Genomic DNA, 1,084,745 nt, shown 5'->3' on the forward strand with positions numbered 1-1,084,745 from the left:
ATACATATTTTAGCTAAAATTGGTCTCAAGATCCTGTGGTAGAGGCTGCTACAAGAGGTCACATTAGATGACCTTTTAATAAATCATAAAGAGATTCTAAACCAATTATAATCATCGAGGTACCAACTATAACAAACCTATAACTTGTTACCAGTTCAAATTAACCACGAAAAGCAGATTGTTTGTGTTTCTTTCACAAGAATCCCGGAAAAACCATCTAAACCCCTGCACACCCTGACGTCACTCACTAGATGGCACGACTACCGTGGCACACCCCCCGAAACCCTAGATGTCACTCAACGTGATCTGAAGAACCTGATACACAAATTCCAAGGACAGAACTTTCTTCATGCCTGGTTACCGTTCCTGCTTCTGACCTGCTTGTTACGTGTTGGCAGTTCCAGCTAGCTATCTACAAAAGAGCAACATTCCAGCGGCTGACCTCCCTCATGCAGCGTTGCATCCCCTGCCAATTCCTCCCCTAGCCATCTACTTCAGACTGAGACTTGTATCGGACTTTCTGACATACCCTATATACATTTTACACAATTTTGAAGCAGCTTATTTCCCTTCACGCTGCTGGTTTTTCATAGACTAATCCTGAGTAATTCATAGACTTTACAGACTGTTGCCTTGAAGACTATACAATGCCAAATAGCCCCTCTGTTTGGTGGGTCATGCCTCCTGCCGCCCCCTCATTATGTACCCTTGCCCTTTTCCCCACTCAAACAGGGAATGTTCCTTTACACACCAATCCTTCCCTTCACACCCCACTGACTTTTACTTCTCCCCTTCGTGTCCCTTCCTATTTTGTTATGTCATTTAGGCTTATGTCCAAAAGGTTTCTGCCCCATGATAGTCTTTTATAGACTTTGTACATCTTATGCAATTACTAGATAAAAAGATAAAAAAGATGTAGAGATACTGTGAAGAGATGGTTGAGCAGGCTGCGCTTAAACCTATGAGATGAGTCTCTCCAGGTAAGTCTCTCTCTCTGAAGAGGGGTTGAGCACAGGAAGACATTTAAATCTCACAAGGTTGGCAGCCATTTAAGCCTTCCCTCCTCCACAGAAAGTCCTACATCTTCCCACCTGAACATGGCATTCCTCTAAAACATTTAAACATGCTCCATTTTTCTTTACTGTGTCCATTTAGATATAAAGAGATAAGAGGAGATGTTGCTGAGGACTTATTCTGATGCAGTCTCCGCCCCCAGGTTTTTCTATGCCCCGCTAAATCCTAGAGTGCCCCCTTTCAACCAATCCTGGCTCCGCCCCCAGGTTTTCCTATGCCTCGCTAAATCCTAGAGTGCCCCCTTTCAACCAATCCTGGCCCTACACGTCACCCCTGGTTGTCGCCCAATAAAAAGCCCCCTCACCCCTCCCCTCGCTCTCTCTGGGCTCTCGGCTCTCCCTCTCTGAGGTCTCGCTCCCTGCTCTCCCCCCGTGGTCGGCCATTGCTGGCTGGCTCCACGTGGTCTGAACCAAACCTCCCCCCCATCCTATAATAAAGATCTGTGTACCCCTTTGCTCTGGACATCCGCTCTCTTCTCCGCGGTGCAGCCCGACACCAGACCACCTCAACAACAGGAAGGGAATGAAGAGACAGCATAACGGTTATGCAAAAGGCTTTCATGCCTGAGGCTCTGAGGTCCCAGGTTCAGGTTCAGTCTCCAGCACCACCATAAGCCTGAGCTGAGCAGTGCTCTGGTTGTTTCTCTCTGCATCTCTGTCATTAAAATAAAATAAAATATATACACAAAAATTCCTATAAAAAATAAAGGAAGCAGAGGGGGACTGGATGGTGGTGCACCTGGTTGAGTGCACACATTACCATGCACAAGGACCCAGATTCAATCCCCTGCCCCACCATAAGCCAGAACTGAACAATGCTCTGGTCCCCCCCCCCCTTTCTCTTCCTCGTTCTCTTTTGTTCCTTTTTCCATTCTTTCTTTCTTTTTCTCTTTCCTTCTTTCCTCCTTCCTCATTTTTTTCCTTCTTTTTTTTACCCTCATTTTTTTCCTTTTTTTCTTTCTTTCTCCCCCTTTTTCTCTCCCTTTCCCTCTCCCTCTCTCTCTCTCTATAGGTCTCATTAAAATAAATAAATATAGTGGTCAGATGGTAGCGCATTTGGTGCAAAGCACAAGGACCAGTGTAAGAATCCCAGTTCAAGCCCCCCACTCCCCACCTATAGGAGGTTCACTTCACAAGCGGTGAAGCAGGTCTGCAGGTGTCTGTCTTTCTCTTCCCCTGTCTTCCCCTCCACTCTCGATTTCTTTCTGTCCTATCCAACAAGACAGAAAAAAAAAAATGGCCACCAGAAGCAGTGAATTACTGCAGGCACCAAGCCCCAGAGATAATCCTGAGGAAAAATAAATAAAATAGGGTAGGGGAGATAGCATAATGGTTATGCAAAGAAATGCTCAAGCCTGAGGTTCCAAAACGCAGGTTCAATCCCCTGCACCACTATAAGCCAGAGCTGAGCAGTGCTGTAGTAAAATATTAATAATAATAAATATTTTTAAAATAATTCATTAATTATGTAAGGGTCTGCAGGTGTCTTTCCCCCTCTCTGTCTTCCCCTCCCCTCCATTTGTCTCTGTCCTATCCAACAATGAGGACAGACAACAATAATAACTACAACAATAAAACAACAAGGGCAACAAAAAGGGGATAAATATTTTTTTAAAGAATTTAAATTTAAAAATAAAAAGGAGCAGAAAATCATCAGCAAGCCACTTCCAGGTCCCCAATCACAGGGTAACAGGAAACTGAGAGCCTTCACACTTGGCCCAGGTCTCACCAAACAATGACAATTTCCAACTGACAAATATTTTATTCCCCAAAAACTGTCTTTCTCTGACTCAGTATTCATAGGACCAATGGTGTTTATATTATACCAGTTATACAATGACCCATTTTTATTTCCCTCCCTTGCCTTCAGATAAGAAGAAATATGTTGGGAGCCGGGTGGTAGTGCAGCAGGTTAAGTGCATGTAGTGCAAAGTGCAAGGACTGGTGTAAGGATCCCGGTTTGAGCCCCTGGTTCCCCACCTGCAGGGGAGTCGCTTCACAGGCAATGAAGCAGGTCTGTAGGTATCTATCTTTCTCTCCCCCTTTCTGTCTTCCCCTCCTCTCTCTATTTCTCTCTGTTCTATCCAACAACGACTACATCAACAACAATAATAATAACTACAACAGCAATTAAAAAAAGAGCAACAAAAGGGAAAATAAATAATAAACAAAATTTAAAAAAAAAACAAGAAATATGTTCTTGGGACCAGCAAAATAGCTCACCTGGATAGTGCTCTTGGGTGCTGTTTGAGCCCAGCCTCCACTACCTTGAAGGAAACTTTGGTGCTGAGGTCTCTCTCTTTTTGCATCTGAAAATGATCAGAGTGGTGAAGTTCCAGTGATAACAAAAAGAAAGAAGGAAGGAAGGGAGAGGGGAATGGATGGAGGGAAAGAAGGGAAAGAGGAAAAATTTAAAAAATTTTTTAAATTTATTTTTGAGAGAGATGCAGACACACACACAGAGAGAGAGAGAAACACCAGAGCACTGCTCAGCTCTGATTTATGGTGGTTGGGGGGGATTAAACCTGGGATTTAGGAGCCTCAGGCATGAAAGTCTGTTTGCATAACCATTATATGCCCCCCAAAAAAATATTTAATGGTTTCATGAGGCAGAGGGAGACAGCTGACCAGCATTTTAAAAAGAACTTCCTTTCCCCCCCCCCTTTCCTTTTTGCCAACTTCTGGCCTCATCACCTTCCCCCAGGACAGCAGTCAAGGCGCTCTAGACCTCCACCCCTCCCCCATCTCAGTCTCTACACAATAGCCCAAGGGAAGCTTTTACAACAGGCACTCCAGTTCCAATACATTCCTGCCCCAGGATTCCCAATGAGCAGGATTCCCTGCCTCTGCCCACCCTCTCACCCCCTCACCCACTTCAAGTTCTCTCCTCCTCTCTCTCCAGCCTCTGGCTTGGCTTCTCTCAGTTCCTCTGGGGCCTTTCCCACTTCCTCTCCTGCCTTCTACCCTCCCCAACCTGGCTGAGTGCCTGAACACTGAGGGCTGAGGGGAAACAATTCAGTTGGACAAGCAGAAGAAAAGATTTGACAGAGGAAAGGCCCTGAGGCCTAAGCCTTCGCTTTGAGTGGGAGAGAGCTGTGTGACGGAGGCTGACTGGGGCACTATGGACTCCAGGTGTGGCTAGAAGGCGCCTGGGACTGAGAGTAGAGTGCTGTGGCCTGGAATGTTCCAGTGCTTCTGGTGAATTTAGGTCCCATTTGTGCCTGAAAAGACTTTCCACTTTCAATTTTACTTTTGCAGAAAGAGGAACCTCCCCTGACCCTCCAGCCCCACTTCTCAAGTCAGTGTGTCACTGAACTCAAGTCCTGTGCCAAGGACCCCAAGTCCTTGTTTAGGTCTTCCTAAATCTGAATGAACACAATGAGAGATTTACACATGGATCAAGTCCCAGTTCCAACATGATGCCTTCCTGTGGCTTTCTTTAGAAAACAAAAGACTGGGGTGGGGGTATAGCATAATGGTTATGCAAAGAGACCTTCATGCCTGAGGCTCTCAAGTCCCAGGTTCAATCCTCCACATCGCCATAAGCCTGAGTTGAGCAGTGAGTGCTCTGGTTCTTCTTCTAGCGTTTGCCCTTCTTCCGTAGCCAGTCAACAGCGTCAGGTTGAGCCTGATGTAAAGTTTCAAGACCTCCTTTGAATCTGGAGAGGTGGCAGTCGTTGACTATGTGGGTCATAGTCTGTCTGTAGCCGCAGGGGCAATTCGGGTCGTCTCTGGCTCCCCAGCGATGGAACATAGCGGCGCACCGGCCATGGCCTGTTCCATAGCGATTGAGGAGGGCCCAATCATAACGTGCTAGGTCAAAGCCGGGTTGACGCTTGCAGGGGTCTGTGATGAGGTGTTTGTTCTTTACCTCAGCTGACTGACAACTCTGTTTCCAAGAGACTGGAACAGAGAAGTTCAGTGTAGGCATAGGGGACCAGATTGGGTGACGAGACGTCAAGCGTTGGACAGGGTGGGCGAAGATATCCGCGTATATTGGCAGGTCCGGTCGAGCGTAGACGTGGGAAATGAACTTAGATGATGCCGCATCCCGACGACTATCTGGCGGGGCGATGTTGCTAAGAACTGGCAGCCATGGAACCGGGGTGGAATGGATGGTTCCAGAAATTATCCTCATGGAGGAATTTAATTTGGAATCGACCAAGTGGACATGGGGGCTACGGAACCATACTGGGGCACAGTATTCTGCAGTGGAATAGCATAATGCCAGAGATGATGATCGTAGTGTGGAAGCGCTCGCGCCCCATGAGGAGTTGGCCAGTCTTGCAATGATGTTATTCCTCACGCCCACCTTTGCTGCAGTTTTTATGAGATGTTTGTGAAATGACAGAGTGCGATCGAGAGTAACGCCAAGATAGACTGGCTGGGCTTCATGCCGGATTCTCGTATCGCCAAGCTGCACATTAAGCTCACGCGAGGCCGAGGCATGGTGTAGATGGAAAACAGATGATACCGTTTTTGCAGTGCTAGGGATTAGTCACCATTTTTTTAACCAGTGCTCTGGTTAAAAAAAAAAAAACGACTGGGGGTCTGGTGGTAGTGCAGCAGGTTAAGTGCACATGATGTGAAGCGCAAGGATCGTGTAAGGATCCTGGTTCCAGAGCCCGGCTCCCTGCAGGGACGTTGCTTCACAAGCGGTGAAGCAGGTTTGCAGGTGTCTTATCTTTCTCTCCTCCTCTCTCCATTTCTCTCTGTCCTATACAACAATGACCACAACAATGATAAAACAACAAGGGCAACAAAAGGGAAAAATAGCTTCCGGGAGCAGTGGATTCCCAGTGCAGGCACCGAGCCCCAGCAACAACCCTGTAGGCAAAAAAGAAAAGACAAGACTAAAATTCACAAGAAAAAAGTTTACCAAACCAAAAGAAAATAAGAGGACAGAGGAGGATCTAGTGGGGGGTTGTATTGTTATGTGGAAAACTGGGAGGGGCCGGATGGTGGCGCACTTGGTTGAGCACACATGTTGCAATGTGCATGGACCCAGGTTCGAAACCTGGTTCCCCCTTCAGGGGGAAAGCTTTGTGAGTGGTGGAGCAGGACTGTAGGTGTCTTTCTGTCTCTTTCCCTCTCTGTCTCCCTCTTCCTCTCAATTTCTGACTGTCTCTACCCAATAAATAAAGATAATAAAAAAATTTAAAGAAAAAGAAAACTGGGAAATGTTATGCATGTACAAACTATTGTATTTTACTGTTGACTACAAACCATTATTCCCCTAATAAAGAAATTTAAAAAAAGAAAAGAAAAGAGGAAATACTCAACCTGTACTTGTGTAAAGTTCATGAGACTTTTCCCAGGTCTCTAATTCCTCCAGGCTGAAATATCTCTTTGTTCACATTGCCCTTACATCCAAGAGAATGGCGTATAAGCTTGGAGTCCGGTCAGGATTTCCACGGTCACTCACTTGCTCACGCACTGCCCTGGAGATAGAAAATTCAGATATTTGGTGGTGAAAACTATCTTTTTCCACCACTTGGCTGTTTTACCATCCACTATCTGTGTTCTTGTCTTCTCTCTCTGTCATTATAAACATAAAATAGGAGAAGATAGGGAATAAAGCAGAATTACTTTTAAAAAATATTTATTTATTTATTTATTTATGCAAAAGGCAGTAGCATTGAAATTCCCTTTTTATGCAGTTGTTTGTTAAGTGCTTTTAGTATGAGTTGCTTGTAGTATGAGGTGTAAAATTCCTTGCCTCTTCCCCCTTGAATAAGCAGGACCTAATCAGTTAAGGCCACCCATTGTTCAAAGGACCCTGCCTGAGGACAAGCCTTATCAGGATCTTATCAGTAAAGGCCACCCATTGTTCGAAGGACCCTACATGGGGATAAGCCTTATCAGGACCTTTGAACTGACTTTGTGGTATGCAGCCCACCGGATGGGTGGTCATAGCAGATGGCAGGGGGATGTGGCGACCCTGCCTGGTTGAATTCTATTGGTTGTGTGATCTTACTATATTTGAAACTAGCCCGCGCTTTGCTTTGAATGGATCATGCTTTTGCTAAGTTTGAAATGATTGGATCTTGTGTTTGCTATAGCCTGTTATTGGATGTAGGTTGATAAGGTGATGTGCTCCCCCTCCCTGAGTGTAGTCTGAATTCCTATAAATTGTATTGTTTGAGCCCTGTTCGGGGTCGAGTTTGGTAGACTAACACCAGTCACCATCTCGGCCCGGATTGCAATTCGTTAATAAACATCTTTGCTTCCTTACAGTGGATGGTGGTTTGATTTATGCTCGCTAACATTTGGAGGCCCCAGCGAGATCCCTCAGACGGGTATTCCTGAGGACACCCCATCCTGGGTCCGGACCCTCGGAGGCCTTGGAAGTCCTGCCCGGCGCCGGTAAGTCAGGCCTGAATTTTGTATGGTACCATTTCTTTTCTAGCGCTGTGTCTCCGGAGAACCAGTGAGTCAAGCTTGATTTTTGTGTGAGTCCCCGCGGGGCCTGGGGGTCTGTGGATTGCGGGACGCCGCGTTAGAATCCCAGACCGCAGCACTGGGGAGTGACGACTCCCAGGCTGCTGGGGTAAGGACCTGAAACAGGGTTCACCCGGGACCTGAAACAGGGTCCACGTAAGGATCTGGAAAAGGGTCCTCTTCCGAACTGTCTCTCGTGGCCACTCTGTGTTTGTCTCTTTTACTCTCCTCTCTTTGGCAATTCGCGAAAAGGCTGAGCCTATTAGTGCAATTGAGGGGGTCTGGCCGGAGCTACTCTCCGGTGACTCCTGAAGGCCTAACTAGCAACATTCCTTAGTAGCGGCGGCCGGAATGGTAATTGCCCAATCTTGACTGAGTGAGTGATCTGCTGCATGCGTTGTGTGTGTGTGTGTGTGTGTGTGAATGCCGCATGCCTCACGGCCTTAAGGCTACGGGGCCTGAGTGGGCCCTAACCTGCGTGTCCGTGGAGTCGTTTCAGCTAAACGGGGATTCTCAACTTAGTTGAGACCAGGGCCGGGGATTATACGGCTACCCTTAAAGCTAAGACTCCTTAAGGTCCCGCGAGGGGCCCGGCCAGGCGGGCACAGTTGAGTGTCTGATGTCCTTCGGATGTCAGTTCCATTTTCCCCACTAACTATCCGTCTTGTCGGCCTTGTAGTCTTAGCTGGTTGTCTCTTCGTTTGTCTCCTTCCCTTATTTTGTGTTATGGTACCACAGGAGGTTAAAGGTTAAAATTTTTTTTAGAAAAACTGGAGTCTCCATTAATAAAAACTTCTTGCAACCTAAAAAGGGAAGAAGGTCCCAAGTGGACACCCTTTGGGTTGATAGGGAAAAACTGTGAGAATGAGAAAACGGTGTGCCAGCTGGCTGTAAGAAAAGTATAAAAAGAACCCGTGAAATCTGGGGTGTTAGGTATTGTCTGGACATTTGTTAAGCGCGCTTGTCTGTCTGTGTGTGTCTTGTCTGTTTGTCAGTCTGTGTTTCGTGTTCACTTACTTCCACTTTGCAGGAATGGGCCAGGCGGCATCTGCCCCACTGGACCTGGTTACTCATAGCTTGGGGGTAGGAGTGCATAAATATAAACTCATGACTTTTTGTTCCTCAGAGAGGCTCACCTTCGATGTAAGATGTGTTTCTGTGCTTTTTTGTGTCCCTGTGTCTTTTTGGTCAACATTAAGAAATCATCTCAGAGCGACGGGACCAGATTTGGTTCCGGCCTGAAGTTGCCAGCTGAATTTTGCCTTGTCTTTGTCTCTCTTTTAAGCCTGAGTAGCAGAATCATGTCCTCAGGCTAGTCCAGGCAGGACCCTGAGGGTGCCACCCTGCCCTCACAGGAGTCAGGAGGGCTGGTCACAGCAGGGGCCTGGAGCCGGGCCAGGCAGCAGCTCTAGTGCAGGGGCGACACCCTGCCCTGCCTCGGTGTGGCTGTGACCTGGGACGGGTCCATGGGTGCAGATGGGTGATAGTGCTAGCATGTGTGTGGCTTTACCCATGCCCCCGGAGCTGACTGGAACTGTCTAAAAACTGTCCTTGGTCCTCTTGGGCTCCTCGTGGAGAGAAGCTGAAAGAATTTGTTTCTTCCTCTTTGTTTATTTAGGGCTAGTTAAGGTTGTCCTAGGAGCTATTGGATAAAAGAAAAATCTTAGTATATAAATGTGAGATGTTTCATCTTGAAAAATTGTGTGAGTGCAGATCTAAATTTGTGTTTGACCAGGTATAGTGCTAAGATGTGTCTGTACTGGTTAAAAGCTGCTCTTTTCCCCTAAGCAATCAGCCCAGATATATAAATGATAAAAAGGTGGCTATGAGATGTCTTACATGTTTATATGTGTGTTTTAGGTTTGTTTTTGTGGCCTAAAAATGTTAATCTTAAGGCTAAAAGTGTAAGTAACTTTAAAGCTGCATTCTTATCAAAGTTCTTTAGAGTTTTCAATACAGTTCTTATGTGGTAATATAAGGGTAAAAATTCATTTGCTAAGACAGCTAAAGATTTAAAGTCTTGAGTATTTAATGTGACAATTCATCTTCTCCAAATTGATATGCAAATGATCTATTTTATAGATATTGGTCCACAGCAAATTTGGCATTTGTCTGACATTGAAAATGCTTTGAGAAGTCACTAGTATGTGTTAACTCTCTTAAGTAATTAGAGTTTGTTTAAAGTTTAAAGAAAAATTTAGTTAAACTGAATTTGGTTTAGAGATCCTGGTTATGGAAATTGCTACAGGAGGTTAAAAAAATAACTTTTAAATGTATGCTCTTTAAAATTCAAACAGAGTCTCTCAAGTTAGGTATCACACACTGAAGATGTGTCTCTATCTCTTGTGTGAAAAATGGCAGGAAGGTTATTGACATGTAAACGTTTTAAAATACCTTCTCAACTAAAGAAGTAGAACTGGCTTAGGTGAGTGAAAAATAACACAGTGGTTATATTAATGATTTTCTAGCCTGAAGCTTTTGCTCTGGTTTTCCTCTTTATATCTTTCTGCTTTTAAAAATTATCTGGTTTGTTTTAAGACACTGTCAGAGATTTATTCTTGACAAATGGTATTTTTGGTCTGATAGAAGATTTGTTTTGGCAAATCCTGATTTAACAAAATTATTATTTTGAATATTTAAGTTATGAGGTTTATTTTAGCCTTTTAAGTTGCCATATTAGAGTTCTAAGGGGTAAAATCTATTAAGAGTTTTATATCTACACTTATTCATGATAGCTTTGTGATGAGTAAAGATCTTAACAAAAACTGTTTTGATATTGTGCTTAAATTGTCCAAGCAGTTTAAAATAATGCTAAAAAATGGTGATCATTTTATTATGTCAACACATTAGATATTGACTTTATATACTATACTGGTATATCTGTTTGTTAAAAAGACCTTCTAAAATTACATAGAGATGTATAGGCAAATTCTGGTCATTAGATTGTCAGTTTTGGTAAGCTCTTAATCTGGTTTTGTGTATGTCTTACTGGTTACAAATGTAAGAGTACAGCAGTAATACCCCTTCAATCATACTGCCAGGTTCTCTTAGGGGGTCTCCAAGAGGCAGTAAAATGGCCCACAAATTTCTCTAAGGTAAATAGAATGACACTAAATTTGGCCTTTTGTTGCTCAAATCTGCCCCAGGTGTTAAAAAAAAAGTTACAGAAGACAGAAAGATTTTAAAGAAAAGCTGAGAGATTGCTCAGAGGGTTTTTAAGAAGTTGGTAAATGTTTTGACATTAGACTTTGGAAAGAAAGGAAGGAAGGAAGGAAGGAAGAAAGAAAGAAAGAGAAAGTTGGGGCAGTGCCCAGAGGGAAAAGGAAAGTCAGAAAATTGGGGCTAAGGGAAGAGAAAGATCAGTGATGTTGCTGCAAAGAGAAAGGACACTGGAAGAAAGGCTGTTTTATCAACAAGCCATTTAGACTGCTGGTGGATGAACTTAAAGGCATAAGCCGGGGAGTGCTGACCCAAAAACCTTGGGCCATGGCACAGACCCGTTGCCTATTTGTCAAATATTGGACCCTGTAGCTGCTGGATGGACAAAATGCCTGAGGACAATAGCACCTGTGGCACAGCTGGTAAGGAAAGCAGACAAGCCATCACTGGGGCAAGTCCAATGCCCACCTAACCTGCTACCAAGTTCTGTTCCTAGACCAGCCATGAGTGAAATTCAGTGCTGCCACCGGCCTGAACCCTGCCACCCTGATGTTGGAGACGGATCCTGAGGCTCCCTACAAAAGCATGACTGCCAAGAGGTATGCCTTTGCTACATGGCGTGTGCATGGAGCATGTGGGGAGAGAAGATTCCTGACTCCCACCGGGAAGATGATCCAGCAAAAAGAACCTACTGGAGGCCGCATGGACCCTGCAAGAAGCAGCCGTGACCCATTGTTCCGGACATCAGAAAAGAAACTATAGGGCAGATGAAACCACTTGTGCAGCTACACAACAAGCAGAGCCAGCCTTGACATTGATTCTACTAGGCTCCCTGCTTCCAAAGGACCCTGGATACAGTAAGGAGAAATAAGATGGGCAAGAGATTAGGACTAGAGACTAAATAGATTTTACAGAAGTAAAATCAGAGACTTTGGGGTATAAGTACTTGCTGATATTTATAGACACATTTTCAAGTTGGGTAGAGATTTAACCAATAAAGTCTGAGGGGGCATAGATGGTGAGCAAGAAAATTTTAGATAAAACAGTGCCCAGGTGGAGAGTTCCCTCTCACCATTGGTTCTGGTAAGCAGACATTCACTGTTTTTGTGACTCGGTTAGTGGCCAGAGAAATGGGAACAAATTGGAAATTTCATTATGCTAACGAGTCCCATATCCCTGGGCAGGTAGAGAGATAAATTAGACCTTAAAGGAGACTTTAACTAAATTAACCCTTGAAACTGGCAGGGGATGGGTATCGCTCCTGGCTCAGGCCCTTCTGAGAGTACACTGTCTCCCATTGTAAACAAACTGTCTCCCTTTGAAATGGTTTTTGGCAGACTGCTGCTGTCATGATCTGTGATGCTCTTGTCTCTGATCTATCCCACAACTGTTACCAAGTTCTTACAGATCTCCAGCCTATATTGCAGGACAATTAGAATGCAGTGCTACAAGCCTTTGGGAAGGACCCTGTCACCTGCTGCCTGCTCCACAAGGCACACCCAGTGAGAAAGACCTTATATTGTGATCCTGAGTACACCAACTGCTGCAAAGGTTGCCGGAAAGTGGCACTAGATTCATCACATTCCTTTGAAGAGGACAGTTGCTGATCCCACTGACCCAAAAGAAAAAAAGATGAAGATGAATCAAAGATTTGATTCTCGGCTAAGACAAGTGGGGAATGTAAAAGGCAGTAGCATTGAAATTCCCTTTTTATGCAGTTGTTTGTTAAGTGCTTTTAGTATGAGTTGCTTGTAGTATGAGGTGTAAAATTCCTTGCCTCTTCCCCCTTGAATAAGCAGGACCTAATCAGTTAAGGCCACCCATTGTTCAAAGGACCCTGCCTGAGGACAAGCCTTATCAGGATCTTATCAGTAAAGGCCACCCATTGTTCGAAGGACCCTACATGGGGATAAGCCTTATCAGGACCTTTGAACTGACTTTGTGGTATGCAGCCCACCGGATGGGTGGTCATAGCAGATGGCAGGGGGATGTGGCGACCCTGCCTGGTTGAATTCTATTGGTTGTGTGATCTTACTATATTTGAAACTAGCCCGCGCTTTGCTTTGAATGGATCATGCTTTTGCTAAGTTTGAAATGATTGGATCTTGTGTTTGCTATAGCCTGTTATTGGATGTAGGTTGATAAGGTGATGTGCTCCCCCTCCCTGAGTGTAGTCTGAATTCCTATAAATTGTATTGTTTGAGCCCTGTTCGGGGTCGAGTTTGGTAGACTAATACCAGTCACCATCTCGGCCCGGATTGCAATTCGTTAATAAACATCTTTGCTTCCTTACAGTGGATGGTGGTTTGATTTATGCTCGCTAACATTTTATTATTGGATAGAGTGAGAAAAATTGAGAGAGGAGTGGGAAAATAGAGAGGGAAAGGATCAGAGAGACACCTCCAACCCTACTTCATCACTCATGAAGATTGCCCCCTGCAGGTGGGGACTAGAGGCTTGAATCTGGATCCCTGAGCATTGCAACCTGTGCACTCAACCAGGTGTGCCATTGCCTGGCCCCCAAGCAGAATTACCTTTAATATTTTTTAATATTTTATTTATAAGGGAGAGAACATCAGAGAATCATTCTCTGATGGCACATGAGATATTGGGGGTTGAATTTGTGATCTTATGCTTGAAAATTCAATACTTTATCCACTAGTTTAGATATTTTTAAATATTTATTTTATTTATTTATTCCCTTTTGTTATCCTCGTTGTTTTATTGTTGTAGTTACTATTGTTGTCGTTGTTGAATAAGACAGAGAAATGGAGAGAGGAGGGGAAGACAGAGAGGGGGAGAGAAAGACACCTGTAGACCTACTTCACCGCTTGTGAAGCGATTCCCCTGCAGGTGGGGAGCTGGGGGCTCGAACCGGGATCCTTACGAGGGTCCTTGTGTTTTGCGCCATCTGCACTTAACCCACTGCGCTATAGCCCAACTCCCTAGTTTAGATATTTTAACAAGATATTGCTAACAAATAACAAATAAGATGGCGCTGATATTATTATTATTATTATTACTTTTAAAAAATATTTACTTTCCCTTTTGTTGCCCTTGTTGTTTTTATTGTTGTTGTAGTTATTATTGCTGTTGTTATTGATGTCATTGTTAGAACAGAGAGAAATGGAGAGAGGAGGGGAAGACAGAGAGGGGGAGAGAAAGATAGACACCTGCAGACCTGCTTCATCTCCTGTCAAGCAACTCCCCTGCAGGTGGGGAGTCCTTACACTGGACCTTGCACTTTGTGCCATGTGCGCTTAACCCGCTGTGCTACCACCGCCCAACTCCCATTATTATTACTTTTAATCAAAGGCTGTACATATGCACACTTTCACTGCTGTTTTTCATTCAGATAAAGAGACAAGGCTTGTGTACCTAACTTTGTGAGCTATCTCTCTTGCCATTAACAGTGTTTTGTTTTGTTTTTCTCAGAAAGACAGGCCAGGGTATCTGGTTTTTTATTTTTATTTATTTATTATTGAATACAGACAGAGAGAAATTGAGAGAGGTAGGGGAGGTAAAGAGGGAAAGAGACAGACACCTGCTGTCCTGCTTCATCACTTGTGAAACTTTCTTTTTGCTGGTGGGGACCAGGGGCTTGGACACTATAATGTGAATGCTTAACCAGGTGTGCCACTGCCTGGCCCCTCCACTCTGTACATCTGTACATGCAGAGCTGGGGATCAGACTGGGAGCCCTAAGCATGTAAGTCCTGCATTCCACTAGCTGAGCTCTTTCCCTATCTATAATTAAGTAATTTAAAAATTGTATTTATTTATTCCCTTTTGTTGCCCCCCTTTGTTTTTTAACTTCTAGGGTTATTGCTGGGGCTCAGTGCCTACACTACGAATCCACTGCTCCTGGAGGATATTTTTTTTCCCTTTGTTGCCCTTGTTTATCGTTGTTGTTGTTATTGCTGCTGTTGTTAGATAGGACAGAGAGAAATCGAGAGAGGAGAAGACAAAGGGGGAGAGAAAGATAGACACCTGCAGACTTGCTTCACCACTCATGAAGTGACCCCCCCTTCAGGTGTGGAGCCGGGGGTTCAAACCAGGATCTTTAAGCCAGTCCTTGTGCTTAGCCCACTGCACTACCACCCAGCCCCGCCCTTGTTGTTTTATTGTTGTAGTTATTGATGTCGTTGTTGTTGGATAGGACAGAGAGAAATGGAGAGAGAAGGGGAAGACAGAGAGGGGGAGAGAAAGAGAGTCACCTGCAGACCTGCTTCGCCACCTGTGAAGCGACTCCCCTGCAGGTGGGGATCCGGGGGTCTCAAACCAGGATCCTTACACAGGTCCTTACGGTTTGCGCCACGTGTGCTTAACCTGCTGCACCACCGGTGGACTCTCAGTAATTTTTAATTTTCATATTCTATAGGTTTACTTAGGAAATGGCTGTTTGGAGAGTTTGGGAGTAATCTCTCCCTCCCTCTGTATTTTTCCTTTCATATGGCAATTGTATTCATGACTTTATTTTATGGTGATTTATTCTAGACTGCAAAGTCTTTAAAACTTAGGGAATTTTCTTTTCTCTTTTTCTTTTCTCTCCTTTTTGTTTTTCTTTTATTTTTCACCAGAACACAGCACAACAATAACTTATGGTGGTGGAGGGAATTAAACCTGGGACTTTGAAACCTCAGGCATAAAAGTCTCTTTGTGGAAGTCACGAGGTAGTGCAGCAGGTTAAGCGCAGGTGGCACAAAGTGCAGGGACCAGCATAAGGATCCTGGTTGGAGCCCCTGGATCCCCACCTGCAGGGGAGTCACTTCACAAGTGGTGAAGCAGTTCTGCAGGTGTCTACCTTTCTCTCCCCCACCCATTTCTCTCTGTCCTATCCAACAACGACAACAATAACTACAACAATAAAACAACAAGGACAACAAAAGGGAGTAAATAAATTAATATTTTTGTTATCTTTATTTATTGGATAGAGACAGCCAGAAATTGAGAAGAGGGAAGCAGAGAAAGAGTGAAAGAGAGGGAGACAGAAAGAGATATATATACAGAGGGAGACAGAGAGACACCACTCGTGAAGCTTTTCCCCTACAAGTGGGGACTGGAAGCTTGAACCCTGGTCCTTGGACATTGTGACATGCGCTTAACCAGGTGCGCCACCACCCAGTCCCCAATAAATAATTTTTTAAAATTTATTTCTTTATTGGGGAATTAATGTTTTACATTCAACAGTAAATACAATAGTTTGTACATGCATAACATTCCCCAGTTTCCCATTTAATGATACAACCCCCACTATGTCATTTATCATCCTTCATGGACCTGTATTCTCCCCACCCACCCACCCCAGAGTCTTTTACTTTGGTGCGATATAATAAATATTTTTTTAAAGTCTCTTTGCATAACCATTATGCCATCTTCTCTGCCTAACCTGGGGAATTTTCTGGACCATTGCTATTTCCCCACACAGTCAAGCACAGTGTTTTGTAGAGAGTGGGTAACACCTGAATGACTATTCAACCAAATGTGTAACTCAGAGATGAGTAGCAAGATTACTGGTCTGATTTTAATCTATTCAGTTTCATTATGACATTGAGAAAGTTCTGTGCATTGAGGCATTATTGCAAGTGATTTCCTGCCCTCCTTCATAAATCTACACAGAAATAACTCTCCTGCATCTACATATCAGCAGTGATATTTTAAGTGAAAAATTGTTATTATATACATATATATTTTTTGCCAGAGCACTGCTCAGCTCAGGCTTATGGTGGTGTGGGGTATTAAGCGTGGGACCGTGATCCGCAATGGATAAAGCACTGAACTCTTAAGCATGAGGTCCCAAGTTCAACCCTGGCAGCATATGTACCAGTGTGATGTCTGGTTCTTTCTCTCTCCTCCTAGCATTCTCATTAATAAATAAATAAAATATTTTTTAAAAAGCCTGGGACCTTGGAACCTCAGGCAGTAGAGCTTTCTTGCATATCCATATGCCATCTCCCCAATTCATATTTTTGACTTATTTTTAATATATTTTTTCAGAGATGTATTTATAAGGATGGAAAGAGAATAAGAGAAGTAGGGTGGGGATGAGGAAAGATAAATCTCTGCTTAGCTATGATGTGAGCTGGTGCCAGATACTGAACCTGTGGCTTTTGGATATAACCTTGGATATATAAGTTGGTGTACTAACAAGTTGAGCACCCTGGCTCAAGACATTTACTTTATGAGAGCAGGGAGCCAAAAAACCAGAACATCACTCACTTGTGGTGCTAATAAAGCCTGAGGCCCCACATGTGTATAACATATTCTTTCTGCTGAGCCAACTTGTCTCACCCCAGCAACCATTTTCATAAAGGAATTGTCACCTGAGTGGCCTCTAGACGTCACTGGCCTCCCTTTGCCATTACAAAGAACAGATCACTGTTCACAGGTCACAGATCACACAGGTCCTGTGTGACAGGACCAGTTGCCCTTGAAATCACTGTTTCCAGGGTTCTTTGGTCCTCTGAGGAGATCATATTGCCACCTCAAATAATTGTCCTTCTCCCTGAAAGGCTTCCTTCAGCATTTTCTCTAAGCACAGGAATTGTATTACTTTGCCTTTGAATGTCTGAATAACTATGACATCCTTGCTTTGGAAACTCGATATTGTTGGGGCCGGGTGGTGGCACACCTGGTTGAGTGCACATGCTACAGTGCACAAGGATCCAGGTTCAAGTCCCTGGACCCCACCTACAGGGGGAAAGCTTCACAAGTAGTGAAGCAGTGTGGCAGGTGTCTCTCTCCCTGTCTATCATCCCCTTCCCTCTCAATTTCTGGTTGTATCTATCCAATAAATAAATAAAGATTTAAAAACAAAGGGAGTCAGGCGGTAGCACAGCAGGTTAAGCACACATGGCGCAAAGCGCAAGGACCAGCGTAAGGATCCCAGTTTGAGCCCCCAGCTTCCCACCTGGAGGAGAGTCACTTCACTAGCAGTGGTGAAGAAGGTCTGCAGGTGTCTTATCTTTCTCTCCCCCTCTTCTGTCTCCCCCTCCTCTTTCCATTTCTCTCTGTCCTATCCAACAACAACGACATCAACAACAACAACAAAAATAGCCACCTGGGACTGAAACAAGACAGGACTAGAATGACCACAGGAACCCACTAAATCACTGGTGAGTACAACACGTGTAGTTGGTGACAGAGAGGAGAGAAGAGCCTAAGGAGAGATTAAGTGACTGCTAACAGTTTATCAGTTGAGACACCACCTCCAGTCTGCTCCACCAACAAGGGGACAGCTTAAGGGAGGAGAGGACTCCCCAGAGACTCACCAAGTGCAACTCTGAATCTCCATTGCTACTATCTAGAGTAGCAACAGGGAGGGACACCAGGGGACAGAGATCTAACCAGGAAACTCAGGAGAAGACCTATACCTCGGAGGCATAGCTGAGGGGCTGTGAAAGTCTCTTTGCATAACCACTGGATTATCTCTGCCACACCCTGCTTTATCTCTTGGTCCGCAGTCAGTGATTAAGCTAAGAAGCCTATTTATAGTTTAAAAGCCCTCAGGCTCCCATAGCCTACAGGGAAAAAAAAAAAAAAGGCTTTTAAACCACTGAGCTCCAACTCAGGGATTGAAACAACTGTTAACTTCTACCACTGTGAACCCTTTAATTAATTTACTTAGACACAAGTCAATCCAGGAAATAGTAATCAGTAATTTGAAAAGTACTGATAAAGGGAACACATAACATAATATATAAAATGGTTAAAACAACAAGAAAAAATATTGGAGAATCGAACCAGGACAAGAGTCCAGCTAAAAGTCCTCTAGAGGACTTTTAACTACAACAATAAAACTTTTAACTACAACAATAAAACAACAAGGGCAACAAAAGGGAATAAATAAATAAAATAAATATTAAAAAAAACACTAAGGGCAACAAAAGGGAATAAATAAATATTAAAAAACAGTTTAGGGTTGTATTGTTAAATGGGAATCTGGGGAATGTTATGCATGTACAAACTATTGTATTTACTGTTGAATGTAAAACATTAATTCCCCAATAAAGAAATAAATTATTTAAAAAAAAAACAGTTCAAAAAAAAAGAGAAACACATATTGTTGATCGCAGAATTCTGGGTTAACTGTCAGCATTTTAAATATTTTCCCCATTGTCTCCTTATCTTCATTGTTTCCAAAAAGAAATCTGTTGTCTTTATTTTTCTATTCTGCCCATAGCACAACATTTTCTTTGTCTTAAAGACTTTCTTTTTAATACCAGTTCCTGGCAATTTAATCACAATGTATTTTGGTGAAATTTTCCTTTTGTCTGCTGTGATTACAGTTCATTGAGCTTCTTGGATCCCTGCGTATGTAGTTTGTTTGTTGGTTTGTTTTTCCAGAGCACTGCTCAGCTCTGGCTTCTAGTGGTGCTGGAAGCCAAACCCAGTATCTCAGAGTCTCAGGCATGAAAGCCTTTTGTATAATCATGATATCCCCCCACCCTTATATTTTCTAATTTGGAAAATCCTCTGCCATTATCTCTTCTAGTAATTTTCCCTGTACTATTATCTTGTCTTTCTGTAGAAACTTCCACTTACAAATACACCAGAGTGCTTGAAATTACAGCACAACTTTTGTTTTCCTGGGTTTTATTCTGGATAATTTCCATTGCTATAATTTCAAGCCTACTAATCTTTTTAAATCTGCAGGGTCTACTCTACTGCTAATTTCATTCTACATTGCTTTTCTATCTCAGACATGATATATTTTATCTGTTGATCTCTTTTGCTATTTTCCATGTCTCCACCCAAAGGCGTGGCTCTAGGACACAGGCCTCCTTGGGCACTCGACACAGTGAACTTAAAAGTAAGGTTTCCAGCCTGGCTGCTGGAATGGACATAGTTCCCAACCCTGTGTGAGCACTGAGAAGTAGTCCTTGTAACCCCTTCAGGTGGCCCCTCACATACCTCAGCTTCTCTTTCCTTACCAGCTACACTGTGAATTCCAGTCACCCTGGTTCTGTCTTCTCAACGAGAAGTCTTCCAGGCCCTCTGTGAAATTTCCTTCCTGTGCCTCTGTCTGGACACTACTTCCAGGCAGCAAATCCTTCCTGATAGTCCCAGGGCTCATCTCCCTGGTTTCTCACCACAGAGAACACTATTTTGTGGTCAAGCATCCTGAGAACTATTACATCATCAGTTTCCCAGATTTGGTTGGTTTTTCTAGACAGAAAGGTAAATACAGACCACTGTTCTCTTTCTTGGCTGAAAACAGGATTTCACACAGTTTATTGGAATGAATGAATTGTGATGTGCTTGCATGACAGAGTATCATGCAGTCACAAAAAGGGATGCCTTAACTAGTCACAAAAAACCATAAGTGTATACACTGGGTATATTGTATGGCTCTGTTCATTTGTGGGTTTGTTTGGTTTGGTTTATTTGTTTGACTTTGTTCATTTGAAATGTCCCAAGTGGATCTGTTAAATCCCACTGAGTTTAAATCTCATTTTAAATAGTGAACTGTCAACCTGAGGCCCCAGGTTTGATCCCAATACCATATACAGCCAGTGCTCTGATGTTGCTCTTTATAGTTCCATTAAATACATACAGATTGATAATACTGAATGGGGGGTCGGGCAGCAGTGCAGCGGGTTAAGCACACATTGCGCAAAGAGCAAGGACTGGCTTAAGGATCCCGGTTCCAGCCCCCAGCTCCCCACCTGCAGGGGGGTCGCTTCACAAGTGGTGAAGCAGGTCTGCAGGTGTCTCTCTTTCTCTTCCCATCTCTGTCTCCTCTCTTCCCTCAATTTCTCTCTGTCTTATCCAACAACAACAATATAAATGGCAACAATAACAACAACAAAGGAAACAAAAAATGGGGTAAAATGGCCTCCAGGAGCAGAGGATTCATAGTGCAGGCACCAAGCCCCAGCAATAACCCTGGAAAGAAGAAAGAAAGAAAGAAAGAAAGAAAGAAAGAAAGAGAGAGAGAGAGAGAGAGAGAGAGAGAAAGGAAGGAAGGAAGGAAGGAAGGAAGAAAGAAAGAAAGAAAGAAAGAAAGAAAGAAAGAAAGAAAGAAAGAAAGAAAGAAAGAAAGAAGGAAAGAAGGAAAGAAAAAGAAAATATTGAATGGTGGGGCTGGCAAAACAGGTCACTTGGATAAGGTTCCTTCTTAGCCATGTCCTATCCCCAGGTTCAAGCCTAACCCTCACAGCATTTAGAGAAAGTTTCAGGGTTGTAGTGTGACATCCCACTTCCACCCTCATTTTTAAGACAGAAAAAAAGAGGCAGAGAGAGAGAAACCACAGCACCAAAGCTTCCTTCAGTGAACAAAACAGTGCTATCCAGTGAGCTATTTTGTCATTTCCCCCACCCCCGTACCCATACCCATCTGAAAAGTCAGCTCTAAGCAGTGAAGTCTCAGTGATAACAACAACAAAAAGGGGGAGCTGGGAGACAGCATAATAGTTATGCAAAAAACTTTTTCTTCTAAGGCTCCAAGGTCCCAGGTTCAATCCCCAGTAGCCATAGCCAGATCTGAGCAGTGCTCTTGTCTTTCTCTCTGGATCTTTCTCTGGTGATTCATATGGTAGAAGCTTACCAAAAAGAAACAAAGGACTGCATTTGGGATGCTGGGCTTGGCACAGAGGAATTTCAAAAGTAGGCCAGGGGGGAAAGGAGAAGCAGATGGATCCTTGGAACACAGGCACTGCTTATATGAGGCTTAAAAACAGGGGAAACAGGCTGGGTTTCCATGCCATTGAGCACACACATTATCATGCACAAGGACCCAGGTTCAAGCCCTCGGCCTCTACCTACAAGGAGGGAAGCTTCACCAGCAATGAAGTAATGCTATAGGCATTTATTTCTCTCTTCCTCTCTGTTTTTCCTTCTCCTTTCAATTTCTCTCTGTCACATAAATAAATGAACAAATACATAAACAAACAAAGGAAACTGTTCTATAGATGAGCTTCCCAGAAGCCCCTGGGGCAGGGAAAGGCACCCACACTAAAAGCAGATGCTGCTTCTCTCTGGAAGGGGGTGGGTGAGTGGTGTACAGGAGTTTCTTTTCTTCCTTCCTTCCTTCCTTCCTTCCTTCCTTTTTTTTTTTTTTTTTTGCCACCAAGGTTATTGCTGAGACTTGGTGCCTGTGTTACTCCGGTATACTCAGCAACTATATATTTTTAAAAGATATTTATTTTTCCTTTTGTTGCCCTTGTTTTTTTATTGTTGTAGTTGTTATTGTTGTTTTTGATGTCATTGTTGTTGGATAGGACAGAGAGAAATGGAGAGAGGAGGGGAAGAGAAAGACAGACACCTGCAGACCTGCTTCACCACTTGTGAAGCGACTCTCCTGCAGGTGGAGAGCCAGGGGCTCGAACCAGCATCCTTCTGCAAGTCCTTGTGCTTTCCACCATGTGCACTTAACCCGCTGCACTACCACCCGACTCCTAGCAACCATTTTTCCCCCCTTTTGTTGCCCTTGTTGTAGCCTCGTTGTGGTTATTATTATTTCCATTGTTGATGTTGTTCGTTGTTGGATAGGACAGAGAGAAATGGAGAGAGGAGGGGAAGACAGAGAGGGGGAGAGAAAGATAGACACTTGCAGACCTGCTTCACCGCCTGTGAAGCGACTCCCCTGCAGGTGGGGAGCCGGGGGCTCGAACCGGGATCCTTACACCGGTCCCTGCGCTTTGCGCCACATGCGCTTAACCCACTGCACCATATTTTTTTAAGAGAGAGAGAAGTAGAGACAGCTGCAGTACTATTCCACCACTCATGAAGCTTCCCCTCTACAGGTGGGGACTGGGGGTTTGAACCCAGGTTCTGAAAAATGGTAATATGTATGTGCTTTCCTGGGTGCACCATCACCCAGCCCCTCCTCTCTGGTGTTTGATTTCCTGGATAACCCCCTTCATCCCCAATCTTTATTAGCTGGAGCAGTGAAAGTGGATGGACCAGTATCAGACTTTACTTACAGTTCTCAAGCTAGTCTCCCTCTGAGAACAACTTGACAGTGACTGTCCTCGCCCCGACTTTTTTTTTTTTAATATTTATTTATTTATTCCCTGTTGTTTCCCTTGTTTTGTTTTATTTTTTAATTATGTGTTGGCTAAATTCTCATTGAGTCCTAGTCTCTAATTCTTTTTTTTTTAAAGTATTTTATTTATTTTATTTTTGAGAGAGATGCAGAGAGAGAAAGACACAGAGAAACACAGAGCACACTGTTCAGCTTTGGCTTATGGTGGTGCGGGGGATTGAACCTGGGACTTCGGAGCCTCAGGCATGACAGTCTCTTTGCATAACCACTATGCTATCTACCCCCACCCACCTTTTTTTTTATTGTTGTAGTTATTATTGTTGTCATTGATGTCATTGTTGGATAGGACAGAGAGAAATGGAGAGGAGGGGAAGACACAGAGGGGGAGAGATAGACACTTGCAGACCTAATCACGGCTTGTGAAGTGACTCCCCTGCATGTGGGGAGCAGGGGGCTCAAACCGGGATCCTTATGCCAGTCCTTGTGCTTTGCGCCACCCTTTGTGCTACCGCCTGACCACCTCGCTCTGACTCTAACTCCAGCATGGAGACTTTCTTCTGCCTGGAAAACAAAGCTTTCGGTTTACTGCACCCACCTAGGTGCCGGATTACCCCACCCCGGCCACATGCCCAAAAAGGGACTCTGTGTGTTTGCACCCCTGGGCAGTGGGTGCCCCCACATGCTCAGTACCCTAGATGTCTGCTTACACAGGTCTAGAGGTGGCCTCTGCATCAGCTTCCACCAGCCTGAAGATTCCTCAAATGCAGACTATGCTCCCTAGCCCACAAGGAGTGTAAACAAGCTCCACTTCTGGGAGGGGCGTGACCATCAGTGTACTGGAAAAAGCGTAGAGCCAGAATCAGACCCTAGAAGCTGCTCAAAAAAGCATCAGTGTGGGAGTGTTGGGAGACAGCTTGTCTGGTGGAGCACACACTTCACCATGCACACAGACTCAGGTTCAAACCCCCAGCCATTGCATGGCAGCACCATGCAAATGGGATATCTCACAATAGTGGAGCAGTGCTGTGGAATCTCTCCTTCCCTTTATCCTTCTTTCCCTCTCTTTCACTTTCTATCTGGAATCAAATAATATAAAAATAAAATAAAATAAAATAAAAACACTCTCTGGGAATGGTGAAACAGGGTCAGATTAGCTCACATGAACAGTTCACCTGCTTTGCCATGCACATGACCCAGGTCTGAGCCCAGACCCTCACTACAATGAAGGATCTGGTGCTGAAGTGTCTTTCCCTCTTTCCCTATCTCCTTCTGTCTCTCTTTCTTTCCTCTCTCTCTGCCAGTCTTTTTTATTTTTAATTATCTTTATTTATTGGATAGAGACAGCCAGAAATCAAGAGGGAAGGGGGTAAGAGAGTGAGAGAGAAACAGAGAGCCACCTGCAGCCCTGCTCCACCACTCACAAAGCTTTCCCCTGGAGGTAGGGACCAGGGGCTCAAACCCAGGTCCTTACGCACTGTATATGTGCGTTCAACCAGGTGTGCCACCGCCTGGTCCCACCAGTCTTCTTTTTATATACCTAAGGATCGGAAGTCAATATACAACACTAAGAAACATTTATAATGCACATAACAATAATTAAGTTGATTCATGGTTTGTTTTCTTTTTTTCAGATGTTTACTTGCATGATTCTAGAAACTCCATGGTGTTCTCTCTCTAATTCCCCCTCCTTTTTTTTTTTTTGCCTCTAGGGCTTGGTGCCTGCACTATGAATCCCTGCTCCTGGTGGCCATTTTTCCATTTCATTGGATAGGACTGAGAGAAATTGAGTGGGGAGGGCGAGATAGAGAGGGAGAGAAAGACAGACACTTGCAGACCTGCTTCACCACTTATGAAACAGACTCCCTGCAGGTGGGGAGCAGGGGTTTGAACACAGATCCCTATGCGTCCTACTATGTGTGTTTAGCCAGTATGCCACCACCCAGCCCCCCTCCAACTCTGTCTCCCCCCCAATAAAAAAGAGCCATAGGTTTGACTTCAACCCCCAGCACCATATCATTCCAGAGTGATGGTTCCTTTTTCTCTCTCACTTGTTAACAAATTAATTGGGGAGGGAGGAAGAAGAAACAAAGCCTCCTCTTCTCTATCACCCTCCTCCCCAAATCCCAAGTTCATGTTCACTCCCTAGCACCACGTCAGAGTGATGGTCGTTGTTCTTGATTTTTTTTTCTCACATACCTTTTAATAAAGGTGGGGGTTGGGGGAGAAAGAAATGAAAAATGGGGTTTGAGCCCCAGGGCCCCACCTGCAGGGGGAAAGCTTCTCGAGTGGTGCAGTGCTGCAGGTGTCTATCTGTCTTCCCCATCCCTCTCAATTTCTGACTGTATCTAATAAATATACTAAATTTTTTTTAAAAGAAGTGAAAAAAAAAGAAGAAAAACCCTTCAAAGGTTCTGATTTTTTTTTTTTTTTTTAGTATTTCATGGCCTTTATTTTATTTATTTATTTATTTATTTAAAAAAGGATTAATTAACAAAGGTTCTGATTTTTGGACTCCGGCCCAGGCAGCAAATTTTGGGTCTTCCAAAGTCACTTTGACAGCCTGCTTGGAGATTACTCAACACATTTGTTTGCAAAAGCTTAAAGCATTGAGTCTACTGGTGGAGAAGGCTGGATTAGAACACCAGAGACTTAGGGTGGGTCCAGCAACCAGCCTGCTTTGGGCTGACCTCCACCCTCAGAAACTTTGTGACCTGCTTTTAATTCTCCAGTACCAGGTGCTGTCCTTATAGCAAGTGCTGCTTCTTCCCAGCCTCACTTTATAGGGTGTCAGCTCTCTAGCCTCCAGCCTGAGCTCACCTTCTAGGCATTGGCAGTCAGAAGAGGGGGGCTACAAGCCCTGGAGCCCCCTGGCAGCCCTCTCTCCCTTCCCCTCTGAATACTTCCTTCAACCGTGGGAAACCAGCTCTCCTGGATGGCTCCCAGCAAGTCACACCTTGTAAAGGGACACTTGGGAAGACACAACTGCCATTTCACAATGGATGCAAAGGATAGCATGGTGGTGCCTGCCTACATATATGACTCCCCAATCTCTGGGTCTCTTGCAAAAAGTTGCCCTGGGGTGGGGACAGAAAGCAGGTTAAGAACAAAACTCTGCTCACAGGTCTGAGTAGAACCCATTAACTAGCAGAGGACACTGCAGCATGACACAGACTTGTCAATTTCTCTGGGATCCCATCTGGGCAGGGTCCTGGGGGAGCAGGAGTAGGGAGTAGGTGCTGTGCAGATGTCCCCTCAGGCTAGTGCCAGTTCCTGCGAGAGTTGGGACATTCTCGGAGTGCCTCTTCCACCATGTTGTCCCCTCAGGCTAGTGCCAGTTCCTGCGAGAGTTAATACGATATTCTCGAAGTGCCCTTCCCAACCAAACCTGTCCCTTCTTGTCACTCCCGGTTTTTGCCCTATAAATCCCTTCTTCTTTCCGCCCCTCTCTCTTTTGCCCGCTTTTCACTTTGGTGATCTTCTTCTTCTAGCGTTTGCCCTTCTTCCGTAGCCAGTCAACAGCGTCAGGTTGAGCCTGATGTAAAGTTTCAAGACCTCCTTTGAATCTGGAGAGGTGGTGATTAGATGCAGGGAAGGTTACCGCGCGAGGCGGCCTTTTGGCTAGCTCCAAACTGAACTGCTGCACTCTCACCCAACTCTGAGGTGCCCGGGCGAATAAAGAATTGTGTTCCCTCTCCACTCCGGATCTCCTCTCTCCTCCGCAGCACAGCATGACAAGTAGGGATACCCTCTACACTGGCATCCCAGGGAGTTGCATTTCCTGGTGTCTGCCCAGATAACTGGGCACAAGGACTGATTCCTGAACAACCCCTCCCCCAAACAGCTTCCGGATCTTGGTGGACAATGGACAGCAGACTCCATTGTCCTCTGGCAGTGTGGGCATGGACCCCAGTGTATGGCAACTTGGAACATGCATAGTGGATGTGTCTTCTGGGGGAGGTGCAAAGGACATCCCTTACTAGCATGTGGGGCACATGGAACTTGAAAGCAGCTGATTTTAGAGACTGTTGTTTGGGAAGTCCCTTCCTTTCTTTGTCATCTTCTTTAGATCTATTTATTAACATGAGAAAGAAAGAGAATCTGTGTGTGGTCTGGGAGGTGGCACAGTGGATAAAGCATTGAATTCTCAACCATAAAGTCCCGAGTTCAAGCCCCGGCAGCACATGTACCAGAGTAATGTCTGGTTCTTTCTCTCCTCCTATCTTTCTCATGAATAAATACATTCTTTAAAAAAAAAGAAAGAAAGAAAGAGAAGCTGTGCATCACTCCAGCACATGCAATGCCAAGAATCGAATGCAGGACCTCATGCTTGAGAGTCCAAAGCTCTACCACTATACCACTTCCCAGACTGCTCTCCCTTCTTCCCAATTTTTAAAATTTTATTTATTATTGAATAGAGACAGAGAGAAGTTGAGAGAGGAGAAGATAGAAAGGGAGAGAGACAGAGAGACACCTGAAGACCTGCTTTACCACTTATGAAGCTTTCCCTCTGCAGGTGGGGACCAGGGGCTTGAACCTGGATCCTTGAGCACTGTAATGTGTGTGTTTAACCAGGTGCACCACCACGTGGCCCCTTTTCAATTTATTTATCAACAACAAACTCAGGACCTCCGGCTTGCTTGTTCAGTGCACTAGCCACAGTGCCACCTCCCAGGCTGCCCTGCACCATGTCTCATACGAGGAAACCAGTAGCCAGCAGCTAGGCAGTACGCTCACCTCTGCAGCAGTGGGTGCAGGCCAGCCTCCTGCAGCCTGCAGTGAGCTCCTTCCCTGCTGCTTGCCTGCTTGGCAGAGGTGTGTGTGTACGTGTGTGTAGGGGGTGTCCCTGTGAAAGTGTGGCCTGAGAGAAGGGTACTGGAGACCACCATGTGGTACTCCTGTGGTCCAGCCAGCAGGCCTTGAATTCCAATGGGCAGGTGGGTGAGGATGAAGCTACTGTGGCTGTGGTTTGAGCACTGTGTCCTGAGTCCACAGGCCACACTGGCAAGCACCATCCTCACCTACATCATAAGCACACTGTACTCCACACCTCAGTAAGACACACCACTAGGGACATGCAGGATTTGAATCTGGAAAAGCAAAACCCCCAGGAGTCCCTGCCTACATGTGAAAGAGGCCTGGCACACATTCTGGTGGCTCCATCCTACATCCCATTTCTGCATGAGTGATAGGCTCCTTCCCTGCTGCTTGCCTGCTTGGTAGAGGTGTGTGTGTACGTGTGTGTAGGGGGTGTCCCTGTGAAAGTGTGGCTCCAGGACCAGTCATGAGAGGCATTTCCTGAGGCCGATGATTCAGCCCTGGCGCCTCCCCAACTCTGTGGACAGGCCTGGAGCTGCAGCTGCCCAGACACTTGGGCAACAGTCCCAGGCTGCTCAAGGGGGCAGGGGACCTTGCCTTATACTTGCTGGGGCTCTGCTGGTGCCATAGCATACCCAGCATATCCTCATCCTCCCATGAGGCCCACTGCTGCAGCTGGCCCACACAGAGACAGTGGGGGAAATGCTTTCTGCTCTAGATCCAGGGCCCCAGGGCCAGTGAGCCCATAAATACAAACACATTTGCATGATGGTATTGGGCTTTGTGTTTGTACCCAACCACTCAGCTGCCACAGGGGGCAGGCAGCCACTTGCTTGGAGGAGGGGACACAAATGTCCCTAGACCCCTGAAGAGGTCAAGGAGGTTAGAGGGTATCAATTCTCCCAGACTGGGTGACTGAGTCCCAGCAGGAAACATGGAGGATAAGGTGTGTGGGTGGGAGAGTGGAGCTCAAACCTGGACTGCCTATCTCAGGTGTTCTCCCACTGCCCTACCCTCCACCACCTCAAGCCCAGGTACAGCTTATCCCCTCCTCGAACAGGGGCACTGAAGCTCCAGGTGCAAGCCCTTGCCCTAGAGTTATGGAGGATGGACCACCTTTTTTTTTTTAAACCAGAATACTGCTCAGCTTTGGTTTACCGTGGTGCTGGGGATGGAGCCTGGGATCTCAGAGCCTCCAGCAGAAAAGTCATTTGCGTAACTATGGGACTTTCTAGAATGTTCGCTGCTTGGCTGGGGACAGCCACTCAGGAACTAGGGGCACCATGCTTACCTCAAGGTTAAGGGTTGGGGACTGAACTAGAGGTGCTATGGGGGGTGGGGGAAGCAGGAAGGGGGTGGAGGGAAGATAGGAAAAGTGAGGAGGCAGGGAATGTGTTCCTGTTCCCCTTGGCTTCTTGGGACCACAAGGGGGTGCTCAGGAGCATGGCGACCTCTCCTCTCTCCTCCCCTCCCTCCAGTAGGCAAGGGCTCCTGAGAAGCTGCTGCTAGAATGGGGCTTTCCTTGTGTCCATACCACAGATAAGGAAACTGAAGCTTCAATGCCCAAGTGACAAGCCTACATCCTATGGCTGCTCTGGAGCTTGAATCCACACCTGCTTGGAGTCTAAGCTGCCTCTCTGCAGCCCAGTGTGGCCCCTTACCCTCCCACGAGGTCCACTGCTGTAGCTGGCCCCCAAAGAGACAGTGGGGAAAATGCTTTCTGCTCTAGACCCGAGGCCCCAGGGCCAGAGGAGTCCATAAATACAAATACATTTGCATGATAGTACAAGGCTTTGTGTCTGTACCCAACTACCCAGCTGCTACTTGCTTGGAGGAGGGGACACCAGGTCCGTACCATTTGGTGTTTATTCAGACACACAAATAAAAGAACCAAGTGGTTCAAACAGTTTGTGTGTGTGTATGTTTTTCTGTCTCTTGACCACACACACACACACAAATATATGTATATATACACACACACACAAATATATTTTTAAAAGATCAACATGTGACCTCCTGTCCCTGTTTTCTCTCTTCTGAACAGTATATATAGGCTGCTGTAAATATGCATGTATACAGGTGTCTACATGCATATATATGTTTTCAATAGATAACTACATTCAAGTAATGAAACACAGGATTTACAATTTCCCTCTGAGGCAGAGGAAAGCAGATTCACACACAGTTCACAGAGGAAGTACCGTGAGAGTCTGGCCGGGCGGGAGCCGGGCAAGTGGAGGGCAGCAGCAATGGGGAGCAACCCCTGGTGCTTCTCTGGGGTGTGGTGGGTGCTATGGAGGGGGTGCCCTGCACACTGTGCCCGAGGCAGGTGGGCAGGCCATGCGAGCTGACCCGAGGGCTCTGGCTGGGGTGGCTTGGAGGGTATATCTGCCTGCCTCACTTTTCTAAAAGTCTCTCGAATTTGGGGTTCACAAAGGAGAAGCCGGCGAAGGCACTCTGGTCCATGGAGTCAATGAGGTTCTTGTCACTGTAGGAGAGGCGGGGCTTCTCATTTAGGAACTCCTGGTCAAAGTTGCTGTAGTCTCCAGGAGACCTCTGTGGACACAGCAGGGGCAGGGTCAGAGGCACTCCAAGGCCAGATACTCACCAGCAGGAACAGAGGTACCCCGGAACTGTTCTTAAGAGTAGAAAGGGGTAGAGGTATAGCATAATGGTTATGCAGAGACTTTCATGCCTGAGGCTCTCAAGTCCCAGGTTCAATTCCCCCACACTGCCATAAGCCAGAGCTGAGCAGTGCTCTGGTAAAAAAAAAAAAAAAAAAAAAAAAAAAAAAATTTACAACAATAAAATAAATATTTTGTTATCAAAAAAAAAAAAGAGTAGAAAGGAGAGGCCTAGGAGATGACACAGAGGATAAAGCATTGGATCCTCAAGCATGAGGTTCTGAGTTTAAGCTCAGGCATCTCATATGCTAGAGTGATGCTCTAGTTTTTCTTTCTCATTAATGAACAAATATATAAATCTTTATATTTAAAAAAAAATTAGAAGGGGCCAGGCGGTGGCACACCTGGCTGAGCACACACAAGATAGTGCACAAGGACCCAGATTGAAGTCCCCAGACTTTGAAGCCTCAGGCATGAGAGTCTGTTTGCATAACCATTATCCTATTTACCCCTTCCCAGAAAAAGATCTTCTGGTTTTTTAAATTTCATTTATTTATTTATTTATTTTCCTTTTTGTTGCCCTTGTTGTTTTATTATTCTAGTTATTATTGATGTCGTTGTTGTTGGATAGGACAGAGAGAGGAGAGAACAGGGGAAGACAGACGGAGAGAAAGACACCTGCAGATCTGCTCGACCATCTGTGAAGTGACTCCCCTGCAGGTGGGGAACTGGGTGCTCGAACCAGGATCCTTATGCCAGTCATTGGGCTTTATGCCACGTGCACCTAACCCAGTGCGCTACTGCCCAACTCCCTCTTTTTTTTTTTAATATTTACTTCTTTTTTGTTGCCCTTGTTTTTAATTATTGTTATTGATGTCGTCATTGTTCGATAAGACAGAGAGAAATGGAAAGAGGAGGGGAAGACAGAGGGGGTGAGAAAGATATACACCTGCGCCATGTGCACTTAACCCGCTGCACTACCACCTAACTCCCAATAAATAAATATATTTTGTTTAAAAAAAGAGAAAGAGAGGGCAGGGGCGGATAGCATAATGGTTATGCAAACAGACTCTCATGCCTGAGGCTCCGAAATCCTAGGTTCAATCCCCTGCACCACCATAAGCCAGAGCTGAGTAGTGCTCTGGTGTTTCTCTCTGTGTCTTTCTCTCTCTGCATCTCTCTAAAAAATAAAATAAATAAAATAATTTAAAAAAAAAAGACAAGGGCAACAAAAGGAAAAATAAATAAATAAATAAATAAATAAATAAATAAAAAGAGAAAGGGGACTGGGTGGTACAGCACCCAATTGAGTGCACATGTTACCATGTGCAAGGATGCCGGTTCAAGCTCCCAGTGCTCACCTGTAAGGAGGAAGTTTCATAAGTAGTAAAGTAGGTCTGCAGTTGTCTTTCTTTCTCTTTCTCTCTCAACCTCCCCCTTAACTTTCAATTTCTGTCTCCATCCAATAAATGAATAAATAAATAAACTGCTTTTCTAAAAAAGAAAAAGTTGTCAGGGAAATGACCAAGTAGATTAAAGTACTAATCTTTCAAGCATGAGGACCTGAGTTCAATCCCCAGCAGTGCATACACTGGAGTGATGTCTAGTTCTTTTTCTGCCTCCTCTCTCTCCTTCTCTCTCTCTCAATAAACAAAATCTGTTCACAAAAAAAAAAAAAAAAGACAGTGAACTTAAAATATAAATGTTAAAGAATGGCTGGGCTCATAGTTCCCAAGGTTTGCTGAATGACTGAGTGAGGACACAAAGGCTGAGAAGACCAGAGGCAGTGACTGAACAGGCCAGAGGAGGGAGGAAGCCAGAAAGGAGGGGAAGCAAGCAGCTGACAGGCAAGCTGAGGAGGAAGGAGGAGGAGGCACTCAGAAGGCAGCAGGGAGGCCCAGGGTGGGGGGTTCCTAGAGTGGGGCCACCTACCACTTTGGGTTTGAAGGGCGGCTCCATCTCACACTTCTCTAGCAGAGTCCAGTTGATGGTCTTGAAGAAGGGGTGGCTTCGGATCCGCCCTGTTACCCCCAGCCTCTTGGTTGGTTCCCTTTCCAACAGCTGGACCCAGCAAAGCCCCAGTTAGTACCCAAGGGCAGTTTTGCAATGGGAGCCACCAGGGGCACCCCAGCAGGCCTAACCACCCAGTGCTGAGGTTTCTGAGGCAGAGGCCTCCTGTACCCAAGCTTATAATCACCATGCCAAGTAGACTCAGAACAGAGCACTCAGGCATAAGTCGGAGTACCAGTCTGAGAGTCACATCCTGTTCCACAACCCTCCTCCCCCCACCAGCCCCCATGCCCTATGCTCTCGACCTTTTCCAGGATGTCCTTGGACTCCTTGGTGATCCAACGGGGGTAATGGGGTGTGTCTACACGGATGGACTCAAAGAGCTCGTCTTCATCATCACCATGGAAGGGGGACTGGCCGATGAGCATCTCATAGAGCAAGACCCCAAAGGACCACCAGTCCACAGAGTATGAGTACTTGAGGCCTTGCAGGATCTGAATGGGAGGAGGGACAAGGGGCTGAGTACAGGCTTGTCCTCCTGGGATCTCCCTCGGGGATAGGAGGGCAGCTCACCTCGGGGGCAATGTAGTCAGGGGTACCGCAGAAGGTGCTGGCCTGCTTTTCACCCACAATGTCTTCCTTGCACATCCCAAAGTCAGCGATTTTGATATGGCCGTTCTGGTTCAGCATCACGTTGTCCAGCTTGAGGTCCCTGAAGAAGGGGTAGGAGACAGCAGAGGGAATCAGGGGGTGGCCTGGGGAGACCAGTTCCCTCATGTTCCCAATTTAGGCCTTGTGGCCCTGGGACCCTCTACAGGGGATAAATGGATAGGGACTACCTGCTGTGCACATAATGTGGTGGACACTCACACCAGGTGATCCCTCAAACCAGGCTGGGGTGGGGGAGTGCTGCCTACCCAGCAGAGAACATTGCCCAGGAATTCAGATCTCACTAAACAGTGAATTATCTGATGAGATACTTCCGGTACATGGGAACCAGCACCAGCATGAGGACAGAGTGTGTCTTCCACTACCCTCAACTGTAGGCTCCTCCCCAGAATGCTTCTAGGAGTGGATAAGCACATTGCATCTCACCCTTCACCTCTACCCTGGAAAGCCTGAATCCTGATATTTATAGCACATGGTCCTATGCTTTGGACTTCCATGTGACCACATGTCCCACCCTTCCTCCTACCTCAGTACCCCACAGTGTTTTCTTGAGTTTTTCATGAGTGCATAGTAATCCACCACAGGAGAAGTTCCCCCCCCCCATTTATGGAGCCAGCTCCTGTGGTTCCTGAGCACCTGTAGTTCTGCCAGTGTCCCCAGGCATGGGCATTGGGTTCCCAGGCCCTGGAGCTGTGGAAGCTTCAGCTGAGGGGTCATTTGGTATCCCAGCAATGGTGTGACAGGTCTATGCACACATCTACTCCAGACAACTCCTTAGGAGCCAGGAGAAGAGCCAGGCTCCACCCAGAGATTGGAGAAAACCCTAGGAAATTGTTATCACCCTCCTCAGGAGAGCTCCCCAAAGCCCCCGCACCTGTAGATGATGCCCTTGCTGTGTAGAAATTGCAGTCCACAGATGATCTCAGCAGCATAGAACCTGTATGAGAAAAAGACAGGCAGGGTGTTCTGGGCCCCACTCCTCCTGGGGCCCTCACTCTTACACCCCCAAGGGCAGAAAGCATTGCAAACAACTTCCTGGGAAGCCTGGACCTGATGGGGTACATTTTGTGTCAGTCATGTGGGGGCTGGCAGCCAAGGCAGCAGAGGGACATGTGGAGAAAAAGAGCCAGACAAGACAACACCCAGGAACAAAAGTGTGTGCTTGCTTTTACAGAGAGAGTCAGAGAGGCAGAGAGAGAAGGAAAGAGACCACAGCATCAAATCTTCCTTCAATGTGGTAGGGGCAGGGCTTGAACCTGGGTCATGCACATAGCAAAGCAGTGCACTATCCAAGTGAGCTATTTTGCTGGTCCAAGAATGTGCATTGGCATGATCTTACAGATGCATGTGTATATCCACACACACGTACACATACTGTAGGGGGACACAGGCTAGTCTGTAAGCTCATTGTCTGCAAGGCAGCCCTGGCTGAGCCCCAAGAAGGGACAGGACTTGGCAAGTCTGTGCTAGGCTACCAGTCAGAGCTCCTCAAGTGGCTTCCAATTTGACAGGGACAGTCCCAGCCCCCCATCTTTCTGAGCTCCACTGTAGCCAGAAGGGCTCCTCCAGTGGGCTCCCTCCCAAGGGGCCCTCACATACGTGGCTCGGTACAGCTCAAAGCGGCCTTTGTCTTGGATGTGATACATCAGGTCCCCGCCATTGAGGAACTCCATCACAAAGAACAGGTGCTCCTGGGAGGGGTGGGGAGGACAGGGTGTGATCAGTCAGGGGAGATTCAGTCTGGGAGGGACATGCAGCCCTGCCCTGGGGGCTGTGTGGCCCTAGGGAGCATGTGACTGAGCACCTTGGTCTGGAATGTGCAGTAGAGGTGGGTGAGGAAGGGGTTCTCCCAGGCGAGTGCCAGCACCCGCTTCTCCACCATTGTGCACTCCACGTCATCGTCAATGAGCACCACGTCCTTCTTGAGGGCCTTGATGGCAAAGAACTCCTTCCTGCCCTTGAGCTCTGCCAGCAGTACCTGATGGGTAGGTGGCAGGGCGGTCATCTTGGGCATGAAGAAAAGAGGTCCACCCCACAGGCCAGGCCACCAAAGCCCCAGGAAACAGCCACATGGGCCCTCACCTTGCCAAAACTACCTTTGCCTAGCACCTTGTGGAAGGTGAAGTTTTCGATGGTGCACTTGGTGCTCCCCTCCCAGATCTTGCCATAGGTCCCACTGTCTGCCAGAGAGAAGGGGGCTTCAGACTCCTAGCGACCAGTCTGCTGACCCCCTAGTGCCAGGGGTGGGCTAGGGGAGGGCCCTCCTTCCAGGTCCCACTCAGCTGTGGAGGGAGGCCAGGAGCTGCTGTGGGTCCTTGAGGAAGCACAGGCTTGGCTTTACCTGGGCCATCATCCCCGGAGATTCCCAACTTCTTCTCAAAATTCTGGTAAATTCCAACAGGCTCTGGCTCCGAGTCCTTTCTCAAGGATCTCTAGAGGGGTGGTAGAGGTAGGGGTGCAGGTGGTCAGTTACACCCAGACCAGACAGAGGACCCCAAACCTCTACAGCTACACACACACACACACACACACACACACACACACATATGCAGTGGAGACACCCTGATATTTTGGAAGACACTAACTACAAACCAGAGTTGAATACCATCATCTTCACTCCTTCATCAGTAGACTTTCCTTTGTACTGTTGAATTTCCTTTGTTTCACTGAACGCATTTATTATTCATTTGAAAAGTTGACCTTATAGCTGGGTAGCATACCTCTAGCCCTAAGTGCACACACACACAGGCATATATGTACAAACATATTTTTACTTCCAAGTACTCTAAGCTTTCACTTTCCAGGTTCATTCTCAACTAAAGAGCTGCTAAAATCAAAGGACAAAACTGGGTGAATCCTCAGTGGACTACAACCTACCATAGCAGAAATGGGGACTCAGAAGGGGGAAGGGAGGAGCACTAAGGGGAGGCTGGGAACCTAAGTCCCTGTGGTGGGGGAGGGTGATGGTTTGGTTGAGGGTGAAATGTACCCATGGGGCTACAAAAATTCTGTAAATAAACATTTCCTCAATAAAATGATAGTTGAATTGAAAACAGTGAATAATAATACTAATAAAGAACTGCCAAGGGGTTAGGCAGTGGTGAACCAGGTTAAGCACACATAGTACGAAGCGCAAGGACTGGTACAAGGATCCCGGTTCAAGCCCCCAGCTCCCCACCTGCGAGGGGGGGGGTCACTTCACAAGTGGTGAAGCATGTCTGCATATGTCTGTCTTCCCCTCTCCTCTCAATTTTCCTCCTATCAAAAAAATTTTAAAAATGGCCACAGGAGCAGATTTGTAGTGTGGGCACCAAGCCCCAGCAATAACCCTGGAGGCAAAATTAATTAATTAATTAATTACATTTTTAAAAACTGCTGAACTACCTCACTACTTGCAACTTACAAGATTAAGCCCACAGCCCTCTGGTACCTGATTTACTTTTTTTTTTTTTTGCCTCCAGGGTTATCGCTGGGGCTCAGTGCCTGTTTCTGTGGCCATCTTTTTCAGTTTTTTTTTTTTTTTTGGATAGTAGAGAAATTGAGAGAGGAAGGGAAGAGAGAGAGAGATAGAGATAGAGAGAGAGAGGGAGGGAAGGAGGGAGGGAGAGGGAGAGAGAGAGGGAGAGGGAGAGAGATATACCTTCACTGCCTGTGAAGAGACCCTCTGCAGGTAGGGGGCCGGGCTTGAATGGGGACCCTTCCGCGGGTCCTTACGCTTTGTACTGTGTGCACTTTAACCTGGTGTGCCACTGCCCAGACCCACTGATTTCTTTATTTTATTTTAAATATTTTTATTTGCTGATTTATGAGAAATGATAGGAGAGAGAGAAGAACCAGACATCACTCTGGTACATGTGCTGCCAGAGACTGAATTTAGGACCTCATGCTTGAGAGTTCAATGCCTTATCCACTGCACCAACTCCTGGACCACCTGATTTCTTTATTTTACAAGAGCCCTGCTCATCTCTGGCTTATGGTGATGTTGGGGAATTGAACTTGGGACTTTGGAGCATCAAGCAAGAAAATCTTTTTGCATAACCATTATGCTGTCTTCCTAGGTCTACCTGATTTTTCTAGAAGTAGATTCCTGGGTGTGAATGCTCCCCTACCCCCAACACCTGACTGTGGTTCCCCAGGAGTGGATGTGAGCCCTGATTGACCCTCAACCCCCGAACCTCTAGCCCTGATTCCCACATGGCTACTCACTTGGCTGACTTGGTTCAAGGCCTCGGCCAAAAGCTTCTGATTGATGCCGCAGAGGTTGGCTACCTTCTTCTGGCACTTGTGGTGCACGTTCATGCCACAGTCTGGGGGAGAGAAGGGGGCTATTAGGGCCACAGGCCTAGGGAGGGGAGGAGGGGCAAACAAGAGAAAAGGGGCCCATGGTGGGTCTTCTGGGTTTCCTGTCTTTACTAATTCCAAGGAGAGAGAGAGAGTTAGTTTCATGTGAGAGCAAGAAATGCCAGAGCAACCCTCAGTGTACGCAGCACCAAAGACTGAACCTGGAGCCTGAGATGTACAAGTACTGCACTTTACCAGCTGAGCTATTCCCCTGGTTAGGTTTCTTGTCTTCAGGAAAAAAAAAAAAGGGGGGGGTATGCGGTGAACATGCAGAAGACACTAGGTTCTTGAAGGCTTGTCTGGGAGAATCCAGGTAAGTGACTTTTCCTTCAAAGATGCTCATGCCCCACCTGTCAGTGGAGTAGGGGCCCAGGGCTATAGGGAGCACTGCTGAGCATCTGCTGGCATAGGGCAAGCCTTGGCCAAGCACCCTTACCAGGTCCTGTTCTATGCTGCTCCCACTATTTATCAAGAACAAGGAGCCCAGAGGGTGGAACCAGGAGATGGTAGAGACAATGCTAAGTCAGCTGATATCTTCCAGGGCTGGGAGGCAAGACACCCCTCCCCACACACACACCTGTCCTCCCCATTCCCCTTAGAGGCTGGGTGCACCCACCTTCACACTTCAAGCCCTGCTTCACCAGCCCCCAGAGTAGGCTGCCACAGTGGTCGCAGAAGGTGGGGCTCATGTAGTTGTTCACTTTGAAGCGGTGTGGCATGTCGATGTTGAAGCGTTCTTTCTGGAACTGGGGTGGGGGTCCACAGGTCAAAAGGCACAGGAAAGTCCCAGCCCCTTTTCAACCCCCAGCTCTCCCCAGGCCCAAGACCAGAGGATTCCCCTTCTTGAGGAGCCAAGGAAGAGTAAGCACCAAGGGAAGGGGTGAGAACAGCCTCAATGCTTCCCACTTGGCTGAGCACCACCCCCCATCAGCCCCAGGCCCTGCCCCTTGGTCTCACTATGGTGTCCCGGCTGTTGGCAGCAGTTCCAGTGCAGCGGCCGATGATCTTGTCGATGCATTTCTTGTGGATGGCAGCGTTGCATTCTTGGGGAGGCACCAGGAGGCAGAAGCCATAAGCAGGCATGCGCCAGGCCCAGGCCAGTCTTTCATACAAAGCCACCCTTCTCCCAGGCCGCCCACAGAGGTAGCCTGACTCTTGTCTCCCTAGCCCAGCCCTCCCAGGAGGAGCCAGAAAGGCTGGGCAGGAAGGCAGGCCAATCTGGAAGTCCTAGGCACCAGGGGAGGTTCTAGAGAACTGGGGGTGGGGTATGAGGAGGGGAGGGTAGCATATGCAACATGTGTGGGGTAGTATAATGGGAGAACTGGGTGCATGGAGTCCCCTTTCTCTCTGCCCCAGGACAGAGACAGCAATCCGCCTTCTGTCACATCAACATAAGACACCCCTAGCACCGAGATACCCGCCACACACATAGCAAATGACAGTGACAACAGACCAGAGTCTGCCAGCTTTATGCCTGTCACACTGCACATACTTCTTCCTTTCTCTTTTCTTCTTTCTCTTTCTTATCTACTTTAATGAAAGAGAGATGCAGAAAGATACAGAAAGGGAGTTGGGCAGTAGCACAGCAAGTTAAGCACATGTGGCATGAAGTACAAGGACCAGAGTAAGGATCCTGGTTCGAGCCCCTAGCTCCCCACCTGCAGAGGAGTTGCTTCACAGGTGGTGAAGCAGGTTTGCAAGTGTCTATCTCTCTCCCTATCTGTCTTCCCCTCCTCTCTCCATTTCTCTTTGTCCTATCCAACAATGACATCAATAACAACAACAATAATAACTACAACAACAGTAAAAAACAAGGGCAACAAAAGGGAAAATAAATAAATAAATAAATAAATATAAAAAATTAAAAAAGAAAAGAAAGATACAGAGAAAGAGAGAGAAATCAGAGCACTACTCAGCTCTGATTTATGGTGGTGCTGGGGATTGAACCTAGACTTTAGAGCCTCAGGCATGAAAGTCTTGCAGAACCACTATGCTATCTCCCCAGCCCACACATGGACCTTTCCATGTCTCCTTCCACCTGAACTTCATGACCACTCTCCTGTTCTGATTTTTATAAAGGAAGAAACAGGCCTGAGCATGTAAGGGCACCATAGCTAGGAAGCAGGAGACAGGAGATAGGGAATTCACACATAGAGGGGATACTTACGTCTGCACTTGTATCCTTGCTTGTTGAGACCCCTGGAAGGTGAATGTGGGGGAGAATGAGCACAGGGAAGCACTGGGGACCCCAGGAGTGATGACTCCTGCCACAAAGGCTCACCAGACAAACTCTTTGCACACGGAGCAGAAGGTGGGCTGCCCAAAGAAGGTGGCAATGAACTCGTGGTTCTTGATGTAGTGAATCTTGGCCTGCTTGATGGCACCCCGGCGAAACATGGTGGGAAACTTGACCTCGTCTTCACTCCGAATGGACTGCTTGCAATCTGGGGATGTGTGTGTGTGAGAAGGTGGGTGGATAAGTCAAGTCAGCCCCTGCAGACCCTCCCTCCTGGAATGACTAACAACAGACTGCCCACAGACTGTGTCCAGGCAGAAGGAGCCTTACCCACGTCTTCCAGGAAATACTGCACAGACATCAACACTTTGGCCTGGGGTTGCAGGTCCAGCTGCAGGAATGGGTGTGTGTGTGGGGGGGATCAATGAGGGCGGGTCCAAGTTCAGGCCCACTCAGAACCCGCCCCCATGGTGGGCCCCCCAAGGAGGAGGGTGTCCCAACCACCAGCCAGGCACCTGCCTGCCCAGTGTGAGAAGGGCCCCGCCCCTGGGCCCCGCCCCCGCCCGGGGGTATTATTACATTTGGGGAAGTGAAAGGCCTCCCTTGCTCACACCCACCAGGGCTCCTAGCCTGGGAACAGAGTGGTGGGGGAACTACTTGCCCCTGGGTCTGGCATTCCCTTCCCAACAAATGATCCTGGCACTGAGGTTATCCATCATTTCACATGGGAGAGTCCACTGCCTCTATTCAGTAACACCCCCAGGCTGGTTCCCTAGGTCTCTGTAGGGAGTGCTGCACTTCCAGCCCCATGGGTGTGTGTGTGTGTGTGTGTGTGTGTGTGTGTGTGTGAGAGAGAGAGAGAGAGAGAGAGAGAGAGAGAGAAGAGAGGGAGATGGATTCTGAAGGCTGGATCCTACCTAGGACCCCAGCCTCTTGGTGGCACTGTCCCTGTGTAGAGTGGACAGCAGGCAGCCCCATCTGGCCAGCCAAGGCCAGCACAGCCCTGGAAAACAGTCTCCTCTGGCCTGGCCCCTGCACTGCCCAGTAGAGGCTCCCAGAGTGCCTGAGAGTCACAGGGACTTTCCATTGGGGACATCTCAGATGTAGGAGCCCACGAGTAATGCTCTGGGTGGGAACATGCCCTGCCAGTACTGGCATTTGGTGACTCTGAGGGGCACAGAGCCATGTGAGGATGCAGGGCTTACAGATAAGTGGGGGCCACCCCCTCTAGGTAGGTCACACCTAACTGGGCCTGGATTAGAGAATGGCGGGTCCCATGCCTTGTGTTGTGGTCCTAGCACTCCTTCCCACACAGATTTATTTAATTTATTTAATTCACTAGAACACTGCTCAGTCCTGTCTTATGATGGTGCCAGGGATTGACTTTTGGTACCTCAGGTATGAGAGTCTATTTGCATTACCATTATGCTCTTTCCCCGGCCCTTTAGCAATTTAATTTTTACTATACCCAGGTGGAAACAGTTAAGAGCCTCATTTATGAGTAACATTTATTTATTTAAATTTAACCAGAACACTGCTCAGCTCTGGCATATGGTGGTAGTAGGAATTGAACCAGGACCTTAGAGTCTCAGGCATGAAAGTCTCTGCATGGTCACTATTCTGTCTTCTGGCCCTCAGTTTTAAGCATATGTCCACAGCCCATCTCTCCAAAACCAGACAGGAAAAGGGCAGGTAGTATAACCAGAGTGGCTCAAGCCCCACTGACCTACCAAGCTCTGCCCGGAACTCAGCTCAAGGGCTCAAGGGAACAATATACCCTGAGTTAGGGCCCCTGAGTAGCTTCTCCATAGAGAAGCCAAGGATGGGACTAGAACCCAGAGCCGGGGTGGAAACATAGGGTGGCTCCCGCCAAGCCCCACAGCCATGACCACTCATGGTGCACATGAGCTCACACACACACACACACACACACACACACACACACACACACACACACACACACACGGCCCTCACCCAGAACTCAGCCTTGCCACTGTTCTTCTTGCATCGTTCAGCCAGCACTGAGACGCCCACCGTGACTTCGGACATGGGCTCCTCGGCCGCCCGCATCAGCACGATCTGGATGACTCGGCCCTCATAAATATGGGCATCAAACGTGGACTTCCACTCGGGGTACATGGTGGGCTTTTTCTGCACTAGTGTCTTGCCACGTTCTGTAGCGGGTAGGCAGCAGGAAGGGTTAGCCTGGGGCTCTCTGGCCATCCCTCTTAGGACAGACAGAACCTGCCTGCTTTCTCCTCTCCACCTAGAGCCCAGTATGGCTCTCCAGTGCCCTGAGGACTAAATGCCCATAGTTCAGCCATCACCACTGTGTGTAGCCTGTGTCCCGACCATCTCCAGGGCACAGAACTGCCACTCCCCACATCAAGGGCTTTGTTCCTACCATTCCTTCTCCTGCTGGTCCTCTCTTGTCCCTGGTTTCATGTGGAAGTATAGCCACTTCAGCCCTGAAAGCCCAGAGGGCAGGGTTGGGGAAGTTTGAGATGCCATCATGGTCAGGTGACCTGCCCCAATAAGAGGTTTGGAGAAGGACTTCCAGGAGGGAGGAAGATGGTTCAGTTGAGACCAGGAGTCTCTCGTGGCCTGGGTTTCAGCAGGTGAAGCAGAAGCAAGGGCGAATGGCGGTGCTTGTTCTGGGCATCCCTACCAGGGTCTCCCTATCTGGTTCTTCCTCATTTTTAAAAAATTTATTTTACATTTGACAGAGAGAAATTGAGAGGGGAGGGGGAGATAGACACCTGTAACACTGCTCCACCACTTATGAAGCCCCATCTCTGTTAAGTGGGGGCTAGGTCTTGAACCCTGGTCCCTGCACACTATAATATGTGAGCTCTATTGGGTGGGGTACCACCACCAGCCCCCTGGATTATATTCTTTTAAAAAATATTTTATGTTGCTTATTTATTTTGGAGACAGAAAAATCAAGAGAAACAGATAACCTACAGCACCGTTTCACCACTCCTGAAGCTTCCCCCCTGCAAGTGAGAACCAGGTGCTTGAACTCAGGTCCTATACATAGTAACATGTGTTCTCTACTGGGTGTACCACCTTCTGGTCCCTGGCTCTTGACTATGGTCCCCAAGAGGGCAGGGTGTGGTTAGCACTGGAGGATACAGTGTCCTCAGTGCTAATGTAAGACCTGGCACAGATGGACCCTAGGGACCACCAGAGGGCACCCCAAATGGGAAGAGCTAGAGAGCACATCCAGTGCTGGGTGGCACCTGTTGTCCTGTACCCACAACTGGGGAAAGAGGCCCGTCTCAGGGCAGGAGAGAAGACGCAATGGAAGGCCCCTGCACCTCTCCCTGGGCCCAGTCCCAGCCTACCTGTGCTGAGTGCCTCCTTCATCTTCACAGCACAGAAGGGTGGATTGGCCTCATCCACCAGCTCCAGGGAGCCCAGCTCGTAGGAGTTGAAGGCAATGCGCAGGAATGGTGCCATGCTGGGCAGCTGCAAGGCTGTGTGGACAGGAGAAGGGAGACTGCTCAGCAGGTGAGTCTGCACAGGAAGGGCCTGTGGTATGTGCATATGGGGGCGCATGCACCCCAGGGGCCCACTGCCAGGACTCCTACACTACACAGACCCTAAATGGCAACATTAAAACAGATATATAGGGTCCAGGTGGTGGTGCACCTAGCTAAGTGCACACATTACAGTGCACAAGGACCCAGATTTAAGCCCCTGGTTCCCACCTGCAATGGGAAAGCTTCCTAAGTAATGAAGCAGGGCTGAAGGTGTCTATCTCCCTCTCTATGTCCCACTCCCCTCTCAATTTCTCTGTCTCTACCCAATAATAAGTAAATACTTGAAAAACAGATATACATTTATTATTTATTTATTTACTTTTAATGAGAGAGAAAGATACAGAAAAATATAGAGAGAAAGAGATATGCCAGAACACTGATCACTCTTCTCTCAAACCTGGGCTCTAGAGGCATTTGAGTTCGTGAGGCCTCTCCCAGATCTTGCTGTGTGGAAGTGAACCTCCATGCCTCCTTTAACCCTCAAGTGCTGTGGATCTACTATTCATGTGTTGGAGACTAGTGCATGAGTATGGGGTCCAGAACATCGATGCTGGTCCAGACAGGCCCCAGCCCATGCCCTGACTCATGGAGCCCTCCTGTTTTTGCTGCATGGCTTGGGGGCCTCACTACCCAAGCAGGTAAGTAGGGCCGAGCTGAGATTCTCAGATGGGGAAATAGAAGCCCTGCATATAACTGGGGCAATGGGGGGGTGTCAGGCAGTAGCGCAGTGGGTTAAGCGAACATGGCGCAAAGCACAAAGATTGGCGTAAGGATCCCAGTTCAAGCCCCCGGCTCCTCACCTGTAGGCGGGGGGTCACTTCACAGGAGATGAAGTAGGTCTGCAGATGTCTATCTTTCTCTCCCCCTCTCTTGTCTTCCCCTCCTCTCTCCATTTCTCTCTGTCCTATCCAACAACAATGACATCAATAACAACAATAATAACCACAACAATGGTAAAACAATAATGGCAGTAAAAGGGAGAAAAACAGCCTCCAGGAGCAGTGGATTTGACCAAGCCCCAGCAATAACCCTGGAGGCAAAATAAATAAATAAATAAATAAATGAACTGGGGCGATGCTAATGGGATGCAGACCATGTATATTGTGACCTGAAAGACCCGTCCTTACCCCGTACTCCTCCCACCTTTCCTATGAACCCTAGTCCTTTGGGGGTTTCAGACCTGGAAGACAGACTGCATCTTCATGATGCTTTTTCTTTTTTTCTTCCCCCCCCCCCATTATAAGCATGAAATGATTATGGGCAGCTCACTGGGTAGGGTGCCTGCCTTACATGCCAGTATTTCAGATGTGAATCCCAGCATCATGTGGCAACGCTCCAGGGCTGTGGTGTCTCTCCCTCTCTGTCTCTTTCTTTTTCTACCTTTGTCTATCTGAATGAGAGAACAGCCCAGGAGCAGTAAAATCCTACGTGCAAAAGCCTTGGCTCATCAAAAAGAGAGACAGAGAGAATGAGAGGGAGAGAGAGAGAGAGAGAGAGAGAGAGAGATGACTTTAATTCTAAACGTGCTTTTTTAAAATTAATTTATTTACTTTCCCTTTTGTTGCCCTTGTTGTTTTTTTTATTGTTGTTGTAGTCATTTTTGTTGTTGTTACTGATGTCACTGTTATATAGGACAGAGAGAAATGGAGAGATATGGGGAAGACAGAGAGGGGGAGAGAAAGATAGACACCTGCAGACCTGCTTCCCCACCTGTGAAGCGACTCCCCTGCAGGTGGGAAACTGGGGGCTTGAACCGGGATCCTTACTTGTCCTTGCGCTTCATGCCACGTGCACTTAACCCACTGTGCTACCGTCCAACTCCCTCTGAATGTGCTTTTTTAGAACTTTTCCTACCACAGCCTTGGGCCCCACCAACCAGCCTCTCTCATAGTTCCTCAAATTGGGGGTCACTCTCAGTAATGCAGATAGTCACCTGGGTTGCTATTTGTAGGACATCCACACATACAGGGGCTCCAGAGCCCGAGGATCGGGGGCAAGTGCTCAATCCAGGGTGCAGGTGTACACTTTCCACACTGAGCCCCGAGCTACAAGGGGACACTCAGGCCACTGTGTGTGCACATGTCCGGCCCCAGCTCCCCCCCCCCCCCCCACATGCAGTTGCCAGCTCGGGCCCAGATGAGCTCACAGGAAACACTGACCTCAGCCTGCAGCCTGGCTCCAGGGAGGCCAGTCCCCCCAGGCCCCAAAGCCCAAAGACTGATTGATACTAGTCAGGGCCCCTCCTAAAGTCTCTCTGCAGTGGTGCTGGCTGCCTCGGACTGGAGCCCTGTGGATGCAGAGGCGTGATAATGTGTGCCCTGGAGGGCCTGTGTAGGGGTGGCTTGGGGCCAGTACTCACTAGGTTAATAGTGAAACAAAGAATGAGCCTCCTGGCCCCGCTGAGGGTGTGGGAGATGGGCAGGGGTTATGGTCAGTGTTCCAAAAACTCTGGCAAACAAACAAAAAAACCCAGTGTCTCTTTCATCATCCTGCCTGGCCTGGAGCTCCCAGCTAAGTGCTCCTTGGGGAAATTTAGATTGCTGACAAAGTCCCTGCATAGCACAGGTCAGGGCAGCTCCCCTGGCCCTGCCCTTCATCATATGTGCCAATGATATGCTCTACTTCTCTTTCTAATTAATAAAAAATGAATTAAATGCAATAAAAAAGGTACTCAGAGACCCTGCTACTACTCTCACCCTGCTACTACTGCTTTCAGTACCCATTTCTAACCTGTGCACCCCCCTTCATAGTTTATAAAGCACACTGCATCGTCTCCACCCTGCTCCCCACCCTGGGGGAGAGATAGTCTTGCTCACTGATCCCACTCCTCTAGTAAGGAAAGCAGACCCCAGGAACACAACCTGCTTAGGCTGGAGTCACAGGTGCACCTCATGCCTGCTGACATGCCTCCTTCCCACAGTGACACACACACACATACATACACACACACCCATGGCCTCCCAGGCCTCAGAACTAATGAAGTGAAGGAAGCCCTAGGAAGGTGGTGGTGGGGGAAGGGGGAACCCAGCCACCCCATAGGCCTGCCCTGTGGCCCTCCAAGCCCACAAGAGCAGCTCTACTCACTGAAGACACTGAAGGGAAAACCACAACCTCGGGGAGCCCTGAGCCCAAACAGCACAGCCAGGTGGCAGCCTCACAAAAGGAAGGACCCATGAATGCCCTGGAGCTACTCAGGCTCACTCTAGAGTCAGCCCATGGGCTCCAAGCTCCTAGAACTGAACCAGAGCAGGGAATCTGGCCAGGCCCTACCATCTCTTCCACCACCAGATGCTCTGTGGGACCCCAGGAGGGAGATACTACAGAACCTAGTCTTCTACCATTAGCAGAGTGAGGTCCTTCATGGCAACAAGCCAAAGAGTACTGGCTATTTATACCCCCCATGCAAATAGGGGCAGGTCCCAAAGCCCCAGAGGAAGGCCAGCAGCTCAGCCAGCAGGGGCTGGACTCCATGCAGGGGTCTGTCCTGCTCCTCCAGCCCACAAGGGAGGCAGCCTGCTACAGCAGTGACTCAGCTTCCCCACCAATGAGGATTAGCTCTTCAGCCTAGGAAGGGGCGCAGGGGATAAAGCACTGGACTCTCAAGCACAGGCTTTTGAGTTCCATTCCCAGCATCACATGTACAGAGCTTGAGAGATGGGATGCATTGGATCGACCTTCTCGTGGTGCATCCCGTGAGTACCCATTCATTGGGGAAACTGACGATCCTTCCTAGCCGACTGAATCCACATGGATCCCAGTCACTTTCAAAGCCAGCAACAAGCAGCTCCTGACAGCTTTCAACCTGACGCTGTTGACTGGCTACGGAAGAAGGGCAAACGCTAGAAGAAGAAGAAGCTTGAGAGAGATGTTCTATTCCTCTTTCCTTAATAAATACATTTAAAAAAATTAATTTTTCTTAGGGGCTGGGTGGTGGCACACCTGGCTGAGCACACAGGCTATAGTCTGCAAGGAGCCAGGTTCAAGCTCCCAGTCCCCACCTGCAGGGGGAAAGCTTCACAAGTGGTAAAGCAGGGCTGCAGGTGTCTCTCTGTCTCTCTCCTCTTCTGTCATCCCCTTCCCTCTCCATTTCTGGCTTCTCTAATAAATAAAGATTTTTTTAAAAAATTAAAAAATAATTTTTCTTTCTAGAAATGAGCCACACACCAACTGGAACCTTGCAGTAGCACCAACTTGCTTTGCCACTTAAGTTCATCCAGGAGGTCAGAACCAAACAGGCTCACAGAGACTCAGCAATTTGCCAATCTCACACAGTAGGTGAGCAGCACAAAAGGATCTGGGGCCAGCCCCTTCTTTCTTTCACCACCCAGATTGTTACTGGGGTTTGAGTGCCTGCATGATGAATCCACTGCTCCTGGTGCCCACTTTCCCCCTTTGTTAAAAAGACAGAGAAAAACAGAAGGGGAGATAGAGATGAAGAGAGAAAGCAAGATACCTGCTCTGCTACTCATGAAACTTCCTGCCACAGGTGGGGGCTGGGGGCTTGAACCAAGGTCTTTGCACACTAAAATGTGTGCGCTCAACCAGGTGCACAACTACCCAGCTCCAAGACCCGATACAGTGTGTCAGGTCAGGAAGAAGTGCAGAGAAGTGTGGGGACAGAGAAAGAGACAGAACTATCAGGAGCAGACACAAAGAAACATATTCTCTCTCTCTCTCTCTGGGTAGGACAGAGCAGACAGGGAAGAACAAAGAAAGTAAGCAGATGGGCTACCCCCATCCCTTTTGAGCTCATGCAGACCCTTGAACCCTTGCCTCCAGCTCTGCTGCTTCTTAGCACTTGGGGAGCCTGGTGGCACTGGATGAAGGGCCAAGGAGTGCTGGCCCTGCTCCCCAGCCTGGCACAGTGAGAAAGAAAGGCAGTGCCATGCCAGGCAGGGAGGTGAGCCATCTTCTCCAGGGCCCTAGACCCCTGCCTCACTATCCCAGCCAGAGCAGAGGGCAGGGCCAACCCCAGAGTGATGGGTTGGAGTCCCTCTGGGGTGTGAGTGCTCTAGCAGAGGAGGCGGGTGGGGGTGTGGCCCACAGGTGTGAACAGGGATGGCCTTCAGTAATCACATCTGACTCGTTGGATGACAATTTTGATAAAGGCACAAATGAGCCAAACTATCTGGAAGAGGTGGACCTGGAGCAGCTGGGGAGATGGCTCAGCTGGGAGAGCACTGGACTTGTACACCTGAAGTTCCAGAGTGATGCTAGACCTCTCTTTATATGCCTCTCTCTCTCTCTCCTTACCTCTCTCTCTCTCATCTCATGCAAAACTCTTCCTTGCTCCCCTCCACATGGAATAAATTAAATAAACCTTTAAAAAGAGATACATGAGGGGCTGGGTCGTAGAGCACCCAGTAGCACACAAGCTACAGTACAAGAGGCCCTCAGTTCAAGCCCCTGGTCCCCACCTGCAGGAAGGAAGTTTCACAAGTGGTGGAACAGTGCTGTAGGTGTCTCTGTCTCTCTTTCCCTTTCTATTGCCCTTTTCTCTCTCAATTTCTCTCTGTCCCTATCTAATATATATACATATATATGATGGATGTGCTCACTGTTCTCTGGTGCAGAGTAGAAACTGAGGTCCTCCCTGAGGGTCCCCAGATCCTCAGACCCAGCCAGGCTGGCTGCCTCCACAGGGCCCTTTCCAGGTGAAGTTCCCGTGAAAAACAAGAGAGGCCTGGACAGCCTCTTGGGGAACTTGCATCAAGGTAGATGGGGGCCTCTCACAAAGAGGGGAGTGACCCCTGAGCCTGCAGTCTGGGGTCAGGCCCTGAGGGTATAGGATACACCCCTCCTGTACATATGCCCAGTTTGGGGGCTGGATCCTGCCACCTAAACCAGGAAGGCCAAGACTGAGTGGACTGGGCCTAAGCATTCCCAGAGGTGCAGGCCCTGCCTGGGGTCCCCAGGGTCTGGCTCAAACGCACCTTGAGGGGTGATGGGAAGGGAAGAGAGAGGAGGCACAGGAAGGGGGGCAGGCCCTGGCACAGGTGCTACAGGGAGGGTGCCAGGTGTGGCACAGGCTGCTGGGTGGGTGGGTAGGTGAGTGTTAACAGACCGGCAGAGTCTCAGGGTGGACACTTCCCACAAGGGGGGCCAGGAGGCAGCAGAGGTTTCACAAATCAGGAAACTGGCCAATGGGCTGAGCAGGAAGATAGGTCAGGAGTGATTGAGAACTTTCATTGTGCCCAGTCCCCCAACCCCCACGTTCCTTTTACCCTGGGACGGAAGCAGGGGTGGTGACATGTGCTGGCTGTGTCATTTCCCCCAACAGCTTCTTCATGGGGATAGCCTTCACTCCTTGAGCTAAACATCCCAACTTCTTCAGTGCCACCCCCCCCCCCCCCATCACCACTCCTGGCTACACTCTCAGTCAGAAAGTTCTTTGGAATTCTGTCACCTTCCAGTTGGTTCCAAAGTGCTGGGGTCCTTACTAATTCCCAGCAAGCCTGCTGCTCCCCCCTCATGTGACCTAGCAGTGAGCCTGGGAGACTGAGGTATTATGATGCTGAGGATCTGCTCTAAGGTTTGGGGGTGCACTAGCCCAATGTCCTCAGCCCTCATATCCTAGAGGCCTTCCAGAAAAACACATCTGTGTCGGAAGTTGGGCGGTAGCACAGTGGGTTAAGAGCTTGTGGTGCAAAGCACAAGGACAAGCAGTAAAGATCCCAGTTCAAGCCCCCGGCTCCCCACCTGCAGGGGCATCACTTCACAGGCGGTGAAGCAGGTCTGCAGGTGTCTGTCTTTCTCTCCCCTTGTCTTCCCCACCTCTCTTCATTTCTCTCTGTCGTATCCAACAACGACAACATCAACAACAGCAGCAATAATAAAACAAGAGCAACAAAAGGGGATAAATAAAAATTTAAAAAACACATCTGTGTAATGACACGACTCTGCACACAATGGAGAAAGGGCAGCCTGACCCCAGGTCACTCCCAGCTCTATAGGAGGTCCAGGCAGTGGCTACTGGAGTGACCAAACACATCACTGGTGAAACTCATGGGCTAGGGGCAGAGAGAGTTCAATACATTGAGTACGTGCCTTGATATATACATGATTTAAATTTGAGCCCCAGCACTACATGGTAGGTACTGTGGTCCCAGAAGAAGCTCCAGGCTATGTTTGGTGTCTTGCTCTCACTCTGTCTCTGAATGAAAAGCAGCCCAGAGAAGTGAAATTGCACATGCACGAGGCCCTGGCTTTGCAAAAAATAAAACCATCAGTCTGGTGAGGAGTAGCCACATAAACATGCAATTTCTTTTTTTTTTTATTTTTCTATTTATTATTTATTCCCTTTTGTTTCCCTTGTTTTATTGTTGTAGTTATGATTGATGTCATTGTTGTTGGACAAGACAGAGAGAAATGGAGAGAGGCAGGGAAGACAGAGAGGGGGAGAGAAACACAGACACCCGCAGACCTGCTTCACCGCTTGTGAAGCGACTCCCCTGCAGGTGGGGAGCCGGGGGCTTGAACTGGGAACCTTATGCCGGTCCCTGCGCTTTGCGCCACCTGCATAAACATGCAATTTCAAAGGAGGTAAGGCCACATGGCATTCAGGCAGTGAGAGGGGCTGAGTCTAGAAGGGCCTATGGTAGGGGCTGGGAAGTGGCACATCGGGTTAAACACACATAGTACAAAGTGCAAGGATCCCCACCTGCAGAGTGGTTACTCCACAAGCAGTAAAACAGGTCTGCAGGTGTCTATATTTCTCTTCCCCTCTCTATCTTCCCCTCCCCTCTCAATTTCTTTGTCCTATTAAAAAAAAAAAATCGAAAAGTGGCCACAGGAGCAGTGGATTCATAACGCAGGCACTGAAGCCCAGTGATAACCCCAGATGGGAAAAAAAAAGGTGGGGGGGGCCTATCCTATGGCTGGGGTGATAAGGGAGGCTTCAAGTGGAAGGATGAGTTGGGCAGCCAGAGTCCATGGGCCCGAGGAACAGAATGTGGGGCCTGGCAGTACTAAGCACACACCTGTCCCTGTCAGCACAGGGCAGGGCAGGATCTTGTGCACAGCTAACTGGGGGCTAGGAAGCCTAGAGCTCAGTCAGAGGGTTCCAGGCATCCCTGAAAGAAATAAAAGGTCCCTCCATGGCAGGGCTGAGGATAAGGGGGCCTCTGTTCAAGCCAGGGTGAGGCCTCTCCTGGAATAGTCACACGGAGGCACACACAGGCACACTTGCCAAAACACACACACACACACACACACACACACACACACACACACACACACACACATCCCTACACATGAGAGCCCTGCTTTCAGCTGGTTATCTCTCTCTCTTTCTCTCTCTCTTGCAGGATGACTCAGTGCCACACACACCTTGAAACACACGCCCACACACACACTTCGTTCTCATGTGAGACAAAGGGGGCTAACAGCCTGTGTGTTCACCAGCACAGAGCTCCAATGAAGTCTAGGAGACAGCTCACCCGGGAGAGCATACCTTGTCATGCTTGTCTTCCTAGGTTCAAACCCTTACACTGTACAGGAGGACCATAGCACCAGGGGAAGCTCCACAGTGATGGAGAGGTACCATGGTGTTTCTTCCTCTGTGTGACTCTAAAAGGAATGAAAAAAACTGACCTGGGAGCATAGGGATTATACCTGCTCAAGGCCTCTGTGCAGAGAGAGAGAATGAAAGAGAAAGAGAAGATCCTGGCGTGAACACACACGCCCAGAGACTCCAGACAGGCTCAGAGATAACTCATAGCCTGGAAGGACCCACACAGACCTGGGCAGGGCCTGGTATGAGCAAAGGCCAAAGGTGGCCCCCAGGGTACAATGGAAGGGAAAGGCCTCTTCAATGAGGGTGAAAGAATACCCTCAGCCCCACGAGAATGCCAGAGTGGCTGGGGGCAGGATAGGACTGGAGAGCATGTTCTGGGCAGGCTCCCCCACCCATCCATCTGAGCAGGAGGCCGGGGTCCCAGGTGGCAGTCACAGGCCTGGCTCACACCTGTGCAGGTGGGGGTGGCCCTGCAGGCACCCCACACATGACCTCCACCCAGCACTAGACTTAAGTGCAGAAACTGACTATAAAGCAGAAACCACAGAGCCAATGGGGCAGCCCCAGGCAGGGAGGTGGAGGGGCCCTTCGTAAAGCCAGGCTGTGCCTGGGGATAAGAATGGCTGTTCCCCCCAGCCTCATGGTGCTGGCTCCCAAGTTCACTCCTGTCAGCACCTACAAGGCATCCTTCCAGTCCTGGGATTTCCTGATTGCTGATATCCATTTGACATTTGGGAGCAAGCAGGAAGGCCACCTAAGACTTGTTATCCATCCCAAGGTAGCAGGGCCGAGGCAGAGCCTCTCCCCACTGCGGGCTTTCAGGAAGAAATCTAGAGAGAGGAGATGGCCTGTGAAATAGCTCACTTGGACAGTGGCTGCTTTGCCATGTGCATGACCCAGGTTTGAACCCAGCCCCCACCCCCCCCACACACACACGGAAGAAAGCTTCAGTGCTGTAGTCTCCTCACTCTATCTCTGCTTCTCTGTCGCTAATTAAGAAAAGTTATTTGGGGGAGTCGGGCGGTAGTATAGTGGGTTAAGCTCAAGGACTGGCATGAGGATCCCCAGTTTGAGCCCCTGGCTCCCCACTTGCAGGTGAGTTGCTTCACAAGTGGTGAAACAGGTCTGCAGGTGTCTATCTTTCTCTCCCCCTCTCTGTCTTCCCCACCTCTCTCCATTTCTCTCTGTCCTATCCAACAATGATGACATCAATAACTACAACAATAAAACAAGGGCAAAAAAAGGGAAATAAATACATACATACATACATATATACATAAAAAGAAAAGTTTATGGAGGGCCAGGCAGTGGCACACCCATTGAGTGCACATGATACCATGAGCAAGGGCCCAAATTAAAGCCCCAAGTCCTCACCTGGGGGGGGGGGGGAGCTTCATGAGTGGTGAAGCAGGGCTGCAGTTGTCTCTCTCTACCCCTCTCAATGTGTGTGTGTATATATTTTTTAATGTATCGGACAACTACAGAAATGTGGGACAGGGGGCCAGGTGGTGGCACACCTGCTTAAGCACACACATTACAGTGTGAAAGGACCCGGGTTTGAGCCCCTGTCACCAACTGTAGGGGAAAGCTTTACTAGTGGTTAAGTAGGGCTGCAGGTATCCCTCTCTTTTTCTTTCTCCCCCTACCCTCTCAATTTCTCTGTCTATCCAATAATAAATAAACAAACAAATAAATAGAGAAAAGTGGGACAGTAGGGTGTCAGCCACAGGGGCAGCAAACAGAAAATGATAGGGTGGGGATGGGGGAACCTGGGTATGGAGGTCCATCTCAGACCTGTCCCCCAGGGGCACTTGTGATCTGGGTCATAGCACCCTGGCATCCTCTGCTGCTATACCTGGGAGGTATGCCAAGAGTAGTGTCAACACTATGACCTCCACAGCTGGCCAACCACCATAGCCCTCAACCTTGCAGTGCCCCCATGCAGCCTTCCCTGCTCTCTTCACTCTTATTATCCATCTCAGGCCCCATTAAAATGCCCCCTGATGGACCCTGGGCCCTGGCTGCCTGCCAAGTCTATTTACCCAACACAGCCACAGACATGCTTCAAAGCTCCAGGCTGTTGTGGAAACAGAAGTTCAGCCACCACAAGCCCGTTCTCCTGGGCACCTTGGCGGGAACCTTCGAGGGATAGCCATCCCTGCCTTATAAGGAGCTTTGGAAAGCCCCTAACATAGGCCTGCTGCCCCCTCTCCTCAACGGTCTGGGGTGCATGTCTCCACCTCCTGAACCACAGTCTCTTGGGTCCCCTTCTCCCTCCACACCATAGGTGTCTAGACATGGCCATACAGGCCTCCCCAGGGTCTCCAGTCTGGTGGCCTCATCTCCTAGCAGTGTCACTGCTGCCAGGCATGGGGCTGGATGCAGCTACACCATGGCACTTTTGCCCCGGCAGCTGGTCCTCAAGGGTTCCCCCTCTCTTCACCTGTCACCCATCCTTGCTGCATTACACATCACATACATATAAGAGATCACAGGTTCAACTCCCAGAGCCACCACCAGTCAGAGCTGTACAGGCTCAGGTCAAAGCACAAGGACAAAGTAGACCTTCAGTCCCACCTGCTCAGGCATCCTTTGCAAGCACTCTACTTCCTACTCAATGCCTGTGTGAACCACCCCCCGCCCCATGACCTCCTGGTCACTGCCCACCCTTTGCCCTCTGCCCCAGCCATGGGATGCCTTTCAGTTCCCCCCAAAATCAAGTTCCTTCCCACTTCGGAGCTCAGCACTCATGCTCAGCCTTCCTGCACTGGCCCAACACACACACAGTTCCTGCTGTTACTCAGACCCTGGTGGAGGCTCTCTGATTTGTCCATTTCACAAATGGGGCCACTGAGGCCAGCATGGCACAGAGCACACAGCTGGGAAACAGCCAGCAGGGATCTGAACCCAGACCTGTGTGACACGTGCACAGAGCCTGTCCCCACTCACACTCTTATGCTTGAGAGTCCAGCACCCCATTAAATGTGCCACCTCCCAGGCCACCACCCTCACACTCCTAGCCTGACCCTTGTCTCCAGACTCTTGGCCTCTGCCTACCATACCATAATCACTGTTCTTCAACAGCCAAGATGCCCAGCCTTCTTCCCTAGGTATAAAGGGCAAAGTTCAGTCCCAGCCTCACTGGGCAAAATTCCCGACTGTCCTTAAGACGGGCCAGTCCTTGCCACCAGCTGCTACCAGTCAAGAATGGATGGTTGTGTGGATTTCTAGCTCCCCCAAACCCCCCAAGGCCTCTATTAGCCCCAGATATCTACCCCCTCACCCAGACCCATGGCTGACTCCTGGGGTCTGAAGGGAGGCAGGCTGGCAGGAGGTCTCACTGCCCATGCCCTCATCACCACCCTACTCCAAGCCCATCATCCTAGGGTGAGAGGGCAGTGCAGAGGCGGGGGCCTCAGGACATCCTGAAGGATAGCAGGTGGCAGCAGCCTGCCTCTTCTCTCCCACACCCACCAAGTCATGAGCTCTATTGTCCTCTCTTTGAAAAGGAGTGAGGGGGAGACAGACTCAGGAGTGAGAGAGAGGGCCAGGCACCGAGTGGGCATGGCTGCTCCACCCAGGAGCTCCTCCAAGGACAGGAATCAAGTGCACCACTGCTGGAAACTTCCGTCCCTGCTACAAAGGAGGGGGTGAGGGAGCCACGGTCCTGCAGGGCCCTTACCTCAATGGGCCAGTGCCAGGTGTCAGTCAGACAATAATATCCCATCAGAGAGCCCACCTGCCGTGGTATGAACAGTTTCCACCACCCCGGTGCTAAGTGCTTTATATAACTACAGTTTCCACTCATTAAACACTGACAATGCTACAGGCAGGGTGCTAGCTGCTTTGCATGCATTATCTGTTGTTTTCTGGCACAGCCCCCACAAAGGTGGATGCTATTACTGTCTTATTTGTCCAGAGGGAAATTAAGGAACTGGGGGTCCACACCACTGGCTCAGGATCATTCCTGGGGCTCCCTAGAACTGCAGGATGATGCCTGTGGCCTTCGGACCTGACATTTGGAGTCTGGAGGCCTGGCCAACAGGCTGGGAAGGAGGGAGGAATCAGAATCAGAGATAGGAGGCTGTGGAAACTTTATGACCTCGGCCTCGAACCCTGACCTCCATCAAGGCCTGGCCATTGCCGGCTAGGGCAGAACCTGGCCAGTTGGCTGCATCTACTGGCCAGACAAGGCCAGGGTGGGGCAGGCCACAGGCGGAGGGCTGGTCAGTCCCACTCTGCAACCACTTCCTGGGCAGCCCAGAGGAAGTGAGGCTCCGGAAATGCCTGGGCTGGATGGCCCTTTCCCTTGGGCACAGGCCCTGGAAAGTGCTCAGCTGCCCCAGGAGAAGCACCAGCTGGCCTGCCCAGCCCTGAGCCCAGTTTCCCCATTGCCAGCAGGCAAGGACATGGTGAGTGGGAGACAGGGTGCCCATCCACCTGGCAGCACCTTGGCCCATGACCAAAGGCAGCCCACTTCCTCCTCTGTGGCAGCCACCACAAACTGTACCAGCACAGCTGACTTGGCTCCTCCTGACACACAGCCCGAGCCCTATGCCCAGCCCTGCTCAGGCTGCAGGTCTGGCCAGGGCGGACAGAAAGGCAAAGCCCAACTCCAAGAGGGACCTGCTTCCCGGGGACACCTGAGGTCATAGCCAGGCCTCCAACCAACCAGGAGTAGGACCCCTTGTCTGACCTGGAATGGGCATAGATAGCATGCTGTGTGTAGGCAGGTACCTAAGACAATTGATAAGAGTCTACATGCATGTTAGAGCATGCCTGCAGCGCAATATGTGTGTCTGTGTGTGCATGTGTGCACTTGTGGGTCTGTCATCGGGCTCATATTCCCAGTGGACACCTGTGTATTGGTACCAGCTAGGTAGGTAATATTAAAGGGCTGAATGGGGGCTGCTTCCAAGGCAAATGCATAGAACTTCTTAGGCAAATGCATAGAACTTTGAGGCTCAGTCCTCTTGGATTCAGGTAGCAGAGGCCCCAAGCTGGCCAAGGGTATGACACCTCCTTCTAGTAGGGCTAGGGACAGGATAAATAAAAGGTAACCCAGTGGAAGCCCCCATCCCCACACCACAGAATGAGTACTCTAACCTCCTGCCCCTTCTTCCCCAGAGTCAGGATCAGGGAGCTCAACCCCCACTGATCTATTCTATTCTATTCTATTATTTATTTATGAGGGGAGGGGGAGGGTAAGAGAGAGAGAGAGAGAGAGAGAGACAGAAGCAGAGCATCAGCTCTGGCACATACAATGACAGGGATGGAACTCAGGACCTCATACTTGAAGATCCAATGCTTTACCCACTGTGCCACCTCCTGGGCCACTTCTTTGTCATTCCTGAGTTTTCCCAGTCCACTCTGAACCTGAGAGCTCGAGAAGAGAAATTAGAGACCTTCTTCTGTCCCCAGTGAAGATGGGAAACAGAAGAATTAAGAGTGGTCAGTTGTGTTGACAGATGGAAGACTTCAGTCCATTCCCAGCTTTGTGTCCAGCCAACAGAGGGGCTCGGGGCAAACCTGTCTCCCCATGTGGCACAAGGGGAAGATTGATCTCTGTACTCCCTCAAAGCTTGGCACATGAACTTCTCTGTAGGTGATTAACAAAGTGTCATCACACCTTGCTCCAGAACACCAGTGGGCTCCAGGTCTCTTTTATGGTCCAGAAGCCAGCTCTGGGCCAGATGTCCACCACCCATCTCACAAAAGAGAATGCCAGTGTGGCCAAGGAGACAGTATAGTGGTTAGAGCTTTGGACCTAAAAGCATGAGGTCTCAAGTTCAAGCCTCACCATTACATGTGCCAGAGTAATACTTTGGTTCTCCCCACCCCTTTGTCTGCATTTTAACAAATAAATAAATCTTTTTTTTAATATTTATTTATTTTCCATTTTTGTTGCCCTTGTTTTTTATTGCTGTTATAGTTGTTATTGTTGTTGTTATTGATGTCGTCATTGTTTGATAGTACAGAGATAGAGAGGGGAGGGGAAGACAAAGAGGGGGAGAGAAAGTGACTCCCCTGCAGGTGGGGAGCTGGGGGCTCAAACTAGGATCCTTGAGCCGGTCCTTGTGCTTCGCGCCACGTGCACTTAACCTACTGCACTATCGCCTGACTCCCAACAGATAAAAAATCTTAAAGAGAGAGACAGAGAGGGAGAGGGAGAGAGAGAAAGGTGGCTGGGTGGTGATGCACCTGGTTAAGTACACATATTACCATGTGCATGGACCTGGGTTTGAGCCTACACTCCTCACCTGCAGGGGGGAAGCTTCACAAGCAATGAAGCAGGTCTGCAGGTATCTGTCTCTCTCCCTCTCTACTCTCCCCTCTCCAATTCTTTCTATACTATCAAATAAAGGAAAACAAACGAGAGAGAGAGAGAGAGAGAATATGCCAAGTCCAGAGAGACTAAGGCTTTCTAGGGCCTCCAGCCAAAAGAGACAGACCTGTCTCCCCCCCAAAGAGACAAGCTCACATAGCTGTACCTTCTGGGTGCCTAGACCCCTCCTCCAGACCAAGAACTCTGGGTGCTCATCCCCCAACACAGGCCCAAGGCATAAGGGGAGCCAGGGGCTCCACAGAGGAAGAATCCCCCACACAATTTCCCTCTGCCCAAGTGTCTTACCTGGGCTGCTGGCTCCCCTCAGCCCTCAGTGCTGCTCCAGCTGTGGCGACAGCCAGGCAATAGCCACCAAGAACAGCAGGCCCGCCGCCCTCAGCTGGGCCACTTCCCAGGCCAGTTCCCGGCAGACCTGCAGGAACAAGAGAAAACAGCTGAGCTGGAAGCCGCCAAACAGGCTCTCCCCATCAACCAGCTCGGGCATGGCCCACTATGCCAGCTCTGCCTCACCTAGTTCTGACACCATAGCCCCTGCGTACCTACTTGGCTTTTTATTTTGTTAAATAAAGTGTAGGGGCACCCAATCTTCCATGGGCACTGGCTCTATGCCTACTCTGTGCTAGGGCTGAGACTGTTGTATCTTAGCCCTTCCAGATGATGTCTAGTATCTAGATATGCTGAGAGGCCTAGAGGCAGCAAGAAAGAGGTCCCTAATCTCCAGGCTGGGGTGCAATCAGATATGGTCAATATGTCATCTGGGGTGATGCCTCTGAGCCTCAGTTTGTCTTATCTGTAAAACAAGAAGACTATATCCCCCAGATGGTTCCAAGGCTCTATGTGCACACCAACTTCTGGACCACTCACTCTTGGAGTGCCACATAAATAGGGACATTCTTCCTTACTTTGCACCTTTTCATTCAGGTGAATCTCACACTTTTCTGAGGCACCCCTCACATGCTTAAAAAAAAAGAGCCCTCAACAGGACTGGGTGGTGATGGATGTATCTGGTAGACAACATATGCTACAATACTCAAGGACCTGGTTTCAAGTTCCCAGGCTGTGCAAGGATCCCAGTTTGAGCCTACAGCTCCCCACCTGCAGAGGCGATGCATCATGAGTGGTGAAGCAGATCTGCAAGTGTCTATCTTTCTCCCCCTTCTCTCCCAACTTCTCTCTGTCCTATCCAATAGAAAAAGAAAAGAAGCCAAGTGGTGGCACACTTGGTTGAGCGCACATGTTACAATGTGCAAGGACTGGGGTTCGAGTCCTGGTCCCCACTTGCTGGGGGAAATCTTTGCAATTGGTGAAGCAGAGTTTCAGGTGTCTCTCTCCCTCTCCATCACCCCCTTCCCTCTTGATTTCTGGCTCTCTATCCAGTACATAAATAAAGATAATAAAAAGAAAGGAAGGGAGGAAGGAAGCAAGCAAGCAAGCAAGAGAAAGGCTTCAAGATGAGAGACTCTGGGAGAGAAGGCAAAGGTCACTTTACATCTGAAAGAAAAAGATCCACAGGAGTCGGACAGTAGCACAGCGGGTTAAGCGCAGGTGCAAGGAACAGCTCAAGGGGCGTAAGGATCCCAGTTCGAGCCACGAGCTCCCCACCTGCAGGGGAGTCACTTCACAAACGTTGAAGCAGGTCTGCAGGTGTCTATCTTTCTCTCCCCCTCTCTGTCTTCCCCTCCTCTCTCCATTTCTCTCTGTCCTATCCAACAATGATGACATCAATAACAACAATAATAACTACAACAATAAAACAATAAGGGCAACAAAAGGGAATAAATAAATATATATATATATATATATCTTAAAAAAAAAAAAAAGAAAAAGATCCACCTCCCCAGAAGGGTGTCCCTTCCTCCTGCTAAAGACCCTGCATCCCCACTCCCTAGGGGCTGAGCTCCATGTCTATTTTTCAATTACTTCTCATTTTAATTTAAACTTCAATTAGCTGTGTCAGCTAAATGGTGTCAGTGTCCTACAGTCACAACTCCAAACCCCACCCCATCTCTCTTCCCCATCACCAGTGCTGACACAGGCTGAGCAGGGCTGGATGCTAGAAGAGGGGGAGGGGTCTCTGTCAACTATCTTCCCTCCCATGTCCCTCCCTGGTCAAGTGGCAGTGGCCACAAGACAGCAGGAACTTGGCTTAGAGGCCAGCTGGGATTTTGTTAGTCCCAGCTCACTGAGAGTGGGGTCCACACAGTTGAGTGGGATGAGTGGTCACCAATGAAGACTTTGGCATATGCTAAGCTCTCATCACAGGGTCTAAACTGAGTGATAGGACCTTTGACACAGGACCTGTGATCCTCCCACCAACTCTCTTCACTCTGTAGACAAGAAAACAGCTCAGAGAGCTGGCTCTAGGTTCTCTCTTTTTAAAATTTCATTATCATCATCATTTCAGACCCATTTTTTCAGGGGGGGAACAGACAGACACAGCATTGACATTTCCTCAAATTTGGTGATGGCCAGGCTGAAGCTTGGGTCACACACAGGATGCACTATCCAGGTAAGCTATTTGCAGGCACTATTATTACCACCATTTTGAGGAAGATTGGGACGGAGACCACAATACAACTCCATCATGTGATGTGGCACCAGGGATCTAGTCTAGGGTCTCTCTCACACAAGACAGATGATCTACCGCAATACCACCCTGGTCTCTTGGTCTTAATAGGTACAGCAAATATTTGAGCCCAAGTCTTTCCTGAATCTAGAGCCTGGGGTCTTGATCACAACACTCCACACCCACAATTTTGCCTTTCCATCTCTCCAATCTAGGGAGCACAGTAAGTGAGAGATGGAGGCCCAGAAGCTGGATGCCAGCACATCGCATGCACACCTACACCCTCACTGTCTCCCACAAGCTCAGGCACACATACTGGGGTTCTCACCTTCCCTCCCACCACTGTTGCCCCTGGGCATAAACCTTTTCACCCTCCCCCCACTGCTGACTGACACCCATGCCCATGCACTCTCAGTTCCCCACAATCCGTTACCGCCACCCTCCCCAGACACACACTAAACGCGGAGTTTGATACAGTCATAAAGGGAGTGTCCCATTGAACTCACACCAGCCACTGAGCTCACTCCCACCACAGCCAGGTACAACTGCCCCCCTTCTCTCTCTCTCTCTCTCTCTCTCTCTCTCTCTCTCTCTCACCACCACCACTACCCTCTGCAGGCTGTCCACCACGCCCAGCTCCATCCACAGCAAGAATGAGGAAACCCAAGGGGTTGTTCCCCTGCTTTGGTGACTGGGCCAGCCTGGTCACACAATGAAAGTGAGTGCCCAGACACACATGCTCACAGAGATATTCCACTCCCCTCCCTGAGCCCTTCAGGCTAGCACCCCAACACCTCCCACAATAAGTAGCATAAATATGCTCACAGACTCGAGGTCACTCAACACACAAACGTGTATTGACACAGGAGAGGCTGTTGACAGGGACACAGCATGTAGCATGTACCACACACTACACAGTTGCAAAGGCACACAGAGAGCTTCAGTACACACAGGCAAGTTAAACATGTGAAAACGTCACACAGAAAAAGTCCTGGGCATAGTGAACCTCCCAGGGGAACACACCAGGCCCTCCAAACGTAGGCGACAAAGGGATACAGTCCACATGCAGACAGAGTAGGGGCCAGAGGTCACCTCCCACCCCACACCACACACACTCGCACCAAGTCCCCCTGACTGTTTGTGTTGGGGGGGAGGGGCTCGAGGGAGCACCAGGGCGGGATGGTGGAGACCCGAGCCACGCCCAGCCCCGAGAGAGAGACACGGAGAGACACAGAGACTGAAAGAAGAGACAGGGCAGAGGAAGCGCAGCGGGGCGGGGCGGGCAGGAGCCCGGGGCGGGACGAGGCCACCGCGCGGGTCTGGGGGTCCAGGGGCTGCGGGCTGCGGAAGGTGGGGCCGGACCCCAGGGAACTAAGGACCGACAGATAGGACGGCGGGTGGGGGAGGATTGGAGTGTGGACAGTGGGACCGAGAAGGAAGACAGATGGGCGGACAGAGAGTCCGGAGAGACGCGTGGGCGCCTGGAGGAGCTGGAGAGGCACAGGCGGGTAGAGGGGACAGCGAGGGGATAGGCGGCGGGACGGCAAGACAGCCGCAGGAGCAGGATCCCGGCTGGTAGCGGCTGGGTTTCGGGGACGCGAACGCGAACCGGTCGGGGGGCCAGCTCGGCCGCCCTGTGGGAATCGCGACCGCACGTCGGGGCCGGGGCCCCGGGCTCCACTCACCTCTGCGGCCGGGGCCCAGGGTCCGGTCCGGCCGGCGGGGTTCGGTGCGGGCCGGAGAGGGCCGGGCCGGGTGGCGGAGAAGGACCGCCCCGGCCTCAACGCGGCCGTCGGGATGCCTGGGGGTCGCCCAGAGGATCGGGGTGCAGCCGCCTGCTCCCGCGCCGCTGCACACGGAAGTGCGGGGGGGCGGGGCGGCGCGACCTCACCCAGGTGCCGGCCGTCCCCGCCCCCTCGAGGCCCGCCCCTAAAGGGCCACCCCCACACAAGCCCTCCCGTGAAGGCCCCGCCCCCGACACAGCCCGCCCACCCAAGACACGCCCCCGAGAGGCCCCGCCCCTAGGAGAGCGCCCCCTCGGGTTCCGTCCCGCCCCGAAGGCCCTCTTCTGCCAGCAGGGAGCTGGGGTGCTGCAGCCCTCCCCTCTAGGGTCCAGGGTCTGCGTCCCTCTGCAGCACGGGGTGCATGCCCCCGCCCGCCCTCAGCTTACGCACTAGACTTAGAAGAGGGAGGTCCCATTGGACGGAGCTGGGTGCTGAGGCCTTTAATGGGGGCGCCCCCCGCCGTTCGCCCCTCCCCTCAACTCGCCGCCCAGGCGGGGGTTCCCCAGCTCCGGCGGCCCACACCCGGGAGTCCCCACCAGCCAGCTGGCCCGCTCTGCCCGCCCCGCTCGGTCGCTTCCTGTTGGCCCGAGTAGCCACGGCTGGGCTAGCAGCCTGCCGTCTGGCCCCAGCCCTACCCTGGCTGCGGGGCGGAGACTGGCTGCCCGCCGGCATCTGCCTCCACCCACCCCCTCCCCCCACCCTCTCCCCCCACTCGATCTTTCGCTTTCCTGCCCTAACTTTGCAAAGCCCCCGCCGTCACTCCTGGAAAGTGCCTGAGCGTCCTTTGCAGGCTAGAACTTTGACCGTCAAGCATCTCATTCATTACGGATGATCCCCTGAGCCTTAAATCTGGGGACGTAGTGTGTCCCAGGAAGTTCGTCTCCTTGGCCCTAAAGCGCAGAGAATCAAGCCAAAGCTTCCAAACGCCAAAGAAATGTCACTTTCCTGAGAGAAGAGCGTTCTGAGTGCACATAGGGGGAGTGGGGAGAATCTGAGCCCCCTTTTCCCCTGTGAGGCTTAGGGGGAGGAAACTCCGAAGATCCATACCCGAGGAATCATGAGTTAATTGAAAGCTGCAATGACAATTGCTAGGACTTTGGTCTTCTTAGGAAGCAGGTAGTGGCAGCTGTTATAGCAAAGTGGGCTCCTGGGGGGATGGGTGGGGCAGAAAGGTGAGAAGAGGGGGGCAGGTCCAGTAAGCTGTGAACCTGCCATTGTGATGTCCAAGGTTCTTGAAATTCTGTTTTAGGATGGAAATTCCAATGAGTCTCCACACCAGTGTGGACCCTGGTAGCTGATACCCAGGAAGGAGGACCCAACTTGAAAGACTGTTAATGTTCAGGTCCCCAGCCCTGGTACTTAGCCCCCAGCCCCACTGAGGTCTGCTCTCCACCAAGCTGGACCCCTCCCCCCTCACACTGAGCTGTTATTTGGGAAACAGGCCTTTACTTCTCACACCCAGACCTTTGCTTTCTCTGCCTCTCTCTCTCTTTCTCTGTGCCCCAGTACTTCTGCCCCCACCCTGCAACTTCCTTGGGCTGGGCTGGACTGAGCTGGGCTGCAGAAGAGAGCGAGCAAAGTCAGTTTCCAGTGACCTTTGTCCACCTGGACTCAGCCTCCTTCTCAACCCCTCCTTCCAGGCCCACTGGCCCTCTCAGCCTCTCCCTCAACATCAACAATATGCCTGCCCTGTGCCAGGGACCGCTGGAGGGAGGGTGAGGGGAGGCTGGTATGGGGGTGGAGTGGGGGGGAAATACCCAGGCCTTTCCAGGGCTCCCAAATTAAAAAAAGGGAGATGAATGATGGCTGCATTAGGTAGTGTGTGTATGCTGTCGCTGGGTCCTTAAGGGTCCCTAAGGGTCCCTAGGAGGGCCACTGCTGATGTGGGCAGACTGAGCCCAAGAAGGTGACACTACTTTTCGGAGCATGACATAAATGGCTGGGACTGATTCTCACTGAGGCCAGTCTCCAAAGACAGGTGTGCTCAGTCACAACACTACTGACATTTGACCTTTAGACCAGCAAATAATCTGTTGTGGGGGGGGCATCTTGGGCATTATGAGCATCCCTTGCCTCTACTCAAGAGATGCCAGTGACACCCCTATTCCCTTCACATTGTGCTTAATGGTACTTTCTATGCCTGCTGAGCCACCTCCTGGTGGCCTCCCTGTCATACACAGAGCAGTGGCCTGGCCCAGGGAGAAGGGATTTGTACAGCTTCTGGAGAAGGGGCAGTAGGCCTGGGCAACTGCTGGGGGTGTCAGAGCCTGTGGGGAACCACTCGGGGGTACTGCAGGACTTGGGACATGGTTTACCTTCTGGCTGGTGTCAGACCACAGAAATAGTCATGAGTGGGCAAGGATGACAACCAGGTGCTGGGAAGGGGGCAAACCAGGGTGGTGACTTGGCACAGTACCGCTATATATAGGACCTTGGTAAGTACCAGACCCAGGGCCTGCAGAGGCCAAGTTCACATCCTGGCTCCACCCTGGGCCTATGACTTAACTGTGCCTCAGCTTCCTCTGTGCCTCCTCTGGGAAAAGAGAGGGTGACAGAAATGCTGGCCTGGGGAAGGACCCAGAGCACCAGTCAAAGTGGGTGTCACCCACAAAACAGAGTTGAAGAGGCCAGCTCCAATCCCCCTCTCCCAAGTTCTGTCCTCAATGCATGGTGGGGGGATGACTTGGGAAACATTTAGGGCATATAGGAAGGGTGCTTCCTGGGAGTTCAGGAAGTTCTCACTGGGGTACCTGGCCCATAGAAGGGCCCCCCAACAATGTCCACAGCCCAGCCCTGCCTTCCTGAGCTCCAATACCTCCTTATTCCAAAGGGGTGTAGAAGGTGTGCATTTAGCATTTGGGATTGTCTGGATAGTCACAGAGATCCAAAGGGACCCCCCCCCCCAGTTCCCCAGCACCACCCCCATCTCTATAGGTTCAGTCTGACATCTGCCGGGATCAGGCAGACCTGGTGGGGGGGTGCTCAGTCACCCCTGGAGATAGAGGTTGTGGGGGTGCTGCTTGGGCATGGAAAACAGGCATGGGAGAGGACCCCAACACCAGTGGGCTTTCTCCCATTCTCACTCTGACAACTCTGGACAGATATGGGGGGCTCACCCCACCCCCAACACAGACTCCTAGGAACCCAGGCCAGGCAGCCTCACCTCACTCCAGAGGTGTGTTCCAGTGGGGAGGTGGGGTGGGGCAGAGCCGTGCCCAGTGTCTGACAACCAGACTATAAATGCCCCAGCTCTATTCCTGGCTCTTTCTCCGTGTCTCCTTCCAGAGAAACCCATTTGTTGGAAGGCACCTCCAGGTCTTAGGTATAAGGATTGTGCTAGCCCAGCCTACCCCCACCCCACCCCACCCCTGACCATGAACCTTTAAGATTTGGACAAAAGCTGGGTGAAGAGCAAGTTAAGTTTGTTGTCATGAAAATAGTAGTATCCTGTGGTCCCGGAGGTGGTGAAGTGGTAAAGCTTTGGACTCTCAAGCATGAGGTTCCGAGTTCGATCCCCTGTAGCACATGTGCCAGAGTGATGTCTGGTTCTTTCTCTCTCCTCCTATCTTTCTCATAAATAAATAAAATGTTTAAAAAAAGAAAGTTATTTTAAAAAAAAGTAATATCCCCAAAATAACAAAGACAGGTTTATAGAAGAAAGTAGACATAACCACAGTGATAGTTTTATTTACCCCCACAGACCTCCCCTCCATCCCGCTGCTGGATCTTAGAAATAATTCTGTTGCAGGTCACAATCAGGGCAGGCTTTCTGGGGGTGGCAGAGCAGACTGTGACTCAAGGCCCCTCAATCCTTTAGCCCTGAGATTGACCTGGTGGGGGGGACTGCTAAGCTCCTGACCCAGACTTCACCCCAATTTTTCCAATAACTTTGGATACTGAATCCTGGCCCAGAGAGAAGTGGTTGGGCTAGTTGGACCAGTATGGCCAAAGCAAGGTTCCTGCTCAGTCAGCAGCCTCTGTCCCAGCACCATTAGGGATGAGAGAGGCCCTAGGATAATAGTAACCCCCCAAACCCACCCATTGTCCTCCCTGCTCACCAAAGCCCCTGCTTCTGCTCTGGCTGATTTTTGTTCCTGGAAAGCTTTTCCACTGGGCCTTAGCCATCCAACAAAGTTCCCATACAAGTGGTCCTCCTACAGGAAGTCTCCCATATGCCTACCTACTAAGAACCTCCACTCTACCTCATCCAGGTCCAGGGTGTCTCCTGATACATCTCCCATGGTGCAAAGGCTCCTTAGTGGGGAGGAGGAGCAGGCAGCCTCCATTCTGACAGGCTATATGATCTTAAGCAAATGCCATCCCTCTCTGAGCCTCAGTTGCCTCATTGTAACATCCCTGACCTTTGGAGCTGCTCTGAAGGGGGATTGAGATGCTTGGGCCCAGCCCTGCCATTGGGCTGCTCATTTGCATTTTTCCCAGGCTGTGTTCCCTTTTTTTTAAAAAAAATAATATTTAATTAATTTATTTATTCCCTTTTGTTGCTCTTGTTTTATTATTGTCATCATTGTTGGATAAGACAGAGAAATGTGTGTGGAGTTGTACCCCTCCTACCTTATGTTTTGGTTCATTAATCCTTTCTTAAATAAAAAATTTAAAAAAAAAAAAAGACAGAGAGAAATGGAGAGAGGAAGGGAAGACAGAGAGGGGGAGAGAAAGACATCTGCAGACCTGCTTCACCACCTGTGAAGCGACTTCTCTGCAGGTGGGGAGCTGGGGGCTTGAACCAGAAGCTTTACTCTGGTCCTTGCACTTTGTACCACCTGCACTTAACCCACTGCGCTACCGCCTGACTCCCTGTGCTCCCTTTTAAGACAGCCTCCCAACCTCCAACCCCTAGAGCCCAGAAGCCTGTGGTGAGCAGAGACTGAGGACAGGAGGGGCAGAAACCTCCCCAAAGGATGGAGTCTCACCCTCAGGCCAGGGCCCAGACCACCACCTTCACATGCCTGGGCCTTGCTGCTGCCCACAGGCTTCTTGTGGGCACAGGCTGTGGCCATCTTGGCCACAGTGGCTAGGCACAGGGCCAGGCTAATGGGCAGGCCTAGTCAACAAGAGTGGGGAGCCCTCAAAGCCAGAAGCAGCCAGTTCCTAGGGATTGTAGGTGTGGGGCAGTTATTGGTATGGGGGAGGCTGGAGCTTCTAAATAAGAGTTAGCATTGGGGTGGACAGATAGGATACAAAATCCAAGTCTTTGGGTGACCCCCATAAGACTATGTGGAACCCACTTCAAGTCAGTGGAATAAGGACCTAGGACAACTGGATCCAGCTATATCAGGCGTACCCCTGGTTGAGCCGAATGCTGGAAACAAGGCTTCAGCTTTGGGCATCAAACCCTGGAGGTTGGGACCCTGCTTGAGAAACTAGCAAAAATGAACTAGATTTTTACCTTGTTCCAAGATTCCACAAACTGGAAGCTGGGGAAATTCACACTGGTGTCTACTCTGGCTCATTGGTGTTGGAGCACAGCCCTGCTGGTCTGTCATTGGGAGTGGGAGAGGCCGGCTGCCTGGATTGGGAAAAGGCATCACTCCCAATTTGGGGGAGCTCTCTAGAGGGAAAATTAGAAGGTTGAGGTGGGAACCTAGGGTGTGTGTGAGTTTGGGTGCAGTAGGAGTGTATTTTAGAACATGAGCATGTGTGTGTATGTGTGTGTGAAAGTATTTGTATGTGTGTGAGAGTATCTTTGAGGATGTGTGGGAGGGGCCAGGTGGTGATGTACCTGATTGAGTACACATGGTACAATGCACAAGGACTTAGGTTTGAACCCCTGGTCCCCAACTACAGAGGGGAAGCTTCACGAGAGGTAAAGCAGGGTTTCAGGTGTTTGTCTCTCTTTCCCTCTCTATCACCTCCTCCCCTCTTGATTTCTGCCTGTCTCTATCCAATAAATATAATAAAATTAAAAAGAATGTGTGGGAGTGTGTGAGAGTGTGTTGTGAGTGTATGTATGATTATGCATGTGTGTATGAGTATGTGTGACAGTGTGTCAGTGTGTGGAAGTGTGTGTGTGTTTGTGTTTGTGTGTATGTGTGTGAGTGGGGGGGCCAGGGTAGTCACAGGAGAAGAGGCTGTGGAAATGCCCAAGCCACCTGCTACAGGAAGTCTGCCATTTCACTCCTCTGGGCCATGTCCATACTTTTCTCTTAAATGGAACTACCAGGCCTAACTCACGCCTTCTCATTCTTCTGGTAGATCCCAGCTTCAGCTGCCACCTCATCCAGGAAGACTTCTCTCAATATCCATACTCCCCCTGAGGGAGATCATCAGGACAAGGTGTGCCAGGAAAACAGCGTCACCCAGGACATGGGGGACAGTCCATTCATCTTCTCACTCCCCCCACCCCTGGCCAGCTGCCAAGATCCAACCCAATGTCCTACCTCAGCTGGCATCACCAGATTCTCTCAGGATGCGACTAGCAGTTGATCCCACCTGTCTTGCAAGGCCTCACCTCAAAGCCAGCAACACTGGATGTTCCAAAATCTGCCCCCCCTGGAACTCCAGGGCTTCGGGGTGCCTGCCCCAGAGACAACAAGGGAGGTGACAGAATGGTGAATCCTGTTTTTTTAAAAAATATATTATTATTATTGTTATTTTATTTATAAAAAAAGTATTTAACAATCCCCTTTCTTACATATCCCGTTTCCTAGACTTTCCAGAGTCACCCTGTGATGGGATTTAATTGCTGCATATAAAACGCCACTTACCTTCTTTTCTTTTTTATTTTATTTTAATTTATTTATGAAAAGGAAACACTCAACAAAAGCGAATAAATAAATAAATATTTTTTAAAAAAAGAAAACTTCAAAAAAAAAGGAAACACTGGGAGTCAGGCGGTGGCGCAGCGGGTTAAGCGCATGTGGCACAAAGCGCAAGGACCAGCATAAGGATCCCGGTTCAAGCCCCCGGCTCCCCACCTGCATGAGAGTCACTTCACAAGTGGTGAAGCAGGTCTGCAGGTGTCTATCTTTCTCACCCCTTCACTGTCTTCCCCTCTTCTCTCCATTTCTCTCAGTCTTATCCAACGACAATAACATCAATAACAACAATAATAAAAATTACAACAATAAAACAACAAGGGCAACAAAAGGGAATAAATAAATATTTTTTAAAAAAGGAAACACTGACAAAGCCATAGGATAAGAGGGGTACAACTCCACACAGTTCCACCACCAGAACTCCGTATCCCATCCCCTCTCCTGATAGCTTTCCTATTCTTTAACCCTCTGGGAGTATGAACCTGAGGTCATTGTGGGATGCAGAAGGTTGAAGATCTGGCTTCTGTAATTGCTTCCCTGCTGAACATGGGCATTGACAGGCCCATCCATACTCCCAGCCTGGCTCTCTCTTTCCCTAGTGGGGTAGGGTTCTGGGGAATCAGAGCTCCAGGACGCATTGGTGAGGTTGTCTGTCCAGGGAAGTCTGGTTGGCATCATGCTAGCTGGGCTAGCTTCACGGGCGGGTAACAGAGACAACCAGAGACACGCGGCTGGGCCAGGAAGCTGTATTTCTTTATTCACGAACAATGATTCATAAACTAACCCAAACTAATACCAAACAGAACTCTCCTGCATTCTTCTCACATGGCAGCGCCAAGAAGTCTCGAACTCTGTCGGGGTTCTTTGGGGCGAGGACAAGCAGGCCCGCGAAACTAGCAGGACTAAACCAATTTTCCTGGCAGGGGGAGAGCTAGACCAAACCAATGTAAAGCATAAAACAGAGGGGTACAACTCCACACAATTCCACCACCAGAACTCCGTATCCCATCCCCTCTCCTGATAGCTTTCCTATTCTTTATCCCTCTGGGAGTATGAACCCGAGGTCATTGTGGGATGCAGAAGGTGGAAGGTCTGACTTCTGTAATTGCTTCCGTGCTGAACATGGGCATTGATAGGCCCATCCATACTTCCAGCCTGGCTCTCTCTTCCCCTAGTGGGGCAGGGTTCTGGGGAATCAGAGCTCCAGGACGCATCGGTGGGGTTGTCTGTCCAGGGAAGTCTGGTTGGCATCATGCTAGCATCTGGAACCTGGTGGCTGAAAAGAGAATTAACATACAGAACTAAACAATTTGACTAATCATGAACCTAAAGGCTGGAGTAGTGCAGATGAAGAGTTGGGGGGGGGGGTTGTCTCCGTTTGTAGCTAGCTAGTAGGCATATTTTAGTTATATTCAAAAGAGCTTATGACTATACTAGTTTTTTGTTGTTGTTGTTTTCCCCTGAGCCTGACCTCTGATATGCAGGTGGATCCAAGTTATTGTCTGGGGAAATGATGTCATGGCTGGAAAAAAGACCAGAAAGCTGGGTCAGGGAAAAGAGTAGCTCCCAAATATAGGAAAGGTGTATAAATATTGTTGACTGTAAACAACCCCATTGATTTGGAGTGATCTGGGGCCCATATTCAGCTTAGGAGCCTATGTGACCTCTGCATCCCTATAGATACAAGCTCACATTAAATTCTGCTTTCTTTACAGTGTCCCTACCCCTGCCAGGGGCAAGCTGAGCAGTTAAAAGCAGCCTCTCAGAGGTCTGCAGTGGCACACATATTATCATGCACAAAGACCTAGGCTTGAGCCCCAGCTCCTCACATGCAGAGGGGATTATTCATAAGTGGTGAAGCAGATTTGCAGATATTTTTCTTTCACTTTGCCTCTCTAGCTTCCCCTCCCCTCTCAGTTTTCACCTGTTCTATCAAATAAATAAACAAGTAAATAAAAGACAACAATGAGATATCACTTCACTCCTGTGAGAATGTCATACATCAGAAAAGGTAACAGCAGCAAATGCTGGAGAGGCTGTGGGGTCAAAGGAACCCTCCTGCACTGCTGGTGGGAATGTCAATTGGTCCAACCTCTGTGGAGAACAGTCTGGAGAACTCTCAGAAGGCTAGAAATGGACCTACCCTATGACCCTGCAATTCCTCTCCTGGGGATATATCCTAAGGAACCCAACACATCCATCCAAAAAGATCTGTGTACACATATGTTCTTGGCAGCACAATTTGTAATAGCCAAAACCTGGAAACAACCCAGGTGTCCAACAACAGATGAGTGGCTGAGCAAGTTGTGGTATATATACACAATGGAATACTACTCAGCTGTAAAAAATGGTGACTTCACCGTTTTCAGCCGATCTTGGATGGACCTTGAAAAAATCATGTTGAGTGAAATAAGTCAGAAACAGAAGGATGAATATGGGATGATCTCACTCTCAGGCAGAAGCTGAAAAACAAGATCAGAAAAGAAAACACAAGTCGAACCTGAAATGGAATTGGCGTATTGAATCCAAGTAAAAGACTCTGGGGTGGGTGGGTGGGGAGAATACAGGTCCATGAAGGATGATAAATGACATAGTGGGGGTTGTATTGCTAAATGGGAATCTGGGGAATTGCTGGGAAATTGTGCCAATGCAGTCACATCTGCCATGTTGTCCCCTCAGGCTACTGCTAGTTCCCTGGAGAGTTGGGACATTCTTGGAGTGCCTGTTCAGCCATGTTGTGCCCTCAGGACATTGTCTATATCCCCGCCATATCTGGAGTGCTCTGGTTACTCCTCACCCCTCCCATTCTCACGAGAGTTATCATCCTATCCTAGAGTGCTATGGTTACTCCTCCCCCTTCCCATTCTTGCGAAAGCTACTCCTATAAAAACCCTTCGTTTTCCGCACCTTGCTTCTCTGCGGCTGCGCACTACAACATCTATCTCTACAACAGGGAATGTTATGCATGTACAAACTATTGTACTTACTGTTGAATGTAAAACATTAATTCCCCAATAAAGAAAAAAAAGGGAGCTACGAGCAGCAGATCGCTTTCTCTCCTCTCCTCTCCTCTCCTGGATCAACTAGGAATACCAAAGGAGACCACCCGGACCGAAACAAGACAGGACTAGAATGACCACAGAAACCCAGTAAATCACCCGTGAGTACAAACACGCGTGGCTGGTGACAGAGAGGAGAGAGGGGCCTAAGGAGAGATTAAGTGACTGCTAACAGTTCAACAGTTTGTCAGTGGAGACACCACCTCCAGTCTGCTCCACCAACAAGGGGACAGCTGAAGGGAGGAAAGAACTCCCCAGAGACTCACCAAGTACAACTCTGAGTCTCCATTGCTACTACCCTCAGAATCTGGAGCAGCAACAGGGAGGGACACCAGGGCACAGAGATCTAACCGAGAAACTCAGGAGAAGACCTATACCTCGGTGGCATAGCTGAAGGGCTGTGAAAGTCTCTTTGCATAACCACTGGATTATCTCTGCCACACCCTGCTTTATCTCTTGGTCAGGAGTCATTGATTAAGCCAAGAAGCCTATTGATAGTTTAAAAGCCCTCAGGCTACCATAGCCTACAGGGGAAAAAAAAAGGCTTTAACACCACTGAACTCCAACTCAGGGATTGAAAAAACTGTTAACTTATATAAAATGGTTAAAACAACAAGAAAAAATAATGGAGACTCGAACCAGGACAAGAGTCCAGCTAAAAGTCCTCCAGAGGGCGAAGCACAAAACAACGAGTTCAACATCCAAACATTAGCTAAGGAAATAATAACAGGAGTGAGTAAAGAATTTGAAAAAATTGTAATCAGAACTGCAGGAACAACAAATGAGAATATGGAAGAAAATTCTAATAATCTCATGGTTATTAGAGAGCTGAAAGCTGAAATTGCTGAGCTAAGAAGGCAACTAGCTGAACAAGCTAAAACAGTATCAGAGCAGGGCAACAAAATAGATGAACTCCAGAAAGCAGTAGAGGGCAGAGAGAATAGAATCAATGAGGCTGAAGACAGAATTAACAAGATTGAGGATGAATTAGAGACAACTAAAAAAGAAGTAAGAGATCTCAAAAAGAGATTAAGAGATGCTGAAAACAACAACAGAGTCCTATGGGATGACTTCAAAAGAAACAATATACGCATTATTGGCTTACCAGAGGAAGAAAGAGAAGGGGAGGAAGAAAGCATTCTCCAGGCCATAATAGCTGAAAATTTCTCTAGTCTAGACAACACCAAAGACATAAAGATTCAAGAAGCCCAGAGGGTCCCAAACAGAATTAACCCAGACCTAAAGACACCAAGACATGTCATACTTAGATTGGAAAGGAATAAGGATAAAGAAAGGATCCTCAAGGCTGCAAGAGAAAAACAAAGAGTCACCTACAAAGGAAAACCCATAAGATTAGCAGCAGACTTCTCCATACAAACACTACAGGCCAGAAGAGAATGGCAAGATATCTATCGAGTGCTCAATGAGAAAGGCTTTCAGCCAAGAATCCTGCTAGATTGTCATTCAGACTAGATGGAAGCATCAAAACCTTCTCAGACAAGCAACAGTTGAAGGAAGCAACCATCACCAAGCCTGCCTTGAAAGAAATTCTGAAAGGTTTCCTATAAACAACCAGACCACCACAAATAGAACATATATCAAAACACTCTAAAACTCTACAAGAATGGCATTAAAATATCGTCAATCTTTGATATCAATAAATGTGAATGGCCTGAATTCACCTATTAAAAGACACAGAGTAGGAAGATGGATCAGAAAACACAACCCAACAATATGTTGTCTACAGGAAACTCACCTAACTCAACAAGACAAACACAGACTTAAAGTGAAAGGATGGAAAACTATCATTCAAGCCAATGGCCCACAAAAAAGGGCAGGAACAGCTATTCTCATATCTGACATGATAGACTTTAAAATAGATAAGATTAAAAAAGATAGGAATGGACACTACTTAATGCTCAGAGGATCAGTCAATCAAGAGGACTTCACAATTATTAATATCTATGCACCCAATGAGAAGCCATCTAAATACATCAAACTTCTACTGAAAGAGCTACAGCAATATATTAACAGTAACACAATCATAGTAGGGGACTTCAACACCCCACTCTCTCAACTTGACAGATCATCCAGGAAGAAAATCAGTAAAGACATAAGGGAGCTAAATGAAGAGATAGATAAACTAGAACTATTGGACATTTTCAGAGTCATTCATCCCAAGAAACTGGAATACACATTTTACTCAAATCCACATGGATCATTCTCAAGGATAGACCATATGTTAGGCCACAAAGACAGCATCAGCCTATTCAAGAGCACTGAAATCATCCCAAGCATCTTCTCAGACCACAGTGGAATTCAACTAACACTTAACAATCAACAAAAGATTAGTAACAGTACCAAAATGTGGAAGCTCAACAGTACACTTCTTAACAACTTCTGGGTTAAAGAGGAAATCAAGGAAGAAATCAAAATGTTTCGAGAGTTCAATGAAAATGAAGACACAAGCTATCAAAATATTTGGGACACAGCTAAAGCAGTCCTAAGAGGGAAGTTCATAGCTATACAAGCACACATTAGGAAACAAGAAAAGGCACAAATAAACAGCCTGATTGCACATCTTAAAGACCTAGAAGAAGAACAACAAAGGAACCCTAAAGCAACCAGAAGGACAGAAATTACTAAAGTTAGGGCAGAAATAAATAACATTGAGAATAGGAAAACCATACAAAAAATCAATGAAAGTAAATGTTGGTTCTTCGAAAGAGTAAACAAAATCGACAAACCTTTAGCCAGACTCACAAAACAAAAAAGAGAGAAGACCCAAATAAATCGGATAGTAAATGAAAGAGGAGATATCACAACAGACACTGCAGAAATTCAACATATCATGTGAGGCTTCTATGAACAACTATATGCCACCAAGTTAGAGAACCTGGAAGAAATGAATGATTTCCTAGATACCTACCAACTTCCAAAACTAAGTAAAGAGGAAGTGGATAACATGAACAGGCCCATCACAGCTAATGAAATTGAAACAGTTATCAAAAATCTTCCCAAAAATAAAAGTCCTGGACCAGATGGTTTTACAAATGAATTCTACAAAACTTTCAAAGAAGAACTAATACCTCTACTTTTAAAAGTCTTCCAGAAGATTGAAGACACTGGAATACTCCCTGCCAGCTTCTATGAAGCCAACATCACCCTGATACCAAAAGCAGACAGGGACACAACCAAAAAAGAAAACTACAGACCAATATCTCTGATGAACATAGATGCGAAAATATTGAACAAAATTCTAGCCAACCGGATACAGCAGTATATCAAAAAGATTGTTCATCATGACCAAGTGGGGTTTATCCCAGGCATGCAAGGTTGGTTTAATATACGTAAATCAATCAATGTGATCCACCACATCAACAAAAGCAAGACCAGAAACCACATGGTCATATCAATAGATGCAGAGAAAGCCTTTGACAAAATACAACATCCCTTTATGATCAAAACACTACAAAAAATAGGAATAGATGGAAAATTCCTGAAGATAGTGGAGCCTATATATAGCAAACCTACAGCCAACATCATACTCAATGGTGAAAAACTGGAAGCATTTCCCCTCAGATCAGGTACTAGACAGGGCTGCCCACTATCACCATTACTATTCAACATAGTGTTGGAAGTTCTTGCCATAGCAATCAGGCAGGAGCAAGGAATTAAAGGCATACAGATTGGAAGAGAAGAAGTCAAACTCTCCTTATTTGCAGATGACATGATAGTATACATGGAAAAACCTAAGGAATCTAGCAAGAAGCTTTTGGAAATCATCAGGCAATACAGTAATGTGTCAGGCTATAAAATTAACATTCAAAAGTCAGTGGCATTCCTCTATGCAAACACTAAGTTAGAAGAAATTGACAGAGGGATAGAAAATGGGAAAGCTATCGGGGGAGGGGGTGGGATATGGAGATTGGGCGGTGGGAATTGTATGGAGTTGTACCCCTCCTACCCTATGGTTTTGTTAATTAATCCTTTCTTAAATAAAAAATAAAAAATTAAAAAAAAATTAAAAAAAAAGAAGAAATTGAAATTCAGAAATCAGTTCCTTTTTCTATAGCAACAAAAACAATAAAATATCTAGGAATAAACCTAACCAAAGAAGTGAAAGACTTGTATACTGAAAATTATGAGTCACTACTCAAAGAAATTGAAAAAGACACAAAAAAGTGGAAAGATATTCCATGCTCATGGGTTGGAAGAATTAACATCATCAAAATGAATATATTACCCAGAGCCATCTACAAATTTAATGCTATCCCCATCAAGATCCCAAGCACATTTTTTAGGAGAATAGAACAAATGCTACAAACTTTTATCTGGAACCAGAAAAGACCTAGAATTGCCAAAACAATCTTGAGAAAAAAGAACAGAACCGGAGGCATCACACTGCCAGATCTCAAAATATATTATAGGGCCATTGTCATCAAAACTGCTTGGTACTGGAACATGAACAGACACACTGACCAGTGGAATAGAATTGAGAGCCCAGAAATGAGGCCCCACACCTATGGACATCTAATCTTTGACAAAGGGGCCCAGACTATTACATGGGGAAAGCAGAGTCTCTTCAACAAATGGTGTTGGAAACAATGGGTTGAAACATGCAGAAGAATGAAGCTGAATCACTGTATTTCACCAAATACAAAAGTAAATTCCAAGTGGATCAAGGACTTGGATGTTAGACCAGAAACTATCAGATACTTAGAGGAAAATATTGGAAGAACTTTTTTCCGCATAAATTTTAAAGACATTTTCAATGAAATGAATCCAATTACAAGGAAGACTAAGGCAAGTATAAACCTATGGGACTACATCAAATTAAAAAGCTTCTTCACAGCAAAAGAAACCACTACCCAAATCAAGAGACCCCTCACGAATGGGAGAAGATCTTTACATGCCATACATCAGATAAGAGTTTAATAACCAACATATATAAAGAGCTTACCAGACTCAACAACAAGACAACAAATAACCCCATCCAAAAATGGGGGCAGGAATTGGACAGAATATTCACCACAGAAGAGATCCAAAAGGCCGAGAAACACATGAAAAAATGCTCCAAGTCTCTGATTGTCAGAGAAATGCAAATCAAGACAACAATGAGATATCACTTCACTCCTGTGAGAATGTCACACATCAGAAAAGGTAACAGCAGCAAATGCTGGAGAGGCTGTGGGGTCAAAGGAACCCTCCTGCACTGCTGGTGGGAATGTCAATTGGTCTAACCTCTGTGGAGAACAGTCTGGAGAACTCTCAGAAGGCTAGAAATGGACCTACCCTATGACCCTGCAATTCCCCTCCTGGGGATATATCCTAAGGAACCCAACACATCCATCCAAAAAGATCTGTGTACACATATGTTCTTGGCAGCACAATTTGTAATAGCCAAAACCTGGAAACAACCCAGGTGTCCAACAACAGATGAGTGGCTGAGCAAGTTGTGGTATATATACACAATGGAATACTACTCAGCTGTAAAAAATGGTGACTTCACCGTTTTCAGCCGATCTTGGATGGACCTTGAAAAAATCATGTTGAGTGAAATAAGTCAGAAACAGAAGGATGAATATGGGATGATCTCACTCTCAGGCCGAAGTTGAAAAACAAGATTAGAAAAGAAAACACAAGTCGAACCTGAAATGGAATTGGAGTATTACACCAAAGTAAAAGACTCTGGGGTGGGTGGGTGGGTGGGTGGGGAGAATACAGGTCCATGAAAAATGATGAATGAAATAGTGGGGGTTGTATTGCTAAATGGGAATCTGGGGAATGTTATGCATGTAAAAAAAAAAAAAAAAGAAGTAGAAACGCAAAGCAGAAATTGACTGAGTTTGGAGTATGGCACCAAAGTAAGAAAGCAGAAGTATACCAGAGTTTGCAGTGAGTACCTCCCTAATACTTCCTCTCCACTTTTCCAAGCTTTGGGTCCATGATTTCTCAACAATTTGTTTGGCTTTGTATGTTAACTCTCTTTTCAGTCACCAGGTTCCAGGTGTCATCAGGATGCCGGCCAGACTTCCCTGGATTGAAGACACCACCAATGTGTCCTGGAGCTCAGCTTCTCCAGAGACCCATCCTACTAGGGAAAGAGAGAGGCAGACTGGGAGTATGGACCGACCAGTCAACGCCCATGTTCAGCGAGGAAGCAATTACAGAAGCCAGACCTTCTACCTTCTGCAACCCTCAATGACCCGGGGTCCATGCTCCCAGAGAGATAGAGAATGGGAAAGCTATCAGGGGAGAGGGTGGGTTATGGAGATTGGGTGGTGGGAATTGTGTGGAGTTGTACCCCTCCTACCCTATGGTTTTGTTAATTAATCCTTTCTTTAAAAAAATAAATAAATAAAATAAAATAAATTTAAAAAAAAAAAGAAAATAGATGGACAGGGGCCAGGTGGTAGCGCACCTGGAAAAAAAACAAGTAAGGGGAGTCGGGCTGTAGTGCAGTGGGCTAAGCGCAGGTGGCGCAAAGCACAAGGACTGGCATAAGGATCCCGGTTCGAACCCCGGCTCCCCACCTGCAGGGGAGTCGCTTCACAGGCGGTGAAGCAGGTCTGCAGGTGTCTATCTTTCTCTCCTCCTCTCTGTCTTCCCCTCCCTCTCTCCATTTCTCTCTGTCCTGTCCAACAATGACAAAAACAATAATAACTACAACAATAAAACAACAAGGGCAACAAAAGGGAATAAATAAATAAAATAAATATTAAAAAAAAACAAGTAAATAAAAGGAAAAAATGGCCACCAGGAGCAGTGGATTTTTAGTGCCAGCACTGAATCCCAAGGATAATTTTGGTAATAATAATAATAATGATAATAATAATAATAAGGCGGCCTCCCATGTAATACTCAGGACAGCCTGCAAAGTAAGGGCAGCCTCATCTTACAGGTGAGAAAACCAAGGCTCAGAGCCAGGCAGTCACTGCCCAAAGCCAGTTCTTCTTCTAGTGTTTGCCCTTCTTCCGTAGCCAGTCAACAGCGTCAGGTTGAAAGCTGTCAGGAGCTGCTTGTTGCTGGCTTTGAAAGTGACTTGGATCCATGTGGATTTAGTCGGCTAGGAAGGATCGTCAGTTTCCCCAATGAATGGGTACTCACGGGATGAATCACGAGAAGGTCGATCCAATGAATCCCCCCAAAGCCACTTGGTATATAGGTCACGTGTCAGGGCCAGGCCCCCAGACCTATCAGTGATGTTGGGCAGGTAGCACAATGTCCTTGTAACAGGAGGAAAGTGTGGTGAGAGAGTCAGCTTTCTCTTTCACTTCCATGATTGCAGGTATCATCTAATGAGTGACGGTAGACAGCAGCAGCAGCATCAGGAGGATGAGAAGGCGGCTGGTGAAATAGCTCTTTGGGTAAGATACCTGCACTGCCATGCATGTGACCTTGGTTTGAATGAGGTACAGGAGAGAAGGGGAAAACTTTGTAACACTGCCTTCAAACACTGTAACAAAGTTTGCAAAGCTTCCCTCATGTAAGTAGAAACTGGGGACTTGAACCTGGCTTCATGCAAAGCCCCACTCAGCTCCTATTTAACTTGTGTTAAAGGAGGTACTATGGCAATAGGGGAAGAAGCTTCAGTGATGTGGTGCCTCCCTCTTTCTTGCTCTCCCTTTCTCTGTGTCTATTTTACTGAAAAAAATAACCTAGAGTGTGGGATTGTGAATACACAAGGCTCCAGCAGCAAAAAAGAAAAGAAAAAAAAAGAGAATGAAGAAGAGTACTGCTTTTTTCCCCTAATATTTATGTATTTATTCCCTTTTGTTGCCCTTGTTTTATTGTTGTAGTTATTATTGATATTGTTGTTGTTGGATAGGACAGAGAAAAATGGAGGGGGGAACAGAGAGGAGGAGAGAGAGAGGTAGACACCTGCAGACCTGCTTCACTGCCTGTGAAGTGACTCCTCTGCAGGTGGGGAGCCAGGGGCTCGAACTGGGATCCTTACGCCAGCCCTTGCACTTTTTGCCACCTCCATGTAACCCGCTGCACTACCACCAGACTCCCTAGTACTGCTTCTTCTATCCCAACACCCAAAGCTGGGAAGCAGTGGTGTCACCCTGCCCCTTCTCTCTCCATCACTCTGTTTCTCATCCACTATCTAGTTGGGCTACTGGAAACTTGAGTGTGTAGGCACCAAGTCCCAGTAATAACCCTGGTGACAAAAGAGAAAGAAAGAAGAAAGAAAGGAAGGAAGGAAGGAAGGAAGGAAGGAAGGAAGGAAGGAAAGGAGGGAAGGGGAGGGGAGAGAGGGGAAGGGAATGGAGGGGAGGGGAAGGGAGGAGAGGGGAAGGGGAGAGGAGGGGAAGGGAGGGGAGGGGAAGGGGAGGGGATGAGTGGGGAGGGGGAGGGAGGGAAGGGGAGGGGAGGGAAGGGAAGGGAAGGGAAGGGAAGGGAAGGGAAGGGAAGGGAAGGGAAGGGAAGGGAAGGAAAGGAAAGGAAAGGAAAGGAAAGGAAAGGAAAGGAAAGGAAAGGAAAGGAAAGGAAAGGAAAGGAAAGGAAAGGAAAGAAAGAAATCCAATAGAATCTGTTCCTCTTTCTCCCTTGGTCAGTCCACATGCACTTAACTACATGCAGAGCTGAGCACACAGGCCAGACTCCCTCCCCTGCAGTGACATGGGCCAGACCAGGAAGGCAAAGGAGGACTCCTTCCTTGGACAGCAGGAGGAGGCAGAGAGGAACCACCCTGGGCAGAAGGAGCAGCAAGTACAAAGCCATGTACTTGCCAGGGCCATATAGGCCAACTGGTGGGCTCCACTGCCATTCTCACCCTTAGTGGATGGGGAGGTCATGCAAAGTTCTGGGCCTGTATTTGGGAAACGAAAGCTAGTGGTGGGGAGTGGTGTTTCAGTAGGCAGAGCCTGGAGGGAGAAGGTTCTGGCCCTGCAGGCATAGAGACCTCAGCTTGATCTTAGAGCATGGCCACTCCCATGGCTGATCCTAGCAAGTACTCAAAGACCAGGGCACACTGGGTGTGAGCCCCAGATACTTCATTAGGCTATGCCTTTCTGAGTTTTGCTCAATGACTTAGTTGAGACTCTGACCAGCAGGCTCAGGGGTAAGGGTGTGGAAGGGTTTTGCTGAGCCCTTCCTGTTCTTCTAGAACCTCTATGGGGCTCTAGAGTGTCAGCCTTTGACCCTGTGCTCTTCTCCAGCTGCAAGCATGAGAGCCATTGCCCCTGCTCCTGGACACTCCATGTAACCCTGACCCCCACCTCATTAGTGAAGGCTGGTTTTCTCAGGGTGGCACCCCTGTACCCAGGAACAATGCTTTTGGCATTATGAGCTGCAGGCTGGCTCCCTTACTGCCCTGAGATTCCAAGTGGCAGACTTGGGCACACTGTGCCTACTCAAGTCCAACTCCTCAACTGCTTCAGGATGTGGGTTTGGGTGGAGAGTCACCATCATGTCTCTCCTCAGCAGCCTGGCCATTTGCCAGGATGTCATGTGAATGAGTTCTCTTAGCAAAGGGCCTGCTGAGCATGAGGAAGGCAAGGGGATGCAGGAGAGTAAGGAGGACCAGGTTTTGAACATGGCTGAGGCTGAGGTTCTACCCTGAGGGCACCCCCAACTCAAACACCCCTGATGGGAACTATATCAACAGCCTCCTGCATCAGACCCAGGCCTTAGAGGGCCAAGGGGAAGTGGGAAGGACAGAGGGAAGAAAATCAAGAGAAAAAGCCCATTGTGGGTGCCCAGTTCCTCTTTCCCAAGCCACACTCCATTTTCAAGCTATGTCCAGGGGAGTGTAGAAGGTTCCCCAACAGGTGTTCTGAGCTGCCCCAGGATTCCCAGAACAGGATCTGCCCATCAGGCCTGCCACCAGGTTTCCTGGATTCCTGAACCCCAGGGCCCTGCACTTTTGAAAGGGCCTTTTCCCAAAATCCTCAGCCTTAGCCTATGGCTGGCAATGGCCAGCTAGCACAGTGCTGCTCAAGGGCACTGTCTGGGCATCAAAATAAAACCTGACAATTGCTCTCTCCACCCAAATCCCTGCTGGAAGGTAATTATAGGGGCCTGGGATGGCAGACTCTGTGGGCAGCTGAGAAATCATGGGCCCAGGGGCACAGGGATTTAAGGAGCCCCTGATCTCACCAGACTTTCAGGATGAAAGCATCCTAAGTTCCCATTTCTGGAAACTTCCACCAGCCTATGTTAATAGCAGTCTTGGAAGATGGACCCTAGGAATCTGCAGGAAGTCTGGATGTGGAGGGCATGAACATGGTCAAGGACTGGAATCATAAAGAGAATAAATAGCGAGTTCAGCCCCTGTTCTGTAACACTTGACATTCTTTAATTTTTTTTTCCACCAGGGTTATCACTGGGGCTCAGTACCTGCATAGTCCCACCATTCCTTGAAGCTTTTTCTTTCTTCTTGATAGAGGGTGAGAGACAGAAAGAGATACGGAGAGAGAGGGAGAAAAGGGGAGAGATAGAGAGGAGAGACACTTGCAGGTAGAGACTGGGAGCTTGAACCCAGGAAACACATGTGCTCTACCAAGTGAGCTACCATCTAGCCACAATACTCATTTATCTTAAAAAAAAAAAAAAGGGAGTCGGGCTGTAGCACAACGGGTTAAGCGCAGGTGGCGCTAAGCTCAAGGACCGGCGTCAGGATCCCAGTTCGAGCCCCCGGCTCCCCACCTGCAGGGAGGTCCCTTCACGGGCTGTGAAGCAGGTCTGCAGGTGTCTGTCTTTCTCTCCCCCTCTCTGTCTTCCCCTCCTCTCTCCATTTCTCTCTGTCCTATCCAACAACAATGATATCAATAACTACAACAATAAAACAACAAGGGCAACAAAAGGGAATAAATAAATAAAATTAAAATATATATATATATATATATATATATATATATATATATATATATATATATATATTGGAGTAGGGCACCAAAGTAAAAAATCTCTGGGTTGAGGGTGAGGGTGGATGTTTGGCTTCACTGGGGAGTGGGGGGGAGGGAAAATGGGATGGGACACAGTCTTTTGGTGGTGGGAATGGTGTTTATGTACAATCCTATTAACTTGTAGTCATATAAATCACTATTTAATTAATATGAGGGGAAAAACTGATTGAATGTCTCAAACTTTTTAATGCACAGACCATAGGCTGAGTATTTGAAATGTTGACTCTCTTAAAAGTTTAGACTTCTGTTCAGGAAGAACAGAAGCAACTGCTGGCATTACTTTATAAGACACAGCTATATACTAATAATGTCAAAGGACATAAATTATGGTGATGTTGTGTATGACACAGCATATCCTAATAAAGGGATTTTCAAAGTTAACCCAAATGCCAAATAATTTGATTATAGCAATAACTATCTATTGCCTTCTTAAACCCTAAGACAGCAGGAACCTCCCACTTCCTCTATAGAGCCTATTATTTCCCCCAGTTCTGGAACCTCTAGGGTGGGGCAAACTTTCCTGCATGCTTCTTTCAATTCATACCAAATGATACTGCATTTGCTGATCCCAACCTAATCAATGCAACAAGTACTACCTTGGCATGCTTCACTTCAGACTGTGTCCAGAGACATCAGGTGTGGAATGTCAACTCTTCAGCCTCATTTCTCAGGTGAGACATTCCCTTTCATAGGACTCTCTAATTCCATTTTAGGTGGTTCACTTCCTAACAAAGTCCCAAAACCTAGATATAGAACAGGTCCCATAAGATGGGGCATATGTTCACATATATCCATAAAGTAGGGCAAAATATATACCTGAAAGTAAAAGTACACAATAGTCTGTAGTGAGTCAGTATATGTAGCAAGCAAGTAGAAAGACCTAGAGAGACACCATAAAGTTCATAATGAAATAGTGTCTCCTTAGACTTAGATACCCTTCTCACCTACTTCCAATTATACTTCTCTCACTCACTTCAAAGCTAACCTTATCAAATTAAGGACTACAAAAGCTGAATAAGGTGGTTCGGGAGGTGGCACAGTGGTAAACATTTGGACTCTCAAGCATGAGGTCCCAAGTTCGATCCCTGGCATCACATGTGCCAGAGTGATGTCTGTTTCTTTCTCTCTCCTCCTATCTTTCTTACAAATAAATAAAATCTTAAAAAAAAAAAGCTGAATAAGGGCAAGAGACTGGCATACTTTAACAATGACTCTTTAGTCACTATCAGGCCACCCCATCAGCTGGGGCCCTATTTGGGGAGTCCTGAGATTCCCAAACAGACATGACAGGCCTAGACCTCAAATAGATCCCTCTCTCCATTGTTACTGGTCATCTTTATCAGGAACAATATAATAGACCCCTTTGTGGGCCCCCATAAGACCTTGCCTTCAACATGGATCAACAGTGGTAGAGAATATTCCATCCTCCAAAGGGAGGCTGGACAACGTACTCTATGTTCCACCTGAGGAAGATGGGTCCTGAAATTGGGGCAGCTTGGACCATTCCTACTTATGACCACAGAATGTGAGCTCAGATCTATAGGGATGTGCTGGGAAATTGTGTAGATGCAGTCACAACCGCCATGTTGTCCCCTCAGGTTATTGCCAGTTCCCAGAAGAATTAATACAATATTCTCGGAGTGCCTTTCCCAACCAATCCTGTCCCAACTCGTCACTCCCGGTTTTTGCCCTATAAAGCCCTCCTACTTCTGTCTCTCTCTCTCTTTCCTGCTTTTCACCTTGGTGATTAGATGCAAGGGAAGGGTGCTGCGCGAGGCGGCCATTTTTGCTAGCTCCACGTGGCCTGAACGAACGAACCACTGCGCTCTCACCCAACTCTGAGGTGCCCGGGTGAATAAAGATTTGTGTTCCCTCTTCGCTCTGAATCTCCTCTATCTCTCCTCCATGGCGCAGCCCGACACGGATGCAGAGGTCACATAGGCTCCTAAGCTAAATGTAGGCCCCAGATCACTCCAAATTGATGGGGTTTACAGTCAACAATATTTATACACCTCTCCCATATTTGGGAGCTACTCTCTTCCCTGATCCAGCTTTCTGGTCATTTTTCAGCCATGACATCATCTCCCCATACCATAACTTGGATCCACCTACATATCAGAAGTCAGGATCAGGGAAAAAAAAAACTAGTATAGTCATAGGCTCTTTTGAATATAACTAAAATATGCCTACTAGCTAGCTACAAAATGGAGGGACCCCCCCCATTGGTCATCATTTCTCCTTTGTCTAATTCTGCTTCTGTTCTCCTGCATTGCTTAACACTGTGGTCTATTTACATAATCGTTTTGTTTGAGACCCACCCTGGTTTAATCCCCATTGGTTTAATCCCCACTGGTTCACGCTCTTTTTCCACTCCACCCCCTTATCCTACGTACTTCCTTTTTCCACCCTACCACTTCCTTCCTGGACCTAGACCTCCTGTGTGCCTCTCTATAGCCTAGAGCTTAGAGGACAGGGACCTTTGAGTCTCCCAGGCATAAGACACTTGGGCCTGACTCCTGTGGCACAAGGCTCCACAGTCTGGGTGTCTGCCAAAATTTATCTTTGGAATTTGCCTTGGAAAACTGGTTCTTGACTGCCTTTGTCCCTGAGTTTAAGGTCTTAGTCCACACTGCCAGGAAGTTTTCTCAGGCACTGTACCACTCACTCGCAGGATGTCTCTCTCATTGCTAGCCCCCCACCCCACCCCCACCCATGTCCCTTTCTTGCTGTTGTAGACACTACAGTAAAGAGACTTTGTGGGGTGCTGGGCAGTAGCACACCCAGTTAAGTGCACATAGTGCGAAGTGCAAGGACCCATGCAAGGAAGCCCCTGGCTCCTCTCCTGCAGGGGGGTCACTTCACAAGCAGTGAAGTAGGTCTGCAGGTGTCTATCTTTCTTTCCTCCTCCCTGTCTTCCTCTCCTCTCTCAATTTCTCCCTGTCCTATCCAACAACAACAAAATAGAAAAAATGGCTGCCAGGAGCAGTGGATTCATAGTGCAGACACCCAGCCCCAGCAATAACCCTGGAGGCAAAAAAAAAAAAAAAGAGGCATTATGTTCATATTTTTCCTCTACACAAATGACAACTTCAAGCAATGCCTCTATCTCTTCCTCCTCTTCCTCATCCTTTTGCCACTAAGATTCTGACCAGGGTTCAGTGCCTACATGGCTCGACCATTTTTGGTGTTTGTTTTTTTTAGACAGAGGCTGAAAAACAGGGAAAGATAGGGGGAGAGAGAGAGAGAGAGAAGTAGAGATATCTGCAGCACTGCTCCTCTGCTAATGAAGTTTTTCCCTCCCCACACACAGATGGGGCCTGGGGTCTTCGAATAGGGTCCTTGAGAAGAGCAATTTGTGGTCTCTACTGAGTGAGCCACCACCCAATCCTCCAAATAACTTCTTTTTAAAAAAAATTTAAAAAATATTTATTTACTTATTCCCTTTTATTGTCCTGGTTGTTTTATTGTTGGATTTATTGTTGTTGTTGTTATTGATGTCATTGTGTTGGATAGCACAGAGAGAAATGGAAGGAGGAGGGGAAGACAGAGAGGGGGATAAAAAGATAGACACCTGTAGACCTGCTTCAACACCTGTGAAGCAACTCCCCTGCAGATGGGGAGGCAGGGGTTCGAACCGGGACCCTTACGCCAGTCCTTGAACTCTGCACGACCTGTGCTTAGCCCACTGCACTACTGCCCAACTCCCTCCAAATAACTTCTGACTGACCTTGTTAGCACCAATAAACCCACACCCTTTCTTTTTATTGTTTATTTTTAATTAGTGTTTAATATTTATTTATAAAATTGTAAGATAATAGAGGTATAATTCCATATGGTCCCCACCACCAGAGTTTGGTATCCCACCCCCTCCACTGGAAACTGCAGTGGTTCTCCCTCTATCTATCTATCTATCTATCTATCTATCTATCTATCTATCTATATCTATGTGTTTATATTTTCCCCCATTTTTTCAATAGTCCTGCCTTCACTTCCTTTCTAAGTCATCCCTACACCTACAACTACTTCCAGGTGTCTTACCTTTTTTCCTCTTCTTTCTCAAATACAAGAAACAGTGCCTGGCTTCCTCTAGTGTTTTCCAGATTCACTTCTCTTTCATTGGAATAAAAACAAGATGACAAACGCTTTGGGTCCTGGTGGGATAGTGGTACAGAGCCCTCTCGTTTATTTCCCCTGTCATTTACCCTTCTGGAGTATGGACTCAAATTCTTTTTGGGATGCAGAAGGTGGGAATTCTGGCTTCTGTAATTGCTTCTCTGCTGGACAAGGGCATTGGCAGGTCGGCCCATATCCCCAGCTTATTTTATCTTTACCTAGTGGGGTAAGGATCTTGAGGAGTGAGTTTCCAGGAAACACTGGTGAGGTCATCTGCCCAGGATGCATTACAGTAGCATCTGAAACTTGGTAGCTAAAAGACAGTAATATGGAAAGCAGGACAAAATGTTTAATATACAGGAACCATAAAATAGGAATAGAGCAGAGGAAAGTAGGGACCTTAGGGTAGAAGGAAGCTAACAAGTCTCTTTTAGGTATGTTCCTAGGAGTCTATACTTAGTAATCTTTGCTTGAGCTTGATAGACAACATGGACGTGAACTAAAAGCATTGTCTGGGAAGATACTATCAGAGTTTAGAATAGAACTATGAAGCAAGATTAGGGCACAGAGTTGCTTGCAAACTTGAAGAAAATATATAAGTGCAATTAACTGTTTACCACCTCGATCTAACCTGGGCCCATACCTATTCATATTTAGCACCAGAGCCTATAGATCTCTGTGTCCCTATCAGACTTAGATCACAGTCTATAGTCACAGCTGGAAACATTCTAGACTGCACTCACTTCAGAACCAGTCTTTCTCAAGTGGCAAAGTAAGATGACCAAGCCTCCCCTTGAAGAGTGGGGCAGTCCCTACCATCACTAGTTCATAGTGAGGGTATGGTCCTGAAGAAGCCTACAAAAGGGCTTATAATCATGTTCCTAATGGGTGTTACCAGTGATGATAGAGAGAGGGACCTATTAGAGGTCTAGGTCCATATTATCTATGGGGGAATCCAAGGATTTCCTGTCTTCTCTCTTTCTCTTTAATATTTTATTTACTTATATTTTGGATAGAGATAGGGAGAAATTGAGAGGGAAGGGAAAGATAGAGAGAAAGAGAAAGAGAGGAACAGAGACACTTGAAGCAATGCGTAACAGCTTGTAAAGCTCTCCTCCCCCACAAGTGGGGACTGGGGGTTTGAAACTGGGTCCTTGCACATTATAACATGTATGCTCTACTGGAGGTGCCACTTCTGGGCCCAGACCCACGCCTTTCTCGCCTTCTGTGCTGAGGGCTGTGGAGGGGCAACAGGAGAAGATGGCAACCACTGCTAATTGAGCACAACGTTTCTTGCTCATCCATAGGGATACAGGCTGAGGGAGTTAAAATAGAGTGACATTTCCTTTGTCCCCCCTCCACCCAGGCTGGGGGCTTGCTGTGTGAGGCTGTCCTTGTGTTGTGTCCTGATTTCTCTGCCCTGCTTCTCAGCAGAGACCCAGGACTGATGAGGAGACAGCAGGCAGGATCATCTGTCTTCCTGTCTCAGGTTCCCTCAGGCTGCGGTGGCCTGCTTAGGGACTTGGCCTCATAGTGTCCTAGGCCTTTGGTTGGAAGGCTGCTGGGCTATGGCCTCTCCTGTGGCCACCTTTTCCTGAGCCAGAGCTCAAGTCTGGCTGCTGCCTCACCTTTTGCAGACATTCAGATGTGGATTAGCACCCACTGGGTGCCAGAAGATGTTGGAGGGGGAGTTAGAGGCTTCCCTAGACAAAATCAGAAGGTCCCTGACTCAACAAGCTTGAGGGCACTGTGGGCACTGTATGTTGGGAATGCTCCCCAGGGGGTCATTGAGAAAGCAATAGAGTTGGAGCCAGCCAGGAGGTCAAGCCCAGCACTGACCCCTTGGACCTCAATCCTTTTGCTTCTAACAAAACAAGAACCTCTGTTTAATATGAAGGTCCAAACAAGTCAGTCTTGCCCATCAGTTAACATAATTTGCTGAGCATCTACTGCATGTTCAACTTCAGGGATATGATTGTAGCCTTGGAGTTGACAGGAGAAGAGCAGACAAATGACAATGGAATGACTGCACAGAAGAAGCATGGGTCCTGTGAGGGCAGAAGAAACCCTGACTGGACCCCAAGAAATCAAGAAAGGCTTCCTAGAGGATGTAACTCTTAAAGGAGAAAGATGAATCAGCCAGATTCAGGGAGGAAGGAGTTCAAGGCAAAAGCTGGAGGAGATGGTGCACTTGGAAATACTGTGCACTGGACCTCAGTGTATGCCTGAAAAGCAACAGGCTGGAGAGGGGCCCTTGCAGAAGGCTTCAGCGCTGCATATGGGGCAGATGAACCAGGTCAGGTGTGTTCGGTGAGCTGCATTATTTACTGTCCCAGCTATAAAATATTCACACAGGCTTCCTGATGATTTATGGTGTTTGCTTTCCTACCTCCAGACTCCTGACAATGAACCCAGTGGCTGGCAGCTCACCCCCTGGGGGAAGCCCTGGGGCACCAGTACCCAATACCTAACTGAGCCAGGAGGAGCAGCCTGGGACCAGGCAGGCACTAGGCTGCTCTAAGCACTTCTAAGCAGCCAGGCACTCGGCTGCTCTAAGCACTTCTGGTAAGGAAGAATCCCATAAACCTGAAGCTCTACCCTGAAGGAGGGGGGACACCCAGGAGGCCAAGGTGTGAGACGCAGACTGGGGGAGAGGCAGAGCCAGGAAGCCCAGCATTTCCTGATGTGTGGTTAAGACAGGGTTGTGAGTGTCTCTGGGTCTGCTTTCCCTATAGAGTGGGGCTCAATGCTTTGAGGAGTGGAGAGAGCCTATGAAGGATATGAGCTCAGAATCAGGATGCTTACAGCACCTTCATTTTATTAACTGTCTGCACAGTGCATAGTAGAATAGGATGACCTGGCACCTGGAGCACATCTCAGCTATATTATTATTATTCGTATTATCATTACTGACAAAGAGTGGGGGTGGAGAGAGCTAGAGCATCACTCCAGCACATATAACTTGGACCTGATGCTTGAGAGTCCAGTGCTTTATCTACTGGGCCACCACCTAGGTCGCACTACAACTCTTACAAAGTGATTTGAAAGTGTTTATATGTGGAATAGGTACATTTTGATCTACTCAGGTTCAGAGTAGAGAACCTGAAAAAAGTTTAGAAGGGCCTGTGGTTGGGAAATGGCACCCAGTAGAATGCACAATTCACTCACACACATACAAAGGCCTGAGTTTGAGCCCCTGACCACCAGTGAGAGCACCATGCAAAGAGGAAGTTTCATGAGTGATGGAGCAGTGCTGGGGTGTCTGCTCTCTTTCTCGATCTCTTTGTTTCTTACCTTTTATATGAAGGGGAAAATGAAGAAAAGAAAAACATTCTGGGGGGTCAGGTGGTGGCACACCTGGTTGATCGCACATATTACAATGTGCAAAGACCCAGGTTCAAGCCCCTGGTCCTTATCTACAGAGGGAAAGCTTTTCGAGTGGTGAAGCAGTGCTGCAGGTGTCTCTGTTTCTCTCCCTCTCTACCACTCCCTTCCCTCTTGATTTCTGTCTGTCTCTATCCAAAAGAATAACATTCTGTCAGGAGTGGTGGAATTCTGCAGGCTTGAAGCTCCCACAAAACCCTGATAAATAAATAAATAAATAAATAAATAAATAAATAAATAAAAATAACTTACAAGGGCCTGAACTCAGCCTTGATGAGGGGGAGACCAGTGTTCTCCAAGGCTCTGTGCTTCTTAGGAATCTTTCTAGAAATTCCCCTTGTAAGAAAAAAGGAAGGACACTCAGAAGTAATAATATATGTAGTTGTGACTTAACAAGGAAGTGAAGGCTGAACCATAGAGAAAACGGGCAGAACATATATAGATATAAAGTCAACATTTATCTGTGACCTTGTAAGAACTACTGCCATTTCCAATGGAGGGGATGGGAACACAGAACTCTGGTGGTATGAACAGTGTGGAATTATAATGCTAATATCTTATAATTTTGTAAATCAATGTTTAAAATAAAGAGAAAAGAAATCCCCCTTGTAATCTTTCTAGAAAAAGGAAGTGTTCCAGTAGTGGGGAACCTGGGGGGTTGGAGTAACCCTCAGCCCAGGTTAGATGGTGCCTCTTTGTCTTCTGAGAGGCTGCACTAGCCCAGGCAGAGGGTATGGCCCCAGATTACTAGATGCCCTTCAGGCCCTGCAGTGGGGGTCAAGGTCAGTGCTCGGAGCAGCAGAAGGGACAGAGCACCAGTGGGCATTGCTGATGAGGCCAGAAGGTTCCTGAGACCAGCTTCTCAAGAATCGTGGTCCAGGAGTGGATAATAACCAACCCCCAAGACCCACAATCTCTGGACCAGCTTGGCTACCCCCCACTTTGAGTGATGGGTATACTAACACAAGAGAAAGGGGAAATCAAATGGTCTGGGAAGCAGCACAGTGGGTAAGGTGTTGAACTCTCAAGCATGAGGCCCTTTGTTCAATCCCTCACAGCAGATATGCCAGAATGATGCTGATTCTTTTTCCTTCTCCTCTCTCTTATAAATAAATAAATATTTATAAAAAGAAAGGAAGGTAGAAAAGGTCAGGCATCTACACAAGATTAGAATTGGGACCAGAGCTCAGGATACTCATGTTCTTGTCCTCTTGTCCTTTAAGTCCAAGACTATGGACTTGTAGTAGGGGAATAGTACTCAGGGACCCTTGGGTACACCTCTGCTATGGGGCATGGAAACGGGTATATCTGTCCTGGGCCCCTTTGACTCAAACCATTCCCACTATTGCTCTGCTTTTAGTGTGTGTGTGTGTGTGTGTGTGTGTGTGTGTGTGTGTGTGTGTGTGTGTGTGTGTGTATGCAATAGGAGTACAATTCCACATAATTCCCACTACCAGAGTTCTGTATCCCATCCCCTCCATTAGAAGTTTCCCTATTCTTTTTCCCTCTGGGAGAATGGACCAAAGATCTCTATGGGGTGCAGAAGATAGAAAACTTATGTAATTGCTTCTTTACTGGACATGGGCATTGACAAGTCAATCCATAACCCCAGCGTGCTACCATCTTTCCCTTGTGGGGTAGGGCTCTGGGAGGGTGGGGTTCTAGGGCACATTGGTGAGGTCATCTGCCCAGGGAACTCAGGTTGGTGTTATGATAGCATCTGTAACTTGGTGGTGGAGTATTGGAGCTGGAGGGTTGACATCCCAGGCATGGTGTCTCTGGACACAGTCCGAAGTGAAACATGTCAAAGTGGCACTGATTACATCTGATCTTTCTTTCTTTCTTTTTTTTTTTTCAGTTTTTAAATAGTATTTATTTATTTATTTATTCCCTTTTGTTGCCCTTGTTTTATTGTTGTAGTTATTATTGTTGTCATCGTTGTTAGATAGGACAGAGATAAATGGAGAGAGGAGGGGTGGACAGAGAGGAGGAGGAGAGAGATAGACACCTGCAGACCTTCTTCACCACTTGTGAAGCGACTCCCCTGCAGGTGGCGAGCCGGGAGCTTGAACCAGGATCCTTAAGCCAGTCCTTGCGCTTTGCGCCATCTGTGCTTAACCCACAGTGCTACCACCCGACTCCCTGCTCTAATCTTTCTATGTATAAGAGAGTCAGCTCTCAGGCTGACTCTTAATACTTTTATGTGTCTATATTTGGCTCATGATGGCATAGGTAGGGAGGCAGAAGAAGACAAAAAGAGACAACAAGCTGTGTTTCCAGCTATGAAGACCTCAGAGTCCCCTGGACAGGTGCAATAAGGTTACAGCTTCTTCTGGAAGCTCCAGAAAAAAAAAAGTAACACTTTAGCAAGAATCTACAGATGTGGCTACTAAGGCCTTACAATCCCAGACAAGCCTACACAAAGCAGAGGGCTGCTGGCACAGAGGTGAGGTGGGGAAAGTGGGTTTCCAAAGGCAGAGAGGGTTGGGGAAACTGGACAAGTGTTCTCACCTCTCTGGACTTCAGGGCTCAACAGGAAAAAACACATTCCAGGTATTTCAAACAGAGGCTATAAAATGCAGCTGTTTGTACAGCCGATGGAAATGCAGAGACACTCCATGGGGAGTGAATGAATATGCATCCCAGATACTAGCAGGGTGAGAAGTCACCCCTGACTCCTACACTCATCACAATGCCAACAGCCTCCTCCCCAGAACCCAGAAGCCTGGTAGGTTTTCCCCCACCATGTTTCCCAACCCAGAGTTTGTGGTCCGACTTCCCCACTGAGCAGGCACTTTCCTTCTCATTGCAGGCTGAGGTGGGCAGCTGTCTAGAGGTGCTTCCCTGTCTCTGGAGAGACTTGTGTCATCCCTATGGTGCTCAGAGGTCTACTGAACCCCACCACTAATATTTGGGGTTGGGGGTGTGGGGGAGAGAGGAAGAGAGCTAAGGACTCTGAACAAGGCCTTGTTGATGATAGGGATTGAACCTGGAGCCTCCAGCATTCAAGCCTGGTGCACACACCACAATGCTATATCCAACCAACAAATGGACACACAAATCATCTTTTTTCTTTTTCTTTCTTTCTTTCTTTCTTTCTTTCTTTCTTTCTTTCTTTCTTTCTTTCTTTCTTTCTGTTCCTTCCCTTTCATTCCTTGCTTCTTTCTTCTTTCTTCCTTTGTTTCCTTCTTTCTTTCCTTCTGTTGAAATAAGAGGCAAAGAGAGAGAGAAGGAGAGCCACTTGCAGCACCGATCTACAGCTCATGAAGCTTCTCCCTGCAGGTGGGGACCAGGGGCTTGAACAGAGGTAATGAATATGCTCTACTGGGTGAGTCACTGTCTCATCTCTGGACCCACAAATACTAACAGAGCACTTACTGTACCATCATGTCACCTCAGTTTTTCCTGACTCTAAACCTGTAAGGTAGGTATTTTTAAAAATATTTATTTTCCTTTTTGTTGCTCTTGTTGTTTTTTTATTGTTGTTGTAGTTATTATTGTTGTTATTGATGTCATTGTTGTTGGATAGGACAGAGAGAAATGGAGAGAGGAGGGGAAGACAGAGTAAGAGGAGAGAGAGATACCTGCAGACCTGCTTCACTGCCTGTGAAGTGACTCCCTTCCAGGTGGGGAGCTGGGGGCTCAAACCGGGATCCTTCAGCCAGTCCTTGTGCTTCGCGCCATGTGCGCTTAACCCACTGCACTTCCACCCGACTCCCAGGTGGGTATTTTTATTTAACTCCATTTTACACATGGAAAAGTTAAGACTCTAAAGGGCTAAGGCATTTGCCTAGGGCTCCCACGTGAAGATGTGGTTGTGTGCTTTTATTTCCTCATCATCCTGAGCTCTGGGCATCAAGTAGCGTCATCATTCATCATTTCAATATGAGAGGCTTCAGTTGTCTGAAAGTGACCCCACAGGAATGAATTTGAACTCTGCAGAGGTCATGGCTGGTGGTGGGAGGGACTCTGAGGTTTAACCAAGTGAGTATCAGACTGGGCTCTTCACCAACATATATGGGAAGATATGGAGGCTATGTAGCCCTGGGGTCAGCTTATTTGGTCCGTTTCTTGTGAGCTCCTCTTCCCTGCAGTTGCCTGACCTAGAGCAGGTTCCTGTACCTTCTGGACTGTAAGATGAGATCTAAAATCCTGACCTTGAAGGGTTCTTCTTGTGAAGAACACAGTTGCTTTTTTTTTTTTTTTTTTGCCTCCAGGGTTGTTGCTCTTGGCTTGGTGCCTACACTATGAATCCATTGCTCCTAGAAGCCACTTTTCCCTTTTTTTTTTTTATTGGGTAGGATAGAGAGAAATTGAGAGAGGATGGGGAGATAGAGAGGGAGATAGGGGCCAGGTGGTGGCATACCTAGTTGAGTGCACATGTTACAATGCACAAGGACCCAGGTTTGAGCTCCAGTCCTCACCTGCAGGGGAAAAATTTTGCAAGTGGTGAAGCAGTGCTGCAGGTGTCTCTCTACCCCTCTCCCTCTCTATTACCCCCTTCCCTCTCAATATCTGGCTATCTCTATCCAATAAATAAACAAAGGATTTGTAAAAAGTTATTTTAAAGAGAGAGAAGGAGAGAGAGAGAGAGAGAGATGGAGACAGAAAGACAGATACCTGCAGACCTGCTTCACTGCTTGTGAAGCTACTCCCCTGCAAGTGGGGATCTGGGGACTCAAACCAGGATCCTTGAGCAGGTCCTTGAGCTTCATACTATGTGATCTTAACCCGATATGCCACCACCTGGCCCCTAAGACCACAGCTTTATATGCAAAGGTTCTGACTTGTTGCCCAGAAATTTGGTGCTTCACCTGCTTCACCACTTGTGAAACGAACTCCCTGCAGGTCTGCAGGTGACTCTCTGTCTCTCTTCTTCTCTATCTTCCCCCTTCTCTCTCAGTTTCTCTTTGTCCTATCCAAAAAATTTTTTAAAAAATTTAAAAAATGGGAGTCAGGCAGTAGTGCAGTGGGTTAAACACAGGTGGCCCAAAACGCAAGGACCGGCTTAAGGATCCCGCTTGGAGCCCCTAGCTCCCCACCTGCAGGGAAGTCATTTCACAAGTGGTGAAGCAGGTCTTACAGGTGTCTATCTTTCTCTCCCCCCGCCCCGTCTTCTCCTCTCTCCATTTCTCTCTGTCCTATCCAACAATGATGACATCAATAAAAGCAACAATACAACGACAAGGGCAACAAAAGGGAATAAATAAATAAATACTAAAAATAAATAAATAAAAATGGCCACAGGAGCAGTTGATTCATAGTGCTGGTACCAAGCCCCAGTGATAACCCTGGAGGCAAAAAAAAAAAAAAAAAAAGAAAGAAAGAAAGAGAAGGAAAAGTGTTCTGAAGATACAGGCATGAAATTAGGGCTATTAGGGCAACATACGGATCATGACCCTTGCATATTGGTGGTATCATTCAGTACTACATGACAGGTCATAAGAACTAAACTCTAGGACCTCCCAGGGCAGGGCAGGGGATTCCCTGGGGACCAGAACAGCAAAGAGGAGTCACATTGTGAGATGTGACACAGAACAGCAGGAGGAGCTGGGATGTCTTCACAGGCCCTCTGGACCTTATAATCACAAACGCCAGCTCTGCCTCCAGGGCCAGTGGCTGTGTGAACTGGTACAGGTAAGTAATATGTACAGGTTTCCAAGTAGAAGGTGAGAAACAAAGAGTAGGAAAGAGAAAAGAGAGAGAAGGAGTGAACTGGTACAAGTTGCTTCAGTAGGACATTGCTTTCCTCATCTGTAAAAAGGGGGCAAACAACCAAGGAGTTGGCTAAGGAGTACAAGGCAAGACTTGCGTGTATGGGGTTCCGGCTTTAATTCCTGTCATCACGTATGTTGTGGTGGTGCTCCAATCTCTCAGATAAGTAAAACTATCAAATCAAATCAAATTAAATCTAAACATTGACTTTCTTTGTAGAGTGCACACCTTTGAACATCCAGCCAACACACACCAAGCACTGTGCTAAGGGGAAGCTTCACGAGCAGTAGAGTGGTGCTGTGGTATCACTCCTTCCCTCTCTGTCTCTTTCTACTCTTTGTCTCTCACCCTCTACCTGGAAAAAAAATAAAAATCAAATAAAATATGGGATGACATCAAAGTTTATTTCCTAAGGGACACTGGGGAAAATTAAATGTAAACACATGAGCCTGAGAGATGACATAATTGTGATGTATTTTTTCAATGTAAGTTGAGAGGGCCAGGGCTTGTTCGCAGGTAGATCTTCCTGGGAGGAAACCAGCTTGGGCGGGTGATAGGAATTTCTCTGTAAGAGGAGAAATACGTGACAGAAGCAGCCTCTCAAGGAGTTTGTAACACACGGAGAGGAGAGAAATTGGTCTATAGCTGGCGGCCAGTGTTGGGTCTTTCTTTGGTTTCAAAACTGCTATTATCTTGGCACGACGCCAAATTTTGGGCATAGATTCAGATTCCAAGATGTGGGACAGGAATGAAGTGAGCCACTTCTTTGCCGCGGGACCCAAGTTAAGAATGAGTTCTGGGGTGATGTTATCATAGCCAGCAGCTGTTCCCGGTTTAACCATTGAAAATGGATTCCAGAAGAATTTAAAGACGGGTGCTGTCTTTGTTGATCTCACAGCAGCCTATGACACAGTCTGGCACCGTGGTCTCCTAGTCAAGATCTCAAGATGCCGGCCTCCATGGGTGGCCAACACTATATCGTTTCTTCTGCAAAACAGAAGATTCTGGGTGCATCTGGGTGACAAGTCTAGCAGATGGAGACTTGTCTCAAGTGGCCTCCCCCAGGGCTCTGTTCTGGCTCCTACGCTATTTAATATTTACATCAATGACCTCCCAGAAACTTCTTCAAGGAAGTTCATCTACGCCGATGACATCTGCTGTGCAACTCAGGCATCCAAGTTCGACATCCTCGAGGAAACACTCACGAAAGACATGTCTCTGATATCTGATTACTGTAAAAAATGGCTACTAATCCCTAGCACCGCAAAAACGGTATCATCTGTTTTCCATCTACACCATGCCTCGGCCTCGCATGAGCTTAATGTGCAGCTTAGTGATACGAGAATCCGGCATGAAGCCCAGCCAGTCTATCTTGGCGTTACTCTCGATCACACTCTGTCATTTCACAAACATCTCATAAAAACTGCAGCAAAGGTGGGCGCGAGGAATAACATCATTGCAAGACTGGCCAGCTCCTCATGGGGCGCGAGCGCTTCCACACTATGATCATCATCTCTGGCATTATGCTATTCCACTGCAGAATACTGTGCCCCAGTATGGTTCCGTAGCCCCCATGTCCACTTGGTCGATTCCAAATTAAATTCCTCCATGAGGATAATTTCTGGAACCATCCATTCCACCCCGGTTCCATGGCTGCCAGTTCTTAGCAACATCGCCCCGCCAGATACTCATCGGGATGCGGCATCATCTAAGTTCATTTCCCACGTCTACGCTCTACCGGACCTGCCAATATAAGTGGATATCTTCGCCCACCCTGTCCAACGCTTGACGTCTCGTCACCCAGTCTGGTCCCCTACACCTACACTGAACTTCTCTGTTCCAGACTCTTGGAAACAGAGTTGGCAGTCAGCTGAGGTAAAGAACAAACACCTCATCACAGACCCCTGCAAGCGTCAACCCGGCTTTGACCTAGCACGTTATGATTGGGCCCTCCTCAATCGCTATCCAACAGGCCATGGCCGGTGCGCCGCTATGTTCCATCGCTGGGGAGCCAGAGACGACCCGAACTGCCCCTGCGGCTACAGACAGACTATGACCCACATAGTCAACGACTGCCACCTCTCCAGATTCAAAGGAGGTCTTGAAACTTGACATCAGGCTCAACCTGACGCTGTTGACTGGCTACGGAAGAAGGGCAAACACTAGAAGAAGAATTGTGATGCAAAAAAACTTTCATTCCTGAGGCACCAAACATTCCAGGCCCAATCCCCTGTACCACCATAAACTGGAGGATCCTAGTATGCTATGGTAATAAACACACAAATAAACAAATAAATACAAACACATATTTGAAGTACCTAATACCTGCCCAGCAAGGACTAAGTGCTCATTGAGTTACAATAGTTAGTGTAACTTTTTTTTTTTTGCCTCCAAGGTTATCGCTGGGGCTTGGTGGCAGCACTGTGAATCCACTGCTCCAGGCAGCCTTTTTTTTTTTTTTCCTGATAAGACAGAGAGAAATTGAGAGGGGATGGGAGATAAAGAGGGTGAATAAAGATAATAAAAATTTAATAAAAATTTAAAAATGGAGAGAGACATAGAGGGAGAGCAAGAGAGAGAGAAGGAGAGACACCTGTAGAACTGCTTCACTGCTCAGGAAGCGTCCCCACTGCAGGTAGGGAGAGGGGCTTCGAACCCAAGTCCTCGAGTGGGTATTTGCACATGTGTGCTTAACCGGGTGTGCCACTGTGTTAGTGTAACCTTTTACAAAAAAGATTCATTTATTTAATATTAAAGAGAGTTTCACGTGAGTTAGAGAACCTAGAGTGTGACTCCGGTACATTTGGTGCCAGAGATGGGACTCGAACCTCAGGTGTGCAAGTCTGGTACTCTACCAGTTGACCTGTCTTCCCAACCACACTAGTCAATGTGACTTAACATCAGTATGTACTATTACTGTTGGATGTTTAGATGAGAAATTTAGGGTATGTGGAGAGTGAGAGTGCCTCCCTGAACCCAAAACTGACTATTTGACTCCAGCAGACTAGAGACCCAGTGCTGTCCCTGCCTTGGTCTTCTCTGAGGGAGAATTCTTCTAGTCTTGATGGGAGGAGCTTTTCCTCACCATTTCCTGTCAGAAAGAAATGAGATCTGGGGAGTCAGGCAGTAGCGCAGCAGATTAGGCACAGGTGGTGCAAAGTGCAAGGACCAGTGTAAAAATACCGGTTTTCTCCCTCCCCCCCTCTCTCTCCTAGCCCTTCATTAATAAATATGTACAATCTTAAAGAAGAAGAAAGAATGAGAGGAATATGGCATTTTTGACAGCTCTATTAGGCACTTGAGAATTGGGGCTGGACACTTAGCTGCATGGCTCTGGCATCCTGCCCTGGCCTCAGCTGGCTTTTTTTTTTCCCTCCAGGGTTATTTCTGGGGATCGGTGTCTGCACTACGAATTCACTGCTCCTGGAGCCTATTTTTCCCATTTTGTTGCCATTGTTGTTGTGCTTCTTGTAGTTGTTATTGTTGTCATAGCTGTTGTTATTGGGTAGGACAGAAAGAAATTGAGAGAAGGGACAACAGAGAGGAGGAGAGAAAGATAGACACCTGCAGACCTGTTTCACCACTTGCGAAACGAACCCCTGCAGGTGAGGAGCTGGGGCCTCGAACCAGGATCCTTACGCAGGCCCTTGCGCTTTGCACCATATGCACTTAACCTGCTGGGCTATCACTGAGTCCCCATCACCTGGCTTTTTTATTTTTAATTTTTTTTATTTAAGAAAGGATTAATTAACAAAACCATAGGGTAGGAGGGGTACAACTCCACACAATTCCCACCGCCCAATCTCCATATCCCACCCCCTCCCCCGATAGCTTTCCCATTCTCTATCCCTCTGGGAGCATGGACCCAGGGTCATTGAGGGTTGCAGAAGGTAGAAGGTCTGGCTTCTGTAATTGCTTCCTCGCTGAACATGGGCGTTGACTGGTCGGTCCATACTCCCAGTCTGCCTCTCTCTTTCCCTAGTAGGATGGGTCTCTGGGGAAGCTGAGCTCCAGGACACATTGGTGGTGTCTTCAATCCAGGGAAGTCTGGCCGGCATCCTGATGACACCTGGAACCTGGAATCACCTGGCTTTTATGTCACTCCATGAAGGCCCTCCCTGACTAGCCTGCAAAAGGAGGCCTCCAGATCAAATCACCCTGCCTTACTGACTTCAAACCACTTATCAAGGTCCTGAGTTACCTTATCACCAGGTCATTGGTTTACAGCCTGCATCTCTAAGCACTGGGAGGATTGGTCTTGAGGCAGAGGCCTTGGCTGGACCTGAGGGCCCAGACTGGTATCTAACACTTGCTCTGTGCTGGTATATCGTTTCAGAATAAATGCACTAATGGTGGTCCAGGAGGCAGAAGTGGTTTGGTTTTGTTTCACAGAAAAGATGCTGGTTTGGGGGGGGGGGGCAGGTAGCATTGCACCTAGTTAAGCACATATATTACCATGTGTAAGGACCCAGGTTTGAATGCCCACTCCCCACCTGCAGGGGGGTGCTCCATTAGTGGTAAAGCAAGTCTGTAGGCTTTCCCTCTCCTGCTCTCTCTCTCCTCCTCCTCCTCTCTCAATTTCTTTCTGTCCTATCCAATAAAATAGAAATAAATGAATACAGAAAATATGGTCGCCAGGAACAAAGGATTTGTAGTGCCAGTACCAGCCCCAGTAATAACCCTGATGACAAAAAAAGAAAGAAAGAAAGAAAGAAAGAAAGAAAGAAAGAAAGAAAGAAAGAAAGAAAGACTGCTGATTTTCAGGCCCAGGTGGTGTTGTGCCTGATTGATCACACATGCTACCATGAACAAAAACCCAGATTCAAGACCCCAGTCCCTACTTGCAGTGGGAAAGCTTCACGAATGGTGGAGTAGTGCTGCAGTTGTCTCCCTCTCTATCTCCCTATTCAGTTCCTCTTTGTTGTTATCCAAAAAGGGGAGGAGAGAAGGAAGGAAAGGAGGAAGAGAAAGAAAATAAAAATTATTGCCTAGAGTGATGGACTTATTTGTGTAGGCACTGAGCCCCAGCGATAATCCTAGAGGCAATGAAATGAAATGAAAATACTAGTTTTATGTCACAGTATTGTTCAGGAAATCCAGTACCAAGAGACCATGCCACAAAAACACGCTAAGGGGGCGGGATTATGCCACAACTCTGACGTCCAGGGTGTTGAGAGGCAGGGGATGGACTAGTCCCCATCTGGCATCAATAGGATGTCACAGTGCCCTGGTGCTTAGAACAGCAGGCTAAGACTGAAAGCAAAGTCATTCCAGCCAGGACCAGTCTTGTGGGCTGACATCTTCCATAGCTCTGCTTGGGCTTGTAGACGGGGTCCACTGAGGGGTGCTCCTGGGGGAAGGAGCTAAGCATGGGCTGTGGGGCTCCACAATGCTGCATTCCTAGTTGCCAAACCCAGAAGAGCTAAGACTGGGTTCATTGGATAGGGTACCTACAATGTTGTGCTTGTGACCCAGATTTAAGCCCAGGCACTATATGGGAGGTCCTGTGGCACTGGAAGGAAGCTTGGATGTATCTCTTTCTTTCTCTGAATGCCAAAAGTGACACAGAGTAGTATAGTAAAATTATGCATGATCAAGACCCCAGTTGCATCACAAGGTAAGACAGTGGTAGTTAAATAAAAGGCAAGAATACAGTAACTTCAGCAATTTCATTGTTTGGCTATGAACTGGCAAGACAGATCACCAAAGCAGGTGCAGTGCTGGGACAAATGTGAGGAATGAGACAATAAAAGTAGAAAGATACCATTGGGTCTGGGTGTCTTGCAATGCTCTATGATCAAAAGTTCTGGCTGCAGGCTGTCAGGCACAGGAAAAATATAAGCAATAATGCAAACTACATTTTATTCATATAAGAATCCTGGATGAGTGGTCCAGGAGGTGATGCAGTGGATATAGTATAGTTTGATCACCAGTTTCAGATGTGCTAGAATGATGCTCTGGTTCTCTCCTCCTTCTCCTCTCCCTCCTCTTTCTCTTCCTCTCTCATAAATGCATACATACATACACACAAATACATAAATATAAAAAGAATCCAGGTAATCTTTTTTTACCAGAACACTGTTCAGCTCTGGCTTATGGTGGTGTGGGGGGATCAAACCTAGGACTTTGGGGCCTCAGGTATGAAAGTCTTTCTGCATAATCATTATGTTATCTCCTCTAGCCTTACTATTTGTCAGTTTATTATAAAGGGTCTGGTAAAGGAGACAGATGAGCATCCAGATATAGGAGAAGCATAAGACAAGATATATGGGGGGAGTCGGGCTGTAGCGCAGCGGGTTAAGCGCAGGTGGCGCTAAGCACAAGGACCAGCATAAGGATCCCGGTTCGAACCCCGGCTCCCCACCTGCAGAGAAGTCGCTTCACAGGCGGTGAAGCAGGTCTGCAGGTGTCTATCTTTCTCTACCCCTCTCTGTCTTCCCCTCCTCTCTCCATTTCTCTCTGTCCTATCCAACAACGACGACAACAACAATAATAACTACAATAATAAAACAACAAGGGCAACAAAAGGGAATAAATAAATAAAATAAAAAATAAAAAGATATATGGGAAGGGACACAGAATTTCCATCCCCCCATCTCTCTCTCCATATATATTTCTCATTGCCACCAGGGTTACCTATTATTTGATAGGACAGATAGAAATTGAGAGGGGAGAAGGAGACAGAGGAAAGAAAAAGAGATAAACCTGTAACACTTATTTTACTACTTGTGAAGATTTCCTCCTTCAGGTGGGGACCAGGGGCTTGAGCCTGGGTCCTTATGCTTGTAATGTGTGCACTTAACCTGATGTAGCACCACCTGGCCCCTCTAGGTAGATTCTTAGGAACAGCACTATCTGTGTAATGCCCTTTAGTATGGAAAGCATGTTCCCTTTTAGAAACTGAGAAGTCCTAACCTGGGGTAGTAAGTCTCTGCCTGGTGGGGCTGACAATGGAGCCCCAGAGTCCCCACTCAGGGGCACAGGCATGCTGACAGAGGCAAAAGCATTGAGTTCCCAATCTGCTCTGCTCCCAGTCATTGTGAGACCCTGTGCCTCAACCCTTGTCGGCTGTGCCGCAGAGGAGAGAGAGAGAGAGAGAGAGAGAGAGAGAGAGAGAGGGGAGATCCGAAGCAGAGAGGGAACACAATTCTTTATTCCTGCAGACACCTCAGAGTTGGGTGAGAGCGCAGTGGTTTGGGCCACGTGGAGCTAGCCAAAATGGCTGCCTAGCGCAGCACCCTTTTCTGAATCTAACCTCTGAGGTGAAAACCGGGCAAGAGAACAGGCAAGAGAGCGGGCGAGAGAGAGGGGCGGAAGAAGAAGGGCTTTATAGGGCAAAAACTGGGAGTGACAAGCCGGGACAGGATAGGTTGGGAAGGGCACTTCAAGAATATTGTATTAACTCTGGCAGGAACTAGCACTAGCCTGAGGGCACATCTGCACAGCATCTCCCCTTTCTTTTTACCTAATGGCCACAGTATAGGAAATTTAGAGTGGAGCAGGCTTAAATGTTTTTAAGGAATGCTATGCTCAGGTGGGAAGATGTAGGATGTTTTTGTGGGGGAGGGAAGACTTACATGGCTGCCAACCTTGTGAGAGTTATGTGTCCCCCCTGTGCTCAGCCCCTCTGTAGAGAGAGACTTACCTGGAGGGACTCATCTCATAGGTTAAGCTCTGCCAGGCTCCACCATCTCCTCACAATATTTCTACATCTTTTCCTATCTTTCTATCTAGTCATCGCACTAAGATGGGTCAATGTCTGTAAAAGACTCCATCTGTGACAGAGGAATAGTAATGTAGTGGTGAGCAGAAACCTTTTGGGCATAAACCTGAATGATATAACAAAACAGGAAGGGACAAGTAGGGGAGCAGTAAGAGCCAGTGTGATGCCAAGGGAAGGCTGTTGGGCAAGGGGGTGTTTCCTGTATCTGGGGGTGTCCCCAGCCTCTAGGGGCAGGGCTTAGTAATGGGGGAAGGGTTTTTCCTGCCTCAAAGGACAGGACCTGCAGGTGGGAGGGCGTGGCCTACTAAGTGGAGGGGCTGTTTGGCGTTGTATAGTCCTCAAGGCAACAGTCTGCAAAGTCCATGAACTACTCTGGGTCAGTCTTTGAAAAACCAGCAGCGTGAAGGGAAGGAAGCTGCTGTAAAATTGTGTAAAGTGTCCAAAGGGTATACCATCAAGACCGATAGAAGTCTCAGTCCAAAGTAGGCAACTAGGGGGAGAAATGCCAGGGGATGAAATGCTGCATGTCTATCTCCATGGGGAAGGTCAGCCACTGGAATTCTGCTTTTCTGTAGAATGTGAGCTGGAACTGCCAAAACGTGACAGGCAAAGCAGAAGCAGGAAGGGCAGACAGGCAGTAAGAAAGTTCTGTCCTTGGGAGTCTGGCTGTAGCGCAGCGGTTTAAGCGCAAATGGCGCAAAGCACAAGGACCGGCATGAGGATCCCGGTTCAAACCCCGGCTCCCCACCTGCAGGAGAGTCACTTCACAGGCGGTGAGCAGGTCTGCAGGTGTCTATCTTTCCTCCTCTCTGTCTTCCCCTCCTCTCTCCATTTCTCTCTGTCCTATCCAACAACAACAACAATAATAATAACTGCAACAATAAAACAACAAGGGTAACAAAAGGGAATAAATAAATAAATAAATAAATAAATAAATAAATAAAATAAATATATATATAAAAAAGTTCTGTCCTTGGAGTCTGAATCAGGTTCTTCAGATCGTGTCAGGTCATATCATGGGTTTTGGGGAGTATGCCACTGTAGTCATGCCATCTAGTGAGCAATGTCAGAGTGTGCAGGGGTCCAGATGGTTTTTCTCGGGATTCCTGTGAAAGAAACACAAACAATCTGCTTCCTGTGGTTAGCAGGGCATCTGATTCAAATTTTTTTTTATAGAAAAAGAGGTTTGGTGCCTTAGCCAACTGAATATTGTGGGGATGTATCTCCCCTTATTTCTTTCTTTACTTAATTGATCCTAGGTGTTTGGTGGGCCTTCTCAACAACGATTTGTTTTTGGGGGTAGTAAGGGATGTCTGTGCCATGGGTGGTGTTGTAAAGGGAAACAACTTTAAATTGTTGGCTGACAAAGGCAGGCCTATAGTGGCAGGATGAGATACACCAGTTAAGTGTAGAAAAATATGTGAATGTTGTTAATTCACATGAGTTGTATATGGAGGAACCTTTTATAGTTTAATACCTTACCATATGAGCAGATGCTTCTTCATGTGAAGGCTTTGACATAGTTGTAGTCAATTACTTGTGAAAAAAACTTTTTTTAACAAGTTAGAAGTTTATTATAATTGATAATTCAATGATTATAATTGGTTTAAGTATCTTTATAATTTTGTTTAAAGGTCATCTAATGTGACCTCCTGTAGCAGTCTCTACAGCAGGATCTTCAGACCAATTTTAGTTAAAATATATATATTGATTTTTCAACTATTTTTACTTTGGACTATAAACAGACTCAGGTTGCTTAGAGAGTTAACACATGTTAATGACAATTGTTTTAATATTTACAGTGTCAGATTGATGTCAGATCTGTTGTGGATTAATTTCCACGATAGCTTACAGGGCACTTTTGGGGGCCCTCCAAAAGCGTCCTGTATAGAGAATTTGTATTTTAGTTTGGGGGACGTATTGTCACATTAAATATTTAACTTTTACCTTAAATAGTTAGTTACTTTTAGCAAATTAATTTTACCTTGCCTGGTAATAATGTAGCTTCAAGGTTACACTTTTAACCGTTAATGTTTACCAAACTTGAAACATACCCATAAACATTTAGTTATAACACACAGGAGGAGAAAAACTTTTGTTACAAAAACATATCATTTTAAACACAAATTTAGATCTGTACTGTCCTAGTTGAACCATTTCTACTCACATGATTTAAGACTAAAACATTTTATATTTATTTTAAGACTTAAAAAAATATCAAAAGAGGAGAAAAACAATTTTTGTACTTTTTTTTTATGTCTCTAGAAACCATTGCTGCATCTAGTATTTTTTTAAATAAAGTCAATTAAGTTTCAGAATACTCAGAGCAAAATAGGTCGTACAAAATTTTTTTCATTCAAATCATTCTCTTAAAAAACACTACTGAAAGCAGAGGGGTTAGACAGCAAGCAGGCTTAAGATATTTAGAGAGAGTGAGGGGGGAAGAGAGAAATGGTAGGGAGGTTTTGTTTTTGGGCTCTGTGAACTAATTTTTTTTAGATTTCACCATTTTGTATTATGAGTCCCAGAGGATGTCCTGCCTCTGGAAAAAGTGGCAGGGGGAGGGGCCGCAGAAGCTGTGGTGGCAGCCGAAGATGTGTCTGCCTAAATAGGAGCCTATGGGCAACAGCCTCATGTTTGGTTAGATTAGGGCTGTTTTTCAGGTTAGAGTCAGTGCTTCCTGCAGGAGACACGGGAGGGGACCCCTCGCATCTCCCAAGTGCTATGATCACGGTCAAGAGAAACCAAGGTGTGGCCCAGACCTGAAGATGGCCTTGTAAAATGGACCTGGTCCATGGAGCATGAATTCTATCGTTCATAATTGTCTGGTGAAGTACGTTAGGATCTGTGGAAGAATGTGGGTACCACCCCTGGGATTTTTGTCTATTGGGGGTAACATTTACCCAGAATGTGTGGACTTGCTCCAGAAGAAAAGATCCCTTGCGAAGCCCACAAAGGCATTCTGTGTCTGGTAGTGGTGTATCGGCAGCGGGGGTTGGGGGGGAGGAGTCATAGAAGTGGAAGCCACTGGAGGAGCAGCAGCCGGAGAAACAGCTATAGAGGTAGAGGCCGGACACGTGTCTGCCAAAATGGGGGTGGCCAAAGAAGTGGCTGTGGAGGCCAAAGGAGAATCCGGACACATGTCTGCCAAAACGAGAGCCTCAGAGCAAAATGCAGAGGGCTTAGGGTGGGTAAGCACCAAGACAATATCCCTTAACTCTTGTATCTCAGCCTCAAGGTCCCTTAACTTTTTGGCAGGGCACCCTATATATATCCCGAAAACTGCAAACATAGCCAAGGAGATCCACGTTGCGGCCCCAAGTAAAACATCTCTGAGATAGAAAACCTGTCCCATTAAAAAAGAGTAAAGGGTTTGGGAAGCCTCTTCAGAAAATGGGAAGTCTCCCATGGCGGTGAGGAACACAAGGCTGCAGAGAGTCAAGCGGCTGTATACTTACCTGCGTCTGGGTGGATCAGTCCCTGTTTGGGTGCCAGGTGTCGTACTGCGATGCGGAGGAGAGAGAGAGAGAGAGGAGATCCGAAGCAGAGAGGGAACACAATTCTTTATTCCCGCGGGCACCTCAGAGTTGGGTGAGAGCGCAGTGGTTTGGGCCACGTGGAGCTAGCCAAAATGGCTGCCTAGCGCAGCACCCTTTTCTGAATCTAACCACTGAGGTGAAAATCAGGCAAGAGAGCAGGCAAGAGAGCGGTCAAGAGAGAGAGGGGCGGAAGAAGAAGGGCTTTATAGGGCAAAAACCGGAAGTGACAAGCTGGGACAGGATAGGTTGTGAAGGGCACTTCAAGAATATTGTATTAACTCTCGCAGGAACTGGCACTAGCCTGAGGGGACAACATGGCGGAACAGGTGCTCCAAGAATGTCCCAACTCTCGCGGGAACTGGCACTAGCCTGAGGGGACATCTGCACAGCAAACCCTCCTCAAGTACCTTGAAATCTTGTGGACAACATGCCCCAACATCCCTCTGGATCCAGCACCCTCTTCCTAGGGTTCCTTTCTGCCACGCAGTAGAAAGACTTCTGTGCCACGAAGAGTAGGATGATCTCATGAAAAATGCACCCAAGTTGATTTTGAACCCATCCTGGACTGGCTGGGTCTGGGCTGCAAGGATTCTCCCTTCCCCTGTGATCACCTCCCATAAAATGAGAGTTAGGAGCACCATCACCACCACCACTCCTGCTTTGGGGACACACACACATGAAAGAGCTTATACACTCAAGCATGTGCACACACTGCTATCCATGCTGTCACCCTCAGACCCACCCATTTTTTTGACTATTTGAAAAAATGAAATGTAAGAATGGCACAGTCCCTACAGGTGGCTAGAAAAACAGAGTAAAATGCACATGAAAGAGCAACAGGACGGGGCAGTGGACACGCACACAACATACAATACAATAGCACATGGGCACAGACACAAATGGACATCCACATCTACACATTTGCAGGACATATGCAAGTATACTCATCTGTATACTGTTATATACGGACTCACTTCCCTCTTGATTTCTCTCTGTCCTTTTAAATTAAATAAATAAAAATTAAAAATATTTATTAACAGGGAGTCAGCGGTAGCACAGCAGGTTAAAAGCAAGTGGCACGAAGCGCAAGGACCAGTGGAAGGATTCCAGTTTGAGCCCCTGGCTCCCCACCTTCAGGGAAGTGATTTCACAGGCAATGAAGCAGGTCTGTAGGTGTCTATCTTTCCCTCCCCCTCTCTGTCTTCCTCTCCTCTCTCTATTTCTCTCTGTCCTGTCCAACAATGATGACATCAATAATAGCAATAATAACTACAACAATAAAACAACAAGAACAACAAAAGGGAGTAAGTAAATATTTAAAAATTTATTAACAAAAGAGAGAGAATGTGCGGGCAGGCTGATGGCACACATGGTTGAGCACACATGTTACAATACACAAAGACCCAAGTTCGAGCCCCTGGTCCCCACCTGCAGGGGGAAAGCTTTGCAAGTGGTGAAGCAGTGCTGCAGGTATATCTCTGTCACTCTCCCTCACTATTTCCCCCTTCCCTTTTGATTTATGGCTGTCTCTATCCAATAAATAAATAAAGATAAATTTTTTTAAATTTAAAAAAGAAAAATGAAAACAAAACAAAGAGAGAGAGAGGAGGGAAGAAAAAGAACCAGATTATCACTCTAACACATGTGATTCTGGGGCTTGATCTTAGGACTTGATGCTTGAGAGTCCAATGCTTTATCTGCTGCACCATCTCCAGGTATTGTACATATCTTTATGTAGTGCAGGCCTCAGCCTTGGGCAGTTTGCCCTTCCAGACCAATCAGGCTCAGCCTCCTCTGGTAGCTAACTGCTCTTTTCCCTCTTGGTGCTATTTATTTTTCTTAGCCACAATGAGCATATTTGGAGAAAATCTATTTTCACCCTATCTGGAGACATACTTCTCCTCTGCTTGGGCACTGAGTTTGGCAGTCAATGGTCAGGTTCCTGGCTGGCTAACATGATGTGTGTGTGTGTGTGTGTGTGTGTGTGTGTGTGTGTTACTGCCCAGCCGCCTTGATCTATGTCATTTGTCCTTAAAAGTTAAGCTTAAAAAGAGGCCCTGCAGGAGCCAGGTGATAGCACAGCAGGTTAAGAACACATCACGTGAAGCACAAGGACCAAAGTAAGGATCCAGTTCAAGCTCCTGGCTCCCCATCGAGTCACTTCACAAGTGGTGAAACAGGTCTACTGGTGTCTATCTTTTTCTCCCCCTCTGTCTTCCCCTCCTCCTTCATTTCTCTCTGTCCTATCCAACAAGAACAACAACAGCAATGGCAACAATAACAACAACAAGGGCAACAATAACGTGAAAAATGGCCTCCAGGAGCAGTGGGTTTGTAGTGCAGGCACTGAGCCTCAGCAATAACACTGGAGGCAGAAAAAAAAAAAAGAGGCCCTGGTTAGGGGAGACAATATAATGGATAATGGTTCTGCAGAAAGACTCTCATGCTTTAGGCTTCAAAGTCCCAGGTTCAATCCCCTGTCCCACTGTTGGGGAATTGTGAGGATATGGTTGAGCTTGGCAGGGTTTGACCTGAGGAGTGTGTCTATCCTGTCAGTCTCTCTGTCTACAGAGAGGTCGAGCAAGGAGGGACCAGATGCCGGACTAGCGTGGGGGTGCCTCTTCCCGGGCGCATATTCTCTGGGTTGGAAAGAATGCGGCCAGAGCCAGCCTAGGCTGCTACTCACTCAGAGACGCGAGGGAGATGACTCAGGAACCAAACAAATGGCGGCGAAACAATGCAATATCTTTATTGATCAGAGAGCCAAAGCTTTTAAAGGGCAGACCTAGAAGTGTCAAGTTGAAAATGGAAATGGCTAGGAAAGGGGCTGAGAAAAGCAAAAGGGGGCTGGGAAGGTAGAAACTTCCTTAGCAACTGTTGCGAGAGTTTTAACTGGTGGGATTAATAATACCCTGCAGGCAGGGAGGGTTTTGAGGATAGAAAGTAGATCAAAGGAATGGAATGGGTGGGGATCTTTCAGGCAAAACAATGATTATGTAGATAGGCCATACTATCAGGAATGCAGGATGCTTTGTGAGCCCTGCCAAGCTCAACCACATCTGCACAATTTCCTGACATCCCACCATAAGCCAGAGCTGAGTAGTGCTCTGGTAAAAAAAAAAAAAAAAAAAAAAAAAAGAGGCCCTGAAGGAAGGGGCCAGGCAGTAATGCACCCAGTAGAGCACAAACATTACCATGATCAAAGAACCAGGTTAAAGCTTACAGTCCCAGGAGTCAGACGGTAGCGCAGCGGGTTAAGCACAGGTGGTGCAAAGCACAAGGACTGCATAAGGATCCCGGTTTGAGCCCCCGGCTCCCCACCTAAAGGGGAGTCACTTCACAGACAGTGAAGTAGGTCTGCAGGTGTCTCTCTTTCTCTCCCATTCTCTGTCTTCACCTTCTCTCTCTGTCCTATCCAACACCGATGACATCAATAACAACAATAACTACAATAATAAGAGCAACAAAAGGGAAAATAAATAAATATAAAAAAATTTTTTTAAATAAAGCTTCCAGTCCCACCTGCATGGGGGAACCTTCACAAGTAGTGGAGCAGTGCTGTAGGTGTCTCCCCTTTCTCTATCTCCCTCTCGCCCTCTGTCTCTCACTCTTTATTTTTAAAAAAAGGGCCACCAGGAATGGTAGAGCTGTACAGGCACTAAGCCCCAGCAATAACCTTAGTGGCCAAAAAGCAAAAGATCCTGCAGAAAAGCTTCCCTGCCCCTGAGCTTCTCTTGCCCATCTTTTCCACCTCAGCCTGCTTGATACCAAGCTGTTCGCTCTAAGAGTCTTCCACCAAGCTCACAAGGAACAGTGATTTTTCCAGAGAAGGGCTCTGCAACTGGGGCTGCACTGGCACAAGGCAGGCAGGTGTACACTCTCTTTCTTTCTTTCTTTTTTTATTTCAAGATACTTTATTTATAAAACAGGTCACAGCACTAAGCTTTTGGCCCAATCTGCCAATGCACAAGCTACAAATGCTTGCTTGGCAGCTAAGGGACATGCTGTAGTAGCATGTTTGAAAAGTGAATAAAAATCCATATAAAACAAATATTCAAATCGTTTCCATAGGAACACAGTTAGGTGTGGTCTCTTTCTAACCTCACTGGTTATGCCCCAATTTCTGCAGAGATCAGTGTCCAAAGGGGTGAGCAGAGCCAGGGCTTTGTAGCTATTTCCCCTGAGCCTGGGTCCCCAGGGCTCCTCTGTATGCCCTTCCTGGCATACAACTTCCTCAAAGCCCTCATTTGGACACTGCCTCCAGCACCGGCCTCTCTAACCACTGGGATACCATTCAGTCAAAAGAACTGAAAGTCTTGGCAGAGAAATGCCCTCACCCCAGATGCCCCACCACCTCATGATTACTGTATTGGACAGTGCTGAACTTTTCCACCTTCACCTCAGGTCAACGGAACCTCTTGTCAGAACTACCATCCTGCCTCCCTCCCTGTCCTGCTGCCCTGGGAGCCTAATTGGGTTTGTGTCAAGCCTGGCACACCCTCTAGCTATGAAATAAAATAGCTGGCTTGGATAAGCTTTCCTTGGCAGGGAGACCAGTTTGCCCAGAGAGCGAGAGGAAATGGCCCTTTGGCTATCAACAATTATAATCTGGTGTTTTTCAGGGGCTACTTGCTTCCAAACTCTGGGGTACTCAGGAAAGACTTTCTTTATTTTGTCATCAGGATTATCACTGGGTCTCATTGCCTACACAAATCATTCCTGGTGCGCCTCCTTTTTTTGACAGAAGGTGAGAGACAGAGATAGAGAGACAAAGTAGGAGAAACACTTAAAGCACTGCTCCACCACTCCTGAAACTTTAGCTCAGCAGATGGAGATCAGAGATTTGAACCCTGGTCTTTGAGCATGGTAACATGTGCACTCTACTGGATGGACCAACACCTGGTCCCAATAAACCTCTTCTTATTTGTCTTTCTTCCCTTTGCAGTCCTCCATGATTCTTTTATTCATATACAGAGGTCAGTGGTAGACATCAGGCATCAGAAAACATTCTGTTTGTTTTTTGCTTCCAGGTTTATCACTGGGGCTCAGTGTCTGCACTACAAATCCACAGCTCCTGATAGCCATTTTCCCCCCATTTTATTGGGTAGGACAAAGAGAAATTGAGAGGGAAGAGGGAATGGATAGAGAAAGAGAAGAAAGAGAGACACCTGCAGACCTGCTTCACTGCTTGTGAAGATAGCCCCCTGCAGTTGAGGAGCCAGGGGCTTGAACTGGGATCCTTCCATAGGTCCTTGCACTTCATACTATGTGCACTTAACCCAGTGCACCACTGTCCGGCCCCTGGGAAACATTCTGTAAAAGGCTAAGTAGAATATATTTTGAGTTTTCTTCACTAAACTACTCTATTGTCCATTGTAGCAAGCCAATAGTTGTAGATGATATTCAAATATATAGGGGGCATGGCTATGAGCTGATAAAATTTTCTTCTGGGTGCTGACATTTGAATTTCACATGATTTTTAGGTGTCATAGGATAGGGTAGGATAATAATTTTTTCAAGATTTCCCTCCCTACTATTTAAAAGGGTAAAAACTATTATTGGCTGTAGGCCACCTGAACAAGCAACAGACAGCATACTATACTTGCCAGCCCCGAACTCAGCCGTCCACACACAAGGCCATGGGTGTGTCCTGCCTTGCTTGTGCCAGTACCACTGACAGAGGTATGGTCTTCAGAAAAAATCAGCTAGGGGAGGCCTAGTTCCCTTTAAGTACCATATATGTTCTCTAGACTTGATATATGGGGGGGGGGGGTCCCTGGGTCTCCATCAGGTTCAGAAACTTTCTGAGTGGCCCAAGAGGTCATACAGAAGATAAAGTGTTTAACTCTCATTATGAAATCTTAGGTTCAGTCCCCAGTGTCACATGTGTCATTTCTCTCATTAGTAAATAAATCTTCAAGAATTACAGAATGGGGGCTATGTGGTGGCACATCTGGTTAAGCACACACATTACAGTGCACAAGGACCTGGGTTAAGACCCCTGGTCCCCACCTGCAGCTGGAAAGGTTCACGAGTGGTGAAGCAAGGCTTCAGGTATCTCTCTGTCTCTTTTCTTTCTTTCTTTCTTTCTTTCTTTCTTTCTTTCTTTCTTTTTTCTTTCTTCCTTTCTTCCTTTCTTCCTTTCTTCCTTTCTTCCTTTCTTCCTTTCTTCCTTTCTTTCTTTCTTTCTGCTGGGAAATTGTGCAGATGCAGTCACATCTGCCATGTTGTCCCCTCAGGCTATTGCTAGTTCCCGTGAGAGTTGGGACATTCTCGGAGCACCTGTTCCACCATGTTGTGCCCTCAGAGCATCGTCTATTCCCCACAATAGTTGCAGTGCTCTGGTTACTCCTCCCCCTTCCCATTCTCACGAGAGTTATTATCCTACCCTGGAGTGCTATGGTTACTCCTTCCCATTCTCCCGAGAGCTACTCCCATAAAAGCCCTTCTTCCGCACCTCACTCTCTTGCTGGCTCTTCACTTCAGTGTTTAGATGCAGGAAAGATTACTGTGTGAGGTGGCCATTTTTGCTACCTCCACGTGGCCCAACCTGCTTCTCTCTCTGGCACTCTGAGGTGCCAGAGCAAATAAAGATTTGTGTTCCCTCTTCGCTCCAGATCTCCTCTCTCTTCTCCACAGTGCAGCACGACACCTGGGGCCCAACGTGCCCCACACTCACGCCTCGCTGGGTGGCCCGGCCTGAGGTCCAGAAAAGTCGCCCAGACACAGGTAAGTGGCAGCCGCCTGACTCTGCGGACCCGTGTTTCCCCCACCATGGGATTTTTTCCTCTTTACGAGGAGGCATCCCAGATATTACATCCTTTTCTCATGGGGCAGTCTCTCGATCTCAGAGACACTTTAATTGGAGCTACACCGTGGGTTCTTTTGGCTATATTTGCAATTTTCAGGATATGTATAAGGCGTCCTGCCAAAAGGTTAATAGACCTTGAGGCTGAGATACAAGAGTTAAAGGATATGTTCTCAGCGCTTAACCACACTAATTCCTCTACAGTTTGCCCCAAGAGTTCTCTTCCAGCAGCTCCAATAGCCGCCACCCCAGCAGCTTCCATTTCCATGACTTCTTCCCCCACATCATCAAACCAAGTCCACACCTTCCTGGTAAATGTGGCCCCCAATAGACAAAACCCTCAGGTGTGGCATCCATACTCCTCCAAAGAACTCAGAGAAATCAGGCAGGCAGTGAAGGAGGACAGAATTCATGCCCCATGGACCAAGTCCATTTTACGAAACTTTTTCCACCACCATAATACCCCCCAAGATTGGAAAGACTTAACTCGTGCTGTGCTCACAGACCCCCTCTACCTGCAATGGGAGGCATGTTTTTGTGAAGAATGCTCAAAACAATCCCAGAAAAATAGTCACAAACAGCTAGAATGGAATTTTGATGCATTGTTTGGAGCGGGAGAGTTTGAAACTGGAATTAGGCAGGCAGAAGACAAGTTTCCAACCAGTTATTTTGAACAGGTATGCATCTGCGCAACACACGCATGGGAAAGGTTAACCTCATCCACAGGAGAGGTCTCAGTCCCCATTAACTCCCTTCGCCAAAAAACCAATGAATCCTTAGCTGACTTCATTTCCAGAGTGCGGTCAACCTTAGAGAGAAAGATTTATAATCCTGAAGTTCATTCTCTCCTCCTGCGTTCTATTGTCTGGGATGGCATGATTCCAGAATTCCGTCAGGCATGCCTTAGTCTTAAACACCAACACCCAGATAATTGGATTTTAGTGACACAGGAATTTAAATCAGGCTCTTATGAGGCACCCATTATGACACAGGCTTATGCAGTTACCCCACGTAATCAAAACAGGGCCTGCTTTCAGTGCAGTCACCAATGTTCAGATAAGCTGCAACCACGCCTCCAGTCAGGGCAACCAAGCCTCCAGTCAGGGCAACCACACCTCCAGTTAGGGCAACCACGCCTCCAGTCAGGGCAACCATGCCTTCAGTCAAGGAGCCAGAGGCCACGAACACCTTGTCCTAGATGTCAGAAAGGTTTTCATTGGAAGAGAGATTGTTGGTCCAAATTTCATAAAGATGGCACGCCCCTGAATGGTACAAATTCAGGGCCTGAGATTTTGTGGACCACTCCTGTTTTAGAATGAGGTCACCCTACTATGACAGCAAGGATTGGCAATATTCCTTTTAAATTTTTGATTGACACGGGGGCAGAAAAGACGATTTTAAGGCAAGCAGAGGTTCCCCAAAATTGGGAACTCCTCCCAGGACCCTGTTTACATGGAGTTGGAGGGTTGACCCAAGCCTTTCTCACAAGAGATTCGCTCATGTGGGAAGACCCTGAAGGAACTACTGGACACTTCCGCCCTTTGGTAGCTGATATTAGCAGCAACCTACTGGACTGGGATCTTCTGGAATGTCTTGATGTTAGGATATCTACAGATGCCTCTGCAGAGCCTAACACCTGCTCCTTCGAGACTAGATCTGATCAGCACCCCCAATACTAACTGCCACTGTTTGTAACAAAACTCCCTGTTTAGACTGGCTTTCTAATGAGCCTGTCTGGGTGGAACAATGGCCTTTGCCTAGGGATAATCTAGAAATTTTAAAAGAGCTCGTCTGAGAGCAGTTGTCCTTGGGACACATTCGTCATTCCAGAAGCCCATGGAATACTGTCTTTGTGATTAAAAAGCGCTCAGGAAAATGGCGCCTCCTCCAAGATCTCCATGCGGTAAATAAAACCATGCAGGTCTGGGGCTCCCCCAAAGGGGTTTGCCTCTTGCTTCTGCAATTCCCACAGGAATCCCAATCATAGCCATTGATATACAAGATTGTTTTTTCTCTATTCCCTTGCATCCACAAGATTGTAAACGTTTTGCCTTCTCTGTTCCTTCTATGAATAATGCCAGCCCTGCCGATAGATTTAAATGGGTGGTGCTGCCCCAGGGTATGGTCAATAGTCCTACAATTTGTCAAGAGGCTGTTAAATCTGCCCTTTTTCCATATATTCATAAGGGCCTTAATGTTTTTCACTACATGGATGACGTCTTAATATGGGGAGAATTAGATACAGATCTCTGTGCCCTACATGATTTTCTCATTCCTGCCTTAAAGAAAAGCGGCCTTAATGTAGCTCCTGAGAAGATATAGCTAATCCCTCCAATATTTTTCTTAGGTTCAGACATTTCTCTAATGCAAATTCATCCCTTAAAACCTAGTGCTACTTTTCCTTCTAACCTCATTCTTGCTTCTTTACAAAGTTTTCTTGGAAATTTAAATTGGCTTAAGCATATCTTTATCTGCTTACTAGGTGCCTCCAACCACTGTTTGACCTATTAAAAGGAAACAAACAGCCCTCCTCAAAACGTATGTTAACTCCCGAGGCCTCCTTGGCACTGGAAAGGGTTAACAAGGCCACAGACATCCTTTACTATCCCCAAAGACAAATGGCTGTTCCCCTGGACATCACATCCACTGACTGCTTCCCTTAGACTTGAGATATGATCCCACCTCTTCATACCAATGGATAAATCCCCCCTTCCTTACCTGGCTACCCTCAGTTGTGGGACCCTTGCTTGTTTTACTTCTTCTGCTCACAGTAGATCCTATAATTCCTAACAAGCTCATGGCCTTTTTGCAACAACAGGCTGATGCCATAAAGATGCAACCTATACAAGCTCACTATCATAGGCTGGACATGGCAGAATATGGAGTTGCTGCGGAGGATTTGCCCCCCTCCATCAGAACGTCCATCATGTAGAGGGCTGGCTAGCCAATGACGGGTAAAGGGGAAACTAGCGCTATCCAGTCAACCTAAGACAGGGCACCTGGTACTACTTGGCAAAAATGACCAGATGTTCCAATGCCAGGTGAGACGGAAGGCTGATCCCCAACCTAAGACAGGCACAGTCCACCCTGCCACAAAATAAAGTCAACCAAACATCAAAACATGCACCCTTATATATATATATATATATATGAAAGGTGGACATGTGGGGACCCACATGTGCCCTCAAGGTTGCTATTGGCATGACCATAGAGTCTTTGTTAAAAGATAAGTTCCTGCTTCCCTACACCTTAGAGTCTTTGTTAAAAAATAAGTTCTTTTTCCCCGTGAATCACCCAGGACCTTCCAGATACTGGCTGATTACCATGACAAATAATATAATAATAATAATTAATAAATAGGAAAGATACATCCCCCAATACTCAGTTGGATAAGGCACCAAACCTCTTTTTCTATAAAAAAAATTCAAATCAGATGCCCTGCTAACCACGAGAAGCAGATTGTTTGTGTTCTTTCACAGGAATCCTGAAAAAAAAAATCATCTGGACCCCTGCACACTCTGACATCACCAACCAGATGGCACGACTACAGTGGCACACCCCTCGAAACCCTAGATGTCACCTGACATGATCTGAAGAACCTGATTCACAGACTCCAAGGACAGAACTTTTTACTGCCTGTCTGCCCTTTCTACTTCTGCTTTGCCTGTCACGTTTTGGAGGTTCCAGCTCACTGTCTACAAAGAAACAGAATCCCAGCGGCTGACCTTCCTCATGCAGCGTTTCACCCCCTGCCATTTTCTCCCCCTAGTTGCCTACTTTGGACTGAGACTTCTATCGGACTTGCTGGTATACCCTTTCGACACTTTAGGCAATTTTACAGCAGCTTCCTTCCCTTCACGTTGCTGTTTTTTCATAGACTGACCCTGAGTAGTTCATAGACTTTACAGACTGTTGCCTTGGCCATTAGATAAAAGGAAAGGGGGAGATGCTGGGAAATTGTGCAGATGCAGTCACATCTGCTATGTTGTCCCCTCAGGCTATTGCTAGTTCCCATGAGAGTTGGGACATTCTCGGAGCTCCTGTTCCACCATGTTGTGCCCTCAGGGCATTGTCTATTCCCCGCAATAGTTGCAGTGCTCTGGTTACTCCTCCCCCTTCCCATTCTCACGAGAGTTATTATCCTATCCTGGAGTGCTATGGTTACTCCTCCCCCTACCCATTCTCATGAGAGCTACTCCCATAAAAGCCCTTCTTCTTCCGCACCTCACTCTCTTGCTGGCTCTTCACTTCGGTGTTTAGATGCAGGAAAGGTTACTGTGTGAGGCGGCCATTTTTGCCACCTCCACGTGGCCCAACCTGCTTCTCTCTCACCCATGCTTCTCTCTCTGGCACTCTGAGGTGCCAGCACAAATAAAGATTTGTGTTCCCTCTTCGCTCCGGATCTCCTCTCTCTTCTCCACGACACAGCACGACATCTTTCTTTCTATCTTTCTTTCTTTCTTTCTTTCTTTCTTTCTTTCTTTCTTTCTTCCTTTCTTCCTTCCTTCCTTCCTTTCTCCCTTTCTTTTTCTTTCTTTCTTCCTTTCTTTTTTTGCCTCCAGGGTTATCGCTGGGGCTCAGTGCCAGCATTAGGAATCCACTGCTCCTGGTGGCCATTTTTTCCATTTTATATTAGATAGGACAGAGAGAAATTGAGAGAGGAGGGAGGAAATAGAGAGGGAGAAAGATAGACACCTGTAGACCTGCTTCATCACTTGTGAGGTGACATCCCTGTAGGTGAGGAGGCAGAGGCTCAAACTGGGATCCTTGGTGCTTTGTACTATGTGCACTTAATCTGGTGTGCCACAGCCCAGTCCCTCTCTTTTCCTCTCTATCTCCCCCTCCTTCCTCAGTTTCTCTCTGTCTCTATCTGATAATAAATAAATTAAATATTTGTTTAAAAGAATTATAATCCAGAAGTTTGCTGAGGGTAGAAACATTACTCTCAAAGCATTCAGAATAGAAAAGGACCTGGAATCAGCAAAATAACTCACTTAGATAGTGTGCTGTTTTGCCATGTTCATGACCCAGGTTTGAATCCAGCCCTGTTGCATTGAATGAAAGTTTGGTGCTGTGGCCAGTATCTTCACCTCTCCTGCCCTCCCTTCTCCTCTCTCTTGCCTTTCAACTTCTCTGTTTCTAATTTTAAAAGTCCTGTATTCAAATTCCAGCTTGGACCACTCAGTTTTTAGCTGGATAGTCTCCAGATGGTAAGTTACTTACCATCTCTGTTTCTCCCTTTCTTCAAATGTAACATCTGCCCCATAGGACACTGAGAGGGTGAGGGAATTAGCACATGTGAGAGCAGTGCACTCAGGTGCCTGGCATGCAGTCAGTGGTCAGTGCTCCTTGACTATCATGGTTTGTTCTCCCCCACTTGCCCCACTGCCTGCCACAGCTCTGGGAACTACTTCTTCTATAAGTGCTAACTTCCAGAATGAGAGAGAAAGGGCCCTGGCTCCTTGCACAGGAGCACTTGGAATCTGTACCATGGAACTCTGGCTGGCTTTTCCTTTGCCTTTGAACTCAGCTTGTAGTGTTTCTATTCTGGTTTTTTTTTTCCCCCAGCTAAGTGGTATTCCTGTTATTCCCAGATTAGCCTGCCTGGGAATGTGTGAGCATGAAGAGCTCCTGGCTAGTTCTGTTCTGTGGATAAGCAGGACAGTGCTACTACCTGGCTAAAAATAAGAGCAGTGGAGACCTACTTCACCTGCTAGCCCAAGGTCCATGTGCCTGGGCAGGCTTCCCAGAGGAAGGCCTTGGGAAGCTCAGTCACTAAGCCAAATGCCTTATCCCTCCAGCACTTTGTTCTCTTCTCCTGGCATACTCCCCCAGGTGGGACCCTGGCTTGCTCTGCCTTTCTGAACAGTAAGTATCCCAGCCTCCAAGAGCCTCTGAGACTTTAGCTGCTTTCATTCTTTTAAAGCATGTAAAGTGAGTTTTATTTGTTTATTAGGATTTGTGAAAAGTTTCCCTTCTGCTAGAAATTCAGCTCTTTAATGGCCTTCTTTTGCCTTCTTTCCTCCTTACACCTCAGAAGGCAGATGGACAGACAGATCACTATTCAATGGTTGGGCAATCTGAGGTCACTTGGTTAGTAAACAGAGAAGGGAGGCTTTGGGGCCAGTGCTGTCTGATCATCAAGCTTACTATTCTGAGTTTCAACCAGAAGACAGAACTCAGTCACAGTTGAAAGACAAGGGCTGGGTATTTCTGGTAGCAGTAACAGATGGGGACTTACGCTCTATAGGTATTCTAGGAATGGTCTTCACTACTGTTACAGTAGGCAAAGATAGGTGGGTCCTCCTCCTGCCTTTTTCGAGTTCATGGGCAGCTTAGAGACACATGCCCTAGTCTCCTCACTGCACATTGGACTGTGTGAAGGGTTAGTGCTGGGGCCAGGCAGTGGCACACCTGGTTGAGCACACATACTATAGTGTGCAAGGACCCAGGTTCAAGCCCATACTCCCTACCTGCAGGGACAAAGCTTCATGAGTGGTGAAGCAGGGCTGCAGGTGTTTCTCAGTCTATCTCCCTATCAATTTCTCCTGTATCTATCCAATAATAAATAAAAATACATTTAATGGTTAGTGCTCTAGAGGTGTTATCTTTATCTGCACAGAGCTACTGTTACAGAATGCCATAAACTAGGTAACTTAAAATGCAGACTTTTATTTCCTACACTGCTGGAGGCCAGGACATAGAAGATTCTCTTCCTCATGAGAGCTCTCAACCTAGTTTGAAGACAGCTGCCTTCTTGCTGGATCGTCACATGGTTGAGAAAGAGATGTCCTCTTTAGTTCTTGTCTCTGGTCTCTTGTTATAAGGGAAGAAATTGCATTCATGATGGTAGTACTCTCATCACCTAACTAGCTCTCAAGAGACTCAACCACCAGATGTCATCACACTATGGATTATGGCTTCAACATATGAATTTGGAGAGGATCTACATATTTTAAAAATGTTATTTATTTATTAATAAGAGAAAACCAGAGCATCACTGTGGCACATGCAATACTGGGAATCAAACTTAGGGCCTCATGCTTGAGGAGCCATTGTTTTATCCACTCTAGGGTCATGACACAGGTACCCATTGTGGTACTCTGGGAATCAGGTGGTGGCACACCTGGTTGAGCACACATGCTCATTGTGGTACTCAGGAGTCAGGACAGTGGGGACTAGGAGGATTGGGGCACTATGAATTAAGGCACTTTGGCCAGTGGGAGGAGTGTGGGAGGAACAAGCCCAAGGAGGCAGACCATGTCTGAGGAATGAGAAGAGCTCTGAATGGTTAGGGATGAGTATGTTGGGAAAGGACAATGATGGTGTAAAAAGGTTGTTGAGAAGGTACGGTGAAGATAAACTATGTCTGCCTAAGAGACTGGGGAGTCTGGTCTTCCCATGGTTGCATAGTAGGCAATCAGAAAACCACAGAACAGCTGGTTGCTGAGTGCTTTATATTTTACAACCTCTTCTCCACCATTCTTACTGGTAAACGTGGCAAACTTGGGGGGGGGGGTGCTCTCCACCCAGGTGCAAATTATGTGGATTTGATCATTCCACATCTCTAAAATTCACCTTACTCATCTCCCACAACAAGGTGGAAACCAAACATGAAATTGCCCTTGTGTTTAATTTGGCCTTCGATTCAGAGCCTGGTCATTCTTATCATTCAGGGAGCAGTACTCCAGATTTTGTGGTGAAGGTCAAATGGCCAGACTCTGCCTAAGGCCTGTGAGTCACTGGTTCCGTTCTTGGCTTTTAGGACGGAAGCGGCAATGAAGGAGCGTCGGTTTTTAACAGGGCTTCGTATTACCGGTCACAGTATTTAACTTCATAAAGGATAAGGAAAGATGGGCACAGAAAGCACACAAACCACCCAAATGAGAGCAAGTGGCGCGGGTACACTGACATAACCGAATTTAGCCTACTTAAAGGGTCAGAACGCATGGTGTCCCGCCTCCGCCGTCCAGATCCAGCAAATCAATGAGCGAGTCTTTTGTGACGCAATCTTCGCGCGACGAAGTCAACTGGCAGCGGTGTTTCTCGGTGGCCGAACCCAGGCGCTGGGGCCATGGGCAGTCAGGAGGTGCTGGGCCAGGCTGCGCGGCTGGCCTCCTCCGGTCTGCTCCTGCAGGTACTATCTGCCCGGCCTGTACTGACCCATCCCGCAGCCGGAATCCGCGGGGAGGCGGCCCTGGGCTCTGGAGGATCCACCCTAACCCCCCTCCCCCCGCCACGAAAGGGTTTCAAAGGGCTGGAGGCAGTGGCGGCAGCTATGTGTTGGGAGCTAGCTATTGCTGCTCTGATCGGGAAAACTGCAGACAAACCACTTCTTTCTGAGCATTGTATATATTCTTCCCATATGGCACTTGGGAAAGGGTTAGGTCAGCGTCTCGGATCTCATCTTTTTTAAGACAAGAGGTTCATTTTCTCCGTGGCCCACACCAGACCGTCAGGCACCTGCCTCAAACTTTGGCTTCCACTGTGTTCAGAGAGGGTGTGACAGCTAAGAACTTGGCCTCAGCTTGGCTTAGGTTGGAGTCTTGGTTCTTCTGCCCAGTATTTTTCTTTCTCTCTCTGTCTCTCTCTTTCTTTCTCTCTCTCTCTCTCTCTCTTTTTTTTCTGCCCAGTGTTTTCTGTATAGCTTAGAATAAGCGACTTCACCTGCTAAGCCTCAGTGCCTCATCAGGGGAAAAAAGGGGGGGAGGGGAGAAGTAGGGGGAGCGGTAATTACCTACTTTACAAGTTTGCCATGAGGGTATAGTAGACTCATTTATTATAGATTATTGAATTGAACGTAGTAGCTGGCTCCTAGTGTCCATTTGGTGGATTTGGAGTCCATCTTCCTTCCGACTGTGTGGTCTTAGGCCTTCTTGGTCCTATTTTTCATCGACTCTCAGATGTGGCACATGCCAGTAATTCCAAAAACTAAACATTGTTTTAACCCTAGGTCATTCTAATTGACTCAATGCCTCTGTGTCTCACTCTTGGACTGCTTGGGTCTTCTCACAAAAGACCTTTTTCTACTATCTAACTTAGAGAGGCATGGTTTTATGTGGGAGTTGGGAGAAAGACCCAGGCAGACTTGGGCTCTCACATTTGGACCTTGTTTTTTGCTAGGTACCTGCTCTTGGGAAAATTGCTTAGCTCTGGCTTATGGTGGTGCTGGAGATTGAACCTAGTTTCTTGCTCTTAAATGAGAACAATAATGCAACCTTAACATCTTTAAGAAGATTAAATAAAATTCCCATTAACTGCCTGGCACATTATAAGCACTTCATGGGGGCCAGGCAGTAGCGCAGTGCGTAAGGATTCCCAGTTCGAGCCCCCAGCTCCCCACCTGCGGGGGCCAGGGGGTGGCTTCACAAGCGGTGATGCAGGTCTACAGGTGTCTGTCTTTCTCTCCCCCTCTCTGTCTTCCCCTCCTCTCTCCATTTCTCTCTGTCCTATCCAACAATGACAGCAGTAATAATAATAACAACGATTAGCAACAAAGGCAACAAAAGGGAAAAAAATAGCTTTTAGGAGCAGTGGATTCATAGTGCAGTAACCCTAGAAGCAAAAAAAAAAAAACTTCCAAAAAAAAGCACTTCATGTGAGCTGACTTTTAAAAATTGTTGTAATGATTCTTACTGGTCACTATAGGTATGAAATGAGACATTGTGTAAAGTGCAAAGGAATACCTTGCACAAGATAGGTTCATAATAAGTATTAGCTAATTGTCTAACACTGAGTTAAGTGACCTTAATTTTCCTACATTGTATTCAGTTTCACAACATTAGTCAAATAACTGTTTGAATTCAGTAACTTACTCATAATGTCAGCTTTTGATGATACCTTAGCACTCACTGGCTTTGTAAATAGAAAACAGGTCATAGTAGAATATGAACTGGATATGGTCAACTTGGTCACTCGCTTGCCATGTGACCTTGAGTAAATCACTGCTCTGGGTCCTATGCTTTCTGTGCATCTGCCTGCTTGCCTTTCCTTTTAGTGACGTTTTTCAATGTATTCATTCTTTTATCCATTTATTCCTTATGAGAGAGAGAGAGAGTGGCTAGTGTATCACTGACTGTCATTTATGGTCAAGCGCCATTTCCTTGTGCTAGCAGAGCATGCTCTCTGCTACCTTCTTCAACCCCTACATGGTTGTGAGCCAAATAATTAGCAGTTAGAGAGTTTTTCCTAAATTGTTTATTTATTTTACCAGAAACACTGTTTAACTTTGGCTTATGATGGTGCAGAGGATGGGACCCCAGAGCCTTAGGCATGAAAGTCTGCTGCATTACCACTATGACATCTCGGCCCAAAAGAATTGTTTCTAAACTATAAAGTCCTTTACAGAATCAAACAAAGATGGTAATTACTATTAAGGGCCTCTTGTGGAGCAGATTCTGGTATACCTCATGTTATTATATTTGATTACACTTTTAAGATTTGTAGCAACCCTGCCCAATCAGGCAAGTCTGTCTCTGCTGGTTGTAAATGACAGTCAATGATACACTAGCCACTCTCTCTCTCTCTCATAAGGAATAAATGGATAAAAGAATGAATACACTGAAAAATGTCACTAAAAGGAAAGGCAAGCAGGCAGATGCACAGAAAGCATAGGACCCAGAGCAGTGATTTTCATCTATTATTGGATAGAGTCAGAGAGGAATTGAGAGGGTTTAGGGAGATAAAGAGGGAGAGAGACAGACACCTGCAGCCCTGCCTCACCACTTGTGAAGTTTAACCCCTGCAGGTGAGGGACCAGGGACTTGAACCTGAATCCTTGCGCACTGTAATGTGTGCGTTTAACCAAATGTGCCACCGCCTGACCCCCTCACTTTCCATCTTTGTAGCACATTTTGATAATTCTTACATTTTCAAGCTTTTTTTCATTCTCATATCTGTTCTGGAGAGTTATGGTTAATGATCTTTGATGTTACTGTTGTAATTTTATACCAGTAAGACTACTTGATGGTTATATTTTTTTGTTTGTTTTTAGCAATAAAGTGTTATTTGTAAAGATTTGTTTATGAGAGCAAGACAGAGACCAGAGCATTAATCTGATCTGAATTTGACATGCATGCAAAACATGTGTTCTACCTGCTAAGCCACTGAAGTTGTTTTTTTTTTTTTTTTTTGCCTCCAGGGTTATTGCTGGGGCTCAGTGTCTGCACTAGGAATCCACTGCTCCGGGAGGCTATTTTTTTTCCTTTTTGTTGCCCTTACTGTTCATTGTTGTTTTTGTTATTATTGTTATTGTTGCATAGGATAGAGAGAAATCAAGAAAGGAGGGGAAAATAGAGAGGGGGATAAAAAGACACCTGCAGACCTGCTTATGAAGTGACCCCCCCACACACACAGGTGGGGAACTGGGAGCTCGAACCAGGATCCTTACGCCAGTCCTTGTGCTACGCACCATGTGCATTTAGCCTGCTGCACTATCGCCTGCCACTACCCCCCTGAAGTATTTTTTAGTTAAGGTGTAGGCAGTGTGGGGCTGGGTGGTGGTGCACCTGGTTGAGCACACATGTTACAATACACAAGGACCCGGGTTCAAGCCCCCAGTCCCCACTTGCATGGGGAAAGCTACACAAGTGGTGAAACAGGTCTGCAGGTGTCTGTCTTTCTCCCTCTCTATCTCCCCATTCGCTCTCAATTTCTGGCTGTCTCTATCCAATAAATAAGATAATAATAAAAAAAATTTTTAAAAAGGTGTAGGCAGTGTATCTTAGATATAATGTCCTTGCAAGTTCTGACAGAATAGTATGAATGTTTATGTGTACTGAGAAGCCAAAGAATTCATGTAACTGCCTTTATTGTGATACTTGCTTTGTTTTGGTGGTCCACAGCCAAAGCCCCAGTTTCTTTTTTTAAATTTTATTTATTTTTATATTTTATTTATCGTTTATCTATTTCTGGGTAGAGACAGAAATTAAGAGAGGGGAGATGATTGAGAGAGAAAGATACCTTCAGCACTATATTACCATTTGTGGTGCTTCCCTCCCCACACGTGGCAACTAGGGGCTTAAACCTAGATCCTTGTGTATTATAACACCGAACTCTACTGCTGCACCACTGTCCAGCCCTGAAATCCCCAGTTCCAAGTAACACTTATATGTCTGCACTCAGAATCTCACTAGCTCGAACCGTTTATCAAACCTGTTAAGTAAGTGAGATGGCTATAACATATGGCATTAAGTTTCTTAGATAATGACACACTTAACAGTCAATGAAAATGTGTTTTTTAAAAAGTTGGAATCTTTAGGTTTCTTGAGTGTTTTCAGCTGGTCCTGAATGCGTATCAAAATTTGTGCTACCACACAAAGTAGCTTTGGAAATTGCATTGTATTTTGTAAGAATCTGAAGCTTATCCTCTGGCTTCTCAGACAATGAAAGGTATTAGTACCTCTCATTTGTATGCAGTTGTCAAAGTGCTTTCATTTTATTCATTTTATCAATGCTGTGAGATAGGTAGCCTCACTTGATACAAGAGGAAATGAAGGCTTAGAAAAGATAGAGGATGATGGGCCTGACAACTAAATGGTGGGTTGGGACTCTTCAGCTGAGTGCTTCATCCATTAAGGGCTCTACAGTTGTCTTCAAACCTCTAAAATTGAGTACAAATTTTGGTTTACATATCTAGTTGCTTCTAAAGAGAGTGACAGTTTTCATCAGAGTCTCAAGGGTCACTTTTGACTCCATAAAGGTTAAGTTTGAGACTTTCTGTTCTGTGACACTTTAGGAGCAATATTAAACTGCACTCTACCCTTTTGGTTACACTTTTCTTGGGGGGATTTTTGAACCAAAGAGGTCTGTTGGAGTGCTTTGATAGAATTTTCTAGGTTGCAGCTTTTCATGGGTATTTCATAATTTGGAATGCTTTAGATAGAAGTGATTTGTCACTTCTGGAGTGTATTTGAGTTGCATCTATGGTGCCCCTAGGGTGCAGAGAGGAAGTGAGGCTTGCATGCCAGCCAACATCTCTCCTTTTAGAAGACTCATTTATTTACAACCTAGCCTCAGTCTCCTAAAAAGATTCTTTGCTCAGTAACTTTGCAGGTGAAAATCTCAGAATCTAGCCCTTTGTAATGGTGATATCTTGACTCCCTTCTTTCTACGACATTTTATATTATTATTACAGTCTAGAAGGCACGTGTAGTAAATAAACAGCCTTTTCTGTCTTTCTAACTGAGGAAATTGGAAGTTCAAGAGATTGAATGGGAGTTCTGGAAGGTGGAGCAGTGGATAAAGCATTGGACTCTCAAGCATGAGGTCCTGAGTTCAATCCCCAGCAGCACATGTACCAGAATGATGTCTGGTTCTTTCTCTCTCTCCTCAAGTCTTTCTCAATAATAATAATAATAATAAAAAGATTGAGTGGTGGCCCAGCAGTAGATAAAAGATAAAGTGTTGGACTCATGAGCATGAGGCCCTGAGTTCTAGCCCCAGCATGACATGCCGAAGTGATGCTCTACTTCCTTCTCCCTCCCTTATAAAAAAAATGCATTTTTTTTAAACAAAAGAGATCAAATGTCACTTGAGGATCCCCAGATATTATTAAGCCAGAAAGAAAGAAATTAAGCCCTGTGATTCCTACTGAGTTGGTTATACCCTGCAGGTTCTCACTTGCTAAATGCATGTTATTGCTAAACAGGCTGGAGGGAGGGACAGTGTGAACCACAACTAAAGTAATACATTTTTCTTCCTCTTTTTTTTTTTTTTTTTTTTGGAGAAAGAAAGAGACCGTGGCACCAGAGCTTACTTCTCAAAAGAGAGCAGGCTCGAACATGGGTCTTCCACATGACAAAGCAGCACACTATCCAGATGAGCTACTTCACCGGGTCTTCAGTGTGCATGGCTTTGAGCCCAAAGAAATTGACCAGATCTGTTGGGACATTCTTCTTTTTGTCAGTTAAGGAGACTTCCAGGTATCTTCCAGGGTTCTTTGATGACTATACAGGAGTGCCCAGAGACCCCAAGAAATGACATTGCAGGAGATGTGTAGAATGAATGAATGGCTAAAGAGTCTTCCTCACAAAACTGCTGTGTGTCCTTCCATCAGGTGACTGACTTACTTCTTCTTCTGCAGGTACTATTTCGATTGATCACCTTTATCTTGAATGCTTTTATTCTTCGCTTCCTGTCAAAGGAAATCTTAGGCATAGTGAATGTCAGGTAAGAGGAGGTATTGTCTGTCTTTGGCCACAGCTCACACACCTTGCCAGGCTTTCTTCAACCTTTGTCCCTCTGTGTCACCTTCAGGTTTGAGAAGCACGGGTCTTAGCCAGAAATGGTATTTCAGCTGTAGGCTGAGAAGGAGTGAGACGGGTGGGGGACTGAGAGGGTGCAGCTGCTTTTAACAGACCCATGGAGTGTTTTCCATTAGCATCCTCCAGACGCCCATTTCTCTGCCAGTTGTTCTGGTTTGCTAGCTCTCAGTACCCGGGAAAGGAGTGGGAGTAATCCACTGCAAACCCTGCCTCAGATGTAAGCCCGTGTTCTTGTTCTGCTGACAGCAAGGAAGCAAGCAGTCCACAGTTTGTGAGGATGTGCTTCATAATTACAGGGCTGTAACAGCCACTTTCTCTCTCTCCTGTGAATTGTATAATTGGGAAATAGTAGCTGGGATGAAAGCATGAGTTCTTGTCATCAGTTTATTGGAGGCTCTTGGAAAGCTAACTGCCTGATTTTTTTAGATACAATTTCTTTTACTCTTGTCCTTTCTGATCAAAAACACCCACATGTATCCACAATGACACACAAATATACAGAGTGATGGCTTGCTCAGAGTATCTCAGCTTCTCAGAAGTGTCCTGATAAACAAGACAGTGTGTTCCAGAAAACATCTTATGTATGATAGTTATCAAATATATACCCTTGGCACTATTCTCAGAGTTTGGCAAAGGTTTTCAGACTTAGATGGACAAAAGGATTGCCTGTGAATTCTTACATTAGGTACTATTGAGGAAAACCCAGGAACTTGTATTTTGTCAGGCTCCTTGGGTGGTTTTGAATTAGGGACCATGCATTTAGAAGTGCCATTTTATTTTATTTTGTAACTGGGGTCTCGTACACACTCAATTTCACTGCTCCAGCTGCTTTCAGAGAGAAAGACTCCATAGCAGCAGAGTTTCTCCCCATGCCAGAGCACCTCCTTTGTGGTTCTAAGGTTCAAACTTGGGCTGTACAATAATAAGACTTGCACCCTACTTGGTGAGCTACATCTCTGGCCCTCAAAAAAAAAACAAAACTTTTTTTCTTTAATTTTTTTTAGATTTATTTATTTATGAGAGGGAGACAGAACCAGAGCATCGCTCTGGCATATATGGTAGGGATTAAACTCAGGACCTCATGCTTAAGAGTCCAACACTTTTTCACTGAGCCATCTCTAGGCTCACACAATTAGATTTATTTATATTTTCCTGTGTTCTGCTACACTCCAGCTTCTGGTGGTACTGGAGTTTGAACTTGTAAAATTTAGTCCCACAAGCATGAAGGTCTTTCTGCATAGCCATCATTTCTATCTCTCCTTGTTTTTATTTATTTATTTATTTATTTATTTTTAATATTTACTCGTGAGGGAAAGAGAGAAAGAGAATCTGAGCTTCACTCTAGCACGTTCAATCTGTCAGGGATTGAACTTGGGACCTCATGCTTGATGGCCACCCTACCCACCCCCAGGCAACTAGAAGTACTTTTTTTATTGCCACCAACATTATTTTTTTTAATATTTATTTATTCCCTTTTGTTGTTCTTGTTGTTTATTGTTGTAGTTATTATTGTCGTCATTGTTGGATAGGACAGAGAGAAATGGAGAGAGGAGGGGAAGACAGAAAGATAGATAGATACCTGCAGACCTGCTTCACCGCCTGTGAAGCGACTTCCCTGCAGGTGGGGAGCCCCGGGGGCTTGAACCGGGATCCTTATGCTGGCCCTTGGCTTTGTGCCATGTGCATTTAACCCGCTGCACTACCTCCTGACTCCCTCCACCAATGTTATTGTTGAAGCTTAATGCCATCACTCCAAATCCACTGCTCCTGGCAGCCTCCCCCCCCCCTTTTATTCTTTTTATTATACTTAATAGGGCAAGAGAAATAGGGAGAGGAGAGAGAGACAGACACCTACAAACCTGCTTCACTACTCATGAAGCGCCCCCCTGCAGGTAGGAAATGGGGACTAGAACCTAGGTCATTGTGCATGGTGATATGTATGCTTAACTGAGTGTACCACCATTCAACCCCCTAGAAATACCATTTTAAAGCCAGTGTCTATCAGAGGCAGAAGTCTCAGTAGGTACACTCACTGAGCCCTTATTTGATTCAGTGGCAGGATCCTTTTAAAACTGACTTCTAAAACAGCAATAATAACAACAACAATGATGATAAACAACAAGGGCAACAAAAGGAAAAAAAAAATTTTAATAAATTTTCTTAAAAAAACTAAAAAAAAACTGACTCCCTTCCCACACCACTGCTAGTGACTTGTGACCTTTTCTTCCTCCCCCCATTTCCAGCAAAATCTTAGAAGTTTTCTTTATGAAAACAAGCAAACAAAAACTAGTGGCTCATTGGTAGAGCTCTGGACTTATATGCATGAGCCCCCAAGTTTGTTTCCCTGCATTTCATGTGCCAGGGCAGTGCTCTGATTCCTCTGTGTCTGTCTGTCTCTTGAAATAAAGCAGGGGGTGGAGGTGGAGGGGATATTGACTGCTGCTTTCCTTTTGTTGTCTTTCCTTCTCTTGGTGCCAATATCAAACCCAGGGCCTCCTAGATGCAGAGCATGCACCCAACCAATGAATGTCACCCCTGCCTTTCTTTTACAGGTTGATACTGCTTTATTCAACCACTACCTTCCTGGCCAGAGAGGCCTTCCGCAGAGCTTGTCTGAGTGGGGCTGCCCAGCGAGACTGGAGCCAGACCCTCAACCTCCTATGGTTAACGTGAGTTATGCTTTGGCAGGAGACAGTATCACAAAGACAAAATCTGTAGTCAGTGCTACAATTTAGAAGGGAGCACTTGTCTAAAGTATAGCTATTTCCAGCTGCAGTTTTTCAGGGGGGCTCTGGGGACTTGGTGTGAGACAGGAAGGGGAGAGCTCCTGCATGGCGGGAGCTCTTTGACTTCTTTTCTCTTAGAATGACCAGGAGGGTGACCTGGGAGATGATGCAATATATAAACATTGGACTGTCAAATGTTAGGTCCTTAGTTCAGTTCCTAGGATCACATAGGCCAGCATGATGCTCTGGTTTCTACCTCTCTCTTTCTCTCATAAATAAATTGGCCAGGAGAGGGGAAGAGAATCCTAGGAGGTAAGGGTAGGGGACTACTGAGTTTCTAGTGCTATGTCTACCCTTACTGGAAATTATTTCCACTTGTTAATACGCACCCTGGACCCCACTGAACTACACCATCTTTTTTTTTTTTTTTTTTTTTGCCTCCAGTGTTATTGCTGGGGCTCGGTGCCTGCATCTCGAATCCATTGCTCCTGGAGGCTATTTTCTCATTTTGTTGCCCTCGTTTTTGCCCTTGTTGTTGTTATTATTGTTGTTCTTATTGCTGTTGTTGTTATTGGATAGGGCAGAGAGAAATCGAGAGAGAAGGGGAAAACAGAAAGGAGAGAAAGACACCTGTAGACCTGCTTCACCACTTGTGAAGCGACCTCCCTGCAGGTGGGGAGCCGGGGAGCTTGAACCTGAATCCTTATGCTGGCCCTTGCACTTGGCACCATGTGCATTTAACCTGCTGCACTACCATCCGGCTCCCTAATTTCTGTGCTTTAAAAAAAACTACTAGCGCTACTGATATAATTTGATTTTTTAAAGATTTTGATTACATGTGGGAGTTTTACATAAGGCAGAGAGGAGAGGGGAGGGGAAGAAAGGAGGGAGAAGGAAGGAGGGAGGCAAGCAGGTAAGGGGGGCCAAGGCAGCATCACTCTGGAACTTGTAGCACCACAGGTCAAAGTCTGATGTTCAGGCATGAAAGTATGATGCTCTGCCAGCTGAGCTATTTTAAAAGCACAATTTCTGTGCTTTTAACAATCACTCAGCTCAGTCTTACTATTTTTTTTAAGCCTTTGAGGGGTTTCAAATTGTATTTCTGCAATTCTGTCATGCTGATTTAAGTTCTGAGCCATTTAGAATCTCCTTGAGGACCACATCCATAAGCTGGAATTCTAATGGCTTTCCTGCAATGGGATCCCTGAGAGAGGGCTGGCAGTTGGGGCAGTTTCCCAATACCACTCTTGCACAACTCCGTGTTACTTGTGGAAGTGACTGTCATGAGGGCTGCTAGGTGCTTATTTTATTAGAGGAGTGGTGATTAACTGCCATCACATGTGAGTTTCTGTGGTGACTTGACTATGAAGGTCTACTTAGCATGCGGCTATTGGTAATTTTGGGCACAAGAGCCAGCTGTCTACTATTCTTCACTAACTCTGAGAGCTGGCAGTAGGCGCATGCTTTCTGGCAGTCATGCTATTTGATTCAGTATCACACAGCGAATTGGAGTTATGTCAGCACTATATCAACCCTTCATTAACATCTATGTCTGTGGCCAAATTACCCAATCCCAGGCCTGTCAGTCCTGGCTTCATCATCTTTTAAATGGGCTTAATAACAGAGAGTTATTGTGAGGGCTCAGCAAGATAACGGATTTGAATCATAGCACCTGACATTAGCCAGTGCCTGAATCCATGTTAGCTATTTTTATTATAGCTCTATTTCTTTTCTTTTCAATGCTAATATCTTGATAAATTTTAATATCTAGCACATTAAAACATGTGTTTCCTTTTTCTAGGGTCCCCCTGGGTGTGTTTTGGTCCTTGTTCCTGGGCTGGGTCTGGTTACACTTGCTTGAAGTGCCTGACCCTAATGCCATCCCCCATTATGGAGCTGGAGTGGTGGTGTTTGGTCTCTCAGCAGTGGTGGAAGTTGTGGGAGAACCCTTCTGGGTATTAGCCCAAGCCCATATGTTTGTCAAACTCAAGGTCAGTGTGCCTTCTGTGAATAGGATATATGAAACATAAGGGCAAGATTGTGTTTTTTAACTATGTGCACTTAACTGGGTGTGCCACCGCCTGGCCCCCTAAGATTGTTTTTCCCATCCTCTTATTGCCCTTGTTGTTTTTGTTGTTGTAGTTATCGTTGTTATTGATGTCGTCATTGTTAGGACAGAGAGAAATGGAGAGAGGAGGGGAAGACAGAGGGGAAGAGAAAGACAGACACCTGCAGACCTGCTTCACTGCCTGTGAAACGACGCCCCTGCAAGTGGGGAGCCGGGGGTTTGAACCGGGATCCTTACGCCAGTCCTTGTGCTTCACGCCATGTGTGCTTAACCCGGTGCGCTACCCCCGACTCCCTAGTTGGCTTTTTCTATTATATATATATATATATATATTCCCTTTTGTTGCCCTTGTTTTTTGTTGTTGTTGTTATTTATGTTGTCATTGTTAGATAGGACAAAGAGAAATAGAGAGAAGAGGGAAAGACAGAGGGGAGAGAAGGATAGGCACTTGCAGACCTGCTTCATCACCTGTGAAGTGACTCCCCTACAGGTGGGGAGCAGAGGGCTTGAACCAGGATCCTTATGCAGTCCATGTGCTTCACGCCACGTGCGCTTAACTTGATGCGCTACTGCCTGACTCCTGTTTGTTTTTTTTTTAATATGCACATATGAGATGCCATGTGGTGGCATACTTGGTGTTACCACACTCAAGCCTCCCCCTCAGTCCTCATTACCATGTGAAAGGACCTGAATTTGAACTCCCCACCTGCAGGGGGAATGTTTCAGGAGTAGGGAAGCAAGTAATGCAGGTCCCTCTCCTTGTGTCCCCCCTCCCCTCTCAATTTCTATCTGTCCTATCAAAATGAAGAATTTTTAAAAAAGGAAAAATGGCCACTAAGAGCAGTGGATTCACCATGAAGACAGGCACTGAGCTCCAGCCATAATCCTGGTGGCAATTAAAAATAAATAAATAAATAAATATTTGGGAAAAAGTAACATGTTAAGTTAATTTAATTTAATTATTTATTTTGTCTTCAGGGTTATCACTGGGGCTTTGGTGAACTTTAGTGATGTGTGTCATGTAGAACTATATCCCTGTGATCTTATAATCTTGTCAAAATCACTAATAAAAAATTAAAAATAAGTATCTATCATCATATTATAACATATCATTTAATGCATACAGAAGTTTAACTGTAATGTGTAAATCCTAAAGCATGGTAATATACTGAAGAATCATGGAGGCCTACCACTCAGCCCAAATTGAACTTCACCCACATTGTGTCTAGCCATGTCCCACCCCCATCAGGGTAACCCTGACTCCAGGTTTTCTGTCCATCACTCGTGTGCTTCTTAAGTTTTTACTTGTTTGCAGGTGATAGCTGAGAGCTTGGCAGTCATCCTCAAGAGCATCCTTACTGCCTTCCTCGTACTGTGGCTCCCTCACTGGGGACTGTACATTTTCTGCTTGGCCCAGGTGAGATATGTCACCGAACTTGTGTGGAAGCTGTTTCCCTGTCTTGCTTTCCTTCTTGTTCTCACTACTGTGTGGTTTATATTTGCAGTTTCCTAGCATGTGGGAAAGGCTGATGGCTCTAGGAAGATTATTATTGTTCTTATTTTTTTTTATTTATTTATTTTGCCTAATCACTTTTATTTGCCTAGTTTATTGGGGAGAAAATAATAATGATCTACAAGACAGTTGTGTAAACAAGTGTAGTTTCTTATCTATACTTTCTTATCTGTGCACAACTCTCACCACCAGCTGAAGTGCACTGGGTCCCCAATGCTCCCTCAGCATTGAGGAACAGGGATTTCTCCTTCCTGCTCCATAGAAAGATGGTCTTGACTCTGCTTCCCTTCTGCCTTGAACTTCTAGCTCTAGACACTGACACCACTAGAGTCCCTAGGGACCTGGCTGTCAAATGTAAAAAGTCCTGAAGATGTTCTGTGGGTCTATATCAAGCTTATCTTTGTCTACTGGATGTATAGTGGGAAGAGGCAAGAATAAGCCTATAAGGGGGTGGGGTAGGAAAAAAATCACATCTGGGTTATTTTTCCTGGACTTTAGTCAACCATCTGCAGAATAGGAGGAAATTTGGCCAAGCCTGTTTTAAACTTAAGATGGAAATTTCTCATAGTACAGACAATAGGAATCAAGTAATTTTCAAGTACATGAGCTTGGCTTCATTTCCATCTTATCATTTTCTTGTTCATAGTTCCAGCTCTAATAAAAGTATCACTGGAAGTGCTAATTTTAAAAAAAAAATATTTTAATGAGAGAGATATAGAGATTAAGACACAGAGGGTGGGAGAGATAGCACAATGGTTATGCAAAAGAGACTTGTGCTTGAGGCTCCAAAGTCCCAGGTTCAATCCTCCACACAACCATAAGCCAGAGTTGAGCAGTGCTCTGGTTAAAAAAAAAAAAGAAAAGAAAGCTGTTAGCTGTATTCATTAAAAATAAAAACAAACAAACAAAAAAGACACAGAAACACCAGAGCACTGCTCAGCTCTGGCTTATGGTGCTGCTGGGGATTAAACCTGGGACCTCAGAGCCTCACACATGAAAGTCTTTTGCATAACTTTAATGCTGTCTCTCAGCCCACAAGTGCCAATTTTAAAAATTTGATTTTTTTTCTTTTCCCTTTGCTTGCCACTAGAGCTGTCACTGGGGCTCTGCACCTGCACAATTCCTCTACTTCCAGCACTTTTCTTATTTTTATTTAATTTTTAAATTTTTTAAAATTTTATTTTCCCTTTTGTTGCCCTTGTTGTCTTTTTATTGTTGTTGTAGTTGTTATTGTTGTTGTTATTGATGTTGTCATTGTTAGGACAGAGAAAAATGGAGAGAGAAGGAGAAGATAGAGAGGGGGAGAGAAAGACAGACACCTGCAGACCTGCTTCACCACCTGTGAAGGGAATCCCATGCAGGTGGGGAGCCGGGGGCTCGAACTGGGATCCTTATGCCTGTCCACATGCGCTTAACCCATTGTGTTACCGCCCAACTCCAATCTTTATTTTTTAAATTAAAGGGAGAGAGAGAAAGAAACCACTACACTACTCCACCAGTCATAAAGTGCTCCCTCTCCCCCAAGCCCTGCCATTTGGGGTGGCTAGGGGCTCAAACTTGGGTCCTCTTACATGATAAAAGTGTGTACTCTACCAATGACACATCTCCTGGATCCTGTATTATTTTATGAGAGAGAGAAAGAGAGACGAAGGGAGAGAGATAGATAGTGGTCTGGGAGTTAGTGCAGTGGATAAAGCACAAGACTCTCAAGCATAAGGACCTGAGTTCAATCCCAATGAAAGTCTTGTATTATCACTATGTTGTCTCCCCAGCCCACCACTAAAGCATCTTACAGTACAAAACACTTATCATTTTTCTGTTATTATAGTTATTACTACTACTGTTTTCAGTTAGAGAATAAACCCACAACCCTCATGTTTATGCAGCACCACTGAGCTGCCTCCTTGTCCTAATTTTAATTCTGTATTTTTCGAAATAAAGTGAACAAATGCACAAGAACCCCTTCACTGTCCATGGAGTTCTTTGGTGCTTCCTTGCAGTTCTGGGGGTAAACCTGGAACCCCACTTGTCAAGTGAGCATATTGCATATTACCTGCTGAGTCATCTCCAGGATGCTTTCCAATTTTCTTAATGCATAAGCCAAGATTATGCCAACTCCCTACTTGTGATTTCTTTTTTTTTTAAGAGTTTTTTAAAATATTTATTTATTTACTTATTCACTTTTGTTGCCCTTGTTGTTTTGTTGTTGTAGTTATTATTGATGTCATCAGTCATTGTTGGATAGGACAGAGAGAAATGGGGAGAGCAGGAGAAGACAGAGAGGGAGAGAGAAAGATAGACACCTGCAGACCTGCTTCACCACCTGTGAAGCGACTTCTCTGCAGGTGGGGAGCCAGGGGGCTCGAACCGGGATCCTTACACCGGTCCTTGCGCTTTGCGCCACCTGCGCTTAACCCACTGTGCTACCGCCTGACTCCTCCTATTTGTGATTTCTATGGAAATCTTTACTGCGTCGAAGCAAAAACCATACATACTGTTGTGAAACACAGAAGAGCTAGATCTAAAATGAATAGAATAAAATGTCTTAGAAAGGTGATTTCTGTTTATTTTCTCTCTGTTGTGATCCCAGTACCTCACCCATGTACAATTCCATTGCTCCCAGGCTTAATTAATTAATTTTTAAATTTTATTTCAGATAGGGAGAGCAGTAAGCAGAGAGATAGAGAGAGAGAGAGATGGAAGAAGAGACTTTGCTTCATCAACAGTGGAGCTCTCCTGATGCTGTTGCCATGGTGCTCCTCTGTGGTAGTGGTACTTGAATCCCAGGCTTGTGCTTAGTAAGGTATGTACTCTACCGGCAAGCTATCATCTGGCCCATATACTTACTTTTCAGTTGGGTGGTTAACTTTTTTGTTGTTGAGATTCAAGAATACATATTCCAGGGTGATACCCTAAGCCATGCGGCTGATTGAAGGAGGAAGCTGGCTGGAGGCAGGCAAAGGGGAACCCCAAGTGCCTGCATGGGGCTCCCCAGCTGATAGGAGGTACTGTTGACTCTTAGATCTCTCACACGGTCAAAGAATGCACCACCATGGAGTGATCTCAAAGGTCTGATGATGATAAGGAAGCTAACCTTATGTTCTCTCTTCCAGGTGACATTTCCTGGGCGGGAGCCATAGCAGTCAGAATTATAACACAAATGTTTCTTAAGAAGAGGCCACCAGGAGTGAGATTTCTCTGAATCTCCTGTCCTGTTAGGGAGTCATTGGCATTGAAAGCCTGTCCTCTACCAGCTATTTTCCCTTCCAAAAGGCCATGCATTATATGATTTCATGAATAAAATTGCTGATGTTTAGGCAAGTCTGCAGAGACAGGAAACAGAGTAGTGGGTACCAAGGTCTAAGGGAAAAGAGAGTTTCCACTTAATGGACACATTTTCCTTTTGGAATGATGGAAAATGTTCTGGAATCAGATACTAGTGGTGGTGGTTGTATAACACTATGAAGGAACTAAAAGCCTCTGAAGTGTAAGCTTTAAAACTATTGAAGTGGTTCAAGTGATGTTACATGAACCTTTCCTCAGTGAACAAAGTGGAGGGATAAATGGGTCTTTGGATGGTCTGCATAAAGTCTACTTCTCTCTCTCTCTCTCCCTCTCTCTCTCTCTCACTCTCTTGCTCTCTTTTAACAAATATTTTATTATGAGTGAGAGAGAAATACCGAGGGAAAGATATAGAAAGAGAGACCAGAGCACTGCTCAGTTATAGTGGTGCCAGGAATTGAACCAGAAAGCCTCAAGCATGAAAGTTTTTTTGTTTTTTTTTTTGCATAACCATTATGCTCTCTCCCCAGCTCATGAAACCTACTTCTTAGCGGTTATTATCTTCACAGACCAGCCAGTGAGGAGACCCAAAGATGAGGCAGTGGGACTGTAGAGGGTCCTTGTCCCAGAGAAAACTGGCCTCAACTGTGGTTCACTTCCATGCTGAAAGGGCTCAGGGCAGGAAGGAATAAGACGCTAGAGGTGGGCCCCATCCTCAGGCACAGATGGAGTGAAGAGCACAGGGCACTCAGATCTGTTAAACCAAAACTCCTCTTTGTCTTTGATCTGTGCTTGGGATACCAAAATAATCTGTGTAGTTCTGAATTGAAAGTGGGACCGAAAGTCCATTGTCGCTGTTACTTCTTTTTTTTTTAAGATATATATCTCATGGGAGAGAGAGCAGGGTATTGCTCCTTTATAAGTAGTGATAAGGATTCAACTTGGGCCTCACTCTTGCAAAGAATGAGCTCTATCCTTTGAGCTACCTCCCTGGCTGCTCCATAACTTTTTTCTTTTAAGATAAAGACACACAGAAAGGGGGGGGGGGGGGAGAGAGAGAGAGAGAGAGAGAGAGGCAAAAAGCAAGAACAAGAGAGAGAAACAGAAATAAAGAGATGGGCGGGGATATATAGCATAATGGTTATGTAAAGAGACTCTCATGCCTGAGGCAGTCCCAGATTCAATCCCCCACACCACCATAAACCAGAGCTGAGCAGTGCTCTGGTTAGAAAAAAAAAAAGAGTTGGGCGGTAGCGCAGCAAGTTAAGCGCACATGGCACAAAGCACAAGGACTGGCGTAAGGATCCTGGTTCAAGTCCCCGGCTCCCCACCTGTAGGGGAGTCACTTCACAAGCAGTGAAGCAGGTCTGCAGGTTGTCTCTCTTTCTCTCCCCCTGTCTTCCCCTCCTCTCTCCATTTTTCTCTGTCCTATCTAACAACAACAACAATAATAATAATAATAGCTACAACAATAAAACAACAAGGGCAACAAAATGGAATAAATAAACAAATATAATAATAAAAAAAAGACTATAGCACTGAAGTTTCCTCCAACATTGTGAGGGCTGGGCTCAAACCCAAGTCACACATGTGACTACTAACATGTGGCAAGGCAGCTCACTACCCAAGTGAGCTATTTCACCAACCCTGCACAACTTCTCTTTGTTATTACTGTTATTATTGTCACTGGTACTTCACTGCTCCTGGCCAATTTTTTCAGCTAGAAAGAGAGAAATAGAGACCGAGACCTCAGTACCAAAGCTTTCCCCATGGCATAGTCCTTCCATGTTCATCAGCGGCTCAAACCCTGGTTGTATACATGGCTAAGAGCTCCCTCCCAAGTGAACTGTCTCATCAGCCTCACTCTGTCATTTCTTCTTAAACTCATGCACACTACTCTGGGGGCAGGGAGGAGTAGGGAGCTGTGAACTGGGCGGACCTTTGAATTCTCCTGAGCCTACAAACAAAACCCCAGGGCACTGCTCGAACCACCCTTTTGTCCCAGATGGGTGGAGGGGAATGTGAACCTTTTTATCATGACAATCTCTACCCCTGCCCTCCTCTTGGAGTAACTCTTTCCTTGCACATACATGAGGCAAAGGGGCCACAGGCAGCAGCTCAGATCTGCTCTATAATCAGAAGGTTGCAGGTTTCCAGGGTTGATGGCTCTGGAGGATGGTGAGTCCCTGGCTCTGAATTCAGCCAGCACACCTGGCCTTGGTGCCTTTCCAGATGGGGGCGCTGTCCCTTGGCCAAGTCAGTGTCTTTTGAGAGCAGGTCTGTCGCCACTGGTCCTTTCTGTTATAGAAGCCAGGCTATGGCTGCCCAGAAGAGTTTCTGTTATCCCAGTAGGGTGCAGTGTGGGGGGGAGCACTCTTCACAGCTCGCAGCAGCAGAGCAGGACCTCAGGAAATAGTGCTGTGCACCAGAGGGTGAGGCATTGCTCAGCAGAAGGTGCAGTTAAGACAGCACTATTTCTGGATTGACCTCCGAAGTCAAATTGATAGGCCTATCTTAATTATGCCTGTATAAAAACTGTCATTTTACCTATTTCATTTTCTTTTTCCAGCTTCTCTACACTACAGTTCTGGTGCTCTGCTATGTGATCTATTTTGCAAAGTTACTTGGGTCCCCAGAGCCAAGCAAGCAGCACAGGCTTCCTGTCTCCAGGATGGTAGATCTCTTACCCAGTGTTACCAGAGGCAGAGTAAGTGGTGCATTCTTTTGGTCTCTTTATCATTTTAATCACAGGGACAGTCTGTCTTGGAAAGGAACTATAACTTTATGGTTCATCATTACAATAGTAGAAGGAATTTGATAGAGTGCTAGATGTGTGCTCTGTGTGCTAGGCCTGGGCTCCTATGTCTGGCTTTCTGGGTGTTTGGTGGCAGTCCCTGTGCACTGTGGGATATTTAGGAGTATTGCCAGTGTCTATCCACCACATGCCAATGGCAATAACCCCTCAGTTCTAACAATCAAAAGCATCTCCAGACACTGACACTTGTCCCCTGGGGAACAAAGTCACCCCAGTGGAGAACTACTGGTCAAGGTATTTGGTAGAATATAATGCTTGCAGCATGGGAGGTGACACAGCTTCCAAGTTCAGCCCCCAGCATTGCATGTACCAGAGTTATCTGCCCCCCGCCCCCCGACAGAGAAGACAGAGTGAAAGAGACCACAGCACCAAAATTTCCTTCAATGCAGTGGAGTCCAGGTTCAAACCTGGCCCATGCACATGGCAGAGCAGTGCACTATCAAGAAAGCTATTTCACTGGCCCTAAAATATTTTCTTTATCTCATTTAGAGTGAAGCAAGTTGCAAGCAGATTGGTAGTCTCCCCCAATTACAACATCACTTTATAGAGGTTTTTTTTTTTTTTTTTTTTTTTTAGGGAAAGAATGGGCAAATATTTTATAGAGGTTTTTTTTTTCTCCCCAACAGGATTATCACTGGGGCTCAGTACAGGCACTATGAGTCTACTGTTCCCAGTGGCCATTTTTTTCTATTATTAATTATTATTTTAAATTTCTTATTTTATTTGATAGGATAGAGAGAAATTGAGAGGAAGACAGGAAAGGAGAGGGGAAAAGATACCTGCAGACGTGCTTTACCACTCATGAAGCTTCCCCCCTGCAGGTGGGGAACTGGCAGGCAAGAATTCTACCACTGAACCACTCATGCAACTGCACGTGGGGAACTGGGGCACAAACCTGGGTCCTTGCGCATGTAATAGGGATGCTCAACCAGGTGTGCCACCACCTGGCCCCTTATTGTGACTTTTTGTTGTCAAAGTAAAAAATTTAAAAAGAATTTAGAGCTTATGACAACTCTGTAGGACTGATGGTGTTACCATGTGTATTGTAAGGTTGAGTAAGTACCTACTTGGCAAGATAAGAGTCAGAGAAAAGAAGGACACAGGTCCTTTCTCTGTCCTGCCATGTCACTGGGATCTTCTGGGGACTCACCTCTGTCATAGACAGTTCAGTGTGTTGACAAAGCAGTGATGACCACAGTAGGCTTCCTTGATATGAAGACGACATTGGGAATCTTGATGCTCATTGTGGTAGGAAGGCACCATCTTTTCCTATTCAGCTCTCCAACTCTTAGTTCTTCTGGCTTTTATTTCCTGGCTCTGTGGGGTCAGAGCTGTTCTCATGGCCTTGGCATTGTGCCTCTGCTCTTGTGCTTTGTGATTTGTTCCTTCTGGGCTGCCTACTTTCCCTTCACCCCATGAGTCTACCTGCTACATGTGGCGCCCTTGGTAAGGCTTTGACGAGATTTCTTCCTATCCCGTTTCTGTGATCATTTGCAAAAGCGGCAGCATATTTGAGACCCACATCTCAGAACCACAGAATCCTGTTATACAACATTTCAAGGAAAAGCAGGCATTATGTAACAAAGCCAGATGCATTCTCATTTGTTAGATAAGTGTTCTACATCCTGACCGACTTGCTCTTACCTTTAACCTAGATCAGCATTACAGTTTTGGGATATTACTTGGGTCTCATGCAGAATGAGGGGATAAGGACTCAACGTCATTCTCTGACTTGCAGTGTCTTCCCCCTGTCCACAGAGCATGTCTGTGAGTGCTGGCTAGGCCAGCAGTCCCTATGCCTCAGTGGTGTTTTGGAAAGGACCATTCAGAGAGGCTGGGGAAGAAAGGATAAAAAGAGACTGCCCAGTGTGTATTTAACCTTGTGTTGAGTTGAGACATCTGGGCTTCAGATTTCTTACTTGTCAAATGAGAATAATAAAGCATTCTTCCTTGAAGGACTCTCAGTGACTTTTTTTTTTAAGATTTACTTATTACCACTAAGGCACATGTGATGCTAGGGATTAAACTCAGGGCATCATGCTTGAGAGTCTGTCACCCATGTCACCTCCCGGGCCACACTCCCCAAAGACTCCTAGCACTGTGGTAAGATTGTGACTTGTCAGATCATCCTGAGTTAGAAAACTAGGGAAAGTGGGGGCCTGGCAGTGGCGCACAGAGCAGAGCGTACACATTAACATTATAAAAGGGGAGTTGGGTGGTAGTGCAGCAGATTAAGCAAAAGGACCAGCGACCATCGTAAGGATCCTGGTTGGAGCTCCCGGCTCCCCACCTGCAGGGGAAGTTGCTTCACAGGTCTGCAGGTGTATATCTTTCTCTCCCCCTCTGTCTTCCCCTCCTCTATCCATTTCTCTGTCCTGTCCAACAATGGCAACATCAGTAACAACCACAATAATAACTACAACAATAAAACAAGGGCAACAAAAGGGAATAAGTATTAATTAAAAAAATTAAAACGAAATATTGCAAAAGGACCTAGATTCAAGCCCACCTGTAGGGGGAAGCTTAATGAGTGGTGAAGCAGGGCTGTAGGTATCTCTTCCTTTCTATCTCCTACCCCATCTCAATTTCTTTTTGTCCTATCAGATAAAATAAATATTTTTTTTTTTAAAAAAGGACTTGGGAGGGAGTCGGGCGGTAGTGCTGCTGGTTGAGCACATGGTGGCACAAAGCACAAGGACCGGCGTAAGGATCCTGGTTGGAGCCCCCAGCTCCTCATCTGCAGAAGGGAGTCACTTCACAAGCGGCGAGGCAGGTCTGCAGGTGTCTATCTTTCTCTCCTCCTCTCTGTCTTCCCCTCCTCTCTCCATTTCTCTCCTATCCAGCAACGACGACATCAATAATAACTACAACAATAAAACAACAAGGGCAACAAAAAGTAATAAATAAATATTTTTAAAAATAAAATAAAAAAGACTTGGGAAAGTGTGAGAGTGACTCAGGTGCAAGCACAATGAGATTCTGAGTTTAGTGCCAAACCTTGCCCAGAGGAGCTGCCCAACACATTTTGGCCTGCATGCCTCAGTTTTCCTATCTGTACCACAGGCTGGGTAAAGACCTACTGGTCAAGGGACTTTGGAGCAATTCTTAGCTGTGAGAGAGCTCATCACTACTAACTCAGGCTTTGAAAACAGGCCCCTTCTGACTATACCATGTCATGACATGACACATGTATTCTTGAGAGAAAGGTGAAAGCCCAGAGAATCTGCTGCTGTTTCCTGCCACTTAGTATATGTGTCCCAGAAGGGCCCAGCCTCTAGTCAAACTTCCTGACTTGGTGCACTTAGTGAGCATTTTAGATACAGCTAGCAGTATGGCCATGCCTTAAGACCCACAGGTCCATTTAAACCAAAGGCATTTAGGAGAAAGAACTCCTCAAGTCTGAGCTTCAGTTCATATACACTGTCCTGAATTCACTCTCCTGAAGAACTTTGTTTTTTAGAGTTCCATAGTATTTCTAAACCAGTGTCCACGGACCAGCTGTCATTGTTCATCTTCTTTGAAAGGACTCCCTCAAGTACCACCTGCTTGGAGGCATTGGAGTGGGATACAGTAATGTGAGAAAGAGCAGTATCAGCATCCACAGGCGATATGGTCCACAGTGCCCCCTGGTGGTAGGTGGTCCAGTGCCCCCATTCCTCATCTGGAAAGTGGTTTCGGGCACTATAGCTAACCCAGACATCTCAATGGCAACATAGTTTGGGAGGATCTCTGGCTGTCATTCCAGTGTCTGGAAAGTTCTGAAACCAAGGGGTTTTGCTTTCAAGAGCAACTCTAGATTTACCCTGTCCTAAATGATGGCCACCAAGCACACATGACTTATCCATACTAAGAGCAAACCACATACTAGATTTCTGTCCCTTCCCTTACCTCCCCTCCCCTCCCTTGCCCCCTTCCTTTCCCTCTCCTCACCTCCCCTTCCTTTTCCCTCCGCTCCCCTTCCCTTCCCTTCTTTCTCTTTCTCTCTCTCTCTTTTTTTTTTTTGCCTCCAGGGTTATCACTGGGGCTTGGTGCCTACACTACAAGTTCACTGCTCCTGGCAGCCTTCTTTTTTCCATTATTGTTGTTGCTGTTGTTATTGTTGTTGCTGGATAGGACAGAGTGAAATTGAAAGAGGAAGGGAAGACAGAGGGCAGGAGAGAAAGACACCTGCAGACCTGCTTTACCGCTTGTGAAGTGACCCCCTCCTCCCCCCCATGCAGGTGGGGAGTGGGGCCTTGAACTGGATTCTTTTGCCCATCCTTGCACTTTGCACTATGTGCGCTTAACCTGGTGCACTACTGCCTGGCCCTCTCCCCTTTTTTTTTTTTTTTTTGTTTGTTTTTGCACACCAGCCCATCCTGTGCCTGTGTGGGCTTTAGTGCACCTTGAAGATTTTTTTCTCTCTTAAAATAGACAGAAAAGGAAGGAAGGAGAGGGGGTTAGAGAGAAAGAGATGAAAGGGAGACACCATAGCACATGCCATGCATTGCATTCCTGTATCATGTCGGGCTCAAACCCAGGCCTTCATGTATATTCTACCAGGTGAGTTATCTCCTAGCCCCCATGCTGGATTTCAAATACTTCCTAAGAAAAAATAATATGACATGCCTCTTATAGTTTTCTTTACATTGATTACATGTTAAAACGATAGTATTTGGGGTTAAATAAAATGCATTGCAATTGGTTTTTGACTGTTTCTTTTTCCTGTTCACTGTGGTTGTCAGAATATTTTGGATTATTTGTATGGCCTGCATTCTGTTTGTCCTGAATAGTATTGTTCTACACAGATGGGCTTTGGGCCAAGAGCAGAGCCTATATGACTGAGGCCACACTTAGGTCAATTTTTGTAGTAAACATTGACCTTTCAAAGAGGTGGGGCAGGCTTGACCTTTGTGGTTCATCCTCTTTCCTCCCAAAGAGGCCTCTGGAATCCCATCTTTCAAAAGTCATCTCTGTGAGTTAGGTCAGAGATATTTCAAAATGTAGGTACCCTGAGATTAAGTACCTGATAGCTAGAATGAATATTCTGAAATCCCAGAATCTCTTCAACATAAGCGGGGGGGGGGGGGGTTTTCACAGGGAACAAGAGAGAGGTGGTGGAATCCAGCTCGCTGCCTGACCCCTCCATTGTGTGGTTAGCTCTCTTGCTGTATGTCCCTCCTCCCCCATCTTTACAGATTGGCTTCTGCCCAACCTCAGCATTAGCTGCTGTCTGATTCTTCTTCTCCTTAGGAAATGGGTGTTGTGGCCTGCCCCCTTATAAGTTGTGGAAGATCCATATGAGAATTGTTATTTTCCTTCTGTAGTACCAACTCTGCATGATGCCTCTGACCTAGGATATCAAACTTTCTATTGAAATATTTAAACAAAGCTCAACATACTAGAAGGGGGTCTGGGTGGGTAAATAGAGTCGTAAGATGTGGTACATGGAGCAGAACTTGCTCTGCAGCTTGGCATATTTCAGACATGTTTTAAAGCACAGAACTGACTCTGAGCTCTGTGTGTTAGATGTGGTCAGCTTATTGCTTGCATTCCAAGAGGATTTATTATTATCATTATCATTGACAGAGCCAGTGTCTCACATGTGTGACTCACTGCTCCTGCGCCACTTTCTCATTCAAATAGGCACCAAAGCACAAGAGCCTTTGCTAGTGCTATAGCACCTCCCATGTAATTCCAGGATTCCAACCCCAGCACATTTATTTGCAAATAGTCTTGGGCAAACCCCTTATAGGAAGGCTCTCCTATCGTGAGACTTTGTCTTCAAATTTAGAAATGTAAATTCCTTACCCCTATTTGTTGATGCATTCTGTGTGCCTCACATTAAGTGAAAATTTACTGGGGGTTATCCAAATTAGGATCAAGGGGCTGAATGACTTTGCCTCTCATGTAGCTTCATTATCTTCTTTGATTTGCAGTACATGGAGTTTTATTTGCATTGTTTTCTCTTTCAGGCTTTTGTCAATTGGAAAGAAGCTAAATTGACTTGGAGTTTTTTCAAACAGTCGTTCTTAAAACAGATTTTGACAGAAGGTAAGTTGAAGACCACTCTGTATGATGAAGAGGCCATGAGATAAGGATGGGGATATCACAGAAGCACTGACAGCTGGGATGGAGATCACTGCTGTCTAGAGCCCCCCGGGCAGAGGAACCTCAGAAATGGCGGCTGGGGGCCAGGTGGTGATGCACCTAGTAGAGCAGACATGCTACCGTGCACTAGGACTTGGTTTAAGCTGCTGCTCCCAGCTTGCAGGGGGGAAGCTTCACAAGTGGTGCAGCAGTGCTAGAGGTGTCTCTCCTTTCTCTTTCCCCCTTTGTGTCTCATTCTCTATTGGAAAAATAGAAAAAGAAGGAGAAAAGGGGCCACTGGGAACAGTGGAATCATGCAGGCACTTAATCCCAGTGATCACCCTGCTGGCAAAAGAAAAGAGGGAAGTAGGAAAAGAGAGAGACATGGTAGCTTTTTGTGCAGGGAGAGAGAAGCCAACATTTACTAAGTTTGATTCTTTGGTTAAGTTATCTAATTTAATCTCACCACAGCCCTGTGGAAAAAAGACTGAATTTATTATGTCTGAGGAAATGGTAGTGTGAAGTTGTGTAACTTCTGCAGAGGCCCACAGCAGTGAGGAACTGTTTCCTTTGAGTCTTAACTCCAAAACGCCATGTTCTGTCAGCTATAGAACTACACTATACTGCATCATACCAATTACAGAACATTGAGAAAGCTACCCACAATTACATTGTCCTATGCTCAGTTTTTATGTACTTAATTTTTTAAAATATCTTTATTTATTGGATAGAGATAGTCAGAAATGGAGAGGGGAGAGAGAGAGAGATAGAGACACCTGCAGTCCTGCTTCACCACTTGTGAAGCTTTCCCCCTGCAGGTGGGGATGGGTGCTTGAACCAGGGTCCTTGGGCACTGTAACATGTACACTCAACCAGGTGCGCCACCATCTGGCCCCCTTAATTTTTTTTTTTTTTTAAAGAACTAGGCTTTCATCACTTTATTTCCTTAGACAGTGAGTTTTATTTGTATGATAATTGGATATCCTTTTAGCTTTTTTTTTTTAATATTTATTTATTCCGTTTTGTTGCCCTTGTTTTATTGTTGTAGTTATTATTGTTGTCATCGTTGTTGGATAGGACAGAGAGAAATGGAGAGAGGAGGGGAAGATGGGGGGGGGGGGAGAAAGATAGACACCTGCAGACCTGCTTCACCGCTTGTGAAGCGACTCCCCTGAAGGTGGGGAGCCGGGGGCTCGAACCGGGATCCTTATGCCAGTCCTTGCACTTTGCACCACATGCGTTTAACCCGTTGTGCTACTGCCCGACTCCCTCCTTTCAGCTTTTTTTTCTTTCTTTCCTTCTTTTCCTTTTTTTTCTTCTTTCTTTCTTTCTCTTTAATTTATTATAATCATTCTTTATTGGATAGAGACAGCCAGAAATCTAGAGGGAGGGGGTGATAGAGAGGGAGAGAGACAGAGAGACACCTGCAGCCCTGCTTCAACCACTTGTAAAGCTTTCCCCCTACAGGTGGGGACCAGGGGCTCAAACCCGGGTCCTTGCTGATTGTAATACAGGTGCTCAACCAGATGTGCCACCACCCGGCCCCCTCTTTCTCTCTTTTTTTTTAATCACACCACTGCTAAGCTCTGATTTATAGTGGTGTAGGGAACTGAACCTGGGATTTTGAAGTAAGTCTTTTTACAGCTTCCAGCCAGCTGCCCAGCATATTTCTTCAGTGTTCATATTCCTTCATATTCCTTTCAGCTTTTTAAAGAGTACATTTTAGGATGGGGGTAGATAGCATAATGGTTATGCAAACAGACTCTCATGCCTGAGGCTCCAAAGTCCCAGGTTCAACCCCCCCCACCACCACCATAAGCCAGAGCTGAGCAGTGCTCTGGTAATAAAAAATAAATAAGTAAATAGTACATTTTGTTGAAGTAACACTGGTTTATAACATTATATAGGTATTCAATATTGTAATTCTACATCCAGGCCGTCCAACTCCTTAAAACCTCCCTGTTTAGTAGTGACAAAGCTCTCAATGCAGAGGGTCATCAAGGACATTTAATTTTTATATGTTAGTATATTGGTTTTTCATACTTATTTATTTTTTTATTTTTTTTTTAATTTTTTTTTTTTATTAAAGAAAGGATTAATTAACAAAACCATAGGGTAGGAGGGGTACAACTCCACACAATTCCCACCGCCCAATCTCCATATCCCACCCCATATTTATTTATTTTTAAATATTTTATTTATTTATTAATGAGAAACATAGGAGGAGAGAGAAAGAGCCAGACATCACTCTGGTACATGTGCCACTGGGGGAGATTGAACTCAGGACCTCACGCTTGAGAGTTTGATGCTTTATCCACTGCGCCACCTCCCAGACCACTACTAGTTTATTTTTATCACTACTACTACTACTATTTTTTTATTTTCCCTTTTGTTGCCCTTGTTTTTTATTGTTGTAGTTGTTGTTATTGATGTTGTTAAGACAGGACAGAGAGAAATGGAGAGAGGAGGGGACTACAGAGAGGGGGAGAGAAAAATAGACACCTGCAGACCTGCTTCACTGCTTGTGAAGCAACCCCCTGCATGTGGGGAGCTGGGATCCTTGCGCCGGTCAGTCCTTGTGCTTCACACCACATGCACTTTAACCCGCTGCACTACCTCCCGACTCCCACTACTACTATTATTATTTTACCAGAGAACTGCTCAGCTGTTGGTGGTAGAAATTGAACCTGGTACTTCGGAGCCTCAGGAATTGATGCTGTTTTGGCTATTTTTTTCCCTTTTGTTGCCCTTGTTTATTGTTTCTCTTGTTATTTATGATTGTTGTTATTGCTGTCACTGTTGTTGGATAGGACACAGAGAAATGGAGAGAGGAAGGGAAGATAGAGAGGGGGAGAGAAAGATAGACACCTACAGACCTGCTTCACTGCTTGTGAAGCAACTCCCATGTAGGTGGGGAGCCAGATGCTCAAACTGGGATCCTTGTGCAGGTCCTTGCACTTTGTGCCATGTGCACTTAACCTGCTGTACTACCTACTGCCCGGTTGCCCGATGTATGTACTTTTTTTTTTTTCAGTTTTTTTATATTTATTTATTTTTCCCTTTTGTTGCCCTTTTTTTTTGTTATTGTTGTTATAGTTGTTATTGATGTTGTCATTGTTGGATAGGACAAAGAGAAATGGAGAGAAGAGGGGAAGACGGGGGAGAGAAAGATAAGACATCTACAGACCTGCTTCACCGCTTGTGAAGTAACTTCCCTGCAGGTGGGGAGCTGGGAGCTCGAACTGGAATCCTTAATGCTGGTCCTTGTGCTGTATGTACTTTTTTACTTGAGCAGAATGCTTTTTCCTCCTCAAGTTTTCAGAGTAGTTTAAGTGAGCTAGGGATGAGAAGGAATGGTCACTTCAAGCAACAGCCCTGAGTCAGATGGCTGGGTTTTAGCTGTTGCACCTATGTTTAGTTGCTGAACAAGTTAGCCTTGTTCTCAGACTTTCTGAGCTCGAGCCACTGGCCTGACTGGCAGAGGTCAACCTCCATATCTATGGAGGAGCTGGCTTGACAAAAACCTCTCAGTTCTTTTCATGTTAGAATAGCAGCTCTAAAAATAAGTGGAAACCATTCATTTTGATAGCAGAAATGTATGTGCCATTACCTTCTGTCCCCACATTTCCTGAACAGCATGTGTCAGGTACTGTGAGAACACAGATAAATGGGAGATGCAGGCGTTGGTGTGCTTAGCTCCAAAGCAAGGCCAAGAGAGGGCTGCTGGGTTTGGAAGCAGTTCATAGGCCCTCTTATTTCCTGTAGTGCCAGTCAGATGGTTAACCAGGGACATGGAGATGACTGAGAAGCTTAGAGAATATGGGAAAGAGGTGTGTGTGCCAGAAGACAGGAACAGCTGTTTTAGGTGGAGAGAAGACCCAGAGTAGAGGCCAGCCCAGAGCATGGCAGATTCCCAACCCTGACCAGAGGGCGCCAGCCTCTGCTAATATTTGGCAGGTTATATTCAGAGGGTAACACTATGATGATGGGAGGTAGGGGCAAGGTTGACAGAGAAAGCTTGGGGTTAGTTTTTTTTTTTTTTTTTTCTAAGTTAGCATCTTTTATTTTACGTCCTGTAATTTTTACTATCTTTGAAAAAGCTTACATGTATCATCCCAGTGTTTCCACTTACTGTATTCTGAACATTTTCTGATATCCAAACCTTGTGATTTTTATCACCTGCTGATTATTATTGCATTCAGTACACTAAACAAAAATGTTAAGAACATGAGCTGGGGTTAGTTATTAAAGAGCATCAAATACAAAATAAGGTTGAGGACATAGCATAATTGTTACCCAAAAGATTTTCATGCATGTGGCTTCAGTGTCACAGGTTCAAACCCCAACATCTAAGAAGCCAGAGCTGAGCAGTACTCTGGTCTTTCTCTTTGTATCTCACTCTCATTAAAAAAATAAAATGGGCGAGTGAGTGGTAGCACAGCAGGTTAAGCACACATGTGGCACAAAGCACAAGGACTGGCATAAGGATCCCGGTTCAAGCCCTTGGATCCCCTGCAGGGGGGGGGTGTCACTTCACAGGCAGTGAAGCAGGTCTGCAGGTGTCTGTCTTTCTCTCCCCCTCTCTGTCTTCCCCTCCTCTCTCAATTTCTCTGTACTATCCAACAACAATAGCAACAACAATAACAACAAGGGCAACAAAATGAGAAAAGTGGCCTCCAGGAGCGGTGAATTTGTAGTGCAGGGACCAAGCCCCAGCAATAACCGTGGAGGCAAAAAAAAAATAAATTAATTAAATGTAAACAAAATAAAGAAGTTTGGACTTTGTGCAGCCCCTAGCAAATCACTTAAATGTGTGAAAATGAGTTGACTTATGATCTGTATTTGCAAAGGCTGGGACCAGAGCACTGCTCAGCTCTGGTTTATGGTGGTGGGGGTTTTGAACCTGGGACTTTGGAGCCTCAGGCATGAGAGTCTTTTTGCATATCTCTTATGCTATCTACCCTCAGCCCAAAGTCTGGGACTCTTAGCAGTGAGAATGGTTCAGAACAATGCAGAGATACAGATGGTGCACAGTCTCATGGCCAGTGATCAGGAGACTGGGAAGTCAAGACCCATAAAGAGATTTGAGACAATATCTCCCTTTTGGTAGTCTCTTTGTAATGTCCCTAAGTCTTTCCCTTTTGTGCAAGTTGCCAGCAGTTACACCTTTATCTTGTAGGGCTTTTAGCAGTTTCCAGTACTCTGTCTCCTTAGTTAATACTTTCTACTTATAGATAACAAGACATTTCCTGAAAGTTGTGGTTGGAGTTCTGGGCTGATGTCTTTGAAAGCATTATTCTGCCCAGTGGATTTGGGTTCCAGAACTTTGCCAACCTCCATAACTTTCTCTACCCACAAGAAAGAAAGTGCCTATACTTAACCATGGAGCTTTCATTACACAGGATTTACACTCAGGCTATCTGACTTTCCTTACAACTTGGGATAATCACTTGTATTTTTTTTTAATATTCTTACTTATTTATTTTACTTGATAGAACAGAGAAATTGAGAGGGGAGGAGGAGAGAAAGAAAAACAGCTGTAGACTTGGTTCACTTATGAAACTTCCACAATGCAGATGGGCTGGAGACTTGAACCTAGGCCCTAGCTTATGGTAAAAAGTGTGTGCTCAACCAAATGCACCACCACCCAGCCCCTCACTTTCATTCTTAACATACTTAAAAAAAATTATTGGGGCCAGTGAAATAGCTTACTCATGTGTGCAGTCCAGGTTCAAGCTCAGCCCCTACTGAGGGCCCTTTTACTCTGCCTTCTCTGTTTCTATCTTTTAAAAATAAATCTTGTTAGACTGGTTTCATTGCTTTTGATCTTTGTGTTCAGTTAGTTTAGTTTGAAGATTTGTTGTTAGTAAGTTCCCGGCACTATTCATATTGTTATTACCAGTATTAATTTTTCTTACTGTTTTTTTTTTTATCAGAGCACTGCTCAGTTCTGGCTTATGGTGTTGCAGGGGATTGAACCTGGGACTCAGAAGCCTCAGGCATGAGAATTTCCTTGCATAACCATTATGCTGTCTACCCCCTGCCCCCAGTATTAATTTTTCTTAATGCTTTAATAGTATATCCACATTATTATTTTGAGTTTAAAATACAAATTAGAACTAGGATTATGTGTTTATAACTAACTGATTGTCTAAATCTCCTTTAAAAGTATTTGCCAACTGGAAAAAGTTGATAAATGATAAAGAAAAAATGAAGCAAGAAAATCATGTGCAGTTGAAATGCTAATTATTATGCTTTTCTGTTTGTAGGCGAGCGATATGTGATGACATTTTTGAATGTGCTAAACTTTGGGGATCAAGGTAAGGTGAAAATTTTAGTGTTTTAATTAAAGGTGAGCACTGTTAACTGATGCTTTCTAACATTTTTCTCTACAGTTACCTTTACTGAATAGAAAATTGCAAAAATTGGGGAGAGATGGTGGCACACCTGATAGAGTGCACATGTTACAATGTTCAAGGACCTCGGTTCAAACTCCCAGTACCCCCATGACAGAGGGGAAGCTTCCCATGTGGTGAAGCAATGCTTCAAGTGTCTCTCTTTCTCTCTCCCTCTACTATCTCCCTCTCAATTTTTCTGTCTTTAATTTTATTTAAAATAAAATATTAAGAAGAAAATTGCAAAAAAATAAAAGTAATACTGAAGATTGAAAATTGTCAGTCTCATGTCTCTGTTGCTGTCCACTCCTTGCCCTTCCCCTGCTTTCTGAATAGCTCTGGTATTCGTTTTAGGGGTTCAAGACACTAAGAGAAGAAACTGTTAAAATTATCCACCTTGTGGGGCTGGTAGGTAGTGCAGCAGGTTAAGCTCACATGGTGTGAAGTGCAAGGACCCAAGTAAGGATCTTGGTTCAAGTCCCTGCCTCCCCACCTGCAGGGGGGTTGCTTCACAGGTGGTGAAGTAGGTCTGCAGGTGTCTTATCTCCCCCCTTCCCTTCCTCTCTCAGTATCTCTGTCCTATTGTCCCAACAACAATAACAGCAACAACAATAATGGGAAAAAGATGGCGGCCAGGAGTAGTAGATTTGTAGTGCAGGCACCAAGCCCCAGAGATAACCCTGGAGGCAGAAAAAAAAAAAGATCCACCTCATTCATTTTTTAAAGAGATTTATTTATTTATTTATTTATGAGAGAGACAGAACCAGCACATGAACCTGGCTTATGTGGTACCAGACAATAGACTCTTACAAGTCTAGCCCTGCGCTTTCTCCAATACACCACCTCCTAGGCTACGTACCTTATATCTGTATGACTAAATAGATCTCATTATTTGTTCATATTATCCCAAAGTAGTAGCAATAAAAGCAGAAACCATCGTATTGGAGATATAAATATTCTGTACCTTTACTGCATCAGTGTCATCAGTGTTCTGATTGGGACATTGTGCTATAAAGATATTACTGTTCAGCTGCTGGAGAAGTAGCTTAACTGGTAGAACTTTGGACTTGCATGTCCAGTCTTACTTGTTTGATCCTCAGCACTGTGCTTTAACTTCTCTGTGAAACTCATTCATAACGTTAAGTAAAATAGCTTTTTTTTTTCTTAAGTAGTATTGTTTAGGGAAACTAGGTAAATAGTCTATGAAACCTCTCATCATTTCTTACAACTACATGGAAGTCTATATTTATCCTGAAAATTTAATTTAAAAATGAAATTAGAGAAAATAGTGGGAGTTGGGCAGTAACGCAGTGGGTTAAGCGCATGTGGCATGAAGCCCAAAGACCAGTGTAAGGATCCTGGTTTGAGCCCCAGCTCCCCACCTGTCAGGTAGTCACTTCATAAGCGGTGAAGCAGGTCTGCAAGTGTCTGTCTTTCTCTTGCCCTCTGTCTTCCCCTCCTCTCTCCATTTCTCTCTCTGTCCTATCTAACAATAATGACATCAATAACAACAACAATAACTACAACAACAATAAAAAGCAACAAGGGCAACAAAAGGGAAAATAAATAAATATTTTAAAAAGTTGTTACAAGTGGTTTTTTATTTAAAAAAAAAAAAATAGGTGGTCTGGGAGGTGGCGCAGTGGCTAAGGCACTAGACTCTCAAGCATGAGGTCCTGAGTTCGATCCCCAGCAGCACATGTACCGGAGTGATGGCTGGTTCTTTCCTCCTATCTTTCTCATGAATAAATAAATTTACGAAAAATAGAAAAAAAGAATAGCAGGGTGGGGGTATAAAGCATAATGGTTATGCAAAGAGACTCATGCCTGAGGCTCCAAGGTCCCAGGTTCATTCCCCCACACCACCATAAACTAGAGCTAAGTAGTGCTCTGGTAAAATAAAATAAGATAAAATAAAGTAAAATAATAAAAATAGTGTTATGAGAATCCAGATAGAAAAACCAGTCAGACTAGTGGTTCTTCCCTTTTGTTTTGTAGGTGTATATGATATCGTGAATAATCTTGGCTCTCTTGTGGCCAGATTAATTTTCCACCCAATAGAAGAGAGTTTTTATATATTCTTTGCTAAGGTGCTGGAACGTGAGAAGACTGCCACACTGCAGAAACAGGTAGTATTTGTTCTTTTATCTTTGCATCTTGGTGAATCTGCTCTTTGACGGCAAGGTAGACAGAAGGGGTGGGTGGGAGCCTGCTTTTTCCCTTCAGTGTCTCCTGTACTTTTCTCAGTTTTCTTCTTCACATCCCCAGTGATGATGGCAAGATCCTGAGCCCCCTTCTTTCACCGTCAGCTACCTTTCCCCTGGCCTGCCCCTCCTGCTCACCTCTTCGCCCTTCTCTGTGACCTCTTCCCCAGCCCTCTCAGACCTGTGTGGTGGTTCCCACAAAGTCTGCAGTGCAGACGCCTCCCATGCTCTAGTCTTAGATGTAATAATGAGCACGCCTCCCTCATCCTCAAAGTCTCTGGAATTTGAGGGGAGCCAGAGGATACAGAGACCGGAGCAAGACCCCACCCCAGGGCAGTGGAGGGCCGGGTCACCTAGTTTTCTTCACTTCTTCTTAACAAACCGATATTCTGGGAGTCGGGCAGTAGTGCAGCAGATTAAGCGCACAGTGGCACAAAGTGCAAAGACCAACTTAAGGATCCCAGTTCGAGCCCCTGGTGCCCCACCTGTGGGGAAGTCGCTTCACAAGCTGTGAAGCAGGTTTGCAGGTGTCTATGTTTCTCTCCCCCTCTGTCTTTCCCTCCTCTCTCCATTTATCTCTGTCCTATCCAACAACGATGATATCAGTAACAACAACAACACCTATAACAATAATGAAAAACAACAGGGGCAGCAAAAGGGAAAATAAATATAAAAAATGAAAAAAAAAGAAACTGATATTCGTTTCTTTCTGTTCTACCAATGTTTGTTTGTTTGTTTGTTTTGTTTTTTAATAGCCACAATAGTGAAAAGTGACATTTATTATCTCACATAGCCTGGTATACCAACAGAATTTAGTGCCCTTGAGCCAAAAGTTAGAAATATTTTTATATATATATATATATATTTTTTTAAATATTTATTTTATTTATTTATTCCCTTTTGTTGCCCTTGTTGTTTTGTTGTTGTAGTTATTATTGTTGTTGTCGTTGTTGGATAGGACAGAGAGAAATGGAGAGAGGAGGGGAAGACAGAGAGGAGGAGAGAAAGATAGACACCTGCAGACCTGCTTCACCGCCTGTGAAGCGACTCCCCTGCATGTGGGGAGCCGGGGGTTCGAACCGGGATCCTTTGCCGGTCCTTGTGCTTTGCACCACCTGCGCTTAACCCGCTGCGCTACCGCCCGACTCCCCAAAAGTTAGAAATCTATGCTTGGAGCACTCATTTCTACAGCATTAAGTCACATACTCATCACATTTTCAGAGCTATTAATTATCACTGTGTTAAACATCAGGCAAGGTCAGAATTAATTAATTAATTTGTCTATTTATATTTTTTACAGAGCACTTCTCAGCTCTGGCTTATGGTGGTTTTGGGGGATTGAATTTCATGCCACAAGTATAAAAGTCTTTTTGCATTGCCAGTATACTATCTCCCCAGTCTGGAAATCCAAACTTTTATATATAAAACAATTTTTATAGACAAAGTAGAAAACACAGCTCAGTAAGACTTCACTATCCATTCTAAACCCAGCACACACATCCCTCATGAAGTCAGACAAGTCTTACGGTTTTCCTTCTCCTTATGGTGTCTAAATCTAGAAGTAACTGGTAAAGCTGATAAATAAGCTGGCAAATGAGAAGGGACATTTTGTTGACTCTAAAATTGGTCCTTCAAATACTGTTTCCTGCTGTGTACTTTGTGCATTTGTTACATGCAGAATTTCTTTTCACAAGATTGACATTAAACTCTAGATAAATTTACAGTATTGTAAAAAGTTACTCAGATTGGGTGGGGGTAGATAGTATAATGGTTATGCAAAGAAGATCTCATTGCTGAGGCTCCAAAGCCCCAGGTTAAATCCCCTGTACCACCATGAACTAGAGCTGAACAGTGCTCTGGTAAAAAGAAAAAAAAAGTTATTCAGATTACAAGAATTATTCAGATTCAAGGGAAAATGTGAAAAAAATATTAAATAAGTGAAAAATTCTACCTTTGGTGCTATCATTAAGGTTATAGACACCCATTGCCCCCCCCCCATTTTTTCTTTTTGGTCATCACTGGGCCTTCACCATTCCAGGCCAACCGTTTCAGATAGAACAGAGACAGAGATAGAAGGACACCACCACACTAAATCTTCTCTCAGTGCAGTGGGGGCCAGGCTTAAATCTGAATTGTGTCCATGACAAAGCAAGCACACTATACAGGTAAGCTATCTTATCAGCTAAAAGACACCATTCCCATTTTTTTCTCTTTCCTCCTTGTATTTTGTCATTATTATTATTTTACCAGAACTTTGGTTTATGTTGGTGCTGGGGATTGAACGTGGAAACTCAGTCTCAGACATGAAAGTCTGTTGCATACTATGCTGTTTCTCCAACCTTTAAACCACTTTCTGACCTTGAAGATCTACATTCTTTGGTTGGTAAAAACAAATGAGTTGTACTGTAGGTTTTTGGGGTTTATTTTTATTATCATTATTTTTTAACCAGAGCACTGCTATAGGTTAAGGTGATGCTGGGGATTGAACCTGGGTCTTCATAGCCTCAGCATGAGTCTTATTTTCTTTTTTTAACCAGAGCACTGCTCAACTCTGGTTTATGGTGGTGCAGGGGATTGAACCTGGGACTTTGGAGCCTTAGTTATGACAGTCTTTTTACATAATCATTATGCTACCTCCCTGCCCAATATAAAAGAGATTTTAATCCAGGAATTATTTTGTGCAAAACTCTACTTTTGAAAAAAAAAATCAAATAGAAAGAGCAAGATAGAGAGAGAGACTCTCAGCACTGAAGCTTCCTCAAATCTGGATAACACACATGGCAAAGCAGTACATTAAAAAAAAAATTTATTGTTTATTTATTATTGGATAGAGACAGAATTTGAGAGGGGAGTGGGGGGTAGAGAGGGAGAGAGATAGAGAGGCATCCACAACCCTGCTTCACCACTGCTGAAGCTTTCCCCCAAGCAGTACACTTTGCAGATGAGCAATTTATACAGCCCAGAATTTATATAGGCCATAGACAGAGAACAGTGCCCCTCCCTAGTTGAAAAAGAGAAGCATGCTCTGTAAGACATTAGCAAAGCTAGATGTAAAGCTTTATTTTATTTTTACTGGATGATTTAATGGTTTACACTGTAGTCATTGACACGTGAGTACAGATTTCATTATGCACCAGGACCCCAAAGCTCTCTTCTACCTTTCTCCCCCAATCCTCTCCCAGAGTCCTTTGCTTTGATGCAACATACCTTGTCTAGTCCATATTTCTCTTTGTGTTCTCCTTCCCTATCTTTTTTTTTTAATTTTTTTAATATTTATTTTCCCTTTTGTTGCCCTTGTTGTTTTTGTTATTGTCGTCGTCGTAGTTAGATAGGACCGAAAGAGAAATGAGGGGAAGACAGAGGGAGGAGAGAAAGATAGACACCTGCATATCTGCTTCACAGCTTGTGAAGCGATTCCCCTGCAGGTGGGGAGCCGGAGGCTTGAATTGGGATCCTTATGCCAGTCCTTGCACTTTGCGCCACGTGTGCTTAACCCACTGTGCTACCACCCGATTCCCTCCCTATCTTTTTTATTAACTCTCATAAGTGAGGTCATTTAGTAGTTGTTCCTTTTTTTTTTTTTTGGCTTATTTCACTTAGCATGATGTTTAATGTGAAGCTTTTCTTTCGCTGATGATTCAGTCAACTTCCTTCTCTCTCCCTCTCCCCTGGCCCAGGAGGATGTTGCTGTTGCTGCTTCAGTGTTGGAGTCCCTGCTCAAGCTGGCCCTGCTGGTCGGCCTGACCATCACTGTCTTTGGCTTTGCCTATTCTCAGCTGGCTTTGGATATCTACGGAGGGTCCCTGCTCAGCTCGGGATCAGGTATGCACATAGCTCCACTAGAGCGGCTTGGGTATCTGCAGGAAACAGAAGAATTTGAGAGGATCATAGAGTCTCTGCGGGGCTTGGGAGAACGCTTAATGGTTCTGCAGAAAGACTCTCATGCCTGAGACTCTAAAGTCTCAGGTTGAATCCCCTGTACCACTATAAGCCAGAGCTGAGCTGTGCTCTGGTAAAGCAAACAAACACCCAAGTCTGTGCAAGGACCAGTGAAATATCTCATGTGAATAGTACTCTGCTTTCCCATGTGTGACCCAGGTTTGAACCCAGCCTGCCCCATTGCATTAGAGGAAGCTCAGGTGCTACAGTCTTTTACTTTCTCTCTTTTTAAAAAAATATTTTATTTTTATTTATTGCTGGCTATAGACATAGAGAAATTGAGATGGAAGGAGAGATAAAGAGACATCTGCAACATTGCTTCACTTCTCATGAAGCTTTCCCCCTGCAGTGGGGTTCAAGAATTTGAACCTAGGTCCTTGCACATGATAACATGTATGCTTAACCAGGTGTGCCACCACCCAGTCCTTCCTTTCATCCTCTCTCTTTCTCTCTCTTTCTCTATGTCCTCCCTTTCAAATCTATTTATTTATTTATTTGATAGGACAGTGAGAAATTGAGAGAGGAAAGGGAGGTAGGGAGAGAAAGAAAAAGTGACACCTGTAACATAACCATTATGCTGCCTCCCTGCCCAGTACAAAAGCTCATGAAGCTTCCCCCCATAGGTGGGGACTGGGGCCTTGAACCTGAGCCTTTGTGCATGGTAATGTGTGCGCTCAACCAGGTATACCACCACACAACCCCTTTGTTCACTCTCACTCTCTGTGCCTCTGTTCTCCTGTCTGCACACACAGTTGTCAGTGCAGGGGGAGCTGTTGATAGTGGCTACTGCAAGGCTGCTCCCTTGATCAGGGTGTACTTGGGCTTTGGCACCAGGTTGAACAGTGTTCCAGTATCACTAAAAAAAGTTGTTATAAATATCCAACCCTCCCTCAGACCTGATGTGTGTTGCCATCAAGCACTTCCCAATGCTCCCTCCGGGTGAGGGAAGAAGGCAGGGAGCAACCAAATGTACCAGCTGCAAAGGAGTTTAGTAATGATGCATTTATTTATTTATTATTGCCACCTGGGTTATTGCTGGGGCTCAGTGCTAACACATAATCCACTGCTCCCAGTGGCCATTTTTTTCCTTTTTTCTTTTCTTTGATTTGACAGGACAGAGACAAATTGAGAGGAGAGGGGGAGAAAGAGTGGGAGGAGAAAGATAGACACCTGCAGACCTGCTTCACCAGTTGTGATGTGTCCCCCTTGTAGGTAGAGAGCAGAGGCTCAAACCCAGGTCCTTGTACATGGTAACATGTACACTTAACAAGGTGTGCCACCATCCAGCCCCAGTAGCGATGCTTTTAAACTCTCGGTCGCTACCAAGGACCCTGAAGATTTGTCTCTGTGATCCCACTTCAAAGTGAAGAGCCTTGAGAGTCGGGCTGTAGCACAGCGGGTTAAGTGTAGGTGGCGCAAGGATCCCAGTTCCAGCCCCTGGCTCCCCACCTGCAGGGGGGTCGCTTCACAAGTGGTGAAGCAAGTCTGTAGGTGTCTGTCTTCCTCTCCCTCTCTGTCTTCCCCTCCTCTCTCCATTTCTCTGTCCTGTCCAACAACGACGACATCAATAACAACAACAATAATAACTACAATAAAAACAAGGGCAACAAAAAGGGAATAAATAAATAAATAATTTTTTTAAAAAGTGAAGAGCCTTACCACTTGTCACTTTCCAAGTCCGCTAATACAATTTAGTCTCCACAATAACCAGCCCAAATTTTGGTGGTAGGGAAAGAAGGGCCAAGTTTCCACACTAGAGTGAAGATCATTAAGTTGGGAGAAATACCTGTTGTGACGCTTGTGCCTGGTCTGCTGTTATCTGGGGATCATGCTGAGAAATGTGTCTCCATTGGACCACTGGTTGTAGGGCTACAATAGTAACATCAGGCATCACTAACTAGGCCAGTGATATAGTTCACTTGGATAGTGCACTGCTTTGCCATGTATGTGACCCAAGTTCAAGCCCAGCCTCCACCACACTGAAGAAATCATGCTGTGGTCACTCCCCACCCCCTCCACTGTCTGTAGCCTCCACTGCACTGAAGAAAGCATGCTGTGGTCACTCCCCCTCCCCCCTGCCACTGTCTATATCTATAAAAAGAAAAGAGAAGTGATCACTTTGGAACAGCCTTCAGTATAACAGGATCACAGGACCCTGCCTCTTCTGTTCACCTGGGGGCATAGTTACTTACTGCAAGAGTATGAACACACTGCTGGGACTGGAGATCCCTTTTAGGTCAGATGCTAATGCCAGTTGTGCCCACTGACAGTAGATTTCTTAACTAAGGTCTATGCCAGTTGACTCCTAAGCTAATGAGTTCTTTCCCTCACAGGTCAAGCTGCAGTCAAAAAAAGCTCCCAGAACCTCTTTAGAGAGAAAAGAGACTTGAAAGTGAACTGGTTTCCTAATCAATGAATGAATGGGGTGCCACTACCTGCCCCAGGTTCCATCAGTGTTGCCAACCCTGAAGGGTCTTTTAGTCCTTACTTCCTCATTGTAGCTGTTTCCTTTTGACTATATCTGACTCCCTGTCAGTCCTTTGTGGCCTCTCAGTAAGGTCAGTGCATATCTCTAGTCTTTTGGTCTTAAGGTCAGTGCATATCTCAAGGCTTTTGCAGACTTGCACCACTGATGTCCTGGTTGCCCAAGTGGTGTATGGGCCTTTGTCCTCACCTGTGCAGTGGACTTCTCTTATGACCTGACCGGCCTCAGAGATCCTCACTGTCAGCTGGCATCTCCATTGTACTTAGACGCATTAGTGGGCTTTTATGCCCGAACTCTGCTTTCATTATGCATCATTTGGATCAGTGCCAGGTATAATTAGGGGGGTTGTAAATCCTCTAGAGACTTTTTTCTTTTTTCTCCAGGATTATTGCTGGGCTCAGTGCCTGCACCATGAATCCACCGCTCCTGGAGGCCATTTTTTCCCCCTTTTGTCGCCCTTGTTGTTGTAGCCTCATTGTGGTTATTATTATTGCCATTGTTGATGTTGTTCGTTGTTGGCTAGGACAGAGAGAAATGGAGAGGGGGGGAGAGAAAGATAGACACCTGCAGACCTGTTTCACCGCCTGTGAAGCAACTCCCCTGCAGGTGGGGAGCTGGGGGCTCGAACCGGGATCCTTATGCCAGTCCTTGCGCTTTGCGCCACGTGCACTTAACCCACTGCACCACCGCCCGACCCCCGAGACTTTTCTTAAATCGAGCTTTTGCATCCTTAAATAAAACACAAGTGGATTGGCAAAATAGCTCACCTGGATAGTCACTGCTTAGCCATGTGTGTGACCCATGTTCAAACCCATCTCCTATAGCACTGAAGGAACATTCAGTGCTATGGTGCTCTCTCTCTTTCTCTGAGGAAGTCAGCCTAGATGTGTGAAGCCCAGGCAGCAATAACCAAAAAGAAAAAAGAAAAAAAAAAGACCTGCTGAACTTACCTGAGATTTCTCACAGGTATTTCTTGAGATTTCTTGCCTAGTTTCTTTATTTTCAAAGATCTACATTGTCTTATGGTTCCAGAAGCCAGTAGTCTCAAACTCAGCTGTCAGCAGGGCCATGCTTGATTACCTCTGTAAAGTTCCTACCTCCAAATAAGATCATATTCTTTTTGTTTTGCCTCCAGGGTTATTACTGGGGCTTGGTTTCTGCACTGTAAATCCACTGCTCCCAGTGTCCATCTTTTTTCCATAGTTGTTGTTGCTGTTATTGTTGGGTAAGACAGAGAAATTGAGAGAGGAGGGGGAGAGAAAGACAGACACCTGCAGACCTTCTTTACCACTTGTGAAGCGAACCCCCTGCAGGTGGGGAGCCAGGGCCTCAAACCGGGATCCTTTTGCCCATTCTTGCACTTAACCCGTGCGCTACCACCTGGCCCCATGAGATCATATTCTAAGGTACTAGAGGTCAAGATTTCAGCCTATTTTGGTGAAATGTGATTCAAACCATAGCATCTTTCAAATCAATCTGTAGTTTTAAGCTCCATCCTTGCATTTCTAATTTCAAACTCTAAGGCGACTATAGGCAGGAAAACCTTAGCCAGATGCCAGGACCCATCTCAGAGTTGAGAGAGATTAACTTCAGATATCAATGATCTGAAAAGATCTGGAGGGATACACACAAGACATCCCAAGATGGGACAATGTCAAGTGAGCAACCCCGACTTAAACCCTGACAGAGTATTGACAAAATCATGTATAACATCAGAAAGGAACAAGATCAAAAATGTTTTTCAAGTGAACATTCATTATGAGATAAAAGTCAAGATGTATGTACCAGATAGTAATACATACAGAAAGGTCAGAATGTATTTCTCACGTGGGGGAAAGCATCAGAATGCAGGTAGGGGCATTTATAACTTAACTACAGTTGCCATTATTTAAATGTCATTATGTCAGGTATAATTCTTTGATGCCGTAGGAAATTTTGGGTTTATCCTCCAGTAATCCTGTGTACAATCTCCAGGCTTTCAGGAAAAAGTTTGGTAGTCAGAGTTCACAGATAAGTACATATGGCTCTTAACCTTGGCCTGTGGGCTGGTTATAATTGTAACCTATGACCTACTCCAAACCTCTGCCTTAGAGTTCAGGAGTTGTAATAAAGGACAGCCTGTAATCCTTCAGTAAGCAGGCCTGTGGTATTTTAGGCAAAGAAATGTACCTAGTAAAAACAACAAGCAGACATGTTCTAACAAGCATGGAGGCATACATAAAATTCAGTAGAATTTTCTAATAACAAATATCAGGAAGTCTAAGATAGAAACTCTTCAACAAAGCTCTTCCCCAAAGTTGACTCAGTCTTTCCCTTAAATCACTGTCTCATGAAGAATTTGTGTTCTCCAAGTCTCAAAGCATGTCATTGTCCATCTTCAGATAGAACCACACAAGCCATTAATTTTCACTTGCCAATTAAGTGGTATAGTTGTAACTGGAGTTCCATTCCCTTCTACCAGAGTGAGGGGGTAGAGAGAGATAGGAGTACCATGGACATGGCCTGGAACCACCCCAGTGCAAATCCTGGTCCCAGCTTCTGCTGAGTTATCCTAGCTGAGATGACTTGGAGAGTGAAATGCAAAATGGACTGTGAGAGAGAAACAGACTACAAATGTGTTTGTTTGGTTTGGGGGGAAGTGCTCAGGGCTGCTGTGTTAATATTCTTGCTAAGTAAGTTTTTGCTGCTGTGAACCTCTTTGGGCCCCCAAGGCACAAGAATCTTCCAGAAACCACAAATAAGTATGAGGTTCTAAAATTCTGCAGCTTCATTCCCCTTTACCTTTTTATTTTAATAGACAGGCTTTTTCCTTACTGTGATCTGATTTCTATAAGGTAAAATTCTGTGGGTTTTTTTTTTTTAATAAAAAGGAAACACTGGCAAAAACATAGGATAAAGAGGGGTAAATGCCCACCACCAGAACTCCGTATCCCATCCCCTCTCCCGATAGCTTTCCTATTCTTTATCCCTCTGGGAGTATGGACGCAAGGTCATTGTGGAATGCAGAAGGTGGAAGGTCTAACTTCTGTAATTGCTTCCCCACTGAACATGGGCGTTGACAGGTCAATCCTAGCCTACTTCTCTCTTCCCCTAGTGGGGTAGGGTTCTGAGGAATCAGAGTTCCAGGACACATTGGTGGGTTGTCTGTCCAGGGAGGTCTGGTTGGCATCATGCTAACATCTGGAGCCTGGTAGCTAAACAAAGACAAACAAATTATTGATTAATTATGAACCTGAAGGCTGGAGTAGTGCAGATGAAGAGTTGGGGGGGCATCTCTGTTTTGTAGATAGCTAGTAGGTATATTTTAGTTATATTCCAAAGGGCCTGTGGCTATACTGTTTTTTTTTTTTTTCCCCTGAGTCTGACCTCTGATATGCAGGTGGATCCAAGTTATTGTCTGGGGAGATGATGTCATTGCTGGAAAAAGGACCAGAAAGCTGGATCAGGGAAGAGAGTAGCTCCCAAATATGAGAAAGGTATATAAATATTATTGACTGTAAACCCCATTGATTTAATGTGATGTGGGGCCCTTATTCAGCTCAGGAGCCTATATGACCTCTGCATCCCTGTAGATCTGAGGAAGATGGGTCCTGAAATTGGGGCAGCTTGGAACATTCCTACTCATGACCATAAAATGTGAGCTCAAATTCTGTGTTCTTAAGAGATTAGGACTGTAGAAACACCTCACTTAAATAGTGAGTGCATTGCTTTGCCATGTGTATGATCCAGATTTGAGTCCAGCCCCCACTACACTGAAGGAAGCTTTGTTGCTGTGGTGTCTCCTCCTGACACCCCTCTCGCTGACAAATACACTCATCACTATGTGTAGCTAAGATATAGAATGTTTCCATCCCCACAGTGCACTCTGTCAGTACGCTTTCCAATCACCTGACTGCCACCACCTCAGAGGCAGCCATTGTTTTGACTTGTTAGCTCCACAGATTGCTTTTAGGAAAGAGATCACATAAAGGAAATCATACAGCGCACATTCATTCACATGGTTTAATAGGCTTGTTTTTCTCTTTTTAAATGTTTTGCCAAGATTTATGAGAGCAAGAGACCAGAATCCTACTGCAGTATGTGTAGTGCCAGAGATCAAACCCAAGGCCTCTCACATGTAAGTCTTGTGCTCTACCCACCGGTCCACCTCCCTAGCTGCCAGTAGTTTTTAGTTGTTGTTGTTTGTTTTGTTTTTTCTCTTTGATTACTTTTTTTTTTTGCCTCCAGGGTTATTGCTGGAGCTTGGTGCCTGCACTACGAATCCACTGATCCTGGAGACGATTTTCCCACTTTGTTGCCCTTGTTTATCGTTGTTATTAGAATTGTTGTCATTGCTGTTGGATAGGACAGAGATCAAGAGAGGAGGGGAAGACAGAGAGGGAGAGATGGACACCTGCAGACCTGCTTCACCGCTTGTGAAGCAACCCCCTTGCAGGTGGGGAGCTGGGGGCTCGAATCGGGATCCTTATGCCAGTCCTTGCGCTTTGCACCAGGTGCACTTAACCCACTGTGCTAGCCTAGCCCCCGGTTACTGAATATTTCTTTGTATGAATAGTGAATGATTTGTTTCTCTTTTCTCTTACCAATGATACATTTGGGTTAGTATGAATAAAACTGCTGTGGTGGTTTTTGTACAAGTATTTTTGCAAACAATACATTTGTTTCTATCCTATATATACATAGGGTATATGTTATTTTGTTAGAAATTTCTTAATTGTCCCTCCCCTTCTTTATATTTATTTTCCCTTTTGTTGCCCTTGTTGCTTTTTATTGTTGTAGTTATTATTGTTGTTGTAACTGATGTCATTGTTAGATAGGACAGAGAGAAATAGAGAGAGGAGAGGAAGACAGAGGGGGAGAGAAAGATCGACACCTGCAGACCTGCTTTACTGCCTGTGAAGTGACTCCCCTGCAGATGGGGAGCCAGGGGTGAACCAGGAATCCTTACGCTGGTCCTTGTACTTCGTGCCACATGTGCTTAACACACTGCGCTACGGCCTGACTCACCCCCCCCTTTTTTTTTTTATTTGTCATCACTGGGCTTCCCTGCTTTAAGCCCTTTTTTTTTTTTTTTTAAAGAGAGACAAAGGAAGAGGGAATGACACACTATAGCACCAAAACTTCCTCCAGTACAATAGAGTCCAGGCTCAAACCCATTCTCACTCATGGCAACGTGGGCTCACTATCCAAGTGAGCAATCTTGCTGACCCTTGACAGCCTCTTGAAAATAATCAGGTTTAAAGAGAAAAGCATTCTTTTTTAATTTATTTCTTTATTGGGGAATTAATGTTTTACATTCAACAGTAAATACAATAGTTTGTACATGCATAACATTCCCCAGTTTCCCATTTAACAATACAACCCCCACTATGTCATTTATCATCCTTCATGGACCTGTATTCTCCCCACCCACCCATCCCAGAGTCTTTTACTTTGGTGCAATATGCCAATTCCATTTCAGGTTCTACTTGTGTTTTCTTTTCTGATCTTGTTTTTCAACTTCTTCCTGAAAGTGAGATCATCCCATATTCATCCTTCTGTTTCTGACTTATTTCACTCAACATGATTTTTTCAAGGTCCATCCAAGATCGGCTTTCTTCTTCTAGCGTTTGCCCTTCTTCCGTAGCCAGTCAACAGCGTCAGGTTGAGCCTGATGTAAAGTTTCAAGACCTCCTTTGAATCTGGAGAGGTGGCAGTCGTTGACTATGTGGGTCATAGTCTGTCTGTAGCCACAGGGGCAGTTCGGGTCGTCTCTGGCTCCCCAGCGATGGAACATGGCGCACCGGCCATGGCCTGTTCGATAGCGATTGAGGAGGGCCCAATCATAACGTTCTAGGTCAAAGCCGGGTTGATGCTTGCAGGGGTCTGTGATGAGGTGTATGTTCTTTACCTCAGCTGACTGCCAACTCTGTTTCCAAGAGTCTGGAACAGAGAAGTTCAGTGTAGGCATAGAAGTCACCATTTTTTACAGCTGAGTAGTATTCCATTGTGTATATATACCACAACTTGCTCAGCCACTCATCTGTTGTTGGGCACCTGGGTTGTTTCCAGGTTTTGGCTATTACAAATAGTGCTGCCAAGAACATATGTGTACACAGATCTTTTTGGATGAATGTGTTGGGTTCCTTAGGATATATCCCGAGGAGAGGAATTGCAGGATCATAGGGTAGGTCCATTTCTAGCCTTCTGAGAGTTCTCCAGACTGTTCTCCACAGAGGTTGGACCAATTTGCATTCCTACCAGCAGTGCAGGAGGGTTCCTTTGACCCCACAACCGCTCCAGCATTTGCTGCTGTTACCTTTTCTGATGTATGACATTCTCACAGGAGTGAAGTGATATCTCATTGTTGTCTTGATTTGCATTTCTCTGACAATCAGAGACTTGGAGCATTTTTTCATGTGTTTCTCAGCATTGTGGATCTCTTCTGTGGTGAATATTCTGTCCAAGTCCTCCCCCCATTTTTGGATGGGGTTATTTGTTGTCTTGTTGTTGAGTCTGGCAAGCTCTTTATATATGTTGGTTATTAAACTCTTATCTGATGTATGGCATGTAAAGATCTTCTCCCATTCTGTGAGGGGTCTCTTGGTTTGGGTAGTAGTTTCTTTTGCTGTGCAGAAGCTTTTTAATTTGATGTAGTCCCATAGGTTTATACTTGCCTTAGTCTTCTTTGTAATTGGATTTGTGTCATTGAAAATGTCTTTAAAATTTATGTGGAAAAGAGTTCTGCCAATATTTTCCTCTAAGTATTTGATAGTTTGTGGTCTAACATCCAAGTCCTTGATCCACTTGGAATTTACTTTTGTATTTGGTGAAATACAGTGATTCAGTTTCATTCTTCTGCATGTTTCAACCCATTGTTTCCAACACCATTTGTTGAAGAGACTCTGCTTTCCCCATATAATAGTCTGGGCCCCTTTGTCAAAGATTAGATGTCCATAGGTGTGGGGCCTCATTTCTGGGCTCTCAATTCTATTCCACTGGTCAGTGTGTCTGTTCATGTTCCAGTACCAAGCAGTTTTGATGACAGCGGCCCTATAATATAGTTTAAGATCTGGGAGTGTGATGCCTCTGGTTCTGTTCTTTTTTCTCAAGATTGTTTTGGCAATTCTAGGTCTTTTCTGGTTCCAGATAAACATTTGTAGCATTTTTTCTATTCTCCAAAAAAATGTGCTTGGGATCTTGATGGGGATAGCATTAAATTTGTAGATGGCTCTGGGTAATATATTCATTTTGATGATGTTAATTCTTCCAACCCATGAACATGGAATATCTTCCCACTTCTTTGTGTCTTTTTCAATTTCTTTGAGTAGTGACTCATAATTTTCACTATACAAGTCTTTCACTTCCTTGGTTAGATTTACTCCTAGATATTTTATTGATTTTGTAGCTATAGTAAAAGGAATTGATTTCTGGATTTCAATTTCTTCTAACTTAGTGTTTGCATAGAGGAATGCCACTGACTTTTGAATGTTAATTTTATAGCCTGACACCTTACTGTATTGCCTGATGATTTCCAAAGCTTCTTGCTGGGTTCTTTAGTTTTTTCTATGTATACTATCATGTCATCTGCAAATAAGGAGAGTTTGATTTCTTCTCTTCCAATCTGTATGCCTTTAATTCCTTGCTCTTGCCTGATTGCTATGGCAAGAACTTCCAACACTATGTTGAATAGTAATGGTGATAGTGGGCATCCCTGTCTAGTACCTGATCTGAGGGGAAATGCTTCCAGTTTTTCACCATTGAGTATGATGTTGGCTGTAGGTTTGCTATATATAGACTCCACTATCTTCAGGAATTTTCCATCTATTCCCATTTTTTGTAGTGTTTTGATCATAAAGGGATGTATTTTGTCAAAGGCTTTTTCTGCATCTATTGATATGACCATGTGGTTTTTGGTCTTGCTTTTGTTGATGTGGTGGATCACATTGATTGATTTACATATATTAAACCAACCTTGCATGCCTGGGATAAACCCCACTTGGTCATGATGAACAATTTTTTTGATATACTGCCATATCCGGTTGGCTAGAATTTTGTTTAATAGTTTCACATCTATGTTCATCAGAGATATTGGTCTGTAGTTTTCTTTTTTGGTTGTGTCCCTGTCTGCTTTTGGTATTAGGGTGATGTTGGCTTCATAGAAGCTGGCAGGGAGTATTCCAGTGTCTTCAATCTTCTGGAAGATTTTTAAAAGTAGAGGTATTAGTTCTTCTTGGAAGGTTTTGTAGAATTCATTTGTAAAACCATCTGGTCCAGGACTTTTATTTTGGGGGAGATTTTTGATAACTGTTTCAATTTCATTAGCTGTGATGGGTCTGTTCATATTATCTAGTTCCTCTTTACTTAGTTTTGGAAGTTGGTAGGTATCTAGGAAGTCATCCATTTCTTCCAGGTTCTCTAGCTTGTTGGCATATAGTTGTTCATAGAAGCCTTGCATGATATGTTGAATTTCTGCAGTGTCTGTTATGATATCTCCTCTTTCATTTACTATCTGATTTATTTGGGTCTTCTCCCTTTTTTGTTTTGTGAGTCTGGCTAAAGGTTTGTCGATTTTGTTTACTCTTTCGAAGAACCAACACTTACTTTCTTTGATCTTTTGTATGGTTTTCCTATTCTCAGTGTTATTTATTTCTGCCCTAACTTTAGTGATTTCTGACCTTCTGGTTGCTTTAGGGTTCCTTTGTTGTTCTTCTTCTAGGTCTTTAAGATGTGCAGTCAGGGTGTTTATTTGTGCTTTTTCTTGTTTCCTAATGTGTGCTTGTATAGCTATGAACTTCCCTCTTAGGACTGCTTTAGCTGTGTCCCAAATATTTTGATAGCTTGTGTCTTCATTTTCATTAAATTTTCGAAACATTTTGATTTCTTCCTTGATTTCCTCTTTGACCCAGACGTTGTTAAGAAGTGTACTGTTGAGCTTCCACATTTTGGGACTGTTACTAATCTTTTGTTGATTGTTAAGTGTTAGTTGAATTCCACTGTGGTCTGAGAAGATGCTTGGGATGATTTTAATGCTCTTGAATTGGCTGATGCTGTCTTTGTGGCCTAACATATGGTCTATCCTTGAGAATGACCCATGTGGATTTGAGTATAATGTGTATTCCAGTTTCTTGGGATGAATGACTCTGAAAATGTCCAATAGTTCTAGTTTATCTATCTCTTCATTTAGCTCCCTTATGTCTTTATTGATTTTCTGCCTGGATGATCTGTCAAGTTGAGAGAGTGGGGTGTTGAAGTCCCCTACTATGATTGTGTTACTGTTAATATATTGCTGTAGCTCTTTCAGTAGAAGTTTGATGTATTTAGATGGCTTCTCATTGGGTGCATAGATGTTAATAATTGTTAAGTCCTTCTGACTGACTGATCCTCTGAGCATTAAGTAGTGTCCATTCCTATCTTTTTCAGTCTTATCTATTTTAAAGTATATCATGTCAGATATGAGAATAGCTGCTCTTGCCCTTTTTTGTGGGCCATTGGCCTGTATGATAGTTTTCCATCCTTTCACTTTAAGTCTGTGTTTGTCTTGTTGAGTTAGGGGGTTTCCTGTAGACAGCATATTGTTGGGTTGTGTTTTCTGATCCATCTTCCTACTCTGTGTCTTTTAATAGGTGAATTCAGGCCATTGATATTATTGATATCAAAGATTGAAGATATTTTAATGCCATTCTTGTATAGTTTTAGAGTGTTTTGATATATGTCCTATTTGTGGTGGTCTGATTGTTTATAGGAGACCTTTCAGAACTTCTTTCAGGGCAGGCTTGGTGATAGTTGATTCCTTCAACTGTTGCTTGTCTGAGAAGGTTTTGATGCCTCCATCTAGTCTGAATGACAGTCTAGCAGGATATAGTATTCTTTGCTGAAAGCCTTTCTTATTGAGCACTCGATAGATATCTTGCCATTCTCTTCTGGCCTGTAGTGTTTGTATGGAGAAGTCTACTGCTAATCTTATGGGTTTTCCTTTGTAGGTGACTCTTTGTTTTTCTCTTGGAGCCTTCAGGATCCTTTCTTTATCCTTATTCCTTTCCATTCTAAGTATGATATATCTTGGTGTCTTTTAGTCTGGGTTAATTCTGTTTAGGACCCTCTGGGCTTCTTGAATCTTTATGCCTTTGATGTTGTCTAGACTAGAGAAGTTTTCAGCTATTATGGCCCGAAGAATACTTTCTTCCTCTCCCTCTCTTTCTTCCTCTGGTAAGCTAATAATGTGTATATTGTTTCTTTTGAAGTCATCCCATAGGACTCTGATGTTGTTTTCAGCATCTGTTAATCTTTTTTTGAGATCTCTTATTTCTTTTTTAATTGTCTCTAATTCATCTTCAATCTTGCTAATTCTGTCTTCAGCCTCATAGATTCTATTCTCTCTGCCCTCTACTGTTTTCTGGAGTTCATCTATTTTGTTGCCCTGCTCTGATATTGTTCTAGCTTGTTCAGCTAGTTGCATTCTTAGCTCAGCGATTTCAGCTTTCAGCTCTCTAATAACCATGAGATAGTGTTTTCTTCCATATTCTCATTTGTTATTCCTGTATTTCTGATTATAATTTTTTCAAATTCTTTACTCACTCCTGTTATTATTTCCTTAGCTAATGTTTGGATGTTGAACTCGTTATTTTGTGCTTCACCCTCTGGAGGACTTTTAGCTGGACTCTTGTCCTGGTTCGATTCTCCAATATTTCTTCTTGTTGTTTTAACCATTTTATATATTATGTTATGAGTTCCCTTTATCAGTACTTTTCAAATTATTGATCACTATTGCCTGGATTGACTTGTGTCTAAGTAAGTTACTTAAAGGGTTCACAGTGGTGGAAGTTAACAGTTGTTTCAATAGTATTTAAATCTCTGAGTTGGAGCTCAGTGGTTTAAAAGCCTCTTTTTTTTTTCTTCCCTGTAGGCTATGGGAGCCTGAGGGCTTTTAAACTATCAATAGGCTTCAGCTTAATCACTGACTCCTGACCAAGAGATAAAGCAGGGTGTGGCAGAGATAATCCAGTGGTTATGCAAAGAGACTTTCACAGCCCCTCAGCTATGCCACTAAGGTATAGGTCTTCTCCTGAGTTTCCTGGTTAGATCTCTGTCCCCTGGTGTCCCTCCCTGTCGCTGCTCCAGATTCTGAGAGTAGTAGCAATGAAGACTCAGAGTTGCACTTGGTGAGTCTCTGGGGAGTCCTCTCCTCCCTTCATCTGTCCCCTTGTTGGTGGAGCAGACTGGAGGTGGTGTCTCAACTGATAAACTGCTGAACTGTTAGCAATCACTTAATCTCTCCTTAGGCTCCTCTCTCCTCTCTGTCACCAGCCACACGTGTTTGTTTTCACTGGTGATTTACTGGGTTCCTGTGGTCATTGTAGTCCTGTCTTGTTTTGGTCCCAGGTGGTCTCCTTTGGTATTCCTAGTTGATCCGGAAAAGGAGAGGAGAGGAGAGGAGAGGAGAGGAGAGGAGAGGAGAGGAGAGGAGAGGAGAGGAGAGGAGAGGAGAGGAGAGGAGGGGAGAGGAAGCAATCTGCTGCTCGTAGCTCCACTGAGAAAAGAATTTTTTTTTTTTTTCCTCCTCCAGAGTTATTGCTGGGCTCCGTGCCTGCACCATGAATCCACCGCTCCTGGAGGCCATTTTTTTCCCTCTTTTGTTGCCCTTGTTGTAGCTTCGTTGTGGCTATTATTATTGCCCTTGTTGACACAATTCGTTGTTGGATAGGACAGAGAGAAGGGGAGAGAAAGATAGACACCTGCAGACCTGCTTCACCGCCTGTGAAGCGACTCCCCTGCAGGTGGGGAGCTGGGGGCTCGAACCGGGATCCTTACGCCGGTCCCTGCGCTTTGCGCCACATGTGCTTAACCCACTGCGCCACCACCTGACCCCCGAGAAAAGCATTTTTTAAGGCTCCCTATCTTTTGTTGACTATTATGTAGAACCTCATCACTTCGTCTTTAGAAATAGAGAGTGGAGGGGAAGACAAGGGAAGAGAAAGATAGACACCTGCAGACCTGCTTCACTGCCTGTGAAGTGACTCCCCTGAAGGAGGGGATCTATTGCTAAACTTTTCTACTTCTCCTGGGCCCAAGACTTTTCCCAAAGTCTTTTTTTCAGTTGACTTTGTCAATTCAGGTTCTCTCCCTCTCTTTTAAAGATTTAATTTTGAGAGAGAGACTGAGAGACTCCAAAGTTCTGCTCATACTGTCATATATAGATCCAGGGATTGAACCAAGGACCTCTGGAACCTCAGGCATGCAAGTCCAGTGTGCAAAACTTTTTTTTTTTTTTTTTTTTTTTTTACCAGAGCACTGATCAGCTCTGGCTTATGGTGGTCTGGAGGATTGAACCTGTGACTTCGGAGCCTCAGGCATGACAGTCTGTTTGCATAACCATTATGCTATTTACCCCGCCCTGTGCAAAAAAAACTTTTATACCATCTCCCCAGCCCAAGTGTGATTCTCCTAACAGGCAAAGCCCATAGTATTGCTAAGAAGTCAAACCAGCAATCAACCTCTTGATGCTGATTTTAAAAGTTGGAAAGAGCTGGAAAAATAGCATAATGGTTATGCAAAAAGACTCATGCAAAGGTCCCAGGTTCAGTGCCAAATATCAACCAGAGTTAAGTAATGCCCTGGTAAAATAAACTATTTTTTTTTAAAGCTCTAGTAATTTACTCAATGTACTGTTTTGTTTTTTTTAAGATTTTATTTATTTATTAATGTGAAACATAGGAGGAAAAAGAACCAGGTATCACCCTGGTACATGTGCTGCCAGGGATTGAACTCAAGACCTCATGTTTGAGAGTCCAATGCTTTATCCACTGCACCACCTCCCGGAACACATAAGTTAATATTTTTAAAATAAAAAGTTGGAAGATATGCTTGCTGACCAGATAAGCTTGTACTTATTAAGCAAGAAATCTACACATTTATTCATAATGGTCCTAGGGCTGAGGAGGTAGATTAATGGTTATTCAAAGAATTTTTTTTATGTTGAGAATATATATTTTACTAGTGATTTAATATTGATTTACAAAATTACAAGATAATGGCTACAATTCCGTATCATTCCCACCACCAGAGTTCTGAATTCCCAATCCCTCCATTGTAAACTACAGCATTTCTCCTAAGGTTGCAGATGTTATTTCTATATTTGTATATATTTGTATATATTTGCTCATTTTTTAAAGGTCCCATCTTCTCTTCCTTTTTATTATATTTATTTGTTGGATAGAAACAGAAATTGAAGGGGGCAGGTAGAGAGGAAGAGAGAGAGAGACCTGCAGCCCTGCTCCACTGCTTGTGAAGCTTCCTCCCTAAAGGTGGGGACCAGGGGCTCAAACCTGGGTCCATGCGCACTGTAATGTGAGCACCTAACCAGCCTCCCATCTTCTCTTCCTTTCCAAGTCAAACATACACCTATTACTACATCCAAATGTCGCTCCCTTTTTCCTCTTCTCTCTCCAGGTCCTGATGGAGTTGCAGTTCAGAGCCCTCTGATCATCTTCCCCCTATCATTTTACCCCATTAAGAGTATGGGTCGGGAGCCAGGCGGTAGCACAGCACGTTAAGCGCAGGCAGCGCAAAGCACAAGGACTGGTGTAAGGATCTGGTTCGAATCACTGGCTCCCCACCTGCAGGAGAGTCACTTCACAAGCGGTGAAGCAGGTCTGCAGGTGTCTATCTTTCTCTCCCCCTCTCTGTCTTCCCCTCCTTTCTCCATGTCTCTCTGTCCTAGCCAACATCAATAACAACAACAATAATAACTACAACAATAAGACAACAAGGGCAACAAAGGGAACAAACAAATATATATTTTTAAATGTATGGGTCAAAATTCTTTTGGGGGTGCAGAAAATGGGAGTTCAGGTTTCTGTAATTGCTTCTCTGCTGGACATGGGTATTGGCAGGTCAATCCGTACCCAAGCCTGTTTCTATCTTTCCCTAGTGGAGTAGGGTTCTGGAGAGGTGAGAGTCTAGGACACATTAGAGAGGTCATCTGCCCAGGGAAGCCAGAAAACTTATTATTATTATTTATTTTATTTTATAGAACAGAGAGAAATTGAGATGGGGAATAGAGAGAGGAGCCAGGTGTTGCTACACTGGTTTAATCGCACATAGTACAAAGCACAAGGATCTGCATAAGGATCCTGGTCCACGCCCCCTGGTTCCCTACCTGCAGAGCACCCAGCTAAACTGTGGGTGGCTGTGGGTCTGCATTTTGGGCTCTGGGGTCTCATGGATTCTTTTCTTGTAGGCCCCATGCTGCTGCGTTCCTACTGCCTCTACGTCCTCCTGCTCGCCATCAATGGAGTAACCGAGTGCTTCACATTTGCTGCCATGAGCAAAGCAGAGGTTGACAGGTGGGTCCTCCTGAAGACATCATCTCACCAGGGTGAGGTGACTCACTGGTGTTCTCTTGCCTTTGCTAAAGGCACCCTGACATGTAAGACCAGAATTTCAGCTCCATGGACTGAGAGCCTTGTGTATTCTCCCTCTCCCCCCCCCCTCAGACACATACACCTGCCTCTCAATTTCTCCTATCAAATGAAAAAAGGGAAGGGGGAGGCTGCTGGGAGGGGTGAATCCATCATGCAGCCACTGAACTCCAGCAGTAAACCTGGTATGTGTGTGGGGGGAGGAGGCACTTAAACGAGTCCAATATTATCCTCAAAAACTCATTGTTGATAGTTGGCAAAATAGCTCACTTGGCTAGTGCACTGATTTGCCATGTGCACAACTCTGGTCTTTACCATATTGGAGGAAACTTTGGTGCTGTGGTTCTCTGACCCTCTCCCTCTCCTTCTCCATCTCCCTCTTCATCACCCTTTCCCTTACCCTCCTATCCCTCTTCTCCCTGTATGTCTCTTAAAAAACAAAACAAAACAAAGCAAAACAAAAATCTGTGTCTTCTTGCATTGTTTGCCAACTTACTCTTCTATCCCCAGTGAGGGGGCAGTGCCATCTCCATATTATGCACACATATTATGCATCCAGTGTTGTGAAAACTAGCTGCGTGTGGGGAGAAAACTAGCTGCATGTGGGGTGAGCTCAGGGGTACAACCTGTGAATTAACACTGTGGTGGTCCTGTCACCCTCCTTCCTCTTCCACAGGTACAATTTCATGATGCTGGTGCTCTCCTCCTCTTTCCTGGTGTTAGCTTACATCCTGACCCGCTGCTGTGGCAGCGTGGGCTTCATCTTGGCCAACTGCTTCAACATGGGCATCCGAATTGCACAGAGCCTCCGATTCATCCACCACTACTACTGCCAGAGTCCTCACAGGCCCCTGGCTGGCCTGTTCCTCTCCCCCATCCTACTTGGGGCATTTGCCTTCAGTGGCGGGGTGACTGCCATTTCTGAGGTAAGCCCCTTGCAGCCTTGAACCACATGCTTCTGTAGCTTGTCCACCACCCCTCAGCCTAGGCCCCCTTCCTGCCTGGCTTAACGAGCTCCACAAGTCACTGTCTCCTTCCCCGTAGGCCCCCCTGAGTGAGTAAGCATCTTATGATGGGTGGGACTTCTGTTTCCAGTGAGAACAATGTAGACCCTATGTACACAGTTGTCCGGCCATTTATCTGACTGTGGAATAATAGGCCTCTGGAGCCGACAAAATAGCTCACTTGGATAGTGTGCTGCTTTGCCATGTGCATAACGTAAGTTTGAGCCTGGCCGCCACATTGATAGACACTTCAGTGTTGTGGTCTCTTTCACTCTTTCTGATTCTGTCTCTATCTTAAAAAATGGGGAGTCGGGTGGTAGCACAGCAGGTTAAGCGCACATGGCGCAAAGTGCAAGGACCGGCATAAGGATCCTGGTTCAAGCCCCCAGCCCCCTACCTGCAGGGGAGTCCCTTCACAGGCAGTGAAGCAGGTCTGTCTTTCTGTCCCCCTCTGTCTTCCCCTCCTCTCTCCATGTCTCTCTGTCCTATCCAACAACGACGACATCAATAACAACAACAATAATAACTACAACAATAAAACAAGAGCAACAAAAGGGAATAAATAAATAAATATTTTAAAAATTAAAAATAAATTTCTGCTTGCCAAGCTTGCCCAGAGGAGGAAGCACTTGGGTGGGAAGAGGGGCCAGGCCCTGACTGGTTTCTCTCCACAGGTCTTCCTCTGTTGTGAGCGGGGCTGGCCAGCCAGGCTGGCTCACATCACTGTGGGAGCCTTCTGCTTGGTACTGACTCTTGGAACTGCCTTCCTCACAGAGACCCAGCTGGTTCACTTTCTCAGGACTCAGCTAGGGGTATCCAGATGCAAAGCGACCTGACCTCAGAAGTGTACCGACAGTTGTGGAGCCTAGAACAGCTGTGGGTGGAGAGCATCTTCTATGAGAAGAGCCTACTGAGGAGTTAGAGGTTCAGGGGGCCATCCACCCAGGTGAGGCATCAAAGGAAAGCATCAGATCAGGTGCACTCCTTCCACGAGAAATGTCAAAGGCAAAGGAGGGGTTCTGCTTTTCTTGAGAGATCAAGAAGTCCTTATAAACTAGAAACTTTCCCCCCCACCAGTTTGTTTTGTTCCAGTAGACATCTTTTTTATAAACATTTTTATTCCTTTTCATGGAGATTGATTTGCAAATCTACTTGTTCCAACAAATTATATCTTAGATGCTAGTAATTAATATTAAGGCTGTCAAAATAGCTCACCTAGATAGTGCACCTGCTTTGCCATGTGTATAACCCAGGTTTGAACTTGGTCCCCACCACAGTGGAGCTCTGGTACTGGGGGGTTTGTCTGTCTATCTGAAAAAGTAAGTCTGAAACAGTGAAGCCCTAGTGATGACAAAAACAAAGTTAATAATCATCTGGCTTAAAAAAAAAAAAGTTGTGTGTCGGAGAGTTCCAGAAAAAAAAAAAAAAAAGTTGTGGGAGTTGGGTGGTAGCACTGCAGATTAAGCGCAGGTGATACAAAGCGCAAGGACCGATGTAAGGATCCCAGTTTGAGCCCCCGGTTCCCCACCTGCAGGGGAGTCACTTCAGAAGCAGTGAAACGGGTCTGCAGGTGTATTATCTTTCTCTCCCCCTCTGTCTTTCCCTCCTCTCTCCATTTCTCTCTGTCCTATCCAACGACAGCATCATCAACAAAAACAACAACAATAATTAAACAACAACAATAAAAAAAAAGGGCAACAAGAGGGAATAAATAAATAAATAAAAGTTGTAGTCATTTTACCTTTAGGAATACTTAATTTGCTTTGTGGAAGAAGGAAGGAAACCTGATGTTATGTATCAAACAAGAACAGAGGAGAATCTGAAATTGTACTTTCCCCATGTCAACATTGTGGCCTGGGCCTTTAGAGAAAGAAAACTGTTACTCAATGAGAAATCCTAGAAATGCAAACATGAAGCTTTTCAGATTCCGTGTCTCAGAGCTAGCCAGAGAGTCACACCTTTGGGGTGGGGCAGGTGTGGGGGGGGTGGACACTGACTCCAGAAACAGGAAATTTTGAAGAAAACTATAGTCCATTGTGAGTGGCCCTGTTTTCAGAAAGGATCACTGAGTTGCAGCTGGCTCTGACTTATCAGGTGACAGTGTGCTGATAAGAACTGGAGTTGAATACACATATCATTTCCCTCAAGATGGGATAGAACAGGAGCCCTATGTGGTGACACACCCAGCTGAACACACACATTACCATGTGCCAGAATCTGACTTTGAGACCCTGCTTTCCACCTGCAGGGAGGGACACTTAAGAAGTGGTGAAGCGGGAGTCGGGCTGTAGCGCAGTGGATTAAGAGCAGGTGGCACAAAGCACAAGGACTGGCGTAAGGATCTCAGTTCAAGCCCCAGGTTCCCCACCTGTAGGGGAGTCGCTTCACAAGCAATGAGGCACATCTGCAGGTGTCGATCTTTCTCTCCTCTCTGTCTTCCCCCTCCTCTCTCCATTTCTTTCTGTCCTATCGAACAATGATGACATCAATAACAACAATAATAACTACAACTATAAAACAACAAAGGCAACAAAAGGGAATAAATATTTTTTTTTAAAGTGGTGAAGCAGGTCTACAGGTGTCTTTCTTCCTTGCTATCTCCCTTCCCCTCTATTCCTGTCTTATCTAATAAAATGGGGAAGTAATGGCCACTGGGTCAGTGAATTCATAGTGCCTACACTGAGCCCCAGTGATAACCCTGGTAGCAATGAAAAAAAAAAAAAAAAGATAGTACAGATCCTATATGGTGAGTAGGAATGAGGCTTCTCCAGTGACCCATTATTTTAGTACTGGTCAGTGCATTCACATTCCAGCCCCAGGACTAGATCAGCAGGACCTGGCCCTCCAAATTACAGTGGGAATCCAGGTTAAGTCTCAGCACCCAGCACTGAGCACCCAGCCAGTGAAAGCAGCCTGCATTGCTCCAAAAAAGCCAACATCTTTCTTTTGTTGACATGCCAGTTCCTTCTGGATGTGCTGACCTTTGGAGATTAGATCTTGGGTGCCAGTAGCATCACTTCTCCCCAGTGTTCCCAAGCTCCCTATGTTGGCAGCCACAGAGCAGGTTGTTCACCTGGATGAAAAGGTGGTTTGATGAAACTGCAGAAATGTTTAAGTCACTGTCCTATAGATAGGGATCTAGACCCACCAGCACCCCAAGGTAAGGGCCCTTGGCTCCTAGCCCTCCCCCACCTCCCTTTCTTTTTACTTTTTTTTTCCTCCAGGGTTATCACTGGGGCTCAGTACCTGCACTAGGAATCCACTGTTCCTGTGGCCATTTTTTCATATTTTTGGATAAAACAGAGAAATTGAGAGGGATGGGGAGATAGAGAAGGAGAGAGACAGACACCTGAAGACCTGCTTCACTGCTTGTGAAGCAAACCCCCTGCAGGTAGGGAGCCAGGGGCTTGAACTGTCCCAGATCCCTTTTTATCTTTATAACCTACTTATTTTGTCTCAGGGGTGATTGCTTTGCATTAGGCTGGGTAAGAAGTAATTAAAGGCAAGGTATGGGCAGGGATAAGAGGCATAATATTTATGCAAAGAGATTCTCATGCCTGAGACTCTGGAGTCTCAGGTTCAGACCCCCACACCACCATAAGCCAGAGCTGAACAGTGCTCTGATAAAAAAGAGTCGGGCGGTAGCGCAGGGGGTTAAGCACAGGTGGCATGAAGCGCAAGGACCAGCACAAGAACCAGTGTAAGGATCCCAGTTTGAGCCCCCCAGCTCCCCACCTACAGGGGAATCGCTTTACAAGCAGTGAAGCAAGTCTGCAGGTGTCTATCTTTCTCTCCCCCTCTCTGTCTTCCCCTCCTTTTTCCATTTCTCTCTGTCCTATCCAACAACGACAACATCAGTAACAACAATAAAACAACAAGGGCAACAAAAGGGAATAAATAAATATATTTTTTTTAAAAAAGCACTAAAGGCAGTTACTGAGCAGTTGGAGACCCTCCAAAAAAACATGATCATAAAGCAGAGTCAAGTTAGCTCAGAAATGTCCTTCTTTTGGTCTCGAGTGTGCAGAAATGGGTATTTAGCCCGAAGAAGTTCCTTCTCTGCTGCCACCAGTCACATTTGCTCGCTGAGAACCCTGGTCTCTACCTGCAGGGGGGAAGTTTCATGACCCTAGAGGCTGTCCGGTGACCTACCACCTATTTCCTAACTCTGCAATGAAGCAGTTGCAAGCCTCTCCCTCCCTCCCCCCTATTTTCCCCCTACCCTCTCAACTTCTGTCTCTCTCCAAAATAAGTAGTAAATTTAAAAAATATATTTTTAAAAATTTGTCTTCTAAAAAAAAAAAGGGGGAGTTGGGTGGTAGCGCAGCGGGTGCACGTGGTGCGGAGTACAAGGACCGGCTTAAGGATCCCAACTTCAGCCCCCAGCTCCCCACCTGCAGCAGAGTCACTTCACAGTGACTGAAGGTGTCAGTCACACCTTCAGTGAAGGTGTGACTTCACAGGTGGTGAAGCAGGTCTGCAGGTGTCTTTCTCTCCCCTTCTCTCTTCCCCTCCTCTCTCCATCTCTCTCGGTCCTATCTAACAATGACAACATCAATAGCAACAACAGTAATAACTACAATAACAATAAAAAGGGCAACAAAAGGAAAAATAAATATTAAAAAATGTTAAAAAAAAATAAAGAAGAGAGAAATGCAGAACCCTAGGACCCACATGAGAACCTAGGAATCTGTGTCTGTGGGGCAGGTTCCTAGAGGCTGTCGCATGAACTACCACCTACTTCCTAAGCAGAGTCCCATTGGGGCTGAGCACTACCCTGTTCCCCGAACCTGCCTCCTGGGTGACCAGCACCTTGGCCCTGAGGCCCCTGGCAGCTCAAGACTCTTCCTTCCTGGCCAGGCCACCTCCATTTAATGTCAGACTCTGGCTGCTGGTCTGATGCTTTCCCCTCACCTACACGTATACCGGCTATCTCACTTTACCCCAGGAGGATCTTTCGAGGAATCACATTTAGTTCCACTTCAAGTATAGTCAGGCTGCTTCTCCATGGAAACTAGTCTCGAAGGTATGTGCTAGGGTGAGACATAGAAGCCTTTGGTGGTGAGAACAGGAATATTTCTTCTTTTTGTGCTGCTCTGGCCATACATGCTAGCAGCTTCAGAGTTGGCTTGCTGCATCCCTAGGTGAGTGACTGCTGCATCAAATTCACTTTGGACTCAGTGACAAGTCCTGGCTCAGGTGCTGCCTGTACCCTGTCCCATCCCAGTAGTGCAACCCCCATTCTTGCAGAACATCTTCCCCCAAAATCATTTTATTGAGGAAATAATAGTTTCTATAGACAGTTGTTGACACATGCACACAGTTTCTTATCGCCTCATGATAGGTTTCTGTACAGCACTCCCACCACCAATATTGTCATCTCCTGGGTACCCGATACCCTCCTCCCCCTCTCATCAACTCCTAAATCCAGAGTTCTAAACTTGTACTGAGTGGGAGTTCATGTATTTGTGCTGCTGATTCTATGACAATACCGTGAGTACACAATGAATGCATTTTTTTAAAAAAATATTTTAACCAAAATATTTTGGTTAAAGTCAGCAGAACCAGAACACTGCTCATCTCTGGTTTATGGTGGTGCTGGGGATTGAACCTGGAACCACAGAGCCTCAGGCATGAAAGTCTTTTTTTTTTTAAATATTTATTTTATTTATTTATTCCCTTTTGTTGCCCTTGTTGTTTTATTGTTATAGTTATTATTGTTGTTGTTGGATAGGACAGAGAGAAATGGAGAGAGGAGGGGAAGACAGAGAGGAGGAGAGAAAGATAGACACCTGCAGACCTGCTTCACCACCTGTGAAGCGACTCCCCTGCAGGTGGGGAGCCAGGGTTCGAACCGGGATCCTTATGCCAGTCCTTGTGCCTTGCGCCACCTGCGCTTAACCCACTGCGCTACAGCCCGTCTCCCAGGCATGAAAGTCTTTTGCAGAAACATTATATGCTGTCTCCCCAGCTCACAAATTATTTTCTTTCTTTTTTAAAATCTTTTTTAAAACTTTATTTTCCCTGTTGTTGCCCTTGTTTTTTATTATTGTTGTTGTTATTGATGTCATTGTTGGATAGGACAGAGAGAAATGGAGAGAGGAGGGGAAAACAGGGGGGGAGAAAGCTAGACACCTGCAGACCTACTTTGCCGCTTGTGAAGCAACTTCCCAGCAGATGGGGAGCCCAGGGCTCAAACCAGGATCCTACGCCAGTCCTTGCACTTCGTGCCACCTGCGCTTAACCCGCTGCACTACTGCCCAACTCCCTTTTTAATCTTTTTTTTTTTAACTATTGGATAGAAACAGAGAAATTAAGAGGGGAAAAGGGAGAAAGAATAATTCTGCTCTGAGACACCACCACTTGATTTAATTATTTATTACTATTATGTTTTATTGCCAGCCAACACTATGAATCCCCACCATTCCCAGCAACTATTTTCTTCTTTTTGTTCTCCTATTTTGTTAGGGTAGAGAGAAATTGAGAGGGGAAGGAATGATAGGGAAAGAGAGAAAGATTTCTGCAGATTTGCTTCCCCACTTGAGAAGTGTCCCCCCTGCAGGTGGGGAGTGGTGGTTCAAACCTAGATCCTTGCACATAGTAATGTGTGTGCTCAACTGGGTGTACCACTACCCAGCTGCCATTACGTGCTATTTCACAAGTTTCCAGGAAAGTACTGCAACTCAGGTATTTATTTGGAAATGAGATTCCTGAGCCTATCAGATATAAAGAATGTTCCACTCTTTATTTATTGTGCATGAATGAGTGAACGCTTGATGGTATAAATTTTCATTTGCTAATTCACTTTCAAGGGTAGCAGGGAAGGTATTTTACTTTATTTTTTAATGATTGTATTATTTCATAAGAGAGAGAAAGAAGCAGAGCATCACTCTGGCATATGTAATGTCTGGGATCAAACTCAGAACCTCATACTTTACCACTGTACCATCTCCTGGACTGTCAGAACCTGGGAGAAGGAAGACTTTTTTTTTCCCCCTCCAGGGTTATCGCTGGGGCTCGGTGCCTTCACTACAAATTCATTGCTCCTGGAGGCTATTTTTCCCATTTTTGTTGCCCTTGTTACTGCTGTTGTTGCTGCTGGATAGGACAGAGAAATAGAGATAGGAGGGGAAGAGGGGTGGGGGAGAGAAAGACACCTGCAGACCTGCTTCACTACTTGTGAAGCGACCTCCCTGCAGGTGGGGTGCCGGGGACTCAAACTGGGATCCTTACTCTAGTCTTTGTGCTTCATGCCATGTGTACTTACCCCACCGCACTACCGCCCGGCCCCCGAGAAGGAAGACTTAACTGACAAGCACCATCAGTCAACCCCAAGAACTAATATAATACTTCTTATATTTACTCCAAATGGATGCCCTGTCCTAAAAGGGCAGTTGGTTCTTTGCTTATTGACTTTTCCATCCTTCTTGGGCTTTACAGCTTAAATGAAAAGTACCAAAGGTACTAGGCTTTTCCCTCCATGAAATAGGTCCTTGGCAGAGTAAACATACCCAGAACTCTGTCCCAGCCTCTCAAGCCCAAACACACCCACTTTTGGAGGCACAAAGGCACAGTTAAAGTGCATCCTTCTTGTTAACAATATGTATACAAGAGCTCTGGCTGGCTAATGGGCATGATGTTATGTGCTGTGGTCATTTAAACAGCAGTTTTGAAGCCAGGAATGTTTCCATCTCTGTCATTTCTGTAGGTTCCTGCAGAGTTGACAGGCCTGGGTTGCTGCTTCTGCAAGGCCAAATGAGCAAAGGACTTAAGAACAGATGGGCACCAGAACTGTGCCCAGCCAGCCATCTCTGCATCCCTGGATCCATGCTGGGGTGATTCTCACCTCTTCTGGGGTCCAAACAGTGTGGGTCAGGCTAGCAGGCAGAAGTCCTGGATGCTGCTGTCAGGATGGAGGCCCAGTTCTCCCACTGGTGAGCCAAGCTCTTGTAGTCGTCCAAGTCTCCTCTCAGCTTCAAACACTTTGAATGCAAAGCTTCTGAAAGGGAATTGACCAGCGAATCTATTCTACAGCTGCTGTGGCCACTCCCACAGCCCCAGTTCATTCAGCTCCCACTGTGTAGGAGCTAAGCAGAGTGTTATGTCCTGGGTCACCCCTCCTTCCCCCAAGAAGCTACAGGAGGACCTGTGATCCAACAGCTGGCTTGTGAAGGAACACTCTAGACCACTATGTCCTCCCTCTTTCCCATAAATGTGTCCCCAAATGATGACCTCATGTCTCTACTGTCACAGTGTTGCCTGTCTGGAAAGTGTGGTGGATAGTGCTCTGGTTAAAGAAATTTTTAAAAAATGGGGTTGGTAAAATAACTCACTTGGACAGTGTGCTGCGTTGCCATGTACACAGCCCAGATTCAAGCCCAGCCTCCCAGTGCACTGTAGGAAGCTTCAGTGCTGTGGTTTCTTTCACTCTCTGTCTCCCTGTCCCTATCTAACAGTAATTAAGAAAAGACCCAGGAGAATCAAGTAACTGTGGTCATAAGAAAAAAAAGTAATGTGGGGGTCAGGCAGTAGAGCAGCGAGTTAAGCGCACGTGGCGCAAAGCGCAAGGACCAGTGTAAGGATCTCGGTTCCAGCCCCTGGGTCCCCATCTGCTGGGGAGTCACTTCACAGGTGGTGAAGCAGGTCTGCTGGTGTCTATCTTTCTCTCCCCCTCTGTCTTCCCCTCCTTTCTCCATTTCCTCTCTGTCCTATCCAACAATGAATGACATCAACAACAACAATAATAACCACAACAAGGCTACAACAACAAGGGCAACAAAAGGGAAAAAGTGGCCTCCAGGAGCAGTGGATTCATGGTGCAGGCACTGAGCCCCAGCAATAACCCTGGAGGAAAAAAAAGGGGGGGAGGGGAGTCTGGTGGTAGCGCAGAGGGTTAAGCACACGTGGCGCAAAGCACAAGGACCGGCATAAGGATCCCGGTTCTAGCCCCCGGCTCCCCACCTGCAGGGAAGTCGCTTCACAAACTGTGAAGCAGGTCTGCGGGTGTCTGTCTTTCTTTCCCCCTCTGTCTTCCCCATCTCTCTACATTTCTCTCTGTCCTATCCAACAATGACGACATCAATAACAGCAACAATAACTACAGTAAAGCAGCAAGGGCAACAAAAAGAAATAATCTATTTAAAAAATCTTGTTAAAAATGTTTTGGTGCATGGGGACAGCTTAGTGATTATACAAAAGGACTTTCATGTTTGAGATCCTGCAATTTAGTTCCCTGCACCACCATAAGCCAGAGCTGAACAGTAAATAAGAAAAGAAGGAAAAAAGTATATATGGTAATGGAGGCCGGGTGGTGGCATACCTGGTTAAGCACTCACATTACAGTGAGCAATGACCCAGGTTCAAGCCCCCAGTTCCCACCTGCAGGGGGAAAGCTTCACAAGTGGTGAAGCAGGGCTGCAGGTGTCTCTCTCCCTCTCTATCTCCCCCATCCCTCTCAATTTCTGGTTGTCTCTATCCAATAAATAAAGATAATACAAAAAATTAAATAAATTTCTATTTTTTAAAAAAAGTGTGGGAGTCGGGCGGTAGCGCAGTGGGTTAAGTGCACATAGCAGGAAGCGCAAGGACCAGTTTAAGGATCCCAGTTCTAGTCCCTAGCTCCCCACCTGCAGGGGAGTCCCTTCACAGGCGGTGAAGCAGGTCTGCAGGTGTCTATCTTTCTCTCCCCCTCTCTGTCTTCCCCTCCTCTCTCCATTTCTCTCTGTCCTATCCAACAGCGACAACATCAACAACAGCAATAATAACTACAACAACAATAAAAAACAAGGGCAACAAAAGGGAAAATAAATAATAAATAAGTGTATATGGTTATGTTTTTCTCCAACAGAATCCCAGCCAACTAGGGAATGTTGCTAAAACAGCTTTCCCTTTTGTTCCCTAGGGTTTAGCACAAAAATTAAATGAACAAACCAGATTAGCACGGTGCATTCTCATAATCCCAAATTAGAGCTAAAGATTCCTTTCTGTTAATCTGGTTTGTAAGCTCCCCAAGTGGCATCTCTCCAGTGAGGAGATAACATTCTTGAAGGTGTGATTTAGTAGGTTGTAAGATAATAAGATTACAAGCTATAGTTCCACACCACACCTACCACCAAAGAAAATTCTGTGTCCCCACCCTTCCATCTCCCAAGGATAGCCACCATAGTTCTCACAAGGCCTTAGAAACCATTTTTTTTTATTATTACAAGTTTATGTGTATCAGTTCTCTAGAACCATATCTTATTTTGCTAAACATAATCACCTCCCATCCATTTTGTCCTGAAGGACACAACATCATTAAAAAATTTTTATATTTATTTATTTTCCCTTGCGTTGCCTTTTTTGTTTTATTGTTGTTATTGATGTCATTGTTGGATAGGACAGAGAGAAATGGAGAGGAGGGGAAGACAGAAAGGGGGAGAGAAAGACACCTGCAGACCTGCTTCACTGCCTGTGAAGTGACTCCCCTGTAGGTGGGGGGTCGGGGGCTTGAACCAGGACCCTTACGCTGGTCCTTGGGCTTCCCGCCACGTATGCTTAACCCGCTGCGCTACTGCCTGACTCCCAATGTCATTATTTTTTATTGCAGACCAGTATTCTATGGAGTATATATCCCATAACAACTCCTTCATCATCATCATCTTCCTTTTCTTTTCTCTTTTTTCTCAGAAGTCTTTTTTTTTTTATACCAGAGCACTACTCAGCTCTGGCTTATTGTGGTGTGGGAGACTGAACCTGGGACATCTGGAGCCTCAGGCATGAGTCTCTTTGCATAACTATTATGCTATCTACCCTCCCCCAATAGCTCCTTTTTGTTGTAATTTTTTCTTTTTTAGTATTTATTTATTTCGTTATCTTTATTTATTGGATAGAGACAGCCAGAAATCAAGAGGGAAGGGGGGAGATAGAGAGGGAGAGACACAGAGAGACACCTACAGCCCTGCTTCATCACTTGTGAAGTTTTCCCCCTGCAGGTGGGGACCAGGGGCTTGAACCCGGGTCCTTGCACACTGTAACGTGTGCTCAGCCAGGGGCACCTTTAATATTATTTATTATTAGATAGAGACAGAGAGAAATTGAGAGCAGAGGGGGAGAAGTGGGAAGAGAGACACCTGCAGTCCTGCTTCACCACTCATGAATCTTTCCTCCTGCAGGTGGGGACCAGGGGCTTGAGCCTGAGTCCTTGTGCTCTGTAATATGTGCACTTAACCAGGTGCACAACCGCCTGCCCCCTCCCATAACGTCTTTATCCAGTCTTCTGTTGATGGGCATATAGGCTGCTTCCACTCTTCAGCTACTGTGAATAATGCAGCTATGAACAGAGGCTACTCTTTCTTTTTTTTTTTTTTTAATTATTCATTAATGAGAAATATAGGAGAAGAAGAGTGCTCGCTTCAGCAGCACATATACTAATATAGGAGAAGAGAGAGAAAGAACCAGATATCACTCTGGTTCATGTGCTGCCGGGGATTGAACTCAGGACCTCATGCTTGAGAGTCCAATGCTTTATCCACTGCACCACCTCCCAGACCACACAAGGCTACTCTTATTGGTATCAATTTCATCTGTTCTATAATTTGGAATTTAGAGTACGTTTGAAAGGAAACTTTATGAAAAAAAAAAAAGAAGGGGGGAATGGAAACAGCATAATGGTTATGCAAACAGACTGTTATGCCTGAGGCCCCACGTTCAATCCCCTGAATCACCATAAACCAGAGCTGAGCAGTGCTCTGGTAAAAATAATAATAAATAATTTTTAAAATATTTTTGATAACCAGAGAGAGAGTTCGCTGGATGGGGCACGCACACTGCCATCACTACAGCCCAGGTTTGAGCCTCAGTGCCACATGAGAGATGCTCTGGTAATGGAGGAAGAGCTGGAGCTGTGGTGTTCCCCTCCTGTCTATCTGAACAATAAAGTGATCCCAACTGTAGCAAAGCTTCTTAACATCCTTGGTTCCTACCTCCCTCCTGGCCCACTTGCTCTTCTGTGCCTCTTCTATTTCCCTTGCTCTATCTCAGGCTTGGCTCTCCCTAGCCCTATGGATCTGATTCAAAGGCCTGCATATGGCTACATGAGCAAAAGAGAGGACTGAAGGCATTAAAACACCTCTGATTTGACAGTTTTTTCCTTTTTTTTTATTCTTATTTTAAGATTTGTTAATAGACAGGAAAAAGAACCAGAGCATCTCTCTGGCACATGCAATGCTGAGGGCCTCATGCTCCACACACTGTGCCATCTTCCCTTGGCCCAGTTGCCCACATGAGACACTAGACACACTGTCACAGCACTAGCAAATATACAGGTCCCCAGCCCTCTCCTGGGCTTCTGCCTGGGCTGGCCCCCGTTCCTCAGCTCTCCCAGGTCTCACTCTTCTGTTTAACTCTATCCTCCCCACCCCCTGCTCCAACTCCTCTCCCATCCTCCCAGTGGCACTGTGGTGTCCTCTCCTGAGAATCAGGAAGCATGCTGTGGTAAGGTTTTAGAGAAGGGCTTGCTGGTAGACCTCACACCCAGTCCTACTTGTACTGTTTGACTTTAATAAGGCTTTTAATTTCCTGGGTCTCAGTTTACTCATCTTTTTGTGTATTTCCAAAGATTTATTTACGAGGAAGAGGAAAGGGAAACCAGGGATGGTGAAATAGCTCACTTGAATAGTACCTTGCTTAACCATGTGCATGACCCAGCCCCTACTGCACTGAAGGAAGCTTCAGTGCTGTAGGTTCTCTCTGTCTCTCTCTCTCTCTCTGCCTCTCTAAGACAGGAAGGAAGGAAGGAAGAGAAAGAAAAAGACAAAGAAAAGGAGAAGCAGAGCATCACTTTGGCACATGGCAATGGTAGGGATCAAACTTGAGACTTCATGCTTGAGAATCCAAGGTTTTATTAACTGTGCCACTTCCTGGATCACCAGTTCATTCATCTGAACATATCACAATGGCACCTGCCTTGTAAGGGGTGGCACAGTGTGCCTAGGGGACAGGGCACTGAGCCAGAGTGTCGATACCTGGCCTAGCACTTGCTCAGTGAGTGGAATTAGAAATCTGCTGCAGAGTTAGAAAGGAGCTGTGGCCCTGCTATCCCTTGTTCACAGCTGCATCTTTTTTCTTCTGTGCAAACATTTCTTTTCCCCTTCCCATAAAGCAAAGGCCCACAGGAAATGAGGACATGAAAGCTCCTCTTCAGTCCCACTTGCTCAGGAGGAATGCGAGGGCCAGGACCCTGGTCAGGGTGGCTGAGCAGACCCAAGGCCTCTGAATCTTCCCAGCAGCCCAGCCTAGGGAAGTGGCAGGCTAGCTTCGTGGGTTTTTCTTTCTGGGCACGTGATCTCTGGGTTGGAGAGAACTCGACAGGAGCCAACCTGGACTGCTGCTTACTCAGCGACACGGGAGAGAGACCAGGAACTCGTGGAGGAGCAGGAATGAAATGCAATGCCTTTATTGATCAGAGACAACAACTTTATACCTTAGAAACCGGAAGTGGCAAATCGGAAAAGGAAATGGCTAGGAGAGGGGGTGGAGAAAAGAGCGTGAAGGTAGAAAGCTTCCATAGCAGCTGTTGTGAAGGTTCTAACCAGTGGTATTAAACAATACCCTGCAGGCAGGGCAGGTCTCAGGCAAAACAATGATTATGTAAATAGACCACAGCATCAAGCAATACAGCATGGAGGGGGGGGGGAGCTGGCATAATGCCCAACAGGGAAGCAAAAGCACAGCTTCTGGAGAGCTGGGGCTGATGGGAGATGAGATGGCTCTCTCCTGCTCAGCAAATGGGCTCCCAGAGCAAAAAGGGCTGCTCCAAATGCTTGCTAAATGGTTTCCAGCAACTCCAATCATTACCTCTTGGGTTGCTGAGATTTCCCTGCAGCCTCTTATTAAAGCGAAAAGCAACAAGACCCCTATAAGAGACTAAGACTATCCCAGGAATGTCACTGATTCTGGCAGCATCTCAAGTCACCCTGCTCAGGCTGAGACCTGGGTGTGCCCCCACATAGCCTGCCTCCCTCTTTACTCAGCCAGAGTCCTCAACCCACTTATCACAGCCAACCCAGAAATGTGTTCAGTTCCTCCTCACCACAACCCCCAAATAAAAAACAACCTTTGTTTCTACGTAGAGTTAGCCTCTCCTAGATCACCTCTGCAAATCTTTTCTTTTTTCAAAAAAGATATTTCTGATATATATGAAGATTTATTTAGTGTATCACACTTGACTTTCTTTCACATGAAATAAAAATGCATGGGGGGTGGCCCAGGAGGTGGATTAAGTGTTAGACTTTCAAACATGTGATCCTGAGTTTGATCCCTGGCATTGCATATGGGAGAGTGATGCTTTGTGTCCCCTCTCTCTCTCTCACTTCTCTCATGAATGAATGAATGGAAAGGAGGAGAGCTGGAGAGGTACATAATGTTTATGCAAAAAGCCTTTAATGCCTGAGGCACCAGAGGTCCCAAGTTCAATCCCCAGCATCACCATAAGCCAGAGCTGAGCAGGGCTCTGGCAAAAAAAAAAAAAAAAAAAAAAACATAGGGATAAAAATAATTCAGAAAAAAAAAAATCCAGAGCTTCACTCTGGTACATGAAATGCTGGGAATAAAACCAGGAACCTCAGGCATCAAACCTCTACCGGTTAAGCCATCTCCCTAGCCACTCTTCAAGTTCTTTCTATTCAACTGAAGGCTGTGGTCTTCAGTTGTTACCGAGGCGTTTTCCTAAGGAGTGTGTGACCTGCCCGTGGGTAGGACTCTTGGACCAGTAGTAAGAATCCAGACACCACTGCCTCTGGCACCCCAATCCTTGAAGAAGGAAGGCTGTTGACACAGGGTACTCAGGTTACAAAAGAGTGAATGGGAGTCTGTTGGGCCTTCATCATGCTCCCCTTCTTCCTGTTTCCCTCCACAGTGCTGTGATCAAGAGTGCCTGCCTCTGATCACACAGCCTGCAGATCCAGGACTTCCCCACTTCCATCAGCCTCAGTGGCCCATGACCCCCGGCTCTGTAAGAACCTGCTTGCCTTTGAAGTTTGGGACATGATGTGTTGGCCTGGGGGAGCCAGTCACTGATCCAGATCATCAGAGAGGAAAAGCCTAAGAACCACATCAAAAATAAATTAATTAATTTACATGAGAGGAGAGAGAGAGAGAAGACCAAAGCATCACTCTGGCAACATATGATGCTGGGGATCAAATTTGGGACCTGGTATTTGAGAGTCTATCTTTTTGAGAGTCCAAGGCTTTATCTACAGTGCTACTTTCCCAACCCTTGAGAGTCTTATCTCTTTATCAACTATACCACATCTCTGGCAGTTACTTTTAGTATTTATTTACTTTCACCAAAGTACTGCTAAATTTTGGCTTATGGAGGGTCCAAGGATTGAACCTGGGACCTCAAACCTTGGGTAAGAAAAATTTTTTGCAGCCTAGGAAGATAGCAGAGTGGTTATGCAGAAGTCTTTCATGTCTGAGGCTCTGAGGTTCCAGGTTCAATCCTCAGGCCCACAATAAGCCAGAGCTGAGCAGTGCTCTGGTAAAAATAAAAATAAAATAATAATACTTTCTGTATAACCATCATGCTATCTTCTTGCCCCAAGAACCAGGTTTGAATCTCAGCGCTGCCTTTATCTCTTCTCTGTCTAAACATGTCCAGACTACAATAGTTCTAGGACCATTGTGTGGGCCATGAGACAGTCACTGTGCACATTCCTTTGGGGCAGAAGTGGAGATTTGGGGAGCTGTGGGCCTGTACACTATGAGACTGGAGCCGGGCATGGGAGTCTTATTTTAGACTTCCTGATAACAAATCATCTTACCTCCTGAAAGCAGTGGCTATTTTGTGTATTTCTTGCAAGTCCAGCTCTCCACCATTGCACAGCCTCCCTGGCCTTTCTCTCTCTCTCTTTTTGATAGGACAGAGAGAGGTTGAGAGGGTAGGAAGAGATAAAGAGAAACAGAGACACTTAAAGATCTGCTTCACCACTTGTTAAGTTTCTCCCTTCAGGAGGGGCCCAGAGACTTGAACCTGGGTCTTTGCTCATGGCTGTGTGTGTGCTCTACCAGTTACACCACCACCCAGCCCCTCTTGTGTTTTTCTTAATATTAATTTTTCTTTAATTTTTTATTATCTTTATTTATTGGATAGAGACAACCAGAAATCGAGAGGGTAGGGGAAATAGGGAGAGAGAAAAAGAGACACCTGCAGCCCATCTTCACCACTTGCAAAGCTTTCCCTCTGCAGGTAGGGACTGGGGGCTCAAACCCGGGTCCTTGAGCACTGTAACATGTGCGCTCAACCAGGTGCGCCACCACCCGGTCCCTAATATTAATTTTTTTCTTTTAAAGAATGTATTTATTTAAGGCAGGGGTAGATAGCATAATGATTAGAAACTGTCTTGCCTCAGGCTCCCAAGTCCCTGGCTCAATCCCCTGCACCACCATAAGCCAGACCTGAGTAGTGCTCTGTTTTGTTTTGTTTTTTAATATTTATTCATGAGAAAAATAGGGGGAGAGAGCGGGGTAGATAACATAATGGTTATGCCAAGAGTCTCTCATGCCTGAGGTTCAAAAGTCCCAGGTTCAATCCCCCACACCACCATAAGCCAGAGCTGAACAGTGCTCTGGTAAAAGGAGGAAAGACAACAAGGGCAACAAAATTAATTAATTAATTAATTAATTTTAAAAAAAGAAGGAAAGAAAGAAAAAGAGAGAGAGAAAGAAAGAAAGAAAGGGAGAAAGGAAAAGAAAACTGGGGGGGGGGTGGGAGAGAAAGAACCAGACATCATTCTTGTACATGTGCTACCAGGGATTGAACTCAGGATTTCATGGTTGAGAATCCAGTGCTTTACCCACTGCATCACCTCCTGGACCACTTAAAAAAAAATTTTTTTTTCTTTGCTACGTTTCCTATGAGGCAGAGAGAAAAAGAAAGACAAGCAAGAACATCACTCCGAACATGTGATGCTGGGCATGGAACGGGCATGAATGCCCAGTGCCCTCTCAGCTGAGCTATTTCCCTCACTGCTAAGTTACAAATGATCCTGGGGCAGCAGTGCCAGCAGACACCTGTCTCCTTGACCTCTTTTCATTTTGCATGGAGTGCAGTGTATGGCCTTGTTTATACTGCCCCCTACAGTCTTTCCTTCCTTTTCCTCTCCTTTCCTCTCCTTTCTTTTTTTAAATATTTATTTATTTATTGTTGGATAGAGACAGAGAAATTGAAAGGGAAGGGGAGATAGAGGGGGACAGAGACAGAGACACCTGCAACCCTAGGGACCAGCCCCCTGCAGGTGGGGACCAGGGGCTTGAACCCAGGTCCTTGCACACCGTAATATGTGTGCTTAACCAGGTGTGCCACTGCCTGGTCCCTTTTCTTTTCTATTCTATTCTCTCTCTTCTTTCTTAAATAATTTATTATTTTAATGAAAGAGATTCGCAGAGAGACCTGGCCCCCACCTGCAGGGGGAAAGCTTTGCAAGTGGTGAAGCAGTATTGCAAGTGTCTCTCTCACCCCCTACATCACTTCCCCCCAATACCCTATTTACTCAACTAACTACACAAAAGAAAGTAAGAAAGAGGGGGCCAGGTGGTGGTGCACCTGGTTAAGTGCACACATTACAGTGAGCAAGGACCCGGGTGCAAGCCCCTGGCTCCCACCTGCAGGGGAAAGCTTCATGAGTGATGAAGCAAGGCTGCAGGTGTCTCTCTGTCTCTCCCACTCCCTCCCCCTCCCTTCTCAATTTCTCTCTGTCTCTATTGAATAATAAATAGATTCTAAAAATAAATAAATAAATAAAAATAAAAAAGAGGGAGTCGGGCTGTAGCACAGCAGGTTAAGCGCAGGTGGCACAAAGCACAAGGACCAGCATAAGGATCCTGGTTCGAGCCCTGACTCCCCACCTGCAGGGGAGTCGCTTCACAAGCGGTGAAGCAGGTCTGCAGGTGTCTCTCTTTCTCTCCCACTCTCTGTCTTCCCCACCTCTCTCCATTTCTCTCTGTCCTATCCAACAACTACGACAACAACAATAATATTAGCTACAACAGTAAAACAACAAGGGCAACTAAAGGGAATAAATAAATAAAATAAATATTTAAAAAAATAAGAAATATCTCCAAGGGGGTCAGGTGGTAGCAGAGTGGGATAAGCAAACATGGTGGGAAGCACAAGGACTGGCCTAAGGATCCCAGTTCGAGGCCCCAGCTCCCCACCTGCAGGGGAGTCGCTTCACAAGCAGTGAAGCAGGTCTGCAGGTGTCTCTTTTTCTCTCCCCCTCTCCGTCTTCCCCTCCTCTCTCCATTTCTCTCTGTCCTATCCAACAATAATAACTACAACAACAATAAAAAAAATATCTCCTAATCTCTTCTGACAGCATCAGCATTATTGTCATCCCTTGATAATCCTTAGAAGAAACGTTATTGCAGGAGGGTGGGTGGTAGCACATAGCATGAAGTGCAAGGAACCACACAAGGAATAGGGGTTTGAGCCCCCTATTCCCACCTGCAGGAGGAGGTCGCTTCACAAGCAGTGAAGCAGGTCTGCTGGTGTCTTTTTCCCCTGCTCTCTGTCTTGCCCTCTTATCTCAATTTCTGTGTCCTATCAGCAACAACTATGGGAATAAAATGGCCACCAGAAGAAATGATGCAGGCACCGAGCCCCAAGGTTTTTACTGGCAAAAAATATGTGTCAACTAAAGGCCAATTATTGTCCCTATGACAACCTTTATTAAAATTGTAAACAAGGGGGGGGCTACAATCTGCAGCAGCTGTGTTTCTCGCCTCTTCTCTCCCTGATCAACTAAGAATACCAAAGGAGACCACCTGGGAATGAAACAAGACAGGACTTGAACAACTTCAGGAACCCACCAAATCACCGGTGAGTGCAAACACATGTGGCTTGTGGACAGAGAGGAGCCTAGGGAGATATTAAGTGGATGGTAATAGTCCGGAAGTTTACCAGTTGAGATACCACCTCCAGTCTGTTTCATCAACAAGGGGACAGCTGAAGGGAGGAGAGGACTCCCTTGAGACTCACCAAATGCAACTGTGAGTCTCAATTGCTACTGCGCTCAGAATCTGAAGCAGCAGCAGGGTGGCCCTGTGCTGACACCAGGGGACAGAGAACTAACCAGGAATTTCAGGAGAAGATCTATACCTTGGTGGCCTAGCAGTGAGGCTGTGAAAGTCTCTTTGCATAACCACTGGAATATCTGCCACACCCTGCTTTATCTCTTGGTCAGGAGTCAGTGATTAAGCTAAGAAGCCTACTCATAGTTTAAAAGCCCTCAGGCTCCCATAGCCTACAGGGAAGAAAAAGAACAAAAGAGGCTTTTAAGCCACTGAGCTCCAAATCAGGGATTAAAATACTATTGAAACAACTGTTAACTTTCACAACTGTGAATCCTTTAATTACCTTACATAGACACAAGTGAATCCAGGCAATAGTGATCAGTAATTTGAAAAGTACTGAGAGAGGAACCTCATAACATAATATATAAAATGGTTAAACCAACAAGAAGAAATATTGGAGAAATGAACCAGGGCAAGAGTCCAGCTAAAAGCCCCCCAAAGGGTGAAACACAAAATAATGAGGTCAATATCCAAACACTATTTAAGGAAATAATCACAGGAGTGAGTAAAGAGTTTGAAAGAATTGTCATCAGAAATGCAGAAACAACAAATGAGACTCTGGAAGAAAACCCTAATTATCTCAAGGTTACTAGAGAGCTGAAAGCTGAAATAGCTGAGCTAAGAACACAGCTAGCTGAACAAACTAAAACAGTATCAGAACTGGGTAACAAAATAGATGAACTCCAGAAAACAGTAGAGGGCAGAGAGAATAGAATCAATGAGGCTGAAGATAGAATTGGTAAGATCAAGACAACTAAAAAAGAAGTAAGAGATCTCAAAAAGAGATTAAGAGATACTGAAAACAACAACAGAGACCTATGGGATAACTTCAAAAGAAACAATATACACATTATTGGCTTACCAGAGGAAGAAAGAGAAGGAGAAGAAGAAAGCATTCTTCAGGACATAATAGCTGAAAACTTCTCTAGACAACATCAAAGACATAAAGATTCAAGAAGCCCAGAGGGTCCCAAACAGAATTGACCCAGACTTAAAGACACCAAGACACATCATATTTAGAATGGAAAGGAATAAGGATAAAGAAAGGATCCTGAAGGCTGCAAGAGAAAAACAGTGTCACTTATAGAGGAAAACCCATAAAATTAGCAGCAGACTTCTCCATACAAACACTACAGGCCAGAAGAGAATGGCAAGATATCTACAGAGTACTCAATGAGAAAGGCTTTCAACCAAGATTACTGTATCCTGCTAGACTGTCATTCAGATTAGAGTGAGGCATAAAAACCTTCTCAAAGCAACAGTTGAAGGAATCAAGTATCACTAAGCCTGCCCTGAAAGAAGTTCTGAAAGGTCTCCTATAAACAGTCAGACCACCATAAATAGGCCATATATCAGAACACTTGCCGGGCTAGCCTGAGGGTGTTTCTTCCCGGGCATGTACTCTCTGGGTTGGAGAGAATTCGACCGAAGCTAACCTAGGCTGCTGCTTACTCAGCAATGTGGGAGAGGAACCAGGAACTCTTGTGGCTGAGTGGGAACACAATGCCATGCTGGCTTTATTCATCTGCATTTATATCTTCCGAGGTGGAATTGGTAGGTCGGAAAAGGATATACGCAGAAGAGTGGATGGAGAGAAGGAAAGCTTCCATCTAACCAGTGGGGATTAAACCAATGCTTGCAGGCAGAGTGGGTCTCAGACAAAACAATTATTATGTAAATAGACCACAGCATTAAGCAATTCAGGGGGCCTGGCATAATAACCAACATCTCCCCCTTTCTTTTTATCTAATGGCCATAGTATCAGTAATGCAGGGCATTTTTTGAGGCAGGGAGACTGATAGGAGGAGGCACACCTTTGGGGTTCTACTGTCCCTCCTTGCTCAACCTCTCGCTAGAGAGAGAGACTAACAGGACTGACACACCCCTCAGGCTCAAGCACTGCCAAGCTCAACCACATCCTCACAATTTCCCAACATCTCCTGCTTGCTTAATGGCCATATATAAATGGGTCAATGTCTGTAGAAGACTCCATTCCAGTCAGGGGACTAGCAGTGTAGGGCTGAACAGAAACCTTTTGGGAAGAAACCTCAATGATATCGTGTAGGCATCTTCAAAAAGAACTGGCACAAGACAGGGAGGGATAAGTAAGAGTAGCAAGGGACAGTGTGAGACTGTAGAGATGCCTAGTAGGTGGAGAGGGAGGCTGCCTGATGGGTGGAGGAGTGGGGGCTTGATAGGCCGAGGGGCGAGAGGGGTGATCTGGTGTTGCAAAGTCCCGAGACAGCTGGATGCAAGGTCCATGGACTGCTACAGTCAATCCTTGAGAAGTCCAGCAGTGTAAAGGGAGTGTCCAAAGGTGTATCAGCAAGTCTGATAGAAGCGTCAGTCCATTGCCAATGACCAGGGGAAGAAATGCCGCATGTCTATCTCGATGGAGGAGAACAGCCACTGGAACTTTGCTTCTCTGTAGAGAGTGAGCTGGAACCACCAAAACATGACAGGTGAAAGGCAATAGGAAAGTCCTGTCCTTGGAGTCTGTGATCCAGGTTCTTTAGACCATGTCAGGTCACATCATTGGTTTCGGGGGGGCGATGTCAGAAGACAGGGTTCCAAATGGATTTCTGGGGATTCCGTATGAGCAGATGCTTCTTCATGTGAAGGCTTGACATAGCTGTAGTCAATTACTTGTGAAGAAAAAAAACCTTAAGAAGTTAGAAGTTTACTGTAATTGATAACTCCATGATTATCATTGGTTTAAGTATCTTTATAATTTTGTTTAACGGTCATCTTATGTGACCTCATGTAGCAGTCTCTGTACAGCAGGATCTTCAGACCAAATTTAGGTAAAATATATATTGATTTTTAACTATTTTTTACTTTGGACTTTAAACAAACTCAGGTTACTTAGAGAGTTAACGCATGTTAGTGACAATGTTTTTTTTTTTTACAATGTCAGATTGATGCCAGATTTGTTGTGGATAATTTATACAAGATTAGTTTACAGGGCATTTTGGGGGGGGCCTCCAAAAATGTCCTGTATAAAGAATTTGTATTTTAATTTTGGAGATGATGAATCGTCATGTTAAATATTTAGACATTTACCTTAAATACTCAGTTACTTTAGCAAATTAATTTTACCTTTATAAGAATCATGTTGAAAACTCCTTCATTTAACTCTGCCTGGTAAGAATGTAGCTTCAAACTTATACTTTTAACCATTAAGTTAATGTTTACCAAACTTGAAACACACACATAAAATATGTAGTTTATAACACACAGGAGGAGAAAAACTTTTGTTACGAAGACATATCATTTCAAGCATGAATTTAAATCTGTACTGTCATAGTTGAACCATCGTTATTCACACAGTTTAAGACTAAATGTTTCACATAACAAGAAAAATGAAAAGAAATGAAAAGAAAAAAAATGAAAAGAGGCAAAAACAAGTTTTTTGGATTGTTTCTGGACGTCTCCAGAAACCATGGCTGTGTCCAGCATTTTTATATAAAGTCAATTAAGTTTCAGAGTATACTGAGCAAAATGGGTCATACAAAAAATTTTGGTCATTCAACTGACTTACAAAACACAACTGGCCAGTCATAGCATAAGACATTCAGAAAAGGGGGGAGAGCCCTGTGAACCAGATTTTTCAGATTCTGCCATGTTGTATTATGGATCCTGGGGTGTGTCCTGCAGCCAGTCCTCTTGCAGTGTTTCTTGTTCCTCAGGGATAGCAGTTCCATCATGCAGGTATTGCCAGACATGGTGGGCAGGAAGCCAGAAAGGTTTAGAGTAATTGTGTGGAAAAAAAATGCGATACCCCTCCCCATGGTCAATAGGGGGTCAGGCCCTTTCCAAATTTTATCTAGTGGGTCTTTCCATTTGACCTTAATAGCTGGGAGGGTGGATGGTGTTGAAGAATAATGGGAGGCTGGTCCGAGTTTTTGTAAATATTAAAGAGATTTAATGTAGTTAAGGCTTTTGCCAGATGGATATTGTGGGGGTACATTTTCCCTTTTTCTTTATTTAATTGCACCTTAAGGGTTTGATGGGCCCTCTTGACAATGCCTTGTCCCTGTGGATTATAGGAAATGAGTAATATGTAGTATGAGTAATGTTCCAGAGGGAACAAAAATCTTTAAATTGTTTGCTGGTAAAAGCATTCCCATTGTCAGTTTTAAGTTGAAGATGTATGCCCATTACAACAAAACAGGAGAGCATATGACTTACAAGCTTTTTTGAGCTTTCTCCAATCTGAGCTGTAGCCAACATAAACTTAAGAGAAGGTATCAACTGAGACAAACACATACTTTTGTTTGTGAGTGACATCAATTGCCAAAGAGCATTGGCTTTTAAGCCTCGGGGGTTAACCCCAAGAGTTTGAACAAAAGATGTCTTGATTAGACCTGCACAGGAGGAGCACATAGCAAGAATATGTTTCAACTGTGCCAGAGGAATATCAGGAAATTGAGCTCGAAGTCCTTTAAGATTCACATGGGTTAGGGGATGAAAGTCAGCAGAATTAGAGACAGTGGTTAGGAGAATTCCTGTGGAGGCAAGGCGGTCGGCTGCAGCATTCCCTTCGGACAGGGGACCAGGAAGAGGGCTGTGGGAACGAAGGTCCTGAACATACAGTGGTTGGGTTCGAGAACAGAGCATAGAGGCAATTTGAATTAAGAGAGGAGAAAAGTGGGTTGTCATCAATTCTCACATAAGATCGAGCAAGCCATGGAAATAAGTTAATAGTATACACACTGTCAGAAAAAAGGTTGAAGGATTATGGTACAGCTTTTAATGCAAGGAAAACAGCATAAAGTTCTTTATACTGAGGGGAATTATCAGGAATCTCAGTAAAGAGAGATTCAGGATATTGCTTGTCTAGATAATATATAAGGGCAGCAGCTCCCTTTTTTCCACCATCAATGAAGACTGTAGGAGAAGGGATGTGATCTCGAGAGAAAAGTTTAGGTACTAGTAGAGGCAAAAGAGGTAAAGTAGCTATCAGTTTATTAGAAGGAAAATGATTATCTCATTGTCCTGGAAAACCCATTAAACTTACAGCAAAATGAGAATGGTAGCGTATGGGCCATTCTGTATCTGTGAGAATAATTAAAGACATGGGAAACCTTCCTTCCAGTCAGAAGGATTACTGGAATTACCTATACAGTTTTTTAGCAATAATTTCTGTGATAAAGCAGTGTGCAACTCCTTCCAAGAAAGCTGCCCTAGGAGGTAGCGCTTCCTCCGTAGATTCAGTGGAGGGCGGGGCCCCTCAGCCCCCCCAACACAGATCTCCATAGAGGGAGATGGATCAGACACGGAAAGTAAACCTGGAAATAGTCTTGAAGCAGCTGTTCAAGAATTAAAAGAACAGATTGCTCTTTTAGCTCAATCTCAGAGTTATTCCCTGCCTGAAAAGGCAGAGTCTGTAAAACCTGCTCTTTCCTCCGCTCAGGCTCTTGGCCACCCAGAGCCCTCCCTCCCTAAGTAAAGGGTTAAATCAGACTCTGAAACAGCGATAACTTAAAAGGATTGAGTCATTTCAGGTCTACAGGTGTCTATCTTTCTCTCCCCCTCTCTGTCTTCCCCTCCTCTCTCCATTTCTCTTTGTCCTATCTAACAATGACAACATCAATAATAACAACAATAAAAAATAAGGGCAACAAAAGGAAATGGACCTACCCTATGATCCTGCAATTCCTCTCTTGGGGATATATCCTAAGGAACCCAACACACCCATCCAAAAAGATCTGTGTACACACATGTTCTTGGTGGCACAATTTGTAATAGCCAAAACCTGGAGGCAACCCAGGTGTCCAACAACAGAAGAATGGCTGAGCAAGTTGTGATATATATATCACAACTTGAATATCAGAACATGAATTCTTCAAGGTCCATCCAAGATCAGCTGAAAACGGTGAAATCACTATTTTTTATAGCTGAGTAGTATTCCATTATATATATATATATATAATGGAATTATATATATTCCATTATATATATATATAATGGAATATATATATATTATATATATATAATATATAATATATATAATATAATTATATATTATATAATTATATTATATATATTATTATATATATAATTATATATATATAATTAATTATATATATAATATATATATAATTATATATAATTATATTATATATAATATATAATATATATAATTATATATATTCCATTATATATATATATATATATATATATATATAAAATGGAATACTACTCAGCTATAAAAAATAGTGATTTCACCGTTTTCAGCTGATCTTGGATGGACCTTGAAGAATTCATGTTAAATGAAATAAGTCAGAAACAGAAGGATGAATATGGGATAATCTCACTCTCAGGCAGAAGTTGAAAAACAAGATCAGAAGAGAAAACACAAGTAGAACCTGAACTGGAATTGGCGTATTGCACCAAAGTAAAAGACTCTGAGGTGGATAGGTATGGGAACATATAGATGCAAGAAGGATGACAGAGGACTCACTGGGGGTTGTACTGTTATATTGAAAACTGGGGAATGTTATGCATGTACAAACTATTGTATTTACTGTCAAATGTAAAACATTAATTCCCCAATAAAGAAATAAAAAAAGAATTGTAAACAAGGGAGTCGGGCAGTAGCGCAGTGGGTTAAGTGCACGTGGTGCAAGGACTGGAGTAAGGATCCCTATTCGAGCCCCTGGCTCCCCACCTGCAGGGGAGTCGCTTCACAGGCGGTGAAGCAGGTCTGCAGGTGTCTGTCTTTCTCTCCTTCCTCTTTCTATCTGCCTTCCTCTCTCCATTTCTCTCTGTACTATCCAACAATGACATCAACAACAATAAAAATAATTACAACAACAAAACAAGGGCAACAAAATGAAATAAATAAAAATAAAATTTTTAAAAAACAGAATTGTAAACAAGTACATTCATTAAAACTCGAAGCTAACTTAGACCCCGCTAAATCCTAGGTGTGTTTCCTCCCCAGGTTGAGGCTAAACCACATAGACCTAATGCCAGTTTGGATATGTGACAACTTGGAGAGAGTCTGAGCTCATCAGATAAAGAAGGGACGAGAAAAGCTGGAAAAGGTGGGTGGGGGTAGATAGCATGATGGTTATGCAAAGAGACTATCATGCCCGAGGCTCCATAGTCCCAGGTTCAATCCTTCACAACACCGTAAACCAGAACTGAGCAGTGCAGGAAAAGAGCAAAAGACTGGTTCAGTTAATGGTGGCATTTTTGGTCACTATCAGGCCACCTGGGGCCCTAGAGAAGCTTGGGATTTCTCCATAGATATTATGGGCTTATACCTCTCATAGACCCTTCTCTCCACCATTACTGGTCACTTTCATCAGGAACATCGTATGCTCTTTTGAGGGCCTCTTTAGGACCATGTTTTCACTGTAAAGTAGCAATGGTAGGGACTGCCCCACTTTCTGAAGGGAGGCTAGATCAGCCTACTATGCCACTTGAGTAAGACTGGCCCTGAGATGAGTCCAGCCTAGAATGTTCCCATCTGTGACCATGGACTATGAGCTCAGACAGGGACTCAGGTTATATATGAACATACATGGGTTCTGGGTCAGATCGATCTGGTAAATAGTTCATTGTATTTATGTATTTTCTTCAAGTTTTGAAGCTACTTTCTGCCCAAGTCCAGCTTTCTAGTTCTATTCTCAACTCTGACATCATCTTCCCAGATAATATTTTTAGTTCACCTCCATCTTAACTATCAAGTTCAAGCAAAAATTATAAAAGTCATGGGGCCCTAGGAACATACCTAAAACAGATCTTCTAACTTCTTACCACCCTAAAAATCCCTGTCATCACCTACTATATTCATACTTTCTGGTTCCTGTTTATTAAAAAAATTGTTTTTCCTCTTATCTTACTGCCTTTCAGACACCAAGTTCCTGATGCTACTGTGATTCCATCCTGAACTCCTAGGGCAGACGACCTCATCAGTGTGTGCTGGAACCTCAGTTTTCCAGAGCCCTAACCCATTAGGGAATGATAGAAACAGGCTGGGAGTATAGGTTGACCTGCGAACATCCATGTCTAGCAAAAAAGCAATTACAGAAGCCAGAACTTCTACATTCTGCACCCCAGAAATAATTTTGGTTTATACTCCCAGAGGGGGGAAGTGTTAGAGGAAGATGACCAGATGGCTCTGAACTCTAGTTCAGGACCCAGAGAAAGAAAAGGGAAAAAAGAAAGGCATTTGGAAACAGTGGTAGGTGTAGGTGTGACTTAGAAAGGAAGAAAAAAGGTGGGAGTATAGCATAATAGTTATGCAAAGAGACTTTCATGCCTGAGACTCTCAAGTCCCAGGTTCAATTCCCCACACCACCATAAGCCAGAGCTTATTAGTGCTCTGGTTAAAAAAAATAAATAAAAAATAAAAGAAATTGTTTAAAAAGGAAGAAAAAGTAAGACCATAGAAAATGGGATATATATATAATAATGAGGGGCCAGGTGGTGGCACATCTGGTTGAGTGCACATGTTACAGCACACATGCAAGGACCCGGGTTTGAGCCCCTGGTCCCCACCTGCAGGGGGGAAGCTTCACAAGTGGTGAAGCAGGGCTGCAGGTGTCTCTCTGTCTCTCTCTATCACCCCCCTCTCTCTCAATTTCTGGCTTTCTCTATCCAATAAGATAAATAAAGATAACAAAAAAACCCTTTAAAAAACTGAAAATAATAATAATAATAACAATAATAATGAACCCATATCTGTGACCTTGGGAGAACCACTGCAGTTTCCAGTGGAGGAAATGGAGACACAGAACTCCAGTTGTGGAAAGGGTGTGGAATAGTACCCCTATCATCTTGTAATTTTGTAAACCAATATTAAATCACTAATAAATTTCAAAATGAAAAAAATAAATGTCAGTTAAGGGTCTTTACTAGACATTCAATCCCTCTCCACAAGAGGACCTGATCAGCTGGCCCAGCTGGATGGGAACTTGTGAACAAAAGCCTCCAGTAATCAGAGAGGATGTGGAGCAGCCAAGCAGGTGTTTCTTTTACTGCTGCCTGCTCCTTGTGCTGATGTGAACTCACTCCCCAAAGGCTGTGCTTCCATGTCCACAGCACTGGTGTGATCCTGTAGGTTTGAAGCCCATATCTTTTTTTTTAATTAATAAATTAATTTAAAAAAGGAGACATTAACAAAACCGTAGGATAGGAGGGGTACAACTCCACACAGTTCCCACCACCAGATCTCCATATCCCATCCCCTCCCCTGATAGCTTTCACATTCTTTTTCCCTCTGGGAGCATGGGCCCAAGGTCACTGTGGGTTGCAGAAGCCCGCTTCTTTCTTTCTTTTCTTTTTTCTTTCTCTCTCTTTTTTTTTTCACTGCTTTTCACCCATTAGAGTGCTATGTTCTGGGAGTCGGGCTGTAGCGCACGCAGCGGGTTAAGCGCAGGTGGCGCTAAGCTCAAGGACAGGCGTCAGGATCCCGGTTCGAGCCCCCGGCTCCCCACCTGCAGGCAGGTCCCTTCACAGGCGGTGAAGCAGGTCTGCAGGTGTCTGTCTTTCTCTCCCCCTCTCTGTCTTCCCCTCCTCTCTCCATTTCTCTCTGTCCTATCCGACAACAACGACATCAATAATAACTACAACAATAAAACAACAAGGGCAACAAAAGGGAATAAATAAATAAAATAAAAATAAAATAAAGAACTAAATACCAAGTATCCAGATAAAGGAAAAAAAAAAAAGCAATGAACTAGAGTGCTATGTTCTTTTTTTTTTTTTTTTTTTTTTTTAAAAGATTTTATTTATCACTCTGGTACATGTGCTGCCGGGGATTGAACTCAGGACATTATGCTTGAGAGTCTAGTTCCTTAGCCACTGCGCCACCTCCCGGACCACTCTTTTTTTTTTAACCAAAGTATTGTTCAGCTCTGGCTTGTGGTGGTGTGGGAGAGTTGAACCTGAGACTTTGGAGCTTCAGGCATGAGAGTTTCTTTGCATAACCACTATGCTATCTACCTGATCCTCGAGGCCCATTTCTGTAGACTGGATGGGTTCTTACCGGGTCCTGCCCTGCCAATGGATGGAATCTATGGTTTAGACTGGTCACTCATGGTTCAGGGACCCCAGTGTGGCTCTCCACTCCGCTGCTTTCTGAGAGGCTCTGGACAGAGAATCCCACCTCTTGAGCCTCAGGTCCCTCCATGTCCACACCTTACTTGCTTTCTCTTCAGTTTGTCCATGATAAAAATAGCACACGAACAGAGTCTTAAAAGCTGAATAGTTTGGTGTATTGCACCAAAGAAAAGACTCAGAGGTGGGTGGGGGAGAGGGTTCAGGTCCTGGAACATGATGCCAGAGGACCTAGTGGGGGTTGTATTGTTATGTGGAAAACTGGGAAATGTTATACATGCACAAATTGTTGTATTTACTGTTGACTGTAAAAAATCCTCCAATAAAGAAATTTAATTAAAAAAAAAGCTGAATAGTACAAGGCTGGGCCAGGGTGCATCTGGTTGAGTGCATTTCTTATAATGCTTAAAGATCTAGGTTAGGTTCAAACCCCCCCAGTTCACATTTGGTGAAGTAGTGCTGCAGGTGTCTTCCTATCTCCACCTCCCCTTTCAATTTCTGTTTCTATCTAACAGATAATAAAGAAAAAATTAAAAATTACTGAACAGTAAACCTCTAGGTAGCAGGTAGCTGTCTTTCATCCCAGGCTCCTGGCCCTTGGGCTGTCACGTTCTCTCAGGCACTTCTGTGTCTCTTCACATTTCTAAAGAACTTGCTTCTATTGCTATTTCTGGATTTTTTTTTCACTTTCAGAACTATAGGGTCGTGGTCCGGGAGGTGGCACAGTGATAAAGCTTTGGACTCTTAAGCATGATGTCCTGAGTTCGCTCCCTGGCAGCACATGTGCCAGAGTGATGTCTGGTTCTTTCTCTCTCCTTCTATCTTTCCCATTAATAAATAAAATATTTTTTAAAGAAAAAGAACTATAGGGTCTAAATATTAAGGTCTAGGTAGAAAACAGGAACAGGGGCTAGGTGGTGGCACACCTGGTTAAGTGCACACATTACAGTGTACAAGGACCCAGGTTTAAACCCCTGGTCCCCACCTGCAGGGGAAAGCTTCAGAGGGTGGTAAAGCAGGGCTGTAGGTATCTCTGTCTCTTTCCCTATCTATCTACCCCTCTCCTCACAATTTCTCTCTAATAAACAAATTCAAATAATAATAATAAAAAAAGGAACGTTGGCTTAAGTTGCAAAGGTGTCTGTGGTGATGGCACAGTGGTGATACAAAAAGATTTTGCATGCCTAAGGCTCCAATGTCCTAGCACCACCACAAGCCAGAGCTGGTGTGAGAAAGTTCCTAAGGTCACACAATCTTGGATGCAATTTCTCCAGGGCTATGACAGCAGGCTCCCTCTCTTCACTCAGAGACTGCATAGTCCTGATTGTAGGCAAGGAGAGAGAGGCAGCAGTGGGATATGACCTGTTGGTCTGCTTCTAAATTCTGCTTCTAAGACCCCTTCTGTTTCATTGGTTTAATCCCCCCTGCTTAACACTGTATTCTATTTACATAACCACTGTTAACTAAGCACCGCCCTGCCCCCAGGACATTGGTTTAATCCTCACTGTTTTGCACGCTTTTTCCTTCTCCCCACCCCCTATCCTACGTACATCCTCTTCAGACCTGACACTTCCGCCTCAGGATATATAAGGACAAGATTGTGATTAGAGACAGCTTAGATTGCGCTGAGTTCCACATGAATAAAGACTGACCTGCGTACCACTCAGGAGTACCCGGGCCCTTTGCACCTCTCCTGCCCGTGAAGCTAGCCCGGCAATGACCCAACTTTTCCTGGAGGTTCCTAACTCCTCATCTGTGGGGGACATGTAAAGAAAGTAGGGGCTAGGCGGTGGTTGGCACACCTGGTTAAGCACACACATTACAGTGTGCAAGGACCTAGGTTCAAGCCCCTGGTCCCCACCTGCAGGGGGAAAGCTTCAGGAGTGGTGAAGCAGGTCTGCCAGTGTCTTTCTCTTTCTCTCTCTCCCTCTCCCTCTCTAACTCCTCCTCCCCTCTCAATTTCTGTCTCTATCCGATAATAAATAAATAAATAAATAAATAAATAAAATATTTTAATAAAATAAAGTTTAGGGTACTCTAAGGTCCCAGGTTCTAAGAGAAAAAGAAAGGAAGAAGGTGTGGTCGAGAGATGGCGAAGTGAATAAGGCATTGGCCTCTCAAGAGGTCCCTAGTTTGATCCCTGGCAGCACATGTACCCGTGATGTCTGGTTCTTCCTCTCCTCATATCTTTCTAATTAAAATAAATAAAATCTAAAAAAAAAAAAAGGAAAGAAAGAAAGAAGGTAAAGACAGAAGAAAAAGAGAAAGAGGGCCAGGTGGTGAGGCACCTGGTTGAGTGCACATGTTACAATGCACAAGAACCCAGGTTCGAGCCCCTAGGCCCCACCTGCAGGGGGAAAGCTTTGCGAGTGGTGAAGCAGTGCTGTAGCAGTGCTCTCTATTTCTCCCTTCCCTCTTGATTTCTGGCTGTCTCTGTCCAATAAATAAATAAAGATAATTTTTAAAAAAGAAAAAAATTAGGGTGCCTGAGGATGCATCCTGCCTGTCACTCTTACCCAGAGCAAGAGCATGTGCCCTGTGGTCATGTGGAGGACTGCAGAGCCATCCCCCTTTCATAGGGTGGCTTTATTGAAGGGGTGGGGTGAGGGCAGGAGAAACTATTGCATCATTCTGGCACATGCGATGTCAGGAATCAAAACCAGGACCTCATGCTTGAGAGTCCAATGCTTGAGAATGCAACCTCCTGGGTTGCACTGTGGACTGATTTATCACTGTTTCCTCAGGGCAAACTTCTGCAACCCCAGCCCTCAGCCAACCCAGCAGTGCTGGTCCTGGAGTCCACTTTGAAGAAGTGAGAGGCTCAGCCTCACTGAGAGCACGCAAGCTCAGACCACAGGCCCAGGACCCATCTTCCACTCATGAGCCTCGCACGGCCTCACACATCCATTTTGTGGCCCTGTGGCCTGGCCACAGAAGGCCTAATAAATACATAGATGGATGACTAAATGATGGCTGGGTGGGCTGTGTGGAGCGTGTGGGGCTGGGGGCAGGCTGGTTGGCAAAGAAGATGCTAAGTTTGTCAGGCTCCCCACCGCCCAGCTTGTTCCAGCTCTGGGGCAGCTCCTGTATTCCAGGGGGGAGCATGTGGGACTCTGGCAGATGTGGCCCTGCTACCTGATCTTCTCCTCAGAGACGGTCTCACCTGGCCCTTTAGATCTGGCGGCTTTTGCTCCTCAGCCAGCAGGGTTTACCTACTTGTCCAATTAATGCTGATTGAAGTGTGTGTGTGTGTGTGTGTGTGTGTGTGTGTGTGTGTGTGTGTATCCTGGAGCTCTGATATCTCAGAGACTTTCTGGCCCCTTCCCAGAATCTTGGGGTCTCCTACCAGAACCAGGGGATTGCATGGATTGCCTATGTATGGTGTACACTGAGTTTAAGTGCAGTGGGGCCCCTTCCTCCAGAGGCCCTGTGTTGTTACCAGCCACCTCTAACTCCAGAACTAGATGTCACAACAGGGCATTTTGCAGAGCCTGAATGTAGGGCTCAGCACCTGGCCAGAAAGGTGCAAAGGGCCTGGGTACTCCTGGGCTGCTCTGATCTGGGTCCCGGTACCAGACCACACACAGTAATGCAAAGAAGAACATGTTGTGTATGAGTGAGTGCTCACTGGTGCCCCCTGGAGGGACAAGAGGGTACAGGGGGACGTTTCCTTGGTGATCCCCTGTACTCCCCCTTCTCTTTCCTTCACATGAGGCAGAGGCAGAGGCAGGAGGTGGCCAAAGCTCCATATGAGTCCCATTTGGTGCCAATTTCTCAACTTCTGTCAAGCTGCCACACCCACAGGCCTGGCTACAAGTGGATGAGAGGCCTGGGGTGTAGGTGGGCACTTGGGGGAGGCCTTAGCCACAATCTACAAAGAAGTTCAGGTCCCAAAGCCTGAGGGCCACCCAGAGCCTGGGCTGGTAGCAGGGAGGGGGCGGCACATCTCGGGGCTCAAAGGTGCTCTGAGGTTCAGATTCCTGTGCCTGATGGTTCAGTCCCTGTGAAACGGGCTTACTCTTGTCCAGCAGAAACTACGGAAGTTTCCCTGTGCAGCTGCCCTGGGGCTCATAGCCACAGGATTAATGTGCTCTCTACAGGGAGAACTATCTCCAAGCCCCTAGAACTTTTATTTTAAATTTTATTTTCAATTTTGCCTCCTACTCAGAGTCAACAGTCTCTGAACCAGTACACCACACCACTGAGTTTTCCTGCCTTGTGCCTTTGGTTCTGGGGGGGCTCACCATCCCCATTTGGGCATGCCAAGTTCCTTCTTGTGTTAGAGAAGCTTTAATCAAATGCCCAAGAGGATGAGAATCACTAATTGGTTAAAAGAAAATTTATGGGAATCGGGTGGTAGCGCAGGTGGCGCAAAGCACAAGGACGGGCGTAAGGATCCTGATTTGAGCCCCCTGCTCCCCACCTGCTGGGGAGTCGCTTCATAGGTGGTGAAGCAGGTCTATCGGTGTCTATCTTTCTCTCCCCCTTTCTGTCTTCCCCTCCTCTCTCCATTTCTCTCTGTCCTATCCAACAACGATGACATCAATAAGAACAACAATAAAACAACAAGGGCAACAAAAGGGAATAAATAAATAAATATTAGGAAAAAATTTATTAGAGGAGGGACCAGGGGAAAGTTTGTTAGGAGGTAGTAATCTGCTTCCCCCAACTCCTCACCCTCTAGTGGGGAGGATGTCTCTGAAAAAGTGAAAATATGGGAGTCGGGCTGTAGCGCAGCGGGTTAAGCGCAGGTGGCGCAAAGCACAAGGACCAGCATAAGGATCCCGGTTCGAACCCCGGCTCCCCACCTGCAGGGGAGTCGCTTCACAGGCGGTGAAGCAGGTCTGCAGGTGTCTATCTTTCTCTCCTCCTCTCTGTCTTCCCCTCCTCTCTCCATTTCTCTCTGTCCTATCCAACAACGACGACAACAATAATAACTACAACAATAAAACAACAAGGGCAACAAAAGGGAATAAATAAATAAATTAAATTAAATTAAATTTTAAAAAAAAGTGAAAATATATTTATTTTTTATTTATAAAATGGAAACACAGACAAGACCATAGAATAAGAGAGGGACAATTCCACACAATTCCCACCACCAAAACATTTTTAAAAGGTGCCTGAGCGTGAGGCTTCCAGTTTATAAAAGGTTTTCTTAGTCCCACCTCCCCCATTGTTTGTGATTGGCCATTTCATAACTAAAAGGGTTGACTCTGTCCTTGTGCTTTTCACAGGGAAAGGTGGGTGGTCACAACCTCTAGTCTCATGGCAGGTGGATCTCTGCCATCTTGTCTTCTGTCTCCTGGTGTCCCCACCCTATCACCCTGATACTACTCCCCTGGACCACTAGCTGGACTCCAGAAGTGGTTTCATTGTAGGACTTCCCAGAGCATTTTTTTTCTTCCCATGGTATCTATTTTTATTTATTTATTTTGTGATTAATAGTTAGAAGATTGTAAGACTACAGAGTATAGTTCCATACCATACCCGTCATCAAAGTTCTGTGTCCCCATCCTCCCATCCCAAAGATAGCCACCATAATTCTCATGAAGTCTTAGAAACAGATTGTTTGCTTCTGATTTTTTTTTCCTTTTTGCCAGTTCACGCTTATCAGTTTTCTAGATGATACATATGAATGAAACTATCTGGTAGCTGTCTTTTTTTTATTTCTTTATTTATTCTACTACACATAATCACCTCCAGTTCCATCAATTTTGTCCCAAAGGACACAAACTCTTTTTTTCTTTAGTTGCAGATTACTTTTTGATTGTAGAGTGTATATCCCCCCACCAAAAAAAAAGGGCAGGGGAGACAGCATAATGGTTATGCAGACTCTCATGCCTGAGGTTCCTAAGTCCCAGGTTTAATCCCCCCGTACCACCATAAGCCAGAGCTGAGCAGTACTCTGGTGTTTCTCTGTGTCTCTCTCTTTCTGCAGCTCTCTCAAAAATGAAATTAATAAAAAATTTAAAAAATTAATAATAATTAAAAAAACAGTATATATCCCATAATTTCTTTAAACTTTTTTGTATTATCTTTATTTATTTATTGGATAGAGACAGCCATAAATCTAAAGGGAAGGGGGTGATAGAGAGAAAGACAGAGAGACACCTGCAGCACTGCTTCACCACTTGCAAAGCTTTCCCCCTGCAAGTGGGGACCGGGGGCTTGAACCTGGGTCCTTAAGCACTGTAATATGTGCGTTCAACCAGGTGCACCACCACCCAGCCCCTCCCATAATTTCTTTAACCAACCATCTGTTGATAGGTTTTTAGGCTGCTTCTACTCTTTGTCTATGGTGAATAATACAGCTGTGAACATAGCATTGCATATGTCCCTACTAACTACTATTAAAGTGTCCTTTGGATAAATGCTTGAGTGGTATTGCTGGATCATAAGGTAATTCTATTTTTATCTGTTTAAGACCTTTCCATACAGTCTTCCAAAGCGGCTGTACCAGTACTCAGCAGTTTTATCTATAGTATAAACCTAAGTTGGCGCAGGTGCTGCCACGCGAGCTGCTTGACACAGTACCAGCCAGCTTCGAAGGAAGTTAAGCACAGCTGGACTCTCCAGGCCAAACTGAAACGATCTTACCTTCTGCCATGTATAGGGCTTGGGATTAAGCTTTGTGTGGTCTTAATAATATTTACCTATGGCCAGGCTCAAAGCCTGACCAATAACAAAAATAATGACAAAACCTGCACTGCACTCTGTAAGATTGATCATAATGGGGAGTCGGGCGGTAGCGCAGCGGGTTATATGGCACAAAGCACAAGGACTGGCCTAAGGATCCTGGTTCGAGCCCCTGGCTCCCCACCTGCAGGGGCGTAGCTTCACGGGAGGTGAAGCAGGTCTGCAGGTGTCTGTTTTTCTCTCCCCCTCTCTGTCTTCCCCTCCTCTCTCCATTTCTCTCTGTCCTGTCCAACAACGACGACATCAGTAACAACCACAATAATAACTACAACAATAAAACAAGGGCAACAAAAGGGAATAAATAAATATGAATAATTTTTTTTTAAAAATATTTTTAAAAAAAGATTGGTCATAATGGAACAAGCAATATCAGTAGTGCAGAATTTTTCAGGAGACTCCAAGAGGAAGAAATGTTCCCCCCTTTATCTACACCACTTCCTTTAGTATTCCCCCCAAAATACAGAGAAAGATTGGTGGTTCCCACAGTGGATGGGCCACCTTACATATCATAATTAATAAATGGAAAGTTATGGTGCCCACAATGGGCCTTTTAATCTACTGTCCACCACTATGCTTCCACTTCCTTATGCAGGAATAGTACATGAGAACCTAGGTCACATAGTGAGCATACACAGAAGATGGATTCCAGCTAGAGAGTTTAACTTTATGAAGAGGCTGGCCACGTCAGCACCACCTTGGTGCCTTCTCAGTAAGGAACAAAACAAAACTCCTTGATCAAACACTGGAACAGATTTTATGAAAAATGGACTGTTCAATTTGTTTAAGGCCCCTAGAAACATAACAAGCTTGAATTTTCTATGAACCATGGCTTCTGATGCATAGGGGAAAGAGGATAGCATAAATATACAGGTAAAATATTAATCTTAATCAATAGGACATCTGCCTAGCACACAGATACAGGACTAACAAAAGACATAGAAACTGTGATGTGATCTCTAGGGAGAAAAGTGCCCCTGGAATGTGAATGTTCCTCAAAGCAGGAGGTGTTCCCTACTTGTGCTGTTCTTACTTGGTGATTTTTGTTCATTTGTTTGTTTAACCTTTTTTAAATATTTATTAATTCATTTTTCCTTTTTGCTGCCCTTGATGTTTTATCATTGTTGTGGTTATTATTGTTTTTGTTGTTATTAATATCGTCGTTGTTGGACAGGACAGAGAGAAATGGAGAGAGGAGGGGAAGACAGAGGGGGAGAGAAAGATAGACGCCTGCAGACCTGCTTCACTGCTTGTGAAGCGACTTCCCTGCAGGTGGGGAGCCAGGGGCTTGAACCGGGATTCTTAAGTTGGTCCTTGCGCTTTGCACCACCTGCACTTAATCACTGCACTACTTACTGCCCTACTCCTGGTGATTTTTATTTTTTAATTTTTTATTTTATTTTTTTTCAGCATACACTACAATACAAATATACTAGATTTATGATAAATATCCGAACTATTGCTGGCCTCCAACTGTCTAAAAATAATAGTTTTTTAAATATATTTATTTTATTTATTTATTCCCTTTTGTTGCCCTTGTTGTTTTATTGTTGTAGTTATTATTGTTGTTGTCGTTGTTGGACAGGACAGAGAGAAATGGAGAGAGGAGGGGAAGACAGAGAGGAGAGAAAGATAGACACCTGCAGACCTGCTTCACCACCTGTGAAGCGACTCCCCTGCAGGTGGGGAGCCAGGGTTCGAACTGGGATCCTTATGCCGGTCCTTGTGCTTTGCGCCACCTGCGCTTAACCCGCTGCGCTACAGCCCGACTCCCAAAATAATAGTTTTAACAAAATGTTCATTGTCTTTTTCTTCTTTTTTTTTAAAAATAATTTATTTCTTTATTGGGGAATTAATGCTTTACATTCAACAGTAAATACAATAGTTTGTACATGCATAACATTCCCCAGATTGTTATTCCCAGTATTGTTAAATGGGAATCTGGGGAATTTTATTTTAATAATCAAAGCCTTGGTGATTTATGTATTAGTGACCAAAACCTTGGTGATTTTTGTTTTGATAATCAATACCTTGGCGATTTTTGTTTTAATGATCTAAGTCTTATGAGACTATAAAATAAAATTCTGCCTGAGCATGGCAGAGGTGCCTCTCTCCTGCTCTTGAAGCAGTTGATGTGTCTCTCATCTAATTCTCACCGACCCTCATCTTTCAGGATACTCTAATAACCTACTGGGGCTGGCCCCCGGGACTAAGGCATTGAGTTCTTGATTGGCTAAAGAAAAGGTCTAGATTTCTCTCCTACATCATGTTCCCCCCCAAACAAACAAACAAACAAACAAACAAACAACCAGAGAGCTGAGCTGACTATGAGCCCTTTGAGGGCAGGACCCGTGCCATAACAATGTCCGTGAGAAATGCTGCCCAGCACAGCAGTTGGCACTTGAGTGCCCCTGTCTATGGCTGTGACTTTAAACAGAGCAAGTGTTCTGTAGGCCACAGTGATAAAACCAAGGAAGTGTGGTCACACTAATTATAGACAGTTCCCGTGCATTTGGTGAGCCTATGTTGGAGACAATGTAAAAATACAGCATTGTTGCACATCTGAATTTATTTTAGACGGGGCCAAACAATGGTACAATTTGGTTAAGTGCACGCAGAACAATGCACAAGGACCTGTGCAAGGACCAGGGTTCAAGCTCCAGCTCCCCACCTGTAGCAGGGACAATTCACAAGCAGTGAAACAGGTCTGCAGGTGAAAAAAAAATTAAAAAAGTAAAAATAGGGAGTCAGGTGGTAGCGCAGCGGGTTAAGCACACATGGCGCAAAGCGCAAGGACTGGAGTAAGGATCCCAGTTCCAGCCCCCGGCTCCCCACCTGCAGGGGAGTCGCTTCACAGGCAGTGAAGCAAGTCTGCAGGTGTCTATGTTTCTCTACCCCTCTCTGTCTCCCCATCTCTCTCCATTTCTCTCTGTCCTATCCAACAATGACGACATCAGTAACAACAATAATAATAACCACAACAATGATAAAACAACAAGGGCAACAAAAAAGGAAAAAATAGCCTTCATGAGCAGTGGATCCATGATGTGGGCACCGAGCCCCAGAAATAATGCTGGAGGGAAAAACAAGAATAAATTTGGGAGTCGGGCTGTAGCGCAGCGGGTTAAGCGCAGGTGGCGCAAAGCTAAAGGACCGGCATAAGGATCCCGGTTCGAACCCCAGCTCCCCACCTGCAGGGGAGTTCCTTCACAGGTGGCGAAGCAGGTCTGCAGGTGTCTATCTTTCTCTCCTCCTCTCTGTCTCGCCCTCCTCTCTCCATTTCTCTCTGTCCTATCCAACAACAACAACAACAATAACTACAACAATAAAAAAACAAGGGCAACAAAAGGGAATAAATAAATAAAATAAATATTTTAAAAAAGAATAAATTAAAAAAAAGAAAAAATAAATTTAAAAAATGAATTTATTTTAGAGCATTTTTCCATTTATGTAAAGTAACAACAGGCTCTGTAGTAGGTGCATGACATGCATTGTGCTATTGTGTAAACTGTTTTTCACAAGAACTTGAGATGTGCACCTGGGGTCATACAGCTCAGTGTATCAGAGCACAGGATTTGCCTGCCAGAGACCCCATAGGCGAGAGCTGAGCAGTGCTCTGATCTCTCTATATACATATGAAAATAAACAAATATTTATATGACAATGCACCTGAGGAAAACAGCTCAACTGATAGAGCACAGGATTGGCAGGCCTGAGATTTACTGGGTCAATCCCTAGAGTCATGCTTTGGCTTCTCTCTCTGATGTAAAGCTCTCTCATGTGAAATAAACAAAATATATTTTTTTTCCCTCCAGGGTTATCGCTGGGGTTCAGTGCCTACACTATGAATCCACTGCTCCTGGAGGCAATTTTTTTCCCTTTTTTGTTGCCCTTGTAATTTATTGTTGTTATTGTTATTGTTGCTGGTGGTGCTGTCATTGTTGTTGGATAGGACAGAGAGAAATGGAGACAGGAGGGGAAGACAGAGAGGGGGAGAGAAAGACAGACACCTACAGACCTGCTTCACCGCTTGTGAAGTGACTCCCTTGCAGGTGGGGAACCGGGGGCTCCAACCAGGATCCTTATGCCGGTCCTTGAGCTTTGCAACACGTGTACTTAACCTGCTGCGCTACTGCCCGACTCCCTGTTATTATTATTTTTAGCAGAGCACTGCTCAGCTCTGGCTAATGGTGGTACAGGGGATTAAGCCTAGGACCTCTTGCCTCAGGTATGAGAATTTTTTTGCATAACCATTGTGCTGTCTCCCCCACCTGGCCTCCATTTTATCAGCAATATTATTGAATATTACCCATGGGTGAGCAGGGCCTGGCAGGCCACCCCTACACAGGGGTCTCCTTTGGCTCAGGGGATGAACTAGCTCCAGACCAGGCCCTGGGCTTCCTGGCCCTTTTTCTTGCACAGTTTCCAGACCCTTCAAAGGCTCAGAGGATGTGCAGCGTGTTGATCCTCATGTACCGGGAGAAGAGCACGTAGAGGCGACGGAACCATAGGAGTTGGCTGTGGTGGCAGGACATGGCTCTCTGGAGGGAGGAACAGGACAGTTATGGAGCATGTGCTCTGGAGCCAGGCCTGTCACTTTCAGTTCTGTCTCCCTCCCATGAACACAGCCCCTGCCATCCCACAGCCTCCTTTGGCTTCTGCACATCTTCCAGACCTCTCTGGACTGGTCTCTCACTACCTGCCTTACCATCTCCTACTCACTCCCCTGTAATAATGGCAGGTGGTGCTAGCAGCAGCTAGAATCATCAGTCTCCAGGCATCACCTTTATTTTTTTTTAACTTTTTTTTTTTTTTTTTTTTTTTTACCATTGTACTGCTCAGCTCTGCCTTATGGTGGTTCAGGGGATTGAACCTGGGACTTCGGAGCCTCAGGCATGGGGTCTCTTTGCATAACCATTATGCTATCTATGCCTGCCCTATTTTTTTTTATTAGTGATTTAATATTGATTTACAAAATTACAAGATAACAGGGGTACAACGCTGCACCATTCTTACCACTGGAGTTCTGGATCTCCAGTTCCTCCATTATAAACTACAGCAGTTCTCCCAAGGTTGCAGATATGGGCTAGCTATTATTTCTACAACTATCTGTCTATATTTGTATATATTTGACCATTTTTTAAAGGTTTCACATTTTTAAAATTTTTAAATATTTTTTTATTTTCCATTTTGTTGCCCTTGTTGTTTTTTATTATTGTAGTAGTTATTATTATTGTTGTTATTGATGTCATCGTTGTTAGATAGGACAGAGAGAAATGGAGAGAGGAGGGGAAGACAGAAAGGGGGAGAGAAAGATAGACACCTGCAGACCTGCTTCACTGCCTGTGAAGAGACTCCCCTGCGAGTGGGGAGCCGGGGCTCAAACCAGGAACCTTATGCCAGTCCTTGCACTTCGTGCCATGTGCGCTTAAACCACTGCACTACCGCTGGACTCCCCACATTTTATTTTTTATGTTCTGGCTGTCTCTGGGGCTTCACTGACTTTTTCCAGATAGAGCAAGATATGTCACCATGCCTAAGGATCTGGGTGCAAGCCTCTGGTCCCCATCTGCAGAGGGGAAGCTCCACTAGCAGTGAAGAAAGTATTGCAGGTCTCTCTCTCTCTCCCTTGGCCTGAGGAGAGAGTTCAATGTGTCAGAGCATATGACTTGCATTTCAGAGACCTCCCATTCCATAAGTCTGAGCTGAGCAGTGCTCTGATCTGTCTCTACTTACCCTGGTCCTCTCAATTTCACTCTATCCATCAAATAAAGGGGAGAGAGAGAGAGAGAGAGAAATAAAGAAAGAAAAGAAGGGGCCAGGTGGTGGCACATCTGATTGAGTGCACATATTACAATGCATAAGGACCCAGGTTTGAGGCCCCGGTCCTCACCTGCAGGGGGAAAGCTTCACAAATGGTGAAGCAGGGCTGAAGTTGTCTCTTTCTCTCTCCCTCTCTATCACTCCCTTCCCTCTCAATTTCTGGCTGTCTCTATCCAGTAAATAAATAAAAAAATAAAAAAGAATTTATTTAAAAAAAGAAAAAAAATCTTAAAAATATAAAAAAAGAAAAATTTAAAAAGAAGAGAACATAAAGGAAAGGAAAAGAAAAAAATGACCACTGGGAGTACAGGATTCACTGTGCCTAGCCCCAGTAATAATAATAACAATAACAACAGTAGTAGTAGTTAAAAGAGAGTGAGACAGAGAGGAAGAAGGAAAGAAACCATAGCAACAAAACTTCCTCCAGTGCAGTAGGGGCCAGGCTTGAACCTGGGTCACTCACATAGCAAAGCACTATCCAAGGGAGTTATCTTGCCAGCACTAGAGCCCACATTCTTAGCTGTTCTGCTCTACCACCTCACATGTACAACACACATGGGCATGATAAATAGGCAACAGACTAGAACACTGTGATCAAGCTCCTCTCAGCAAGCTAGGAGGAGGGATGAGAGTGCATAAGCACTGTAAGGAGAGGAAAGAATGCAATCCAGAGGTGTGAGTGCTCTTTGCTACTTAGTGGGGGAAATGCTTATTATCTTGTTACTGAGGCTTGGTGTAGCTCAGCTTATAAACAGAATAGGTCATAACAACTGATTTACCTAGATATGACATATATTAATGGTTTCTGCTTTTTTTTTAATTCTACTTTTCATAGACAGAGAGAAATTGAGAGGGAGAGGGACCAAGAAAGAAAAAAGAAGAAAGGAGAAAGAAAAGGGGAAAATGCATGCATTATTTTCATAATCAGAAAACAAAAGTTGGAAAGCTATGACTTCCAAGGTCTAGCTGCAAACTGCTGCTAAAGGTTAAGGACAAATGCCGACAGCCCGGGAGGAAGTGCAGTAGATAAATTGTTGGGCTTAGGGCCGGTGGTGGTGCACCTGGTTAAGCGCACATGTTACAATGCACAAGGACCTGGGTTCAAGCCCTTGGTCCCCACCTGCAGGAGGAAAGTTTCATGAGTGGTGGAACAGTGTTGCAGGTGTCTCTGTCTCTCTCCTTCTCTATCTCCCCCTTCCCACTCAATTTCTGGCTGTCTCTATCCAATAAATAAATAAAGATAACATTTTTTTAAAAAAATTGTTGGACTCACAGGTGTGAGATCCTGAATTGGATTGTCAGCATTGCATGTACTAGAGTGATGCTCTATTCCTCTCTCCTTCTTATCATCCCTTATTCTATTTCATAATAAATAAATCTAGAAGAGGAAGAGGAGGAGGAAGGGAAGGAGGAGGAGTAAAAGGAAGGAGAAGGAGCAAAAGGAGAAGAGGAGGAGATGCAGAGCCACCAGGAGGACCATCTTTAGGGCATCTCCATAGCGAGTCTTGAGGAGACAGAGGGCTTGGGGCAGCCCCAGAGTCATCTGTCCAGGACCTAGAAACCCTCACCTTGGCCTGTGTGGCTTCCTCGCTGCTGAGCAGGAAGAGGACGTCTTGGGCCCACAGCAGAGAAAAGGGCAGGTCCAGGAGGGAGAGGTACTTGCGCAGCAGGTTCACAGACTGAAGTGTGAGCACAGAGCACCCTGGTTGTGGGGAGGGGAGGGGAGGGGAGGGGAGAAGTGAATAAGTCTTGTCACTTCCAGGTAGGTTCTCCCCCAACCCTCACACCCTCTCACTCCCTTGGAGTGCAAGGGAGCTGTCCCTGGCTTGCGAGGTGATTCCCAGGCATCAAAGCTGCTCTTTGCCCACTATTTTCCTGGGAGACGTCAGGAACACCTGAATGGCTGCCCTCCGATGCTATGTGACCTAGGGAAGCAAAGGTTAGAGGCTGCAGGCCTAGTGCCTTAAGGTCATGGGAAAGGAGGGGGAGAGGGCATTTTCTGTTTTCACGAGGCAAAGCCCTAGTTTCTGCTGTGCCACTAAAGAACTGAGACCTGAGGAAGCCCTCACCACCCTTTTTTATTCATTAGAAAAAAGATTTATGGGAGTTGGGTGGTAGCGCAGCAGGTAAAGCGCATGTGGCTCAAAGTGCAAGGACTGATTAGGATTCCAGTTCAAGCCCCCGGCTCCCCACCTGCAGGGAAGTCGCTTCACAAGCGGTGAAGCAGGTCTGCAGGTGTCTCTCTGTCTGTCTTCCTCTCTATCTCCCTCTTCTCTCTCAATTTCTCTCTGTCTCAATAACAAATAAATAAATAAATAAAAATTTAAAAAAAGAATTAAGGGGAAAAGATATTTAAAAAAAGAAAAAAGATTTATGGGGAGATTACAGGTGGTAGCACAGCAGGTTAAGTGCACATGGCGCCAAGTGCAAGGACCTGCGTAAGGATACCGGTTCTAGTCTCCAGCGCCCCACCTGTGGGGGAGTTGCTTTACAGGTGGTAAAGTAGGTCTGCAGGTGTCTATCTTTGTCTCTCCCTCTCTGTCTTCCCCTCCTCTCTCAATTTCTCTCTGTCCTATCCAACAACAACAACAGCAATGGCAACAACAACAAAGGCAACAAAATGGGAAAAATGGCCTCCAGGAGCAGTGGATTCGTAGTGGTGGATTTGTAGTGCAGGCATTGAGCCCCAGCAAGAACCCTGGAGACAAAAAAAAAAAAGATTTATTGGGGGGCCAGGAGGTGGTGCACCCAGTTAAGCACACATAGTACTAAGCGCAAAGATCCATACAAGGATCCTGGTTCCAGCTCCTGGCTCCTCATCTGTCAGGGGGAAGCGGGAGGGGGAAGCTTCACAAGTGGTGAAGCAGGTGTGTAGGTGTCTTTCTTTCTCTCTCTCTATTTCCCCCTCCTCTCTCAATTTCTCTCTGTCCTATCCAATAAAATGGGAAGCACAAGGACTGGAGTAAGGAGCCCAGTTTAAGCCCCTGGCTCCCCACCTGCTGGGGGGTCGCTTCACAAGTGGTGAAGCAGGTCTTCAGATGTCTATCTTTCTCTGCTCCTCTCTGTCCTCTCCTCCTCTCTTGATTTCTCTCTGTTCTATCCAACAGCAATAACAACAACAATAATAATAACAACAATGGGCAACGAAAGGGAAAAAATGGCCTCCAGGAGCAGTGGATTCATAATGCAGGCACTGAGTCCCAGTGATAAACCCTAGAGGAAAAAAAAGCAAAAAAGATAAAGAAAGAGATAGGAATCAGAAGAGGGGTGGGTAAAGACCACAGCACCAAAGTTTCCTCCGGTGCAGTAGAAGCCAGGCTCAAACCTGGGTTATGCACATGGCAAAGTATGCACACTATCTAGGTGAGGTATTTTGCTTCCCTTATTTTTTAAATATATTTATTTATTTCCCTTTTGTTGCCTGTCGGGCTGAGCTTCACTGACGGGTAACAGACGACCAGGGACTCATGGTTGAACTGTAGGCAGTATCTCTTTATTCATGCAGGACGCAGCACAATCTAAGAGGAGCTAAGCTAAACTCAAGTACTGTAAATCTCACAATGCTGTCTTTATATATACTTGCCAAGTAGAGTGGAAACAGGATGTGACATAGAGAGGGTGGAGAGAAAAGTGACTGGCGAAAATCAGAGTGTGACAAGGAGGGGGTGGAGCAGGCGAGAATCTTATCACTGAACCACAAATGCCCTGGAGGGAGGGTGGTACTTGTTAACAGTGGTTATGTAAATAGAATGAAGTGGTTATGTAAATAGAATAGTGTTAAGCAGGGGGGATTTAAACCAAATGAAACAGAAGGGGTCTCATGCATACCAACAGTTGCCCTTGTTTTATTGTTGTTGTAATTATTATTGTTATTGTTATTAATGTCATCGTTGTTAGATAGGACAGAGAGAAATGGAGAGAGCAGGGGAAGACAGAGAGGGAGAGAGAAAGATAGACACCTGCACACCTGCTTCACCACCTATGAAGCGACTCCCCTGCAGGAGGGGAGCCAGGGGCTCGAACAGGGATACTTCTACCAGTCCTCGTGCTTTATACCATGTGCGTTTAACCCGCTGCACTACCGCCCAACCCCTTTTGCTACCCTTATTTATAAAACATTTTTATCAGTGACTTAATAGTGGTTTATAAGATTATGTGAGACCAGAGGGGTATAGTTCTTTACCATATACCCCACCACCAAAGTTCTGTCCCCCTATGTATTTTTTTAAAGATTTATTTATTTATTTGTCTCCAGCATTATCACTGGGGCTTGGTGCCTGCACTACAAATCCACTGCTCCTAGAGGCTTTTCCGTTTTTTTTCTATTATATGTAAATTTAGTCCTCTTTAAAGAAAAAGGAAGAGCAAAGTTTTTTTTCCCCATTTTTCTGTTTTTGTTGCCCTTGTTATTATTATTATTGCTGTTGTATAGGGCAGAGAGAAATCGAGAGAGGAGGGGGAGACAGATAGGAGGAGAGAAAGACACCTGCAGACTTGCTTCACTGCTTGCAAGGTGACCCACCTGCAAGTGGGGTGCTAGGGGCTTGAACTGAGATCCTTATGCCGGTCCTTGCACTTTGCACCACGTGAGCTTAACCCGCTGTGCTACTGCCCAGCCCCCAAGGATTTATTTTTTTAAGAGAGAGAGAGAGAACTAGAGTGTCACTCTGGTATGTTTGATGCCAGGAATCAAGCTCAGGACCTCATACTTGAAGGTCCAACGCTTTATCCACTCACCACCTCCTGGACCACTATTTATTTTTAGTAAGAGAGAAAGAGAGGGAAAGAGAGAGAGAACAGGGTAAAACCAAAGTTTAGCTCTGTTGTGACTCCAGCAGGAGTCTGGGACTATTAGCATACAAATGACATCAGCCTGAGGCTGAACATACAGAGAAGGGAATGTATAAAAGCACCCGAGCAGGTCACTCTCTTTGGCTGCTGCTTCTCCTGGTCAGAAACATCTTGGCGAATATGCTCCAGGTATCCACCATGGCTACTTCTCCTGGGAACTGAACACATGTGACTCTGCTAGCTGGTAAACTTTTAAGACCCCTCTGCAGCCATAAGCAACCTGTACCTTAGCTGATAATTGTTTATCTTATGGGACTAAACTTTTTTGTTGGGGGGGACTAAACTTTTTATAACTATACTCTGACTTTACGGACCTAGCATACTCTTAATCCCTTATGATAATTGCTTGTTTTGCCTTTTACCCGTTTCACCCTAATAAAATATTCTATTGTTTAAACCTGTTCTCAGCTCCCCGCTGTGAATCCTTAAGCACTGAAGCCCTAACCCCTTTTTTCTTTTTTTAAATTAAAAAAAAATAATTATTTATTTTCCTTTTTGTTGCCCTTGTTGTTTTATTGTTGTAGTTATTATTGTTGTTATTGGTGTCATTGTAGTTGGATAGGACAGAGAGAAATGGAGAGAGGAGGAGAAGACAGAGAGGGAGAGAGAAAGATAGACACCTGCACACCTGCTTCACCGCTTGTGAAGCAACTCCCCTGCAGGTGGGGAGCCGGGGTTCGAACCGGGATCCTTATGCCGGTCCTTGTGCTTTGCGCCACATGCGCTTAACCTTCTGCGCTACCACCCAACTCCCCCTAACCCCTTTTTAAGTTAAGTTACAACACAACTCAGCTCTACCTTGTGGTATTGGGGACTGAAAATGGGACCTCTAGGGCCTCAGGAATGAAAGTCTGGTGCCCTACTAGATGCGCTGTCTTCCCACAGCCCAGGAAAAGTCCCTTCACCTCTCTCAGCCCCAGTTTCTCATCTGTAAGATAAGTGTTGTTGGTGTAGGACCTGCTGGCCTCATAGAATGGATAATGGAGCCAGGTGACCAGTTTACAAAAGGGCCATGCCTTACCTTTAGGCAGCTTCGCTTCTGAGTGCAGGTTCCTGGGGAAGAGAAGGGTGGGCAGCAGAAAGTTAAGACTTCCTTTCTATGCAGTTCACTAACAGGCCTTCAGAGTAAGGGCCTGTCATACCCTCTGCTCCCTCCACACAGGCTTCGTTTCTCTCCCCCGCCCCTCCCTGTCTTTCTTAAATTTTATTTGTTTATTAATGAGAAAGAGAGGAGGCGAGAGAAAGAACCAGACATCACTCTGGTATATGTGCTACTGGTGACTGAACTCAGGACCTCATGCTTGAGAGTTCAATGCTTTATCTATCCACTGCACCACTTCCTGGACCACACGCACACAGGTTTCTGGGTAGTTTTTTGTTTTGTTTTTGTTTTTGTTTATGCCTCCAAGGTTATTGCTGGGTGCCTGCACTACGAATCCACTACTCCTGGAGCCTATTTTTTCCTTTTTGTTGCCTTTGTTTATCATTTTCATTATTATTATTGTTCCCATTGCTGTTGTTGTTGGATAGCACAGAGAGAAATCGAGAGAAGAGGGGAAGACAGAGAGTGCTTCACCACTTGTGAAGTGACCCCTCTGCAGGTGGGGAGCCGCAGGCTCGAACCAGGACCCTTACACCAGTCCTTGCACCTTGCGACATGTGGCTTAACCCAGTGTGCTACTGCCCAGCCCCGGTTTGTTTGTTTTTATTGCTACCAGGGTTGTTCCTGGGGCTCAGTGCTAGCACTAAGAATCCACTGCTCCCAGAGGCCATGTTTTCCGTTTTTAAAAAATATTTTATTTGATAGGACAGGAAGAGGTAGAGACAAAGAGAAATTATTACAATCCTGCTTCACCACTCATGAAACTCCCTCTGCAGGTAGGGAGAAGGGGCTTAAACCCAGGTCCTTGCACGCGATGATGTGTGTGCTCAACCAGGAGTACTTGGTCCCCTCTATTTTTTTTTTTTTTTTTTGCAAAAGTCACTATAAATGTTTTGAGATTCTGTTCCTTTGTAAAAAAAAAAATGCATTCATATATACATAGGAGAGAGAAAGAATCAGAGCATTACATTGGCACATGTGATGCCAGGGATCAAACTCAGGACCTTGTGCTTGAGAGTTCAATGTCTTATCCACTTACTTTCTAGGCTGCCACTATATATATATTTATTGCCTCCAGGGTTATCGCTAGGGCTTCCCAAGTAACACATTCATTAATTTTTTTGCCTCCAGGGTTATCACTGGGGCTCAGTGCCTGCACTACAAATCCACTGCTCCTGGAAGCCATTTTCCCCATTTTATTGCCCTTGTTGTTGCACTTGTTGTAGTTGTTATTGTTGTCATAGGTGGTGTTGGATGGGACAGAGAGAAATGGAGAGAGGAGACGAAGACAAAGAGGGGAAGAGAAAGATAGACACCTGCAGACCTGCTTCACCGCTTGCGAAGTGACCCCCTGCAGGTGGGTAGCTGGAGACTCGAACCAGGATCCTTACGCTGGTCCTTGCGCTTTGAGTCATGTGCACTCAACCCGCTGTGTTACCGCCCAGCCCCCGACACTATATATTTTTAAAGATTTATTTTATTTTTTCCGTATGAGAAAGAGTAAAACTGCATGCAAGAAAACAAGAGGGAGGAGAGGTGAGAGGAAGGGAGAGAGAGATAAGTCAGAGCATCATTTTGGCATATGCAGTCCTGGGGAAGGGACAGACAGCCTCAGGCATGCAACTCTTACACTCTTATCGTTTGAGAGAAATAAACCCATTTGAACAAATAAAGCCAGGAGAAGGCACACTCTAAGTCACAGAATTCAGCTCTTAAGGGGCCGGGTGGTGACACATTTTATAGAGAGCATTCGTTATTATGTGCAAGGACTCTGTGTTAAAGCCTCCATCCCCACCTGAAGGAGAGCTTCATAAGTTGTGAAGCAGTGCTGCAGGTGTCTCTCTCTATCTCCACCTTCCATCTCAGTTTCTCTGTTTCTATCTAAAATATGAATAAATTAACTTAAAATGGGTGAGAAAGATAGCACAATGGTTATGCAAAGAGACTCATGCCTGAGGCTTCAAAGTCCCAATTTCAATCTCCTGCACCACCAGAAGCCAGAACTGAGCATTGCTCTAGTAAAAAAAAAAAAAAAAAAAAATATATATATATATATATATATATATATATATATGAAAAGAAAGGAAAGGAAAGAAAAAGAAAAAGAAAAAAGAGAAAAGAGTTCAGCCTTTAAAAGTCTTGAATAGGGAGTCGGGCAGTAGGCACAGTTGGTTAAGCGCAGGTGGCGTGAAGCACAAGGACTGGCATGAGGATCCAGGTTCGAGCCCCTGGCTCCCCACCTGCAGGGGAGTCACTTCACAGGTGGTGATGCAGGTCTGCAGGTGTCTATCTTTCTCTCCCCCTCTCTGTCTTCCCCTCCTCTCTCCATCTCTCTCTGTCCTATCCAACAATGACGACATCAATAAAAACAACAATAAAACAACAAGGGCAAAAAAAAAGGAATAAATAAATAAATGCTTTAAAAAATTCTTTTAAAAAAATAAATAAAAGTCTTGAATATGGGAGGCTGGGCAGTTGTACAGCAGGTTAAGTGCCCATGGCACAAAGTGCAAGGACCAGCATAAGAGTGTAAGGTTCTTAGTTCCAGCCCCCAGCTCCCCACCTGCAGGGAGGTCACTTCAGAAGTAATGAAGGAGGTCTGCAGGTGTCTATCTTTCTCTCTCCCTCTCTGTCTTCCTGTCCTCTCTAAATTTCTCTCTGTCCTATACAACAACAAAAAATAATAATAATAATAACAGCAAGGGCAACAAAAATGGGAAAAAATGGCTTCCAGGAGCAGTGGATTCATAGTGCAGGCACCAAGCCTCAGCGATAACCCTGGAGACAAAAAAAAAAAAAAAGTCTTGACTATGAGACTGGCATAATGGCTTAATTGAAAGATGCACTGCTTTGCCATACATATGGAGAGAGAGAGAGAAAGAGGTAGCCAGGTTCAAGCATGGCCCCCACAACACATTGAAGGAAGCTTCAGTGTTATAATCTCTCGCTCTTCCACCCTCTGTCTCTATCTAAAAAATAAATAAATGCATGAAAATACTTGTATATGTGCTACAAAGGCTTACAAATTTGACCCTAAAGCTTCTTGTGGCTAAAATAAAGGAGAAATAAAATTGGTTATCTCATTTATTCTATCAGTGTAGATAAAAACAACAACAAAAAATTTTAGGAGAAGAAACACTGGTCATAAGAGTTGAGAGAAGGGGCTGGGGAATGGTGCACCCAGTTGAGTGTACACATTACTGTGCACAAGGATCTAGGTTCAAGCCCCCAGTCTCCATCTAGAAGGAGGAATCGTCACAAATAGCAATGTGGTGCTGCAGGTGTCTCTCTTTCTCCTCTATCCCCCCCACCCCTTTCAATTTCTCTCTGTCCTAACAAATAATAATAGTAATAGTAAGAGTTATAGTGCTGGCTCTGTAATAAGTGGACAGCAAGCCCCAGGGGGTGTGTGGAAAGTGCTTCAGAGACCTGAGTAAACACATATCTCCATGGCCCTGGGAGTTCCTACCTCACAGCCGAATACAGAGCCATGTGGTTGCTGTGTCCACTCACTCCTCCTGCATCGAAAGTCACCACCTGTGGAGAAACATGGAGTTCACTGAGGTCTGTCTTAATACTTCCTTTATTGTTCCAACTTCTTTCCCCCTTCCCCTCTACCTCTTCTTCTTGGTATCAGTGAGAGAGAGAAAGGGGAGGAGGAAGGAACAGAACATTACTCTGGCACAGTCTTCTTCTTCTAGCGTTTGCCCTTCTTCCGTAGCCAGTCAACAGCGTCAGGTTGAGCCTGATGTAAAGTTTCGAGACCTCCTTTGAATCTGGAGAGGTGACAGTCGTTGACTATGTGGGTCATAGTCTGTCTGGCACAGTGATGCTAGGAATCCAACTCATGCTTGAGAGTCCAAATGCTAGATCCACTACGCCACCTCCTGGGTCATCTTATTGCTTCATCTTGAAAGCTTGTTGAAGATTCTAGCAGGGGAGTGCAGCTACTTCTGTATCCTGTACTCCTACACCAGTCCATCTCTAGGGAAAGCCATCCTCTTTGACCAAGTACGCAACTTCAGGAGGGGCACACATAGAGCAGTGAAGGAGGAAGGGGACACCTGCCTAGCCAGTCAGATCAGCCAAATCAACCCTGGCAATCAATAGGATGACAGATGTCAAAGCCAGATTACCCCTCCCTTCCTCTATTTCTTCATCTTTTAAAAAAAATGTTTTATATTTATTTATTTATTTTCCCTTTTGTTTCCCTTGTTGTTTTATTGTTGTAGTTATTATTGTTGTCATTATAGATGTTATTGTTGTTGGATAGGACAGAGAGAAATGGAGGAGGGGAAGGCAGATGGGGGAGAGAAAGACACTTGCAGACCTGCTTCACTGTTTGTGAAGCGACTTCCCTGCTGGTGGGGAGCTGGGGGCTCAAACCGGGGTCCTTACTCCGGTCCTTGCGCTCCACGCCACCTGCACTTAATCCGCTGTGCTGCCACCCGACTCCCCTATTTCTTCATTTTTAGAGATCTGTCCTTTGCTTTGGGAAGGAAAGGAGCCTGCAGACCCCTCCCATTCCAAACTGACTTCTGAGTGGGTCAGTGGTGTGTAATCACTGATTAGGCTGAGTCTGTGGAGACCGCTTCCCTAGGATTTTCTGTATGCTCTTGTCCCTGAGTAGTGGAGCGGAGTGGAATTCAGTCATAACAAAAGCCAGGCTCAGAATATCTTTGTTTTCTGTCTGCCTGGCCATTTATTAACATATTTTGTTTCCCTGGCTGGCCGCTGTGTGAATTTTGTTCACACAGATGGTGCCTGGTTTCTTTCTTTCTTTCTCCCTCACACTATACAAAGGGCATGGAAGCTTTGAGGGGTACGCTCCACTCTGACCTGGGATTAATTTCCCAGAAGAAGTGTATTTATTCATAGACAGCTTGTTTCTATTTCCACAGGTTGAAAAGTATCTTCTGGGTAACTACAAAATTGGTCAAGGTTTTGAAATTTCATCTCTGCACATCCCCCAAATAGTATGTACAACAACAATAATAAAGGATTGCTTGTGTGATTACAAGAAAAAAAGTAAGAAAACAAAACTCAGAAAAAAGGAAAGCAGTGATTGTTTCAGGATGATGGAAAGAGGCAAAAGTTCCTAAGGATAGAGGTGACTAAGCTGCAGGGATATAGGCCCAGAGCCAGGATTACAACAGGCTAGGGAAGGAGCCACAAATGGCCTATTAGTTTTGAACTGGAGACAGGTTGGATTCACATAAGGAAAATTCTGCTACAATAATAGTACCTACCATTTACTAAGTACAGTCTGGGGCCCCGTGTTGTATGCTTTACATTGGGTTGTTCTAGCTCTCCTCCACCAAGAAAATTGGATCAGTCCTGCTAGTTTCGCGGGCCCACTTGGCCCCGCCCCAAGGAACCCCCGAGAGAATTCCAGAGTTCCAGAGTTGGAGAGTTCGAGACTGCTTGGCGCCATCGCGGGGGAAAGAGGCAACAGAGTTCTGTTTGGTGATTAGTTTGGTTTAGTTTATGAATCGTTGGTCCTGAATAAAGAAATACAGCTTCCCTGCCTAGCCGTATGTCTCTGGTCGTCTCTGTTACCTGCCCGTGAAGCTAGCCCGGCCAGCTGGAGCCACCGAATTTTAACAACAGCTCCGCAGTGTGCACACCAAGTAAAGCACACTTATTACAGTGTACAAAGACCCAGGAGTTCAAGCCTTGGTCCCTCCTACAGGGGAGAAGCTTTACCAGTAGTGAAACAGTGCTGCTCCTTCTGTCTCCCTATCTCTCCCTTCCCTCTGAATTTCTCTATATTTCTATTCAAAATTTAAAAAGAAAAGAGTAAAGGAAGTAGAATAATGGTGATGCAAACAGACTCTCATGCCTAAGGCTCTGAGGTCCCAGGTTCAATCCCCCATGCCACCATAAGCCAGACCTGAGCTGTACTCTGGGGGTTGGGGGAGGCACAGTCTGGGCAGTGGGGGCTTAACGATGGGGAAAGGGTAACAGATATCAATTAAAAGAAAATGCAATGGGGCTAGGCAGTGGCACACCTGGTTAAGTGTATACATTACAGTGCACAAGAGCAGTGTTCTAACCCCTGGTCCCCACGTGCAGGGGAAAAATTTCACAAGTGGTGAAGCAGGGCTGCAGGTGTCTCTGTCTCTCTTCCTCTCTATCTCCCCCTTCTTTCTCCATTTCTGGCTAACTCTATCCAATAAAGATAATAAAAATTAAATGAAAGAAAATGCAGGGAGTTGGGTGGTAGTGCAGGTGGCGCAAAGAGCAAGGACCAGTATAAGGATCCCCACCTGCAGGGGAATCACTTCACCCATTCACAGGCGGTGAAGCAGGTCTGCAGGTGTCTATCTTTCTCTCCCCCTCTCTGTCTTCCCCTCCTCTCTCCATTTCTCTCTGTCTTATCTAACGACAACATCAATAACAACAACAATAATAACTACAATAACAATAAAAAACAGCAAGGGTAACAAAAGGGAAAATAAATAAATATCTTTTTAAGAGGGGAGTTGGGCGGTAGTGCAGCGGGTTAAGTGCAGGTGGCATAAAGCACAAGGACCGGCGTAAGGATCTTGGTTGGAGCCCCTGGGTCCCCACCTGCTGGGGAGTCGCTTCACAAGTAGTGAAGCAGGTCTGCAGGTGTCTTATCTTTCTTTCCCTCTCTCTGTCTTCCCCATCTCTCTCCATTTCTCTCTGTCCTATCCAACAACAATGACAGTAACAGCAACAACAACAATAACTACAACAATAAAACAAGGGCAACAAAAGGGAATAAATAAATAAATATTTAAAGGAAAAAAAGGAAGGAAGGAAGGAAGAAAGTTAGAAAGAAAGAAAGAAAAGAAAGAAAGATAATGCAGGGTCAGATGGTGGCACACCTGGTTAAGCACACCTTACAATGCACAAGGACCAGGGTTTGAACCTCCAGTCCCCATCTGCAAGGGGAAAGCTCTGTGAGTGGTGAAGCAGTGTTGCAGGTGTCTCTCTGTCTCTCTCCCTCTCTGTCACCTCCTTCCCTCTTGGATTTCTGGCTGTCTCTATCCAATCAATAAATAAAGTTAGTACAAAAAATTTAAAAAGAAGGAAACAAGTGCAGGGCTGGGAGATAACATAATATTTATGTAAAAAGTCTTTCATGCCTGAGGCACTAAAGGTCCCAAGTTTAGTCCGGGCACCCCCATAGCTGAGCAGTGCTCTGGTTAAAAATTAAAAATAAAAAGAGAGAAAGAAAAAAAAAAAAGAAGAAAAAAAAAAAGACGGAAGGAAGAAAGAAAGTAGGGCACCAAAGTAAAAACCCTGGGGTGAGGGGGAGAATGGATATTTGGCTTCCTGGGGCAGCGGGGGTGGGGTGGGGTGGGTGGGATGGGACACAGTCTTTTGGTGGTGGGAATGGTGTTTATGTACACTCCTATTAATTTGTAGTCATATAAATCACTATTAATATGGGAGGGGGAAAACTGATTGTATGTCTCAAACTTTTTAAACCACTGACTGAGTCTTTTTAATACATAAGCTGAGACTTTGATATGTTGACTCTCTCAAAAGCCTAGACCAGGGAGAACAGAAGCAACCAGTGGCACAGCTATATACAAATAATGTCAAAGGACATAAATTATGGTGATGTTGGGTATTATACAGCAAATCCTAACAAAGGGATTTTCAAAGTTAACCCAATTACCAAATAATATGATTATAGCAGTAACTATCTATTGTCTTCTTGAACCCTAAGACAGCAGGAACCTCACATTTCCATTATAGAGCCTATATTTCCCCCAGTCCTGGAACCTTAGGGTGGGGCCCACTTTCCTGCATGGTTCTCTCAATTCATAGCAAATAATATTGCATCTGCCGATCCCAACCTAATGAATGCAGCGAGTACCACCTCAGCATGCTTCACTTCAGACTGTGTCCAGAGACTTCAGGTGTGGAATGACAACCCTTCAGCTTCATTACTCGGGTAAGACCTTTCCTTTCATAGTATTCTCTAATTCCATTCCAGGAGGTTCACTTCCTAGCAAAGTCCCCAAACCTAGATATAGACCAGGTCCCGTGAGATAGAGTATATGCTCACACATATCCATAAACTAGGGCAAAATATATACCTGAAAGCAAAAGTAGACAATAGTCTGCAGTGAGTCAGTATAAAGTTCCTAATGAAATAGTATCTAATTAGATACCCTCCTCACCTACTTCCTATTACAGTTCCCTCACTCACTCCAAAGCTAACCTTATCAAAGCAAGGACTGCAAAAGCTGAATAAGGGCAAGAAGACTGGCATACATTAATGATGACTCTTTAGTCACTATCAGGCCACCCCATCAGTTGGGGCCCTAATCGGGGAGTCCTGAGATTCCCAAACAGACATGATGGGCCTAGACCTCAAATAAATCCCTCTCTCCATTGTCACAGGTAATCTCTATCAGGAACAACAAAAAAGACCCCTTTGTGGGCCCCCCGTAGGACCTTGCCCTCAACTTGGATCAACAACAGTAGAGAATGTTCCATCCTTTGAAGGGAGGATGGACGACATACTTTATGCTACACCTGAGGAAGATGGGTGGATATTGGGGCAGCTTGGAATGTTCTTACTCATGACCACAGATCATGAGCTCAGATCTAGAGGGATGCAGAGGTCACATAGGCTCCTAAGCTGAATATGGGCCCCATATCAGATAAAATCGATGGGGTTTACTGTCAACAATACTTATACACCTTTCCCATATTTGGGAACTACTCTCTTCCCTGATCCAGCTTTCTGTCCCTTTTCCAGCCATGACATCACCTCCCCAGACAATAACTTGGATCTACCTGCATATCAGATTTCAGGCTCAGAGAAAAAAAAAAAAGTATAGCTACAGGCCCTTTGAAATATAACTAAAATATGCCTACTAGCTATCTACAAAACGGAGAACTCCCCCCCCCCAACACTTCATCTGCACTATTCCAGCCTTTAGGTCCATGATTGTTCAACAATTTGTTTGGCTTTGTATGTTAACTCTCTTTTTAGCCACCAGGTTTCAAGATGCTACCATGATGCCAACCAGACTTCCCTGGACAGACAACCCCACCAATGTGTCGTGGAGCTCCGCTTCCCCAGAGTCCCACCCTACTAGGTCAAGAGAGAGGCAGGCTGGGAGTATGGATCGGCCAGTCAATGCCCATGTTCAGCGGGGAAGCAATTACAGAAGCCAGACCTTCTGCATCCCACAATGACCTTGGGCCCATACTCCCAGAGGGATAAAGAATAGTAAAGCTGGGAGTCAGGCGGTAGTGCAGTGGGTTAAGCGCACATGGCACAAAGCACAAGGACCCGCATAAGTTCCAGGTTAGAGTCCCCAGGATCCCCATCTGCGGGGGTGGGGGGGGTGGCTTTGCAAGGGGTGAAGCAGGTCTTCAGGTGTCTATCTTTCTCTCGCCCTCTCTGTCTTCCCCTCCTCTCTCAATTTCTCTCTGTTCTATCCAACAACGATATCAATAACAACTACAACAATAATAACTACAACAATAAAACAACAAGGGCAACAAAAGGGAATAAATAAATATAATTTTTTTAAAAAAGAATAGTAAAGCTATCAGGGGAGGGGATGGGATATGGAGCTGTGGTGTTGGGAATTGTGTAGAGTTGTACCTCTCTTATCCTATGGTTTTCTTAATGTCTCCTTTTTTAAATAAATAAAAAAAATAAGAAAGAAAGAAAGGAAAAAGGGAGTCGGGCGGTAGCGCAGCAGGTTAAGCATAGGTGGTGCAAAGCACAAGGACCGGCGTATGGATCCCGGTTCAAGCCCCCCTGTGCACATAGTACTAAGCACAAGGAAGGATCTGGTTCAAGTCCCTGCTCTCCACCTGTAGGGAGTCAGCTTCACAATGAAGGAGATCTACAGATAGATGTCTTTCTCTCCCTTTTTATCTCCCTCTCCTCTCTCAATTTCTCTCTGTCCTACCTAATAAAAAATGGAAAAAATGGCCTCCAGAAGCAATGGATTTGTGCCCACCCTGAGCCCCAGCGATAATTCTGGAAGCAAATTAGTAATAATAATAATCAACTAATTTAAAACGCCTATAATACATTTATGACATTTGAAATATGAAACAACTGACATTAATGAATTATTAATTTTAGGTGTGATAATGGTATTAAATTTATGTCAAAAACCAAAAGTTTTAAAAATGAAGTCAGCAAGGGAGTCAGGCGGTAGGACAGTAGGTTAAGCGCAGATGGCACAAAGCGCAAGACTGGCATAAGGATCCTGGTTCCAGACCCCAGCTCCCCATCTGCTGGGGAGTCACTTCACATGTGGTGAAGCAGGTCTGCAAGGGTCTATCTTTCTCTCCCCCTCTCTGTCTTCCCCTCCTCTCTCCATTTCTCTCTGTCCTATCCAACAACAATGACATCAATAGCAACAACAATAATAACTACAACAGTAAAACAACAAGGACAACAAAAGGGAATAAATAAATATTTTTTTAAAAATGAACTCAGCAATATACTTCAAAATAACACAGGATGTAGGGAAGTAACGGTATTTAGATGGGAATAATATTGATTGTGAGTTAATAATTCTTAAGGCTATAATACAGACTTGATAGTTCATCAAACCACTCTCAGCTTTTTTATATGCTTGACACTCTCCACAATGGAACACTGAAAACAAAAAGCAAGGGAGAAAGAATAACGGTTATGCAAACAAAGTCTCATGCCTGAGGCTTCCAGGTCCCAGGTTCAATTCCCCCACACCACCATAAACCAGAGCTGGGGGAGTCGGGCTGTAGTGCAGCGGGTTAAGCACAGGTGGTGCAAAGCACAAGGACCGGCATAAGGATCCCGGTTCGAACCCGGGCTCCCCACCTGCAGGGGAGTCGCTTCACAGGCGGTGAAGCAGGTCTGCAGGTGTCTGTCTTTCTCTCCTCCTCTCTGTCTTCCCCTCCTCTCTCCATTTCTCTCTGTCCTATCCAACAATGACAACAACAATAATAACTACAACAATAAAACAACAAGGGCAACAAAAGGGAATAAATAAAATAAATATAAAAAAAAAAAAAAACAGAGCTGGGCAGTGCTCTGGTAAAAAGGAAAAAAAAAAAAAAAGGAAAGGAAAGGAAAAAAGACCAGAGGAAATAGTATAATGGCTAGCCAAAAACATTTTCATTCATAAGATATTGAAGTCCTAGATTTAATTCCCAGCACCATCATAAATCAGAGCTGAACCTTCACAGGTTCTGACTGTGAGTTAGATTTCTGACCCCTAAATCCATGGAACAAAACCTCTGGCTTTTATTCTTACCCTGTCTAGGAAGGAAAAACTACCACAGACTGTTTTCTCCAGCCAGGATAATGAAAGAAGCAAAAATACAGGTGAGAGGAGGGTCCTGGCAAGGTCAGGGGCCCACCTCCCTCTGCCTTTCTATCAATTAGTGAGCCAGATTAAGGGCCAACAAGAGAGCCCACTTGGAGTAGTACACTGGCTCTGTTATGAGCACAGCCCAGATTTGAGGCTGGTTCTCACAGCATTGAAGGAAGTTTTGGTGCTGTGGTATCTTTCTTTTTATCACTGTCTCTGTCTTTCTATATGAAAAATTCGGCCTGGTGGGCCAGGCAGTAGTAGCACAGCAGGTTAATTGCACATGGTGCAAAGTGCAAGGACATGTGTAAGGATTCCAGTTCGAGCTCCCAGCTCCCCACATGTGGGGGTGGAGGGGTCCACTTCAAAAGCAGTGAAGCAAAACACACACACACACACACAGCCAAGCAGGTCTGCAGGTATCTATCTTTCCCCCCTATATTCCCTCTCCTCTCTCGATTTCTCTCTGTCCTATCCCACAATAAAAATAATAACAATAACAGCAACAACAATAACAAGGGCAACAAAATGAAAAAAAAATGGCCTCTAGGAGTAGATTCATAGTGCAGGGACTGACCCCAAGCGATAACCCTGGAGGCAAAAAAAAAAAAAAAAAGGTTGGACTGGAGTGGCAAAGCCCCAGTGATGCAGTAATGCCTGTGTGCACTAAATTTCAGTTGCATTTCTGTCATTGAAAAATGATGACAGAGTGGAGTGGGAGATAGCATAGTGGCTATGCAAAATACTTTTCTTCTTGTTAATTTTTTTATTTTTATTTAAGTGTGGATTATTTTTTTAATATACATATATTTTTTATTAATTTTATTTTTGAGAGAGATGCAGAGAGAGACACACAGAGAGAAACACCAGAGTACTGCTAGGTTCTGGTTTCTGGTGGTATGGGGGATTGAACCTGGGATTTAGGAGCCTCAGGCATGAGAGCTGGTTTGCATAACCATTACGCTGTTTCTCCCACCCTATTTTTTAATTTCTTTTAAAGATTTCATTTATTTATAAGAAAGATAGGAGGAAAAAGAGAGAAAGAACCAGACATCACTCTGGTACATGTGCTGCCAGGAATCGAACTCAAGACCTCATGCTTGAAAGTCCAATGCCTCTTCCTGTACAGTTCCTGTGCCACTTCATGTACAACGGTTTTTTTTAATATTTATTTCCTTTTGTTGTCCTTGTTGTTTTATTGCAGTAGTTATTATTGTTGTCGTCGTTGTTGGATAGGACAGAGAGAAATGGAGAGAGGAGGAGAAGACAGAGGGGGAGAGAAAGACAGACACCTGCAGACCTGCTTCACTGCCTGTGAAGCGACTCCCCTGCAGGTAGGGAAATGGGGGCTAAAACCAGGATCCTTACCCCGGTGCTTGTGCTTTGTGCCACTTGTGCTTAACCCGCTTCACTACCACCCAACTCCCAATTTTTAAATTTTATATTTATTTATTTATTTTGGTTTCCAGGTTTATTATTTTTTTCTTTATTGGGGGATTAATGTTTTATATTCGACATTAAATACAATAGTTTGTATATGCATAACATTTATCAGTTTTCCATATAACAATACAACCCCCACTAGGTCCTCTGCCATCATTCTTGGACGTGTATTCTTCCCACCCCCAACACCCCACCCACCCCTGAGTCTTTTACTTTGGTGCAATACGCCAATTCCATTTCAGGTTCTACTTGTGTTTTCTCTTCTGATATGACCATGTGGTTTTGGTCTTGCTTTTGTTGATGTGGTGGATCACGTTGATTGATTTACGTACATTAAACCAACCTTGCATGCCTGGGATAAACCCCACTTGGTCATGATGAACAATCTTTTTAATACGCTGCTGTATCCGGTTGGCTAGAATTTTGTTCAGTATTTTAGCATCTATGTTCATCAGAGATATTGGTCTGTAGTTTTCTTTTTTGGTTGTGTCCCTGTCTGCTTTTGGCTTCGTAGAAACTGGAAGGGAGTATTCCAGTGTCTTCAGTCTTCTGGAAGACTTTTAAAAGTAGAAGTATTAGTTCTTCTTTGAAGGTTTTGTAGAATTCATTTGTAAAACCATCTGGTCCAGGACTTTTATTTTTGGGGAGATTTTTGATAACTGTTTCAATTTTATTAGTTGTGATGGGCCTGTTCATGTTATTCACTTCCTCTTTACTTAGTTTTGGAAGTTAGTAGGTATCTAGGAAATCATCCATTTCTTCCAGGTTCTCTAGCTTGGTGGCATATAGTTGTTCATAGAAGCCTTGCATGATATGTTGAATTTCTGCGGTGTCTGTTGTGATATCTCCTCTTTCATTTACTATTTGATTTATTTGGGTCTTCTCTCTTTTTTGTTTTGTGATTCTGGCTAAAGGTTTGTCAATTTTGTTTACTCTTTCGAAGAACCAACATTTACATTCGTTGATCTTTTGTATGGTTTTCTTATTCTCAATGTTATTTATTTCTGCCCTAACTTTAGTGATTTCTGTCCTTCTGGTTGCTTTAGGGTTCCTTTGTTGTTCTTCTTCAAGGTCTTTAAGATGTGCAATCAGGCTGTTTATTTGTGCTTTTTCTTGTTTCCTAATGTGAGCTTGTATAGCTATGAACTTCCCTCTAAATACTACCTTAGCTGTGTCCCAAATATTTTGATAACTTGTGTCGTCATTTTCATTGAAGTCTCAAAACATTTTGATTTCTTCCTTGATTTCTTCTTTGACCCAGAGGTTGTTAAGAAGTGCACTATTGAGCTTCTACATTTTGGGACTATTACTAATCTTTTGTTGATTGTTAAGTGTTAGTTTCATTCTACTGTGGTCTGACAAGATGCTTGGGATGATTTCAATGCTCTTGAATTTGCTCATGCTGTCTTTGTAGCCTAACATATGGTCTATCCGTGAGAATGACCCATGTGGACTTGAGTAAAATGTGTATTCCAGTTTCTTGGGATGAATGACTCTGCAAATGTCCAATAGTTCTAGTTAATCTATCTCCTCATTTAGCTCCCTCATGTCTTTATTGACTTTCTGCCTGGATGATCTGTCAAGTTGATAGAGTGGGGTGTTGAAGTCCCCTACTCTGACTACGTTGCTGTTAATATATTGCTGTAGCTCTTTCAGTAGAAGTTTGATGTATTTAGATGGCTTCTCATTGGGTGCATAGATGTTAATAATTGTTAAGTCCTCTTGATTGATCCACTGAGCATTAAGTAGTGTCCATCCCTATCTTTTTAAATTTTATCTATTTTAAAGTCTATCGTGTCAGATATGAGAATAGCTGTTCCTGCCCTTTTTTGTGGGCCATTGGCTTATATGACAGTTTTCCATCCTTTCACTCTGAGTCTGTGTTTGTCTTGTTGAGTTAGGTGGGTTTCCTATAGACAGCATATTGTTGGGTTGTGTTTTCTGATCCATCTTCCTACTCTGTGTCTTTCAATAGGTGAATTCAGGCCATTGACATTTATTGATATCAGAGATTGAAGATATTTTAATGCCATTCTTGTAGAGTTTTAGAGTGTTCTGATATATGGCCTATTTATGGTGGTCTGTTTATAGGAGAGCTTTCAGAACTTCTTTCAGGGCAGGCTTGGTGACAGTTGATTCTTTCAACACTTGCTTGTTTGAGAAGGTTTTTATGTCTCAATCTAGTCTGAATGACAGTCTAGCAGGATACAGTAGTCTTGGTTGAAAGCCTTTCTCATTGAGCACTCGATAGATATCTTGCCATTCTCTTCTGGCCTATAGTGTTTGTGTGGAGAAGTTTGCTGCTAATATTATGGGTTTCCCTCTATAGGTGACTCTTTGTTTTTCTCTTGCAGCCTTCAGGATCCTTTCTTTATCCTTATTCCTTTCCGTTTTAAATATGATGTGTCTTGGTGCCCTTAAGTCTAGGTTAATTCTGTTTGTGACCCTCTAGGATTCTTGAACCTTTATGTCTTTGATGTTGTCTAGACTAGAGAATTTCTCAGCTGTTATGTCCTGAAGAATGCTTTCTTCTTCTCCCTCACTTTCTTCCTCTGGTAAGCCCATAATGTGTATATTATTTCCTTTGAATTCACCCCATAGGTCTCTGTTTTTGTTTTCAGTATCTCTTAATCTCTTTTTGAGATCTCTTACTTCTTTTTCAGTTGTTTCAATCTTGCTAATTCTGTCTTCAGCCTCATTTATTCTATTCTCTCTCCCCACTACTGTTTTTTGGAGTTCATCTATTTTGTTTCCCTGTTCTGATACTGTTTTAGCTTGTTCAGCTAGTTGTGTTCTTAGCTCAGCTATTTCAGCTTTCAGCTCTCTAATAACCCTGAGATAATTAGTGTTTTCTTCCAGAGTCTCATTTGTTGTTTCTGCATTTCTGATGACAATTCTTTCAAATTCTTTACTCACTCCTGTGATTATTTCCTTAACTAGTGTTTGGATATTGACCTCATTATTTTGTGCTTCAACCTTTGGGGGGGGATTTTAGCTGGATTCTTGTCCTGGTTCATTTCTCCAATATTTCTTCTTGTTGGTTTAACCATTTTATATAGTATATTATGAAGTCCCTCTTTCAGCACTTTTCAAATTAGTAATCACTATTGCCTGGATTCACTTGTGTCTAAGTAAGGTACTTAAAGAGTTCACAGTTGTGGAAATTGACAGTTGTTTCAATAGTATTTTAATCCCTGATTTGGAGCTCAGTGGCTTAAAAGCCTCTTTTTTCTTTTTCTTCCCTGTAGGCTATGGGAGCCTGAGGGCTTTTAAACTATGAGTAGGCTTCTTAGCTTAATCACTGACTGCTGACCAAGAGATAAAGCAGGGTGTGGCAGAGATAATCCAGTGGTTATTCAAAGAGATTTTCACAGCCCCAATGCTAGGCCATGGAGTTATAGATCTTCTCCTGATTTTCCTGGTTAGTTTTCTTTCCCCTGGTGTCAGCACAGGGCCACCATACCGCTGCTACAGATTCTGAGGGCAGTAGCAATTGAGACTCACAGTTGCATTTGGTGAGTCTCAAGGGAGTCCTCTCTTTCCTTCAGCGGTCCCCTTGTTGGTGAAACAGATTGGATGTGGTGTCTCAACTGGTAAACTGCTGGACCATTACCAGCCACTTAATATCTCCCTAGGCTTCACTCTGTCCATGAGCCACACGTGTTTGCACTTACCAGTGATTTGGTGGGTTCCTGAAGTCATTCTAGTCCTTTCTTATTTCGGTCCCAGGTGGTCTTCTTTGGTATTCCTAGTTGACACGGGAGAGGAGAGCAGAGAAACACAGCTTCTCGTGCTCCATAGCCTTGCCTCCAGAAGCCTCTTATTTATTTATTTTTAATTTGATAAGACAGAGAGAAATTGAGAGAGGGAGGGGAGACAGAGTAGGAGAGAGAAAAAGAAACCTCTGCAGCTTCAACACATTATCACATTATGAAGCTCCCCCCACCCCACAGGTGTTTTTTTTTTTTTTTTTTTTTTTTACCATTTTACCAGAGCACTGCTCAGCTCTAGCTTATAGTGGTGCTAGGAATTGAACCTGGGACCCCAGAGCCACAGGCATGAGAATCTTTTGCATAACTATTATGCTATCTCCCACACCCTGCAAAAGACATTATTGAAAGCTGAGAGGCTTACTCCCAAACTCATCCATCTCTGCAAGTAAATGTGAAATCTGCACTATCGCTCTGTGACCACAGTATTCTTCCTTAGTGGATATAAGTTTATCTCTTCTCTCTTGTTAATGACTGAATAGATCTTGCCAGATACCAAAAACAAACAACAAAAATCAAAACACCCTAGCTCTATTCCTTGCATACCTTGGGCTAGGTTCTTTGCCTCTGGAAACCTCATTTTCCTCAATGTAAAATGAGAATTTAGACACTATTCATCTATAAAGTGAAAATGATAATCTGGGGCCAGGAGAGGGCTCATGCCATAGAGAACACACTTTCTCAATGAGAGAGAACCTGGGGTAGAGCCCCAGCTACCACATAGGAGCACCTTGTTGAGCACCTTGTTGGGAAAGCTTTCACATGGTAGAAACCTAATGGGAGAAACTTCATCAGTACTGAAGCAGTGCTGTGTTATCACTCCTCCTCCTCCTTCTCTTTTTCTCTCTTTCTGTCTTCTACCTTCTACCTGAAAACAACAGCAACAAATATCCCTCCATGAGTGATGGAATCATGCAGGCACAAAACCCAGTGCAGGCCCTGGTGTGTAGGGGGAAGATACACTAGTACTCTAGAGCCAAGGAGATAGCTCCCTTGGATAGTGTACTGCTTTGCCATGTGTTCCAACCAGGTTTCAGTCCAGCCCCCACTGCATTGAAGGAAGCTTCAGTGCTGTGATCTCTGTTACTCTCTCTGCATTCTCTGTCTCTATAATAAATAAATAAGCAAATAAACAATAAATAAATAGTCTAAGTGTGAGAATCCCGGTCAATGGTAAAAGTCTGTACAAGTGCACAGGCCCCTAGGGACTAATGCTCTTGGGTGTCAGGACATAGGTAGGACCTGGGGGAAGTTAGAGCACTCCCTATTTCAATACTGCTAAGTTTCTCAGTCTCACGAAGGGTGTGCTGGTTCCTCTGCTGGCTTAATGGATAGCACTTGTGCCTCCACCCAGAACAGCCTTTGGGAAGGGCTAGAAGTGGGAGGTGGGCAGGGGGACAGATGTGACCAAGACTCTGAGTTTCACAGTCTAGGAGAGTGTCCTCTTACCAGGTCGGTGCCATTCACTCCTATGTGTTGGAGAAGGGTGCTGGCCACACGTGTGGTGTCCCACTGCACACTGGGATCATCAGGGAAGTGCCTGGGAGGAAGAAGAACAATCTGAACACTATGTGGAATCAGATGCAAACCGCTTCCTAAACTCTAACAGGTAGGTATGTGTCACCATCACAACAGGAACTGTGGGGGGTGGGGTGGGGGAGATAGCATAATGATATCTAAAGTCCCAGGCTCAATCCTCCATACCAGACTAAACCAGGGATGCACTCAGTTGAGCACATGTATTACCGTGCTTGAGGACCAGAGTTGAGCCCCCATACCCCACCTGTGGGGGGAGGCTTCATAAGTGGTGAAGTAGGTTTACAGGTGTCTCTCTTTCTTTCTCCCTATCTCCCTCCCAATTTCTATCTGCCCTATCAAATAAATGGAAAAATGGCCATCTGCAGTGGTGAATTTGTTTTTAGGCACTGAAACCCAGTAATAGCCATGGTGGCAATTTTAAAAAAGAGAAAAGAAAAAAGGAAAACATCATTTTATATTTTCTTTCTATAGAGATCTCTACAGCACAGAAACTTCCTCCAATGTGGTGGGGGCAGAGCTTGAATTAGGGTCTCATATATGGCAAAGCAGTGCACTATCCAAGTAGTAAAATTACAGTAACGGGGCCAGGAGGTAGTGCAGTGGGTTAAGTGCACTTGACGCAAAGTGCAAGGACCAGTAAGGATCACAGTTCGAGCCCCCAGCTCCCTACCTGCAGGGGGGTCGCTTAACAAGAGGTGAAGCAGGTCTGCAGGTGTCTCTCTCCCTCTCTGTCTTCCCCTCCTCTCTCGATTTCTCTGTCCTATCCACCAACAACTACAGCAATAACAACAACAATAATAACAACAACGATAAACAATAAGGGCAAAAAAAAAAAGGAAAAAACAGCCTCTAGGAGTAGTAGATTCATAGTGCAGGCACTGAGCCCCAGCAATAACCTTGGAGGTAACTATGTTTTGGGGCACAATTTCACCTTTCTTCTCTCTTCAACGTATGTAAATCCCCTGCCCGCCTCAACCCATTGGGCCCCCTCCACTACCTCACCCCTTTTCTCTCCTTTCTTTCCCACTTTGGGAGCTCCAATTCAGCATAAGAGTAGGATTTGCTTTTGATTAACTTTGTCTCCTTATATCCAACAAATGAGTGAGATCTTCCAGTGTTTATCTTTCTCCTTTTGATTAACTTTGCTTAGCTGACCCCCTCCAGTTCCATCCATGTTATTAGCACATGCAAGATCTCATCTTCTCTTATAGTTGAATGGTATCTCATTATCTATATAGACTATTTCTCTCTTCCTTCTCTCCTCTTCCTCCCTTTCTTTCTCCCTCCCATCCTTCCTTCCTTTCTTCCTTCCTTCCTTCCTTTCTTTCTTTTTTCTTTTGTCCTTCCTTCCTTGCTTCCTTTCTCCCTCTCTTTTTACCAGTGTACTGCTTAGCTCTGGCTTATGGTGGTATCTAGAATGAATCTGGTAGGGCTGGGTGGTGGTGCACCTGGTTAAGTGCATGCATTATCATGCATTAGGATCTAGGTTCAAGTCCTCAACCCTCACCAGCAAGGGGGAAAGCTTCAGGAGTAGTGAAGGAGTGTGGCAGATCTCTCTCTCTTTCTCTCCAGTCTCCTCCCTCTTAATTTCTATCAAGTAAAATAAAGTTTAAAAATGTTTAATAAAGGGAGTTGGGCGGTAGCACAGCGGGTTAAGCACACGTGGCGCAAAGCGTAAGGACCGGCATAAGGATCCGGGTTCAAGTCCCTGGCTCCCCACCTGCAGGGGCATGGATTCACAGACAGTGAAGCAGGTCTGCAGGTGTCTATCTTTCTCTCTCCCACTCTGTGTTCCCCTCCTCTCTCCATTTCTCTCTGTCTTATCCAACAACGATGACATCAATAACAACAACAATAACTACAACAACAATAAAAAACAAGGGCAACAAAAGGGAATAAATAAATTAAATAGTTTTAAAAAAATGTTGTGATCTGGGAGGTGACACAGTGATAAAGCTTTGGACTCTTAAGCATGAGGTCCTGAGTTTGATCCACAGCAGCACATGTGCCAGAGTGATGTCTGGTTCTTTCTCTCTCTTCCTATCTTTCTCATTAATAAATAAATAAATAATCTTTTAAAAAATGTTTAATAGAGGGCGGTAGCGCAGCGGGTTAAGCGCAGGTGGCACAAAGTGCAAGGAAGGACCAGTGTAAGGATCCCAGTTCGAACCCCAGGCTCCCTACTTGCTAGGGTGTCGCTTCACAAGCGGTGAAGCAGGTCTATAGGTGTTTGTCTTTCTCTCTCCCTCTCTGTCTTTCCCTCCTCTCTCCATTTCTTTCTGTCCTATCCAACAATGACAACATCAATAACAATAATTATAATAACTACAACAATAAAACAACAAGGGCAACAAAAGGGAATAAATATTTTTAAAAAGTTTAATAAAAAGATTGAATCTGGGATCTTGAGTCCTATTGGGATATCTTGCTCCCCTCCTCAATTTACACTTTATTTTTTAGTGGTCCCTAATCTGTTTCATGAAGGAACTATCTTCTAAAGTTATTTTTTAAAATTATTTATTTATTTATTTTTGCCTCCAGGTTTATCTCTAGGCTCAGTGCCTGCACTATGAATTTGCTGCTCCTGGAGACCATTTTTTCCATTTTGTTGCCCTTGTAGTTGTTATTGTCATTGTTATCATAGCTGTTGTTGGATAGGACAGACAAAAATGGAGAGAGGAGGGGGAGACAGAGAGGAGGAGAGAAAGATAGACACCTGCAGACATGCTTCACCACTTGGGAAACGACCCCCCTGCAGGTGGGGAGCCGGGGTCTCCAACCAGGATCCTTATGCTGGTCCTTATGCTGCGCTTAACCCACTGCACTACCACCCAGCTCCCTCTTCTAAAGTTCTTACAGAAGATTTCCTCTGTTTTTTAAAACAGACAGGAAAACACCCTATAGAATGGAAAAAGTCTAGGTAAAGGACTAATAACCAAAATACATAAAAATCTCAATAGACTTAGCAACAAGAAAAACAAACAGCACCATTAAAAAATGGGCAAGGACATGGACATAAACCTCACCAAGGAAGAGAGCTAGAGGGCCAACAGACACCTGGGAAAGTGCTGAAAGCCACTGATGATTGTCAGAGAAATGCAAATAAAGACAATGAGATCAAACAGCTATTCCTTTTTAAACCTCTTAGAGTGTCTTGTACATGGTAGAGGCTCAGTTATTTACTGTTACTGTTTATTTAAGTAAATTATTCTGTGGTATATAGGATTGGGGAAACAGTATAATGGTTATGCAAAGAGACTCTCATGCCTGAGGCTTCAAAGTCCCAGGTTCAATCCCCTGAACCACCATAAGCCAGAGCTGAGCAGTGCTCTGGTAAAAATAAATAAATAAATAAATAAATAAAATCTTTAAAAAAAAAAAAGCTCAAACATAAATGTAGGGAAAATGGTTCTTCATAAACAAGCTGTCCTTTGCCTAAAGTTTAAATCTATCAACTCAAGGTTTGAGTTCAAGTAATGACCTCTGCAAAGTCTACTCTGTTAATGATAAACATGTGAACAGAATGTAAACAGATGTGTTGTGAGTCAGCCTTTGGATTCTTAAGACACAGTTGGTGAACAACAACCTTTGTCCCATTTTTCATTGAACTGTCTGTCCCTCATTGCTGGTTGCAGTTTGTACAGGATGCCTAGAACTCAAGCAGCCATAGTCCTGGAGGTTAAGTAAAGTAAACATGTGTAGGGTGCTGGGTGGTGGCACACCTGGTTGATCGGACATGTTACCATGTTAAAGGACACAGATTCAAGTCCCCAGTCCTTACCTGCAGTGGGAAAGCTTTGCAAATGGTGAAAGGTGTCTGCTTCTTTTCCTATCTCCCCACTCTCCTCTTGATTTTTCTTGTTTCTATCAAATAAATATAGGGAAAGAGAAAGGAGAAGAGACAGAGAATAAGAGAACATGTGTAAAATGCTCTCTTAAGAGGGTGGTGGTACATAGCATAATGGTTATGCAAACAGACTCTCATGCCTGAGGCTCTGAAGTTCCAGGTTCAATCCCCCGCACTACCATAAACCAGAGCTGAGCAGTGCTCTGTTAAAAAATAATAATAATAATAAGGAATGTTCTCTCTCTCCTCTCTCTCTTTTATTTATTTATTAATGAGGAAGATAGGAGGAGAGAGAAAAAACCAGACATCACTCTGGCACATGTGCTGCCAGAGATTGAACTCAGGACCTCATGCTTGAGAGTCCAAAGCTTTATCACTGCACCACCTCCCGGACCACATAGAATGTTCTCTTAAGGGGCCAGGTGGTGGCACACCTGGTTAAGCACTCACATTACAGTATGCAAGGACCTAGGTTCAAGCCCCTAGTCCCCATCTGCAGGGGGAAAGTTTCACAAGTGGTGAAGCAGGGCTGCAGATGTCTCTCTGTCTCTCTCTGACTCTATCTCCACCTCCTCTGTCAATTTCTGTCTCTATCCAATAATAAATAAATACAAATATTTTGAAGAAAATGCTCTCTTAAGGGTGGGAATTAATGGTTATGTAAAGAGACTTTCATGCCTGAGGCTCCAAGGTCCCCTGGTCACTACTGGTGGGCACAGGGGTGGGGGTGGGGAAATTTCACAAGTGGTAAAATATGTCTCTCCCCTCAACCCACCCCCATCTCTATTTGTTTCTATCATAATTAATAAGAGGAAAGAAAAAAAAAAGAAGAGTAAAAGGAAAGAAAAGTAAAAAAGAAAAAATGGCCACTAGGAGCAATAGGTTCATTGTGCAGGCACTAAGCTCCAATGATAATCCTGGTGAAAAAATAAATAAAATAAACAAGCTACATGCTGGGGAATTGTTTCATGAGCATTGAGACAGTGTTGCAGGTATCTTTCTCCCTCTCTTCCCTCTCAGTTTCTGTGTCTATCCAAAAGATAAATTAATTAAAAATAAAATAAAATAAAAGTGGGGGCTTCACCAAAGCATGCCAGGGTAAGCCATTAAAAAAAGATGTACCCATTTTCCACCTGCGGGGGGGGGGGTAGGATGTCACTTCGTAAGCAGTGAAGCAGGTCTGCAGGTGTCTATCTTTCTCTCCCCCTCTCTGTCTTCCCCTCCTCTCTCCATTTCTCTCTGTCCTATCCAGCAACAATGGAAAAAAGATGGCCTTAAGGAGCAGTGGAAGCAAAAAAAAAAAAAAAATGTACCCATGCAGATAACACAGATCTATTAACTGAAATTAAAGAAGGTGCAAAGTCTTGATGAAAGGAAGAAGCTTGGATCATCACTGAAAGCACTAAGCCCACTAGTTACTATCTCTGACCTACAACATATTACCCTGAAACCAAATTCCAAAGTCATATCAACTGGAGTTACAAATGTCTTGATTACTCTGGTAAAACCCAAATGGATCTAGGAAAACTACTTAGAAAAGCTGATGTGGGGGTTAGGCAGTAGCACAGCGTTAACCCGCACAGTTGAAGCAAAGCACAAGGACCAGCATAAGGATCCTAGTTTGAGCCCCCAACTCCTCACCTGCAGGGGGTTCGCTTCACAGGTAGTGAAGCAGGCCTGCAGGTGTCTTTCTCTCCCCATCTCTGCCTTCCCCTCCTCTCTCCATTTCTTTCTGTCCTATCCAACAACAACTGATGGGAAATTGTGCAGATGTGGTTGAACATTGGCAGGGCCCACAAACCACCATATTTCCATGCAAGTATTATTATTTACATACTAATCTTCTGCTTTGTCTTAGAAATGACCACATTATCCCCTCAGGGTATTGCTTATTCCCGCCAGTTAAAACCCTCGCAACAGTTGCTAAGGAAGCTTCTACCTTCCTAGCATTCTTTTGCCCTTCTCCACCAACTTTCCTAGCCATCTCCGTTCTGACTTGCCACTTCCGGTTTTACCCTATAAAGCCACTGCTGTTTTTGGTTTCTCTCCCTTCCCCACTCTCTTCTCTTGGAGAAGGGCTGGCATGCACAGCTGGAGGTGGCCATTGTGGTTTGGCGCCACGTGGCCTAACCCACTGTGCTCATGTTGACTCTGGGGCTCCCCATCAACCGCATCAATAAAGAATTGTATTATCACACCGCAACAAGTCCCTGGATCCTTTCTCCCACCCGCAATGCTAGCCCGGCAAACGATGACATCAATAGCAACAATAATAACCACAACAATGATAAAACAACAAGGGCAACGAAAGGGAAAAAAAAGCCTACAGGGTGGTCGGGGAGATGGCGCAGTGGATAAAGCATTGGACTCTCAAGCATGAGGTCCTGAGTTCAATGCCCGGCAGCACATGTACCAGAGTGATATCTGGTTCTTTCTCTCTCCCCCTATCATTCTCATGTATAAATAAATAAATTTTTTTTTTTTTTTAAAAAAGCCTACAGGAGCAGCAGATTCATGGTGCAGGAACTGAGCTCTGGAGGCAAAAAAAAAAGTTGATGTAAAAAAAGCCCAGGTGGAACTCCACTTACCAATAAAGAAAGTATGGGAACAGCAAATGGACTGACCCCAGTAATGCTGTGGGCCTTAAAGAGAAAGTCTTAACTTGCTCATCCCAGAAGTCCAGCTAAAACTTTCTTTTCTTTTCCTTTTTTGCCTCCAGGGTTATTGCTGGGGCTTGGTGCCTGCACAATGAATCCACTGCTCCTGGAGGCCATTTTCTCCCATTTTGTTGCCCTTTTTGCTGTCGTTATTGTTATTATTGCCATTGATGTTGTTGTAAGATAGGACAGAGAGAAATCGAGAGAGGAGGGGAGACAGGGAGGGGGAGATAAAGATAGACAACTGCAGACCCACAGGTGGGGAGCCCGGGCTTGAACCGGGATCCTAACACCATGTGCGCTTAACCTGGTGCGCTTAACCTGCTGTGCTACCGCCGGACCCCCACTTTGCCACTTTCTTGCATAACCGTTATGCTATCTCCTCAGTCCACTTTGCCAGTTTCTATAAGCATCTTTGATGAACAAAACTAACTCTGCTGGAGTCCATCTGATGATCCATTAGATATACACATAAGGGAGTTGGGTGGTAGCTCAGCGGGTTAAGCGCATGTGGCGAAAAGCTCCCAAAAAGGACCTGCATAAGGATCCCAGTTCCCCACCTTCCAAGGAGTAGCTTCGCAGGCGGTGAAGCCGGTCTGCTGATGTCTTTCTCTCCCCCCTCTCTGTCTTCCCCGCCTCTCTCCATTCCTCTCTGTCCTATCCAACAATGATGACATCAATAACAACAATAATAACTACAACAGCAATGAAAAACAAGGGCAACAAAAAGGGAAAATAAATAAATAAACATTAAAAAAGATATACACATAAAAGCTTACCAATTGATGCATATATAATTATATTAATAAATAATATGGAATATGAAAAAAGTGAAGCTTATAAGGTTGTTCAAGATGTAAGTGCAGGGGCCAGGGGTAGGTAATGGTTATGTAAACAGACTCTCATGCCTGAGGCTTTGAAGTCCCAGGTTCAATCACCTGCACCACCATATGTCAGAGCTGAGCAGTGTGCTTTGGTAAAAAAACAAATAAACAAACAAAACCACCAAAATCCAAGTGTAGGCTGCTTAATTACATAATTATTATTAAAAAAATTTTAACAGTCCAGGAGGTGGTGCAGTGGTTAAAGCATTAGACTCTCAAGCATGAGGCCCAGAGTTTGATTCCTGGCAGCACATGCACCAGTGATGTCTTGTTCTTTCTCTCTCCTCTTCTATCATTCTTTTTTTTTTTTTATCTTATTTCCCCCCTTTTGTTGTCCTTGTTATGGTCGTCATTTGTTGTTGTTATTATTGTTGTTATTGCTGCTATTGTTATTGGACAGGACAGAGAGAAATGGAGAGAGAAGGGGAAAACAGAGAGGGGGAGAGAAAGATAGACACCTGTAGACCGGCTCTTCATTGCCTGTGAAGCGAACCCCTTACAGGTGGGGAGCTAGGGGCTTGAACTGGGATCATTAAGCCAGCCTTTGCGCATCACGCCATGTGTGCTCAGCCCTCTGCGACACCGCCTGGCTCCCTTTTTTTTTTTTTTAATAATTATTTACTAATGAGAAAGATAAGAAGGGCGAGAAATAACCAGACATCACTCTGGTACATGTACTATAAGGGATTGAACTCAGGACCTCATGCTTGAGAGTAAACGCTTTATCCACTGTACCACATCCTGGACCACCCCTCGTTTTTTTCAAATAAATAAATAAATAAATCTTTATAAAATTTTTAAAAATATATTTTTAATTCCCTTTTGTTGCCCTTGTTGTTTTATTGTTGTTGTTATTGTTGTCGTTGTTGTTGGGTAGGATAGAGAGAGGAGGGGAAGACAGAGAGGGGGAGAGAAAGATAGACACCTGCAGACCTGCTTCACTGCTTGTGAAGCGACTCCCTGGCAGGTGAGGTTGGGGGGCTGGAACCGAGATCCTTATGCCAGTCCTTGTTGTGCTTTGTGTCACCTGCGCTTAACCCGCTACGCTACCTCTGGACTCCCATAATTTTTTTTTTTTTTTTTTTAAGGGACGGGATGGTGGCTCACCTAGTTAGGTGCACATGTTACAATGTGCAAGGACCTGGGTTCGAGCCTCCAGTCCCCACCTGTAGGGGGAAAAGCTTTGCAAGTGATGAAGCAGTGCCGCAGGTGTCTCTCTGTTTCTGTCTCCCTTCTCTATCTCCCCCTTTGTCTCAATTTCTGGCTGTCTCTATCCAATAAGAAAGATAAAAAGATTTTTTTTTTAAAGAGGTAGCACCATTCTATCATACTATGCAGTACTAGAAACTGAATCCACAATGCCATGTCTGTAAGGCATGTGGTTTGTAAAAAGCATATTTATTTATGTCATTTTAAAGATTTATTTTATTATATATGAGAAAGATTTTTTTTTTTTGCCTCCAGGGTTATCGCTGGAGCTCAGTGCCTGCATTATGAATCCACTGCTCCTGGAGACCATCTTTTTTCTTTTCTTTTCTTTTCTTTTCTCTTCTTTTCTTTTCTTTTTTATTGTTGTAGTTATTAGTGTTGTTATTGATGTCGTTGTTGGATAGGACAGAGAGAAATGGAGAGAGGAGGGGAAGACAGAGAGGGGGAGAGAAAGACAGACACCTGCAGACCTGCTTCACTGCTTGTGAAGCGCCTCCCCTGCAAGTGAGGAGCCAGGGGCTCAAACCAGGATCCTTACCCGGGTCCTTGCACTTTTCGCCACGTGCGCTTAACCTGCTGCGCTATCGCCAGACTCCTGCCGTCTTTTCCCCATTGTTATTGTTATTGCTGCTGCTGTTGTTGGATAGGACAGAGAGAGGAGAAGAGAAAAACAACTGCAGACCTGCTTCACTGCTTGTGAAGCGACCCCTCTGCAAGTGGGTAACCGGGATCCTTGCGCTTTGCTGTGTGTGCTTAACTGGTGAGCTACCGCCTGGGCCCTGAGAAAGAATTGCACTAGAGGGAGGGGGAGAGGGGAAGGAGAGGGAGGGGAGGGGGAAAGGGGAGGGAGATGGAGTAAAAGCATCAGTAAAAGCATTCTGGTACATGCAGTGCCAGGGATTGAATCAGGAACTACAGGCATGAAAGTCCAATGTTTTACCAGTTGAACTATTCCCTAGCTGTTCACTGAATATATTTATTCTTTTATTTCCTCTTCTTTCCTTTTTCTCTTCTTTCTCTTTCTTTTTCTCCTTCCTTCCTTCCTACCTTCATTCCTAATCAAAGCACTGCTCATCTCTGGTTTATGGTAGTTTTGAGGACTGACCCTAGGAGCCTCAAGCATACGGTATCTTTTGCATGATTACTACCCAAGGAGTATATTTAAATCATTGAAAAAGGTCTACCAAAGACTGTTAGACAAAAACAAGCAATTTACAAAGGAAGAAAGGCAACCTGCCAAACTATGTTCTGATTCTTAGAAAGAATAAAGAGAGCAAAGTGAAGGCAGGCCCTGTGTATGGAGAAGGGTACCAGAGAGAAGTTGTGTGTGGACCCTCAAGAAGAGTTTAAATTGCTACATCTCAATGAGAAGCCAATTTGGTCACATGCAATTATTGCACCCTTCTAGAGATTTACTCTAAGGAAATGATTAGAGACTTTCAAAAGGTCAAAGTCAGCTCAGGCAGAGCTATCACTGTCATTGCAATTACAGTGCAAAGAGGTCCACGGTTCTGTTGTTCTGCCACCAGGGAGCAATTTTCTAACTTCCTGAATTGTGGTTTATGAAAAATGCTAAAGATAACACAGAGTTTGGGGACATGTTCAAAGTAAAAGTAAAAAAAAAAAAAAATACCAAAACCACAGATACGCCCAAGGTAAGGAATGTTAATGTGAAACAGGGTGAGAAAAAAAAAACACAATCTAATTATAAAACCTTCACTGTGCTTCTGACTTTTCAGTCTAAAAGAATGGTAATTTATAAAAGAATAGAAATGCATCTAAGGAAAAAAATTCATTTTAAAAGTGACAAAGATAAACAGAGAAGGAAGGATGATAGAGAGGGCTAGAGGGGCGGTGGTAGATAGTATAATGGTTATGCAAAGATACACTCCTCTCATGCCTGAGGTTCAATTCCCTGTACCACCATAAGCTGGAGTTGAGCAATGCTCTGGTAAAAAAAAAAAAAAAAAAAAGAGGGTGAGATAGACTGACACCAGCAGTATTGCTTCACTGTTCATGAAGCTTACTCCTGCAGGGGGTGTGGAGACTTGAACCCAGGTCTTTGTGCATGGTAATATGTGCACTCAACTGGGTATGCTACCACCTGGCCCTGCATCTAAAGAACTAAAGAAATTCAAAGGCTACCACCTGCAGGGGGGTCAGTTCACAAGCGGTGAAAAAGGTCTGCAGGTCTGCTCTCCCCCTCTCTGTCTTCCCCTCCTCTCTTGATTTCTCTCTGCCCTATCCAATAGCAACAGCATCAATAACAACAATAATAACCACAACAATGATAAAACAACCAGGGCAATAAAAGGGAGAAAAAAAAAAAAAAACAGCCTCTAGGAGCAGTGGATTTGTAGTGCAGGCACCAAGCACCAGCAATAACCCTGGAGGCAAAAAAGAAAAAAGAAATTCAAAGGCATAGTATATTTATTTCATATGAGATAGGGAGAGAGAAGCCAGGGCACCACTCAAGGGACATGCAGTGCTAGGCATCGAACCAGACACCTAGGCATTCAAGTCATATGCTCTACCAGTTGCATTATTTCCCCCCAGCTGCAAAGGAATTTAATTTTGCAGACAAAATACATCCATGAGAAAACTTACGAATATATTTCAGTTTCCAGATATCTTAGCCTATTTCCCCATAAAGTAGAGTTTTGATCAAAGGTCTAGTGGCTATATGCTATTGGGAAGTGGCACCCCTGGGAGGTGGAGTGTAGAGGAGGGCAGTAGGAGGGGAGCAGTGAAGCAGGGATGTGGTGGCCTTGGCCCCACTAATGTACCTAGGTAGCATGATTTCATAGAACTGTTTGAAAAACCTTATGAAAAGCACTGGTAGGATGTTTTCCCACTTGTCCTGGAGAAGAAAGAGGGGATTGTTTATCTCCCTAGGATACAAATACCCTAGTACTTTGGGGTTGAGCAAGCTTGAGCCACTGAGACATAGCAATAGCAGAGCAACCCTTCGGCAGAAGCAAAAAAAAAAAAGGTACAAGGAGTGACCAGCAAAATGGCTCACTTGGATAGTGTGCTTATTTACCATGTGCTTGACTCAGTTTTGAGCCTGGCCCTGACCACACTGAAGGAAGTTTTGGTGCTGTGGTCTCTTTCTCTCACTCTCTCTGCTTCTTTGTCTCCCTGTCTATATTATTAAGAAATAAAAGGGAGTTAGGTGGTAGCACAGCGAGTTAAGCGCACATGGCGCAAAGTGCAAGGACTGGCATGAGGATCTGAGCCCCCAGCTCCCCATCTGCAGGAGGGTTGCTTCACAGGTGGTGAAGCAGGTCTGTAGGTGTCTTTCTCTCCCCCCTTTTTGTCTCCCCTTCTCCCCTCTTCTATCGATTTCTTTGTCCTATCCAGCAACAACAATAGCAATGACAACAATAATAATGACAACAACAAGGGCAACAAAATGGGAAAAATGGCCTCCAGGAGCAGTGGATTTGTAGTTGTAGGCACCGAGCCCCAGCGATAACCCTGGAGGCAAAAAAAAAAAAAAAGGTATAAGGACCTGTAGAGGTGGCAATATTCCACAGCCTGGCCTAGCAGCAGAGTTAAGACTGGGACTTGAGAGATGATGGTTCAGTGGATAGCATGAGGTTCCAACTTCAACTCTCAGTATCCCATGTGCCAGAGTGATGCTCTTGCTTTCTCTGTTTCTCTCCTTAACAAATAAATAATTTTAGTTAGGGGTAGATAGCATAATGGTTATGCAAGACTGTGATAGCTGAGGTTCCAAAGTCCAGAATCAATCCCTGTACTAATATAAACCAGATCTGAGTAGTGCTCTGATAAAAAAAAAAAAAAAAAAAAACAACCAGGAGTTGGGAGATAGCTCAGTGGGCTAAGTGCATGCGGCATAAAGTGCAAGGACTGGTATAAGGATCCCAGTTCAAGCCCCGGCTCCCCACCTGCAGGGGTGTTGCTTCACAGGCGGTGAAGCAGGTCTGCAGGTGTCTATCTTTCTCTCCCTCTCTCTGTCTTCCCCTCCTCTCTCCATCTCTCTGTCCTATCTAACAATGGCAACATCAATAACAACAATAACTACAACAACAATAAAAAACAAGGGCAACAAAAGGGAAAATAAATATAAAAAATAGATAAAAAACATTTTTACATTAAATTAACTTATTTATTTACTTTTTAATTATTATTATTATTTTACCAGAATAGTGCTCAGTTCTGGCTTATAGTGGTGCTGGGGAATGAACCTGGGACTTCAGAGCCTTAGGCATAAAAGTCTTCTGCATAATCATTATTCTGTCTCTCCAGCCTGATCAATATTTTAAAAAATTATGTGTGATATATGTTTGTGTCCAGCCTCCATCATATTGAAGAAAGCTTCAGTATTGTGGAATCTCCTATCTTAAAGAAAAAATGTTTTGAGTGGGGTTAGGTAGCATAATGGATATGCAAAGAGACTCATACCTGAGACTCCAAAGTCCCAGCTTCAATCTCCTGCACCAACATAAATTAGAGCTGAACAGTACTCTGGTTAAAAAAGAAAAAAGAGGGGGTCGGGTGGTAGCACAGCGGGTTAAGTGCATGTGGCACAAAGCCCAAGGGCCTGCGTAAGGATCCCGGTTCGAGGCCCCGGCTCCTCACCTGCAGGGGAGTCCCTCACAGTCAGTGAAGCAGGCCTGCAGGTATCTCTCTTTCTCTTCCCCTCTCTGTCTTCCCCTCCTCTCTCCATTTCTCTCTGTCCTATCCAACAATGATAACATGAATAACAATAATAATAACTACAACAAGGGCAACAAAAGGGAATAAATAAATAAATATAAAAGAAAAAAAACTTAATGTACACAAAGCTACTATCTGGCTCCAAAGACCTCTAAAAAGGAAATTACTAGGGGCCAGGAAGTGGTGCACCTAGTTAAGTGCACACACAACAGAGCGCAAGGACCTGGGTTCAATCCCCTGGTCCCCACCTGCAGGAGGAAAGCTTCACAAGTAGTGAAGCAGGGCTGCAGGTGTCTCTCTGTCTCTCTCCATCTCTACCTCCCAATTTATCTCTGTCTCTATCAAATAATAATTGACTTTTAAAAAGTCTTTAAAAAAAGGAAATTACTGTGAGCCCCCACACCTATGGACATCTAATCTTTGACAAAGGGGCTTCAACTATTAAATGGGGAAAGCAGAGTCTCTTCAACAAATGGTGTTGGAAACAACGGGTTGAAACATGCAGAAGAATCAAACTGAACCACTGTATTTCACCAAATACAAAAGTAAATTCCAAGTGGATCAAGGACTTGGATGCTAGACCACAAACTATCAAATACTTAGAGGAAAATATTGGCAGAACTCTTTTCTGCATCAATTTTAAAGACATCTTCAATGAAACGAATCCAATTACAAGGAAGACTAAGGCAAGTATAAACCTATGGGACTACATCAAATTAAAAAACTTCTGCACAGCAAAAGAAACCACTACCCAAACCAAGAGACCCCTCACAGAATGGGAGAAGATCTTTACATGCCTTACATCAGACAAGAGTTTAATAACCAACATATATAAAGAGCTTGCCAGACTCAACAACAAGACAACAAATAACCCCATCCAAAAATGGGGGGAGGACATGGACAGAATATTCACCACAGAAGAGATCCAAAAGGCCAAGAAACACATGAAAAAATGCTCCAAGTCTCTGATTGTCAGAGAAATGCAAATCAAGACAATAACAAGATACCACCTCACTCCTGTGAGAATGTCATACATCAGAAAAGGTAACAGCAGCAAATGCTGGAGAGGGTGTGGGGTCAAAGGAACCCTCCTGCACTGCTGGTGGGAATGCAAATTGGTCCAACCTCTGTGGAGAACAGTCTGGAGAACTCTCAGAAGACTAGACATGGACCTACCCTATGATCCTGCAATTCCTCTCCTGGGGATATATCCTAAGGAACCCAACACACCTATCCAAAAAGATCTGTGTACACATATGTTCTTGGCAGCACAATTTGTAATAGCCAAAACCTGGAAGCAACCCAGGTGTCCAACAACAGATGAGTGGCTGAGCAAGTTGTGGTATATATACACAATAGAATACTACTCAGCTGTAAAAAATGGTGACTTCACCGTTTTCAGCCGATCTTGGATGGACCTTGAAAAATTCATGTTGAGTAAAATAAGTCAGAAACAGAAGGATGAATATGGGATGATCTCTGTCGTTTTTGCTGGGCTGGCTTCACAGGCGGGAGACAGAGACGACCAGAGACTCATGGTTGAGCTGAGAACGCAGTTCAATCTTTATTCACGAGCGGGAATGTAGTTCAAAAAACTAATCTCTTCTAATCACAACCCAATTCTGTTCTCCATCTCTCTCCTCCGTCGGAAGAGACAGGAACAAAGGATACGATAGGGGGTGGGGAGAAGGAAGAAGTGCGAACCAGCGATGACTAAACCAAATGTCCCAGAGGTGGGGGGGGGGAGGGGGGGAATCAAACCAATATCCCGGAGGCAGGGGTTGCCCAGCCAACAGTGGACGTGCAAACAGAACACATAGCAAGCAACACAAGTGAACCCAATGTGATGATAAAAAACAGAAGGCTTCACAAGCAGAATCCAGAAGCATACCAACAGATCTCACTCTCAGGCCAAAGTTGAAAAACAAGATCAGAAAAGAAAACACAAGTAGAAACTGAAATGGAATTGGCATATCACACCAAAGTAAAAGACTCTGGGGTGGGTTGGTGGGGAGAATACAGGTCCAAGAAGGATTCAGAGGACCTAGTGGGGGTTGTATTGTTATATGGGAAACTGGGGAATGTTATGCATGTACAAACTATTGTACTTACTGTTGAATGTAAACCATTAATTCCCCAATTAAAAAAAAAAAGAAAATTATTGGGCTGTCTGAAAAGTAATGACTTTTTTTAAATTTAATTTTTTGTTTTTTTTTTCTATGCAAAAATGGGTCTTGCCTTTTCTGACAACCCAATAGTACTTTGGACGCTGTCAAACACCGCAGAAGCAGTGTGTGTGTGTGTGTGTGTGTGTGTGTGTGTGTGTGTGTGTGTGTGTGTGTGTGTGTGTGTGTGTTGGGGACTGAAGGTGAGAACAGCATGAGCTTTGTCACTGAGCTACCCCTCCTTGGCCAGAAGAAGCTCACTCTTGCCACCTTTTTGCTACAGTAATGGCAAGCCTTCTCTGAAATGTATTCAGCTAGCATAGTGCTAATCCTCCTAAAGATTGCCCAGAGATTCGTCCTGCCTTAGACCTTGATGTTCAGTAAACAAGTGCAGCCTTTCAGCCTGTGGAAGTCCATAAAAATAATGTTTGTTTTCCTACTGGCCAAACAGCCTGAAGTGCTGACCTTTTCTACACATTCGAATGACTCAAGAAGGCCTGCATTCTTTACAAATGTGTGGGGAGTGTTGTGAGACTAAATGATCTGTGCAAATGCTGCTGGTCCTGTCAGTTCCCAGGCTCTGGCAGCAGGAGGAGCCCCCTCCCAGCCACTGTCCACTTCAGGGTTGCCAATGGGTCCAACCCTACATACAGCATGCTCAGTCACCAGCATCCAGCCCAGTGTTTGGTAAATGTTTATGTACTGCCCAGGGCAAGTCAGATGGACAAGCTCCAGCTGCTCCTCCTCTTACTAGGCATTTCTCTGCAAACCTTCAAAGTTCTCACCACACTCTTTGAGACAGTCTTGGTCCTCACATCCAAGTGCTGCCTACACTACCCTCTTACCCCAAGTATCCATGGTGGGAACCTCAGACTCTCTTAGCTTTTTTCCTTTTCCACCCTCCCCTTCAACTTGCCCTTCCCTTCCTCCCACCTGCCTTCCCTAGGGCCCAGGACCTGCAGGTTCAAGCAGTAAATCAGACTCTGAGCTGCTGGAACTCCACCAGCATTGAGTAATAATTTATCTCTCAGAAAAACCGAGTCCCACTTGTGCACACTGCACTCTGAACTTTAATACAGACAGAGGCAGCTCATACACCCTTATTTGGTCTGTGGCTTCAATGCTGGGCTGAGCTGCGGGAAGGTTCAGCCAGTCCTTCCCCCACCCACCTCTGGCATATTTCTAAACTTACTTCCTCTATCATCCAACACGGGCAAAGGTCATTTGAGTTCAGAGCTAACACTGAGGCAAGTCTGGGGCAGGGAGGATTATCTTGGGCTGTGTTGTCAGTCTTAGGGGCCCTCACACTACTAACACTACCACCTTTTTTTGCCTCCAGGATTATCGATGGGGCTTGGTGCTGGCACTATCAATCCAAGGCTTCTGGCAGTCACTTTTTTCATTTTATTGGATAGGACAGAGAGAAATTGAGAAAGATGGGGTAGGTAGAGAGGGCGAGAGAAAGACAGGCACTTACAGACCTGCTTCACCACTTGTGAAGTGTCCTCCCTGCAGGAGGGGAGCTGGGGGCTCAAACCAGGATCCTTGCACGGGTCCTGTGTGCACTTAACCCAGTGCACCATTGTCTAATCCCCCAAATGCATTCTTCTCAGAGGTCTCAGCCTAGCCTAAAATATAGTAAAAAGCATCAAGCTGTGCTGAGGAGACACCATAACGGTTCTGCAAGACTTTTTTTTTTTTTTTTTTTTTTTGCTTCCAGGGTTATTGCTGGGGCTCAGTGCCTGAACTATGAATCCACTGCTCCTGGAAGCCATTTTTTCTCCCATTTTTTTGTTGCCCTTGTAGCTCTTGTTGTTGTCATTGATGTCATCATTGTTGGATAGGACAGAGAGAAATGGAAAGAGGAGGAGAAGACAGAGAGGGGGAGAGAAAGATAGACACATGCAGACCTGATTCACTACTTGTGAAGTGATCCCCCTGCAGGTGGGCCCGAACTGGGATCCTTACGCCAGTCTTTGTGCATTGTGCACTTAACCTGCTGCACTACCGCCCGATCCCTGCAAAAAGACTTTCATGCCTGAGGCTCTGAGGTCCCAGGTTCAATCCCCTGCATTACCATAAGGCAGAGCTGAGCAGTGCACTGGTAAATATAAATATAATAATAATAATAATAAATCATGAAAGTACAGAGGCAGAAGGCTAGAGATGTGACCAGACCAAGGTAGGGCCAGGCAACTTCTGGGTCTGTCCCTGGGTTACCAATGTCTAGTTGGACAGAGAAGACAAGAGAACAAAGAGAAAGGCATGCATAAGAGGAGAAAGGAAACCACTGAAAACAAAAACTGGAAAAAAGTGGTAAATAGAAACAAGTCCGTTTTTATTATTTACTTACTTATTTTTTTATATATTTTTATGTTTATTTATTTATTTTCCCTTTTGTTGTCCTTGTTGTAGTTATTATTGTTTTTTTTTTTCTTGTTGTCATCGTTGTTGGATAGGACAGAGAGAAATGGAGAGAGGAGGGGAAGACAAAGAGGGGGAGAGAAAGATAGATATGAAGTTTATAGCCCCAAGTCCTATCCATAAAATGGGTTTTTCCTTTTTCTTTTTAATTTTTTAACTTCTTTCTTTCTCTCTTTCCTTCTTTCTTTTCTCCTTTGTTGCCCTTGTGCTACTGCCAGCCAAAAGGACTGAGGAGGAGCAGCTGGAGCTTGTCCATCTGACTTGCCCTGGGCAGTACATAAACATTTACCAAACACTGCCAGCACATGAGGACTGGACTGGATGCTGGTGACTGAGCATGCTGCATTCAGGGCCTGAGTGTTTACACAGCGTTCATGAGCAATGTCCTGGTGGCCATCCAAGTCCACAATGAAGCACAGGCAGGATGTCTCCCATCCCTCTGGGGAGCTCTAAAAGCCAAGAGGAGGACAGTGCAGAGTTCAGGGTGTGTCCAATGGCTGGCTGGTCAAGAGCAAGTCAGCATCAGGGAGAACTCCAGAGCTGTGACTAGAGTAATGAGGCAATGCTGACAGGCCAGGAGGTGCACCTGATACATATAAGACTAAGTCTGAGCAATGAATGGGATTGAAGTGGACTGCTGTAAGCCAACTGTATTAACAGTAATCACTAACACTATAGCTGTTGAGTAGAAGTCTCTGTATAGTTGCTGGTGAAGTGGCTCAGAGGAGTACATGCCTTGCATGCCTAAGGCCCTGGGGGCTCAATCCCCAGTACTACATGTCATACTTAGAATGGAAAGGAATAAGGATAAAGAAAGGATCCTCAAGGCTGCAAGAGAAAAACAAAGAGTCACCTACAAAGGAAAACCCATAAGATTAGCAGCAGACTTCTCCATACAAGCACTACAGGCCAGAAGAGAATGGCAAGATATCTATCGAGTGCTCAATGAGAAAGGCTTTCAGCCAAGAATACTATATCCTGCTAGACTGTCATTCAGACTAGATGGAAGCATCAAAACCTTCTCAGACAAGCAACAGCTGAAGGAAGCAACCATCAGCAAGCCTGCCCTGAAAGAAGTTCTGAAAGGTCTCCTATAAACAACCAGACCACCACAAATAGAACATATATCAAAACACTCTAAAACTCTACAAGAATGGCGTTAAAATATCATCAATCTTTGATATCAATAAATGTCAATGGCCTGAATTCACCTATTAAAAGACACAGAGTAGGAAGATGGATCAGAAAACACAACCCAACAATATGCTGTCTACAGGAAACCCACCTAACTCAAAAAGACAAACACAGACTTAAAGTGAAAGGATGGAAAACTATCATACAGGCCAATGGCCCACAAAAAAGGGCAGGAACAGCTATTCTCATATCTGACATGATAGACTTTAAAATAGATAAGATTAAAAAAGATAGGAATGGACACTACTTAATGCTCACAGGATCAGTCAATCAAGAGGACTTAACAATGATTAATATCTATACACCCAATAAGAAGCCATCTAAATACATCAAACTTCTACTGAAAGAGCTACAGCAATATAACAATCATAGTAGGGGACTTCAACACCCCACTATCTCAACTTGACAGATCATCCAGGAAGAAAATCAGTAAAGACATAAGGGAGCTAAATGAAGAGATAGATAAACTAGAACTATTGGACATTTTCAGAGTCATTCATCCCAAGAAACTTTTACTCAAATCCACATGGATCATTCTCAAGGATAGACCATATATTAGGCCACAAAGACAGCATCAGCCAATTCAAGAGCACTGAAATCATCCCAAGCATCTTCTCAGACCACAGTGGAATTAAACTAACACTTAATAATCAACAAAAGATTAGTAACAGTCCCAAAATGTGGAAGCTCAACAGTACACTTCTTAACAACTTCTGGGTCAAAGAGGAAATCAAGGAAGAAATCAAAATGTTTCGAGAGTTCAATGAAAATGAAGACACGAGCAGTTAGACTGCGGCGACCGGCCATAAGGTTAGTCCTTGTCTACCCTTCTCTCCTCGCTAAAAAAAAAAAAGAAAATGAAGACACAAGCTATCAAAATATTTGGGACACAGCTAAAGCAGTCCTAAGAGGGAAGTTCATAGCTATACAAGCACACATTAGGAAACAAGAAAAGGCACAAATAAACAGCCTGATTGCACATCTTAAAGACCTAGAAGAAGAACAACAAAGGAATGCTAAAGCAACCAGAAGGACAGAAATCACTAAAGTTAGGGCAGAAATAAATAACACTGAGAATAGGAAAACCATACAAAAGATCAATGAAAGTAAATGTTGGTTCTTCGATAGAGTAAACAAAATCAACAAACCTTTAGCCAGACTCACAAAACAAAAAAGGGAGAAGACCCAAAGAAATCAGATAGTAAATGAAAGAGGAGATATCACAACAGACACTGCAGAAATTCAACATATCATGCGAGGCTTCTATGAACAACTATATGCCACCAAGTTAGAGAACCTGGAAGAAATGAATGATTTCCTAGATACCTACCAACTTCCAAAACTAAGTAAAGAGGAAGTGGATAACATGAACAGGCCCATCACAGCTAATGAAATTGAAACAGTTATCAAAAATCTTCCCAAAAATAAAAGTCCTGGACCAGATGGTTTTACAAATGAATTCTACAAAACTTTCAAAGAAGAACTAATACCTCTACTTTTAAAAGTCTTCCAGAAGATTGAAGACACTGGAATACTCCCTGCCAGCTTCTATGAAGCCAACATCACCCTGATACCAAAAGCAGACAGGGACACAACCAAAAAAGAAAACTACAGACCAATATCTCTGATGAACATAGATGCGAAAATATTGAACAAAATTCTAGCCAACCGGATATAGCAGTATATCAAAAAGATTGTTCATCATGACCAAGTGGGGTTTATCCCAGGCATGCATGCAAGGTTGGTTTAATATACGTAAATCAATCAATGTGATCCACCACATCAACAAAAGCAAGACCAGAAACCACATGGTCATATCAATAGATGCAGAGAAAGCCTTTGACAAAATACAACATCCCTTTATGATCAAAACACTACAAAAAATAGGAACAGATGGAAAATTCCTGAAGATAGTGGAGTCTATATATAGCAAACCTACAGCCAACATCATACTCAATGGTGAAAAACTGGAAGCATTTCCCCTCAGGTCAGGTACTAGACACGGCTGCCCACTATCACCATTACTATTCAACATAGTGTTGGAAGTTGTTGCCATAGCAATCAGGCAGGAGCAAGGAATTAAAGGCATACAGATTGGAAGAGAAGAAGTCAAACTCTCCTTATTTGCAGATGACATGATAGTATACCTGGAAAAACCTAAGGAATCCAGCAAGAAGCTTTTGGAAATCATCAGGCAATACAGTAATGTGTCAGGCTATAAAATTAACATTCAGTGGTCCAAGAGGTGGCACAGTGGCTATGGCACTAGACTCTCAAGCATGAAGTCCTGAGTTCAATCCCTGGCAGCACATGTACCAGAGTGATATCTGGTTCTTTCTCTCTCTCTCTCTCTCCCCTATCTTTCTCATTAATAAATAAATAAAATCTTTAAAAAAAATTAACATTCAAAAGTCAGTGGTATTCCTCTATGCAAACACTAAGTTAGAAGAAATTGAAATCCAGAAATCAGTTCCTTTTTCTATAGCAACAAAAACAATAAAATATCTAGGAGTAAACCTAACCAAAGAAGTGAAAGACTTATATACTGAAAATTATGAGTCACTACTCAAAGAAATTGAAAAAGACACAAAGAAGTGGAAAGATATTCCATGTTCATGGGTTGGAAGAATTAACATCATCAAAATGAATATACTACCCAGAGCCATCTACAAATTTAATGCTATCCCCATCAAGATCCCAAGCACATTTTTTAGGAGAATAGAACAAACGCTACAAATGTTTATCTGGAACCAGAAAAGACCTAGAATTGCCAAAACAATCTTGAGAAGAAAGAACAGAACCGGAGGCATCACACTCCCAGATCTCAAACTATATTATAGGGCCATTGTCATCAAAACTGCTTGGTACTGGAACATGAACAGACACACTGACCAGTGGAATAGAATTGAGAGCCCAGAAATGAGGCCCCACACCTATGGACATCTAATCTTTGACAAAGGGGCTTCAACTATTAAATGGGGAAAGCAGAGTCTCTTCAACAAATGGTGTTGGAAACAACGGGTTGAAACATGCAGAAGAATGAAAATGAATCACTGTATTTCACCAAATACAAAAGTAAATTCCAAGTGGATCAAGGACTTGGATGTTAGACCAGAAACTATCAGATACTTAGAGGAAAATATTGGCAGAACTCTTTTCCGCATAAATTTTAAAGACATTTTCAATGAAACGAATCCAATTACAAGGAAGACTAAGGCAAGTATAAACCTATGGGACTACATCAAATTAAAAAGCTTCTGCACAACAAAAGAAGCCACTACCCAAACCAAGAGACCCCTCACAGAAATGGGAGAAGATCTTTACATGCCATACATCAGACAAGAGTTTAATAACCAACATATATAAAGAGCTTGCCAGACTCAACAACAAGACAACAAATAACCCCATCCAAAAATGGGGGGAGGACTTAGACAAAATATTCACCACAGAAGAGATCCAAAAGGCTGAGAAACACATGAAAAAATGCTCCAAGTCTCTGATTGTCAGAGAAATGCAAATCAAGACAACAATGAGATATCACTTCACTCCTGTGAGAATGTCATACATCAGAAAAGGTAACAGCAGCAAATGCTGGAGAGGGTGTGGGGTCAAAGGAACCCTCCTGCACTGCTGGTGGGAATGCAAATTGGTCCAACCTCTGTGGAGAACAGTCTGGAGAACTCTCAGAAGGCTAGAAATGGACCTACCCTATGACCCTGCAATTCCCCTCCTGGGGATATATCCTAAGGAACCCAACACACCTATCCAAAAAGATCTGTGTACACATATGTTCTTGGCAGCACAATTTGTAATAGCCAAAACCTGGAAGCAACCCAGGTGTCCAACAACAGATGAGTGGCTGAGCAAGTTGTGGTATATATACACAATGGAATACTACTCAGCTGTAAAAAATGGTGACTTCACCGTTTTCAGCCGATCTTGGATGGACCTTGAAAAAATCATGTTGAGTGAAATAAGTCAGAAACTGAAGGATGAATATGGGATGATCTCACTCTCAGACCGAAGTTGAAAAACAAGATTAGAAAAGAAAACACAAGTTGAACCTGAAATGGAATTGGAGTATTACACCAAAGTAAAAGACTCTGGGGTGGGTGGGTGGATGGGGAGAATACAGGTCCATGAAAGATGATGAATGACATAGTGGGGGTTGTATTGTTAAATGGGAATCTGGGGAATGTTATGCATGTACAAACTATTGTATTTACTGTTGAATGTAAAACATTAATTCCCCAATAAAGAAATAAATTATTTAAAAAAAAAAAGAAAAAAGAAAAAGAAGGGAGTCGGTGGTAGCTCAGTGGGTTAAGCACACGTGGCGCAAAGCACAAGGACCGGTGTAAGGATCCCCGGCTTCCTACCTGCAGGGGTGTCAATTCACAGGCAGTGAAGCAGGTCTGCAGGTGTCTATCTTTCTCTCTCCCGTCTGTCTTCCCCTCCTCTCTCCATTTCTCTCTCCTATCTAACAATGACAACATCAATAACAGTAATAATAACTACAACAACAATAAAAAACAAGGGCAACAAAAGGAAAAATAAATAAATATTAAAAAAAAAGAAATTATTCCTAAGAGGGAAATGTTATTTACAATTATCTTCTATTAGTAATACCTCCTATTCATATAAGCTATATTATAAGCTCTGAATGTTTTCAAATGCACCATTTACTGTAATGCTATTGATGATTATAAGCTTTGATTATAATCTTAAGTTAATGAATTGCATTCAAATATTAAAGTACATAAAATAAAAGGAAAAAAATGAAATTATTAGAAATTAAATGTATATAGCAAATATATATACATCTACCAGGGCCAGGGGCCAATCTCATGATTTCGGCCTTTGGTCCATGCCCTGTGGACAATGCCATGGTCATTGACAGAAGCCATCACTAAGGGGGTGAGATAACAAACCTCTCACCAGATGGGAAAGTCTGAGATACTGCCCTTGCACAGAAGCTCTAGCTGTATGGTTCTGATGCTCCTGTGCCAGTGTTTCTGTCAGCTCACTGGTGGGCAGGGTGAAAGGAGGTTACGTAAATACTCTCAAGCCCTAGGCTCTGAAGTCCCAGGTTCAATCCCTAACCCTCTCACCCCCCATACCACCATGAACTAGAGCTGATCAGTGCTCTAGGGAAAAGAAAAAAAAGAGACATCTGCAACACTGCTCCACTGTTCATGAAGCTTCTCCACTGCAGGTGAGGACTGGGGGCTTGAACCCAGATCCCTGGGCACAGTAATGTCTGTACTCAGCCAGATGTGCCAATGTGCCACCATCTGGCCCCTATATATTTATTTAATACAGCACCAGGGAAAAAATATCAAGCCCATTCAATGTGTGACATCACTGGGCAACCTCCCTAGTCAATTTATTTAAGATAGAAAGAGAAGGGAGGGAGAGACACACAGAGAAGAGAGACACCACAACAACATTCCATCATCCAAGGAGTTTCCTCCTGATACTGTCCATGGTGCTGCCACATGGTGCCAGGGCTCAAACCCAGGCCCTCATGTACAGGGTGTGACCATTTAGTGAATGAGCCAACTCCCAGCCCCAGTTAATTACTGTTAACCTAAGTTTAAATTTAACCAGGACTTTATCTGGTAACCCTACTTAGGGCATCTATACCTTTATTATTATTTTTTTCCTTTCTTTTTTTTGCCTCTAGGGTTTTCACTGGGTTCAGTGCTGGCACTACGAATCCACCACTACCAGCAGTCATTTTTTTCCTTTTTTTTTTTCTTCACATTTTATTCCATAGGACTGAGAGAAATTGATAGGGAAGGGGGAGGAAGAGAGGGAGAGTAGTCCAGGAGGTGGGGCAGTAGATAAAGCATTGGACACTCTCAGGCATGAGGTCCTGAGTGTGATCCTCAGCAGCAATATACCAGAATGATGTCTGTTCCTCTCTCTCCTCCTATTTATCTCATTACTAAGTAAATAAATAAAATCAGGGCTAGGTGGTGGTGCACCTGGTTAAGTGCACACATTACAGTGCACAAGGACATGATTTCAAGCCCCTGGTCCCCACCTGCAGAGGGAAAGCTTCACGAGTGGTGAAGCAAGGCTGTAGGTGTCTCTCTGCGTCTCTCCCTTCCTAGTCACCTCTCCCCTCTTGATTTCTGGCTGTCTCTATCTAATAAATAAATAAATAAATATAATTTAAAATAAATAAAATCTTTAAAAAGAGAGAGGGAAGTCGGGCGGTAGCGCAGCAGGTTAAGCACAGGTGGCACAAAGTGCAAGGACCAGCATAAGGATCCCGGTTCAAGCCTCTGGCTCCCCACCTGCAGGGGAGATGCTTCACAGGTGGTGAAGCATGTCTACAGGTGTCTGTCTTTCTCTCCCCCCTCTGCCTTCCCCTCCTCTCTCCATTTCTCTGTCCTATCCAGCAGCAACAACAACAATAACTACAACAATAAAACAAAGGCAACAAAAGGGAATCAATAAATAAATAAATAGAGGGAGAGAGATAGACACCTGCAGACCTGCCTCATTGCTCATGAAGCATTCCTCCCCCCTGCTGGTGGGGAGCAGGGGCTTGAACCCGGGTTCTTGTGCATAGTACTATGTGCCCTTAACCAGGTGTGCCACTGCCCCCCAAAGACTTTTTATTTCTTTTCTTCTTTCTTCCTTAACTTTCTTCCTTTCTCTCTCCCTCTCTCTCTCTCTTTTTTTTTACAATTTTTTTTTTAATTTTTAAAAATTATTTTTATTTATTTATTGGATAGAGACATCCAGAAACCTACAGGAAGTGGGGCAGTGGAGAGGGAGAGAGACAGAGAGACACCTGCAACACTATTTAACCACTTTTTGTAGTTTCCCTCCACGGGTGGAGACTGAGAGCTTGAACCCAGGTCCTTGTGCATTGTCTGTAATATGTGTGCTCAACCAGGTGTGCCACTATTCAGCCCCAATTATCCTGTTTATTGAGCCACAAAATATTAGTTGTGTCTGGCCCTGCACTGGGTTTGAACCCAACTTCATGCTCTTGAAGATTGAAGTGAACCTGCTCTTTGCCTTCCTGTGCATCTAGTGACCTCCCCACTTGGCTCCTGGACAACTCTACACTGTCACCTGTCTCCTGGGACTTTGAAATTCCTTGTGGTCCCAGCCTGGAACAGCGTGCCTCTGTGCAGGTATGGCCACCACTTCTCTACCATCTACCTTCATGTATTGGGCTGGAAGTGGCTAGGGGTCCCTCCTCCCCTGCTTTTTGCAGTTACAGATCCCATAGGGAGTATGTCTCCTCCAAATGTGCATGGAGGAACAGCTGACATCCATGAAAGTCCCTCCCAATAGGTGCTATTCCTGTCTACCTTATTGTCCCCTCTCCCAGGGCAATGTTCCTCCATAAGACAGTAGCAGGTGTTGTGGCAAGGGAGCTGACGTAGTAGATGAAACATGAGACTCTCAAGCATGAGGTCCTAAATTCAATCCTTAGCACCTTATGTGCCAGAGTGATGCTCTGGTTCTCTCCCCATTAATAAAATAACAGTAATAGTAATAAGTTATTTTTAAAAATTTATTTTATTTTACCTTTTGTTGCCCTTTTTAACTGTTGTTGTAGTTATTATTGTTGTTACTGATTTTGTTATTAGATAGGACAGAGAAATGGAGAGAGGAGGGGAAGACAGAGAGGGGGAGAGAAAGATAGACACCTGTAGACCTGCTTCATTGCCTGTGCTTGAAGCGACTCTCCTACAGGTGGGAAGCCGGGGGCTCAAACTGGGATCCTTATGCTGGTCCTTGCGCTTTGTGCCACATGTGTTTAACCCGCTGCGCTAGCGCCTGACTCCCAATAATTTATTTTAAAAAGCATGGGAAATATAGAAAAATGTAGAGAATGGGAGGGGTAGATAGCATAATGGTTATGTAAAGAGACTCTCATGCCTGAGTCTCTGAAGTCCCAGGTTCAATCCTCCACACCACCATTAGACAGGGCTGCTCTGCATTGCTCTGGTAAAAAAAAAAAAAATGTAAAGAAGGCAGTGCTTTTCAAAATTCAGCATTATATTATGATCATCTCCCTGGGTTTGCATAGAGAATATGTGGTTTAATATTCTGGACCACACACAACTATATAACCTACTACTACATCAAGATTGCTACCAATTTATTACTACTATAAATATGGAAATGGGAAATAGCTCACCTCACAGAGCATACCCTTTACCAGGCATAAGGATCCAGGTTTGAGCCCCTACAACCTGGGAGCAGCATGCAAATAGAGAAGCTTCACAAGCATTGAAGTAGTGCACTGTTGTCTTTTCTTCTCTTTTTAGCTCTCCCTCTCTATTTTTCACCTCCTCCCCCCACCTCCCATGAAGGGAAGAGTTCACTGGGAGCAGTAGAATCTTGCAGGCACAAAGCCCCCCCCCCCCAGGGGGATGCTGCAATGAATAGCACAATACAGACACCTTGAATTCTATTATTGCAGTATAGGCCACCCCCTCCCCATCCCGTTTTATTTCTTTTGCACTACTAGCCCTGTCATGCTACTTAAGGTCCAGTTTCTCCTTAGCTCCCAGAACAGTCTGCCTTTGAAGTAACATCGAAGCAGTTTTCAGTTTCCACATAATCATGCCAGATCAGCTCAACCCATGTCAGTCTCCTTTCCTGACTGCTGTCATAGGAAACTCTGTCCTTTATGCTTTTGGGGAGCCTGGGGGGCCCCTGCCTTGTTCTTGCCAACTGGGACTGGAACCGTGCCCTGGAGCCTCGGCCTAGTCACTTCTTTGTGTCTCTGCTGAAAAGGACCACAAAGGACTTTCTTTTCATCTTCCACAATGAGGGGCTGCGTAGTCAGATGCATGCAGGCAGCCAATGTAGTCTTTTTTTGGAGTTTGTGAGGAAAGGACAGAGGGGTTCATTTCCAGAATGACTCCAGCTGTCTCAGACTCTGCCTCTGTGAGGCTTCCCTTTTACTGCTTGATTTGCATGCAGTTGTTGGAAAACACAAAGACTCTAGAAACTGCTAGCAGGCTGGGCTCATTTATGTTTCCTTGTAGATACCATGGAATATTACCTTGTTTAGTTAAAACTGGTGTGGAAAAGTCTTGAGCTTTTTAATGCCAAATTGATGAAATGAAATATTTATTTATTTTATGGTGCTGAAACCATAGGAGCATGGAGTCTGTATAGATTGGCAAAAGAAAAGATGTGTAGGAAAACCCTTCCAAGCCAAAGTACTCATTTAGAACTTTACAGAGGGTTAACAATAATATGCAAGTCAAGGATCCAGACTGTCTAAGGGAAGGAAAAACAACCTTACTTCAGTCTAATCAGTTGGTTTAAGGAAACAAAAGTGAGATAAGGGGCTTGGGATGCATAAGTGTACTTAAAGTTCTTCCAGACAAGCCTATTCACAGGAAAGAAACTCAGTATAAGTGGGGCTATTCATTTACTCAACAAAAATGTATGGGGTAACTATAATGTAGTAAAGAGTATGACAGAGGTTTAAAGAAATACAGCTTCCCTGCCCAGCCGTTGTCTCCGCGTCTCTGTTACCCACCCGTGAAGCTAGCCTGCCCGGCTAGAGCCGCCAAATTTTAACAACAAATGGCGCCCAACGTGGGGCTGGCCTGTGCATCTCTCAGATAAGTAAAGACAATTTGGCTACTTATGCACTATGGCCTTCTCTTCTGCTTGTGAAGAGATCTCCAAAGGGCTCTGCTCTTTCTTCACGAGACTGTTTTGCTGTTTCTGGAACATTATCTCTGGACCACTTTGTGGTTTCCACTCACTCGGGTGAACTCAGAACAGCCAGCAGGAATAGCCAGCGGGCGGAAGGCGAGGCGCAGAGCTGCTGTTTCCACCTGGTTAAACAGCCAGCCAGCCGGCTGCGCCCAGACAACCCCGTGCACCGCGCCCGCAGCCCCGCAGCCCGCAGGAGGCCGACGCCAGCACACAAGAGCCCCAAGAGCCCGACACCAGCATGCAGGAGGCTGACGCCAACACACAAGAGCCCGATGCCAGCACGCTGGAGCCCGATGCCAACACGCTGGAGCCTGATTCCACCACGCAGGAGCCCGATGCCAGCACGCAGGCCAGCCCACAGGAGCCGGCTCTCCACCGCGTGGCGCAGGGCACTAGACGCGTGATCCTTCCATGCTGCTCGGCCACTGCGAGCAGGGCAGCAGACATGGCAGGGCCATGGGGCAGGGCCGCGGCAGCCTATCATGGCCGCCACCCCTGGGCACCTAGGCCCACGCCTTCTACAAAACTGGCCCGCCTGCCCTCTTGCTATGAATTCTGGAACGATCCCAGACCTCCCGGATCCCCGGGCTCCCTGCTGAAACTGGACACACGAGATCTCCAGCTGCCGGTCCAGTCTGAAGGCAGACAAGCTGGAGTACGCAGAGATTTGTGCAGAGATCGCAACCTGCAATTTCTAGAAGTGAAGCTGCGTGAGAAGCCACCTCCAGATGGTGAACCCCCCCCCCAACAACTAAGACAGTACAGATTTAAATTCGTGTTTAAAATGACATGTCTTCGTAACAAAGGTTTTTCTCCTTGTGTATTAATGACCATGTTTATGTATATGTTTAAAGTTTGATAAACAGTAACTTTAAGGCTAAATTCTTACTAGACAAAGTTAAATGAAAAAGGTTTTCAACGTAATTCTCATAAAGATAAAATTAACTTACATTTAGAGTCTAGGTAAAAATTAGTTAACAATCAATATATTTTAACTAAGTTGGTCTAAACAAAAGGTTAAATAGACTTGTTGATATATAAAACTCTCCATTACCTTCTCTATTAGAAATGGTAGATCGCACAATGGCTATGCTAATTATTCTCATGCCTGAGGTTTTCTTTCCTGACTCCATCTTGAATGGGTGTAACAAAAGGTTAAAAAGATGTTGTTGCTATGTAAAAGTCTCAAATTCCTTCTCTATTAAAAATATGCTAATAACAAGTTTTGTTTCATAGTAAGTAAATTGCAGCCAGCTGCCTTTGGGACCCTAGGCCGTTCCCTGCCCCCATGCAAATGCCCGTCGAGACAAGTAGCCCCCCAGAGGCAAAAAATGTTTTTTTTTAAGCTGATAAAGTTTAGCCCACAGAGGCAGATATGGCCCCCTCAGGCCTTCCCTTGGCAACACGCTTGTTCTTGTTACTTGCTTACATGTTTCTCCATGTTTGTGCCAGTTTCTTTTTTAAAAATGCCTGTATGATATATGTTTCTGTTCACCCCACACCCTTGATACTATAGTCATTTAGTTAAAAAGAAAAGGGGGAATTGTTGTATGCTTTACATTGGGTTGTTCTAGATCTCCCCCGCCAAGAGAATTGGATCAGTCCAGTTAGTTTTCGCGGGCCTGCTTGGCCCCGCCCCTAGGAACCCCGCCAGAGTTCCAGGGTTCCTGAGTGCCAGAGTTTCAGAGTTGGAGAGTTAGAGAGGGTTCCTGAGTTCCTGAGTTACAGAGTAAGAGAGAGTTCCACAGTTGGAGAGTTGAAGAGTTCCAGAGTTCTGGAGTTGGAGAGGGACAGAGTGAGAGAGAGTGCTTGCGCCGCCGCAAAGAGACAGCAGAGTTCTGTTTGGTGATTAGTTTGGTTTAGTTTATGAATCGTTGTTCCTGAATAAAGAAATACAGCTTCCCTGCCCAGCCGTTGTCTCCGCGTCTCTGTTACCCGCCCGTGAAGCTAGCCCGCCTGGCTAGAGCCGCCGAATTTTAACAACAGAGGTTGGAGATATAAGAATGAAACAGGCTGGGACTCTGGCTGTAGCACAGCGGGTTAAGCGCATGTGGTGCAAAGCACAAGGACCAGTGTAAAGATCCTGGTTCGAGCCCCCAGCTCCCTACCTGCATGGGAGTCATTTCACAAGCGGTGAAGCAGGTCTGCAGGTGTCTATCTTTCTCTCCCCGTCTCTTGTCGTCCCCTCCTCTCTCCATTTCTCTCTGTGCTATCCAACAACGACAACAATAATAACTACAACAATAAAACAGCAAGGGCAACAAAAGGGAATAAATAAATAAATAAAAATTTAAAAAGAATGAAACAGGCTTATGGCCTAGAGTAAAAAAAGAAGAAAAAAAATGTGGAGAAGCTAAGAGCTTACCAGGTAGAATACAAATTTTGCTATGTGTAAGGACCTGGGTTCAAGCCCCTACTCATTACATGGGAGTATCTGCATGGAGGGAGGGGAACTTCATAAGTGGTAGAACAGTGTTGGGGTGTCTTTCTTTGTTTCAATATTTATTTATTTAACAGAGACAGATATCAACAAGGAATTGGCTGAGAGGGAGAGAGAACTTGCAACACTGCTTAACTACTTGTGAAGTGGGAATGGGAGGGTTTGAACCCAGGTCCTTATATATGTGCTCAAAGAAGTGCACTGCCACACTCCTTACCTTATCTTTCTGTCTCTCTGCTTTCTGTATCTCTGTCTCTCACCTTCTACCTAAAAAAAAAAAAGGAATAATGAGACAGGATCCAACAAAAGTGCCTCAAATCTGGAATAGTGCCAAAGTCTAAAGTAGTCTTTGAAAAAAAAAAAATAATAAAGTAGTCTTTGAGCTGAGGTTGGAAGGTTGAGTCAGAATCTGTTAGAGGGATAGAGTAAGGGTGTTGGGATGTAAAAAGCATCTAGAGAGAAAGATCTGCACAGGCAAAGGTGCAGATGCATATAATGCATTTTGTCTGAAGTCTAGCTTAAATGTGAGACCAGAGAGATAGCGGAAGAAATAGGAAGGCAGGTGCCTATTAGCATAGCACCTGGGATTGCTTCACAAGCGGTGAAGCAGGTCTGCAGGAGTCTATCTTTCTCTCCCCTACTCTGTCTACCCCTCCTCTCTCGATTTCTCTCTGTCCTAGTCCTATTCAATAAGATGGAAAAAATGACCTCCAGGAGCAGTGGATTTGTAGTGCTGGCACTGAGCCTTAGCAATAAACTTGGAGGCAAAAACAAACAAAAACTTATCTGAGGTTCCAGAGTCCCAGATTCAATCCCCACCCCCTAACACCCACCACCACAATACACCAGAGCAGACCGGTCCTTTGATAAAAATCCAACCAATTGGGAGTCGGGCAGTAGCGCAGTGGGTTAAGTGCAAGTGGCAGTGGGTTAAGTGCAAGTGGTGCAAAGCGCAAGGACTAGTGTAAGGATCCTGGTTCCAGTCCCTGGCTCCCCATCTGCAGGGCAGTCGCTTCACAAGCGGTGAAGCAGGTCTGCAGGTGTTTTTCTTTCTCCCTCTCTGTATTCCTCTCCTCTCTCCATTTCTCTCTACAATGACAACAATAATAACTACAATAATAAAACAAGTGCAACAAAAGGGAATAAATAATAAAAATTTTTAAAAATCTAACCAATCAACCAACCAACCAAGGATGGAAAAACAATTCAGGCAACCCCATGGAAAAGGCAAACAAACAAATTCAGAATGGTTAACAATCCATATGATAAGCAACCCAGTTTTTTCAGCATCAGTAATAAGGTGTGGAAGGGAAGGAAAAATAAAGCCAGACAACTATAATGTGTGGAACTTGTTTAGAATTGGATTTGGACAAACCAGATGCAAAAAATGTATATTTGAACTTCTTGAAATTTTAACATGGAGGGGCCGGGTAGTAGGTAGCGCACCTGTTTAAGCGTGCACATTACTGTGCACAAGGACCCAGTTTCAAGCCCCTGGTCCCCACCTGCAGGGGGTGAGACTACAGGTTCCTCTCTGCTTCTTTCCTTCTCTATCTCCTCCTTCTCCTCTCTCAATTTCTGTTTTTATCCAGTAATCAATCAATACATACAGACATCAAAAAAAGAAATTTTAAAATGGACTGGGTATCCGAGGATACCAAGGAGTATTTGCATTTATTTTATTTATTTTTAATTTAATTTATTTATTATTGGATAGAGACAGAGAAACTGAGAGGAGAGGGGGAGATAGAAACCTGCAGCCCTGCTTCACACTTGTGAAGCTTTTCCCCCTGCAGGTGGGGACCAGAGGCTAGAACCTAGGTCTTTGCATACTGTAATGTATGCACTTAACCAGGTATGCCACCACCCAGACCCCCTTTTATTTATTTTGTTAGGTGTGATAAACGTATGTGGTCATGTGAAACAATGTCCATATCATTAACAGATGCAGACTTAGGTATGGAGGGGTGAAATAATAGCTTGATCGGGAGTTGGGCTGTAGCCCAGCGGGTTAAGCGCAGGTGGCACAAAGCACAAGGACCGGCGTAAAGATCCCAGTTTGAGCCCTGGCTCCCCACCTGCAGGGAAGTGGTTTCACAAGCGGTGAAGCAGGTCTGCAGGTGTCTATCTTTCTCTCCTCCTCTCTGTCTTCCCCCTCCTCTCTCCATTTCTCTCTGTCCTATCCAACAATGATGACAACAATAATAACTACAACAATAAAACAACAAGGGCAACAAAAGGGAATAAATAAAATAAATATTTTAAAAAGCCTGGTCTCTGGTCTTTTTTTAAAACTATTCCACACAGGGTCCTGGTGGTGGTACAACTGCTAGAGCACACAATTTACCATGCATGAAGACCCAGGTTTGAGTCTCCAGTCCCTTTTTGCAAGGGGATGCGTCACAAGCAGTAGAGCAGGCTGCAGACTCTTTCTCTCTTCCCTACTCTTGCCAATTCTGTCTTTATCATAATTAAAAATAAAACAAGATATTCCACACAATGATTTCATAGGGACAAGTTTAGTACCATTGATTACTGTTGGAGTTTGGTAATAGGCATACTGGGATTCATGATTCAGTTCACTGTACTCTGTGTGTCTTTGGAATTTTATAACACACACACATCAGAATATTGGTCATTTCTGGCTTGTGGCGGTGGTGGTGGTACTGGTGGGGGAAGGGATTGAACCTGGGACTGTAGAGCCTCAGGCATGAACATCTTTTGCATAACCATTAAGCTGTCTCCACCCTGCATAATAAAATTTTAAAAGACTGCAAGTAGTTATGTTAACACATAAAATATGAATAGCAGTAAAACGTTTATTTTTATGGGAATCGGGTGTTAGAACATCGGGTTAAGCGCATGTGGTGACATGCGAAGCGCGAGGACCGGCGTAAGGATCCCAGTTCGAACCCCTGGCTCCCCACCTGCAGGGGAGTCGCTTCACAGGTAGTGAAACAGGTCTGCAGGTGTCTTTCTCTCCCTTCTCTGTCTTCCCCTCCTCTCTCCATTTCTCTGTCCTATCCAACAACGACATCAACAACAACTACAACAACAATAAAAAACAACAAGGGTGGGAGTCGGGTGGTAGCGCAGCAGGTTAAGCGCAAGTGGCGCAAAGCTCAAGGACCCCGTAAGGATCCCGGTTTGAGCCCCCGGCTCCCCACCTGCAGGGGAGTCGCTTCACTGGCGGTGAAGCAGGTCTGCAGGTGTCTATCTTTCTCTCCCCCTCTCTGTCTTCCCCTCCTCTCTCCATTTCTCTCTGTCCTATCCAACAACGACGACATCAATAATAACTACAACAACAAAACAACAAAGACAACAAAAGGGAATAAATAAATAAATATTTAAAAAAATAAAAAACAAGGGTAACAAAAGGGAAAATAAATAAATATAAAAAATTAAAATCTTCCTTTAAAATGTATTTTTATTACTGTCATGTAAAAACAAATGTGGGAGTCAGGTGGTAGCCCAGCGGGTTAAGCGCATGTGGCGCAAAGTGCAAGGGCTGGCTTAAGGATCCCCACCTGCAGGGGAGTCGCTTCACAAGTGGTGAAGCAGGTCTGCAGGTGTCTTTCTCTTCCCCTCTTTGTCTTTCCCTCCTCTCACCATTTCTCTGTCGTTATCCAACAATGACATCAATAACAACAACAATAACCACAACAATAAAACAACCAGGGCAACAAAAGGGAATAAACACATAAATATTAAAATAAGTAAAAACAAATGTGAAACTATTTTAAGTAGACTTCTCAAAGATGTTCTTATCCACCCACATTAGTTTTTTTGTGTCTTGAGTATAGTGTTGCACACTTAGTACTGATGAATTTCTACACTGTTAAAAAATAAATTACCTGTTGTCAATAACCATTACTCTGGAGGGTGGAATCCCCAAAACATCACAGCTCTGCAAAAGTTCTTTCTTACGATTCTCTCCTTGATTGTAGTAATTTCCTGAGGATAACAAATATACAGTGGTAGATGTCTCAAGAGTGAGCTCTAACTATTCACTTATTCTTAGTCCCTTCCTTCCTTTTTTGATGGTAGTAGGATTAAACCTGGAACCTGCCTTCAATGCTTCAGGCAAGAAAATCTTTTGCATTTTCATAGTCATTAATTAATTAACCAGAGCAGGTGTCTTGCACCGAAGTAAAGGAGGGGGAACGGGGACGGGGGGAAGGAAGCAGTCAGGTCCTGAAACATGATGGCGGAGGAGGACCTAGGTAGGTTAGTGTTATGTAGAAAACTGAGAAATGTTACACATGTACCAACTACTGTATCTTACTGTCAACTGTAAACCATTAATCTCCCAATAAAGAAAAAAATTGGGGGCCAGGCGGTAGCGCACTGGGTTAAGTGCACACAGTGTGAAGCACCAAGGACCCATGTAAAGATCCTGGTTCAAGTCTCCAGGCTCATGTGCAGGGTGTGTGTGTGTGTGTGGGGGGTTTGCTTCACAAGTAGTGAAGCACCACTGCAGGTGTCTTTCTCTCCCCCTTTCTCAATTTCTCTTTCTTTTATCCAGCAGCAGCAGCAGCAGCAACAACAACAATGAAAAAAGATGGCTACTAGGAGCAGTGGTTTCCTAGTGCAGGCGATAACCCTGGAGGCAAAAAAAAAAATTACCAGAGCAGTTTTGGTTTATGATGGTGGTGAGGATTAGACCTGGGACCTTGGAGCGTCAGGCATGAGTCTGTTTGTGTAATCATTATGCTATCTCCCCTGCCTAGTTCATCTTGTCCCCTAAATGATTTAAACCCACCACAGTTTGTAGTTATGATAAAATGTTGAAGAAGAAAAAAAATAATACTGAGATTTATTCTCTGATGTTTCTGTGACCAACACATTTTTTTTTTTTTTACTAGAGCACTGCTCAGCTCTGGTTTATGGTGGTATGGAGGATTGGACCTGGGACTTTGGGGAGCAGGGGGGTGGCACACCCAGTTAAGTGCAAATAATACCATATGCAAGGACTCCCACAAGGGTTTAAGCCCCTGCTCCCCACCTGCAGGCCAGGAAGGTGTTTCTTTTTCTCTTTCCTTCTCTATCTCCCCTACCTCTCAACTTCTCTGTCCTGTTGAATAAAAGGAAAAAAAAAAAAAAGGAAATAAAAAAAGGAAAAATGGCTGCTTGGGGCAGTGGATTTGTAGTGCCTGTACAGAGCCCCAGCAATAACCTTGGAGAAAAAAAAAAAATCAAACCTAGGACTTTTGAGCCTCAGACAAGTTTCTTTGCATAACCATTACACTATCTAACTTTGCCCTGAGCAGCACAAATCTTCAGGAGTTGTGTGTATGTATATGCCTATATACAAGTCACAGCAAAATTGGGGAAAGGTACAACCTTGCTCATTATCAACTGTCCCCACCAGAGCAGCACATTTGTCCCAAATGATGGTCTTACACAAACTCCATAGCCACTCATAGTTCAGTTTACATTGGGCTTTGCTTTTGATGTTGTACATTCCATGGGTTTGTAAAAATGATGTGTCCATGATTGTATTGCAGGGTGTTTTTGCTGATTAATAAGCTTTTGCGCTTTGTCTGTTCATTCCTCCTAATCCCATTTCATGGCAAGCACTGATTTTTTTTTTTTTTTCTTTTTGAGAGAGAAAGAGAAACACCAAAGCACTTCTCAGCTCTGGTTTATGGTGGTGCAGGGGATTGAACCTGGGACTTCAAAGCCTCAGGCATGACAGTCTCTTTGCATAACCACTATGCTATCTACCCCACCCTTTTTTTTTCTTTACAAGAGCACTGCTCAGCTCTGGCTTATAGTGGTGCAGGGAATCGAACCTGGGTCATTGGAGCCTCAGGCATGAGTCTCTCTATAACCATTATGCTATCAACCCCCGGCCAAGCACTAATTTTTAAAAAAATTGATTTAATTATGAACAAGTCTGTAGGATAGGAGGGGAGCATTAATATTTTTACATCTCCATAGTTTTGGCATTTTTTTAAAAAATATTTTATTTATTTATGAGAAAGATAGAGGGAGAGAGAAAGAACCAGACATCACTCTGGCACATGTGCTGCCAGGGATCGAACTCGGGATCTCATGCTTGAAAGTCCAAAGCTTTATCACTGTGCCACCTCCCGGACCACAGTTTTGCCATTTCTATAATGTCATTTACTTGGAATTATCATATATAACCTTTTTGATTGACTACTTTCAGTTAGTAAAATGCATTTTAGTTTCCTGCAAGTACTTTAATGATTTAATAGCTTCTTCCTTTCTTTTTACCAGAGCACACTGTTCAGTTCTGGATTAGGATCCTAGGGGTTGAACCTGGGACTTTTGCTGCCTCATGCATGAATTTTTTTTTTTTACATGATTATGCTACCTTCCCACCTCCCCAAGTAACATTACTATTTTTTTTTGCCTCCAGGGTTGTCACTGGGGCTCTGTACCAGAACTACGAAGTCACTGCTCCTGGAAGCTATTTTTCCCATTTTGTTGCCTTTGTTGTTTTTTATTGTTATTGTAATTAATGTCGTCGTTGTTGGATAGGACAGAGAGAAATGGAGAGAGGAGGGGAAGACAGAGAAGGGGAGAGATTAAGATAGATAACTGCAGACCTGCTTCACCACCTGTGAAGCGACTCCCCCTGCAGGTGGGGAGCCGGGGCTCGAACCGGGATTCTTAACGTTGGTCCTTGCGCTTCGCGCCCGCTGCGCTACCGCCCGACTGCCCCTTGTTGTGTTTCTTGTGTGTATGTGTTTCTTATTGTTGGATAGGACCCGGAGAAATAGAGAGAGGAGGGGAAGACAGAGAGGAGGAAAGAAAGATAAGACACCTGCAGACCTGCTTTGCTGCTTGCAAAGCGACTCCCCTGCAGGTGGGGAGCTGGGGTCTCAAACCCGGATCCTTAAGCAGGTCCTTGTGCTTGGAGCCATATGCGCTTAACCTGCTGTGCTACCCTCCCCCCCCCCCCCCCCCCGCTCATTTCTTTTTCATACTGGATAATACTCCCATTGTCCAGATGTACCACAGTTTATCTACAGAAAGACATCTTAGTTGCTTTCAGGTTTTGGCAATTAAGAATAAAGTAGCTTTTAACTTCTTTGGGTAAGAACTATAAACAGTGTGTTAACAATGTGTCTACTTTTTTTTTTTTTAAGATTTTATTTATATATAAGAAAGGAGGAGAAAGAAAGAACCAGACATCACTCTGGCACATGTGCTGCAGGGGACTGAACTCGGGACCTCATGCTTGAGAGTCCAAAGCTTTACCACTGCACCACCTCCTGGACCACCAGTGTGTCTACTTTTGTGGAAAAAAATTCTAGACAAATTGCCTTTCAGTAGTGGATGTGCCATGTGGTATCCCTGTCATCAATAAATGAGAGCTTGTGCTGCTCTATATTCTCCCTCGTGTTCTGAATTCTGGTCATTCTCACAAGTGTTTTGTGCACGTGCACTTTCCATAAACCTTTGCTAACAGTGTATCATGTTAATGCGAAATAAGTGTGTAATTGTGTAAACTATGACTTCTGTAAAAATTTTTATAGAGAAAACAAAAATCAAAATAAATTACAATGATATACAGCCAAATTAGGGAAAAGAAGTCATGGGCATCTTTAAGAACAGCTTTACTGAGGTGCCATATTACATATCATAAAATCCACCCTTTATATATGTACAGTTCAATTCATTCACATAATTGTGCAATTATCACCATAATCCAGTCTCACGGCCAATTTGTTTTCTCACTGGATCATTTCTGTGTTGTAAAGGAGATCCTTTCACTGAAATCTGAGAGGAGCTGAGCTCTTCCTATAACTTTCTAATCTAATGAACTTGACATAAGCACCCATCTTCTATATTATTTATTATTGTTTTTTAAGAAACAGGAAGACCCTTTGCAGGCTAGCTACAGCCCAGGTTTTGCTGGGTGTACTATAGAGCAAGCTTATTCTGCAAATAAGGTGGCTCCAAGAGTAGTTACTCATGAGCTTGGAGGTATAGAACGAAGCCCAATACGAGCTGTTCGCTTGTGCTCCTCATCCTGCCTGCCTTGTGCCCCGAGCCCCAACAGCTACCCGCTGCTGTCACCAGGCGGGGGGGGCAAGGAAGGAGAAGGAAGAGAAGGAGCAGAAGGGTGGGAGGACTGAAGCAGGTCAGCACCTAGTTCCCCAGCAAAGCAGCGGCTTCTGGTGTCCCACCCACAGCCACTTACCTGTGGAAAAGCAGAGCAGAGATACTTGGTGTCCCAGGCGGGTCAAGCCTAGCACAGTAGGAGCAAAGAACATAGCTTCATCGTCTGGGTGCGCGGTGACCAGGAGGGCCTGGCGTCCGCCTCCCAGAAGCCCCGCCAGCTCTAGACTCCTCGTTTGTGCGGAGGAGTCCCAAAGCCGGAGGAAACCCCAGGCCAGGAAGACAGCCATTGCCACACACAGCACGCCCACGATCCCCATGCCCTGCAGTGACAGCGCGCCTGCGCAGCAGGGACGGATGCTCCTGCCCTGCGACTCCGGTAGGAAATCCACCCTCGCGGAAACTGCGTTCCGTTTTAGCAGTCTGTTGTGGTTTTCACACTGACTTCTCCCCACTTTCAGGCAGCATCTTAACAAGTCTTGTACTTGTCGGCTTTCAGAGTATATGCGACCCCGGCGCCGTTTAGTCCTCTGCCCTGATCCTAACTCACAATATCATGGCGTGAAGGGCAGCGTTTTCCAGTTAACCCTCACAGGGCGCAGTGCGAGCGCTTCTCCCTTCGCCATGTCATCATTCACTCCTTCAGCTTTAGGCTTCCTCGTAGCGACCCGGCTAGCCCGCCCCGACTCGTATGCCACTCGGACGCTGCTTCCCCTTCTAACCGTGGGGCGTGGAGAGTGGCGGCTTCTGGAAAGGAGCGGCTCGTGCGGCTGGGAGGGGCGGGTAGTGCTCCCCGCAGCAGGGCCGCGGCCTGGCCTGCACCTCGCGGCCGCCGGGGACTAGCGGGCGGCTGTGTCGGCGTGAGGGGCAGGCGCGGACGCCTCGGCCTCGCTGGGCGGCTCCGCGGGGAAGCCTCGGTGTGAGAGGCGGTTGCGGCCTTGGGGACTCTGGGGTAGGTCGGCGTGAACCCTCAGGCTCCCACACGCGGGCACCGACGCCCCGCTCCGCTGTCCCAGCCTGGTCAGGGAAGGGGAGTCCGCCGCCTCCCCGCCCCGTCGCTGGGAGAAGGGCCCCGGGTGCGGGCGCTCGGCCCGAGGGCTCGATGGCCACGCGCTGGGTCTGGCTCGTCTGCGCCGGTGAGCTGAGCGGACGAGCCGGTGGGACAAGCGCCCGAAGCAGGAGCTGAGCCCGGCCGGCTAGGGAAGCCGGTCTCCCAGCTTTCCGGAAGGAGGAGGAGCCGGCGCGGAGCCGCCTCAGCCGCGGCCGCCGGCCCGGAGGGAGGAGGGAGAGGGGTTGAGTCAAGATGGCGGCCAAGGTGGCGAAGCAGCAGGAGCGGCGGCGGCGGCTGCGGCTCGAGTGAGAGCCCGGTTTACCGCGCCCAGCCGGGTCCTGGGGGAGAGCCGCGCGCGGGCGAGCGGGCGCCGCGTCCCGCTCCTCAGGCAGGGGGGCGAGCCGGCTCCCGTGCTCCGCCAGCTCCCGGTGAGTAGGCCCGGACGCCCGCAGCCCCGGCCTCCGGGCCCCCGCTGTCCCTGGGGGCTCCCTTGGGCTCCGCGGTCTGGCTGCGGGGGACGGCTTCGCGGCTGGCCGTGGGGCGTCGCGGGCCGGGCAGTCGGGACGCGCCCGGCCCCTTCTTCTCCTTCGCCGCGCTGGGGCCGCGCCGGGGTAGTGGGGCTGGTTGAGTGCCGGAGGCTCATGGAGTTCGGGGGAAGAATGGGCTGCGGCCGCGCCGGACCGACTCGGAGGTGTCCCGGGAGGCGACTGGGGCCCCGCGCAGGTGTCGGGCCGGCTCACTCCGGGGCGGAGCTGCTGGCGGTCTGCGGAATGTGGGGCTCGGGGAGGCTGACAGCCACGGGCGAGTGCGTGCAGCGCGAACTTGTTCACCTCTCTCACCCAGACACTTGGGGGGGGTGTCATGGCGAAGGGCGGGGAGCGGACGACCAGGGCAGCGTTCAGGACCCTTAGACCAGCCGTTTATCTGTCGGTGTTTTGATGTGCGGAGTTGGCGAATGCATTTCCCTCTGGGGAGAGGGATTTGAGAAACTAATTGAGAAATCAGTTTCAGTGAAGAGGAGGCTAAGTTCTTGTCGTTAACTACGCTGGGAATAGTCGTGCATTAAAGGCGTGGAACGGGAACAAGTGGGGTTTATGAACAACAGCGACTGCAAAAAGTGATCAGGAACTCTAGTTTTCTTTTCTCGAATGCTGCCCGCCACGGTGCTGCTTCCACCAGTTAAACCTCAAAAGCATTGCCGTGTGCCTGGTTCTGAGCCTGGGGATTAGTCTTCACCTGTGTTCGATTTGCCTCCCTAAAGCTCCTGATCATACTGACATTTGCATTCCTTGTGTGCGTCCTGGTGAGGAATGATGGGAGGCGGAACATGGCATGGCAGTATGTGAAGAGCAACAGGCCCAGGGTTTTAGAATGGCCACCAATGTTTATTCATTCGTTCAAGGTATCTTGACCACTGAACTTGGGTCATCTGTGTTTGTCTCTTAGATCACTGAAGAGCTGTCATTCTTTTAATACTTTAATCATCTTGTGTTCTTTAATATATTTACTGGATGAGCCAGCTTGACCGAACCTTGGACTAGACCAATTTTAGAACGTTGCTTAGACGTGGATTAAAACTACAGAATAACCATAATTGTTAGTGAAACACGGCCTCATTTTTCCATTCTAGTATAATCCAGTGGAAGTTGTCATAGTACATAGTTGCTTTAGGCACACTTGTTCCTGGAAGTCAAGGTCAACATATATATGGATACACGTATGGATACATTTGTGTGTTTACATAGATAAATAGCATGCAAATATACACACAAGGATGTGGTTACTTGCAATACTAAGATACTGTTTCCTTTTACAAAAGGCTTGCCATATGTTGAACCACTCTCCCAGAGACAATATAACACTATTTCTTCTTTAACTAAGTGGCATTATGAAATATGAACGACCTTTCTGTGCTTCAGTTTCTTCATCTGGGAAAGCAGGGAAACATTACCTCTCTCAGATTTTAATATTGTGAACCATAGACAGTTAATAAGTGTTATGGAATTGCTCTTAGACTGAAATGGTATACTGCTGTGCAGCTGTAAGAGCTCCCTCTGTACTCCTGAAATGCTTTATCTCGATATCTCTAGTGGCATTTACACTTTTCTACCTTGTGTTTAGGTATTTGTGTACCCGTTTTATCTCCTCTTGAAGGTGGGATAGGCCCTTCTCTGCTTTTTTGTTTGAGGGACCATGTTGGATTTTATTTTTTTATGTAGGATATTGGCACTGCAAATGTTTATTAAAGGAATACACATAGCATTCTGATTAGAATTATTCTGATATTCTGATTAGATTATTCTTTACAGTGTAACAGAATAAGCCTGTTAACTGCTGTGGCATATGTATAGAGCTGTGATTCTCTTCATGACCTTTAAAGGAGAATATATATACATATAATATATATATATATATATTTTTTTTTTTTCTTTTCCTCCAGGGTTATTGCTAGGGCTCGGTGCCAGCACTCCGAATCCACTGCTCCTGGAGGCCGTTTTTTTCCCATTTTGTTGCCCTTGTTGTTATTGTTGCCATTGATGTTGTTGGATAGGACAGAGAGAAATGGAGAAAGGAATGGAGATGGGGGAGAGAAAGATAAGACACCTGCGCTTAACCCGCTGCGCTACAGCCCGACTCCCTAAAAAATTTTTTAATGTTTATTTACTTACCAGCATGAGAGAAGGCAAGAACCAGAGCATCACTCTGGCACATGCAATGCCAAGGATGGAACTTGGGACTGCATGCCTGAGAGTCTAGCACAGTATCCACTGTACCACCTCTTTGGCTGCAAGGCAAACTTGTACTCAGCTAAAATAAAAAATACTAAGTTAATTTCAAGCACGTTTTACTTTATAAAAAATTACATGTGCAGGCCAAGTACTTAAGTTTTACTAATGATTAAACCCAATAAAATCTCCAATTAAAAAAAAAATAGGGGCTGGGCAGTAGCACAGAGGGTTAAGCACACATGGCATGAAGCACAAGGATGGGTTTGAGCCCCGGGCTCCCCACCTGCAGAGGGGTCACTTTACAAGTGGTGAAGCAGGTCTGCAGGTGTCTATCTTTCTCTCCTCCTCCTTGTCTTCCCCTCCTCTCTCCATTTCTCTCTGTCCTATCCAACAGCAACAACAACAATAATAACTACAACAATAAAACAAGGGCAACAAAAGGGAATAAATAAAATAAATATAAAAAAAATTAAAAAAAAAATTAAAAAAAAATTTTTTAAAGTTAATTCTAGGGAGTCGGGCTGTAGTGCAGCGGGCTAAGTGCAGGTGGCGCAAAGCACAAGGACCGGCATAAGGATCCCGGTTCGAACCCCGGCTCCCCACCTGCAGGGGAGTCACTTCACAGGCGGTGAAGCAGGTCTGCAGGTGTCTATCTTTCTCTCCCCCTCTCTGTCTTCCCCTCCCTCTCTCCATTTCTCTCTGTCCTATCCAACGACAACAACAATAATAACTACAACAATAAAACAACAAGGGCAACAAAAGGGAATAAATAAATAAAATAAATATTAAAAAAAAAGAAGAAAAAAGTTAATTCTACCAGGCTAGGTAAATTTGTATTAGTCAAGTTTTTTTTTTTTGTTTAATTTAATTTAATTATCCTTAGATGGAGACAGAGAAATTGAAGGGGGAGGAGGTATACAAGGAGAAGAGATACCTGCAGCTCTACTTCACTACTCGTGAAGCTGTCCCCCTGCAGATAGGGACCAGGGACTTGAACCTGGGTCCTTGCACACTGTAGTGTATGAGCTTAACAAGGTGCACCACTACCTGTCCCCATCATGTTTTTTTTTTTTTAATTTTTTTTTTTCTTGTGAAGTGGTGAGATTTTCTTGCTGTTGCTATCTTTAGTGGGAAGCCAAGGCCTTTGAACAGGCTATGAATTTTTGTAGGCCACATGCTATTCAGGTTTTGGTGTCTGTATTTTGTGATCTGTTTTAATTGTGGTTTCAGTCTCTTGGTGATGTCTGGGAATTATAAAAATCTTGCATATTTATTTACTTCCATCTGTTCTTTTACTTCAGATGTTGAATTTTAGTAGAATGCAGTACAAAGTAGTAAAAGTTGAGCAGAACTTATTATGTATGACTTGTTTATAGATTTATGTACTTTAGTCAATGCACTTGTTCAACTGCTATGAAGTACCTTTATGGTCAGAGCACCTTATTAAATGCTGTAATAAATCATTTACATATAAAAATAATTTGATCTCTTGACTGCCTGGTAGCTTGTCCTACTTAATAATGTGAATGTAAGCAGTACATTTCCAGAGATGGATTTAAGAAAGCATTTTGTTTCTGGGTTGGGTGATAGTTTAGTGGATAGAGCACCTATCTTACTGTAAGGACCTGGGCTTGACTCCTGGCACCACATAAAAGTACCTAGAGGAACTCAGTTGTTAGTGGAGTGTCTCTTCCTTTTTCTTCTTTCTCTGTTTCCTTATACTCCCTAAGTTATAGAATGAAAAAAATGGGGGGGGCACTAAGGAAGCCACTCTGAGCCCATGGGCTCTGTTCATACCCCCAGTGGGTTCATCTAGCCTTAGCAGTTCAGCCCCCAGCCCAGTGGTTAGGGCTTTTTTTTTTGATCAGGACTCTGGGATTATTGAAAAGTTCTGTGGCAATAGCTGTATGTAGAATATCTGTTTTTATTTTGGTATTCTTGTGGTGGTGGTAGTGGTTTTCCTTGAACACTGTTACTTTTCTACTATTTTTCTTATTCCAGAAGCTTGTATGGTCATATTTTTACTTAGATTATCTTCAGATACTTGGGGCCTGGCAGTGGCACACCCCATAGAATGCACAGATTACTATTTACAAGGACTGGTGTTCAAGCCCCTGTTCCCCACCTGCAAGGGGAAAAGCTTCACAATCAATGATGTGTGGCTGGATGGTGGGGAAAGGTGCCCTTTTTTCTGATTTTGTCAAACAATAAAAAATTAAAGAATAGGGGGCCAGGCGGTAGCAGCAGCGGTTTAAGCACACATGGCATAAATCATAAGGATCCCAGTTCAAGCCCCTAGTTTCCCACCTGTAGAGGGGTCGCTTCACGGGCTGTGAAGCAGGTTTGCAGGTGTCTATCTTTCTCTCCCCCTCTCTGTCTTCCCCTCCTCTTTCAATTTCTCTCTGTCCTATCCAGCAACAACTACAACAATAATAACAACAACGATAAGCAACAAAAGGGAAAAAATGGCCTCCAGGAGCAGTGGATTTGTAGTGCAGGCACTGAGCTCCAGCAATAACCCTGGAGGCTAAAAAATAAATAAATAAATAAATAAATAATAAATTTAAAAAGAGAATCTCCAGACACTTTAGTAGTAGTAATATGGTCTTTATTTTTCTTTTCTTTTCTTTTTTAAATTTATTTATTGGGGAATTAATGTTTTACGTTCAACAGTAGATTTTTCTTTTCTTTTTTGTCCTCTTTGCACTCTTCAAAGTGTGACCATGCAAAACTGTGTCATGTCACTGTGGAGTCAGTACTTCAGTTTGATTCATCCATATGTGCTGCTGTTACTTTTATACTTAACAACTAGCTTCACAGACAAATATAAATTAATTAAAATGCTAATAATTTACAGGATTTTAGAGCATAGTGTCAAAGATTATCTAGTCTTACTTGAGCTCGTGAGTAAACTGAGGGCCACAGAAAATGAAGCGATCTCCCTAAGTTGTAATTAGATGGTAACAGAGTCAAGTCTTATGCCTTTACTATAGTGTTCATAATTATATCTAGTCCTCAATGATTCACTGTGATGAATGAATGCTATATAAAACAAAAAGTAGGGTAGGTGGGGAATGAGTGATCACTAACTTAGCTTAGGTATTGAACTTAAGATACTTATTAGCTCTATTTTGATAGGACAGAGAAAAATTGAGAAAGGAGGGGAAGATGGAGAAAGAGATAAGAAAGAGAGACACCTGTAGCATTACTTCACTACTTGTGAAGCTTCCCCCTGCAGGTGGGGGCTGGGGTCATGAACACAGCACATTGCTCTACTAGGTGCACCATGGCCTGACTCATATTTATTTATGTTTAAAGATTTATTTATTTATTATGTGAGAGAGACATGAGAGCATCATTCTAGCACACATGATGCTAGGGACTGAACTCGGGAGCTCATACTTGAGAGTCCAGTGCTTCATCCGTTGTGTCATGCCCTATCCTATGGATTCTTTCTTCCTTTCTCTCTCTTTTTATCTTCCAAATTACTTTATTGGGGGGATATTTATTTATTTATATTTATAAAATGGAAACACTGACAAGACCATAGGATAAGAGTGGTACAGTTGCACACAATTCCCACCATCAGAGAACTCTGTATCCAATCCCCTCCCTTGAAAGTTTTCCTTTTCTTTTTTTAAAACATTTATTTATTTATTTATTTATTTATTAATAATGTATGTATTTGGAGTGAAACTAAAACTTGTACTTTCTAGGGGGCTCAAACCGGAATTCTTTTGTCGGTCCTTGCTCTTGATGCCATGGGCGCTTAACCCACTGCACTACCACCCGAGTCCCCTTTTGAATTTTTTTATGTAAAAAATGAATCTTTAAATTAGTTAAAGCCAGGAAAATAACTTAAATTGGCAGAGTATGGGACATGCATGTCTGAAGCTCGTGGTTCAATCCTTGATGTGCCAGAGTGGTGCTCTGCCTTCTCTTATGTGAATACTCTTGTACAATAAATAAAAGGAAACATTTTTATTAAAAAATTGTTAGGAACAAATGAGAATCTGGATTACCAATTTGCTTTTTTTTTTTTTTTCTCAGTGTTCACTTGAGGTATAAAATGTAGACCTTTTTTCCCCTGTTATGCATGGATGAAATGATCTCAAATCAGAATATTTAGAGCTTATACTTATCCAAGGAAATGTGACTTAGATTTTTGTATGAGTGTTGCTTTTGTGGTTACTGCTCATTGCCTCTTCCCCCACACTTTCATCTAACTGAAAAATTTTCTATCTTATACACTCAAAGTAATTTGTTCTTGACAGTTTAATTTCCTTGATGATAATCATGTAGATTTATATAATTTTGAAATGTTTGTTTTAATTAGCAATTATCATTGTCTTTGAACTGTTCAGAAATGCTTACTTTGCATCACTCTTGATCAATTTCTTTTAATTCAGCTTTGAATTTTAATAATGTATGTATTTGGAGTGAAACTAAAACTTGTACTTTCTTGGAAAATAGTCTAAAACAAAGTATAAATATACCAGATATGTATTCTATTAACTGGGGGGTGGTGGTGGTGGTGGAAGGAGTAACACAATGAAGGAGGAATAAGGGAGAGGGATGGAAGAAGTTACTCCTGCATCATCATACACTGGGTTCCCAAAGCTCTCTCAGTCACTTCCCACCTCCCTCCTTTGAAGTACTTGGCTCTGCTGCAATAGTTCACAGCTAGCCTTAAGTTTCACCCTTGATTCACCCTTCCTTCCTTCCTTCCTTCCTTCCTTCCTTCCTTCCTTCCTTCTTTCCTTCCTTCCTTCCTTTCTTCCTTTCTCTCTCTCTCTCTTTTTCTTTCTTTCTTTCATGGCAAACCACAGCTTTGAGACTTCGTCCAATGGGATGGGAGCTGAGCATGAACCTGGGATGTGTACATGGCAAAGCAGTATCCAAGCGAGCTATTTTGTTTGCCTTATTTATACCAGATCACTTATTGAAGTCTCAGGCAGGCATAGCCATAGTCTTTTTGCATAGCCATTATGCTATCTCCTCTTCCCAACCAGACCACTTTTAAGCTCTGCTTTATGGTGGGGCTGGGTATTGAGAGGAGAGTGTAGCACTGCTCTACTGTTAGTGGAGTTCTCCGATTGCTGTCCATGGTGCTCCCACGTGGTGACTGGCCTTGAACCCAAGAGCTGATACATAGTTTATGCTCTACTGGTTGAACTGTTTTCCTTACTCTTGTAGTTGTCTATTATTTTAAAAATGGTGCTGGGGACTGAACCTAGATGCTTCTGCATACTTGATACTGAGGCTTGAGTGGCCTCTAGGACCACCTTGTTGTTTTTTTGTTTGTTTGTTTGTTTTTAGTGATTTAATAATTATTGACAAGATTATAGGATAAGGGGGGGTTACAATTCCATACAATTCCCACCACCAGAGTTTCACATCCCATCCTTTCCATTAGAAGGTCCCTATTATTTATTCCTCTGAGAATATGGACCAAAATTCTTTATGGGGCGCAGAAGGTCTGGCTTCTGTAATTGCTTCTCTACTGAACATGCATGTCTATACATACCTCCCCCTCCCCTAGCCTGTTTCCATCTCCCCTGATAGACTCTGGGGAGGTGAGGTTCCAGGACATATTGATGAAGTCATCTGCCCAGGGAAGTCAGGTTGGCATTATGGTAGCATCTGCAACTTGATGACTGAAAAGCAGTAAGATATAAAGAACAAACTGTTTAATAATCAGGAGCCTAAAAGTAAGAATAGAATAGCTGAAACTGGAACTAAGGGTCTTTGTGTAAGAAGAGCTAGGAAGTCTAATTTAGGTATATTCCAAGGGGCCCATGACTTACTTTATCAAATTTTGCCTGAGCCTGACAGCTAACATGCCATGCAGGTGACCTGAAAGTATTGTCTAGGAAGATGGTGTCAGAGTTGAGAACAGGACTAGAAAGCTTAATCTGGGCAGAGAGTAGCTCCCAAATATGGGGAATGTATATAAACATTGTTAACTGTAAACCCTATTGATCTCACCTAGGGCCCATGTCTATTCATATTTAAGCATAGGAGCCTGTGTAACCTCTCCATCCCTGTTCGTTTGAGTTCACAGTCAATGGTCACAGCTGGGAACCACTCATTTCAGGACCAGTCTTCCATGAGTGGCAGAGTATGTTGACCCAGCCTCCCTTTGGAGAGTGGGGCAGTCCTTAACCTTTTTCATTTTTTAGAGAGCAAGGGAGAGAGACGACAGCACTGTGCTTCACCATAGGAGATCCCTGTTACCATCTCATCTGTGATATTCCCAAGTGGTAGGACCCAGAACCTTGAGCATGGTAAGCTGTGCACTGTATTAGGTGAACTAACTCACAGGTTCCCTTTTTGGTCTTCTAAAAATTTATTTCATGTGGGAAAACACACACACACACACACACACACACACACACACACACACACACACACACACACACACACACACACCCCACTAGTTTGCTTTGTCTTGCCCAAATTGAAGTCAGTGTCTCATGCATGCAAGTCATGCCTGCTAACTACTGAACCAACTCTCTTGCCACTATGTGTTCTTTTGAATGGACTTTCAAATCATTCTTTGAAATTCAAAGAAAAACTGCTTAGATTTTTAGTGGGCATACTGAATTTATTTTTTAATTTCAGGAACACGGATACCTTTATGTACTTATCCTTTTGTTCAAGTAGTTATGTATGTTCTGCAGTAGATTTTCAGTTTCTTCAGATAAATGATGCACATTTCTTATTTATTTTCTCCAAATATAGTAGGGAATGAAACAAGGGGTTTATATTCTAATTCAAGGTATAATTATACTCTGAAGACAAGGTATAATTAAGTAAAACATACTAATCCATTTCAGATGATGATAACTTTGTGAAGGAGGGAAAAAGAATGCTGTGATTGCGGGTGAGTGGTGGAGCCTGTCTCAGACTAGTTGATTAGGAAAGGCCCTCTGGGGAGGTGAACAGAGACTGTAAAGGAACCAGCTACATTCATGAGTCAAGAGAAGAGTAAAGGGCAGAGTCTGAGACTAGGAAGGCCTTGGTGTCTGGGTGAACTGAGGGGAAAGAAGTTCATATTGCTGGGGCCTTGTGAACAAAGCAAAGGAAAGGAAGTAGACCTCTAGGTCAGGAAGGTGAGGCCTTGCTACCTCATTCATAGCTAGTATTTAGGATTAGAAAAGAAAAAGATTGGGGAAAGGGAGATAGCATAATGGTTATGCAAAGAGACTATTGTGCCTGAGGCTCTAAAGTTCTGGGTTCAGTCCCCCTCACTCAGTAAGCCAGAGCTGAGTAGTGCTGGGGAGGAGGGAGAATTAATTAATTAATTATATAAATCAGAGAGGAAAGAGAACCCAAAGCATCACTGACACATTTTGATGTAAGGATGGAATTTGGGGAGCCTCATGCTTTAGAGTCCAAAGCTTAACCTGCTGTACCACCCTCTGGGCTACAAATACTTGGGATTTTACTGTTTAGCTCCCTCCCCTTCATCTGGTGTTCTTTCTCTAGTTTGTTTATTTATTTATTTACTTACCAGTGCAGTGCTCATCTCTGGCTTATGGTAGTATGGGGGATTGAACCTAGTATGAGAGTCTGTTTGGATAACCATTATTCTACCTCCTCTGCCCCCCTTTATCTGTTTCCTAAGTAAGATTTTACAATGTCAAAAGAGACTACAAATAAAATACCTTAGAGAAGTACTGGCCAGTGGTGCACCTGGGAGAATACCAGGTTGTGTGTGGATCCTGGTTCAAGCTCTCAGTCTCCATCTGTGAAGGGAAGCTTCATGAGCAGTGTAATAGGCTGCAGGTGTGTCTCCTCTCTGGCTCTATAGCTCCCTGTCTCTCACTCTCTATTAAAAGGAAAAGGAAAAAAAAAAGTTCTGGCTTATGGGGGTGTAGGGGATTGAACCTGGGACTTTAGAACCTCTCGCATGAGAGTCTCTTTGCATAACCATTATGCTATCTCCACCACCTGGATTTTTTTTTTTAATAGTTTTATTTGAAGTTTTGTAGCAAGGAAGAAATTTTTTGTTGAGTAATTGTGTGTGTGTGTGTCTTTGTTATATTAATATGGAAAGATTCATGAAAGAAATTAAATAGACTAATTTCATTTTGTTGTATTTTATTTTCTGTTTACAAAATATAACTTTGGACTTATGAATAAAATTCAGATAAAATGTTTAACCAGGAGAAGTGGAGCCATGCAGGCACCAAGCTCCTGCAATAACAAATAAGTAAATAAATGAATGCATTTTTTAAAAAAATGTTAGTGGTGGCTCAGTGGTAGGGCACATGCATTGCATGTATGAAGCCCTGGATTTGATCAATGACACAGCAGATGACAGAGTAGTACTTTGGTCTTTCTCATAAACAGATGAACAGACATATTAACAACCTTGTTGATGACACCCCCAGTGTAGCTCCCCCTACTCCTCCCTCTCTTTACAGTATCAATAAATACTACATGCATGCATGATCCTATTGCTCCTAGGCAGAGAGAGAGAGGGAGGGAGAGGGAGAGAGAGAGAGAGAGGAGAGAGAGAGAGAGAGAGAGGGAGGGAGAGAGAGAGAGAGAGAGAGGGAGGGAGAGAGAGAGAGAGAGGGAGGGAGAGAGAGAGAGAGAGAGATTGAGAGAGAGAGACCCACCATAACACTGTCCCACCATTTATGGGGCTTGCCCTGGTGTCTTGGTGCTCTCATGTGATACTCCATCCAGGGACTTTGCTTTTTCTAAGTGAGCTGTCTCCAGCCACCCCCTCCCCCCAATGTTTTAACTGATTTTACAAAATAAACTTTATCCCAGCTTCACATTACTCTCTTTTGTTTGTTTTTTTGGCATAGCTAGGACCTCATGTATACAAGATCTCACTTTCCCCAGGCTGACTTTTCCATTTAACTAGACATGCCTAGAGTGAGAACACAATAGCAGTGCTTTCCCCTGGTGCTGTGGTACTCTCATTTGGAGCTGGGGCATGAACCTGGGCTGCACACATGACAAGGCATGCACCCTACCCAGTGGGCAGTCCAGCATTACTCTTAGCTTCTGAGAATAGGATTCACCTATGTGCATTTTTAGTTTTCTCCCCTTCTGGAGGTTGGTTGGACTGTGAGGTAGAGAAATTTGGCTTCCTTAAAATTACCACTAGTGTGGACGATGGTTGGCATGCATGTGGGCTGATTCTTCTTAGTCTCGCCTTTCTTTCCGAACATATTTTTTAGAGTAGAGCTGGGCTTTTGTCTCAGCCTTTTAATTAATATTTCAGAATGTTATTAAACATTTATTATTATTATTAGCCTCCAGGGTTATCGATGGAGCTCAGTGCCAGCACTATGAATCCACTCCTTCTCGAGGCCATTTAATTTTTTTTTTCAATTGGATAGGACAGAGAGAAATTGAGAGGGGAGGGGAGGGAAGGAGAGGTGGCCAGGCGGTAGGCACCAAGTTAAAGTCATGTAGTAGGAAGCTCAAGGACCAGCTCAAAGATTCGGGTTCGCGAACCCCTCCCTCCCCCAAGTCGCCGCCTGAAGCGGGGTGTGGGGGTGTCGTTTGGCAAGCAGTGAAACAAGTTTGCAGTTGTGTTTCTTTCTTTCTTTCTTTCTTTCTTTCTTTCTTTCTTTCTTTCTTTCTTTCTCTCTCCCTCTCCCCCTCCCCTCCCTCCCTTTTTCTCTCTTTCCCTCCAGAGTTATTGCTTGGGTCAGTGCCTGAACTACAAATCCATTGCTCCTGGAGGCTATTTTTCCCATTTTGTTGCCCTTGTTACCCTTGTTGTCTTTATTGTTATTGTTGCCATTGTTGGATAGGGCAGAGAGAAAAACGAGAGATGACAGGAAGACAGAGAGGGGGAGAGAAAGATGCCTGCAGACCTGCTTCACCGCTTGTCAGCGACCCCCCTGCAGGTGGGGAGCGGGGGCTCCAACTGTGATCCTTACGCCAGTCCTTGCAAAGATTGCTGCGCTACTGCCCGACCCCCTGCAGGTGTTTCTTTCTGTCCCCTTCTCTACTCCTCTCAATTTCTGTCCTATCCAACAATAACAACAATGGAAAAAATGGCGGCCAGGAGCAGTGATTCCTAGTGCAGGCACTGAGCCCCAGGGATAACCCTGGAGGCAAAAATAAAATTAAATTAATTAATAAATAATAAATAAATATAAAAGACAGGGAGAGAGACACTTGCGGACCTGCTTCACTGCCGGGATAGCCTGAGGGTGCTTCTTCCCGAGCTAGCACTCTCTGGGTTGGAGAGAACTGAACTGGAGCCGATCTAGGCTGCTGCGTGGGAGAGGGATCAGGAACTCGTGCCGCACTAACTTCGTAGGAGATACACTCTAGAACTCTCAGAGCCAGTAAGCAATTTCCAAGTGTCTTTAATCAGAAGAGCAGCTGTTTTTATACTCTCCAAGTAGGGTGGAAACAGGATGTGATATAGAGAGGGTGGAGCGAAAAGTGATTGGTGGAAGATCAGGGTGTGACAAGGAGAGGATCAGGGTGTGACAAGGAGAGGGGGTGGAGCAGGTGAGAATTCTACCACTAAACCACCAATGCTCTGGAGGGAGTGTGGTGCTTTATGTAAATGTAAAAGTGATTTATGTAAATAGACCAAAGCTTTGAATGGGATTAAATATATCCCTATATAGGCATATGGTTAAGCAGAAGCCAGGGGGAGCTGGCATACTATCCAACACTTCACCACTTGTAAGGCAAACTCCCTGCAGGTAGGGAGCCTGGGGCTTGAACCAGATCCTTGAGTTGGTCCTTACTCTTAAATACTATGTGCTTAACCCGTTGCGCTACTGCCCCGCCCCCATAACTAATATTTCAGTATCTGCAGTCTCATAGAGATGCTTCCTTTAGGCTACAGTCTTGTGGTTGTTCCCCCCCCCTTCAGTCTTGTTGTTTTTTTACATTATTATTGTTTACCAAAGTACTGCTCAGCTCTGGCTTATGGTGGTATGGGGGATTGAACCTGGGACTCTAGAGCCTCATGCATGAAAGTCTCTTTGCATAACCATTATGTTATCTACTTCACCCTTAACCTACAGTTTTGAACCAAAAATTTCTATTTGATCATTTAAAAGTGAATCATGTGTTTCGTAGGGCCTTTTTTTTTTTTCTTCTCCCTCCTGCTTTGGTTAAGTGTAGGTAGGTTTCATCTCATTTGTGACCCTTGGTGGATTCATTCTTACTCATCTGCAGAACTTTCTACAGCACCACCACAGTAAAGTGTGCTTTTAGGTTTGTTTGTTTGTTTCCAAGATAGTTTAGGCCACCTTGAAGGCCAACTATATTATGGTTGTGCAAAGATTGTAGGCCAAAAGCTGGGAGTTCCTGGTAAGAAGGGGCTGGATTTTTTTTTTTTTTTTACCAGAGCACTACTTAGCTCTGTCTTGTGGTATAGGGGATTGAACCTGGGACTTTAGAACCTCTGACATGAGAGTCTCCTTGCATAACCATTATGCTATCTCTACCACCTGGATTTTTTTTTAATAGTTTTATTTGAAGTTTTGTAGCAAGGAAGAAATTTTTTTGTTTAGTAATTTTTGTGTGTGTGTGTGTCTTTGTTATATTAATATGGAAAGATTCATGAAGGAAATTAAATAGACTAATTTCATTTTGCTGTATTTTTTCTCCTGTTTACAAAATATAATTTTGGACTTATGAATAAAATTCAGATAAAATGTACTCTGCTCACAACAGTGATATCTAGTATTAGATTTTTCTCCTCATCCTAAAATGTTATTTATTGTGTATGCTTATGATAGAAGAGAGCTACGCTTAAAACTGACTGGATTTCCTAAACAGTTCATTGACTTTTACACTTCTATATCAAGCATGTAACCCAGAGTTAATGACTTGGTGTTAACAATTAATTTAAAGTTTGAAACTCCCACTTAAAGTGTCCTGTTCCCTCCGTCCTTTTCTTTGGGATTTTATTTTAGTTTGTTTTCAGTGTTTTATAGGGAGATATCATGGTGAGCCAAGACTGGAGTGAGGGTGAAGTCAAAGGTGCATTCTGGATTCTTTGTCCTCACTGAATCAGAATACTTCTCCTTTGTATGTGTTATGCATATGGTTTCTATGTAAGGTGCCTGGGGAAAGTTAAATAACATCTGAGCACTAGTTGCTGTATGGATAAGTTTTGAGGAAGGAGGGTAGTACTGGTGTCCAGGCAACAGTTTCTGTGACCAGGGAAAAGCACTGGTTTGACCTATAAAATTTGTGAGCCAGTAAGCTCTGATTTTCAGATATTGTATTGCCTCTTGTGTCATGCTGATAGCTCCTGTAAATAAATCTACTTTTGAGATACTGAACTTTGATTAAAATCCCATTACAAATCACATCATAGGATTGCTGTCAAAATGGAAAGCTAAATCATTCAATTTATATTTGAGTTATAGTGGATGCAAGAATTGAATTTGTTATTAAAAAACAAAACACTGCAATACTGTACAACATAGATTTCTCATCATGTATACCACTATTGGAAAACATTTGACTGACTCTGAGGCAAGGTCTTCCTTTCACTTCTCCTTTCCAGTTATATCTTTGTTTACTTGGGGGGTGGGTATCTGAGTTGGGAGGAGAGCTCAAGATAGGCCAGTAAGCATTTCTTAAGGATACAGATGAGAATTACTTTGGGAAACTACAAGATATTTCTATTACACATTCTAGGGAAATGTCTCTTTAAAAAAAATAAGATTTTTATCTTATGAGAAAGACACCTGGGCACCACTTCTTCATATATGATACTGGGATGGAATCTGAGGTCTCATACATGTCAGAAATTTGCTGCTGAGTTGTATTCTTGGTTGCTATGTAGTGAACTATTCCTTTTTTTTTTTTAACTTTATTTTATTTGATAGAGAGAAATTGAGAAGGCGGGGGAGGTAGAGAGAGAAAGACACAGAGAGACAGCTTCAGCATTGATTCACCATTTGTGAAGCTTCCCCCCTATAGAATGGGACCAGGGCTTGAACCCAGGTCCTTGTATATGGTAATATGCCCACTTAACCAAGTGCACCACTACTCTGCCCCATGTAATGAAATATTCTAGGAAAGAATGATGGAGCTCTTTATGAGAAAGATAAAGATCTTTTTCTCATGACAAAGATTTTTAAGATACATTATTAAAGCTTAAAAGCAAGATAACAGATTAGTATGTGTCAAGTATGCTGCCATTTATGTAAGAGGAAAAATATTATTTTTAAATTATTCTTTATTGATTTATTAATGAGAAAGGAGAGACAGAGAGAGAGGATGATAACCAGACATCACTCTGGTATGTGTGCTGCTGGGGATTGAACTTGGGACCTCATGCTTGAGAGTCCTTTTATCTATTGTGCCACCTCCTGGACCATGAGGAAAAATTATTTATTGAGCAAGAAAAAGAGAGATTGCTTAACCTCTTCCCTTAGATGTATCTGTTTTCCTAGAGTAGATGTTTATCTTACATAGCTTATGTATTTATTTTGTGTATGGATAAATAACATAGTATTGCTTTCTGGATTTCTAACATGTCAGTATCATTCTGTAACTTGTTTTACTTAGCTCTACCATTTTGAGGTTTATGTTTTGAAAAAGTAGCTCTAAAGTTACTCATTGTAACTGCTCTAGAGTAAGTACTTTATCATATGAATATATCCATTCTACTAAATAGAGTTTGTCATCTTCAATTTTGCCAACAGCATTTCTGCTTTTGTAAACCCCCCCACACACACTTTATTGAAGGATTTAATGAACTGCAGTACAATTGTTGACACATGGGTACAATTTCTTTTTTTTTCTTTTTTAATTTTTTAAAAATATTTTCTCTTGTTCTTGTTTTTATTGTTGTTGTAGTTATTATTTTCGTTGTTATTGATATCGTTGTTGGATAGGACAGAGAGAAATGGCGAGAGGAGAGAAAGACACCTCTTCACTGCTTGTGAAGCGACTCCCCTGCAGGTGGGGCTGGGATTGGGATCCTTATGCAGGTCCTTGGGCTTTGCGCCAAGTGCGCTTAACCCGCTGCACTTCCGCCCGACTCCCTACATGGGTACAATTTATCTTTTTTAAAAAAATATTTATTTATTTGTTCCCTTTTGTTGGCCTTGTTTTTTTATTGTTGTAGTTATTATTGTTATTGATGTCGTCATTGCTGGATAGAACAGAGAGAAATAGAGAGAGGAGGGGAAGTCACAGAGGGGGAGAGAAAGACAGACATCTGCAGACCTGCTCATCACCTGTGAAGCGACTCCTCTGCAGGTGGGGAGCCGGGCGCTCTAACCGGCATCCCTAGGCCGCTCCTTGGCTTTGCACCACGTGCGCTTAACCCGCTGCACTACCACCGACTCCCTACATGGGTACAATTTCTTATCTCCTTGTGATATGTGTCTACAAAACATTCTCAGCCTCCATTTAAGTTCTTTCTCACCATCATGCACTAGGACCATTATGCATTACCCCTACCCCTTCCTATTTTTTTTTTTTAATCTTAAATATGTTAGGTTTCTCTTTCTTCTTCTTCTTCTTTTTTTTTTTTTTTTTTTTTTTGCCACCAGGATTATCACTGGGGCTTGGTGCCTGCAGACTAATACACTGCTCCTGGCAACCAATTTTTTCCTTTTTGTTTGATATTTCTCCCCCTTACCCTTCAGCACTGCTCAGCTCTGGTTTATGATGGTGCAGGGGACTGAACCTGGGACCTCAGTGCCTCAGGCATGTGAGTCTGTTTGTATAACCATTATGCTAGCTCCTCAACCACTTTTTTCTTTTTAATTTTTTTTAATTCTTTATTTGATAGGTCAGATAGAAATTGAGAGGGGAGGGGGTATAGAGAGGCAGAGAGCAATTTGGTTCACCACTTGTGAAGCTCCCTGCTGCAGGTGAGGGACCTGGGTCCTTGCACATGGTAATGTGTATGCTCAATTAGGTGCACCACCACCCAGACCTTATGTGAGGTTTTCTATGTAGTGAAATCCCTAGGTTGTAATAAGAATGGCACTTCAAAGCAGTATAGACAGTCTGTGTTTAATAAAGGTTTTGTTGGCTGATTATCAATGAACAGAATATATGCAGATAGACCCCTGTCTTAACACTTTTTTTTTTTTTTTGGTTCAGGAGATCGAATACACAGCATCACTCAGGGCCTAGGAGGTAGCTCAGTGGATAAAGCATTGAACTTTCAACATGAGACCGAAAGTTCAATTCCTGGCATTGCATAGGCCTGAGTGATGCTCTGATTCTTTCTGTAATTGATATAGATAAATAAATGCAAAGCATGTGTTTTACCATTAGTCTACCCCCATTAATATTTACAAAAATGTTAGGTGATTAATGAGATAAATGTAAGAATATAAGAAATATAAAAAATATTTAAGAAATTTAGGAGGGGGCTGGGTGGTAGTGCACCAGGTTAAGCATACATAGCACGAAGTGCAAGGACCCTGCAAATATTACCTGGTTCAAGCCTCCGGCTCCCCACCTGCAGGGGAGAGGGGAGTCACTTCGCAAGCGATGAAGTAGGTCTGCAGGCAATCTTTCTCCCTCTCTGTTGCCCCCTCCCCTTCTCAATTTCTATGTCCTGTCCAATAAAATGGGGGGCGGGTGACGGCCACCAGGAACAGAGAATTTGTAGTGCTGGCACTGAGCCCCAGCAATAACCCTGGAGGCAAAATAAATAAATAAATAAATAAATTTAAAATAAATTTTAAAAAATTAGGAGAGAGAGTCAGGGGGTAGCCCAGCGGCTTAACGTGGCACAAAGTGCAAGAACCGACGGAAGGATCCCAGTTCGAGCCCCGCCACACCACCTTCTAGGGAGTTGCTTCACGGGTGATGAAGCAGGTCTGCAAGTGTCTATCTTTCTCTCCCCTCTCTGTGTTCTTTTCCCCTCCTCTCTCCATTTCTCTCTGTCCTATCCAACAACAACGACATCAGTAACAACAACAATAATAACTACAACAATAAAACAACAAGGGCAACAAAAGGGAATAAATATTTTTTAAAATTAGGAGAAGGGATATAGAATGATGAAACATGTTATGGATTCTGGAAGAAAGTAATTACAACATAAAGGTAGAAAGGGGATTGATATTCAGAGAGCACATTTTTTCTTACCATTGCATTGCTCAGCTCTGGTGCTGGGACCTTTAGTGCCTCATCATTTTTGCATAACCATTATGCTGTTTTCTCAGTTTATACACATATCACAGCAAAGTCCCACTTAGCAACTCCTGGCCCATTCTTAGACATTACCTATTGCTTTTTCCTTTATTCCTTTGCCTAGAGCTTCTGTTCTACTCCCTGGAATATGTGTCTTGTCTAGAATGCTGAATTTTTTTCAAATATATATACATATATATTTGAAATATACATACACATATAGGTATATGTTTATTTATTAAATTTGTCAGGACTGGGAGAAACTGAGAGGGCTAGGAGAGGTAGAGGGAGAAAGAGGGGGCCAAGCTCACCACCTGCAGGGAGGTCATTGTGCAAGCAGTGAAGCAGGTCTGCAGGTGTCTATCTCTCCTTCTCTCTCTTGCCCCACTCACCTTTCAATTTCTCTCTGTCCTATCAAAAAAAAAAAAAAAGGCCTCCAGGAGCAGTGGATTCATAGTGCAGATACTAAGCGCCTGTAATAACCCTGGAGAGACACCTGCAACTCTGTTTTACTACTTATGAAGCCCCCCCCCACTTGAACTCTGTTCCTTCCTCATAGTAATATGTGCATTCAGCCATGTGCACTGCCATTAGACCCCATCCAGAATCTTTTTGCCTCCTTATCTTTTGTGTATTGGATCAAAAGTCATTTTAGAATAAAATTTATTACCCAAATCGGGACCATATTTGAGAATGAAATGGAGCATAATTAATAACCGCATTGGGACAGTAGGTGTAAATTAGGTCTGTTTAAGGAAATCAGGACATCTGAGTCATCCCAGCTGAGGCTGACTTTCTGTGTTTGCTCCATCAGAAATTTCTCCTCTTTCCCATCTTGATGCCTTACTTAGAGCAAAGTGTTGTTTTCATGATTGTCTACATTTCTTCTCATAGAATGATATATCTTGGTCATCATTCTATGTGAGAACTCACAACAGTGTTGGTACATAGTGGAGTGCTACTCTGTTGAACATGTAGTATTTCTGCCTTTGGTTTTCAAATCCTGTGAAGACAGGTCAAACGAATTATTAAATAGTAATGGTAGATATAGTTTTCTTCATTTGTATAGACTTTTAACTTTAAGTAAATTTCTCACTAGGAAATATTTATGCATGTTTATATGTTATATTTATATGCATATAATAATATATCTAATGCCATAATTAAATATATTAAAATTTATCATTTAGAAGAAATCATACATATTGTATAGGATCTTAAATTTTTGCTATTGTACTTTATTTTTCTTCCTTTTTTTTTATTGGATAGAGACAGAGGAATTGAGAAGAGGAGGGAGAGATAGGGAAAGAGATAGACACTGGCAGCCCTGCTTTACCACTCTTGAAGCTTCCTCCTACAGGTGGGGGCAAGGGGCTTTAACATAAGTTTTTGCACACTGTGATGTGTACACTTAACCAGGTGTGCCGCCGCCTGGCCTCTGTTGTACTTTTTTTTTTTAAATAACCAGAGCACTGCTCAGCTCTGGCTTATGGTGATCCGGGCTATTGAACCTAGCACACTTTGGAAGCCTCAGGCATGAGAGTCTCTTTGCAGAATTATCATGCTGTCTACCCCCATTCATACTTTTCTTTTTTTTAATTTCTTTTTGTACTTTTTTTTTTTTTCCTCCTCCAGGGTTATTGCTGGGCTAGGTGCCTGCACCATGAATCCGCTGCTCCTGGAGGCCATTTTTTCCCCCTTTTTGTTGCCCTTGTTGTAGCTTCGTTGTGGTTATTATCATTGCCCTTGTTGACACAATTCGTTGTTAGATAGGACAGAGAGAAATGGAGAGAGGAGGGGAAGACAGAGAAGGGGAGAGAAAGATAGACACCTGCAGACCTGCTTCACCGCCTGTGAAGCGACTCCCCTGCAGGTGGGAAGCTCCCGGGGGCTCGAACCAGGATCCTTACGCCGGTCCCTGCGCTTTGCGCCACATGCACTTAACCCACTGTGCCACCGCCCGACCCCCTGTACTTTGTTTTTAATATATGGAAAAAAAGGGTTTTAGAAGTCCAAGAGACATCAATCATCTTTGCATTTTTAGAGTTATACTTAGGATATCATTTTTGATCTCTGGTTAGTATATGTATTTCAGTTGGGCACACTGAAAATGCTGTAAATAGTAACTGGTCTTTTTAAGGACCTCAGACTGGAAATCACTTTGAGAATATTAATGCCCTTAGTTTTCTTGACTTAGTCACAATTTAGGGGACAAATAAAAGGGAATAAAAGCAAATGATGATTATTATAATGTGAACTTTAATGGGAGGATTTAGGAAAGAAACCAATGCCTTATTGGTAGCAGTAATTCTCTAGTGCTGTATTCCAGCAAAAAGATATCATTGCCTCTTCTGGACTTTCATATGAAAAGAATCACACAATATGTGAATTTTTAGGACTGGCTTCACTTAGCATAATGTTTTCAGAGTTCATCTAAGTTGTGATATGCATCAATACTTTATTGTTTATTATTTGATAGACATGGCATTTGGGTCATTTCCAAGATTTGTATGGTTGTTTTGGGGTTTACCATGAGTTTTTATGGGCCTATGAATTAAAAATCTACTCTCCATATACAAAGGAAAGAAGGACTACTAAGTGTAAGCCTATATAGGAAGCTTAGTAAGTTCTCAAGGACAAGTGAAATACAGCAGCTTCTTATAGGACTGGCCCTGGGCCATGGTCAGGAGCCAAGGTAGCTCAGGTATGTCTTGGTGACTACTGCAGGGTCTTAAAAGTCACCTCTTGTTTGTCTCAAGCTTGGCATTTGTTCTCTCTTTCCCTATGACTTGTCACATGCTTGACACCTGCTCTGCCCACTTTGAGTTCATTTCCTGTCACTCATTTCCAGATTTGGAGAGAAGAATCTGATTAGTTCATCTCAGGTAGTTTTCAGTGTACTTGATATAAACATGATGTCAATGCATTAAGAGGCAGATTCTCTAGAAAGCAAAGTATATGTGTGCACACTAGTGCATGGACATGGTCTCTCTAGGACACACATGCTAGTTAGTCTGAAAGGATCTAACTCTAGGCCGGTGGTTATTAATTACACTTTTTGGTCTTCATTGTTTACAGTAAGTGTTTTTTAATCTTGATTTATTGCATAGAGACAGCCAGAAATTGAGAGGAGGAGGAGATAAAGAGACAGAGATACCTGTAGCCCTGCTTTACCACTCTCAAAGCCTTCCCCCTGCAGGTGGGGATTGGAGGCTTGAGCCCAGATCCTTTGCACACTGTAACATGTGTGCTTAACCAGGTGTGCTACCACCCGACCCCTACATTAAAAGTTATTGTAAATGAAACACTGGACTTGCAAACATTAGGTCCTCAGTTGAATCCCCAGAAGCATGTGTGCCAGGATTGTACTCCAGTTTTGTGTTATAAACAAATAAATATTAAAAATAATTATTTAGTACTCCAAAGAACTTTTGCTTATCTAGATAATTTATACTGATATTTACCATTTACATATTATGAGAGACACCATAGTTCCACTTGATTTTGTGATTTTTTTTCACAAGTTTTATCAAATTCTGTATTTATCTGTTTATTTATTTATCTATTTTTACGAGAGCACTGTTCAACTCTGGCTTATGGTGGTGTGGGGGGCTTGAACCTGGGACTTTGGGGTCTCAGGCAAGAGAGTCTGTTTGCATAATCATTACGCTATCTACCCTCTGATGATTTTTAAAAAATATTTATTTATTCCCTTTTTTTGCCCTTGTTTTATTGTTGTAGTTATTGTTGTTGTTGTTATTGATGTCATTGTTGTTGGATAGGACAGAGAGAAATGGAGAGAGGAGGGGAAGACGGGGAGAGAAAGACACCTGGAGACCTGCTTCACCATCTGTGAAGCGACTCCCCTGCAGGTGGGGAGCCGGGGGCTTGAACCAGGATCCTTACGCTGGTCCTTGCGCTTTGCGCCACATGCACTTAACCCACTGCGCTACCGCCTGACTCTCTGATGATTTTGTGATGTTTTACTTGCATTTCTTTCCTTTCTTCCTTTCTGCCTGCTTTCCTTTCTTCTTTTCTTCCTTTCTCTTTCTTTTTCCCTTTATTTCTTTTTCTCTTTCTTTCTTTCTCTTGATTTATTTTCATGAGAGAAAGAGCTGGAGAAACCAGAGCACTGTTCAGCTTTGGCATATGGTAGTATTAGGGATTGAACCTGGGACCTCTGGGGTCTCAGACATAGAAGTCTGGTATACTAGCACTCTTTTATCTCTCTGGTCCTACTGTGCCCCCCCCCCTTTTCCTGCAGTGTTGAAGATTAAACTCTGAGCCCCACATGCAAGGCATGTACTGTACCCCTGAGCCATCTTCCTGGCTCCCAAATGAGGAAATTCTAAAGAAATTTATTGACTTATATAAACCAAACACATTAGTAATATGCATGTATATACGTATTTTTTCTTTTGCACACTGGTACTTCATGCATATGCTGTTAACTTCTCCCCCCCATCCTCCTCCCCTTTTTATTTCAAATAGAGAGGGAGAGGGAGAGATATCATAGAATCACCCAACAGTTTATGGAGCCTCCTCTGGCTGTCATGGCACCTGCATGCATTGCTGGGGCTTGAACCTAGTCCTCCCCATATGGTAAGATACATGACTCCTAGAGCTGCTTTTGTACAAGGTTTTTTTTTTTTTTTCTTCCCTCCAGGGTTATTGCTGGGGCTCCGTGCCTGCACTAGGAATCCACTGCTCCTGGAGGCTATTTTTTCCCTTTTCCTGGAGGCTGTTTTTTCCCTTTTGTTGCCCTTGTTGTTTATTGTTGTTACTGCTGTCATTGTTGATGGATAGGACAGAGGGAAATCGAGAGAGGATAGGAAGACAGAGGGGGAGAGAAAGACACCTGCAAACCTGCTTCACCACTTGTGGGGAGCCAGGGATCGAACCAGGATTTTTAAAAAAAATATTTATTCCCTTTTTGTTGCCTTTGTTGTTTCTATTGTTGTAGTTATTATTGTTATTATTGATGTTGTCATTGTTGGATAGGACAGAGAAATGGAGAGAGATGGGGAAGACAGAGAAGGAAAAAGAAAGACACCTGCAGACCTGCTTCACTACTTTCAAAGTGAGTTCCCTGCAGGTGGGGAGCCGGGGGCTTGAACCGGGATCTTTACGCTGGTCCTTGCGCTTTGTGTCAAGTGCGCTTAACTACCGCCCCACTCCCGAACCAGGATTCTTTCCTTCTTTCTTTCTTTCTTTCTTTCTTTCTTTCTTTCTTTCTTTCTTTCTTTCTTTCTTTCTTTCTTCCTTCCTTCCTTCCTTCCTTCCTTCCTTCCTTCCTTCCTTCCTTTCCTTCTTTCTTTCTTTCTTTCTTTTTTTTAAGTATTTTATTTTATTTTGTTTATTTTTGAGAGAGATGCAGAGAGAGAAATACACACAGAGCACTGCTCAGCTCTGGCTTTTGGTGGTGGTGGGGATTGAACCTGAGATTTCAGAGCCTCAGGCAGGAGAGTCTCTTTGCATAACCATTATGCTATCTACCCCTGCCCCAACCAGGATTCTTATGCAGTTGCACTTGCGCCACGTGCACTTAACCTGCTGCACTGCAGCCCGACCCCCCTTATAGCTGTTTTTCTATACAGTCTAGCAAGATGATGTTTTTATTGAAGTTGAATTTGTGAAGAGCAGTTAAGCTCACACAGATATGTAAAACGAAGAGGCATTTTAATAATCTTTGCTATATTTTACTTTTATTGCTACCAGGGTTGTCGCTAGGACTCAATGCCTGCATGATGATTTTACCTCTTCTGGCAGCCTATTTTTCCCTCCCTCCTCCCATCCTTCCTCCCTTCCTCCCATCCTTCCTCCCTTCCTTCTTTCCTCTCTTCCTTCTTTCCTTCCTTCCTCCCTCCCTCCCTTCCTTCCTTCCTTCCTTCCTGACAGATTGAGAGGACAAGGAGGTAGAGTGGGGGTGGGGAGAAAGAGAGATAGAAAGAGAGATAGCTGCTTCACTACTTGTGAAGCTTTTCATCATGCAGCTGGGGACTGGAGGCTTAAGCCAGGGTCTTTGTGCTCTGTAACATATATGCTAAGCCCAGTGCACCACGGTGTGGTCTCAGTAGTCTTTTTTTTTTTAATTCAAAGATAATTATGCTATGTCTTTTTTTTTTAATTATGTAGTTTCTTTGATAACACATCCCACTTATTCAAGTGATAATTTTTTAGAGGTAAGTTGCTATGTAGAATCTGAAATATCAATGAACTTTTTACATTCATGTAAAGGAAACAGTTGTCTTGTCCCGTAAACATTCTTTTATATACAATTTTGCAACATTATGCTTTGGTCATTTGGGAACTAGCGATTCTTTGTGTTATGCAGCTATCAGATGTCGATATTTTCTTTTCTAATATACAATTTGCATTTTTTTTCTACCATCAGAGTTATTGCTGGAGCTGAATGCCTACACGAGGAATCCACCACTTCAGTGGCCATTTCTTTTACTTTTTTTTATTTGATAGGACAGAGAGAAATTGAGAGGGAAGGGGAGAGAGAGAGAGATGTAGACTTCCAGCACTGCTTCAATGTTACTAACCCCCCCCCACTGTGGTTCTTGCAAATGTATGCTCTACCAGGTCTGCCACCACCTCGCCCCCTAATTTTTTCACATTTTTAATATTACCAACCAGTCTTGCCAAAAAAATGTTTCTAGATGTGGGTGAGTTGTTAACAAGTATGTGGTGGCGAGGGCAGGTGGTGGTGCACCTGGTTAAGTGTACACACTGCAGTGTGCAAGGGCTGGGTTTAAGCCCTTGGTCCCCATCTGCAGGGGGAAATCTTCACTAGTGATGAAGCAGGGCTATAAGTGTCTTTCTATCTCTTTCCCTCTCTGTTGCCCCCTCTCCTCTCGATTTCTCTGAGTCTCTATCCAATAATAAGTAAAATTAAAATTATTTTTTCTAAAAAAAAGTATGTGGTGGCATATAACAGCTTTCTCATTCTGATTTTCACAGATCCGTGAGGTTTACTCTGCTCTTTCATAAATGCTTTCCCATTCTCAATTCCTTCTTAGGCCATCATTAGAGGGCAGAATTAGTTTATAAACAAACTGTTTCCTGGGAGTCAGGCATTAGTAAAGTGCAAGGACTGGCGTAAGGATCCTGGTTCGAGCCCCTGGCTCCCCACCTGAAGGGGAGTTGCTTCAGAGGCGGTGAAGCAGGTCCGCAGGTGTCTGTCTATCTTTCCTCCTCTCTTGTCTTTCCCTCCTCTCTCCATTTCTCTCTGTCCTATCCAACAACAATGACATCAATAACAACAACAATAATAACTATAACACTAAAGCAACAAGGGTAACAAAAGGGAATAAATAAAGTATTTTTTTTTAAAAAAAGAAACTATTTCCTGCTTTTCTATCTTCCTTTCTCCTCACTCAGTATGCCAGCTGCATGCTGTCCTGTTTGTCTTTAAACATGCCTTGAAAAAATGAGGCAGTCCAGGACTTTCTGCTCAGAAGTACCCTAGAGGATGCCAAATCTGTCACAGGAAAAAGTGATAAAGTGAAAGTTCAGTGCAGCAGACCCCTTTAAGCCTTGGTCATAACAAAGAGAAGGCAGAGAAAAGTGAAGTAGGGCCTATGCTCAGGTTTGGTGGAAAAGTAGCTGAAGTATTTGAACTATGTTAAATCAATATATATAATTTTTTTATTATTTTTATTTTTATTTTATTTTATTTTTTTATTTCCTTATTGGGGAATTAATGATTTACATTCAACAGTAAATACAATAGTTTGTACATGCATAACATTCCCCAGATTCCCATTTAACAATACAACCCCCACTATGTCATTCATCATCTTACATGGACCTGTATTCTCCCCACCCACCCACCCACCCCAGAGTCTTTTACTTTGGTGCAATACGCCAATTCCATTTCAGGTTCTACTTGTGTTTTCTTTTCTAATCTTGTTTTTCAACTTCTGCCTGAGAGTGAGATCATCCCATATTCATCCTTCTGTTTCTGACTTATTTCACGCAACATGATTTTTTCAAGGTCCATCCAAGATCGGCTGAAAACGGTGAAGTCACCATTTTTTACAGCTGAGTAGTATTCCATTGTGTATATATACCACAACTTGCTCAGCCACTCATCTGTTGTTGGACACCTGGGTTGCTTCCAGGTTTTGGCTATTACAAATTGTGCTGCCAAGAACATATGTGTACACAGATCTTTTTGGATGGATGTGTTGGGTTCCTTAGGATATATCCCCAGGAGGGGAATTGCAGGGTCATAGGGTAGGTCCATTTCTAGCCTTCTGAGAGTTCTCCAGACTGTTCTCCACAGAGGTTGGACCAATTGACATTCCCACCAGCAGTGCAGGAGGGTTCCTTTGACCCCACACCCTCTCCAGCATTTGCTGCTGTTACCTTTTCTGATGTATGACATTCTCACAGGAGTGAAGTGATATCTCATTGTTGTCTTGATTTGCATTTCTCTGACAATCAGAGACTTGGAGCATTTTTTCATGTGTTTCTCAGCATTGTGGATCTCTTCTGTGGTGAATATTCTGTCCAAGTCCTCCCCCCATTTTTGGATGGGGTTATTTGTTGTCTTGTTGTTGAGTCTGGCAAGCTCTTTATATATGTTGGTTATTAAACTCTTGTCTGATGTATGGCATGTAAAGATCTTCTCCCATTCTGTGAGGGGTCTCTTGGTTTGGGTAGTTGTTTCTTTTGCTGTGAAGAAGCTTTTTAATTTGATGTAGTCCCATAGGTTTATACTTGCCTTAGTCTTCCTTGTAATTGGATTCGTTTCATTGAAAATGTCTTTAAAATTTATGCGGAAAAAAGTTCTTCCAATATTTTCCTCTAAGTATCTGATAGTTTCTGGTCTAACATCCAAGTCCTTGATCCACTTGGAATTTACTTTTGTATTTGGTGAAATACAGTGATTTAGCTTCATTCTTCTGCATGTTTCAACCCATTGTTTCCAACACCATTTGTTGAAGAGACTCTGCTTTCCCCATTGAATAGTCTGGGCCCCTTTGTCAAAGATTAGATGTCCATAGGTGTGGGGCCTCATTTCTGGGCTCTCAATTCTATTCCACTGGTCAGTGTGTCTGTTCATGTTCCAGTACCAAGCAGTTTTGATGACAATGGCCCTATAATATAGTTTGAGATCTGGCAGTGTGATGCCTCCGGTTCTGTTCTTTCTTCTCAAGATTGTTTTGGCAATTCTAGGTCTTTTCTGGTTCCAGATAAACATTTGTAGCATTTGTTCTATTCTCCTAAAAAATGTGCTTGGGATCTTGATGGGGATAGCATTAAATTGGTAGATGGCTCTGGGTAATATATTCATTTTGATGATGTTAATTCTTCCAACCCATGAGCATGGAATATCTTTCCACTTCTTTGTGTCTTTTTCAATTTATTTGAGTAGTGACTCATAATTTTCAGTATACAAGTCTTTCACTTCTTTGGTTAGGTTTATTCCTAGATATTTTATTGTTTTTGTTGCTATAGAAAAAGGAACTGACTTCTGGATTTCAATTTCTTCTAACTTAGTGTTTGCATAGAGGAATGCCACTGACTTTTGAATGTTAATTTTATAGCCTGATACATTACTGTATTGCCTGATGATTTCCAAAAGCTTCTTGCTAGATTCGTTAGGTTTTTCCATGTATACTATCATGTCATCTGCAAATAAGGAGAGTTTGACTTCTTCTCTTCCAATCTGTATTCCTTTAATTCCTTGCTCCTGCCTGATTGCTATGGCAAGAACTTCCAACACTATGTTGAATAGTAATGGTGATAGTGGGCAGCCCTGTCTAGTACCTGATCTGAGGGGAAATGCTTCCAGTTTTTCACCATTGAGTATGATGTTGGCTGTAGGTTTGCTATATATAGGCTCCACTATCTTCAGGAATTTTCCATCTATTCCTATTTTTTGTAGTGTTTTGATCATAAAGGGATGTTGTATTTTGTCAAAGGCTTTCTCTGCATCTATTGATATGACCATGTGGTTTTTGGTCTTGCTTTTGTTGATGTGGTGGATCACATTGATTGATTTACGTATATTAAACCAACCTTGCATGCCTGGGATAAACCCCACTTGGTCATGATGAACAATCTTTTTGATATACTGCTGTATCCGGTTGGCTAGAATTTTGTTCAATATTTTCGCATCTATGTTCATCAGAGATATTGGTCTGTAGTTTTCTTTTTTGGTTGTGTCCCTGTCTGCTTTTGGTATCAGGGTGATGTTGGCTTCATAGAAGCTGGCAGGGAGTATTCCAGTGTCTTCAATCTTCTGGAAGACTTTTAAAAGTAGACGTATTAGTTCTTCTTTGAAAGTTTTGTAGAATTCATTTGTAAAACCATCTGGTCCAGGACTTTTATTTTTGGGAAGATTTTTGATAACTGTTTCAATTTCATTAGCTGTGATGGGCCTGTTCATGTTATCCACTTCCTCTTTACTTAGTTTTGGAAGTTGGTAGGTATCTAGGAAATCATTCATTTCTTCCAGGTTCTCTAACTTGGTGGCATATAGTTGTTCATAGAAGCCTCGCATGATATGTTGAATGATCTTAGTTATTTTTATGCATAGCCATGGCCTCACACATATGCCATTTCACTGCTGTGCCATATTTTCATTCAGAATAGAACATATATAAGTGGAGAGAGAGGATGTCCACAGGCAGAGGGAAACACAAACACACAGAGAGTGAGAGAGAGAGAGAGAGACACCAGAGCTATTTCTGCTGTCATAGTTCCTCCCATGTGGTGCTGGGGCTCAAACCTAGACTCTGTATATAGCAAAGCATGTACCCTTCCCAGTCAACTCTCTCTCTCAGCCCTTTTGATGCCTTTAACAGTTTGTGTTTTTTTTTCCCCCTCACAACCTTCAAATTTGCCATCATGGATCTTTGTTTTTGTAATATGTATTTGTTTGTCAGATGGTTAGAAGGCAGGCATTTGAAATTAAAAATTCTTTCACCCTAACACACAGACACACACACACACACCACACACACACAACCTCTTTGCCAGTTCAAGGGAGGAGTCACTCTGCTAAGGGGTATGGGTGGCAGAGTACCTAAATGCTACTCTTTTAATTTAGTTAGACCCATCAGGTCTTTCCTGAAAGCTCTGTGACTTAATGTGGGTATACTTTTTTTTTTTAATTTTCCCTTTTGTTGCCCTTGTGGTTTTTCATTGTTCTTGTAGTTATTGTTGTTGTTATTGATGTCATCATTGTTGGATAGGACAGAGAGAAATGCAGAGAGGGGGGAGAAAGATAGACGCCTGCAAACCTGCTTTACTGCCTGTGAAGGGACTCCCCTGCAGATTTGGGGAGCTGGGAGCTCCAACCAGGATCATTATTCTAGTTGTGCTTTGCACCACGTGTGCTTAACTCACTGTGTTACTGCTCGACTCCTGGGTATACTTGTTTTTACTTTATATAACTACTGGTGCTATTTATGATAAAATACAGAACCTTTTTTTTTCCCTTCAGTGTAAAGGAAAAGACCCATTAATGCTTTTCTCACTCTTAGTAACTCCTATTAAATAAGTTACATAAGAAAAAGCTTTTACTGGTAATTGTGGTTTAATTTATGCTGCTGTAGTTATAATTTATTAGAAGTACACCTGGCGCTTTAGTTCTTACCGATTCTATTTTTTCCCATCCTGTTTAGGTGGTTTCTTAGAAACATGATTGTTTGTTGGACTTGATCTCACATCCTGGTGAGGACTTCTTTACTGATAATGTCAAGTTCAGGTTACCCCCCCAACCAAGGAGCATTCAGCACAGAACAAAGTCGTTATCCTGCCCACTCCGTTCAGTATACTTTTCCCAGCACCCGTCACCAGCAGGTAAGGAATGTGTAAACTGCATATTTTGTGTTTCTCTTTGCCTTTTTCCTATTTAATTAATTCATTAGTGAAACCAAATGTAATTGACTGTAGGAGTCATTAATAGAAAAGTAACCATTATTTAGAGTCTCTTTCTAAAAACCTGTGCTCCAGGTTCTGGTTGAGTATCCATGTGGTCAAATAAGTTGGCCTCTTTCTTTTAAACAAATGTAATGAATTCATTTTCATGGGGGGAGGGCAGAACTTTGGCAAACAGTGGTGCTGACAATTGAACCTGGAACCTCAGGCCTGCCAGGCTAGTGTGTTACAGCTTCTCTGTTGCCCTGGCCTCGTGAGTAATGACCAGGGTCAGGCTTCTGCCTTCCTGCAAGATTTGTTGACAAGACAGTAAGAGTTTGTATGACTGGTTTACCATAATAATAAAGAAATGATCAATTCAGGGCAGATCAATTTCATAAGAGGTTTTTTTAAAAATTTTTTTTTAATCTTTATTTACTGGATAGAGACAGCTAGAAATCAAGTGGAAAGGGGTGATAGGGAGAGAGACAGAGAGACACCTGTAGCACTGCTTCAACACTTGCAAAGCTTTCCCCGTACAGGTGGGGACTGGGGGCTCGAACCCGGGTCCTTGTGCATTGTGATATGTGCGCTCAACCAGGTGCGCCACTACCCGGCCCCTGCACAAGAGGTTTGAAGAAAAAAAGAGATGGCATGAAATGATCATTCAGAGAGAAAGAACACAGATTTATGTGGTCGGAGAAGTGGCACAGTAGATAAATCATTGGACTCTCAAGCATGAGGTCCTGAGTTCAGTCTCTGGCAGCACATGTACCAGACTGATGTCTGGCTCTTTCTCTTCCTCCTATGTTTCTTTCTTTCTTCTTTTTTTTTTTTTTTAAAGATTTAAAAAAAAAATATTTACCCTTTTTTGTTGCCCATGTTGTTTAACATTGTTGTGGTTATTGATGTTGTTGTTGGATAGAACAGAGAGAAATGGAGAGAGGAAGAGAAGATGGGGGGGAGAGAGAAAGACAGACACCTGCAGACCTGCTTCACCGTTTGTGAAGCGACTCCCCTGCAGGTGGGGAGCTGGGGGCTTAAACTGGGATCCTTACGCTGGTCCTTGTGCTTTGGCCACCTGCGCTTGACCCGCTGCGCCACCGACTCCCTCCTCCTATGTTTCTTACTTGAGTACTTGAGCATTACTGGATGGTGCTGTGGATTCCTTTTTAGTTTTTGTTGAGTCTAATTTACAAGTTTCTGTAATTTATACTTCCTGCCTCCTGCATCACATTTTAAAACTTTTGCCAAAAAATCCTGTATTATATTTTGCCAAAAAACTTGTCATTAATATTTTCTCCAATGTTTTCCATGTAATGTCATATATATATATATATATATATATATATATATATATATATATATATGAGTTTATTTCTTGCCATGACATTTCATTGTTGAATTTTCTCTGTTATTACTTTATATACATGTGGTTTTCTATGTAAACAGTGTTTAAGACTTTAATGAACTACTTTAGGCTGCCTCAGTTATTACAGCTTTCTTTTTTTTTCCCCAAGGAGCAAAATACTTGCTTCATTTACATTTGTAATATCTGCATCTAAATATTTACATTATGAACACACTAAAATTCGTAATTTTAAACATCACTGTGAAACAAGCAGATTTACATTGGACAAATTTGTCTCTCAACTAAACCATCTTAAAGTATATCCTAGGAGGGCCAGGTCGTGGCACACCAGGTTAAGCACACATAGTACAAGATGCAAAGACCTGCTCAAGGGTCCTGGTTTGATTCCCCGGCTCCCCACCTGAAGACTCTGGGGTGGGCGGGTGGGGAGAATACAGGTCCAAGAAGGATTCAGAGGGCCTAGTGGGGGTTGTATTGTTATATGGGAAACTGGGGAATGTTATGCATGTACAAACTATTGTCTTACTGTTGAATGTGAAACATTAATTCCCCAATTAAAAAAAAAAGGAATTAAAAAAAAATTACAGAACTGGTATTCATACACAAGAATACAGTGGTGCTCCCCCCCCCATAAGTCTAGAATTAAAATGACTGTCCTAAATTCTGTAAAAAAAAAAAAAAAAAAAAGTAAATAAAAAAAGGGAGAGAGAGAGAGGCCTGCAGACCTGCTTTGCTATATAGAAGTGATACCATCTGGTCCAAACATTTCATATTTAGTAAAAAGGAAACAAGCAAACTAGCACACAGCTTTCTTTTTTTACCAGAGCACTGATCAGCTCTGGCTTATGGTGGTGCCAGATTGATGGGGATTATGGTGGGGATTGAACCTGGGTCTTTGGAGCCTTAGAGTCTCTTTGCATAACCATTATACTATCTACACCCATCCACAGCTTTCTAATATTCTAGATAGCTTTTTGTATATATTTTTTAATCACTTTGTCAACTTCTACAAAAAAACTTGCTGGGATTTTAATTGGGATTCTCTTGAATCTAGAGATTAATTTGGGAGAGAATTGATAATTTTAAGTCTTGTGCTGCATGAATCTGTTATATCTTGCCATTTATTTTGGTCTTTAACAATTTTTCTCCACTGTGTTTTTGTAGAGTTGTTTTTGTCATGGAGCTTTACTGCATCAGCTTGATTTTTTTCAGAAGGAAAGAAAGTTATTAGTTAGGGTGGTGGCACAGTGATAAAGTTGGACTCCAGAGCATGAGAGTTTGAGTCGGATACCTGGTTTTGCATGTCAGAGGGATGCTGTAGTTCTCTCTTCCTCTCTTGGCTCTTATTGACAAATAAAGAAAAAAATAATCATAAAGAAGAATAAAGGAGAAAAAAAGTAGTTTATATATGTGTATATATATATATATATATTTTTTTTTTAAGAAAAATGGGCAGGGGAAAGACATCACTGTACACTATCCAAGTGCATTCATTGCAGACATTGAAGACATTGAGTTTTTTAAATTTTTGGTTGACATATTAACATGGTGAACTTTTACAAATTTAGTGCTGATTTTTAAGATATATATGTATATTAAATATTTTTATCATCTTTATTTATTAGAGACAGCCAGAAGTCAAGAGGGGTAGAGGGAGGTAGAGAGGGAGACAGAGAGACCTGTAGCACAGCTTCACCACTCACAAAGCTTTCCCCCCTGCAGGTGGGGGCTCGAACCCAGGTTCTTGCGCACTATAATATGTGCATTCAACCAGCTGTGCCACTACCCAGCCCCTATATGGTGTATATATTTTTATCAAAGCACAGGTCAGCTCTGGTTTATGGCAGTATGGGGGAAGTGAACCTGGGACCTTTGGTGCCTCAGGTATGAAAGTTCTTTGCATAACCATTATGGTGTCTTCCCCTACCCTGATTCCCCCCCCCCCCCCTTTAGAGAGAGCTGGATTTCTTCTGGTAGGCAATTAAGTAACTTTTGAGGGTTATTTAAAATCTCTTAGAGTAGGCTCTGGGTGGTGGCGTAGCTAGTAGAGCATACATGTTACCGTGTGCAAGGACCAAGGTTCAAGCCAACATCCCCACCTGCAGGGGTGGGAGAGTGGGGAAGCTTTATGAGTGGTGAAGCTTTATGAGTGGTGAAGCAGTTCTACAGGTGTTCTCTCTGTCTCACCTCACCTTTCCCCTCTCAGTTTCTCTTTGTCTCTATGCAATAAATAAATAATATATTTTAAAATATTTCTTTTTTTTTTGCCCTTGTTTTTATCATTGTTGTGGTGATTATTATTGTTGTTATTGATGTTGTTGTTACCGGATAGGACAGAGAGAAATGGAGAAAGGAGGGGAAAACAGAGACTGGGAGAGAAAGATAGACACCTGTAGACCTGCTTCACCGTTTGTGACTCCCCTGCAGGTGGGGAGCCCGGGGCTCCAACCAGGATCCTTACACCAGTTCTTGTTTCACACCATGTGCTCTTAACTCACTGTGCTACAGCCTGACCCCCTCATTGTCTATATTCTGGTTCAAATTTATCTTTTAAAATTTTAAAAAAATTTATTTGTTATTGGATAGAGACAGAAAAATTGAAGGCAGGGAGAGCTAGAAAGGGATAGAGACACCTGCAGCCCTGATTCACCACTGATGAACCTTTCTCCCTGTAGGTGGGGACCAGGGGCTTCAACCCGGGTCTTTGCACACTGTAGTGGGTGCGCTTAACCAGGTGCACCACTGCCTGGCCTCCTAATTTATCTTCTACTATATCTAAACTTTGCTTTACTTGAGTATATTCTGAATATCTTGTGTTTTCAGTGATGGTTCTGGCTGAAGGAAATCTGAATGAGTTCTGACTGTATGTGCCCTCTTTAAATTGCTTCTTTTTATTTTTTTATTTTTTAAAGAATTTATTTATTCATGAGAAAGATAGGCAGATAGAGAAAGAACCAGACATCATTCTCATACATGTGCTGCCAGGAATTTAACTTGGGACCTGATGGTTGAGAATCCAGTGCTTTATCCACTGCACCACCTTCTGGACCACTGAATTGTTTCTTTTTACAGTTCCTCCTACATGTTCCATGACCAGAAGTTGTTTTCAGTCCAGCCTTTAATGACTGGGGATATACTCTTTGGTCTGTGAACTTATAGATTAAAATTAAGCCAGACTCAAGGGAATCTCTATTCTGATTTCAGAAAATTACTGTCTTTCTCCTCTTTGGAGTTTTTCTCTAGAAGTACTATCCATCTGGCTATTTATGGTTGCTTTTTCAGTAAATACAGTGATAGTAGCCTTCTTTGGCTTCTTTCCCTGGACTGTGATTTTTTTTTTTTTAAATATATTTTTTAAATATTTATTTCCTTTTGTTGCCCTTGTTGTTTTATTGTTGTCATTATTATTGTTATTGATGCCATTGTTGTTGGATAGGACAGAGAGAAATGGAGAGAGAAGGGGAAGACAGAGAGGAGGAGACAAAGACACCTGAGACCTGCTTCACTGCCTGTGAAGGGACTTCCTAGCAGTTGGGGAGCCAGGGCTTGAACCAGGATCCTTACGAGGGCCATTGCACTTTGCCACATGTGCTTAATCCTGCTATGTTACTGCCTACCTCCTGACTGTGGTTTTTTTTTTTTTTGTCTTTTAATTGCCTCCAGGCAGAAGGTGTGGGAGGGTAAAGAATCTCTTCATTTGTTTTATTTCTTCCAGAGATCAACTCCTGTGATGCCTATTGTCCAGTATCTGAGAATGATTCCTTGAGTTTGTCTTTTTGTTTTGAACTGGCACTGAGGGAATGTCATTCTGGCTGGTCCAGTCTACTTGTAGCTTGAGAGTGATGCACATTGTTGTCTAACTTTACTATTTTGTCTTAATTTGCCTAGCAGGGTACAGTCGTTAGCAATTCTTGCAGACTTAGTCTGTAATTATTGAATTTTTTGAGTTCATGAATTCTGGAACGTTTGTAATCCTAAAACTTGAATGATGGGGGGGGGGGTTGGGCGGTAGTGCAGTGGGTTAAGTGCACATGGCACAAAATGCAAGGATGGGCGTAGTGACCCAGGTTGGAGCTCCTGGCTCCCCACCTGAAGGGGGTCCCCTCCTCTTTTGATTTCTCTTGTATCAACAACAGTGACATCAATAATAACAATAATAATAACTACAACAATAAAACAAGGGCAATAAAGGGGGAAAAATAGCCTCCAGGAGCAGTGGATTCATGGTGCAGGCACCGAGCTCCACCAGTAACCCTGGAGGAGAAAAAACAAACAAACTTGAATGATGGTTACTGAATTTGTAGATTCAAAATTAATTTCCTCTAAATTTGGAATGTGTTATTTGTTATGTGTTTTCTCTTATTCACTATTATTGCCCTTTCTGTGATCTTCACTATACTGTAGTATATTTATTTATGTACATACATATTTTTGTCTACAGTTCCTGGGGCTTCATTACTCTGGGCTGACTTCAGACAGCCAGAGAGAGAGAGAGAGACACGCACGCACACGGGTTGGGTGTAACAAGTTGGTGGCGGAGGGAAGATACAGTACTGGAGCTTCTTCAAATGTGGTAGAGGTTGGGCCCGAGCCTGGGTTGCACGCATGGCAAAATAGATATACTAGCCAAATGTGCTATTTTTCTGGTTCTAAAAATTTCTTGTGTGTTATTTATTAACATGAAAGGGAGAACAGAAGGGAGAGGGAGAGAACCACAGCATCACTCTGGCACATTGGTCATTAGACTTGGGACATCATGCTTACAAATGCAATGCCTTGTCCTGTGCACCACTTTTGGGTTGCTCTTTTCTTGGCCTTTTAAAACTGTGATTTTTTTTCCCTTGTTTTTATTTGATAAAACAGAGAGAAAATGAAAGGGCAGAGGTTGGGAGATGGAGGGGGTAGAAAGATACCTGTAGTGCTCCATTGCTTGTGAACCTCCTCCCTGTGGGTGGGATGAATACTATATCCTTTCTTTGTTTTGAGAAATGCTGTTTTATTATTTCTTAGAATATTGCCTCGAACTTGTGGATATGGAGGTTGGAGCTTGTTTATTTTTCCACTTTTAACTTTTCTTCGATACTTTACTTGGTTAATATTGAGAGAATTCCTCAGTTCTCTTTAGCTTTCATCTGTCTTTCACTTGTGGCTATTTTACTTTTGTTTTATTTCAGTGGATTTTACCATTTTAAAGTATGTAATATCTGGCTGTTCACTGTGTTGTGAAACTATCACTGTCATCTTAAATCCAGAATCTTTCTCTTGCCCAAAACAAATCCCTTACCTAATAGCAGTGAATCTCAATTTCTCTCTTCTTTAGCAATCACTGATATATTTTGTTTTTCTTGATAGGCTCCTTGCTCTTTTTATTTATTTGCTTGTTTTTATTTTTTTTAACCAGAGCACTGCTCAGCTGTGGTTTATTGTGGTGCCAAGGATTGAACCTGGGACTTTGAAGCCTCAGGCATGAGACTGTCTTTGTATAACCATTATGCTATCACTGCCCCAAACATGTCTTATAAGTGGGATCATATAATATATGAGTTGGTCATCATTTTCTAGGGTTGCCTGTGTTGTAGTAGTATTAGTACTTTATTCATTTTTTTTTTTTTTTTTTTTTTAAGCCAGAGCACTGTTCAGCTCAGGTTCATGGTGGTGTGGGGGATTGAACCTGGGACTTTGGAACCTCAAGCATGAGAGTCTTATTTGCATAACCATTATGCTATCTACCCCCACCATTTTTTTTAACTGAATACCGTACCACACCACACCACACCACACCACACCACACCACACCACACATACAATACAGGTTTCTTTTTGTCTCTCCAGATCATTAACACAGTTCTGGTGTTACGGATTAAGCCAGAGACACCAGAACCTCAGACATAAAAGTCTTTTTGAATAATTATTGTGCTGTCCCCCCCTGCCCTGCCATACAGTTCTTTTTATCCATTCATGAGTAGGTGACCATTTGGAGTGTTTCTATACTTTGGTTGTTGTCAATAATTCTGCTTTGACAATTTGTTTATTAATTTTCTATATGAGTACCTAAATTTTATTATTATTATTATTATTTTTTTTTTTTACCAGAGCACTGCTCAGCTCTGGCTTATGTTGGTGCTGGGGATTGAACGTGGGACCTCTGGTGCCTCAGATATGAAAGACTTTTTGCATTACCATTATGCTGTCTCCCCAGCCCTTACTTTACCTTGTATATGTACCCAAGAGTGGGGTTGCTGGGTCTCTTGTTAACTGTGTCCTGTCTGTTTGTGAATGGTAAAATTAAGGAATTTCTTTTGAAAAGAAGCTTTCATCAAAGAAGCCAACCAAAGAAAAGTAGGAGTATGGCAGCTGGGCGGTGGTGCAGCGGGTTAAGTGCACATGACACGAAGTGCAAGGACCGGCATCAGGATCCCGGTTCAAGCACCCGGCTCCTCACCTGCAGGGGGTTCGCTTCTTTCACAGGCGGTGAAGCAGGTCTGCAGGTGTCTTTGTCTCTCTTTCTCTGTCTTCCCCATCTCTCTCAATTTCTCTCTGTCCTGTCCAACAACAATGACAGCAGTAACAACAACAGTAACAACAATAACTAAAACAAGGACAACAAAAGGAAAAAAGTTTTAATAAACTTAAAAAAAAAAGAAAAGTAGGAGTACAACTATAAAAACACACAGCAAGAATGATGGAAAATGTTTATTATTTTTTAAAACATTGCCTGTGGAAGACAGAGTGAGCAGAGAACCACTCCACTACTTACAGTGTTCTGTTTGTTATTATGTATATTTAGGAATGAGAGGGAACCAGAGCATCACTCAAACTCAGGACCTTATGCTTGAAAGTTCAACATTTTATTTGCTGTACCAGCTTCCAGGCTGCCTGTTTGTTACTTTTAAGCTGAAGGTTGATTCCTTAGCTTCTGTTTCATCATTTCTGAATATACATGAATTTAGTTAAATCACACCTGTGACCCTTTGAGCTTACCCATTTTGAGTTTAATATAGGCATACTTTTGGTATTTCATAATGAACACATGAATTCGCAATAATATATGAAAAATATATTTGGTTGTCAGAAAAGTAATGATGCATTTTTGCAAAGAAAAATGACTTTTCTGACAACCCAATACAATAGGGATTATTGTAATGTTTTCAGAAGAATGAATTATATATATATCTAGTAAGGGTTTAATATCCAAAGTGCAAGTCAGTAGTAAAAAATTCAGTAGTGTAGGGGGCCGGGCAGTAGTGCACCAGGTTAAGCCCACATAGTACCATGCATAAAGACCTGTGCAAGGATTCCGGTTCTAGTCCCCGGTTCTCCACCTGTGGGGTGTGTGTGTGTGTGTGTGTGTGTGTGTGTGTGTCACTTTGTAAGCGGAGAAGTAGGTCTGCAGGTGCTTGTCTTTCTCTACCCCTTTCTACCTTCCCCTCCTCTCTCAATTTCTCTTTGTCCTATCCAGTAAAATGGGGAAAATGGCCTCCGGGAGTAGTGAATTCGTAGTGCTGGCACCAAGCCTCAGTAATAACCCTGGAGGCAAAAAAAAAAAAATCAGTAGTGGAAAATCAAATAGTCCAATTTAAAAAAAGGGTAGAGAGGGGCCAGATGGTAGTGCACTGGTAGAGAGCATACATTACACTGTGCAAAGCCCTATGTTTAAGCTCTCCAGCCTCCACCTCCAGGGGGGAAGCTTCACAAGCAGTGAAACAGTGCTGCAGGTCCCTCTTCCTCATCCCCTCAACTTATTTCTGTCTTTATCATAAATAAATAAATAAATAAATAAACAAATAAAACATACATATTCATTAAGAAAAGGAAAGAGTCTGATTAGAGATTTTTCCAAAGACATACAGACAAGCATCAGGTACATGAAAAGATGTTTAACATCATTAGGGAAATGCAAATTAAAACCATAGTGAACTTTCAGCTGACACCTGTTAGAAATTAATCATTGTTAACAAAAATGTGGATAAAAGGGAACCCTTTTACACGGTTAACAGGAATGTAAGTTGGTGCAGATATGGAAAACAGTATGGAAGTTCCTGGAAAAATAGTTAAAAATAGGACTGTTATATAATCCAGCAATTCCACTTCTGATTATTTATCCAAAGAAAATAAAACACTGACTCAAAAGGATACATGCGTCTCCATGTGGATTGCAGCATTATTACTTGTCAGGATATGGGAACAGCCTAAGTGTTCATGGATCAGTGAATAAGCAAACTGTGATATGCACAGGGATATCATTCAGTCATAAAAAAACAAAACTTCACCATTTGTGACAGCATTGATGAACTCTGAGGATATTTTGCTCAGTGAAGTAAGTCATACTAAGTGACATGAGCCAGAGAAAGAAAAATACAGTTTGGTCTGTGTCTCTTTTATACAGGATCTAAAAAGACAAGGGTGGGAGAGATAGCATAATGGTTATACAAAAGACTTTCATGCCTGAGTCTCTGAAGTCCCTAGTTTCTCCACTGCCATGAACTGGGCAGTGATTTGGTTTAAAAACAAAAAACCAAAAAAAAAAAAAAAAACACACAAGGACCGACATAAGGATCTTGGTTCAAGCCTCTGGCTCCCTACCTGCAGGGGAGTTGCTTCACAAGCAGTAAAGCAGGTCTGCTTTCTCTCCCTCTCTCTGTCTTCCCCATCTCTCCATTTCTCTCTGTCCTACCCAACAATGACAACATCAACAACAGCAGTAATAACTGCAACAACAATAAAAAACAACAGGGGCAACAAAAGGAAAAATAAATAAATAAATATTAAAAAAAATAAATAAAACACATAAAAATAAGTAAGATAACAAAAGCATGCCTATGGATACAGTAGTAGTCCCCAGACGTGTGTGTGGATGAGGATGGATGTGGACAAGAGGGGGAAAATGAAAGTACCATTTTAGTCCATGATTTAAATAGCCTTCTAATTGATGACTCAACTTAAAAAATAATATGATTATTGTTCCCTTCACAAGAAAGTGGTATTTTAAGGGAATATTTGTATCATTTAGAGGCAACTAATTTAAAAATTAGATATTCTGTGTCTATTAAATCTAATTTCTTTCTTTCTCTCTTTTTTTCCCCAGAGCACTGCTCAGCTCTGGCTTATGGTTGTACGGAGTATTAACCTGGGACTTTGGACCCTCAAGCATGAGTCTCTTTGCATAACTATTATGCTATCTACCCCACCCCCAAATAGAATTTTTCTCACAGCAGTGTTATAGCATTAAGGATTTGCCTCAATTTAAGTTTAGAAACGGCCAGTTTCAGTAATAGCTAATCTGTTCAGATTGTTAATGAAAGTTGTGTTATGTGGTGAAGAAACTAAAGAAAAAACTTAGATGTAGGCTAGATACCAGTGTTGTAGAGATGGTAATGATCTTTTTATAAAAAAAAAATGTATCACATATAGGTGGGCACAGAATTTCACTTAATAGAAGGATGCATCAAGTATAGCTCCAACATAAAATTTCATTTTGAATTCTTTTGAAAAAAATGAAAATGTTGTGGTCCAGGAGTTGATGCAGTGGATGGAGCATTGGACTCTCAAGCATGAGGTCCTGAGTTCAGTCCCTGGCAGCACACCCGGAGTGATGTCTGGCTCTTTCTCTCTCCTCCTATGTTTCTCATTAATAAATAAGTAAAATCTTTAATAAAAAAATGAAAATTTTGATTGTCTTAGGTTTATGGGGAAGAATTCCATCATTGAAGGATTACAAAATTAAAAAAAAATTATTGCTGAATAGAGAGAGAAATTGAGAAAGGAGATAGGGAGAGAGAAGGGCCAGGCAGTGGTGCATCTGGTTAAGCGTACACACTACAGTGTCTCTTTCCTCCCCTATCTCCCTCACCCCTCTCAGTTTCTCTCTGTAAATAAAGGGAGAGATATAGAGAGACACTTACAAACCTACTTCAGTACTCTTGAAGCTTTCCCCCTGCAAGTGGAGACTGCAGGGTAGATACTAACGGGACTTGAACATGGGTCCTTTCACACTATAATGTGAGTGCTTAACCTCCTGCCACCCTGAAAAATTGCAATTTTCATTATTCGTTTTTTTCTCACTTCATAATCCATAACTGCCTTTGTGCTTTTAGCCTTGGTAAGTTTTCCTGATGCTTTTCACTTTTTGATTAATAATTAACTTGTATTTTTTTCTTGTTAGGAGTTTGCAGTCCCTGACTATCGATCTTCTCATTTGGAAGTCAGTCAGGCATCACAGCTTTTGCAGCAGCAACAGCAACAGCAGCAGCTTCGCAGGCGACCTTCTTTGCTTTCAGAATTTCACCCAGCCCCTGACAGGTGATGGACTGCTTTCATATTTCAAGTTAGGGCTATACTCAAGAAGTGTGTATACTTCATCTGCACATCATTATTTTCTGATTTCACTAATTTTGTGATCTTCAACTGTGACTGTTCATTTATAGTTTGCATTTCTTAATGATTCATATATTTTAATGATCTAACAAAACAGAAAAAGAAAGAGTGAGTGAGCAGGAAAGACCAGAGCACTGCTAAACTCCAGCATATCTTGGTGCCCACGATTGAACCTGGGACCTCAGTCTTGTGAGTCTCATGTGCTGCAATTGCAAATCTCCCTAGTTCTATAGTTCACATTTTAAAAATGATTTACTTATTTTCATGTGAGATACATGCATCCACTCCAACTCCTCCCACACCCATCCTAAGACCATTTTTTAAAAAAAATTCTTTATTGGGGGATTGATGGTTTACAGTCAACAGTAAACTACAATAGTTTGTACATGTATAACATTTCCACATAACAGCCTAACCCCCACTAGGTTCTCCTCTGCCTCTGTTCCAGGACCTGAACCCCGCCCCCTCAACCCCAGAGTCTTTTACTTTGGTGTAATACACCAGCTCCAGTCCATGTTCTGCTTAGAGTTTTCCCTTTTGATCTTGTTTTTCAACTTCTGCCTATAAGTGAGATCATCCCATGTTCATCCTTTTTGTTTCTGACTTATCTCACTTAACATATCTGTGGTTGAACTACAACTTGAATCCAATCTGTTGGAGACCAAACTCCTCTACTCTCTCTCTTTCTCTCTCTCTCTCTCTTTTTTTTTTTTGCTGGAGAAATGTTCAGCTCTGGCTTATGGTGGTACTGTGGATTGAATCTGGGACTTTGAAGCTTCAGGCATGAGTCATTTTGCATAACCATTATGCTATAACAAACCCATAGTATTTGTTCCTAAAGTTGGTAGTTAATGTTATATAACAGAAAGTCAGGTTGTGCTAGGTTTGAATGCCCTGCCCACCAGCTATATGACTTTGATCGCATATCAAAACCAAAACAAAACAAAACCTCAGTTGTAGGATAGATACTAATGGTATAGAATAGATAATGATGTTTATACAGAATAAAAAAAATCAGGGCCAGCTAGTTGGTGGTTCACTTGGTTGAGTGCACATGTTACAATGCACAAGGACCCAGGTTCAAGCCCCCAGTCCCCACCTGCAGGAGGAAAGCTTCACAAGTGGTGAAGTAGGGCTGCAGGTGTCTCTCTGTCTCTCACACTCTCTGTCACCTCCATCCCTCTCAATTTCTGGCTACTACTACCCAGTAAATAAATAAAGATAATAATAATAAATTTTTTAAAAAGAAAAATCAATCAAGTGTAGGTTGAACTTATGGAATTTCATTTATTAGAACAGTTGTTCTCTCTTTAGTCGGCATATTAGAACACCGAGCACATTTTAAATTTTGTTGTTCAAGTTTCATCAGAGTAATTAAATCAGTCTCTGGGATTATCCCAGGTATTTGTTCATGTCTAGAGTTTCCCAGGTTATTCTCATTTGTAGCAAAAACTGCAGAATTACTGGTTGAGACTCTTTACACCTTAGTTTTGTAGTCTATAGAAATGAGAATAATAATAGCATTGTCCTCTAAGGAAAGTAAATATTTGATGAAGTGGTGTTGGTCCTGTATGTGTTAGTCAGTTATTTCCTTCAGTATCCTTAACATTTCTCTTTCTTATTTCCTCCCTCCCTCTCCTCCTTCCTTCCATTAATTTTTAATGAGAAATATGCAGAGAGAAAGATAGTGAGGGGGGGAGAGAGAGAGGAGAGTACAGCTCAGCTATGGTTTATGGTGGTGCTGGGGTTTGAATCTAGAACTAGTCTCAGGCATGAAAATATTGTATATAACCATTATGTTATTTTCCCAGCTCAGTCTATAGCATTTCTGCTGTCTTTTTTTTTTTTGCCTCCAGGTTATCGATAGGGTTCAGGAATCCACTGCTCCTGGAGGCAATTTTTCCCTTTTGTTGCCATTGTTGTTTATTGTTGTTATTATTGTTGTTATTGCTGCCATTGTTGATAGATAGGACAGAGAAGTCAAGAGAGATGGGGAGACAAAGATAGACACCTGCAGACCTGCTTCACTGCTTGTGAAGCCCTGAATCCTTACGCTGGTCCTTTCACTTAGCACCATATGCGCCTAACCCACTGTGCTACCACCCTGCTCCCTAGCATTTCTGCTGTCTTTTATACCACTCTTAATGTACTGTAGTATTTAGTTCTCAGAATATAACTATATTGTCCTTTTGCCTTTGTTTTATCAATTTTGCAAATAACTCCATTTCCTATCATAAAATATATTTATGTTTTATATAAAGTTTTTTAATATTTATTTTCCATTTTGTTGACCTTATTTTTTTATTATTGTTGTTATTGATGTTGTTGTTGTTGGATAGGACAGAGAAATGGAGAGAGGAGGGGAAGACAAGAGAGGGGGAGAGAAAGATAGACACATGCAGACCTGCTTCACCTCCTGTGAAGCGACTTCTCTGTAAGATGGGAGCACGGGGATTGAACCGGGATCCTTATGCCGGTCCTTACCCTTCGCACCACGTGTGCTTAACCTGCTGGCTCTACCGCCCGACTCCCTAGTTATTGTTTTTTAAAAGAAATTCTATTTATTTATTTATTTATTTATTCCCTTTTGTTGTCCTTGTTGTTTTATTGTTGTAGTTATTATTGTTGTTACTGATGTCGTCATTGGATAGGACAGAAAATGGAGAGAGGAGGGGAAGACAGAGGGGGAGAGAAAGATTGACACCTGCAGACCTGCGTCAACACCTGTGAGACTTCCCTGTAGGTGGGGAGCGGGGGACTCGAACCGGGATCCTTATGCTAGTCCCTGGCCTTCACGCCACGTGCGCTTAACCTGCTGCGCTACCACCGGACTCCCATATATTTATTGCTTACATTTTAAGATTATAAAATGTTTGGAGTTATTTTTCTCTTTTAAATGTTTATTTAAAAATTTTTTAAAATTTATTTTTAAACAAAGCACTACTCAGCTCTGTGACTGAAAATGGGGTCTCAGGGGGTCTTGGAGGTTTTTTGTATTCTGCTGTTTTCCCCACCCTATTATGCCATATTTTAAATTACTATAAAATCAGATTTATTAGTGAAGTTTGTGGAGAGAATTTCAAACTACTTTCTCCCCACTATCTAGCAAATGTACAAAAATAGTTGTTTTTTTGCCTCCAAGGTTATCGCTGGGGCTTGGTGCCTGCACTACGAATCCACTGCTCCTGGAGGCCTTTTTTGTTGCCTTTGCTATTGTGGATAGGACAGAGAGAAATCGAGAGTTGAGCGGAAGGCAGAGGGGGAATATAGACACCTGCAGACTTGCTTCACTGCTCATGAAGTGACCCCCCTGCAGATGGAGAACCGGGATTTTTTTTTTTTTAAGATTTGTTGTTGGATAGGACAGAGAGAAATCGAAAGAGGAGGGGAAGACAGGTGGTGAGAAAGATAGACACCTACAGACCTGCTTCACTGCTTGCAAGGAGACCCCCACTGCAGATGGGAAGCCGAGGGCTTGAATCCAGATGCTTTTACCACTATATCCTTGCCTACCTCAAAGAAACTTTTACTGCTTAAGTCAAAAGTTTAACTGTACTTTATATAGTGAGGGGTATATTCTTCTGAGTTAGTGGAAGAGGAAGTAGGGGCTCATTTTGAAGGTAAGCATAGCCTTTCCCTTTATTTTGAAGTCCAACCAGGGATGTTAGCAGGGAGTTGTATCTCACTTGAAAAAAATCTCAAGTGTTTATTTCCTTTGTATGCTTTAGGCCTCAAGAAAGAAGAACTGGATATGAACAGTTTCACCCAGGCCCATCCTCAGTGGATCATGATTCCCTGGAATCCAAGAGACCACGTTTGGAGCAGGTTTCTGATTCCCACTTTCAGCGTGTCAGTGCTGCAGTCTTACCACTAGTGCACACACTGCCAGAAGGGTTGAGGTCTTCTGTAGATGCTAAGAAGGTAAATATTTATTCTCTAACTCTGTGGGGTTGGTCTGTAGTGTTTCGTCATATTCAGGGACAGTACTTAAAAGAAAGTTCAGGAAGTTGGGTGGTAGCGCAGCGGGCTAAGCGCATGTGGTGCAAAGAGCAAGGACCAGCATAAGGATCCCAGTTGGAGCGACCGGCTCCCCACCTGCAGGGGAGTTGCTTCACAGGTGGTGAAGCAGATCTGCAGGTCTTTCTATCTTTCTCTTCCCCTCTCTTGCTTTCTTATCTTCCCCTCCTCTCTCCATTCTCTCTGTCCTATCCAACAATGACGACATCAGTAACAACAATAATAAAATAAAAAACAAGGGCAACAAACAAATATATATATGAAAGTTTAATTATGCTAGTCTGCAAAGATTAGTACTATGGTTAAGCAAATACTTTTGTTTTTCCCCATCACTGTGATGGCTAGGGCTAGTTGCCTGTATGACTCTACTATTTCTGGCAGCCATTTAAATTTTGATAGCGGATGGAGAGACAGGGAGTGAGACAGAGAGGAGAGACACCTGCAGCACTACTCCACTGCATGAGAAGTTTGCCCTCTGCAGGTGGGAACTGTGTCTTAAACTCAGGTCCTCACACTTGCCAATGTGTGCATCCTACCTGGTAAGTGCCTAACTTCTAACCTTAGTTATATGAACTTATAAAACACACACTCAGTGCTCTAGACATTTAAGTCAATACTTTTTATGTTTTGGTAAGTGGAATGATCTGAGGACTGTTGTAATGAAAAGTTGCTATCAAATGGTCTAGGAATATAACATAATGGTTATGTAAAGAGCCTTCAGTGCTGAGTCACTAAAGGTTCCAGGCTCAATCCTCAGCACCAACATAAGCCACAGCTGAGCAGTGTTCTGGAGAAAATAAAATTGCTATCAAATAATCCCTAAGCATTTTGTACTGGCTTGGTGGGTTATTGAATGTGCTTAGATGTATGACTATCAATTTATTAATTTTAAGTTGAATTTGAAACAGGTCCTTTATATCTAGCTGTCATTGGTTAACTTACTACATTGTAAGACCTTCTTTAAAAAAGATTTTACTGTTTTTTTTAATTTCTTTATTGGGTGATTAATATTTTATATTTGATAATAAATACAATAGTTTATACATGTATCACATTTCTTATTTTTCTACATAACAATACAACCCCCACTAGGTCTTCTGCCATCCTTTTTGGACCTGTACTCCCCCCCCCCCCCCAGAGTCTTTTACTTTGGTGCAGTACACCAACTCCAGTCCAAGTTCTGCTTGTGTTTTCTCTTCTGATTTTGTTTTCCAACTTCTGCCTGAGAGTGAGATCATCCCATATTTATCCTTCTGTTTCTGACTTATTTCACTTAACATGATTTCTTATTTATTTTATTCTATTTTTTAATTTTTTATTATATTTATTTTGTTTGATAGAAACAGCCAGAAATCAAGAGAGAATGAGGTGATAGAAAAAGAGAGGCAGAGAGACACCTGCAACACTACTTCACCACTTGCAAAGCTTTCCCCCTGCAGGTGGGGACCAGGGACTTGAACCCAGGTCCTTGCCACTGCAATGTGTGAGCTCAACCAGGTGCGCCACTACCTGCCCCACTTAACATGATTTCTTCAAGCTTTTTACAGTTTCCAGATCATTTATATAATTACTGTAGGAAACATGCAAAATGCAGAGAAAAGAAATTTTATCACTTGGTAAATTTTATCACGTGGTCCAGAAAGATAGCTTCCAGGTAGGGTGCCTGCTTTCCCATGCATGCAGTTCAGGTTGAAGTCTAGGCACCACATGCAAGTGCTAGGGAATGGAGGCAACTCTAGTGCATGAACAGTGGAACAGTGCGATAATACCTCTCTTTTTCTCTCTGTCTCTCTCTGACTCTCCTGTCTCTATTTAAAATAAAAATCTGCTAGGAGGGGGTTGGGCGGTAGGACAGCGGGCTAAGCACCCATGGTGCGAAGTGCCAGGACTGGCGTAAAGATCCCAGTTCAAGCCCCTGGCTCCCCACCTGCCGGGGGCGGGGGGGGGGGTCACTTCACGGGTGGTGAAACAGGTCTGCAGGTGTCTGTCTTTCTCTTCTCTGTATCTCCCCACCTCTCTTGATTTCTCTCTGTCTTATCCAACAGCAACAAGTGCAACAAAGGGGGGAAAAATGGCCTCCAGGAGCAATGGATTAGTAGTACAGGCACCGAGCCCAAGCAATAACCCTGGAGGCAAAAAAAAAAAAAAAAAATCTGCTAGGTGTAGTGGAATCATGCAGACATAAGGGGGAAAAGTGACGTGTTGGTTCAAAGCACAACCTAGTCCCATTTATTACTACACAGGTGCTTTGACCAGGTCAGCCATAGAGCCAGTAGCTGTTCCCATTTTATAGTCAAGAAAATAGATGTACAAAAGGTAGCGTAGTGGGAGATATATGGACTTGCAAGCATTACTTCCCAAGATTGATCCCTGGCATCACATGTGCCATAGAGTTGCTCTGGCCTCTCTCCTCACTGTTTCTGTCTCATGAAATAAATATAATAAATTCATTCATTTATTTTTATTTTTATTTATTAATGAGAAAGGAGGAGAAAGAACCAGACATCACTTTGAGACATGTGCTGCCAGGGATTGAACTCAGGACCTCATGCTTCAGAGTCCAGTGGTTTATCCACTGCACCACCTCCTGGACCAAAATAGAATAAATTTACAAAGAAAAATTGAATGCTCTAGGTAGTTGGCATAAAATCTTTGACTTCTTCTCTCTAGTCGTGTTTCTCCTCTCAGTGGTAAATCACAATTTAGAATTAAAAGAGTCAACAGGGAGATAGGAGGGTGGGGATATAGAACTTTGGTGGTTGTGTGGTGTGGAACTATGCATGGTAATCATAAAAATATAGTAGCTCATGATTAATCACAGATAAAAAAATGGGAAAAAAGAATCAACATTCATTAATTTTTAAAATATTGTCAAGTCAAGGTATATTGTTATAGAAGAACTAGATAAGCTATCTACAATCTTACCAGTTAAAAATCATTGATAACTTTTTGTTGTAATTTCTGTGTATATTTTAATGTATTAGCTTTGTACATTCTGTTTAAATTTATTTTTAATTTGTTTATGTATTATGAAATTCATTTATTTTGGATAGAGGGAGAAATTGAGAGGGAAGGGAGAGAGACGAGAGAGATAGAGACACCTGCAGTACTGCTTTATACATGAAGTCAACCCCTGATCACCCCTCCCCCCAGCACATTGTAACATGTACTCTATCTGGAACATCACTGTCCAGGCCCTTAAATTTATTTTTGCAAGGAGTTGGGCTGTAGAGCAAGTGGCACGAATCGCAAGGACTGGCGTAAGGATCCTGGTTCTAGCCCCTGGCTCCCCACCTGCAGGGGAGTTGCTTCACAGGTGTTGAATCAGGTCTGCAGGTGTCTATCTTTCTCTCTCCCTCTCTGTCTTCCCCTCCTCTCTCCATTTCTCTCTATCCTATCTAACAATGACAACATCAATAATAACAACAATAACTACAACAATAAAAATTATTTTTGCTTAAATATTTTATGAGCTTTTTGTGTAAATAAGTCTATAGCTGTATTTTTAGTACTTAATATTCTTTGTAGAAATATGGTAATTTGTCATGCATTTGGGCTACCTGTTTATTTAGTACAGTGCTATGACATGTTCTTTATACCGATTTTTTTGTGTGTATGTACATTATTACTTCCTTAATATAAATTAATCATAGACCAGGGTCTTGTTGGATATTTTCAGCTTGCTCTGCACTAGGGCCAATGAGATAGTTTTCCTGGGAGGAGGTCTACTTTGTCATGTACATGAGCATAGTTGAAGTCTGACACCCCCTCCCCCACACTGGGTGACGCTCTAAAGCTATGTTATCTTTCCTTCTCTGTTTCTGTTTTTCTGTCTCTGTGTCTATATCAGCCTGAAACAGTCAGTCCAGAGTAATGATGCCTTGGCATTGACCAAGAAAAAAAATAGGGTTAATTTTTCTTACTGACAGTTATACATCTGGGAGTCCTTGTGATACCACATGTTTACTGTTTAAAAAAATTTTCCACTTGGTACTTTTAAAAAAAATAAATAACGTGTTCACAGTTTAAAAAAAAAAATTACTGTCAACTATAAAACATTAATTCTCCAATAAAGGAAATAAAAAAACATATATTTCCTTTAAATCCCATTCAGTCTTTGGTGTGTAAATGACTGTGTAAATGAACTAGAAAAAAAATTTTTTTGTCTTTATTTATTGTCTAGAGACAGCCAGAAATCAAGAGGGAAGGGGTGATAGAGGGAGAGAGACAGACACCTGCAACCCTGCTTCACTACTCGCAAAGCTTTTTTCCTTTAGGTGGGGACTGGGAGTTCGAACGTGGGTCCTTATGCATTGTAACATGTGTGCTCAACCAGGTGCACCACCATCCAGCCCCTATTTAAAACTTTAGGACCAAGCTTATTTCAGGTTTCATATACTCTAAGGAAAACTGGTAGTTTCAAATTCATCTGCTTTACATTATTGCTTGCATCTTCACTTCAGACAGCAGAATGTGCATGCATGTTGATGGGGTAGCAGATTTTTTGTAGAGGGATTTTTCATTCTACAACTCTGCTGATTTGAAGTGGAATGACATGATTTGACTTGACAAGTGCCCTTTACGAAAGTAGAGCTGGAGGTAGTAGCAAAAAGAAAAAAGGTTCCTGGGTCATTTCTTTGATATCTGTACTTGGGTATTTGATCTTGGCAAATTTGAAAACTCTTGAAAAACTAATTTACAAAAAAAAAAAAATGACTTTAGCAACTGCCATTTGCCCGTAGACCTGTATATATACCTTCCTTTTCTACTGCAGAAACTTAAGAGAGAAGCCGTAGCACCAGGTCCACACATGTGGCACTGGAGATCAAGCTGGGATCCTTAGGCATGCAAGTCTCTGAACTTGCTGCTCTAGCTATTTTCCAGGACACCTGAAGCCTTGATAGTTAGTTTTGGCTATATCATAGCCGTTATTTACCTGAGAGTTTACACTGCTTCCTAGATTACAAGTCCAGATCTTTTAATGAATTATTATAAGGACTGTTAAATTGATATATTTCTTTGTCAAGACTAGTACTTCCCCAGAAGTCCCTTTCTGTATAGCTTTTTTTAAAATTCCCTTTTTTTGTCCTTGTTGTAGTTATTAAATTGTAGTTATTGTTGTTATTGATGCCGTTGTTGTTGGATAGGACAGAGAGAAATGGAGAGAGGAGGAAAGACAGAGGGGAAGATAAAGATAGACACCTGCAGACCTGCTTCACCACTTGTGAAGCAACTCCCCTGCAGGTGGGGAGCCAGGGGCTCAAACCGGGATCCTTACACCGGTCCTTGTGCTTTGTGCCACCTGTACTTATCCCGCCACGCTACTGCCCAACTCCCTCTGTATACCTTTTAGGATCTTCAAGATAGTGATTGATATGTCAGGGCTATTAAAATAGACACATCAACATAGTGGCTTGGGAGTTGACTCAGTGAATAAAATATTACTGTTACCAAACTTGAGTTGATACGTTCATCCTCAGTATTGCATGTTTAAGAGGATGCTCTGGTTCTTTCTCTGCTTCTATTATCTCCTCTTTTCCTTTCATTAATAAGTAAATAATTCTAAAAATATATATACTTTAAATTCAGTAGAGATTGTGTGTAGAACAACTGTTACCATAGAGGAAAAGAACATATACACTCTGCTTTTTACAAATGCTTTATTTGCTTATTTTACTTTACTTTTAAAAAATTTTTTTAAACTTTTTAAAAATATTAATTTTTTTATTTATTCCCTTTTGTTGCCCTTGTTGTTTTTCATTGTTATAGTTATTATTGTTGTCGTCGTTGTTGGATAGGACAGAAAGAAATGGAGAGAGTAGGGGAAGACAAAGAAGGAGAGAGAAAGACCCCTGCAGACCTGTTTCATCGCTTGTGAAGCAACCCCCCCTGCAGCTGGGGAGCCAGGGCTCAAACCAGCATCCTTAGGCCAGTCTTTGTGCTTTGCGCCACCTGCACTTAACCTGCTGCGCTACCACCTTCCTCCCTTTATTTTACTTTTTATATAATATTTTAAGTTGTTTTTAAATTACATACATTTATTTAATAAAGAAAGCCTGAAATCGAGAGGGAATGGGGTGATAGAGAGTTATGGAGACAGAGACACCTACAGTACTACTTCACCACTTGCAAAACTTTCCCTCGCAGGTGGGGACCAGGGCTTGAACCTGGGATCTTACACATCATAATGTGTAGTCAACCAGGTGCACTGCCATGTGGCTCCTACTTGTTGTTTTCAATGGGTTATGTTGTTTTCATGGGGCTGGCTTCATGGGCGGGTATCAGAAGACCAGGGACTCATGGTTGAGCTGTAGGCAGTATCTCTTTATTCATGCAGGACGCAGCACAATCTATACCAAGCTAAGCTAAACTCAAGTACTGTAAAACTCACAATGCTGTCTTTATATATACTTGCCAAGTAGGGTGGAAACAGGATGTGACATAGAGAGGGTGGAGAGAAAAGTGACTGGTGAAAATCAGAGTGTGACAAGGAGGGGGCAGAGCAGGCGAGAATCCTATCACTGAACCACCAATGCCCTGGAGTGCTTTATGTAAATGTAAAAGTGATTTATGTAAATAGACCAAAGCTTTGAATGGGATTAAATCTATCCCTATATAGGCATATGGTTAAGCAGAAGCCAGGGGGAGCTGGCATACTATCCAACATCTCCCCCTTTCTTTTTAACTATTTGCCATAGTATCAGGATTGTGGGGTGAACAGAAACCTATATCGTACAGGCATTTTCAAAAGAACTGGCATAAAACATGGAAAACAAAATAGGCGAGCAGCAATAACCAGTGTGATGCCAAGGGGAGCTTTTCTTGCCTCAAAGGGCAAGGTATTTCCTGCCTCTGTGGGCATCTCTTGCCTCTTGGGGCGCTTCATGTCTCTGTGGGCATAACCTAATAAGGAGGGGGAGTTTTCTGCCTCTGGGACAGAGCCTGCAGGCGAGGGGACATGGTCTATAAAGTCTCAAGGCAATTGGCTGAAGTTAGTCTTTGAGAAACACAGCAGCGTGTACCAGTAAGTCTGATGGAGGTGTCAGTCCAAAGTAGCTGACCACAGAAGAAAATGCCAGAGGATGAAATGCTGCACGTCTGTCTCGATGGGGAATGTCGGCCACCAGAATTCTGCTTTTCTGTAGAGAGTGATCTTTGGAGTCTGTGAATCTGTTTCTTCAGGTCGTGCCAGGTCACCTCATTGGTTTCCTGGGGTGTGTTGTAGTCATTCCATCTTGTGGGCGATGTCAGAGAACAGGGGTCCAAATGGATTTCCGGGAATTCCATTTGAGTAGATGCTTTTTCATGTGAAGACTTGACAGCTGAAATTCACTTACTTGTCAAAAAAAAACTTGTAGCAGATTAGAAGTTTACTATAATTGATAACTCCATTATAATTGGAAGTCCTTTCTAGTAGTATGATTTTAAGGTTGTTTAAACAGTTTAAACTCAATAAAATGTGGAAAGGTAAACAGAAGAACCACGGTTAAAAGCCTCAGGCATGAGAATAATTAACATAATCATTGCACTATCTGCCCCACCCATAACTCATACAGTTTTCAGGATTAAACGTTTCAGATTCATGTCAAGACATAAAAGAGAAATCAAAGGAGGGAAAAAACAATTTTTTGGATTGTTTCTGGATGTCTCTAGAAATCATGACTGTGTCCAGCATTTTTTTTTAAGTCAATGTCAAACAAAAATTCAGTCATTCAAATCATTCTCTTATGAAACGCAACTTGAACCAGATTATCAAGATCTCACCATGTAGGATTAAGAGTCCCCGGAGGGCGTCCTAGTCCAAAAAGCTCCTCGAAATTCCATTTAGGGTGCTTCTGACTGTTCCTGCTGGATTGCTTCAGGCACCCATTTTTAAAAGTGTCTTCCCATCGAAGAAAGAATCCAATCAGGAGAGTAGAACTAACCACGTGTCTCCATACTTGGGAACTGCCAGGGTACTGGAGAATGCTCCTCAAACTAGAGTAGTCCTTCTCCATGGGAAACATTCGAAAAGAAGTCCAGAAAGTCCCAGGGGAAATCCCCATGCATATCCCAAGGTCTACGATCACGGTCATAAAGAACCAAACTGTGGCCCGGAGCAAAATGTAGTCCTTTTCCTCAGGAAACATGGGAGAGGGAATCCAGAAAGTCCAAGGAGAAATCTCCGTGCATCTCCCAAGCTCTATGATCCCGGTCATAAGAAACCAAAGTTCCCGGTCAGGGAACCGAAGTGTGGCCCAGAGTAAAATGTTCCAGAGACAGAGTAACTGTCTCATAATGAAACAGTAGAGGCTTTGGCAAACCTCTTCATAAGTAGAAGAGAAGACCATAGTGCATAGGTAGGCAAAGTCTTCACTTATCTGGGAGTTGCGCAGGTCCGGTCCCACGTTGTAGCGCCACCTACTTGCTTATTTTAATAAGAAAGAGAGAGATACATACATACATATATACATACATACAGGAAGACACAGGGAGAAAGACCAGAGCACTGCTCAGCTCTGGTTTATAATGGTGCTAGGGATTGAATTCGGGACCTCGGAGCCTCAGGGAAGTCTTTTGCATAATCACTGTGCTGTCTCCTCAGCCCCTCTCTGCATACTCTGCTATTTTCAAAAGTAACCTTTTCAGATAAGAGACTCATCGTTAACATTGACTATTAGTGATGAATTAATTGTCTTTTTTTTTTTCTCTCTCTCTCTCTACAGGATCCAGCATTTGTAGGCAAACATGAAGCTCCATCCTCTCCAATCTCTGGGCAGCCATGTGGAGATGATCAAAATGCTTCACCTTCAAAACTTTCAAAAGAAGAGTTAATACAGAGTATGGATCGTGTAGATCGAGAAATTGCTAAAGTAGAACAGCAGATCCTTAAACTGAAAAAGAAACAAGTAAGCCTAAAATATATGTTTCCCATACCTTATATATTCTGTGACTTGCCTTATTTTCTCCTTTGGTAGTTTAATTGAAGATAGCGCAACATACTTGTTGATCCAGTCTTGTCTTTCTTTTTTTTTCCCTCCATTACTTCCATGGTTATTGCTGGGGCTCAGTGCCTGCATTATGAATCCACTGCTTCTGTGGCCATTTTTTTCTTTTTTTTTTTTTGGATAGGACAGAGAAATTGAGACAGGAGGGGAAGATTGGACAGAGGGGAGGAGAGAAAGATAGACACCTGCAGAACAGCTTCACCACTTGTGAAATGACCTCCTTGCAGGTGGGGAGCCAAGGCTCGAACTGCTATCATTGAATGGGTCCTCACTGGTGAGCCATGGCCTGGCCCCCTATCCATTCTTTTTTGGATATCACTTGATAAACTCTTGGTTTGTTGTTATTCCATACAGTGGTGCTGTGTTTATGGTCTGTATGTAAAGAGATTTTCTTTTTTTTTTTTAATGTTTTTTTATTTTATTTATTTATTCCCTTTTGTTGCCCTTGTTTTATTGCTGTAGTTATTATTGTTGTTGTCGTCGTTGTTGGATAGGACAGAGAGAAATGGAGAGAGGAGGGGAAGACAGAGAGGAGGAGAGAAAGATAGACACCTGCAGACCTGCTTCACCGCTTGTGAAGCGACTCCCCTGCAGGTGGGGAGCTGGGGTTCGAACCGGGATCCTTATGCCGGTCCTTGTGCTTTGCGCCACCTGCGCTTAACCCGCTGCGCTACAGCCCGACTCCCCGTAAAGAGATTTTCTAGGGCTTGTGCTGAGGGATGACTTTTCCTGATCTGAAATATCTTTGCAAGGTAATAAAAATTTGCTAAAATGACAGTACTGTTTTATATTTCCATTGGCGGTATGTGTAAGTCCTAACCTAGTTTATTCTCTGATGCAAGAGAAGATGTGATATAATGTTAAAAGTGATGGTTCTTACAATTTTTTATTTTTATTTACTTATTTATTTTTGGTCTTCACCAGGGCTTCACTGACCCAGGCTAACTTGTTCAGATAGAGAGCAGTAGTGAGAAAGACACAAGAGAGAAAAAGGGAGAGAGAGGGGGAGAGGAAGAGGGAGGGAGGGGGGAGAGAGGGAGAGAGAGAGAGACTTCACTGTGCCACAGCTTTTTCCAATACAGTGGAATACTGACTCAAACTTGGGATGTATGTGTGCCAAATCAAACAAACTATGCAGGGGAATTATTTTGCTGGTTCACAAGTAGCCATTCTTGCTGCCTGGGGAGTGGAATAGTAGATAAAATGTTTGACTTGCAAGCATGGAGTCCTGAGTTTGATCCCTGCTGTCACATGCTAGAGTGATGCTCTAGTTTCCTCCCCCCAGATAAATAACTTAAACATTTTATTTTATTTTTATTATTGAATAGAGACAGAAATTGAGAGGGTGGGGAAGATATATAGACGGAAAGAGACAGAGCTTCACCACTCATGAAGCTTGTCCCCTGCAAGTGGGGACCAGGGGCTTGAACTGGGTCCTTGCACATTCTAATATCTGTGCTTAACTGGGCCCATAAATAACTCTTTAAAAAAAATACATTTAAAAGTGATTATTCAAGCTCTTTTCTGCTTTTAAAATATTACTTTTTACTACTGATGATAATCATGTTAGTTTTTATAGATTTCATCTGATTGGGAAATTGTATTCTCTGCTAAGAGTTTTAATCATGAAGATGCTGAATTTTATGAAATTTTTTTTCTGCATAAGTTGGCCAGTTATACAGTTTGTCTCTTTTAATATACTAATATTATGGAGTACATTAATTAATTATATCACATGTGTATTTAACCTCACTTAGTCATGATGTTCTTTATAAGCTGTTCTTTATGTCACTGAATTTACTTTTACCAATATTAATTTGAGGACTTTTTTTTTTTTTTTTTTTTTTTAATGTGAGAGCAATTAGCCTGTGACTTTCTTTTCTTGTACTGTTTTTCTCTGGCTAGTTACAGATCATGTTAATGACATAACAATTCTAACTTCTGAAGTTGTTTGAGTAGGGTTATAATTATGTGTGCCTTTTTTGTTTGTTTGTTTCTCTTCCCCCTCAGTTATTTGTGTCATGAGCAAGAGAACTTCGTAAAATCAGCTGGGCTTAGTGAGTTTTATTTTTATGATGTTTTCTTAAGTTACTGAGCCACATTAAAAGTAATATTAAGTTTTATTTCTTCTGGTGATTATTTTTCCCTCTTTGGACTTCAGTTGTGTCTTTTCTACAAGTTTCTGTATCCTCTTTATTTTAATTAACTTCTTTGTTTTTGCTTTAATGTGCTGGAGAGTGAGCCTAAGATCTTTTTTAAAATTAAAAAAAATTATTTATTTATTTATTCCCTTTTGTTGCCCTTGTTTTATTGTTGTAGTTAAGATCTTGTACATGAGCAGTATCACTAAGCCACCTCTGTGGCATAGCTTTTTATTTCTTGCAGTGCTGGGACCTCACAGATTTGTGACTCAATAGATTCTGAGCCAACTTAAAACACACGGGGTGCACGCACGCACAGACTTTCACGTACATGTGCACACACATCACATATATACAGAGAGAGCTTCCTATGGAAGCATCCATGGAGCTTCCCCCAGCCTTGCTATTTTTTCTTCTATACTTTTTTGAGAGACCAAAGCACCACTTCACCACACATGGATTTTACTTGGTTCTGCTTGTGGTGCCCCCATGTTGTGTCAGGGATCACACCCAAGGGCCTGATGCATGGTAAGGCTTGTGCCTACCTGCTGAGGCATACTTATGTAACTTCTTACCACATTAATTCTCTAACTTACCCTTTTCTGTCTTTCTGTGCACTGTTTTAACTTCATTCAAGACATGTCAATTTGTAATACTTGTTAGTATTACAAATACTATGGTTTCTTTTTTTTCTTTAATATTTCATTTATTTATTGAATAGAGACAGAAATCAAGAGGGAAGGGGAAGACAGGGAGAGAGAAAGAGAGACATGGGGGCTGGGTGATGGTGCATCCAGTTAAGTGCACATAGTACAAAGTGCAAGGACATGCTCAAGGATCTGATTTCAAGCCCCCCAGCTTCCCACATGCAAGGGGGGATTGCTTCACAAGTGGTGAAGCAGGTCTGTAGGTGTCTTATCTCTCTCCCTCCCTCCCCTCTCAACTTCTCTCTGTCTTATCCAACACAATGGAAAAATCGGCCGCTAGGAGCAGTGGATTTGTAATGTTGACACGAAGCCCCAGGGATAACCCTAGAGACCAAAAAAAAAAAAAAAAAAAAGAGAGAGAGAGAGAGAGAGAAGAAAAGAGAGACACCTGCACACCTGCTTCACTACTTGTGAAGCTCCTTGCAGGTGTGAACTGGGGGCTGGAACCTAGGGCCTTATACATCAGCACTCAACTGGGTGAGGCACCACTCAACCCCTATGATTTTATTTTTTTAGTATTTTTGGTTATTTGATTTCTAATTTCATTGTGGCCAGAGAATGTGGTCTCTAACTCCGAGCCATTTGAAACTTTTTAATTTTGAATTCTGGCCTGGTATAATATCTGTGCTCATAAAGACTCTGGTCATTCTTACAGAAAAATGAGTGTTATTTTTTGCTTTTACATGTTATCTGTGTGAAGCCTCAGTTATTTTTAATTATTTTATTTTTAACTAGAACACTGTTCAGCCATGGCTTATGATGGTGTGGGGGCTTGAACCTGGGACTTTGGAGCCTCAGGCATGAGAGTTTGTTTGCATAGCCATTATGCTATCTACCCTCGCCAAGCCTTAGTTTTATCTGCAACTGTACCATGCCATTGTGAATTTAAATTTGAACCTGGGTCCTTGTTCATGGTAATACATGCACTTACACCACTACCTGGCCTCCAGATTTGTCCATTTTTCTAAAAGTTCTTAAGTGTATGTGTATATACCAGTGCTTACGTATGCAAAGCACTCCTGCCATTGTGCTACATCCTCAGCCTCAGTTTAGATCCTTTGTATTTAAAGGTCTTATTTTAGTTGTGTGCAAGCTTATAGTTGGTGAAAATGAAGGAATAGCTCATCTGATAAGGCATGTGCTCTGCCATTTACTTGACCAGAGTTTGAGTCATGCACTAGGGGAAAATCCAGTGTTATGTTATTTCTCCCTCATCTGTCTCTATCGGAAATAAAAAGAATAAAAAAGTTGGGATTCAGGGGACAACCTTGGCTAAGCACACATATTACATTGTGTAAAGCCCTGCCCCCACCTGTAGAGGGGACACTTCAGGAGCAGTGAAGCAGGTGTCTATCTTTTTCCCTCTTTGTCTTCCTGGCCCCTCTTAATTTCTCTCTATCCTATGAAAACAAAATAGAAGGGGAAAAAAAAAAGAGGAAAAAATGGCCACCAAGAATGGTGGATTCCTAGTTCTGGCTCTGGACCCCATCAATAACTGTGGTGCCAATAACAAAAAAAAAAAAAAAAAGTCCCCCAAACCAAGTTTATAATTATTTTGTTTCCTAGACACTGGAGACACTGGAGCTTTATGGATGCACAGTACCACCATTCCAAGCCAGATTTTTCATCCTTTACAGAGGGAGGTAGATGAGAACAACATACCATAGCACTGCTCTACCATCCATGGAGCTTATCTCTGTGCCTGGATGCTCTCACAGGGTGCCAGGACTTCGATCCAAGGCCTTGTGCTCAGTCCAAGGTGCAGGCTCTTCCTGGTAAACTGTATCCCTGCCCCTTGAAATCTTCTGTTAATGATGTGATTAGATCAGCATTCTTTTGTCTAGTACTGGCTAGTTTTATCATTTTCCTCCTTTCTACTTTCTGTGCCCTTATGTTTAAGATGTATCACTTGTTTAGATCTGTAGCTGAGTTTTTTTTAACATTTTTTTAAATATTTATTTGTTCCCTTTTGTTGCCCTTGTTTTTTATTGTTGTAGTTATTATTGTTGTTATTGATGTCATTATAGTTGGATAGGACAGAGAGAAATGGAGAGAGAAAGATATACACCTGCTGACCTGCTTCACCACTTGTGAAGTGACTCTCCTGCAGGTGGGGAGGTGGTGGGGCTCGAACCAAGATCCTAACACCGTTCTTTTCTAACACCACCTGTGCTTAACCCGCTGCTCTATCGCCAGACTCCCTAAATATTTATTTATTTATTAATTCCCTTTAGTTGCCCTTGTTTTATTGTTATTGTTATTGATGTCATCGTTGTTGGATAGGACAGAGAGAAATGGAGAGCGGAGGGGAAGACAGAGACAGGGAGAGAAAGATAGACACCTGCAGACCTGCTTCACCACTTGTGGACCCCCCCCTTGCAGTTGGGGAGCTGGGGGCTTGAACCAGTATCCTTATTTCGGTCCTTGTTCTTTGCTCCACCTGCACTTAACCCACTGTGCTACCCTCAGACTGCTGCTGGGTTTGATTTTATCTGGTTTAACAGCCCATCTTTCTCCTCCTCCTTCTTCCTCTACTTTTTTTAATTAAGATTTATTTATGTGGCTAGTCTAGGAAGTGGCACAGTGGATAAAAGATTGAGATTGTTTTATCTTAATTTTTTGCTAACATTTACTTTTATTAATTATTGTATAGAGACCGAGAAACTGAGAGGGGAAGAGACAGACACCTGTGGTTCTGCTTTAACATTTGTGAAGCTTTCCCCCTGCAGGTGGGGACTAGGGGTTTGAACCTGGAACTTTTTTTTTCTTTAACCAGAATCACTGTTTAACTGTGGCTTATGGTGGTTCAGGGGATTGAACCTGGGACTTTGCAGCCTCAGGCATGAAAATTTTTTTGCATAACCAATATGCTAGCTACCCCTTGCCCCCAAAACTGGAACCATGCACATTGTAATGTGTGTGCTTAATCAGGTGCGCCATTGCCTAGCACCTCACAGCCAATCTTTCCAAAGAATAATTCAGTTCTTCTATGCAGATTCTAATAATTGGTTATATTTCAGTTATTATTCTTAAAAATTACTTTTTTTTCCTTTTGTTGCCCTTATTGTTTTATTGTTGTTGTAGTTATTATTGTTGTTGTCGTTGTTGGATAGGACAGAGAATGGAGAGAGGAGGGGAAGACAGAGGGGGAGAGGAAGACAGACACCTGTTTCACCACCTGTGAAGTGACTCCCCTGCAGGTGGGGAGCCGGGAGCTCGAACCGGGATCCTTCCACCAGTCCTTGCACTTGGCGCCACCTGTGCCCAACTCCCTTTAAAAATTATTCTTTATCTTTCTTTACAAATATTTTATTGTGTCTGGGTGGTGGTTTACCTGGTTTAATGCATATGTTATAGTGCTCAAGGATCCAGGTCTCCTGGTCACAATCTGTAGGGGAAAAGTTTCACAAATGATAAAACAGTGCTGCAGGTGTCTCTGCTCATCTTCCTCTCTACCTCCCCCTCAATTTCTGGATGTTTGTATCCAATAAATAAAAATAATAAACATTAAAAATTTTTAAATAGTAAAAACTATTTTACTTATTAAATAAATAGATATTTATTTATTCCCTTTGTTGCCCTTCTTGTTTTATTGTTGTAGTTATTGTTGTTGTTTTTATTGATGTCGTCGTTGTTGGATAGGACAGAGAGAGAGGAAGACAGAGAGGGAGAGAGAAAGATAGACACCCGCAGACCTGCTTCACTGCCTGTGAAGCGACTTCCCTGCAGGTGGGGAGCCGGGGGCTCGAACTGGGATCATTATACTGGTCCTTGTGCTTTGCGCCACCTGCGTTTAACCTGCTACACTACCGCCTGACTCCCATTATTTTATTTATTAGTAAGAGGTTGAAGGAGAGACAGAAAACCAGAACATCACTCTAGTACATACACTGCTGTAGAGCAAACTCAAGACCTCATGGTTGAGTGCCCAATGTGTTATCCACTGTATCACTTACTGTACTGCAAAATATTTTTTTTTATTTTTATGAGAGACAGACTTGGGTACTGCTCAAGTCTGGCATATAGTGTTGCTAGGTATTGAACACTGGATATCAGACGTACAAGTTCTGTGCTCTAATTCTGAAATATCTCCCCAACCCAATATTTTAATTTTATTTATTTATTTATAGTTTTTAAAAATATTTATTTATTCCCTTTTGTTGTCCTTATTGTTTTTTTGTTGTAGTTACTATTGCTGTTGTTATTGATGTCGTCCTTGTTGGATAGGATAGAGAGAGATGGAGAGAGGAGGGGAAGACAGAGGGGGAAAGACGACACCTGCAGACCTGTTTCATCGCCTGTGGAGTGACTCCCCTGCAGGTGGGGAATCAGGGGCTTGAACCAGCATCCTTACACTGGTCCTTGCACTTTGCACCACCTGCGCTTAGCCCACTGCGCTACTTCCCGACTCCCTATTTTTAGTTTTTTATTGTTACCAGGATTATTGCTGGGGCTTGGTGCCTGCATGATGAATCCACTGCTACCAGCAAGTTTTTTCTTTTGATAAGTCAGATAGGAATTGAGAGAGGAGGGGGAGATGGAGAGAGATACCAGCAGCCCCTGCTATACCGCTTGTAAAGCTTTCTCCATGCCCCATTTCAATTATGTTTAACTAATTCATTTTCTGGATTCTTTTTGTTTTGTATTTTTTAATGCTGATCTTTTAAAAAAATTTTATTTACTTATTTGCCTCCAGGGTTATTGCTTGGGCTTGGTGCCTGCACTATGAGTCCACTGCTCCTGGAGGCCATTTTTCCCGTTTTGTTGCCCTTGTTGTGGTTGTTATTAGCTGTTATTATTGGATAGGACAGAGAGAAATTGAGAGAGATGGGGAAGATAGAGAGGAAGAGAGAAAGATAGACACCTGCAGACCTGCTTACTGCTTGCGAGGCACCCCCCACTTGCAGGTGGGGAGCTGGGGGCTCGAACCTGCCCAATTCCCTTTAATGCTGAACTTAGGGGTGTATTTGTTTTATTTTTGTCTTATTCCATTTTCACCTGACTAATTTAGATTTTATGATTTCCTTCTTAATTTTTTAGTATTTCTCCAGAAATGTTAACAGTTCATTTAATTCCAAGTCTAAAACTAACAAGTCACTTACCTATCTTCTTGAATATTATGGGACACATAATTTCTTTTTTAAAAAATTTTAAATTATTTTTATTTATTTATTGGCTAGACAGCCAGAAATAGAGAGGGATTTGGGGTAGATAGAGAGGGGAGAGAGACAGGAGATACACCTGCAGACCTGCTTCAGCACTCGCAAAGTTTTCCCCCTGAAGATGGGGATCAGGGGCTTGAACCTGGGTCCTTGTGCACTGTAGCATGTGTGCTCAACCAGGTGCGCCACCTCCCGGCCCCCACATTATTTCTTTTTCAATTTTTATGCTATTGCTATCTTTTCCTTCTCTCCCTTTTTCCCCTTCTTTCCTTCCACCAGAACAGACATTGTTCATATATATAATTATTTTTTTTTAATTATCTTTATCTACTTATTGGATAGAGATAGCCAGAAATTGAGAGGAAAGGGAGTGACAGAAAGGGAGAGAGACAGAGAGACACCTGCAATACTGCTTCACCACTTGCAAAGCTTTCTCCCTGCAGGTGGGGGCTGGGGGCTTGAACCCAGGTCCTTGCGCATTGCGACATGTGCACTCAAACAGGTGCGCCACCACCTGGCCCCATATATATATATATATATATTTTTTTTTTTAGAGAAAAAGAGATGTGATTTCTTTCTAATTCTTCTTCCTCTTCCTCTTCTTCTTCTCCTTCTTCTCCTTCTCCTCCTTCTCCTTCTCCTTCTCCTCCTTCTCCTACTCCTACTCCTACTCCTTCCCCTTCCCCTTCCCCTTCCCTTCCTTCTTCTTCTTCTTCTTCTTCTTCTTCTTCTTCTTCTTCTCCTTCTCCTTCTCCTTCTCCTTCTCCTTCTCCTTCTCCTTCTCCTTCTCCTTCTCCTTCTCCTCCTTCTCCTTCTTCTCCTCCTTCTCCTCCTCCTCCTCCTCCTCCTTCTTCTTCTTCTCCTCTTTATTCTCCTTCTCCTCCTCCTCCTCCTTCTCTCTCTCTTTCTTGGTATCTTTATTTATTTGATAGAGACAGCTAGAGATTGAGAGGAAGGGGGAGATAGAGCAACAGAGAGACACCTGCAGGACTTCTTCATCTCTTGTGAAGCTTTTCCTATGCAGGTAGGGACTGAGGGCATTACAACGTGCACTCAACTAGGTGCGCCACCACCCAGCCCCTAGCCATATATTCTTCATCTTATTTGCTTATCATTTATTCTCCAACACAGATTTCTCATTTGGGAATATGTCCTTCTGCTTGAAGTGTAGCCATTGAAATTCCCTCTAGTGAAAAACTGCTGATAAATTCAGTTGTTGCTTTTCATGATTGAAGTGACTTTTTTTTCCTTCTAAAGTACTTTTTGTGAATGGTTTATAAAATTACAGTGTTGTAGTTCACTTCCCATACACCACCAGAGTCCTGTACCCCTGCCCACTTAGAAAACCATCAGTTTTCATGAAGAAACTATTTAGATGTCCCCCCCCCCCAGCAGTCTGTTTTTCAGTTATTTAGATTTCACATGTGAGTGAGGTCATCTGACAGTGATCTTTCACTCATCTCCCTCCTTGCTTCACTGGTTTAATCCATTACTCCTTAAGGACACAGTATCTTTTCTCACTGAAGTGACTTTTATTTCTGCCTGTTTTTGAAAGAAGTTTTTATCTGGTCTGTGACTATTTTTTCCTCAGTGCACCGCTGTCTCTTGACTACATTGTCAAAGTATCATCCCTTAGTCCAACATTTATTATTTTGTGAATAATCTTTTTTTATCCCCAGGTTACTTTCAGTATCTTTTTTCTTTTCATTTTGTTGTCTTTATAGTGATGCATTTGAGTTATTATTATAGACTCATGAAAATTCAAATTCATTCTCTTCTCTTTTACAAAACTCCTTCTTTTCATATCTTTTAATTGTTTTCCTCCCCGTCTTTTTTGTGTTGTTCATTGTACAGAATTTTTTTTTTTTTCGCTTTTCTTTCTTTTTTTCTTCCTTTTCTTTCTTTTTTGCCTCCAGGGTTATTGCTGGGGCTCGGTGCCTACATTATGAAATCACAGCTCCTGGAGACCATTTTCCCCATTTTGTTGCCCTCGTTGTAACCCTTATTATTCTTTCCATTTTTTTTCCTTTATTGTTGTTGTTATTGTTGCCATTGCTGTTAGTGGGTAGGACAGAGAAATCGAGAAAGGAGGGGAAGACAGAGATGGAGAGAGAAAGATAGAGACACCTGCAGACCTGCTTCACCCCCCTGAAGTAACCCCCTTACAGGTGGGGAACCAGGGGCTCCCAACTGTAATACCCACACAGGTCCTTTGTTTCATGCCATGTGCCTTTTTTTTTTAATTTCTTTATTGGGGAATTAATGTTTTACATACAACAGTAAATACAATAGTTTCTACATGCATAAAATTTCCCAGTTTTCCATATATTAATACAACCGCCACTAGGTCCTCTGTCATCCTTCTTAGATCTGTATTCTCCCCACCCACCCACCCCAGAGTCTTTTACTTTGGTGCAATATGCCAATTCCAGTTCAAGTTCTACTTGTGTTTTCTTTTCTGATCTTGTTTCTCAACATCTGCCTGAGAGTGAGATCATCTCATAATCATCCTTCTGTTTCTGACTTATTTCACTTAACATGAGTTTTTCAAGGTCCATCCAAGATTGACTGAAAATGGGAAAGTCACCATTTTTTATAGCTGAGTAGCATTCCATTGTGTATATATACCACAACTTGCTCAGCCTCTCATCTGTTGTTGGACACTTGGGTTGCTTCCAGGTTTTGGCTATTACAGATTGTGCTGCCAAGAACATGTGTGTACACAGATCTTTTTGGATGGATATGTTGGGTTCCTTAGGATATATCCCTAGGAGAAAAATTGGTTGTGTCCCTGTTTGCTTTTGGTATCAAAGTGATGTTGGCTTCATAGAAGCTGGCAGGGAGTATTCCAGTGTCTTCAATCTTCTGGAAGACTTTTTAAATTAGAGGTATTAGTTCTTCTTTGAAGTTTTTGTAGAATTCATTTGTAAAACCATCTGGTCCAGGACTTTTATTTTTGGGAAGATTTTTGAAGACAGTTTCAATTGCATTAGCTGTGATGGGCCCTCTCATGTTATCTACTTCCTCTTTACTTAGTTTTTGAAGTTGGTAGGTACCTAGGAAAACGTCCATTTCTTCCAGGTTCTTTACCTTGGTGGCATATAGTTGTTCATAGAAGCCTCACATGATATGTTGAATTTCTGCGGTGTCTGCTGTGATATCTCCTCTTTCATTTAGTATCTGATTTATTTGGGTCTTCTCCTTTTTTTGTTTTGTGAGTCTGGCTGTAGGTTTGCTGATTTTGTTCACTCTTTCGAAGAACCAACATTTCCTTTCATTGATCTTTTGTATGGTTTTCTTATTTTCAATGTTATTGACTTCTGCCCTAACTTTAGTGATTTCTGTCCTTCTGGTTGCTTTAGGGTTCCTTTGTTCTTCTTCTTCCAGGTCTTGTCTTTAAGATGTGCAATCAGGCTGTTTATTTGTGCTTTTTCTTGTTTCCTAATGTGTGCTTGTATGGCTATGAACTTCCCTCTCAGCACTGCCTTAGTTGTGTCCCAAATATTTTGATAGCTTGTGTCTTCATTTTCATTGAACTCTCAAAATATTTTGATTTCTTCCTTAATTTCCTCTTGACCCAGAAGTTGTTAAGGAGTATACTGTTGAGCTTCCACATTTTGGGACTATTACTAATCTTTTGTTGATTGTTAAGTGTTAGTTTCATTCCACTGTGGTCTGACAAGATGCTTGGGATGATTTCAATGCTCTTGAGTTTGCTGATGCTGTCTTTGTGGCCTAACATATGGTCTGTCCTTGCGAATGACCCATGTGGATTTGAGTAGAATGTGTATTCCAGTTTCTTGGGATGAATGACTCTGCAAATGTCCAATAGTTCTAGTTTATCTATCTCTTCATTTAGCTCCCTCATGTCTTTATTGATTTTCTGCCTGGATGATCTGTCAAGTTGATAGAGTGGGGTGTTGAAGTCCCCTACTATGACTGTGTTGCTGTTAATATATTGCTATAGCTCTTTCAGTAGACGTTTGATGTATTTAGATGGCTTCTCATTGGGTGCGTAGATGTTAATAATTGTTAAGTCCTCTTGATTGACTGATCCTCTGAGCATTAAGTAGTGTCCATTCCTATCTTTTCAAATTTTATCTATTTTAAAGTCTATCGTGTCAGATATGAGAATAGCTGTTCCTGCCCTTTTTTGTGGGCCATTGGCCTTTATGATAGTTTTCCATCCTTTCACTTTGAGTCTGTGTTTGTCTTGTTGAGTTAGGTGGGTTTCCTGTAGACAGCATATTGTTGGGTTGTGTTTTCTGATCCATCTTCTTACTCTGTGTCTTTTAATAGGTGAATTCAGGCCATTGGCATTTATTGCTATCAAAGATTGAAGATATTTTAGCAGAGTTTGAGAGTGTTTTGATATATGTTCTATTTGTGGTGGTCTGGTTGTTTATAGGAGACCTTTCAGAACTTCTTTCAGGGCAGGCTTGGTGATAATTGATTCCTTCAACTGTTGCTTGTCTGAGAAGGTTTTGATGCCTCCATCTAGTCTGAATGACAGTCTAGCAGGATACAGTACTCTTGGTTGAAAGCCTTTCTCATTGAGCACTCGATATATATCTTGCCATACTCTTCTGGCCTGTAGTGTTTTTGTGCTTTTTCTTGTGCTGCTAATCTTATGGGTTTTCCTCTGTAGGTGACTCTTTGTTTTTCTCTTGCAGCCTTCAGGATCCTTTCTTTATCTTTATTCCTTTCCATTCTACGTATGATGTGTCTTGGTGTCTTTAAGTCTGGGCTAATTCTGTTTGGGGCCCTCTGGGCTTCTTGACCCTTTATGTCTTTGATGTTGTCTAGACTAGAGAAGTTTCCAGCTATTGTGGCCTGAAGAACGCTTTCTTCCTCTCCCTCTCTTTCTTCCTCTTCTTTTTTTTTCCTCTTTCTTAATTTTCCTCCTCCTCCTCCTCCTTCACTTTCTCCGCCTCCTCTTCCTTTTCCTATTCTTTTAATTTTTATTCAACACTATCATGCACAAGGACTTGGGTTCAAGCCTCTGGTCCCAACCTGCAGGAGGAATGCTTCACAGCTGGTGAATCAGAGCTTTGGGTGTCTCTCTGTATCTCTCCCTTCAATTTCTCTCTGTCTATTCAATATGAATAAATAAATATCCAGAGAACTACACATGCAAGTTGTATGCTCTAACAACTGAGCTGCACCTCTACCTACTGCTTGGTTCCTTTTAAAAAGTACTCCTTTGCCTTTTTAAAAAATATTTTATTTATTCCCTTTTGTTGCCCTTGTTGTTTTATTGTTGTCGTTATTACTGTTGTTGTTATTGATGTCATCATTGTTGGATAGGACAGAGAGAAATGGAGAGAGATGGGGAAGATAGAGAAGGGAAGAGAAAGGTAGACACCTGCAGACCTGCTTCACTGTCTGTGAACTGATTGCCCTGCAGGTGCGGAGCTGGGGGCTTGAACCAGGATCCTTACTCCGGTCCTTGCGTAGCGCCACCTGCGCTTTACGCTTTATGCTACCACCCGACTCCCTGCCTTTTTTAAAATGCTCTCTATTCATTTTTTTGGAATTGAGGCCTTGCACATGTGCTGACTTATATTTTCATTCAGGTTGAGAGAAAAAGAGTGAGACAAAGGGACATTGAAAGAAGAGATAATAGTAATATCATAGCACCTGTGCCTCCTCTGGTTCACTTTCTCGAGTTCTGGGCTTCAAATCTGAGCTGTGTGCATGACAAGAACTTTCTTTCTCATTGTCTTTTAATTTATTGAATTAAATTAAATTTGTAATATGCCCATAAATTTTTAAAATTCTTTATTATTTGGAGGAGGTAGAGAACAGCACAGAGAGAGAGAGTGGGGAAAGATACTTCATTGTTGCTTCACCATTTGTGGAGGCTTCCTGGTGCTGTCAGTGGTAGATAGATGGGCTTAAGTCTAGTACCTTACACATGGCTTTTTCTTAGCCTCATTTTACTTGCATGTCTAAGAGACTGCCATTCATATATATATATATATATATATATATATATATAACCAGAACACTGCTCAGCTTTGGCTTATAGTGGTTGATAGATTGAACCTGAGACTTAAAAATCTCATGCCTCAAGAGTCTGTATAACCATTATGCTATCTTTCCCCACTCCTTGACTGTCATTCTTACATAGTACTACTGGTAATTTTTCTCGACCTTTTATATACTTAAAATTTCCCTTAATGTATTTTTATTTATGTATTTTTCAGTCTTAGTGAATTTCCACTTGATTCACCTGACAAGTTATAACATTTATCTGGGGGGAGGTGGGGTGTGAATTAAACTGACAAAGTCCCTGCTTACTTCCAAAGTAAGTATAGATCATATATATTGAGTTTTTATAGATGTAAGAAAACTTATATATATGGCAGGTGGGATTAATACTTTTGTTTTACGTATTGGTGGTTTAGAAACTGCTCAGAGTTTAAGTCAGGATCTAGAAAGTGTTGTAGGATCTCACCACTTGGAAAGGATAACACTAAGGCTCAAACCCAGTCAAAATAACAGATAACTCTCTGCTGTATTATTCACATCAGTCCATATTTTATGTTTTTTTTTGCTAGTGCTTCTTGACTAAGAAAGACAAGCATGATGGGATGGGGATGAGGACATGGTATGTTGAATTAAGGATTAATCCTTAAATTATCATTTTACTGTACTTTCCTTAACAGACACAAGTAATTTGTGTATCCATATTACATAATCATTTTTCCCAGATTGTCACATTTTGTGACAGACGTTTCATTTTTCTTTATGGAAGGGATTAATTGTTTACAATCAACAGTAAGATACAGTAGTTGGTACATGTATAATATTTCTCAGTTTTCCACATGACACTCTAATCCCTCACCTAGGTCTTCCTCTGCCATCACATTCCAGGACCTGAGCTCCACTCCCTACCCAAATCTTTTAATGTATGTATGTATGTATGTATGTATGTATGTATGTGTGTATATCATGGTGTAATTTGGTTATTAATTCAACAAACATCTGATTGGATTTGTGGAGCCTTTGAGTCTACTAGACGCTAGATTCAGCTATGGAATCAGCAAACCATTACTCAGTAGCTAGTGTTATCTCTGATGATTAATTACTGGTGGAGTAACATGTAGCAGATGCCTGACTCTCCCTTTCTGTGGGTCTCTTAGCAACAGCTTGAAGAAGAAGCAGCTAAACCTCCTGAGCCAGAGAAGCCTGTGTCCCCTCCTCCTGTGGAGCAGAAGCACCGCAGTATTGTCCAAATTATTTATGATGAGAATCGGGTAAGCTGATGCTATTCTGATTGCACAAGCCTTTACAACTACCTGACTGGCTTTTCTAGTTATCAGTGTGTCCTCTAGTAGTGTTGGTTGTGTTAAAATATGATTGCTGCTTTTTTTTTTAAGATTTATTTATTAATTATTGAGGGCAAGGAGAAGAGTTTGAGAACTAGAACATCACTCTGGCACGTGTATTGCCAGAGATTGACTCAGGACTCCATGTTTGTGCAGCACGTGACCCACTGTTCCATCTTTGGGGCTGCATAATTTTTTTCATTAATGTTTATTTATTTATTCCCTTTTGTTGCTCTTGTTGTTTTATTGTTATAGTTATTATTGATGCCATTGTTGTTGGATAGGACAGAGAGGAGGGGAAGACAGAGAGGGAGAGAGAAAGATAGAAACTTGCAGACCTGCTTCACCACTTGTGAAGCAACTCCCCTGCAGGTGGGGAGCTGGGGGCCCGAACCGGGGCTGCACGATTTTTAATGTTCTTAAACTTTGGTTGACTAAAGCTTGGCGCTTTTTCCTTTTATTTAGGAAAAAAAAGTTAATATTTGTATCCTAAGTTACTTAATATTTTAGGTTATACTCTATAAATACCACTTAGAGTGTAATTTGGCGAGTTTAATCTCTCTTCTACAAATAGTGGCAGGCAAGTATGGTTAACTTATTATTTTTTATTTTTAATATTTATTTATACTTAATATATTTTTTTAACCAGAGCACTGCTCAGGTCTGGTTCATGGTGGTGTGAGGGAATTGAACCCAGGACTTTGGAGCCTCAGGCATGAGATTCCTTTTGAATAACCATTATGCTACCTACCCTCACCTACCCTCACCCTGAGTATGGTAACTTATAATACAAAGCAACCATTCTGTAGTTTTTCATTTTATAATATGCATTTAATGACACAGTTTACATTCTAGTGGAAATATGACTTTAAATATCAAAATAATTTGCATTATCAGCTATGGCTTGAATCTTAGTTGACTTCTAGGTAGACTTTCTTCTTCTTTTAAAGATTTTTATTTTTTATTTACTAATGAGAGATAGGAGAGAAAGTCTCAAGGATCAGACTGAGAACCTTATACTTGAGAGTTCAATGCTTTGTCCACCATACCATCTCCCAGACTGCAGTTTCTTTCTATCTTTCTTCCTTTCTTTGTTTCTTTCTTTGTTTCTTTCTTTCTTTCTTTCTTTCTTTCTTTCTTTCTTTCTTTCTTTCTTTCTTTCTTGGGGCTTATAAACATTTTTCTTCTTTCATATTTGTAGTAGTAGACCTCAATTTTATTAATAACTTATTCTGTTTATATTCACCAGAAACTCAGTTAAAGTGAGAGGTGAAATTGTGTATGGGATTGTCCCTGCCTCCCACCCTTATTAAAAAAATAAAATATTAAGTTGATGGGCTTTGTGGCCAGCTTGTGAACTCAGGGATAAATTAAATGAAGATTATAGCTGATAGCAATTGAAAAGCATTTTATAAAATAAAATGTTTAATTTGTCTTTTTTTAAAATTTTATTTATTATTGGAGAGAGACAGAGAAATTGAGAGGGGAAAGAGATAGAGAGACCTCTGTAGCTCTACTTCATCACTTCTACTTCATGAATCTCCCCCCCCCCCCCAAGGTGTATGTGCTTAACCAGGTGTGCCACCACCTGGGCCCATTGAGTTTTTCTCAGAATAACTTTTATCCCTTCCCCTCCTTTTTTTTTTTTTTTTTTTTTAAACCAGAGCACTGCTCATCTCTGGCTTATGATAGTAAGGGGAACTGAACCTGGCACCTCAGAGCCTCAGGAATTAGAGTCTCTGGTTATATTATGTTATCTTCCCCATCCTGACTGTTCAAATAAATTGAACTCATTAATATTTACTGGTTGGGGAGTTGGATGGTAGCGCAGCGGTTAAGCACACATGGCGCAAAGTGCAAGGACTTGCACAAGGATCCCGGTTCCATTCTCTGGCTTCCCACTTGCAGGAGGATCGCTTCACAGGCGGTGAAACAAGTCTGCAGGTGTCTGTCTTCCTCTCCCCCTCTCTGTCTTCCCCATCTCTCTCCATTTCTCTCTGTCCTATCTAACAGTGACGACATCAGTAACAACAACAATAATAACTACAACAATAAAACCAACAAGGGCAACACAAAGGAAAATAAATAAATAAAATATAAAAACAAAATTCACTGGTTGAATTTCTCAGTTAGCCTTACCTTATAAGCCTTATAAAGAATTCCAATGTTAGTGAATTCTGTGGCTGCCTGGTTAGGATGTGCACATTAAAAACTTCAACATGAACTGGTAGAAAATTTAATTTGAGTTTCATTAATTAGTATGACAAACATTTATAAGTACTTGGAAAACACCATTTACTCATCTTCCTATTTTAGAATTTACATCCTGTACTTTGTAGAGACTTAAAATTAAGATGATTATCACCACACTAGTTGTAGAAATTATCTCTCAAAAAATGTGCTTTTGGTTTACTCTATTACTAGTTATATGCTTGCTTGTACTATGCAGCCATCACATTGCCTCAAAGGTTACTGGAAGGGAGTGATGGAAATACAATTGAGTCCAGTACACTGGCTCTCTAACCCCTTACTTCATAGTGCTTTTCCTTCCTCACCACATTGCCTTTTGTTAGGCCCTCAACACCTGTTTTGTGTCTGACCGTTTGTTGCTACACTAAGGACAAGGAGAGATGGGTGATAGTAAGAGTATATCTTCCCCTGGTTCTGTGTTTGGCAACAGTTTATATTGATTGGGAATTATGCCTGCTGACACTGAAGAGGGATTATAATTTTGTTTAATTTTACACAAGCTTTTTTTTATTTATAAAGTTAGTTGGCTAAAAAGATCCCAAAATGACTGTTAATGTTAGAGTTGACTTCGATTCCAGGAGTTGACTGCCTAGGTTCAAGCCCTACATCACAAGAGCACTAAGGATAGCATCAACTGAACTCTGTGGATGGTGAAACCACACTTTCATGTGTCTCTGTCTTTAAAAATACAGAATTTAGGGGGTTGGGCAGTGCTGTACCTGATTAAGTACACACTTTACCGTATGCAAGGACTGGGGTTTAAGCTCACAAATGGTGAAGCAAGTACTGCAGATGACTCTCTCCCTGTTTCCCACTCTGCTCTCAGTTTTTCTCTCTCCTATCAAATAGAAAAAAGAAAAGTAGGAAAAAAAAGTGCTAACCAAGAGTTGTGGATTTGTTGTGCAAGCACCAAACTCCAGCAATAACCCTGGTGGCAACTGAAAAAAAAATTGCAGAATTTAAAACATTAGGCCAAGAGGCAGCCTAGCAGAATGATATATGTATGGTTCAGGTTCTTGGTTGACTTCCTGGCACTGCAAAAATAAATAAATAAATAAATAAATAAATAAATAAATAAATAAATAAATGTCTTGAATGATACTCAGCATTAGAACAGAGGACTTATGAGTCTGAAACCTCAGGTTTGATCCCTAGTACTACTGCCATATCCCAGAGCTGAGCAGTGACTTGGTTGTTTGTTTTCATTAAAATAGCATAATGATTATGCATATACAGACTATTCTTGGGAGTCAGGTGGTAGCTCAGTGGCCTAAGGGCACATGGCACAAAGTGCAAGGACCGTTGTAAGGATCCCGGTTCGAGCCCCCAGATCCCCACCTGCAGGGGCGCTGCTTCATAGGTGGTGAAGCAGGTCTGCAGGTGTCTATCTTTCTGTCCTCCTCTCTGTCTTTCCCTCCTCTCTCCATTTCTCTCCTATCTAACAACAGTGACATCAATAACAACAACAATAAGAAAAACAAGGGCAACAAAAGGGAAAATAAATAAATAAAATATTAAAAAAAGACTATTCTTGAGGCTTCAAAGTCCCACGTTTAGTCCCCCCACACCACCATAAGCTAGAGCTGAGCAGTGCCCTGGCAAAAATCAGTCTAAAAAAGTAGCTAAATAGGTTGGCTTTTTGAGAGAAAAATTGTCTTGCATCATATTTAAATTTCCCATTAAGGGGCTGGGTAGTGGTGATTTTTTTTTTTTTTTTTTTTTTTTAGTGCACGTTATCATGTTCAAGGACCCAGAGTTGAGCCCCCACTCCCCAGCGAAGGGAGATGCTTCATAAGTAGTGAAGCAAGTCTGAGGATGTCTATCTCTTCTCCATTTGTCTCCCTCTCCCCTCTGAGCCCCAGCAATAATCATGGTGGCAAATAAATATCACTCTAAGACTCATTTAGTCTATAAACAGATTCTTCAGATTCTTGGGTTGTTTTTTTTTGAGGAGTGATTTATAAATGAAAGAGAAAGGAGAATGAGAACCAGAGTACCACTCTAGAGCTTTAAAGTTGAAATTGCTGTTACCTTTCCAAATGTAAGTTTAAAAAATATTTTTAAATAATATGTCTTCAGAATTACTATAGAAAAAGGATGATTTTTTTTTGTGTTCAACATTTTAATGTCTATTTCTCATCTCAGTAACATTGAAGTTGCTTGGAGTTTGGAAAGTGTATACCCCCATTTTGTGCCTCCTACCCTAGTTAAACATAATTTTAGTCATAGAATATATACTAAAATGTTGGATCATGGGGACCAGGCGGTGGTGTACCTGGTTAAGTGCACACATTACAGTGTATGAGGACTCAGGTTTGAGCCCCCGGGGGAAAACTTCATGAGTGTTGAAGCAGGGCTGCAAGTGTCTCTCTGTCTCTCTCGCTCTCTATCTCCCCTTTCCTTCTCAATTTCTCTCTGTGTCTATCCAGTCATAAATAAAAATGAAAAAAAATTGGACCATTATGGGTGATCAGAGAGATGAAAAGAATGTTTAAGGGATTGTCTTTACACTTGGGAGACTATGGATTGACGCTCATTTTCATTTTTGTGGTATATCAGAAGCTCTGAAGACTTTCCTAGTCACAGCTACATTGAGATGTGAGTCCTTGCAGCAGAGAACCTTGGTTTCCAATGAAAATATGTTGGATGTAAGTGACCCAGATAGTGCTGCAGTGGGCAGAACCCTCAACATGTGTGCATGAGGTCTTGAGTTTGATCCTTAGCATTACATATGCCAGAATAGCACTACAGTTATATCCCTCTCCTTAAAAAAAAAAAAAAAAGCAAAGCACCACAAACAAAACAAAAAAACCAGGAAACTGAGTAGGGAACAAAAGGACGATTTAAGAACCACTGACACATTTGCCAACCATGCAATTCTAATTTAAGCATCTTTAGTGTCCAACTTTGTTTTACTTCATTTTTATGTTAATGAAAATTCTATTAGTTAACACTTTGGTCTAGATTATCTTACATTTGAAAATGGCATGTAAAAAAATATCTAGGGGCCAGGTGGTGGAGTGAACATATTACAGTGCGCAGGGACCCAGGTTCAAGCCCCCAGTGCCCACCTGCAGGGGGAAAGCTTCACAAGTGGTGAAGCAGTGCTGTAGGTGTCTCTGTCTCCCTCCCTCTCGATCACCCCCTTCCCTTTCAATTTCTGACTGCTTCTGTCCAACAAATAAAGATTTTTTAAAATTCTGTTTTTATTTAAAAAAAAATCTACTACTAAAGACTTTTGAGTAAGCCAATCTAGCTGTTTTCTTTATCTTTTTTAAATTTTTTTATTTATTTATAAAAAGGAAACACTGACAAAACCATAGGGTAAGAGGGGTACAACTCCACACAATTCCCACCACCAGAACTCCATATCCCATCCCCTCCCCCTGATAGCTTTCCTATTCTTTAACCTTCTGGGAGTATGGACCCAAGGTCATTGTGGGATGCAGAAGGTGGAAGGTCTGGCTTCTGCTTCCTTGCTAAACATGGGTGTTCACAGGTCAATCAATACTCCCAGCCTGCCTCTCTCTTTCCCTAATGGGACGGGGTTCTGGGGAATCCGAGCTCCAGGACACATTGGTGGGGTTGTCTGAATAGAAGACTTCTTAACTAAATTTTAATGCTGTTGTTTATACTTTGAATTACTTTATGGGATGTTAAAAATGAAGCAGATCTATAAGTACTAATATGGAATGGTTATCATTCTGTAAAAAAATAGCTAGTATAAAATAAGAGAATGAATATAAGGTGGACAATTCAATGGTGGAAGAAAATGACAAGAAAAGAAGTGGCCTCTGGGAAAAGGACTGGACTGTAAAGAAGACATTTTTCTTTCTTTTTAATCAAAGTAAATTTTATTGTTACAGCAATCAGTCATTCTCAGCTATAACTGCAACATATTGAGATATATCTCAATATGTTTTCTTTCTTTCTTTCTTTCTTTCTTTCTTTCTTTCTTTCTTTCTTTCTTTCTCTTTCTTTCTTTCTTTTTATTTTAAAAAAGGAGACATTAACAAAACCGTAGGATAGGAGGGGTACAACTCCACACAATTCCCACCACCCGATCTCCATATCCCATCCCCTCCCCTCGCCTTGATAGCTTTCCTATTCTCTATCCCTCTGGGAGCATGGACCCAGGGTCTTTGTGGGTTGCAGAAGGTGGAAGGTCTGGCTTCTGTAATTGCTTCCCCACTGGACATGGGTGTTGACTGGTTGATCCATACTCCCAGTCTGCCTCTCTCTTTCCCTAGTAGGGTGGGTCTCTGGGGAAGCAAATCTCCAGGACACATTGGTGGGGTGGTCAGTCCAGGGAAGTCTGGTCGGCATCATGCTGGCATCCATAACCTGGTGCTGAAAAGAGAGTTAACATACAAAGCTAAACAAATTGTTGAACCATTATGGACCTAAAGGCTGGAATAGTGTAGATGAAGTGTTGGCGGGTACTCTCTGCAGACTCTTGTGTACTTCTGCTTTCAGATATATATTTTTCCCTGGTTTATGGATATGTGTCTCTATCTCAGGGGACCTGGTCTATATCTAGGTTTGGGGACTTTATTGGGGAGTAGACCGCCTGGAATGGAATTAGAGAATACTATGAAAGGAAAGGTCTCACCCAAGTGATGAAGCTGAAGGGTTGTCATTCCACACCTGAAGTCTCTGGACACAGTCTGAAGTGAAGCATGCTGGGGTGGCAGTCGTTGCGTTGATTAGGTTTCGATCGGCGGATGCAGTATTATTTGATATGAATTGAGAGAAGCATTCAGGAAAGTGGGCCCCACCCTAAGGTTCCAGGACTGGGGAAATATAGGCTCTATAGTGGAAATGTGAGGTTCCTGCTGTCTTAGGGTTCAAGAAGACAATGGATAGTTATTGTTATCATCACATTGTTTGGTAATTGGGTTAACTTTGCAAAGTCCCTTTGTTAGGATTTGTTGTATAATACCCAGCATCTTGTATATAGCTGTGCCACCAGTTGCTTCTGTTATGTTTTCTTTGTTTCTAAGGAGAAAACTTATAACTAGAAAATAAATTCATTCATAGATCACCTTAGCTTAATACAGTAAAAATCAGTCACTATGATATTTTCTGTTGTAAAAATTATATTAAAGAGGGCCTGGGCAGTGATGCACCTAGCTGAGTGCATATATGCTACCATGTGCAAGAACCTAGGCTTAAGCTGCAAGGGAAAAGCTTCATGAATGGTGAGTCAATGCTGCAGGTATCTCTGTATCTCCCCTCCCCTTCCCCCTTTTTTCTTCATCCTATCCAAAGGGGAAAAGGGAAGGGGAAGGGGTGGGGGGGAAAGGCTTATGGCAGTAGATTTGTCATGCAGGCACCAAGCCATAGAGATAATCCTAGTGCTGGTGGTAGGGGAATATATATATATGTATTTAAAATGTTTGAAGGGTTATTTTCTTTTTTAAAAAATATTTTTTAAATTTATTCCCTTTTGTTGCCTTTGTTGTTGTTAATGTCATCATTGTTGGATAGGACAGAGAGAAATGGAGAGAGAAGGGGAAGACAGAGAGAGGGAGAGACAGACACCTGCAGACCTGCTTCACCGCTTGTGAAGCGACTCCCCTGCAAGTGGGGAACCAGGGGCTCAAACTGGGATCCTTGTGCCAGTCCTTGCGCTTTGCGCCACATGTGCTTAGCCCTCTGCCGCTGCGCTACCGCCGGACTCCCTGAAGGTTTATTTTCTAATAGTGGGCATTTCTTTCTTTTTTATGTCTGGGGACTGTTTGTCTTTATAAAATCTCTCTCATCCAAGATACAGTGGCTCCTTTCTTCCTCAACCCAATAACTCTGTCAATGCCTTTGACTTACTAAATCTCTCATCAGTTATTTTTTTCCTTGAATATTTTTTTTTCCCTCCAGGATTATTGCTGGGCTCAGTGACTGCACTATGAATCCACGGCTCCTGGAGGCCATTCCCCCCCCCCTTTTGTTGCCCTTGTTGTTGTAGCCTCGTTATGGTTATTATTATTGCCATTGTTGATGTCGTTCATTGTTGGATAGGACAGAGAGAAATGGAGAGAGGAGGGGAAGACAGAGAGGGGGAGAGAAAGATAGACACCTGCAGACCTGCTCCACCTGTGAAGCAACTCCCCTGCAGGTGGCGAGCCGGGGGCTCGAACCAGGATCCTTACACAGGTCCCTGCGCTTTGCGCCACATGCGCTTAACCCACTGCCCCGACCCCCTCCTTTAATGTTTTTTTAAACACATTTCTTACTCATTTTATTCATGAAAAATGCTAGGGAAGAGAGAAAGAACCAAACACCATTCTGGTACATGTGCTGCCGGGGATTAAATTTAGGACCTCATGCTTGGGAATCTAATGCCTTATTCACTACACCACCTCCTGGACCACATACATTTCTATTGCAACATTGATTTGTAGTATTACGAGGCTCAAGTATTTTGTGTTATATCTGGAATGTTATATATCTATTTTCTTTTAAAAACAATATTTTTAAAAATATTTATTTTCCCTTTTGTTGCCCTTGTTTTTTATTGTTGTTGTTATTATGACATTGTTGGATAGGACAGAGAGAAATGGAGTGAGGAGGGGAAGACAGAGAGGGGAAGAGAAAGTAGACACCTGCAGACCTGCTTCACTTCCTGTGAAGCAACCCTCCTGCAGGTGGGGAGCTGGGGCCTCGAACCGGGATCCTTACGCCAGTCCTTGAACTTTGCACCACCTGCTCTTAACCTGCTGCACTACCACCCGACTCCCTTGAAACTATATTTTATTTATTGAATAGAGACAGAAAATTGAGAGGGGAGGGGAAAATAGAGGGGTATACAGACAGAGAGACTATTTCACCTAAGTGTTATTTTCTGAGAGTTGACGTAGTAGTAAATATACTTCAGTCTACCGTACAGAATGGGTTAGAAACCTTTTTTTTTTTCTACCAAAGGCCATTTGATTACTTATAATACCCTTCAATGGCCTTATAAAACTGTCAGCTTAAAAATTAGCACTCAGTGCTGCTATGAAAATAGCTTCAATTGTCTTGGGAGGACCAGACCAAATGTAAGGGAATATCTGGAAAATTAGGGTGGCTAGCTTTATATTAGTGTTCAGGTAAATGCCTTTAAATAGGTAGATTTTACACTTGAATGATAAAATTTTTAACTGTATAGTAATGTCTTTATCTCTAGAAAAAAGCAGAAGAAGCTCACAAAATATTTGAAGGTCTTGGACCAAAAGTTGAATTGGTAAGTACTAAACTACTTTTTCATTTCTTTTTTTAATATTTATTTTATTTATTTTCCCTTTTGTTGCCCTTGTTGTTTTTTATTGTTGTTATTGATGTCATCATTGTTAGATAGGTCAGAGACAAGTGGAGAGAGAAGGGGAAGAGAAAGACACCTGCAGACTTTCTTCACCACCTGTGAAGCGACTCCCCTGCAGGTGGGGAGCTCGGGTTCAAACTGGGATCCTTATGCGGGTCCTTGCGCTTAATTGTTTTAACTATCTTTTTAATTATTTATTGGATAGGGCCAGCCAGAAATTGAGAGGGAAGGGGATGATAGAGAGGGAGAGAGAGACAGAGAGACACTTGCATTCAACTACATCACCACTCGCAAAGCTTTTTCCCTGCAATTGAGGACTGGGGTTCTAACTTGGGTCCTCAAGCACTATAACATGTGTACACTCAAACAAGTGTGTCCCACCCGGCCCCCCCATTTACTTGGTTTGAATGAGATGTAACTGGTGAAAAAAAAGTGATAGTTTAAAAGCATGGGGTGTCTACCAGGGATAGATAGCATAATGGTTATGCAAAGAATCTCTCATGCCTGAGGCGCTAAAGTCCCAGGTTCAGTCCTCCATACCACCATAAAACAGAGTTGAGAAGCGCTCTGGTTAAATAATAAAAGAAGAAGACTGTAGTGAGTCAGGCAGTAGCGTAGCGGGTTAAGCACATGTGGCACAAAGCATAAGGACGAGAGTAAGGAGCCCAGTTGGAGCCCCTGCTCCCCACCTGCAGAGTAATCGCTTCACAGGCAGAGAAGCAGGGTTGTAGGTGTCTTTCTCGCCCCCTCTCTGTCTTCCCCTCTTCTCTCTACTTCTCTATCCTATGACGATGACATCAATAGTAACAACAATAATAACTACAACAACATTAAAACAAGGGCAAAAAAAAAAAAAAAGGTAAAATAAATAAATAAATAAATATTAAAAAAAAAAAAAGAGGGTGCTTCAATTGGTTACCTTTGCTCAGAAATAGCTGGTAGATAAGTAAGTTAGAACAATAATAGCCCTTTGAATCATATTCACAGGGTGATGATGATGTTTATTTTTCTTTTGTCTTTGAAATTAAGTCTGTGGGGGTTGGGAGCCAATTCATGCAGATCACATGCCTTGCAATGAGTGAGGCAGGGTCCTGGGTTCAAACCCCAACACCACATGGAAGCACCTTGATGTCATGGGATGCTGGAGCAGTGCTGTGGTATCTATTCTCTCTCTTCCTAATCCTTTCTTTTCCCCCTCCTCTAAAAAAAAAAGAAGAAAAAAAAAAGGAAAAAGAAAGGTGGGGGTCAGGCACATCCACTTAACTGAATATATTACCATGTGCCAAGGACCTGGGTTCAAGCCCCCACTCCCCATCTGCAGGAGAGTGCTTCACAAGTGGTGAAGCAGATTTGCAGGCGTCTCTCTGTCTCTCTTCATCTCTGTCTTCTCTCCCCTCTCAATTTCTTTCTGTCCTATCAAGTGTAATAGAAAGAAAAAGGAGGGAGTCGGGCTGTAGCGCAGCGGGTTAAGCGCAGGTGGCGCAAAGCACAAGGACCGGCATAAGGATCCCGGTTCGAACCCCGGCTCCCCACCTGCAGGGGAGTCGCTTCACAGGCGGTGAAGCAGGTCTGCAGGTGTCTGTCTTTGCTCTCCCTTTCTTCCCCTCCTCTCTCCGTTTCTCTCTGTCCTGTCCAACAATGACAACAACAATAATAACTACAACAATAAGACAACAAGGGCAACAAAAGGGAATAAATAAATTTAAAAAAAAAAAAAGAAAAAAAGAAAAAGGAGAAAAAAGGAAAAAAATGGTTTCTGGGAGCAGTGGATTTGTAGTGTTGGCATTGAGCCCCAGCAATAACCACGGTGGTAATAAAAATAAAATAAAAGGCAGGGAAAAAATATAATAATAGGGGGCTGGAGGAAATAGCATAGTGGTTTGCCTAATCAACTTTCATATCTGAGGCACTAGAAGTCCAAAGTTCAGTTCTCAGCCCTACCATAAGTCAGAGATGAGCAATGGTCATTCAGTGGTGTCAAATGTATTTGAAGCTCTACATTGAGTCTCCACTGCCACATTATAAAAATAGATTAAGAATCTGCTAACAAAGATATTTATTAAGGGACACCATGGGCTTACAATTTACAAGAGTGGTATAATTCGGAGATGGGGTTACTCCATTATCTTTTCATGCATATGTATAGCATTTTATATATAAATGTTTAATTTATTTTCTAGCCACTCTATAACCAGCCATCAGATACCAAGGTGTACCATGAGAACATCAAGACGTAAGTATTAGTCATCTTTAGAGTTTTCAGTTTAAAATCATATTCTGTAAAGAGATCATTTTTATGTTATCTTCAGACATTATTATAATATAGTGTGTTTTAAATTTGTGTAATTTGCAGTTGTTTTACTTTACATTATCTTCCTCTGGCTTCTTGGGGGTTGGGGTAACAGCTTTGAATTTCCGAGGCCAAAAAAAAAAAAAAGAAAGAAATTATTGCATAAAACTAGCTGGTTTTATAATCTGCTAGTAAAAAAAAAGGTGGATACTTAACATTGAAATGGCTTACCTTGAGGCTTGAATTTTTTGCCTCCTGTTTTGTCTTTTTTCCAGTGGAGTACCTGCAAGGCGCATGATGAAGTAAGATAATGAAGCTTTTTCATTTAAGACTAGTGATGACACCGTCCCCCACCAAGCCACATCTGCCATTGCAAAGTAGAAGTGCCACGGATCATTTTATCATTATTCAAAATCCTATTCTAGGGAAATCCCTTCCATGACTCTTGCTATTGACGGTATTTGGAGACCATTCTGTCATTTATGTCCTGGTGCCTTGGAAGCGCTCAGTCACCTCACATGGGTGAGGTGACAGCTCCAGAATGTAGTTTGCTTTAGCCTTGCTCATCCTAAATACCAGGCCTTTATGAATGCAGAGTTTGGAATAAGAAAACAAGTGAAAGGAAAACCTAATTTCTTGATTTGATTAAAGGGAGGAAGCTAGATAGATAAAGTTATCACACTTTAAGAGGATTTTAGATGAATTATTGCTATTTTGTAACAGAAACGTGATATTTCTCTTTATATGTTTTAGTAAGTATAACCAGAATATTATAATAATTAACTACAAGTATGACTATTAATGAGCACATTGCTATTTATTTTTTTTCTCAAAAATTTCTTACTGAGAGTATATGTGCAATAGTTGACTGCTTTGCAGAACTGGTGGCAAATATGATTTGCATGGTAGTATGCATGAAAAATTTGAAATTTGAATGATTTTACTTTTGTTAATTAAATGGTTTATAGTAAAATTCATATATTTAAATTTAATTTTTTTTCTGTGAGATGCTACTGTGGTCTTTTTTAACCTTTAGAAATAGGTTAGTTAAAATTCAGATAAAATACACCTTGTTTTTAGAACTGTTTGCTTTTTTTTTTAATTTATTTCTGTATTGGGGAATTAATGTTTTACATTCAACAGTAAATACAGTAGTTTGTACATGCATAACATTCCCCAGTTGTTTGCTGTTTTTAAAAACTGGAATAGCAGATAAGATCTAGTTGCCTACCTTTAGTGATCACCCCACTCCACAGCCCAACTTCAGTTACATTCATGTTGTCTTTCTCACCCAGTGTTAGCTGGAGAGCAATCTGTCTGATTTATTTCATGTTCTCTGTAGTCCCTACTGCACTGCTTATTAGTACCCTGTCCTGAGATGGCTGACTTCCTCATTCATATTCTTGAAAAAAAAATCTCAAATTACATGTTTTGCTGATCATTTGCTTTTTAGTAGAACACAAATGACAGTTACCCCAAAGCACATCACCTTTTGAGGTATCATATACTCAGCTGCATGCATCCACATGGATTGTTCAGTAGCTCTTCTTTCATGCTGTCATTTGCTTTGTATTAAATAGCAAATGTACCTTTTAATAACTGTTTTCATAACTTGGATACTTTTCCATATTTCTAGTTCCTAATTTTCCATGTTAATTTGAATGGAGTCAGTATTACTGTTAGCCCTGAGTGGCAGATAAAAAAAAAAAAAGTTATTTCTACTTGCCTTGGTTTTATATATATAGTTGAATAAACATTTTAAAATCCTTTCTGGAAGTAGGTGGGGGAATCTAAATATTTATGTTTCAATCTGCATGTTATTACTTTTAAAGTCTCAAAATGCTTCACATTTTAAAAAGTGAAACTGTTATAGTATGACATTAAGAAGGCTTCCTGGCTGGTAACATTGGCCTTCATTACTTCATAGAGGGAATTGTGTTGTTTTCTATGACTAAAGAAAATATCCTGTTTAAAGCAGAAGTAGTCTTTCTCTAAATGTGTTGGTCTTCATTTTCATAGAAGGGAGGTTAGCACCATACTTGCTGTGGGGAGGCAAATTAAACAGCTTTTCCTTCTTGTCTACCTTCCTTCAAGAGTATACAAAGATGGTTCTGACACCAAAATTATAAAGAACAATTAGTACTTACGTAGTTACAACTTGAAAATAAGATTTGCCTTATATTGGCTCCAGTAATTAAAATTAGCTGCAAACTTTTGCAATAGAACAAGAATTTTAGTTCTAATTATTAGAAATGTCTTACTTTGTATAAAACAATTAGAATTAACTTTGATAACATTATTTATTCATAAGTGATCTTTGCTTGTTTTCCAGTGTCTCTGAAATACAGAAAGTGAATGCATTATTGTGCATTTTCTTAATGTCATACAACCATATTTTTCTCTTCTAGAAACCAGGTGATGAGGAAAAAACTCATTTTATTTTTTAAAAGAAGAAATCATGCAAGAAAACAAAGGGTGAGGTCCTATCCTTGTTAACTGAAATTTATACAACTTTCCCATTCATACTAGTGTAGGCATTCACTTTCCCATTAGTATCAAGAATGATTCTTGATTTTATGAAAAGGTGCTAATTGACAAAGTAATTATAGACATGACTTAAATATAAATCTAATTCTAGCAACATCTTTGCATCAAAACTCACATATAATATCATTATCAAATTAATTTATTGGTCATCTGTGAATAACATTTTCATCTAGCCACACTAGAAAAAATGGTGAGTAGCTAAAAGAAAGAGAACTAGGGAAGTTGGCTCAGCATTAGAGCACTTGCCTGGGAAGTGTGAGGCTCTGGATTCAATCCCTTCCATCACGTGGGAGCAGCAAGGACAACTCTGTGGCTGGAGGAGAAATGTTTTGTGTTTATTCTCTCTTTCTCTTTCCTTTCCTTACCTCGCCCTCTTCGGTCTCTCATTCTATGAACAAGTAAGCTATATTGGAGAGGTGGCTTATTGGTAATGTTCATACTTGAGATCCTGAGTTTGATGTTTGGCACCACTAGGAGCTCCATGGGTTGGTGGAGTGGTGCTGTGGTCTCTCTACCCTACCCTACATTCTCCCTCTCTCCCTCTCTCCCTCTCCCTCTCTCTGTCCCTCTGTCCCGCTCCATCTCTCCCATCTCCCCCCACCTCTCTCTCTCTTTTTTCCTGTCTTTTTTATAAAGAATGAAAAAATTGACTGAGAGTGGCCTGTTGGTAATTGTGTGTGTGCAGATGCTGGGTTCATCTCCCAGTACTGCCAAAAAAAGCAAGAGAAATAAGATGATCTGTATTTAGTCTCTTAACCCTCAAAAAAAAAAAAGAGAGAGAGAGACATTGGGTAAGTTGTGATCCTGCTGGTTAGAAATTATTCATTCTTATTAGAAACTGGGTCAGCTGAAAATAAGCTTTTTCACATTCAAATAATATTTTCATATTTTACTGTTTGACTTGCACTCTTAAGTTTATGGTTATAATCTATGGATATTAAGTTACAAAGATATACCAATTTACATTTTTGCTATGTTCATATTGATTTTAAAACAGACTTGATTCATTTGTTTATAATATGTTATATTGATTCACTTTAAAAATGAACCCTGCACCTTACGATTAATGTTCTAAGAGTTTAATGAATTGTGAAGTTAGAATCAGCAACTTTTACTTGATGTATAATTTGTAATGCTTTGATTTCTTGTTCTGGCCCTTCAGATGCTATCTTAAATTACTGATCTTGAGCTTGTTCTTTTCTAATTTGTTTTCTTATATCACAGGGTATTTAGTTATCAAGTGTATATTCTCACTGACTTGTTTAGTAGGATTTCTTGGCTATTTACTCCTTCCTCTATATTCTACACAGATGAGCAAGATGGAGATGTAGCACTTAGGAGGCTAAGGTATTGGGTTAGGGGCAGACCAGCTATTGTTTTGATCACAGTAAGGTAAGGACATGCAGATGACTGTGAGACTTATAAGAGGCATTACTAATGCCAATATAAATTACAAAGGGGACAGTGTGATAGATAGCAAACAGGCAGAGGGAATAGCTATAGGTAGAGAGGTTTGGAGCAGAAGTTGTATGGCAAAGACTAGACTTGTTAGCCTGAGCTGGCAGTATAGAAGAAATGAGGCTATTTGGGAACACGAGGTCCAGGTCCAACATAACCCTGGAAGTCACCTAGGAGACTTTGAACTGAATCCTGAGGGTGTCTTTTAAGGATTTAAACTTGAGGAAATGAAATATCCCCTCCCCCTTCCCCTCCTAGTGTGGCTACATTTAGAATGGATAGGAGAAGAAACAGTGCTATTACTTTATTTTAGGTGAGGAATGATGGACTGAAGAGGTAGCAGTAGAGATGGAGAAAAGGTGGAGGATACAAAAGACATGACACATAGTGTTGGGAGGATAATGTTGACTTTTTTTTTTTTAATGTGGTGTTGGGGATTAAACCCAGTGTCTCAGGAATGGGTAATACCTCTGAGCCACCTTCCTGGCCATTTATTTATTTATTAATTTATTAATTAATTTATTTATTTATTTATTATTTTTGTACTACCCCCACCCCAGAGTCTTTTACTTTGGTGCACTACACCAACTCCAGTCAAGGTTCTGGTTAGTGTTTTCTCTTCTGATCTTGTTTTTCAGCTTCGGCATGTAAATGAAATCATCCCATATTCATCCTTCTGTTTCAGACTTACTTCACTTAATATGATTTCTTCAAGCTCTATCCAAGATGGGTGACCCAATTTTTATTTTATGTTTTAAGAGGTAGATAGACCAAAACATCGCTTCACCATTCATGAAGTTTGAGCTGCTTTTGTCTTTTGTGTTCTCATGTGGTTCCAGAGACTGAATTCAGTGCCTTGTACATGGAAGGCATGTGCTCTATAGATGGGGTTACCTGTTGGGCCCCTTTATGCCACTTAAAAAAAAAAAACCAATAACAGGTTTTCATGAGCCCACACCTTTTTTTTTCTTCTGTGTGTCGTCAGACCCATAATGAAAGATTCTTCTGTTTTTTTCCTTCTTGTCTTTATTTAATAAGTGGGCTTATATGCTAATTATTTCTCTAAAGGTATTAACTTCTTGTTTCATGTCGTCACTAAGTTCCTGTTTATCATAAAGTATAATGAAAATTTTCCTTTTCCATGCTATCAAAAATATTTTTTGCTATTAATAAAATGTTACTTTTTCTTTTTAAAAATATTTTATTTACTTATTTATTATATAGAGATAGAAATTTAGAGGGGAGGAGAGATAGAAAGGGAGAGAAACAGAGATGCCCTGCAGGTGGGGACCAGGGGCTTGAACCCAGGACCTTGTGTGCTATAATGTGTGTACTTAACCAGGTGTGGCACTACCTAGCCCAGTGAAATGTTATTTTATTAATAGCAGAACAAAAAGAAAGAAAAAGGAAAAACAACCTGCCAGCAACCAAAATCTCCAGCAATACAAGAGCAGTTAAAAAGTATGAGCATTTCCTCTGACACATTGGAAAAATAACAACATGTTAATTATGGTTATCTTTGGGTGACTTGGTGAATTATTTATGTGTTTTCTATTTTTAATTTTCATTTTTTTTGGACAGTGAAGACTAGAAAAACAATAAAAGCTGATCAGCTACTAATAGTAGCTCATTTAGTATTCATTTGTATAATCTTGACTTTAGTAAAAAGGCTGGCTAAAATGTGTTCTATATGTTGATATTTTATATGAAACAGATTTTCTTTCAGAGCTGGAACAACTTTTCAATTACATTTGAATCACAGGCCAAGTGTACTTCTGAACTATCTTTAACAAGTGGTATATACTTTAAAGTATTAGGTTTGTCAGAATTATAGAATTTAGTTTAAATATTAATTTGCTACGGGTATTTAATAGGAACAAAAAATCTGCCAGCGTTATGATCAGCTCATGGAAGCATGGGAGAAAAAAGTGGACAGAATAGAAAACAATCCTCGGAGGAAAGCTAAAGAAAGTAAAACAAGGGAGTACTATGAGAAACAATTTCCAGAAATTAGAAAACAAAGAGAACAGCAGGAAAGATTTCAAAGGTAAGCTCTTTGATATTTGATGGATATCTTATTGGATGGCACTTCTGCGTTTTCATAGTGTTTTTTGTTACCTGAAGATCATTAAGAAAGCTTATAAAGGGATTGGCGAGACAGCTTACCTGTTATTCTTCATGCCTACCTGCCTTTGTGTTTCTCCTTTTCTATCTGAAAAAGTTAGTCCAGAGTGAACCCCCGCAGTGAAAAAACAAACCCAAGTCTAGGCCCATCACCCCAGCACGGCGAGCGAGGCCCAGTGCAACCTAGAAGCACAAGAGCAAGGCCTCTTCTCCGTGCCCAGGGGCACTGGGCAAGCAGGGCCCACAGGGACTGTCCTGCCTCGATGCCCCCAACTTCACATTCCAGTCCTGGGTTACACTAGCACAAAGGACACGGGGAGTCCCGGTTTATTTACAAAATATTAAAAAGTCAGTTCATCATCTACATATTAACCCCCATTCTGCCATTTTATACATGCACTAGTTGGAAAAAATAAAAACTTTCTTTTAAGAAAAGAAAAAGTTACTGGGTGAGAGTGGGCAAGTCTGACCCTCTGGCAGGGAGTCCAGCCAGCTCAGGAATCTTTATCTTTTTTTTTTTTAAGTTTCAGTTACATTTATTTTATACTCAATTTATCTTCTTTTAAATTTTTATTGTCTTTGTTTATTGGATAGAGACAGCCAGATATTGAGAGAGAGAGAGAGAAAAAAAAAAAGAACAGAGAGACACCTGCAACCTTGCTTCACCACTCATGAAGCTTTCCCCTTGCTTGAACAGGGGCTTTGAACCTGAGTCCTTACACATTGTAACATATTCACTAACCAGGTGCGCCACCACACGGCCCCTGGGAATATTTATCTTTAAATATGTAACTTCATTATCAAGGTGGGAGAGATTGTTCACTGGAGGGACAGCTTCTTTGCCATGTGCACAATTCATTATTAATCCCTGGTTGCACATAGGGGTGTGATAGCCCCAGGGGAAGGTTTGGTGCTATGGTCTCCATGAAAAAGTTGGCCCTGAGTGGTAGCATCATGTGACACCAAAAGACAAACACCCAACCAACTGCATTATGAACACACATTGCTTATTAGTGCATTTAATATTACTTTTTACATTTAATTCTGTCATTAAATCTAAGTTTAAGTGAATAGTTCAAGATAATCCTTAACTCGTTGAGAGTACCCATTTCTTTGGAAATCACAGTTAAAAAGACTAGATGTAAATATCAATTAGACCATCATGACAAGCACAATCAAATAGTATTACATTGATTGCTATTCTCCCCCCAAAATTTATTTGGAAAATAATGTTTTATACTACTGTTGTTGACACATAAATATAGTTTATTATCTCTGTGGTAGGTGTCTACATGCTGTCCAAGTCTTTCTTCATCATCATGTCCTGAGTACCTGGTGGTCTCTTCCCAAAAATTTTTTGTGAGGAATGAGGGTTGTTCACTCCCCCATTTAAAAATATTTGATTTTTTTTTTTTAAAGTTGACTGTTCTGTTTTCTGAAGGGCAGAATTAAGACTGCTATTTGGAAATGGTACCAACAACCAGTTTCCTGGAAGTCTCCCATAAGTTCCCATGAAATAGCTTAAAATTTGAATTTGGAATTGTAACCTTAAAATCTTAATCTCAGTATTGATTATTATTATTTAAAGACTTTATTTATTTATTTATTTTAATTTAAGAAAGGATAAATTAACAAAACCATAGGGTAGGAGGGGTACAACTCCACACAATTCCCAACACTCAATTTCCATATCCCACCGTCTCCCCTGATAGCTTTCCCATTCTCTATCCCTCTGGGAGCATGGACCCAGGGTCATTGTGGATTGCAGAAGATAGAAGGTCTGGCTTCTGTAATTGCTTCCCCGCTGAACATGGGCGTTGACTGGTCGGTCCATACTCCCAGTCTGCCTCTCTCTTTCCCTAGTAGGATGGTTCTCTGGGGAAGCGGAGCTCCAGGACACATTGGTGGGGTCTTCAGTCCAGGGAAGCCTGGCCGGCATCCTGATGACATCTGGAACCTGGTGACATTTCCAGAGACTTTATTTATTTATGAGAGATAGGAGGAGAGAAAAAGAACCAGATATCACTCTGGCACATGTGCTGCCAGGGATTGAACTCGGAACCTCATGCTTGAGAGTCCAAAGCTTTATCACTGCGCCACCTCCCAGACCATAAGCATTGATTATTAATAAGTAATAAAAATATAGTACTTAAAAGTAGTCACTCAGGGGAGTTGGGCATAGTGCAGTGGGTTAAGTGCACGTGGCGCAAAGTGCAAGGCCCTGCCCTGCGTAAGGATCCCAGTTCGAGCCCCAGCTCTCCACCTGCAGGGGAGTCACTTCAGGAGCGGTGAAGCAGGTCTGCAGGTGTCTGTCTTTCTCTCCCCCTCTCTGTCTTCCCCTCCTCTCTCCATTTCTCTCTGACCTATTCAACAACAACGACATCAACAGAAACTACAAAAGTAAAACAACAAGGGCAACAAAAGGGAATAAATAAATACATAAATGTTTTTTTAAAAAAGTAGTCACTCAGTATATTTTTAGGTTTCTTTTCTCTAATTCCTAGTTGGTTTTAAAAAATACAGAATTCACAAAATAATCTTTTTGCAAATATTTTAATTGTTTATTCTTCATTAAAGGCTGATGTGAACATTTATGATTTCTCCTTCATATTTAGAGTTGGGCAAAGGGGAGCTGGTCTCTCAGCCACCATTGCTCGAAGTGAACATGAGATCTCTGAAATTATTGACGGTCTTTCTGAGCAGGAGGTAAGGAAATATCACTGATTTAATCCAAGTTAAATCTTTATTTAGTCCTTTTAACTGCATACCCTAGGAACTAATGGTTTATTTGAACATAAATGAGAGAACATAAGATGTCTAAAGAGCGACCAACCATCCGTTGATAAGGCAGTTTTAACATCTGATCTTACCAGTACTTTATAAATGCTTTTGTCTGCATCTTTTGTAGTGATGAAAATAAGAACCTGACTCACAGTAGTAGGGATATGTAGGAGTGAACTAATAGGAGAGAGTAATAAAACAGAGTAGACAGGCTAGATGAGGTGGGGTTGAAAAAGACAAAAATGAAACTCCTGAGATTCTAGATAAGAGAATTGAGATAGTTGGGGGGGGGGCAGGTGATGGCATACCTTTTTAAGCACTCACATTACAGTGCATAAGGACCCGGGTTCAAGCCCTATGTCCCCATCTGCTGGGGGAAAGATTCATGAGTGGTGGATCAGGGCTGCAGGTATCTGTGCCTCTCTTCCTCTCTATTTCCCCTCTCAATTTCTCTCTGACTCTATCCAATAATAAATAAATAAATAGTTGTAACATTTCTTTTTTTTAATTTTTTTTCTTTTTTTTAATATTTATTTTATTTATTCCCTTTTGTTGCCCTTGTTGTTTTATTGTTGTAGTTATTATTGTTGTTGTCGTTGTTGGATAAGACAGAGAGAAATGGAGAGAGGGAGGGGAAGACAGAGAGGAGGAGAGAAAGATAGACACCTGCAGACCTGCTTCACCGCCTGTGAAGCGACTCCCCTGCAGGTGGGGAGCCGGGGTTCGAACTGGGATCCTTATGCCGGTCCTTGTGCTTTGTGCCACCTGCGCTTAACCCGCTGCGCTACAGCCCGACTCCCAGTTGTAACATTTCTTAATAGCAAAGGGGCATGTATTTTGCAAATGTTTGTTCATTTGTGGACTTGAGGTGTTGGTGGGATTTCATTGTCCTCTCTAGCTGCCTGAGTCTGGGAGAGACATGATCTAATACTAATAAACCAATGCTTGTGCTGGGGAGATAGCATAATGGATATGCAAAAAGTCTTTCAGCTGCCAGAGGTCTCAGATTCAATCCCCAGTACCACCATAAGCCAGAGCTGAGTATTGCTTTGGCTAGCTATGACTGAATCTTTTTATTTATTTATTTTTTTATTTTTTTATTTCTTTATTGGGGAATTAATGTTTTACATTCAACAGTAAGTACAATAGTTTGTACATGCATAACATTCCCCAGTTTCCCATTTAACAATACAACCCCCACTATGTCATTTATCATTCTTCATGGACCTGTATTCTCCCCACCCACCCACTCCCACCCCAGAGTCTTTTAATTTGGTGTGATATGCCAATTCCATTTCAGGTTCTACTTGTGTTTTCGTTTCTGATCTTGTTTTTCAACTTCTGCCTGAGAGTGAGATCATCCCATATTCATCCTTCTGTTTCTGACTTATTTCACATAACATGAATTTTTCAAGGTCCATCCAAGATCGGCTGAAAACGGTGAAGTCACCATTTTTTACAGCTGAGTAGTATTCCATTGTGTATATATACCACAACTTGCTCAGCCACTCATCTGTTGTTGGACACCTGGGTTGCTTCCAGGTTTTGGCTATTACAAATTGTGCTGCCAAGAACATATGTGTACACAGATCTTTTTGGATGGATGTATTGGGTTCCTTAGGAGAGGAATTGCAGGGTCATAGGGTAGGTCCATTTCTAGCCTTCTGAGAGTTCTCCAGACTGTTCTCCACAGAGGTTGGACCAATTGACATTCCTACCAGCAGTGTAGGAGGGTTCCTTTGACCCCACACCCTCTCCAGCATTTGCTGCTGTTACCTTTTCTGATGTATGACATTCTCACAGGAGTGAAGTGATAACTCATTGTTGTCTTTATTTGCATTTCTCTGACAATCAGAGACTTGGAGCATTTTTTCATATGTTTCTCGGCCTTTTGGATCTCTTCTGTGGTGAATATTCTGTCCAAGTCCTCCCCCCATTTTTGGAAGGGGTTATTTGTTGTCTTGTTGTTGAGTATAGCAAGCTCTTTTTTTTTTTTTTTTTTTTTTTTTTATTGTTGAGCAATCCTGGACCCAAAACTTGGAAAAGTGGAGAGGAAGTATTAGGGAGGTACTCACTGCAAACTCTAGTGTACTTCTGCTTTCTTACTTTGGTGCCATACTCCAAATTCAGTCAATTTCTGCTTTGCGTTTCTACTTCTTTTTTTTTTTTTACATGCATAACATTCCCCAGATTCCCATTTAACAATACAACCCCCACTATTTAATTCATCAAGCAAGCTCTTTATATATGTTGGTTATTATCTGATGTATGGCATGTAATGATCTTCTCCCATTCTGTGAGGGGTCTCTTGGTTTGGGTAGTGGTTTCTTTTGCTCTGAAGAAGCTTTTTAATTTGATGTATTCCCATAGGTTTGTGCTTCCTGACTGGATCTTTTTTTTCTTCTTATTTTATTTTATTTTTTTTTACCAGAGCATTGCTCAGCTCTGGCTTATGGTGTAGGCAACTGAACCTAGGAATCTAGAGCCTCAAGTCTCTTTGCATAGCTATTATTTTACTTATTCCTGCCCTTACTGTACTTCTTAGTAGTCCTCAAACTGTCTCTTTAGGTTGGTCCTGACACCGTGTATTTTGAGATTCAAATGACACTAGTAGCCTTCAGAACATTTGTGTCATTTAGTGTTTTTGTTTCTTTTGTTTTTATAATAGTTATTTATTTATTTATTTTTTTGCTAGATCAGCTCTGGTTTCTGGTGGGGGGTGGGTGGGAATGAACCTGGGACTTTGGAGCCTCAGGCATGAGAGTCTCTTTGCATAGCCATTATGTTATCTACCCCCACCCATAATAGGACTTTTTAAAAAACTCTTTATCTCAAAACTTGAAGGTCTTGCTTATTTGAATATGGTGACACACACATACCCAAGTAATTATAAAATACATAATATGTTGCTATGTATTTCAAGAAGTGTAATACTCATACAGTAGTACTAAATCCCTGTTAAATTTCTTGGCTTGTTTTTTGACTAACCCCAATAGGAAACATCTGTGAGCATCATACCTTTTATCAGTTCAGGTGACTGCATGCTAATGTGCTTGTCCCAAACTGTACTTTTGTGTTCAAATAGATTGCAAGTACCCCCAAAATAGAGACTTCATGAGAACTTGAATATTAGGCATTGCCTACTAATATGAGGAAAAGTTTTAGGAAAAAGCCTTAACCTAGCGTTTGGATAAATTCTTATAATTTTGGGGCTGGGTGGTGGTGCACCCACTTGAGTGCACATGTTTTGTGCAAGGACCCAGGTTCAAGCCCCCAGCCCCTACCTGCAGGGGGAAAGCTTCACAAGTGGTGAAGCAGGGCTGCAGGTGTCTCTCTGTTTCTCTCCCTCTCTATCACCCCCTTCCCTCTCGAATTCTGGCTGTCTCTATCCAAAATAAATAAAAAGATAATTAAAAAATACTTGTAATTTTAATAAAGTTTTTAATCTTTTAATGAAAATGTGTAATTACAAACCACCTAAGTTAAACTTTGGGGAAAAATTAATTGTATACCCTCAGTAAATATTTAATATATGAGTATATTATTTAATATATTTTAGATCTTATGATATATACTACATTTTCAATTGAACTGCTTATATGACTTTCTTGAATTGGTCTATGGCCTTTAAATTTAATTTTAAATAAGTTGATTTTATTTTATTTTCCTTTTTATTCTTTCTTTTTGACACCAACAGCTATCACTAGGGCTTGGTGTCTGCATGGTGATTCCACTTATTTCTTTTTTTCTTTCTCTCCCTCTCCCTTTCCCTCGCCCTTTCCCTCTCCCTCTCTCTTTCTCCAGGGTTATCACTGGGCTCCATGCCAGCACTACGAATCCACAGCTCCTGTGGCCCATTTTTGATTTTTTTTTTTTTTATAGGACAGAGAGAAATTGAGAGGGGAGGGGTAGATAGGGAGAGAGAAAGACACCTGCAGACCTGTTTCACTGCTTGTGAAGCTCACCCCCTTCAGGGGGGGAGCCAGGGACTCGAACCAGGATCCTTCAGCTTCATACTGTGTGTGTTTACCCCAGTGCGACACTGCCTGGCCCCTATATATTTCTTATTCTAACAGAGAGAAATGGAGAGGGAAGAAAATGGAAAGAGAAAGTGAGATATATATCTCAGCATTTCCCCTTACGAGTAGGGACTGGGCACTTGGACCTGGACCTTTAAGCATATTAACATGTGCCACTGTCTAGCTGCTCCCCCCCCCCATTCCCTTCCTCTCCTCCTTCTCCTCAGGCTTCTAAGTCCAGACTTCTACCACTGTGCCACCTTCCAGGCTTCCCTCCTCCTTCTCCTTTCTTTTCTTTCATTAGATTCATTTATCAATGAGAGAGAGGGAGGAAAACAGAACCAGAGCATCACTCTGGCACATGTGATGCCAGGATCAAACTCATACTTGAGAGTCCCACACACCTCATCTACTATGATGCCTTCTTAGTCTGTAGATTTATTATTTTAAGTTGATTATGCATTGTTTTATGATGTTATGAGGTTTTAGGTGTATGTGTACTCTGACAACACACATTACTAAAGTTCCTGTGCAGTTACACAAAATAAAGTCCTCCATTTATCCTTCCCCTTCTTTCTGATACCCACCATGTTTTCAGTTGTTTGTTCTGTTCATCTTAGTTTTTGCAATTTCATTTTTTTAAGTGAAATCATCTGTTAGTTGTCTTCCAGTTGCTTACTCATTAAATTGCATTTCTTCTTCCTCCTCTCCACCCCCACAGAACAATGAGAAACAAATGCGGCAGCTCTCTGTGATCCCACCAATGATGTTTGATGCAGAACAGAGACGGGTTAAGTTCATCAATATGAATGGACTTATGGAGGATCCTATGAAGGTTTATAAAGATAGGCAGTTTATGAATGTTTGGACTGACCATGAAAAGGAGATCTTCAAGGACAAGTAATTTAAAATTTAAATTATTCTCTAAATAGAAGCTTATATACAATGGTAAAATAATATTTGATATTTACTTGTAAACCAAAATATTTTCCCAAAAGTTTGGGCACATTTTGGTTTTTGGATGAGTATTGTGAAAAGTGATAATATAGATTCGGTATGATTTTTACTAAAGTTTCTTGGTGGTAGGTAATACATGTAACAGGCAAGATTTGGGTGAAGGAGTCATGATTAGGATAGTATCCAAACTTGGGTGTCCAAGTCACCTGAGGGAGCCATTCAAAAGTGCAGATTTCTGTATTTCCCCAATGGTCATCAGTCTTTTATTTTTTTTTAATTTTTTTTCTTTTTTTTATATTTATTTTATTTATTCCCTTTTGTTGCCCTTGTTGCTTTTTTTTTTTTTTTTTTTTTTGATGGATAGTGCTGGGAGTCTGTGCCCCTCAAAGAGCCTAGTAATTCTGCAGTTGTTCATCAGGTTGGCATTCAGCGATCACTGGGAATTAGTCTGTATACATTAGTTGCCTCATTTTTTCTCCTGGAGATGTTAAAATGTTTGTGTTCTTTTTTTAATTCAGATTTATTCAGCATCCCAAAAATTTTGGATTGATTGCATCCTATTTGGAAAGGAAGGTAAGAGATTGTTTATGTTAAAAGTGTTTTTTGGGGGCCAGGGCTAAGCCCTCCAAAAAAACCGGGTTAAGCACAAATGGCGAAAAGCGCAAGGATTGGCATAGGGAAACCATTTCAAGCCCCCGGCTCCCCTCCTGTAGGGGGGTTGCTTCACAAGCGGTGAAGCAGGTCTACAGGTGTCTTTCTTCCCCCTCCCCCCATCTTCCCCTCCTCTTGATTCTGTCTGTCCTATCCAACAACAACAGCTATAACAACAACAAGGGTGACAGCTAGGGCAACAAAATGGAAAAGGTGTCCTCCAGGAGCAGTGGATTCTTAGTGCAGGCACCGAGCCCCAGTGATAACCCTGGAGGCAAAAAAAAAAATGTTTATACATTTGATTGGTTCTATTTAAACCAGTTTTTGCAAAGCACTTAATACAGAAGAGATTCACCCGTCATTAGTAATAGTGATATTTACAGTTATATGTTGATAAATACAAAGCACAGAACAGAATGATTTTCATGTTTGATGAAAAGTGGCCTGATGTCAAATGATAAATTCATTTTTTTCATAAATTAATTAGATTTCTAGATAAAACACTAAAGTTCTGTAGCCTGGCTGGACAAGCCAGGGATACACACCAAGTAGAGGGTTACTAAGTATAAGGACCAGGGTTTATTTCCCCAATTTACACCTGTAGGAGGGAAGTTTCATGAGCAGTAGAGAAGTGAAGGGGAGGGGAAGGAAGGCAGGCAGGCAGCAGGCAGGTCATTGAGAGTGGTGGATTTTATTTTTAGGGCACTAGGAGCCTTCTGCATGCACAGTTTCATAGCTCCCAGACTGACTTTTCTCCTTCCCATTTAAAAAAAAATTCCAGATACACAGAGAAAGGCAGAGGGGGAGAGACCAAAGCACTGGTTTGCCGTCTGTGTAGTTTCTCCGTGTTGTGGTAGAGCCAGTTATTGAAAGAGATATTTTGGATATTTACATGTGAACAGTAAAAAAATGTAGTTACTGACTAATAAAGAAGTGATCTATCATCTCATATAATTTAGGTCAGGATACTGTCTATTAATATGTAGATGCAACATGTGTATTCTTAGAGAATAGATATGACTTAATATGTTAAATACAGACCCTGGTGGTGGCTCAGTGGTAGAGCTGTACCTTCCATGAGTGAGGACCTAGGTTTCAGTCCAGCAGTGTGGATAGGGGTTGAGCTCCAAGTATGGTTGAGTGATGTTCTGATGTTTCTCTTCCTCATTCCAGAGTGTTTGTTTGTTTGTTTGTTTCCCTCTTCAGTCTGTCTTTCAAAATGTAGAGTGAAAAAATGAGCAGAGCAGGCAGTTCAGCAGTGTAAAAAGACTTTGGACTCACTCTCTGGCAATGCATTAAAAAATGCTAGCCATGTATGTTTTCTCTTCAGTGTTGGAAATTCTGGTATTGAGAATACCAAACATTATCTTTGACAGTCTTAACTTGAGGCCTAGGAAGTGATACAGTAAGACACTGAACTTAGAAGCCTAAGGACCCAAGTTCAGTCCCTGACATCCCATGTGCCACAGTGATGCTCTTTTTTTCTCTCATGTAAATAAATAAGTAAATAAAATAATTTTAAAAGAAAATGTTAGCTTGATTAAAAATATTTTATTTACTTCTCAAAAAGATCTTCTTCCTTACAGAGTGTTCCTGATTGTGTTTTATACTACTATTTAACTAAGAAAAATGAAAACTATAAAGCCCTTGTAAGAAGAAATTATGGAAAACGGAGAGGAAGAAACCAGGTTTGTTTTATTACTGTATTGAAAGATGTTTGAGGATTGGTGGAAATATGAAGATGTGCTAAAGTAGTACCCTTCTACTTAGTGTGTACTTGTAGGTGTTGAAATTTTTATATAGCATGATTGTTGATCCAAGTTGAGGGCAAGGTCCTATGGGGACCCACAAAGGGGTCTGTTGTATTGTTCCTGATAGCAATGACCGCTAACAATGGAGAGAGGGATTTTTTCAAGGTCTCTAGGCCCATCATGTCTGTTTGGGAATCTCAGGACCCCCGGATTAGGACCCCAGCTGATGGGGTGGCCTGATAGTGACTAAAGAGTTAAAGTATGCCAGTCTCTTGCATACTTTTGCAATCCTTGCTTTGATAAGCTTAGCTTTGGAGTGAGTGAGGGAACTATAATAGGAAGTAAGTGAGGAGGGTATCTAAGACTAAGCAGACACTATTTCATTATGAACTTTATACTGACTCACTATAGGCTATTGTGTATTTTTGCTTTCAGGTATGTATTTTGCCATAATATATGGATACATATAAACATATGCCCTATCTCATGGGACCTGGTCTATATCTAGGTTTTGGGACTTTGTTAGGAAGTGAACCTCCTGGAATGGAATTAGAGAATACTATGAAAGGAAAGGTCTCACCCGAGTAATGACTGACGTCTCTGGACACAGTCTGAAGTGAAGCATTGATTGCGTTGATTAGGTTTGGATCGGCGGATGCAATATCATTTGGTGTGAATTGAGTGAAGCATTCAGGAACATGAGCCCCACCCTAGAGGTTCCAGAACTGAGGGAAATATAGGCTCTATAGAGGAAGTGAGAGGTTCCTGCTGTCTTAGGGCTTAAGAAGGCAATAGATAGTTATTACTTGCCGGGATAGCCTGAGGGTACTTCTTCCCGAGCTAGTGCTCTCTGGCTTGGAGAGAACTCAACTGGAGCCGATCTAGGCTGCTGCGTGGGAGAGGGATCAGGAACTCGTGCTGCACTAACTTCCACAGGAGATACACTCTGGAACTCTCGGAGCCAGAAAGCAATTTCCAGGTGTCTTTAATCAGAAGAGCAGCTGTTTTTATACTCTCCAAGTAGGGTGGAAACAGGATGTGATATAGAGAGGGTGGAGAGAAAAGTGACTGGTGAAAATCAGGGTGTGACAAAGAAGGGATCAGGGTGTGACAAGGAGGGGGTGGAGCAGGTGAGAATCCTATCACTGAACCACCAATGCCCTGGAGTGCTTTATGTAAAAGTGATTTATGTAAATAGACCAATGCTTTGGATCAGTAAATCCCTATATAGGCATATGGTTAAGCAGAAGCCAGGGGGAGGTGGCATACTACCCAACAATTACTATAATCACATTATTCGGCAGTTGGGTTAACTTTGAAATATCCCTGTTAGGATTTGCCGTATCATATACAACATCACCATAATATATGTCCTTTGACATTATTTGTATATAGCTGTGCCACCATATAGCTGTTTATTCTTTAGTCATTTCATTCATTATTGCCTGCTATTCAAAACATTTTTTGTCTATTTTCTAAAGATGAGCACTTTAAGAAATGTGAGTGTTAGATATACAGTTAGACATGGTAGTAACAAAACACAAAATAAATCATGTAAGAGGACTTTGTTGACATTAATTCTGTTTGTCAACTAGTACAAATATACAGATAACTTATTTTACTCTTACCCCCCACCCATATAATGATCTCATCTCTAGTTTATGGTGCTGCGGATTGAATCTGGGACATTGGAGTCTCAGGCATGAAAGTCATTTTGTATAACAATTATGCTCTCTCTATCCTTGTAATCTCCTTTTAAAGCTATGGGGATTGACACTTCTCCCTACAGATACACCATAAAAGCAGCTTCAGCCATATCTTATTAAAACCAAAGGTTATTCCTTACTCTGTGTATGGCCAATTCAATCATTACAGTGATTTGTGCATTTTGCTGCATCCTGATGCATCTTGCTCAAAGGTTAGGCCTGTGGTTGGTGCCAACTGTCCTCCCTGGCACCTTCAGCACTCTCTTTCTGCTCACTGCTGCCTGGCTGGTATGAGTACTACTAGGAGGGGTACCAGAGGTTCTGTTCTGGAGCTGGCACACATAGATACAAATCAACCTGTGCTATTCATTTCTTCTTTCCACATCCTCTGCAGATAAGGAAGTTGTATTTCAGAAGGAATCTTTCCCTCTTCTTCCCATTGACTACTTTAGAGTAGAAACTATAGCTAATTCTCAGTTTCTAGATGTGCTGAATGTTTTTTTTTTTTAATTTCTTCATTGGGGAATTATTATTTTACATTCAACAGTAAATACAATAGTTTCTACATGCATAACACTTAACAGTTTTCCATATAACAATACAACCCCCACTAGATCTTCTGTCATCCTTTTTGGACCTGTGTTCTCCCCCGCCCACACATGCACACAAACCCCAGAGTCTTACTTTGATGCAATATGCCAATTCCAGTTCAGGTTCTGCTTGTGTTTTCTCTTCTGATCTTGTTTTTCAACTTCTGCCTGAGAGTGCGATCATCTGATAATCATCCTTCTGTTTCTGACTTATTTCACTTAACATGAATTTTTCAAGGTCCATCCAAGATCAACTGAAAATGGTGAAGCCACCATTTTTTATAGCTGAGTAGTATTCCATTGTGTATATATACCATAACTTGATCAGCCACGGATCTGTTATTGGATACCTGGGTTGCTTCAGGTTTTGGCTATTGCAAATTGTTCTGCTAAGAACATATGTGTACACAGATCTTTTTGGATGGATATGTTGGGTTCCTTAGGATATATCCCCAGAAGAGGAGTTGCAGGATCACTGGGTAGGTCCATTTCTAGCCTTCTGAGAGTTTTCCAGACTGTTCTCCACAGAGGTTGAACCAATTGACATTCCCACCAGCAGTGCAGGAGGGTTCCTTTGACCCCACAACCTCTCCAGCATTTATTGCTGTTACCTTTTCTGGTGTATGACATTCTCACAGGAGTGAAGTGGTATCTCATTGTAGTCTTTATTTGTATTTCTCTGACAATCAGAGACTTGGAGCACTTTTTCATGTGTTTCTCGGCCTTTTGGATCTCTTCTGTGATGAATATTCTGTCCATGTCCTCTTCCCATTTTTGGATGGGGTTATTTGTTTTCTTGTTGTTGAGTTTGGTGAGTTCTTTATGTATTCTGGTTATTAGCCTCTTGTCTGATATATGGCATGTAAAGATCTTCTCCCATTCTGGGAGGGCTCTCTTGGTTTGGGTATTAGTTTCTTTTACTGTGCAGAAGCATTTTAATTTGATGTAGTCCCAAAAGTTTATGCTTGTCTTAGTCTTCTTTAAAATTGGATTCATTTCATTGAAGATATCTTTAAAATTTATGCAGAAAAGAGTTCTGCCAATATTTTCCTCTAAGTATCTGATAGTTTGTGGTCTAACATCCAAGTCCTTGATCCACTTGGAATTTACTTTTGTATTTGGTGAAATATAGTGGATCAGATTCATTCTTCTGCATGTTTCAACCCATTTTTTCCAACACCATTTGTTGAAGAGACTCTGCTTTCCCCATTTGATAGTCTGGGCACCTTTGTCAAAGATTAGATGTCCATAGGTGTGGGGCCTCATTTCTGGGCTCTCAATTCTATTGCACTGGTCGGTATGTCTATTCATGTTCCAGTACCAAGCAGTTTTGATGACAATGGCCCTATAATACAATTAGAAATCTGGGAGTGTGATGCCTCTAGTTCTGTTCTTTCTTCTCAAGATTGTTTTGGCAATTCTAGGTCTTTCCTGATTCCAGATAAACATTTGTAGCATTTGTTCCATTCTCCTGAAAAATGTGGTTGGGATCTTGATGGGGATAGCATTAAATTTGTAGATGGCTCTGGGTAGTATATTTATTTTGATGATGTTAAATCTTCCAACCCATGAACACGGAATATGTTTCCACTTCTTTGTGTCTTTTTCAATTTCCTTGAGTAGTAACTCATAATTTTCAGTATACATGTCTTTCACTTCTTTGGTTAGGTTTATTCCTAGGTATTTTATTGTTTCTGTTGCTATAGTAAAAGGAATTGATTTCTGGATTTGAATTTCTTCTAATTTAGTGTTTGCATAGAGGAATGCCACTGACTTTTGAATGTTAATTTTATAGCCTGTCACCTTACTGTATTGCCTGATGATATCCAAAAGCTTCTTGCTAGATTCCTTAGGTTTTTCTATGTATACTATCATGTCATCTGCAAATAGGGAGAGTTTGACTTCTTTTCTTCCAATCTGTATGCCTTTAATTCTTTGCACCTGCCTGATTGCTATGGCACAAACTTCCAACACTATGTTGAATAGAAATGGTGATAGTGGGCAGCCCTGTCTAGTACCTGATCTGAGTGGAAGGATCTTTTCACCATTGAGTATGATGTTGGCTATAGGTTTGCTATATATAGACTCCACTATCTTGAGGAATTTTCCATCCATTCCCATTTTTTGTAGTGTTTTGATCATAAAAGGATGTTGTATTTTGTCAAAGGCTTCCTCTGCATCTATTGATATGACCATGTGGTTTTTGGTCTTGCTTTTGTTGATGTGGTGGATCACGTTGATTGATTTACGTATATTAAGCCAACCTTGCATGCCTGGGATAAACCCCACTTGGTCATGATGAACAATCTTTTTAATATATTGCTGTATGTGGTTGGCTAGAATTTTGTTCAATATTTTCACATATGTTCATCAGAGATATTGGTCTGTAGTTTTCTTTTTTGGTTGTGTTCCTGTTTGCTTTTGGTATCAAAGTGATGTTGGCTTCATAGAAGCTGGCAGGGAGTATTCCAGTGTCTTCAATCTTCTGGAAGGCTTTTTTAAGTAGAGGTATTAGTTCTTCTTTGAAGTTTTTGTAGAATTCATTTGTAAAACCATCTGGTCCAGGACTTTTATTTTTGGGAAGATTTTTGAAGACAGTTTCAATTGCATTAGCTGTGATGGGCCCTCTCATGTTATCTACTTCCTCTTTACTTAGTTTTTGAAGTTGGTAGGTACCTAGGAAAACGTCCATTTCTTCCAGGTTCTTTACCTTGGCGGCATATAGTTGTTCATAGAAGCCTCACATGATATGTTGAATTTCTGCGGTGTCTGTTGTGATATCTCCTCTTTCATTTAGTATCTGATTTATTTGGGTCTTCTCCTTTTTTTGTTTTGTGAGTCTGGCTGTAGGTTTGCTGATTTTGTTCACTCTTTCGAAGAACCAACATTTCCTTTCATTGATCTTTTGTATGGTTTTCTTATTTTCAATGTTATTGACTTCTGCCCTAACTTTAGTGATTTCTGTCCTTCTGGTTGCTTTAGGGTTCCTTTGTTCTTCTTCTTCCAGGTCTTGTCTTTAAGATGTGCAATCAGGCTGTTTATTTGTGCTTTTTCTTGTTTCCTAATGTGTGCTTGTATGGCTATGAACTTCCCTCTCAGCACTGCCTTAGTTGTGTCCCAAATATTTTGATAGCTTGTGTCTTCATTTTCATTGAACTCTCAAAATATTTTGATTTCTTCCTTAATTTCCTCTTGACCCAGAAGTTGTTAAGGAGTATACTGTTGAGCTTCCACATTTTGGGACTATTACTAATCTTTTGTTGATTGTTAAGTGTTAGTTTCATTCCACTGTGGTCTGACAAGATGCTTGGGATGATTTCAATGCTCTTGAGTTTGCTGATGCTGTCTTTGTGGCCTAACATATGGTCTATCCTTGCGAATGACCCATGTGGATTTGAGTAAAATGTGTATTCCAGTTTCTTGGGATGAATGACTCTGCAAATGTCCAATAGTTCTAGTTTATCTATCTCTTCATTTAGCTCCCTCATGTCTTTATTGATTTTCTGCCTGGATGATCTGTCAAGTTGACAGAGTGGGGTGTTGAAGTCCCCTACTGTGACTGTGTTGCTGTTAATATATTGCTATAGCTCTTTCAGTAGACTTTGATGTATTTAGATGGCTTCTCATTGGGTGCGTAGATGTTAATAATTGTTAAGTCCTCTTGATTGACTGATCCTCTGAGCATTAAGTAGTGTCCATTCCTATCTTTTCAAATTTTATCTATTTTAAAGTCTATCGTGTCAGATATGAGAATAGCTGTTCCTGCCCTTTTTTGTGGGCCATTGGCCTTTATGATAGTTTTCCATCCTTTCACTTTGAGTCTGTGTTTGTCTTGTTGAGTTAGGTGGGTTTCCTGTAGACAGCATATTGTTGGGTTGTGTTTTCTGATCCATCTTCTTACTCTGTGTCTTTTAATAGGTGAATTCAGGCCATTGGCATTTATTGCTATCAAAGATTGAAGATATTTTAGCAGAGTTTGAGAGTGTTCTGATATATGGCCTATTTATGGTGGTCTGACAGTTTATAGGAGACCTTTCAGAACTTCTTTCAGGGCAGGCTTGGTGATAATTGATTCCTTCAACTGTTGCTTGTCTGAGAAGGTTTTGATGCCTCCATCTAGTCTGAATGACAGTCTAGCAGGATACAGTACTCTTGGTTGAAAGCCTTTCGATATATATCTTGCCATACTCTTCTGGCCTGTAGTGTTTTTGTGCTTTTTCTTGTGCTGCTAATCTTATGGGTTTTCCTCTGTAGGTGACTCTTTGTTTTTCTCTTGCAGCCTTCAGGATCCTTTCTTTATCTTTATTCCTTTCCATTCTACGTATGATGTGTCTTGGTGTCTTTAAGTCTGGGCTAATTCTGTTTGGGGCCCTCTGGGCTTCTTGACCCTTTATGTCTTTGATGTTGTCTAGACTAGAGAAGTTTCCAGCTATTGTGGCCTGAAGAATGCTTTCTTCCTCTCCCTCTCTTTCTTCCTCTGGTAAGCCAATAATGCGTATATTGTTTCTTTTGAAGTCACCCATAGGACTCTGTTGTTGTTTTCAGTATTTCTTTTTTTTTTAATTTTTTTTTTATTTTTAAATTTTTTATTTAAGAAAGGATTAGTGAACAAAAGCATAAGGTAGGAGGGGTACAACTCCACACAATTCCCACCACCCAATCCCCATAACCCACCCCCTCCCATGGTAGCTTTCCCATTCTCTATCCCTCTGGGAGCATGGACCCAGGGTCGTTGAGGGTTGCAGAAGGTAGAAGGTCTGGCTTCTGTAATTGCTTCCCTGCTGAACATGGGCGTTGACTGGTCGGTCCATACCCCCAGTCTGCCTCTCTCTTTCCCTAGTAGGGTGTGTCTCTGGGGAAGCTGAGCTCCAGGACACATTGGTGGGGTCTTCAATCCAGGGAAGCCTAGCCAGCATCCTGGTGGCATCTGGAACCTGGTGATTGAAAAGAGAGTTAACATATGAAGCCAAACAATTTGTTGAGCAATCATGGATCCCAAGCTTGGAATAGTGGAGAGGAAGTGTTAGGGAGGTACTCACTGCAAACTCTAGTGTAATCCTGCTTTCAGGTATATATTTTGCAGTAGTTTATGGATACGTGTGCACATAAGCTCTGTCTCACAGAAGCTGGTGTATATCTAGGTTATGGGACTTTGTTAGAAAGTGAACTACCTGAGATGAAATTAGAGTGTACTATTAAAGGAAAGGTCTCACCCGAGTAATGAAGCTGAAGGGTTGTCATTCCACACGTGAAGTCTCTGGATACAGTCTGAGGTGAAGCATGTTGAGATGGCAATCGTTGCTTTGGTTAGGTTGTGATCGGCGGATGCAATATTATTTGGTTTGGATTGGGAGATGCATACGGGAAAGTGGGCCCTATCCAAGGGTGCCAGGACTGAGGGAAGTAGGGGCTCTATAGTGAAGATGTGAGGTTCCTGCTGCCTTAGGGTTCAAAAAGACAATCAATAGTTAATATTATTATCACATTATTTGTTAATTGGGTTAACTTTGAAAAGTCCCTTTGTTATGGTTTGCTGTACAGTACCCAGTATCTTGTATATAGCTGTGCTATTCAGTATTTCTTAATCTCTTTTTTAGATCTCCTACTTCTTTTTTAGTTGCCTCTAATTCATCCTCGATCTTGCTAACTCTGTCTTCATCCTCATCGATTCTATTCTCTCTCCCCTCTACTGTTTTCTGGAATTCATCTATTTTGTTATGCTGTTCTGATACTGTTTTGGCTTGTTCAGCTGGTTGTGTTCTTAGCTCATCTATTTCAGCTTTCATCTCTCTAATAACCTGTAGATAATTAGTGTTTTCTTCCAGAGTCTCATTTGTTGTTTCTGTATTTCTGAAGACAATTCTTTCAAACTCTTTACTCACTCCTGTGATTATTTCTTTAGCTAGTATTTGGATGTTGACCTCAATATTTTGTGCTTCACCCTTTGGGGGGCTTTTAGCTGGACTCTTGTCCTAGTTTGTTTTTGCATTATTTCTTCTTGTTGGTTTTACCATTTTATATAGTATGTTATGAGGTCCCTCTCTCAGTACTTTTCAAATTACTGATCAGTATTTCCTGGATTGACTTGTGTCTAAGTAAGGTAATTAAAGGGTTCACAATGGTGGAAGTTAACAGTTGTTTCAATAATATTTTAATCCCTGAGTTGGAGCTCAGTGGCTTAAAAGCCTCTTTTGTGCTTTTTCTTCCCTGTTGGCTATGGGAGCCTGAGGGCTTTTAAACTATAAGTAGGCTTCTTAGCTTAATCACTGACTCCTGACCAAGAGCTAAAGCAGGGTGTGGCAGAGATAATCCAGTGGTTATGCAAAGAGACTGTCACAGCCCCACCACCATGCCATGGAGTTATAGGTCTTTTCACAGTTTCCAGGTATAGGTCTTCTCCTGAGTTTCCTAGTAGATCTCTGTCCCCTGGTATCCCTCCCTGCCACTGCTCCAGATTCTAAGGGCAGTAGCCATGGAGACTCACAGTTTCACTTGGTGAGTCTCAGGGGAATCCTCTCCTCCCTTCAGCTGTCTTAACTGATAAACTGGCAGACTATTAGCCACTTAATCTCTCCCTAGGCTCCTCTGTATCCACCAGCCATATGTGTTTGCACTTACCAGTGATTTTGTGGGTTCCTGAAGTCATTCTAGTCCTGTCTTGTTTTGGTCCCAGGTGGTCTCCTTTGGTATTTGTAGTTGATCTGGGAGAGGAGAGGAGAGGAGAGGAGAGGAGAGGAGAGGAGAGGAGAGGAGAGGAGAGGAGAGGAGAGGAGAGGAGAGGAGAGGAGAGGAGAGGAGAGGAGAGGAGAGAAACAGATCTGCTGCTTCTCGTAGCCCCACCTCCAGAAGTCTTCTAACATTTGAATTTATAAATGATTGTTTATTCCTGCAGCAAATTGCCCGGCCATCACAAGAAGAAAAAGTAGAAGAAAAAGAGGAAGATAAAGTAGAAAAAACAGAAAAAAAAGAAGAAGAAAAGAAAGATGAAGATGAAAAAGATGAGAAGGATGACTCTAAGTAAGTTAATAATTTAAAGGGATTTGGGACATAGCTCACCTGGCAGAGGACACACTTTCCATGTCTGAATACCCAGGTTTAAGCTCCAGGCATCACATGGGAAGCACCTGTGTAGGGAAGCTTCACAAGTGATGGAAAGGTCCTGCAATATCTGTGTGTGTGTCCTTGTCCATGTCTGTCTTGTACCTTCTGTCTTGAAAAAAAAATAAGAGAAATTGTGCAGATGTGGAGCTCTGGCAAGAAGCCTGATGTAAATAATAATAATAGTAAATTAGAGTTGAATAATTAATTAAATATTATAATTATTTATTTTTTCTCTGGATTTTTTTTTGCCTCCAGGGTCATTGTTGGGGTTCATTACCTGCACTACAAATCCACTGCACCTGGGGGCTATTTTAAATTTTTTAATAGTTATTTATTATTGGGTAGAGACAGAGGAAAATTGAGAGGAGCAAGGGAGATAGAGAGGGAGAAAGAGATAGAGAGATACCTGCAGTCCTGCTTCACCACTCATGAAGCTTTCCCCTTGCAGGTGAGGACCAGGGGCTTGAACCTGGGTACATGTGCACTTTAATGTGTGCACTTAAGCAGGTTCGCCACCACCTAGCCTTGGCCATTTATATTTATTTATTTATTTTTTTATTGGACAAAAAAAGTTGAGGGTGGAGGAAGGTAGACACCTGCAGACCTGCTTCACTGTTTATGAAGCAATCCCCCACAGGTGGGGACCCAGGGGCTCAAACAGGGATCCTTGTACAAGTCCTTGCACTTCATACTATATGCAGTTAAACCGGTGCACCACTGCCTAGCCCCCAATGTTATATTTATTTATTTATTTATTTCCCTCCTCCAGGGTTATTGCTGGGGCTCAGTGCATGCACTATGAATCCACTGCTCTGGTGGCTATTTTTTCCCCCTTTTGTTGCCTTTGTTTATCGTTGTTGTTATTATTATTGTTGTTGTTACTGATGTCTTTGTTGACTAGGACAGAGAGAAATAGAGAGAGGAGGGGAAGACAGAGAAGGGGAGAGAAAGATTGACACCTGCAGACCTGCTTCCTGCTTATGAAGCGACCCTCCTACAGGTGGGGAAGGGAGGGGCTTGAACCAGGATCCCTACGCCAGTCCTTGCACTTTGCACCATGTGCACTTAACCTGCACTACTGCCCAACCCCCTGTTATAATTATTTGAAGATAGAAAAAAGAATCAACAAGATAGGTGATTTGACTGTCTCATTATTTGATATAATTAAGAAATTTAATATTCCAGTAAATATAACTTTTGGTTTAGCAGACTTATTCCCCAGACATAATATTTATTTTTTTATTTGGAAGTGACCTTATTATTTGTTTTTGAACCTCTGTGCACATTAGTATTAAAATGTTGAAAAGTAATTTTAATTTATATACCTTATATTCTAGTTTTTTATTTTGTATATATATAGTTATTTATATTTATGAAGAAGGCAGAAGTGGGTGAGGTGGAGACAAGAGTACTGTTCAGTTCTGGCTTATTGTGGTGTGAGGAATTGAACCTAAAACCTTGAGCTGTATGCATATGAGTACTGTGCTCTAACACATTGAACTATGGCCCTTATTTAACTTTCACATAAAATAGAGTTCTTTGTTTTTACTATTCATGGTTTCTTATTTATGAAAATAATTTTTGGGAATCGGACTGTAGCGAGCGTAGCAGGTTAAGCGCACGTGGCGGAAAGGGCAAGGACGGGCTTAACCATGCAGTTGGAGCCTGGCTCCCCGCCTGCAAAGGAGTTGTTTTCACAGGTCTGCAGGCATCTTTCTCTCGCCCTCTCTGTCTTCCCCTTCTCTCTCCATTTCTCTCTGTCTTATCCAACAACGATGACATTAATAACAATAATAACTACAACAATAAAACAAGTTCAACAAAAGGGAATAAATAAAGAAATGTTAGAAATAAAAAGAAAAAATTTTTGTTCACTGTAGAAAAGAAAGCAGTGCAGCATGGAGGGTGACTCTGCCCTTTCAGCCTGAGGTTCTCAATTCAGTCCTCTGTGCCACATATACCACAGTGATATTTTTATCTCTCTCTCCTCCCTACTGTGTTTTCATGAGATGTTTTAGGGGTGGGGTGGGATGGGGTGGGGTGGGGAAGCTAAATTAGATTGTGGTTCTCCCATTCAGAAACAACTATTTATATCTTTGTGAAATTACTAGTCGGGAATAGTTTGAGAGTTTAGTAGTTGGGTTGGTTGATTCCCATCCATGTCCCCATCCCCTCAAGGATCAGCTTTTTTGAGACATTGGCTAAAAGCTGCCAATATTAAGTGTATATGTTGATACATTTTTGATAAGTATATGCCACTTACAAGTGCATATGCCATTTAAACATTGCCACAATAGTGATATTAATGAGTTTGACCACTCCTAAAAGTACTTTCAATATTTTTTACCAGGGTTATCACTGGAACTCCATCCATACACCAGATTCTGCTATCCTTGGTGGCTTTTTTCTCCCCACCTATCCCTTTTTTTTTTTCCCTTTCCCTCTCCCTCTCCTTTTGCTTCCCTTTGCTCCCCACCCCCTTTTTTTTTCTTCTCAGCTCTGGCATATGGTAGTGTTGGGGCTTGAATCTGTGATCACTGAGACTTCAACTTCAAGTTTGTGTTTTCTCCCTAACCCTACCCCCAAAGTAAATTTTCTTTTTTTTTTTAATTGGGGGATTAATGTTCTATATTCTCCAGTAAATATAGTAATTTGTACATGCATAACATTTCCCAGTTTTCCATATAACATTACAACCCAAAGTAGATTTTCTTCTGTTAATTTGTTTCACTTTTTACAATTTCTTATGAATGAAGTCATATGACATATAGTATGTGTTTGGCTTCTTTTATATAGCATAATGTCTTTGAGTCCACACCAGCAGTTGCATATGCTAGCAGTTTGTTTCTTTTTAATATTTCTTCTCTCATTTAAAAAAAATTATTTATTTATTCCCTTGTTTTATTGTAGTCATTGTTGTTATTGATGTTGTCGTTGTTGGATAGAACAGAGAGAAATGGAGAGAGGAGGGGAAGACAGAGGGGGAGAGAAAGACAGACACCTGCAGACCTGCTTTACCGCCTGTGAAGCGACTCCCCTGCAGGTGGAGAGCTGGGGGCTCGAACCGGGATCCTTACACTGGTCCTTCCACTTTAACCTGCTGTGCTACCACCCGAGTCCCCTCTTTCTTTCTTTTTTTTTTTACCAGAGCACTATTCAGCTCTGGCTTGTGGTGGTGCAGGGGATTGAATCTGGGACTTTGGAGCCTCAGTCATGAGAGTCTTTTTGAATAACCATTATACTATCTACCTTCTGCTCTCTTTTTAATATTTCTCGTTTCTGTATTCCCATTGGAAATACTGAAATTAATCTAGTTCTGTGGCAACTGAAGAACCCTAATGACTTGCCATGGTTTTTAAAGGTTTAGTTACATAAGCTACTCTAGATAAGTACTTAAGGAAAATGCCCTTTATAAAATTTAGTTTTGGGGCCAGGAGAGAACACACAATTTACTATGCTCAAGAACCTGGGTTCAAACCCCCAGCACTTCATGGGAGACCATGCACATCACTAAAATTAGCTCCATGAGCAGTGGAACAGTGCTACATTGTCTCCCCAGCTCTCTCTGAAATTAAAAGGAAAAGGGGAGGGGAGTCTGTTTGGAACAGTGGTGTCATGCAGGTGCAGAAGCCTACTGGGAAGTTCTCTTTGCATTGGTTCCTCATTCCATGATTGTTTTACTCTTCTGAATTTGTCTAATCTTGAAGTCTCTACTTTGTTAAGAAACATTCACTTATCTCTAACTTGGGCGCTTATAGAGGAGGAAAGACACAATGGATATGTACTATCCTCAGCTAGTTTGTGATCTGGTAGGGGAAATCAAGCAATGTCCAAAGTACTGTTTAAGAAAACAGGGCAGGAGAAGCCTGGATCAAAGAAACTTAACCAGTAAAGAATATTGGGAGAATGAGAAGAGGTCAAGGTTTACTTCTGTGTGGTTACTCTGGAGAAATATGCAAGAGTTAGTAGTTGATGTAGATGAAATAGAGGGAGGAGTATGACTATATAAGCTGCTCCAAGAATGGCAGATGTTTTTCATCAGATAGTGTTGGTATGCATGAGACCCCTTCTGTTTCATTGGTTTAATACCCCCTGCTTAACACCGTATTCTATTTACATAACCACTGTATTCTATTTACATAACCACTGCAGGGCATTGGTTCAATCCCCACTGGTTCATGATATGTTTTTGCTCTGCCCCCTCTCCTTGTTACACTCTGATTTTCACCAATCACTTTTCTCTCCACCCTCTCTATGTCACATCCTGTTTCCACCCTACTTGGCAAGTACATATAAAGACAGCATTGTGAGTTTTACGGTACTTTAGTTTAGCTTAGCTTGGTATAGATTGCACTGTGGGGAATTCTGGTGGCTGACATTCCCCATCGAGACAGACATGCAGCGTTTCATCCCTTGCCATTTTCTTCTGTGGTCAGCTACTTTGGACTGACACCTCCATTGGACTTACTGGTACACGCTGCTGTGTTTCTCAAAGACTAACTTCAGCCAATTGCCTTGAGACTTTATAGACCATGTCCCCTCGCCTGCAGCCTCTGTCCCAGAGGCAGAAAACTCCCCCTCCTTATTAGGTTATGCCCACAGAGGCATGAAGCGCCCCAAGAGGCAAGAGATGCCCACAGAGGCAGGAAATGCCCTTTGAGGCAAGAGATGCCCCCAGAGGCATGAAGCGCTCCCAGAGGCAAGAAATGCCCTTTCGCCTGCTAGGCCTTACCTTTGAGACAAGAAACGTTCCCCTTGGCATCACACTGGTTATTGCTGCTCGCCTATTTTGTTTTCCATGTCTTATGCCAGTTGTTTTGAAAACGCCTGTATGATACAGGTTTCTGTTCACCCCACACTCCTAATACTATGGCCATTAGTTAAAAAGAAAGGGGGAATTGTTGGTATGCATGAGACCCCTTCTGTTTCATTGGTTTAATACCCCCTGCTTAACACTGTATTCTATTTACATAACCACTGTATTCTATTTACATAACCACTGTATTCTATTTACATAACCACTGCAGGGCATTGGTTCAATCCCCACTGGTTCATGATATGTTTTTGCTCTGCCCCCTCCTTGTTACACTCTGATTTTCACCAGTCACTTTCCTCTCCACCCTATGTCACATCCTGTTTCCACCCTACTTGGCAAGTACATATAAAGACAGCATTGTGAGTTTTACGGTACTTTACTTTAGTTTAGCTTAGCTTGGTATAGATTGCGCTGCGTCCAGCATGAATAAAGAGATACTGCGTACAACCCAGCCATGAGTCCCTGGTCGTCTGTTACCCGCCCGTGAAGCCAGCCCGGCGAAAACAACAAGATAGAATATAGGATGCCTGCAGAAATGCAGAAGGTGGATTGAAATCCAGTAATATAGACCCTTAATGAAAGCTAACATGTGTTGTTTACTTAGGATGCTGTGTTTGGGAATAGTTATTGGATAGAATAGATAGAGTGACACACTCTCAGGACTCCTGCTAGAATATCAATCCAACAGTAATATAGAATGAGTACACTGGAAATGTAAGACTTAGGGACATTGTAAATGACTGGGATTAGGGTACTAAAGCCCTGAATATGCCTAGTAGTAGGACTAGAGATGGTGTACTTAATCAGAAAAATATTACTAAGATGGAATACCCAAAAGATATTTACATCACATAAAAGTTAAAGGAAAGTTAAAGATGATGTCAGAACAAATTATAAACCTATGTGATTGTGAGCATGATATTACTTTTTTTTTTTCTTTTGGCCTCCAGGGTTATTACTGGGGTTTGGTGCTTGCACTATGAATCCACTGCTCCTAGAGGCCGTTTTTCTCATTTTGTTGCCCTTGTTGTTGCCCTTATTGTTGTTACTGTCATAGCTTTTGTTGCTGTTGGATAGGACAGAGAAATCGAGAGAGGAGTACTTCCACTCCTTCCAGGGGGACTGACGTCTACCTGTGTCACCTCTTGTCAAGCAACCCCCCTGTAGTTGGGGAGCTGGGGGCTCGAACCAGGATCCTTATTCCAGGCTATGCTCCATGTCTGCTTAACCTGTTGTGCCACCGCCCAGCCCCCATAATATTACTTTAAAAAATTATTTATAAAAAGGAAAGATTGACTAAGCCATAGGATAAGAGGGTACAACTCCACACAATTCCCACCACTAGAACTCTGTATCCCATTCCCTCCCCTGATAGCTTTCCTATTCATTCACCCTCTGGGAGTATGGACCCAGGGTCATTATGGGGTGCAGAAGGTGGAAGGTCTGGTTTCTGTAACTGCTTCCCCACCGAGCGTGGGCGTTGACAGGTCGATCCATACTCCCAGTGTGTCTCTCTCTTTCCCTATTGGGGAAGGGCTCTGGGAAAGCGGAGCTCCAAGACACATTGGTGTGGTTGTCTGTTCAGGGAAGTCTGGTCGGCATCATGCATCATGGCATCTGGAACCTGGTGTTTGAAAAGAAAGTTAACATACAAAGCCAAACAAATTGTTGACCAATTATGGACTTCAAGGCTGGAATAGTGCAGATGAAGAGTTGGGGGGGTCCTCCATTTTGTAGATAGCTAGTAGGCATATTTTAGTTATATTCCAAAGGGCCTGTGGCTATACTAGTTTTTTTGTTTGTTTGTTTCTTTTTTTACCCTGAACTTGAAATCTTATATGCCGGTGGATCCAAGTTATTGTCTGGGGAGATGATGTCATGGCTGGAAAAAGGACCACAAACCTGGATCAGAGAAGAGTGTAGCTCCCTAATATGGGGAAGGTGTATAAATATTGTTGACTGTGAACCCCATCGATTTGATGTGATCTGGGGCCCATATTCAGCTTAGGAGCCTATGTGACCTCTGCATCCCTCTAGATCTGAGCTCACATTCTGTGGTCATGAGTAGGAACATTCTAGGCTGCCCCAATATCGACCCACCTTCCTCAGGTGTAGCATAGAATATGTTGTCCAGCCTCCCTTCAGAGGATGGAACATTCTCTACCATTGTTGATCCAAGTTGAGGGCAAGGTCCTATGGGGGACCACAAAGGAGTCTATTGTGTTGTTCCATATAGAAATGGAAAAAAAAAAAAAAAAAAAAAAAAAAAGAAATGACCTGTAACAATGGAGAGAGGGATTTATTTGAGGTCTAGGCCCATCATGTCTGTTTGGGAATCTCAGGACTCCCCAATTAGGGCCCCAGCTGATGTATGCAGTCTCTTGCCCTTATTCAGCTTTTGCAGCCCTTGCTTTGATAAGGTTAGCTTTGGAGTGAGTGAGGGAACTATAATAGGAAGTAGGTGAGGAGAGTATCTTAAGTCTAAGTAGACACTATTTCATTATGAAATTTATACTGACTCACTACAGACTATTGTGTATTTTTGCTTTCAGGTACATATTTTGCCCTAATTTATGAATACATGTGAACCTATAATCTATCTCATGGGACCCCATGATATTACCTTTAACATCAAATAGAAAGTGAGGGTGGAACAAGGAAGAGGGTATGAGAATGGCTATACTTTGGGATTAGGTTGAATTAGGTTGAATTGTACTGATGGGAAACGCAGGTGGCAGTTCTACCAGGTAGTTGGAAAGACAGTTTCTTAGGAAAGACAATTTCTTATGGAATATGAATCTTAAAGGTTTCAGGCAATCCTGGTAGAGTTAACCTGATGTCAAAACCTTGGAAAGTTCCTGTATTGAAGGATGAGAGGAAAGAGAGGCAGGGTAGTAGTAGGGAGCTCAGGAAAGTATAAAGTCCTGAATAAGGAAAGTTGAAAAGATTTGTTCAGTGTTACTTGTAGCAGAAAGACTAATGTGATGAGAACTTAGAGGAGGTCATTTGATTTTGAGGTGTTTAAGTCATTGGTGACTTTTGTGGGAGCTTTTGTAGTAGGTCCCCCCCCTCCAATCTTCAAAGCTTTACCACTTTACTGACTTTTTCAGATAATAACAGAGTCAAGGGAGTCCGGCGGTGGCACAGTGGGTTAAGCACATGTGGTGCAAAGCGCAAGGACTGGCAGAAGGATCCTGGTTCAAGCCCCCGGCTCCCCACCTGTAGGGGAGTTGCTTCTCAATCTGTGAAGCAGGTCTGCGGGTGTCTCTCTTTCTCCCTCTCTGTCTTCCCCTCCTCTCTCCATTTCTCTCTGTCCTACCTAACAACAACATCAGTAACAACAAGAACTACAACAATAAAACAACAACAGCAACAAAAGGGAATAAATAAATAAATATTTTTAAAACTTAAAAAATAAAAATTATTATTAAAGAAAAAAGAGTCAAGTAAGAGGAAGAATCCAAAGCACTAAAATTTCTTTCAAGGGGCCAGGCTGTGGTGCACTAGGTTAAGTGCACCACAAACACTTGGGACAAAGCACAAGGACACGTGCAAGGATCTGGCTTCAAGCTCCTGGCTTGCCTCACCTGCAGGGGAATCACTTGGCAAATGGTGAAACAGGCCTGTAGGTATCACTCTTTCTCTCTCCCTCTCTGTCTCCCTCTCCTCTCTCAATTTCTCTCTGTCCTATCCAATAAAAGGGGGGGGGGATAACTGCCGGGAGCAAGTGGATTTATAGTGCCAGCACCAAGCACCAGTGATAAACCTGGAGGCAAAATAAATAAGTAAATACAGTTTCTTTCAAGGTGGTGGGGGCTGGGTTTGAGCCGGGGTTAGAAGTAGTCATTTGTCCACAAAAAAAGGCAGGAACAGCCATTCTCATCTCTGACACAAAAGACTTTAAATAAAGTAATAAAAGATAAGCAAGGTCATTCCATAATGATTAGAGAATCAATTAGCCAAGAAGACTTAACAATTATTAACATCTATGCACCCAATGAGGGACCATCTAAATATATCAAGCACCTACTAAAAGAACTACAAAAATACATCAATACTAATAGAATAATAGTATGAGACTTTAACACCCCACTCTCACACTTAGATCAAAAAAGCAGAGAATCAACAAAGAAACAAGAGAATTAAATGAAAAGATAGACAGACTAGACCTCCTGGACATTTTCAGAGTTTTTCACCCCAGAAGTAGCCATTCTTTTTTTTTTTTTTAATAAATTTTTTATATTTATTTTCCTTTTTGTTGTCCTTGTTTTTTTTATTATTGTTATTATTGATGTAATCATTGTTAGATAGGACACAGAGAAATGGAGAGAAGAGGGAAAGACAGAGAGGGCAAGAGAAAGGTAGACACATGCAGACCTGCTTGACGGTCTGTGAAGCGACTCCCCTACAGGTGGGGAGCTGGATCGAACCTGGATCCTTGCTCTTTGCGCTACCTGCGCTTAACCCGCTGCTACCGCCCGACTCTGGTAAGTAGCCATTCTATTTTTGATGAGAGAGATAGGAGAAAGAGAGCCACACATCACTGGTACACACACTGTTGAGGATCGAATTTAGGACCTCATGCTTAAAAGTTCAACCCTTTATTTGCTGTGTTACCATCCAGATTTTGTTAGTATTGATTCTTTTTTTATTTTTTAAACTTTTAAAACAATATTTATTATTTTTTGTTTCCCTTGTTTTATTGTTGTCGTCGTTGTTGGATAGGACAGAGAGAAACGGAGAGAGGAGAGGAAGACGGGGGGAGAGAAAGATAGTCACCTGCAGACCTGCTTCACCACTTGTGAACCAACGCCCCTGCAGGTGGGGAGCCGGGGGCTCCAACCGATCCTTACGCTGGTCCTTGTGCTTTGTGCCACGTGTGCTTAACACGCTGCGCTACTGCCTGACTCCGTAGTAGTGATTCTTAATGGAATATTGTTTTCTCACTCTTTGCTTTGTAAACACCTTGCTTTTACATTTAACAGCTCTAAGAGCGTAAGCAAGGCTTTCAGTATTATTTACTATTATAACTGTTATTTGTTACTTTAATTCTTTTTCAGAGAAAATAACAAGGAAAAGGACAAAACAGAAGGCACTGCTGAAGAAACTGAGGAACGAGAGCAGGCCACACCTCGCGGTCGTAAAACTGCCAACAGTCAGGGGCGCCGCAAGGGCCGGATCACACGGTCCATGACCAGTGAAGCTGCGGCAGCCAGTGCTGCGGCCGCTGCTGCCATGGAGGAGCCTCCGCCGCCTCTGCCCCCGCCACCAGAGCCCAGTGAGTGCACAGTGCTGGAGGGAGCAGGCAATGGCTGTTTGGGATCCTGTTTCAGTGCCTGGGCAGTATAAAAGACCTCACACATTGACAGCTGAAAAATAATTGAAAATCTGACCTTAAAAAAATTTCCCCCCTTTCGTTACCCTTGTTTATCGTCGTTATTGTTATTGCCATCGTTATTGTTGGATAAGACAGAAAGATATTGAGAGACTGGGGAGGAGTGAAGAAAGACACCTGCAGACCTGCTTCACCAATTGTGAAGCGAACCCCTTGCAGATGGGGAGCCTGGGACTTGAACCGGGATCCTTGCTCCATTCCTTGCAAAGTCCTTGCACTTAGCCATGTGTGCTTAACCCGCTGCACCACGGCTCAGCCCCCTAAATAATTTTGACGTTGTAATCAGTTCTCACAAAAAAGTATCAACCCCAGTATTACTACCCTAAAAAATAACTGCTATTATTCTTAGTTCAATTGTAACTTTAGTGTGCATACCACTTTGTTTTCTGATATTTTGACTTGGTATATAACATATCTCTTTTCTAGTTTTTAAGGTTTTTTTTTTTTTTTTTTTTTTTTTGCTTTCCCCCATTGGTACCTTACATGTGTGATTTCACTACTACTCATGGACACCCCCCCCCCCATTTTACTTTTAAATTTAGAGACATGAGTGGGAGAGAAGGGAGAGAAAGGTACAGAGAAGAAGAGGCACCACAGTACTGCTCCACTGTTAATACACCCAAGTGGACATGGTGCTCCCATGCGGTGCCACTCAAAAAGCTTTTTTTTTTTTTTAATGAAAAGGAAACACTGACAAAAACCATAGGATAAGAGGGGTTCAACTCCACACAATTCCTCCACTAGAAATCTGTATCCCATCCCATCCCCTGATAGCTTTTCTATTCTTTATCACTCTGGGAGCATGGACCCAAGGTCATTATGCAGTGCAAAGGTGGAAGGTTTGGCTTCTGTAATTGCTTCCCTGTTGAACATGGGTGTTGACAAAGCATTTTTTAAAAAGTTGTGACAGAAAGTAACCCCAGAGCCCTGCTCTACTACTAATCATATTTTACTTGTATTCTGGGAGGTAGCACACTGGATAGACTTTTTTGTCTTTTCCTTTTTATTTATTTATTTTTTGTATTTATTTATTCCTTTTTGTTGCCCTTGTTGTTTTATTGTTGTTGTTACTGATGTCGTTGTTGTTGGGTAGGACAGAGAGAAATGGAGAGAGGAGGGAAAGACAGAGAGGGGGAGAGAAAGACAGACACCTGCAGACCTGCTTCACTGACTGTGAAGGGCCTCCCCTGCAGGTGGGGAGCCAGGGGCTCGAATCCGTATCCTTCCATCGGTCCTTGCACTTTGCGTCACATGTGCTTTACCCACTGCACTACAGCCCAACTCCCTTTTTTTCTTTTTATAATGTCTTCCTTGCTTTTATTTGGTGCACAGGATCTAACATGCAAGGCATGCACGCTGCTCAGCTATCTCCCCAGTCCCACAAAGCATTTCTTCCTGTTATTTTTTTCAGAAGAGGACATTCTTAGGTCAGGAGGTTATGTGTCCACAACTTCTTTTCCCCAGTGTTAGTCTCATTATTTTGTGAGATGATTATTTTATCTTTTTACTAGCTTAAAAGTATTTTTACTTATTTATTTATTTATTGGGGAATGACTTATAGTCAACAGTGAAATACAATAATAGTTTGTACATGCATAACATTTCCACATAACAATACAACCCCCCACTAGGTTTTCCTGGAACAAGATGATTATTTTAATGATGATCAGTTACAGTATTACCAATTTTATTTTTATTATAATTTTTGTATGTGTTAAGATCATTTACTAAAGAATTAAGAGTAAGTTTATTGAAAAACTAATACTTTCTAAAGGACATTTTCCTGCAAAGAAGCCAAGGAAGAAAAAAGGGGTGGTTGGGGGTGTCGGATAAGCATGAGAGAAAATGGAAATCCTGGGAATGAATAATTAGACAAATGGATGATGACATCATAATAGGCCTTACTTGAACTTTATCCTCCTCTGCTTACAAAGTGGGTTTTTAAAAAAATATTTATTTTCCCTTTTGTTCCCCCCCTTTTTTATTGTTGTTGTAGATATTATTGATGTGTCGTTGTTAGATAGGACAGAGAGAAATGGAGAGAGATGTGGAAGACAGAGAGGTCGAGAGTAAGATAGACACCTGCAGACCTGCTTCACAGCTGGTGAAGCAACTCCCCCGCAGGTGGGGAGGCGGGGGCTCGAACCAGGATACTTACGCCAGTCCTTGCGCTTTGTACCTCATGTGCTTAACCCACTGCACTACCACTCGACTCCCACAAAGTGGGTTTTTTAAAGGAGTGCTATCCGATTGTAGACACTAGGCTAGAGAGTGAGAACTGGAGGCCAAGGGAACAACTTGAAGGGCATTATTGCAATACATGGGACCACGCAAGGAGGATTTAGGACATTAGAATGGATACATACATATCTTTAGATAAGTGGTAAATCAGAGGAAGGGTTAAACATTTTTAACCTGCGGACCCTACTAGTACTCTGAGTGAATTGACAGGTAGCTATACTACTGATTGATTGAGAAGGAAGATATAATAGGTACTCATTTCAGTCCAAATACTCTCAATTTTTCTGAAAGTAAAGGAAAAACAGGGTCAGCAAGGGAGATAGCGTAATGGTTATGCAAAGAGCCTCGTACCTGATACTCTAAAGTTCCAGGTTAATTCTCCCACACCACCTTAAGCCAGAGCTGAGAAGTGCTCTGGTAATAATAATAATAAATAACAATAAATGAGAAAGTATTCCATATTGATTCAACTGTGGTTGGACAGTAGTGAGGTTTTCTTTTTCACTGCATTGCAGGGAAGGATGGCTGAACCTACAATCAGTGGGGAGCCACTGTAGAACAGAGAGAGCTCCTGACAAAATAAGCTAAAAGGTTTCAAGTATGTAGATATGGATAGAACCTTTTTTCTTTTTTTTCCTCCAGGGTTATTGCTGGGCTCAGTGCCTGCAATCCACTGCTCCTGGAGGCCATTTTTCCCCTTTTGTTGCCCTTGTTGTTGTAGCTGCGTTGTGGTTATTATTATTGCCATTGTTGATGTTGTTCGTTGTTGGATAGGACAGAGAGAAATGGAGAGAGGAGGGGAAGACAGAGGGGGAGAGAAAGATAGACACCTGCAGACCTGCTTCACCGCCTGTGAAGCAACTCCCCCGCAGGTGGGGAGCCAGAGGCTCGAACCGGGATCCTTATGCCAGTCCCTGCGCTTTGCGCCACATGTGCTTAACTCACTGCGCCACCACCCGACCCCCAGAACCTTTTTTTTAAAAAATTTTTTTCTTTTTCTTTTTTTTTCTTTTTTACCAGAGCACTCATCAGCTCTGGCTTATGGTGGTACATGGGATTGAACCTGGGACTTTGGAGCCTCAGGCATGAGAGTCTCTTTGTGTAACCATTATGCTATCTACCCTCGTGCCTTTTAATTTTTTGTATTTATTTATTTATTTATTGGATAGAGATACAGGAATTGAGAGCAAAGAGAGAAGTAGGGAGTGAGAAGGTGAAGGAGATGGCATAATCATTATGCAAAAAACACTCTCATACCTGAGAATCTAAGATCCTATGTGCAGTCCCCTGTACCACTGTAAGCCAGAACTGAACAGTGTTCTTTAAAAAAAAAAAAGTAGTTTCACATCCCTCCCAAAAGTAGCTATGTACTAACAAATGTCTTATTTGCTTCTATGTTTTTGTTAATTTTTTATTATCTTTATTTATTGGCTAAAGACAGCCAGAAATTAAGAGGAAGAGAGACAGAGACACCTATAGACCTGCCTCACCACTCGAAAAGCTTTTCCCCCAAGGTGGGGACCAGGAGCTTGAACCTGGTCCTTGTGCATTGTAGCATGTGCACTCAACCAGGTGAACCACCACCCAACTCCCCCAACAGCCATCTTGTAAATCATTATTACCCCCAATAAAAATGATTTAAAAGGAGGTCAGGCAGTAGCACAGTGGGTTAAGTGCACATGGTGCAAAGTGCAAGGACCAACCTAAGAATCCCAGTTCGGGCGGCTCCCCACCTGCAGGGGGTTGCTTCACAAGCAGTGAAGCAGGTCTGCAGGTGTCTTTTTTTTGCCTACTCTCTGTCTTCCCCATTTCTCTCGATTTCTGTTGTTAAAATTTCTGAGGCTCTTGCCGGGCCGGCTAGCTTCACGGCGGGTAACAGAGACGCGGAGACAACGGCTGGGCAGGGAAGCTGTATTTCTTTATTCAGGAACAACGATTCATAAACTAAGACAAACTAATCACCAAACAGAACTCTGCTGTCTCTTTGCGGCGGCGCAAGCACTCTTTCTTTTACTCTGGAACTCAGGAACCCAGGAACTCTCCAACTCTCGTACTCGGGAACCCTCTGAAACTCTGGCACACTGGAACTCTCTCTTACTCTGTAACCCAGAAACTCTCGAACTCAGGAACCCAGGAACTCTGTCACTCGGGAACTCAGGAACCCAGGAACTCTGTCACTCGGGAACTCAGGAACCCAGGAACTCTGTCACTGGGGAACTCAGGAACTCTCGGACTCCGGAACCCTCTCCCAGGGTCCCTTGGGGCGGGGCCAAGCAGGCCCGCGAAATTAACAGGACTCATCCAATTCTCTTGGAGGGGGAGGGCTAGAACAAGCCAATGTAAAGCATACGACAATTCCCCCTTTTCTTTTTAACTAAATGACTATAGTATCAAGGGTGTGGGGTGAACAGAAACATATATAACCAAAACCAGCATGTTGCCAAGGGAAGGCCTGAGGGGGCCATATCTGAAAAAAAAAACGTTTCTTGCCTCTGGGGGGCTACTTGCCTCGACGGGCATTTGCATGGGGGCGGGGAACGGCCTAGAGTCCCAAAGGCAGCTGGCTGCAACTTACTTACTATGAAACAAAACTTGTTATTAGCATATCTACTGCAAGATCTAACATTTCTAATAGAGAAGGAATTTGAGACTTTTACATATCAACAACGTCTTTTAACCTTTTGTTACACCCATTCAAGATGGAGACACACCCTAGGTGTGGGCCGGAGAGGAAACCTCAGGCATGAGAATAATTAGCATAGCCATTGTGCGATCTACCATTTCTAATAGAGAAGGTAGTGTTTTACATATCAACAAGTCTATTTAACCTTTTGTTTAGACCAACTTAGTTGAAATATATTGATTGTTAACTAATTTTTACCTCAGACTTTAAATGTAAGTTAATTTTTATCTTTATGAGAATTACGTTGAAAACCTTTTTCATTTATCTTTGACTAGTAAGAATTTAGCCTTAAAGCTACTGTTTACCAAACTTTAAACATACACATAAACATAGTCATTAATACACTAGGAGAGAAACCTTTGTTACGAAGACATGTCATTTTAAACACGAATTTAAATCTATATTGTCTTAGTTGTTGGGGGGGGGTTCACCATCCGGAGGTGGCTTCCCGCGCAGCTCCACTTCTAGGAATTGCAGGTTGCGATCTCTGCACAAATCTCTGCGTACTCCAGCTTGTCTGTCTTCAGACCGGACCCGCGGCTGGAGATCTCGTGTGCCCAGTTTTGGCAGGGAGCCCGGGAGCCTCCGAAAATTTTAACAACAAATGGCGCCCACGTGGACCTGACCTGCGCATCTCTCAGATAAGTAAAGACAATTTGGCTACCTATGTACGATGGCCTTCTCTTCTGCTTGTGAAGAGATCTTCAAAGGCCTCTGCTCTTTCTTCACGAGACTGTTTTGCTGTTTCTGGAACATTTATCTCTGGACCACTCTGTGGTTTCCACTCGCTCGGGCGAACTCAGAACAGCCAGCGGGAAGAGCCAGCGGGCGGGAGGCGAGGCGCGGAGCTGCTGTTTCCACCTGGTCAAACAGCCAGCCAGCCGGCTGCGCCCAGACAACCCCGCGCACTGCGCCCGCAGCCCCGCAGCCCCGCAGCCCACAGGAGGCCTACGCCACCATGCAAGAGCCCGATGCCAGCACGCTAGAGCCCGATGCCAACATGCTGGAGCCCGATGCCAACATGCTGGAGCCTGAGGCCAACATGCTGGAGCCCGAGGCCAACATGCTGGAGCCTGAGGCCAGCCCACAGGAGCCGGCTCTCCACCGCGTGGCGCAGGGCACTGGACGCTTGATCCCTCCACGCTGCTCGGCCACTGCGAACAGGGCAGCAGACATGGCAGGGCCATGGGGCAGGGCCGCGGCGTTCTATCATGGCCGCCACCCCTGGGCACCTAGGCTCACGCCTTCTACAAAGATGGCCTGCCTGCCCTCTTTCTATGAATTCTGGAACCATCCCGGGCCTCCCGGACCCCCGGGCTCCCTGCCGAAACTGGGCACACGAGATCTCCAGCCGCCGGTCCGGTCTGAAGGCAGACAAGCTGGAGTACGCAGAGATTCGTGCAGAGATCGCAACCTGCAATTCCTAGAAGTGGAGCTGCGCGGGAAGCCACCTCCGGATGGTGAACCCCCCCCCCAACAACTAAGACAATATAGATTTAAATTCGTGTTTAAAATGACATGTCTTCGTAACAAAGGTTTCTCTCCTCGTGTATTAATGACTATGTTTATGTGTATGTTTAAAGTTTGGTAAACAGTAGCTTTAAGGCTAAATTCTTACTAGTCAAAGATAAATGAAAAAGGTTTTCAACGTAATTCTCATAAAGCTAAAAATTAACTTACATTTAAAGTCTGAGGTAAAAATTAGTTAACAATCAATATATTTCAACTAAGTTGGTCTAAACAAAAGGTTAAATAGACTTGTTGATATGTAAAACACTACCTTCTCTATTAGAAATGGTAGATCGCACAATGGCTATGCTAATTATTCTCATGCCTGAGGTTTCCTCTCCGGCCCACACCTAGGGTGTGTCTCCATCTTGAATGGGTGTAACAAAAGGTTAAAAGACGTTGTTGATATGTAAAAGTCTCAAATTCCTTCTCTATTAGAAACGTTGGATCCTGCAGTAGATATGCTAATAACAAGTTTTGTTTCATAGTAAGTAAGTTGCAGCCAGCTGCCTGTGGGACCCTAGGCCGTTCCCCGCCCCCATGCAATTGCCCGTCGAGGCAAGTAGCCCCCCAGAGGCAAGAAATTTTTTTTTTTCAGATATGGCCCCCTCAGGCCTTCCCTTGGCAACATGCTGGTTTTTGTTATATATGTTTCTGTTCACCCCACACCCTTGATACTATAGTCATTTAGTTAAAAAGAAAAGGGGGAATTGTCGTATGCGTTACATTGGTTTGTTCTAGCCCTCCCCAAACCAAGAGAATTGGATCAGTCCAATTAATTTCGCGGGCCTGCTTGGCCCCGCCCCAAGGAACCCTGAGGGAGGGTTCCTGAGTTCATGAGTCGGAGAGTTCCTGAGTTCCAGAGTAAGGGAGAGGGTTCCTGAGTTCGAGAGTGCCAGAGTTAGCCAGAGTTCCTGAGTTCCTGAGTTAGACAGAGTTCCTGAGTTCCAGAGTAAAAGAGAGAGTGCTTGCGCCGCCGCAAAGAGACAGCAGAGTTCTGTTTGGTGATTAGTTTGTCTTAGTTTGTGAATCGTTGTTCCTGAATAAAGAAATACAGCTGCCCTGTGCCCAGCCGTTGTCTCCGCGTCTCTGTTCACCACCGTGAAGCAAGCCAGCCCGGCTAGAGCCTCCGAAAATTTTAACAACAGATTTCTCTCTGTCCTATCCAACAACAACAACAGCAATAACAATAGTAATAATCACAACAATGATAAAAAATAAGCTAGGGCAACAAAAGGGAAAAAAAAAAGTCTCTAGGAGCAGTGGATTTGTGGTGCAGGCTCCGAGCCCCAGCAATAACCCTGGAGGAGAGAAAAAAAAAAGGTTAATAAGAAAGAGGGGTCAGGAGGTGGCACACTCAGTTAAGTGAACATATTGCCATGCACAAGGATCCATGTTCAAGCCCCTGCTCCCCACCTACATGTAAGACTCTTCATGAGTGGTAAAGCAGATCTCAGCACAGGTATCTCTCTCCCTCTCTGTCTCCTCTTCCCCCTCAATTTCTCTCTGTCCTGTCAAATAAAAATAAATTAAAAAGAAAAAAGGTAAAAATGCCTATGAGGAGCCATGGATTCATAGTTCTGTTACTAAGCCCCAGTGATAACCTTGGTGGCAGTGAGAGAGAGAGAGGTGCCTGAAACACTGTTTCACCACTCATGAAGTTTTTCCTGTGCAGTGGGGACCAGGGCCTTGAACCTACATCCTACGCACTGTAACATGCACTCAACTATTGTGCCACAGCTCAGCCCTGACATGAATGAATGGAACCTTAAAATACATTGAAGATGGGGTTTAGGTGGTAGCGCTGTGGATTAAGCATAGTTGGTGCAAAGCACAAGGACTGGCGTAAGCATCCCGGTTCGAGCCCCCAGCTCCCCACCTGCAGGGGAGTTGCTTCACAAGCGGTGAAGCAGGGCTGCAGGTGTCTATCTTTCTCTTCCCCTCTCTTTCTTCCCTGCCTCTCTCCATTTCTCTCTGTCCTATCCAACAACAATGACATCAGTAACAGCAACAATAATAACTACAATAAGGACAACAAAAAGGGAATAAATAGTGGTCCGGGAGGTGGCGCAGTAGATAAAGCATCAGACTCTCAAGCATGAGGTCATGAGTTCAATCCCCAACAGCACATGTACCAGAGTGATATATGGCTCTTTCTCTCTCCTCCTATGTATCTCATTAATAAATAAATAAAATCTTTTTTAAAAAAAGGGAATAAATAAATAAAATAAAAATAAACATTGAAGATGATCATGACATTGAGAAGTAATTTTACTAGTTTGGTGAAAGAGAAGATAATGCTATCATTTTTAATAGTCTTTTTCACCAAATGCTTTTCTTTTTAATTTCTTTATTAAGGAATTAATGTTTTACATTTGACAGTAAATACAGTAGTTTGTACATGCATAACATTTGCCAGTTTTCCATATACAACCCCTACTAGCCTCTGTCATCCTTTTTTGGACCTGTATTCTCCCCTCGCTTTCCTCCCCATCCCAGAGTCTTTTACTTTGGTGCAATCTGCCAATTCCAATTCAAGTTCTACCTGTGTTTTCTTTTCTAATCTTGTTTTTCAACTTCTGAGAGTGAGATCATCCCATATTCATCCTTCTGTTTCTGACTTATTTCACTTAACACCATTTTTTCAAGCTCCATCCAATATGGGCTGAAAACGGTGAAGTCACCATTTTTAATAGCTGAGTAGTATTCCATTGTGTATATATATATTCCACAGCTTGCTCAGCCACTCATGTATTATATTCTCATAGGAGTGAAGTGTTATCTCTTCGTTGTCTTTATTGCATTTCTCTGATAGCCAAAGACTTGGAGCATTTTCTCATGTATTTCTTGGCCTTTTGGAACTCTTCTGTGGTGAATATTCTGTACATGCCCTCTCCCCATTTTTGGATGGGGTTATTTGTTTTCTTGTTGTTGAGTTTGGCAAGCTCTTTATATATTCACCAAATGCTTTATTTATTTAAGATTAATAGTGGATTGTAATATTGTAAGATCATAGGGTATCATTCTATACAGCATCTACCAGCAAAGTTCTGTGATCCCATTTTCCCACTTCCACCAAATACTTTAAATATGGTTTCTATCAGACACCTAAGTTAAAGATTATATGATTGGGTTATGTGGACCCGTTAGTGAAGGATTTAACATTTTTTTTCTGCCTTTCTATTTCAGTTTCTTCAGAACCTGTAGAAACTTCTCGATGGACTGAAGAAGAAATGGAAGTTGCTAAAAAAGGTAGATGATTATGTCTCAGAGCATGTAGACTGTTTTTACTTTTCCAGAATATGTGTGACTTAATGCTGTTAATGTTGCAGGCATTTTGATATAAACATTATATCTTTATATTATTTAGAAGTTTTATTCAGTAGATGACAAGTACTATCTCAGTTTGCATTTGCTAAACTACTAAGAAGTTGTTCTACTGTTCAGGGAAGAAAGTGTAAACTTTGTATTCAGATATACAAAGGTTTGAATCCTATGATTTATAGTTTAAGAATCATAAAAGGCCAAGTTGGAGGGATAATATAATGGATTTGCAAAGACCTTCATGTTTGAGGTTCCAAGGTGACCAGTTCATTCTCCAACACCACTGTAAGCTGGGGCTCAGTACTGCTCTGGTAAAAAAACAAACAAAAAAACACCTTGGGAGTCAGGTGGCAGTGAGGCAGGTTAAGCACGCATGTCGCAGAGTGCAAGGACCGGCATAAGGATCCCAGTTCGAGTCCTCCTGTTCCCCATCTGCAGGGATTGGCTTCACAGGCAGTGAATCGTCTCTGTAGGTGTCTGTCTTTCTCTCACCTCTCTGTCTTCCCCATCTCTCTCAATTTCTCTCTGACCTATCCACAGTAGTTTATCACTTGAGTTTTTTTTTTTTTACACCTACCAGTAAGTCACCATTCTTTATTTCTTATTCATTTTTTAAAAAATATTATTGGACCGGAAGAAGTTGAGAGGGAAGAGGAAAGAGAGAAAGGGAGACATCTGCATTGGGGACCAAGAACTTGAATCTGGGTCTTTGTATGTGGTAATGTGTGTGTTCAACAAGTGCTTCTGGTCCCTTCTTTTATTTCTTGTTGTTTTTTTTTGTTGTTGTTTTGTTTTGGTCTCCAGGGTTATTGTTGGGGTTTGGTGCCTGATCTACAAATCCACTGCTCCTAGAAGCTATTTTTTTCCCCTTTTTGTTGCCCTTGTTCTTTATCGTTGTTGTTATTGCTATCATTGTTGTTGGATAGGACAGAGAGAAAAGGAGAGAGGTCGGGAAGACGGGGAAAGAGGGAGCTGGGCAGTGGCACAGCACTTAAGCACACATGGCGCAATGTGCAAGGACTGCCATAAGGATACTGGTTTGAGCCCCCTGCTCCCCACCTGCAGGGATTGGCTTCACAGGTGGTGAAGCCGGTCTGTAGGTCTCTTTCTCTCCCCTCTCTGTCTTCCCCATCTTTCTCGATTTTTTTCTGTCCTATCCAACAACAATGACAGCAATAACAATAATAACGACAATAAACAACAAAGGGAAAAGAAAAAAGAAAAAAAAAGAGGGGGAGAGAAAGACAGACACCAGCAGACCTGCTTCACTGCTTGTGAAGTGACCCCCCTACAGGTGGGGAGCCGGGGGCTCAAACTGGGATCCTTACAAATGGTCTTTGCCCATCGCACTATGTGTGCTTAACCCACTGTGCTACCTCCTGGCCCCCACCCTTCATTTCTTTCTTTCTTTCTTTCTTTCTTTCTTTCTTTCTTTCTTTCTTTCTTTCTTTCTTTTTGTTTTTAAGAAAGGAGGCATTAACAAAATCATAGGATGGGGGGGTACAACTCCACACAATTCCCGCCACCCAATCTCTGTATTCCGTCCCCTCCCCACTAGCTTTCCCATTCTCTATCCCTCTGGGAGCATGGACCCAGGGTCGTTGTGGATTGCAGAAGGTGGAAGGTCTGGCTTCTGTAATTGCTTCCCGCTGAACATGGGCATTGACTGGTCAATCCATACTCCCAGTCTGCCTCTCTCTTTCCCTAGTAGGGTGGGTCTCTGGGGAAGTGGAGCTCCAGGACTCATTGGTGGGGTCTTCAGTCCAGGGAAGCCTGGCTGGCATCCTGATGCATCTGGAACCTGGGGGCTGAAAAGAGAGTTAACATACAAAGCCAAACAAATTGTTGAAGAATCATGGACCCAAAGGATGGAATAGTGGAGATAAAGTGTTGGGGGATACTCACTGCAAACTCTAGTATACTACTGCTTTCAGGTATATTTGCCCTTGTTTATGGATACGTGTGGACATATGCTTTATCTCCTGGAACCTGGTCTATATCTAGGTTTTGGGACTTTGTTAGGAAGTGAACCACCTGGGATGGAGTTAGAGAATACTATGAAAGGAAAGGTCTCACCGAGTGATGAAGCTGAAGGGTTGTCATTCCACACCTGGAGTCTCTGGACACAGTCTGAAGTGAAGCATGCTGGGGTGGCAGTCGTTGTGTTGATTAGGTTGTGATCGGTGGATGCAATATTATTTGATAAAAATTGGGAAGAAGCATATGGGAAAGTGGGCCCTACACTAGGGTCCCAGGACTGGGGGAAGTTTAGGCTCTATAGTGGAAATGTGAGGTTCCTGCTGTCTTAGGGTTCAAGAAGACAATGGATAGTTATTGTTAACATCACATTATTTGGTAATTGGGTTAACTTTGAAAAGTCCCTTTGTTAGACATACAATCAATTTCCCCCCCTCATATTAATTAAATAGTGATTTATATGACTACAATTTAATAGGTGTGTACATAAACACCATTCCCACCACCAAAAGATTGTGTCCCATCCCCCCCACCCCCCATCCCCCCACCAGCCCAGGAAGCCGCATGTCCATCCTCCCCCTCACCACAGGGTTTTTACTTTGGTGCCCTACTTTCTTCATTTCTTATTTATCAGGAAGGATGTGGAAGTAATTTGTTAGTTTTCATTATTTCCAAAAATAATATTTCTAAAAATAGTTATTTGTTTTCATGAGTGAGATATAATTATAAATATCAGAGGATTGCTCAGATCTGGCATGTGGTCATGCAGGAGATTGAACCTTGGAACTCTGGGATATCAGTCTTACTAAGATATATATATATATTTAATTTATTTATTCATGAGAAAGGAGAAGAGAGAACCAAATACCATTCTGGTACATGTGCTGCTGGGAATTGAACTCAGGACCTCATGCTTGAGAGTCCAATTCTTTATTCACTGTGCCACTTCCGGGACCACTAAGATACTAAGATATATATATATATATATATATATATATATATATATATATATATATATATATATATGTTGAAAAACTGACTTTTTTCCCTCTAAATTGTAAAATTCTTACTGAATGATATTGGTTGGGCATACCTGCAGCCAATATATACAGCTTTTTTGGTCTGCATTACTCTTTCTATTTAAATGCCCATACCCCATGCACCTGTATATATATTTAATATGTGTATTATTTAATTAAAATCATATGATGCAACAGGTTCCTTTTAAACTCATTAAATATTTTTGTGGTACTTGCTTGATTGTAATTGAACACAACATGCTGATTTAAAATGGAGTCTGATACATGTCTTTACTTTGTTAATTGTGTATCTTCTTTTTCTTTTTTTTTTTAATTTTTATTTATAAAATGGAAATATTGAAAAGACTATAGGATAAGAGGAGTACATTTCCACACAGTTCCCACCACCAGAACTCCATATCCCATCCCATCCCCTGATAGCTTCCCTATTCTTTATCCCTCTGGGAGCATGGACCCAGGGTCATTATAGGGTACAGAAGATGGAGGGTCTGACTTCTGTAATTGCTTTTCTGCTGAACATGGGCATTAGCAAGTCAATCCATACTCCCAGCCTGTTTCTCTCTTTCCCTGCTGGGCAGGGATCTGGGGAGGCGGGGCTCTAGGACATATGGTGTGGTTATCTGCCTAGGGGAGTCCTATTGGCATCAATGTAGCATCTGGAACCTGGTGGCTGAAAAAAAGTTAAGATATAAAGCAGAGGAAATTTTTGACTAATCATGAATCTAAAGGCAAGAATATTGCAGATGAAGATTTGGGGTCTGTTTTGGAAAAAACTAGTAGGTGTGTTTTTAGGTATACTCCAGAGGGTCCATGACTTTAATAGTTTTTGCCTGAGCCTGATAGCTAATATGCTGGTGGACCCAGGTTATTGTATGGGGAGATGGTGTTATAGTTGGAAAAAGGACTACAAAGCTGAATCAGGGAATAAAGTAGCTCTCAAATACAGGGAAAGTATGTATGTACTGTTAACTGTAATCGCCATCGATTTGATTTGGGGCCCGTATTCCACAAAGGAGCCTGTACAACTTCTGCATCCCTATAGGTCTGAGCTCGTATTCTGTGGTCACGGCTAGGAACACACCAGGCTATACTAATTTCAGAACCTATCTTCCTCTGGTAGTAGGTAGAGTATGTTGTCCAAACTTCCTTCGGAGAATAAAACAGTCCCTAACATTGTTGATCCACATTGAGTGTCCTGTAGGGGCCCTGATGGAAATGACCAGTAACAGCGGAGGGATTTGTTAGAGGTCTAGGTCCATCATGTCTGTGTGGGGAACCCAGGATTCCCTGACTTGGGCCCCAGGTGATGAGGTGGCCTGGTAGTGACTAAAGAGTCATAGTTGTTGGTTGTTTTTTTGTTTTTTTTTTTAATCTTTATTTATTGGATAGAGACAGTCAGAAATTGAGAGGGAAGGGGGTGATAGAGAGGGAGAGAGACAGAGACACCTGCAGCACTGCCTCACCACTTGTGAAGCTTTCCCCCTGCAGGTGGGGACCAGGGGCTCAAACCTGGGTCCTTGAGCACTGTAACATGTGCACTCAACCAGGTACGCCACCACCTGGCCCCAAGAGCCTTTATTCAGCTTTAGTAGTCCTTTGTCTGACAAGGTTAGCTTTGGAGTGATTGAGGGACGTGTAATAAGAGGTAGGTGAGGGAGGATTTCTAGATCTAAGTAAAAACTGTTTAATTTTTTTCTTAATTGGGGAATCAATGGTTTACAATTGACAGTAAAATACAGTAGTTTGTATATGTTTAACATTTCTCAGTTTTCCACATAACATTCTAACCCCCTCTATGTCCTCCTCATAACAAACCATCATGTTGTAGAACATGAATCCTCCCCCCTACCTTAAGAGTCTTTTACTTTAGGGAGTTGGTTAGTAGTGCAGTGGGTTAATTGCTGGTGGCTCAAAGCGCAAGTACAGGTGTAAGGATCCCGGTTCAAACTCCCCACCTACGGGGGAGTCACTTCAAAGGCGGTGAAGCAGGTCTCCAGGTGTCTTTCTCTCCCCCTCTCTTTCTTCCCCTCCTTTCCATTTCTCTCTGTCCTAAAAAAAAAAAAAAAAAAAAGTCTTTTACTTTGATACAATACACCAATAATGGTGTATTTTTAATTCTCTTATTAATTTTGTTTTGATCCACTGTCTTCAATGTCTTTGATAGACATTATTGCTCAGTTTATAAGATTTTGAGTTATGTCAATGCGTTCAACATCTCTCTGGCTCTGTGGGATATTCAAAATAGGGATAGTACTGGTCCCTTCCTTTAATGGGCATGTTTAAAATTCATTTGTGAAATTCATCTGTCAGTGAGCTTGTGTCAGTAAATATTTCAAGTTTTCTGGAATATCAGTACACAACAGTATACATACTGTTGGCGTGAATGATTCTGAGATGGATTTAGTGTATTCAGAATACTGTAGTCACAGACTATGTTAATGATTATGAATGCATGATTAAGTCAATTTTTTGCTTTTTAATTTGTTTTGTCAGGTAAATGTTTAATAACTCTTTGGTTTGTTTTTAAAATATAGGTCTTGTAGAACATGGTCGTAACTGGGCAGCCATTGCCAAAATGGTGGGAACTAAAAGTGAAGCTCAATGTAAAAACTTCTATTTTAACTATAAAAGGAGACATAATCTTGACAACCTTTTGCAGCAGCACAAACAGAAAGTGAGTATATCAGAATTGACATACCTTCGGCTTACTTCCAGTACAAATTTTACAATTTAGTGGAAAACCACCAGTTTTTTCTTAAAGCTTAAAAGACTTGTTTTGAGAGATGCATTTTTGTGTTTTCATTTGTTACACTTGTTTATAAGGGATGTGATGGTTTCTTCTTATAAATAAATAAATATGTATCAACCATCATAGCCCCCCACCCAGGATGTGAAATACAATATCGTACCATTTCTAAGTAAATAAAGTCTTTCAAACTTTTCTGTTTTAATTTATAATATAATGTAGTATATATATAGCTTCTATGAGCAAAAACACTTCAGAATTTATAATACTATTTAATAATAGTGTTGTGTTTTTCAAATAATTGGAAAAAAAATAATTAGAGAATGATAGAATAGGTAAGTAACAGAATAACAGGTAGGCATACTAAGATTTGAACTTATAAATAAGAATATCTGAAGTAGTAGTCTGGGAGGTGGCACAGTGGATGAAGCATTGGACTCTTAAGCACAAGGTCCTGAGTTCAGTCCCTGGCAGCACATGTACCAGAGTGATGTCTGGTTCTTTCCTGTCTTTTTCATTAATAAATAAAAAATAATATTTTTAAAAAAGAATATCTGAAGTATTACATCGATTGACTTAAACAGTCCTATGCGGCCAGTTCAGGCAGCTTTTCATTTTCTACAGTAAAGCTAGAGTTGAGTAATGGTTAGCTGAGAGTGGGGTCAGATTTTACTGTACACATGCAGTGACTAATCATGATTCTTCATATGTTGAACATTTATTTATTTTGCAGATCTGGTAGTTACTTCCAGTAACTATCTTTCATTCAGGCAGAGAAACTCCACAGCACTAGCACTCTCCCCACCACTGTGGTGTTGGGACTCCAACCTGGGCAGTGTGCATGGCAAGGCATGTGCCCAGGAAGCTATCTCTCTAGCTCTAGGAAATGAAATTCTCTTTTTTCCCTCCCTTTCTCCCTCCCTCCCTCCTTCCCTCCCTTCCTTCCTTCCTTCCTTCCTTCCTTCCTTCCTTCCTTCCTTTCTTCCTTCCTTCCTATTGGACAGAACAGAGAGAAATTGAGAGAGGAGATGAGTTAAAGACAGAGATAGAAAGACAGACACCTGCAAACCTGCTTTATCATTCATGAAGTATCCAGTGCCCTAGAGATCAGGGACTCGAACGTGGATCCTTGCTCATGGTAACGTGCACTTAACCAGGTGTGCTAACAACCTGGCAGGAAATAAAAATCGTATCCAGTATGGTGGGAGAGTTTATTTGGAAGACAGCTTACTAGCTCATTTTAGGATAAGGCTAAGTCTCTTTTGTGCAGTGGTCAAGCTGTGGGTCTTATTCAACCCATTTCTTCCTAGAGGGAACTAGGATATCTACAGAGATGTAGCTTTTCTCAAGCTTTTGATTAATGAGCTGAAAGAATGTGTTCTAAGAATACATAGTGTTTTGCCTTATACTGAGAGCAGTCCACCCTCTCCAGCTAACTGAAGATGTATGGATATTTGAGTTCTGTATATTTAAGCAGTTAATTAAGACAGTTCTACTTTTTAAATTTTATTTATTTATTAGAAATATAGGAGGAGAGAGAGAGAGAAAAAAAAAAAACAGACATCACTCTGGTACATGTGTTGCCAGGGACTGAACTCGGGACCTCATGCTTGAGAGTCCAATGCTTTATCTATTGCATCATCTCCCAGACCACACTAGGACAGTCCTATTCTTTTAGAGTAGAAAGTGCTTAGAGATGTAGTAGATTGTTGCATGTGATATCATAAGTGTTGCTTAGTGATAGTTTAAAGTTGTCTGTTCCAACTCATGAAGTAGAGCACACATATTATCATTTGTGAGGAGGGTCTGTTTGAGCCCCTGCCACCTCAAAGGAGGAACTACAAAAGATGGGAGGAAGGGAATGACACTTCACTTATGGTGAAGTTTTGCAGTGTGTCTTTCTCTCCCTCTCTGACTCTTACCCTCCATCTAAAAGTATAGTCCACTGCAATCAAAGGGATTGTGCAGACCTAGTAATGACCCTGGTGGCAAAAAGTAAATACATAAAACAAAATTGTTCTGTCATAAGTGAAATTACCAGTCAGAATGGATTAATACAGACCAGCAAACTGATTGTGCACAAGAAAAAACAGCCTAGGGAGTTGGGCGGTAGCACAGCGGGTTAAGTGCAGGTGGCACAGAGCGCAAGGGCCGGCTTAAGGATCCCAGTTCAAGCCCCCAGCTCCCCATCTGCAGGGGAGTCGCTTCACAGGCGGTGAAGCAGGTCTATAGATGTCTATCTTTCTCTCCCCCTCTCTGTCTTCCCCTCCTCTCTCCCTATCTCTCTCTCCTATCCAACAACGATGACAACAAGAAAAAGAAGAAAAAAAGAAAAAAGCGGCCTCATAGCTATTAGATAATACTTAAAGATATAATATGCAATCTTACAAAAACTTTAAATAATAATAAGTAGAGCCATTGTTTCTCTGGGATTCTTTATCTGCATTCCTACTGGGACTTATAGGATCGATATTTTTAATATTTAGAATTTTGGGATCAGGATATAGCTGACCCAGTAGAGCTCATGCTTTTCTTTCTTTTCTTTTCCTTTTTTAAAGCATTTATATTTATTTATTATTGGGTAGAGACAGAAATTGAGAGGGGAGAGGGATCTAGAGAGGGAAAGATAGAGACAGCAAGACACGTGCAGCTTGCTTCACCACTCATGAAGTTGTCCCCCTGCAGGTGTTTGAATTTGTTGTGCCCTGTAATGTGTGTGCTTAACCAATTGCACCCCCACCTGGCCCCAAGCTCATGTTCTCTGAACCTGAACCTGGATTCACATTTACACCACTACATGGGAACACACTGGCAAAGGGAAGCTTCATTAGTGGTGTAATGGTGCTATGGTGTCTATCCTTTTCTTTCTTATCATTTGCCCTTTATCTGGTGGGAAAAAAGAAAAAATGTCTTCCAGGAGTGGTGAAATTGTGCAGGCCTCAAAGCCCCAGCAAAACCCTAGTAACAATAAAAGAAATTTCACCCATATGTGTGGCTCTGATGATGGTAGAAAAACAAATGTTTTTCTTGGCATTAACAACACTATAGGCTATATTTTAAATAGCATATTCTAACTAAGCTGAGAATAGGAATAAGATATTGGTAATTTTCACTAATTGAAGTAGTCATAATTAATTTTTCTTCCTATTAAAAATCTTCCTGAGGCTGAAGAGACAACATAATGGTTATGCAAAAGACTTTTGTGCCTGAGACTTGAAAGTCCAAGGTTCAGTCTCTAGCACCACCATAACCTAGAACTGAGCAGTGCTCTGGTCTCTTTCTCTGTATCGTTCTTATTGAAATAAATGCAATAATAAAATAAAAAATCTTCCTGGAAGTCATTGATAACTGAAGCCTTGCAACTTATGGGCTCATGTAAGTAAGCCACGGACAACTACAGGGCTAGGCCCTGCAAAGACAGAAGTCCTTAAGTGTTTTTAGCCATATACGATGATTAATATTGCCAATAGTTACTATACTCACACTCTTACTGATGGGTGACTCCAGTAGAAGGATGAGCAATTTTATATAGGAACATACTTGCTGAAGGGGAAATCTTATTTTTTAAACTTTGTCATTAATAGTTTAAAAAAAAATCACTATCAGTGATTATAATTCACCCAACCATGGTGAATTACACCATATACAAAACCAATGATGCCAGCACTATGAATCTATTCTTCCTGGATGCCATTTTTCCCTTTCCTGCCACCCTCTTCCCCCTCCCTTCCCTTTCCCTCTATTCTCCTTTCCTTTCCTTTCTATTTTATTGATAGGATAGAGAATTTGAGAGGGGAGGGGGAGGTAGAGAGAGAGACAGAGTCCTGTAGACTTGCTTTATCACTTGTGAAGCATCCCCTTGCAGGTAGAAACCAAGGGCTCAAACCATGGTCCTTGCAAATGGTATTTTATGTGCTCAACCAATGTACCAACACCTGGTCCCCTAATTTTGAAGAATAAATTTATTTATTTTCATTTATTTATTTAAGGAAGATGAGGAAGGGAGAGAGAGCCAGAACTTCACTCTGGCTTTTGTGATGCCAGTGATTGAACTTGGGATTTCATGTTTGAGACTTCACTGCACCACTTTACAGGCCACAGTTTTAACAAATGTTAATGTTTAATTCATAACTATATTTGTTTTAAGGAAGTAAATTTAACTATATAGGGCCATCCTAGTTTTGTTTACATATATACATGTAATCACGTATTAAAAGACTTAAAGGGAACATACCAGTATATGTTAAATCTCTAGATAGGTAAAATTGTAAGCAATAACTGTTTTTCTAAATCCAGTTTTGTTGTCCACAATGCACATGCTATTTATATTAGAAAATAAACATTGTTATTTTGCTTAGAAAAATATATGATTGTGGTTCAGGAGGGGGCACAAAGGATAGTGTTGGACTCTCAAGCATGAGTTCCTGAGTTCATTCTTAGCACATATACCAGCGTGATGTCTGGTTCTCTCTCTCCTCCTATCCCTCTCATTAATAAATAAAATATTTTGGAACCAGAAAGACCTAGAATTGCTAAAACAATCCTGAGAAAAAATAACAGAACCGGAGGCATCACAATCCCAGATCTCAAATTGTATTATAGGGCCATTGTCATCAAAACTGCTTGGTACTGGAACATGAATAGACATACTGACCAGTGCAATAGAATTGAGAGCCCAGAAGTGAGCCCCACACCTATGGACATCTAATCTTTGACAAAGGTGCCCAGACTATCAAATGGGGAAAGCAGAGTCTCTTCAACAAATGGTGTTGGAAACAATGGGTTGAAACATGCAGAAGAATGAATCTGATCCACTGTATTTCACCAAATACAAAAGTAAAGTGGATCAAGGACTTGGATGTTAGACCACAAACTATCAGATACTTAGAGGAAAATATTGGCAGAACTCTTTTCCGCATAAATTTTAAAGATATCTTCAATGAAACAAATCCAATTACAAAGAAGACTAAGGCAAGTATAAACCTATGGGACTACATCAAATTAAAAAGCTTCTTCACAGCAAAAGAAACCACTACCCAAACCAAGAGACCCCTCCCAGAATGGGAGAAGATCTTTACATGCCATACATCAGACAAGAGTTTAATAACCAACATATATAAAGAGCTTGCCAAACTCAACAACAAGACAACAAATAACCCCACCCAAAAATGGGGGGAGGACATGGACAGAATATTCACCACAGAAGAGATCCAAAAGGCCAAGAAACACATGAAAAAATGCTCCAAGTCTCTGATTGTCAGAGAAATGCAAATAAAGACAACAATGAGATACCATTTCACTCCTGTGAGAATGTCATACATCAGAAAAGGTAGCAGCAGCAAATGCTGGAGAGGGTGTGGGGTCAAAGGAACCCTCCTACACTGCTGGTGGGAATGTAAAATGGTCCAACCTCTGTGGAGAATAGTCTGGAGAACTCTCAGAAGGCTAGAAATAGACCTACCCTATGACCCTGCAGTTCCTCTCCTGGGGATATATCCTAAGGAACCCAACACATCCATCCAAAAAGATCTGTGTACACATATGTTCTTGGCAGCACAATTTGCAATAGCCAAAACCTGGAAGCAACCCAGGTGTCCAACAACAGATGAGTGACTGAGCAAGTTGTGGTATATATACACAATGGAATACTACTCAGCTATAAAAAATGGTGACTTCACCGTTTTCAGCTGATCTTGGATGGACCTTGAAAAATTCGTGTTAAGTGAAATAAGTTAGAAATGGAAGGATGAATATGGGATGATCTCACTCTCAGGCCAAAGTTGAAAAACAAGATCAGAAAAGAAAACACAAGTAGAACCTGAAATGGAATTGGCGTATCACACCAAAGTAAAAGACTCTGGGGTGGGTGGGTGCGTAGAATACAGGTCCAAGAAGGATGACAGAGGACCTAGTGGGGGTTGTATTGTTATATGGGAAACTGAGGGGTGTTATGCATGTACAAACTATTGTATTTACTGTTGAATGTAAAACATTAATTCCCCAATAAAGAAATTAAAAAAATAAATTAAATATATATTTTTAAAAATATAGTTTATTTGGTGTAGAAGACCAGCTCAGTGATTTAGGCTATCTGTGTATCTGTATTGGCAAGTTGTTCCAAAAATGCTTCTGATACAGTTTTTATTAGTTTGATGAAATCCCACAACAGGCCAGTTAATGTCTACTTAGAGGTAACTCTAGTTTGGCCAGAGCAATTGTCAAACACACAGCATTCTTGCTTGGTATGAAGAGTTCCACTTTTTTTTCTGGAGTTATTTTAGTCATAAATGATTACATATTTCTTACTCTTTCAGACTTCACGAAAGCCCCGTGAAGAACGAGATGTTTCTCAGTGTGAAAGTGTAGCATCTACTGTTTCTGCTCAGGAAGATGAAGATATTGAAGCCTCTAATGAAGAAGAAAATCCAGAAGACAGTGAAGGTATCTCAGAACTTTTGCTACAGTAATTTTAATTTAGTCTTTTGACTATTTAAGGACTTTTCCACTAAGGACATAGCTGTCATTGTTTTCATGGCATAGGGACTTTGAATTTGGGGACTAGGTGCTGGCACACATGGTTGAGTGCACATGTTACAATGCACAAGGACCTAGGTTCGAGCCCCCATTCCCCACCTGCAGGAGGAAAGCTTCACAAGTGTTGAAGCAGTGCTACAGGTGTCTGTCTATTCTCTGTCTCCCTCATCCTCTCCATTTATGGCTGCCTCTATCAAATAAATAAAGATAATAAATCATTTTTTTAAAGATTTTACTTATTAATGAGAAAAATAGGGGGAGAGAGAGAAAGAACCTCTGGTACATATGCTGCGGGGGATTGATCTCAGAGGACCTCATGCTTGAGAGTCTGATGCTTTATCCACTGCACCACCTCCCGGACCACAATAAATCATTTTTTTTTAAAAAGAGACTTTGAATTTGAACACTATTTATTTATATAGTCAATAAATATCCATTTACACAACACTTGAGATGATTCAGGGATCACAGCTAGAACCTGAAAATGGCAGTCCCACGTAGGATACTAATGCCAGCATCACATGTCTATAAGTACTACATTTATTTGTTCATTTTCATTTCCTTATGTTATTGAACTTACTTTGTCTTATTTCAGTTTTTTTATGTACACCATTTTTGTTATTTACATCTTCATGTAAGACGAATTAATGACTCCAGAAGCCCCCGTGAGGGGGGCAAAAAGTCTACTTTGGAAACTTTGGAAAAATGCAAGTCTTGCCATCACTTAAATAAATTAATGACACTTCCTGAAAAAGTAAATACTTAAAATTTTCTCTAAAGAAAAAAAGGCATTTGATTAATGTCAGCTTTATATCATCATTAACTTCATTAGGAACCAACCAGGTTAGCATTTTTAATTAGGATTTCCAACTTCTAGATCTATGAGAAAGTAAACTTCTGTTGTTTAAGACTGAGGGTAGTCAATCATAACAGCCAAATAAGTCTGACACACATATAACCTAGGAGATACTAACTATCAGTTAGAAATCAATTAAAATTAACTAACAGTGGTGTCCTCTTTGTAAGCAGCATAAACACACCCCTGCCACACACATCACCAAAAATCAGAGCTGATCTGTGCTCTCTGGTAAAAAACATAAAATAAAAAAGACAGTGTTAGAGCAAGCTCTCCCTGGATTGGTGTGTTTATGCTGCTTACAAAGAGGACTGACACATTTATAACCTAGGAGATACTAACTACCAGTTAGAAATCAATTAAAATTAACAAACAGTGGTGTCCTTTCTTTCTTTTTATAAGACCACTGTTCAGCTCTGGCTTATGGTGGTGCAGGGGATTGAACCTGGGGTTTTGGAACCTCAGGGATGAGAGTCTCTTTGCATAACCATTATGCTATCCACCCTCTGCCTAGGATTTCTTTTCTTTCTTTCTTTTTTTTTTGAAAAAGACATTCATTTCTCATAGTTAGTTGTTGTTTTGTGAAGCATGATACCTTGAAAATATTCTCCTTTTTGTTGCTTGGAAAAAATAATTGAAAGTGGTCCGGGAGGTGGCACAGAGAATGGAGCATTGGACTCTCAAGCATGGGGTCCTGAGTTCAGTCCCCAGCAGTACATGTACCACAGTGATGTCTGGCTCTTTCTTCCTCCTCCTATGTTTCTCATTAATAAATAAATAAAATATTAAAACAAAATAATTGACATTTGTGTCAAATGATATCATCTGTTGCATAGTCACTAACATATCTTCTAATGTTCTTCAGATAATTGACTTGTTAGTTTGCCTTTGAATTTTAGGCTTCCCATCTCAATAAGAATAGAAGTGAGGGAGTTGGGTGGTAGTGCAGTGGGATAAGCGCAGGTGGCACAAACGGAAAGGACCACCATAAGGATTCCGGTTTGAGCCCCCGGCTCCCCACCTGCAGGGGAGTCATTTCATAAGCGGTGAAGCAGGTCTGCAGGTGTCTTTCTCTCCCCTTCTTTGTCTTCCCCTCCTCTCTCCATTTCTCTCTATCCTATCCAACAACAATGACATCAGTGACTACAACAATAAAAACAACAAGGGCAACAAAAGGGAATAAATAAATAATTTTTTTTTTAAAAAAGAAAGTTTAAAAAAGAATAGATGTGAGTAGTCCAGGATGTGGTAGTCCACACTGGTGGAGCTCTGGATTCATAAGCATGTGGTACAGTCTCTTGCACTGTATAAGCCAGAGTGCTACAGTGACCTTTCTCTCATCCCCAAATAAAATAGATACCTGAAAGAAATGAATAGGTCTATGGATCCTCCTCCTAGGAATCCTTTTAGAGTTGAGTGTTAGTTGTAATATTGAAAAGATATGGATGGATTAAAAGAATAATTTTAAAGTTAAAAAATTATATCATTAACTTATTGGATATAGAGAGAGAAATTGAGAGGGGATAGAGAGACTTGCAGCACTGCAGATGGGTAGTCTAACGATATATTTAGAGAGAAAATTTATGAGACTCACTTAGGCAGTGGGGGATAAAAGAGGGAAGATCGGGAAGAGGACTCCTAGGTTTCTGTCTTATTTAATTGGGGGAAAAAAAACCTGAAGTGAGAATGCTGAGTACAAGCTCATGTAGGACATATTGAATTTGTGTTTCCTTTGAGATAGTTAGGTAAAAATGCCAAAGTATTAAAGCTTTACCTATGAATAATTGGGTACAAATGAATGAAGTGGGAGAAAATCCAATATAAGAAAATAAAATGAAAATTAATAGTTTAGAATAGACCTTTTCTGTCTGATATTTTAGCCTCTAAACATGTTACTCCTGAGCTCTTTAGGTGTGACTAATTTAAATTGAGGTGCTCTAAGATTATGATATGTAATTAGATTTTGAAGATACCATAATACCAAAACAACATCAAACATTTCATCAATAATTTTCCATAGACTACATGTCAAAATGGTTATATTTTAGACATGTTGGACTGAATTAAATATAATACTTAATCTTACTTAACCAATGGGCAAGGGTAGTAGCATAATGATTATGCAAAGAGACTCTTGTGCCTGAGGCTTCAAAGTCCCAGGTTCAATCCTCTGTACCATCATAAGCCAGAACTGAGCAGTGCTCTGGTAAAAAAGAAAAAGAAACCCAAACCAATTATACTTACAATTGTACAATTTTATATGTGGCTACCAGAAAAATTACCATTAAAGATGCTACTCTCATTTTTTTGCTATTTGAACAGCACTTTTCTTTTTGTGCATGTCAACTCTACCAGGTAAAAAGAAATACTTAGAACCAGGCTGATAGAAATAAGCCATAATGTTACCACTTATAGGAATGTTTTTTCCACCTTTCCTTGTTTTGCAAATTTCATGTTATTTTAGATAAAAGAAGCTTTTACACTTTCAGGCCAATACAATTTGATCTATCTTTTTCACACTCTACAGAAAAGTTTCAGCTTTTCCACTAGCTGTAATACTCCATTGAGATCATCAAAGGAGTATTACTCATCCTAAACAACTATTTTCAAGCATGGCTTCTCTCACCACCTAAAACATGTTCATTATCAGATTTTTATGCTGTATCATTATCTTTAAGGTGCTGACAATAGTTCTGATACAGAAAGTGCTCCTTCTCCTTCACCAGTTGAAGCTGTCAAGCCCAGTGAAGATAGCACTGATAATGCTACTTCTCGAGGAAACACTGAACCTGTGACTGAGCTTGAGTCTTCCACTGAAACCATACCCAATGCATCTCCCCCTTCAGCAGTTCCAAAATCAGCTGAAAATGAAAGTGTGGAGACCCAGGCCAATGACTCCATCAGCACTGAGCCGGCAGAGCCTATGGACATTGAACACCAGGAGTGCACTGCTGAAGTGACTTCTGTCCTTGATCTCCCCACAACAACTAAAGCAGACTCTACAGATGTTGAAATGAGGGTGCCTGAAAACAACCCATCTAAAGTCGAAGGTGATACCAAAGAAAGAGACCTGGAGAGAGGCAGTGAGAATACAGAGCTTAGAGATGAAGATTTGGTATTGACTCAGCAAATCAGTGCCCAAAGAGCTGAGCCGCAGTCGGATAATGATTCCAGTGCCACCTGCAGTGCTGATGAAGATGTGGATGGAGAGCCAGAGAGGCAGAGGTAAGACTTGCTCCTTTAGTAGACAGAGTCTCAGACATGAGAATATCTTTGCATGACCATTATGCTATCTCTCCCTCCCCAAATAATTTACTCTTAGAACAACAAAGTTTTGTTCAAAGCTCAGCTTCCATAGTGTTTCCTTCTATCACTGCATTCATTTCATATTGTATGCACTGTAGAATGAAGTGACACAGGATAAAATATTAAATTGGGGGAGTCGGGCTGTAGCACAGCGGGTTAAGTGCAGGTGGCGCAAAGCACAAGGACTGGCATAAGGATCCCGGTTCGAGCCCCGGCTCCCCACCTGCAGGGGAATCACTTCACAGGCGGTGAAGCAGGTCTGCAGGTGTCTATCTTTCTCTCCTCCTCTCTGTCTTCCCCTCCTCTCTCCATTTCTCTCTGTCCTATCCAACAATGACAACAATAATAACTACAACAATAAAACAAGGGCAACAAAGGGAATAAATAAATAAAATAAATATTAAAAAAATTTTTTTTTAAATATTAAATTGGGAGTCGAGCGGTAACATGGCGCAAAGTACAAGGACTGGTGTAAGGATTCCAGTTCGAACCCCAGGCTCCCCACCTGCAGGGGAGTCGCTTTACAAGCGGTAAAGCACGTCTGCAGGTATCTATCTTTCTCTCCCCCTCTGTCTTCCCCATCTCTCTCCATTTCTCTCTGTCCTATCCAACAACAACGATATCAATAACAACAGTAATAATTACAACAACAAAACAAGCGCAACAAAAGGAAATAAATTTTTTTTTAATTAAATAAATTATGGTGATGTTTTTCCAAAGAAATATATAGTAGGTGCTAGAACTTTAACTCAAATTGGAAGAAAATAGAGGTCTTACTTAACTACTGTCTTTCCAGATCATTCACTCATCTAGATAATTTTTTGCCCATTTCATAAAGAGATGGACTGTATTGTAATAATCCCAGGCTAAGTAGAGCAAACACAAATTCATGCTGGCTATGTAGTTCCTGTTAAGTACTCTTTATTGAAATATCTCACTTGAAATAGAAATTATCTTTGTTTTTTGCACTATTGATTTTGCTAACCTTATTGATTTTGCTAACCTTATAAATGAAATAAGGCTAGAATGGCAATAATCTTAAAGGTGGAACATTCTGAAGTTGAGCATCCCACTATATTAGTCTTTAAGTTCAGAAATTCCTTGTATAAATGTAGTAGCTTCTGATCGTTAGTATAAAGTGTATATCCCTTTGAGAATGTCAGAATAACCAGGTTTTTTGTTTGTTTGTTTGTTTGTTTGTTTTAGGGGGTGACTCATGGGTAGACTGATTGCCTCACATGTGTGATAGCCTGGGATTCTTAGTACTACATTAAGACAAGTTTTAGTTTTTCACATCTTTGTTACCAGCCTTGAATCTAAATTCCTTTCCATTATACATTTTTTGCTTCTTTCTTTCTTCCTTCCTTTCTTTCTCTCTCTCTTCCATTCTTTCTTTTAGTAAAATCTATATTCTTTTAAAAATATTTTTTGTGGGAGTTGGGCTGTAGCGCAGTAGGTTAAGCGCAGGTGGCGCAAAGCACAAGGACCGGCATAAAGATCCCGGTTCGAGCCCCGGCTCCCCACCTGCAGGGGAATCACTTCACAGGCGGTGAAGCAGGTCTGCAGGTGTCTATCTTTCTCTCCCCCTCTCTGTCTTCCCCTCCTCTCTCCATTTCTCTCTGTCCTATCCAACAACGACAACAACAATAATAGCTACAACAATAAAAAATAAAAAAAAAACAAGGGCAACAAAAGGGAATAAATAAATAAATAAATATAAAAAATATATATTTTTTGTGATTGATAGTTTATAATCAACACTAAGTACAGTTGTTGATATGTGTAAAATTTCTCAGTTTTTTGCAAAACACACTATTCTTCCCACCTAGGTTAAGAAGGTGAATTCACCATTTTTAATAATTTATATATATGTGTGTGTGTATATATATCATAACTTTCTCAGCCAATGATCTGTTGTTGGACACTTGGGTTGCTTCCAGGTTTTGGCTATTACAAATTATGCTGCTATGAACACAAGTATACACAAATCTTTTTGGATAGGTGTGTTTGGTTCTCTGTGATATATCCCCAGGAGAGGATTTTCAGGGTCATAAATTATTGCAGGCAATAAAGCCTGACTGGTATAACACAAGCATATCATTTCTACAACTCATATATAAGGTATTCTATACTCAAGCACTGGCATTGGAAATGAATAAAGCGGGTGGAGTATATGAAGATGGACTATGGCAAGTAGAGAAGCTTCTGGCCATTTGAAGGCAGCAACTGCCACAAGTTCAGAATGTTGTTGTCTATGTGGGTTGGAACTCTGTTTCTGTGGGAGTTACTCTTTCTGTTTTTTTCAGGAGACATCAGAAATCAGATTTTGGGTGAAATTTTGAATGTAAAAATGCTGATAGCTTATTCAGATGTTTTCGGAAAATGCTTCGGAGTATTACCAAAGCATCTTATAGCAATTAGTGTATATAACCTATGTTAAGTAGAAAATTAAGATCTAACATTTTATGTGACTTGTTGTCTAGATGTAGGTGACTAAATTTAGTATATTTCATATATATGAAATCTATAAATCAATAGTAGGTTTCTTTAACTGGAAAATTAATCTATTTTTTTGAAAATTAATATTATTGCTCTCCATTTCCTTGCTATTCAGATGTTTAATGTTTTATATATATTCATATTAACTTAGAAGGCATTGTGAAAAGAATGTTTCAAGTCTTAAAAAATGTTGATTTATCTTCTTGCAGAATATTTTCTATGGACACAAAGCCTTCATTGTTAAACCCCACTGGATCTATACTGGTCTCATCCCCAATAAAACCAAATCCACTGGATCTCCCACAGCTACAGCATCGAGCTGCTGTTATCCCACCCATGGTAAGTATTCACTCTGAGTTAGAAATATAAGTTTACAGAGACATATAGAAACATAGTTCTTCTTTCCTTTAATCATTACCCTGGATATTTTTTTAAATTTATTTCTTTATTGGGGAATTAATGTTTTACATTCAACAGTAAATACAATAGTTTGTACATGCATAACATTCCCCAGTTTCCCATTTAACAATACAACCCCCACTATGTCATTTATCATCCTTCATGGACCTGTATTCTCCCCACCCACCCACCCCAGAGTCTTTTACTTTGGTGCAATACACCAACTCCAGATCAGGTACTACTTGTGTTTTCTTTTCTGATCTTGTTTTTCAACTTCTGCCTGAGAGTGAGATCATCCCATATTCATCTTTCTGTTTCTGACTTATTTCAGTCAACATGATTTTTACAAGGTCCATCCAAGATTGGCTGAAAACGCGAAGTCACCATTTTTTATAGCTGAGTAGTATTCCATTGTATACCATAACTTGCTCAGCCACTCATCTGTTGTTGGATACCTGGGTTGCTTCCAGGTTTTGGCTATTACAAATTGTGCTGCCAAGAACATATGTGTACACAGATCTTTTTGGATGGATGTGTTGGGTTCCTTAGGATATATCCCCAGGAGAGGAATTGCAGGGTCATAGGGTAGGTCCATTTCTAGCCTTCTGAGAGTTCTCCAGACTGTTCTCCACAGAGGTTGGACTAATTGACATTCCCACCAGCAGTGTAGGAGGGTTCCTTTGACCCCACACCCTCTCCAGCATTTGCTGCTGTTACCTTTTCTGATGTATGACATTCTCACAGGAGTGAAATGGTATCTCATTGTTGTCTTTATTTGCATTTCTCTGACAATCAGAGACTTGGAGCATTTTTTCATGTGTTTCTTGGCCTTTTGGATCTCTTCTATAGTGAATATTCTGTCCATGTCCTCCCCCCGTTTTTGGATGGGGTTATTTGTTGTCTTGTTGTTGAGTCTGGCAAGCTCTTTATATATGTTGGTTATTAAACGCTTATCTGATGTATGGCATGTAAAGATCTCCCATTCTGTGAGGGGTTTCTTGGTTTGGGTAGTGGTTTCTTTTGCTGTGAAGAAGCTTTTTAATTTGATGTAGTCCCATAGGTTTGTACTTGCCTTAGTCTTCTTTGTAATTGGATTGGTTTCATTGAAAATGCCTTTAAAATTGATGTGGAAAAGAGTTCTGCCAATATTTTCCTCTAAGTATCTGATAGTTTGTGGTCTAACATCCAAGTCCTTGATCCACTTGGAATTTACTTTTGTATTTGGTGAAATACAGTGGATCAGATTCATTCTTCTGCATGTTTAAACCCATTGTTTCTAACACCATTTGTTGAAGAGACTCTCATTTCCCCATGTAATAGTCTGGGCCCCTTTGTCAAAGATTAGATGTCCATTGGATATTTTTTTAATTGTGATAAAAACACATTACCTAAAATTTGTCATCTTAATTATTTTGTAAGTGTACAATTTGGTAATGTTATGTATACTCGCATTATGCAAAATAAGATTTTCAGAATTTTTTCATCTTGCAAAAGTGAACTCTATACTTATTAAACTCCTCTTTTCTACCTTCCCCCAACTCATGGCACCTACCATCCTACTTTATATAATTCATGTAAATGGAATCATACAGTATTTGTGATTTTCTTTTTGACTTTTCATTCAGCATTATGTCCTCAAGGTTTATCCATGTAGAAGGACATGTTGGAATATTATTCCTTTTTTTAATTTTTCTTTATTATTGGATAGAGACAGAAGAATTGAGAGGGGAGGGGGTGGTAGAGAGGGAGAAAAGGAGAGATTCACCTGCAAACCTCCCTCCCCACTCTTGAAGCTTTTCCCCTGCAGATGGGGACCAGGGCCTTGAACCTCCATCTTTGTGCACTTTAATTTGTGTTCTTAACTAGATGTGTCACTACCTTGCCTGGAATATTATTCTATTTAAGACTGTGTGCATTTTATATAAGACCGTTGTATTTAAGACTGTATATATTGGGTTGTCAGAAAAGTCATGATGCATTTTTACAGTAGCACGTACGAAAAGTATATACACACATACTCTTAGTACATACCATATTTTTCCATCCATTCATTCATTCATCTACCTACCTATGGATGTCTTCTGACTGTTGTGAATAATGCTTTAGTGAACAGAACTTCATCTAAATACCTTGTTTTCAGGGGTCAGGCAATAGAGCAGCAAGTTAAGCACACATGGTGTGAAGTGCAAGAACCAGTGTTAAGGATCCCGGTTCCAGCCCCCGGCTGCCCACCTGCCGGGTGGTCGCTTCACAAGCAGTGAAGCAGGTTTGCAGGTGTCTGTCTCTCCCCCGTTTTTCCCTTCTTTCTTGATTTCTCTCTGTCCTATACAACAGCAACGACATCAGTAATAACAACAATAATAAAAATAACAATAATAAAGCAACAAAAGGGGGATAAATGGCCTCTGGGAATAGTGGATTCGTAGTGCAGGTACTGAGCCCCAGCAATAACCCTGGAGACAAAAGTAAAAGAAAAAAGGACCGGCGTAAGGATCCCAGTTTGAGCCCCGGCTCCCCACCTGCAGGGAGTCGCTTCACAGGCAGTGAAGTAGGTCTGCAGGTGTCTGTCTTTCTCTCCCCCTCTCTGTCTTCCCCTCCTCTCTCCATTTCTCTCTGTCCTATCCAATAATGATGACATCAACAACAACAATAAAACTACAACAACAATTAAAAAACAAGGGCAACAAAAGAGAATAAATAAATGTTTAAAATATTAATAAAGTTTCTTTTAAAAAAAGAAAAGAGGGAGTCAGGCAGTAGCACAGCGGTTTAAGCGTACGTGGCATGAGTACAACAACATCTGTAACAGCAACAATAATAACTACAACAACAATGAAAAACAACAAGGGCAACAAAAGGGAAAACAAATTAAAAAAACTTTTTTAAAAAAGAAAAAAGAAATTTAAAAAAGAAAAAAATAATAAATATCTTGTTTTCTCTTTTTGTTAAATTTGCTTAGGGAATACAGGGGTATATGGATAGGTGGCACAGGTACTTCCTGAATCTGACTTTGTGGAAAAAAATCTTAAATAACTAAAGATTGCATTCCGTGTGTGTGTGTGTGTGTGTGTGTGTGTGTGTGTGTGTGTGTGTGTGTGTGTGTGTGTATGTGTGGTTTTTTGTTTGTTTGCCTTTGCAGTGGATTCACCTCTGGGCAGATCTTTTAAGATAGATGGATAGAGAGAACGATAGCACATCACTGAGATTTACCTCAGAGCAGTAGGGCCTGGTCTTGAACATAGGTCATGCTCATGGCAGACCAAGAGTCTACCCAGATGAGCTATCTTGGTATGTGATTAGAAATATACAAGTAGAGCTGTTATTTTGGTCGGTCGGTCTGTCTATCTGTCTGTCTTACCAGAGAACTGCTCAGTTCTGACTTAGGTAGTACTGGAGACTCAACCTAGGAGCCTCACAGGCATGAAAGTCTTTTGATAACCACTGTGCTATCTCCCCAGCTTTAGATATCTTTTAAAGCAATTGGGCTAGATTACCAGATGAGAAGACATTCGGAGGAAGGATTGGATCCACAGCTGAGTCCATAGGAACTTGTCCAAGTTATGTTAGAAGCAAAGAGAATTCTTTCTACGTCTAACTTATATTTATTTCTCTTATCACCTCTTTTGTGACTTACTGTATTCAGCTCTGAAAGTAACTGTTTAGCAATTGAAGCATTATACTTGATCACTGATTGAAAAATGGAGATATGCATTAGTTGCAAAAGATGGTAACCATTAGTCTGGTGGTGGCCATGCTCAGATTTCATTCTCTTTCTGCAGGTTTCCTGCACGCCGTGCAGTATACCAATCGGAACGCCAGTGAGCGGCTATGCTCTCTACCAGCGGCACATCAAGGCAATGCATGAGTCAGCTTTGCTGGAGGAGCAGCGACAAAGGCAAGAACAGATAGATTTGGAATGTAGAAGTTCCACAAGTCCATGTGGGAGTTCTAAGAGTCCAAGCAGAGAGTGGGAAGGTAGGTAGAACTATTGCCTCAAAGACCTTTTCTCCCATCCAAATACTAACCAGGCTTGATCCTGTTTGGCTTCCTAAGATCAGACGAGATTGACAAAGACCTTTTCTAAAGGAAACAAAGCTTTGGTCAAAATCAGTGTTCCCTGTGCTTAGGATTTATGGGAATGTCAGCGAGTTTATTACACTTGTACCTAGCCAATAAAGTTCCTTTAAATTAATCAAGTAAGGAATGTTAGTATTATTTAACTACTAAGGGATGGCAGTAACACTTTCCATTGAATTACTTACATAAATTTTTTGCTTTATGTAAGTACTTCCTTTTTGCTGAAAAACTTTATAAAACGGCATGCTTTACTCTCATTCACCTGAGATTTTGGAATTTGAGTTGTATTCTGTCCTCTAAATAAATCACCTACAACAGGGTGAATTTTTGTACTGGGAGAGAATGGGAGACAGCTCTGTATAGTGCATAATGCCAGTCATACCCCTCCAAACCCAACCCTCACCCCAGCATTGAGAAGCTGTGTACTTATGGAACAGCCACTTAAGCTTTCTGAACTTTTATTTTTAAAATATTTATTTATTTATTTATTTTCCCTTTTGTTGCCCTTGTTGTTTTTTTTATCATTGTTGTAGTTATTATTGTTATTGTTAGTGATGTTGTCATTGTTGGATAGGACAGAGAGAGATAGAGGAGGAGAAGACAGAGAGGGGGAGAAAAACCTGCAGACCTGCTTCACCACCTGTGAAGTGACTCCCCTGCAGATGGGGAGCTGGGAGGGGCTCAAACCGGGATCCTTAAACCTGACCTTGTATTTCGCGCTACTTGTGCTTAACCCACTGTGCTACTGCCTGACTCCCCTTTCTGAACTTTTGATTTCAAACTGATGCGCAAATTTTTTATATGTCTAGTTATGCATATGGGAATATACATAGGTACTTATGTACCTTTTTTGGATTGTAACCCATAAAAAAGCATTCTCTCACTATTATTTTTTTAGAACAGCTCAGAATTTCTTTATATATAATATAATACATACTAATTAGTTTGTTAGAGTATGTATACATGGTAATGTTGTTGTGCTACCATTCTTTCAAGTTACAATAGAGCTGAAGTAGTCCATACCCTTTTTTAAATATTTTTTTTATTACATATGAGAGAGAGTTTCACATGAAGTAGAGAGGAGAGTGAAAGAAAGATAAGCCAAAGCACTCCAATACATGTGATTGCAGGGGCTTAAACCAAGAACCTCAGCCATGAAAATCTGATGCTCTGCCAATTGAGCCACTTCCCCAGCTGCTGCATGCTCTTTTTAGTAGGTCTTTAAAAAACAGAAAAGGAAGGGGCAGGCGGTGGTGCACTTGGTTATGTGCACACACTTCAGTGTACAAGGACCCAGGTTCAAGCCCCTGGTCCCCACCTGCAGGGGGAAAGCTTCACAAGTGGTAAAGCAGGGCTGCAGGTGTCTCTGTCTCTCTATATAGCTATCTCCCCTTCCCCTCAATTTCTATCTGTCCCTATTCAATAAAAAAAAAATTTTTTTTTTCAAAAAAGTGGCTTCTACATTTTCATAAATTCAGTCATGGTTAGAAAGTGGCATACGTGGGAGTCGGGTGGTAGCACAACGTGTTAAGTGCAGGTGGTGCAAAGCTCAAGGACCAGCATAAGGATCCCGGTTTGAGCCCCCGGCCCCCCACCTGGAAGGGAGTCACTTCACAAGTGGTGAAGCAGGTCTGCAGGTATCTTATCTTTCTCTCCCCCTCTCTGTCTTCCCCTCCTCTCTCCATTTCTCTCTGTCCTATCCAACAACAACAACATCAATCATAACTACAGCAATAAAACAACAAGGGCAACAAAAGGGAATAAATACTATTTAAAAAATAAATAAAAGAAAGTGGCATACGTTTTGCCTTAATTTAGTTTATAGATTATATTCTACTTACTCTTGAGAATATAAGAGTCATAAAGTATTCTGTGATAACAGCTTAGTTAATTTGTAATGACGCAGAAGACTCTACAGTACACCTACAGCCTGCATTTCAAGGGTTCTTGGATGGAAAACAACTGTGGCGGCTGATACTGCTAATACCATGTTCCAGTCTCACAAATTAGCTGTTTGTTACATGATACATTGAATCTCTTAACATAAGAATTTTAAAAAGTTTTGTATTTATTTACTAATGAGAGGGGTAGCAGAAGAGAGAGAGTGCCAGACATCATTGTAGTACATGTGCTGTCAGGGATTGAACTCAGGACCTCATGCTTGAGAGTCCAATGTTTTATCTACTGCATGACCACACATTAGAGCTTTTTTTTTTTTTCCCAAAAATGTTTTATTTATTTTAATGAGATACATGCATACATACACCACCCAGCACCACCCCTAGACCAGCTCTGGCATATGGTGGTGCTAGTGATTGAACCTGAGACCTAAAAGACTCTGGCATGAGAAACTTGCATAACCATTATGCTTTCTCCCCCCGACCTTAACACTAGCTTTTTTTTTTTTTTTAACTTAGCTTTTAATATGAAAAATGTTAGTATTTTTTGTTGTTGCTTTGTTGTTTGTATGTTTTGCCACCAGGGTTATCAATGGGGCTTATTGCCTACACTATTTCACTGCTTCAAGTGGTCATTTTTTTTTTTTCCTTTTGGATAGAGGGTAAGAGACAAAAGTAAGGAGAGACAGAAAGAGGAGGAAAGGCTCCATAGTACTAGTCCTCTGCTCATAAAGCTTCCCCTGTCAAGGTGCTCCCATGTGGTGACCTGGGGTTTGAACCTAGATCTTTGCATATGTTATCATGTATACTCTACTCATGAGCTGTCTCGTAAATTGTGAATTTTTTTCTTTAAATATATATACATATATTTATTTATTTGCCTTTTTTGTTTACAACCTTTGTTTTTATCATTGTTGTGGCTATTATTATTGCTGTTATTGATGTTTTTGTTACCAGATAGGACAGAGAGAAATGGAGAAAGGAGGGGAAGATAGAGAGGGGGAGAGAAAGACAGACACCTGCAGACCTGCTTCACCCCTTGGGAAGGACCCCCCTCTGTAGGTGGGGAGCCAGGGGCTCAAACTGGGATCCTTACCGGGTTTCACACCATGTGTGCTTAACTCACTGCGCTACAGCCCAACCCCCAATTGTGAATGTTTTCAAAGTAAATCTTGGGGGCTGGGCAGTAGCACAGCGGGTTAAGCGCAGGTGGCATGAAGCTCAAGGACTGGTGTAAGGATCCCTGTTGCAGCCCCCAGCTCCCCCACCTGCAGGGGAGTCGCTTCACAAGCAGTGAAGCAGGTCTGCAGGTGTCTATCTTTCTCTCCTCTTCTCTGTCTTCCCCTCCTCTCTCCATTTCTCTCTGTCCTATCTAAATACGACAATATCAGTAACAACAACAATAATAACTACAACAATAAAACAAGGGCAACAAAAGGAGAAATATATATATTAAGTAAAAAATATTAAAAATAAATCTATGCTAGTAAAATTAGAGCTAAAATTGTATCACTCACTAAGGTTTGAAGTATAATAGATGTTAAAAGAATGTTTCTTGAGTGAAGTTAGAAACACTGACAAATTTTTTTTGGGGGGTGGGCATTGATAATTTTTGAACTTTTTGTTAATGCGTCTAGAGAATCTTTAATCCCTCATTCAGTAATTGATAAAATATGTGCTATCATTTTGATGGATACTCTGCAAGCATCTGAAATTTAACACACAATATATCTGAAAGATAGTAGTGAACTGGACTTAGAGTTCCATATCAGCAAATACATTGCTTTCTTATTTATTTATTTATTTGTTTATTTAATAAGAGACACAGAGGTAGAGAAAGTATGAAAGAGAGACCACAGCATTGTAGCTTCCTCCAATATGGTAGGAGCCAAACTTGAACCTGGGTGAAGCACATAGTAAAGCAGCACACCATCAAGTGACTATTTTGCCAGGCCAGTAGTGTTGGTGTGTGTGTGTGTGTGTGTGTGTGTGTGTGTGTTGGCTTAAAGTGGTACAGGTGATTCAACCTAGGACTTGGGAGCATCAGGCATAATCATTATGCTCCCGGACCCCCCCCCCCCACAGCAGGGTTTTTTTGTTTTTTTCCCCTTTTGTTGCCCATGTTGTTTTTATTGTTGTTGTTGTTGGATAGGACAGAGAGAAATGGAGAGAGGAAGGGAAGACAAAGGGGGAGAGAAAGATAGACACCTGCAGACCTGCTTCACCACTTGTGAAGCAACTCCCCTGTAGGTGGGGCACCAGGGGCTCCAACCAGGATCCTTACGCCAGTCCTTGTGCCTTTGCGCTTTGTGCCACCTGTGCTTAACCTGCTACCCTACAGCCCAACCCCCCCCCCCTTTTTTTATAGTAGACACATTCATTGAATTATTCAGTCACTGCTTCTGCTTCCTTTATCTGACTGGAGAAAATCAGGTGGGAGGAAGAACTGTCAAAGGCTTATGCAGAGACTGGTGGATCAGCCCTAAGGAAAAGCTGAGTTGGGGGACCTTCTGACACTCCTCTGGGTCAGTCTTCAACCCCAGGGCAGTGACACTTCTGTTTCAGGGCTGCTCAGGGATGCCTGTGTTTCCCTGTCAGCTCCATAGCTGAATTAATGGTGCTGCTGTGTGGGTAGCAGAGATCTGTGTTGAAGACATTTCCTAGGCACAGAAAAATGTTTTAATTTTTTCTTTCTTTCTTTCTTTCTTTCTTTCTTTCTTTCTTTCTTTCTTTCTTTCTTTCTTTCTTTCTTTCTTGAGAATTTTTAAAATAGAAGAACACAGCAAGGAGAATCACAGCTATTGCAATCTTGGCCAGGACAATTAGGGATATTTCTCCTGGTTTCAGTTGTTCATTAGGTTTTTCCTCATTTGTTGGAAAAGTACTTGTGCTGGTGACATTGGAGGTTTTAACTGTTGTATTAGATTCACTGGAGGTTGAGGCTGATACTGTTATTAGTTCCATTGGATGGTGTGGTTGATCCAGAGGGTTTGGTTGTGGTGACATTATTTAATGGTGTCCACACACTGCATTTTTAAAAAGGAAAGATACCATGGCCATGGTTGTTCTGGTGTGATTTTTCTGAACCTCAGTTTCCTCACCTGTGAAATACTGTTAATACTCTCAGTTTTCATGAGGGATCAGTGAAATAATTCTGCACATAGTACATTCTGAATATTAGCTAATATGACTATGATTATTTCTGGCTTTTAAAGCTGTCTTATAAAGAGAACATCTGTTTATACCATGTGAAACCAATTACATAAATTGTAATGAAGTGCTGGAGACCTTCTCTTTGCATAGAAATTATAAGATTCCCGTGGTCCAGGATGTGGCACAGTGGATAAAGCATTGGACTCTCAGGCATGAGGTCCTGAGTTCAGTCCCTAGCAGCACATGTAACAGAGTGATAGCTGGTTTTCTCTCTCTGTCTCTCTCCTTCTATCCCTCTTATTAATAATAAAATATTTTAAAAAAAGGAATTATAAGGTTGCCCAATATTACTTAAGGTAATACTCATAGTAGTTACTTGCTATAAGGGAAGAGGACCCTAGGAGAGGTTTCTTTTTCAAACACCATGTAGAGCTCAAACATTCCCAAGCATTAGGTTCAGACCCCCCAGTCTGTATGAGTCATGGAACAATGCTGTAGATATCTTCCTCCCCTTCCATCTTTTTACCCATTACTCCCTTCCCTCCCTATTTTTCTCTGTCTCTATCAGTAAATGAAAGGAAAAGTAAAGCAGGAAGAGAGGAAGGGAAGGAAGGGAGGGCGGAAGGGAGGAAGGAAAGAAGGAAAATGACTACTGGGAATGGTAACCCTGGGGGCAAAAACAAAACAAACAAACAAAAACTGTTCTTTAGTTCAAGCCTAATGAGAATTCCAGGGATACTTTGTTTTGGAAGGAATTACCCAAAGTGATTTTGAATTTAGATTTATTTGGGAGAGTAAATTGATGAGTTGAAGCAAAAAAAAAAAAAAGGTAAGCGAAAAAAGTAAATTGAATGAGAATTTGTTCTAGCAGACTTTAAATCTTGTGACATGCTTTATAGATACTAAAGAGTTTTTATGCTTTTTGAGGATATAAGTTTCATAGAGCTATTCTCACTAGCCCTATTTCAGTAAAATCCATAATTTTGTATAAGCATGTTTAGGTTGTTGGGACTAGTTTGGTTTATATCCTTTGAAAGGATCTTTCACTTCCTTTTCTTAAGTACACTTGTTGCTCAAATACTAAGCAGTGGTCTTTAACAGGCTAACTATAAAAGTTGAAATCCCCAGATGGCTATTCCTGTCTTAGGGTAGACTGAAACTCACAAAATGGTTCAATTCTAGAATGCTTGCCTGTTGTGGTCTTACTGCATGTGGAAATGCTTGAAATGAGTTTTTTGTCCTTTAAAGGAAAAATAGTAATTTTTCTGAAATTTTCAGAACTTTATTAAGTCTCAGTAATGATGCATACAGAAAAGATTTAGCTTTATAGGATTTCTTAACCTCTGTGGGGAGGATCCCCCCCCAACCAAGAATTTTGGAATTTGATATTAGTATCTAGTTGGATCTGCCCCTGGATAGTGTGGGCTTGGTCCTACTACTATTTTAATTTGGGATTCTTCCCTTATTTTGATAACTTTAACTTCCATAGGAAAATCAGTCGCCTATATGCCTTATGCTGAGGTCAAACGTGCTCTAGAACAGGAAGCACAGATGCACAATACTGCAGCAAGGTCAGCCTCACCGTGTAGGCTCTCACCAAGAGAAGTCAGTAAAGCCGCTCCACAGCCTGATATGAGTGCAGCCCGCTATAGTGTCCCTCCAGGTAAATATTCCTCCTCTGTCCAGTGGCTGCTGGCCATTCACCTACAGATGTTAGACATGGGTGGTTTTGCCTCATGAATGAACTGCTCTTCCAAGACATGCTTTTCTATTTCAAAATAATGTCTTGGTTTTCTGCATCCCATCAACAGTTGGATTCAGTGGAGATTCACTGGGAGGTGTGTGTGTGTGTGTGTGTGTGTGTGTACTGTGACATTGGCTACCTATTCTTTTACGAGAATTTATATATTTTGTAAAATTCAAGATTTCCTTCCCAACTCTTGAAATCCAAGTGTCTATAAGTTATTTTCAATTTACTCAAGCTGCAAAGAGGGCATCTAACCAGTTGTCAGTCTTGCTTATGCTCTCACATTGTAATATCAGCTGTGAAACACCTTTTTTTTTCTCAGCTCCATTGTGAGATGAGAGTAATAGAAAGAAAAAAAAAACTATTCAGGATTTCCATTTGCATATGCTAAGCAGAGATTATTGAAAATTAATATCAATTGGAGTTGGGTGGTAGCACAGTGGGTTAAGTGCAGGTGCCCCTGGCTCCCCACCTACAGGGGAGTCGCTTCACAGGCGCTGAAGTAGGTATCTATCTTTCTCTCCCACCTCTCTCTCTTCCCTTCCTCTCTCCATTTCTCTCCGTCCTATCCAACAACGACACCATCAATAACAACAACAATAATAACTATAACAACAATAAAAAACAAGGGAAAATAAATAAATATAAAAAGGAAATGAATATCAGCTTGATAACTCTGGGCTGACAGGGAATGAATATTTCAACCACACAATAGTCATTTGTGATCTGAATATTCAGACAGGTTTAGTTCAAGTGAAAGAGATTTAAAATAGAAATGTTCACCCTCTGCTTCATCTTACACTTATAATTCAATTTGTGATTTAAAAATTTAGAAGTGATTGTAAACTGAGAAGTGGACTGTTTTAAACTATTGTTTCCTTCCTTTTAAAAGTCCTCCAGCCTGCTCCACATCAAGTGATAACTAATCTCCCTGAAGGGGTTCGGCTTCCAACGACTCGACCCACTAGGCCGCCTCCTCCTCTCATCCCATCATCTAAAACCGCAGTGGCTACAGAAAAACCATCTTTTATACTGGGAGGCTCCATCTCACAGGTAAAAGCTTCTCTTTCCTGTAATTTTTCTCCTCTGTATGTGTGTGTGTGTGTGTGTGTGTGTTCCAATATGGTCTGATCAGTCTGGTTTGTTTTAGCCAGTTTTCTTGTAATAACCATTGACCAAACCCCTGGAAAGTTATGGAACATTTCCATCATACCAGTGAGAGAGCTAGCAGTAGAGTTCTGGGCTTATATACATGAAGTCCATCCTAGATTAGAAGCCCATACTGCATAAACCAGAGCTGTCCCTGCACACAAAAAAAATTCCATGATGAATCCACTGTTTTCAGTGGCTCCTGCCCAGCTTTCATGAAAGCACTGCTCTTCTCTTGCTAATGGTAGTCTGGGTGATTGAACCTGGACTTTCTCTTTGCATCACCATTATGCTATCTACCTCTGACCCTCCTTTTTCCCCTTTTATTTGATAGGACAGAAAAAAAAAATTAGAGAAAAGGTTAGAAAGAGAGACATTTGGAGGAGCCAGGCAGTGGTACAGCAGGTTAAGTGCACATGGTGTGAAACACAAGGACCAGTGTAAGGAACCCGGTCACTTCACAGGTGGTGAAGCGGATCTGCAGGTGTCTGTCTTTCTCTCCCCCTCCTCTCTCCACTTCTCTCTGTCCTATCCAGCAATGATAGCAATTACAACAATGATGATAAACAACAAGGACAAGGGGGGACCATGTAAATAAACATAAAAAAGAGAGAGACATTTGGGGGCCAGGTACACCTGGTTGAGTGCACACATTACAGTGCGCAAAGACACAGGCTCAAGCCCCCTGGTCCCCACCTGTAGGGGGAAAGCTTCACAAGTGGTAAAGCAGTGCTGCAGGTGTCTTTTTCTCTGTTTCATTCTATCCCCCTTGCTCTCAATTTCTGGCTGTCTCTATCAAATAAATAAAGATAAAAAAATTATGAAAAAAAGAGATTTGCAGTACTGCCTCACTAGTCATAAGGCTTGATCCTACTTCTTTCTGCCTGGTAACGTGTGTGCTCAACTGAGTGCAATGCTGCCCAGCCCTGAAAATTCTTTGTGTAAGGCTTTGTGTAAGCATATGTTTTTGTTTTCATATGTAATTCTCTGAGAGTACAATTGCTTGCCATTTGTATATATTATACTTTTCCTTAGTGGAAACTTTTGCGCTGTCATCAGTCCTTTTAATTTTCTTTTTCATAATGTTGGGTGTATAATAACATTTCATTGAGGTTTTCTTAACTTATTAATAGGTAAGGTTGAACATTTTCTTTATTATCTTTATTTATTTATTGGATAGAGACAATCAGAAATGGAGAAAGATGAGGATGATAGAGAAGGGGACCGACAGAGAGACACCTGTAACACTGCTTCACCATTTGCAAAGCTTTTCCTCTTGTAGGTGTGGGCTGGGGCTCAAACCTGGGTGCGTCCTTGCGTTTTGTAACATGTATAACATGTATATGAAATTTTCATATTCTTATTTGCCCTTTGTACATCTGACTCTCAAGTGACTCGGTATTTATGGACTCTCTTCGTCATTAACTTGTAGAAGTTCTATATATTATGCATAAAAATTTCCTATTAAGTGTGTATATTAGAGTACTTTCTTGAGGGCTGGGCAGTGGCACAGCAGGTTAAGTGCACATGGCACGAAGTGCAAGGATGGGGTAAGGATCCTGGTTCGAGCCCCTAACTCCCCACATGGAGGGGGGTCATTTCACAGGTGGTCAAGCATGTCTGCAGGTGTCTTATCTTTCTCTCTCCATCTCTTTCTTCTCTCTCGATTTCTCTCTGTCCTATCCAATAACGACAGTAATAACAACAACAATAATAGCAACAATGATAAACAATAAGGGGGAGTCTAGTGGTAGTGCAGTGGGTTAAGTGCAGGTGGCGCAAAGTGCAAGGGCCAGCATAACGATACCGGTTCGAGCCCCCGGCTTCCCACCTGCAGGGGAGTCACTTCACAGGTGGTGAAGCAGGTCTGTAGGTGTCTATCTTACTCTCCCCCTCTCTGTCTTCCCCTTCTCTCTCCATTTCTCTCTGTCCTATCCAACAACGATGACATCAACAACAATAATAACTACAACAATAAAACAACAAGGGCAACAAAAAGGAATAAATAAATAAATATTAAAAAATAATAAAAATTTTAAAAAAAGGTAAACAATAAGGGCAACAAAAGGAAAAAAATAGCCACTGGGAGCAGTGAATTCGTCGTGCAGGCACAGAGTCCCAGCGATAACCCTGGAAGCAATAAAAATAAAAAGTATTTGGTCTCTTGGTCATATTGAGCATTTGTGAAGCCCAATTGAACCTCAGTCTTCTTCTGTACAAGTCTGTGTTCTAGCATGGCTGTGTGTGGTGGGGAAGGGGGTCACCTAAGTCTAATTCTCTAGGCTTTTGTTGTTTTTGTTGAAGGGAAGAAGGAGATGTTAGACAAACAACAAATACCACAGCACTGTTTTACCATCCATAGAGTCACCCTAATCTGTACTGTTCATAAGGCTTGATGTTGTGCTGAGACTCACACAGTAAGATTTGCGCTGGTTTCTTAGTTTATTATTGTTTCTGTTAATCTTGATTTATATGCTGTAGCATTCACTTATTGCTTCTATTTATTTAAAGACTTGTTTTCTTGTTGATCTTATTATTTATTGTACAGAGCCAGGAAATTGGTAGGGAAAGGCAGGGTTAGAGGGAGAGAGAAAGACAGACAGCTGCAACATTGCTTCACTGCTCATGAAGCTTCAGCCCTGCAGGTGGGGTTTGGGGGTTTGAACCCAGGTTCTTGTGCATGGTAATATGTATGTTTTATTGTAATGTGTATGCTCTATAATTTCTTTATCCAGTCATATGTTGAGGGACATTTAGGCTACTTCCATATTTTGGCTGTTGTGCATAATACATAGCATTTTTTAATTTTTATTTATTTTCCCTTTTATTGCCCTTGTTTTTGTTGTTGTTGTTATAGTTATTATTGTTGATGTCATCCTATTTATATAGGACAGAGAGAAATGGAAAGAGGAGGGGAAGACAGGGAGAGAAAGACACCTGCAGACCTGCTTCACCACCTGTGAAGCAACTCCCCTGCAGGTGGGGAGCCGGGGGCTTGAACCGGGATCCTTACACTGGTCATTGTGCTTTGAACCACCTGCACATAACCCGCTGTGCTATTGCCTGACTCCCCCCATAGCATTTTTAAGAGGAACAGATGTTGTTCACAACAGTAGTTATACTGTTTAACAATTTTGATTATATTGTTAAATGTTTTATTTATTTTTTAAGTTATCTTTATTTATTTATTATATAGATAGCCAGAAATTGAGAGGGGAGGGGGTGTTAGAGACAGAGACAGAGAGACACCTGCAACACTGTTTCACCACTCACAAAGCTTCCCCCCTGCAGGTGGGGACTGGGGGCTCAAACCCGGGTCTTTGCGTACTGTAACGTGCACTCAACCAGATGCATCACCACCCATCCCCTTGTTAAATGTTTTATTAATGTAATTTGCAAACAGTAAATGCTGTAGTGGCCCAGGAGAATACTGGTAGAATACTCAATTTTATGAGGTCCTGGGTTCAATCTGTGGCACTGCATTATGTTAGAATGATGCTCTGGTTCTCTCTTCCCTACCCTTTCCCTCTTATTAATAATAAATACACGAGCAAATATTTTACCTCCATGTATTTTGTGGTAATTTTAAAAGACATATCTTGTTCCCTCAAATTTTTGAACCAAATATATATTCTTAATTTGCAATGTGAAACATGTACATTTTTATAAATAGAAATGTTAACATTAACTTTATGGTTGGGGTTGTGAAAGACAATTTTATTTTAGTTTTTTAAAATTATTTTTAGGGAACACCTGGCACTTATTTGACTTCTCATAATCAGGCTTCCTACACTCCAGAAACAGCAAAGCCCTCGGTGGGATCTATATCACTTGGACTGCCACGGCAACAGGAGCCTTCCAAATCAGGTCAGTGAGTAAACAGCTCAGAATGTATCTGCCTTTCAAGCAGCATAGTCAGGAATTCAGCACTTGATGTCATCTTGTCATTTTGTTTTGATTCATAGTTTCTGTGCCCTACATCAAGCAGGAAGAATTTTCTCCTCGAAGTCAAAACTCACAGCCTGAAGGTCTATTGGTCAGGGCCCAACATGAGGGTGTGGTCAGAGGTAAAAATAAAAAGCTCTTTTACAGATAGATTAAACTTTCATCCTAAAATTTTTTATGAAGTCTACTAGTATGTTCTACTAAAGGCTCAGATTAGAGCTTTTAAATAGTAATAATAGTGGTTATCATTACTACTTTCCCCACCAGAGTTATCATTAGGGTTTTCCACCTGCATGATTCAGTTATTCCTGACAGACTTACTCTTTTTCTTTTCTCTTCTTTTTCTCTTTTCTTTCTTCTTCTTTTTTTTTTTTTTTTTTTTTTGGCTTGTTTGGTGAAGTCAGAGAAAGGGGGCAAAGAGAGAGGCTACAGCATTGCATCACCATTTGTGAAGCTTCCCCTGTACATCCCTGTACATGTGTTCCCATGTGGTGGCCTGTGAGTCCTGCTTGGTCAAATGTGTACTCTGATTAACCCCTCTCACCCTGCCTAACATTTTGTTTATGTAAAAAAAAATTTATCTAAAATTTTGAAATTCCATTTTTACCAGCCTGCATTAATAAGTGTAGTATTAAGTCAATGAAATACTGTTCTTTTCATGAAGTTTGCCCTCTCCCCAACTAGAGTTATTTTATTATTATCATTATTACTTTTATATTTTTTTCAGAGTATGGAGTTTGTTCTGATAATGATAATGTTTTTATTTAGGCACCACAGGAGCTATTCAAGAAGGTAGTATAACTCGAGGAACTCCAACCAGCAAAATTTCAGTGGAAAGTATCCCCTCACTGCGGGGTTCAATCACTCAGGTAAGTTGTAATTATCCCTATATACTGAGCAGTAGCTACTGAGAAAAATATACACTGATTATTCCAGAAATACTATTTTGTAGTGGGGTAGATAGTATAATGGTTATGCAAAGAGACTCTCATGCCTGAGGCTCTGAAGTTCCAGGTTCAATCCCCCACACCAACATAAGCCAAAGTTGAGCAGGACTCTGGTAAAAAATATTAAAAGTGGGGGTGGGCAGTAACACAGCAGGTTAAGTGCACATGGCACGAAACGCAAGCACCAGCCTAAGGATCTTGGTTCAAGCCCCCAACTCCCCATCTGTACGGGGGTCGCTTCACAAGTGGTAAAGTAGGTCTGCAGGTATATATCTCTCTCCCCATCTCTGTCTTCCTCTCCTTTCTCGATTTCTCTGTCCTATCCAACAAATATGACAGCAATAACAACAATAATAATGACATCAATGATAAACAACAAGGGAAACAAAAGGGAAAAAATAGCCTCCAGGGGCAGTGGATTCATAGTGCCGGCACCGAGCCGCAGCCATAACTCTGGATGTAAAAAATAAATAAAATGAAAAATAAAAAGTAAATAAATATTTTTTTAAATACTATTTTGTGGCTAAATTGCTACCAGTTATGGAACTGGGCCTTAGTGACAATAAACCTGAAGTCCATAAAGTGTCTGCAGAAAGACATTATTATGACCAGTTTGACTATATTATTCTATACTGTGGTTTATTTGAAATGCTCAGTTACTTGCAGAGTAGAAGAAAAAACAACTCTTTTCCTTTCCTTTTCTTTCTCTCTATTTTTTTTCTTCTTCTACTCCTTCCTTCCATCATCCCTTCCTACTTTCCTTCCTTTCAACAAAGTACCACATAGCTTCCTGACTATTGCCAGTTTTGGGAATTAAATCTGGAACCTCTTCCATGGAAGTACTGTGTGCTGTCCCTGCACCATCACCCTAGTCTGAAATGTGTGCTAAACTTAATAAAAATGAGAAAATCATTGTGCATTATATGCTTGCTTTTTCTCCTTGTGAAAAGGACAGCCTGCAATTTCAACATGTAAATATAACTGCAAACTTTACAGGTGGAGGATGGTTTTGACAAAAGCTGCAAAAAATCAAGTACTTCCAATTTTAGGCTAGATTGCCAATTTAATTACTAAAGTGTCTTGTTTCTTCAGATGTGAACTTTAGTTTGAATTTAAGATGATAGCCTTTTAATTAATGTAGATCTGGAAGAAAAAGGATTCTATTATGGGAAATCAGAATCTTTTGTTTTTGTGCTTTATGCATGTCCCAACTTTTCTGCTGTTCCTTTTCCTTGTTTTGTTTCTATTCCTTGGCTTAGTGGCTGTCAAAGTGTAGTCCCCAGACCAGCAACATCAGTGTCACCTGTAATAGTGATAGACACAGAACCAGATTTACTGAAGGTCCCACCCCAGATTTCCTGATTCTGTTCTAGTGGAGAGATGACCCTGCTAACAATGTGCAATGACCTGGGTTTGATTCCCCCAGTCCCCACCTGCAGGTGGAAAGCTTTGCAAGTAAGTGAAGCAATGTTGCAGGTCCCTCTGTGTCACTCCCTTCCCTCTTGATTTCTGGCTGTCTCTATCCAATAAATAAATAAATACAATAAAAAGTTAAAAGAAAAGAAATTGAGAGGGAAAGGGGAGAAAGAGGGAGAGAAAGCACTACTTCAATAGTCATGAAACTTCAGCACTGCAGGGGACCTATGGTTTGAACATGGTAATGTGTGTACTCTACCGGTTGTGCTATGTGATATGACCCAAACTGAATCCATATCACAAAATGGAGGAAGCTGAGTTTTTCTTGGCTCCTTTTATGGATAACTAGAGGTCAGTGTAGCAGACAGTTTCAGTTGTTGAAAGTTCTGTTTTTGATTCAGAACTCTGATGGTAGGAACAGTGTGGAGTTGTATGCCTGTTATCCTGTATTTTTTTTTTTTTTTTTGTACTGGAGCACTGTTCAGCTCTGGTTTATGGTGGTGCAGGGGATTGAACCTGGGAGTCTCAGGCATGAGAGTCACTTTGCATAGTCACTTTGCTATCTACCTCCTCCCTATCCTGTAATTTTTTAAATCAATATTAAATCACTAATGAACTTTTTTAAAAAGTTCTATTTTCTTCTTACCACAATATAGAGAGAAAGTTGTGATACTTGAGATTTAAAACTGAATTTGTTGTCTGATTTTTATTAGAAAATTTGAAAATTTTTGTTAGCACTTGTATGAATTTAAGTCTTAAGACAAACATTTTTTCCTGAAAGTTAAGTGCCTTTATAGAGATCTAACTCTAAGATGGTTAAGATGATTCAGGGCGGGGGTAGATAGCACGATAATTATATGCAAAGATACCCTCATGCCTGAGGCTCCAAAGTCCCATGTTTAATCCCCTGCACTACCATAAACCAGAGCTGAGCAACGCTCTGGTAAAAATAATAATAATAATGAAATTTTTCAAAATAATGATGATTCAGTTCATACACCTATTAGTATTTTAAGAAGTTTTATATCGCAGCATTCAAGTACAGAAGCACAGGACTTTTTTTTATGTCTATGAAAATTGAATGTTTCATGTGCTTTTCTTTCCTAGATAGGGATTTATCTGAGCCATAATCTGGTAGGTACCATTTTCTTTATATCTTGCATTTCCTCATAAACTGTAATGACTTTTCTGGTTTTTGTGTTTGGTTTGATGGCAGGGTACCCCTGCTTTGTCCCAGGCTGGTATACCAACTGAAGCATTGGTGAAGGGATCCATTTCTAGAATGCCCATTGAAGAAAGCAGTCCTGAGAAAGGCAGAGAGGAAGCTGCATCCAAAGGCCATGTTATTTATGAAGGAAAAAGTGGACACATTTTGTCATATGATAGTAAGTAGTGTGTGTGTGTGTGTTGTATTAAAGCCAATATGGTAATGTATAGTTAAAAACACTGATTCTGGGGCCTAAGAGAGAGCTCAATCACTGGGCAAGGCATGTTTCTTGCCACATACATAGTCCAGGTTCCAGCCCCAAGCTGAAAGTACTGTTGCATAGAGGAAAGTTTTAGTGCTGTGATTTATCTTACTCCCCCTCTCCTCACCCTCAGTCTCCAGTCTGAATGGAACATTGACCTGGAATGGTAAAGTCATACCTGCTGAAGCTAAGACTCCTAAGAAAGGAAGGAAGGGTGACTAACAGTCCAGATCCATGATTATTGTCTTATAAGTGTTAGTTATAACACCATCAACTGTAGCCAGTTGATTTGAACTAGGAAAATATATATTTTTGACTTTAATATAAATGGTTTTGTTTTTAAGGAATTTATTTTATAGAACTAAGAATTAAGGAGTAAATAATATAGTCTGGAAACCCTAGAAAGAATATTAAATTTAATTTCTTCTTAAAAATAAATATTTTTAATGTCTTTGTATAGACATGTTTTTTAGATTTTACATATATATATTTATATATATTTTATGTGACTATATTTATTCATTTATTTCCTTTTGTTGCCTTGTTTTTTTATTGTTCTGTTATGCCCCGAGGTTCGAGTCCCGATTTCATGCAAAGAAGACCAGAATCACATGTAATAGCAAGAGCCTTTATTAGCAAGCTTAAGCTTGGGCCACTGACACCCTTCCATGCAAGGGGAGAGTCTGAGACCCTGATCATTTTTCATCCCACCTTTTTATAGTTATCACAGGGTGGGTACAGGTGGAAATATTTACATGGAACAAGGAACAGTTGGTTTCGGGTTAACGGCTGTTCTCAATATTCGGGGCTTTTCTCTAACCTCACAGTTCTAGTTATTGATGTCGTCATTGTTGGATAGGACAGAGAGAAATGGAGAGGGGAGGGGAAGAAAGAGAGGGGGAGAGAAAGATAGACACCTGCAGACCTGCTTCACCGCTCGTGAATCGATTCCCCTGCAGGTTGGGGAGCTGGTCCTGGAACCTGAATCCTTTCACCAGTCCTTGCACTTTGCACCACCTGCGCTTAACCCACTGTGCTACTGCTCGGCTCCCTTATTTATATATGTTTTAAAGATTTTATTTATTTATGAGAAAGATAGGAGGAGACAGAGAGAAAGAATCAGACATCACTTTGGTACATGTGCTGCCGGGGATCAAACTCAGGACCTCGTGCTTGAGAGTCCAATCCTTTATCTACTGCACTACCTCCGGACCACTCTTTAGATGTTTTAAGCCATGTTTTCCATGTATTACTATTTTATACTTTATTGGGTGTGGAATAATGATTTCCAAAATAGTTGTCATGTGAATATAGTTTCGTATTCCAACATGATAAGTATTCCCCAGTACTGTAAGAATGACATAACTAGTATAAAAGCTGAGTTATGGACTGTCTTCATTTGTAACATTTTAAAAAATCAGAGTAGTCATTTGCGATGTATTGCCTTTCTTTTAAATATAAAGAAATATCACCTTTCTTTTAAATATAAAGAAATATGGCCAGGGAGATACCTCAGCCTGTCAGAGTCCCAATGTACATGTCTAAGACTCCAGATGTTGCAAGTTTTATCCCCTGTACCTCCAGTCAGAGTTGGTCAGTGCTCTGGTCTTTCTTTCCTTCTCCTTTTTCATTCTCCCTCGTAATATAATAAAAATCAATAAATCTGGGGGTGACAATATAGCTCACCTGTGACTTCTTTGCCATGGACATCAACTATGTTTGAGCCTGACCCCCACCATACTGAATGAAACTTTGGTACTCTGGCCTATATATTTATCTGAAAAAGTCAGCCTTGAGTTTGTTGAAAAATACATAACTTGGAAGTCGAACAGTAGTGCAGTGGGTTAAGCGCAGGTGGCGCAATGCATAACAACTGGCATTAAGGATCCCAGTTCAAGCCTCGCCCCCCCCCCCCCTGCAGAGGAGTTACTTCACAAGCGGTGAAGCATGTCTGCAGGCATCTGTCTTTCTCTCCCCCTCTCTGTCTTCCCCTCCTCTCTCCATTTCTCTCTGTCCTATCCAACAACAAATGGCATCAGTAACAACAATAATAACTACAGCAATAAAAAAAAAGAAAGGGCAACAAAAGGGAATAAATAAAATATAAAAAAGAAAAATATAACTTTCTTATCTTCCTTCTCTTTTTTCTCCAAGATTTATTATTATTATTACTATTATTATATTTTTTAAATGAGAGAGACACCAGAGCACTGCTGTAACATCAGTTTTTGATATTTAAAGTGGGACCTCACAGTCTCATGACGTGCTTTACCACCCACTGAGCTACCTCTCAGCTGCCTCCTTTCCTGTCTTAGTATTTCTAGTATATATTTGCCCCGACCAGCAGGGCGGTGAACAGGGGCTAGGAACCCAATGAAACCTGAAATGATAGGGACAAGAGACGCGAAGAACGAGAGCAAGTCAAGTTTCTGATCAAGCTCTAAATTTTATTGAGAATACAGGCATTATAAGGCTTTGGGGAAGGAGAGGGAATGCTGGAGGAGGGGAAGGGGGAGCAAACTTCAAAGAGGAATGTTCCTTGCAATAAATGGCAGGAACCAAACTGTGTGTTGACTCACTTGTGTTGACTCACTTGATTACTGATAAATGGTTTACCTAAGGGGAAATGGCCTGCCCAGGGGGGAATTAACATTTGTCTTGAGGGGTTCCGTTGTCTCAAAGCTTATCATCTATAAAGCAGAGAAATGGCTCCTGGCATATCCTCCCTTTGTTATAATTTTAAAATTGAGGCAGGCAATGTGGGTGAGGAGCAGAGACCCTGACAGCAGGTTTGGTGGGCTTAACCAGAGGAGGGAAGTATTGACCTGAATCCTCCCACAGGTTGGGTGCAAAACCAACCTTCCCGCATCTTATAAGGCTCTTGGTGACTTTTTGGGGAGGGGAGGCAGAGCCACAGTTTCTAGGGAAACAATTTTTGTTGCTGATACCAACCTCCATGCAAATCAGGCTTGCTTCACGGGGGACTCAGAGGCGGACAATAGGGTCCTCCCCCTGCAGTGCTTTGCCTTACACCCCTTACTGGTGTCCTTGCCCTGCCAAGGTTGGATGTCTCCATGCATAATTCTGAGTTTTATGCCATCCGAAAAGGGGGTCTGGCATCCTCAGGTTCAGCCAGGCCTCTGTCAGCCAAATCAAGTCTGTGATAATGTATTTGCAAAGGTTTTAATGCCAAGGAGTCAATCTGCTGTTTTATAAAATCAGTAATCTTATTAAAAATAAAGGGTCCTTAAGGTAATCATTAACAAAAGACTAATAAGGGTCTCATAAGGGGCTCTGTAGTGACTCAAGACTATTTGTGGTGGAGTCTATAACCTGTTGTAATTTGTCAGAAAATTTATGGGAGGAATATATAGAGTGTCCTAGCGTGCCACCAGCAAGTCTAAGGGAAGCAGTCAGTGGATGTGATGTCCAGGGGAAGAAACACAGCACGTCTGGTCTTCTGGTCAGCCCCAACTGATGAAATTTTCTTCTGGTCAGCTGTGGAACAAGCAAAACTAGGAGGCAAGGACCAGGTAGAGAAGAATTGACATGAAAATATAGGATGGTGTTTACCAAAACACAGAGGAGGTGCATACACATTAGAAGTCAAGGTGAGGTTCCTTGAACATTGAGGAATATTTTGAGAAAAGTGAGCAGTCAATAAGCATGCAAAGATGAAGTCAGCAGTGGTAGGTCAGCAGAAAGAGAAGACTTGGATAAGCTGGTGAGGTTAGCTGGAGTATGTACTGCCATGGCGTCCTTTGTGGTAAGGACTTGCCAACAGGGACTCTGTGGATTTTGCAAGAGCAATGTCATCCACCATAATAAAAGGAAAACAAACATGGACATCCAGTGTTGAAAAAGGAGAAAAAGAATATGTCTCTATGACTGGAAAAGTGTGTGGCTTTGTCAATGAGATATAATAAATGGATAATTTGAATTTTTGTAAATATTAAAAAGATTTAGTATGTTACTTCATTGACACTTTAGCTAACTGAATACTGGAGGGTGCATTACCTTTTTTATTATTATTATTAATTAAGCTTAAGGGTTTTAGTTTTTTTTTGTTTGAGCTGTAGCCCACATACATTTAGAAAAAATATCAACTGAGAGAAAAAGTTTTTTTTTTTTTTGTTTACTAAACATGGGCAGGTGAATTACATCAATCTGTCAGAGAGCATTGGCTTTCATCAATGGAGATGAATCTTAAAAGTCTGAATAGCAAGATCTTAATTAAATAATGCAGGAGCCAGTAAAGTGCTCTCACTATGGCAGGTCAAGTGTTAAAATTTTAAGAGGCTTGTTAAAAAAATGAGAAAAATTTTAGGATATGAGTGACTTTAGGAGTCATCACACACCCATACATAAAAAATTAGAAATGTTTAGTTTTAAATCTTACCATATGAGCAGTCAGTTCTTCATGTGCAGATGTACCTATAATTATTTACTTAGGGAGAGAACTTGTACCAAGTTAATTGATGATCTAATGGTTAGAATTGACTTTTTTTTAATATGATTTTAGAAGGCTCTTTATTAGAATATACCAATATGTTATAGAAAGTCAATACCTAATGTGTTGACATGATAAAATATTTACCATTTTTTAGCATTATTTTAAACTGATTAGACAGTTTAAGTACACTATTATACCTTTAGTTTACTAAGATCTTTACTCATCACAAGGCTATCATGAGTAAGTATAGATATAAAACTCTTAATAGATTTTGTTCCTTAGAACTCTAATATGGCAACTTAAAAGGCTAAAATAAAACCTCATAGTTTAAATGTTCAAAATATTAATTTTGTTAAATCAGGATTTGCCAAAACAAATCTTCTATCAGGCCAAAAACACAATGTATTACCTTAATTTATCAAGAATAAACCTCTGGCACTGTCTTAAAACAAACCAGATAATTTTTAAAAGCAGAAAGATATAAAGAGGAAAACCAGCTCAAGAGCCTCTGGCATGTAAATAATTAACATAACTATTGTGTTATCTTTTACTAACCCAAGCCAGTTTTGCCTGTTTAGTTGAGAAAGTATTTTAAAAGTTTTTTTTTTTTTTTTTTTTGAAATCACTTAAACAATTTTAAGTAAAATGTTAAACTTTGTTTGTTAAGGACCTTTGTTTATCACAAAGCTATCACACCCTTAGGGCAGTTATGAACAAGGGTGGGTACACAACTTAATTGATCTTTCACTTTGATTTAGATAGGTAACTTAAAAAGCTAACATAAACCTTATAGCTGAAATGTTAAAATAATTTTTTACTGTTAACATTTATTTCAGATGACCATTTTACACTAAATAATTTTGTTGAATCACATCTGTTGGATAATTTTTTTTTTTTATCAGGCCAGGAATAGCACGTTTAACCCTTTTTTTCCTGGCAAGGCCACTGCTCTACACTGACTGGGTTATTAGAAAGTCAGTTCAAGCATGGAATTAAATTAACAAACAGTGGCAGTTGATATTGAGGTGCTGGTAATATCTACAATTTTCACAAGAGTGAGAGAGACTACAGAGGCATTTTACCATGCCTAGATATCTCAGAAAATCTTTTTAACTAATGAATTGATGCTGATATTAGCTATCAGAAGGACGAAACTGTCCTATATTTTACTCTGGTAAAGGTGTTCCAACTCTATGAGTCTGGATCTTTAAAACCACATTTAGCTTAACTAAATCTTATTTAAAACTTAAAAAAAACTTTAGTTACTTAGGGGTTAACACACATTAATGAAAACAAGGTTAGCACAGACTTAAAACATACATTCTTGGTGAAAGGAAAATTTTCCCTTTGAAAAACCGCTTTGGATTTTTGGATTCCTAACTCACAGATTCGCTACCCCCCCCCCCCCAAGGAGGGGCCTTTGTGCCTTAGGGGAATGATTGACTGAATTTTTTGCCAATCTGTGGCGCAGGGGCTCTGTGTCATGATTGGCTGCGAGGGCGGAACAGGCAGGCTTAGTTTACAGCCTCCGCGCAGAGAAAAATTTTTGAATTTTTTTTTTTTTTTTTTTCTGGGCTAAGGTACATTTTACAGTTTTAAAGAAAGTGGTCTAATCAGTATTATTGGCCAAGTCAAGGACCGGAGCACAAAACGGAGGGGCGCTGGTGTAGGGAGGCAGTCTGGACAAGGAAGAGCATAGGGGTTAGGGCTAGCCAGTTTGAGCCTGGCTCCGAGTAACAGGGAAAGCCAAAACCGGGTTTGATTTGGATGGTTTAGTTTTAGTTTTAGTTTTAGGGATTGGGTTTAGGTTTTTTGGTGAGGCTAAAAATGTAAGCTCTTCTGTAACTGCAGCTATTTCTTTCATTAATTGAAGCTGCTCTCTCCGGTCAGCAAGGACCTTGCGGAGGGTGGAAATTCCTGGAAGGACTCCTGAGAGTGCCCACCTGACAGAGGGATTGTCAAGGAGAGGGTCAGGCTGGAGAGTGGGAGCACGGATATAGGGAGGGGAATTAAAGGGAGGAGGACACCAATCGGGATTGTAGTATCTGGCAGCCTCTTTTTCTAGCAAAGCCTCATTCTCTGCGGGAAGTGCTTCAGGAGAGGGGGGTTTTGTAAAACTGGATAGAGGCGGGGGGGGGGGGGGGGGGAAGAACGCTGGGTTTCATTCTCATGTGAATTAGCAATAGGAGGGTCAATAAAGGGAACTTTAGTAAGTGAGGAGGGACCTGTAGGGAGGGAAACAGGGCTTTTACTTTCATCTGGTGCTGGGAGGCTTTTATTTTGACTGGGTACTGGGGGATCAAGATCAATAATCACAGAAGGGAATGGGGATGGGGACTTTGTCCTGGATGGTGGACTAGAAAGTTGCCGGAGGACATTTTCACCCTCTGTAATAAGGTTTTTAATATCAGGGTGATTATTATAGATTTTTAAGATATCATTAATTAAATTCCAGTAACAAAAGGCAGAAACAGGTACACGTTCAGGACCAAAAGACTGATAGTGATCATTAAGACAGTCACCAATTCTCCTCCAACGCTTTTTATCTATAGTGCCTTCCTGGGGGAACCAGGGGCAAATATTTCCAATATAATCTAAAAACTTCTTTAATTTTTTTTTTAACCCTATTTCTTTGTGTCTTGAGTGACTCCTTGAGTCCTTTAATGAATAAATAGTTTGCTGAATTCATGTCCCATGGTATTGCTTACCTCAGCCGCTGTGAACACTCTCCTCCAGATGCGTCTCACGGGCGGGTATTTCCGTGGCGATCTCTGCGAGTATTTGCGTTACCCCCCTCGGGCTGCGGTGACTCGGTGAATTCGGGTAGGCCTACCCTCTCTATCAGCGGAGTTTCTAGGTCCAGAAGGCTTCTTCGCCCCATGTTCCGGGCGCCAGAATGCCCCGACCAGCAGGGCGGTGAACAGGGGCTAGGAACCCAATGAAACCTGAAATGATAGGGACAAGAGACGCGAAGAACGAGAGCAAGTCAAGTTTCTGATCAAGCTCTAAATTTTATTGAGAATACAGGCATTATAAGGCTTTGGGGAAGGAGAGGGAATGCTGGAGGAGGGGAAGGGGGAGCAAACTTCAAAGAGGAATGTTCCTTGCAACAAATGGCAGGAACCAAACTGTGTGTTGACTCACTTGTGTTGACTCACTTGATTACTGATAAATGGTTTACCTAAGGGGAAATGGCCTGCCCAGGGGGGAATTAACATTTGTCTTGAGGGGTTCCGTTGTCTCAAAGCTTATCATCTATAAAGCAGAGAAATGGCTCCTGGCATATATTGATTGACATTTTGTTTCTGTGGAAGAAATTAATGTACACTGCCCAAGCCAGATGTCTGTCATCTTTGACATCCATTTCTCTGTATTCCTGTCTGCCAACACTGTCTCTCACCAGTGTCCTCGCATTCAGTCCTACCTGGATTCAAAGTTACACCATATTGATTCTGCCTGATTTTTCATTGCCTTAAGTATAGACCCCTTACTTTGCCCTCCAGAATTTGCTTCCAGCTTATCTCTTCAGATTGCTCTTTCCATTCTTTTCTGTAGACCCTTGCACCCCTCTTTTCCCCACTGCTTCCCTGTAATAGGGTCTAGAGTGGCCATGTACATAGTTCCTGGTGAGAGTGCATTTATTTATTTTCAAACTTTTTGCACTTATTTTTTTTTTAATATTTATTTATTTATTTTCCCTTTTGTTGCCCTTGTTGCTTTGTTGTTGTTGTTACTGATGTCGTCGTTGTTGGATAGGACAGAGAGAAATGGAGAGAGGAGGGGAAGACAGAGAGGGGGAGAGAAAGATAGACACCTGCAGACCTGCTTCACTGCCTGTGAAGCAACGCCCCTGCAGGTGGGGAGCCGGGGCTCCAACCAGGATCCTTCCTTACGCTAGTCGTAGCGCTTTGTGCCACGTGCACTTAACCCGCTGCGCTATAGCCCGACTCCCCTTTTTGCACTTATTATTGGATAAAGATAGAGTGAAACTGAGAGGGGAGGTTGAGAGGGAGAGTGACAGACACTTGCAGCCCTACTTCACCACTCGTGAAGCTTTCCCCCTGCAGGTGGGGACCAGGGGCTTGAACTTGGGTCCTTGTGCACTGTAGTCTGTGCACATAATCAGGTGCACCACCACCTGGCCCTAAAGAGTGCATACTCTTGCCTCGGGGTCTTTGTACTCTCAGTTTCTTTTTCTTCCCTTGAGTTTACTTTTATTTATCCTTCAATTCTCAGTTTAAATATTAAGGCATAATTTTCTGAACTTCTGTGGTAAGTCTCCTGCATTTTCACAATATATGCTTTGCATTTTTCTATTTATAGTTCTAATTACAATATATAGCAATTTTTTTTTCTTTTTTGTTACTGGGGAATAAATCTGGGATCTCATGCATGAGCAGTGCCACTGCTGGGCACCTCCCCTGACCATTTTTTTCATTCTTTATTTGAGAGAGGAAGAAGGAGAGGAGAGATACTTTAGCATTGCTGCACCATTTATGGCATTTCCGTGCCATCCATGATGATACCTGGCTGCAAACCTAGGGCCTCACAAATCGTAAGGCACATACATCTGTTGAGATACTTCCTGGCTTAAGTAATTACATAGTCATTTATCTGTGCTTGTCACTGTTGAGTGAGTATTATGAAGGATGAGACTTTGTTTTTAACCCTGTGTACATGTCTACCTTATGTTTGGAACTCCATAGATATGTGTGAGGGACCTGGCTGAAGTTCCTCATCCCTGCCTACAGGGAAGAAACTTCATAAGTTGTGGTACAGTGCTATAGTTATCTCCCTTTCTTCCTCGATCAAATCCTCCTCCCCCCCCAAAAAAAAAAAAAGGCCACTGGGAGCAGTAGAGTTGTTGTGTAGGCATCAAGGACCTTTTGGCAAATACACATCCACACACGGCATCAGAAGTTATCTTACCTGATAGAGCACATGGTTTGTCCTGTTCATGACCTAGGATTTAGCTACAGCACAACGTGGGGTTAATGAGAGATTTATTGATTCTCTTGCTTCTAAAAAATTACAGTTGGTCTGTGAGTGGTAAAATCATGCATGTATGATACCTTGGCCCACAAAAAAAGTATAGTGTATTTGGATGAATGAAAATGTTTTTGTAAATGTCATCTACTGATAGCTTAAACTCATTTTTATATCGTTGCTAAATAATATGATAGTTATATTTATGTAACTACATATACTTAAAATTAATGCTAAAACTGGTTATGAAATTAAATAACTTACTATATTTTAGGCATTTGACTCTATCTAAAACTTCTTGCTTTTGCATCTGCAGATATCAAGAATGCCAGAGAAGGAACAAGGAGTCCAAGAACAGCTCATGAAATCAGTTTGAAAAGAAGCTATGAATCAGTGGAAGGAAATATAAAGCAGGGCTTGTCAATGAGGGAGTCTCCTGTCTCAGCACCACTAGAGGGTAAACATTTACAGGATATTATATTAATATATTTAATTTTTTTTTCTTTTTTACCCCACTTTTGTTGCTCTTGTTTTTTATTGTTGTAGTTAGTGTTGTTGTTATTGATGTCATTGTTGTTGGATAGGACAGAGAGAAATGGAGAGAGGGGGAGAGAAAGATAGACACCTGCAGACTTGCCTCACCACCTGTGCAGCGACTCCTCTGCAGGTGAGGAGCCTGGACTTGAACCGGGATCCTTATGCCAGTTCTTGTGCTTCCTGTCATTGCACGCTTAACCACTGCACTACTGCCCAACCCCCAATATATTTAATTTTGTTTGATGACTAATTTTTTATCTCTTCTACTTGAAATTTAATTCATATTTGCATGCAAATGTAGTGGTACATGTCAGTGGAGGAAAGTTAAAATTAGGCATGATAGGTCTTAAATTGTAACTATTAATATCATCACATAATACTTTGTAAATTATGTTTGGGTTAAGTGAGTCTAAAAATATAAAATTCACAATGAGAATGTTGTTTTTCTTATGAGTCAAATAAAGTCAAAATAGATTTAACAATGACATCCCTAGTTCTAACTTTTCCTGGTGAGTTTCTGTGCCTAAAGGACTATACCCACTATTATGTGAGGGTTAGAGACAAGTGTCCAACCTCATGCTGATCATGGTTTATAATTTATTAATTACTATATTTTTATTTTATTTTTTTGCCACCAGGGTTATTGTTGGGGCTTGGTACCTGCACTACAAATCCACCAATTTTTTTTTCCTTTCTATTTTTATTTCATGTGACAGAGAAATTGAGAGAAGACAGGGAGAGAGAGAGAGAGAGAAGGGGGCCAGGTGGTGGCACACCTTATTAAGCACACATAATCCCAAGCTCAGGGCCAGGGTTAAAGCCCCTACTCTCCACCTGCAGGGGGTTCTGCTTTATGAGCAGTGAAGCAGGTCTACATGTGTCTGTCTTTCTCTCTGTCTCCCATCCTTTTCCTTTCTCTATCTCCCTGCCCTCTATCAATTTCTCTCTGTCCTATCTGGTACCCCCCCAAAAAACAAAGGGTAGGGGGAGAGAAAAAGATAGATACTGCCGGGCGGGAGAGAGAGAAAACCATGGACTCATGGCTGAGTGGTACACAGTTCAGTCTTTATTCATGTGGAACACAGCGCAATCTAAGCTATCTCTAATCACAATCCTGTCCTTATATATCCTGAGGTGGAAGTGTCAGGTCCGAAGAGGATGTATGTAGGGTAGGGGGTGGGGAGAAGGAAAAATTGGCAAAACAGTGAGGATTAAACCAGTGCCCTGGAGGCAGGGCGGTGCTTAGTTAACAGTGGTTATGTAAATAGAATCCAGTGTTAAGCAGGGGGGATTAAACCAATGAAGTAGAAGGGGTCTTAGAAGCAGACCAACAGATACTTGCAGACCTGCTTCACCACCCATGAAGCATTCTCCCTGTAAGTGGCAGGGGCTTGAACTTGGGTCCTTATGTATAGAGTTATGTCACTTAACTGTGTGTGCTATTGCTCAGCCCCCAATTTTATATTTTAATGACTTCCTATTCAAAATTTTAGCCTGCTTCAACTATGATTTTAACCTAAATGAGATACTTAGAGTGAGGAACCCTTAGCCATAGAAATTCTGTGTAGTTTTTTAAGAGCTTGAATTTTCTATAAGACAAAATAAACAAGCAAAAAAAAAAAAAACTTCCTTTTACCTCAGAGTTAATATGTATAGTTATTTCTTTTTTATTTGTATTTTTGCTTCCAGGGTTATCGCTGGGTCTCGGTACCTGCACTACCAATCCACTGCTCCTGGAGGCTATTTTTCCCATTTTGTTGACCTTGCTGTTGTTATTATTGCCATTGCTGCTGTTGCTAGATAGGACAGAGAAATGGAGAGAGGGGGTAGAGAAAGATAGACACTTGCAGACCTACTTATGAAGTGATTACCCCCCCCTCCCCAGCAGGTAGGGAGTTGTGGGCTCGAATCAGGATCCCTGTGCTGGTCCTTGTGCTTTGCACCATGTGTGCTTAACCTGCCGTGCTACTGCCCCTGGCCCCATGTGTTATTGCTAACCCTTGATTCAAATTTATTGACAGTATAAAATTTGAGCCTTTTTAAGATTATATATATATATATATATATATATGGAGTAGGGTGGTAGCACATGTGGCTTATCCCAGCTCGAGCCCCCGGCTCCCCACCTGCAGGGGAGTCGCTTCACAAGTGATGACGCAGATCTTCAGGTGTCTCTCTTTCTCTCCCCCTTTTGTCTTCCCCTTTTCTATCCATTTCTCTCTGTCCTATCTAACAATAATGACATCAATAACAACAACAATAATAACTACAACAATAAAAACCAACAAGGGCAACAAAAAGGAAAATATATATATTCCCTTTTTACCAGAGCACTGCTCAACTCTGGTTTATGATTGTGGGAGGGATTTAACCTGGGACTTGGAACCTCAGGCATGAGTCTCTGTGCATAACCATTATGTTATCTATCCCACCCTTAAAATATTATTTATCGGGGGGTCGGGTGGTGGCTCAGTGGGTTAAGCGCAGGTGGCACAAAGCACAGGGACTGGAGTAAGGATCCCGGTTCGAGCCCCCGGCTTCCCACCTGCAGGGGAGTCGCTTCACAGGTGGTGAAGCAGGTCTGCAGGTGTCTATCTTTCTCTCCCCCTCTCTCTCTGTCTTCCCCTCCTCTCTCCATTTCTCTCTGTCCTATCCAACAACAAAGCAACGTCAACAATGGCAATAATAACCGCAACGAGGCTGCAACAACTAGGGCAACAAAAAGGGGGAAAAATGGCCTCCAGGAACGGTGGATTCATGGTGCAGGCACCGAGCCCAGCAATAACCCTGGAGGAAAAAAAAAAATATATATATATATATATAATTTATCAATCATTTTAATTCATCTGCCTTGTTTAATATATCTCCTCTATTTCTGAGACATGTCCATATTTCATGTATTTCTCACAGATTTTTATTCTTTTGTTTCTCCCAGATTTTAAAAGTTAGTGTGTATTTGTGTGTGTGTGTGTGTGTATGTGTGTGTGTGTGTGTGAGAGAGAGAGAGAGAGAGAGAGAGAGGTTGAGAGAGAAAAAGAAACAGAACACTAACCCATCACTCTGGCACATGTGATGCCAGTGGCCTCATGCTTTATCCTCTGCACTACTTCCTAGGAATTACTCACAGAATTTTAGAAAGCTAAGCAATTATTTCTGATCCCTCTGTATCTTCTCACCTTAATCAAGGATCATTGGGACTTTAAATTTAGCCTTGAAAGTATCTTTCTTGTGGCCCAGGAGGAAGCACAGTAAATAAAACAGTGGGCTCTCGAGCAGGAGGTCCTAGGTTCAATTCCTGACATTGCATGTGCCAGAGTAATGCCCTCATGTTCTCTCCTTTGTCCCTTCCTCTCTCTTTCAAGTACATAAATCTAAAAGAAAAAAAAATTATGTGTCCTTCTTTCCTTTTTTTCCACCTATATTAGATTTCTTCTACAGCCATTTCCTTCTAGGAAAATGTTTAAGAAGGAAAAATTACAAATGTTAGACACTTCCACCTTCTTATCCCATGATATACTTTTAAAATAGTTTAGAAACTTAAAATGCCACTTTTTCCATAGAGCTTTTATTAAGATATATATATTAAGGACAGTGTTAAGTATGTGTGAATTGATTTGCACAGATACTTTGATTAATCTTGAATTGCTTTCTTGTTTTAACAGGATTGATATGCCGAGCATTACCCAGAGGTAGCCCTCATTCTGAACTCAAAGAAAGGACTGTGCTGTCAGGTTCCATAATGCAGGGTAAACTTTTTTGCTCACTTTGGTTTTATATACTACTTCCTCACTGGCAGACTTGTTAGGCATTAATTTGTAGTGTGCATGAAATCATTTTCTAAGATATTTTCTCTTTTGAAATACTATGTATATATATATTTAATCCAGAGCACTGCTCAGCTCTGGCTAAAAGTATTGCCTGGAGTTGAACTTGGAATGTCTGGTGCCCTAGACATTCTGGAAGTCTTTTGTATGATCTACAGTTGATGCTATCTTCTTGCCCTAAATATCTAAGTCTTGATTTTAGCCATTTTTCTCTGAGTTTACTTTTTAAATGATTGTTGACTAATTTTTAAATATAGAGACATTTTTGTTGTAGTTATGAACAATGTATTAATTTTTTTAAAACTCCAATAAAATAATAAATGATTAATTCCTTATTTTAGTTTCTGTTATAAATAGAAACTTACTTAGAATACTGCAAGGTAGCACAAAGTTAGTTTTTTAAATGTGTGATAATGTTGTTAGATACCAAGGCGCCACTTGGTCACCATCTATTGTGTTTTGGGGTTTGTTTTCAGAGCACTGCTTAGCTTTGGCTTATGATAGTGTACTTTGTACTTTGGTGTACCTGGTAGTTTGGAGCCTCAGACATGAGAAACTGTGTAACCACTATGCCACCTCCTCTGCCCACTTTGATTTTTTTTCTTTTTTTTTTTTAAGATTCATTCGTATTTTTTAGTTTGGATAGGACAGAGAGAAATTGACACAGGAGGAGGAGATAGAGAGGGAGAAAGAGAGACACCTGCAGCACTGTTTCACTGCTAGTGAAGCTTTTCCTTTGCAGGCGGGGACCTTTGTTTTTCTTTATTTGGTAGATGATTCTAGGGGATCAAACCCAGGGCCTCATGCATACACTGCATGTAATTTAACACTTAGCTACCTATCCTGTCTCCACTTTAAAAGCTTTTAAGTCCTCAGTATAGTGGTCATTGGTATTACGTTAATATTTGATTTGGTTTTTTTTGAAGGCACACCAAGAGCAGCAACCGACAACTTTGAAGATGGCCTTAAATATCCCAAACAAATTAAAAGGGAGAGTCCTCCCATACGGGCATTTGAAGGTGCCATTACCAAAGGAAAACCTTATGATGGCATTACCACTATCAAAGAAATGGGGCGTTCCATACATGAGATTCCCCGGCAAGATATTGTAACTCAGGAAAGCCGAAAAACTCCAGAAGTGGTACAGAGCACAAGGCCGATAATCGAGGGGTCCATCTCCCAGGTGACTAGATAGATCATGAGTCTTTTGCACTCCACTTCTCTTCATATGAAAATATTTGTGGGATATTTATAAAAGTGACCTAGCAGTTGTAAGCCTAAGGATACTTGTAATGCTTGCTTATCTTTCTTTAGGGTACACCAATAAAATTTGATAGCAACTCAGGTCAATCCGCCATCAAACACAATGTCAAATCCTTAATCACGGGGCCCAGCAAACTACCCCGTGGGATGCCTCCATTGGAAATTGTACCAGAAAACATAAAAGTGGTAGAGCGGGGGAAATACGAGGATGTGAAGACAGGTGAGCCAGTTCGCTCCCGGCACACATCAGTGGTAAGCTCTGGCACCTCCGTGCTGAGGTCAACACTTCATGAAGCTCCCAAAGCACAGTTGAGCCCTGGGATTTATGATGATAACAGTGCACGGCGGACTCCTGTGAGTTACCAAAACACCATCTCCAGGGGCTCACCCATGATGAGCAGAACTTCTGATGGTATGCCACTCCTGTATGTTTGCTTCTTTTATTGAAGTTTCTATTACACTGGGTTATTATTATTATTATTATATTTTATTTACTGGATAGAGACAGCCAGAAATTGAGAGAGAGGCGGTGATAGAGAAGGAGATACAGAGACACCTGCAACACTGCTTCACCACTTGCAAAGCATTCCCCCTGCAGGTGGGGACTAGGGGCTCAAATCTGTGTCCTTGTGTGCTCAACTAGGTGAGCCACCACCCGGCCCCTATACTGGGTTCCTTTAAAAATAAAATGAGGTCAACTCCACCAATGTGTCCTGGAGCTTTGCTTCCCCAGAGCCGTTCCCCACTAGGGAAAGAGAGAGACAGGCTGGGTGGGAGTATGTATCGACCTGTCAATGCCCATGCTCAGTGGGGAAGCAATTACAGAAGCCAGACCTTCCACCTTCTGCATCCCACAATGACCTTGGGTCCATACTACCAGAGGGTTAAAGAATAGGAAAGCTACCAGAGGAGGGGATGGGATACAGAGTTCTGGTGGTCGGAATTGTGTGACGTTGTACCCCTCTTATCCTATGGTTTAGTCGTAATGTCTCCTTTTTATAAATAAAAAATTTTTTAAAAAAAAGATAAAATGAGGTAATATGTTCAAAGTACTTAGGCTAGTGCCTAATACAATTGAAAAACTCAATAAATATGAATAATGCTATTATATTATAACCTCACACCATGTTAGGATTTATGCTGCTAACAGTTAACATCATGACAGTAAGCAGCATTGATTTTTTTTCCCCCTCCAGGTGGGCCTTGAAATAATCTGGGGTCTTTATAATTTATTGACTTGTGGTGGGGAGATAGCACAATGTTTATGTAACAGATTTTCATGTCTGAAGCTCAGTAATCCCAGGTTCAGTCCTTGGAACCACCATAAACCAGAGTTGAGCATTTCTCTGTTTAAATAAATACATTAATTAAAAAAATATATATATTATTTATTTTGGATAGAGACCGAGAAAGTGAGAGTGAATGGGGAGATAAGAGAGGGAGAGAAAGAGAGAGACATGCAGTAACACTTTCACTGCTTATGAAGCTTTCCTTTGCAGGTGGGGACCAGTGATTTGAACCTGGGTCCTTGATACTGTAGTGTATACACTTAACCAGGTGTGCTACCACCTGGTCCCCCACTATATTTAAAGTATATCTACTACAGCTACTGTCGTGGTACTGTGTATAAATTGGTAGACTCACGCATGAGGTATTGTGTTTGATTTCTAGCACTACAAGAATTCTAAGGGTGAAGAATTCTTTATGTAATGAAAGAGGAATAATATGGACTAAGGGAAAAAATGGGAAGTGCTTACTTCCTTTCAGATATATATATATATATATATATTTTTTTTTTAATTAAACTTATACTGAAAACAAAACATGTTAGGGAGAGAGAGAAGACAAATTTACATGGTTGAGGTCAGGGCCCAAGAACTATAGTGTTTTTTTTTTTACCCAAAAAATTTTATTTTATTTATTTTTATTGGATAGAGACAGAGAGATACCTGCAACACTGCTTCACCACTCACAAAGCTTTCCCCCTGCAGGTGGGGACTGGGGGCTTAAACCCGAGTCCTTGCGCGTTGTTAACATGTGCACTTAACCTGGTCCCTCAGCTGTAGTTTTAAAGAACTAAAAGTGAAAATGCAGGGGTAAAGGGGCCAGTAGTGGCACACTTGGTTGAACGCGTATGTTACAATGCACAGGGACCAGGGTTCAAGCCATTTCCCACCTGCAGGGGAAAAACTTTGTGAGTGGTGAAATAATGTTACAGGTTTCTGTCTGTCTCTTTCCCTCTTTATCATCCCTATTCCCTCTCAGTTTCTGGCTATCTCTATCCAGTAAATAAAAGATAATTTTTAAAGCACACATACATATATATATATCTTTAATATTTATTCCCTTTTGTTGCCCTTTTTGTTATTGATGTCGTCGTTGTTGGATAGGACAGAGAGAAGTGGAGAAAGGAGGGGAAGACAGAGAGGGGGAGAGAAAGACACCTGCAGACCTGTTTCACCGCTTGTGAAGCGACCCCCCTGCAGGTGGGGAGCCAAGGCTCAAACCAGGATCCTTACGCTGGTCCTTGTGCTTTGCGCCACTTACGCTTAACCTGCTGCACCACTGACTCCCAATAAAGATGATTTCTTTAAAGTATTATATTTATTCATGAGAAAGATAGGAAGAGAGAAAGAACCAGATAGTACTCTGGTACATGTGTTGCCAGGGATTGAACTCAGGATTTCATGCTTGAGTCAGTGCCACGTCCACTGTGCCACCTCCTGGGCCACAAAAACGATTTTTTTTTTTAATTTCTTTATTGGGGAATTAATGTTTGACATTCAACAGTAAATAAAATACATGCATAACATTCCCCAGTTTCCCATATAACAATACAACCCCCACTCAGTCCTCTGTCATCCAAAGATGATTTTTTTAAAAAGAGAAAAGTCAGGAAAGATGGTTCCCTGTCCAACTTTGAACACTAGCACCATATGGAGTGCCAGGGTAAATTGTGGTACTGTAGTGCCTCTCTCTCTCTCTTTCTCTCTACATGAAAAAGCAGGCTTTGAAGCACTACAATTCTATGTGTATGTGAGGTTCCAACTCCACAGACTTTTAAGATTTGGAGATCATCACCTATGGGTCATTTACCATGTACAGTAAATTTAAAATGAAGCCCAAAATAATTCCTCTTTAAATCCTTTTGTAAACAGTTTACTTTCTTTGGTATGGCATTAATATCCTGCAGTGATATTTATTTATTTGGTTATTGGTTATCACTGGTGCTTTAGGCCAACTTTTTCAGACAGTAAGACAGGTGAGAGAAAGATAATCACAGCACCAAAACTTTCCTGATTGTTCTGGGGGACAGGTGTGAACCTGAGCTATGCCCATATGCCCACTATCCAAGTAATATCCTCAATTCTTTTAATCTCATGTACAGCAAATCTCAATTTCCTCTCTTTATATTATCCAGATGACTTGCTACTCATCATTTACTAAGTTACACTGTTTTTCTTTTTTTTTTTTAATTTCTTAGTTGGGGGATTAATGTTTTACAGTAAAACTCTTATTTGATAATGATAAACCTGATTAATCTTATTAAAATTAATTTGAAGGGGAGTTGGGCTGTAGCATAGCAGATTAAGTGCAGGTGTCACAAAGCACAAGGACCAGCGTAAGGATCCTGGTTTGAGCCCTGGCTCCCCACCTGCAGGGGAGTCACTTCACAAGTGGTGAAGCAGGTCTGCAGGTGTCTATCTTTCTCTCCCTCTCTCTGTCTTTCCCCTCCTCTCTCCATTTCTCTCTGTCCTATCCAACAACAATGACAACAATAATAACTACAACAATAAAACAACAAGGGCAACAAAAGGGAATAAATAAAATAAATATTAAAAAATTTAATTTGAAGAATATATTTTAAATTATTGCACTTACTTATCACTGAAACTTCATGAGAAGGAGAGAAAGTACATAGCACCAGAGCTTCTCCCTGTACCTGAGGACTCAATCATCCTTGTCCCATGCTTCAACACAATTTCATTACTTCAATATGTCTCCTCCCTGCTTCAGCCTAATCTGTTAGTTTATCTCACTAATGTCTATTATATTCAAACATTTAATTCTCATTACCTCAGTTTTTTTAAATACAAAGAAGATTACAGGGTACAGTTCAGTGGCATTAATGCACTTAAAATATGGGAAGGGGTAGATAGCATAATAGTTATGCAAAGAGATTTTCATGCCTGAGGCTCTGAGGTTTCAGGTCCATTCCCCTGCATAAGCTAGAACTAAGCAGTGCTGTGGTTAAAAAAAAAAAAATTAAATGTTGTGCAACTATCACTACCACTTAAATACTAATACTGTGGGAGTCGGGAGGTAGTGCAATGAGTTAAGCGCAGGTGGCACAAAGTGCAAGGACTGGCGTAAGGATCCTGGTTCGAGCCCCTGGCTCCCCACCTGCAGGGGAGTTGCTTCACAAGTGGTGAAGCAGGTCTGCAGGTGTCTATCTTTCTCCTTCTCTGTCATCCCTTCCTCTCTGCATTTCTCTCTATCCTATCCAACAATGATGACATCAATGACAACAACGATAAAACAACAAGGGTAACAAAAAGGGAATAAATAAATAAATAACTATAAAAAACTTAAAAAAAATAACCCAACATAATCACACTGGTTTATTACATTCTCTTTCCAGTTACATGGCAGTGAGCCTGGTAAGGCACACACTCCTCCTGGATAGCTTTTCTTTTTGTCCACATTTTCATATTCTGTAAGATTCACTGTGGAGGGGAAAGAGAAGATCAGAATATTATATGAACGTAGTCTAGGTTTGAGTGATTGAGAAATTAATGTTTAGCACACTTACTTTTTCTTAATGATCTGTTGTATTTGCCCTTTTTTGTTTTCCAGTTACAATTTCTTCTAGCAAGTCTACCAATCATGAAAGAAAATCAACACTGACCCCTACCCAAAGGGAGAGCATACCAGCCAAGTCCCCAGTCCCTGGGGTGGACCCTGTAGTAAGCCACAGCCCTTTTGACCCCCACCATAGGGGCAGCACTGCAGGAGAGGTTTATCGGAGTCATCTTCCTGCACACTTGGACCCAGCCATGCCATTTCACAGAGCTCTGGACCCTGGTAAGTGCAGTGAGTCCTGATAATTTATAGCAGAGAAGGAGAACTGCCTATATGATTGGTATACAAACACGTAAATTTTCACAATAGACCCATGTCACCAGCATCCACATCAAAAAACAAAGTACTAACACCACCACTTAAAGAATTAAAGGTAATACACACACACACACACACACACACACACACACACACAGCCCTCCTCTTTTTTTTTTTTTTCCTTAGAGAAAGTGAGAACCAGAATATCACTCTGGCACTTGGAATGTTGTGGATCAAACTCGAGACTTCATTCTTGCAAGGTAGCTCTCTAACCACTGCACCACCTCCTGGGCTGCCAAAAACTCTTATTTGATAATGATAAACCTGATTAATCTTATTAAAAATTAATTTGAAGAACATATTTTAAATTATTGCATTTACTTATCACTGAAACTTTATGAGAAGGAGAGAAAGTACATAGCACCAGAGCTTCTCCCTGTACCTGGGACTCAAATCTGTCCCTGAGTGGCAAAAGTAACCACTCTCCTAAGTGAGTTACCTCACTGACCCCTGAGGAACTATTACTCTGACATTTGCAAAGAATATGAGGGGTCCCACTTGTGACCACACTCTTCTAAGTCCAAGGCTCTAGCCATTGAGCCACCTCCTAGGCTGCCTTGAAGAATTATCCTTAAATGGCATGGGCATGTCTTGAACATTTAAATTTATACCTTAAGTAGACGTTCATTTACCAGTGATTTAAGACCCACATCCTCTGATTAAACTTCCAATTGTTCTTTTTTATCTTTTTTTAAATATCTCATTATTCTTTTTAAATTATCTTTATTTATTGGATAGAGACAGCCAGAAATCAAGATTGGAGTGTGAGATAAAGAGGGAGAGAGAAAGAGAGACACCTGCAAGTGGGGACCAGGGGTTTGGACTTGGGTCCTTGCACATTGTAATATTTTTGCTTAACCAGGTGTGCCATCACCTAGTCTCCTCCTAATGTTCTTTATAATATAAATAATACTTGTATAATGCTACCATAGTAGCATTTTACCTACAGAAAATACTTACTTTAAAGGTTATGTCAATACCATCAAATTATGTTATTCTGAAAATGTTATGTATGTTTCAGAGGTACCCACACCAAGTCCCAGAACTAAAGCAAGAGTTCTATAGAAGCTGGCTAATACACTCACCAGAATGAGTTATAGATAATAGCAAATCTTCAGAAAACTTCATTTGTTTTTCTGGAAAAACTATATTACACACACATACACACATACACACACACACACACACATCATGTGAAAGTATTTGCTCAACTTCTAAGGCAAAATTGAATATTTATACTTTCATTTAATGTTTATCCCAGTCTTTCATTTTATAAAGTCATTCATTTATCTTTTTTTTTTATTTAATTTTATTTATTTATTCCCTTTTGTTGCCCTTGTTGTTTTATTGTTGTAGTTATTATTGATGTCGTTGTTGGATAGGACAGAGAGAAATGGAGAGAGGAGGGGAAGACAGAGAGGGAGAGAAAGACAGACACCTGCAGACCTGCTTCACCGCCTGTGAAGGGACCTGCCTGCAGGTGGGGAGCCGGGGGCTCGAACCGGGATCCTGACGCCGGTCCTTGAGCTTAGCACCACCTGCGCTTAACCCGCTGTGCTACAGCCCGACTCCCCTCATTTATCATTTTTAACCTAAGCAAGATTATAAAAACTTTGAGGATGAAGCTGTCATTCCCTAATTTTTACCATGCTTTCCTCTTCCTGCCACCATATGTCGTGTTCTAGCCTTAAGTGGCCAAACAGCAGTTCAGTTCTGCTGCTAATTCTGTTAGAACATGGTTATGCCCATTCATTGATGCTTTGCCTGTAGTCATCTTTTCTTTTCAGTAACAGACCTGACTAGTAAGTAAATGCCCCATAAAACCTAAAATGTTTACCATTTGGCCCTTTACAGGGGAAGCTTGCTAATTTCTGCTGTGAATACATGCAATAAGTAAATGCTTAAATGCTTATTAACCCCAGAATAGTAATTACTTGTCTGAGCATATGTTCACATACATTTCCAATTAAATATATCTGATAATAAGTATTATAAAAATAATTTTATGTTTTAACACAGTGATCAGAGACTTCATGTACAAATATTACATAACAAAGATGTTAAGTAAAACTACTTGAACTTTTTTAGCTACTGTTCTGTTGGTAAAAGATTATTAAGAGGACTGGGAGATAGCTCACCTGATAGAACACATACTTTACTGTGTATGAAGTCCTGGATGTAAGCCCCTGGCCACCATATGGGAGTACATACATTAGGAAGCTTCAAAATAGTTATTCTCCATATCTCCATTTCTTTGTCTCTCGTTCTCTTAAAAAAAAAGAGTCTGCTTGGAGTGGTGAAGTATAGGCATAGTGTCCCCTACCCCAAAAAAGGTTACTAAACATGTTTTGTCTAGTTTCTCTTTCTCCTTTTCCATTATGCTTTATTCATACTGCTGACTTACCAAGATCTAAAGTCCTTAATTCCTGTAGCACTCCCCCACACAAAATAAAAATTGCATGTGCACATTAGGTCAACAGATAATTTTTTCCTTATTTTTTCTGTGGATAATGAATAGTAAATGAATTCCACCCAGACTAAACGATTAAACTAAAAGCTTCTCTGATTCTCTTCATCAGCAGCTGCTGCTTACCTGTTTCAGAGACAGCTTTCACCAACCCCAGGCTACCCGAGTCAGTATCAGCTTTATGCAATGGAGAACACCAGACAGACAATCCTCAATGACTATATTACCTCACAGCAGATGCAAGTGAACTTGCGCCCAGATGTGGCTAGAGGACTCTCCCCACGGGAGCAGCAGCTGGGTCTCCCATATCCAGCAACAAGGGGTATGTGTCTTTGGATTCTAAGTCATTACATGTATTAAGTGTAACCTAAGTTTCTTAGGCACTAAATAAGTATTTGTTAAATGAAAAATAGAATGAATGAAAGAAAAGGCCACTAACTTTCCATTTGTGACTTTTAACCCTTGAAGGCAAACAAATTAATGTATTAAGAAGGTGTGTCCTGGTAAACAGTTAAAGAATTAAGCCAAGACAGTGTACTGACAGATACTATTCCCAATTTGCTATCTTTCTGTAATCTGTCCATACTTTTAGGTTATTTGGATGGTCTTCAGTCTTTCATGTTCTTTTCTAGAAAGATATAAAGAAGATCTTAAACAGTAGTCATGATTGGACAAGGGAGAAAGCTTAATGGTTAATGCAAAAAGTCTTTGATGTCTGAGGCACTAAAGGTCCCACGTTCATTCTCCAAGACTACCATAAGTCAGAGCTGATCCTTGCTCTGGTAAAATAAGACAACAGAGTAGAGTGACCTTAAACATTTTTATTTAAACATTTTATTCTCTATACAAATGATCCTGAAGCCATAATGACTAAAAAAAAAAACAAACATGCATACATATGTATCTTCAGAATAACTCATAAATTCAACATTGCTTTACCTGATTTGTCTTTGAGCAGGAATCATTGACCTGACCAATATGCCTCCAGCGATTTTAGTGCCTCACCCAGGAGGAACAAGTACTCCTCCCATGGACAGAATCACTTATATTCCTGGTACCCAGATTACTTTCCCTCCAAGGCCATACAACTCTGCTTCTATGTCTCCAGGTAATAAAAACTCACACACCTCTATCTTCTATCATAGGATTAACACTCTCACATGTTTGCAGCATAACCTTGGCAGGTATTTTGGGAAGTCTTTTCCAATTCCATGTTCTGTTTTTCATGTGACACTAATAGTTCCCTTATATCACTTATGACATAAAGTTACTCTGGACATATCTTAAAAATGTGTTCTATATTCTAGTCATCATCCAAGACTTAATGAAACAAGCTTCCTACAGCTCAGATTTGGAGCTGTTGAGAAATTTTTGCAGTCACTTAAGAGGTTACAGAGTGATGTACCTGACTTTTGACTTTAAACTGCAGATTTGTGTGTTTTACAGGACACTCAACGCACCTTGCAGCAGCTGCAAGTGCTGAGAGAGAGCGTGAGAGGGAACGTGAAAGGGAGCGCGAGCGGGAGAAGGAACGGGAGCGGGAACGGATTGCTGCAACATCCTCAGACCTCTACCTTCGGCAAGGTGGGTAGCACAGACTTTCTCTATAGACCTTTCTGGGTAACGTGATGTGATCAGAGGGACATTCACACAAAAATAGCAAAGAATGGATTGGATTCCTAAAGGTGGGCACGGGTGGTGTCTGGAGGATATTAAGTCCACGTTAATAGCTACTATACTTGTTAGTGATAACCTGAGATGTGTTGAACAGAAAGGAATTGCCTGGAAGAATATTTCAAAGGTAGCATCAAAAGGGCCTAACAGCAACTAGTTCAGTGAGGTGAGAAGAAAGATAAAACATGATTTGTTAACAAGAGAGTGTGTGAGAAAGAAATATCACTCTGGCATATGTGATACAGCGGCTCAAACTTAGAAACTCAGATTTTTAAGTCCATAGCTCTAACTAGTGAGCCGCCTTTCTGGCCAGGAGAAATAAATATACAGGACTTTACTAGTTAAGTTGATGTCTTTACATTTTTTTTTTTGTATTAGTGATTTAATACTGATTACCAAAATTATAAGATTAGTAGGTGTATAATTCCATATCTTCCCTACCACCAGAGTTCTGTGTCCCTCCCTACTCCCTCCACTGGAAACTGCATTAGCTCTCCCAAGATCACACATATGGGTTACCTATTATTTCTATAACTAACTATATTGATATACATTTGCCCATTTTCCCCCTATGATCCTGCCTTCTCTTCCTTTCTTTTTTAAATATTTATTTATTTTCCCTTTTGTTGCCCTTGTTTTTTTATTATTGTTGTTGTTATTGATTTTGTCATTGTTAGGACAAAGAGAAATGGAGAGAGGAGGGGAAGAGAGAGGAGGAGAGAAAGATAGACACCTGCAGACCTGCTTCGCCACCTGTGAAGTGACTCCCCTGCAGGTGGGGAGCTGGGGGCTCGAACCAGGATCCTTATGCCGGTCCTTGTGCTTTGCGGCACCTGCGCGTAGCCCAGTGTGCTACTGTCCAACTCCCTCTTCTCTTACTAAGTCACACCCACTACTTCTGAGTGTCCCTCCCTCCCTTCTTTCTGTTCTTTTCTTTCTTCTCCTTTTCTGTCTCTGGGTCCTGATGGAATTGGAGTTCAAAGCCCTTTGGTCATCTTCCCCTAACATTTACCCTTCTGGGAGCATAGACCAAAATTTTTTAAAAATATTTTTATTTATTTATTATTAGACAGAGAGAAATTGTGCGGGGAAGAAGAGAGACAGAGAGATATCTGTAGCACTGCTTTATCACTCATGAAGCTTACCTGCAGGGGCTTGAACCTGGGTCCTTGCACACTATAATGTATGCACTTATCCAGGTGCACTACCACCTGACCCTAGACCAAAATTCTTTATGAAGTGCAGAAGGTGGAAAGTCTGGTTTCTGTAATTCTGCACCAGACATGAGTGTTGGTAGGTAGATCCAGCCTGTTTCTATCTTTCCCTTGTGGGATAGGGCTCTGGAGAGGTGAGGTCATCTGCCCAGGGAGTTCAGGATGGAATCCATAGTAGCATCTGCAACTTGGTGGCCAAAATGCAGTAAGATATAAAGGAGAAAAAAATGTTTAATGAACAGGAACTATAAAGTAGGAATAGAGCAGATGGGAATAGGGATTTTAGGGTAGATAGAAGCTAGGAAGTCTATTTTAGGTAGCAGCATCTGTTCTTATCCTGGCTATACTTGTCTTTTTAATTTAATAAAATTAATTTATTTATTCATTTATAAGAATAGGGGTAGCAACAGAAGCTCACTTAGGCACATGTGATGCTAGGGATTGAACTTGGGACATCATAATTGTGAATCCACCACTTTATCCATTGTACTGCCTTCTGGTCTCGGCACTTGATTGTAAGCGTATAAATTGTAAGAGATTTGTAATTCCATAGTTACCACCACTAAGAGTTCTGTGTCCCATCCCTCCCATTGGAAGGTTCCCTATTCTTTATCCCTCTGAGAGTGTGAATCAAAAAATTTTTTGGGGTGCAGAAAGTGAGAGTTCTGACTTCTGTAACTGCTCTCCACTGGACATGGACAGGTCAATCCATACCCCCAGCCTATTTCTATCTTTCCCTAGTAGGGTAGATAGAGATTTGGAGAGATGAGGTTCCAGGAAGCATTGGTATGGAAAGTCATGATGGAAAGTCTGGCTTCTGTAATTCTCCACTGGACATGAATGTTGGTAGGTAGATCCAGCCTGTTTCTATCTTCCCCTTGTGGGGTAGGGCTCTGGAGAGGTGAGGTCATCTGCCCAGGAAAGTCAGGATGGAATCACAGGAATAAAGCAGATGAATGTAGTGACCTTAGGGTAGAAGAAAGTTAGGAACTCTAATTTACAAATGTTCCTAGGAGCCTATCTCTTAATAATCTTTGCTTGAGTTTGATAGCTAATATGGAGGTGACCAGAAATATCATCTGGGAAGATATTGTCTAGGAAGCTGGATTAGAACAGAGAACTGCTCAGAAACTTGAAGTAGATAAATGAGTGCAATTAACTGTTTACCACAATGATCTAACTCAGGAGCCATATCCATTCATATTTAGCACAGGGGCTAGCACTACCTGTGAGTCCCTGTCAGACAGCTCACAGTCCATAGTCATAGTTGGGAACATTCTAGACTGTGATCATTTCAGAGCTAGTCTTCCTCAAGTGGCACAGTAGGATGACCCAGTCTCCCATTGGAGAGTGGGGCAGCCCCTACCATTGCTATAGGACATTCCCAGTGGGTTGCACTTGTCTTTTTATACTTCATCCCTGTCAGTGAAATTAAACCATTTATTATGGTTACATACATTTATTTGGAGATAGTGACTTTTGAATTTAAACCTAAGCTTGAGTAAAATTTCCACAGGGCATTATGTTTTCCATTACTGTCCTGAGTGAGATCCCCACATCAACAACTAGATTGTAAACCATTAGCCCCCAATAAAGTGGGGAAAATATTTCCATGGGGAAAGTATGTGAAGAGAAAATTAGGCAATTTTTTTTTATTATTGGGAGGATTGTTGTAGGTAGAGGCAAAAGAAGCCTGAGTCAGAGATAGCTACAGAACCAAAAAGAACAGTGAAAGGAAGTTGTATCATTCACATGACAGTAGAAAACCACTTTAAAATCAGTATGAAGGCAAAATAGAGAGGGGAGTCAGGAGGTAGCGCTGCAAGTTAAGCTCACATGGCACAAAGCGCAAGGACCTGGCCTAAGAATCCCAGTTTGAGCCCCTGGATCCCCACCTGCAGGGGAATCACTTCACAAGTGGTGAAGCATGTCTGCAGGTGTCTCTCTTTCTCTCCCCCCTCTGTCTTCTTTCTGTCTTATCCAACAACAATGACATCAGTAACAATAACAATAACTACAGCAATAAAACAACAAGGGCAACAGAAGGGGATAAATAAATACATAAAATAGAGAAGGAGCTCAAAAGGTAATCTTCATATTTAGCCTCTTACTATAATTTCCGAGGAAGTCCTTGAGCAGTTCAATGATTGCAGAACCTAAAGAAGTTTAGATGTGGGGGTCGGGCGGTAGCGCAACGGGTTAAGCGCATGTGGTGCAAAGTGCAAGGACTAGTGTTAAGGATCCTGGTTCAAGCCCCAGCTCCCCACCTATGGGGGGGGGGGTTGCTTCACAGGTGGTGAAGCAGGTCTGCAGGTGTCTTTCTCTTCCCCTCCTCTTTCTATTTCTCTGTCCTATCCAAGAACAATGACATCTTTAACAACAATAATAATAACAACAACCTTAAACGGCAACGGGGGGGGGGGAGGGAAGCCTCCAGGAGCAGTGGATTCATGGTGCAGGCACCGAGCCCCAGCAGTAACCCTGGAGGCAAAAAAAAAAGTTTAGATGTAATTCATTGTCTTTACGAAACAAAAATCCCTAAGTATCTAACCATTGGGAATGTGTTAAAGAATTTTAAAGTAGCACCTTAATATTTATTATCTGTTGATTTTCTTTTTTTAAAATATTTATTTATTCCCTTTTGTTGCCCTTGTTTTTATTGTTGTAGTTATTATTGTTGTTGTTATTGATGTCGTCATTGTTGGATAGGACAGAGAGAAACGGAGAGAGAAGGGGAAGACAGAGAGGGGGAGAGAAAGATAGACACCTGTAAACCTGCTTCACCTCCTGTGAAGCGACTCCCCTGCAGGTGGGGAGCCGGGGGCTTGAACTGGGATCTATATGCTGGTCCTTGAGAGCTTTGTGCCACCTGCGCTTAACTCACAGCGCTACCGCCCAACTCCCTGTTGATTTTCTAAAAGCAAGCATGATCAGTGGTTGGGAATTGGCTTTACTGATAGAGCACATGCCTGACTGTGCTTGGGTCCAGATTCTAATACCGCATGAATGTGCTATGGCATAGGTTTGGAACGAGGAAGCTCCTGTCCTGTGATATCACTCTGTGACATAAAAAGAAGGAAAACATTGACCTGGGAGTGATAAAATCACAAATGTAAGAAACCCTGGCTCTTCTTGTAAAATTGGTTTAATTAGAGTACGAGACTGTTGGCAAGAGAGCTCACTTGTTCTTGCACCTGACTTACTGTGCACTCAGATGATCTTTGAGACCCTAGCACCCTATATGTAAGTACTGAGTTGTCAGAAAAGTCATGGTGTGGTTTTCTATTCAAAAATATATTATGACTTTTCCTATAACCCAATACTATGGCACAAGGTGAAGCTTTGATCTTATGGTGTCCTTCCCTCTCTCTTGCTCTCTAAAGTGATGAAATTGTGCATTCCCAGTGCCTAAGTATGCACACAACCCAGAGTAAAAGAGACATAACTTTCTTGGGAACTAGATTTTTAAAATACTTTTGAAGGGTGGGCTTTGCCATGCATATAGCCCAGTTTCAAGCCCCACCCTCAGCACACTGGAGGAGCTTAAATGTTGCAAGGCTTTCTCCATCACCAGCCCCCCAGCCCTATGTCTGTCAGAAAGTCAGCAAGGTGTGAAGAAGACCCACTTGATAACCAAAAAAGCTTGTGATCCCACTGATGAAAACCTGTAGTTTTGTTCAGTCACCCAGACCATCATAAGCCAGAATTAAACAGTGCTCTGCCTTTCTCTATTTTTTAAATTAATGATTAGTTTTAAATATTTTTATTTATTCTTGGATAGGGACAAAGAACTTGAGAGGGAGGGGGATAGAGAGAAGCATAGACACCTACAGACCAGCTTCACCTGTATTGAAGCTTCCCCCCTACAGGTGGACACTGGGGGTTTGAACCTGGGTCCTGTGCACTGTAATGTGTGAGCTTAACCAGGTGTGTCTTTCTCTACCTCTCTCATTAAAAAATATAATGTGAGGCGCAGTGGATAAAACACTGGATTCTCAACCATGAGGTCCTGAGTACAATCCCCTGGCAGCACATGTACCAGAGTGATGTCTGGTTCTTTCTCTCCTTCTATCTCTCTCATAAATATATATATATGTATATAATGTATTTGGGAGTCAGGCACAGCAGGCTAAGCGCACGTGGCACAAAGCGCAAGGACAGGCATAAGGATCCCGGTTCGAACCCCAGCTCCCCACCTGCAGGGGAGTCGCTTCACAGGCGGTGAAGCAGGTCTGCAGGTGTCTTTCTCTCCCCCCTCTGTTGTCCCCTCCTCTGTCCTATCTAACAACAACAACATCAATAACAACAATAATAACCACAACAAACAATAAAAAATGACAAGGGCAACAAAAGGGAAAATAAATATAAAAAAATTTAAAATACATATACTTAAAAAAGAGAAAATAAAACATGCTGGAGATTGAACTTAGGACTCACACTTGAGTCCAAGATTTTTCTACCACAATACCTCCCAAACTCTATTTATTTTTGAGAGAGAAAGAGAGAGAGACAGAGAGACAGAGACCAACCAGAGTGCTGCTCAGCTCTGGCATATGGTGGCACCAGCACTCAAATTTGGACCTTAAAAGCATGCAAGTTCTGTGCTGTAGTGCACTGAACTATCTCTGTAGATGATGTTTTCTATCTGCTTACTAATGTTAGCTTATTTCATCTTTGAGAAGCTTGTAAAATATTTGTAGAGAAGCTAGAAATTGAGGTATTAAAGTTATTAATGTCTTTTTCCTTTTTTATTTTTTTGTCTGCAGGGTTATTGCTGGGGCTCAGTGCCTAAAATATAAATTCATTGCTTCTGGAGGCTATTTCTTCCTTTTTGCTGCCCTTGTTCTTTATCATTGTTGTTACCATTGTTGTTATTGCTGTCATTGTTGATGGACAGGACAGAGAAAAATGGAGAAAGGAGGGAAGACAGAGGGGAGACAAAGATAGACACCTGCAGACCTGCTTCACTGCTTGTAAAGCAACCCCCCTATATGTGGAGAGCTAAGGGCTTGAACCAAGGTCCTTATGCTGGTCCTTGTGCTTTATGCCATGTGTGCTTAACCCACTGTGCTACCACCTGGCCCCCTCTCATTTCCTTTTTTTCTGTTTAGGAATATTAGGAGGTTAACCATCCCTGTATGTTTCTGTCTCTAGCTTCTTTGTCTTTTGGCTCCTTAGGCTCAGAACAGCCTGGAAGACCTGGCAGTCATGGTTACGTTCGCTCCCCATCCCCTTCAGTAAGAACTCAGGAGCCCATATTGCAACAGAGACCCAGCATTTTCCAGGGAACCAATGGAACCAGTGTAATTACACCTTTGGATCCAAATGCTCAGCTCCGAATCATGTAAGACTCTACTTTCCATTTTTGACATAAAAACAAATACCAGGCTCCTGAATTCTATGACTACAGTATTTTAAATATGATAGTAATTTTCTACATGCTAAATTTCCTTTAAATTTTTTGAATTGTAAAAAAAAAGTATACAAGGGCACAGGTTCAAGCCCCACCTGCAGAGGGAAAGTTTCATGAAAAAAAAAAATTTTTTTTTGAATTGTGTCCTTTTGCCTCCTCTACCATATGTCCTCAGTGAAGAAGCTCTCTTTTACAGAGTTGTGGTTTGGTTTTTATTTTCAGGCCACTGCCTGCTGGGGGCCCTTCAATAAGTCAAGGTCTGCCAGCCTCCCGTTACAACACAGCTGCAGATGCCCTGGCTGCTCTTGTGGATGCTGCAGCTTCCGCCCCGCAGATGGATGTTTCCAAAACAAAAGAGAGTAAGCATGAAGCTGCCAGGGTAGAAGAAAATTTGAGAAGCAGGTCAGCAGCAGTTAGTGAACAACAGCAGCTAGAACAGAAAACCATGGAGGTGGAGAAGAGATCTGTTCAGTGTCTGTACACTTCTTCAGCTTTTCCAAGTGGCAAGCCCCAGCCTCATTCTTCAGTAGTTTATTCAGAGGCTGGGAAAGATAAAGGGCCTCCTCCAAAATCCAGATATGAGGAAGAGCTAAGGACCCGAGGGAAGACTACCATTACTGCAGCTAACTTCATAGACGTGATCATCACCCGGCAAATTGCCTCGGACAAGGATGCAAGGGAACGTGGCTCTCAAAGTTCAGACTCTTCTAGTAGCTGTATGTATCTCAATCTGAGTTTCGCAATGTGATAGATATCCAAGTAAAGAATTACTTTATTCTTTAGGTAAATCAAGGCAATATGGTATAAATCCTAATCTGTTGGGTAGTAAATGTTAATCAGAAAGGATTTGTGAGTTAGTAGCACAAATTCTCTTATGCTGTTCTATGATTATTTATATATCTGATTTAATTCTATTTGTGAATGTATTTTCCATGAGAAAACTATGCCCTATATAAAGTTGTAAAATGAATAAATACAAGGCAGAGCTAATGAACACTTCCAGATATCTAAAAACTGTTATATGTATCATTGAGTTCAGTGCCACTAAGGCCTAATTTCTCAGGAAGTGTCTTTCTAGTATGCGGCTCAACATATATTTAGGCTAATGCCCCAACATCTCTTTCTCAATTTTTAGCTTGCATCACATAAGCAAATCTTGCTCTAGGAGTATGAAAGTCAGAAAGTACTAAGTCTAGTTTCTTTTGTGAGCCTTTCTGAATGTGGGTTTCTTAAAAAAAAAAATTAAATCATCTTTATTTATTGGATAGAGAAAGTCAGAAATTAAGAGGGAAAGAAGAGATAGACAGAGACATCTGCAGCATTGCTTTACCACTCACAAAGCATTCCCCCTGTAAGTGGGGACTAGGGGCTCAAACCCTGGTCTTTGCACATTGTAACATGTGCACTGAACCAGCCATGCCACTGTCTGGCCTCTGGGTTTCTTTTTTATATCTAAGTAAATTAGTTGTATGATGCCAGTAGGCTATTTACATCTATGAGTGTAGTTTCAGTTTTTCTGAGTCATTCATCCCTTGCCCCCAAGATGAAGCACAACATCTTTGTCTTACCCTTCAGTCTTCAAGAACAGAGTGAACACATCTTAGCATCTGACATTCTCTTGAATGTATGGTTGATATTGTGAGCAGATTTAGGGTGTTGAGACTATAAGCATTGATGACACAAAAGTTGCAAAATAGAACTGTTTTGAATATAGTGATTTTTCCAGAGTTAATTTCCATCCCAATTACTAGGTTTCTGTTCTGAGTTTACTAGAATCCAGGCCACTACAATGTGCATGGAATGGCTGAGGCTAAGAGAGGGCTATTAGGTTGAATGCTAGAGGGATGGGTAGTGGTTTGCCTCTTTGGTATACCTGTGTACAGGACCATCAGCTGTTCACTCTTGCTAATCCAGCTAGTGTGACTGCCTTGCAGGCGTCAATTATGATTCCTTGGTGTAGACTGTAGATGCAAAGAGGTTCCTGAGGAGACAGGTACACTCACCTGCCTCCCCTTCTTGGCTGAGGCCGTAGTAGTGTGGAGAAAACACCACTGCACCCTCTAGAGCATAGCCGTTCCATTTTCCTCAGGAACTGGCACTTAGAGGAGGCCCATCTCTGGTGGGATTTCACTTCTGTTCACATATTCTTTCCCATTTCTGTTTATTTTCACAATGTAACAGCATACCAAAAAATATTGTCAGTAATAATATTTTGAAAAAAAAAGTGTATCTACTGTCACCTAATCTGTAGTTTGGGGATTATGTTAATTAAGCACTTTAATTGCCTCAGAGAAGCTGGTTGTCACAGAACTGAAATTGCAGAGATCTCCCATTTGCTTAATCTTTTCTAATGTTGCTTGGTGATTTTTCTTTCTTTTTTTTTTCTCCAGCTATCAAGAAAACCACATCTGTTTTCTATTCTGCCACAAAGTTTCAGATAATTCTATATTAGTACTAAGATTAGGAATACCAAGGAAACACCTTGACACTATTTTTTCTTTTTAAAATTTAATATTAACTTTTGGAAGAGAGAGAGAACAAAGAGTAGAAGTCAGAACCAGAGCTTCATTCTGGCACATAGACTACCAGGGGTTGAACATGTGTATGAGATTCCAATGCTTTGTCCACTGAGCCACCTCTCAGGCTGCTGATACCATTATATCTGTCATTAGTTTGAGAGCCAGTGAACATTTCAGAATAAAAAATGAAAATGTATAAACACATTTGAAGATGCTAGATTTTTTTTTGAAACTTTTTATAGTATTAATTTTAAAATAAGATCCTTATCTTTTCTTGAAGTATCTTCACACCGGTATGAAGCACCTGGTGATGCTATTGAGGTGATAAGTCCTGCCAGCTCACCTGCTCCCCCTCAGGAAAAGCTCCAGGCCTACCAGCCAGAGGTCGTCAAGGCCAGTCAAGCAGAAAGTGCGTCTTTATCAGCTACCAGTTTACATGTTTGCATATTTGCACTTTTCCTTTATTTCTAATTATGTTAAAAGAACGTGTTAGATTTGGTTCAGGATAATTACATTTGAGTCAGTTTAAAGCATGAAAAGTTACATTTAAGCTATTGTTTTGTTCTCATTTCTTTTTATTTTAATGTTATAGAAAAAAAAGATATTTGTGTTATGGTTAGAGCTGTGAACCATATCTCTTTCAACCACATCTCTTTCATGTGCTCCCCTGAATTATGCTTAACATTTAAAATAAATGAAAGACTGAACCGGCCCTAAAGTAAGACATCTCTCTTCCCTCTTAGGTGATGCCAGCAGACAGTATGAAGGCCCATTACATCACTACCGATCACAGCAGGAGTCCCCGTCTCCACAGCAGCTGCCCCCCTCTGCACAGGCAGAGGGGGTGGGACAAGTGCCCAGGACCCACCGACTGATCACACTTGCTGATCACATCTGTGTGAGTTTCTCACTTTTAGTAATTCCTTTTTTTAACCTATCAGAATACACATTTCACATAGAATTCCAACCAAGATGTCTAGATGTTTTATGCTTTTTTTTTTTTAAATACCAATACTAACCAATTACTTCTCTCACAGCAAATTATCACACAGGATTTTGCTAGAAATCAAGTTTCCTCACAACCACCCCAGCAGCCTCCCACTTCTACATTCCAAAGCTCATCTTCTGCTCTGGTATCTACACCTGTACCTGTAAGGACAAAATCTTCAAATCGATATAGCCCAGAATCCCAGTCTCAGTCTGTCCACCATCAAAGACCAGGATCAAGAGTCTCTCCAGAAAATATGGTGGACAAATCCAGGGGAAGGTATGCTCATTATCTCAAACTATATGTTAAAATTTCCCAGTAATAAAGCAGTTTATCTACTATTCATTTCTTACATCTAAAGCTTGTCATTCCCTAGAATGTGTATATAGGGTTTCCTTTGCCACCATATTCATGACTATCCACTGTTTGGAGAAGGAAGATGTATATTGTATATATTTTTAGATTGATTATTATTGGAAGAGAAAGAACCTGAATGTCAATCACTCTAGCACTTGCGATGCCTTGGATAGAACTCAGTAACTTATGTTTAAAGAGTCCAGCGCTTTATCTACTGTGCTACCTTCCTGGCCATGGGGACTATGTATCTTTTATTGTAATTCCCTTATTTATTTTTTACCAGAGCACTGATCAGCTCTGGCTTATGGTGGTGCAGAAGACTGAATCTGGAACTTCAGAGCCTCAGGCTTGAGAGTCTCTTTGCATAACCATTATGCTATCTGCCCCCACCCTGTAGTCCCTTTGTTTCAACTCTTGAGGTCTCACACATGCATACTTTCATAGCTTCCTGGACTTTTCTCTTTGTCCCTCCCTCCTCTTTGCCTGCCTGCCTTTCTTTCTTCCTTCCTTCCTGTTTTTCCCTCCCTCCCTCCTTCCCTTTCTTTCCTGAACAAAGGAGAGGCACCACAGCTCTGCTCTACCATCTGTGGAGTTCCCCCGTGCCATGGGGCTCCCATGTGCTCCTGGGGCAAGAACCTGGGATGCTGTGATTGGTAAAGTGTACACTCTACCAGGTTACTTATCTCCAGGCCCCTATATTTTATTTAATTTTTTTCCAGAGCACTGCTCAGCTCTGGTTTATGGTGGTGCAGGGGACTGAACCTGGGACTTGGAGCCTTAGGCATGAGTGTCTCTTTGCATAACCATTCTGCTATCTATCCCACCCCTACATCTTTTTTTTTTTGCCTCCAGGGTTATCACTGGCGGTTGGTGCCTGCACTACGTATCCACTGCTCCTGGAGGCCGTTTTTTCCCATTTTGTTGCCCTTGTTGTGGTTGTTATTGTTGTTGGATAGGAGAGAGAGAAATCAAGAGAGGAGGGGAAGATAGAGAGGGGGAGCCGGGGACTCAACCAGGATCCTTACAGTGTCCTTGTGCTTTGCGCCATGTGCACTTAGCCCACTGTACTACTGCCCAGCCCCCACACCTATTATCTTTTAATCCATGCTCAAAAGTTGACTGCATTAGTCTTGTGGGTTTCCAAAGACTGTTCTAAAGAATGTATACTTTTGGGGAGCCGAGTGGCACCACACTGGGTTAAGTGCACATAGTGCAAAGAGCAAGGTTCCCAGTTTGAGCCCCAGCTCTCCACCTGCAGGGGGATCGCTTCATAACCCGTGAAGCAGGTGTCTGTCTGTATTTCACTCCCCCTCTCTGAATTCCACTCCTCTCAGTTTCTCTCTATTCTGTCCAACAACAGCAGCAGCAATAACAATAACAGTAATAGCAACAACAACGGGAAAAAAAGATGGCCTCCAGGTACAATGGATTGATTCATAGTGTAGGCACCAAGCCCCAGCAATAACTCTGGAGGCTTCAGTTCCATAAGCACCACCAAAAGCCAGACCCGAGCAGTTTGCTGGCTTAGAAAGAAAGAGAAAGATCCATAGACCTAAAGAACAGGACATCCAGCTTGTGAGCAAGAAAGAGCCTTTGGTGACATGTGATGAACGAACAGTCTAATAATGGTTAATGTTGAGAAGGGCAGTTAGAATTTTGTCCAGAAATCTGCCCTGTGCTAGAACACAGAATATGGGGGTAAATACAAGATTGGACCAAAGCTCCATGGATCTATGAGCGAAAGACAGATCAGGCCACTGGATTCTTTTATGCTGACTGCTCACAAAGATAACACCACCACTTGGGGAGAGAAGATACTTCTTGGAGAATTCCAAGAAGTTCATCCCAGAAACAAAAATAGTCTCCATGGGGGGGGGAGGGGTGAGGTAGAGTAAGAGAAACACACCTGCAGCTGTGCTTTACCAATCATGAAGTGTCCTGTAAGTTGGGAGCAGGTCCTTGTGCATGGCAATATGTGTACTCAACCGGTTCACCACTGCTCAACCCTTAAATTTCTTTTTAAAAATTGTTTCTTTATTAATGAGAGAGTCAGCATCATTCTGGTTTATGTGGTACCATGGATCAAACTCCAGACTTCACACATACAAGTACAACATGCTACCTACCAGGTCATCTCTTGGGTCATAACACAAGTGGTTCTTAATACATATAATTGGTCTGTCAAAGCTTTATTTGGTATAAATTTTATATTTATTTCATGTTATCCTTAATGTATTTAGTCTCCAAAGGGGAAAAATTGTAAGAACTATTTAGCCCATTATCACAAACTCCTTAAGTATCAGTTTAGCATTTAAGTCCTTGATCTTAATATAAAAAACCTGCAATGTCATGACTTAGAATGAGTAGTAAAAACCTTTATAGACTCACCTGAGTAATCAGCAAATAGGAGAACAGTGGAGACCCTGATGCTTATATGCAGAGTGACTTCCTGGTGGGTCTTCAGCTGCTCCCTGGTTTGTAAAACTGTTGGTGGTTAAAGTCCTCACAATACAGGGTCTCCTCAGATGAAGCAGTGTTTGCAGGTTTTGTTTGTTTTATTATAGTAATGACCTCAGACAACTTTTTAAAGCTGCAAATTGAATGAAGTAATGTGTTAATCATTTCTGATTTGTGTAAGTTATAATGGAGCCCTTGGAGCACAGTTTAATATTTTCTGTTCCAATATTAGGCCTGGAAAATCCCCAGAGAGGAGTCATGTCTCTTCAGAGCCCTATGAGCCCATCTCCCCACCCCAAGTTCCAGTTGTGCATGAGAAACAAGACAACATGCTGCTATTGTCTCAGAGAGGAGCAGAGCCGGCAGAACAGAGGTGAAGCTAAAGTGCATCTATGTACATGTGTATGTGCATGTGTGTGTTCTCAGTGTATCTCAGTTTCCCTTAACTCTTTTTTCCTTTATGTTGGGACTGGACTCTTTGAGGATCATTTAGTCTGTTTCCTTAGTGATTGAATAGTACTAATTTTAATTTAAAAATATAGGAAACAAACTAAACATTATTCATTATTTAAGCCCTTCTACTTTCTTTTTCTCTTCCTTCCTTCCTTTTTTTCCCCTCTACTGGGGGATTAATGTTTTATAGTCAACAGTAAATAGAATAGTTTGTACATGCATAACATTTCTCAGTTTTCCACATAACAATACTAAGTCCTCTGTCATCCTTTTCTAGGACCTGTACTCTCCCCACCCCAGAGTCTTTTACTTTGCTGCAATACACCAGCTCCAGTCCAAGTTCTGCTTAGTGTTTTCTCTTCTGATCTTGGTTTTCAACTTCTGCCTGTGAATGAGATCATCCCATACCCTTCCTTCCTTTTTCTTTCTTTCTTTCTTTCCTTCTCTCTTTTTTCTTTCTGGAGAGTTGGATGGTGGTGTACTTTGTCGAGCTCACCTGTTAATCATGCCAAAGACCTAGATTCAAACCACCACCCATCCCCTCACCACCACCCCCCTACAGGTGGGGAGGCTTCACAAGCTGCTTCACCCTTTTTATCTCCCCTTTCCATCTCGGTTTCTCTTTACCTAAGTAATTAATAAGTAAATAAAATATTTTTAAAATTTTTAGTTGTCACCAGGGTTATTACTTGAGCTCAATGCCTACATGATGAATCTACTACTCCCAGTGGCCATGCTTCTCTCTTTCTCCTTTTATTTGATAGGACAGAGAGAAATAGGGAGTGGACGGGGAATTAGAGAAAGAGACACCTATAGCACTACTTTTCCATTCATGAAGCTTTCCCCCTTCAGATGGAGACCAGGGGCTTGAACTGAGTTGTAGCTCATGGTAACTTGTGTGCTCAACTGGGTATATGCCATTGCCCAGTCCTCCTGGATATTTTTAAACTTTTTATGTCTCTGTAGCCAACCATTTATTGAACCAACATTAGAGAGCATACTGTGACCAAGCATTGTTAAGAATATCTCTCTCCCTCCCCCCACCCATGTTTATCTTCATTTAGACTTTAATCTGTATCAGTTATTGCTCCCTGAATCAGTCCATATACATAATACTGTCCCTGCCTGAGAGGTAAATGCATTATTTTTCCATAGCCATGCTGGTAGCTGAAGGAAGAATCTGATTTTAAGCCAAAGTCTATATCCAAACTGAGTTTCTTTTTTCTTCTCCTTTTTTTAATATTTATTCGCTTTTGTTGCCCTTGTTTTATTATTATAGTTGTTGATGTCATCATTGTTGGATAGGACAGAGAGAAATGGAGAGAGAAGGGGAAGACGGGGTGGGGGGGAAGATAGACACCTGCAGACCTGCTTCACTGCTTGTGAAGTGACTTTCCTGCAGGTAGGGTGCCGGGGGCTCGACCGGGATCCTTATGCGGGTCCTTGCACTTTGCGCAAAGTGTGCTTAACCCGCTGCGCTACCACTTGACTCCCTTTTTTCCTTCCTTTTTTTGGCCTCCAGGGTTATTGCTGCAGCTCAGTGCCTGCACTACAAATCCACTGCTCCTGGAGACCACTCCCCCCCATTTTATTGCCCTAGTTGTTGTTGTTGGATAGGACAGAGAGAAATTGAGAGGAAGGGAAGATAGAGAGGGGGGAGAGAGATAAGACACCTGCAGACCTGCTTCATGACTTGTGAATCAACCCCCGTGCAGGTGGTGAGCCGGGTGCTCAAACCAGGATCCTTATGCTGTTCCTCGCATGTGTGCTTAACCTGCTGTGCTCCCGCCGAGCCCCCTGATAGTGTATTTCTTACAAGATTCTATGTTATTTATTATACATATTCATAGGCAATCAAATAGCTATTTGTACCTTTTTGTGAGATGAGGAACTCCACCTATGGGGAGGGAATGGTGTGAAATTTGTTTTCTGACGATTTTTAAGAGTGTTTTGGACAGCAACCAAATTCTGATTCATTTCTCTCTCACCTTCTTTTGGCATATAGCAAGCATCCTCATGTTTGACTGATGAACATCCTCATGTTTGACTGATCAAATCCCATATGCTCTTTATCTCTGGTCCTAGCTAGAATTTCAGTGGTCTTGAAGTTCTTAGGAGAAGCTTGTTCCCCCCTCCCCCGCCCTGTGTGTGTGTTTAGCATAGGAAACTGCCAATGGAATGGACCTGGTTGAATGCATTTGCATTACAATGTACAAAAACCAGGGTTCAGGCCCCCCAGTCCCCACCTGCTGGGGAAAGCGTCACAAGTGGTGAAGCAGTACTGCAGGTGTCTGTCTGTCTCTCTCCCTCTCCCCCACCCTTCCATTCAATTTCTGGCTGTCTCTATCTAATAAATAAAGATTCAAAGGGGGGGGGGCAGGGGAGATAACATGCTGGTTATGCAAAGAGACTCTCCATGCCTGAGGCTCAAAAGAGAAAAACTTCTGCCCTTGATTATCCCAGTCAAGTTTTAATTTTATGGTTTCAGTTTGAGTGCTAAAGCATTTCACTGTCTCCTCAAATGATGTACTAACTGCATATCTGACATTGCTCCTGAGGGTTATAATTGCAGGCAGATGGTGGGGCAGTGGTAGTCTCCGTGCTAATCTGAAATTGTTATCATCATTACAGGTTTGGAGTTCATAATAATAACAGGCGTAATTGTGTTCCTAACAGGAATGATTCCCGCTCACCTGGAAGTATAAGCTACTTGCCTTCATTCTTCACCAAGCTTGAAAACACATCACCCATGGTTAAATCAAAGAAGCAGGAGATTTTTCGTAAGTTGAACTCCTCTGGTGGAGGTGACTCTGATATGGGTAAGTGGGATTTCTTTCATGAACCCCCAAATATCCATTACTAATGATATCTGCTATATTACCTCTTTTATCAAGAATTTGAAGACTTCTGTAGGACTTTGCCGTATGTCTGCCAATAGATGAATTTTCTCTAGTTAGGAACCAGGAATTTGGTACCTTCTTTCTCTTTGTACAGATGCAAGATCTACAAAACTTTTCTTACTTGGGGCTGGGTTTTAGCTCTCCATAGTTGTTTGATCCACCTGTCTTAGTTTTGTGGATTTGGCCTGTCTCTATATTATCTCATTTAGATCTTTGTAAGATAAAATCATATACATCTTTCTCTAAAAATAACCTCACTTTTATTAGTTGATTGTCACACAGCCTAGGTCTAAGAACCCCTACTATTTCATTTACTTTTTTTTCCTTTTTCTTTTTACCAGAAGGGTGAAATTCATTTGCACTTGATCAAATTGCACTTGATAAGAGTGTGTACACACTACCATGTGCAAGAGGGAAGCTTCATAAGTGGTGAAGCAGTGCTTCAAGTGTCTCTCCCACTGTATCTTCCTCCTCCCTTCTCAATTCCTGTCTCTATCAAAAAGAAAAAAGGAGGGAGGGAGAGAGAAGACAGCCAGGACTGATAATAAAAAAACACTCAAAGATTATATTGAGTTTTTTTGTTTTTTGGCAGCCTGTCCATTGTTGTGCATTTCATATGCAAGATTTCATGTCTTGCTCTAGGCCCGTACCTCTTCCTTGCTATACTTTTGTATAATTTAGGGAAAGATGCTTTGTGCCCCTGAGTCTTTCCAACTACTTTCCTGCCCTACTGGTATCTTACATCTGTTTAGTCATTAAGCATTCATCTGCAAATATGATAAAACCCATCTAACTTATAATCCTGTACACTGTATATTATAATTTTGTAGATGAAGAAACAGATCCAGTGATGTTTAATTAATTACATAACTAGTAAGTGATGGAACTGAGATTGAAGCTCAAGACATTCCAACTCGAATCTATGCTTTTAATGATGTTCTAAGTGGCTTCTAACAGTTCTATACTCAGAATCACTACCCAGATCAGTGGTAAATACCCAAGAGAATAAGGGGCTAGGTGGTGACACACCCACTTGAGCACACACATGACCATGCACAAGAACCTAGGATCAAATCATGGGAGAAGCTTCACAAGTGTTGAAGCAGTGCTACAGGACTCCCTCTCTCTCCCCGTTCCTCACACCCGCTTTACTATACACACACATACACAAACCACTCTTCCTTCTCAATTTCTCTATCCAACAATATTTTACAGTAGTAACCAATAGAATCAAGCTCCATGGCACCCAAACCTTTGGGTTGATATGTATGCATTAATGGAGCCTCTGCTGAACTAAGACTATCCTAGCTTTTGTTTATCCATCTTTTTCTCAAATATATGTAGTGACATAGAAACTGTGCTAGATGAATTAACGAATCAGGACACATCTCATACTTTTAGTGATCTACTGGTCTCCTGACCTGGTCAAAAGAAATACAATTTTGGAAAATGACCCATGGACTGCTAGTTGGATGTGCTTGGATCAGTGATGCTTTGTGATTAATAAAAATTGTCCATTAAAGAGGAAAACAGATCAGCCCAGTGTCACAGTTTGTGAACCTATCTTAGATCTTAATTACTAAACCTTGTTTGGGGGTCCCCTAAATGGAAACCTGGTCTCACACAGGCAGATCATGCAAGTGTGTCCTCTACCACTGACCCACTCCCCTAGCTCTTAAAAGTCTCATGGCCAAAAGTCATCTAAATGGTAAATGTTTTGTATAGTAAAATGGCTACCTGGCCATTCCCTACTACATCACCACTAGGAAAGCTACCCCTGCAAGTGGAGACTGGGGGCTTGAAAAAGGGTCCTTGAGCTCAATGGGGTGTGCCACCACCCAGCCCCCTTAACATATCCTTTCAAAATTCTTTTTAATTTTCATTTCATTTTTCTTTTTCCAGTCTTCAGGGATTTCATCTGTTACTTAGAGCTCCTCAAATGTCAGCAACAAAAGTTTTAGATTCCCTTAGAATTCAGAAATTAATATCTAACACCTCTCCACACAAGAAATTCATTCCTTTTCCTTCCTTGCCACATTACCTTGACAGGGGCTCTACTGATCACTTTCTTGGTAGGCATTCCTTCCTCTGCCTCATTCTTCACCACTTAAATTGCTACTTCTCTGGTCAAGTCTACCTCCTTCCTAAACAGCTTCCAAAAAATTTTTTTGTTTTTGTTTTTGTGTGATTACCATGTTCTCTCAAACATTTTGTTCATCTGATTTAAACCAGGTGTCACAAACTTTAATATATATCATAGTCATTGGGAGTTCTTGTTAAATATGTGAATTACAGGACCCCAGTAATCTAGGATGTTGGCACATTCTCTAAGCCACCCAGATGGTTCTGATGTAATGGCTTCAGAAAGTACCACACTAGGGGCCAGGCAGTGTCTCACCTGGTTGAGCGCATCTATTACAATGCATAAGGACCCAAGTTTGGTCTCCACCTGCAGGAAAGCTTTGTGAGTGGTGAAGCAATGGTACAGGTGTCTGTTTCCCTCTGTATCTCCCTCTTTCCATTGATTTCTGTTCCTATCCAATAAATAAAGATAAAAAATTTAAAAAAGAAAAGTACTACACTAAATTAAAGTTCCCTAGGAAATAGGAGAAATAATTCTAAGTATATTGGTTGAACTGTATGAAATTGTATCCATTTGACCATTTTTGATCAGTAATATGATTTAATGATGAATCACACAACTAATAAATATTTACAAAATAAATGAGTTCTACTTTACAAACCCCGTATTACTTTAGGTTCAGCTTATTAATGGGCAAAAAAGACTGTCACCTGGAGTCTTATATTCTAGTTCTTCCCGGAGATTTTAATTTCTGGCCAGCTTAAAGTTCCCTTGATAAGAAAATTTCTCTGTGAATATCACATGCATTCTCTTCTTCACAGAAAGGTCATTTCCTAAGACCAGAACCAACTCTTCTGTATAGTCTCATTCAAAACTCTGTACACACTTTTGGACACAGTTTGTTTAGCCACTCACTTACTTCAGATATCCTTCTTTCTCTCTTAATTTCTTAGCATTAAGTTGGAAAGGGTGACAAAAACACTATTTGTGCATCCATCCATAGCCCATAGTCCTTTTTTTTTTTTTGTACAGTGCTGATGTAGAATGTTCCATGTTTGTCCCAGCTATTGTCACTAAGCTTTACAAGTTACAACTTGCAAAGTTAGCAGGAATAAACAGAACAAAGAGGCAGAATCTTTGTCTTATACTGGGGATATAAGAATAATTTCTCAGCAGTCGGGCAGTAGCGCAGTGGGTTAAGCGCATGTGGTACAAAGTATAAGGACCGGCGCAAGGATCCCAGTTCGAGCCTCTGGCTCCCCACCTGCAGGGGAGTCACTTCACAGGAGGTGAAGCAGGTCTGCAGGTGTCTATCTTTCTCTCCCCGTCTCTGTCTTCCCTTCCTCTCTCCATTTCTCTCTGTTCTATCCAACAGCAACATCAATAACAACTACAATAACAACAACAACAACAAAAAACCAAGGGCAACAAAAGGGAAAATAAAAAGAATAATTTTTCCCCCTTTTTTGGGAGGGTGAGTCATCTTCACTGGGCTTCATGCATGCTCTACTACACCACTCTGACTGCTTTTTCAGAGACAGAAAAAGACAGAGGGAGAGATCACATAAAACCAAAGCTTTCCCCCAACGTCATATTATTCCCATGTAGTACACCAGGGGCTCAGACTTGGACTACATACATGGAAAAGCCGAAGCTTTCCCAGTTGAGCTTTCTAGTTCCTAGTATCCATTTAGATATAGTAGAGAAACACATAGGAATTTGTATATCGTCCATTAGGCTAAGTCCCTTGAATCTAATTCCTGACTGCCTCAAACCTTGCTCCATATAAAAGTCATCTATCTTAACATTTAAGTGCTCTTCTCTAGATTGTTATTCTAAAAAATTTCTCCTATTTGTGTTTCTCTAGTGGTGCATAGTTTCTTTCCCTTTTGTCATATTACTGCTGACTTTCTACCTCATCCATTTTTTTAAATCTGTATTTCATTAAAAACAAAATTTTTTTCTTTCACTCTGTGTTCATTTTACCAGTAAACAGTTAGATTAAGATCATGGGCAAAGAGAACCCAGGGAGGCAGCTCAGCAATAAAGCACACATCTCATGGGTATAAGGCCCTGGGTTTAACCCCCACCACCATATGAAATGAGAGAGTGGTGCTCTTACCTCTCTCAGTGGATAATTAAAATTTTTTTTTAAAGATCATGAAAAATTAAATGGTTAGCTCTGTTATAGGATTTTTTTAAAAAAACATTTATCTGTTTCGATATACATGGTTGTCACATCTAATTTGAATATTTCTTTAAATACAGCTGCTGCCCAGCCAGGAACTGAGATCTTTAACCTGCCAGCAGTCACTAGTTCAGGTAAGAGCCAAAACACATGACTTACCAATAAGAAATGGGTATAATAGGGAGCCGGGTGGTGGCGCAGCGGGCTAAGCACAAGTAATGTGAAGCATAAGGGTTGGTGTAAGGATCCCGGTTTGAGTCCCGGGTCCCCACCTGCAGGGGGGTTTGCTTCACAGGTGGAGAAGAAGGTCTGCAGGTGTCTTATCTTTCTCTCCCCCTCTCTGTCTTCCCCTCCTCTCTTTGATTTCTCTCTGTCCTGTCCAACAACAACAATAATAGCAACAACAATAAACAACAAGGTGAAAAAATAAAAATAAAAAAAAAAGTCAGTCTGGCAGATAATATTGAGTACTTACTTTAGACCAAGAACCGATACTTGTATACACAAATGAAAAAAGTTCATGATTTAGTAAGAGAGGAGAAATAGTAGCAATAAAAAGTGAACTGAAAGTCAATAAATACATGTTGAGCGGGTGAAAAAAATAAAAACTGTTAAGGAACAGCAAAAACTCAGGAGCTAAGGGGCCGGGTAGTAGTATACCTAGTTGAGCGCAAATGTTACAATGTACAAGAACTTGGGTTCCAGCCTCCAGTCTCCACCTGCAGGGGAAGCTTTGTGAGTAGTGAAGTAGTGCTGCAGATCTCTCTCTCTCCTTTCCCTCTCAATTTCTGGTTGTCTCTATCCTGTTAATAAAAGCAATAAAAATTAAAAATAAATAAAATGCAGGAGCTGGAAAGAAAAGCGAATTGTTAGTATAAGATGGTAATGATTTCATTTGGAAATGAAAAGCAGATTTCATTAAGTTTTGGTCAACTTAGATGTTCTCTACATAGTGTACCTACAAAGTGTTTTAAGCCAGGTGTTCTGTGTATTCAATGGCCTAAAGGACTATATGTAGCCTATTCATTTCTCTTCCTTTATTGACCTCTCAGGAATAAGCAGAAATGTCATGGTTGTCTCTTACAGGCTCAATTAGTTCTCGAGGTCATTCTTTTGCTGATCCTGCCAGTAATCTTGGTCTAGAAGACATTATCAGAAAGGCTCTCATGGGAAGCTTTGATGACAAAGTTGAGGATCATGGAGTTGTCATGTCTCAGTCTGTGGGAGTTGTGGCTGGTGGTGCCAACACCTCAGTTGTGACCAGCACTGAGACAAGGAGAGAGGAAGGGGACCCATCACCTCATTCAGGTAAAGTTTTCATTTCAGGGGTCTGGGTGGTGGTGCACTTGGTTAAGCTCACACATTACCATGTACTAGGACCCAAGTTTGAGCCCCCACTCCTCACCTGAAGGGGGGAGAGAGGCTTAAACAGGTCTGTAGATCCTCTCTCTCTCTCTCTTTTGCCACCAGTGTTGTTGTTGGGGCTCAGTGCCTCCACTGCTCCTAGAGGCCATTTTTTCCATTTATGTTGCCCTTGTTGTTTATTGTTATTTTGTTATTACTGTAGTTGTTGGATAGAACAGAGAGAAATTGAGAGAGGAGGGGAAAGCAGAAGGGGGAGTGAAGCAACCCCCTGCCAGGGGGCTCGAACTAGGATCCCCACACCAGTCCTTGAGCTTTGCACCATGAGCACTTAACCCGCTGTGCTATCGCCCGGACCCCCTTTTTTCTTTTTTACTCGCTCTACACCTCCTACTTGCCTCTCAATTTTTCTCTGTTCTGTCAAATAAAGATGGAAAGAAAGAAAAAGTGGCTTCTGGGAGCAGTGAATTCTTGTGCTAGCAGCAAGCTCCAACAATAATGACTCTGGTCATTAAAAAATAAAAAATTTAAAAAGCTTTCATTTCAGTGTTCTTTTTTTTTTTTTTTTGCCTTTTTGAAGAAAAAGCCTATTTCCCCAATTCAATGAAAGGTATAAATTTCATTCAATGAAATTATAATTATCTTTCCCCAATTCAATGAAAGGTATAAAATTTCATTCAATGAAATTATAATTATCTTTTTAAATATTTATTTATTCCCTTTTGTTGCCCTTGTTTTTTTTTATTGTTGTAGTTATCATTGTTCTTGTTGTTGGATAGGACAGAGAGAAATGGAGAGAGGAGGGGAAGACAAGAGAGGGGGAAAGACACACCTGCAGACCTGCTTCACCACCTGTGAAGTGACTGCCCTACAGGTGGGGAGCTGGGGGCTCGAATCGGGATTCTTACGCTGGTCCTTGTGCTTTGCGCCACCTGTGCTTAACCCGCTTTGCTACTGCCCAACTCCCTGAAAGGTATAATTTATATATTAAGAGTCACATCTGAGGGGGCCATTGCTCATTAATGTGTTGCTTTACCATTTGTGCTACCCTTGTTCAAACCTAGCTCCCACCACATTGAAGGAAGCTTCATTGCTGTGGTTTCTTTCACTCATTCTTTTTCTTCCTTTCTGTTTCCATTAAAAAAAAAATGTATGTTACCTCTGAGGACTATAGTTACTTAATATTTATATCCTGCTTGGGCTAAATTCTAATAAAATGAACAGAAATTTTATCCCTAATGTTATCCCCTAGAATGTCAATGTTTGCTACACATCTGTAAGTAGACATTGTAACTATAACACAAGTATAATTTCATATTCTAATGAATAAAAGTGACTTACTATAAAAATAAGAGACACAATTTAAAAGAATTATAATCTGTAGAAAAGAGTAAACACACAAAAACCATTCTGACCATAGCATCTAGAAGGCTTTATGCTGTTTGGTAAGTATCATTCTAAGCATGCCTCTTAGACACAGACAAAAAGACTAATGGCTTTATATACCCTGTTACATTTAGCAATATACCAAAGAAACCATGATCCTAGGCTTCTTTTTCTTTCTTTTTTTTTTTTATATTTATTCCCTTTTGTTGCCCTTGGTGTTTTATTGTTGTAGTTATTGTTGTTATTGATGCTGTTGTTGTTGGATAGGACAGAAAGAAATAGAGAGGGGAAGACAGAGAAATATAAGACACCTGCAGACCTGCTTCACCACTTGTGAAGCAACTCCCCTGCAGGTGGGGAGCTGGGGGCTCCTTATGCCGGTCCTTGCACTTTGTGCCACCTGCACTTAACCCTCTGCACTACCGCCTGACTCCCTGATCCTAGGCCTCTAATGTTTATATTTAGCCTTTTTTTTTCCCTCAGATATTTTTTCTCACATCTAAGAAAAAAATCACCCAGAGGTCACAGTATTTCAACTTTAGTGACTTTTCCTCTGTGCCAAGCAAAATATGTTATAGAAAGTAATAAAGAGTGCTTTTTTCTTTTACCTGTGTATGTGACTTTTTTAGACAATATGGAGTCATCTCCTACTCTAAAGGATGAGTATTACCTTCTCCTGTCTTCTTGCTTTCAGTTTTCACTGACTTCATGTTTATGTATTTTAAGGTTATAATACTGGTAATTGTTATGCTACTATAATTATGGCTATATAAAGTCCCCTGCAGGTGGGGAGCCGGGGGGCTTGTACTGGAATCCTTACGCTGGACATTACACTTTGCACCACCTGAGCTTAACCTACTGTGCTACCGCCCGGCTCCCTATTTTGAAGGTTTTCTTCATTATAAGAAGCACCTTTTCCCCTTAGACTTCCTATTGTCTTTTTGTCCTGAATATCAAGGATTTGTCTCTTTCCAGATAGCTTGTGAATTAGAGTTGTGTTCTACCTACTTTTTGTGTGTGTTCAGAAGTATTAAGGGCAGAGTGGAATTGTTCTGCAAGGGTTAATGAAAAAGTTTCTGGTGACCTGGGTTAGGATCTCTTCTTGAGACTTTTTAAATGTCTGTGTTATTGTCCAGTCAGGGACACCCCACTCCTGTGTACTTCTACCATGGTCATCTGCTAGAAAAACAGAAGAGTCCATTATTAAGACATGTCAAATCTCAGCTGAGTTCCTGTAGTGCTATGGAGGGATTTCTAGGTGTGTGTTTGTTTTACAGAGCCCTGAACTTCGCATATCTGCGATTTCACTGTTCCCAGGCTGATATATATATATATATATATATATATTTTTTTTTTTTTTCAAATAATACTCACATGGGGAAGGGAAAAAGTACCATACTACTGGGATTTTCCTTGGTGCCATGGAACTTCCATGTGGTATCAGGACTTGAGTCTGGACCACACACACAGGAAGGCACGTGTCCTACCCAGTGAGCTGTCTTTCAGGCCCTAAAAAAAAATGTCTTTCTTTAACATTTTCTTAGGGTGGTATTGACTTCTTTGCTTGCTTCTCTCCACATTTGAAGATCTCTTTTTATTGCATGTGGACACACTCTCTTTTTTGTTTTTTTTGGTTGCTTACAGGTAAATTCTGGCTATCTTTGAAATAGCTTTTTCAAAAAACTACATTGGATCTGGGTTCTTTACATTATCATTCTGCTTTTCTTTCACTCAGCATTACAGGTTTTTAACTTAAGAACATAGTTATATATTAATATCTAGTAATTTCTTTCACTTTTAGGAGGAGTTTGCAAACCAAAGCTGATCAGCAAGTCAAACAGCAGAAAGTCTAAATCTCCTATTCCTGGGCAAGGCTACTTAGGAACAGAACGACCCTCTTCTGTCTCCTCTGTACATTCAGAAGGGGATTACCACAGGCCAGCGCAAGGGTGGGCCTGGGAAGATAGGCCATCCTCAACAGGTGAGGAAGTAACTATTGATTCTAACTGCTACAACCAGACTTAAATATAAGCTTATAATCACACCTTATTTAGTACTTCTAAAATCATAGGTCTGGGAGATAGCTCATACTGTAGAGCGTATACTTTACCACATGCTATGTAAACTTAATTTTCTCTTGTCAGGTTCCACTCAGTTTCCATATAACCCTCTGACTATGCGGATGTTAAGCAGTACCCCACCAACACCCATTGCATGTGCTCCAACTTCTATGAACCAAGCAGCTCCTCACCAACAGAACAGGATCTGGGAGCGAGAGCCTGCCCCACTGCTCTCAGCACAGTATGAGACACTGTCGGACAGTGATGACTGAACTGTTCAGAGAAGCAATCTTGGAAGGGCCAGTATGTGGGCAAGGAATGTCAAGTTTTGGGTGGCTTAATTTTATTTGCAGGTCGAAAACCTGCCCCTCCTACAATTTGTGCCCAGAGACTTTTCCCAAGAGCCTGGACCATGGATGAAGAAATGATGAAAATTTATTTGGAGAGTCAAATGGGAGGAGGGATCCAGCCTTTGACATAGGCAATTCAGTGAATAATGATAGAGCAGGGCTGGAATGTAGTTTTTTAAAAAAGTGGACAATTCTGTTCGTATATTTCTTTGTAAAGAAAACCATAATGTCTTTAAATCACTCTTCTGTAAATAGATGATCTTTTTGCAGTGTTTCCCTTCACTGTAGTAGCCGGTGTACTTATGTTCAAAGTAGCACATCAACTTTGGGGGGTAACTTTTAAATCTCTTTTCATCGGTCTTTCTAACTCTCACCTTCTAAACAACCTCACACAGCTCAGCTACATAATGTTGGCTGTAATGGGCATTGTACTTTTATCCAGTTTTGTTTTCCTCTAAACCCAGCTTTCCAGTGATGTTTAAAATCTTGTGGAAATATTTAGATTTTTAACACAGACCCTGTCATAAAAATCTGTATATTAACATAGTAGGGTTGAAAGGCAGGAGAGACAAAATCCTGCTGTACTGTAAATTTCCAGTGCAGACTTTTAATTTTTTTATATATATTAGTAACACTGAAAAAAATTGCATGGGGATATTATAGTTCAGTTTTTAAACTTTTAAATGCTTATTTGAGCATACCTCACTGTTATGCACCACTGGTAATTTTACTATGCCCCAGGTATTCCCCCCCCCCCCATTTGATGCAGCCCATCAAGGTTTTTGTTTTGAAATAAATTTGACTACCCTGTCCATAGCCACAGTAGATTATTTGTGATTTAAAGTTCTTGGTGTCTCATTTCAAAGAAAAAAAAAAAGTACTTTTCTTTAGTTTGATACGTATATTGTTAGCTGAGTTAGAAGAGAAAAATCTGCCTTCTAGATTTGCTTTGTGTTGCATCCTGAACTTAAATCTTTCTTTCTATGTGACAGCACTTAATCTTAATTTTATTCCTAGTGGCAAGTTCAGTGTTTTCATTTCTCTGAATCTCACTAATTGTAAACTAATTAAGGTACTAGAGGATCAGTTTTACTGTTCACTAATAGCAGCTTACAACATAAGTAGAACACTGAAGCATCCTTCTAGCACATAGATTTTAACAGTTTTGAGTGGGTGCCTAGAAAGGGGGAGAAGCACATCTCTCAGGATGTTAAAAATCTGCATTTTACAGACTTATTCATAGACTTAAAGTTCTTAACAAAAGTATTCAAGTGTCAAAAAAAAAAGCAGCTCTGTGATTAACTAGTGACTGAATGTCTTTTTTGTAATGAATATTTCATATGCATGATCCAGACCCCACACAAATTGCTATGCCTTTAGTGCCAAATCTCTTATTTTACAGATAAAGACACTTGTTCAGTTCTTTACCCATATACTTAATGACAAACACAGGTCGGTCACAAACCCACATCTATTTGAATTTAAAGCCTTCATTTGTATTACTGGTTCCATTCATGAATACTTAGTAAACTTAGCAGGCTTAGTGGTAAATCCCCACTACCTAGAAATCTGGTATCACATTACTATAAATACTTACATACATACAAAAACTTTAATATGAATGAAAATAGTGACTAAATGTTTTGTACTTAGCAGTTTTCTGCTTACAACTTTTCCCCCTTTTTGTTGCCCTTGTTTTTTATTGTTGTTGTGTTATTATTATTGTTGTTATTGATATCGTTGTTGGACAGGACAGAGAGAAATGGAGAGAGGAGGGAAGACAGATATGGGGAGAGAAAGATAAGACACCTGCAGACCTGCTTCACCGCTTGTGAAGCGAAACCCCCTGCAGGTGGGGAGCTGGGGGCTTGAGTTGGGATGCTTACGCCGGTCCTTGCACCATGTGTGCTTAACCCGCTGCACTACCACCTGACTCCCTAAAACTTTTTTTTTTAGTTACTGGTGGTGATTTAGAGATTGCCAACAATTTACACTATCAGTTATGCAAGGGAGATTATGGCATCTTTCTATAAATTAAACTATTCTGAGTATAAGAGTTTTCAAGAATTAACCTTCTTACTGGAGGGTCCCAAGGTGAGCAACTGTTAACCACTCACTCCCATCTTCATCACAATGCAAAGTGTGTTGAACTTCATTTACTGTCACATGGAGGAGATATTTCAGAATGGGAGATGAACTCCAATATTATTTCTTAGAACAATGAAAGAACAGCATTCTCACATGGCTTATCATGTGAGCAAACCATCTGCAAGGGGGAAAAGGGTCACCTCAGCAAGACTGACAGGGTTTGTTGCTAACTTAGCTATAAACTGAGGCATGATAGGCTGAGATCTCAGCATTCTCAACCTACATCCTTATGTGTGATATTTGGGCCTCACAACTAAATCAAGGTCTTCCTAAATAATGTATGCAGAAGTATTAAAACAGGCCAATTTCCAGTGCATGCTTATGATTGGAAGTTTCATAATGCTTTAATTTTAGTATGCTGAGTAAACTTAATTTTAAAATATTTATACCCTGGAAAATAGTGACATACTATGACTCAAATAATTTTAATGTTATTTTTAGCAACTCATTTTGAATTTAGACCTGTTAGTAAAGAGTATCAGTTCTCCTCCTGCTTTGCTAGCTTGTTTTGCAACAATGCAAATGAATTTGAATGAGGAAACCAACTAGAAGAGTCTGTCTCTCTGAAAACTCCTACAACTTCTCCAGCATTGGGATCACGAGTTAAATAATTATAGAGGAGCAAAAATTCTTAAACCTAGAATGAAAAACCTTTCAGAAACCCCACCAGTTGTGCAAAGGTGAAAACATTCTCAGTGCAGGTGAGTGGCTGACTACTATTCAATAATAATTGTTATTAATAATTATAACTTAAGCCCTTTCAACACTCCAGTGCATTAATACCATTAATTTATGGGTTATTTTAAAAAATCATGTCTATGTTAAAATGACTTATGCTACAGATTCTGGGTTAGTCTTGATTAGATAAAGTAGGTAGGTGGTAAACAATAGCTGAACTTAGAACATGGGAAGAAATTTATGTCTACAAATAAAAAAATTCTGCTTTTCAGCCCATCAAAATAGCCATCTGGATAGTGTGCTGCTTTGTCATGTGTACAATACAGGTTCAAGCCTGACCCCGACCAGACCAGAGGGAGCTTTTTATCTTTCCTTCTCTCTGTCTCTCTCTCCATATATACCTGTGAAAAAGTTGACTGACCTAGAGGAGTGAAGCCCTAGTGATGATTAAAGAGAGATTCAGTTTAACCCCAAGAGGATTTGGACATTAGGGGCATTATTATTTTTTATTGTTTTTGTTTATTGAATAGAGAGAGCCAGAAATTGAGAGGGAATGGGTTGAGAGGGAATGGGTTGAGAGGGAGAGCGACAGACATCTGCATCCCTGCTTCACCACTTGTGAAGCCTTCCCCCTGCAGGTGGGGACTTGGGGCTCGAAACTGGGTCCTTGTGCATTGTAATGTGTGCTCAACCACCTGGCTCCCTATTTATTTTTCTACAGAGCATGGCTCAGTTCTGGCTGTGATGGTGCTGAGGATTGAACCTGGGACTTTGAAGCCTTAGGCATGAGAATATCTTTGCTATCTTCCCTGCCCCAGGGTTTTTATTAACCCTTGAGTAAATTACTTTTTTTTTAAATGAGAACTGAAAAGATTACAGATACATACAAAGTTGTATAGGCTCTAGTTTACTGTGAAAGAATTCCTCTTAGTAAGTACATAAGTCCCACTTATACCCCAATAGTCAAAGGAACTCCTCCACAGGATCTAGAAAAAAAAATGCCTTTCTCCTCGTTAAGTTAAAACACACAGTATACATCTTAATAGCAGTCTATTAATTTAAGGTCATATGACCTTAAATCATGATCTTCTCTAAAAGCTAAGAGAATTTCATTTGTATCTTTACTTAGCAGATAAGGATTCTGAAACTCAAAGTCATAAACCCATAACTAGGATCCAGTTCAACAGTTCTTCTAATGCATACCAGATTTCTGGTATGCATACCCACAATGCATACCAGAAATTACTAGGGAGTGGAATTAGGAGACCACTCACCTACTAGAGCACTGGCCTTAGCATGCATGAGTTCCTGGGTTCAAGTCCTGACAACACTGGGGGAACTCCACAGACAGTGAGTGGTGTTGAGATGTCTTTCTTTCTCTGTTTCTCCCCCTCTCCACATAGAGTGAAAATGTCAGCTTGGGAAGATTGCTTACCAGTATCCCACAATGATTTCATTCCCCAACACTGTGTGTGTTTTAGGTGGGTTGAGGGTGGGGGAAGAAATTACTAGGGAGGTGTTAAACACCATGCTTGTAGAATCCTGCCCTGAAAGTTTCGTGAGAAAATTTGGGGTACAGCTCAGTCTGTACCTTTCTATGCATCTTTAAAAGCTCAGGTACCTTACATTAAGTTAAAAAAGGTGAGTGCTCAGTACAGACAAGAGATCACATGGTAACTCTCTTTTATCAACTATATGTAATCAGATAAATACAAAAACATACAATTCACTTTTATTTATAATCAAATGGTATCAGACTCAAGTGCATAATTCCTACAGTAAGGCTTCATATTGGGTGCTGACAGCAAACTAGGATATTTTTCTCCTTTATGTTAAATTCCAAACTGGCTTTGTGAAATAATTAAAAAAGTGACTCACCGTAATCCCCTTTATTCATGAGACAGGTACTCTGGTCTGCCAGATATTGAAAAAATAAGAAGGGCAGCAAATCAGTGGACAAGAAAGTATCTCACAATTGAGATGCCTGACATAGGCACCACACCATCTTAATCAATAACTACACTTAGACCAGCACAGACAGCACCTAACCATATTTTATAACTGAAAAGCATCATTTGGCACTCATTCTTACAAGTCAAAACGTTTGTTTTCTTTAAAAGAAAAGTGGCAGTGTATACAGAGTTTCCTTCACCAAAGATATATGTATGTATATAGGAAAGAGAATCAGTCCCACTTACATCCCTTTCCAAATATATATCAATAATAATAAAAATAGTGTTCCTTTGTGTTAACTAAAAAAAATTTTCTATTCCTGGGGGCAGGTGGTGTCACATCCAGTTAAGCAATGTATTACCATGCACAGGACCTGAGGTCAAGTCCCTGTTCCCCAACTGCAGGGTAGATGCTTCACGAAGAGTGAAGCACATCTGCAGGTGTATATCTCCATCTCTATCTTCACTCCTCTCAATATTTCTCTGTCCTATCAAATTAAATAGAAGAAAATAAATGGAAAAATAGCCACCAGGAGCAGTGGATTTGTAGTGCTGGCACCAAGCCTCAGCAACAGCTCTGGTGGCAAAAAAATAAATAAAAATTGCCATTCCCTTAGGCAAATGATTCTCCACAAGACTACTAAGGTAAGAACATCTATCTGCACATCTTGCATTTATATATATTGAGGCAGAATAATAAATGGAAACTTGAATATCAAGGGCACATGATATAACCATTGATTTGGATGTCATTGAGACTGGACTAATAGTGGTTACTGGAAATTCACTGATAAAAAGGGATTTATGGCTTGACAAAGTTAAATCAGAGTGCTTTTTCTTGACAGCTCAGCCAACTCTTCCCTGATGTGTTGTATAGAAACCTCATCTCTTTTCAGCTCTGCTTGCTTCAGTGCTTCCTGGTAGATCTCTTTTGCTTGTGCATATCGTTCTAAAACAGCCCGAGAAAAGGGAGAAGAAGATGTTTTTTCAAAGCAATTCTGAAAACACTAGCGATGATATACTTCTAATTCACTGTGTGCTTAAATGGCAGGCTGGTGATGCTTCATGTCACCTCCATTTGACAAGCTGGCTCAGAAGCTCAGCCTATGGAATTACTTTCCATTGAACCCTGAACTCTTACTCCATTAGCCAAGGACTTCACTGCTGGTGGTGTGGTTAAAGAGTTTTGTCTTTTCAGGCTTCTGAAAATTACAGGTGAGGCTGTAATTTTCATCAATTTCAACATTAGCAGTATGGCATAGTATGACTGATAAACTGATAGTTTTCTCAAACCTGATGTAAGCGTAATAGGCTAGCTAGTGCTTCAGAACTATAGAAGTTATGTGAATGGAGCATAATCGATTTCAACTAAATATACATCCCTTTTCTGCCTTCTCACTTCAGGAGCTTCCTCACTGCCCCCCTGTGCTCCCCAAGCATCATTTTACAGATTTACAAATCCAGTGATATCCCTCCCTAAAGCAAGTCAGGATTCATAGCTCCCTACCTCTGTGCATCAGAATTGCTGCTAGGTTGCGGAGCAGCATGTGTAGCTCAGGATGTTCTATCTGTCTTGCCAGATCTGATGCCTTTTGCACATAAACAAAGGCCTCATCAAAAAGGCCCTGTGCGTCCAGGGTGGTGGCCAGGTCACTCAGTAGAACAATTGTCTATATACATGAGAGGGAAAACAAAGTTTTTGTTCTCAAACATATACCTATACAGGTTTGACATTAATTCTTTTTTATGAACTCTGAATTTGTTTCTCTGCATAGAGAAACAAAAATGGACCATGACTTTTCTGACAACCAATAATTAAGATTTCATCATTCCACAAACTGAGGGGCAAAATTAACAATTCATGTACATTTATCATTCACACTATACAGTGAACAGCATTACTTTCGCTATGGAGGATTATATAATTCTAGAAATTAAGGATCAAAATGAGAATTTATTAATATAACTAATATTTTAAAAATATTGTTATTTATTTATTATTGAACAGAAACAGAAGTTGAGAGGGCAGGGGGAGGTAGAAAGACAAGAGAAACACTTGCAGCCCTGCTTCACCACTCATGAAGCTTTCCCCCTGCAGGTGGGGTCCAGAGGCTTGCACCCAGGTATTTGTGCACTTATAATGTGACCACTTAACCAGGTGCACCACTGCCTGGCCCCTTAATATAACTAATTATCAAACTAGAAGTACCAAATGAGAAATAACAGTTAAAAAACATTAAACTAGGGGGTTTGGCGGGAGTGCAGTGGGTTAAGCACACATGGCACGAAGTGCAAGGACTGGCAAAAGGATCCCAGTTCAAGCCCCTGGCTCCCTACTTGCAGCAGGGGGTCAATTCACAAGCGGTTAAGCTGGTCTGCAGGGTCTATCTTTCTCACCCCCTCTCTGTCTTCCCCTCCTCTCTCCATTTCTCTGTCCTATCCAACAACGACATCAATAACAGTAATAATCACAATGATAAAAAACAAAAGGGAAAAAAATGTTAAACTGTGATCTCATTCAGGTTCAGCAATCCTGAGAAGCCAGTCTATGAAGCTTTGCTGTTTTATTAACATCATTTCTACTACTGACTTTGAGGTCCATAGAGAAGAAACATCTCATTTTAGGAAGATTCCCATTATGTAACACTTATTGGTACTAACAAGGCCCATATAAATTATGCTTTAACCTTTATTTTTTAAATATTTTTATTGAAGGAGTTAATGCTTTACAGTGCAGTCAATGACACATGAGTATAATTTCATATGCACCAGGACCCCAAAGTTCTCTTCCACATTTCCTTCCCCAGAATCCTTTGCTTTGATGCAATAACCCTTACTCTAATATGTGATGACTTTAATTCCATGTCTGCCTTGCTGTTATTCCTCAATGATATTCAATTAGGGTGACTTGTACAGTCTCTTTCCAGGAAATCATTTATAGACCAAATTTCTATCTTCCACATTTTTAAAAAAGATTTTCTATATTTGTTAATGAGAAAGAAGGGAGAGAGAAAGAACCAGACATCACTCTGGTACATGTGCTGCTGGAGTTTGAACTCGGCTCATGCTTGAGGTCAACTGCGTCACCTCCTGGACCACCATAACCGTTTTGCCTTGCTCAATTACTCTAACCTTGTAAAATATTCAGACTAGTTCAAATTTTGTGTCCTATGTTGCATTCACAAACAAAGCAATATCCACTACCTCTAAGAATTTGACAGAAACACAAAGAAGTGGTTTCAAGTTGAAAGTTCATTTTTTTGGTTATCTTTATTTATTTATAGGATAGAGACATCCAGGAATTGAGAGGGACGGGAAGACAGAGAGACAAAGAAACAACTGCAGCCCTGCTTCACCACTTTCCCATTGCAGGTAAGAGAGCAAAGGGCTTAAATCTGGGTCCTTGTACACTGTAATGTGTAGGCTTAACCAGGTGTGCTACCACCCAGTCCCAAGAAGTAATTTCAATATGCTTAATATTCTTAAAAGAAAACTTTGGTCTCTTAAAGACCTAGAAGAAGAACAACAAAGGAATCCTAAAGCAACCACAAGGACAGAAATCACTAAAGTTAGGGCAGAAATAAATAACATTGAGAATAGGAAAACCATACAAAAGATCAATGAAAGTAAATGTTGGTTCTTCGAAAGAGTGAACAAAATCGACAAACCTTTAGCCAGACTCACAAAACAAAAAAGGGAGAAGACCCAAATAAATCGGATACTAAATGAAAGAGGAGATATCACAACAGACATTGCAGAAATTCAACATATCATGCAAGGCTTCTATGAACAACTATATGCCACCAAGCTAGAGAACCTGGAAGAAATGAATGATTTCCTAGATACCTACCAACTTCCAAAACTAAGTCAAGAGGAAGTGGATAACATGAACAGGCCCATCACATCTAATGAAATTGAAATAGTTATTAAAAATCTTCCCAAAAATAAAAGTCCTGGACCAGATGGTTTTACAAATGAATTCTACAAAACTTTCAAAGAAGAACTAATACCTCTACTTTTAAAAGTCTTCCAGAAGATTGAAGACACTGGAATACTCCCTGCCAGCTTCTATGAAGCCAACATCACCCTGATACCAAAAGCAGACAGGGACACAACCAAAAAAGAAAACTACAGACCAATATCTCTGATGAACATAGATGCAAAAATATTTAACAAAATTCTAGCCAACCGGATACAGCAGTATATCAAAAAGATTGTTCATCATGACCAAGTGGGGTTCATCCCAGGCATGCAAGGTTGGTTTAATATACGTAAGTCAATCAATGTGATCCACCACATCAACAAAAGCAAGACCAAAAACCACATGGTCATATAAATAGATGCAGAGAAAATACAACATCCCTTTATGATCAAAACACTACAAAAAATGGGAATAGATGGACAATTCCTCAAGATAGTGGAGTCTATATATAGCAAACCTACAGCCAACATCATACTCAATGGTGAAAAACTGGAAGCATTTCCCCTCAGATCAGGTACTAGACAGGGCTGCCCACTATCACCATTACTATTCAACATAGTGTTGGAAGTTCTTGCCATAGCAATCAGGCAGGAGCAAGGAATTAAAGACATACAGATTGGAAGAGAAGAAGTCAAACTCTCCTTATTTGCAGATGACATGATAGTATACCTGGAAAAACCTAAGGAATCCAGCAAGAAGCTTTTGGAAATCATCAGGCAATACAGTAATGTGTCAGGCTATAAAATTAACATTCAAAAGTCAGTGGCATTCCTCTATGCAAACACTAAGTTAGAAGAAATTGAAATCCAGAAATCAGTTCCTTTTTCTATAGCAACAAAAGCTATAAAATATCTGGAGTAATCCTAACCAAAGAAGTGAAAGACTTGTATACTGAAAATTATGAGTCACTACTCAAAGAAATTGAAAAAGACACAAAGAAGTGGAAAGATATTCCATGTTCATGGGTTGGTAGAATTAACATCATCAAAATGAATATATTATCCAGAGCCATCTACAAATTTAATGCTATCCCCATCAAGATCCCAAGCACATTTTTTAGGAGAATAGAACAAATGCTACAAATGTTTATCTGGAACCAGAAAAGACCTAGAATTGCCAAAACAATCTTGAGAAAAAAGAACAGAACCGGAGGCATCACACTCCCAGATCTCAAACTGCATTATAGGGCCATTGTCATCAAAACTGCTTGGTACTGGAACATGAACAGACACACTGACCAGTGGAATAGAACTGAGAGCCCAGAAAGAAGACTAAGGCAAGTATAAACCTATGGGACTACATCAAATTAAAAAGCTTCTTCACAGCAAAAGAAACCACTACCCAAACCAAGAGACCCATCACAGAATGGGAGAAGATCTTTACATGCCATACATCAGATAAGAGTTTAATAACCAACATATATAAAGAGCTTGCCAGACTCAACAACAAGACAACAAATAACCCCATCCAAAAATGGGGGGAGGACATGGACAGAAGAGATCCAAAAGGCTGAGAAACACATGAAAAAATGCTCCAAGTCTCTGATTGTCAGAGAAATGCAAATAAAGACAACAATGAGATATCACTTCACTCCTGTGAGAATGTCATACATCAGAAAAGGTAACAGCAGCAAATGCTGGAGAGGGTGTGGGGTCAAAGGAACCCTCCTGCACTGCTGGTGGGAATGTCAATTGGTCCAGCCTCTGTGGAGAACAGTCTGGAGAACTCTCAGAAGGCTAGAAATGGACCTACCCTATGACCCTGCAATTCCTCTCCTGGGGATATATCCTAAGGAACCCAACACATCCATCCAAAAAGATCTGTGTACACATATGTTCTTGGCAGCACAATTTGTAATAGCCAAAACCTGGAAGCAACCCAGGTATCCAACAACAGATGAGTGGCTGAGCAAGTTGTGGTATATATACACAATGGAATACTACTCAGCTGTAAAAAATGGTGACTTCACTGTTTTCAGCCGATCTTGGATGGACCTTGAAAAAATCATGTTGAGTGAAATAAGTCAGAAACAGAAGGATGAATATGGGATGATCTCACTCTCAGCCCGAAGTTGAAAAACAAGATTAGAAAAGAAAACACAAGTCGAACCTGAAATGAAATTGGAGTATTACACCAAAGTAAAAGACTCTGGGGTGGGTGGGTGGGTGGGGAGAATACAGGTCCATGAAAGATGATGAATGACATAGTGGGGGTTGTATTGTTAAATGGGAATCTGGGGAATGTTATCTGGGGAATGTTATGCATGTACAAACTATTGTATTTACTGTTGAATGTAAAACATTAATTCCCCAATAAAGAAATAAATTATTAAAAAAAAAAAAAATGAAATGGTAGATTACACAATGGCTATGCTAATTATTCTCATGCCTGAGGTTTTCTTTCCTGCGCACACCTAGGGTGTGTCTCCATCTTGAATGGGTGTATCAAAAGGTTAAAAAGATGTTGTTGATATGTAAAAGTCTCAAATTCCTTCTCTATTAGAAACGTTAGATTGCGCTATGGTTATGCTAATAACAAGTTTTGTTTCATAGTAAGTAAATTACAGCCAGCTGCCTTTGGGACTCTAGGCCATTCCCCGCCCCATGCAAATGCCTGTCGAGGCAAGTACACCCCCCAGAGTCAAGAAATGTTTTTTTTTAAGCTGATAAAGTTTTGCCCACAGAGGCAAAAAAAATGGCCCCCTCAGGCCTTCCCTTGGCAGCACACTGGTTCTTGTTACTTGCTTAACTGTTTCTCCATGTTTGTGCCAGTTTCTTTTTTAAAAATGCCTGTATGATAGAGGTTTCTGTTCATCCCACACCCCTGATACAAAAAAAAAAAAAAAAAAAGAAAACTTTGGTCTCAAGCCCCTGATCCCAGGGGGGAGGCTTCACAAATGGTAAAGCAGTGCTGCAGGGGAGTGTGGTGTGTATGTGTGTGTCTATCTCTCCTTTCACTCTGTATTTTTGTCTCTAACCAATAAAATAATAGAAGATTTTAAGACTCATATATTACTACTATTATTTTTTTTCCTCCATGGTCATCACTGGGGCTCTATGCCTGCACTACAAATCCACTGCTCCTGGAGGCCTTTTCCCCATTGCTGTTGCTGTTATTGTTGTTGCTGGATAGGACAGAGAGAAACTGAGAGAGGAGGAGGAGACAGAGAGGGGGAGAGAAAGACAGACACCCACAGACCTACCTCACTGCCTGTGAAGCAATGCCCTGCAGGTGAGGAGCAAGGGACTCAAACCAGAATCCTTACACCACTCCTTGCGCTTCAAGCTGTGTACTTAACCCACTGTGCTACCGCCTGCCCCCCCCATTATTTTGTTTTTTGCTTAAATTCTGTGTCCTAGTTCTTCAACTTTGCTTAGTGTCTCTTCTTCCTTTGCTGCACCAGCACTTTACTTGTGCAACAAGAGGTAAGGATCTGTTCCTCATAAGATGCAGTATTCTACAATAGGGTGCTGTGAACTGTGGTGCACCCAAATAGCACAGGTAACTGCTAAAACCTTAGGTGAAGCTGTTTTGAATGGCTACTCTGATACGTAAAGCATTGCTCTTGTAAAATGTTCCAGGCAGGGAGTCGGGTGGTAGCTCAGCGGACTAAGTACACATGGAACAAAGCGCAGGGACTAGCATAAGAATCCCAGTTCGAGCCCCTGGCTCCCCACCTACAGGGGAGTCGCTTCACAAGCGGCGAAGCAGGTCTGCGGGTGTCTATCTTTCTCCCCCCCAACCCCCGTCTTCCTCTCCTCTCTCCATTTCTCTCTGTCCTATCCAACAACAATGATATCAACAATAACTACAACAATAACTACAACAATAAAACAACAAGGGCAACAAAAGGGAATAAATAAATAAATATTTTTTAAAATGTTCTAGGCAGATCTAATTATCAGCAGTCTCATTTTTTTAACCAAACGGGAGTGGTAGCAGGAAAATAAGGATAGGACTACTTGCTGATTACCTTTTCCCAGTTCACACCCATACATTGTAGAACCTTTTGGTTTATAATCATTCATCATGTTTCTTTTTCTTACCTGTGGGTGTCTATCTCCTAGCATTTCTTCAGAAATCTGCAAAGCCTTTTCATACATTCTCTGTGCCTGTGATGGCTGCTTGGAGAACAGAAGGTATCGAGCATAGGCATCTAAGCACATACCAAGGAGGAGGTAAGTATTCACTTTCTCTTCTACTAGAAAAAACAAAGCAGTGTTAGAATATAACAAGTATGGGAGTCAGGCGTAGCTCAGCGGGTTAAGCGCAGGTGGCGCAAAGCACAAAGATCGGCATAAGGATCCCGGTTCGAGCCCCCGGCTCCCCACCTGCAGGGGAGTTGCTTCACAGGTGGTGAAGCAGGTCTGCAGGTGTCTATCTTTCTCTCCCCCTCTCTGTCTTCCCCTCCCTCTCTCCATTTCTCTCTGTCCTATCCAACAACAATGACAGCAATAACAACAACGATAAACAACAAGGGCAACAAAAGGGAAAATAAATAAATAAATGTAAAAAAATTAAAATAAATATTTTTTAAAAAAAGAATATAACAAGTAGGGGCTGGGCAGTGGTGTAGTAGGTTAAGCGCACATGACAGGAAGCACAAGGACCAGCATAAGAAGCCTTGTTTGAGCCCGGCTCCCCTTGCTCTCCTGCAAGGGGGGGAGGGGTCGCTTCACAAGTGGTGAAGCAGGTCTACAGGTGTCTTTCTCTCCCCCTCTGTCTTCCCCTCCTCTCTCTCTCTGTCCTATCCAACAATGGCAGCAATAACAATAATGATAATAGCAACAACAATAAACAATAACGGCAACAAAAGGGAAAAAAAATAGCCTCCAGGAGCAGTGGATTTGTAGTGCAGGCACGGAGCCCCAGCAATAACTGGAGGCAAAAAAAAAAAAGAAGAAGAAGAAGAAAAGAATATAACAAATATACTACTGTTACTAAGAAAAAAAGTGATATCAAATGAACAGATTTCTAATAGTATAAAACCCATGGAGTGTATTTTTACTTTTAAATAAAGGATGAGAAAGAGGAGACATACTGCTCGTTCCTTTGCTTGTGAAGCTCCCCCCTATGGACCTCCTAAAGGTGGGCATCAGAGTCTTGGTGCATGGTAGCATGTGCTCACTGAATGTTTCATATCATTTCAATACTCCTAATCTTTAGTATCAAGCAGTGACAATTTAGGTGGATTCATACCTTTAATTCAATGAGATACTCAAAAATACCTGGAATTGTGAAACTTTCCCCAAAATTTTAAATAAGTTGGAAACTAATATTTAGCAGAAACAAGTGAAGATAAACAAGTTGCTTAGAAAATTTTAGGGAGGAGGGTAGATAGTATAATGGTTATTCAAACAGACTCTCATGCCTGAGGCTCCAAAGTCCCAGGTTCAGTCCTCCGCACCACCATAAGCCAAAGCTGAACAGTGCTCTGGTTAAAAAATTAATTAATTAATTAATTAATTTAATTTAATAGAAAATTTGTTTTAGAGTTACAACAAAAACAACAAAAATTACTGGGCCACTTAAAAGATATTCATGCATGACAAAAGCAACATAGTAAGAAACTGGCGAATACTCAGAATTCTGATATGGAAAGTCATAAGCCATATTTAAAGAACATTTAAAAATACTTGAAGGATAGTGGCCCAAGAAATGACACAGGTTTGAGCCCCTAGTTCCCACTTGGAGGGAGGAAAGCTTTGTGATGTGAGTGGTGAAGCAGCATTGCAAGTGTCTCTCTGTCTCCCTCCCATTCCCTTCCCTCTCAATTTCTAGCTGTGTTTAATCCTATAAATAAAAATAAAGATTGAAAAAAAAAAAAAAAGGCAGTGGCTAGAGCTCTGGACTTAAAAGCATGCAGTCCCAAGTTCGATCCCCAGTGGTGCAGCATGTCCAAGAGTGATGCTACAATTCTCTCTTAACAAAATTTTTTTGAAGAACAATAAATGCAGCAATGATATAATACCTCAACAAATTATAGAATTTACTAGAAGAAGCAATACCACATAAAAATAGCCAGACAATACAAATCTAGAATAGTATCCAACAGCAAATTGCATAAGTAAAGATTTCAGAAAGATACAAATAATGTAGATACAGTGGTAAGTTAGGCTACAACAAAACTACAAACTGCTCAGTTGACAGTAAATGTTTATATAATGGACCCAAGGAAAATAATCCTTCGGATAACAACACATATAATGTTATTTAGACATATAACTGAAATGTTCAACTCAACTCATGCTAGAAAATCTACCATTCATTTCAAGCACATTTCCTTCCATATCTCCAAAGTTTCATGAAACTTACAAATGGCCTAACAAAGCTTAAAGATTATATTAATGAACAACAGTATATTGAAGAGATAGTTTAAGTAAAGCTGTGTGATTGTGGTAAGTGAAAACAGCTTTTGGAATATTGAGATGAATATGTGGAAAACTTTAAGTAGAAATTCAACATTACTTACTTTGGCTTACTTATAAAGAATAAGTAAAATTATCATTGGGAGTAGTTTTAAATAGATGATCAGATGTTTATTTTCAAAAAATAGAGATGAATTTGTTGTATAAATATAAAAAGCATAAAAATTATAGATAAATATAACCAATATAAAAAAGCAGAACATACCCAGGGAAGTCACTCAGTAAGAGTGCATTCCCTGCACGTGGGAGACCCTGGGGTTCTGTTGGTATGCATGAGACCCCTTTTGTTTCATTGGTTTAATACCCCCTGCTTAACACTGTATTCTATTTACATAACCACTGTATTCTATTTACATAACCACTACAGGGCATTGGTTCAATCCCCACTGGTTCATGATATGTTTTTGCTCTGCCCCCTCTCCTTGTCTCACACTGATTTTCACCAGTCACTTTTCTCTCCACCCTCTCTGCGTCGCATCCTGTTCCCACCCTTGGGCTAGTATATTTATAAGGACAAGATTGTTATTTGTAGTTGTTAGTTTAGCTTAGCTCGGCTTAGATTGTGCTGCGTCCTGCATGAATAAAGAGATACTGCCTACAGCTCAACCATGAGTCCCTGGTCGTCTGTTACCCGCCCGTGAAGCCAGCCCGGCGAAAACAACATAGCCCGGTGAAAACAACAGGGTTCAATCCTCAGCACCAGATAAAAATAAGACAAATACACTGAATGTAATGAATGACAGTGCACTAGCTCTGATTCCCTACAATTTCTAAACATCTTTCTAAATGTAAAAAAGGCATATTTTGGTTAACAACTCATACTTGTTAATTACTTAAAGATTTTGTCTTTTTCCATTAAAAGGAAGTAAAGAAAAAATACTCTAAAAAGCTGAACAAAAGTTACAAAATCAAGGAGCAGTTTAATATACCGTATTATGGCATAAATAAAATGTAATTTGTAACTGGAAAGATTTAGAATACCATACAGATACTAAAATTCAAGATCTCTGGGGGCCGGGTAGTGGCACACTAGGTTAAGCACACATTACCATGTGTAAAGACCTGAGTTTGAACCCCTACCCTGCACGTGCAGGGGAGACACTTCAAGGATAGTGAAGCAGGTCTACAGATGTTTTTCTCTCTTACTCTTTATCTCTTCTTCCCCTCTCAATTTCTCTCTGTAAGAAATAAAAGGGGGTGGGGCCTGGGTGGTGGCACAGTGGGTTAAGTGCAAATGATGCACAGCCTAAGAACCTGTGTAAGGATCTGGTTCGGGCCCCCAGCTCCCCACCTGCAGAGGGGTCACTTCACAAGTGGTGAAGCAGGTCTGCAGGTATGTCTGTCTTTCTCTCTCCCTCCTCTCTCGATTTCTATCTGTCCTACCTAATTGCAATAACAACAACAATGATTAACAGCAATAACAACGATAAACTAGAGCAACAAAAGAAAAAAAATGGCCTCCAGGAACAGTGGATTAGTAGTGCAGGCACTGAGTCCCAGTGATAACCCTGGAAGCAAAAGAAAAAGAAAAAAGAAAAGGGGAAAATGGCTGCTGGGAAGAGCAGTACAAGTGTCACAATGAGCCCCAGAGATAACCCAACCCTGGTGGCAATAAAACTAAAAAATATATAAGGAAAAAAATCATGATCTCTGAGAACATTTAAAACTAAAGTGATTACTACATGTCAAAAAAATGAAATATTTTAATTTAGGAGACTGTTACTCTAAAGATAACTGTTGGGGCTGGGTGGTGGCGCACCTGGTTGAGTGCACGTTACAGTGCACAAGGTCCCAGGTTCAAGCCCAGAGTCCCCACCTGCAGGAAGAAAACTTCATGAGTGGTGAAGCAGTGCTGCAGGTGTCTCTCTGTCCTCTATCTCCCCCTCTCAATTTCTGTCTCTAATAAATAAGAAAAATAATTTAAAAAAATAAATAAAGATAACTGTTGGGGCCAGGTGCTATCTCTCTATCTCCCTTCCCCTCTCAATTTCTCTGTCTCTATCCAATAACTGCTAAATCATTTTCACAAATTATTTCAGTATTTCACTGTGCACTGTAATGTGTGCACTTAATCAAATGTGCCACTGCCTGGCCACTCAAATCAGAGAAATGGTTGATCTAAAATCAAAATCAGTCTGTGAAGCAAATGAGATTCATTATAGAAATTTTTGAAAAAAAAAGTATTTTATTTATTCTATTTTAATTAGAGAGCGAGGAGAGAAAGAAAGACATACAAATATTAGACACTGCTCAGCTCTGGCTTATGGTGGTGCTAGGGATTGAACCTGGGCCCACAGAGGCTCAGGCATGAAAAGTCTTTTACAGCACCATTATTCTGTCTCTCCAGCCCCAACACAGAAATTTTTTTACTCCAAATATTACCAGTGGAACCACTGCATATTTCAAGAATATAACAGCTTAGTATAATTACTATATCAAATATTAAATTAGTAAAGGCAGACTACAAAGGAAATCTGTTAAAAGTATTTGAATGGTTATAGGCATTTAAAAAACAGAAGCAGGGTGCTGGAGAGATAACATAATGGTTATACAAAAGAGACTTTCATGCCTGAATAAGAGTATTTGCCCACTCAAATTACAGAAGCATCCTAGAATGTCTGCTAAGCTAATAACACCATCTGCATTCCCTATGGTCAGGAAGTGGAAGGCGTAAAGCCTAACTGAACTAAGTTTTTTGATGCTAGTAACTTGACTGATATTTTAAAAATCTCTTCTGCTTCTATACATTGGGTATATATAAGAAATATTATTTAAGGGTCAAAGGAGCCAACATAATGGTTATGCAAAAGACTTTTGTGCCTGTTTCCCATATCACAGATTCAATCCCTCACCAGAGCTTACAGATTTAGATGTGAACAATGACTCTCATCAGCAGTGATAGACCTGACATAGATCTGTGCCACATGCTAGTGTGATGCCCACATTTATTTAAAAAAAAAATTACTGTCTTTATTTATTTACTGGCTAGAGACAGCCAGAAATTAAGAGGAAAGGAGGTAATAGAAAGGGAAAGAGACAAAGAGACACCTGCAGTCCTGCTCCACTGCTTGTGAACCTTTTCCCCTACAGGTGGATACCGGAGGCTTACACCCAGGTCCTTGCACATTGTAGTGAGTGTGCTCAACCAGGTGCACCACCACTCGGCCCTTTGATGCCTACATTTCTACCAGCCATTTGGGCTTGGGCTCAAGTGCCTAGTAAGAAGCAAAAACCATTCTGGAGCTCCATGAATTCATAATCCAGACCTAGTAAACATGTAATTTTATCATAAGGGAGAATCAGTAGACGGTAAAAAGGAAGCCTCACCCTCAAGAATTTTAGATAATGGAATAATCCAGGCTATAAAAATGAAGTCAAGGTTTAGAGTAAATACTGTGCATTGCATACTCCATCTTGCACCTGTTTCCCCCTCTGCCAGTAATTATCTTCCCTCCAGGATTGCCACTTAGCTTATTCCCCTCCCATTCTACAGGTTTTTTTTTCCCCCTTCAGGGTTATTGCTGGGGCTTGGTGCCTGCACCACGAATCCACTGCTCCTGGAAGCTTTTTTTTCACCTCTTTCTGTTGCACTTGTTTTGTTTTGTTTTTTTAAATAGTTGTGCTTATTATTATTTTTCATTTTTTATTATTTATTTCTTTTCCCTTTTGTTGCCCTTGTTATTATTGTTGTTGTTATTGACATCATCGTTAGGACAGAGAGAAATGGAGAGAGGAGGGGAAGACAGAGAGGGGGAGAGAAAGATAGACACCTGCAGACCTGCTTCACCTGTGAAGGGCCTCCCCTGCAGGTGAAGAGCTGGGAGCTCAAACCCGGATCCTTATGCCGGTCCTTGCACTTTATTATTATTATTATTGCATTGCTTTATTATTATTATTGTCATTGATGTCATTGTTGGATAGGACAGACAGAAATGGAGAGGGGAGGGGAAGACAAAGAGGGGGAGAGAAAGATAGACCTACTTCACTGCCTGTGAAGCAACACCCCTGCAGGTGGGGAGCCAGGAATTCAAACTGGGATCCTTACACAGGTCCCTGTGCTTCATGCCATATGAGCTTAACCGCTGCGCTACTGACCAACCCCCGTAACAGGTTTTTTATTAGGTCTTTCCTGAGCCTTCTACAAAATAGTATACTGCCTCACCATATTCCATCTTTATTTTCTTTATCTCTGCAAATAGCGCAGCTTACTGGTGTTTACTGTATGCTTTCCCTCCAACAGAAATCTAGCTCCATGAGGCAGTCAATAAACTGATGAGGGATATGGGTATGCTATGACAACATCGAAGTGAGGTGAAACAGTATACTTAAAACATGTAAGTCAACATTAGAACAATAAAAGAGAAAATATGAAATCATTCATGACATTAAATTTAAAATTAAACTTAAAATCTAATCTATATTAAAAGAGCTAAAGTGTAAATACAATGCCACAAAGAGATAGGTAGCCTACAAAACCAAAGCTGCTCAAATACATAAAGAACTCTTATAAAACATTAAGAACACTGAAACATTTTAGTGGAGATGTGAACTGGCAAGAAACAAAAAAAATCTAACTACATGTGCTAGGTGTACTTGAATTAAATTTCACTTCAAACCTCAAGGAACATCTATCTGTTTGTCTGTTTTTTTTTTTCTTTTTGTTATTATTTTTTTTAAAACCACAGCACTGCTTAGTTCTGGTTTATGGTGATGTGGGAGATTGAACCAGGGTCTCTGGAGCCTCAGGCATGAAAATAATTTTGCATAATCATCATGCTGTCTTCCCCTGGCCCATAAAGGAATATCTTATAAGTGTGTACAGACATGGGTGGGTCCAAAGATGTGCAGGCAGTAGCGCAGCAGGTTAAGCACACATGGCACAAAGCGCAAGGACCGCGTGAAGGATACCAGTTTGAGCCCCTGGCTCCCCATCTGCAGGGGGGTTACGTAACAGATGGTAAAGCAGGTCTGCAGGTAATCTGACACTGAAGTTGCAGTGAATAAACTGATCAAACCCACATCTAACCTGGATCACTATTATAAGAACAAAAAAAGGCAAAGGGCACCAAGTCAAGGACCCGGGCTTGAATCCTTCAAATATGAGCAAAGGATATAAAAGAGACAATTTTCAGAGCAGGAAATCTGAATAAGCAATAAATATATGAAGAGATGTTCTATCACTAGCAACTAGAGATAAACATTGAAGCCACAATAAAATTCTATCTTATATTCACCAGTTTAAAAAAATGAACTCCAACAAAAACAAAGGGAATATGAAATAATCATCAGGGTAAGTCTTCATAAATTGCCAATGACAAACCTAATCCAGAGGTGCTAATCCATATACTAAAAAGGGTTAGTGAACATTTACAAAATACTTAATGAAGAACACTGTAACCCTAGAATACTTAATTCCTTTAACACTTTTAGAAAATAATTTCCTCTGGAAGAAAAGACATTATCTCAGGTTATTAGAGAGCTGAAAGCTGAAATAGCTGAACTAAGAACACAACTAGCTGAACAAGCTAAAACAGTATCAGAACAGGGTAACAAAATAGATGAACTCCAGAAAACAGTAGAGGGGAGAGAGAATAGGATCAATGAGGCTGAAGACAAAATTAGCAACATCTAGGATGAATTAGAGACAACTAAAAAAGAAGAGATCTCAAAAAGAGATTAAGAGATACTGAAAACAACAACAGAGTCCTATGGGATGACTTCAAAATAAACAATATATGCATTATTGGCATACCAAAGGAAGAAGGAGAGGGAGAGGAAGAAAGCATTCTCCAGGCCATAATAACTGAAAACTTCTCTAGTCTAGACAACATCAAAGACATAAAGATTCAAGAAGCCCAGTGGGTACCAAACAGAATTAACCCAGATTAAAGACAGCAAGACACAATCATATTTTTTTAAATTTTTTAAAAAATATTTTATTTATTTATTCATGAGAAATGATAGGAGAGAGAGAAAGAACCAGGCATCACTCCGGTACATGTGTTGCCGGGGATTGAATTTAGGACCTCATGCTTGAGAGCCCAAATCCTTATCTACTGCGCCACCTCCTGGACAACACATCATATTTAAAATGGATAGGAATAAAGATAAAGCATCCTGAAGGCTGCAAGAGAAAAACAAAGAGTCACCTACAGAGGAAAACCCATAAGATTAGCAGCAGACTTCTCCATACAAACACTCCAGGCCAGAAGAGAATGGCAAGACATCTATCAAGTGCTCAATGAGAAAGGCTTTCAACCAAGAATACTGTGTCCTGCTAGACTGTCATTCAGACTAGATGGAGGTATCAAAACCTTCTCAGACAAGCAACAGTTGAGGGAATCACCTATCACCAAGCCTGCCCTGAAAGAAGTTCTGAAAGGTCTCCTATAAATTGTCAGACCACCATAAGTAGGCCATATATCAGAACACTCTCAAACTCTACAAGAATGGCGTTAAAATATCTTCAATCTTTGATATCAATAAATGCCAATGGCCTGAATTCACCTATTAAAAGACACAGAGTAAGAAGATGGATCAGAAAACACAACCCAACAATATGCTGTCTACAGGAAACCCACCTAACTCAACAAGACAAACACAGACTCAAAGTGAAAGGATGGAAAACTATCATAAAGGCCAATGGCCCACAAAAAAGGGCAGGAATAGCTATTCTCATATCAGACACGATAGACTTTAAAAATAGGTAAAATTTAAAAAGATAGGAATGGACACTACTTAATGCTCAGAGGATCAGTCAATCAAGAGGACTTAACAATTATTAACATCTATGCACCCAATGAGAAGCCATCTAAATACATCAAACGTCTACTGAGAGAGCTACAGCAATTTATTAACAGCAACACAGTCATAGTAGGGGACTTCAACACCCCACTCTCTCAACTTGAAAGATCATCCAGGCAGAAAATAAAGACATAAGGGAGCTAAATGAAGAGATAGATAAACTAGAACTATTGGACATTTGCAGAGTCATTCATCCCAAGAAACTGGAATACACATTTTACTCAAATCCACATGGGTCATTCTCAAGGATAGACCATATGTTAGGCCACAAAGACAGCATCAGCAAACTCAATAGCATTGAAATCATCCTAAGCATCTTGTCAGACCACAGTGGAAACACTTAACAACCAACAAAAGATTAGTAATAATGCCAAAATGTGGAAGCTCAATAGTACACTCCTTAACAACTTCTGGGTCAAAGAGGAAATCAAGGAAGAAATCAAAATGTTTCGAGACTTCAATGAAAATGAAGACACAAGCTATCCAAATATTTGGGACACAGCTAAGGCAGTGCTGAGAGGGAAGTTCATAGCCATACAAGCACACATTAGGAAACAAGAAAAAGCACAAATAAACATCTTGATTGCACATCTTAAAGACCTGGAAGAAGAAGAACACAGGAACCCTAAAGCAACCAGAAGGACAGAAATCACTAAAGTCAGGGCAGAAATAAATAACATTGAAAATAAGAAAACCACACAAAAGATCAACGAAAGTAAATGTTGGTTCTTCGGAGGAATGAACAAAATCAACAAACCTACAGCCAGACTCACAAAACAAAAAAGGGAGAAGACCCAAATAAATCGGATACTAAATGAAAGAGGAGATATCACAACAGACACCGCAGAAATTCAACATATCATGCAAGGCTTCTATGAACAACTATATGCCACCAAGCTAGAGAACCTGGAATAAATGGACAATTTCCTAGATACCTACCAACTTCCAACATTAAGTAAAGAGGAAGTAGCCCATCACAGCTAATGAAATTGAAACAGTTATCAAAAATCTTCCCAAAAATAAAAGTCCTGGACCAGATGGTTTTACAAATGAATTCTACAAAACATTCAAAGAAGAACTATTACCTCTACTTTTAAAAGTCTTCCAGAAGACTGAAGACACTGGAATACTCCCTTCCAGCTTCTATGAAGCCAACATCACTCTGATACCAAAAGCAGACAGGGACACAACCAAAAAAGAAAACTATAGACCAATATCTCTGATGAATATAGATGCTAAAATATTGAACAAAATTCTATCCAACCAGATACAGCAGTATATTCAAAGAATTGTTCATCATGACCAAGTGGGGTTTACCCCAAGCATGCTAGATTGGTTTAATATGCGTAAATCAATCAACGTGATCCACCACATCAACAAAAGCAAGACCAAAAACCACATGGTCATATCAATAGATGCAGAGAAAGCCTTTGACAAAATACAACATCCCTTTATGATCAACACACTAAAAAAAATGGGAATAGATGGGAAATTCCTCAAGATAGTGGAGTCTATATATAGCAAACCTATAGCCAACATCATACTCAGTGGGGAAAAACTGGAAGCATTTGCACTCAGATCAGGTACTAGACAGGGCTGCCCACTATCACCATTACTATTCAACATAGTGTTAGAAGTTCTTGCCATAGCAATCAGGCAGGAGCAAGGAATTAAAGGCATAGAGATTGGAAGAGAAGAAGTCAAACTCTCTCTATTTGCAGATGACATGGTAGTATACATAGAAAAACCTAAGGAATCTAGCAAGAAGCTTTTAGAAATCATCAGGCAATACAGTAAGGTGTCAGGCTATAAAATTAACATTCAAAAGTCAGTGGCATTCCTCTATGCAAAAACTAAACTAGAAGAAATTGAAATCCAGAAATCAATTCCTTTTACTATAGCAACAAAAACAATAAAATATCTAGGAATAAACCTAACCAAAGAAGTGAAAGACTTATATACTCAAAATTATGAGTCACTACTCAAGGAAATTGAAAAAGACACAATGAAGTGGAAAGATATTCTGTGTTCATGGGTTGGAAGAATTAACATCATCAAAATGAATATACTACCCAGAGCCATCTACAAATTTAATGCTATCCCCATCAAGATCCCAAGCACATTTTTTAGGAGAATAGAACAAATGCTATAAATGTTTATCTGGAACCAGGAAAGACCTAGAATTGCCAAAACAATCGAGAAAAAAGAACAGAACTGGAGGCATCACACTCCCTTATCTCAAAATGTATTATAGGGCCATTGTCATCAAAACTGCTTGGTACTGGAACATGAACAGACACACTGACCAGTGGAATAGAACTGAGAGCCTGGAAGTAAGCCCCCACACCTATGGACATCTAATCTTTGACAAAGGTGCCCAGACTATTAAATGGGGAAAGCAGAGTCTCTTCAACAAATGGTATTGGAAACAGTGGGTTGAAACATGCAGAAGAATGAAACTGAACCACTATATTTCACCAAATATAAAAGTAAATTCCAAGTGGATCAAGGACTTGGATGTTAGACCAGAAACTATCAGATACTTAGAGGAAAATATTGGCAGAACTCTTTTCCGCATACATTTTAAAGACATCTTCAATGAAACCAATCCAATTACAAAGAAGACTAAGACAAGCATAAACCTATGGGACTACATCAAATTAAAAAGCTTCTGCACAGCTAAAGAAACCACTACCCAAACCAAGAGACCCCTCACAGAATGGGAGTAGATCTTTACATGCCATACATCAAACAAGAGGCTAATAACCAGAATGTATAAAGAACTTGCAAATCTCAATAATAAGACAAAAAATAACCCCATCCAAAAATGGGGGAGGACATGGACAGAATATTCACCACAGAAGAGATCCAAAAGGCCAAGAAACACATGAAAAAATGCTCCAAGTCTCTGATTGTCAGAGAAATGCAAATAAAGACAACAATGAGATACCACTTCACTCCTGTGAGAATGTCATACATCAGAAAAGGCAACAGCAGCAAATACTGGAGAGGGTGTGCGGTCAAAGGAACCCTCATACACTGCTGGTGGGAATGTAAATTGGTCCAGCCTCTGTGGAGAATAGTCTGGAGAACTCTCAAAAAGCTAGATATGGAACTACTCTATGATCCTGCAATTCCTCTCCTGGGGATATATCCTAAGGAACCCAACACATCCATCCAAAAAGATCTGTGTACATATATGTTCTTGGCAGCACAATTTGTAATAGCCAAAACCTGGAGGCAACCCAGGTGTCCAACAACAGATGAGTGGCTGAGCAAGTTGTCATATATATATACAATGGAATACTACTCAGCTATAAAAAATGGTGATTTCACCATTTTCAGCTGCTCTTGGATGGACCTTGAAAAGTTCATGTTAAGTGAAATAAGTCAGAAACAGAAGGATGAATATGGGATGATCTCACTCTCAGGCAGAAGTTGAAGAACAAAATCAGGAAAGAAAACACAAGTAGTACCTGATCTGAAGTTGGCATAAAAGACTCTGGGGTGGGTGGGTGGGGAGAATACAGATCCAAGAAGGATGACAGAGGACTTAGTGGGGGTTGTATTAATATATGGAAAACTGGGAAATGTTATGCATGTACAAACTATTGTACTTACTGTTGAATGTAAAACATTAATTCCCTAATAAAGAAATTAAAAAAAAGAAGTTCCTTTATTATAGGATGTGATAGAAACAGAGACAAAAACAAAAGTTTCACATTGGAAGTAGATAGCATAATAGTTTTGTAAAGAGACTCAATCATGAGGCTCCAACATCCCAGGTCAGTCCCCTGCACTGCCATGAACCAGAGCTGAGCTGAGCTGAGCTGAGCTGAGCTGAGCTGAGCTGAGCTGAGCTGAGCTGAGCTGGAAGGAAGGAAGGAAGGAAGGAAGGAAGGAAGGAAGGAAGGAAGAGGGAAAGGAAGAAAGTTTGCCCTCTTCTTAGAAAATACATTTTACTGTCAAGTTTGCAGATCTTATATAAAACTTTTTCTTTCTTCTCTGTCTTCTTCCCCCTCTTCTCCTTCTTCCTCCTAGCCCTCCTCTTCACTAGGGCTCAATGCCTGTACAACTCCAGCATGATTCCCAGTGGCCATTTGCCTCTTTCTTATTTTTTCTTTATTTTTGATGGAAAGTGAAACAGAGAAAACAAAATACACATAAGACAACATAAGGTCTGGGAGGTGGTGCAGTGGATAAAGCATCAGATCCTGAGTTTGACCCCAGCATCACATGTGCCACAGCAATGCTCTGATTCTCTCTCCCCTCCATCATTCTCATTAATAAGGAAATATTTTTAATTTTTTTATTTTATTATTTGGGTAGAAACAGAGGTATGGTGGGAACGAGGAGAGAGATGTCTGCAGCAGTGTTGCACTATGAAGCATCCTCACTGCAGTGGGGACTCAGGGCCTGGACGTGGGCCATTGCAGAATGTACTGTATGAGCTGATCCAAGTACCCAACCCCAATAAGGAAATCTTTTAAAAAAACATGAAAGATAATAAAGGTGTGTATAGTTCAAAAGTGACCTATTGGGCATTTCACATTGTTTGGTGTGTGTGTGTGTGTGTGTATATATATAGTATATATATATATATATATATATATATATATATATATTTTTTTTTTTTTTTTTTTTTTTTTTTTTTAACCAGAGCACTGCTCAGCTCTGGCTTATGGTGGTGCAGGGAACTGAACCTGGGACTACAAAGTCTCAGGCATGAGAGTCTGTTTGCATAACCATTATGCTATCTATCCCTGTCTTTTTTTTTTTTTTTTTAAACCAGAGCACTGCTCAATTCTGGCTTATGGTGGTGTGGTGGGATTAAACCTGGGACTCTGGAGCCTCAGGCATGAGAGTCTCTTTGCATAGCTATTATGCTATTTACCACCACTCATTTTGTAAATTTTCTCAAAGCACTTTTCACCCTGCACTTGTTTATTTACTTGTCTTTGTTAGCCAAGCCTTTTGTATTCTCATTTAACAATTATTCAGTGCCTCCAATGAATACCAGGCACTGCTCTACAAATACAAGATTTAGCAGTTAAACAAAGCAAATGAAGTTTCCATTCCTGTTTGATAAGAATGCCAAGTAATTAAAAAGACTTGCACAAAAATATACGTGTAGTGGTAACACAAAGTATGCAACAAACATACACATACATCTCAACTTGCAATTGTGATGAAGAAAAAGTAAAGGGTTAGAGGACCCTATGGTAGGAAGAGATGATTTAGTTCAGGTAGGTCTCCCTGGAAGAACAACATAGGTAAACAGAAGTAAAAAAAAAAAAAAAAAAAAGACTGGAAATGGTAATGAGTATACAATGTACAAGAACAGTAAGAACAGAAACATTGTGGCAGCCTGGATGGATAAAGCATGAGGCCCATAAGCATGAGGTCTTGAGTTTGATCCCTGGCATTACATGTGCCAGTGTGATGCTCTAGTTCTCTATCCTCCTCCTCTTTCTCATTATTAATTAAATAAGTCTAAAGAGAGAGAGGGGATGGGTCATGGCACACCCATAGAGTGAGCCCATTATCATATGCAAGAATCGGGAACTCAAGCCCCTGCTCCCCACCTGCAGGAGAGAAGTTTCCTAAGTGGCTGAGCAGTGTTTCTATAAGAAAAAGAAAGGGGAGGCTGGGTGGTGGTGCACCTGGGTGAGCGCACACATTACAATGTGTAAGGACCCAGGTTCAAGCTCCAGGTCCCCACCTGCATGGTGAAAGCTTCACAAGTGGTGAAGCAGGGCTGCAGGTGTCTCTCTCTCACCCTATCTTCCCATTCCTTCTCGATTTCTGGCTGTCTCTATCCAATAAATAAGTAGATAATAAAAAATTAAAAAACAAAAAGAAAAAGGAAGGGGAGCCTGGTGGTAGTGCACTGGGTTAAATGCAGATAGTAAGAAAAAGAAAGAAAAGAGGAGAAGAGGATAAAATGGTCACTGAGAATGGTAGAATCATCGTGCAGGCAATAACGCTGGTGGCAATGAATTACCTCAGCCTGGGAGGTGATACGATGGCTAGACCATTGGACTTGCAAGCATAAGGTCCTCTGTTTGATCCCTGGCATTACATGTGCCCAAGTAATACTCTGGTTCTAAGTAAATAAATGCATCTTTAATTAAAAAAATAAAAATAAACATAAAGGCTTCAGCAGAGTGATGAAGTAAAACTGGTAATGCTCAAGAGACATACTGAGTACAAACAGCTTTTTCATAGCTTTAAGCATTATTTTGGGAATAGAGAGCTGACTACTCTAAAGCTTCTCCCTAGTTCTTGGCTAAATAATGTGAAGTAAGAGTTACCGAATGAGAGGACCAAGTAGCAGTGTGCCTGGCTGAGTGCATATGTTACAATGCTCAAGGATACAGGGAAGGAAGGAAGGAAGGAAGGAAAGGGAAAGGGAAAGGGAAAGAAAAGGAAAGAGGGAGGGAGGGAGGGAGGAAGGAAGGGAGGAAAGAACTGGAGGAAGAAAGAAAGACAGAAAGGGGGAGTCCATCAGCAGCATAGCAGGTTAAGCGCAGGTGACGCAAAGCACAAGGACCCGCATAAGGATCCCGGTTTGAGCCCCCGGCTCCCCACCTGCAGGGGAGTCGCTTTACAGGCAGTAAAGCAGGTCTGCAGGTGTCTGTCTTTCTCTCCCCCCACCCCCGTCTTCCCCTTCTCTGTCCTATCCAACAACAGCGACATCAACAACAATAATAAAACAAGGGCAACAAAAGGGTATAAAGAAATCAATATTAAAAAAATAAAGGGAAAGCAATTACAGAAGCCAGACCTTCTACCTTCTGCAATCCACAATGACCCTGGGTCCATGCTCCCAGAGGGATAGAGAATGGGAAAGCTATTAGGGGAGGGGGTGGGATATGGAGACTGGGTGGTGGGAATTGTACCCCTCCTACCCTATGGTTTTGTTAATTAATCCTTTCTTAAATAAAAAAAATAGTAATAAATAAAAATAAAAAAGAAGATACCCAAATGTTCATGGGCCAGAGAGCTTCCTCTCTGTCCTATTCTGTCCCTAGCGTAATTTTTTATGTTATTCCCCTCAGAATGAGGAAGAATGTGTGAAATAGGAGCTTTTCTTTGTCTTTCTCAGCTTGGTGTAGCCTTGAGACCAAAAGTAATCAACTAGCATCTTTACTAGCTGCTGAACTGAGGTATTATAAAGCCTTCCTTTTCTGCTCCTCAATTTTCTATGTGAAATATAATTAAGACTGAACACATAAAGCAGGAACACATTCTCAAGAAAGTGGTCATTTAAATATCTTCTTCCAAACCTCTGCTGAGACCTTAAAAAAAGCCACTTAATTTCTAAGTCAGACATTTCATGACAATAGACAACATCCAGGAAAGTCAGGTTTCCCTACCTGTCAAAATGTCTTCTGTTAATTCCTTTTCTCTTTCAATTTTTTCCTCTAGAGTTGAAATGCAGAATTCATACCCAGCAAGAGCAAATTCATGCCTGTAAACAAAGATTAGCAATTTGCTATGTATTTTTGACAAACTCTTTATCCCCAGTTTCCTAATCTGGGTTTCAGCATTATCAAAAAGGAAGTACAAAATGGGGAAGAAGACATTAAAAAAAATTTTTTTTTTAATATTTATTCCCTTTTGTTGCCCTTGTTGTTTTACTGTTGTAGTTATTATTGTTGTTATTGGATAGGACAGAGAGAAATTGAGAGAGATGGGGAATACAGAGAGGAGGAGAGAAAGATAGACAATTGCAGACCTACTTCACCAGTTGTGAAGCGATTCCCCTGCAGGTGGGGATCTGGGGACTCGAACCTGGATCCTTATGTCGGTCCTTGGGCTTTGTGCCACGTTCACTTAACCTGCTGCGCTACCACCCGACTTCCCCCAGAAAAAGACATTTTTTTTTAAAGTTTATTTTCTTTCATAAGATCAGAACCCTTCTCATTTCTGGTATATGCAGTGCCAGGAATTGAACCTGGGGTCTCAGACTTACAGGTCCCATATTCTACCACTGAGTTATCTCTCAAATCTAGAAGAGGGAATTTTCAAGTCTCTAAAAGGTAGAAATCTGCCTTCTTTTTTTATTATCTTTATTTATTGGATATAAACAGTCAGAAATTGAGAGGGTAGGGGTGACAGGGAGAGAGACAAAGAGACATCTGCAACACTGCTTTACCACTCACAAAGCTTTCCCAATGCAGGTGGGTACCGGGGGCTTAAACCCAGATCCTTGCACATGGTAACATGTGCACTCATCTAGGCGAACCACCACATCCCCTCCCCCCTTTATTTTAATGTCATCCATTTATTGTTACTTAGGACCTCTGGCCCCTAATATCTAGGAAAAGCTAGTTTTAAACTCATTTTCAAATTCACAGAGATCTTTGCTTACATGCTGTTTCTTCTCTAAACTCCATCTATAGAGACTGAGGCACCAAGAGCACCTACTCCTTAGTGTTCCTAACCTTTGGCCCACATCTGAATTGTTTCTAAAGCTTTCCTGTATAGCTGCAGAAGCTTTCCTGTATAGCTGCAGACAGTTTCTATGTAAGGATGTGGGCTTAAAATTAGTTCTAATTTCCTGTTCTTATTCAAAGATCTCTATCTCTGCCTACATGTTCCCCCCCCCCAACCTAAGTACCTGGTCATTTCTACTTGCTTTAAGAAGCACCGCCCACTAAGCTAACCACAGAGACACTCCTATAGTAACCCCCTGACCATTTGACTTTATACCTAACTTCCTGGTCTGCTGACAATGATATCAGCAAGATGATTTCTTCATTATTCCTAACAGCTTCACACTATTTTCTCCTTTTCTAGGAAGAGTTAAACTAAAGTTCTAATTATAATATCCTGTCCCAGTTCAAGTAGGAAAAGAAAACTAGATTAATTTTGTCATGGAGCAACCAGAGGTGTGAGGACTCCATGCCCCATTCAGCAATCTAAGGGAAAAGAGGCTAAAATTGGAAAAGTTGGATGATTTCAAAAACTAGAGGTGGGACACTTTTTGAGTGTGGGACCAAGTGTTTTGGAAACCCAGGTGATAAGTAGGTAAGTGAAGATTACATAACATCCCAGGGTCAATGTGTGTTCGCACCATTTCCTGGCTGTGGGTATACCTAGACTCTCACCATACTTACCTATTCTGAGCAGCATAGATGCTGGCCAGCTTTAGAGAGATTTCAATTATTGCATTGTCTTCCTGTTGGGCAAAAATAATGAAGGAAATTCATGACAACTGATTATTTCTCATGGAATATTTCAGATCATCCTCTATACCTTTGGAAGGAATTAGGCAAGAATAAATTCCTTAGCTACCATGATTTATCACAAACAAAAGGCAATTTTTTGCCTCCAGGGTTATCGCTGGGGCTTGGTGCCTGCACTATGATTCCACTGCTCCTGGAGGCCATTTTTTCCCATTTTGTTGCCCTTGTTGTTGTTGGATCGGACAGAGAGAAATCAAGAGAGAAGAGGAAGACAGAGAGGGGGAGAGAAAGACACCTGCAGACCAGCTTCACCACTTGTGAAGCAACCCCCCTGCAGGTAGGGAGCCAGAGGCTCAAACTGGGATCCTTACGCTGGTTCTTGTGCTTCATGCCATGTGCACTTAACCCACTGCGCTACCCCCAGACCCTATAAAAGGCAATTTTTTAATTCAGGTCGTAAAGGGAAACAATTTTTGTGTTTTTTGTTTATTTATTTATTTACTTATTTTGGCAAAGCACATATTGGGAGTTGAGTAAAATTTTCAGCAAGATTTTTTTTTTAGGGGAAGGGGGATAGAGAAATTGAGAGAGGAAAGGAAGACAGGGAGAAAGACAAAGACACAGCACTTTCCGCGGATGGTGGGAACCAGGTCCTTACACACTAAGTGTGCCACCACCCAGCAGAAGCAAGACTTCTTAAAACTACTTCAGGGGAGGGAGTCGGGCTGTAGCACAGAGGGTTAAGCGCAGGTGGCGCAAAGCACAAGGACCGGCATAAGGATCCTGGTTCGAACCCCGGCTCCCCACCTGCAGGAGAGTCGCTTCACAGGCGGTGAAGCAGGTCTGCAGGTGTCTCTCTTTCTCTCCTCCTCTCTGTCTTCCCCTCCTCTCTCCATTTCTCTCTGTCCTATCCAACAACGACAACAACAATAATAACTACAACAATAAAAAACAACAAGGGCAACAAAAGAGAATAAATAAATAAAATAAATATTAAAAAAAAAATTTAAAAAAAAAAAAAAAAAAACTACTTCAGGGGAGTCAGGCGGTGGTAGCACAGCAGGTTAAGTGCACATGGCACAAAGCACAAGGACCAGCGTAAGGATCCCAGTTTGAGCCCCCAGCTCCCCACCTGCAGGGGAGTTGCTTCACAAGCAATGAAGCAGGTCTGCAGATGTCTATCTTTCTCTTCCCCTCCTCTCTCCATTTCTCTCTGTCCTATCTAACAATGATGACATCAATAACAACAACAATTACTACTACAACAAAGGCACAAAAGGGAAAATAAATATAAAAAAAATTAAAAACCTACTTCAGTTAGGGAACAATTATAGATGTCATTCCTTCTTTTTTTTAAATATTTATTTATTATTGGATAGAGACAGAGAAAAACTGAGAGGGGAGGGGAAAATAGAGAGGGAAGACACACATACTTGCAGTCCTTCTTCACTACTTGTGATGCTTTCCCCCTGTAGGTGGGGACCAGGGGCTTGAACTCAGGTCCTTGCACACTGTAATGTGCTTAACAAGGTGTGCCATCACTTGGTCCCCCTCTAGATGCTATTCCTTACCTGCTGCATGCCCCCTCCAAGCAGGTAACTCATTGTTGCTTTAAAAAGTTTTTCCGCCTAAAAGTATAAGGAAAAGATTTCTCTTTTACTTAGGCCCCACTATTATCTATATGACCCTAGATTCTAAGTATTAATCTGATGTAATTCCTTGTAAAACACAACATACACAACCACATATAGAGAAAACTAGGTTTATTATGGGAAAACTCACTAAAAATTCCAATGCACCATATTCTCTTAAACACTTTCTGTGATGAGTAGAAACAAACTTCGTAAAATAACTTATCCAAACCCCCTATGGCAGAAGCTGAAAACTTTTCTAATGGTCTCTATCTTTCTAGCTATAGAATCTCCTCAATTTTTAATAGGTTCACCTCATTTTCACCTAGATGTAGTCATATGATGGTGTTGTAGCCAAGAGATGCTGGCAGAATAGATGTGAATTTTGAAATCGTATTTTATAAAAAAGATTCTTGGCCCCATTCCTCTCTTCCTTCCTTCCTGAAGACTGGAAATGAGTCAGCTCACCTATGTAAATAAAGATTACATCTTAGAAGGAACTCGGGCTTCTGGACTACTTCACAGAGCAAAAGTATCTTTCCCAATTTTAAGTGTTTGGCTACCTCTGAACTTCTTTGATTTTTGAGTTATTATATGAGGATCTTATTATAGAAGTTTAGCCTGTACCCTTAACTGATACACTTTGGCTGAGGTTAGTCCTTCATAAACTCAAAGATATTACAAAGTGAGTTACTGGGGCTGGGTAGTGGTGCACCTAGTTGAGCACACATGCTACAATGTGCAAGGAATGGGGTTCAAGCCTAAGGTCCCTACCTGCATGGGGAAAGCTTTGTGAATGGTGACACAGTGCTGCAGGGGTCTCCCTGTCTTTCTCTATCACCCCCTTTTCAATTTCTGGCAGTCTTGATCCAAAAAATAATTTTTTTTTTTAAAAAAGTGATTTACATTACTTACATTTTCAAGCTGGCCTCGTATAAATGCTAAGTTGGCCATCTGAAAGCAAAATTACAATTTTTTTTTCATTTTAGAACACTTCCTACTTATTTCAAAACCTTTCATTTATAGCTTCCCTTTTACTATATATATATATATATATACATATGAATGAAAGTTCATAGAAAAAAGTATGTCATCTTCTAGGAACAAAAGGCAGCAATGGCAGTAAGAGTAAATTTTCATGTAACTATTGATGACAAACTTTATATCAATTCATTAAAGAAACAAATGCTAACAATTATACCTGTTTCTTTTTGGTCTATGATGGAGACTTATAAGTTACCTCAAGGGTAAAAAAATTGAAACCAGAAGAAAACTTGGTAAAAATAAAGAGCTTTAAAACAATCTGAACGTCAGGAATATAACTCAGGAAAGCTAACAACCCTTCTCATGAATCTGTCTTCATTAAGTAGCTCAAAATGGTTAAGAAAGTTACCAAATCATAAGTATAAATGATGGCCTTCTTGTTATCACTCTGATAGGCAAGATGAAGAGCATCATGCAAAATCAGCTCAGCTTCTTCTGGCTCATCTTTCATGATGCTCAACTGAAAAGAGAAAACAAGAGATAATAAGAATAAAATGTAACAAAAACAGATGTATGTTACCAGACCAAAGTAGACATGACTGTACATCCCAATACACAAAAGGAAGCTATTCATTCACTCATTTATCAAATATTTACTGAATTCCTAATCTGCACCAGACATCAGATCCACAGTGGGGACAGGGAGGTAAACCTCACTTGCAACTATATACGGCAAAATTTAGGTCAACGAAAACAGATATCAGGGATGTGCGCAATTTTTACATATTTTATAAGAACGCTGCTTGTCCCTCATCTTTCTTCCTGCAGGCTGGAGTGACATTGTGAGAAAATCTTAGTCACAAATATTGGTATGAACTAGGAAAAAAAGAAATCAATGGAAAGTAGTAATTAGAGATCTCCCAGAATGAAAATAGTGTTCCCAGGAAGTGGCAGTTAAATTCAGGCAGGACAGAGGACAAAGAGACAACCAAGTAAGAAACTGTGGATGCGAATGGCCCACAACAGAGGGTAGTGAGTGAGCAAAGGCCCTAAAGGCTAAAGAGAACAGTTCTTCAGAAAAGAAAAGGAAAAAAATATTTGTGAAGATCTGTGAATGGAAGATTGTGTGCCAGCAGATTACTGAAAAATAGGTAGCTAATGTAGGGTCTTATAGGCTATGGGAAAATGCTTTGATTTGATTTATAAACACAGTGGGAAATCATTCAGATTTTTTTTTCTTTGCACAAGAGCATATTTTCCATGTGTGACTTCTCATTCATAGAAAGAGATGGGGGGGGAAGGGGAATCACAAGCACTGAGCTTTCTTGGTGCCCTGGGACTCCCATGTGATCCTGGGGCAAAACACACAGCAACGAACTTACCCTACCTGGTAAGTCTCCAGCCCTGATCCAAAGTTTTTAGACAAAAAGATAAATTTGCATTTCTAAAAAACAAACAAAAATGGCTACTGAATGGGGGGTGAATGGGGGTGGGCAGCAAGGCAGGTAAAGATAATACAGAAAATAGGATGTGGCAGTGTGGCTAGTATGACAGGAGAAAGAGAAAAGGGGGAAGATAAGAGAAATATTTTGTATTTGATGGCAACATGATGTCTTGCTGAACTAATCATATTAAAAGGCAGTGGTGAGGTATCAGGAATTAAAAATAAAAAATTACTAGTAGGAGCCAGGGAAAGAGCATAGTGGTTATGCAAAAGATTTTTGTGTCTGAGGCCCTAATATCTCAGGTTCAGTTCCTGGCACCACCAGTGCTCTGGTCAAAAAAAGAAAGGAAAAGAGGGTGGTGGTAATATGCTTGAGTATATTTAATATTGAGAATTTAGAATTGGGGAGATAGCATAGTGGTTATGGAATAGATTTTCATGTCTGAGACTCTGAGGTCCTAGGGTCAATCCCCAGCTGGTACACAGCTAAGCAGTGGTCTGGTAAAATAAAAGATGATAGTTTTGGACACTGTACATTGAAACATAATGTACATCTTTAGTGTCATTCATACTTCAACAAAAGTTGATGAGTATTTATCAAGGCTACAGCCCCTTAGCAGCAAAAAAGCACTGCAAACCTGAAAATCTAATAGATGGGACGCTGACTTATTGAACTCATTGCAGAGTGGAAGCTAATGGCAAAGCGTTAGGTTATTCATTGGCATTGGATGTGATGCTGGCTGTCAGTGTCTGGGCCTGCTGAGTCTCAAGAGGTAGGTGGGGCCTCACAGGGGAGATGGCAGGCTGGCAGCTCACCGCAGTATACAGAGGCAGCCAGTAAGCCCAGTGGAAGAAAGGAGAAAATCTGGAGAGGAGGGGAGGGAAGGAATTTTGTTATTTTTTTAATGTGAAGAAAAAGGTTTTTTCTTAAAGGTTCAACCTGGAACCATCCTTTTGACACAGGGTCAAAACTGCTAATGTCCGTACTTCCAGCCTGTCTGGTAAAAAGAACCAGCCTGTGGTGGATGCCCGCTTCACCTGCAATCGAGACTGCAGGGTGCCGACTGCGGGCCTGGGCAACCCGGACGGGTTCTAATCCCCTCCCGCAAGCGGGGCCTGGTGCGGAGCCCTGTGCCCACCCGGGAGGCCCGCGGGCCACCAGCAAGACAGCCTCACTTTGGCACGCTTCAGCAGCTGGATGATCTGAGCCTCCGTCTCGTCCGCCGCATCCTCGGCCTGCTGCTGCTCCTCTCCAGTGTCCGCGGGTCTCGAGAACCAGGCGAGCGCTGCAAGAAGGGGCACTGAGGTCAGCGGGCCCGGCCCGCGCTCCAGTCTCCGACCGGCCGGCCCAACCCAGGCCGCGCTCCTCACCTGCTAGTAGTGGCAGCAGCCCCGGGCCACGGCCCGGCGGCGGGACTCGGATGGGCTGCGCTTTCACCTCCGACGCGCGGCTTCCTTGGGGCCCCGGAATCCAGGGCGCCGAGCTGACCCAGCAGCACCGCCCCGCAGCCCGCAGGAGGCGTCCGCCCAGGCTCGGGATAAGAAGCCGGTACATGGCCCCGCTGCGTCCTCTGCGCACTGCAGGCCCGGCTGCTCCCAGGACGTCCCGCCCCCCAGCGATGAGCGCCCGCCGCATTGGTCAAACCCCGTCGTAGAGTTTGCGTCATCATTGCCGCCCGCAGGCTCCGGTGATGCCCAGTGACGTCACTTCTCATCGTCCCGCCTCCCGTTGGTGGCGGGAATCCTGCACCGACTGTTGCTGGAGTGGTGGAGCGGGCTGGGATCTGGTACTGTGACCATGCCTGTCACCTTGTGGGCGGCCACGTTGCCAGCGGTTGTGGAGGAGCTTCTGAACGAGATGGCTGAGGCGGTCCGGGAGAGCGCGCAAAGTACTGTCAGCAGTTCTCGAAGCCGCCTGGCCGAGAGGCGCGAGGCGGTGACGTAGGGGTCTGCGGGGCGCGGGTTCCGGACGCGGGCAGCGCTTTCTTCCGTGTGGTTCTCTCCAAAGTCCCTGCTCCCAACGAAAAGGGAAGGAAGGAAGGGAAGAGCTAGCTTTGTCCGGGCAGCCGCTCAGCTGTCTCTTGCGGGTCTTGGGTCAGGAGGGTGAGGGGATCGGAGCCCAGGGGGACCTAAAAGTAAGCGACTCGGTTACTGAACTGGTCTTTGCGCCAGCTTCCTAGGTTAGCTTGTAAATCCTTTCAGACACTGTTAGGTGAAGACCGTTTTCTGCACCGGGACCAACAGGTCTGCATGGTGACGGGCCCTTTCCCCCCCCTCTGGCCAGCAGAGGACGCGCAGGGACCGAGCTGACAAAATGCGAGCCATTTTTTTCCGCCACATTTCTAGCTTAAGTGGCGATATCTAAATCAAAATACATTGCCTAGTGAGAACGACGCTACCATTGTGGAAGTAGCCGTTTCACAATAAATCGAGCCTTAAATCTATTGTTTATTCACTTGAGTGACTTTGAGTGTTGTAGACGAACACTCCTCAAAAGGGTTTATCTTAATCTATTTTGTTTGGTTTATTGGTGTTCGCGCCACAAAAGGATTTATCTTAACCTTTTTTGTTTGTTTTGTTCTTGTTTGGTTGCTTGCTTTTGGATGCGCCCCCCCCCCCCAGCCTTATACTTGAAAGACGTGTGCTTTACCACTGAATCACATCCCGGGACCCCTTAACTGTTTTTTTTTTTTTATTTTCCCTTTTGTTGCCCTTGTTTTTTTATTGTTGTAGTAGTTATTATTGTTGTCGTTGAAAAGTCTATACTCCCAGAGGGAGAGAAATGTTAGGGGAAGATGACCAGAAGGTTCTGAACCCCAATTCCATCAGGACCCTGAGAGAGAGAAAAAAAGGAAGGGCACTCAGAAGTAGTAATAGGTGTAGGTATGGCTTAGAAAGGAAGAGAAGGCAAACCATAGAAAAGTTGGGCAAAAAAAAAATTTTATACATATATTTTTTCAGGGGCCATGGGGCAGGCTCAGAGGGCCAAGGGTGAATGGTCGGAAGGGGTGAGGCCCTTAGCACTTGGAGGGAAAGCACCCTTAGGACCTGGAAAGCATACAGGCCGGCAGGAATGCTATTTTCTCCTTGCTGGCTTCCTCCTTTATTGCTGTTGCACACAGCCTTTCTACGGTATCAGGGTGAAAAAAGTTACCAGCATATCAAGCAAAACTGGAGCTTTGAGCTTAAAGCTATCATGTGCTTCGAGTAAGGGCATTACCCTATCCCTACAAATATAAACATAGTTACAAAATAATAGTCCCTATCTGTGACCTAGGGAGAACGCAGTTTCCAGTGGAGGGAATGGGGACACAGAACTCTTGTGGGAACAGTGTGGAATCATACCCCTGTTAACTTATTTTGTAAATCAATATTAAACCACTATTAAAAAAACACAAAACAGTGCTGACCTGGTGTAGTGGCTCTGCACGTGGGCTCTGAGGCAGAAGAAGAGTTGTAGGTTCAAACTCCGTTCTCACCAGAAGCCTGAGGTTCACCGTGTGTGTGTGTGTGTGTGGGGGGGGAGGGATTTGGAGGTGCTCGGCGGTAGCGCAGCGGGTTAAGGGCATGTGGCGCAAAACAAGGACTGGCATGGCGCAAAACAAGGACTGGCATAAGGATTCCGGTTCGAGCCCCCGGCTCCCCACCTGCAGGGGGGTCGCTTCAGAAGCAGTGAAGCAGGTCTGCAGGTGTCTGTCTTTCTCTCCCCCTCTGTCTTCCCCTCCTCTCTATTTCTCTCTGTCCTATCCCAACAATGACAGCAATAATAATAAAAATAAATAACAAGGGCAACAAAAGGGGAAAAAATATCCTCCAGGAGAAGTGGATTAGTAAAGCAAGGCACCGAACTCCAGCAATAACCCTAGAAGCCAAAAAAAAAAAAAAAAAGATTTGGCAGAGTGCTGACTTGGTGTAGTGGCTCTACACATGGCCTCTGAGGCAGAAGGGCTTCAGGTTCAACCCCCGTTCTCACTAGAAGCCAGAGGTTCACCACTTTGGGGTGGGGGAAACATATTTATTGATTGAACCTGAAACTCTTATCAGTGTTCTATATCACTAGTGAATATGTTTAGGTTAAAGGACTCACAGGATAACTTGCCTGGATAATGCACATGGCACAACACAGATTCAAGCTCAGTCACCACACAAAAGGAATCTGGGGTGAAAGGTTTGTTGCTGAGATATCTGTATCACTCTCTAGCTGGAAAAGTTGACTGGCTTGTGCAGTGAGCCTTCAATGAAAACAAACATGAGTGAAAGCTGATTTTCAGATGACTGAGATAATTTTCCTGAAGGAATCTTCCCAAACTTTTTTTTTTTTTAAGATTTAAAAAAATCATGGGGGAGGGGGCTAAATGGTTTACAGTATAGTTGTTGACATGTTTCTCCCTGTGACGGGTGTCTGCAAAACATTTTCACCCCCAGCTTAGTCCTTTTCCACCATCATGCACCAGGACCCCAGCACCCTCTCCATCGCCTTCTCTCCTCTCTTTGCGCAGATTCCTTTGCTCAGGTGCAATATATATAGCACACCCAGTCCAAGTTTCACCAATATTCTTTTATTTTCTTTCTTTCTTTTCTCTGGTATTTGTCCTCTTACTTGTTTATCTCACTTATTATTCCTTCAAATTCCATCCAAGATGGGGCAAAGGCGGTGGCTTCATAAATTCTTACAGCTGAGTAGTATTCCATCGTATATACCACAACTTTTTTTTTCTTTTGACTCCAGGGTTATCGCTGGGTCTCCGTTGTCTACACTATGAATCCACTGCTCCTGGTGGCCATCTTTTTTTCTGTTGTTATCGTTGCTGTTGTTACATAGGACAGAGAGAAATTGAGAGAGGAAGGAAGAAGGGAGAAAAAGATAGACATACCTACAGACCTGCTTCACCGGTCGTGAAGCAATACCCCTGCAGGTGGGGAGCTGGGGGCTTGAACTGGGATCCTTGCTCAGGTCCTTGCACTTCATACTATGTGCACATAAGCTGGTGTACCACTGCATGGATTGAATTTACCACCTTACACAAGACAATGTTTGTCTATAGTCTTTATTTAAGATTTTTTTTATATCTGTGTCACTCTTTTAACATAATTTACTTTCTGTCCATTCCTGTTTTATAGTTCCTGATGAGCATTTATTATCGTAAGTATATATTTTTCTGTTTGAATTTTATTTTCAAAATTTGTCTATTAATGAGATAAGAGGAGAGAAAAAACTGTACATGACTCTAGCACATGCACTGTTGCACTATACCATGATCTCCGGCTTGAGAGTCCAACACTTTATCCATTGCGACACCTCCTGGATTTCTTGTATTTGCATTTTTAACCATTTGGCACAACCAGTAGAGTGTATGTTATCATGCACAAAGACCCAAGTTCAAGCCCTCAATCCCCACCTGTGGGGGGGGGTAAAGCTTTATCAGCTGTGAAGCTTGCTAGAGGTGTCTCTTTTTCTGTCTCACCCATCCCTCTCAATTTTTCTGTCTCTAGAAAAAAAGAAAGAGCTACGAGGAGCAATGGATTCCTCATGCAGGCAGCAGTATCCTTGGTGGCAATTTCCAAAAGCCATGTCTTTTCAACATCAATTATTGATTTTTTTTTTTATTGTTGTAGTTATTATTGTTGTTGTCGTTGTTGGATAGGACAGAGAGAAATGGAGAGAGGGAGGGGAAGACAGAGAGGAGGAGAGAAAGATAGACACCTGCAGACCTGCTTCACCGCCTGTGAAGCGACTCCCCCGCAGGTGGGGAGCCGGGGTTCGAACCGGGATCCTTATGCCGGTCCTTGTGCTTTGCGCCACCTGCGCTTAGCCCGCTGTGCTACAGCCCGACTCCCAATTATTGATTTTTTAATATTTATTTATTTTTCCTTTTTGTTGCCCTTTTTTTTCATTGTTGTTGTAGTTATTATTGTTGTTGTTAATGATGTTGTGTTTGTTAGGTAGGACAGAAATTGAAAGAGGAGGGGAAAACAGGGAGAGAAAGATAGACACCTGTAGACCTGCTTCACTGCCTGTGAAGCAACTCCCCTGCAGGTAAGGAGCTGGAGCCTCCAACCAGGATCCTTATGCCGTTTCTTGCGCTTTGCGCCATGTACGCTTAACCCACTGTGCTACAGCCTGACTCCCAAAAGACAGTTATTATGGTTGAAAAACAAGAATATAGTTATTTTTTAAATACTAATTTTATATCATTTTCCTATGTACACAAATTTCAAATGTATTCATTCTAATAGCAGCAAAAAACGGTAGAAACTACATAGAAATAAATGATTATATATGTCCACTTTAAAAGTTTAGCTTTTATTAGTTATTGTCTTAGAGGGAAGAAAGATAGAACTGAGAGAAGGACTTTAACCATTTCTCCTTTTTTTAGGTCTTTAAAAATAAAGACTGTATGTTGTTAGAAAAGGAATAAAAGATTTTTGTGAGAGGAGAGGTCAAAGTACTGCTGAGTTATGGGACTATAAGGACCCGGAGATTGAAGCTGGCACCTCTCCTATGCAAGTCTTGTGTGCCAACACTACACTAACTTCCTGGCCCTAAAAAAAAAAATCTTGAAAAAAGATAGCAATCATAAAAATATAATTTACAATAATTCACTTTCCATTTATAAAGCTGATTAACAGGGAAAATTTAACAGGCAAATGTTAGCAAGAATTATTTCAAATGTTGACTAGAACATGGAGAATAAAATTAAATAGCTGCTTATAATGCTTCTCTCCTGCAGATGGTTGATGGGGGCTTGAACTTAGGTCCTTGTACATTATAATGCCTATGTACTTAACCAAGTGTGCCATTACCCGGCCCCTCTAATTTATTTTTCCTGTGTTAGTAGTCTAACAGCTACCACTTCTAAAACAAGGTTAAACCAAAGTGGTATATAGAACAATATGGAAATGCCTTGTATAGTCAGATAGATTGTTAGCTATCAGTGAAACTTTCCCCTTGCAGGTAGGGGTTGGGAGCTTAAACCCAGGTCCTTGCACAGTTTAACATGTGCTCTGCTGGTAGAGCTACCACCCTGTCCCCCACCACATGTAAGCTATCTTACTGATATTATGTGTGTATATATATTCATTCTTGGATCTAGAAATTTCTTTTTTATCATTTCTTTATTGGGGGATGAATGGTTTATAGTCAACAGTGAAATACAGTAGTTTGTACATGCATAACATTTCCACATAACAATAAAACCTCAGCTAGGTCCTCCTCTGCCATCACGTTCCAGGACCTGAGCCCTCGCCCCCACCCCAGAGGCTTTAGAAATTTCATTTATAAGATGGTTCACCTAGTAGAGCACACACTTTACTATCTTCAAGGACCCAGGTTTGAGCTGGGAGCACCTTCATGAGGACGCTTCCAGTGGTGGAGTGGTCCTGTGGCATTTCTCCTCCCCCCGTCTCTCTTTCTCTCTTTCTCTCTCTTTCTTTCTCTTTCCCCCTCACTATGTTAAAAGAGCCACAGTAATGGAGAGGAAGCTCCATGGATGGTGGGATAGCCCTATCATATCTTCTCTCTGTCCCTCTGTGTCTGGAATAAAACAAAACAATATAGGCTTGGTGCTGGAAAAGAGAGAGAGAAAAAAAAAACTGGATGAATATATTCACTTTAAGATCTTTTATCAGTATCCTTAATTACATAATGGTGGCTTTATTTATCACCGTGGTTATCTCTGATACTCAGACCTGCGTGATTTCTCTGCAACTAGCAGACCCTGTTTTGTGATCATGATCATATTTTAAAGTTAACTGTAATTTTAGATTGATAAACACATCTTATGTTCTTTATTTGTTGTTGTCTGTAGTCTCCATGTTAGTAGAACCCTATCCCCGAAAATAAATTCAATAGTTTATTGTATATGCTTACTGGAAAAATGAATATTTTGAAACCTCAGTAGTTTTCCTTTTTCATTTTGTGTCAAATCATACGGGCTCTTTATTTTTTTATTATCTTTTTATTTGTTGGTTAGAGATAGCAGAGATCGAAAAGGTGGAGGAGATATAGAGGAAGAGAGACAGAGAGACACCTGCAGACCTGCTTCACCTCTCATGAAGCTTTCCCCCTGCAGGTGGGGACCAGAGGCTCAAACCTGGGTCCTTAGGTACTGTAATGTGTGCGCTTAACCAAGTGCACCACTGCCTGGCCCTCATATAGGCTCTTTAAATGTTACCATTCAGTTTTATTGAACCCAGCCAAGAAAATCTATACTTATGTTTGTGGAAAATAAAGGTAAAAAAGTATCAGTAGGGGAGTGGGGCGGTAGCGCAGCGGGTTAAGCGCAGGTGGCGCAAAGTACAAGGACTGGCATAAGGGTCCCAGTTCAAGCCCCCAGCTCCCCACCTGCAGGGGAGTCGCTTCACAAGCAGTGAAGTAGGTCTGCAAGTGTCTTTCTCTCCCCCTCTCTATCTTCCCCTCCTCTCTCCATTTCTCTCTGTCCTATCCAGCAACAACGACATCAATAACAACAACAAACATAACTACAACAATAAAACAACAAGGGCAACAAAAGGGAATAAATAGGGAGTCGGGCGGTAGCGCAGCGGGTTAAGCGCAGGTGGTGCTAAACACAAGGACCAGCGGAAGGATCCTGGTTCGAGCCCCCGGCTCCCCACCTGCAGGGGAGTCACTTCACAGGCGGTGAAGCAGGTCTGCAGGTGTCTGTCTTTCTCTCCCCCTCTCTTTCTTCCCCTCCTCTCTCCATTTCTCTCTGTCCTATCCAACAACAATGACATCAATAATAACTACAACAACAAAACAACAAGGGTAACAAAAGGAATAAATAAATAAAATTAAATTAAAAAAAAAAAAGGAAAAAAAGGAAAAAAAAAAGGGAATAAATAAATATTTATAAAGAAAATCTTATTTAAAGAAAAGTATCAGTAATCTAACCACCCAAGGATAAGCATTGCTACATTTTTGGTTTATTGCCTTTTTTCTCTTTCCTTTTCTCTCTTTTTTGTCTATTTCATTTATTTTTTTGTCACCAGGACTCTACTGGGGTTTCTAGTCTATATGATCCCCCTGTTCCTGGTGGACTTCTTTTTTCCCCTACATAGAGTGATGTGGGCTGGCTGCTCCGGGTCCCCCAACCCCCTGGACAGCAGAGGCGAGGGTCAGAGCAGCCCCCTGGGAGTCCTGGGGTGGCTCCGCATGTTGAGGGCAAAGTACTCAGACAAGCAGTCAGCTTTGGGAAAGCCTCAGTGAGGCAACTCATTTATTGAAAGAGAAAGCAAGTACATATACCCATTACCCAGGTAGAAGATCAAGGTAATCATTACCCCAAACACAGAGCTGCATTTTGACCTACAAACTATTTGATCACAAGTGAAGAATTACCATACAGGGTTTGATCGTAAGCTTCACAGTGCATAGTTCCCCGGGGATAAACTACAGGCACCTCAGGGCAAGGGGGTGGTAGTTGAGCAAGAATGTATGTGGTGGCTTTCAAGTTAGGCCAAACACAATGTAAAGTGATTCATGGCCTTTGTTTTAAAGGGAGAGGAGGGGCATGTGCAGAAAGGTAGCCCCCATTCTGGAGAAGCCATACATCATTAGTTCAGGAGGTCAGGAGAACCTGCCAATGTCTCAACCCGAAGGGAGAGTTGAGGGTCAACTCGCTTGGACCTCCTGGAAACAATGGCCTGGACTTTCCAGGACAGTTGGCCCCATCCTCCAACAGAGGGTGAGAGAGAAGGAGAGAGACTGCAGTACTGCTCCTCTGCTCAAGGAGCTTCCTCTTTGCTTGATGTTTGCATGGAGTGACTGGGAGCTTGAACTAGAGTCCCTTGCATAGATGGTAAAGTGTTTCTCTGTTGAGAGAGCTAACTCCTAACCCCTTTTCCCATTTAAAAAAGTAAACATTTTATTTTGAGGTAAGTATAGATTTTCTTCTCTCTCTCTCTCTCTCTCTCTCTCTGACTTTATTTATTTATTAATGAGAAATTTAGGAAGAGAGAGAAAGAACCAGGCATCACTCTGGTATATATGCTGCTAGGGATTTAACTCAGGACCTCATGCTTGAGAGTCCAGTACCTGTCCACTGCACCACCTCCCAGACCTCTAAGTATAGATTTTCTAAAGGAAATTTTTTTCTTTCAACTTTACTAGATAGGACAGAGAGAAATTGGGGAGTGAGAGAAAAAGAGAAATAGAGCGGGAGAGAAAAAGAAACCTGCAGATCTGTTTCACTGCTCATGAAACTTCCCCTCTGTGGGCGAGGAGCCTTTGGAAGGGTTGAACCTGGGCCCTTTCGCCTGGTAACATGTGGGCTCAACCAGGTGTGCTACCACCTACCATCCATGATCTTTATTAAACCAGAGCTTTGTTCCTCTCTAAATTATAGTGATGCTAGGGATCAAAACTAGGACCTCAGAGTCTCAAGCCTCAATGCTCATTTCCCAGCACTTAGTGTTTTTTTTTTTTTTTAAATGTTAAGAATGGTAGTATATGTGTGTGTGCGTGTGCGTGTGTGTGTGTGTGTGTGTGTGTAATAACTCTGAGAGTTATTCTAATATGGAGCCTTTTTGTTTCCAGGCTGAAGTTTGTCTTTGGCTCCTCAGCCATCCAGGCATTGGACCTGGTCGATCGACAGTCCATCACCTTAATCTCATCACCCAGTGGAAGATGCATCTACCAGGTAAAAATCCAAACTTGGGGGTGATATCAATAGAAATATCTTAGAAACAGGTTTTTTTTGTGTTTTTTTTTTTTTAATCTCTGGGAGTTAATGACCAGTTTTAAGCATTTCCTAGACTGTTAGAAAGTATCTGACCCGGGAGTCAGGCAGTAGCGCAGCAGGTTAAGCGGACGTGGTGGAAAGCGCAAGGACCTACATAAGGATCCCAGTTCGAGCCACCGGCTCCCCACCTACAGGAGAGTCTCTTCACAGGCGGTGAAGCTGGTCTGCAGCTTGTCTATCTTTTTCTCCCCCTCTCTGTCTTCTCCTCCTCTCTCCATTTCTCTCTTTCCTATCCAACAATAACAACATCAGTAACAACAATAATAATAACTACAACAATAAAAACAAGGGCAACAAAAGGGAATAAATAAAGTATCTGACCCAACTTAGTAACATTAATGTTTTAGTGATTCAGATGATAATAAATACTACCCATAGGGGGCCAGGTGGTGGCGCACTTGGTTGAGTGCACGTTACAATGGGCAAGAACCCAGATTCAAGCCCCCGTTCCCCACCTGCAGGGGGAAAGCTTCACAAGTGGTGAAGCAGAGCTGTAGGTGCCTCTCTGTCTCTCTCCCTCTCTTATCTCCCCCTTCCCTCTCAGTTTCTGTCTGTCTCCATCCAATAAACAAAGATAATTTTTTAAAAATTTAATAAAAAAATAAATACTACCTACAAACCCTACTTAGTGTGAAACTAGTGATGATATAGATTCTTTTCTCACATCTAAAGGTATTTAATTATCACTTTCCCAGAGTTAGATAATAGAGGCATTTTCCCTCCCTTGCATAAATGTTTGATTGATATATAAAAGCCAAAATGCATTTTGAGGTCTTTCCAGATGTTAGATTCATGAATTGTTTTATCTTTATTTTATTGCCACCAGCATTATTGCTAGAACTTGGTGTAGGCCTGTACTATGAATTTGCTGCTCAAGGCCAACCCCCCCACACACACACTTGATAGGAAAGAGAGAAATTGAGAGGGGTGAGAGAAATAGGGAGAGAGAGAGACCTGCAGCTGTGCTTCACTGCCCATGAAGCAGGTGAGAGTTGGGGGCTTGAACCTGAATCCTTGCACATTATAACAAGTGCACTTTAATGAATGCACCACTGCCCACTCCTCTTCTTCCTCCCTCCTTCCTTCCCCACTCCAGAATACTATTCAACTCTGACTTATAGTGGTGCTAGAGATTGAACCTGGGACCTTGGAGCCTCTGACTTCAATAGTGTCTTACCAAACTCTGAATTGCTTTCATGTATCCATGTATTGATAATGCTCACTATTAAATTATAAATCTACTTATTCTGCTCTAGAGGCAAACTAAGGTCCAAGTAGACTGCATTCAGCACAGTTACCTTTTAATAAATATTTATTTTCAAATATTTTTTAAGATTTATTTTATTGGGGTGCTAGCTGGTGGCCCACCTACCTGAGAGCATGTGTTACAATGCACAAGGATCATGGTTCAAGCCCCCACTCTTCACCTGCAGGGGGAAAGCCTCATAAGTGGTGAAGCAGTGCTGCAGGTGTATCTTTCTGTCTTTCTTCCTCATTATCTTCCCCATCCCTCTTGATTTCTCTCTGTATTCAGTAAATAAATAAAATATATATATATAAATGTATTTTACCATGTCCCAGGAGGTGGCACAGTAAGTAGATAAGCCAGTAGCCTCTCAAGCACTAGGTCCAGTGTTCAGTCCCTGCATTACATGTGCCAGAGTGATGCTCTGGTTCTTTTTCTCTTCTCTTCCATAAATAAGACTGTTTTAAAATTTGTATTATTATCTTCATAGGAATTTATTTTTTAAATATTTTCATTTATTTATTTACTCTTTGATGCCCTTGTTTTATTTTTGTAGTTATTTTTGTTGTCATCATTGTTGGATAGGACAGAGAAAAATGGAGAGAGGAGGGGAAGACAGAGAGGGGGAGAGAAAGACAGACACCTGCAGAAGGTGGGAGGGTAGAATCAAAGCACCGCTCTGGCACATGTGATGTAGAGAGTGAATGTACATCCTTGTGCTTGAGAGTTCACTGTGCCACCTGCTGGCCCAAGTGTAATAAATATATCTTGACACCAGTTTAGAAAAATCATTCTTGGGCTGAAAGGGATATCACTAAAAGTACGACAGTTCTCATGCCTGAGGCACCGGAGTTCAATCTCCTGAAACACTATAGACCACATCTGAATAATGTTCTGTTAAAGAAAGACCACTTTGGGGCTAGGGAGCTTTTGCTGTGGTTATGCAAAAGACACTCAGGGGGCCAGGCAGTAGTGGCACACCTGGTTAAGCACACATATTATAGCACACAAGGACCCTGTTTCAAGCCCCTGGTCCCCACCTGCAGGAGGAAAGCTTAATGAGTGGTGAAGCAGGGCTGCAGATGTACCTCTGTCTCTCCCTCCCTCTCAATTTCTCTGTCTATCCAATAGTAAATAAATCAACAAATAAAATAATAATAAAAAAGTATTTGTTGGAAATGTTTTATTGACTTTTTATTCCTTCCAGAATCACTATAACTTGTTTAACTTTAGTCATTTACATTCTATATTACATTACATTGTTCTATTCATCTTTTTTTTTTGCCTTCAGTGTTATTGTTGGGGCTTGGTGATTGCACTACAAATCTGCTGCTCCTGGAGGCCATTTTTTCCATTTTTATTGTTGTTGTTTGATAGGACTGAGAGAAATTGAGAGGAGAGGAAGATAGAGAGGGGGAGAGAATGATAGACACCTGCAGACCTGCTTCACTGCTTGTGAAGCAACCCCCCTACAGGTGGGGAGCCAGGGGCTTGAACTGGGATTCTTATGCCGGTCCTTGCACTTCATACTATGTGCACATCTTTTTTTTTAAAGAAGTTAATTTCCTAGAATTGTGACTGTCAGCTTGAACTTTAAATTAAATGAAGCTGTGGAAACCTTATATGAACTCTTAAAATTATCCTTGATGATTCATTATATAATAATATAGTAAGAAATCGGTTTAATTCAGCAGTTTAAAGTTTTTTTAATTACCTTTATTTAATGGATAGATACAGCCAGAAATCAAGAGGGTAAGAGAGATAGAAAGAGACCTGCTTCACCACGTGGGAGGCTTCCCCCTGTGGGGGCTTGAGCCTGGGTCCTTGTGCATTGTAACGTGTGCTCAACCAGGTACACCACCATCTGACCCCTGAGTAATAATAATTTTCTTTTTCTTTTTATTGGATAGAGACAGCCAGAAACTGGGAGGGAAGGAGGAGATAGATAGATAGAGAGGGAGAGAGACAGAGAGACACCTGCAGCCCTGCTTTAACACTTGTGAAGCTTCTCCCCTGCAGGTGGGGACTGGGGACTCAAACCTGGGTCCTTGTGCACTGTAATGTGTGCGCTTAACCAGGTGCGCCACCACTTGGCCCCGTGTGTTTTGTTTTGTTTTGTTTTGTTTTGTTTTGTTTTGCCTCCACGGTTATCATTGGAGCTCTGTGCCAGCACTACAAATCCACTGCTCCTGGAGGACATTTTTTTTCCCAATTTTTTTGCCCTTGTTGTTGTTGTTTGATAGGACAGAGAGAAATCAAGAGAAGAAGGGAACACGGGGATAGAAAGATAGACACCTGCAGACCTGCTTCGCCACTTGTGAAGCAACCTCCTGTAGGTGGGGAGCCAGGGGCTCAAACCGGGATCCTTATGCTGGTCTTGTGATAATTATTCTAAAGTTATTATTGTATAAACCTGAACTGCTTTAAAAAATAAAGAATGAGAGAGGAAGAGAGGTAACAAGCTTCACAAGTGTTAAAGCAGGGCTGCAGGTGTCTCTCTGTCTCTCTCCCCCTCTCTCTATCTATCTCCTCCTTCCCTCCCAGTTTCTGGCTGTCTCTATCCAATAAACACATTCAGTACTGGGGCTTGAATTGGGGACTTCTTGCTTGAGAGTCCAACACTTTATCCACTGCATCACCTCCCAGGCTGCCTGAGTTGCTTTTTTTTTCTCAATTAATTTTTTTTTCTTTTATTGGGGAATTAATGTTTTATAGTCAACAGTAAGTACAATAGTTTATATATGCATAACATTCCCCAGTTTCCCATATAACAATACAACCCCCACTAGGTCCTCTGAATCCTTCTTTTTTTTTTTTTAATTTATTTCTTTATTGGGGAATTAATGTTTTACATTCAATAGTAAATACAATAGTTTGTACATGCATAACATTCCCCAGTTTCCCATTTAACAATACAACCCCCACTATGTCATTTATCATCCTTCATGGACCTGTATTCTCCCCACCCACCCACCCCAGAGTCTTTTACTTTGGTGCGATATGCCAATTCCATTTCAGGTTCTACTTGTGTTTTCTTTTCTAATCTTGTTTTTCAACTTCTGCCTGAGAGTGAGATCATCCCATATTCATCCTTCGGTTTCTGACTTATTTCACTCAACATGATTTTTTCAAGGTCCATCCAAGATCAGCTGAAAATGGTGAAGTCACCATTTTTTACAGCTGAGTAGTATTCCATTGTGTATATATACTACAACTTGCTCAGCCACTCATCTGTTGTTGGACACCTGGGTTGCCTCCAGGTTTTGGCTATTACAAATTGTGCTGCCAAGAACATATGTGTACACAGATCTTTTTGGATGGATGTGTTGGGTTCCTTAGGATATATCCCCAGGAGAGGAATTGCAGGATCATAGAGTAGTTCCATATCTAGCTTTTTGAGAGTTCTCCAGACTGTTCTCCACAGAGGCTGGACCAATTTACATTCCCACCAGCAGTGTATGAGGGTTCCTTTGACCCCACACCCTCTCCAGTATTTGCTGCTGTTACCTTTTCTGATGTATGGCATTCTCACAGGAGTGAAGTGGTATCTCATTGTTGTCTTTATTTGCATTTCTCTGACAATCAGAGACTTGGAGCATTTTTTCATGTGTTTCTTGGCCTTTTGGATCTCTTCTGTGGTGAATATTCTGTCCATGTCCTTCCCCCATTTTTGGATGGGGTTATTTTTTGTCTTATTATTGAGATTTGCAAGTTCTTTATACATTCTGGTTATTAGCCTCTTGTTTGATGTATGGCATGTAAAGATCTTCTCGCATTCTGTGAGGAGTCTCTTGGTTTGGGTAGTGGTTTCTCTTGCTGTACAGAAGCTTTTTAATTTGATGTAATCCCATAGGTTTGTACTTGCCTTAGTCTTCTTTGTAATTGGATTGGTTTCATTGAAGATGTTTTTAAAATGTATGCGGAAAAGAGTTCTGCCAATATTTTCTTCTAAGTATCTGATAGTTTCTGGTCTAACATCCAAGTCCTTGATCCACTTGGAATTTACTTTTGTATTTGGTGAAATACAGTGGTTCAGTTTCATTCTTCTGCATGTTTCAACCCATTGTTTCCAACACCATTTGTTGAAGAGACTCTGCTTTCCCCATTTAATAGTATGAGCCCCTTTGTCAAAGATTAGATGTTCATAGGTGTGGGGGCTCACTTCTGGGCTCTCAGTTCTATTCCACTAGTCAATGTGTCTATTCATGTTCCAGTACCAAGCAGTTTTGATGACAATGGCCCTATAATACAATTTGAGATCTGGGAGTGTGATGCCTCCGGTTCTGTTCTTTTTTCTCAAGATTGTTTTGGAAATTCTAGGTCTTTTCTGGTTCCAAATAAACATTTGTAGCATTTGTTCTATTCTCCTAAAAATATGTGCTTGGGATCTTGATGGGGATAGCATTAAATTTGTAGATGGCTCTGGGTAGTATATTCATTTTGATGATGTTAATTCTACCAACCCATGAACATGGAATATCTTTCCACTTCTTTGTATCTTTTTCAATTTCCTTGAGTAGTGACTCATAATTTTCAGTATACAAGTCTTTCACTTCTTTGGTTAGGTTTACTTTGGTTACTTTTGGTTAGGTTTACTTCTTTGGTTTGGTTTACTTCTTTGGTTAGGTTTTAGTTAGGTTTACTTCTTTGGTTAGGTTTACTTCTAGATGTTTTATTGTTTTTGTTGCTATAGTAAAAGGAATTGATTTCAGGATTTCAGTTTCTTCTAGCTTAGTGTTTGCGTAGAGGAATGCCACTGACTTTTGAATGTCAATTTTGTAGCCTGACACCTTACTGTATTTCCTGATGATTTCCAAAAGCTTCTTGCTGGATTCCTTAGGTTTTTCTGTGTATGCTATTATGTCATCTGCAAATAGGGAGAGTTTGACTTCTCTTCCAATCTGTATCCCTTTAATTCCTTGCTCCTGCCTGATTGCTATGGCAAGAACTTCCAACACTGTTGAATAGTAAGGGTGATAGTGGGCAGCCCTGTCTAGTACCTAATCTGAGGGGAAATGCTTCCAGTTTTTCACCATTGAGCATGATGTTGGCTATAGGTTTGCTATATATAGACTCCACTATCTTCAGGAATTTCCCATCTATTCCCATTTTTTGTAGTGTTTTGATCATAAAGGGATGTTGTATTTTGTCAAAGGCTTTCTCTGCGTCTGTTGATATGACCATGTGGTTTTTGGTCTTGCTTTTGTTGATGTGGTGGATCACATTGATTCATTTACGTATATTAAACCAACCTTGCATGCTTGGAGTAAATCCCACTTTGTCATGATGAACAATTGTTTTAATATACTGCTGTATCCAGTTGGCTAGAATTTTGTTAAGAATTTTAGCATCTATGTTCATCAGAGATATTGGTCTGTAGTTTTCTTTTTTGGTTGTGTCCCTTTCTGCTTTTGGTATCAGAGTGATATTAGCTTCATTGAAGCTGGTAGGGAGTATTCCAGTGTCTTAAATCTGGAAGACTTTTAAAAGTAGAGGTATTAATTCTTCTTTGAAGGTTTTGTAGAATTCATTTGTAAAACCATCTGGTCTAGGACTTTTATTTTTGGGAAGATTTTTGATAACTGTTTGAATTTCATTAGCTGTGTTGGGCCTGTTCATGTTATCCACTTCCTCTTGACTTAGTTTTGGAAGTTGGTAGGTATCTAGAAAATCATTCATTTCTTCCAGGTTCTCTAGCTTGGTGGCATATAGTTGTTCATAGAAACTTCACATGATATGTTGAATTTCTGTGGTGTCTGTTGTGATATCTCCTCTTTCATTTAGTATATGATTTATTTGGGTCTTCTCCCTTTTTTGTTTTGTGAGTCTGGCTAAAGGTTTGTCGATTTTGTTCACTCTTTCGAAGAACCAACATTTACTTTCATTGATCTTTTGTATGGTTTTCCTATTCTCAAAGTTATTTATTTCTGCTCTAACTTTAGTGATTTCTGACCTTCTGGTTGCTTTAGGGTTCCTTTGTTCTTCTTCGTCTAGGTCTTTAAGATGTGCAATCAGGCTGTTTATTTGTGCTTTTTCTTGTTTCCTAATGTGTGCTTGCATAGCTATGAACTTCCCTCTCAGTACTGCCTTAGGTGTGTCCCAGATATTTGGATAGCTTGTGTCTTCATTTTCATTGAAGTCTTGAAACATTTTGATTTCTTCCTTGATTTCCTCTTTGACCCAGAGGTTATTAAGAAGTGTACTGTTGAGCTTCCACATTTTGGGACAGTTACTAATCTTTTGTTGATTGTTAAGTGTTAGTTTAATTCCACTGTGGTCTGAGAAGATGCTTGGGATGATTTCAGTGCTCTTGAATTTGCTGATGCTGCCTTTGTGGCCTAACATATGGTCTATCCTTGAGAATGACCCATGTGGATTTGAGTAAAATGTGTATTCCAGTTTCTTGGGATGAATGGCTCTGAAAATGTCCAATAGTTCTAGTTTATCTCTCTCTTCATTTAGCTCCCTTATGTCTTTATTGATTTTCTGCCTGGATGATCTGTCAAGTTGAGAGAGTGGGGTGTTGAAGTCCTCTACTATGACTGTGTTGCTGTTAATATATTGCTGTAGCTCTTTCAGTAGACGTTTGATGTATTTAGATGGCTTCTCATTGGGTGCATAGATGTTAATAATTGTTAAGTCCTCTTGATTGACTGATCCTCTGAGCATTAAGTAGTGTCCATTCCTATCTTTTTTAATCTTATCTATTTTAAAGTCTATCATGTCAGATATAAGAATAGCTGTTCCTGCCCTTTTTTGTGGGCCATTGGCTTGTATGAGAGTTTTCCATCCTTTCACTTTAAGTCTGTGTTTGTCTTGTTGAGTTAGGTGGGTTTCCTGTAGACAGCATATTGTTGGGTTGTGTTTTCTGATCCATCTTCCTACTCTGTGTCTTTTAATAGGTGAATTCAGGCCATTGGCATTTATTGATATCAAAGATTGAAGATATTTTAACGCCATTCTTGTAGAGTTTGAGAGTGTTCTGATATATGACCTATTTTTGGTGGTCTGACTGTTTATAGAAGACCTTTCAGAACTTCTTTCAGGGCAGGCTTAGTGATAGTTTATTCCTTCAACTGTTGCTTGTCTGAGAAGGTTTTGATGCCTCCATCTAGTCTCAATGACAGTCTAGCAGGACATAGTATTCTTGGTTGAAAGCCTTTCTCATTGAGAACTCAATAGATATCTTGCCATTCTCTTCTGGCCTGGAGTGTTTGTATGGAGAAGTCTGCTGCTAATCTTATGGGTTTTCCTCTGTAGGTGACTCTTTGTTTTTCTCTTGCAGCCTTCACGATCCTTTCTTTATCCTTATTCCTTTCCATTCTAAATATGATGTGTCTTGGTGTCTTTAGGTCTGGGTTAATTCTGTTTGGGACCCTCTGGGCTTCTTGAATCTTTATGTCTTTGGTGTTGTCTAGACTAGAGAAATTTTCAGTTATTATGGCCTGGAGAATGCTTTCTTCCTCTCCTTCTCTTTCTTCCTCTGGTAAGCCAATAATGCGTATATTGTTTCTTTTGAAGTCATCCCATAGGACTCTGTTGTTGTTTTCAGCATCTCTTAATCTCTTTTTGAGATCTCTTACTTCTTTTTTAGTTGTCTCTAATTCATCCTCAATCTTGCTAATTCTGTTTTCAGCCTCATAGATTCTATTCTCTCTGCCCTCTACTGCTTTCTGGAGTTCATCTATTTTTTGCCCTGCTCTGATACTGTTTTAGCTTGTTCAGCTAGTTGCCTTCTTAGCTCAGCGATTTCAGCTTTCAGCTCTCTAATAACCATGAGATAATTAGAATTTTCTTCCATATTCTCATTTGTTTTCCTGCATTTCTGATTATAATTTTTTCAAATTCTTTACTCATTCCTGTTATTATTTCCTTAGCTAATGTTTGGATGTTGAACTCGTTGTTTTGTGCTTCACCCTCTGGAGGACTTTTAGCTGGACTCTTGTCCTGGTTCGAGTCTCCAATATTTTTTCTTGTTGTTTTAACCATTTTATATATTATGTTATGAGTTCCCTTTATCAGTACTTTTCAAATTATTGATTACTATTGCCTGGATTGACTTGTGTCTAAGTAATTTAATTAAAGGGTTTACCGTGGTGGAAGTTAACAGTTTTTTCAATCGCTGAGTTGGAGCTCAGTGGTATAAAAGCCCCCTTTTTTTTCTTCCCTGTAGGCTATGGGAGCCTGAGGGATTTTAAACTATCAATAGGCTTCTTAGCTTAATCACTGACTCCTGACCAAGAGATAAAGCAGGGTGTGGCAGAGATAATCCAGTGGTTATGCAAAGCGACTTTCACAGCCCCTCAGCTATGCCACCAAGGTATAGGTCTTCTCCTGAGTTTCCTGGTTAGATCTCTGTCCCCTGGTGTCCCTCCCTGTTGCTGCTTCAGATTCTGAGGGTAGTAGCAATGGAGACTCAGAGTTGCACTTGGTGAGTCTCTGGGGAGTCCTTTCCTCCCTTTAGCTGTCCCCTTGTTGTGGAGCAGACTGGAGGTGGTATCTCCACTGATAAACTGTTGAACTGTTAGCAGTCACTTAATCTCTCCTTAGGCCCCTCTCTCCTCTCTGTCACCAGCCACTCGTGTTTGTACTCACGGGTGATTTACTGGGTTCCTGTGGTCATTCTAGTCCTGTCTTGTTTTGGTCTGGGTGGTCTCCTTTGGTATTCCTAGTTGATCCGGGAGAGGAGAGGAGAGGAGAGGAGAGGAGAGGAGAGGAGAGGAGAGGAGAGGAGAGGAGAGGAGAGGAGAGGAGAGAGAAAGCTATCTGCTGCTTGTAGCTCCGCCTCCAGAAGTCAAATCTCATAAATCCCTGTATTTCTGATTATAATTCTTTCAAACTCTTTACTCACTCCTGTGATTATTTCCTTAGCTAATGTTTGGATGTTGAACTCGTTATTTTGTGCTTCACCCTTTGGTAGGCTTTTAGCTGGACTGTTGTCCTGGTTCATTTCTCCAATATTTCTTCTTGTTGGTTTACCCATTTTATATATTATGTTATGAGTTCCCTCTCTTAGTACTTTTCAAATTACTGATCACTATTTCCTGGATTGACTTGTGTCTAAGTAAGGTGATTAAAGGGTTCACAGTGGTGGAAGTTAAGTTCTTTCAATCGTATTTTAATCCCTGAGTTGGAGCTCAGTGATTTAAAAGCCTCTTTTTTTTTTTTTTTTCTTCTCTGTAGGCTATGGGAGCCTGAGGGCTTCTAATTGTAGGCTTCTTAACTTAATCACTGACTCCTAACCAAGAGATAAGGCAGGGTGTGGCAGAGATAGTCTGGTGGTTATGCAAAGAGACTTTCACAGCCCCACAGCTATGCCACCGAGGTATAGGTCTTCTCCTGAATTTCCTGGTTAGATCTCTGTCCCCCTGTGTCCCTCCCTGCCGCTGCTCTAGATTTTGAGGGCAGTAGCAATGGAGACTCAATTACAGTTCTGTCAAAACCTTTTTACTCTGGAATACCAGTTGGTGAAGCAGTCTCTATCTAAAACATAGTGCAACTCATAAGAGAGGAGACAGTACATGCCAATGTATTCATGTTTCTTTTTGACTACTCACATTTCACTGACTAGAGCAGGTCTCACGGTCATCCTGTATTTAATAAAGCAGGAATGCATAATCCTCTCTCAGAGAAAGGCAGTTAACATGGGGAGCAATAAATACAACTAACTGCTCTACTGCATCTTAGAGATAAAGATTAGTCATAAACTCAAACTTGATCCAAGGACCATCTAGGTAGGTCACTCTCCTTAGAACCTAGCCAAAACTGAAATAGATTTCCTCCAAGTCAGGGCCACACAAAAGAGCTGTGGGGAGGGGTGCAGTGATGTGCCTATAAATTGCACATATTACCATGCTCAAGGGCCCAGGTTCAAGTCTCTAAGTCCCCATCTGAATGGGGAAGCGAGAGCATGTGTGTGTGTGTGTGTGTGTGTGTGTGTGTGTGTGTTCTCTACCTATCCTGCTCCGCCACCCTTTTTTTTTTTTTTTTGGTCTCTGTTGAAAAGAAAAATCCACAGGTAAAAGAACCAACAGAAAACATCCCAGTATCCCGCTTAGAAACCTTGGCAGAGTGTAGCAAGCCTGCTGTCACCTTTTGGCACTGTCAGCACCATGGTAGACTCTGTAACAGAGCAGCTTGTGCTGTGCCCAGCTTGAAAAAAGATAAAAGGCTGAGTGCTGAGGTAGAAAGTTGTTCAGGCCTGGTAGGAATTGATGTGAAACTGGGTAAGTAGAAATAAACGTAACTCCCTGCCCTCCACAGAGCCTCAGTCTTGTTCTTTGTTACATGTAAGCTGTAACACAGAACTGTATTACTGACTTTTTTTCCTTAACACTGTCTCTATCATAAAAATAAATAAAGGAAAAAAGTGGCCACTGGGAGCAGCAGAGTTACTGTGTAGGCACTGAGTCCCACAAGAATCCTGGTTGGGGGGGGGTGAGGGGAAGCAACTTCTGGGGATAAATATTCCAGATTAGAGTAGGAAAATTAGGAGCAATTCCTGTAAGTTGAGGTCACTTTTAAAAATTTCTTTATTGGGGAATTAATGTGTTATGTTTGACAGTAAATACAATAGTTTGTACATGCATCACATTTCTCAGTTTTCCATATAACCCACTAGGTCCTCTGCCATCCTTTTTGGACCTGTACTCTCCCCCCCACCCACCCCAGAGTCTTTTACTTTGGTGCAATACGCCAATTCCAGTTCATGTTCTACTTGAGTTTTCTCTTCTGATCTTGTTTTCAATTTCTGCCTGAGAGTTGAAAAATTCATCTGTTTCTGACTTATTTCACTTAACATGAAGTTTTCAAGGTTCATCCAAGATCGGCTGAAAACGGTGAAGTCACCATTTTTTATAGCTGAGTAGTATTCCATTGTATATATATACCACAACTTGCTCGGCCACTCATCTGTTGTTGGACACCTGGGTTGCCTCCAGGTTTTGGCTATTACAAATGGTGCTGCCAAGAACATATGTGTACACAGATCTTTTTGGATGGGTGTGTTGGGTTTCTTAAGATATATCCCCAGGAGAGGGATTGCAGGATCATAGGGTAGGTCCGTTTCTAGCTTTCTGAGAGTTCTCCAGACTGTTCTCCACAGAGGTTGGACCAATTTACATTCCCACAAGCTGTGCAGGAGGGTTCCTTTGACCAGTGGAGGTCATTTTTTATTGAAGGATAAGGGAATTGAATTATATGATCCCTAAGGTCAGTTTCCAGTTGTAGACATTTCTAACTCAGATTTTCTCTTGATTATTGGGTTCATTAATTGTCCGCTGCTAGATAAAAAGCAAATTCAAAATTCTTTACAGTGTTTGCCTTGAGTGGGTAAATATTTACTTTTAATCTTAGCCAACTTTTGAAAGGGAACCTCTGTAGACTTTTTTCCCCCCATCCCTAAGAATGAATTTCTTCCCAAGCATTCATTTAGCATAGTGCAGAGAGTATTCTGATAGAGTGGAGCTCTACAGTAAGAGGGGGACCAGTGAGCCATTCAGGTCAATATAGAATGGTAGAAGCTTGTGCCTGCTTAATTTTAAATCTAGAAAGAAGGAATACAGGAGGTAACTAAAGAAGAAGAAATGGAGTTCTAGTCATTGTTTGTTTGTTTTTTAATATTTATTTAGTCCCTTTTGTTGCCCTTGTTGTTTTCATTGTTAAGTTTTAAGACTCAAGCAGAATAGGTCTGCTTCTCTCTCTCATCAGTGAGGGAACCAGAGCACCACCCTTGCAGATAGAGTGCTGGGGGTCAAACCTGGGACCTAAGAGTTCAGCCCTTCATCCACTATACCATCTCCCAGGCTACAAAGACAGTCTGCCTTAATGTGTTTCCTTCAGGTTTAAATAGTACAGACATGGGATATTGCTTGGCTACTACTGAGTGGTAGAGGTGATAGGTTTTTAAAACATTTCAGCATGTCCAAGATAGAGAATAGGCAAGATGGGATTTTCTATACTTTGTAACTGGATCTAGTTTTTTTTTAATTATTTTTTATTTGGGGGGGGGGCAGAGAAAAAGGAGCCAGAGCACTACTCCAGTACATGTTACATAGGGATTGAAGCAGGAACCTCAACCAGCTGAGACATCTCCCCAGCTAGGGGCTAAATTTGTTTGTTTATAGTCTTTTATCTGTATTTATTTATTGGCTAGAGACAGCCAGAAATTGAGAGGGAAGGGGGGATAGAGAGACAGAGAGACATCAGCAGCACTGCTTCACCACTCGTGAAATTTTCCCCTGAAGGTGGGAACCGGGGACTCGAACCCCTGGGTCCTTGTGCACTGTAACGTACGCTCAACTAGGTGTGCCACCACCCGGCCCTTATAGTCTTTTTCTTAAAGTTTTTTAAAATTTATTTTTATAGGACAGAGAGAAATTGAGAGAGAAGGATAGAGAGGAAGAGGCAGAGAGAAACTTGCAGCACTGCTTCACTTCTTGTGAAGCTTTCTCCCTGCAGGTTGGGGACTGGGAACTTGAACCTGGGTCCTTGTGTGTGGTAACATGTGCTCTAAAGCAGGTGTATCAGCACCTGGTCCTGGGCTAAATTTGTTCATGAACACAAGATAGAAAACCAGAGGATCAAAAAAAAAAAAGAAAGAAAGAAAACCAGAGGATCACTGTGTACATGGGATGCTGAACTCGGGACCTCATGCTCCCCAGTCCAGTGCCCTACTTAGTGTGCCACCTCCTGGACCCCAGGGGCTACATTTTTTAATAGGTATAGTAGGTATCTAATGCAATTATTAACCATTCTTAATCAGCTCCCAAGGAATTCTAGTACCTTGGTGGATTTAAAAAAAAAAAAAAAAGACAGTGATGGACTGGCAAAATAGCTCACTTGGATAGTACACTGCTTTGCCATGTGCAGGACCCAGGTTCCAGCTCAGCCCCCAGTGCACTCAAGGAAGCTTCAGGGCTGTGGTCTCTTAGACTCTTTCACTCTCTCTGTCTCTGCCTCCAACAAAAGCAAACAAAAAACTAGAATGGCACTGAGATATGATTCACTAGAAGTTTAACAACACAGAGAAGCATGAGCATTAAATCCTCCTCCCAAGACTTAACCTGTAGTTCTTTGTGGGTGAGAAAGAGATGGAGGGCTGAAATCTTTATTTTATTTTATTTTTTTTTAAGTCCTGACCTCATTTAGATTGCCATCTTAGAGCTGAAAGCTAATTTAAAAGTCCTGAGGCAAATTCCTAAGAGACAGTTCATTGTAAAGTAAATAAAACCCTGGGGATATTTCTGCTTCCCTTGGATACTAATCTTATGCTTCCAGTTTGGAAACCTCCAGGAATGAGGCGTTCAATTTCTATATTTAACGGTTGGTGGTAGAGAGACTTAAAACAAGTGATTTCTCCACTTGTCTAATCACACCCAGACCAAACTTTCCCTGTCCTGTATGTTTCCTTTTTGGTCCTGACTGCCACCATGCCTGTTTGTTCTTACACTGGGCCTCATCCCACCCTTTACTTATCTATATCCTCCTTCCATCCTGCTACATGAGTAGGCACATCTGGGCTTGCCTTGACCTCCCTCCTAGTAGCTGAGTCATCCCTTTTGCAAAATTCTTTGCTGTATTTATTCCCAATGCTGAATGCTTTTCTTCCCAGGAAGCAAATCCAGTGCATGCAGGACTTGTGCTCCACCACAGAGGCTCCTCCCCAACTCTCCAAAACGGATAAAGACCCATTATCTTTGAAGACCTTATCTGCCCCTTATCTGTTATCATGCCTTCTTTACATATGTGGCTCAAGTTTTAGAAATGTATGTGCATTCTATGAAATACCAAAGGTTAAGAATAAATACATGGGTGGTCCAGAAGGTGGCACAGTGATAGGGCCTTGGACTCTCAAGCATAAGGTCCTGAATTCGATCCCCAGCAGCACATGTGCCAGAGTGATGTCTGGTTCTTTCTCTCTCCTCCTATCTTCCTCATTAATAAATAAATAAAATGTTTTTTTAAAAAAAGAATAAACATGGGAGCAGGTGGTAGCCCAGCGGGTTAAGCACAGGTGGCACAAAGCACAAGGACTGGCTTAAGGATACCAGTTCAAGCCTCCGGCTCCCCACCTGCAGGGGAATCACTTTACAAGCGGTGAAGCAGGTCTGCAGGTGTCTGTCTTTCTCTCCCCCTCTCTGTCTTCCCCTCCTCTCTCCATCTCTCTCTGTCCTATCCAACACAACAAAATCAATAACAACAATTACAACAATAAAAAAGGCAACAAAAGGGAATAAATAATATTTTTTAAAAAGAAAGAATAAATACATTAGGTGCCACCAATTAGAGAGTGGACTGCTTTGCCATGTGCACAGCCCAGGTTTAAACCTGCCCCATCACATTGAAGGAAGCTTTGATACTGAGCTTTCTTTTTCTCTCTGCCTGCCTCTATAAAGAAAAAAGGTCAGGCTGTAGGTTTGAGTCCTCTCATGAGAACTCCATAGATGGTAAAGTGGTCTAAAATATCCTACCTTCTTTTTCTTTTTAAATTTTTATTTTTTAAATATTTATTTATTCCCTTTTTGTTGCCCTTGTTATTTTATTGTTGTAGTTGTTGTTGTTACTGATGTCGTCATTGTTGGATAGGACAGAGAGAAATGAAGAGAGGAGGGGAAGAGAAAGATAGACACCTGCAGACCTGCTTCACCGCCTGTGGAGCGACTTCCCTGTGGGTGGGGAGCCGGGGGCTTGAACTGGGATCCTTACGGTGGTCCTTGCACTTTGCGCCACCTGCGCTTAACCCGCTGCGCTACCGCCTGACTCCCCCTACCTTCTTTCTATCCACCCTCCTCTGAAATTGGGCCTGGAAGCCACTTTACAGTGCAAAGCTCTGAGTTCCTTGAGTTCACTTTAAACACACACACACACATACATAGATAGCATAATAGTTAGGCAAAAAGACTCATACTGGGGCAAGGTGGTGGTGCACACAGTTGAACACATACATTATCATGCACAAAAATGGGTTCAAGTCCCTAGTTCCCACTTCTTGAGTGGTGAAGCAATGTTACAAGTGTCTCTTTCTCTTCTTTATATCTCTCTTCCCTCTCAATTAGTTTCTGTCAAACACTCACAAAGCTTTTTATGCCTGAACCTCTGAAGCCTGAGGTTTAATCCCCTAAATGGCTATAAGCCAGAGCTGAGTAGTGCTCTGGTTAAAAAGGAAGACGAAGAAGAAGGAGGAGGGGGAGGGGGGGAGGAGGAAGGAGGAAGAGGAGGAGGAGGAGGAGAAGAAAGAGAAGAAGAGGAGGAGGAGGAATAAGAACAGGAAGAGGAGGAAAAGGAGGAGGAGAAGAAAGAGAAGAAGAAGGAGAAGGAGGAGGAGAAGAAGAAGAAGGAAGAAGAAGAAGAAAGAAGGAAGAAGAAGAAGAAGTAGAAATCTCACCACAGTACTGCTCCATCTTTGGAGCTTGCATATTCTGTACTGGAGAAGCTATCTCCTGGCTTCTCAACAATTTTATACTGTATCTCACTTTGGTCTAAATTGCATTTCCCTAGTGGCTGTATTGACCAACATTTGCTCATTTAAAAAATATATGTAATCATATACACATGATAAAGTATAGAAGAAAAGGTTGTTTTTCTTTCTTTCTTTCTTTCTTTTGCCTCCAGGGTTATTGCTGGGGCTCGGTGCCTGTACTACACATCCACTGCTCCTAGAGGCTTTTTTCCCCCTTTTATTGTCCTTGTTTTATCGTTGTGGTGATTATTATTGTTGTTGTTATTGATGTCATTGTTGTTGGATAGGACAGAAATGGAGAGAGATGGGAAAGACAGGGGGAGAGAAAGATAGACACCACAGACCTGCTTCACCACTTGTGAATCGACGCCCCCTGCAGGTGGGGAGCCAGGGGCTCAAACCAGGATCTTTACACCATTCCCTGTACTTGGCGCCATGTGCACATAACCCGCTGTGCTGCTGCCTGACCCCTCTTTCCTTTCTTTATACTCAATCCATGGAGTACACCCTCTGAATCAGTAGGCAGGGAAATAAGATGGCTTGTGTGGCTAGCCTACAATTCTTTCAGATTCATTGTATCAAGTCCTGAAAAGCAAAGCACCAAGACTGAGGTAAAAGTCTACACAGGAGTTAATTTTCCTTTTTTGTGTAAGCCACCACTGTAGTTCCTCCCAATGAAGTTTGCAAAGCAACTCAGTGTCATCAGGTAGATTAAGAAAGAAAAAAGGAAGAAAGTGGTTTTCCATTAGACCTTTTAGTCTGATCTGACCTGTCTGTCTTTTCTAGGTACTGGGAAGTTCTGGTAAGACATACATATGTTTGGCTTCTTGTCATTACTGCTCATGTCCTGCATTTGCATTCTCAGTGCTACGGAAAAGTGATAGCCTCCTGGTAAGAAGAAAGACTCCTCAGCGTGTGTCTTAAACTTGTAGAAAATGAAAAAAAAAACTTGTAGAAAATTAATTTTACTCTGGGAGACACACTACTAGGGTAATAGCATATTGAAACAAAAAGTAGCCTACTCTCCCAGACATTAATTAGTATGTCCCTTAAATTTGTCCTTTCAGAATGCAGTCATTTTTTTTAAGCCAAAATCTTAGGGAGGTGACAAGGTAATCCCAGAAATTGGCACAGAAGGATTAGGTGACCCAGTAAGTATGAACTAAGTGGGATGTTGACTTTGTACATCCTCAGCTCCAGACATGAGGTGTGTCTTTGCATTCCTCGCACCACAGTCTAGCACTGAGCCATGCTTGCCTGTCACATAGATCAGGAGGACACACTGGTGTCTGTGCCAATTTAACAGGAATCTGAAGCAAGCAGGACAAGATATACCCATAGACTCCTATTCCCCAGGGAAAAGCTCTGCCCTCCTGAGAGCAGGCAACTGTTTCTGCAGTCTTGCCAAAGAATATTTTAATATCCATCCCATTCTTCACCTCCCTTTTATACTGTTGGTTGGCCTTACAAATATCCTGGGAACTTGGTGGCACATGAGGTACTCCACTGTAAAAGAGAATGCACTCAGAACTGATGTGGCATAAGTTTATTTCACCTGTAAAATGAAAGGGGCACCTTCAAGGTCTAGATGTGTGCGTTCTGTGATCTAAGATCCAGCATCGATCACCCCACCCAGGGGTGTACACAGGCTGGTTTATGTGTGTTCTGTTTCCATCTCACCCTCCCTTGTCACCACCAGTAGTAAAAGGCAGTAGTTAAGGGAGTAGATCATAGACTGTAAACACACGGTTAAAATGGGGATAAAACTGTCCTCATGGGATAGCTGTCAGATTTAAACTTATGAGAATCACTTAGCAACATAATCTCTTTTTTTTTTTAAAGATTTTTTAATATTTATTTATTCCCTTTTATTGCCCTTGTTGTTTTATTGTTGTAGTTATTGATGTCATTGTTGTTGGATAGAACAGAGAGAAATGGAGAAAGGAGGGGAAGACAGACAGGTGGAGAGAAAGATAGACACCTGCTGACCTGCTTCACTGCTTGTGAAGCGACTCCCCTGCAGATAGGGAGCCAGGGGCTCGAACCGGGATCTTTTTTCTGGTCCTTGAGCTTTGTGCCACCTGTGCTTAACCTGCTGTGGACTCTGTAGCAACATAATCTCTTAAGGAATGTTACCCTTTTGTTCTTATGTGTTTTCTAAAGGCAAGGGGTTAAGATAATTTAGGACTAAGATGAAAGTTGTCATTATACTAGCTAGACCTCAACTATCTCTCATATAAGCAAATTAAGATGTCCTTTTTGACTTCTAGAAGGAATAAGTATGCAGTGAAGTAAATGCCCATCATATCTATGTCCCACTCTTTTCCTACTGATTGTAATTGTAATGAGAAGTCCTGGTTAGCCTGTCACCTTTTTTTCAGTGGTGGTGCTAAGGGCTTCACACACATGCAGTTCTGCCACACCTGGGCAAATCTGTTCATGCTCTTTAATCATATAAAATAAAGAGGAAGGTACAGTAACACTGATTCACCATCTATGGAGCTTCCCCCAGTGCTCCTATATGATACTAAGGCTCAAATCCAGGCTTTACCAGTGAGCTGATATCCCAGCCCCATCTTATTCTAATGAATTTGTATGTTTCATATTCTAGTGCAAACATCTCTTGGCAGTTTATCTTAGTCAAGTTATGAAGACCTGCCAACAGCTAAGTGTCTCTGACAAGCAACTGACTGATATCTTACTGATGGTGAAGAAACAAGATGTATAAAGGTAGGGATTGACCATTTTCGTTCAAGATAGATGTCCCTTCAAGAAACTCATTTAACCTGTCATGAAAGAGGGAGGAGATAGGTCTTCTAGGAAACTATTCTGCTACAGTATAAGATCAGAACAAAGATGTGGCTAAAAGCAGCAGAAATAAAAACTGAGGGACTGTGATTTTAGTAAACATCAAATATCTATGGTATCAGTACTAGATAGCTCAAGTAAGCTATATTTTTATAGTGGTATCTATAACAAGGGAAGTGTTGGTTTGCTCTGCATGTGTTTTGAGCTTTTTACCAAGCCAAAAGCAGGAAGGAACTAAAGAATCGTGTCTAGAAGGAAGCTAACAATGTGAAGGGATTCCAGTCTGAAGAAGAAAAGGCAAGTGTGAGATACCAAGAGGAGTACTAAAAGGGAGAGAAATGGGATTAAAGTGGGCCACGAGAGAACAAAGGAGGTAGATATTTTTGAAGTACAGAAATTCCCTGTTCTTAGGCTGAGAGTATGGATGGACCTGTTCCCTGTTCAGCAGGGAAGCAATTACAGAAGCCAGACCTTTCACCTTCTGCACCCCATGGTGACCATGGGTCCATACTCCCACAGGGTTAAAGAATAGGAAAGCTATCAGGGGAGGGGGTATTATACGGAGCTCTGCTAGTGAGAATTGTACCCCTCTTATCCTATGGTCTTGTCAGTGTTTCTATTTTATAAATAATAAATTAAAATATTTTTTTTAAATAAAAAAATCTCCTGAAAAAAAAGTCCCTGTTCTTGCTGGGATACTGCAGAGGAGTTAAAGCTGTAGACTGGTGAGCTACATGACTTTACAGCCTGGGGAACCCCTTAAGCATAAGGTGCTAGTGAAAAGACCACAGTTACTACAGTGTTCTTCGGCTTACTGAGCCTTATTACACTGAGGTATGGCACAACTTATCAAGACTTTTTCTACTACTTGAGCTGAGCATAAACATTTTTTTATTTTTAATTTTTTTTAATTATTTTTTTATATTTTTTATATTTTTATTTTCCCTTCTGTTGCCCTTGTCTTTTATTATTATTGTTGTTATTGATGCCGTTGCTGTTAGATAGGACAGAGAGAAATGGAGAGAGGAGGGAACACAGAGAGGGAGAGAAAGACACCTGCAGACCTGCTTCACCGCCTGTGAAGCAACAGGTAGGGAGCCGGGGGCTTGAACCGGGATCCTTATGCCAGTCCTGCTTTGCATCATGTGCGCTTAACCTGCTGTGCTACCGCCCAACTCCCAGGTGTAAACATTTTTTCTTCAGCATCCTTTGGGATAGAGAAGGTAGGTGCAGCTCTATATGACAAGTCAACACAGCACCCTAGGCATGTTGCTTTTTTTTTTTGTTTTATTTCACCTAATATAAACATAATTGTATAATTGCACTTAGTCCAATTTTCACACTTTAGTGTTCTAGCAGCTTAGCCAAATTTGAACTCTTAAGAGAAATGAAATTCACTAATTTGCAGAAGATGAGGGTAGGGTCTGACAGAAGATTTTGTTTCTTTAGTTTCTTCCTCTAGGGCAGTTGTCTGTATATGGAGAAGAATGTCATCAAAATTGTTGTCTAATATTCATCCTACTTAAGAACTTAATGAGAGTTGCCATTTTCCTGACTGAAGACATACATTTTTATTTTTTAAATTGCCTATGTTAAAAAAATATTTGTATAATATATCACAATGCTTCACAGTAAAGTAGATTCTATCATTTTCTGCCATGGTTCAGACTCTTCAGAAAATAAGTCTTTTACAGTCCATCCATATAGTAAGAAGAGGCAGTTCATGTGCTCATGGTGTATACTTTCTTTCACACTAAGAATCATCCAGTGATGTCCTGTCTCTTTGTTTCTTGTCAACTTGTGCCTTCTCAGAAAGGCCAGAGCCTGGGTCATAGGCCAACACTGAGGGCAGGCTGCACACCTGCCTACCCATTGCCACTCTTAAAGACATCTGTCTGGCAGAGGACATACCTGGAGATGATTTTGTGGAAAGTATAGCGGAAGTCTTGGTTCCTGTAGGCATACACAATGGGATTGACAACAGAGTTGGCATGTGACAGGAGAATAGCCATGTACACTGCCCACTTGGGTTTATCATCAGCCTTATCTAATTTAAAATGAGTGACACAGTTGATGGCATGTAAAGGCAGCCAACAAAGAGCAAAAATCCCAACGATCATGGCCAGGGACTTGGCTGCATGGATTTCCCGCTGCAGAACTGTCCTTGAATGATCCATTAGCTCAGTGTGCTGAAGCTGCTGGCAGGCCACCATGAAGATCTTGATGTAGATCACCAGCATGATGAGAAGTGGGGGCAGGACACACCCAAAGAAGTTGAAGTATACCATGTAGCTCATGGGAACAACATTCTCAAAAAGACAGGTCACAAGACAGCAGCTTTCGTTGGTGGTTCCATTTAAGGGCTCTGTGCAGTTTTTGACATTGCTTCTTTTGTTCCACCCCAGGAATGGAGTCAGTCCAATGCCAAAAGCAAGGACCCACAGGGCAACAATGACTCTTCTTGCTCGGGTTCCAGTGACCAAACTCTTATACCTGTGGAAGAGAGCATGATCTGTTAACATTATCAGATCACAGTACTCTGCAATCAAAGCTCAAGGACCACACGTCTAGGGTTCAGGCTTTTACCCACAGCACTAAAGACAAGCAAAGAAGGGTAAATAACTTTGCTTTAATAAACTCAGCATTATGATTTTTTATACTAACATTGGTTGACAGTATAATAAAATTTTAGAAGTATAGTGTCACACCTATATGTATGTATATGACTCCCCACACTTGCTTTTCTTGATTTTGGTGGAGCCGGGTGATTTCAACACTCCTGGGCCTGACTATATACCTTAGCTGGTGAGCTCTCTCTCCAGCTCTGATCTTCCTTAGTTTATGAACTCACTTCTTTTTTTTTTTAACTTTTTTAAAAAAATTTTTTATATTTATTTTCCTTTTTGTTGCCCTTGTTTTTTCATTGCTGTTGTAGTTATTATTGTTGTTGTTACTGATGTCATTGTTGTTGGATAGGACAGAGAGAAATGGAGAGAGGAGGGGAAGATAGGGAGAGAAAGACACCTGCAGACCTGCTTCACTGCCTGTGAAGCGACTCCATGCAGGTGAGGAGCCGGGGGCTTGAACCGTGCTGGGGCTCATGTGGAGTGGCTCCTACCGGGGGTGGGGGGGGGTGAGCCTCCAACTCTTCCTCACCAGCTCTAGTGGCTGTGTGAATTAGAAAGAGGGATCGGGAGATATTCTGGTACAAACATCTGTTTATTTGGAGATGGGTACAGGCTTTTATACTGAGTTAAACAAAGAACATTTTTCACATATGTCAAAATTACAGGTTTCTTAAAGGTCAGCTTGCCCCCATGGTAGGGGGTTGGTATGACAAGAATTGATGAGATACATAAAAGTCAAGACAACTAGTTTCCATGATGCAGGCAAGTTAATTATCCAAAGGAATTTGAGAAAAGAATAGGGGTTAAACCAGTAAGGTGAGGTAGAGAAGAAGAAAAACAAAACTTGATGTAAATCACAGATATCAAAGGGCACAAGGAAATAGAATATGGGGTCCCACTGCCGGGTACTGGCAGGGGTGTATGATAGAGTATGTTCTCCTATATGAGCAAAAGGTGAAGTTATAGTGGATGTGTGAACTTTGAATGACTATGGTGAACTTTGAGTGAATCCTCAGGCAGGCAGCCATTTGGCCTGCTTGCAGGGGGAACTAAGTATGAGAGGCTTGTAGGCTTTCTGTGAACTTGAGAGACTAACAAGGAGAAACTGAGTCTGGGAGACTTTTCCCTCTTGGCTCATCTCTATAAGGAGAGAGGTTAACAAGTGGCGTGTCTTTCCAGACCTCCATCCTAAGCTCTACCAAGCTTTCACATAGTCCCACAGAACCAGGATCGTTACACGGGTCCTTGTGCTTTGCACCACATGGATTTAAGCCGCTGCGCTACCGCCCGACTCCCTCTCACTTCTTTATAGTGACAAACCATGATCAATAAGTCGTGATTTTTACTGACACTTGTCTTTGAGTCTAAGTGTTTTCCACATAAGGCAGTGCTCTAGGTGGTTATTGTAGACTAATGGGCAAAATGCACAGGCACCCTTATAAAGGAATTACAGATAATAAAAACCAGAAGCAAGTAAATTATACAGGATGTTGGGAGATATATGTAGTGTGACAAAAAAAAGAGTAAAAGGGATGGCACACCAGGTTAAGCACACATAGTAGGAAGCACAAGGATCCCAGTTTGAGCCCCCGGCTCCCCACTTGTGGGGGGCAGGGTCACTTCACAAGTGGTGAAGCAGGTCTGCAGGTGTCTTTCTGTCTATCTTTCTCTTCCCTCTCAATTTCTCTCTGTCCTATCAAAAAAAAAAAATGGCCACAGGAGCAATGGATTCTTAGTGAAGGCACTGAGCCCCAGCAATAACCCTGGAGGAAAATAAAATAAAATAAAAACAATAAGAAAGACCAGAACTGGCAAGGACTGTAGTTTAAAAGAAGTCCATCAACAAAGGCCTCATTGATAAGGTGACACTTAACCAAAGAACCTGAGAAAGTGAAATCAGAGACCCTGGCAGCACTACTTGGTGGCTCTGGACAAGAACCCTGCTAGTCTCTACTGATATATACTAGCTGATGCTGTGCCTTGGGCATGTGGGAGAATTTAAACTATGAGGAGGTTAACTGAAATCTTGCTTCACAACTGACAGCAACTAAGGAACAGGCGGTGGCACACCTGGCTGAGTGCACACACTACCATAACTGATGGCAGTCCCTAGCCTCACTCTGCTGCTTCTTTTGGCAGCTCAATTGCAAGATCTTACTACAGATGTCCAGTTAAGTACAACAGATCTCTGAACTTTTTTTGGCCATCTATTTCCAGCCCTTTCTGCTTCCTACTTCCATCAGGACTGTAAAGTCTTTCCTTAAAAAATGTTGTTCCAAGCTGAGAAGATAGCTTAATTGGTAGATCAGTGGACTTTCATGCCTGAGGTTCCTGGTTTGATCTCATGTACTATGGTGGTGCTCTGGCTTTTCTCATATGTACTTAGTGGAAGTTTATTTTTTAAATTTTTTATTTATTTTCCCTTTTGTTGCCCTTGTTTTTTTATTGTGGTTGTAGTTATTATTGCTGTTGTTATTGATGTCATTGTGGATAGAACAGAGAGAAATGGAGAGGGGGGAAGACAGAGAGGGGGAGAGAAAGATAGACACCTGCAGACCTGCTTCACCACCTGTGAAGCGACTCCCCTGCAGGTATGGAGCTGGGGGCTCGAACCGGAATCCTTAAGCTGGTCCTTGCGCTTCACGCCATGTGCACTTAACCCGCTGTGCTACTGCCCAACTCCCAATTTTTTTTTTTCTAAGTGTTATTCCTGGCTTCACCAGAGTTTTGAAGAATGCTATCCAAAAAAGCAAGCACTTAGGATTACAGTACTTTAGACCCTTGAGCCATGCCTGGGGGTTGAATTATATTTGGTATGATTAAGATTACATTCGTGCTCTTGTTGGTAATGGTCTAGAGTGGATAAGTGAGGCACAACGACCACAAGTCTATTAGCAGACTTCCAAGAAAGACTTGGCTGTTATTATTATTGACTATTATTATTATTATTTTAATACAGCACTAGAGAGTGAACCCAGGACCTTGTTTTTAATTTATTTTAGGGTAAAAGACCAGAATGCTGCTCAGCTTGACCAGAATGCTCACTGCTCAGCTCTGTGCTTGGGCATGAAAGTTAGAACTACAATGCTATTGTACCAGCCCAAACTCAAGACCTTGTAATAAGTGGATGAGCAATCTTCTCAGCTCAGTTTTTATTTTTGGAGAGGGGTGAGAAGATAAAATACCACAGCACTGCTCCACCATCCTTAACGCTCCCCCAGTACTGTTCAAGGTACTTCGATGTGTTACCAGAACTCAAACACAGGGCCTCGTGCAGTGAGGCTGACACTCTACCATGTGAACTATTTCCTGGCCCAAGAGTTTAGTTATTGATAACAGGAAAGAGACCCACAGGGAGAGTGCTTGCCCATCCCTCGCTGCTCTTAAAGGAGGCCTTGATACTTACAACTGCTGCTGCCATCGTCTAGCCACAGGAACATCAAGACAAGTGCAGCAGCAAAACAGGAAAGAGCCCAGATCTTTTGATAGCATTTATGATCCACTACAACCCTAGAACCATCCTGGCTCCCTATGCTTGTTTTGAGAGAGAATTAAATGTGGCAGTTGCATAAACCATATTACCTGTAGCCAAAAGTACACTCATACAGACTAGAAGGATCTTTTTTTGTTTGTTTAATTGCCATCAGGTTTATCACTGGGCTCAGTGCCTGTACGTCTAATCCGATACTCAAAGTGGCCACCCCCCACCTCCCCATCCCCCAATATGGTAGGACAGAGAGAAATTGGGAAGGGGAAGCTTACCCCCTGCAGGTGGGGAGTGGGAACTTGAGCCCAGGTCCTTGCACATGATACTGTGTGTGCTCAACTAGGTGCACTTTCATTATCTTTTTTAATCCAACCTCTTATTGTATAAAGGAGAAAACAAGCATACCAAAGTCTTGAAAGACCAAAGTTAAATCTTAGGAGCCTGTGCTACTTGGTGTTTTTGAGGGCTGTGCTAAAGCATGCCCTACAGGCGGAGGTCTGACAAGGTGTGACTTCCCATGGGGGGAAAAGAAAGGAATCCACTGCACCTCAACTCTCACATCTGCTGTACCACTTTCACAAAATAACCTTAGACAAAGAAGGCTCTCCATGGAGGAAGCAGCTAGTGGCCTCTTTCCTTTTTCAGCCCCACCATACCCCATTTCTTCTCTTGTGTCATTCCTTTATGTTTTGCTCAGCCCTGGAAACATAGTCACAGCTCTGAGATTATGAACTAATGGGAGAGATGAAACAAACAATATAAAAATATTATTTGAGTTTGGACAAGCCAAAATTGGAGGAGGGTAAAGAGTCTGTGAGATCCAGGACACAACTCCTCAACTGTACAGAAGGAAGAAAAGCAATGGAGGGTAGCAAGGAAGGAACTACTGGATAGTGAGAAGATGGGCAGAAACCTCTCTGAAAACTGCTATTACCTCATTCAAGTTGCCTAAGGGGACAGGGGACGTGCTAGAAAAATACAGGACAGCCTCTGATTCTAAGAGTGGCATGGCTTTTATTGCTGACAAGATGCAGGCTGAATACAGAGTTGGAGACCCAGGGTTTTCTGTCTAATAGTAGCCTTCTAGCCACAGAACCAAATGCTAAGTATCAGATACACATCTTTTTCACCTCCAGGTTATCACTGGGGCTCAGTGCCAGCACTATGAATCCTCTACTCCTGACAGTTTTTTTTTTTAATTGGATAGGATAGATAGATGTTGAAAGGGGAGGGGGAGATAGTGGGGAGAAAGACAGTTGCAGACCTGCTTTGCCGCTCCTGAAGCGTCCCCCTACCACACACAGGTGGAGGAGCAGGGGCTTGAACCCAGATCCCTCCCATGGGGCCTTGCGCTTCATATTATGTGCACTTAACTGAGTGTGCCTCCACCAGGCCCCTGACATATGTCTTTAGAACACCCTCCTCCCCCCTCCAGCTTTATAGAACATACTAGTGACACAGAACCCCTGCTATCTTAAGTGCCTCTTCTGGGAGGCACTCAGCAACGTGGCTTACAGACCACATGTAAGCCCTGGCTCCTGAGGTGAAAGCTATTGTCTCCAGTTTACAGGTGTGGAAGCTGAGGTTCACAGAGGCTGACAAACCCAGCCGTGCCTGACTCTGCTCAGGAATGACAGCCCCTCACCACGCCAGTCCACCCCATTTATTGCTCAGCTGTGCGCCCACTATGGGTTAGCTGCTTCATTTTTTTAAGTTCTTTAATTTGTGTGTGTGTGTGTCTGTGTGTGTGTGCTATTTTATTGGGATACTAATAGTTTATTTTTTATTTGTTATTAATAATATGCTATAAGATTGTAAGATTACAATGTATAGTTCCACACTACACCCACCAAAGCTCTGTATCCCCACCATCTCACCTCTTAAAGATAGCTACCATAGTTCTCACAAGTCTTAAGTTTGCTTGCTTCTATTTTGTTTGGGTTTTTTTTTTCAAGTTCATATAAATCAGATCTCTAGATTCCATATATGAGTGAAACCATCTGGTAGTTATCTTTCATCTCTTTACTTATTTTGCTAAGCATAATCTCCTCCAGTTCCATCCATCTTGCCCCAGAGGACACAGTATCATCTTTTTTTTTTTTATCACAGAGTAATATTCCATGGAATGAATGAATAAATATATATATATTTGCCTCCAGAATTATTACTGGGGCTCAGTGCTGGCACTATGAATCCACTGCTCCTGGAGGCCATTTTTTTCCATTTTATTGGATAGGACAGAGAGAAATTTCAAGAAGAGGGGGATATAGGGAAAGAAAAAGACATCTGCAGGGGCCAGGTGGTGGCGCACGTGTTAAAATGCTCAGGGACCTGGGTTCGAGCCCCCGGTCCCCACCTGCAGGGAGAAAACTTTACGAGTGGTGAAGCAGGGCTGCAGGTGTCTCTCTGTCTCTCTCCCTCTCTATCACCCCCCCCTCCTCTTAATTTCTGGCTGTCTCTATCCAATAAAGAAAGAAATTAAAAAGAAAGAAAGTAAAAGACACCTGCAGACCTACTTCACCTCTTGTGAAGTGACCCCCCCCTACAGGTGGAGAGCCTGCATCTGTTGATGGGCATTTAGGCTGCTTCCCCCTCTTTAGCTATTGTGAATAGTGCAGTTATGAACATAGGGGTGCATATGTCCCTTCAAATTAAGTGTTTTAGTGTCCACTGGATAAATGCCTAAGAGTGATATTGCTGGATCATAAGGTAATTCCATTTTTATTTGTTTAAGGACTGCCTCGCTTTCTTACACACTTTCCAGGGGTGCCTGCCAGCACCAAGGAACCCACATGCAGAAGCTCACACCTGGAATGTGCAGGCTCACTGCTACCCTTTTGGTACAGAGTCCATACAGACAGCAAAGAGGGACAGGCAATTTCCTTATTCTGTTGCCAGAACTTGTTGGAGCAGAGAGGGCTCCCAAAACAGGACTCTCATCCCTGGAGCTCCAGCTACACAGCAGCAGAACAGTGTCCACACAGATGCTATAGGAAATAGGCAAGTGTTTCAGGCCAGAAGGTGGCACGGTGGATGAAGCTCCAGACTTAAATGCATGAGGTCTTGAGTTTAATCTCCAGTTGACTCAAGTGATGCTCTGTCCTCCCTAGCCCCCACATGTTGAAAAGGAGGGTGGGGGCAGTCCTTGTGCACATGTCCCTACACAGAGCAGGATGCTGGATGCAATGGCTTCTGGGGTCTTGGCATCTCACAAAATCTGCAGGACCCTTCTGCCATGTCCTCACACCACCCACTGCCAGCTGTGCCTGCCCCTCCCCCAGCCCCACCCCTTGTTTGCAGGCTCCAGGCTTTGTAGCTTGTGCACCATCAGCTCTCAGCACATACTCATGTGTGCCCCCAAACCATTCCTTAAATCCAGAGACCTGTCCTTTCACACAACTGACCCTGTCTCTACACTGCCCTGGACAGCGTGGAGCCAGTGGTGAGGACAAGGAAGAACATCTGACCCAAGCACAGCAGAATTAAACAGCAGGCAGTGTGAAGTGAGCAGAGGAGACACAGGCAGCCTTATTATTCCAAGTAAGTAGGAACAGCTCCAGCTTTTGCAAGCCCACACAAAAGAGGTGTTCTGGGAACTCCAAGCTCTAGGGAGTGGTTATGCCCCACTGCTGTGTGCAGAACTATGCCTTCTAAGGGAACCCAGTCGCCTTCTAAGGGACTCATTAGCTGAGAAGATTGATAGAAGGCCAATCAGATGGAGGGAATCAATTGTGTAGTGAAAGGATATTGCCAAGCACAGCACTGTATGTGCTGGCCTATTTCTGGGGCAGCATCTTTCCCTCCTCTGGCTCTGCAGCCCTCCTCTTGCATTAGTTGCCAAAGGCAGCTACCACAGGCAGGGACAGTAAGCCATCCCAGCCAGGCCCTAGATGGAGCTTGCACTCAGCTTGCACTCCCCGCAAATGAGTGGGGGTAGCACTGGCTACAGAGACTTAACACAGAATGTGTACAAAAATACTTTCTGAACACAATTGTACAGAATTCTGCCATTGCCTCCAAAAGTGGATTATTATCTAGGGTCTTCTTCTTTTTTTTTAATACTTTATTTATTGATGAAAAAGATAGGAAGAGAGAGAGAAAGAGCCAGACATCACTCTGGTACATGTGCTGCTGGGGATTGAAGTTAGGACTTCATGCTTAAGAATCCAGCGTTTTATCCACTGTGCCATCTCCCTGACCACGGGCCTTATTTCTTTTTATTCTCTCTTGCTCCTAAATTTCATCCCTCTGTAAATACAGACTGGCCTCAACTAACAGTGAGATCAACTCCCAGTAGCTTCACTGTACGTTCAGAATAGAACTGAAAGTGCTGGCAGCAGTGCTCCAAGTGCGGACTGCTCACCCTGAGGCTGTGTGACTGCTAATCCCGGAAAAGACTACAATTCACTGTCTTCAGTAAGCTCTCTATTGAAGTGAACATTGCTTTTGCTGAAAATCAGGAACCAGGGGACTAGGTGGTGGCGCACCTGGCTAAACACACACATTACCATATGCAAGGACCTGGGGTTTTAAGCCCCCCACTCCCCACTGAGGAAGCTTCATGAGTGGTGAAGCAGGTTTGCAGGTGTTTCTCATTATCTGCGTCTGTCTCTCTCAGTTTTTATTTATAAAAAGGAAGCACTGACAAAACCCTCTCTTTTTAATTGCCACCAGTATTATTGCTAGAGCTCAGTGCAGGCACTACAAATCTACTGCTCCCAGCGGCCATTTTTTTTCTTCTTTTTTTTTCCTTTCCAGTTTTATCTTAATTAGGACAGAGACTGGGAGATAGAGGCAGAGAAAGACACCTGCAGACATGCTTCACCACTTGTAAAGTGGACCCCCTGCAGGTGGGGAGCAGGGGCTTGAACCAGGGTCCTTGTACTAAGTATTATGTGTGCTTAACCAGGTATGTCACTACCTGGCCCCCTTCTCCCCCCCTCCAACTCTCAATTTTTCTTTGTCCTATACAATAAAATAGGGGAAAATGGCTGTAGGAGCAGTGGATTAATATTGCCAGCATGAAGCCTCAGTGATAGCCCTAGTGGCAGTAAAAAAAAAAAGAAAATCAGGGATTATATATACAAGCATTTCTGCTTTGTGCCACATACACAAAATCACAAAACCTCAACTTCCCTAAAACTATGAGGGTGGGGTTAGGATAGACCCTTTAAGAAGTTTTAACTAGAGCACTAGCAAAAGTAGCCTGGCCATCCCATAAAGGCTCACATTTGCAACAGTGGATATTTAAAAATGCACCCCTTGGGGGTCGGGCAGTAGCGCAGCAGGTTAAGCACACGTGGCACAGAGTAAGATCCTGGTTTGAGACCCCAGCTCCCCACCTGTGGGAGAGTTGCTTCACAGGTGGTAAAGCAGGTCTGCAGGTGTCTTTCTCTTCCCCTCCTCTCTCCATTTCTCTCTGTCCTATCAACAATGACATCAGTAACAACAACAATAAAACAAGGGCAACAAAAGGGAAAATAAATATTTTTTTAAAATGCACCCGAAAGTGTCTAATGGAAACCTTGGCAAAAATTTAACTGGTGCAGGACTGAGAGGTCTTAACACGGTGCAGAGGGAAGGGGGGTCCTGTTAAGTTGGGGTAGCGGACAGTGTGGCTTCCCACAGCCCAGACCAACAGGCTGGGTGTCGCTATCAGAAGAAGGAGGTATTAGTAAGTTTATTTACTGCCCTTAATGTTGGGAGCCCACATGGACTTCCCCCCATGGCAAGGTTTTTCCTCTCTCGCTGAGGTCTGCAGTACTGGCTCTTCCACTCCTTCACCCCCTTTCCTGGCAACAGCATAACCATGTTGTCAGGAGTTCAGCATTCTTTCCTGTCACACACTGGTTCTGGTTACAAATTTGCAGAGGAGCAAAGCAGCCTTCGAGAACCTCCCACCCAAGGTTCCCCCACATTTTTCATACAGCCACACTTTCTGTATCTTCCCTTCAAATCATGACTGCCTTAGTGGCAGAGACTGACTATCTGGTTCTTAACTGCATTCAAAACAGCAAACACTGGCTTCAAGGGAAGGGAGTAGACTCTGACTCTCAATAAATATATATTCAGCAGCCATATGAGAACTCTATACAAGGCATAGGGTGTGTGAGCATTTCCCTAGCATCACACAAGACAGTATTTATTCACCAGAGGAAGATTTGAATGCCAAGAGGTTACTTCCTACTTGAGACTCTGAACTCCTTCAGATGAAGTAAGAGCTCCTGAAAGAGCCACTGCCTAAAACCACTTGCGAGAAGGAAAGATGTCCTTGTCTTGCCTTCAAAAAGTACTCTTTCAGGCCCGTATTAAAATATGCTGCAGATACCAAAGTAAAAGACTCTGGGGTGGGTGGGTGGGGAGAATACAGATCCATGAAGGATGATAAATGACATAGTGGGGGTTGTATTGTTAAATGGGAAACTGGGGAATGTTATGCATGTACAAACTATTATATTTACTGTTGAATGTAAAACATAGAAAAAAAATTTGTTAAAATTAAAAAAAAAAGTGGACTAGAGGGGGCCAGCCAGTGGTGTACCTGGTTAACAGCACATATTGGGGGTCGGGCGGTGGCACAGTGGGTTAAGCGCATGTGGTGCAAAGCGCAGGGACCGGCATAAGGATCCCAGTTCGAGCCCCTGGCTCCCCACCTGCAGGGAAGTCGCTTCATAGGCAGTGAAACAGGTCTGCAGGTGTCTGTCTTTCTCTCCCCCTCTGTCTTCCCTGCTTTCTCCATTTCTCTCTGTCCTGTCCAAAAAAAAAAAATGCTGCAGATAGCATGGTAGCTATCAGAAGCTTTGACCTCCATTATACATCAGAAGGTCTATGATGCGCTGCCTATTTCTAATATGAGCTTGGACAGGCCTTGTTTGGCTGCTGTCTTCCAGGTTTCTTCACTGCAATTGCTTCCCCTCTGTAATTAGGAGGATCTGAGACTTTGTAAATATTTTTTGCTCTGCACACTTTCACGAAGGAGTTTAGCCTCTATTGATGTAGTCTTGCCAAAGCAAGTTATTACAGTAACAGTTGCCAAAGGATGATTTGCTTACTCAGTCACTCCTACTCTTTAATTAGGTGGCATTCCACTACAGTTCGGAGCTCTTCCAGTTCATTAAAAAAAAAAAAAAAAATCTTAACTCTGTGGGCCTGGGAAATGGCTCAATGAATAAAACAGGTGTGAGGTCGTAAGTTCAGTTCCCAGCATCCGATGTGTGAGAATGATGCTCTAGTTTTCTCTATCTTGCATATCAATACATAAGCCTTCAAAAATAAGTTCAAGAGAGTCGGGAGGTAGCACAGCGGGTTAAATGCACGTGGCGCGAAGCACAAGGACTGGGCTTAAGGGTCCCAGTTTGAGCCCCCATCTCCCCACCTGCAGGGAGGTCGCTTCATGAGCAGTCTCTCTCTCCCCCTCTCTGTCTTCCCTCTTCTCTCCATTTCTCTCTGTCCTATCCAACAACATCAACAACTACAACAACAAGGGCAACAAATGGAAAAATAAATAATAAAAAAATAATAAGTTTAAGATTTTTTTCATCTAGCTTTTTCCATTTCAGGGACCTTTTAAAAGTGATATGCCAGATATCATGAGCACTCCTGCCCAAATCCTGATTTTGCATACCGTGCTTCACTGAAATAGCTGATTCAAAGCTAGAAAGTATAATGTGAACTTGCAAAATCTGTGTCAGAAAGCAAGGGAGCACTAGTACCGATGGTAAAGCTCAAACAGAAGTTTCTCATTGGTGAAATCATCAGAATGGATATAACATAGGGATTATAAAATACTGATATTAAAAACAAGTAAACATAGCTGAGGAGGTAGCTCAGTGGTAAAGCACTCCTTGCTGCATGTAGCTGCAGCACATACACAAATAATCAAGAACAGGGAAAGGGGGAGTTCTTTATAGGAGAATGTCAACTGATAAGGTGGAGGGGGGGTCATATAGGAAAGTTTCACTAGCAATAACAGTCAGGCAAGAACCCTCCGTGGCTCAGTGCTAGGACAAGAAAGGTGGCTCAGTGGTAGGACACATGCCTCGAATGCATGAGGCTCTGGGTTCCATCTCAAGCCACATGAAAGCAGGAAGAACTCCATGGGGGTGGGGTGGTGGTGAGGCAGGCAGTAGTGCACCACGTTAAGAGCACGTAGTACAAGAACAAGGATCCCAGCTTGAGCCTCCAGTTCCCCACTTGCGGGGAGGATTGAGGGGGAAGGATCACCTCACAGGCAGTGAAGCAAGTCTGCAGGTGTTTCTCTCCCTCTCTGTCTTCCCCTACCCTCTCAATTTCTCTGTCTTACCCAATAAAATGGGGGAAAATTCAACCACTACCCCTAGCCCCTCCCCCAATCTCTTTCCCTGTCTTAGGAGAAAAAAAATGGGTTGAGGGATGGCTCAGCTGTAATACACAAGCACAAGACACTGGGTTCAGTCTTTGACATCTCATTCGAAAAGTGAGTCGCTGGGGGAAAAAAAAAAACGTGTTTACAGTGGCCAGCACTGACAGACTTCTATTTATCTGAAAAAGCTGGGCCAGAGTGGTGAAGCCCTGCCAGTGGCAAGAAAGAAAGAAAAGAAAGCGAGCTCCCATATTTGGGAGCTACTCTCTGCCCTGATCCAGCTTTCTAGTCCTAGTCTCAACTCTGACACCATCTTCCTAGACAATACTTTCAGCCTACCTGCATGTTAGCTTATCAGGGTCAGGCAAAACTAGTGAAGTTGGGAGTCAGGCAGTAGTGCAGCTGGTTAAGTGCACGTGGCACAAAGCGCAAGGACCAGGTAACGATCCCGGTTTGAGCCCCAGGCTCCCCACCTGCAGGGGAGTCGCTTCACAGATGGTGAAGCAGGTCTGCAGGTGTCTTTCTCTCCCCGTCTTCCCCTCTCTCCATTTCTCTCTGTCCTATCAAACAATGATGACAACAATAATAACTACAGCAACAATAAAAAAAACCCAAGGGCAACAAAAAGGAAAATAAATAAACAAACAAACAAAAACTAGTAAAGTCATGGGTCGTTTGGAATATACCTAAAATAGACTTCTTAGCTTCTTGGAATATGCCTAAAATAGACTTCCTAGCTTCTTCCAATAAGAAGACCTCAAATCTCATCTGCTATATTCTTACCTTTAGGTTCCTGATTATTAAACAGTTTGTTCCGCTTTATATTTTGATGCTTTTCAGCCACCAAGCTGCAGATGCTACAATGATGCCAACCTGGGAAGACCACCTCACCAATGTGTGTTGGAACACCATCTCCCCAAAGCCCTACCCCACTAGAGAAAGATAGAAACAGGCTGGGGGTATGGATTGACCTGTCAACGCCCATGTCCAGCAGAGAAGCAATTACAGAAGCCAGACCTTCCATCTTCTGCATCCCATAAGGATCTTTGATCCATACTTTTAGAGAAATAAAGAATAGGGAAGCTGGGGGCCAGGCTACCGCACCAGGTTAAGTGAACATGGCGCTAAGTGCAAGGACTGTCATACGATTCTGGTTTGAGCCCCTGGCTCTCCACCTGCAAGGGGTCTCATCACAGGTGGTGAAGCAGGTCTGCAGGTGTCTATCTTTCTCTCCCTCTGTCTTCCCCTCCTCTCTCGATTTCTCTCTGTCCTATCCAACAACAGTAATAATAATAATGACAACAATGGCAACAAAAATGGCCTCCAAGTGCAGTGGATTTGTAGTGCAGGCACTGAGCCCCAGCAGTAATCCTGGATATAAATAGATAGATAGATAGATAGACAGACAGATAGGAAGGGAGAGAGAAAGGAAGAAAGAGAGGGGATTTGGGTAGAGATGTCTATCTGTTCTGTCCTATACCAGCATTAAAATTCTTGAGAATAATTTTGAGTGTGTATATAAAAGACAAGGAGAAAAAGCAAATGTAGTCAAATATGAGCAGTTTGTGAATCTGAGTGTTGTATAAATGGAAATTCATTTTGCAACTTAGAAGCTTAAAAAAAATAGGCCAAGGAAGACAGCATAATGGTTCTACAAAAAGACTCTCATGCGAGGGTCTGGGCTTCCAGGCTCAATATCTAGCACCACCAGAAGCCAGAGATGAGCAAAGCTTATGCCTAAGGCTCCAAGTCCCAGGTCCAGTCCCCAGCATCACAATAGAGCAGAGCAGTGCTCTGTAAAAAAAAAAAAAAAGGGGGGGGGGGTGGGGAGAAAAAGGAAGGACTGGCAGTGAGGTGGAAATCTGTTGTACCCAGAAGCTGCTCTGCAGTCTGGGAGTAGTCTGGGAAACACAACAACAATGCCTGGAAAGTGGTGTAGTGAATAAAGTGTTGGACTCTCAAGCATGAGTTCCTGAGTTTGATCCCCAGCATCATATGTGCCAAAATGTCTTTCTAAAGTCTTACTGGCTTTGAAGTGGTGAGCTTTGAAATTACAGCTTCTCTGCATGTCAGGCATGTGCTCTGCTGCTGAGATACTTCCCAGGCCCTTAATCAAGCTTTAGAGTGCTTGACATTATGAAAAGGGAATAAAAGAGGGAGGGAGTGAGGGTAGGCTTGGGAGACAGCATAATGATTATGCAAGAAGACTCATGCCTAAGCCTAAGGCTCCAAGTCCCAGGTCCAATCCCCAGCATCACACTAAACCAGAGCATAGCAGTGCTAAAAAAAAAAGGGGGGGGCAGGGTTGAGGACTGGCAGTGAAGTGGAAATCTGTTGTACCCAGAAGCTGCTCTGCAGTCTGGGAGTAGAGTGGAGATGGCAGCAATCAGAGGTCACAGATTAGGGGCAGAAGAGCCAGGAACCCCCTCCCCCCTACTTCCTCAGTCTCCAGGCTCACTACAGCAGCACCCCTGAAGGGTGGTGACTGCCTCACTTAGCAAGACCCCTACCCCCCAGCCAGGCCCACAAGTGCTATTGAATCTGTTCTCTAACACCCTGTCCCCCAGCCATCCCACACTCAACACAAGCTGTCCATGGCAGGGTGGTAGCACACCCAGTTGGAGTACATGTTACCATGCACAAGAACCAGGTTCAAAACCCCGCTCTCCATCTACAGGGTGGAAGCTTCATGAGTGGTGAAGCAGTGCTGCAGGTGTCTTATCTCTTCCTCCCCTCTCAGTATCTGCCTCTATCCAAAACATTTATTTATTTATTTATTTATTTTTGCTTCCAGGGTTATTGCTGGGACTCAGTGCCTCCCTGTTCCTGGTGCTCCGGTGCACTACCCCGAAGCAAATAGTCCTATAAAAAAATTTTTTTTTACGCTGAAGTTGTCTCCTCTCTCTCTGCCCCTCTCAATTTCTGACTGTTTCTACCCAACAAATAAAGATAACTTTAAAAATTTTAAGATAAAACTTTTAAAAAGAAGTTTTTAAATATTCTTTTTTAAAGTATTTTTTAAATATTTATTCCCTTCTGTTGCCCTTGTTTTATTGTTGTAGTTATTATTGTTGTTTTTATTGATATCGTTGTGTTGGATAGGAGAGAAATGGAGAGGAGAGGGAGAGAGAAAGACACCTACAGACCTGCTTCACCACTTGTGAGGCAACCCCCCTGCAGGTGGGGAGCCAGGGGCTCAAACCACTATCCTTACGCTGGTCCTTGCGCTTTGTGCCACCTGCGCTTAACCCGCTGCACTACCCCCCCCCGACTCCTGAGAATATTTTTAAAAGCTGTCAGTGCAGTTCACTCACCAGTCCTACAACTGACAAGCAGCAGCTACAGGTGTTCTCAAGAAGGTCACACATACTCACTAGACAGCCTCACCTCCTTCTGCCCAATGTCTCCTATAAATTTTATTTTATTTACTTATTTATTTTTGGCCTCCAGAGTTATTGCTGGGGCTCAGTGCCTGCACTACAAATCCACTGCTCCTGGTGGCCATTGTTTAGTGGATAGGACAGACAGAAATCGAGAGTGGAGGGGAAAATAAGGGGAGAGAAAAATAAACACCTGCAGACCTGCTTCAGCCCTTGTGAAGCAACACTCCCCTGCCCCCCACAAATAGGGAGCCAGGGGCCCAAAACATGATCCTTGCGCTTCATACTGTATGTGTTTAACCTGGCACACCAGGTGGTGGCACACACCACCCAGCCCTCTGCCCCTAGTGCTTCCTTCACTGCTGTGGCTCAGATTTCTTTCTGTCTGGGTCTATGTGGCTCAGGCCCCTCGGCAGACACCAGACATCAACACTCCTTGGTGCACTGACACATCTCAGATCTTTCCCTGGTCATACTCTCTTCCTTCTCACTTGGATAAGAACTGGCTGCCCTGCATGATCTTGTCGCCTACATCCTCCATCCTCCCTGCTGTCCACCAGTCAGTCTCTGTCTCTCTGTCATTGCCAGGTCAACTTTTTCAGATAGAAAGAGAAGCTTCTTACAATGTGATGGGGCACAGAGTAGCTTTTAATTCACTTTTAAGTTTTTTAAATTTTAGTCAACAACTTGTTTGGCTTTAAATGTTAACTCATTTTTTTTTTTTTCAGCCACCAGGTTCCAGATGATAGCATGATGCCAACCAGACTTCCCTGGACAGACAACCCCACCAATGTGTCCTGGAGCTCCGATTCCTCAGAACCCCGCCCCACTAGGGAAAGAGAGAGGCAGGCTGGGAGTGTGGACCAACCTGTCAACGTCCATGTTCAGCAGGGAAGCAATTACAGAAGCCAGATGTTCCATCTTCTGCAGCCCACAATGACCTTGGGTCCATAATCCCAGAGGGTTAAAGAATAGGAAAGCTATCGGGGGAGGGAGTTCTGCTGGTAGGAATTGTGTGGAATACTGTACCCTCTTATCCTACGGTTTTGTCAGTTTCCTTTTTATAAATAAATAAATAATTTTTTTATCTTAGAGTCAGGAGAGAACCAGAGCTACCCACCTGCAAGGGAGTCGCTTCATAGGTGGTGAAGCAGGTCTACAGGTGTCTATCTTTTCCCCTCTCTGTCTTCCCCTCCTCTCTCCATTTCTCTCTGTCCTATATAACAACGACATCAATAACAACAATAATAACTACAACAACGATAAAAAAGGGCAACAAAAGGGAAAATAAATAAATATTAAAAAAAAATTTTAAGTAGGGAAGAATGGTCACTAAAAATGGTGGATTCATAGTGCTGACAGCAAACCTCAGCAATAATTCTGGTAGCAAAATAATAATAATAATAGAACATAATATAATAAATACAATACATATTCCAGATTCCATATTGGAATATTGTCATATTCCAGATTAACGTATTCTGGAATATTATCATATTCCAGATTAACAATTTGCCCCCCCCCAAATCCAAGGTCATACTTTAATATAGTGGAAACACACAAAGGAAATAAATTCATAACCACTATAAAAACAGAAGTAGAGAACTGTATTAGCAAGCATGAGATGGTGATGAGTTTCTAGAAGCCAGAGGCATAGAGCCATGATGTGGAAGCAGGGCTGGCCAGGAAGAGGCTGCGCTCCAGCAGGCGTAGGTTCCAGAGTGGAGTTCCAAAGAGACAGAAATAAAGATGAGGACAGCCTGGAGACCAGCCTTGTGGGCCATCTCACCCTCCAGTCACTGTCATCCTCCTCCAGCTGGAGAGAGCAAGTAAGTGATGGTAGATGGAGCCAAAGAATTTTTTTTAATTATTTATTCCCTTTTGTTGCTCTTGTTGTTTTATTGTTGTTGTCGTTGGATAGGACAGAGAAATAGAGGAGGGGGAGAGAAAGATAAGACACCTGCAGACCTGCTTCACCGCCTGTGAAACGACTTCCCTGCAGGTGGGGAGCCAGAGGCATGAACCAGAATCCGACACCGGTCCTTGTGCTTTGTACCACGTTCGCTTAACCCTCTGCGCTAACACCCAACTCCCAGAGCCAAAGAATTTTAATTAGCTTCCCAGGGCTGGGAGATAGCATAATGGTTATGCAAAAAGACTTTCATGCTCCAAGGTCTTAGGCCCAATCTGCAGCACTACCAAAAACCAGAACTGAGCAGTACTCAGAGTTGAAAAAAAAAGAGAGAGCAAGATTAAGTAAAAATAAAATGGGCTTCCTGCTGTCAGAAAGTTGGGCATTCCAGCAATACCATTCATTCATCCAGAGAATGTCTGAATGTTCTTCCCCAAAATAAATACAAACAAATAAACAAACAAAAACAGTGTCACATCACACCAAGCAGGACTGCTCTGTTTTCAGACAGTGGGGGAACTTGCATGCAGTCTGCATTATAAGGGGATTTGGACCATATAATATCAATTCCCAAGTGGATCAAGGACTTGGATGTTAGACCACAAACTATCAGATACTTAGAGGAAAATATTGGTAGAACTCTTCCACATAAATTTTAAAGACATCTTCAATGAAACGAATCCAATTACAAAGAAGACTAAGGCAAGTACAAACCTATGGGACTACATCAAATTAAAAAGCTTCTGCACAGCAAGAGAAACCACTACCCAAACCAAGAGACCCCTCACAGAATGGGAGAAGATCTTTACATGCCATACATCAGACAAGAGTTTAATAACCAACATATATAAAGAGCTTGCCAAACTCAACAAGACAACAAATAACCCCATCCAAAAATGGGGGGAGGACATGGACAGAATATTCACCACAGAAGAGATCCAAAAGGCCAAGAAACACATGAAAAAATGCTCCAAGTCTCTGACTGTCAGAGAAATGCAAATAAAGACAACAATGAGATACCACTTCACTCCTGTGAGAATAGGAGAAAAGGTAATAGCAGCAAATGCTATAGAGGGTGTGGGATTAAAGGAACCCTCCTACACTGCTGGTGGGAATGTCAACTGGTCTAACCTCTGTGGAGAACAGTCTGGAGAACTCTCAGAAGGCTAGAAATGGACCTACCCTATGATGCTGCAATTCCTCTCCTGGGGATATATCCTAAGGAACCCAACACATCCATCGAAAAAGATCTGTGTACACATATGTTCTTAGCAGCACAATTTGTAATAGCCAGAACCTGGAAGCAACCCAGGTGTCCAACAACAGATGAGTGGCTGAGCAAGTTGTGGTATATATACACAATGGAATACTACTCAGCTATAAAAAATGGTGACTTCACCGTTTTCAACGGATCTTGGATGGACCTTGAAAAATTCATGTTAAGTGAAATAAGTCAGAAACAGAAGGATGAATATGGGATGATCTCACTTACAGGCAGAAATTGAAAAACAAGATCAGAAACAAAAACACAAGTACAACCTGAAATGGAATTTGCATATCGCACCAAAGTAAAAGACTCTGGGGTGGGGGTGGGTGGGTGGGGTGAATACAGGTCCAAGAAGGATGACAGAGGACCTAGTGGGGGTTGTATCGTTATATGGGAAACTGGGGAATGTTATGCATGTACAAACTATTGTATTTACCGTTGAATATTAATTCAACATTAACTCCCCAATAAAGAAATTTTTTTTTAAATTAATTCAAAAAATGTTTTCTAAAGTCTCTTCAAATTTCATAGGGCCTTGGTAGGAAAGGGTGGGCGTGGTCCTGTAGCTGAGCCTTAAGGGTGCTGTGGAGTTGGGTATGGGGTGGTAGCAGCATACTTAAAGAGGTGTGAACCTGTCCTCATCAAACACCTCAGTTAGATATGACAAAGCAGAAAAAAATAAGACTTAACCAATATTTATCTTTACTTCTTTTACTTCTAAAATCTGTTAATCTTAAAAATAAATTAATGAGTATTAAAAATCTCAGTGGGAACTATTCTGTTCATATCCTCTCCCCATTTTTGAATGGGTTCATTTGTTGCTGCTGAGTTGGTGAGCTCTTTATATAGCTTAGTTATTAGCCCTCTTGTCTGATGTATGGCATGTAAAGATCTCCCGTTCTGTAAGGGGGTCTCTTTGTTTGGGTGGTGGTTTCTTTTGCTGTGCATAAACTTTTTAATTTCTTTTGCTGTGCATAAACTTTTTAATTTGATGTAGTTCCATTGGTTTGTTTTGTTTTAGTCTTCCTTGCAATTGGATTTGTATCACTGAAGATGCCTTTAAATTTTAGATGGAAAAGAGTTCTGCCAACATTTTCCTCTAAGTATTCAAAGAAGAGATCCAAAAGGCCAACAAATATATGAAAAAATGCTTCGAGTCATTGCTTGTCAGAGAAATGCAAATAAAGACAACAATGAGATAACACTTCACACCTATGAAAATGTCATATATCAGAAAAGGTAGCAACAAATGCTGGAGAGGTTATGGGGACAAAGGAACCCTCCTGCATTGCTGGTGGGAATGTCAATTGGTCCAACCTCTGTGGAGAGCAGTCTGGAGAACTCTCAGAAGGCTAGAAGTGGGACCTTCCCTATGGGATGATCTCACTCATTGGCAGAAGTTGAAAAAACAAGATTAGAAGGGAAAACACTAAGCAGAGCTTGGACTGGAGAAGGTGCATTGCACCAGTGTAAGACTCTGAGGGTTCAGGTCCTAGAACATGATGGCAGCGGAGGACCTAGTGGGGGTTGGACTGTTATGTGGAAAACTGGGAAATGTTATGCATGTACAAACGACTGTATTTTACTGTCAACTGTAACCCATTAATCCCCCCAATAAAGAAAACAAGTATCTTTAAAAAATGTCAGTGGAAAAAGAGTGCAGGTATGGCTGACCCTCCTGCAGACACAGAAGAGAGTTGGCAAAATAGCTCGCTCACTTGGATAGTGCACTGCTTTGCCATGTGTGCAGCCCAGGTTCGAGTCCAGCCTCCACCACATTGAAGGAAGGGTCAGTGCCGTGATCTCTTTCACTCTCTCTCTTTTCTGCCTCTATCTTAAAAAGAAAAAAGAAATATAAACATTTGGGGCATAGGGGACCAGGTGGTGGTGCACCTGGTTGAGAGCACATGTTGCAATGCTCAAGGACCCAGGTTCCAGCCCCTGGTCCCTACCTGCAAGGGGAAAGCTTTGCAAGTGGTGAAGTAGTGCTGCAGGTGTCTCTCTGTCTCTCCCTCTTTGTCTCCCCCTTCCTCTTAACTTCTGGCTATCTCTATCCAATAAACAAATAAAAAAAACATTTGGGGCATGTAAGGAATATAGGGAGTTTATCTCCACACAATGGAAAAGTTATCTGTGAGTGTGCACACAATCATGGAGATATAAGAAATGGCAGGATGACTGCTAAGAGGCACACTGGGACACCAGCAAGGGTAGTAAAGCTGGGTCACAGGAAGGAAGGGAAAGTCCTCCTCTAGCTTTCCTTTAATTGCCAGGTGGGAAATTCATGATCCAAACCAAACTACAGTCCGGCTTTAGTTTGAGCTGAGAGTAGCACCTAAATGGAATTTGGAAATTGTCCACCTGGCAGAGCATGTGCATTAAAGACCCTGAGTTTGAGCCCTGACACCACATAAGAGCACAACACCAGGGGCAGCACCATGCATGGTGGAGCAGTGCTATGGTCTCTCCCTTTCTCCCTGAAATAAAAAGAATAGAAAAGTCTGGGAGTGGTGGAATCATGCATGTACAGACCTGGTATTGCAAAAACAAGGCTCAGAGGCAGGAGTGCATTTCCTATCGAATCACACTACTGTGTTCTAGAATGAGTAAGAACCCGTGTTCTAGTTAAAAACAAACAAGCAAAAAGACACTACAGGGGCCTGCAGGTGTCTATTGCCCTTTTTGCCCCTCCCCCCGATTTCTATCTTATCAATAAAGGAAGGGGGAAAATATTTAAAAAGAGAATCATACAAGTAAAATATTATGGATACTGTTTATCAGTCTCTGACTTCCAGCAACTCCCCATGGCATCCAGGAAGCTTTGTTACAGCTGCAGAATGAGCAGTGAATGGTGCACAGCCTGGCAGCGTGGAAGTCCCCCTTCGCTGTGACATCTGAGTGGAAGGACAACAGCAAACAGTGGCAGCCTGTGTTCAGCTGCTCAGGAAACCACAGAGGAAGGATGGTGACTCACTATCCTTTACCTTTCCTTCCCCCCAGTTTTAACCTTTTCTACAGTTCCTTCACATCACCTGAGCCACCTTTCTGAAAGCAAAACCTCTGGGGGGGGGCAGTGTCTCCCCTCATTCAGCCTGCAGCTGAGGGAGGAGAAAGAGGCAGAAGGGGATCCACATAGAAAACAAGGGACAGGCAGCTGGAAGGAGAGGGGGGCAGGTGTGTGTGCTGAGCTGTGTGGTTGGCCTCAAGATTCTGTTTAGGGAGCCAGGCATGGTGCATCCAGTTGACAGTATACATTATCATGTACAGGGGCCTGGGTTCAAGTCCCTGGTCCCCACCTGTAGAGGGGAGCCTTCACAAGTGGCCAAGCAAGTGCTGCAGATCCCTCCCTCTCCCTCTTTCTCCTCTCTCTCAATCAGGGTCTCTTTCCTATCAATAAAATAAAATAAATTTTAAAAAGATTCTGTTTGGAGACAGGCTGCACCCAGAGGTGGCCACCACAGAGGCAGGAGGGAAGAAAGCTGTTCCTCCTTCCCTCCCAGCCTGGGCTTTACAGTGCTGACATTTCTAACTCTAACCCACCCTCAGGGGCTCACCTGAACTCTCCGCAAACCTCCAGGCCCACTTAGTTGGCGTGCTCAGCCCCCCACCCAAGGCTGTGTGCACCCCCACACAGACACACCTGCTCACAGGCTCCACCTGAGCTCAAATTGCTCTTTCCACCCAGTTCTCCCACATACACATAACTTGTGCATCAGCCCCCTAGAAGAAGCTCTTGCCTCTCCCTCAGTCTAGATAGGGCCAGAAGGCAATGAGGGTGCCCAAGACCTCTGATCTCAACTTTCTTAAAAATAAACAGGGAGTCGGGCAGTAGCGCAGCAGGTTAAGCACACGTGGTGCAAAGCGCAAAGACCGGTTAGCATCCCGGTTTGAGCCCCCGGCTCCCCACCTGCAGGGGAGTCGCTTCACAGGTGGTGAAGCAGGTCTGCAGGCGTCTGTCTCTCTTCCTCTCTATCTCACCTTTCTCTCTCAATTTCTCTCTGTCTCTATCCAATAACAAATTTTAAAATTTTTTTTAAATAAATAAATAAAAAACAAATGGGGGTTAAGTGGTGCACCCAGTTAAGCACACATAGTATTATGCACAAGGATCCATGCAAGGACCCGGGTTTGAGCTCCTGCTTCCCTACTGCACTGGGGAAGCTTCATGATCGATGAAACAGGTCTGCAGGTGTCTCTCTTTCTCTCTCCCTCTCTATCCCCATACCCCTCTCAATTTCTCTCTGTAATATCAAAAAAAAAAAAAAAAAAGGCCACCAGATGTGATGGATTTGTAATGCTGACACTGAGCCCCGGTGGCAAAACAAACATATATACACACACAAATACATATGAGAAAGAAAGAGAGTGTGTGTACCAGAGCATCACTCCAGCACATGCATTGCCAGGGATCCAACTCAGGACCTCAAGGTTGAGAACCTAACAGTTTATCCACTATGTCATCTCCCAGACTGCACTGCTTTCAAAGAAATTTTCCAAAGAACTTTCTGCTACTTGTCATGAAGTTCTGCTGCCAACAGTGGTGTCCCAGTCTCTCAGAGACCTCAGGGGTGAAGAAACCAACTTCAGGCCAGTTTCCAAAGGTCAACAGCAGCTGAAGCTCTGGGAGGCCTGTGGTCTGAGGAGGGGCGGGCAGGAGGGTGCTCTGCAGCTCTCGGTGCGTTTCGTACATTTCATCAGCACTGGCCAAGCAATTGCTCTTCCCTCACGCTCTTCTTCACTCAGCTAGAGTTGTCTTTGTACTGAGCAATATGTATTTTTTAAAGATGTATTTATTAATGAGGAACTGGGTTGGGAAGAGAGAACCAGAGCATCACTCTGGTATACACATGGCCAGGAACTGAGCTCAGTACCCCAAACTCAAGAATTCAATGTCTTACCCACTGTGCCACTTCTCAGGTCGTCAACAAATATATAAAAGACCCAATGTGCTGATATCCTTATTCACCCACCATTAGAATGATTCACTTAGTTGGGGGGTGAGGAAGGGGGCCTGTGAGGGGAGGAGTTGGGATGGCTGTGGAGCTTGGGGCCTTTCCTTTGTTCACATGTTGGTGAGAGGCTCCCAGTTTCTGTGTTACCCCAGGCTAATCATCACTCTCTAGGCTGACTTCCTCACCTGTGAGGTGGAGACAGTTATGGCATCTGCTCCATAAGGTGAGAAGAGCACATGAAATCAGGCTCTGACAGTACTCAGCATGCAGAAAAGGGTCAACAGAGTGACTGCTGTTTACACTACTAAAGATTCTGCCATGGGGGCTAGGCAGTAGCATACTGAGTTAAGCTCCTATAGTATGAGACCCCTTCAAAGATTCCAGTTCAAGCCCCTGTTCCCCATTTGCAGGGAGGTTTGTTGCTTCACAAGCAGTGAAGCAGGTCTCCAGGTGTCTTTCTTTCTCTCTCCCTCTCTATCTTCCCTTCCCCTCTCAATTTCTCTCTGTTCTATCTTTAAAAAATTTTTTTGAAAAAATGGCCACAGGAGCAGTGGATGAGCCCCAGTGATAACCCTGGTGGCAAAAATAAAATAAAATTCTGCCATCCAGGGCTGAGGACTATACTTTCCTGCCTGAGACTCTGAGGTCCCAGGTTCAAACCCCAGTACCACCAAAGCAGAGCAGTGCTATGGTTAAAAAAAAAAAAAGAGGGGGGTCGGGCGGTGGCGCAGTGGGTTAAGCGCATGTGGAGCAAAGCGCAGGGACTGACGTAAGGATCCCGGTTCCAACCCCGGCTCCCCACCTGCAGGGGAGTCGCTTCACAGGCGGTGAAGCAGGTCTGCAGGTGTCTATCTTTCTCTCCCCCTCTCTGTCTTCCCCTCCTCTCTCCATTTCTCTCTGTCCTATCCAACAACGAATTGCGTCAACAAGGGCAATAATAATAATAACCACAACGAAGCTACAACAAGGGCAACAAAAGGGGGAAAAAATGGCCTCCAGGAGCGGTGGATTCATGGTGCAGGCACCGAGCCCAGCAATAACCCTGGAGGAGGAAAAAAAAAATTCTGGGGAGTCGGGTGGTAGCACAGTGGCACAAAGTGCAAGGACCAGTGTAAGAATCCCGGTTCAAGCCCTCAGCTCCCCACCTGCAGGGTGTCACTTCACAAGCGGTGAAGCAGGCCTGCAGGTGTCTGTCTTTCTCTCCCCTCTCTGTCTTCCCCTCCTCTCTCCATTTCTCTCTGTCCTATCCAACAATGACGATGACATCAATAATAACAATAATAATAACTACGACAATAAAAAAATAATGGGCAACAAAAGGGAATAATAAATGAATAAATATTTTTTAAAAAAAGAAAAAAATTTTGATGTCCAGACCTCACATCTGTTCCTTCTAAGATACCCACAGTGTCATCACAAGGAGACAGGTAGGTGAGAGACAGAGACAGGGTCCTGCCAGGGCCACACAGGCAGGGAAAGGAGCACAGGTTATCTGTCACAGGAGAACGTTCACTTCTGGCCCTCATTTCTTTTTCTTTTCCTTCTCTTCTCCTCCTTTGCGGTACCAGGATCTCATACACATGCAATTCACACATGCACACACACACACTTTCCCATTTAAGATATGACGGAAAGTCATCAGCTTCCTAAATTCTGTGGTGGTACTGAGAAACAAGCCAGACACTTCCTCCTTTTCGTGCTCCCGGGCAGGCTAACCACCTCTAGGACAGATGATGACTGGTCACTGGGGGCTCTTCCTGCCATCTGGGGGCCATTCATCTGGGGGCAGTTGGGAGACCTGCATCCCTCCACCCTCTGCTCCAGTTTAGCAGCAGATTCATATGATGGTGGAGGGTTTCCTGGGGCTGCCATTAGCAGAGACCCCACAACTCAGTGGCTAGAAACACTTGCTCTCTCAGCACTGTAGGTCAGAGGGCTGCAGCCAGGTGAAGGCAGGGCAACAAGTCTTACTGGGGCTCAGGAGAAATGTTAATGCTTCCCCCAGCTCCTAGTGGCTAGCTCCTCCTAGCACTCCCTGGCTGGTGGCACCATTCCAGCCTCCACCTCCATCTCCTTTCCCTTCGACACTCAGTGGCGACAAGATTATCCAAGAAGGGAGTTGGGCAGTAGCGGGTTAAGCACACGTGGTGCAAAGCGCAAGGACTGGCTTAAGAATCCTGGTTAGAGCCCCCGGCTCCCCAACTGCAAGGGAGTCGCTTCACAGGTGGTGAAGCAGGTCTGTAGGTGTCTATCTTTCTCTCCCCGTCTTCCCCTCCTCTCTCCATTTCTCTCTGTCCTATCCAACAACAATGACAATAATAATAACTATAATAATAAAACAACAAGGGCAACAAAAGGGAATAAATAAAATTTTTTAAAAAAATTATCCAAGATAAGCCCCTTCTCTAAGAGCCACAGAAGGTTACACTCATCCTGTTGCCATATAAGGTGGTGTTCATGCTCACAGGTTCTGGGTATTAGATCCTGAACATATATGGACATCATCTTTTTTTAAAAATATGTATTTATTTCCTTTTCTTGCCCTTGTTGTTTCATTGTTGTAGTTACTAATGTCGTTGTTGTTGGATAGGACAGAGAGAGGAGGGGAAGACAGAGAGGGGGAGAGAAAGACAGACACCTGCAGGCCTGCTTCACTGCTTGTGAAGTGACTCCCCTGTAGGTGGGGAGCTGGGGGCTCGAACCGGGATCCTTACGCCGGTCCTTGCGCTTAACCTGTTGCGCTACCGCCCAACTCCCAGACACCATCGTTTTTTTGGGGAGGTACCATTCAGCCCACTACAATGGGATTGACCTGGAGGAGAAAAAGAAGAGAGAGAATAGGAAGAAGAGCAAACCCCACAACTGGAGAGCTGGGATGGGGTTGGGAGGGACAGACACACACACACACACAAACACACACACAGACCCAGAGCTGTAATCTTGTAAAACCACTTTAGGTGAAGTTCACAGTGTGGGGTTGTAGCTCAATAAACTAAACAAAGCTTTGGAAGGTGGGAAGGTGACTTAGTTAGAGTGTAGGATTTATAAGTATGAAGTCCCAAATTTCATTCCCAGCACCTTATATGCCAGTCTGAGGCTCTGGTTCTCCTCGCCACCACCACCACCCCCACACTCACTTCATCCTAATCTCCTTCAGCAAATAAATCTCTTAAAGTCAGTGGCCCAGGAGATGGCAGGGAAGGGTGGTGGATTTTAATGCGTGAGGTCCCATGTTCAAACATAGGCATTACATATGCCAGAGATGCTTCTCTCTCACGTTCATAAATTTTTAAAAAATTCAATTTTTTAATGCTTTGCTTCTTTAAGAAAAAAAATGTTTTTAGGGGCTAGGGAGATAGTATGATGGCTATGCAAAAAGACACTCTAAGGTTCCAGGTTCAATCCCCTGCATCACCATAAGCCAGAGCTGAGCTGTGCCCTGATTAAAAAAGAAAGAAAAGGGAGTCAGGCGGTAATGCAGTGGACCAGCCTAAGGATCCCAGTTCGGGCTCCCAGCTCCCCACCTGCAGGGGAGTCGCTTCACAAGCGGTGAAGCAGGTCTGCAGGTGTCTATCTTTCTCTCCCCCTCTCTGTCTTCCCCTCCTCTCTACACTTCTCTCTGTCCTATCCAACAACGATGACATCAATAAAAACTATAACAATAAAAAAACAAGGGCAAGAAAAGGAAATAAATATTAAAAAAAAAGAATGTGCTTAATAAAAAGAAGAAAGAAAGAAAGAAAAAAGGGGGCCAGGCAATAGCTCACATGATGCAACGCACAAGGACTGGAGGGGGTCACTTCACAGGCGGTGAAGCAGGCCTGCAGGTGTCTCTCTTTCTCTCCACCGTCTTCCCTCCTCTCTCAATTTCTCTCTATCTTATCCAATAACAGCAGCAATAACAATAACAACAAGGGCAACTAAATGGAAAAAGTGGCCTCCAGGAGCAGTGGATTCATAGTGCAGGCACCAAGCCCCAGTGATAACCCTAGAAGTAGAAAAAATAAATAAAAGCTTTGGAGGGAGTCGGGCTGTAGCACAGCGGGTTAAGCGCAGGTGGCGCAAAGCACAAGGACCGGCATAAGGATCCCGGTTCGAACCCCGGCTCCCCACCTGCAGGGGAGTCCCTTCACAGGCGGTGAAGCAGGTCTGCAGGTGTCTATCTTTCTCTCCTCCTCTCTGTCTTCCCCTCCTCTCTCCATTTCTCTCTGTCCTATCCAACAATGACAACAACAATAATAACTACAACAATAAAACAACAAGTGCAACAAAAGGGAATAAATAAATAAAATAAAAATTAAAAAATTTAAAAAAGCTTTGGAAATGGGAGTCAGGCGGTAGCACAGTGGGTTAAGCGCCGGCGGTGCAAAGCACAAGGACCAGCATAAGGATACCGGTTCGAGCCTCCAGCTCCCCATCCGCAGGGGAGTCGCTTCACAGGTGGTGAAGCAGGTCTGCAGGTGTCTATCTTTCTCTCCCCCTCTCTGTCTTCCCCTCCTCTCTCCATTTCTCTCTGTCCTATCCAACAACAACAACATCAATAACAACAACAATAATTACTTCAACAATAAAACAAGGGCAACAAAAGGGAATAAATATTTTTTTAAAATAAAATAAAAGCTTTGGAAAGACACTCCAAATCCCCTCACCAACTCCAGCTCAGTCTGTTAAAAGGTGTTTAGTGGAAACCTCAGAGAAGAGGCTTAGAGTTCAAAGCTATGGAATGGAGGTTTTACAAACACTGCAAATGGCTCTTTCCCTCCTTTTTCAAAGGTCATCCCTAAATGAAGCATATTCTAAATCAACCTCACACTGAGTCATACACTCCTCATACTCTTAGCTTATTCTGTGTATATGTGGGGGTGGGGGCAGGGGAGCGAGAAGAGAGTTAAGGGATGAGGAAAGAAGTCATCAGATATCCTCTGAGTTTGTAGTATTGCATCAGGGCACACAGTCTTCAACACCCCCTCACAGATCTAGCACAGCAAGACCTTGAGGGAAAGACTCCTTGTGGCAAGAGGGTTCCTGGTAGGTCAGACATATACCTCCCCTCCCCAGTCCACCTAACCAGCAACTCAGCCTGGGAAACATCCTCTGGAAGCACCTCTATGGCCTGTACAGACTCAAGTCCTCAACACAGCCAGGGAAACTGAGTCCAGGAGCAGGGGATGGGAGGCCCAGTCTGCCTGAACTCAGCTGGGGGTGGAGCACACAGGGGAGCCTCCTAGATGCAGGAGGAAAAGTGCCTGAGCTTGAAGTGAGAAGGGGGGGGCTGCTGGGGCACATGCCCACCCCCACCACCTCCAGCAGCTGGTCCTCCATCATGGCCATTCCTGGTGGCACCCAGTACTGGGCTCCGCCAGAGCCTGAAACAGAAGCCACCTAAGTTGGCCCAGTAGGTGCAGGCTTTGCTCAGCTAGGAAGCATTCCTCCCAGGGCTCAAGGTCAGCACCTGGTACTCCTTTTCCACCCTGTTAGCATCCTTTGTACCTGGCATCACCTGGGGCTCCCTGTCCTCCCAGCATGGCAGCCCTCCACACCTGAGTCAATGCCAGGGCAAGGGGACAGCGGGGTCTGCAGCCTCCAAACTTAAGAGTTGAGGGCCAACACAGACAGTGGGGCACAAGCCTGGCACTACACACCCTGGGCACAAACATGTGTCTTCCTAACCTTATTTTTCGCATGCAGCAGGCTGGGGGTAAACACCAGCCCAGGTAGGAGGCTCCCACCCTCACTACTGCTTGCCTTTAGAGGGATGACCTTTCCCTCTTCCCAGCAAGAAGCTGCCCTCCTTTACTTCCACCTGCTGTTCCAGGATCCCATGAGAAACCCCAGCCTGCGCTAGTACAGTGAAGAGGGCAGCAGGGGTAGGGGAACTGGTGACTTGCACATATTACCATGCATGAGGACCCGGCTTTGAGCCCCCCAGCCACCACCTTACAAGAGCTCATGTAAGGAGGGCAAATTTCACAAGTGGTGTGGTGTAGTGTTGCCATAGTCTCCTTCTGTGTCTCTCATCTTCTATCTAAAAAAAAAAATAGGGGACTGGGTGGTGGTGCACCTGAGTGTGCACAATGCCAAGTGCAAGGACCCAGGTTCAACCCCCCACTCCCCACCTGTAGGGGGGAAGCTTCTAGAGTGATGAAGCAGGTTTTCAGGTATATATCTTCCCCCCCTCTCTTTCTTTCTCTCTCTCCCCTCCTCTCCTCAATTTCTTTCTCTTTCTACCTCTCTCTCTTTTAAATATTAATTAATTAATTTATGTATTTATTTATTTTACCAGAGTACTGCTCAGCTCTGGCTTTTGGTGGTGTGGAGGATTGAACTTCAGACTTTGGAGCCTCAGGTATGAGAATCTCTTTGCATAATTATGTTATCTCCCTTGCCCTCAGTCTCTCTGTGTCCTATCAAATAAAATAGGGAAGAAAAAAAAAAGGCCACTAGGAGCAGTAGATTCACAGTGCTGGCACCAAACCCCAGTGATAACCCTGGTGGCAAAAAAATAAAATAAATGAAGAAGGGTTGAGCGGAGGTAAATAGCACACTGTTTATACAAAGAGACTCTCATGCCTGAGCCTCCAAAATCCCAGATTCAATCCCCAGTACCACTATAAAACAGTGTGGCGGGGGGGGGGGGGGGGGTAAGGGGGGGGGTTTCAGCTCAGGGCTTTGCAGCTCAGGAGGCAGTGCACCAAACTTTCAAGCCCGGAGGCCCTGAGTTCAATCCACAACATCACATATGCCTGAGTGATGCTCCACTTCTCCCTCTCCTTCCCTCTACAGTGTGTAGTGGATAAAAAAAATCTTTAAGAATCCCTGACTTCAGGTGAGTTCTCACAGAAGCAGAATCCATCGTAAAGGTACCCAGGCTGAAAACCTCACAGTCTCTCCCAGTAAAAGTCTCTCTGCAGAACAGGAAGTGAAGATGCCAGCCCCCTAGGGAGGCTGGGGGGGGCGGGACACTTTCCAGGGGAAAGGACATTGGCAGCCTCTTGCACACCCTCCTGATGGAGCTTGAGCTAACAGGAGCCAATCAGAAAGCAGGTGGGGGGGGCCTTTCTGTTCCCCTGCCATCAGCAAGGTCAAAGAAGAAGTCAGGAATCTGTGATTCACTTTTCTTCCCCCTTCATGTACTCACACCCAGTTTTTTTTTTTTTTCAGGACCCGCCCAGGATGGACCAGAGCAAGAAGTAACAGAAATCAACTTCTGATGATACTTTCTGCTCTAGGGTGTTGTATGCTTTACATTGGGTAGTTCTCCCCCGCCAAGAGAATTGCATCAGTCCTGTTAATTTCGCGGCCCGCTTGGCCCCGCCCCTAGGAAACCCGCCAGAGTTCCAGAGTGAGAGAGTTGCAGAGTTTCAGAGGGTTCCCCAGTACGAGAGTTCCAGAGTTCCAGAGTTGGAGGGTAAGAGGGAGTGCTGGTGCCGCCGCAAAGAGACAGCAGAGTTCTGTTTGGTGATTAGTTTGTCTTAGTTTATGAATCGTTGTTCCTGAATAAAGAAATACAGCTTCCCTGCCCAGCCGTTGTCTCCGCGTCTCTGTTACCCGCCCGTGAAGCCAACCCGCCCGGCAAGAGCCTACGAATTTTAACAACACTAGGGCATCGACTCTTCCAGTAACGCCAGGGGAGCAGGGTCTCTCTGGATCTCAGCCAGGAGACAGTCCCAGGGACCAACTCAGGCTGGGAGTGTGGGACTAGTCTCTCTGCTGGAAGCCAACAGAAAGGCCATCAAGTGACCAGGAGGACACTGAGACACGAAGAGGCCCCAGAGAAATGGAGACAGATGAAGCCCTGAGCTTCAGAAACCCTGACTCTGCTGCATATGTTACCATCCTGATCCTGGTCAGATGCCAAGGGCAGCAGCCTCAGAGAGATCCAGGCACGCAGACCCATCTCACAGCCACAGAGCCCCTTCTGGGGCCTAGGACACACTCCGAGGGGCCAGGCTCCAGGCTGTCTGTAACAGATTCCTGGAAGCTTCCTCACCACCAGAATCCACCAAGCACATGCCCCTAACAATCAGCGGTGGCAACGGCAGGATGCACCCCGGGAAATGACAGCACACCTGCTCCCCACACCTTGGGCCACACACAACCTTGTCAACTCCAAGTTCCAGTCCTGACTCTGCCGCTCACTCCAGATATGCCAGCATGAATGCTAGCCCTGGAATGACAGCAAGGGCCAAGTGACAGTCTGTGAGTGAAGTCACTCCCTCCTGCCTCAGCTTCAGCCCCTGGGAAAGCTCATGCTCATACAAGTCATAAATACCAAAGTCACAAATACCAAAGGGGCCAAGAAACACCGCTGGGTATTCTTTACTTTAAATAAGCTCCAAGCTCCTGCTCTCAGCTTTGAATCTGTCACCTACTGGGGCTCCCTTGCTGAAGCACACAGACCTGTGAGTTGTCCAGAATTGGATGGAATTTTGTTGCCACTTCCCTGCGGGCTGGGCTAGAGCTTGGCAAAGGCATGCACTCCAAGGGGCCCCACCCCACAAACAGGTGCGTACTTCCCCACTTGGGAAGAGGGCTCAGCAGTGACACAAGCCGCTGGGGAGCACACAGGGACAAAGGGAAACACGTTCCCCAAAGTTGAATGGCCCCTTCTCCCAGGGAGGCCCGGCCCTCATGCTGCACAGGCCAGCAGCTACCAGGTTCCAGCGTCCACGTTGCCGCTGACCCTCCCGGGGCCTCCAGACGCTCTGGATCCCCAACCTCCTCCGACCGGGCACGGGGTGGACAGTGGGAGACTGAGGCCGGTGTGTTTTGAGGTTTGGGGATGCAGACGGGGGGTTATCACCCGCCAAGTGGGATGCTGGCTTTCCCCAGAAGTTCCAAGAAGCCTCTCCCAGGACCGCCGGGGTTTGCTGACTTGCGAGGCCGGTGCTCAGCCCACTGCACCGTCTCTAGAGCAACGGAGCCCTGGGGTTTGCCTCTCGGAGGGTGCAGATTGGGGGGCCGCCGGCTCCTGCAGACTGGGGCGAGGCGTGGTGTGCGGGGGCGGCGCGGGTCTCACCTGAGCGGCACGCGGATGGCCAGGTACCTGTCGACGGCCACGGCCAGAAGGCTGAAGATGGAGCTCTGAGTGAGCACCAGCACGAAGCAGGCGAGGAACAGGCAGCTGTAGAAGTCGGTGCACAGGCCCAGACTGATGGCCACGGCGAAGGGGATGGCGAACAGCCCCACGGCCACGTCGGCCGCGGCCAAAGACACCAGGAAGTAGTTGGTGGGCGTCTGCAGCGCGCTCGACGAGCCTACCGCCGCGCACACCAGCACGTTGCCCGCCACCGACAGCGCGGCCAGCGCCAGCTCCAGCGCCACGTACAGCGCGTCCAGAGGCGCCAGCGGCATGGCCGGGGCGACTCGCCCACCCGGAGGGGCGCGGGGCAGCCGCTAGGGCCCCGCCGCGCTCGCCGCAGCGCCCCGACCCGAGTCAGCAGCGGTCTGCGCCGCCCGCTCGGCGAGCTCGGGCCAGGGCTCCGGGGCGGGGCCGCGGGGCAGGAGGCGGCGCTCATTGGCCAGCGCGTCCACCCGCCTGGTCCCCGGGCCCGGCTCCCAAGGCCCCCGAGCGGAGGCGGCCTGAGCAGCCCGCGGGAGATAGCCCGGGCGCCCGCCCGACGGACCATCCTGGAGGCTTCCCCTTTTATTTTACTTTATTTTTTTTCTTACAGGTCCTTATTTTAACATGGCCATTATTATATATCTTCAGTACAGAGAACTATCTCTTCATATATAGAAAATGTCGCATTCATTTTAATTAATATTTGAATAAATGGAAAATATACTTTACTTCAATGAAACACATTTTAATAGTACTTTTTAAATTTTTAAAAAGATTTTATTTATTTATTTATTAATGAGAAACATAGCAGGAGAGAGAAAGAGCCAGACATCACATGTGCTGCCGGGGATTGAATTCAGGACCTCATGCTTGAGAGTCCGATGCTTTATCCACTGCTTCACCTCCCGGGAAACTTAATAGTACATTTTAACAGTATGACTAGATCATTTTCCAATATAATATTAATTTACATTGTAACTGGCAGTACATGAATCCTAATCTTGATATTATAGTTTTTAAAGTTATTGAAATTATTTTTTCAAGTGTATCTTTTACTTACCATTTTTATGTCTCAAAAATCACTACTAGGGAGTCGGGCGGTAGCGCAGCGGGTTAAGCGCACGTGGCGCAAAGAGCAAGGACCAGAGTAAAGATCCCGGTTGGAGCCCCCAGCTCCCCACCTGCAGGGGAGTCTCTTCACAGGCGGTGAAGGAGGTCTGCAGGTGTCTGTCTTTCTCTCCCCACTCTGTCTTCCCCTCCTCCCTCCATTTCTCTCTGTCCTATCCAACAACGACAACAATAAAACAACTAGGGCAACAAAAGGGAATAAATAAATAAATAAAATCTTTTTAAAAAATCACTACTAAAACACAATACTGAAGAATATTGTGGATAATATTACTGCATCTCCTTTTTGTTTTTCTCACCATCCCCATCAACAAAGGTCTGTGTCCCCACCCCCACCCTCACAGATAACCACTATAGTTCACCCACAGTTTAGATATAGGCTGACATTTTTTCAGATTCGTATATTCAAAATTCCCTATATTCTGCATATGAGTGAAACCATTCTGTAGTTGTCCTTTACTTCTAACTTGCTTCACTTAAGCATAATTATCTCCAGTTCCACCCACTTTATCCCAAAGGACACAGTATCATCTTTTTTCTTTATTGCTGAGTATATGTCTCATAACTTTTTTATCCAGTCATCTGTCAAAGGGCATTTTCGTTGTTTTCAAGTTTTTGCTATTGTGAATGAAGCTGCTATGAACATGGGGGTGCATATATCCCTTTGAATCAGTGTTATTTTATCTTTGGGATAAATGCCTAGGCGTGGGATTGCTGGGTCATAAGTTATTTCCATTTGTATTTGTTTAAGGATTCTCCAAGTTGTTGTTTATAATGACTGCACCAGTTTACATTCCCATCCGCAGTTCAGTAGAGGCTCTCCTTTTAAAACCCTGCTTCGGGTAGAGTCATACCCCCTAGACAGACACTCCACCCTAAGGCTTAGGGGTGGAGTGTCTCAACAACAGGCCACTGGATGCAATTTGCTAGGAAAGGCCTGTAGTCCAGTGGCATGGGCAGTACTGGGGTGAGGGTGCCCTCCAAGTCTTGAAGAGGAGCCTGAAGGTGCAGCGGGTGTCTGGACCTGAGCTCTGCCCCTTCCTGCCACAAGGGGCATTCAGGGGTGCTGCTTCCCCACCTCCCATCCAGCACTTGGCTTGCACCCTTCCCCCTCACTGCCCAGGTGGTTCCAGCTCTGCCTTCCCACTGCCTGCACTCTCCTGAAACGCCCTCCCTGTTCCTTGGACCACCTTTACCCTTCATGATCATCTGGGAACAGCTGAGGGTGACTCCAGATTTCACATACGTTTTCACCCTTAACTCCTAAGTCTGCCTCCTTTGAGCCAGGTCTGACCAATTTCTGGTTTTAACACCAGACTCTCCAACCCTTACCCACACCTGATATAGTATGCTGACATTTTCCCTTCTGGATTTGTCCCCACATCCGGATTGGTAGAAGCATCAGCCCTAAGGCCGTGTCCCAAGTCAGCGCCTCCCCTGCCTTTTCTCCTCCCTCTCCCCTCACCCTCCTCATTTGTATTTGAGGTAAGTAACCTTGGTTTACAACTACAGGTGTTTTAGAAGTATAATTCCTCAACTCTTCAAAACGAGTGGCTATTTTGGTTGTCACACCCTCCACCAATGCACTGAAATCCCATCACCCTTGAACTCCCTACACCCTCCAAACTACTCCCTCCCTAATCCCCCTTGAACACCTCAGTTTTGCAGTTCAGTGCTCAAGGCTTGTCTTCATCTTTTTTTCCTCCAGGGCTATTGCTGGGGCTCGGTGCCTGCACTACAAATCCACTGTTCCTGGAGGCTTTTTCCCTTTTGTTGCTCTTGTTGATTATTGTTGTTGTGATTATTGCTGTTGTTATTGCTGTCATTGTTGTTGGATAGGACAGAGAGAAATGGAGAGAGGAGGGGAAGACAGAGAGGGGGAGAGAAAGATAGACACCTGCAGACCTGCTTCACCACCTGTGAAGCGACTCCCCTGCAGTTGGGGAGTCAGGGGCTAGAACCCGGATCCTTGCACTGGTCCTTGCACTTCGTGCCATATGCGCTTAACCCACTGCGCTACTGCCCAGCCCCCTAATATTTTCCTTTTACATAACTCCCTTTCATATTTCTTGCAGGACTGGTTGGTGTTGGTGAATTCCTTTAACTATTGCTTGTCTGACAAACTAAACTGGTAACCAAGTTGGAAAGAGTATTCTTGGATAAAGTTTTTTTTGTTTGTTTTTACTAGAGCCCAGCTCAGCTCTGGCTTATGGGGGGGGGGGCAGGCAGGGGCAGGGGACTGAACCTGGGACTTTGGAGCCTCAGGCATGAAAGTCTTTTTGCATAACTATTATTCTATTTACCCCCCCACCCCCAGGATAAAGGTCTTTTTCATTGAATATTTGGTATGTAGCTTCCAGGAGCAGTGGATTTGAAATGCAGGCACCAAATCCCAGCGATAACCCTTGAGGCAAAAAAAAAAAAATTGAATCTGGGTATCCGCTTTCCCTCTTCTCTGTCCTGTCTGTGTGGCCCCAAGACTGCAGAATTCTGGTCATTCTCCCAGGTTTAAGCCCAGCGCACACCTCCAGCCCAGTTTGCCTTTTTTTTTTTTTTGATTTGTCTACAATATTTCACATTTTGTTCACATTATATATAAATAAATATCTGTGTATATCTATATCAACATTGATAGCTTTCACATTAAACATGTCTTCTGTCGTTTATATTATATTTATTTATTTACCACCTGGGTTGTTACTGAAACTTGGTGGTTACAAAAGCAAACTGTATCATTGCAAGCAGCCATTCCCCTCCTTTTAAAATTTTTTTATTTATAAAAAGGAAACACTGACAAAACAATAGGATAAGCACAATTCCCACCACCAGACCTCTGTATTCCCATCCCCTCCCCTGATAGCTTTCCTATTCCTTAACCCTCTGGGAGCATGGACCCAAGATCATTGTGGGATGCAGAAGGTTGAAGGTCCGTCCGGCTTCCGTAATTGCTTCCCCTCTGTACATGGGCGTTGGAAGGTCGATCCATACTCCCAGCCTGTCTCCTGAGCATTGCCACCTGGATCCCAGGCCTGCAACCTTTACTCTCTCCTACCTGTGGACTCTTTTTCAGGAAGCTTCTGTTTTCCACCTACCAAATGCTTCTGCTGTACACCCAAGTGGCCCTGGCTCTGGAGAATTTCTGTGGATCATCTGTTTGACAAAAAGCACTTGTCTCTGCAGCTGATGTCAGATGCCTCAGGTGGAAAACGGCCTTTCTTACCAGTGTGGTTTGCACAAGGCCTCATCTAAGGACTGTAGGAGTCACAAGGGAATTTCAGACTCCATTAATCAGCTCTTTATCACATAGTGGAATCATTCATTCTGCATTAACAGCTGTCACTGCACTGCTCCTGGGAGAACTGTGGAGCATTACCTCAGGCCAAGTGCTCAGCCTGCTCAGTCAGGAGTGCAGGGTACCTTTCCTAACAGTAATGCCCCTTCCTGCTTGCAAAAGCACCCTAGCACTACAGTCACAAGCATACCCTGGAGGATGATGGGAATACTCTGTACTGAATTATTCCTCTCCTTCTCAAGAGTGATTGGTCTAAAGGGTGGGCATGTGAACAATTCTGGTGAATAGGGGTATAAGGAAGATGATTCCCACTGTAAGGTTTGGACTGTTCACTTTCCCTCCTGTTTTGGACATGGTTGCTCTGTGAAAAGATGGTGCCTATTAAATTGAAGGTGCAGGGAAATGACAAACCCAAGTTGATTACCGATACCTTAAAGGAGTGGGGGAAGGTGATGAAAAACGTCTGCACTCTTGATCAGATCATTCCCAATCAACAACACTTGTTTCTGAACTGTCTGCTCATAAATCTAAATGTCTCTAAGCTGTGAGTCACTTCCTTCCTGAGACTTGTAGGAAAGCTTGCAACGTGACTAAGAGACACAGATATTTAGGAAACCTCCGTTCTTGTCCAGTCCACTCAATGGAATCTCTCAGAAGAGAATGATGGCAGTGATCCTATGACCTGGTCTCCAAGGCAGGACTAGCTCTTCCTGGGCAACAGGGGCCTTTCACTCTTTTCATCTTATTAACTCTGAAATGGGAGTGGAGAGTCCAGTGTCTTCTAAAGTTGCCTCAATCTCCAGCCTCCACTGGCTGCCCAGGAAGATGTTAGCATCTGCTGTCTGCACCCACACTAGCCTCCACCCAGCCTCAGCTCTACTGTTCCTCACACCTGGGTGATAGTTTGGGTTCTGGGAAAGATGAAAAAATAATGACCACCCCCTTAAGAATGAAGGTTGCTCAGGATGAAAAAAGGACAACTGACTAGGGCTTCAGGATGAAATATGAAATTGCTGGCCACAACCAGTATGAGTATGTTAGATAGGGTTCTATTATTATTATCTTTATTATTTACAATTTCTTTCAGAAATGCAGTGTGCTAATAGTATACATTTGAACTCCTAGAAATGTTTATGACAGTAAAAGTGCTCTCCCGAGTCTTCTTCACCCTTTCTCATGGTTCACAGATTTAAGCAGTATTCTTTATTTTTCCTGCACTTATACAAATATGATGCCTTCTATTAAGGACTCAGAGGTGCCAGTCCAGTGATGACATAATGTGGGGAAAGATAGTATGTGACCTGAAGTTAGAAAAATGGAGCATTTTTTTTTTTTTTTATGCAGACTTACTGTATCAACTACGGTTATGGCTGGGGCTCCATGCCTACATGATTCCACCATTCCTGCAGGTGATTTTTGTTCTTTTTTTTCTTCTCTTCACTTTTCCTTTCTTTTCTCTTTCTTTCTTTCATCCTTTTTCTCTTTCTTTTTTAGAGCTGGAGAGATAACAGAGAGATGGGAGTGGAGTAACATCTGCAACACTGCTCCACTGTCGGGGTTCTTCTGGGGGAACAAGCCAGCACGGCTCCCACCTCTATGTCTGGCCTATTGACCACCAGGAGATACATGGGCAGGGTGGAACTCAGGCTAGCAGAGGCAGGAACAAGTTCGCTAAGGGGTCTTCCAGTGTACTGTGGCAGCGGATGATACACGAACCTCCATAGGGTACCGGAGAATGGGACGTTTTATTGATGCAGTTACCAGTTTATAAAAGGGTAGCTGTGCAGAGTAAGTGGCCAAGCTGGCCAATGAGACCAATATTTCCTTATAAGGGAAAAGAGAGCAAGGCAATGAGAAGGTATCGATGGTGATGCAGGAATGGGAAAATAGAAATATAAGGAAGGTGAAGCCTACCAGAGGGAGGAGGAGTGGGGAAATGCAGTGAGGCTGATAGGAAGGTTGGAATTCCCCATGTACTCTGGCCACATCTCACTCAACCACAAGGCTAGCATGCCAAGGGGAGTCTGATAGATGAGCTTTCGGGGGGTCAACCATCCATGCTCAAACACACATTAGACCCACACCATTTTATGAAGTTTCTCCCCTTCAGGTGGGGATTAGGTGCTTGAACCCAGGCCCTCAAGCATTATGACATGTACACTCTATTGGGGAAACCACTACACAGCCTCAAGGAACTGGTTTTTCTTTTTTTTCTTTTTTTTGCCTCCAGGGTTATTGCTGGGGCTCGGTGCCTACACTATGAATCCACTGCTCCTGGAGGCTATTTTTCCCTTTTTGTTGCCCTTATTGTTTATCACTGTTTTTGTTACTATTATTGTTGCTATTACTGCCATCGTTGTTGTATAGGACAGAAAGAAATGGAGAGAGGAGGGGAAGACAGAGGGAGGAGGAGAAAGATAGACACCTGCAGACCTGCTTCACCACTTGTGAAGCAACCCCCCTGCAGGTGGGGAGCTGGGGGCTTGAACTGAGATCCTTACGTCAGTCCTTGTGCTTATTGCTGCATACGCTTAACCTGCTGCCCAACCCGTTTTTGTTTTGTTTTAAACATCTCTAGCTTGTCTTTGTTTTCGTTTTTTTTTGTTTATTTATTTATTTTCCCTTTTGTTGCCCTTGTTAACTTTTTATTGTTGTTGTAGTTATTGTTGTCGTCATTGTTAGATAGGACAGAAAGAAATGGAGAGAAGAGGGGAAGACAGAGAAGGTGAGAGAAAGATAGACACCTGCAGACCTGCTTCACCGCCTGTGAAGCGACTCCCCTGCAGGTGGGGAGCCGGGGGCTCCAACGGGATCCTTACGATGGTCCTTGCGCTTTGTGCCACATGCGCTTAACTTGATGCACTACCACCCGACTCCCTCTAGTTTGTCTTTGTATTGGACACACACCATGATTTTTTTCTCCTATATTTATATTTTCTTTTTTAAAAATTATTTATTTATTATTGTATAGAGACAGAGAAATTGAGAGGGGCATGATAAGAGAGAGAGAGAGAGAGAGACAGAGAGAGATACACCTGCAGCCCTGCTTCATCACTCGTGAAGCTTTCCCCCTGCAGGTGGGGACTGGGGGCTCAAACCTGTGTTCTTGTGCACTGTAATGTGTGTGCTTAGCCAGGTGCACCACTGCCTGGCCTGATATATATAAAACCTTTTGTTGCCCTTGTTGCTTTATTTTTGTTGTTGATGATGATGTTGGATTGGACAGAGAGAAATGGAGAGAGGAGGGGAAGACAGAGAGGGAGAGAGAAAGATAGACACCTGCAGACCTGCTTCACTGCTTGTGAAATGACTCCCCTGCAGGTGGGGAGTCTGGGCCTTGAACCAGGATCCTGACGTCAGTCCTGTGCTTTGTGCCACATATGCTTAACCTGCTGCGCTATAGACCAACTCCCCGATTTCTTTTTTTTTCTAACCACTTTTCTGCTCACAAAAATTCCTTATTTATTGTAGGTAGTTTTGCTGTCACATAGCTCTTTCTGAACATACATGAGTCCTTCAGTGGTATAAGTTTCTGGAAATTGGAACTCTGTATCAAAAGATTTAAATATTTGATATTTTTTGTTTCATGTGCCAGATAACATTTTTAATTTTTTAATCTTTATTTATTTGATAGAGACAGCCAGAAATCAAGAAGGAAGGGGGAAAATAGAAAGGGAGACAGAGAGATACCTGCAGCACTGCTTCACCATTTGCAAAGCTTTCCCCCTGCAGGTGGGGGCTGGGGGCTTGAACCTTGTACATTGTAACATGGGCACTCAACCAGGTGCACCACCCCTGCAGGTGGGGGCTGGAGGCTTGAACCTAGGTCCTTGTACATTGTAATATGTGCACGAAACCAGGTGCGCCACCACACGGCCCCAACATTTTGTTTTATATGGTTATATATATTAATATGAACATATTAAGATTACCAAATCCCTCTTCCAGGAGATATTATTCACTTATCTTTCACCAAAAGTATATGAACATAACTGTTGCATGATTTTGCCAAAACCAATATATCAATATTTTCCCAGAATTTCTTCCAACTGTATTCTACATCTATTTACTTGCTAGTGAGGTCAAGTTTATCCTTTTTTTTTTAAACCTTTTTAAAAATTTTGTTTATTTTCCCTTTTGTTGCCCTTGTTTTTATTGTTGTGGTGGTTATTATTGTTGTCATTATTGTTGGGTAGGACAGAGAGAAATGGAGAGAGGAGGGGAAGAAAGAGAGGGTGAGAGAAAGATAGCTGTAGACTTGCTTCATTGCCTGTGAGGCGACTCCCCTGCAGGTGGGGAGCTGGGGGCTTGAACTGGGATCCTTACGCGGTCCTTGCGCTTGGCGCCACGGGGACGTAAGCCGCTGCGCTACTGCCCAACTCCCAAGTTTATCCTTATTTTACCAATATTTTGCTTTTTCTTCCTAAGAATTTCCTGTGAAATCTGTATTTTGACTGGATTGTTTGTCTTATCTATTTTAGGAGCTCTTCATAGGTCAATTATTATGTAATGAGTTTCACTACATAAAAAATTTCCATGCTACGCTTGGAAAATATTGGTTGTCTGCTTTTTCTCCCAGTGTGATGTGGAGGAGGGTCTCATGCCAGGATGGTAGTCAGGGGCTAGAACCCGGATCCTTGCGCTGGTCCTTGCACTTCGTGCCATGTGTGCTTAACCCGCTGTGCTACCTCCTGACCAACCTGGGTGATATTCTGAGCCACCCACCAGACCTAGTTTTTGTTTTATTTTTTCCAGCAAGGCTATCGCTGGGGATTCTGGGCCTGTGTCACTCTACTGCTCCTGGTGGCCATCTTTTTAAATTGCTTTCTTTCTTTTTTAAAAGAGAAGGCAGGCACAGACAGACCACAGCACTGAAGTTTCCTTCACTGTGATGGGCAGTGACTCAGTCTCAGTCTCAACACAGCAAAGCAGGAACTACCCAAAGGAGCCATTGTAACAGCCTTATTTTTCTAGATGGAGGGTGAGACAGAGACAGAGAGGGTGAGAGGAAAACAGAGACAGAAAGAGATACCTGCACTATTGGTCCACCACTTGTAAAATCTCCCCTCCTGTAGGTGGAGACCAGGTCCTTATGTGTAGTATATATTTTTGAGAGACAGACAAAAGCATTGTTCCACCACCCCTGAAGTTCTATCCCTTTATACACTTGGTGTTATCCCTGGTGATCCCATGTGGTCCTGGAGACTGAACCAGAGTCTCATGCACTCAAATTCTCTGCTCTCCCTGTTGTGTCACCTTCCAGGCCCCCACATGTCTCTTTTCAATCTTTTTACTTTATTTTTTACAGTGTCTGTTGTCACATGGAAGTTGTTCATTGTGACTAAGGATCTCCATCCATTCATTCCATTTGTGGTGTCTCGGTTTATTTATTTTTATTTTTTTATTGGGGAATTAATGTTTTACATTCAACCGTAAATATAATAGTTTGTACATGCATAACATTCCCCAGTATCCCACATAACGATACAACCCCAACTAGGTCCTCTGTCATCCTTCTTGGATCTGTATTCTCCCTACCCACCCACCCCAGAATCTTTTATTTGGTGCAATACGCCAATTCCAGTTCATGTTCTACTTGAGTTTTTTTTTTTTTTCTGATCTTGTTTTTCAACTTCTGCCTGAGAGTGAGATCATCCCATATTCATCCTTCTGTTTCTGACTTATTTCACTTAACATGAATTTTTCAAGGTCCATCCAAGATCGGCTGAAAATGGTGAAGTCACCATTTTTTACAGCTGAGTAGTATTCCATTGTGCATATATACCACAGCTTGCTCAGCCACTCAATTGTTGTGGGACATCTGGGCTGCTTGTAGGTTTTGGCTATTACAAACTGTGCTGCTATGAACATATGTGTACACAGATCTTTTTGGATGGATGTGGTGGGTTCCTTAGGATATATCCCCAGGAGAGAACTTGCAGGATCATAGGGTAGGTCCATTTCTAGCTTTCTGAGAGTTCTCCAGACTGTTCTACACAGAGGCTGGACCAATTGACATTCCCACCAGCAGTGTTGGAGGGTTCCTTTGACCCCACACTCTCTCGCTGGTTACCTTTGCTGCTGTTACCTTTTCTGATGTATGACATTCTCACAGGAGTGAAGTGGTATCTCATTGTTGTCTTTATTTGCATTTCTCTGACAGAGACTTGGAGCATTTTTTCTTGTGTTTCTTGACCTTTTGGATCTCTCCTGTGGTGAATATTCTGTCCACGTCTTCCCCCATTTTTGGATGGGGTTATTGTCTTGTTGTTGATTTTGGCAAGCTCTTTATATATGTTGGTTATTAAACTTTTTTTATTTTACTTTATTTTACTTATTTATTCCCTCTTATTGCACTTGTTTTATTGTTGTAGTTATTATTGTTGTTGTCGTCGTTGTTTGATAGGACAGAGAGAAATGGAGAGAGGAGGGGAAGACAGAAAAGGGGAGAGAAAGATAGACACCTGCAGACCTGCTTCACTGCCTGTGAAGCGACTCCCCTGCAGGTGGGGAGCCGGGATTCGAACCAGTATCCTTATGCCAGTCCTTGTGCTTTGCGCCACCTGCGCTTAACCCGCTGCGCTACAGCCCAACTCCCGGTTATTAAACTCTTGTCTGAGGTATGGCATGTAAAGATCTTCTCCCATTCTGTGAGGGGTCTCTTGGTTTGGGTAGTGGTTTCTCTTGCTGTGCAGAAGCTTTTTAATTTGATGTAGTCCCATAGATTTGTACTTGCCTTAGTCTTCTTTGTAATTGGATTCGTTTCATTGAAGATGTCTTTAAAATTTATGCAGAAAATAGCTTTGCCAATATTTTCCTCTAAGTATCTGATAGTTTGTGGTCTAACATCCAAGTCCTTGATCCACTTGGAATTTACTTTTGTATTTGGTGAAATACAGTGGTTCAGTTTCATTCTTCTGCATGTTTCAACCCATTGTTTCCAACACCATTTGTTGAAGAGACTCTGCTTTCCCCATTTAATAGTCTGGGCACCTTTGTCAAAGATTAGATGTCCATAGGTGTGGGGGATCACTTCTGGGTTCTCAATTCTATTCCACTGGTCAGTATGTCTATTTATGTTCCAGTACCAAGCAGTTTTGATGTCAATGGCCCTATAATACAGTTTGAGATCTGGGAGTGTGATGCCTCCAGTTCTGTTCTTTTTTCTCAAGATTGTTTTGGCAATTCTAGGTCTTTTCTGGTTCCAGATAAACATTTGTAGCATTTGTTCTCTTCTCCTAAAAAATGTGCTTGGGATCTTGATGGGGAAATTTGTAGATGGCTCTGGGTAGTATATTCATTTTGATGATGTTAATTCTTCCAACCCATGAACATGGAATATCTTTCCACTTCTTCGTGTCTTTTTCAATTTCCTTGAGTAGTGACTCATAATTTTCAGTATACAAGTCTTTCACTTCTTTGGTTAGATTTACTCCTAGATATTTTATTGTTTTTGTTGCTATAGTAAAAGGAATTGATTTCTGGATTTCAATTTCTTCTAACTTAGTGTTTGCATAGAGGAATGCCACTGATTCTTGAATGTTAATTTTGTAGCCTGACACCTTACTGTATTTCCTGATGATTTCCAAAAGCTTCTTGCTGGAATCCTTAGGTTTTTCTGTGTATACTAGCATGTCATCTGCAAATAAGGAGAGTTTGATTTCTTCTCTTCCAATCTCTATGCCTTTAATTCCTTGCTCCTGCCTGATTGCTATGGCAAGAACTTCCAACACTATGTTGAATAGTAATGGTGATAGTGGGCAGCCCTGTCTAGTACCTGATCTGAGTGCAAAAGCTTCCAGTTTTTCACCATTGAGTATGATGTTGGCTGTAGGTTTGCTATATATAGACTCCACTATCTTCAGGAATTTTCCATCTATTCCCATTTTTTGTAGTGTTTTGATCATAAAGGGATGTTGGATTTTTAAATTTATTTATTTATTCCATTTTGTTGTTATTGTTGTAGTTATTACTGATGTCATCATTGTTGGATAGGACAGAGAGAAATGGAGACAGGAGGGGAAGACAGAGAGGGGGAGAGAAAGACAGACCCCTACAGACCTGCCTGTGAAGCGACTCCCCTGCAGGTGGGGAGCCGGGGGCTCGAACCAGGATCCTTATGCCGGTCCTTGCACTTTGCGCCACGTGTGCTTCACCTGCTGTGCTACCGCCCGATTTCCAGGGGATGTTGGATTTTGTCAAAGGCTTTCTCTGCATCTATTGATATGACCATGTGGTTTTTGGTCTTGTTTTTGTTGATGTGGTGGATCACATTGATTCATTTACATATATTAAACCAACCTTGCATAACTGGGATAAACCCCACGTTGTCTTGATGAACAATCTTTTTAATATACTGCTGTATCCGGTTGGCTAGAATTTTGTTCAGAATTTTCGCATCTATGTTCATCAGAGATATTGGTCTGTAGTTTTCTTTTTTGGTTGTGTCCCTGTCTGCTTTTGGTATCAGAGTGATATTGGCTTCATAGAAGCTGGCAGGGAATACTCCAGTGTCTTCAATCTTCTGGAAGACTTTTTAAAGTAGAGGTATTAGTTCTTCTTTGAAGGTTTTGTAGAATTCATTTGTAAAACCATCTGGTCCAGGACTTTTATTTTTGGGAAGATTTTTGATAATTGTTTCAATTTCATTAGCTGTGATGGGCCTGTTCATGTTATCCACTTCCTCTTGATTTAGTTTTGGAAGTTGGTAGGTATCTAGAAAATCATCCATTTCTTCCAGGTTCTCTGGCTTGGTGGCATATAGTTGTTCATAGAAGCCTCGCATGATATGTTGAATTTCTGCGGTGTCTGCTGTGATATCTCCTCTTTCATTTAGTATCTGATTTATTTGGGTCTTCTCCTTTTTTTGTTTTGTGAGTCTGGCTGTAGGTTAGCTGATTTTGTTCACTCTTTCGAAGAACTAACATTTACTTTCATTGATCTTTTGTATGGTTTTCTTATTTTCAATGACTTCTGCCCTAACTTTAGTGATATCTATCCTTCTGGTTGCTGTAGGGTTCCTTTGTTCTTCTTCTTCTAGGTCTTTAAGATGTGCAATCAGGCTGTTTATTTGTGCTTTTTCTTGTTTCCTAATGTGTGCTTGTATGGCTATGAACTTCCCTCTCAGCACTGCCTTAGCTATGTCCCTAATATTTGGATAGCTTGTGTCTTCATTTTCATTGAACTCTCAAAACATTTTGATTTCTTCCTTTATTTCTTCTTTGACCTAGAAGTTGTTAAGAAGTGCACTGTTGAGCTTCCACATTTTGGGACTATTACTAATCTTTTGTTGATTGTTAAGTGTTAGTTTCATTCCACTGTGGCCTGAGAAGATGCTTGGGATGATTTCAATGCTCTTGAGTTTGCTGATGCTGTCTTTGTGGCCTAACATATGGTCTGTGCTTGAGAATGACCCATGTGGATTTGAGTAAAATGTGTATTCCAGTTTCTTGGGATAAATGACTCTGAAAATGTCCAATAGTTCTAGTTTATCTATCTCTTCATTTAGCTCCCTTATGTCTTTGTTGATTTTCTGCCTGGATGATCTTTCAAGTTGAGAGAGTGGGGTGTTGAAGTCCCCTACTATGACTGTGTTGCTGTTAATATATTGCTGTAGCTCTTTCAGTAGACATTTGATGTATTTAGATGGCTTCTCATTGGGTACATAGATGTTAATAATTGTTAAGTCCTCTTGATTGACTGATCCTTTGAGCATTAAGTAGTGTCCATTCCTAGAGATGGGCTGAAAACAGTGAAATCACCATTTTTAATAGTTGAGTAGTATTCCATTGTGTATATATACCACAACTTGCTCAGCCACTCATCTGTTATTGGACACCTGGGTTGCTTCTAGGTTTTGGCTATTACAAATTGTGCTGCTATGAACATAGGTATACACAAATCTTTTTGGATGGGTGTGTTGGGTTCCTTAGGATATATCCCCAGGAGAGAACTTGCAGGGTCATAGGGTAGGTCTACTTCTAGCCTTCTGAGAGTTCTCCAGACTGTTCTCCACAGAGGTTGGACCAATTGACATGACCAGCAGTGTAGGAGGGTTCCTTTGACCCCACACCCTCTCCAGCATTTGCTGCTGCTACCTTTTCTGATGTATGACATTCTCACAGGAGTGAAGTGGTATCTCATTGTTGTCTTAATTTGCATTTCTCTAACAATCAGAGAATTGGAGCATTTTTTCATGTGTCTCTATTATACTATTTCTCCATCCTTCTCTCTCCCTATTTCCCACTTCCCTCTTAATTTCTGTCTCTACCCAAAATAAGTGTGGTCAACTATTAAAAATGGTGATTTCACTGTTTTCAGCCCATCTTGGATGGAGCTTGAAGGAATCATGTTAAGTGAAATAAGTCAGAAAAAGAAGGATGAATATGGGATGATCTCACTTACAGGCAGAAATTGAAAAACAAGATCAGAAGAGAAAACTCAAGTAGAACCTGAACTGGAGTTGGTGTATTGCCCCAAAGTAAAAGACTCTGGGGTGGGTGGATGGGGAGAGTACAAGTCCTGGAAAAGGATGACAGAGGACCTAGTGGGGGTTGTACTGTTATGTGGAAATATTGAGCATGTACAAACTATTGTGTTTACAGTTAACTATAAAACATTAATCCCCCAGTAAATAAAGAAAGAAATAAAAAGAAAAAAAATGGTTAGAACTCAGGGGGCAGCAGGTGACGCACCCTGTATAGTACACATGTCATCTTGTGCGATGACCTGGGTTAGAGCCCCAGGCCACCACATAGGAGCATCTGCAAAGAGGAACCATCACAAGTGGTAGGGAGGTACTGTGCGGTGCAGGCACTGAGCCCCAGCAGTAATCCTGGTGGCAAAAATAAATAAGGAAATAAACAAACAAATAAATTTGCATTCCCTTCATGACACATCAGCGATAGTGTAATAGAAGCTGACCACACCAAAATAAATAATGTTGAAGTTTTAATTTTTCTACTAGAACTTTGCTGAGGCTTTATGCATGCATGATTCCACCACTCCTGGAAGATTATTTTATTTTTGCTGAAAAGGGTGAGAGAGAGAGACATCACAGCTCCGCTCTACTGCTTTGAAGCTCCCCGTCTTCAGGTGCCCCAATGTGAGGGTCTATGGCTTGAACCGTGGTCCTTGCAAATGGTAAAGTGTACACTTTACTGGGGAAACTAGTTCCCAACCCCAGGAGATATATATGTATGTGTGTATGTGAGTATGTGTATTTTTTTTTCTCCAGAGCATCACTTTGGCATATTCACATACGCTAGAGATTGGACGCACAACCTCACACATGCAAGTCTAGTGCTATATTTACTGGACTACCTCAAGGGTCATTATACATCTATATTTTTTCCCCCTTTTGTTGCCCTTGTTGTTGCAGCCTTGTTGTGGTTATCATTGTTGTTGTTGATGTCGTTCACTGTTGGATAGGACAGAGAGAAATGGAGAGAGGAGGGGAAGACAGAGAGGGGGAGAGAAAGACAGACACCTGCAGACCTGCTTCACTGCCTGTGAAGCGACTCCCCTACAGGTGGGGAGCCAGGGCTTGGACTGGGATCCTTACTCCGGTCCTTGTGCTTTGTGCCACGTGCACTTAACCTGCTGTGTTACCGCCCGACTCCCCATTATACCATATTTTAACTAATTGGTTAATTAACCGATTAATTTTTGGTAGTGGACCTTCACACGTGTGATTTCTCTGCTCCCAGTAGACTTTTTTTTTAGATAAATGGTGAGACAGAGAGAAGGAAAGACAGAAAGAAGAGAGATGACACCACAGCATTGTTTTACCATCCGTGGTGCTCTGTGGAGCTTCTCTGATGCCGTCCATCACTCCTAGGTGATACCAGGAATTGAACCCAGGGCCTCATAATCTACTTAGTGGGCTATTTCTTTGCCCCAGAGGTTTCCACTTTTGTTCATGTGTGTGATGCCCTTTATTGGGGAGGGTGGCACCTTGTCTTTCCTTCACCCCAGGACACCCGTTCCCTTTTGCCAGTGGCTATGGGTGGGATCATGTGGCATCATTTCACCAGTGGGTGGAATAGAAAGAAGTTCCAGTAAAGGCTCTGCCCTGCCTGCTCTTGATCCTATTCAGTTTGTCTCCAGAAGAGGAGACTTCTGTGCATACTCCCTTTGGACTGAGATGCATTTGAACTTGACAATGGTGCACCCGGTTGAGTAAGCACATTACCATGTACAAGGAGCTGGGTTCGAGCAGGGAGGAAGCTTCACAAGCAGTGGGGCAATGCTGTAGATATTTTTTCCTTTTCTCTTCCTATTTATTTCAGTTTCTCAATCTCTATCAAAAATAAAGAAAATAAAGAGGGGAAAATGGCTGCTGGGAACAGAGCAGGTACTGAGCTCAGAAATAGTCCTGGAGGAAACAGTAAAAAATGCATCTGAGGTCTTGATGAATGAGCTAATTTCTCACCTGTTCCAAAAGCAGCCAACTAAAGGCCTGGAACTATCTAGGGAACTAGTGCCAAGATGGGCAGGGTGGGGTGGGGTGGCATACCAATGGCAAGCCACTGAGACTTTAGCCTGGTGACTGTATGTAGGAAATACAGAAAGATTAATGAGAAGACAAAGATGACTGAGGGTCAGCAAGATAGCTCACTTGGATAGTGCACTGCTTAGCCTGGTGCTGTGCTATCTCTCCTCTTCTTTTCCCCTTCTTTTTTTGGGGGGGTGTTCATTGTTCTTTTTTTATTTTTTATTTATAGAATGGAAACATTGACAAAACCATAGGATAAGAGGGGTACAACTGCACACAATTCTCACCACCAGAACTCTGTATCCCATCCCCTCCCCTGATAGCTTTCCTGTTCTTTAACCCTCTGGGAGCATGGACCCAGGGTCACTGTGGGATGCAGAAGGTGGAAGGTCTGGCTTCTGTAATTGCTTCCCTGATGAGCATGGGCATTGACAGGTCGATCCATACTCCCAGTGTGCCTCTCTCTTTCCCTAGTGGGGAAGGGGTCTGGGGAAGTGGAGCTCCAGGACACATTGGTGGGGTTGTCTGTCCAGGGAAGTCTGGTTGGCATCATGCTAACATCTGGAACCTGGTGGTTAAAAAGAGAGTTAACATACAAAACCAAATAAATTGTTGACCAATCGTGGACCTAAAGGCTGGAATAGTGCAGATGAAAAGTTGGGGGGGGGTGGTCTCCGTTTTTTAGATAGCTAGTAGGCAAATTTTAGTTATATTCCAAAAGGCCTGTGGATATATTAGGCTTTTTTTTTTTTTTTGCCTGAGCCTGAAATCTGATATACAAGTGGATCCTAATTATTGTCTGGGGAGATGATGTCATGACTGGAAGAAGGACCAGAAAGCTGGATCAGGGAAGAGGGTAGCTCCCAAATATGGGAAAGGTGTATGAATATTGTTGATTGTAAACCCCATTGATTTGATGTGGTCTAGGGCCCATATGCAGCTTAGAAGCCTATGTGGCCTCTGCATCCCTGTAGATCTGAGCTCACATTCTGTGGTCATAAGTAGGAACGTTCCAAGCTGCCCCAATATCAGGACCCATCTTCCTCGGGTCTAGCACAGAGTATGTTGTCCATCATCCCTTTGGAGGATGGAACATTCTCTACCATTGTTGATCCAAGTTGAGGGCAAGGTCCTATGGGGGCCCACAAAGGGGTCTATTGTATTGTTCCTGATAGAAATGACTGGTAACAATGGAGAGAGGGATTTGTTCGAGGTCTAGGCCCATCATGTCTGTTTGGGAATCTCAGGACTCCCCAATTAGGGCCCCATTCCCCACCTTCTTATCCTCTTCTTCCTCTTCCTTCATCTTCTCTATCTCTCTCTTATTGGAGGACTGCTTAGCTCTGGCTTCTGGTGGTGCTGGGGATTAAACCTGGGGCATTTGGTACCTCAGGCATGAAAGTTGTTTTACAGAACCATTATGCTATCTCCCCAGCCTTCTGTTTTACTTTACCTAACCTTCCCCTCCCTCCCTTTTTCATTTCCTCCTTTCCTTTCTTTCCCTTTCTCCCTCTTTCTTCTCTCTCTTTCCTTTAAATTATTTATTTATTAGAGACAGAGAGAAATTGAGAAGGGAGGAGGAGATAGGGAGAGACAGAGAGACACCTGTAGCCCTACTTCACCACTTGTGAAGCTTTTCCCCTGCAGGTGGGGACCAGTGGCTTGAACCTGGGTCCTTGTGCACTGAAATCACTGTAATGTGCGCACTTAACCAACCAGGTGTACCACTGCCTGGACTGACTCTCTCTCTCTCTCTCTCCCCCTTCCTTCCTTTCTTTCCCTTTCTTTTCTTTTCTTTTCTTTTCTTTTCTTTTCTTTTCTTTTCTTTTCTCTTCTTTCTTCCTTCATTTCTCTTTCCTTTTTCCTTTTCCTTTTCTTGTTCACTAAAGCACTGCTGAGCCCTGGCTTTTCATGGTGCAGGAGGTTGACCCTGGGACCTTTGATGCCTTCGACACGAAAGCCTTTATGCATAACTATGATACTATCTCCCCTGCTCTTGTCTCCATTCTTCCATCTAAAAAAGTCATCCTGGAGTAGTAATGCCCTGGTGGCAACAAAATGAATGAAAAGGTTGACCCAAATTAGTTGAATAATGGCCCAAAAAGAGGACCAGAACACTACTCAGCTCTGGTTTGTGGTGGTGCAAGGGATTGAACCTTGAACACTTGATGGCTCAGGTATGAAAGGCTTGTTGCATAGCTATTATGCTGTCTCCCCTGCCCAAGGTGCAACTTTCTTCCCTGGCACATGTAAACATGAGACTTATAGGGCATGAAGACTGTGCCATGGAACCCAGAATATCAGTCTGGAACTGAAGGGAAGGGTCCAGTCTGATTTCCCATCCTAGAACCAGTGAGCATGGGCTTGCAGCTGCAGAAGAGAGGGGAAGTGCTGTTAGCTTTGGAGAGGAGCAGGGTTTCCTGAGCCAAGGAACAGGGACACCCTGGAAAATGTGAAGACAAGCAAAAAGAGGCTTCCCCAAGAGCCTCAAGAGAACTCAGTCTGCTGACATCCGACTTGAGGGGCTTTTGGACTTCTGACCTGCAGAACTCTTTAAGTCAGTGTCTGATTTATTTGTGGTGGTAGTGGTGGTTGTGGTTGTTATTTTATCATAGCATAGCCCAGTTATGGCTTATGTTGGTGATGGGGATTCAACCTGCAATCTTAGGTACCTCAAGTACCGCAAAGTCCAAAATCTCTTTGCATTGCCATTATGCTATTTCCCAGCCATTCTTATTTTGATTCATTCTTCTTCTGCTAACTAGGGCCTCTTGCCTGCAAGATTTCATTGCTCCTTGAAGACTTTTCCTTTTCCTCCCAACTTCAGAGACAGAGAGGGAAAGAGACAGAGACAGCAGCCCCGCAGACCTCCCTTGTTCATAGAGTTTGCCCTGTGCTGTGTGTGCATAGGGGTTCTATGTGGTGCTGGGGACTGAAATCCAGGTTGTCGTGCATGGTAACTTGCTCTACAGTGTGACTCTGTGAGGTTCTTCTAGGAATTTAAAAAAAAAACAAACTAGGGGGGAGTCGGGCTGTAGCGCAGCGGGTTAAGCGCAGGTGGCGCAAAGCGCAAGGACTGGCATAAGGATCCCGGTTTGAGCCCCGGCTCCCCACCTGCAGGGGAGTCGCTTCACAGGCGGTGAAGCAGGTCTGCAGGTGTCTATCTTTCTCTCCCCCTCTCTGTCTTCCCCTCCTCTCTCCGTTTCTCTCTGTCCTGTCCAACAACGACAACAATAATAACTACAACAATAAAACCACAAGGGCAACAAAAGGGAATTAAAAAAAAAAAAAAACTAGGGTCAGGAGTCGGATGGTAGCGCAGCAGGTTAAGCGCACGTGGCGCAAAGTGCAAGGACCGGCATAAGGATCCCAGTTCGAACCCCGGCTCCCCACCTGCAGGGGAGTTGCTTCACAAGTGGTGAAGCAGGTCTACAGGTGTCTATCTTTCTCTCCCCCTCTCTGTCTTCCCCTCCTCTCTCCATTTCTCTCTGTCCTATCCAACTACAATGACATCATTAACAACAATAACTACAACAATAAAACAACAAGGGCAACAAAAGGGAAAACAAATAAATATTAAAAAAAACAAACCTAGAGGCATGGGGCAGGGGTAGACAGCACAATGGTTATGTAAGGAGACTCTCATGCATGAAGCTCTCAAGTCCCAGGTAAGCCAGAGATCTGGTAAAATAAACTAAGGGGCTAATGCATACATTATTTCTCTGCTCCTTGGTTGCTTTTTCATTCAATAGAGAGACCATGATAGAGAGACAGAAGGAGGAAGAGATACTACAGCACCAGAGGTGCCCCTAGTGCCATGGCACTCCACAGGGTGCTGGGGCTCAAACTAGGGCAGCTTTGCCCAGTTAGATTTTTTTCTCTGGCCCTGCAAGACAAAAAACATTTGTGTGGTTTGGAGCCACTAAAGTTATGGCCATCCATGACACCTGTCACATGAGACTGATAAAGCAGGACAGCAAAAGCAGGCTAGGAAAAATCACTATCGAGAGGACATTTTTCACATTTTTTTAAAAAAAAATTTAAATATTTATTCCCTTTTGTTATTGCTGTTGTTATTGATGTCATCGCTGTTGGATAGGACAGAGAGAAATGGAGAGAGAAGGGGAAGACAGAGGGGGGAGAGAAAGATAGACACCTGCAAACCTGCTTCACCGCTTGTGAAACGATTTCCCTGCAGGTGGGGAGCTGGGGGCTCAAACCAGGATCCTTACTCTGGTCCTTGCACTTTGTGCCACCTGTGCTTAACCCGCTGCGCTACCGCCTGAGTCCCATTTTTCTACATTTTTAATTGGGGGAATTAATGGCTTATAGTCAACAGTAATTACAGTTATTTATACATGTGTAAAACTTCTCAGTTTTTTGCAAAACACTCTAATCTCCCGCCTAGGTCCTCCTTAACCACTGTGCCCCCTCCCAACCAGGGTCCTTTACTTTAGTACAATACTGTTCTTATTTTTCAATTTTTTTTTCTTATTGCCTCCAGGATTATTGCTGGGGCTTGGTGCCTGCACCACGAATCCTCTGCTCCTGGAGGCTATTTTTTTTCCTTTTGTTGCCCTTGTTGTTTTATCGTTTGTGGTTATTGTTGTTGTTATTGATGTCATTGTTGTTGGATAGGACAGAGAGAAATGGAGAGAGGAGGGGAAGACAGAGAGGGGGAGAGATAGACACCTGCAGACCTGCTTCACCACTTGTGAAGCCACCCCCCTACAGGTGGGGAGCTGGGGGCTCGAACTAGGATCCTTATGATTGTCCTTGTACTTTGTGCCATGTGCATTTAACCTGTAGTGCTACCACCCAACCCCCATTTCTCAACTTCTATGAGTGAGATCATCCCATATTCATCCTTCTCTTTTTGGCTTATCTGACTTAACATGATTTCTTCAAATTTCACCCAAGATGAAGTAGTGAAGGTGAATTCATAATTTTTAATAGCTGAGTAGTATTCCATTGTGTATATATATCACACTTTCTTAGCCACTCATCTGTTGTTGGACACCTGGGTTGCTTCCAGATTTTGGCTATTACAAACTGTGCTGCTGTGAACATAGGTGTGCAAAGATCTTTTTGGATGGGTGTGCTTGACTCCTTAGGATATATCCCTAGAAGAATTACTGCATCGTAAGGAAGGTCCACTTCTAGCCTTGTAAGGGTTTTTCTACACTGTTCTCCACAGGGGTTGGACCAATTTACATTCCTACCAGTAGTGCAGGAGGGTTCCTTTACCCCGACAACCTAGAGAGAGGTATGTGACATTACTTTGGGCTCCAAGAGACCTGGGCTTTGAGCATCAAATCATGTATTAGCTTGCTGATTAGGGCTGTGCCTTCTAGAAGATTCTGCGAAGGGCAGGCCAGCTGTCTGAGTCATGGGCAGCCACAGAGAAAAACTGTGCTCAACTTTTTCCATGTCCCAGCTTCTGTTTTTGCTTAATTTCTCCTGATATGAGAGTGAATGATAGGGTTTCTAGAGCTATATAAATAGTATCCCAGATGGGCAATGGGGAGGAGGGATGGGTACTCTGGCCAAGCCTGTGAGATGTTCAGGTCAAACACATGCCCCCCCCACACACACATAATCTAGAAACATCTCAGTCTTTATTAGGGTAGGTGAGTTAAGTTAGAGTCTGGGTGGCTGAGGCTCTCCTAGGAAGTGTGTTGCTTTATATTCCTGGTCAAAGCATCAGCATGGGTCCTTTGAGGGAGGGAACAAGGCAAGAGCTTTGCGGCCATAGAATTTCAAGTTTCTCCCCAGGGGCCTTTCCATTTGCAGTTCTGGGACTTTTGCCATCAAGCTGGACACGCCTGTTCACAGTGAGAACACTTAAGCTGAGTGGGGTTCAGAGTCTTCTGGCCCCCAGAGATTGATGAAGGGTTTCAAGCTGGAGTGAGAATGCCTGGCAGCTGCATGTTTCCATCAGTCCATCAAAGGCCATTTATGGAGCAGCAGTTACACACCAGGTTGAGGCATCAGGGAAAATCAAACCTGGACTTTGATTTTGGGATTTCAAAGTGAAGAGTGACACTCAGGAGCAGCAGAAACACATGAAGCATTTGGAGGAGGGGTTGAGCTGACATGGTGTGCCATGGCCTAGAGACGCATCCTCTGTGGCAGCAGACAGCCTCCAACCAGTGACAAGAAAGAGCCTTTGGCTTCACACTTGATTGCACACACAGGACAAGAATGTTGATGGGTATTGTGTGTGCTTGTTTCATAGAAGCTTCCAGATCCACAGAGAAGGACCCCCCCATGAATGGGCCCCCAACACTGGCCAAATATAGACGAGGGCAGTTGACGAGGGTTAGGAAACTCCCCCCACCCCCACAGGTTCCTGTGTGTATGTGTGTGTGTGCGTGCACATGTGTGTGCATGCATAGTGGGTGGAGACAGCTACAGATGCTAAACCTGGCATTCTACCCCCCCCCCCCATTTTCTCTCTTCCCTGCTCCCTGGCAGTGAATGGTAGTTTCCTTGTGAAGTGTGACGTGTCTTGTGTGATCTGATGCACTGGCATGGTCTTCCCCATGGAGGCATGCTGCTTCCTTGCTCCTGCACTAACTTCCCCTGGTTCAGACCACCATGTGGCATGTGGGGACCCACATCTGCAGAGCCCTGCAGTATCCAGGCTGGACCCTGGACAGCGACTTTTACAAGAGACTGGCAGCCATGGTGGGAAGGACATGCACAGGAGGAGCTTGTTATAACCTGGCCCTTCCTAAGTAACTTCTGGCCACACCAGCAAGACCATGGCCTGACAAGAAAGGGATATGGAGGTGCTGAACTGAAAGGGTGGGGGTGGCTCAGTGGATAAAGCACTGGATTCTCAAGCATGAGCTCTTGAGTTTGATCCCCACTCTCCCCAATCCTACCCCAATACCGCATGTGCCAGAGTGATACTCTGGTTCTTTCTAAATAAATAAATCTTAATTTTTTTTTTAAAAAGAAAACAGATGGAAGGGGTCAGGTGGAAGTGCACACAATTGAGCATATATGATACAATGTGATAGGGTCCAGGTTCAAGTCCCTGGTCCCTGCCTGCAGAGAGGGAAGTTTCACAAGTGGTGAAGAAGGGCTGCAGGTGTTCTTTGTCTCTCCCCCTCTCTATGTCCCCTTCCCCTCTCAATTTCTCTTTATCCTATCAAATAAATAATATATATATGCAAATGGACACTTTTGAGAAAATATCCATGATGAACATCACTGGACAATTCACAGTTGGACAGAAACAAAATATATTTATTAGAAACATTACACAGTCATATATCACATGCTTTTCATGTTAATAGTTAAATATCTATGCTGGCTTGTCACAGTGTGACAATGCTTGGCACAATCTGGGGTGCTCTTGGCAGAAGTGAGGCCCCAGCAGACTATCAAGTGCATTCAACTAATGTAGTTCATAGTTGCTAGCTACTCAGAATGTTTAAAGGTTTAGCCCAATGTGAATCGGGGTCAGAGGCATGAAGCATCTAGTGAACTGGATCAAAGGAGAGATTAGAAAGGTTTTGGAAGAAGGCTGCTGGGGTGTCTCTGTTGCCGTGGGTCACTGTTACTTCAGCTCAAAAATGGTGCTCTGGCTCAGAAGAGGAAAGAACTATGGCTGGGTTTGGCAAATGGTTTGTATAGGACTCTATACACACCAGCAAACACCTGCCCTCCTCCCCAGGGGACAGTGGGAGGGGGGTCAGGATGGGGAGGAGCACACCCTTGGCACCTACTCTGGGTGGTCTCAAACAAAACTCTGAGACAATAATGGAGTCAGGAATGGAAAAAACAAGGACAGATATAAGAACATGGTTTTTAAAATGAGAGGGGACAGGGTGGGGGAAGTGTGACACTGTGGTGTGGTTCTCCAGAATGCTGACTTAGTGGGGGCAGGGTTCATGGCACTGTCATTGGTCAACTGAAGTTCAAGACCAAGGGAAAAAAAATCTGCCCAGCAGTGAATCTTAAAGTTCTCTTCTGGAAGCCACCCCTCCACTCTTCCACCTCTTGTAGCTGTCTTTTTATATAAGGACCATGGGCCAGACCTTTAGAACAGTCTGATAATTTTAAATCACGAAGTAGTGGCTTCAGGAAGTGGGAATAGCACAGTTCCTGTCACCTCTAAAAGCCTCAGGACAGAAAACTGGAAGTGACACCATTTGTGAATGCTACTTCCCACCCCCTCCCCCGAAGTTTTCTCCCTCTCCTACTTTTATTGTGCTCTGAGCTCTGATGAACCACCTGCCCTCACCCCCATGTCCTGTGGAGCTGGAAGGACAGACCCTGCTCCAGGTGGCCTTCAGTTAGGAGGGTGAGCAGAACTCCCCACCATACCACCTGCTGCACCAGGGGTGTTTCTGAGTGCAGGTCCCAGCCCATCTCCCTGTGCCCACTCATTGGCAAAGAACGGGTACCACTCTGCTTCCTTGTGTTTTAAAAATAAACTGCATGTGGCCTTTCTGTCACATGACTTTGCTTTCCTTCTTTTTAACCCAAAGGGGGACACAGGCTCCAGGCTGCAGGGAGGGGCGGGGCAGGGCCAGGGCTGCCTCAATGCCCAACACCCACTTCAGCTACCCCCTGCAGTAACTCTGGATTAAACATCACAACCAAGTGCTTAGCCCCACTGCTGGGAGTGACTTTTCCCCACAGCCAGGGTAGACGGAGCTATTACCTCAATCCCAAGTAAGAGCTTCCATCTGGGTAAGTGCATCAGGAAGCAGTTAGATATGTTCAGGCTGTGCCTATAGCTTCTGATCTGAACAGAAGGCAGGTAGGTAGCTAGTCAACCTGGGAAGGGCTCCCTGCTCTCTGTGACACTGGATAGGGTGCCAGGAGTGGGTGTTTGTCCAAGTTTCTCAGGAGAGTGGGATGGAGAGCCACACCGGGAATATAGTGATGTATGTGCCAGGACAGGGTGAGTCTCATTGCCTGGGCTCTGAGATGGGCGAGCTCCTGCTGGTATGAAGATGCTGCATCAGCTGGACACACACAGGGCTCTGGCCATACCAGCTCACCATCTCCCTGCAGGAATCCCACCCTTATTTGCTGGTAGTATTGTCAATGCTGAGAACATGGAAGCAGTGCTGGGTGGATGCCTCCACCACACTGCCCTGGGCACGGCCACACCTTGGGGACCCACTGTATGGGGGGGTCATCTCTGCCTACCTCAAGGACTTCCTTTTGTCATGTGCATATGCAAAGCCTGAAAACCAAACCAGACTGAACATGAAGCCCAGTGTGAAATGCTGGATTTGTTGTCTGCCCAGGAGTTCAAGAGCAGCATACAGCTTCAGTCTGACACACACACATACACACACACACACACACACACACACACACACACACACACACCCCATATAAGTTTTGCATATGTGCGGGCATGAATCAACAGAGGACAGTTGCCAGATACTTCTGTCCAGCCAGTGAGCAGCTGCTGAGTATGGGGTGCTAGGCACCCTGCAGGGACCCCATGCAAAAGGACAGGGATTAGGGGGCTCCTGTATATATCCTCACATTTTACCTTCCGACCAATGAATCAGATCAGTGATGGTGAGTTTTCAAGACTGTGGCCCCCAGATGGAGGTGTGAAAACAGGGAACAAGAAAGCAAGCACTTTTCCTGGAGGACTGGGGGGCAGATGCTAAGTGGTCTCTTCTTGTGTCTTCTTCTTCTTCTTCTTCTTGAAAGAGGCAAGGGCGTTCTTGGCAATGGTGATTGGGAATGTCACTGGTGACATTCTCAGTGCAGCTCCGGTGAGAGGTTGCAGACTGGAGCCTCCAGGGGGAGCTGAGCCTGGTGTGGATTTCTCCGTCTGGGAGGAGGGAGAGATCCCTTGAGAGCAGAGACTCCCAACCTACACTATACTCCAGATGGGGTAGCTCGGAGGTAGGTGGCTGGAGTGCTCTGCTTTGTTCCCCTGCTGTGCACAGGGTGGTCCCTAGATGGAGCCTTCCCTTCAGAGAACAGGGTAGGGCTGGGCAGGGCCTGCATAGAGTGGCCAGCACGTCCAGGACACTCGTGGGGGCTGCTCTGGGCTTTATGTCTCAAAGTACTTGTAAATCTGGGCAACATACTGCATCACACTCTGCCAGTCAGGCCGGTCTGTGTACAGCATCTCGCTGAGCTCCTGCAGGACAAGAGAAGTCACAGGGGCGTCACACACTAGGCTTGGACAGTTCAGGCCCTGGTCCCCACCTGAAGGGGAAAAGCTTCACAAATGGTGGAGTAGTGCTGCAGATGTCTCTTTCTCTCTGTTTCCTTCTCCCTCTCTCCCCCCTTCTCTCTCACCCTCTGTAAAATAAATAAATAAATAAATAAATAAATAAATAAGAGGATGATAATAATCAGGAGAAAAGACTGCTGGGGGCAGTACAGCCATGCAGGCATTGAGCCGCAGCAATCATCCTGATAGTAAAAATAAGTAAATAAAACAAAAATTAAATTAAATTCAAAACAGGGGGTGGGAAGTTCAATCCTTGGCGCCGATGGGAGCATCACGGAGAACTCCCTGCATAGTGCAGTGGTGCTCTGTTGTCTCTCTCTTCTAGTATATTGGGGAAAAAAGCTGGACCAGGGAGGCAGCGCAGTGATACGATGCTTCAGGAGGTACTGTACCACATTAAGAAGAAAACAAGTAAATAAAAGCAAAAATCTTTTTTTTTTAATCTTTATTTGTTGGATAGAGACAGCCAGAAATCAAGAGGGAAGGGGGAAGACAGAGAGGGAGGGAGAAAGAGAGACACCTGCAGCCCTGCTGCACCACTTGCAAAGCTTCCCCCCCTGCAGGTGGGGACTGGGGGCTTGGTCCCTGTGCACTGTAACACATGCACTCAATCAGGTGCATCACCACCTGGCTCCAAAGCAAAACTCTTGTTTATTTATTCATTCACGAGATACCATCCCTTTCAAATGACTTCATGCCCTCTTCTTTTCCTTTTTTTTTTTTTTTGTAGAGATAGAGGAGCAGAGAGAATGAGAGACCACAGCATAGAAGTGTCCTTCAGTGCAGGGGGGGGGCCAGGCTCTGTACCTGGGGTCTCACACATGGCAGATCAGTGTACTATCCAAGTGAGCAATTTTCCTAGCCCTCCATTTCAGTTCTTTTTCTTCAATGATTTCTTTCTTTATTTTATTTGAGAGAGGGAGAGAGGAGATTAAATGCATCACACTGGCAAATGCATTGACAGTGATCAAACTCAGGACCTCATGCCTGACAGTAATACCTTATCTGGGTTGCTCCCCTTTCTTTTTTCACCTACATGGCAATATTAAGTGTTTTGAAGAGCAATTCACCCATTCACCCCTAATCATGAGATAATTCCAACTTCTCCGTGTCACACCAGTGTGGGGCCACACTGTTGTGTGCTTTGTCACTTACTGATGCCCACAGGCAAGTTCCCATACTCTGTGCCATGTCACTGGCTGTCACTTGAATGATGTGCACTATCCCACAATGGGCATGACCTCCTGGTGTATGCCGTGTGGCCTCTGTCCCAACAGACATGGCAGGCAGGGAGTGTGCATCCATCTGTCTGCTGAATCAGAGCCTGGGGGTGAATTCCCAAGCCTGGGCTGATGGCAAGGCAGTCTGCAACCTCACCGTTTTGTCTCCCCAACATTGTTACTATTTCATTCTGGGGTGTGTGGCCCCCATCCCTGGTTTACCATCAGAAGTTGAGAGCAGAAAGTGTGAGTACCAGCCATGTGCTCTTGAAGCCTCTACCATGGAACAGATATGACAGCTGGCTTGGGGGCTAGATTTGGGTTATTTTGTGGCTATGCGGGGACAGTGGGAATGCAAAGCAGACAGGCAGGTGGAAAGAAGGACATGCTGCCAAAGCAAGGCTAGCACAGCACAGCTGTCCTTGAGGTCATGTGACCTCTGTCTCAAGGACATAAGGAGTTTACTGATCTTGATCCCTGGGTCTGCTGGGAAATCCCTAGAGTTATCCGTGGTCACGGGGAAAGAGGGGGTGGGGAAGAAGGAGTGGAACATTCTATACATACATGCTTAAAACAAACTGATAAACTTTTCAGAGTCCAAGGACAGAGTCCCCATTTACCTAAAGCGCTGGAGACACACAGGGATGGGGAGAGGGGGAAGCTACCATTCTCATAGCAGGAGGGCTGTTAACACAGAGGAGAAAAGAGGGGAGATGGCAAACCTTCTGTCTCCGAGTGTGGGGAGTCTGGTCACAACTACTGTTTCACTTAGACTATCTTATGTATGAATCTAGTGATAAGTGACTTAAAAATAATTTGGCAGAGTGTCAACATAATCTTTGTTGTTTGTTCTGTTTTGATAAGTAGAAGCAGAGAGAAAGAGATAATAGAACCACAGCTCCTTTCGACATGGTGGAAGCCAGGCTTGTACCTGGGTCTTGAACACATCGAAGCAGCACACTATCCAAGCGAGCGATTTCACCAGCCTTCAATATCACTTTTGAGTATGCTTGAAGAACTAAGCTGGCACTATTCAGGAAGAGGCAGAATAATCAGCATTTACAGTAGAAGATAAAACCTTCCAAAGAGGGAAACACCAGGACCAGATAGTTTCACTGATAATTCTATCACATGCTTCTTAAGGATGTAAGAAACACTCAATAGTTCCTGAGGAGGAAATGATAACAAAGGCCTGGGGGGGTTGTGGAGTGGTAATGCCAGACTTGCATGCACGAAGTCCCAGAGGTGCTCTGGCCTTGGTCAGTCTCTCTCTCTCATGAATACGAATAAATAAATCTTGGGAAGCCCAGTGGTGGTAGACCTGGTTAAGTGCACATAGTATGAAGCACAAGGACCTGAGCAAGGATCTGGGTTCGAGCCCTACTGCTTCCCATGTGCAAGGGGGAGACTTCACAAGTAGCGAAGCAGGTCTACAGGTCTTTGTCTTTCCCTCTCCTCCCTCCCTATCTACCCCTTGCCTCTCAGTTTCTCTCTGTCCTATCCAATAAAACAGAAAAAATGGCCACCAGGAGCCATGGATCTGTAGTGCTGGCACTGAGCCCCAGCAATAACCCTGGATGAAATAAATAAGTAAGTATTACACCAAAGTAAAAGGCTCTGGGAGGGTTCAGAACATGATGGCAGAGGAGGACCTAGAGGAGGTTGAATTGTAATACAGAAAACTGAGAAATGTACAAATTACTGTATTTTACTATTGACTGTAAACTATTAATCCCCCCAATAAAGAAAAAAAAGCAATAAATAAATCTTTTAAACAACAAGACAGTTATGGGGGGAAAAAAGAGGAAGAAAGACCATAAAATCCACACAATCTCTTTCAGGAACTAGAAATGGATGGAAGAGGGAGTACTTCTTACTATGAGGTATGCATCAAAGACATTCTGATGCAAAATCAGACAAAGATCTTAGAAGGATACTAGAGACCAATTTTTCACACAAGCAAAGATAAGATACTGTTCAATAAATACTAGCAAATGATTCTTGATCAAGTGATACTCATAAGGCTGGAATATTCATGTTCCATAATTAATTATGAATATACATTAGTCAACTAATGGAACTGTGTTATTAGACTAAAATAAGAAAAACCCTGGGTGGGGCAGCTGGGGAGGTAGCATAAAGGTTATGCAAAATGACTTTCATGCCTGAAACACCAAAGTAAGTTCAATCTCCAGCATCACCACAAATCTGAGCTGAGCAGTGCTCGGTAAAAAAGCCAACCAACCAAACAACCAACCAGCCAACCAACCAAACAACCAACCCTATGGGACCAGAGAGATAGCTCATTGGGCAGGACATGTGCTTTGTCATGTCTGTGGTCCAGTTTTGAGCCCCAGTACCACAGGGGAACACCACAGATGGCATTGGGGAGTCTCCATGGACAGAATGAATGTCTTCTCCCTATCATCTGTCTTTCCCTCTCACTCTAAATTGAAGAATGAAAAGAATTGGTCCTGGGAGGTCATTTGATGATGGCCCACACAAAAGTGAGGTCCTGAATTCATTCCCCAGAATGGCATAAAAATAATTTATAAAAGCAAAAGAATTAGGTCAGTCAGAACAATTCTGGGGTCAGTAACTGAGTGCCTGTCTTGCAAATGTGAGGTCCTGGGTTCAATCCCAGACACCACATGAGAGCAAAAAAGAAAAAAAAAAGTATAATTCTATGGAACAATACTTTGGTCTTTCCTTCTTATTCATAAAAACAAATAAATGAAAACTCTGTTGAGGTGACTCCACAGTATGAGTGCATGTGTGAGGCTGTGGGTTTAGCCTTGGCATCACATTAAAAAAGAATCTGTAAAGGACTGGGGAAACAGTATAATGATTATGCAAAATACTCTCCTTTTTTTTTTTTTTTTTTTTTTTTCCTTTTTCCCTTTTCCCTCCAGGGTTATTGCTGGGCTTGGTGCCTGCACCATGAATCCACCACTCCTGGAGGCCATTTTTTCCCCCTTTTGTTGCCCTTGTTGTTGTAGCCTCGTTGTGGTTATTATTATTGCCATTGTTGATATTGTTCATTGTTGGATAGGACAGAGAGAAATGGAGAGAGGAGGGGAAGACAGAGAGGGGGAGAGAAAGATAGACACCTGCAGACCTGCTTTACCACCTGTGAAGCGACTCCCCTGCAGGTGGGGAGGCGGGGGCTCGAACCGGGATCCTTACGGCGGTCCTTGAGCTTTGCGCCACATGCGCTTAACCCGCTACACCACTGCCCGACCCCCCAAAATACTCTCCTGAGGCTCTGAGGTCTCAGGTTCAATACGCAGCACCACCATAAGCCAGAGCTGAGCAGTGCTCTGATCTCTCTCCTCTCTTTCTCTTTCTTATTAAAAATAAAGTAAATAATAAAAAAATGGGGGGTGTTGGGCGGTAGTGTCGTGGGTTAAGTGCACATGGCGCAAAGTGCAAGGACCAACGTAAGGATCCTGGTTCTAGCCCCTGGCTCCCCACCTGCAGGGGGGCCCTTCACAAACGGTGAAGCAGGTCTGCAGGTGTCTATCTTTCTCTCCCCCTCTCTGTCTTCCCCTTCTCTCTACATTTCTCTCTGTCCTATCCAACAACAACGACTTCAATAACAACAACAATAGTAACTACAACAACAATAAAAAACAACAATGGCAACAAAAGGGAAAATAAATAAATAAAAAGAATTTGAAAAGCAAAGCAAAGTTTAAAGCCTTTGATTTCATGATTTATTAAGCAATTATTAAGAGTGTGGCTTTGGCCAAGATCATATGTGGAGGCCAGGTGGTGGCTCACATGGTTAAGCACTCACATATCAGTGCACAAGGACCCAGGTTCAAGCCCCTGGTCCCCAACTGCAGGGGGAAAGTTTCATGAGTCCTGAAGCAGGGCTTCAGGTGTCTGTCTCTCTGCTTCTCTATCTCCTCCTATGCTTCCAACTTCTTTCTCTCTCTCTCTGCCTCTAGCCAATAAATGAATGAAAAATTTTTTTTAAAGAGCATGTGTGCTGGGGCCAGGAGGTGGTCCATGTGGTTGAGTGCATATGTTACCATGTGCAAGGATCCAGGTTCAAGCCCTGCAAGGGATCGGGGAGAGTGTCAAAGCAGTGGAGCAAGTTATATGTGGCTCTCTTTCTCTGCCCCCATTTCTCTCGCTTTTCTTTCTTTTTAAAAAATTTTCATGTTTATTTATTTATTTTCCCTTTTACTGCCCTTGTTTTTTATTGTTGTTGTAGTTATTACTGTTGTTATTTATGTGGTTGTTAGATAGGACAGAGAGAAATGGAGAGAGGCGGGGAAGAGAGGACCAACTTAAGGATCCCAGTTCAAGCCCCCACCTCCCCACCTGCAGGGCGGTCGATTCACAAGCAGTGAAGCAGGCTGTAGGTGTCTATCTTTCTCTCCTCCTCCTCTCTGCATTTCTCTCTGTCCTATCCAACAACAAAGACATCAATAACAGCAATAATAATAACCACAACGATGATAAAACAACAAGGGTGACAAAAGGGAAAACATATTTAAAGGAAAAAAAAAGGTAAGGCATATGTAGCCAGGTGGTGGTGTACCCAGTGGAGTGCACAGTTTATCATGTGGAAGGACCTGGGTTCAAGTCCCCGTATCTCACCTGCAGGAAGGGAAGCTTCACAAGCAGTGGAGCAGTGCTGTAGGTATCTCTCTGTCTCTGTTTTCATATCTCTCCCTGCTTTTCTGTCTCTATTATCATATATAAAATATAAAGAGGATAATTAAATTGGCAGCAGTGAATCTGTTAAATTTTCCTTTGACCACAGAGAGCAGCACTGAGTGAGCCCTGGTTTTGTGCAGGGGTCTTAGCAGTACTGATGTTTACGGGAACTCAGGGCCATCAAATATGTGTTTTTTTTTTTTTTTTTTTTTTGCCTCCAGGGTTATCACTGGGACTCGGTGCCTGCACTATGAACCCACTGCTCCTGGAAGCTATTTTTTCCCTTTTGTTGCCCTTGTTGTTTATCTTTATTATTATTATTATTATTATTATTTTTTCCTCCAGGGTTATTGTTGGGCTCGGTGCCTGCACCATGAATTCACCGCTCCTGGAGGCCATTTTTCCCCCTTTTGTTGCCCTTGTTGTTGTAGCCTCGTTGTGGTTATTATTATTGCCATTGTTGATGTTGTTCATTGTTGGATAGGACAGAAAGAAATGGAGAGAGGAGGGGAAGACAGAGAGGGGGAGAGAAAGATAGACACCTGCAGACCTGCTTCACCGCCTGTGAAGCGACTCCCCTGCAGGTGGGGAGCCGGGGGCTCAAACCGGGATCCTTGAGCCAGTCCTTGCGCTTTGCGCCACATGCGCTTAACCCACTGCGCCACCACCCGACCCCCTATCTTTATTATTATTATTGCTGTTGTTGGATAGGACAGAGAGAAATCGAGAGAGATGGGGAAGACAGAGGGGAGGAAAGAAAGATGGGAGTTGGGTGGTAGCGCAGCAGGCTAAGAGCAGGTGGCGCAAAGCGCAAGGACTGAAATAAGGATCCTGGTTGGAGCCCCTGGCTCCCTACCTGCAGGGGAGTCGCTTCACAGGCGGTGAAGCAGGTCTGCAGGTGTCTATCTTTCTCTCCTCCTCTCTGTCTTCCCCTCCTCTCTCCATTTCTCTCTGTCCTATCCAACAACGACAGCATCAACAACAACAGTAATAACTACAACAATAAAAAACAAGGGCAACAGAAGGGAATAAATAAATATTTTTTAAAAAAAAGGAAAGGCAGACACCTGCAGACCTGCTTCACCACTCGTGAGGTGACTCCCCTGCAGGTGGGGAGCCAGAGGCTCCAACCAGGATCCTTATTTCAACCAGGATCCAACTGGGATCCTTAGGTGGGACTTTGCACTTCGTGCCATGTGAGCTTAACCCGCTGTGCCACCGCCCAGCCCCCATGGTATCTCATAAGAATGAACATCGACTACCACCCAGACCTGCTCCTGGGTTTGCCACAGTCTGGTTTTCACTTCTCCCTTAATTTCTGGCATCTGGTATTTTCCATTCATTATCCAGAGCTCAGCTATATACTGACATTCAAAACATTCCATTTCCTTTTGACTTCTAGGTGACTTGAATAAGAGGGCCTCAAGGGTCATTTGGTTTACTATGCTTCCAGAACCATAATTTATCAACAATGGTATCATCATTAAAAATGAATCCTGGGTTGGAGAGATAACATACTGGTTATACAAATCAACTTTCATGCCTGCAGCAATAAGGTCACAGTCTTAATCTCCTACCATTAAGTCAGAGCTGAGCAGGGCTCTGGTTAAAAAAAAAAAAAAGAAATGGAGAGAAAGAAAGAGAAGGGGGAAGGAAGGAGAGAAAAGAAGAGAAAAGAAAAGAAAAGAAAAGAAAAGAGACCTATCTGTTCCCCATCTACTGAGTTTTATATTAGGGTATCAAACTTTCAGTAAATGAACTTCCATGTTCTATAGGAAATCGCTTAGTAGACGGCATGAAGTTTTTTTTTTTTTTTTTTGACATAATCAAAGCAAGTATGTATGGGTACAAAAGAGTACTCACCAGGCTGGGTTTGATGCCGACACTTTGAGCTGCTTCAAATGCCAGCGAGAGATTCCTTTTCTAGGTTAAAAAAGACAGAGACTGGAATTACCAATTAAAAAGTATAGCTTTGCTAGAAAAGAAGACTTAGTGACACATTTATGTAATTGCTATTTTAAACACTTAAAACTTTTAAGTCAAATATGCAAATAGCAGTCTTGGTTTAAAGAAGAAAAAGGTTAACAGTTTATAACTGTTTAATCATGATGCATATTACAAACAATGAAAATAACATATACAAATAAACAAATACAGTCAAATGAAAATACAGCTCTTTTTACCAGTCCTGGTTCTTGAGAGAAGCACTTTTCATTTATCTCCTTAGTCCTCCTGATGATCACTTCTACATTGCAGTGATGTGCTTACATTACTTTTTTTTTTTTATGCCTCCAGGGTTATCGTTGGGGCTCAGTGCCTGCACTATAGAATCCACTGTTCCTGGAGGCCATTTTTTCCATTTTCTTGCCATTGTTGTAATTGCTGCTGTTGTTGTTGGATAGGACAGAGAGAAATGGAGAGAGGAGGGGAAGACAGAGAGGGGGAAAGAAAGACACCTTGCAGACCTGCTTCACTACTTGTGAATCAACCCTCCTGCAGGTGGGGAGCCAGAGGCTTGAACCAGGGTCCTTACGCTGGTCCTTGCAATTTACGCCATGTGCGCTTAACCTGCTGTGCTACCACTACCCTACTTTTGATTTTTTTTTTTCTTGTCACCAGGATTATCTCCAGAGCACAATGATGGCACACTCCACTGTTGTTCGTGGCCATTTTTTTGTTTCTGATTTTTCTTCTGAGAGGGAGGGAAGGAGGAGGGAGAGACAGGAGGGAGGGAGAGAGAGTTTTTTCTCTCTATCTTTAGCTCTCTTTCTTTTTTTAAAGTATTAAAAATTTTGTATTATATTTATTTATTTACTGGATAGGTACAGCCAGAAATTGAGAGGGAAGGGGGTGACAGAGAGGGACACAAACAGGGAGACACCTGCAACACTGCTTCACCACTTGCAAAGTTTTCCCCCTACAGGTAAGGGACTGGGGGCTCAATCCCAGGTCCTTGCTCACTGTAACACTTAACCAGGTACACCACCCCTTGGCCCTTTATCTCTACTTCTCTCCTGTGCTCATAAACAAATGAAAAAATCATGTTAAGTAAGATAAGTCAAAAAAGAAAAGGACAAAATACCAGATGATCATAGGTGGGACTTAAAAAAAACTTGGAGTAAGTTTGGTGTATTGAACCAAAACAAAGGACTCTGGAGAAGGAGAGGTAGGGAAAGGGGGGGGTGGTACACTGGGGTCTTGGTGCATGATGGTAGAAATAGACCTAAATTGGAGGTGAAAGTTAAAGGCCTCTCCTTACACTAATGCAAAGTCTGTTTTAGGAGGGGAAAACACTGAGACAAGGCCCTACATGTTTTCTTCTAGTCAGTGGTTAAAGGTCTAGGAAAACTCATCTGTGGTCATCCTGCCCAAGCCATCAGCTTTCTTCCTCCAAAGCAAGGGGGATCATGGGGGATGGGCTGCAAGCCTTGCACTTGTTCCCATAACATCAGCACTCTCTGTGGGGCTGGGAGCGGCCACTGGTCCTGGCCTCCTTTAGTCTAGCCCAAAACAAGGTAGCAACCTCCTAGCTTAGTGCTTATGAGGCCTTTGTTTTTGTTTTTTAAAGTTGTTTTGGTCACTGCAACATTGTGATATATAAGAAATATTATTTGGAGTTGGGGAGACAGCATAATGGTTATGCAAAATGACTTTCATGCCTGAGACTTCAAAGTCCTAGTTTCAACCCTCAGCATCACTAGAAGCCAGAGCTGAGCAGTGCCTGGTGTCTCTTTGTATCTTTCTTTCTCTCTCTCTAAGATAAAGCAAAATATTAAAAGAAATATAAATATATATTTGGGGGCAGCCTGGGAAGTGGTGCTGTGACTTGAGTGTTAGACTTAGAGCATGAGATCCTGGTTCTATCCTAGAGTGATGTTCTGAGTGATATACTAGGATTTAGTAAATAAACATTAATATATATATATTCATGCAGATGAACACTTCTCTCATTGGAGACTGTATATATGTGTCTATGTATGTACCTTAAACAGAGTTGCTGGCTTCAGGACACTGATTTCAGGGAAGAAGGGGTTTTGCAAGCCAATGTCTCAGTTACTATTATTCCAGAAATCAAGAAGTAAATCTTTTCATGATTTTGGATGGGTAGTACCTAGTTGCCTTCTAAAAGATCACCCCAATTTTTAATGACAGCAACAGCACAGCTGTGCCCATTTTCTCATATCTTTACCTCCAAAGGACTTTATGACTTTCAAAAGTTCTGTCAACTATGACAGGCTACAAGGAGTGTTGTAATTTTTGATTTGTATTCTCTGATTAGTAGTAATGTCAAGGGACAAGGGCCTTTTTAAAAAATGTATTTAATTATTATTTTTTAGTGAGATAGACAGGCAGACAGACCAGAGTACTACTCAACTCTAGCTTCTGGTGGTACTGGGGATTAAACCTGGGATCTCAGAGCCTCAAGCATGAAAGTGTTTTGCAGAACCATTATGTTGTCTTCCCAGCCCAAAGGACAAGGGTCTTATACAGAACATGGACTAAGTCTACTGAAATTGCTGATGTTCTCTTAACAGATATGGAATGGAGAAGAGAGAGTCCAAGCAGAAAAAACTGTCTTCAAGAGCTCTGAAATTGCCAGTGACATCACCTGGGTGTCACACAAAGACAGATGCTGTCATTTTGACAGCAGAGGGACATCGGTGACCAAGGACTGTTATTCCAATCTCTTTCAAAGACTCACAGCCAGGTGGGGAAAAGGCTACTCGTGGGAAGCAGGAGTGAGCGCCCATATGGGCTCAGGAGAAAGAAGTCAGCAAGCAGATGTGTTTTCCATAGGTGAAAGCAATAAGCATTTTGCTTTGCTTTCCTTTTCATATTGTATTTATTTATTGGATAGAGACAGAGAGAAACAGAGAAGGAAGGGGGAGATAGTGAAGGAGAGAAAGACACTGTCAGTAGTGCTTCACCACTTGTGAAGTTTTCCCCCTGCAGTTTCTTTCCCCCTTCCTTCCTTCCTTCCTTCCTTCCTTCCTTCCTTCCTTCCTTCCTTCCTTTCCTTCCTTTCCTTCCTTTCCTTCCTTTCCTTCCTTTCCTTCCTTTCCTTCCTTTCTCTCTTTCTTTCTTTCTTTCTCTCCTTCCTCCCTCCCTTCCTTCCTTTTTTCTTTCATCTTTATTTACTAGACAGAGACAGCCAGAAGTCAAGAGGTAATGGGAAGACAGAGGGACATCTGCAGCCCTGCTTTACCACTTGTGAAGCTTTCTCCCTGTAGGTGGGGACCAGGGGCTTGAACCTGGGTCCTTGTGCATTGTAATATGTGTGCTCAACCAGGTGCACCACCACCCAGCCCCTTGGCTGATTATTTTCCAACTGACTCATCTGTGACTCAGAATCAATACACTTTAAGAAGTTTTCACTTCACATGGTATGTGTACAAGTGTTAAGCTGTGCTATAGTTTTATTAAGAACTTCTGCTAAGTAAGCAAACTTCTGTTTAAAAAAAACCCACAAACTTCTGAGCTCAAATTTGTGATCTGCTCTAGCAACTGAATGGAGACTGAGGATACAGAAATCTTTTGTGAAAGAAAGTCAATTAGTGGTGAACTTCATGGTTGTCTTTTTTTTTTTTTTTTAATGAACTGATGTATGTGCCTTTTTTTAATTTTATTTTTTTCCTTTTGTTGCTTTTGTTGTTTATTGTTGTTGTTATTATTGTTATTGCTATCGTTGGATAGGACAGAGAGAAATGGAGAGAGGAGGGGAAGACAGAAAGAGGAGAGAAAGATAGACACCTGCAGACCTGCTTCATCGCCTATGAAGTGACTCCTCTGCAGGTGGGGAGCCAGGGGCTGGAATTGGGATCCTTACACTGGTCCTTGTGCTTCGCACCATGTGGGTTATACTGCACCACCGCCTGGCTCCCTGTATGTGCCTTTTTAAGTTAATTTATTTGATAGGTCAGAGAGAAACTGAGAGGAAAGCAGGAAATAGGGGGAGACTGGGGGGGGGGAAGAGGCCTGTAGCACTGCTTTACTGCTTCTGAAGCTTCTCCCCTGGAGGTGGGGACTGGGGACTTGAACTGGGTCTTTGTGCTTAGTAACAGGTGTGCCACCATCGGCCCCTGTGCTTGTCTTATTCTAAGAAGTTGTCACAGCCACTCCAACCTACAGCAGTCACCACCTTGATCAGCCAGTACCCATCAACACCAAGACAAGAGCCTCCCAAAAGACTCTCCAACAAGATGACACCTTGCTGGAAGCTCAGATGATGGTTAGCATTTTTTAGCAATAATGTATTTTTAAGTTCAGGTACATACATTGTCTTTTTAGACATAATGCCATGACACATTTAAGAGACTGTGTCAGGATAACTTTTTCCTTTTTTGTTGTCAGGGCTTTGCTGGGGCATCTTGACTATGCAATTCCATCACTTCCAGCAGATGCTTTTTCTTTTTCTTTTTGTTCAGATAAAGGGTGAGAATGGGGGAGAAAGAGACAGAGAGAGGAGGATAGATATTGTAGCACTGCTCCACCGCTTGTGGAATCTTACCTTTGCATGGTACCTCCAGGTGCTGGGTGGGGAAGGGGCTTATACATGGCAAAAACTTGTGCTCAATAGAGTGAGATATCTCCCTAAATGTAACTTTTTTCTTTTCTTTTATCATTTTTTGGGGGTTAATGGTTTATAGTACAGTTGCTGATACATGAGTACAATTTCCCATCTCCTCATGATAGATGTTTACATAATATTTTCACCATCAACCCTAAATGTAACCTTATCTGCACTGGGAAACCAACAAACAAACAAATGTGTAACTCATTTTTATTGCAACATTCTGCATCCAGGAGGCCTGAAATTGAATCCAGAATATCTCCGAAGTGTGTTCCATTCCCTCCCTCCCTCCCTCTTCCCCCCATATATATACTCATGTAAAGTCCCTGTATTCTATCCCCAGCACTAAATCAATAATAATCTCTGTCTCAATTAACCAATGATAGAATTAAATAATGATCATGGCAGATAAATATATATGGAGGACCCTTAGACACTGTCCAAAAAAAAAAAAAAGAAAGAAAGAAATCACAGGGTAAGGAGATGGCATGATAGTTATGCAAAAAAAAAAAAAAAAAAGACTCGTGCTGGAGGCCTCAAAGCTTTCAGGTTCATTTTTAGTACCATCATAAGCCAGAGCTGGTAAAAAAAACAACAATAAAAAAAAGGGGGGTGAGGGAGACAAAATAAAAGAGATCACTCTGTCCTGTTATTGTCTCTGCCAGTATATGATCATTATATATTTTAATACTATCATTGATTAATTTAGACAGAGCTTTTTACTAATTTAGTGCTGGGGATAGAAAGCAGGGACTCTTACATGAGAAGTCTGTGCTCGGGAGTCGGGCGGTAGCGCAGAGGGTTAAGCACACGCGGTGCAAAGCGCAAGGACCGGCGTAAGGATCCCGGTTCGAGTCCCCGGCTCCCCACCTGCAGGGGAGTCGCTTCACAAGTGGTGAAGCAGGTCTGCAGGTGTTTTTCTCTCCCCCTCTCTGTCTTCCCCTCCTCTCTCCATTTCTCTCTGTCTTATCCAGCAACAATGACATCAATAACAAGGGCAACAAAAGGGAATAAATAAATAAATAAAAAGAAGTCTGTGCTCAACACTGAGTGGCATGTCCCCAGAGAGGGAGAGACAGATCAGAGGGAAAAGACATTCACTCCGAAACACATCCCACCAGACATGCAGTTTCCCCAGTGCCATCTATGGTGTTCTCCTATGGTGCTGGGACTCAAACTTGGACTACATGGATGGCAAAGCACGTGTCCTACCCAGTCTGCACCCGAAGACTCAGGCATCCTCCCTTCAGCTTCTAGAAGCTGAGCGGGAGACTTACCTTCTCCTGGCTGTTCAGCTCCTGGTAGGGGATGTGGGCAGGCAGGTAGGTGTGGAGTAGCGCACAGAAAGCCAGCCCATCACTCCAGCTGCTGCTGAAATTGGTGATGTCAATGTTCTGTGGGCAGAAAGGCAGCTCAATTAGAAAGCAAAGATCACAGCTGATGGCCGAGGCTGCAATGAAAAGGGGTATTCTTTTCTGGGCTTACAAAAAGGTAAGTTGAGAGAGTACCCCCAGCACAAGGAGAGTACAGTAACTCTGGGCACTGGTAACAGTCAAGGATGTCCTCAATCTATTGACAGAATGGCTTGAAGAAAATGCTTGGCTGGTGAGACAGCATAATGGTTCTGCAAAGAGACTCTCATGCCTGAGGCTCTGAGCTCCCAGGTTCAATCCTCAGCACCACCATAAACCAGAGTTGAGCAGTGCTCTGGTGTGTTCTCACCCCACTCCCCCATATCTCTCTCATTAAAATAAATAAATAAAATACATTTTTAAAAGGCTTCTTTGATCAAAATGATAAGAGCATATGTGACCAGTCCAGGTAAACTAGAGATTCGGAACCATCTAATCTCAAAGTAAGACACTTGATTGGCTTTCTTGTTTATTAAAAAAAAATTTATTGACTAGAGATAGGGAGAAATCCAGAGGGAAGGAGGAGGGACAGAGGATGAGAGAGTAACCTACAGCACTGCTGCACTGCTTGTGAAGCTTCCCTCCTGCAGGTGGGGACTGGGGGCTTACATATCATCACAAGTATACTTAACTAAGTATGCTATGGCCCAGCCCTGATTTTCTTTTTGTAAAATGATTTTTGTCTTCATTTCTCAATTTGTGATTAATAGTAGGTTGCAAGATTATAAGATTGCAATGTATAGCTCCACACTTTAAAAAGATTTGTTAACTAATGAAAGAGAAGCACAGTGTCACTTTGGGAGATATGATGGTGGGGACTGAACTCAGGACCAGAGAGTTCAATGCATTACCCACTGCACCACATCCCAGGCTGTGTGATTTGCTTTCTGTATCTAGTTCTGTCTTTTTTTTTTTTTTTTTTTCACCTCCAGGGTTATTGCTGGGGCTCGGTGCCAACACCATGAATCCACTGCTCCTGATGACCATTTTTTTTCCATTTTATTGGGTAGGACAGAGAGGAATTGAGAGAGGAGGGGGAGGCAGAGAGGGAGAGAGAAAGAGAAACACCTGCAGACTTGCCTCACCACTTGTAAGTGAAGCTCTGCAGGTGGGGAGCTGAAGGCTTGAACTGGACCCTTGTGTGGGCCCTTATGCTTCATACTTCGTGCACTTAACCTGGTGCACCACTGCCCTACTCCTGCTCAGTCTTTTATCTAGGTTTTCCTAGTGGTAATCTGAAATAGCCTAGCCCTTAGTAAAATTAAAAGACCAAGGCTGGAGGCCTTGGTGATGGACATAGCATATGTGTCTCTCTTGAGTGATGGGCAAGCCAGGGACCCAAGTCTGCCCCAGAGGTCCTTTCCATCTAGCCCACTTGGAGTCAGAGTCTAGGATGACACTGCTGAAGCCCAAAACTCCCCCATATCTTCAGAAAGGCTCTGTACTCTTGAATCTCTTTGCAATGACTACCCACCCCCATCCTCAGTGCCCCAAATGTAGAATCTTTGGCTCAAAGCAACACAGAGCCATAATGATGCCCCTTGGTCCTGGTTTCCATGACTCAAGCACAACCCAACTCCCAGTTACTCAGCGTCAGGGTTGTTAAAATTCTGAGAATGCTCTGGCTGAAAGGAGTTCCCCAACCCCATTTTCAGGGTGAATATGCAGTAGCTGGGACTCTGGGTAAGCTGGCCATCTGCACCCCCCCTGAAAAAAGTCTCTGATGAAGAGATTTTTTTTTTTTTGACAAAGCCAAAATGTTGATTTAGAAAATAACTGATTATATATTTCTGGAAGTTTGCATGTAAAAAATATATATATAGTAAGAGCAGAGTCAAGAAACAGAGCAGGACATGACCCAGCCAGTTCACTCAAAAGTCTCCAGTATTCAAACCAGATGTTGTGTTGTGAACATGGGAGCTTGGGAGGGGAGGCAGGGATGAGAGCAGGCCTGAGGGGAGTCAGATCTGCCCAGATAGAAGCCCCTTCCTTCCTACCTTCCTCCCCTGGTCATGCCTGGGACAACATCTCCAGACTCATCTCTCACACTCACTGGGACCTGGAGGTGGGGAAGTCAGGAAGCCAGGCTTTACTTGTTTATGGTTGCAGATTAGGTGGGGGGGGGGTATCTAGGTTGCCTAAGTAGGGGGAGAGCAGGGCCCCACACTGGGCAGCATCCTTATGGGCAGGATAGAGTGATGTTGACCTTTATAATCATGTCTCCAACAGAAGGACCAACCACATTTTAAACAGAAAGCCAAAGGCTCAAAGACCTGGACAAAACAAACAAAAAGCCCTTAAGTATGAGTCCCTTAAATAAATAGTAGTGGTGGAAAAGATAATGACTTTTAAAAAAAGATTCATTTATTATTGATGAAAGATAGGGAGAGTGGGAGAGAGAATCATAGCATCACTCAGGCATATGTAATGTGGGGATTGAACTCAGGACCCCATACCTGAGAATCCAATGCTTTATCCACTATACCAGCTCCTAGGTTACTAAATACTGACTTTTAAATGCAAGGTGGGGAGAATCAAAGTCAGGATCTTATACATGTGAAGCAGGTCAGCCCCCCTGGGCAACCTTATTATTTGAGAGATAAACACCAGAGCACTGCTCCACCATTTATACTATTCAGCTTGTTTTGTATTTGTTGCTTCCAGGTGGAGGCAGATACTGAACCCAGAGCCTCGTACATGTAAGGTGCACACTCTCCTGCAAAGCCACCTCCCAGACTCTAAGGGTCTGACACTGCATTATCTCATTCACTTCCCAGAATTAGCACAGGAAGTCATGCTGAACCCATTTTACAGCTGAGAAAGTTGAAGCCAAACCTAGTTATAACAAGAGTTAGAGTCACCTGATTCCCAACAATGTCTTCCCCCCCCCCGCCCTGTGACATCTTCTTTGTTTATTCTCCTCCCCTCCCTCTGCCTTTTTCCCTTCTCAAACTTACTTTACACTTTGAGCTTTGCTTGTCTTTTGTGTCTTACAGAGCTGAGACCTTGCACACCTGCAATTTTCACATCTCTGATTTTGTTCAGAGATTGCGGGGGGGGGGGGTATACCACTTCCCATGTGGTACTGGGATTCAGCCCTAGGCCCATGCATGAGTCCTACCTAGTGAGTTATTTCTATTTCTGTAGACTTTCACATTGTTTCCCTCCCCTCCCCTCCCCTCCTCTCTCTTTTGTGCACCTGTTCTATACTGGGGTTTCACACCTGCATGGTTCCATCATTCCCAGCCAGCTCGCTCTCTCTCTCTCTCATTTATTTATTAGAAAGATAGGAGAGAGAGAAAGAACCAGACATCATTCTGGTACATGTGCTGCCTAGGATCAAATTTAGGACCTCATGCTTGAGAGTCTAATGCTTTATCCACTGCACCACCTCCCAGGCCACTCCCTCTCTCTATATATATTTTTTTTATTGCCATGAGGGTTACGTCCTTATTGGGCTTTTGTGTTTGCACAATGAATTTATTGCTCTCAAAGACAGAAATAGAGAGGGAGAGAGATACACAGAGAGACACACTATCTATAGCACTGCTCCAACACTCACAAAGCTTCCACTTTGTAGTTGAGGATCAGGAGTGTGAACTTGACTTTGTATGTTAACTCTCTTTTCAGTCATCAGGTTCCAGGTGTCATCAGGATGCTGGCCAGACTTCCCTGGATTGAAGACCCCACCAATATGTCCTGGAGCTCAGCTTCCCCAGAGACCCACCCTACTAGGGAAAGAGAGAAGCAGACTGGGAGTATGGACCGACCAGTCAACGCCCATGTTCAGCGGGGAAGCAATTACAGAAGCCAGACCTTCTACCTTCTGCAACCCACAATGACCCTGGGTCCATGCTCCCAGAGGGATAGAGAATGGGAAAGCTATCGGGGGAGGGGGTGGGATATGGAGATTGGGCGGTGGGAATTGTGTGGAGTTGTACCCCTCCTACCCTATGGTTTTGTTAATTAATCCTTTCTTAAAAAAAAAAAAAAAGAAATCAGCAAGCACAGTAAAACACTATCAGCATCATGTGTGGTGCTGTGAGGAGGGCCACCACATGAGCGCACATATACTCACCGGGACATTACACTCCCCTACAGAGTCATGCTGATATATGAAAGGAAAGATGGACTCCAAGGGGCTGGGTGGTGGCGCACTTGGTTTAGCGCACATATTACCAACCACAAGGACTTGGGTTTGAGCTCCTGGTTCCCACCTGCAGGGGGAAAGCTTTGAGAGTGGTGAAGCTGTGCGTTAGGTGTCTCTCTTTCTCTATATATCCCCCTACCCTCTAGATTTCTGGCTGACTCTATCCAATAAATAAAGATAATTTAAAAAATTAAAGTAAATAAAAAAAGAAAGAAAGAGGAACTTCAAGATCCTCCTTTTTAAATCCTCAGATTCCTGGTAATAAATAAAAAAAAAAATAAAAAAAAAAAAGGAGTGTGAACTTGAGTCCCACATGGCAAGGTGTGTGCTCTAGTGGCTGAGTCCCTGCTTAGCCTCTCAGCTGATCTGCCTCCCCCACACCCCCACCCAAGGAGAGGGTGAATATTCTAGGATATCAGGTGCTGAGCAAGCGTGCACTGAGAAGGGGCCTGCCTGTTCAAGGACACATCTGGAATCTGTATTGGCCTGACCCCAGCTCCCACACTTCCTCATCTTCTCTGGGGATGACCCTCCCCCACCCCAGCTCCTGTCCCCTTGGATGGGGGCTCTGTACTTAATGCAACCATTTGAACAGGATCCAAAAGAAAGAAGCCAAGCTTCTGGGAAACAAATGGGCGAGTGACAGAAGGTGCAGGAACTGTCAGTCTCAGGCATGGGGTGGTCCACAAGTCCCCATCCAGGGCCCACTGGGACTTGATAGGTCTCCACTGTTACAGCTGTGAGGTCAGAGTCAGTTTTTGATATCCTGGGAAAATGGAACCATATCTAGAGCATTGGGGGTGGGGAGCTGAGTGTGGGTAGGGGAACTGAGAAATCTGATGCATAAAATTGAGTGTCAGGGAGCCCAGGGGATGGTTCAGTGGGTAAAGCACACATCTTCCATGTGGGGGATACCATGGGTGTGGACTCAGACAGTACAATTAGACCAAGGGCCACTTCTGCCACAAGTAGAGAAGCACAGGGAAGAAACACCATGGGTGGGGGCTATGAAAGGAGGAAGTGAGGGAGGGAGGAAGGAAGGAAGAGAGCGCGCGCCCCAACCACTCTTCTGATGGCATTATCCGTTGGCTTCTGTCTCCAGTACAGCATCTGCCCGGGGCGGGGCTCTAGGGCAGAGCAGCCCTCTTGTCTTTAGAGCTGTCACCCCAGAGTGCTCTCTGATCCTGGGAATCTAGCCCTTTGGTTCTCCTCACACAAGGCCCCGGCACCATACATGCCACTGTTGATGATCTGGACACTCTCTCTCCTCAGCTGGCCTTGAGGGACACTGCCCGGGGCACAGTCTTCTGCCCTTCCCCTGTGCTAACTCCAAACCTGTCACACTTTAGATCGCTGGAGACCTATTCCTTGGAATCTCCTTCCTCTCCTCCATTGAGGTGGTGACCCCATCATTAATTTCACTCTTCTGCTTTGCTTTTTATAAAGCAGGCTTTTTATAGTTCTGCTCTTTCACTTATCAGAGAATAATCCAACCACATTTCCAGGTCCAGTCATCTGCTCCACCCATCTCCTAAGAGATTATCTGATTTTTTTTTTTTTTCCGTCAGTGTTATTGCTGGGCTCTGGGCCTGTACAATACTACCTCTTCCAGTGTTTTTTTTTTTTTTTCCTTCTTTATATATCGAGTGAGAGACTGCTGGTGGGACTGCAAATTGGTTCAACCCTGTTCAGAGAAGTCTAGAGAATTCTCAGAATGCTAGAAAACAGACCTACCCTATGGCCTGGCAATTCCTCTCCTGGAGATATATCCAAAGGAAGTAAACTGGGGTCGGGTGGTGGTGCACTCAGTTAAGCACACATATCAAAGGAAGCAAACATACCCATCCAAAGAGATCTCTGTATACTTATGTTTATAACAGCACAATTTGTAATAGCCAAAACATGGAAGCAATCCAAATGTACAACAATATATGAGTGGCTAAGAAAGCTGTGGTATATATATGCAATGGAATACTACTCAGCTGTTAAAGATGATGAAGCAGTCTCCTTCACCTTATCTTGGAAGGACCTGAAGGAATCATGCTAAGCAAGGTAAACTAAAAAGAGAAAGATGAATATCACATAATCTCATTTATAGGTGGGACATAAAAAACAAGGACAGAAAGGGAAAAAAAAGTAAGTAAAACTTGGATGGGGTTTGGTATATTGCACCAAAGAAAAGGGCTGTGAGGAAGGAGAGGAAGGGAGGGTCCTGGGGGGCTTTGGGGTGCTGGTGCATGATGTGGAAAAGGACCTAAATTGGGGATGAGAGTGCTTTGTAGACATGTATCATGAAGAAAATAGAAATTCTATCCATGTGTTGACAACTGTACTATAAACCATTAACACCCCACCCAATAAAGTAATTTAAAATATTAAAAGAAGAGGATGAGACATAGAGGAGAGATACCACAGCATAGTTCCATTGCTCAAGAAGTTTCCTCCACGAAGGTGTTCCCATGTGGTGGCCAGGGGTCTTGAAGCTAGGTCCTCAGGTGAGCTCACTGAGAATTTATCTTCATAGACTTTGTTAAGGAGCTAAAGAAACTCTCTAAAACATTGCTCTCTAGTCTGAGGGCAGTGCCAAATCCACAGCTCTCAAATCTATGTGGAAGATGCCAAGGACAGACAAACATCCCCAAACTGTCCCCAGTGTTACCACCAAGCCAACTTCAGGGTTGCAGGGACGGCATGATGAGGCTGGGACGCAGAGAACTGGCCAGTGGTTAAAGCAGCAACCCCTCCCCCCCCAATGCAGTTCTGGGAACAGAGACTGGAGTCTGCTTCTTGGGTTCTTTTTATGAGCTGTTCATTGGATTGCAAGAAACCTTGACAAACCCAAGTGTTTGTCACACTCAAGAGGAAAAAAACCAGCCCTGTGACCAGCCCCAGGCCTTTGCTCTGTCTCTAAGGTGGCCTAGACTTCAGGCAGGTGACTCAACTTTCCTGGCTTTGAGTCCCCTCCTCTCTCAAACAAGTAGCTGGATTCTGTCAGTCACTTGAAAATGATTAGCCATGGAACCTCTCCCCTCTAACACTCCTGCAGAAATTGTACCAAAGAATAAACAAGCTCTTACTAGTTTTTTTTTTTGGAGGGGGAGGGGTAATCTTTTCATATATATTCCACTCTACATAGCTCTATATAGATGTGGCTATTTAAACTAGTTAAACTGACAAAAAAATCAGTTTCTCAGGAACATTGGTCACTTTTTTTTTTTTGCCTCCAGGGTTACTGCTGGGGCTTGGTGCCTGCACTGTGAATCCACTGCTCCTGGAAGCTATTTTCTCTCTTTTTTTTTTTTTGCCCTTGTTGTTGATCACTGTTGTTATCATTATTGTTATTGCTGTCACTGTTGTTGGATAGGACAGAGAGAAACTGAGAGAGGAGTGGAAGACAGAGAGGGGGAGAGAAAGAGAGATACCTGCAGACCTGCCCGTGAAGCAACCCCCCTGCAGGTGGGGAGCTGGGGGCTTAAACTGGGATCCTTATGCCAGTCCTTGCACTTTACACCATGTGCATTTCACCTGCTGTGCTACTGCCCAGCCCCTCATTGGCCACCTTTTAAGGGTTCCAGAGTCAGATGTGGCCACTGGCTGCTATAGTGAACCACATAGATCCAGAACTTTCATACTAGAAAGTTCAACAGGACAACACTGCTCCGGATATGTAAGCATGTGTGTGGGTTTCCCCTTTTTATGCAAAAGCACTATTCATTCTATTTTTTTCCTCTTACTATAATCTACAGAGCTTGGTTCTTTCATAGCATATATATATATGTATTGGGTAGAGACAGAGCTAGCCATTGAGAGGGGGAGGAGGATAGAGCGGGAGAGAGACAGAAACACCTGCAGCTCTGCTTCACTGCTTGTGAAGCTTCTCCCCTGAAGGTGGAGACCCAGGGGCTCAAATCCAAGTCCTTGAACATTATAATGCATGTGTTCAACTGAGTGTATCACTGTCCAGCCCTTCTGTAGCATGTTATAGTAAAATAGTTATAGTGCCAACATGGAGACTTGGTTTTGAAGCCAGAGGCTCTGTCACTCATAACTGTATGACTGTGAGAGGTCACTCAACCTCTTTGTACCACAGTGTCCACTCCCTTGAAACTAACACTAAATACACAGCCCAGAGAACTGTAGTCAGGAATAAAAACACAAATAACACATAAAGCACTGTCAGAGGGTAAATATTCACTAAACAGGAACAGTCTTTTCATAACCATCTACTGCTTCATTGTATCCCAGCAAGCAGCTACATGAAACCTCCATCGGACAAATACAAGGTATTTACTTTGGTATTGTCTTGCACACAGGTGAAAGGGATTTTGATGGCTTCTGCCAGGTCTCCCTCAAAGAGCTTCCTCCTGCTTCTGCTCCCTCTCCAATATGCTAATAAAAGAGTCCAGTGGTCAGAGCTAAGATGGCGATTCAGAGACAACGCATGGCCTGAGCTCTGCAAGGAGGTTGCTTCAAAACTGGGAAGTTTGGGTGAGGCCACCAGGTTCCAGATGCTACTAGGATGCCAACTAGACTTCCCTGGGCAGAAGACCCCACCAATGTGTCCTGGAGCCCTGCTTTAGAGTCTCATCCCAGCTGGGAGTATGGATTGACCTGCCAATGCCCACGTTCAGCGGGGAAGCAATTACAGAAGCCAGACCTTCCACCTTCTACAACCCATAATGGTCCATATTCTCACGGGGTTAAAGAACAGGAAAGTTATCAGGGGAGGTTATGGGATATGGAGTTGTGGTGGTGGGAATTATACCCCTCTTATCCTATGGTCTTGTCAGTGTTTCCATTTTATAAATAATTTTTTTAAAAAAAGAGTCTCCAGAATTTCATAGAGCAATATGACTTTCATCTGTATTTTACAGTGCTCGTGCACTGGAAATGAAATATTTTTAGCAAGGATATTTTGAAAAAGAAAATGGAACTTTTGTAGTTCTGGATGTGCTTGCTAAAAATATGTCAGAGTGAAACAACTTGTTCTAGGAATTTTATCCAAGACCAACTTGAATTCATATGAAGTCATCTTCAGCAATACCCCTAGCTCCTCACTCCCCACAAAACATGAGTTTGCCTCTGGGATTGCATACTCCTGTGGCTAGCCCACTTCTCCTCTTCCTCCTCCTTCTTTTCCTCTTCTCCTTCTCCCCGCCACCCATGATAATTTTATGAATAAGAGAACAGGAAAATGTGTTCAGCAGAGTCACTCGAAGCTGTCATTATCTAAACAGACTGGTATGCCGTTCCAGGGGATGAAGGGAGAGCCATGATGAGTGCCAAGGCCTGACCTTCCATGATGGCAGGATAATGGCTTTTGGCCTTGGCTGCAGTGCCAGCTGCTGGTGTATTTCATCTGCGGACTGGTCACCTTATTTACTCACAGATGAGTAAGCCACAGGCAGAAGAGGGGACACAGGCACTCTAAACCCATTGGGGTCCATAGGAGGAACCAGAGAGATAGCTCACTAGGTAGAGTATGTGCTTTGCCATTTGTGAGATACCCTGCCCCCCAACAATCTCTCTCTCTCTCTCTCTGGGTAGAAGCACCAAAAGGAAACAAGCAGATTCTGAAGCTGATAGGGCAATTTTGTCACATTTTCTACTGTGCTTAAAAACAAAGTAACTGGGGCTGGGTGGTGGCACACCTGGTCAAGTGCATGTATTACCATGCATAAGAACCCAGGTTCAAGCCCCGGCTCCCACTTGCAGGTGGAAAAGCTTCATGAGTAGTGAAACCATGCTGCAGGTGTCTCTCTTGCTTTCTATATCTCCTTCTTCTCAATATCTCTCTGTTCTATCAAATAAATAAAGTTTAAATAAAAAAAAAGTAACCATCAGACACTTAACAGATTACTGTACCATGCATGGCTTCATAAATGTTAGCTATTGTTGCCATCAATATTTTACATTTACAGTTATTATTACATCTTGACAGTCTTCATTTCTGTTGTACTTGTTGATTTTCTAGAATTTTCAAGGTGACTTGCAAACAGTTATTTTTCCTCTCTAGTATTTATACCTCTAATGCATTTTTTGACTGCATTTTAGAAAGTCTAGAAAATGCTGACTTAATGCTACCAGTGGTAGTTGTTCTTACCTTGTTTTCCATTCATTTTCTTAAATGTGACTTTTGTTTCCTAAAATAATACTCTATCAAGCTAGCTACTATTTTTGAGTTTACTGAGAGTTTTTTAAAAAGATATTTATCTACTGGGAGTCGGGTGGTAGTGTAGTGGGTTACGTGGAGGTGGTGCAAAGCGCAAGGACCGGCGGTGTAAGGACCCAGGTTTGAGCCCCCAGCACCTGCAGGGTAGGCCCTTCACAAACGCTGAAGCAGGTCTGCAGGTGTCTATCTTTCTCTCCCCCTCTCTGTCTTTCCCTCCTCTCTACATTTCGCTCTGTCCTATCCAATAATGACGACATCAGTAACAACAATAAAACAACAAGGGCAACAAAAGGGAATAAATAAATAAATTATAAAAGGGAATAAATAAATAAATTACAAAAGGGAATAAATTACAAAAAGGAATAAATAAACATTTATTTATTCCCTTTTGCTGCCCTTGTTTTATTGTTGTTCTTAAGGATCCCGGTTCGAGCCCTGGCTCCCCATTTGCAGGGAGGTTGCTTCACAAACGGTGAATTAGGTCTGCAGGTGTCTTACCTTTCTCTCCCCCTCTCTGTCTTCCCCTCCTCTCTCCATTTCTTTCCGTCCTATCCAACAACAACATCAACAACAACAATAATAACTACAGCAATACAACTGTAGCCGGTCCTTGAACTTCGCACCACTTGCAATTAACCTGCTGCGCTACTGCCCAACCCCTGAGTTTACCACATTTCTTTTTGACATTTGCTGAGCAACCCACAAGATGTTTTCCCCTTTTAGCCCATTTATATAATTGGCACAAACATATCATTACATTATGTAATTGATCTTTCTAGTGAGGAAAACAGTCTTACATTCCTGGAGGTGAAATTTCAACTTGGTCATGGTAAATAATAGATATATTATTACTGTGTTTGTGTGTTATTAATTGATTTGGTTAGTTTCTCATGTGAAGCAGTTTCTCTTTAATGCTCTATTATTAAGACATTTGGCTTCGTTTGGGTTGGTTTAGGTGTGAAGGAAGTTTTGTGTTAACATGACATTGCTTTTGTGATAATGTCTGTCAGCACAGAAACCCTGTGACATGCATGCACAGTCAGGTAATTATCCAATGTGGGTGGTGACAGAATTGTTTCTGAACCAGAAGGTAAGATTGTGGGTAGCCCTAGAGGTGAAGCCCATGGATGGTAAAAACAGTTCTGTAGTGTCTCTTCTCTTATTTTGTCTCTCCTTTTCCTCTTTTCTAAGAAGTAACAGATAAAAAAAAGATTCATTTTATATGGTATCAAGCTTGGACAAGGCTGTGAGTTCATTTCCCAGAGACTGCACTAAACATACACACAGAAGTGAAAGGTTCGTGATACAGATCTATCCAACATATTATTGTCCTTCTGACATAAAATTATAGTTTTCTAAAATCGTATTGATCTTATTGAGTAGAAGCTAGAAATACTCTCACTTAAAGGTGTCAGTTTTGAGGCTTGGGAGATGGCTCAGTTGGTTTATGTGACACTACCATCAAGCTATCACTCCAGCTCAAGGTTTTTTTTTTTTTTTTTTTAAATGTTTATCATTCTTTACTTCTTTGAGAAGAGAGTAGGGAGAGAGAGAGGGGGGTGAGATACTGCGGCACCCCTTTAAGTCCATGAAGGTGAACATCTGGAGGATGCTAATTTAGAGGGCCTCAAAGGAACTTTATGCAGTTCTGCTGAGTTTACAGTTTTCAGTCGTTCTTCATTACTGTTTATGTATACTTTTTTGTTTTTTTTTTAAGATAGAGATGTAGAGGTAGAAATAGAAGCAGAGAGAGATTGACCACAGTACCAAAACTTCCTTCAGTGCAGTTTGAACCTGGGTCATGCACATGGCAAAACGGTATACTATTTGAACTATTTTGCCAGCCCTTAGCTATACTTCTTTAAAGTATTTGTTTTATTATTTATTATTTATTTATTTATTTATTTATTTTATTTTATTTATTTATTCCCTTTTGTTGCCCTTGTTGTTTTATTGTTGTAGTTATTATTGTTGTTGTCGTCGTTGTTGGATAGGACAGAGAGAAATGGAGAGAGGAGGGGAAGACAGAGAGGAGAGAAAGATAGACACCTGCAGACCTGCTTCACCGCCTGTGAAGCGACTCCCCTGCAGGTGGGGAGCCGGGGTTCGAACCAGGATCCTTATGCCGGTCCTTGTGCTTTGCGCCACCTGCGCTTAACCCGCTGCGCTACAGCCCGACTCCCCCCCTTTTTTTTTTGATAGAGGGTGAGAGACGGGGGTGGGAAGGGAGAAACACCTGTGGCACTGCTCCACCATGCATGAAGTTTCCTCTTGCAGGTGGGAATGAGAACCTGGGTCCTCACATATGGCAGCATGTGAGCTCTACAGCGTTTGCCATCCCACTCCAAGCACTCCATCTTAGTCAATTGTTTTTTTGCTCTCAACATTTAATAGTCATATACATATGACTATTATATATGAATTTAACTATACATATTTCTTATTATTTTTTTAAATTTATTTCTTTATTGGGGAATTAATGTTTTACATTCAACAGTAAATACAATAGTTTGTACATGCATAACATTCCCCAGTTTCCCATTTAACAATACAACCCCCACTATGTCATTTATCATCCTTCATGGAATATTTCTTATTTTTAACTGGGAGAATTAATGGTTTACAGTAAATAATTTTTAATACATGTGTAAAAAAATTATCAATTTTCTGCAAAACATTCCCACCCACCCCCAAGTCCTTTATTTTGGTGCAATACTTTCTAGTCATTTCTAAGTGCATGTTTCAGTACTACTAAGCCCATTCATATTGTTGTGCCACCATGCCCCATGTCCATTGTTATAACATGTCCATTTTCCCACCCTGAAAAATTTTTTTTACATATATATAAACCAGAGATGAGAAATGCTTTGGTAAAAGAGAAAGAGAGAACCAAATTGTTAATAAAGAGTACTTTGAGGGTGAAATTGAGTCATAGGGTAGTGGGATCAGAGTTACTTCACAGTGAAATGTCTGACTTAACCCCATGAATTAGGATCCACTTTGTAAATTGAAAAAAAGAAGGAATGAACCAAGTAAGTTTATTTCTAATAATAAAAGGAAAAAGTTCTTTAAAATATTCAGAAAACACACAAAAAAGAATTGACTATAATTTTTTATATGAACTTGAACCTTTAAGCAATAGAAACAAACTGAAACCCAATTTAAGAAAAGAGGGAATCTGTCCTAAAGATATTAATGTTTCCCAGAGCACAGACTGAGCACAAGAAGGCTGCTCAGTCTCCAGACCCTTCTGGTTCCCAGGGACCAGATGGGGTCATGCCCCTCTGTGGCACTCTCTGGTCATGTCCCTATATGGTTTATTTTCCACCTCTGTAGAACTCACCTCCACTTACCTAGAAGAAAATGGGGCTGGGTTAGGGTCCCCAAGACCACCCTCACCCTGACTCAGTGCTGTTATCAGGTGCTCAGCTCTCAGTGACCCCCAGATACGCTAGTGAAGAAAGACAAAATGGGCAGCAGAGGGAGGGAAAAAGCATACAAGGCCAAATTTGGAAAACACTAGGCACAACTCCCCCATGAATCCACTCCTGTGACAAGGGATGATATTCCCTCTCTCATGGCAAGGGCTGATATCCAGGGATGCTCACCAGAGACTCTGTGCACAGGGCTTTTCTGGGGGTGCTCACGTAGGCACCTCTGCCTGGCATCTACACAGACCTCAATTTCCTGGAAAGAAAGCAGGTGTCTGGGGCTGGGTGGTGGTGAACATGTTACAATGCACAAGGACCCAGGTTTGAGTCCCTGTTCCCCGCTTGCAGAGGGAAAGTTTTGCAAGTGGTGAAGCAGTGCTGCACATGCCTCTCTGTCTCTCTTCCTCTCTATCCCCCACTTCCATCTTGATTTCTGGCTGTCTCTGTCCAATAAATAAATAAAGATAATAAAAAATTAAAAAAGAAATATTTTAAAATAAAATAAAATAAAAAAGAAAGCAGGTGTATGACATAAACCATGGTGTTTGTACCTATGGACTAGGCATCAGACTCTCCTAGCAGGTCTGGGGGTGCTGAGAATCCCCCCACACCTGCTTGGAATGCCAGTTACCAGATGCCAGTTGGGGCTAACCTTGCATGTAACCTCAGTAAGGACAGTCACTGCAGCCCTGTGACTCTTTTGTGAAAGGGCAAAAAGGTGAGTGCCAACAGTACCAGAGTTCTATATCTAAGAGTCACCTCTCTATGGGTAATACTTCCAGAATTCCTGGGAAGCAGCTGATGGCCCAACTAAGACTGGGCATACTCCCTTGGACTGGTCAGCAGAGATGATGTTGGACTTCTATGGCTGTGAACACAGGACAAGCATCTCCTCGTCTTGTATTCCAAGAACCTTGCTAGATCTATCACATCTTTGGATGTTTTTGCACAGAAAACCCTTTGCATTTCTCTGAGTCTTGTATACTTACACACAACTGAGAGTTTGAATAAAGGTTTGAACCAGGGTGGCTCCTAAGATAATGCCAACTGGTACAGGAATTGTCAAAAGTTGGCTTGGGAAACAGTCTTTATTTTCCAAACAAATCTACTGTTACCTCAGGTTGTGGGGCAATGCCTAGTGCCACTTGACATGTCTTTACAAACCACTATGTTTTGTAAGTACAGAAGCAGATACTGGGCACAAGGGACCATGACAGAGGAGAGGCCAGTAATGACAGTGCTTTGTAACTGGCACTCTGTCTTTATAATGCAATCAGGATAAATGCCACCACTTTAATAGCAGCAAACAGATCAAAGCCTTTCATGTTCTTTGAACTGTGCCTGCAGCCTTCAGGATGCCTGTATCAAAAATGAAAGCAATGAAATATAACTCTGAATGGCCTGACATGTCATCAGCTGTCTGTGACTGGATGAGCACACATCCACATGTATAGGAATTAAGAGACAGACAGACAGACACTGCCAGTAGTCTGGCCGCTCCTTTCAGATGTAAAAGGAGGTTCATTTCTGGACATCACAAAGGTTGCTTTTTTTTTCTTTCTCTAAGAAAGAAAAATGTATAGCTCCTCACTAGCAGTTAAAAACAGGCTCAAAGATGTTATTTGTTGTTGGGCAGCTCCCCTGCTCCACTGCTGATACTATGGCCTATTTACATAATCATTGTTTTGCCTGAAATATCCCCACCTCTGATCTATCTTCTTTCCACCCTGCCTGCAGGATACATTAATGCCGCCAGTTAAAACCCTAGCAACCGTTGCTATGGAAGCTTTCTACCTTCCTGCTCTTTCCTTTTCTCCACCCCCTTTCCTAGCCATTTCCTTGTCCGACTTGCCACTTCCGGTTCTAAATATATAAAAGCGTTGTCTCTGATCAATATAGACATATTGCGTTCCGCTTGGCCACGAGTTCCTGGTCTCTCTCCTGCGTCGCTGAGTAAGCAGCAGCCCAGGTTGGCTCCAGTCGAGTTCTCTCCAACCCAGAGAGCACTTGTCTGGGAAGAAACACCCTCACGCTAGCCCGGAAATTTGTATCTACCTGTGAGTCTTACCAAACAAATCCAGAAACTGAGCAAATCTGGATAAATTTTAAGTCTCAAGCTGTCTCAACACTAGTTTCTTTTCCTTTTCTCTTTCTCCTTCTTCCTTCCTTTCTTTTTTAACTTAGGTGGGCCCTTGCACTTGTGTGATTTCACCAATCCAGGGGGCTTTTTTCACTCAGATACAGAGGGAAGAAGAGATGAGAAGGGATGATGTAGAAAGGATTTGGGGACAATTCAGCTGTCTTGCTAATTATCTTTACTGAGTTGATGTTACTAAAGGCAAACTGAGGAAGAGAAGAACAATGACCAGAAAGGGCAAAGGTCTCATTTGTGTTCTAGCCTGCGGGTTTATGTTACTCATCAGAGTTTCCAGAGAAGTGGAGGGCTCATGAGTTACTCATCTGGGGACCTCAATATACTCACCTAAGTGGTGAATGCACTCAAGGTACTTGAGAGAGATGGCCCTCTGCTCTCACAGGACATATATGTGATGTAGGTTATTCTTTTTCTCTAGGACCATTATGTCTAGCCTTGTGGACAGTTTGGTTTTTTTTTAAATTATATTTATTTATTTTCCCTTTTGTTGCCCTTATTTTTTATTGTTGTTGTAGTTATTGATGTCATCATTGTTAGATAGGACAGAGAGAAATGGAGAGAGGAGGGGCAGACAGAGAAGGGGAGAGAAAGATACCTGAAGACCTGCTTCACTGCCTGTGAAGCCACTCCCCTGCAGGTGGGGAGCTGGGGGCTCAAACCAGGATCCTTAACCAGCCCCTGAGCTTTGCGTCACATGTGCTTAACCCGCTGCGCTACTGCCCGACTCCTGACAGTTTGGTTTTATAAGGGGTGCCTCTTCTAAACCTTAATCCCAGTTGGAATCAAATCTTTTATGGGATGGGGGGAGAGATCTAGTGATCACTACCCTCTGCTAAGAGAAGACCATTCTGCAGTAGGCTTTCACCACTGTGTTTATTTCATTTAACACAGTCACTTCTGCTTCTATTCATTTTATGCCAGATGTTTTAATATCTTTTAAAGTAGAATTCTTCTTTTAAATATTTTATTATTTATTTATTGGATAGAGACAAAGAAATTGAGAGAAAGGGGAGACAGAGGGAGAGAGACAGAAACACCTGTAGCACTGCTTCATGGCACATGAAGCTTTCCCCCTGCAGGTAGGAACTGGGGATTGTACCCAGGTCTTTGTGCACTGCAACACGTGTGCTCAACTGGGTGAGCCACCACACAGTCCCCTTAAGTAGAATTCTGTCACCTTTCTTTTCTTTCCCTTTTCTTTCGTTTCCTTTCCTTTTCTCCTCTCTCTCTTTTTCTATAGGGTGAGAGACACACACAGAGAGGGGGGAGAAAGATAGAGAGGAGAGACACTATAGCACTGCTCCACCACTTGTGAAGCTTCCCCCTGAAGGGGGAGACTGGTGGCTTGAACATGGATCCTCTCACATGATGATGCTTGCACAGCTCCAACTGGCCCTATGATATGTTTCTTTTCTTTTTTTTTTCTTCCAGGGTTATTGCTGGGGCTCAGTGCTTGCACTATGAAGCTACTGCTCTTGGAGGCTATTTTTTTCCTTTTGTTGCTCTTGTTGTTTATTTTTGTGATTATTATTATTGTTGTTATTGCTGTCATTGTTGTTGGATAGGACAGAGAGAAATGGAGAGAGAAGGGGAAGACAGAGAGGGGGAGAGAAAGATAGACACTTGCAGACCTACTTCACTGCCTGTGAAGCGACACCCTTGGAGGTGGGGGGCCAGGGACTCAAACTGGGTTCCTTATACTGGTCCATGCATTTTGCGCCATGTGTGCTTAACCCACTGCACTACTACCCAATACATGATTATGTTTCTTTTTTTAAATTTCTTTATTGGGGAATTAGTGTTTTACATTCAACAGTAAATACAATAGTTTGTACATGCATAACATTCCCCAGTTTCCCATATAACAATACAACCCCCACTAGGTCCTCTGCCATCCTTCTTGGACCTATATTCACCCCACCCCAGAGACTTTTACTTTAGTGCAATACGCCAATTCCATTTCAGGTTCTACTTGTGGTTTTTTTTTTTTTCTGATCTTGTTTTTCAACTTCTGCCTGAGAGTGAGATCATCCCATATTCATCCTTCTGTTTCTGACTTATTTCACTCAACATGATTTTTTCAAGGTCCATCCAAGATCCGTTGAAAACGGTGAAGTCACCATTTTTTACAGCTGAGTAGTATTCCATTGTGTATATATACCATGGCTTGCTCAGCCACTCATCTGTTGTTGGACACCTGGGTTGCTTCCAGGTTCTGGCTATTACAAATTGTGCTGCTAAGAACATAAGTATACACAGATCTTTTTGGATGGATGTGGTGGGTTCCTTAGGATATATCCCCAGGAGAGGAATTGCAAAATCATACGGTAGGTCCATTTCTAGTCTTCTGAGAGTTCTCCAGACTATTCGCAGAGGTTGGAACAATTGACATTCCCACCAGCAGTGTAGGAGGGTTCCTTTGACTCCACACCCTCTCCAGCATTTGCCGCTGTTACCTTTTCTGATGTATGACATTCTCACAGGAGTGAAGTGGTATCACATTGTTGTTTTTATTTGCATTTCTCTGACAATCAGAGACTTGGAGCATTTTTTCATGTGTTTCTTGGCCTTTTGGATCTCTTCTGTGGTGAATATTCTGTCCATGTCATTCCCCCATTTTTGGATGGGGTTATTTGTTGTCTTGTTGTTGAGTTTTGTCAAGCTCTTTATATATGTTGGTTATTAAACTCTTGTCTGATATATGGCATGTAAAAATCTTCTCCCATTCTATGAGGAGTCTCTTGGTTTGGGTAGTGGTTTCTTTTGCTGTGCAGAAGCTTTTTAATTTGATGTAGAGCCATAGGTTTATACTTGCCTTACTCTTCTTTGTAATTGGATTAGTTTCATTGAAGATTTCTTTAAAATTCATGCAGAAAAGAGTTCTGCCAATATTTTCCTCCAAGTATCTGATAGTTTCAGGTCTAACATGCAAGTCCTTGATCCACTTGGAATTTACTTTTGTATTTGGTGAAATACAGTGGTTCAGTATCATTCATCTGCAAGTTTCAACCCATTGTTTCCAACACCATTTGTTGAAGAGACTCTGCTTTCCCCATTTAATAGTCTGGGCCCCTTTGTCAAAGATTAGATGTCCATAGGTGTGGGAGCTTACTTCTGGGCTCTCAGTTCTATTCCACTGGTCAGTGTGTCTATTCATGTTCCAGTACCAATCAGTTTTGATGACAATGGCCCTATAATACAATTTGAGATCTGGGAGTGTGATGTCTCTGGTTCTGTTCTTTTTTCTCAAGATTGTTTTGGCAATTCTAAGTCTTTTCTGGTTCCAGATAAACATTTGTAGCATTTGTTCTATTCTCCTAAAAATATGTTTGGGATCCTGATGGGGATAGCATTAAATTTGTATATGGCTCTGGGTAGTATATTCATTTTGATGATGTTAATTCTTCCAACCCATGAACATGGAATATCTTTCCACTTCTTTGGTTAGGTTTATTCCTAGATATTTTATTGTTTTTGTTGCTATAGTAAAAGGAATTGATTTCTGGATTTCAATTTCTTCTAACTTAGAAATGCCACTGACTTTTGAATGTTAATTTTGTAGTCTGACACCTTACTGTATTGCCTGATGATTTCCAAAAGCTTCTTGCGGGATTCCTTAGGTTTTTCTGTGTATACTAGCATGTCATCTGCAAATAAGGAGAGTTTGACTTCTACTCTTCCAATCTGTATCCCTTTAATTCCTTGCTCCTGCCTGATTGCTATGGCAAGAACTTCCAACACTGTTGAATAGTAAGGGTGATAGTTGGCAGCCCTGTCTAGTACCTGATCTGAGTGCAAATGCTTCCAGTTTTTCACCATGGAGTATGATGTTGACTGTAGGTTTGCTATATATAGACTCCACAATCTTGAGGAATTTCCCTTCTATTCCCATTTTTTGTAGTGTTTTGATCATAAAGGGATGTTGTATTTTGTCAAAGGCTTTCTCTGCATCTATTGATATGACCATGTGGTTTTTGGTCTTGCTTTTGTTGATGTGGTGGATCACATTGATTGATTTATGTATATTAAACCAACCTTGCATGCCTGGGATAAACCCCACTTTGTCATGATGAACAATCTTTTTAATATACTGCTGTATCCGGTTGGCTAGAATTTTGTTCAGAATTTTTGCATCTATGTTCATCAGAGATATTGGTCTGTAGTTTTCTTTTTTGGTTGTGTCCCTGTCTGCTTTTGGTATCAGAGTGATGTTGGCTTCATAGAAGCTGGCAAGGAGTACTCCAGTGTCTTCAATCTTCTGGAAGACTTTTAAAAGTAGAGGTATTAGTTCTTCTCTGGAGGTTTTGTAGAATTCATTTGTAAAACTATCTGGTCGAGGACTTTTATTTTTGGGAAGATCTTTGATAACTGTTTCAATTTCATTAGCTGTGATGGGCCTTTTCATGTTATCTACTCCCTCTTTACTTAGTTTTGGAAGTTGGTAGGTATCTAGGAAATCGTCCATTTCTTCTAGGTTCTCTAGCTTGGTGGCATACAGTTGTTCATAGAAGCCTTGCGTAATATGTTGAATTTCTGTGGTGTCTGCTGTGATATCTCCTCTTTCATTCAGTATCTGATTTATTTGGATCTTCTCCCTTTTTTGTTTTGTGAGTCTGGCTAAAGGTTTGTCAATTTTGTTCACTCTTTCAAAGAACCAACATTTACTTTAGTTGATCTTTTGTATGGTTTTCTTATTCTCAATGTTATTTATTTCTGCCCTAACTTTAGTGATTTCTGTGCTTCTGGTTGCTTATGGTTCCTTTGTTCTTCTCTAGGTCTTTAAGATGTGCAATCAGGCTGTTTATTTGTGCTTTTTCTTGTTTCCTAATGTGTGCTTGTATAGCTACGAACTTACCTCTCAACACTGCCTTAGCTGTGTCCCAAATATTTTGATAGCTTGTGTCTTCATTTTCATTGAACTCTCAAAACATTTTGATTTCTTCCTTTATTTCCTCTTTGACCAAGAAGTTGTTAAAAAGTGTACTGTTGAACTTCCACATTTTCGGACTATTACTAACCTTTTGTTGATTGTTAAGTGTTAGTTTCATTCCACTGTGGTCTGAGAAGATGCTTGGGATGATTTCAATGCTCTTGAGTTTGCTGATGCTGTCTTTGTGACCCAACATATATGGTCTATCCTTGAGAATGACCCATGTGGATTTGAGTAAAATGTGTATTCCAGTTTCTTGGGATGAATGACTCTGAAAATGTCCAATAGTTCTAGTTTATCTATCTCTTCATTAGCTCCCTTATGTCTTTGTTGATTTTCTGCCTGGATGATCTTTCAAGTTGAGAGAGTGGGGTGTTGAAGTCCCCTACTATGACTGTGTTGCTGTTAATATATTGCTGTAGCTCTTTCAGTAGACGTTTGATGTATTTAGATGGCTTCTCATTGGGTGCATAGATGTTAACGATTGTTAAGTCCTCTTGATTGACTGATCCTCTGAGCATTAAGTAGTGTCCATTCCTATCTTTTTAAATCTTATTTATTTTAAAGTCTATCATGTCAGATATGAGAATAGCTGCTCCTTCCCTTTTTTGTGGGCCATTGGCTTGTATGATAGTTTTCCATCCTTTCACTTTAAGTCTGTGATTGTCTTGTTGAGTTAAGTGGGTTTCCTGTAGATAGCATATCGTTGGGTTGTATTTTCTGATCCATCTTCTTACTCTGTGCCTTTTAATAGGTGAATTCAGGCCATTGGCATTTATTGATATCAAAGATTGAAGATATTTTAATGACATTCTTGTAGAGTTTGAGAGTGTTCTGATATATGACCTATTTATGGTGGTCTGACTATTTATAGAAGACCTTTCAGAACTTCTTTCAGGGCAGGCTTGGTGATAGTTGATTCCTTCAACTGCTGCTTTTCTGAGAAGGTTTTGATGCTTCCATCTAGTCTGAATGACAGTCTAGCAGGATATAGTATTCTTGGTTGAAAGCCTTTCTCATTGAGCACTCGATAGATATCTTGCCATTCTTTTCTGGCCTGTAGTGTTTGTGTGGAGAAGTCTGCTGCTAATTTTATGGGTTTTCCTCTGTAGGTGACTCTTTGTTTTTCTCTTGAAGCCTTCAGGATCCTTTCTTTATCCTTATTCCTTTCCATTCTAAGTATGATGTGTCTTGGTGTCTTTAAGTCTGGGTTAATTCTGTTTGGGACCCTCTGGGCTTCTTGAATCTTTATGTCTTTCATGTTGTCTTGACTAGAGAAGTTTTTGCTATTATGGCCGGAAGAATGCTTTCTTCCTCTCCCTCTCTTTCTTCCTCTGGTATGCCAATAATGCGTATATTGTTACTTTTGAAGTCATCCCATAGGTCTGTTGTTGTTTTCAGTATCTCTTAATCTCTTTTTGATATCTCTTACTTCTTTTTTAGTTGTCTCTAATTCATCCTCGATCTTGCTAACTCTGTCTTCAGCCTCATTGATTCTATTCTCTCTGCCCTCTACTGTTTTCTGGAGCTCATCTATTTTGTTACCCTGTTCTGATACTGTTTTGGTTTGTTCAGCTTGTTGTGTTCTTAGCTCTGCTATTTCAGCTTTCAGCTCTCTAATAACCTTGAGATAATTAGTGTTTTCTTCCAGAGTCTCATTTGTTGTTCCTGTATTTCTGATTACAATTCTTTCAAACTCTTTACTCACTCCTGTGATTATTTCCTTAGCTAGTGTTTGGATGTTGAACTTGTTATTTTGTGCTTCACCCTTTGGGGGGCTTTTAGCTGGACTCTTGTCCTGGTTTGTTTTTCCATCATTTCTTCTTGTTGGTTTAACCATTTTATATATTATGTTATGAATTCCCTCTCTTAGTACTTTTCAAATTACTGATCACTATTTCCTGGATTGACTTGTGTCTAAGTAAGGTAATTAAAGGGTTCACAGTGATGGAAGTTAATAGTTGTTTAATAGTATTTTAATCCCTGAGTTGAAGTTCAGTGGTTTAAAAGCCTCTTTTTCTTTTTCTTCTCTGTAGGCTATGGGAGCCTGATGGCTTTTAAACCACAAGTAGGCTTCTTAGCTTAATCACTGACTCCTGACCAAGAGATAAAGCAGGGTGTGTCAGAGACACTCTAGTGGTTATGCAAAGAGACTTTTACACCGCTATGCCACTGAGGTATAAGTCTTCTCCTGAGTTTCCTGGTTAGATCTCTGTCCCCTGGTGTCCCTCCCTGCCGCTGCTCTAGACTCTGAGAGTAGTAGCAATGGAGACCCAGAGTTGCACTTGATGAGTCTCCGGGGAGTCTTCTCTTCCCCTCAGCTGTCCCCTTGTTGGTGGAACAGACTGGAGGTGGTGTCTCTACTGACAAACTGCCAGACTGTTATCAGCCACTTAATCTCTCCCTAGGCTCCTCTCTGTCACCAGCCACAGGTGTTTGCACTCACCAGTGACCTGGTGGGTTCCTGTAATCGTTCCAGTCCTGTCTTGTTTTGGTCCCAGGTGGTCTCCTTTGGTATTCCTAGTTGATCTAGGAGAGGACAGGAGAGGAGAGAAAAAGATCTGCTCCCCCAATTATGTTTCTTTCTAAAAGTATTTGTTAGCTTATTTATTTGAAAATAAGCCAAATAATACTAATACTCTGGCACAGCTGATGCCACATGCAAGTCTGATGCTCTACCCATAAGATTATAAGATTTTTTTTTTTTTTTTGTTACCAGGGTTATTGCTGGGGGTTTGGTGTCTGCACTATGAATCCACTACTCCAAGTGGTCATTTTTTCCTTCTTTCTTTTTTATTTGACAGGACAGAGAGAACTTGAGAGGGAAGGGGGCAAGTTTTGGAGAGAGAAAGAGAGACACGTGTAGCACTGTGCTTCACTGCTCATGAAGCTTTCCCCCTGCAGGTGGGGACTGGGCGTTTGGACTCAGATCTCTGCACATGGTAATGTGTGCCCTCAACTAGGTGTGCCACCACCTGCCCTAAGATCATCTTTTTAATTGCAGAGCAACACCCCACTGAATACATATCCCACAACTTCTTTATCTAGATTATGTGTCAATGAGCACTACATATTTTGGCTATTATGAATAGTGTAGCTATGAACATGGGGGTGCATGGATTTTTGTGAAATAGCAAAAATCATCACTTATAAAGGGAGCAAGTGTTAAGTCTCCTGGACACTCTCCCTTTTGTCATATGTATAGAAGAGTTTATACAAAGGTAATAGGGATAATTCTTAGAATTATGCCTCTTTCAAACACTCACTGATAATCACAGTAAGATATTATCACTCAATGTAGACATGAAAAGCAGGTAAGAAAAGGAGATGAGTGGTTTGCTGGGTCAGGCTTAGGAAAATGGGCACCAAGCCTGAGCTGATAGTAATTCCCTGGGCCTCCCTCAAGTCTTACTAGCCCTGAGGGGAGACCTGTGGGGGAAGTGAGAAGAGTAGTGTCAGCAAGAGTCTCTCACACACTCTGCAAGAGTGCACACACTGGTTCTCCTTCCTGGCCGCAGTCAGGACACTAGGAAGTTAACCCTAGGCTAATGATTCAGCAGCTTCATGATGGAGTGGCCATCTTGTGCTTTCTCAGTTCCACCAACAAAGCTGCTAATGTCATGATTTCTCATTCTAGCTTCTGAGCCTTGTGTGTGATGTGAGATAAATCTTGATGAAAACACAAAATTCTCATTGTCTTCATTTTTTTAAAATCATTTTCTTCAGGAGAGATGAGCCCATTGCTCAGATCTGCTCAAATATCACTTCCCCAGCCTCCCCACCCCTCCTTTTTTTTCTTTTTAGGTAGGCAGACAGAGCCACCGAGACCATAGCACAGAAGTTTCCTCCAATCACTTGGGTCCAGGTTCAAATCCGAGTCACACACATGGCAAAGCAGCACACTACCCATGTGAGCTATTTACCCCCCCACCTTTGTTTTAGAATTGTATCCATATACCCAGCCATTCTATTCTTCTTCCTAGCTTTATTTTTCTCTACTGTACAGAGCACCTTCTAGTTAAGAGTCTCATGTTCTACCGACTGAGCTAGCCGGCTAGAGACCACAGCACCTTCTAGGATAGTACATGTCTTACTTTTTTATTTTAATCAAGTGTGACTCCCCATGGGAATGTACATTCCAAGTAAGCAGAGATCTCTGCCTGCTTCATTCCCAGTGAGTTCTCAGCACATAAAATGATACCTGTCCTTGAACAGACCCCTTGATAGAAATTCACTGACTTAAGGGGCTGGAGCTGGCACACCTGGTCGAACACCCATATTACCATGTGCATGGACCCAGGTTTAAGTCCCTGGTCCCCACCTATAGTGGGGAAGTATCACAAGCAGTAAAGCCGTTGTACAGGTTTCTCCCCCCACTTCCCCTTCCCTCTCAGTTTCTATCAAAAATAAATAAATAAATTGTAAAAAATTGATTTTAAAAAGAAATCCACTGAGTTAATATATGGGGCGTTTTAACATAACCTATTATGCTAGATCTTAGTGGGGTGAAATTTATTTCCAGTTAAAATGAAGATGCCAAGTGGTTTTCAACAGACCATCAACCATTTACTTATTTTTTTAATTTATTTTTATTTTTTTTTAATATTTTATTTTATTTATTTATTCCCTTTTGTTGTCCTTGTTGTTTTAATGTTGTAGTTATTATTGTTGTTGTCGTCGTTGTTGGATAGGACAGAGAGAAACGGAGAGAGGAGGGGAAGACGGGGAGAAAAAGATAGACACCTGCAGACCTGCTTCACCGCCTGTGAAGCGAACTCCCCTGCAGGTGGGGAGCCGGGGTTCAAACCGGGATCCTTATGCCTGTCCTTGTGCTTTGCGCCACCTGCGCTTAACCCGCTGAGCTACAGCCCGACTCCCAACCATTTACTTTTTTTCACAATTTTTTTCTGGCTCCCAAAGTCAGTGAGAACTAGCTTTAGAAGGTTTCTGAGGCATCTCAGACAAACAGGTCCAGATAGGGAATGTCTTATGAAGAGTCAATAAATCAGATACAACAATGTGTTTTCTTCCAGTGGAGGTTTAACAATAAATAAGAAATAACTCTTGAGGCAAAATGAGCTTTGGTTTTCATCAAAAGTGAAATACTCTGAAAATGAGTTCAAGATGTTTATAAAACAAAGAAAAAGTCACTGCAGCAGGAAATAGCCTCACTTTAATGACTGGAAACCCTGTGTCATTCCTCCCAGCAACTTAATTACAACAATACATGTGAAAGGATGAATCCTCCTAGAAATTCTAGTTGTCTTTTTATATTCATCGAGGACTTCCTTTAAGCCATTTATCTGAGGCAGAGAAATGACAGTGCAGTTGAACACTCATGGCTCAGCTACAGCTGGGGCCTGGTTCCTGGGTGAGCACTGTTGTTGTCACCAAGATTAGCGTGGGAGCTCAGTGCCTGCTCAACTCCACCACTCCTGGTGGCCTTACTTATTCTTCTGATAGTGCATGAGAGACTGAGAGATATAGACAGAGACAGAGAGGAGAGACACCAGCAACACTGCTCCACTGCTCATGAAGCTTGAACCTGGGTCCTCAAACACTGTAACATGTGTGCCACCACCTGGCCCCTGAATATTCCTTATTACCATTCCTATTTCCTTTACCCCAAAACCTACTATGATCAGTCATCTCTCCCTGACTTCTTGCTCTTACCCAGCTTCCTGATGGGTGGCATTACTAATATACCTGGTTTTGTGACTGAGTGTCATTATGGGATGCTCCCCACCCTACTGATGGCAAAGAGCTGAGTACATGGAATAGATAAGAGAGGCAACGGTCAGAAGTGGGCTTGTTAGTGATCAACAATATGACTCTTTTTTTTTTTTTCCTCCACAGAATGAAGAGGGTAATAGGAAGTCAGAGGGGCTGGGTGATGGCACACCTGGTTGAGTGGGCACATTACAGTGCACACAAGAACCTGGGTTCAAAACCTTGCTTCCCATTTGCAGGGGGGCACTATACCACTTGGTGAAGCAGGGCTGCAGTGTCTGTCTGTCTGTTTCTTTCTCCCAACACCCTCTCACATTCCTTTCTGTTCTATTAAGTAAAAAAAAAAAAAAAAAAAAAAAGGAAGATAGACTACATTATCCTCCTAGAAAGTGTTGATGTTTGGGTACTTTACTAGCATAGTTACAAAGAGACTCCCATGACACTGCTTCTCCACTGTCTGGGCTAGCTTCAGGCCTAAGCCCTATTTTCTTGTTCAGTTATGTCTTTCTTTGACCCCATCACACTCAAAAGTTTGAAGTTTCTGGAAAGGAGTATAGGGGTGGCCATATTTTCAGAGGTTTTAGCAAAAGGCACAAAACATTTGGGCCTGAGAGAGAAGAATGAAGGAGAAGCTGGTAGATTTTATAAAACTATTAAATGGGAAATGTGAAAACAAGGACACTTCTAGAAGAAAGCACAGAAATATTTTCATGCCCTTGGAGCTGACAAAGATCTCTTAGCCTGGATCTAAAGCACTGGCCATAAGAAAAAAGACTGATTTGGGGGCCCATCTTGGATATGGAGCTCTGGGGGTGGGAAATGTACCCCTCTTATCCTGTAGTCTTGTCAATATTTCCATTTTATAAATAAAAAAAGATTGATGTATCAGACTTAATTAAAATTAAAACTATGTTCAAAAAAGAGAAAATTCAAGATATCTGCAATACTTCCATTTGACAAAGGACTTGTTTCTGGAATATACAAAGAAGCAATAGAGAAGAAAAGGACAACCCAGTTTTAAAAACAAGCCAACTATTTCTTGGTAATTTACTTAAACTTGTCAAAATGTAAAAATAAAAATAGGCAAAAGAAAGCAGATGTATCCTAAGAGACAACTTGAGCGTCTAGCCAACACCTGAAAAGGTGCTCAGCAAAGGTCAGAAAAACACAGGTCACAACCACAGTGAGTTTCCACTAACGTACTTACCAAAATGCCCAAGAATTAAATGACTGAATGCAAAGTGCCAGTGAGAATGAAGAGAAGTATCTCTCATAAACTTCTGGTGGGAGTAGAGTTATACCAGTACCTCAGATATCTGTTTGGCATTATCAATCATTCCTGAAAAAAAAAGCATTCCCTCTGGGGGCTGGAGAGGTGGGTCCAATGGTAGAACACAGGACTTGCAAGCTTGCATTTTCTTTTTAAAAATTTTATTTGTTTGAGAGGAAAAGAGACACAACAAAGAAGAGAGAAAAAAAGAGACCAGAACATCATCCTTGCATAAGCAGTAATAACAGTCAGATGTAGGATAGGGATAGATCTAGCAAGTGTGAGTACAGGTCTATTTGAGAGTCATGTGTACAAGAAAATATCTGTTTTATTTATAATAGCTCCATACTAAAAATAACGGTTCATCAATGAAAGAACAAATAGATAGTGATAGGAATATGCACTGGACTATATTATAAGATGAAAAAGTGAACAAGCTAAAGCTGTATTTAACAGCATAAATAAAGCTGTTATCACTATGTCCCAAAAGCTGGATACAAATATTACAGAGTTTAAAAGATCTATTTGCTTATTAATGAGAGATAGAGAACATGCCAGAGCATCACTCTCATATATATGCAATGCTGGGGATTGAACTCAGGTTCTCATGCTTCAGAGTCCAATCCCTTACTCACTATACCACCTCTATGAGAGGTTTGGGGGGAATGGCAACAACGTCAACTATGGAAATGTTGTTTTTGGAGGGGAGAAGTGACTGCATGGATCTCATTTTCCAATCACCTATGACATTATGTATCTAATCTACCTTTATCTTTGAATGTGAAACTTCCTAACAGAAAACCTTAAACCTGTACCAGATACTACACTCCCTTGTCCAACCTTCAAGAAAACAAATGCTCCAATAAACAGAAACTCTCAAACCAAATGAAAATAGTTCTGAAAGGAACAGGAAAGCTTTGAAGGCCCACTGTTATGAATTAAGAAAAGGCACCCTCTTTGGGAGGATTAATGTGGCCAAAGTTAATTCCTGGGACTGAAACAGACCCACTAGATGCTCTGGGATTAGGTTCGAAGTTTGTTGGATGGAGTGTGGGGTGGCCTGCAGGTCCCTTTCCCTCTTTGAGTGCTTCTGTGTAGCATACAGAGCAAGACCTACTAAAAGTCCTGCAGAGGAGACTAGAAAGATGCAAAGACATGCCCATCCAAGCATATTCCCAGAAGGCACTCCTGGCATTGGACCACTGCTGCCCTTCACAACATGGAAGCTAGCTCATGTGGCTCCTTACCGCATAGCCTTCTGTCTTCTTCTGGCACCACTTCAGCAGGGCGTTGCGCTTGGAGCCGCCATATTCCCGGGCCAAGGCAGCCAGGGGGTCTCTTCTCTCCACACTGGTCAGAAAGAAAGAGCACATAATCAAGAGGAGACACTACTTTTCAGGGCCTCAAATGGGTAAGAAACAAATACCAAGATCAGAACAGTAGACACCTAGCTGTAGCCACGGGACACCTTTTTCTCTCACTCTGGTGTATTGGGGGTTATTTTATTCACTTACTGCTTTGATTTGTGAATGGGACACATGCCTTTGTTCCTGTGTAGGTTGTAATTGAGTGGAAAGTAAATACTTCATCTTTACAAAGTCTTTCTCAGCACTGTGTACTATGCCACACACATCACATTTCATTTAATATGTACTTAGGTATCTAGGTGGTAAATATATAAAATTGACTACTTTGGGAGTAATGGCTTTTCAACAAATTTTATGCAACTTACCATGTGAGGTTTTTATTTTAAAGGATTTATGTAAGTCTGAATAATTTCAGTTCTTGTTATATTTTTGGGTGTAGCCTATATTTGAACCCAAATAGATGAAGTCATTTCTGTCTCATTTGTGTGCAAGGGTGCTGAATCATCAAAACAAGCATTATAGTGTTATTCTGAAAAGGCTTCTTATTGTTCAAAAACACATACCAAAAGGATATGTATGTTAATGTGCCACTTACACCTTTTGTTGTGAAAGGTTAAATCATTAAAATTAATCTGTGGTTTTTGTCTTTGTATTCATGTCACTGAGACAGAGCTACAACAGGAAAGAAGTGACTTTAAAAGTTTCTATTCTATTATTTTTGTCTGTTTGCAGTCATATCTAGTTACCTTTATTTCTTTCAACTAGATCACTGCTCAGCTCTGGCTTATAGTGGTGCTGAGAATTAAACCTGGGACCTCAGAGCCTTAGGCACAAAAATCTTTTGCATAACCATCACACTGTTTCCTAGCCTACTCCTTTTCTCTCTCTCTCTCTCTCTCTCTCTTTCTTTCTCCCTGTTATTTCATCTATACAGTGGCCATGCCCAGTGTTTTCTCACTCACTGTAAGCAGGCTGGGTGTCTGAGTCATTTTCATGTGGGAACTGTTAGTACACATGAATGGGGCACAGGGGACAGGATGGAAGGAAGGGGCATGGCCTTTAGCCCAGTGCTCCTCTGGTTTTCTGTGTGTGAAGGAGCCATACCTGAGCTTGCTCTGTGGCTTCAAGCCACCGGTGGAGGCGCTTAGCAGCCGAGTGCTCCCAAAGCCGAGAGAAGGGGGTCTGCTCAGGGACTCCAGTGAAGGGCTCTTCCGGAGGTAGGGATCTGGCTTCAGTTCCTCGGCCCTTCCCTTCAGGAGGTCTGTGTGGATGAAAAGAGAATCACTCTCCCCTGAAGATGAGGATTCTGACCTTCACACAATTCTCATTATATCCTTAATTGTAGACAGATATGTACATATACAACAGTTAGCATTTCATAGTGTAAATAGATACTGATTAAAAAATAGCAAAAATTTCAAGATGGGATCCAAAAAGCACAGAGCCCAGACCTTCTAAGAGCTGGCACAACTGCTTGGGGATATCCCATGAGGTTAGTCTGTCCCCAGGAAAATACTGGTTTCCATCACGGAGCATGTAACAGAGCTATCCTGGTAACTACTTTTTCTTTTTCTTTCTTTCTTTCTTTCTTTCTTTCTTTCTTTCTTTCTTTCTTTCTTTCTCTCTCTGTCTCTCTCTCTCTCTTTTTATTTCTTTTTATTTTTGCCTCCAGGGTTATTGCTGGGACTCAGTGCCTGCATTAAGAATCCATTGCTTCTGGAGGCCATTTTCCCCATTTTGTTTCCCTTATTATTGTCCCTGTTGTTGTTAATGGATAGGACAGAGAGAAATGGAGAGAGGAGGGGAAGACAGAGAGGGGAGAGAGAAAGACAGACACCTGCAGATCTGCTTCACCAGCTATGAAGTGACCCCCCCCCCACTGTGGGGGTGAGGAGCCGGGGGCTCAAACCGGGATCCTTACACTAGTCCTTGTGCTTCGCCACTTGTGTGCTTAACCTGCTGTGCTACTGCCCCCCCCCATAACTATTCTATAACATTCCAATCACAGGGCCTGACTCCCTCAAAATAAGCAAAAAGGATTCTTTTCCAAAGGTTCCTCTCTGTTATCACATTTGTCTGAATAGGCAGGCTGAACCCCAGAGGTTTCCTAAGGGGTCCCAGGAAGCACAGGATGGGAGAGTGTTGGGTTTTGTGCCCAGAGCAGATGGGGACTCAGGGAACCCTGAGACCTACTAGGTCCCACAGACCAACAGCTAGGTCCAGGCTATACTGGAGGCCTCCTAAGATACTGGTCCATAGTTTTGGAAGAAAACAATATCTGTCCAGCTTCTAACCACCAATTAGGGGGCTATGAAGTTGGGAGTGAGGCTAATTAGCTCCAGAGAGCAGAGCAAAACAGTGTTTACAGCATCAAGAAGAACAACAAAAACAGCACATTAGCCTTGTTTCTGTGATGATCTCAGTGCTGGTCAGGAGGGTGTGGAGGGATTGATTTGGCCATGTGGTCTTTTCTCAGCAGGGTCAGTAGACCCTCCTTCTCTCCCTCCCTCCCTCCTCACCCACACACCCCACCCAGAGGACAGGTGCTGGTGAGAACAGAGGATGGGCGGACTGATGTATGGTATACTTTTTATTTTGCAAATCTCTCTTTTCTTTTTAAAATATTTACTTTTTATTTGATAGGACCGAGACAAAAAATGAGAGGGGAGGGGGGATATAGCGAGGAAGAGAGACAGATACCTGCAGCACTGCTTTACCACTTGTAAAGTTTTCTCTCTGCAGGTGGGGACCAGGAGGCTTGAACCTGGGTCCTTACAAATGCTAATGTGTCTGCTCAACTGGATATACCACTGCCTAGCCCCAGAAGGGTTTACATTTGGGCACTACTGTGGTCTCCACATGCCTGTGTTCATCTTGACAAGTGAAAGAAGGGGTTCTCTATAAGTAAAGTCTTTTTTTTTTTTTAAACCAAAGCTCAGCTCTGGTTTATGGTGGTGTTGGGTATTGAACCTGGGAACTTGGAACATCAGGCATGAAAGTCTTTTGAGGAACAATTATGCTTTTTCCTCAGTTATTTATTTTTTTTGAAGATAGAAACAAAGAGGCAGAGAGAGAAAGAGTGAAAGAGACCACAGCACTAAAGCTTTCTCCAATGCAGTGTGTGTGTGGGGGGTCAGGCTTGAACCTGGATCACATACATGGCAGAAGGCATTTTAAAGCTATAAGGAGAAAGGAAAGAAGGCCAAAATATGACCCAAAGCAAACTGATCACACTTAAAAATAGCTAATTTCTCTTTATAAGTATTTCAGTTACAATTAAAAAACAAAGTTCACTCAGGCAGCACATACTATTAACTCTATATTCTGTATAGTGGAACAGGAAGAAGTTGAACCAGGCAAGTTTCCATACTCTGTTCTGCACTCCCCCAACCACCATTTCTGGGGACGGACTCCGGGTCAGCATAACTATGGCAAATACTCTATGGCTGACTCACATCCTCATCAGGGGTTCCTTATTCTTCTGACCTTAGCCCACCCACTGGTCTTCAGTTGCCATTTTTTCCTTGGAAAGTACTACCCTGATTTGAAGTTCTCTGTAAACCTCAATCACTTCTTTGTGAGGCTGTAAATCAAAGTAACTGCCCAAAGGCTACATGGTGGATAACAGAAAGAATCAGGGAGAGGGACTAGAGAGATATTTCAACAGGTAGGAAGTGTATCTTGCAATGTATGTGGCCTGGGACAAAACTCCAGTGCCATATGGGAGGTGCTATGGCACTGGAGGAAGCTCTAGTGCTATAGTGTCTCTCTTCTTGAAAATGTGTATGGGTATGAGACCCTGGATCAGCCTAACCCCCCCCCCCAAAAAAAAAAAAGGAATATAGCTATCCTCTTAAAATTCAGTAAAAACATTGAGTCGGGCTGTAGCGCAGTGGGTTAAGTGCAGGTGGCGCAAAGCACAAGGACCGGCATAAGGATCCCTGTTCGAACCCCGGCTCCCCACCTGCAGGGGAGTCGCTTCACAGGCGGTGAAGCAGGTCTGCAGGTGTCTATCTTTCTCTCCTCCTCTCTGTCTTCCCCTCCTCTCTCCATTTCTCTCTGTCCTATCCAACAACAACAACAATAATAATAACTACAACAATAAAAAACAAGGGCAACAAAAGGGAATAAATAAATAAAATAAATATAAAAAAAATTTTAAAAAATTCAGTAAAAACAAACAAGACCCAACTTTGGCATTTCTCCCAAATGTATGTACACTGAGAAGAGTTGCAAGCAGGAAACACTCAGGCTCTAACATCTTTAACACAGGCATTTAGAGGTCAAAGCCACTTGGAATAAATGTCACTGATTGATCCTTCCTTCCTTCCTTCCTTCCTTCCTTCCTTCCTTCCTTCCTTCCTTCCCTTTCTTTCTCTTTTTTTTTCTTTGCCTCCAGGGTTATTGCTAGGGCTTGGTGCCTGCACAAATCCACAGTTCCCAGAGGCCACCTTTCCCATTTTATTGTCCTTGTCGTCACTGCTGTTGCCGTTGTTATTGTTGTTATTGCTATTGTTGTTGGATAGGACAGAGAGAAATGGAGAGAGGAGGGAAAGACAGAGAGAGAAAGAGAGACACCTGCAGACCTGCTTCATTGATCGTGAAGTGACCCCTCTGAAGGTGGGGATCCCGGAGCTCAAACCGAGGGATCCTTGTGCCAGTCCTTGTGCTTTGCATCATGTGCACTTAACCCCCTGCAGTACCGCTTGACTCCCTTTCTCTTTCTTTTTAAAGGCTATTTATTATTTACTTATTTACTTATTAGATAAAGAGAAAAATTGAGAAGGGAGATAGACAGGGAAAGAGACAGGTAGATACCTGGAGCCATGCTTCACCACTTGTGAAGCTTTCCCCCTGCAGGTGGGGGGCCAGGGGCTTGAACTCAGGTCCTTGCACACTGCAGTGTGTGCACTTATCCAGGTATGCCACTGTCTCTCCCCTACCCCCCACTGATTATTTTTCTAAGCTCAGCTACAGGCAAAAGAGAATAAAATGGCTAGCTCAGCAGAAAGCAAGGCAAGCTGACCAATAGGGTGTTTACCTGAGAGGGGAAGGTCCGGGAGCTCCAAGTGCTGAGGCAGGCCTTTGGCAGAGGGCCGCACACTGCTGTAAGCTGAATGCCTCTGAAAAAGCCAAAGGGTACACACAGAAGCACAGTGAGTTCAGGATCAGCACAGGCACAACACATGCCTACTGGGGGAGCACATACTACTCCTCACAGTTGTGAGGACCACCTTGGGGGGGCATTTAAGACAACTTTTTTTTTTATATTTTATTTACTTATTTACCCTTTTGTTGCCCTTGTTTTTTTTTATTGTTGTTGTAGTTATTATTGTTGTTATTGATGTCCTCGTTGTTGGATAGGACAAAGAGAAATGGAGAGAGGAGGGAAAGACAGGGAGAGAGAAAGACAGACACCTGCAGACCTGCTTCACCACCCATGAAGCGACCCTCCTGCAGGTGGGGAGCAGGGGGCTCGAATTGGGACCCTTATGTCAGTCCTTGTGCTTTACGCCATGTGTGCTTAACCTGCTGCGCTACCGCCTGACTCCCAAGACAACTTCTTTATTGGAACTGCAATGTAAACAATGCTCAAAAGGAGCAGAAGAAGGTGTGTACAGTGAAAAAGAAAGACTTCCTTTTGGTGACAACATACACCATGCAGAAAGACCTGGGTTCAAGTCCTCAGTCCCCACCAGCAGTGAGGAGGGAGTTTCATGATCAGTGAAGCTGTGCTGCAGCTCTCCTTCTATCTGTCATCCTCTATAAAAATAAAAAAAGCTGGGCCAGGTGGTGGTGGCACCTGGTTGAGCGCACATGTTATAATGCGCAAGGACCTGGGTTCAGGCCTCCTGTCCCCACCTGCAGGAGGAAAGCTTGGTGAGTGGTGAAGCAACACTGCAGGTGTCTCTCTCCTTCTCACCCCCTTCCCTCTCAATATCTGGCTCTCTCTATCCAACAAATAAAGATAATGAAATTAATAAATAATAAATTAAAAAATTAAAAATAAATAAAAATTAAAAAAGGCATGAGGCCAGTGGAGTCACACACGCACTGATCATAGTGAACAGAAAGGAAGAAAAGAAAGTCTTCCTTTCACACTGTCACCCTGTCCTTTGCCTCAAAGGGAAACCTATTAGCCAGCTTGGTAGCTATCTTCCTGGAGTAGTCTTTGCACAGTCAAATAAAAATTCTATCTTTAAATGGGTAACAGGCCTGTGAGAAGATGCTGAATATCTCTAGTCATCAGAGAAATACAAATCAAAACCACAGTGAGCTGTCAGCTCACACTGACTAGGATGGGCATTATTAAAAATAAAAACAAATAAGTAGACAGAAGTGTTGGTGAGGATGCCAAGATATTGCAATGTTTATGCCTTTTTGATGAGAATATGAAATGGTGCAGATGCTATGGAAATAACAAGAAGCTCTCCGCCACCCCAAGTTAAAACTTTCACGTGACCTAGCATCTCCATTTCTGGATATTTATATAAAAGAGCTGAAATAAAGATCCTGAAGAGAGGGGGCCAGGTGCTGGCACACATAGTACAAAAGTTCAAGGACCCGCTCAAGGATCCCAGTTCGAGCCCACGCTCCCCACCTGTATGTAGGGGGTTTGCTTCGCAAGCAGTGAAGCAGGTCTGCAGGTGTCTATATTTCTCTCTCCCTCTCTATTTTCCTCTCCCCTCTCAATCTCTCTCTGTCCTATCTGATAAAAAATGAAAACAATGGCCTCCAGGAACAGTGGATTCGTAGCGCTGTCACCAAGCCCCAGAGATAACCATGGAGGCAAAAAAAAAAAAAGATATTGAAGAGATATTTCTACATCCATTTTCATGATGCCACTGTTTATAATAATCAGGAGATGAAAATAACCTTAATATATACTAGCAGCAGAGAAATGGACAAAAGGAATGAGGTATTTACATACATGGAGTATTCTTCAGCCTTCAAAAAGGTAGACATTTGTTTTTATTTCTTTTTTAATTTATTTGTTGTTATCTTTATTGGATAGAGACAGTTAGATATCGAGAGAGAAGGGGAGATAGAGAGGGAGACAGAGAGACACCTGTAGCATTGCTTCACCACTCGTGAAGCTTTCCCCCTGCAGGTGGGGCCAGAGGGCTCAAACCCAGGTCCTTGCACATTGTAACATGTGTGATCAACCAGGTGCACCACCACCCAGTCCAAGGTAGACATTTCTTCTTATGTTAGAACGTGAGTGAGCTTTAAGAACATTATGGTAAATGTAAAAACTCAGTCATGGGCCAGTGAAACAGCTCATTTGGATAGTGCTCTGCTTTGCCATATTTGTGACCCAGCTTTGAGCCCACCCTTCATCACATTAAAAGAAGCTTTGGTACTGTGGTCTCTTTCACTCTCTCTGTGCTTCACTATCTCTATCTAAAAAATAACAAAACAAAACAACTCAGTCATAAAAGAACAAATTCATGGCATGATCCCATTTCTATAAAGCACCTTCAGTAGTCCAACTAACGGGGGAAAAGCGTAGAATGGTAGTGGCCAGGCTCCTGGAGGGAAGGAGAGTCACTGTTTATTGAGTATAGAGTCTCAGTCATGCAAGGTGAGAACATTCGAGAGGTTGTTATACAAATACGCTGAAGAGAATAGATTTCATGTTTCCCCCAAGTGGAACAAACTGTCAGTATGCAAGTGAGGGTGGCATTATTAAAAGGATACCCTTGTTGAAAGAAAACACTCATTATTTAAACAAGCAAGCAGGGGTGGTGGCTCATTGAGTGTACATGTTACTATGTGTACTACTTTGAACCCAGATTCAAAGCTCCAGCCTCTATCTGCAGTTTCACAAGTGGTGGAGCAGTATTGCAGGTCTCGATCTGTCTGTCTGTCTGTTACTGTGTGTGTGTGTGTGTGTGTGTGTGTGTGTGTTTGAGAGACCCTTGAACAAAAAGAAAGGGGGTGAAAAGGCCACTGGGAACGATGGAGCTGTGGAGGAACTGAGCCCCAGCAATAATCTTGGTAGCAGTAAAAAAAAAAAAAAAAATCAACTGGGGCCCTAGTTTGGGAGTCCTGGGATTCTTACACAGACATGATGAGCCTAAGCCTTGAATAGATCCCTCTCTCCATTGTCACTGTTCATCTCCATCAAGGAACAACACTGTGGACCTCCATAGGACCTTGACCTCAATGTCATCATCAACAATGGTAGAGAATGTTCTGTCCTCCGAAGGGGGGCTGGATAACATACTCTATCTACCACCTGAAATTAGTCCTGAAATTAGTGCAACTTGGAATATTCGTACTCATGACCACAGAATGTGAGTTCTGACCCACAGGGATGGAAAGTTTACATAGGCTCCTAAGCTGAATATGGGCCCCAGATCAGATCAATGGGGTTTATAGTCAACAATATTTATACACCTTTCCCATATTTTGGAGCTACTGTCTTCCCTGATCCACCTTTCTAGATATTTTCCAGCCATGACATCATCTCCCCAGACAATAACTTGGGTCCACTTACATATCAGATGTCAGGCTCAGGCAAAAACTAATAGTCATGGGCCTTTTGGAATATACCTGAAATAGACCTACTAGTTATTTCCAAAAAGGAGACCCCAAATCTTCATTTGCAATATTCCAGCCTTTAGGTTCATGATTAGTCAACAATTTGTATGACTTTATAGGTTAACTCTTTTTTTCAGCCACCAGGTTCCAGATGCTACCATGATGCCAACCAGACTTCCCTGGGCAGACGACCCCACAAATGTGTCCTGGAGCCTCGCTTTTCCAGAGCTCTGCCCCACTAGGGAAAGAGAGAGACAGGCTGGGAGTATGGATCGACATGTCAATGCCCATATTCAGTGGAGAAGCAATTACAGAAGCCAGACCTTCCACTTTCTGCACTCCTGTGTTCATACTCCCAGAGGGAAAAAGAATAGGAAAGCTATCAGGGGAGGTGGTGGGATATGGAGTTCTGGTGGTAGGAAATGTACCCCTCTTATCTTATGATCTTGTCAGTGTTTCCATTTTATAAACAAAAATTAAAAAATACACAAACAGTATTATGATATGATACTGTTTTGGCTTTTCTGCTTAATGTATCTTGAATAATTCTGCTCAGCATGTTGATTCCCTGCTGGGTAGTATCTATTATGTATCAACCAACATACAGCTGAGGCCACATGAGCAAGAAGAGTACATATAGCAAGGACATGGCTCTGGGTCAGGCTGCCATTACTGACCTGTCAATAAGCAACTCTGGGTTACTGAGTCCTCTGTGCTTTATTTTCTTACCCATCAATGACAGTTATACTAATGACACCTGCTCTAGAGGGTCACTGGGAAGAGTAAATAAGTCAACACCTATTTAGAGCAATTAAAACATAGTAAGTATTTAGAAAGTGTCAGATGTCTTCATTATGACAATTTATTTGACTAATTCTCTACTAATATTGGTCTTGACATTATGAAGGATGCTTTAGAAAACACTGCATCCCAGAGGGGCCAGGTGGTGCACCTGGTAAGGCACATATGTTATAATGCACTAGGACCTTGGTTTAAGTCCCCAGTTTCCACCTGCGAGGGGAAGCTTCATGAGTGGTGAAGCAGTGCTGCAGGTCTCTCTCTCTCTCTCTCTCTCTCTCTCTCCCTCTCTCTCTTCCTATCTTTTCCTTCCCTCTCAATGTTTCTGTCTTGAAACAAAAAACAAATACTGCAGAATAAGCAGAAGTTCAGTAGAAAAAATGCTGGACTCTCAAGTATGAGGTTCTGAATTTGATCCTCAGCATTGCATGGGCCAGAATGATGCTCAGCTTCTTTCTTTTTCAGTGGTAAATAAACTATTTAAAAAATATACCCTGGAATATGGGAGCGCATCAGCGAGTAGGATCATGCTAGAACTTTCAGCACATTCTTTATAATGCTGCACATTATACTAACCATGAGTCAATGTGCCCATGTCCTACATAAATATCAGGGCTGTGGCATACAATTCCAGAAGGATCCTAAACCTTGCTTATGAAGGTGGTTAGCCTATCCTCATGTCACTCAGAATCTGGGGAGAATACAGGCACCATGTCCCCAGCCACATGTTTTTGTAGATACATTACAAGTTTTCTCTCTTTTTAAAGCCTTTCTTTTTATTATTATTTTATTATATTTATCTATTTATTGGATAAAGACAGCCATAAATCGAGAGGGAAGAGGGTGACAGAATGGGAGAGACACAGAGAGACACCTGCAGCCCTGCTTCATCACTTGCAAAGCTTTCCCCCTGCAGGTGGGGACCAGAGGCTTGAACCTGGGTCCTTGTGCACTGTAACATGTGCGCTCAACCAGGTGCACTGATACATTACAGGCACTCTGTATCAGATTAAGAAATTTCCCTCCTAGCCATAGTTTTCTAAGAATTTTTATCAAGAACAGTGCTGATTTTTATCAAATGCATCTTGCCATCTACTCAGGCAACCGCATCTTTTCTCTCCTCCCAATCACTAAATGACCTTGCATTCCTGAAATAAATCTAACTAGATATGCTCTTTTTCACATACCTGTGAATTTGGTTTGCCTGCATATATTTTTACTTTTTTACCAGAACACTGTAAAACTCCAGCTTACGGTGGTGCTGGGAAGCAAACCTGAGCATGAACATTTTAAATTTTTTTGGCATAACCACTGTGCTCCTTCCCTATTGCTTAATGTTTTTGTATGGGTTTTATAAGGCTGACTTTTAAGTTGCCGAGCTTTGAATGCTCTCATCATAATTAGATGTCAGTGTTATGTCAATCTCTTAAAGAACTGAGAGCTGGGGGTCAAGTGGTGGAACACTGGGCAGTGGTGCACCTGATTAAGCGCACATAGGATTCTGGTTTGAGCCCCTGACTCCCCACTTCACAAGTGGTGAAGCAGGTCTGCACTGGTGTCTATATTCCTCTCTGTCTCCCCTGCCCTTCTCAATTTCTCTCTGTCCTATCAAAAAAAAAAAAAAAAAAAAGAATTGAGAGTTTACCCCTTTACCTAGTCAAAGTTTCTAGTAAGACTGATGCATGTCTTCCTTAAGCATTTGAAATATTTCTTGCTGAAACATAAAATGGGGCAGGTATTTTCTTTTAGCAAAAATATTTCAATTATTTGAGACTCTTCTACTATTGCAAGTTATGTTTTCCTAAGATCTTGACAATTTCATGAACATTTTCTAGTTTATTAACACAAAGTAGTCATTTATTGTACATTCTTACTACTGCTTTATTATTTATGCAATTTTAAGTGGTGAGGCATTTTTAAGAGCCCTGATAGTGCAAGGGTACGTAGCATAATCATTATGCAAATAGATTCTTATGCCTGAGGCTCCAAAGTTCAATCCCCCTGTACCACCATCAGCCAGAGCTAGGCAGTGCTCTGGGAAAAAAAAAACAAAAAAAAAACCTGACATCGGGAATTTATGCCTTATATTTTCTTTGCAGCAGTAGTGTCTGGGGTTTATCATTTTAATCTCTCTCTTTCTCTCTTAGATAGGAGCAGAGAGGCAAAGAGAATGAAAAAAAGTCAAAGCATGGAAGCTTCCTTCAATGTGGTGGAGGCCAGGCTTGCACCTGGGTCATACACGAGGCAAAGCAGAGCAATATCAAATGAACTTGCTGGCCCTTAATCTCCTTTAAAAAAATTTTTTTGTATTTATTTATTTATTTTCCCTTTTTATTGCCCTTGTTATTTATTGTTGTTGTAGTTATTATTATTGCTGCTATTATTGACATCGTCATTGTTACATAGGACAGAGAGAAATGGAGAGAGGAGGGGAAGACAGAGAGGGGGAGAGAAAGATAGACACCCACAGACCTGCTTCACCATTTGTGAAGGGCCTCCCCTGCAGGTGGGGAGTGGACGGCTCAAACCAGGATCCTTATGCTGGTCCTTGCACTTTGCGCCACCTATGTTTAACCCGATGTGCTACCACCCGACTCCCCCTTAAACTTCTTTTAAAGGAACCAACTTCATAAAGAACTGTTCCTTTAAACTGTCTCTTAACTAAGGAGCACTGAGGAAAATCTGCTTTTGTGTGACTATGAGCATCTTTCTTTTATGTCACTGTTGGAAGGCATTTTTATCATATATATAAATATACGTATATTGAGGAGCTGGGGGCCTTGTGCATGCATGATTTCACTGCTACCCAGCTGCTTTATCATTCAGATAGACATAAAAAGGGAGAGAAAGAGGAAGAAAAAATAAAGATAAAGAAAGACACCATAGTGCAGATACTCCCATATGGTATAAGAAACAAAATTCTTAGGATCATAAAGGAAAACAGGCAACCCTGAAATAGAAAAATCTCTCTTTTGTCAAAGATACTTAAAGCTCAAAGATTACCAATAAAATAGCAGTCACGGATATGAAAATATATGTTAACAAGCATGACACATCATCAAGAGGCCTTACAAGGGCCAGCTAGTACTGCATCAGATTGAGCGTACACATTATCCTGTGCAAGGACATGGGGACAGGGCCCAGTCCCCACCTGCAGGGGGAATGCATCAGAAGCTGTGAGGCAGTGCTGCAGGTCTCTCTCTCTTCTCTCTCTCTCCCTCTTTATATCATAGAACCCAAGGGAGAAACAAACCAAGCAGATAATTGGTCAGAGAACAACCCCCACCACCACCAACAAACACAGAGGAGACAAACATAGCTTATAAATACCTGAGGACATGCTCAGTTTAACTGCCAAACTAGTACAACAAGCTCCTGCTCACTTACTCCACCCCCTGCATTTATAAAGGACAGGAGGATTCTGGAAAAACAGCATTGTATACATTGTGGGTGGGGGTATAAAGTGAAGGGCAATGCAGAGTTCCACAGTTTTTAGCATGTGTACTTAACCAGGGACACCACTACTCGGCCCCTATGTCCCACATTTTTTAAAGTGTTGGGATGGGGTTCATGCACTTTCTCCTCCAGTTATGCCTTTCCCATTTTCAGGAGGCCCTCTGTAGCAGGTCTGGGGTGTGGCTCAAACAACTCCATTCTAGTCTCTTTTAGGGTGACTGAGTGGATTATGTGACCTAGGGGGTTATCTTATGGAATTCCTTAATGCTTGGTTCATTGTATGATCAAGCTCTTGTCAAACAGGCTCACTGCCTGAAGTCAAGGGTTAAATCTGTCTGTCTGTCGATTTATCTGGTAAGCTTGGCTGCATGGCATTTGCTTCTCTAAAGCAGGGAATAGTGCAAGATTCTAGAGTGGCTCCAGAGCTTCCCAAGCACAAAGCACCTGTTTTGCTGGCAGGGGTAGAGCCCCTGGTAGTATGGCCCCAAGGCCATCCCAGATATGCACTTTGAGAAAGACTTCCTGATTCTGGCAAAAGTTCAAGTCAGTCAGTTTTGAGGTGTTCTGGGAACTTTTCCTAGAAGCTCAGTAAGGTTGGAGCCACCTTCCAAACTCCTGTGTTAAATTCCTTTCCACTGAACCAGAGTGATTTCTGATATTTGCAAACAACTCATGAGGCACTGTGAGATATCAAAAAAGGAAGTAGGTTATGGCCCAAAAGGTGGCTTAGCCGAGAGAATTCCAGACTGTATGAATAAAGCTCCAGGTTTGACCTTTCACTCTGTATACTCTGGAAGGGTGCTCTGCTACCTCTCATTCTGTCATTCATAAAATAAGTAAAGCGGGAGTCGGGCGGTAGCACAACGGGTTAAGCGCAGGTGGCGCAAAGCGAAGGACTGGGGTAAGGATCCGGGTTCCAGCCCCCGGCTCCCCACCTGCAGGGGAGTCACTTCACAGGCGGTGAAGCAGGTCTGCAGGTGTCTGTCTTTCTCTGCCCCTCTCTGTCTTCCCCTCCTCTCTTCATTTCTCTCTGTCCTATCCAAGAAGGACAGCATCAATAACAACAACAATAACTACAACAAGAAAACAACAAGGGCAACAAAAGGGAATAAATAAATAATTTTTTAAAATAAATAAATAAATAAATAAATAAATCTTTACAAAATGATAGCCATGGCTAGGGGTTCATAACACCTTACTGTGACTATTTAAAATAAATCGATATATAGCAGTTAAATAAATCATGGCGTATTAAAAACAGCTGTTAAAATGAATTCTCCAAATATTGACATTTAAAGCTGGAGCTGGAGTTGATCTATTCTTTCAGTAATTCAGCAAATATCTACTGAGCTTCCACTAAGATAGGACTAGATGCTGTCACTGTCAATAGATGAGATATCATAGCAAGTGAAGCACATAAAAAATTCCTTGTTCTCAGAAAACTTACACCTCAGTGATGAAACAAAAATGAGCCAGTGTTTGGAAAAATATGCACAGTGATTCAATTTATAAAACTTTCCTTTCTACCTACACACATATATATTTTTTAAATTGCCATTTCTTATTTAAAATTTTTTAATATTTATTTATTCCCTTTTGTTGCCTTTATTATTGTAGTTATTGTTGATGTTGTTGTTGGATAGGACAGAGACAAATGGAGAGAGGAGGAGAAGACAGAAAGGGGGAGAAAAAGATAGATACCTGCAAACCTGCTTCACCGCTTGTGAAGCAACTCCCCTGGAGGTGGGGAGCCAGGGGCTTGAACCGGGATCATTACGCCGGTCCTTGTGCTTTGTGCCACCTGTGTTTAACCTGCTGCGCTACTGCCCGACTCCCTACACACATATTTTTATACATTCAAAACACCTAGAAGGATATGCAGAGACAACAGTTATTTCTGGGGATAAGCCATGGAGATTTTTAGCTTCTTCCCTTTTTTAAGGATTTTTTTTTTTTGGGGAATACTTTTTTAAAAAAGCACAGGAGCAAATTATTGGAGATATTTCAAATGTGGATAAATTATGATATATCTATATAAAGGAATACTATATAGCAAGAAAAGAAATGTCAAATAACGTGGGTCATACAATAATACAGATCTCACAAATCACTGAATGAAACAAGTCAGATACAAAAGATACTAGCTGATTTTACTAACATGAGTTCCAATATCTCATAAAGTTGATCTATGGTGTCAGAGGTCAGGTTACTGGTCACATTTCATTTTTGACACTAGGGTTACCATTGGGGTTCAGTTCCTACACAATAACTCCACTCCAGAGGCCAATCTCCCCTCCCACTTTTTTTACAGAGACAAAGAGAAATAGGGAGGTGAAGAGACAGGCAGGTAGAGAGACATCTGCAGCACTGTTCCACTGCTCATGAAGCTCCCCCCTCTCCCATGGTAGGTGGGGACCAGGGGCTTGAGCCTGATGGTATGTGGTAATATGAGTACTCTACTAGGTAAGCCATTGCTCAGTACTAGTACTGGCTACTCTAAGGGACTGCTGACTAGGTGGTAGCATAAAGAGGCCTTCTAAGGTGATGGAAATGCTACATCTTAGTGTTGGTCACACTGCTATAGACATGTAACAAAATTCAAGCTATATATGTAAAAGCTATGTGCTAGATTATGCATGGATTACAGCCAGTGATGTGTCACAACTGGGATGTACCACCTGGTGACTAAGTCTTTAGAAATCTGGCAGGTCAGTTACAAACAAAGCTATCATAAAAACTTATTAAATTATATTTTAAAAATATCAAGTATATAAACCTCACTGCTTCCAAATTATTTGCACCTGTTGCATCTGTACCATAGCACTACTATAAAATTCACATCTCTTCTCAATGCCATACTCACTGATGTCATGGAGATAATAGCTTGGCATTGGCTTTGGTAAGGATATTTACAACACAGAAATTGACAAACACCACAGACAGGCTCTCCACACTCCCCCAAAGAGTCAGTTAATAAATATTTATCGTAAAACTGTTTACAGTTTACTAAAAATAACTTAAAATGGGGACTGTTTTAGTCTTAGTAGATAAATTTGATGATTACCATAAAATAAATGTTTTATTTGGTTGCACATATAAGGTGATGGACAATACATTCAAGGGCCTGCTAGAATAATCATTAGTTTTATTTTTTTATTGGCTAAAAAATGGAATAAAATACTAAAAAAATCTCAGGGAACAGAGATAACTTCTAAAGACATTAAAAAATGGCACTTGTTAAACTACAACACAAATCTTATGCCAGCTGAAGAAGTAGGACACTGAAAGTTAGTGATGTCACAAGTCCTGCTATAAGAAAATCTTGAGAAACTTCACTCAAAATCCTCAGATGACAATAATAGTGACCTAAGCTACACATAACCAACTTTGAGAATTTACAAACTATAAACATCCTGGGGATGTTCAAATTTTTTCCCCCTTCTTTCTTTCCTCCCTCCCTCCCTTCCTTCCTTTTGAGAAAAAGATCTATAGTTCCATATCTACTTCTAACAAAACCAAAACTATACTTCAAGTTAAACTGAAGACTTTGAGAATGTCATCTTATAGTAACAACGGACAAGAGTCTATTAACAAATTGTATGAGGTGTATAGTGCCTCTCCTGGATCTTTATCAGGCATCTGGAGTGTGATAGTTTATATATATATATAATTTTATTTTTATTTATTATTGGATAGAAACAGAGAGAAATTGAGAGGTGTGGGGGAGAGAGGGAGAGAGACACCTGCAGCCCTGCTTCACCACTACAAGTGGAGACCAGTGCCTTGAACCCAGGTCCTTGCTCACTGTAGTGTGCTTACTTAACCAGGTGTGCCACTGCCTGGCCCCTAGGTGACAGTTTTATTAATTTTTCTTTTCTTTTTCTTTCTTACTAGAGCACTGATCAGCTTTGGCTTATGGTAGTGCAAGGGATTGAACTTGGGACACTGCAGCCTCAGGCATCAGAGAGTCTCTTCGCAAAACACACATGCTCGCTCTCTCCTCTCTCTCTCCCTAAGATAGAGATGAAAAGACAGAGATGAAAGAGAGCACTGAAGCCTCCGCCAGTGTGGTGTGGCCAGGCTGGAATCTGGGTTGTATACATAGCAAAGCAGCACACTATCCAAATGAGCTATTTTTCTCCAGCCCTTAAGTGACAATTTCATTAGGGCTATTTTAGGCTGATTAAAAAGCTTTAATGTAATGCCATCAAAAAGTCGAGCAACTGGCTGTTGCTTCCTCTGTATCCTGTGGGTGTGAGAGCCTGCTGTCCTGTCACTAGCCATTGGCCATGGGCCCCATACAGCAGACGTCTCCAGTACCTGCATGGGAGACACAGCAGCAGCCGGTGCTGTCCTCACAGGGATGCCACTCAGTGGGCTCCGGGGGGCCTTGTGGATGGCAATGCTCGATCCAGCCCCACCTGCCAAGAGAGCAGACAGGGACACTGAGATCTTACTCCACTAACAGGCTCCTGACTTATGCTTTTGCTGGTCTGAAGGTCTGGCTCAGTGGAAAAACATATGCTTCAAGTGTATGTGGATCTGTGTTCAGTTCCCTGCATCAGAACAAATTTTCCGTTTTTGGATAGAGACAGAGAGGTAGTGAGAGAGTAAAGGAGACCACAGCACTGAAGTTTCCTTCAATGTGGCAGGGACCAGGCTCAAACCTGGGTCATGCTCATGGCAAAGCTGGCAACTATCAAAGTGAACTACTGGGTTGAAAGAAAAGTCATGATGTATTTTTCTATGTTTGCCTATGCAAACATGCACCACAACTTTTCCAACAGCCCAATACTTTGCCAGTCCTAAAATTAAAAATGAACATATGTGTGTGTATGCTTATAAGTTACTACATTTATTCATTATCTCCCTGTCTACTTTGGACTAGTGCCGAAGTGTGGGATAACAAAGACATTAATTAAATGGGGACTCATCTGAGGGAAAGGAAAATGTACTAGCAAAGAAGCATCCATGGCAGGAAGGAACAGTAATTTAATTTTTTTTTGCCACCAGAGTTATACTGGGGCACTATGCTTTTACATAGATACACTATGCCCAGTGGCCAATTTTCTTCTTTTTGATAATGAGAGAGATAATGAAGGATAAAGAAAAGAAACACCTGCAGCAGTACTCCACCTCTCATTTAGCTTCCCCCTTACATGTGAGAACTGGGGGCTTGAACCTGTGTCCTTGCATATGGTAACAAGTGTGCTCTACTGAGTAAGCCACCACTTGGCCCTGAAGCAGGAACATTTTTACATAACCATTAATGTTCATTCATTTCTCATCTTTATAAACTGAGTGTCACACTGGGTTTTCACATGATTCATTATCTTTAGTCTAATTTAATTTAGCTGCAAACTACTCTGTGGTCAAATCACACTTGCATGAGGCCCCAGTTCCACCCAATACCCCCCAAAAAAAATCTAACAGTACATTCCAAGATGAAATCAGACTGGGTTTGACCAGGAGAGTAGAATGCACATATTCAATTGTTCATGACCTAGTGGATGAAGCCTCTGGTTAACTGTCATTTTCCTGAGATATTGGGCTGTCAGAAAAGTCATGACAGGTGGCCAGGTGGCGGTGTACCTGGTTAAGTGCATGTATTACCATGCACAAGGATCCAGGTTTAAGCCCCTGGTCCCCACCTGCAGGGAGGTTAGCTTCATGAGTAGTGAAGCAGTGCAGGAGTCCTTTCCTCTCTATCTCCCCCTCCCTCTCAATTTCTTTCTGTTCTGTCAAATAAAGTAAAAGAAAAAAAAAATACTACTCTCTTCTAAAAAAGAAAAGCCAACATTTTTCTATGCAAAAATGCATCATGACTTTTCTGACAACCCAATATTAAGGAGGCAAATGGTGACCTGAATTTAATGGATGCGAAAACAAAAAAAGAAGAAGGCAAGATGGGAGAATTGGAGGAAAGAAAGAAGTAGAAGGAGAGGAGATGTATGGGACGTGAGTCCCATGCTTGATGTACTGAGGCCTCGGCCAGGCTACAGCAAATATTCCACCCACACTGGCTGACTGGGAAGAGCCAACATACAGAAATCGGACCAATAGGTGAGGCCACACTGTGAGTGTGTCACTGTATCGAGGAAACAAAATGACTCCATACCTGGGTGTCCCAAGTCAAATGACTTGATAAGGGACTTCACGGTGGCTGCAGACTCTGAAGGTGTGGGAGATGCTCTGCTCATGTAGCTGCCAGGCCAGCGGCCAGGGGTGTCAGCTTCAGAGGGCTCTGAATCTTGACTGCCAGGTCTATGTGGTAGAGAACATGAAAGGTGAAAAGATGGTGGCTTACTCCCACGGAGAGACACAGAGGGAAACAGCTAAGGTGGTGAAAACCAAGCCTGGTAGAATCTCAGGTTTAGAACCCTGGTCTCCGCATCCATTTTGTACCTTCAGGAAATAGCCTAGGTCCTCTGCACGTGCGCTCTCTCTCTCCCCCTCTGTGTGTAGTAGGACTCATGCCTGCACTTTGACTATTTCCTGTGGATTCTCCATTCATTTTAACACTTTCAAGTAGACAGATATATTTTATTTAATAATTTATGAAAAAGAGAGAGAGAGAGAGAGAACCAGAGCACCACTCTGGCACATGCAGTGCTAGGGGTTGAACTAGGGACTGCGTGCTTGACAGTCCATCATTTTATTCAGTGTACCACCTCTTGGGCCACACCATTCAGGAAACTTTCCCTGATGCTGTATATGGTACTCCCATGTGGTACTACAGGCTTGAAACCAGGTTCTCGTGCATGGTAGTGTGTACTCTTCAGGGTGAGCCATCTCTTGGCTTCTCTGTTCTTATCAGAGATACATCAGGAATGGCCAGAAATAGCATGTGTGCATGTATGTGTAGTGACTTGACATCAACTCCAAATAAAAAAGGATGTGAGTCTACTCTGCAAACTGTACACAAACACACTCTCTCGCTCTTTCCTTCTTTCCCTAATTCTTATATATATTGGGTTATTGGAAAAGTCATGATGTATTTTTTCTGTTTTTCTATACAAAAATGTGTCATGATATTTCCAACAGCTCATAGCTTAGTGCCCATGGTATGTGACAGAATGGCTAGTCAGTCTTCCTTCAGCCCCCACCTTGCACACCCAAGTTGGGAAGATGCACTTTTGCAGCTTGATTTCAGATATGGTTATAGTTCCAGCCATCAGAAAGATGTGGACAAAACCTGGAGCAAGAATCAAGTCAGGGAAGAGGGCAGGATGCAAGGCATTCACTACGTTGAGGCAAACTGCAGAAGAAGCAACACTTATCTGGTGCTGCTCACCAAGCAGGCAGCTTCCTGATTTTAATGCTCTATCTGTGGCAGAGGCAGCATCTCCCCTGGTGGCTCAATTCTATGTTGTGATTTTAGGTATTGTCCCTGGAGGATCAGCCTGGAGTCAGCTACTTCGGCTCTCCCAACAACGCTATTAGCCATTTCATACCTTCCTGCTTCAAACAACCAGACTGTGATCTATTATGCACAACAGAATCTCGACCTGTATACAGTCTGTTCTCCAAGAGCAAAAGTGGCAACAGTGCTCAAGGACGTACTGCAATCCTGTATGAGACAGAGCTTCGAGACTCAGTCTAGCTTTCCTAGTAAGTTCTTAGCAGGTTTTCTAAATTTAAGCACAGATTCAAGAAGAGTCTTTTAAAGATGTCATCTCACTCAGTACTCTCAGGCATGGTAGCCTCTGCTAGAGAATGCCAGCATGTTATTTAATCTCCCTGTGAATGAGCCAAGACAAGAGCTCCCAATCTTCTGACTAAATGACTGTGTGTATGTGTTTTCCATTATATCAAATTGCCACAACTGTTTGCAAGATGACATGCTTATGAGATGGGCTCAAAAAGTATTTCTGGCAGTGTCTTTTAGTAAGGTCAGTAGAAGTTGAACTATTTGTTTATTTATTTATTTTATTTATTTATTTTCCCTTTGTTGTCCTTGTTTTTTATTGTTGTTGTAGTTATTATTGTTGTTGTTATTGATGTCGTCATTGTTAGGTAGGACAGAGAGAAATAAGAGAGGAGGGGAAGACAGAGGGGAGAGAGAAAAATAGACACCTGCACACCTGCTTCACTGACTGTGAAGCGACTCTCCTGCAGGTGGGGAGCTGGGGTCTCGAACTGGGATCCTTAAGCCAGTACTTGCACTTAGTGCCATGTGCGCTTGACCCACCTGACTCCCTGAACTATTTATTTACTGATCCTTTTGAAATTAATCTACTACACATAAGCTTACATGATTGAATTGATTTACCCTTAATTCTCTAAGCACACTTTTGTTGCTCTGCAGTCAATGAGAATATAATAAAACCAGTGAAACAGAAGTTAAAATACTTCAACCACTCTGCTCCCTACAGACTCTTCTAAATGAAAAACAAACAGTAAGCCACTGACTCCTTTGGAAGAAAACATCAAGCTTTTCAGAGACTGGAAATGTACTAAGGTTAAAAAATTTTTTTTTAAATCTAATGAGTGACTAGTTTTTGTGTTTTCCTCATTGTGCTACAACAATATAAAATCAAGTAAAGAACATGTAGAAAAATGAATGAAGCCTGGTGAGGTAGAAGCGGAAAAAAGTTTCCTACTACTGCTCTGGCCCATCTAAAAAGATGAAACAGCCTCCAGGGTTACTGCTGGGGCTCGGTGCCTGCACTACAACTCCACTGCTCCTGGACACCATTTTTTCCCATTTTGTTGCCTTTGTTGTAGTTGTTATAGCTGTTGTTGTTGGGTAGGAAAGAGAGAAATCGAGAGAGGAGGGGAAGACAGAGAGGAGGAGGGAAAGATAGACAAGACACCTGCAGACCTGCTTCACCACTTGCAAAGCGACCATCCTGCAGGTGGGGGAACAGGGGGCTCGAACCGTGACCCTTATGCTGGCCCTTGTGCTTTGAGCCATGTGCACTTAACCTGCTGCACTACTGCACAGCCATCGCTGGGGAGCCAGAGATGACTCGATCTGCCCCTGTGGCTACAGACAGACTATGACCCACATAGTCAACGACTGCCACCTCTCCAGATTCAAAGGAGGTCTCGAAACTTTACATCAGGCTCAACCTGACGCTGTTGACTGGCTACGGAAGAAGGGCAAACGCTAGAAGAAGAACTGCACAGCCCCCCGTAGGCCACTTCTTTTTTTATATTTATTTATTTTCTCTTGTTGCTCTTGTTGTTATTGATGTTGTTGTTAGATAGAACAGGGAGAAATCGAGAGAGGAGGGGAAGACAGAAAGGGGGAGAGATAGACACCTGCAAACCTGCTTCATCACTTGTAAAGGGACTCCCTGTAGGTGGGGAGCCGGAGGCTCAAACTGGGATCCTTACGCTGGTCCTTTCACTTAACCCAGAGCGCTACTGCCCAACTCCCTATGTAGGGCACTTCTTAATGAGTCATGTCAAGGACTTGCTAGCAAAGGGCCTTTCAGAAATTCAGAGGATCCTGTAAAGGAAAGTCATTTTTCAAAATTTATTTACTGTGGCCTGGGAGGTTGCATAGTGGAAAAAGCACTGGACTGTCAAGCATGAGGTTCCAAGTTTGATCTCTAGCATCACATGTGCCAGTGTGATGCTCTAGTTCTTTCCTACTCTCTCTCTCATAAATAAATAAATAATTTTTCCCTTTGTCTTCTCTTCATTTCTTACCAAAGGCTGCCTACTGCCTCTGAATACAGAAGAAAGGTTCTAAATTCAGTCTGTAAAGTCAAAATCATGGGGTCAGGTGGGGTGTGCAAGGTAGAGTGCACATGTCACCATGCTCAAGCACCAGATTTCAAACCCACAGTATCCACCTACAAGGGGTAAGCTTCAGGAGTGGTTGAAGCAGTGATGCAGGTGTTGCTCTTCTTTCTCTCTCTTTCTCTATAAGAAAAAAAAAAGGCCACTAGGAACAGTGGAGTTATGTAAGCACCAAGCCCCAGTGATAAAGCCCTGGTGGCAAAAAAAAAAAAAAAAAAGTCAAACATATTATCAACTGAATATAAACTTGAAAATCCCTTACATCACCTGAGTAGAGCTTACATGGTATTCTAATATAATGGCTTACTTCTTAGAGTTTAAGTTTGCTCTTTTTTTAGGTGAAACTCAGATGAGATACTACTTTGTGCCATGTTTAAAACAAGAACACAAATGAGTCTTTCTTGGATTTTCTATAATGCAAGCATGTCTTGCGAAGGATTAACAGGGTTCTCAAATTATAAAGCTGATAGTACTCCTTCCTAAAATTCATTTCAGAAAAGTGCTAAATATTTATTTTCATTGTCTTTATGCCCATTTCTTAGTGCATGCCAGGGCCTCATACTTGTGCCACGGGTTCCAGTGGACTTCCTCCTGCTGTTTCATTAATTAACTAATTAATTAATTTTTATTACCACCAGGATTATTGATGGGTCTAAACCTGTACAATGAATCCACTGATCTTGGGGGCCATTTTTTTTTTTTTTTTGGATAGGACAGGCAGAAATTGTGAGAGGAGTGGGAGATAAAGGTGGAAAGAGAGGGATACCTGCAGTACTGTTTCACTATTTGTCAAGTTTCCCCCTGCAGATGGTAACCAGGAGGCTGACTCCAGGTCCTTGTGCATAATATGCCACTGTTTGGCCCCTACCCCTCTTTTAAATTTCAGACAGAGAAGGAGTCCACATCTCCTGTTACTCTGCCCACCCAGCCTAGCCAGCAGAAGCTTTGTAACCTGGAGTTCTGTGCCTCTTATGTTCTGTCAATCATCCTATGTGATTCTATACTCTTAGCTGAGATATGCTTTTCTCAAAACCGTTTCTTACAGTTATGCATGATGCAAACTGAAAAGTTTTTCTGAGGCCAGGGAAGTGGCACAGTGGATAAGGCACTGAATTTAAGAGTATGGGGTCCTGAGTTCAATATATTGTATGTGTTAGAGTCTTCTCTTACACAGATAATTTCAGAAGCTTTTTGTCTCTCTGGTGCCAAATTGTCTTCTGAATCTCACTTGAGAATTTCAGCATAAGCATACATACTTTGACAAAAACAAACAGGGTAAGATACCAATTAGCATGAAAATACCTTTTAAAAATATTTTACATTGAGAGAGTTTCATATGGGGAAGAGAGACGAATTACACACACACGCACACGCACACACGCGCACGCACGCACATGCACACGCAGGCACCAAAGCACCATTCCAGCACAAGTAGTACTAGGGATTGAACTGGGAACCTCAGGCATGGAAAGGTGGTGCTCTACTAGTTGAGCTATTTCTCCAGTTACAAAAAAGCTTTAAAGCAAATATTTATTTGATTTTTTTAATTGGGGGGGGGGGGAACAGACTGGCCCACTGTTCAATTCTGGCATATGCAGTTACAGGAAACAAACCTGGGGCCTCATGTGTACAAAGTCCTATGCTCTCTCTACCTCTGAGATATCTCCCCTATTCTTGGAATACAAATACCTTACTATTTTATTTATTTTTGCCACATGGTTTTTGTATCTGTACAGTCCCATCACTCCCAGTGGCCTTTTAAAAAATATTTATTCTCCTTTTTGTTGCCCTTATTGTTTTATTGTTGTAATTATTATTGTTGTTGTTATTGATGTCGTTGATGTTGGATAAGACAGAGAAATGGAGAGAGGAGGGGAGACAGAGAGGGGGAGAAAAAGACAGACACTTGTAGACCTACTTCACTGCCTGTGAAGCGACTCCCCTGCAGGCTGGGAGACGGGGCTTGAACTGGGATCCTTCCACCAGTCCTTGTGCTTTGAGCCACAGGCACTTAACCCACTGCACTACTGCCCCACTCCCCACAGTGGTCTTTTTTTTTCTTTTTTCTCCAGGGTTATTGCTGGGGCTCGGCTCGGTGCCTGCACTACGAATGCACTGTTCCTGGAGGCCATTTGTTCCCATTTTGTTGCCCTTGTTGTTGTCGTCATTGTTACCATTGCCATTGATATTGTTGGGTAAGACATAGAAATCAAGAAAGGAGGGGAAGACAGGAGGAGAGAAAGAAAGACACTTTCAGACCTGCTTCACCAGGCGGGGAGCCGGGGCTTGAACCGGGATCCTTATGCTGTCCTTTTGCTTTGTGCCATGTGTGATTAACGTGCTGTGCTACCGCCTGACTCCCACCTTTTTTTTTTTCTTTTAAATCTCTTTCAGTAGCAGACACACAGAGAAATGAGAATACAGGGAGAGATGGAGCGTATAGAGGAGATACCATAACATCACCATGCCACTTGAGAAACTTGCCCAGTACACAATGGAGTGAATAAAAATACATTAATCTCCAAATTCTAGGAATCACAACCAAAGAAATACACTGCAAAACTCCTTCATCAGCCTTGGGAACTACAGAATGATACTGTCTGCATGCCTTAGACCAAAGAATTTCTTCTTCATAGAGAATAAATATGTGTGTGTGTGTGTGTGTCAGAAAGAAAACAGAACATGTTCTTTCTTTCTTTTCTTTCCTTTCTTTTTTAATATGGAACGCTTCATGAATTTGCATGTCATCCTGTGCAGGAGCAATGCTAGTCTTCTCTGTATCATTTCAATTTTAGTATATGTGCTGCCGAAGTGAGCACAGAACATGTTCTTTCTAAGAACATGAAGATGTGGAAGAAACCCTATTGGTATCTCTGAATAGAGGTCAGAGAGGCAGTGGAAGCAAGGAGAATTTGCAGAGAACTTGATCCTATGGTCTTGTCAGTGTTTCCATTTTATAAATAAATTAAAAAAAAAAAAGAAATAAAACAGAAAAGGCTTGTCACAGTGAAGTTTGGCTATTGTAGGAGTCAGGGACAATTCATCCCAGACACCAGGGACAGGAGCAAATTGGGCAGATGGGAAGAGCCACAGTCACACTGAAAATGGACAGCAGGGCAAGCAAAACTAGAGTCAGAAGGCTGGCTCCACTCTCCAGTGGATTCCCTCACTGGGCACCTGTCCCTTCTGTGCTGTCTGCACATCTGTCTTGGCCTCTGCAGCATAGATTTGATTTAAGGAACTTTCACCCTAAGGGATAAGAAGAGGTGAATAGTAGTCAGGCCAAGTACAAGGATCTCAGTGGAGCAGAATCAACAGGAAACATAACACCACACTTAATAGGATCTGCCTTAGCATAAAACTCAAAAAATATATATGGAAGAGGACAGAAAAAAATGGATGAATTTAAACAAAGCTATCAGCAACTTTGTAGTTCTACTGAAATATTTTAAAGCAGAGCCAACTCATGAGGGGAAGAAAAAAGGGCAAGGGTATGTGTGAATATGTAACCTCCTGAATTTCAATGAAATGAACAATGTGAAGATGGAATTTAAACTCAGTGAGTAAAGGGTATTTTTGGATAACAAATGGTACTGGCATGACTTGCTGTCTGTAAGAAAACGAAGCATACTTCACATCAGACTACATTTATTTATTTATTTAATAGTCTATTTATTTAATAGGTTAGGGTAGGGAAAGTCTTAAGCAGTAAAGGAAAACACTAACAGACTATATTACATATAAAAGCTAAAAAAAATTGACAAACCTGGTAAAGTCAATAGATCCATAATATACTGGGATAAACACATCCTCAATACTAATTTGTAAATGATAATCAGCTCAATGAAAAACGTAAGCAGAAGTGCTAATTTAGCAACCCTCAGAAGAAGAAAATGCAAATGGATAATATACATAAAAATATACTCAGAGAAACACAAACTAAAGTACTTAAGCATTTTTGTTCATCTTACTGACAAAAAAGAAGACTAATACTATCCACAGGTGCTAAGGCTATACATAAATGGACATTCTCACTAAGAGTAAAATGTCATAAGTTTCATATAAGTGATCTGCCAATATCTGCTAATATATATAAATAAATATATGTTGTATATAAAGGTATATGAAAGGAGCACACCATTTAGAGGGCACATGTTACCTACATAAGGATGCAGGTTCAAGCCCCTGGTCCCCACCTGCAGGGGAGAAGCTTCGTAAATGGTGAAATAGTACTGGAAGTAACTTTCTCTCTTTCCTTATCTATCTTCCCCTCCTCCCTATCAACTTTTCTGTCTCTAGCCAATAAATAAATAAAATATTTAAAAAATGTATGCCTATAAAGATGGCCCTGATCCAATGTCACATGAAATGAGAAAATGCAGAGTATTATTCAAATGTAATCCCATTTTTATATTGATTATGAAGATGACTTCTACATATATCTATATGAATAAAAGGAAAGGAAAACAAAAACATACTTTGTTAACATTGATTACCTTCTGGAAGAGGAATGGAGGGGGGAAAGATTAACATTTTTCCTTATGAATCTTCGTTTTGTTACAAGCACACTTAAATATTACTTCATAAGTCATTATATTATATAACTAAACTATTTTCTCTTAAATTTCAACAAGATAAATCTAGACTTTGAGTCCATGCACTATGTTTCCTGATAGTCTAGGGTTTTGCTTTAAAGTGAATTTATAAAATACTTTAAAAATTACATTCCCCCCAAAATTACATTCTCATTTAAGTTCAGCCTCCTCTCTACAACTTGGACTAAGCTGTAAGCCAGCCTGCTTCCACACCAAATGCTAGCTATTTGACCTTGCTGTAAAATGCTAGAAACTTTAGAACAAAACATAGAGGTCCAGCAAAATACAGCCAGAGAGTGAAAAATCAAGCAACAGACGTTTCTAAATAACAACATATTTATTTAGCACTTTATGAACACTTACATACAAAAATATTCAATAGTACCCAGAGTAAAGAGATCTCAAGGTGTGATGGGTGCAAAGCCAGTTAGGCAATTTATGTTAAGGTTGCATTTTTCTTGATAGTATATGAAAATACCTGGCAAAAGAGTTTTAAATCATATTAGGAATTCTCAATCTGAGGTAAAGATCTCCAATAGTATTAGTATCAATGTCTTCTTCAATGGGGCAATTCTAGCAAATGTCTACAGCAAATGTCTACAGAGATATCACCATCTTTTTTTTTTTTTTTTCCCCACTACCAAGTGAAAAATTCCCAGTTATTTTGTGATTTCCTGTCTGACACCACAAAATGTTCTCCTGAGTTAAAGAGGATGCCTGGCCCCAACTGTTTTCATGCTTATCACCTGACAATGGAGCTTATGCCCCAGCTCTGTCAAAACTGTACAGTAGTTCCTTACACGAGCGATGCTGTCAGTTTTGCCCAAGGAGGCTGTTGCATCAGAGATGCAACAAAGATCTTCACAAAGCGACATGTACTTCCTAAATTTTAAAACCACACATAAGAGTTTGGGGCACTTTGAGTGATCCACTTGCGGATTTCAACGTCTTTACGTTTGCAGGGTAAGTTTTCATCTTGAGGCCTTGGTTGCAGATGCTGTTCACTACTTTTCAGTTAGGTCACAATTGTTATTGTCATTGTGAGTGTTTATCTGGCTTAACTACATTTATTTAGGTCAAGGTCAACAGAGATTCTGGAAATTGAACCAAGACTTAGTGATGACTTGGCTTCAGATGAAGTAATGAAGTCACGCTTCAGCTATGCAAAGGCTTTATAAAGGAAGCAGAATTCACACTTCCTGTATTTTATAGTGTCAATTCCAAGATGATCAAACAATGCATTCAAAAGAAGGGGTGAAAATAAAAGTCCCCAGAGTTGAAGTTGGGTTGCACTCACTAGCACTCTGCATTTGATCCGTCACTACTTTGCCTGAGCACTTGTAAAAACATTTTATTCACAACGGATTTTCTATCTTTTTTTTATTTTTCAGAATTTCATTTGATGTTCCAAATTGAAAACTACTGAATCTTGGGGGGGGGGGGGGGAGGAGAAGACTCATCTTGATCATTCAATGAGCTTGTTCCAAAATGTAGAAAAACGATGAGGAGACTTGATAGCAATGACTCCATGTGCAATTAGTGGATGTTACAGGGGGACAATTTGACTCTATAAAATAGAGGTGATGTCCCTTCTATATTATTCCCCCTTTCATATATATATATATATATAAAATGGCTGTAGTTTCCAATCATGGCAAGGACTTGGCTGTCTTTCTTCTACCACATGCTCTGTTAGCTGACAGAGATGATGGAGCTGTGAAAAAAGAAATGGGAGGGAAGAGGCTGGTAAAAGGTGTCATTTAATGATTGTAGGTTACAGACAGAAGGATTAATAGCTCACAATGTCACACAAGGAAAAGTTAATATCCAGAACAGGATCAACAGGTTTTAGTTTGTACTGTTCCAGTTCTGGAAAGTCAGAGGTCTTCAGAAGGAGAAAGAGGCAAAAACTACAGGATATGCTGTTGTCAGGCCTCCTCCACTGGCCCTGTTACCAGACAACTGTGTGGGCAGAGTGGACATGTCCAGGGTGAACAAAATCACTTACAAAGTGTCCACTGTTTGCCTGCAGTATCCAGCAGTCAAGGACAAAAAAGAAGAGGAAAAAGCAAACTCCTTTTATTATTGCAGTATGAAAATCCCAAGGGGTTAGGGGAAATCTTATGTGTTTACTTTCTTTTAAAATATAATTAATTAATTTATGTTTATTAATGAGAGGGATACAAACAGGAAGATAAAGAGAAAGAACACCGCTCAACTCCTGGCTTATAGTGGTGCTGTAGATTGAACCTGTGGTCTCAGAACCTCAGGCATGATAATCTTTTGCATAATCTCTATGCTGTCTCCCCAGTCCCTTGACCCACATTTCAAAGCCAGTATGTATCAATGAGGTCTGAGAGTGGTAAAGCAGACATAGTTCTTTAACATTAGAGGAGGCGTGCACACATTGCCATGTGCAAGTATCTGGGTTCAAGCCCTTGCTCCCCACCTGAAGGTGGGAAGGCTAAGAAGTGGTGAAGTAAGTCTGCAAGTGTCTGTATTTCTGTCTCCTCTGCCACACTTAATTTCTCTGTGTTCTATCAAATAAAAAATAAAGGAAAAAAAAAAAGCTAAAAGAAAAAATATTTTTAAAATGGCTGCCAGAAGCAGTGGATTATAGTGCTGACACTAATACCTGGTGGCTATAATAAAAAATAAGTAAATACATAAATAAATAAACCTAACAGCTACACTGTGGTTGGGGAAGTGGCTCAATTGGTAGAGCAAGGGAGTTGTATGCCTGAAGTTCTGGGTCTGATCCCTGGCATTGCATGTGCCAAAGTGGTCCTCTCTCTCTCTTTCTCTCTCTCTCTCTGTATGCCTCATGTGAATCCCTCAGATGTGATAAAAAACATTTTTAGGAAGTTAGAGGCTATGTATCCAATGCCATAAATACAAATTCAAACAAAGAAAACTATGTATAATGACAGCAAAATAAGTTATGCTTGCTGGCACAGAAGACTACAGAGCCATATAAAATGCCCTTGGCATGGTGGGTGCTGATGTGAGGTGCAGGGACCCCCCACCCCCGACCCCAGGAGAGCTGATCCCCCTACATCAGGGCTGAGGATGGGGCATGAGAGATATGAAACTTGGTGCCTCCCGAGTCCTCATTTCCCTCTCCGATTACAGCTACATAACACTGGTGTGTGAGACACTAGTGCGGTGAAGATGAAACAGAGGGTGCGACAGTCACACATGAGGATGTGAGGCAGAGCACACGGGTGCACACGGGTGCACAGAGTTAAAAGCCAGCTCACGGAGAGTGTTAAGTCACCATGCTGCTCACGCCAGAGCCAGGAGTGCGAGCAAGACGTGCTTTGAGTTGCAGACATTCTACTTGGGAAGCCAACATGTCTGGTTTGGCACAGATGCTTAGTGTTTGCAATGATCTCTGTGTAAAGATGTTTTTCGTAGGCGCTCATTAGTCTTATGAAAAATACAGCAAGGATTTGAGTAAGTCACCCTAAAAATAGTAGTCTTTCCTGTTTCAGAGCCAGAGAAAGTGGGCAGAGGTATCTGTCGACCAGTTCAGGGCTTGTGACATGTACTGCCACCAACAGTGGATCACTAGAGAGATGGTTTATGGTCCTTCACGTCATCCAGTTCAGCTGCTCTCTGTGTGTACGCTGTGCTAATGTCCCAGGACTTGACTTTTCAGGAAAAGTACTGATGCTTTACTTTTTTTTTTTTTTTTTAATTATCTATATTTACTGGATAGAAACAGTCAGAAATCAAGAGGGAATGAGAGATAAGGAGAGAAACAGAGAGACACCTGTAGCACTGCTTCACCAATTGGGAAGCTTCCGCTCTGCAGGTAGGGACCAGGGGCTTGAACCCAGGTCCTTGAGCATGGTAACATTTGCACTCAACCAGGTGCACCACCACCAGCATCCCCTTGATGCTTTAGTTTTGAAGTATTAATTTCAATGTTTTTTTCTCTTGCTCACTTTTTTTTTTTTTTTAAGACCTGGGGTCTTGTACATGCATAATTTCACCAGTCCTGGACCAAGTTTTTATTTTTTTATTTTTATTTTTTTATTTATTTTTCCCCCCTTTTGTTGCCCTTGTTGTAGCTTCGTTGTGGTTATTATTATTGCCCTTGTTGACGCAATTCGTTGTTGGATAGGACAGAGAGAAATGGAGAGAGGAGGGGAAGACAGAGAGGGAGAGAGAAAGATAGACACCTGCAGACCTGCTTCACCGCCTGTGAAGCGACTCCCCTGCAGGTGGGGAGCCGGGGGCTCGAACCGGGATCTTTACGCCGGTCCCTGCGCTTTGCGCCACATGCGCTTAACCCACTGCGCCACCGCCCGATCCCCCAAGTTTTTATTTTTTATCTTTTCTATTTATATAGAGAGGCAGAGAGAGAAGCGCCTTCACAGCTCTGGAGCTTCTCCTAGTTTGTGGCACTCCCATTTGGTGTTGGGCCATGTGCATGGCAAGGCATGAGCTCTACCTGGTGAGCTGTCACCCTGGTCCTTAGTCTTTCTATTTAATGCTCAAAACTGAAAGAAATCAGAGCAGACAGAGTTGTTTGGTCCCTTTTTTTTTTTTTTATGCATTAACTTATACATCCTTGGCAAAACATCATTTCTAGGTCCATCCAAAGAACCTGACTTATTCAGACTTCCAGAAAAAGAAGATGAGGTCCACACACCTGTTAAAATGTGAGTTTGGAAGGCCTTCATGGCAGAGAGAGAATTATTGACACATCAACCCCAGGCTCTTCATCAGAGAAAAGTCATATGATCCACTAGTCTCAGAGAAAAGTAGACCCTAAAACACGACCTGCTTTCATCCACTCACCGAACAGAGGAAGGAACTGAGGTTGGCAAGGAGGCTTTGCTAGCAAGTGGTGAACCTGTCAATAGTCTTATTTTCCAAGTACTCCAATGTAAGCAGTTCTGACTTGGAAACAAAAACAACTTTGAAAACATACCAGAAGTGGGGAGGCAGGCGATGGCACCAGGTTGAGCATATACATTACCATGTGCAAGGACTAGGGCTCAAGTCCCTGGTCCTCACCTGTAGAGGGTATGCTTCACAAGCACTGAAACAGTGAAGGTGTCTGTCTCTTTCCTTCTCTATATCCTCTGTCCCTCTCATTTTCTCTCTCTGTCCTATCCCTATTTATCTATCTATCTATATATATATATCTCTATCTATCTATCTATGTAAAAAAAGAAAGAGAAGGAAAGAAGATGTACTGGACGTGAAGATTGCTTAATGAGCAGTTCTAGCATTATCTAAAACACTAAGGTAAATAATATTTCACTCTGTTTCAGTTATTGAGTTCTTGTTAATAAATGTTCAATTAGACAAAAGGCTTCATTTTCCCTCCTGCTCTCTGATAATACATTCTCTCAGATGTCCCTCTATGTATGCAGAGTGAGAATGTGGGTCCTCTGTCACCGCCAAGGTGTTAATTATCTTTGGCTGAATCAAGAAAGACAAATTGAGTTCTCCCGAGAGAACTGTAAAAGTCTTATTAGTTCTCTGAACTCACTCAGCCCAGAGACACCAACAAGGTTGCCTCTCAGGGCCTTGGAGGGTGTGGGCTAGTTTCGAGTCTTGCTCAAGTGGGTCTCTTCGGGAAGTAGCTGAGTCATCAGCCAGTAGCTTTCAGAAAGTCAACTCTTTAGAATGGGCAACAATTAAAAAAAAAAAAAAGCTATCCAGGAGGGGATAGGATACGGAATTCTGGTGGTGGAATTGTGTACAGTTGTACCCCTCTTATCCTATAGTTTTTGTCAGTGTTTCCTTTTTATAAATAAAAATAAAATAAATTAAAAAATAATAAAAAGGGCAACTTGCTAGAAAAGCACAAGGTAGAACAAGAAACAAGCACTGTCAGTTGTCTGGCCCATGCAAGATAAGATGAAAATATTCTGACACCTAAAATGTTTTCAGCAATATGCCCTGTCTGAGACAGGAGTCAGTGCTCAGATTCCAAAATGTCCGTAATCAGGGATTAAACTGTTGGATTTGGGAAGTACTTTTTCAAACCTTTGGAAAATTGAGAGAAATATACCGTGTGTGTGTGTGTGTGTGTGTGTGTGTGTGTGTGTGTGTGTGTTTCAAAGTGATGCTCAATTTAAAGAGACTTCACATATGAAAAACAGTTGAGACACAAGCAACAGAGATTCCCCATCATAGTGAGTTCCAGTTGTATAATCTTGCTTGCATTTTAAGACTCTATACAAGAAATGCAGCACCTTAGTATGGTAAAATAGCTCACTCGAATAGTGTACTGCTCTGCCATGTACATGACCCAGGTTTGAGCCCAGCCCCCACTGGACTGAAGGAAGCTTCTAGTAGCATGACCTTTCACTCTCTCTCTCTGCCTCTCTGTCAGAGAGGGAGAGGGACAAAGAGAGAGAGAGAAAGAGACAGAGAGAGAGAATAGGAGGAGGGTGGGGAGAGGCAGGTAGTATCTCATACAATACTAACTTATTCAGGACCATTACATAAAGTCAGAATTTATCCTTCACCTTTAAAATAATGTATACACGAAGTGATGCAAGTTATAACTTGGTTTATCTTCCAAAGGCACACAGTATAGAAATGAGACAAACAAAATGAACAAAAGCAAATCCATAAAAAGCGAACTAGAATGAACCTGTGATCACTTCGTTAGGGAGCACAAGATCAAGTTTCCCTGTTTGCCTTTTCCCTTAACTTAAAAAAGCACATGCTCTGGTGCTCAGGGCGTGGCTATGAAAGAATGATCTTCATTTTCAAGAGTGGATTGTGAAACTAGCCACATACCTTATCTTGATCCTTCACTAGAGGTTATTTCATATGAAAGTCCTGAATAAATGAGGAATTCACTGGAGCAAGTTTTTGGTAAGGGAAGCAAAACAGAATTCTGAAAAGACATTTACTCTTCCCAGTGTCATGGGGTCCCTGATAAGACATCAGATTAGAACTGAGAATTCTAGATCTAGCCAAGAAACAACTTTCCTGACTTTGACAAAATGTCATAGGGAAATCTGTAAGAGTCAACATTCATAACCCACTAAGTTGGACTTGAAAATGCATTTGTCATTTGAAAGATGCCTGATGATTTAAAAAAATAACTCACAATATCCAAGAATCTCAATAATGATAAGCATATTTATTCCTGATGGGAGAAAGGTGACTCTATATTAGTTAAAGCCTGCTTCTGGTCTTATTTGTAAGCCATTTGAATATTTATTTATTTATTTATTTATTTATTTATTTATTTATTACCAGAGCACTATTCAGCTTAGGCTTATGGTGGCATAAGGGATTGAACCTAGGACTCAAGCATCATAGACTTTTTGTATAACCATTATGCTACCTCCCCTACCCTTCCATTTGCATTTTAAATAATAGTAAACTCTGGGGCTGGGCAGTGGCACACATATCACCACGTGTAAGGACCTGGGTTTAAGCCCCAGGTCCCCACCTGCAGAAGAGAAGCTTCATAAGTGGTATAGCAGTGATGCAGCTCTCTATTCCCCCCTCTCTCTCAAGTTCTGTCTCTGTAAATAAGTAGATAAATAAATATAAAAAAATAAAAGAGATGGGGGTAGCCATGATGAATGTCATGATGAATGTCATGATGAATGTCATGCAGGCACTGAGCCCCAGAGATAATCCTGGTGGCAAAATATATATATAATAAAATAAGAAAAATCATAATGAACTCAGAGTTCAGCATGAGGTAGGAATACTTTCTTCTGTTGAGAGGAATTCTTGGAGGGGTAATGCTTGGTATGATTTCCCTTCTTTAAGAATGTGAAAGTCGGATGTGAGGCCGATCTGGCTGCAATCGCCAGGGTTGATTTTGCTGATCTGGCTGGCTAGGCGGGTGTCCCCTTCCTCCCTCACTGCTCCATGTGCGTCCCTCCCGAAGCTGCGCACATGGTCGAAGAGGACGGCCTTCCCTGAATAGAGATGGACCAGTCTTCAGTTGAGGGTATATGAGTAGCTGTGCTCCCCTGCTAGAACCTCCAAACAAGCTCTCAAGAATGTGAAAGTCACATATGAACTAGCAGGTGTATGTTCCCCACAATCATCCTTTTGTAGCCAGAAGGAACTAGTCCTTTACCTGGTAGCAGTTGCCCACTGCCACCAGGAATGACAGTCTGCATACAACAGTGCCAGGGTCCAAGGTGTTCCCTGGGAGCAAGCCCAGCTTTGGCCTTTGGCAAGAGTGACAGTCACAAGTGTTGCTACTGTCTGCTTGAGTCTGTATGTCCCTCCCTCTCAACTGACTGAAGAAGCATCCTGGGTGTGACTTCAGTCCACCTGGGTGCACATCTGGCCAGAATTTTTGCACCTAAGGAAATGAAGACTATTCTTAGCTCCTCAGGCCCAGTGAATGAGCCCTGGATAGAAAACTCTAAGCTGTGGAGCAGTGGCAACAGTGGAAGTGAGCCTAGAAAAGAGCTTGGACTTTGGCACAAAAATAGTAAAGTATCCTGTCTCCAGATGTGGCTGGGGCCAAGCACAGTAAGGAAGCGGGAAACCAAGCCCTGTGTGTGAGGTCCTAGGAGTCAGCAGCCAGGCTCTGCTGGCACCCACCTGCTATGGCCCTGCATGTCCCCCAGCTCCTTCTGCAGCCTGGCATTCTTCTCCTCCTCCTCCAGCAGCCGCCTCTTCACGGTGCGCAGCTCCTGCTGGGCTTCACACTTGATATCGTTGGCCACGACCACTGCCGTCTGCAAGTCGGACTGGAAGCGCCGCCACTCTTCTGTCTCCTCCTGAAAAAGGAACGGCAGACAGTAAGTGTCAGTGCCAGGGCCCGAGGTGTCCCTGGGCAAACTGAGTAAGCAGCACCAAAGGAGGCACTGCTTTACCGCCCTACAGTGTGGGCAACAGCACAGAGAGAATTAGACCTCTGTGTTACCAGAGGTCTCTATGCCAAAACTAAACAGCTGCTTTCCTTTCACTGCCTGCCAGTATTCCAATCCATTTCACTCCATTCCACTCTATTCTACTCCATTCCACTTCATTCCACTCCACTCCACTCCACTCCACTCCACTCCACTCCACTCCACTCCACTCCACTCCACTCCACTCCACTCCATCTGATGCACTGCTCAGCTCTGGCTTTAAGGTGGTACCTGGGGAGTGAGCCTACAACCTCAGAGTCCCAGTCATAAGTCTTTTTTTTTTTTAATTTTCTTTTTATATTTTATTTATTTTCTCTTTTGTTGTACTTGTTTTTCATTGTTGTTGTAGTTATTATTGTTATTAATGTTGTCATTGTTAGATAGGACAGAGAGAAATGGAGAGGAAGGGAAGACAGAGAGGGGGAAGATAGACACCTGCAGACCTGCTTCACTGCCTGTGAAGCAACTCCCCTGCAGGTGGGTAGCCAAGTGCTCGAACCGGGATCCTTAGGCCAGTCCTTGCGCTTTGTGCCACCTGCGCTTAACCTGCTGCACTGCCGCCCGACTCCCCATGACAGTCTTTTGTATGACCATGATGCTATCACTCTACTACTGCCACCATGCTCCCTACCCCCAACACACATCCAAATCAACTTTAGTCTCATTTAGCCCCATGAGAGGGAAACGTGCTATGATAAAACAGGCTGGAGAGGATTATCAAAGTGCTTTTGAAAGATACTTGGTAGGATCAGGGTGGAGAGGGTTCCTTGCCCTGCAGTAAGCACACCTTACCTTTATCTGCTTGGTCAGAGTCTTCAGCTGCCGCTCCAGATCTAACTTCTGCTCCTCTAGCTTTATCACGTTGCCTAAACACAAAAGGTCAGACGGGTTGGGAAAGAGGCGAGATTCTCTGGAGAAGGCAAATGGGATGACCCAGGCAGGGGGCAGTGCTGCATTCTGTGACTGGCCTTAAGGCTTGTAGGTTCTAGTACAAACCCCAATCCAGCTCCCTGAAGACAGAGAGCAGGAGGTTCTTCCAAGACAGAAAATAGGATGGGGAGTTGGGCGGCAGCACAGAGGGTTAAGCACAGGTGGTGTAAAGCGCAAGGTCTGGTGTAAGGATCCCAGTTCGAGGCCCCGGCTCCCCACCTGCAGGGGAGCCGCTTCACAAGCAGTGAAGCAGGTCTGCTGGTATCCATCTTTCTCTCCCCCTCTCAGTCTTCCCCTCCTCTCTCCATTTCTCTCTGTCTTATCCAACAACAACAACAATAATAACTACAATAATAAAACAAGGGCAACAAAAGGAAATAAATAAAAAATATATATATATAAAAAGAAAATAGGATGATGTGGAAAATAAACAAAGCTTAGGTTATAACCTCACTTGCTACCATGCAGCACTGTGGCAACAGCTTTTCATACTTACTACATAATGTCTTGACTTTATGATTGTCATTCACAGTTGTCCTGAAAGTCCTTACCCACCAAGAGGAAAGGAGCTCCTGTACAGCGGAGACTAGACAATTGGGACTTTTAGACCAGCCCCTAGAGGTGGGGTTTCTCACACCTTGTAGGCACCTGGGAAGCATTCTGAAGGAGCAGATGCTCAAGTCCCAGATTGTAACCCACAGAATTAGGAGTCTCCAGGGGGCACAGGATGGGGCTGGGGGCAACTCTAACTGTTCTACCAGTGATGGGACATGCTCCCTAGCTAAGGACAAGCCCCCCCCCTCTCTTCCTGCCTCTGATTCCCATCATGCAGCTGCCAGTCATCTAAGCTTAAATGTGGGTGAACTGTTGAGCCCTGCGAGTCATGGGGAACTAGCCCAAAAGGGCTTAACGCTTGCCTCACCCCAGACAATACAACTGCAGATTTCTTTGGTTTCCAGGTTCACAATAAAGCTGTTGCCATGATATGAAAAACAAAAAAGACAAAAATAACTATTCATAAGTTCATAGATTTTTGCCATTTTTCTGTCTGTTCCAAAGTGAGAGACCAGCATAGGTCTGGTCTGTATGGACCATAACTCCATAGGATGCTCTGAAGTTTTCCGGCACTTAACAACACTGGGAAGCATTAGATTACACTTTTTAGAGCCATTTTAAACAGTAAAATAACCAGCAAAAGTATAGAAACAAACAAAAAAAGGTACTAAGTCAAACATGAAAAAGGAGAGCTGAGGGGGGTTGGGTGGTAGTGCAGCGGGTTAAACGCACATGGTACAAAGCACAAGGACCACAAGCATAAGGATCCTGGTTCAGGGCCGTGGCTCCCCACCTGCAGGGGGGTCGCTTCACAAGTGGTGAAGCAGGTCTGCAGGTGTTTATCTTTCTCTCCCCCTTTGTCTTCCCTCCTTTCTCCATTTCTCTCTGTTCTGCCCCCTATCCAACAATAATAATAATAATAATAACCACAACAATGATAAAACAACAAGGGCAACTAAAGGGAAAAAAAAAAGTCTCCAGGAGCAGTGGATTGGTGGTACAGGCACTGAGCCCCAAGCAATAACCCTGGGGGCAAAACAGAAAGAAAGAAAAAGGAGAGCTGAACAAGAAGGTGGACCATCCTCTTGTTGAACCTGAGCTGGGAGTGCACTTTGGGAGACACAGATACTTCACTACTTTTGGATGCCTCCCAAAGCACCATGGCTATTGACTTGAGGGGGGGGGTCACAAGCACATAATGGCAAGCTGGTGAAGTCATAGAAATGGAGTCCACAAACAACCAGGAAACACTCAACAGGTTGGGGGAACCAACTAAGCTATTTTCAGCCACCACTACTTGTCACTGAAAAAGCTGTGCATTAGTTTTTTGTTAGGAAAGCAGATACTTCATATGTGATCATTTGATAGGATGTATTGGGACAAAATAAGCACTGTTTAACCTCTTTAAAAACCACTTTTCCTCGTTTCAAGCTAACAATGAGTGCTTAAATAGCCATGTACTGAGGTTTCTTTAGCAGTTAAGTGGCCAATATCTCTAAATTACTTGATACCCTGCCCTCATCGAGACACACCCTAAACCTGTTTTCTCCCTGAGATGGAGAGCACATGGTGTTCCTATCAGTCTGACAAGGTCATCCATCTTCCTATCTGTCAGACCTTAAAAACAACAAACTGCAAAACACCTGAGGAGTGTGGTCAGCAGCATGGCTCACACAGTGTATCTGACTCTACAAAACACATCTGCTTCTTTCTATAATGCATGTTTATTATACGCTGTTGACTTACACTCAATAATCTCTTCTTCTATGTCATCCAGCTTGTAGTTTAGCTTAAGAGATTAATTATTCTGCTTAAAAATTTTATTGAGGGAGATACAGAAGGGGAGAAAGATAAAGCACTCAAGTACCACTCCACTATGGAGTTCCTTCAGTGCTGTCCCGGTGGTGCAGGGGATTAAACCCAGGGCCTCATGAATGGTAAGGCATATGCTCCACCCACCAACACTGAGCCATCTTCCTGGCCCCTAGTCAATTTTTTTTTTTAAGGTGTCATTCTTACTAGAAGTCTTTTATTAAGCTCCAGGCAACACACATTCTCACAAACCTTCCTATAGTACCCACTGTTGCTGATTTCTTTGTATCTTACTCCCTCTCACCCCCCTTTTTTTTAAAGTGCCACCAGGGTTATTGCTGGGGCTCAATGGCTACATGAATTCATCACTCCTAGTGGTCATTTTATAATTTATTACTTTTTACAGAGACAGAAAGAAATTGAGAGGATAGGGAGACACCAAAGTGCTGGTTTCCGGCTCATGAAGGTCACCTCCTGCAGGTGGAGACGGGGGCGTGAACAGGGGTCCTTTCACTCAGTGATGTGCATGTTCTACCCAGTTTGCTACCAACCAATCCCCTCTCCCTCACTCAAACCTGGTCCCCATGTCACACTTACTTTCTAGCTCACTGATAAGCTGATTATTATGCAACTTGACTGCTCTATGTTGTTCCACCTGGTCTTCTAGTTCAAAGATGGTTTCCTTCATATCTTTGATCTCTGCATCATTCTCAGAGGATTTCTCCTGCAGTTTGAGGCTGGTCCTGCTCAGTTGTTCTGCTTGATGGTCACACAATTCCTTCAGGTAAGAATAATCCTTCTCTACCTGGAATAAAGGAAGGTTGTCTGGTCAGATAAAGAGAAAGGAAAGCCTCACATAAGGCTCATCCATGCAACTGGATGGAGACTTTCTGGAATGCACCCAGCAGCAATTTTGTATTCTCAGTTTCAGAGATAGCCAAGGCTATGAACTTCTAGAGAAAAGTGAGTAGATTCTGTTCCTCTTTCTGCAGCCATAAAGCAAGCTGTATACACTGCTACAACTGCCTCCCTGGCTGAGCAGGACTGCACCAGGAGAGAGATTGCCTCTGGTCTGCTATAGAGCAGCACCCTCTGCTGGTGGTCCAGGAGCAGTGCCCCAGAATCTGATAACCCACAGCCGCAAATCTTTTCAGTCACCAAATACTTTGTTACAAATGTTTCCTTAGAGTACAAGAGGAAGAGAAAATACAAGTCAGCTCAAGACACAGAAATGTTTATGCATCCTTCACAGGAGAAACAGCACACTCATTTTGACTTTTCAAAAAAAAATTTTTTTTTCCACCAGGGTTATTGTATCTACACAACGAATCCACCACTCCTGGGAGCCATTTTTTCTCATTTTTATCTGATCAGAGAGTGAAAAATTGAGAAGTGATGAGGAGATAGAGAGGGGGAGAGGAAGAGAGACACTTCTAGACCTGCTTCACAACTTATGAAGCTTTCCCCTTGCAGGTGGAGAGCAGGGTCTGAAACCTGGGTCCAGTTGTGCTCAACTGAGCATGTTACCACCTGGCTGCCTTGTCTTTTCAATTTTAAATAAGTAAATATTTTTAAAGTACAGAAAAGCACTCAAAGTTATGATGACCACTCAGAAGATTTAACAATGGTAAAAATTTGCCACATTTGCTAAATATTTTCACTTTAACAGGGATTTAGTAAAGCCTCAGTCTCTCTCCTCTCTAGAAAATAAGTGCAACATTCTCCATTTACTGTGTGGTCATTCCATGAAGGGTTTTTCATCAATGACATATGGATGCACTCCTACAATTAACATATATTTTACTACAATGTGTATGATGCCACACTTATTTTGCTTTTGCAACTTTTTTTTTTTGCCTCCAGGGTTATTGCTGGGGGGTTGGGGCCTGCACTTCAAATCCACTGCTCCTGAAGGCTAATTTTTCCCCTTTTGTTGCCCTTGCTGTTTTATCGTTATTGTGGCTATTACTATTGTTGTTATTGATGTTGTTGTTGTTGGATAGGAAAGAGAGAAATGGAGAGAGAAGGGGAAGACAGAGAGGGGGAGAAAAAGACAGACACCTGCAGACCTGTTTTACTGCTTGTGAAGGGACCTCCCTGCAGGTGGGAAGCTGGGGGCTCAAATGGGGATCCTCACACCAGTCCTTGTGCTTTGTGCCATGTGCACTTAAACCTCTGCGCTACTGCCCAAACCCCTTGCAACTTTTTAAAAACTGTGTTTTCATTTTATTAATAAAATTTAGGGGGCTGGGTGGTGGTGCACCCAATGAGCACACACATTATCATGCACAAGGATCAGGTTCAAGCCCCACTCCCCACCTGCAGGAGAGACGCTTCACAAACCACTGATGATGCAGTGCTGCAGGTATCTTATCTATCTTTCTATCTCTCCAATTCTGTCTGTCCTATCAAATAAAATAGAAGAAAAAAAGGGGTGTGTGGAGGAGAATGGCCATCAGGAATGGTGGATTCTTAGTGAGCCTCAGTGATAATCCTGGTGGCAAAATAAGTTTGTAATAATAATGAAAATGATAATGATGTAGATACAGATAGATAAGACAGAGGCAGAGAGAGTGAAGAGACTGAAGCACTGAATTTTTGTTCAACACAGTGGAGCTGTCCTTGAACCTGCGTCACACACATAGCAAAGCAGTGTACTATCCAAATAAGCTATTCCACCAGCTCTTACCTATGCTTTAAATGTCAGATCATATCCTGTTGCCTGGCTATATTATTGTTTTTATTAAGAACTATGTTCCCTTTCTATAGTCCTTTAATTCTACAGGATAGTCCCAATAATTACCAGGTAACATAAGCTGGGCACATAATAGACTTCTTCCAGGTCCCTATGTACAATAACATTTTGTTCTGATTGCATTTCACATGCACTCCTTCTGGCTGTCAGTTCTATGGGGTGGGAATCTTGTCTGCTGTCTTGACCAATATATCCCACTGCTTCTGAGTCAGATGCAAGAGAGCACTCAACGGACAGGTGATTGGAGGGCAGTATAGTGAGATTTTCTTTCCTTTTATTGCGGAGCCAGGGTCTCATGCATGTGTGATTCCACTGATTCAGGGCCGAGTGTTTCTTCCTTTTTTTTTTTTTTTTCAGAGAGACACACAGAGAGCAGGAGAGACACCACAGCTGTATCTGAAGTGCTTTTGGATCAGGAGGTTGTGGTACACAAGAAAGGGAGGGAGGCAGAGAGAAAACAAGAAGAGAAGCAATGTGGGAGAGTCAGAGCACATGGCCTGTGGTATGTTGTGGCCCTGCTCTGTGAACATGCTGTTTCAACTGTGAAGCCGTATGGCTCTAGATTACAATATAAAATATACTGTTGTACTCTGGTTTTAAAGAAAGCCTAGGAGCTGGCAGCTGACTTACCCAGTAGAGCACACATGTTACTATGCCCAAGGACCAGGATCTCATGCCTGCAAGACCAGCACTCTGGTGATGGCACAACTTCCTGGGGTATTCTAGACTTTTTCTAAATAGGGTTAGTACCAGAGCTTTGCAATCCATCACTCCCAATGGATTTTTTTTTTTCCTTCTTGTAGATAGAAGGGGGGACATGGGGGGAGAGAGAGAAAGAAACGAAGAGGATGAGGAAGAAAAAGAACGGAGGTGCAGAGAAAGAGAGACACCAGAGTAGCTTGTGAAATGCCCCACCACCACCACCACTACCACCACACACTCAGGTGCTCCTGTGTAGTGGCCCTGGTCCCAAACTCTGGTCCTTGGGCATAGTAACATGTGTGCTCTACTGGGTAAGTCAGCTGCCAGCTCCTAGGCTTTCTTTAAAACCAGAGTAGTTTCTCTTCTTTTTTTTTGCTGGGGCTCGGTGCCTGCACTACGAATCCACTGCTCCTGGAGGCTACTTTTCCCACTTTGTTGCCCTTGTTGTTGTACTTGTTGTAGTTGTTATTGTTGTCATAGCTGTTGTTGTTGTTGGACAGGACAGAAGAGAGAGGAGGGGAAGACAGAGAGGAGGAGAGAAAGATAGACACTTGCAGACCTGCTTCACCGCTTGCGAAGTGACCTCCTGCAGGTGGGGAGCCGGGGGCTTGAACCGGGATCCTTATGCTGACCCTTGCGCTTTGCGCCACATGCTCAACCCGCTGTGTTACCGCCTGACTCCTAGTATCTCTCTTTCTACCTCTGTCTCCCCTTCTCAATTTCTCTGTTTATATTCAAATACATACAAAAGTAAAAAAGTAAATGTAAAAACAGAAAGACAAGATCTTCTTTTAACCACATATTGCTTACTGGATAGGCCTGGCTTTCTGTGGCTTATAGGAGGTTAATATTTCTAGAGTCTGTGGCAATCAGACACTCCCTCAGGGTTATGCAAAAGTATGTCACATGACCAGGGGTTGGGGGGGAGTAGTGCAGAGGTTTAAGCAGACATGGCCCAAAGCGCAAAGACCAGCATAAGGATCCCGGTTTGAATCCCCAGCTCCCCACCTGCAGGGGGGTCGCTTCACAGGTGGTGAAGCAGGTCTACAGGTGTCTGTCTTTCTCTCCCCCTCTCTGTCTCCCCTTCTCTCTCTCTTTCTCTCTTTAATAATTTTTTCTTTTTTTTTTTTTTGCTTCCAGGGTTATTGTTGGGGCTCAGTGCCTGCACTGCCAATCCACTGCTCCTGGAGGCCATTTTTCCCATTTCGTTGCCCTTGTTATTTTTGCCATTGATGTTGGATAGGACAGAGAGAAATTAAGAGAGGAGGGGAAGACAGAGAGGGGGAGAGAAAGACGTCTGGATTTGTAGTGCAGGCACTGAACCACAACAATAACCTTGGAGGCAAAAAAAAAAAAAAGATGTCACATGACCAAACATCAAGCTGCCAACAAAATTTATACGGTAGATAGCAAAGACTGAAAAGAATAATGATATTAGCAGACAGCCAAAGTCAAAGAAACTGAAGAGAAAACCCAACTATTCATAGAATTAATATTTTTTAAAAACTTACTCATTTTGTTAATGGTGAGAGGAAAGAGAGAGAACTAGAGTATCACTCTGGTTCATGTGATGCCAGGGACTGAACTGAGGACCTTGTGCTTGAGAGACAATCCACTGAGCTATATTACTGGGCTGCTACCCACAGAATTAGTGTAAAAGTCCTGCTAGTCCACTTCCTAACAAAGTTACAGAACCCAGGGCCCAAGGGATAAGGTACATGTCCATAGGTATCCAAAACTTAGGGGAAAGTATATACTTTAAAGAAAAGTGTGCAATAGTCTGCAATGAGTAGACTTAGACTCAGTAAGTGCAGCAAGCAAGTGGAAAGACCTAAAAAAGACACCATAAAGTATTTAATCAAATACTTTGTACTTAGGCCTAGATACCCTCCTCTCCTATTCTCTACTTCATTTCACTCAACTACCTTAAATCTAGCCTTGTCAGTTAAAGTAAGGATTACAAAAGTTGGATACAGGCAAGAGACTGGCACACATTAAAGATGGCCTTTTTGGCCACTACCAGGCCAATCCATCATCTGCAGTTCACTAGTTAGGGTATCCTTAGATTCCCACATAGATATGATGGGCCAAGATATATAATGGGTCCCTCTTTCCACCATCACTGTTCACTTCTATCAGGAACATCATCATAAGCCCTCATGTGAACCTCTAGAGGATCTTGCCCTCAATATAGAACAGCAATGGTAGGGACTGCCCCACTCTCCGAAAGGAGGCTGGGACAATCTACTCTGTCACTCGAGGAAGACTGGCTCTGAAATAAGGGCAGCCTAAAATGTTCCTAGCCATGACCATGAACCTGTGAGCTCAGACTGACAGGGATGCAGAGGCTACACAGGCTCCTGTGCTAACTATGAATAGATATAGGGGTTAACAGTTAATGGTATTTATATATTTTCCTCATCTTTTGAAACTACTTTCTGCCCATACCAAGCTTTGTAGTCCTATTTTAACTCTGACACTATCTTCCCAGACAACAGTCTTAGCCCACCTGCATGTTAGCTATTGGCTCAAGCAAAAATGACTAATGCCATGGGCCCCTTGAAATGGACTGCCTAGCTTCTTCCCACACCAAGACCCTTTGTTCCATCTGTTCTATTTTGACCTTTAGGTTCCTGATTATTAACAAACTGTCCTGATTTATATCTTAATGTTTTTCAGCCACCAAGTTTTGCAGGTACTACCATGATGCCATCCTGGCTTCCCTGGGCAGATGACCTTACCAATATCTCTCCAGAGCCCTAGCTCACTAGGGAAAGACAGACAGGTTGAAGTATGGATGGATCAACCTACCAACGTCTATGTTCAGTGGAGAAGCAATTACAAAAGAGACCCTTTACCGTTTATACCCAATGAGGAATTCTGGCCCGTACTCCCAGAGGGATAAAGAATAGGGAACCTTCCAATGGATGGGATACCAAACTCTGGTGGTGGGAATTATATGGAATTGTAACCTTCTTATCTTACAGCCTTGTTAATTGTTATTGAATCACTAATGATAAACACACACACACACACACACACACACACACACACACACACATGTCCTACCATTCTTATACTTACTGTACAAGGAAGAGGCTCATTCCCTACCAAAGAAAAGTTCATTGTAAGGTTTTTTCAGAGGTTCTAACAGCATCTGAGGCATGTCAGTGACTTACCTAAACTGAAAATTTATACGGAATGATTAAACCTATGAGATCATAGAATGGCTTGGCACTGCCTTTCCCCCTTATAAACAAATTGTGTGGTTCTTTGCTCACAATAGTCACCTTCTGCCAAGAATTGGAGTTAGTTTGGTGATTAATGGCAAAGTCATTTTGACATCTGCTGAAGGTAGCTGCATCTTAAAGTTCTCTGCAAAATGGCAAACAAAGCAGCTGGGAAGTGAAGGATTAGAATTTACTCCCAGGAATGCAAAGAGGATTTAACAATAGACTACCTAAGATAATCTGTGACTGTAAATTGCTTCATTAACAAATTAAAGCAGGAAAATAAATTAGGATTACATAAAAACTGTGAGATCACAGTAGGTGTATAAGATCTACAGATCTTACAGTTCTCTAAGTAGAAACATGTAATCACCATTGCTTTTTTTAAACAATGAAAGGAAACACAGCATTTCTTAGCAAAATACTTGCATGGTTTAATAAAAGGAATACAACAGCTGCCTATAACAAACATTTTTATAAAAAAATGCTGAAAGCATTTAATACAAGGCCCAAATCTCTCTACCATCACACAGCTATTCAACATCGTACAGTGAAAAAAGAATCTGCCCAAGGTCACAGAATTAACCATTAACTAAGTCAGGAGGACCCAGGCTTTTTATCAGCCTAACACTTTATAACTTTTATTATAGTTTCATGGAGAAAGCACTCCTGTTTCCTTTGGGGTAACTCCCTATAAATTCCTATAAATTCACTTGAATTTGTGGTTGCAGGAGGGTCTAGTTGTTATTTTGCAGAGGGTGTAGTAAGCTATTAGCCTAGTGGGCCTGTTGTTATTTCTTCACCAAAGCAAAGTTTAGCCCTGGTTTATAGTGGTGTTGGGCATAAAGGGGCCTCTAGGGCCTCAGGTATGAGTCTTTTTGCATAACCATTACATTATTTCTCCAATCCTGATTTTACTTTTTCTACAGTAATAGGAAAGGCAGAAAGGCTAAAACAAGTTACTATGATTACAGATCCCTACCTCTTTACAAACAAACCACAGGCTAGAATCTTGATGTCTACGAAAGAAGCCCCCCATGTGACATCATGCTCCATACCTTCCACCTCAGATTACCTCATATTAGTAGACTTTTTAAAAATTTTTATCCTGTTATTATTTGATAGTTCTAATAATCCAGCAACACATAAAGATAAAAAAACAGATGGACAATATAATTAATGGCTTGCTTTAAAACATCAATGTGGAACATGTCCTCTACAGAGAAGGCAAACACTTTTGTTTTTTGCTATATTAGATTTAGTTTAACCCAGGAGTCAGTAAGTCTAATCTTTTATTTAGCCAAAGGAACAATGACTGGAAAATTTTTGCCTTTAAAAGTTTTCATTTTTAACTAACCAAGGATAGAGCAAAGACTTTTATTCAAGAAATCAAAGAAATAGAGAGTCTGATGAAAGATTAATAAAGATAAAATCTATACTAATGAATAAAAACAGATACGAGCAGAATTGATAAAAACTAATGTGGGTCTTTGTATTCATGGAATATAGAGGGACATATGCTATCCGGGCAGATTAAATACTCTCCAGAAGTTAATATGGAAATATTGAGTATTATAATAATGCTAGAAATTATACTTATGGAGGGCAGGCAAGGATCCTGGTTTGAGCCCCCGCTCCCCTTGTGCAGGGGGATTGCTTCACAAGTGGTGAAGCAAGTCTGCAGATCTTTCTCTTTCCCATCTTCCCCTCTGCTCTCAATTTCTCTCTGTCCTATCCAAAAAAATAGAAAAAGATAGCTGCCAAGAGCAGTGGATTCACAGTGCAGGCTCTGAGCCCCAATGATAAACCTGGAGGCAAAAGAAAGAGAAGAAAAGAAAGAAAGAAGTTGTACTTATACTGCAGTGTGTGAGTATAAACTGGGGAAGCACTTGAAAAGATCTACAGCAAAAACTGGTAGTGCTTGTCTGGAAGCACTGAGATTAAAGTTTTAATTAGTTTTCTTCTTTATATATTTCTGCATTTTCTAAATCTTCTGAATGAACATATACTTTTAGAACCGGAAGAAATAAGCCACTGAGGGTCAGTAAAATATTGGGTTATCAAAAAAGTCATGGTGCATTTTTGCAAAGAAAAATACATCATGACTTTTCTGACAACCCAACAGGTCACTTGGCTAGTGTGTTCCTTTATCATATGCACAACACAGGATCAAACCCAGTCCCATCAAACTGAAGCTCTTTCACTCTCTTTCTCTGCCTCTGTCTAAAAAATATGTATAATAATATATATAAACTATTGCTTTTAAGATGCCACATTATTTCTCATTGATACATCAGATGTAATGGTGATTGAAACAGCAAAGAAGATTGATGAAGGACTGTGAGAGAGTTTCAAGAAGGTCTCATGGGAGACAGAACATTTTAAAATAGTCATAGAGGATGGACTAAATCCATGAGGTGTTCAAACCTAGTGCAAAGCTACAGTTACCAATTTACAGTCCAAAGGAGCCCTGCTTTGTACCCACTGAGGGAGTTGCTTTCCTACTCTTACTAATGTACTATGAATGCAGAACACAGTGACACAGATTCCCAGCACTGCTCACCACTAAGGCTGTTGACAATCCAACACCAGGACCTAGTGGCAACTGAAAATGTAAAGGCAGGCGAAGCCAGAGACAAACCTCCCCAGGAGCTCGTAAGTGTGTTTCCAAAAACAGCAACAGCTCCTGAAATAAGGTGGGTAGATAGATGTCTTCAACCTTTCTCACCAGACTCAGTGAAATAGCTCACTTGGACAGTGGGCTGCTTTGCCATGTGTGTGACCTCACTGCACTGAAGGAACTTTGTACTGTGGCTGCTTTATTTTTTATTTTTATTTTTTATTTAAGAAAGGAGACATTAACAAAACCGTAGAATAGGAGGGGTAGAACGCCACACAATTCCCACCACCCAATCTCCATATCCCATCCCCTCCCCTGATAGCTTTCCCATTCTCTATCCCTCTGGCTGTGGCTGCTTTTACTCTCTTTGCCTTTATCTTAAAAACAGTAACAACATAACATCATCATCATCAACAACAACAACCCCCTTTCTTTTTTTCTCTCTCTTGCTCACATGCCAATAGGCCCCTAGCTTTCAAGACACACTGCTGCATAGCAGCAGGGCAGCAGAATCCCCTTCCCCTGCCTTTCTGTCCCTACTGCTAGGCATAGATTGGATGAACAATGCACAGTCCTCAGGGACAACAATTCCAGGCTGATTAAAATGATCATTTAAAAAAGAAAAGAAAAAGAAAGAATAAAAGAAGTGATGGTTTCTTTGCTCTTGGGCTAGGAACATCTTTACAAGTGAAGACAGAGGAAGGGGATTAGAGTGGTGGAAGAAAATGAAGGTGAGACTGGAATGAGCCAACCCCAGTGCTGGCAGGGACTCTGGGGAGCAAGTAGGTTCATGATCCACAGGTGGGAGGAAGCTGTTGTATCTCTGGAGGCAACCTGGCTGGAGGGACTGAAAGGCCTTAAGGTGGTTGGGCTCAATCACAGCAAGTCAATGTCTGAGAATTTTTCCTAAGGAAGTAATTAGAGACAAAACTGCATTTACAAGATTGGGAGGCTGGAAAAAACAAAACAGGAGACTTAGACCTCATGTATGAAATCTCTATACAATCACACACTATCTTGTCTTTAAAATTATGTTTCAAAGACCAGTGATAACAATATGCTCAGAAAATACTAGCTTTCCCCACCCTCAAAAATGGACACTATGTAAAGGATTATTAGAAGTAATTGCTTTCATTCTTGAGACAGATATACACATACACATCCCCTAGAAGAAAATCCCACTGAATCCTGTTGGTCTGCTTCTAAGACCCCTTCTGTTTCATTTGTTTAATCCCCCTGCTTAACACTGTATTCTATTTACATAACCACTATTAACTAAGCACTGCCCTGCCTCCAGGGCATTGGTTTAATCCTCACTGTTTTGCATGCTTTTTCCTTCTCCCCACCCCCTATCCTATGTACATCCTCTTCGGACCTGACACTTCTGCCTCAGGATATATAAGGACAGGACTGTGATTAGAGATAGCTTAGATTGCACTGTGTTCCACATGAATAAAGACTGAACTGTGTACCACTCAGCCATAAGTCCCTGGTCGTCTCTCTCTCCCGCCCACGAAGCTAGTCTGGCACAATGGCACCTGAACAGTGACTGGCAGAATCCCACTTAGTGATTTGAGTTACTACAGTCATTACATTATATAATGCTTGCTGTCAGAAACCAGGATGTGTCATTAGGCAGGGCTGAGGTCTTCCTTTATCTCTGCAACATGTGGCAAACTGTATAGAAAGAAGCCTGGACTCCAGACAAACATTTACAACAAGAGAAAAGTTCAGTATTTGGGGCTGTAGGCAGGGGTGTGTATGCGGGGTTGGGAGGCTGGTTACAACAGGAGGGACAGAGGACTTCAGTTGAAGGGATACTGGTACTTTGTGGAGACTGAGGTATGGGAACAAATTTTAAAAATCTATTTATTATTGGATAGAGACAGGTGTTGGGGAGATAGAAAAGAGAGACACAGATACCTATAGCCCTGCTTCACCACTCATGAAGTTTTTTCCCTGCAGGTGGAGACCAGGGGCTTGAACCTGGGTCCTTATGCACTGTAATGTGTACACTTAAGCAGATGCAGCACCACTTAGTCCATATATATATATTTTTAAGACAGAGACAGAGATAGTGAAAGAGACCATAGCATTGAAGCTTCCTCTAATGCAGTGGGGACTGGGCTCAAACCATATGGCAAAGCAGTGCACTATCCAAATGAGCTATTTCACCAGCCTGGTAACACATCTTAAAGAGATGAGAAATTATACTTCTAAAGCACTTAACAGTCTTGTGACCTGAGGTCACCTCAAAACCAAATAAAGCTACTATAAAAAGAAATTACAGCTTTCTTCCCTGCCCACTCCCACCTTTCTTTCTGTAACCCCAATCAATCTGGACTCTTAACAGATTTCCGAGCTAGAATGCTGTATTCATGAGGAACATCAGCTATGCTCTGTGTTCTGAGAAGATGATGGCCAAGAAGGAAGGTGGAGACAAGGAAGATGACCAACATGATGTAGAATCAGCTCTTACCTTGGCGAGCAGACTTGAGACCTGCTTGATTTCACTGTTGGCTTTGAGCAGCTCCTGCCTGAGCTCAGTGCAGGACAGCTCCAGCTGGTCTTTCTCTGCTCTAGCTATTTGCAACATCTCCTGTATTTCACAGCTCTCTGTTGCTTGTCCCACCAGACAGGCCTCCACCAAACCTTTTGGCTTCTCATTCTCCAAGTGGGATTTCAGAGACTCGTTTTCGGTTTTTAGCCCTTCCATGGCAACTCTGCATTCTTCCAAAGCCTTGACCATCACGCTGTTGTTATGTCGCTCCTGCTCAAGGAAGCTGCTCAACTGCTGGTTCTCTTCCTTGAGGTATTTGATCATCTCCAAGGCCCCTTGGTTCTCCCCTTCAACCTTCCGCAAGCTGCAGGTCAGCTGCTGCTGGATGTTGAGCAGCTTCTCTCGCTCGAAACGGCCCTGCTCCAGGATTTCTGTGCACTTTTGCTCCAGCTCTAGGATTTTCCCTTCTTGGGAGCTGGGCTCGTCCTTCTTCACTCGCTCCTGGAGAAGATTGATCAGCTTCTCGTTTTCTTGACTGAGCTGCTCTGCCCTCTCCCGATGCTGGTGGAAGGAAGTCTCTAGAAGAGTCTTCTCGTCTGCCAGCTTCTCATTTTCGGCTGTCAGTTCCTGCACCATCTGCTGCTGGTCAGACAGCTCCTGCAGGGTTGCCTGCAGCTCCTCCGCTGTGCTGTGGTGGTTCTCCTCCATCTTCTGGATCTTCTTGGTGAGGGAAGCCAGGGACAGTTCACTGGCGTTATTGGGGGAGCTCCCAGCAGTGGAACACCGCGGACTCTTGAAGGGGTTGCTTGTGGAGGACAGTGGCCGGGAGGGGGGATCTGCTGAGATGTGCTCGAAGTCTGAGGCATCCGGGGACAAGGAGGCCTTGGTGACATCACTACTGGAAGAACCCGATGTCCTCAGCATGCTTTCATGTGTGGTTTTATTGTACTCATCCGTCTCCCCTGACAGCTGGTTTCCAAAGCTCAATTCCTGAGTCAGGGAGGTAGGGCAGTTGCTGTCCCCCATGTGACTGGCCTCAGAATTGGGGGACTGCTCAAGGCAGGTCAGCTTCTCCCGCAGAGCCCGGTTCTCTTCCTCCAGGTCAACCATCTCTTTCTGGAAACTCCTGTTCTTCTCCTCAAGAGCTCTCAGCAGGGGCGCCAGGTCAGCTGGTGAGACTGGTGTGCTATTTCCATCTGGGGCTGAGGCATCAACCTCTTCAGTGTTTGAGGTCCTTTTCTCCTTGCATTTCTTCAGTTCACTCAGGAGCCTGTTAATCTCGCTGTCTTTAGCTTTGGCTTCCACCAAAAGCTCCCGGACTTGGGCTTCAAGCATAGCCTTTTCCCCTCCATCATTCTCCTGCTTGGGCCTCACTGAGGTGGTCCTCAGGTACTTGGTAGGGGTGGGGGTTCTGGACGAGGTGGGACTCGACACTGGCTTCCTTGGGTTAGAGGGTCCACGTGGCACAGCCCTCTCTCGTGAGACAGCAGTCGACAGTTCTCGGGGAGCCGGAATGCCTGTCCTCTTTGCTGCAGTCATAGCTCCTGAAGACAGAAGAAGAAGAAACCAGTGAAATGAATCACCAAACGATTTCCATCTCAAGGTGCCCATTTGCCTTCATTGACATCCCCTTCCCTAGGATAACTCCCCACTGCTGGCCTGGATTTCTGTACCTCTACCCAGAGACTCACCCTTGAGCTATTCAGCATGAATCCATCTCTGACTGCAGCTGAACATATCTCATTTAAGACAACACACATGAACACACACCTCAACTCAGGTCAGTGAAATGCAAGGGAAATTTCTATGGGGACTTCATAAACATGACAGAATGTGAGGGAAGGATTCTATAAGTCTCAGATGGTGGAGCACCATGGAATATAAACAGCTGTTTGAAAAAAGATGAATCTACAGTGAGTTTTCGAATAGCACACTAAAAATAATGTCATTATCCACAAGACTTTAAATACACATGATGAAGACATCAGAAGGCACACAAATAATACTAAGGAAAGACTAACCTAGTCCAGTTGACATATGGCTTTTATAACATTAGCAGAGATCATCTGCCTTCACAGAGAAGCCAAAATAAATGGGGTACATGCTTCATATATCTATATGTAATACATATATATATAATATACACACACGTGCTAAATTTGTCTATGGTACAGCTTTAAATGTTAAAGGAGTTTATACAAAATGGAAAAGATACAGAATTTAGAGTACTGATAGTGGGAAATAATTTACGGAACTCATTTTTATTTTCATCTCTACTACCATTATTTTTATTTCACATACAGTATATCTTTTTTATATTTATTTTACTTGACAGATAAATTGAGAAGGGAGGGAAAGATAGGGAGAGAGAAAGAAAGACACCCGTAGCACTGTCTCACTACTTCTGAAGCTTCCCTCTACAGGTGGGGATAGGAGGCTTGAGCTCAGGTCCTTGTGCATGGTAACGTGTGTGCTCTACAAGGTGCACCACCACTATATCTTAATTCTTCATCTATGTTACTTATGATAGACAGTAATAAAATGTCTACAGATGAAAGCCCACATATCAGTCTCCTATATCCCTTAGTCATGAAGCCCAGCTCTAAGATTAAGGTGTGAACTGAACATCCTGGACCTAGTTAGAAATTCAAAGACTGGGGGTTGGGCGGCAGCGCAGCGGGTTAAGCACACGTGGCACGAAGCATAAGGACCTGTGTAAGGATCCCGGTTCGAGCCTCTGGCTCCCCACTTGCAGGGGGGTTGCTTCACAAGCAGTGAAGCAGGTCTGCAGTTGTCTATATTTCTCTCCCCCTCTCTGTCTCTCCCTACTCTCTCTATTTCTCTTTGTTCTATCCAACAATAACAACAACAACAATAAAACAACAAGGGCAAAAAAAGGGAAAAAAAATAGTTTCCAGGAGCAGTGGATTTGTGATGCTGACACTGAGCCCCAGAAATAACCCTGAAGACAAAAAGAAAGAAAGAAAGAAAGAAAGAAAGAAAGAAAGAAAGAAAGAAAGAAAGAAAGAAAGAAAGGAAGGAAGGAAGGAAGGAAGGAAGGAAGGAAGGAAGAAAGAAAACAAAGAGAAAAATTCAAAGGCCACTATGAAGGCAGACTCCAGTAATTTGTATGACCATGCACTCTAGGTGGAAGCTTCCCACAAAGAGGCCGCCCACTCTTCAGGGAAGGGTTTGGAGAAGGGGTAGGGTTTGGAGAAGGGGTACACACACAGACTGGTTGCAGCCCCAATCTTCCAAGGCAGAAGCAGAACCTAGGGTTATAGCTGTTCTAAATTTACTGCCAAGACTGCTATGCATCTGTCTCAGGGGATGGTATGAAGGCTGACAGCATCCTTGTTGAGTCTAACAATACAGCCTAAAATGTCATATTAGTCTACTGAAAAATGATGGTTTTATTGTGTTTATTTATATAGCAAATATAAGATGGGAAGGAGAAGATATAATAGAGAGAGACTCCTGCAGCACTGTTTCACCACTTGATTCTTTCTCCATGCAGGTGGGGGCCTGGGGCTTGATCCTGGGTCCTTGTTGCACTGTAACCTGTGTGCTCAGCCATGTGCACCACCATCCAGCCTCTATTTTAAAGACAGAGGGAGAGTGGGAAAGACACCACAGCACTTAAGTTCCCCCCAGTGCAGTAGATAGGGGCTGAACTTGAACTTGAGTCATGTACATGGCAAGTCATGCGCACTATTCAGGTGAGCTATGATGGTGGCTCTCTTTTGTTTTTAATATTTATTTATTTCCTTTTGTTGCCCTTGTTTTATTGTTGTAGTTATTATTGTTTTTGTTATTGATGTTGTTGTTGTTGGATAGGACAGAGAGAAATGGAGGGGAAGACAGAGAGAAGGAGAGAAAGATAAGACACCAGCAGACCTGTTTCACCACTTGTGAACCTGCAGGTAGGGATCCGGGGGCTTGAACCAAGATCCTTATGTCGGTCCTGGTATGCTACCGGCGAACTCCCTCTAAACTTTTTTTTTTTTTTCTTTTTTAATCAGAACATTGCTCAGCTCTGGCTGATGGTAATATGGAGGACTGAACCTGGGACCTTGGAGCCTCAGGCATGACAGTCTTCTGTATAACCATTATGCTATCTCCCAACCTTTTTTTCTTTTTTAACTTTTCGAAGTGTCAGGAAAGCTACATACACTGTGATACATGTTTAGCCCTTGAAGGTGATCAGGCACCTAACCTGCATCATATCAAGTACACAACGAAGAGAAGGTTCATTTAATCGTTCTTATAAGATGAAGATTAAAATCACCCAGTCATAAGCTGTTTGGTGAGACCAGCCTCCCAGAGTGAAGTAATCTTTGCAAGGACCTTAGTGAAAACTGGAAGATAATTTTTAACCTTAACTACAGCTAGAAAGGTATGGGTGGTGGGGGTGGGGTATCCAGGACTGATTGTCACAGAGACACCTGCTGTTCCTAACAGGGACACTGAAACTAGACTCAGCGTCAATTGTGTGCTGGAGATGTGAGGGACACACAGGATATCAGGTCAACCTGGCACCCCTTCCAGCTCCAGGTCGGCTCCTTCTCTTTGCTGCCAAACACTGCTATGTGCTCCACTTAATCAGCCTTATCTAAATGACCAGGAACTTCTTTTATACCAGACCAAAGTACATTTATGAGGTGTGTCCAGTAGTGTGTAACAAAATATAAAACCCAGTCTTTTTTTTCTATATTTTCCATTTTTTTGATACTTCCTTATCACTTGGAGAAAGCCACAAATATGCCTGTTTTGTTTTGTTTTGTTTTTTCCTTGTAAGACAGAGATTGGGAGAAAGGAAAAGAGAGCACAACACTGAAGCTTCTTTCAATGTGGTGGAGGCTGGGCTCGAACCTGGGTCATGCACATGGCACAGGCAAACTATCCAAATAAGCTATTTCACCGGCCCTATAGCTGCTTTCTGTTTACTGAAAGGTTCTTTCCTAGCTCTATGCCAGTCATTTCAGCTACTAGAATTGGTGGCTTTAGTTTAGAGAGTGGAATTCATTACTAAACCAAACTAAGGCTGGTGATTGCTGCTCGCTCACTATTTGTGTCTGTCAGTAGCCCAAAGACATCCCTTCACAGGTGTGACAGGCAAGAGTAGAGGGCAGCTGGGCCTAAAACTCAGAGTGACTGGTCAGAAAGGTTGTGCCACTCACTTTTCCTCAAGTACAGTGAGCTAGGAGGGTCACTGTGGAAAGTAAGTTCTGGAACCTTGAAGTTGGACTTTCAACCTGAGACATTCATGGCAGCAAGGAGGCCTCCACAAGGGGTGGTGGGAGAATAGAGCCAGTGTCTCTTTACCCCCAAATTGTGTTGGCCTCTCACCCTCATACCTTATCATTTATCCCTACTGAGGCTACCAGAAATCGAGAAAACTGTGTGCCCGTTCAGTTATTAAGGTGAACGCAGCAATTTAAAACACTTGTGGAGGACTCTGTTATACTGCTGATGGTAATGCAAAGGGGTCAGGTCCTTTGGAAGACTGTATGGAAAGTTCTCCTACCAATAAAGATAGAAATACTCAATGATTCAGCAATCCTAAGTAATTTATCCAAAGGACATACAAGCAGTAATTCTAAGGGACATACGCACTCCCATGTTTATAGCTGCATTATTCACAACAGCCAGAGTGAAAGTAGCCTAAAAGCCCATTGGCAGATGACCGGAAAAGAAGTTATCGGATAGGGGGCTGGGCAGCGGTGCACCTGGTTAAGCTTACATAGTACCAAGCACAAGGACCCATGCAAGGATCTGGGTTTGAGCCCCAGGGTCCCCACCTTAGTGAAATAAGAGGTGAAAGACAACTATGGCTTCACTCATGTGGTCTCTGAAACATGAAACTTGCAAAACAACAACACATGCAAACTCTTTTCTTTTCTTTTCTCTTCTTTTCTCTTTTCTCTTCTTGCCTCCAGGGTTATTGCTGGGGCTCAGTGCCACCACTATGAATCCACTGCTCCTGGAGGCCATTTTTCATTTTTATTGGATAGGACAAAGAGAAGTTGAGAGGGCAGGAGGAGATAGAGAGGGAGAGAGACAGAAACACCTACAGATCTGCTTCACCGCTTGTGAAATGACCCCCCTGCAGGTGGAGGGAGAGCTGGCGGTCCTTATGTTTCATAATAAGTGTTTTAAACTTGTAAGCTAATTGAATTTTGACACTGGGCTTAAATTGTTTAAGTAGTTTTAAAAAATTTATTTAAGTTACTTTCAACCTTAGACCAGAGAGATCAAAACCATCTGGTCCTGTCAATGTCTGAGACATTGTTATTAGTTAATGTCCTTAAATGGCATAAAGCATGGTAATGTCAAATATATTACACTAAATTCTAGCCTTTGGGTTTTCAAAAAAAGAAGCTCCCAACCAACTTGGTTATAATAATTATTAACAAATGCCATTTAAAACTCTTTCTAAGACTGTAAGGTACCATTCCCAATCTCTTTAAAATCTGTATATCTCCTAGTCCTGGAACCTCTGGGACTTTGCTTGTATTCCCTGATGTTTCTTCTTTCTGATCCCTTACCCTGTTATACTGCCTCTGTTGGTCACCATGCCATGTCATGCTGCTACTGCCTTTTTGCTTCAGATTGTTTCCAGAGATGTTAAATCTGAGATGCCAACGTCCCAGCTCCTTTAACCTGGCGAGATCTTTCTTAACACACAGGACTACTTAGTTCTATTTCACCTGGTGCATTTTCTAACAAAGTTACAGATCTGGGGCTGGGTGGTGGCATACCGGCTGAGCGCATATGTTATAGTGTACAAGGACCCAGGTTCAAGTCCCTGGTCCCCACCTGCAGGATGAAAGCTTCACAAGTGGTGAAGTAGTGCTGCAGGTGTCGCTCTGACTCTCTCCCTCTCTATTACCCTCCTTCTCAATTTCTGACTGTGTCTATCCAATAAATAAATAAAGATAACAAAATAATAATTAAAAAGTTACAGAGCTTACATGTAGGTTAAAGGCCTAGGGTACTGGGTACATGTGTACACATACCCATAAGTTAAGGGCAATTACATACCTCAAAGTAAAAGTCTTCTGTGATTAGACTTAGACCTAAGAAACTTGACAATCTAGTAGAACGGCCTAAAGAAGGCACCATAAATTCGCTAATCAAATATTTATTACTTAGGCCTAAATACCTCCTCTCCTATTCCCTACTTCACTTCCTCCAATCACTCTATCTACTCAACTAACTACACAAAAGAAAGTAAATAAGATTTACTCTTTCATCTTTTATCCTCTTCTGACAGGATATCAGTTAGCATTATAGTCACCCCAGACTTGAAGTTCCAAGTTTTTTTTTCTTCCTTTTTGCCTCCAGGATTATTGCTGGGGCTTGGTGCCTACACCAAAAATCCACCGCTCCTCGAGGCCATTTTTTCCCATTTTGTTGCCCTTGTCGTTGCTGTTATTATTGTTGCCATTGGTGGTGCTGTTGGATAGGATAGAGAGAAATTGAGAGAGAAGGGGAGACAGAGACGGGGAGAGAAAGACAGACACCTGCAGACCTGCTTCACCACTTGTGAAGCAACCCCCGCTGCCGGTGGGGAGCCAGGGGCTTGAACTGGGATCTTTGTTCTGGTCATTGCACTTTACACCATGTGCGTTTAATCCGCTGTGCTACTACCCGACCCCCAAGTCCCAAATTTTGGGCATCACATTCTCAGAGTAATGCTCTGGTTCTCTCTCCCCTCCTCTCTCTCATGTTAATAAATAATCCTTTAAAAAAATCAAACAGGTGGTCTGGGAGGTGGCACAGTGATAAAGCTTTGGACTCTCAAGTATGAGGTCCTGAGTTCAATCCCAGGCAGCATATGTGCCAGAGTGATGACTGTTTCTCTCTCCTCCTATCTTTCTCATAAATAAATAAAATATTTTTTTAAAGGTGCGTATGACTTCATCTTCTCAGAAGGATGAGCTTGTCAGAGACCCACAGCTGAGTGACAGCTCCCCAACAACATTTTTGTAAGTCATGCCAAGGGACAACAATTGCTTTTCCATGGGGAGCTGGGGGGCCTCAGGCATGAAGGCCTGTTGCATAACCACTGTGACATCGCCCTGCCCCCTAACATTTCTTTGTTTTAATTCTTATTATCAAAGTAGTATTTGGCTAAAGAATGAAAGGGCAAGGCCTTAATGAGAAGCATGGCATCTCAGATTTAGCATCTCTGGAAACAATCTGAAGCAAAAAGGCAGTAGCAGCATGACATGGCTGTTGATTTAGTTGAGACCAACAGAGGCAGTATTAACAGGGTAAAGGATGAGAAAGAAGCAACATCAGGGAATACAAGCAAAGTCCCAGAGGTTCCAGGACTAGGAGATATACAGATTTTTTAAAAAATTTTTTATATATTTATTTATTCTCCCTTTTGTTGCCCTTGTTGTTTTTTATTGTTGTTGTAGTTACTATTGTTGTTGTCATTGATGTCAACGTTGTTGGATAGGACAGAGAGAAATGGAGAGAGGAGGGGAAGACAGAGAGGAGGAGAGAAAGACAGACACCTGCAGACCTGCTTCACTGCCTGTGAAGCGACTCCCCTGCAGGTGGGGAGCCGGGGTTCGAACTGGGATCCTTATGCCAGTCCTTGCGCTTTGCGCCACCTGCGCTTAACCCGCTGTGCTACAGCCCGACTCCCGGAGATATACAGATTTTAAAGAGAGTCCGAACATAGCGAGGAAGCAGGTACTCTGCAGCTTGTAGCGTTTCTAGGCATCACTGATCCTTTGGACTTAGACCACAGGAGATAAAAGAGAAAAGAAGAAGGTGGCTCATGGCTCAGAAGCACTGCCATAAGGAACTACAATGTTATCAGAGCTCAAGGTTCCACCCACCTTTTTGGGGGGCAGAAAGGAACTTTCTCTAGAGCTAGAGAATCTCAGTGTGTTCTGTAGATCAGTACAGAGCTCATGTTCAAGTTTATTAATTAATTTATTTTAAAATATTTATTTATTATTGGATAGAGAGAGAAATTGAGAGAAGAGGGGGGAGACAGAGAGGGAGAAAGACAGAGAGAGACACCTGTAGCACTATTTCACCACTTGTGAAGCTTTCCCCTGCAAGTGGGGACCAGGGACTTGAACCCAGGTCCTTGCACACTGTAATGTGTGCACTCAATCAGGTGCACCACTGCCTGGCCCCTTGATTAATTAATTTATTTTAATGCGAGAGATACAGAGAGACCAGCTATGGTTTATGGTGGTGCTGGGGATTGAACTTGTGATCTTAAGGTGCCCCAGGCATGAAAAAGTTTTTGGTATAACCATTATGCTATCTCTCCAGCACTACTTCTTTCTTTTTAAAAAGATTATTATCTTTACTGGATAGAGACAATCAGAAATCAAGAGGGAAGGGAGAGACAGAGAGGAAGAGAGACAAAGAAACACTTGCAGTACCACTTTACCACTCATAAAACTTACCCCCTGCAAGTGGGTACTGGGAGCTTGAACTTGGCTCCTTGTGCATTATAGCATGTGCACTCAACCAGATGTGCAACTACCTGGCCCCAATTTTGTTTATTTTTATGGCAAAAGAGAATATCAGAGAAACAGAACAGAGCGTTGTTTAGGTCTGGCGTATGAGGTGTTGGACAGGGGCAGGGAGCAAACCTGGAACCTCAGGAATGCAAGTCCTGTGTTCTAGCACTGAATTATCTCACATTGGCCCTGTTTGTTTTTTAAACCAACTATACGTGAAAAAAAAAACTAAAGAAGTTTAATGAATATATATATTCATACAGCACCAGGAAAAGAGCACAGGGTCTCACACATGTGTGACATCAAGCAGCCTCCCATACCCAATATTTACTCTTTTTTTCTTTTCCATTGATAAGAGGTAGGGCTTGGTGTTGGCACTATGAATCCACTGCTCCATCCCAGCAGCCACTTTCTTCTTTTCTTCCTATTTTTATTGGATAGGAGAGATAGAGAAAAAGAGAACCCAGGGGCCAGGTACACTGGGTTAAACACACATAGTACGGAGTGCAAGGACCTGAGCAAGGATCCTGGTTCAAGCCCCCGGTTCCCCACCTGCGGGGGGAGGTCACTTCACAAGCGGTAAAGCAGATCTGCAGGTGTCTATCTTTCTCCTTCTCTGTCTTCTCCTACCCCTCAATTTCTCTCTGTCCTCTCGAAAAAAAAAATGGCCATAGGAATAATGGATTCATAGTGCAGGCACCCAGCCCTACCAATAAAGAACCCTACAGACACCTGCTTCACTGCTCATGAAACATCCCCTTTGCAGGTAGGGAGCGGGACTCAAACCCAAATCCTTGCCCATGGTAATTTGTATGCTTAACAGGGTGTTCCACCGCCCAGTCCTCTCCCAATATTTACTCTTTATTTTAGAGAAAGGGGGAAGGAGAGACATAAGAGAGAGAAACACCACAGCTCTATTCCACTATCCATGGGAGTTCCCTGTTAGCTGTCCATGGTGCTCCTAGGACTGTGACAGGGAACAAACCCAGGGCCTCACACAGATGTATGCTTACATAGATGTATGCTCTGGTGAGTTACCTCTGGTCTACTCATTTTCTTTAAGTTAGGGTTTACAATGTAGGAAATTATAACAGCACTTTACAATTGCATAGTGCTTTTTTCTTTTTGTCTCCAGGGTTATCTCTGGGGCACAGTGCCAACATTACAAATCCACTGCTCCTGGGGGGTCACTTTTTTTTTTTACATTTTTATTGAATAGGACAGAAAGTGAGAGGGGGTGGGGTAACGGGGGGGAGAGAAAGAAAGACATTTGCAGACCTGCTTCACCACTTGTGAAGTGACCACCCTGCATGGGGGGGGAGCCAGGGGCTTGGACTGGGATCCTTAAGTGGGTCCTTGCATTTTGTACTATGTGCTTAACCCAGTGCACTACCGCCCGGCCCCAGTGCTTTTGATTTTCAAAGCATTTCATGGATCCCATCCTTATAAAAAAAAAAAATCACTTAGCAAAGTATTATTGTGACTTTGAGGTACTATCACTGTCACTTTTTTTTTCTGGTTGTTTGAAGGTGTTTGTTTTTAATCACCAACAAGTTTGTCACTGGAGCTCAGTGCCTGCATGATGAAGCCATTGCTCCCAGTGGCCATTTTGTTCCTTTTCTATTTGATATACAGAGAGAAACTGAGAGGGAAGGGAGAGAGAGAGAGGAGAGACAGATACCTGCAGATCTGCTTCACTGCTCATGAAGTGTCTCCATTTCAGGTGGGAGTGAGAGATCTGAATACGAGTCCTTGTGCATGGCAATGTGTGCAATCAACCTGGTGTGCCAACTGCCCTGTACTGCTTTTGTTTATCTGTTTTTGTCACTTTACACATAAGGAAACTAAGTGTCTGAAGGGTTCTGAAATTGTTCAATAGTCACATGATAAATAAACTGTATCCAAGGAAACACAGAAAATTAGGTTACTTCAGAACTGGAAGTAACCTACAGCCTGGAAGTCACATATAGCCTCATTTTGTCCACATAAAGTAGCCTCAGCAGTATTCAACTTCTCTTGTTATTTAGAAAACTCTCTGTCCTAGTTCCTAGTGATTATTTTCATGAAGGAGAGCACAGCTTTAATCCCTTCTACTGTTAAACAGCTCAATAATCCTTCTTTATATAAAGCTGAATTCGACCTTCACTAGCATGGCACATGTTGTTTCCAGTTCTGAATCCATTTGGAACTACAAAGGACAAATGCCTTCCCTGTCCCACATGGCAACGGAATATATGAGGTGGCATTGTTTCCTTTTGGTCACTGCTTTAAGCAAAGCATTCCTGTGTCCTTCCTATCAGGCCTCTGGGGACCCAGGACCATTCCTTGTCTGGACTGCCTAGGGAGCCTCAGATTTAACAAGGTTTCTCTGAAATGTTACCCAGAATCTCAAAAATACTGTAGATGTGGTCAGATAAGTCAGGAATCTCTTGGTTGCAACAAAAAACTCAGCTCAGACTGGCAACAATAAAAAAAGAAAGTTTCTGGTGTGCTGAAAGTCTAGGACCAGGTCTGACTTCATGCCCACCTCAACCAAAAGATTTTCTCAGGGTTCCTGCCTCTCTGTCTCCTGCCTTCTTCATAGGTCACTTTCATCAACAAGCCCTCATGGCAGTGTGAGTCAACCTTGAGCAATAGGCTCACCCAATCCAGTGAGATCACTCTGCCAGGACCCCAGCACAGGCCCCCTAACCCATCATTCTGATTAGGTACATACTGAGGTCAAGGTAACATGCTGACCTCCTGAAAGGGGGAGATGGTGAATTACTAAAAGAGATTTCCTGAAAGAAGAGGGACACAGGATAGGCAGGTGGCTCATCTGGCAAAGTATACACATGGTAAAGCATATGCATGAAGACCCAGGTTCAAACCCCAGGCCACCACATAGGAGTACCTGCACTGGGTAACCTTCTCAAGTGGTGGAGCATTGCTATGGTATCTCTCCTTTTCTGTCTCTTACCCTTTATCTAGAGGCAAGAAGAAAAGATGGCCACCATGTAGGCACTGAGCTCCAACAGTAACCCTGTTGGGGGGGGGGGTATAAAAGGAGTATATACTGGGAGCCACTATCAGACAAGAAATGTTGATGACATGGTCTGACTAATATTGAGTTAGTTCCCTGGTTTAGTGCACTGGCATAATAATACAGCATATCAAAATGGCATACAAGACAACTGTGAGATACCACCTCACATCTGTGAGAATGGCATGCATTAAAAAGGACTGAAACAACAAGCACTGGCGAGAAAGTATTAGGAAAAAAAAAACTTTTTGACACTGCTGATAGGACTGTAAAAAGGCCCAACCCCTATGGAAAAGTCTGGAGGGACTTCTCAAGGTATTAAAAATAGACTCACCACAGGGTCCAACAATTTCCCTCCTGAATTTCTATCCAAAAAAAACACAACTTATCTGAAGAGATCTATACATGTCTACAATCACTGCACGGTTACATGTAACAGCCAAGAATTGGAAACAGCTCACCATGGACTGCTACCAAGTTCTCAGAAAAGTTGGTTCTTCTCTTTTGCTGTTGGAACTGGAGGGAATAACGCTATGTGACGTAAGCCAGAAGGAGCAGGACAAGCAGTAAATGCCCTCACTCACAGGTGGAAAATAAGAAATAAAACAAGGGGAAATATCAATAAACTATTTTAGCAGTGCTAAGGATTGCTAAGAGGGAGATGAGAAGGGACTTAAAGAGGGTCCTATGGTAGAGGAAGATGACAGGTTGGTTGTGGGTGAGGCATGTTCACGCCTATCATGGAGTGATGTGGCATTGTACCCCTGTGACAACAACAGTCTTATATGCCAACATTTCTTTAATAAGGTGATTAGGTTTTTATTTTTTTAATTGAAGGTATACCATATCAGTCTAAAACAAATTCAGAGCCCAGCAGGGGATATCAGACAACTAAAAAATAGTTACTGCTTACCTTTAATACAGTATGTAATGTCATATATACTATACATGTAATGTTAAATGAAGAAAAGAGTAAAATACTGAGATTTAAGACTTTTGTGATTATAAGTGGACAAATATTTCTTGTTTGAGGCCATCTATCCACTTTTATGTGCATTAAACAACTCAGATTGCCCTGAACCTCCTACTGAACAATCTAGTAGCTACTGAGCCTTTGCAACCTTGAATCCCTAGTTGTTATCAATTTTGGTGCTATAAACACTTGTGACTGGCTGTAGTCAAGGCCTGCTCAAGCATGGACCCCTGGCCCAGGTCCTCACAGAACACCAAACATAATAAGAAGATAAAAGAACTACCATTTATCAGCAAATGATCAAGACAACCTGGACAAAACTCCAAATTCAATGAAGCTATTTAAACTACGTACATAAGACTTCAAAGTAATGATCCTAATGATGTTCACCAAAGTGAGAGCAATAGAGGTGAAACTCAACAAAGTCAGAGGAATAATTTTACAAACATGTATCATACAGCTAATAGAACCCAAAACTGAATTAAAACTAGAGATTTAAAAGCAGAAAGACAGATGTCAATGTCAAAGTGGAGAGTTCAAGGATGAGTGGAGGAAATCATTAAGAAAGAAGAGCAAAGGAAGAGAAAAAAAGAAGAAAATAAAGGCAAAAAGATAAACAACAAATGAAGGGACTATAAGAGAATTATGGGGCAGCATCAAGAAAATCACCACTTATATCATGGGTGTCTGAAAGAGAAGGAAAAGGGACAGGGACAGAACACTTATTTGAAGAAATAACAGTCAAGAATTCCCCCAAATTTAAGAAGGAAATAGATACCCAGATCCAGAATTCTTTAAAGTAAAATAAGCCCAAACTTATGTATGCCAAAACACTTTACAGTTAACATGGTAAAGATGAAAGATAAAGAAAATCTAAAAAAGCAGCAAGAAAAAAACAAAGAGTTACATATAAGGGAGGATCTATAGGAATACCATCTGACTTCCCAACTCAAAACTCTAGAGGTCAGTAAAAACTGGCAGGGTCTATTTAAATTTTGAGTAGAAATGATCTCCACCCAAGAATACTCTTATCTACCCAGCTACGTTCTAACTCAGGTTTCAAGAAGTGATAAAGAGATGTTCAGATAATCATTAGAAGGATTTACTAACACTAACTGATAGTTAAAGGGATTTATTACCACTAAACCAGTACTACAAGAAAAGCTAAAGGGACTTTTTTTTAAAAGATTTTTTTAATATTTATTTATTTCCTTTTTGTTGCCCTTGTTTTTATTGTTGTTGTAGCTATTATTGGTGATGTCGTCGTTGTTGGATAGGACAGAGAGAAATGGACAGAGATGGGGAAGACAGAGAGGGGGAGAGAAAGATAGACAACTGCAGACCTGCTTCACTGCCTGTGAAGTGACTCCCCTGCAGGTGGGGAGCCAGGGGCTTGCACGGGGATCCTTACGCTGGTCCTTGCGCTTGGTGCAGCCTGCACTTAACCCGCTGCACTACCGCCCAACTCCCAGGGACTTTATAAAAGACAAAATACTGAATGATCTCACTTACAGGAAGGGAGCTTGTAGAGAAACCAAGCAGAGTAACAAGCAAAATAAAGTAAAAATAAATCTTAGGGGGCTGGGCAGTGGAGCATCCAGTAGAGCTTATATGTTACAGTGTGCAAGGACCCAGGCTCAAGATCCCAGTCTCGACCTGCAGGGGAAAACTTCATGAACAGTGAAGTACGACTGCATGCCTGTCTGTCTCCTCTTTCTATCCAAAATAAATAAATAAACTAAAAAAAAAAAAAAAACTTTATTTGTGGTCTACAGAAGTGAGGTTACCAACAAGGGTTAAGGAGAATGGGTTGCAATGCTGTAGATAGTCCAATAAACTCTGCTGGAGGAATACTGACATTTTGGTGGTGGTACCATGTGGTAACATACTTAGAGAAGATGTGAAAGTGTACTTCTAAAATACAGTTCTGCAAATCAATGTTACCTAAAAAAAAAGTAAATTAAAAATTATTAAATAATAACCAAATCAAATCAAGTAAAATGGAATGTGTAATTGATTATAGATGAAATTCAGCGTACATGTGAGAGACAGATAAATTATAGGAAAAATACATACATGAAATTCAGTAGGCAAGCAAATTAAATTGCCTATTATGTTAGGGAGACTATTTGGAATCATAATAATGCTGACAAGGCTGCAATGAGAGCAATAATCTCCCACATAGCTACATGTGTTTCATAACACTTCTAGAAAGAACACAGACATACACATCAAAGGTTTTAAAAATGATCTTTATATCCTCACCAAGTAAATATCAGTCTAGGAATTTATCCTAAGGAAGTACTCAGAAACTGAAACACAGATCTATGCATTAGCATTATTTTAAAATAAAGAAAAATAATGAATTAACAACAAAAGAATCAGATAAATTACTGTATTATATACAGTAGAATATTACTGAGATAAAGACTATTTACTGTCACAAAGAAATGTTAGTACACTGTGAAGTTAAGAAGTTAAGAATTGGGGGGGAAATGCTTAGAGGTAAATCACCTGCCTTACCAGCCTGAAGTTGCATATGGCAGAGTAGTGCTCTGGTCTCTCTCATAAAAATAAATAAATAAATAAGACAAAAAGTCAAGATGGGGGAAGGGAATGTAGCTCAATGGTAGCATATATGCTTTGCATGTATGAAGCTGAGTTCAATTCCACTAGCAAAAAGTAGGGAAAAAAGACAAGATATGAATGAGTATAAAATATGGTTTCAATTTTGTAAGAGTATGTGTATTCCCTCCCCCCTTTCCCCCCCCTTTGTGTCTCTCTCTCGTAGAGTAGGAAGTTCAGAGGAGAGAAAAAATATAACTGGAGAAAGTCGATCCAAGGTAAGGATAAGAACTGAAAGATTTAAAAGACATCACCAGCTCCTAGGCACATTAGTGAAGAGGGTGAACACTGAGACATCTTACCAAATGTCTACATTCTAAGCAGATGTTCTCCAACTTGCAGTTGGAAGTAGGGACCTCCAACAGTCTGGTGATGCAACTGGAGCCTGGGAATGACCATTCCCTGCCTGCAGGGTCATCCCATCTCTCCTTGGGGCTCCAAGCCAGCAGTGCTACACACTCGATAAGCAACTTAACCTCCAAATCCACCTCTCCTCCCTAGAGATCAAGGATATGGGCTGAAGGTTCCAACTCAAACCTCAGGGTAGGTTCCTCTGCAGAACAAAATTTGATCCTCTAAGAGTCACCCCACTAGCATGTACTCGGGTATGGTTGAGAGGGGCTTATTAGGAATGGTAAATGACCCTCCTCTTGCCCCACCACTCAGAAATGGCTAGGGTTTGAGGAGTTCTTGCCAGGAACCAAGGACAAAGGTCCAATGTCCATATTTCTTGTGAAGTTACTACACCACAGGATTGCAAACCCTCTATACCCAGGAGACAAGCTGTGTCCTGGACTCTCTACCTACTGGCTAAGGTCCTGGCCAGATGTCCTGCAGAAATAGGCACGGAGGGCTGGAGAGTCTGAGTCAGGCCAGGGCTGGCCAAGGCTGGCCTCCTACGTCAGCCTCCATGTGCAGGCAGGACCTGTGGGCAGCCCTGGAGCCAACTCCCAGACAGTGAACTCTTCAAGGAAGAAATTCAAGGAAGAAAACGCACGGTGAATGTTTATCTGCTTTTGAGATATCTGAAAGCTCCCTTCAGGGCAGAATTTTAACAGGAGTGAACTAGAAACTACAGAGGGAGTGGTGGTGGTAGAAGAAACATTTTCCCCTGCTGGTTTGTCCTGGTTGGTGCCCTGAGGCAAAGATGTAATCATTACCTGGCCTCCATCCAGACAGGGGGACACTGGAGGCCTTCCCCATCTGGAACTCCCCAGGGACTGGACTAAGCAGCTGTGATTGCATCACATCTCAGTCTCCTACTCTGCTCAGTCCTACTTCCTTCACACCTTCTCCAGGAAGTCCCTACAAATTCTACACACAAATCTCTGTCTCAAGACCCATTTGCCCAGGAGGCTACCAGTAGAACATCATATGTCTCTGTAGCAAGTTAATTACCTACGTCTATTTAAAACTCAACTTTCTCTTCATTTACTTTTTTTTAAAGATTAAAAAAAATTTTTATATTTATTTTCCCTTTTGTTGCCCTTGTTGTTTTTCATTGTTGTTGTAGTTATTATTGTTATTGATGTTGTCAATAACAATAATATGTTGTTAGGACAGAGAGAAATGGAGAGAGATGGATAAGACTGAGAAGGGGGAGAGAAAGACAGACACCTTAAGACTTGCTTCACCACCTATGAAGTGACCCCCTGCAGATGGGGAGCCAGGGATCGCTGGTCCTTGCGCTTTGTGCCACATGTGCTTAAGCTGCTGCGCTACCGCCTGACTCCCTTCATTTACTTTTATTAGCCTTGTCATTATTATTTTTTTGTCAAGTCAAAAATCGACAGCATATACAGCCAGATAGGTAAATACACATCTAGGAAAGTTATGAGTGAAAGAAGTAAGGGAATGGCAGGAATGTGACAGGTCTCAGAGAGGTCAGACCCCATCAAATATTATGACTCAAAAAAAATTTAAGAAGAACAAATGAAGTTTACTAATTCCTTGCTCTGGGCTGTTTTTTCTTTCTTTTTTTTAGCTTGAACCTGGGACATCAGAGACTCAGACATGAAAGTTTACATAAATTGCTGTGCTATCTCCTCATCATACTTTTGAACAAAGATATAGTCACTATTTTAAACTGAGCTTTATCCATTCATCTCTACATTAAGTATTTGTCATGCTGACGTGAAATCATGACACAGTTGGAATGGCATCATCTGTGTACTAACTTGTCATGATCATGGAGTCATTCTTTTATGCTTAAGTGGCTTAACTCTGTGTGTGTGTGTGTGTGTGTGTTGTGATAGAGCATCAGACAGGGGTATTTGCTGAGTGTCTACCATCAACATTTGGGAGTCCAGTTAAAAGTTTTCAAAGTCTAGAGAGAAGCTTCCTTGGGCACAATGGTCAGAGCTGACCATTTCACCTAAATATGAAATAAAGCAGAACCCTCTAGGTCAGTCAACAGTCTGCATTCTTCTCATGCCAGGGCAAAGGCCAGGCATGTACTTTAGTTATTGTTTCCCAGAGGAGATCTACCATCCTTATTTGGGAAGATTTCCCTTCTAGCCTACAATTGGGGACAAAAAAAAAAAAAAAAGCAAAACATATATATCTGCCAAATTGAAAAAAAAATTTTTTTAAAGATTTTATTTATTAATGAGAGAGAAAGAACCAGACATCAGTCTGGCACATGTGCTGCCGGGGATCGAACTCAGGACCTCATGCTTGAGAGTCTAAAGCCTTATCACAGCGCCACCTCCTGGACCACATGTTTTCTAGTTTGGCCTCTCTCAAGCCTGCAAGCCTGTGTCAAAACTGTGTACTTGGAAAAGCTGGAAGAGAAGTCCTAGATGTGGTTCAAGTCCTCAATTCACCAGTATGAAACCTGCCCAAGTTGACAAAGAAGTGAGTCTCAAACATCTGCATTTGAGTCCAGGGTTTTATCTGAGAGTTAAACCTCTCATCCAGAGAAATTGGAGCTGATGTCATGCAATTCATTTATAGTCAAGATTCACCAGAAATCTCTCCACTCATATTTCTAAAACACTTAGATCTGATGCTTTCAGTCTCCAGGACAGAACAGATGATTGGGTCTTGAAGGAAGATGGACTACAAGGCTTCTCACTAGACTAAGGCCACAGTCCTTCCCTACTTCCTCCTCCATCTCCTTCATTTCTTGTTACTTCATCTCACCTTCCCAATACCTAGTTCCCCCCACCTCTCTTATCTCTCTTATCTCTCTCTCTCTCTCTCTTCCCTCTTGCTCTCTCTCAGCCTAGTCCTGGTCCTCCAGTAAAGAGATATCCAGGAGGCCCAGTGGTAGCACACTGGGTTAAATGTACATAATGTAAAGTGCAAGGACTGGCACAAGGATCCCGGTTTGAGCCTCCAGCTCCCCACCTGCAGCAGAGTCGCTTCACAAGTGGTGAAAGAGGTCTGTAGATATCTTTCTCTTCCCCTCCTCTCTCAATTTCTCTCTGTCCTATCCAACAACAACAACAGCAACAACAACAATGGGGAAAAAAAAGAAAAGATGGCCACCAGGAACAGTGGATTTGTAGTGCAGGCACCAAGCCCCAGCGATAACCCTGGAAAAAGAGAAAGAGGGAGAAGGAAAGGGAGAGGGAGAGAGAGAGAAACCTACACTTCTCTACTTATGAATCCTGGCTGAGCCCACCAAAATCATAGGGGCTATGCAGCAGCCACAGTAAGCAAAGGTTGCCACCTCCAAGGGAGCCCCGGAGAGGTTTGCTTAGGGAGGTGACAGAGGAGTTGAGAAACCCAGATAAGGTGAGGCATGGAATAAAGGCACAACTCCCCCATGGAAGTCCTTCTGTGAGTAAAATTAATAGGTGTACATTAATCCACAATGGGTGTTAGCCAGAAGTATCCGCACAAAATGGAGGTGATGGAAAATTTATGGGGGGGGAGAGACAGAGACCCCTGCAAGGACAAGGAGGAAGAACATGCGGTTTTTAAGGGACAGAGGAGGCCTGAGCATCTTAGGGGAGGGCCAAGGCAGGGAGGTAACATATGGCCAGTAAGTGTATAGTGATCCTCATCTATGATTCAAGTCCAGAACCATTGTGCTACCTGACATACTGATTTCTGTTATTAACCTGAAGCAAGAAGACATCTCCAGTGAAGCTAAGAAAGCCAGTGGCTTAAACGCCAGACCTCCTCATAAAGAGAGGCATGGCTTATTTAAATACAGCTGTGGCAGTCTGGGTTACTGGCTTTTGGCTGTGTGGAAACAGGTAAGAGGCAGCAGAGGACAAGGGAGAAAAGTCCAAAACACTGACAAGCACAGAGCTCTAGACTGGAATGACCACAACCATCAAGAAGCCCTTGACCACCTCTAGAGTCAAGGCTGATGGAAGAATCAGCAGGAAGTAGGTGAAGGGGAAATGGCAGACAAAAGAGAGTGCTTTTCATACTTTTATTTATTTAATTTATTTTAAAAAATAGACATTAACAAAACCATAGGATAAGAGGGGTACAACTCCACACAATTCCTACCACCAGATCTCAGTATCCCCTCCCCTGATAGCTTTCCTATTCTTTATCCCTCTGGGAGTATGGACCTAAGGTCACTGTCGGATGCAGAAGGTGGTAGGTCTGGCTTCTGTAATTGCTTCCCCGCTTTTCATACTTTACGGACCATTTTTTTACCCAAGATCCTACTAAAGGTCTAGACATGAAAATGTAATGCAAAAGGTCACTTTAACATACAATTTACACTATACTGTAATCTGCTCTGATGACCATTATCTCTTGATTTACATTCTTCTGTTGTTATTGTTATTTCTTCTTTCTTCACTACCTAACAACCACTGACAGAAATTCCTTACCAAGGCATAGAACACAAAAGCAGAATATCATAGAAGGTAAAGATGTCAGAGGAATTATGAGGAACACACACACACACAAAAAATGAAATACACACAAGCATGTTAATAGACATACCCTCCTTCTCAGTGTGTAAACTGTTTTTACTATGTTTCTGGTCCACTTTGCAAATATACAATTTCAGGGCATTCAGGCATACTGTCTTTAGAATGAAGGGGGGGGAGGAGAGGGGACCCAAGTGTGATTAGAAACTGCTAATTTTTAGAAAGCAAAGCAAACAAAAAGCCACCACTTTTGTGGCCACTGTGAAGAGGATCTTTTGTCTGTTTACAAATGAGGAGGCTAGACCACTCATAATTTAACCTTATTTTTTTCCAATTTGGCTACTGGAACTAGATGGAAAAAGTAGGGCCATTTAGAGGAAGATGAATCTTTTGGCGGAAAACGAAACAAGACATAACAAAGGGATTGTCAAGGGTTTTGGAGGCTGCTGGCCCTCTTTACTAGACGTATTTCAGGTGCAAAATGCATGGCAGCCCCTAGTCTGAATACTGTTCCACACTTGGCTTAATTTGAAAAAAGGGGCTGAACATGAGGAGAGAATGAAGAGCAAAGGAGAAAAAAACTGATGTTTCTGAGGTAATAGAGTGGGGACTTCCAAAAAATGAGCAGTGGCCAAGGCCCTTAGTCAGATGTTATTTATGAATGGGTGTAGTGAAAAACAGGGAGTTGGGCGGTAGCGCAGCAGGTTAAGCACACGTGGCACGAAGCACAAGGACCAGCTTCAGGATCCCTGTTCAAGCCCCCGACTCCCAAACCTGCAGGGGAGTCACTTCACAGGCAGTAAAGCAGGTCTGCAGGTATCTATCTTTATCTCTCCCTCTGTCTTCCCCATCTCTCTCCATTTCTCTCTGTCCTATCCAACAATAACGACATCAATAACAACAATAACTACACTACAAAGCAATAAGGGCAACAAAAGAGAAAATAAATAAATATAAATTTAAAAAAAAAAAAAGAGCGAAAGACAGAGGGACATGAGGGTGGTGGTCCCTCTGATGGGCTGGAGGAGACAGAGGGCCCAGGATGTCTGGATTATCTCTGCAGTGGCATGAAACATGGAGATAGCTTTCTACAAACCCTGCTTTGCTGGTACTTATAACAAACAAAGTTTTTTTGTTTTGTTTTGTTGGGCTTTGTTTTCTTTTTAACATTTCAACTGGCAATGTCTGGGTAGCCACATTCATTTTGAAATGCTGAGTCTATTTTCTCCTGAGAATCAAGAGTTCATGGAAACACAACCTGCCATTGACTTAAACACTTTTTTTTTTCCCTGTGAGGCTCTCTGAGGAGGGTCAAAGGCCATGGAACCAACAACAACAACAAAAACAACACAAATGGTGGTATTCTCAAGAGTTCTGGTGTAGCTGGAGAAGTACCAGCAGCCTGCAAACCCATGGGAATTGGTGGACAAGTTGGCATGAGGAAGACAGAATGGGGGTTGGGATCTTGTGGTAAAGAGTGCTAGCAGGCTGGGTCTGGTGAGGGAACTGGAGGTCTTGGGGGAGCATCCTAGGAGGCCTTCAAAGTTTTCCACATTTCAATGTTGAAGCCATGATGCTACTACTGAGACTGGTCCCATCTGGTTGGAACCAGATTTTTAAAAATATCTGATAGTGAGTGAGTGACTGAGGGATAGAGAGGGAGAGAGAGGCAGAAATGAGAAATATCTGCAGCACTACTCCCCTGCTTGTCCCTGCAGGTGGGGGTTGGGGACTTGAACATGGGTCCTTGCTCATGGTAACATGTGCACTCTACAGGGTGTGTGTTACCAACTAGGTCCCTGCAACTAGATTAAAATTTTAAGAAACTAGAACTCAACAGACCAAAGATCTCATGCCTCAAGCACATTTGGGCAATACACTCCAACAGGTATCTTCCATCCATGTTCTCTGAATTAGAAATTAAAAGTCTGGGTGTGGGAGGTGGCTAGCTGACCTTGTGTACATGAGGCCCTGTCCTGAGTCTCTGACACCCCATAAAAGGCCAGAGCAGTGCTCTCTCTGTTGAAATAAAGGAAGAAAAGAAATGTATTTTTTTTCTAAAAAGAAAGTACAGGGAGTGGGGTCATCTGGAACAGCACACACTTTGCTAAATGCCCAACAGACATTTTAGAAAATTCAGCAACTATTTCTGATTTAAACACTGGAAGAGCATAAAAGATAATAGCTCCATCAGTGCTGGAATCTACTCCCTGGGTGAAATCAAGTTGATCACAGAGACCTTACCCATTTCTGATTACTCCTTCAGTTTTATACACTTTGCTCATACTATGAAGGTGACCTTTTAGTAAATTAACCATTGTTTCTGATCATTACTAACATAAAAAGCTACTGTTGTAAATCTATCAACACATGTGCATTTATGAATATACATTCCTACTTGAAGACACATGCATTTTTCCAGCCTTATAGAATTCTCTTTCATTCTAAGAGTTTTTCAGTTGTTCTTTGATTTTCTAACAAGTATCTAGGAAAAAATAAAACTTTTGTCTTTTTAAAATTTTTTTAAAAATCTTACTGTTCTGGCCAGTCCTATCTAAAAACAATATCCTGTGTGTGCACTTTTTTTTTTTCTGTGACCTTCACAGTAATGTTTTCAGCTTCCTGTTCAGTAAGCATGGTATGTGTGACTTCCAGACCATTTTATTTATTATACTAAGGCTGCATGACCAAGTTAGTGGCTCAGTGGAAGAGTATTTGCCTTATATGCACGAGGCCTTAGGCTCAATTCTCAGAACTGGGGGTGGGGGTGGGGAGGGTCAGGAAGACAAATAGATCTCATAGAAGGTAGAGCAGTGCACTGGTCTGTGTCTCCAAAAACAAAACAAATAAAAATGCATTTAGGTGCTTATGAAGTAGGTGTCAATTTTTATTAAATGCATTACTGACATAGTGATAAAAGAGTGCTTTTCTCTTGAAATTTACTCATGTAAATTCCATTTATATAATAAGATTATAGTCTTGGAATAAGCTAATTTTAAAACAGCGGTATATTTTTAAAACACGTGGTTGTAGGGCTAGGAAGACAGCATAGCAGTTATACAAAAAGTCTTTCATGCCTGAGGCTCCAAGGTTCCAGGTTCAATCCTTAGCACCACCATAAGCCAGAGTTCAGCAGTGCTCTGGTGAAGAAATTAAAACAAAAAACTTAGAAAAAGTTGGTTGGAGTAAGTTAGCTTCTATTTCAGTTACTATTTCTACATCTGTATGAGTAAGAATGGACTCTAGTTTTCTTTGTAAGCTCTAGCTTGAAAGACTTTACAGTATCACTACTACTTTTTTGTTAAAATAAATTATGCTTTCCATCTTTTTTAATTTTATTTACTTTATTTTTGAGAGAGATGCAGAAAGAGAGACACAGAGAGAAACACCAGAGCACTGATCAGCTCTAGTTTACGGTGATGCAGGGGATGGAACCTGGGATTTAGGAGCCTCAGGCATGAGAGTCTGTTTGCATAACCATTATGCTGTCTCCCCCACCCACTTTCCATTTTTTTAAGCTTTTTTTTTTTTTAACTTTTTTATTATCTTTATATATCTTCTAGAGACAGCCAGGTATAGAGGAAGGGAGACCGAGAGACACCTGCAGACTTGCTTCACCACTTGTGAAGCTTTCTCCCTAAAGGTGGGGACTGGGGGCTTGAACCCAGGTCTTTGTACATTGTAACAGGTGTCCTCAACAGGTGTGCCAGCACCCAGGCCCTTTTCATCTTAAAATATATATATACACACATGTATATATATCAAGTATAAATCTTTTATAGGACGGTGATAAATTGAGAGGGGAAGGGGAAACAGAGAGACAAAGACCTGCAGGACTGTTCTACCACTTGTGAGGCTTTCCCCTTGCAGGTGTGGGTTAGAGGTTTGAACTCAGGTCCTTACACATGGTGATGTGTGTGCTCAACCAGGTGAACCACTGCTTGACTCTGTTTTTCATCTTTTCTATACTTAGGAATTTACTTTTTTAAACAAAAGTAAAATTACCCTGAGTCTGTATTAAAAATTTTTTAATTACATATGCATACAAATATTACAACCGTTACTGAGGGATTATGAGTATGATCTCCTTATACAGGAGTACTTCTTATGACTTTTTTTTCTTATGATTCTATTATTTGAATATTATCTTCACAATTTTTGTTGTTGTTGTTGCCTCCAGGGTTATTGCTGGGGCTCGGTGCCTACACTACAAATCCACTGCTCCTGACCGCCATTTCTCTTTTTTTTTTCCCCATTGTTGTTGTTGTTGCTGTTATTGTTGTTGCTGCTGCTGTTATTGTTGTTGTTGGATAGGACAGAGAGGAAGGGGATAGAGGGGGAGAGAAAGATAGAAACCTGCAGACCTGTTTCACAGCTTGTGAAATGAACCCTGCTGCAGGTGGGGAGCCTGGGGCTCGATCCATGATCCTTGTGCCTGTCCTTGCATTTCACACTGTGTGCACTTATTCTGGTGTGCTGCTGTCTGCTGTCTGCCCCCCACTATCTTTACAATTTTTACCATGCTTACATACTGGCCCTTCTATATATTTAACATTTGTTTTGCATAAACTAAATATTGACTCATTGTTTTAACCTAACCATGTACTAAACAACACACATAGGCACAATGAACTAGCTATGACTTTTTAAAATACATTTTCAACTATTAAAATAAGAAATAATCATTTTGGGTGGGGGTAGATAGCATAATGGTTATGCAAAGAGACTCTCATGCCTGAGGCTCCTAAGTCCCAGGTTCAATGCCCCGCACCACCATAAGCCAGAGCTGGGCAGTGGTCTGGTGTTTCTCTCTCAAAAAAAAAAAAAAAGAATCATTTGCATATACCTTAAACCAGTATTAGAAACTTCTATAACATAGCAATCTTTGGGAAACAACACACAGATGACTTTGTAGCATAGAAATTCTATTTTTCTCATTGTAAAACTTTAACTATGAAAAGTGGGCTTAGGATTATTTCTGGAATGATGTTCTTTTAAAAAACAAAAAAAGGATTTATTAAGATTGGCAAGATAGCTCACCTGGGAAGATGCCTGCTTAGCTGTGTGCACAACCCAGATCTGAGTCCCATCCCTCTGCCACTGAGAAAGCTATAGTATTATGGTGTGTCTTTAAGCAAGTCAACCTGAAGTGGTAAAGCCCCAAATCAATAACCCAAAAGAAGGAGGAAGAGGAGCAGGAGGAGCAGGAGGAGCAGGAGGAGCAGGAGGAGCAGGAGGAGCAGGAGGAGCAGGAGAAAAAGAAGAGGAGGAGGAAGGGATGTATTTATTTATCTTAAGAAAGATAGCAGGAGACAAAAGTACCGCTCTGCCATATGTGGTGCCTGGAACTGAACCTTCAGGTACTATGTTTTACCCTTGCAAAAGGAACTATTTTTTTCTCTTCTCCTCCCTTTCTTTCTTTCTTTCTTTCTTTCTTTCTTTCTTCCTTTCTTCCTTTCTTCCTATCTATCTATCTATATAGTTTTTTACTGGACCACTGCTCAGCTCTGGTTTATGGGGATGCTGGGGATTGAACCTGGGACCTTGAAGCCTCCTCAGGCATGAAAGTCTTTTGCATCACCACAACAGTATCTCTGTCCTGACTATATATATTTCTTTCAGTACAAATTTGAGGTACTTGTATTTTTTTCTCTTGATTTGTCTAACTACAGCTTTACTTGCTTTATTGTTTTCACAAAAAACCCACTCTTAGAATTTTCAATTCTAGTGGTATTTTTTCTTTCTTGTTCATTTGTGTATTTATTTATTCAACAAATATTTACCAAGTTGTCAACCACATCTTAATTTCTATGTATAGAAATTACTTCATTTACTACCTTTTTTTACACAATAAAAATATGAGAGGAGTAAATTTACTTAGTATCTGTAACTTTAACAAGCACTTCATAATTATTTGCCTATAATTCTAGTTTTCAGTTCCTATTTTGTGATTTAATTGAGATGTGTAACTGAGTAATGAATGCTTTATCTTATTTTACTTTGCAAGTTTGCACATTATAAAGAAAGACCGTGTGTTTTGGGATATTTAAGAGGACTTAAGAGTCACTACATTTATGAGAGTAACACTGAATTTATGAGACTTAAGACACTGGATGTAGGACCAGGAGCCAACTCACAAAGTAGTGTATACCTTGCTGTTCTCTTTACCCAGGTATGAGCAACAATGGCACACAGGAGTGGCAACTATAGCTGGTGCTATGGTGACTCTTCCTCTATCTGAATAAATTGGCTAAGGAGTAGTGAAATCATTATATATACACATATATATTTTTTCCATTATCAGATAGGGCAGGGAGAGACTGAAAGGAAATGGGGAAACAGATGGAAAGATAGAGACAACTACAGACCTGCTCCACTAGTCATGAAGCTTCCACCCTGCAGGTGGAAGGCAAGGACTCAAACCCTGGTCCTTGAGCAGAGTAATGTGTGTGCTCAACCAGGTGCATCACTGCCTGGCCCCCTAGTGAAACCATTCTTATGGTAGACCTTGATCACCCCTCCCCTCAAAAAATGTCTTTGTCAATTACATTTTAACAAACCAAACGTAATCAATTAATAAACATTTTTAATGCATTCTCAGGGAATGAACTCAAGGTTTCATGTATGTGCAATACTGCTGAATCACCTTCCCAGCTTGACCAATCTGTCTATCCACACATACACTCTTTTTTTTTTTTTAGAAGGATGATCAGGGAGGGGGTCTCCCCATCCATGGAACTCCCCCTGCTGCTGCCATGGTGCTCTTATGAGGTGCTGGGGTTGAATGCAGGGTTTCACACAGGACAAGACATTCATTCTACCCACTGAGCAACCTCCCCAGCTAATAGATTTTTCTACGCAATGTAGAAAATTTAAACCTTATTGGGTCAGTACATAGTTCAAAATGCATGAAGCCCAGGTCCTGTCCCAGCACCACATGAGAGATACCATAGTTCTGGAGGAAGCTCTAGTGATGTGGTGTTTCCACCTGTCTCATTACTATACCTGAAAGACAAAGTGACCCAGAGCAATGAAATTGCATATGCTCGAGGCCCCAGCTCCACAATAAACAAATGAATTAATTTAGAGTTCACTAAGCCAGTTTGCAAATGGGAATGAACAGCAACCTTTAGATAGAGGTTCATCTTTATTAAATTTCCCTAAACTTGGGAACAGAATAACAAGATGCTGCACTTGAACACATTACTCACTTTTTTGTCATGCACAAGGTTAGTTGACTTATTTTAAAATTCAGAGTATCACTGGAATATGTTTCTGCAGTGTGTGCAGCTTCTTCAATAATGTGCCAGGAAATGAACATGTAGTCTCATTCACACTACTCAGTCTCCCTCTACATGTGTTCATTCTTTTTTCATTTAGAAAGAGAGGGAAGGGACAGACAAAGGAAAGAAGAGATTTAATACATCATCACTTTACCTTCCATGGAGACTCCTTCAACTGTCTATGGTGCTCTCAAGGTATATGTTCTGTTCTACAGGATGAGCTATTTCCTGGTCCCTGCAACATGTAAATTTTGTTTCCTGCCTTAATCTAGATGAGGGGGTTTTGGTTTTTAACAGAGAGTTTGGACCATTCAGATTTAAGCACAGTCACACTTCTTATCTTTTCTTACCAAATGATGTCAGTAATCTTTGATATACATTCATCTCTTTGTTGTTTTTCTAAAAGTAAGCATTTCCCAAAGTATGTCTCTTAGAACACTAATTCCACTCTGAAATTTTTCTATAGACTAAAATATATCTGAGTAAAATGCATACTAGTCTCCCCTTGGTGAATATTTACAAAAAAAAAACCCACTATATATCCTTGATATGAATAGAGGAAACTATGAACTTGTCTGCTCAAGTACTCTAGTCAATCCACTCCCCTTGATGCTATGAATAAAAATCAAAGATGAAAAAATTGGAATAGAAAAGATCGTTAATAAAGCCAGCAAAATAACTTACTTTGATAGTGTGCTGCTCTGCCATGTACATGATCCAGGTTTGAGCCCAGTCTTTCTCCTCTCTCTCTCCCCCTCTCTCTTTCTTCCCCCATTTCCCTCTTTCTATCTCTGCCTCTGTATCTAAAAAGAAGATAAAGGAGGAAGGAGAAGGGAAGGAAGAGAAGGGGGAGTAGTAGGAGGAGAAAAGACAATTGATAAAAGAGAACTACACACAAATTGAGAGGTAACAGAACACATAAAAACTGGGCAACTCCAAGGCTCCTAGGAGACATTTCAGTCAAAGCTAATGAATGCAAAAATGAGTAAAAGTATCAAAGCAGTGTAACTGGAAGGAGAACAAGTACAGACCTTAAATTGGAGGGCGGGGAATAATCACAGCCAAAGTTTACAAGGCACTGAGGTAGAGTTTACTCAGCCTTTCCCTTGTTTTAGCTTATTAATCACAACAACTCTCAGAGGGGAGTTATATCAATATTCTATTTGCCAGATGATGACACTGAGGCTCAAAGAGCTTCACTCACCTGCCCAGAGACAGAGAGAAAGAAAGTGGCAAAACTAGAATTTCAACAGTCTGGCCTCTGAGCCCAAACTCTTAATCGCCATGCTTTTTGTCTTCAAAATGAAAATGAATTCTCATCATAATTGCAACCATTTGTAACATTAAGCTTGATAATAAGGAAAAAAACATATTAAAATGATTATATATTTTTTTGAGAGAGATCAGAACATCATGCAATTCACTCTAACAGTGGCTTAAGATAATGCTTTATTCTACTTAAGATAATGTATGCTCTATTTTCATGTGAGAGAGATAACAGACCACTGTGCCATCACTCACAGTGTTGGGGATTGAACCCAGGGCCTCATGCATGCAAGGTATGCAACATATGAACTCAATTACTGAACCACCTACCTGACCACTCACTATGTGGGTTACTTAAAAAGTAGATAGCTAGGGGCCAGGAGGTAGCATATAAGGTTAAGCAAACATGGCGCAAAGTGCAAGGACCAGCATAAGGACCCCGGTTTAAGCCCTCACCTGCAGGGGGGCACTTCACAAGCAGTGAGGTTGGTCTGCAGGTGTCTATGTTTCTCTCCCCCTCTGTCTTCCCCTCCTCTCTTCATTTCTCTCTGTCCTATCAACAACAATGACATCAATAATAACAACAATAATAACCATAACAATGATAAAAAACAAGGGCAACAAAAGGGAAAAAGAAAAAAGTAGATAGCCTACTTGTGCCAAACTCCTCCCCAATCTCCTTACTCCTTTTTTTTCTTTTCAAGTAAAACTGTCACAGGTGACAAACGAAGCAGTGTAAGATCACATGCACTTCTCTAGAAGCCAAAAATGCACTACCTGGCTCTCTAGTAAATACATATGGGATCTTCAGGTTCCAAATGTTGACTAGTTTGCAACATTCAGATTCATTCTTTAAGTAGTAACACTGAAAATTCAATAGCACCAACTACAAAACATTTTAGTCATGTAAAAAGCTGAGCTGTAAAGTGGAAACAAGTTTGGAGGGTACAGAAGAAATGGCAGGGTCTAAAGGTACAATAAATCATGAACTAGTAAAAGGCATGGTTTAAAGTCTAGACACACAAGGAAAGCAAGTTTCCTTGGAGTTTTCAAAGTTCTCTAAAATGACACTCTCACAGTAAAATTGAATGAATTTTTTTTTCCTTCAGGGTTATTGCTGGGGCTTGGTGCTAGCACTATGCATCTACTACTCCTGGTAGCCAGTTTTTCCATTTTATTTGACAGGACAGAGAGGAGGGGGAAATAAGGAGAAAGAAATACAGATACCTGCAGACCCGTTTCACTGCTGCTAATGAAGTGTCCTCCCTGCAGGTGAGGAGTCAGGGGCTTGAACATGGGTCCTTGTACATAGTACTATGTGCACTTGACTGAGTGTGCGTGTGACCTCCTGGCCCCCATAATGTTGAAAGAATTTTTTACAGCGAAAAATTCCACCTTCTGAATTTCACCATTCACATGCTACTGTACTAGAGGGATTTTAAAAAGTTAAGTCTGCAGAAATAGGGGAGGGGAAGGATTAAAGTAGTAGAAATGCACTTACTTCACTGACTTTTAGAGTGAAGGTTAGCAAAAGACCTTGAAATCTAATAAAGAAATTATATGACTGTGGAAAAAGCTCAACTGGTAGAGTGCAGGACTTGCAAGTCTGAAGCTCCTTGTTTCTATCTTGGACTCTCATGAACCACAGTGGTGCTTCTGGCATCTCTCTCTTCCATTCTCTCTACTGAGCCTACCTCATATAAGATAAATTTAAGAAACATTACTAGGGGCTGGGGAGATAGCATAGTGGTTATGCAAAAAGACTTTCATGTCTGAGGCACCAAAGGTCCCAGGTTCAATCCCCAGAACCACCATAAGCCAGAGCTTAACTGCTTTGGAAAGAGGTGTGTGGGGGGTTACTAGGTATCCTGTGGTATAACATATATCATAGAACTATAGAAGTTATATAGAGAATGTTTACAGAGGTAATTTTTTCTTTGAAATGCATAAAAAATTAAGAGGCAGATTAGAGATATGTTACCATGCACACATGTTACCATGAGTGAGGACCTGAGTTTGAGTCTTGGACCACTGCAAGGTAGTGCCTGCAAGGGGAAAACTTTTAAAATCTTTCCTAACATCTTTTTAAAAATGTTTTCATTTATTTATTATTGGATAGAGACAGAGAGGAATTGAGAAGGGAGGAGGAGATAGAGACACCTGTAGCCCTGCTCTACTGCTCATGAAGCTCCCCCCTGCAAGTGGGGATCAGGGGTTTGAACCTGCAACCTTGCACACTATTTCCTAACATCTTAATCACACACCTTAACCTGGAACAAATCAGACTTGAATCACAACTTTGAAATTACAGGTGCTCTTTGAAAAAGACAACTGGAGGTGGTGGTGCACCTGGTTAAGCACACACATTACAGTGCACAAGGACTCAGGTTCAAGGCCCTGGTCCCCACCTGCAGAAGGGAAAGCTTCATGAGTGGTGAAGCAGGGCTGCAAGTGTCTCTCTCCCTCCTCCCCCCTCTCAATTTCTCTCTATCCAATAAAAAATAAATAAAAGTACTTTTAAAGAAGGTCATATTTAAAAAAGATTTTAAAGAAGATCATATTTAAACAATTTTTAAATATTTATTTTCCCTTTTGTTGCCTTTGTTTTTTTATTGTTATTGTAGTTACTGTTGGTGCTACTGATGTCGTCGTTGTTAGATAGGACAGAGAGAAATGGGGAAGACAAAAAGGGTGAGAGAAAGATAGACACCTGCAAACCTGCTTCACTGCCTGTGAAGCGACTCCCCTGCAGGTGAGGGGGGGGGGGGGTCGAACCAAGATCCTTATGCCAGTTCTTGCACTTTGCGCCACGTGCGCTTAACCCGCTGTGCTACCACCCAACTCCCAAAGAAGATCATTTTCAAAAAACAAAAAAGGCAATAAAGTAAGTGAATCTCCTAAAGTGTTCCTTCATCTTCCACCAACCAGAAAGCTATGAAAAGTAAGGTTGCTTGGACATTGGAACATGAGCTCCCAAATAACTCTTAAAAGGGTCAACAAGATCAGCTTTTACAAAGAAGATGATACTATTTGCACCAGACCTGGGGAAGTATGGATTAGTGAGAGACAAAATATTACATACCTAAGGGCATTACTTTGTAAGTTTGATTATTATGTCCTGAAGAAGTCTACCTCTGTGCTGTGGTATCTAGAGTTTTCCCTATGTAATCGACACAGCAACTCTATGTCCTAATTTTTCTTCAAGGTCTTCCTGTGTGGCTAGGCTTTGCACTTGCACCTGCACCCAGTGCCCAGGGTATAGCCCATCCCAGCCTGCCAGCTTCCCCACAGAGAGCCCAGCTCCGGCCCTGGACAGAGGTTGTGAAGGGCAAGGTCTAATTACAGCAATGCTCTAAACTCGAGACAAATGACTCTGACAAGTCTCCCTCCACCTCTCTGAGCCTCGGATTTCCTCATTCAAATTTTACTTTCAAAGCCACTCCTTAGAAAGGAACATCAGAGCCCCACACAGAAACATTCTGTCCCCAATGGGCGATTTCAGAGGCTAAATTAAATTCCAGTGACTGCATGTGACGGAGCCTTGGACGACCACCAGAGGATGAATGCTGTAGTCCATCAAGCTCTAATCTGTGGAAATTGAGATCTGATAAAGGAGAAGTTCCTGGTGCCTCAGAAATAAGCACGGACAATTATGGGTAAGTGACAGTCACCACCCAGCCCGGGGTCTGAGTGTAAGAGATCTGCTGACGGGCTGCCAGCTTCCTCGGGACTCCAGAAAGTGTGTGACAAGCGAGTGATGCACTGCCACCCGGACAATGAGCCAGGGAGTCACTGCTAGGTCACACCGAGTGTCGCAAAGGACCTGCCTGCACCTGGAGTGGGGACCCCGTCCACGCCGTCGCGGAGGAGTGAGGCGGCACCCGCCCGGGAGCCCGCACAGGACTCCTCCTCCCCCCTCAGGTCCTCTGCCCCCCTTCTACCCCCCACCTGGCGCGCAGGTGAGTGCGGCGTTTCCTCGTAGCCGCACAGGTAATTTCACAAGCCCGGGAGAGCATTCCAGAGGAGAGACTCACGCCCTTGAGTTCCCTGCTCCGCTTGCCCCCGCGCCTGCCTTCCCGCCGCCGACAGGGGCCAGGCCGGGTGGGGGAAGGGCGCGGCGCCACCCCGCAGCCCCCGAGACCCCGCACAGACCTGACTCGGGCTCCTCGGGCCGCGCCGGGTGGTTGCCCATGCTTGGCCCTGTGCACTGGCTGCCGGCGGGCCAGCCTGGCACCGAGCGTCTCCACTGCGCCGCGGTTCGGGCGGCCCCGGGCGGCCAGGAGGCTGCGGCCGGCGGGGCAGCTCCAGTCAAAGAAAGACCAGGCGCCTTCCAGTTCCCGGCGGCTGCGGGCCCACCGCTCCCGGCCCGCGCGGGCGGCCCCGCCCATCTCGAGTACTAGTGGCCACCCGGTGAGGCCCGCCCCCTCATCTGCATTCCGCCCAGCGCAGGCCCGCCCATCTCGAATACAAGTAGCCACTGTGCGAGGCCCGCCCCCTCATCTGGATACTGTCCGGCGCAGGCCAGCCCGTCTTGAGTATTAGTGGCCACCCGGCGAGGCCCGCCCCCCTCATCTGCATACCGCCCTACGAGAGCCCGCCCTCTCCTGCGCGGGCTACTCGCCGGACGAAGCTTGCCCACTTCATCTACATTTTACCCGCCCACTCATTTGCATTCCAACACTTTCAGGACCGCCCACTTCGGACGCTTCCAAATAACAGGGCGAGGCCCACCCACCTCATCTACATGTCCCGCCTCATCTGCATACTGCTCATTCTTCGGCCTGGCAATCTTGAGTCCTAGAGGCCCACCAGGCGAGGCCCGCCCACATCGTATGTTGGCCTCCAGCTCTGGCTCTGGAGTGTGCACAAGCCTCCTCCCCAGCGCGGAAGAGATGCGTCCTGACCGGCTCCCCGCCTGCGGTGGCGGGCTAGGACTGCAGCTGGACCCTGCAGGCAGGGAAAAACTCAAGACTGTGAGGCTGAACCAAGGGCACAGGGCAGACAAAAGCCTGTGCAAGGGAAAATTAGATTTATCAGTACTAGAAAAACCCAAGGCACTTCCTATGTTCTTTTGTCATCTTTGGCAGCGGTGGTGAATGGATGTACACAGAGCTCTAGAGGAGCGACGATTTTAGAAAGACTTGATCACTCTCCAGGATGGATACGAATGCAGATGAATGCCACTCTTAAATGGAAACTGTTAACGCTGCTATCTAACCTACTGCTTTATAGAAATTAGCCTGAACGACTTTCTTATGCTGGAGACACTTAGAACTAACTAAATCTGGCAGTGAAAAATATTTAGGGTCCATGAAGTCATAATCAGATTAGCGGGTCTCTCTCCTACATCACTTGAACACAATGATCCATTCTCACTTCACCTTTCCATTCGCCTCCCTGCCTCTCCACCTCTCCTATGGCTCTAGCTTATTATTCTTCAATTAAACTAAGCATACTCCCATACAAGGGTCTTTGCTCCTGTCTGGAATGGTGTTCTCCCAGATAACTATATTACTTATTATATAGTTCACTCTCACTTCCTGGGTGTCTGGTCAAATGTTATTCTGTTCAGAGAAGCTTATAGCATTGTGTCACATTAGTTAACAGTCCTCCAATCACACTTCCCTGTTTTGTTGACTCCGGGACACTTGTCATTACAGACCATATTTATTTACTTGCTGCTGGTTTGCTGCCTTTCCAGCAGAGTGCTAGCTTCATGATAGAAGAGACTCACTGGAAGAATGAATGTAAAAGCTGCACCAGAAACAAGTCAGCCCTTAAACATGAATTTCATTCAGTAATGATGTCATGAGTTAGCATCTCCAACAAAATTAGGCAAAGATAGGATTCATCTATACCTCTATTTCTGTAACCTACAAAACCAAATACTATACTTAATGCACAGAGAAGCAAATACATTATGAAAAATAAATTGAATAGGATGATTTTAAGAAGAAATACATCTAAGATCATTTAAACTCTCCTTTTGAAAAGGGAGAATGGGGAGAGTGGGTTAAAAGGTGGAAAGGGGTAGCCTAGGTGGGGGCACAGTGGATAAAGCAGTGGACTCTCAAGCATAAAATACTGAGTTCTATTCTCAGCATAGCATGTGCCAGAGTGGTTCTCTGGTTCTTGTTCTCTTTCATTAATCTTTTTTTTTTTTTTTAAGACAGGTGAAGAGTGTTCAGTAAACTTTGTTTGAGGGATTGTGATCCTTTGGTTCTAGGTTATCATGAAAAGGTGTGAAACTGAACACCTAAAACATTTTTGTAAACCAATGTCAGTTCACAAAAGAAGAAACACACAAATAAATAAAGGAATAGGACGATTCTGTCCAGTAGAAAAAGAAGGGGCCAGACAGTGGCACATTTGGTTAAGCGCACACATTACATTGCAAGGACCCAGGTTCAGCCCCTGGTTTCCACCTGCAGGGGGAAAGATTCAAGAGTGGTGAAGCAGGGCTGCAGGTGCTTCTCTCTGTCTCTTTCCCTGTCTATCTGCCCCCTCCTCTCTCTGTATCTATAAATAAATAAATATTTAAAAAGTTAAAGAACTGGCACAGAAAAGATGGCTGACTTCCCAAAATATGTACACACTACTACATAGGGATTGAGTTTATGAGCAGTGACAGTGACACAGACGTAACTTCAATCTACACACTGACTGAGCTGTAGAAAGTCATTTCATTTATCCCAGAAAATGCCCAGCAATTAATGTGTTTCACTATAAAAACTGGGTAAAACACCAATCTAAGACAAATTCTGGACTCTATGGCTAGTCTAAATTATCACTCAAGTACTTAACAGTTTTCAAAAATAACTGATTTCACATCACTGGAAAGGGAAAGACATCTTGGCACTGAAGCCTCCTCCATCAAGGGGCTTGAACCCAGGTCCTTGCATATGGTGATGTGTACACTCAAGTGGGTGCACCACTACCTAGCCCCATTGCTTATCTTTTCTTATGACTCTATCATCTATAATGGTTTATGATTTTTTAAAAAATCTTATGATTTCTGTTGTGATCTTGTGATTTATGATTTGCATGTATGTATTTAGAAGAGGGAGAAGCAGAGCATCACTCTGGCACATGAGATGGCAGGGATCAAATTTAGGACCCCAAAGCTTTAGCCACTGAAGTATTTCCTGGGTCACTTTTTAAAAAATTCTTTTTAAAATATTTTAAATTATATATTTATTTATTATTAGCTAGAAACAGAATTTGAGAGGGGAAGAGAAGGTGGAGAAGGAAAAAAACAGAGATACGTACAGCCTTGATTCCCACCACTTGTGAAGCTTCTCCCCTGCAGGTGGGGACCAGGGGCTTGAACCTGGTTCTTTGCACACTGTAATGTGTGCACTTAACCAAGTGTACCACTGCCTGGCTCCTTTGGGTCACTGTTTTTAATACATATGTGTATTTAAATATACATATATATGTATATAAATATATGTACATATGGTATTGGAAGTTGAACTCATGACCTACTGAGTAATCCTAGTATTAAACATTGATTGTACTTTGTTGTTATTTTTTTTTGCCTCCAGGGTTATCACTGGGGCTCAGTGCCTGCACTATGAATCCACTGCTCCTGGAGGGCATCTTTTCCCCTTTTGTTGCCTTTATTGTTTATCATTGTTATTATTATTGTTTTTGCTGTCATTGTTGTTGGATAGATCAGAGAGAAATCAAGAGAGGACGGGAAGATAGAGAGGAGGAGAGAAAGACACCTGCAGACCTGCTTCACTACTGTGAAGCGACCCTTCTGCAAGTGGGGAGCTGGGGCTCGAATCTGGATTCTTGCACTTCATACCATGTATACTTAATCTGCTATGTTACCACTCAGCCCCCCTTTTTTTTTAACAAAGAACATTTATTTTAAAATAAAAAATCATTTTGGAGATAGTTGGGAAAATCTGAATATTAACTGATTACTATATGTACTTTTAAAAGTAATTTTGTATGTTTTTTTTTTGCCCCAGGGTTATTGCTGGGGCTCAGTGCCTGCAGCATGAATCCACTGCACCTGCAGGCCACTTTTTCCCCTTTTGCTGCCCTTATTGTCCATTGGTGTGGTAGTTACCATTATTGCTGTTGCTGTTGTTGGACAGGACAGAGAGAAATTGAGAGAGGAGGGGAAGACAGAGGGGGAGAGAAAGACAGACACCTGCAGACCCGCTTCACCATTGGTGAAGCGACTCCCCTGAAGGTGGGGAGCCAGGGGGCTCGAACCGAGATCCTTAAGCTGATCCCCGTGCCTTGCACCCGGTGCACTTAACCCGCTATGCTACCGCCCAGCCACTGTAATTTTATCTTTGATGTGATAAGGGTGTTGTAAGAGAATGCCTTAAAGAAATCACAGTGGAAATATTTAAGGGTGAAATGTTATGATGTCTACAACATGCTTTCAGGTGATTCAAGGGAAAGATGAAGACTGTAAAGATGAAAAGAAAATGTGATAAAAAGTTTACAATTGGATAATGTAGATGATAGGTATACAAGGGTGTTCATGTACTCTTCTCCACACTTTTCTATAAATCTGAAAATTTTTGAAACAAAAAGCTTTTTATCCTTTAGTATTATAGCACTATTCATCTCTTCTAATTAGATTTATGTTGAATTAAGTTTTATTTTACCATAATGACTGAAAATGGATCTTATTTCATTTGAAATACTACTTTAAGTGGTTTTTGAATTTGTTTTTTGGAGGGGTGACTTCCATTGTAGTGTAACTGCACTGTTATTTATGTCTCATTTTGATTCTAATAAGATAAATCTCTTTATTGTTTCATTTCCAATTCTCTTAGTTTCCAATGTTTTTATTCTCCCAGGTGATTTTGAAATAAATCTATCAAGTCCATGGTTAATTGCATGTCCATTTTAATTTTAGATTCATTTGGATGGCTTGATGCTTTATAATATTTAATCTTCTCAAGCTGGCAAGATAGCTCACCTGGATAGTGCACTTGCATTGCCATGCAAGTGACCCAGGTTTGAGCTTCATCTCCAACACACTGGGGGAAGCTTTCATACTGTGCTGTCTTTCCCTCTCTTGCTTATCTTTCTGAAAAAGTCAGCCAAAAGCAGTGAAGCCCTGGTAATAATATCAACATTTTTTAGTCTTCTCATTTTATCTTCCTTCCCTTGCTCCCTTCTTTCTTTCCTTCTAATCTTCTATAGCACCAGAGCTTTCCCTGATGAATGACAACTCCCCTATGGCAGTGGGGCTTGAACCTGGTTCATGCCTATGCCAGGATGTGCATTGCAGGTATTGATTTCTCTAGTCCCAGATTTGAATTTTTGACAAGTTAGTGGGGGAACAGCTTGAGCCACAAAGAAACTGTAAGCAGCACCAAAAAAGTCAGAAAGCTAATGCTAATTCATCTGTACATGAACTAAAAGACTAAATTAAACAAGGGTCAGCAAGACAAGAGAGAGAGTCAAAACTTGAACAATGGGGCTGGCAAAATAGCTCACTTGAATATATATAAATATATATGTGCGTGTATATATATATATATATATATATATTCCTTCTCTCTTGATCTATCTTTATGCAAAGAAATTAATGAATTTTTTAAAAATAATGAAAAAACAAAGAAAAGCAGCAGAGTGTGAAGTCAGATTGTCAGTATGCTAGTCACATACTGAGAAACCAGTCATTTAATACTATATGAATAGGATAAATAGTCATTCAAATCAAAGAGTACTTATTTCAAGTAAAAATTGGGAAAGGAGCTGATGTGCTATTAAATGACCCCCCCAAAAGAACCCAATGAGCCCCAGGGATGGGGGCTGACACTAATGTCAAAGATGGCTGTGTTTCGGATTTTTAAAAAAGCAACAGTATAGTTCTCAATGACTATGCTTTAGTGAGTTATAAAGGTGTATTGATGTTGACACTAAAACTACATATATTCTATTTCATCTATACTTTTTTTTTTTTTAACCAGAGCACTGCTCAACTCTGGCTTATGGCAGTGTGGGGGATTGAAACTGGGACTTGAGAGCCTCAGGCATGAATGTCTCTTTCCATAACCATTATGCTATACCCCCACTTATACTCAAGATGTTTATGGAAGACAAAAAAATGGTTTTTAGAAATCCTCATTGAATAAAAAAGAGCCCTTGTGGTACAGAAGGTGGCACAGTGGATAAAGTATTAGACTCTCAAGCATGAGGCCCTGAGTTCAACCCCCAGCAGCATATATACCAGAGTGATGTCTGGTTCTTTCTCTCCTCCTATCTTTCTCATTAATAAATAAATAAAACTTTTTTATAAAAAAGGTGTGCCTAGAATTCTGGAAGTGGGGCTATAGAGCAGCAGCTGTGTTTCTCTCCTCTCTGCTCCCAGGTCAACTAGGAATACCAAAGGAGACCACCTGGGACCTCAACAAGACAGGATTAGAACAACTTCAGGAACCCACCAAATCACCGGTGAGGGCAAACACGTGTGGCTTGTGGACAGAGAGGAGCCTAGAGAGAGATTAAGTGGCTGGTAACAGTCCAGCAGTTTACCAGTTGAGACACCACCTCCAGTCTGTTTCACCAACAGAAAGATGGCTGAAGGGAAAAGAGAATTCCCCTAAGACTCACCAAAGGCAACTGTGAGTCTCCATTGCTACTACCCTCAGAATCTGGAGCAGCAAGAGTGGGGGGGGGGATGCCCTGTGCTCACATGAGGGGACAGAGAACTAACAAAACTCAGGAGAAGATCTATACATTGGTGGCCTAGCATTCGGCCTGTGAGAGTCTCTATGCATAACCACTGGATTATCTCTGCCCCACCCTGCTTTATCTCTTGGTTAGGAGTCAATGATTAAGGTAAGAAGCCTACTAATAGTTTAAAATCCCTCAGGCTCCCATAGCTTACAAGGAAGAAAAAGAACAAAAGAGGCATTTAAGCCACTGAGCTCCAACTTAGGGATTAAAATAATATTGAAACAACTGTCAGTTTCCACAACTGTGAACCCTTGAATTACGTTACTGAGACGTCAATCCAGGCAAGAGTGATCAGTAATTTGAAAAGTACTGAGAGGGACCTCATAACATACTATATAAAATGGTTAAACCAACAAGAAGAAATATTGGAGAAATGAACCAGGACAAGAGTCCAGCTAAAAGGCCCCCAAAGGTTGAAGCACAAAATAATGAGGTCAACATCCAAACACTAGTTAAGAAAATAATCAAAGGAGTGAGTAAAGAATTTGACAGAATTGTCATTAGAAATGCAGAATCAACAAATGATACTCTGGAAGAAAACTAATTATCTCAAGGTTATTAGAGAGCTGAAAGCTGAAATATCTGAGCTAAGAACACAACTAGCTGAACAAGCTAAAACAGCATCAGAACAGGGTAACAAAAATAGATGAACTCCAGGAAACAGTAGAGGGCAGAGAGAATAGAATCAATGAGACTGAATACAGAATTAGCAAGATCAAGGATGAATTACAAACAAGTAAAAAAGAAGTAAGAGATCACAAAAAGAGATTAAGAGGTACTGAAAACAGCAATAGAGACATATGGGATGACTTCAAAAGAAATAATATATGTGTTATTGGCTTACCAGAGGAAGAAAGAGAAGGAGGGGAAGAAAGCATTCTTCAGGACATAATAGCTGAGAACTTCTCTAGTCTAGACAACACAAATGACAAAGGTTCAAGAAGCCCAGAGGGTCCCAAACAGAATTAACCCAGACTTAAAGAAACCAAGACACATCATATTTAGAATAAAAAGGAATAAGGATAAAGAAAGGATCCTGAATGCTGCAAGAGATAAACAGAGAGTCACCTACAGTGGAAAACCCATAAAATTAGCAGCAGACTTCTCCACACAAACACTACAGGCCAGGAGAGAATGGCAGGATATCTATCCAGTGCTTAATGAGAAAGGCTTTCAACCAAGAATACTGTATCCTGCTAGACTGTCATTTAGACTAGATGGAGGCATCAAAACCTTCTCAGACAAGCAACAGTTGAAGGAATCAACTATCACCAAGCCTGGCCTGAAAGAAGTTCTGAAAGGTCTTCTATAAACAGTCAAACCACCATAAATAGGCTATATGTCAGAACACTCTAAAAATCTACAAGAATGGCATTAAAATATCTTCAATCTTTGATATCAATAAATGTCAATGGCCTGAATTCACCCATTAAAAGGCACAGAGTCGGAAGATGGATCAGAAAACCCAATATGCTGTCAACCCAACAATATGCTGTCTACAGAAAACACATCTAAGTCAACAAGACAAACACAGACTCAAAATGAAAGGATGGAAAACTATCATACAAGCCAATGGCCAACAAAAAAGGGCAGGAACAGCTATTCCTATATCTGACATGATAGAATTTAAAATAAAATTTAAAAAGATAGAGATGGACACTACTTAATGTTCAGTGGATCAGTCAATCAAGAGGACGCAACAATTATTAAGATCTATGCACCCAATGAGAAGCCATCTAAATACATCAAATGTCTACTGAAAGAGCTACAGCAATATATTAACAGCAACACAGTCAAAGTAGGGGACTTCAAAACCCCACTCTCTCAACTTGACAGATCATCCAGGCAGAAAATCAATAAAGACATGAGCGAGCTAAATGAGGAGATAAACTAGAACTATTGGACATTTTCAGAGTCATTCAACCCAAGAAACTGGAATATACATTTTACTCGAGTCCACATGGGTCATTCTCAAGGACAGACCATATGTTAGGCCACAAAAATAGCATCAGCAAATTCAAGAGAACTGAAATCATCCCAAGCATCTTGTCAGACCACAGTGGAATTAAACTAACACTTAATAATCATCAAAAGATTAGTAATTGTCCCAAAATGTGGAAGCTCAACAGTACACTCCTTAACAACTACTGGGTCAAAGAGGAAAAAAAAAAGAAGAAATCAAAATGTTTCAAGACTTCAATGAAAATAAAGACAAAAGCTATCAAAATATTTGGGACACAGCTAAGGCAGTACTGAGAGGGAAGTTCATAGCCATACAAGCACACATTAAGAGACAAGAAAAAGCACAAATAAAGAGAATGATTGCACATCTTAAAGAACTAGAAGAAGAATAACAAAGGAACCCTAAAGCAACCAGAAGGACAAAAATCACTAAAGTTAGGGCAGAAATAAATAACATTGAAAATAAGAAAACCATACAAAAGATCAGTGAAAGTAAATGTCTGTTCTTTGAAAGAGTGAACAAAATTGACAAACATTTAGCCAGACTCACAAAACAAAAAAGGGAGAAGACCCAAATAAATCGGATCATAAACGAAAGAGGAGGTATCATAACAGACACCACAGAAATTCAATGTATCATGCAAGGCTTCTATCAACAACTATATGCCACCGAGAGAGAACCTGGAAGAAATGGACAATTTCCTAGATAACTACCAACTTCCAAAATTAAGTAAAGAGGAACTTGATAACATGAACAGGCCCATCACAGCTAATGAAATTGAAACAGTTATCAAAAACCTTCCCAAAATAAAATTCCTGGACCAGATGGTTTTACAAATGAATTCTACAAAACCTTCAAAGAAGAACTAATACCTCTACTTTTAAAAGTCTTCCAGAAGATTGGAGACACTGGAATACTCCCTTCCGGCTTCTATGAAGCCAACATCACTTTGATACCAATAGCAGACAGGGAGACAACCAAAAAAGAGAAGTACAGACCAATATCTCTGATGAACATAGATGCAAAAATATTGAACAAAATTCTAGCCAAGAAGATACAGCAGTATATTAAAAAGACTTCATCATGACCAAGTGGGGTTTATCCCAGGCATGCAAGGTTGGTTTAATATATGTAAATCAATCAACGTGATCCACCGCATCAACAAAAGGAAGACCAAAAGCCACATGGTCATATCCATAGATGCACAGAAAGCCTTTGACAAAATACAACATCCCTTTATGATCAAAACACTACAAAAAATGGGAATAGATGGAAAATTCCTGAAGATAATGGAGTCTATATATAGCAAACCTACAGCCAACATCATACTCAATGGTGAAAAACTGGAAGTATTTCCACTCAGATCAGGTACTAGACAGGGCTGCCCACTATCACCATTACTATTCAACATAGTGTTGGAAGTTCTTGCCATAGCAATCAGGCAGGAGCAAGGAATTAAAGGCATACAGATTGGAAGAGAAGAAGTCAAACTCTCCCTATTTGCAGACAACATAATAGTATACATAGAAAAACCTAAGAAATCCAGCCAGAAGTGTTAGGAAATCATCAGGCAATACAGTAAGGTGTCAGGTTACAAAATTAACATTCAAAAGTCAGTATGCAAACATTAATTTAGAAGAAACTGAAATTCAGAAATCAGTTCTTTTTACTATAGCAACAAAAACAATAAAATATCTAGGAATAAACCTAACCAAAGAAATGAAAGACTTGTATACTGAAAATTATGAAACACTACTCAAGGAAATTGAAAACTACACAAAGAAGTAGAAAGATATTCCATGTTCATGGGTTGGAAGAATTAACATCATCAAAATGAATATCCTACCCAGAGCCATATACAAATGTAATGCTATCTCCACCAAGATCACAACCACACTTTTTAGGAGAATAGAACAAATGCTACAAATGTTTATCTGGAACCAGAAAAGACCTAGAATTGCCAAAACAATCTTGAGAAGAACAAACAGAACTGGAGGCATCACACTCCCAGATCTCAAACTGTATTATAGGGCCATTGTCATCAAAACTGCTTAGTACTGGAACATGAATAGACACACTGACCAGTGGAATAGAATTGAGAGCCCAGAAGTGAGGCCCCACACCTATGGACATCTAATCTTTGACAAAGATGCCCAGAATATTAAGTGGGGAAAGCAGAGTCTCTTCAACAAATGGTGTTGGAAACAATGGGTTGAAACATGCAGAAGAATGAAACTGAACCACTATATTTTACCAAACACAAAATTAAATTCCAAGTGGATCAAGGACTTGGATGTTAGACCACAAACTATCAGATACTTAGAGGAAAAACATTGGCAGAACTCTTTTCCACATAAATTTTAAAGACATCTTCAATGAAACGAATCCAATTACAAAGAAGACTAAGATAAACACAAACCTGTGGGACTACATCAAATTAAAAAGCTTCTGCACAGCAAAAGGAGCCGCTACCTAAACCAAGAGACCCCTCACAGAATGGGAGAAGATCTTTACATGCCATACATCAAACAAGAGTTTAATAACCAAAATATATAAACAGCTTGCCAAACTCAACCACAAGAAAACAAATAACCCCATCCACAAATGGGGAGAGGACTCGGACAGAATATTCACCACAGAAGAGATCCAAAAGGCTGAGAAGCACATGAAAAAATGCTCCAAGTCTTTGATTGTCAGAGAAATGCAAATAAAGACAACAATGAGATACCACTTCACTCCTGTGAGAATGTCATACATCAGAAAAGGTAATAGCAGCAAATGTTGGACAGGTTGTGGGGTCAAAGGAACCCTCCTGCACTGCTGGTGGAATATAAATTGGCCCAACCTCTATGGAGAACAGTCTGCAGAATTCTCAGAAGGCTAGAAATGGAACTATCCTATGACCCTGCAATTCTTTTCCTCGGGATATATCCTAAGGAACCCAACACACCCATCCAAAAAGATCTGTGTACACATATGTACACAGATCTGGCCACTTGTCCAGAAGCTTCCACTTCGGTGACTCCTCCTACTGCTACACACTTATCAGAGCAAGTCCACACATTTCCGGTCAACGTTGCCCCCAATAGACAAAAACCTCAGGCCTGGTATTCATATTCCGCCACAGACCTGAAGGAACTATGCCAGGCTATCAAGGATGACGGTATTCATGCCCCAGGGACCAGGTCAATTTTACAAGGCCTGCTTTAGAACCTTAATACCCCCAAGATTGGAGGGATGTGACTCGTGCTACGCTCCCAGGCCCCCTCTTCCTGCAATGGGAGGCATTCTTTCGTGACGAATGTTTACAACAATCACGGAAAAATATTCAAAATCAGCCAGAGGGTAATTTTGATGCATTGTTTGGAACAGGCCAATTAGAAACAGGGATTCAACAGGCGGAAGCCAAGTTTCCACCAGGGAATTTTGATCAGGTACGCCTGTGTGCATTAAAAGCATGGGAGCGATTAACACCACCCATGGGAGTGGCCTCAGCCCCCATTCTCTCCCTTCAACAAGAACCTGATGAATCCCTCACTAAATTCATTGCCAGGGTCCAGTCGAGTTTGGAAAGGAAGATTTATAATCCTGATGCTCGTTTTCTCCTCCTGCAATCCATAGTCTGGGATGGAATCCTTCCGCATTTTCGACAGGCCTGTATCACTCTTAAAAACGAACACCCAGATACTTGGATTATAGCTACACAGTATCTCAGATCAAGCTCTTTTCAAGGACCTATGTTACAGGCCTATGCAGCTACCTTACATAAGCAAAAAGGGGCTTGCTTTCAGTGCAGTCGCCAAGGGCATTGGCATAACCAATGTCCAGAAAATAGACCGCGACCCCGCCTCCAATCAGGGCAACCCCGCCTCCAGTCAGGGCAACCCCGCCTCCAGACAGGGAATCAGAGACTACGAATGCCTTTTCCCAGATGCCAGAAAGGATTTCACTGGAGGAGAGATTGTTGGTCAAGGTTCCATAGGAACGGCACGCCTCTGCCAAATGTAAACAGGGATTTAAACTAGGTGTGGGGCTTCCCTTAGCCCCGCCCCCAAGAGGGAAGGAAGCAGGTCGCCCGCTTGGTGCTATGCCCTTCTTCCACAAACAGAAGCCCAGCTTGGGACCCAATCCATCGCTACACTCACCATGCCAAGTAACAATAACAGAGGGTGAGCAGAAGGAGGAACCCGCGGTATGTGGGAACTTCCAGCATAGAAATAACTGGCTGGAGCAAGAGAACAGCTCGAATTCAGAGCCTGAGATTTTATGGACCACCCCTGTTTTAGAAAGGGGTCACCCAACTATGACAGTAAAGATTGGTAATATTCCTTTTAAGTGTTTGATTGACACGGGAGCAGATAAGACAATCTTAAGACAAGCAGAGGTTCCCCAGAGTTGGGAACTCCTCCCAGGACCACGCTTACATGGTGTTGGAGGATTGAGTCAGGCATTCTGCATACGAGATTCCCTTGTGTGGGAAGATCCAGAAGGGACTACCAGATGCTTTCAGCCTTTAATAGCTGATATAAGCACCAATTTATTGAGAAGAGACTTGCTGGAATCTTTAGATGTAGTGATATCCTCAGACACCTCTGCAGGACACCACACTCACTCCTGTGAGACTGCTAGACCCAACCAGCACCCCCAATACAAACTGCCACTGTTCGTAACAGAACTCCCCGCTTAGACTGGCTTTCTAATGAGCCTGTCTGGGTGGAACAGTGGCCTTTGCCTAGGGAGAAGCTAGAAATTTTAAAAGAACTCGTCCAAGAGCAGTTATTTTTGGGATACATTCGTCATTCTTGGAGCCCATGGAAAACTCCAGTCTTTGTGATTAAAAAGTGCTCAGGAAAATGGCGCCTCCTCCAAGATCTTCGTGCAGTTAATAAAACCATGCAGGTTTGGGGCTCCCCCCAAAGGGGTTTGCCTCTTGCTTCCGCAATTCCCACAGGAATTCCAATCATAGCTATTGATATACAGGATTGTTTTTTTCTCTGTTCCCTTACACCCACAAGATTGTAAACGTTTTGCTTTCTCTGTTCCTTCTATTAATAATGCCAGCCCTGCTGATAGATTTGAATGGGTGGTACTGCCCCAGGACATGGCTAATAGTCCTACTATTTGTCAAAAGGCTGTTAAATCTGCCCTTTTTCCATATATTCATAAGGGCCTTAAGGTTTTTCATTATATGGATGATGTGTTAATATGGGGAGAATTAGATACAGATCTCTCTGCCCTACGTGATTTTCTAATCCCTGCCTTAAAGAGAAGTGGACTTAATGTAGCTCCTGAGAAGATACAGCTAATCCCTCCAATATCTTTCTTAGGCTCAGAGATTTCCCTAACGCAGATTCGTCCTTTAAAACCTTGTGTTACTTTTCCTTCTAATCTCACTCTTGCTTCTTTACAAAGTTTTCTTGGAAATTTGAATTGGCTTAGGCAGTATCTTTATCTGCCTACAAGCTGCCTGCAACCACTGTTCGATCTGTTAAAAGGAAACAAACAGCCCTCCTCAAAGTGTATGTTAACCCCCAAAGCCTCCTTGGCACTGGAAAAAGTTAACCAGGCTCTCCAGGACATGCACCTCGTTCGGTTCTCCCCCTCCTCTCCAGTAAATCTTCTAATCTTTAACTCCACCCCCACGGTAGTGGGGGCATTGTGGCAGAAACATGGCATTCTCGAATGGCTTCATACGCCAGTAGGCGGAGCTCCAAGACTCCTTACCAAGATTGATGCCTTAGCATTTATGGTTCGCCAAGGAAGAAACAGATCGGTTCAGGTCTTAGGAAGGGAACCAGATTTAATCATTCTTCCCTTTTCTCTCACAGATACAGAATGGCTCATATGCCACCATTCTCATTTTGCCATAAGTTTAATGGGTTTTCCAGGACAATTAGATAATCATTTTTCCTCTAATAATTTGATAGCTTCTTTACCTCTGTTGCCTCTACTAGTACCTAAACTTTTCTCTCGAGATTCCCATCCCCTCTGCTCCTACAGTGTTCACTGATGGTGGAAAAAAGGGAGCTGCTGCCCTTATATATTATCCAGACCAGCAATACCCCAAACCTCTCTTTACTGAACTTCCTGATAATTCCCCTCAGTACAAAGAACTTTATGCTGTTTTCCTTGCATTAAAAGCTGTACCAGAATCCTTTAACCTTTTTTCTGACAGTGTGTATACTGTTAACTTACTTCCATGGCTTGCTTGATCTTATGTAAGAATTGATGACAACCCACTTTCTCCTCTTTTAATTCAAATTGCCTCTATGCTCTGTTCTCGAACTCAACCACTGTATGTTCAGCACCTACGTTCCCACAGCCCTCTTCCTGGTCCCCTGTCCGAAGGGAATGCTGCAGCCGACCACCTTGCCTCCACAGGAATTCTCCTAGCCTCTGTCTCTAATCCTGCTGACTTTCATTCCCTAACCCATGTTAATCTTAAAGGTCTTCGAGCTCGATTTCCTGATATTCCTCTGCCACAGTTAAAACGTATTCTTGCTACATGTTCCTCCTGTGCAGGTCTAATCAAAACACCTGCTATTCAAACTCTGAGGGTTAATCCTCGAGGTTTAAAAGCCAACGCTCTTTGGCAAATTGATGTTACCCACATACCCAACTTTGGCAAACAAAAATATGTGTTCGTCTCAATTGATACCTTCTCTAAGTTTATGTGGGCTACAGCTCAGACTGGAGAAAACTCAAAAAAGCTTATAAGCCATATGCTCTCCTGTTTTGTTGTAATGGGCTTACCTCTTCAACTTAAAACGGATAATGGACCTGCTTTTACCAGCAAACAATTTAAAGATTTTTGTTCCCTCTGGAACATTACTCATACTACAGACATTCCGTATAATCCACAGGGACAAGGAATTGTTGAGAGGGCCCATCAAACTCTTAAGGCTCAATTAAATAAAGAAAAAGGGTAAATGTACCCCCCCAATATCCAGCTGGCAAAAGCCTTAACTACATTAAATCTCTTTAATATTTACAAAAACTCAGACCAACCTCCTATTATTCTTCATTGGCGAACACCACCCACCCTCCCAGCTATTAAAGTCAAATGGAAAGACCCACTTGATAAAATCTGGAAAGGACCTGACCCCCTGTTGACTATAGGGAGGGGTTTCGCATGCATTTTTCCACAAAATTACTCCAAGCCTGTTTGGGTTCCTGCCTGCCATGTCCGGCTATACCCACATGATGGCGCTGATATCCCTGAAGAACAAGAAACACTGCAAGAAGACAGGCTGCAAGAGGACTGGCTACAGGATGCACTCCAGTATCCATAATACAGCATGGCAGAATAAAAAAAAATCTGATTCACAGAACTCTTCCCCCCCAATGTCTTATGCTATGACTGGCCAGTTGTGTTTTGTGAGTGAGTGAGTGAAAAAAAAAAATTGAGTGAGTTGAGTAACCAAAATTTTTGTACGACCCATTGTGCTCAGAGTACTCTGAAAGTTAACTGACTTTATATAACATGGCTGGACACAGCCATGGTTTCTGGAGACATCCAGAAACAGTCCAAAAATTGTTCATTCCCCTTTTTGATTTCTTTTTTAAGTCTTGATATAAATATGAAATGTTTAGTCTTAAACTGTGTGAGTAAAGATGGTTCAACTATGACAGTAGATCTAAATTCGCATTTGAAATGATATGTCTTATTTACAAGTTTTTCTTCTCCTGTGTGTTATAAACTATGTTTAATATGCGTGTTTCAAGTTTGGTAAACATTAACTTAACGATTAAATTGTAACTTCGAAGCTTCATTCTTACGAGAAGAGGTAAAATCAATTCATTAAAGTAACTGAGTGTTTAAGGTAAAACTCTAAATATTCAATGTGACAATTCATCATCTCCTAAGTTAAAATACAAATCCTCTATACAGGACATTTTTGGAGGGCCCCCAAAAATGTCCTGTAAGCTATCTTGTGGAAATTAATCCACAACAAATTTGGCATCAATCTGATATTGTAAATGTACCAAAAAATTGTCACTAAAATGTGTTAACTCTAGTAACCTGAGTTTGCTTAAAAACCCAATGTAAAAAGTTAAGAATCAATATATGTGACTTAAATTCGGTATGAAAATTTTGCTATATAGAGACTGCTACATGAGGTCACATAAGATGACCTTTACACGAAATCATAAAGATACCTAAACCAATTATAATCATTGAGTTATCAATTGTAGTAAACTTCTAATTTGTTACAAAGTTTTTTCATAAGTAATTGACTACAGCTATGACAAGCCTTCGCATAAAGAAGCATCTGCTCATATAGAATCCCCAGAAATCCATCTTGGACCCCTGACCTCTGACATCACCCACAATTACAGCCATCCCCCGAAACCCATGATGTGACCTGACAAGATCTGGAGAACCTGATTCACAGACTCCAAAGGACAAGACTTTCCTACTGCCTTTTTCTCAACCATTGGTGTCTGCTCTTCCTGCTTCTGTTTCGCCCACCATGTTTTGGCGGTTCCAGGTCACTCTCTACAGAGAAGAAAAGTTACAGTGGCTGTCCTCCTCCATCAAGATAGACGTGTGGCATTTAATTCCTGGCTGTTGACATTGGACTGATGCTTCTATAGAACTTGCTGGACACTCCCTTTATACTGCTGGACTTCTTGAAGAATGACTGTAGCAGTTCATAGAACTTTCCGCCAGCTGACTCGGGATTTTGCAATGCCAGATCACCCCTCTAGCCCCTCGGCTTATCAGGCCCCCACTCCTCCACCCATCAGGCTCACTCTGTCTCTTGCTACTCTTACTTATCCCTCCCTGTCTTGTGCTAGTTCTTTTTGAAGACACTTACACGCTATCATTCTGCTTTCTTCCCAACAGGTTTCTGTTCACCCCTACACTGCTATTCCCCTGACAGAGATGAAGCCTTTTACAGACATTGACCCAGTTATATATGGCCATTAAGTAAGAGGGAGATGTTGGGGAATTGTGAGGATATGGTTGAGCTTGGAAGGGCTTGAGCCTGAGGGGTGTGTCAATCCTGTTAGTCTCTCCACGGAGAGGTTGAGCAAGGAGGGACAGTAGAACCCAAAAAAAGGTGTGCCTCTTATCAGTCTCCCTGCCTCACAAAGTGCCCCACACTCCTGATACTATGGCCAATAGTTAAAAAGAAAGGGGGAGATGTTGGATAGTATGCCAGCTCCCCCTGGCTTCTGCTTAACCATATGCCTATATAGGGATAGATTTAATCCCATTCAAAGCTTTGGTCTATTTACATAAATCACTTTTACATTTACATAAAGCACTCCCTCCAGGGCATTGGTGGTTCAGTGATAGGATTCTCGCCTGCTCCGCCCTCTCCTTGTCACACTCTGATTTTCACCAGTTACTTTTCTCTCCACCCTCTCTATATCACATCCTGTTTTCACCCTACTTGGAGAGTATAAAAACAGCTGCTCTTCTGATTAAAGACACTTGGAAATTGCTTTCTGGCTCCGAGAGTTCCAGAGTGTATCTCCTGCGAAGTTAGTGCGGCACGAGTTCCTGATCCCTCTCCCATGCAGCAGCCTAGATCGGCTCCAGTTGAGTTCTCTCCAACCCAGAGAGCACTAGCTCGGGAAGAAGTACCCTCAGGCTATCCTGGCATACTTGCTCAGTGTTGAAGTCCAGCTGAATCAAATGTCATCTGACCTAGCAGCTATTCTTTTCTTTCTCTTACAAGTAAGGGACTCAGGCTCAGAGAGATTAAACTATCTTGTCCAAGAACACCCATGTTAAATTAAAAATAAGGAACAGCAACTTAATTTGTGTCTCTTGCCTCCCAAGGACCTGTCCTTTCTTTTATTATTATTATTATTATTATTAATTATTTATAAAAAGGAAATACTGACAAAACCATAGGATAAGAGAGGTACAACTCCACACAATTCCCACCACCAGAACTGAGTATCCCATTGATAGCTTTCATATTCTTTAACCCTCCGGGAGTATGGACCCAATGTCATTGTGGGATGCAGAAGGTGGAAGGTCTTGGCTTCTGTAATTGCTTCCCCACTGAACATGTCCTTTCTTTCTATGTCACTTTGTCTCCAGTAAAAGCTGGGCAGACACTTCAAAGAGAAGTTGGTGTAATAAGTAACCATAGCAGTCTGGGAGGTGGCACAGTGGCTAGAGTGTGGGACTCTCAAATATGATGTCTTGAGCTGAATCCCTGGCATTTCATGTGCCAGACTGATGCTTTGCTTTTCCTTCTGTCTCTCTTATTCATAAATAAAAATAAAAACTAAGTAACCACAAACTATAAGATAGTACAAACTGGGAAAAAACATTGAAAACCCTTCTTGAATTATAGAAAAACAAGATATAACTTAAACAATCACAACAACATTGCTATAATATATATAAATGGAAGAAGGTTCAGATATAATTGTTAGCACTACAAATTCCTATAAACAAAACTTCCCATTTCCTGTATTTGTCTTAACCACTATCTTACTAAGTGACCATACAGGCTACCCCTTGGGCCTAGGAGTGTTCTATTATTTACCTTTGGGGCTTGATATGATTTATTTATTTATTTAACTGGGAGACAGAGAGACAGAGAGATAGAGAGACAGAGAGAAAGAGATTGCAGAACTAAAACTTCTTCCAATTTGGTGGGAGGCGGGCTTGAACCTGTGTCATGCAAATGGCAAAGCAGTGGACTATTACAAGTGAGTTATTTCACCAATCCTACTATAAGTAGTTTAAAAATTACTACTGGCCTTCAAGAATCTGTCCACATATGTGAACACTGAAAATTATGTATGCAGCTTACACTTCTCTAAGCTGTATATGTTAGTAGTACATGTAGCAGAAGTAGCAAACTAAAACTATTAAGTGGTATTTTCCTAGCCTGAGCCATGTACCATCTATAATCTGACCTTCACCCCAATGCAAAGCTCCCCTAGTTGTTCCTGGGGGTTCCCAGGATGAGGCAGTTTTTTCTCAAGGTCCAATCTCACACCCTTGAGTCTGTGCTCTCAATGGCCTCCCTTCTCAAAGCTCCCTTGGCAAGTTTGGGGCAGCAGGTCACATCTTTATTGTTGCTGCTCAGTGACACAAAAAAATGCTGCCACTTTTTTTTTTTTTTTGCCTCCAGGGTTATCACTGGTGGCTAGACTGAGAAAATTTGAGGAGAGGGGGAGATAGGAAGAGAGAAAGATAGACACCTGCAGACTTAACTTCACAGCTTGTGAAGCACTCCCCCCCCCGCAGGTGGAGAGCCAGGGGCTCAAACCCAGATGGGTTCTTGTGCTTAGCACTATGTACATTTAACCAGGAGTGCACGGCCCCCTTAACAATGCCTTCTTGTCTCCTGCTCAGGTTTCTGTTCCAGGCCACACCTGCCCTCAACCCAGCTGCCAGGGACCACATTCTGACCCTGCCTCAGCCACTGTATCCTCTCATGGAAACCCACAATCAGCTTGGGTTCCCATGCTCCCAAAGCTGCCTCTCATGGCTGGGCAACTACAACAATGGCAGTGTCTTTTTGGTCACTGCCAGGGCTTCACAACTCTGGTCCAACTGTTCATAGGGAGAGAGAAAGAGAGAGAGACACACACACGCAGAGGTGCAGGTGGCTCACTGCAGTAGAACACAAGTTACCATGCACAAGGACCTGGGTTAGAGCCCCAGGCTACCACAGGGAAGGAAGCTTTGTGACAGGTGGAACAGTGCTGTAGTATCTCTTCTTCTCCCTATGTTTCTCTCTTTCTCTCTCTCACTCTATGTCTCTTAACTTCTATCTAGAGGAAAGAAATAGTTGCTAGGAGCTCCAGTGATAACCCTGGTGAGGGAAAAAAAAAGAAAAAGAAGAAGAAGAAGAAGAAGAAGAAGAAGAAGAAGAAGAAGAAGAAGAAGAAGAAGAAGAAGAAGAAGAAGAAGAAGAAGGAGAAGAAGAAGAAGAGAGTTAGCCAAGCAGCCAGCCAAGGAAGAAAGATAAATGAGCCTTCCTGATTCTGTGTATTTCTGGACTGAAGGGAGTTCAGTCGTCACTCTGGATTCATTAGCATGACTGAAGCCTGGCTGGGGGGTGGCCAGCCTTGCAGGAGTCCAGGCAGGAAAGACATAGCCTTTGAAGAAAAGAAAAGAAAGGGGGAAAGATAGTCCTCACCTAGATATGGGAGGTGCTTGTCCACTGAATGCACTGCCTGAAGGATCCAACTGGACTCACAACAACAGATGCTCATTTGGTGGGGAGGGAGCAGGCAGCACAAGGGGGAATTATGGGGAGGACAGTAGTTCCAGTGCAGAAAGCACCTGCTACTGCAGAGGGCAGAAGGGGAAATGCAGAGGGGAGGCAGGGGGGGGGGGCTATGGGGGAGATCTTCTAAGCCTCCAGAGCAGCGGGAGGGCCTTGGGCAGAGGCAGACCAGTGCCTGGTGGCTGTGCCCCCCTGGGCAGCAGCCTCCCTCTGCAGGGTTGGCCTTTGTTCAGCAGTCTCAACAAAGGCACTATTGTGGGCAAGTCTCCAGTGTGCTTGGGTAACAAGTTTGCTGGCCCAGCACCCAAGCACCAGGCACAGAAGGCAGAGGGTTGCACTGAGTTCACCTGACTCCATCACTAGCCCAAGCAGGAGAGGGTGATCACACATTACCAGGCAAGAGGACCTAGGTTCAAGCCCCCATTCTCCACATGAGAGCACCTGCAGAGGGAAAGCTTCACTGACAGTGAAGCAGGTATCTTTCCTCTGTTTCACCCTCCCCACTTCTCTGTTTCTTGGCCTCAATTTAAGAAAGAAAGAACATGGGAGTTAGATGGTAGCACAGTGGGTTAACTGCACATGTGAAGTGCAAGGACTGGTGTAAGGATCCCAGTTCAAGCCCCGGCTCCCCACCTGCAGGGGGGTTGCTTCACAGGTGGTGAAGCAAGTCTGCAGGTGTCTATCTTTCTCTCCCCCTTTCTGTCTTCCCCTCCTCTCTCCAATTCTCTCTGTCCTATCCAACGATGACGACATCAATACCAACAACAATAACTACAACAACAGTAAAACAACAAGGAGGGCAACAAAAAAGGGGTTGGGGGAAGAAAGAAACAACAGCAGGAATAGTGCGGTCATACAGAGTCTCAGTTCCAGTGATAACTCTAGTGGCAAAAAAACTTAAAAATCAAAGTTAAAAACAAGCTAGGTGGGTGGCTTGGCAGTGGCACACCTCGTTGAGTGCACAGTTCAAGCTCCCAATCCCCATTTGCAGTGAAGTTGTGTCTGTTATTAAGCTGTGTCTGTCTTCTTTCTTCCTCTCTCTCTCTCTCTCCCTCTCCCTCTCCCTCTCCCTCTCCCTCTCCCTCTCCCTCTCCCTCTCCCTCTCCCTCTCCCTCTCCCTCTTTCCTCTTAATTTTCCTCTGTTCTATCTAAATGATAACTCTGATGGCAATTATTTTCTTTATTGGGGAATTAATGTTTTACATTCAACAGTAAATACAATAGTTTGTACATGCATAACATCCCCCAGATTCCCATTTAAGAATACAACCCCACTATGTCATCTATCATCCTTCATGGACCTGTATTCTCCCCACCCACCCACTCCCACCCCAGAGTCTTTTACTTTGGTGTGATATGCCAATTCCATTTCAGGTTCTACTTGTGGTTTGTTTTTTTTTTCTGATCTTGTTTTTCAACTTCTGCCTGAGAGTGAGATCATCCCATATTCATCCTTCTGTTTCTGACTTATTTCACTTAACATGAATTTTTCAAGGTCCATCCAAGATCAGTTGAAAATGGTGAAGTCACCATTTTTTACAGCTGAGTAGTATTCCATTGTGTATATATACCACAACTTGCTCAGCCACTCATCTGTTGTTGGACACCTGGATTGCTTCCAGGTTTTGGCTATTACAAATTGTGCTACCAAGAACATATGTGTACACAGATCTTTTTGGATGGGTGTGTTGGGTTCCTTAGGATATATCCCCAGGAGAGGAATTGCAGGGTAGGTCCATTTCTAGCCTTCTGAGAGTTCTCCAGACTGTTCTCCACAGAGGTTGGACCAATTGACATTCCCACCAGCAGTGTAGGAGGGTTCCTTTGACCCCCACCCTCTCCAGCATTTGCTGCTGTTACCTTTTCTGATGTATGACATTCTCACAGGAGTGAAGTGGTATCTCATTGTTGTCTTTATTTGCATTTCTCTGACAATAAGAGACTTGGAGCATTTTTTCATGTGTTTCTTGGCCTTTTGGATCTCTTCTGTGGTGAATATTCTGTCCATATCCTCCCCCCATTTTTGGATGGGGTTATTTGTTGTCTTGTTGTTGAGTTTGGCAAGCTCTTTATATATGTTGGTTATTAAACTCTTATCTGATGTATGGCATGTAAAGATCTTCTCCCATTCTGTGAGGGGTCTCTTGGTTTGGGTAGTGGTTTATTTTGCTGTGCAGAAGCTTTTTAATTTGATGTGGTCCCATAGGTTTATACTTGCCTTAGTCTTCTTTGTAATTGGATTCGTTTCATTGAAAATGTCTTTAAAATTTATGCAGAAAAGAGTTCTGCCAGTATTTTCCTCTAAGTATCTGATAGTTTGTGGTCTAACATCCAAGTCCTTGATCCACTTGGAATTTACTTTTGTATTTGGTGAAATACAGTGATTCAGTTTCATTCTGCATGTTTCAACCCACTGTTTCCAACACCATTTGTTGAAGAGACTCTGCTTTCCCCATTTAATAGTCTGAGCACCTTTGTCAAAGATTAGATGTCCATGTTCTGTTCTTTTTTCTCAAGATTGTTTTGGCAATTCTAGGTCTTTTCTGGTTCCAGATAAACATTTGTAGCATTTTTTCTATTATCCTAAAAAATGTGCTTGGGATCTTGATGGGGATAGCATTAAATTTGTAGATGGCTCTGGGTAGTATATTCATTTTGATGATGTTAATTCTACCAACCCATGAACATGGAATATCTTTCCACTTCTTTGTGTCTTTTTCAATTTCTTTAAGTAGTGACTCATAATTTTCAGTATACAAGTCTTTCACTTCTTTGGTTAGGTTTACTCCTAGATATTTTATTGTTTTTGTTGCTATAGTAAAAGGAATTGATTATGGATTTCAATTTCTTCTAACTTAGTGTTTGAATAGAGGAATGCCACTGACTTTTGAGTGTTAATTTTATAGCCTGATACCTTACTGTATTGCCTGATGATTTCCAAAAGCTTCTTGCTGGATTCCTTAGGTTTTTCCATGTATACTATCACGTCATCTGTAAATAAGGAGAGTTTGACTTCTTCTCTTCCAATCTGTATGCCTTTAATTCCTTGCTCCTGCCTGATTGCTATGGCAAGAACTTCCAACACTATGTTGAATAGTAATGGTGATAGTAAGCAGCCCTGTCCAGTACCTGATCTGAGTGGAAATACTTCCAGTTTTTCACCATTGAGTATGATGTTGGCTGTAGGTTTGCTATATATAGACTCCACTATCTTCAGGAATTTTCCATCTATTCCCATTTTTTGTAGTGTTTTGATCATAAAGGGATGTTGGATTTTGTCAAAGGCTTTCTCTGCATCTATTGATATGACCATGTGGTTTTTGGTCTTGCTTTTGTTGATGTAGTGGATCACATTGATTGATTTACATATATTAAACCAACCTTGCATGCCTGGGATAAACCCCACTTGGTCATGATGAACAATCTTTTTGATATACTGCTGTATCCGGTTGGCTAGAATTTTGTTCAGTATTTTAGCATCTATGTTCATCAGAGATATTGGTCTGTAGTTTTCTTTTTTGGTTGTGTCCCTGTCTGCTTTTGGTATCAGAGTGTTGTTGGCATCATAGAAGCTGGCAGGGAGTATTCCAGTATCTCCAATCTTCTGGAAGACTTTTAAAAGTAGAGGTATTAGTTCTTCTTTGAAGGTTTTGTAGAATTCATTTGTAAAGCCATCTGGTCCAGGACTTTTATTTTTGGGGAGATTTTTGATAACTGTTTCAATTTCATTAGCTGTGATGGGCCTGTTCATGTTATCCATTTCCTCTTTACTTAGTTTTGGAAGTTGGTAGGTATCTAGGAAATCGTCCATTTCTTCTAGGTTCTCTAGCTTGGTGGCATGTAGTTGTTTATAGAAGCCTTGCATGATACGTTTAATTTCTGCGGTGTCTGTTGTGATATCTCCTCTCCTCTTTCATTTAGCATCCAATTTATTTGGGTCTTCTCCCTTTTTTGTTTTGTGAGTCTGGCTAAAGGTTTGTTGATTTTATTCTCTCTTTTGAAGAACCAACATTTACTATCGTTGATCTTTTGTATGATTTTCTTATTCTCAATGTTATTTATTTCTGCCCTAACTTTAGTGATTTCTGTCCTTCTGGTTGCTTTAGGGTTCCTTGGTTCTTTTTCTTCTAGGTCTTTAAGATGTGAAATCAGGCTTTTTATTTGTGCTTTTTCTTGTTTCCTAATGTGTGCTTGTATAGGTATGAACTTCCCTCTTAGTACTGCCTTAGCTGTGTCCCAAATATTTTGATAGCTTATGTCTTCATTTTCATTGAAGTCTTGAAACATTTTGATTTCTTCCTTTATTTCTTCTTTGACCTAGAAGTTGTTAAGAAGTATACTGTTGAGCTTCCACATTTTGGGACTATTACTAATCTTTTGTTGATTGTTAAGTGTTAGTTTCATTCCACTGTGGTCTGACAAGATGCTTGGGATGATTTCAATGTTCTTGAGTTTGCTGATGCTGTCTTTGTGGCCTAACATATGGTCTGTCCTTGAGAATGACCCATGTGGATTTGAGTAAAATGTGTATTCCAGTTTCTTGGGATAAATGACTCTGAAAATGTCCAATAGTTCTAGTTTATCTATCTCTTCATTTAGCTCCCTTATGTCCTTGTTGATTTTCTGCCTGGATGATCTTTCAAGTTGAGAGAGTGGGGTGTTGAAGTCCCCTACTATGACTGTGTTGCTGTAGCTCTTTCAGTAGACATTTGATGTATTTAGATGGCTTCTCATTGGGTGCATAGATGTTAATAATTGTTAAGTCCTCCTGATTGACTGATCCTCTGAGCATTAAGTAGTGTCCATTCCTATCTTTTTTAATCTTATCTATTTTAAAGTATATCATGTCAGATATGAGAATAGCTGTTTCTGCCCTTTTTTGTGGGCCATTGGCTTGTATGATAGTTTTCCATCCTTTCACTTTAAGTCTGTGTTTGTCTTGTTGAGTTAGGTGAGTTTCCTGTAGACAACATATTGTTGGGTTGTGTTTTCTGATCCATATTCCTACTCTGTGCCTTTTAATAGGTGAATTCAGGCCATTGACATTTATTGATATCAAAGATTGAAGATATTTTAATGCCATTCTTGTAGAGTTTTAGAGTGTTCTAATATATGTCCTATTTATGGTGGTCTGATTGTTTATAGGAGACCTTTCAGAACTTTCAGGGCAGGCTTGGTGATGGTTCATTCCTTCAACTGTTGCTTGTCTGAGAAGGTTTTGATGCCTCCATCTAGTCTGAATGACAGTCTAGCAGGATATAGTATTCTTGGTTGAAAGCCTTTCTCATTGAGCACTCGATAGATATCTTGCCATTCTCTTCTGGCCTGGAGTGTTTGTATGGAGAAGTCTGCTGCTAATCTTATGGGTTTTCCTCTGTAGGTGACTCTTTGTTATTCTCTTGCAGCCTTCAGGATCCTTTCTTTATCCTTATTCCTTTCCAATCTAAGTATAATATGTCTTGGTGTCTTTAGGTCTGGGTTAATTCTGTTTGGGACCCTCTGGGATTGTTGATTCTTTATGTCTTTGATGTTGTCTAGACTAGAGAAGTTTTCAGCTATTATGGCCTGAAGAATGCTTTCTTCCTCTCCTCTTTCTTCCTCTGGTATGCCAATAATGCGTATATTGTTACTTTTGAAGTCATCCCATAGGACTCTGTTGTTGTTTTCAGCATCTATTAATCTCTTTTTGAGATATCTTACTTCTTTTTAGTTGTCTCTAATTTATCCTCGATCTTGCTAATTCTGTCTTCAGCCTCATTGATTCTATTCTCTCTGCCCTCTGTTTTCTGGAGTTCATCTATTTTGTTTCCCTGTTCTGATACTGTTTTAGCTTGTTCTGCCAGTTATGTTCTTAGCTTAGCTATTTTAGCTTTCAGTTCTCTAATAACCTTGAGATAGTTAGTGTTTTCTTCCATAGTCTCATTTGTTGTTCCTGTATTTCTGATTACACTTCTTTCAAATTCTTTACTCACTCCTGTGATTATTTCCTTAGCTAATGTTTGGATGTTGATCTCGTTATTTTGTGCTTCACCCTCTGGGGAACTTTTAGCTGGACTCTTGTCCTGGTTCGATTCTCTAATATTTCTTCTTGTTGTTTTAACCATTTTATATATTATGTTATGAGTTCTCTTTCTCAGTTCTTTTCAAATTACTGATCACTATTGCCTGGATTGACTTGTGTCTAAGTAAGTTAATTAAAGGGTTCACAGTGGTGGAAGTTAACAGTTGTTTCAATAGTATTTTAATCCCTGAGTTGGAGTTCAGTGGTTTAAAAGCCTCTTTTTCTTTTTCTTCTCTGTAGGCTATGGGAGCCTGAGGGCTTTTAAACCACAAGTAGGCTTCTTAGCTTAATCACTGACTCCTGACCAAGAGATAAAGCAGTGTGTGGCAAAGAAACTCCAGTGGTTATGCAAAGAGACTTTCACAGCCCCACCGCTATGCCACTGAGGTATAAGTCTCCTGAGTTTCCTGGTTAGATCTCTGTCCCCTGGTGTCCCTCCCTGTCGCTGCTCCAGATTCTGAGGGCAGTAGCAATGGAGACTCAGAGTTGCACTTGGTGAGTCTCTGGGGAGACCTCTCCTCCCTTCAGCTGTCCCCTTGTTGGTGGAGCAGACTGGACGTGGTGTCTCAACTGATAAACTGCTGGACTGTTAGCAGTCACTTAATCTCTCCTTATGCTCCTGTCTCCTCTCTGTCACCAGCCACACATATTTGTACTCACTGGTGATTTAGTGGGTTCCTGTGATCATTATAGTCCTGTCTTGTTTCGGTCCTGGGTGGTCTTCTGATGGCAATTTTAAAAAGAAAAACAGTCACATGCATAATCTAGGTTAAAATCTCTCTCTCTCTCTCTCTCTCTATATATATATATATATAATATATATAGAGAGAGGTTTTAACTTAGTTATATGACTTAATTATATATAGTTAATTATAATTAACTATATATAATCAAGTCATTATAATTAACTTAATTAAATATATAATTATATATCATATATAACTAAGTTAATATATGTAATATATATATAAACTTATATATAATATATATAATTAAGTCATCTTGGGAGAAATAAAATGCTCATGTGGGAGGTCCTGGCTTTGAAAACCATCTATTTTTATTTACTTTTTTTTTTCCCAACAAAAGGCTAGAGTTGGATGGAACAGATTTTAAAAGGAATGCTTGTAAGGGCCTGAAAGGAGACACAAAGATAAAATAGGAAGTTGGAAGTGTCACTGGAGAGAAGACTGGCTGCTCTGAGACCCTTTCTGTTTCCATGTTGGAATCACAGACACACACCCACAAAGCTAGAAGTGAACCTATCCTATGACTCTGCAAGTCCTCTCCTGGGACTATATCCTAAAGAACCAAACATACCCATCCAAAAAGATTTGTGTATACCTATGTTCATAGCAGCACAATTTGTAATAGCCAAAACCTGGAAGCAGCCCAGGTGTCCAACAACAGATGAGTGGCTGAGCAAGTTGTGGTCTATATATACTATGGAATACTGCTCAGCTACTAAAAATGGTGACTTCACCTATTTCGGCCCATCTTAGATGGAGCTTGAAGAAATCATATTAAGTGAAATAAGTCAGAAACAAAAGGATGAATATGGGATGATCTCACTCACAGGCAGAAGTTGAAAAACAAGATCAATAGGGAAAACACAAAGCAGAACTTAGAATGGAGTTGGTGTATTGCATCAAAGTAAAAGACTCTGGGGTAGGGGGGAGGGCTCAGGTCTTAGAACATGATGTCAGAGGAGGACCTAGTGGGGGTTGTATTGTTATGTGGAAAACTGAGAAATGTTATGCATGTACAAACTATTATATTTTGCTGCCAACTGTAAACCATTAATCCTCCAATAAAGAAATTAAAATATATAAAAAGAACTCATTCACAACAAGAAAGACCTTTAGGTGGGCTTGAGTACAGTCACACAAGGAGGGGGAAGAGGGAAAGACAGAGAAAGGCTGTGAGTTTTCTTTTCTTTTTTTCTTAAAGAAAGAAACAGAAGGCAGAGAGTGAAGGAGACCACAGCACTAAAGCTTCCTCCAATGCTGGGGAGCTGGGCAAAATAGTGCACTGTCCAAGTGAACTACCTCACCAGCCCAGCCCTATAGTTGCAGCCCCATAATATGCAAGTATTGATTTGATATCAACCTTGTACCGAATTTCTAGTGTAAGACCCTGCAGGTAGATTGTTACATATCTGTCTTGATTTCCTTTTGTTATAAATCTCTTTAAATATTTTATTTAGGGTGAGGGTAGAGAGCATAATGGTTATGCACACAGACTCTCGTGCCTGAGGCTCCAAAGTCCCAGGTTCAATCCCCCATACCACCATAAGCCAGAACTGAGCAGTGCTCTGGTAAAAATAAATAAACAAAATAAGTAAAATCTTTTATTTATTTATTGGATAGAGACAGAGTAAAATCAAGAGGGAAGGGTGAGATATCAACGTAGAAAGAAAGAGACACCTGTAGCCCTGCTTTACCACTCATGAAGCTTCTTCCCTCCTGCAAGTAGGGACTGGAAGCTTGAACCCAAGTCATTGAACATTACAAAATGTGTGTTCTAGCGGGTGCACCACTGCTCAGATCATAATAAATCTCTTGAATAATTATTCCAAAATGAATTCCCACAGCATAAGACTACAGCTTTGAGAACTGCTTTTCTAGACTAGATATTCCACTCAAACCACAGTAAGAAAATCTGAGCAAGATTCTGTTGAGAGAAAGCAGGGAATTTTGACTTTACTGTGACTAAAGCTACTGTTGACAGGATTAGCCTAATTTTTGACAAGGCAATCAATGTACAAACAAGGACAATTCAACAAAGATGAGCTTTAGTAGTCCAGACAAGATTTGTGGAAGAAAGGATATAGCATTGAACACTCAGCAGCCTGGAAAAACATCACAAGGGAACAGATCTGATCATGCTTCCCACCACAGCCAAGGCCTGAATCAGTGGAAAGACCTGCAGGTTCCCTTTCACCCAATATGATGACTTCCTTTCTTGTCCCCCCAACCGCTGAATATTAACACTTGTCCTATAGCAGGTGCCATGTGTCTCTTCTCCACAATGAAACTTGAGGTATTGCTCCCAGCCAGGCTAGGGTTTTCTGATCATGAGCCAGCATGAATCTAATGAGCCACTAACAACTGAGCTCTATACTTAGGAGAAGCACCTGACCTTGTCCAAGGACTCCGGTTTAGTGTTACCACAGAATGGATGGTGACAGTGGGACATGTCCTCATCCTCCATCTCCTGTGTGACAATCACATATTACCTGCGTTTTCACAGTGGCCCTATCAATTTGTTTCACAGAACACCTTTCTTTTATTTCTCTTTATTTTTTAATTTATTTTTTATTTTTTTAAATAAATAAATAATTTTTTATTGGGGAATTAATGTTTTACATTCAACAGTAAGTACAATAGTTTGTACATGTATAATATTCCCCAGTATTTCTCTTTATTTATTCATATTTTTGGATAGAAACAAAGAGAATTTCAGAAGGGAGAGGAGAAAGAAAAAAAGGGAGGGAGGGAGGGAGAAAGAAATAAATTTGCAGCACTGCTTCACTACTGGTGAAGTTTGAAGGTGTAGAGCAGGGGCTTGAACTCAGATCCTTGTGCTTGGTAATGTGTGCACTCTAGGCAGGTACACCACTAGCTGGCCCTGACATCAGCTATTGACATGAATATCCCCCACTGACAACACTACAGCTCCATCCCTGAGCTCTTGATGCAATAGTGATCAAACAAATAAGCCAAATTCTGTCTGTGGTGTTCTACCACGCAGGCTCCAAATTTTCTCAGAGCATTTGCCCATGGTTGAAGCACAATGAGCTCTAACAGTTACACTGTTTTTATTAAGTACTCTTTGCACAGAGAGTGAGATCTCTGGATTGTCTTAAAGAAAAAAATGAAAAAGGAGAAGACATTAGTCTACTGCGAAGCAGCAGGGTGTTGCCTTACTATTTTTAGAGTGACTTTTTCTGGCTTATAATACTGAACTCCATATTTTCTTCAGATTCTTGAAAGGGGCTTTTTTTTTTTTTTTCCTTCTTCTTCTTTTTTCCAGGTCTTAGTCCCAGGAAGAACTGGGTGTTTCACTGATCACCACAAGCTGTGCTTTTCTCTTTCCTCCAGCTTCCAGAACACACAGCACCAAGTGAGCAGCCCATCACAGTGCACTCTACTTCCAGCTGCTGGGTTCTCTACTTCCCCCATCATTTTTTCATTTATCTTGTTTTTATGTTTGTGCTTATCTCTGCAAGACTTCTCAAATATCATCCATGTAATAAGGTCATGAATAAAACAATTTAACATGCTACTCTTCACTTTTTGTTGTTATTATTGTTGATGCTTCACTTCTCTGAATCTACTTTTCCCTCCAATTCTTTCTTATTTTCTTTTTGTGGGTATAGTTTCTTCACTACACCACAAAAAGAAAATAAGAGGGCTTAGCTCCTGCATGACTCCACCACTCCTGGCATAACTCCTTTCCCCCTTCCTTTTAAGATAAAGGGTGAGGGAGAGAATGACATCATAGCAGTGTTCCTTTTTTTTTTTTTTTTGCCTTCAGGGTTATTGCTTGGGCTCAGTGCCAGCACTATGAATCCACTGCTCCTAGCAACCATTTTTTTTTCCATTTTATTGGATAGGTCAGAGAAAAATTGGGAGGAGAGGAGTAGATAGATACAAAAATCTATAAAATCTATAAAACAGCAACCCAACAAATCGAAGATCTAAGTAAACAGAATGGTAACTTGGTGTGTGTAAAGACATATGTGGTCCAGGAGGTGGCGCAGTGGATAAAGCATTGGACTCTCAAGCATGAGGTCTTGAGTTCGCTCCCCAGAAAAACATGTACTAGAGAGATATCTGGTTCTTTCTCTCTCCTGTCTTTCTCATCAGTTAATAAAAATCTTAAATATATGTTTTTAAACATTTTATTTTTTTTAAAGATTTTATTTACTTATTAGTGATAGGAGGAGAGAAAGAACGAGACATCACTCTTGTATATGTGCTGCCGGGACTGAATTCTGGACCTCATGCTTGAGAGTCCAATGCCTAACCATTTATCACCATCTCCCGGAACACACACACACACAAAATATATATATATAAATATAAATTTCTTTATTGGGGAATTAATGTTTTACATTCAATAGTAAATAGAATAGTTTGTACATGCATAACATTTCCCAGTTTTCCATATAAAATACAACCCCAACTAGGTCCTCTGTCATCCTTCTTGGATCTGTATTCTCCCCACCCACCCACCCCAGAGTCTTTTACTTTGGTGCAATACACCAATTCCAGTTCAGGTTCTACTTGTGTTTTCTTTTCTGATTTTGTTTTTCAACTTCTGCCTGAGAGTGAGATCATCCTATATTCATCCTTCTGTTTCTGACTTAGTTCACTTAACATGAATTTTTCAAGGTCCATCCAAGATCGGCTGAAAATGGTGAAATTACCATTTTTTACAGCTGAGTAGTATATATATATATACACACATATACATATATACATATATACATACATACATATATATATATATATCACAACTTACTCAGCCACTCATCTGTTGTTGGATACCTGGGTTGCTTCCAGGTTTTGACTATTACAAATTGTGCTGCCAAGAACATATGTGTTCACACATCTTTTTGGTGTGTTGAGTTCCTTAGGATATATCCCCAGGAGAGGAATTGCAGGGTCATAGGGTAGGTCCATTTCTAGTCTTCCGAGAATTCTCCAGACTGTTCTCCACAGAGGTTGGACCAATTGACATTCCCACCAGAAGTGTAGGAGGGTTCCTTTGATCCCCACCCTCTCCAGAATTTGCTGCTGTTACCTTTTCTGATGTATGACATTCTCACAGGAGTGAAGTGATATCTCATTATTGTCTTGATTTGCATTTCTCTGACAATAAGAGACTTGGAGCATTTGTTCATGTGTTTCTTGGCCTTTTGGATCTCTTCTGTGGTGAATATTATGTCCAGGTCTTCCCCCCATTTTTGGATGGGGTTATTTGTTTTCTTGTTATTGAAATTTGCAAGTTCTTTATATATTCTGGTTATTAGCCTCTTGTCTGATGTATGGCATGTAAAGATCTTCTCCCATTCTGTGAGGGGGTCTCTTGGTTTGGGTAGTGGTTTCTCTTGCTGTGCAGAAGCTTTTTAATTTGATGTAGTCCCACAGGTTTATGTTTGTCTTAGTCTTCTTTGTAATTGGATTCGTTTCACTGAAGATGTCTTTAAAATTTATGCGGAAAAGAGTTCTGCCAATATTTTCCTCTACATACTTAATAGTTTGTGGTCTAACATCCAAGTCCTTGATCCACTTGGAATTTACTTTTGTATTTGGTGAAATACAGTGGTGCAGTTTCATTCTTCTGCATGTTTCAACCCATTGTTTCCAACACCATTTGTTGAAGAGACTCTGCTTTCCCCACTTAATATTCTGGGCACCTTTGTCAAAGATTAGATGTCCATAGGTATGGGGGTTTACTTCTGGGCTCACAAAATATATTTAAAAAAATATTTTTTAATAAAAATATTTTAAAAATTAAATTAATTCCAAGAGGACTACTGAATATGTAGATGATATGCTAAAGAGTATATGGAGAGCAGGAGAGAAAGATGATATGCCAAAAGAGTATATGGAGAGCAGGAGAGAAAGCATAGTGGTTCTGCAAAAGACTCTCATGTCCAAGACTCTGAGGTGCCCAGGTTTAGTCAACAGCACTACCATAAGCCAGAGTTAAAAAAAAAAAAAAGAAAAAGAAAAGAAATCCAGAAGAACTAGACTAGTTAAGGCAGATCTGGAAAAGCTCAATGCTGGGCGAGGAATGAATCATCCCAAATGTCAAGATTTCACTGATTGAGGCTAGGAGGCTAGGAGGGAGAGGTGTTCTCTCTCCCTCTCTCTCTCTCTCTCTCTCACACACACACACACACACACACACATATTTGTGATATAAAACAAAGAACTCCCAAATAAACATACACTAAACTGCTTTTTGATCAAGGTGCAAAAGTAGTACAGTGGAGCAGGAGGTGAGCCCTTTCCAATAAACAGTGCTGGAGTAGACTAGACAGTCCTAGTAAAAACAGTACAAACAGCCCAGTGACCCTGGGCTCAAGTCTCCTAACTTGGAACAAAATTCTCTCCAGCTAGATCACATGTGTGAATATAAAATAAAAAAACTCTTAATACTTGTAAAAAGCACCATAGAAGGGACCAAGAGATGGCTTACTAAGCAGTGGGCAGGCCTTAGCATGAGGAAATTCAGGTTCAAGCTCTAGTACTATGGGAGCAGCAAGGACAGAAGCAGGGGAACTCCACAGAGGGGGGGAGTTCTCTCTCTCTCTCTCTCTCTCTCTCTCCCTCCCTCCTCCCTCCCTCCCTCCTCCATTCTGTCTTATCTCTTAAAAAATAAAATAAAGATGAGGAAATTAGGTCAGAAAGGCAGCTCAGCAGTACTTTGCCTATGTGATGCCCTGACTTCATTTCCTGGCTCCACCTTAAAAACAAGCACAGACATACACTTATGAGAGTTTTATTCACAATAAAAGATTTGTTTATTATGAGAGAGAGAGAGAGGACCAGAACACTGCTCAGTTCTAGCAATGAGGTAGGTGGTGGCTGGGATTGAATGTGCAGCCTCTGGAGCTTCAGACATGGAAGTTTTGTGCTCTATCAGGCTGAGCTAGCGCCTCAGTCCTGCTTTCATCTTTCAAAATAGTTACAATTATATGCACATATATACATATGTATATAATATACAGTCAGAAATGAGAAGACACTAATGTGGGTGGTGGGAAAGAAAAAGAATAAAATTTTCCATTCAAAATTCACCTGTCACTGCTAAAAAAAATTAATCAGATCTACTATGTAATAGTCACCCCCAAACCCCCAAAACTCCACATTCTTCCCTGGGATGTTTCACTTTTGGTAAGGGAGAACACCAAGCCCATGCCTGAGGCCATGGAGACCCAGTTACACAATGGTTACATGACATTTCATTGTGGGGCTTGACTAGAATCTGTTTTCTTTTTACTTAATATCATAGGGAGGACACAATATACAATTTGCTTTTTCAGTAATGTATGTGGGTAGATTACAGATAAATTTCCTTTCAGGATCTCTTGGGGAGCATTATAAAATATTCATCATAAAGAGGGAAACAAGGGCGAAATTCTACAGCAAACAGTCTGGTGCCCCCTTTCCTTCTAAGTACTTGGAAAAACTTTCACTAAAGCAACAGACAGGTACAACAAAATCTAGACAGCTAAATGTTTTGTAAGCAGAAAAGAGGGGATGGCGCCACTTACTGGCAGTATTACTAAAAAAAAAAAAAAAAAAGATTATACCTCCCTCCAGCTGGGGAAGCTTTAGTGCCCTCCTCACCACCATACTAGCTAGTCCAAATACTTTGTCTTTATGCTTTCAATAGGATATTAAAAAAATGACCTTATTTACTCAGCCTCAATGTTAGAATTCCACTTGGTTTCCAATTCTGGACAACACAGATTTCTTTGAAGAGGGCTGATTCTTAAAAAAAAAAAAATCAGTTCATCTATATGGACAGTTTGGGCAGTTCCTAAGTAGGAAACCCTCCAAGGAATTCAAGTGCACATGCACATTGGACAGCAATGTTTCTGAAAGATAAATGCAACTTTAGAAAAACTTCCAAGGACCTGGGTTCAAGCTTCCACTCCCCATCTGCAGGGGAGAGCGTCACTAGAAGTGAAGCAGATCTGCAGCTTTCTCTCTCTCTATCTCCCTCTCCTCTTTCAATCTGCCTCTATCCTATTAAGTAAAATGAAAAAGAAAAAAAATGCTGTTGGGGCAGTGGATTCATACTGCCAGCACCGAGCCCCAGCAATAACTCTGGACGCAAAAAAAAAAAAATAAATAAAAAATTCCAATGCTTTATCCACAGTACCACCTCCTAGGTTGCCTCAGTTTTTTTTTTTTCTTACTCTCCTTAATTTTATTTTTTCCCTTCACAGAAAACTGCTTTAAGAATGTCTAAATAGGAGATGCTACTTTTTTCTTTTATAAACTTTTAAAAATTAGGTGTGTGTGTGTGTGTGTGTATTTGCCTCCAGGGTTATTGCTGGGACTTGGTGCCTGCACTATGAACCCACTGCTCCTGGAGGCCATTTCCCCATTTTTGTTGCCCTTGTTATTGTTGCCGTTGTTGTTGGGTAGGAAAGAGTGAAATCGAGAGAGGAGGGGAAGACAGAGGCGGAAAGACCTACAGACCTGCTTCACCACCCATGAAAGGACCCCCCTGCAGGTGGGGAGCTGGGGGGCTCAAACCGGGATCCCTACGCCGGTCCTTGTGCTTTGCACCATGTGTGCTTAACCTACTGCACTACCACCTGGTCCTCAAGTTATTTATATTTTTTATGACAGTGAGAGGCAAGGCCACCACTCAACTTTTATTATTATCTTTATTTACTGGATAGAGACAGCCAGAAATTGAGAGGGAAGGGGGTGATAGAGAGGGAAAGAGACAGAGACACACGCAGCCCAGCTTCACCACTCGCAAAGCTTTCCCCCTGAAGGTGGGGACAGGGGCTGAAATCCAGGTCCTTGCATGCTGTAATGTATGTGCTCAATCAGATGAGCCACCACCCAGCTCCTTCTTGGATGTTTTCTCTTTATACTTTCATCTGTAAACATTTAAATCTTGATCTGCTGGATTTATTGTGGTAAGCAGAATGAGATATGGAACTTAACTTAATTTTTCACTCAAGATCTAATCAGTGGTTACTTCAGAGTGAATGATCTAGTTCAATGTAAAATGCTACCTTCCCCAGTTCTACCTCTGGTGAATTCTGGACTCTGACTAGTGTTCCACTGAACTGCCTATTTCTCCTCCACTTTCAAAGTGCTTAATATTAGTCCCATGATGGCTAGTTTCCAGAATTTTTATGATTATCCTTACTTATTCTTCTATGTCAGAGCTTCTCAATAACAGTAGTATTGAGGGCTAGTAATTTGGGCTAGAATTCTTTATTGTGAGAGCTGTCTTGTGTTTCAGAGTCTCGCAGCACTGTCACCTCTGTCCACTAGATGGCAGTAGCATCCTCCAGTTGTGATTTAGCAATGTTTGTCATTGTTAATTGTCTCCTGGGCTGGGGTGGAAGGCAAAGTCTCTCTGGCTAAGAAAACCTTAAAACAAACCCAGTTAACATACAAAGCCAAACAAATTGTTGAGCAATCATGGACCCAAAGGTTGAAATAGTGGAGAGGAAGTCTTAGGGGGGTACTCACTGCAAACTCTAGTTCCAGATGCCATCAGGATGCCAGCTAGGCTTCCCTGGACTGAAGACCCCCACCAATGTGTCCTGGAGCTCTGCTTCCTCAGAGACCCACCCCACTAGGGAAAAATAGAGACAGTCTGGGAGTATGGACTGACCAGTCAACGTCCATGTTCAGCGGGGAAGCAATTACAGAAGCCAGACCTTCCACCCTCTGCAACCCACAACGACCCTGGGTCCATGCTCCCAGAGGGATAGAGAATGGGAAAGCTATCAGGGGAGGGGATGGGATATGGAGATTGGGTGGTGGGAATTGTGTGGAGTTGTACCCCTCCTACCCTATGGTTTTGTTAATTTATCCTTTCTTAAAAAAAAAAAAAAAACAGTACCATATTACTAGTGTCTACACATCCAGATCTCCACTGATATTTTAATTTGGATGAAATTGCATTCACAGAATAATTTAGAATCGTTATTATATTTGTTGTTATATGCAGTAAATTAAATTAAATTAATTTTCCCACCTAAGAGCTCAAGAGCTGTGCCAGGAGCCATTTCTCTGCTTGATAAGCTTTGAAACAATGGAAGCCCTCGAGACAAGTTTTCATTTCCCCCTGGGCAGACCATTTCCCCTCAGGTAGACCATTTATCAGAAATCAAGAGACACAACACATAGTTGTGGTAACAAACATGGTTTCGGCCATTGTATGTTGCAAGGAACATTCCACTTTGAAGATTGCTCCCCCTCCTCCTTCTCCTCTTGCAATCTCCCTTCCCCAAAGCCTTATAATGCCTGTGAACACAATAAAATTTTGCAGCTTGATAAGAATCCTGTCTTGCTGTCATTCTTTCGTATCTCTTGTCCCTGTCATTCCAGGTCCCGAGGTTCCTAGCCCCTGTTCACTGCCCCACTGGCCGGGGCAGAGCTGTGTAATATATGTGTATATATATATATATGTGTGTATGATAGAGACAGAAAAATCAAGAGGGAACGGTGAAAGACAGAGAGGAAAAAGAAGAGAGGAGAGGAGAGGAGGGGAGGGGAGGGGAGGGGAGGGGAGGGGAGGGGAGGGGAGAGGAGAGGAGAGGAGAGGAGAGGAGAGGAGAGGAGAGGAGAGGAGAGGAGAGGAGAGGAGAGGAGAGGAGAGGAGAGGAGAGGAGAAGAGACCTGCAGCACTATTTCCCATCCATGTGGGGATTAGGAGCCTGAACTTGGTTTCTTGTGCATGATAAGAGGCACTCTACTGGGTGCATCACCATCCAGCCCCCTTGGGTATATTCTTCTACTTATACCTTATTTTGTTATTTCTTATTTATGTATTTATTTATGTATTTATTTATTTTACTAGAGCCCTGTTCAACTCAAGCTTCTGGTGGTGCAGGGGATTGAATCTGGGACTTTGGAGTCTCAGGCATGAGAGTCTCTTTGCATGCCATCATTCTATTTACACACCCCCTCATTTTATGTTCTTCAGAAAAGTTTAAAGATTTTTTTCACAAGCTCTTATACTACTGTGGAAGATTCCTAGAGATCTATCTTTACCACTTCTTTATACATGGGAATACGCCTTCTTTTATATCCTTTTATAACTAGATGCCAACAAAGAAGCTATAGTTTACATTTTACAACCACTCTCATGCTGGTCTCATATTGTATCTAACAGATTTTTCAGAACACTTGCAATTTCTTCTAATGATACATTTTCCCAGGAAACTCAAAACATATTTCTAAGCACACAGTGTTATCATAGCATTATATTGACTTCCTTTCTTCATTGTAATATTTACACACTTCTACAGCTCTTTGTCTTATTACATTGGTTAATATTTTAAAAAAATACTAGATAACAATTGGTGACAGTTGGCAACCTTGACTCATTATTGATTTTTATGAATATAATTCTAGAGGGACCAGGTGGTGGTGCAACTGGTAAAACACATAGCATACCATGTGCAAGGACCTGGGTTCGAGCCCCTGGTACCCACTTGCAAGGAGGAAGGAGTCGTGTGTGTGTGTGTGTGTGTGTGTGTGTGTGTGTGTGTGTGTGTGTGTGTCTTTAACAAGTATTTATTGAGCAAACAATGAATTGAGGATATTATTAACATGTGATGGGTACATTAATATATAAGACTTTATAAAGGTTTTGAGATAAGTTCACATTTGATATTGAGAAAGATAAGAGGACTAGGGAAAGGATTTAAACAAGTGAGAAAAAGGGGATAGGGAACTAGAAGAAGAGCTCATCTGGGAGGCTGCTTTGCTAGTATTTGCCACCCAGGTTCTAGCCTAGACTTGACCACACTGGGGGAATCTTTAGTACTCTGATGTCTTTACCATTCTTTGTTTCTCTGTCTCTACCCCTGACTTTCTTTTTTATTTTTTAATTTCTTTATTGAGGGATTAATGGTTTGTACTCAACAGTAAAATACAACCATTTGAACATGCATAACATTTCCACATAACAATCCAACCCCCACTAGGTCCTCCTCTACCATCATGTTTCAGGACCTGGACACCCCCCCTCCCGCCTTCAGGCTCTTTTTGGTGCAATACACCAACTCCAGTTCAAGGTATGCTTAGTTTTTCCTTCTGATCTTGTTTCTCAACTTCCGTCTATGAGTGAGATCATCCCATATTCATCCTTTTGTTTCTGACTTACCTCACTTAGCATGGTATCTTTGAGCTCTATCCAAGATGGAGTAAAGAAGGTGAATTCACCATGAACCTGAGACCATGGAGCCTCAAGAATAAGAGTCTCTTTGCATAACCATTATGCTATATACCCCTGTTCACATTTCTCTGTTTTCCACATAACAATTCAACCCTCCTCTATGTCCTCCTCTGCCATCATGTTCCAGAACCTGAACCTTCTGCTCCCCCCCACCACAGAGTCCTTTACTTTGGTGCAATATACCAGACTCAGTCCAAGTTCAGCTTTGTGTTTATTGTTCAACTTTTTTTTTTTTTTTTTTTACTGGATTTGTTTCATTGAAGATGCCTTTAAAATTTAGGTGGAAAAGAGTTCTGTCACTATTTTCCTCTAAGTATTTGATAGTTTCTGGTCTAACATCCAAGGGGTGTTGAAGTCCCCTACTATTACTGTGTTGCTGTTAATATATTGCTGTAGCCCTTTCAGTAGATGTTTGATGTAATTAGATAGCTTTTCATTGGGTGCACAGATGTGAATAATCGTTAAGATCTCTTAATTGACTGATCCTCCGAGTATTAAGTGATGTCCATCCCTATCCTTTAAAACCTTATTTCTTTTAGGGTCTGTGGTGTCAGATTAAGAATAGCGGTCCCTGCTTTTTTTCTTTCTTTCTCTCTTCCTCTCTCTCTCTCTCTTTCTTTCTTTCTTTCTTCCTTCCTTCCATTCTTCCTTCCTTCCTTCCTTCCTTCCTTCCTTCCTTCCTTCCTTTCTTTCTTTCTTTCTTTCTTTCTTTCTTTCTTTCTTTCTTTCTTTCTTTCTTTTTACCAGAGACAGGGGAGAGTCTTTACATGCAGTGGAGCAGGCTGCAGGTGTCTCTCTTTCTCCTTCAATCTTCCCATCTCTCCCACTGCTTCTGTCTCTAGCATAGTTAAAAATAAAATAAAAAATACAACAGGGCAGAGGTAGATGGCATAATGGTTATGCATAGGGACTCTCATGCCTGAGGCTCCAAAGTCCCAAGTTCAATCCTCTGCACCACCATAAGCCAGAGCTGAGCAGTGCTCTGATAAAAATTAATTAATCAATTAATTATTTTTCTTTTTTTAAAAAATATTTTTTTTAATATTTATTTTATTTATTTATTCCCTTTTGTTGCCCTTGTTGTTTTATTGTTGTAGTTATTATTGTTGTTGTCATTGTTGGATAGGACAGAGAGAAATGGAGAGAGGAGGGGAAGACAGAGAGGAGGAGAGAAAGAGAGACACCTGCAGATCTGCTTCACTGCCTGTGAAGCAACTCCCCTGCAGGTGGGGAGCCAGGGTTCGAACCAGGATCCTTATGTCGGTCCTTGTGCTTTGCGCCACCTGCGCTTAACCCGCTGCGCTACAGCCCGACTCCCCAATTAATTATTTTTCTAGAATTGCCTCATAAAGCATAATGCTGGCTTTGGATTAAGACACACAAATTTGCATTACTAAAGGAGTATCCATACTACCTACCAAGAGTTTGTTTTATTCCTTTTTAAAAAAATTTCTTTATTACAGTTGACAGTAAAATATAATATAATATTTTGTACACACATAACATTTCCCAGTTTTCCACATAACAATACAACCCCCACTAGGTCATCCTCTGACATCATGTTCCAGGACCTGAACCCCACCCCAGAGTCTTTTACTTTGATGCAATACACCAACTCCATTCTAAGTTCTGCTTTGTGTTTTCCCTACTGATCTTGTTTTTTCAACTTCTGCCTATGAGTGAGATCATTCCATATTCATCCTTTTGTTTCTGACTTATTTCACTTAACATGATTTCTTCAAGCTCTATCTAAGATGGGCTGAAATAGGTGAAGTAGTCACCATTTTAAATTGCTGAGTAGTTTTCCATCATGTATATATACCACAACTTGCTCAGCCATTCATCTGTTGTTGGATACTTGGGTTGTTTCCAGGTTTTGGTTACTACAAATTGTGCTGCTATGAACATAGGTATACAGAAATTTTTTTGGATGGGTATGTTTGGTTCTTTAGGATATATTCCCAGGAAAGGAATTGCAGCATTTGCTTTCTTAATAAGAAATATTGCTAATTTTGTCAAATGCACCCTCATCTCTCTTGAGTATGACCATGTGGTATTCTATGTGTGACAGATTATATCCCTTGATTTCCCAATAATGATCAACTCTTAGAAGGCATAAGTTCACTTGGTTGTATCACTTAGTTGTATCAACTACTATTCTTTTAATTTCTTGTTGAATCCTATTTGCTAATTTGGGAGGATATTATTGAGGTAAAATTGATAAAACATGTTAGTTTTTAGTGTTCAGCAATGATTGAATAATTGCATATAGCAAAATAATCACAGTAAATCTGTTAAAATTTGCTCTTATACATAATTATATATATATATATATATATATATATATATATATATATATTTAAAGATCTCACTCATTGTTGGAACTAAAGAAACAATGATAGAAAGGGGAAACACAAAGTGAAAATTGGACTTGAGTTGGTGTACTGCACCAAAGTAAAAGACTCTGGGGTCGGGGGTAGGGTTCAGGTCCTGGAACATGATGTCAGAGGAGGATCTAGTGTTCTGCATCAAGGCAAAAGTCTCTGGGGAAGGAAAGCAGAGAGGAGACTGGGGGCAGTGATTTGAGATCCTGGTACATGATGGAGAGAAAGGACCCAAGTTGGGGATGAAAGTATTCTGCAGAAACCTATCATGGGGACATGAGAAATTGTACCCATGTGTCAACAACTGTACTATAACCCATTACCCTCCCCCCATAAAGAATAAAAAAATCTACTTTCTCAGCAATTGTCAATATGCAAACAGATGAATATATAATATATTACTCCTTACTAATACCTTATCCTCCTCCTCCTTTTCCTCTTCTTCCGCCGCCACCACCACCACCACTACTACTATGAAGTACTAGGGAATGAAGCCAGGGACTTTGTCCATACACAATGTTACTGAGTTGCCTCCCTGTTGGGAAATTGTGAGGATATAGTTGAGCTTGGCAGGGCTTGACCTGAGGAGTGCGTCTATCCTGTCAGTCTCTCTCTCTACCGAGAGGTTGAACAAGAAGGGACAGGAGTAATCCCAAAGGTTTGCCTCGTCTTATCAGACTTCCTACATCACAAATACCCTGCATTCCTGATACTATGGCCATTAGATTAAAAGAAAGGGGGAGATGTTGGGAAATTGTGCGGATGTGGTTGAGCTTGGCAGGGCTCACAAAGCACCCTGCATTCCTGATACTATGGCCTATCTACATAATCATTGTTTTTTCCTGAAAGATCCCCACTCATTCCATTCCTTTGATCTATCTTCTTTTTTATTTATTTATTTATTTATTTTCCTTTTTGTTGCCCTTGTTGTTTAACATTGTTGTGGTTATTAATGTCGTTGTTGTTGGATAGGACAGAGAGAAATGGAGAGAGGAGGGGAAGACAGAGAGGAGGAGAGAAAGACAGACACCTGCAGACCTGCTTCACCGCTTGTGAAGCGACTCCCCTGCAGGTGGGGAGCCGGGGGCTCGAACTGGGATCCTTACGTGATCTATCTTCTTTCTACCCTCAAGACCCTCCCTGCCTCCAGGGCATTATTAATCCCAGCAGTTAAAACCCTCACAACAGTTGCTAAGGAAGTTCCTACATTTCCAGCCTTTCTCCACCCCTTTCCTAACCATTTCTGTTTCCAACTTGCCACTTCTGGATCTGCCTTTTAAAAAGCCTTGGCTCTCTGATCAATGAAGACATTGCATTGCCCCACCATGAGTCTGTTCCTGAGTCATCTCCCTCGTGTCATTGAGTGAGTAGCAGCCCAGGCTGGCTCCGGTTGAGTTCTCTCCAACCCAGAGATCATGTGCCCGGAAAGAGGCACCCCCACGCTAGCCTGGCACCTCCCCAAGACTAATATTTAGTCCACATTTTCAGAGAGAGAGAGAGAAAGAGAGACATCAGTTCTCTCTCCCTGGAACTCCCTTGGTGCTGTCCATGGTGCTCACACATGGTGCAGGGGATGGGACCCAGAGCTCTTGTAAGGTATGTTCTCTACCTATTGAGCCATCTCCTGGCCCTACAGTACAGCCCTATTAGAGTCATCATGCTGTGTTAACACAACATGCCCTTATAACTTATTTCATAACTACATGCTTATACCTTTTGATTTCCTTTTGGGTGTTTCCCTACTCCTCAATTCCATCTCTGACAGCCACTTACCTTGTCTATGAACTTGCTTTTTTCCCTTTTAATTTGTTTTTATTTATTTATTGATCAGAGGTGAGAGAAACTGAGAGGAGTGATAGACACCTGCAGCCCTGCTTCACCACTTGTGAAGGCTTCCCCCTGAATGTGGGGACCAGGGGCTTGAACCTGGGTCCTTGAGCACTGTAATGTGTGCACTTAACCAAGTGCACCACAGCCTGGTCCCTCAGTTTGTTTCTAAGATTCCATATATAAGTGAGGCCATGTGGCATTTGTCTCTCCCTGTCTGACTTCTTTCATTTATATTTGCTAACATGTTAAAATGAAGTGCTAGGGAAAGAATCCAGGACCTCATGCATGTGTGATATTACTGAGCAATCTCCCTGGACAAAGTTTTATTCTCTCTCTATTGTTACGGATTTATTTAAATGCAGAGAGAGAAAGCATCACTTTGACAGACACAGTACTAGGGATCAAACCTGAGACTTCCAACATACTATCTTATATTTCAACCTTTAAGAAATTTCCCCATCACAGTATTAATATTTTAGAAATCCAAGCACCACTCCATCATCCATAGAATTCCACCTGTTTTGTTCTCAGTGTTCCCACTAGGTATAAAAATCAAACCGAAGACCACGGAAGGCATGCTTGCACTTTACTTACTGAGTCACCTCTCAGGGTCCCACCCACTGACTTTTTTATCTCACAGTCTTGCATCAATATTCGAGAGTGGAATCATTCTGTCATTTCTTAGAGGTGCTATGTTACCTTTAGGATTAACATCAGGCTGTCTTGACAAAAAATAAGTTGTACTCTTATATGCTATATTTTTAAAACCAAATGTGTGTTTAGTATGGAGCCAGTCTTTAAAACAGCCAAGCCACTGTACAGCAATGTTCCTTTCTCCTACATCCTAAAAAAAGTCAAAGCTACTCTCTAAAGATCCAATTTCTTTGAAAATGGACTAAATCAAAACAACCCTTTGGCAAGCAAACCTGGATTGCGGTGTGCAGAAACCATAATCACAGTGCCCTCCAGACCCTCCTATACATCAAGTACGATGCCAGCTCCTTCCCCATCTGAGACTATTGACAACGTGCCATAAGTTGCAGTTCTAGGCTTAACTTTCATAGCTGTGTGCTCAGAAAAGAAAGTGAAATACTTCCTTTGACCTTTTAAGTTCCTCAATCTCTTAACTCAAAGATGATGGCTAATTTAAAAAAAAAAAAAAATCCTGGGCTGGGAAGACAGCATACCGGTTCTGCAAAAGACTTTCATGCTTGAGGCTCTGAGCTCCCAATTCATGCCCCTGCACCACCATAAACCAGAGCTGAGTAGGGCTCTCCTCTAGTGTGTGCGCACACACTCTTCCTCTCCCTCTCTTTTTGCATTTCTCTGAAACTCATTCTCATTGAAACAAAGTAAATAAAGTATATATATATTTTAATTTCTAGGTTTCTCAAAACACTAGTAACACTGAGAAAGATGAGCAACCTGTTCCCTCCTGTCTTCCCCCCTTCTACCTTTCCCCCTCCTCTCCAATCTATCCCCTTCTGTACCTGGGTTGCTGCGCAGTCGGCTCTCGGTGAACTCAGAGATGGCTCCAGCTGTTGAAGTCTTTTTCAGTCGAGCTACCCCTGATATGGCAGTGCTTCCTGGTTTGTTGAGCATGTCCTCACTGCTGGCCCTCTTGAGCTAAGGGTGAGGGAGAGGAAAAGAGATGCATCAACAGCTGGGAACAGTAGGAACCAAGAAAGCCTTTGAGCACAGGACTGCGCCACTTTCCAAGGGCCAGAGAAGTGCGGTGGTGCTCAGGATAACTGAGTAGAGTGACCTGGGACAGTGTGGAGCTTGACCGACCTGTGTCTGCCATTGACATCTCAGGCTGTGATTTTTCCACTGCTGTTTCAAAGGTTATGAGTAAATACTGCCCATCATTGTTATACTTCAAATAATGAATTAAAAAAAAAAAAACCCTGCTTTCCTGGTGAAAATATTTTTTCTAAAGAACAGGAATTGATTTTAAAAAGAGAACTGTGAGATCCACAAAAGGAAGGGTAGGGCAATATACCAAAAAAATTAAGGACAACAACAACAACAACAAGTCGTCTCTTTTAATGTTCTGTAAGGAATGAATCCAGGGTTCACATATGCATCATAGCACTGACATATCCCTTGGTCAAATTTCCCTCTATATTTTGAGAGAGGGAAACTGAAAGAGGGAGAAGGGGCAGGGTAGAAGGAGGAAAATCAAAGCACTGCTCTTCCATCCATGAAGCTTCTCCTGGTGCTGTCCATGGCACTTCTATTTGCTTCCTAGGATCAAACCCAAGGTTTTATGCCAGGAAGGGATGTATTTTACCAGCTGAGCCACTTCCTGGACCTCCAAACTAACTTTAAAATATACTTCTGGGGAGTTGGGTGGTAGCACAGCAGGTTAAGCACACGTGGCACAAAGTGCAAGGGCCAGTCTAAGGATCCTGGTTCGAGCCCCTGGCTCCCCACCTGCAAGGGAGTCGCATCCCAGGTGGTGAAGCAGGTCTGCAGGTGTCTGCCTTTCTCTCCCCCTCAGTCTTCCCCTTCTCCATTTCTCTCTGTCCTATCTAACAATGACAATATCAGTAACAACAACAATAACAACAACAACAAACAAGGGCAACAAAAGGGAAAAAATAAATATAAAAAAATAAAATATACTTCTGGTCACCAGAAGTGGCTCAGGTAGTAAAGTACGTGACTTGAATGCATATGATGTTGGGTTTGACCCCTGTCCCTGCAAGTGTTCTGTTCACATTCTCGTTTTCTTTCCCTCTTGTTAAATATTTAAATTATACTTCTAAAAGGAGCAAAGGAAAGAGATAAAAGCAATATGAATAATGCCTAACACCCAGCACTCTGCACAGGATGGTACAGAGACCACATGTTCAAAGAGAAGGAAGAAACTTTTCTGGAGGTTAGAAGAATTCTGTTAGAGGGTGAGAGGAAGAAAGTGAAACTCCTCCAGTCTTTATTGTTTTCTTTTTAAAAATTTATTTATAAAAAGGAGACATTGATAAAACCATAGAATAAGAGGGGCTCAACTCCACACAATTCCCACCATCAGAACTCCATATCCCATCCTCTTCCCTGATAGTTTCCCTATTCTTTAACCCTCTGGGAGTATGGACCCAGGGTCATTATGGGGTGCAGAAGGTGGAAGGTTTGACTTCTGTAATTGCTTCCCAACTGACCATGAGCATTGGCAGGTAGACCCATACTCCTAGCCTGTCTCTCTCTTTCCCTAGTAGGGCAGGGCTTTGGGGAAGCAGGGCTCCAGGATACATTGGTGGAGATATCTGTCCAGGGAAGTCTGATTGGCATCATGGTAGCATCTGGAACCTGGTGGCTGAAAAGAGAGTTAACATATAAAGCCAAACAATTTGTTGATTAATCATGAAGCTAAATGCTGGAATAGTGCAAATGAAGAGTTGGGGGGGGTCTCTGTTTTGTAGATAGCTAGTAGGACTATTTTAGATATATTCCAAAGCCTGTGACTTTTTTTTTTCCCCTGAGCCTGAAATCTGATATGCAGGTGAATCCAAGTTATTGTCTGGGGAGATGATGTCATGGCTGGAAAAAGGATCAGAAAGCTGGATCAGGTAAGAGAATAGCTCCCAAATATGGGAAAGGTGTATAAATATTGTTGACTGTAAACCCTATCGATTTGATGTGATCTGGGGCCCATATTCAGCTTAGGAGCCTATGTGGCCTCTGCATCCCTGTAGATCTGAGCTCATACTCCGTGGTCATGAGTAGGAATGTTCCAAGCTGCCCCAATTTCAGGGCCCATATTCCTCAGGTGTATCATACAGCATGTTGTCTATCCTTTCTTCAGAGAATGGAACATTCTCTACTGTTGTTGATCCAAGTTGAGGGCAAGGTCCAATGGGGGCCAACAAAGGGGTTTATTGTGTTGTTCCTGTTAAGAGATGACCACTAACAACGGAGAGAGGAATTTATTCAAGGTCTAGGACCATCATGTCTGTTTGGGAATCTCACAACTCCCTGACTAGGGCCCCAGCTGACGGGGTGGCCTGATAGTGACTAAAGAGTCATCATTAAAGTATGCCAGTCTCTTGCCCTTATTCAGCTTTTGCAGCCCTTGTTTTGATAAGGTTAGCTTTGGAGTGAGTGAGGGAAGTGTAATGGTAAGTGTAATAGGAAGTAGGTGAGGAGGGTATCTAAGTCTAAGTAGACACTATTTCATGATGAACTTTATACTGACTCACTGCAGACTATTGTGCACTTTTGCTTTCAGGTATATATTTTGCCCTAATTTATGGATACATGTGAACATATGCTCTATCTTATGGGATGTGGTCTATATCTAGATTTTGGGACTTTGTTAGGAAGTGAACCACCTGGTGAACCACCTGGTGGTGTTTTCTTTGCTGTCATAAAAGAGTAGGACAATTTGCTGAAGCTACTGGGGTCTAAAAGGAGCACCCCTGAATGAGCCCACACTTCAAGTCCAGGTAAACTACAAGACTTGAGGTGGATGGAAAGATCACAAATAAATTCTTACAAACACGGCCATGTTTAGAGAACATTACTGAAGAGAAAAAGTTCCAGAAGATTTGAGGTAAGCAGAGATGCAGAGCCATCAGTGATATATCTGACTCTGACATCTGGAACAGCAGCCAGAGAAAACCCTCAAATCAATGAAAACACAAAATCACTTTTCCTCTGCTGGTTTCCAGTTCTTCCTTAAGTTAAATATTCACATCCATTTTTGTATCTTTTTAAATTTCAGGGTAATCTACACTCTCTCTACTTCTCCCACCGTCCCTGTCTCTTTCTCTTTCTCCCTCTTCTTCCTCACTCAATAGCATGAAAGGAAAAATAAAAGTGTTGATAAGGTTGAGGGAGAAACCAGAATGCTGATGCCTGCTGGTGGGGAAATGCTTAGATGCTTAGTTGTATCTAAAGTACTAAGTACTTGGGGGCCGTGTGGTGGCACACCTGGTTGAGCACACATGTTACAATGTGCAAGGACCGGGTTCACCTACAGGGAGGAAGCTGCACAAATGGTGTCTTTCTGTCTCTCTCCCTTCTCTATCTCCCCCTTTCCTGTCAACTTCTGGCTGTCTCTATCTAATATATAAATAAAGACAATTTAAAACATTTTTTTAAAAAGTACTAAGTACTTGAACCATATTACTCAGTACTCTCACTCCCAACACTACATCCAAGAGAGTGATTCTCAAAAGAAAGTTCATAACATATTTATTATTACAGCACCAAACTAGAACAACCCAAATGCTTTTCAATAAAAAAGCAGGTAAATTAGATAGAAGCATGGCATGCCATGGAAACTACTGCAGTGAAAACAAATACATGGCCACACCAAAATATGTCTGAATCTCACATTCATTAAGCTAAGTGAAAGAAAACAGACACAAAAAAGGTATATCTTGCCTGATTTCACTTATATGACATTCTAGAAATTGCAAAAAGTAAATGACAAGTGTTAGGAGTCAAAACAGCAGATGTCTCTAGATACTACTGTTGAGTGGCCTCCCTGGCCCAAGCTTTTCATTCTTTATTACTTTGAGAGGCAGAGAAAGAGGGAGGAAGAAGAACAGAAAGAAGAAGCAACAGCAAGAGAAGAGAGATAGCACTGCACTACTTCAGCACCTGTGCAACTATCTCAGTGCTGTCCATGGTGCCCTCCTGTGGTGCTGGGCGTGAAGCCAGGTCTCTCACACAGTAAGATGTGTGATCTATCAGATAATCTATCTCCAAGCCTGAAGACTCCATATATTTTTTCTTCCTCTTGTCTCAGAGTGAAAAGAGTTATAAGCTTTCTAGTCTCTCAAACTATCCATCAGAACACCAGTGTAATATGTGTTTAGTATAAAATGACAGTAACAGTTTGTGAGTTCACGATGTCAGTAACTTTGTTCTCTATAGGAAAAAAATAAAACAGAAACTCTTGCTCATAAATAATAAAGAATAATAAATAATAAATAAATAATAATAAATAAAACATAAACTCTTGTTCATAGCTCTGCCAAGAAAGGTGCCCCAAGTCCCCAAAGGAAAACTGCTTCTGAATTAGAATTGAGAAATTCCCCAGACAACAGCTCTGACAAAGAAGAGAACTGAATACAGTGATTCAAAAGATATACATGAGGTTCTGTTTTCCACTCTCTGCGTGCTCAGCATTATGAAAACAACCAGGCCCGACATAAAGAAATGCAAAACTGGGGACTGTGTGGTGTCTTACCCAGCAGAGTATACACAGGACCCAGGTTCCAGCCCTCAGTCCCCACATGGGAACACCTCCAGGGAGGAGGCTTCACAAGTGGTGGAACAGGGCTTTAGCACCTCCCCCCCGCCTGTCCCTCATCCATGTATCTTAACAAATAAAGTAAAACAGGATTTTAGGATCAGGAGAGTCATGCTCCACTGATAGCCCTGGTGGCAAAAGAAAGAGATGAATTATCACTACAGCAAGGGACTCAGTGGACAAAGGCTCGGTCTGCAAGCTAGAATAGGGAATCAACAGGTAAGAGGACTCCTGCTAACTCACCTTTGGGAAAGCAGTGGGGTTGTCTGGCATAGTCACAAAGGTGGCATCAGTGATGGTACGAACAGCACCATGGGGATAACAGGGACAACAGTGGCAGCAGGAGTGAGGAATGCCCAGGTGGCCAAGCCCTAGGTTTGGTGCCAGCAGGAACCTGGCAGCCATTGAGCATGAGCCTTATATCATTTTCCTTTATGGGGGCAGGAGGTGCAAACACTGTTCAGATGGGGGGGGCTTTTCATTAGTGGTTAAGAGACAGGTTGCTGGGTTTGATCCCTGGTGCCTCAAGGAAGGCCTGTGGAGAGCACCAAGGATGGTGAAGTAGTGCATTGGTTGCTCAGGTTCTTCCTCCCTGCCTCTTAAACTACAGAATGAAAATTGGGAGGGGAGGCCACACAGCAGTTTCGTGTGTGTGTGTGTGTGTGTGTGTGTGTGTGTGTGTGTGTGTGTGTGTATTGCTGTGTTCATTCTCTGGCACTGTACTACACAAAGAAAGGCCTGCCACTTGTATGTGCAATCCTGGCTCTGAAGCCCACTCCTGAATTCCATTATTCCAGCCACATGCAACTTCTTCTGCCTCTCCTTGGACATTTGGATCTCAATTTATTATAAATAGGTCTGAACCTGCCCTTGTGCAGGCTAAAAGTTAAATAGGCCATGCTTTAGGCATACAACAGAGAGGAAACACCTCTCTTCACCTTCCATAAGGAAGATTCATTTCTTAGAAGGTTTCCCAGGAGAGACTGGGGGGTTACATATCCAGTAGAGCACACATGTTACCATGTGCAAAGATCTGAATTTAAGCCTCTGGTTCCCATATGCAGGGGAAGCTTCACAAGTGGTAGAGCACTACTACAAGTGTCTTTTTCTCTCCCTTTCTATCTCCTTTCCACTCAGTTTCTGTCTCTATCCAAAATAAGTAGGTAAAATTAAAAAAATTAAAAAAAAAGTTTCCAAGAAAGAACTATGTAAAGATTTAAAGCCGTGGTCCAGGAGGTGGTGCAGTGGATAAAGCATCAGACTCTCAAGCATGAGGTTCTGAGTTCAATCCCCAGAAGCACATGTACCAGAGTGATGTCTGGTTCTTTCTCTCCTCCTATATTTCTCATTAATAAATAAATAAAATCTTAAAAAAATAAAATAAAGATTTAAAACCCACCCCACTCATCTACTGAAGTAAACAACTGAAGCTATTTACACTCTACCACCACTTTTTGGAAGCACTGTCAAATCCAGAGAGCTCCAAGCCTCAGTACTAATCCCTGCTTTCTCTCTATTCATGGCTGCATTCTTGGCTCTGTGTCCTGGTCATCAAACACAACATCTGTACCACTTGAGAGCTCTAGTTCATTCCAGAAGATCCCTCTAAGGGTGTGTGAGTCGGCCTGGCTTTGATGCTACTCTCGCTAAATGTTTGCACTAATGGTTCCACTGATATTCAAGCTTCTGAGCACCTACACATGAATGCTCACAGAAGGAAAAACATTCAAATAGCTTTGAGATTAAAGGAACTAAGACATTGTTCTGGATTCCACAAAGATAGGGGCAGAAATTCAAGACTCTAGAAGTATCAGACACAACATAACCTGATCTTTAAATGAAGAGAGCATGATGTGATTGGAGCAGTGATTCTAACATGAGGCCACTGGTGCATCAGAGTTCCTTGACTGTCTGTTACAGTGCAGAGGCTGCCTACACACACACCCCAGGCCCCCAACCCACCAGCAACCTTCTGAGTCCTTACGTCTGGAGCAAGACCTGAGAAATTGTATTTCCTTCCTTCCTTCCTTCCTTCCTTCCTTCCTTCCTTCCTTCCTTCCTTCCTTCTTTCCTTCCTTCCTCCCTCCCTCCCTCCCTCCCTCCCTCCCTCCCTCCTTCCCTTCTCTCTTCCCTCCCTCCCTTCCTTTCTTTCTTTCATCACTGGTGCTAGGTGCATGCACCAAGAATCCACTGCTCCTGGAGTGCCAGTGCCTGTTCAGGGCGCCATTTGCCAGGCTAGCTTCGCCAGTGGGAGACAGACGACCAGGGACTCATGGCTGAGCTGGGAAGCAGTATCTCCTTTATTAATCAGATACATCACCTTTTATGCATCTCTTCACCGGAAGTGGCAAGCGAAAGGAAATGATTAGGAGAGGGGGCGGAGAAAAAAAAAGAGTGCAAAAAGAACACAGAAAGCTTCCATCTAACCAGTGGGGATTAAACCAATACCCTGCAGGCAGGGCGGGACCCAAGTAAAACAGTGATTATGTAACAGACTACATCCTAAGTAATACAAGCGAACCTAATGTGATGATCAAAACAGAAGGTCCTATAAGCAGAATTTAGAAGCATACCAACACTGGAGTCCATTTTTGTTGTCCCTGTTGTTGTTATTACTATCATTGTTGTTATTACTGTAGGATAGGACAGAAAGAAATTGAGAGAGGAGGGTAAAACAGAGAGGGGGAGAGAAAGACAGACACCTGCAGACCTGCTTCACCGCTAGTGAAGCCACCCTCTGCAGGTGGGGAGGCAGGGGCTTGAATCGGGATCCTTGTGTGGTCCTTGTACTTTGCCACATGTGGGCTTAACCCACTGTGCCACCACTCAGCCCCCAAGAACTTGCATTTCTAACAGGTGATGCTGCTGCTCTGATCCAGGGGAACCACACTCTGAGAACCAGTGGCCTAAAGCAGCACTGCAAATAGAAATATGAGCCATATACATATGTTTATAGTGTCTAGCACAAAAAATTAAAATGAGGGCCTGAGAGATAGCTCACCAGGTAGACCCACATGCTTTTCTATACTTGAAGCCCTGGGTCAAAGTTCCAGCACCATGGTGGAACACCGGCGTCTATTTCCTTCCTTTCCCTCCTCTTTCTCGCTTTCTCCCCCTACCCCTCTAAAATAAAGAATATGAAAATTGGCCACAGGAGGCCACTCCTAAAATGTTAGTATCATGGGGGCCAGGCAATAATGCACTGGCCCCCATGATACTAGTGCACATAGTATGAGGCGCAAAGACCCTCACGAGTTTCCTGGCTGGAACCCCTGCAGGGGGATCACTTCACAAGTGCTGAAGCAGGTCTATAGGTGTCTATCTTTCTCTCTCCCTCTGTATTCCCCTACTCTTTCAATTTTTCTCTGTAAGATCTAATAAAAAAAGAAAGAAAGAAAAAGGAAAAGATGGCCAGAAGTAGTGGATTTGTAGTGCAGGCACCAAGCCCCAGCAATAACTCTGGAGTCCAAAAAAAAGTTTAGTATTGCACTTATGAAAGGCCCTGGATTCATTTCCATGCACTGTAAAATGAAAAAAAAAGAAGGGGACTCCTAGCCAAGAGAGCAGAATTTAGATCTCAGATAAATGAACAACAAAAAGGAAAAGGACAGAGAGCTTTCCACAACAGTGAAGATTTGTTCTATGCTCTGTCCTACACCACACAACCAGGTCCTACCACCACAGACTTCTGCTGCCACCACTAACCCCAGCACCACCTCTGCCACTCAGCTTTGCTCCTGATGTTCTTAGAGAAGCAGACATAAAGGTAAGGCAAAGCAAATCAACCACAATAATGGACAGGGTCAACAATTTGATGAAAACCCCAAATTTAGTAGAGCTGTCTAAAACTCCTAATAAAGACACCAAAATTATGGTCCAGGGGGTGCTCAGTGAATTGAGAACAACTGTGGAGAAGGACTGCAACAAAATGAGGGACAACAGAAACAAAATGGGGGATAACAGAAAAGTCCATCACACTGACAATGACTGAGCTAAAAGAACACAGCAAGAGGAGGAACACCTGCAGGAAGACAGACACCAAAAATCAACATAGACAGTGGGAAGGGAAGGTAGAAGCTGCCCCAAAAAAATGGCAAAAAGAAAAAAAAACTTAACACAACTGAAGATAATACAAGAGAGCTATAGAATATCATTAATAGAAACAATATTTGCATCATAGGGGTATAAGAAGAAGAAGAGAGAAAGGGACATAATTTATAAAGGAAGAAATATTGAGAATTTACCCCCAATTGAAAGTAGACCCCAAGGTTAAGAAAATCTGAAGAGTTCAAAGAGAAACGAATTCAAACCTAAGTTCACCAAGGCCCATAATAATTAACACAATACAGTTCAAAGACAAAGAGAAGATTCTGGCCAGAGAAAGGCAAAGTTGCCTATAAGGCAAATCCCATAAGACTGATTTCTCTATTAAAAAAAGGCTACAAAAGACAGTCAGATTATTTTCAAAGGTATAACTAATTGTGTTTTCTCTTAACCTACTACACTTAAACTGATGTGATGGGGCATTTTACTTTCGTTTGCATTAAGACTTCAATAGCAAGTGTCTATTTTATGCAAATAGCACATCTGTGTTGGTCAGCCCCACTTCAAAGGCCATCTGCCACACATGGCTTGTGTTCATTACAATGGGCCATGCAAGCTTAGAGTACTCCTTAAGAATGATCACATCAGACTGTCTGGGTCTTGAAGAACAGGTATAAACTCTAAGACTCTGCATTCTGGGGCTATAGAAATAGCTCACTTGGATAGTCTGTTGCTTTGCCATGTGCATAGTCCAGGTTCAAACCTGGCTCCCAGTCCCCTAAAGGAAACTTCTACCCTTTGGTCTCTTTCACTCTCTCCCTCTGCCTCTCTCTCTCTCCACCTCTCTACCTTTGTGCTTCTATCTCTACAAAAAATAAGACTGCAGAGCCTTGGCCACAGAATCCTGCACTGGGTCAGTATACAACTCAAGCCTAGACAAGCAGAGACCTTCTGCTTATGGCTTGCTTTATTAATTATCATTGTACAAACCATAAAGAAGCAAAGAAGCAGTTAAACCTTCCAAGGGATGCAGAGGGCTTTGGGGACACACTAAAGGATGCCAGCTGCCAGCAAGCAATGAAGAAACAGGAGCCAGTAGAGGTGAGTGACAGAGTGTCCTGGGGGCCCTGGTCCCTGGTCCCAGCCTCAGGGAAGCACGTTCTGCTCCTTCACCGGCTCACAGCAAGATGAGAGCATCACTGTATTTCTAGTCCGGGGAAGCTCTAGTCACTGCTTCATCATTTCTGATCTTGAATGCCCTGGTGGGTCTTATCAACAGGCAGAATAGAGCAGCCCATGTGTGGCACAGTACTTCTGTTCCAGACTCAGAGAGTCTAGGGCGAGATTCCTTGGGGAATTCATCCCACCCACACACCTGTTCCCCCATGTTGTCAGACTGAGCCAGGAACTGAGGTAAGAGGTGTTGTTCTCTCGGTGAATCTGCCTCCACTTTCCTGAATTTCAGCGGATAAAACACATTTTTCTGCCTACATGGACCCATTTGCTATAAAGTAAACACAGTGAGATACTGCTGTAGAGCCTAGGTGGGGGGGTAGGGGTGGTGGGGGTGAGGGTGGTGGTGGAGGTGGTGTGTGTTTGTTACATAATTCAGTGGCTCTGTGTGTCTTGGGTTTTTACAGCAAGATATTGGCCTGGAGTGGGTCTACTTGCTTTTCTGTCCATCACTATTTCCTCTTTCTCTTCTGGATGTTTAGTTCTCTTCCTCCACCCACGAAAGGTGAAAAGGATGGGACAATCCCCACAAGAATCAGAAATGAGAGCACCAAGTCTCTAACTTACTTGCTGCCTCCTCCCTGTTGTCATAGTTGCTGCTGCCCTCCTCCTCCTTCTTCTTTTTAAAAATATTTATTTATTTTCCCTTTTGCTGCCCTTGTTGTGGCTATTGATGTCATTATTGTTAGATAGGACAGAGAGAAATAGAGAGAGAAGGGGAAGACAGAGAAGAGGAGAGAAAGACAGACACCTGCAGACCTGCTTCACCACCTGTGAAGCGACTCCCCTGCAGGTGGGGAGCCGGGGGCTCGAACTGGGATCCTTATGCCAGTCCTTGTGCTTTGCGCCATGTGCACTTAACCTGCTGTGCCACCGCCTGACTCCCCTCCTCCTTCTTTACTTTTGTACTCCTCCCCAACCCCTAAAGTGTCTCTCGGTAGCAGAAGTAGCCAAAATCCCCCATCCTTAGGAAACAGTCCCGAGTTCCATTTTTCACACTGCTTTAAAAAGGTTTATTTCATTCATTCATTGTTTTGGCACCAGGGATTCATACATATATAATTCTACCACTTCCAGTGGACTAAATCCCTCCCTGCCTTGTTTTTAATTGCCACCAGGGTTATTGCTGGGGCTTGGTGCCTGCATGACAAATTCACCACTTCTGACAGCCTACCTCTCCCCTTTTTTCTTTATTTGATAGGACTGAGAAATTGAAAGGGGAGGTAGACAGACAGACACCTGCTTCACCACTCATGAAGCTTTCCCCCTTCAGGTGGGGAGTGGGGATCTCTAACCTGAGTCCTTGCACATGGTAACAAGTGTGCTTAACCAGTCATACCACTGCCAGCTCCCCTATTTTTTTCCCTTTTAATTTCACATAGAGATTGGGAGGGGGGTGGATGGAAGAGAGAAGAGAAAACACTACAGCACTGGTCCACCATTCACAAAGCTTTTCCTGGTGTTTCCATGTGGTGCAGGGGCTCAAACCTGGGTCCATGCACATTCCAGTAAAGTGTGTGCTCTACTTGGTGAGCTGCTGCCTGGCCCCTAGCCCCTTGGTTTGTTTTCATTTTTTGCAGAGCTGGGGTCTCATGTGGATGTAACTTTACTGCCCCTGGCCACTTTCTCACTCTAACAGGCAGACAGAAAAAGAGAGGGAAAGATACCACAGCACCAGAGCTCCCCCTGGTTTTGTGGCAACTACCATATAGTGCCAGGGCTTGAACCTTTCTCACATAGCAAGGCATGTCTCCTGTCTGGTGAGCCATCTCTCCAGTCCCTAGAAAGATTTTTTAAAATTTATTATTGGACAGAGACAGAGAGAAATTGAGGGGGAGATAAAGAGGGAAAGAGACAGAGAGACACCTTCAACCCTGCTTCATCACTTATGAAGCAGGGCTTGAATCTGGGTCCCAGTGCACTGTAATGTGCACTAAACCAGATATGCCACTGCCTGGCCTTCCCTAAAAAGATTTTAATACATGCCAGAAGCTCTATTGCAATGCCTTCTATGCTGATCATTCTGTCCTTTCAACCTACCACTGTGGGTAGAGAAAGAGAACTAGCCATCTACAAGAGAAAAAGGAAATAGTGATGAACATAGAAGTAAGTACATTCACCCCCATCCACCAATCTTTTTCTTTTAAAACTAGAGACATAGAGAAGCTAAATTATGCTGCTAACACACACACACACACACACACACACACACACACACACACACACACACACACACACACACACCAGCACAGACTCTACAGCAGCGCCTCACTGTGAATGGGCCCACGTGCATGAAGAGATGTGTTTTATCTACTCAGAATCAGGAAAGTGGAGGCCGATTCACCAAGGGAGAACAATGCCACCTACTTAGGATCCTGTTCCAGGTCGAGGAGCTGTGAAAAAACAAGATGAGAGAGCAGGCATTCAGGTGGGACATGACAGGTCTGCTCTCAGGGAAATGTTCGTATTAATATCAGCTCTGACCAAGAACTGTCTCCTAAACATGCTAGAGGACAAAGATAACAAAAATCAGAATCCATGGACACAACACTCGAGTGCAGGGTGACAGAACAATGACATTGCATATAGTATAGCATAGTTGCATTTCTTCCTCCTGGCAACAAAGGCACAGCCTTCATCTCAGAGTGCAAGGAGTAACTCAACTTCCCTAATATTTTCCACCTAGAAAGCAACATAGTCAAGACTCCAGCCTGGCCTGAGCTGACCCACTCTGGAGCCAGGCTCTTCCTAGTTTACTGCTCTATCATATAGCCACTACCTGAGGAGAGTAGTAGTCAGCATTCACTAAGTCCTGAGTGCTTGTAGCTAGCAGGTCCTTCTCTGAAGCACAAGGGGCAGGGCTGGGCAGGGCAAAAGCTAGAGTGTCCACATCACACATCCAACAAGAGACTGGTATCAAACATATATAAAGAATTGGTATATCTCTACAAAAGGAAAAAAGTAATCCAATAAAAAAGTGGGCCAAAGAACTAGACAGAGAGATACACATTGCCCACAGACATGAAGAAATGCTCTACTTCACTTATCATTAGAGAAATGTATATTAAAACTACACTGAGATTCCATCTCACACCTTGAGAATGGCCCACATTAACAAAACAAAAAATGACAGGTGTTTGAGAGGCTGGGGAGGGATTCTGCTACACTGCCAGTGGTAATGAAAACTGGTTCAGTCCCTTTGGGGACTATATAGAGAGTCCTTAAATAAAAATGTAATTATTTTATAATCCAGCAATACCACTCTTAGGCATTTATTCAAAGGACACACAAACACTAATCCATAGGGACATATGTACCTCTATGTTCATAGCTTTATTATTAACAATAGCCAAAGAGTGGAAGCAGCCTAGATGTTCACTGACAGATGACTAGCTAAAGAAGTTATGGGGTAGGGGGCCGGGCAGGTAGAGCACTGAGTTAAGAGCACATAGTAGGAAGCACAAGGACCTGCTCAAGGATCCAGGCACTGAGCCCCAGCGATAACCCTGAAGGCAAAAAGGAAAAAAGACTATTGCGTCTTTTGGAACAAAATGGAGACTATGCTTAGTGAAATAAGTAAAGAGATGAAAAATAGCTATCAGGTAGTTTCACTCATGTGGAGTCCAGAGATCTGATACACACACCCCCCCACATACACACACAAGCAAGCAAACTGATATTTCTAAGACTTGTGAGAACTAAGGTAGTTTATCTTTGGGAGGTGGAAGGGTAGGAACACAGAACTTTGGTGGTTGGTGTGGTGTGGAACTATACAAAGCAATCTTATAATCTGATAACTCATAATTAATCACAAAAAAAGTGGAAGAAAAAAAAAGCAGAGTGTCCTAGCAAGTCCCAGGAAGGCAGGTGCTGTGACAGCAGGTATGCATGAGGGGAAAGGGGAGTGGCAAGGAAGAAACATTTCATGGGGTGGGAGGTGGAGGGGCACCTGCCCAGCTGACATCTGAGACTGTGCACAAGATGGAGGTGCAGGAAAGGAAGGGAAAAATGCCCAGGCAAAAGGGGTAGCAGGTGTTCTGCTGCCTGTGTGGCTAGCTGGAGGGCAGGGGGAGGGAATGTGTCTGAGAGAGACCATCACTGGCTATTTCAAGGACTTTGCTTATCACTCAGAATGTGTGTGTGTGTGTGTGTGTGTGTGTGTGTGTGTGTGTGTAGGGGATGGAAGTCAGAGACATGGCATAACTGAAGGTCACATCACAGGACCAGTTAGTTTCTATTGAAGACAGAACATGGAGGGTATAAAACAAAAGCAAGGTGATCATTTGAGCTATTGCAATGGAGAGGGGAGGCTTGAGCCAGAAAGCTTCAGGGAGTGCACGTTGGGGTGGGGCTGGAGGGGGGGCATATTGATTGGAGTTGGCATTTATTTTTAAGTTAGAACTGGTGGCATTTAGCTATGGACTTGTGAGATGTGAGAAAAATTGGGGAGAGGGGCTCCAGGATCACCCCTGAGTAGCTGAAAGGATAGCAGTGCTACTCACTCATGTGGGGCAAGGGGTCAAGAGAGATGGAAAGGGAAGTACTGAGACTTAGTTTGAGACATGTTCCACTCAAGGTGCATTTTAACATTCATGAGGTAATGCTACAAAACTGGAGAAGATACAGCTCAGTGGGTAGAATGCCACATCTGAGGTCCTGAGCACCACAGATAGGACTGAAGAAACTTTTTTAATGGTGGAGCAGTGCTTGGGCACCTCATTCCTTTTTTCTCTTAAATACATCATGAAAAACAGACTATGGAGGGAGTTTAGTGACATTGACCTATGTGAAGTTCTGGATTCATGCCCCGTAACTGCATTAAAACACACACACACACACACACACACACAAACCCACACACATACACACCAGGTAACTGGATGGGTCTTATTCTGGACTTGAAAATTCAGGACTCACTCACATATCCTATTGAAATGCAGGCTAGACTGGGGCCAGGCAGTGGTGCACCTGGATAAGCATATATGCTACTATGCACAATAATCCAGGTTTAAGTCCCCACAACCCACTTGCAGTGAGGATGCTTCATGAGTTGAGAAGCAGGTCTTCAGATGTCTATGTATCTCTCTATCTCCCCCTCCCCTCTCAATTTGTCTCTGTCCTATCAAGTAAAGAAAAAATAAGGAAAAAAATGGCTACCAGGAGAGGTGAATTCAGCATGCAGGCACTAAGCCCCTGGTTGCAACAGAAAGAAAGAAGGAAGGAGGGAAGAAAGGAAGGAAAGGAGGAATGGAATAAGTCTAGACTAGGGGCCAGGGGATGGCATAGTGGGTAGAGCACATGCCTGACCACAGTGAGGTTCTGGGTTTGATTGCCAGCATAGGAGCACACAGGAGCTCCATGGACAGCACCCAGATAGTTCCATGGACAGAACAGTGCTTTGGTGTTGCTTTCACCTCTCCATCCTCCTCTGTCTCTCCTTCTCTACCCCCAGTACACAGAATAAAAACCTGGGTCCAGGAGGCCACTCAGTAGTACTACACATGTACAGGATCCTCAGTTCTTTCCCCAGCACCCCATTAAAAACAAACGCATAAAAACACATTCTAGAAGAATGGACACTCACCTAGAATCACTGTTGTCAACAAGGACAGAGCTATTTTTCAGGGAGTGTATGAAAAACTTGTGGTAGCACAACTGTAGATAAGTTAATTTCCTAATTAAAAATGTCTTGATGGGGGCTGGGTGGTAGCACAGAGGGTTAAGTGCACATGGCGCAAAGCTCAAGGACCTGCGTAGGGACCCCAGTTCGAGCTTCACAGGTAGTGAGTGAAGCAGGTCTCCAGGTGTCTATCTTTCTTTCCCCCTCTGTCTTCCCCTCCTCTCTCAATTTCTCTCTGTCCTATCCAACAACAGCCACATCAATGACAACAATAATAATAACAACAATGATAAAAACAAGGGCAACAAAAAGGGGAAAAAATGGCCTCCAGGAACAGTGGATTCATACTGCTGGCACTGAGCCCCAGCGATGATCCTGGAGGCAATAAATAAACAAAATAAAAAAGTGTTCATTTATCACAGCTTTATAATAGCATGTAAACACTGGAACCAAAGCTATCACATAAGGAGAAGGATAGGGAACCCTCTCATGGGTATGACAATCAAAGAGAGAATTGTCCTACTTCCTACACAATTTCCATACACTCCACAGACAGTCACAAAGGTAGGGGACCTGCTTCTCATCAGCTGAGCCTAGAGCATCACAAAAGCATATGCATTCTTGTCGGGCATTAAGCCAGCCCCCCCTTCCATTGATCTATCTTCTTTCTACCTCAAGACCTGCCCTGCCTGCAGGGTAACATTAATCCCACCGGTTAAAACCCTCACAGTGGTTGCTAGGGAAGCCCCTACCATTTCCAGCCCCTCCCACTTATGGTATTATAAAAGCCACTTCCATTTCTGGTTTCTCTCTCTTCTTCAGATCTAGAGGAGGTCAGATGTGCAGGGGGAGGCAGATGCCAGCCATTGCAGTTTTTGGCTCCACGTGGTTTTAACCCGCTGCACTCACACCAACTCTGGGGATCCCACATGAATAAAGATTTGTATTGCTACCACCACAAACTTGGTTCCTGGATCATCTCTCTCTTCCGCGACCTAGCCCGATACACTCTCTGTAGAGTTTTTAGAGAGTTCTAAGAGTAATGAGAAGAGACTGCACAAGGTTCACCATGCTCAGACACAGACACATTCAAGCAGAAATATAGACCATTTCCTATAAACAGTAAACTATTTTCAGTCCATAGTTAGGCTATTACATTGGCCAGTCAGCAGCCTCTGGGTAGGCAGCTTATCTATGTTTCTGACTTATCTCAGGCCTTTTGGTGGTAGTGGACATGAGGTGACACATAGTCACTAAGGTGAGACACTTACTAGGGCTGCCAATAATGTAACTTCATAACTCAAAATATAAAATAAAAGTTGGAGGGATAAGGTGAATGGTAGTGAGCCCAGTTGAGCACACACATTATCATGTTCAAGGACCCCCACTCCCCACCTGCAGGGGAGACACTTCACTTTTTTTCTTCCTCTTTCCCTCCTCCTCACCTCTCAATTTCTCTCTGTTATATCAAATAAAATAGAAAGAAAAAATTGGCTGCCAGTAGCAGTCGAGTTAGAGTACCATCACTGAGCTCTTGGTGACAATAAAAAGTAAAAGAAAAAAAAAAACAGAGCAGAGTCCACTTATCAGTAGAATGCATGTGGTGTGTGAAGCCCTGAATTTGATCCCAGCATGGCATTATTAAAAGAGGCGGGGGACCTAACAAAGCCTCAAAACCTAGATATAGACCAGGTCCCTAGAGATAGGGCGGATGTACATATGTATCTATAAATTAGGGCAAAATATATACCTGAAAGCAAAAGTGCACAATAGTTTCCAGTGAGTCAATAAATGAAGCAAGCAAGCAGAAAGACCTAAAAAGACACCTTAAAGCACCTAACGAAATAGTTTCTACTTAGACCTAGATACCCTCCTCACCTATTTCCTATTACACTTCCCTCACTCACTCCAAAGCTAACTTTATCAAAGTAAGGACTACAAAAGCCAAAAGCTGAATAAGGGCAAGTCATACTGTAATAATGACTCTTTAGACACTATCAGGTCACCCTATCAGCTGGGGCCCTAGTTGGGAAGGCCTGGGATTCCCACACAAACACAATGAGCCTAGCCCTCAAATAGATCCCTCTTCTCCATTATCACTGGTCATCTCCATCAAGAACAACATAATGGACCCCTTTGGGGGCCCCATTGGACCTTGCCCTCAATGTGGATCAACAATAGTAGAGAATTTTCCATCCTCTGAAGGTGGGTTGTATAACATACTCTATCTACCACCTGAAGAAGATGGGTCCTGAAATTGGTGCAACTCGGAATGTTCCTACTGATGACCACAGAATGCAAGTTTGGACCTACAGGGATGTAGAGGTTACATAGGCTCCTAAGATGAATATGGGCCCCAGTTCAAATCATTGGGGTTTACAGTCAATAATATTTATACACCTTTCCCATATTTGGGAGCTACTCTCTTCTCTGAGCCAGCTTTCTAGACCTTTCTCCAGCCATGACATTATCTCCCCAGACAATAACTTAGGTCCACCTGCATATCAGACATCAGGCTCAGGCAAAAACTAATAAAGTCATGGACCTTTTGGAATATACCTAAAATAGACCTACTAGCTATTTCCAAAACAGAGACCCCCAAATCTTCATCTGCAATATTCTAGCCTTTAAGGTTCGTGATTAATCAACAATTTGTATGGCTTTAGATGTTAACTCTTTTTCAGCCACCAGGTTCCAGATGCTAGCATGATGCCAACTGGACTTCCCTGGACAGATGACCCACCAATGTGTCCTGGAGCTCTGCTCCCTTAGAGCCCCGCCCCACTAGGGAAAGAGAGACAAGCTGGGAGTATGGACTGACCAGCCAACGTCCATGTTTAGCAGGGAAGCACATACAGAAACCAGACCTTCCACCTTCTGCACCCCATAATAACCCTGGGTCCATACTCCCAGAGGGTTAAAGAATAGGAAAGCTATCAGGGGAGGGGATGGGATACAGAGCTCTGGTGGTGGGAATTGTACCCCTCTTATCCTATGGTATTGTCAGTGCTTCCATTTTATAAATAAATTTAATTTAAAAAAAAGAGATGGAGGAAGGCTGGGGAGACAATACAATAGTCTTTTTTTTTTTTTTTTTTTTTTTTTTTTACCAGAGCACTGCTCAGCTCTGGCTTATGGTGGTATGGGGGATACAACAGTCCTGTAAAACACTCATGTTTGAGCTTTTGAGGTCCCAGGTTCAATCCCCAGAACCACCATAAACCAGAGCTGAGAAGTGATCTGGCGTGTGTTTGTGTATCTTTCTCTATGATTCTCTCTCATTAAAATTAATTAAGTAATATTTTTTAAATATTTATTTTATTTATTTATTCCCTTTTGTTGCCCTTGTTATTTTATTGTTGTCATCGTTGTTGGATAGGACAGAGAGAAATGGAGACAGGAGGGGGAAGATGGGGGTGGGGGTGAAAGCTAGACACCTGCAGACCTGCTTCACCACTTGAGAAGTGACTCCCCTGCAGGTGGGGAGCCAGGGCTCGAACCAAATTAGTTAATATTTTTTAATTTAAGAAAAACACAAGTAGGTGACAGCTATTTCTGCAACTAAATTACTAATATCTAGGGGTCTGATGAAATGTCTCTGCTGGATCATAGCTGAAGTCGCACCCCAGTGCACCCCATTAACGCTCTCAGAGCAAACAATACCCTAGACCCACCTGACACTCAAAACCCCACGGAAGAGGAGGAGGAGTGGAGGCAGAGCCCTGAGAACTTCGGGGAGGAAGGAGGAGAGCAGAGGAGACCCCAGCTTGGGCACAGGCAGACTGGCGGCACCACTGGCTGGCAGACTTGTGAAGCCTGAACCCTCAGCCTAGTGGAGCAGCTAGAGGCAAAACTCAGACTGGCTAGATAGAGCTTGTGATTCAGAGCAGGGGTCCTTAACTATTCTACAAGACACATTATAGGCAGGCTTCCTTTCTCTACCCAGCGGCAGCCTGGCTGTGGCCACTTTGGGCCTTTAGGTCAAGTATTGCTAGTGCCCCAGGTCTCGTGTTGCCCACCTCAGTCCTCCTGAACCAGTGCCCTTACCTTGCTCAGCCGGGACTCAAAGGCCAAGGAGGTAGAAGACTTGGAGGTCTTCATGCTGGAGGAAGTTGCAGGGAGAGGCCGTGCCCGCTCAGTGCCATGGCTCCCCACTTTGGTCACTGGACTCCAGGGCTTGGCCACACTCCGCATGCTGCCCAAGTGGGTCTCCTCCCTGCAGAAGAGCAGAAGAGAAAGCCTAAGTGTCCACGGTTGAACCTACCATGTGATATCACAAAGTCCAAGACTTGGATGAACCACGTTCACCCTCCTCCACCACAGTATTTATCAAACTACTTCTTCTAGCATTTGCCATCAAACTACTGAAAACATGTAAAATATTTTTGAAGCTCTGGCACTTCCCCACTTCAAATTGATGACTCTTTCTTGGCCAGGCACTCCTAATATGCCATTAATGAAGTATTACATATGTATGTGTATATACACACACACACACACACACACATCTATGTACCTACACTCCAGGTCTACTTGTACCTTATCTAATTCTTTATACAGACATAAACTAACTTCTTGCAAATTATATTTATTAGATGGCATGTTGCTTTGCCATATGTGTGACCCAGGTTTAAGCCCAGCATCCACCACTCTAAAAGAAGCTTCAGTGCTATGGTATCTTTCCCTCTCTCTCTCTCTGCCTCTATTTCACTCAGAAAGAAACAAAGGAAGAAAAAAAATAAACTTAGATTTAACAAAAGAATAGCTATTTTTTTTCTTATTTTGGAAAAAATGGATATCACTTAAAAATCAACAGAATGGGTCTATTTTAAGTATATTCCAATGGCCTTACTAGTTTTTGCCTGAGCCTGACATCTGATATACAGGTGGACCCAAGTTATTGTTTGGGGAGATGATGTCATAGGGTTAAAGAATAGGAAAGCTATCAGGGGAGGGGATGGGATACAGAGTTCTGGTGGTGGGAATTGTGTGGAATTGTACTCCTCTTATCCTATGGACTCGTCAGTGTTTCCATTTTATAAGTAATAAAAAAATCAACAGAGTAAAATTTATTTATTTTTTTAAAGGTTTTATTTATTTAACACAAAATAGGGGTGGAGAGAGAGACACCTGAAGCACTGCTCCACTGTTTCCTGCAGGTAGGGAAGACTGGAGTTTGAACCACGGTCCTTGTATGTGCAACAGATTGTATTGTAAACTGACCATACCTGACATTACAGAGGAGAGTTACCACTCTGAGATTAAGTATATATATAATCCATCTAGACAAGATATCATCTGGAGAAGAAGGGAGTTGGAAGTTCTAGGAGGCTGAGGAAGAGTGCAAATGTGAAAACAATTCTAAAACTGCAATATTTTATGCACCCGGTTTGCAGAATTGACTGCAAGGCATTGCCTATTGGTACTTTCCACTCAGTTTGGCATGGTACCACGGATGTTTTCAACACTATAGTACAATTTTCCTATTTTCACTTAATGAAACATTTTTATCAATATAAAACAATAATAAAATGAAGACTTAAAAAAATCACCAATAGGTGACAGTTAATTCCAGGAACCAAACTCATAGGATCCAGGGTTTGATTACCTGTGCTGTTTCATTGCTGGTGTTAAACATCCCTCACCATGACACTCAAGACAACCCCAACCCCACCAGAGCAAAACAATAGCCTATGTCCCCAGCAGAGCTTAAGCTGTGGCTTCTTTCCCTCTCCTGGTGGGAGGGGACATTCAGCTGAAAGTGTCAGTCACCAATTTGGACTGGCTAGCTGGTGCCTGTACCCAAGAACCCACCTGGAACTCCTAAAGCACTGCTAGCCTGATTGCCATACAGCTATGGTAGCAGGGGATAAACTTTTTCATTTTGTTCTTCTTTTAAAGATTTTGCAATTTGTTTCCTATAGTGTCTCACAGAATGATTATTCATGACTTAAAATTTTATTTGCTACCAGGGTTATCACTGGGGCTCTGTGCCTGTACAACAAATCCACCCATCCTGGAAGTCATATTTTTCCTTTCTATTTCATTTTATAGGACAGAGAGAAATTGAGAGGGGAGGAGAAGATAGAAAGGGAGAGAGAAAGACACCTGCAGACCTGCTTCACTCCTCATGAAGCTTCCCTCCTACAGGTGAGAAATGCGAGCTCAAACCTGGGTCCTTGCACAGGGCAATGTGTGCACTCAACCAGATGTAACACTGCTTGGCTCCTATGATTCAAATTTTATGATTAGTTCAGAATACTGTTAACCTCAGTTTGATTATGTGGACAATGAATATTTAATACTGTAGGGAGGGAAGATATCTCTAGACCCATGTATTTTGCTGATGCTTAGTGCCAATTACTTTCCTTTCTTGATCGATATTTTTTTAAAGAAAGATTTAAAATTTTTAAAAATATTTATTTATTGTCCCTTTTGTTGCCCTTGTTGTTTTATTGTTGTAATTATTATTGTTGTTGTTATTGATGTCGTTGTTGTTGGATAGGACAGAGAGAAATGGAGAGAGGAGGAGAAGACAGGGAGAGAGAAAAAAAGACACCTACAGACCTGTTTCACTGCCTGTAAAGAGACCACCACCCCCACCCGCAGGTGGGGATCTGAGGGCTCTAACCGGGATCCTTACGCTGGTTCTTGGGTTTTGCGCAACCTGTGCTTAGCTCGCTGTGCTACCGCCTGACTCCCAATCTACAGTTTTTAATTTCCACAGCATGATAAAGGAATTCCTAGGCAAAATGCTAGACAGAGGCCAGGAGCTAGGTTGCTTGGTAGAATACATACCTCAGCGCTAAGAAGGTCCTAAGGTCAACCCCTGGTTGACATGGGAGCCCCACAGATGACACCCAGGGAAGTGGGTTTCATTGGTGGTAGAGTGGTACTGATGCTTCTCTCTCCTGTCTCTCTAGTTAACAACAACAAACCAGCAAGGTCCTGAGTCCATTCCCCAGCAGATGACCCCAATGTGTCCCAGAATCCTGCCTCCCTAGAGCCCTGCCCCACTAGGGAAAGAGAGAGGCAGGCTGGGAGTATGGATCGACCTATCAACACCCATATTTCAGCAGGGAAGCAATTACAGCCAGACCTTCTACCTTCTGTACCCCATAATGATCCTGGGTCCATACTCTCAGAGGGATAAAGAATAGGAGAGCTTTCAAGGGGGGGGGGAGGTGGATGGGATAGGGATTTCTGGTATCAGGGAGGTAGCATAGTGATCATTCAAAACAGCTTTCTGCTTTCTGAAGTCCCAGGTTCAATATCTGACACCACCATAAGCCAGAGCTAAGCAGTGCTCTGGCTTAAAAAAAAAAAAAAAAAAAAAAGGTAGGAGTGGGGAGGGTGGTTATATAGTAATTGATTTTATTAGAACTCCAAATATAATGTATTTTATTTAGCTGAGAGGAAGAAACCAGAACACTGTTTTGTTCTTTTATGTGCTTCAGGGATTCAACCCTCAAGTATGCAAGGCCTATACACTATTGCTAAGCCACCTCTAGGGCCCCTAGTATAAAATAAGCTCAAATAGTCTGAGCAAGTGTTAGAGAAAATTTCTGAGGAATTTTACCAGTTGCTGCAGAAGCAGCTGGTAACATGTCAGTCTGATTCATGGAGGTGACTTAAATAAAGTAGCTGCTGAGTCAGGGTCCCTTTTATATTGCAGTGACAAATACTGAGACAGGACTATTAAAGAGCTCCCTTATGGAAACCTAAGGTGATGACAGAATGTATCTAACAAGCCTCAAGAGTTCCCCTGAAATGAAATACCTCTAATTGATCCCCCCTCAAAAAAAGTAAGAATATGTAGATGAAGAGCAGCAGGGAAAGATGACAACTGTCTTTATCACCTATTACCCCAATGTTTCAGGAGCATAAGTTTTTGGTTAAAAAAAAAGAATTAAGTTTTTAGACTTCTGGAGGCAGAGCTAGAAAGTAGCGGCAGTTGCGTCTCTCTCCTTTCCCCATCAACTAAGAATAATAAAGAAGATCACCCGAGAACACAACAAGACAACACTTGGAATACTTTGGGAACCCATGAAGCCACAGGTGAGTGCAACCATGTGTGGTTCATGGAAAGAGAGGGGCCTAAGGAGAGATTACTGAGGCTGAAAGCCCATACCTATTCGGGAGCGACTGGTAATAGTCTGGCAGTTTGCCAGTTGAGGCACCACCTCCGGTCTTAGTTTTATCAACAAATAAACTGCTGACAGGTGGAGAGGATGCCCTAAGGCTCGCCAAATACAACTGTGAGCCTCCATTGCTACTGTCCCTTGGAGGATGGAGCAGCAGTGGGGAGGCCCTGTGCTGACATCAGGGGCAGAGAATTGATCAGGCAACTAAGGAGAAGACATACAGTCCCAGTGGTCTAGAAGTGGGGTTGTATAGTGGCAGCTTTTCCACATTGTTCTAAGAAATTCAGGGCCACATTGAATAATTGCCTCAGAACCCATGGAATACAAACAGGATTTGTTTAGAAACTCATAGGGCCAAGGACTGCTGCCCATCTTGACTCTGGCTGTTGTCATAAAAGCCGAATTGGGCCTGGGACTTTGGACCCTTAAGGCATGGGAGTCTCTTTGCATAACCACTGTGCTATCTCTCGCCCACCCTGCTTAATCTCTAGGTTAGGAGTAATTAAGCTAAAAAAAATCTACTTATAGTTGAAAAGCCCATAGGCTCCCATAGCCTACAGGGAAGATAAAGAACAAAAGAGGGTTTAACAGCCACTGAGCTTCACCTCAAGGATTGAGACAACACTGAAACAAACTGTTAATTTCCATAACTGTGAATTCTTTAAGTACCTTACTTAGACACAAGTCAATCCAGGCAATTCTAATTAGTGATTGAATAGTACTGAGAAGGATCTCACAAAACACCATACACAATGGTTAAACCAAGAAGAAACATTGGAGAAATAAAACAGGACAAAAGCCCAGATAACCCCAATGGTAGAAGCACATAAGAATGAAGACAACATCCAAACATTAATTGGGGCATTAGTCATAGGAGTGAGGAAAGAGTTTGAAAGCAGTATCATTAGAAATGGGGGACCAGCAAATGAGACTTGGAAAGAAAACACTAACTATCTCAAGGTAATTAGAGAGCTGAAAGCTGAAATAGCTGAGCTAAGAGCACAACTAGCTGAAAAAGCTAATACAGTATTGCAACAGGGTGACAAAAATAGCTGAACTACAGAAAACAACAGAGGGGAGAGAAAATAGAATAAGTGAGGCAGATAAACAGAATTAGCAAGATTGAAGATGAATTAGAGAAAACTAAGAAGTAAGAGATCTCACAGATTACTCAAAGGAAATAAAATTAATCATTGGTAGTATACTTCTCAGTTCTTTTCTTAAGTCTGCTATTTCTTGTACACATTCCTAATCCAATGAACATACTTTTAAAATAAAAGAAGAGATTAAGAGATAATGGAAACAACAACAGAGACATATGGTATGACTTCAAAAGAAGTAATATACACATTATTGGCTTACCAGAGGAAGAAAAAGAGGGAGGGGAAGAAAGCATTCTACAGGACATAATAGCTGAGAACTTCTCTACTCTAGACAACATAAAAGACATAAAGGTTCAAAAAGCCCAGAGGGTCCCAAACAGAATTAACCCAGACTTAAAGACATCAAGACTCATCATATTCATTTTAGAATGAAAAGCTATAAGGATAAAGAAAGTATCCTGAAGGCTGCAAAAGAAAAACAAAGAGTCACCTACAGAGAAAACCCCATAAGACTAGCAGCAGATTTCTCCACACAAACACAAAGGCAAGAAGAGAATGACAAGATATCTATCAAGTACTCAATAAGAAAGGCTTTCAACCAAGAATACTGTATCCTGCTAGACTGTCATTCAGACTAGATGGAGGCATCAAAACCTTCTCAGACAAGCAACAGTTGAAGGAATCAAATATCACCAGCCTGCCCTGCAATAAGTTCTGAAAGGTCTCATAAACAATCACATGATACAAACATGCTATATATCAGAACACTCTTAAGATTTTAGAATAATAGCATTAAAATATCTTCATACTCTAATATCAATAAATGTCAACAGTCTGAATTCACCTATGAAAAGGTACAGAGTAGGAAGATGGATCAGAAAACACAACCCAACAATATGTTGTCTGCAGGAATCCCACCTAACTCAACAAGACAAACACAGACTCAAAGTGAAAGGATGGAAAACTATCATACAAGCCAATGGCCCACAAAAAAAGGGCAGGAATAGCTGATATAATAGAACTTAAAATAGACCTACAATCTGATACAATAGACCTTAAAATAAATAAAATTTTAAAAGATAGGGATGGACATTACTTAATGCTCAGAGGATCAGTCAATCAAGAGGTCTTAATGATTATTCACGTCTATGCACCTAATGAGAGGCCATCTATAAACATCAAATATCTACTGAAAGGGCTACAGTAATACATTAACAGCAACACAGTAATAGTAGAGGATTTCAATACCCCTTCGAGATTAGATCAGAAACTATCAAATACCTAAGAGGAAAATACTGGCAGAACTCTTTTCCATCTAAATTTTAAAGGCATTTTCAATGAAATGAATCCAATTACAAAAAAAAAAGAACAATAAACACAAAGCAGAACTTGGATGGGGTGATGTATTGCAACAAAGTAAAGGACTCTGGGGTGGGGGGTGGAGTTCAGGTCCTGAAACATGATGGCAGAAGAGAATCTAGTGAGGGTTGTAATGTTATGTGGAAATGTTACTCATGTACAAACGATTGTATTTTACTGTTGACTGTAAACCATTAATCCCCAAATAAAGAAATTAAAAAAAAATAAAAGCAAAACCAAAAACCTTCTGAAAACTGTTCAGTCATATTTCAAAAATTCACACGCTGGGGCCCCAGGCAGTGGTACACCTAGTAGAGCACACATGTTACAGTATGCAAGGACCAGGGTTCAAGTCCCCACTTCCCACCTTCAGGGAGGAAGCTTCATAAGAGGTGAAGCAGTGTTGCTGATCTCTCTCTCTCTCTCTTTTCCCCTTTTTCTCTTAATCTCTGGCTGTCTCCATCAAATAAATAGATAATAAAAGGGGGGGGGCAGGTGGTAGGTAGTGCAGTGGGTTAAGTGCACATGGCGCAAAGCGCAAGGACAGGCGTAAAGATCTTGGTTTAAGCCCTGGGCTCCCCACCTGCAGGGGGGTCGCTTCACAAGTGGTGAAGCAGGTCTGCAGGTGTCTATCTTTCTCTTCCCCTCTCTGTCTTCCTGTCCTCTCTCAATTTCTCTTTGTCCTATCCAACAACAATGACAGCAATAACAGCAAGGGCAATAAAAGGGGAAAAATAGCCTCCAGGAGCAGTGGATTTGTAGTGCAGGCACCAAACCCCAGCAATAACAACCCTGGAGGCAAAAAAAAAAAAAAAACCTTAAAAACTAACTCACAAGTTGCCTGCTCTGAGGAAAAATTCTCAGGGTCATTTCTTATATATATATTTCTCTCTCTCTCTCTCCCTCTCTCTCTCTATTTTGTAATTGCCACCCGGGTTATCACTGGGGCTGGGTGTCAGTGCTACAAATCCACTGCTCTTGGTGACCATTTTTCTCTCCCTTTTTAATTTTTTCTTTCTATAAACTTGATAGGACAGAGATGAATTGAGAGCGGAGGGGAAATAGAGAAGGGGTGCTTGTGAAGCACCTCCCTACAGGTGGGGAGCAAGAGTTCAAACCCAGGTCCTTGCACTTAACTTGGTGTACCACTGTCCACTATCCACCCCCTTTTTTTTTGGCAGGGGAATCCTTCTGGGACCTCCTAAACCCAACCAAATTATCCCCAAATGAATATATTAAGGAACACTTTTCATCTGAACCCTCCTCTTGGGCACCTCCTCTATTTTATTTGCTACTCTCCCTCTTTATTCATGTCATTTTATCTGAACCAAGTCTTTCATTATTTATTTATTTATTTATTTACTTTTAACTGGAGCAATGCTCAGCTCTGGCTAATGGTAGTATGAGGGGTTGGACCTGGGGCTTTGAGGCCTCAGACATAAATGCCTTTCTGCTAGCCCTCTCTCTCTCCAGACTTATATTTTATACCTACTCATCAGTTTCTTCCCTGCAAATTCCACCTTCTTTTCAAAAAGGAAAAATATGCAGAAATGAAATCATACATATACCCCTCACATGAACCAGCAAATGAGCCCTGTGAATAGGGCAAATGTCAGTGGGATTCCCAGAGCAGTGGCCGCATTTGGGGAACAGAAAGAAAGTCAGGGCTGGAGTGAAGCAGAGCTGTCCCTATATTCTACTCCCTACTTCTCGCTCACTCCCTATTTGTTAGCACTGAGCCCTCAGCACTGTATCACCTCCAGCACACTCAGACATTCATCTCTAGCATTCTTGAGACCAACCCTTTTTCCCTGGCTCTGCTCATCCCCAGCCTGTACTCCTCTGGAACTGACTTAAAAAGGTCCATGCTTAGATCTGTCCAATCCTCAGATCCATCTACTTCCAGGAGAGCATCCTGCTGGAAGGGAAGGGGATCAGGGGGCCTGCTAGCTAATGTCTAGTTTCAGATACATCCCAAATCTATGGACCACTCTTGCACCCTCATCTGGGCCTGGCTGACAAAGAATGTATCTAAGTTTTGCAGTACATGAGAGTTACTATGCTATTCCCATGCTGAGCCTTTCCAGCCACTACTACGTGCTCTTGGAGGGTATCTCAGTACGTCCTCACTGGCTATGAGGCCAGAAGGTACAGAGAGGACTTACTGAGGTGGGAAACTTACAGGTGGGGAAAATTGATTGGACTCAATGTGATTAAGTGGCTAGTCCAAGTCAAAGAGCCAAGATTCAAATCCAGATTTTTTTCTTTATTTTTTAAAAGAGACCCCCCCCTCCCAAACTGGGGCTCAGTACCTGCACTATGAATCCACCGCTCTTAGCAACTTTTTTCTTTTCTTTTTTCTATTTTATGCTATAGGATAGAGAGAAAATGACAGAGGGCAGGGGAAGATAGATAGACAGACACCTGCAGGTCTGTATCACCACTTCTGAAACATCCCCACGACAGGTAAGGAGTGGGGGCTCAAACCCACATCCTTGCACAGGTCCTTGCACATAGTACTATATGCACTTAATCAGGTATGCCACTGTGTGGCCCAAAGAATGTTTCTTTTAAAAAATATTTTATTTACTTATTTATTTACTGGATCGAGACAGAGAGAAATTAAGAGGGGATCAGGAGGTAAAAAGGGAGGGAGGGAAGGAAGGAGAGAGGGAGAGAGATAGAGAGAGAGAGAGAGTGAGAAAGAGAGAGAGAGAAGCTCCTATAGTACTTCTTCACCACTAATGAAGCTTTGTCCCCATATGTGGTGACTGGGGGCTTGAACCTGGGTCTTTTCACATGACAGTATGTATATAATATGGATCGTGTGCCACGGTCCAGTTCCTTGTTTTGGTTTTTTTTAATTTGTTGTTGGGTACTTGCACATGTCCAGGTTATTTTTTTAAGTCTTTGAGGTAAGATAGGGAGAGAAGAGGAAAGAGAGAGAGAGGGAGAGAGAGACACCTCAGAACTTCTCCACTGTCCATGGAGGGCCCCCAGTACCACTCTTGGTGCTCCAGTGTAGTGCTGGTACTCAGAAACTAGGTAACATGTGAGCTCTAAGAGGTGAGCTGACTCCTGCCCCCAACTGCAGTTTTAGCAAGCTCTTAAACCCTAGGGATGAACACAGCTTCTCTGAAAAATTCTCACTTCCATGAAAAAGTTGGAGTGCTTTGGACTTAATGCTACTGGCCCTAATTCAGCTCCACTGAACAGCATGATCTCTGACCTGCTTTTCAAAAAGATTTAATTTTCTAGGCAAGAGAGAATAACTAGAGCACTGGTCAGTTCTGGCATATAGCAGCACTGGGAATTGAACCTGGGGCCTCTAGGACTTTGGGTATTCAAGTCCTATGCTCTGATACTAGTTGCCTCACTGTGTGTCTGGAACATGTTCTGAACACTATGATGCTCATCTTAGAGTTCGCAGTGGCTACTTCACAAGGCTGTGAGGACCGAGGAAGAACACATATACTGGCTGAGCACAAGGGGGGACTGGACACCTGCCAGCATCCCTGCAGATGGTGGACTGTGTTGGGGGAGGCACTGCTCTGTTAGTCAAAAGACACAGTGATGGATCCATCACACCTGTGTTCAGTGGCAGGAGTCAGATAAGACACTGGGTTTTAGGAATAGGCCTTCCTTGTATGGAGACTAACCTGTTCCTACTTGGGACCATGAAAGAGTAAAAGCAGAGAGGAAGACAAGATGGCCCACGGTCAGAATGTGCCCCAACCTTAACACACTTGAGCTGCTTCAGGAAGGAAGCAGGTATGCAGGCCGGGAGAATAATGCAGCTGGCAACAGCAAAGAAATAGATGAGCTCTGAGTTCTAGAAAGAAAGAAAAAAAAAAAACTATTGTAGGCTTTCTATTATTAATTCCCTGATGTCTGATGATCCTCCTAAACCTCTAAGGGGATTCACCACATAGGAATTATAGTGAAGTCTAAAGCTCACACCCTCAGGCATAGAGAGATGGTCTTTTTTTTTTTTTCAGTGTTTTCTTGAAAAAATTCAAATATTTTATTTTTACCGGAGCATGGCTCAGCTCTGGTTTATAATGGTGTGGGGGATTGAACATGAGACCTTGGGGCCTCAGGCATAACCATTATGCTATCTATCTCCCAAACATTTTCTTCTCTCTCTCTCCCTCTTTGCCACCAGGGTTATCGCTGGAACTTGGTGCCTGCACTATGAATCCACTGTGTCTGGCAGTCTTTTTTTTCCTTGTTATTATTATTGGATAGAACAGAGAGAAATTGAGAGGGTAGGGGAAGATAGAGAGGGAAAGAAAGACACCTGCAGACCTGCTTCACTGCTTTTAAAGTGACCCCTCATGGGGCTTGAGCCAGGATCCTTGCGCTTTGTATGAAATGTGCTTAACCTGGTGTGCCACTGCCCACTCTGATCCCCACATTTTATTTCTTACCAAAAGTATATGACTTATGGCACAGTGAAGAAAGCATTGGTGCCAGGCAGTGTGAAACATTTAGTTAAGCACATACATTACAGTATGCAAGGACCCAGGTTCAAGTCCCTGATCCCCACCTGCAGGGGGAAAAACTTCATGAAAGGTGAAGCAGGGCTGCAGGTGTCCCTCTGTCTCGCTCCCTGTATACCTCCCCCTCCCTACTCAATTTCTCTCTGTTACTACCCAATAATAATTAAATGCAAATAAAACCCAGACTTCTCCCAGTCCTGGAACCTCTGGGGTGTAGCTCATTTTTCAACAGGCTTCCCTTGACCCACACCAATTGATACTGCATCTGCTGATCTCAACCTAATCAATGCAACCAGTACCACCTCTACATGTTTCACTTCAGTCTGTGTCCAAAAACAAAACAAAACAAAAAACAAAAACCTGCTAAAAACAATGGATTCATAATGTAATATCAACCCTTCATCTCCAGTACTCTGACACCAAGTTGCAGATGCTATTATGCTGCCAACCTACTCCCCTAGGCAGATGACCTCACCAATGTACCCTGGAGCTCTGTCTCTCTGGAGCTTTGCCCCACTAGGGAAAGACAGAAACAGGCGGGGAGTATGGATAGACCTGCCAATGCCCATGCCCACTAGAGAAGCAATTACAGAATCCAGACCTTCCACCTTCTGCACCCCATACTGATCCTAGGTCTATACTCCCAGAGAGATAAGGAATAGGAAAGCTTCTAGTGGAGGGGATGGGATATGGAGCTCTGATGGTGGGAAATGTGTGGAATTTTATCCTTCTTATACTATGGTTTTGTCAATATTTTGTATTTTATAAATGAATTAAACAGAGAGAGAGAATGAATTGGGCTCTTAAGCATGAGGTCCTGAGTTTGATCCTTGTCATCACATGTGCCACAGTGATGCTCTGGCTCTCTCTCTCTCTCTCTCTTGTCCTCTAGTAGATAAATAAATTTTATTTTTAATAATGTTATTTTATTGTTATTTTTATAGAGACAAATAAATTAAGAGGAGAGGGGGAGAGATAGAGAAGAAGAAGGAGGGTTAGGAGGAGGAGGAGGAGGAGAAACACCTGTAACACTGCTTCACCCTTTGTGAACCTCCTCCCCCTATAGGTGGGGACCAGGGGGTTAAACCCAGGTCCTTGTGTATAGTAACATGAACTTTACAGGGTGAGACACCACCCAGTCCCAAGAGAATAGCTTCTAAATATGAGGAAAGTATATACATATTGTCAACTGTAAACCCCATCAATTTGATCTGGGACCCATAGTCAGTATAGGAGCCTATATAACCTTTGCATCCCTGTAAGTCTGAGCTGGCATTGTATGGTCATGGCTAGGAACATTCCAGGCTGCACTAATTTCAGGACCCATCTTCCTTGGGTGATAGGTAGAGTATGTTATCCAACCTCCCTTCAAAGAATGTAACATTCCCTACCATTGTTGATCCACATTGAGGGCAAGGTCCAAAAGGGTCTATTATGTTGTTCCTGATGGAGATGACCAGTGACAGTGGTGAGAGGGATCCATTAGAGGTCTAGGCCCACCATGCCTGTGTGGGAATCCCAGGATTCCCTCACCAAGGCCCCAGGTAATGGGGTGGCCTGGTAGTGACTAAAGAGTCATCATTAAAGTATGCCTTTTGCCCTTATTCAACTTTTGTAGTCCATACTTTCACAAGGTTATCTTTGGAGTAATTGAGGGACACCTGACTTTGCTAGGCAGACCACCCCATCAATGTGTCCTGGAGCCCCACAGCCCCAGATCCCTACCCACTAGGGAAGAAGAGAAAGACAGGCTGGGAGTATGGACTGACCTGTCAATGTCCATTGTTGGTTATTACGCCAGGCCCCCTACTTTGCTTAAAGCTGTGGTCTATTTACATAATCATTGTTTTGTCTGAGACCCACTCTGACAACAGCTGAAGACACACCTTGCCTGCAGGGCATTGGTTAATTCCCCACAGGTTAGATGGAAGCTTTCCTTCTCTCCACCCACTCTCCTACGCATATCCTTTTCCGACCTACCACTTCCACCTTGGAAGATACAAATGCAGATGAATAAAGCCAGCACTGCATTGCATTCCCGCTCAGCCACAAGAGTTCCTGGTTCCTCTCCTGCGTCGCTGAGTAAGCAATAGCCTAGGTTGGCTCCAGCCCGGAGGGCACGGCCCGGAGAGCACATGCCCGGGAAGCAATACCCTCAGGCTAGCCCGGCAGTCCATGTTCAGCAGAGAAGCAACTACAGAAGCCAGACCTTCTTTCCACCTTCTGTACCCCACAATGATCTTGGGTCCATACTCCCAGAGGGATAAAGAATAGAAAAGCTATTAAGGGAGGGGATTAGATATAGAGTTCTCATGGGAGAAATTGTGTGGAATTGTACCTCTCTTATCCTATGGTCTTGTCAATATTTCCATTTTATAAATAAAATTTAAAAAAATTAAAAATAAACTATAATACATGAGTTGTATGACATAAAGAAAAGAAGAAAGGAGCGAGGATATAGTATAGGAATTTGAATCATAGGATTACAAGGAGGAGCTGGAACACTGGGAGGAAGTCAGAGCACAAGCTCGGGCCTGCTCACTCAGCATAGTCACTCTGCTACTCAGTTACCACCTTCTGGACCAAGTCACAGGGGTCTCCTTAAGGCCTCAGAATAAGTACCCTTTTAAGGCAAAAAACAGTAGTGATTAGGCACTATGCTGGGACTATTGCACAATCCTAAGGAGTCTCTGGGAGTGGGAGAGGGCACTGAGGTCTCCACAACAAGCACAATGAGCACCAGGAAATGGAAAACCCAGGCATTCAAGTCTGAGAACTAACAAAATAAGAATGTTCACATAGCTTAATTACCAAGGGACTCAGCAGGAAACAGAATGGAAGCGAACAGCATGTGGAAAACATTCAGCCAGCTTGCTCCCTGGCCTCTTCAACAGTAGTAGCTCTAAGCCTGGGTGGGTGGACGATTCTGCCCCTTGCAGGGGGAGGTCTTTGGCAGTATGGGGAAACTTTTTTTGGGGGGAGCTTGTTATGACTTGAGGGTAATTCTGGGTTAGCCATTCTAGAGTGTACAGGATAACCCCCACAACAAAGAGGCATCTGGCCTATAATGTCAGTGACCAAAAATAAAATCAATAAGGGCTAGGGAGACAGCATAATGGTTCTGCAGAGACTTTCAGCCTGAGGCTCTGAGGTCCCAAGTTCAATCCCCAGCACCACCATAAGCCAAAACTGAGCAGTGCTCTGGTCTCTTTCTCTCTGTATCAGATCTTCTCTCATTCTCTCATCACAAATAAAGAAAATGTTTTAAAAATAATCAATAATATATAATAAATGTCAGTTCCCAAGGTTGAGAAACTCAAAAGACCCAGGATACTGCCTTTTGGATCAGTACCTGGCTCATGTCCCATCTGACACTGCGAGCTAGGAACTGGGGAGGGAATCCCAGGTTTCAGCTGAAGGCCTCAGGAAATTCTTCAAAGTTTATTATTTCCTGTGGTCTCAAGATCAAAAAATCATTCTATTAGCCCTTGATTTTTTTTCCTAGTAAGAAAAAAAAGCAACCAGATTTCCACACGGCTTCTGAAGAGAAACTAGCATTCCTCTATCCTAACAGCAGGACACTTAAAGAAAAACCAGTTTTTGTGGTAAAAACAAAAACAGAGCAGAAGAGGATCTTGGATGTCACTGGTGACCACACAATTGCAAACCTGTGAGCAAACTTTTCAAGTGAAACAGGAACTAGCCAAAGCTGCAAGCCACCACCACAGGGAGCAGATCCATGACAAACAGGGTGTGTGAGGAATAAGAAATAAGGGGAGGTGAGCCACTAACATTGCAACACAAGCCCTTGAGAGAGGCTATAATCTAGGAGCTATATTGAGTCAGGCACTCAGAATCACTGCCCTGGATCAGCCTACTGGCTCCAAAATTAAATCCAGAAGCCAGCACACTAAGGAGCTAGATGGCCACTAATCAGTAGCTATTTCCTTACCTATAATAAGACTCCACATCAAAGAATTACTACCACAGCAGTAGCAAAGGAAAGGGAACTGAAATACTCCATGAGCTCTTTCCAAAGAAATGGTTCCCCGAGGTCTGTTGAAGAGTAATGGAGGATAAAGATTAAAACACAGGGCTCAGATCATTGACAGTATTCAATGAATGTTATTGTGGAAAATGGATAGCCATGCTCACAAGTATGAAATCGAACCCTTATGTTACAACACATACAAAAATTAACTCAAAATGAATCAAGGCCTGAAAGAAAGAGCTAAAACTCACTGTGAGACTCTTGGAAGAAAACACAAATGGAAGGCTCCATGACATTGGGTTTGGCAGTAAATTCTTAGAAATGACACTAGCAGTGCAGGAAATAAAAAATAAAAAACAGGTCAATTAGACTGTCAAAATTAGCAAATGTTTATGCATCAAAAGACATAATCAACAAGTAAAAAAAAGGCAACTCATGAAAAGAGGAAAAATATTTGGAAATCATTGATGTGATAAGGACCTTACTGTGGACTGAAGTTAGCATTGTTGTTCATATAAATATTCAGAACAAATTCAAATACCCCTCAACTCTCTTTCTGTTCTTTTCTTTTTCTTGCTTCCACGGTTATTGCTGGGGCTCGGTGCCTGCATTACGAATCCACTGCTCCTGGAGACCTTTTATCCCCCCCATTTTGTTGCCCTTGTTGTCATTATTGTTATTGTTGTCATTGATGTTGTTGTTATTGGATAGGACAAAGAGAAATAGAGAAAGGAGGGGAAGACAGAGAGGGGGAGAGAAAGAAAGACAGACACCTGCAGATCGGCTTCACTGCTTGTGAAGCAACCCCCCCTACAGGTGGGGAGCTGGGGGCTCGAACTGGGATCTTTAAGCTGATCCTTGTGCATTGCGCCATGTGCACTTAATCCGCTGCGCTACCATCTGACCCCCCCCTCAACTCTCATTCTAAATGAGAGGGCTTTTAGGGAGTAAATTAAGAAGAGGAGGAGGAGGAAGAAGGAGAAAAAAAGACTTCTGGGAAAGGTAGAAGTGTCATCTTGTAGGCACAGAGCCAGAGCAATAACCTTGGTTGAAAAAAAAAAGGAAAGAGAGGAAAGGAAAAAGAAATGAGCAAAGGACTTAAATAGGCATATCTCTAGGAAAGATGAATAAATGACCATATGTACATTAAAAAGATGCTTAACGTCATTAATCATTAGAGAAATTCCCATTAAAACCAGAGAAACTATAACATACTCATGAGGATTGCTACTATTAAAAGCAAGCAAACAAACTAATAAAAACAGAAAATAATGAGTATTGGTAAGGACTCAGTAAAACTTAAACCTTTGGGCACTATTGGTAGGAATGAGAAACCACACAGTGCCATGGAAAATAGTATATGGCAGTTCCTCAAAAAAATCAAAAATAGAGAACTGATATGTGGCCCTGCCTTCCTCTTTGTTTATTGGCTCTGACAAGTTACATATCCCCAACACTGGTAAACAATGCTGCTATAAACACTCTTCTATCTGTCTCATACTGCAAAATGCAAGAGATCTTGACAGGGCTCTTCTCTGGAGTAGAGTGATCAGCTACCTCTCTAATTTGTTAAGTGATAGCCAAATTATTTTCCAAAATGTTACAACTATGGGTTTGCATTTTCAGTAACACTGGGAATTGCTAAGGAACCTTGCTTCTTGTGTGTATGGTTAAGTATAAAATAGTATTTCATGATTGTAATTTTATTTGTGCTTCCCCCCTCATTTTTAATAAGGCTGAGTGCTTCTAATAAAACTGATATATTTGTTTAAAAAAATCAAAAAATTGAATTGCCACATGATTCAGCAAAGTCCCCAATAAATAAAAGCAGAGTATCAAAGAGATAGACACCTGTGTCCATGGCAACATTATTCACAGTGATCAAAAGGTAGAACAACTCAAGTGTGCATTGATGGATGAATAGGTAGACAAGATAAAGTGTGATACAGACAGTGGCATGTAATTAAGTATCAGGAAGGAAGAATTCTGACACATGCTTACACATGGAAGAAACTTGAAGATATGCTGAGTGAAATAAATCAATCAGGAAAAGGCAAGTACTGGGCATGGATCCATTTACATGAGGTACATACAAGAGTGAAGGTGCTTGAGAGACTATAGAATGGTGGTTAACAGGTATGGGGAGTTTTATAGCACTATGGGGACAGGATTTCAGTTTTATAAGATGACAACAGTTCTGTGGTTGGGAGGCTGCAAAACAATGTGACTTTATTGCATGTTGCTGAACTGCATTCAAATTTGTTTAAGATGCTACTTTTTATAATGTGTGCATTTCATTACAATGTTTCAATGTGATAATGAAAACAAAAGCTAGAGCAGGAGGATCTCAGAGACTTGCTCATCTATTTAGGGGGCAGTCTCTCCAGCACCATGGTGAACACAGCCTTACTTCTGGGTCCTGGCACAGGTCCCTGCCTCTTCCTGAAACTTCAGCTGAGAGACTGAGGAAAGTTCACATACAGGAACCACTCCCAAGGGTATGGGCAGAGTTCAGAGCAGACACATCGGATGCTGCCGAACCCTTGGGGAAGGGCTGTCAGGGGAGGGTGAAGGGGAAAATTCAGACACACACACGCACACACATACACACACACACACACAGAGAGAGAGAGACAGACAGAGAGAGACAGAGAGACAGAGAGAGAGAGCTAGAACTGGATGCAACCAACAGGAAGGCCCAGCCAGAGGGAGCAGGAAAGAATGGCCTTCAACCCACCCCCCCTACCCCCACACCTCAACTGCCACTCAATGATTTGCTAGGAAGGAAGGGAGCCTGGGAACTTAGCATCCAGGAGCAGGGGAAAGGAAGGAAGAGACGAGCATGGCCTGGCTAACTTTAACCCCACCTTCCAAAACAAGCTGAAGCATCTTCTGTCTAGAAACCTCTCCCAGTTGAGTGAGACAGGCTCACAGACTTGTCTGCAGAATGACTGATGCACAACTGTCCTGGGAGCCCTTCCCATGGGACCATTGGTCCTAGTACAATGCACAGCACAGAGCCCCCCCCCCCCCCAATCGCCAGCTGCTTCTCTTGTTTCCCCAATGCAACGCTTCCTAGATCATTTTAATTGCAATTTCAATTAAGATTTTAAATGTAGGGCTGGGCAGTGGCGCACCAGGTTAAGAGCACATAGTACAAAGGACAAGAAACCATACTAGGATCTTGGTTCAAGCCCCCAGCTCCCCACTGGTGGCAGGATGCGTGTGTGTATGTGTCACTTTACAAGTGGTAAAGCAGGTCTGCAGGTATCTTTTTCTCTCCCTATCTTCCCCTCCCCTCTCAATTCTCTCTGTCCTATTCAAAAATTGAAAAAATGGCCACTAGAGCAGTGGATTCATAGTACAGGCACTGAGCCACAGCAATAACTCTGGAGACAAAAAAATACATATATTTTAGATGTATTAATTGAACTATAATAAATGTTCTTGTGTTTGAGGCTTTGCTAAGTAGGAGCTGTATGTAACCACAGATTTAGAGACCTAATAATTTCAAGTATCAATCTCTCCCTTCCCTGTCAATTTCTCTCTCCTATCAAATAAAATACAAAGAAAAAAAAAAGATGAAGAATGAAGAAAAAATGGCCAATGGGAGAAGTGGATCATAGTGTCAGCACCAAAATTAAATAATAATAATGTATCAAGTCTAAGGGCTTCATCTTTTGTCCAGCTTCTTCTATATCTTTGCTCCTAATTGAGATTCCTAAGTCAGGTGGGACAGGAACAAAGCCCTGTGAGGTCACAGCTTCCAAGGCAGCTGGCAGACCAGCTTCTACTCATTCTCTTCTATTTCCTGTGGGAACAATTCCAGGCCTATAGGGCACATGCCTCTGCCTATTCCCTCCTCTGTCAGTAACAGCCCATCTCTGTACCTTCCGCAATATACTTTCCTCCAGCTGAGCTAACAAGACCCTGGAGTGGCAGAGAGTGAGGCTGACTGACACCAATGTTGGGGGCATGTAAAACTATACCCCAGTGGCATTCTGGTAGATCAACACCCCCCCCAATAAAGTAATCTAATTAAAGGGGGGGTAAAGGCCAGATAAGTAGCTTCCTTGGGTGATACTCTGCTTTGTTATATGTGCAACCCAGGTTTGAGCCTAGCTCTCACTTCACTGAAGGAAGCTTTGGTGCTAAGATCTCTCTCTCTCTCCCTCTCTCTCTCTCTCTCTCTCTTCCCCCAACCTTATGGGTATGGGGGAGGGGGAAAGAACATGAAGATGTGAGGGCACAAAATCCTCTCCCTCAACTCTGCAGACCATAGATGCAAATAGCAGACGACCCTCCACACACACATACTCCACCAAGATCATAAAGAGAGTGTCCCCTCACTATAGCCACTGCTACTTGAGCCATTTGCCTTATGGCCAAAGGAAAAGCAAAGCAAAGAAGAAGCCTGCAGCAGCACCAGAACCAGGAGAGACAGCTTCTCTAAGAGCCTGCCTGCTGTGAACACAGGACTCACAGGAGAAACGACAAGGACTCCCTAGTCCCCTCATAAAGCAAGAAGCTTTGCAGTTCAGGGACAGTGGTGGGAATCCCAATCACATTGTGGCAGGGTAGAAGGCCAGCTGGGGACAGCATCTGGCAGTCTGTCTTTATTCTCTGTACATCTGCCTGCCTTCCTATTTGAAAGTTTAAAGAGTGGTGGAACAGTTCCATGGCATCTCTCCTCTGTCTCTCCTTCTCTGTTTCTCATCCTCTGTCCAGACTGGTTCGAGACCCTGGCTCCCCACCTGTGTCTCTCCTCCCTCCCCCTCTGGACAGAGGATGAGAAGGCCCCACCTGCAGGGAAGTCACTTCACAAGCGGTGAAGCAGGTCTGCAGGTGTCTATCTTTCTCTCCCCCTGTCTTCCCCTCCTCTCTCTATCCTACCCAACAATGATGACATCAGTAACAACAATAATAAATACAACAATAAAAACAACAAGGGCAACAAAAAGGGAATAAATAAATAAATAAATAAATATTAAAAAAAGAAGTCTTTCCTCATGAGATCCTGAGGTCTCCTTCATATTCATTGTCTCTTCAGAGACATTGAGAAACTTGACTTTCTGGCTTCTCTGGGCTACAAAGAATCTCTGGGGGCCAGCAGTAGTCCCCTCCCACTAGGAGCCATGTCAAGAAGAAGACAGAACACCAGATGGGGGTCCTGGAGCTGGCAGGCATGACAGTGGTAACCATGCTGGGGCAGAGGAGATGGGAGGGTAGTATCTGATTGGCACCACCAGAGAGAAGTGAAGGGCAGACAGAAATTTCCTGCAGCCTCTAGGGGCACAGAGGCTCAGGAATTTAACTCCAGCCTGAACTACACCCACCCACTCTAAGTGCAGGGCCCCCAGTCCACAGGGCTGAGCCTGCCTGGCTTGGGCTCTCCCCATTGTTCCAGGATTAACTCAAATCACTGAATGCCTCTGACTTTCATCTTTTGTTTTTTGCATTCCTGAAACATTCTTCTCCAGCCCACGACTCCAGCTATTCTCCCTGCATGCCAGCTGGGCAAGTGAAAGTGATGGCTGTGCCAGGCAGGGTTGATGCACCTGAACTCAGGCCCTCCCCTCTTTCCCCCAAAAGCAAAGCACAATTTGCACTGGGCTTTAGACAGCAGCCACTGCTCCTGGGAGTGCCTTATCATTGCATGATTCTTGCATCTGTCCTAGGGTATGAGACAGATAATTACCAAAGCATTGCTGCAGCTGCCCCTTAAGGCTGGCCTCTCTATAGTACAAGGAAAAAGGCAGAGCCCTCTCCCCCAGAGAACACTGAAAGCTATCACCACCAGCCCAGAGTAGGGGAAGGAGGCACAGCACATGCTCTGCCCACTCCTGCCAGGCACCCTGCAACTTCATCCCAGTGTAGCCAGCCCCAGGCAGCTTCTGTGCCAGTCCTGCTCCCTCAACCATGCAGTATGCAGAGTCTGGGCTTCCTGAGTTCAGCCAGCATCCCACTGCTTGGTTAAACTTGGGCCTTAGCCCTTTTGCCCAGGGAATGGGCCTGCATCCCTACCTTTGTGGTTGTCCACAACATACCAGTGCCACATTCAGCTGGTTCAGTACCAGCCTACTATGCCCACCTTCTAGCCAGAATGATGCTACAGTGAAGGAACCTGTCTGTGGGGAAAATGCCTCAGATTATCAGGCTTTCCTGCCTGGGAATGCAGGTGCCTGGGTAGATAAGCAGGCAGTAATCATGCTCTGTGGCCTGGGGTCCATGCCCAATACTGGGTATGTTGACAGTTAGCTTCTTGGCTAAAGGCCACATTTGCTCTCCCCCAGATGTAAGGGGGGGGGGTAGAAGCCTCTAGAAAACAGGAATGAGCTAAGGGACTCTGGGGATTTTGAAGGCCTTTGGAGAACTCTGGGGACCTTGAGAAGGTGGTGTTGCTGCTGAGGTGTAGGTATGGTGACCCAAAGAAGAGTTGTTGCTGCTGCCCTGGGAGCTGACCAGTGCTGCTGACCTAGAGAGCAGATGCCCAGATGAAGAGCTGCTGAGAAACCCCTGCAGCTGAGGCCTAAGGCAGATGCCTAGAGAGTAGCAGATATGAGGAGGAGCTGACCCAATGGTGGGAGCCAAGCCCAGCCCAGCAGAGGAGAGCTAAGTTAGCTGTCTCCCCAACAGAATAAAGGTGGGCCTCTCTGCCTTGCCACTGGTGCCTCTCTGTCTCTTTCCAGATCCCACAGTTGGCACCACATCTCCTGCCCTTGGAATTAAGGGGCAATGTCTTCGCCCTCACCTGACATTGTCTCACTACTCTTGGGGCTTACAGCTCCATACTCCACATCTTCTCCATAATCAATGTTAAACACAGCTTCTTAACATGATTGTTGTTAACAACAGAACCTAAATGTGAAGCCCAAACAAAATCAGAAAACAAGACAAAAATTCTTTGTAGCCTCGAGTCAGGCACAGATTTCTTAGATGAGACACCAGGACCACAATAAACAAAATACATAATGTCTAAACAAACTAGACTGGGTCAAACTTGGAACTTCTTGATCTTCAAAAGATACTGTCAGGAAAACAGAAGACAAGACACAGGGAAGAAGGAAAGGAGCTGTAAAAACAGAAATGATAAAGAACTTGGTTCCTAGATTTATAAAGAACTCACAAAACCCAGTCATTATAAAACACACAATTCAATAATAATAATAATAAAAAATGGTCGATCCATTTATTATTATGATCCATTTATTATTATGATGATGATGATCCATTTATTATTATGATGATGATGATCCATTTATTATTATTATGGTCGATCCATTTATTATTATTATGATCGGTCGGCCGATCACAACTTAACCAACGCAACGATGGCCACATCAACATGCTTCACCTCAGACTGTGTCTAGAGACTTCACATGTGGAATGACAACCCTTCAGCTTCATTACTCGGGTGAGACCTTTCCTTTCATAGTATACTCTAATTCCATCTCAGGTGGTTCACTTTCTAACAAAGTCCCAAAACCTAGATATACACCAGTTTCTGTGAGAGAGAGCACATGTTCACACGTATCCGTAACTACTGCAAAATATATACCTGAAAGCAGAAGTACACTAGAGTTTGCAGTGAGTATCCCCCTAACACTTCCTCTCCACTATTCCAAGCTTTGGGTCCATGATTGCTCAACAATTTGGTTGGCTTTGTATGTTAACTCTCTTTTCAGCCACCAGGTTCTAGATGCCATCACGATGCCGGCCAGGCTTCCCTGGACTGAAGACCCCACCAATGTGTCCTGGAGCTCTGCTTCCCCAGAGACCCACCCTACTAGGGAAAGAGAGAGGCCAACTGGGAGTATGGACTGACCAGTCAACGTCCATGTTCAGCAGGGAAGCAATTACAGAAGCCAGACCTTCCACCCTCTGCAACCCACAATGACCCTGGGTCCATGCTCCCAGAGGGATAGAGAATGGGAAAGCTATCAGGGGAGGGGATGGGATATGGAGATTGGGTGGTGGGAATTGTGTGGAGTGTACCCCTCCTACCCTATGGTTTTGTTAATTAATCCTTTCTTAAATAAAAAAAAATAAAATAAATAAAACACCCAATTCAATAATAATAATAATAATAAATGGTCAGAAGATTTTAAACAATTTTTAAAATTCAAACACTTTGGCAAAGAAAAAAATTGAAATAGCAAATAAGCACATGAAAAGATGTTTAAAAGGCCAGATGATGGCACACCTGGTTGAGGGTACATGTTACCATTTGCAAGGATACAGGTTAAGCCCCCATAGTTCCCACCTGTATGGGGAAAGCTTCATGAATGGTGAAGCAATGCTGCAGGTGTCTCCCTTTCTCTTTCTCTATGTGTCCCATAACAATCAATTTCTCTGTGTCTCTATCCAACAAAATAAAAATAAATAAAATACTAAAAAAAAATAGATGCTCAAAAAACTTCATGCTACTCTCCCCCCCCAGTTTCACTTTTTATTATTGATTTAATAGTAGTTTACAAGATCACAAGATGATGGGGGTATAATTCCACACTGCACCCACCACCACAGTTCTGTGCCCTCCTACTCTGCTCCCATTAGTAAAGCAATCATAGTTTTCATAGTCTTAATGATGGTTTGAGTTCTTTTTTTTTTTCTTTTTAACAAGCTTTTGTGTTTCAGTTCTTTCTATTGCACATATAAATGAAACCATCCAGTAGTTGTCTTTCAGAGAAATGCAAACCATTGGTAACAGATTAAAAACAATAGCAACACTGGGGCTGGTGGTGGCACACCTGGTTGAGTGCACATGTTACAATGCTCAAGGACATGGGTTTGAGCCTCCAGTCCCCAACTGCAGGGGTAAAGCTTTGCAAGTGGTGAAGCAGTGTTACAGGTGTCTCTCTGTCTCTCTCTATCTCCCCCTTCCTTCCCAATTTCTGGCTGTCTCTATCCTACTAGTAAATACAGACAATAAAAATTTTCTAATTAAAAAAAAAAACAGCAGCTAAAGTCCTTGAACACAAATACCAAATTAAAAAAACCTCTATGTATTATATATAAGTATGAGAAAAGCAAAAAATATATACAAGAAATATTAAAAATGGTAGAAAGAAAAATGGCATCATTTAAAAAGACAGAGAACTATATGCATATAATGTGTTATACATTAAAGTTATATATATACATATACATTAAAGTTATATATATATATACACATATGCATTTCTTCTCCTTTCATACTTCAAAACTATCTCACATTTAAGTGGCTTGTATTTTTAGGTCTGTTTTTCTTTGTATCACCTTAGTAAGAGTTAAATGTTGCTTATTTTCTCTCATGCTGCTTTTTCGCATATAAAAATACATCATGACTTCCAACAACCCAATACATGCAAATTGAAGTACAAGCAGAATATAACATACCTGTTGATATGGCTATAAACTTTAAAAAAATAATAAAATAATATATGTGTTGACTAACACAGTGCAAGTGGGTTTTTTTGTTCACTGCTGTTGGAAATGCAAGATGGTAGTTACCTTGCAAAGCAAAATAGCAGTTTCTTATGAAATACATTTATAGACTCCAGCAATTCCACTTGTCAGTATTCATCCAAGAGAAGTAGATAATCATGTTCACACAACTGTCTAAAATGCAAATGTTCCTAATAACTTGTTTCATAGCCATGGTTCCTAACAGCAAAGACTGGAAACAACCTAATGTCACAAATGATGGTTGGACAAGCTAATTGTAGTGTATCCGGAGAAGTAAACGCTCATCTATAAGAAAAAGAATGAGTCACTGGCATATAATAAGAGTATGGATAGAATTGCACCTCAAAATATAGCACCTTGGAAACCTCAATTTAAAAAAGCTATTTTTAAAAGGCTATATTTTAGATGCATTATGCTAAGTGAAAGAAGTTGGACTTTTGCACATGATATTCTAGAGGGGCCGGGCAATAGTGCAACCAACTGAATACACATGTTATAATTAATACACAAGGACCCAGGTTTGAGCCTCTGCTACCCACCTCCAGGTGGAAGCTTCACAAGCAGTGAAGCAGTGCTGCAGATATCTCTCTTTCTTGCTCTCTATCTCCTCCTTCCTTCTGGATTTCTCTCTGTCTCCAAATAAATAAATAAATACTCTGGAAAAGGCCAAGCTAAAGGCATAGATCAGTGGTTACCAGGGTCTGGGAGTAGGAGGGAGGGTCTATAAAATAATAAGTATTATTTTTATTTATTAATGGTTTAATAGTAATTGGATATATTTGGTCTTTGCCCATAGTTCTTGGTACAGAGTTCCTAAATCCCTTGGCACATCCTGAGTAAGTAACGAGTATCTTGTGATTCCTAAGTGTATCTCCTCAGCAGCTAGCTCCTAGGGTCTGGGAGGTGCCCAGGATGGGCCTGCCTAGCAAGATGATCCAGTGAAGATCCAGTGAAGGAAGGGCTGGAAATTGCAGGCCCAAGACCAGACTCCAGGAAGGAGAGTGAGGAGGCTGCAGGGCAAGCTCCAGCAACACTCCCAGCATCTGGTGAGTCTGCAGGAAGGTAGGCACAGTGACAAGGAGGGAGTATACCCCTGCTCCATGGCAGGAAGTGAAGCTTCTGCACTTGAAACACTTCTGGCCCTCAGCTCTTGTGCCTCCCCAGCCTCACAGGTGTCATTTTAGCCTTTATAATCAGCTGGTAGTAAGCAATAGAGCATCTTTCTGGCTTCTGTGAGATGCTCTGGCAGAGTAGTAGAACCTGAACTGGGGGCTTATGGGTGTCTCTGGTCTATGTGGCCAGTTCACCTGAAGCACAGGTGACAAGCTGAATTTGTACCTTGTTGTTATGCTTCTAAATTCTGCTTCTAAGACCCCTTCTGTTTCATTGGTTTAATCCCCCCTGCTTAACACTGTATTCTATTTACATAACCACTGTTAACTAAGCACCGCCCTACCTCCAGGGCATTGGTTTAATCCTCACTGTTTTGCACGCTTTTTCCTTCCTCCCACCCCCTATCCTATGTACATCCTCTTCGGACCTGACTCTTCCGCCTCAGGATATATAAGGACAAGATTGTGATTAGAGATAGCTTAGATTGCACTGCGTTCCACATGAATAAAGACTGAACTACGTACCACTCAGCCATGAGTCCCTGGTTGTCTCTCTCTCCCGCCCACGAAGCTAGCCTGACAGTACCTGATATGTGAAATAATTGAACCTTTAATCAGTGTGGTCTGGTTCTCTTTCTTCAGGCAGCTAGTATCTACACTGTGTCCATTACTTGGTATGTTGAAAAACACATGTGGGGACAAGGGAGATAATGTAGCAGTGCCAGGACAGACAGCCATGCCTGAATTTCCAGGTTTGATACCTGGCACCCTATATGCCAGAGCTGAGCTCTGGTCTGTGTATCTCTCTCTCTCTTTCTCTCTGTCTCTGTTCCTTGCTTTCTCTCACATGGAAATAAACAAATACATCTTTAAAATAATGACTGTTATTAAAAATCAGATTGGAAGCCTGGGAGGTAGTGCAGTGGCTAATGCATTGGACTTAAGAGTCATGAGGTTCCATGTTGAATCCCAGGCATTTTATGCGTCAGAGTGATATTCTGGTTCTCTCTTCCTCAGTCTGTCTCCCATTGGAGAAGCTGAGGGTAAAGAGGTGTGAGGAAGTGTGGGGGTGGAACAACTACTGTAAATTTTGACTTTAGCTGGGTGACCCCCAGCAGGCATCTGCCACAACTCAGATGGGCTGAGTGATGCCATCCAAGGTGCTTCCTGTTCTGGCTCAGGCAGATGTTCTACAGCCCCATTTCTGCTGCCCCATGTATTCTCCACCAGGCATACAAGACACATAGCAGCTCCCATAGTTCTCAGTAGTACAGACCCTGCCCACTCTGTGTCTTAGTTTTCTCACCTTCTCATGTTCCCTCTGCCTTTTCCAAATTTGAGCTTCACTTTATTATTTATTTATTTATTGCCACCAGGGTTATTGTCAGGGATTAGTGCCAACACTACAAATCCACTGCTCCAGGTGGCCATTTCTTTTTCTATTTTATTTGATAGACAGAGAAAAAATAAAAAGCAGCAAATAGAGAGAGGGAGGGTGGGAGGGAGAGAGAGAGAGAGAGAACTGCAAACCTGCTTCACTGCCTGTGAAGCTTCCCCCTTGCAGGTGGGGAGCAGATGTTTAACCTGGGTCCTTGAGCTTCACTTTAAAAGAATATTTATTAATGAGAGAGAGAGAGAGAGAAGAAGAAGAAGAAGAAGGAGAAGGAGAAGGAGAAGGAGAAGGAGAAGGAGAAGAAGGAGGGGAAGGGGAACGGGAACGGGAAGGGGAAGGGGAAGGAGAAGAAAAGAAGGAAGAGGAGGAGGAGGAGGAGGAGGAGGAAAAATGCAGAGCATCATTTCAACACATGCGATACAGGGACTGGAACTCAGGACCTCCTGCTGGAAGGTCCAAATCTATATCCACTGAGTTACCACCTGGGCCCCAGGAATGCTATCTTAGTAGATGTACAATTAAATGGTATTTTTTTCTTTTTTGCTAAATGTGTACTTCCATGGAACTGCATTTGAGAATTTAAGCATTCCCATCACCCCCAAAGTTGCTCTTTCCCTTTCTGACCCTTGACAGGAAGTCCCATTCCAGCTTCCCAATCCTAATCCTGGCCCTTGACCCAAACACTGAACAGCTGGCTGTCATTCTATATCATTATCATCATCTTGCAGCAAGACCTTTCACATGCATGCTGCTCCCAGTGATCTTTTTTCCACGCTCTTTGAGGGGGGGAGCGGGGAGAGACACAGCTCTGTCCCCACTACTCCTGATACTATGCACAGTGATCCCAGGAACTCACACTCAAATTCTCTCATGTGGTATAGTGTGAGCTATCTCCCAGCCCTCTACACTATTTTTCTTTCCTTTTTTTTTTTCCCACCAAGATTATCACTGGGGCTTGGTGCCTGCACAACTCATCCACTGCTACTGGTGGCCATTTTTTCCTTTCTTTCCTTTTTATTTGACAGGACAGAGAGAAATTGAGAAGGGACAGGAAATAGGAAGAGAGAAAGATAGACAGACACCTGCAGACCTGCTTCACAGCTCAAGAAGCATCCTCCTTGCAGATGGGGAGGGAAGGCCTGAACCTGGGTCCTTCTGCATGGTGATAAGTGTACTTAAGCAGGTGTGCCACTGGCCACCCCCTCTTTCTACATTATCTCATGATTATTGCCTCTTATAAAATCTCATATAAATCAGATGGATTTGGAAACAGCCATTTTTATTTTTTATTAGTGATTTAATATTGATTTACAAATTATAAGATAACAAAGGTATAATTCCATACCTTTCCCACACCAGAGTTCTGTGTCCCCATTCCCTCCATCGGAAACTGCATTAGTTCTCCTAAGATCACAGATCTGTGTTTGCTATTATTTCTATAACTAAATATCTATATTTATATATACTTGCCCATTTTTTCCTATGGTCCTGCCTTCTCTTCCTTTCATTTATAAATTATTTTATTCCTTTGTTTATTTATTGGATAGAGGAAGTCCGAAATCAAGAGGGGGGAGTTGGCTGGTAATGCAGCGGGCTAAGTGCAGGTGGCACAAAGCACAAGGACAGGTGTAAGGATCCCAGTTCGAGCCCCCAGCTCCCCACCTGCAGGAGAGTCGCTTCACAAGCAATGAAGCAGGTCTGTAGGCATCTATCTTTCTCCCTCCCTTGCTGTCTTCCCCTCCTCTCTCCATTTCTCTCTGTCCTATACAACAACAACAACATCAATAACAACAAAAACAATAAAACAACAAGGGCAACAAAATGGAATAAATAAATAAATATTTAAAAAGAGGAAAAAATCAAGAGGGACAGGGAAGACAGAAGAGAAAAAAAAGACAGACACTTTCAGCACTGCTTCACCACTTGCAAAGATTCCCCTTGCAGGAGAGGGGCAGGGGGCTTGAACCCAGGTCCTATGCACAATTTCACATGTACACTCAACCAGGTGCACCACTACCCCTTTCTCTTTCTTTCTCTTTCTTTCTAAGTCATAGCTACTACTTTTAACTGGTCCTTCCTTTTTTCTTCTTCTTCTTTCTCCGGGTCCTGATGAAATTGGAATTCAGAGCCCTCTGGTCACCTTCCCCTATCATTTCTACCCCCTCTAGAAGTATAGACCAAAATAATTTGGGAGCTGAAGATGGTGGGAGTTCTGGCTTTTGTAATTACTTCTCCACTGGACATGGGCATTGGCAGGTTGGTTAAAGAGATGATTTAGTCTTTAAAGATATGATTAAGGCAAAGTGAAGTCATAGTAAAGTCAATGGCGAGTGTCCTCTCGAGAAGAGTACATCAGGACAGACACTCCATGAAGGAGGGTCATGTGAAGATAGTCACATATGAATCAAGAAGCCAACTTCAGAGGGTGCCAGTCCTCGTGGTCACCTTGACCTTGGACTTTAAACCTCCAGAACCAGAGAAAAATATTGGGTTGCTGGAAAAATCATGATGTATGTGTGTGTGTATTTTTTCTCCTCCAAAGCTGGGGCTTTGTGCCAGCACTATGAGTCCACTGCTTCTGGAGGCCTTTTTTTTTTTTTCTTCACTTTATTGGATAGGACAGAGAGAAATTAAGAGAGGAGGGGGAAATACGGAGAGAGACAGAGAGACACCTGTAGGCCTGCTTCACTACTTGTGAAGCTTTCCCCTTGCAGGTGGGAAGCCGGGAGCCTGAACTGGGTTCCTTGCACATGTCCTTGTGCTTTATACTATGTGCGTTTAATTTGGTGAGCCACTGCCCAGTCCCATGACATTTTTTTTCTATGCAAAAATACATTATGCAAAGCCATGGGTTGGCACACCTGGTTAAGGGCTCACATTACAGTGTGCAAGGACCCTGGTTCAAGCCCCCTGATGCCCATCTGCAGGGGGGAAGCTTCACGAGTGGTGAAGCAGAGCTGCAGGTGTTTGTCTCTTTCCCTCTCACTCTCCCCCTCCCCTCTCAATTTCTCTCTGTCTCTATCTAATACATAAATAAAAATATTAAAAACAAACCAAAAATATGTCATGACTTTTCTGACAAGCTAAATATCAGTATTGAAGCTGCTGAGCCCAAGGTATTATTGGGGCTGCTCAGGAAGGGAACAAGTGGGTAAGCAAAGACTGGAGAGAATGGTATTCCAGGCACACATAGCTGGAGACTAGACACTGCAGAGGTGCCACCTGGGAGTGGGAGCCAGTGCTGTGCAACGAGCTTTAAGCAGCACTGGTAAAGGTCTGGATGCAGACAGGGGAAGCCCCACCAGCCAGGCTAAGGAGCTTAGTCTTAACTCCACGAGCCACAGAGCCTCTTCCTGGATGGCTGGTGATCACTGTTTCATCTGTGAAGATGAAAGAGATCTCAGGGGGCAGGGTGTGTTGTTTGCCAAGTGTAAGGCTCAGGTTCAAGATCTGACACCACTTGGGAGCATCTTCCCATCACTGGGGGAAATTTTGGTACTGTGGTGTCTCCTCTCTTGTCCCTCTCTGTTTATCTGAATGAGAACATCAAGCTCAAGAGTAGTGAAATCATGCATGCACATCACCCCAACTCTGCAAAAATGGATGGATGGATGGATGGATGGATGGATGGATGGATGTGTGGATATGTACACATGTCATTATTTAAAGTGAGAAACTCAGAACTGTACTGTGGCTATTTGTGAAAAGCTGAAATCTGGATCAGAGCAGCAGATAACAGAATCCTGGGGACCACAATGGTCATATGTCATGGCCCCAATGCTCAGGATGTCCCCCAATCCCACTGGGATCTTGCCATCTTGACCCACCCAACCTGTATAGCTCCTTTACAAAAGCATAAAGGTGCTACTCTTGTGCCTCAAGTCCCAGTGGGCTTCCACATATTTTGGAATCAAATCTAGGGCCCTGTCTCAGGTCACACAAACAGCCTTCATACCCACTACCCCAGGCTCTGCTGCCACTTTCTTGCTCCAGGGTCCACATTTTAGCATTTGGGGAACAAGAGCAGGCCATGACAGGACAGCAGGAATGCACATATCCTTCTGGACACACTTTCACTTACTCTGCAGAACCATCTACACCTAGTACCTGTCATGTCCCAAGCCTGGTGGTGGGTCTGTACTCTAGGGTGGGTGGAAGCCAGCAGGTGCCTATCTACCCCTCAACCCCCACCGGGGCTGCAGTCTAAAGCAGGGAGCAAGCAGGCCTAGAAGTTAAGACTGCCACCAGAAAACTAAAATGGAAAGCTAGAAGGTCCTATTAGGGTTCATTCCAGGGGAGTGTGACCAAGAAGAGGGCAACTTGCAGAGGAGTATGCTCCCAATGGGAGCAGGTAGGAACTGGAACTGGGTGGAAGGGTGAGGCAGGGACAGGTGGCAGGAATGGCAGGGCCCAAGAAAGACCCCATTGCCTTGGACCAAGCAAGAAACAGTCTACCCAGCAAACTATCTCCCTGGCCCACATTTTCATTTTTTAATTTAGTGCTGGTTCATTGTTACGACTTGTCACAGTAAGTCATAGTCTCCTTTTAAAATATGCTAATGAAAAAATAGTAAGATAATAAATACAATGTGTTAATGATCTAAGTCAGTTTTGAAAACATAGTAATGGGGGTTGGCTCTGGCAAATATTGGAAAGAAGAAATTACCCAAATCTAGAAAGTGGCTGAGGGAGGTGGCTCATGTGGGGAGGAGCACATACCTTACATGGGTGTGGTCCTGGGTTCAATTCCCTGGAACCAAATACAATCAGAGCACTGCTCTGGACGTTCTCCCTCTGCCTCTTATAAAACATAAATTTATCTATATTAATGACATGGGGGGGAAGGAAGAGAGTGAGAGAGAGGGCACCAGAGCTGCAAATCAAACTCGGGACCTCATGCTTAAGAGTACAATGCTTTACCCACTGCATTACCTCTTGGTCTGCTTCATTTATTTAAAATAAGTACATAAACGTTAAAAGAACCCAATCCAGGAAGCAGTGAAAGGGAAGAAGTGACAGTGTGTGTGCTGGGGGGGGGGGGCACAAGATCCCAGTGTCTGTAGGTGGGCACATGGGGAGGACCCCAAGGAGACACCCTTAAAAGAGCCCCTTCCTGTCTCCAGATGCCCTGACTCTTCACCAAGCTCCCTGTCTGGTGTTTTCTTCACAATGGTCACCAGCAGTATGAGGCAGGAGATCAACAATGCCCCTTCCCCTGTCCCACTCTCCCAGCTTCCTGGGAACTTAGGGTACTACCTAGCTGGAAGCAAGAGCCACAACTACTGGACAGACAGTTGGACAACAGCCATTTTGAATGTTGGGTGAATGATGGTTTCTAGCAACAGGGTTGGGCACCTAGGTGAACAGGAAGGTGAATAGCACCATGAGCCTGGGTGTCACATGCACAGTCAACACAGGGGCCAGGGTCATAGGAGTGTGGGGATTAGTCTCATCCCTGAAGTGACTTTTTCCTCTGTATCAAGAGGGTTACATTTTCACTGCAAGGCCCCTGCTGCCTTTCTTAAGTTCAAACCGATAGGGAAGGTTAAATACTCAAAGTGTCGCTCAAGTGTCACTCATCCTGACATGCACCACATATCTTCCCAACCCCAGTGCTCAGCTCCCTAGAACTGTCTTGCCCATAGGCATGGAAAACCTCTGTTTATTTCTTTGGCACAAAGAACAGATGGCTGGAAACTCATAAAAAATTCAAATTCAGAACTATATTTATAGAGCAAAAGGTAAGCCAGACCTTGACCTTATTCTAATTCCCTCTGCAGACAGTTCAGTAACACACACACACACACACACACACACACACACACACACACACACACACACACACACTGTTAAGATTCAGATGGTGACTCAGCAGGTAGAGCATATGCCTTAGCAGACCTCAAGTCCTGGGTTCAATTCCCCACAAGGGAACACCAGTGACAGCACCAGAAAACCTTTCATAGATGATGGGAAGGTATTCTGGAGTCTCTTCCTCTCTTTCCCACTTCCTTTATTTTCTTTACCTCTGGACTAGGATATATAGCTCAGTATTACCATGCATGTGCCAAGCCCTGGTCTCCCAATACTGCAGAAGATTTATTCTCAGCTGAGGAGATGGCTCAGTGGGTAGAGCACTGGCCTTGGATGCCTGAACTTCCTGGATTCAATTCACCAGCACTGCATATATCAGAGTTGTGCTCTGGCTTCCCTCTCTTTGTCTCATGTGAAACTCACTTCCACATGTAATAAATAAATCGATCTTTTTTTAAAAAAAAAAAAAAAAGTCATAATGATAATAGCCAGTCTCATTTTCTTAATTTTTAAATATTTATTTACAGAGAGAGTCAGAAATCAAGAGGGAAGGGGGAGACAGAAAGGGAAAAAGACAGAGAGACACCTGCAGGCCTGCTTCACTACTCACAAAGCTTTCCCCCTGCAGGTGGGGACCAGGAGCTCAAACCCGTGTATTTTTCAAGTCAGTTTAAATCTACTTTTCACATCATTCACCAAAGTTAAAAGTATAAATAAATACTTTGAGATTTATATCTCTTAGAACTAGAGGAAACACAAACAGATTTGACTATATAAAACTATTAATACTGTATCTTTTATAAAGGTAAATTTTGAAATGTAACTGACATGTCATTAAAAACCTATATCACTTAGCAAAAAGAAAGAAAGAAAGAGAGAAAGAAAGAAAGAAAGAAAGAAACCTCTAAAATTTTTTAAGATCCTAACAAATAAGTAAAAGAGAAAATAAAAACCTTAGGCAAGTGTTCTGGGTGATGGTGCAGTGGATAAGGCACTAGACTCTCAAGCATGAGGTCCTGAGCTAAATCCTGGCAGCACCTGTACCAGAGTGATGTCTGGTTCTTTCTCATTAATAAATAATTATTTTTTTAAAAAAAAAAAACCTTGTTAAATCTAACTATATTATGAGAAATACAGAATTACAAAAAAAGTCCTGTTTAATCTTTTATACAATACAGTCACTTGTGAAATGGATAAAATTAAACTGATGCTATCAGATACAGTGTTGACAGACAGTAATTTAGCAATATATACCGAGTACCATTAAAGTGTTCACATCCCTTATACCCAGCAGTCTCGTGTCCAAGAACCTTTTCTACAGAGAAAAATCCAAAACCATGGGGAAAATTATATGAATAAGATGGCTACTGAGGTGTAAATAGCTATCAATCTTCTATATACAACAAGCCAATATCATACTCAATGGTGAGAAGCTTTGGGTTTTTCCTCCTAGATCATGTACAAGATAGGGTGAACTATTGTCACCACTACTATTTAACATAGTCTTGAAAGTTGTGGCCATATGGAATTAGACAGAAAAAAATACGGGGCCAGGTGGTGGTGCACCTGGTTGAATACACATGTTACAATGTGCAAAGACCCAGGTTCGATCCCCTGGTTCCCACCTGTGGGGGGAAAGCTTCACAAGTGGTGAAGTAGGGCTGCAGGTATCTCTCTGTCTCTCTCCCTCCTTATCACCCCCTTCCCTCTTAATTTCTACCTGTCTCTATCCAATAAATAAATAAAAGATAGTTAAAAAAAATAAAAAAGAAATAAATACAAGGGATATGGATAAGAAGAGAACTAAAATTGTTACCTCACTATTTGTAGATGTTCAAAAGAATACAGCAGAAAACTTCTGGAAAATGTCAAACAATATAGTACACATACAAAACCAGTGGCACTCCTCTATGTAAACACTAAGCCAAATGAAGAGGAAATTCAGAAATTAATTTCATTTGTAATAGTAGAAAAAAAATCAGGTATCTATGAATAAACAGCAGAGGGGATGAAAGACCTACACGGTGAAAATTATGAACTACTATTTAATGAAATAGAAGAAGATACAAACAAATGGAAAGATACTCTGTTCTCACAAGTTGGTAATGTGTGCTCTACTGGATGAATTAACTTTGTTTAAATGACTATTTTATCTAGAGATGTTTTCATTGTAATCCCTATCAAGTTTCCACTGAATTTAAGGAAATAGAGCAAAAGGTACAATAGTTTATCCAGAAGCAGAAAAATACCCAGAATAACCACAGCAATCTTGGGAGAAAAAAAAAAGAGCAATTATAACTTTACATCTGTGATAATGCCAGACATTAGAAAGAATAGAAATAGAGACTCCCGGAGGCAGGGCTACGAGCAGCAGCAGATCTGTTTCTCTCCTCTCCTCTCCTCTCCCGGATCAACTAGGAATACCAAAGGAGACCACCTGGGACTGAAACAAGACAGGACTAGAACGACTAGAGAAACCCACCAAATCACTGGTGAGTGCAAACACATGTGGCTGGTGACAAAGAGGAGCCTAGGGAGAGATTAAGTGGCTGCTAACAGTCTGACAGTCTATCAGTTGAGACACCACCTCCAGTCTGTTCCACTAACAAGGGGATAGTTGACAGTCCCCAGAGACTCATCAAGTGCAAATCTGAGTCTCCATCACTACTGCCCTCAAAATCTGAAGCAGTGGCAGGGAGGGACACAGGGGGACAGAGATCTAACCAGGAAATTCAGGAGAAGACCTATACCTTGGTGACATAGCTGTGGGGCTGTGAAAGTCTCTTTGCATAACCACTGGACTATCTCTGCCACACCCTGCCTTATCTCTTGGTTAGGAGTCAGTGATTAAGTTAAGAAGCCTACTTATAGTTAGAAACCTTCAGGCTCCCATATCCTACAGAGAAGAAAAAAAAATAGGTTTATAAATCACTGAGCTCCAACTCAGGGATTAAAATACTATTGAAACAACTAACTGTTAACTTCCACCACCGTGAACCCTTTAATTACCTTTCTTAGACACAAGTCAATCCAGGAAATAGTGATCAGTAATATGAAAAATACTAAGAGAGAGAACTCATAACATAATATATAAATGGGTAAACCAACAAGAAGAAATATTGGAGAAATGAACCAGGAAAACAGTCCAGCTAAAGGCCCCCAAAGGGTGAAGCAAAAAATAATGAGTTCAACATCCAAATATTAGGTAAGGAAATAATCACAAGAGTGAGTAAAGAGTTTGAAAGAATTGTAATCAGAAATACAGGAACAACAAATGAGACTATGGAAGAAAACACTAACTATCTCAATGTTATTAGAGAACTGAAAGCTAAAATAGCTAAGCTAAGAACACAACTGGCAGAACAAGCTAAAACAGTATCAGAACAGGGAAAACAAAATAGATGAACTCCAGAAAACAGTAGAGGGCAGAGAGAATAGAATCAATGAGGCTGAAGACAGAATTAGCAAGATCGGAGATGAATTAGAGACAACTAAAAAAGAAGAGATCTCAAAAAGAGATTAAGAGATGTTGAAAACAACAACAGATTCCTATTGGATGACTTAAAAAGAAACAATATACGCATTATTGGCTTACCAGAGGAAGAAAAAGACGGAGAGGAAGAAAGCATTCTTCAGCCATAATAGCTGAAAACTCCTCTAGTCTAGACATCAAAGACATAAAGATTCAAGAAGCCCAGAGGGTCCCAAACAGAATTAACCTCAGACTTAAAGACACCAAGACACATCCTATTTAGAATGGAAAGGAATAAGGATAAAGAAAGGATCCTGAAGGCTGCAAGAGAAAAACAAAGAGTCACCTACAGAGGAAAACCCATAAGATTAGCAGCAGACTTTTCCACACAAACACTACAGGCCAGAAGAGAATGGTAAGATATCTATCGAGTGCTCAATGAGAAAGGCTTTCAACCAAGAATACAATATCCTGCTAGACTGTCATTCAGACTAGATGGAGGCATCAAAACCTTCTCAGACAAGCAACAGTTGAAGGAATCAACTATCACCAAACCTGCACTGAACGAAGTTCTGAAAGTTCTCCTATAAACAGTCAGACCATCATAAATAGGACATATATCAGAACACTCTCAAACTCTACAAGAATGGTGTTAAAATATCTTCAATCTTTGATATCAATAAATGTCAATGGCCTGAATTCACCTGTTAAAAGGCACAGAGTAGGAAGATGGATCAGAATATACAACCCAACAATATGCTGTCTAAAGGAAACCCACCTAACTCAACAAGACAAACACAGACTTAAAGTCAATAGATGGAAAACTATCATACAAGCCAAAAAAGGGCAGGAACAGCTATTCTCATATCTGACACGATAGACTATAAAATAGATAAGATTAAAAAAGATAGAAATGGACACTACTTAATGCTCAGAGGATCAGTCAATCAAGAGGACTTAACAATTATTAACATCTATGCACCCAATGAGAAGCCATCTAAATACATCAAATGTCTACTGAAAGAGCTACAGTAATATATTAATATCAACACAGTCATAGTAGGGGACTTCAACACCCCACTCTCTCAACTTGACAGATCATCCAGGCAGAAAATCAATAAAGACATGAGGGAGCTAAATGAAGAGAGAGATAAACTTGAACTTCTGGACATTTTCAGTCATTCATCCCAAGAAACTGGAATACACATTTTACTCAAATCCACATGGGTCATTCTAAAGGATAGACCATATGTTAGGCCACAAAGACAGCATCAGCAAATTCAAGAGCACTGAAATCATCCCAAGCATCTTCTCAGACCACAGTGGAATGAAACTAACACATAATAATCAACAAAAGATTAGTAATAGTCCAAAAATGTGGAAGCTCAACAGTGCACTTCTTAACAACCTCTGGGTCAAAGAGGAAATCAAGGAAGAAATCAAAATGTTTCGAGACTTCAATGAAAAAGAAAACACAAGCTATCAAAATATTTGGGACACAGCTAAGGCAGTACTGAGAGGGAAGTTCATAGTTGTACAAGCACACATTAGGAAACAAGAAAAAGCACAAATAAACAGCCTGATTGCACATCTTAAAGACCTAGAAGAATAAGATGAACAAAGGAACCCTAAAGCAACCAGAAGGACAGAAATCACTAAAGTTAGGGCAGAAATAAATAACATTGAGAATAAGAAAACCATACAAAAGATCAACGAAAGTAAATGTTGGTTCTTCAAAAGAGTGAACAAAATCGACAAAACTTTAGCCAGACTCACAAAACAAAAAAGGGAGAAGACCCAAATAAATTAGATACTAAATGAAAGAGGAGATATCACAACAGACACCGCAGAAATTCAACGTATCATGCAAGGCTTCTATAAACAACTACATGCCACCAAGCTAGAGAACCTGGAAGAAATGGATGATTTCCTAGCTACCTACCAGCTTCCAAAACTAAGAGCAAGAGATAACATAAACAGGCCCATCACAGCTAATGAAATTGAAACAGTTATCAAAAATCTCCCCAAAAATAAAAGTCCTGGACCAGATGGCTTTACAAATGAATTCTACAAAACCTTCAAAGAAGAACTAATACCTCTACATTTAAAAGTCTTCCAGAAGATTGGAGACACTGGAATATTCCCTGCCAGCTTCTATGAAGCTAACATCACTCTGATACCAAAAGCAGACAGGGACACAACCAAAAAAGAAAACTACAGACCAATATCTCTGATGAACATAGATGCTAAAATACTGAACAAAATTCTAGCCAACCGGATACAGCAGTATATTCAAAAGATTGTTCATCATGACCAAGTGGGGTTTATCCCAGGCATGCAAGGTTGGTTTAATATATGTAAATCAATCAATGTGATCCACTACATCAACAAAAGCAAGACCAAAAATCACATGGTCATATCAATAGATGCAGAGAAAGCCTTTGACAAAATCCAACATCCCTTTATGATCAAAACACTACAAAAAAATGGGAATAGATGGAAAATTCCTGAAGATAGTAGAGTCTATGTATAGCAAAGCTACAGCCAGCATCATACTCAATGGTGAAAAACTGGAAGCATTTCCACTCAGATCAGGTACTAGACAGGGCTGCCCACTATCACCCTTACTATTCAGCATAGTGTTGGAAGTTCTTGCCATAGCAATCAGGCAGGAGCAAGGAATTAAAGGGATACGGATTGGAAGAGAAGAAGTCAAACTCTCCTTATTTGCAGATGACATGAATCCAGCAAGAAGCTTTTGGAAATCATCAGGCAATACAGTAAGGTGTCAGGCTACAAAATTGACATTCAAAAGTCAGTGGCATTCCTCTATGCAAACACTAAGAAGAAATTGAAATCCAGAAATCAACTACTTTTACTATAGCAACAAAAACTATAAAATATCTAGGAGTAAACCTAACCAAAGAAGTGAAAGACTTGTATACTGAAAATTATGAGTCACTACTCAAAGAAATTGAAAAAGACACAAAGAAGTGGAAAGATATTCCATGTTCATGGGTGGGTAGAATTAACATCATCAAAATGAATATAATACCCAGAGCCATCTACAAATTTAATGCTATCCCCATCAAGATCCCAAGCACATTTTTTAGGAGAATAGAGCAAATGCTACAAATGTTTATCTGGAACCAGAAAAGACCTAGAATTGCCAAAACAATCTTGAGAAAAAAGAACAGAACTGGAGGTATCACACTCCCAGATCTCAAACTGTATTATAGGGCCATTGTCATCAAAACTGCTTGGTACTGGGACATGAATAGTCACACTGACCAGTGGAATAGAATTGAGAGCCCGGAAGTGAGCCCCCACACCTATGGACATCTAATCTTTGACAAAGGGGTTCAGACTATTAAATGGGGAAAGCAGAGTCTCTTCAACAAATGGTGTTGGAAACAATGGGTTGAAACATGCAGAAGAATGAAACTGAACCACTGTATTTCACCAAATACAAAAGCAAATTCCAAGTGGATCAAGGACTTGGATGTTAGACCACAAACTACCAGATACTTAGAGGAAAATATTGGCAGAACTCTTTTCCGCATATATTTTAAAGACATCTTCAATGAAACGAATCCAATTACAAAGAAGACTAAGGCAAGTATAAACCTATGGGACTACATCAAATTAAAAAGCTTCTGCACAGCAAGAGAAACCACTACCCAAACCAAGAGACCCCCCACAGAATGGGAGAAGATCTTTACATGCCATACATCAGACAAGAGATTAATAACCAACATATATAAAGAGCTTGCCAAACTCAACAACAAGACAACAAATAACCCCATCCAAAAATGGGGGGAGGGCATGGACAGAATATTCACCACAGAAGAGATCCAAAAGGCTGAGAAACACATGAAAAAATGCTCCAAGTCTCTGATTGTCAGAGAAATGCAAATAAAGACAACAATGAGATACCACTTCACTCCTGTGAGAATGTCATACATCAGAAAAGGTAATAGCAGCAAATACTGGAGACGGTGTGGGGTTAAAGGAACCCTCCTGCACTGCTGGTGGAATATAAATTGGCCCAACCTCTATGGAGAACAGTCTGCAGAACTCTCAGAAGGCTAGAAATGGACCTACCCTATGATCCTGTAATTCCTCTCCTGGGGATATATCCTAAGGAACCCAACACATCCATCCAAAAAGATCTGTGTACATATATGTTCTTAGCAGCACAATTTGTAATAGTCAAAACCTGGAAGCAACCCAGGTGTCCAACAACAGATGAGTGGCTGAGCAAGTTGTGGTCTATATACACAATGGAATACTACTTACTCAGCAGTAAAAAATGGTGACTTCACCGTTTTCAGCCAATCTTGGATGGACCTTGAAAAAATCATGTTGAGTGAAATAAGTCAGAAACAGAAGGATGAATATGGGATGATCTCACTCTCAGGCAGAAGTTGAAAAACAAGATCAGAAAAAAAAAAAACACAAGTAGAACCTGAAATGGAATTGGCATATTGCACCAAAGTAAAAGACTCGGGTGGGTGGGTGGAGAGAATACAGGTCCAAGAAGGATTCAGAGGTCCTAGTTGGGGTTGTATTGTTATATGGGAAACTGGGGAGTATTATGCATGTACAAACTATTATACTTACTGTTGAATGTAAAACATTTATTCCCCAATAAAAAAAAAGAAATAATAAGTGCTGGTGAGGATGTAGGGAAAGAGAAACACTTCTACATTGCTGGGAGGAATGTAAATTGGTTGAACTTCTGTGAAAAACAGTATGGAGGTTCCTCAGAACATTAGAAATGGATCTACCCTATAATCCAGCATTTCCTCTCTAAAGATCTATCCAAAGAACACAAAAACACCTATTCAAAGAGATCTCTGTAGATCTATGTTCACAGCAGCACAGTTTGCAACATCCGAAACCTGGAAGCAACCCAAACATCCAATGATGGATGAGTGGCAAAGAAAGTGTGTGAGTGTGTGTGTGTGTGTGTGTGTGTGTGTGTGTGTATTTCAGTTGTAAGCAATGATGAAATATTCTTTTACATAACTTGGATGGAACTTGAAGGAATCATGTTAAGTGAGGTAAGTCAGAAATAGAAGCATAAATACCTGATGATCTCACTTATAGGTGGTACTTAAGAAGCAAGGCAAGAAAGGGGAGATACAGGGTGAAGCTTAGACAGGGTGAGGTGCACTGCAGCTAAGTGCACTTCTCAGAGGTTGGGGGGTTGGGTGTTCAGTGCAGGGTGGTCAAGAGGGACTTGGGTTGGTGGTGAGTGTGTTGTGCACACAATATGTCAACCCTCATTTCCTCAATAAAATAATTTTTAAAATAGTCAATTTTATTTAAGAACAGGGAATACTTAATTAATGAAACAATCACTTAATATAACATTAAACACTATTAAAGTAATACAAAGCTTTTTGATAATCCTTAAATCATCTTGTGCTATATCAGCTAGTTGTATAAGTAGAAAGAAATAAAGAATTTTAAGATTATTTATTTATATGTTAACAAGAGAGGGAAAGTAGAGAGAGAACCAGAGTGCCATTCTCACAAACATGATACCAGGAATAAAACCCAGGACATCATGCTTGGCAGTCCAGTGCCTTATCCACTATGCCAGCTCCCAGGATGCAGAAATATTGAAGTGTTAAGTTGTTTGCAGGTACAGGATTAAGTGAATATTTTCTAGTTAGTGAAACATTCTCTTCCCAAATTTCAGACTCTATAGTTAGAAAGACCTTGGTTCCAATCCTGACTATATTGCTCCCCGCCAGCCTGACCTTGACCAGCTTACATTAATATTCTCTGCCTTCACTTCCTCATCTCCAGAGTGAAGCTCCTAAGTAGAGCTATTTCCTGGGACTATTGTGAGAAGCAAAGGAGACAGAACTTGCAAAGTTTTTGAACACAGTCAGCACTTCCATCTTTTAAAATAGTTTTAATGTGTTCAAAAAACTAAAAGAAATGAAAAGGATAATCCATCTGAAGCAGAATTTTTTTTTCAAGTGGAAGTTTGATGTTTTTTATTTGTACTCCATCTATTTTTTCCCCAGATAGAGGCAGGGAAGGCAGACAGAGAAAGAGAGACAGATACAGACATTGAGACCATAGCACTGAAGCTTCCTTCAATGCTGTAGGAGTTGGGTTCAAACCTGGTTTGTGCTCATGGCAAAGCAGCACAATGTCCCAGTGAGCTATTTTGACTGCCTGCTCCTTCCACTTTTGTGGGCTTCTCCCACTTAGTCAATATGTAGGCTAACTTGGCAGATGAAAGATTAAAGGAAGTGAAACAGCTACTTGAGACTCAAGTCATGGTAAAACATAAAGCTTATGGAACTAATTTGCAAAGGAACAAAACAGAAATGTTAGTGACCTCTGCTGAAGAAGCAGTACTCTGGCTTTGTCTTTGCTTTAGAATCAGGGCTGGAGCATAATGGTTACGCCTGAGGCTCAGAGACCCTAGGTTCAATCCATGGCTTTACCATAAACCAGAGCTGAGCAAGCTTCTGGTTAAAAAAGAAGAAAAGAAAAGGAGAGGAAATAAATCAGGACTGGAAGAGAGCCACAATTCTCTAATAAACCTAAAATACGGACTTCCTCCTATGCTGAACTAAACTTGGTAGGAACTAGACTTGGTAGGAAAAAAAAAAAGTGAAGACCAAAAACTTAATCTCACTGAAAAGACATCTGAAAGCAGGTTGAGCGCCTGTCAGAGGGTGGAGCAAAATACTATCTAAACAGAAGTCATGCAAGAAGTGACTTCCTTGAAAAGCCTTTATCTTTGTCATATCTTTGCAATTCTGCCACCCAGACCTCACAAGCACAATTATCTGACCCAGATACCCAGCACTGGGCCAGAACATTATCAGATCCACTCCAAGAGGGAAGGGCACACCCCATAGTGCTAAAGTTTCTAGGGAAGAAGGTTCTGGAACCTTGGAGGGTACTATCTTATACCCAGCAAGCAGGTACCTTGCCACAGGACTTCTGACTTCCCATACTCTTTCTGTTCTGAGACTTAAAAAAAAAAAACACAAAGCACCCCTAGTAGAAATGATTCTTTGCTGGCAGAAATTACTATCTGTTGAGGGGCTTTCTTTTCCAAACAATGCTATATGCTTAACTCTGCAATGGTGATCCTTACTTTGAAAGACTAAAAAAAGTCATGGGTAGAGAAAAAAGGTGATTATTTTTAAGCTTTGAGAAGATGAGTCTCAAATTCATTCTCAGCCCCTATGGCATACATGCCACATTGACTTAGCCAGTCTGCCAACCACAAGGTTTCAAAAGTATTCATAATGCTCAGTCCCATCAGCCCCCATACCTAAGATTCTCTGTGTTATATAACAAGAGAACTGCTTCCCCCAGAGAGAACTATCTTCTAAGATCTTTTCATAGCCAGCTTCAAGACGAACCAGTGTGTACTCACTGCTTCTGGTGTCTGAGCTTCTCCGGGAGCTGCTGACCTCAACCAACAAGTTAAGGCTGATGAACTATTCTGGGGTATGGTGCTGGCTGAGAGGAAAACCACACTCAGGGGCCCAAGCATTTTAGCACCTCAGGAAGTTCTGCTCTCCAGGCCTTCTGACAGACTCTCCTTCTCCTTCTCCCACCCTCCCTCCTCTCTCTTTTTCATTCTCTTCTATTACACACACACACACACACACACACACACACACACACACACACACACACACACACACACTGTAAAGCCCCATCTCCAGCCTCCTGGGTGGTGGATACTTCACCTGCACTCTCTCTTTTTTAAAAAAAATTTTTTTTAAATATCTTTATTTATTGGATAGAGACAGGCAGAAATCAAGAGAGAAAAGGTTGACGGAGAGGAAGAGAGATACCTGCAGCACTGCTTCACCACTTGCAAAGCTTTTCCCCTGCAGGTGGGGACTAGGGCTTGGATCTGGGTCCCTGTGCACTGTAACATGTGCGCTCAACCAGGTGAGTCATCAACCGGCTCTATCCTGCACTCTCTAAGCCATAGCAACTAGAGGGATAGGCTGCCTGGTTGCTCCCTGAGATGCTAAAGAGAAAAAAAAACAAAACCTCCAGCCTGTTCTTCAGTGATGACTTTGCCCTGGGGTTTCAGATCTCCCCAGTGCTCAACACAAAGGGTAAGTTGGCATATAATCAAGAACCATTTTGAAGCAGAAGGTTGGAGTGAGCTAACAGGAACAAGAGATATGGCATCAGAACCTCCCAGGTTTTGGTGATTTACTGCAATTTCTTTCTTTCTTTTTTCCTAAGACTGACTTATTGATTTAAGATGTTATCTATTTATTGATGAAAGAAAGAAGGGAACCAGAACATCATTCTGGTACATGCAATGCCAGGGATTGAACTCAGGACCTCATGCCTCCCAGTCTCATAGCTCTAGTCATTATGCCACCTCTCTAACTACTTATTTAATTAATTAATTAATTAATTATTCCTTTTTGTTGCCCTTGTTTTATTGTTGTAGTTATTATTATTGTTGTTGTTGGATAGGACAGAGAAATGGAGAGAGGAGGGGTAGACAGAGGGGGAGAGAAAGAACCTGCAGACCTGCTTCACTGCTTGTGGAGCAACCCCCTGTAGGTGGGGAGCCGGGGGCTTGAACTGGGATCCTTACGAAGGACCTTGAGCTTTGCACCACATGAGCTTAACCTGCTGCGCAACCGCCCAACTCCTGCTACTTATTTATTTTTCATGACACACACACACACACACACACACACACACACACACACAGAGAACACAGAGCACTGTTGAGCTTTGACTTATACTGGTGCTGGGGATTGAACCTGGAATCCTAGAGTCTCAGGTCTGAAAATCTGATGCACTAACCATTATAATATTTCCCTACCCACAATTTCTTTTTTTATTTTATTTATCTTAATGGGAGAAATACAAAAAGATATTGAGAAGGGGGCTGGGTGGCAGTGCACCGGGTTAAGCAGAGATGGTGCAAAGTGCAAGGAACAGCTCAAGAATTCTAGTTTGAGACCCCAGATCCCCAGCTGCTGGGGAGTCGCTTCACAGGCAGTGCAATAGGTCTGGAAGTATCTATCTTTCTTTCCCCCTCTGTCTTCCCCTCCTCTGTCCTATACAACAACAATTTCTCTCTGTCCTATACAACAACAACAATGGAAAAAAGATGGCCACCAGGAGCAGTGGATTCGTAGTGCAGGCACTGAGGCCCAGTGATAACCATGGAGGCAAAATGATACATATACTGAGAGAGAAAGAGTACAGAGTACCGCTCAATTCTGGCTTATGCTAGGGATTAAACCTGGGACTTTAGGGCCCACAATTTCTTTATTCATCCTAAGAAAATGTTTTCACATTTAATGTTGGATTTGGAGAGCTCCAAAATTATATGGACACTCTTAACCCTGGGGTCACCCTTTGCCACCACAAATGACCTATAAGCCCCAAGTGATAAGATCTCCTGCAGTTGGGAGCAAACAACTGCACAGGGAAAATACAAATGTGGGAGGAATTCTGTGAATGGTAAAGTGACAGCCAGCACATAGGTCCACACTGCCCAAGACTGGAGTCCTCAGGTGGGAGGGCTGAATCACTGCTGCAAGTTGGGTTTTCACTGCTCCTTTTCTGGACAGTAGGCACAAGGACTCTCACTGCATAGGACTTGGCAGGGTTTCTGCACACCATGACATAATGACACTGAATCCCTTGTGCTCACTGAAATCTGGCCCACCCCACTGCTTCTGACTTTCTCATTGTTGGGTAGTACGCCAGCTCCCCCAGCTTAAAGCTTCTATCTCTAATCCTACTTAACTAAGCACCGGCATGCCTGCAGGGCATTGATTTGATCCCACTTTAAACTGTGGTCTATTTACATACACCACTGTTAACTAAGCACCACACTCCCTCCAGGGCATTGGTATAATCTTTTTGCTCTGCCCCCTCTCTACGTCACACCCTGATTTCCACCACTGTCTTTTTGCTCCACCCTCTCTGCGTCACACCCTGTTTCCACCCTACTTGGCTAATATATATGCAAGCTGCTTTTCTGAGTAAAAACAATTGGAATTGCTTTCCGGCTCTGAGAGTTCCAGAGTCTATCTCCTGCAAGGTTAGCTCCAGCAGCCTAGATTGGCTCCAGTTGAGTTCTCTCCAACCCAGAGAGCACTTGCTCAGGAAGAAGCACCCTCAGGCTATCCCAGCATCTCATGACAGACCACTGTGAAGAGCTGAAATCAGGCACCTTTGAACTGGGGTATGGGCACAAATGTGGTCCCACTATCCCTCTTCCCCTTCCCCCCAACCACACACATACACCAAAGTTGTCACCTTTGAGGACAGCTACCCCTCTCTTCCCTAAAGAAAGCAAGAGGTCCAGTACATGGGACCTGATCTCACAGAAGCTCTTTCATCCTCTTGAGGATTAAGGCAAACATAGCTCTGACTCACCCAGTATTGCCCCAGTGTGTGGCATGGGGAAACTGAGATGTCGGGTGGGAGGGCTTGGGACAGAAATCTAACTCAATCTCACTTAAGTGAAAGAGCAGTGTTACTGGCTCCACTAACTGGAAAGTTCAGTGATGCATTCAAGCTGCCACTACTGACTCAGAGATTTCTGTCACCCACTAGCACCTTCAAATATTGAGACTGGGGGCTGGGCAGTAGCACACTGGGTTATGTGCACATAGTATGAAGTGCAAGGATGCCAGTTCAAGGCCCCAGCTCCCCACCTGTAGGGAGGTTGCTCTGCAAGGGTTGAAGCAGGTCTTCAGTTGTCTATCTTTCTCTTTCCCTCTCTGGCTTCTCTTCCTCTCTCAATTTCTCTCTGACCTATCCAACAACAGCAGCAGCAGCAGCAACAACAATGAAAAAAAAAAAGAAAAGAAAAGATGGTCACCAAGAGCAGTGGATTTGTAGTGCAGGCACTGAGCCCCAGCAATAACCCCGGAGGAAAAAAAGAAAAAAAAAAGTAAAAAAATATATTAAGACTTTATTTCTAATTGTGGATTGAAGGAAACATTGGTGCTGTGGTCTTTCTCTTCCCACCTCCACCTCTGTTTCTGTGGAGAAGGGGAAAGAGGGAAAAAGAAAAGGGAGGAAGAGGATGAGGAAAAAGAGTAAGAGAAAAGATAACCTCTAAGATCTAGCACTCCTATGTCACATTATTCACAATAACCAAGATACGGAAACAATATATGTGTATTAACAGGTGAATGGGTAAAAAGGATGTAGCACAAACATAAAATAGAATATTATTAAGTCTTAAAAATGGAGGATTTTTTTTCCATTTTACTTGATAGGACAGAGAAATTGAGAGAGATGGGGAAGATAGAGAGGGAGGGGGGAATGGCCACCAGGAGTGGTGGGTTCGTAGTACTGGCACTAAGCTCCAGGGATAACCCTGGAGGGAGGGAGAGAGGGGAGGACGGAGGGGAGGAGAGAGAGAGAGAGAAAGATTGATTCTACACTGTGCTTGCATGTATAGACAGTGTAAATACTATGCTAATCAAAGGGCACAAAAATTCAGAGATCTTGCATACAATGCCGCAACCACAGTCAGCAACAATGCATGACTGGACACTTATTTTGTTAAAACTTTTTTTTTAATTCAGTAGGACAGAAAGAAATTGGGAGGGGAGGGGAAGAGAGAAGGAGAGATCTGAAGAGCTGCTTCACCACTCTGAAGCTCTGCACCACTCAGTGGGGAGCAGGGGCTTGAACTCAGGTCTCCCTGCACATGGTAATGTGTGCAGTCGGCCAGGTGCATCACCATCCAGCCCCTTGTTAGGATTTCTTACCTGAATAAATAAGATCTTAAAGAACTTCATTACAAAAGGATAGTTTTTCTCTAGGTGTTGGAAAAATGAGAAGTTTCAATTTTCTTCATGTGTTGAAGATTTTTCAGTACTAGTTGCAATGAACACAGAACATCTTTACAATAAGAAATACTATTTAGTTAATGTTATCATCATATTATTTGGTAATTGGGTTTGCCGGGATAGCCTAAGGGTGCTTCTTCCCGAGCTATCACTCTCTGGGTTGGAGAGAACTCAACTGGAGCCAATCTAGGCTGCTGCGTGGGAGAGGGATCAGGAACTCGTGCCGCACTAACTTCGCAGGAGATACACTCTGGAACTCTCGGAGTCGGAAAGCAATTTCCAAGTGTCTTTAATCAGAAGAGCAACTGTTTTTATACTCTCCAAGTAGGGTGGAAACAGGATGTGACATAGAGAGGGTGGAGCGAAAAGTGACTGGTGGAAGATCAGGGTGTGACAATGAGAGGGGGCGGAGCAGGTGAGAATGCTACCACTAAACCACCAATGCCCTGGAGGGAAGGTGGTGCTTTATGTAAATGTAAAAGTGATTTATGTAAATAGACTGCAGCTTTGAATAGGATCAAATTAATCTCATACAGACATACTGGTGTTTAAGCGGGGGGGAGCTGGCATACTATCCAACATGGGTTAACTTTGAAAAGTCCTTTTGTTAGGGTTTGCTGTATAGTACCCAATATCTTGTATATAGCTGTGCCATTGGTTGCTTCTGATCTACTTGGTCTAGGCTTTTGAGAGAGTCCACATATCAAATACACAGCCTATATATTAAGAAGACTCAGTCTGTGTTTTAAAAACTTCGAGACATACAATTAATTTTCCCCCTCTCATATTAATTAACTAGTGATTTATTTGACTACACTTTACTAGGAGTGTACATAATCACCATTCCCACCACCAAAACACACCACCACTGTGTCCCATCTCACCCACCCATCCCCACCCCTCACTGGCCCAGGAAGCCACATGTCCACCCTCCCCCTCACCACAGGGTTTTTACTTTTGGTGCCATACTTTCAATTTAGTCAGATCCTGCTTTTAGTTTCCCTTTCAGATCTTCTTACTCAACTTCTGTTGATGAGTGGGATCATCCCATACTCATCTTTATCTTTCTGACATAGCTCACTTAACATAATTCCTTCTAGCTCTGTCCAAGATGGGTCAGAGAAGGTGGGTTCATTGTTCTTGATAGCTGTATAGTATTCCATTGTGTATATATACCATAGCTTTCTCAGCCACTCATCTGTTGTTGGGCACCTGGGTTGCTTCCAGGTTTTAGCTATTATGAATTGTGCTGCTATGAACATAGGAGTACACACCTCTTTTTGGATGGGTGTTATGGAGTCTTTGGGGTATAACCCCAGGAGAGGGTATTATACAGCAAACCCTAACAAAGGGACTTTTCAAAGTTAACCCAATTACCAAATAATGTGATGATAACAATAACTATCCATTGTCTTTTTGAACCCTAAGACAGCAGGAACCTCACATCTCCACTATAGAGCCTATATTTCCCCCAGTCCTGGAACCTTAGGATAGAGCCCACTTTCCCGCATGCCTCTCCCAATCCATATCAAATAATATTGCATCTGCCGATCACAACCTAATCAACGCAACGATTGCCACCTCAACATGCTTCAGCTCAGACTGTGTCCAGAGACTTCACGTGTGGAATGACAACCCTTCAGCTTCATTACTTGGATGAGACCTTTCCTTTCATAGTATTCTCTAATTCCATCCCAGGGGGTTCACTTTCTAACAAAGTCCCAAAACCTAGATATAGACCAGGTTCTGTGAGAGAGAGCATATGTTCACACGTATCCATAAACTAATGCAAAATATATACCTGAAAGCAGAAGTACACTAGAGTTTGCAATGAGTACCCCCCCTAACACTTCCTCTCCACTATTCCAACCTTTGGATCCATGATTGCTCAACAATTTGGTTGTCTTTGTATGTTAACTCTCTTTTCAGCCACCAGGTTCCAGATGTCATCAGGATGCCGGCCAGGCTTCCCTGACCTGAAGACCCTACCAATATGTCCTGGAGCTCCGCTTTCCCAGAGACCCACCTTACTAGGGAAAGAGAGAGGCAGACTGGGAGTATGGACTGACCAGTCAATGTCCATGTTCAGCGGGGAAGCAATTACAGAAGCCAGACCTTCCACCTTCTGCAACCCACAACGACTCTGGGTCCATGCTCCCAGAGGGATAGAGAATGGGACAGCTATCAGGGGAGGGGATGGGATATGGAGATTAGGTGGTGGGAATTGTGTGGAGTTGTACCCCTCCTACCCTATGGTTTTGTTAATTTATCCTTTCTTAAATAAAAAATTATAGTGAAGGCAAGATCCTGGAGAGGCCCACAAGAGGGCTTATGATGACATTCCTGATGAAAGTGAACAGTGATGGTGGAGAGAGGGATCTATTAGAGGTCTAGGCCCATCATATCTATGTGGAAATCCAGGAATTCTCTGACTAGAGCCCCAGATGATGGAGTGGCCTGGTTTTGACCAAAAATGCCATCATTAAGTGAGTCAATCTCCTGCCCTTATTCAACTTTTGTAGTCCTTTCTTTATCTGATGAGCTTAGACTTTCTCCCAGCTGCTAAAGTGTTGAGTATCATTTGTTGCATCCAAATCAATATTAGGCTTACAGGCTCTGATCTCAAGTTAGGGAGGAAATACACTCTATGATAATAAATATTTTTTTAAGAAGAAAAGAAAGATTTGCTTAATAGCAGAAATAAGTAAGCCTTAGCTATGACTTTCTTTGTAGGGACTCTAAGCCTTGCTCCTGAGCTCTCGAAAGACAGAGAAAGGTGATGGAGGAGTCCAGGTTCCCAGAGGCTGTAGGGTGTGAGATGGTTCAAGTCTAGGAACTGGCTCACTCAGTCCCATCCTACCATGGAGACCTCTGTGCAGAACAAGCTCCTGAGGTACTTGGTGAGAAACTCGCCAGCTCTCCACAGCTTAGAATTTCCTCAGTTGCTGCCAAAAATCAAAACCTGAAAAAAAATTGCTGTTATGCTCTTGGAAAATAAATTTATCAACTCTAAAAATAACCAGGACAAAGCCAAGAGATGAAAGTGGCTCCGGATGAGTTTCAAACAAATTTGACTCACTCTCACAAGACTGTTGGAGGAAGAATCCTTGGGATCAGTCCATTCTAGGCAAGAAGTGTCTAAGACAATTTGCTATGACACAGGCAAAGAGGGGACACTCCCAGGTCTAATAATAATAATAGTAATAAGGCAGGCGAGATAGCATAATAGTTATGCAAAAAGACATATGCCTGAGGCTCCAAAGTCCCAGGTTCAATCCCCCTCACCACCATAAATAAGTGCTGCACAGTGCTCTGGTTAAAAAAATATATATAGTATTTTTGTTGCTGTTGTTAATTTTAGTGTTTTTCAAAATTATTATCATCCTTATTATTATTAAATATTATTATTATTAAAAATAGCAAAAAATCTTCATGGTATTCTAAGTTTTATCTAGCCAGCAACAAATTCAATGTTTATTATCAGAAAATGAACATACATAGAAATTAAGCTGTTATTTTATCTGATGGGTTAGCAGGTTACAAGGAAATGAAATCAGAAAATTGATACGAGGATATAGTTAGTTCAGAAAGATAAAAGTTTTTCTGTATAAACCTGTTTTCTTTTTCTTTCTAAAGTCTGTTTGCAGACACTCCTATCAAAAGAGACCTAACTTTTACATTAACCAAACCATCTCTTTAGATGACTTTTTAATTTAGTTCAAGACCACAAAATGTCACTGTAAGAAGTGGCACACAGAGAGAGGTAATTACAGAGGGAGATGGCTGTGCAGGGAGCAAATCTGGCCTCCTTGGGAACTGTGAGGCCAGGTTCATTGTGTCCTTCCCAAGCAAACTCAGAGGCAGAGCTCTGTCTATGGACATACAACTGGGCACATGTCTGCCCACTCATGAGTCACAACATGCCCAAGTGTGCTCATTTGAGCCCACCCCAATCAGGATGGCAGGGTGGCCTGTGTTCAGGGTTGGGCTCCAATCCCTTTTCTGACAAGACCACCTCTGTACCTGGGGTAGTGGCTCAGCAGTAGAGTGTAGGGCTTGCATTCATGAGGCCCTGGGGTCTAAGCATATGGCATATACCTGGCATGTGCCATATTGATGCCCAAAGAAATGGGGGGTAGGGTGGTCAGTGGTATGCCTGGTTGAGGATGGGCATTACCATGAGCACAGACCTGGGCTCAAGACCCTGATCACCAGCTGTGGGGAGGAAATTTTATGAGAGATAAAGGTCTAAATGTGTCTCTCTAATTAAAAAAAAAGTTTTTATTATCTTTTCTTATTTATTTGATAGAGTCAGCCAGAAATTGAGAGGGAAGGGATAATAAAAAGGGAGAGAGAGAGACACCTGCAACACTGCTTCACCACAAGCAAAGCTTTCCCCTGCAGGAGGGTCTGGGGTTCAAACCTGGGTCCTTGCACATTATATCTTACGTGCTCAAACAGGTGGGTCACCATCTGGCCTCTCTCTTCTGCACCCATCTCAGTTTCAATCTGTCTTGTCGAAAAGAAAAGAAAGAGAAAAAATAGAACATAGGGGATCAGGTAACATACAAAAGTCAATGGCATTCCTATATGGTCACCTAGTAGGGCTGGCATGTAACCACACATGAGGACCTAGGTTCAAGGACCAGGGGGAGCTTCCTAGGCAGTGTAGCAGTTCTGAAGGTGTCTCTCCTCTCCTCTCTATGTCTGTCTCTCGCAATGGTTGTCAGGAATGGTGGTGTTGTGCAGGCAGTGAACTCCAGTGATAACCCTGGTGGTGCCCATGAGTACACACACACACACATGCACACATGCACACAAACATACTACTGTGGTGCCAGATGAATTCACATGTCTACAGGAAGCTTTTTTATTTTATTTTCATTTATTAGGGGATTGATGTTTTACATTTAATAGTAAAAACAATAGTTAGTACATGCATAACATTTCTCAGTTTTCCACACAATAATACACTAGGTCCTCACTCAACCTGTACTCTCCCTCCCCACCCGCCCCAGAGTCTTTTACTTTGTTGCAATACACCAACTCTAGGTTCTGCTTAGTGTCTTCTCTTCTGATCTTGTTTTTCAATTTCTGCCTGAGAGTGAGATCATCCCATATTCATCTTTCTGTTTCTGACATTTCACTTAACATGATTTCTTCAAGCTCCACTCAAGATGGGCTGAAAATGGTAAAATCACCATTTTTTATACCTGAGTAGTATTCCATAGTGTATATAGACCACAACTTGCTCAACCACTCACCTGTTGTTAGGACACCTGGGTTGTTTCCAGGTTTTGGCTATTATAAATTATGCTGCTATGAACATAGGTATACACAGATCTTTTTTGGATGGGTGTGTTGGGTTCCTTCGGATATATCCCCAGGAGAGGAACTGCAGGGTAGGTCCATTTCTAGCCTTCTGAGAGTTCTCCAGACTGATATCCACAGGGGTTGGACCAATTGACATTCCCACCAGCAGTGCAGGACAGTTCCTTTGTTCCCACAACCTCTCCAGCATTTGTTGCTGCTACTTTTTCTGATGTATGACATTCTCACAGGAGTGAAGTGATATCTAATTGTTTTCTTTCTTTCCATTTCCTGACAATGAATGACTTGGAGCAGTTTTTCATGTTTCTTGGCCTTCTGGATCTCTTCTGTGGTGAAGATTTTGTCCATGTCCTCTCCCCATTTTTGGATGGGGTCATTTGTTTTGTTGTTGTGGAGTTTGGCAAGGTCTTTATATATTTTTCATTATTAACCTCTTCTCTTCTGTGTGGCATGTAAAGATCTCCTCCCATTCTGTGAGGTGTCTATTGGTTTGTGTAGTGGTTTCTTTTGCTGTGCAGAAGCTTTTTAATTTGATGTAGTCCCATAGGTTTATGTTTGTCTCAGTCTCCTTTGTAAATGGATTTGTTTCATTGAAGATGTCATTAAAATTTAGATGGAAAAGTGTTCTGCCAATATTTTCCCCTAAGTATTTGATAGTTTCTGGTCTAACATACAAGTCATTGATCCACTTGGAATTTACTTTTGTGTTTGGTGAAATATAGTGGTTCAGTTTCATTCTTTTGCACGTTTCAACCCAATTTTTCCAACCATTTGTTGAAGAGTCTCTCCTTTCCCCACTTAATAGTCTGGGCACCTTTGTCAAAGATGTCCAAAGGTGTGAGGGCTAATTTCTAGGCTCTGAATTCTATTCCATTGCTCAGTGTGTCTATTCATGTTCCAGTACCACCTACAGTTTTTATTACAATGGCCCTATAATACAGTTTAAGATCTGGGAGCGTGATGCCTCCAGTTCTGTTCTTTCTTCTCAAGATTGCTTTGACAATACTAGGTCTTTTCTGGTTCCAGATAAACATTTGTAGCTTTTCTTCTATTCTCCTAAAAAATGTGGTTGGGATCTTGATGGAGATTGCATTAAATTTGTATATGACTCTGGGTAGGATATTCATTTTAATGATGTTAATTCTTCCAATCCATGAACATGGACTATCTTTCCACTTCTTTGTGTCTTTTTCTATTTCCTTGAGTAGTGACTCATAATTTTCAGTATACAAGTCTTCCACTTTGGTTAGGTTTATTCCTAGATATTTTATTGTTTTATTGTTGCTATAGTAAAAGGAACTGGTTTCTGGATTTCATCTTCTTCTAACTTAGTGTTTGATTTTTGTATGTTAATTTTGTAGCCTGACATTTTACTTACTGTATTGCCTGATGATTTCCAAAAGCTTCCTGCTGGATTATTTAGGTTTTTCTATGTATACTATCATGTCATCTGCAAATAGGGAGAGTCTGACTTCTCTTTCAATCTGTATCTGACTTTCAACACTATGTCAAATAATAATGGTAATAGTGGGCAGCCATATCTAGTACCTGATCTGAGAGGAAATAATTCCAGTTTTTCACCATTGAGTATGATGATGGCTGTAGGTTTGCTGTTTATGGACTCCATTATCTTGAGGAATTTTTCATCTGTTCCCATTTTTCTGTAGCATTTTGATCATAAAGGGATGTTGTATTTTGTCAAAGGCTTTGTGTGCATCTATTGATATGACCATGTGGTGTTTGGTCTTGCATTTATTGATGAATCACATTGATTCATTTATGTATATTAAGCCAGACTTGCATTCCTGGGATAAACCCAACTTGGTCATGATGAACAATCTTTGTAATATACTGCTTGTAGTGGTTTCTTTTGCTGTGCAGAAGCTTTTTAATTTGATGTAGTCCCATAGGTTTATGTTTATCTCAGTCTTCTTTGTAAATGGATTTGTTTCATTGAAGATGTCATTAAAATTTAGATGGAAAAGTGTTCTACCAATATTTTCCCCTAAGTATTTGATAGTTTCTGGTTGTCTAGAATTTTGTTCAATATTTTAGCATCTATGTTCATCAGAGATATTTGTCTGTAGTTTTCTTTATTTGGTTGTATCCCTGTTTGCTTTTGGTATCAGAGTGATGTTGGCTTCATAGAAGCAGGAAGAGAGTATTCCAGTGTCTTCAATCTTCTCGAAGACTTTTAAAAGCAGAGGGATTAATTCTTCCTTGAAGATTTTGTAGAATTCATTTGTAAAACCATCTGGTCCAGGACTTTTATTCTTGGGAAGGATTTTGATAACTGTTTCAATTTTGTTGGCTGTGATTGGCCTGTTCATATTTTCTAGTTCCTCTTTATTTAATTTTGGAAGTTTGTAGGTATCTAGGAACTCGTCCATTTTTTCCAGGTTCTCTATCTTGGTGGCATATAGTTGTTCATAGAAGCCTCACATGATACAATGAATTTCTGTGGTGTCTGTTTGTGATATCTTTTATTAATTTATTTACCTTAGTCTATGGTGTCAGAGATGAGAATAGCTGTTCCTGACTTTTTTTTGTGGTCCATTAGCGTGCATGATAGTTTTCCATCCTTTCAATTTAAGTCTGTGTTTGTCTTGTTGGGTCAAGTGGGATTCTTGCAAGCAGCATATGGTTGGGTTGTGTTTTCTGATTGATCTGCCCACTCTGTGTCTTTTAATAGGTGACTTTAATCTATTGACATTTATTGATATTATGGATTGAATATATTGTAGTGTCATTATTCAACCATTTTTTATTTGCTTTGATATATGGCAAATATTATGGTGATGTTCTTGTTTATAAGAGATTTTTTAGTACTTCTTTCAGGGCAGGCTTGGTAATGGTTGCCTCCTTTAACTGTTTTCTGTCTGAGAAGGTTTTGATCCCTCCTTCTAGTTTGAATGAAAGTCTAGCAGGATATATTATCCTTGGTTGAACCCCTTTTTCATTTAGGACTCAGTAGATAACTTGCCATTCTCTTCTGGCTTTTAGAGTTTGAGTGGAGAAGTCTGCGGATAGTCTTATGGGTTTTCCCCTGTATGTGACTTTTTGTTTTTCTCTTGCAGCCTTTAGGATCCTTTCTTTATCCTTGCTTCTTTTCATTATAACTATGATGTGTCTTGGTATCTTCAGGTCTGGGTTGATTCTGTTTGGGACTCTCTGGTTCTCACAAATCTTAATGTCCCTTCTGTTGTTTAGGTCTGGTAAGTTTTCTTCCATTATTTCCTCTAGAATACTTACTTGCACTTCCTCTCTTTCTTCCTCTGGTAGGCTAATTATATGAATGTTACTTCTTTTGTATCTTCTTCTGTATTTTCTTTGAGGTTCTCCTCTGTTGTTTCTCTAATTCTGATAACCCTTTCCTCCATAGTTGTCTTCATTTATATGATTATTAGTTTTACTATTGCTTGCATACTTCTCTGATCTATGGTTACTTTTGACTGATTTGGAGTTTCTTCTGGGCTCCTATCCTGATTCATTGTGGTAGCAATTTTATTTGCTCTTGATTTAACTTTTTTTTTTATTGATGTGGTTTTTATTTTTCTGTTCTGTTGTTCTTCAGTTGTTGTGTTTGGAATAGAAGCCACGCTATACTAAAGACCTTTATGACAAGTGCAGAAATTACAACAATAGTAACTAAAGTAAGGATTTATGCAGTTCAACCAATACCATTTAGCCAAACAACACCTCCAGTCCAAGAAAAAATAGAAACCAAACAAAAGAAAAAGAAAGAGACAAAAAAGGGGAGAGCAAGAATAGACATTTATGCAAAACTGCTGTTCACTATAAATTCTAGGGTTAGAAAGGTGAGAGAGAGAAGTAGAGAAGACACACACACATAGAGTCCACTCCGAGTCAGATTTCCTCCCAATATAATTCACAGGCAAGTATCAGTGAAGTCAGAAAACAAAAGAAGGAGGAAGAATAAAAAAAAAGAAAGGAAGAAAGACAGAAGAAAAAGGAAGAGCAGTTAAAGGAAAGATTTTTTTAATTAGCTAGGAGGAGGGAAAAAGGAGAGTAGAGAGAAGAGGTAGAGAGAAACAAGTTCCTCTCACAATGGATAGGACACCCAGTCACCTAGCAATGGAAAAAACAACAACAGTTAATTTTGGTCAAGCTGAAGAAGGTGGATGGAAAAGGGATATATGTATATAATAATAGTAGCAATAAAATAAAATAGAGTAGAAAACCCCTAACAGTCAGTCTGAAGCTTGGAGTACTCCATTAGCTGCAGGAAACCTGGGCAAAGACAGCCAATTGTGAGAAGTATCCAAAAAAACAAAACAAACAAAAAAAAAAAACCCAACCCTCCAGCAGGTAGTCTTTCCCAGGCAGGCATGAGGCTCTGATTTCACTCAAATAGAGCTCCAGCCACTTAAAAAAAGAGAGAAGTTAAAGGAAGAGGCTTGGAATCACACCCCTAGTGAGTCAGGAATCTTTGTAAAGAAAATAGCTCAGCAGGGAGCCTGCTGGGAGTGGCTGCACTGCCCCTGCAGGCTGGTACAAACACCTCATCACAGACCCCTGCAAGCGTCAACCCGGCTTTGACCTAGCACGTTATGATTGGGCTCTCCTCAATCGCTATCGAACAGGCCATGGCCAGTGCAACGCTATGTTCCATCGCTGGGGAGCCAGAGACGACCCGAACTGCCCCTGCGGCTACAGACAGACTATGACCCACATAGTCAACGACTGCCACCTCTCCAGATTCAAAGGAGGTCTCAAAACTTTACATCAGTCTCAACCTGATGCTGTTGACTGGCTACGGAAGAAGGGCAAACGCTAGAAGAAGAAGGTACAGGGGTTGGGGGGGGTGTTGAGCTCAGAAATAATCAAAGGATTTTCCTTTGTCCCCTTGACCTCCATCTGTCAGCCCAAGAGAAAGTTATGGGACTGCATTTCAGTGTCACTCTGACCAACCCGTGTTCATCCTCCTACAGACATCCCAGTATCCTACCCTATGCAGTGGATTTCGAGTTGCAAGCTGCTGCCTCTTGGAGCTTACAGCAGCTAAGGCTCCAAAGTCCCCATCTTGGCTCAGCACCCGATATCTCCTCTTTAATTTACAATCCTATTTATTTGGGTCTTCCTCCTTTTTTGTTTTGTGAGTCTGGCTAAATGTTTGTCAATTTTGTTCACTCTTTCAAAGAACCAACATTTACTTTTGTCAATCTTTTGTATGGTTCTCTTATTTTCAGTATTACTGATTTCTGCCCTAACTTTAGTGATTTCTGTCCTTCTGGTTGCTTTAGGGTTCCTCTTCTTCTCCTTCTTCTTCTTCTTCTTCTTCTTCTTCTTGAAGAAGATTGTACATCTTTTAGATGTACAATCAGGCTGTATGTTTCTGCTTTTGATTGGTTCCTAATGTGTGCTTGTATGGCTATGAACTTCCCTCTCAGTACTTCCTTAGCTGTGTCCCAAAATTTTGATAGCTTGTGTCTTCATTTTCATTGAAGTCTCTAAACATTTTGATTTCTTCTTTTATTTCCTCTTTGACCCAGTAGTTGTTAAGTAGTGTACTGCTGAGCTTCCACATTTTGGGACTATTCCTAATATTTTATTTACTGTTAAGTGTCAGTTTAATTCCACTGTGGTCTGAGAAAATGCTTGGGATGATTTCAATGCTTATGAATTTGCTGATGCTGTTTTGTGGCCTATCATATGGTCTATCCTTGATAATGACCCATGTGGAGTTGAGTAAAATGTGTATTCCAGTTTCTTGGGATGAATGACTCTGAAAATGTCCAATAGTTCTAGTTTATCTATCTCCTCATTTAGCTCCCTTATCTCTTTATTGATTTTTCTGCCTGGATGATCTGTCAAGTTGAGAGAGTGGGGTCTTGAAGTCCCCTACTCTGACTGTGTTGCTGTTAATATATTACTATAGCTCTTTCAGTAGACATTTGATGTATTTAGATGGCTTCTCATTGGGTGCATAGATGTTAATAATTGTTAAGTCCTCTTGATTGATTGAATAAGTAGTGTCCTTCCCTATCTTTTTAAATTTTATTTAAAATCTATTGTGTCAGATATGAGAATAGCTATTCCTGCCCCTTTTTTGTGGGCCACAAAAAAATGATAGTTTTCCATCCTTTCACTTAGAGTCTGTGTTTGTCTTGTTGAGTTAGGTGGGTTTCCTGCAGACAACATATATGGTTAGGTTGTGTTTTCTGATCCATCTTCCTACTCTATGCCTTTTAATAGGTGAATTCAGGCCATTGACATTTATTGATATCAAGGACTTATTTTAATAAGATATTTTAATGCCATTCTTTTAGAGTTTTAGAGTGTTCTGACATATGGCATATTTATGGTGATCTGATAGGAGACCTTTCTGAACTTCTTGCAGGGAAGGCTTGGGGAAAGCTGATTCTTTGGACTGTTGCTTGTCTGAGAAGGTTTTGATGCCTCCATCTAGTCTGAATGACAGTCTAGCAGGATATAATATTCTTGGTTGAAAGCCTTTCTCACTGAGCACTCGATAGATATCTTACCATTCTCTTCTGGCCTGTAGTGTTTGTGTGGAGATGTCTGCTGCTAATCTTATGGGTTTTCTTCTGTAGGTGACTCTTTTGTTTTTCTCTTGCAGCCTTCAGGATCCTTTCTTTATCCTTATTCCTTTCCATTCTAAATATGATGTGTCTTGGTGCCTTTAAGTTTGGGTTAATTCTGTTTGGGACCCTCTGGGCTTCTTAAACCTTTATGTCTTTTATGTTGTCTAGAGTAGGAAAGTTCTCAGCTATCATGTCCTATAGTATGCTTTCTTCCCCTCCCTCTCTTTTTTCCTCTGATAAGTCAATAATGCGTATATTGTTTCTTCTGAAGTCATCCTATATGTCTCTGTTGTTGTTTTAAGTGTCTCTTAATCTCCTTATGACATTTCTTCTTTCTTAGTTTTCTCTAATTCATTGTATATCTTGCTAATTCTGTTTTCTGCCTCATTTATTCTATTCTCTATCCACTCTGCTGTTTTATGTAGTTCAGATTATTTTGTTACCCTTTTCTGATACTGTGCTAGTTTGATCAGCTAGTTGTGCTCTTAGCTCAGCTATTTTAGTTATCAGCTCTCTAATTACCTCCATATAGTGTTTTATTTCAGAGACTCATTTGTTGTCTACCCATTTCTGCTGACTTTATTTGCAAACTCTTTCCTCACTCCTGTGCCTAATTACTCAACTAAAATTTGGATGTTGAGCTTATTCTTCTGTGTTTCTACTTTTGGGGGGGGCTTTATCTGGACTTTTGTCCTGGTTCATTTCTCCAATGTTTCTTCTTGGTTTAACCATTGTATATAGTATTTTATGAGGTCCCTCTCTTGGTATTTTTCAAACTAGTGATCACTCTTGCCTGGATTAACTTGTGTATAAGCAAGGTACTTAAAGAGTTCACAGCTGTGGAAATTAACAGTTGTTTCAATGTTATGTCAATACATGAGTTGAAGCACAGTGGCTATGAAAGCTGCTTTTGTTCTTTTTCTTCCCTGTAGGCTATAGGAGCCTGAGGACTTTTTAACTATAAGTTGGCTTCTTAGCTTAATCATTCTCTCCTGACCAAGAGATAAATCAGGGTGGGGGGAGATAGCACAGTGGTTATGCACAGTGACTCCCAAGTCCCAAGTATCTGAAGCCCCGGGCTCAATTCATTCACTCTTCCAGCAGCCAGAGCCAAGCTGGAAGTACTACTTGGCCCTGTGGGTTCTGTGGCAGTTACTCACCATGTCTCCCCAATTCATCAGGAGAACAATGTGGAAAGACTGCCAGTATACAGCCCCATGTTTAGCCCTCTGGGGTGTAGATCTTCTCCTGAATTTCCTGGCCAGTTCTCTTCCCCTCAATGTCAGCATGGGTCCTCCCAGCTGCTGCTCCAGCCTCTGAGGGGCTAGCAGTGGAGACTCATATTTACATTTGGTGAACCTTAGCGGAATTCTCTCTTTCTTTTATCAGTCATCTACAGGAATCTTGAGGGGTCATACACCCCTCACCTATGGGATGGACAGACCCTGCTGACACTGACTCTGCTTCAAGGGCGATATACCTGCCACCCACCCCAGGCTTCCCAGTCTCACTCTCCTGGGCTTTACATATGTTTTTATGTGTTTAATCAGCCATGGATAAGACACTGGTGGCTCAGGGTTTCACAGAAGATGATAAACTAATTTGGGGGGAGAACAAGAGTCCCAGAGAGCCTGAAAAATGAGCAGTGTCCCCAGCAGCTCCACCACATCTGCGGACATGTCCAGCCACCTGACTCTCCAGCCATGAAGATTTTGGATCTGAGACTCCTCTCTGGCCACTAGCAGTCCCACAACCACACTCCTCCACCCTCCCTACTCCCACTCCTCCAGCCTGTTGTGCTCCCCAGTTTCAAGTTCCTTCCACCTGCTAAAAGTCTCACAGGCCTCACCACTTGTGCTGGGTCCTCAGGTCACCTCGCATCACACACCCCACCAGCTTCCCAGATGGCTTTACTCTAGGCTTGCTCTGTGCACTACCAATCAGAAATCCCTGGCCACAAAGTGTTCTTTGTTGCTAATTTTGCTCTCAAACAGAACTGCTTGGGATCAGATTCCCCTTAGTGCTTTCGAGCAACTGATCTAATCAGTTCTAACTGGTTTCCTAACTAATATACAGAAAAGGACTGCATATCAGAAGGGAGGGTCATAGGGCAGGTGAAAGAGTTCACTTGGAGAGTGTGCTTGCTTTGTGAATGAAGCTCAGGATCCAGGCTTGAGCCTGGCTCCCACCCCAATGAAAGAAGTTTCAGGGTTGTGTTCTCTTTCTATCTCTGTCTCTTTCTATATAGAAAAAAAGAGGAGAGTCATTACCTTGGATGTGATCATAGATCAAGCACAATTCTCCAAGTTGGTTTTACAATTGATAACACTGATAACCAAACTCTGTGTGTCTGCCTCCTGCCTCTTGTTCCACAGCTGACTACCTGGACATGAGGTGGTAGAGCTTTAAGGAGAATAATGTCAATGATTATTTTCCAAGCCTCCCTAAATCTCTGAGCCTTTGCTTTTTCCTTTCTCTGTGAAGGGCCTTTCCTTAATCTACAGAAAATAGGAGGAGGAAATTAATAGAGAAAAAAAACAGAAGACTGGAGGAAGAGTTCACTGGTAGGATGCATGCCTTGCCATGTGTGTAGCCAAGATCCAAGTCCAGGTATCACATGGCAGTTGCTATGGCACTGGAGGAAGCTCTGGTGCTGTCTTTTCCTATCTCTGTGTTCTCTTCCTGTCTCTCTTCCAGAATGAAAAAGTGAAGTGGGATCAGTGAAATTGCATATGCATGCAGTTGCAACTTAGGGGAGAAAAAATGGAAAGACAAAAAGCAATTCATGAAACAAAAAAAATTTAAATGATACTGAAAGATTAATAACATAGCAAGCTGGTGTTTTGAAAGAATGAACACAATAACCTCTGCAATCTCATCAAAAAAGAAAATAAGAATGTATCTAAATTAGAAACTAGAAAGACTACATAATTATATGCATGGGTTTGTAAGGTAGGCAAAACAGATAATTTTCCAGGAAAACATAGATTACCAAAATTAACTCAAGTTGAAACAAACTCCAACAGAAAAAAAGGGCACAGAAAAAGAAAAGGCAACTCATAAATGGAAAAATGACTACTGAGTAATAAACATATGAAAAAGTGCTTAGCTGGTCAAGTGACCCAGAAACATGAAGTAAAGCAGTGAGATGTTTTAAGCCCATCCTATGAACTATTAATAATTTTTTTGGTGGTTTTCAGGGCTTTACTGCTCTGGATGAACATTTTCAGATAGAAATAGTGAGACAGAGAGTCTAAGAGAGGCAGAGGGAAAGAAACTAGGGCACCAGAGTTGCCAGTCCTTGTTCGGCTGCCAGATGCTTCATGAGCAGGAGACAGATGACCAGGGACTCATGGCTGAGCTGGGAAGCAGTGAAATGTTTATTGAGAAAAGAATCTGCATTTATAGTTTCCAGGAAGGAAGTGGTAGGGTGGAAGACAGGATGTGACTAGGAGAGGGGGCAGAGCAAAAAGAAAGTGTGAACCAGTGTGGATTAAACCAGTGCCCTGTAGGCAGAGCAGGTCTCATGTAAAGCAGTGATTATGTAAATAGACCACAGCATTAAGCAATGCAACAGAAGGGGTCTTAGAAGCAAAATTAGAAGCAGACCAACATTTCCCCCTTTCTTTTTAACTAATGGCCATAGTATCAGGAATGTGGGGTGAACAGAAACCTATATTGTGCAGGCATTTTCAAAAGAACTGGCACAAGACAGGGAGGAACAAGTAGGAGAGCAGCAAGAACCAGTGTGATGCCAAGGGGAGGCCTGAGGGGGCGTTTCCTGCCTCAAAGGCCAGGGCCTATCAGACGGAAGTGTGTTTCCTGCCTCTAGGGGCATCTCTTGCCTCTGGGGGCGTTTCATGCCTCAAAGGGTGTTTCCTGACTCTGGGGGCAGGACCTAGTAAGGAGGGAGGGGTTTCTTGCTTCTGGGGCAGGGCCTGCAGATGAGGGGGCATGGCCTATAGAGTCCCAAGGCAGCTGGCTGCAAAGTCCATGGACTGCTGCGGTCAGTCTTTGAGAAACCCAGCAGCATAAAGGTAAGCTGCTGTAAAGTTGTGTAAAGTGTCTAAGATGTGTACCAGTAAGTCCGATAGAAGTGTCAGTCCAAAGCAGACAACCACGGAAAAAATGCCAGGGGATGAAACGCTGCATGTCTGTCTGGATGGGGAAGGTCAACCACTGTAATTCTGCTTTTCTGTAAAGAGTGAACTTTGGAGTCTGTGAATCAGTTTCTTCAGGTCATGCCAGGTCACATCATTGGTTTCGGGGGGGTGCTGTAGTTGTGCCATCTTGTGGGCGATATCAGAGAACAGGGGTCCAAATGAATTTCTGGGGATTCCATTTGAGCAGATGCTTTTTCATGTGAAGACAACAGCTGTAATTCACTTACTTGTGAAACAAAACTTTTAGCAGATTAGAAGTTTACTATAATTGATAACTCGGTTATAATTGGTCTAAATAACTTTATAATTTTGGAAGTCCTTTCTAGTATGATTTTAAGGTTGTTTAAACAGCATAAGCTCAATAGAAGAACCATGGTTAGAAGCCTCAGGCATGAGAATCTTTAGTATAACCATTGCGCTATCCACCCCGCCCATACTCATACAGCTTTCAAGATTGAACATTTCCAAGTCGTAAAAAAAAAAAAAAATCAAAAGAGAAAAAAAACCAATTTTTGGACTGTTTCTGGATGTCTCTAGAAAACATGGCTGTGCCCAGCATTTTTTTTTTTCTAAAGTCAATGTCATACAAAAACTCAGTCATTCAAATCACTGTCTTATGAAATGCAACTGAAAGCAGACAGCAAACTTAAGATATTCAGAGAACGAGGGGGGAATCAAGAGAAAAGTGGTAGGTAGTTTTTGGTTTTTTTTCACCTTGACCCAGATTATTTAGATCCCACTATGTCACATCATGAGTTTCCGGAGGGTGTCCTACTTCTAAAAAGGCCTCGAAATTCCAGCTATTGTAGTTCTGACTGTTCCTTCGAGATTGCTGCAGGCACCCATTTTTAAAAATGTCTTCTCATCAAAGAAATAATCGAATCAGGAGGGTAGAACTAAACAAGGGTCTCCATTCTTGGGGTCTGCCAGGGTACTGGAGAATGCTCTTCAAGTTAGAGTAGTCCTTCTCCATGGGAAACATGGAAGAGGGAGTCCAGAAAGTCCCAGGGGAAATCTCCGCGCATCTCCCAACCTCTACGATCATGGTCATAAGGAACCAAAGTGTGGCCTCAAGAAAAATGTTCCAGAGACAGAGTAAGTGTCTCATGAAGAAAGAGTAGAGGCTTTGGGAAACCTCTTCATAAGTAGGAAGGCATCCCATAGCGGATGGGTAGCCAAGCGGTGTTTACTTATCTGGGGTTGGGCGGGTTAGGTCCCATGTTGGTACGCCATATGTGGGTCCCTGTTCAGGTGCCAGATGCCAGGTTAGCTTTGCAGGTGGGAGACAGCCGACCAGGGACTCATGGCTGAGCTGGGAAGCAGTGCAATGTTTATTGAGAAAAGAATCTGCATTTATAGTTTCCAGGAAGGAAGTGGTAGGGTGGAAAACAGGATGTGACTGGGAGAGAGGGCGGAGCGAAAAGAGAGTGCAAACCAATGGGGATTAAACCAGTGCCCTGTAGGCAGGGTGGGTCTCAGGTAAAGCAGTGATTATGTAAATAGACCACAGCACTAAGCAATGCAACAGAAGAGGGTCTTAGAAGCAGACCAACACAGAGTTTCCCTCAGTGAGGTGGGAGTTGGGTCCAGACCTAGGTCACACACATGGTGAAGCAGTGCACTATCCAAGTGAGCTATTTTGCCAGCCTGAACTATTATTTTTTCAATAGTTAGAAGTGCTGGCAAAAATGCAGGAATAGGAATTTCATACACCTTGTGTCTGACTCTTCAGAGGCAACTGACATGGAGAATGTAAAGGGAAACTTCATATTTTACTCTCTATATTTGGCATTGTATAGGAAAGCACATCTGTACTATACTGGAAATATTAGAAATGGAATTTTCAAGTCTGCAAGCCCAAGGACCATTTCCACAACTATTACTGTACATTTAATATTGGAGAACAAAGTACCTGAAAATGAGGATATAGACTGAAAATAACTTTAGGGTTTGAAACGTAAGAGGTTGGAAAAAGGAGAAAAGGGAATAAGCAGCAAAGTACAGACTGTATATGTTACAGGAAAAAAAGTGAAAGAACATGAGTCTTTGGGAATAAAGCCTCTGTTCTATTCACTGTGTACCCCAGGAATTGCCCAGTTTCCAGCAGAGAAAACGTACCCAAGAAATATTTGCTGAGGAAATAAAAGGGAAATAACAGCAACATATAGCCAAAGGTGTTCTGAGGATCTCAATTCTATTTATCTTTTTCTTTCTTCCTTTCTAAAAATTTTTGTCTTCATTGGAGCTTCATTACTCTGTGCCAACTTTTATTTTCAGTGAGAATTTCTGCTAAAAACATACATTTGGGGCCAGGCCATGGTGTACCCAGTAGAGCACACACATTATCATGTACAAGGATCCAGATTCAAGACCCCAACCCCAACTCACATGGGGTTTCATGAGTAATGAAGCACTACTATAGGTGTCTCTTCTGTCTCTCTTTCCCACTCTATTTCTCTTTCTCATTTGCTGGGAAATTATGCCAATGCAGTCACATCTGCCATGTTGTCTCCTCAGGCTACCGCTAGTTCCTGCGAGAGTTGGGACATTCTCGGAGTGCCTGTTCTGCCATGTTATGCTCTCAGGGCATTGTCTATATCCCCGCGATATCCGGACTGCTTTGGTCACTCCTCCCCCCTCCCATTCTCACGAGAGTTATCATCCTATCCTGGAGTGCTATGGTTACTCCTCCCCCTTCCCATTCTCGTGAAAGCTGCTCCTATAAAAGCCTTTCTTCTTCCGCACCTCTCTCTCTTGCCAGCGCATCACTCTGGTGTTCAGACGCAGGAAAGGTTACTGCATGAGGCGGCCATTTTCTCTACCTCCACGTGGCCCAACCTGCTTCTCTAGCACCCAACTCTGAGGTGCCAGCGCAAATAAAGATTTGTGAAATAAAGATTTCTTCCCTAACCCTCTTTCTTCTCTGTGGCCCGCGCACAACATCTGGCTCAACAACATCTGGTGCTCAACGTGTCCCGCACTCATGCCCAGCCTGAGGTCCAGAAAGGCCACCCAGACACAGGTAAGTGGCATCCGCCCGCCTCTGTGGCCCTGCGTTTCCCTCCACAATGGGAATTTTTTCGTTTTATGAGGAGGTGTCCCAGTTATTATCTCCTTCTGCCCTGGGACAGATTCACACTCTCACAGTTTAATTTTCGCTACCCCTTGGATTTTTATAACTGTGGTTGCCACTTACAAGATATGTACAACGTGGTCTGCCATGAGGATAAGTGACCTTGAGGCTGAGATACGAGAGTTAAAGCACATGTGCTTAAGACTCAGATGCCCTCAGCGATCAGCAGATAGACCCAGAACTTCCATTCCCACAGACACGTACACGTCTTCAGAAGCTCCTCCTCCGACCCTGCCCCCTGCCGCCCAGGGTTCAGCTTCTCCTGAGATACAAGAGTTAAGAGATATGTGCTTACAACCTAAACGCCCTAAGCAATTTGCAGTCAGCACCCAAACTTCTGTCCCTGCAGACACATGTTCAGTTCCTTCTGTGGCAGACACGTGTTCAGTTCCTTCTGCTTCTCTGGCCCCGCCCCCTGATTCCCGAGGCTTCCAGTTCTCTAGCCCCTCCTCTTACTGCCCCGGTTTTGGCTTCCCCTAAGGCTTCTGCTTCTCTGACCCCACCCCCTGCTGATACGTCATCATTAAGAGACCTAGTGGCTGAGGTACAGGAGTTAAAGGCAGCATTTAAGGACTTTAAACCATGTGCAGTCCACCCCAAGAGCTCCGTCCCCGTAGATATGTGTGCAGTTTCCCCTGCGGCCACTACAGCAGTTTCCACAGCACCTTCCACTTCTGTAGCTCCCTCTCCCACGCCATCAGACCAAATCCACACATTCCCAGTAAACGTGGCCCCTTCTAAACAAAACCCTCAGCCGTGGCAGCCATACTCCTCTAAAGATCTCGGAGCACTTAGGCAAGTGGAGGACAGTATACACGCTCCATGGACCAAGTCCGTTTTAAGGAGTTTTTACCACCATCTTAACACGCCCCAAGATTGGAAAGATCTGGCTTGTGCTGCACTCCCAGACCCCCTCTACCTACAGTGGAAGGCATGCTTCCATGATGAGTGCTCTAGACAGTCGCAGGAAAATAGTAACAAACGGGTAGAATGGGATTCTGATGCTTTGTTTGGAGAAGGAGCTTATGAATCTGGAGCTCAGCAGGCAGAAGCCAGGTTTCCAACCGGTTATTTTGAACAGGTACGCATCTGCGCAACACAAGCATGGGAAAGGGTGACCCCACCCGATGTAGGTTTGTCAGTTCCCATTAACTCTCTTCGCCAAGGCACTGATGAATCATTAGCGAGCTTCATCTCAAGGGTGAAGATAAGTTTAGAGAGAAAGGTTGATAATCCTGATGTCCGCTCACTACTCCTGCGCTCTATTGTCCGGGAAGGCATGATACCACAATGCATTCAGGCATGCCTTAATCTTAAATACCTACACCCAGATAATTGGATTTTAGCGACACAGGAACTTACATCAGGCAATTATGGGGCATCCGCTATGACACAGGTTTATGCAGTTACCCCACGTAATCAAAACGGGGCCTGCTTTCAATGTGGTCGCCAAGGACATTGGTGTAACCAATGTCCTGATAAGCTGCAACCACGCCTCCAGTCAGGGAAACCCCGCCTCCAGTTAGAGCTACCACGCCTCCAGTCAGAGCAACCCCGCTTTCAGTCAGGGAGCCAGAGGCCACGTACTGTTTGTCCAAGATGTTGTAAAGGGTTTCACTGGAAAAGAGATTGTTGGTCCAAATTTCATAAAGATGGCACGCCCTTGAATAGTACAAATTCGGGGCCTGAGATTTTGTGGACCACTCCTGTTTTAGAATGAGGTCACTCTTCTATGACAGTAAAGATTGGCAATATTCCTTTTAAATTTTTGGTTGACACGGGGGCAGCAAAGACGATTATAAGGCAAGAAGAGGTCCCCCAAGATTGGGAACTCATCCCTGGACCCAGTTTACATGGAGTAGGAGGGGTGACCCAATCATTTCGCACACGAGATTCGCTCATGTGGGAAGACCCAGAAGGTTCTACCGGACACTTCTGCCTTTTGGTAGCTAATATTAGCACCAACCTACTGGGCAGGGATATTCTGGAATGTCTTGATGTTAGGATATCCACAGATGCCTCTGCAGAGCGTAACACTCGTTCCCGCGAGACCAAGTCTAATCAGCACCCCCAATACTAAATGCCACTGTTCGTAGCCAAACACCCCGCTTAAGCTGGCTTTCTAATGAGCCTGTCTGGGTGGAACAGTGGCCTTTACCTAGGGATAAGCTAGAAATTTTAAAAGAGCTCGTCCGAGAGCAGTTGTCCTTGGGACACATTCGTCATTCTCAAAGCCCATGGAATACTCCTGTCTTTGTGATTAAAAAGCGCTCGGGAAAATGGCGCCTCCTCCAAGATCTCCATGCAGTTAATAAAACCATGCAGGTCTGGGGCTCCCCCCAAAGGGGTTTGCCTCTTGCTTCTGCAATTCCCACAGGAATTCCAATCATAGCTATTGATATACAAGATTGTTTTTTCTCTATTCCCTTGCATCCACAAGATTGTAAACATTTTGCCTTCTCTGTTCCTTCTATTAATAATGCCAGCCCTGCTGACAGATTTGAATGGGTGGTGCTGTCCCAGGGTATGGCCAATAGTCCTACAATTTGTCAAGAGGCTGTTAAATCTGCCCTTGTCCCATATATTAATAAGGGCCTTAATGTTTTTCATTATACAGATGATATTTTAATATGGGGAAAATCAAATACAGATCTCTATGCCTTACATGATTTTCTCATTCCTGCATTAAAGAAAAGCGGCCTTAATGTAGCCCCTGAGAAGATACAGCTAATCCCTCCAATATCTTTCTTAGGTTCAGAGATTTCTTTAACGCAAATTCATCCCTTAAAACCTAATGTCACCTTTCCTTCTAACCTTACTCTTGCTTCTTTACAAAGTTTTCTAGGAAATTTAAATTGGCTTAGACAGTATCTCTATCTGCCTACAAGCTGCCTCCAACCACTGTTTGACCTGTTAAAAGGAAACAAACAGCCCTCCTCAAAACGTAAGTTAACTCCTGAGGCCTCCTCAGCACTGGAAAGGGTTAACCAGGCCCTCCAGGACATGCACCTTGTTCGATTCTCCCCCTCCTCTCCGGTAAACCTTCTAATCTTTAACTCCACCCCCACAGTAGTAGGGGCATTGTGGCAAGACCATGGGGTTCTTGAGTGGCTTCACACGCCAGCAGGAGGAACTCCAAGACCCCTCACTGAGATAGACACATTAGCATTCATGGTTCACCAAGGAAGAAATAGGTCTGTGCAGGTCTTAGGGAAAGAACCAGATTTAATTATTCTGCCCTTTTCTCTCACAGATACAGAGTGGCTCATACGCCATCATTCCCACTTTGCCATAAGCTTCATGGGGTTTCCAGGACAAATAGATAACCACTTTCCTTCCAATAAATTGATAGCTTCTTTACCTCTTTTGCCTCTACTAGCACCTAAACTTTTCTCTCGAGATCCCATTCCTTCTGCTCCTACAGTCTTCACTGATGGTGGAAAAAAGGGAGCTGCTGCCCTTATATATTACCCAGACAAACAATCTCCTAAACCTTTTTTTACTGAGCTTCCTGAGAATTCCCCTCAGTACAAAGAACTTTATGCTGTTTTCCTTGCATTAAAAGCTGTACCAGAATCCTTTAACCTTTTTTTCTGACAGTGTGTATACTGTTAAATTACTCCCATGGCTTGCTCGTTCTTATGTGAAAATTGATGACAACCCACTTTCCCCTCTTTTGATTCAAATTGCCTCTATGCTCTCTTCTCGAACCCAACCACTATATATTCAGCACCTTCGTTCCCACAGCCCTCTTCCTGGTTCCCTGTCCAAAGGGAATGCTGCAGCTGACCGCCTTGCCTCCACAGGAGCTCTCCTAGTCTCTGTCTCTGATCCTGCTGACTTTCATTCCCTATCCCATGTTAATCTTAAAGGCCTTTGAGCTCGATTTCCTGATGTTCCATTACCACAATTAAAAAATATCCTAGCTACATGCTCTTCTTGTGCAAGTCTCATAAAAACACCTGCTATTAAGATTCTTGGTGTTAACCCCCAAGGCTTAAAATCTAATGCTATTTGGCAAATTGATGTCACCCACATACCAAACTTTGGCAAACAAAAATATGTGTTTGTCTCAATTGATACCTTTTCTAAATTTATGTGGGCAACAGCTCAGACAGGAGAAAGCTCTAAAAAGCTTATAAGCCATATGCTCTCCTGTTCAAGTGAAAACTGACCATGGACCAGCATTTACCAGCAAACAATTTAAAGATTTTTGTTCCCTCTGGAACATTACTCATATCACAGGCATTCCCTATAACCCACAGGGACAAGGCATTGTCGAGAGGGTCCATCAAACCCTTAAGGCTCAATTAAATAAAGATAAAGGAGGAATGTACCCCCCCAATATCCAGCTAGCAAAAGCCTTAACTACGTTAAATCTCTTTAATATTTACAATAACTCGGACTTACCTCCTATTATTCTTCACTGGCAAACACCATCTACTCTCCCATCTATTAAGGTCAAATGGAGAGACCCACTCGATAAAATTTGGAAAGGGCCTGACCCTCTATTGACCATGGGAAGAGGTTTTGCATGCATTTTCCCTCATAATTACTCTAAACCTGTCTGGGTTCCTGCCCGCCATGTCCGACAATACCCTCATGATGGCACTGTTATCCCTGAAGAACAAGAAATACAAGAGGACTAGATGCAGGATACATCCCAGGATCCATAATATGACATGGCAGAACCTACAGAAGTTGGCTCACAGAGCCCTCTCTCCTACCCTTTCCCTGAATGTCTTATATTATGACTGTTGTGTTTTGTGAGTGAGTGTGTTGAATGACCAAAAATTTTTGTATGACCCATCTGCTCAGAGTACTCTAAATGTTAAAACCATTGTCACTAACATGCATTAACTCTCTAAGTAACCTGAGTCTGCTTATAGTCCAAAGTCAATTATAGTAAACCTCTAACTTGTTACAAGTTTTTTTTTCACAAGTAAATGATTACAGCTATCAAGCCTTCATATGAGAAATCATCTGTTCATATGGTAAGGTATTAAACTGTAAGAAGTTCCTCCATATCCAACCTATGTGAATTAACAACATTCACATATTCTTGTAAACTTAACTGGGGTATCTTGTCTTGCCACCATAAGCCATGCCTTTGTCAGCCAACAATTTAAAGATGTTTCCCTTTATAATATCACCCATGCCACAGATATTCTTTACTAACCCCAAAGACAAATGGCTGTTCCCCTAGACATCACATACACTGACTGCTTCCCTTAGACTTAAGATATGATCCTACCTCTTCATACCAATAGATACATTCCCCCTTCCTTACCTGTCTACCCTTAGTTGTAGGACCCTAGTTTGTTTTACTTCTTCTGCTCACAATAGGTCCTATAATTTTTTAAAACATTCTAATTAATTTATTAATGAGAAAGAGAGGAGGAGAAAGAAAGAACCAGATATCTTTCTGGTACACATGCAGCCAGGGATCGAACTTGGGATCTCACACTTGAGAGTCTAACGCCTTATCCACTGCGACACCTCCCAGACCACGGTCCTATAATTCTTAACAAGCTCATGTCCTTTTTGCAGCAACAGATTGATGCCATAAAGATGCAACCTATACAAACTCACTATCATAGGCTGGACATGGCAGAATATTGAGTTGCTGTGGTGGATTTGCCCCCCTCCATCAGAACGTCCACCATGTAGAGGGCTGGCTAGCCAATGACAGGTAAGAGGAAACTAGCGCTATCCAGTCAACCTAAGACAGAGCACCTGGTACTACTGGGCAAAAATGACCAGGTGTTCCAATGATGGGTAAGACAGAAGGCTGATCCCCAACCTAAGACAGGCACAGTCCACCCTGCCACAAAACAAAGTCCACCAAACATCAAAACATGATGTAAGACAGGGGGACATGTGGGGAGCCACATGTGCCCTCAAGGTTGCTATTGGCATGGCCATAGAGTTTATGTTAAAAGATAGTTCCTGGGAATCAGGCATTGGCGCAGTGGCTTTAGCGCAGGTGGTGCTAAGTGCAAGAACTGGCTTGAGGATCCCAGTTTGAGCCCCCAGCTCCTCACCTGCAGGGGAATCACTTCACGGGCAGTGAAGCAGGTCTACAGGTGTCTTTCTCTCCCCCTGTCTTCCCCTCCTCTCTCCATTTCTCTCTGTTCTATCCAACGACCACAATATCAGTAATAACAAAAATATAATTACATACAATAAAACAACTAGGGCAACAAAAGGCAAGATAACAAAAAAAAAAAAAAAGGGATAAGATAGTTCCTGCTTCCCTACACCTTAGAGTCTTTGTTAAAAGATAAGTTCTTTTTCCCCATGAATCACCCAGGACCTTCCAGATAATGGCTGACTACCATGACAAATAATATAAAATATAATCATAAATGAATAGGAAAGATACATCCCCCGGTCAAGGCACCAAAACTCTTTTTCTATAAAGCATTCAAATCAGATGCCCTGCTAACCACGAGAAGCAGATTGTTTGTGTTTCTTCCACAGGAATCCCAGAAAAAAAACATCTGGACCCCTGCACACCCTGACATCACCCACTAGATGGCATGACTACAGTGGCAAACCCCCCGAAACCCTAGATGTCACCTGACGCGATCTGAAGAACCTGATTCACAGACTCCAAGGACAGAACTTTTTTACTGCCTGTCTGCCTTTCCTGCTTCTGCTTTGACCTGTCACGTTTTGGCGGTTCCAGCTCACTCTCTACAGAAAAGCAGAATTCCAGAGGCTGACCTTCCTCATGCAGCATTTCATCCCCTGCCATTTCTCCCCCTAGTCGCCTACTTTGGACTGAGACTTTTATCGGACTTGCTGGTATACCCTTTGGACACTTTAGACAATTTTACAGCAGCTTTCTTCACTTCACGTTGCTGGTTTTTCATAGACTGACCCTGAGTAGTTCACAGACTTTACACACTGTTGCCCTGGGCATTAGATAAAAAGGGGGAGATGCTGGGAAATTATGCTGATGCAGTCACATCTGCCATGTTGTCTCCTCAGGCTACTGCTAGTTCCCGCGAGAGTTGGGACATTCTCGGAGTGCCTGTTCCGCCATGTTGTGCCCTCAGGGCATTGTCTATATCCCCGCAATATCCAGAGTGCTTTGGTTACTCCTCCCCCCTCCCATTCTCATGAGAGTTATCATCCTATCCTGGAGTGCTATGGTTATTCCTCCCCCTTCCCATTCTCGTGAAAGCTGCTCCTATAAAAGCCTTTCTTCTTCCGCACCTCTCTCTCTTGCCAGCGCTTCACTCCGGTGTTCAGACGCAGGAAAGGTTACTGCGTGAGGCAGCCATTTTCTCTACCTCCACGTGGCCCAACCTGCTTCTCTAGCACCCAACTCTGAGGTGCCAGCGCAAATAAAGATTTGTGTTTCCTCTTTGCTCCGGACCCCCTCTCTCTTCTCTGTGGCCCACGCACAACATCTGGCTCAACAACACTCATTCTTTATTAATATATATTCACAAGTATCTCAAAAATTTGAAATTTAAAATGATCTTCATTTAAGTCTATTACACTCTCAACATTAAGTTTGGTGTTTCTTCTCTCATTGGTCATTTGTCTGCAGCCAACCCTGAATTATATGAGGTGGTTCATTATCAAAGTATTCTTACATTTGTATGCTCATGCTTCTATCTGTCCAAATTTGCTATTTTCATAGTTTTCTATTTTGTCACATAATAGCAGTTTTAGAAAATTGGAAGCAGCACAGTAGTCCATGAAGTGTAAAATTCATGTTGAGGGGGCTGGGCGATAGCACAGTGGGTTAAGCACACGTGACACAAAGCACAGAGACCAGCATAAGGATTCCAGTTCAAGCCCCTGGCTCCCCACCTACAGGGGGTCACTTCACAAGCAGTGAAGCAGGTCTGCAGGTATCTATCTTTCTCTCCCCCTCTGTCTCCCCCCATCTCTCTCCATTTCTCTCTGGTTTATCCAATAACAATGACATCAATAACAACAACAATAATAAACACAACAACAATAAAACAACAAGGGCATCAAAAAAGGAAAATAAATAAAATATTTTTAAAAAACAAAACAAAAAAATGTCATGTTGAGGAGGCACACACAACTGAACATGCACGTTACTATGCTCAAGGACCTGGGTTCAAATCCCCAGTCTCCACTTGCATGGGGGAAAGTTCACAAGTAATGAAGCAGTGCTGCAGGCATCTACCTCTCTCTTTTTTTTCTCTCTCTCTATTTTCTTTTCCCTTCTCAATTTCTCTCCTTCCTTCCTTCCTTACTTTCTCTCTCTCTCTCTCTCTCCCTTCCTTCCTTCCTTCCTTTCTTTTTTTTTGTTTCTTATAAGAGCACTACTCATCTCTGGTTTATGGTGGTGAAGGGGATTGAACCTGGGACTTCTGAGCCTCAGGCATGAAAGTCTCTTTGAATAATCCCCTCCTTCCCTACTTATATTATATTTAAGGTAAATAAGTAAAATATTTAAAAATTCATGTTGAGGGTAAGAGAAGTACAATTCAATGATGGCAAAGTATGACTATTAAAGAAGAGGATAATATAAGACAGTGAGATGCTGGCCATCTATGCCAAGTGATGTACCCACAGGTAGTTACAAACTGGAAATGCAAACAGGCCATTCAATGGCAAATATCTGAAAACTGGAATTCATTGGCCCACTAATGGATTTGCTCCTAAGGTGAGCTCACTCTACTGCTTCTTATACATAGTGACAGAAAGCCCCATATGTCCTTCACATCCCTTTCAAAGCACAATGGCCAATCTGGTAAACAAACCAAGTTGTCCTTGGGGTAAAATAATGTTCCTCAGTGTAAAAACTGATTTGTTTCATTATCACCTAAAAATATAGAATGGCAGAGGCATAATTGAAAGCTGCACTTCTTAAAGATAAAAGATCTTTAATTACTGCCCTGTGGTGAAGGACCCACACTAGTGAAATATTTTTTAGCATAGTCTCCAAATGACTGATGAATGTTTTATTCAGAAAGAAACAAAACCAGGCATTAGTGAACCCATTTGTCAAATGAACAGACCCATTAGTGAACCCATTTGTCAAATGAACAGACACAAAGGAATGTCAATAACCATTCATGCAAGATGGAAATTACTAGCATGCATATCAGGCAGGATTTCCCCTCTGTAGAGTATCCAACAGTAGTTTTGACAGAATAGGCATCTCGGAGCTCTGTGGATCCCAACCTTCATTCCTAGAAGTATAGGTGAGGTGTTGTAATACCTATGAACAAATGTCCCTCAGTGAATCTGCTCTACTCCTGGTAGGAAGGCAAACTAGTAGTTTGGAGGACTGTATGGAGAGTTCTTAAATAAAAATTATTATCTAGCAACACCACTATTAGACATTTATCCAATGTACACTCAAACACTAATTAGAAGGGACAGCTGCACCTCTATGTTCATAGCTGCACTATTCACAAAAGCCAAAGTGAGGAAGCAGTCTAAATGCCCACCAACAAATGACTGGCTAAAGAAGTTATGGGATATATATTCCATGAAATACTACTCTGAAATAAAAAAGACAATGTTGTGTCCTTTGGGACAAAAAGGATGGAACTAGAGGTTAGTGAAATAAGTAAAGGGATGAAAGACAACAACCAGATAGTTGCACTCATATGTGGAATCTAGATAGCTGATATACATGACCTTGTAAAAAACAAACAAAAAACCCTGAAGCAAAAAAAAAATGTTTCTAAGACCTTGCAAGAAATATGGTGGTTAATCTTTGGGGAAGTTGGAAGATGGGGACAGAGAACTTTGGTGGTGAGTGCGGTAATCCCAGTATTAATCACAATTTAAAAAAATGAAAAAGAAATCCCTCAGTGGAGAACAAGTACAGTTGTGTTGGTACTAGTATTCATGTACAGCAGCCAGGTTTTTGATGTATTTATTCCCTTTCAGCTCTACTAACATTTGTTCTGATAATGCTAGAAATGTTGCTCCCTTTTATGAACACAACAAAAATGTTTAGGGATTTATTTACTTCATATGGGGATAAGGGAAAGACAAAGGCAGACAGAAGTACAGCTGTTATATGCATGCAAGGATGCACTCTAACACTGAGTCACTACCCCAGCCTACCTCAACAAAATGTGACCAACAGTGAATAATTAACAATTCATGGAAATGAATAAGCTAGAACTAGCAAGTATTGTTTCAGCAGTTACCATGGTAGTAATGGGCATTAAAGGCTATTTGAAGGTGTTATCTCTGAAACATCTATCTTGCTCAAGATAAAAAAACTAGTCATAGAGAGATTTCGTTTCTTAATTTTAAAGAATTAACCAAGTGGTATATAAACTACTACTTATAAAGTCACCCTTATAGACCAAACACTCTCTTAGAGTTTTGTTATTGTTGTTCTTTGCTTAAATCATAACTTTCTTTTTTTAAGAAAGATTTTATTCATTTATTAATGAGAAATATAGGAGAGAGAGAGAGAGAGAAAGAACCAGACATCACTCTGGTACATGTGCTGCTGGGGATTGAACTCAGGACCTCATGCTTGAGAGTCTAGTGCCTTAGCCACTGCACCACCTTCCTGACCACCTTAAATCATAACTTTCAATACAAAAAAAAAAATCTTCTAAGAGGTTATGTATTTATTGTTTTCCCCCTCTGGGTAGTAGAGGAAATGGCATTAGTAAAGTTATAAAATTTGCTCAATCTACACGATGTGTATACAAGTCCTGAGCTGTACACAGGATTTTAACCCTAAATTCCATGTTTTTTCCATTTCCTCACATTTTCTCCTTAGTAAATAGTCACTAATGTTATGTGACTATATTGACCTTCATCACAATGTGTGTTGCCTGTTCTACTCACCTACTATTCCCTAGTCTCACTCTCCTGAGGGAGTCTCCTCAAGTTTCTCAAGTCTTTCTATTCCCCCCAAGACAGAACAATATAAAACTTAATAACCATACATGTTCAAGCGAATTGAAGAGTTGCTATCTTTACAATGAGTAAGCTTAGTGAGGAAGACATGTCAAAATAGAAATAGTCGCAAACTAGGACTCTTGTGCCAGTTTAGTCAAGAAAAGTCTAATTTTATAAACACACAAATAATAATAAAGAAACATAAAGAAAATTTATTGCTGGTATAAAAATATTTTAGGGGGGCTGGGTGGTAGTGCAACGGGTTAAGCACACATGGTGTGAAGCCCAAGGACTGGCGCAAGGATCCTGGTTCAATCCCCTGGCTCCCCACCTATACTTTATGGATGGTGAAGCAGGTCTGCAGGTATCTATCTCTCTCCCCATCTCTGTCTTCCCCTCCTTTCTCAATTTCTTTTTGTCCTATCCAGCAATAATGACAGCAATGGCAACAATAACAACAACAAGGGCAACAAAATGGGAAAAATGGCCTCCAGGAGCAGTGGATTTGTAGTGCAGGCACTGAGTACCAGCAATAACCCTGGAGGCAAAATAAATAAATAAATAAATAAATAAATAAATAAATAAATAAAAATATTTCAGAAGCCTTGATTGAAGATCAACCTATATACAACCTCCCCTTAAATCAAAACCTAACCCAGAGTAAAATCTTAACTTCTTCAATTCTATAAAGACTAAAGTGAAGACACTGGCAGAGGAAAAGTGGTGAGGTTTTAAAATGATACACATCAAGTGCAGATGAAAAACTGCAGAAGTTATCGAGATCTAGCTATGAACATATGTAAAGGTGGCTTCATTAAACAAGAGATTTCCAATGCAGGCAAAGCAGCCTGATATTCAGGGAAGATGCTATCTAGGACTTTCATAGCTAGAAAGAAGTCAGTCTCTACCTTCAAAATTTTCAGGGACAGACAGACTGCTCAGGGTCGAATGCAGCTGGGGAAGTTGAATGCAGCTGGGGAAGCCAGTGTTCACTTACCATTCTGACAGTCGTAGAGCCCATGAGAACTACTCTAAATGTCATCTGCTTGTGCTCTAAAACAAAACCATAAAGCCTGGATGACAGCACATATCTACAACACAGCCCATTATTGAAGCCCACTACTGCTCAGAAAAAGAGATTCCTTTCAAAATATGACTTCCCTTTAACAACATACCTAGTCATCATAGACTTTGCTGGAGACACATAAGGAGATAAATGTTGTTTTCACACTTGCTAACACAACACAACACAATGCAACACAACATCCATTATGCAGTCTGTGGATCAAGAAGCAATTTGGAGATTTTACTTATTAATGAGACAGGAGGAGAAAGAGAACCAGAGCATCACTCGGTCACATGCAATGCCTGGCACTGAACTGGAGACTTCACCCTTGAGTGCCCAATCCTTTATCTACTGCATCACCTCCTGGGCCACTCAAGAAACAATTTGAACTTTCAAGTTCAAATTATTTCACAAGGCTATACTGTCATAGATAATGAGTCCTCTGGTAGATCTGAGAAAAGTAGACTGAAAACCCTTCTGGAAAGGGTTACCATTCTGTATACCACTAAGAATACTTTTGACTCATAGAAGGAGGGCAAAATATCAATATGAACAGGATTTTGCTAAGTTGATTCCAATATTCATGCAATGAATGACATTCAGGGCTTCAAGACCTCAGTGGAGGAAGCAAGCACAGGGGTAGTCCACACAACAGCAGGACTAGAGTTAGAAGGAGAACCTGAAGATGTGATTGCATTGCTGTATCTTCATTATCAAACTCAAATAGGTGAGGACCCATTTGACAGTCTATCTATAATCACTGAGATAGATTATACTCCTGGTGAAGATGCTGTCAACAAAGCTGAAATGACAGAAAAGGATTCAGTATATTACATAAACTTAGTTGATCAATCAGTTTCAGGGTTTGAGAGGATTGACTTCAATTTGAAAGAAGTTCTGCTTTATAGTCCCATTAACATTATAATCTCACAGCTAGACTCAGCCAGCAACCACCCTTCCACTGGGTGATTAATGCCATACAACAACTGATTTAAATAGAAAACAAAGCCCAGCATTTGACCTCAGGTTTCCTTTGTCTCTACTACAATGATTATACATATCCTTAGAGTACAGCTTTTATCTAATTGCCATATTTCAAAGGTTTAGAAATGCCTTTCTCGGGAGTCGGGCTGTAGCGCAGTGGATTAAGCGCAGGTGGCGCAAAGCACAAGGACCGGCATAAGGATCCTGGTTCGAACCCCGGCTCCCCACCTGCAGGGGAGTAGCTTCACTGGCGGTGAAGCAGGTCTGCAGGTGTCTATCTTTCTCTCCTCCTCTCTGTCTCCCCCTCCTCTCTCCATTTCTCTCTGTCCTATCCAACAACGACAACAACAATAATAACTACAACAATAAAACAACAAGGGCAACAAAAGGGAATAAATAAATAAAATAAATATTTTTAAAAAAAAAAGAAATGCCTTTCTCAGTACACCTTACTCAGTCTATCCAGGATACTGTCACCCTCTTACAAGTGAAAATGAAAAAACGAGAGGGCCAGGGGCATAGCACAGTGACAGCACCCAGGACTTGCGTTATGACAAGATACAGTTTTAATCCCCACACTCTACCAGTGGGCAGAGTTGTGTGGTGCTCTGTTCAAAAAGGAGAAGGATAAAAAGAGGATGAAGAAGAAGAGACTTACAAGTCATAAAGAAACAGAGTAGGATTGTTAGTCAACAAAAGCAAGTAGGTGATAGCATCACTGTTATCCAACATCTTGAAAGTCAACTGGTGTAACTCAGTCACAGTGAGTCATAATTGACAGATTTATTATTACCTAGTAGGAACAGCATCACATCTTGCTATAAGCTGCTTAGAATGGTGAGGACAAGGAAATACTTTCCATTCAGCAGGGGAGTTCTGAAGATTCATTAGATAGCCAGCAGCTGGTGAATATTTTCCATCACAGCTTCTTTCCTGGTCCTTTACTACTCCCTAACAAGTTAGAAAATCAGAAAGGTACTTGATTTGTAAGGGAAGTATTTTATGACTTCTGTTGGTATATTTATTAAGTGCATTTTCTGTCCCAGAGGTGGTATTAAATAATTAAAGAAGTGGAAAAGATACTATGGTCTGGCCCCCAAGAATTCCAGTCTTGTATGGGAGACACAGCTCACAAATTATCAGTCTGGAATTCTCTCCTGCAGGGCCAGGTGGTAGAGAACCCAGTACAGTGAGCAAGGACATGGGTTCAAGACCCAGTCCCCACCTGCAGGGGGGGAGTTTCACAAGCAGTGAAGCCATGTTGCAGATCTCTCCATCTCTAAATCCCCCTTCCCACTCAATTTCTCTGCTCTGTCCCAAAATAAGCAAATAAAATAAAATCATTCAGAAAAAATTAAAAAGAAATTCTCCTTCACTCTGGACTTATGTCACCAAGAAAACAGAAATGTCTATGGCTATAATTCAGTATATTATCTCCCACACTTCTCCCAAAGAAACTTATCTACATTTCTAAATAACATTCTCCACTAAAAGGAAGTAGAGCTCCCACTTGATTGTATGTACGGGGTAAACAATCAACAAAGAAATCAAGAAAGAACCCACAGACTAACAGGACATGTCAAATGGACATAGGAGTGAGTCTAAGGGAGTGCTATTTGGAACACTTTCAACAAAAGACATAATGAATTATAAAACATATTAGAAATCGGGCGGTAGCGCAGCAGGTTAAGCGCATGTGGTGCCAAGTGCAAGGACTGGCTTAAGGATCCCGGTTCAAGCCCCTGGCTTCCCACCTGCAGGGGAGTTGCTTCACAGGTGATGAAGCAGGTCTGCAGGTGTCTATCTTTCTCTCCTCCTCTCTGTCTTCCCCTCTTCTCTCCATTTCTCTCTGTCCTATCCAACAATGATGACATGACATCTATAGCAACAACAATAATAACTACAACAACAATAAAAAACAAGGGCAACAAAAGGGGAAACAAATATAAAAAAACATGTTGATACCAACTTTACCTGTGGCAAACCAATGAGGTTTATCCAAGGTGTGATTGTTTAAAAATAAATAGAAAAAAAGAATAAAAGAATAAGGAAACTAAGGGTCTTCTTTGCATATTAATAGTACAAATGAAAGTAAGGAAAACAACAGAAGTGGGGCCAGGTGGTGGTGCATCTGACTGAACACCACAAATTACCATTCACAAGCCTCCAGTCTTCCCCTGCAAGTGGAAGTAGTACTGCGAGTGGTGAAGCAGTACTCCAGGTGTCTTTCTTTCTCTCTATTTCCCCTCCCCCTCTCAATTTCTTTCTATGCTATCAAAATAAATTAATAAATAAAAATAATTGAGAAATAAAACAGAAGCAGCCAGAAAAATGGCACAGTGAATAAAGGAAAGCATTGGCCTCTCAAGCATGAAGTTCCAAGTTCAATCTCTGGCATCACATGTGCCAGAGCGATGCTCTGCTTCTCACTCACTAATGAATAAATAAATTTTAAAAAAAAAAAGAAGGAAGAAAATGTCAGAGAAAAAAATTACCATTTTGCAAAGTTTAACATAGTTAACCAATAACCATACTATAAAGATATACAACATCAAAGAAAAACAACCAGTGTTTTTATTGAGCAAGGATTTGAACATATATTTTCTCTAAAAAGAGGTATACAAATGGCCAATAAGAACATGAAATGATGCTAAGCATCATCAGGGAAATAGAAATCAAAACCACCATTAGATCTTGCGGACTTATGACTAAAATATCAAAGTCAGATAACAGCAGGTATTGGCAAACATGTGGAAAAATCAGAGTACTTGTTAACTGCTAGTGGGAATATATGCAATGATGCAATCACTTTGGAAAACAATCTGGCAGCTTCTAAGGACAGTGGATCTCCTTGGTGGGAAGCCACAGAGGTCAGATTCTAAAGTACTGGAAAGTTATTTTAAGGTTTCTTTTTAAAGAAATTTAAACATTATTTAACTTATGGAACAGAGAGAAATTGAAGGATAGGGAGGCAGAGAGGGACAGAGAGACAGAGACACACCTGCAGCACTGCTTCACTACTTATGAAGCTTTACCCCTACAGGTAAGGACCAGGGGCTTGAACCTGGGACTTCGCACATGGCAATATGGTACACTTAACCAGGTGCCTATCCCTAGAAAGACTTTTTCTTATTCTGAATGTTTGTTATACATATTAGTTTGCTAAAATTCACCAAGCTATAGACTTCAAATATGCATTCCTGTGTACATCTGTGCTGTGCTTCAAACAGAAATGTCCCCCAAGCATGAGTATATATTAATAGGAACACTATATATATGTATATATTTAACTTCCATGTCTTAGGAAGAATAAAATGGAACAAGAAAAATTCACTCCATCCAACAAAAACTAAGAAAGGAGTCAAGTCTGGCAGCAAATAAGATGGCAGGAACAACCTCCTAAATATCTGAAATCCAAATATATAATTAAAGCTACAACTTGAACAAAAAAATATATAATATCCATTATTGTGGCTGCATCTGAAGAGAAAGAAAAGAAAAGAAGGGAGAAAGAAAGAAAAAAGGAAGGGGCAGTATAACAAGTACTGGAGAGGATGTGAGCGACCGGACCCTTGTGTACAGTTGATAAGAGTGTAAAATGATGCAGCCACTACAAACAGTAAAGTGGCTCCTGAAAAAGCCAAAAAAAAAATTGGATAGGGGAGATAGCATAATGTTTGTGCAAAAAAATAAAATAAAATAAATAAATCCATGGCCAAGATACCAAAGTTTCTAGGTTCAGTTCCCAACACCATCAGCCAGACCTGAGCAATGCTCTGGTAATAAACAAACAAGCAAACTATTACTTGATGTATCTACCACCTAACATATGTATGGTTCATTGATTCAACTCTGGGCAAATAATTCAGAGTCTTGAAAAATAGGGTGTAAGGGCAATAGTAAATAGCATAATGGTTATGCAAAGAGACTCTCATACCTGAGGCTCCAAAGTACCAGGTTCACCACCATAAGCCAGAGCTAAGCAGTGCTCTGGTGTAAAAAAAAAAATCTCAAATGTATATTTGTATAACTATACTCATAGCAGCATTACACATAATAGCTAAAATACAGAAGCAATTGAGATGTTAGTAGATATACAAAATGTATTATGTACATGCAAAGAAATACTATATTGCCTAAAAGGGACAAAAAGTCTGACACACGCTCCAACATGAATAACTGTTAGAACACTAACTACATGCTAAGTGAAATAAGCCAGTTGGGGAAAGATGAATGCTACGTAAGTCTATTTATATGATTTTCAGTTTCACAAGATGAAACATTTCTGGAGATTAGTTACACAACAATATGACTGTACTTAATACTAGTGAGTTGCACACTTAAAAAATACCAGAGAACTGTTCAACTCTGCCTGGGACTGAACCTAGGACCTCTGAGCCTCAGGCCTGAGAGCAGAGAAATTTATCACTCAGGTAACTTCTAAAAGGATGTCCTTTGGGGAGAAGGAAAATGGGAAAATAATCCAAAGAGTATCTGTGTTACAAAGAATATACACAGGTGAAAACTGGTATATAGCTAAATCTAATCAATATTGACCTAAAATAATAACAACAACAGCAGTAATGTCTGCTTTGAATAATTAAAGTGAAGGTGGAACTAGGGGTCAGGGAGGCAGTTTCTCAGTAGAGTGGTACAGGTATGCCTGCATATATGAGGCCCTGAGTTTAACTCCCACTACTACCACATGCAGAAGAAAAACAAACTAAAGGCAAATCAATGGGAACTGGGATGGAAAAGTTAGAAGTCATAGCCTTGAACAGGCTAGGACACTCCTTGCCTATGCTACAGTGACATAAATAGTCTCAACTTTCATTCCAAGGACTAGAAGTCAAACTGTATACACTCAAAGTAAACAGAAAGAAAAAGATTACAAACAGAAACTGAAGACAGGGAAAAACTAAAAATCAATAGGATTAGTCAATACATCCAAAGCTAGTTCTTTGAAAGGATCAATACAATAAACATTAAGTAAATATGACCTCTTTTTTTTTTTGCCTCCAGGGTTATTTTATTTTATTTTATTTTATTTTTTGCCTCCAGTTATTGCTGAGGCTCAGTGCCTGCACCATGAATCCACTGCTCCTGGAGGCCTTCCACCCCCTTTTGTTGCCATTGTTGTCCTTCAGGGTTATTGCTGGGGGTTGGTGCCTGCATCAGGAATCCATTGCTCATGGAAGCTATTTTTTTTCCCCTTTGTTGCCCTGGTTGTTTTTTCATTGTTGTGGTTATTATTGTTATTATTGCTGCCGTTTTTGTTGGATAGACCAGAGAGAGAGGGGAGGACAGAGGGGGAGAGAAAGATAGACACTTGCAGACCTGTTTCACCGTTCATGAAGCGACCGCACTGCACGTGGGGAGCCGGGGGCTGTACCAGGATCCTTACGCTGGTCCTTACGCTTTGTGCCATGTGTGCTTAACCGGCTGCGCTACCGCCCAACCCCCATGACCTATTGTTTTTAATCCCTTCTCCCCAAAAAAGTATGAACAAAAAAAAAAGAAGAAGAAGAGAGAACACACCAAAAGTATGGAAGTATATTTTAACATTCTTACATATATTATGCTAATATAGTACATTTAAATAACGTTATGATTTTTGAGAAAAAAAATTAAGCATTAGGTTGACTGAAGAAATAGAAAGCCTGAAAAATCAACAACCATAGAAAAACTGAAAAGGTAACTGAATACTGATTTCAGCTTTAAAAAAAAAATACCACCAGCAGGTCAAACAGACTGCAGCAAAGGTCTGCCAAACTTCAAGGAACAGATAATTCTTCTGTTCCAGAGCACTGAAAATGATGGAACGTTTCCCAACTTAATCACTGAGGCTAGCACATCCCTAATTATGAACCTAGACCAAAATGGGGGCTGGGGAGGTGTACTTACCAATCTCACTTATAAATACAAGCACCAAACTCATCAACCAAATGCTTCCTAATAAAGTCTGTCAGACAACCCCAGGGTGAATCTTAAATTATCCTAGGATTTTAAGAGACTGGAAATTTAACAGCATAATCTATATTATATTATTTAAGAAGAAAAGTACAACGTCATATTGACTACATACCTAGTACAAAAAGCACCTGGGAAGCAACACCCATACCTGACCTCCTTAGCCTGTTTGTAACTGGGCATCCATCAAAACCGACTTATATTCATAAAATAATAGACTTAGTGGATACCCTGGAAGCACTGTCCTAAAAAAAAAGAAAAGAAAACCTCAAATAAAAAAATAGCCAATTTCAGGAATCAGGCAGTAGTGCAGCGGGTTAAGCACACGGACCCACAAAAGAACCCCGGTTCGAGCCCCCGGCTCCCCACCTGCCCGGGAGTCGCTTCACAGGCGGTGAAGCAGGTCTGCAAGTGTCTGTCTTTGTCTCCCCCTCTCTGTCTTCCGCTCTTCTCTCCACTTCTCTGTCCTAACAATGATGACATCAATAACAACAACAATAACTACAACAACAAGAAAACAAGGGAAAATAAACAAATAAGAATATTTTTAAAATGGCCAATTTCATAGTCAACTCTGGAGCGGTAGTAAATGGGAGAGAAGAGACAAGAAGCACGGACAATGGCTTAATCACACCTGTGATTTCTTACAAAATAACCTTGTCTGCCCAGAACGACCAAACACACCAAATGAAAACCCCATAGCGCTGTAAGGAGAAAGGTGCAGTTTCTGATCTAGTTTTAAATCACCAAATTAAACGTGCCTGCTTGGATCATTCATCATGGAAAGGCAGCTTCTCTAAGTTTTCAGGATTCAGAGGCTTTTGATCTCCTCCTCCTCTTCCATCCCCAACGTGGAAATAAATAACAACAACATCATATTTTAAAAACCAAGGAAGCAAAATCTCCCCCAGACAAGTCTGGTTCTAAAGAGCTGAGTTGTCAATCTTCGGGGGGGGGGGGGGTTTATCTGCTGCCTGCAGCCACTGCAGCCACCGGGGGATAAATAAGCATGTCAACCAGTTCAACAGAATCCTCCCGATAGAGGGCCAAGTAGAACACCGTCGCAGCATCGAACTTTTTATTTTTCTGAGTCGTGCACTGCTAATTATATAAACTTAAGTGCCGGCCAGAGGGGCACCCACAAAACACAAATGAGGTTTCGGGAGTCAAACTCCCTTGAAGGAAGGAGTACATGGGGGCTGGTCCTCTTTCAGAGATGGTTTGTGAAGAAAAGTGTGCCTGGGTGCTCTGGCATTACTTGCATTCAGGCGGCGCCCCCCCCCCACACACACACACACCTGGGTCCCCGGGGTGCAGCCCCAGGTGGCAGCACCCACCAAGCCGCGGCAGGACCCGCGTCCTCCGCTCCACCCCTGCGCAGGGAGGGGAACCCGGCAGTGCGGACGCCCAGGACAACGCAGGTTACTGGGTCCCCAATCCCACGTAGCAGCCCCCGAGCCGGTGAAGCCAAGACCGAGGAGGTGGAGCAGCTGTCCCTCACCGGTGGCTGGAGGCCGAAGCTGCGGTAGCTGGGGGGGAGGTTACCTGGCCCTCCGTATAGGGATGCTGCGCCACCCCCACTCCCGGGCCCCGGCGGAAGGACGGCCACCTGCCGCAGGGCCAGGCAGGACGCCGTGCGGGGCTGTGCGCGGCACCCTGTGGACAGGGGACACTGCCACCCACGTCCCGGCTCCCGGGACAGCAACCCGAACCCCACGCCCCTCGCCTTGCTGGTTGCCCCCGGGAAGACGCCGGCACCGCAGAGGTGCCTAGGAAAGGCGGCCGGACAACCCCGACTCACTGTCCCGCTGGGCTCCTACCGCCGTAGCCCGCAGCCGGTTCCCCAAGCTCTCGGTGCGTCTGCCCGAGGTCCCCAGGATCGTACCGGCGCCTCCCCGCGCCGCCACGAGGGGGCGCGCTCAAGCCCGCGCGGGGCTCCCTGGGAAATGTAGTCCTAGCGTCTCCTGCCTCGCTGCCGTAGTCTTCCCGCAGGCTGGTGCTGTCCTTTCTAGCGGCTTGTGCTCTCACTCAGGGGCTCATCATGAAGCTGCTAACAATGCTGGGATGCAGCGTTCGAGCCCTGCTACTCCATGTACACACACCTTATTCTGTATCAGGGATCCTCTGAGTATTATGCCCGGCCCAGCAGCTTCAGGGAGCATCCTTAGCTTGGCAAAAATGCAAATTCTCAAAATAACTGTAATAATAATGAATAGGTTTTTTTTTTTTAATGCTGATTCTCCACTGTGCGTATTATTGTATCCTGTATTAAAAAATCGTAGTTCCCGTTACCACCATAGGCCAGAGCTGAGCAGAGAGCTGGAAAAAAAAAAAAAAAAACTTGGAAGGGGAAGAGGGGTGTATCAAAATAGCTTACCTGAATAGGATACTTGCTTTTGCCATGCATGGTCCCACGTTTAGTTCTCAGCCTCCCTCTGCATGTGAGGAAGCGACTGGATTGTAGTGTCCATCACTCTTTGTCTCTATCTGAAAAAGTTGGCTGGGAGTAGTGAAGCCCCACTGACAACATTAAAAATAAAATTTAAAAAAATCTTGGACTGGATAGACTGCATAAAGATTCTGAAAAAAACTTTCATGCCTGAGGTTATGAGGTCCCAGGTTCAGTTCCCAGCATCACTATAAGCCTGAGCTGAACAGTGCTCAGCAACCAGCCCAGTAGCCAATCTGTCTCTTTCTCAATCTCTATTATTCCATCTGCATCTCTCTCATTAAAATAAAATTATATATATATATATATATATATATATATATATATATACATATTTTAATCTTTAGGTGGAGGGGAGCAAGTTATGGCTCAACCAGTAAAGCGCATGTTACCATGCATAAGGACCCCAGATACAACCCTCAGCCCTCACCTGGAGGGGAAGCTTCACCAGCTACAGTGTAGGCTACAAATACCTCTTTTATTTCCTCTTTGCCACCCCCCACCCTATTTCTCTCTGTCTCTATCATAACAAACAAAAAGAGAAAGAAATGGCCATTGGGAGCCATGAGTTAGTTATGAAGTCATGGAATCCAGCAATAACCTTGGTGGGGGGGGGGAAATCCTTAGGAGTGAGGCCCATAAATCTGCATTTTCAAAAGCCTTTCAAGTGATCCTGAGGTGCCCTTAAAGTTAAGATGCTTTAGACACCACCCACCCACCTCACACACCTATGGCATTGGGGGCACACAGATGTACACATGTGTCCTGAGGTACCCAGGCATACTGCTTAATACCCAGACATTTGTGTCCTAGGCCAGGCAGTACCTTTCTTTTTAGTCCTCATTGATGCAGTGTCCACTCACCACTCCTCCAGCCTTCCTGTGAAGCTACTGAGCTCAGACTTAGGGACTCCACATCTCCTGCTCTGCTCTAGTTCCCCTGATGTCCACTGCAGACACAGTCTTTGTGTAGTACATAAGACTTTGTGCAGCCTGGAGTGTAAAAGCAAACCCTGGTCCATACTTAAGGCAGTAGAGACCAAGCAATCCTAGCAAATGATGCTAGACAATAGGGGAACAAGTGCTGCTGGCTAAGGGAGAAGTTGTGATGAAGGTTTGCTTTTTTTAAAAAAAAATTTTTTAATTTATTTAAAAAAGGAGACATTCTCAAGGCATAATGTTTAGACAATACTTGTCCCTTTCAATTAAAAAAAAAGAAAAAGAAAGAAAGAAAAAAGAAGAAAACTCGGACTCTCTTTAATATGTATCCTGTGTTAAATTGTCCATAGTTGTAAAATGTATGTATATATGTGTATTTGTGGTATGTACACATCGGCCCTTCCACCTGTGTGTATAAACACATACACATACATCCTCATAAACACATGTACTTTATATATATGCTGAGGAAGTTCACATATATATACAATTGCGTATGTACATATGTGTGTGTCTGTGCCGGGATAGCCTGAGGGTGCTTCTTCCCGAGCAAGTGCTCTCTGGGTTGGAGAGAACTCGACTGGAGCCAGCCTAGGCTGCTGTGTGGGAGAGGGATCAGGAACTCCTGCCAGGCTAGCATCGCAGGAGAGAGACTCTGGGACTCTCGGAGCCAGAAGGCAATCCCAAGTGTGTTCAATCAGAAGAGCAGCTGTATAAACACTCGCCAAGTAGGGTGGAAACAGGATGTGACATAGAGAGGATGGAGCAAAAAGAGAGTGGTGGAAATCAGGATGTGTCTAGGAGAGGGGGTGGAGCAAAAAGAGAGTATGAACCAGTGAGGATTAAACCAATACCCTGTAGGCAGGGCGGTTCCCAGGTAACACAGTGATTATGTAAATAGACCAAAACGATTAAGCAGGGTGAAGCTGGCATACTGCCCAATGTGAACTACTGACTATCATTGTTCTGGGACTTGGCATTTGGAGGACCATGGTCTGAATCAAGATAGGTATTATGAGGCTGGGTGGTGGTGCTCCCGGTTGAGTGCACATGTTACAATGAGCAAGGACACAGGTTCAAGCCCCCAGTCCCCACCTGCAGGAGGAAAGCTCTGTGAGTGGTGAAGCAGGGATGCAGGTGTCTCTCCCTCTCTCTTTCTCTCTCTCCCTTCCCACTCAATTTCTGGCTGTCTCTATCCAATAAAGATTAGGAAAAAAAATTAAATGATACTACATTTTTGGTTATTTATTTATCAGATATAGAAACCCAGGAGTTGAGCTGGAAGAGAGAGAGAGACATCTGCATCCCTGCTTTAACATTTGTGAAGCTTTTGCCCTGAAAGTGAGAGCTGGGGACTCAAACGTGGGTCCTTGCACATGGTAAAGTGCACTCAACACAATACACCACCACTGGCTCCTGTAATATCATTTGTTTTGTCTAATTCAGAGTGAGGGATGGCATTGAGTGTCTGTCTTTGTTCGCAGACTCACCAATACTGGAAATGATCATCTAGGCTGAGGAGTGAGCCAAGGTGCAATTTATGACACATAAAAGAATCAATAGATGATTCATATGTATATATATATATAGGGAGAAGGCAGGATGCTAGTAGTTAAATTGACCTGTTTGTGGTCTTTTGATATCTGAATGAATGAATAGTAGAGTAATAATTAAAATCACATAGCATATTGGGATTGTGCTAACACCAAGAAAAGTAAAATTAAACATATATGCTATAGACATAGCGTAGGAAATATAATGTGCAGAAAGGAATTTCATTTCAAAGATAAAGTTTAGAAATGTTCCCACTAGGATTGTAAATAAAATGGCTTTAACAAATTCCATCATAAATTCCTGTTTTCCATGTTTAGGAAACAATCAAAAGAAAAAAAAAGGTGCCTGGGTGGGTTAGTTAGCATAATGGTTATGCAAAGAGACTCTCTTGCCTGAGGCTCCAAAGTCCTAAATTTAAACCCTCTTTACCAATATAAGCCAGAGCTGAGCAGTGTGCTGGTTTAAGAAAGAAAAAAGTAAGATCCTTTAGAAACCATTTTGATCCTTTAGAAACCATTTACTTTAAAGCAGCTGGCTTTGAAATAGCTACCCCAGAAGAATTGTTACCTGGACACAGATACACAGGAGTTCTACCGATTTCCAAGACTCAGACCTTTCCTCTTCAGCCACTAGTTATGGCGCTGACTATCTTGTGAGCTGTGGGACTGAGCCCATTCAACCAAAGCATTTAGCTACAGTGTTTGCAGACTTGATTGTCATGAGCACCAGCAGGTCAGTGACTGGCTCTGGGTGGTTTTCTGGGTCTGGAGAGTACCATGGGAATGGATTTTCTCAGTGAAGGTCTGGGGTCCATGACTAAATGGGGGAGAATTACTGCTGAGGATTTGCCACTATTCAAACCTACTTCCAGGAAAGAAGCCAGAACTGACCGTTGCCATGGGTTAAAAGGAGGAGGAGGAGGAGGAGGAGGAGGAGAAGGAAAATGAAGAAGAGGGAGTTGGGCAGTAACACAGTGGGTTAAGCACACATGGCACAAAGCACAAGGACTGGGGTAAGGATCCAGGTTCGAGCTCCTGGCTCCCCACCTGAAGGGGAGTTGCTTCACAGGTGGTGAAACAGGTCTGCAGGTGTCTATCTTTCTCTCCCCCTCTCTGTCTTCTTCTCCTCTCTCCATTTCTCTCTATCCTAACAACGACGACATCAATAACAATAATAATAACTATAACAACAATTAAAAACAGGGGCAACAAAAGGGAAAATAAATAAATAAATAAAATATTTTTAAAATCTTAAAAAAGAAGAAGAGAAAGAGCAGATAAAAAACAGAAAGGGGGAAAAGTACAGATAAAAAGAGACAGGGAGTCGGGCAGCGGCACAGAGGGTTAAGTGCACATGGTGCAAAGCACAAAGGACTGCGTAAGGATCCAGCCCCCGGCTCCCCACCTGAAGGGTAGTCGCTTCATAGAAGGTGAAACAGGTCTGCAGGTGTCTATCTTTCTCTCTCCCTCTCTGTCTAACCCTCTTCTCTCCATTTCTCTCTGTCCTATCCAACAATGATGACAACAATAATAACTACAACAATAAAACAAGGGCGACAAAAAGGAATAAATAAATATTAAAAAGTTAAAAAAGAGATAAAATAAAGGAAGAGGAACAGAAAGGGTGGAGGAAGAGCAAATGCGGGAGCATGCACAGGTGGAACTGGGATTGAACTGGTAGAACGAAGGACAAAGATGGTGCTTGTTGCTGGGCCCGCATTCAGAAACTGCACAAAGACAGGATTGGAGCCCCGTTCCACACATGCAGGGGAAGGAGAGCTGAAGCAGTTAACAAGGGAAGCTTGTTTCAGAGGGTCCTCAGGTCCGCAAGGCTTGAGGAGCTGCTCCTTTGTTATTATTTATTTTTTCCCCTATTAGGACACTGTTCAGCTCCGACTTATGCTGGTATGGAGGGGTTGGACCTAGGACTGCAGAGGGTCCCCGGGTCCTAGAGGCTTGGTGCTGCTCCTTTATTATTTTTCTTTTTCTTTTTTCCCTACTAGGACACTGTTCAGCTCTGTCTTATAGTGGTACAGACAGATTGGAACTTGGCCTTTAGAGGAGACCCGGGGCCCCCATGTCTGTGTGGCTTGGGGTGCTGCTACTTTATTATTATTTTCACCTAGTAGGACACTGTTCAGCTCTGACTTATCGTGGTATGGAGGGAGTGGACCAGGGCTTTCCGAGAACCCCAGTGTCCGTGAGGCTTGGGTACTGGTCCTTTATTATTATTTTTCTTTTCCCCCCTACTAGGACACTGCTCAGCTGTGACTTATGGTTGTATGAAGGGATTGAACCTGTGCTTTCAGAGGGTCGCCATGTCCGTGAGGATGGGGTGCTGCTCCTTTATTTTATTTTATTTTTTTCAACTAGGACACTGTTCATTTCTGACTTATTGTGTTATGGGTGATTGGACCTGGGCTTTCTGAGAACCCCAGTGTATGCAAGACTTGAGGTGCTGCTCCAATATTATGATTTATTTTTCCCCTTCTAGGACACTGTTCAGCTCTGACTTTTAGTGGTTGGAAGCATTTTTCCTGGGCCTTCGGTGGGACCCCAGGTCCATGAGACTTTGGGTGCTATTATTATTATTATTTTCCCCTACTAGGACACAGTTCTGCTCTGACTTATAGTGGTATGGAGGTATTGGACCTGGTCCTTCAGAGGGCCCCTGGTTCCACGAGGTTTGGGGTGTTGCTCCTTTATTATTTTTTTTTTTATTTTTTCACCTAATAGTACACTGTTCAGCTGTGAATCATAGTGGTATGAATGGATTGGACCTGGGCCTTCAGAGGGTTCCTGGGTCATCAAGGCTTTGGGTGCTGTTCCTTAATTATTATTATTACTGTTCTTTTCTTCTACTAGGACACTGTTCAGCTCTGACTTATAGTGGTATGAAGGGATGGACCTGGACCTTCAGAGGGCTACTAGGCCCGCGAGGCTTAGGGTGCTGCTCCATTATTACTATTATTTATTTATTTATTTATTCCCTTTTGTTGCCCTTGTTTTATTGTTGCAGTTATTATCGTTGTTGGATAGGACAGAGAGAAATAGAGAGAGAAGGGGAAAGACAGAGGGGGAGAGAAAGATAGACATCTGCAGACCTGCTTCACTGCTTGTGAAGCGACTCCCCTGCAAGTGGGGAGCCAGGGCTCGAACCGGGATCTTTACGCCAGTCCTTGCACTTTGCACCACTTGCACTTAACCCTCTGCACTACTGCCAAACTGCCCTCCATTATTATTTTTTTGCCCTTACTAGGACACTGTTCAGCTCTGACTTATAGTAGTATGGAGGGGTTGGACCTGGTCCTTCTAAGGGACTCCAGGTCTGAGAGGCTTGGAGTGTTGTGCCTTTATTATTATTATATTTTTTTCTTCTACTAGGACACTGTTCAGCTCTGACTTATAGTGGTATGGAGGGGTTGGACCTGAACCTTCAGTGGGGCCCCTGGTCTGCGAGTCTTTGGGTGCTGCTCCATTATATTATTATTATTATTATTATTATTTTCCCCTACTAGGACACAGTTGAACTCCGACTTATAGTGGTATGGATGGATTTGACCTGGGCCTTCAGAGGGCCCCTGGGTCCATGAGACTTGCCATGCTGCTCCCTTATTATTACTTTTCTTTTTTCCCCTATTAGGACACTGTTCGGCTGTCACTTATAGTTGTATGGAGCATTTGGACCTGGGTCTTCAGGTAGCTCCCAGGTCTGTAACTTTGGGTGCTGTTCCTTTATTAATATTAACATTACTATTTTTTTATTATTATTTTCTTCTACTAGGACACTGTTCAGCTCTGACTTATAGTAGTATGGAGGGATTGTACCTGGGCCTTCAGAGGCCACTGGGTCAGCGAGGCTTGGGTTGGTGCTCCCTTTTTTTAAATTTTGCTCTACTAAGACACTTCAGCTCTGACTCATAGTGGTATGGAAGGATTGGACCTGGGACTTCAGAGGGCACCCGGGCCCGGGCCCGGAAACCCTGAGGGCCCCCTGACCGCGAGGTTTGGGGTCTTTTTCCATTATTTTTGTCCCCACTAGTACACTGTTCAGCTCTGACTAGCAGTGGTATGGATGTATTGGACCTGGGATTTCAGAGGTCCCACAGGACAGCGAGGCTTGGGGTCCTGTTCCTTTTTTAAATTTTTTTCCCTCCTTAGGCACTGTTCAGCTCTAACCCATAGTAGTATGAAGGTATTGGACCCGGGACTTCAGAGGTCCCCCGGATTGTGTGGGCCCCTGCTTTCGCCATCTTGGGGTGCTGTTCCGTTTTATTTTATTTTATTTTTATTTTCTTTGCCTCCAGGATTACCACTGGGGCTCAGTGCCTGCACTATGAATCTACTGCTCCTGGAGGCCAATTTTTCCTTTTAGTTGCCCTTGTTGTTAATTGTTGTTATTTTTATTTTTGTTATTGTTGTTATTGTATAGGAAAGAAGCGGAAGACAGAGGGGGGAGAAAGATAGACACCTGCAGACCTGCTTCAACACTTGTGAAGCAACACCCATGCACATGGGTAGCCGGGGTCTCGAACCGGTATCCTTCGGCAAGACCTTCTGCTTAGTGCTATGTGTGTTTAACCCGCTGCAGTCCCGTTGACCCCGGGTGTTGTTCCCTTATTATTATTTTTGTCCCCACTAGTACACTGTTCAGCTCTGCCTTACAGTTGTGTGGAGGGATTGGACATAGGACTTCAGAGGGCCCCGGGATCTCGAGGGCCCAGAGTCTGTAAGGCTTGTGGTGCTGTTTCTTTATTATTATTTTTCCCTGCTAGGACTCTGTTCAGCTCTGAATTACAGTGATATGGAGGGATTGGAGCCAGCACTTCAGAGGGCCCTTGGAACCACAAGAGCCCCCTGGAACTTGAATACCCCAGAGAACGGAGGCTTGGGGTGCTGATCCTTTATTATTACTTTTATCCCTAAAAGTAAGTTCGAGCTGTTCAGCTCTGACTTATAGTGAGTGGTACGGAGGGATTGAACGTGAACTTCAAAGGGCACCCGGGACCATGAGGCTTGGGGTCCAGTTCCTTTTTTATTATTATTTTCCCTACTAGAGCATTGTTTAGCTTTGACTTTTGCGGTATGGACCTATTGAACCCAGAACTTCTGAGTTCCTGCCCATGTCAGTGTCTCTGTATCTTTCTCATGGGTCTCTAGCTCTCATTCCTAAAAAGGGAACTTCTGAGTTCCCTGCCCATGTCAGTGTCTCTGCATCTTTCTCATGGGTCTCTTGCTCTCATTCCTAAAGATAATAGTGAAATAAAATAGGTCGAAATAGTAAATAAGAAAGAGGTACTTGGGCAGAAGCAACTACCTCTTAGTTATCATCCTTCTCTCTTTAAAACGTTCTCTCATTACTAAACTGATTAAAAAAGTAAAGTAAAACAAATATAGTTAAAAAATAATTCAATGGGCTGGGAGACAACTTACTAGCTAGTTCCTTTATTATTATTTTGTGTCCTGACTAGGACATTGTGCAGCTCTGACTTATAGTAGTATGGAGGTATTGAACAGCGGACTTTGGAGCCCCAAGCATTAAGAGTCTGTTCACAGGGGCCTGGCAGTAGTGCAGTGGGTTAATTGCACATGGTGGTAAGGTCAAGTACCAGCTTAAGAATTCTGATTGAAGCCCCCCGGTTCCCCACCTGCTGGGGGATCTCTTCACAAGTGGTGAAGCAGGTCTGCAGGTGTTTATCATTCTCTCCCAGTTGTCTTCTCTCTATATTTTTCTCTGTCCTATCTAAGAACAACCACAGTAATAACAACAACAACAGTGATAAACAACAAGGGCAACAAAAGTTGAAAAATATCCTCCAGGTGCAGTGGATTTGAAGTGCAAGCCCTGAGCCCCAGTAATAACCCTGGAGGCAAAAACAAAACAAAACAAAATCAACTCTGTTTACATAACCATTATGTTATCTAGACCACCACCCTCCTTAAGAAGGATTTTTCTACCAGAGTTGACTGCAAGTAAATTGGCAGTATCCCCATGTGATTTTGTGCAGCAATGCAGCTTCTGACTTTGGAGACTAGACCACTTAACTGGGACTTTGTGCCTGCATTATTTTACCACTCACAAGGGAGTTTTTAAAATCCACCCCCACCCCAGTCAGTGGTTTTGAGCAGAATTTAGGAGTCTTGTGTTATTGAACTTACCAGAGAGTGAAGACACAGAGGCTGTGGTGCACACAGAAAGAGGGGAGCAAAGATAGAAGCTGGCAGGCAGCATGAGGGGTAAGAGTAGAACTGCAGAGCTGATCCAGCTTAGAGGCATGTGTTTGGTATGGTGGTGGTGGGTGGCACTTCCTTGAGCCAATGAATCCCAGGGATACTGTCATCTAGATAGGTTGTTGGCTTTCTGAAGTGGAGGTACTGTCAAGATATGAATGCATTGAGGATCTAAACTTTGAGTTAGAGATGAACAAGACATGGGAGCGTAAGTACAGTTGTTGCACCTGCCTTATGCGGTTCCTTGGAGTGTGGCTATGGTACCAGCAGCAGCCTGTCACTGGGCCTCTCCCAGGTGACCTCTCCATCAGAAGCACCTGCATCCTCAGAAGACCCTCTCAAGCAGGGGAGCCAGCCAAGACACCCTGAAATTCTGAAGGGCTCTCAAGTGGATGCAGGCATCCTTCAGTTGTTATCCTTGACCTGCAAGGTTTTTGGACTTGTGGAGCTCTAGCATGCTAGGCCAACTCTCTACCACATAGGAGATTACTCTGGCACCAGGCCATAGGTTTTTTTTTTCTTCAAATCCCACTTAAAGGTGTGTTAGGTGCAGGCCCTTATTTAGCTGGCTACTGGCCACAGGTTTTCCTGCTAATTCCAATGGAGGGTGGTAAAGGCAGCAGGCTCCTGGGCCCCCTGGGCCCCACTACTTCATAGCACAAGTGCCCAAAGTCCTGACATAGCCTCTGGGCCAGGGTCCCAGGGAACACTTTAGCTCTTCTCCTCAGACTGACTCCTCTAGCTTCATCTGCACTGGTGGTGGGATTTGGCAGGCACAGTGAAAACACAGGAGATGGATTTGTACTTGGAGACTAGAGTTTATAGTTATTTTTTCCCAGATTACTGTATGGTAGAAATACTGATTAATAAGACTGTTGTCACAACAGTGTTTCACATCACCCCAGATAAGTATCAAGACACAAAGATATAGACAGATAAAAAATCAGCCCATATTGGTGATCATGGCAAAACGACTACAGTTTCCAGTGGAGGGGACAGAGACACAGAACTCTGGTGGTTGGAACTGTACGGATTTATACGCCTATTTTACTATACTTTTGTAACAATATTAAATAGCTAATAAATAATACATTAAAAAGAGAAAAGAAAAAAGAATATAAAGTCTACCACAATCAGTGGAATTAGGCAAGTGCAAAATTTGAATGAAACCCAGGCAGTATAAAAAATAATAAGTATTATCATTTACATTTATGATTACATATTTTTTTATTTTATTTTTTATTCCCTTTTGTTGCCCTTGTTGTTTTATTGTTGTAGTTATTGTTGTCGTCGTTGTTGGATAGGACAGAGAGAAATGGAGAGAGGAGGGGAAGACAGAGAGGGGGAGAGAAAAATAGACAGACACCTGCAGATCTGCTTCACTGCTTGTGAAGCGACTCCTGCAGGTGGGGAGCCAGGGCTCGAACCGGGATCCTTATGCCAGTCCTTGCGCCAGTCCTTGTGCTTTGTGCCACCTATACTTAACCCACTGCACTACAGCTCGACTCCCCCTTATGATTACATCTTAAAGTAACTTAAGAAACTTGCTTCAAGTGCACACACACACACACACACACACACACACACACACACAGAGAGAACTCTGCAGTGTTTGGGTTTAGTTTTAAGGCTAATAATTATTTTTTAATTAAAATAATTTTATTATTTTTATGTATTCATTGGATAGAGACAGCCATAAATGGAGAGGGGAAGTAGAGAGATAGAAACAGAAATACATCTGTAGTACTGCTTCACCACTTGCAAAGCTTCCCCCCTATAGTTGGGAACTAGGGCTCGAACAGGGGTCCTTGTGCTTTATCACAGGTGTGCAGAGAGAGAGAGAGAGAGCAGGGACCAGACACCACTCTGGTACTTGTGCTGTGGGGACGTGAACTCAGGACCTTATGTCCAAGAATCTAGTACTTTATCCACTGCAGCATTTCCTAGACTACCTTTTATTTGTCTTGATGTGGACTTTAAAATCTCAAGTACTAATTTTGTAACTTTAAAAACCAATGAGGGGCTGAAGAGACAGCATAATGGTTATGCAAAAAGACTTTCAGGCCTGAGGGACCAAAAGTCTCAGGCTCAGTCCCCAACACCCACCAGATATACATTTGAGCTGGGAATTACTTTGTGAAACACATATAAATGTTGTCCTACCTTAAATGTTATTTTGTATTTTGTTTTCCTTTCTTCAAGAACCAGTACAGACACATTATGATCATCAGATCATGAAAGTTTCTACTAAAGACAGAATAAGTGTTGGCTATAAGTGCAATAGCCAGAGTTTAGAGAAAACTCCTTTGTTTGCAGAGACATACCTTCAGTCATTGTTTGCATAGGACCACAGGATACCAGAAGGTCCTTCCTGCTCTTTTTTTATAGTCTACAGCCATAGCAGACTGAACATGCTCTATCTCATCTGTTCTTTATATAACAAGCTGGGTTGACTAACAGGCAACCCATCCACAATCCTAAAAATGTATCTGTGATTTCTACAAGGAATATAGAAGTTAGGTTATCAAAATTATTAAGTAACTAGTAGCCAATGTCAGTAAGTTTTTTTAAAAATATATTTATTTTATTTATTTATTCCCCTTTTGTGGCCCTTGTTGTTTTTTATTGTTGTGTTTATTATTGATGTTGTTGTTGTCTTTGTTGGATAGGACAGAAATAAATGGAAAGAAAAGGGGAAGACAGAGAGGGGAAGAGCAAGATAGACACCTGCAGACCTGCTTCACCTTCACAGGGGAGTGAAGCGACTCCCCTGCAGGTGGGGAGCCAGGGGCTTGAGCCAGGATCCTTATGCCAATCCTTGTGCTTTGAGCCACGTGCGCTTAACCCACTGTGCTACCACCCAACTCCCAATGTCAGAAAGTTTTTATACAGATTTATTAGTATATGTATTAGAAAGATAATGAAAGGGGCTGGGTGGTGGTACATCTGGTTGAATGCACCTGATACCATTTGCAAGAACTTGGGTTGAAGTCTCCAGTCCCCACTTGCTGGCATTTATGCGGGGTGACTCTCAGCAAGGAAGGTAAACTACTGGTTCTCCCTTGCCTAGCTCAAGGGACTCAACGTTATAGGCAAGAGACACTGGGGAGAATTGGAACACTCTCATTTATTGAAAGGTGGGCTTGGGTTTAAATAGGGATCCAGACAAAGAACATTTTTCAAATACATCAGAAATTACAGGTTTCTTAAAGGTCAGCTTGATCCTATGGTAGGGGGCTGGTATGACAAGAATTGATGCGATACATAAAGGTCAAAACAAGTATTCTCCGGGAGTCGGGCGATAGCGCAGCTGGTTAAGCGCATGTGGCGCAAAGCACAAGGACCGGTGTAAGGATCCCGGTTCAAGCCCCCGGCTCCCCACCTGCAGGGGAGTCGGTTCACAGGTGGTGAAGCAGGTCTGCAGGTGTCTGTCTTTCTCTCCCCCTCTCTGTCTTCCCCTCCTCTCTCCATTTTTCTCTCTGTCCTATCCAACAACAACGACATCAGTAACAACAAAAATAATAACTACAACAACAAAACAATAAGGGCAACAAAAGGGACTAAATAAATAAATACAACAAAAATAAAAAAAATTTAAAAAAACAAGTATTCTCCATGATGCAAACAGGTTAATTATCTAAAGGCATTTGAGAGAAGCATAGGGGTTAAACCAGCAGGGTGAGATAGAGAGAAGATAAACAAGCTTGATATAAATCATCATATCAAAGGATATAAGGAAATAGTGTTCTTGGGGCTTCACTGACTGATGTCAGGGAGGTGTCTGATTGAGTATGTTCTCTTTAGTGATCAAAAGTGAGGTGGTTATGTGAACTCTGGGTGACTATGTGAACTCTGAGTGAACCTTAAAGCAGGCAGCCATGTGGCCTTCAGTTAGCGGGGAGAAACAGTGAGATCTCTGTGGGCTTGAGAGTCTGATAAGGGGAAACTGAGTCTGAGAGATTTTTTCCCCTTTGCTCATCTCCGTGAGAGAGGCTAACAAGGGGGTGTCTTTCCCAGACCTCCATCCAGGGATGGGGGGAGTTTTCCCTAAGCTCTACCAAGCTTACGCATAGTCCCACACCCACTTGCCAGGAGGAAGCTTCATGAGTAGTGGAACAGTGCTGTAGGTGTCTCTCTTTCACTCTCAATTTCCCTTTTCCCTCTCAGTGTCTATCCAAAATGAATATAAAAGATTATGTTTTTTAAAAAGGGGTGTGTGTGTGTGTGTGTGTGTGTGTGTGTGTGTGTGTGTGTGTGTAAGAGAAATATATTGAAAACATCACTCTGGATCCTCTCCCGGATCAACTAGGAATACCAAAGGAGACCACCCGGACCAAAACAAGACAGGACTAGAATGACCACAGGAACCCAGTAAATCACCCGTGAGTACAAACACGCGTGGCTGGTGACAGAGAGGAGAGAGGGGCCTAAGGAGAGATTGACTGCTCACAGTTCAACAGTTTGTCAGTGGAGACACCACCTCCAGTCTGCTCCACCAACAAGGGGACAGCTGAAGGGAGGAAAGGACTCCCCAGAGACTCACCAAGTGCAACTCTGAGTCTCCATTGCTACTACCCTCAGAATCTGGAGCAGCAACAGGGAGGGACACCAGGGCACAGAGATCTAACCGGGAAACTCAGGAGAAGACCTATACCTCTGTGGCATAGCTGAGGGGCTGTGAAAGTCTCTTTGCATAACCACTGGATTATCTCTGCCACACCCTGCTTTATTTCTTGGTCAGGAGTCAGTGATTAAACAAAGAAGCCTATTGATAGTTTAAAAGCCCTCAGGCTCCCATAGCCTACAGGGGGAAAAAAAAAAGGCTTTTACACCACTGAACTCCAACTCAGGGATTGAAAAAACTGTTAACTTATATAAAATGGTTAAAACAACAAGAAAAAATATTGGAGACTCGAACCAGGACAAGAGTCCAGCTAAAAGTCCTCCAGAGGGTGAAGCACAAAACAACGAGTTCAACATCCAAACATTAGCCAAGGAAATAATAACAGGAGTGAGTAAAGAATTTGAAAAAATTGTAATCAGAAATGCAGGAACAACAAATGAGAATATGGAAGAAAATTCTAATAATCTCATGGTTATTAGAGAGCTGAAAGCTGAAATCGCTGAGCTAAGAAGGCAACTAGCTGAACAAGCTAAAACAGTATCAGAGCAGGGCAACAAAATAGATGAACTCCAGAAAGCAGTAGAGGGCAGAGAGAATAGAATCAATGAGGCTGAAGACAGAATTATCAAGATTGAGGATGAATTAGAGACAACTAAAAAAGAAGTAAGAGATCTCAAAAAGAGATTAAGAGATGCTGAAAACAACAACAGAGTCCTATGGGATGACTTCAAAAGAAACAATATACGCATTATTGGCTTACCAGAGGAAGAAAGAGAAGGGGAGGAAGAAAGCATTCTCCAGGCCATAATAGCTGAAAATTTCTCTAGTCTAGACAACACCAAAGACATAAAGATTCAAGAAGCCCAGAGGGTCCCAAACAGAATTAACCCAGACCTAAAGACACCAAGACATGTCATACTTAGATTGGAAAGGAATAAGGATAAAGAAAGGATCCTCAAGGCTGCAAGAGAAAAACAAAGAGTCACCTACAAAGGAAAACCCATAAGATTAGCAGCAGACTTCTCCATACAAACACTCCAGGCCAGAAGAGAATGGCAAGATATCTATCGAGTGCTCAATGAGAAAGGCTTTCAGCCAAGAATACTATATCCTGCTAGATTGTCATTCAGACTAGATGGAAGCATCAAAACCTTCTCAGACAAGCAACAGTTGAAGGAAGCAACCATCACCAAGCCTGCCTTGAAAGAAGTTCTGAAAGGTTTCCTATAAACAACCAGACCACCACAAATAGAACATATATCAAAACACTCTAAAACTCTACAAGAATGGCGTTAAAATATCTTCAATCTTTGATATCAATAAATGTGAATGGCCTGAATTCACCTATTAAAAGACACAGAGTAGGAAGATGGATCAGAAAACACAACCCAACAATATGTTGTCTACAGGAAACTCACCTAACGTAACAAGACAAACACAGACTTAAAGTGAAAGGATGGAAAACTATCATTCAAGCCAATGGCCCACAAAAAAGGGCAGGAACAGCTATTCTCATATCTGACATGATAGACTTTAAAATACATAAGATTAAAAAAGATAGGAATGGACACTACTTAATGCTCAGAGGATCAGTCAATCAAGAGGACTTAACAATTATTAATATCTATGCACCCAATGAGAAGCCATCTAAATACATCAAACTTCTACTGAAAGAGCTACAGCAATATATTAACAGTAACACAATCATAGTAGGGGACTTCAACACCCCACTATCTCAACTTGACAGATCATCCAGGAAGAAAATCAGTAAAGACATAAGGGAGCTAAATGAAGAGATAGATAACCTAGAACTATTGGACATTTTCAGAGTCATTCAGAGCAAGTTGTGGTATATATACACAATGGAATACTACTCAGCTGTAAAAAATGGTGACTTCACCGTTTTCAGCCGATCTTGGATGGACCTTGAAAAAATCATGTTGAGTGAAATAAGTCAGAAACAGAAGGATGAATATGGAATGATCTCACTCTCAGGCCAAAGTTGAAAAACAAGATTAGAAAAGAAAACACAAGTCGAACCTGAAATGGAATTGGAGTATTACACCAAAGCAAAAGACTCTGGGGTGGGTGGGTGGGTGGGTGGGGTGAATACAGGTCCATGAAAAATGATGAATGAAATAGTGGGGGTTGTATTGTTAAATGGGAATCTGGGGAATGTTATGCATGTAAAAAAAAAAAAGAAGAAGAAGTAGAAACGCAAAGCAGAAATTGACTGAGTTTGGAGTATGGCACCAAAGTAAGAAAGCAGAGGTACACTAGAGTTTGCAGTGAGTACCTCCCTAATACTTCCTCTCCACTTTTCCAAGCTTTGGGTCCATGATTGCTCAACAATTTGTTTGGCTTTGTATGTTAACTCTCTTCAGTCACCAGGTTCCAGGTATCATCAGGATGCCGGCCAGACTTCCCTGGATTGAAGACACCACCAATGTGTCCTGGAGCTCAGCTTCCCCAGAGACCCATCCTACTAGGGAAAGAGAGAGGCAGACTGGGAGTATGGACCGACCAGTCAACGCCCATGTTCAGCGAGGAAGCAATTACAGAAGCCAGACCTTCTACCTTCTGCAACCCTCAATGACCCTGGGTCCATGCTCCCAGAGGGATAGAGAATGGGAAAGCTATTGGGGGAGGGGGTGGGATATGGAGATTGGGCGGTTGGAATTGTGTGGAGTTGTACCCCTCCTACCCTATGGTTTTGTTAATTAATCCTTTCTTAAATAAATAAATAAATAAAATAAAATAAAATAAATAAAAAAGAAAACATCACTCTGTCCTATGTGGTTCCAGTGATCCAATCTGGGACTTCATCCTTGCGACACTAATGTTCTTTATGCATTGTGCCACCACCTAGGCATAACCATGCCATCTATACTTGGATTAAATACTAATTGAGTCTCCCAACAAGATGGGGATGGTGAATGGCAGAAAGACAAATGTGAAAGCTCCGGGAGAGGATGAACAGAGGCATAATCACCTCCTGCTTCATCCATTTTGAACTGAAGGGCAGTGTATATTAAAAATAAAGATATTTTCACTGTCTCCTCTTTCCTTCTCCTTTTCAGGATTCACTGCAGGAAAGGCATCACCTTTAATAACTGCCAATCTCACATAAATTACTGCACAGTTTGTGTGCTCATTAGGATTTATGCATTTATCCTGTTTCTCTGATATTATGTGAAATAACTACAGCATAGTGAAACAAGATCTCTTCTATCATTTAGTAATGGAAAAAAAAGAAAAAACAGAAGCTATAAATAAACCCTATACTGCTCATCGTGTCTCAACTACACGGTAAAAAAAAGAAGAGGGGAGTCAGATGGTAGCAAAGTGGGTTAAGTGCACATGGTGCGAAGTGCAAGGACCAGCATAAGGATCCCTGTTCCAGCCCTTCCTCTCCCCACCTGCAGGGGTGTCACTTCACAAGATGTGAAGTAGGTCTGCAGGTGTCTATCTTTCTCTCTCTGTTTTCCCCTCTCTATTTCTCTCTGTCCTATCCAACAACAATGACAGCAATGAAAAAATAATAAGAAGAATAAACAACAAGGGCAACAAAAGGGAAAAAAGGAGCAGTGGATTCTTAGTGTAGGCACAGAGTCCCAGCGATAAAGCTGGAGGCAAAAAAAAAAAAAAAAGACTTTTTTTTTTTCAAAAACAAACAGTTGTTGGTATCCTAGAGTTTTGTGCACTTGGCAGACGGAGTGAAAAAGATGCAAAAGACCCCTGACAGGAAGATATTCTAATGACTCCACACATTCACAGGGACTCCTCCTGCTACTTCCTTAGGAGAAGGTGGAGGTGAGGGGAAAATTCTTTAGGACCTTATGTCTTCTTGTGAGACAGGTAGTCAGATACAGAGAAAAGAACCTGTTCATTGCCACTGGTTATTTTCTGTAACTCCTTTTTACTTTAAAGAGATTTAAAAGATCTTAAGAGTGCAGGAGAGGTCAGAGCACTACTTCACTGTTTTGACTGAATGAAAAGACACATATATTTGCAATAATTGTCTATCGCAGGGAAAAAATGACAACAAAGTTATCACCGATCACTTCAACAGATTATAATTATCCCATCTCACCAAACTTCCTATTAAACTTTCCTCAGTCACTCCAAAGCTAACCTTATCAAAGCAAGGACTAAAAAAGCTGAATAAGGGCAAGAAACTGGCATACATTAACAATGACACGTTAGTCACTATCTGGCCACCCTGTCAGCTGGGGCCCTAGTCGGGGAGTCCTGAGATTCCCAAACAAATAAGATGGGCCTAGACCTCGAATAAATCTTTCTCTCCATTGTTACTGGTCATCTCTATCAGAAACAACACAATAGACCCCTCTGTGGGCCTTTATAGGACCTTGCCTTCAACATAGATCAACAATGGTAGAGAATGTTCCATCCTCTGAAGGGAGGCTGGACAACATCTTCTATTTTCCACCTGAGGGAGATGGGTTCTGAAATTGGGGCAGCTTGGAACATTCCTACTCATGACCACACAATGTGAGCTCAGATCTACAGTGATGCAAAGGTCACATAGGGTCCTAAGCTGAATATGGGCCCCACATCACATCAAATTGATAGTGTTTGCAGTCAACAATATTTACACCCCTTTCCCATATTAGGGAGCTACTCTCTTCCCTGATCCAGCTTTCTGGTCCTTTTTCCAGCCATGACATCATCTCCTCAGACAATAACTTGGATCCACCTACGTATCAGATGTCAGGCTCAGAAAAAAAAACCCACAAGGTATAGTCATTGGCCCTTTGGAATATATGACTAAAATAGGCCTACTAACTATCTACAAAATGGAGACTCCCCCAAATCTTTATGTGCACTAATCCAGCCTTTAGATTCATGATTAGTCAAGAATTTGTTTGGTTTTGTATGTTAACTCTTTTTTCAGCCACCGGGTTCCAGATGCTACCATGATGCCAACTGGACTTCCCTGGGCAGACGACCCCACCATGTGTCCTGGAGCCCCACTTACCCAGAGCCCTGCCCCACTAGGGAAAGGGAGACAGGCTGGGAGTATGGATCCACTTGTCAATGCTCATGTCCAGTGGGAAAGCAATTACAGAAGCCAGACCTTCCACCTTCTCATAATGTCCCTTATTCCATGCTCCCAGAGGGATAAGGAATAGGAAAGCTCTGAGGGCAGGGGATGGGATACGGAGTTCTGGTGGTGGGAATTGTATGGAGTTGTACCCCTCTTATCCTATGGTTCTTGTCAGTGTTTCCTTTTTATAAATAAAAGTTATATAAGAAATGAATATAATTATCCTGTTTCTAAATTACATGTCTCTTAATTTCCCACTTGAGTATCATGTGAACTGGAGTTTCATTTGGAAATAATTTTAAGATTGCTTAATTTGGAAAAATAATTATGAATGAATAAATGTTATAATTGAATTTCTATATGTTGTAACTAGATAAAAACCACCAGGTAACAAATTGTCATCTCATTTATATGTGTATTCTTATCTACATGTTATTGTCATGCTACTATAAGACTATTGAGCACTATTGGTACATTAACAGACTGTGGGCCTAGTTGCTAAGTCAAGATTACTATTTCAGCAAGTACACTAACTGAGAAATTTAAGCAAATACTAACTTCTGCAGATAATTCAAGAAGCCCAGGGTAAGAAGGAGTACAGCCATGCTGTGCTTCTCTTTTCAAAGGCCTAGCAAGTTAAGCAGTAGTCAACTTACGGAGTTTTGAATTCTACCTCCATCACCTCCAGATCTGATAGTACAGGGGAAACCAGTGATTCTAAAGTTAGGTTTCCTCCTTTTTCAAATAAGATTATTGCCATCACAGCAAGATTTGTATTTAACACAGTGCAAAATGTTAGTGTCTATCTAGCATAGAAAGCCTGGCATAGAAGAAAGTCAAGATTGGTGCTTTGGAGGTCTATAAGACCTTGCTCCCAATTCTAGGAGCTCTCTGAGGTCCCTGAACAATCAGAGCTTCATAGTAATTCCTCAAGCACCTCAGACTTCTAAGAAGCCTCTTCCCTTGATCGATGATTATTAAATTTTAGTCTGTACCTGGAAAGCAGGTCAAAGGTGATTACTAGGCAGCACTCCCAGAGTTTTCCATGTCTGGGATGGAGTCTTAGAATTGGCTTTTTCTACTTTTCACGAGGGGTTGGGGAGGCAGCTGATTTTGCTCTTTCCAGTCATACAAATGACAAAAAATAGAAGACCAAGAGGCCTGGGGAGGGGCACTGTGGAGATGGCCAGGGGAGTATTCTTACTCATTTTTTTACATGATTATAATACAACATTCTTAGTTGATAACTTAGTTTTTCTTTATTTTATGGAACTATCATTTTTAATCTATCATAAACTGCTACTTCTTTTTTAATTTTACTTTCATAGTAATGTTTTGAAGAGAATGGAGCTTAATAGGGATGTTGGCTCATATTCTATGAAACAGAACTGACATGTCTGCATTTACTAGTTTTGTACAATAAAATTACTATAGTAATTTATCTACTTGTTGAAAATTAAGTCTCTTTATCTTACAGATAGGCACATGTATATACTACACATGTGAAAACATTAGATAATCCATATTTACCTTGCTCTGTAAACACCCAAAGGCACCATATATATATATATATAAACAGGGAGAGGTATCTGTGACTAAATAAGACAGAGAATCTTACTTGTGAGCATAAAAGATTCAGCAGATTTTTTTTTTGTCGTGGGGTTAAGTTTGATTCTCTATCGAAAAATTTTTAATACTGAGTCAATTAATTGTATAAAGTGATTTCAAATTGTTTTAATCTTATTGGCACTAAATATTTTAATATTTATTCCCTTTTGTTGCCCTTGTTTTGTTTATTGTTGTAGTTATTGTTGTCGTGCTTGTTGATAGGACAGAGAGAAATGGAGAGAGGAGGAGAGAAAGATAGACACCTGCAGACCTGCTTCACCTCTTGTGAAGCGACACTTCTGCAAGTGGGGAGCCAGGGGTTCGAACTGGGATCATTATGCCAGTCCTTGCGTTTGTGTCATGTGCGCTCAACCTGCTGCGCTACCACCGAACTCCCGGCACTAAATATTTTAAAATCTCATGTCAATCTATTATTAGTATAGAAATTATTTCTTTTAATAAGTGATTTTAGGGGGGCGGGTGTTAGCGAAGCAGGTTAAGCGCAGATGGCGTGAATCACCCCAACCAGTGTAAGGATCCTGGTTTGAGTCCCTGGTTCCGTACCTGCAGGGGAGTCGCTTCACAACCGGTGAAGCAGGTCTGCAAATATCTGTCTTTCTCTCCTCCACTCTGTCTTTCCCTTCTCTCTCAACTTCTCTGTCCTATCCAACAACAACAATAATAAAAACAACAAGGGCAACAAAAATGGGGAAAAGTGGCCTCCTGGAGTAGTGAATTTGTAGTACAGGCACTGAGCCCCAGCGATAACCCTGGAGGCAAAAAAAAAAAAGTGATTTTAATCAAGAAAATGTTCTTATAAGATTTGTCTCAGTGGTACAATCTCACATCTCCCCAGTTTGCTTCTTTTTTAGGATTTACAGGAGAAATGCCATTTTATCTTCTAAGCACTTGCTCATCAGAGATGCTTGAACAGACCTACTTATTAGCTCAACCTTTTAAGTATTTACATTTCCATGTTGCCCTTAGGAAGCCCTAGAGTGTGTGACAAAGGTCAGAAATGGCCTAAACCACGGTGTTCAAAATTAAAATAAATTCAAACGATTAAAGAAACTGTTCCCATTATCTGTAAGCCATTGAAAGTGCAAAGCCAGTTACTATTTCTTTTTTTTTTAAAGAATTTATTTATTTATTCATGAGAAAGATAGGAGGAGAGAAAGAACCAGCCATAACTCTGGTACATGTGCTACCAGGGATTGAACTCAGGACCTCATGCTTGAGAGTCTATGTCTTAGCCACTGTGCCACCACCTGGACCATCAGTTACTATTTCTTAAATGAAGTGAATTTATTTAACAAAGAGACTGAAATCATTCTGTAGTGACACGTGAAAATAAATTAAGAAAATCACATGAAACATACTTTAAAATGCAAATACAGACTAGCTATCCTTTGCAAATATTGATCTGCAACCCTCTCAAATAGGTCTACTTCTAATTGGCATTTATCACTGTCATCCAGGTTGAAGTCCACTCGTGAGAAAAGCAGTGTGCGACCCTTCTCCTTGTGGACAGACGGCTCCTCGACATCCAGCACATTTGCCATCCAGCAGGGTGGCCAGCTCTCCACCCCATACTCCGATCCGGAATGGCTGGGGTTTGCATTGGCCAGTGGCAGCAGGAAGCGCTGTCACTGAGTTTCCACTTGGTTAGATAGTAGCCTTAGAAGCTTTCGTGACAAACTCCATTTTGACCATGTGATCCAAGATATGAAATTCCTGCATAAGGACCCCGGTTCTAGCCCCTGGCTTCCCACCTGCAGGGGAGTTGCTTCACAGGTGGTGAAGCAGGTCTGCAGGTGTTTGCCTTTCTCTCCCCCTCTTTCTTCCCCTCCCCTCTCCATTTCTCTCTGTCCTATCTAAGATGACATCAATAACAACAATAATAACAACAATAAAAAACCAAGATATGAATGTCAAATTTATGTATGTTCTTTTATTTCTTTTTTTTCTAAGTTGAATTTAATTTCATAGCTGGGCTTCACTCATACATCATTTCTCTGCACCTGGATATTTTAATTTTTATTGTTTTTATTTATTGGATAGAGATAGCCAGAAATTGAGAGGAAGGGGGGAGAGAGAGAGAAAGAGAGAGAGAGAGGGAATTGCAGCCCTGCTTTACCACTTGTGAAGCTGTCCCCCTGCAGGTGGGGACTGGGGGCTTGAACCCAGGACATTGCACATTGTAATATGTGCACTCAACCAGGTGTGCCATAACCCAGGCCCTCTTATATTTACCTCTATAGATTTACTCCTAGTTATTTTACCATAGCTTGAAGTTTGGCAGTTCTAGGATATATTTTAATGTCTGAATAGCTTCAGCACTTTAGTTTTAGTGTTGCCTTAGACATTATTAGATGCTTATTCTTCTTATATGAATGTCAGTTTTAACTCATCTATCTCCATGAAAAATACTTGTTTGCCAAACTATTGGCTTTATGATCAAAAAGGACCAAACATTCAATAACTAAAAAGATCTTCTGTGGATTAAGGGATAAAAGCTGGATTTAGGGTTTAGTCTATAGCCAAATCAGAATATGTCAGGCCTTAAAGCCAGTCCCCTCACTCTGCTCCATTTCTGACACTATGGTCTATTTACATAATGATTGTTTTGCCTGAAAGATCCCCACCTTTGATCTACTTTCGACCTCAAGCAAACCTGCCCTGCCTGAAGGGTGTTAATTAATCCCACCAGTTAAAACCATCGCAACAGTTGCTAAGGATGCTTCCACCTTCCCAGCATGCCTTTTGCCTCTCCACCCCCTTTCCTAGCCATCTCGTACCCGACTTGCCACTTCCAGTTTTATCCCATAAAGCCACTCTGTTCCTGGTTTCACTCTCTTCTCTTCTCTCTTTTCTCTCCTGCATCCCGACCTGGAGAAGGGCTGCCATGCAAAGCAGGAGGTGGCCATTGCGATTTGGCACCATGTGGCTCAACCCGCTGTGCTCATACCCAATTCTGGGGCGTTCCCATGTGAATAAAGAATTGTATTACCATGCTGCCATGAGTTCCTGAATCCTCTCTCCCTCCCAGGAAGCTAGCGCAGCATTCTGGTACCAACATGGGGCCACCGGCTCCACACAAGCAGCAGATGTACAAAGGCGCCCCAGATAAGTATACAGCTGCTTGACTCTCTGCAGCCTTGTGTTTAACTAAGGCACTGCAGTTCCTTTTCTCCCTCTTCTTACATTTCTGAGACCCCTCCACCATAGGCAACCTTTCTCCTTATGAAGAGGTTTCCCAAACCCTCTACTCTTTTTTCATTAGACAGGTTTTATATCCTTGGGACATTTTGCTCTGGGCCACACCTTGGTTCCTCTTGACTGTGAATGTAGTGCTTGGGAGATGTGCGGGGACCCCTCTCATATCTCCCGCAGAGGAGGGTGACTCTAATTTGAGAAACGGCCCCAGTGTAAGGGACTTTGAGGCTGCGATCCAAGATTTAAGGGAACAGGTCATTCTGCTTGCCCAACACCTTACGTGCTTTCTAGAGAAAGTAAAACCTCCCAAGCCTGTCCCCCGACCCCTGCACTTTTGCCGGAAGTAGGATGTCCTCTGGGACTCATAAAGTGACATAGTGGGATCTGAAAAATCTGGTTCAAATTGCCCAAAAAACAAAACCTCCCTACCATTTCGCACTTCCTCCCTTGCTCTCTCTGAATATCTTGAGCTTGCTGTCTGCCCCCTCTGCTTTCAGTTGTATTTGGTAAGAGAGTTATTTGAATGACTGCATTTTTTGTATGACCCATTTTGCTCAGAGTACTCTGAAACTTAATTGACTTTATATAAAAATGCCAGCCATGATTTCTGGAGATGTCCAGAAACAATCCTAAAGAATTTTTTTCCTCTTCTTTTCTCTTTCTCTTTTGATTTTTTTTTTTTAGTCTTGGTATAAATGTGAAACATTTAGTCTTAAACTGTGTGAGTAAAGATGGTTCAACCTTAGTTAACAGTACAGAACTAAATTTGTGTTTGAAATGATATGTCTTCATAAAAAAAGTTTTTCTCCTCCTGTGTGTTATAGACTACATGTTTATGTGTGTGTTTGAAGTTTGGTAAACATTAACTTATTGGTTAAAAGTGTAACTTTGAAACTACATTCTTACTAGGCAAAATTAAATGAAGGAGTTTTCAGCACGATTCTTATAAAGGTAAAATAAAGTTGCTAAAGTAACTGAGTATTTCAGGTAAAAGTCTAAATATTTAATGTGACAATTCATCATCTCCAAAATTAAAATACAAATTCTCTATACAAGACATTTTTGGAGGGCCAACAAAAGTTCCCTGTGAACTAATCTTGTGAAAATTAATCCACAACAAATCTAGCATCAATCTGGCATTGTAAATGTTCTAAAAAACACATTGTCACTAACATGTGTTAACTTTCTAAGTAACCTGAGTTTGTTTAAAATCTAAGGTAAAAATTAGTTAAAAATCAATATATTTTAACTAAATTTGGTCTGAAGATCCTGCTGCACAGAGACTCCTACATGAGACTAAATAGGTTAACCTTTAAATTTATTTTCTTTAAAATTCAAATAGAGTCTTTCAAAATAGGTACTGCACACCTGGGGTGTGTCTTCAATTTAAATGGGTGTAACAAAAGGTAGAAAAGATGCTATTGATATGTAAAGCTCTCATATACCTTCTCAATTAAAGAGGTAGAACCAGCCCAGGTGAATGATAGATCACACAGTGGTTATACTAATAGATCACACAATGGTTATGCTAATGGTTATGCTAATGATATGGTTATTCTCATGCTTGAGGCTTCTAACAATGGTTCTTCTCTTTAACTGACCACATTTTATTGCGCTTAAATTGTTTAAACAGCCTTAAAATCATACTAGAAAGGACTTACAAAATTATAAAGATACTTTAACCAATTATAATCACCAAGTTATCAATTATAGTAAACTTCTAACTTGTTACATGTTTTATTTCTTTTCACAAGTAAGTGAATTACAGCTGTCAAGTCTTCACATGTAAAAGCATCTGCTCATATGGTAAGATATCAAACTATATAACAAGTCCCTCCATATACAACTTATGTAAATTAACAACAGCATTCACATATTTTTCTACACTTAACTGCTGTATCTTATTTTGCCCTAGGCCTGCCTTTGTCAGCCAACAATCTAAAGACTTTTTCCCTTTATAACATCACCCATACCATAGACATCCCTAACAACCCCCAAAGACAAACGGTTGTTGAGAAGGCCTGCCAAACACCTAGGCCCAATTAAGTAAAGAAAAAAAGGGGGATACATCCCCCCAATATTCAGTTGGCTAATGCACTAACTACATTAAACCTCTTTTAATATCTATAAAAATTCAAGCCAAACACCCTGCTAACAATGGGAAGCAGATTTGTTTGTGTTTCTTTCATAAGAATCTCCAGAAAACCATCTGGACTCCTGCACACTCTGACATCACCCACTAGATGGCACGACTACAGCAACCCCCCTGAAATCAATGATGTGACCTGATATGACTTAAAGAACCTAATTCACATACGCCAAGCTCAGAACTTTCTTATTGCCTTTCTCTCGCCCATCACTGTCTGCCCTTCTTGCTTCTGCTTCACCTGTCATGTTTTGGCAGTTCCAGCTCACTCTCTACAGAGAGTAGCTGTCCTTCCCCACTGAGATAGACATGCAGCGTTTCATCCCCTGGCATTTCTTCTCCTATCGTTGGCATTGGACTTATGCTTCTATCGGACTTGCTGGTACACCTCTTGGACACTTTACACAACTTTACAGCAGCTTCCCTTTACACTGCTGTACTTCTTGAGGACTGACTGTAGCAGTACATGGACTTTGCATCCAGCTGTCTCAGGACTCTGCAATGCCAGATCACCCCTCTCACCCCTGAGCCTATCAGGTCCCCACTCCTCTGCCTATCAAGCAGCACCTCCTTTCTGCCCATCAGGGAGCCCCTCTCCTTCTACCAGGCCTCTTTTCAGTCTCATGCTGTCCCTTGCTACTCTTATTTATCACTCCCTGTCTTATTCCAGTTCTTTTAAAAACACCTGCATGATAAAGGTTTCTGTCCACCCCTATACTACTATTCCTCTATCAGAGATGGAGTCTTTTGACCCATTTATAAATAGCCATTAAGAAAGAGGGAGGTGTTGGGAAATTGTGAAGATGTGGTTGAGCTTGGCAGGGCTTAAACCTGAGGGGTGCATCTATCCTGTTAGTCTCTCTGTCTACCGAGAGGTTGAGCAAGGAGGGACAGTAGTAACCCCAAAGGTGTGCCTTGCAGAACCATGATGCTATCTCCCTGACCCTAATGGGAAAAAAAGCACTAGTATAGATATAGGCCCTTTGAAATATAACTAAAATATGCCTACTAGCTATCTACAAAATGGAGGACCTCCCCAACACTTCATCTGCACCATCCCAGCTTGTAGGTCTGTGATTGTTCAACAATTTTTTTTTTGGCTTTGTATATTAACTCTCTTTTCAGCCACCAGGTTCCAGATGCTAGGAGGATACCACCAGACTTCCCTGGACAGACAACCCCACCAATGCACCTTGGAGCTCCACTTCCCCAGAGCCCTTCCCCACTAGGGAGAGAGACAGGCTGGGAGTACGGATCGACCTGTCAATGCCCATGTTCAGCAGGGAAGCCAGACCTTCAACCTTCTGCATCCCATAAGGATCTTGGGTCCATACTCCCAGAGGGTTAAAGAGTAGGAAAGCTGTGAGTGGAGGGGTTGGTATATGGAGGTCTGGTGGTGGGAATTGTGCAAAGCTGTACCCCTCTTATCCTATGGTTTTGTCAATGTTTCCTTTTTATAAATAAAAAATTTTTTTAAAAACTTTCCATACTTTCTACCCTATTCTTGTACTAGAGAAAAAGGTCAAAATAATTTAAAGTGGGGGCAGGTGGTAGTGCAGCAAGTAAAGCACACATGGCGCTAAGCACAGGACCAGGGTAAAGATCCCAGTTTGAGGCCCCAGGCTCCCCACCTGCAGAGAGGTTGCTTCACAAGTGGTAAAACAGGTCTGCAGGTGTCTATCTTTCTCTCCTGACTTCTTCCCCTCTCAACTTCTCTCTTTCCTATCCAACAACAACAATAAAACAACAAGGGCAACAAAAGGGAAAAAATAGCCTCTAGGAGCAGTGGATTTGTAGTGAAGGCACCAAAGCCCAGAGATAACCCTTGAATAAGAATAAGAATATCTTAAAGTGCCTTGAAGAATCATATTCCAACAAAAAACATTTCCCATTTCCAATAAATATCCTCTTCCTCCTCCTGTTCTTCTTCCAATCATTTCTCTCTTACTGTAGTCAGTATCTTCTTGCAATACACTTCTTTCTTCACTTTGCTCATTTCTTCCTCCCCTTCCTCTTCTCCCCTTCTTTATCTTGTTCTTATTTCTTCTTCTACTTTATTTTTTAATTATCTTTGTTTGATAGAAACAGCCAGAAATTGAGAGGAAGGGGGAGACAGAGAGGGAGAGAGACAGACACCTGCAGCACTGCTTCACCACTTGTGATGCTGTCCCCCTGCAGGTGGGATAATCCTTGAGCATTTAACATATGCACTCAACCAATTGCTCTGGTTTCTGGTGGTGCCTGGGTCTGATACCGATCTAAGAGAGTCCAGACAGAAGTTCCAGAAGATTCCTTTAGTCCACATGACAGCCCTGTGAGTGAGAAGTCATAATTATTCTGTACATGAAGAAGCTGAGGTCCAGAGAAGTGGTATAACTGACTGAAGGTGACCTAGTCAGAGGAGACAGAATGTGGACATCAGGTCGGTTTGCAAATCAGGACTGTGGATGAGACACCTCACTTCTCTTTCTGCACAGGTAGTGTGAAACAATGGGTTTGCATGGTTTCTGTGTGGACATTGAGCTGACAGCTCTTTTGGGGGCCGAGATTATCTCCTCCACAGCAGAGGTGCTCAACAAATCTGTGCTAAATGGCTGTTGCTTTCCCACTTTCTCACTCACTTATTTCTTGTTGGTATGCTTCTAAATTCTGTTTATAAGACCTTCTGTTTTGATCATCACATTAGGTTCACTTGTATTGCTTAATGCTGTGGTCTATTTACATTATTGTTTTCATTGGTTTAATCCCCACTGGTTCGCATGCTTTTTCCTTCTCCCCACCCCCTATCCTACGTACTTCCTCTTCCTGACACTTCCACCTCAGGAGATATAAAGGACAGTATTTTCTAATAAATAGAGGTTAGATTGTTGAACTGCATCCCCACTCGTCAATAAAGATTGAACTGCATTCCCAGCTCAGCCATGAGTCCCTGGTTGTCTCCCACCTGTGTAGCTGTCCCAGCATCTCCTGCCACCTGTCCCGCCCTGAAGCAGCAGCTACTACTGCTGGGATGACCAAGTAGATGCTTGTCAGTATCCTGAAAACAGGTAGGAACATACTACTTTAGGGCAGGCAAGGAGGTGGCTCAGTGGGCAGAACACAGGATTTGCATGTGGGAGGCCCTAGGTTTAACACTTAGCAGCCCATGAGCCACAGTGGTGCTCTGGTCTTCAGTCTTTCTCTCCCCCTCCATCGCATAAAATAAATACCTAACAAAACTTTCTCTAGCAAGGGCTGAGTTGCTGATGGTGTGTCCCCTTGTCAGGATGCTGAGAATAACAGAATCAAGTTGCCCACATGTGCCTCCTCTCTCTACAAACTACCTTCACAGCCGCCATCTAGTAGCACAGTTCTGCACAGCACACTGGGCTCACGTCAGCCACAGGGATCGTTCAGAAAACATAAAGGCAGGCCACTGTCCTGTGTGCCACGAAGACTGAGCTATAACCTATGGAGAAATTGGAGTGTGTGTGTGTGTGTGTGTGTGTGTGTGTGTGTGTGTGTGCGCGCGCACATATGTGGGGGTGGGTGTTGCAGGCCCTCCTGTTTCTCCACATTCATGTGTCCTCACTTTTTCCCTAACACCCATTTCCATCTTTCTGCATCAGAGAATGACTTGTTCTTGATTTTCACAATCTGTACAAGAAGGGTCTGCTAGCTGCTCAGCTTGGGCATCACCGCCTCTCCAAGAGGTTTAATGGCAGCCCTTGTGGATTCTTCTCCTTCTCCTATCTTCCTATCTGAGCCAGGCAGCCAGGTGCTTGCCCAAGGCACAAAACCAAGCTCAATAATGATTCACCAACCAGTCTATGGGTGAAGGAATCAGCTGATTACAAGCTTAAAAATATATTAAATATATTAAAATAGCCTTAAAATATTACAAATGAATAGGTGCCCTGAAATTTGGGTCTGGAGGAATTTTGCTTAGGGTATTCCGAGCAGAGGGAACCCCAGCTGCAGCCTTCAGTAGAGCTAAAATGAAAAGGAATGAGTCTGAAGGAATAAAGCTGATGAACTGAAGAGAATCACACTGGGTGGGGGGAGGACTGCCATGCTGGTCACCACCCCATTGAGGGGGGGTCCCAGTGCCCTGGGAGGCCCACCCTGCCCTCTCCAGGGTGGGTTGCCTTCAGGTGAGGCAGCATTCCTGACAGCAAGTGGGGTGCTGGGGGCCGGATGGTGCCAGGGTAGCATTGCCAGAGAGAGAGAGATGAGGAACTCATTGAGGAGCAGGAAGGCAATGTGTCTTTATTGATCAGAGACAACGCTTTTATATATTTTGAACCAGAAGTGGTAAGTTGGAAAAGGAAATGGTTAGGAAAGGGGATGGAGAAAAGGAAAGAGAGGGAAGGTAGAAAGCTACCATAGCAACTGTTGTGAAGGTTTTACGCAGTGGGATTAATTAAAACCCTGCAGGCAGGGCATGTCTCAGGCAAAACAATGATCATGTAAATAGACCATAGTATCAGCAATGGAGGATGGATCAGAGCAGGGGGACTGGCTTAAGGCCTGACATTCCCCCTTTCTTTTTATCTAATGGCCATAGTATCAGGAACGTGGGGTGCTTTGTGAGGCAGGGAGTCTGATAGGACTAGGCACACATTTGGGGTTACTACTGTCCCTCCTTGCTCAACCTCTCGGTAGAGAGAGAGACTAACAGGATAGATGCACTCCTCAGGTTCAAGCCCTGCCAAGCTCAACCACATCCTCACAATTTCCCGACATCCCCCTCTTTCTTAATGGCCATATATAAATGGGTCAATTTCTGTAAAAGACTCCATTTATTTCAGAGGAATAGCAGTGTAGGGGTGAACAGAAACCTATATTATGCAGAAACCTGAATGATATCGTGCAGGCATTTATAAAAGAACTGGAATAAGACAGGGGCGATAAGTAAGAGTACCAAGGGACAGCATGAGACTGAAAAGAGGCCTGGTAGGTGGAGAGGGGCTGCCTGATAAGCATAAAGAGTGGGGACTAACAGGGAAGGGTTGTCTCCTGCCGACAAAAGCAGGGCCTAATGGCGAGGGGGTATTTCCTGCCTCTGAGAGCAGAACCTGGCAGCGAGGGGGCATTTCTGCCTCTGAGGGCAGTGTCTAGCAGTGAGGGGGCGTTTCCTGCCTCTGAGGGCAGGGCCTAGCAGAAGAGGGGGCATTTCTTGCTTCTGGGGGCAGGGCTGATCAGGCGAGGGGGTGTAGCCTGCCAAGCGAAGGGGCTTGTAGTCTGCCAGGCGATGGGGCTATTCAGCGCTATAGAGTCCCAAGACAGCTGGCTGCAAAGTACATAGACTGCTGCAGTCAGTCTTTGAGAAACCCAGCAGTGTAAAGGGAAGCTGCTGTAAAGTTGTGCAAAGTGTCCAAGAGGTGTGCCAGCAAGTCCAATAGAAGCATCAGTCCAATGCTAACAATAGAAGAAGAAATGCCAGGAGATGAAACGCTGCACATCTATCTCAATGGGGAAGGGCAGCCACTGGAACTTTGCTTCTCTGTAGAGTGAGCTGGAACTGCCAAAATGTGACAGGTGAAGCAGAAGCAGGAAGGACAGACAGTGATGGGTGAGAGAAAGGCAGTAAGAAAGTTCTGTCCCTGGAGTCTGTGAATCAGGTTCTTCAGATCATGTCAGGTCACATCATTGGTTTGGGGAGGGGCACTGTAGTTCTGCCATCTAGTGGGCGATGTCAGAGTGTGCAAGGGTCCAGCTGGTTTTCTGGGGATTCCTATGAAAGAAACACATACAAATCTGCTTCCCATGGTTTAGCAGGGTGTCTGGTTTGAATGTTTATAGATATTAAAGGAGGTTTAATGTAGTTAGTGCACTAGCCAACTGAATATTGGGGGATGTATCCCCCTTTTTTTCTTTACTTAATTGGGCCTAGGTGTTTGGTGGACCTTCTCAACAACTGTTTGTCTTTGGGGGTTGTAAGGGATGTCTGTGGTATGGGTGATCTTTTTTTTTTTTTTTTCTCTCCCTTTTTTTTTTATTGGGGAATTAATGTTTTACATTCAACAGTAAGTACAAAAGTTTGTACATGCATAACATTCCCCAGTTTCCCATATAACAATACAACCCCCACTAGGTCCTCTGAATCCTTCTTGGACCTGTATTCTCCCCACCCACCCACCCCAGTGTTTTTTACTTTGGTGCGATATGCCAATTCCATTTCAGGTTCTACTTGTGTTTTTTTTTTTTTCTGATCTTGTTTTTCATCTTCTGCCTGAGAGTGAGATCATCCCATATTCATCCTTCTGTTTCTGACTTATTTCACTCAACATGATTTTTTCAAGGTCCATCCAAGATCGGCTGAAAACGGTGAAGTCACCATTTTTTACAGCTGAGTAGTATTCCATTGTATATATATACCACAACTTGCTCAGCCACTCATCTGTTGTTGGACACCTGGGTTGCTTCCAGGTTTTGGCTATTACAAATTGTGCTGCCAAGAACATATGTGTTCACAGATCTTTTTGGATGGATGTGTTGGGTTCCTTAGGATATATCCCCAGGAGAGGAATTGCAGGGTCATAGGGTAGGTCCATTTCTAGCCTTCTGAGAGTTCTCCAGACTGTTCTCCACAGAGGTTGGACCAATTGACATTCCCACCAGCAATGTAGGAGGGTTCCTTTGACCCCACACCCTCTCCAGCATTTGCTGCTGCTACCTTTTCTGAAGTATGACATTCTCACAGGAGTGAAGTGGTATCTCATTGTTGTCTTTATTTGCATTTCTCTGACAATCAGAGACTTGGAGCATTTTTTCATGTGCGGGGTGTCTGTCAGGGGCACTGAGGTTCAGATATATCTGTCAGGATTGCAATCAGATGAGGGTGCCTTTAAGGTCACCCCCAGGTGAAGGTTGTCTCTCAGCTCCTCGACCAGATGCCGGAAGTCTCCACAGGTGCGGGGTGTTTATCAGGGTCGACCCCAGGTCAATGTGTCTGTCAGGGATGCCCAGGTGGTAGGTGTCTTTCAGAAGGATCCAGGCATGGGGTGTCTGTCAGGGGCTCCCAAGTGCTGGGTTTCTATCAGGTTAGCCCCCAGGTTTGGGGTGTCTGTCATGGTATCCCCCAGGCACAGAGTCCGTCAGGGGTGCTCAGGTGAGGGGTGTCTGTCAGAGTTGCACCCAGGTGTGGGGTATCTATCAGGATTGCCCCAAATGTGGGATGTCTGAAAGGTCACACACAGATGCCGGGTGTCTACTAGGGCTACCCAGGAACCGGGTAGCCTGTAGGGTCACCTACCGGTGCGGGGTGACTGGGTCTTGCCCAGGTGCAGGGAGTGTCAGTGCTGTCCCCAGGTGTGGGGTGTCTTTCAGAGGCACCCATATACACACCAGATGTGTCTGTCAGGATTGCAACCAGGTGAGGGTGTCTGTAAGGTTGCCCCCAGTTGAAGGTTGTCCCTCAGCACCACAACTAGATGTAGGATGTCTGTTAGGGTGACCCACAAGTGTGGCGTGTTTATCAGGGAGGACCCCAGATGTGGTGTGTCTGTCAGGGGTAAACAGGTGTGGAGAGTCTTTCAGGGGGCCCAGGTGCTGGGTGTCTGTCAGGGGCTCCCAAGTGCAGGGTTTCTGACATGGTAACCCCAAGTTTGGGGTGTCTGTCAGGGTATCCCCAGGCAGGGGTGTCCGTCGGCGCTCATGTGAAGGGTATCTGTAAGGGTTGTACCCAGGTGTGGGGTATCTTTCAGGGTCACCCCAGGTACAGGGTGTCTGTCAAGGTAGCCACCAGGTGTGGTGTGTCTGTCAGGGTAGCTACCAGGTGAGTGGTGTCTGTTAGAGTCACTTCCACATGCAGGGTGTCTGTCAGGGTTTAACCCAGGTGCATGATGTCAGTCACGTGCTCCCAGGTGTGTGTTGTCTGTCAGGGTTGGCCCAGATTTGGGGTGTCTGTCAAAGTCAATTCCATGAGTGGGGTATCTGTCAGGGTGGATGCCAGGTGTGGGGTATCTGTAAGGGTCACCCCAGATGAGGGGTGTCTGTCAGGGGCACACTGGAGCAGGGTGTCTGTCAGTGTCACACCCAAATTTGGGGTGTCTGTCATAATAGACCCCAGATGCGGGGTGTCTCTCAGGGGTGCCCAGTTGTGGGGGTGTGTGTCAGGGTCAGCCCATGTACAAGATATCTGTCAGGGTAACCCAGGTATGTTTCTGTCATGGTCTTCCTGGTGCGGGATGTGAGGGTCAAACCCAGTTGCAGGGTGTGTCAGGGGCACTCAGGTACATATGTGTCTTTCAGGATCGCACCCAGATGAGGGTGTCTGTAAGGTCGCCCCCAGGTGAAGGTTGTCTCTCAGTGCCACGTGCAGATGCGGGATGTCTGTTAGGGTGACCCATAGGTGCGGCGTGTTTATCAGGGTCGTCCCCAGATGAGGGATGTCTGTCAGGGTCGTGCCCAGGTGCAGAGAGTCTGTCAGCGCTGTCCCCAGGGGCGGGGTGTCTGTCAGGGTCACTCAAGTATGTATGTGTCTTTCAGGATCGTGCCCAGGTGAGGGTGTATGTAAGGTCATCCCCAGGGGTAGGTTGTCTCTCTGAGCTGCATCCAGATGAGGGATGTCTGTTAGGATAACCCACAGGTGCGGGGTGTTTATCTGGGTCACCCCCAGGTGTGCTATGTCTATTAGGGGTGCCCAGGGGTGGAGTGTATTTTGGGGGAACCCAGGTGCAGGGTGTCTGTCAGGTGCTCCCAGGTGTGGGTTGTCTGTCAGGGTCACGCCCAGATTCAGGGTGTCTGCCAGAGTCGCTTCCATGCCCGGGCTGTCAAGGTTGCGCCCATGTGTGGGGTGTCTGTCAGGGGCATTCAGGTGTGGATGTGTCTGTCAGAAGCGCGCCCAGATGAGGGTGTCTGTAAAGTCTCCCCCAAGAGAACGTTGTTTCTTCAGTGCCATGACCAGATGCAGGTGACTATCAAGGTAGCAACCAGGTGCGGTATGTGTGTCACGGTAGCTCCCAGGTGAGTGGTGTCTGTTAGGGTTGCTTCCACGTGCAGGATGTCTTTCAGGGCTTTCTCCAGGTGCAGAGTGTCTGTCAGGTGCTTACAGGTGTGGGTTGTCTGTCAGGTTCGTGCCCAGATTTGGGGTGTCTGTCAGAGTATGCCCCAGAAGAGGAGTGTCTGTCAGAGTCGCTTCCATGCACAGGGTGTCTGTCAGGGTTGCACCCATGAGTGGGGTGCCTGTCAGGGCACTGAGATGCTGATGAGTCTGTCTGGATCACGCTCAGACGAGGGTGTCTGTAAAGTCACACCCAGGTGAAGGTTGTTTCTCAACGCCACGACCAGATGCGGCAAGTCTGCTATGGTTAGCCACAAGTGTGGGGTGTTTATCAGGGTCGGCCCCAGCTGTGATGTGTCTGTCAGGGGCCCAGGTTCGGGGGGTCTTTCATAAGGATCCAGGTGCGGGGTGTCTGTCAGGGGCTCCCAAGTGCAGGGTTTCTGTTAGGGTAGCCCCCAGGGTAGGGGTGTTTGTCATGGTATCCCCAAGGCACAGGGTCCATCAGGGGTGGTCATGTGCGGGGTGTCTTTCAGGGGGACCCAGGTGCTGGGTGTCTGTCATGGTAGCCCCCAGGTTTGGAGTGTCTGTCAGGGGAGCTTCCAGGCATGGGGTGTTCATCAGGGGCGCTCAGGTGCAGGGTATTTGTCAGGGTTGCACCCAGGTGTGGTTTGTCTGTCAGGGTCACCCCAGGTACAGGGTGTCTGTCAAGGTAGCCACCAGGTGTGGTGTGTCTGTCAGGGTAGCTCCCAGGTGAGTGGTGTCTGTTAGGGTCGCTTCCACGTGCTGGCTGTCTGTCAGGGTTTTCCCCAGGTGCAGGGTGTCTGTCAGGTGCTTCCAGATGAGGGTTGTCTGTCAGGTTCGTGCCCAGATTTGGGGTGTCTGTCAGAGTATGCCCCAGAAGAGGAGTGTCTGTCAGAGTCGTTTCCATGCATGGAGTGTCTGTCAGGGTTGCGCCCATGAGCGGGGGGTGTCTGTCAGGGCACTGAGGTGCTGATGAGTCTGTCCGGATCGCGCTCAGATGAGGGTGTCTGTAAAGTCACACCCAGGTGACAGTTGTTTCTCAGCACTGCGACCAGATGCAGCAAGTCTGCTATGGTTAGCCACAATTGCAGGGTGTTTATCAGGGTCGACCCCAGGTGCAGTGTCTCTGTCAGGGGTACCCAGGTGCTGGGTGTCTTTCTGGGGAACCCAGGCGCAGGGTGTCTGTCAGGGGCTCCCAAGTGCAGGGTTTCTGTCACGGTAGCCCCCAGGTTTGGGGTGTTTGTCAGGGGAGCTCCTAGGCACGGGTGTGTGTCGTATGCTTTACATTGGTTTGTCCTAGCCCTCCCCCCGCCAAGAGAATTGGATCAGTCCAATTAATTTCGCGGGCCTGCTTGGCCCTGCCCCAAGGAACCCCGGGAGAGGGTTCCTGAGTTCGAGAGTGACAGAGTTCCTGAGTTCAAGAGTTTCAGGGTTACAGAGTAAGAGAGAGTTCCAGTGTGGCAGAGTTTCAGAGGGCTCTCAAGTACGAGAGTTCCAGAGTGCCAGAGTCAGAGGGTTCCTGAGTGCCAGAGAGACAGAGTTCTTGAGTTCCTGAGTTCGAGAGTTTCAGGGTTACAGAGTAAGAGAGAGTGCCAGAGAGACAGAGTTCCTGGGTTCCTGAGTTCCAGAGAAAAAGGAAAGAGTCTTGTGCCGCTGCAAAGAGACAGCAGAGTTCTGTTTGGTGATTAGTTTGTCTTAGTTTATGAATCGTTGTTCCTGAATAAAGAAATACAGCTTCCCTGCCCAGCCGTTGTCTCCGCGTCTCTGTTACCTGCCCGTGAAGCTAGCCGGGCCAGCTGGAGCCGTCCGAATATTTAACAACAGGTGTGCGTCAGGGGTTCTCAGGTGCAGGGTATTTGTCAGGGTTGCACCCAGGTGTGGTGTATCTATCAGGGTCACCCCAGGTATGGGGTGTCTGTCAAGGTAGACACCAGGTGCGGTGGGTCTGTCAGGGTAGCTCCTAGGTGAGTGGTGTCTGTTAGGGTCGCTTCCACGTGCAGGGTGTCTGTCAGGGTTTTCCCCAGGTACAGGGTGTCTGTCAGGTGCTCTCAGGTGTGGGTTGTCTGTCAGGTTTGCGCCCAGATTTGGGGTGTCTGTCAGAGTGGTTTCCATGCGTGGGCTGTCTGTCAGGGTTGCGCCCCTGTGCGGGATATCTGTCAGGGGCACTGCGGTGCAGATGTGTCTGTCAGGATCGCTCTCAGACAAGGGTGTCTGTAAAATCGCCCCCAGGTGACGGTTGTTTCTCAGCGCCGCGACCAGATGCAGCAAGTCTGCTATGATTAGCCACAGGTGTGGGGTGTTTATCAGGATTGACCCCAGGTGCGGTGTGTCTGTCAGGGGGGCCCAGGTGCTGGGGGTCTGTCAGGGTCAGCCCAGGTGCAAGATATCTGTCAGGGTAACCCAGGTGCGGAGTTTCTGTCACGGTCTTGCTGGTGCAGGATGTGTGTAGGGTCAAACCCAGTTGTAGGGTGTCTGTCAGGGGCACTCGGGTGCATATGTGTCTTTTAGGATCTCGCCCATGTGCAGTTGTCTGTAAGGTCACCCCCAGGTAAAGGTTGTCTCTCAGCGCCACATCCAGATGAGGGATGTCTGTTAGGGTGACCCACAGGTGTGACATGTTTATCAGGGTTGCCCCCAGGTGAGGAATGTCTTTCAGGGGCCACAGGTGTGTGGGGTGTCTGTCAGGGTGGTGCCCAGGTGCAGGGAGTCTGTCAGCACTGTCCCCAAGGGCGGTGTCTGTCAGGGTCACTCAAGTGCGTATTTATCTTTCAGGATTGTGCCCACGTGAGGGTGTATGTAAGTTCGCCCCCAGGTGTAGGTTGTCTCTCAGCGCTGCGTCCAGATGAGGGATGTCTGATAGGGTAACCCATAGGTTACCTGGGTCATCTGTTTATCTGGGTCACCCCCAGGTGCGCTGTGTCTATTAGGAGTGCCCAGGGGCAGAGTGTCTTTTGGTGGCACCCAAGTGCAGGGTGTCTGTCAGGGGCTCCCAAGTGCAGGGTTTTTGTCACTGTAGCCCGCAGGTTTGGGGTATCTGTCAGAGTCGCTTCCATGCACGGGCTGTCAGGGGAACTGAGGTGCCTATGTGTCAGGATCACACTCAGACAAGGGTGTCTGTAAAGTCAAACCCAGGTGAAGGTTGTTTCTTCAGCGTCACGATCAGATGCGGGAAGTCTGCTATAGTTAGCCACAGGTGCAGGGTGTTTATCAGGGTCGACCCCAGGTGCGGTGTCTCTGTCAGGGGTACCCAGGTGCAGGGTGTCTTTCAGGGGGACCCAGGTGCTGGGTGTCTGTCAGGCACTTCCAAGTGCAGTGTTTCTGTCATGGTAGCCCCCAGGTTTGGGGTGTCTGTCAGGGGAGCTCCCAGGCACGGGGTGTCTGTCAGGGGCGCTCCGGTGCAAGGTATTTGTCAGGGTTGCAGCCAGGTGTGGTGTATCTGTCAGGGTAACCCCAGGTACAGGGTGTCTGTCAAGGTAGCCACCAGGTGTGGTGTGTCTGTCAGGGTAGCTCCCAGGTGAGTGGTGTCTGTTAGGGTCGCTTCCACATGCAGGGTATCTGTCAGGGTTTTCCCCAGGTGCAGGGTGTCTGTCAGGTGCTTCCAGGTGTGGGTTGTCTGTCAGGTTCGTGCCCAGATTTATGGTGTCTGTCAGAGTATGCCCCAGATGTGGGGTGTTTGTCAGAGTCGCTTCCATGCACGGAGTGTCTGTCAGGGTTGCGCTCATGAATGGGGTGTCTGTCAGGGCACTGAGGTGCCAATGAGTCTGTCCGGATCATCCTCAGACCCCAGGAGAGGACTTACTGGATCATATGGAAGGTCCATGTCTAGCCTTGTGAAAGTTCTCCAGACTGCTTTCCACAGAGGCTGGACCAATTTACATTCCCACCAGCAATGCAAAAGTGTTCCTCTGTCCCCACAGCCTCTCCAGCATTTGTTGCTGCTGTCCTTTTTGATGTATGCCATTCTTACAGGAGTGAGGTGGTATCTCAATGTTGTCTTGATTTGCATTTCTCTGACAATCAGTGAGCTGGAGCAGTTTTTCATATGTTTGTTAGCCTTTTGGATCTCCTCTGAGGTAAATGTTTTGTTCATATCCTCTGCCCATTTTTGGATGGGGTCATTTGCTTTTTTGGTGCTAAGTTTGCTGAGCTCTTTGTATATTTTGGTGATTAGTTTCTTGTCTGATGTATGGCATGTGAAGATCTTCTCCCATTCTGTGAGGGGTCTCTTTGTTTGTTTAATAGTTTCTTTGGGTGTGCAGAAGCTTTTCAATTTGATGTAGTCCCATTGGTTTGTTTTTGATTTAGTCTTCCTTGCAATTGGGTTTATTTCATCAAAGATGTCCTTGAGATATAGGTGGGAAAGTGTTTTACCAATATTTTCCTCTAAGTATTTGATTGTTTCTGGTCTAACATCCAGATCTTTGATCCATTTGAAGTTGATTGTTGTTTCTGGTGAGATAAAGTGGTTCAATTTCATTCTTCTGCATGTTACAACCCAGTTTTCCCAGCACCATTTATTGAAGAGAGCCTCATTCTTCCATTTAATACTTTGGGCCCCCTTATCAAAGATTAGATGTCCATAGGTGTGGGAGTTTATTTCTGGGCTTTCAATTCTGTTCCACTGGTCTGTGTGCCTATATTTGTTACAGTACCAGGCTGTTTTGATGATGATGGCCTTATAATATAGTTTGAGATCTGGGAGTGTGATGCCTGCATTTCTGTTTCTTTTCCTCAAGATGGTTTTGGCAATTATAGGTGTTTTCTGGTTCCAGATAAATGAATGTAGTGTTTGTTCTATTCTCTTAAAGAAGCTTGGTGGAACTTTGATGGGTATTGCATTAAATTTGTATATGGCTCTGGGGAGAATATTCATTTTGATGATATTTATTCTTCCAATCCATGAGCATGGGATGTCTTTCCATTTGTTGGTATCAGTTTCTATTTCCTTAAGTAGCGACTCATAGTTTTCAGTATACAAGTCTTTTACTTCTTTTTTTTTTTTCCCTCCAGGGTTATTGCTGGGCTCGGTGCCTGCACCATGAATCCACTGCTCCTGGAGGCCATTTCCCCCCCCCCCTTTTTTTTTTGTTGCCCTAGTTGTTGCAGCCTCGTTGCGGTTATTATTGCCATTGTTGACGTTGCTTTGTTGCTGGATAGGACAGAGAGAAATGGAGAGAGGAGGGGAAGACAGAGAGAGAGGGGAGAGAAAGATAGACACCTGCAGACCTGCTTCACCACCTGTGAAGTGACTCCCCTGCAGGTGGGGAGCCAGGGGCTCGAACCAGGATCCTTATGCCGGTCCCTGCGCTTTGCGCCACGTGCGCTTAACCCACTGTGCCACTGCCCGACCCCCAGTCTTTTACTTCTTTAGTCAACTTTATTCCTAGGTATTTTATTGATTTTGCTGAAACAGTAAATCGGAGTGATTTCTGGATGTCTACTTCGTCAGATTTAGTGTTTGCATAAAGAAATGCCACTGATTTTTGTACATTGATTTTGTAGCCTGACACCTTGCTATATTGCCTAATAACTCCCAGCAGTTTTCTGCTGGATTCTTTAGGTTTTTCTATGTATACTATCATATCATCTGCAAATAGTGAGAGCTTGACTTCTTCCCTTCCAATCTGTATTCCTTTGATTTCTTTCTCTTGCCTGATTGCTATGGCAAGAACTTCCAATACTATGTTGAAGAGTAATTGTGACAGTGAACAGTCCTATCTAGTCCCCGACCTGATGGGGAATGCTTTCGGCTTCTGTCCATTGAGTATGATGTTGGTTGTAGATTTGCTATATATAAATTCCACTATCATGAGGAATTTCCCGTCTATTCCCATTTTTGTAGAGTTTTGAACATGAATGGGTGTTGAATTTTGTCAAAGGCATTCTCTGCATCTATTGAGATAATCATGTGGTTTTTGGCTTTGCTTTTATTGATGTGGTGAATGACATTGATTTATGGATCTTGAACCAGCCTTGCATTCCTGGGATGAATCCCACTTGGTCATGATGAACAATTTTTTGATGTGCTGCTGTATCCGTTGGCCAAGATCTTGTTTAATATTTTGGCATTTATGTTCATCAGAGATATTGGTCTGTAGTTTTCCTTTTTTGTTGTGTCTCTATCTGCTTTTGGTATCAGGGTGATGTTGGCTTCTTAGAAGGTGGAAGGGAGTATTCCTGTTTCTTCAATCTTATGAAAAAGCTTAAGAAGTATGGGTACTGTTTCCTGAAAGTTTTGTAGAATTCGTTTGTGAAGCCATCTGGTCCAGGACTTTTGTTGTTGGGGAGATTCTTAATAACAGTTTCAATTTCTTTGTCTGTGATTGGTGCATTTATGTTTTGTAGTTCTTCTTGGTTCAGTTTTAGAAGGGCAGATGTTTCTAGGAATTGTTCCATTTCTTCCAGATTTCTAGCATGGTGGCGTATAGTTCTTCATAGAAGTTTCGCATGATTTTCTGGATTTCTTGGTGTCAGTTGTAATATCTCCTCCATCGTTTACAATTCTATTAATTTGAGTCTTCTCTATTTTCTGTTTGGTGAGTCTGGCTAGGGGTTTGTCAATTTTGTTTAATCTTTCAAAGAACCAACATTTGGCTTCACTGATCTTTTGTATGGTTCTCTTATTTTTGATGTTGTTTATTTCTGCTCTAATTTTAGTGATTTCTGTCCTTCTTGTTGCTTTAGGGTTCCTTTGTTCCTCTAAGTCCTTCATGTGTGCAGTAAGGTAATTTATTTGAACTTTTCTTGTTGTTTAATATGTGATTGTATGGCTATAAGTTTCCCTCTCAATACTGCTATAGCTGTGTCCCAAATATTTTGATAGGTTGTGTCTTCATTTTCATTTCTTTCCAGGAACATTTGAATTTCTTGCTTGAGTGACTCTCTGACCCAGTGGTTCTTAAGGAATATGTTGTTTAGTTTCCAAATTCTGTGACTTTTAATAATTTTCTGTTTGTTGTTAAATGTTAGTTTTACTCCGCTGAGGTCTGAGAAGATACTTGGGATGATTTCAGTGTTCTTGAATTTATTGATGTTGTCTTTGTGGCCTAACATGTGGTCTATCCTTGAGTATGTATTATGTGGATTTGAAAAGAAGGTGTATTCCAGTTTCTTGGGGTGAAGGACTCTGAAAATGTCCAAGAGGTCTAGTCTGTCAATCTCTTCATTTAATTCTCTTATATCTTTGTTTATTCTCTGCTTTGTTGATCTAAGTGTGAGAGTGGGGTGTTAAAAGTCTCCCACTATTATTGTATTACTATTGATGTATTTTTTAAGTTCTTTCAGTAGGTGCTTGATGCATTTAGATGGTCCCTCATTGGCTGCATAGATATTAATAATTGTTAAGTCTTCTTGGCTGATTGATCCTCTAATAATCATGTAATGTCCTTGCCTATCTTTTATTACTTTATTTAATTTAAAATCTATTGTGTCTGAGATAAGAATGGCTGTTCCTGCCTTTTTTTGTGGTCCGTAGCCTGTATGATAGTTTTCCATCCTTTCACTTTAAGTCTGTGTTTATCTTGTTGTGTCAGATGGGATTCTTGCAAGCAGCATATGGTTGGGCTATGTTTTCTGATCCATTCCCCCACTCTGTGCCTTTTGATGGGTGAGTTCAAGCCATTGCCATTTATTGATATTATGGATTTAATGTATTGTTCTGCCATTGTTCAACAAATTTTTATTTGCTCTGATATACTGCAAGTATTATAGTGATGTTCTTGTTTATAAGAGGTCTTTTAGGACCTCTTTCAGGGCTGGTTTGGTGATGGTTGCCTCCTTTAACTGTTGTTTGCCCTAGAAGGTTTTGATCCCTCCATCTAGTTTGAATGAAAGTCTAGCAGGATATATTATCCTTGGTTGAAATCCTTTTTCATTCAGGGCTCGATAGATATCTTGCCATTCTCTTCTGGCTTTTAGAGTTTGAGTGGAGAAGTATGCTGATAGTCTTATGGGTTTTCCCCTGTATGTCACTTTTTGTTTTTCTCTTGCAGCCTTTAGGATCCTTTCTTTATCCTTACTTCTTCTCATTGTGACTATGATGTGTCTTGGTGTCTTCAGGTCTGGGTTGATTCTGTTTGGAACTCTCTGGGCCTCTTGAATCTTAATGTCCTTTCTGTTATTCAGATCTGGAAGTTTTCTTCTATAATTTCCTCTAGAATGTTTCCTTCCCCTTCCTCTCTTTCTTTCTCTGGCAGGCCAATTATACGAATGTTACTTTTTTGAGACCATGCCATATGTCTCTGTTGTTTTCAGTGTCTATCAATCTCTTTTTGAGCTCTTTCACCTCTTTCTTAGTTTTCTCTAACTCATCCTCTGTCTGACTAATTATGTTTTCTGCTTCTGTTAGTCTGCTTTCCCTTCCCTCAGCTTCTTTCCTCAGTTCAGCTATTTCAGCTTTCAGTTCTCTAATTGCCTCAAGATAATCAGTATTTTCCTTGGGGGTCTCAACTGTTGTTTCCCTAATACTGCCATTCCTTTCCTCCAATGTTTTCATTTGTGTGATTAATAAGTTTATTATTGCTCGCATACTTTTCTTATCTATAGTTACTTCTGGCTTATTTGTAGTTTCTTCTAGGCTCTTGTCTTCATTGTAGTAGCAGTTTTATTTGCTCTTGATCTACTCATTTTTTTAAATTTATGTGTTTCTTATTTTTATGTTCTGTTGTTCCTCGGTTGTTGTGTTTTGAGTGCAAGCAACACTGTACTAAATACCTTTATGACAAATGCAATCACCAACTTCAGAAATTACAATAGCAACTGAGGCAAGGATTGAAGCAGTTTAATCACTACCAGTTAGCCAGACAATGTCTCCAGTCCGTGAATAAATAGCAACCAAGTCCAAGTGAAGAAAAGAAAGGAAAAAAGGGATAGCATGAATAGGCAATTATGCAAATCTACTATCCACTGTATATTCTAGGGGTAGCAAGAGGAGAAAAGGAAGTAGAGCAGAGATACACACAGAGAGTCCACTCTGAGTCAGATTTCTTCCCCAAAATAATTCACAAATGGATATCAGTGAATTCAGAAAGACAAAGAAGGAAGAAAGACAAGATAAAAAGAAAGAGATACAAGAGAGAGAAAAGAAAAAAGGTAAGAAAAAGAGCAGTAATAAAAGAGTAGTGAAAGGAAAGTTTTTAATTGATTAATTTATTATTTTATTTTATTTTTTTAATTAGCTAGGAGGAGGGAGAAGGGGATAAGTGGGTAGAGGAGGTAGAAGTAGTGAAACAAGTTCCTCTCGCAATGGATAAGATGCCCTGTCCCCTAGCAATGGAAGATACCCTTAGAGTTAATTCTGGTCAACCTAAAGGAGGGGAGGCAAGAGATACACCTTTATATAATATTAATAATAAAATAGAGCAGGGTAAAAAACCTGTTCCAGATTGCCTCAAGCCTCTTGAGCAGAGGCAGCTGATTGTTAAGAAAGTAAAACAAACAAAAAAAACCAGAGTGAAAAAAAACCCTCAGGAATAGACAAGAATAGCAAGATTAGACAGTTATGCAAATCTACTATCCACTGTATATTCTAGGGGTAGCTAGAGGAGAAAGGGAAGTAGAGCAGAGATACACACAGAGAGAGTCCACTCTGTGTCAGATTTCTTCCCCAAAACAATTCCCAAACGTGTATCAGTGAATCCAGAAAGCTGAAGGAGGAAGGAAGAAAGGATGACAAGGATGAGAAAAAGAAGAAAAAAAGAGAAAAGAAAAAAATTTAAGAAAAAGAACAGTAATAAAAAAGCAGTGAAAGGAATTATTTATTATTATTATTTAATTAGCTAGGTGGGGGGAGGGGGAGAGTGGGTAGGGGAGGTAGGAAGAGTGAAACAAGTTACTTTAGCAGTGGATAAGACACCTAGTCCCCTAGCAATGGAAAATACACTAAGAGTTAATTCTGGTCAACCTGAAGGAGAGGGGGAAAGGGATACACGTTTATCTAGTATTGATAATAAAATAGAACAGAGTAAAAAAAAAACCTGTCCTGTCTTGAGCTTGGATGGCTTCAGATTGCCTCAGGCCCCCTGAGCAGAGGCAGCTGATTGTTGAGAAAATAAAGCAAAAAAAAAAAAATAAAACCTCTGGTGGACTTTCCCTGAGTAAGGCTCTGCTTGGTGGAATATTTGTAGCTGGAATTGGCCACTTAGAAGAAAGGCCAAGGGTTTCAGAAAGGAATAGAGTTGGAGTTGGAATGACTCCCTCTGGTGGGACAGGAATCTTGGTAAAGAAAGAAGCTCAGCAGGGGAGCCTGCTAGGAGCAGATCTCTGGCCCCCAGGGACTGGTTATGGGGGGGGGGGTCAGGGGTGCGCTTCAGGAATAATAATTTAATTTTTTTTCCTTTCTTTTTATTCTGTTTTCTAACCCAAATTGAGTTATAGTCACCTCCTTGGTGTCACCACTAGGACCCCTTGCTAAAGGCAAAAAATCCTACTGTTTCCAGTAGATGTTGTCAGAGCTCAAGCAACTAGCAGATTCTCAGTCTGCCATCTTCCAGAATCCCCTCCTCAACTTAATTAAAAAAATTTTTTTATTTATAAAAATGAAATGCCAGGGTCCAGCCTCAGCAGGTTACAAGGGTACCTGAAGGATGAAGGGAGTCGGCACAAATGAGGTGAGAGACACATCTACTACTTCATGAGCAGGAGAAAGGTATCTTTGCTTTCTCTCTGCAGGACTTTATTTTATACATTTTTCACCCAGATGCAACATGTATCAATTTTTGGCTAAAAAGAAAACATGAGCTCACCACACCTGGAACAGTCCATTTTCAGTATTTCTCAGTTCTTTGTTTCTCAGTCCCTCAACTGTATCCTGCACTGTCCCTGTGTCGTACTCCCTAAATGTTCTTTGTTTAAGATTAATCTATATTTTGATTAACTAAATTTTACTAGAATCTTACAAAAAGCCCTATTATTTTATTTTGTTCTAATAGAGCATCTATTATTTCTAATAGGTCAGTTTCCATGAAGCAATTCATCTTGTCTAAAGCATCTTTAATAATTCACCTGGTTCTATAGTCTGTCTTTGGGACATTTCTCACAGTAATTATTCAGTTGCCTTTTAATAGCTTGTCTTTGTTTCCTGGCAAACATGCCTCTAGGGGGGATGGGGCCTTGCTAGTTTCTATATAAATGGTAACTTCTTTTTTATATATTTACTTATTTATTCCCTTTTGTTGCCCTTGTTGATGTTGTTGTTGTTGATAGGACAGAGAGAAATGAAGAGAGGAGGGTAAGAGGGGGAGAGAAAGATAGACATCTGCAGACCTGCTTCACTGCCTGTGAGGTGACTCCCCAGTAGGTGGGGAGCTGGGGGCTCGAACTGGGATCCTTATGCTGGCCCTTGCACTTGGCACCACATGCACTTAACCCACTGCACTAATGCCTGACTTCCAAATGGTAACTGTTGTTGTGGTGGTCTGGTGTCGGGCTGCACCACGGAGAAGAGAGCGGACGTCCAGAGCAAAGGGGTACACATATCTTTATTATAGGAAGGGGGGGGAGGTTTGGTTCAGACCACGTGGAGCCAGCCAGCAATGGCCGACCACGGGGGGAGAGCAGGGAGCGAGACCTCAGAGAGGGAGATCCGAGAGCCCAGAGAGAGAGAGGGGATGGGTGAGGGGGCTTTTTATTGGGCGACAACCAGGGGTGACGTGTAGGGCCAGGATTGGTTGAAAGGGGGCACTCTAGGATTTAGCGAGGCATAGAAAACCTGGGGGCGGAGCCAGGATTGGTTGAAAGGGGGCACTCTAGGATTTAGCGGGGCATAGAAAAACCTGGGGGCGGAGACTGCATCAGAATAAGTCCTCAGCAACAGGTAACTTCTTAACCTCAACCTGCTTGCCTTTAATGTTAATCACATGACCACAGTATTCACCACAGATGCCCATAAATGGAAGAGGGGGGTCGGTAGGTGGGGGTAATTGGTATGGACCTTTATACATTGGGAGAGACCACAATCTACCACCTATTCTATAAGCTATCCAAGGAGGCCCTTGTGCCATGGGAAGAACCCAAGTTTGTATCTACAAGTTTAACCAATTTGGTTGGGGAACAAGCAGCTCTTCCTTGATGTGCTTTTTGATAAGTGTAGCAGCTTGTTTCTAAGCCATCTTTTGCTGGGAAATTGTGCATATGCAGCCACATCTGCCATGTTGCCCCCTCAGGCTACTGCTAGTTCTCGTGAGTTGGGACATTCTCGGAGTGCCTGTTTCGCCATGTTGTGCCCTCAGGGTATTGTCTATTTCCCCATGATATTTGGAGTGCTTTGGTCACTCCTCCCCCTTCCCATTCTCACGAGAGTTATTATCCTATCCTGGAGTGCTATGGTTACTCCTCCCTCTTCCCATTCTCGTGAATGCTGCTCCTATAAAAGCCCTTCTTCTGCTCCTCACTCTCTTGCCAGTGCTTCACTTCGGTGTTCAGAAGCAGGAAAGGTTACTGTGTGAGGCGGCCATTTTCGCTACTTCCATGTGGCCCAACCTGCTTCTCTAGCACCCAACTCTGAGGTGCCAGCGCAAATAAAGATTTGTATTCCCTCTTTGCTCCGGACCTCCTCTCTCTCTTCTCCGCGGCACACAACAACAATCTTTGGTCTTATTACACTCACTGCTGTAATTGTTATTTTTAAGTACTTCCTCTGTAAAGTTCTTATGATTACATTTTCCCAAGGATATTTCTTCATCATTCTCAGGTACTATTTGTAGATGTCCAAAGTATCCAACAAGTCCCCAAATTATCAATGTGATCATGAGTAAAAGGATAAGTAGCTTCGGTTTTGTCCAGGACTTCCTGCTTTCAGGCAGCCCCAGTCTACCTGGACTTTGTCAGACAGCTGACTTGACTTCGCCTCTGCCAAGGAAACACTGACAAAAACGATAGAATAAGAGGAGTACAACTCCACACAATTCCCACCACCAGGACTCTGTATCCCATTGTATTCCAATAGCTTTCCCATTCTTTATCCTTCTGGGAATGTGGATCCAGGGTCATTATGGGGTGCAAAAGGTGGAAGGTCTGGCTTCTGTAATTGCTTCCCCACTGAACATGGGTATTGGCAGGTAAGATCCATACACCCAGCCTGTCTCTCTCTTTCCCTAGTGGGGCGGGGTTCTGCGGAAGCAGGTCTCCAGGACACATTGGTGGGGTTGTCTGCCCAGGGAAGTCTGGTTGGCATTATGTTAGCATCTGGAACCTGGTGGCTGAAAAGAGAGTTAACATATAGAGCCAAAAAAATGCTGACTAATCAGGAACCTAAAGGCTGAAAAGGTCATATGAAAAGCTGAGGGGTCTCCGTTTTGTAGATAGTTAGCAGTCCTATTTTAGTTATTTTCCAAATAGCCCATGACTATACTAGTTTTTTTTTTTTCCTGAGCCTGACATCTGATATGCAGGTTTATCTAAGTTATTGTCTGGGGAGATGATGTCATGGCTGTATAAAGGACCAGAAATCTGGATCAGGGAAGAGGGAAGAGACTAGCTCCCAAATATGGGAAAGGTGTAAATACTGTTGATTGTAAACCCTATCGATCTGATCTGATCCAGGGCCCATATTTATCTTAGGAGCCTATGTGACCTCTGCATCCTTATAGATCTGAGCTCACATTCTTTGATCATGAGTAGAAATGTTCCAGGCTGCCCCAATTCCAGGACCCATATTCCTCAGATGGAACATAGAGTATGTTGTCCAGCCTCTCTTCAGATTCAGAACATTCTCTATGGTTGTTGATCCACATTGAGGGCAAGGTCCTATTGGGGGCCCACAAAGGGGTCTATTGTGTTGTTCCTGATAGAGATGACTGGTAACAATGGAGAAAGGGATCTATTCGAGATCTAGGCCCATCTTGTCTGTTTGGGAATCTCAGGACTCCCTGGCCCCAGCTGATGGGGTGGCCTGATAGTGAGTAAAGAGTTATTGTTAAAGTATGCCAGTCTCTTGCCCTTATTCAGCTTTTATAGTCCTTTGCCAGGATAGCCTGAGGGTGCTTCTTCCCGAGCATGTTGTGTCTGGGTTGGAGAGAACTCGACTGGAGCCAACCTAGGCTGCTGTGTGGGAGAGGGATCAGGAACTCGTGTCGGGCTAGCATCGCAGGAGACTCTGGGACTCACGAAGCCAGAAGACAGTCCAATGTGTTTTATCAGAAGATTCTTTTTATACTTCCCAAGAAGAAAGTGGTAGGGTGTGACTAGGAGAGAGGGCGGAGCAAAAAGAGTGTGAATCAGTGGGGATTAAACTAGTGCCCTGCAGGCAGGGCGGGTCTCAGGTAAAACAGTGATTATGTAAATAGACCACAGCTTTAAGCAAAGGAGCAGGGGGGAGCTGGCGTACTGCCCAACAGTCCTTACTTTGATAAGGTTAGCTTTGGAGTGACTGAGGGGAGTGTAATAGGAAGTAGGTGAGGAGGGATAATTATATTCTGTTGAAGTGATAGGTGATAACTTTGTTGTCATTTTTCTTCCCTGTGATATACAATTATTGCAAAAAGGAAAGGTCTCACCTGACTGATGAGGCTGAAGGGTTGACATTCCACACAGGACATCTCTGGACACAGTCTGAAGCAAAGCATGCTGAGGTGGTACTCACTGTGTTGATCAGGTTGGGAGGATCAGCAGATGCAATATCATTTGGTATGAATTGAGAGAGGTATGCAAGAAAGTGAGCCCCACCCTAGAGGTTCCAGGACTGGGGGAAATATAGGCTCTCTAGAGGAATCAGAGGCTCCTGCTGTCTAAGGGTTTAAGAAGGCAACAGATAGCCATTGCTGTAATCAAATTATTTGGCAATTGGGTTAACTTTGAAAATCCTTTTGTTAGGATTTGCTGTATTATACACAACATCACCATAATTTATGTCCTTTGACATTATTTGTATGTAACTTTGTCTTATAGAGTAATGCCACCGTTGCTTCTGTTCTCCATGGTCTAAGCTTTTAAGAGAGTCAACATTTCAAAGACTCAGCCTATGGTTTGTGCATAAAAATGAGACATTCAATAAATTTTTACCCCCTAATATTAATTAAATAGTGATTTATATGACTAAAAGTTAATAAGAGTGTACAGGAACACCATTCCAACCACCAAAAGACTGTGTCCCATCCCATCCTCCCTCCCCTTGCCCTGTGAAGCCGAACATACACTATTCATTGTTCTTAATAGCTGTGTAGTCCTCTCAACTTAATTTTTATCTCCCAGTTTATCTTCTCAGTCCCCTTGCCATGAATGCTCCCTAAACATGTGATCACAAAGGCAGAACTTAAGTCATTGTTCTGCTTTTCTTCACTGCCTTATTTTTTTAACACATCTATTTTTAAAATTTTTTATTACCTTTATTTATTTATTGGATAGAGACAGCCAGAAAATTGAGAGGGAAAGGTTGACAGGAAGGGAGAAAGACAGAGAGACACCTGCAGCCCTGCTTCACCACTCAAAGAGCTTTCCCCTTGCAGGTGAGGACCGAGGCCTCGAACCAGGGTCCTTGCACACCATAATATGTTCGCTCAACCAGGTGTGCCACCACCTGGCCTCTCTCCACTGCCTTCTTATGTGTCAGTGCTTTTAAATAAATACTTTGTTTGCCTTTTTTTAGCTTCCTCAGCAGGTGGCTAGTCCAAATTACCTGCTGCACTGTTATTAAAAGTGGAAGTCTCAGCCATGTTATTTTAAGAGATAATTATTATTTTAGTAACCTGACTGCTTGTTCTGAGTTCCTCTGATGGGGAAAATATGTAATAGACTCCCACTGGAGAATGTAGAAGAAAGAAATTATGCATGGCCCAGCTTACTTTAAGACTCAAATAAGAGACCACATTATTTAAGATTTTTATTTTATTTTATCCTATTTTGTTATTCTTTTTCACCAGAATACTGTTCAGTTTTGTGTTATGGTGGTGCCAGGGGTTAAGCCTGGGACCTCTGAGCTTCAGGTATGAAAGTCTGTTTTCCAAAACAGAGACTCCAATATTCATCTGCAATATTCATGCCTTTAGGTTCATGATTAGTCAACAATTTGTTCTGCTTTATATCTTAGCTCTTTTTTCAGCTGCCAGGTTCCAGATGATACCATGATGCCATCCCGACTTCCTTGGGCAGAGGACCCCACCATGTGTCTTGGAGCCCCCAGATCCCTGCTCCACTAGGGAAAGAGAGAGACAGGCTGGGAGTATGGACCAACCTGCCAACACCCATGTTCAGAGGGGATGTAATTACAGAAACCAGACATTCCACCTTCTGCACCCCACAATGATCCTAGGTCCATACTCCCAGAGGGATAAAGAATAGGGAAGCTATCAAGGGAGAGGATTGGATATGGAGCTTTGGGGGTGGCAAATGTGTGGAAATGTACCTCTCTTATCCTATAGTCTTGTCAATTTTATTTATTTTTCTCTTTTGCTGCCCTTATTTTATTGTTGTTGTAGTTATTGTTGTTATTGATGTTGTCTTTGTTAGATAGGACAGAAAGAAATGGAGAGAGGAGGGGAAGACAGAGAGAGGGGAGAAATATAGACACCTGCAGACCTGCTTCACCACCTGTGAAGTGACTCCCCTACAGGTGGGGAGGCGGGGGCTTGAACCAGGATCCTTACTTGGGCTTCATGCCATGTGTACTTAAGCCACTGCACTACTGCCTGACTCCTTCAATGTTTCCATTTTATAAATGAAAAAAAAAAAAAAAAAGAAAGTCTTTTTCCTTTTGCTTCTTTCTTTTCTTTGATAAGACAGAGAAACTGAGAGAGACAGGAAAAATAAGAAGGTAAGAGAGACACCTGCAGCATTGCTTTACCACTTGAGAAGCTTCTTTCCTGTAGGTGGGGCTGGGAATTTGAACTTGGGTCCTTGCGCATGGTAATAACCAGACAGGAGATCTGCTGCTGACCCTTGCAAACGGTCTCCATTTGCAGAGATAGTGTCCAGCACAAAAATGCCCCTTTCTCCAGGTCACAGTGTTGTACCTGGGTCTGTGATATAAAGAAATCCACAAGGCACCAAAGGTGATGTAAAAGCAAAGAGCCTTTATTTCTGGCACCAGGGACGAACACCTTGAGTCACTAACACAGTAGTGATCAGAGATGTTCGACCCTGGTGCCAGAAATAAAGGCTCTTTGCTTTTACATTATCTTTGGTGCCTTGTGGATTTCTTTATATCACGGACCCAGGTACAACATATGCGGGCACGTCCAGGATTTTATTGAAATTCCTCAACGCACCAAGGTGTAGAGCCTTCAGGTAAGGTATTCCGGAAAGTCTGTACTAAGGCCTTAAAGTCTGGGGGGCGGCAAGGGTCTAGGGGGATGCCCTGTTTATGACCGCCGCGAGGGTGGAGGCAGAAGATGTTCCTCTCTACCCTCTGGGACCAACATGGCGTTGGACGCTGTTCAGTCTGCTAGAAGTCTCAGGGGCCGGAGAGCCACCAGAGAGTGCAGAGCCAAGGGTCCATCTGGAGACCCCGACGTGGAATCCGGGGTTAGTTCTGAAGCTGTCTAGACAATCTGTGAGAACTGGTCAAGGGGTTCTTTGTTGTGGCGTGCTTGTCTGTCTGTCTGTCTTGTCTGTGTTCCCGTTTGCTTTCACTTTGCAGGAATGGGCCAAACACCATCCACCCCTCTAGCTTTGATTACCGTGAAGAAAGTCAAGGCACCAGCTTATAGCCTTGGGATGGATGTAAAAAAAATCTAAATAATGTTTTGTTTCAGCAAATGGCCGAGAAGCATTAATTTTAAGTTTAAAAGTGTAAGTAGCTTTGAAGCTGCATTCTTATCAAAGTTAAAAAAGGAGTTTCCAACACAGTTCTTATGTGGTAATATAACTGTAAATTAATTTGCTAGGGTAGCTGAAGATTTAAAGTAAAATTGTAAGTATTTAAGGTGAAAATTCTTCATCTCCAAATTGAAATGCAAATTATCTATGTATTTAGCTGAAAAAGTCCGAGACATTTTGGAGCACCCCCCAAAATGCCCCATGAACTGTTTTGTGGATATTGGTCCACAGCAGATTTGGCATTTGTCTGACACTGGAGATGTTTTGAAAAGCATTGTCACTAATGTGTGTTAACTGTCTAAGTAACTGGAGTTTGTTTAAAGTTTAAAGAAAAATTTAGTTAAACTGAATTTGGTTTGAAGATCCTGGCTTATAGGAATTGCTACAGGAGGTTAAATAAGATAACCTTTAAATATATGTTCTTTAAAATTCAAACAGAGCCTCTCAAGTTAGGTATCACACACTGAAGATGTGTATCTCCTGTGTGGCAAATGGCAGAAAGGTTATTGACATGTAAAAGTTTTAAAATACCTTCTCAACTAAAGAAGTAGAAATGGCCTAGGTGAGTGAAAAATAACAGTGGTTATATTAATGATTTTCTAGCCTGAGGCTTTTGCTCTGGTTTTCCTCTTTATATCTTTCTGCTTTTAAAAATTATCTGGTTTGTTTTAAGACACTGTCAGAGATTTATTCTTGATAAATTATGTTGGCAAATGGTGTTATTGGTCTGATAAAAGATTTGATGTTTGGCAAGTCCTGATTTAGCAAAAGTATTTAGTCTAAAATTGTCATTTTATACTGGTATACCTGTTTGTTAAAAAGGCCTTCTAAAATTATATAAAGATATATATGACATTTCTAGTCATTGGATTATCAATTTTAGTGAACTCCTAATTTGGTTTTGTGTATGTTTTGCTGGTCACAGATGAACGACTGCAGCTGTGACACCCCTTCAATCTTACTGCCAGTTTCTCCTAGGGTGTCTCCAAGGGGCAGTGAAATGTCCCACAAATCTCTCTAAGGTAAATAGAATGGCACTAAACTTGGCCTTTTGTTGCTCAAATCCATCCCAGATATTAGAAGAAAGTTACAGAAGACAGAAAGATTTAAAAGAAAGCTGAGAGATTGCTCAGAGGGTTTTTAAGAAGCTGGCAAATGTTTTGACATTAGACTTTGAGAAAAAAAAAAAGTGCTCAGAAAGAAAAAAAAAGTCAGAAAGATTAGGCTAAGGGTAGGAAAAGATCAGTGATTTTACTGCAAAGAGAAAGGACACTGGAAGAAAGGCTGTTTTGTCAACAAGCCATTTAGACTGCTTGTAGATGAACTTAAAGGCATAAGCCAGGGAGTGTTGACCCAAAAACTTGGGCTATGGCACAGACCCGTCGCCAATTTTGTCAAATAATGGACCCAGTGGCTGCTGGATGGACAAAAATGCCTGAGGACAATAGCACCTGTGACACAGCTGGTAAGAAAAGCAGACAAGCTATCACTGGGGCAAGTCCAATGCCCACCTAACCTGCTATCAAGCTCTGTTCCTAGACCAGCCATGAGTGAAATTCAGCGCTGCCACCAGCCTGAACCCTGCCACCCTGATGTCAGAAACGGATCCTGAGGCTCCCCGCAAAAGCATGACTGCCAAGAGGTATGCCTTCGCTACACAGCATGTGCATGAAGCATGTGGGGAGAGAAAATTCCTGACCTCCACCGGGAAGAAGATCCAGCACAAGGACCAGATACTGAAGCTACTGGAGGCCGCATGGACCCTGCAAGAAGCAGCCGTGATCCATTGTTCCAGACATCAGAAAAGAAACTGGAGGGCAGATGAAGCCACTTGTGCAGCTACACAGCAGGCAGGGCCAGCCTTGGCATTGAAAAAACCTTTGCTACAGTAAAGAGAAAGGTAAGATGGGCGAGAGATTAGGACTAGAGACTAAATAGATTTTATAAAAGTAAAATCAGAGACATTTGGGTATAAGTACTTGCTGGTATTTATAGATACATTTTCAGGTTGGGTGGAGGCTTATCCAATAAAGTCTGAGGGGACATGGATGGTGAGCAAGAAAAATTTTAGATAAAATAGTGCCCAGGTGGAGAGTTCCCTCTCACCATTCGTTCTGGTAATGAGCTGGCATTCACTGCTACAGTGCCTCAGTTAGTGGCCCGAGCAATGGGACAAATTGGAAATTTCATTGTGCTAATGGACCCCATATCTCTGGGCAGGTAGAGAGGTAAATTAGTCCCTAAAAGAGACTTTAACTAAATTAACCCTTGAAACTGGCAGGGGATGGGTATCGCTCCTGCCCCTGGCCCTTCTGAGAGTGCCCTGCTCCCCATTTGTAAACAAACTGTCTCCCTTTGAAATTGCTTTTGGCAGACCACTGCCTCTGATGCCTGTCCTGAGACCAGATGTTCTACTAACATTGTGGAAAGCGTATGCTTGTTTTTTCCACAGAAGCAGATTCTCCCATTTAAAATTCCTGCAGTTGCAGTCAAAGGACCTGAGGAGACCTCCACCCTTGTCACAAAGCAGCTCACCTTACAGATACAACAGCTGGTCCAGCAAACGACTTCATCAACTCCCTCTACAACAGCTGGTCCAGCAGAAGACTTCATCAACTCCCTCTAATTTAAATAGTAACAAAAAGATTTTTAAAATTTAAAATTGATGATGTTGAGATACAAAAGATTTAATGATGCTTAGAGTAAATTTTCTGTTATTCCCTTTCCTCCTTGTACTAAGTTTTTTAAGAGAGATAATCATACTTGAGAGTGTATAGATAAAACTAAAAAAAAATGTTACAGTAAGGTTGTGATAAAAATAAGTGATTGTGTGGGTAAGAGTAAGTAAACTTTCATTGGCTGGGGGTTGGTATACTTTCATATGTGCAGAAGTTGGCCAGGGAAGAGTCCCCATGCTGTGCAGCAGAAGATTTCTTTAGATGGGTTAAAGATGGGTTAACAAAAAAAGCTGTTAGTATTAAGACAAAACCAGCTTCATCATTATCAGCCAGTAAGCCAAGAGACAGAAAAAATATATATGGCTAAGATTAGCTATAGGGAACATAGAGAAGTGGGGAAATGTAGGAACTGAGCAAAAAGTAATAAATGTAAAATGGTATATAAACAGACAAATGAACCTAGACTCAGGCAACCCAAGGGTTAAGTAAGCAATTACAAGACAGGCCTGGGAGTCTGCAAGGCCTGAGATAAATACAAGGGCAGACTCTGAGAAAATAGCCTAGGAACCTGGAATCAGGAAAAAGAGATAACTCCAAGGACAAAAAAGACCCCCTCCCCTTCCCTGCACCTGTGGGCTATAGATGTAAAACTGTCATGTAACCACATTGTGTAGCTGAACCTTGTCACGTAGCCACGTAATCTGAAATGTATATAAACCTTAATAGGACTTGGGTATGGGGTCAATTACCAGAGAGCTGGTGTGTCAGCCCCTCGGTAACTCGGCCCTAGCCGGCTAGAATATAATAAAGGATCTCTGCTTTTACATCACCTTTGGTTCCTTGTGGATTTCTTTATATCACCGACCCAGGTACAACAACAGTAGAGATCATGCAAGACCGAGGGTGCTGCTCCTGCTCCCAGCCCAGGCAAGTCTGGAGTTGCACCAGCGGGGTCCCCAGGGCGCGGGGGGGCGCACTCTGGAGTCTGCCGTGTCTGTGGAAGGCAAGTTGTGCAGGAGGCCTGCAGCGCGAAACCTAAATCCAGGGAGCTCTCCACTGGGCGGGGCACAAGCGCAGGACTAAGCAGTTGCCTAAGGGACACCAGCCACAAGCACGCGGGTCACGTAGGCCTCCGACTGAGGGGCGCAGGTGGCACACGCCCAGGTCACGTGAGCGCGCGCCCCGCGGCTGGAAGGGGAGGTGGGAGGGGGCGGGGTGGACGGCGCGGCCTCCCGTGAAGCCTAGCGCGGGGAAGGACCGGAACTCCGGGCGGGCCGCTTGTTGATAATATGGCGGCAGGCGCTGGCACTGCAGTTCGAGGAGGCGGTGGGGCCCACACCCGGAAGGGTCTCTTTTTTGGTTAGTGCAGCGGCCGCTGCGGCCCCGGAAGTCCTGGCCGGTTGCTGAATGAGGGGAGCTGGGTCCTCCCCGCGCCAGTCCCCCCGCGCCCTGCTCCCCGACTCGGGCCCCGCTATGTCCTTCTTCCGGCGGAAAGGTAGGAGAGGGGTTACCGGCAGGGAGCCGAGCTGGGCCGGGCTCCGGGGGTGGCGGGAGGGCAACGGGGCTGCCAGGGCTTTCTCTGGGCGGCGGCAAGGCCCTGGGTCCCCGCGCAGACGCCCCGTGCGCCTCGCTCTTCCCGGGGAGAAGGTGGGCGCGAGGTCAGAGGCAGGTCGCTTCGCGGGTCCTAGACGGTGTACTGAAACCCATGTAAGTTAACGCCTGTTTGTGTACAGTATATATATATATACATATATATATATATATATTTATTATTATTTTTTTTTGGCTTATGTGTGTGAGTGAATTGTGGATCAAGAAAAAGGAAATTCCTTTAGTGGCTTCTTAACGGAAGTCTCCAACTTTTCAGGTTTTTGTGTCTAAAAGCAACACGTGAAAAAAATGTTTTTATTGAATTAGTGTTTTCCAGTTTCTTTTTCTTTTTGGTGGGGTGGGTAGGGGAAGGCTACTTTTGATGACTGGCAAGTTTACTACTTACTGGAGCCCTAAATTGATGAACAGACTCCTTGTATGATGTTCGGTTGTTTTAGCTGCCCATATTTTTAAAGAGTTTAATTTTGATCCTGAATAAAGTTGTGGCGTTTCATTTAAAACAACATACCCAGAGTGACTTAAGTACTGTTTTTTTGGAGTGGTCATGCTTCTTATATCAGAGAAAATAGAACTTTTGACTCACATTTCAACATGCTCTTGCTTGACCTATTTTACCTCCTGATTCTTCAGCACTGTGTCACCTGCTGAGGCCTTTCTCAAATACTCCCTGAAATCATCCTCTATCCAGTTTTCTCTTTCATAACGTTTAACTTGTTCAGGGCTCACTACTGAGAACCCAGCACAGTGCCTGGCAAACAGTAGACATTCATAAATACTTGTTGAATAGATACAACAGTTTGTTATGTGACATCAGTCTGCCTCATTGAATACAAAGAATGTTTTTATTCTCTCTTTAAATAACAAGCAGCAGCAATGGAGAGGCGGCTCAGCCTGGTAAAGCTCAGGTCCTCCATGCTGGAGGCTCCCCAATTTAGTCCCCAGCACCTTCTGTTCAGAAAGCCACTGTAAATTGGGTATAGAGTTATAAACAAAGATCAAGTAATTGAGAGATTGATGGGCCAAAGTTAGGTTTTATTCCAAGAGCAGAGGCAATATTAATTTTAAATAGGAGTGATTTAATTTTATTTTGTTTTTAAAAGACTAATGTAGATGCTTTTTGGAGACTGTGGCAAGAGTGGAAGCTGGATATGGTCCTAATAGATCCTGTTCAGTTTGGGTTATCGCTGCCAGCACGATGAATCCACTGCTTCCGGTGTCCACACACACCCCCTCCCCCATTTTATGGATAGGACAGATAAATTGAGAGAAGACGGGGAGATAGAGGAGAAAGACACCTGCAGACCTGCTTCACTGCTTTGTGAAGCGTCCCCCCCTGTGGGTAGGGAGCTGGGGGCTCAAACCCAGATCACCACACAGGTCCTTGCAAATATTACTACCTGTTCTTAACCGGGTGCGACACTGCCGGGCCCCTTCCCATTTAGTTTTTTTTTTTTCTTTTCCTTCCATTCAGTTCTTAAATACCGTTTTCAAATACCACCTATATGCTGGTAGTCCCTAGTTCTCCCTTGTGGATTGTCTGTGAATCCAGACTGGTATATCAAAATGTTTGACTGTATACCTCTACCCTAGTAGGTAGTTAACAATGTGTGGATATAGGGGTCGGGTGATGGCACACTTGATTGAGTGCACATGTTACAATGCACAAGGACCCAGGTTCTAGTTCCCGGTCCCCATTTGCAGGGGGGAAGCTTTGAGTGGTGAAGCAGGTCTGCAAGTGTCTCTCTGTCTTTCCCCCCCCCCTCCCCCCCCTTCCTCTCATTTTCTGGCTGTCTCAGTTCTTCTTCTAGCGTTTGCCCTTCTTTCGTAGCCAGTCAACAGCGTCAGATTGAGTCTGATGTAAAGTTTCAAGACCTCCTTTGAATCTGGAGAGATGGCAGTCGTTGACTATGTGGGTCATAGTCTGTCTGTAGCCGCAGGGGCAGTTCTGGTTGTCTCTGGCTCCCCAGCGATGGAACATAGCGGCGCACCGGCCATGGCCTGTTCGGTAGCGATTGAGGAGGGCCCAATCATAACGTGCTAGGTCAAAGCCGGGTTGACGCTTGCAGGGGTCTGTGATGAGGTGTTTGTTCTTTACCTCAGCTGACTGCCAACTCTGTTTCCAAGAGTCTGGAACAGAGAAGTTCAGTGTAGGCGTAGGGGACCAGATTGGGTGACGAGACGTCAAGCGTTGGACAGGGTGGGCGAAGATATCCGCTGTCTCAGTATAAATACATAAGTAAAAATAACAAAACGTTAAAAAAAAGTGTAGATATATTTACTAGTAAATATGGTAGATAGTAAATTTAATAGTAAATATGGTAGATAGATTGTAAGGTTATTGATCTAAAATTTAACTTGTGAAACTGTTCAGCTGTCTTTCTCATCTCAAGCCGTATTTCTGGCTTTTTAATTGTTTGAGCTAAAACTAACATGTTTTGAGGGGACCTCCCCGTTTCTTAAATATGACCTTCTCAAGTCTTCCCTCACTATCCCAGTAACTGACTGCAAAGCTTGACCATGATTTACATCATCATTATTATTATTATCAGATCACTGCTTAGCTCTGGCTTACAGTGATGCTAGGGATTCAACCTGGGACCTTTGGTGCCTCAGGCATAAAAGTCTTTTTTCATAACCATTATCCTAGCTCTCCAGCTGCCTGATGCCCTTTTATTTTTTTAAATTTTTAAAAATATATTTTCCCTTTTGTTGCCCTTGTTTTTTATTGTTGTAGTTATTATTGTAGTTGTTAATTGATGTTGTCATTGTTAGATAGGAAAGAGAAATGGAGAGAGGAGGGGAAGACAGAGAGGGGGAGAGAAAGATAGACACCTACAGACCTGCTTCACCACCTGTGAAGCAACTCCCCTGCAGGTGGGGAGCCAGGGGCTCGAATTGGGATCCTTATGTGGGTCCTTGCGCTTAATCTGCTGCGCTACCGCCCGACTCTCTGATGCTCTTTTATTTTACAGTGAAAGGCAAAGAGCAAGAGAAGACCTCAGATGTCAAATCAGTTAAAGGTGAGTTTTTTCACATTTATTATATTGAGAAGTGTTGTGATTCCCATTTATGAATTCTTTAATTCTGTCCTTTCTTTTTACATTACTCTTTTTCTACCTTATCTCCTCATTATGATAGTGATTTAACCCTCTTTAGCCTACTTATTCTCCAACACCTGGTATGTAATATTTCTCTACTAAATATTTGTTCACTGCTAACAGTGAAACAGTACTGTGCTTATTAATCACACACTTGATTATTCCTTAAAAACAAATTGACATTTTGAATGCAGTGCCAGGGACTGAACCCAGGGCCTTGTGCATGGGTGATAGCACTGAGTCACCTCTCCTGCCCAAATTCTATTCAGTATATTGTAGAGGGGTGACAGATTCTAATGCACTGTTGCACTGTCCACAAAGCTCCCTTGATGCAGTTCTGGCACTCTTATGTGGCACCAAGGATAGAACCCAGGACGTCACACATGGTGAAGAAATGCACTTTACTGCTAAGCCATCTCCTGGATCCTGAATTAATTGACTTTAGTTTTAAAGCAGTTTGACAGTTGAGTGAAACAACTGATGTTTACCAGACTTGGTTTTCTGTTGTCTGTTGTTGCAGAAATGTGAGTAATTACAATACTCATTTTACTAATTTGGATGAATGACTTTAATTTAAAATTTGTTTAGAGTACTTTTTTGGAATTGGTATTATTCCCACTTATAGCATACTTTTAACTTTTTAAAAAATTTTCTTTCTTTTTTTTAGAGATTAGTGATTGGAGAGATAGAGATAGATAGATAGATAAATAAATAGAAGAGAGAGAGAGAGAAGAAAAAAACCATAGCATCACTCTGGTTACATGTAATGCTGGAGCTCAAACTCATAACCTCATGCTTATAAGTCTATCACTAGCCACTGCACCACCTCCCATGCTGCAGGAACTTCCTCCCTCCCTCCCTTTCTTTTTTTTTTTCCTCCAGGGTTATTGCTGGGCTCGGTGCCTGCACCATGAATCCACTGCTCCTGGAGGCCATTTTTCCCCCTTTTTGTTGCCCTAGTTGTTGCAGCCTCGTTGCGGTTATTATTTCCATTGTTGACGTTGCTTTGTTGTTGGATAGGACAGAGAGAAATGGAGAGAGGAGGGGAAGACAGAGAGAGAGGGGAGAGAAAGATAGACACCTGCAGACCTGCTTCACTGCCCGTGAAGCGACTCCCCTGCAGGTGGGGAGCCAGGGGCTCGAACTGGGATCCTTATGCGGGTCCCTGCGCTTTGCGCCACGTGCGCTTAACCCACTGCGCCACCGCCCGACTCCCCCTCCCTTTCTTTCATATTGTTCTTTGCTACCAGAGTTATCACTGGGGCAAAGTGCCTGCATGAGGACTTCACTCATTTTTTTTCCCCCTTTCTGATAGAGACGGAGATGGGGAGAGAGAGAGAGAGAGAGGGGTAGGGATGAAAGACATCTGCAGCAATGCTCGACTGCTAGTAAAGCTTCTGTCCTGCAAATGAGGATCAGTCAGTGCATAAATGTAAGTCCTTGCACATGGCAATGTGTGTACTCTACCAAGTGCACCACTGTCCAACCCCCAGCAGGAACATACTTCTTTAAGATTGTAATGTCTGCTCCAGTGTTGATTGTACAGAGATTGGAATGGAAAATTTATCATGAGATTACTTCCATAGCTATTACATCCATATTCTACAAATGATTTATTTCTGCTTAAATTGCTGTTTAGAATTTTCATTTAGATGTATGTATGTTTTATGACTAGCACTGAATGTTAACTCTGCTCAATTTTCCAGATAAGATCTTAATATACTCAAGTGATTTGTAAGACTAGTGAATAGAGTACTTTCAACCTTATTACTGGCTTATTTCTGATAACGCAAGGTCAGTTGGATTCCATGTTAATTCTTGTTTCTTTCTTTTTAAGATTTATTCATACATAGGATAGAGTTTAGCCTGAGACAGAATTGGAAGAATTATGCAATCCTTGTTAAATGACTGACAACTATAGCTGCCTGGCAACTATTCATAGATAACGGACTTAAAAAAATTCTTATGGCTGGGTAGATAGCATAATGATTATGCAAAGAGAATCTCATGCCTGAGGCTATGAAGTCCCAGGGTCAGTCCCTTGCACCACCATAAACTAGAGCTGAGCAGTGCTCTGGTTAAAAAAAAAAAAAAAATCTTAATGAGAGGGGCAGGGTGGCGTGGCCTGTTGAATGCTCTAGTTACCATGCAGAAAGATCAGTTTAAACCCCCAGCCCCCACCTGCAGAGAGGAAGCTTCACATGTTGTGAAGCAGAGTTACAAGTGTCTCTCTCTCTCCCTTATCTCCTCTCCCCCCTCAATTTCTGTCCTGTCAAAATAAAAAGATTCTTTTTTAATTTTAATGAGATACAAGGGATATAATGTAGGGCTTCATGTGTGGCTGGCATGCGCACTATTCACTTAGCTACCTCCCTACCCATGGACATACATGCTTTTATCTGTTTTATCCTATAAATGCATCTCAGAGTAGCATGCTGGGGGCCAGGCGGTGGCATACCTGGTTAAGCACACACATTACAGTACACAAGGACCCAGGTTCAAGCCCCTGGTCCCCATCTGCTGGGGTAAAGCTTCACAAATGGTGAAGCTTAAAGAGTAGCATGCTAAATTAGAGCATGAGATATTCTATTAATTTTTTATTTATTTATTTGTTGGATAGGAAAAGAGAAATTGAGAGTGAAGGGTGAGAGAGACAGCTGAAGCACTGCTTGACCACTTATGAAGCTTTCTCCCTGCAGGAGGGAACTGGAGACTTGAACCAAGCATTAGTTAGACCCTATGCCTGGGAACTGTTAAGAGAGATTGAGAATGATTCCCTGTTGACTGCTCAGTAAAATTCTTTTTTTTTTTTTTTGCCTCCAGGGTTATTGCTGGGGCTCGGTGCCTGCACCACTAATCCACTGCTCCTGGAGGCCATTTTTTTCCCATTTTGTTGCCCTTGTTGCTGTGGATGTTGTTGTTGTATAGGACAGAGAGAAATAGAGAGAGGGGAGACAGAGGGGAAGAGAAAGATAGACACCTGCAGACCTTCACTGCTTGTGAAGTGACTCCCCTGCAGGTGAGGAGCCTGGGGCTCGAACTGGGATCTTTATGCCAGTCATTGCCCTTTGCACCATGTGCACTTAACCTGTTGCGCTACTGCCCAACACTCCCTCAGTAAAATTCTTTTTTTTTTTTTTTTTTTTCCTGGAGGCCATTCCCCCCCCCCCTTTTTTTTTGTTGCCCTAGTTGTTGCAGCCTCGTTGCGGTTATTATTGCCATTGTTGACGTTGCTTTGTTGCTGGATAGGACAGAGAGAAATGGAGAGAGGAGGGGAAGACAGAGAGAGGGGAGAGAAAGATAGACACCTGCAGACCTGCTTCACCGCCCGTGAAGCGACTCCCCTGCAGGTGGGGAGCTGGGGGCTCGAACCGGGATCCTTACGCCGGTCCCTGCGCTTTGCGCCACGTGCGCTTAACCCACTGCGCCACCGCCCGACTCCCCCTCCCTCAGTAAAATTCTTGATGCTGTAGAGACAGGCTTAGTTATTTTAGAGTGTTCATTTTGGAAGAGTGGAATGCTAAGTGACCTGTATCATTTGTACCTTCCTCGCTATAAAGATGTGCTATAGTTTTAAACTTCTTTAAAAAAAAAAAAAACTTTAGTAAGAGGCATTGAGTTATGTGTGGAATAAACAGGAGAGGTAGAATTTTTTAAAAATATTTATTCCCTTTTGTTGCCTTTGCTGTTTTATCATTGTTGGGTAGGACAGAGAAATGGAGAGAGGGGGAGAGAAAGATAGACATCTGCAGACCCACTTCACTGCCTGTGAAGCAACCCCCCCTCCCCGCAGGTGGGGAGCTGGGGACTCGAACCAGGATCCTTACACCAGTCCTTGCACTTTGCGCCACCTGTGCTTAACCTGCTGTGCTACTGACCAGCTCCCGAGAGGTGGAATTTTAATTCAACTCTAGTGACAAGTTCATTGGGTTACTTTAATAGTGTAATAGTAAAGCAGTAATTTCCTATTTACACATGGGTAACCACTTTTATTTTGAAGAAAAAAGGATACTAGTTCTTTAGATGACTAGACAAAATAAATTTTGCAAAACGTTGTTTATTTAATCTTTTTAAATTTTATTATCTTTATTTATTTATTTATTGGATAGAGACAGGCAGAAATCAAGAGGGAAGTGGGGAGTAAAGAGGGAGAGAGACAGAGAGACACCCGTAGCCCTGCTTCACCACTCATGAAGCTTTCCCTCTGCAGGTGGGGACTCGGGACTCGAACCTGGGTCCTTGCGCACTATAACGTGCGGTCAACTGGGTGCGACACCACCTGGCCCCATGTGTTTAATCTTTATGCAGTTTTACATTTGATTGTAAATGTTTTTTATTAGGTGGAAAAATGTTACTACTTAATTAAAAAGTAAATTATAATGTGCATTTTTCTGAAAAACAAAACAAAAAACCTACCCATTTTATTCTATAAGTTTAGTTTGTTCTTTAGGCAAATGAAAATTAAGGGCTTGAAATGAGTCCATAATTCAGAATATTCCCTGACTTTGGTAAATTTCTGTCTTTGGTAGACTTTTTTTTTTTTTTTCAAATAAAGAGCTTATTTAAATAATAATATATCATTTCTATTTTTCCCATAAGGGGTGAGAGAAAGAGAGAGAGAACATGAGTACACAGACATGAGTTAGAGAGTGGGAGGAAGAGAGAGAGAGAGAGAGAGAGAGTGAGTGTGTGTGTGTGTGTGTACATGCTTCCTTAAGAGAATTATTAGAATTTTTGGTTAAAAATTATTAATACAGGGGCTGGGTGGTAGCACAGTGGTAAAGTGTGAAGCGCAAGGACTGGCATAAAGATCCCAGTTTGAGCCCCCAGCTCCCCACCAGCAGGGTGGCAGGTGAAGCAGTGAAGCAGATCTGCAGGTATCCTTCTCTCTGTCTTCCCTTCCTCTCTCGATTTCTCTCTGTTCTGTTCAACAGCAACAACAGCAATAATAATAATGACAACAGCGGCAACAAAAATGGGGGAAAATGCCCTCCAGAAGCAGTGGATTCATAGTGCAGGCACCAAGCCCCAGGAATAACCCTGGAGGCAAATAATAATAATAAATATATATAATGAGAGGTGGTAGAGAGAGAACCAGAATGTCATTATGATGATACATGTGATGCTGAGGATCAAACTGGGGACCTCATACTTGGGGTCTAATGCTTCATCTACTGTGCTACCCTCCAAGTCTCTAAAATTTGATTTTTAAAGTTACCTTAAAGATAACTTTCATGAGATAGTATCTAATGACATTGTTTAAACTGTCTGTTTAAAATTTTAACTTTTTTTAAATGATAGCTTTATCAGCACATTCCCCACAAAAATGCACTAAAAATCATGCTTTGCTGGAGGCTGCTGGACCAAGTCATGTTGCAATCAATGCCATTTCTGCCAATATGGACTCCTTTTCAAGTAGCAGGACAGCAACACTTAAGAAGCAGCCAAGCCACATGGAGGCTGCTCACTTTGGTGACCTGGGTAAGTGTCTTATTGTTTGTTATCTTCTGTTAGGAGAAAACATTTAAGTATGATATGATAAATTTCTGCTGGAAGATCATGAGTTATATATATAGTTAAAAGGGGTTGAAAAATACATTTAAATTAAAAGAGCTATACATATAATGGATAGCACTGTATTGTATTTCTATAAATATGAAATGTGAAGCATCGATTATAAAAAAAATACAGGAAGGGGGTTGGGCTGTAGCGCAGCAGGTGGTACAAAGCACAAGGACCACAAGGACCGGCTTAAGGTTCCCGGTTTGCACCCTGGCTCCCCACCTACAGGGGGGGTCGCTTCACAGGCAGTGAAGCAAGTCTACAGGTGTTTCTCTTTCTTTCCCTCTCTGTCTTCCCCTCCTCTCTCCATTTCTCTCCTATCCAACAATGACTATGTCAACAACAACAATAAAACAACAAGGGCAACAAAAGGGAAAATAAATAATAAAAAAAAATTTAAAAATACAGGAAAGTTAATTGAGTAACAGAACTTTTCAAAAATTGACATTTTGTACAGTTTTTGCTTGATTGGAAACCAAAAACCACAATAGTGCTTTACTCATTTAAATTGCTAGACAGTAAAGAATCAATAAATTTGGTGCCAATTTATGCTAAAGGTAAATGATTAATCTGCCAATCTTAATTGATTTGTTACTGAACTGCTAATTCTTTTGCTTCTAGGCAGATCTTGTCTGGACTACCAGACTCAAGAGACCAAATCAAGTCTATCAAAGACCCTTGAACAAGTCTTACACGATACTATTGTCCTCCCTTATTTCATTCAATTCATGGAGCTTCGAAGAATGGAACATTTGGTTAAGTTTTGGTTAGAGGCTGAAAGTTTTCACTCAACAACTTGGTCTCGAATAAGAGCACACAGTTTGAACACAGTGAAGCAGAGCTCCTTAGCTGAGCCTGTCTCTCCATCTAGAAAACTTGAAGCTACAGCATCTTTTGTAACTGAGTCACTTGACAAGAGGTTGGAGGATTCTAGCTCAGCCAAATTCCTGATGACTCAATCAGAAGGAATTGACCTGAGTGGTAGAACTAGCAATATGCAGAATCACTTGCTGCTTTCCCAGGAATGTGACAATGTCCATTCTCTCCATCTTAAAATGACCAGAACAGTAACTCATCAAGTTCCAATGGAAACCCAAGATTCCTCCTCCAGACTTATAGTTGCTAGTCCTGCTTCTCCACTAAAAGAATTATCAGGAAAATTAATGAAAAGTAAGTATGTGATTTTCTTCTCTCTTTATCCTGGTCTTGTTGTTTGTTTTATTGCCAGTTTTATTTTTGCCAGGATTATTGCTGAGGTTAGGTGCTAGCACTACTTCCCCCCCCCCTTTTTTCTATTGTATATAATAGGACAGAGAGAAATTGGGGGATACCGGGCGGTGCTGCACACAGTACAAATCACAATGATCCAGGTTTGAGCCCCTGCTCCCCACCTGCAGAGGGGACACTTCACAAACAATGAAGCAGCTATTCCTTTTTTTTTTCTTCCCCCGCCTCAATTTCTGTCATATCCAGTAAAATGGAAAAAAAAAAAATGGCTATCAGAAGCAGTAGATTTATATTGCTGACACTGAGCTCCAGTGAGAACCCTGGAGACAAAAAAAAAAAAAAAAGAAAGTGACAGAAATTGTGGGGAGAGGGTGAGACAGGGAGAGAGATGGCCCACCTGGTTGAGTGCACATGTAATGGTGCACAAGGACCTGGTTTTGAGTCCCTGGTCCCAACCTGCCGGGGAAAAGCTTTGCAAGTGGTGAAGCAGTGCTGGAGGTGTCTCTGTCTCTCTCCCTCTCTGCCACCCCCTTCCCTCTTGATTTTTGGCTGTCTCTATCAAATAAATAAATATTAAAGAGAAATAGAGAGATGTACACATTACAGTATGTACACTTAGTTAAGTGCTCACATTACAGTGTGCAAGGACCCAGGTTCAAGTCCTGGGTCCCCATCTACAGGGGGGAAACTTCACAAGTGGTGAAGCAGGGCTGCTGGTGTCTCTGTTTGTTTCCCTTTCTACCTCCTCCTCCAATTTCAGTGTCTATCCAATAATATATAAATAAAAACATAATTTAAAAAGAAAGAGACAAGGGAGTTGGGCGGTAGCGCAAGCGCAGCAGGTTAAGCGCACGTGGCGCAAAGTGCAAGGACCGGGGTAAAGATCCTGGTTCGAGCCCCCGGCTCCCCTCCTGTAAGGGAGTCTCTTCACAGGCGGTGAAGCAGGTCTGCAGGTGTCTGTCTTTCTCTCCCCCTCTGTTTTCCCCCTCCTCTCTCCATTGCTCTCTGTCCTATCCAACAACGATAATATCAATAACAACAACAATGAAAAACAACAAGGGCAACAAAAGGGGAAAATATATATATATATATATAGAGAGAGAGAGAGAGAGAGAGGGAGGGAGACAGACAGACACCTGCAGATATGCTTCACTGCACATGAAGTGTCCCAGGTGGGAGCAGTGGCTTGAACCTGGGTCCTTATACATAGTAATATATGTTCTCTAGATTCACATTTTTGGTAGGTTAAGATTTTAGTGGGTTTTGGTTATGAACATGTTTTTAGATTGGCATCTTTGAGAATTCTTTGAAGAATCTGTATTTATTTTTTACCTTGAGTCTGTTTTTAAAGTAATCTACTTTTCCAAAACTGTATGTTTCAGAAGTACAATTTCAAATCTCTTTAAAATACATTACCATGTGAGAAGTACTGTCAAAATACCATTATCTCTTCCCCAGTCTTTTGGATCCCGTTCACCCTTGCAACCTGCATCCTCATCTTCTTTCACAGCCTCACTCTGTAGTCTGAAGGTTTGTTTTTATTTGGCTTTGCTTACTCCCATACTTTGTGTTTTTGTACACCCCTGTGAGTGACATATTTAATGTATATTATAGAATTATTGTTTGGTTTAGTGGTAATGAATTCCTTAACTTTTGCTAGTCTGAAAAGCTCATTGCCATACCTTCAGATCTGAGTGATAACCTAGTTCTTGAATAGAGGTCTTTTCCATTCAGATCTACCAGTCATTTCTCATCTTTACAATGTCTTCTGATAAATCAGATGATAGTCTTGTGGGGTTTCCCTTATAAGTGACTCTTTCCTTTTTTCTTGTTGCTTTAAGATTCTGTCTGTCATTACCATTGTAATGATTATGTATATTGGTGTGCATCTCTTTGGATTTATTTTATTAGGAACTCTTCATGCTCCTGGACTTTACTGTTCCTTTCCTGAAAATTCTGGAAAATTTTAGCTATTTTATCTTCAGATAAGAATTTTGTGGGGGTAGATAGCATAATGGTCATGCAAAGAGACTCTCAAGCCTGAGGCTCCAAAGTCCCAGGTTATGTATGCAAAGAGACTCTCAAGCCTGAGATTCCGAAGTTCCAGGTTCAGTGCCCCGCACCAACATAAGCCAGAGCTGAGCAGTGCTCTGATGTTTCTCTATCTCTGCATCTTTCTCAAAAATAACTAAAACATTTTTTAAAAAATAAATAAAGGGCTTTGGGGGGGGAGAATACAGGTCCAAGAAGGATGACAGGGGACCTAGTGGGGGTTATATTATATGGAAAACTGAGAAATGTATGCATGTACAAACTATTGTATTTACTGTCGAATGCAAAACATTAATTCCCCAATAAAGAAAAAAAAATTTTTTTTAAAGCTACCTCTCTCCTCCTCCTGGCACTTTTTTTTTTTTTTTTTTTTTTTTAGATTTTTAAAAAATTACTCCTTTTTTCTGCCCTTGTTTTTTTTTTTATTGTTGTAGTTATTGTTGTTGTTAGATAGGACAGAGAAGAGGGGAAGATAGAGAGAGGGAGAGAAAGATCTACACCTGCAGACCTGCTTCACTGCTTATGAAGCGACCACCCTATAGGTGGGGAGCTGGGGGCTGAACCAGAATCCTTACGCCAGTCCTTGCGCTTTGTGCCACCTGCACTTAACCCAATGCGCTACTGCCCCCCCCAGTACTTCTATGAGGCAAAATGTTGTTTGTTAGTTTTAATTTCTTTATTGGGGAATTAGTGGTTTACAGTCAACAGTAAAATACAATAGATTGTACATGTGTAACATTTTCCAGTTGTCCACATAACTATCTGGCCTGAACCCTTTCCCCCCACCCCAGAGGTTTTTACTTTGGTGCAATACACCAGCTCCAGTCCAAGTTCTGCTTAGTGTTTTCTCTTCTGATCTTGTTTCTCAACTTCTGCCTATGATTGAGATCATCTCATAATCATCCTTTGTTTTTGACTTGTTTCACTTAACATGATTCCCTAAAGCTCCATCCAAGATGGACTGGAAAAGGTGAAATCACTTTTTTTTTTTTGCCTTCAGGGTTATTGCTGAGGCTCCAAATCCACCACTCCTGGAGGCCATTTTTCCCATTTTGTTGCCCTTGTTGCCTTGATGTTGCTGCATAGGATAGATAAATGGAAAGAGGAAGGAAAGACAGAGAGGGGGAGAGACAGATAGACACCTGCAAACCTGCTTCATCACCTGTGAAGCAACTCCCCTGCAGGTGGGGAGTCAGGAGTTCCACCCAGGATCCTTACTCCTTTCACCAGTCCTTGCCCTTCATGCCATGTGCGCTATCTTCCAGCCCCCAAAAATCACCATTTTTTAATAGCTGAGTAGTATTCCATTGTGTATATAGATCACAACTTGCTCAGCCACTCATCTGTTGTTGGACACCTGGGTTGCTTCCAGGTTTTGGCTATTACAAATTGTGCTGCTATGAACATCCTATACACAAATCTTTTTGGATGGGTGAGTTTGGTTCCTTAGGATATACCCCCAGGAAAGGAATTGCAGGGTCATAGGGTAGGTCCACTTCTAGCCTTCTGAGAGTTTTCCAGACTGCTCTCCACAGGCCTTGGACCAACTTATATTCCCACCTGCAGTGCAGAAGGGTTCCTTTGTCCCCATAGCCTCTCTAGCATTTGTTGCTGATACCTTTTCTGATGTATGACATTATCATATGAGTGGAGTGAAGTGGTATCTCATTGTTGTCTTTCTTTGCATTTCTCTGACAATCAGTGACTTGGAGCATTTTTTTCATGTTGGTCTTTTGGATCTCTTGTATGGGGAATTTTCTGTTCATATCCTTTCCCTATTTTTGGATGGGGTCATTTATTTTCTTGTTGCTGCTACCTTTTCTGATGTATGACATTATCACAGTAGTGAAATAGTATCTGATTGTTGTCTTTATTTGCATTTCTCTGACAATCAAAGACGTGGAACATTTTTCATTTGTTTCTAGGCCTTTTGGATCTTTTTCTGTTGTGAATATTCTGTCCATGTCCTCTCCCCATTTTTGGATGGGGTCATTTGTTGTTGAGTTTGGCAAGCTCTTTATATATTTTGGTTATTAAATTCTTTTTTTTAATATTTATTTATTCTCTTTTGTTGCCCTTGTTGTTTTATTGTTGTAGTTACTACTGTTGTCATTGTTGGATAGGACAGAGAGAAATGGAGAGAGAAGGGGAAGACAGGGGGAGAGAAAGATAGACATCTGCAGACCTGCTTCACCGCCTGTGAAGAGACTCCACTGCAGGTGGGGAGCCGGGGGCGTGAACTGGAATTCTTATGCTGGTCCTTGCGCTTTGCGCCATGTGCGCTTAACCCGCTGTGCTACCTCCCGACTCCCTGGTTATTAAACTCTTGTCTGATGTATGGCATGTAAAGACCTTCTCCCATTCTGTGAGGGGTATCTTTGTTTGGGTAGTGGTTTCTTTTGCTGTGCAGAATTGCAGGCTCATAGGGTAGGTCCATTTCTAGCCTTCTGAGAGTTCTCCAGACTGCTCTCCACAGGGGTTGGACCAATTCATATTCCCACCTGCAGTGCAGAAGGGCTCCTTTGGCCCCACAACCTCTCCAGCATTTGTTGCTGCTACCTTTTCTGAAGTATGACATTCTCACAGGAGTGAAGTGGTATCTCATTGTTGTCTTTCTTTGCATTTCTCTGACAATCAAAGAATTGGAGCACTTTTTCATGTGTTTCTTGGCCTTTTGGATCTCTTCTGTGGTGAATATTCTGTCCATGTCCTCTCCCCATTTTTGGATGGGGTTATTTGTTTTCTTGTTGTTGATTTTGGCAAGCTATTTGTATATTTTGGTTACTAAACTCTTTTCTGATGTATGGCATGTAAAGATCTTCTCCCATTCTGTGGGGGGTCTCTTTGTTTGGTTATTGGTTTCTTTTGCTGTGCAGAAGCTTTTATATTTGATGTAGTCCCATAGGTTTATACTTGCTTTAGTCTTCTTTGTAATTGGATTTGTTTCATTGAAGATGTCTTTAAAATTTATGAGGAAAAGAATTCTGCCAATATTTTCCTCTAAGTATTGATAGTTTCTGGTCTAACATCCAAGTCGTTGATCCACTTGGAATTTACTTTTGTATTTGGTGAAATATAGTGGTTCAGTTTCATCCTTCTGCATGTTTCAATCTATTTTCCAACACCATTTGTTGAAGAGACTCTGCTTTCCCCATTTAATAGTATGGGCACCTTTGTCAAAGATTAGATGTCCCTATGTGTGGGGGCTTACTTCTGGGCTCTCAATTCTATTCCACTGGTCAGTGTGTCTTCATGTTCCAATACCAAGTAGTTTTGATTACAGCCGCCCTTTAATACAATTTGAGATCTGGGAGTGTGATGCCTTCAGTTCTGTTCTTTCTTCTCAAGATTGTTTTGGCAATTCTCGGTCTTTTCTGGTTCCAGATGAACATTTGTAGCATTTATTCTATTTTCCTAAAAAATGTGTTTGGGATCTTGATGGGGATAGCATTAAATTTATATATGGCTCTGGGTAGTATATTCATTTTGATGATGTTAATTCTTCCAACCATGAACATGGAATATCTTTCCAATTCTTTGTGTCTTTTTCTATTTCCTTGAGTAGTGACTCATAATTTTCAGTATACAAATCTTTCACCTCTTTGGCTAGGTTTATTCCTAGATTTTTTTTTTTTTTTTTTGCCTCCAGGGTTATCGCTGGGACTCAGTGCCTGCACTATGAATCCACTGCTCCTGGAGGCCATTTTTCCCATTTTGTTGCCCTTGTTGTAGTTGTTATTGCGCTTGTTGTCGTTATTATTGTTGCTGGATAGGACAGAGAGATGGGTCGAGGGAGGAGGGGAATACAGAGGAGGAGAGAAAGATCGACACCTATAGACCTGTTTCACTTCTTTGGAAGCGACCCCCTGCAGGTGAGGAGCTGGGGGCTGGAACTGGGATCCTTAAACTGGCCCTTGCCCTTTGCGCCATGTGCTTTTAACCTGCTGTGCTACTTCCCAGCCCCGTATCCCTAGATATTTTATTGTTTTTGTTGCTATAGTAAAAGGAATTGATTTCTGGATTTCCTCTTCTTCTAACTTAGTGTTTGCATAGAGGAATGCCACTGAGTTTTGAATGTTAATTTTGTAGCCTGACACCTTACTGTATTGCCTGATGATTTCCAATAGCTTCTTGCTGGATTCTGTAGGTTTTTCTATGTATACTATCATGTCATCTGCAAATAGGAAGAGTGTGACTTCTTCTCTTCTAATCAGTATCCCTTTAATTCCTTGCTCCTGCCTGATTGCTATGGCAAGAACTTCCAACACTATGTTGAATAGTAATAGTAATAATAGGCAGCCCTATTTAGTACCTGATCTGAGGGGAAATGCTTCCAGTTTTTCACCATTGACTATGATGTTGGTTGTAGATTTGGTATATATGGAGTACACTATCTTGAGGAATTTTTCATCTATTCCTATTTTTTGTAGTGTTTTGATCATAAAGGGATTTGTATTTTGTCAAAGGCTTTCTCTGCATCTACTGATATGACCGTGTAGTTTTTGGTCTTGCTTTTATTGATGTAATGGATCGCATTGATTGACTTACGTATATTAAACCAAACCAACCTTGCATCCCTAGGATAAACCCCTCTTGGTCATGATGAACAATCTTTTTAATATACTGCTGTATCCAGTTGGCTAGAATTTTTGTTCAATACTTTAGCATCTATGTTCATCAGAGATATGGTCTGTAGTTTTCTTTTTTGGTTATGTGTTTTTCATTATGTTTGATGCTCATGTGAGAACCTAGCCTAGGGGTCTGTGCTTGAACTTGCATGGGAAATAAACGAGTGCCTTGCAGAAACTAGAGCACCAAGATCATTGTCAGCCTGGGTATTGACCAGGAGTTTGAGGTTGTAAATGCTCAGTAGCCACTAGTTTGTTGGGAGCAGGGAATCAGGCATGAAAGGAGGGTGAGGCCTCAGGCCATGTAATTATAGTGTTCAGCCTTTGGAGTTGATGGGGAAGAGAGTTTGACCACTAGGCCTGGCAGCAGCGCTGGATAGGCAGTAGTCTTTCCTTCTTGTTGGGTATGCTTTCGGAGACTTGCAGGGTGTTTGTTGAGTGTAAAGGTGTTTTTTTTTTGTTTAGTTTTTAAAGGTTTGTTTATTTTCATTGGCTTATATTTCCCCTTTTGTTGCCCTTGTTGCTTTTATTATTGTTGTAGTTGTTGTTGTCTTTGATGTCATTGTTGTTGGATAGGACAGAGAGAAATGGAGAGAGATGGGGAAGATAGAGGGGGAGAGAAAGATAGACACCTGCAGATCTGCTTTACCATCTGTGACGCAACTCCCCTGCAGGTGGCTCGAACTGGGATCCATATGCTAGTCCTTGCACTTTGCGCCACATGCGCTTAACCTGCGCTACCATCTGACTCCCAGGTGTTTGTTTTGTTTGTTTGTTTAATGTGAGTGCTTAACCAGGTACTAGCAATCTGATGTGGACTGGGAATTACCAGGTCTCTCTTTTTTTTTCCCCCCATGATACAGAGAGAAAGACAGACCACAGCCTCAGGCATGAGTGTTTTACAGAATCATTGTGCTGTCTCCCCTGCGTGGCACTCTTGATAAATGTCTTTCAGTCCTCAACTGAATGAGCTGCCATCTGGGCTAGAGTGTCCCTTCTGAAGTCTACCCAGTACTGGGGAGACTAGATTTCAATATGTTGCCCCATAGCCATGTTCTTGGCATGATTGTTGAAGCTGTCGAGATGGTTACTGCAGTGACTCCCACCTGGTTCATAGCTTTCAATTTCTTGCCTCTTATTATTGCAAAGTTGTAGGTATAAAATCATAAGGGTGGGGCAGAGAGAGTTCATCAGGTTGGTGCCTTTTTTTTTTTTTTTTTTGCCTCCAGTGTTAATCACTAGGGCTTGATGCCAGCACTGCAAATCCACTGCACCTAGTGACCATTTCTCATTTTTATTGAATAGGACAGAGAGAAATTGGAAGGAGAGGGGTAGAGAAAGATAGACACTGGCAGACCTGCTTCATCACTTGTGAAGCAACTTGCTGGCAGGTGGGGAGTCGGGGTTCGAACCGGGATCCTTGTTCAGGTCCTTGCACTTTGTACTATGTGTGCTTAACCTGGTGCATCACCATCCGACCCCAACCCTGTTGTTAAAATTTGGCGGGCTCTGGCTGGGTGGGCTAGCTTCACAGGCGGGTAACAGAGACGCGGAGACAACGGCTGGGCAGGGAAGCTGTATTTCTTTATTCAGGAACAACGATTCATAAACTAAGACAAACTAATCACCAAACAGAACTCCGCTGTCTCTTTGCGGTGGCGCAAGCACTCTTTCTTTTACTCTCGAACTCAGGAACCCTCTCCCTTACTCTCAAACTCAGGAACTCTGGAACTCTTGTACTGGGGAACCCTCTGAAACTCTGGCACTCTCGAACTCAGGAACCCTCTCTTGGGGTTCCTTCGGGTGGGGCCAAGTGGGCCCGCAAAATTAACTGGACTGATCCAATTCTCTTGGCGGGGGAGGGCTAGAACAAACCAATGTAAAGCATACGACAATACCCCAGGTGATTGTGTTTTCATGTGCATTGTACAGGCTTGAGCCCTGGCACTAAGTGGGAATGCTACAGCACTGGAGGAAGTTTGCTGCTATGGTCTGTCTCTATCTGAATTTTAAAGTCAGCCCAGAAACTGTAAATTTGTACATGTGGGTTATCAGGATTTGAGTACTACAATTTGCCTCTTACATTCCTCAAGTTAAACCGGTTGAGATTTGTTGAAAGAAGGGTCCCCGAGCCCCCTTGGTGGGGGGGGGGGGTCTGTATGTTCTTGCCTCCTGGATGCTGACCATTTGTCCTTTGCTGTGGAAGCTTGTTTCGAGGGGCAAGATGGGATATACTTGGAAAAGTGCATGTTCCCATATTGAGGACCTGGGTTCAAGACCCTGTCCCCATCTGCAGGGAGGAAGCTTCACAAGCAGGGAAGTAATGCTGCAGGTGTCTTTTTCTCTCCCTGTCTACCCCTTCCCTCTCAGTTTCTCTCTTATAAAATAAATAAATAAAATATGTTTAAAAAAAAAAAGAAAGTACTAGTTTCAAATCTTTGGAAGTGTGTGGGGTTTTCTCAAGTGAATGTCATCTTCACAGCACTTTCCACCTATGTCTTATACTTGTTTCTTTGTAGCTATGACCTCAGACAAGTGCTAACATTTAACCACATAAGGCTACTTTTTTATTCAGAGAGGGAAAGACACTACAACACTGCTACCTCTCCTGTGGTTCCAGAAACTCAAACATGACAAGGTGTGGGCCCTACCTGGTGAGCTCTCTCTCTACCCCCAAGTCTTAACACTATTGCTCATCATGATTTACACTCATTCCCACATGTCTGCAATTCCTTATCTATGCTTTAGAAATACACATTTTTACTATCTGTGTGTGTGTGTGTGTTTTGCCTCTAGTTTCTGGGACTTGGTACCTGTACTACAAATTTACTGCTCTTGGTGACCATTTTTTTTCCTTTTTTTTTTTTTAATCATTTTAATTCAATAGGACAGAAAGAAACTGAGAGGGGAAGGGGGAGGTAAAGAGGGAAAGAGAAAGACTCCTGATGACCTGCTTTACCACTTGTGAAACGTCCCCCCTGCAGGTGGGAAGTGGGGGCTCAAATCCAGATCCTCGGGCTTAGTACTGTATGTGCTTAACTGGGTGCACCTTCACCTGGCTCCTCACAAGTTATTTTTTTAATGAGCAAAACTTTATCATTACTGGTATGAACTTATTACTGCACAAGTGTGTATGGTTATGACCTATTGTCCTATAATACAGCTGGAGTATTAATGTTTATGTACAAACACAGTACATTATCTCTGTAAAAATAGAATCACAAATTTTTGAGTTCTAAAGTATTAATATTAACCTCAAAGGTTTTAGATAAGGGAGAAACTTGTACTTCTGTATATCATATTTTGTTTACCACAAAATATGATATACTTTTTAAAAGACTTTTGGGGGAGTCGGGCGGTAGCGCAGCAGGTTAAGCGCACATGGCACAAAGCACAAGGACCTGTGTAAGGATCCCAGTTCGAGCCCCCGGCTCCCCATCTGCAGGGGAGTCACTTGGCAAGCAGTGAAGCAGGTCTGCAGGTGTCTGTTTTTCTCTCCCCTCTCTGTCTTCCCTTCCTCTCTCCATTTTTCTCTGTCCTATCCAGCAATGACAACAAAAAGACAACAAAAGGGAATACACACACACACACACACACACACACACATATATATATATATATTTTTTTTAAAGACTCGGGTATATTTAGTATAGGGAAGAATGTCTGAACATAGTTTGTTTCCAGAATGGAACGTCTTTTTCTCTAGTTGGAATGTACATTATTGGGCTGGTTGGTGGCACAGCTGGTTGAGGGTACATGCTACCATGCTCAGGGACCTAGACTTCAAGCCTCCATCCTCACTTGCAGGGAGGAAGCTTCACCAGTGGTGAAGCAGTACTGCAGGTGTCTCTCACTCTGTAACTCCACCTTCCATCTCAGTTTCTCTGTATCTATCCATGTCTTTGGATGGTCATTTATTTCAGTAAAAAATAGTAATAACAGTGAAGTCACTCATAGAATCCTAGTTTTTTCCTTTTAACTTAGTATCTGCTGTTGTAATCAGGATAAAGAAGGTCTATCATTTAATTAAATCTCTCACTTGTTTTTTCTATTTTTATTAGCACTTTAATAGTGATATGCAAGATTTAAAGGTACTAGGGGTATGTATAGTTCCTCACCACTCACCACCATCAGAGTTCTGTGCTGCCACCCCTTTCCCCCATAAACATCATAGTTCTTTTAAGATCTTAGTAGTGAAGATGAGTTGGTTACCCCTCCCCCCCCAGTTCATGTTAAACCTTCCTCTTTTGATAAACCTACAGTTAATCACCGCTAACTTGTTCCTTTTCTGGCTGACAACCACTAATCTGTTCTCACATTTTATAATTTCCCTTCTGGTGTGCCATATGAGCAGTTTATGCCCTTAGAATATGGCTTCTTTTACTCTACATAGTGCCGGGCTAGCCTGAGGGTGTTTATTCCCAGGCATGTGCTCTCCGGGTTGGAGAGAACTCGACCAGAGCCAACCTAGGCTGCTGCTTACTCAGCGATGTAAGCAGTGTGGGAGAGGAACCAGGAGCTCTTGTGGCTGAGCAGGAACACAATGCAATTCTGCCTTTATTCATCTGCCTTTATGTCTCCCCAGGCGGAAGTGGCAAGCTGGAAAAAGGAACTGAGTAGGAGAGTGGGTGGAGAGAAGGAAAAGAGCACAAATTCCATCTAACCAGTGGGGATTAAACCAATGCCCTGCAGGCAGGGCGGGTCTCAGACAGAACAATGATTATGTAAATAGACCTGGCGTAATAACCAACAACATAGTCACTTTGTTTTGTTTGTTTACCAGAGCCCTGCTCAATTCTGGCTTATGATGGTACTGAGAGCCTCAGGCTTGAGGCTATGCAAAAGTTTTTCCATAAGCATTTTGCTATCTTCCCAGCCCCACCCATTATTTATAATACTAGTTCTTTGCTTTTTTATTTATTCCTTTTTGTTGCCCTTATTGTTTTATTGTTGTAGTTATTGATGTCATTGTTGGATAGGACAGAGAGAAATGGAGAGAGGAGGGTCAGACAGAGGGGAAAGAAAGAAAGACACCTGCAGACCTGCTTCACTGCTTGCGAAGCGACACTCTGCAGGTGGGGAGCCAGGGGCTCGAACCAGAATCCTTACCTCTGTCCTTGTGCTTTGTGCCACTTTTGCTTAACCTGCTGCACTACCACTCGACTCTCAATATTACACTTTCTAATTACAATGACTTTATTTGTTTTTGACTATATGCAGTATCTTGAACTGAACCCAGAACCTCCCAGTTGGTAATATATTTTGAAATTAGAAAGTGTAAATGCTTCCAGATTTGTTCTTTTAAGTTTGTTTTACCTATTCAGGTCCTTTAGTCTTCCTTATTGAGGATTATCCTTTTTTAAAATTTTTTATCTTTTAAAAATTTTTTGTGACCAGGAAAGTAATTCAGCAAGTAGTAAGCACAGAAGTTGCATCCTTAGTGCCCCAAATTTAATCCTAGCACTACATTTGCCAGAATGGATCTCTGGCCTTTTGAAATAATCATGAAATAAGTAGAATCTTTTATTTTATCAGAGACCAGAGTACTGCTCCATGAAACTGATTTTTGTATCTTAGACTTAATGTTATTGAATTCACCTAGTTGTTACAGTTTTTTTTTTTTTTTTGGGGGGGTGGCATCTAGGTTTTTCTATATTGTGAGATCATGTCATCTGTGAATATGATTTAATTCTTCCTTTTAAGTTTGGATCTCTTTTATTTCTTTTTGGGGTATTAATGTTTTATAGTCAATGGTAAATACAATAGTTTGTACGTGGATAACATTTCTCGGTTTTCCACATAACAATACGGTCCCCACTAGGTCCTCTGCCTGGAAACCTTTTTATTTTCTTGCTTAATTACCATAACTAGGATTTCTAGTATTAAGTGAGAGTGACAAGAGGGACCAAACAGATGGTGCAGTGCCTGCCTTACCCTGGGTTTGATCCGTGGTACCACAAGAAAACACCAAGAAAAACACAAAGGAAGCTCCAGGATGAAGGAACAGTGCTTTGGTGCCTCTCTCAAAAATACAAAATACAGGTTGAACTAGGAAGATAGTTCAGTGATTCCACACACACACTCAGTTCATGCTACTACAGTACATTAAAAATCTTACATAAAAATTAGCAAAAGTGGGCATCCAGGAAGAAAATTAGTTTTTTTTTGTTGAATATGTTATCTGTTGGTTTTCCATCTGCCTTTATGATACTTAGATATTCCTCAGGTATTGAGTCATTGACCATGAAATTTTATCAGGTGCTTTTTTTTTTAATATATCTATTGAGACGAAGATGTGGTTTTTAGTGTGTCACATTAATATTTGTATGTTGAGCTATCTTTGCATAACAGGTCTGAATCAAACTTGGTCATATGTATGATTTTTTAATTTTATTTTATTGCCACCAGGGTTATCGCTGGGGCTTGGTGCCTGCATGGTGAATCCCACTATTCCCAGCAACTGTTTTTCCTTATTTTGTTTTACTTTACTTTTTTAGATAGGACAGAAAGAAACTGAAAGGGGAGGAGGAATTAGAGGAAGAGAGATACTTGCAAACCTATTTCACTGCTCATGAGGTTTCCCTCCTGCAGGTGGAAAGCTGGGTCTTAAGCCCAAGTCCTTGTGCTTGATAGCATGTGTACTCAACAAAGCATGCCACCATCTGGCCCCTTTTGTATGGTTTTGTAAAAAATGTGCTGTTGAATTCAACTTGGTAGTATTCTATTAAAAATTTGAATTGGGTCCACTAGGAATATAGCTTTGTAGATTTCATTAATGCTTTGGCATTTAGGAAATACTAGTTTATAAATTGAGAAAAAAAAGTAATAAAATAGAGTTTGGGGCCCAGGGAGATGGCATAATAGTTAGGCAAAAAACTTCATACATGAATTTCCAAGATCCCATGTTCAATCTTCAGGACCACCATAAATCAGAAGTAGTGTTGTAGTAAAAAAGAAAACAGCAGTGGGAGCTGGGCAGTGTGGCTTACCGGATTAAGGGCATATAGTACAAAGCTCAAGGACCCATGTAAGGATCCCAGTTCGAGCCCCTGATTCCCCATCTGTGGGGGTGGTGGGGGATGGGGGGTTGGTGTCGTGGTGTCACTTCACAAGGTGTGAAACAGGTTTGCAGATATGTTTACTCACAGTCTGTCTCCCTCTCCTTTCATTTTCTCTCTGTCCTATACAATAAAATGGGGGTGGGGGGAAGGTCTCTAGGAGCAGTGGATTCATAGTGTAGGCACTGAGCTCCAGCAATAATCCTGGAGGCAAAAAAAATAAAATAAAGAAAACAGCTAAATTACATGAGGCTGGGGAGTATACCTTCCTCTTCATTTGTGAGAAGAGTTTGAGGCGGTTTTGGCGCTAATTTTTCTTCAAATGTTTTATAAGTTCATTAATGAAGCCATCTGCTCCAGAGCTTTCCTTTTTTTTTAATTTATTTTTTATTTAAGAAAGGATAAATTAACAAAACCATAGGGTAGGAGGGGTACAACTCCACACAATTCCTACCACCCAATCTCCATATCCCACCCCTCCCCTGATAGCTTTCCCATTCTCTATCCCTCGGGGAGCATGGACCCAGGGTCATTGTGTATTGCAGACGGTGGAAGGTCTGGCTTCTGTAATTGCTTCCCTGTGGAACGTGGACGTTGACTGGTTGGTCCATACTCCCAGTCTGCCTCTGTCTTTCCCTAGTAGGGTGGGTCTCTGGGGAAGCGGAGCTCCAGGACACATTGGTGGGGTCTTCAGTCCAGGGAAGCCTGGCCGGCATCCTGATGGCATCTGGAACCTTGTGGCTGTAAAGAGAGTTAACATACAAAGCCAACCAAATTGTTGAGCAATCATGGACCCAAAGCTTGGAATAGTGGAGAGGAAGTGTTAGGGGGGTACTCGCTGCAAACTCTAGTGTACTTTTGCTTTCAGGTATATATTTTGCACTAGTTTATGGATACGTGTGAACATATGCTGTCTCTCACAGAACCTGGTCTATATCTAGGTTTTGGGACTTTGTTAGAAAGTGAACCACCTGGGATGGAGTTAGAGAATATTATGAAAGGAAAGGTCTCACCTGAGTAATGAAGCTGAAGGGTTGTAATTCCACACATGCAGTCTCTGGACACAGTATGAGCTGAAGCATGTTGAGGTGGCAATTGTTGCGTTGATTAGGTTGCGATTAGCTGATGCAATATTATTTGATATGGATTGAGAGAGGCATGCGGGAAAGTGGGCCCTAACCTAAAGTTCCAGGACTGGGGGAAATATAGGCTCTATAGTGAAGATGTGAGATTCCTGCTGTCTTAGGGTTCCAAAAGACAATCTATAGTTAATGTTATCATCACATTATTTGGTAATTGGGTTAACTTTGAAAAGTCCATTTGTTAAGGTTTGCTGTATAGTACCCAGTATCTTGTATGTAGCTGTGCCATTGGTTGCTTCTGATCTACTTGGTCTAGGCTTTTGAGAGAGTCTGCATATCAAATACACAGCCTATATATTAAGACTCAGTCTGTGTTTCAAACATTGAGACATACAATTAATTTTTCCCCCTCTCATATTAATTAACTATAGATTTATATGACTACATTTTACTAGGAGTGTAGATAAACACCATTCCCACCACCAAAAGACTGTGTCCCGTCCCACACACCCATCCCCACACCCCACTGCCCCGGGAAGCCGAATGTCTACCCCTCACCACAGGGTTTTTACTTTTGGTGCCCTACTTTCAATTTAGTCAGATCCTGCTTTTAGTTTCCCTTTCAGATCTTCTTTCTCAACTTCTGTTGATGAGTGGAATCATCCCATACTCATCTTTATCTTTCTGACTTAGCTCACTTAACATAATTCCTTCTAGCTCTGTCCAAGATGGGTCAGAGAAGGTGGGTTCATTGTTCTTGATAGCTGTATAGTATTCCATTGTGTAAATATACCACAGCTTTCTCAGCCACTCATCTGTTGTTGGGCACCTGGGTTGCTTCCAGATTTTAGCTATTATGAATTGTGCTGCTATGAACATAGGAGTACACACCTCTTTTTGGTTGGGTGTTATGGAGTCTTTGGGGTATAACCCCAGGAGAGGACTTACTGGATCATATGAAAGGTCCATGTCTAGCCTTGTGAGAGTTTTCCAGACTGCTTTCCACAGAGGCTGGACCAATTTACATTCCCACCATCAATGCAAAAGAGTTCCTCTGTCCCCACAGCCTCTCCAGCATTTGTTGCTGCTGTCCTTTTTTGATGTATGCCATTCTTACAGGAGTGAGGTGGTATCTTAGTGTTGTCTTAATTTGCATTTCTCTGACAATCAGTGAGCTGGAGCAGTTTTTCATATGTTTGTTAGCCTTTTGGATCTCCTCTGAGGTAAATGTTTTGTTCATATCCTCTGCCCATTTTTGGATGGGGTCATTTGCTTTTTTGGTGCTAAGTTTGCTGAGCTCTTTGTATATTTCGGTGATTAGTTTCTTGTCTGATGTATGGCATGTGACGATCTCCCATTCTGTGAGGGGTCTCTTTGTTTAATAGTTTCTTTGGATGTGCAGAAGCTTTTCAATTTGATGTAGTCCCATTGGTTTGTTTCTGCTTTAGTCTTTCTTGCAATTGGGTTTGATTCATCAAAGATGTCCTTGAAGTGTAGGTGGGAAAGTGTTTTACCAATGTTTTCCTCTAAGTATTTGATTGTTTCTGGTCTAGCATCCAGGTCTTTGATCCATTTGGAGTTGATTTTTGTTTCTGGTGAGATAAAGTGGTTCAGTTTCATTCTTCTGCATGTTACAACCCAGTTTTCCCAGCACCATTTATTGAAGAGAGCCTCATTCTTCCATTTAATGCTTTGGGCCCCCTTATCAAAGATTAGATTTCCATAGGTGTGGGAGTTTATTTCTGGGCTTTCAATTCTGTTCCACTGGTCTGTGTGCCTATTTTTGTTCCAGTACCTTGCTGTTTTGATGATGATGGCATTATAATATAGTTTGAGATCTGGGAGTGTGATGCCTGCATTACTTTTTCTTTTCCTCAAGATGGTTTTGGCAATTCTAGGTGTTTTCAGGTTCCAGATAAATGATTGTACAGTTTGTTCTATTCTCTTAAAGAAGCTTGGTGGAACTTTGATGGGTTTTGCATTAAATTTGTATATGGCTCTGGGGAGAATATTCATTTTGATAATATTTATTCTTCCAATCCATGAGCATGGGATGTCTTTCCATTTGTTGGTATCAGTTTCTATTTCCTTAAGTAGCGACTCATAGTTTTCAGTATACAAGTCTTTCACTTCTTTGGTCATTTTATTCCTAGGTATTTGATTGATTTTGCTGCAACAGTGAATGGGAGTGACTTCTGGATGTCTACTTCAGATTTAGTGTTTGCATAAAGAAATGCCACTGATGTTTGTACATTGATTTTGTAGCCTGACACCTTACTATATTGCCTAATAACTTCCAGGTGTTTTCTGCTGGATTCTTTAGGTTTTTCTATGTATGCTATCATATCATCTGCAAATAGTGAGAGCTTGACTTCTTCCCTTCCAATCTGTATTCCTTTGATTTCTTTCTCTTGCCTGATTGCTATGGCAAGAACTTCCAATACTATGTTGAAGAGTAATGGTGACAGTGGACAGCCCTGTCTAGTCCCTGATCTGAGGGGGAATGCTTTCAGCTTCTGTCCATTGAGTATGATGTTGGCTGTAGGTTTCCTATATATAGATTCCACTATCTTGAGGAATTTCCCATCTGTTCCCATTTTTTGTAGAGTTTTGAGCGTGAATGGGTATTGGATTTTGTCAAAGGCTTTCTCTGCATCTATTGAGATAATCATGTGGTTTTTGGCTTTGCTTTTATTGATGTGGTGAGTGACATTGATTGACTTACGGATGTTGAATCAGCCTTGTATTCCTGGGATGAATCCCACTTGGTCATGATGAACAATCTTTTTGATGTGCTGCTATATCCGGTTGGCCAAGATCTTGTTTAATATTTTGGCATCTATGTTCATCAGAGATATTGGTCTGTAGTTTTCCTTTTTTGTTGTGTCCCTGTCAGCTTTTCGTATCAGGGTGATGTTGGCTTCATAGAAGGTGGAAGGGAGTATTCCTGTTTCTTCAATCTTATGAAAAAGCTTAAGAAGTATGGGTACTGTTTCCCGAAAGTTTTGTAGAATTCGTTTGTGAAGCCTTCTGGTCCAGGACTTTTGTTGTTGGTGAGATTCTTAATAACGTTTTCAATATCTTTGTCTGTGATTGGTGCATTTAGGTTTTGTAGTTCTTCTTGGTTCAGTTTTGGAAGGGCATATGTTTCTAGGAATTGTTCCATTTCTTCCAGATTCTCTAGCTTGGTGGTGTATAGTTCTTCATAGAAGTTTTGCATGATTCTCTTGATTTCTGTGGTGTCAGTTGTAATATCTCCTCCATCGTTTACAATTCTATTAATTTGAGTCTTCTCTCTTTTCTGTTTGAGTCTGGCTAGGGGTTTGTCAATTTTGTTTAATCTTTCAAAGAACCAACATTTGGCTTCATTGATCTTTTGTATGGTTTTCTTATTTTCGATGTTGTTTATTTCTGCTCTAATTTTTAAGGATTTCTGTCCTGCTGGTTGCTTTAGGGTTCCTTTGTTCCTCTTCCTCTACGTTCTTGACGTTTGCAGTAAGGTCGTTCATTTGAGTTTTTTCTTGTTGTTTAATATGTGATTGTATGGCTATAAGTTTCCCTCTCAATACTGCTTTAGCTGTGTCCTAAATATTTTGATAGGTTGTGTCTTCATTTTCATTTCTTTCCAGGAACATTTGAATTTCCTGCTTGAGTGACTCTCTGACCCAGTGGTTCTTAAGGAGTATGTTGTTTAGTTTCCAAATTCTGTGACTTTTAATAATTTTCTGTTTGTTGTTAAATGTTAGTTTTACTCTGCTGTGATCTGAGAAGATACTTGGGATGATTTCAATGTTCTTGAATTTATTGATGCTGTCTTTGTGGCCTAACGTGATCTATCCTTGAGTATGTGTTATATGGATTCGAAAAGAAGGTGTATTTCAGTTTTTTGGGGTGAAGGACTCTGAAAATGTCCAAGAGGTCTAGTCTGCCAATCTCTTCATTTAATTCTCTTGTATCTTTGTTGATTCTCTGCTTTGTTGATCTAAGTGTGAGAGTGGGGTATTGAAGTCTCCCACTATTATTGTATTACTATTGATGTATTTTTTAAGTTCTTTCAATAGGTGCTTGATGTATTTAGATGGTCCTTTATTGGGTGCATAGATGTTAGTAATTGTTAAGTCTTCTTGGCTGATAGATCCTCTAATAATCATGTAATGTCCTTGCCTATCTTTTATTACTTTATTTAATTTAAAATCCTTGTGTCTGATATGAGAATGGCTGTTCCTGCCTTTTTTTCGTGGTCCGTTAGCCTGTATGATAGTTTTCCATCCTTTCACTTTAAGTTTGTGTTTATCTTGTTGTGTCAGATGGAATTCTTGCAAGCAGCATATGGTTGGACTATGTTTTCTGCTCCATTCCCCTACTCTGTGCCTTTTGATGGGTGAGTTTAAGCCATTGACATTTATTCATATTATGGATTTAATGTGTTTTAGTGCCATTATTCAACAAGTTTTTGTTTGCTCTGATATACTGCAAGTATTATAGTGATGTTCTTGTTTATAAGAGGTGTTTTAGGAACCTCTTTCAGGGTCGGTTTGGTGATGGTTGCCTCCTTTAACTGTTGTTTGTCTAAGAAGGTTTTGATCCCTCCATCTCATTTGAATGAAAGTCTAGCAGGATATGTTTTCCTTGGTTGAAACCCTTTTTTATTCAGGGCTCGATAGATATCTTGCCATTCTCTTCTGGCTTTTAGAGTTTGAGTGGAGAAGTCTGCTGATAGTCATATGGGTTTTCCCCTGTATGTCACTTTTTGTTTTTCTCTTGCAGCCTTTAGGATCCTTTCTTTATCCTTACTTCTTCTCATTGTGACTACGATGTGTCTTGGTGTCTTCAGGTCTGGGTTGATTCTGTTTGGAACTCTCTGGGCCTCATGAATCTTGATGTCCTTTCTGTTATTCAGATCTGGGAAGTTTTCTTCTATAATTTCCTCTAGAATGTTTCCTTCCCCTTCCTCTCTTCCTCTGGCAGGCCAATTATACGAATGTTACTTCTTTTGAGATCATCTCATATGTCTCTTTTTTTCAGTGTCTCTCAATCTCTTTTTGAGCTCTTTCACCTCTTTCTTAGTTTTCTCCTCCTCTGTCTGACTAATTTGTTTTCTGCTTCTGTTAGTCTGTTTTCCCTTCCCTCAGCTTCTTTCCTCAGTTCAGCTATTTCACCTTTCAGTTCTCTAATTGCCTCAAGGTAATCAGTATTTTCCTTGGGGGTCTCAACTGTTGTTTCCCTCCAATGTTGTTTTCATTTCTGTGATTAATAAGTTTATTATTGCTTGCATACTTTTCTTATCTATGGTTACTTCTGACTGATTTGTAATTTCTTCTGGGCTCTTGTCTTAATTCATTGGTGTAGCAGTTTTATTTGTTTTTGATCTACCCATTTTTTTGATTTATGTGTTTCTTATTTTTATGTTCTGTTGGTCCTCAGTTGTTGTGTTTTGAGTACAAGCAACACTGTACTAAATACCTTTATGACAAATGCAATCGCCAGCCTCTGGAATTGCAATAGCAACTGAAGCAAGGATTGAAGCAGTTTAATCACTACCAGTTAGCCAAACAATGTCTCCAGTCCGTGAAAAAATAGCAACCAAATCCAAGTGAAGAAGAAAGAGAAAGGAAAGAAGGGATAGCAAGAATAGCAAATCTACTATCTACTGTATATTCTAAGGGTAGCAAGAGGAGAAAAGGAAGTAGAGCAGAGATACACACATAGAAAGTCCACTCTGAGTCAGATTTCTTCCCCAAAATAATTCACAAATGAATATCAGTGATTTCAGTAAGACAAAGAAGGAAGAAATGGAAGACAAGATAAAAAAAAGAGAAACAAGAGAGAGAAAAGAAAAAAGGTAAGAAAAAGAGCTGTAATAAAAGAGCAGTGAAAGGAAAGTTTTAATTGGTTAATTTATTATTTTATTTTTTTAATTAGCTAGAAGGAGGGAGAAGGGGAGAGTCTTTAGAGGAGGTAGGAGTAATGAGACAAGTTCCTCTCACAATGGATAAGATGCCCAGGCCCCTAGCAATGAAAGATACCCTAAGCGTTAATTCTGGTCAACCTAAAGGAGTGGGGGAAAGATATACACCTTTAGATAATATTAATAATAAAATAGAGCAGTGTAAAAAACCTGTCCCAGAATGCCTCAAGCCTCCTGAGCAGAAGCAACTGATTGTTAAGAAAGAAAAAAAAAAAAAAACCTCAGGACTAGACAAGAATAGCAGGAATAGACAGTTATGCAAATATACTGTCCACTATATATTATTTGGGTAGCTAAAGGAGAAAGGGAAGTAGAGCATAGATACACGCAGAGAGAGTCCACTCTGAGTCAGATTTCTTCCCCAAAATAATTCCCAAACATGTATCAGTGAATTCAGAAAGCTGAAGGAGGAAGGAAGGATGAGAAGAATGAGAAAAAGAAGAAAAAAAGAGAGAGAGAAAAGAAAAAGATAAGAAAAAGAACAGTAATAAAAGAGCAGTGAAAGGAAAGAGTTATTTATTATTATTTAATTAGCTATGCTGGGGGGGAGTGAGAATTGGTAGGGGCGGTAGGAAAAGTGAAACAAGTTATTTTAGCAGTGAATAAGACACCAAGTCCCCTAACAATGGAATATACACTAAGAGTTAATTCTGGTCAACCTGAAGGACAGGGGGAAGGGGTACGCGTTTATCTTGTATTGATGATAAAATAGAATAGAATAAAAAACCTGTCCTGTCTTGAGCTTGGATGGCTCCAGATTGCCTCAGGCCCCCTGAGCAGAGGCAGCTGATTGGCTACTTAGAAAGAAAAAAGGCCAAAGGTTTCAGAAGGGAATAGAACTAGAATGAATGACACCCCGTGGTGGGACAGGAATCTTGGTAAAGGAAGAGGCTCAGCAGGGGAGCCTGCTAGGAGCAGATCTTTAGTCCCCAGGGACTGGTTATGTGGGGGGTGCGCTTTGGGAATAATAATTTAAAAGAAAAATTTTTTCCCTTTCTTTTTACTCTATTTTCTAACCCAAATTGAGTTATAGTCACCTTCTTGGTGTCACCGCTAGGACCCCTTATTGACTGGCCTACTAAAGGCAAAAAATCCTACCGTTTCCTGTATATGTGGTTGGAGCTCAAGCCACTAGCAGCTTCTCATTCTGCCATCTTCCAGAATCCCCCCAGAGCTTTCCTTTTAATGGAGTTCCAAGAAATTAACTCCAGACTTGACACATACACCGTAGCATTGAGTACCCTCTCAGCCCAGTTTTCTGCTTTTGAAAGAAAGGGAAGAGACAACACAACTCTGCTCTTCCGTCCATTCATGTTGCTTTCATCTTGTACCAAAGTTCAAACTGAAGGTCTCACTCATGGCAAATGAGTGATTTACCAAGTGAATAATCTCCTGTCCCCCTGAAATTTGGAGGTTTCTGATTACTAATTCAGTCTCTGTTCAAGTTGTAGATGTCTTCAGATTCTCTATTTGTTTGTGTGTGTTGTTGTTGTTGCTATTGTTGTATGTTTGGGCACACAGAGCACTAAGCCCTGCTATTCATGAATATAGACCATAACTGTTTCCAAATTTTTTTATTTTTGGAATTGTCTCTTTCTTCCCATTCAGGTATAGAACATGATGCAGTGAATACTTTCACCAAATATATCTCTCCTGATGCTGCTAAACCAATACCAATTACAGAAGCAATGAGAAATGACATCATAGGTAAGTATGCCTAAATTGTGACCTCAAAATGCCTGTTTTTTTTATTGTTGGCTAATAGAGGTTTATTTATGACAGCCTAGGGTGTGGTACAATGGATAAGGTATTGGACTTTCAAGCATGAGGACCTGAGTTCAAACCTTTGCATCACATGTGCCAGAGTGATGCTCTGGTTCTCTCCTTTCCTCATTAATAAATAAATTTAAGAAACAAAGTTTTTAAAATAATTTTTATACAAAGAATATATTAAAGAATATATTAAAGAATTCTTGAGGTTCCAAAAGTCTTAGGTTCAAACCCCATCCCCACCCCCCGCATGCACACCACCATAAATGATAGCTGATTTTAGTTCTCTGGTTAAAAGTTTTTTATTTTTATTTCTTTATTGGGGGATTAACATTTTACAGTAAAAATTAAATACAATAGTTTGTACATGCATAACATTTATCAGTTTTGCATACAGCAATACAACCCTCCCTCCCCCAGGTCCTCTGCCATCCTGTTACAGGACTTGAACTCCCACCCCGGAGTCTTTTACTTTGGGGCAATACACCAACTCCAGTCGAAATTCTGCTTAGTATTTTCTCTTCTGATCTTGTGTTTCAACTTCTGCCTGTGAATGAGATCATCCCATATTCATCTTTCTGTTTTTATTTTATTTATTCCCTTTTGTTGCCCTATTTATTTTATTTATTCCCTTTGTTGTAGTTATTATTGTTGTTGTTCTTGATGTTATTGTTGGATAAGACAGAGAGCAATGGAGAGAGGAGGGGAAGACAGATGGGGAGAGAAGATAGATACCTGCAGACCTGTTTCAACGCTTGTGAAGCGACTCCCCTGCAGGTGGGAAACCAGGTGCTCGAACTGGGATCCTTACTCCGGTCCTAGCACTTTGTGCCACCTGCGCTTCACCACTGCATTACTGCCCGACTCCCTCATCCTTCTATTTTTGACTTATTTCACTTAACATGATTTTTTCAAGCTCCATTCAAGATGGGCTGAAAATGGTGAACTCACCATTTAAAAAAAGTTTTTTTTTTTTTTTTTTATGAACATTGAATCCAACATAATCCCTAATCTATTTTCAGAGTGCTGTATTTTATATATATATATATATATATATATATATATATATTTTAATCAGAGCATTGTTCAGCTCTGGATGATGGTGGTATATAACCATATGCTGAACCAAGCATGAGTCTCTTTGCATAACCATATGCTGCCTACCCCCGCCCGCTTTCTTATATTCTGATTATAACTCACTAGAAAGCATATTGGATCCAGCCCAAATTCTTACACTTTGACCTTAATAATAACAACAGCAAGAACAATAGCACATATTTATTGAGCATCCACTATTTCCAAAGAAGTTTCTCAGCACGTTCCATGAATAAACTTACTCATCTTCTAAAGAACCTTATGACATTTACTTTATTTTTTGCCTTCAGTGTTATCACTGTGGTTCTCTACCTGCACTATGAATCCACTGCTTCTGGAGGTCATTTTTCCCATTTTTGTTACCCTTGTTGTTATTGTTGCTATAGTTGCTGTTGTTGTTGGATCCCACAGAGAGAAATCGAGAGAGGAGGGGAAGGCAGGGGGAGAGAAAGAAAGACACCTGCAGACCTGCTTCACTGCTTGTGAAGCGACACCCCCCCCCCCGAGGTTGAGGAGCCAGAAGCTGGAACTGGGATTCTTTTTTTTTTTTTTAATTTATTTTTTATTTAAGAAAGGATAAATTAACAAAACCACAGGGTAGGAGGGGTACAACTCCACACAATTCCCACCACCCAATCTCCATATCCCATCCCCTCCCCTGATAGCTTTCCCATTCTCTATCCCTCGGGGAGCATGGACCCAGGGTCATTGTGTATTGCAGACGGTGGAAGGTCTGGCTTCTGTAATTGCTTCCCTGTGGAACGTGGACGTTGACTGGTTGGTCCGTACTCCCAGTCTGCCTCTGTCTTTCCCTAGTAGGGTGGGTCTCTGGGGAAGCGGAGCTCCAGGACACATTGGTGGGGTCTTCAGTCCAGGGAAGCCTGGCCAACATCCTGATGGCATCTGGAACTTTGTGGCTGAAAAGAGAGTTAACATACAAAGCCAACCAAATTGTTGAGCAATCACGGACCCAAAGCTTGGAATAGTGGAGAGGAAGTGTTAGGGGGGTACTCGCTGCAAATTCTAGTGTACTTTTGCTTTCAGGTATATATTTTGCAATAGTTTGTGGATACGTGTGAGCATATGCTCTCTCTCACAGAACCTGGTCTATATCTAGGTTTTGGGACTTTGTTAGAAAGTGAACCCCCTGGGATGGAATTAGAGAGTACTATGAAAGGAAAGGTCTCACCTGAAGCTGAAGGGTTGTAATTCCACACATGACATGCAGTCTCTGGACACAGTATGAGCTGAAGCATGTTGAGGTGGCAATTGTTGCATTGATTAGGTTGCAATCGGCAGATGCAATATTATATTTGAACTTTATACTGACTCACTGCAGACTATTGTGTACTTTTGCTTTCAGGTATTTATTTTGCCCTAATTTATGGACACATGTGAACATATGCTCTATCTCATGGGACCTGGTCTAGGTTTTGGGACTTTGTTAGGAAGTGAACCTCCTGGAATGGAATTAGAGAATCCTGTGAAAGGAAAGGTCTCAGCCGAGTAATGAGGCTTACATTCCACACCTGATGTCTCTGGACACAGTCTAAAGTGAAGCATGCTGAGGTGGTACTCCTTGCATTGAGTAGGTTGGGGTCAGCAGATGCTATATCATTTGGTATGAATTGAGAGAAGCATGCAGGAAAGTGAGCCCCATCCTAGAGGTTCCAGGACTGGGGGAAATAAAGGCTCTATAGAGGAAATGGGAGGTTCCTGCTGTCTTAGGGTTAAGAAGACAATAGATAGTTATTGCTATAATCATATTATTTGGTAATTGGTTTAACTTTGAAAATCCCGTTGTTAGGATTTGCTATATCATACAGACCATTACCATTATTTATGTCCTTTGACATTGTTTGTATATAACTTTGCCACCAGTTGCTTATGTTCTACCTAGTCTAGGCTTTTAAAAGACTCAACATATCAAAGACACAGCCTATGTATTAAAAAGAATTAGTCCATGCTTTAAAAAGTTTGAGACATACAATCAGTTTTCCCCTCTCATATTAAAGAGTGATTTATATGACAAGTTAATAGGAATGTACATAAACGCCATTCCCACCACCAAAAGACTCTGTCGTGTGTCTCCCCCACTGCCCCAGGAAGCTGAACATCCACACTCACCCCAGGGTTTTTACTTTGGTGCCCTACTCCATTTTGTAGTGTTTTGATCATAAAGGGATGTTGTATTTTGTCAAAGGCTTTCTCTGCATCTGTTGATCTGACCATGTGGTTTTTGGTCTTGCTTTTATTGATATGGTGGATAATGTTGATTGATTTATGTATATTAAACCAACCTTGCATCCCTGGCATAAACCCCACTTGGCCATGATGAACAATTTTATTTAAATTTTATTATCTTTATTGTATAGAGACAGCCAGAATTTGAGAGTAGGGGAGATAGAGAGACAAAAAGACACCTGCATCCCTGCTTCACTACTTGCAAAGCTTTTCCACTGGAGGTGGGGACCGGGGGCTTGAACCTGGGTCCTTGCACACCATAACATATGTGTTCAACCAGGTACACCACCACCCAGCCGGTCCCAACAATCTTTTTAATATACTCCTGTATCCGGTTGGCTAGAATATTGCTCATTATTTTAGCATCTATGTTCATCAGAGATATTGGTCTGTAGTTTTCTTTTTTGGTTGTGTCCCTGTGTGCTTTTGGTATCAGAGTAATGTTGGTTTTATAGAAGCTGGAAGGTTGTATTCCTGTGTCTTCAGTCTTCTGGAAAACTTTTTGTAGAATTCATTTGTAAAATCGTCTGGTCCAGGCATTTTATTTTTCGGAAGGTTTTTGATAACTGTTTCAATTTAGTTGATTGTGATGGGCCTGTTCATATTATCTAGCTCCTCTTTATTTAATTTTGGAAGTTCATAGGTGTCTAGGAAATTGTCCATTTCTTCCAGATTGTCTAGCTTGGTGGCATATTGTTGTTCATAGAAGCCTCGCATGATATGTTGACTTTCTGCATTGTCTGTTGTGATATCTCCACTTTCATTTATGATCCGATTTATTTGGGTCTTCTCCCTTTTTTGTTTTGTGAGTCCGTCTAAATGTTTATCGATTTTGTTCACTCTCGAAGAACCAACATTTACTTTCATTGAACTTTTGTATGGTTTTCTTATTCTCAGTGTTATTTATTTCTGTCACTTAATCACCCATGGAGTTCCCTCAGTGCTATCTCAGGTGTTCTCCTGTGGTACTAGAGATTGGATCCCGTCCCTGGTACGTGAAAGGATGTGGGCCTTACCTGCTGAGCCTTTTCCCAGCTCCTTTTATGCATTATAATTACTAACATGTCTGTAGGCAAGTCACTTTTCCTCTTTTAACCCTTGTTCTTTTGTATCTTACCATAACTACATGTCTACTCTTCCAAATAGAGTATTTTAATACAGTTGTACATTAGGCAAATTGTAATTTAAAAATACCTTCACATTAGATATTATTGAGTCTCCTACCTGCCTTATTTTGTTATGAATCTCGCCTTTGGGTTTTTAATTTTTGCTAATTACTGGTTTAATGTAGGGATTCAGAATAATCTAAAGCCTTGAGTTTCCACTTGTTTCAACATTCACAAATCTTGGAGTTGGTGGAAATAATAAATATAAATTGTGGAGACTGATGAGGTGGCTCAGCACTAGGGCCACCTCACATGCATGTGGCTCTGGTTTGATTCCTAGTAACACATGAGAGCAACAGCAGCTTTGTTGGGTGCTGCTTTGTATTCACTCTGTCTTGTTCTAAGGAAGGAAGGAAGGAGAGGGAGAGAGAGAGAAAATTTAATTGGCTGGGGAGGTGACTAGTTGGATTAAGCACATGCATGAGACACTAAGTTTGATGTGCAACACAATAACAACAGCAGCAACAACATGTAGTAAGTGAAATAGCTCACCTGTGAGGGTGCCTGCTATCCATGTGCATGACTCAGGTTCTAGCACCCTATATACCGTTTACCAGACACCACTGTCTGGGTGTCTCACTCTGTCTGGCACTATCTCTCGTCACATCTGAAAATGTTGGCCCCCAAAATGACACACGAGTCACCATGTTGTTATACTTTCTAATTACAATAAGTTTTTTGTGTTTGACTATGCAATACCATGAACTGAATCCAGAGCTCACACTGTCATTGAGCCATCTCTCAGTTTATAATACATTTTGAAATGAGAAAGTATAATGCCTCCAGCTTTGTTCTTTCAAGATCGTTTTAGTTACTCAGATCCTTTGTGCTTCCATACAAATTTAGGACTATCCTTTTTTTTTTTTCCTATTTCCGTAAAAAAATGCCATAACATTTCTTTTTATCTTTTAAAAATTGTTTTGTGGCCACGAAGTAGTAAGCACAAAAGTTGCATCCTCAGTGCCCTAAATTTAATCCTAGCACTGAATTTGCCAGAATGGAGCTCTGACCTCTCTCTCATAAAATAAATAGAATCGGGCCGTGGGTAGATAGCATAATGGTTATGCAAAGAGACTCATAACTGAGGCTCCAAAGTCCCAGGTTCAATCCCCTGCACCACCATCAGCTAGAGCTGAGCTCTGGTGAAAAAAAGAAAGAGGGAAAAATAAGTAGAATTTTTTTTTAAAAAATTATTTTATGAGAGAATAACCAGAGCACTGCTCCATGAGAGCGTGTTCTAGTAGGGTTCTAGTAAAGGTTCTAGTAGGGAAGTGCAGCTACCCTCAACTGAAGACTGGTTCGTCTCTATTTGGGGAAGGCCGTCTTCTTCAACCAAGCATGCAGCTTTGGGAGGGAGGAAGGGGACACCCACCTAGCCTGATCACTGTCACACCCTGAAACTAATTTTGTATCTTGGACCTAATATTATTGAATTCATTTAGTTATTATAATGGGTGCTTCCCTCCCCCTAATTTCCATGGCTAGGATTTTTAGTATTAAGTGAGAGTGTTAAGAGGGGCCTAAGAGGTGGTTCCTACCTGCAGAAGGGGAAGTTTCATGAGTGGTGAAGCAGTAGTGCAGGTGTCTCACTCTTCCTCCCTTCTTTCCTCCCTCTTTCTAACCTCTCTCAATTGTCTCCATCCTATCAAATAAAATAGTAAGTATTTTAAAAAGAAACTGAAGTCTCATTCCAAGAAAACATTATAAAAGAATGTTTTGAGGGGGCTGGTTAGTGGCACACCTGGTAGAGCACACATATTACAGTGCACAAGAACCCAGGTTTGAGCCCCTGCTCCCCATCTGCACATATCTTTCTTTCTCTCTTCCTCTCAATTTCTCTCTGTCCTATTAAATTAAAAAAAAAATAGCTAAAACGTATTTTGAAGATACAGTTGTTAGAATTTGCTGGTGACTTGGACGTGAATGATATGAGAGAGGAAACAGTCAAGCACGATTGTGGGTTTTTTAGTTTGCTTTTGTTTTTTTAATTACATAGAAGTGTGTTCCATTTTATAAGCTGAAGAAAACTGTAAGTAATAGCTATGGGGTAAGTTGGGAATTTGGTTCTACATACAAATTGTGATTGTCAAGTTGGTCATCAGCATGTAGCCCATCTAAGTCATGAGACTTATTGGCCTCACTGGCAGTAGTGTCATTAGAGAAAAAGAGGCTTAAGGACTGATTTCTAAAGTTGACCCAGATATTGAAGTTTCCTGCTTTGGTTCACAAATGTGTACAGTTTAGACTTAGTAAAAAAATAATTATTTGCTATTTTCTCTTATAGCAAAGATTTGTGGAGAAGATGGGCAGGTGGATCCTAACTGTTTTGTTTTGGCACAGTCCATTGTCTTTAGTGCAATGGAACAAGAGTAAGTTAATTTTATACTTTTCACATTTTGCCTTGGGCATTTGGTTCAGTGAGAGGAATGGACTTCTATCAACTAAATGCAAAGTGTCTTTGAGAATATAAGTATTTTGAGTGTTTATAGGATCATAATTATAACTAATGGTTGGTAAATTACATTCAACTCTTATTTTAAAATAATACATTTTCATTTTTAATGTTAATACCACCTGAGTTAACATAATTTGTTTTAATTCTGAAGTTATTTGAAGATGATTGTGAGTCTAGTGTGACCATTAGAAGTGGTTTATTTAAACAACACATGTCTTCAGATGGGTCACCTCATTTGTTAGTACCTGCTTTAAGCTTAATAGATGCTGTTAACAAAAATTATCTAGGTCTTTGCATCTGCTTCCACTTTTTTTTTAATTTCTTTATTGGGGAATTAATGTTTTACATTCAACAGTAAATACAATAGTTTGTGCATGCATAACATTCCCCAGTTTCCCATTTAACAATATAACCCCCACTATGTCATTTATCATCCTTCATGGACCTGTCTCCCCACCCACCCACCCCAGAGTCTTTTACTTTGGTGTTATATGCCAATTTCAGGTTCTAATTGTGTTTTCTTTTCTGATTTTTTTTTTTTTTTTGATTACTGCTATATGCCCTTAAAAAGTTCAATATATTCATTCTTTCTTTTGGGACTTATGAGAAGGGCCCTCTGTACAGGGAATAGCTAGTGCTAGCCTTTAAGGAAGTTACAACCTGAAAAGAGAAATGGGAAATGTACCATAATATGAAGTAGTGTGTGTGTGTGCTAAATAGCAGAGGAGAGCTACAAAGTTATTCAGAGGTGGGAGAGATTGCTTACAGATAAAGGAATCAGGGCTGCCACTATGGGAACAGTGATAACCTTGACCTAGGCCTTTCAGATGGAAACATGGAATGGAAAGAGTGTATTTTTCCCACTGAAGCTCTTTCCTTGGTCATTCCTAAATTGTTCCCTTTTTGTCCATGTGCAGGCACTTTAGTGAGTTTCTGCGAAGTCACCATTTCTGTAAATACCAGATTGAAGTGCTGACCAGTGGAACTGTTTACCTGGCTGACATTCTCTTCTGTGAGTCAGCCCTCTTTTATTTCTCTGAGGTAAAGTCTGCATTTCCTTACACACTTTATTAAAGCAGCCCAGCCTATAATTGCTGGGATGCTATCTGTAGAAAAAGCACAGAAGAGAAAGATCAATCATTTCCAAAAATATCAATTGAATTTAAATAATTTTATTATTGTTTAAGTTGCATCTAAAGACAGAATTGCTTTAATGTATTTGATTAAAGAAAACATGGGGCGGGCAGGTGGTGGCATACCCAGTTAAGCACACATATTGCCACGCACAAAGACCTGGGTTCAAGCCCCCACTTCCTACCTGCAGGGGGGATATTCAAAAATGGTGAAGCAGATCTGTAGTTGTCCGTCTTTCTCCCTCTCTGCTCTCCCTGTTCCTCTCAGTTTCTCTCTGTCCTGTCAAATAGAAAGAAAAGAAAAAAATGCCTATAAGGAACAGTGGATTCATAGTGCTGCACTGAGCCCCAGTGATAACCCTGGTGGCAAAAAAAAAAAAAAAGAAGAAGAAAAGAAAACATGACTAATGGGGAATAGCACCAGTAATGCAACAGACTTTTTTTTTAATGCCTGAGGCACAGAGGTCCCAGATTCATTATCTGGCACCACCATAACCCAGAGCTAAGCAGTACTCTAGTTAAAAAGAAAGCAGAACCAAAAAAAAAAAAAAAAGGAAATTCAGTATAGAATAACCCTAATTCTGAAAAACTTAAATTTTTACTTATAAGATTTCATGTTTTTAACTATTTGAAATGGTTTTAAAGAACAAAATTTAATAACACAAAATTTAATATTTGATTTCAGTGCACAAATACTTGCAGACCAAACTTCAGAAGAGAGAACAAAAGAGAACAGAATTTCCCTGCTGTCATCCCTTTCAGTTGAGCAACATGCTAGGACTCCCCATTAAAGCATTTACCAACAAGGAAGGAGTATATTAAACTCCTAGAACAAGCCATTTAGTATAATGTTGTTTACTAGGCATTTGTTACAAAGCAAACTATTGAAATAGAGACGAGAAAGCCCAGTCTCGCGAAGCAATAATTTAATATATAGCAAGAAGCATTCCGCCTCTTCACAAACATGCAGTAGTTTAGGTTTTTTTAAAAATTTCTTCTCTTTGCCATAAGTTTGTCAACTTTTGTTCAGATCAATATGGTCGGTAGAATAATGGAAATGAACCAGGTGTTAAAAAAAAAAAACTGGTCTAACTAGTTTACTCTTTGTATGCTTGCCATCAAGAAATCACTAATCCATCTTTAAAATAATACTTCCTTCTGTTCAGTAATGTATGGTAGGGGTTGGGGGGGTGTCCTAAAAGAATGTTTTTATACTTCTCAATCTCAAGTGACTAGGTTGCTAACTGATATTAACTGGACAAGTTGTTTTTTTTTCTTTCCCCAGTGTTTTAGTAGTTGGGGCTTATAGATGGTGAGAGAAATCTGTTTATAATTTTAATTTCTCTTTCATTTTTTTCCTCCCCAGTATATGGAAAAAGAGGATGCAGTGAATATCTTACAGTTTTGGTTGGCAGCGGATAACTTCCAGTCTCAGCTTGCTGCTAAAAAGGGCCAGTATGATGGACAGGAGGCACAGAACGATGCCATGATTTTATATGACAAGTGAGTTTTATTGATAGTTGTGTTCAGCATTCATTCAGCAATTTTTTGAGCATTTTATGTGTACTTTGGAAATAAAAATGAGTCACCTCAGTCTGCTATCAGGGAGCTCACAGGGAGCATCATGAAAACTTCTCTTCATAATGGTATGTGTGGTTTCTGTTGTGTCTAGGGGATATTTGTATAGCAAGCTCCATAGCAGTGGTGGAGTTATGGAGGGTTTCATAGAAGAAAGAGCTGAATTGGATCTTGAGAAATTAATTGAATGATAGTAGTTGGAGAAAATGGGAAATAATATTCTAGTTAGAGATGTTAGCATAAAAAGAATTATGGAAACTTACTGTAATGTGTCACTTTCAAGAAACCTTAGGTTATTGGGAGGAGGTGCTGAATATAAGGAAGATCAAACTAATTGGGATATACTGTAAAGGACTGAACGTGTGTGTGTGCGCGCAAATCTGTTCAGCCAGGTTTGACTTCTCCCTGAATAATGTTTTTTCTCTTTCTTTCTTTCTTTCTTTTTTTTTTTTTGCTTCCAAGTTTATTGGTGGGGCTTGGCACTGGCACTACAAATCCACTGCTCCTGATGGCCATTTTTTCCTTTTTTTTTTTTTTTAATAGGATAGGAGACAGAAATTGAGAGGAAGGGGAGGTAGAGAGCAAGGAAAAGATAGATACTTGCAGACCTACTTCACCACTTGTGAAGCAACCCCCTTCCCCTACAGGTGGGGATCTAGGGGCTTGAATTGGGATCCTTGTGCAGGTCTTTGTGCTAGGTGCACTTAACCCAGTTTGCTACCACCCAGCACCCCAATAATGTTTTTTCACTAGTCTTCACTGAAAATGAAAAGGTGGCAAAATCTTAAGAGAAAACAGTATTGAAAACAGCTGGTCATTTAAGTGATGAAGCTATGACTTGCTCTTTTCATTTATATTTTCTTGTTTTGTATAAAAATAATGTGTGTTTTAGGGAGTTGGGCAGTACCGCAGTGGGTTAAGTGCAGGTGGTGCAAAGTGCAAGGACTGGCATAAGGATCCCGCTTTGAGCCCCCGGCTCCCTACCTGCAGGGGAGTTACTTCACAAGCAGTGAAGCAGGTCTGCAGGTGTCTTATCTTTCTCTCCCCATCATTGTCTGCCCCTCCTCTCTATTTCTCTCTGTCCTATCAAACAACAATGACATCAATAACAACAACAACAACAATAATGTGTGTTTTCCTTCTCAGCTTTAGGCTAAGATCAAGTGTAGTATCTGTTCTCGTTAGTTTAATAAAAAATAATGTGTGTGGGAGTCGGGCGGTAGCACAGCAGGTTAAGCGCATGTGGTGCAAAGTGCAAGGACCAGTAGAAGGATCCCAGTTCGAGCCCCCGGCTCCCCACCTGCAGGAGAGTCGCTTCACAGGCGATGAAGCAGGTCTGCAGGTGTCTGTCTTTCTCTGCCCCTCTCTGTCTTCCACTCCTCTCTCCATTTCTCTCTGTCCTATCCAAGAAGGACGGCATCAATAACAACAACAATAACTACAACAAGAAAACAACAAGGGCGAGAAAAGGGAATAAATAAATTAAATAAATAAAAAAAAAAAGAAGATGGTAAACTCACTTTTTGTTAAGAAAATGCGGATAGGAGCTGGGTGATGAAGCACATGGTAGAGTACACTTTACCATATGCAAGAACCCGGGTTCAAGCCACTGGTCCCCACATGAATAGGGGAAGCTTCTCAAGCAATGAAACAATGCTGCAGGTATCCTTCTCTATCTAGTTTCCAATTTCTCTCTGACTATAAAAAATAAGTAAATACAAGTGGAAAAATATATAAATAAAATGGAAGCAGTGAATTCCTTGTGCAGGCTCCAAGCCCCATTAATAACCTTGTTGGCAAGAAAGGAAGGCAGGCAGGCTGGACAGTGGCATATAGGTTCAAGCCCCTGATCCTCACCTGCAGGGGCAAAGCTTCCCAAGCAGTGAAGCAGTACTGCAGGCAGGTGTCTCTTTCTCTCACTTGATAGTTCCCTCATGACTTCTCTCTGTCTCTTATCTAATAAAATAAAAATTAAGGGAGTCGGGTGGTAGCGCAGTAGGTTAGGCGCACGTGGCGCAAAGCACAAGGACCAGTATAAGGATTACTGTTCGAGCCCCTGACTCGCCACCTGCAGGGGAGTCGCTTCACAGGTGGTGAAGCAGGTCTGCAGGTGTCTATCTTTCCTCCTCTCTGTCTTCCCCTCCTCTCTCCATTTCTCTCTGTCCTATCTATTGACAACAACAATAATAACTATAGCAATAAAACAACAAAGGCAATAAAAGGGAATAAATGAATAAATATAAAAATTAAAAGGTTATTTTAAAAAGAAAGCTGGGGGGGGCAAACGGTAGCACACCAGGTTAAATGTGCATGGTGCGAAGTAACAAGGATCAACGCAGGGATCCCAGTTCAAGTCCCTGGCTCTCCACCTGCAGGGAGGGGAGGTCATTTTGCAAGCGGTGAAGCAGGTCTGCAGGCATCTTATCTTTCTCTCCCCCTCTCTGTCTTCCCCTCTCAGTTCCTCTCTCTCCTATCCAACAATAACAGTAACAACAACAACAGTGGAAAAGTGGCCTCCAGGAGCAGTGGATTTGTTGTGCAGGCACCAAGCCCCAGCGATAACCCTGGAGGCAAATAAAAAGCTGACAGTACAAGAGAAGATTTTGTGCTATAACGAAATAAATGCATAGTAAGGTGTTCTGGCTTATTAGACTCTACTTTCCCACTGGATACTTTTTTTACATTGAGAACTATTTAAAAATTAACTTGATTGTATACCATCCAACTGACACTGGCATTTTTGTCAAGTACATTGTGTCAAATTTAACTTTATTGGTCCCTACTTATTTTTATTTTTCAGTGTTACCTCATTAACCTTTCTATATTTGTTCATAGACAGGAATTAAGGAACTGTTAGAATACTGAAAGACAGCAACACATTTTTTTCTCCTTTTAGTGTTTTTGGTGTCCAGTTCATAATTACCTTGCCAGAGCACTATTGTACATTATTACATTACATCCTATGAAGTTATAAAAAAACACATTGGTTACTTGTTTTACTTCCCATACAATTACTTTAATATATATTGTTACTAATTTATTTATAAAATAAAAAATTATCAACAGGACCATAGGATAAGAGGGGTAGAATTCCACAGTTTCCATCACCAGAGCTCTGTATCCCATCCCCTCCCTTGAAAGCTTTTCTATTCTATCCCTCTGGGAGCATGGCACCAGGGTCATTATGGCATGCAGAAAGTGAGAGGTCTGGCTTCTGTAATTGCTTCCCCACTAGACATGGGTGTTAGCAGGTCGATCCATACTCCCAGCCTATCCCTATCTTTCCCTGGTTGGTGGAAGGGGGTAGGGGTGGGAGGGAACTCCAGAGTACATTGATGAGGTCCTCTTTCCAGGGAAGTCAGGTTGGCATCATGGTAGTATCTGCAGCTTGGTGGCTGAAAGGCCTGTCAATTCTATCCAGATACATAAGATCCATATACTTTTAGTGTCATTTTGTTTCGAATTTCTTCTCATATATGATACCCTCATCATCATGATGGTTTGTTCTTATAGCCTATGCAGAAATCTTTGGGTTTTTATTTAAAGACAAAAGTAGACACCACAATGGTTATACAAAGAGACTCTATTTATTTAAAAATGGAAACATTAACAAAACTGTAGGATAGGAGGGGTACAACTCCACACAGTTCCCACCACCAGATCTCTATATCCCATCCCCTCCCCTGGTAGCTTTCCCATTCTTTATCCCTCTGGGAGTATGGACCCAGGGTCATTGTGGGTTACAGAAACAAAGAGACTCTTATGCCTGAGGCTTCAAAGGCCCAGAAAAATGTGTGTATTATTTATTACTGAGATGGGATGAGAGAAGGAGAAACAGGTGTCACTCTGGTACATATGCTGCCAGGGATCGGACTTGGGGCCTCCTGCTTGAGAGAGTTCAGTGCTTTATCCACTGCCCTACCTTCCAGCTGCTTATGCAGAGATTTTTTTTTTTTTTTTACACCTTCAGGGGTATTGCTAGGGCTCAGTGCCTGCACTATGAATCCATTGCTCCTGGTGGCCATCTTTTTCCTGTTGCTGTTTTTGCTGTTATTATTATTGTTGCTGCTGCTGCTGCTCTTGTTGTATAGGAAGGGAGAAAGAAAGACACCTGCAGACCTGCTTCACCACTTGTGAAGTGACACCCCTACAGTTGGGAAGCCTGGGCCAGGGTGGTGGTGGGGGGGGCTCCCTTGTGCGGTCCTTGTGCTTCCCACTATGTGCATTTAACCCCGTGCACTACTGCTCAGCCCCCTGTGCAGAAATATTATTGCCTCTCTTAAGGAAAGTGACCAGGCCTCACCCACTTAAAGTCCATTTCTACCAAACCCCAAACAGATACTATCTGTAAAATATGTGTGATTTATTTGTTTGTTTATTTATTAGGATTTCTGACCTCAAAAATCAAATAGGAAGATAGTAAGTTGGCCTAGATATCTTTGGGCTGGTGAAAATAAGTTTGCAGTAGGGCTGTCATCACTCAGTCCTGTAACTTTAGGTCTGCAAAATCAGCTAACCACATAGAAAATTCTTTGGTCTAGGTACCAAAAGTTATTTAAGGGGGCCGGGCAGTAGCGTAGTAGGTTAAGCGCATATGACGCAAAGTCCATGGATGGGAGAAAGGATCCTGGTTCAGGCCCCTGGCTCCCCACCTGCAGGGGAGTTGCTTCATAGGCGGTGAAGCAAGTCTGCAGGTATCTGTCTTTCTCTCCCCGTCTTTCCTTCCTCTCTCGGTTTCTCTCTGTCCTATCCAACAACGACAACAATAATAATAATAACCACAACAACGATAAACAACAAGGGCAAAAAGGGAAAAAATGGCCTCCAGAAGCATTGGATTCGTAGTGTAGACACTGAGCCCCAGCAATAACCCTGGAGACAAAAAAAAAAAAAAAAAGAAAAAAAGGGGTCAGGTGGTAGTGCAGTGGGTTAAGTGCATGTGGCGCAAAGCGCGGCGCAGGGACCAGTGTAAGGATCCTGGTTCAAGTCCCCGGCTCCCCACCTGCAGGGGAGTTGCTTCACAGGCGATGAAGCAGGTCTGCAGGTGTCTATCTTTCTCTCCCCCTCTCTGTCTGTTGTTAAAATTTCCGGAATGCTCTTGCCGGGCTGGCTTGCTTCACGGCGGGTAACAGAGACACGGAGACAACAGCTGGGCAGGGAAGCTGTATTTCTTTATTCAGGAACAACGATTCACAAACTAAGACAAACTAATCACCAAACAGAACTCTGCTGTCTCTTTGCGGCCGCGCAAGCACTCCCTCTTACTCTGTAACTCGGGAACTCTGAAACTCTGGCACTCTCGAACTCTCTCTTACTCTGTAACCCTGAAACTCTCGAACTCCGGAACTCAGGAACTCTCCAACTCTGGAACTCTGGAACTCTCGTACTGGGGAACCCTCTGAAACTCTGACACACTGGAACTCTCTCTTACTCTGTAACTCTGAAACTCTCGAACTCAGGAACTCCGGAACTCTGTCACTCTCGAACTCAGGAACCCTCTCCCGGGGTTCCTCTGGGGCGGGGCCAAGCGGGCCGCGAAATTAGCAGGCCTGATCCAATTCTCTTGGCGGGGGGAGGGCTAGGACAAACCAATGTAAAGCATACGACACTGTCTTCCCCTCCTCTCTCCATTTCTCTCTGTCCTATCCAACAACGAACAACATCAACAATGACAATAATAATAACTACAACGAGGCTACAACAACAAGGGCAACAAAAAAGGGGAAAAAATGGCCTCCAGGAGCTGAGGATTCATGGTGCAGGCACCGAGCCCAGCAATAACCCTGGAGGGGGAAAAAATGTTATTTACACTCACAGTGGAATTTGGTTTTACTTTGGCTTTCTTTCTACCATAGGTACTTCTCTCTCCAAGCCACACATCCTCTTGGATTTGATGATGTTGTCAGATTAGAAATTGAGTCCAATATCTGCAGGGAAGGTGGGCCACTCCCTAACTGTTTCACAACTCCACTACGTCAGGCCTGGACCACCATGGAGAAGGTAATTAAGAGCTTCAAACATAATGAAAAAAATAAAAGTAATGGGAGTTGGGTGATAGCACAGAGTGTTAAACGCACATGGTGCAAAGCACAAGGACCGGTGTAAGGATCCCGGTTCGAGCCCCTGGCTTCCCACTTGCAGGAGAGTCGCTTCACTGGCAGTGAAGCAGGTCTGCAGGTGTCTATATTTCTCTCCCCCCTCTGTCTTTTCCTCCTCTCTCCACTTCTCTCCTATCTAACAATGACGACATCTATAATAACAATAATAACTACAACAACAATAAAAAAGCAACAGAACAGTTAAAAAATGAATCAATATAGTGAATAAAAGCAGAGTTTCAGTCTAAGTTGGTGTATAGGCTATTAACTGTTAGAGGCTGAGTAACCTCAGGCAGTTACTAAAAAAATAATCCCATTTTTTTTCTCCTCTGTTAAATGCCTCTAGTATGGATAATTATCTGAAAATTAATTTGAGGATGAAAATGAGGTAAAATGTATGGAGAATTTACTAGCATAGTACCCCACACATAGTAGACATTTTAAATATTTATTATTATTACTGCTACTGCCTTTTCTTTCTGGATAGCAATATTGGGCCAAGTTAGCTTAGCATCTGTTTTCACTAGTATCTATCATGGCTTGGAACACTAGCACTAGTTTTGTTATTAGGGTACCACTACTAAGTTTCCTTTTTTTATTTATTTTTATTTTTTAAATACTTTTAAGTTAGAGAGGGGACTAAGGGGGACCAGGCAATTGTACACCTGGTTAAGCATTGACATTACAGTGCACATGGAAGGTTCAAATAAGTCCCTGGTCCCCACCTGCAGGGGGAAAGTTCCACAAGTGGTGAAGCATCTCTCTCTCTCTCTTCTTCCCTCTCTATTTCCCCTCCCCTCTTGCCGGGCTAGCTTGCCAGGCGGGAGACAGACGACCAGGGACTCATGGCTGAGCTGGGAACGCAGTTCAGTCTTTATTGATGATGGGGATGCAGTTCAACAATCTAATCTCTTCTAATCTCTCTTCATTAGAAAGCTCTGTCTTTTATGTCTCCTGAGGCGGAAGTGTCAGGAAGAGGAAGTACATAGGATAAGGGGGTGGGGAGAAGGAAAATAGCTCTCGAACCAGTGGGGATTAAACCAATGAAAACAATGATTATGAAAATAGACTATAACGTCAAGCAATGCAACAGAAGGGGTCTTAGAAGCAGAATTTAGAAGCTTACCAACACCCTCTCAATTTCTCTCTCTATCCAATAATAAATTAAAAGTAAAAAAAAAAAAAAAACCTCTTAAGGGGCCAGGCGGTGGCACACCTGGTCAAGTATACACTTTGCAGTACACAACAACTATGATTCAAGCCCCTGGTCCTCACCTTCAGGGGAAAGCTTTATGAGTCACTTTATGAGTCATCAGGACTGCAGATGTCTCTCTGTGTCTTTCCTCCCTCTCTCCCCCTCCAGTTTCATTTTTTATCTGTCTCTGTCCAACAAATAAATGGGAAATAAGTAAACTAAGATTGGGGTTGAGGAGACAGCATAACGGTTATACAAAAAGATTTTCATGCCCAAGACCCTAAGGTCCCAAGTTCAATCCCCAGCACCTCTGTAAGCCAGAACTAAGTCTTACTCTGGTCTCTCTTTCCCTGTATCTTTCTCTTTGTTTATCTCTTTCATTAAAAATAAATTATTTAAAAAGAAAAGGAGAGGATACCACAATACTGAAATAGATCCAGGCTTGAACCTGAATTGCATACATGGCAAAGCACCAATCCTCACTAATACCTTACTAGTGATAAAGTATTGAAATTTGTGGGGGTTGGGTGGTGACACAGTGGGTTAAGCCCATGTGGCGCAAAGCACAGAGACCGGCATAAGGATCCCGGTTCAAGCCCCCGGCTCCCCACCTGCAGGGGAGTCGCTTCACAGGCGGTGAAGCAGGTCTGCAGGTGTCTATCTTTCTCTCCCCCTCTTTGTCGTTCCCTCCTCTCTCCATTTCTCTCTGTCCTATCCCAACAATGAACAACGTCAACGATGGCAATAATAATAACCATAATGAGATTACAACAACAAGGGCAACAAAAGGGGGAAAAAATGGCCTCCAGGAGCTGTGGATTCATGGTACAGGCACCAAGCCCAGCAATAACCCTGGAGGAAAAAAAAAAGAAAGAAATTTGTGAGTGACTTATTCTAATCATTTGATCAGATATTATTAAAAATTTCAAGTGCTTAATATGAGATTATATTGCTTATAAATGTCATGTGTATGCAGATTGAAAAAAATTAAGCAGTTATAGTGCCACACATAAAATCTGAATTCCAGGAGTACAGAATTACATCTTAAAAAAAAAAAGAGTAGAAGCTATTGTCCAGGGGTAATGATTTTATCATGATTAAAATATTTTCTTCTCTTAAAGGAAAAGTTGCACATCTATATATTATAAAGAATGCAAACTTTGTGAGTAACAAAGAAAATTAAAATACAGAGACAAATAAGATGTAAAAACACTTGTTACTAGTATCCCGGGGGTGGGGTAGCAGGTATCATGCCGTACTTGCAAGCATAAGGTCCAAGGTTTGTACATATGTTAGAATAATGTGCTGGTTCTCCCTCATCAATCAATAAATATATTTTTATTTTTTATTTTACTGGGGCCAGGCAATGGCACACCTGGTTGAGTGCACATGTTACCATTTGCATGGACCTGGTTTTGAGCCCACGCTCCCCATCTGCAGGGGGAAGCTTCACTTGTGGTAAAACAGATTTGCAGGTACCTGTTTTTCTATATACCCCTCCCCTCTCAATTTCTCTCTTTCCTATCAAATAAAATAGAAAAAAGAAAGGAAGGAAGGAATGGAGTGAAGGGGGGAGTGGGTGGTGGCACATCTGGTTGAGTGCATGAGTTACAATGCGTGAAGACCAAGGTTCAAGCCCTTGATCTGCACCTGCAGGGGAAAATATTTGCAAGTGGTGAAGATGTGTCTCTGTCTCTCTTCCTCACGATCTTCTCCATCCCCTTCAACTTCTGTCTCTATCCAATAAATAATAATAATAATAATAATTTTAAAAAGAAATAAAAAATAATAATTTAAAGAAAAAAGGCTGCTTTGAGTTGTGGATTCATAGTGCTGGCACCTAGCCCTAGTGATAACCCTGGTGGCTAAAGAAAAGAAATTAAATACATATAAGATAAATATATGTATGTGAAGAACTTAAATTGTAAGAATACTGTAAATTAGAGAAATGGGCAGAAAGGCATGTATGATTTGCTTACTGACACTTGAATGTTTCTATACTAGAAACATATACTGGTGTTATAGTAGTAAACAAAAAGAACATAGGTTCGAGGGGTCGGGTGGTAGTGCAGCAGGTTAAGCGCAAATGGCGCAAAGTGCAAGCACTGGCGTAAGGATCCCAGTTCAAGCCCCCGACTCCCCTCTTCACAGACAGTGAAGCAGGTCTGCAGGTGTCTCTGTTTCTCTCCCCCTCTCTGTCTTCCCCTCCTCTCTCCATTTCTGTCTGTCCTATATAACAACAACATCAACAATAATTAAAAAACAAGGGCAACAAAAAGGAAAATAAATTATAATAAAAAAATTAAAAGAATATAGGTTCTGCCTTCCTGGAACTTACTCTATAAAGAGGATAGGAATTATACACAGATACATAATTACAATTGTGTTAAGTGCTATGAAGGAAAAGTTGACAGTATGAAATACAAATATTTTTTAAATACTAAGTATTAAAAGTTTTCATATACTCATAGGCATTTATTAATACTAATTTGAAAATAACCAGAATCCAGTATTGAGTAACCAGTATTGAGTAACGTGTATCTTTTTTCCTATTATTTATTTTATTTTTTAATTAGTGATTTAATAATGATTACACTATAGGGAGGGTGGGGGAGATAGCATAATGTATATACAAACAGATTTTTTTGTCTTTTTTTTTCATTTTATTAGTGTTTTGATAATTGATTTACAAAATTAGATGTCAACAGAGGTATAATTCCATACAGTGTTCTGAATCTCCAATCCCAAACCACAGCAGTTCTCCCAAGGATGCAGACATGGGTCACCTGTCTGTCTCTAGTTGTGCATAATTGCCCCCTTTCTCTTCCAGGTTTAGTCCTCTCTGCCCCTTCAAGCCACCCATCACACTATTACTACATCCAAATGAACCTCACTTTTTCCTCCTCTCTCTCTGGGTCTTGGTAAGCTGGAGTCAGAGCCCTCTTATTTATCCTCTTCCTCCTATCACTTCTACCCCACTGGGGGTATGGATCAAAGTTGTTTTGGGGTTGCAGAAGGTAGGAGTTCTGGCTTCTATAATTGCTTCTCTGCTGGACATGGACATTGGCAGGTAGATTCATACCCCCAGTGTGTTTCTATCTTCCCCTAATGTGGCAGGGCTCTGGAGAGGTGAGGTTCCAGGACACACTGTTGAGGTTAAAAAAAATGTTTGTGCTAGTTGAAGAATCCTACCAGTTAACATAGGTAGAGTTTTGTTTCTAAAATTTCCGTTTACATTTGACTTCAACTTAGAATAATTCTTTTCCACTCTTCCAGGTCTTCTTGCCTGGCTTTTTGTCCAGCAACCTTTATTATAAATATTTGAATGATCTCATCCATTCTGTTCGAGGGGATGAATTTCTCGGAGGAAGCTTTTCATTGACTGCTCCTGGTTCTGTTGGCCTTCCTGACGACTCTCACCCGGGTGGCACCAACAGCCCAGCTTCTCAGGTATTGACTGATTTCCCTCTAACATTAGAAGGACAGGTATGTTCCCTTCAGATGCCAGTAGCAGATTCTTTTATGAGTTTCAGAAATGACAGTGCAAGAACTTTATATCCTATCTAGTGTTGTTCACTATATGTTCAATATCATGTAGCATGGTTAATTTTCTTGCCACTGTTCACAAGTAGGTAACATTTTTTTTGTTTGCTTGTTTTTTGCTTTTACACTGAGCCTTGGATAAAAAGACTTCATTTGGGGCTGGTAGACATTATGGTAGACATCATAATGGTTGTGTAAAATACTTTTCATGTCTGAGGCTCCAGGGTCTCAGGTTCAATCCACAGCACCACCATAAGCCAGAGCTGACAGTGCTCTGCTATTCTTCTTTGTTTCTCTGTATCACTTCACAAGTGGTGAAGCAGGTCTGCAGGTGTCTTTCTCTTTCTCCCTCTGTCTCTCCCCTCTCAGTTTTTCTCTGTCCTATCAAATAAAATGGAAAAAAATGGCTGCCAGGAGCAGTAAACTTGTAGTGCTGCTACTGAACCCCAGTGATAATCCTGGAGGAAAAAAAAGTATTAATTTGTAAAACTAAGACAGATAACTCTGTTAAAAAGGGGGGGGGTGGAGGAGGAGATAGCATAATTATGCAAAGAGACTCATGCCTGAGGCTCCAAAGTCCTAGGTTCAGTCCCCCCCCAAAAAAAACTAGAGCTGATCAGTGCTCTTGAAGGATAAAAGGAAGGAAGGGGGGGGGGGAACTCTTATTGCCATCAATGAGGTTCTCCTCAAAATTACAATGGAGGTAATGTGCTGGATGTAGCTACCATATTTTTAAAAAATAATGACTTGTTTGTCTTTGAGGTAACCTGGGTTTGCAGGACTATAAATGTTTTAGAAGTACAATTTCTCCTTCAAAATGTGTTACCATACCACATCCCCACCAAAACACCTATATCTCTCCAGCAAAGATCATTGAGCCACTTCTGCAACCCACTCCTCCTCCAGTACCTTTTGATATATTCAGTTCTGTAGACCAAGATTGAAGGTTTGTCTTCATTTGACTTTACTTATTGCCTTGTTTGACTGCAACTACCTGATTGGCTGCTAGTTGGATATAGTATGCTTCAGTGGAGTTCTTTACCATTTTGCCATTCAAAACTTTGAATGTGGTCTGCCGATCCTTGCTGTTCTTTAGGGTTTCTGTTGAGGAATAAGCGATAGTCTTATAGGAGTTGCCTTATAGGTGGTTCTTTGCCTTAACCTTTGCCATTTTAATTATGCTGTGCCTTGGTGAACATAAGTTTGGATTCATTTTCCTTGGAGTTTTTAGAGCCTCCTGGATCTCTGAGGGCCTGTCTCCTTTAGTTTGGGGGAAAATTCTTGGTTACTATTTCAAATGAGAATTCAATCTTTTTCTCTCCTCTTTCTAGCACCTTTATGACGCAAACATGATATTGATTCATGATACTCATTAATTTAATTTTTTTTAAGATTGTGGGATTTGTTTTGTTTTGTTGTTGTTGTTGTTTTAGTTGTCACTGGGGCTTCATCACTCTGGGCTGACTTTTCAAATAGAAGCAGAGAGAGGGGAAAACTCCCACAGCACTCAAGCTTCTCCCAGTACGGTGGGGACCATGGGTAACCTGAGTTGTGCATATTGCAAAGCAAGTATGCTATCCAGGTGAACTGTGTAACAGATCCAATTCTTTTACATTTCTTTTCTTTTATCTTCTTTTTGGTGGTAGTGGTCCTGATGTTGGTGCTGGTTGTGGTGGCTTGTGGTGGTATAGGTATAGCATTCATTCTCTGCCATCCTTTTCAACACTTGGACCTTTGGTGTCTTTCTGCAGGTGTTCTATAGGTTTTATGCCAGTTACTATATCCACCCTCCCTCCATTTCTTTTCTTTTTTATGTTTTTACTATTGTTATTTATTTATTGGGTAGAGACAGCCAGAAATCAAGAGGCTGGCCCCCATTGCCTTGAAAAACATTTTAATGCTATGTTGTCTTTCCTTCTCTCTGCCTTTCTGTCTCTATCTGAAAAAGTTAGCCAGGAGTAGTGAAATCCTATGGATAACAAAGAAAGATTAAAAAAAAATTTTTTTTCTTATTATCATTATTTATCAGATAGAGAGTGCCAGAAATTGAGAGGATAGGGGGAGATAGGGAGAGAGACACCTGCAGCACTACTTCACTGCTTATGAAGCTTTCCCCTACAGGTGGGAACTGGGAACTCGCACCTGGGTCCTTGCACATACTAACCTGTGTGCTTAATTAGGTGCGCCACCACCCAGCCCCCAGAAAGATTTCATTCATTCATTCATTCATTCATTCATTCATTCATTCACTCATTTTGCCTCCAGGGTTATTGCTGGGGCTCGGTGCCTACACCATGAATCCACTGCTCCTGGAGGCCATTTTTCCCCTTTTGTTGCCCTTGTTGTAGCTTTGTTGTGGTTATTATTGTTGTTGTTGATGGCATTTGTTGTTGGATAGGACAGAGAAAAATGGAGAGAAAAGAGGAAGACAGAGAGGGGGAGAGAAAGATAGACACCTGCAGACCTGCTTCACTGCCTATGAAGCAACTCCCCTGCAGGTGGGGAGCCAGGGGCTTGAACTGGGATCCTTATACTGGTCCTTGTGCTTTGTGCCACATGCGTTTTACCTGCTGTGCTACCGCCCAACCCCCTTATTTATTTATTTATTTTTATGAGATTACATATCACTCTGGCATATCTAGTGCCAGCATTGAAGCTAATGACCTCATGAATGCAAGTTCAACACCCTACCACTGGGTTACCTCTGACCACAATAAAATGTTTTCAAGGTTCATCCCCAATTAATGTGTGTCAAAACTTTATTCCTCTTTATGGACTAATAATATTGGGGTTTCTTTTTCAATTTTTTATTATCTTTATTTATTGAATAGAGACAGCCAGAAATCAAGAGGGACAGGGAGAGAGAAAGAAAGACACTTGCAGCACTGCTTCACCATGGACAACTAATAGGGTTATACAGAAGTTACCACATTTTGCTTAACCACCATTGGTGGACATTTGGGATCTTTCTGCCTTTGACTATTATGAATTACAATTAATAGAATTGTGCTACTGCATACGCTTCTGTGTGGATATACTTTTTTTTTCTCTTGTGTGAAAATTGTGTGCAATGATCAAACATAATTTTTGCTCTGGAATAAGTGTTGAAATCAGGAAGTAAGAGTTCTTCAACATAGTTCTTCTTTTTCAAGATAATTTTGTTGACTTTTTATTTCATGCTTAACTGCTCAGTCTAGAAAATTCAGTGCCATGTTGATGAAGTAGGCATATTTATCTTAGTCCTGACTCAACGGGAATGCTCTCAGCTTTTCTTCTTTAATTTTTAATTTCTTTACTGGGGGATTAATGGTTTACAGTCAACAGTAAAATACATGCATATGTTTGTACTTGCATAACATTTCCGCATAACAATACAACCCCCACTAGGTCCTCCTCTGCCATCATGCTTCAGGACCTGAACCTTCCCTCACCCCAAAGTCTTTTCCTTTGGTGCAATATACCAGCTACAGTCCAAGTTCTGCTTAGAGTTTTCCCTTCTGATCTTGTTTTTGAACTTCTGCCTATGAGTGAGATCATCCCATATTCATCTTTTGTTTCTGACTTATTTCATTTAACATGATATCCTTGAGCTCCATCCAAGATGGGGTAAAGAAGGTGAATTCACCATGAACCTGAGACTTTGGAGCCTCAGGAATAAGAGTCTCTCTGTATAACCATTATGCCATCTACCCCTGTTCACATTTCTCAGTTTTTCACATAATAGTTCAACTCTCTTCTAGATCCTCCTCTGCCATCATGTTCCAGGACCTGAACCCTCCTCCCCACCACCACACCACAGAGTCCTTTGGTGCAATATACCAGTTCCAGTCCAAGCTCTGCTTTGTATTTATTGTTCAATTTTTTTTGTTGTTGTTGTGGTAATTGGACTTGTTTCATTGAAGATGCCTTTAAACTTTAGATGGAAATGACTTATTCCAGTATTTTCCTCTTAAGTATTTGATAGTGTCTGGTCTAACATCCAAGGGGTGTTGAAGTCCCCTACTATTACTGTGTTACTGTTAATATATTGCTGTAGCCCTTTCAGTAGATGTTTGATGTATTTGATGGCCTCTCATTGGGTGCATAGATGTTAATAATCGTTGAGACCTCTTGATTAACTGATCCTCTGAGCATTAAGTAATGTCCATCCCTATCTTTAAAAATTTTTATTTATTTATTTATTTATTTTTGTTGCCCTTGTTGTTTTATTATTGTGGTCATTATTATTATTGATGCCATTGTTGTTGTTGGATAGGGCAGAGAGTAATGGAGAGAGGAGGGGAAGACAGAGAGGAGGAAAGAGAGACAACTGCTGACCTGTTTCACCACTGGTGAAGCGACTCCCCTGCAGGTAGGGAGCCGGGGGCTTGAACCAGGATCCATACACCACGTGTTTTGCGCCACGTGCGCTTTAACCCATTGTACTACCATCCGACTCCCTCCTATCTTTTTAAATTTATTCTAAGGTCTATTGTATCAGATTGAGAATAGCTGTTCCTGCCCTCTTTTGTGTTGCCGCTCTCAGCTTTTAATCATTCATTGTGATTTTAGGTGTAGGGTTTTCACAAATCATTATCAAGTTGAGGAAGCTCTCTAGTATAACTTGTTTAATTTTACTTTTTCTTCATAAAAGGTTATTTGGTTTTGTCAAATGCTCTTTGGTTTTTACTCTGTTGATGTGATGTGCTGCATTAGCTGTTGATGTTTAAAAATAACTTGTATTTCTAAGGTAAATATTGCTATATCTGGTTTGCCAGTATTTATTTATGTATAGTGTGTGTGTGTGTGTATGATATCTTAGTAACAATGACCATATCATTTTGTTGGGAGAAAAATAAAAGTACCCTCTACACATAGAGAGCCATCCCATGAGTATTTCTTAGTGTCTTTAATTATAGTTTATATTATTAGTCATAGACATCAAGTGTGTTTCTATTATTACTTTAGCAATGTTGTTATCCTAAATGTGCTATTAATTTTACCATTTCTTTTGTAGTCCAATGTGAAGAAAGCCAGTGTTAAAATTCTGAAAAATTTTGATGAAGCAATAATTGTGGATGCTGCCAGTTTGGATCCTGAATCTTTATATCAGCGTACATATGCAGGGTAAGCTTAGTTCATGGCTACAACTTTTACAGATATACTAAATGTTGCATCTTTTTTTCCTTTTAAGTGAGATTAAAGTAAGTTAAAACATTGCTAGGTAGTTACTAAGCACTCCATAAACATCATTCATTACCACCATGTATGAGATTGGTGAATGTCATTTTACAAGGTTATTTTTAGGCTTCTCTTATACATTTCATTTGATTCATGCATTTGTTATTTGAAAGCTCTGTCTTAAAAGCAAAAACAAATAGTAAAAAGATGCCAATATCATTTGCTATAGGCTATTCCTTTGTATTTCACCATCAAGCTGGTTGTTTATTTTATCCTGTAACAAACTGTCACTCCCTGAACTTTGCCACATGTCCAGTAATCAAGTCATTTTCTTTTCCCTGAAGATGGCTTGGTTATAGACCCTAACTGCACTCCCATAGTACCATAAAAAGGATATTTCAACATGGTTAACTGCTTTTCTCAGAAAGTGACGATATTTGGAAAATCAAAGAGTCTTAGAAGTACTTTGAAGTAAATAATAGCTGCCTGCCCACATAGTCTTTGGAAAGCACACTTCAGCCAGTCAGCATGGTAGTTATCTTTATTTCTTCTTTTAAGAAATGGAAGTCAATAGGCCTAAAGGAGTTAACTCTTAATGATACTTATCCTTAAAGAATTCATATTTAAAAAAAGAATCCTTATTTAACATCTTAAAGCTTGTCAGTTGGTCAGTAGAATAGTTCACTTGGATAGTGTGCACTGCTTAGCCATGTACAAGACTGAGGTTTAAGCCCAGTCCCCACCACATTGAAGGAAGCTTTGTTTCTGTGGTCTCTTTTACTTTCTCTTTTTTTCTCTCTGTTGCTATCAGAAAAAGTCACCTGGAGCGTTAGAGCCCCAAAGATGACTGAAAGAAAGTCTGTCAGTTGAAGTTGCAAAAAATAAAATAAAGCCAGAAGCAAACAAACTCTCTCTAAGACTATGAAGACAATGGTGCTTGGGAGAGTGAAGGCAAAGAACCTTGTGGGTGCATTGTGGAACTGCACTCAGTAATCTTAGAATTTTGTAGGCCACTAAAATCATAAATAAAAAATGGCTTACAAAAAGAGTAAACATTACAATAAGCAAAAAGCAAATAAAATTTTAAAAAATCTATCAGTTGCAAGATGTTTTAGTTCTATTTTGTGTACATAGTAAGTATTTTTTAAATAATATATGAAAGAGTTCAGAAAAGGGCCAGAAAATAGCTCATCCTCTAGGGCACATACCTTGCCAAGCACACACCCTGAATTGAAGCCCAGCGCATACAGCAGTGCCATAGCAACAGGGGAAGCTCCAGTGCTGTGTTATGCATCTGTTTCTATCTGAAATAAAAGAATTGGCCCAAGAGCAGTGAAAGCACACATGCAGACATGCACACAGCCCTATCACAACAAGGGTCAGAGAGAGAAATAATTATTTTTCTCATATTTAAATATAGCTTTCTGTGGTTTTTTTTTTGTTTGGTTTTGTTTTATATTTTGATAAAATGCTTCTCAAGTCAAATGAAATTGTATCAGTTGATATGTTGACACCCATGTATGAAATCATGATAGTATTTTCACTTTGCATGAAATGAAATAATATATATGCAACACAAAATTTAATTTTCTTTTAGCTATAAAACCAACTTATTATAAATCATCAGTTTTACAGATAAAACCTATGTTCCCTCTAACCACATATCAATGCTTATTTTCCTCATTTCCTATTTAGGAATTTCATAACTTACTGTTAGATTTGTCATGTATAATTATTTTTAAATATATATTTTTTTATTTATTATTGGATAGAGAGAGAAATTGAGAGGAGTGGGGAAGATGGGGAGAGTGAGAGGAAGACAGAGACATCTGCAGCCCTACTTCACCACTTGTGAAGCTTTCCCCCTACAGGCAGGGACCAGGGGCTTAAACCTGGGACCTTGTGCACTGTAATGTGTACGCTTAACCAGGTGCACCACTGCCTGCCCCCTTATATTTTTTGTAATGGATACTGTATTCTGTATCTTATGCTTTCATTCACACTGAGTTCTGGATTGTTTTTGTTTTTTCCTAACACTATACAGGCTTACTTCATAATTAATAATTCTTATATAATATTAATTATGTTTCATAATTGTGCCAAATATCCTATAGTATGTTTTATCACTTTTGGTCACTTTAATATTAATGAGTATTGAAGTTAGTTGCAGTAGTTTCATAATATTTCACTGTTTAAACACAGTAAAAGATGTTCTTGTATCAAGAAGTAGATTTAAATTTTAGTACTGGGCCACTTGGTTGAGCACCTAGTTGAGTGCACATATTACTATTTGCAAGGACCCAGGTTTAAGCCCCTGGTGCCTACCTGCAGGGGGGAAGCTTCACAAACAGTGAAGCAGTGCTGCAGCCCCCCCCCCTTTTGACACTCCTTCCCTCTCAGTTTTCTGTGTCCTATCAAAGTTAAAAATTAGTACTAGGAATTAGGCGGTAGCACAGCGGGTTAAGTGCACAGTGACGCAAAGCACGAGGACCCGCGTAAGGATCCCGGTTCGAGCCCCCGGTTCCCCACCTGCAGGAGAGTCACTTCACAGGTGTTGAAGCAGGTCTGCAGGTGTCTTTCTCTCCCCCTCTCTGTCTTCCCCTCCTCTCTCCATTTCTCTATGTCCTATTCAACAGTGATGACAACAATAATAACTACAACAATAAAACAATAAGGGCAACAAAAGGGAAAATAAATATTTTTTTAAAGTACTGTGCAAGTTTATTTTTAAAAGTATCTGTGAAGATTATATAATGTCCAGTCATTAAGAAATATAATGATTTTCTCCACATTCTTATCAGAACTAATTACCAGACTTTGTGTCTTAAAAGAGAGAGATTGAGAGCACCAGAACATCACTCTGAGTTTTAATGTCAGGGATCATACTCAGGGGACTTCTTGCTTGAGAAGCCAACATTTTATCCTATGGCACAGCCCCTAGACTGCCGAACTTTTCATTTCTTTAACCTTAACCTTTAATTTTGGAGTATTGATAATGAGACTAACTTCTTTTGGAGGATGTTTGTTTAGATTTTTCTCCAGTGAAATGAGCATTAACCTCATTTTAAAATTTTTGTTGCATGGTTCCTTAGTGACTTTTTGAAATTTGTTATAATGTATTTTAATCATTAGTTAATTTAATGTCAGTTAAAAATACATTTTTTTCGGGAGTCGGGCTGTAGCGCAGCGGGTTAAGCGCAGGTGGCGCAAAGCACAAGGACCGGCATAAGGATCCCGGTTCGAACCCCGGCTCCCCACCTGCAGGGGAGTCGCTTCACAGGCGGTGAAGCAGGTCTGCAGGTGTCTGTCTTTCTCTCCTCCTCTCTGTCTTCCCCTCCTCTCTCCATTTCTCTCTGTCCTACCCAACAACAATGTCATCAGTAACAACAGTAATAACTACAACAATAAAACAAGGGCATCAAAAGGGAATAAATATATAAATATTCTTATATTATATAATTCCTATAGTTTTCTTGAAGACATAGTTCCACTCTGGTATATGCAGCGCCAAGGATTGAATCAGGAACTTCAGACTTTTTAAAAATTATTATTATTATATAGAGACAGAAATTAAGAGGGGAGGGAAGAGAGACAGACACCTGCAGCAGTAATTTACCACTCATGAAGCTTTCTCCCTGTAGGTGGGGACCAGACACTTGAACCTGGGTCCTTATGCACTGTAGTGTGAGCTCTTAACCAGGTGTGCTACCACCTAGTCCTCTGGAATTTCAGACTCTCAAGCCCCGTGCTTTACCAGTTTAGCTACCATATTGACTTTTTTTTTTAATTGGATAGACGCAGAAATTGATAGAAAGGCACCTGTATCCCTGCTCCACCACTCATGATTTCCCCCCACAGCTGGGGACCTAGGGGTTTGAACTAGGATCCTTGCTAATGGTAACATGTGCATTACCCAGTCCCTCATTTTGATCATTTTTATGACAATTCTTCTTTTTCTTTTTTTTAAATTTTTAAAAAAATTATTAATTTATTGGATAGAGACCGTCAGAAATTGAAAGGGAAGGGGGTGATAGAATGGGTGAGACACAGAGAAATGCCTACAATCCTGCTTCACCACTTGCAAAGCTTTCTCTCTGCAGGTGAGGACCAGGGGCTCAAACCCATATCCTTGCACATAGTAACATGTATGCTTAACCAGGTATGCCACCACCTGGTCTCAACAATTCTTACCTTTTTGTTTCTTAGAAAATAATTTCTGTCTGAATTTTAGAATTGTGAATTAACCAAACATTAATTCATTATATCACAAACTTTTGAGGACTTTGAACATACTGTATTCAATTAAAAGTTGTTTTGCTTTCTCAATAAAAATAAGTCCCACTTTGAATAACATGAGATAGTTATAGATTATATTTTTGGATTTACATGAGATGCTTAAAATTTGATTTTTTTTTTCTTCCTACTTTAAAATTGATTGTTAGGAATTGTATTCTCTCTATGCTTGCCTAGGAAGATGACATTTGGAAGAGTCAGTGACTTGGGGCAGTTCATTCGAGAATCTGAGCCTGAACCAGATATGAAAAAATCAAAAGGTTTGTGGTGTCAGTTTTTTTTTATTGTGTCAAGCCTTTCTTCACACTAATCATTGAAAATAAGTGAAGGATTATTTAAGATTTAAAACATGTATTTTAGGAAATAACTTGCCATGTCTTTCACCATGTGCTTGTCCTAGGTGAGTGCAGCAAGGGTTTCATGTAATGACATCTCCAGTCTCCCTCCAAATCAAAAGTTAATCTTTACCATTTTTTTTTTTTTCTCTTTTCTTTTTTTTAACCAGAACATTGTTCGGCTCTGGCTTATGGTGATGAGGGGTATTGAACCTAGTACTTCAGAGCCTCAGGAATGACAGTCTCTTTGCATAACCATTATGCAATCTAAAGTCTTTTCTTCTTTCTCTTTTTCCCTCATCATCACTAGGGCTTCACTGTTAGGGGTCAACTTTCTCAGAAGGACAGAGGGCAAGTGGGAAAGATACCACACCACTGAAGTTTCCCCCATTGTAGCGGGGGAAGGCATGAATCTGTGTTTCGGGCCTTGCAAATCTTCACATGTAAGCTGCCCTGCCAATCCTGGTTCCTTTATTTTTTTGAAGATGATTACAACATCACTCTCTGCTTCTTGAGCCCAAATTGAAAGCAATGTCTTAGCATTCTCAAGTTCAAGAGAATCTTGGAACTCTAAATGAAAAGAGTTGAGAATCAGGAAAATTGTGACTTGCTGGGGATCACATAGCAGCTTTGGTTCAGAACACCATCTTGACAACAGTTGCAGTTCTTCAGCTTCATCTCTCTTCCTCTTCTTCCTTGCTGAGTGCAAGTATATAAAATGTTTGCAATCCTATGGTTTCAATTTTTGAAACCCTAATAATAGGATTCAGACAAAATTATTGAGTTTTTAGAAAGACCTTAGAGGAGTGTGAGTGTTGAACTTTTAAAATTTCATTAAGGGAGAAAGTGTAACAAGAAGAAACCATTAAAAGGTTGTGGGAAATAAAGCAACTTGTGAAAGTCCTTACCTGTCATATTAAAATTGTTTTACTGTGTAGCCATAGGGAATTTTTGGTACTGACTAAAGACATTTTCTAGGGCCCAATGGTGGCACACCTGGTTGAGCACATGTTACAATATGCAAGGACCCAGGTTCAAGTCCCTGCTCCCCACCTGCAGGGGGAAAGCTTTGTGAGTGGTGAAGCAGGGCTGCAGGTATCTGTCTCTCTTCCATTTTATCTCCCCTTCTCAATTTCTGATTGTCTATATCCAATACATAAAGATAATTTTAAAAATTAAAAAGAGTGGTCTGGGAGGTAGTGCAGTGGATAAAGCATTGGACTCTCAAGCATGAGGTCCCATGTTCAGTCCCCGGCAGCACATGTACCAGGGTGATGTCTGGTTCTTTCTCTCTCCCCTCCTTTCTCATTAATAAATAAATTTTTTTTTTTTAAATTAAAAAGAAAGGCATTTTCTTAGTAGTTGTATGGTGATGTAGTGAAGCGGGGGAGATGGATATCAGAGAGGAGAGTCTGGCAATATGATTGACTAGTAATGTAGACAGAAGAAGATATGAACATAGATGATGTCAACAGGAATTGGAAGTCAAGTATATAAGATTTCCATGGTGTAATTAAAGAAATTGCATTCAGGGAGCCAGGTGATAGTGCACCTGGTTGAGTGCATGTTACACTGTGCAAGGACCCAGGTTCAAGTCCCCGGTCCCCACCTGCAGGAGGGAAGCTTCATAAGTGGTGAAGCAGGGCTGCAGGTGTCTGTGTGTCTCTTTCCCTCTATCTCCCACTCCCTGAGTTTCTCTGTCTCTATCCAATAAATAAAGTTTTTTTTTTAAGAAATTGTATTCATAGGTGAAAATAAACAAGAAAGATAAGCAGGGCCAAACAGTGATGCATCTGGTTAAGCACACACACTACAGTGTGCAAAGTGTTCAAACCCCTGGTCCCCACCTGCAAGGGGAAAAGCTTCACAGGCAGTGAAGGAAGTAGAGCTTCACGTGTCTCTCTGTCTCTCTTTCCCCTCTCAATTTCTCTCTATCCAATAATAAATAAAATTAAAATAGGAAAAAAGATAAGCTAATTCCTTATTATTATTATTATTTTTAGATTTTATTTATTTATGAGAAAGATAGGAGGAGAAAGAACCAGACATCACTCTGGTACATGTGCTGCCGGGGATCGAACTCGGGACCTCATGCTTGAGAGTCCAAAGCTTTACCACTGAGCTACCTCCTGGACCACTAATTCCTTATTTCTGTGTGGCACCAGGGAATGAACTTAGTACCTCCAGCTTGAGTAACACTGCTAAGTCAACCACCTTTACCAAATTTCTTCTTTTTTAGAGAGTGGGGAGGAAAAATTAAAAAAGAGACATGAGAGAAACATCTCAGCACCGTTCCATCATCTATGGAGCTCCCTTGATGCTGTCTATGGTTCTAGTGCTTAAACAAGGCTATGTATATAATAAAAAGGCACACACTTAGATTAAGTTTTATAACATAGATTATCTGGACAAAAAATTATTGTGCTAATTTTTTAGAGGATTAAATTTCTGAGAAAGAACTCAGAAAAGAGTATATAGAAGATGAGGTGGGGACATGTTAAATTTGAGATGCCTTAGAGTGATTATTTAAAATAGATTCAGATATATATATATATATATATATATATTACATTTTTATTTATTTTAATGAGAGATACAGAGAGGTGAAATACCAGAGCACTGCTCGGCTTTGGCTTATTGTGGGGCTGGGGATTGAACCCTGCACCTTGGAGCCGCAGGCATGAAAAGTCTCTTTGTGTAACCATTATACTGTTTCCCAGCCCCAATTAATGTATATTTTTATAAGCCTATGAGACACCAGAGCCTAACTCTACTATCTGGTACTAGGGATCAAAACCAGGGCCTCAAGTCTTATATTCTACTTGATGAACTACTTCCCCAGCCACAAAAGGTACTCAATTTTATTTTATTTCAGTGAGAAAGTGAGCATAATATGTCACCACCATAAGCCAGAGCTGAGCAGTACTCTGGCAATAAATGATTAGGTAGGTAGGTAGGTAGGTAGGTAGAAAGGAGAAAATGATCTGGGTTTTGTATTTTTTTGTGAATGCTCTGTATAGTTCTATCCCAATCTTGAATTAATCTTGGTCATTGCCTAAGGAATAATCTGCCAACCATTTTATTAGTAAAGCAAGTTTATAAAAATGAATCTGTTTGTATTAAGGAGATGGTGAGCTATTTCTTTCTTGGAAACACAGGCTTGCCTATTTCCTTGAGTATTTGCCATTAGTACAGCTGTTGTAGATAGGTGTATGAGCCTTCGGGGATTTGAGGTATGCTAAGGCTTGAGCAGGGTGTCTGTTCCCACCCACTTTCTTTATACAGACCAAAGTTTCAGCTTGTAGCCATGTAATTGTACTAAAAGCCTTTTGCCTAGGAGCTGAGCTGGAAGGTTTGGAAGCATAATAAGTGGATTGAGGGGGCCAAGTGGCAGCACACCAGGTTAAGCACACATAGTATGAAGCACCAGGACCAGTTTGAACCCCCAGCTCCTCCCTTGGTCTTCCCCTCTTCTCTCAATTTCTCTTTGTCCTATACAACAAAATGGAAAGGGGAAGAAAAGAAAAGAAAAAAAAGCATGTAGGAGCAGTGGATTCACACTGAACCCCAGCTGTAACAACCCTGGAGGCAAAAAAAAAAAAAAGCAGCAACTTTGGTGCTTTGATCTCTTTAAAATAAATATAAGTAGGTTGATACTTCCATGCTAGATTCTTACCCAAGACCTAATCTTAGTCATGGTTTTATCCTCTGTGTGTGTGTTTTAATGTTTGTTGCAAATCTAATGCTGGATGATCATTTATCTTTTACTCGAGCATTAAAAAAAAAAAAATTACTCCAAAACAGTCATTCAGGGGTTTATTTTTAATAATTTTTTCCAGGTAAATCAAACTTTGTTGAAAATAAAACATGGGGGGAAGGAGGAAGGAAAGGGGGCTTAACATACTTGATGGTCACATGGTAGTCCCTGCTTTTTATAATTTTTAAGAAGCATCTGTTAGAGAGAGAATAGAGCACAATAAGGTCTGGTATATTTGTTGCTGGGGACTGACTCTGGGGCCTGAGATATGCAAGTCCTGTGCTTAGCTACTGAATTATTTCTCTAACTCAAGTTTTTTGAACCATGGTTTTTACAAGTTAGATATTCTTATGGTATGAAGATAATGTAATATGTTCTGTATATACATGTAGTTGAAAATAGGTGATTGTAGGTAGCTTACTCTGTGGAGTACATACTTTATCAGACTGGAAAGTGTGGGTTCAAACCCCTAGCACCCCGTGGAAGTACCATGTTTGACATTAAGGGAAGCTTCTTAAACAGTCAAGTGGTGCTGCTATTTTAACTCTTCTCTGACATTGAAGAGTCTGTAAGAAACAGTCTAATCATACAGAAAGCTTTGGCCTGCACACTCAATTCATTTGTGGATATAACTTTAATGTAACATTATTTATGGAATCTACATTAAATTTTGGCTTTGCTTACTAGGATCCATGTTCTCACAAGCTATGAAGAAATGGGTGCAAGGAAACACAGATGAGGTAAATTCTTTTAGTATAAAGAAACTTCCTACTTAAAAATTGCAGCCTTCATTGTCTTTTAACAGCATAAGAGCTGCTTGTCATTCTTCACTTTCCTTAGGAAATCTATTAAAAGAATATATAGAGAGCAATGAAAAACCAATATGCCCAGTACATTGAGCAGTGATAAGTACCAAGAAGCCCTCTCTAATAGCATACATATTCAGGGTGTATCAAAGTCAAAAGAATAGTTCAAAATTGGGAGTCGGGCGGTGGCGCAGTGGGTTAAGTGCACCGTGGCGCAAAGCTCAGGGACCGGCGTAAGGATCCCGGTTCGAGCCCCCAGCTCCCCACCTGCAGGGGAGTTGCTTCACGGGCGGTGAAGCAGGTCTATAGGTGTCTATCTTTCTCTCCCCTCTCTCTCTGTCTTCCCCTCCTCTCTCCATTTCTCTCTGTCCTATCCAACAACAAAGCAACGTCAGCAATGGCAATAATAACCGCAACGAGGCTGCAACAACTAGGGCAACAAAAAGGGGGAAAAATGGCCTCCAGGAGCGGTGGATTCATGGTGCAGGCACCGAGCCCAGCAATAACCCTGGAGGAAAAAAAAAAAAAAAAAGAATAGTTCAAAATTGAAAGCAGAATGAGTTTCTGGGTGATGGCATACCTGGTTACAAAGGGCGCATGTTACAAAGCACAAGGACCCGGGGTCAAGCCTCTGGTCCCCACCTGTGGAAGGAAAACTTCACAAGTAGTAAAACAGTGCTGTAGTTACATTTCTCTCCCTCTCCACCTTCCCCTTCCTTTCAATTTTTGATTGTCTTTATCCAGTAAATAAATAAAGATAATAATTTTTTAATTAAAAAAGCAGAATGATTAGAAAGAGAAAGAAAGAGCCTATTCATGATTGACACTTTGTTTAGATAAGGTTCAGGAATCTTTCTTTAGTCACCACATTTGAATGGCATTGTACTTTATCGCTCCCTGATCCATGATATAATAAAAAGTGGACCATCTTTACATCTAAGCATTGCCTGGTGGCAACTGACCACTGAAGGACACCCAGGCATTTAAGTTTGCATCAACCATCAGACGGCAGTATCACTAGAGAAACTAAAACTCACATGGTCCTTTCATCATTGTCCTTTTACATTCAGAAGTGGAAGTTTTCTTTTTGAATAGTTCAGTACACTGACAGATGAGAGGGAGAAAAGAAAAATGTTCTGACCATCTAACATGACAATAGTCTTGATGTTGGCTCCCCAGTAGCTGACTGGAAGACAGTGAATACCATAATAACATCATAGCCAGAGTGGCCTTGGTCCTCTTCTTTCTCCTTGGAAATGTACTTTTTAGGAAGTAGAAATAACATGTATATGTTATACTTAGAGTGCTGATGACAAGTAGCTTGACTTTTCTAATGATGAACTGTTACCAGCAGTTGTAATGACTTCTTGTAGGCCCAAGAAGAGCTAGCTTGGAAGATTGCTAAGATGATCATCAGCGATGTTATGCAGCAGGCACAGTATGATCAACCACTGGAAAAGTCTACAAAGGTGAGGACAACTTGTTCTTGTATGGTTTATCTAAGACTGAAAAGAGTGAGACTCCCAAGTACATAAGCATGTAAAAGAACATGGGGGAGGGGCTTTTGTCTCTCAAGGATTAACTGCTCTGGGAACTGCCCTCTCAACCATAAACAGCTAGAATGTTGGCAAGCACTTACCTCCCGATGTGGAGCCCAGGCAGCAGAAGGCTGTATTCCTTCACAGAGGGATGACAGCATAGTGATCCCTGGCTCACTGCTCAGTATGTTTCCAAAGTGCAGAAAGCAGGAATCTGATAGAGTTTAGTTGTCTTTCTGAACTAAAGCTCAGAAATCAAAAGTTTGGCTGACTCAAACTGACACGAAATTATAGGACAGATTGCCAGAAAAGGAGGAGCCACAAAGAGAATTTGAGTCATCACTCAAATTCAATTTTAAGTAGGTACTTATAGTCAGTAACTATGTATGTGTGAGGTTGAAAATGCCCAAGGCCAGGGAAACACAGTCAGAGTTAGTAGGCTGAACAGTACCTGGAACATGGAACTAGAAATATAGTTCTTTTTCCTACTGAGCAGTAGGTCAGATCAGTAGGTCAGATCTTGTAGTAGACAAAGCATTTGGTAATGTCCTCAGAATGATAATGCCCTATTATTGGAGCTAAATTAACCCTAGAATAAAGTACCTTAATCAGGCTTAAAATCAAGTTTGCAGAAAATCAGACTGCTATGTTAGTAACAGTTGTATACCAGAACAGTGCCTAACCTTCATAAAGGTACACAACAAATTTCAGTGCTCAACAGTGTAAAAGTACAGTGTACAACATTTGATTTAAAAAAAAAAATGCTAGGCATGCGGAGAAATAGAGAAATTTGGCCCATAACGAAAAGAAAGTACAAGGGGGCCAGAAATCGCTGACCTGGTAAAACTGCATGCTTTACCATGTGTGAAGAAGCCCTAAGTTCAAGCCTTGGGACCACATAGGACCTGTGGAACACCTTTGGAGGTGGTGCAGTGGTGTCTCTCTTCTTTTCCCCCCCCAGTTTCCTCTCTCCAACCCTTCCTTCTCAAAGAATGAAGAAATTGACCCCAAGCAGTGCTATTCACATGCATGAGGCCTCGGTGCCATATATGTTTTTTCCCCCTCCAGGGTTATCACTGGGGCTGGTGCCCACACTACGAATCCACTGCTCCTGAAGGCCATTTTTTCCCATTTTGTTGCCCTTGTTATTGTTACTGTTATTGTTGTCATTGCTGTCATTGTTCTTGGATAGGACAGAGAGAAATCAAGAGAGGAGGGCAAGACGGGGAGAGAAAGATAGACACCTGCAGTCCTGCACCACCCTGCAGGTAGGGGTTGGGGCTTGAACCAGGATACACACCAGTCCTTGCACTTCGCGCCATGTGTGCTTAGCCTGCTGCGCTACCACCCGGCCCCACCATTTTTTTTTTAAGGTCTATAGAGAGGGACTGGGCAGTGGCATACATGCCACTGGTAGAGCACACATGCTACTATCCCCAAGGATTCCAGACTCTGGTCCCCAACCACAGGGAGAGAAGCTGCATGGGCAGTGAAGTAGTACGGCAGGTGTCTCTCTCCCCTCTCAATTTCTGTCTCTATCCAATAAATTTTTTTTTTTAAGTCTGTAAAGAGCCAACTTAAAATTATTAAAATTGTGGAACTGAGAGATACTTTATGTGGTAGAACACACACTTTACAGTGCTTGAAGACCTGGATTCAAGACCCAACCAACACAGTGGGAGCATCTGCATGTGGGAAATTTCATGAGTGTTGGAACAGTGTTGTGCTGTATCTCTCTCCTTCACTCTGTCTAAAGAACGAGAGGGGGACACCATCAAAAGTGGTGGGATAGTGTAGGTGCAGAACCCCAGCAATAACCTTGGCTGCAAAAAATTAAGTAAATAAATATTGAATTGGGAAATACGGAAAGCCAAGCAGTGTCACACCCTATAGAATGCTGTGAATAGGGACCTGGGTTCAAGTCCCTAGTCCCCACCTGCAGGGGGAAGCTTAATGAGCAGTGAAATAACTCCCTCTCCTTCTTTACCTCTGTCCCTTTCTCAATTTCTCACTATCTCTTTAAAAAAATGGGGGGCGGAGTGGCTGCCTGCCAGGAGTGGTGGATCCATGCATGATACAGACATTGAGCTTCAGCAATAACTGGTTGTTGGCAGGCAGGCAGGAAGTAATAGTGACAATGTACAAATGTACAGTCAGATTCCTCACAGAGAGTAATTTATACATAAATGTTTTTTCAAAGGCATCCTCCATCCTTGAACCTCTTTATACATCCTTGTATCCCTTAAACTTAGGCATTGTTAAATGTAATTCCAGGAGATCTATTTCTCAATACTTGCTATGAGTCAGCACTACTTTAACACCAAAGACATTGCATGAAAAGAAAACTAGAGACTCATATCCCTCGTGAACATTTGTATAAAATTCTTAATAAAATATAAGGAAACTGACTAGCAGTATGTACAAATGTAATAGCCATCCCAGGAAAGCAACATTGCTCTAATGTTTGAAAATCAATTCCTATGACAGGCCTCAAATAAAGAAAAAAAAAAAAGTTTTTTGAAATATAAAAAAAGAAAATGCAACTGGTGACATTTTTAGAAAACTAAAAACAAAATTTCCTTAACCTGATAAAACCAATAACTAAATTCAAAGTTATTGGGAAAAGACTGAATACTTCTGGTCTGTGATTTTGTTTTTTCCTTTGTTTTTGGAAAAAGGATATAAACAGTCATTACACCAAGGATGGGGAGATATGATATTCACATGCATATGATATTCACATGTTCCTTGTAGGGGGCTGGGTGTGCAACGGGTTAAGTGCACATGGCGCAAAGCTCAAGGACTGGCTTAAGGATCCCCATTCGAGTCCCCTCTTCCTCACCTGTAAGTCACTTCACAAGCAGTGAAGCAGGTCTGCAGCTGTCTGTCTTTTTCTCCCCCCCATGTCTTCACCTACCTTTGATCTCTTTGTCCTATCCAACAACAATAGTAATACCAGCAATAACAAGGGCAACAAAATGGGAGAAATGGCCTCCAGGAGCAGTGGATTCATAGTGCAGGCACTGATCCCCAGCGATAACCTGGAGGCAGTCAATCAAACAGTAAGATGTTCAGTGTTTAGTCAGTAGAAAAATGCACATTAAAATCAGTGGTGTAGGGGCCAGGTGGTGGTACACCTGGTTGAGCGCACATGTTACATTGTGTAAGGTCCCAGGTTTGAGCCCCCTATCTCCACCTACAGGGGAAAAGCTTCCCAAGTGGTTAAGTAAGACTCTAGGTGTCTCTGTGTCTCTCTTCCTCTGTATCACCCCTTTCCCTCTTGATTTCTGACTGTCTCTATCTAATCAGTAAATAAAGATAATTAAAAAAATCAGCGATGTACTGCTACATACCCAATAGAATGACTGTAATGAAAAAGTCTAATAGCACCATGTTTGCAAATATGTAGAGCAGTTTAAACTCTTGTTTATTACTACTGGGAATACAAACTGCTACCGCTAAGTCAAAAACAGTTAGGTAGTCTCTTAGTAAACTAAGCATACACTAGCCCAGTATTTCTTTCTTTTTATTTTCTCCAAGTTCTTTCTTCCTGTACTAATCCTATTCCACAGAAGAAAGAAACTCTGCTAGTCTGGACAGCAAAGGCCAGGCTGCCAATGATCTGGGGAGCAAGGGATGGTGAGGTGGGAAGCATAAACATCCCCAATCGACAGTATCTCTCCCTCCCACCCTCTGCTGTAGGACCATCATTTTCAGTGCATTAACCTTGCCTAGTGTAGGGTTGCTCCCCAAACTTTAGGTTCAGCAACACCCATTCCTTGCCATCTTTGAAACCAATGTTTTACTCTAAGAAATATTATTACTAGAGCTTGGTGTAGTTTTGTTCTGTTTACCAAAGCACTGCTTAGCTCTGGCTTATGGTAGCATAAGGGATTGAACCTGAGACCTCAGAGTCTAAGGCATGAGAATCTTTTTGCAGGGTTGGGGAGATAGCATAATGGTTATGCAAAATACTTACATGCCTGAGGTTCTGAGGTCTCAGGTTCAATCCTCAGCACCACCATAAGCCAGAGCTGAGCAGTGGTCTAGTCTAAAAATAGAAAAAAATTAAAAAAGAATCTTTTTGCATAACCATTAGCTATCTATTCTCACTGCTTGGTGTAATTTTGAATCTTGCCAGAGCTAATTTATACCAAAGCTCTTTTGTAAGCTCTATTCTTTTCTCCATAAGGGTGAGGTTTTGTCTATATTTATGCCCACTTGCTCAGTCAAAACTAAGATAGCAAATAGCAAGATAAAGATGTATAAATAAGTACAAGGTAGCTAATTTTATAATTTCCCTTTGTGTTGGTTATGAGATTTTACTATATGAAAGTTCTTTAGAAACCATTTTGTAAAGCAGATTAAAATTTCATTGAGTCGTATTTCATATTTTGTTACTCTGTACTTTTTATTTTTAGGACATAGAAGATACAGGTTTTTTTCTAAAAATATTTATTTGTTAGAGCCAGAGAGAAATGAGAGGGGAGGGAGAGACAGAGACTCCTACAGCCCTGCTTCACTACTCGTGAAGTTTTCCCCCTGCAGGTGGGGGCCAGGGGCTTGAACCTGGGTCCTTGCACACTCTAACATGAGTGCTTGACCAGGTGCACCACCACCTGGCCCACAGATACAGTTTTGTTGAGAGAGAGTAGGTGAGTTTGTGTGTGTCTGTGCAGAGCACTGCTCAGCTCTGGCTTAATGGTAGTGGGTGGTTAATGCTCTGGCTTAATGGTGGTGGGTTTTGCATAACCACTATGCTGTTTCCCAGGCCTTATGTTATATTCATAAGCTTATAAGACTTCTTTTTGACTATCAAGGATAGTCTGCCTTTTCTTAGAGATCAGCAGATTATTAGAATGGTAAAAGCAATAACTAGCAGTCATTGTTCAGTCCATTTTTAGTCATTTTGTGACCTTTCACAAGTCACGTTCCTTCTCCATTTCCTTATTTCCGCATCAGTAGATGAGAGAAATGGGAAGATCTCATAAGATTCCATTCTAGGGGATGGGTAGTGGCACACCTGGTTAAGCGCACATGTTACAGTGCACAAGGACCTTGGTTTGAGTCCCTGGCCCCCACCTGCAAGGGAAAAGCTTCACAAGTGATGAAGCAGGGCTGTAGGTGTCTCTCTGTCTCTCTCCCTATCACCCCCCTTCCCTCTTGATTTCTGGCTGTCTCTATCCAAATAAATAAATAAAGATAATTTTTTTAAAAAAGATTCCCTTCTAAGTACCATTCCATGAGTTTAAAGAAATCTTCCAGACCTTCCACCTTCTGTATTCCATAAGGAATTTTGGCTTATACTCCCAGGAGTTAAATATTAAGAGATGACCAGAGGGATCTGAACTCCAATTCCGTTAGGACTCAGAGAAGAGGGAGATGGAGTGTGTGGGGGGGGGGGGGGGGGCGGGGTGGACACTCCCCTCAGAAGTAGTAGAAGTGACTTAGAAAGAAAGAGAAGGGGAGTTAGGCTGTAGAAAGCGGAAAGCACAAGGAGCGGCCTGAGGATCCAGGTTCGAGCCCCCGGCTCCCCCTCCTCTCTTCATTTCTTTCTGTCCTATCCAACAACGACAATAGCAGTAACTACAACAATAAAAAGAAATAACAAGGGCAACTAAAGGGAATAAATAAATAAATTTTAAAAAGAAAGAGAAGGCAGGATCATAGAAAGAAATGGACAAATATATATAAAAGGAAATAAATGCTTAAAAAATAACTACAACAATAAAAAACAACAAGGGCAACAAAAGGGAAAATAAATAAAATTTAAAAAGAAAGAATAGTCATCGGGAGTCGGGCGGTAGCACAGTGGATTAAGCACACATGGCACGAAGCACAAGGACACGGCGTATAGATCCCAGTTCAAGCCCCCGGTTCCCCACCTGCAAGGGAGTCGCTTCACAGGCGGTGAAGCAGGTCAGCAGGTGTCTGTCTTTCTCTCCCCCTCTCTGTCTTCCCCTCCTCTCTCCATTTCTCTCTGTCCTGTCCAACAACAATATCAATAACAACAACAATAATAACTACAACAAGGGCAACAAAAGGGAGCCTGAGGCTCCCAAGTCCCAGATTCAATCCCCCACCCCACCATAAGCCAGAGCTGAGCATTGCTCTGGTTAAAAAAAAGCTGAAAGAGAGAGATAAGTTGCCCATAGAATATGCTGTGACATTTAGTGTAAACTGCCTCCCACCATTAATTGAATTGATTAAGGTTTTAGTCTCATCTCAAAAATATCTAGGCTATCATGTTTGCTTCTTCCCAGAGAGTAAAGTGGGATTTGGTCATAAAGAACTTGATCCTGGGAGACCATAGTTTTCTCCTCTCTTTCTTTTTTTTTTTTTTAATATTTATTTATTGCACTTTTGTTGCCCTTGTTATTTTATTGTTGTTGTTATTGATGTTGTTGTGTTGGACAGGACAGAGAGAAATGGAGAGAGGAGGGGAAGACAGAGGGGGAGAGAAAGACAGACACCTGCAGACCTGCTTCACCGCCTGTGAAGCGACTCCCCTGCAGGTGGGGAGCCAGGGGCTCGAACCGGAATCTTTACTCCAGGTCTTGTGCTTTGAGCCACGACGTGCGCTTAACCCACTGTGCTGCCTCTTTCTATAGACCCTATTAAAGTGTCTCATTTTACTCTTTTTTTTTAGTATTGCCACAAGGGTTATTGCTGGAGCTCATTAACTTCACAATCAACCAATCTCCTGTCTTCTTCTTCTTCTTAGGGTGTTATTATTATTATTATCTTATTGGTGTTATTATTATTAGGGTGAAAAGTTATGAGATGTTTTTCTATGCAGAAATGTGTGATTTTTCCAATAATTCAATAGATAATACAGAGAAATTGAGGGTTGGGAGGAGATGGAGATACAGATGGAGAGAGATACCTGCAGACCTGCTTAACTGCTCATGAAGCCCTCTTGCCCCTCAATAGGTAGGGAGAGGGGACTCAAACCTGGATCCTCCCACATAGTATTATGTGCATTCAACTGAGTGTGCCACCACCTGGCCCCCGTGTTCCACCTCTTTATGCTTCCTGTCATTCATATGTGAATAATAATCACAGCATTTCACCTCACAGTCCTGGACTATAGGAAATAATAAATATTGATTCCCTTCTTTTTCTTTTCTGTTTTTTTTTTCCAGCTATGATTCAAGATCTGAGATGAAGAAAATCTACTTTTGAAAAATGGGAGGACCTTTTCCTTTGGTTGGATTCATCAATACAGCACTGTAATTCTTTTCACTGCTCCACCACTGTTGTGACCAAGAGAGACTAGAAGACAATCCTAGACTTCCACCCAAAGCAGAGTGACATGTAGATGTAATTGTTGCACACGATATTCACACAGTGAAAAGTCATAAAGAGACAAAGTGGTATTGTTTACATTACTAGAAAATTACTCATTTTCCAATGGCAATAACCCTTTGTGGAAGAACTTAGTCCCATGGAGTAGACAGGGAGAACATTCTATGTAAGGACTGATGTGTGATGCACATTCTGCAATAGCAACCCATCCCTAAGAGCATCCTAAAGTAGGTGTCAAAGGTGCTTTGCTTTGACCTCCTCGAACAGTGAGTCAGGTCTCTGAGAGCCAGACAGCTCCAGGCAGCACAGTGCTACCAGCTGGGTTTTTCAGTGGAACAGTCTGCCTTCACAGAGACATTATTTTGGAAGAAAGCATATAGGGCACACGTCTAGGCTCATGGCATTGTCCTTCCCATTGGTGGCAGTATACAATGCTTACATTTTAACTGCTCCAGAGGTGCAATGGGTTTAAAACTCTTCTCTCCTGCTGACAGAAAGATGAATCTACTTTACTTTGAGCATTAAGCCTCAGTCCTCTGGAGTGCTGCACTCCAAGTGACTTCACTTCCCTTTTGGAAGACATGTCACTCCAATTTTCTTGTGGTACCTTGAACACAATGTTTATTCCCAGATTGTTTTGTTCGTTTTTGTTTTGTTTTAAGAAGATGGGGGAGCAGGGATGGGGTGAGGGAAAGCACTAGACCTTGATTCCTTCCCTTTCTTCACTGTGAGCTGGGGAGTATGCAGTTGGCAGCCTCTTTCCTTACAGAAGTTGAGAGAGTAAAGTATTCCCTCACCACACTTCCATTTTGTTGGCTTCTGGACCTCCATCTCCTCGCTGTTGGCAGGCTGCCCCTCGGCGAGCACACTCCACTGACCTGGCGCGCCAGTGCTTCCTCACTGCCCTGTGGCCAAGGGGGGAAGGATGTTCTCTTAGGTATTACTGTTTTTGCTCAGACTTTGCAAAAATATATATGTGTGTGTATATATACATATAACTATTAATCACCTCTGTCCTTGAGAAAGTCTTGAATGAATAGAGAATTTATTCCCTTGCAATATTTGATTGTCTACAGGCACACTTTCACCAACAGAAGAAACTAAAAGGCTGTGTATGTTTTTGGTACTATGTACCATCTCTGTTATTCTTCTAAAGCAAAGTATTCATGTACCTAAACTACATTCTATTTAATTGTGTTTGATTTAAAATATATATATATATATATGAATTATATTTAAAATTGTGTCAACTTTCTGCTTCCAGGGTACTTATGACTCTGCTACTGAGGTGTGTTGATTCTTCCATATATTTCCAATCACCTAACAAAAAACCCAGAACGTGAGCCACTGCTGGATTTAACCCTTGCGTTTGGAGCATATGGGATAGCCCTGAGGTTTTACTAGGTGTATATGCTGTGTTTCGATCATTTTGATCTCTTAGCAGAACATTTTCATCTGCTTTACTTGGCATCACTCTTTAAATAACAGAAAAGGCAATATTAAGGTTAAAGAATAAAATGTGGTTTTGGGTGACTCTTGCTGCCTCTGCATGTTTTGGAGTGACATTTCATGTAAGACTCTAGGCTGCTTTAACTAGTGCTTTCGGTTAATAACTAGTTATCTTTTTATGTATATTTTGTGCATCTGAGCTGGATCTGTCAGTAGTTTAGAAGATTGTTTTAAGGGGCCAGGCAGTGGTACACCTGATTGATTGCACACATTACAGTGCACAAGTACCCAGGTTCAAGCCCCTGGTCCCACCTACAGGGGGGAAACCTTCACAAGTGGTGAAGCAGGGTTGCGGGTGTCTCCCGTCCCCTCCTCCTCTTCCCCCCACCTCTCTCCGACCCTTCTCAATTTTATTCTGTCTCTATCCAATAGTAAAATTTAAAAAAAAAATTTTTTTTTTAAAAAAAGGTTGTTTTAAAGAGAAAAATAGCAAACTTGAGACTTGATTCTTCTACTCCACTTGTGATGGGACACAGAAGCAAAGTATAGATCAAAATTATTAACCAGATTTAATATTCGAGCTAAAGTAAAACTTTGTAATTATTTTAAAACTTGGAATAAGATTCATCTGATCTTTGGAGCCTTTACAGGTTTAAGGAATCAATTGGAGCACTTTTTCTTTTTTCTCTTTCATAATTGTCAGAATTAGTGCAAATTGTTAAAGAAAATATTTTAGTGGGAAAGCGGTACCTCTTTTTAAACTGGGTTTATGTTTGTTGTTCTATAATATTTGGTGAAAGTGAAAAAGTAGATTATCAGCCACATTCAATAAAACAGACAACTTTTTGTTACTTTTTTTTACTAGCAAGGATTTTGATGTTCAGTAGACTTTTTAAAATTTTATTTAAGAAAGGAGACATTAACAAAACTGTAGGATAGGAGGGGTACAACTCCACCCAGTTCCCACCACCCAATCTCCATATCCCATCCCCTCCCCTGATAGCTTTCCCATTCTATATCCCTCTGGGAGTATGGACCCAGGGTCATAGTGGGTTGCAGAAGGTGGAAGGTCTGGCTTCTGTAATTGCTTCCCCACTGAACATGGGCTTGACTGGTCCATCCATACTCCCAGCCTGCCTCTCTCTTTCCCTAGTAGGATGGGTCTCTGGGGAAGTGGAGCTCCAGGACACATTGGTGGGGTCGTCAGTCCAGGGAAGTCTGTTCGTCATCATGCTGTCATCCAGAACCTGGTGGCTGAAAAGAGAATTAACATACAAAGCCAAACAAATTGTTGAACAATTATAGACCTAAAGGCTGGAATAGTGCAGATGAAGTGTTGGGGGGGGGAGGGGTACTCACTGCAGATTCTTGTGTACTTCTGCTTTCAGGTATATATTTTTCCCTGGTTTATGGACACATGTGAACATATGCTCTATCTCAGGGGACCTGGTCTATAGGTTTGGGGATTTTATAGGGGAGTGGAACACCTGGAATGGAATTAGAGAATACTATGAAAGGAAAGGTCTCACCCGAATAATGAAGCTGGTTGTCATTCCACACCTGAAGTCTCTGGACACAGTCTGAAGTAAAGCATCCTGAGGTGATACTCGTTGCGTTGATTAGGTTGCAATCATTGGATGCAGTATTATTTGATATGAATTGAGAGAGGCATGCAGGAAAGTGGGCCCCACCCTAAGGTTCCAGGACTGGGGGAAATACAGTGGAAATGTGACGTTCCTGCTGTCTTAGGATTCAAGAAGACAATGGCTAGTTATTGTTATCATCACATTATTTGGTAATTAGGTGAACTTTGAAAAGTCCCTTTGATGGGTTTTGCTGTGTAATACCCACCATCTTGTATATAGCTGTGCCACTGGTTGCTTCTGTTCTACCTGGTCTAGACTTTTGAGAGAGTCAACATATCAAAGACTCAGCCTATGTATTCAGAAGACTCAGTCTGTGTTTTAAGAAGTTTGAGACATACAATCAATTTTTCCCCCTTTCATATTAATTAAATAGTGGTTTATATGACTGCACTTTAATAGGAGTGTACATAAACACCATTCCCACCACCAAAAGACTGTGTCCCATCCCACTCACCCACCCACCCCCACCCCCTGCTGCCCCAGGAAGCCGAATGTCTACCCTCCCCCTTGCCATAGGGTTTTTACTTTGGGGCCCTACTCTCAATTTAATCAGATCCTGCTTTTAGTTTCCCTTTCTGTTCTTTCTCAACTTCTGTTGATGAGTGGGATCATCCCATACTCATCTTTATATTTCTGACTTAGCTCACTTAACATAATTCCTTCTAGCTTTGTCCAAGATGGGTCATAGAAGGTGGGTTCATTGTTCTTAATAGCTGCATAGTATTCCATTGTGTATATATACCACAGCTTTCTCAACCACTCATCTGTTGTTGGACACCTGGGTTCCTTCCAGGTTTTAGCTATTATGAATTGTCCTGCTATGAACATAGGTATACACATATCTTTTTGATTGGGTATTACGGAATCTTTGGGGTATATCCCCAGGAGAGGAATTACTGGGTCATATGGAAGGTCTATGTCTAGCCTTGTGAGAGTTCTCCAGACTGCTCTCCACAGAGGCTGAACCTGTTTACATTCCCACCAGCAGTGCAGAAGGTTTCCTGTGTCCCCACAGCCTCTCCAACATTTGTTGCTGCTGACCTTTTTGATGTATGCCATTCTCACAGGAGTGAGGTGGTATCTCAGTGTTGCCTTTATTTGCATTTCTCTGACAATCAGTGACCTGGAGCAGTTTTTCATATATTTGTTAACCTTTTGGATCTCCTCTGAAGTGAATGTGTTGTTCATATCCTCTGCCCATTTTTGGTGCTAAGTTTGCTGAACTCTTTGTATATTTTGGTTATTAGTCTCTTGTCTGATGTATAGCATGTGAATATCTCCCATTCTGTGAGGGGTCTCTGTGTGTGATAGTTTATTTGGCTGTGCAGAAGCTTTTCAATTTCATATAGTCCCATTGGTTTGTTTCTGCTTTAGTCTTCCTTGCAATAGGGTTTGTTTCATCAAAGATCCTTTTGAGGTTTAGGTGGGAAAGTGTTCCACCAATGTTTTCCTCTAAGTATTTGATAGTTTCCAGTCTAACATCCAGGTCCTTGATCCATTTGGAGTTGATTTTTATTTCTGATGAGATAAGGTATTTCAATTTCATTTAACTGCATTTTACAACCCAGTTTCCCCAGCACCATTTATTGAAGAGAGCCTCCTTCTTCCATTTAATACTTTGGGCCCCCTTATCAAAGATTAGATGTCCATAGGTGTGGGGTTTATTTCTGGGCTTTCAGTTCTGTTCCACTGGTCTGTGTGCCTATTTTTGTTACAGTACCAGGCTGTTTTGATGATGATGACGTTATAGTTTGAGATCTGGGAGTGTGATGCCTCCATTTCTGTTTCTTTTCCTCAAGATGGTTTTGGCAATTATAGGTGTTTTCTGGTTCCAGATAAATGCTTGTAGTTTTTGTTCTATTCTCTTAAAGAAGCTTGGTGGAACTTCGATGGGTATCGCATTAAATTTGTATATGGCTCTGGGGAAAATATTCATTTTGATATTTATTCTTCTGATCCATGAGCATGGAATGCCTTTCCATTTCTTGGTATCAGATTCTATTTCCTTGAATAGTGACTCATAGTTTTCAGTATAAAGGTTTTTCACTTCTTTGGTCAGCTTTATTCCTAGGTATTTTATTGATTTTGCTGCAGCAGTGAATGGGAGTGACTTCTGGATGTCTTCTTCAGTTTTAGTGTTCGCATAAAGAAATGCCACTGATTTTTGTACATTGATATTGTAGCTCGACACCTTGCTATATTGCCTAATAACTTCCAGTAGTTGCTGGATTCCTTAGATTTTTCTATGTATACTATCATATCATCTGCAAATAGTGAGAGCTTGACTTCTCTTCCAATCTGTATTCCTTCGATTTCTTTCTCTTGCCTGATTGCTATGGCAAGAACTTCCAATACTATATTGAAGAGTAGTGGTGATAGTAGACAGCCCTGTCTAGTCCCCAATATGAGGGGGATTGCTTTCAGCTTCTGTCCATTGAGTATGATGTTGGCTGTAGGTTTGATATATATGGATTCCACTGTCTTGAGGAATTTCCCATCTATTCCCATGTTTTGTAGAGTTTTGAGCATGAATGGGTGTTGAATTTTGTCAAAGGCTTTCTCTGCATCTATTGAGATAATCATATGGTTTTTGGCTTTGCTTTTATTGATGTGGTGAATAACATTGATTGACTTACATATGTTGAACCAGCCTTGCTTTCCTGGGATAAATCCCACTTGGTCGTGATGAACAATCTTTTTGATATACTGCTCTATCCGGTTGGCCAAGGTCTTTTTTAATATTTTGGCATCTATGTTCATCAGAGATATTGGTCTGTAGTTTTCCTTTTTTGTTATGTCTCTATTTGCTTTTGGTATCAAGGTGATGTTTGCTTCATAGAAGGTGGAATGGAGTGTTCCTGTTTCTTTGATCTTATGGAAAAGCTTTAGAAGTATGGGTTTTAACTGCTTCTTGAAGGTTTTGTAGAATTCGTTTGTGAAGCCATCTGGTCCAGGACTTTTGTTTTGGGGAGATTCTTAATAACGGTTTCAATTTCTTTGTCTATTATTGTTGTATTTAGGTTTTGTATTTCTTCTTGGTTCAATTTTGGAAGGGCATATGTTTCTAGGAATTGTTCCATTTCTTCCAGATTTTCTAGCTTGGTGGCATATAGTTCTTCATAGAAGTTTTGCATGATTTTCTGCATTTCTGTGGTGTCCGTTGTGATGTCTCCTCTATCGTTTACAATTCTATTAATTTGAGTCTTCTCCCCTTTTTGTTTAGTGAATCTGGCTAGGGGTTTGTGATGAGACCTTGAGGGTCTCATCTGTTGTTTCCCTAATACTGCTAGCCCTTTCCTCCAAAGTTGTTTTCATTTCTGTGATTAATAAGTTTATTGCTTGCATGCATAAGTTAAGCTTGCATGCTTTTCTTATCTATGGTGACTCTGGCTGATTTTTAGTTTCTTCTAGGCTCTTCATTCATTGTAGTAGCAGTTTTATTTGCTCTTGATCTAGCCATTTTTTAATTATATTTTTATTTTTTATGTTCTGTTGTTCCTCAGTTGTTGTGTTTTGAGTATAAGCCACGGTATACTAAATACCTTTGTGACAAATGCAATCACCACCCTCAGAAATCACAATAGTAACTGAAGCAAGGATTGAAGTAGTTTAACCAATACCAGTTAGCCGAATAATGTCTCCAGTCCAAGAAGAAATAGCAACCAAATCCAAATGAAAAAGATAAAGGAAAAAAGGGATAGCAGGAGTAGACAATTATGCAAATCTACTGTCCACTGTAAATTCTAGGAGTAGCAAGAGAAGAAAGTGGAGTAGAGCAGAGACACACACAAAGAAAGTCCACTCTTAAGTCAGATTTCTTCCCCAGAATAATTCACAAACGAGTATCAGTGAATTCAGAAAGCAGATGAAGGAAGAAAGGAAGACAAGGAAAAAAGGAGAGTTTTATTTATTTATTTATTTATTTTAATTAGCTAGGAGGAAGGAGGAGTGGGAGAGTTGATAGAGGAGGTATGAAGAGTGAAACAAGTTCCTCTCACAGTGGATAAGACATCCGGTCGCCTAGCAATGGAAAATATACTAATGTTAATTTTGGTCAACTGGGGGGGGGAAAGGGATACATGTTTATATAATAGTAATAATAAAATAGAACAGAGTAAAAAGCCCCAACAGTGGGTCTGCAGCTTGGACGGCTCCCAGTTAGCTCATGCATAGTGAACCTAGACAACTGATAGGGAGAAAGAAGAAAAAACTTCCAGGCAGTCTTTCCCAGGCGGGGTGAGGCTTTGCTTGTCAGATATTTGTCACTCCAATTCGGCCTAAGTCACTTACTCAGAGTGGAAAAAAAAAAATAGCCAGAATCAGAAAGGAACAGGATTGGAATGGCACCCCTGGTGAGCCAGGAATCTTGGTAAAGAAAAAAGGTCAGCGGGGAGCCTGCTAGCAGTGGCTCCCTACCCCTGGGGTCTGGTTATGGGAGGGAGGGGGGAGAGAAATAATGAAACAATTTCCTTTCTTTTTGCTCTATTTTATAACCCAGATTGAGCTATAGTCACCTCCTTTGTGTCATGCTTATAATGCCTTATTCCAAGTCCTGCTGAAGGCCACGATTTTACCCTTTCCAGCAGTTGTTGTCAGAGCTCACGCAAGCAGCTGCTTACTAGTCATCGTCCTTGACTGGATATCCAGTAGATTTTTTATAGTATTTGCACTTAGCCCAGTAGAATAGCCATTTGGAAATGGGTGTCATGAATTATAGACAATCACAAACATCTTTGCTGTTTCATTTAAGCACCACAGGCGAGGCACCAGGTAAGTTGGTTGACCTCATTGTAAACACACTTAGGGTTGGAGGGATTCTATCTAATTCAGTCACCCCACTCTGTTCTCCCCACCTCTCCCCTATAGGACTAGGCACCAGCTTTGCCTAACGGTGGCTTTGTTCTCTCCACCTCTCCTCCACATACAAGTTGATAGGCTAGGAATGAACTGATGCAAATGAGTCCCAGAACCATCTCCCCCCACCCCCTCAAAACCAGGGATTCACATATGCAGATTCTCTGCTCCCTGGCTATTTTTCATCCATATAGAAAGGGAGAGATACCACATACTGGAATTTCCCCCAGTGCCTTGGCACTCCCTTTTGATGCTGGAACTTGAACAATTAGTTTTATTTTTCTTTAAAGAGTTACTTAGGGGTCTAAAGAGAGAGGACTAGCATGCCTGAGAATTCCCCCCCCCAAAAAAAAGACCCCAAATTCAATCCTTACACAGTCGTATGCTAGAGTTTAGCAGTGTTCAGTGCCTACCTTTCATAACAGTAAATCTTTTTTTTCTTCTTATTGATTTAATAATGATTACCAAGACCATAGGATAAGAGGGGTACAGCTCCACACAGTTCCTACCACCAGAGTTCTGTATCCCATCCCCTCTATTGGAAGCTTTCCTATTCTTTATCCTCTGGGAGTATGGACCCAGGGTCATTATGGGTTGCAGAAGGTGGAAGGTCTGGCTTGTGTTAATTGCTTCTCTGCTGCTGAACAAGGGTGTTGGCAGGTCGATCCATACTCCCAGCCTCTCTCTCTCTTTCCCTGGTGGTGCAGGGCTCTAGAGTAGTGGGGCTCCAGGACATATTGGTGGGGTCATCTGGTCAGGGAAGTCGTTAGTGTCATGGTAATATCTGCAACTTGAGGGCTGAAAAGGCATTAAGATATAAAGTAGAACAAATTGTTTAATAATCAGGAATCTAAAGGTAAGAATATAGCAGATTTGATTTGGGGGTCTCCAAAATTTGGAAAAAGCTGATCTATTTTAGGTATATTCCAAGAGGCCCATGATTTTACTAATTTTTTCCTGAGCCTGACAGCTAACTTGCAGGTGGACTAAAGGTATTGTCTGGGGAGATTGGTGTCAGAGTTGGAAATAGGACTAGAAAGTTGGATCAAGGCTGAGAATAGCTCCCAAATATGGGGAAAGTATATAAGCATTGTTAACTGTAAACCCCATTGATTTGATCTGGGGACAGTAAATCTTCTTTAAAAAATTTAAGAACAGGGAACTAGCATAATGGTTATGCAGAAGACTACCATGCCTGAGACTCTATGAAGTGCCAGGTTCAGTCCCCAGCACCATTATAAGCCAGAACTGAGCAATACATCTATTTTAAAAATAGAAAGTGTGTGTGTGTGTGTGTGTGAAAGAGAGAGGGGGAGAGAGAGAGCGAGATGGGGGGAGATCTTACCCAGTAGAGAATATGCCATATGCATGAGGCCCTGGAATAGAGTCCTGGTACCACATAGTACCATGGTTGGCATAGGAGAAACATTAGATGGTAGAATGGTGCTGTGGTGTCTTGCTGTTAAGCACTGTCATGCACATGTGAGTTTATTCCCCATCACCACAATCTATGTAATACATATAAATTCACATGGTCCGGGAGGTGGTGCATTGGATAAAGCATCAGACTCTCAAGCATGAAGTCCTGAGTTCAGTCCCTGGCAGCACATGTACCAGAGTGATGTCTGGCTCTTTCTCTCTCCTCCTATGTTTCTCATTAATAAATAAAATCTTTTTAAAAAATAGATATAAATTCACAAGTGAGAAGGAGGGGAAATCTGGAGACTTAAGCTCTGCATTCTACCCAATATGCCACCAAAAAAATCTTTAAGAACATTGCAGAGGGAAGGAGAGACACCAGTTACTGGAATGATGACTCAGATGAAGCACTTAAAAAATTAGAATGGGGGGAGTCGGGCTGTAGCGCAGCGGGTTAAGCGCAGGTGGCGCAAAGCACAAGGACCGGCATAAGGATCCCGGTTCAAGCCCTGGCTCCCCACCTGCAGGGAAGTCGCTTAACAGGCGGTGAAGCAGGTCTGCAGATGTCTATCTTTCCTCTCTGTAAAACAGCAAGGGCAACAAAAGGGAATAAATAAAATAAATATTAAAAAAATTAGAATGGGGAGTTGGGTGGTAGCGCAGTGGGTTAAGCGCACATGGTGAGAAGCACAAGGACTAGCGTAAGGATCCCGGTTCAAGCCCCTGGCTCCCCACCTGCGGGGCGGGGGTCCCTTCATAGGCAGTGAAGCAGGTATCTTTCTCTCTTCTCCATTTCTCTGTCCTATCTAACAAAAGATGACACCAATAACAACAATAATAACTACAACACCAATAAAAAATAACAAGGGCAACAAAAGATGAAAGAAAGAAAGGAAGAAAATCAGAATGATGGGGCCAGGTGGTGCTACACCTGGTTGAGCACACATATTACAATGCACAAGTACCCGGGTTCAAGCCCCTGGTCCTCACCTGCAGGGTGAAAGCTATTGTGAATGGTGAAGCAGTGCTGCAGGTGTCTCCCTGTCTTATCACTCTCTTGATTTCTGGCTGTCTATCCAATAAATAAAGATGATTTAAAAAAAAAATTTTTTTAATCAGAATGATGATTGGATTGCATGGGCAATCCAAGTTTAGAAGAAACACAGAAAAGTCAGTGTGTGGCCTAGGAATTGGCACAGTGGATAACATGAGGGCCCCTAACTCCTCCACACCCCTGCCCTGGGCTCCAGTTTGATTATATGTGCCAGGTGAGGCCGTCATGGTTCTCTGTCTCTCTCACCCTCTCTCTTAGTAATAAGTACTTTTTAAGGGGTCTAGGAGGTGGCTCAGTGGATAAAGCACTGGACTCTTTAAGTCCCAAGTTTAGTCCCCAGCATCCCATATGCCAGAGTAATGCTTTGGTTCTCTTTTTCATTATTTTTTCTAATATTTATTCCCTAATAATAAATATTAAAAACAAAGTTGGATCGACCTTCTGGTGGTGCATCCCATGAGTACCCACTCATTGAGGAAACTGATGATCCTTCCTAGTCGACTGAATCCACATGGATCCCAGTCACTTTCAAAGCCAGCAACTAGCAGCTCCTGATAGCTTTCAAGCTGTTGGCCCTGCTCTTCGAGTCCCCCAACTTAATGTTGAGGGGCTGTCCTTTGCCAAACGCGTTCTCTTCATTTATTCCCTTTTGTTGCCCTTGTTTTATTGTTGTAGTTATTATTGTTGTCATTGTTGAATAGGACAGAGAAACGGTGAGAGGAGGGGAAGACAGAGGGGGAGAGAAAAATAGACACCTATTGTTGCTGAGGAATTATTATTTCGCCCCACGAAATCCTAGCAGTGCCCCCTTCAATCCTGGCCCCACACGTCACCCCTGGTTGTCGCCCAATAAAAAGCCCCCTCAGCCCCCCTCTCTCTGGGCTCTCGGCTCCCCCTCTCGCAGATCTCTCTCCCTTCTCTCGCCCCGTGGTCAGGTAGTGGGGACAGCCATTGTTGGCTGACTCCACGTGGCCTGAGCCACCCCCCCATCCTATAATAAATATTTGTGTACCCCCATGCTCCGGACTTCCTCTCTCTTCTCCGCGGTGCAGCCCGACACCGGACCACAACAACATCTGGCGCCCATCATGTTCCGCACCCACTCCCCGCTGGACAGCTGGCCTGAGGTCCCTGAAAGCCGCCCAGACACAGGTAAGTGGCATCTGCCCACCTCTGTGGCCCCGCGTTTCCCTCCACCATGGGAAATTTTTCGTTTTATGAGGTGTCCCAGTCATTATCTCCTTCTGTCCTGGGACAGAGTCGCGCTCTCAGAGACGGTTTAATTTTCGCTACACCGTGGGTTCTCATAGCTATAATCGCGACTTACAAGATATGTACAACGTGGTCTGCCTTGAGGATACGTGACCTTGAGGTGGAGATACATGAGTTAAAGCACATGTGCTTAAGACTTAGACGCCCTAAGCAATCAGCGGCTAGACCCAAAATTTCCATTCCCACACGTACACGTGTTCGGAAGCTCCTCTGACCCCGCCCCCTGCCACCCTGGGTTCAGCTTCTCCTAAGGCTTCCTCTTCTACAGCCCCACCCCCTGCTGCCCCGGGTTCAGCTTCACCTGAGGCTTCCGCTCCTCAGACCCCGCCCCCTGCTGCCCTGGTTTCAGCTTCTCCTGAGGCTCTGACCCCGCCCCCTGCTGATACGTCATCATTGAGGGACCTTGTGGCTCAGATACAAGAGTAAAAGGATATTTTTTCAGCATTTAAGGACCTTAAACTATGTGCAGTCTGCCCCAAGAGCTCCGTCCCTATAGATACGTGTTCAGTTTCCCCTGAGGCCACTACAGCAGTTTCCACGGCACCTTCCACTTCTGTAGCTCCCTCTCCCACACCATTGGACCAAATCCACACCTTCCCAGTAAACGTGGCCCCTTCTAAACAAAACCCTCAGCCGTGGCAGCCATACACCTCTAAAGAACTCAGACAAGCGGTCAGGGAGGATGGAATTCACGCTCCATGGACCAAGTCCGTTTTAAGGAGTTTTTACCAGCATCTTAACACGCCCCAGGACTGGAAAGACCTGGATCGTGCTGCACTCCCAGACGCCCTCTACCTACAGTGGAAGGAATGCTTCCGCGATGAATGCTCTAGACAGTCGCAGGAAAATAGTAACAAACAGGTAGATTGGAATTCTGATGCTTTCTTTGGAGCAGAAGCTTACGAATCTGGAGCTCAGCAGGCAGAAGCCAGGTTTCCAACTGGTTATTTTGAACAGGTACGCATCTGCGCAACATAAGCATGGGAAAGGGTGACCCCACCCGATGTAGATTCATCAGTTCCCATTAACTCTCTTTGCCAAGGCACTGATGAATCATTAGCGAGCTTCATCTCAAGGGTGAAGACAAGCTTAGAGAGAAAGTTTTATAATCCTGACGTCCGCTCACTACTCCTGCACTCTATTGTCTGGGAAGGCATGACACCACAATTCCGTCAGGCATGCCTTAATCTTAAACACCTACACCCAGATAATTGGATTTTAGCGACACAGGAACTTACATCAGGCAATTATAGGGCACCCGCTACAACACAGGTTTATGCAGTTACCCCATGTAGTCAAAACGGGGCCTGCTTTCAGTGCAGTCGCCAAGGACATTGTCATAACCAATGTCCTGATAAGCTGCAACCACGCCTCCCGTCAGGGAAGCCACGCCTCCAGCTAGAGCTACCACGCCTCCAGTCAGAGCAACCCCGCTTTCAGTCAGGGAACCAGAGGCCATGTACTGTTTGTCCAAAATGTCGTAAGGGGTTTCATTTTTAGAGAGATTGTTGGTCCCAATTTCATAAAGATGGTTCGCCCCTGAATGGTACAAATTCGGGGCCTGAGATTTTGTGGACCACTCCTGTTTTAGAACGGGGTCACCCTTCTATGACAGTAAAGATTGGCAATATTCGTTTTAAATTTTTGATTGACACGGGGGCAGAAAAAACTATTTTAAGGCAAAAAGAGGTTCCCCAAGATTGGGAACTCCTTCCTGGACCCAGTATACATGGAGTAGGAGGGATGACCCCATCATTTAGCACATGAGATTTGCTCATGTGGGAAGACCCAGAAGGCTCTACTGGACACTTCCACCCTTTGGTAGCTAATATTAGCACCAACCTACTGGGCAGGGATCTTCTGGAATGTCTTGATGTTAGGATATCCACAGATGCTTCTGCAGAGCGTAACACTGGCTCCCGTGAGACCAGGTCTAATCAGCACCCCCAATACTAAATGCCACTGTTCGTAGCCAAACACTTAAGCTGGCTTTCTAATGAGCCTGTCTGGGTGGAACAGTGGCCTTTACCTAGGGATAAACTAGAAATTTTAAAAGAGCTCGTCCGAGAGCAGTTGTCCTTGGGACACATTCGTCATTCTCGAAGCCCATGGAATACTCCTGTCTTTGTGATTAAAAATCACTCGGGAAAATGGCGCCTCCTTCAAGATCTCTGTGCAGTAAATAAAACCATGCAGGTCTGGGGCTCCCCCCAAAGGGGTTTGCCTCTTGCTTCTGCAATTCCCATGGGAATTCCAATCATAGCTATTGATATACAAGATTGTTTTTTCTCTATTCCCTTGCATCCACAAGATTGTAAACATTTTGTCTTCTCTGTTCCTTCTATTAATAATGCCAGCCCTGCTGATAGATTTGAATGGGTGGTGCTACCCCAGGGTATGGCCAATAGTCCTACAATTTGTCAGGAGGCTGTTAAATCTGCCCTTTTCCCATATATTCATAAGGGCCTTCATGTTTTTCATTATACAGATGATATTTTTTCGACTTCTTTTTTTAATATTTATTTTATTTATTCCCTTTTGTTGCCCTTGTTTTATTGTTGTAGTTATTATTGTTGTTGTCGTTGTTGGATAGGACAGAGAGAAATGGAGAGAGGGAGGGGAAGATAGAGAGGAGGAGAGAAAGACACCTGCAGACCTGCTTCACCGCCTGTGAAGCGACTCCCCTGCAGGTGGGGAGCCGGGGTTCGAACGGGATCCTTATGCCGGTCCTTGTGCTTTGTGCCACCTGCGCTTAGCCTGCTGCACTACAGCCCGACTCCCCAGATGATATTTTAATATGGGGAAAATCAGATACAGATATCTATGCCTTACGTGATCTTCTCATTCCTGCATTAAAGAAAAGCGGCCTTAATGTAGCCCCTGAGAAGATACAGGGATCTCCAATACCCTTCCTAGATTCAGAGATTTCTCTAACGAAAATTCATCCCTTAAAACCTAATGTCACCTTCCCTTCTAACCTTACTCTTGCTTCTTTACAAAGTTTTCTAGGAAATTTGAATTGGCTTAGGCAGTATCTCTATCTGCCTACAAGCTGCCTCCAACCACTGTTTGACCTGTTGAAAGGAAACAAACAGCCCTCCTCAAAACGTAAGTTAACTCCCGAGGCCTCCTCGGCATTGGAGAGGGTTAACCAGGCCCTCCAGGACATGCACCTTGTTCGATTCTCCCCCTCCTCTCCGGTAAACCTTTTAATCTTCAACTCCACCCCCACAGTAGTAGGGGCATTGTGGCAAGACCATGGGGTTCTCGAGTGGCTTCACACGCCAGTAGGAGGAGCTGCAAGACTCCTCACTGAGATAGATGCATTAGCATTCATGGTTCGCCAAGGAAGAAATAGGTCTGTGCAGGTCTTAGGGAAAGAACCGGATTTAATTATTCTGCCCTTTTCTCTCACAGATACAGAGTGGCTTATACGCCATCATTCCTGCTTTGCCATAAGCTTCGTGGAGTTTCCAGGACAAATAGATAACCATTTTCCTTCTAATAAATTGATAGCTTCTTTACCTCTTCTGCCTCTACTAGCACCTAAACTTTTCTCTCGGGATCCCATTCCCTCTGCTCCTACAATCTTTACTGATGGCGGAAAAAGGAAGCTGCTGCCCTTATATATTACCCAGACAAACAATCTCCTAAACCTCTCTTTACTGAGCTTCCTGAGAATTCCCCTCAGTACAAAGAACTTTATGCTGTTTTCCTTGCATTAAAAGCTGTACCAGAATCCTTCAACCTTTTTTCTGACAGTGTGTACACTGTTAACTTACTTCCATGGCTTGCTCGTTCTTATGTGAAAATTGATGACAACCCACTTTCCCCTCTCTTGATTCAAATCGCCTCTATGCTCTGTTCTCGAGCCCAACCACTATATATTCAACACTTTCGTTCCCACAGCCCTCTTCCTGGTTCCCTGTCCGAAGGGAATGCCACAGTTGACTGCCTTGCCTCCACAGGAACTTTCCCAGTCTCTGTCTCTAATCCTGCTAATTTTCATTCTCTAACCCATGTTAATCTTAAAGGCCTTCGAGCTCGATTTCCTGATGTTCCTGTACCACAGTTAAAACATATCGTCACTACATGCTCTTCTTGTGCAAGTCTCATAAAGACACCTGCTATCCAGACCCTTGGGGTTAACCACCGAGGTTTAAAAGCTAATGCTATTTGGCAAATTGATGTCACCCACATACCAAACTTTGGCAAACAAAAATATGTGTTTGTCTCAATTGATACCTTTTCTAAATTTATGTGGGCTATAGCTCAGACAGGAGAAAGCACTAAAAAGCTTAAAAGCCATATGCTCTCCTGTTTTGCTGTGATGGGTTTACCTCTTCAACTGAAAACTGACCGTGGACCAGTGTTTACCAGCAAACAATTTAAAGATTTTTGTTCCCTCTGGAACATTACTCATACCACAGGCATTCCCTATAATCCACAGGGACAAGGCATTGTCAAGAGGGCCCATCAAACCCTTAAGGCTCAACTAAATAAAATTAAAGGAGCAATGTATCCCCCGAATATCCAGCTAGCAAAAGCCTTAACTACATTAAATCTCTTTAATATTTACAATAACTCGGGCCTACCTCCTATCATTCTTCACTGGAAAACACCATCTACCCTCCCATCTATTAAGGTCAAATGGAGAGACCCACTCGACAAAATTTGGAAAGGACCTGACCCACTATTGACCATGGGAAGGGGTTTCGCATGCATTTTCCCTCAAAATTTCTCTAAACCTGTCTGGGTTCCTGCCCGCCATGTCCGACAATACCCGCAGGATGGCACTGTTATCCCTGAAGAACAAGAAATACTACAAGAGGACCAGATGCAGGATACATCCCAGGACCCATAATACGACATGGCAGTACCTACAAAATCTGGCTCACAGAGACCTCTCTCTTACCCTTTCCCTGAATGTCTTATGTTATAACCGGCCAGTTGTTTTTGTGAGTGAGTGTGTTGAATGACAAAAAAAATTTTTTTTTGCATGACCCATCTACTCGGAGTACTCTAAACGGTAATTGGCTTTATATAAAAATGCTGGATGCAGCCAAAGTTTCTGGAGACGTCCAGAAACATTCCAAAATTTTTGTTTTTCTCCCTCTTTTGATTTTTATATATAGTTTTGGTATATATGTAAGTGTTTAGTCTTAAACTGTGTGACTAATGACGGATATAAATTTGTTTTAAAAATAATTTTTTTATAACAAAAGTTCTTTTTCCTCCAGTGTGTTATAACTAAATGTTTATGGGTATGTCTCAAGTTTGGTAACACTAACTTAGCGGTCAAAAGTGTAACCCTACAGCTACACTATTACCAGACAAGGTAAATATTAATTTGTTAAGGTAACTAACTATTTAGGTAAAAGTCTAAATGTTTAACGTGACTATACATTCCCAAAACTAAAATATATAAATTTTATATACAGGACACCTTTGAAGGGCCCCCACAGGTGCCCTGTAAACTATCTTGTGGAAATTAATCCACAACAGATCTGGCATCAATCTGGCACTGTAAACGTTAAAATCATTATCACAAAAATGTGTTAACTCTCTAAGCAATTTGAGTCTGTTTAAAATACATATTTTAGCTAAAATTGGTCTCAAGATCCTGCAGTAGAGACTGCTACAGGAGGTCACATTAGATGACCTTTAAATAAAATCATAAAGAGATTTTAAACCAATTATAATCATCGAGGTATAAACTATAACAAACCTATAACTTGTTACAAGTTCAAATTAACCACGAGAAGCAGATTGTTTGTGTTTTTTTCACAGGAATCCCGGAAAAACCATCTGAACCCCTGCACACCAAGACGTCACCCACTAGACGGCACGACTACAGTGGCACACCTCCCGAAACCCTAGATGTCACTTAACGCGATCTGAAGAACCTGATACACAGACTCCAAGGACAGAACTTTCTTAATGCCTGCTTGCCGTTCCTGCTTCTGATCTGCCTGTCACATGTTGGCGGTTCCAGCTGGCTATCTACAGAAAAGCAGAATTCCAGCGGCTGACCTCCCTCATGCAGCGTCTCATCCCCTGCCAATTCTTCCCCTAGCCATCTACTTTGGACTGAGACTTGTATTGGACTTTCTGACATACCCTATAGACATTTTACACAATTTTAAAGCAGCTTATTTCCCTTCACGCTGCTGGTTTTTTATAGACTGATCCTGAGTAATTCATAGACTTTTACAGACTGTTGCCTTGAGGACTATACAATGCCAAATAGCCCCTCTGTTTGGTGGGTCATGCCATCCCGCCTCCCCCTCATTATGTACCCTTGCCCCTTTTCCCTCCCCAAGCAGGGAACGTTCCTTTACACACCAATCCTTCCCTTCACTTCACACTGGCTTTTACTACTCCCCTACTTGTCCCTTCCTGTTTTGTTATATCATTTAGGTTTATGCCCAAAAGGTTTCTGCTCCATGATAGTCTTTTACAGACTTTGAACATCTTATGCAATTACTAGATAGAAAGATAGAAAAGATGTAGAGGTATTGTGAAGAGATGGTTGAGCAGGCTGCGCTTAAACCTATGAGATGAGTCCCTCCAGGTAAGTCTCTCTCTCTAAAGAGGGGTTGAGCACAGGAGGACGCATAAATCTCACAAGGTTGGCAGCCATTTAAGCCTTCCCTCCTCCACAGAAAGTCCTACATCTTACCACCTGAGCACGGCATTCCTTAAAAACATTTAAGCCTGCTCCATTCCATTTTTCTTTACTGTGTCCATTTAGATATAAAGGGATAGGAGGAGATGTTGCTGAGGAATTATTCTGATGCAGTCTCCACCCCCAGGTTTTACCACGTCCCGCGAAATCCTAGCAGTGCCCCCTTCAACCAATCCTGGCCCCACACGTCACCCCTGGTTGTCGCCCAATAAAAAGCACCCTCACCCCCCACCTCTCTCTGGGCTCTTGGCTCCCCCTCTCACAAATTTCCCTTCTCTCACCCCATGGTCAGGTAGTGGGGACAGCCATTGTCGGCTGACTCCACGTGGCCTGAGCCACCCCCCCATCCTATAATAAAGGTTTGTGTACCCCTTGCTCCGGACTTCCTCTCTCTTCTCTGCAGTGCAGCCCGACACCTGGTCCTCACCTGCAGGGTGAAAGCTTTTGTGAATGGTGAAGCAGTGCTGCAGGTGTCTCCCTGTCTTAACACCCTCTTGATTTCTGGCTGTCTATTCAATAAATAAAGATGATTAAAAAAAATTTTTTTTTAAATAAGAATGATGATTGGATTGCATGGGCAATCCAAGTTTAGAAGAAACACAGACAGAAAAGCCAGTGTGTGGCCTAGGAATTGGCACAGTGGATAACATGAGGGCCCCTAACTCCTCCACACCCCTGCCCTGGGCTCCAGGTTTGATTATATGTGCCAGGTGAGGCCATGGTTCTCTGTCTCTCTCACCCTCTCTCTTAGTAATAAGTACTTTTTAAGGGGTCTAGGAGGTGGCTCAGTGGATAAAGCACTCTGAAGTCCCAAGTTCAGTCCCCAGCATCCCATATGCCAGAGTAATGCTTTGGTTCTCTTTTCTCTTTCATTAATTTTTTTAATACTTATTTATTTATTCCCTTTTGTTGCCCTTGTTTTATTGTTGTAGTTATTATTGTTGTCATTGTTGAATAAGACAGAGAAATGGCGAGAGGAGGGGAAGACAGAGGGGGAGAGAAAAATAGACACCTGCAGACCTGCTTCACTACTTGTGAAGCGACTCTCCTGCAGGTGGGGAGCCAGGGGCTTGAACCGGGATCCTTACTCCAGTCCTTGCGCTTTGTGCCACGTGCACTTAACCCACTGTGCTACCACCCAACAGCCTCTAATTCTTTTTTAAAAAGAGGAAAAGTTTAAGAGCATTTGCCTTAGCAGCCCTCAGGACTTGGCTGATTTGTGAATCTGGTCTTAAACTCTTGTGCTTGACTTCATTACTCACTGCCTAGATTCCTTAGAATTCAGCTTGACTTAAAAAAAAAAAAGTCCAGTGTGAATTTTTATTATGTAGAGTCAAAAGAACCTTGGCTAAAATACTATAAGACTCATGTGCTTGGCATGTTTGCAAAGTACCACTGAATTCTAGAGAGTTCTTTTATGAGGTACACAGAGAAAGAGACATTGTCATCTCCCCATCCCAAGAATATTTATTTCATAAACACCTGCTGATCATAATGTATATTCTCTCAAAATGGAATTATAAACAAATGGAACCAAAAGGTACTCCATCATTTTTACTTGTTGTCATCACCAGGACTTCATTCTGAGTTGAATTCTTCAGATAGAGACAAAAATGCAGAGAGTGAAAGAGACCACAGTGAGGCCTTACTTCAGGCCAGGGAAAGGACATGTTCTTCCTATTTTGGATGGTCACCAACAGCTCTGGTCTTCTGGACCAGGGACTTGTTTATGAAATGGTTGGGTTAAAGGTTCTAGCTGAAAGTTAGCTCTAAGGGGCTGGTGCTTCTTTAAAGTCTAGTGTGCTCCACCCAAACCTTAGGTTTCCTAATCCACACAAAGCCAACTGTTCTTCTAGTCAAGGCACTGCTGTTTAGCAAATGTTCATCCATTCCAAAGTATTGAGGCCCCCTTCATGCAGGGTGCTGTGTATGGTGCAGGGACCTAGAAGACTCAAACAAGCTTCTGGGCCACTTGGAGCTTCCATTCTGAGGGGGAGGGAGAATCAGAAGGCCCCACTAAGAGAGAGAGAGGTGTGTGTGTGTGTGTGTGTGTGTGTGTGTGCGTGTGCGTGTGTGTGTGTGTGTGTGTGTGTGTGTTAGACTCCTGGTGGCCCCACGAGCCCATAGGGAGAGCTGGGTCCAAGGAGCAGGTGCTGCTCTGAGCCTCCTTTTCCTCCCCATGTGCCAGCAGCCAGGCTAGGAGCATCTAGGTGCTGACCTAGTTGGCACACTGTGGACGCCTTAATGTCTGAGGCCAACAAGACAAGGCTCTTGGTGGAGAAAGTATGAAAAAGACATGGGAACTCTGACACATCACCCCCTCCCCATCCCTAGGACTCTTTAGAGCTTTGGGAAATAACAGAGATTCAGAAACAAAATGCCAGGAGCTGGGCCATGGCACACCTGGTTGAGCACACACTACCATGTGCAAGGACCTGGGTTTGAGTCCCTGCTCCCCACCTGTAGGAGAGAAGCTTCACAAATGGTGAAGCAGGCCTACAGATGTGTCTTTATCTACCCCTCCACTCTCAGTATCTCTCTGTCCTATCAAATTAAGTAGGAAAGAAAACAAGGAGAAAAAATGGCTGCCAGAGCAGTGGGTTCATAGTGCTAGCACTGAGTTCCAACAATGACCCTGGTGGCAGTGAACGAGAGAGACAGTAGTGTAAATTATTTACCTACAGGTGACACAAAATCTTAACCTTGGAAAGAACTGACTACTGAGCTGAGGGAGGTAATGCACTCCCTCAGAGTTATATGTTAGTGACAAATTTCAGTATAATTGAATACTATGTGACAGGCACTGTCTTTTTTAACTACTCTAATCCACCAGACTTATTGCTGAAGCTCAGTGCCTGCATGACTCCACTGGTCCCAACAGCCTTTTTCTTTCCTTTAGATAAAGGGTAAGAGACAGAGGAGAAAGCATAAGGCCAATCCACCACTTGTAAAGCTTCCCCCCCTGCATGCACTCCTTTAAGGTGGTCTGGGCTCAAACCTAGGTCCCAGCATGTGGTAACATATGGGTTCTACTCCACCAACCACCTGCTAGCCTCTTGTTTAGAAGAGAAGCAAACACCACAACAGAACTTATTGATACATGGATTTCTAAGCTTCAGTCCCAGGTTCTGATTTAGTAGGTCTGGGCAAATCTGAGATATTGCATTTTTTTTTTAATTCTCACCTGCTATGGCTACTGCTGCTTTGCAAACCATACGCTTTGAGAGTCACTGCCTTAAAATCTTCCCTTAGAGGAAATACTCATTCCTGCACAGAGATGTAGATTGAGCTCAATTTATTCGTGATTTCCTCTAACAAGTACATAAATCCTCTAATAGTCTTCAGGTGTTATCAAAGACACTCAAGACAATGCCTCTGACACAGTTCTCCAGAGTTGAGGTTAGGCTGCTGGGACTCCACCTGGTCAGGTCCTAATGCAGGATGGGGCTGGCCAATTTGTCCTCCAAGCCCTCGATGCCAGCATCTTCTGAGAGACTGGTCTTGTCTTCCAGATCGACCTTTTAGAAGGGCCTCCTGCCCCCACCTTCCTTCAGCAAAAATTTCATAGGGGTATATTGTACTTGGCTGGGGAGACAGCCATTCCCAGGGCAGATTTGCCATCTGTCTCGTAATCTAGGAAATGTATCATCACAAGTCATGTGATGATGTTATGTCAGAGAGCCAAGACCCTCTGTGATTTGTAGACCTGGTCAATAGTAGTACCGAGGACAGGCCCATTTTTCCTGTACCTTCACAGCCCTGTCCTATGTAGGCCACTCCCTCTCCTCTCCCCAGGCTGCACAGGACTTTTGTCCATCCTCCATTACCACCCACTCCTGGCCAATGCTACCTCCATATCCTTGTTCCACACACTTCAGCTGGGGAGACTGTCCTCTGCCATGTGCTTGGCTCTAGGACATGCCTGGCTGTTCCTAAATCATCACTGCTAGCTGTTCTCACTCCTCCATTCCCACCCTAGGACAACACTGTCCACCAACTCAGCCGAAAGCATTCCAGCTTCTTCTCTTCCAAAGGATAGTACCACATACTTTCATCACACTCAACCAGACTGTCATCTCCCACAACTACTCTACCTCTAGTTCCTCCTCACACTGTAGCCCATAACAACTTCAAACAATACAGACTTTGTACTGTTCATATGTTCCTGTATTCCTAGTGGAATGGTTGAGAAGGGAGGGACAAGACAGTTTTGGTGCCAGGCGGTAGCCCTTCACTGTTACAAGAATTAGAGTTGGGCAGGGGTAGATAGCATAATGGTTATGCAAAGAGACTCTCATGCCTGAGGCCCCAAAGTCCCAGGTTCAATCCCCTGCACCACCATAAGCCAGAGCTGAGCAGTGATCTGGTAAAAAAAAAAAAAAAAAAAGAAAAAAGAAAAAAAAGTTAGAATTGCAAACCAGCCTTTCAAAAAAAAATCCAAAAGCAATAAATGAAGTTTCATTGTAAAGATTGCAGACATCTCATAGCATAGGAGTGGATGGGGGCCAGGAGCAATCCTAACATGGCAACTTCTGTCTCCCCAGCAAGTGTCAGACTGTCACTATGTAGAAAACATACAGTTTTAAATGCTGCATCTCAAATACCTTAGACACAAGTGCAGGAAAGATGCATCAAGAACTTGTTGATGAAGATACTGATGCCCAAGCTGTTGGTAGAATGTGTTTGAGCTATGAGAATGGGGTGGGAGGAAGAAGCAATATTTTGTATGACTGTATCACTGTATATGATTTTAAATATGCATGTTAACTAAATAAATCAGCTATTATAACTAGACATTTGAATAGTTCATCAACATTCCTGCAACTTCAAAGACTTAGACTGATAGCTCCATCTTTTCTCATTAGGAAAACAGCTATTTATTATCATTCAAGTCCCTGACTGATCTAGTCTCCTAGAGCTTGGAACACAAGACCTTTTGTTAAATTTATTTTTGTCACTGGAACCTCATTCGTATGCCATTTCACCACTCTAGGCTGACTTTGAGAGAGGGGAGGGGGAGGGAGAGAACAGCGCCAAAGCTTGCTCAGGGCTGTGTCACTTCTGTATGGTATATAAGAGTCTCTAACGTAGGCCACTCACATGGCAAAGTGGGCCCCCTCCCTGATGAGCTACGCCAAGAACAAGAGATGTTAAACTCGACTGCTCCCTGTTCTTCCCTTGGTGAAACTTTAGTGTTCTTGCCTTTGAGCCACGCCCACAGTTTAAAATGTCCTCCCCCACACTGCCTACAAAATTCCTTCACCCATCCTGACAGCTGGCTGGTTACCTCCACCTGCTTCTCCAAAAGCCCATCACACTCTGATGCATTTAAGATGGCACATGTTGGTTAATTTTGAACTTGGCTGGGGCACTACATGTGAGAGAACTCTTCCCAGGAAAGGCCTGGATCTACTGATTGCAGAGAAAAGTCTGCTTTATGTGAACCAAGATGTGCTATGGTTTTCCTACATATCCAGCTACCCTGGATAATAGCTAAGCCTTCCTTTGCTTTGGGGGTTGCCAGTGTCCCTTCCAGTGACAGGCTTTGTTGAGATGCCCTCCCATCCCTGCACTATTCCAGCAGTACAGAAGGCACGGTTCACAGGTGCCTGAGTGTTCGAGAGAGACACTTTTGGAAACTATTCAAAGTCAAAATGATTTTTATAGGGACAGAAAAAAGGCTAGCATGATAGAGCTTTGGACTTACATGCCTGACGTCCTCATTTCAGTCCCCAGCACCACATGTACCATACATGGTATTCTGCTCTTCTCTCATTGTATGTATCTGCTTTTCACATATGAAATAAAAACAAACCTTTACCAAAAAAATAATAATATCCTAGGTTAAATGATAATGATTGCAAATTTGATTACATTTCAACCCTCAAAGACCTTTTCTGTAATGTACAGAACAAAATTCTGTATGCAAAAAAAATTTTTCTTTTTTTTAAAGATTTTTAAAATATCTCCTTTTTGTTGCAGTTGTTGTTTTATTGTTGTTGTTGTTGTTACTGATATCGTTGTTGGTGGAGCAGGTCTGCAGGTGTCTTATCTCCCCCTCCCCTCTCAATTTCTCTCTGGTCTGTATCCAATAATAAAAATAAATAAAAACTAAAATAAAGAGGAAAGGAAAGGATTAAATAAAATAAAAGCAATGCGTCATGTGGCCCAGGAGGTGATGCAGTGAGTAAAGCATTAGACTCAAAAAACAAAAACATAAGGTCCTAAGTTCAGTCCCCAGCACCATATGTGCCAGAGATGCACTGGTCTTCTCTCCTGTCTTTCTCATTAATAAATAAATCAGCAAAATGGCTGACTTTGATAGTGCACTTGCTTTGCCAGGCACATGACCCAAATTCAAACCCTACCCAGCCCCTGCTCCCATTGAAGGAAGCTTTGGTGCTCTTCCCTCTCTCTCTCTTATCTGAAAAAAGTTGGCTCAGATATTGAAATAAATATTCTTTAAAAATATATTATTGGAAGCTCTGCATAACCCAGTGAACTCCATTCTCTAAATGACCAGCACTATGAATCCATTGCTCCTGATGGCCATTTTTTTCCATTTTATTGGATAGGACAGAGAAATTGAGAGAGATGGGGAAGGTAGGAGAGAGAAAAATAGACAACTGGTAGGGGTAGATAGCATAATGTTTATGCAAAAAGACTCATGCCTGAGGTCCCATAGTCCGAGGTCCAATCCCCTGCACCACCAAATGCTAGAATTGAGTGGTGCTCTAGTAAACAATACAAAATGAAAGTAAAAAACAGGGCTGAGCAGTGCTCTGGTGGAAAAGGAAGGAAGAAAGAAAGAAAAGGGAGAGAAAGAAAGACACCTATACCCTCCCTTACCCCCCGCCCCGCAGGTAGGGAGCCAGGGGCTTGAACCAAGATCCTTGCATGGGTCCTTGCACTTCATACTATGTGCACTTAATCGGGTGTGCCATCACCCAGCCCCCAACTATTTATTTTAATTTATTTTTATTTTTATTTTATTTTTTGCCTCCAGGGTTATTGCTGGGGCTCGGTGCCTGCTCTATGAATCTACTGCTCCTGGAGGCCACTTTTTCCCTTTTGTTGCCTTTGTTGTCTATTGTTGTTAATATTATTTTTGTCGTTGTTGGTTGTTGGATAGGACAGAGAGAAAATGAGAGAGGAGGGGAAGACAGAGAGCGGGAGAGAAAGATAGACACCTGCAGACCTGCTTCACCACCTGTGAAGCGATTCCCCTGCAGGTGGAGAGCCGGGGGCTCAAACCAGGGTCCTTATGCTGGTCCTTGTGCTTTGCGCCACATGCGCTTAACTCCCTGCACTACTGCCCGGCCCCGTTTCCTTTATTTTAATGAGAGATACAGAGAGAGACCTGTGTACTCTCAGCTCTGGCTTATGGTGGTGCTAAGGATTGGACCTAGCACCTCAGAGCCTTAGGCTGGAAAGTTTTTTTTAATTATCTTTATTTATTTATTGGATAGAAGCAGCCAGAAATCAAGAGGAAAGGGGGTGATAAAGAGGGATAAAGACAGAGACACCTGCAGCACTGCTTCACTGTTGTGAAGCTTTCCCCCTGCAGGTGGGGTGTAATGTCTTTTTGTATCATCATCATGTCTCCCCTACCCTCTCATCAATAGACTTTTTTCTTTCATCATCAATAGATTTTAACATAGCAGTATATATAGCTCACTGCCATGCTCTCAGACTCTTCAGACATTATATTTAACGTAAAGAAACACTTGCCCAACTTTGACTATCTACAAGGCTATTGAAATATCCCTGTTCTAGCCACATGTCTGTGAGGTCAGAATTTCTTCATAGTCTTCAACCAATGTTGTTTTCGACAGGTTATGTTGTTTTCACCGGACTGGCTTCACGTGCGGGTAACAGACGACCAGGGACTCATGGTTGAGCTGTAGGCAGTATCTCTTTATTCATGCAGGACGCAGCACAATCTAAGAAGAGCTAAGTTAAACTCAAAGTACAGTACTCTAAAACTCACAATGCTGTCTTTATATATACTTGCCAAGTAAGGTGGAAACAGGATGTGACATAGAGAGGATGGAGAGAAAAGTGACTGGTGAAAATCAGAGTGTGACAAAGAGGGGGCAGATTAGGCGAGAATCCTATCACTGAACCACAAATGCCCTGGAGGGAGGGTGGAACTTGTTAACAGTGGTTATGTAAATAGAATGAAGTGGTTATGTAAATAGAATAGTGTTAAGCAGGGGGGATTTAAACCAAATGAAACAGAAGGGGTCTCATGCATACCAACAAACCAAAACAACTACACCCTAGTAGATCAAATACAAAAAGACAGATCCTGTGAACCCAGTTGTCTGCTGGCTAGTGAAATAAAGCAAATGTATAAAAACGCCTAACAACACTCACTACATCTTTTCTTTGAAAAGTATTGTTTTGCACTATATAGAATTTGTGTTTATATTCACCTGTTACTCTTTTTGAATGAATTATAAACCTCTGAATTTTTCTATTTTCAATTTCTGATACAGTCTTATCTCACAAAGCCCAGAGTTCTTTGAATTCCTCTAAACAGCGCGCGCGCACACACACACACACACACACCATATACACTTGTGCATGGCCGGGGAACTATCTCAACCAGTGGAGCATAAAATTTGCCTGAGCCTTATGCTCTGGCTCCTCTCTCTCCCTCCCCCCCCACACACCATGTGAAACTCTGTCTATCTCATGTGAAATCGATAAAATGATTTGTAAGATTTTTTATTTTTTGCCTCCAGGGTTATCACTGGGGTTTGGTGCCTGCACTATGAATTCACTTCTCCTGGAGGCCATTTTTCCAAATTTGTTGCCCCTGTAGTTGATGTTGTTATAGCTGTTCTTGTTGGATAGGACAGAGATGAGGAGGAGACAGAAAGGAGAAAAAGACAGACACACATGCATACCTGCTTCACCACTTGCGAAGCAACCCCCCTGCAGGTGGGGAGTTGGGGGCTCCAACTGGAATCCTTACGCTGGTCCTTGTGCTTTGCGCCATGTGCACTTAACCCGCTGCGCTACTGCCCAGCCACTGATTTGTAAGATTTATTATGAGAGAGAACCAGAGCATCACTCGATGCCAGGAACTCTAGAACTCATGCTTGAGAATCCAACACTTTATCCACTGCACCACCTCCTAGGCCAGAATAAAATAAAATTTTAAGGGAAAAAACTTTAGTAAGAATGTGAATGGCACTCTCATGGGTTGTTGGGGCCCAAACTTCAGTCTCATGCATGGCAAAGCATGGAGCCTACCTTGTGAGCTGTCTCTCTGGCCTGCCATTGTCACATTCATTCTGTCTTTCTATTCTTTTATTTGTATTTATTTATTTATTTTTTATCAGAGCACTACTCAGCTCTGGCTTATTGTGGTGTGGGGGACTGAACATGGGACTTTGGAGCCACAAGCATAAGAATCTCTTTGCTTACTGTGCCCCTTTTTTTAAAAAAAAGTTTTTTAATACTTTATTTATGATTATACAGAGAGAAATTGAGAGGGAGGGGGAAAATAGAAAGACAGAGAGCACCTACAGCCCTGCTTCACTCCTCATGAAGCTTTCTCCCTGCTGGTAGGGACTGGGGGTTTGAACCCGGGTCCTTGAGCACTATAATGTGTGCACTCAACTAGGTACACTGCTACCCAGCCCTGCCCCTGCCTTTCTATTCTTTCAGGCTTCCCAGTTGGTCTTTTTGTCTTTTGTCTTTTTTTCTTTTTTTGTCACCAGGCTTACCACTTAGGCTTGGAGCATGTATGACAAATCCATCATTTCTGGTGGCCATTTTTCTTTCCTTGCTTTTCTTTATTTGCTAGGACAGAGGTAAATTGAGAAGTGAGGGTGGGGGGACATCTGCAGCCCTGCTTCACTGCCCATGAAACTTCCAGTGCAGGTGGGGACTAGAGGCTTGAACATGGATCCTTGCACCTAGTAACATGTGCTGTCAACCTGGTGCATCACTGCCCATTCACCCTAATAATGTCTTTTATGCACATTTCTATCATGATTACCCCGTGACCTGGGCAATACAACTAGCAGGAGTTGATGGAATGATTGAAGCATACAAAACAGAAGGGACTCTCCCCCTCTCTGTCTTCCCCTCCTCTCTCCATTTCTCTCTGTCCTATGCAACAACGACATCAATAACTACAACAGTAAAACAACAAGGGCAACTTGTTGCCCTTATTATTTATTTATTTATTTATAAATAAATAAATAAATAAATAAATAAAAGGTACATTTAAAAAAAAAAGTGAATTAGATTTATCCCCACTAACTTGAAGGATTTTTAAAAAAATTATCATTATTTATTGGATAGAGGTAGCCAGAAATTGAGAGGCTAGGGGGAGATAGGGAGACACCTGCAGAACGACTTCTCCACTGACAAGGCTTTCCTTCTGCAGGTGGGGACTGAGGGCTTCATACTGGGTTGTTGACTTGTGTCTCTAAAAAAACAAGGTTTTGGGCGGGGGGAGGGGGAGACAGCATAATGGTTATGCAAACAGACACTCATGCCTGAGGCTCCTGAGTCTCAGGTTCAATCCCCTGCACCACCATAAGCCAGAGTTGAGCAGTGCTCTGGTGTTCCTGTGTGTGTCTCTCTCTGCATCTCTCTCAAAAATAAAATTAATTTAAAAAATAAGATGAAAAAAAACAAGGTTTTCTTTATTAACACATGATAGAGAGAGAGTAAGAACCAGAGCATTACTTTGGCACTTTTGATTCTGGGATCAAACTCAAGATCTCATGTTTCCAAATCTAGCACTCTACTCACTGCACCACATCCTGGGCCCTTTTGACTTGTGTCGTGTGGGAAAGGGACAGGGGAGAGGCAAGCAAACAAATGAAAAACAGGCAAAGGAGTAGGGAAACAAAAACCCCAGCATGCACAGTACAACATTATTCATACTTTTATTTGGAAACTCTTTTTTAAACTTTTTAAAGATGTTTTTATTTATTTACTATTGGATAGAGACAGAGGAATTGAGAGGGGAGGGGGAGACAGAGAGGGAGAGATACAGCTATAACCCTGCTCCACCGCTCATGAAGCTTTCCCCTTGCAGGTATTTGGAAACTCTTCACAGAAAAACATGAATGGATTTTTTTTTCCTCTAGGGTTGTTGCTGGGGCTCGGTGCCAGCACTATGAAACCACTGCTCCTGGAGGTCATTTTTTCCCTATTTATGTTGTCCTTGTTATTATTATTGTTATTGCTTCCGAGATCAGATGAGATCAGGCATGTTCAGGGTGGTATGGCCATAGACTGTTATTGCTGTTGTTGTCGGATAGGACAGAGAAATCAAGAGAGGAGGGGGAGACAGGGGAAAAAGACACCTGCAGACCTGTTTCACTGCTTGTGAAGCAACCCCCCTGCAGGTGGGGAGCCAGGGGCTTGAACCAGGATCTTTACTCTGGTCCTTGTGCTTCATACTGTCTTCTTAACCTGGTGTGCTACCACTCGGTCCCCTTGAATGGATTTTTAAACAGTGAAACATGAAAATTAACATCATTTAGATGTATTACCAATATCTCTCTTGCTTTCTAAACTTATCAAGAAGTCAGGAAAGAAACTGGGTCTGTGTGTGTAGGTTGGCTGTTCTCATGGCCTTGGCTCCCATGGGCTCTCTAATTTCAGAGCCAACAGCAGAGCTGCAGACCTGCTACAAGGAAATGTTTGCAGAGAGCCAGCATGGTCCATAAGGTCAGATGACCTGTTGACCTCAAGTCCCCAGACTATTCTTCTAAACCTCCTCCTATTTTCCCCCCGGTAGATAAGAGTCCTAGAGATGGCTCAGAGGGTAGTATGTAGGCTTACCTTGTGTGAGGCCTTGAGATATACATACATACACACACACACACACACACACACACACACATATATATTTCATTAAAATAAAATATTAAAAAAATAATGAATTTAATAGAAGAATAGATTTGGGGGTAAAAACAGCCTGAGAGTTTGCTGCTTCCTTTTGTAAGGAACAGCAGTTGTCCCAAGGGTCAGGCAGAATTAAATAAGAATGACAAATATATATTTATTTCAATTTTTTGTTTTTCTTTATTTGATAGGACAGAGAAATTGAGAGGGAATGGAAAGTGATAATGTACCTGGTTGACCATACATGTTACAGTGAACAAGGACCCAGGTCCAAGCCCTTGGTCCCCTTCCTGTAGGGGGAAAACTTTGTGAATGGTAAAGCAGTGCTGCAGGTGTCTCTCTTTCTCTCTCTCTCTCTTTTTTAGTGATTAAAAAAAAATTTTTTTATTATCTTTATTTATTTGATAGAGACAGTCAGAAATTGAGAGGGAAGGGGGAAGAGAGACACCTGCAGCACTGCTTCTTCACCACTTGGGAAGCTTTCCCTCTGAAGGTGGGAACTGGGGGATTGAACCTGGGTCCTTGTGCATTGTAACAGTGCTCTCAGGTGCGCCACCACCCGGCCCCTTCTCTCCTCTATCTCCCTCTTCCCTCTATTTCTTTTTTTTTTCCTTTTTTTTTTTTTAATAAAAAGATAACATTGACAAAACCATAGGATAAGAGGGGTACAACTCCACACAATTACCACCATCAGAACTCTGTATCTCATCCCCTCCCCTGATAGCTTTCCTATTCTTTAGCCCTCTGGGAGTATGGACCCAGGGTCATTATAGGGTGCAGAAGGTGGAAGGTCTGGCTTCTGTAATTGCTTCCCCACTGAACATGGGTGTTGACAGACCGATCCATACTCCCAGCCTGCCTCTCTCTTTCCCTAGTAGGGTGGGGCTTTGGGGAAGCAGAGCTCCAGGACACACTGGTGGGGTTGTCTGTCCAGGGAAGTCTGGTCAGCAACCTGCTAGCATCTGGAACCTGGTGACTGAAAAGAGAGTTAACATACAAAGCCAAACAAATTGTTGATCAATCATGAACTTAAAGACTGGAATGGTGCAGATTGGGGGATACTTAATTTTGTAGATAACTAGTAGGCATATTTTAGTTATATTCCAAAGGGCCTGTGACTATATAATATTTGTTTGTTTGTTTTTCCCCTGTGCCTGAAATCTGATATACAGGTGAATCTAAGTTATTCTGTGGAGAGATGATTTCATGGTTGGAGAAGGACCAGAAATCTGGATCAGGGAAGAAAAGTAGCTCCCTAATATGGGAAAGGGGTATAAATATTGTTGACTGTAAACCCCATTTATTTGATATTGTCTGGGCCCCATATTCAGCTTAGGAGCCTTTGTGACCACTGCATCCCTGTAGATCTGAGCTCACATTCTGTGGTCATGAGTAAATAAATGTGGGGAAAGGGCCCACTGTCTGGGCTACTATTTCCATGAGAGTCTGAGTGGGTTGACCCTGAGTCCCCCCACTTCCTGGGGGAAGCAGTAGGCAGGTCCCTCCTGACCTAATGAGCTTATGATGGGTGTGCTTATCCAGACAGGGTACCTTCCTGTACATAACTCCCCCATTCCCTTTGAACAAGGCCATAAATTACTGTGTATGGTCAACCTGTAACCCACTGCAAATATCCTGGCTTTGTTTAACTGCCTCACCCTCCCCTACCCCCCACCCCCCACCCCCACCTCCACCTCCACCCCTGCCTGAAGGTGCTTTTTTTTTTTTTTAGCATTTTTAAATTATCTTTATTTATTGGATAGAAACAGCCAAAAATCAAGAGGAAAGGAGGAGATAGACAGAGAGACACCTGCAGCCCTGCTTCACCACTCACAAAGCTTTCCCCCTGCAGGTGGGGGCCAGGGACTTGAACCTGGGTCCTTTCACACTGTAACATGTCACTCAACCGGGTGCGCCACCACCCGGCCCCCCAGGTGCTTTTAATCCACCCTTAGAAAAAAGGCCTACTGGGAGTTGGGCGTAGCGCAGCGGGTTAAGCACAGGTATAGCAAAGCTCAAGGACTAGTGTAAGGATCCCTGTTCAAGCCTCCGGCTCCTCACCTGCAGGGGAGTCGCTTCACAAGCGGTGAAACAGGTCTGCAGGTGTCTATCTTTCTCTCCTCCTCTGTCTTCCCCTCCTCTCTCCATTTCTCTCTGTCCTATCCAACAACAATGACATCAACAATAATAATAACTACAGCAATAAAAAAAGGGCAACAAAAGGGAATAAATAAAATAAATAAATATTTTTTAAAAGGCCTACCTATGCATTGTAAGCTCATGACCGGATCCTATATGGTAACTTCCCAGCTAAGATCAAACACCTGACAGGTCAAGATTTAACTATGCATTGTGTGTATGACTTAATGATTACCTCAACCTTCTCTGAACCTTGGTTGTATCTATCTGCTTGTATCCCCCAATAAACGTATTGTCCATGAGGCTTCTCCTGGAGCTGGTTCTGTGTTTCCTCTCCGGGCACTCTACCCTCGTCACCAGGATCCCCCTTGGACCCCAAGAACCCGCTCCAGTCTCCGCTGCCATTGCCCAGGGAGGCGGAGAACCTGGGGCGACCCACAAATAAAGATAGTTTTAAAAAGTTAAGAAAGAAAAAATTTTAAAAAAAATTTTAATTTATAGAAAGGAAACATTGACAAAGCCATAGGATAAGAGGGATACAGCTTCGCACAATTCCCACCACTAGACCTCCGTATACCAACTGCTCCCCTGGTAGCTTTTTTAACCTACTCTTTGACCCTTTAGGAGTATGAACCCATGATCATTGTGGGTTGCAGAAGGTGGAAGGTCTGGCTTCTGTAATTGCTTCCCCGCTGAACATGGGCATTGACAGGTCGATCCATACTCCCATCCTGTCTCTCTCTTTCCCTAGTGGGGAAGGGCTCTGGGGAAGTGGAGCCTCCAAGGCACATTGGTGGGGTTGTCTGTCCAGGGAAGTCTGGTTGCACCTGTGAAGCGACCCCCCTGCAGGTGGGGAACATGAGTCCTTGTGTGTGTATCCTTGCACACAGCACTGTGTGTGTTTAACTGGGTTTGCTACTTCCAGGTTCCCTTGTAACATTCTTTAGACTTCAACTAGCCACAGTTTTACTGATAAGGATCCCAGACCCTGGGCCAGGCAGGGCTGTCAGTGGAGGCTGCATAATAGAGTTTTTTTAGATGTATAATCTACGCCCTGCTGCCATTTTATGTTTGTGCACTGCATGCATGTTCCTCTACTAAGCAGGCCTGTTCCTCCTTCACAAATATTCATGATTTCTCCCAGCATGAATATAAACAACCTCTGACCTCACCTTCAATGTACTGTGTATAAAGCTAGACTCACACTTATTCCTTGAAACTTGCCTGCAAACTTCCCAACTGGAGCTGTTTTTCAAATTAATAAATTCTTCTCTTTTCCTCCTCTCTCTCTTAGATTTATTGATTTATTTTCATGACAAAAAATGAAAGTGATACGAAAAGACAGAGAAATAGAGACCAGAACACTTATCAGCCCCTTGTAATGATCTGCAGGAAACTCCTTGGGGTACTGTCGACATCTCACAGTTCACTGGAGGCTCATATTTGAAAGTGGTAAATGTGCTGTGCCTGCCCTATCAACGCCATCTTTGATGTAACTGACTGAGCTCCTTTGCCTTTGGCGATCACAGTCCAGCAAACCAAATTATAATATTCACATGGCCTGCACACTGCCCAAGGATGAAAATGCCAATATGCATATTCACAGCAGATAGGCTTTCAGATAGTGCTTGCATGTGACTGTTGTGGAAGCACATTGCTTCCTTATTTATGACAGAGATAAAATTAAGAACAACATATATGTTCAAAAATTGTTAGCTGTCTACCTTTAACTTCTGCCTTAGTTACCAGTCAGATCCTGTAACATTCTAAAATTAAGCCAATCTTATAAGAATATTTAAGAGGATTTTTAAAAATATGTATTTATTTATTCCCTATTGTTGCCCTTGTTGTGGTTGTTGTTGGATAGGACAAAGAGAAATAGAAAGAGGAGGGGAGACAAAGGGGAAGAGAAAGAAAGACACCTGCAGACCTGCTTCACTGCCTGTGAAGCGACTCCCCTGCAGGTGGGGAGTTGGGGGCTTGAACTGGGATCCTTATGCTGGTCCTTGTGCTTTGTGCCACCTGCGCTTAACCCACTGCGCTACAGCCTGACTCCATATTTAAGAGGATTTAAAAAATATTTTATTCATTTTTCTTTATTTTAATTATCTTTATTTATTTATTGTATAGAGACAGCCAGAAATCAGGATGGGAGGGGGTGATAGAGAGGGAGAGAGACACCTACAACACTGCTTCACTCACAAAGCTTGCCCCCTGTAGGTGGGCCTGGGGGGCTCGGACCCGGGTCCTTGTGCATTATAAAGATGTGCTCAACCAGGTATACCACCACCAGGCCCTGATTTTATTCATTTTTCAGTGAGTGAAAGATACTAAGAGAATAATACAATGAGACCAGAGCACTTCTTAGCTCTGCTTTCTGGTGGTGCCAGGAATTGAACCTGGGACATTAGAACCCTAGGCATGAAAGTCTTTTGTATAACCATTATGCTGTCTCCCAAACTCAAAAAGCTTTATTTTTACTTGTTATATAGGAAAGAGGGTTTCACATGAGGCACATAGACAAGCTAGCGAGCCACTCTAGTACATCCGGAGTAAGGGATGGAACTGGGAATCACAGGTACACAATGTTTTACTAGTTGAACTTTTTCCCTGGCAGCAAATAAATAAACCTTACAAAAAACAAGCCAAGTTTTGTCTCACCAACAGTTTGACTTATGAGCAAGGAGGCAGCTGGGTAATTGCAAATATCACTTGTTAACACTTGAATGTTTCCAGAAAAGTAGAATATTTAATTAAAATAAATAAGTACATTGGTTGAAACAATCTGGTAGTAAGTCCCACCTTGACTGTTTAATCTGTTCAGTAAGCTTCCTTCAGTTTGGGCTTTTAGTTTAGCAACATCTTACAAACTAAACCTATAGAGTAGTTTTTATTTTGTTTTCTGTATTTACTGCTAATTTTATTTTTCTTTCATGCCACCAAATGATTTCAGAGTGATAATCTGGTCTTTCTCTTTCCTTTTTTTCTTTTTTGTTACTTTTTAAAATTGTTTTATTTTTTTTTAGATTAAAAAAATATTTATTTATTCCCTTTTGTTGCCCTTGTTTTATTGTTGTAGTTATTATTGATATCATCGTTGTTGGATAGGACAGAGAGAAATACGACAGAGGGGAAGACAGAGAAGGGGAGAGAAAGATAGACACCTGCAGACCTGCTTTACCACTTGTGAAGCGACTCTCCTGCAGGTGGGGAGCTGGGGGCTGGAACCGGGATCCTTACACCGGTCCTTGCGCTTTGTGCCATGTGCACTTAAACTGCTGTGCTACCGCCCGACTCCCTAAATAGTTTTTAAAATATTTATTTCCTTTTGTTGTCTTTGTTTTATTGTTGTTGTTGTTGATGTTGTTGGATAGGTTTTCATACATAAATATAGAGATCTGGGAAGTGGCACAGTGGATAAAGCCTTTGATCCTGGGGGCCAGGCTGTAGAACATCCAGTTAGACATACGTAGCAGTGTGAGCAAGGCCTGTGCAAGGACCTGGTTCGAGACCCCACTCCCCATCTACATCAGGGTCTCTTCACAAGTGGTGAAGCAGGTCTGAAGGTGTCTATTTTTCTCTCACTCTCTGTCTCCCCTTCCCCTCTCAATTTCTCTCTGTCCTAGTGAATAAAATGGAAAAAAAAAAAAAAAGGAAAATGGCCACCTCCTGTGTGGTGGATTCTTAGTGCAGGTACTGACCCCCAACAATAATCCTGGAGGCAAAAAAAAAAAGTACTGGATTCTCAAGCATGAGGTCTTGTTCAGTCCCTAGCACCACATGTGCCAGAGTGATGCTCTGATTCTTTCTCACTCTCCTTCATAGACAAATCATTAAAATACATGAACATATAAATACATATTTATTTTTTTATTTTTTGTTTTATTTTTTATTGCTACTAGGGTTGGTTATCACTGAGCCTGGGTGTCTACACAATGAAACCATGGCTCCTGGTGGTCATTTTTCCCCTCCTTTCCTTGCCTTTCTATACCTTTCATTTTCTTTTTTTCTCTCACTTTCTCTTTCTTTTTACTTATTTTTAAAATATATTTTTATTTAATCTTTTTTAGTTTTTATTTTTTAATATTTATCTATTTCCCTTTTGTTGCCCTTGTTGTAGTTATTATTATTGTTGTCATTGATGTCATCATTGTTAGGACAGAGAGAAATGGAGCGAGGAGGGGAAGACAGAGAGGCGAGATAGACACCTGCAGACCTGCTTCAGTGCTTGTGTGGTGACTCCCCTGCAGGTGGGGAGCTGGGGGCTCTAACCGGGATCCTTAAGCTGGTACTTGTGCTTTGCGCCATGTGCGCTTAACGCGCTGCACTACCGCTCGACTTCCTATTTAATCTTTTTTTTTAAGATTTTAAAATATTTATTTATTTATTTCCTTTTTGTTGCCCTTGTTGTTTTCATTGTTATTGTTGATGTCCCTATTTAAACTTTTAATGAGAAGGAGACACACAGAAAGGAAGACCAAAGCATTGCTCAGCTCTGGCTTATGGTAGTGTTGGGGAATAAACCTGGAACTTTGGAGCCTCAGGTATGAGAGTTTTTTGCATAACCACTATGCTGTCTCCCCAGCCTGCCTCTTTCCCTCCCTCCCTCCCTCCCTTCCTTCCTTCCTATCTGATAGGACTTAAGAGAATTTGAGAGTGGAAGGGGAAGACAGAGAAGGAGAAAAGCAGCGAGACAGACTACATGTGAATCTTCCCTCTCCTCTGCAGGTGGGAAATGAGGCTTGAACACAGGACATTGCAAGTGGTAACATGTGTGCTTAACTAGGTGCATCATTGTCCAGCCCTCTATAAATACATCTTTTTTTTTTTTTTTTGCCTCCAAGGTTATCACCAGGGTTTGGTGCCTGCATTACTATTGCTCCTAGGGGCTTTTTTCCCCCCGTTTTGTTGCCCTTGTTGTTTATTGTTATTATTATTGTTGTTGTTATTGCTATCGTTGTTGGATAGGACAGAGAGAAATCCAGAGAGGAGGGGAAGACAGAGAGTGGGAAAGAAAGATAGACACTTGCAGACCTGCTTCACTGAACCCCAACTGCAGGTGGGGAGCTGGGGTCTCAAACTGGGATCCTTATGCCAGTTCTTATGCTTTGCACCATGTGCGCTTATCCCCCTGCACTATACTCCAGCCTTCTAATTTTCTTTCTTTTTTTTTTTTAATTATCTTTATTTATTTATTGGATAGAGACAGCCAGAAATCAAGAGGGAAAGGAGAGATAGAGAGAGACAGAGAGACACCTGCAGTCCTGCTTCACCACTCGTGAAGCTTTCCCCCTGCAGATGTGAACCGGGGGCTCAAACCTGGGTCCTGTGCACTGTAACATGTGTGTTCAACCAGGTGCATCACCACCCGGCCCCTATAAATACATCTTTAAAAAGAGAAATATCTATCGCTTCTCAGCCTTTTGGCTAAGATCAAATCTAAAAAGAGAAATATCTGACCTACCTTTGCTTCCCTCAATATTCAAATGTCACCTCAGTCACTGTTCAGTCCATATGTTTTCCCTCTGGTGTGAGACACCGCACACAGGGAAGTTCCTTCCTGGCATTTAGGGACAGGAGGTCATTGAGCCAGGAGATACCTGTGGATCCATGAAGCTTTCAGAGAAAGATCTGTATCAGAGAGAGAAATGTGAAAAATAATAGACAGATGTCACATTGCACTGAGTCCAGGAGCTAGAAGAGAGTGTCTATGCATAGGCAACCAGTGAACTACAGTGCCTAGCATGTCTTGTATCTGAGTAGGGGAAAAATAGAGGGCAGTGGGAGAGGAGAGACTCCATAGCACTAAAACTTCCTCTAGTGTTTAATGGAGTCTGGACTCCAACCTGAGTTGTGCACTTGTACTATTCAGGTGAACTATCTTGCTGATCCAAAATGTACTCTCTTATCTGTTCTTTTACTGTTGTTTCCCAATAAAGCCATTTTTAAAAATATTTGTTTATTTAGTTTTGCTTTATTCTATTTTTCCAGTATTGCTAAGCTCTGGCTTATGATGGTGCTAGGATTTTATAGCCTCAAGGCATAAAAGTCTTTTTGCATAACCATTATGCTAGTTCCATTCCCCTACATTCACTTATATGTATGTATGTATGTATGTATGTATTGCCTCCAGAGTTATCATTAGGGCTCAATGCCTGCAGTATGAATCCACTGCTCCTAGTGGCTATCTTTTTTTCCATTGTTGTTGGTGTTGTTGTTGCTGGTATTGTTGAAGTTGCTGTTGTTGGATAGGACAGAGAGAAATTGAGAGGAGGGGAAGACAGAGGGTAGAGAAAGACACCTGCAGACCTGCTTTACCATGTGTGAAGTGACCCCCGCCCCCTGCATGTGGGGAGCTGGGTGCTCAAACCGAGATCCTTTCTCGGGTCCTTGTGCTTTGCACTATGTTTGCTTAACTGGTTGTGCCACCATCCAGCCTCCCCTACTTATTTTTTAATTTTTAAAAAATATTTATTTATTCCCTTTTGTTGCCCTTGTTGTTGTAGTTATTATTGTTGTCGCCGTTGTTGGATAGGATAGAGAGAAGTGGAGAGAGGAGGAAAAGACTCCCCTGCAGGTGGGGAGCCGGGGGCTCGAACCGGGTTCCTTACACCGGTCCTTGTGCCTTGCCCTACTTATTTTTATTACTAAAGTTATTACTGGGACTCAATGCCTTCCACTGCTCCTAATGGCCATTTTCCCTTCTTTTTTCTTTTACTTTTCTTACACTTGAGAGAGTAGGGGATGCAGAGAGGGAGAGAGATTCCTGCAGACCTGCTTTATCACTCATGAAGCTTTCCCCATGTAGGTGGGGACCAGGGACTTGAAACTGAGGTCCTTGCACATGGTGGTAGCATTTGTGCTCAGTCCCTATTTATTTACTTATGAGAAGGCAAGGAGGAGAGAGAACCAGAGCATCACTTTGGCATGTGTGATGTTGGGAATTGAACTTGGGACCTCATGCATGAAGATCTACTTAATCTTAATCTACTGTGCCACCTCTCGGGCCACAATAAATTGATTTTCTTCTTGGAATAACTGACTGCCTTTGTGTCGACTGTGTATACACATATGCAAACTTTCTCTGTGTGCTCTTGATTTTTTGAAGGCTACAGCTTTTCACAGCATCCAATAGTCACCAGGGTCAGATTCATGCACTGGTAGGAAGAGAAATCTAGGCCACTGTTTTTTGAAGGTTTGAGGGAGAGAGTTCATCATACTGCTAGGCTGCCCACCTGAGTTCTGATGTGCATATGTTGTTTGTCCAGCTTTCAGAGGCCACTTTGCAGAGATGGAGGCAGTTACTTTGCAGGCATACAGGAGGACCGCATGCATCATGCAAAAAAAAAAAATTGTGTGTGACTTCTCAGCAGGATGAGCTTGTCAGTTATATTCCCAGTAGTAGGATTATAATTCTGACATAGGGCAGTAACTTGAAAGAAAACACACTAAACAAACTGAGCACACAATTATAATAGAGGGCCTTTTTTTAAAAAAAAAATTATTTCAGCAACCTGGAAGTTGTTAAAGTAGTGGATAAAACATTGGACTCTCAAGTATGAGGTCTCCTGCTCAAACCTGGCATTACATAAGCCTGTGTGATGCTCTTGTTGTCTCATTAAACAAAAAACAAAACAAAACAAAACAACTTAAAAAAAAAAAGCAGGCTAGGGAGTCGGGTGGTAGTGCAGCGGGTTAAGCGCACATGGTGCAAAAGGCAAGGACCAGCACAAAAATCTCGGTTCGAGGGAGTTGGGCGGTAGTGCAGCAGGTTAAGCGCAGGTGGCCCAAAGTGCAAGGACCGGCGTAAGGATCCGTCGAGCCCCCGGCTTTCCACCTGCAGATGGGTCGCTTCACAGGCGGTGTAGCAGGTCTGCGGGTGTTTTTCTCTCCCCATCTGTCTTCCCTTCCTCTGCATTTCTCTCTGTCCTAGCCAACAACAACGACATCAATAGTAACTACAACAATAAAACAACAATGACAACAAAAGGGAATAAATAAATAAAAAGAAAAAAATTTAAATATATTAAAAAAAAATATCTCGGTTCGAGCCCCCAGCTCCCCACCTGCAGGGGAGTCGCTTCACAGGCAATGAAGTAGGTCTGCAGGTGTCTGTCTTTCTCTCCTCTTCTGTCTTCCCCTCCTCTCTCCATTTCTCTCTGTCTTACCCAACAACAACGAGAATAGTAATAACTACAACAATAAAACAAGTAAATAAAAAATAAAATAAATTTAAAAAATATATCAAATAAGTTTTTTTTTTTTTAAAAAAAAGGCTATATGGCCACTGGCAGGTGGCACAGTGGATAAAGCATAGAACTCTTTTTTTAAAAAAAAACATTTCTTTTTATATATATTCATTTACTTATTCCCTTTTGTTGCCCTTGTTGTTTTATTGTTGTAGTTGTTGTTGTTATTGATGTCGTCGTTGTTGGATAGGACAGAAAAATGGAGAGAGGAGGGGAAGACAGAGAAGGGGAGAGAAAGACAGACACCTGCAGACCTGTTTCACCGCCTGTGAAGTGACTCCCCTGCAGGTGGTGAGCCGGGGGCTCAAACAGGCATCCTTAGGCTGATCCTTGCGCTTTGCGCCACGTGCGCTTAACCCGCTGCGCTACTGTCCGACTCCCACCATTGAACTCTTGAGCATGAGGTGTTGAATTTGACTGCTAGTATCTCGTGCCTGAGTGATGCTCTGGTTCTTTCTCCTTTATTCATTAATAAATAAATATTTTTAATAGGGATAGCTTCACATGAAACATACACAAAGATAGACATAGGAACCAGAGCACACACCTCCCCCACCCCATGTCCCCACTCCCTCTACATGTGGTGCTGGAGCTCTGGGCTAGAGCAGGGAACCTCAGAGATGCAAGTCCTGTGACCCATCATTTGAACTAGCTCCCTGGCCGATAGGACCAGAGTTTTCTTTGACATTTTAAAGCACATCATTTATAAGAATGGTTTCACACGGCACTTCCATAAGGGAAAATTGACCATAACTTCCTTGTCACTAGAAACTTTAATGATAAAGTAGAAAAAAGCTCCTTTAAGCCCTTCCAGTAAGCCTGAGGTCAAACTGGCAGGCCACCCAGAAACTGAGCTGCCGAGTCCTCTTTCACTAAAGCCCTTGAAAACTTAGGCAGTGATGTCAGAGTACTGGGTGCAGGAAGGGGAGAACCCCTGCAGCTTTGGGGGGGCATGTCTTCTAGACTGGACCAACTACCAAAACACCACCAGGCCAGCTAGCAAAGGAAAAATCAATTCAGTGACGTATACAGGGTACTACGATGAATAATCATTGGAAAAGAAAGGGGTAGGGGCATGTATGTGGTCTGGGAGGTGGCAAAGTGGT

The 1,084,745-nt window shown here is 42.7% G+C and overlaps 9 protein-coding genes, 4 long non-coding RNA genes, 1 other non-coding gene and 1 pseudogene across 49 annotated transcripts; 7 read left to right on the forward strand and 8 right to left on the reverse strand.

The window, feature by feature from the left end:
* Positions 1–29,319: 29,319 nt before the first annotated feature.
* PRKCD (protein kinase C delta) lies at positions 29,320–62,282 on the reverse strand. Its single transcript, XM_016189607.2, has 19 exons — positions 62,014–62,282; positions 58,048–58,174; positions 42,704–42,835; positions 41,331–41,530; positions 39,687–39,747; positions 39,402–39,564; positions 39,288–39,319; positions 38,078–38,163; positions 37,737–37,866; positions 36,986–37,086; positions 35,121–35,211; positions 34,862–34,959; positions 34,584–34,757; positions 34,379–34,470; positions 33,654–33,716; positions 32,684–32,822; positions 32,416–32,604; positions 32,033–32,161; positions 29,320–30,032 (listed from the first exon to the last, which is right to left on the reverse strand). Exons 3-19 carry the CDS (start codon positions 42,816–42,818, stop codon positions 29,874–29,876), a joined length of 2,022 nt encoding a protein of 673 aa, XP_016045093.1. The 5' UTR covers positions 42,819–42,835; positions 58,048–58,174; positions 62,014–62,282; the 3' UTR covers positions 29,320–29,873.
* Positions 62,283–122,176: 59,894 nt separating this feature from the next.
* Positions 122,177–178,441, forward strand: RFT1 (RFT1 homolog). Its single transcript, XM_007526208.3, has 13 exons — positions 122,177–122,282; positions 128,229–128,314; positions 130,962–131,078; positions 132,937–133,126; positions 134,519–134,620; positions 140,568–140,705; positions 146,768–146,846; positions 153,152–153,202; positions 155,276–155,406; positions 159,159–159,303; positions 176,124–176,229; positions 176,981–177,230; positions 177,983–178,441. Exons 1-13 carry the CDS (start codon positions 122,220–122,222, stop codon positions 178,142–178,144), a joined length of 1,620 nt encoding a protein of 539 aa, XP_007526270.1. The 5' UTR covers positions 122,177–122,219; the 3' UTR covers positions 178,145–178,441.
* A 37,301-nt stretch (positions 178,442–215,742) lies between these two features.
* PIGL (phosphatidylinositol glycan anchor biosynthesis class L) lies at positions 215,743–282,687 on the reverse strand. Of its 4 annotated transcripts, XM_060203161.1 has the most exons (8): positions 282,437–282,687; positions 278,112–278,211; positions 242,945–243,035; positions 228,437–228,504; positions 224,887–224,918; positions 223,904–224,023; positions 220,583–220,716; positions 215,743–217,732 (listed from the first exon to the last, which is right to left on the reverse strand). In XM_060203161.1, the coding sequence occupies exons 1-8, from the start codon at positions 282,672–282,674 to the stop codon at positions 217,634–217,636; spliced, it is 882 nt and encodes a 293-aa protein (XP_060059144.1). In that variant the 5' UTR covers positions 282,675–282,687; the 3' UTR covers positions 215,743–217,633. The 4 variants fall into 4 exon arrangements, with proteins under 4 accessions (XP_060059144.1, XP_007526229.1, XP_016045083.1 ...); XM_007526167.3 differs by lacking the exon at positions 223,904–224,023; XM_016189597.2 differs by lacking the exons at positions 223,904–224,023; positions 224,887–224,918.
* On the reverse strand, positions 269,630–274,465 carry LOC132541886 (uncharacterized). The gene is made up of 2 exons (XR_009552987.1): positions 273,926–274,465; positions 269,630–270,077 (listed from the first exon to the last, which is right to left on the reverse strand). It is a non-coding gene; the product is annotated as an uncharacterized LOC132541886 (long non-coding RNA).
* Positions 282,688–283,696: 1,009 nt separating the features above from the next.
* On the forward strand, positions 283,697–501,815 carry NCOR1 (nuclear receptor corepressor 1). 15 transcript variants are annotated; one of them, XM_060203136.1, is made up of 48 exons: positions 283,697–283,833; positions 313,905–314,082; positions 325,674–325,810; positions 329,614–329,806; positions 338,608–338,790; positions 354,048–354,161; positions 363,649–363,705; positions 365,964–366,016; positions 366,349–366,375; positions 368,482–368,548; positions 371,953–372,125; positions 374,818–374,908; positions 379,724–379,902; positions 380,478–380,532; positions 382,197–382,298; positions 391,550–391,674; positions 401,635–401,852; positions 411,592–411,654; positions 417,278–417,417; positions 423,804–423,930; positions 427,558–428,104; positions 430,894–431,023; positions 434,863–435,058; positions 441,701–441,874; positions 442,851–443,011; positions 446,854–446,974; positions 447,073–447,174; positions 447,821–447,921; positions 450,632–450,800; positions 460,640–460,780; positions 464,523–464,606; positions 465,611–465,867; positions 465,999–466,359; positions 470,805–471,032; positions 473,708–473,917; positions 474,554–474,703; positions 475,042–475,179; positions 481,662–481,827; positions 482,119–482,612; positions 484,696–484,824; positions 485,159–485,313; positions 485,453–485,682; positions 488,450–488,590; positions 491,347–491,489; positions 495,922–495,975; positions 496,928–497,149; positions 500,391–500,570; positions 500,734–501,815. In XM_060203136.1, the coding sequence occupies exons 2-48, from the start codon at positions 313,975–313,977 to the stop codon at positions 500,919–500,921; spliced, it is 7,584 nt and encodes a 2,527-aa protein (XP_060059119.1). In that variant the 5' UTR covers positions 283,697–283,833; positions 313,905–313,974; the 3' UTR covers positions 500,922–501,815. The 15 variants fall into 15 exon arrangements, with proteins under 15 accessions (XP_060059119.1, XP_060059123.1, XP_060059120.1 ...); XM_060203140.1 differs by having other exon boundaries at positions 491,347–491,450; XM_060203137.1 differs by having other exon boundaries at positions 473,711–473,917.
* Positions 501,816–505,545: 3,730 nt separating this feature from the next.
* TTC19 (tetratricopeptide repeat domain 19) lies at positions 505,546–537,867 on the reverse strand. Of its 6 annotated transcripts, none has more exons than XM_060203158.1 (11): positions 537,616–537,867; positions 537,421–537,530; positions 535,210–535,320; positions 534,732–534,770; positions 533,757–533,813; positions 533,619–533,654; positions 532,117–532,178; positions 530,371–530,465; positions 513,806–513,915; positions 507,285–507,447; positions 505,546–506,726 (listed from the first exon to the last, which is right to left on the reverse strand). In XM_060203158.1, the coding sequence occupies exons 1-11, from the start codon at positions 537,797–537,799 to the stop codon at positions 506,596–506,598; spliced, it is 1,098 nt and encodes a 365-aa protein (XP_060059141.1). In that variant the 5' UTR covers positions 537,800–537,867; the 3' UTR covers positions 505,546–506,595. The 6 variants fall into 6 exon arrangements, with proteins under 6 accessions (XP_060059141.1, XP_060059139.1, XP_060059140.1 ...); XM_060203156.1 differs by having other exon boundaries at positions 513,806–513,960; positions 537,616–537,866; XM_060203157.1 differs by lacking the exon at positions 534,732–534,770 and having other exon boundaries at positions 513,806–513,960.
* A 102-nt stretch (positions 537,868–537,969) lies between these two features.
* On the forward strand, positions 537,970–569,205 carry ZSWIM7 (zinc finger SWIM-type containing 7). 2 transcript variants are annotated; one of them, XM_007526210.3, is made up of 6 exons: positions 537,970–538,133; positions 541,366–541,387; positions 546,782–546,884; positions 564,479–564,583; positions 566,304–566,422; positions 568,906–569,205. In XM_007526210.3, the coding sequence occupies exons 1-5, from the start codon at positions 538,043–538,045 to the stop codon at positions 566,418–566,420; spliced, it is 438 nt and encodes a 145-aa protein (XP_007526272.1). In that variant the 5' UTR covers positions 537,970–538,042; the 3' UTR covers positions 566,421–566,422; positions 568,906–569,205. The 2 variants fall into 2 exon arrangements, with proteins under 2 accessions (XP_007526272.1, XP_060059146.1); XM_060203163.1 differs by lacking the exon at positions 568,906–569,205 and adding an exon at positions 566,706–567,563.
* ADORA2B (adenosine A2b receptor) lies at positions 568,047–602,289 on the reverse strand. Its single transcript, XM_007526169.3, is given in 2 exon segments — positions 568,047–568,993; positions 601,486–602,289. Coding segments are annotated over 2 exon segments (999 nt in total). The 5' UTR covers positions 601,821–602,289; the 3' UTR covers positions 568,047–568,329.
* SPECC1 (sperm antigen with calponin homology and coiled-coil domains 1) lies at positions 568,878–909,849 on the reverse strand. 6 transcript variants are annotated; one of them, XM_060203154.1, is made up of 15 exons: positions 909,762–909,849; positions 821,734–821,902; positions 802,018–802,153; positions 722,856–724,420; positions 711,667–711,874; positions 708,565–708,638; positions 707,462–707,640; positions 690,676–690,821; positions 688,878–688,978; positions 676,798–676,879; positions 672,861–673,017; positions 671,637–671,739; positions 642,417–642,533; positions 636,432–636,491; positions 568,878–568,993 (listed from the first exon to the last, which is right to left on the reverse strand). In XM_060203154.1, exons 2-15 carry the CDS (start codon positions 821,878–821,880, stop codon positions 568,988–568,990), a joined length of 3,081 nt encoding a protein of 1,026 aa, XP_060059137.1. In that variant the 5' UTR covers positions 821,881–821,902; positions 909,762–909,849; the 3' UTR covers positions 568,878–568,987. The 6 variants fall into 6 exon arrangements, with proteins under 6 accessions (XP_060059137.1, XP_007526232.1, XP_060059136.1 ...); XM_007526170.3 differs by lacking the exon at positions 568,878–568,993 and adding an exon at positions 625,683–628,581; XM_060203153.1 differs by lacking the exon at positions 568,878–568,993 and adding an exon at positions 625,683–628,581 and having other exon boundaries at positions 909,781–909,836.
* LOC132542247 (U6 spliceosomal RNA) lies at positions 697,024–697,129 on the reverse strand. The gene has a single exon (XR_009553352.1). It is a non-coding gene; the product is annotated as a U6 spliceosomal RNA (small nuclear RNA).
* On the forward strand, positions 756,297–757,855 carry LOC132541885 (uncharacterized). The gene is made up of 2 exons (XR_009552986.1): positions 756,297–756,379; positions 757,077–757,855. It is a non-coding gene; the product is annotated as an uncharacterized LOC132541885 (long non-coding RNA).
* LOC132541884 (uncharacterized) lies at positions 909,135–929,010 on the forward strand. Its single transcript, XR_009552985.1, has 3 exons — positions 909,135–909,485; positions 917,676–917,793; positions 928,671–929,010. It is a non-coding gene; the product is annotated as an uncharacterized LOC132541884 (long non-coding RNA).
* A 29,146-nt stretch (positions 929,011–958,156) lies between these two features.
* On the reverse strand, positions 958,157–966,156 carry LOC132541887 (uncharacterized). 2 transcript variants are annotated; one of them, XR_009552990.1, is made up of 3 exons: positions 966,057–966,156; positions 965,084–965,170; positions 958,157–958,980 (listed from the first exon to the last, which is right to left on the reverse strand). It is a non-coding gene; the product is annotated as an uncharacterized LOC132541887 (long non-coding RNA). The 2 variants fall into 2 exon arrangements; XR_009552989.1 differs by lacking the exon at positions 958,157–958,980 and adding an exon at positions 961,885–964,431.
* Positions 966,157–966,486: 330 nt separating this feature from the next.
* On the forward strand, positions 966,487–1,043,430 carry AKAP10 (A-kinase anchoring protein 10). Of its 7 annotated transcripts, XM_060203168.1 has the most exons (16): positions 966,652–966,721; positions 969,810–969,857; positions 971,642–971,729; positions 975,237–975,416; positions 976,119–976,667; positions 999,121–999,219; positions 1,006,072–1,006,156; positions 1,007,160–1,007,283; positions 1,008,742–1,008,878; positions 1,014,809–1,014,953; positions 1,019,523–1,019,696; positions 1,024,786–1,024,895; positions 1,029,420–1,029,502; positions 1,034,022–1,034,074; positions 1,035,514–1,035,609; positions 1,042,824–1,043,430. In XM_060203168.1, the coding sequence occupies exons 4-16, from the start codon at positions 975,335–975,337 to the stop codon at positions 1,042,827–1,042,829; spliced, it is 1,743 nt and encodes a 580-aa protein (XP_060059151.1). In that variant the 5' UTR covers positions 966,652–966,721; positions 969,810–969,857; positions 971,642–971,729; positions 975,237–975,334; the 3' UTR covers positions 1,042,830–1,043,430. The 7 variants fall into 7 exon arrangements, 6 of the variants coding, with proteins under 6 accessions (XP_007526233.2, XP_060059153.1, XP_060059149.1 ...); XM_007526171.3 differs by lacking the exon at positions 971,642–971,729 and having other exon boundaries at positions 966,487–966,721; XM_060203166.1 differs by lacking the exon at positions 971,642–971,729 and having other exon boundaries at positions 966,582–966,721; positions 969,810–969,861.
* LOC132542186 (U2 spliceosomal RNA) lies at positions 1,010,088–1,010,220 on the forward strand (annotated as a pseudogene).
* Positions 1,043,431–1,084,745: the final 41,315 nt, after the last annotated feature.

Source organism: Erinaceus europaeus, chromosome 12 (assembly GCF_950295315.1).
Source record: "Erinaceus europaeus chromosome 12, mEriEur2.1, whole genome shotgun sequence".
Classification (NCBI taxonomy): Eukaryota; Metazoa; Chordata; class Mammalia; order Eulipotyphla; family Erinaceidae; genus Erinaceus; species Erinaceus europaeus.

Bases quoted from the DNA above. Each gene is read 5' to 3' on its own strand.
- RFT1 (XM_007526208.3), top strand. From the start codon at position 122,220: ATGGGCAGTCAGGAGGTGCTGGGCCAGGCTGCGCGGCTGGCCTCCTCC. The intron at 176,230-176,980 runs GTGGGTCCTCCT...CCTCTTCCACAG, and splicing joins AGCAAAGCAGAGGTTGACAG to GTACAATTTCATGATGCTGG. The intron at 177,231-177,982 runs GTAAGCCCCTTG...TTCTCTCCACAG, and splicing joins GGGTGACTGCCATTTCTGAG to GTCTTCCTCTGTTGTGAGCG.
- TTC19 (XM_060203156.1), bottom strand. From the start codon at position 537,799: ATGTACCGGCTTCTTATCCCGAGCCTGGGCGGACGCCTCCTGCGGGCT. The intron at 530,466-532,116 runs GTAAGTATGGTG...CTTTGTTTACAG, and splicing joins ATCTATGCTGCTCAGAATAG to GCATGAATTTGCTCTTGCTG. The intron at 506,727-507,284 runs GTAGGGAGCTAT...GGGCTGTTTTAG, and splicing joins AGCAATTCTGATGCACAGAG to AACGATATGCACAAGCAAAA.
- PRKCD (XM_016189607.2), bottom strand. From the start codon at position 42,818: ATGGCACCATTCCTGCGCATTGCCTTCAACTCCTACGAGCTGGGCTCC. The intron at 37,867-38,077 runs GTGAGACCAAGG...CCCCCACCCCAG, and splicing joins CCAACAGCCGGGACACCATA to TTCCAGAAAGAACGCTTCAA. The intron at 32,162-32,415 runs GTCGAGAGCATA...TGCTGGGTCCAG, and splicing joins CCAAGGACATCCTGGAAAAG to CTGTTGGAAAGGGAACCAAC.
- AKAP10 (XM_007526171.3), top strand. From the start codon at position 966,634: ATGAGGGGAGCTGGGTCCTCCCCGCGCCAGTCCCCCCGCGCCCTGCTC. The intron at 976,668-999,120 runs GTAAGTATGTGA...CTTCCCATTCAG, and splicing joins ATCAGGAAAATTAATGAAAA to GTATAGAACATGATGCAGTG. The intron at 1,014,954-1,019,522 runs GTAATTAAGAGC...CCACTCTTCCAG, and splicing joins CCTGGACCACCATGGAGAAG to GTCTTCTTGCCTGGCTTTTT.
- ZSWIM7 (XM_007526210.3), top strand. From the start codon at position 538,043: ATGCCTGTCACCTTGTGGGCGGCCACGTTGCCAGCGGTTGTGGAGGAG. The intron at 538,134-541,365 runs GTACTGTCAGCA...CCTGTTTTATAG, and splicing joins GGTCCGGGAGAGCGCGCAAA to TTCCTGATGAGCATTTATTA. The intron at 541,388-546,781 runs GTAAGTATATAT...TTTTGTTTCCAG, and splicing joins CCTGATGAGCATTTATTATC to GCTGAAGTTTGTCTTTGGCT.
- SPECC1 (XM_007526170.3), bottom strand. From the start codon at position 821,880: ATGCGGAGTGTGGCCAAGCCCTGGAGTCCAGTGACCAAAGTGGGGAGC. The intron at 711,875-722,855 runs GTAAGAGCTGAT...CCTTTATTCCAG, and splicing joins TCTCAAGTCTGCTCGCCAAG to GTAGAGAAGGATTATTCTTA. The intron at 708,639-711,666 runs GTAAGTGTGACA...TTTTGTGTTTAG, and splicing joins GCTTATCAGTGAGCTAGAAA to GCAACGTGATAAAGCTAGAG.
- PIGL (XM_060203161.1), bottom strand. From the start codon at position 282,674: ATGGGGATCGTGGGCGTGCTGTGTGTGGCAATGGCTGTCTTCCTGGCC. The intron at 228,505-242,944 runs GTAAGAGGACAC...GTTTCTCCACAG, and splicing joins GAGTGAATGGCACCGACCTG to GTGGTGACTTTCGATGCAGG. The intron at 224,919-228,436 runs GTAGGAACTCCC...TCTCTTCCCCAG, and splicing joins GCTCTGTATTCGGCTGTGAG to GAACCTGCACTCAGAAGCGA.
- NCOR1 (XM_060203136.1), top strand. From the start codon at position 313,975: ATGTCAAGTTCAGGTTACCCCCCCAACCAAGGAGCATTCAGCACAGAA. The intron at 338,791-354,047 runs GTAAGCCTAAAA...TGGGTCTCTTAG, and splicing joins TTAAACTGAAAAAGAAACAA to CAACAGCTTGAAGAAGAAGC. The intron at 485,314-485,452 runs GTGAGTTTCTCA...CTTCTCTCACAG, and splicing joins CACTTGCTGATCACATCTGT to CAAATTATCACACAGGATTT.